This window comes from Bacillus rossius, chromosome 6, assembly GCF_032445375.1.
Source record: "Bacillus rossius redtenbacheri isolate Brsri chromosome 6, Brsri_v3, whole genome shotgun sequence".
In the NCBI taxonomy this organism is placed as follows: domain Eukaryota; kingdom Metazoa; phylum Arthropoda; class Insecta; order Phasmatodea; family Bacillidae; genus Bacillus; species Bacillus rossius.
Genome location: NC_086334.1, coordinates 34,319,085 through 35,472,517, shown reverse-complemented (window position 1 = coordinate 35,472,517; position 1,153,433 = coordinate 34,319,085). Strand labels below are relative to the sequence as shown.

General features: G+C 38.5%; 7 protein-coding genes and 2 long non-coding RNA genes across 16 annotated transcripts in view; 4 read left to right on the top strand and 5 right to left on the bottom strand.

Annotated features, from left to right (window-relative positions):
* LOC134533026 (serine/threonine-protein kinase S6KL) overlaps positions 1-267,357 on the bottom strand; it is a 470,077-nt gene extending 202,720 nt beyond the window's left edge. The window contains exon 1 of the mRNA XM_063370170.1: positions 266,118-267,357. The gene's annotated coding sequence lies outside the window, so the exon portion shown is untranslated. The remainder of the gene's footprint in view (positions 1-266,117) is intronic.
* The window catches only part of LOC134533025 (matrix metalloproteinase-2), a 460,455-nt gene extending 38,818 nt beyond the window's left edge, over positions 1-421,637 (top strand). Inside the window, exons 2-11 of one of the 2 annotated variants that reach the window (XM_063370165.1) lie at positions 221,677-221,778; positions 234,557-234,717; positions 389,626-389,772; positions 391,988-392,127; positions 400,786-400,944; positions 402,026-402,561; positions 402,723-402,861; positions 403,769-403,928; positions 415,114-415,217; positions 418,177-421,637. In XM_063370165.1, coding sequence (XP_063226235.1) covers positions 221,677-221,778; positions 234,557-234,717; positions 389,626-389,772; positions 391,988-392,127; positions 400,786-400,944; positions 402,026-402,561; positions 402,723-402,861; positions 403,769-403,928; positions 415,114-415,217; positions 418,177-418,436 — 1,908 coding nt within the window. In that variant the 3' untranslated portion in view covers positions 418,437-421,637. The other variant, XM_063370166.1, reaches the window with a different exon arrangement.
* A 12,628-nt stretch (positions 421,638-434,265) lies between these two features.
* On the bottom strand, positions 434,266-437,244 carry LOC134533024 (phosphopantothenoylcysteine decarboxylase). Of its 2 annotated transcripts, none has more exons than XM_063370163.1 (3): positions 437,143-437,244; positions 436,336-436,722; positions 434,266-434,936 (listed from the first exon to the last, which is right to left on the bottom strand). In XM_063370163.1, exons 2-3 carry the CDS (start codon positions 436,699-436,701, stop codon positions 434,565-434,567), a joined length of 738 nt encoding a protein of 245 aa, XP_063226233.1. In that variant the 5' UTR covers positions 436,702-436,722; positions 437,143-437,244; the 3' UTR covers positions 434,266-434,564. The 2 variants fall into 2 exon arrangements, with proteins under 2 accessions (XP_063226233.1, XP_063226234.1); XM_063370164.1 differs by having other exon boundaries at positions 437,129-437,178.
* A 219-nt stretch (positions 437,245-437,463) lies between these two features.
* Positions 437,464-445,680, top strand: LOC134533023 (uncharacterized). The gene is made up of 2 exons (XR_010075232.1): positions 437,464-437,859; positions 445,432-445,680. It is a non-coding gene; the product is annotated as an uncharacterized LOC134533023 (long non-coding RNA).
* Positions 445,681-446,722: 1,042 nt separating this feature from the next.
* On the bottom strand, positions 446,723-806,304 carry LOC134533022 (ADAMTS-like protein 4). Of its 2 annotated transcripts, XM_063370161.1 has the most exons (17): positions 806,154-806,304; positions 761,412-761,550; positions 759,793-759,895; positions 751,841-751,980; positions 484,865-485,069; positions 478,661-478,827; positions 476,438-476,579; positions 474,675-474,744; positions 472,186-472,337; positions 469,364-469,493; positions 464,983-465,226; positions 463,255-463,437; positions 461,291-461,440; positions 458,381-458,560; positions 456,333-456,468; positions 450,602-450,706; positions 446,723-447,910 (listed from the first exon to the last, which is right to left on the bottom strand). In XM_063370161.1, exons 1-17 carry the CDS (start codon positions 806,297-806,299, stop codon positions 447,804-447,806), a joined length of 2,499 nt encoding a protein of 832 aa, XP_063226231.1. In that variant the 5' UTR covers positions 806,300-806,304; the 3' UTR covers positions 446,723-447,803. The 2 variants fall into 2 exon arrangements, with proteins under 2 accessions (XP_063226231.1, XP_063226232.1); XM_063370162.1 differs by lacking the exons at positions 751,841-751,980; positions 759,793-759,895; positions 761,412-761,550; positions 806,154-806,304 and adding an exon at positions 627,027-627,449.
* Positions 806,305-809,025: 2,721 nt separating this feature from the next.
* Positions 809,026-1,044,421, bottom strand: LOC134533536 (uncharacterized). Its single transcript, XR_010075325.1, has 3 exons — positions 1,043,539-1,044,421; positions 866,876-866,954; positions 809,026-809,101 (listed from the first exon to the last, which is right to left on the bottom strand). It is a non-coding gene; the product is annotated as an uncharacterized LOC134533536 (long non-coding RNA).
* A 22,298-nt stretch (positions 1,044,422-1,066,719) lies between these two features.
* On the bottom strand, positions 1,066,720-1,084,337 carry LOC134533021 (ATPase ASNA1 homolog). Its single transcript, XM_063370160.1, has 7 exons — positions 1,084,068-1,084,337; positions 1,082,986-1,083,133; positions 1,080,037-1,080,188; positions 1,077,587-1,077,737; positions 1,076,213-1,076,320; positions 1,074,827-1,075,027; positions 1,066,720-1,068,408 (listed from the first exon to the last, which is right to left on the bottom strand). The coding sequence occupies exons 1-7, from the start codon at positions 1,084,205-1,084,207 to the stop codon at positions 1,068,286-1,068,288; spliced, it is 1,023 nt and encodes a 340-aa protein (XP_063226230.1). The 5' UTR covers positions 1,084,208-1,084,337; the 3' UTR covers positions 1,066,720-1,068,285.
* An 805-nt stretch (positions 1,084,338-1,085,142) lies between these two features.
* LOC134533535 (cilia- and flagella-associated protein 299-like) lies at positions 1,085,143-1,098,902 on the top strand. 3 transcript variants are annotated; one of them, XM_063371066.1, is made up of 5 exons: positions 1,085,143-1,085,312; positions 1,090,055-1,090,204; positions 1,093,093-1,093,264; positions 1,094,684-1,094,878; positions 1,098,322-1,098,888. In XM_063371066.1, exons 2-5 carry the CDS (start codon positions 1,090,062-1,090,064, stop codon positions 1,098,490-1,098,492), a joined length of 681 nt encoding a protein of 226 aa, XP_063227136.1. In that variant the 5' UTR covers positions 1,085,143-1,085,312; positions 1,090,055-1,090,061; the 3' UTR covers positions 1,098,493-1,098,888. The 3 variants fall into 3 exon arrangements, with proteins under 3 accessions (XP_063227136.1, XP_063227135.1, XP_063227138.1); XM_063371065.1 differs by lacking the exon at positions 1,085,143-1,085,312 and adding an exon at positions 1,085,367-1,085,434; XM_063371068.1 differs by lacking the exon at positions 1,085,143-1,085,312 and having other exon boundaries at positions 1,089,718-1,090,204; positions 1,098,322-1,098,902.
* Positions 1,098,903-1,102,594: 3,692 nt separating this feature from the next.
* On the top strand, positions 1,102,595-1,146,066 carry LOC134533020 (dicarboxylate carrier SLC25A8-like). Of its 3 annotated transcripts, none has more exons than XM_063370158.1 (9): positions 1,102,595-1,102,707; positions 1,134,291-1,134,447; positions 1,137,143-1,137,337; positions 1,137,575-1,137,702; positions 1,138,104-1,138,213; positions 1,138,512-1,138,730; positions 1,139,913-1,140,053; positions 1,141,588-1,141,729; positions 1,144,364-1,146,066. In XM_063370158.1, the coding sequence occupies exons 3-9, from the start codon at positions 1,137,224-1,137,226 to the stop codon at positions 1,144,470-1,144,472; spliced, it is 963 nt and encodes a 320-aa protein (XP_063226228.1). In that variant the 5' UTR covers positions 1,102,595-1,102,707; positions 1,134,291-1,134,447; positions 1,137,143-1,137,223; the 3' UTR covers positions 1,144,473-1,146,066. The 3 variants fall into 3 exon arrangements, with proteins under 3 accessions (XP_063226228.1, XP_063226226.1, XP_063226227.1); XM_063370157.1 differs by lacking the exon at positions 1,102,595-1,102,707 and adding an exon at positions 1,112,811-1,112,979; XM_063370156.1 differs by lacking the exons at positions 1,134,291-1,134,447; positions 1,137,143-1,137,337; positions 1,137,575-1,137,702; ... (3 more) ...; positions 1,141,588-1,141,729; positions 1,144,364-1,146,066 and adding an exon at positions 1,105,334-1,107,365 and having other exon boundaries at positions 1,102,601-1,102,707.
* Positions 1,146,067-1,153,433: the final 7,367 nt, after the last annotated feature.

The following is a 1,153,433-nucleotide window of genomic DNA, read 5'->3' as shown; positions in this document are numbered from 1 at the left end:
ATTCACAGTCCTCATCTATGGCGCCACGCGTGGATCCATGGCCCGTTTACTACCTGGCCGAGTTGATTTGTGTCGAAAACAGCCCTGCGGCGTGTGCGACATTCCTCGCCGGTCGCCGTCGCCATCTAGGGCGCAGAAAATACACGGAACACGTTCTTCTGGTTTTTTATATTATTATTGTTCGCCAGTGGACGCCTTCCGCCTCAGCTAGGTCACGCGGGGGTCAGAAAGAAAGATCGAATGGGCTTAACGTATTTTTGAGGTCCTTAGAGATGACGGTTAGATAAAGTGAACAACATTTTAGTTACTCTAGAATTTTGAAAGAAAAAAAAAAAGAAAAAAAAACCTCCCAAGATGTTGCAATTCTGTGTTACGTAACTTGTCTAGAATTTAACAGTTGTCAAAAGTAGTTAACGCACCAGTGGTACCGTTCCCCGTCACTTGCAAAGCAGTGCATTATGTTGATTTACGAACACTGCAGACAAAACAACAGCGGCAACGGTACACGCAAATCATTGGTAGAACTGTAAAATTTGAGTTAAGTAGGAAAAAATTGGTTTATATTTTTGAAAAGGAAAAAAAAAAATAGCGGACAATTTCTTGTAGCTCCGTTCGGGAGTTGGTGACAAACCCTTCCGAAGGTACACGAAGAGTTCTTAACCGGCGCAGCCCGAATAAACTGTTCAGTTCATTACATTTAAGCCTTGAAGTGTAAACAAGTTGGAACAAACCACTAGAAATAGACAAGCACATACTTAAAAGTCAGCATGACAATAAACAGCTATAAATTATTTGACTTGTATGTAAAGCACTAGCGTTTCCGCCATCATGTGCATTAAATTCAAGTTTATAGACCACCAAAAACAATGAAATAATAATAAATACCTGAAGGAATATCTTTTAATACACGGACATACAAACAAAATTCAATTTCTGACCAAATATAATCGATATCCACAAATTTAGGTCATGTTTGCGTTTCAGGACACGTCTGGGGTTCAGACAAAGTTGGGCTTGCGCGAAATTTGATCCTTAAAATTTAAGTTAGGTAGTTAATTGCAGCCCCTGGAGCTCGGATGGGGCCATAATCGTCTCGTAATTGCAGTTACGCGTCTACCTCACTCTCCCGAACGGTGCCAAGATGGCTCGCGGAAGAGGGGTGGGGTGAAGGTGTTAAAATTAAAACTCACGCATCACGATCTTGCGCTGACTTGATGGAACCTAGTCATGCGGTTCACATTCGACACTCTATTTTTTCCCTCCCCTTTCGCACGAGGTCGGAAGTTGCCCCTCACTTCCAAAGCTGCCCCCTCCCCCTTACGCGAACGCATTTGATAAATAATCCCCCGATGAAGGATTATCGATTCCGCGGGGTTAAGCGAATCGCGGAAGACGTTGGTTGCTAGCGAAGGGATGAGAAGGGGGGTGCGGAGGAGGGTTTGACGTTGATTGCTTCCCTTCAGGCGGAGCCGCTCTTCGATAATTTTCCATCACGGCTGTTATTAAAACGCCGTCTTACCCCCTCCCCTCACTTTTCCTCTTCCCAATTCCAACCCTGCGAATCTACCCTATTCCAAGGCATCAATCGCACCCGCAGCCTTCTTCGCCGAAACCTGTTGAACTACACAGCCTGTGTCCCGTAACTTGTCTCGAGTTTTGACACTTCTCAGAAAGCATTACGTGACTGTTGTCTATGTTTGCAAACTCTGTTGACAGAACAACAGCGGCATAAGAATGCGTAGAACGTTGGTGAAATTTATGATAGTTGTCAAATTTTGAGACAATTCACGTGACGCAGATTATAAATCACCGCTTGGAAAAGGACAATACAGTATTTGGGCGAAGAAAGAAGAAGTAAGGGAAATCACAGTAAGAGATAACAAAGCGTTGAGATTTAGAAAATGAAATTGCTTTCAAGCGCAACAAAGCTGGGCAAGGTTAACTTCCTGAATCTCCACTTTGCATTAATAGAGTCCTTCAGAATTCGTGTTATTTCCTGGCAACGTTGTAGACTGCACATTACTGTACATAATCAGGATGGTATAGTGCATCGACTGACTGCTGCCGTGTTGCATCTTCTTTTCTGGTTGCAATAGGCTCACGCATTTTTTTCTCTCCCGCAAGTTCGTCATTGGCTTCAAGTCCTAAATGCTTGTTATCACACACCGGGGTGGTGAAAAATTTGTTTTTTGGGTCACAAGTTTTCTCGTGAGATATTTATTGATCTTAATCTTCGAGGTGTAAAAGGTCACACAAGTGATCATAATCATGAACACGAGACTTTTCAACGCTTTGTGATAATATTCGAGACGAAACGTAAGATGCAAGAGATCTGCCGTGAAAAATTTACAGAAAAAGTTCCCAAAAAATAGCAATGACTGGAAAATAAGATAACGTGGCGTCTTAAATAACCCATTACCCAATAATCAAATACATTTTCGCAGGCCCCTAGCTGAAAGTCATTTCAGTCAATGAAATCTTGTGCTTTGTATTTTGAGTTAACAGGCTTATATTGTCTGACGATTCGTTTAGAATGAAATCCTGTGTTTGCCAAATTTACCGCAAAAATAAGTGCCGTCCAGTCTCTAAAATAATTAGTACCGAGGAGAATTTTCACCTCATTAGCAGTGACGTTTCTTTGATTTTCACTACTCAACATTTCAAGCGATCTAATTACTACAGAAAAAAAAAACTCTCATTCATGTCTTTCCCGGAATTCGAATTCAGGATTCTCATCTTCTCCCGCTTTCCAACACGAAAAAAAAACACTGAACGCCCATGAATACGGTCATTTAAATGTGACTGACTAGGTATCGTGGTAACTGGACAAAGCATCAGACGTGAAACTATCTGCAAACGTACAAAGTGTCTAGGATAAAACATTTATGAAACGTATCAGTTAATTTTAATGCATTTTTATTTATTTTATGTTATTGGACTTATGTACAACCCCCTTTAAAATCGCTAAGTATTAAAATGGTCGCGAAAATTCGCTCTTTTATTTGTTCTCAATGAGGTGTAGTTTTTTTTTTTTTTTTTGCGCTTATAAGCGATAGTCATTGAAATGAAGATGTGGTTGGACAAAGTGATGAGCAGAATTTTAGTTACCCTAGAATATTGAGAGAGAAAAAAAATCTCCCAAGAAGTTACACGAGCCAGTGATGAACTTCGGATGTGTTCGGGACTGATTCGGGGCGGGAAGGGTCTAGACTAACGATGAACAACTAGCCACCACACACGGGCACGAATTAACCGGGATTTGAAGCCTGGCCCATCGAGCCGGAAGAAGTTAGCGCTTCATTCAACCAACGGCGCTGAAACGGAGGATTGGCTCACTGAATGAACTGTGGTTCGGTTTCTTGCCCGGGGTGGAACTTCCTGTGACTAGGACATTTTTTTTTATCCTGTTCGACCTGTCGCCCCAACCATCCTCTTGAGCGCGCTACACGGAAATCTTCCCGGGAGCTTTGTTCCGTTCGAAAGTCGTCTCTTGTGTGGTTATCGCGCTCTGTCAACGTCTCTGTATGCAAATAGATATTCTCGTTCTGTTCCCCGGCACCATTGTCGTGTTTTCTCTCCCTTCCTATTCCACCCCACCCCTTACCACCAAAAAAAAAAAAAAACCTCCTAACCCAACGTGACGCTGACACTTTACGGTAGACAAAGGAATGAAATCTGACGGAGCGAAGAGCCCGGTTCCGTTAAAGAACGTTGGGGGTGTGTTGCACGGCTTTTGTGCTTGCGCGGGTGTATTATTTAATGCGGACGAACTGAAAAATTTAGATTCCAAAAGAGTACAGATCTGTAATTTAACGTAGCGTTTCGTCTGAAAGAGGAAAAGCGAGTTGCTATTTTTTTTTTTTTACACGGAATCTTGTTTTTTTTTTTCTTCTCTCTCTAACACACACACACACAATCATTCACTCACACTCAGTATCTCTACCAACGAATGCGAGTGTCCCGTACAATAGTTCCTGAATTGTAAATCAGTCACGTAGTCTGCTTCCGCTTGGCTATTATTTTTCTGTGTGTTCTTTTCTCCAGGGACCTCCCACTGTAGATATTTTCATGCGTTGCAGCAACTTTAAAAGGACGCGCGCGTATCATCAACACTGACACCACAATGGAACACACCAATGGAAATTTATTAATAACTACGGCATTTGTTTTCTCATAAACGTGTTTGTATTTCCACTGACAGTTGTACCACCGTGTTGATTGTAAATTGGTATCATAGATAAACTTATTGATAAAGAACGAAGATTTTTTTAAGTATTTGTACTTCGGGAGAAAAACACACCGCAGCCATTTTTTTTATGAGAGTTGGTGCTATGTCCATGAAGTGCATTTTTCACTGTATGTATTGGTGCAGAACACTATTTTCATTATTATGAATAACGAAAATAAGCATGTTCAGTTTCTTTCGGAGGTATAGAACACTACGCGGACATTACTGAAAAACTTTCTATCCTGTAACATGACAGTAAGACAGGACCCTTCAAACTTTTAAGACCACCAGAAAATTAAATATATTTATCGTTGGTTCTTAAGTTTAATGGCTATTGGCGGCTTTTTAGCATTATAGAAAGCAAATTAAAAGTTATAAGAAATGTTTCTCAAAAAACTGTTATTATTTTCTGAGTGCAAAATTTAAAATAAGTCAAGGTAATTTTGCGTGAGATGTTTTACTAGCTATAATTTTGTCAAAATATACAAAAATTAATATACTGGCTCTGATATTTTAAAAACATAAAAAAAACATAACTTCACTGGAGTAAAGATTTTCTTGGAATCTAAATTTGGTTTTGCTAAACAAATAATTACTTAAATTATAAATATTTGTGTGGTAATTTATAACACATTAACTGAGATTTTAAAATTTTCCTAATATTAATACGTAATTTCTACCTGAAGTTTGTAACCAAAACATTATCATCCTTAATCTGCTGATGGTGTTCACGCGTCGGGAGGGACCTGTATGTACCTACTTGCGTCCTTTACCTTCGCGGTGCAAACACTGTGGGACATGCGTGTGGAGAACCTGGCGAGGATTGGCTCGCTGGTCAGCGAGACTAGATAAAATTATATTGCTGACCTTCTGTAAAAAAAAATACCGACGTCAAGTGACATTTGTTTTATCATGAAATAATAACCAACAATTAAATTTGAAATATATCATTACACATTTACAAAAAAAAAATAACACAAGTTATGCAACATGATAGGAAAAAAACATTGAATAAAATAATGCGATATTGCTGTTACAGCGAAACAGAAATATTGTTTAAAATTACAGATATTTTAACATTTTTTGTACATTTAAATGAAAACAACTGTATCACTACAAAATAGTGTTTGCAGTACTACTGGGTTCGGATTCTGACCCGGGCATTTATGCTTTGTGTTGTCCCAGTACCTCCAATAGTCAGAGTTATTTGTAAATCGTTCCCTGAATAGCTTTCCAGTATTAAATGCGCACATTAATAAACAAAATAAAACAAAATAAAGTACAATCATAGAATATTCGATTATCTTTAACGTGGTTTGAAAAAAAAATGCTTGAATGAAACATCAATTAAAATATTAAATAATTAATCGATTTTCTTTAGAAATACTCAGTATTATCTCGTTAAACGTATTTCATATAGACACAAATAACCATAGCCATGTGTTGTACAAAGTTACAATATGTTTCTTGTAGTATTACAAAATTGGCAACTGGTTAACAAAGGAATTATTTGTTAAAAGTACAGAATTTTTTTCTGTGTACTTTAAAATCTTATATTTTTATTTTTTACTGTTTTATGTTTGAATACTAACTGAAATATATAACCTCAAATAACTATCTGCACCCCTACTTTGAATGGCTGAAAATTTAAGTGTCATACATGAGGTTCAAGAACTAATATTTCGTCTTGGCACACTTTCAAAATGGATATGATCAGTAAGAACAAATCTTTTCTGAAGCAGTCAATATTTTTGTTTGATGCATCACTGTTTGGGATTTTAATCAGATTATAGATTTCAAAAATGTACTAGATTGTCGCGTTTCTTGATTAAAAGTACTTCCATTAGTATACGCAGGACCAATGAGATTTTTTCCTTACCAATAGAATCGCTACTACTGAAAGAAAAAAAAAGTTTGTGCTACAACAATTTTTTTTCTTCCAACATAGACCCTACAAAATATTTTTTTAAGGAAACAAAATAATTTTGCAATATTATCAAAATAATTTATTATTAATAGCAAAACAACTTTGTTACCACTACAAAATATTTTTTTATGATGTGTGAGTTGACAAAATATTTTGTGTTTACACTCGTTAGAACTAAGAAACCCGTCCAAATGAGTTAAAGGGTTCAATTTTAAATGGTATCCCACATTGTTAAAAGTTTTCGACTTAAATTCATGAACACACTGGTTAAAAATTATTCAGGTATCTTCGTAAATTTTCTAACATATTCGTAAATTTACACGAATTGAGTTTAGGTATATGTTCTGAAGAAAAAATCATTAGCTTCATATTGGAGTGTCAACATAAAGCTGAATTCCCAATTTCCGTCGCATACGTCCATCCGTCAACAAGTCGAGCGATTCACAATTGATTCCAAAGTCCGTCTAATAATTTTCCATTTTGATGCTGCCAATTGACTAGATGGCTTAGATAGTTGTGAAAATTTATAGGCATATTAGATTGACGATCATGGCAGTTAAGCACTTAATAAATCAGTAAACTCAATTTTTTTTCGCTGATATATATTTTTTTCAGTTGTTTAAATGTGTTGAAACGTAAGTTAAAACAATTAATGAAAACATCTAAACAAATTAACATACTTAAAAACTTATTAAAATAGTAGAGGTTGTCGGCAATATACATATACCTTGCAACATTAGAGAGGTTGTTTCATTCGTCCGTGCGTCCGTCGAAAGTTAAAGGTTGGTAAATTTTTGACGGACGGATGGAATCTTCCGGGACGTCTGATTGGCCGCTGGTCACGTGGTTGACAGGCGCACAATTGACGGACGGATGAGACGGATCATTGAGCCCAGCTTGATGTTTCCAAAACTTGTCAAGTTTCCATCAAAGAACGCTCCTCTTCTTATTCCAGCGCGCGTGTGTCCCTGTTCACGAAGAAACACAGAACTAGGGAGAGGTCTGTCGTAGTGTCTGCAAGATCAAGATTTCTGGCACTATATAAAAAAAATTCCTTACTTTAATTGAGGTTTATTCTTCGTTGAAAAGTCCGCATTCATAATTTCACTGTAATTTCTAACAGTTTATGGATGGAATTTGGACGAGTATCACATGTATCTCGGTTCGTTGAGCTCTAGGCGTTCTGTGACCAAAAAAAAAAAAAATGCATTGGCGTCAACCAACATTGAATGAAATCTTTCTATAGATGAAAAGAAGAAATTTTGATCAACACGGAGGCTTTTCATCGACCGATGTTGCCAGCACTGCAGCTCGCCCAGTTGTTTGTGCCCAAGGGGGAAAGGAGGTGGGCATGGAAACTGCTGACCAAGTGTTTGCCACCCACCCTCCCCCTAATACTCCCCCCCCCCCCTCTTGAAACCCCAGCTACTGACTGTCGAGCGAAATGATTGGAGGCTTTGGCCACGCGCGGGAGGCGAGCTGGACCCTCTGGGCAAACAACGGCCAGACCTTCCACCCTCCTCCACCCCGACCCCTACTGAACACGTTGGTAAATATTGCCGTATTGGTAAACGCTTACGCGCCGTGCCGCGTTGCGCTCGGGGGGGAAAAAAAACTTTTATTTTTCGGGTTCACGGGCTCTCTAACCGGTTTTCTAGCTGTTCGCAACTAGAGTGATTTCGTTTGGTCGCCGATGTGATTGGTATCGACGAAAAGGCTCCTTCACAGTCACGGATTTAACGCGCAGAGTAAGACCTGGTTCAGTGAGAGTAATCTGTCAACTGTTAGTTAGCATGCAAGATTCATTCTAAAAAAATATAATAAAATCTTGTTGAATGAAACAAACTAATCTTCTTTCCTCCGTCACTGTTTTCTGTCGTGCCAATTTCAAAGAAAAAGCTTTTTTTTTTACAAGAATGATAAATATTTTATTTATTTAATCTTATAATAACTGATACACACATGCACACATAAGACGCCATCTTACATAACACTGTATGTCTTGGGTGACAAAAACTGCACCCCCCTCCCACGCCACTCATTAATTGCGCACTCAACAAAAGCACTGCCTCTAACATTTCAGGATCATGCCCAGTCTCTGAGAGTGGCATTCTCGACATTGCATCGGCCAAGTGCAGATCTTTCCCCGGTACAATAGTACACCTTTAATTTATTTAATCTTATAATAACTGATATACAACATACATTAATTAGACATCATCTTACATCTTACTGACAGTGGGCCATGGGTACCAACCACTGTACCCATAACAAAAAAAAACATTATTTATTCTTCTGATAGAAAATTAGGTATATAAAAAACAATAAATTAATATTTAAATATTTTGATGAAAAGAAAAAAAAATTTTTTTTTTGGGGGGGGGGGGTAGTACATTTTCTAGTTATTGTGACTTAACTCAGTTTGTTAATAAATATAATTCCAAAATAAATCTTTTTTAAAATTTAGGAATAAACATTCGTATCGAGAATCGTAGTGGCCAACACTTACGTCATTATTATAAACGGGCAGCAATCTGCGATGCATAGGTCACGATTATTTATTTCTGTAACAAATTATGCAAGATAGGAGATTTTCTTTTACAACATTCTGGATGTGTTATAAAGCTTTACCCAATTCCTTGTAACGCTACAACATCAAGACTTATAATTAAGAAATCTTTGTACGGGGTACAAAACTTGTAAGTTTAAGTACAAAGTAATTAATATGGAACACTGGATTATGTTTAACGCAATGAAGTTCTACAGCCGCCGCGAATTGGATCTCCGTCGCAAAATTATTTCATTGAAATGGTTGGGGTGACAGTGTTTATTTCCCGCATATTTTTGTGGCATGCTACTACACTCAATTATTTCAATGAAATATTTTTTCTTGGTGCGATAAAATTAACTGTGGCTGTAGAACTACATTCCGTCAAACATAGTCCAGACGCTCAGTATTCTAATCTCAAATGCTTGCTCTATTATTTACAATTAAAAATGTTGTTCAGTTTCAACATCAAAGACGTATGCTAGCCTTGGGAAGCATTAAGACCATAATTTGCGGTGATGTTCCCAGCATATTTTTTGTCGTGACGAACCTACAACAGAAATTTTTTGGTCGAATTCAGACTCACTCTGTGTTTGTGTGTGTTTGTATATGTTTATATGTGTGTATGTATGTATGTATATAAATATAAAATAAATCATTCGCTCAAAAGTTTTCGCACTGGCCTCGTGTTGAGAAAAAAAAAAGAAGAAAAAAGGACACGTTTGGAAACTGTACACCAGCTCATTTGTTGGGCACCTACTGGAAATAACTCCGCTGATTGAAATGCCTTCCGCAGTACGTGTGCCGGGCGATGCCGGATCGCCGGGAACAGATTTAGTGGCTGCGGATGTTTTGGATGTCGGCGAGAGCTTGTCTCTCCCTTGCCCCCCCCCCTTCTCTCTTCCATCCCTCTCTTTACCAAAAACCAGTCTCATTCTACCTCCTCCCTCTCCTTCCCCCAAAACAGTGCAGCGAGAGTTGTAGCCGACGTGTCCGGATATTCCAGGAGCGCTGCGTTATCGGCAAGCCCCGCTTATCCGCGCGCCGCGTCGGAGGAAGATTAATGTCTGCCCCCCTTCCTTCTCCACTCCCCGGCAGTTTAGCGTTCGACGGCGCCGAACCGGCCCTCGCGCGCGCCGCGTGGGTCCGGGCTAATTGCGGACCGTGGACCGGGGAAAGGAGGGAAACAGTCTAAAAGGGGGGGGGGAGGGAGAGGAGGGAGGGAGAGTATTCAGGCCCGCAGCCTCATAACGTATTCAGCTCGTCCGCGAACCATTCCCGAAAACGACGAGCGGTTAGTTTCCCACCGTTCGCGCAAGTCCGATGGAGTCCGCAGTCCTCTTCCTCTTGGTCTCTCTCTCTCTCCTCTCCCCCCCTCCCTTTCTGAAAAACACTGGCTCGAAATTCAACCTCCTGGGAGGTATAAATGATGGAATAGCAAATTCCCGTTTATTAAATGGGTCTGGTCGCGAAAACCAAGGGTTTTGCGCTGAGCAACAACTGAGGGCCGTCGCGTTTGTTGCGCGTCCAAGCTGAAGGTCGTGGTGGTATTGAAATGTTTCTCTTCCTGTCTCGCGCTGGAGACATTCCTGGTTCGATTCCTCTCTCTCTTATATTCTCCTTTATTTTTTGTATTTGATTCCTCCTGCGCCTGCGCGGTCAATCTCTATCCCTCTGCCCACAGCTCACTCCTGGAAGTCACTTCAGGGGTTGCCAGGGCCGGCGGGGAGTCTGTCTGGTCCGGAGGAGGAGGGGGGGGGGGTATAATCGGGTGCCGTCACTGAAACATTCATGGAGGCCGCTTTCATCACCCCTCCGATTGTCGAGGTCCGTGGTCTTGGCGGTCCACGAGGGGTGGTTGAGGGGTTGGCAAAGGGAGTTTGATGCTGGCGCCGCAGGTTTGCACAGAGCTGACCCCGATGCTTACCTCCCCTCAATCTCGCTCTCTGGGGGCCTAACTCTCCTGGGGCTTGGACAGCGGGTAAACACTAGCGCCGTTGACAAACGCGAAGGGAGGGGTTGCCGCTACCAACGCTTCGCCCGTCATAGGCAACTGTGCTCTGGTCCTGTACCGAAATCTCACCGAGCATTCTCGACTGTGTGAAATGTGGAATCATTCTCATTTCCATAAGTGTGCCATCTGCAGTAGAGGTTATGTTGAGGATTTCCTAAACGACATGCAGCATCCGTGTTGTAGGCAAACGCGTAATTTCTTACTGGTTACATTGAATGGCCTGCAGGCCACCCGTGAAATAAATGAGATAAATCCTGCATAATAATTCTGCTCAAGCTCTTGGCCTGCAAAACGTAGATGTGGCAGACTGTTCAACTATTATATGCAACGCGACGCACACAGTCTGCACTACTTGATCATGACATAACTTCATTCGTGATCCTGCAACAGTAATGCATTCAGAAAAAAGGCATAATCCAATGTGGCAAATAACTCCGTATCTCGAAACCAAAACGGTGTAAGTCACAATTGGGTAACTTAACAGGAGAGTAAAAAAAAAACTGTTCTTCGGTTTGAATATGATAAAATATATAAAACTTGAACTTTTTAGGTTTTAAAGACAATTTCATTGACTACTGTGTAAGATTTCCTAATTTATTTCAAAACAATTGATTTAATTTTACCTAACCTTATAAAATCCTGAAATTTTTATGATTTTAAAAATTAAATAAAACTAAATAAATTACTCTGAAAGAAATTCGAACCATACCACGCATTAGCCACCAAATTTTCAGTGATTTGTTCCATTTTGTTTTCCTTATCCACACTGCACTAGAATTGTAAAAAAAAAAAAAATTCAACTTTGCCAGCTAATTATACAAAAATAAATGCACTTTATGTATAAATTTTCATTTTGTTGAAGTTCGGCCAATCTAAAGTTTTACAATTTTAACCGTGTTAAACGTAAACATAAAAATAATGACATAGAATGGGACCTTCAGCCCTTAAAGTTCCCCAGGGCAATCTTGGCATGTGCCTGGGGTGAAGGAGGAAATAGGAACGCATAACCGGGCTCTAGTGTAGCGCGTGGTCGGCGCAGGATGGCAATGAAGGGCACACAGCATGGCTGAGCCCTCGCCAGGTGAAGGCGGCAGTCGCACCGCCTGGCAAAGGGTCGAGCAGGGTAATTAGTCATGACTCACCGCAGCTGAGAGCATGCTCCATAATTCGTTACTCACGAGGTACTGCTCCTGCTGTCTTTTTTTATTCTTTCTATATTATTAACTTTTCACGATCGTGTTTAGGTTGCATGGACCCAGAAGGTTTCAGTAGTCCGCGCACCAGAAAACACGCGGTGATGGTGCGTCATACGGGATAATTACCCGGGTGTTCAGCGTTAGGGATAACAGAGAATTTGGGATTTTGAAATTTCTGGAAAGAATCCGGGATTAGTCAGGAGAAAAAAAACATGTTAGGTCAGGGAATTTAAATGAAATGGTGTGACAATAGCTCATTCTGTGATTATAAACCATTGACTGAGTAACGCGTATCGTACAGTGATAAGGACTTGAATTCGACCCGTTCGAGGCTACCTCTTGGCGATTTTGCTGGGTTATCGTCAACATAGTTTTAACGTGAAAACCACCAAGTGATAGTGTGAAAATATATCCAACCCCTGCTATAAAATAGGGAACTCAGTACTGAAATTAAAACCGACAGTAAACGACTAACTCTGAGAGAACTGTAAACCTACATAAAAAGACTTGCAAGGTCACTTTATTCCAGTGAGATGTAGTCTTAGGCCTAGTTTACGCTCGAGTACTTAAAAAATCAACTGTAAGAATAAATCGTGCTGTAGAGATACGAATATATTACTGTTACGAGTGAGAAAACAGGTCCGGAGAGGATAGCCAAATTTAAAGAGTTTTATTTATTTTTGGCTAAAATGTATACTATTAGTTAAAATACAACAATTTAAATGCATGCCCACTAATTAATCGCTCTTTAGTCAAGTCCACAATTCGCTCTCCCCATTGGAGCTCGGCGCGACAGTTGCGCTCTCTATTGCTCGTCTCTTACCGCGCACCCCTGGCTCTGAAACACTGCCCCACATTACTGACTCGTCCGCCACACACACTACACAGTAGGGACTGGAAAAAATTCGCGGTTTCGATGACCTTCAGGATAGACTACACAGTCCTCAGTATACTCGGGAAAATAACGCCTGTTCATTGGCTGCTGACTTGTGAGTCGTCTCAACTAGTTTGCTTGTGATACGATACTTCTTTGGTTGAGCATTTCCCATTGGCCCAGAGTCGTCCAGATGAACAGTGAACCAATAACAAAAGCAGCTTTAAGGTATATGTATTTGAATTTTAGCGTATCGCGAAATGAATCCGCGAATTTTTCCTGTCTCTACTACATAGTCATTCCGGAAACTTTGGTCCTCTATGCACCAGTATTAACACACGAAGCCCGTTTCTCGTCGTTCGCTTTCGCTCGCGAAGGGGTCACTCACCCTCTTCACTTCACTGGCCTCGCAGGTCATCCTCCTCGTTTGTACACCTCTGCGAAAGTTCTCGTATCTCTTCCAAGTGTCACGTCATCACAGTCGACTTATAACACGAGAACAATGTCGTCCTTGTTATGCCACTTCCCCAGAGATGTCCCGATCACGAGAGAGAGAGAGAGGGAGAGAGAGGCGCCACTCTAATCTTATTGCCGTGTAGAGGAGTAACGGGTTGACTGTCCTGCATCGTTGCTTCGTCTCCAGCATCTTCGTAACAATACAAAGGTGGTAGTGGTTTATGGTTATTTTGTACGGATCGTAAACGGATAGTGAGCAAATCTGTTTTGGGCTTGAGAATTACAAAAAACTGTTATGTTTTATACATATTTTTCCATTTTATGTATCGGAAAGCACCAATCAAAGCATAGAAGGGTGTGTTATATATATATGTTCTCATTTGGACTGCACTTATTAACATGGCAAAGATTACACACACCCACTCCATATATCTTCTCACCTCCATGTTTTTTTCTTTCTCCTTGCACCAATATCTCGATGGTTCCACGTAGTCGATGAGTCGATACAAAGTGTTATCATTGGAGAATACAAGATATTCGCAAGTGCTCTTTCGACTGCGAGCCAGCCTGCATGGAGTGCCCCCCACACTACCGTTGTCGTCGAACCGCGCACACCGAAAATAAACTTCCTGCCGGCGCGGTTTCCCTCCTCCGTCTCTCTCTCCCTCCCCTCCCTACTCGGGTAATATTCACCGACTAAAAATAATGTTTCCACGAAGGGTTGAGTGCGAAGTCGTGTTGTGATCCCGCCCCTCCTGCGCGACGCAGCGCGCCTTCCACAAGGCGTGGCCTCGTCCGCCACGTTGAATTTAGTTCTCGCTCATTGTCATTACTAAAGGCATAGTTTTTTTTTTCGCGAAAAAAAAATATTACGATAGCTAATTCAAATGCGATAAGTAGAGACCGGAAAAATTCGCGATTTCAATTACCTGTAGGATATACTACATGATCCTCTATGTACGCGGGAAAATTAAATTTTTTCATTGGCTACTGGCTCGTGACACCTGTTAACTGGGACGCTCGTGATTTGATACTTCTTTTTTTAAAGGTTTTTCATTGGCCGAGTATCATTCAGATAAACTGTGGTCCAATCACTGATGCAATTAAAAGGCAAACGTTTTTGGATTCTAGACTATCACGAAATGAATCCGTGAATTTTTCCGGTCTCTAGCGATAACAGGCATGCATGCGCTAGCGATTTTTGCCTTGTGATTGGCGGTCGGGCCTCGCCATTCAGGAAGCGTTTGCTTTCGCATTGGATAACTGTGATTGGTGTGCTGACAGCAGACCTGTTCCTGAAATCAACCTAGCCAGCCACGAAACACAGAAAATGCTACAAAGTTTTTAACACACGGCGGGTCTGGAATTATAATTTTTGTTTTGTTAAATGCATGGACCTACTAATTACATGTCTTTTTGGAGGAATATGTTGAAAATGAGTCTGCGGAAGTAAAATTATGCTCAGCTGTGTAAATACGTAGTATTTAAGTCTAGTCGGTGACCACGACGTTGTTAGAACAGACTGAAATTTCGATTAATATTTTCTAAACAGCCTATAAAGGGTGGATTATATATGGCGCAATTACTAACCAAAGTGTTTGACAATGCTTGTACAGGACGTCTCAGTTCTTTAATGTCCAATTTCTGCGAATGAATAGTAAATTTCAAAATTTATAAAAATAATAATCCTGTAAACATTTTATAAAAAATCCATCGCTCAAAATGTTTCTGTTTGTATTTTTCCAAAGTTTTACTACCCTGGCGTATAAAAACGCTAATAAATACAGAAATGTTACGTACATTATAGTGAGACTACGACAATTCGAAAGAACGTAAGATTTTACGCCAGATATTCTTGTTTTAAATCTTCAAAGCCAGTTAAAAATAATAGGACAGCATCGGTTGAATGATTCGGAGATTTCAAAAAATTAAATTGGGAAATATTTTGTACACATACAGGATTAAGAAAATAACTTTAGCTCGTTAAATCTCACAAAAAGGTTCCATCGAATGGATTTAACATTAGTGTACCCAGGTTTATGAAATAAAATTGTAGGATTAGAAAATGATGATTGGATGTTAAAAAAACTAGTTCAAATTGAAATATTATTAGGGAGGTAAGGGACTGAATAACTCGTTTGTAAAAAAAAAATTGCGTGCCGGATTTTCTGGGACAGAATTTATATAGATACATTCAGATACAATCAAAGTCGACTGAGTCTGGTCCTTTCAGGCGGTCATGAGTGTAAGAGGGGTTGTTTAACCAATAAGCATGATTCATTGGGGGCAGTAACATAAGCTGTGACAAATTATTGCTTGGTGACCGATCACGGGTATGGTACAAAACAAATAAGCGTGGCCTGTATGTTAGTGGATGCATCCTGAAGGAGAAAAAACAAAGTTATGTATGCAGTTTTTAAGTTCATTCCGAAACTTGAAAGCGGTTGGCAACAGCAATGACCATACATATGAAAGGCAGGAAACTCAATGTTGTTTTTCTGTATACGGATACAATCACCGATTATACTGCCGTCTATGAAGTAACTGGATCGAAAGTGCGTGACGACAGAAAGTATTGAGAAAATCCATTGTCAATACTGGTGGTACTAGATAACTATCAGTCTCGCACGGTAGAATATGGGTAAATCACTCTAATCGCTTAAGAATACAAGATTTTCTTCATTATTCTTTACATTATATACCTGGTAATTTAATTTCTTTCGTTATTATATAAGCGATCTCGTGGTCTTTTAACAAAGACTAATATTAAATAATAATTTGTGTTTTTGACTACTATTTATTTTTGTAATTCATACACTTAGGCCTATTTCCATCACCAACATTAATATTATTAATTAATTGTAAGGTTTAAAGCTCTCTATGTACTTACAACAAAAAAACTAGTTCCTTATAGTAGCGCTATCCATCGCGTCGATTTGAAACACTGCTTGGGTACACATCGTGCTATTTGAGTTGCCACCCGCTCGACAGAAGCGTGTGAATCCAGCTTTGCCGGCGATGCTCAGTTGCACTGCGCGTGAAGTGGTTTGTTATTGGAAGAGATCCTGCGTTGGGTAGAGGGGGTGGAGGTTTCGTGGAGGTGTGTGTGTGTGTGTGTGTGTGTGTGCGCGCACACACGTCTTCACCTCCGCGCGGCAGTTGTTTATTACTTCGTGGGAAAGATGGCAGCGTGTGTCCGCAAGCTGCGTGCGGGCTAACACCCCCCTCCCCTCTCCACCTTAAACCATCCAGTCCTTCCCCACACACCCCCTCCGCGACCCACACGCATCTCGTCCGTTCTGTAAACACCGCGCCGAATTGAGGGTAACAGATTTCCTGTTGTCTGAGAAGGGGGGGGGGGGGAAGGGGGACCTCCCCTCGCACGCAGCTGACTGCAAGCTGACTGCCAGCTCTCTTGCGGTACTGGGGCACCAGACGTCGCGTCGCTGAAAAGTTCACCCGACCAACGCTGGGATCAAAGTAGTGCGACGGAAGCGATGTGACAGCTAAATGTCGCGGGTTTTTTTTTTTTTTTTTTTTTTTTTTACATTTGTGTCTCACCCAAGCGACGAGCAAAAAATAAACTATTCAATGTAAAATGTTGGCACTGGTCTGTTATCTCCCCACCTACCACCAACAAAATCGATCTTCACATCTACCAAATCGATCATGATACATCGATATCGAGTAAATGATTTTACAATCATTATGAATCTGTAAAGTACAAGTTAATTTTACAAATCTAAAAATGACTTATAAAAGGAATTATTTCGTTTGATACACGCAATGACAATTTCTTTTATACGTCAGATTAAGTGCTATCGCACGTAACTACTGTTAAAAAAAATCTTACGCTTGGGTTTGGATGCACAGTAGGGACTCACGTAATATTTTTTAAAATATTTAAATTTAAAAAATATACTCGTACTTATGTATGGATAACCAATGGATCGGCAACGAAATTAAAACACAGAAATACAGAAACAAACAAAACTTCGACATTCAGAACTACGAATTGTAATGTTATCAATAAAAACACCAATAATCAAATGGGAGGGAACAGAGAAGAACCAAAATATTTATTCCCATAAAAAAACATAACAAACATACGACACAAAGACATGTGACACAAAGACGGCAGACTCACCTGTAGCAACATAAACCTGTATATAGTCACTTTCGTAAACATTAGGGTGCATACCAAACGCACTGGTGTGCCAAATGAAACTTTAAGATAATGAAACTACCCCAAACTGCGCCTGATTATTACTTCCTAGTTCTGTTTTCTGATGTAAACAGGGAAATCAAGCACACGGAAAGAAGAATTTTATTTTCTGTAGACTTTACAATTGTTTTTTTAAATTTTTGTTAATAGACCAAGATCATTCTTGGGTTTAATTTTTACAAAGCAATTGAACTTAAATACCCGTATCAAATACGAAGATATCAGAAAATTCACTCGGAATTATAATTATTATAGCGTTCTTCGTCAATTCAAGATAACTTTTTAACAATGACAAAGAACTGCTCTGTTTACATTTTTACGTGTTTTTTTTTATTGATGTGTAACATCTTAGCTTTCGGTATACGGCATTTGGTATGAGTAATCTCGTGAATGGAACGGAAGTCAAGAAATGGAAATATTTTAACCATGGTGCTGCCATCCGTTGCGAAGGCCGCGAACTAAAATTCACAAAGCCAAAGGGAAACTTTACCTATAATATTAACTGTTTAAAGAATTAACAAAAGTTGCAGTATGTTAATAAAATCCTTTGTCAAAGATCAGGTTCCAGAGTCGAAGTTTATTATTTTTCAAGTTTTTTTTGCGTTTATCGGAGCCGTTTCATTATATTGTTAAACATTTAGTTCTGCTAATCAAATGATTCAATAGTCAACGTGGCTGCGATTCTAGCGGCGGGTTGCGGAAACAGCGCGTGATTCGCATAAATAATGCAGTTGAAAACACAAATTTGCGTGTACATTTATCATGCTCGACGTTATTTCCAAAAAATTCCAAGTTAAATTCCGTGTCCGAGTTTCGTATTGCAAGTATATTTGCAACATGATAACACAATTAATAAATTTTTTTAATGTATTTTTTTTTCTAGTGCGAGAAAAAAAAACCGGCACGGTGACAGAGTTTATCGCACTCAATGGGAGACGGCAGTAAGGGAGCGAGCGATAAATCAACGATCGACGTTCAGCAAACTTCAGTTACACCGGTTCCGCAGTGGCAGAACACAGTTCAGTTCACGATGTGTCGGGCGCTTGGCACAATCGAGGCGCAGTAAATTCCGAGTCAGCGGGGGGCGGTTCGGATGGTCACTGGGACTACGGAGTGAATTAACACATCGTCTCGTATTCAACCACCTCTCCTCCCCTCCCGGCGATCCCCTAGTGAACCCTGCCACGGCCGGGATCAGAGAGCCCGTTGGAATGCCGGGTGGAATGGACCATTAATGGGCGGGGGTGACCGTCTGTTAATTTCCAGTGACCGCGAGGCTCGGATCGCCCGGGGCCGACAGAACATCGCTTCAAATCTAATATCCGGACCGATGACGGACGCGTTTGTTGATAAAACGAGCCAGTGCGTGACATTGATCCACCAGATTGTGTCAAGTTTGAAACGCGGGCGACTGATAATGACGTCAAACGACGACGCGAGTGCCATCGGTGTTTTTGTGTCTGTCTCGTGTCTCGTTGGGATTTACCCGTTAACTGTACATTTACAACACACGGTTATGAATTACGGACTTACCAAACGACGAATGTGCTCCTTATGTGAAAAGAAAAGTTCGTAGAAGATCAAAAATAACTGGGTATTCGTGTAAGATGCGCCTGATGACAACTTCTTAGTTCTGTTGTAAACAGGGAAATACGCATCGTTGAAAGAAGAAGAGAGCTTATTTTTGTTGTTGTAGAAACAAGTGTTTAAAAGTTTTGTTAACATTCCAACATCATTCTTGTGAGATCATGTTTGAAGTAATTTAACTCAGTCAGTAGGTAACCCCCCCCTTCACACTCTCTGTATATATATATACACACACACACACACGCGCGCGCGTGAATTTACGAAGAACCCTGTTTACATTAACGGCGCCGAGGCTTTGAAAGATGTTACGTACAATTGCTATTCGCGTGTTCATATCCGAGAACAGCAAAATTATATAGCAAACGTTTAACCCTTTCAGACACTCTTTGTTAATTCCTAAGATAAAGATAATTTTTATTTCCTCATAGTAACTGAACTTTTTTTTATTTTACTGTGTGTAAGAATATTACGATATAATTATAATATTGATGTAAAGTTATTTTATAATAACTAATAAAGGTAAAAAAAATATCTGTTTCGTAGCGAATAAATATGGTGTCCACTAGAATGTATAGGTACGCCTACACATTAAAGGTTTGACAAACTCCATGCATCATTGAGATATAAATTGTCCACGTGCGGACCGAAAGGGATTTGCGCCTCCAAATGGCCGTGGCTATCATTCCTCGTCGGTGATTTCCACGCTATCGTGTGAGTGCGCTGGATGTAATCATTGCGCGGGTGGCGTCCCGCTTCTGACACGGCCGTGATTAGCTTGCTGCGAGCGAGGACTTTGCCGAAGCTGTGTGGTCGGCAGGGGAGAGAGAGAGAGAGAGAGCGAGAGAGGGTTGTTGCACACCCAAAGCCTGCGGCCATCACGGAAGGTTGCTGCTGCGGAGCGCTTGTTCCCGCCACGGCCAGCCAGCCCCACGGTGCCGTTAGCACCCGGCAATTCATGATTTGTGTTGTCCCATTGCCTCCAATTGTTATAAGTTATCTGTAAACCGCTCTCTGAACAACTCTCGGTGTGAACTGCGCATATAAATAAACAGGGTAAAATAAAGTACCTTCAAATTGTTGCATATTCAGTTAACGTTTACACGGATTAAAAATATATTTTTTTTGGATGGAACATTAATCATAAAATATAATTGTGCGCCAAAACAAAAACGTATTTCATATTTGAAAAAAAAAGATAGCTACGTGTTTTACAAAGTTACAATATACTTCTTGAAGTATTATAAACTATTTCTTGGCAACTGATTTCCAAAGGAATGTTTTGTAAAAGTGGGGAGTGGCGAAAATTCGGTTTTTTTTCTGTGTAGTTTGTGTAGGGCGGGAGGAGTCACTTCCACCGCTCTTGTTCCACATTTACACACTCCACTCCGCGGAGTTACTTCCACACAGCCACATACTTCCGAGCACTGCATTACTTCGCCCCCCTCCGCCTTCTCCCAGTCCCTCGCGAGCGTGGCTCCAACTCAAGTTTCTTCCCACTGGTTCCGCCCTGGAATCTTTCACCGCGGGTCCCTCCTGTTCTCTGGCCCAGGTTTTGTCCCGACACCGGGCTAAGATTGAGTGGTCCTCCCCTCTCGCCATTGTTGTTCTTGTTGTTGTTGCAGCAGCAGCAAACACGTTCCACTGGAGTTGTTCTTTCAACGTTCCACACCGCCAGTTGTTCTGTCCTATTTTGTGCGTCGGTCTCCCAAACGTTAAATATTACAATTGTGACTTTTTTCTCTTCGCCCCCAGGGGTGGAATGAGCTTAGAATTTTTCTTGTGAAGTAAGAGGGGAGCAGATGGAGGACCAGAGGGTTTTTGGAATGCACGGAATAACCCCCAGTTAAAGTGGGGAAGAGGGTTCCGTAATTTTGTAAAATAATACCCCTGTAAAAAGATGATTTAAAGCATTTCTGGCAATTTGAAAAGTCAATACCAAAAAATTGTTTTTAAACTATTTTTTAGAATACTCAATAAAAAAATTACACACAGTGAATTACGCGCACTAAACAAATTAAAAAAATAATAAAATTATCCCTAAATAAATTGAGCCGTCTTTAAAGGTTCGAAAGTCTAATGTGTCCCAAAAGAATATCCTGTTGCCAAGAAGCGTGGACAAAATTTATTGCTTTGGAATGTTGTGTCGTTCTTCATGAGTCATCACGTCAGTGTTAACACGTGATCTAATTTACTGGTGATATTTAGGTGCGATTTTTATATTTCATACTTACTGATTATAATTTCAAATAAAGTAATAAACTTGAACTTCAGGGATTTTTATTTGATATAAAAAAACTTTTATTCCTCCTTGTTCAGATTTTCTTATTTTATTAATTTTTAAATTAAACCATTTTAATACTACCGAGCAGTAATAACTCCAGATATAAATTTTCACTGCTAAATTCGACATCTGACGTATGTGTCATCAGCGCGTATTAAGTATAGATACAGATACGATAATACGATACAAGCGTAGATTTGCTTTATTGCACTGTGTGCATGAAAATAAATTACAGTCAGGATAAAAAAAAATGTGAGCGAATCTCGCCAGTGATGTATAACATCTAAACTCGGTAACAACAAAAATTCGCGAGTTCTCATTTTGAAAATACACTTGTAGTACGAAATTTGGACTAGAAATTTAACGTAGAATTCCCTAAAATAATGCCCAGCGTGATAAATAAACAAAGAAATATACTACATTTCTGACGATAATAACCCATAGTTTCCGCACCCTTCGTTTGAATTCGCTGCCGGAGATACGTTGACTAAAGAATCATTCTATTTGCAGACCGAAATTTATAACTTTATAATGAAACGGCTCCGATAAAAGCGAATAAGACTTGGAAAATTCTAAACCCCGGCTTTGAACCTGATTTTGATAAAGGAATTTTATTAAAATACTGCCCATGTTGTTAAAATTGTTAATATTCATTAAACAGTTAATCCTATGAAGTTTCCCTTTTATTTTTGTTCGCGCAATCCGCCACAGATGGTAGCAACGTGGTTGTTACACATTTCCGTCCCTTGACTTAACGTCGCAATCACGAAATTGCTCCCACCAAATGCCGTATACCGAGAGCTAGGATGTTACACTTACAAATATCGTAACAGGAAAGCTGAGAGAAAGTAATGTTTCTACTACCAAGCGAGCTGACTGGATACATGTAGGCAGAAGTCGCAGCAGAGACAAAGAGGCTAGTCGAGACACTGAACAGATCGAACGAACGTCGACTGTCTGCTGTCTTCGAGTCTATTTCCAACACGTTGGTTGTTTTAGTGTGGGTGTGGAGGGGATGACAAACGGGAAAAAAAGGGGGAAAAATAGGGGGGGGGGGGGGGCCTTACTAGCTCAGACTCTTGGAATTTTCTTTGAAAAGCAGGAGAATTATTACTTTTACTGCACACTACGGCTATTCTCTCACTGTTAAATTTACTCACTGATACTGTTGTTATATTACTTTTAATACGTTGCATTTTTATAACTCAAGGTGAAAAGTGCTTATAAGTTTGTAAAACAATAAGTGCGTTTTATTTACTACATAATTTACAAGGAAATATTTTCTTTATAATTTTCTCAACATTTTTTGGCCCATATTTATATCAGCTAATATTTTTCAGTAACTTCGTTTTTACGAAATAAAATATGAAATCACGTTTTAGTAAATATATGTTTTCAAGTTCAGTAAATGTTTTATTAATTGCAATGATTAATTATTTTTTATCTTCTGCAGTTACAAATGAGTATCGAGAAAAGTAGGTTTTTTGTTTCTAAATGAACATGAGTCTCTCAAGCTACCAAATCGATGGCCGCGAAGATTTAATGTATTTTATATGTATTTACTGATTTTTCGTTTTAACTTTGCTGCATAAGAAATGATGATCATTGTAGAAGTTCTCGATTTACGTAATCTTGCGATGTGAATTACATCCGAAACATATAAGTATAATTTTACACCCTTAGAATACTCATTTGTAATAAAAAATTGAAATATTTTCGATGGGTTCAGACATGTTCACAATTTGCGTTGCTAAGGGGAACGTGATGCGTAAAATGTCGCGTTATTATTGGGAGTGAGCCCTGAATGCAAACCATTATGCGTTACTTGAACTGCGTGCTTATTAGTCCACAAGTGGTTTTGAAACGTCTCGAATTACTAAAACATACACAATCATGCTGGTAGACAATATGTGGCTGCAACTTATGCTACGATGGACACCGACTTATTTGCTTGCTAGTGTGAGTTCATTTTGGTAACAAAAAAAAAGAGCATGTGTAACTCAGTAAACGTGATAGAAGTGAAACTTCTGTGGCGATTCGAACCTCAACTCGTAAGTATATCTTAAGACGTAAATCGGCAGAGTAAGAGAGAGAGAGAGAGAGAGAGAGAGAGGAGAAAGAGAGAGAGAGAGAGAGAGGGAGAAAGAGAAAGAGAGAAAGAAGACCATTTTTTAAAATAAACATGAATTTAAAAAAAAAATTATTCCTCACTTCAAAATAACTACTCAGGATATCAATAATTATTGATCAATCAATAATGACTAATTAATAACAAATATTACTCACTGTTGAAATACTCACACCATAAAGAAAAAAAAACTGTGCGAGTTACTGTTTCTTCAAAACAATTCTGCCATTTGGAACACGCCAATTCTCTGAACGAAATTTTAAATTTCGTAACACATAGCGGTATCTATGCACGAAATGCAGGGACTATCTCGAAAGCGCTCTCTACGCTGCTGGTTGAACAAGTAGGAACGCGAGCGCGCTGGTAGCAAATATAAAATTCTAGGCACTCACAGTTGACTATAGGATACCTATATCTATTTTCTGAAAAAAGCGCATGCGTACTCTTTCTGTCTTATTCTTTCGTTCATCTACCTCTCTCGGTACTATTTTTTGCGCGGAGGACAAATTATCGCACAAGGAGGAGATCGAAAACAAGATCAGCAACATACATAGCATAGTGCTCACTTTATATCTCTTTGGCCAAGTATCTATTCTCCTTCCTTTTCACCTCAGAAACGTTTCATAACAATGTAGATGAAGACGGATATTGTGCTGCAAGTCAACTTTAAGCCCCATCTTGGCGACGCGCGATGCATGCACGGAGATATTAGCATATGGTGTTAGGCGCCTGTTTTAAAGTTGAATTTATTCTGGTTCGCAATTGTTTCACGGGAACGTTGCATTAGAATTAGGCCTTGAATCATTGTACTCTCATCGCGCCCAAAGATGTTTCACTTCAGAAAGGAAACAGCAACCGAATTATGCAAGTCTTTGGATGACTCACTTGGCGAGTGTGGCCGAGCCGTTAGCTCGAACTGTTGTTAATAATGATTTCCTCTTCGCGTGAGCACAAGGCCTCAGGCCCATGCTTGTACAACAAGTGAGCAGGGACGTGGAAGAAACCCTGGGGTTCAATTCCTCCTGAATGGATTCTACCGTCCGCTGTGTTCTTGGGCAAGCATCTTCATTCGATACGTATTTCGTTGAAGTGCTACCCATTGGCTCGAATCTCCTCGCGCAGTCTATTGGTCAATCACAAGAAGCAGCAAAACGTAAACATTTTTGAACACGCGCTACCAGTGTACACTCCACCTAATGTTTTGGGGTGACAACAAAATGGTTTTGTGGTGAACAAGAAATGGCTTTGATGAGGGACAGCAGAATTTTGCTATCTGAAGTAAAAGGGTTTTGTTGAGACTAAAAAATAATTTTTCTGACATGGCAACATAGTCGGAAAGGTTTATATTTGACAGAAATATATAGGCCTACTTATATTTTTTTTGCTATCACAAAAATGTTTTTTTTTTTTCAAGTTTCAGGTTTTTCATAGACGAGTTACAGGTGCTAGCTAAAGTAAGGGGAAAAGAGGCCTGTAAATATGTTATCAAGACAAGTTTTGCGATTTTTTAAAATTATATTTCCTTTCCAGTCGTCTGAGGCGGAAGTGTGAGCTCGAGGACGCGAGGGCAAGAGTCGCCCCGGAAGAGCGCGGGGAGAAATGTTAATGAGACGGCATGGTTACCCCCCCCCCCCCAACCCCTCCCTCACCGGGCGAGGGACGCAAATGCCCGCTGCGGCGCCGCCTCATTATGGGCGTCGCGACGCAGAACTCGTTAGCGAGCGCCGCGCGCGCGATCTCCCCTCCATTCAACCCTTCCCCTCCCTCCCTCGCTCAGGGGTAATTTGTGACGGGCGCGCCCTGGGGTGAACCCTCCCACCCCTAAAAGCCGCACATCGGGCGCCCACGCGCCTGCAACCCCCGGCGCCGACCCCAGGGGCGTCGAGCTGTCGCGATCCCGCTCAGAAACTACCACCCGTTGCCTCGCGTCGTGGCTGAGGGCGCCGTCTACAGGTTCCATTAAAGCTATGTTATTATTACTAATTTTATGTTCTCGCGAAGAAAGTTTCCGAAAAGCGAGATATTTCAAATAGTGATGGGCTACTCAAATCCTTAAACACAATAAATAGGGACCGGAAAAATTCGCGGGTTCAATGACCTGTAGGATGAACTCCATAGTTCTACGTACACTCGGTCAAATGCCACCCACTCATTGGCTGCTGTCTTATGAGACGTCCCAACGTAGCAGCCTGTGATTCGATACAGCTTTGGTTGGGTGTTTCTCATTGGCCCAGAGTCATCTAGGTGAGTTGTGAGCCAATAACAGAGGCTGCAGTGAGGTATAACTATTTGTATTTTAGCCTATCGCGAAATGAACTCGCGAATTATTCCGGTCTCTAACAATAAAATCCTAAGTATTATAAAGATACAATATTCCAGGAAAAATACCCAAAGAAAATTATTGGAGAGAAATGTAATACATTAAAAAATTAAACAGTGATAAATCTGAAGTATACTATATCTATTATATCAATTTTCGCCAAATTATTGTACATTTTATATGTAATTAGAATATTTATTTATTTCGGAATATTAGTAAGTGAAACAAACAATTAAGGAGATGAATGTTTTAACATCTTATTAACATTTCACACTTCTTGTACATTATTTCATATTCTTGCCCTTGACACATAGATTCGTGTTCGAGGGGTATTTTCGGGGTATACTCTTGTGATTCGAATTTCAGATTCGTATTCGAGAAAATTGGGATTTGCGCCATCGCTTATTTTAAGCAATTTAGAATGCACTATCCCGCTTTATAAAACCCAGGCAATGAACTTCTAGTGAATGACCACGTTGTAATTAGCATGGGAAAAATTATAAATTATAAAATGTTGTCTTAATCTTTTCAAATACTGTATAACATTCAGCCTATATCTGCCTACAAATCTTTTATAACACAAAATTCAATTCTTACATAGTTGAACATTCGTAAAAATTGTTCCAGGAAAAAAACAGCAACATAATAGCATAAAAATGTAGTAGTCTAAACAACATGGCTTGTTATTACACGCCCGTGGGATATTTCATTATCTGGCCATTATATTTTTTTAGGGTTAAATAAAAAATATGTTTACTTTATTTCTCTTGTGGTTAACGTTTCGTTACAGTTAGTGCCTGGATAAATTTTCCAAGGGCCATATTATAAGAGTTAATCTCACGCAAGTATTCACAGTTAAATCACTAACCGCTGAAATTCTGCATCGTAAAGAGTGTCATTTGCTAGATCAAACGTATGCTCTTTTATTTCATGATGACTAAGACTGCCTCCACTGGACGGCAGTCCTAGAAGGTTGGGTGACTTTCGTTTGCCATGCATGCTTGTTAAACAGCCAGTATGCCTACTGGTTGCAAGATTAAAACCATTAAAGAATTTTGCAAAGTACCTGACAAATTCGGTCACGACTGACATCAGACAGTTGCGACAGCGGATAAACATATCACGATCACGATTCTGTGCCAGGGTAAACAGCAGGCAACTAGGAAAACGGTGGCGACAGATTGAGAGTAATAGGAGCTTAAGGGTGCCATAATTTTATATTTTGCGTTCCACACGGATAAGCATGCCGACATTTTAAGTGGATGAACTTTCACGAAAAAAAAAAGATATATCGCAAACTTTTTTTTACATAATTAGCTGGCAAAGTTGAATTTTTTATGTTTTTGTGAAGTATTAATAGGGAGAATTAGATGGAATATAAAACTGTAGCATTTTTAGATTTAAATTCAATTTTACTGGTTACTACACGATGTGGTTTAATTTATTTTAAAAAAATAATAATTATTTTTACCTGGTCTTTTAAAATTATTTTAATTTTTATAATTTTAAAAGGTTAAACAATCAAACAAACTGAACTGAAAGAATTTTAAATGATACCACGCAGTAGCCAACAGGATTGCCTTTACACCTAAATTTTTTCAGTTATTTGTTACATTTTATTTTTCTTATCCATATTTCATTAAAATGTTAAAGTATTCAACTTTGCCAGCTAATTATGCAAACAAATATGCATTATCTATTTTATTTCATTTTGTTAGAGTTCGGCCACCGTGTTAAACATAAAAATAAAATAATTACGTGAAACTTGATGTACGCCCTTAAAACATGGAGGAGAAAATTTGAGTCATATAAGAACCAGAGATCTTGAAATTTTAAACCTACCAGTGTTTGTGATCTTAAAAATATTCTAGTCTTTGCACTTTATTCTAGTGTTTGCACTTTATTTTAAAGATATTACATTAGTTATGATACCATGCATTGATATTGAAAGTATCCCAATGAAATTAATCCACTGTAATATTTTATCTCACGCCAAACCTCAATGTATCCAATGGACCACTTTACCCTCCGGGTTGCGTCCTCCGATCAGAGAGTAGTCAAACACTACTTGAGAATTCAGTGATGAATTTGGTGGGTGGAGCTATCGTAGGTGCGGCGGAACATACCTATATCTACCATTGAGAATAGCTTACAATTGTGTGCTGCAAAACAAAGATCAAATTGCTCTCCAAAGTTCATATTATCGTAAATGATAGTTTGCACCAAAATTTGCGACACGTTGTATTCCATTCGGCATATTCTGTCAATCATTCGTTTGAATAATTTTATTTTGGAATGATTGGGTGTTGTTTATACAGGACTGAACTTCTATCTAAATAACTAAGTGATCTCACTGACCATGATATCATACTTATGTTTGGAAAAATCAGATAAGTTTTCGATAGTCAAAAATCTAAGTTATGTGCGGTGTTCAGCGATTATCTCCATCGTAATGGAGGCGAAATGACAACATTACAGCACTTTACAGCCTTAAAAAACATATATATATACATATATCACTATTACATCTGCGATTCGAACCCAAGACGTTAGGGTAACCTGCCAGATGTGTTACCAGACATTGGATTGTGAGTCAGCAGGAAATATATATATTTTTTTCTGTCATCCTGTATTTCGAAACGCTGCAATTATTATATTATACCTAAATAAGAATGAGCTAGTCACTGATTCCACATTTTAACAACTTATCCTTGGGTCGCATTCATTCCTGTTTCTTATTGGCTATTTTTCTTTCAAATCATCAGTACAGTATCTGCAATGATAGAGGTTGTAGCAAAACCATAACGTAAGTATTATAAAAGGTCTGGAAACAAAAAAAAATTCAGTACTTTCACAATAGATTCCTTTGGCAACCAGTTGCCAAGAAATAATACTACAAGAAAGATATTGTAACATTGTACAATAAATGGCTATGGTCATTTTTACATACGTTAAATACGTTTTTCGAGATAATACATACTGAGTATTTCTTACAAATTTGGTGCGAACAGTCGCCGAGTCCCCAGCAGTTCCGCCCTTGGCCTACCTCGACTTGGCGCTGAAGAGATCTGGTCTTGGTATTTCTCTCCTCCCCCCCCCCCCCCCCCCATGGATCATTTTCCTGGTCCCTTGTCGTCGTGGCAACTGTGCGCGTAAACATTTGAGCGTATGTACGTGCTCGCGCCGCGCGACGCCACTGGAATAACAAACACGCCTTACTCCCGAGCACACACACTGTTTCTCTCTCTCTCTCTCTCTCTCTCTCTCTCTCTCTCTCCCCCCTCAATCCTTCACAGTTTCTCCTGTCGCTTCTCCTACTCTCCCACACCTTCAACCGCTATAATAAATTATTTTGAAGGGGAAAACTTCCTTTCTGCCGGGGGGGGGGGGGGAGCGAGAGGGGGGGGGGGGTGTTAGTTAAGACTAGGCGATGACTCATTGGAGCTGAGGATAAGTGCATCGTTTAGGCGTGGTGGTTTATAAGGAAGGTGAAGCGTTACAGAAGCGACGCTACCGTGTTGCATTTTTCGTTACGCTGTAAACAAAAAAAAATCTTTTCACAAAATACAATCAAATTCAGTTAAAATTGTCAAAATTAGTAGAGGAATGTTCATTTATGTTTAATATTATTTACTCATTATTTCATTTATAGATTCCCACTGAAGACATGGGCTGGAGACCCGCATAATTCACGTCGTTATTTACGGACAGGCTGGAATGTTCGTTCATTATCATACGTTTGTATGCATGGCAATACCGTTGGGTCATTGGTTGTTGGACACGCCCCGAATGACAATAAACCAATAAGAAAATACTTAAATTCACGTGATAAAACAGTGGCAGCAGCCAATGAGCAAACGACACTGACTTGTTTGCGTACGAGTAAATGGAATCTAGCTTGATACCAGGAAATAACGCTAATTTTGCAGATCTCTGACAATGACACAGTTAGATGGGGAAAAAATTAAAAACAAATATTTGCCTAAATTAATTTTACAAATGCTATAAAACATGCATTATCTATCCATATATCTATCTCGAGAAGAAATTTTCCACAGAACACTAAATTTAATGCTTATGTACTGGAACATCCTCAGAAAATTTCATAGATTAAATATATGAGTGCGTAGCCGCCACACACGTCAAAAGTGAACTTTCACACATGAGAGGGATAGGAATTTTTTAGGGTACTCTAATACTTGGAAGACGCGTAATCATGCATTGAAAATAGACCTTTATTCACTAGTGCCTGACCATGTCTTCAATGGAATCTAAGAATAAATAATTTGTTTATGATAGCTAAAATATAACACATAATACTATTGGAATTGGCACAATTCTAATGCTAACGCCGGATTCAAACGTACAGTTAAGAGTTTAGAGTTGCGAATTGTGAGTTGGTAAAGTATGCAAAGTATGTAATAAAGTATGCCCAAGTACGTAAACATTTACCAGAATTGTGTAAATTTTACATTGGCTTCGTTTCTTCTGGATTGTGTCAAAATACCCATACCTAATGCAGTGATAAATGTATAGGCCTATCAAATGCAAAATTGCATAGGTATACTCTAGGCTGTCGAAATATAAAAAATTGAATTTTTTAGGTGCTACTTTAAGATATCTTTGTCGCTATAGTAAATTGTGTAGTTGAGGCTAGAAAATAATTTTTCTGTGACCACAAAATGTCTGGCAAAAATACGTGACAGTCATAAAACAGTTATATTATTTAAGTTGTCTTTGATATCTTTTGTCGATATTGTTCACGGGAATGTGAAAAACGACAGGCTTGGAAAACTGGACATCAGAGAGAAGACATCATATCGAGTTTTGATATGTAACATCGTAGCTCTACAGATAGAACGAACCAAAATTCACAAAGACAAAGGTAACTTAATAGTATTAACTGTTTAATGAAATCTGACAAAATGTTTAGTATTTTAATAAAAATCTTTGTCTAAAACCAGGTCGAAAGCCAAGATTTTGGCATTTTTCACTTTTATTGGAGCCGTTACATTACATAGTTATAATTTTTTATCTGCAAATTGATTAATTCGATTGTCAACTTAGCTGCTCCGGCAGCGAATTCTAGCGGCAGTTGTGGAAACTACTTGTGATTCGCGTCCAGAAATGCATTCGAAAACACATTTTGCGCATATGCATCACGCTCGGTATTATTTTAAAGAATTATACGTTAAGTTTCGTGTTTATTATAAGTGCATGTGGAACACGAGAGCACACGAATTTTGCTCGTTACCGAGGTGATGATATGTTACACATTTCTGGCGAATACTGAAAGTCTCGCTCGCATTATTATTTTTTTTCCCCCCGGACGCTATCGCAACGGCGGTAGTCGGTAGTCGGAGAGGAAGTTGCGGTCAGGTGTCATCCTACGGGAAAACCGAAGCTAGGTCACTTCTTCCGCGATGCCGGAAGTTTCCTGGGTGGAAGAAAACAGCAACTTCCTGGAGGTGCGGGACCACGCCGACCGACGACAGTTGTGAGCGTGTCGCTAGTCTAGGTTCTGCATTTGAGATCCTGCGAGTATCATGTTGACATCAGATCATCCTAAATTACTTTTACAAAACGAATTTAAGACTCTTACAAAATAGATTTAGGCACTGTGTATTTTTTTCCCCCAGCATGTGTGGTGTGTCCTAAAAATAATTTAAAACGTGAGTGAACTAAAAACACATTTGGGTGATATTTGCCAAACAGCGATAATAAATACTCTAAACGTGGCGCGTGCTTGGTTAATGTTAAAATTATTTATAATTTTCCTGTATAAAATTTGAATTGCATTTCTTATAGAGTGTTTAAAGTTTTTCCGTAGCCCTCAGATTGAATTCCAATCGTTAGCATTTTTTCATTCTTAAAGTTTTCAGTAGCCTATCAGTCGCTTACATTCATATGTTAAAATATTTATAAAAATAACGTTCAAGGTATTTCTTCCGTAAGTTTGCTCGAAAATCATGCTTAAAACCAATTTTTAATCCTCAAAAGGTTTTATGGTGAGGTGAAGACTTGTCGGAGATGATTATATCTTCACTTTACTTCATGATTAACGTAATTAACATTTCAAACGAGTACAAACCAGCTGAACATTTTCAATTCCCGTAAGTTCAAGTTAATCATTTTGATAGTAATGGATAAAGAATAATGGTCGTGGACAGCAACGAGTTTGCAGAACAAATGACTATCATTATTTTTTTTTCTAAAAAAGATAGAGCCACAATCCCCTCATCCGACTCGAGGATTCGTGGAAGGACGCGAGTGACTCGTCCTGTCATAGGTCAACGAAAGTTGGCTGAAGTTTTTTTTTTTTTTTTTAAAGATGCACTATTCAAGGATAATTTCGCGTAGACGGTTACTTGATCTGAGGTCCTGTGTTAGGAAAGACCCGTGGACATGAGTTAACAGAACACGGGAGATACGCGGCCACTCTATTTGGGCGGTAACTCGGTCGTGGCGTAGTGTCCAGTGAGGACAAAGATCGCTCTCGAATGGCGTGTGTCGGAGGGCCCCAGTCACAAGCTTCCCCGGGAAGAAGTAGCCGTCCGGGCAGACACGGACAGCTTTCCAAGGGAGGTTGTAGTCGGGGGTGTGTATCTGCGTCGGCGAGGCGGGATGACAGGTGCGACGCTCGCTTGTGCTTCCAGCGTGGTGTCGCCTCTGAACTGGTGCGCAGTCTTCTCGTCGTGCACCGGACAACCATGGAATTTGTGTAAAAAATCATAACCTTACATGGCGAAAAAGTGAGGATAGAGATATAATATAAGTACCTTAAGTGATGTCAATAAACTTTACTGGGTGTATCACGCGTTTTAAACATTTTCACTCTTATAAAAAAATAGTACGGTTAAAAAAAAAGAAAACGGAAACAGAACTGCCCACCCCGCCCTCAGAGTATTCTTAAATGCTTTTCGCAAACAGACACGTATCGGGTATCTCGAGAAGTTTTTAAATTGCGTTTTTTTTTTCTGGAGCACTGCTCACCGGGTGTGTGCCCGGGTAGGCGAGGGCCTCAAGGTCACCGCAGAACTTTGGAGGGGAAGTGAAGACGATCGTGTAAGCGCCCTTAAACAGCGCAATGCTATTGATTGAAAGAACACGCTGGGAAAAATAAATGGTTGTACACACTGTACAAAAATAAAGGTTGAAGATGTCTGCAACAAAGAATGCCGAAACGTTGGCCACTTCCATCATACCACAGACATGGCCTCAAAATATAATTTCAACATGTAATTATTTTCATTTTATATTAATTGAGTTTCTGTTTTAGGTCAAAGCAATGAAAAAAAAATGTTTTCTCTACTAAATGCAACAATTTAATTTTTGAAAATAGTGGCTTTGAGACAAACCAACAATTCCTTAGCTTAGCACCTGAAGCATGTAATGTTTTAAACAAAGTGGCGCTCACATATATCTTATATAATATCACCAGGAAATTAGGTCGTTGAACCATGTCGCATCATCGGTGCTTGATTTTAACTTTCTTTACGTACTAAATAAAAATAAAAAAGAAGCTTAGTTATTGTTTAGGGACGATTTGGGCAACGTTTACATACCCATTTCTGTACATTTACGTGGGAAAATATTAACGGTAGTTTGGCTTGGAAAGAAATATTTGCACATTAGCTTGATGCATTTGTGCCCATCATTGTGGTGTAGTTCTACAGTTTTAAATTGATCTAGAACTCACTTTCAGAGCACACGATTGGACGGTAAGTGGGGCGAGACGGACTCCATAATCCAGATGAAATTAATCACTCAATCAGGAATCACTCAAAATGTTGATCGTTTCGAGGTAGTCGCTCGGCAGCCCTCGCCACATTTCTCTCTCCCCCCCCCCCTCCCAATTGACCACCTAATCACACCCGCCTACCACATTTTCTCGCCGGATCTGCATCCGTATCCGGCGCGCTGACAGAGCAGCCAACTGTGGCGGCAGCAAAACTAATTTCCCTCCGTCGCCGCAGCGGCTCGGCGGTTTGCTGGCCGGTAATTGGCGCGCCGAGGGGCGGCGGTTGTTGTCGGCGCAGACGAGGGTTGAACATACCGGAAATGGCACCAGCGGCGACGGGGGAAGGGTCGACCCGAAATACCCGCCGTTTGTGTTGCGGTTACCTGCCGCTCGGAGCGCGCTCGTCTGATGCCAGCGCCCCCTTCCCCCTTTCCCTCCGTTATACACACGTTCTACCCTCCATCGCCACAACTAGCAGAATACCAACATAAAGATAGGAAGATCAAAGAGTCGCAACTCAATGCTTTAACTAACACTCTTATTTTCTTTAGAAATTAAGAAACTGTGCGGTATTCACAGGCAACCTAACAACATAAAATTCGTTAAGGTTTCGAAAGTAACTTTTGACAATTTTTATTTTTTTTTCTTATGTGTTCGTTCGTTGCTGGGAGTATACATTTATAAATGTTTAAGATTATATATTTTGCAATAAGGAAAAACCAAAACACCATGTTAAAATGCTTTATATTTTGTTTCAAAAATTATAAACTGCATAGCCGCTAAATCATGAGTGTTTCAATTGCAAGAAATTTACGTGCACACGTCTGTTAATGTGCACATGGAAAACATGCTTATTTCATTGCTACCAAATTAATTCTACGTTGTCAAGAATTACTCCAAAATAAGATATATTGCCATTATACTCAATACGTCACTGCGTTAATATACCATTCCATAAATTCTGAACTAAAAAACCTTACTTAAATGAATTTTTTTAAAGTTACTATGTTTAATAAATTTCAAAGTTTTTTTTTCATATTTAAAACTTAATTTTTGATGTTGGTATTTCTCAATCGCATAGACATTTTAGTGGCTTTATTTCGCCTTTTCATTTGCGCCCCCCTGAATACTAATTACTCTCTGCTGCTTTAGCGCTACATTCAGATATTGGCAGTTGCATGTTGTGACGAGATTAAAAAAACACAGATTCGTGGTGCATCAACCTAGCTAATCATATATGGATAACTACTTTGGTAAATTCGCAAGAATATTTAGTTGCTGAATGTTCTTTTTGGCAACACTTGTGAAACATTTCTCACATTTTATTTAATAGCATGTAAATTAATAATCACGCAGGAGTAATATAACATGGAAGATACTATATTACTTACGAAAGTAATGTTGATTACAGCGTCCGCTGTTCGAATAAGCCGAATGGTAACAATCCTCCCGAATAAGTATTCTGGTCTAAGAATTTTAATTTTTTAAATATATAAAGTAAACAGTTTTCAAAACATATCTGCTATCACTTTATTGTACCTTTAAAAACATAATTCATAAAAAAATGTGAAACGTGAGTTTTTGAAGACAGTTATTTTGGTGAGTTGATAAAAGTAATTTTGTTATAAATAAACTCTGAACCCTTACAGTCTATTACAAATTATTTATCTTTTTTTTCATACCTTCTGACCTTTTCATTTTTCTTGAAATTCTTATTTCTCCCCTTAGGTTACCGTAGCGGACGGCTTCCGTTAGATCTGTGATAAAAAAGAACTTGTTTGATAAACGAACAACTTGAAAGCTGGTTTTAAATTTTGTGTTATTATTATAAAAACAACAGATTTTTTATATCTGTCAGAAATTTCTATTTAAATAAATTATGTATATGCACGCATTTTAACATTTAAGAAAATTCAGTCGAATTCTGGATATAAAGAATTTTTAAAGTAGTTGGAAACCAGTACAGCAAAAACTCTTACACATTCATTAAGTGTATTAGCAGAAAATATTCCCGCGCTTTCTAAATTTGAATTAATTTAAACAAACGAAAGAATAAACCAGAATATTAACATTAAACTTGAGCGTCTAGAAACAATGAAAAAATTTGACGTACTAGTTTCATTGGGTTTTTGACAACTAATTCGGCTGCTCCGAATCCACGGAGCTGGTGCATTTGAAATATTAGCCATTCACGAGAGACTGTTAAAAAAATCTGCAGTAATTTCCTCAAACAAAGTTGGTAATACTGACTGAGTGACTGCTGAGCCAATTTTCTTTCATGGTCTAGAACTTATTATTAAATTTTATTCTTTATAAATAATTCTTAAGCCCTACCACCCGAATTCAGTGCATTAAAAATTGTACAAACTGTGGTAAAAATGTAACTTTTTATAAATGTAACTTATAAATGAATCTTTATTATATCATAAAGTTGTTTGAAATATCGTCGATAACTGTGCGACGTAAAGAAAAAAAGATATCGCAGCGTTTGCCATGTTACAGAGAATCATCCAATGGGAAAATTTAATCGACGCCATGTTTGCTCTTAACATTTTTTCCTGCTAATAAATCATAAGTAAACTTAAGAGGAAAAAAAACAGATTTCAGGAAACGTGCTCGCTGGAACCAGCATTAAAAAACAAGAAGGTACTAGTAGTTATAGCTGTTATTCTAACATTGAAAATGTATATTAGCATATGTTTTTCAATTTGTTCGTTGTATTTACTATTTTCAATTGGTTTGAAAGTAAACCACTTTCTAAGCTGCACATCTTGCGCTCGAACACAACTGGAGTAAACTTCGTTATTATTTCCGTGGCACGGTGTTGCGTACTAAAATCTCCCACCCTCGGCGCGCCCAAAGGAGAATTACAGTATACGTAACGACCTCTCAACTTGAGAGACGCTCCGTGTAGGATATTGACGTCGCATTAACGGTACTAATTCTGGCAACCACGCGCCCTTAAGAGGCACTGTGACCGCACAAAGGGCCTTACGCTATCTCTCTCTCTCTCTCTGTCGCGTCACGGTAAGAGCAGCGGCGGTTAAGGAAGGGTGGAAGAGCTGGTGGGGGGGATAGAGAGGACCAGCAACGGTCGTAGGGAATTGACGGAGGTCGGACACCATCGACCCCTGGCAATGAAATTAATTACAGCGCGGCTTCTTTGAGCGCAGGCCTGCCTTTCTCCCTGTCTCCATGTCTTCTCCCTGTCTCCCTGTCTTCCCCGGAGAATGGTCGCGGGTTACGAACCGTCCATACGGGGGGGGGGGGGGGTGGGGGGGGGGGGGAGCGAAGTGCGAACAGCTGAAGAGAAACCTACTATTCTCTTTCTCTGACAGGGAGTCACACGCCAAAATAATCCGCGTTCATGAATATTAATTTTTTTTCTGCTGTAAAAATAAAAGGTAATTTATGTTAAAAATGTAAATTAATAAAATTTTCGCAATTTTTTTTCCAGGGAGGTAGAATTTATCACGTCTAGGTGGCCTTTACTACAGAGAAAGGTTACTTATATTAAGCCAGTGGTATTATAAATACTTTAAAAAAAAAACTCAGAAAAATTAATTACTATCGCAAAACGATTTTTTTGTTGGTGTCTCAGGCCGAAGCATAACGCCTAGTCAGGCTGGGGAAGAGCGTCGTATGCATCGTGTGCTTTGTTCAAGGATTTGCCAGCCACGGTAGCGATTCATGTAATGACTTCTATTCCGACCTCTAAGTTGCACGAGTGAGCTTCGGATACGTTCGGGTGTGTTCAGGCGTATGACTCAATTTAAGCAAATCTTAGGCTTACATCTAAAGTGCACCGCTGCACTAATTTGTCGAAGTGAATGACACTTTCTCACGGAATTTTCAAATTATAAGAAATAAAATTAAATAAAAAGGGGGCTGACTTGTGATGAAAATCACGGGCCAGCTAAATATGTTATTCGTTCGAAACCACCCACGGTCAAAAGTTTTTTTTAAACTTACTTACTATGAAGTTAGCTCGGCACCGAGAGAGGTATCCTTGTGGTAAAATCAGAAGACTTGGGTTTCAAGTCATGGTCTGACCTTTCCCTTGGCTTCTCGCATAAACTACCGAGCGGATTACAGTCTGGATCCTCACCCCAGGCCATGGCCGACAATTTCCCTTGATTTATGTTCGACGCGTGTTTATCCATAATGACATCGCTGTCGTCGACATGCGAAGCTCATCTCGTCGTAGAGTCAATATATCGCGTTCAAAATCACGCCTGCCAAATAAAAAAAAATGTCCCGATAAGACAGAAATGCTTTGTATTCCTTAGGGAAACGGTGTTACTATTTGTAAGTTTATACCTTAAAGAGAATAAACTAAATATTACTATCAAATGGACACTATATTCCTTTTTATTTAAATTTATTTTTGGATTACTGGAAGAAATTTTTTAGTCGATAAGAGCAAGTAATTTTCTGGCAAAAATAAAAGAAAATAGTACGGGCCAAACATTTTTTTAATGTCTAAAGCAGCCATGGTAATATTCTCAGAACTTTCTGTTTGCTCCCTGATACAGAAATCGTTTTCTTCATCCTAGATATGATAAAACACCATGTGTTAAGAAACTGGACCTACCAACATTCTTCGATAATCCCAATATGTTAATCTTAATGAGTATTTGAATACAAAGAGATTATTTTAGAATTGGCACAAATTGTTTAAATGCAGAAGCTTCTCTTCATACAGAAAAGTGAACTCGGAAAACAATTTGGTGCTAGTATTCTGGTTACAGACATTAATGCTAATGTGATTAGTGACAAATGTTTGTTTGAGATTTATTTACAGTTACTAAAAACCAAAAAAAAAAAATTAAAACTCCGTTCCCCGGAGAAACCCCCGAAATGGCCACCGCATGGGGAGCCCAAGAAAAGAAATGGGCTCCCCATTTGGAAGCCACCTGGAAGGTTTTTTTCTGTTCCACCCACCGGTTCTTTGGTAGCCTGACTTGTTACAAGGGATTGTATTCCTACCAGAGAAAATGCCACCATTTTGTCTGGGCAATCCGCCTTGGAGGAGCCGGGGCGCGAACCCGGGTCCTACAAGTCACAAGGCAGGCGCTCTACCCCAGAACCAGAGTGGTAGAGCGGATACTTGCAGTCTTCTTAACACTGACATGATGTTATTCCACAAGTTTACAATAGTTTCGTGTGTCAATAACACTTGCAGTAACATCTAACCTCGTTAACGAACAAATTTATGTGTTCTTATGTTGTTTGTTCAGCATGAATTATGTAATTTCATAACAGTGAAATATAATTTGTAACACTAGTCTGGCAATTTTTTAGTTGATTTTCTGCAAACAAACTTACAATCCCGCTGTACAATAATTATTTAGAACTATACACTAGTAAAAAAATATATGTAAAGAGCTTGCACTGTCGATGGTAAAGTTATTTTGAAATAATAGAAAATAAAAGAGTGTGATTAGTGAAGTTATTGTATAACATTTTATTTATTTGGTTTTAAAGCCACAAAAAAGTTAACCTTGTTATATCACGTTTTGCTGGTTTTTGTTTTACCGTGCTTAATATGCGCAGTAATACCGGAAAGCTATTCAAACAACTGTTTGCAAATAGGAATTTTCAAAATCTTAAAATAAGTAATAAATCAATGATAGTTTTGTAGATGTCAAATTAAAATGTAGGTACATTTCATACTGACATCGCCGGAATTTTAGGTAATGATAGTACTGACCTTAAATCGATCAGTTTCTGAAGACTAAGAATTTAGATGACACTAGTTTTGTGAGATTTACTTACTTATTTAGAAATATTCACATTATTTGAATACAACTATATTTTATTGGAACTTGCAGTACTCCTGGGTACAGAATACTTGGTGATAGCTTACCCCAGGGTTAAGCAGGAGCATAAATGTTTATTTCATAGAATGAATCCCTCAGAAATTAAATTAAATCATCAGGATTATTAAACATGGACTTATTTGAGTACAAAACTTCAGAAATTTTTTATTTAATAATTGTACACATCGCAGTGTCATCGCTATTTAATTATTTGTAATTTTAATTGTAACAAAAATTGAAATTAGGTGTTTTTATGTTGGATGTGTAATAGTATAAAACATGTATTATGATTTAACTGTTACAGTATAAAAAGTTCATTTAATGGTTGTATATGTTTATTTTCGTCCAAAAAAAATCCTACAACAAGACATTTCACTTTTCTTATAATTTTTTTGTTTTAGATTATTTTGTTTGAACCTTTCCTTCAGTTCAGAAACTTAAGTAGATATAATAATTTCGTTATTAAATTAAATTCGCCATACATACTACACTTGATATTTTGAGATTATTACGAAATAAAAAATAATTTAATTATAAATACATTTTTTGGCAAACGTACGGGTTTCAAATACAAAATAAATACTTTTTTTAATGGTTCTTGCAATTGGGGAGATAAATTATATATATATAATTTAGGACATACACCATTGCTGATTATAATGTATGTCATTAGAAACCTCAATAACAGACAAGATAGATAAATGTGCAAACATAAGAAAACAAGCGAAACTCAGGGAACATCCAAACATTTAAAACATAGACAGAAAATTATGTAGAAAGAATTGGTAAAATGAACACAGTGGGTTAATAACGACGAGACATTAGCAACAAGAACAGTAAATAAAGACGAAAAAAACTTTGGACAACTCTTAGAATTGATTTTTCAGTACTTTTACAAAATATTATATTGGAAAACAGTTTACAAGGAATAGTTTGCAATACTTAAAGAAAGATATAACTTTGTTCACCACATAGCTCTGGTTATTTTTGCACATATGAAATACGGTTTATCGAGGTATATCTGAGTATTTATTACAAAAATTGGCTGATAATTTTATACTTCAATTGATATGTACATTTGGCAAATGTTTATTTTTTAAACCATAGAAAAGATCATCGATAAAATATTCAACAATTTGGCTTTCTTTTGTTTTACGGTGCTTAATATGCGCAGTTAATACTGGAAAGCTATTCAAACAAATGTTTACAAATAACTTTCAAATATTGGAGATACTGAATGGGGCAACACAAAACATAAATGGTAACACTATTTTGTAGTGATACAGTTATTTTCATGTAAATGTACAAATTAACAAACATGTAAGTTTACATAAATAATTATGTTGCATTTACAATGAAAATTTACGGTGCACAACGGCAAACAGAATAACCTAGCGATGAAACTTAACAGATTAAAATAAAATAAAAACAGCGGATATACAGAGACGCACAAGTGAACCCAGCGATTTTACAAAACAGCGACGACAGCACAGACGAACACTGTAAGCCACAGTTGAGCGACAAAACAGATATTTTGAAAACCACAACGATGGTAGCACAGAATAACACAGTATGTTTTTCCCAAGACAACAGTTGCGACGTTCCGGGAGAGGGATCTATTCCCTTCTTAAGGCACAAACAGACTAAGGTTTCTCATGACATGCAGTTTAATCAGTACATAATAGTGTATGTCCGAAACTTCATCTTGAATTAATTGACCTATTATTTAAAATGTTGTTTGTCGTTTGAAATTTTATTCAATGAACTACACTGTTTTTGAAATTCACTTAGATACTGGCTTTCTTTAAACAGATTTGTACTTTGTTTTGTGTGTATATTTGTTTACACTTCTATTAACAAGGCACAGGTATAAGTGCAGAGAAGCTTACTCAAAAGAGGAACCTGTTTCTGTAACAATAAGTGTCAAGAACGTAGTAAAAAAAGTGGAGGGGGTGTGTGTGTTGTGGTGGCCAGATTTGTTTGGACAAAAAAAAATTATTTTACAAAAATTAAAATGGCAGGAGTTTCAAAAAAATCTTAAGAAATCGTCAAATAGCCTAAAAATGTATTTTAAAGCATTATCTTTGTAAAAGAGTTTTCGGAGGAGGGACTGGCTTCTGCCCTCCCCTTCCACAAATACTGGCTACACCCATGGTGAATGTGTAAACAAAATCACATGTAGTTAGTTACACGCACTACTAAACGATATACTCAAAATACATGAATTAAAAGTTTCGTGACTGTAATTTTTGATAGTTTTACTTATAATATTAGATGTCAATAATTTTTCAAGACATGTGATGATAGCCTACATGGAGTACTATAGTCTGAAACTTTGTATTTGTAATGTTATGCAATTAACGTACACTCGCGTCTGTAGTATGAGGCATCACTACAAGGCAATCTGAAGATGATAAAAGATACATTATCGAAGTTTATGGACCAAGTCGTAAGACACTAGATTAGTATCCCATAGAACACTGGATCAAATCCCGGCTGGCCATGGTCATTACGTTTTGACGTGAAGCGTTTTAAAAATCGCAGCGAAACATATGGGTAACAGAACAGACGAAAAGGTCTGTATCATCTTTCTTCAACATTTTCCTAACTATACAGGCTTCGGCCTGAGACGCATTTAAGAGTCTTCCCTACCTAGACCTCCCAAATAGGTACACTTAGTTTTAATTTAGGTTAGGAAAAAATTTCTGTTCAGTGTACTTTTCTAATGGTTTCCACAGATCATGCTAAAAACATAATGCTGGAATCACAATATCCTGTAACAGCCCCGAGATGAAAAAAAAAACAACACCACAGCCATTAAGAAGTAAGGTCGTAGTGAAGTCAGCCCACGAAAAGTGAACCCTAACAGCCCATCAGAAACATAATGTGGATATTATTAAAGATATTATAGTAAAGTAACATTTTTTTTTGTGAAATAATTCATGCTTAAGTTTAGTTTATCATTCTTTTGATATACATGACGTAAAATAAACTCAATTGAATTGTCACCTCAGTACGATAGATGACTATACACCTGATGGTGATAATCTGTCGTGGCATTTCAAACATATGATATAAATTATGCAATATTTTACTTACTTATCTATCGGTTGTTAGGTAATTGTGATTTTCGGTCACTAGATTGCATTTCATTTCAACTAGTGACCTGGAGTTAAAACATTAATTATAATCACAAAACTTTGTATGATACTTATTTATACAAATTATTTATAAGATAATAGGCATAATTTAATCATGTCTTTCGAGTATCAGGACTGCATGGTCGCGTTTTAACTTATGATAGTTTTACATTATGGCACTTTTCCGTCGCCCCCCCGGCGGAAATCTTCGATTATGGTAGTCTTCCAGTATGGCAGTCTTCCATTATGGTAGTCTTACAGTATGGCAGTCTTCCAGTATGGCAGTCTTCCGTCGAACCCCCGTCAAAACAGGAGGAAATGTGCCATAATGGAAAACTACCATATTTTTATTTTTACAGATCGTGGTTATAAGTATACAGTGCTGCTTCCTATAACCCATATTTTGGAAACATTTGTTTGTATTAGTGCACGATCTGTTGAGTTTATTTATGACTGGAACTACAGAAAGTCACCATCAGAAGCGCTATCTGTAACCTTTTAAGTTAACCTAAAAAAAAAACAACTAAGGGGTTAACAGTGCTACCTAGCGATGTATTCTTCACACTACTTCGAGAGAAAAAGCAGCTGTACTCATTCCATGGAGTGTATAAGAAAATATGGTAGAATTCCGCCTCGTCCTTTGTAATTATGGCAGTTTTCTGTTGTGGTACTTTTCCGCCTTTTTCGAAGAGGCCAGCTGGAATACTGTCATTATGGTAGTTTTCCAGTATGGTAGTCTTTCGTCGCCCCCTCTCCGGTACCTGGCGGGAGTCACGGCATTATCTTCCACGTTCGTAACTATATATATATAATTTTTTTTATTTGATTTCTATCAACATAAAATCTACAGTTATTCTTTTATTGAAGCTTTGTAAAATTTTGCACAGTTGACATTGGACCAAAATATTACTGTCTATTGTATCATTCGAACACAACTATCCGGTCCTCACCTGATATTGGTTACACTTGGTTGTGAAAAAATAGTGGTTTTATGGTTCTATCTCTCGCATCCGTCGGGTCGTAGCGAGATAAAATATATACCCGTTTTTAAGTCTAAACCTAAGCTTAAAAAAAAAAACAGTTTCATCAAAATAGGCCTAATAGTTTTTGCGTGATGCTCGAACAATTAAACAAATGGTTAAATTTTTAATCGTGTGTAAGTATGTGAGTGTGTATGTGCATATACGTATTGGTGGTCACAGATAATCAATTGGGATTGGTAAATAATATCTTCTGTAAAAACTTATACGGTAAAACTTTAAAGGAAAAAATAATTCTTTTGCAATGATAAATAGGGTTATTCATCACAGTGATCCTTTAATTATTCTGTCAATCAGTTGTCCTTGGTACGTGCCTTCTTGAATCTCTCTTCATCACTGCACGGAGACAGTCCGCGAAAGAAATTGGCTCTGTAAAAAAATTCGTGTGTTGTCACAACATATAACGGTGTAGAAGCCAGTCATGGTGGACGTACAGTCACTGGCAACATCATTGAGGTTATATAAAAATAAACCTTTGCAATTCCTACGTAATGAGCTTCATCGCATTTGATTTTTAATTAGCATTTAATGACTAGTGCATCAAAGTAAGTTACTGCGTCAAAATTCAACTTGATTATATCTTCAAGAGAGTAGGATTCGCGCAGCCCGAGAGATTGTAGCGGGTGGGTGTGAACTGACACAGGTCTTCTTTGTATAGGGCGCTTGCTTGTTGTTTACCGCCCATATTTTGGCCTGTATGCGTACAACAAGCATGGAATTTAAAAAAACCTTTAGAATTTTTTTTCCATAAAACATAGTTTTGACGTTTACGTTTACTAACCCTGTTTGACAGCCACGATTTTGCAAGTGCAAGCGGGGCCCCTTAGGTTAGGGGACTTCTTAATTTCTGGGGAAGGGGGAGTTGCAGAGTTCTCAGTGTCTCTCACATTCAAGAACTGTGCCCGTGGTTTGTAGGGGATGATGATTGGGCACAACACCAAATCACTCGTATTTTACGATCGCAATATTTCCTGAGAAAGAGAGAGAGAAAAAAATTCCGTGACGCACCTATCCCGCTCCTGGATGTGACGTAATGCACAGGATGTCCGCCGCAGGGAGCCGGTTGTTGAGCCCGTCGCGCGACCAGAGTTCCCCCGGGGGCACGCACCTCCGGCGCTGCGGTTCGCCGTCTGCCAGGAACCCCGCCCCACCGCGGTGTTTCCCGGACCTTTGAATATATATACTGTATAGAAGTCGCGAGTGGATAGGATTTACTCTACGTTTTTCAGGAGCGTATGATGAGCAGCTTGGGAACTTCACCGCTGCAGTGCGCTGCCGTAACGCCCTGTATCGTCTTAGTTGTTATTTACACGTTAGAGCGCAGCACTGTCGCCCGCTGTCATTCCCCGCACCCCCCCCCCCCCACCTATCATTCACTGCAGCTCAAGGTCGTTCAACGGAAGGGGGAAGGGGTGTTTGAAGAGTTCGACACTTGTCCGCTAGGGACCACCACAAGTCGATGCCCTAGAGTTGGTGGCGATTGCGGCGGTGAGTTAACCAACTACCTCAAACCGTATTAGAAATTTTAACCTGGGCTGGCGACTTCTATACAGTATATATATTCAAAGCCCGGACCACGACTCCCGACTCCAGAGCTGCACTTGGCTGAGGGATCCACGTCCACTAGAAGTGCATCGCAGCGGACACTTTGCTACCGAATTCTCACAAGGGATGCCGATGCATCCCTACAACGCGTCCACTACAACATCGAGATTTCCAGTGGATGCGACACTCGCAAACACTGACGCGTCCCAATGTCTATTAGCTTCGGAATAATGGTCTTTTTTAATTTTTTTGTACATAATATTACTTCAGATTTCTCGGCAAAAGACTTGTTTGAAACGATTTAAGCGTGCGTGATAACTAAGATAGAGGCAAGTAAAGACGTTAAATAAAAACAATTATCGAAAGCATAATTTTTGAGATTTATGAAAAAAATATTTTTTTTTTTTATTATTTTGATCGCTAGCATTTGTGACATCCACGCTACATTAAATCATTATTATGATTGGTCGTTGTTACTAAACGTTTTGCTGAATGTTCGTGGATATCACGACTCGAAATTGCTACGTGAACATCAGCACGACCAACTGTCAACAGGTGGTGCCAGTATTAAAGCTATTCGGATACTGATGTCCATACCTTAGAAACGCGTCCTCTGCATTGTGACTGCATTTGCTAAGGGATGTAGGGATGAGTGTGCTATTGACGCACCCCCTGTGTGTTCACATATATTCCAAGAACCGTGGCGTTCGAACGAAAACTGACGCCAACTATGAATGGCGTCCTTCAGCGTGTACCAAAAGAATGCAGACTAGCTACGTCGCCAATGGATCAATGTGGATCGGCATCCACCCAATGCACATGTTCAAGCATATACTTGTTTATATTCACATCTTTACCTTAACAATTGCATAGTGCAGTACCAACTTATACACATCAAGGGCGTACACAAGAGGAGGTGGGGGATATGGGGGATAAATCTCGCTGCCCGAAATCCTAACTAAATCTTTTCTTCTCACCAACAAAAGGAAAGTATTTAAAGCTAACAACGTACAAGATGGTTCTGTAACTTTCTCTCTCCTGAAATGGAATTAATGACTAGTGCATCTAAGTAAGTTACTGAGTAAAAATTAACATACAATTATTTCTACAATAAGGTTGTTGGAGTACCATTTACAAAAGAACACACACTACTTTGTTTACATAAGCAGAACATACCGTAAGCTAATAGGCAGGGGCGCAAATCTGTAGGATTCGCGCGGGTTATGTGTGTAATACAGTATATATATATATATATATATATATATACACATATATATATATATATATATATATATATATATACACATACACATATACATATATGTGTATATATTCAAGATTTTACCTATTGCCCATGCCCACTAAAATTCTTATGATGTGATTATCAGATCTTTCCGTCCAATCTAGACCCCCTCCCCCCCCCCCCCAAACAATTAGGGGATAGGAACTCCCTGAACATCAATGTTACGAAACGTAAGCACTAAGAATTATTTATTCAATTATTCCAGAAAAAATATATATTTTTTCATTCCGCAGAGAAATACACGTTTTATTTTATCGAAACTCTTTTGACTGTTTTTTTGCTAATAACTCCTATGGCTTGGCTTGCTGACTGGATTCTTCAGAAGCGAGTCTCGTTTTGTAAATCTAATTTCAACTTTACTAATATAACTTTACTGCAAGTTGGCCGTAGAGTGAGTGATGTTTCCTGAAATCGGACCCTTCGCAATATATTCTTTTAATTTTACGCTCTGATTTGGTTTTTGATGGCGTAACTTTCAAAAGTGCTTGCGGGATTTAAATCCCTCTCTTTATTTGTTATGTTTTTCTAACTTAAGCTAACAGTCCCTTGTTTTTTTTTTTTTTAAATTTCCATTGCGAGCAAGCTTATTACTAGGGATAAGATTTTATAATTTTTTTTAGTTCAATTTTGTTTTTAAAACAGGACATTTCGGTGTTATTTTTTTATACATTATGTTTATGCATAAAAACCGAGAATTATTTAACAAACATGAAACAAAAAAAATTCTTAATGCCGTTCTTACATGTTTCACTAAAATATTCTCATTTTTGATTGCACATGATGCACTTAAAACAATAAAATCGTTAGTAAAAAGCATATCTAGAACAGAAATACTCAAAAAAAGTAAAAATCAGTGGGCAAATTTTTGAGTGTTTAAAAAATGTGTCAATGTCCTTAATATAAGAATATATTGAGTTTTTTTAATAAGAAAGGCAATATTAAACAACGTAATATTAATTTTCTCCAATTAGTTTATTTCTTACATTCTGGTACAAGATTTATGAGCAATAAATTACATTTGATTTATGTATTTTTATAATAAAATATTACATTTGATTTAAGTTTTGTTACATTGTTGATTGATGTTTCCTTTAGTTAAATTTAGGTGGTAAATGGGGTATTAGGTGGTAAATGGGGTATTAGGTGGTAAATGGGGTATTAACTTGCATTTCAGTGTTACATGTTGTATTGCAATGCTTTATGGTGTTATTTTTGTCTTATCGCAATTCACCATAAAATATTGTCCCTACTTTCTACTTGTCCGTTAGTTTAAATACAGGAGGAAAAAATAGATGAGCTATTTAATTTACCATATAGTTCCAAGTTGCACAGATCTCTATAACATGAACATATTCAGCGTAAAATGAAGGAATGATTGCATCCCTTCTGAAGATAGGCCAGCATCATTCCTTGTTCGACTCTCGTTTCATGTAAATATGACATGTGATTGGCGTACATGGACAAATTGAAAGCTATTTTAATAGAAAATCAATGTTGTTTTTTTTTTGCCGCGTCTTTGTGACTGCGTCTTCTTAGTTTCAGGGGGTGCACAGGAAACAATTTTCTCTCGTTAATATATCGCACACATAACATGGAGAGAGCATTATTGAAATCCTTAAAGCAATATTGGAAAAGTCCGGGTGGAGCCTGAGTTTGAGAAATGGAAGCCAAACAAACCGGACCGTTGCCTGGCTACGCCCTAATATTTCCTTCCCAATGGGGTGGTCATAAGACAAAGAAAAAAAATGCTTTAGTAAGACAAAAAAAAGGAGGCCTTTTTCAATAATATGCAATAATTGTATCCCCCCTCCCCTCGAGGCTTTGCCTCCCTCAACTAAACTCGGACTGAAAGTGGTTTTCATTATAAACTCAAGTAATTACGCTCTACCTATATGTGTACCACACTAAAGCGTGGGCTAAGCAATATATATTTTTTTCAAGATTATTGTTGACTTAAATTTGCTCAGTCGCGTGGTACTGTCTACATCTACGAATTACATCATACTCAATTCATTTTATTTTACTTTTTGCAGATATGCAACCGTCTAAGCACAGTAACAATTTATTATACGTTTGAATTATTATTATTTTTTTAATTCAGTAGGTAGGCTAACATATTTTGCTTCAGTGTCACAAGTACAACATTGTACATTTGCTAATGCATTTCTGTACACAATAACAATTAATTGGGAAATAACCATACTTTATTATTCAAACAAACCATCAGTTTTAGTTGTTCCACAGGAATGTATTGTACAATTTATGCTGTTGTATTTATGAATTCATAAGGGAAAAAAATTTGGTAACATGTTTCCCGAGCAATTCTCTGGGTAACACAGCTATAAAGCATATCAACATTATATTGAAGTGTGATTTAAATGGACACTTACTTTCTCTTTCCAATGCGCGATTTATGCCATTAGCGCTGTCCTTGTTTCGTGTGCTCTGTTGCCATAGAGCCTAAACATTTCAGACACATCTTTGTTATCTAATATAAATTTGTTCAAAGTATTGGAAAAATTGTGTTTTGTAAAGTAAAGTTTTTAATGAAAATTGTGGAGAAAACATTTTCCTGTTGTATTTCGTCAAGAGCTTCATCTAATTTCAATTTTTTATTTCCAAGGAGAAGTAATTGAGAGACACCATCTTGGTTACAGTCGTTTTTGTTAAAATTTGGTTTGTACTATTTAATTTTAAGAAGTTTGGCTCTTTTCAACATTGCATATACTTTCATGGAGTGCGTTATTAATAGTGAAAACAGTCTCAAAGCAATAGTTTCTTCTGTGAAATAATAATTATTGATGTTTAACATTTTTTTTTCAGGTTGACTACAAATGTAATAATACTGCTAGTGGACACTATTGTATGGCCTTAGAAAAATCAAGAAATAGTATTATTAAAAAAATATATATGTAAACTTTTAATGATTAACGATGGTATACAAAATAAGAATTTTAATGTTAACAACCCTGCTAGTATCAACCTGGCAACAGTGTCCGCCATTTACGCTGTACTGCAATCTACATACGCGTGAAAGATAACTCTGTATAAATAAAATTGTAAATGTACGTTCTTTGAATATCGTAAATCTCCGAAAGTTCTTCATAGTTCATTTTGAAATTTTGGCACAAAGTTCGCGTTCGAATACGCGCGTGTCTTTATATACGTACACTAGCTGCAGTACCCGGCTTTGCCCGGGCTGAACACCGGGTGATATATTGTCCGCGAGTTACAGCAAAATGGATAGCGATATGTCCAATGTGGTGGACATTAAGAAATGACACATAATTACTGTTTGTGTATCTGTGACCTATGGTTTTCTGTTTACCCATGGCGATCGGTTGAAAGGTTTAGAAGTTGATGCGCTACAAGGCCATCTAGCGGCGATTTACAAAAAAAATTGTTAGCATAAAAACCTTCTCCATGATAAAAACACTTCGATGTGCCAACTTTCATGGCGATCGGTCAAACGGTGTAAGAGTTTATCGACGACATACATGCCAACATCGTATTTATATATATTCTTATATTTCATAATTTTGGGGCTTTCACTTTTGCGGAAAGTGGATGTTCAGGACCTCGAATGGTTTGGAACACTCCATCTCGAAAGAATAGATGTTTGAAATTCCTGAAATTGTCGAAATTTTGGGGCTTTGTTCCTAGAGGGGGGCGGGGGGTTCGAGGACCCTGAATGGCTCGAAAACACTTACAATCGAAAGAGATAGATTTTTCAAATTTTTTAAACTTTCGAAATTTTGGGGCTTTAACCCCCTGGGGGGGGGGGGGGTGTTGACGTTGAGGACCCCGAATGGCTCGGAAACACTCCAAATCGAAAGAGATATAAAGGGATATAAGAATGTAGGCATTTACTGTACTCCTATCTACCATAATAACAATATTGACAAATAGAAAGCTTACTACCTTCCTATTAATAATTATCTAAATAAAAAAATAAATAACTCTATGTTTAAGAATTTACGTACATACATGATATTAAACTTCAAACTATACAAACCAAAAAAAAAAAAACTAACGATGTTTGTGAAACTATATTTATTTGTCATAATGTTTAAAACATTTGTAGGATTTCTTTATATGTAAAACTGTGGTGGCAATATTCCGCTTATCCAAAGGAGTATAGAAATTAATAGACATCACTCCCTGTACACACCACAAATCTTTGAATTAAGTATAAAAAAAACATAGTCCAAAATGAAACAAAAAGTATTAATAACAACTAATTTGACAAAAAAATTATACAACTGGAATGCCAATGTTAACATCCGCCTGAAATTTAATAGAAGTAGGTAGGTAAGAATATATATATAAGAAATTAAATGAAATTAAAACATACATAAAATTATCTCACACTCAACTAAACATAATGTTGAATATGAAATAAAGGAAGATGGCAATTACACGTAACTATTCTAATTAATAAAAAAAATCAACTTTCCTGAAATAGTTAAATTCAAATTTTTCAACAATATATTAGATAATTGATAAATATTTCTGGTCTTCGGTCTCAGCAGCCCTAAGACTGTTGACGCTCAGCAGATAAATTATAAACACTAAACCAAACTCCTTGCAAATAAGTAGGTAATGTAAAAAAAATAACAATATTGACAAATAGAATATATTAGTAGGCCCTACCTACCTATGAATAAATTTCGAAGAAATTTATAAGTTTAAGAATTGATGTACCTACATAATATTAAACTTGAAACTATCCACACAATAAAAACCTAAGAATGTTTGTGAAACTAATTTTTTTTATTTGTCATAATACCTAAAATACGTATGTTTCCAAAATGAAACAAAGTATAAATAATGACCAATTTGACAAAAAAAAAATTGTACAGCTCGAATGACATTGAAAACATACACGTGAAATTTAAAAGAATTATGAGTGCCCTAGGTAGGGAGGAAAAATATATATAGAAGAAATTAAATTTAAAAAAATAGGTGCGTGTACTTAGGTACGCGCATGTGAAGTTATACTTCTTTGGCATCATTAAAAAATAGTTTTTAATTGCATGCAAAAATATTGCGTGGAGTCCCTCCGCGTGGAAGAAGTGAAATTCGTAATGTGGAAATGAAAATAGGAAGGGGTAGAAATTGATTTTTAGTGAAATCATATTGTAACAAATCAAACTAAAAAAATAAAGGCAATAAATTTGTAACGATTCATAGATTGATATTCAGAGAGAGAGAGACCTATTGAATGTCTATAAAACTAACTTTTTTATGAGAGCAGATTTTCATGAAATATATCATGAAATCATTCAACGATAAAACCTGTTTATTTAACTAAGCGGACGGGTTCGCCCCAAGGAGAAAATAACGCGGCGAGACCTCGTGGACATAGAGAAATGACACACTCACTATTTATGTGTCTATGAAACATGATTTTTTTCTGCTATTTAAATTGTAATATACAAAAACGGTATTGAAAATTAAAACAAATATGGCGACACTACAAACTGTCAATAGCTTTTTTTTTCTTACTATCTACTTAGTTCCTTACAATAGCAAAACGTAACGTAATGGCTTGAAAGCTATTGCTCGGCAGACATAGAGGAATGACACTAACAGTTTGTATATCTATGACACACATTACATTTTTTAGTTTTTTCTTAACTCAAAATCGAGATAAAATATCCAATTGTGAATCCAAACCATCCTCGAATCCCTGTGAACTCACACAAAAAATTTCATCAAAATCGGTCCAGCCGTCTAGGAGGAGTTTAGTGACATACACACGCACACAAGAAATATATATATAAAGATATGTCAGCTACGTATTTTTAATATTTATTATTTCTATAGAGTTATAAATATAGATATGCATATAGAGATATATATAGATATATAGAGGTATACATAGATAGAGAATTAGAGGTAAAGAGATGCTTTGTGTATGTGTACCTTCTTCAAAACAAAGTACAAAAAAAAATTGGTTGTCTGTAAAGTCGGTTTACGGACGATAGTTTAACGTGAAAACGTCATAACAAAACATTAATGAAATTATTGCATGCTTTTATGAATAAAATTGAATCATCTTTATTGAATTATCACTATTTTGTATGGATACAAAGGAGTGAAATGAAATCTACTATTTAATTTATAAATTTACTTTTATTTGCACTCATTAATTCAAATATGTTTATTACTTTAACGAAGAGATTATTTTAACTATAACTTTTATACATATTTGCTATTTAACTTCTTCCAATCTCTGTTGTTCTGTTAAGGATAGGACGATGATAGGAAAAGTAGGAAACGAATGGGAGTGTTTCAAGTTTAATGTGCCTCGAAAAAGTCAAATCGATGGTCGCTCCAATCGAGTTGTAAGAGAGATAGATGCGGCGCAAGCGTACAATGGGCGTGACGGGACAATGTGCGTAACGGGACACTTTTTCGTGCGTGCAGCCGCGCGTTCATCGATTTATTAGACGTTGTCACGTCAAAATAAATGAATGAGGCATTGCAACGCACGCCGGACATCGGCTAGTATACTTGAGATTGCACTCGCGCGTGCAAGCGACGCGGCGTGCCGTCGACCGCTCCGCGCCGCTCGACGGACGGAGGGGTTTGTTTCGGGACCGCCTCCGGTGACCGACGGCGCTGGGTTTCTTTTGTCATTCCTCGCCGCGGCTCGTTCTGGAGGCTCGCCCGGGCAGCCGTCCAGCGGGGCGTATCGCCGCCGGCGCGACAGACAGCTCGCCGAGAAGTCGGCGTCGGCCTATGTCCTCCGGCGCATTCCTCCGAGAGCGTCACACGTTCCCGGACATTCCTCCTCGAGGTGTTCGAGTTTTTTTTTTGGACGCGATAACGTCTTATGAATCGATGGACGCCGGCTGCAAGCACGAAAAAAAGTGTCCCGTTAACGCACATTGTTCCGTTACGCTGTGTCCCGTTACGCTCATTGTACGCTTGCGCCGCATCTATCTCTCTTCCACTCACTCGATCGGCCTATGCGTCCGAGGAGGAGAAAGACAGCGGCAGCACACAACTTACATCTATCTACACGTGAACTGTTTCGTCGACTTTTTATAAAGTGAAGTGAAAAGTTAATGTGCTGGTTTTGATTGCTTATTACAACAACCATTTCGGGCAATAAAGGTTAATTATTCGTGCATTTTAAAAATCTGATTACTAGTATAATTTCAAGTATTTATTCTTTTATTAATAAAATATAAATGATTCAATTTTATTCATAAAAGAATGCAATCATTTCGTCAATGTTTTGTTATGACGTCACGTTAAATTATCGTCCGTAAACCGACTTTACAGACAACCAATTTTTTTTTCCTTATAATATAACAAGCTATTTCTTGGAAAATGGTTTCCAAAGGAATTTTTTTTTTTGACGCGATAACGTCTTATAAATCGATGAAAGCCGGCTGCACGCACGGAAAAAGCATGACTTGTTGTCACGTTCCGCCTGAGCCGAGCGTGCAAGCGAGAGCGCGGAACAAGCGATGGAGAGGCACGATCGGCTTGTGACGCATCTATCTCTCTTCCACTCCATCGGCCGATGCGTCCGAGTAGAAGAGAGACAGCGGCAGCACACAACCTACACGTGAACTGTTTTGTCAACTGTTTATAAAGTGAAGTGAAAAGTTAATGTGGTTTGCATAGTTTATTACAACAAAAATTGCTTCAAAAATGTAATTAATTCTTGCATTTTAAGAATTTGATTAGCTATATAATCTCATATATTGTTCTTTGGCTATTAAAAAAATAGTAGCATCGGTCGGCGAGTGCAGTAAGAATAGGTTATGTTACAATTTTGACTAAAAAATTATTATCTCATATAAACGATCGTATAAAAGGCAACTGCTTTTTTTTTTAGTATTCAATGAAAAAAAAATGGTAGTGCGTAGCTAGTAATGTAAGATTAAAAATTAATGTTTAATAATGATAATTCTTGATAATAACTCAATTCACTTCATAAAAGTATGGAATTTTTCATCAATGTTTTCTTATGACGTTAGCACGTAAAATTATCGTCCGTAAACCGACTTTACAGACAACCCCCCTTTTTATTTCAAGTGAAACTAACTGATAAGGAGGGAGATACCACGCGTTTTTTTAAATAAAAAAAATTACACGAAGGTAAAATATTCGGGGCAGTTTAAAAGACTTTATGAATAGTATGCTTCCCTTTTTGCCACACTTCGTAGGATCGGGAAGACTCGGTAATGCTCGAAATGAGTCGGGGTGGCTCGACATTTGTCCGTGAAAAACGTCGGTAGACGTTCGTACTTCAAAAGGGCTTGTTGTATCTGACGAAGGGTGACAAGCCATCAACACGGATCGTGCACACCGTTTTCCGAGATTACGTCGCGAGATCGCGAACTGTGTGGTTGCTCAGTTTTCGGATCGCAGTCTCCAAGTAGTTCATTCACGGAGTGACGGTGGAGATTTTGAATATCTGTACGTGGTATAGGACCCACCATATTGAGAGACCACAAAACCCCACACCTCGTCACTGTCCGATTCATACACTTTGTTTTCAAAACTTGGAGAGAAGAACGTCTTGGCCATGGCGTGTTGAAGACCAGTGGTCCTCTCGGGACCACCCGCCTGTGCAGGGCCGCTGCAAGGTAAATTGGCGCCCTAGGCGAAAAACCTTAATGTTTCCCCCCCAACCCCCGCCGGACACCCCAAAAAAATTTTCCTTGCCTCAAAATACATCACGTAAACCTAAGATTTTGTCAACAATCAAATGTAAGCAGGCTTGTGTTTTTTTTTTTTAAATTTTTTTACTTATTACAAATCATAAACAGGTCACCGTGGACTTTAAATAATTACTTATATCAATATAAACATTCCAAACTGTTAAAAAAATCCATTTTCATCTAGTTTCAATAATCGTTAAACATGTTATATGAGCTGTTATGTGTCGTGCTGCGCCGCCCCCCAGCTACTTGGCGCCCTAGGCGGTTGCCTGGTTCGCCCATATGGACGCGCCGGCCCTGCGCCTGTGCCACGGTACAGACGCCGCGTCTGTCTGTCTGTCGGTCGGTGGGTCGCCCTCAGTGGGGTCTCTGCGGCAGCTGGCGGGCGTCCAGGGGGCTCGTCGACGACTTCCCGCGGAAGCCCGTGTGCAGTTACTTCTCTGCCTCCTCTACCCCCCACTCCCCAGTACCCTTCCACACCTGGGCGGCGGTGAATCATGCCCCTGAGTCCCGCTCGATACCCTCGGCAGCGCTGAGTCACCCCCGGCCCTGCAGGACCGAACGCCGAGACTTGAAAGGGAAACAAGTACCAGTTAAATAATGCAGGATGAGTCACAGGTCTCCGTACAAATGTTGGAAGCTGTTGTTCATGCTTGTTTCATTCATACAAATGGTATGACATGATGCTTCAGTTACGGCTATTGGTCCATACGTCTCCCTTCCATATTGACTCACGATAACAGTCGCTTTTACAAGAACAATATTTAGTTTGACGATTTCTTTTCTAATGAAAGAGTCCTCATAGTCCTTATAATTGGCACGTAAAATTGCACCTGCAGAATTATTATGACGTTTCAAACTGATCTCATGCATTCCTCACGTACCATTGTGCAGCATTCGTCGTGAAAAAAAAAATCGAACTTATTTTTTTTATGTAACTGTCAGACATGAGACGAATTATTGTGAAAATGTTTTGCGCCAAGATAGTCCACTGTAAATTTACGATACTCGTGTGATTGGATTGAATATTTATTACACGGTGTAGTTATTTTAGGGCGAATCATAAACGTCAGAGGCAGACACAGGATTATTTTCCGGGAAGGGGTGGGGGTGGGTTTAAAAATGAAGAATAAAAATTAAAATTTGAACACGTGTATTCAAAACAACTTAAATAGTTACTGTCACTAACGCCTTCAGAAGAAGGTATCCGTAGGAAACACGTCTTCTCATACAGTTGAAATTACAGGTGTTGTAACAACTCACCCCTTGCATCACACAAAATAGCATTCTGCCTTAACTGATAGTATGCGAAACATTCCGTACCCTTGGAAAGGGGGGGGGGTTATTAACCTCCACCCCCCTCGGGTTTGCCATTGATGGACGTTCAACAAATTTTCTTATGTGTGTGCTTACTGGCTGAGTTTAATGTGGAACTAGGGTCTTACAACGATACGATAAAGAGACGTTTCTAGTGATATAATAGTTGCTAGAGATGTGCATAATTACTGTTGCCGACCTGGAAAATTCACAAAACATGTCCACAGTCAAGTCATCGTCACGTGTTCATTGGCTGCTGCCCCGTTTTCATAATTCTTTTTTTTCATTGGCTCTTATTCTTTCGAGGGGTGTCAAAGATTCCGTGGACCCAAGACAAGAGTCGTTCGTGTGTAGACAAGAGTTGCATTACATAATGTCATTTAATTAAAAAAAAAACAAATTTTTGCAGGTGTTTAGTAATTTTGTACAACGGACGAATGCTCGGCAATAATCAATGCCATAATATCTTACGAAATTACGTACCGTCACTGCAACAAACGTATAAATTTTCACCACGACATTGGTATGATTCCTTAAATAACAGGATCAAAGCTGCAAGTGCAACACATCATTTTTTTTACTTTAAAGAATATAATTAAATTTAAGTCGTATTTAAGTCTCGTTTGGGTATCGAACCTGCTCGAGGGATAGTTTCTTTCACTGCGCTTACTTCAAGCCTGAGATTCACGCATCCTCAGTTATTCGCTGGAAAAAAAAAAAATCAGTGTTCAGGCAGCTTTGAAAATGTTTCTTCTGATGTGTGGGATAAAAATAATTTTACGGTATTGTTGTGCCCGAATGAACCTAACCAACCCTTCCCTTTAGCTATGATCACCTGTACCTACGCGAAAAGAGCTAGGCTATATATATTTTCCGGAATTTTAAAATTCGGCGTGTAACTGACGACGAGTGCATCTTAGGTTTCCCCCGCACTCAGCCCTCGAGGCACTTACTTACGTGATGCGTTTGCCATTTTCGCCTATAGCGCTACACCGCTTCAGTGTTTCCAACTTTGAAACTGTAACGAACCTCGAGGACTTTGGGTCCTGCGGTTAGGTAGCACAACTTCTTACTCAACTCCTGAGAACTTCACATGTAAACTTTGGTTATAAATTTCCGTAATGCATCAGACAAAAGTTAAGTGTCTTCCCAAGTCGATGTGAGCGGGACACTAATGTACTTCCGTGTGGGTGTATTTCCACACACATAAAAAAAAATATCTGTAAATTTTACCTAAGCCAGCGTAATTATTACTCAGGTGATGGTAGTTTTCAAATGTTATTTTGCTTAAAGAATTTTATTTTGATCTCTGTGTTTCCTTTTGTTTTGTTTTAGGTAAGCGTTACATCCATTTATAATGTACGCCCAACTTCACACGTTGCTGCGGCCATGGACTGCGTGATGGTCTCTGGTGAGTGACATACATGTAAACATGAACAAAAAAATATTGCGATTGGAGTGATCTATAAACATTTGTTTTTGGTACTGTCCACTGTGCAAACATAATTCATTAGACATTTTTTGTTAAAAATTTGAAATAATCGTGTGAATTTGTGTATAATACAAAAATTAAAATACAATAAGCCTGTCTAATCGAACACGCGTGTGAATGATGAAACTGAAAATAATGGGTTTGCCGCGACTGATCCGAGTGCCTTTAGTATAAACGGTTATTTTGGATTCGAACTATTTTGAGTGGTAAAGTTGAGTATATATTTAATTTTTTTTAAAAGCAAGGTTACTTTTTAATATACTCTTAGCCAAGCCTTCTTGCTACAAACGCGTTGAAAATTTAGATTATGTGCGTTGATTATAAAATTCACATTCCCATGATCCCAACCGACTTACCATTTCAATTCAAATGATGACTGCACTTCCCAGTTAAAACGTCATCTGCGAACACCGCCAACAAATCTCAGGATCAAATATACAGATACGTTGGGTTCATCGAACATCGCTACTGACTTCTGTTTTGGCGATAATGTTCTGGACTTCGCCTTGATTTTCAGTTGTTAGCCAATGAAGTCCATGAAAGGAGGGAGGGAGGAATTCTCTTTTTAGGTAATAAAAAAAGTTTATTGAAAAAAATTAATTCATTGTATTTCACATTTATGTTTTGTTCTGACAAAAGTATACCTTTCTCATGTACAACTGAATGTTGGCCTAACTAGATCAGGGATGGCGAAAAATCAGTATTTTTTGAATCCGTTAAGAAATAGCACAACATTTTTGCATAGTCAGAAATATTTAAATGACCCAGTTTCACTAAAATTCAACAGATCATTTATCCGTCTCATCTTATAAACCTTGAGAAACTAGCCTTACACTTTTCCTTAATTCAAATTTCCATTGTTTGGAAATGAGAAATAACTTAAATATCAGATTTTGCTGTGATTCTTCAAAAAATTTGTTTCTTTGCTAGAAGTATTTATTCACCCGAGCGGAGCTGGGGCGTGTTCTGGCTTCCACTGAATATACTCCCAAGCTCACGCAGAGAGTCAAGACAGCAATGCGGCTTTGGTGAATTCACTTCGTTACGCATCAGAGAACTTCCCTCGGAAATATACTGGCACGCTGCCAAAACACATCCTGAGAAGAAAAACTTTTAAATGGGGTCATAAATACCAAATGTCAAACGCGATATTTCAATGAGGAGCACGTGTTCTCGGCTAGTACATTATTTTTTTTTCAGACTCAGATTCTTGTCACGTCTTAGAGATAGACGTCTGAAAATTAGGCTTGGTGTTCAAAGAAACTAAAAATTTATGAAATTTGTAAAAAAAAAAGTTACAAAAACAGAAATATTTAATAATATATACCAAAAATAGATGGATCTAGACTGTTTGGGCATATTTTTTAGCATACAAAATTCTTATGTTTGGTAATGGAAGGGAAATTGGATTTTTAAGACGTACGGGTAGAACAATAAATTCCTTTACATGTGAAATAGATGAAGTGGAAAGTTGTGTCGCTGCTATGCGGTCTTGTGAGCAAATATAAGCCCTTCAAGAACGGACCTCGCAGTAACTCTTGTCTCCTACCCGCACTTCAGGTTCGCAGTAATTATACGTCAACATTAGCCAGTAATTAATATCGCAGTTGAAATGCAGGTCTGAAAATTTCTGACCCGCAGCGACATTGAGACATACATTGAAGCAAACATTAGCACAGTAAATCATTTAACATTATGAATATTCCAATTGACTTGATTTAAAAATTGCCGCATTGCAAATAATCCCCCCACCCCAAAGTATGAATAGCAATTTTATTGAAGTTTGGATTTTTATCAATAGTAGGGTTATTCATTAGTGCGTAAATTAAATCTGCTATCACAGTATGGTGCAAGTTGGGGGTTTTAAAACTAAAAAAACTACAACTTAATTTTTTTTTTCAAATTCAGAATTCGTAACTAATGAACCTATCCACGTGTATCCGGCTTTTCTATTTCCGGAGCGAAGCTCTAGTAGAAATGCGTTTCTCGGAAGCGCAAAGAAGGCGTTGCCTTGGGGGCGGTTCTAGTGCCGACCGTAGGCAGGACGTTATTTGCATACTTACGCCCCCCCCCCCCCCCCCAAACACGAAAATCACCACCCTTTCCACCCGCTGAACGGGCACGCTCTTATATACTGCGAACAGCGGTCTAGTGAATCCTAGGTTAACGCCCCCTTAATCCCGACTCCACCGTTATTCTTCATCTGGCTTTCCCGCGGTCTGGGGCGGTTCCCCCCGATCGGCATTTGTTCTTAGGCGAAGAAGTCGCACGACGAATGCCTCTACACTGTTTCTTTTTTTATAAGTAATTCTTCTTTAGGCGCCGTTATGAATAAAATATATATGAAGGTGAATTTCTACGATGCGTGCGCACCATGCAACGGAATTTTCACAGAATAAAAAAAAATTCTACATAAAAATTTTTTTTTAACCAATTCTTTCTACGTAATTTTCTGTCTTTGTTTTAAATGTTTTGATGTTCCCTGAGTTTCGCTTGTTTTCTGTATGTTTGCACATTTATCTTCCTTGTCTGTTATTGAGTTTTTTTTATGACATACATTATAATCAGCAATGGTGTATGTCCTAAATTATATATATAATTAATCTCCCCAATTGCAAGAACCATTAAAAAAATAAAAATATTTATTTTGTATTTGAAACCCGTACGTTTGCAAAAAAAAAAAATATTAAAAAAATATATTATTTCGTAATAATCTCAAAATATGAAGTATAGTTTGTATGGAGAATTTAATTTACTAACGTAATTATTATATCTACTTAAGTTGTTGAACTAAAGGAAAGGTTCAAACATAATAATTCAAAACACCAAAATTTTGTTGTATGATATTTTTTTGGACGAAAATAAACATATACAACCATTAAATTAACTTTTGATACTGTAACAGTTAAAACATAATACCTGTTTTATACTATTAAACATAGAAATATTACACATCCAACATAAAAACACCGAATTCCAATTAAAATTACAAATAATTAAATAGCGATGTCACTGCGATGTGTACAAATATTAAATAAAAATTTTCTGAAGTTGTGTACCCAAAGAAGTTCATGTTTAATAATCCCTATGATTTAATTAAGTTTCTGAGGGTTTCATTCTATGAAATAAAATATTTATGCTCCTGCTTAACCCTGGGGTAAGCTATTACCAAGAATTCTTTACTCAGGAGTACTGCAAGTTCCAATAAAATATAGTTGTATTCAAATAATGTGAATATTTATAAATAAGTAAGTAAATCTCACAAAACTAATGTTATCTAAATTCTTAGTCTTCAAAAACTGTTAGATTTAAGGTCAGTACTATCATTACCTGAAATTCCGGCGATGTCAATATGAAATGTACATTTTAATTTGACATCTACAAAACTATCATTGATTTATTACTTATGTTAAGATTTTGAAAATTCATTTTTGCAAACAGTTGTTTGAATAGCTTTCCAATATCACTGCGCATATTAAGCACAGTAAAACCAAAACCAGCAAAACGTGATATAACAAGGTTAACTTTTCTGTGGCTTTAAAACCAAATAAATAGAATTTTATACAATAACTTCACTAAACACACTCTTTTATTTTATTTTATTTTATTTCAAAATAACTTTACCATCGACAGTGCAAGCTCTTTACATATTTTTTACTAGTCTATAGTTCTATATAATTATTGTACAGCGGGATTGTAAGTTTGTTTGCAGAAAATCAACTAAAAAATTCAGATTAGTAATACAAATTACCGTATATTTCACTGTTATGAAATTACATAATTCATGCTGAACGGAGAACATAAGAATACCTAAATTTGTTCGTTACCGAGGTTAGATGTTACTGCACGTACTGCACGTGTTATTGACACACGAAACTACTGTAAACTCGTGGAATAACATCATGTCAGTATTAAGAAGACTGCAAGTATCCGCTCTACCACTCTGGTTCTGGGGTAGAGCGCCTGCCTTGTGACTTGTAGGACCCGGGTTCGCGCCCTGGCTCCTCCAAGGCGGATTGCCCAGACAAAATGGTGGCATTATCTCTGGTAGGAATACAATCCCTTGTAACAAGTCAGGCTACCAAAGAAACGGTGGGTGGAACAGAAAAAAACCTTCCAGGTGGCTTCCAAATGGGGAGCCCGTTTCTTTTCTTGGGCTCCCCATGCGGTGGCCATTCCGGGGGTTTCTCCGGGGGAACGGAGTTTTGCAATATATATATTTTTTCCTTTCATTATTTTATTTTCATTAATTTTTTGCAAGCGAATTAAACTTTTTTTTATTAGATGGAGTGATATTATAGATTCGGTTGTTAAGTAAAAAAATTCAATCAAATAAAAAAAAATATTATTAAATACTCAGTATTCATATTTAAAGTTTATTCTAAATTATTAATTTGAATTATTTATTAAATAATAATGTAATACTTTATAACATATAAAATACAAACAAATTATACATACGTGATCCTAATCTCACTTTTGAAAGTACACTTGAAAACGTTTACAGACACAATTTTAATCACTAAAATCCACAATAAATAAATAAATATATACCGCCCTTCCCACATGACCGTTCTAACACTGTGCCGGAGTCGTCGGCGGCAGCCCCGTGTCCTCGCAACACTCTGCAGTTCTCCGTCGACTGCCCTCCCTCCCCTGGGGGCTGTGCGCTATCGACCCGACACGGCGGCTCAGCTTCCCTCCCCTCCACCCGCTACTCGCCGCGCGCGGTCCCGCTGTCCGGCCATGTCGTGATACAGCACCATCGCGCGCCCTCACCTCTCTCTCTCTCTCTCTCTCTCTCTCTCTCTCTCTCTCTCTCTCTCTCTTCCTTGCTGTAGGGGTTTCCCCGCTCTCCTCCCCCGTCCCCAACACAACAGCAACGAGAGTAAATTGCTCGCCCGTAACATATTAATTACATTCCGCCGCTCTCCCCGATAAACTGTTTCCCCTTACTTCTCTTCCCAGTTGAAAACGCGGGAAGAGGAGCTCTTTCTGCGATTATGCAGAAAAACCGTACGAGTGAATTCGCTTCTCTAAATAATTATCTCTCTCTCTCTTTCTCGAATTTAGCGTTTTAAGCAAGAACTGTTGAACCTCCAAATAATTTCAGATTATTGATAACATTTGAAACTAATGTAACATGAAATATAAGGAGCATGAGTTGTCATTTCGTTTATATGTTCATTAAAACTTTTTTTTTTGCGGGAACTTTATGCTCATTTCTGTTTTGAACAAGCTTTATATTTGTAAGAATGCAGACGTTCTCTAATGCATTTACTTCAAACTATTATAGTGTTGGGATAGTCGTATCGACGCTTTGCGAAAGTTTGCGAGTTGCGGGATTGCAAGCGTGGTGGGATATATTGTTTAGTTAGTTGTTTATTCATTGTTAAGTCTTAATGTTCGTTTAATTTATTTAACCAGGATCAAAACATCGATTTCACTTCAACGAAGAAAAATTCAGAGTTTTTTTTAAAGTAGGTTTATAGGTGTCGACAAGTTTGCAGCTACGCTTCAGTTTGAAAATGTTTAGTTTCATTTGGTACTTTAACTGCGCCTGATTAAATAAAACAATATAATAAGTTGCAACGTAGACTGACATACTGATTTTTTTTCGAGGCTGTGCCACTTTCGTTAACATTTCAGAAACATAATGAACAACAATGTTCGAGAAAGAATTTATAAGCCACAGGCGAAGTAGCAAAATATTAACTAACAAGATGCATGAAATTGAAATGAGTTTAATTTTTTTTTTCAGTTTTGTTCATTAAATTGAGTCTTTCTGGAGGATATAAACTGTTGCATTATGCAGTTGTTAAAGTATATTTTATGAAAAAAATAATAATTAAATTATTAATTTAATTCAGCGACGAATTTATTGGTTTGGTTTAAATTCGATGTTATTTTTCGATGATTATTATTAATTTTATTCGCCCAGTTGTTTTCTATACCTTGCCGAAAATGGCGTGTTTACAGTACAAAATAGTGTTCGCAGTAATATTGGGTTCGGATTAGTACCTGTGTTGCCTCAGAACCTTCCATAGTTAAAGTTTTTTTTATATAAACTATTCCCTAAATAGCTTTCCAATATAAACTGTGGACATTAGTAAGTATAATAAAACAAAATAAATTTTAATTGTCTTTGCTTTAATTTCTTTAATTATCTTTTCTTTGGTCGAAAAAATATTATATTATTGAATGAAACAACAGTTAAAATATATAATTATGCGCCAATTTTTCATAAGAAACACTAATGTTTTTCATACATGCAAAAATATGCATGGTTGTGTGTTGTAAAAAAGTTACGTTAATTTTCTTGTTGTAATTTTTACAAACTATTCATTGGCAACTTTTTTTTTTGTTTTAAAAAAGCACCTAAATTATTATTATTTTCCTGTGAAAACAACTTCACGGGATTGTGAGCAAAAATCAGGCGATGCTTTCGCTAGTGACAGTCGAGAAAACGGCTACCACTGGCACTCACTACTTTCGAGAGCTGTCGAGTTTGGAAATGACACGGACGTGTGTCAACAGTCTGGGGGGGGGTCGAAGGCACACATTTTTTTTTTTTTTTTGGTGTTGTGTTCTCCAGCTACGTGAGCATCGCAAGGTATCCTGCACACCCGGGGCTCAGACTTGTTGCTCAATCAGGCAATACCGCCGCAGGGTAAGCTGCAACTGTACTTGTCATCATAGCCGTTGCGGGCCTCGAGGTCCGAATGCAAGATCCGGGCATCGAACCGCGGGCCCGCGTAGAGTTCCAGGCCGCGGATTGCCGCCCCGCTGCCTCTAGTCGTGGCGTGTTTGTTGTTCGGTGTTTGGGGTGTCCGTCCCGCCGCCGACGACCTCGAGGGCAGAGCGGTCCGCGGGCAAGAGCCCCAGCCGGGGAGGGCTGCCAGAGTTGGCCAGAGGCCCCCGCCTTGTGCCCGCCAAACGACCCGCGGCGACCTTGGCTCGCCCTCGGAACCCGAGACCACCCCTCCTTCTCTTCGCCTCCTCATCCGCCCGCGTGACCCTCGACCCCGCGTCGGCCAGTCGGCCGCGTAGCGGAGCTGGACGTCTGACGGACGTTTTCAAAAACTGACAAAAAAAAATTTTTTTTTTCATGTGCAACATCTCAGCCTTCGCTATACGGCGAATTTCGGTGGGAGCAATTTCTTTCGCGAATGGAACGGAAATTGTGTAAACACGGTGCTGCCCGTCTGTGGTGGGGTGACGCGAAACCAAAGTTCACAAAGCCAAAGGGACATTTTACAGTATTAACTTTTTTATGAATTTTAACAAGATTTTTAATAAAGTTCCTTGTTCGAAAAATCGGGTCCAAAGCCGGGGTTTAGTACTTTTTCTGAAATTACGTGTGCTTCGGGTCCAGAAATTTAGTTAAAAATACATTTTGCTTATATATATAATTCTCGGCATTATTTAAAAGAATTCTAAGTTAAATATCGTGTCAGAGCTTCGAATTACAAGTGTATTTGCAACATGAGAACACATGAATTTGCTCGTATATTATTTCCGTTTCACAATTACGATTTTGTAAACGAAAGTGGGTCCCATAGTAGAGGCTTCGTAATTCCTTTTTTGATAAGGGGCTGGTCCCCAGAGATTTAATCCCATATTTGATGATAATCATGTAAACTGAAGAGAAAAAAACTAACCATAATGCAATAGTTTTACAGCGGAACCAATTTTGAACGCGTGGAAGGCCCCGAACCTACCGACTCACAATTCTGTGCTTGTCTGTGCTGTGCGTGGAGTCAAGCCGGCAAGATAGAAGGAGCTGCAGGGAGGGACATAGGAAAATCACGAGCGTGCTGCGACTTGCAACGTGTTTCGCATTAGCGCAGAGGCGACGTCTGCGAACACTCACCACGCCTCCCGAACTCCCATCTCCCCCCCCCCCCCCTTTTTCCACCCCTCCTCTTTTGCAACTTCTCCAATCATGTGACCCGGCGCCGTTGTGTCACAGAGGCGCCAGTTGGCCTTCTGCGCGCACTGACACGAACAAAGGTTGTTTTTTTATTGGCTTCTGCGGCGATGAAGCTCCTGGGTGTTGCAAACGATTACGGTTTAATCGACAACAAAAAAATGACACTCAAGTATTACTTTCTGCAAAATCTATACTAATGATAAAAACTGTTCGAGGTAAAACGTCCGCATATTATATGAAATTATGGTAAAGCTATTATAATTAGCTATTTACATTATTAAGAACTTAAAAACTTAGTTTTTTCGAATTTTTTTCTGTCTGTTTGTTCCGGCATTGCTCGATAACTTTTGAAAACATGTTTATGAAACTTTGTAAGCTCTTTGGCTGACTTGGATACTGGGTTACATATAATTGAAGAATTCTACCCTTAAGAGGGTAAAAAAAGGGTAAATATTGTTTTTAAGATAATTAATTAGATCTTCGAACCTCATCAAGCATTAGTACAATTAGTAAACATACCAAAACAAACACCCATATGTTATTATTTGGCGAAATTCAACCACTGAGGGGTGAGTATAGTTTTAAAAATAAATACTTATTTCCGTATCTATTAGAATAAGAGGTAAGAAACTCAAAATTAACAACATTAATATAGATTTACGAATAGCGTTTTTAAAGTTATTTTTAATTTGACTTTGATATCTCCAAAACTAATAAAGAAAGACAGAAAATATATTTGTAAGAATAATCAAAATAATAAATAACGCATTATGTTTTCACCATTTTGCAAAATTTTCCCCTAAGGGGTGTAAAATGGGTTAGTTCGGTTTGAAGGAAATAAATACCTACATCCGTATCTATTAGATTTAAAAGTAAGAAACTAAGAATGAATTAAATTAATATTAAGTTACGAACTGTACTTTTTGTATTTTTCGAAATTCAGCCTATATAGTTTTGTTTCATCACAAATTTTTTTTTTGCAAAACTCCGTTCCCCCGGAGAAACCCCCGGAATGGCCACCGCATGGGGAGCCCAAGAAAAGAAACGGGCTCCCCATTTGTAAGCCACCTGGAAGGTTTTTTTTTTTTCTGTTCCATCCACAGTTTCTTTGGTAGCCTAACTTGTTACAAGGGATTGTATTCCAACCAGAGAAAATTCCACCATTTTGTCTGGGCAATCCGCCTTGGTGGAGCCGGGGCGCGAACCCGGGTTCTACAAGTCACAAGGCAGGCGCTCTACCCCAGAACCAGAGTGATAGAGCGGATACGTGCAGTCTTCTTAACACTGACATGATGTTATTCCACGAGTTTACTGTAGTTTCGTGTGTCCTTAACACGTGCAGTAACATCTAACCTCGGTAACGAACAAATTTATGTGTTCTTATGTTGTTTGTTCAGCATGAATTATGTAATTTCATAACAGTGAAATATAATTTGTAACACTAGTCTGGCAATTTTTTAGTTGATTTTATGCAAACAAACTTACAATCCCGCTGTACAATAATTATATAGAACTATGGACTAGTAAAAAAAAAATTGGTTGTCTGTAAAGTCGGTTTACGGACAATAGTTTAACGTGACAGCGTCATAACAAAACATTGATTAAATGATTGCATACTTTTATGAATAAAATTGAATCATTTTTATCAATTTTGATTGAAAGTATTGACAATGATTAAAACACATACCTTAAATTTAGATATAAAAGATTTGTGTATTAAATTTTAAAAAAAAGGAATATACTAAATCAGTATAGAGCACATTTGGAAAGAAAAAGTTAAACTCAATGACTGCATGTTTATTTTAAATAGGTTGTCTTGCACATCTACGGTAGTAAAGATGTGATCAGCTGGATTTATTTTGTTAATGGATATCGCCATATTAACTAAATATGCAGTGCTAAATTTTCATATTGGCTTCCCTGTGGGAAATGAGGCGAATGGTTAAAATGTTGGTAATTTTTTTTTGTTTAATACTAAGCATAACTACTAATCAACTAATATGTATTATAAATATGTGCAACCTGAATTATTAATTTTAAATAAAAATGCGAGTGTTTTAAAAATCTTAAAATAATTTAGGTAACAATTGCATAATATTAATTAAAAAAGAAATAGGCGCGTGATTCACAATGTTTTAACCTGGCTTTTTTTTATGTACTGAAAAAAAGGTAGACTATATGTGATTCCATGAATATAAAATATATCCTCGAATGCACTAAACATGGGAGTTATACAATCAGCATAATTAATCTAAATTTAAAACGAAGCAGACTTACTCATTACCACATTATAAAATATTAATCTTAAAAGGTTTCGTTATGAATAAAATATTCGTAAAAACTACGCCTGTGTTTCGCTCTAAAAAGTTGAGTCGCACCTGTGTTTTCGTACCATATGCGTCTTTGCTGGAGGACGGGAGCCGATAGCAGTTCCCGAAACGTCGCTTGTTTCTGTTTTGGAACAAACTATTGTGTTTGTTTCGTCTTTTCGTTTTGTCGTGTTTTTGTCTCGTTTCAACGGTTGTGCTGAATTTTTTTGGGTTAAATATTTTTGTGTCGTCATCATTTGTGGTTTTTTTTTTCGTTCTAATACATTTTTCTTTATTTGTTGACCATATTCCTGTTACGGAATATTTTGTGGTGTTTATATCCTGTTGACAACAGCAATTTTTGCTTAATTTGTGTTTTTTGTATTTTGGGTATTTTTATTTATTTATTTATTTTTTGGTTTTTAGTTTTCTTCTACAGAAAAAATGCTTAGCAATGGCGTATGTCCAAAAACTTACATCAAGTCATGCACTCCCATTGCACAAATCTTTCAAAGATAATAAAATGTTAAAGAAACAAGCGTGGAAAGAAGGTTCTTTTAAAAAGTAAAACCTTTTTTTACAGTGTATAGAAGTTACACTTCAGAAAATAAATAGGATACTAAATGTTTGTGTGTGAGTTAAGTTACAGGTATTTTTTTTAATGCCGAAGCATGCTTTAGTTTGTTGATTTGCCGCCTCTACTTTGTTTGAAAATGTTTGGATTTTATTCACACCGATTCGTAATTTTTTGTATTCACAAAACATTTAAAATTAATGTTATTTAAACTTACTATTTTAAAAACAAACGGTTGAAATTTTAAGGAACGTTGTTGCAGAGAATTTATATATAACAAGATATTGTCCACCCGTCTCCCTGTATTGTGAACTAACAAGACTTTTGAAAAAAAAATGTTAGTTTTTTATTCCTAACTTTATGCATCCATTAGCTTAGTAAGCCCCACGGCCATAAAAAAAATACAGCAGAGGAAGAGGTGTTCCTTAAGCAAAAGAGGGTTTTTACAGCTTCCAGTATATCAAAAGTACATGCGCTCCTTGCACTTTCGTATGTTTCTGCCGGGGAACTTTCCCGGAGCCACGTGAATTTTTCAGAGAGGTAGCTTTGCCTTGCCCACTCGGGCTGCTTTTTTTTTTATCTCCCGACACGAAAAAAGGCCGTGGTAAGTCTTGGAGTCCTACGGTCCGTGGTTTTGACGTATGAGTCTCTCCAACAATATCACTCTATCAGATTAGACACGATACGCCGCCCAGACAGTGTCTACACACCTTCACACCAAACTGGGTACTTCTGTTTAGAAATTACAGTAATTTTACGGAATTCTCAACGAAGATTTAACCTCAAATAAACAAGATTTCTTTGTATTCCAGGTAACTGGATCATCGCAGGAAGTACGCCGTATTTCAACTTCTAATCCTGTTTTTTTTTATCGGTATAAACAGAATAAAACCGCACTCGGAGAAAATTACAGTGTTTGTTCAGGCGTCTTAACTAGTTTTCGAATGCTTTGCTTTCACACAGAGATAATTATTGTGGATTATTGTCCAAATTAAGTGACATAGGAGTAATTAAAAAAGATAACGACGTATTTACAAATATCTCTGGATGATTTGTAACTTTTTTTTTCCATAAGTTGAAGGTGAAATTTTAATGATGATGATGATGATGATGATGATGATTATGTTAACAATGTTGGTGGGGATAAAATGATTATAACCCCTATCGTCAACACAAGTGAACATACTTTTCCGTGTTTCTTTCTAAATGCATATCGCATTTTTTATTCTGTTTTATGTGTAACATCTTCGCTCTCGATATATGGCATTTGGTAGCAATAATTTCGAGAGTGGAACGGAAGTTACATGGTACGGAAATGTGTAACCATGGTGTTGCCATCTGTGGTGGATGCTGCAAACCAAATTTTACAAAGCCAAAGGTAAACTTTATTGCATCAATTGTTTTATGAATTTTAACAAGATGGGCAGTGTTTTCATAAAATTCCTTATCGAAAATCAGGTCCAAAGCCGGGGTTTAGTATTTTTAAAATTCTTTTTCGCTTTTATCGGAGCGGTTTTCATTAAGTATTTTAACCTTCCGGTCTGCTGATCAAATGATTCAATAGTCGACGTAACTGCTGCGGCAGTGAATTCTAGTGGCGGGTGCGAAAACTACGCGTTCTTCGCACCCAGAAATATGGTTGAAAACATTTGTGTACATTTATCACGCTACGAAAACATTCGTGTCCCGTGCTTTTGTATTATAAGTGTATATGAGTCATGAGAAGACATGAATTTGCTCTTTACCGAGGTAAGATGTTACACATCACTGGCAAACAATGAAATAATTGTAATGGACGAGGTTTCTAGAAACGGACAATGACTTTTTTTTTTAACACGCCAGGGAACTGAGTAAGGGAAAAACGTCCGTTGGCCTGAAGTAAGGAACCATCCGTGTATTTGTCTAGAGTAATATTATTTGCATGTAGGGATGTGTGATGGAAAAAAAAAAATAAACCCTCAACCAATGACAGTTTGGTAGAGAACATCGTTACAAACTCATTTCTCCGAGGCTGGCACGCATTCTCTCCCGGTGGTACCACTCCGACGATATTTCACGGCTGGCGAAATCTTCATATCTCCAACGCCCCTCCGAGACGCGGAACATGTGTCAGCTCTTGGCAGGTTGGCAAGCGAGGCGCTGATGTCTGTCCTCCCCCCATCCCAGCGGCGAAGATACCACGACGACAGAGAGAAACTGCTGACTTCACGTGGTCCATGCCTGCCACCTCATTTTCTCGTACCTGTCAATGATATTAGCTCACATAGTTTCTGAAGAAAAAAACATCTCTGCAGCCGGTAGGTAAGAGGTGGCAATGATTCATCAGAGCGAAACGAAAAGCGCTCAATGACGAACAATGCAGATAGTCAGACAACTGTAAGATTCTTTGCGGGTATTCGTCGACCTGTTTGTTACAATTATTTTGAACTTTCAGTGTTAACATCTACTGTGTATTTTTTCCCCCTCTTTTGTTTAATTGTAAAACTAAAAGTTACAGTTCAAAGTTGACATGCTCAGTGCCACTTCTGGCTTGGCATAACAACAATTGCCCATGTTATATATAAAGATAATATTATAAAGCTGAAGAGTTTGTTTGTTTGTTTGTTTGTTTGAACGCGCTAATCTCAGGAACCACTGGTCCGATTTGAAAAATTCTTTCAGTGTTGGATAGTTCATTTATCGAGGAAGGCTATAGGCTATATTATATAATCAATAACATTAGGGATCCTTACTAAAAGTCCAATTTAGAATCAGATGCGTTGGAGGGGGTTAGATACAACATGCAGTACACGTACGAAGTGTGTGTTGACAATGCCGCAGACGCTAGAAGTTTATTAAGCGAAATACTACTCACTGACTCACTCATCACGAGATCTCTAAAACTATACACCCGATTGACTTTAAATTTAGCATAGTTACTCATTTTGTGATGTAGACGCTCACTAAGAACGGATTCTGCGGAAATCTGATCCCAAGGGGAGTTTCGGGGGCGTAATATATCAAAATTTCCAGTTTTTGGTAGGAAATCACCATGGCAACGGCTGTTGCTTTGTTGATGCTTCATTTGTCTCTATGGCAACTTCTATTTCATTGTTAGTGCAGTCCTCATCACCGTTGAAATTTTGCGGGTACTTTAAATATCAAAAATTTCCCTTTTTTTTTTTTTCAAGTATACATATTTTACAGACTTGAAACTTCACAGTAATGTTCCTTATGTTACGCAGGATGACATTTTCCGAAAATTAGATCCCATGGGTGGTTAAAACCAGGCAACAGTGGGTACTTTGTCTGCATGAGAACAGGATTTTGCATTGTTAATGCCTTCTGCATCTCCATGGCAACGGGCATCGCGCGGCAGTGGCGTACCCACAAGGAGGGGCATGTATAATGAGCAGCGCAAGATTGATCTGCCTGTAGACTGCCGTAGCGAAGTACGGGTACATCTGTTGTACGTTGCGTGCACGAGTTGGGAAACCATCGGGTCTATTAATTTTCTCTCCGGTACATTATACAGCATTGTAATAAATTTTCACTGAATTTTTTTTTATTTACCATTACTGTAAATGGGAGATGTGGCTTAATTTTTTTTTCCATTAGTATAGCCGTGCGAAGCCGGGTCGGGCAGCTAGTATAAAGATAATTTTCTTTAGTTGCCAGCAAAGAAAATAATAAGTATAACTTGTAACAAACGTTCAAACTCACACTTAATTTATCACTAGCTTAAGTACCCGGCGTGTCCCGGGATATACCACCCTTGGGCGCTAATTTTCGGAAAATCTCGTTCTCACTTGAGGTCTTTCTAATATAAGGAACATCACTGCCTAGTTTCAAGTCTGTAGGACATTTACTTGAAAATAATGAAATTTTCATCTTTATCGCCCCCGAAAAATTTTAACGGCGACTAAGAATATATCAACAATGTAATAACCGTTCCGTTCCACACAGAGAGGAAGAAAACAATAATGCAACATTCTTACCATGGGAATTTTCAACCAAAAACTATGGAATTTTGATATTTGACGTCCCCGAAACCTTTCGTAGAAGTTGAATTTTGAAAAATAATGAAACATTTGTTATTTCATTTCTTTTGAAAATTATATTTACAAATTTATATAATTGTAATTTAAAAATAAATAACTTTTTTCATCATACAATTTTTTTTTTTAGTGCTCACCAACTTTATAGTATACCTATATTGATATATGAATTTGAACAAGATGGGCAATATTTTCATAAAATTCCTTGTCGACAATCAAGTCCAAAGCCGGGGTTTAGTATTTTTTTAAAATTCGTTTCCGCTTTTATCGGAGCGGTTTCATTGAGTATTTTAACCATTCAGTCTGCCAATCAAATGATTCATTAGTCCGTAACTGCTCCGGCAGTGAATTCTAGCGGCGGGTACTCAAGGAACACATACGGAAAATTTCCATGCTTCCGTACCGACCGGTTTAAGCCGTACGCCGGCTGTCAGTCCTTCAGTGCTAGAGTTTTGTCAAGTAGATTATCCTACTGTGTTGGTCCCAGCTAGCGTGCACGCCCGCCGCCGGTGGCCGCCGGAGGGGGGAGGTTGTTTACGTCCCGAGGGACACGCCCTGGGACTGACTTTATTTTCCCCGCTCCCTCGGAGCGGAAATGACCGCGCGGCCGTTCCCGGTGACTCGGAACGCTGACTCGCCCGACCGAAGTGGTCGCTCTCGGAGGAGGCCGCCTCACACTTCTCAAGGTCCTCGGCCATTTCCTCCAGAGTTGCCCTGATGTATAGGAGAGCGTCCGTGCCAAGGGGCCTTCTGGGTAGGGTCTCCCCTCTCCAACGGACATTTTGTTTTGTTAATAAACTATTGGAAACAATTTTAATTTTTACGTTCGTTAAATGATTCATGCGATGGGGAATTTTTGATTTAATGCAATCTTTTTTGGACGTACGCCATTGCAGCTATTGCAAAGCCTGATGACGGGTGACAGACGTCAGTTCCCGAAACGTCGCAACTGTCGTTGTCATTGGAGACCTTATGTGTTCGTCATTGCTGTCGTTGTGCTTATACGTTTGCTGCGTTGTCCAGGCGTGTTGTCTCGCCTGCATTTAATCTGTCTCGTCGTTGTTAGCACACGGTGTTTGTCTGTGTTATTTCATTTTTCATGAGAGATGAGACTAAGTTCCTTCGACGGAATTCTTGTGCTGTCTGATATTTAGAGGTTGAACATTTTTTTTACGTGCTGTCGTCGTTGTGTTGTCCATAATACTTGTTAAGTTTCATCGTTGGTTCCGTTTGTCGGACATCAGCTGATTCAGTCTTGTTTTCTGTGAATTTTTGATCTTCATATTTTTAAATTATTATTTTTTTCTCGGAAATTTTCCTAGACAAACGTGCAAAAATGCAATGACGTATGTCCAAAAAACTGCATTAAAACGACGTTTTTATGCCAACCTGCAACTAGATATTTTCATTACTGATACTTGAATGTACAGAAATAGTAATACAGTGTGTAGTTAAAAACAAATACAAACTTTTTTATTATAAAAAATGGCTTGAAACCAAAAAGATAAAAAAAATTAAACAAAATTGGAGGTAAAATGATTAAAATCACTTAAGTTAAAGTTTTATGATACACATTTTTGAACGATAAATATATTATAATTTTAAAAGAAAATCGTTTTAATATATATATTTAGTTCTAAGATTTAATCATTATAGAGGTTTTTCGTATTTGATTTTAATAATTTTACATTCAAATATATTCATATTTGTTTATGTTTTGGTTTGAATCTCTTATTTTATGAAAAATCTTTCGCACTTTTTTTATTTCTTCTCTGTATTGACTATTTCTGTACATTCAACTCTCCGTAATGAAGATAGCTAATCAACAAACCAACCCTATTTAATTCTGTAAAGTCATACAGTTTTATTATTGGTTTTATATTATCGTCATTCATGCGCAATATGACCTTTTCTACCCTTTTACAATTCGACAACGGTTTTGCTAATTCATCTTAGGTGTGTGTGTCCTGTTTCAGGTCATATTTTTATTATTACGTTTAACACGGCTAAACTTGTAGACTTTTTGAGTGGCCGAACTATATATATATATATATATATATAATAGTACATACGTTTTGAATAATTAGTTGGCGAGATTGAATTTTTAACATTTTTTTTGCAGTATGGTTAAGGAAAAACGATGGAAATAAATAGGCAACTGAAAATTTTCGGGCTACTGCGTCTTATGATTTAATTTTTTTTCAGAAAAATTTATTTAATTATATTTAATCTTTTGATATCATAAAAATTCTGATGTTTTTAAAAGGCCAGGTAAAAATATATAATTTTTCTGAAAGAAATGAAACCATATCACATATCAGCCAGTATAATGTTCTATTTACCTAAAAAATTGTTTGTCTGTAAAGTCGGTTTACGGACGATAGTTTAACGTGACAACGTCATAACAAAACATTGATGAAATTATTGATCCAGAAGAAAAGGAAATATCATATTCTGCCTTAGACTGAGCCGTAATAGGTTTTTGCAACCAAACCATTTAGGTATTAGAAATATTATATTCTTTGAGGAAGAATTTTTTTTTAATTTTTCTATGTTTTGTATGATAAAATCTACCTCTGCATACTTTTATGAATAAAATTGAAACATTTTTATTGAATTATCACTATTTTGTATGGATAAAAAGGAGTGAAATGAAATGTGCAATATGATTAATAAATTTACTTTTATTTGCATTCATTAATTCAAATATATTTATTACTTTTGAAATGTTGCATGCGCAGTTTTTATTTTTACAAGTACAAAAAAATACTTCGGAGTTTCCGGGATTCGAACCGACAACCTTTGACATAAGAGTTAGCTACGCTAACCGCAAGCCCACGAGGACATTCTTAATAATAGGTAGTTTCAGATGTTATATATAATTATATTTATAAAAATTATGTTCATGATAGGGTAATAATATTATTTCGTTTTTATAACACGATTTGATAACAAATACGCATCCCAAATACACCAAACTTATTTATAATGTGTTACAATATTTTTTTTAAACGTTGTGCAAAAGATCCTGGTGGTAATTTGAATTATTATGTGTAACTGTAAAACACTATTGTTGGTTCAAAACGTATTTGAATTTTCAACATTACTTTTAAATAACCCTACCGATTGTGCTGAAAATCGGTGGACGATCGTTAAATTACAGAATATTAATAATTCAAACGACGAAAATATGATTGAAAAGTCAAATCGATGGTTATTCCAATCGAGTGGAAGAGAGATGCCACGCATGCGTACAATGAGCAAACAGTACACATCCGTAGTGGGACATCCGTAGTGGGACACTTTTTCGTTCGTGCAGCCGGCGTTCAACGATTTATTAGACGTTTTCACGTCAAAAAGGTCCAGTTGTATATTCCAATGGGTTTTCATTATCCATTCTGCATAAAAACTTTAAAAATGCAACTTTTCCTGATACTTATTCAAAAATTATGTTAATTTTTTTTTTCATTTTGTTAAAAGTTCAGCTACTCAAAAAAAGCTGCACGTTTAACCGGGGTGGAACGTATATGTAAAATAATCACCAGGAACGAGATATACGCCCTTAAGAAATGTTGATACCGTAGGTACTGCGGTAATAAAACTACCGGCACGGGGCCTCGCTATTCGCTGGTCCCTGGGTGGTTGATGGTCCGGCCCTAGGTCTTGTAAATCTATCGAGCAGAGGCTGAGATCAGAACGGACGCTCAGGCATACTTTCAGCGAAGCTTTTCATGCCATATCTCATTTTAATTTTTATGAGTAACATCTGAGCTATCGATATACGGCATTTCGTAAGAGTAATTCCGTCAATGGAACGGAAATGCGTGTTCGTACTGAAAGGTTTTTAGTCATAAACCGTCACAACGTCATTGACAGTAGAAAGTTTAACGGCGAAATAAAATCACTTGTTCGTTGTCGCTTGGCTTCTCTCTGCGGTCAAGTCCACTCACTACCTTCGTGGTTTTTACGTGTCTCATGTCACGAAACGTTATGTTCGTAATCAACCCGCTGAGGTCTCAAGTTTGTGGACGGAGTGAAGTGCCCTGTGTTTCTGCCGGCCAAGAGGTTGCACGTGCAAGATGCAGAGAGAGAGAGAGAGAGAGAGAGAGAGAGGGATAGTTTATCAGCGTGGCCGCCAGCGCGAGACCACTCCCAAGGGCGGGCGAAGTTGAAGTAAGTAAGGCGCACGGAGAGATGAAGAGGGGGGAATAAGACTTCAGCGACAGGGGGAGGTGAAGTAGAGACTAGCAGGAATGACTAATTCATGAAGTTGCGAGGTCCGGCCCTCAAGGAAGGGGGTCAGAAGTGGGGAAATGTGGGAGGAAACGCAGAAACCACCCCTTCCCTCCCCCCCCCCTCATCATGGTGACGCCAACAGAGCTTCTGCCAGTGGTAGCAGCTTCCAAACATGGCCACCGCGAGCAGCACGGCTCTCGAAACCACGCCAGCAACTTGCCGTCACCATCGTGCGAGGGACGCGAAGCGAAGAAAGAAATGCCACAGAAATAATAATTAAAAAAAAAAAAACACTAGTGTTTCAGCACTTGCCAGTGGTGTGATACATCTAACCTCGGTAACGAGCAAATTCATGTGTCCTCATGTTGCAAACACACTTATAATACGAAACTCGGACAAATTTCTTGACGCGAACCACGAGTAGTTTCCGCACCCACCCCTAGAATTCGCTGCCGGAGCAGCTAAGTCGACTATAGAATCATTTGATTTGTAGAGAAAATATTTAAACTATATAATGAAACTGCTTTGATAAAACAAATAAAATAGACTTGATAAAAATAATATACCCCGACTTTGGACTTCATTTTCGACAAGGATTTTTATTAAACTACTGCCCTTATTGTTAAAATTCGTGAACCAGTTATAAAGTACTATAAAGTTTCCCTTAGACTCACGCCATCCGCCATAGATGGCAGCACCGTAATTATTACACATTTCCATTTCTTTATTTTCGTCGCATTCACCAAATCACTCAAGCCAAATGCCGTATACCGAGAACTAAGATGACACACATAAAAAAACTGTCTTATTGTTAACATGAGTGTTTTTACCCGCGCGGAAAACAGAATTAAACGGCCGTTAATTGAATTTGCACCACATACGCGACAGCCATCAATATTTACTAGTTATCTTTATATACATTTTTGGGAGAAATATGCTTAATCCAAATCAAACGACCATTCGCAAACAAATTACAATGCGTGAACACATTTCAAAGATCTTAACAGGTTTATTGAGCAAATAAAACATTAAAAAATATTCAAATAATAATAACATTATCAATGCAGTAGCCTAATATAATTCAAAAATATAATTTTGACACGCAATTCAGTAACGTCGCACCGACAACACGCTGTAAGTAAAACATATTTCTAATCTAAATGTCTGTCTCGCCCGTGGATTTCGTTGTGAAACTAAATAAGTACTATGTAAAACACAATGACGATAGCACTGACGAACACAAAAGGTTTCCAATGACAAAAGTTGCGACGTTTCGGGAACTGACATCTGTTCGCGTCATCAGGCACAAACAGGCTGATATTGGACACTGGAAAACTATGGGTTTATATAAGTTAGAGCTCCTCTCCTTGCAGAGCCAATGGCAGGTGAGAACTATCCTAATTGAAAGGAATCCAAAAAAAAAAAAAATCAGTGCTGAGCGAATGCGAGAGCCTCGGCAGCGTCGCAAAGGACATGAAAAATAAAATTTTTATCATGACATTTTCAGGAAAAATCTACGGACCCGAACTGCGCATTTCTCAGAGTTTTTTTTCTCATAAGACCACGAGTAAGAATTATTTGCAGAGCCTCGTAAATTACCAAGTCCATCTACGAAAGGCCAAAATTTCGAAAAGTAGGTAAGCTTCAAAATGAGTAGAGGCACTACACTGCTAGAAATTAAAGTAAATTTGCGGACTTTTCAACGAAAAATATAAATAAAATGAACGAAGAGCCCTAGTTTCAAATAACTAAATCTTCGTAGAAACTACACTATTTTTTGACTTCCCAGTTTTATATTTCGTTCTAAACAAAGGTAAACACACGTGTGAACAAAATAAGAGTGGTCTTGCTGTAGTCGTAACCAGTTTTTGATTTTTTTTTGCTAATATACCAAGACTATTATTTTGTATTCATGTAAAAAGCGAACTCAGTGTCCGTAAGATTACGAAGATAGCCGTAAATCTACGAAGATCCCTGGATAGTCGCAACCAGCGTTCTTCGAAAATTGAAGACGAAATTTTCTAACAGTGCAGGAACACACTCAAGATAAATGCGGCGTGCGTATTGTATTTGCTATTGGAATTCCCTGAGGAACCGGCCCGTTCGTCGGAAGATTTTTTTTTCCTTTGGCGTTCTCAGCCAATAATTGAACGCCGTCTTTCTGGCGGAAGGGTTCTCCGAGGGTTGGGGTTGGAAGGGATGGGGCAGGGGTGTACACGGGAGGTTATGAAGGGTGACACTGATGCGGCCCGAAGCGATCCTGGAGCTGCCCTGGGGAGCCGCCGCCAATCAAAACTCCGAGGAGAACAACTTTTGCTGCTGTTGGGCTGCTGCTGGCGAACCTTAAGAGGGGGGATATGGGGGGCAACGAAGTTAGCGGACCAAGTTTTTGGTGTTCCTCGACCGGCAAGGGGAGGTGAAGGTGCGATCGCTCTCCCGTCGTAGTCAGTTCACGCGCCCATTACTTAGCTGTTGCGCCCTCTTTCCACTTCCAACAAAGCTTCTTGTTCGTTCGTATTTTTTTTTTTTTTTTAGGAGATTCTTTTGCGCTCGGCACTTTATTGAAACCCTATCCCATATCTTCCATTTTTATTTCGGAGGCAAGAGCGATCAAATACCATCCAAAGACAAGACATGCCAAAACTCTTAATCTACATTGATCCTTTTTTTTAATGAAATAACCCCTTATTTTTGACGTACGTTTCCGAAAATAGTCTGCAACGAAGGATATGTTTATTAAGGGCCCCTGCCTACCTGGGCACACATACGGTGTGCAGAACTTCAGGAAAAAGAACGCAATTTGAAAACTACACAAGATATCCGAGTGGGGTCTGTTAAAGAAAAGAATTTAAGAATTCTTTGAGGGTCGGTAAGTAGTTTTGTTTCTAGATTAAGTTTTTAAACTGTATTTTTAGAAGAGCGGAAAATGGCTAACAGCGTGTTTTCAGAGTAATTTTTAGGCATAAAACAATCGGTACCGATTCTTGAATACACTTAAAGGACTTGAATTACACCTTTTTCTTCATTTCTCTGGCATAGAATGTTACGGTCACAGCTAAAATTTCGCAGTAGTTCTATTCACGACGAGAAGACTGCGCGCCAGTTCACGCTTAGAGGAATTACCACGCTAGGAACACCAGCGAGCGTCGTGCTATTCATCCCGCCTCGCTAACACAGCGGGCCCCTAAACAGCGTAGAATATTTATGTTCGAATAAAGTATCGTAGACGTATTTATGAAGAAGGTTAAGAACTATATGCTCAAGAACTATATTCTAAATTTTGTTGCTGTGGTTCTACACGTCACTAGAACTTGTAAAAAAAAAAATAGCAGTGTCTCATGGAATGGGGAGCGTTTCCAATTTTGGATGTGAAGATCTTGAGAGTCGGCTGAACACTGATGAAGAGCGGGAAGATTGCGGGTTGTCTGTGGCCTGCCATTTTGCCGGTGTCGGATTTGGTTTCCCCATTAGTCGATGTGAACACCCACTTGTTGGCCTTAAATGGCAGCTCCGTGCTCTTCAGGTGCCGTGGCGTGGGGGGTGCGTGGACTATGCCAGCGATGGCCGACTGGCGTGGATCTGGCGCCGTCTGGTAGAGGTGTGTGTGTGTGTGTTAGTGAGGCGGGATGATAAGCGCGATGCTCGCTGTATTTCTAGCGCGTTATAACCAGGCTCTGAACTGGCGCGCAGTCTTCTCTTCGTCACAGGAAAACTGTGAAATATGAGCGGTGTCCGTAACATTACATATATGGCGGGACAAATTAAGATAAAGGTGTAATGAAAGTCACTTGAGTGCTTTCAAGAATCTGTACCGGTTGTTTTACACCTAAAAATTACTCCGAAAACACGCCTTTTAGCCATTTTCACTCTTCTGATAACACAGTTTAAAATCTTCATCCGAAATCAAAAGTACTTTTCGGCCTTTAGCGAAACATGGCCACAATTTATTTATGCTATTGAAAATACGATTATGTTTATTGCAATAAGAGACAAATATTCATGCCTAACTGGAAAATGGGGGGGGGGGGGGGGGGAGGAGGCGAAACGATTGTATTTGTTTTACAAAAATAAAAAACTCAGAAAACTTTGTAAAATCATTCGCCTCTAATACACCCGTGTTACTCTCAGGTAACGTAACTAACCACAGGGAGGTACCATGATTAGGTCTGTAAATTGCGCAGTTTATTATGTTCAAAACCCAAAGTAATTTCCAAATGATTTATTGATAAAACATATAATTACAATAAATCTAAAAAAATAGTATTTGACATCAAAACATGAGCCTATTTCCTATAAAATTAAACTCTTTAATTTTAATACGACGCCGACGTCCTAACGTAATGACATAGAACTTATATTCATGACAAGGATTTACACAACAAAATTATGCCTTGTTAAAAAATTTACCAAACATAAGTATTAAAGCTCAAAAAATGCATTAAAAATATTGTATACTAAATTTATGCTAATAAAAATATGTACTAATGTTATTTTTGTCGTACTGAGTCCAACTAATTTTTCAAACGTTCCATTAATAATGCGCTAAAAGCGTCTGCAAAGAAATTTAACTTTTCCTGGATGCCTTGATTTCTCATAATAATAATAATAATAATAATAATAATAATAATAATAATAATAATCCACGAGCTTGCAGTGTCCGCTCGTGTGTGGTTCCTATTTGACCCCCGCCTCACCGTTCCAACTGTCCTCGTACTCACGACGCATATTTCTCGCTCCGTCGCCAACTATAAACAAATCATGACGGAAAATCACCTGGTCAGTAAATGGCAGCACCTACTTGCGTATTCTAAGGCTGCTAATATTTAAGCGCCCACTGAATTAGAAAAAAATAAATTTGGCAGTTTCGCTAAGGTGTGAAAAACTGTCTCTTTGGGAAACTGACAAAATCTTCAGCAACTTACCACCAAAATGTCCGGATATTACTAAGACCTAAAATGTCCGTCTGAAATTATGTATAAATACACACATCAGTTCATTGGTTCAGACGTTGCGTCACAAAAATAAATGCACATAAGTAAATACACCTAAAGAGGAGCAAATAAAATATTGGGTCTCATCACTAGGCACAGAAAACCAGTTAATAATTGGCCAATTGCACGCTTAACTTCAATAGTTGCAAAAAAAATTGTTTCGTTTAAAAGTTACTTGGCACCGTATTAAGTTGGTAAACTGTTCGTCGATTTTCGCCACCAACTGCCATATGCAAATATCAGATCTGGCACATATGTAAATACTGATGTTCCTGCTGGGGGCAGCCACAATTTCGATTGTTGCATGTTCCTGTTCCGTCATGTCTGTTACGCCTTCACACGCCGTGGTGCAGCACGAACGACCACCTCATTTGCATCGCGCAACTAGTCATTCGGCGCTTCGGGATAATGTCCCCCCTCCCCCAAATTTCCGGTGCGAGGGCCGATGTTTCCACAGAAGCGCCCCACACGCCTGTAACGTGAAACAAACGAAACCAAAACCACGCGTTAGTCGACGAAGATACTTCACTCGTCTCGTCTTTGTTTTATTTATATTTTATATTTAGAAAGTAAATTTGATACTTCAATTTAGATGTACGAAAATAGTAAAAATAATTATGTAACTAAACATGACTACAGTAGCAACATTAAATGGAGAACAAACACAAATATTTAAAGACCTTAAATTTATTAGCCAGAAACGTATGGGGTGTCAACTTTGGCAAAAAAAAAAAAAAAAAACCATCACTAAACGCAAGTAACCGATAAGGAAGGACCGGAAAAATTCACGGATTTATTTCCTGTTAGGATAAAATTAAAGTGTGTACACCTCTGAGCTAGCTTCCGCTATTGGCTCACAGTTTATAGGTAGAGACCTGAAAAATTCGCGGGTTAATTTCGTGTTTTGCTAAAATTCAAATAATTATACCTTTGAGCTGCTTCTGCCATTGGTTTACTGTTAATCTGGACGACTGAGGGCCAATTAGGGACCCTCACTCATAGAAGTGTCGAATCACAGACCACCCAGTCGAGACGTCTCACAAGTCAGCAGCCAATGAACAGTTGGCATTTGCCCGAGTGTCTAGAGGATATTGGAGTCTATCCTGAAGGTTATTGAACCCGCGAATTTTTCCCGGTCGCTATTTATAGGGAATAATCCTGACCAATGATAAACCCTCATCTGAAGGGCCACTCAAGTTGAGATGTCTCTCCAGTCGGCGGCCAACGAACACGTGGCATTTTTCCCGGGAATGCAGATGACTGTGGAGTCTGTCCTTGAAAGCGAGAATTTCCCAAAATCCCTGCCGGTAGGCATTCCGGCGAAACCGGGATGCCCAAAAAGTTCTGGCAACTAGTGCCGAGGGTCGAATGCTGGCACAGCAGACATTATGTCTGGTGCGCTTGGCGACGCTGCACTGGTCGCTGGTTGTAAACAACGAGGTCTGCTGGATGCTGTGTGCCGTGGGCGTGAAAGAGGGGTGGTGGGTGGAGGGGGTGGTGGGGGTGGACACAAAGGCCGGAAGCCGCTGCTGATGGCCGCGGTGACGGATGGGGCTACGCGACGCTGGGGCGATAGGGGGAGAGGGTGATTGTCACGCGGGCGTGTCCCTTGAGCAGCCTCCTCGAGCCGCGGGAACAAGTGCGCTGTTGTCTGACTAATGGGTTCCGTCTGGTCGACGCGCGCGCTTCCTCCCTCACGCCTCGCCGGAGAGAGCCACGTCGAACTCCTGGTCGGAGGTGCTGTACAGGTTGTTTTACAGCTCGCAGGGACTGCCAAAAAAAATAAATAATTGGTTGTCCGTAACGTCGGTTTAAGGACGATGGTTTAACGTGACGTCATAACAAAACATTACTGAAGTTGATTGCATACCTTTATGAATAAAAATTGAATCTTTTTATTGAATTATCACTATTTTGTATGGATACAAAGAAGGAGTGAAATGAAATCTACAATTTAATTGATAAATTTACTTTTATTTGCACTCATTAATTCAAATATGTTAATTACTTTAACGAAGAGATTATTTTAAGTATAACTTGTATACATGTTTGCTATTTAACTTCTTCCAATCTGTGTTATTCTGTTAAGGATAGGACGATGATAGAAAAAGTAGGAAACGAATGGGAGTGTTTCAAGGATGATGTGAAGGAAAATGGCTTACCCAACACCAAAATGCAGTCAAAAATAATATATTTGCGCCACGGACTCTGCAGCAATGCTAGGAGGAACGGGTTAGCAAAGAGCATTGAAAATGTTACATTGAAATGCATGGAAACAGAATTACGCCATGGACTCGGTCGCAATGCTAGGAGGTTCAGGTTAGCAAAGAGCAACATAAAATGAGCTTAACGGGACACAGTGAAACGGGACAATGTGTGTAACGGGACACTTTTTCGTGCATGCAGCCGGAGTTCATCGAATTATTAGACGTCACGTAAAAAAATGGGGTGTAGCTGTGTCATGGACACATCCCTGTGTTGTACGTGAATACGAGTACGTAACAGGTAATATTTTCTATACAAAATAAAAAATACGCTATTTCTTTTATTTCATCACCATATATATTCACTGCAACTATTTTACACTAATGTTTTATATATTGCAATGCAATCGATATATTTTGATGAGAGTTGACGGTTGAAACTCAAATGAACGTCGTAGCTTCTCCGAGTCAAAAATTATACCAAATGGAAATCTCGAAACGCAGCAAAATGACCTCACAATGGCGGCGCTTCCCCCTCCAACGCTCAGTCCTCACTTAGGGTAACGAATTCTTTTATCCTTTAGCTATCCAGTGGTGTAATTAATTTTTGATGGAGGTGATAGATATGTAGCTGCAACACCAAACTGTATCCCCAGATTTTGTTATTATTCGTTTTTGACGTGACAACGTCTAATAAATAGATGAACGCCGGCTGCACGCACGAAAAAGTGTCCCGTTACGCACATTGTCCCGTTACGCTGTGTCCCGTTGCGCTCATTGTACGCTTGCGCCGCATCTATCTCTCTTCCACTCGATTGGAACAACCATCGATTTGACTTTTTCGAGGCACATTAAACTTGAAACACCCCCATTCGTTTCCTACTTTTCCTATCATCGTCCTATCCTTAACAGAATAACACAGATTGGAAGAAGTTAAATAGCAAACATGTATAAAAGTTATAGTTAAAATTATCTGTTCTTTAAAGTAATAAACATATTTGAATTAATGAGTGCAAATAAAAGTAAATTTATCAATTAAATTGTAAATTTCATTTCACTCCTTCTTTGTATCCATACAAATAAGTTATAATTCAAAAACAATTATTCAATTTTATTCATAAAATTATGCAATCATTTCATCAATGTTTTGTTATGACGTTGTCACGTTAAACTATCGTCCGTAAACCGACCTTACAGACAACCAATTTTTTGAATTGCCTCGCACTATGGAAGCAATTTTAAAGACGTATTCACGTCAAAAAGCCAGTTTATTCGCTGACGCAAACAGCAGCACGTGAGGGCATAACTCCAATGTCTTCTTGAGAGGACGCGCTCTCGCAACGCAGTGATGTTCAAACTATCCGCAGGAAGCAGACAATGAGCACCCATTGGGCTGGTTGGCTGTGGCACGTACACACGCTTGACTTTGGGCCGTGCGTTAGTACATACTTGACGAACAGCAATAGCGAGACAGCAGGTTTTACGTTCGCAAAGATGGTCGATGTGTCAATGGTTGTATTGAGGATGCGAAACGAATTGCAGCAGGAGCAACGCGCATATTGTACCAGGGTTGCTTTCGCGACGTTGCTCTTTTGCGCACGAAATTTAAATTTGCGTGCTACTTTTATATCATTGAAGGGTTGAGTTTCCGCGCACGTGTTCCTCAACAAAAATTGCTTATTTTGGCATTTCTCCCGCCACCCTGAAATTTCAGAAATATCCTCGTGTACATTTTTGTTGATTCAGATTAGTGTGAATTAATACGACAGTTTCATGTACGTGATGGCAAAGCAATATTACGTCACGAAAGAAAAATGTTGAAAACATATACACCATTTATGGCGTGAAGTGGTTCCCAAGTTTGGTAGACGCCTTTGAAGTTGGAGATGGACAGTTTTTGTTCTTTAAATTGGAAATAATATACAAAGTTTTTAAGATGGAGCACTGAGCGTCTGGAGGCGTTATCACTGGCTATTATTTCAATGAAATAATTAACAATACCAATTTTTTTTTGATGGCTGTAGAAATGTATCCAATAAAAAAAAATCCCTTTTGATGCCACCGAAAATATTTTCGGTGTATTGAATCTTCTTTTCAAAATTTTAAATTTATTTCATAGCGAAATAGTAATAAGGCGTAACGAAAAATTGTATCAAAAATGGTAATGTAGTATATATGCATAGACAGTTCTAGATATTACTGATTGCTGTACAGTACGGTAAAAAAAAAAGTTGATCACAGAAAACACGTGTAAATAACGTAAATTGATGATCTCGGCTACGTGGACACTCGGCGGTTTCCGGACGGAGGGCCGTGATTGGTCGGCAGACGCGGAAAGGTGGTGAGCCCGCGGAGGGCAGCTTCGCCTCCCCCCCCCCCTCTCAATTCGGAGGCGGGCCGGAGGAAGGACGGCCAGTAAAGAAGCACGACGGCGGGTCCGGGGCGTTGTCTCATTACGTATATGTAGGGACCGGAAAAATTCGCGGATTCAGTGACCTCTAGGATAGCCTCCATTATCCTCTGCACATCTCAAGTAAACACGCGTGTTCATTGGTTACTAAATTGTGAGTCGTCTCCACTGGGTAGCTTGTGATTCGACGCTTCTTTGGTCGATAGTCTCTCATTGGCCCAGAGAGCTCCAGTTAAACCGCGAGCCAATAGCAGAACCAGCAGAATTGTGCACATGTTTGAATTTCAGCCTGACACGAAATGAATCCGCGAATTTTTCCGATCTCTACGTATATGGCATTTATAATTTTCTCTGGTGCGACTCCTACTGTGTCGTCGGGCTGGAGGGGTGTCGACGCGGCGGACACCGCGCAGATTCCAGTGACACCCCAGGTAGCAGTCATGCTACCGGAGCCGACCTCCGTAGCGTAGTCGGATGCACACCGGCTTACGGTGCGAGGGGTCCTGGGTTCGAGTCCCGGGTAAGGCATGGGTGTACCATGTATATTCTGATATATGAAAACGAGTTGAAATTGAGATTCCCACTGAAAAATGATGACCCTTTGGATATTGGCGAAAAGCTGTAGGCCACAATAAATGAAAATGAAAAAAAAAAAATGCTACCGGTGTCGCCGAATGGTGTCCCACTCTTCGCGGCGTCCTGGACCACTTACTCCTGCGGTACCTCACCACCTTGGAGAGGGGGCCTTATTGGGCGAGTCCGGGGGTATATATACCAACCCGGAATTCGTATTTCTACTGCAATTCTCTTACGAAATTATGACATTATTTTCATGATAAATTATCAATGGGTAGAGACCTGCAACATTCGCTGTTTCGATTGCCTTCAGGATAGACTGCACATACCCCTGTAAACTCGGACAAATAACGCAAGTTCATTGGCTGCCGACTTGTAAGTCGTCTCTGCTGGTTTGTCTGTGATTCGATCCTTCTGTGGTGGCTGTAACATTATATGGCATAGAAATGAAGATAAAGGTCTAATGCAAGTCCTTTAAGTGCTTCCGAGAATCTGCACCGGTTGTTTTAAGGCCTAAAAATACTCTTAAAAAAAAAACCTTTTAGCCACTTTCACTCTTCCAAAAATACAGTTTAAAAACTTAATCCAAAAAACAAAAGTACTTTTTCGGCCCTCAGCGAATTTTTTAAAATGCTTTTCGTAAGCAGACCCCACTCGGATATCTTGAGTAGTTTTGAAATCGCGTTGTTTTTCCTGAAGCTCTGCGCACCGCATGTTCACCCGTACAGAAGGCGCCCCGAAGACTGGAATGGCTTCAGGATTCGACAGAGCCAGCCTGGGAAACAAAAGTAAACAACCCAGCGTTGCTACCTCAGCTCCCTCTCCAGCCCGGCCCACGATTGGGGGGGGGGGGGGGGGGGCGGTTAAACGAACCACATCGGGAACAACCGGCAGCGAGGCGTGCGAAGAGTTGTTCCGCCGCGGACGTGCTCCGAGATCTCGAAGGGGAGGTGTGGAGAAACGCGCGCATCAGCACACCCGCTGAGGTGCTACCGCACGGCGAATGTAGACGCAGAGAGCGTTTGCGCTACTGCGCATATTGTCAAGAGCACCACCGTCACCGTGTAGGCGTGTAAACGTGGTGGCAGGAGAAATTTTATTTGTTTCATTTACGTTGTGTGTCCGTAGGTATATTTTTTTCCTGGTTTTGAAATGCTAACATGAAAAAAAAAATACTTATTTATAAAGTAGTTTTTAACTTAGGCTGCTTGTCTTCTAGGTTTTAGCCGTGTCGAAGGCGAAAATTGTTATCACACAGACGTTTCGGTCAACCTTGCAGTCGCCATCTTCAGGGTAGTAGCAAGTGACTGCAACACTGAAGATGATGATTATAAGATCGACCGGAACGTCTGTAAAAATCTTTGCCTTCAGCGATGCTTGAACCCAGAAGCCAAGCATCTTCAAACAATGACCGCGAAAGCTTGCAGTCCTTATTAGGTTATTTTCTGACACATTTAACACCGTTTTTTAAACGGTTGCAATTTTTCTTTTTGCTATTGTAGGTGTAAGGGGCAACAGTGGAACATTGCCTACCTCCGTGACGCAGTTGGCTTTAGGTGCGAATGATCCTGGGTTAGAGTAGCTTATAAGCCATGGGTGTGACTGTCATGTTTAAATCCGGCCAATACCTGTTCTCTATATAATAAATGCCAATAAGTAAACTAAATAGTCCAAAATAAATAAAGGGATGTGTTTCGAACATTTTAAATGTAATTATCAGCGAACCAAAATGTATTATAAAAAAAGAAAAGAAAAGAAAATCAATCGCCTGCCGTCAAGGTGGTACGGGCTCAATTCCCGATGGAGTCACACCCGAATTTTTCACAAGTGGAAAGCGTGACGGACGTTTTCGTGAGCCGGTGTATCCATTCTTTCAATGCTCCATCAGTATCTTATAGGGTCATAGCATGAGCAATCACGTTGTGGCCACTAGGTACTGGTTCTGCGAACCCGCTTATTCTGCTACCTCCATTCTTAAGATTGGACAAGAGAGTTTCATTTTTTCTTTCTTTAGAAATGTAATATCCTGTCAGTTTTATCAGGTTGTCGACAAGCTAGATTTCTAGATAAATTTTGGCAAGCGGTTTGTCGGAAATCATTTCCAGATGTCATTTTGCGAAATTTTATCTTCCGAAACGCAATGGAGTTGTCCTTGGCACAAGTTTTGCTACCCCTGACCAAAGTTGATACCCTTTCCATAAGAGTAGTACAGGACTGACTATAAGAATGAATTTGGGGCAAATGATGGGTGGAATCAATTGGATGAGGCTAAACTTATCGAAAATATTTCCTCGTTATCTTGAAGTTCATCAGCTCTCCACAGCTCTTCTGCCATGTTTTCCACATTTTCTTCATAATTATTCCAGTTTTCTTTTCGTACGAGGTTATAACCATGTATTATTAAGGACTCCATACCACGCGTCGTGAAAGTTGTGCTACGCTGTTTTACGAACGATTTCACTTGGGCCCCTCACTAATTCAGTAGGTTTAAGCTCGCAATGATATGGGGGCAAACGAAGTGTAGTTAGACCTATGCTTTGGGTTATTTCTTTAAATTTGTATTTTTTTTACTTATGCATTTCCTGTCCTACTATGTATAACAATTCCCGCTTAATCATACTGACATCATAAGGAATGCTTTTCCTCCGTGAGCCACTGTCTTATATTCCCCACACACCAACGTTGCACGGGAACCAGTTAACACATCCTGATGTGGTATGAAGCATCATCTAAAACAATCACGGATCCCTCTGGAGTGTTTGGCAAAAGTTGTTCGGAAGACCGCTTTTTATACCCTATCTTCAGTCATTTTTCATCGTGAGCGTCAGATGTGTTCTTTCTGCACAAGAAAGTAAGGAAAGCGTTTGAAAACAAAGCCGTCCTCATTACCTGCATGCGCCAATGCAAAACGCGCGCCACGTCCTGTAGAAAGTTTAAGGCCTGAACTAAGGCCTTCAACGGCTGCATGTCGTGCGCTCTTATCTTTCCACACTGACCCCACATTTACCCACGACTCATGTGTATAGATAACTGGCTTTCAAAAATCCCTAAACATTTTCACTTCTCTCGAGTAGTCATGCCACCACCGTTTTATAAATTCTGCCTTGTTTCCCTTCTTAATTTTGTTTTTAGATTCATTTGGTGGCGACCTAAAAAATTAATTTACTAACGAATAAAATCTGAACTAAATACACATATAGATTTTTTGACGTGATACAGTTACCAGTGATTAAGGTTTTTTTTTTTTTAAAAAAATTCAGCCCTTTAAAATGCAATTATTTATATATATATCCCGATACATATTTCGATGATGTACAATTAGCGAAAACACTTTGTAATGATTCGTTCATTTCTTTCTTTTAGTTCTGACCACCGGCACATCTCAAGATTCATAACTCGTTACGTCTACGTGGCTGGACATGTTGCCTGGATCGTTTTAGTAATCTGGTCGGCTCGGATAGTTGATATTTCAGATGTCTAGCCTTACACTGACTGTTAAATTTGAAAAAAAAAAAAAGTGCGTGTACACATTTAAAGGCTTTCGCAGATAAATTTAGTAAACAAAACCCTAGACGACACATGAACAATAATTGTAACGCGATTCTCGTCGGATCGCTAACCCCCACTCCCAACCATTTTCATGTTATTCCTTTTCTTTGATCAGTTATCGTCTGTTCTTGTGAACACGCACACGCTGCGATTACTGATCACTGTGACTCCCGATGTCTTGAGTCATTTTAAAAAAGAATCGCATCTCTCCTTCCAACATCTCTTCCTCTCTGCGTTTTATACTCCCCCGAACAGTGATTAGCTTTCGAGCGATCGACTCCCAAAGTACCGATTCTTTACACAGCGAACGAATCGTATTCTTTAATTCCCTCAAAGCAGCGGATGGCCACATCTGCATGATTACATGTAAGTGTGTGAAGCAGTTTTTCCCCCCTTAGTTAATTGTTGCATCATGTTGTTAGACACTCAAGGCATTCGCAGAAGTATAGTTTTTGCAGCGTGGAAGCAGTTTTAAATTACTTTATTTTTTATCAAAGTGACTTTTCGACGACGGAGATTCCATTTCAAACTTACCAACCATCACCAGACGTTATCAAACATACATTTACGCAATGTTTTGGGCGGAAAAATATAGCGATGGCGAAGTTAAAGAGTGACACCTCCAAGTACGTCACAGCATGCCGTCTCCTGACAGTTCCTAAAGCCCGCCGCACACGGTACAATATTCCTTACAATATTGTGAGCTAGGAGTCGTACTGGCTCTACTACTAGTTTCTTCACTGGAATTCAAACTGGATACTAGTAGCTGTACTAGCTGGGCTACTGGTTTTGCGTAATAGACAGCGTCCTATTTTCGTTGCTTGGTGTGTTCCAATATTTAAGGAGTGGCCAATCAGAACTCACGAAAACAGCACGAGGGGTTGTTTACACTTTTAAGCGCGCATGTCGTGATAAACATGGATGGAAAGAAGTGGACTAGTGACAAACTTCTCGTTTTAATAAATGCATACAAAGAAAAGCCTTGTTTGAATGCAGTAAAAAATGTGAATTATCATAATAAAAATTTGTTGTGGAGAATATTCTCTTAACAAAACTAGTAAGGCAGCTAGAATCGTGTGCAGCAGAAACATGTAGCGCACCTAGTGTTTCAGCTAGTAGCCTACACAGTACAGAAACCAGTAAGCATTCTAGTAAGCAAACTAGTAGAAAATATTTTACCGTGTGCGGTGGGCTTAACTCCATGGCTCGAAGATTCGTCCGTTCCGAACGAACCGTTCACGAACGACACGTGACTTGGACGAAACGGGGTTCACGTCGTTGGACCTCCCACTGGATCACAGTTGTGTCTCCTCGCCAGTGGCGTACCACTCGGGCAGGGTGACGGCACTTGACGCCACGAGGAGAGGACATGATATGCCCGTCGGTTTTGTTTCCTGGTTCCCCACCCCCCTCCTTCCTCTCTCTTCGCACCCACTCGAAATGCGTAAATAACGTCGACTGAGTGTGTCCTCCTCACTTCTTGTCCGGCCACGTCTTACAGCGAGCGGTCCATAACTCAAGGGGCTTCGTACCAGCAGACTACAATACAGCCCTTCATGAAGGCGGGACGAGACTGCGTTGGAAGGGCGTAGAAAAAATTAGGGAAGTAGAAAGGGAACCCGAAGACCTAGTGTCAAATATGGACGGCGCGTCATCTCCAATACATCACGCCAAGAAATGAAAAATTGGGGAGGGAGGAGAGAGAGAGAGAGATAGAGAGAGAGAGAGAGAGAGGAAATAAATATAACAAGACAGTAACATGTTCGCCACGGACGCCGACGTGATTCATAAAGCTACACTGTAAAAAAAATTCTACCTTAAATCAACGTGAGATCGTAAAGAACATAAACGATGTCTTTGTGAATTTACCAGAACTGAGTTAAATTGCTTCGAACAAGGGAAAAAAATCTACTAGTAATAATAAAAAAAATTCTGAGAAAAAAAATTCCTTTTGGCACAGCCTACAGGCGTAGGTAGATTTCGAAGTATATATTCCCCCTGGAAATATTTTGGAAACTTCTATAAACTCCTGGAACATTTTGTAGCCTACATATCATCCTATATGTTCGCCAATATTCAAGAAAGATTCATTAAACATTTTCTCATATTATAGGCAGAGACATATTTTTAATTTTTTTAATTTTGGATCCAGCATTGGATGCCTTAACGAATTTCATATTATGCCTACTATAATAGTTATGCAATTAATTTTGACCTCCAATCACTATTTTTCTTCCTTTGCACTAATACATGGTCGTACAAAAATGTTTTGGACAAAGGTTTAAGGTAATATTAAGATGGTTATTAATGCATTTCAACGAATATGACCCTAAGAAAGTTTATTATTATTTTTTTTTTATAAATTTCCACCCCTTTTTTACGGTAATAGTTCGTATCATATAAAATTGTTTCCGCCAAATGTTTTAGTTAAAGTTTAAGCGTTTTGCAATAAATTATAATGGATTTGATAGTATATCTTTTAAAAAAAGTAATGACAGTTTGTCTTTCTACTCTTGTTATTTCCACCCCTTGCAGTAATGGTTTGTGTTATCAAAAATGGTCTCAGACAAATGTATTAGGTAACAATTGTAAGATTCACAACATTTCGTACTGATATGATGTTGTATCTATTACGGGAGTTATGATTTTTTTTTAAAATTTAACATTTATTGTATCCACAAACTTGTTTTATATATATATATATATATATATATATATATATATATATATATATATATAAACTTTTGAGTTGACATGGTTTTGGGGTCTGATGACCATGAAACAAAAACTATTTAATAATTTTCCGGAAGTCGCACCATGTTAACGGCTACAATATATAGGTAGTATTTCTTTGAAGTTTACCTAAAAGACTCTTATGCAACCTGTTTACCCTGTTTACAACAGCACACGGAAGTAAAATTTCGCGTTGTTATTTTGTTTTATGTTTGCAATTATAATTTTTTATTTTATTTTTTATTTTTAGCTTTCCAGAATAATTATCTTTTTGTCACATAGACTGTGTTGTTTCTTAAGCGACAGAAAGTAAGTTACTAAGATTTACGTCCTTGCGTCTTGATAACGGTTGCAAAATAAACAGTTTGATAACATTTTCTCATTCAAAATAAATGAGAAAAAAATTTTTTTTTTAGATGAACATGATTACACTCGTGTTTTATTTTTGCGTCCTCCTTTGCCCGCATGTTCTTTTTTTTCATGTTCCTCACCACTCTACCAATTTTTTCCCTTCAGTAGTTGCCTCTGCGCAGAGTAATTCTGGCATTTGCCGGCGACTGTAATTACGCGCTGGCAATCTCATTCAACCCTCTCCCCTCCTTTCTATCCTTTCCCCCCCTACCCACCCCCCGGAAGAGTTCCAGCTGTACTACCTCCTCTCCATCCCACACCGAAAAAAAAAACCCTCGAGTTGCACATGTACCGGCCTTCGTGTTGTACGAATATCGCACCTTGTATGGAGGTCCACTGTCGCAACTCTCTCTCTCTCTCTCTCTCTCTCTCTCTCTCTCTCCACGAGGACTAGCCCCAGGCAATCACCGCTGCGAGAAAGCATCGGGAGAGGTGACGGACGTGTCGATGAACTCGATTTTAGCCCCGTGAAAGCCTACGGTTCACAGGGATGAGAGTCACATCCGAACATTTCAGAAGTCTTCCGAAGTTTGCCGATCGCTTGTGGAGAAAAAAAAAACACACTATATTGCAACGATTTACGTATTTCACTTTCATAAGAGAATTTTAAATAACGCAAACGTTAACTAACCAACCTTTCATTTTAGTTACGATAACCTATCCTCCCGGAAGAAAATAAAGATCTATTTTTTTATTACACTGACCAAACGTACCCTAACGTTTCGGTAAACTTAGTAAATGTTCGGGTTGTGGTTGTGGCTTTCATCCCTGTGAACTATATACTATCATTAACGGCATGTCGTGGCACCGCGCCCATGTTTTAGTAGAGAAACCTAAGATTCATTCACCCTGAATCAAATTTTTTTTTCTGCTGTTGAAGTAAATTTTATTTTAGGTTAGATTTGTCACACAAATAAAATTCCCGCAAAAATTCGTTGTTTATTTATTTGATTCTTTAAGTGTGGCTAAGTTTCAGTACGTCTAGGTGATCGTAACTAAAATCAGTTTCGTTTGGCTGTTTTAGTGGCATTAAAAATATTTAGTAATTGTAAAAATGTATTCTCACAAATTTTTTTTTTTCATTCCAACTGCGAAGTTACGCGAGCGAGCGTTGAACTTTCAGATATTTTCGTGGCTGATCGGAGGAAATTAATTCTTGTTGCGTTCACGCCGGATTGTGAAGCAGTGTTCTGCACAATTCTGGATATGTCTGCTTGCTTTATTTCAGTCCGAGATCATTGCTATGAACCACCTGAAGTTTACAATAATCTTCGTTCGGAGCTATATAAGAAAAGGTGGTGCAACAGAAAATGTGGTGTAATCATGATCAAACCAGTTTATGAAACGAGATTACGATTGAACTGAAATTGTATAACTGGGAATTGGTTACAAACATTCCAGTTAAAAAAAAAGTGTTTCGTGTATTTTTTAATAGGCCTAAACAAAATATTCATGTCGCTTAAAGATTTCACTTAGATTAAATAATACGTATACAAACATTTGGTCGTTTAAATATTATAACATTGTTTGAACCTATTTAAGTGTGTAGTATATTTAGGTTTATTCTCATAGTAATTATTACCATTAATATTTTATTAGATTTACTTTACTATAAGAAAAGGTTTGCCACCATAACTAGGTCACAATGAAAACAATACATATCTTTATAAAATTAATAAATGAATTATGTGTCAAATAAAAATAAAAATTTAATATTTTTAACAAACGTTACGTGTTGGTTCTGTTTGTGGACAAACGTGCGTGGCACTGTTTTAAATAGGAACGTTTCGGCAGATAAGTTGGCAAAGTCGTGAGCCAATGACGTCACCATGCGCAGATGACTGAAGCATCATTAGTAGAGACCGGAAAAATTCGCGGGTTCAATGAACTTCAGGATGGACTCCAATATCCTCTACACACTCGGGAAAATCCCAACTGTACATTGGCTGCTGACTTGTGAGTCTTCTCGACTGGGTAACCTGTGATTCGACACTTCTATGAGTGAGGGTCTCTAATTGGTCCTCAGTCCTCCAGATTAACAGTGAACCAATGGCAGAAGCCGCACCAAGGTATAATTATTTGAATTTTAGCATAACACGAAATGAACCCGCGAATTTTTCAGGTCTCTAATCATTGGCCCCGAGGACACTGGAACAAGGTTCGCGAGACGCCCGGACTCAACCCGCCGTGGCGTCTGCCGAAGAGGCTGTCGCGAGAGGCAGCGCCTGTCCTCCGCTTCACACGCACGGCCCACGCCGTGACCTTTGACCCCTCTCCCCTCCTCCCGCGTCGACGGGGCTAGTCGCGGCTGCAGACCGGCACAAGCGACAGGTCCGGGGAAGCCTAAGTTGCACATAAAGTTCTGCCATTCCCGATTACACCCGAACAATTCACCTTCGGCCAACCTCGGGTTTATTTATATATATTCATATATCTCTGTTTATTTTAATGTAGCTATACTAACCTAACTAACCGTCCATAGTGTTTTAAAGTGTTTTTAATGTAGCTAACCTAACCGACCACTTTTAATATTTGAATTCATTTTACCTGCGCAAAAATAAAACAAATCCCGAAGTTGGCCGAAGGTGAAGTGTTCGGGTGTAATCGGGAATGGCAGAACTTTATGTGCATCTTATGTCTCCCGACAGTCCGCGACTGTGCAGCTGAACAGAAGCGGTTGCAGAGTTCCTTCTCGGTCATTTCTCCACATCAACCGTTCATATTAATAGTGTTCGCAGGCTTTCACGGCCATTGTATGAAGTAGCTCGGTTTCTGGGTGTTAGCCGTGTCCTTGGCAAATAATTCACCGACGTTTCTGTCGACATTGCAGTCGCCATCATCAGGGAGCAACAGGGAGGTAACTGTACCTGATGATGGCGACTGCAATGTCGACCGAAACGTCGGTGAATTATTCGCCGAGGTCACATATACGACCCAGAAAACAAGCTATTTTTCAACTGTTTACATATTCGATTACGATAATTTTTTTTCTTAGTGCATTCTTGAAAGACCTGCATAGCTCACTCCAAGAGAAGCGGTCGTAAAAAAATTAGCGTGACACAAGGCTAACGCACCAGAGCTAAGTGACGAGGGAAGCGGGAGAAAGTTGCATTAAATTCAAATGCGAAAAAGAAAAGCCAGAAAGGCTGGGCATGAAAGAAATATATATATGCAAAAGCCCTACATCTCCAGGCTTTTTTTTCTTCCCCACTTTCATACATCTCTTGCGAAGGCTGCATTTCTCTTTTATTCTGACAGGGATGAGAGCGAAAGAAGGAGAATATTTTAATATTTGCTGCGTCAGAGGCTTTTTGGAAGTCCCGCATTGCTTTGAGGCATCCGTCCGGCATTGATGCTACACGTGGGCTACCTAAATAAGGTTGTCGTGTTCTTACTATTCTAATATACGTCCGGAAGCAACGCGACGGATAACTTTGCGGACTAATTCCTTCAGACCGCTTACATAGCGAACTGCAAGGATATTTACCTTTTCTCCTTTTACGAAGCTCTTGGACTTGTGGCAAGACAAAGAGGTGTTGCAAACTTAGTTTCATGTGCATAGAAATGTAAAGCGAAAAAAAATTTGCAATTTGCTCATCACGCTATTTGTAAAATTCTCGAGATATCCGAGTGGTGCATGTTTACGGAAAGCATTTAAGGATGCACTGGGGGCGGATGGGAAGTTCTGGTTTCGAATTTAGTTTTTTAAAATTGTAATTTTAAGATAGTGAAAAGGGTTAAAATCGTGTGTTTTCAAAATAATTTATTAGTCATGAAAAGTCCGGTGCAGATTCTTGAACTCACCCAAGGATCTTGCATTACACCTTTATCTTCATGTAATGTGGTTTACGACTCAAACCTCATAGTTTTCCCATGTTCGGCGAGAAGTTCATAGCCTTGCGCTTAGAGGCGACAACGCGCTAGAAGAACCAGCGAGGTCGCACTTATCATTCCGCCTCACCAACACAGATGCATCCATGACTAGGCGCCTCTTTATTGATTAAGAATTATATGTCCCAAACCAATCATATTTTATAAAGCATTTCGTTGTTCCTGACACGTATGATCAAATTTTCCTCAGAAATTTATAAACTAAAAAACTTTATATTCATTCATAAAACATTCTATTAGTAGAATATTATTATGGCTTTGACGAAAACTGGAGTGACGGAACCAGCATATGACTGTTTTGATACACATTAAAACTTAATATTTAACAATATATTTTAAAAGCAATTTTTGTTATACGTTAATGTATATATATATTTTTTGTTTGACTTAAGTTTCTTAATGGCATTTTTCGAAGTTTTGCGTTTATTAGTTCATTTACAATTAAATAGATTTGGAAAAATGATAGCTGCATGGCTCCGTAATTCTTAATACAACGGGTAATGATATTTCTCGAAACCGTTTGAACACTCACTGCAATATGGTTACGTACACTTCAGCAGTTTCCCGCCTTGTGATTGGCGGCTGTCTAGCAGAGACGCCACTGCCTTATTTGGAGTCAAAAGACAGGTATAGGAAAGAAACTCAAGCAACCATGAAACACAAGACGATTCTCCCATATTTAGCATGCAGATAGTCTTGAAATACTGTCGTGAAAATTCACTTTGAAATTACAAAACAAATATATGTCATTCTGATTTTTAAAAGTGCTATTATTTCTTATTTTTACCTTTCGAGTTCGTTACTAGCACTGTACAATAAAGTGAACATTTATTTTATAATTAAAGAATTAATTTTAATGGAGTAGAAAATACCATTTTTTCTTTACTAAACCAGCCGGGATAAGTAATTTACCAAAATAATTAAAAAAAAAGCAGTATCAAAAAACACCTTCTGCATTTACAAAAACAAAACCTTTTTAACCCCTTGTAGTAGTCGATAGAGTATGATCATTCTTACGTACATTTGAGTTTTGAGCTTTTGAAATGTAAACGTTAGTGATTTAATCAAGTAAATATTTATATGATTTTAAATATGCTATCTTAGCATTAAAGAGTTCCAAAATAAATAAGGGAATAAGGAACTACAGTTTATGCAACAAGTACATCAACAAAACGCATTGCTTTCAACCTTTTATTAAGTAGGATTACAGCGACTAAGGAAGTAATTATTTTACGTATTATTCATAACAACGTACATGTTGTGTATTTCGCATACAAAAGAGCAGCACAAAAGGTTATAAATTAATTTATAATTGGATTTTAACTCAAGTCCATCACTATTATAACTAATTTCGCGAATGCATGGTAATTTAAAATAAAAAATAACATAATTTTGCATTAAAACTCTAGTAACAACACAATAATTTAAAAACTTCTAAATTGGTTTTGATCATACAAAATTTTGGCATATAATTATTCATGTTTATGTTTAGTGAAAGAATTTATTGTTTCATAATTGACATTTGTATATGACGCTTGACATTTACTCGGTCTGATAAGTAATTTAATCAGTAAGTACTATAGGGCTTGAGTTTATTACCTGGCAGTATTAAGTATGTCATTAAAAAGTGGTTTTTTAATCGATGTGCTCAATTTTTTTAGCCACCAAATTTAGTGTATACGAAAGTGATTGGTCCGTTCAAAATGCATGGATTAAACTGATAACGCAAGTGAATCGCCGTACGAAAAGTTTCCGTATTTTCTAGTTACGAAGTTTGAAATTATTTTAAAAATAGATTAGTGAATTCTCAAGTTTTTCAAGAGTGTTCTTAGGGGTTTCTTCCCCTAACACAACTTCGTGTGCCACCGTCATGTGTGTTGAGTTAACAAAGTGATTAGTTTTGACATGCCGACACGCAAAGTCCTTATATTTCTCGGGTTCAAAGTTCATCGGCTGACGGGAGCCTGTATGCGGGCGGCCCTTAATTAGCTCGCATACAGTTACGTGTTTCGGTGACGAGATATTGTTCACAGCCAGCAACTTCAATATAACCGCAAGTGGCTGATTTTCGTGTGGTTACGTAAATGCGGGTTTCACCCTGCATTGCCAGGCTTCGGCTTTGAATTAGTTTCATTGAGTTACAAACACTTCTAAGGGAAGTAAAGAGGTAATAGTACTAACAAAAAAGTGTAATTTTTCTTTGTACTTTTACAAGGAATATCCTTGGAAACTCTTTATTTGCCAACGATATCACTTGTGCAAATGCACGCCAGAGCTTTGCAAAATTGCAAATGGTACAAAGCTTTGCCTTGTAAGTTACGTTAAATCCCCGCAAAACGTGTCTACTTAACAAACTCAATGTTGTTGAGCTAATAAAGATATATAACCCACTGAAACAATATAAACTGGATTCAATTTTGAATTCAAATTATTCAAAGCTACGTATACTAATTGTTTTGTACTTGGATATACACGCATTAGCTTGTAGTCTTTACGGATAAAAACCGTACTTACTAAGAATTACATATTTAAAAAAAAAAACTGATTTTAACGTGTCGTTGCCGTCAAATATATCGGCTGATTCCTCACAATTTCTAGTTTTACCATTAATTCAATAATTGTGACAGCTGACTGATAAACAAGTAAAATTATCCAGTACCCCCATCGATAGAGCTGTGAAATCATCGAACATAGCACTTGAATAAATAAACAGCGTCGCCATCGGCCTAGTGACATGTAGACGTGAGCAGAGCGAGACCAAACTTTTACGTTGTTGGAAATGTACCAGTGGTGAAACAAAGTTTAATGTTATTTTGATTCACGTTAAAGAAAGCGAACCGAATTTCAAACGTAAAACCTTCGGTGAGCGTGTAGTTCGAGGGACTAGTTTCCTTGTGTTTGTTGCGGTCAGTCTATAACGGTATTCTCGCCAGAGTGTGAGCACGTTGTTTTCGTACACGTGTTCAGGGGGAGTGATTTTTTTCCGATGGTTTATTTCGAAAACCAGATAAGCCCAGGCGGTGTATATTTATGCTCGCGATGGTCCTGTCGACCACGTGCCATGGTTACCGATGCAGGGTCACCGCGGACGTCTCGAATGACCTGGGCGACCAAGGACGAGAACGTATCGTACTCCGACGCGACCTTTCGCTACCTCTTGTCTGCTCACCAGCCGCTGCATTTCAATACCTCTTGTTCATTCTGTTTTCCCGATTCCAGAGATATCTCCCGAGTGAATTTTCGTAGTCAGTCTGGAACTTGTGCGCGCGCTGTCATGACAATACGTATCGGATTTGGGAGCGAATAAATAAATAAATAAATAAATAAAAGCCAGAGAAAGGCGCAGTTTGGATCTGCGCCGTAGATTTCTCGTGAAAAATGTCGGGACAAAAACATAACAAGTGTTTCATATCGATATATAATTTAATTATCAATCTCCTGAACGAAATGGTTGAACATAGTAGTATAGTTAGGGACCGGAAAAATTCGCGGATTCAATGACCTCTAGGATATCCTCCATTATCGTCTGCATTTCTCAAGTAAACACGCGTGTTCATTGGGTACTAAATTATGAGGCGTCTTCACTGGGTAGCTTGTGATTCGACGCTTCTTTGGTCGATAGTCTCTCATTGGCCCAGAGAGCTCCAGTTAAACTGCGAGCCAATAGCAGAACCAGCAGAATTGTACACATGTTTGAATTTCAGCCTATCACGAAATGAATCCGCGAATTTTTCCGGTCTCTAAGTATAATGATTACAGAACAGATAACTCACAAGTTTATCGCCTGCAGCGATGGTCTGAGGTAGCTGAAAGCACAAGCTGAACACGACGGAGAGCACAATGACGTCACAGACAAAACCAACACGCGCAGGCATGAAATATCCGTTGAGGTCTCAATTATTGTTTGTCGCATTGTTAGTCTCGTGGTTATGGGCGATTCAAATCTGACGGTAAGTTCGACCGACTATCCACTGTCAACGAGCAAATAAACGTCTCCACGTCAAAAACTAAAATGTCAGCAAAATTACAAGACGTTGCACGTATTGCCTAGATTCTCCCAGGACTTCGTGTTCCTGAGTTCGAATTCCGCGTAGGTTATAGTTGCGTTTGACTTTTTATTGTACTAATAGACTAGGTTAACATTTGGACATAGGTATTTGCAAACATCAGCATAGTGGGGAAAAAAAAAACAATATTATTGTTCTTATTTTCAAACGTTTTGTGTTTGTATTGCTTAAATTGTGATTTTAACCTATGCGCACAGCTTTTTTAAAAAATATTTTAACTTTTTTAAATTTAACATTTTCGAAGTGCATGGTGACTTTATGAATGCTTTATTTAATCACCTTTTTCTTAAAGAAATATCAAACATAAATAATTGGTGAAATATAAATATGAACCACTATCGTAACCGCGAGGAATTGAAATGGGAGATAGTCGGTTTTCGAACTGTGCCGACGGCCTATTGAGAGGTGGTAGAGAGGTCATTGGTATCAACACTAACTATTTGACGACGCTTAAACCGCCGCCTTATAGAGACCCTCGGGAGTAAGAGCTCTTCTGTCCGCCTTCACTCTCCCAGCCACCTAAAATCCCCTCTCTCAACTGCCAGACACTCATTTACTGGCGGAAGGTATAAGCAAGGCAGTCAGTAGCACAAAGCAAGGAAGACAGAGTGACAAATCAATGATATATCTAACGGTATTATTTTCTTTGGAAATATGAGAACTGGGCGGGATTTAGAGGCAACCTAGCAACCTGAAAGTCGACAACCTTTCAAAAGTAAATGTTGGTAACTTTGATTTTTTTTTTTCATTGTCGTTCTTTGCTGGGAATATTAACCGTACTACGTTTAAGAGGATTAATTTTTCTGTATGGAACAACCAAAACATTATGTTAAAGAGATTTATCGTTTATTTCAAATATTGAAAACTGCATAGCCGCAAAGATAGAGTTCAGTTTCTATATATATATATATATATATATATATATATATATATATATATATATATATACACACACACACACACACACACGAGCAAAGCACCCACAATATTTTGCTTTGCAGCCATGCTTATTTCTTTGCTACCAAGATAACCTAACGTTGGCCACTATTATTCCATTATAATCAATACGCCACTCCGTTAGTAAATAATTCCATTAGTTCTGAACCAAAAATGTTCGTGAATATTCTTTTTTTTATTTAAGTGACTATGCTTAAGAAATTTATATGTTTTCATGATATTGAAAACTTAATTTTTTATGGTGGCATTTCTCGACCGCGCAGTGTTTTTTAGTGACCATGTTCCGTTCACACATTTGCGTTCCGCTGGTCAGTAGAGAGAGGCGCGCAAAGGCTTAGTGGTTTAGGTGTTGAATATGCAACACCTGTACCTTAACCGTATTCCTAATGCACGTAAGGAAACAGCCAGTTCCTTATTTTTAGGCAACCGATTTTGGTGTCCTATCTGGGTCCTATCTGTCGCCCAAATTCAGCGCTTACGCAGAGATCATTTTTTCGTTCATGTCGTCCAGATGGTGTACCTGCATCTGGCTCCATTAACTCGTATATATTCAATTTCGTGAATATCGCGGGACGTACCAAACCTTTTGGGACGCCGATCTGATCCCTCGTGGGATACGATTTGGACACGTTCTGGAATACGGCCCGCGAGTTAGGTTACGGTTGTATCCCAACAAGACAGTGCTCATTCGCTACCTTACCCGAACGTCTTGGAATACCGTCCTGCCTTTATATTATGTTTTATATTTAATTATTAATATTTTATAAAAGTAATTCTGTGAAGTAATATACAGTAGTTGTAAGAAAATTTTATTAAAATGTCCTGAAATGTCTTAAAATAGGTTCGCCAGTTATTTGTAGACACCGTGAGAAACTACGATGGAAATTTGCGTCATCGAAAATCACTGTGAAGATAATCCAAATGTTCAAACTTACTGCGATTGGGCTAAAGACGCTGGGTGACGTTTCGTGAAAGGAATGGTTCGAGAGCTTTGACTAAGATTTTAACTTTCAGTGTTAATTTTGGTGCGAACCATGTTTAAGGTCGCTGGGGTTTATCATCTATTTAGGGTTTTAAGGACGTGTGTCTCATTTCAGGATATTATTATTTTACATTAACGTTAAACGTTGTTGTACTTGTATAATTTTTGAATGACTTAAAAATGATAATTTGGCAGATAAATAGTATTCTCAATAAGTATGAAAAGTGTATATTGTTTATCATTTCGTGGAAGTTAAGCCACTCAAAGTGGCCTACAAGTTAAGCAATGTTTAACGTAGATATAAAATAAATACATGGAATGGTATAAAACTCCCTTAATAATAGGCAACGCTCATTAATCGAGGCTATTATCCTGCTCTCGGGTGCCGCTTTGTGGAACACAAATTGAAGAGGTAAGTAAGTGAGCGTTACTAATGAATAATCAATAATCGTCCAGTACCTGTGTCAGTCTTTTTTTTTTGTTCCACGTAAATTTAACTACCTTTGTAAAGTTCCAGAGATATAGGATAGTACACGACCGTAGAGACTGCTTTCCCGCACTATCATGCTATCATCATCATCATCATCATCATCATCGTTTTTAATTGTTCCGTTGTTATCTATTCGGCTCTCGATTTTTAATAGTTAGCTATAAGTTATCAATTTGCATGATTGAAATGCATGTTTCTTATGAATGGAAGCCACCAACATCTGCTCACTGGAGGGTTGAGGGCCTACCACATACCAGTCACGAATTATTACCCCTACCACCAGAGACGTTTGAAAGCCCCTTGCGCTACATTCGTCCGCATGCACAGTTGCTGTACTGAAAAAGGGAGTCACACGATTGGCCTCAACTAATGAATATTTTTATTTTACAAAAATATAATATATAATACACATGTGTATATACTAAAAAATGTAAATTTTTAAAAGTTTTAACTTAATATATCTTCATCTTATTAGTTTATCATCGTGTAACATTTAACTATTCAAAAGTGCTGACAAATAATATTTCTATCTTTCAAACGAAACAAATTATATAAAAAAAAAATTGGAGTTCAAAATCCCATCAGCAGGAGAGAAGGCACAAAAAGGACCTTTCCTGGAATATAGGAAAAGAAACTACGAATTCATCTCTGCCCACTACATGATTTACCCACATGGTCGACCACAGAGTTGCAGGTGTCAACACCCTGTTTGCAAACTACTCCATGTTTTGTTGATGTGTCTAATTACGGATAGGGTTCAAGAGCCGTTGCACTTGCCTGTACAAAAATTTATCTTCATGGTTTCATCGTTAACATTTTTTTTTGGACGGTGGAAAAAAAGCTTAAACGGGCATTTTCACGAACTTTCTCAAGTTGAAAATTTCTAAACCGAGATATTAAAGATAATGGGTACCTTTATTTTTAATATTCCAGCCATAAAAATCTAGGGTCACCCGTTAGGTCCCATAGAATCACGTTAACGAACGACTGGAGAAGAGGGTGTATGTGTGTAAGTGAGGCGGGATGATAAGCGCGACGCTCGCCGGTGCTTCCAGCGGGGGACGCACCACAACGCCGAAATACCACAACGCCGAACGTACAATAACGCCGAATACCATAACGCCGAATTCCAAATTGACCACAACGCCGACGACCCGAAAACTGCCGTGTACCACAACGCCGAATGACCACAACGCCGAAATACATTAACGCCGAAAAATGTCATTGCAGTACTGCCACAAAAACAAACTCAGAAGAAAGTCACTAAATATACTGAAAGAGAATTCAAATGTACAACAACGCCGAAATACCATAACGCCGAATGCCACAACAACGAATCTACAATATGACCATAACGCCGAAACCATTATATGACCATAAGGCCGAAACCATTATATGACCATAACGCCGAAATTCTAATATGACCATAACGCCGAAATTCTAATATGACCATAACGCCGAAACAATAACTTGTTGCCTACCTGCCAGGCATTGAAATGCTGTATTCGTAAGATAAGCGCACTCTCTTGCAACTGTGAAGCTAAACATACAGCCAACATGTTTATCTTTTTGCACATTCAATATCAGTACTGATTTTTCCCCTAGTTAAAACATAACACTATTATTTTTTATAGGGCAAATGGAACATTGATCGAAATGAAATATATTTTTGAAAGAATAATTTTTTTTTTTTTACAATTGGACCCGGATCGCCTAGGTGGGAGGCTAATGCTGTAGCTAACCTCCACTCTTGCAGTTACTAATATATTATTCGATTCAGACTTACGTAGTTATAGCAAAAATGATAAGGTTACCGCTTAAAGTCCCGTAGGTACACGCTGCACAATGAAAACGCTGCATGCTCGTTCAATTGCTTGTGCGTGAAGGGCGACTCAGAGTTGGAGGCACCGAGGATAAGGGCGGTATATCGATTTAGTGTCTCATTCACACAAGTCACCTGTGAGTGGACGAGCGTCTTAAAACATTTGTCTCAATAAGTGTAGTAGTTTGTTGTTCGTAATTTACACATAAAGTATTTGATGTTTATTATAAATATCGTTAATTCTGTATACATTAGTTGTAAGCAAAGTTTGCATATTTTTCTCAAAACAGCTTGTTAAAGACAAAATATGCATGTTACACGAGCATACAATAAGTAAAAACCAATATTAAATTATTCAGAATGAAATTACATGCGATAGGCAATATGCTGAAATATACCCATAACGAAATAATTTCTTCTTTTTTTATAATTGCTGAGTTTTCGAATTTTTTTGTAAAATACGACGTTCTTCTGGTATTCATGTGATATCTTTGGGTTATTATATCCAGTTACGTGAAATTATTTAAGGAGGTTGTTTAGACCGGCCACTATAAATACTGTGCAGAGCTTCAGCAGTTCACGTATCACACAAGTGTACCGCGTGTGAGCTCGGCACTTGCTACCAATACCACTTAACATATGTTACACGTGTTCCTAGACCATTGATGCCAGCTTATACAATCCTCTATATAAATAACCTCTTTTGGAAGCTGAAAATGGCTAAAATGGTTATTTTCACCGTCAATTTTAGGTTTGAAAATAAAGTTTCACTGACTTTAAAATGATTTAGGAACGTGTAAAAAACCTTCATATTTAATATTTCGTCATAAAATGATAGGATCCCCACTGAAATTGCCTTAGAGGGGAGTCTTCGACAATGTTGCTGCATGTCAGAAGACCGCCTGGCGGATATAGGCGTAAGGACCTTGATGCGCGTGTCTGTATCGCTCTTAGCTCTCCCGCCCTTCCCACGCCTCGAACATTAAAAACATACCCGCTATCAGATGGCCACCTTAAATCGTTGCGCAATATTTAGGATTCCTGCGTAGAACTGTTTCACAGCGGAAAGTTTTAACATATTTATGTTGAAATCATCTAATAAGATTATATCTTCATATTTTTCTAACATGTTAAATAATTCATTTTCAAGGTAGGCCGTTCACGGTAAAGTGGACACTTTGAAAATCACTACTATTTGAATAACCTAACAACCAATATTATATTTCGTAGAAGTTTCGGACATATAATTTTTGTTGGGTTGAAAAAACAGACTATCCTGAATAGAAAAATATAAATATTTAGCATAAATAAGTAGTGAAAGGATACAAATTTATCGAGAGAAAAAAGTAACCAGGTGCTCAGAAGTGTTAAATTTACTATGAACAGTCTTCAGTTTAATTAGTATATGGAATATACCTACATATTATTTTTTTTTTTGCTTGTACAGGACCCTTACGGCAATATCCCTGTGCTTATGACGTACTTCTGCTGATAAGTATTCATGCCTACCTGGCATGAGAAAGTCTAAGGCAGTCACTTTTATGCTTTTGTGTATATATATCGCTATTCCTACACCTGATATTCCAGTGATTCATTCTCATTTATGAACGTCTTTAAAAGCGCAGAGGGCATGCTAACGTTCCTTACACTGGACACATTTAAAATACACTTTCTTTTTATTGATATGTTATTTAAAAATCAATGCTCAAACGATACAATTACATAAATGTTACAAATACACAAAAACACTCCTAAGTGGCAGACTAAGTACTAATATAAAAAATTACAATTCTATTACGTTCATGAACACTCACACCCACAATTATACAGATCTGAATAAACATTTTGCGTGATGTCAGTGTCATCCCCTCAGCCATGGGATGACTAATCTGATGTCGGTAAACTGTTCCAAGCTTATGACAAGGCATTGGTGGATGACTTTGAATATAAATTAGTCTTGCATAGTGGTGTTAACCATCTATTGTCACTTTAAGAGCGGTGTTTACAAGGTGAAAATAATTCAAATATGAAAATAATTTTTTTTTAAGTTATCAAGCGTGGAAGAATTTAGTATTTTAGCGCCAGTGGTATGGCAGATCACAACCAGCATTCAGTATTTGCGTAAATCTGTAAGTATTATCATCATCTTTAGTCTATTATATCCCTCACATTGTTGACACACTACTAAATGAACGTTTATAATAGTAGTTATAGTACTTAGTAGTTGATGGTAGACGTTGTTTGTTTACAATGTGGGATATGTACCACCCCGCCCCTTCCCCCCACTTAAGTCCCTAAACAGGTTTATGGTAGTGTGAGGATGGTTCAACCAAATATTTTAGGACAATATAGGAAAGTCGTCGAAAAAACGGGCGACACTTTCATTAGCGCATTCTGGCGGCCTAGCCTGGACATACGTTGTAAGCGCATTTGAGACAATGTTATTTTGATAATTTTGAATGGGCGTTTTTTCTTTGTTTTCTCCTGTTTAAGTTATTTATAATGACTGGAAAAGTTTGTGCAATGTTTGGTTGCAATAATTACGATGTATCTAGCTTTTAGAAGTCGTTTTTTAGTTTTCCGAAGGCTGAAACTATAGCCAAATATCTTAATAGGAACTACAATATTTGCTATAGCCATGTTTACTTGTGTATAGTTTAAATCAAATATTCCTTTTCCACTGTTTAAAAATGATAGTGCCTTATTGGAAACAATGATGCATATTTCAAAATTCAATGTTTTAAAATATTTTTTAATCTATTTTTAATATAATTTTGTTTTTAAATTTTTATTGTATATTTTTAAACCAGAGCATTACCTAAAAAATAATTTAAATATCCTCAAATTTGTATTTTTGCGCTCCACTCATTATGCTGAATGACTTAGTTGTCACTGTAGTATTTCAAGCAGTTTACCTAAATTATTGATTTCAAAGGTTTTATGTTTGGTTTTCAACATAAAAATAATGTAAATTAGTTTTAAGTGTTTGGTTATGTTAAATAAATTAAATTAATCTCAATTTTATAAGTGTTTGGTTGACTTCAAATTAGCAACATTAAAAATACTTAATTTTGGTTCGGGACAATTCATATTCAATTTTTAAGTTGTTTTTTTCACTGTAAGCAGTTCCTCGAGGAAATTTTTTTCAACTTTCACGGAATATTTATAAAATATGTGATTTATAAAATTTCAGGTTTAGAGTTAAGTATGTTTCATTATTAAAAACTGTCTGATTTGCGTCATTTGGTTGTCTGTTATGTTTACAGTAACACTATATTTAATGGTCTTAAAAATCAATATAGCTCTGTAAATTGGGTAACTGTTTTGAAATATGAATACTCTGTTTCAGTAAAAATATATTGACCGTAAATTTATTTCACGATAACAACAATATTTCAAGAGACGAGAGTAAATCTGTGCTGGTATCTCCCATTGTAATGCATGGTAATTTTAATTTCGCGGGCGTTCCTTTAGGCAAAGCCACCAGGGTCGCTGCTGTCGGGTGTCGCCAGCTTTCACCATGTTAAAAGGCTCGAATTTCCTATATTGTCATTCTAAAATATTTGGTTTAACCCTCCACCACCACCCCCACACTCCTACTACAAAACGCTCATTCCGCACAGTGACCTTGACTATCCAGGGTGGACGGCATAACCTCCCGCAATTTGTTTTGATTTATTTTTGTAAAATTTTTATTTTTTTATTTTTATTTTACAGAAACAAAATGTAAACAAGTTTTGTGATTTAATTGTTCGTGTGTTTTTCGTCGTGATGAATTTTAACGAACTGCTGATTTTCATGGTAAAATATTTTAGAGGTGTAAAAGTAACGAAAATAAGCGTACCCGTATGTATTCGTTACTATAACATTCAGTACTCGTTACTATCGTATCGTTACTCGTTACTTCTGATACCGCATAACATGCAACGAATCGAGTCGTATTGCGTACGCGTACAGTATGACGTCGCGTAAATAATAATAATTAGAATATATACAATTAACAATATTTGATAATTAACAGTTTTTGTTAACCAAGAAACAATTAAATCTCATTAGAGCGGCCTTATTATATTATCTCTTTTAAGATAATAAAAAAAACGTGAAAATTCGCGATAATAAAAAAAACAAAAACATACATATTTCTAATTTGTAAAAAATACTTTCATACGTTGTTTCTGTTCCAATCTCAAACTTTGTCTACACACACAATACCTTTAATAAACAGTAAAATAACTTGGACGACGAATTTCCAAATTATACTTTACTTAATAAACAAACATCGTTCTTTGTAACGTAAATTCATCGAATATGCGCGCGCATGCGTGAAACATACGAAAGATGCGAGTAACGAAATGCAGCCGTGTGCAACGTTTCGTTACTCGTATATAGACGGCGCACCCGTTACTCAGTAACGAATACATACGGTTCGCTACAGCTCTAAAATATTTACTATATATATGACAAGTTGGAGAAAAACTTTAAAATGAAATGTTTAAACGTAAGACGAGGAGATTTATGCCTTCCATTATTTCTGAATTCCTTTCCAAATGTCTATTTAATATATTTCCAGATATACTACCGTACATATACAAAGATTTAAAAAGTAATTAATTTGATACTCTTAGTTTTATGTGACGCCACGCTTGCTATTTACCGGCTGTTTTTCTTACGGGTCTGTGTAGTTGTAGAAAGAGAAAAATACGGACGGAACGGAACAACGATCCGTTTTCGTTTTCGGTTCCGTCTGTTCCGTTACCGTTGTATTTTAGAACAGGCCTTACTAGAAAAACGTAACGATTTTTCACTATACGCACAGTACCTACTGCATCACGGCAACGTAAATTTATGGCAAACCCAATAAAATATCTGACCTACGCTTTCGAACTGAACATACATATATTTAGTTTACATAAATATTCACACTGTCGACTACGAAGTTGTCACGTTTTGTGTTCTGGACTTTCCGGCGCACTTCGTTCACTTGGAAAAGAACAGACGAGTAAGTGACAACAGCGCGCCTTCCTTAGCACAATGGCCGCGCCAAGCACCTCTAGCAGAGCACTCCACGCATTCTAGCGGGCTCTTCGGAAGCAACGTTTACCCTCGCGGTATAGAGAATAGTTAGTTCTTGCGCTCCTGCACAAACCAATTACCTTTCTTGAACGCAGTAAACTTACGAACGGGACCTAACTCTAGCTCTATCAGTTTACATACATGCTATTTTACTAATTCGTCGCTACGCTTTAATAAGATAAATTTATAATTAGGTGCATACAATTTACAGTACGGTATCCAAGTAAATAATATTAAATTTATTATTTATTGCATCACACTAATTTCTATCTATGCTAGGCTCAAGATAAAGCCCCTGGGAATAAAAAAAACAGCAAATATGTTCGCTAATTATACTTTCATAAAATCTGTAACATAAATACGAATGGTTCAAGAAAACATTATTAGGTGTACTATGCTTATTTTTTTTGTTAAACACATTTATATCGCATTTAAGAATGCATTTGCGGCTAGAACAAGATTTATTCTTAACATGAAAAAATTCACAAACCCCTACGATATGTAAGGAATTTATGAAATGTAATTTTCAAGACCCTAAAAACGCCCGAATATCTCAACCGCGCCATTTCAGCATTATCCTTTCGGGAAACCATTGAAAACCGGAATCAATGGTTAAAAGTTGGACATTGTTTGGTACAAATATAAAACTACAACTATTATTGCGTCCAAACCACCTTAATATAATGCATAATTATGTTATGTAGTCATCTTGCAAGACTTAAATGTTTTCCAAGCATTTGAATAGCTACTTCAGCTATATGTACCTCCACAGTGCACAATGAAACTTAGGCATGCGGGTTAATAATGATACATGGAAGTGAGTTTAAATGCTATCATGAAATGATAACGAAGCATTAACTGAGGAGACAGCTCGAGAGGAATGATTTTATAAATAACTATTCCGTTCACCAAGTATCCGGGGCTACTAATCATCGCTAACAATTCATATAATAACTGACAATTATAACTTACTTTAATTAATTGTGCCACTTTACAACTACAGATAAGATTCTAAACTTTTCTGCTTTCGTTATAAAGAAAATAAGTTTCCAAATACTGAGTTTAGGTTCCTGGCTGGTAGGCAACACGCTAGGGATTCGGCGCTGTGGTCAAATACGGATTCGGCGTTGTGGTCAAGTATGGATTCGGCGTTATGGTCAATTTGTATTTCGGCGTTATCGTCAACATTTAATTCTGCGTTATTGTCAATTACCGATTCGGCGTTATGGCATTCGGCGTTGTGGTATTTCGGCGTTAAGGTACTTTTGAGAAACACACATAAATTCATTTAGTGGTTTTCAGTTTGCTCATTTGGCACTCCCGCAGCAACATTTTTCGGCGTTATGGTCATTCGGCGTTGTGGTCATTCGGCGTTGTGGTACACAGCAGTTTTCGGGTCGTCGGCGTTGTGGTCAATTTGGAATTCGGCGTTATGGTATTCGGCGTTATTGTACGTTCGGCGTTGTGGTAATTCGGCGTTGTGGTAACGACCCCTTCCAGCGCGGTATCGCCTCTAAGCGCAAGGCTCTGAACTGGCGCGCAGTCTTCTCGTCGTCACAGGATAACTGTGAAATTTGAGCGGTGACCGTAACATTATATTGCGGAGAAATGAAGATAAAGGTCTAATTCAAGTCTCTTAAATGCTTTCAAAATGTGTACTGATTTTTTTACGCCTAAAAAATGTCTCTCAAAAACACGCCTTTTAGCCATTTTCACTCTTCTAAAAACACAGTATAAAAACATAAACCGAAATGAAAAGTACGGAAGGACCACCAGTCCCTCAAGATGTCCCATCGTCTCCGACTCTCCGGAGCTTGCAGCTTTAGGTCAGTGAAAACTGACCTGACATAATTTAAGATGCATTTTTTTTCCAAGGGTTCTCTAAAGACGAAGGTAACTTCAATGGCGTGTTTGGTAAATGACAGTAACTCAGTAAGTTTTGCCGCGAGTAGAATGCATTCTTCCACCTCGTACAGGGATGCCGATCGCTTCTGCCGCGTCCATTTGTTTCCCGGCGCTGGACTGGAATGGGCGGGTAAGCCTCGTGTGCCCGTTTGCTGGAGCCAAACGGAACATCAATTTTCCGAATATGAAACAAAAATAAAATATATCTGTAGCTAAACGTGTCACCCATTCACAGAGATATTTTATCTCTGCACTGCGACAAAAAATAACTCCCTGGTAGAAAGAGACGTGAATGTTCTTTCTTCATGTACATATTCTCTCTCTTTCTGAATACGACCATTAATGTGTACGACAAATTTCAACATTTAGAGTTAAATATGTCGTAGACACTGACTGACGCATCAATCTAAACTTTTTTTTTGTAAATTAAAACTATTTATTTTTCAAGCTTCATTTATTCATAATGAATTTAAGTTCTAACTCAATTATTAATTTTGTTTCTCTGTATTTGTGGCGTTTTTTTTTGCCAGAAAAGTTATTTCATTTCATGAATTTTCATGCCACAAACATTAACGAGATTTTATGTGAAATTAAAATTAATTTATTTTAACGAGTCTCCTCTTTCTCATCCAGCAATTTTATTTTCAGAGATAATGATTGCAAATTTAATAAACAGCACGAATACTTGTTTATGAAATCATTATTTACAAATTATTTATCGAATTGTATTGTTAAAGTAATAATACTTAATCGTACTGCACTTGATATTATCTTCCAAAACAATTTCCGAAGAAACACAGTTTAAAATATTAATAATTATGAAAATTTAAGAAAAGAATTTAATTTCATGTTTCTAAAGTTGGTTTGAAATTCAACCAAATCCTTAAATTAACAAAACAGCAAAAAATGTAGAATATTAAGAAGACATCCCAATGATTTTAATATAAATAGTAACTACTGAATAGTTGTGTATAACACAGTGCTTTAAAAAAAAACAGTTATAAAAATAATTTTCATGAAAACTAACTAAAAAAAATCTCTGTTACTTATTTACCTTTTCTCGTAAAAGTTATTAAGCATAAATAGAAATATTGGTTTGTTAACAGAAAAAAATCTGGGTGTGTAGTATCGCTACACTACAGTTTTTTTGGCGTCCAAACGTCTTTCGTGGACCATTAGGTATCATTTAAGAGGAAAGAAATGAAACTCACCTTTTTTACGAATGTATTTATTTATAATTTTTTTTCTGATTAATCTTAAAATTATATTTTACATTTATCAAGTGTGAATAAACAATTTCTTTACTTTGCATTTACTACATTTTCACCGTAGCCTCTGCGCTGGTCGACGCAATCGGCGTCCCTGCAACAGCGCCCAGCGCTCTCGAAGACTCCTCACTCGCTCTGTTGGTGAGCTCTGACGCTCCTCTGACTCTGAGCGAGCCGGCCTGAGCGGTCGAGCTCTGGCCCGCCGCCTCTGGCGCTGAATACTTCTGTACTGGCGCGGCCTCGCCTGAAACCAGCAGCTCGTTTTGTAAACCCTCACCCGGCACGACTTTCCAATCGACAACTGTTTTTCCTGCTTAGCCAACCTTTTAGAGAACATCAATTATCCACATGACGACGCACCAATAACTCGTGTAACACTTTCCGTTGCTCTTCACTGCTCAATAGCGTAGGCACACGATTGCGTAAGTGAATTGACAGGCAATTACAGTGGTCTATTTTCGAAATATATACAGCAGTTGGCCATACAAACCCTTTGAGTCACGAGATACATTAGAATCTTTGGCGACAGCACAAGCGTTTCATCGCAAAACTCTGGCAGGACCTTAGTATGAAAGTCCTTAAAAAAAAAAAAAAAAAAAAAAAAAAAGTTTTCACGTTGAAAATCGCAGAAATGTTTTTTTTTTTTCCTTCTCATAATTTTTTTTGCAAAATATGTATAACTCCACAGTCCCATTCCACCGCGTTCCGTCGAAACTCCATTGCAAGACCTGGTTTATCATCTTCAAGCGACAAGAGAAGCTTACTGGCAGTCAGCTCGTGCACTCGTTCCCATTCAGCTTTCACAAGCTAATTACTTCACGTTGCATTTTCGTGTGCACGTAAAAGTAAAATAATACGAAACCCTCATGAAGTATCTTGCTTTTGACATCGTTAATATTTTCCGAGTGATTAAAATGTTCAGGTGTGAGAGACTACGTAATTATATTATTCATTTCGATAATTACACAAGATAAAGCATTAAAACTATCATTTTATTTTATGCTGCGAATAATAAAAAAATTTGTTCTCTGTATTAGACTGTTGAGCATTTTCTGTATTAGACTGTTGAACGGTAATTCGTTAAAGAACAATAATAGTTAATAAATACAGTTATTGGATTCTTCATAAGGAAAATGTTGATCACCGCAGAATTACCTAGACAGCCAATACAGCCTCGGGTGCTTCCTGCCTTCCACTTAGCGGCGTCGTCCAGAGCCATCCACGCTCAGAAATGAGCACCAGTAAACTGTTAGGAGCTGTAAGTAGTCAACGAATTACATCGTTCATGCGTTACCGGAGGCAAAGTTTCGACAGAGTCCTATTAATTTAACATGATTCAAATTGACCGGGAATTTAAAATATATTCCCGGTTATTTCGGTGCTCTCGAGACTCGACATCGACATCATAAAATTTAGTTTTCATTGTGCGCTAAGGTTACTTTCATTTGATACTCTCCTTCCTCTGACGAGGCGATCTCTGTGGGCAGGGCGAGAGGAGTGAGTCTGAGGTGCCGAACCGGCTAATGCCTGTGGTTCTGCGCCAATATTTTTAAAATAACAATTTCTTTTTCGTTTGTTATGAAAATAAGAAATGTTTTTTTTTTTTAGTTAATAATTCTGTGGTTTTGCATGCGTTTAAACGATTATTTGTTTAAATGTTGTTTTTTCCCCCCTCCAAAGTTAAAGATTGAGAGTGAGGCTGAGAATAAAGTTCAAATTAGTGGATACATTTTGTATTAAAAAAAAATTGTAACACAAATGTTTATCTTTTGTAATTTTAGCCACCAAAACTTTTAAATAATTTAAAACTAACTATTACTACTACAACGAATTAAAAACTTTTTAATAATTTAAAACTAACTATTACTACTACAATGAATTTAAAAAAAAACGATATAGTACCGCAAGTACAGGGTATTCTCTGTTCCGTTGAAGACTAGTACAGAAATTCCCGGTTATGAAAGTCGGTTCCGGTTCCGAATACCCTAGATAGAACAACAGTGCCAGAAACATATTTAGACCATTGGTAATTTTTTTTTAAGGATTGTTATGTTTGAGTATAAGTTAACCCGACACGGACTATAGCAGGGTGCTAATACCAAATAGGGGTTACGAAGCTTTAATTTCAAGTTAGTCACTCTGCTGTTGCAAACACCGAAATAAAGAGCCAAAGTTTGCTTGGTTTTTGAACATTTATAATTTTTTTGATAACCTAAAAAAAATATTATGTATTTTTAATATTTTATGTTTGAAAAACACTTTTATTTTAGTGTATCAAAATTATCACCTTCATAGTGGACATACGTAAAACTATTCTAAAGTGCTGTCATACTGTTAAACTTTTTTTTTGTTTTTGTGGCAGATAATTTATTTTCCTACGCACGTGTATACTTTCGTGGTTTTTGCTGCTTGAAAAAAAAATTGAAATGTCTATTTCAATTCGTTTTGAAAATCTAAATTGAGACGGAAAAAGATGTGTGCGAGTTCTAAGCAAAAACCTTCCCGAAACGAAAGACTAATGAGAAAAAAACCTTTAAAAATCAACAAAAATGCCACCCTGCATGGACGTAAAAATACATTTTTGAGCATGTCGATGTAAAATGTATTTTGATAAAAGGAAAAGAATAATAATTTAGCACGAATATATTATTTATTGGCATTAGTATGCAGCATATATGCACTATTACTAGCGACAAGATTGTATAGTGAATTGCTATAAAATCAAAATAACACCGATAAGTACAAGACACCGCATAACAATGAAATGAAAGTTAAAACACCATAAAGCACCGAAGTGCAAGTTAAGTATATCATGGAATGAAGTAGCATTTAACAAAGTTTAATAAGAATCATTAAAAAAATAATGTTTGAAATTTTCAAGACAAGGAATATTTCTATTTTCAGACAAAATTTTGTACTAAATTGCACGGATAAGACAAATTAACTTAATTTGTTTTATTGGTACTTCTTTCATTGAACCATTTTCAAAACACAAATGTTTGATAATTTATTCTTAATGTTCTAAATATATCTGTTTTAGACCAATTTATTACAAATTATTTTATCGGAAAATTGAAACATTTAAATTTTACCACTATTTTGGCGGAGTAAGTATTAGATAACAGTTTCTATAAAAACAAAAAAAAAAACATCGAAAACCTCTTGTTTTGAATACGAAATTGGAATAAAAATAAAACAATAAAATATTGTCTCTATTACATATTATTAGAGACCTGCCAAAATCTCGGATTCATTGACCTCTAGGATAGACTCCACAGTCCTTTAAATACTCGCGGAAATGACACCTGTTCATTGGCTACTGACGCGTGAGACGTCTCAACTAGGCTGTCCGTAATTCGGCACTTTCTTGGTTTAGTGTTTCCCATTGGCTCACAGTTTCCCGTATAAAATGTGGACCAATCGCAGAAGCGGTACGAAGGTATAGTTGTTTTGATGCTAGCCTATCGCGCAATGAATCCGCGAATTTTTCATGTCTCTACATATTATTTATTGGTTTGGTTTCCCGTCTTTACTGACTGAGGTTGGTGCGTACTCACAGATATACTTACCCCTCGAAGAGAGACCATCCATTTGACCAACACGAAAGTGACCTCTCTGTCCCTCTCTACTCACTCTGCGGACTGTAGAGTGACGCGAGGGGCGATAGGCGCGGAATACGAGCTCGGGGCGGAACGCGAAGATTGCCGTGGTTAAGGCCCCCGCCTACCCGGGCACACATACGGAAAAACAATTCGATTTAAAAACTACTCAAGATATCCGAGTGGGGTCTGCTTCCGAAAAGCATTTAAGAGTTCGCCGAGGGCCGAAAAGTACTTCTGATTTCGGATTAAGTTTTTAAACTGTAATTTTAGAAGAGATAATATGGCTAAAACGCATGTGTTCAGAGTAATTTTTAGGCCTAAAACAACCAGTGCAGATTCTTGAAAGCACTTCAGGGTCTTGCATTGCACCATCATTTTCATTTCTCCGCAATATAGTGTTACGGTCACCGCTCAAAATTTCACAGTTAACCTGTGACGACGAGAAGACTGTGCGCAGCAGTTCAGAGCCATGCGCTTAGAGGCGACACCGCGCTAGAAGCTACAGCGAGCGTCGCGCTTATCATTCCGCCTCACTAACACGGATACACCCCTGACGAGGCGGGCCCATTAACGCTGTTCCGCGTCGCAGCCATACCGCGCGAGGCGCAGGCAGATTTCAAAAGCCCGCGCGCCATCCGGCGTTAACCTAATCGCATTGTGCGTGACGTCAGCGCGTCTTGGCGCCGCCGACGGGCATAGAGAGAGAGAGAGAGAGAGAGAGAGAGAGAGAGAGAGAGAGAAGGGGTGGAGACGTCCTTCCACACCTTCATGCATATGCACGAAGTTTGCCTCGTTTGGCCCGGGGAGAAAATTTCATTTCCCACCAACTGTACTTGAATAATGCAACCTTCCGCTCTCCCGCCCCTTTCTTCTCCGCCGTTACCAGGAGTTTACAGAAACAGTCGCTTTACATGTTTACGCTCGTGTCTTTGCGCTTTAATACCTCCCGCCGTGTTTCGGAACCACCTTCGCCAGCCAAGCGAGAACAAACGAAAATGGAAGACTGTGGGGGAACGTTGGGGAGGGCGGGTGGGGGGGGGGGAATTCACGCAGGGCGGGCTCTTTTGCGAGCGAAAACCAATTTCGGAAGAAATGAACAGCTAAGCTCGGAGCGTTAAGGGTTTATTTGAGCAGTTATCGTTAAAGGGAGGGAGAAAAGAAAAATATATTCCTCAAGTTTCATACACCTCGTTGAAATGAACTTCCTGAATAAAAAAAAAAACTTCCTCTAGTCATGTATTATTACTGCTCAGTTATAGAGGAGCTTTGTGTTAAAATACTTTAAGTTATCGCTGAATATAAAATGTAGAGAAAACAAGGTTTTAGTAGTATGCGTGCATTTTGCACGCGTGGAAAGGGGGGAAAGGTTTGAGGTGTGTTAGTTTATTAACTTATTGAGCTCATGCTGATCTTTCAAATTTTATCTCAAAACGTATTTTTTTTTACAATTTGCGACCACCAAGTCGAGATCCCAGTGTTATCGGAGCCTGTTATTACTCGCAGAGTTGTTTAACTCATTTTCTTGCGTAATATTAGTTGAGGTATTTTCCTGTGAGTATATCCGGATACATATCTTGCATTTAATGTTTCGTCTCAAATTTTACATAGAGATATTTACTAAATACTATATAAAATAGCGGTAAAATATCAAGTAACCGATCATATTAATGAACACTTACGTAATGTTTTACCCCTATAAGATTATGTTTGGTTAATTTATAATCATAAACATTTGACGCGAAATATAACATTTCAAGATCACTATCGTTATAAGTTAAAAGAATTTTTCCAATAATGGTTATGATAAATAAATTTAAAATTTCAGTCCCTAATCATCGTAGCAAACTATGATCGAAGAGAAGAGGCAATATGGTTTCACCGATTCGTTCGTTAGCAAAGTAGACTTAAATCTCTTAAGCTGGAGTCACAATGCCACAACAAACACGAAATGACAGGTCCGATACGCTCAGTAGCCAATGAAACACAAGGTCACTGTGACGTCACGACAAATCTACGCGCTCCTACGGTCCGCAATAAGAATATTCTATTTCTAATTTCGTCGTCTCGTGTCGTACGACGGTATAGCAAAAGGGAAACCTTACAAAACTAAACTTCAAGAATTGTTTTACCTACTTGGTAAATCTTTATGCTGAAAAACTAAATTCGTTTCACGTTTGGGTACACACTTGCACATTTGTAGTGTGACTTCAACTGTTTATTACGTTTCATTTTAATAATTCGCATTTTAAACAGCGGAATTATTTTTTTGTCCCTTACTAACACATCTGTATCTTGCATCCTCGTATCTAAAATAAGCTTAATCTCACTTAGTCCCAGAGACGAAAAAAAATATTATATTGTAATGCACGTCAACTATGAACAGAAAATAAAAGATTCCTATAGGGACCTGTACTGCGCATTTTGTACTGCGTTGTATGACTGCATTTGGCATGGAAAGATCTGCCGACAGACGTATTAGAGTTGGTCATGTTGATGCTGTCCTGGTATTGTGACCCTACGTTATCTTTAAAAGATTTGTGCAATGGGAGCGCATGACTTGATGTAAGTTTTTGGACTCAGGTGAGTCGCACCTGTGTTTCCGTACCATGTGCGTCTCTGCCTGAGGACGGGAGCAGATAGCAGTTCCCGAAACGTCGCTTGTTTCTGTTTTGGTAAAACTATTGTATTTTTTTTTGTCTTTTCGTTCTGTCGTGTTTTTGTATCGTTTCAACTGTTGTGCTTAATTATTTTGGTTTCGATATTTTTGTGTTGTCATCATTTGTGTTTTTTTTTGTTCACTTATTCATTTTTTCTTTGTTTTTTCTTTGTTTGTTGACCATATTTCTGTTTCGGAATATTTTGTGGTGTTTATATTCTTGTTGACAACAGCAATTGTTTGCTTAATTTTGTGTGTTTTTTGTCTTTCTTGTGTATTTTTATTTATTTTATTTATTAGTTTTTCTTCAACAGAAAAAGTTCTTAGCAATGGCGTATGTCCAAAAACTTACATCAAGTCATTGTGACCCTACGCCATCTCTGCCGTGTCGTGTCGTGTCCGTCGGGGCATTGCGACGACATCTTTGTACATCTGCGTGCGAGGCCGAGTGTGTGTGATACGAGAGTGCAGAATGTAGACAGTGCTGAGCTAGCTGCAGGAAGCCATCTCGCCACGACTCCGTAAAACATTAACGTGCCGCTTAGCGACATTCCGAATGTCGTCGTCGCGTGGCGCGGAAAGACCGCCTGCGGGGTGACCACCGAAACGAATCCGGGGAGGGAAAAACTCCCGCGACCTCGCGCCGGTGTAAGGTAAAGGAACATTAATAAAATTTTCACCAAAAGGTATTTTTTTATTTGCCCCTGCTCCAAAGGGCCATTAATCTCGCCCGACGCGGAAAGAAAGGGCGCCAATTTGTCAGGAATCCTCTAAACGCGGTCGAACCGGTTCCGCGACGGCGGAAGCGGGGGGAGGGAGGGGGGAGGGAAGAGGACCGCGAGAGGAAATGGGAAAGGAATGGAAGTGACTGGCGAGACGGAGGAAAATGCCCCGCGTGCGGTCCATCGTATCTCATCCGCCGTAATACGCGATATTCGGGATCGCGAGAGAAAAAACGAAGGGAAGACCGCCGCCGGGGGAAAAAAAAATAAAGAGAACTGATCTATGATTTTTTTTTGTTGATAAATGTCTTCCACCAGCTCACTTCTGCGTGCAGAAAAAAAAAAGGAGGTGAAAGTAATCGGAGGATGTTTACTCGCATGTTTGTCGACTGAGTGCTCAGAGTGGATTATCACACTTTTTTTTAATTTTTTATTTTCGCTTCACATGATGGCCGCAGTTGTTCCGCTATCAAATTTATCACCACCAGTTGATTGATGTGAACGTTGATATGATTTCTATCACCTGAACTGCCAGTAGACCTTGGTTGTTTAATTTCCAATACAAGCAGGGCCTTCGAGAAGAACTCAGGGTGCATGGGCGAATAATTGTGTCGGGCCCCTTCGTCAATTCCACAGGCCTGCATTTTTCGAATTTTTGAACATTGTTTCACATTTGGTGGCTGAACTCTATATTTTTAAGTGTGCTGAATCCAAATATGACCATGGTTTTTTTCCATCACGTAAGGTTTTCCTACAAAATGCAAATAAAAATTAGGAGAAATAATACAATTTTATAAATGATCAAGAAACTTCACTTTATTTTTATTTATCATAAAATTTATTGTTCATAAATCACTTAGAGCGCTTTTAACACAATTTACTGTATGATATGACCAATTTGTATGTTTATTCGTCTTCATTATGCCTCATTCTCTTCTTTTTGAAGCTCCTTTTATGGCTTTCTCGTTTGTAGACTTTGTCCGGTAAGTCCCTCTTCAGCATCCAACAGTAGTCAGCAATCATAGTAATGTTCCATCGACCTTGATACCTCCTTTCCATTTCTTTCACGTCTTGGTGAAATCTTTCACCCTGTTCCTCACTCACAGCTCCTAGGTTTTGTGGGAAGTAGTCAAGATGGGAATTCAGGAAGTGAAGTTTTAAACTCATCGAACAACCCAGATTTTTCAGTTTAGTCAGCATATTCTCTACAATGAACATGTAGTTAGGGTCCTTATAATTTCCTAGAAACTTGGTTATTACCTCTTTCAAAGAAAGCCAAGCCTCTTTTTCTGTTATATTCATTTTCGTCTCAAACACATCATCTTTCATCAACTTACAAATATCAGGGCCGACAAAAATGCCCTCTTTCAATTTAGCCTCAGACAATCCTGGAAACTTTTCTCCCAAGTATTTGAAACACGGGCCATCTTTTGGCAATGCTTTGACGAATTGCTTCATAATACCCAATTTAATGTGGAGTGGGGGCAGAAGAACTTTCTCTGGTTCGACAAGATTTTCTCTTAACACGTTTTTAACTCCTGGTACTAATGCTTCTCTTCTTGGCCACTCCTTTCTAATCCAATGTGAACTTTTGTCTCTACTGTCCCATTCACATATAAAGCATGGGAATTTTGTGTACCCTCCCTGCTGTCCCAGTAACATCGAGATCACTTTTAAATCTCCACAAATCGTCCACATATGTTCATTATAATTAATCTTTGACAATATCATTTCTAAATTTTCATAACGCTCTTTCAAGTAAACAGAGTGGGCTACTGGTACTGATGCATACTTATTACCATTGTGCAGAAGTACGCCTTTAAAACTTCTCTTTGACGAGTCAAGGAAAAGACGCCATTCATTGCTATTATACTCAATATTAAACATACCCATTAACGCTGTTATATTATGGCAGTAAACCAGTTCCTCATGCTGAGTGAAGAATGGAGTGAAATGTTTTTCACGGTTTCTGTACCAGTAGAAAGAAGTACCTGGAGCTAATAATTTTTTTTCTTTCAGTCGAGAAGATAGCAACTCAGCAGATTCTTTAGATAAACTTAAATCCCTGATCAAATCGTTCAATTCACATTGGGAAAACAGTTGAGGTTCACTTTGAGGTATATAGAATTCTTCATCACCTGAAACAGTGATTTCTTCTTCAGATGTTTCTGGTAGTGATATATCATCTAATGACTTTGGAGCAACGGGTACTGGAATATCTGGACCATGGGGAACAGGACGCATAGCACTCTGAATATTTGGATAAAAAATCTGTTTCTTATTAATCAAATTGTAACCTTGAATATCGCAAGAACAAAAAATAGCAATCATCTGAATGATTACGAGGCTCTCTCCAGATCATGGGGATTCCAAATCGAAAAGATTTTTTCTTACCTTGGGTCCACTGACGAAGTTCTTCTACACAAATAGAACACACTTTATGTGGTGCCCACGATTTGTCTTGGTCCCCTAGCTTCATACCAAAATAGGCAAAATACGCTGTTTTCACAAAATCAGTAATATTTCTCTGTTGTTTTTTCACAATAAAACTTCCACAAATATAACAAAACTTATCAGGAGAAACACGACATCCTCTGGAGGTCATTTTATAAATAAATAAATAAGTCAGTGGTCAAAAAAACAAAAAACACACACAAACAAAACCAAGAGCAAATTAGATTTTATACGACTGTAAGACCACGTTAACTGTGTCAACACCAAGGGAACCTTCTTCTTCTACCTTGATAGTTATGGCCTTGGGGGGTACCCGTTCAGCCAGAAATGAGCGTGTCCTTATACGAAGCTTTTTTTTCTTTTATCATATCTTATCAATAAAATCTCTGTACAATTCGTCCATATTCGAATCATTATCATGCCCTAATCAATCAATTTGTAGCTTGTAAATAACACCCATGCCTTACCCGGGACTCGAACCCAGAACCCCTCGCACCGTAAGCCGGTGTGCATCCGACTACGCTACGGAGGTCGGCACACCAAGGGAAGAATGATAGAAGGAAAGTAAGAAGTGCTATGAACGAGAAGGACAGAACATGAAAAATCCTGTTAGAACCTGATTGAACATGTTCTTGGCTGTCTGGCGGCCAAGAACCTCTTCACCCTGGCTGCTCTCATTCCTCTACCGAAAGTCATCTTTATCACCTGCTCTTGAACTTTAATGCTTTTATACCAGAAATCTTTAAAACAATTAAAACTAATTAGACCCCGCAATTATAATTATAAATATACAAAATCAGAAAACATTAGTGTATGCATTTACTCCTGAGGGGAAAATTGTAATATAACAATTGTACGGTAAGTATATTTTGTAAAAAAACTGTACGTGATGGACTTTTTAAAATATTTTTCCTGAATTGAGCACACTAAAATACTTAAGAATCACCCTTTAAATTCCAAACAATTTTTTCATCGCAGGCCTGTGTTCTTAATGTACAATTTTTCAAACCTCAAGTTAAAAAAAAAATAATATGTCCTAGATAGTAAACGTTAACTTTGGTCATAATTGTAAAATGTGATCTGTGGGTATCACAATGGATTTTATTAGAAAGTTTCCAATTGATTTATTGGCATTCGGCTTGCCTAACAGGGTAAACGTGCGCTTTAAAATAAAATTTCAATGCTTACAACCCCCCCCCCCCCCCCCTCATTTAGTACCCGAGGCCTTAATATAAGCCGTTGTGGCTTTCGCAGTTAAAGGATAATTACTTTTTTTTTGCCGCAAGAAATGTATAGTATCAGTCATTTCATGTATAATATTACCTCTTATTTTCCAATGTCTCGAAAATTAAATTTCTAAATGGCGTGTTTTGTGTTACTGATTATGAACACCAAATATTTAGTTAAAAAAACTAAGAAAAATTATATAAGTTACGATAAAACAAATGAATGAATTTCGCTGTTTGTAAAAACAAAATACATCGTTTATTGAAAGTTCTTGTTCTTTGTAAATAGGTAATAAATATACCCAAAATGAGCTTCAAAAACAGTATTTATAGTGAAATTGTTTCACTCGTTATTGGCCTGGCTTTGTTGGGGATATTATGGGGTAATCTGCTGTGATTTAAATTTTGAAGATTGTTTTCCAGTTCGAGTGTTTTCGTCTGTAGAAGAAAAAAAAAGTTTCTATAGTTGTAGTTTTCAGTTTTGCGAAAGGAAATTCTCCAACACATCCTCAACAGTATTCAAGTGATTCTATTAAAATGACCATATTGATTTTACCCCTCGAGATGGGACTATGGACCACTTTCTATGTTGAGTTAATGCGTTTTCAAGTCATTAATTTTACCACGCTGCAATTCTTACGGGTGTTTGACATTGCATACTTCTTTGTGTTGTAATTTTTTGTTTTCGATAAATCTGATATATGTACGTTGCCAGGCAAATATGTACTCATAACCAAATTTTTTGCCTGATCGTTAACAGTTTCGTCACTTACCAGAAGTTTTTATCTTGTTTCCACACCTGCGTAATGCAAACGACTTTACTTCTAAAGTACCATTTTTAAATATTGCATCATAAGAATTCTAACACTCAAAATACAATTAATTCAATATGGTGGGTAAAGCCGGGTCTTAAACTGGGAATTAATAAATAATAGTTATCTTAGTTTTGTTTAAAAAAAAAACAAGAAGTCAACGCAAGGCTAGATGCTAGCTAACATTTATTTTAACAATATACATACGAAACAGTTGTTATCTAAATATAGACACAAATAATCTGTAACAAGTAAAACGTATGAAAAATAAATTTTATTGTTTGAAATAAATAAATGCTAATTCTCAAGAAAAATTAATTTTTTAAAATTTATGTGATGGCTAATATTTATTATTTAACGTTTGAAAGTTTTTTTCTTTATTATATTATGATGTTTTGTAATCTCAAAATATCTTTAAACGAAAAAATTTTAGTTTGGAATAATAATAAATTAGTTATAGCGTTAGGCTTAGTTATAAGCACATAAAGTTGCCTATAAAAACATCCAATATCACTTCTACTTGTCATTTTGCACCGTTTTGTGTTTCAAATAATTTACGTCAAAATTGATATTTATTTCTACGTATATATGTGTGTGTGTGTAAATATAAATGAATTAAATTCACGCCACCAATTCCATTTCAAATATATCTCACTTCTATAAATTAAAGCAAAAAACTGCACTTGTTTCAAAAACTGTCCAAAACACTTATTTCACACTTTCATGGGAAAATGGTTGAATATTGATTGAATTCGTATGGAGCCAATGCTATACAAGTATTTGATTACAAGTTATCTGTTTTTTTTATTAATCAAGGAACGTGATTTTTTTTTGTTAATGAAATTATACGTGAAGCGTGCTCATTATTTATCTATCATTTCGCACACCGAAAATAATAGGGCCACATCTCAAAAAAAACTAAATTTTACAGGAATTTTACAGGCGAGTGAATAATGTAAAGTTCATTCTTAGCCTCAGCAATTAGGAAGTGCACAATGTCGGCACTGTTTCTATAAAATTAATCAACCTTTTTTTTATATCTTATATCTTTATATCTTATATCTATATATATATTTTATATCTTTAAGTAGAATTTTTTTTGAGATGTGGCCCTATTATTCTCGGTGTGCGATTTGTTGGTTATAAAAAATATAGTTAAAAGCTCTATGATATAAGTTTTTTTTAAAGATATAATTCGATTAGTAATTTAAAATAAGGAATTTTAATTGACTGGCGGAAGAGACTGAACCACTAAAAATAGGAGCGCAGCTCGGGTCAGGATTGAAAATGGAGACGAGAGTACCGGGTTCATCTTCTATTCCACGTCGGGACTACCCACACGACACTGCCTTGGCGAGAGGGGGGAAAGAAGAGGCGGAGGCGTGAAGTATTTACGACGACTGAGCTCGCGTCGCGACGCTCAGCTGTCGAGCGTCGTGACGCCAACAACCACCCCCTCCCCCGGGCATGACGCTGACTCTCCAGGGACGCCTCATTCCACAAGCCTCCTCCCCCTGGGTTCGAAGAGAGACAACGCTTCGACGAGGGAGACAGAAGAAGGAGAGAGGGGTTGTTCTGCATGCAGCCGCGCGGATGGACTCTTCGCGCGGGAGTCCCCGAAGAATAAACTGCACGGCGAGTTGTTGTTCCCTCGTCCAGTGGCTGGCAGGAGGTAGGGCGCGCGGGTCCCTCGTGAGTGGCGGGACGTGACTGTCTCTCACTCGGCGGTGTTTGTGCGCGAGAGAGGGAGGGGTTCTACACGGAAAACATTTCCTCTACTTTTACAAAAAAAGATTCCTTTGAAAAAAAAATCAAGTTGCTAAGAAATAGTTTGCGATACTCTGAGAAATATATTGTAACTACGTATGTTGAACACACGACTGTGATTACTTTTGCACATATGAATTTTTTTTTTCTATATTTTCATTTAAGCATATTTTTTTTTTTAAAACCATGGAAACTATGAAAGAATTTTCAACAGGTGGACTTTATTTTGTTGTATCATGCTTATTATGTGCGCTGTTAATACTGGGAAGCTAATCGGGGAACGGTTCACAAATAACTTGTAACTATTGGATGTACTGGGACAAATAAATGCCCGGGTACGAATCTGAACCCAGTATTACTGCGAACACTATTTTGGAGTGATACTGTTGTTTTCGTGTAAATGTACAAATTTATAAATATCAGTAATTTTGCATGAATATTTCTGTTCCATTGACAAAAATAAAAATGTTCAGTGTACAGAAGCACTTCTATCATGATACTTTAAGAAGGAAAGAAACGCATTGAAAACCTGAATTGCAGTTGCGGTGTTGATTAAGTGATAAATAAATATAACATAAGGGGGAAATTACGTGTATGAATTTTAATTATTTTACCTATGCTCCACGCGACCGGAAGATATCAACTGATTGTTATTTTTATTAGTCGTTTATTTATACTTATTATAAGAAGCAATTTTCCGCTTTATGTATAGCGGCTCGACTTACCTTGTTACGTTATCACGCCTATGTGAGTTATATTACCATTCACATACTTGGAATATTCAAACGGCGAGAGTGTTAGCGCAAAATAACACTTTCGTTTTTCTGGGGGAAGTAGCACTTCCATTTTGAGGCCTTAGTCGGCCGCGTTCTCTCTTTGAATTTGCGCTGAAACTATGCCATGCATCTTTAGCTGTTTCACTTACCCCAAGAACGAGACTGTACAGCCTCAGAGAACGAAGTTTTATACTCGCTGCACACTCTCATGTTCTCTGTGGTGTACACCTTGTTTCCTTTTATGCATCTGAAAGTTGAAACGACTGAGACGTACAATTTTTTTTTTGGGAAATGCGAAGAGGTGAAATTTCATGCACCTGTGTGCGCAGCAGAACAAGGGAGAAATATTTCTAGTACATCTCATCAGCAAACGAGAATTTCACTAACCGAAAAATAGGATGTAAGACCAGTCAAAATCCTTTCGCATCCTCACATAATTTCTAACAAAAACTAACCAGAATTAAAATTTACATCTTAGTAAATAATTATCATTGAAACTAAATTAAAAACACGTCTCCTTTGATAAAGGAAAGCATCGACAATTTAAGGCCACTTCACGCCATAAAATTAATATCTTTACATTATTTGCAAACTAGGATACTGCTACAAGGGTTCTCCTTGAGTCGTCTAAATGAAACTAACATAACAATCTTGCCCTTCTATCCTTACAAAAAAATATTTTTTTTGTAGACTTAACACTTTTTTTATACACTGACCTCAAATTTAAATGTTTTTTTTTTATTAAATTGCTGGGTATATCCAACCTAGATATGACTGAAACATTTAAGTACATAAGAATAAAAATTGTAATTTGGTATTTAAAAAAATAATAAATCTAGTAAAATAAGGATTAAACATATCGGGTAACACGTTGCATGTACTTACTTAGTAATCATTTAAAATGAAATAAATGATTATTATTATTTTAGGCGACTGCGTGGATTATTTCGTTATGGTCCAGGAATAATTTATGTATAAAATCGTGCGGATCAGTCAGGTTTTTTTTTTTTTTTTAGTCCGTGACCCGGGCACATTTTCGCTTCTGGGTGCTCGGGTATTCTGTGCGCGGGACTGCTCCCCACGCGCGCGCGAGCGCCCTCGTGCTTGTTATTGGTCGCGAGGGCGGAACTGGAAAATGTCCTGACGAATCATCTTCCGGTCGTCGAGCCCGGGGCCGCGTTTCTCTCACTTGGTGATTTTCATTTTTCCTTCTGAAGTGTTTTAAAGATTCCGGCTTTTTTTTTTTGGAATTTTCAACAGGTCATTGGAAAATACGCTTGTGTAAATTTTCAACGGCATTAGAAAATCCACCTGTATGCATTTTAAACTCGTCATTAGAAAGTACACTTGTTTGTTTTTTCAACTGGTCATTAAAAAGAACACTTCTGTGCATTTTCAACTGCATTAGAAAATCCACTTGTTTGCATTTCAAACTCGTCATTAGAAAGTGAACTTGTTTGTTTTTTCAACTGGTCATTAGAAAGTACACTTGTTTGCATTTTTAACTGGTCATTAAAAAAATCCACTTGTTTGCAGTTTAAACTCGTCATTAGAAAGTTCACTTGTATGTTTTTTTCAACTGGTCATTATAAAGTAGGTACACTTGTTTGCATTTTAAACCCATTAGAAAGTACACTTGTTTGTTTTTTCAACTGGTCATTAGAAAGTACACTTGTGTGCATTTTTAACTGCATTAGAAAATCCACTTGTTTGCATTTTAAACTCGTCATTAGAAAGTGAACTTGATGTTTTTTCAACTGGTCATTAGAAAGTACACTTGTTTGCATTTTTAACTGATCATTAAAAAATCCACTTGTTTGCAGTTAAACTCGTCATTAGAAAGTACACTTGTATGTTTTTTCAACTGGTCGTTATAAAGTAGGTACACTTGTTTGCATTTTAAACTGGTCATGAGAAAATTCACTTGTTTGCATTTTCAACTCGTCATTAGTAAGTGCACCTCTCGCGAAATGAACCCGGGTATCTAGGCCACGGACAGCAAAGTACACTTAGGGCGTGTATTTATCGCGAAAGTTTTTCGAGACTAGTTTGTGTTGAAACACTTAAGCATCGTTTGTGTTTCGTCTTCGCGACCGTTTTAGTTTCTTTCAAGTATACGCGTAAACTGTTGGCACGAAATGAGGCAGTGGTTTTTCTTGCAGTCGACCGCCAATCACAAGGAAACGTGCGGGCTTACTTTATTACAGTCTAATTGAGCATCAAAAATGTTTCGCAAAAAAAATTATAATAATGCCAGCGTTTACGTGCACTGTGTTCACGAGCGTGCGATACGTTCGCTTGACGTACCAGCACGAGAATGAGGACAACTCGTCGAAGAAAATGTAGTCGAACATAGTTTGATTCCCTCAACGTAATAATTGTGACGTTTTGCGGTCTGTTGACTTCATCATGTTTACTTGCCAACAATTTGAAATTTTAATTGATGTATTTGATAAGGCGTTTTGTATATAACATACAAAATTATGGGATTTTCCCATCCGGAGTGATACCCTTTATATTTAAAACCATACTTCAGAAACTGTTTTTTAATAAAAATATTTTATGGGTTTTTGCTTAAACCATTTTTTATTGTGTCCACAGGTACGTACGATTCACCGATCCAGAAGCATCCCAAAAAATTCCTAGGTGTCCATGTTAACGGAGGTTGGCGAATCAGCCCTATGATGTTTTTGCTTAAGGGATGCATTGCTGAATGAAGATAGTCGGGTGAGTCCAATCCATTTTTTTTATCTTTTAAGCTAACATCTTTGTTGCATGCCTTAAAATGGCCTTTTATTTTTTCTTAAATTGGACCATAAGGTGTTAAGTCGGTAGAACTTTTATAGAACAGAAATAAATTAATATAAAGATTATATAGTGAATTTTAAATAATTCATCCCAGCTTTTAATACCTATACGAGTGTTTAATCTTCCGTGGACTTCAGTAAAGCAATTTTCAAAAGGGGGAGCTAAAAAATTTGTGACTGAATGTTTAAGAAGAGACCATTGAATTATATTTAGATTTACTTATCAATCAAATGTTCATGAAAACCAAGTTCATACAGGAAATAATTTACGGAACGAGAACGCTAACGGTTTTAAGCGTTGTGACGTGATTGTTACAGATAATTTTCAGAAAACAGTATATTTCAGTTTTCCCTCAAAGACAACTGTAGAAACATTGACCCTACGCATATTTTTTAAATTAATGTGTGGTTAAAATATATCTGTGACCTCTTTCTGGGAAGTTCATTTTTTTTTGCCTGAAATTGTGAAATGTTTATTTTAGCACGTTAGGTTTACTTAGGGTATGCCTTTTTTTTTTTGCGGTAAATTTTGAGCTTGCTGTGTCGTAAAAACATTGTTGCATTTTCTGGGTTTCGTGATTGGTTGAGTTTCTCTCAGGTTCATGTTTACTGCAGGCACACCAATCGCAGCCATCCAATGCGGAAACACACGCGTCCTGAAGAGCCCGGAAATAGACCATTGTCTTTACTTGCAGACGGCTGCCAATCACAAGGACGAAACTGCTGGCGCGGCAAACTCTTTTGAAGACTAGTCATTGTTCGAATATTTTCACGAAGAAACATGTCCTTAGGTATACATAAAAATGTAGTTTGAACGGAAAATTCCAAAAAATAATTAAAACCCTAGGTGATTTAATACAATATTCTTTGGACATATGCTATTGTAGTTTTGCACTCTTTTCCGCGATGAATAATGTAATACTGCAATGTCGTTATTCAATTGTATTAAATTAAAATTCCTCACTGCAAGAATTATTTAAAGATTATTAAAACATAATTTTTAGAATTTAACACATTTAGTTATTTTAAAGACATGTATTTTATTAACTTTATCTGTTACTTTCAGGAATTTACATCAATTTTTTTAACGTAAAACTCATTTCACGAGAACGGTTTTATTTTGTGTCACAATAGAGTTTTTTTTTTTTTAGCGAGTATAACACCCATTTGAAGTAAAAGTTTGGCTTTATCATATAAATACGGAAGCTCTATAACATTCTTTTTTAAAGATAACACTAAATTGAACTAAAAGCTGAATGATTTTATTTGGATGATTTTTGATGGGTAATTGCGTATTTGGAAGTGAGGAACCGAGAAATTTACCACAAGTTATCTACTCTAGTATAAGCAATATTCTTCTGCTAAATGTCAACCTTACTTATCTTAACCAATTAAAAAAAAGGAATTACAAAATGTTTGAGCGTGAATGTTTGGATTACAGATTTTGACTAGACTTTATAAATAACACTTTTTGCAGCTCAGTCATTACTTTCCTTATTTAATCTAGGATTATTTCTATTAGGAATAAATTTATCATTATTTGATTCCTTATGGTAATAATTACAAGCCTTAGGTAAGTACCTGAAAGTTTAAGTAGTCCAAGTTTTCGATTCCGCGTGGGTTAATTCTTCTTCTGCGACAAGTTTTCCGTAGGATTTTGTGTCGACCGTTAACATTTATAGTGCACTGAAGAAAATACTTACTTTGTCGTTATCACTTTTCACAACATTTACTTAAAAATTAAAAATTGCCAAATAACAACCATAAGTGCACATATATTTAATTTGGCATCAGCGTATTCTCAAAAGTATCATTTCAATTTTTTTTAAAGACGATACAAATTAAAGGTTTTTTTTCACGGACTTTATTTTAAAATGTGAAATGTCTGAGTTGAAAAAAAAAACTTATTAATTTTGGAAGTGTTAGTATTTAATTCCTAAAATCAAATGAATAAAATAATAACTTAAAATTCGTAAGTCGTACATTGCCATGGACAAAATCACAACTTGCAGGAAACGTGAAGCTAACCAAGTGATCATGGGAATTTAAAATAAAATTACAAAATTCGAGTTTAAGTTATGCTCTGTAATACTACGGTATTAGCAGACTAACTGAAACTATTTGTTATTGTTTTACGTTCGAGGTTAATACCGCTTCCCGGACTTTCGGCAGTGTTTTGTTTTGTCTCTCGCATGGCGGCGCTCGCAGCTCGTGCTGCGTCGTCATGACAACTGCTGATATAAATAATCGCGCGGCGTTTGGAACAGCTTCAACGAGCCTATGCTTGTGTAATAATGACATTTTATTGGCTTAGGTAAAAAGGACGCATACGTGTCGCGGCCGTGATTGGCCCATTTCAAGTAACAATTTAACTTTCGGCAAGAGAGAAGAAAAGAGTGGAAAATGACGCCATTTAGTGCGTGTTGAAGTGTATTCCCTCGGGGAATATTTATACGTGGTGAGGCTAATTTCGGCGTTATTGGTGTGAAAATTACGTCAAAATACAGGGCAATAGTAAGCGACGACCTGTAATTGAATGCAGAAGAATTGCTTTCAATTTACGTGATTGACAACGTAATTTCTGAATGTCCTTAATCGTCCAGAGTTAAGGTATGGTCTGCATCATGTTTATATTGGAACGCTGACGTAATTTTTACCGTCAACGTATGTGAACTGTATTAGTATAAACTTTGGATGATCATCATATGAATTGAATATTGACTTTCGGCAATTATCGGCAAAAATACTTAAAATTGCACAATTTACTCACACACAAGTTCAGAGGTCCAGAAGTTAGGAGTTTCATGCTCGAGCAAGCCGGAGCAAACCCCAAAACTTTTTACTTTGTGAACAATTTCAGGAACTTAATTTATCTTATTTTATTTTATTCAAGAGTCAGGTTATCTACGACATCCCATAGACTGTGTTTAATATTTGTTTGTTTGTTACTTCCATGACTCGAGGTTTCTCATACTATGGTTAATGCAATAAAAATAATTATTGATAGTGTTATTTTGTTGTTACCTATTGATTACCTCTGGCGCCCTATTGTTACTTCCTGAGATAGCGTTCACGAGTAATTTAAAAAAGAAAATATTAGTTCCTTCAAGTACACGTTTGTGTACAGCTCGCTTAGTTTTATATAAATTAATTTTTCTTACTTAAATAGTATTTGTTTTGAAGTGGAAAATTTATTCGAACAACATAATTCATACTTCCCAGTAACACAGAGAGAACTATAAAAGTCTTCCTGGAGCCGCCCCTGCCATATAACGATTGTTCGTTTTTTAAACCGCCCTTTAAACACTATTATCTCTTTTTACTCTCATTACTATTCCTTATCTTCTGAAACGCAGAAAGGAGGGCGGTCTTTGTGACGCTCCTGATGGAAATTCCTCGCATTTTCTCACCAATAAAGCGAAGACTTCTTATAGATTCGCCCTCCCTTTAAGATTCCGTATAGGCTGTATATTTCCTCTCTTTTTTTTCCAAATATAATTGACTTTCCAAACAGAATATAAAATTTATCATTTCGGGCATTACGTGTAATCCGTTCCTTTGGCATCGAGATTCTTTGTTCGGCGCAGGCTTGAGGAAAGTGTATTTCAGTTATTTTTTTAAAACTGTCTTGCGAGTGTCCGGAGGTTTCTCCAGCGTGATCTTAACGACATCCCATACAACTGTAATGAGCACAGAGCAAATATGTTTTAATGGCAGCTGTAGTCTAATCGCAAATCTACGATATTACACTTCGAGTGTTTGCGACCATTTTTGTTTATTTAGCATCCAAGCCATTCAATTTCTTCAGTTTAGTTGAAAGGCAAAATGCGAGGGACATTGGTAAGAACAAAATATTAATTCTATCGTTTGATACCCTCTTTTACAGCCACTCACTACGAAGTCACATGTCACATTTGTCGCCATAGCAAGCACCTTTAAACCTAATAGACACGCAGGCCTATTAATAACAATTGAATGCTAAATCTCCTTTTTTGTGCTGTTATAACAAATTTATTTTAAGGAAAATAATGTGATATTTGTGCACTGTTAAAAGTTTTACCTTAAAATTACGAATAACGCTGGTTATATATTGTCTAGGGATCTAAATAAATTTACGGGTAGTAAGTTAATTGACTTTGTGCATGAATAAACGAAAATAATGTTGGTATACTAGCAAAACCTTCAAATAATTGTTAAGACTCCTGCAAAAATACTCTTGTTTCTTCTAAGCCTGTATTTACCTTAAAAAGAACTCGGAATTTGAAATAAGTGGAATTTCTACAAAGATTCAGTTATATAAAATTACCAAAAAACTCTTCGTTTATTAGAAATGAATTCTTCGTTGGAAAGTCATAAATTTACTATAATTTCTGAGTGTGGAAGTGTTACTTTTGCCTTTATTAAAAAAATTAAATAATATAAAAAGTTTTGGTTTGATTAAGGATCGTCTTTAATTGCCATGTTTTATTTTTAGTAGATTTTCACAAATTTATGAATAAATGCAAGAAAAATTAATTTTTAAAGACAAATGACATGTTTTTCTCCGCTGTAGGATTATATTAAATGACAATGGGTTGGATAATACGCGACAAAATTAGCTAAGCAAAAATTTTCATTTCACATATTTCCCTGAATTCTTTTTTTTTATTAGACCGAGAATTAATTATAATATCTCATTCGTCAGTGAGAAAGGGGGGGGGGGGAGGGGGGGAAAGGAGGGAAGGGCAGATATTTGAGTGTGCAGTGTATGTAGTCGTAATTCAAGCAAGGACGGGCTTGAAATATCAAGCGAGTCCGCGTCACGTAGATGACAGGTACACTTCCACAAATTTAAATCATCTGAAACAAGAGGACTTATTATTAATGACTTTGAGGAGAACCGCATATTTTTCCTCTTACCCCCCCCCCCCCCCCCTAACATTCTCTTTCTCTTTTAAAACGAGGACAACCCACACCTGACCGCCATTACATTTCCGTGGAAATTCGTAACTTATTTTTTTTTTTACGTACGAACGTGGATGAAAAGGAGAGCCCGTTAACTTGAAATACGTGCGGAATCACGTCGGCGCGAGAGTAATGCTCCTGGGCGCGGGGACAGGCGGTGGCGTATACGTTACCCGCGCGATATCCCGGCCGGTTACAAATGGTTCTGCAGCCCGGGCGGGACTCGGTCTGCCAGCCCGAACCCCGGGTACGAACACGCCCACCGACTTTACAGCATTCTTATTTTATTTTAAGTGTAACTGTAGCTCCCGGTATACGGCATTTGGTAGGAGGAATTTCGTGAACGGATCGGAATTTGTAATGTGAAACCGCGGTGCTGCCATCTGTGGCGGATGGCGCTAACCAAAGTTCACAAAGCCAAAGGAAATTTTTTAAAGTATTAACAGTTTGATGAATTTTAACAAGATGGGTAGTATTTTACAAAATTCCTTGTCGAAAATCAGATCCAAAGCCGGGGTTTAGTATTTTCTGAAGTCTTATTCTCTTTTATCGGAGCCGTTTCATGGTATAGTAAAATTTTGAATATATATACACACACACACACACATATATATATATATATATTGGAGAACACCTCCTGGTTCGGTGCAACGTAAACCAACAACACAACCACGACAGTCGCGTGATACCGATTTGAATCTGATTGCTAACAAGTCTCATTTAGATCGCCTTGTGTATGGGTTCCCTCTTTTGCACGCTGCTGAGGTCACAAAACAGCTGCGTGCTCAACTGGTTTGCAACCTTATCTCAAAACAGTTCTCCGCGTGCGCTCGGCCAAAAGCCAAACAGTTTCATCGCGTGCGCTCGGCCAAAGACAAACAGTTGCTCCGCGTGCGCTCGGCCAAAGACAAACAGTTGCTCCGCGTGCGCTCGGCCAAAGACAAACAGTTGCTCCGCGTGCGCTCGGCCAAAGCCAAACAGTTGCTCCGCGTGCGCTCGGCCAAAGCCAAACAGTTGCTCCGCGTGCGCTCGGCCAAAGCCAAACAGTTGCTCCGCGTGCGCTCGGCCAAAGACAAACAGTTTCTCCGCGTGCGCTCGGCCAAAGACAAACCGTTGCGACGATTCGTGATCTGACATCTGTCCGGGAACGGGCGGTGTGGTCGGCCGGGCGAGGCGAGCCGATGACGCCGCGGCGCGACGAGACGTGATGGATCAGTCGTGGTGGGAAGGGGGTGGGGGGGGGGAGATGCAATCCCGGCCGGCGCCGACCCGGAAGAGCTGATAAACTGTTTCCTCGGAGGGCGGGGTCTGCTTCCTCCCCCTCGCCCCGCGCCGGAACAGGTGGGGCGTTAAAATGGCTTCCGGCAGGTGTCGCGGGAGAGCGCCTCTCTGGCCGCCGCGGTCGTGCGGCGTCGAAGCCCGGCAACAGTTGCTGCGAGCTCCTAGTCCCGTCCGCCAAGCAGTGGTCAGCACCTCACGTCGTTTGGGAAGCTTCGGATTCACTGAAATTTTATTTCCTAACCTAACTAAAAAAACTAAGTGGATTTATTGGAAGGGTCCGGGTTAGGGAGGGACCTAGGTGCGAAGCCTATACGCCCAATCATGCTGGGGATTAGCCATGCAGGGAAGGGTCGCATTCTTCGTGTGCTTTGATCGGGGCCAGTCACGACAGCGATTGAAGCCATGGCTAACTCGTCTATCTTAAAACTAGTTTAAAACTGTGCTTAATTGGGCCCAGGTGAAACCTGCACAGACACAGGGAAAACACTGGGAACCTTCATGCGGGATGCAAGAGCATGCATTAATTGCGTAGAAGAAAACAGGATACAGAGAATAGTCTGGATGAAGAGTTGGGTCAGAGTAGAAAAGAGACAACCAATTGTTGGAGGGGGGGGGGGGGGGGAGTAGTGCACATGGAAAGTATCTTTCCATTTTTATTACCCTTGTTTTTCTATTTATCTGTAAAAGAAAAAAAAATCCTACATAACGAGCGAAATGGAGCATTCAATTATTGTCATTACCATGTTATTCAAGCTGGTCAATATCTTTTAGACATCAATTGAGTTTTCATGATTTTTGTCATGTGTAATGATGCGACTTCACCGGAACTCCATAATTAGCATTTAATAACCTAACTAGAATATTTTTTTACTTGAAAGAATATCCAAATTTTCTAAAATAGATCATGAGAAACATTGGACGAAATTTTTAAGTTCCGAGGTGGTTTAAAAGAAAATTTCGTTTGAAATAGTTTAGTCTTCAAAATTTCCCGTGGGGTAGGAGTGCCTTATCCCTGCTTCCGAGGCCCCCCGATAAGGCCCCGCTAAAAAGTCTCGTGCCGACACAGGTCGCAAGGATTCCGCGACACAGAGTCCGGGCCTGTGCGGGGAACGAGCACCGCAGCGTGGGAAAACACGGCGAGGACACTGCTTCCCCTCACTCCGCCCTTTGGCGAGACAGCTGGGTCCAGTTAGCGGCGTGGAAACAGCGCCGAGCATCAAGACGCAGTCTCTGTCGTGTACCTACTCTTACCTCGTATTTGACATTTATTTAAAATTAAAAAAAATTAGCACCAGCACTGTGATTTATTTTTGTAAACGGAACACAAATATTCATGTAAAACTACAGATATTTGTAAATTTATACTTTTACTTGAAAACAACTGTTTCACTAAAAAAAATAAAAAAATTATATATATGGTGTTCGCATTATTCTAGTAAATAAAGTAAAAACCATTGAATACCTATTCGATTATCTTTTCCATGGTTTTTGAAAAATTATGCTTAAAAGAAGAACCAATTAAAATATAAAATTATGTGAAAACTCTCGTAAGAAATATTCCGTATTATATCTAAAAACGTGTTGTGTAAACTTACAATATTTTTCTTGTAGTATTGCAAACTATTTCTTAGGAACTGGTTTCCAAAGGAATTTGTGTAAAATTAAGAAAATATATTTTCTTTGTAGTATTTTCTATGAAAGTTTTGTAAAAAAAACTGCACGTGGTTATCTTGCTATGTAACATCTATAGATGTTATCCATTCGTAAACTTTACCACCAGTTGATGTTAAAAATTGGTGCTAGACCTGGACGATTAAATCAAGCTAGTATTATACTAAATCGAAGAGAATTAATCCCTTGCCAATGTTCAGAAATCTTTGGAACAAATAATAAATATATATCTGACGCTTTTCAAAGCGTTCCTATTTATGATTTTATTAAATGAATGACAAAATCATCAGTTCACTGAAAGTAAGTAATGTTCTCTTTGACCACTTTTTTTTAGTAATTAGCGACTACCTTTGATAGGAAAACGATAACAGCACAGACGAACACAGTAAGCGATAAGACAAAACAGTTATGACCTCAGATTATCTGTTAGTAACATCGTTGGGTTCCTCTGTCTGTCACAGTTTTGTCCCAGGTTGTTGTTTGTTGGTATTTACAGTTTTTTTTTGTTGCAACTGTCTCGTCGTTGTCAGCACACTGTGTTTCGTCTGTGCTGTGATGTTGTTCCGACTAATTCCTTCCACGTAATTCTCTCTACTGTCTATACATTTCACGTTTTACATCGGCTGATTTTAGCTTGTTTTTCTGTATTCATCTTTCTTCGGGGCTTTCTCAATGACATACAGTGCAAATGTCGTGTGTCCAAAATAGCGATTTTAAAACTTAATGTCTTGTCGACAGTTATAACTAGTGACCTGTAAAATTCGCGATTTCAAATCCCTAAAGGATAGACTCCATGATCCTCTATGCACTCGTGCAAATTACATCTGCTGATTGGTTACCGACTCGTAACACCTGTTGACTGGAATGATCGTGATTCGCTAATTCTTCTGTTAAAGATTTTTCATTGGCCCAGGGTCCTTCAGGTAAACTGTGGCCCAATCACTGAAGCAAAATAATGTCAAAAGTATTTGGGCTCTAGCCTATCGCGAAATGAATCCGCGAATTTTACAGGTCTCTAAACTTGTATCAAACAACAAAACAAATCAGGGATATTTGGACAGTGATCGGCCGTGACTTACTGCGAGGGCATGAGCCATCAGTCACTCTGTGCATTGCAATGATCAGTCAAATAACGAGACAAGTAGTCCTGATACAATTAAATTAAATTGTTTTTCTCGCAGAAGGCCGTCGCCGATCGCTCGAAATGCCCTTGCGCGATTTCCAGGAATCGCCCACGCCTTCGGGAATCGCCAGCAGACTTCCGGTCTTCCCGCAGTTCCTCGACTTTGATTAGCTCGCCGGAATCTTCCGGGAGCACTTGGTGGGTGGAAGGGGGGGGGGGAGAGAAGGATGGGATGGAAAAGGGGAGGGGGTGTCATTTCCCACGACTGGCTGACGGTCCTGCTCAACGGAAACGTTGAGTCTCGGGCACCACCCAGTCCAGTGTTGCCGGAACTTTTTTTAAGAAATATTTCTGAAAATCCTAACAAATAAATAATCAAAGCTTCCGAAATAAAACTCGTGACCAAAATATTTTCCGTCTGAATAAATTAACACGGAAATGATATAGGTTTCCGTACGAGTTTAATTAAATATTTAAATCCTACACTATTTAAAGGAATCACTTTCGTATACATACTAAATTTTCACATGAGTAGGCCTACTGACTTTCTTGAAAACAGCTCCAACAATTTACAGATTTAAAATACGCAAACGTTACAGCAAACAAATATCATACCAAAAAAAAAATATATCATGGAAGTACAAATACCATTTACAGTTAAACTTGTGACCAAAACTTCTTAATTATATGTAACCAGTCCAACTGTTTACAGTCATATTATTATTATTTTTATTATTATTGTAACATTAATTGTAGCCTATATTTCATGAACCGATCTTATGTATTTAATAATTTTATTGTAAAGAGGACAACCAAAGTTTAACATATATAACACATCTAATTGCCAGAGACAACACACTTTTTAACTTCAGGGTTCTCTAAGCACTATTCTTTGGAAACTTTATTCATTTGCCTTAGTTCAGCACTCTTACACGCTAATATCCAAGTTTTATTTCACTATGCAGTTAATTTGGTTTGCTGATGGCCCTATAGCTCCTTGGTTGCTAGGGATGGAAAATAAATAGTGAGAAGGAAGAAGAGGAGATGCCATCGCCATCTTGCAGCGGGAAGACGTTTCTCGGGCTGGGGCGAACCAAAGCCTTGGTTGCCGCCCGAGTAATCCGCGGTCGTGTGCTATACAGAATTCTCCATACTATGATTTGCGAGAATATTTCTGGACTGAATAAGTCTCAGATAGGGAGTATCGGCGACATCTAGTGCCAACTTCCGCGTCGGTCCCGTTCGTCCCCGTAGTGGTTCCGGACGACTGATGTCAGCGCCAGCTACAATCGGCCACGACGTTTGGTGAGACCGATCCAAATTAAAACAGACTTTTTAGGACGAGAGGGAAGTAGATTCTTCAGCCAGACACCCGGCGATATCAGATCTTCGGTAGCTCGCCAATTTCAGCTTCCAGCGTCCAGTGTTCCAGCGTCGCGGTAGACCACCTGGAGGTCCTAGGAAGAGAGCCTCAAGCCTCCGACAGCTTCTAGCTAGACCCGGCATGGTAGTCGATGTGTTCCTGTGACCTCATTTACATTTACTTACTGAGACATAGGTCTGACAAAAATGCTAACATACACTGTAAATGATTTTGGTTTTTCCTCTAGCAGAATTGAATGTTGACAGTAACTTCACGTCAATATCTAAGAACACATTAAAATCGCATGTTTTCCAGCTATTCCTATTTTATTTATAGTAAATGTCAATTACGTCTAAAACAGACCTGGTCATTGGTAATGCAAATTTTCACTCGTCACACAACACTACCAAATTTATTTTTAATAATTACTCTCTTGACAGTAATACAATGCAGTGACGTGCTAGCTGGATTAGCAGTCTGGATAGTCACTCCAGCAGCAGCGTTCCTGAGATTTACTGCGGAGAGAATAGGCGACAAAACCCTGAGAATATTCATATTTTATGATAATAATTATTGGCAGTGTAGACTTTCGCAATATCTACACCGCAAAACCCCGCAAGAACTCCAATAGTTCACAGTGGCACCCATTATCGTGGGGCTTGTACAATTGGCCACCACCATAACCACTGTGACCGACCAAGGAAGGGGAATACGTGAGAGTCCCTCATATAAAATCATATTTTTATGCTAACTGTAATATTTTTTGTTTAGTTCGAGTGAAGATCAGTCATTCAGATATTAGTTTATCGGCAAGTTTAACTGTGTGGCACGTAAATATCAAATAATGACCTGGAACCACTGGCGGATCCAGAGGGGGGGGGGGGCATAGCGGCATGGCCCTCCCCTGAACCCAGAATATATATATAATTTTCTCCTAATTCCTTACCATATTTTCTCCAAACTTACATAAGTGTTATTTCACTGCAGTGCTATAGATAACAGGACGTTTTTGAACTAAAAATAAAACCAACTAAATATTTTTAAATTTTAAATGTGCGAATATTGTATTTGAAAATTTAATTTGGCCCTCCCCTGACCTTCATTCTGGATCCGCCCTTGCCTGGAACGGGACATAATTGTGGTTTCTAGCAAATTTCGTTACCGGATGTATGTGCAACATGTATTTGATATCTTCCACATGTGAAAACTTAGGCAAGCATTTCGACCAAAACATTTGGTTTGACTTACTGCGACATGGTTAATCATTGTCACGGCTGGGTAATTCATAAAAATTAAAATTATATAATCCCATTTTCAAAATATGTTTCATGAAAATCTAGCTCGTTTGCGGTGTTTATGGAGAAATACTTCTGAAGTAAGATCATAGAGCTATATAGCCCTAAAAATTTGCCGTTCTGTAGCAATACACAAAACAGAACTTACAATTTGAAATTGAATTAATCCTAAATATTTTACTGTTGACAGTGGATTGTAATGGTATTTTAACAGTTGTTATATTAATTGAGGGGTTCATAAACAGAGAGATCATCTTTAAACTGCACTATATAGCCTATGTACTTATATATAATTAGAAATAATACATGCGTATATATGTATGTACGTATATACATGCTGCACTTATGGCTGTGAAATTTAAAATGAAATAAAAAGTACTTTTATTTTTATATCTATACAAGAAGTAAAAAATATATTAATTTTATCTTTGTGAATTGTAAATTTACAACGAGGTGTGTTTCCAAGTGCTATCACGCTAATTTCAGCATAGATCTAGTGTATGTTACATATTATTGTGCAACCTACAGTCGTACGTATTCGTTATTATTACTTTCGTTTTTAACAGTTCATAAAACGTATACTATATGAAATGTACTGTATTTTGCTGTTTATTACTTTTTCATCAAGCTAAAGTACATTTTAATGAAGGATTAAAATTATTGCTTGTATTTCGGTTAAAATATGTTTTTTCTTATGATTTGGAGTATTTTAATTCCATACAAATATTAAGTTTGATTTTTTTTTTTTACGTTGGCGAAAGTACTTTGTATTATAATTGAAATTTTTTTTGGGGTGTTTGTGAATAAGGAATAATGACTCAGCATGATATTTAATATTCCTACAGGAATTTTTTTCTAATAAAAGAACTCCATTACAGCAAACTTGTGAAAGGCAACTGAGATAAAAAAAAATCACGAACATAAAAACTCAAGTTCTTTTCAGTAGCTTGTTTTCTGAGAATTTCGCTCCAGAATGGAATGAAATAAAATATTTTTTTTATTGTATTGGGGTCGAATTTTTATTTCATATGTAGATATATTTTTTAATGGTGATACTCGAAACGAATAATGACGATTTAGCTCATTCTTTGAAAGTATTGAGCAACCTCGTAATTTTTCTGTTTGTGATCGAAATACGTACAGAAATATGAACACTACAGTACCTTTATGAAAATATAGCGGAACTTGTTTTATTATTTGTATTACAAAATTGTATGAATTTCAGTACAGGATTTATTATTTTTGCAAATTAACCAAAACAACTCTCGCGTGTTTCGGACTGAACCACATAAAAAAATAAATAAAAAAAAAGCGGATCATAGCCAGAACTTGTTTCCGAGTCGTGTGGCTTTCGCGAACATTCTCGTCAGAGCGAACCGGCCCGAAGTCGGGAGGACAAAGCAGTTCGTTTAGTCTATTGTCGACTCGCGTTAAAAAAAAAAAAGTCGGTCCGTTCCGTCCTGAATAGTTCCGTCGTCCTTGGACGTTTGTGACAACTGCTCTGGTGTTGTCTGCTCGGCTCGGAGTGCAACAACCGTCTTAGGGCCCTGCCACAATAACGCACACACACGTGTTCGATCCGTCGGAGCTTGTGTCGCACATGCGTTGATGCAAACGTGGCATGTGATCGGTCCACGTGACCTGTGACGCCAGGTGCTGACGGTCCAGTTTCTTGGCAGCCCCATGCTTGTCTCATCCCTGCTGGTAAACTTAAAACTTCGGTTTCAATACAATTTCTTGGACAAACGCCATTTGCAGTTTTGCAGTGTACGTCATGAAAACATAAAAAATAAAAATGAAAACATAAATCCACAGAGAACAAGCTTAAATCAGCTGATGTCGAACAGAAAAACCCAACGTTTTAACTAAACACAACGACGTCAGCGCAGATGAACACAGCAGGTTTCCTGTGACAAAACAGTTGCGACGTTTTTTTCGGGAACTGGCATATGTTCCCGTCAACAGGCACAAACAGACAGATCAAACTTTGGAGGTCAGACAGGTCAGACTTCATCATCTGCATCTGAAATCCTGAACATTATTCGTGATTGAGATGTGTATTGAGCACATACAAAAAAAAAGTAAGATCGCACAAAATTGTCACCTGCCAAACATTATAGTTTTATTTTATTCTAAGTATTCCTTTATACACCATAGTGCACACTCAATAATGGGTCCTATCTGAAAATCAAACTAGCAGTGTTAAACACGTAAAATTTGTGCGAATACTACCAAATGTAAGATAAGATAAGTAAGGCCGATGAAAATTTTTCTGTTTTGTTATAACATTTACGTTGAAATGTTCAAATCTATATAGGTACCTACAAATTGTAAGTATGTGAACAGGGAAAGAATGACTTGCTTTATGAATGTATCTATGTCTGTCTACTAATTAAAAAGGAAACTTAAGAGTGTTAATCACCTAATGGAATTCGTTGTAGGTTATGTTTCCAAATACAGGAGGAAAAAATTTGTTCTACTACAAAATCACAGCTACTGCCAGCCTCCGTGAAAAGAACCTTATTCGTTTTTATCCTGTGGTGCGAGGGAATGTGTGTCTTAAGTCAAGCATAATTCACTGTAGTCAAATTCTGGGATCAAATTTCGGTCCATCCGTCATAATTTCCAATATTTCCCGAATTCATTCAAAATGATTCTCCTTTTAGGCACAGCAACCTTTTAGCAACGGAATCCATTGCAAAAAATGGATCAATCGTTAACTAATCCGTATTAAGGGGCCAGCCTAGTCAGGGGTGTATCTGTGCCAGTGAGGCGGGATGATAAGTGCGACGCTCACTGGTGCTTCTAGCGCGGTGTCGCCTCTGAGCGCAAGTCTCTTCCCGTTATCATAACATAATGTGGCGTACAAATTAAGATAAAGGCCCAATGCAAGTCCTTTGAGTGCTTTCAAGAATCTATGCGGGATGATTCATGCCTTAAAATTCATTGCGAGAACACTCGTTTTAGCCGTTTTCACTGACCTACAAATTAAGTTAAAAAAATTTTTAGAAAAATCCTGATATATTTGAGTGGTTTGAAATCGCGTTTTTTTCCTGACGCTCTTCCCATCGTATGTATGCCGAAGTAGGCGGTACGCTCAGTGAGGGAGTTTTTTTTTAATACATTGAAGTGGTTTGCATTGAAATGTTTGTTTACCCGATTCGGAAAAAATGTCTGACTTTTCACGGTTCGGAGTGTTGTCGCAGACCCACCGGCTGACGCAGGCTGACGAGGAACTAGCTCGCTAGCTATAGAGCATCCCACTCTTAGATTGCAGTATGGAAGTAAATGGGCGCATTCTCTCTCTCTCTCTAACACACGCCGATTGCCGTTAGCACTGTCCTTGTTTCTTCGTGCGTTGTTGACAAATATCAAACGAAATTTAAAATTTTAATTTTTGGACCAAGCTTTTTTTCATATTGTATAGAATCAAAATACGCATCAGGCAATGCTTATTTTGAATACTTAACAATATTTTAAGTGTCCGAAAAAATTAAAAAACATAACTTATTCGCTGCGAACTGTTTTGAAGTATTCCGATATGTTTCACATCAAAAAAATAAAAACCTACATGTGTATTTCATTCAGATTTTTTTTATTAGTAAATTAATGCCTTAGGACGCCACCAAACAAATGTTAAGACAAAAACTGTACAGGTTTCACTTAAATAATTTTTTTAATATATTGAAATGCATTTTCTCACAAACTGACACATCAAAACGTTGACCCGCGGAAAAATTTTTTTCTATTAAAGATAGATGGGGGACGAAAGCGAGAAAAATGTTCACAATGAATTGAATTAGTTTTTAAAAGCAGCGCCATCTCAATTGCTTCTACAGTTTCCGTGGAAATAGCTGTTAAAGATGTGTCTTATCAGTACAAGAGCGTGCGCTGCCGTCGTAAGAGGAAACAGGGCCGTGTGTTTAGATAAGTGGGGTTCTGTCCTACAAGCAATTTCAAATACATGGCTTCCTTAGTCAACAAAAAATATTATAATCGATTCTTGAACATAATATTTAAAATGTATGAAATAAATACGAAGGAATTTAATAGCGATCATGGTACAAAATTTTGAATTATTTTTCTATCCTTCTCACCAAGCATCTTATCAAACATTGTTTTAGACAAAGTTTTGGAAAATAATTATGATATTATTACAAACAATTTAAACAGATTTGATAATGTGTCTACAAAGGCAGTTACGTTTTTTTGTCCGGTGAAATTTTTTTTCTAACCCATGCAGTTATGGCTGGTCGTATCAAAAATGTATTTAGAAAACATTTTTCAGCATTAGGTAATCCGAGTTATCATACGTTAAAACGGATTCGATATTATTCATATTATGGGAGTTATTGCGATTTTTCTGTTTTTCAAAAAATCTTCCCCATTTCGAACCAATTGTTCGGATTTTTCCCATAACTTACTCGACCGAGAATTTCCATTACCGTATTTTATTTATCATTTTGGACATGACTTGTCCAAAAATACGGCATTTATCTGGCCCATGAAAATGTGATATATATATCTAGGGTGCCAGGGAAAAAGAGTATAAGTCAAAAATACACTTATACTGTTTTTCTCAAACTGTATACACGTCAATTGACTTATACTCCTGAGATCAAAAGCAACACATTAGACGTTTTGCAGTGCTGACTTATACTACTTAGACCACATGTGCGGAACCTTCCTATGAGTAGCCTGCTGACTTATCTCATTTTCCCCAAAACGTGACTTATACTCTTTTTCCCTGGCACCCTAGAATAATTATATAGGTATATATATGGGATTTTTAGAACAGAAAAGAAAACTATAAGAAAATTTCGTCTACAATAGGTAGTTTTTATTTGAAATTTACATAAAAGTGGCATTATTACAAATTTATATGTGTAATAGTATAAAATATTATAAATTACGATATGATTTCTTAAAATGCTTCTTGTTCTATCCAAATTACAAAGACACGCATCTCCTGAAATTCGTAATGTGTTAGAGATTTGGCAACAGCGTGCGCCATAAGCCGTGTACTGCAATCTAAGAGTGGGACGGGCTATAGCTGTCTGGCTGTCTGGCTGGCTGGCTGTACATTATTCAGCTGTCTGTCCGACGGGCGGAGTGCAGAGGCCCCGTGTTCGACTCCCAGATGGTTCCCGTGCCATGTGCCGGGTTGCGGGTAATTTATCGCGAGCTCTCTCTCTCTCTCTCTCTCTCTCTCTCTCTCTCTCTGGTACTCTCCTGTGGGGCCGCTGGGGTTGAGTGTCCGCGCCACCCGCCCCACCCGCCCCGCAAGCATGGCGATAGCCAGGGTCAGGGGCGAAGCCAGGGGGGGGGGGTAGGGATTCAACCCCCCCCCCTCTTAGCGCCATATCTTTAATTAATTTCTTATTCGTCACTCAAACAAATTTCAAATTAAAATTAATAAAAATTTTACCATTACAATATTTAAATTTAAGTACCGAAAACTGCTAAAATAGCACTATTTTACACCTCAAAATCCAAATTTTCCCGGGGGGGGGGGGCATGCTTTTGAACACCCCCCATACACAAATCCTGGCTACGCCACTGGCCAGGGTTGGGGCGCAAACCCGGCTTCACATCGCACGTTGCCGCGAGCTGCCAGTGTTTTTCCTCCGGGCACCCCCGTTTTCCCTCCTCCCACCCTTCACGGCTCTAATCATTCCCACCGGTGATCCATCTTCATCTCGTCATCCCCTCGTCGATGAAGCCGAGACGTGACGTGGCTTCCTCCACGCCGCTTTCTGTCCTGGCATCGAGTCCCCCCCTCTGTTCACCAGCATGCTGACTTGCTTGATTTTCGACCTTATTTGGCGCTGCGAGGGCGTGTACACTTTCTCCTGCGCAACACTTGCGAACATCAATAATTATTTCACGAATCATGATGTTACATACTTACAGTCTCTAGAATCTATAATAACATTATATTTATTATAATTAACTATGTATATAAATACACAAAGATTGGGACAAAAAAGGGGGAGGAAAAAAATTATCATCACAGCCTATCAGGGCCGTACGCGCAGGGGGGAGAGCTATTGAAATAATACAGGTCTATCATGGCCACTGACAAAAAATTATGAAAGCGAACAGTGTGCAAAGTGGTTCCATACCTCCCTCCCTACCCTCCTAATTGGAATTATACGTGAGCTACCTCAGCCTATGTATAGTGAACTGTAAAATTCGCGGGTACATTTCGTGCTATGCTAAAATTCAAATAATTATACCCTAGTGCTACTTCTGTCATTGGTTCACTGTTAATCTGGAGGACTGAGGGCCAATTAGAGACCCTCACTCATAGAAGTGTCGAATCACAGACCACCCAGTCGAGACGACTCACAAGTCAACAGCCAATGAACAGTTGGCATTTGCCCGAGTGTGTAGAGGATATTTGGAGTCTATCCTGGAGATCATTGAACCCGCGAATTTTTCCGGTCTCTACGGCTATGTATTCCCATACAAGGTTGGAGTTCACTCACTCACTCGCTCGCTCTCACTTCGACACGTTAAGCGAGGTGCAACTGCTGATGCCACTGACTGCCTGCACGTGTCCGCGGAGCGTGTCGCGTGCCGGGCGGTCCTCGACCTCTGGTGCGGCTGCGCTCGGCCTTTGAATATATATACTGTTTAGAAGTCGCCAGCCCAGGTTAAAATTTATAATACGGTTTTGAGGTAGTTGGTTAATTCACCGCCGCAATCGCCACCATCTCTAGGGCATCGACTTGTGGTGGTCCCTAGCGGACAAGTGTCGAACTCTTCAAACACCCCTTCCCCCTCCCGTTGAACGACCTTGAGCTGCAGTGAATGATAGATGGGGGGTGCGGGGAATGACAGCGGGCACCAGTGCTGCGCTCTAACGTGTAAATAACAACTAAGACGATACAGGGCGTTACGGCAGCGCACTGCAGCGGTGAAGTTCCCAAGCTGCTCATCATACGCTTCCGAAAAACGTAGAGTAAATCCTATCCACTCGCGACTTCTATACAGTATATATATTCAAAGGCTCGGCTGACGGGAGTCGCTGCTTCGCTCCCAGCCCCGGGGCGTGGTCCGGATTGTACCAGCGCGCAGTCGCCGAGCACGCGGCTCGACTTGCTGGTCTCACGTCCCATCAAGGCCCGTTATCGCACGCCTTGTTCATTTATTTTATCCGTCACTGCTATTTTAAAGGGCCTTTTTCTAAAATTTTTAACTCTATACCTCCACCAATCTCTCTTGTTCCGTCACTACTATTCTAAACAGATATCCACTTAAGGTAATATCATGGGTGTTTAAAAAGTCGAGCAAGGGATGATAATGAAAATATTGGTGGCATAACAACAAATGCAAGTGAGTTATCGAGTTAAACTTTTATAAATAGTTATGAAATAAAAGTAATGACAAAAAAATTTAAAAAAGCTATCAACATGGAGTCCGAGACCTTGCGTCTTTGCGAGACCTTTTAATGCACAACTGCATCCACACATTTATATTTTATAACTTCCTATAATGTGGATTTCTGTTTCTCTACTATGAAGATACATAGCCTGCTTAGACTTATCGTCTATTTTAAATTTTTTTTTTAGAATAGCAATTTTTTTTTAACTGGAAAAGATAATTTGGCTTGACTAGTCATTAAATTACTAAGCATATTTGACACATGCTGATATTAACAAAGTAACAATTTTTAGTGCTTTTATTCCTGTATCCATCACAGTAAACATTTGAAAAATGATTACGAACAAATGCAAATCATACCGCCAGTACTTGCTCTCTTTTTTTTATGTAAGTGCTGCACGTTCGTAATTATACCGTGAGCTTTCAGCAGTCATTATTAACGTATACTTAAAACATCTAAACGTCGTGACGTCTTTATCATTGAATCAGACTTTCCCAAAGTAACGCCTTGCAATTAGCTTTACAGGTTTCACTTTGCAATACAGCAAGAATTCCCACACGAAATTTGAAAGTATGTATGTTGAACTATTTTAAAGCTAAAGAGACTGAACATTTTTAATAAAGATTTGGGCCCTTAACTTATTCGGTATTAAAAAAACAAATAAATCCGCTGTTATGAGAAACTAAAAAAAAAAAAAAAAGTGAAATATATGTAAGGCCGTGAGAGCAACGGGTAAGCCTTTTTTCACAATCACAACCCGAACTGTTCAGAAGTTTGCCGAAGTAAAAGGTTAGGTTATTTTCGTTCAGTGTAATAAATAATAGTTATTGAATTGAAACTTCTAATGCGACTTCCAACAAGGTTGCGTTAAACGTTTAACGATACCATGGAGAAAACAAAGAAACAATATGAGTTCACTAAAAATCAATTTCTACCCCTTCCTATTTTCATTTCCACATTACGAAGTTTCACTTCTTCCCCACGGAGGGACTCCACGCACTATTTTTTTTTTCCTGGAAGGTAGGTTAGATTAGGTTAACGTTATTTAAAATGCTCTACGGCCGTAAAATATATAGATCCTTGAAAATGGTGTTTATTCACGAGCGATCCGCAAACTTCGGAGAACTTCGGAACTGTTCGGATGTGGCTCTCTTCAACTGCGAGCGACGCGACGGAACGCCATAGAGCACGCGGATGAAAGCGCGACGCAGTGGCTGGTGCCTAGAGTTGTGTTCCGCTCGTTAGTCAGCACGGGGAGCGCCGGTAACGAGTGGAAGGCGCGAAAGGGCGGGACCTCCACCATCTCGTCTGCTCGCCTGGTCTGAGTGTGCCGCCGTCAGTAGTAATGAACCCACAGTCAACTGCAGCGGCTCTATCTATGACTTTTCTACGACCTCGTCAGTTCACAACCTTTTTTATTCCCCTAGTCCCATTGTGGTAGTTGGCTGCGGAGGGGGATGTGAGGGGAAGTTAACGTGAAATGGCGGGCAACGCAATGTTAACATACAGTAGAATCCGCTTATTATGACTCCGCCTATATTGACGAATCGCCTATTATGACGTAATAACACAACGAAATTTGGTTTTCATATAAAATTCTTTGTAAATAAGTCGGATAAAATGACTTTGCTTACAGTGACATGTCGCTTATTGTGACCCATTTTTAATAAATTATGTCCTGTTATAATGACCAACATGATTCTTTACACCTTCGGTAATGTTCGTTAATTCCCGATGACGTGGCACGTGGCTCGTTTTTGTTTTGAACCTCATTGAGTAATTGGCAGTTGAAGGTCACGCATTGTTGTTAGTGATATCCTGTGAAAAAAAAATGTCATCTCAACGCCGTAAAGCATTTACGTTTGAGGAGAAAGGTGCAATTATATGCAGATTAGAAAATGGAGAGTCAAACTCTTCTCTCGCAAAGGAATTTGGCGTAGGTCATTAGACAATATCAATGATTTTCAAAAACAAGAACCCGATTAAGCAATCGTTCAATTCAAATGTTTTGAAACCGAAGAGGCTTCGAAAATCGCGACAAGAAAATGTTGATCAAGCATTAATTCAGTGGTTTAACATCACGAGAAACAAGGGAATACCTGTAAGCGGCCCTATGCTACAGGAAAAGGCAAATATTTTTACCACGCGTTTTGGTATTCTCGACTTCGATTGTTCTGCAAGCTGTATCAGTGGTTTTAAAGTTCGACATAACATTGTGGCGGGAAAAATTGTCGGTGAATCTTCGTCTGTTGATCAAAATTCAACAACAAACTGGTTGACGTCTGTGTGGCCGAATCTACGAAGACAATTTTCTGATGAGATTTTTAATGCTGATGAAACTGGACTGTTTTACAAATTAATGTCGGACAAAACTTTGAAATTTAAAAGTGAGAATTGTAGTGGAGGCAAGTTGTCGAAAGACAGAATAACTGTCATGGTAGCAGCAAGTGTGAGTGGCACAGAGAAAAAGAAATTGCTCGTTATTAGAAAGTCACAAAAACCAATATGTTTTAGCAGTGTCAAATCGTTACCTGTCGATTATGCTAACAATCGTAGAGCTTGGATTACGTCAGAGCTTTTTGAATAATGGCTTCGAAATTGGGATCGTGATTTGGTGAAGAAGAAGAAGAAAAAGATTTTATTGCTGGTTGATAATTGCCCGGCGCATCCAAAAGTTACTGATTTAAAGTCTTTCTTTCCTTCCGCCGAATACAACATCAGTACTACAGCCATTGGATCAGGGAATAATACGATCACTCAAAACTAATTTTAGAAAAAACCTTGTCCTCAAAATGATTAATAGTCTTGATTCTAATGAAAACAACTCTTCTACAAAAATAACGGTGCTAGATGCAATTCTGATGGTTAATGATGCCTGGAATAAAATTTCACAAAGTAGGTACCATTCACGACTGTTTCAAACATGCTGGATTCATTGGAAACCATGACGGTTACCTGTTGAAACAGCAAAACATGAATTTGATGAAGAAGATGACGTCCCTTTATCTTTGTGGTCACGAAACCTAAATTCAGATTCTTTAGCAACACCGGAAATGTGGGAAGATTATGTTGACATCGATAGTGCTCTTCTCACATCAGAAGAACCCACCGATGAAAAGATCGTACAGAACATTAATGCTAGGGAACACCTCGTCAGTGATGGGGAAAGGGAAGAGGAAGTCGAGAAAGCACCATTACCTACCGCAGAAGAGGCATTCAAGGCTGCAGAATTATTATCACGATTTGTTCATATCAAAATTGAAAATGATAGTAATTTGACAATGGCGATGTCTTCTATGCACGATAGTATTAGAGACTGTTATTACAATAAAATGAAAAAAAAAGCAGACAAAAATTACAGATTTCTTAATTTAAAAAATGAAAAAAATGTACATATATGTATCATGTTTGTACACGTGTTTATATGCTAAGTTTCTCTATTAAAATACATAAGTATTCACCTAAAAAAAAAGTTTTTTTTCTTCACAAAACGCTTTGTATGACGTCCGCTTATTATGTATGACGTGTTTGTCAATTCCCTTCGATGTCATTAGAAACGGATTCCGTTTGTACGACAATAGAAAAACTGAAATAACTTATTTTATTTGCATTTTATTTTACTGTAAAATAATGGAAATAGAGCGCATTTTCTTTAAGAAAGTATCCGGAGACCAGAAGTCAGAGGGAGGTAGCAGGAACGTGTTTTTCGCTCCGCGCGGTTTTTTTTTTGTCTTTTCCGACAGAGGTAACGCCGAACGTCTTCACACAAGTACCCGGAGCCTAGAAACTGCACAGACGTACACTGCTTGATCGTGCCTGCCAGGCTTCGTTTGATGAAAAAATTTACGTTTTTACATCTTCCTGGGGTGAGTTCGATTTGAAGTCTTTGCTTCTTCAAGCGTCCGAGTCGCACTCCGTCAAACATTTTCACAACCACTGCAAATCAGTCCGATTTCACTGGAAAAAAAATGTTTTCTTCCATTCTGACAGCTGCGCTGGGACTACAAACAGTGCAACCGCGTGACAAACAAAATAAACGATCACGTATAACAACAGCTGTAAAATTGAACTTCCCGCAATCTCATTTTCTAAATATATTTTCATACAACTATTAAATTAACAATGAACCAATAATAAAACATTGCAGATGAGACCGGGCTATAAACATTTAGAGGGCGACTGCTATATAGCCACTTATTGGATTGTTTAAAAATTGTTAACCTTCTCACTTTTTTTTATTAGAACACTTTATTTGGCACCAATTTTTTCCTTCAAATTGATGAGTGAAATCTTGTCTCGAAAATGAAAAGAAAATATGAAAATACAGTTTTATGTTAGTTAAATTTTTATACATAAATTTTCTAAATAAAATATGTAAATATAGTCACTGACGCTATAGTTATCAGGTTTGTAAGAAATAAAAATAAAATAACCACTTAGGTATGCAGGGGCAAAGCTACACGTTTCTATTTTCAAGCAGTTTAATGAACTGGCTGAGCTACGTGTTGCCATGGTTTATTTACGTGAAATAACCCTTTTTTTCCCTCATTGTTTACATAATATTTGCATACAGATATGATGTCACAATTGCATCTCGTTTAAATCAAAATTTATTTACTGTTTAATACGTCTAGTTTCAAGCAAATAGTTTATAATTACAGGTTCTACTAAAAAGTTAAAGGTAACCGCCAAAGGAAGTGATCGTGTTATCCTACAAAGAGCATTATAAAAAACGCTTGATTACACATACGGACAAGTTTTAATCCAGCCTGTAGATAAGTACAAGGTGACACAGAAATACGGGAACATTCGGCAAACAAAAATAAAATAGAATACTTGGAACCACACAAAATTTTACTGACCGTAATTGAACCATCACAACTTGCCTTTTAAGGAACCCAATCCAAATGGTCAAATTTGACAATGAAAATTTCGTCCTGCAGATGGCATCCTTGTCTACGTATACAGTCTTCTAATCTGTTGTTTAAGTTCCCCATTGATCTCAGATGGGATTCCGTCCTCAGTTCTTTGTTTCAATTCACCCGGTGTCCTTGGCCGAGTCGTGTGGACCCGACTATCGAGGCAGGCATCAAGTAAAAAAAAAATTGGTTGTCTGTAAAGTTGGTTTACGGACGATAGTTTAACGTGACGTCATAAAAAAACATTGATGAAATGATTGCATACTTTTATGAATAAAATTGAATAATTTTTATTGAATTATCACTATTTTTTATGGATACAAAGGAGTGAAATGAAATCTACAATTTAATTGATAAATTTACTTTTATTTGCACTCATTAATTCAAATATGTTTATTACTTTAACAAAGAGATTATTTTAACTATAACTTTTATACGTGTTTGCTATTTAACTTCTTCCAATGTGTGTTATTCTGTTAAGGATAGGACGATGATAGGAAAAGTAGGAAACGAATGGGAGTGTTTCAAGGAGATGTGAAGGAAAATTGGTTACCCAAAACCAAAATGCAGTCAAAAATAATATATTTGCGCCAAGGACTCTGCAGCAATGCTAGGAGGAACGGGTTAGCAAAGAGCAATGAAAATGTTACATTGAAATAATAAAAACAGAATTACGCCACGGACTCGGTCGCAATGCTAGGAGGTTCAGGTTAGCAAAGAGCAATATAAAATGAGCGTAACGGGACACAGCGAAACGGGACAATGTGCGTAACGGGACACTTTTTCGTGCGTGCAGCCGGCGTTCATCGATTTATTAGACGTTGTCACGTCAAAAAAAAAATCACAAACCGATAAATCCGGTGATCTCTGGGGCCAAGGAATGTCACCGAATCTTGAGATGACACGATTACCAAACAATTCTCGCACGGCTGCAACTGACTGCCTTGCAGTGAGCGATGTCGCTCCATCCTGCCGAAACCAGGTTCCCGTTTTTATGAGTCACCTTATGTATGGGAGAGGTCATCGTGGTTATAGCCGTTGATGCTACATTGTAAAAAAAAATTTTTGTTAAGTGGAACAGAATAATTATTGTATGATTGCACATACATATTTGTAATATATTTACATTTACATGAAACGAGCTGCATCACTACAAAAAAAGTGTTCGCGGTAATACTGTGTTCAAATTTTTACCCGTATTAACTGCCCACATTAATAAGCATGATACAAGAAAAATAATGTAAAATTGTTGACTATGCCATTATCTTTTCCATGGTTTGAAAAAAAAATGCTGAAATGAAACATCAATCCAAATATAAAATTACGCACCAATTTTCGTAATAAATACTCAGTATCATAGCGAGAAAAAAAAACGTATTTCAAATATGCAAAACTAATGGCCATGTGTTGTAAGAAAAAGTTTAAAGCAACTTTTGCTACTGGTTTCCAATGGAATCTTTTGTAAAAGCACAGGAAATTTATTTTCTCCTGTATACTGTTAACCTTTGAGACTGCACTTTGTACACTCGCCGTACGCGGTTTCAGCTGAGGTTCGTCCAGAGTGGGGCCCGCCTCGTCAGGGGTGTATGTGTGTTAGTGAGGCGGGATGATAAGCGCGACGCTCGCTGGAGCTTCTAACGCAGTGTCACCTCTAAGCGCAAGGCTCTGAACTGCCGCGCAGTCATCTCGTCGTCACAGGATAACTGTGGATTTTGAGTGGTGACCATTACGTAATATGGCGGAGAAATGAAGATAAAAGGTGTAATGCAAGTCCCTTAAGTGCTTTCAAAAATCTGTACCGGTTTGTTTTACGCCTAAAAATTACTCTCATATCATGCGTTTTAGCCATTTTAACTCTTCTAAAACTACAGTGTAAAAACTGAATACGAAATCAAAAGTAGATTTCGGCCCACAGCGAACTCTTAAATGCCTGTCGTAAGTAGACCCCACTCGGATATCTTGAGCAGTTATCAAATCGCGTTGTTTTCCCTGAAGCTCTGCACACCGTATGTGTGCCCAAGGGGTCGTTACCACAACGCCGAAATACCACAACGCCAAACGTACAATAACGCCGAATACCATAACGCCGAATGCCAAATTGACCGCAACTTCGACAGCTAGAAAACTGCTGTGTACCACAACGCCGAAAAAAGTTGCTGCGGGGAGGGGGGCCACAGGAGCAAAATGAAAAACAACTGAATGAATTTGTGTGCTAACCTTACCCAACCTAATCTTTGTGGCAGTCCTGCAATGACATTTTTCGGGGTTAATGTATTTCGGCGTTGTGGTACACAGCAGTTTTCTAGCTGTCGGCGTTGTGGTCAATTTGGCATTTCGGCGTTATGGTTTTCGGCGTTATTGTACGTTCGGCGTTGTGGTATTTCGGCGTTGTGGTGCGTCCCCGTGCCCTAGTAGGCGGACTCGGGCCTATTTCTGCGCTGGGAGCGCGGCAGTATCGCGCCACGTCTTCCCGCTTCCCGGGGACAGGAAACGGACGGCGGGCGGCAGGGTCGTGGCCTTGGGAAGTAATGAATGGGGAGTCGACTGAGAGAGAGACAGAGAGAGAGAGAGAGAGAGAGAGGTTGTGCGAGCGAGAGAGCGCGCGCGAGCATATGAATGAACTGATAAAAACTGCGTCGGGCATCATAAAGTAGGGGGGGGGGGGGGAGAGACTTAACTCGGCGTGGGCGCGATAAACCCCCCCCCCCCCCCATCATTATCTCTCTCTCTCTCTCTCCCCTTGTGCTCGTTCACCCTTCCCTTTCCAATTCCAATCTCTGCACTACAGTTAACCGTCTGCTGTAATGTTGGACCATTATGAAATTTGTACCAGTACGATCTTATCCTTAAACAATTTGGTACATTCGTTTGTGATGCTTTTTTTCTTCTCCCCACCGTTGTAGTCGATGATTTCACATTTTTAAATGTTAAAGTCGGTTTATTAGTTTGCAAGCTGTGATAGTGTAGGCCTACATGTTTTCGAAAATTATTATTTTGGTACATTTTACTTTCAGCAAAAAATATGGATGCAATAATTTTGGCGCTGTCTCAGTTTTATATATATTTATATGTGTATGTGTGTGTATAATCTATTTGAGGTATCCATTAGAAAAAACTAAAGTAAAAGAAAATTATTAACTTCGTAACTCTCCTTGCCTATTGGCGGTTACTGTAGTAATTACACCTCATCTAACTGCAGTCACAGGTACAATTTTAACCCCTACCCCCTGGGGGGCCGCTCCTTCAATAACCTAAAATTCCATGTTGTCTCAGGTGTTAACATTTCTTTCTCTATTGGAATAAATTTCATTCCTGCGTTGAGAACAGGATTGTTGTGTTGGCCTTTCACCTCGAGTGCTACAGCATTATCACATCTCCTGGTAGGCCCCAACTCATGCCATGGTCAAGTACCTTACAGGTATACAAACAAAAGTTTCAGACCTTTAGAAAAATAACATATAAAATATTTGGTTCTAATTTCTGTTAATATTTGCTTCTTAAATGCAATAAATATATTTTAGAAACCACAATGTTTATTTACTTTTGACGTCTAGGAAGCAAATTTTATAAACAGCAAATTAAAAACGATAATACATTTTTCTCTGTACTGCTATTTGTTTACTTACTTTCTTTACTTATTACAATTTTTTCAACAATTCAACGTATTTTATGCGAGAGTTATTTTATATACCATATGCAGGTTTGTCAAAATGGAAAATAATTGATACAAAGCTCCACTATTTAAAAAAATACTTAATAAAGTAACTTAAATTAGATTTTAGCATATTTTTCCATAATTCTATATGTTATTTTGTTTATCTAAACTTTAGATAGCACGTTACCGATTTGAAGTGCGAGATGGTCCGCCTGTGGAGTTATATTCGCCCGACGCGAGAGGCAAATAAATGTTTTGTTCGAGTACGAGCACATAAATCCAGTTTATTATCAAGTTTTAGAGTACTACAGTTCTGATATCCGATTTTGACTGAGCCATATTTTAAATATTACGTGAAATTTCATTAAAATTTTTGTTTAAGATGTATATTGATAATTTATTCTGAGTGTCTTTATTTTATGACTATACCTACTTACACAAAGAGTGTAATTTCTTGTATTGTTTCACTTAAAAACATCATGTTTTAATGACCTCAAATATACCTAGTGTTGTGTTGATTTTCGCTCCATGTACACAGCAAAGTCCTAGCCTCCATTGTAGCTGGCTGATTTATGTATTGTTCACAGAGTTGTTTACTGAATATTATCTGTTGTTGACGTTGCCGAGCGTAGTGTGTGCTTGTAAAATATCCAGTTGTGCATTTTAGCGCATATCTGGTGTGACAGGACATGAATGTGCTGAGCAACACAGGAGGTACTGTGTACCACACGCTCCGGTACGTGCGGAAATGCCATCCCTGGGGGTTAGGGTGGGAGGGAGTGGAAATGGTACAGCGCCGGTACTTGAGTTTACAAACTACCATACTATGGACAAGCTACCGATACTCGCCTACTGTGCCTGGAGGCTATGCTTATATGCATATCCAGCCTGTACATAACCCACACAGGCCCAATAGGACATACATTCCAAAGAAGAATTTACAGCCAAAAAAAACTGATAAACCAACTAGGAAAAATATAAACCTACCTTAAGTGGTCCAGAAAGGTCGTCTCTTCCATGGGTGTGCACCAACTTGACACTATATTTTTGCATCATATATAGCTTTTTTTTATTTACATCGACAAATTATGTTTACCATGACACTAAAAAGCACTTGTTGACACTAATTACGACAAATTTCGTGTTCAAAATTATAATATGTTCTCGTCAACTTAACGTCAACCTTGGTAAAAATGTATTATGTACTATCAAGTTTAAGTTTTCATAATACAATTTTGGAAATCTTGGCTGTGTGCAGAATAAACTGAGCACTGATTTGCAAAGAAACTACTCCCGGAAATTAATGTCTTACATGGGTGGCCGCCATTTTGACGTTAAGAATTAGTGTCCAAACATGTGACACGCTGTGTAACATTTTTTGATTATTATAGCACAAATTCCGTTTTCTACGGTAAAAAAATGACCGCAGAACGAGCACTGATCATGAGTTCGGAAGCTGATACGCGTGGGCGCCATCTCGGCATGCATCATGTTGGTTTTACCGGACGCAAAACAGGGCACTTCACTGTCGGGTCGGGCCATAGCTCCACGGGGCTCGGCGCTGACGTATTGACAGTGACTTGACTGATGCGCCAGGGACGTCACTCAAGGAACGCCGCGCCGGTTTTTTTTTTTTGATTGAGAAACTCCACACGCCTCCGCCCGGAGACAAGAAAAGGAAGTCATCGGTTGCAGCAAGCACTCACTTTTGCTCTCCTTAAAGTGTTAGGATGGGTTTTGTGGACGGGTCGAGCCCAAGGGGAGGGGGGGGGGGGGCAGGGGGCACTTGATGAGTGAAGCAGCTATTTACGTTCCGAATCTCGGCCGAGCAAGTCCGAGACAGTCGAAGTGGGGCTGAAGATAAAACAAGCGTCGCGTACAAAATTTTTTTTTTCTTTCTTTCGTGCCCGAGCGTTTTCTTCTGATCTCTCTTTCTCCTATCTCGAAAGGAAATGCAAGACGTCCGAATCGGCCCCCTTATCATTCGTGTTTCTCCCCCCCTCCCCCCGGTTCCCTTTTTTTCTCTTCCATCATCTAACGATGTGGGGAAGAAGGCCTTCCTTCCCCCGATACGATCTCAAGGTCCAGCCGCTTCACGGCCAATCGACTTCCCCTCGAGTCTGTTCCAGAAGTCCGCTCGCGCGGAATGGAGGGACGACGACGACGCCTCTTCCCGGAACACAATCTCGGCGGTCGGCGTCCGCGTTCAGTTTCTCTCGACCGCGTCGCTCTTGCCAGCGCTTCAACGCAAGTTTTTTTTTTTTGACGTGACAACGTCTAATAAATCGATTAACGCCGGCTGCACGCACGAAAAAGTGTCCCGTAACGCACATTGTTCCCGTTACGCTCATTGTACGCTTGCGCCGCATCTATCTCTCTTCCACTCGATTGGAACAAACCATCGATTTGACTTTTTCGAGTCACATTAAACTTGAAATACTCCCATTCGTTTCCTACTTTTCCTATCATCGTCCTATCCTTAACAGAATAACACAGATTGGAAGAAGTTAAATAGAAAACATGTATAAAAGTTATGGTTAAAATGATCTGTTCGTTAAAGTGATAAACATATTTGAATTAATTAGTGCAAATAAAAGTAAATTTATCAATTAAATTGTAGATTTTAATTTCACTCCGTCTTTGTATCCATACAAAATAGTGATAATTCAATAAAAAAAATAATTCAATTTTATTCATAAAAGTATGCAATCATTTCATCAATGTTTTTGGTTATGACGTCACGTTAAACAATCGTCCGTAAACCGACATTACAAACAATTTTTTTTTCACGTGTAAACATCCTAGCTCTCGGTACACGGCACTTGGTATAAGTGGTTCCCCGTGAGTGGAACGGAAGTCGCGTGGAAAGGAAATGTGTAACCGCGGTGCCGAAGTTGTCGAGACGTCGGACCCGCATGCAGCAACGTAAACCCGTATATAATCACTTTCGTGAAACATCAGGTAACACACCAAACGCGTTGGTGTGCTAAATGTAACTTTATGACTGTGAAACTACCTTGAAATAGGTAGATATATTTGTTAAACTTAAATTAGTCACAGTAATAAAATAATCACAAGTTTTAAAAAATTCGTAAGGAAACTGACATTAAAATTATTATAATACATGTTCTCCCTCTAAAGTCCCATTAGGCTCGGTAGCACCATTGAATATATATATAATGATGTAGATAACTACTCCCTGATGATGGCGACTGCAACGTCGACCGAAATGTCGGTATTATCTTCTCCTTCGACGCGGCTAAAACCCTGAAGCCAAGCAACTCCAAGAAATTTTTGTTAAGGAACTTACATAACTTACTGTAACGCAACCCTGCGAACTGAGAACACTATTTTGTATTGATTCAGTTGTTTTCGTGTATATGTAATTTTTTTACAAATATCTGAAATTTTACATGAATATTTCTGTTACATTTCCAAAAAAAAATTGTACTTTGTATTATAACAATTAATGAATATTTTTGTGTGTGTTTTAAAAGTACCTAATTTATAAAATATCAATAAAGTTGAAAATCCAGCACTTGTCTGATTTTTTATGACTAAAATTAGCAAACATATGGCAATTAAAAATAAAAGTAAATAACATTTAAGCACAAGGCCCGGTACGTTTTCCGTTATGCGAAAACCTATCAGGGGTTTGCGGTGTCAGGAACCCAACACAGATCGTCGTGATGGAAGGAGAGAGGTTATCTGACCAATACGCCACACCACATCGAGAGAACACACTTGCGTGCGCTCTTTGACACATATAGAAATTACTGACGTAAGCCATCGCAACAGGTTAGCTAATTGCTGACGGCCTTGCGAGAGTCGATTTATTTTCCACCACCAAGGTGTAAAATCCAATATTTTGTACATTTTCAGGACGGCTTTGTTTGTTTATTGGCAGCTGCCTTGCTGAAGCCTCTATCATTACTGGAAAACTCGTTGTTTGCGTGTTTGTAATTGGCTTTAAAACCATTAGGGGTAGTCAAATAACCTTCGAACCAATGAAAGAGGTGTTTTTAATGTACAAGTGCTTACAGTCTAGTTTTTTTATTTAGAAAACAATAAGTATGGGTGTTTATACTAACTGCATAAAAAAAAGAAGGTACTCTCTGGATGTCACGTATGAGTCACATACTTGAGCTCTGTTCCTATAGACATATATTTTGCTGTTTTTACAAACACGTGATATTTAATTATAATAACAAAAAAAAATCTTGATTCTTCTTTTCAACATAACTTTGTGCTTTGGAAGCCGGCATCGTTGTCACTTCCTTGTTTAGTTCAGCTTCATGCCGCTTGCCGCCTCAGCGCTGTGCCTAGAGGGACCATTAAGTAATTGCTCCTGGGGTCGTGCGCAGCAGGGACCCCAAAGAGTCTCGTCTCGTTTATTATACAAGGTTTCAAACAACCGGCAGTCCCTGCTAATAAAGCTGAGATGCTGCTCTGCGCAGTTACGGAAGACAACGTAGCGCACATGCTCGGTGGCTACTCTAGGCTCAGACTCAAAACAGCTATGGCGCATCTTGTTGTTTTTGTTGTCAAGTTCTTGATATTTATAAAGAAACGTTTCGAAAATGGGTCCGTAGAAGCTAAGTTGTACCCGTGCATTGCCCAGATTCGGAAACGTAGAAAATGAACTTTCAGTAACTTTCCATGACGCAATTTAATCAGGAAAAAAATATTTAATGTTTACTTTTCAGCTAAAATATCTCAAGCATAGAATATTTTTGATACAAATATTAATAAAATAAATTTAATGTAAGGAAATAATAACTATAAAAAATCTATAAAACTGCAATAGAACACAGCAATTATTAAAAAAATGCAGTAACCTGCAACATGGAAGGTAGTCGAGTCTTAAGGGTCCCACCTACCTACACACACATACGGTGTGCAGAGCTTCAGAAAAAATAACCTTTTGCGATTTAAAAACTGCTCAAGATATTCGAGTGGTGTCTGTTTACAAAAAGTATTTAAGAATTCTCCGAGGGCGAATAAGTAGGGACACCTGTATTTCGCGAATACATTTCGTGTCAAGGTACGTCGCAAAACACCGTAGTTTTTTCCTTGTAGTTATTAGTAGAGACCGGAAAAATTCGCGGATTCATTTCACGATATGCTCGAATCCAAACAACTGTACATTTATATTGCTTCTGTGATTGGCTTACTGTTTATCTGAAGGACTTTTAGACAATGGGAAACCTTCAATCAACAAAGTATCGAATCGCAAGCGTCCCAGTTGACAAGTGTCACGAGTCAATAGCCAATGAGCAAGTGGCATTTGCCTGAGTATGTAGAGGGTTGTGGAGTCTATCCTAGAGGTCATCGAAAGCGCGAATTTTTCCAGTCTCTAGTTATTAGCTGTGGTCGGCGAGAGGTGTTTTCCCGCACTTGACTGGGCCAATGGGAATGTGGATACCGTACTGCTGCACGCACACGATTCGCCATTACTCTAAGAAAACGCTACAGTGTTTTGTGACATACTTTGACACGAAATGTATTCGCGAAATACAGGTGTCCCTACGAATAAGTAGTTCTGTTGCCGTATTTTTTGAAAACATATTTTAGAAGAGTTAAAAAGGCTTAAAACGTGTGTTTCCAGAATGATTTTTAAACATGAAACGCCCGGTACAGGTTGTTGAAACCACTCAAGGGACTTGCATTACATCTTTATCTTCATTTCTCTGAATTCTGAGCGCCAGCTTAGAGCCTTGCGCTTAGAGGCGATATCGCGTTAGAAACACCAGCGAGCGTCGCACTTATCCTCCCGCCTCATCAACACGAATACACCCCTGCCATGGCGGCCCCCTTATATATCTATTGTACTGTTGATATCAGCCTTTTTTTTCAAACGACTGTAAATTCTGGAAGTGACAAAGTCCCATTTATTCACCAGCTCATAATCCGTTCGTGAGCTGTTGCGTCTTATTTTTCCTGTAAAAACTTTTCAGTGTGGAAGGTCTAGGTTCCTCGTTCTATTATCCGCATTGATATGTCCAAACAATTTCTTCCATAACATTAATTTACCAACTGCGGAAACATGTATAACACATTATGCTATAAAATAACGATTGTTTCAAAACGTTCAATTGATCAGCACAACGATTAATGTTTTTACATGAAACTAGATAATGCCCGGCATGCGTTGCAATGCCTCAATCAATTTTTTTTTGTAATTTTTTAAACGTATACTAAGCATCTCTCTTTATCTCTCTAATTCTCTATCTCTCTATGTATATCTCTATAACTCTGTCTATCTTTCTATTTATATCTCTATCTCTCTATATATTTTTCTAGCGGACCCGACAGACATTGTCCTGCCCAAATGTACTTTTTGTGAGATATGGATATGGCGGTAAGTATTTCTACGCTGGACATTTAGTATCTTCTCATTATACATACCCCTCCTCTTGGGCACGCCACTGCCGTTACTAAATACCTTTCCCATGGTTACGCAGAAGGCAACAACAATGCAAAAGCCCGTTGCCATGGAGGCTAATTATCAACAATGCTTAGTTTTTTTGCTTTTAAAGCGTGTATTTTTAGTTTTTATTAACTCAGAATCGAGATAAAATATCCAATTGTGAATCTAAACCATCCTCGAATCCCCGTGAACTCACACACAAAATTTCATCAAAATCGCGTACAAACAGACAGACAGAAAAAGTACTGTTTTATTATAGTAAGATAGTTAGATTATTCTTACATGTTCGCATCCATGCAGTATATGAAAAATCAGCATGCATAGCCCCACACCTATAACTATACGTATCTGCTGCCCACGACTCTTTCCGCATGGAATTTTGTATTATCTTGCACCATTTAGAAATTTAAACATTATAACATAACAGTTGATACAGTTGTAGTAGTTTTCTTATGTTCACAAATGATAATTTTTCTCACCTCTATTTCAGTTTTTGCAATAAAAATATGTTACTACCTAAATTTTGAGTAAATATATTATGTTTCTACTTTCAAATGTAATGACGGGAAGACACTTCATAAAATATCTTTGTAAACCACATTTACTGTTTTTTCCGTCTCGAGCTAGAATGTAAAGATTGTCTGCATTACTGACCCGCGAGCAAGCTACATACATTTCAGAGAGAGAGAGAGTGAGAGAAAGACACCTATTGAATGTTATCTAACTAATTTTTTTATGAGAGCATATTTTCATTAAATAAATCATGAAATCATTCAACGATAAAAGCTGTTTATTTAATTAAGCGGACGGGTTCGCTCCAAGGAGAAAATTGACGCGGCGAGACCTCGTGGACATAGAGAAATGACACACACTCACTATTTGTGTGGCTATGAAACATGATTTTTTTCTGCAATTTAAATTGTAATATACAAAAAGGGTATTGAAAATTGAAACAAATATGGCGACACTATAAACTGTCAGGATGTTTATTTTTTTCTTACTCTCTACTTAGTTCCTTACAATAGCAAAACTTAATTGCTTCTAATAATGCGTTGCAATTTTTGCTTTTAAAGCGTGTTTTTTTAGTTTTTATTAACTCAGAATCGAGATAAAATATCCAATTGTGAATCTAAACCATTCTCACTATTTGTGTGGCTATTAAACATGATTTTTTTTTCTTCAATTTAAATTGTAATATACAAAAAGGGTATTAAAAATTGAAACAAATATGGCAACGCTATAAACTGTCAGGATCTTTATTTTTTTCTTACTCTCTACTTAGTTCCTTACAATAGCAAAACTTAATGGCTTCTAATAATGCGTTTCAATTTTTGCTTTTAAAGCGTGTTTTTTTTTTAGTTTTTCTTAACTCAGAATCGAGATAAAATATCCAATTGTGAATCTAAACCATCCTCGAATCCCCGTGAACTCACACACAAAATTTCATCAATATCGGTCCAGCTGTCTAGGAGGAGTTCAGTGACATACACACGCACACAAGAAATATATATATAAAGATATCACAAGGGAAAATTGAAAGCCAGTTTCTTCAATGTTAGTAGGATTTTACAATGGCAGTGTCTGTACAGAGTACTGTATTTTTTTTTTCTTTTTTTTTTCTTCAGAAAGTGAATGTGAATTTAATATCGTAATCCATCACCCGTAAATATTGTCTACGTCTTACTTTCGATGTAAGTAATATTACTGCAGAATTTATTTAGTCAACTCTGCACATTTTTTTTTTAAAGTTTAACTACCATATAGGATACTAAACTTCAAATGTCATTATTCCATAACCATTTTATAAGTACGCCGTTAATAAATATTTCAGCTTGTGGAAATGAAAATCATGAAAAGGTAGCAGTAATTATCCCACGGGTATTTTAAATTTTGTTGCTCCGCCTCGAATTCTTTAATTATTCGTGTTCGCCCTGCGCGTGGCTGACACACATTATGTAAACTATTTATTTTAAGGGATGTAACCTCCTAGTGCCGTGCTTTGCGTAGTTACTCAAATCAAGCGCCTTAATTGCTAGCAATATTTTTTTTATGACCCAGTCACCACCTCGGCTTCGGCTTCTTTTGTTTCCAAAAAAATTTCTAATTAAATTAGCGCCGGCCCTCATCACTTCTCATTCGCGCGGCCCGGGGAAAAGGCGTAATAATGGACTTGACGGAGTTTTATCTACCCGCCGGGAAATAATATAAAATGGAGTTTCTCTTCCCCCCTTTCCACCTCCTAGGGGTTTGAGCGCTGGGGTCCTAAGGGTTGAAAAGAAATGGGGCGATGTTGGGAGGGGGGGGGGGGAGGAAGCGAAAGAAAGTCGCCCGCTCTTTTCTCTCAGGACTTTACTCAGCGCAGGATCTCTCGCTCTCTCTAGCGCGTGCGGGCCTAGGGGGTAATCCGAGACTCCGGACCCCGTAAAGAGAAAAAGCATGTCTTTTGTTTTTCTTCCCTCTCGGTGCTGAGTGCTTCTCCCGGGTGACTCCCTCCCCCCCCCCCCCCCCCCCCGGGACGCCCGCCGAACAATCCTGGTTCCCCCTGGGGACTCGGCGAGAGGAAGGCCGTGTGGACCCGTCGGCGCTGATTGATCAGCGCCGGTCGAGGCCGCTCCGAGCGCGGAGATTCCACTCGTCCGTGCGCTCCTCCGGCGCCGACGACCCGGGCCCTGGGTCTCCCTCCCGTTACCTTGTGATTCACATGCCCGGGAGCGTGGATCGTTGACCAGGTGGACTGGTTTCTCATTTTTCTTCTTCTTCTTTTGCTAAACGGATCCGTCTACAACTTAAAACGGTCTGTCAGTACAGCTGTTGAAACAAGCAGGCGTAAAAAAAAAAATTGACACACTTTTGTATATTATGATTGTATTCTGGTAATAAAAGTGGCCCTGCGCTTTTGTTAAAAATATTTTTTCCAGGCAATATGTTCATGTCATATTTTTTTCTCTCGCTGGAATTGGAACATACTTTTTTTTTTTTTAAATTTTAACCGTATATTTTTTTTCGCGGATGTACTATTCATGTTTGTATAATAACTTTCAGCTCTATACTTTACTGTCTTTTCCAAACACTGTTGATATTTTATTGTGCGCAGTGAAATTTTCGTAATACATACGTATGTAGCTACCTGCCTTCAAAAAACCTATTTTTACAATGGAAAAATTCTAATATTATGTTATTATATACAAATTAAAGCAACCGAAGTTCATATAGAATACTCTGCTTGAAAAGGAATTTTAAACTAATCGTTATTCTAACTGAAACACTTTATTGTAATTTTGTATTGTTTTTGAAACACTTAAAGCAAAGTTCGCTGGATTCCGTCTGTGCATCATTTGAAATAAAAATATTTTATTATGTTTTCACAAAGTCCCCAAATTAATATATATATATATTAAAGTGCAACTTCTTTGGTCGCGAATATTAAAATTTCAAGGCCAAATTTTAATGCTAAGTTTTGGTGAAACGTTGTTGTAAAATGTTTCTAACGCTAAAAGGACAGAGAATACGTACGTGGCCAAAGAGATTTAAGGAAAGCACTATGCTTTAGGCCTATACAATGCTGTGCTCGTTTTCGTTCTCCATTTTGTATAATGATTCGTTACCCCCCCCCCCCTCCCCCCACACACACAAAAAAAGAACCGATATAAATAAACGAAAGAATAAGACATAAGCATTCTCTTATTTCAGAAAATTGATATAGGTATCATATAGAGTCAGCTGTGAGTGTATGAATTTTATATTTGCTACCAGCGTGCTCGTGTTCTTCCTTGTTCAACCAGCAGCGTAGAGAGCGCTGTTGAGACAGTCCCTGCATTTCCCGCATATATAGAGCTAACTTTTATGAAATTCATATTTCTTCTGAAGAAACATTAACACGTACAGGTGTTCTTTATGGTATATTTAAACAATGAGTAATATTTATTGTTAGTTAATCAAAATTGATTTATCAATAATTATTGATATCCTGAGCAGTCATTTTAATTAAGTAATAATTTTGTTAATTCCTGTTTATTAATTAATTTTAATTTTAATCAACTTTCTTATAAATAATAAAAAGTTAGGATTCGTAAATACTTCAAAAAGAAATGAAAGCAAAAAAAAAACCCCGCATTGTGTTACCTTTTTTCCAATCATTGAGTAAAATAGCATTTTAATATCTTAAGTAGTTTAACAATAATATAAACATTAATTTTAATTAAAATTAATAATAATTTTGTTAGGTTAGATAAGTGACATTTAAAATACTGTAGATTTGAGTAAACACTTGGTTAGTTTAGGTTAGCTACGTTTAAAATATTGCAACACAACGTGTGAACGGTTGCTCACGTACGTACGTACGTTTATATTTTAGGTACAATAGAGCTATAATATCAATATTAGTGTAAACATCAAACAAATAAGTTCAAAAATTTGACTGATATTTTGGTTATAATGTTTTCATTTTGATCCTTTAAATACTTTTTGAAATCCTATTAATGCTATAAATTTATATTAGAAAATATTCTTCTTTTTCTCTTTTTCTCTCTCTCTGCCGTTTTACCTCTTACGATATACTTACAAATCGAGGTTTGAATTGCCGTTTCACTTTTATCACGTGTACTGAGTTTCATGCGCTTTATATATATATATATATATATATATATATATATATATATATATATATATATAAAACAGAATTTTTAGTAATTTTCCTCGCGGAAATGTTGGCAACAAAACGAACGCCTGCTCAGTAACCATCACGGCAGAGCCGTCTCTCGCGAACCGAGCGGCGCTATGGCTTCCTAATCACGATCGCGCACGTGACAGGAAACAAACACACCTGGCGCCCATGCCTGGCGCCGTGCAGTGTGAGTGGCCCGTTGTGAAACAGGCAGGCGGGTCAACACAGTCAGTCGATTGGTCAGCCATTCTTTTCTCATTGGTAGGGACCGGAAAAATTCGCGGATTGAATGACCTCTAGGATAGCCTCCATTATTCTCTGCATTTCTCAAGTAAACACGCGTGTTCATTGGGTACTAAATTGTGAGGCGTCTCCACTGGGTAGCTTGTGATTCGACGCTTCTTTGGTCGATGGTCTCTCATTGGCCCAGAGAGCTCCAGTTAAACTGCGAGCCAATAGCATGACCAGCAGAATTGTACACATGTTTGAATTTCAGCCTATCACGAAATGAATCCGCGAATTTTTCCTGTCTCTACTCATTGGGCGTCAGATGCGTACCGCGTCACGCCAGTTGCACGGGGGAGAGGATGTCACGTGGCAGTTTTTTTTTATATTATAGCTAAGCTTGCATACCTTTCAATTCCCTCAACAATATGTAGAGACCGGAAAAATTCGCGAATTAATTTCGCGATAGGCTAGAATTCAAATACATTTAAATTTAATGTTTTTGACGTGACAACGTCTAATAAATCGATGAACGCCGGCTGCACGCACGAAAAAGTGTCCCGTTACGCATGTTGTTCTGTTACACTGTGTCCCGTTACGCTGTGTTCCGTTACGCAAATTGTTCCGTTACGCTGTGTTCCGTTACGCTGTGTTCCGTTACGCTGTGTTGAGTGCAGTAATAATAGGTTATGTTACAATAATTGACTAAAAAATTATGGTGATTCATATACTTGATGATAGATATTTGGTTACAGTTTATTTATATGAAAATTTGTTCATAATTATATTTAAACTTTATAGCTAAACGCCAGTTTTAAAAATTAATTACAAGTCATCTACACGTGAACTGTTTCGTCGACTGTTTATAAAGTGAAGTGAAAAGTTAATGTGGTTTTCATTGCTTATTACAACAACAATTTCGGCAATAAAGGTTAATTATTCTTGTATTTTAAAAATCTGATTACTAGTATAATTTCAAGTATTTATTATTTTATTATTAAAATAAAGATTCAATTTTATTCATAAAAGTATGCAATCATTTCATCAATGTTTTGTTGCCGTAGTTAGGTTGTCAACTGTACACAATCTATTTAAGGCAAGGTGTCGCTTAATTTTGACATGTGCTCCAGCGAACATTCAGACCTTTTACAACCGAATACTCTTACTTACATTCTTACCATGATCACTTCGCGGCCTACATACTGCTGAATCTGTGAGTGACTCGTCTTAATGTAATACTACTTATTATCTTTGTTTTGGTGTCGCCGGGTTTTTTAATGTTAATTACTTTTCAGCACGTGTATGACTACGCGTAATTTTTATTAATCTGTCAATTTAAATTTGGTTAAATTTTTTAATGTTTACTTATCATCTATTTTATCATGTTTATGTTATGATTATGTTTTGTAAAATTTCAATGTGTGATGTAATATCATAAAAGTGGTTAAGTGTAAGAAAATGTGTAAAGACGATAGCAAATAAATTAATATAAATAGAGACGGGAACAATTCGGGTTTTCATCTTGAGACGGTTCGAATGTAAGCCCGTTTACTTTTGTGCTGCGTTTGCAATTGTTTCAGGAACTAAAGATGTACCGAATAACGGGGGAACCCAGCTGAGACAGTTACATTTGGACGAGTGCTCTGAAGGTCATCGTATTTCTCCGGTCCCTGCTAATGCAAGTCTGTGCCATGACCGTCAAAGTTAGCTTGAAACAAGCTTTAAAACGGAAAGCTTGAATATAAAGTCTGCTTCAAGTAACTCCGCAAGCCTTTTGCACGTCAAATTGATAAAGGAAAAGACCCGGCAATTTCGCGGATTCATTCAACAAGAAGTTGAACTTCAAATAATTGTATGTTTTTAGGTTGTTCTTCAATAGGTCCACAGCGGTCTTGACACACGCCCCCCTCCCTTCTATGGTATTCTAAACCAACAACTGATCTGTCGTATTACATCCAGGTCATATTAAGACTAAGCACGTCTTCTATAATCTATAGATGATAACAGCCAATGAATGGGTAAGACTCGAGAAGCACAACAACGTGAGTCCAGCCCGCAGGTTATTCGTTTAACCTGCCAATTATTCAAATCTCTACTCATAAAATCAATTTGGTAAGCTGATTTGGTGTTGAATTAATCGGTGTTTATTGATTTAATTTACACTATGAATATTGATGTATGATAGTCTGGTTGTTTTATGGGGTGCATGAAATCTTATTTTTGACAGGAGCGTGAGAAAGGATAGGTTTGAATTCAATTTCGCTCATTTGATTGACAGGAGTAGCTATCGGAGGTCGATCCAAAGACGATCAGTTGAGCTGTAGTCGTGATATGAACCGGAATAAAATTCCACTGTGGGTGGTAGCAGCACACTCCTCCATCCGCACGTGGCGAGTGGTCATTGGTCCCACTTCGGGCGATATCTTCTTCGGTTACGGGCTGACGAACATTGCCGTGAGCTGGTTGGTTAACTCGGGGTACTCCCGTTCACCCCTCCCCCCCACGACCATTTATTCCATCAGTGCTCCAGCTCGCAGCTTCTAACGGCATCGGTGTCGCCAAGACGACGAGCATCAATAATTAATTCATTCATGACTTACTCAATTTTCGTCTTGTTGTAACCATCCATTACAAGGTTGAGTCTAACTTTTGTTTTGGGCATAGTTATTTTTGTTAATTCGTAAATATACTTTCGTGGTCAATACTGAGTGTAAGAAACATCAAGGAGTATGCGTTAATCTTTTTTTTCAGAAGATACAATTGAAATATTTCACTGCATAAAAAGACTTCAAGGCGAAACGAAATTTGATCTTTGAACGATTCTTACAATATCTACGGGTGGAAAGATTCAAAACATTTTATAAACATACGTCATTTCTTGTTTACAATGTATGTCTTGGGGACACAATAAGAACAAAACACTCAGAAAACAAGCCGAAATCTGCTGATGTTAAATTCATAGACAGCACAGGAAATTCCGTGAAAGGAATTAGTCAGGAAAAAAAAATCACAGTACAGTCGAACACATGGGGCCGACTACGAGATATTTGCAATAATAAGAACAGTAGACAACCTTGCACAGCACAGCGACGCATAGACGAGCCCAGCTATGAATCCGAACAAATATTCTGGAGAACACCACGGCGACAGCACAGACGGAGTGGCTCGGTGGAACGACACTTTGTGTGAGGGAGTGGTCCGAACACTCAACCACCGCGACCCGTGTAGATGCAAGCTTGGGTGTTACTCGGGTGAGGTGTGTGGAGAAGGTGGGTGGGGTAGGGGAAAAGGAGCTTCGGGCGTTGCTCGCCTCGACACCTCCGACCAGTAAAACCCGGCCGCACATTAGGGCGATTGGACAGGTAGGAGGAGTGCCTGGGGTCGTCGACCCTATCTCGCGCGGCATTGCCCGTCGTCACGCAAGTCGCGTGTTTTGTTCGCTGCGAGGCGACGAACACGGACGACTCGCTGTTCCATTCCCGTGTTCCCACTCAGCTACATGTTCATTTTGTGGGGAGCGTTCATCAGGAGGCTTTCAGATCAACACTTGGGTGAAGAGGGGCAGGAGTTGATTTCCCCTCACATTTCACACGCTCTTAACTTATTCAAAAACATTCTTTTTAGGGTCTGATAGGTTGAATGAAACTCATAGTTCAGTGAATCCTATGTCCTTTTATTCTGATCACTCTGTAGACTGCGCTAAGTGATTGTTTTCTCGCAATTGACAGCCTTCTGTGAGAGAAGACATTGCTCTATTCGATCCGGCCATTCAGGGCGCGATTGCTTCCGCACTGGATGGCTAAGATTAGGGTGTTGACAGTAGACATTTACTTGAAAAAACCCAGCAAACCACGAAAAACATACAAAGCTAAACAGTTTTAACACATGATTGGTCTCAATTTTTTTCCCCGAAAAGTTATAGCCTCGGCAGTCCTCTTCTTATTCTGGCAAATATCCCACTGCTCATTGGTCACTCGCTTGAGAAATGTATTTGCCTAGTTTCTCGTCGTTCGATACTTCTTTTGTTGAGCGTTCCTCGTTGGATTTGAATCCACCATATAAACAGTGAGCCAAGCATACTAAATATAAATGAATGGTTTGAATTTTAGCCTGTCACGACATTTAAACCACTATTATTTTTTTCCCGTGTCTACCGATAAATCTTCTTTAAAGAAAACTAAATATAATCTAATAAAAATAAAAATGAATTCTTTTAAACTTGACGTTTTGTCAACAGCGAGTTTAAGAAAAACTAAACAACACTAGTTAACGAATTTTGGGGAAAAAATTAGATATGGCCATAGTAAGTAAAAATCCAACAGTTTCCCTAAGTGTGTTCAGGAAACTATATAAATCCGAAATATGAATCCAGATTCTCACCACTGCTCCTCTTTAATCTATCCATGGTACTAATAATAATTATTAGTAATCAATATATAAGATAGCGAAAATAAATATTTGGCTTTACAAGGGTCATTTTCGGCCGTGATCCATAACGAATTACGCTTATGTGGCAATGGTTCACAACTACGATTCCGGCCCACAGTATGACACAAATTTATAATCAACGTTTAGGAACATAAGTTGCTTGGAGCTGACTATAAACTTGAAGGCCCCGTAGCTCTTCATAACCGTGTGACGTAAAACAGTATATTTAACTTTAAATAACTTTGGCCTTAACAATGTGCCTAATATCAAGGAAAACAGAGGCAATCTGTATTTGTCAGGGAATCGTTTGTGTATATATATACATATACATAAACACACACATATATATGTTTACATATAGCTTTTCCGAGATTTAATATATTTTCACGATTTTGAAGTGTTTTAAATGTCCCTAACCTAACCATCCATTCATTTTAATTTAGATCACCTAGCCATGTGAAAATCTAACGTCCCGAAAAAAAAAAATTTTTTTTACGAGAATTTAAACCATGTAAAACACCTAACCTACCTTATATTTTTACAACAGAAAATAAAGTCCGAAGGTTCACGAACGCAGATTATTCGTGCGTGTGGCTAGAGGACAATCAATGAATGTTAGGTTTCACCTTCAACCATTCTGCTAAAGCCACAATTGATTCACTCCACCGTCCAGTAGGAAACTCCCCCGTGGACGCAGTTCGTGGTGCGACTTCCTCGCCGCTCGCCTCAGCAGGGCACAGACCGGCGAGTGTTGTGCCGTGAAGGCGGGCCTTGTGCTCCACCGGGGTCCCCCCTCTCTCATCATTCCCCTCCCCTACTCCTAGGGCCGCAGGGATCCTGGGAGGACCTTGGTCCTCGCCGGAAGGAGCACCGCGTGCCGTCACTTCCGGGACTTGCTTGTCTTGTTTGCTCAGCGCCATGCTGGTTCATCCACGTTATTACCATCACTTTCACCCGCTGTTAATTTATTACGATAGTTAGAAACCAAACAAAAAATAATAATACGTGGATTCATTTCGCGATGGGAGAAATACTTATACATACCTTACTTGCTGCCTCTGCTATTTGACTGGCCACTCATCAGGATGACTCTGGGCCGACGAAAAACACTCAATCAAAGCCGTGTCGAATTCATAGCTATTAACGTTGGGACGTCTCACAAGAGAGCAGCCAATTAAAGAAATCCTTCACGAATTATCGTGGACTTCTTTATTGGAGTCTTGTAGAACATGTATTAAACATTTAATTCATCCTTAAATAACATCTTAACACAATTACAACCGTTGAATAATTATACTTCTGACCTACAGTATGGTTTTTTATAGACTGAATTATTTTTGGGACCTTTCTTTTTGATTACACATCATACATAAGCTATCACAAAATTATTTCCCTGTACAAAGTGTTTTATTTACAATAAAAAATAAATATCTATATGTTTTTCAATACTTACTATTCAATTATAGCTTTACAAAATCATGTATTTAACTATCAAAAAGCAAAATCTAAATACTTGAAAGTAAACAAACTTTTAAAACACAATTTTTTTTCTCTCATAGAAAACAAATGAATATAAAGTAGTTATAATTACGAGTGCAATTGTTTTTGAAATTAAGAAAATATTTAACAAATGTTATCACTACAAGCCAAACACAATTAATTAGGGTTATTTTTTTGTATTTCCTCTTTGGATACTCGTTACCTTGCAGTGAGTGCCTTTGAAAAATTGTACTAAAAAGAAAACGTTAAAAGTGTTCAAATTCTCTGGAATGGGATATGCCCGTTATTTATCGGCGAGTCTCTGCAGAGTGATAAAAGAGACCAAAAAATTCCGTATATTAATTAAAAAAAAAAAAGTGTCACATTTCTCGAAGTATTCTATCCAGCCACAACGGCGTCGATATGCCCAAAATTAGTGATACGAATAACAAAAATTAACAGCAAATGAACTATCAAATAACATTAAGGTCTTTCCAGACTAAATTTTCTTCGCTCGGGGAACGGAAGACGGGGGCGTTGAGGGGGGGGGGGGGGAGGCAGCATGTAATGGACGAACGGATAAGGTTTCCCATGTCTCTAAAAATCATAATCTTCGTTGGTGTGGAGGTAGTGACCTCAGCTATCGTCTCCAAACGTTCACTTCGTGATAAGACAACCCCGAGGGTTCACGAGCCCGACAGCGGTGTTTGCGTTGGTTTCTGGTTGCAAAGAAGAACCCTCCCGTCAGTGGGAGAAGGAATATCTCCGACTGGAGGAGGAGGAAAAAAAAAAAGACCCATCCCTCGCAGAACAAGGACACATCGACAGCTCCTCCTTTGATTTATTCCACTCGTGGCTTATATCTCTCTCTTTCTCTCTTTCTGGCTTTTTTTCTCCTCTTCCCATCACTCGTCATGTTCGGCGAGTTTGTTGATTCAAGGCTCCCCCACACTGGCCTTTTTTTTTTTTGCTCTCGTTGTCTCCCTGCCTGCTGTCTGCTGCGGCCCTGATGTTTCTCCCGAAAACAGAAAGCCCTTTTACATCCCTGGCAGCTTCCCCCTCCCCACCCCCCTAGCTGCTTCTTTGCGACGTCACTGGCTGGGTGTTCTGCGTGTGTGGTGGGGGGGGGGGGGAGTTACGGGGGAGAGGGGTGAGAGGAGGAGGACTCCGGGCGCAGGACCTTGAAGGACGTGGCTTGTGCGTGAACTTGAACCACTTCTCCGAAGAGAGTGGAACCTCCCCCTCCTCCACCCGAGGTTCTCCGTCTGTCAGCACGTCCCGGAGTTCTGTGCGCTTGCGCCCTTGGTCTGCCTCTAGATCTAATGGGATGAGGCTATGTGCCTTCGTCTTATTTTATTTATGTATGCATTTACGAAGCGCCGGCTAACAGACATAGTCCAAAATGGGCTGGCTTTATATATCTATATGTATCTATAAATCTATATATATAAATAAATAAATATGTGTATATAATTGGATGTTTGTATGAATGACGTCGATAAACTCCGACACCGTTTAACCGATCACCATGAAAGTTGGCACATCGAAGTGTTTTTTTTCTTCCGTGGATAAGGTTTTCATGCGATCCATTTTTTTTGTAACTCGCCGCTAGATGACGCTGGAGTGCATCAACTTCTACACCGTTCAACCGACCGTAATGAAAAATTGGTATATTGTGATTTTTACTGACCTCAATCTCAACAAACAGTGATTGTGACTGTGATTAATACCTGGTGAATGATTTTAAAGTGGAATACCATTTCAAACGCTTTATAGAGTCTAGATTGCATAGAAACCATTCATTTTTGATATATAGAGGTAAATAAATAAGCACTAGCTGTACGACGTCTGTCGAGTCCTGCTAGTACAAGTATAAAACAATAAAACAAATACAAACAGCATACATATTAGAAAATAAATAAGCATAAATATATGTGAAGAGTAGACGCGGATATCCAAGCAAACATACCCAACACACTGAAAAGTAAATAAAGGCATAAAAATTAAAAATATACTTTGACTAAAAATAAACACCTAGGAATTCACTATGAAGTTCACATTCATAACACATATATATATATATACTCATAAGATATAATCCACGGAAAAAGTAATATATATTTCTAAACATGAAATACAATATATTTGTATTATTAATAAGCAACTAAGGCTGCACTAAGAGCTAATGCAGCAGGGCTCAGCTGGGATTTCAGAGAGACCCTCCACCTTCTGAAACCTTTGTCGAGAGCCACCCTCCCCCCACCCCTCCGTCGACACCCAACACTTTTTTTTAATTTCCTTCATAAATTTACTGTACAAATTTAGAAGTTAGAGCAAAACCTTTTTAGCAAAATGAGAATTTATAGGCGTGGGTACAGAATGTATCAAAATGTGCGGTACATACATTAGGACGTTAGCAGTAGCGGATGCAGGAATTTATTTGGGGTGGTGGGGGGGGGGGGGGGTGATTTAACTAAAACAAAATTAAAATTAAAATTTTTCTATAAAAAAAAATTACGGCACCAACAATGAGTTTGCACAGTTACATTATCATTCTCACCATGCATCACCGTCTTTGTGGTTTGTGATTCCAGGTGTTGCAACATCTCACTTTGCATCACCTAAAAAAAAAGCTTTCTGCCATCATAGATATCTTGCATTTTTTTTTTTTTTCGTGACTCAAGGAGGGAGGGGTATTATATTTATCCTATCCTCCCTTCCCACTGGAGTGATAGAACCCTACTAGACAAGCACAAGTCATGTATTTTCGGAACCCAAAGGGCGAAACGCAAGAGGACGCTTTCCAGAAAACGCGCATTTCACGGCAAGCGTCGTCAATAGTGCTGTGGCTCTCCAACGAGATGGGTGCGAACACGAATGAAGAGTGCGGCAGACGTGCATCACACGCACGGACTTGCGGACTGGCAAGTGCAACGGAACACAAGGACTTTACCGACGAGACGATTGCCGGATGCGAGAATCTTTCAGCGGATGCAACGGCATCTCTCGGAATAAGTGACTCTTTTGCGAACTGCAGGCGGAATGCATTCGCGTGCAAGGAGTATGTCCTGTCATTCAGACTCTTTCTGTGTATTTTTTTTTTCCTTCTTCATGGCACATCACGTACGTGCACTGTTAAAAATCACAGTAACTTACCGGACATCCCAACGAATATTTCACCTGAAATAAACGATGGTTTCTTCGTAATTACAGATATCTGGATCTTCGTAGAAACTACGAAGTGATAAAAAAAATGGGTATCATTGTAAAAAAACAAAGGGGGTAAACAACCACTCGGAAGAAAGAAGAGCTTTTTTTTTTGCTGAGGATTTAAATATATTGTAAATCATTTGTTAATATACCAAAATCATTCTTGTTGATTCATGTTGAAAGTAAGAGAACTCAGTGCCCGCCAATGTTAGACGATAATCGTAAATTTGCGAAGATCCCTGCATAATTTGTAACCAGCGTTCTTCAAAAATTTAATACGAACATTTGAAGTGAAACTTCTTTGGGCGCGATGAGAGTAAAACTTCAAGGCCGGAAGTTTTCGTGGAACATTGTGGTGAAACGTTTCTGACGCGAAAAGGACAGAGAATAGTTACTTGGCCAACGAGATATAAAGAGAGAACTATGCTTTATATTTATACATTGCTGGGTTTAATTTTCGTCCTCCTCTTAGTGCGATGATTCGTCCCCAGCCTTAAAAATAAAGTGAGCCGATAGAGATAGGTGAACGAAAGAATAAGACAGAGAATGTGCGTATGCGCTTGTTTCAGAAATTGTATGTAGGTATCCTATACAGTCAGATGTGAATGTCTTGAATTTTTTATTTGCTACCAGAGCGCTAGTGTTCCTCCTTGTTCAACCAGCAGCGTTGAGACAGTCCCTGCATTTCCCGCATAGATAGTTATGAAATTCATATTTCGTCCAGAGATTTGGTGTGTTCCATATGGCAGAATTGTTTGAAGAAACAGTAACACGCACTGTTTTTCTGTATGGTGTATAAGTTTAACAGTAAGTAATAATTATTTTTAGTTAACCGTTATTAGAAAATGGTTTTCTTTCACTATTTCTCTCTCTCTCTCTCTCTCTCTCTCTCTCTCTCTCTCTCTCTGCCGTTTTACCCCTTACGATATACTTACGATTCGAGGTTTTAATTGCCAAATAAGTTTCACTTCTATCAGGTGTACTGAGTTACCGCGTTTTTTTATTTAAAAAAAATTTATAATAAACAAAAAATAGGATTCTTAAATACTTTAAATAGAAACGAAAGCCAAATATCCTCGTGCTATGTTATTTTTAGACAACTGTCTTTTCTTTCTCTCTTTCTCTCTCTCTGCCGTTTTACCCCTACGATATACTTAAATAGTTAACATTTGAATTACCAAAGAAGTTTCACTTGCGTCACATGAACTGAGTAACACGCGCTCTCTTTTTTTAACGGTGTATTTTACTTGATTTGTGCTTTAAAAATTACGTTCCCTTACACAAATCAGCGTGTGCAGGGTCGTTACCACAACGCCGAACGTACAATAACGCCGAATACCATAACGTCGAATGCCTAATTGACCGCAACGCCGACAGCTAGAAAACTGCTGTGTACCACAACGCCGAAATACAGTAACGACGAAAAATGTTGCTGCGGGGAGCATGAGCAAAATGAAAAACAACTGAATGAATTTGTGTGCTAACCTTACCTAACCTAACCTTTGTGGCAGTCCTGCAATGAAATTTTTCGGGGTTAATGTATTTCGGCGTTGTGGTAGTTCGGCGTTGTGGTAGTTCGGCGTTGTGGTAATTCGGCGTTGTGGTACACAGCAGTTTTCTAGCTGTCGGCGTTGTAGTCAATTTGGCATTCGGCGTTATGGTTTTCTGCGTTATTGTACGTTCGGCGTTGTGGTATTTCGGCGTTGTGGTGCGTCCCCGCGTGTGCACCGTGCATTTTGAAGCAGCCTGCGCATTTATAAAGGTATTCGTACGATCCGCTCGCGACGTGAACGCAAGTGGACAAGCGAGTAGCGCCATCGGCGGGACACCCGGAGTGGCCGGTGCTGGCGGCGGCTGACCCGGGGACAGGGTCACAGGAGCCCAGAGGGTCGCGTCGGAGAGGCAAGGCCAACCCCGGCCCAAGAGGTCAGTGCAGCGGGATGGGAGTTGCTGCGGGGGGCCCCCTCGTGACGCACTTCCTGTCGTCAGCATCAGCTGGCGTTACCTCTCGCGTCCCGAAAACCACTCCCGCGCCACACCTCGCTACACCGCGGATACTTTATCTTCTGGTACCTCGAGCAAACTAGCTGCACAAGCCACGTCTGAGACCAGAGCATTTCATCACTAGGATCATTATATTGCATCGTGACTAGTTTAGTTTAAACCAGCGTTTAAAAAAATTATGGCGACGAGGCAGGCTGAAAAAATGTTTACGAGAAAAATTTTTTTTTAGCACATCATAGACTTACTGATATCAAAAATTAAATGTAAAAGTGTTCGTTAACTTTTTGTAACATTCAATTATTGAGCTGTAAGTTGTAACTTCGTAAATTTATTTGAATAGTGTTTTATACCAGATATTTTAACATGTGAAACTATGCGCAGATATGTATGAAATATTAACATAGTCTTTTGATACAAAACTCGACAGATATTTCATAAAAAGACATTTTCACACGTCCCACCGATGGTCAAATGTTTGAAATAAATTTTTTTTTTAACCTTACGAAAGTTCAAGTTTCGATTTTTAATTAAGTTGTGATATTCTACGAGTTTTGTATGCATTTTTGTGTTTATTTTTAGATTATATGCCTTTTAGGTTCAGTTTTGATAGCTAACTTGGTCGGTCATCTGAGAGGTTGTTCAGTCTGACAGCGCAGGAAAACAAACAAACAGGGAAGACATATGCAAATAAATTTACTATGCTTAACTAATCTCGAAACAATTTTAAAAGTTATGACTTTACATAATGGCTACTAAAAAGAAGTAAATATTGCTTTGTAAGTCACCTTTAGCACGCGTCATGTTACTTGTCTCAAATCTGAGAGTTTGTGGTAACTCCTCACTCACTACTTGAACTTTCCACATACACTTGGACACTCGACTGGGGGTAGCGTCAAAAAGTTTCAAAAATTTCAAGTTTAAATATATGTAATACGTAATTTGCACGTAATCCTACACTCGCTGTTCCAATCGACAAATGTCCACAAAAAAATTTCCAAAAAGGGTTGATGAAGGAGGCAGATCAGTTTAAGCATAGTAAAATTCAAACGGTAAGTATTAATGGCATCAATAATTTTCACAACAGCCGCTACACCATAAATTAAAAAAAATGACATCGATGCGGCTAAAGATTCTTAAAATTTGTATCAGTGCTTACATATCTTTCTGCCACTGTTGTGCTGTCAACAGTATTTTTTTTGACAACTTCACGTGGTTGTCAGTGCACGTAATTCCATCAATTTTCGAGGGACTGCTGGTAAACGGGTGCCGTTGGTGCCCTTTTAAAGAGCTGTCAAATTTTAAGGCAAATCACGAGACACAGGCTTACGGTTCGCTCCGAATAGAGTTTGCGCCTATGACGTGGAAACCCAACATGCCAGCGCATAAACTTGCGTAACTACGGCATGAGCTCCGAGTCTTATGATAGTATTCCTTCTCCTTCGCGCTTTTACCAAGCCGTAAAAAAATGTAAGCCGACGTACTTTTTCCCCCTCGGAAACGTTCGCTAAATAAGCCGCTTACACTTAGTCGCCGACCAGACGGAGATGGGAGTCTTTATTCCGTGGAATTCCACTGCTGACGAATTACACACAGTTGGACGTGAAATTTTTACTTAATTTTCGTATACCTAAAAATATAAGTATGTATTATTTCAAAATAGTATGGCAGAGTAATCCTACTTTGCACACACACACACACACACACACACACACACACACACACACACACACATATATATATATATATATATATATATTCATAATAGGTGTAAATTTTATTTGTGTAAAAAAAAGCAGAGCGAAAATTTATAAATCAAATAATTAAAAAAAAATGTAAACGATTCAGACGTACATCGTTTTCCTTGATTCGTACCCTAATTAAAATCTCAAACTTGGCCTAGTTTACGTTCTTTAAATGATTCATGCAGCGGGGAATTTTGACAGCCATAGATAAGTTTCAATGTCAGAACTGTGTGTATCAGATCCCCTTCGAATTTGGTTGTATGTACATAGGAGCAACTGGCATGGCCCTTTAAACACACATTAAGGAGCATAAAAATAACATGAAAAGGGGCGAAACATTAAAATCTGGACTTGCCGAACATGCCTGGGACAATAGCCGTAGAATACTGCGGGAAAATGCTGCACCACTCATACAGGAATAACACCCAATTAAAAGTAAACTTGATGAATCAGCATTTATTGTCAGCAGTCGCAATATTTTCAGTTACCAAAGCATTGAATTAAAAATTTTTTGTACATTTAACTCAAAAACCAACCAATTTACTACAGAACTCAGTTGCAAACCAACAACATAAACCAATAATATCACCCCTTTTATGAGCGGCCAATCAGGATAGCCCTCGCCTGCCATTTTCTGTGCAAGCAGAGGAGCTAACATATATAAACCCATAGTTTTACAGTGTCCAATATCAGTCTGTTTTCTTTTACTAGTATGTTTGCTTTTACTGGTACGCAGGGGAACTGAAATGTTCTGCGAAATATACAGGTTCAATAAAATCTTACATCTATAAATCTGTTTTGAAGAATTGCAACTTAACGTAATGTAATTTACTTTTTATAGAGTCGTCACGTTCCATCTCTTGAACAGACTTAATTTTAGTAAGTAGTTGAAAGCTAAATGTTCGCAGGAAAGCTGGTATCCTGCACGTCTGTGACTGTCTAGGGAGGGATTGGCCTAGCGGGTAGGTTCGCACTCCGCGCGGGGAAGAGAGGGGGAAGCCAAGCACTAGGGAGGCGCCCCTTCAAGACGTTCGCCGAAAGTAATTAAATTCTGCGAGGTTCAGATTTGGTGAGGGAAATTACTGCTTTATGCTAAGGCGGTTGAATGTTGCGTTGCCACTGCATCTGAGTGGTAATTATTTTTCTCTTTTTCCAACTCGAAATTAATGAGTTCTGAATGGACCTTTTTTCATACGAATATTTTTAAATATCTCACCATAAATATACATCAACAAAAATCGTGATAGAAAATTTTATTTTATTGAAGTTATACTTCTAATGCGACTTCCACCAAGGTTGCGTTAAACGTTTAACGCTCCTGGGGAGGAGGAATAGAAAGAGAGAGACCGAGAGTGAATGCTATTGTAAGGTACTAAGTAGAGAGTAAGAAAAAAATAAAGATCCTGACAGTTTGTAGTGTCGCCATATTTGTTTCAATCTTCAATACCCTTTTTGTTAAATTGCAGAAAAAAATCATGTTTCATAGACACATAAATAGTGAGTGTGTGTCATTTCTCTATGTCCACGAGGTCTCGCCGCTTCAATTTTCTCCTTGAGGCGAACCCGTCCGCTTAATTAAATAAACAGCTTTTATCGTTGAATGATTTCATGATTTATTTAATGAAAAACTGCTCTCATAATAAGTTAGTTTTATAGACATTCAATAGGTCTCTCTCTCTCTCTCTCTCTCTCTGAAAATCAATCTATGAATCGTTACAAATTTATTTCCTTTATTTTTTTTTTAGTTTGATTTGATACAATATGATTTCACTGAAAATCAATTTCTACCCCTTCCTATTTTCATTTCCACATTACGAAGTTTCACTTCTTCCGCGCGGAGGGACGCCGCGCACTATTTTTGCATGCAATTAAAAACTATTTTTTAATGATACCAAAGAAGTATAACTTCTCACGCGCGTACCAAAGTACACGCACCCATTTTTTATTTTATAGCTCTTTTACGTTGATCTTTCTGTCAATATTGCCGTCAGAAATGTGTGTCATACTAGTTGCAGCTGGTACGTTGTTTTGAATGGTAAAATGTCACAGTACTTCATTTGTCATAATAACATCGCAGTAAGTGTTGGATGAATCGTTAAAAACATTCTTGGAAAAAGGGGGGGGGGGGTAAAGGGCCCTTAATTTCGAACCAAGTTCAGCAGCATTTCTTTCCGAGTGTTCCTGAAGCAATAATAACATACAGGAGCCAACTGTTACTGCAACTGTTCATCGGCGAAAGAGTTGTGTGTGCGGGTTAGTGTGCTACAGAGACAAACCCCACCCTTTAACTTTTTTTTGTTCCTACCAATAAAAGCAGAGTTTGATCAAGGGGAAGTCATGTAACAAGGTCCCCTAATAATCTACTGTACGGTAACAGCCAGTGCTTCAGAAAGTTATACTTGTTTCAGTGTGTTGAAGGTGAAATTTTAGTATGCAATTAAATACAACAGAAACTTAACATTATGAACTCTAACGCGTTAGTGAATTTTATCGAGTTGTGTTCAAACGAAAGAAACACGATGCAGCAAGTGATTTATATTCAAACGAATGGGATTTAGTTCATGTAACAAACAAATAAAAAAGATTTTTAATATTTAACTGATAGCTACAACTACTTGTACCTGTTTTTAGCGTTACTTATCATTTTTCCCGAGAAAATTGTGATAGGACCTTCATGATTTATACAATGTTTACTGCTTTTTTTTTAAATACGGTTAACGTTGCGCTATCGATTTTTTAAAATGTTAACTATATGCTTTATTTTATTTGTCAAACTATAGTTTATAGTCTACAGGTCACACGTATTATGATACATTTGGCTCGTGATTAGCAATAATAAATGCTTGTATTTCGTATTTCGCTGATATTGTGACGGAAGAAAAGAAAACGTAAATGGATACAAAATATTAAATAATAGTTCTGGTAGAAATGTATACTTCTCCAAATCAAATATTATACAAATTTTTCTCATTCTATGTCGTTCATTACTTCCATGTGCAACAGTTTAAGGAGCGATTTTTAGGGACGAGAGGAAAAGTTACCCATGAATATCAGGGGAATCCTTAATGCCAATTTAGCCTTAGCAGATTCAATGCCACTTTTGGACTTCCTCCTAAAACATCGAAGTTAAACTATAAATATCATATTGTTTTAACGACATGACATCGTACAATCTGTAATGCTGTATTCACGTGACTAAAATATTTCTAGACAAATTAAAAAAAAATGTACATGTTTTCAAGATTATTACTTTGCGTCATCTCTCCGTAAACGTTTGGGTCTGCGAGATTTTGTCCAATATTGTTGAAGATGAAAGTTTTCAAAAAACGTTATCTTAAAATGTCAAAATTGTGCGAGTGGTTACAAAAAATTATGACGTTTACCTTGAAACATAGAAAAAAAGTTTTTTTTGTACTTTAACAAAATATTTCTTTGGAATCCTGTTGCTAAGAAATTGTTTGTAATACCATAAGAAAGGAATTTTAACTTTGTACAACACATGGCTATGGTTATATCAAATACGTTTCTCGAGATTAGACCGAGCATTTCTTACGAACATAAGCGCTTCATTTTATGTTTTAATTGATATCTCATACAAGCATAATTTTTTTTTCATACCATGGATAATATAATTTAATTTTCAATAATTGGAGTTTTATTAATTTTATCATGCTTATTAATGCGCACAGTTAATACTGGAAAGTAAAGGAACGGTTTACAAATAACTTTAACAATTAGAGCTACTTGTAAAACACAAGGCATAAATGCCCGGGTAAGAATCCGAACCCAGTGTTACCACGAACACTATATTTACAAATTTACAAAAATATATAATTTTACACGAATATTTCTGTTTCATTTGCAAATAAATAAATAAATAAATAAATATATATATATATATATATATATATATATATATATATATATATATATATATATACACATTATAGTGTGCAGTTGTATTGAATAACTTTTCTGGTGAATAACCTCTCTGGTGAAGTGTACCAAGAGCCGCGGTGTGCCGTGAATACCGTGCGCGCGGGTCACCGGCTAATGGGGAGCCGGTGTTTGTGAAGTTCTGGCGAGACCGGAGATGCACGCGCGCTATTTTGGCACGCGGCAACGCTGCGGCGAAGATAAATAAATAAATATATATATATATACATATATGGGATGAAGGGAAAATAAATAGTAATAGCACAGCCGGCCGCATGCCAAATCAATCAATAGCCCTAGTGGAGGAGGGGTGAGGGGGCAAAAGCTATTGGGTTGGCTTTACGAGGTTTACCCCCCTAACCCTCTTGCAATAGGTACTCGTTTATTCGTAATGAACTCCCGCAAAAAAAAAAAAATATGCCTCTTTCTGCGCGCGCACTTACTCTCTCTTTCTCTTTCCGTCTCTATATCTCTCTCTGTCTGTGAGTTCGACGTTCCGGTGCATTCTCTCTCTCACTCTTTCTTCCAGCGCGACTCTCTCTTGTAACCGCGGCCGCGAATTGTGATTTATTCACGCGGCATGACCGCGTTCCGTCGTGAATTCTTAATGGCATCGTTACGAACTCCGCAGGGACGGAATAACTGCGAGCGGCGAGCGGGTTGCAGCCTCTCCGGGCGGCGGCCTGAGATCCCACGAGTTCTTTTTCGTTTGTTTTTTGTTTTTCTAATTAATTCACGGGCGCGTGTGTTCCTGAACGGAGCGGGTGAGCGGGCTCGAGTATCTGGAATCCGTTAAATAAAACATGCCTTGAAGTTTTAGTTCTTAGGTAGAAACGAGGTGGTCGCACCTTTTAAAAAAGAGCTCTACATGACACGTGTTGGAGAAAGAAGAAAGGTTGGTTTGATTTAAGAGGCCGTATCGCATGTAGGTTAGCTATGTGATGAAGCCATACAAGAATCAAAATGACTTAAAAGCTGTTGCACCTACATAATTTCTGATAAGAAATTTGAAGATATAATGAAGTGTTCCCCCAAGGTCTAACATTCTGACAGTATTTACTAGTACGTTTCTCGTAAAAATTTACTGAAAATGCATTTTTTAAAAATATTTAACCAATAGAAATATACGATATTAAGAAATTATAGCACAAGAATTAACTTGATATTTTTTTTACGAATTACTAATAGAATATAAAGTAGTTGTTGATTTTATGGTTGAAACTGAATTAGGTATTCAGCTTACCTGTATTTTATGCCTTGTTTTTTTTGTCTAAAACGATGCAACTAATTGATATAAACTTTATTACAGAACAAACTATCTTTTTTAAACACTAATTTTTACCTACGTTAGTATTTTTATAGTTTTAAATATCAGTCTGTATGTATAATACTTATGTTGCCATAATTTACATTTTGTTAATGAGCAATATCCGACCAAAGGGTTTGAAATTGGGAATGTTTTTTTGAAAAACAGAAAAATGCTGTAACAGTTATACCTAATATGGAAAATATCACATTCGTTTGAACTTATCTCAACTCGTAGGAGTAATAACAAATATATTTTGTCTGAATAAAGTTTTGATTCGACAAACCATAACTGTAAGGGGTTGAAAAAACAAGAATTTAAGGAGAAAAAACTCCTAACTCCCTTCTTAAGAACAACATTGAATTTGTACAAATTGTTATTAAACTTATAATTTTTAACTAAATCTTTTATCTGAAACAATTGTCGATTAAACAAACCATTCCTGCAAGGGGTTGAAAAAATAAGGGGTAGAATTAAAAATAATTGATAACTCCCTTAGTAAGTAAACTATCAATTCCGTTCAAAATTTTTGTAAATATTATAATTTTTAACTAAAACTTTTGTCTGAAACAATTTTATATTAGATGAACCATCTTTGCAAGGGGTTGAAAAATAAAGGGGTAGAATTTAAAAAGTTCGTTATTTCCGTAACATGTATACTATTAAATCCGTTCTGTTAGATTGTTAAACCTTAAATTAATATCTCAAATATTTAACTGAAATAATTACGACCAACAAATATTTCTGCAATGGGTGGCATAAAAGGGGTTGAATGACAAAACAATTTATAACTTCCTTATTAGGAACGTTAAAATTGTTTGTAAATCTTCTAATATAAATCAAAACATTTGTGTGAAATAATTTTTTATTCAACCAACCATTGCAGCAAGCGGTGGATGGAGAGGGACTACAAACAAAAAGAAATTAATAATTTCCGTAATAACCATACCATCAAATTCGTTTGCATTGTTAGTAAATTTATAATTTTTATCTAAAACATTTTTCTGAATTTTTTTTTGATATTACAAACCAATACTGCAAGAGGTTGAAAAAACCGGGAGTTGAAATAAGAAAATAATTAAAATTTCCTTATCATGTACTCTATAAAATTTATATTTATTTTGTTCAAATTTTTAAATATTGTGAAAAACGTCTGTCTAAAGTTAATTTTATATAACAATCCATTACTGCTAGGAGTGGAAGTAATACGGATAGAAAGACAAAATAGTCATTACTTTTTTTAATAGATATATTATCAAGTACGTTATAATTTATTGTAAAACTCCTAAACTTTATCTAAAACTTCTATAAACTCCTGAAACATTTAAAGAACTTAATGAACATAAAACTCTATATGTTCTCCAATATTAAAAAAAGACGATTTAACATTTTATCATATTCCATTCAACAAAAATGTTTAGAATGTTTTTAACTCAATGCATCCAGAATTTAATAGCTTCTAAAAAATTCATAATATGCCTACCAAAGTAGTTATGAACGTTTTGAACGTCAAACACTATTTTTCATTCCTTGCATTAATATGTGTCGTATAAAAAAATGTTTTTTTTGGACAAAGGTTTAAGGTAATATTAAGATGGTTGAAAATTAATTCAGAAGAATTTTTTACTAAAGAAAGCTTTAATTTGTATTTAATTTCAACCCCTGTTTTGGGGGAGGGAGGAGAAAAAGTGGACATATTTAAATGCTATAGCGTCTTCAGAATTATCGTTTAAGATCAAAATAATTTCCTACGTTCAGTTTTAAGCCCTACCATCTTTAAGAAGAAGCAGAGAAATTCAGTTTTTTTTTATTTGCATGTTAGCGCTTTGAATATAAATAATTCTAGTCACTCACTTGAAGAGGAAAACTTGCGCAAGGAACTTAAAAATAATAAAGTTGAGTAAAAAGCACTTGCCCTGCTTTTGACTTTAAAAAAAAAATGTTATGTCTAGGGCGATGAGGATGTTTTTCAATTTATTTCACATCACATCCTGCCCGGAGTCCCTGGGGGGGAGTGAAGGGGGTGTTTCAGGTTCATCTATATATTTCCAGACTCTGAAGGGCTGCTGTGCCCACAATTGCTCGTAAAATTTTTCTCTTTTCCGCCGAACCGGCGCCCCGTCTTGATTTTCATGGTCCACGCCCCAAACCCCATCCTATTTCTTCTCCTAAGGGGTTATGGAGGGGGGAGGGGGGAAGGGAGTTGCCGGAGTACAATCTCGTTAAAGTCGAGTTTATTGCGACCGTTAAAGTTGCGAAGTGTGCGCGCTGGCGAAAAGGGGGCGTGGTGGGACTTGGTGCTATCGGCGGGAGTGTGGGAGGGAAGGTGCGATGTGTACTGCACTTCTCGTCGCTGAATCATCCTTTACGAGTGCGCGGGCCCGTCCGCCGCGAGAGGTCACTTCCCGGCATGCACTTCGCGGCCCGGGGCTGGCCAATCAGCGGCCGGTTCCGCTCCGGAACCGCGCGTTTCTGCTTTTCTGCTTTTGAAGCGAGGTTTCCGTCGAACTGCGTCACTGCCTCGCATGCGTGAGCATTTCGAGTTTGGCCACAATTAATTTTTTGTCCGAATCCGTTTCGTGGCTTTAGTCAGGATTTTGTGAAGGAAGGGGGAGGTGGGCAGTAAAACCAATATATCATTTCTGTATAAGTACCTAAGTATTCTTTATAAATGGAATTTTTGAAATTTTAAAATGAAAAAAAAAAATTGTCACACTAAAATATCAAGGAATAGAATAATTTTATTAAGCTACTCCAACGTTTACACATAGAATTTTTAAGTAATGATATTTCTTGAGAAAAGAAAACTTAACTTTTTATATCTTGTTTATTTTTATTTACATAGTTTAATACTTTGTTCTTAAGTCAGTTGTTTGATTTCTTTAAAAAAAAAGTCCTATAAACATATAGATTAATGTTAGTAAATATATGAAACACACATGTCAAGCTTGTATGAAAGACACGTGTAAAATGGAATTATCTATAGACTGTGCTTGGAAACATAATTCCTGACGTTTCTGTGAATGAGGTCTGTAATGTGGCGAAAATACACTAATGTTGACCAGTAAGGATTGCAGTAATATTTTAAAAATTATATCTTTGGAGCCTTTTGCAGCTAAATTGCTGATATTTTCTAATGCTGTTTTTACGAGTTTTTTTTTTTTAAACACGAAGGGTCAGTGACCTCCCGCCTGGCTACGTCCCTGACCGTTGGTTCGGTATTTGGAGGCAGGCTAACGGCGAGTCTCCTTGCTGGGTCCCGAGACTGTGTGTCGTGTTGCCCTTCAGCCTGCGTGCTGCAGAAGGCAGTGGTGAGACACTGCAGAATCCTCGTGCCGTGATAGTTTCGGGCGATCGTCGCGACTTGCCCCGCCTCGACGTCCACTAGGAAATAACCGCCAGGACTCATCAATACACGCGATTAACACTTTTAATTTCTGAGTAGGCTATATTTCAAAACGAATTTGCAGACGAGCCACATTAAGATTTTTAAACTCTTCGTGGCCTAGTTAGTTCAAGCAAATAAAAGAAAATTCTGAAAAAAAAATCGTTTTGCTCACTGATATTATTATAATATCAATATTACGAGAAAATAATTACAAACGAGTTTTTTGGGGTCACTTATCAGCCTAAATGTCGTCGGTGAATTATTACTCATTATTACTCATTATTTAATTAAATATTACCTTTGTTTAATATAGCAGTAAAATAACTTTTTTATGTAACAAATAACATAAGTAAATTATAGTATCCAAACATTTTACTTTTGCACATAATGTATCTGGCTACTTCATGTAGTATTTTAAAATTATTTTGAGATTTTATTTAATTTAACTTTAGCTTTAAAATCTTAAAAATATGACCCCTAGGTAAGGATAAAAATAATTACGTGAAATAAATAATATGGTATATTATGTAGTAGCCAGTGCCGTTGTAAATGAAACTAAAAATCTTTAATTTTCTTTATTGATATCTGTTAAAAATATTTTAAATATTACTTTAACGGGTAATGACGCAGAATTTTGTATGCGCTTGATTTTATTATTTCATGGAAGTTAAAACACTTAGATATATTCTCAAGCTGAATAATGGTTTATTTAAATTAGGTTCAGTGACAGGGGCTTTAGAGAACTGTGCTGAACTCTCGAGAGGGTTTCACTACTAACCCATTTTCTCCCCTCCCCGTATTCCTTTAAGATTACCCTCGGCGGTTGGCGCGCAAAGTTCTCGCGGTTCGACAAGGAAACGACGATAGTTGGCAACTCGCAAGGCGGCCGGCGGGATGCGGCGTTGCCACGTTTAACCAACACGCCGCGCGACTCGACCGCACCTGCCGGAGCGGCAGCGCTGCCGCGAGGGGGAGGGGGAGAAAACAAAGCCAAAGTTTGAATTCGTACCAGCCGCATGGTCGCGCGCGTAAGGCCTTTGAGGTGGCATCACAACCTCCACTGAGCGCACGATCGTAAGTGGCTGTTCTATCGCGTCTATTAAGATATCCAAAAGAAGATAAACGATAAAATAAATAATTGTAAATTTTATTTAAAAGTAAGAAATATTTCAGAAAAAAAAAATACTAAGCTAGCAGTCTATATATATTCTTTTAAAAACATAAATTTCGAGTGTAACATATGTAGTTAAGCAAATTATAGCGAACTAACATACACATAATTGTAAAAAATAATGAATATCGAACGTATGGTATGAAACTAACTAAAATTAAATGTAGAACCTGGTTTATTTGATGAAAAAAGTGCAAAAAACATCCTAATTTTAAATTTTAAATGATATGTACATTTTTTTACCCAGTGAATGGAAGAGATAAAGTGCATGTGAACACCTGACAAATAATGTCATATTTCTGAATACGTTATTCTATTCAATCCGTATTCGTTCATAATAAGGTTTCGAAAAATTAAAATACATATATTAAAAAAAACAATAAAAAGTTAACAAATAAAAAAAAATAATTCGTCTGACTTAAGCTTCAATATACCGATAACGACAAAAATATTTCTAGCTTGTATATATTAGATATGCAATAATAAACATAAGATGCCTATTTCACTTTTAATTTACATTACAGTCATAATGGTACATTTGCTTGTCAAGACCGCTTAATTATCGTACGTGGTACATAAGACTCTTTAATAGTACGAGTACCACGACGCTGGTGCTACTACAGTGATAATTAAATATGTGCCTGTGCCAAGGTTATGTTACGTGTAAATTTTGTCGGTGCTGGTGCCGTCGCGAACCCCGTTACAACTGCAGCGCGGAGCGTGGTTGCTCCGCGCGCCGCCACGCAGCGCCACCGTCGGCCGAAAGGGAAGGGGCGCACGCGCGCGCGCTCTCTCGCCCGCCCCTGGCGGGTACTAATGGCCGCCGATAATTCCGACGAGGGCTGAGGGTCTCTGGCGTGGCCTGGGAGGATGAGGGTTGCGTCGGTGGGGAGGAGGGGGTCAGAACGGTTCCACGAGAGCGGTTAGCGTCGCTGATAAGTGCGAGGGAGCTGCTTATCTGCGCGCGTGGGCTGCGGGCAACCGGGGGTCCTCCCCCACTTCTTCTTTCGTCCAGGACACACACCAGACGAGCGAGCCTCCCCGCTGCAGAACACCAACCGCACAGGAAAGGAGAGAAAAAAAAAAGTTTTTTTTCCCCCTCCCCTTGGGCCACACACAAGCACACAAGCGCCTGGGCCCTCATTTCACAAGGTTTCTACGTGTTCCCGAGACCCAGGGGCTGGTAGACACGACCGTCTGCTTCTACAAGTTTATATATATATATATATATATATATATATATATATATATATATATATAAATTGTAATGTGTTTTCCGCGGGAAAATATCTGACCGCGAGGTGGACTCCGAAACAATGTCTTCATGTTTAAGGTGAGATAAGGCCTCGCCCTCTTTCAGTTCGAAACATTTTGATACAACTTGCAATAAAGCTTCCGCGCTAAATATTAATTTTTTAGTTAGCTTAGTTAACTTATCTTCGGCAACTTTAATTTTGACATTAATTGCAAACAAAATTCCAATGAATACTTATTGATCAAAGAAAACGCCCAAGAAGATATTTTCGTGGCCCGGTGACGACTCTAAAATCCTGAGATTAAATTAAATGTTCCAGTGAAAAATAATTTTGAAACTGTCAACAATCACGACAGAGGGTACAGTGTGGCAACAGCCAATAAACAATCGACACAGTTCTCATTTTGTACAAGACATATCATGTTGTTGATGGGGGACGAACACGAAAATTTGTATTTTATCATTGGTTCATAGTCCTGTAGCCCAATAAAAAAAAACAGCCGTGGCAGTCAATTGTTACAAGAAAACAGGCCTATGGTGTTTGAATAGGTTGTTCAGATGTTTTGTATAATAACATTGCAGTTCTTAAAACTCATATTCACATAATTTAATCACACTCTGAATTTAAACACGATATAAACCGCAAACATAAATCTCCAAGAGAGAAAAAAACATGGAATTTTTTCTAGAAGAATGTTTGTGAAAATATTCCTACGGACGGATGAAATGAAGATGTAAATTGCTTGGCTAGATGCGTGAAATTGACGGACCAATTTGTTCCGCTATTTTTCTGATTCTTGTTGTATGTTTCCATCTTTTAAGGTCGTTTAGCTGATTTAAAAAGGAGAGAGAAACAGTTTATTTTTGCCCTTCCGTTACTTCAAAAAATAAATACAACAGGAAACGTTTTTACGATGATCCTAACTTTAATCATAGTATTTGTCGGTAATAATACAAAATTATTAAAAACTATTAAATAATGTTGATTTGAAAAACAAAGTAAAAGCCCAAAAATTAAAGAGTCAGACAAAAATAAATTTTAAATACATTTATCACAAGCATGTAGATGTTGGTCTGTATATAACAAATATAAACTTTGTTTTAATGTATCACGTCACATTCTTTTCGCATATAAATAAATATATAATAGTTCTTTAGATCGGTAAGTTATTTTTTTTTTACAAAATTGATTCCAGGATCTATATTTCTATTCTATACTCTATGACCGACCATACTATAGTCTATTTTTACTAACCTGCCTTTCCCCTGTGAGAAAAAGTTATCAAAAAAAAGTTTAATGTAGTCTATGACTAATCATAGTGGTTTAAACTGCAAAAAAAAGTGTAATAAAAGATTGTTTTATTAAATCTGTAACTATGGCTTCTCGGAGTTGCAAAAACAATCCAAATGTATTTTGCTATATTTGCGGACAATATACAATAGTTAGGCAAAGATTAAAACTGACAGACTTTGTAAAAAATGCTTATTATGCTTACTTCGGAATGAGGTTACGTTGCCAAGAGAAAAAGTGGGTTCCACATACAGTATGCCAGCTATGTGTTGAAGTGTTAAGACAGTGGACTTATCAGATGATTGTTATTTTTGTTTGACCAATGTAACAGGTTATAATTCTAAAAACTGCGCCAAAATTGTGTATCCTGATGTTTCGTCTGTAACAAAGCCAGTTCCATATGGACCCAAATTACCCATACGAGTTCCTACTAACACTAACAGCTTCGAAATGCCTGTATCACAAAACTCAGAACAAAGTGATCATCTCAAAGCAGTGGTGAAATTTTTCACCCTACAAATGACCTTCGACCTTTAAAACAGCAAGAACTGAATGATTTGGTACGGGACCTAGGATTACCTAAGAACGCTGCAGAACTTATCGGTTCTCGACTAAAAGAAAACAATTTATTAGATTCTGCAACTACATTTTACTGGTATCGAAGCAGAGAACAAGAATTTGTGGAGTATTTTAAGATAGAGGATAATTTAGTATTTTGATGTGATATTGGCCGTTTAATACAAAAATTCATAATCGAATACAATACACAAAAATGGCGACTCTTTATAGATTATTCAAAAAGAAGCTTAAAGGCTGTCCTTTTGCATATCGACAATAAATTTGCATCGATACCTGTAGCTCATTCAGTTTTTCCTAAAGAAACTTACGAAAACTTAATGTTTTGGAGAAAACAAAATACACCGAACACAAATGGTTAGTTTGCGGTGACTTAAAAATCATATGCATGCTTCTTGGTCAACAGCAAGGCTACACAAAATTCCTCTGTTATATTTGTGAATGGGACAGTAGCGCAAGAAATTTACATTGGAAAAAAACTGATTGGAAAATTAGAATGGAATTGAAAGTTGGAGTAAAAAATGTCATAAATCCGAGCTTGATGGATCCCGATAAAAATATTGCTTCCACCACTTCACATCAAACTTGGTTTGATCAAATATTTCGTAAAGGCATTACCGCAAGATGGAAATACTTTCAAGTATCTTTTTTCATGTTTCCCTAGCTTATCTGATGCGAAGTTGAAAGAGGGAATATTTTCGGGACCTGATATCAGGAAACTGATTAGGGATACAGAATTTGAAAAAGTGATGACAACCTTGGAACGAAATGCCTGGCATGGCTTTAAAAATGTCGTATCTAAGTTTATAGGCAACACAAAAGATCCTGCGTATAAAAATATTGTCCAGGAAATGTTAAATGCCTATAAAAATTTAGGCTGTAATATGAGTCTGAAAATTCATTTTTTGAAGTCTCACATTGATTGTTTCCCAAAAAATCTAGGCGACTACAGTGAAGAACAAGCAAGGTGAACGGTTTCATCAGGGAATAAAAGAGATGGAAAGAAGATATCAAGGCCGTTGGGACGTTAATATGATGACGGACTATTGATGGATGATACACAGAGATGAAATAAAAAATCATAAATGAAAACCAACAAAACGCAGCTTCTTTTTTTCAAAAAGAAAACGTTATTATTAATTGTTTTCTTCGTGTATACCTTAATGTTGTATTTTAATAGCTATATATTCAACAAAACTTTATAAAATATTCTAAAATGATTCTCATTCATTTTATTAAATTTTTGTTTATGCTCTTTTTCATATTCAAATACTGTATCATCTAAATCTGATAAATGTGACGTGGTATGTATCATATGAATACCGTTTTCTATTTCTTTTTAATACAATTAAAACAAATATTAACCATTCAACAAAAAAAAAACATTTAAAAAATTCGCAGACCTGTGTTATCAGGGTTAAAATGACAGTATTTGTTTTAAGTTGATCGGACGAAAACATAAAATGGTGCTTCGTGATTGGACACCTGTCACAGTGGGTGCTCATTGGTTCAGACTCCAACACTCAGTGGCGTTGATCGCCGATGAGCCCGCTCATATGGAGAGTTTCCAACATTACGGCATGTCTCTACCTTGTAACTTATGAGTAATGAGGACAGAGGTGGTGCTTAAGTGAATTTAAGCTCATTTCCACCATCGTCTTAAACTTATGTGAAAAATCGCGTGACGAAAAAATCTGCCCGTATTTTTCGTCGTTGGAAAAAATAAGTACTTTGGAATTTTAATGGAGTTTGAAAATTAAATTTAACGATATTGGAATTAATTTGACGTTAAAACTATTTTTACTGTAGTTTAATTAATATTATTCAGACGCTAGGAGTTCCATCTTAGATTCTTTTCTTTATTATTTACAATAAACCAATTGTTCAGCTCCAACCTCTAAGGCGTGCACCAGCTTTGGGAAGCACTGAAGACCATAAGTCGTGTACACTGTAATTTTTTTTTGTAAATGGAACGGATATATTCATGTAAAATCGCATATATTCGTAAATTTGTACATTTACATGAAAACAACTCTCTGCAAAATTCGGATTCTTACCCGGGTATTTATGTTTTGTGTTGTCCCAGTGCTTCCAATAGCTAAAATTATTTGTAAACAGTTCTCTGAATAGCTTTACAGCAAAACTGCCTACGTTAATAAGCATAATAAAACAAAATACAATCCAATTATTGAATATTCGTTTATGTTTCCTTGGTTTGAAAAAAAATTTGCTCACCATAACCATGTGTTGTACAAAGTTACAATATCGTTCTTGTAGTATTACACAACATTTTTTGGTAATTGTTTTCCAATGAAATCTTTTGATAAAACAGTACAGAATATATTTTTTCTGTGAACTTGTTTTCAACCTACTTTTCGGTGATACATTTTTAATCTGAATTTGGTAAGTCGAATGAAGATTTTCCCCGTGTTGAAGCGCCTTTTACTTCTGGAGACTTGGTTTATGGGTCAGCGTTCCATATAGCGGTGCCGGTGAACTCAAAAGTAGTGTTTACTACGTGGAGCGATAGTTACCAGGCGAGGGTCCAGACTTGATACGAGGGTTTGTTGTTGATTTCGGGTGGGAGAGAAGGGGAGGGTGTGTGTGATAAGCCAGCGCTATCAGCTGTGTTGACGGAGTGCACCGAAAAACAGTTGGGTTCCCTGTGGCGGCACAACTGCTCTCTCGAGTCGTACCGAAGACAAAGAAGCAAAACTGTAGAGAATAAAAAAACATTTTTTAACTCACATTTTTGAAGAACAGTGATTACAAGTATTGAAATTCAACATGAACCATCTCAAAGTTATACCAAACTTTTAAAACTTGTTAACTATACAGAAAAAAAAAATACTCTTCCTTCCATGTGCCTGATTGATTAGCTGTTTACAACTGAACAGAGGAATGGCAGGATGCAATCCAGCGTAGATTCATGAAAGATCCAGTTGTCTTCAGTAAGAAGAAACCTTCGTTTATTTGAGGCACATGTTTTTCCACTGAAAACTAAAGACATTTTAAAAATATTTATCTATTTACATTTTAAATGAATTCTTGGAGATTTGAATTAACCGATTAAATAATAATGAAGTGCCCGATGTTTTGTATTGCCAAATTGCAGCCATTCTCAAGAGCGATGAATAACTGAAGGCATGGCCACCGATCCATCATATTGTCATCCAGGTTTAGGTGTTGAATATGCTACACCTGTGCCCTAGTCGTTTTACTAGTGCACGATAGGACACGGTCAATCCCTTATTTTTATGGAACGGATTTTGGTGTCCTGTCTGTTGCCATTCTATTGCCCAAATTCCGCGCATGCGCAGAGCTAACTTCTTCTTTGATCTCGTCCAGATGGCGGACCCGCGTCTGGCGCCATTAACTCGTATATAGTCACTTTCGTGAACACAGGGGGACGTGCCAAGAGTATTGGTGTGCGAAATGGAATTTTCATGGCAGCGAAACTATCATGGAATACATTTTGAACGAATTAATGGTCATAACAAAATATATTCGCAAGTTGATAAGTCAGAAAATTAGAAAGGCGTTTCTATTTTTGTGCGCTGGTGCTCCTATATCTAGTACTTTTGGCGTAACAATTGTATCGATGTTTGCAAAACGTCCGGTAGAATGCGTCGCCTTGAGCTGGGCCGATTTGTTTCCTTACTGGGATTCGGTTTGAACACGTTCTGGAATACGGCCCAAACTTCTAGGAATACCGCCCTAAGAATATTACTAGGTTAGCACGTACTTTCCCCCACCTGGAAACCTTACCCGCTGACGTCACGAATACCCTGTTACCATGTTCGCCCAATTGTGACCAGGGCGCGTGTTTCTCCACGAAAAGTTCATAGTCGCAGCTTCTGACCGGTCAGCAGACTTTCACGGCCATTCCCTGAAGTAGCTTTGCTTGTGTGTTTCCGTCGCCCAATGACTATAGCGACTGAAGTGTTGACGGAAATGTCGGAGACTTTTTTTTTTGGCGGAAACTCGCAATGAAAGGCTAATTGTTGGTGTTGGTGGATGAACTAAACGTAATTATTCTCTTTTAAATAAGATATTCATTCCCTTAACTCATTTTTTGTCATTACAAGCGAACATATTGACATATATAAATTTGGTTATAAATGATCACTATCTATATGCATACGGGAAAACAGCTGTTTGGTCTTGTAAGACCGCATAACAAAAAGTTTTTTGCCAAAAAATAATATCCCTACCTTTTTAGAAACATTTTTCATGTCATGAAAACGACGCCTCTAATAAAACTTTTCCCCCGAATAAGGTAACGGCTATAATTTACGTGGTAATGCCACGAACTGAGTTAAGAATGTTTTTTTTTTTTAAATTGTTTGAAGCGCAAATTATGTTACGTTCATAATTTTGTTTCTTCTTTCGCACCTGTTCCACATTACCAAAGTTTAGTTTCCTCTGCCGACGCGCGTTTCGGGTTAGTGGAGCGAGGGGGTTAGCAGCGGGAGAGATGGAAGTCGGCGGCAGTGCTGCCAACTTGGGCCCGCCACATTTCCGCCCCGTTTTTATTTATTGCTCCCCCCCTCCCCCACCCCCCACCCCCCCGGCCGGAGGCGACACTCGTCTCTCTGCCGGTGCTCGAAACTTTTAAATTGACCTTTTCGAAAGATGAATTATTAATCCCTACATCTCGAGGGTAAAGTTGGAGAAAAGCAAAGACGCTTTTGGTGTTGTCTTCTCTTCTCCAGCTTTCCTTGATACTCCCCCCTCCCGAAGAATTTCCCTTCTGTGTCAGTGTAAAATGCACAATGTTGACTTTTGCTATATATAGTTTCCTGCACTAGAGAGGTCTTCTTCTCTTCAATGAAGATTTCATCACTTGGATGTTTTAATGTATTTTTATGCCCCCAGAGAAACATTCGAAAACAGACGAATAAGACTTTTGCTTGGTAAAATGTCAATTTATTTCATAAATTTACAATTTAAAATGCCTTTTTTTAAGTAGGCCAATGTATTAAATAATCTTAAAATAATAATCACTATGTATTACTTCCAGTAAACTAAAGACATTTACACCAAAAATAATAGTAAATGAATATTTATGGCAGAAAACAGTTTTCGCTTAGCCATTGAAATAAGGTATATTTTATTGGTTACCATGCTCAGTAATGTATGTTTTTTAAAGTAACTTTTAACACGGCTGTGTCTAAAAATAACGCAAGAATCCGTGCTAGAATTTTCTGTAGGTTTATTGATGGCAGAACAAAAAAATAAAATTGCCAGGAACGCACTTCACAGTAAAGGCAAAATGTCGACTTTGAAAAAATAAAGTGATATTTACGAGCCTCTCTATAAAAATTGATGACTAAATGGATCTTTAAGTGTGGCGACGCAAACGGTGTACTACCGTTTAAGAATGAACTGGTGGTATGCTCTCTCGAAGATGCCCGGTTTAAAACGAGCATCATCACGGGCGATCACGGCCCCACTCAGTTCGATACTCCTGGTGGGGTAACCGGGTTGTTTTGCAAGTGTAAAACGTGGCTGACGTTGCAACGAGTAGTCTCCTTCTGGGATACTCAGATACTCAGGATACTTTCTTCCCGCCATGTATTCAATCTCTTCTGTACCTCACCACAGTATCTTCCTTCGCCTGTCTCAAGAGACGCTGAACAGTAAAATATACATTACAATTTATTCATTTAATACAGTTTCTTGAAAAAAATACACCATTGCAGTTTTTCACTGTTTGTCAAGGGAAAAAAAAATTCAAGAACGCAAATTAAGAAATAAAAATGGAAACATAAACCCACAGAAAACAAGCCTAAATCAGTTAGTTATATCGATGGGTTTATCTGTTTGACATATATATGTATGCACTGTAACTTAGTCTTAAATAATGCCTTAAAAAACAAAAGTAGTATTGGTATTTAGCTTTTTAGATGGTAATATATCTCAATAGTATACACATTGAAAAAAATCTAAGGTTTCGATTTTTTTGTGAATAAAATACTTTTGATTTATTTTCTTCCGGAGGATTAGCCACACAGAAAAAAACACGCACTGCACCCTCACTCTTCATAAGATGGTGATTTACAGTGGCAAAATTTAACAGTTTTGTTTATGCTTGGTTATACTACTTTAACTATATTTGTAACGTTTTTTTTTGTAATTGGCTCTTTGATCGATGCGAAAGAAATAACACACCCCATTAAGTCAATGAGGTAACAAATATATTTGGAGACGATGATTCGTCTCTAGAGCTACGATTATCTCGCTAATTCATTTCACTCCAGGCCAAACTCAACTTGCCTGCAGACGCAGAAGCCATTTTAGAATGCTCATTATTCGCTAACAAGGTCACTTTCTTTTGGGGGTTGCACGCAATTGGTTAACCACTACTTCCATTTTTGTTTCACTGCTCACTGTCGTCATTAGCGTTTCAATACCTCTGTAGTCCAATTTATCAACGTGAAGCAGATGTACACGTGTTTCAAGTCTACTTCGCTACCAAACGAGTCTACGAGAGCGTCGGTACTGTATCTATCAATGATCCGATGATAAATCATTCAAATGGGTAGTCGTGTACATTCAAGCTTGTCTCCAATATGTAACGCGAATTTTGCAGGTCAACTCATGACTACACAGACATTTATTTTTGTACCTTTACAAAAGATTCCTTCGGAAGCCAGTTGCCAATAAATAGTTTGTACTACTGCAATAGATATATTGTAAATTTGTAAAACACATTACTGTGGTTAATTTTAAAATATAAAAAAATGCATTTTTGGGAGAAATAACCGATTATTTCTCGTCGTACTTAAGAAAGTTGCCGCATAATTGTCAACTTTGATTGATATTTTATGCAAGCATACATTTTTCAACCATATAAACAATTGAATTGTCAACAACTTGAATTTATTTGGTTTCATTATGATTATTAATATGTGCAGTTAATAATGGGAAGCTGTTAAGGGAGCAGTTCACAAATAACTGTAGCTAATATATAGTTACTGGGACAGTACAAAAAATGAATGAGTTGGTAAGAAACCAAACCCAGTATTACAGCGAATATATTTTTTTGTAGCGGTATAGTTTCTTCTGTGTAAATGTACCCATTTTCAAATTTCAGTACATTTTTCATGATTATTTCAGCTCCATTTACAAAAAAAAAATATTTACAGTGTAGAAATGTACTGTGCGTTCTCGAGCCTCATTCATCTTATCATTGGCGTCTGTCCTCAAGAGAAGAGATTCTCGTATTGAACGACGTGAACTAGTTTCTAGTTTCAGTTAGACCATTCGGTTGCTGCTTGACTTGTCCTAGGTTGAAACTACTTTGGAGCATTTTTGAAAAACAACCATGTTCCAACCGAATACATTGTAAAAACATACAAGTGATCGGTGTTTAAACTTGTTGTTATAAGGGGGTCATTCTTTTCAGGGGTGTATTTTGTGTTAGTGCGGCAGGGCGATAGGTGCGAGGCTCGCTGGTGCTTCCATTGCGGTATCGTCTTTAAGCGCAAGGCTTGGAACTTGCTTGCGGTCTTCACGTCGTGCATAGGAAAACCATGATATTTGAATGGTAACCGCAACATTATGTGCCGATGAAATGAATGTAAATGTGTAATGCAAGTCGCTTGAGTAATTTATGAAACTGAACAAATGTTTCATGCCTAAAATTTATCCTGAAGACACAATTTGTTAAATATTTTCACTCTTTTTAAAATACAGTTTATAAAATGAAATACGGAAACAGAAATATTAACTCGCCCTCAGCTAATTCTTAAATGCTTTTCGTAAACAGAAATGTATAACTTGATCTGTTTCTAAATAGTGTGCTATTTATTATCTGAAGCTCTGCACACTGTATGTTTTCCCTGGTTGGCGGGTCCTTAATATGAGTATGACCGATTAAAAACATTGCAAATAAATGGTTCTAGTTGAACTTGTCGTTAAACCAACGCAATGAAATGTCTGGCCTCTGCACATTAGGTGTGTATATGTACGCAAAAATAGATTTTTTTTTGAAGTGAGACTTCTTTGCTGAGGGCGCTACAATTTTCGATCTTTGCAAAAATTCAGATCACATGAGGGGAACAGTTAAATACGTGGTGGGGGAACCGGAGGAGGAGACGGCAGGGGAGAGGTAGAAATGACGCAACATACTTGCACAATTACATACTCGCATAATTGCACACTTTCATACTTGCACACCTGCATACTTGCACAATTGCACATTGCATAGTTGCACACTCGCATATTGCATAATTGCACACTTGCATACTTGTACAATAGCATAATTTGTTGTGTATGGAAAAAAAATGTATTACTTTCATTGTTGTTATTCAATAATAACCTTCCCATCAGTGCATAATGTCACAGTATCCATAGCTCTACTCTTTCTGCAACTTATTATAGCTCACTAATCTAGGTGTATTTTGCTAACAATATTTGGAAAAAATTAAATTTTTTTTATCCGTGACCTTAGCCAAAGTTCTAGTAGTTGGTACAAAAAGCAAGAAGTTTCTCTTGTGTCGCACGTGGACTCGGTGCACGCAGTGCTCCGGCCGTGGTTGTTCGCTGGCGCCGACGTGGTCTCGAGGGGGGGGGGGGGGGCGTCACGGCGCCGCGGCGGCTCGGCGCGTCCGGCCGCCGGCTGCAGTCGAGCGACGCGAGCGCCTCTCGTGTCGCGGTACCTGCCCCCCTCCCCTTGTGAGCACACTAGCTGCAGTGCCCGGCGTCGCCCGGGCTCATCTCGGGGTGAAGGGAAACTTTTTTTTTTAGAAATCAAGATGCAGACAGTAATTTATTGTCTTCTGAGTTTGAATGTCAAGTGTGCAAAATAATTTCTATCGCTGGCGGAACCGGGCAGACGTTGTTGTTCTGCCAGTGTATAGTTATTTGCCTCTCTGTATCTCAAAATGGATGGTCTGTATGCAATATAGCCTCTATAAAGAACTATATAAAAATGAAGAAAAATTAAAGATTACTAATATTAAGAATATTACATTATATAGCTAATGCTCGGCATGAGTTGCAATGCCTCATTCACTTTTGTTTCTTTAATTTGTTTGAAGTAGGAACACAAATACAAAGCATCTCTTTATCTCTCTAAATATATATCTGTATCTCTCTTTATCTCTACCTACATATATATCTCTATCTACATATATATATCTCTATCTACATCTATATATATCTATATGTATATATATCTCTATCTCTATCTACATCTTTATATTGCTATATATCTCTCTCTATCTCTATTTATGTCTCTATCTCTACTTATATACATTTATATCTACCACGATTTCTCTCTCTCCTTTATATATATACCATTCTCTTGCTTTCTTGAATTTTTTCCGTGACAAACATTGGAAAATTGCAGTGCTGTATGTCCTAGTAATGGTATTAAATCTCGTATTTACTGCCTATAATTCTTAGCCCCTTTTATGTTAAAAATAATTACGACCTTACTAATTATAGTTTGCTCTTACGTATAGAGCATTTGAAACGAAATAAAGTACATTTCTTTCTCCGACAAAATTTTTAATAGAGGCTGAAAATAATATTTTTTACTATAACAAAATGTTTTAAAATGATTCCGTGAAATTTATCTTGTTAAATTGGAAATTTTTTTTGACAGTGTGACCAACAGTGCCAATTACAAAATTGTACTAATATTGTTAGTAGTATCGTTTAGTATACTTACAAAGTTAATATTTTTGTTTTCAATTTATTAATAGCAGGGGCAGCTGACAATCTCAGACTGTTTTACGAAAATAAAATACTATAATTAATAATAATACTTTTATAAATAATAATACTAATAATAATACTATTCAGAGTTTAAATTTATTTAATATTTACTTTAATAATACTATCCTAATATAATTAAAAATATTGATGAAATTTATATGAATATTAAGCTTTTTAAACCGTATACTTTTTAAGATTTCTCTACAGGTAAATATTTATAATTTTATCATGTTATTGAGTTTGATAGGCTTACTAGATAATTATTTTACAGGAAATGTTTTACGATAAAATTAGCTCCGAGAAATGCAGGCTTGGAAAGTTATTGCTTGTAGAATATAACCATTATATAATATTTTGATAATTTACATGAAAAAGGAATATAGTGTTTTTTTTTATATCTACAAAACCATACAATTAATTGTTTTGTTGAACATAGTATAGAACAACTAAATAAACCAATAAATACGTTTATATTTACCTGTATAATTTGGGATGTATCACGAGAGCAAACAACCGTAATATAATACCTTCACTATTTTATCTTTTTATCTGAAAATTGACAATTGTAACGTCACTTCTACTTGAAAGATTCGGAAAACACTCATTTCCCCCCTTACGTTTATAGTATTGGTTAAAATTTGATCGACTGACTCAGTTAGAGGCTAGCAGTACTTTATATAAACTAGCACGCCTTTTGACATGCTGCTACAGGAATTCTTAAAGAATTTAGTGCATCTGATCTACAAACGAAGAGAAAATAGCGCATTAAATTAATGTCACCGCTTTGCCAGTTAGTCTGAAAAGGTTTGAGTTTTAAATTTACCTTATTACCACAAATAACTTTCATGAAATATTGCCGACGACGCGTGGTAAGGTTGAAGAAGGTGTCGCAGCAGTAACACAGTGGGCCGCATTTTGGGGGCTCGAATTCTGGTCTTGATTTCATTTGTCCATCTTTCCCCCGAATCACAGTAGGAACATAAAATGATGGGATGGTTTCTTATTATACATAACGGACGATTGATAGCCCCATTTACTTTGTTATTTAATACAATTTTTTTGTACTTACGCCATTGCAGTTTTTTAGTGCTTGTAATGGAAAAACTTTTTAAAGAATGCAAAATTAGGAATAAAATTTAAAACATAAACCCACAGAGAACAAGCCTAAATCAGCTGAGGTCGAATATATGGATCCAACGATGAAACTTTCAGGGAACAGAGGAACACATTCAAACTTGCAAAACTGTAATGGCGTACGTCCAAAAAAATTGTATTAAATCAAAATTACACGTTTTCGTGAATAATTTAAAGAACTTAAATGTTTCATGGCATGTGTTTGCTTTTCTAATGGCCTCCGCTGCCAAGAAGACGTTTTAGTCCAAACCAAAAATAAACATTAAAGAAAAATAACAGCATGAAGTGAAATGAATACTCAGTAGCGCCTGAAAGAAACGGGCAGGCAACACGGAATTCGATCTAGCTAAGCTGGTTGCATCCTCTCAGGCTTCAGGGCGGTAGGGAAGCTGTACTAACTAACCAATGGAATATAAAAACACGCATTTGGTTGACGGGTTTTTTAATCTTTTTAAATTAAATAAAATCTTTTATATATTTTTCTCATCTAAATAAATTTTACAGGATAAAAGTTTTTTTTATTAAAAAAATTGTTTTCTAAAATATTTTGCTGCGTATTATCTAATAGCATAAATTTTTTTTTGGACCATAGATACTTTTTCTTTTATTTTATTGGATACGTGACTGCTACACATATCTGTTTACTTTACTTCATGTTTATTTAAATCAATATATAGTTTTATACCTGCCTTTTGTATCTTGTTTGTATAAAACGCTTTTTACACTTATCAACATGTTACAGTCGAAAATTTATGTTTTGTTGTTTACAAGACAATTAAAATTATCATTCCCTCTGACGTTTTGGGTTTTTAAGGGGGCGAATGAATGCAATACACTAAATGTATGAAATGCAGTGCCTAAAATGCAATACAAAAAAAAATGTAAAATATTTACCTATTATATTGACATCTCATCCGAAAGCCATTAGGTTATTGGCTATTTTGCGTTATAGTGAAGATAAATAATAAAATTATAAATAATTAATAATTAATATTAACATACGGAACGTTTTCTGACAAGTCATGAAGGTTATATTTCGTGTTTTTTTACGCAGCTTTTAGTTATATGACGAATAAATATGTTGAATAATTATATAAAATATTTTAAATTTTACGATTCTGAATAAAAATTAAAAAAAAAATTACACGGTAGATACAATTATTATTTAACATCTGTTCTTTGAATGATAAATTAACATTATTTTTTAGCGAGTTTTACATTAATTAGTGCAAGAAAAAAAAATAGAATGGTTTAACTGCATGCATTAAAGGTAAGAATTTCATGACTTTACTATCCGTGATAATATTTTTTCGAGCAAGTTATTTGCGCCTTTGATGCAAACAGTATCGCGTATACTGTAAACTTTTGTTTTAATTTTTGCTAATTGGAAAGATGAAAGAAAATGTAGACTCTCATTATGTGTATCAGGCGTGCGTTATAATTTTGTTCAGTATATATTTATCTGCCTGTTAGCAGTAAATTTTAAGCTAATTTATTTCCAATTGTTCACAAATCTCTTTACACGTGTGTGAATTAATGGTTTGTCTTCCCTACCGTATGTGTCGTTATTAATGTTTATTCGATATCCTAACTGAATTTCAGGGCGTACACACATAAATTAGCACCACTTGGATGGAATCATGAAAGTATAACATGAAACGCCTTTTTGTTTAATTTATTTGTGTCTAGAAAACAAACTTTGCGTACACATATTCATTTAGGCCTATAAGAAATGTCGCATTTGCAAGAAATAAACCAGATATTACACCTTTATAGTGATTACTACATGGCGATTCATTCACGCTTGGCATTACCGCAATGCATATTATTAATTAATTGTGTATTTTTGTATCATACTTAAAATAATTTTTTTCTTAAAAAATTGGCACAGAATAGCTAAAGTAAATTTTAGTCTTATTACGTTTTTTTTTATTTTCTCAAATTTTGTAATTTTATTTAATTTTAATTCGTGTGTTTTCATGTTGTTCATGTTAAATAAACTCTCATAATACGGAACTCGGACACGAACTTTAAAGCATAATTCTTTAAAATAATGCCGACCGTGATAAATATACTCATAAATAAAATATTCTCTTCTGAAGTACAAACCACAATTTCTAGACGCGAATCACAGGCTTACTTTCTGCGCCCGCCACTAGAATCCGCTGCCTGCATCGTAACGTTACTTCCCACCATCACCTGCACATGACAGCACTAAACAAATGGAAATTTTAAACTTCAAGAAATGGCTCCGATAAAAGCGAAAATGAGTTGAAAGAAATCTGTACCCCGACTTTGGACCTGATTTTAGACAAGAAATTTTATTAAAATACTTTCCATCTTGTAATAATTAACTAAACCGTTAATACTATATTGTTTCCGCAGACTTTAGAAGTTATACTTGTATGGAATTACTTAAATATTAACCTGAAACTTTTCAAAACATATATTATAACACTAAGTTTATGGTTTTATATTTGTTTTTCTTTAAACGACTGAAATCAGTCCGTAAATAATTACTAGATACAAACAAACCTTAAGCTTATTGAAATAATTCAACATTATTGTATCATAATGTTATTTAAATAGTAAAAATATAAGTTTTCCCAGTAATGAGATTTTAACCACGTCCCTTGAGGTTCACAGTATATTCCGGGGTAGTTTCACCATCATCAAGTTTCATTTGGAACACGATTACTTTTGGTATGTCCCATATTGTTTATGAACGTGACTATATACGGGTGAACGTTGCTACACGTGGGTTCACCATCGTTGCGTCACATTTCCGCACATAGAATTCCGTCCTATTTTCTCGAAATTACTCCCAACAAACGAGAGCTAATATGTTTACACGTCAAAAACTCTAGTTTCATCAAATGTCATAAAACGCGCTACTCTTATTCTTTCTGTTTGGTGAAGATTAACTTCGCGTTGTTATATATTGTTATAAGCTACTACATATTCAGTAACCCTTAAATTACACTTCTGTTTTCGTATTCAATACCAACTTAACTTTCATTTTAAATAAATTTTGGCTAACTGCGCAGTAATATTGGACGTGCCGTATCCGACTAAAATTTACTTGTTCCAAACGTTGATACGTAGTGATCGAATGATGACCAAACGTTCCTATTTGGGGTGAGGAAGGGGAGGTTTGCGTGGCTAACCACGGGGGTAAAGTGGCGAAGTGACTGATGGGTCTCGTCTTGTCGCCGAGCCGCCGACCACCCAGGTGGGCGTCGTGCTCCTCAGGTTCGGGATGCCTGGGCGGATGAGACCTGGGGGAAGGGGGGTGGGGGATGACAGAAGGATTGCCGTCACGCCCACCGCGGCCAGGTGCCAAGTCTGCCGGGCTTGACCTCGGTGCGACAACCGCCCAAAACACGACGACGGCGAGTTCAAGGGGAGACGTCGGAACCCTAACACATCATATCGATTTCCAAAGGTATTAAAGGCCTGTCTTGAGCTCCTCTGATCTACCTGTGCAATTAAAACTGTGCAGAGCATCCACACGCACTGTTTTTTTCAGAAACGAGGACTTAACTAGACTGGTATCCACCCGGGTCAAGAACTCTTCTTGGCGCCTCTCATTTTTTTTTTAACCCAAAACAACCAAACCAAAACCTTTCCCGACAACACCTCATATCACCGCCAAATATTAATTCCACTACACTATTCCAAGTTTCTTTAATTCAACTCAGATGCTAAATAAATATATTTATTTGCAGTTCTTTTCCTTTTTGATACATCGCAAGTTGGATAGTACGCGGAAAAAAAATCAGTTTTTAAAATTCATCAGCCCTCCGACATACTTTTGTGTACTAACGCTTCGATATTCAAGTAAAATAGCTATAGTTAAACATTGCTCTGCCAGTTTAGCATCTCCTCTCTCCTATAGTTACGCCCCTGCTCAGTATTTAGTACGAGACAGTCATGGAGTTAACTTTGGTCAGTTTTTTTTTTCAATCTGTTTCACGTGTCAGGAAACAATGTTCAAGGCCGTGCAGGCAATGGCTGCTGAAGAGAAAACCAGTTTTCCCATGTGAGGTTACTTCGTGAATTGCAAGGCGAGCCATTACTTTAAGTATGGACGTCGGTACATACACTCATTTATGGTGACTCCAGGCATGGAACGGCAAAATACCGGTATGTGAATAGACAGTTTCTGCCCTTGAGAGGTTGACAGCAACGTTAAGGTTGGTTGCAGCTGGAAGGAGCTACAAGGACTTGGAACTTATGTCTAAAAATTATGTAAGTACAATAACATAATAAACCTGTGCAGATATCTACCGCGCGATCTAACTCCTTGTATTTATGTATCAATAATTCGTACGCCTATCACTATACTCTTTACTTTTTACTTGCCACAAACAAGGGTAACTATTATATACTTATTCGATAAACTTTATCGAAAACCCTTTAGAACACCGTCGAAGGTCAGCCACGTTCACTATCTTTGAAAGTAATACATTATGAATGTTGCTTATCTAGGCCACCCTGGAAATAAATCTGCTGTGTAAACGGATCGGAAGAAGGAGCGCGTGTCCACACCAACTTATCTGCACGACGTATCGACTTTTCTTTGCAGTTTTCTGAGGGTAGAGCTATTTCGCTAAGTCTTTGTGACAAATTTGACAAATTTTGATCTCTTCGTTTAATACTGATTGTTTGGCCTTTTTTAAAACCACATTTCGTAAATTATTAGAGGGACTGGTTGTTGCAAATTATTTCCACCGTGAAATCATTAACGTTTAATAATCAATTAATATTTTGCAAGGACTTAAACTGTAATAATACGGTCAATTCACAATTTTTACGAAAATTCTTAAAAACTTTCCTTTTGTGTGCACTTCTGCCTTAACAAAGGCTAATTATCAGCTCTAAATACTATGAAACCAAGTTGGAGCCTTTCAAATCCGATCAACCCCGTTAGACTCGTATTCACCAGCCGTGGTTGGCTATTAATTTTTCACGTCAGTATATTTTATTCCATTGCGATTATCATAGATATTTCACTACATAAACAATGTAAAATACTTTTCGTTTTAATTTTTTGAGCCAGATTTATTTTATAATATTATACGTCACACTTTTATGCATCAGAGTTTAAGAACATGTGACCTTCAGGATTATTGTCAAATACCTGTAAATTTCGTCGGTTCTTTTTGACACCAATAAGACTACAAAGATATATACTTTTAGCATTGATTTGATGATATGTTAACAACTGTGGACCAGTCAACCACCAGCTAGCAGTATAGAAACTGAATCATATTGAGCCAATTAAAAGAAGAGGACTTTATAGATAAGACACAAGCCAATAGGAAAGCATACAGGGGTGCAGTATAAATAGGAATGGGAATTTTACTCTCAGACAAAATGAATACGAAAAATCTCCGGACTTCTAATTAGACTACGAACCACTCAGTAATCCACTCAATGATCATAAATTTAGAGTACTACCGGGGTTTTAGGATCGAACCTACGACCCTGGCCGAATGATTGTGATGCCTTAGCAAAAACGGAGAATGGGGTGCCAGGAATATTATATGCTTTAATTTTTTTTGAAGGTCGGGTGAATTTTGGTTAAATTTTTTGTCCGACTTATTTACTCCGTGGTCTTCCACTAAAAAGCAGTGGTTCGTGTTTCCTACAGTTGAGTAAGTATCTCATACAATAATATCTAGTGTTCTATTCAAAATATTTCGTGCACATAGATCTATAATAAGCGAGAAACAAAAATGTTCAGCGTGGCTGGCAAAACAGTGCGTTAAAGCTGACCGCCTGTGTGTTGCAAACTGCGCTACTATCAGCTCAGCACTGTACAGACTTGCTTCTGAGCTGAAGTGACCAGCCACTTGGGCAGTGACTTCTGCAAGGTGACACAGAAGAAATTGAACTTTTGGCCAGCAAAAAAAAAAAAATAGAATGCACGCAACAATAAATTTATTGAGAGTAATTGAACTATTAAAAATTGCCTTTTAAGGAACAACAATTTAAATTATCAATTAGATTTATCGGTTTGTGATTTTATTCAAGAGTCGGGTCCACACGACTCGGCCAAGGACACTGGAAGAATTGAAACAAATAACTCAAGACGAAATTCGTGGAATCCCAGCTGAGATGTTGCAGCGATCAGTGGGGAACCAGAACAACAGATTAGAAGACTGTATACGTAGACAAGGACGCCATCTGCAAGACGTAATTTTCATTGTCATAATTTATCATTTAGATTTTTGTTCCTTAAAAGGCAAGTGGCGACGGTTCAATTACTGTAAATAAAATTTATGTGTTGTGGCATGCATTCTGCTTTTTATTTCCCGTTATTCTGTGTCACCTTGTACATCTGGACGCACGCCACGCACGGAAATGGTGCCCGTTGCTGGCTCGCTCGTGATTGGTGGATCCTCCGGCCCAGCGGGCGGCGATTGATTCCCGGTGCGCGCAGGTTTTTACAGGAAGATAATGAACGTTTTTAAGTTTAGTTCCCCCACCCCCCTCCAAGAAAATTAATAAACGAAGCTTTGGACTGCATTTTAACGGGCCGTTACCACAACGCCGAAATACCATAACGCCGAATGTCAAAATTGACCACAACGCCGACAGCTAGAAAACTGCTGTGTACCACAACGCCGAAATAACAACTGAATGAATTTGTGTGTGTTTCTTAAATGTACCTTAACGCCGAAATACCAAATTCAAACCTAAACTTACCTAATCTAACCTAACCTAGCGTAATATAACCTAACCTAACTTAACCTAGCCTATCCTAGCTTAGCCTAACCTAACCTAGCCTAGTCTAACCTAACCTAGTCTAACCTAACCTAGTCTAACCTAACCTAGTCTAACCTTACCTAGTATAACCTAACCTAACCTTTGTGGCAGTCCTGCAATGATATTTTTAGGCGTTAGTGTATTTCGGCGTTGTGGTACACAGCAGTTTTCTAGCTGTCGACGTTGTGGTCAATTTGGCATTTCGGTGTTGTGGTATTTCGGCGTTGTGGTGCGTCCCCCATTTTAACTATATTTTTTTTCAAAACATTTCACGTATGGTAACCATCGATTTGAATACCATAAACATGGCCAATATTGCAATCAAATGCGAGCGCTTGAATATTTTGTTTTTGGAGAAACAGTTTGTGTGTCGTTATATATATTTTTCTAGTTGGTTGGTATCTTCGTGTACTATGCAATGTATGGCTTATTAACCAATTAGTTTTTTTTAAAATACCCGCGTTCATCCAGTTTGCGCATGTGTGGTTCGCAGTTTTTGAAATTATGACGCTGTTGTACCCTGACGGTGCGAAGATTGAAGAGAAAGCCCGGGGCAGTAAAATCTTTCAAATAACAGTAGGTATTTGAAAGATTTGACATCTGAGTAAAAACATTTCTAAGAAAAATACTCGAGAAAGAGAACTTGAAAAATTAAAATACTAGCAAATGTATAGTTGAAAAAGACTGTATTATTTATCGCTACAGAGGCCGTAAAAAAAGTCAGTATTTGCAACACTTACAGTGCTCTGGGTATGTTTTCTTAGTGCTTCAGTGAACATTTGGGTAAAAAAAAAGTTTGTATCCTAAACATGTAAATTAAATATAGTATGAATATTTTTCTAAACTAAAGTTTGTTTGTTTATGTACCTAAGAATCAAATTCAAGATAAGGATTTGAAAAGTTATGTGATCCGACGCGTCACCAGTATACAGCCAAAATGGGATTTTCAGATTGGTGTATCTTAAAAACCTTTCAACTCTATACCCACGAGGAAAAAAAAAACCAAGAGATCTGCTTTGAATTTTGGTTCACGGTTTCCAATAATAAAATTCATGAGTCGCCGCTATATGCAGACGTATCATGAATAAAAGACGGCACTCTCGCTAACTTCTCTTGTGCATAAAGGTTACTGGACATTTGATGCACGTCCAGATGTCGCCTTTAGCGCTTACTTACTTTTTGTCCTAATAAAAAATACTATTCACTCTTTCTATGTAGACAACTTGAATCCAACAGCACTTACAAAATGTGAGAAAATAAGGTGATTTTGTCGAAATGAAATAAAATTCAGTTTTTTCTTTCTAAATTGAAGCGAGTTTTAACTTTGAATTATCACTACAGAGAATTTGGAAAATGGCACTGCTTCAATATTAAAATATATATCTATATATGATTGCTTTCAGAATTGAAAAACGATGGTCTACGAGATATACCTGATCAAAACCAAGACAACTCTTAACTCCTATGAGTAATCTTATTTTTAAATTTTTTTTATTTTGAGGCATTGTTTAGCGATATTTCACTCTATCCATAAAATTTATTCTTCCCACAAAATTGAAAGTTTAAATATTCAAAATTTTAAAGTACAGAAAAAAGCGAAAAACTTTCAACTAAAAATTAAATTAAATAGAATCAAAATAATTAGTACCTATAGGTAAAAACAGCTCGAAGAATGAGAAGATAGATTAATATACTTATGTATATTTTTTTTTTGCTGTCATACATTCACAACGTTTGTAAAATAAACAATTTTCTCAGTACGAACCTGTATGCATTAGCTATCTTAATAAAAGTAACATAGATAATCCTTAAGTTGGCGTGATGAAAATATGAAGAAAAAAAAATGTAATTCATTACGAATAAATTCTACACGGTTTTGTTCACGCACGCCTGCTCGTGTTGTTTTATCGATGAAGCTGCGATGAACTGCCGCAATTTATTGAACGATCCGCGGTGACCCAACGTCATTAATGAGTTTTATTATGTGTGGTGAGAGTCACGTGTCCATTGCCAGCACTTACCCCCGGCGTGCATCGAGTTCACGAGCACCGGACAGAGTGGTCTTCAGCCTGTACATCGTAAACGCATGCTGCAGTAGCTTACATCAGAAGGCACATCCGCTAGGATTGCTGGATTAGCGATCCGGCCAGTATATCGAAATGCAATATAGTTTTAAAAATATATGCAGTACAAAGATATTGAAAAAAAATTGGTTGTCTGTAAAGTCGGTTTACGGACTATAGTTTAACGTGACAACGTCATAACAAAACTTTGATGAAATTATTGCATACTTTTATGAATCAAATTCAATCATTTTTATTTTAATATTAAAAGAATACATACTTGAAATTATACTAGTAATCAGATTTTTAAAATGCAAAAATAATTAACCTTTATTGCCGAAATTGTTGTTGTAATAAGCAATGAAAACCACATTAACTTTTCACTTCACTTTATAAACAGTCGACGAAACAGTTCACGTGTAGATGTAAGTTGTGTGCTGCCGCTGTCTTTCTTCTCCTCGGACGCATAGGCCAATCGAGTGGAAGAGAGATAGATGCGGCGCAAGCGTACAATGAGCGTAACGGGACACAGCGTAATGGAACAATGTGCGTAACGGGACACTTTTTCGTGCGTGCAGCCGGCGTTCATCGATTTATTAGACGTTGTCACGTCAAAAATATATATGGTTACCTATACATTGTAAGTACACAGCTGTAACATTCAGTAAACGCGACATGTTACGACGGGAATCCTCCCCGGTACCGGACCGGTGCCGGACTGCAGAATGCGCCCGAACCGAAGGATGCCGGATCGTAGAGGATTGCCGACGGCACTGTCCGGCGGACTTGGCCTCGTGTTCCGCCGTGCGGTGGTCGCGCGTGCGATCGGTCCGGGGCGATACGCCGCCGCTGCCCGGCCGGTCGCAGTCGCGTCGCAGTCGCGTCGCGTCGTGTCGCGTCGTGACGTGTCGCGTCGTTTCGTGACGTCTTGTTCCGCGCGTCGAGCGATCTTGATGGCGCCGACTCGGGGAGCTGTGGTCGGTGGCAGTGGGCGTGGGAAGGTAGAACAACGTGGCGAGATCAGAGCTCCGTGGAGTTTTATATACATAACTATATATGTATGTGTATATATATATATATATACGCAGGGCCATAAGACACTATGACACATAAACCATATTTTTTTCTGATAGCAGTTAAAAATTTTTAATTTTTTTTAAAACCTCACTTATTTACTCAACAATTTTATAATCAAAATGTATGAATTATTGACGAACCGTAGAGCTTGGTTTTGCGTGGCAATAGAAAGAACGTCTTGAAATGATATAAAAATTAAACAAAAAGAAAAAAATTCGAAACGAATCAAATGGAAATGAAATGTAACCAAATGAAATGGAATGAATTGAAACTAAACCATATTTTTTTTCATGAGAGCAGTTTAAAGAATTTTAAAACCTCACTTATTTACTCAACAATTTTCTGCCCAAAATATATGAATTTTAGACGAACCGTAGATCTTGGTGTTGCATAGCAATAGAAAGAAAATCAAACGGTGGACAAGTTTCATCTCTGGAAACACTCGTTGGCAGTCTTGACGCCGTATCAGGTTAAAATCACCCGCTCAATGTTTCCAGACGACGCACAGTTTCAGTTAGCTACTAAGAAGATACTAGCTTGGTGCATCGTCGATCATTTAGAAACGTTTGTCGGCGAAGTCGCTAGGAACGTCGACGCCAAGGTCAGCAGGAACATCGAGGGAAAGGTCATTGTAGAATTGTTAGTGAATTGACTAGAAACGACAGCGAGGTAATTGACCGCTGGTCACTAGAGACAGCGACACAAAGGCCATGGAGGTTCTTAGAAACGTCTGAAAAGAAATCGTTGCAAAAGTTGCTAGCGAGGTCATTAGAAACCTATAGACCGAAACTTCGACACCGAGATTACTGATAAATTTCGGCAAGTGAGGTTAGCACAAACGGTTAAATCTATGTCAATAGAAACGTCGACAACAAAGTCAAAATATGTTGAACGCGAGGTCATTAGAAACGTCGTTAGCAAGGTCATCAGAAATTTCGACACCAGAATCATTAGTAACAATGAAATTCAAAAGGTAGTACAATCCAGTATTATAAAAAATATTATGTGTATAGCGCATTTTATTATAACCTTATTATTTTAAGACCATATATCATGCTCCATATTAACACGTTATATATCGGTTTTCTCACACAGAGCTCTAATGCGTACGTAGTTGGCCTATTTATCATGAGATATATTACGAAGTACGTGAAACTAAATATTTTAAATCTTCCATAAACCGCAGACAAAACATGATCGAATGAAAAATAAATCTGCAGTAGGACTAATTGTAGGCCTTATGTAGGAGATAATATCTGAAAATATATTAACGTTTAAAATACACATAGTGAACGATTCACAAGCTTTTTTTTCAGGTTCACGGTTTTTTTTTGTACAAGCTGGAAGAAAACATTGCCAACGTGGGAAATTACAGGTAACATTTTCGTTAAAAAATTTTTCACAAGAAAAACATTCGTATGAAAAACTGGGCTCCATAATTTTTACAGATATGCGCACAATTCTTTTTGCGTGTAGGCACGGTTGTGATTCTTCCATCAAACAAATGCTAGGATTTGTTCTTTTCTTTAAAAAAAAAAAAAAAAAACAGTGAGCTAGTTTTTCAGTACTCGCCAGAGATGTGTAACATCCAACCTCGGAAATGAACAAATTAATGTGTTCTAATGGTGCAAATACATTTACAATACGAAAATCGGATACGAACGTAGAATTCTTAAAAATAATGCCGAAAGTGATAAGTATACGCAAATTGTGTTTTCAACTACATTTCTTGACGCCAAGCTCACGTAACTTCCGCACTCGCCGCTAGAATTCTTTGCTGGAGCAGCTAACTTGATGTAAACCTTTGGACATACGTCATTGCTAAGTGCTTAGTGTGTCCAAAAGTTTACATCAAGTAATGCACTCCCATTGCACAAATTTTTCAATGATAATGGAGCAGCTAAGTTGACTATCTAACTTTCTATTTGCAGGCAGAAATTTTAACCCATATAATAAAATGTCTCCGATAAAAGCGAAAAAGACTTGAAAAATAAATACTAAACACCCGGATTTGGACCTTATTTTCGACAAAGAGTTTTATTAAAACACTGCCCATGTTTTTTTTAATTCACCAAACAGTTTTCCTTTGGCCATGTGAACTTTGTTTCGCACCATCAGTCACAGATGGCAGCACCGTGGTTATTCATTTCCGTTCCATGCGACTTCCGTTCCATTTCCGAAAATACTCCTACAAATTCCGTGTACCGAGAGCTCTAAGTGGCTACACATCAGAAAGGTTTCCACCGAAGCGCGTGTTGCCGGAGCGCGGTTTACACGATCCTGTTCCTTGGTTGGCGGGAACGCGCGGTCTGGTTTACACGGCGGATGCCTCGCCAAGGCTTCAGAATATAGTTGGAGCAAGTTGCGGTGCATCACGGAGGGAAATGGCTCAAGGAGCTGATGGGGGGAGGGGAGGTATAGACACGGGGCGAGGATGTTGAGACTGATGTAACTGACACCCGCAAGCCACTACCCCCTGAGGGGTTTCCAGACCCTGTGCGCTAATTACTAGCCACCCCAGCCGGTCGGGTAAATTAGTGCGAGGAATGGTGGTGGTGAAGGGGTGGGAGTAGGAGAAAGTTGCGCCCGCAGACAGGGATGCGTTCCTGGTAACAACGCAATTCAGAGGTCTGGAGTAAGGTATCTTCAAAGCCACTATTTCTTAAGACTGAGCGACAGTTTCGTTCGTCAGTTTGTCATTTTGTGATTCGTGATTTGGTGGGCTCAAGATGCATTCATCATTTATTTATTTCGTACCCACAACACAACAACGTTACTTTAAACGTTTAAAAAATATATTTCAAAAATTTCACAATAAAATCCTCGTGCCATTTTTTTAAATACATTTCTCAAATTCCTCCAACGTAATACTACCAAAAATATATAATTTCACCAGAATGATTTTGTCAATATGCATATGCTTGTATTTTTGAAGGAAAAAATCGTTGTAAATTAACCCTAGTGAATACTATGAAGTTTTACAATGGCTTAAATGTGTATTAAAAATACTACAGTTTAGTGTTGAAAATAGTACAATATTTTATTTAAATCTTCTTGTGTATTTTAACATTGACCATATATTGAAAAGTGCAATTTAAGACGTCAGTTATTGAAATTGAAGATTTTATTCGTGTAATTTTACCGAGGCGCGTAGTACAGTTTGGTTTCCTAGAAACATTTATTTGAAATTTCACAAACTACACTTGGATATTAAAATTACATGAAATTAAATGTAAAACTACAAACAAATTATACATTTATTTTGCGAATTTATTTTCAGTGAATTGATTTGTCCTTTAGTCTTTCGTGGTAAAGGTAGGATTTTTCATCTCATTACAATGTACCGAGACTTAAAGTGAAAGTATTTCCAAGATTACTGTCGGCTTTCCACAGAGAATCATAACGTGGTTTATCCAACCCTCGTTGATCTGGATCTCCGGCTAATCCGGATCAGATTTGTAGACATTTTGTTTAATGTTCTCATAAAGTTTTTTAACTACGTTAGCAAGAACGTCAAATATTGATTTTTTTTAGTTTGATTCAAAGTACAGTTCCTGCGTAGATGGCAGAGTTATGGTAATAAAATGCTTTTTGTTGTGTTTAAGAAAGTGCACTGACTGACAGACATCGTGACGTACTTGGAGCTTCAGCCCGACACCGCTCCAGCTGAACTATTAATTATACAGCGTTTGCGTCACAGTGCCTCATTCAAACGGCATACTTGTTTGAAACACAAGCAAGTGGAACATTCCTTTGTTTAGAAATTATGTTGAAAGTTATTTTTATGTATTTATTAAATGTATTTTAAACAATATAGGGCATGGAGACAATCGAAAATCAGGGAAATCCGGGTATTATGGGTAATAAGCAAAATAAAATCATTAAATAAGCAGACTTGTTATGATGAAAAAAACTAAGTTTTGTTATTTTTGTTATAAAACTTATTTTTTTATCATAACAAAAGGTAAGTCTACTCATTTATAGATTTTTTTGCTTATTACTCACAATAATCTGATTATCTTGATTTTAGATTTTCTGGATTGCCTTTGGTGCCAGTTAGTCCGGATAAACGAAGTTTAACTGATTATTACAGCTCAGGTTAATGTCCAAACGCATGTCACACACTCATCTTTCACGCGACCTTATGTAACTGTTTTCTGTAGTTGCTTCCATGAAGTTAACGATTGAAAAAAACAAAACAACGAAAGTGATCAAAAAGTTGGTGGCAAACAGAGATGTGGTTAAATAAATGACGTCTTAAGACGTAGAAACAAAAATAACTTTCTTAAAACCGAGATCACAAGAAAAAATGAAACTTTAAAGATAGAATAGTCCAGTTATATATATATATGTATATATAAATAATAATTATGTGTATAGCGCATTTCTAAACGTTTTGTAATTTTTAAGAACCGCCTATCATGCTTCTAAGCAACGGATTATATTTATATTTTCTCACACAGATCTGTAATTAGCTGAGCTGCGTAGGTAATAGGCCTTTTTATCATGAGATAGCTATATATGATTATTTAAGATATATTATCATAAAATATATTATTATATTTTTCTAACAAAATAATATACGAGCTGTAGTACCAGACGTTGCCCGGGCTGAACACAGGGTGATTCATTGTCCGCGAGTTAAAGAAAAATGGATAGCGCTATATGACAGTGTGGTGGACATAGATAAATTACACACAATTACTGTTGGTATGTCTATGACCTATGATTTTTTCTGTTTTCCAATGGCGCTGCAGCGCCATCTAGAGGCTAGTTACATTCTCCATGAAAAAAAAACTTCAATGTGCCAACTTTCATGACGATCTGTCAAAAGGTGTCGGAGTTCATCGACGTCATTCATACATACACACCGATATCATATTATATATATGCGTAATTATTATATCATAAGATATATCATTGTTTTAATATTTTTGCGACCATGTGGTTGTTCCAACGCAGTTCATTTGAGTTAAAATGTATACCTAAGTGTAAAATGAGCGTGTGTTGTCTAGTAAAATTTTTTTGTTTTGTTTGTTTCAGCAAAACTACCTGATGAACTTCGGCTACCTGCCGCAGTCCGACCTGGAGACGGGAAATCTGCGGACGGAGGATCAGCTGCGAAACGCCATCAAGGATCTCCAAGTAGGTGCCTCTCTCTCCCTCTCTCTCTCTCTCTCTCTCCCTCTCTCTCTCTCTCCCTCTCTCTCTCATCCACTCGTTCGTTACCTCATGTCCTCATCCTTCGAAGTGATTGCTCGCCCTGCACCTCCACGGATGAGCAGGTGGAACTTATCACAAGTATTTCGAACAGGGGGAAAAAAAACATTAGCGTGCGGGGAAACTAACCCTCACAGTATAATGGATATTTTATTTTAAATATAAATATTGCCAGTGTAATCTAGAGTGTCATAGATTTGAAAATTAAAAAAAAATGATCACTGCAGAAGTTAATTTAAAGCAATATTTAAATATTCGTATCTAGCGTTGCCTTTAATAGTTGGGCGCACAACACGAATCAAAAGTTCTTAAAATATCAAATTTAAAAGTTTTTGCCGGCTAATTTATCACTCAGTTAGAGTCATGAATTCTTTATTCCTCTACCACTGGGATAGTATCTAGTTGCAATTTATTCCTATTTGTACCCACATACCTGATGAAACTATTTCTTGGCATACAATTCTTTAATTATTTCATACAGCAAAACATTTTAGTCAGAACTCACTATTAACAATCCGAAAATTCCATTTTTAATTTTTTTTTAACTTCTTTCGTTACAAGTCAGCAAAGATATTGCACTTCTTTGCAAAAACAAAACACATAAAAATAAATAATCTTTTCTCATAATGTTCATTTGAGTCCAAAGACAAAATAAAAATTACTCAGTTTCATAGTGCTGTGAATATGGCATATTTACAGGCGAGTCTTCCTGTGCTCGCCAGTGATGTGCGAACATATAAAACCTCGGTGTTAGGGAGTTTTGCCAATGAACTTATAATAACAAAATCGGACACTTAATTTAACGTAGAATTCTTTAAAAAAATAATGCCGAGCATGATAAATTTACGAAAAGGATTTGTTCCGGGATTGACGAATGTTTTCTCGTAGTTTTTGGTGGCTGTGGTCTTCAATTCTTATTAACAATAAGCACGACTCTTCATTTAAAAATAATTATTTCCCCAAAAAGTAAAAAATATATAATATATATTATTTAGTTTTACGTACGTATGCTACTACTGTTAGCTTCTTTTTATATTCAGTTTTTGTCGTGTCTGCAATATTTCTGTGTAAATTTTATGTTACCTCAGGATTTACTACTAGTCAAAGCAAATGTAAAGGAAAATTTGTTTTTATTACGCCACTTCACTGTACCCAAAACTATCACTCAAAAACTAACAAACAAAAACAATGAAGTGGGTTAAATAAAAGAAAAGTATCTTTGAAAAATTAATTTTTTAAACGGATCACAAAAATGTATTGAAACAAAAGTTTAAAGTGTCTTGTATTCATTTTTTGTTCTAAATAGCGAAACTATACTGGTAAGTTCATTTCCAGCATAAAAATTTCCTTACTTTTGAGGTTAGATATATTAAAGTTCTATGATATTTATAAATGTTAACGCATTTAAGAGTGTAAAAATAGCGCTAAAAAAATAATATGGTTTTGAAACCCAGTATTGTATCTGTAGTATTCTTTCCTACCAGTCAACGAGGCAAAAATTAAATGTTAACTTCTGTCTTAAAGCAAATAATTTTTCCCGGCTGATTACTGAGGACAGAATTTAATTTTGCGAACAAACTGATACGAGCGGTAATGTCGTCGGAACAAGAAACGTGTTGAAGCCTTTTGCTTTACTCACTTACCCGAAACATTACTACTTTTTTTTTTGGTTTTGTTTTACGTGATTACATGCAACGCTGTGAATACATCAATTAACATTTCATTTTGTTTTTTTTTGTACCGCACGGGCTTCCCTCATCATGCATGTATTTTAATTTCAATGCACTTTTTTGCGTTTGTAAAAAAAATCATAACACAACAGTGGGTAAAGAGCAAATTCCGGCGTAAAACAGCATTATTATTTCGGCCGTTTCCACGGGGGCCCGGGGGTAATTAATGCGGTCGTATTGACGCATGTGATTCTCCCCGCCCGCCCGGTTAAGAGCCCCAGGGGGGGGGGGCTTGGTAGGGGGGAGGAGTGGACGGGCTTTTACCGACCGCTTGCCATTAGCAGGCTTCGGCAGTCGCTGGTGGCGGCCACACGGGGACTGGCTGGCGCATGCCCCGCCGCGGGGCATGACTCGCTCGCAATGCCCAGTCGATGCGGGGACATGCGTTACACTTCCCCTCGCACAATAAAATTTTCGAACAACGAACGTGCGATTCGATCGAGTTAAGTTCTGTCCGCGTTGACGACTCTTTGACACAATAAATTATGCTCTCGTGCGTGTAGGTGAGTCAGTGCCACCAACTGTCTTAAAGATTAAAATTACGATCCTGGTTTGACATAGATTTCAGTTATATGTAAGACTATGATGATTGCTTTTTCTTGGAAGTAAGCAAGTGATACTGTAAAAATGATTCATTCCCGTTGGGAAATTTCTTTTACAGTTTACAGTAGGTTGCAGCACAAATCCACGTTAAAAGTCATTTAATGTAATGTTGATTAAGATGAAGAGTGTTATAGTCCGTACCCTGGACGGAAAGGGATTCAGTTAAGAAACTTTAGCGACATCGCAAAACCAGGTTGCAAAACGTTGCGGTCTTGAACCGAGGTTGATAAACTAACGCATGCATGAGGACAAGAGAGAGCGGCCCGGTTGCAGAGACCAGCTTAAAGAGTTAAATAAGACTGTCACATCGCGAAGTTACAGTTCTGCATTCGTCTGTAATAGCCTAAGCCCTAGAGACAGAGAGAAAAATATATATTTTTGCAGCTGAATCTAATTTGATGGTGCTCGTTTTGAAGATGACGAATGACGATTCTAATAGTGGTTTCGAACAAATTAGCTGCTGACTCAGTGTTATTTAGTAGTTAAAAATGAGCAGAGTCCAGGTTTACGTTATAAAAATATATATTTATAAATCAAAAATTTAATATTACCGCACTTTGAAAAAAAATTGAAAAACAAAGGAAGCTAACATCATAACCACGCCATTAAAATGGTTATTGACTTCATAAATGACTGTCCAAGCTTACTTTTACTACCAACATAAAATTCTAACAAAAATTTAATTTGCAGAGACGTAGTTTATACAGTGACACAGATAAATTAGGTTTTCAGTTTCACACTACGCACATTTTCCGAATTACAACGCTGTTAGAAACATAACTTTCAGGTTGATCTTTAACTGTACTGTACTTTAAATGCAATGATCATGAGTCGATCACTTGGAAATGGAGAGTGGTTACGGGGCTGAAGACCGGGGCGATCGATGGCAGGTATGCACTATAACACAATTGCATAATAGCGCGGTTGCGCGATTCAGAACAGCGACGGAATGAAGTTGGAAGAGATACGAACACGTGATAGCCCCTTCCTCACGTTGCATATCTTGCCACAAATATTTACGTGTCGCTGGCTTCTGTCATGGTGTTCCGACCGAGCCACTGAAGGCTAGTTAGTAACTTGCCTCGAGTTCAACAGCGAGTGATCAGACGTTATTATACAAAAAAAATTATATGGCTTTCTTTTAATGTAAGCTTCTGTTTTATTTTCTGCCATTTCTCTGCAGAAAATGGCCTTAGACGTGACTGTGTTATATGCCACGCATAAAAGAACACAAGCTTTATAAAAAAAAAGAAGAAAAAAGTTATTAACAAGATGTTATGAAAGATGTATTGGTGAAATTACCTTCACTGGAAAAAACCTAAACAAAACCGTACTTAAATGACGATAAAAACTTGCCCTCACTAATAAGACACTTAGTGGTACATAGCAAATTTTATTCATAGCATTCATATACGTGTGGTGCTAGTAGTTATTCTAGCATTGACACTGTCCCTACCATCACACTCTCTGAAATCATTGTCCATAAGTTATTTCACCATTTATTCCTGTTATACATTGCTATACGTTGTTCCTAAAGTTACGCAAGTATAAGGTCATCAGTAGACGTGAACACATTAGCGCCATTTCCATATGTTCCACAGTTCAATTCCAACTCTGGGCAGGACATATTTTTATGCATTTTCTATTAGCACCTGTTTTCAACTTAGTATATCTGAGTCCCCCCCAGAAAAAAACTTTAAAAATTGTGTCGTATTCTGTCTTTCTCTGCAACGTATAAACATTAATACTCATACCTCCAGTACCCGAAGCGTAGCAACTTGTTTTGTCATAGAAAGCCGTATCGTAGTTTTTTTTTTAATCGGCTACATTCCTTCCACGTTAATTCACTGTGTTGTCCAAGCACGTGATATTTTTACGTCAGATTATACTGGCCGTATTCCGTGGAGTATCAGAAGCGTACGAGAAAAAGTAAGGGGAAGAGAGGGAATATTAAAAAAGATAAATTTTTCTCACAGTTTACTTTCAATTGTTTTCTTTGTTTTGTTTGGAATGATAGACTTTGATAGATGCCTCTCGTGTGCTTGTTTATGTATTCATCTTCGTCGTCCATCCTTGAGGGTTTTTTTTCTGTAAAGGGGTGCGAACAAGCAGTGGCGTATGTCCGCGAAATCTTCCACGTCACAAAGGACATTCAGGAGAAGGTCCAGGACCGTGAAGTTGGACGTGGCGTCGACGTGTACCTGGGAGGGTCGGCCGTCGACCCCCGGAGCCGCCGCGGGCGATGAGCTGCTGTAATTGTTCATTACCGTCTCTCTCGGCCTCGGAGCGACCGGCGACCAGATGGCCATGCATCACCCTCGGCCGAGCGCTGATTGGGTGACTACCAGTCCCTCGCCCCCCACCCCCCACCGCCGAGCTGTGTTCCGCGAGTCTGTGCGAGGCGGTATCTCCTCCGGCCTGCTCGGAGCTGATCGACTCCTTCCAGAACAGCCTCCTTGCGGCTCCTTGATTTTTGACGTGAAAACGTCTAATAAATCGATGAACGCCGGCTGCACGCACGAAAAAAGTGTCCCGTCACGCACGTTGTCCCGTTACGCTGTGTTCCGTTACGCTTATTGTACGCTTGCGCCATCATCCATCTCTCTTCCACTCGATTGGAACAACCATCGATTTGACTTTTTCGAGGCACATTAAACTTGAAACACTCCCATTCGTTTCCTACTTTTCCTATCATCGTCCTATCCTTAACAGAATAACACAGATTGGAAGAAGTTAAATAGCAAACATGTATCAAAGTTATAGTTAAAATAATCTCTTCGTTAAAGTAATAAACATATTTGATTTAATGAGTGTAAATAAAAGTAAATTTATCAATTAAATTGTAGATTTAATCTCACTCCTTCTTTGTATCCATACAAAATAGTATTAATTCAGTAAAAATGATTCAATTTTATTCATAAAAGTATGCAATCATTTCATCAATGTTTTGTTATACGTCACGTTAAACTATCGTCCGTAAACCGACTTTACAGACAACCATTTTTTGGTGTGTAACATCTCAGCTCTCGGTGCACGGCATTTGGCGGGAGTGATTTACGCGAAAGGAACGAAAAGTCGCACGGAACGGAAATGCGTGACCAAGGTCCTGCCATCTGTGTGGCAGATGGCGCGAACCGAAACTCACCAAGCCAAACGTGAACTATTATTTACTTTTTAAATTAATTTTTTAAGAAGATTAACGGCTATTTTTTTTTTCTGGGCACAAAATTTGATGTTCAGTTTTTTTAAAAAAAATGGGCTTTGTTAAAGCCAATAATAATATTATGAACGCGAAAGTGTGTGTTTGTTGGTTTGTCCTTCTTTCGCGCAGCAACGGAGCAACGGATCGACATTATTTTTTTTTGCATCGAGGTAGTTTATGGGTCGGAGAGTGACATAGGCTACTTTTTATCCCGGAAAAAAAAATTAACGGTTCCTGTGGGATAGATCTGGAGCGTTGTTTCCACGGTAACAAGTTTTCGCATTTGTTTATACCTTTTGCACCTCCATGGCAACGACCGTTTCATCGGTTGCTTGCAGTTCGGGTTAAAATTTTCGATTAGTTAATACTTATACTTAATTTGGATTTTTTTTAAATTTTTTGTTACTGTGTTTGTTAAGTTTTTTTGATTGTCTCGCAACTATTGCATTGTTGATGCTTTCTTCGTTGACACGGCAACGGGTATTAAATTTTTGATGCCTTCTGCGTCCCCACAGTGACGGGCATTGTATCGTTTGATTTTTTTTTCCCCCATCCGATGTGCGGCACACGAGGAGAGGCGTGTATGATGAACTGTGCGAGAGCTTTCTGCCTGTAGACTGCCTTAGCGAAGCACGGGCACTCCAGCTCTTATTATATATTTAAAAGGAATGTCCGAAGTTTATACCGAGTGGTTTTTATAAACAGATTCCCCTGCGAAGTCTTCGGCATTTGGTATATATATATATATATATATATATATATATATATATATATATATATATATATATAGGGGAATGACTACAGCTCTTAATATTACTTTCATTAGACACTTTGTTAAATCTGTGAATCACCTTATGCGGGATCTCTTCAATATCGGACGTTAATCGTATTTGTACGGACCGGGGAACATCGCGGGGACTCGCGCAGCCCGCCGCATCCCGCACAAAGCGTCTCTTCGCTCGCTGACGCGCTCGGCGACGGCCTCTGTCAGCGAGGCTGCGGTCTCCGACGTCGACTGCCCGCAAGCCACCCGCGCGCGCGCGGCGTGCGGTCGAGCTGCGAAGCGGCGCGCTAATTGAAAACGCAACACCTCCCCCCCCCCCACCATCCCATCTCTCCTACCTTCATCGCCCCAAATTACTGCTCGGGGCGGGGGAGGGGGGGTGGTTGGTTGCGAACGAGGGAAGCGCCCGCCAGACCTCTGCGCCCGGCGCGCATCCGCCGGAAACTCCTCCCCCCCAACCACCATCCTCCTCCAGGCTTGCGGTCGACGTCCACGGGTTGGCAAGGGACGTTCGGCGCGAGTGAAATGGGGGGGTCGGTGTCGCTGCAGCGGCGTGCGTGCGTGCGTGCGTGCGCTCGACAGGTGGCGCCGCTCAACGACCGTGTCGGCCCTGGAGCAATCTCCCTAGTAGATGGAAAAGGCCGATTCCAGCGCAGCAGCGAAGTTCATCTCGTTAACAACCACGAACACCTGTTCAGCGACCGTTTGTAGTAATCAACTAGTACCAATAGTTAATTTCCCTGCAATGTCTGTTGATAAGGTGTTAAAGACCGTCACCAAAAAAAAAAAAAAAAACTGTTCTGGAACCGGCCTTTTATTTCTACTTACCCGCCCACGCCATTAATCGTCGTGCACGCGAACATCCCTGCTCACGTATCTATAACGATTCCTCGGGGTCGTTTCTTACGATCGCATACTTATTTATCACATCTCCTTCCAAGGTTGGATTCAGTGAAAATTGGAAGAAATTTCACACACTATTATAATTTGTTTAACTATTCTATCTAAAGATTTATTTTCTAGTTAACCACCCGCGGCTTTGCTCGCGCAAATTTCACGACAATAGTTATCTTGAAACGTAGAAATAAGTTTGTCAGAATTTTCAAACACACTTTAGTAAAGCAATGGACGCAATTTTAGGTCTGTATGCGGTTTCATTCACCGAAGAATTATCCAGTGTTAAATTTTTTTAAGTGTAAATATTTTTTTCATGAAGATTATATGTGCAAGTTTTTTTTCATATCTTGATTTAAAATTGGTAAAATCTCACGTACCTCATTTTAACTTCACCAGGGAGCGAATTTTTACAAATGATAAAACACGCGCTGTTTAATACATACTGCCTACTTTCTTTCTTGTCTCCTGTTTCAGTGGGTTTGGTTGCACGCACAACCTTGATGAAATATACACTGTTTTCTCCAAATTATGAATACAATTTGTAGGAATCGGGAAACACTCGTGCATTAAGTATTAATGTACATAACAAAAATATAATTTCTTAACATCTGTATTGTTGGATTCGGATGAATATCAAGGCTTAATAAACATAACTAACATGCATTCACTACTCACCATTTTTCTCCACCGGGTATTAAAATAAAAATATATTTTTATTTAAAACGTAAAAAAAATATATTAAAATTAATACTTCCCATTGTAGTGATTGCTTATTTGCCAACTCAAGAGTGTAAAGTCTTGGGAAAAATTTCAAGTATATAAAATTTAATTTATTTTCAATTTAAATTGATAAAGCCAAGTTAATCATTTTCGAATTTTCAAGTATTCAGTTTAGTGTTTGGATTTACTTAGAAACTACAAATTAGAAAATGGAATTTAAAAAATTGGAAAACATACTATAAGTAAACCAAGCATTTTTTATGTTTGTTATACATGAACAGAGTCTTACTTCCTACGTAGGTAGATTCGGTGACATGATTTTTTCTTACTTAAAATTCTTACCCAACTACACAACTTTTGGGATAAAATTACGAAAAATTGTAAATAGAAGTTGGTAGTTTTGTATGTTTACTTTCATACACAATACGAATCACCTTACGTTTTATAGCCTTGGAAATACAAACTAAAATGTTTGGGGTAGATTTCACAAAATCGAAAAAAGAAGTATGTAGGTTATATACAATTCAAACCCACTATCGTAAAATCTGATTGATTATTTTCGGCAGTATGATATTTGTAACTTTTATACACATATTTTTTTTTCCTTTTAACGCTGCTTAGGGGTTAAACTTCATTATAATATACACCACAGTGCTTAAGCTTTAAAATTAATTAAACTATTAATAATATAAAGTTTACCCTTGTGAACTTTGGTTCACGTCAACCGCTACAGATGGCAGCACCGTGGTTGTTACACATTTACATTCCTTGACTTCCGTTGCATTCACGAAGTTACTCTCAGAAAATTCCGCGTGCCGAGAACTAAGATGTTACACATAAAAAAAAAAAAGTTGTCAGATAATTCGTCTCCCTTCGGGGCGATTCGGAGGGCTTCGGAGGGTTCGATTCCAATTGTGGTTGAAACCCGAATTGTCGGAAATGGGAAAGCAGAAGCTCACGTTACCGTTAGACGGTGGATTTCTCAACGTTTTTGCAGTTTTTCCCTTCCAGTTACCGTTTATAACGACCCCTTATCTAGACTATCAGTCCGGGTTTCCTGATTAATATTTTTTGTTGTTCTCCTCCAAGAAAACGCTGGAATGGTTTCTAGAGTTATGTGTGCCGAGACCCTAATCCATGGTACATTCCCTTATCACAAAATAAAATAAAATTTTAATCGCAATTTACTAAAATGATTCTACGTCTGAAATTAAATATATGTATTTTAAAAGAATTATTCAGCGTCATATGTTAAAAAAATTACCGATCTACTAAATTTAAATTAATTAAATATTTGTTAAGTTCTATTGTAATTAACAAAACACATAATTTTTCAGATTTGTTTGAAAATACTGCAGATTATTTCTTTAAAACATTTTTTTTTTTTTGTATTCCAAGATGTAATTGACTTTAAAGAAGAATCGATGGTCATAACAGGAGCATTACTGTTGACCAATCATAATCGCGATGTTTTGACAGTTAGTTTCAAAATCATTTCGTTATAATCTGAAAAGTAAAGTGTTTTAGGGCAGCTGATTATGTTCTTAAACAGGATCTTCAATAGTCCCTCTGAAACGCTTGACCAGCGACTCAGCCCCTTTAAATTGACGCAGCCCCTCTAAGGGTTAAGGAATCGAACCTTCTACCAATGCTAGGCCTTGTTAGTGCGATACCTTAGTGTGCACCGCCACCGAGTATTTGAGGGTGGCAATTTATTCGTCGTGTTGAATACGCTGAGTCCAAACGACGGGAGTGGGTTGGCCCCTGAAATCCTCACGATGCAACTTGCATTACTTGAGTGGTTCACCGGGCTGCCGCACAAGCCAGGCGTGTGCGCGGCCGGTTTTCTGTTTTCCTGGGTTGAAAAGCTAGCAACACCTAACACCTCCCTTTACAACACGTGATTAGCCAATCAGCATGCAGTTTGAGCCACCAACCTGCCCGTGAACTACTCACTGGCAATAATAGTCTCCATCTGCACACATCTCAGCCCCTCTATTCATTCATAGGCACACGCAACTAACAGTAAACAGAAATTGAAGTGTAATCGAAAACCACTTAATCACGTGATTGAAACTAAATTAACGTGAGTGGTTGAAAAAACGTTGTGCTATGTATTTGAAAATATTTTTGCATCTCCAAGAATACTTTAATGTTAACCAATAATTTAAAGTGCTAGGCTTACCTTGCGTTAGCGCAAATATTTTTGTCTATATACTTTTTCCGGTATAGTTTCGTAAAAAATTTATAAGTGTTAATATGCAAAGTAAAATTTTTTGTCTGCCAGCGTTTATTTTGTTTGATCAGCATTATTTTTAGAACATTCGTGCTGTTATGAAATATGGTTTTTACATCAAATACTCCAGCTTGATTTCATGAATTAAATAACATTTATTTGCACATAAAAATAAATACTTTTTAAAAATAATATGCATATAATATCAATATTTGTGACATAATTTTACATATAAATAAAGAATTAAAGTCACATAGTCATTTAGATAAATCGTTTTTTCATTCAGCTGATTCATCGTTAAAACTCTACAAAAATCAACGGAAACTTTAATAGAACTTGCCATACTAGTGAAAATAAATCGTTTAATACTGAATTACAGGCTAACTATCTTAGTTTCTTGAAAATAAGCATCTCTTGTTCAGAACTAAATGAAAATGCATTTACGAGGTAATAAGAGTAATACCGCCAGAGCCATAAAAAAACCTGACATATTTGCCAGTTTCTCTGCGATAAACGGCTTGACGCTTACAAGTACACGTTGGAAATGTCTTTAATCCGGCACCTTCGTGACCACGGCCATGTCGGATTAGTAATTACCTACTCATCTAGTTTCTTTCGTTTGCTAAAACAGTTGAAAATTTAAAAAAAAAGTTGTAACTCATACTTGAAATAATTAATTATTAACATTAATGTACTTTAAAATGTATAAATAATTAAAATTTAATCTGTACAGCTCTGCAAAAATATTATTATAATAATTCAACAAAATTCCAACAAGTTTCTCAAGTTAGCCCACTATGGCCATCTTAGGAACCTATGACACGAGAAAGTTTTCAACAGTATTTTGTCATCGTAGAGAGAAAAAGTAATTTTATATATCTTATATGTTTATATATACAAAACACCCATTAAACGATCTGTCAGAATATAAGTATACAACCTTAAAAATGTCTTACGTTTAACTAGTTATATTTAATTTTCAAGCTCACCTTGAAAATAACAAGCGTGGCCTGTCTGAACAACGCAATGATGGCTCTAAACATGGTGGCCGTTTAACCGATAGAATTTGTTCCTGGTTTCTCTGAATAGATTGCGACGCCATCCAACAAGTTATTGTATTATAGCGACCAGTGGCAGTGCAAACATAAACTATATGCGGGCTACCTTGAAAAACCGGGTTGGTTTGGGATCATTTAACCAAAACTTTTAAATTCATTTGTTCTAACACTAAGTATATGTTTGTGCGTTTGTTTTTGCTCAAACGGCTGAAATCAGTCTGGAAATACTTCCTACGAACAAACTGAGGTGATTCGACATTATTATATTATTAAAATGTTTTTAAAAAAAGTAAAACAATTCCAGTGACTAGACAAGCCATGCCCCTTGAGATTACCAAGCGCGCGTGTTCTAAGCCTCTTGGAAATTTGGAAAGAGAATACGTATTATCATCATCGCAATGCCAGTTTTATTTGGTTTTTTAAACTTGTGATTACTTTTTACTATGACTATTTTAGATGACCAAATATATTCCAGGGTAGTTTCACTACCACAAAAAAAAGTTTTATTTGGCACTTCACTACGTTTGGCTTTGTCCCCTAAGGTTTACGAGAGTGGCTATACACGGGTTTATGATGTCACACGTGGGTCCGCCATCCGTTCATCGACTTCCGTTTCCATTTTCGTGAAATCACTCCTGCCAGATGCCGTATACCGAGAGCTGAGATGTTTACACGTAAAAAAAATTGGTTGTCTGTAAAGTCGGATTACGGACGATAGTTTAACGTGACGTCATAACAAAACATTGATGAAATGATTGCATACTTTTATGAATAAAATTGAATCATTTTAATTTTAATAATAAAAGAATAAATACTTGAAATTATACTAGTAATCAGATTTTTATAATGCAAGAATAATTAACCTTTATTGCTGAAATTGTTGTTGTAATACTAATAAGCAATGAAAACCACATTTACTTTTCACTTCACTTTATAAACAGTCGACGAAACAGTTCACGTGTAGATGACTTGTAATTAATTTTAAAAACTGGCGTTTAGCTATAAAGTTTAAATATAATTATGAACAAGTTTTCATATAAATAGACTGTTATCACGGCACTCGCCGACAGATGATACTTTTTTTAATAATAAAAGAATAAATACTTGAAATTATACTAGTAATCAGATTCATTTTCTTACGTACATTTGACGTATAAATTATTTCATATTACACATTTATAAACAAATTTTTAAGTTTTCACTTCTGTCGGTGCGGCGTAAGCGTACAATGAGCGTAACGGGACACAGCGTAAAGGGACAATGTGCGTAACGGGACACTTTTACGTGCGTGCAGCCGGCGTTCATCGATTTATTAGACGTTGTCACGTCAAAAAAAACTCGAGGGGTTCGAATGATGCCGGATTACAGAGCGTGGCGAGCCGTGTTTTCTTGAAGATGTTTCTCTGCACTGCTGTGGAGGACTGTGTGTGTCGATCGGAGACCGGGAAGAGCGACGGGTGGTGGTTGTTGCAGGCGTTCGCGAGCCTGAACGCGACGGGAGAGCTGGACGAGGCGACGAAGAAGCTGCTGTCCACCCCCCGCTGCGGCCTGCCAGACATCGCGCCCAGCCCCTACCGCAGCAAGCGCTTCACCCTGCAGGGCCAGAAGTGGCACCACACCGACCTCACCTGGAGGTCAGTGCGTCGCCGCGCCCGCCGCTACCACACCTGCCCCGGGCCTCTCACTTCTGTGCCGCCTCCGTGATCTGAGGCGTGGAACAGCAGCCACCCTCCCCCTTCCCCCCATCAGAGAGTAGCGAGGTCAGGATGCCTCCCCCCGCTGGAATATTACAATTAAATAAATAAACTCTTCGAAACAACGTTTTCAAACCGACCTGGAACTTAAACTTCGACGATGATTTTGCTGTTCCTTCCTGGTAACTTATAAACGGGTAGTTTCTATAAATACCAATGGTCAAAAATCTGTGAAATCGCTTCATGATTTTAGACAGTAAAATCCTTCGAAAGTTTTTTTTTTCTGATACGAAATCATGGAAACTGAATTGAAATCGGAATGTATGGACCATAATTTTGACGTACTTATAATCATTTGTAAATTCCTTTTCCCGTTAATGTACTTTTTTTTTTCATATGAAACTAGACAAAAAGGTAAACAAAACAAAATGAAAACGGGCTCCAAGGCGGTAGTGCGTTTTCGGACCCCCTCCCTATGATTCTATGTTCAGAATTGCAAAAATCCACTATTTAAAACTAGTATTTAATGGTGGACTGTCGATTATCCGTCGCGTCCGTTTGTCATCCGTCCGTCCGTCCAAAATCCAAGGAAATTCACAATAATTTTCACGTCCGCCAAATTATTTTCTGTTTGAATTGCTTTAAACGCCTAGTTTGGCCGGAAATCACGTTTATTAACACGTTCCTTTTTTTTAAGAATTCCAAAAAAAAAAATTTTAGATAAAGGGGAAGATTTTAAAAGGAAATTCTCCCTTACTGTTCTTTTAACCCTCACTCATCGTCAACAGGCACTTACAGGGATCATTTATTATATAAAAAATGACATAGAAATGTGGACCCTGTTCTCGATATTTAGGTAGGTACAGAGTAATTCGAAAAATTAGAAAAAATAAGACTGCAATGATAAACTTATCAGAGGTGAATACAGTGAGTGATGTACTATCACACCATATATTGTTAAAAGCTGAGATCACAACTGCACGCAACAAGTTTACAGCATTTTCAAAAATGTTTCTCTCTTGCACCGTGCTGTATCGGATAACATGATACGCACAAATAGTTCCTTACATATGTGTACAGTCTTTTGGTAAACAATGTCATCAATGACATGCATGACATATTTTTTTTCCAAATTATGGAAGGAATAATTCTTTGTGAATGGTGGATTCAAGATAGCAGAGCACGATAATGACGAAATTTTTTTTTGGTCGATAAAAAAAAACATGGCCGCCATATTATTGTGAAATGAAAAATCTCCGCTCGTCGTCTGGCAAATGTCCATGTTTGTTTGGGCTTCCCTTTCTTCTAATTCGTAACTCTTCATGTATCTTCACTGTGGTTGTCATCGGATATTCCGTGAGCGACTGCCGCGACATCTAGCCAGTGCTGCGCGAAGCTGCCGTCGGCTCGGAGCCGGAGGCTAGGCAATGCTGCGCTCTGTGGCCGGGAGGCGAACCACTTCGGGCCAAGCCTGCCGCCGCCTTAAAAAAAAAACAGTCCGGGTACACTGTTAAAAATTACAGTAAATATACGGACTTTCCAACGAAGAATTTAACTCAAATAAACGAAGAGTACTTCTTAATTTCAAATAACTGAATATTCGTAGAAACCGCTGTGTAACTTTTAATTTTCTGTTGTATATTTAATTTTAAACAAACATAAACACACACACGTTTGCAAATGAAAAGTATGGTATTCTTGTCGTAGTCTTAACATGTTATAGAATGTTTAGATTATGTACCAAGAATATATTTTTTAGAATAATGTTTAAAGTAAGTGAACTCTCAAGTGTCCTTAAATATGAGTAGATAGCCGTGGATTTACGAAGATTTGTGGATTATTAGTAACCAACGTTTTTCGTAAATTGAAAGTAAAAATGGTTAACAGTGTACTCTTGGCAACTAGAGCTCAGATCTTCATTAATAATTAAATATATGGTATTAACACATCTTGAACAGTTCGAAATGAAATATTTTTTTGCGGGAGATTTAAAACAATTGTGTGTGTTTTTTTTTCTTCAAATTAAAACGTGATGCAAATTTTGAATAACATTTAAATCATCGCTGTGGTTAGTATTCATCCACGGTGACATCCGTGTTTTTTTGTATTTTACTGGTTGTTCTACGTTTTGCCTAGTATAAAGTGTTGATTGAAAGCCCTTTAAATCCATTAGCGTTAATTCGAGGGAACGTTCAATTAACGGCGCATTAAAAAAAAATAAACAGGGAAGCTAATGCGATGTTGTTTGTATTTGACTGAAATACATACTGTACTTATTTAAATAAAATGTCATAAATTTCCAATGAAAGTTTGTATATATAACGTTTTGGTGGTGCTGACTTTTTTTACTGGTTTAAATCGTCGTGAAAATATACAGGTCTGTTTTTGCGCATATTTTTGTGTGTCTCTCTCTAACAATTTGTGAAGTCACTCTTTTGCGGTTTTTCTTGTGAAAGTATAGGGAAACGTAAGTTTAATTGTGTTTACGTGTCCAAACAGCGATTACCTGATCTTTACTTTTATGCTCGTTTGGTTTCATTGAAAATAAAACTGAATAAACATTGGATGCAATTAAATAGATAAATTACCTTATTTACACCGAAATATATTTTTTATCATTTCTTTTTCGATTTCCCTCCTACGTTAGCTTTCAAATAGACAAGAGCAACGAGACCATTAAATTATGTCTAGTTTTTACCAAAATTTGAAGTGATATTTTATTTAAAAAATACAGCACAAATTTGGCTAAAATAAAGTTAAACATTATTAGCAGTGAATCCAGTTTTTTCCCCCACTATCGTGACGAGTGCCACTCGGGTAATTAATAAAATCGTTTGTATACAATAAAAAATTGCTATATTGCATTACAGCACGAATATATATATATATATATATATATATATATATATATATATATATTCATTCGATAGTCGAATAAGTCACTACTTTCAAAAATCAAGGTTCGAAAATTTAAAAAAAAATGTAATTCCTTCGAAATATGTAATTAATAGCAATGTTTCATGTTTCTTAATCTTCCCTCAAACGTAGTTTGTAAATCCTGACTGTTTTCTTAGTTGCAAATATTCCTTCCTGCTTCCTAGAGCTTGGCTAACACATGCTTAACTAATCTACCTGAAGCTTTGCTATCCGTACTTAAGATAATTAACTAACTGTTATGTCTGTCCCATAAATAAAATTCTCGCAATCGTGATTGCAAATTAAACCAAAAGGGTAATTATTTTAGGTCAGCGACATTTAAAATACTCTTAAATGGCAACAAAAAAAAAGTATGAATTTCCACTGAATAATGTTTTGTTTTATTTTTATTCCGACCGCAAAGTCGCACGAGCGAGCGGAGAAACTTCCCTTTGTGTTCGGGAATGATCGAGGAGTCCAGTGAAAGTCAGGCTTCCCGTTTGTCGTGACGATAACGATTTGAGAGATGCAGCTAGAGAAAGTAATCAAGCAACTTTAAGAAAATATTTATAAAAAAAAAAGATAAAATAAAAATATTTTTACTTGAACGGTAAAGCACAAACGTGGCGACTGAACACCTGGAATAGATCTTACAGTTGTCTGGCCGTAAACAGTATTCATCCGCCAGCAGAGTTGCTCTACTCTTGAGAGTTACGTTCAGATGAGCCATAGTGTGTCCCACCATGCCGGCTGTACGCCTCGCGGGTCTCACTTGGACGAAGGGAGGTAAGACCATCGCGGCGCAGACCGGAGCTCGCCGGAGGGTGTGGATTGATGAGGTAGGGGCGGGGGGGGGGGGATGGGACGGGCGCCGAGGTGTCGGCGTCGGCCAATCCGTCCGCGCGCCTCATTAGCGCAGCACGAGCCCCTCGTAAAAGAGGCGCTCGGCGTCCTTATTGCGGGGCGGACCGGCGCCGCGGCGCCGCGTGCAGGCGTCGCCCGGCCGCCAGTTGCAGTCCCCGTCTCCAGTCATGTCTAGTGCGATATCTAGACTGCTGTCGCACATGTAGCGACGGAAATCGTTACACTATCGATTAACATTTTTTTTTTTTACCACGTATACTAGCTAATGTCCGGCAAGTGTTAATATGCGTCTTTCAATTTTTTTTTTGTAATATGTTTGAAGTAGGTACACTATACAAAGCATCTATATATTTCTGTATATGCCCCTCTATACATCCCACCATATATATACCTCTATCCATATCTCTCCATATCACTATTCTCTCTATATCTATATATATCTCCCTCTCTTTATCTCTCTGTGCATATATATATATTTATTTATTCCCATCTTAATATATCTTTATACCTATAAGCAAAACAGAAGATGAACACACAAACATTAATTTATATGTTTATTTTTACCTAGCTACGTTTTTATGTATCTTTTAACCTGTAACAAGTGTTACATAGGTATATAAAAACACGCGTGTTTTTCCAATTTAACGTTATGAAAAAAATGTTCATGGAATCGGTAAAGAACTTTCGGGGATTTAATATTTTCAACGAACGAACATTTACATTTTTATTTATTTAGATTGCAGTCAGGACGGTACGCATAATTTCATTGGAAGGGGGAGGGGGGTAGATTACAAGACAACTTTGCCCACTGTTTTCTTTGAAATAATTTCCTTTTGTTTGTGGGAATGGTAGATTATTAAGAATTTAGAGGGGGGTATATCATCTCCCCATTTTTCCCCATGGGTACGCTCTTGATTACAGTGATATTAAAAAAAAACACCTAACTTTATAAATTATTTTTAGTAAATTAGATATGAAAAAAACTATTTAAAAATAAAGCCATAGAACATTAAGCCGTAGTTAAAAAAATTATCAGAATTTGATATGGTCACAGCATAGAACGTCTGGTTCGCAGAAAACTATTGGCAAGTTTCCGGCGACACTACTACTTGTTCAGGTTTTATTTGATACGTTTTGCGCTCAAACTAGTAACTCATTCCTAGTATTGTGTTAGTTCTTTACATGCGTTATTATTTTTGTTTGAGGGCAATTTATACGGATGTTTATGTAATCAATGTGGCCCAATTTTAAATATTTTAAAGGGCTAACTAATTTCACTATTTGTTTGGTTACCGTAGTTGTAAATAGTTTTATATACGTCCGGATGGTCAACATGTTATCATTATTGCATTTTTAACGAAAAGTTTTAATGAATACATAAAGCATGACAAAAATGAATTTGAATGTTTTATTAGCACGAAACCCATTAATGCCCGTTTGTTATCTTCATCTGTATTCTGATTTTTATTATATAACTACTTTTTCAATAATACATTTTTGATCCCGACGCCACAAATTTGGGGAGGGGGTTTTGGATTTAATTCTTTGTAGTTTTAGATGAGATTTTTTTTACAGGGAATTGTGTTTGTCGCCTGGATAGTGTTAGGGACGTTTCTACTTGCTGGGGTAAACCACGGGTTTTGGATTTAATTCTTTGTAGTTTTAGATGAGATTTTTTTACAGGGAATTGTGTTTGTCGCCTGGATAGTGTTAGGGACGTTTCTACTTGCTGGGGTAAACCACGGGTTTTGGATTTAATTCTTTGTAGTTTTAGATGAGATTTTTTTACAGGGAATTGTGTTTGTCGCCTGGATAGTGTTAGGGACGTTTCTACTTGCTGGGGTAAACCACCCGAGACCCCACAGCAAATAATGTTATGTCTACGTGCAAAACCGATGGCCAGGTACAAGCTACAAATTTTCAAATTCGTTGCCAGATTTTCCGCAGCTATACAAAGCGTACAACTACGCTTCTCTGGTCACATTTTGTAGATTTATATGAAATGAAAATATGAAATCAGCAAGAAAATCTAAATCCAGCCGTGGTTGGTTAGGCCAAGCTTAAGTGGGGTATTTTCACACGTTTATTTTGCACATATGTTTTCGTTTTTTACCTGAAAATAAAATTGAATTTATTTTTAAATTATGTTTGATTTATAAAGGCAAAGTTACTCTTTATAGCAAGGAGTAATGAACGATTTAAATTCAAGGAATATGTTTGTTTTTCTCTAAGCTTTCATACGAAATGTCATGTAAGAGTTTTAACGTGTGGTTTAGTTTTGTTTTATCTCTGGTTGTTGTTTGGTTTAAAAAAAAAATGTAAAAAGTAGAGAAGATAAAATAATTTAAAACTTGAATTATAATTTTATTTTATGATGTTATAGATGTGACTAGAGGTAAAATTGCTGGATTGTAAGTGTTGAAATAGCTTTGGAAGTTGGGATTTGTCGAAATCCTTGAAGATAAACTTTAAACTACAGCGACGTGAAGCATGGTGCAGGAGCCAGATACGGAATGGATATTGAATGTATGAAGCTACCAGACGACTACTGGTAGTACTGTGCCATCATCGGGATGATGAAGTGTCGCAGGAGTGTTTCATCTGGTGCTCGTGTACTGCCCACATCGGTATAAATTTCCAGGTATTAATATAGAGATCGCTCTACCAAAGGACCTGTTATATAAAAGAACTTATTTAAGGTTGGTCAGTTGGTTGAGATATGGAGAACTGTAAAATTTTACTATTTATAATTATTTAAACTGGAATCTTACTCCAATATAATCATAATTGCACTAGTGAAGGGCCCTTTGTTTATAATAAAATAGTAAGAAGTCAGTTGACTACTAGTAAGGATGAGTAGTAGTTTGATACCCGTATGATTGCCATTTGTTTAATGTCTGATTTTAGTTTCCTTATCTCCACTTGTACAACCCCAGAGGAAAAAAACTCCGAATGAGTTAACTAAAGCTTGGCAAAAATAATATCTAATTATTAACTCTGAGTACCACCTACCTTGAGCATTGGTATAATACAACTATTATCCAAAATCTACTAAAGGGAGTTGTATAGATTGTTAATAGCACTTTAATTGTTTATTGAACTGTTTGAAACCATAAACTATTATTCACATATAAACTCTATAGCATGACCAGTGTTGATATATTCAGGAATCATGGGGTACACAGTTTCAAATTAAATACTTTGCATGTATTCTCTGTCAAAAAAAAAACTGTAAAGTTTTAGGTCATAACTAACCAATTTCTAAAAACACTTTGTAATTTTTCAGAATTCTGGAAATCTTTAACATATTCCAGGTGGTCGTGATACCTAAATGTTTTAAGATTAAAATCGAAGAATCTTTAAAGTGGTGTATCGCCAAAGATGTTTAGGTTTTTGCTAAAGTATATTAATTAGGTTTGTTACTGAAGTTGTACGTGGCTTTATTACAGACATGTAAGTTAGTACGGTCTTCTTACAAATGGTACAGAAATATTTTAATAAAAAGTAAATAAACTCTAATTAAATAATACAATGGTTACGCGTGTGTTCCAAAACTATTAAGATATAACAAAAACGAATATATATCACACACGATGGGTTTCATGGCAGGATATGAAAGTAACGTCAAAATAAAAATTTAAGAACTTATTTACAGCTTATCTAACGGGTTCCAACATGGTCTTGAATAACTTAAACTTTGGCTTCTGAGAAAGCTTGCTGAAATTTTACTAAGTCGAATTGAGTGAGCAAAATAAGAGAATGGCTTTAAAACATGTCAAGTATACTCAGGAATTCTCTAACATGGCGGGCAAAAACAAGTCCCAGAAAAAATAGAAAAAAATTCAACGATGCATAGAAACATGACCCGAGAGAGAGGTTCAGTGAAAAAGAAAACTATAAAAATATCTTTTAAGTTTGTGTTGAAAAATTTTTTTACAACTCTCAAGACACAATTCAAAACTTCTGAACAGTTTCCAGACATTGCTTATGGTGTGAATTTAAACAACGTGGTAGATATCTTGGACGCGTCATATATCAAAACACATCTCCAACTTTTTTTTTTTTCATATTCTTAGACCAACTCTTTGAAAGATTTGGCTAACGCTTTCCCTAGTAATGTTTCTTTGTTTTATTTATTTTTATTGAGCGTTTTACCTAGTTGTTCTGATACCAAACGTAAACCTTTCTTTTTAAAGTGTTATGTTAAAAAATCGAACTTAAATTATCACGACGAGGCTTAATCCAGGAAGTCTAGGAGCCCGCGTTTAAACTTTCGCCTGCACTCAGCGGTGATCGGTCTGCGTAAACTAAAGTTACGCTTTAATTGCTCTGATCTACTTTACGATACCTTAGACAGCATGACTTCAAGCCAAAAATATAATTAATAGTTATTTCCTTTTATGTTTTAAACTAATAAAAATTATTTTATATTTCTGTTTGGTGGATAACGGTACGTAAATTAAATCATCCTCGCAGGTGGAATTTCCCGCCGTACACTGTTTTTGGAATTTTAATTAATTTGGTTAGAATTACAGAATAAGGGAGAGTGATATTGAAGGGTAATGAAAAGTTAATGGTTTAAGCTAAATTACATAAATATAAACCTATACACTAATTAAAGAATGTCAGATTTAAATTGACACTAATACAGAGTCGTACTGCTTGTTCATAGTACGTTTTGTTTGGTAGTGTTATGAAAATTTAAAATTGCTTACAAAACTTTAGCGTACTTGACGCTACGCATTTATTTAAAGTATTAAATTACGTTTCACGTGTGCGATATAAAACTTTTCCATGGCCGGGACCTTTGTTTTCAGTCCAAGGGTAAACGTGTAACACCGGCGTAACCCCCACAGCTGGCAAGCCCGGAACGCTACTTGCGACGCCTGCAAAAGTTGTAGTCCGCAACCCGCCTTACGTCCGAGTCGAGTGCATCACATAGAAGCGCGGGAAAACCAGTTTTCCGCTCGCGTCGTGAAAGTTGCAATTTTCACAGCTCGCCAGCCGCGCAGTGTCGCCAACACAATCCGGGCCACGATCTTAAAAAAAAAAAAAGATGAACACACACCATTCAGGAAACTCGCGTGTTTTTTTTTTTTCCTTTCATCCAAGGTTCACGCAGGTGAGATTGCCGGAAATGGCGCTCGGGCGGAAACGAATATTTGCGCAGCGCACAACACGTTTTTTTTTTACTCTCGAGCACCTTTCAATACACTCGATATTTTCTATTTTTTTATTTCCAGAGGGAATATGTATGCGTGTTATTTATTTATATTTTCTGACTATACGGGATACGAGTTACTCTTCTTTATGGTGTGAATAACTCAATCAAATACGTTCTTCAAACAGAAAATTATAATTACATTTAAAGTTTGCCTGATATTTAAAACAAGATAAGTAACTTAAAAAAATTGATTTACTTATAATTGTATTAGCTTACAGTTGCATTGTTCTAGTATTCTGGTTTTAATTTCCCCCTGCAAATTTCGTGACTAGCGAGTGATATGTGGATCCGATATCGACGTGGATACTACGCATAACATCGATCTTGGAAAGCACACCCATAGTGTCCAGATCAAACAACACTGAGAACTCACACAGCACTGACAATACATGATAAATCAGGAGCTTAATAAGGCGTGGCGGATGCTGACCACGTGATTTTATCCCTCCCTATCGTACATCACCAGATAATGATGTATTGCGTTAGCCGGTGAAAGCCGCGCGTAACGACGTTAATCTTCTTTCAACATTTGCAGAGGCATAAAAAATTGCATTTCAAGAGAATGTGGTAAACTGTCGTCCAGACGTTGGCAAAAAATAAAAAAAAATCCTACCTAATGATTGAAGTGATTTCGGGAAACCATAAAGAAGAAATTTAAGTGTGTTAAAATTGGTAACCAATTTTTGTAATTTTTGTTTTACATTTCGTTAGCATTAAACATTATGAATTACAAAATACGAATTATAATATTTAATTTATAAAAAAATAATTTTCACGATTACAAATAAATTCTTATAAATAATAAATTAATTTATATTAATATAATTTAAATTAATAATGTTGTATAAATTAAAATAAACTTTTGATGCCTTCATATAATTCATACATAACGTACGTTTCTATTTTAAAATTATAATGATATATTTTATTACAATGTTAAAAAATATGTTTATAAAACGATTATTTTTGATTACTTGGGACTTGGTAGTGGAAAAAATAATAATTGGTTAATCTTGGTGAGGTGTTGATTTCTATTAATAATTTGGTTTTTATTTAACTCATGCTCTAATTTAGGATCAGCCAGTTCAATATTCAAACAAATGAAGAACGAAGCATTTCAATTGGAAGCTTGTAAAATATAAAACGCTAGAGCAAATAAACGACTGCCAAATCTGCTAGAACGTCACCTAAATCACGATTACGCAGATAATTAATCATCACGAATTAGGGGGTGGGGGTGGGAAATGGGTTCGGGGACGCTACACGCATTAGAAGTGAAACTTCACGTTTCAATAATCCACTTTAACTATAAAACAGAATATTCAATAATTTATTTGAACGACAAAACTAGACATTTAAGTGCACAATGAAGGTTCACAATGGAAGTTCACAACTGTAACAAACATTGGCGATGAGAAACCTGCTAAGAGTATTATAGTTATCTTGACTCTCTACTCTATTCGTTGTTGTGCCCCTCCCCCTTTACATCCATCAATCGCTCCACTCCTAAGCGTTGCACTTTTCGTTACGCTCCCTGATGATTCATTGCCTTGACTTAGTCTACCGGCTGTAAAAAGGTTTCTCCTCGAAAAAGAAAAGAGTACGTGTAACTCAGTACACGTGATAAAGCGAAACTTCTTTAGCAATTCAAACCTCGATTCCGCAACCTATTCTCCGTTCTTTGAGCGTCAGAAAAATCTCCTCCTAGCACATGATGCATTCTACCTCTCCTGCATGGTTAACAACCTGCGTGATTAGAGCGTATAGGCTTCGGCCTGAGACGCACTAAGAGTCTTCCAGACCCCTCCCGCACACTCATAGCTTTAAGTTAGGTTAGGGGAGAAAAAAAATTTTACTCCCATCGCTCTGAAAGAAGTTTCACTTCAAAAAATAAACGAGCGACCACAGGCTTCAAGTTGTTTGCTGTTGTTCACTTCTGTTCTCCAGCCTGACCGGCATCAGCTGTAACGACGCAGTTATCGAACGAACGGAGCGAGCTGACGCAGTGGCAAAGAGGCTGTCCTCGAGTTTCGGGTTCCTGATCCTTTTATGTCTTCCGTGTGTAACACTCTCCAAGTGAGTGTAACGTGATAAGGGATATGCGAGGGCGTGTACGTGCCAAAACACAAGAGTCCACTCGCTGGCACCAAAAACAAATTGATATATACAAATATAAATTCATTGTGCATCGACAAATATTCGTGCCTTGTGGCTCCCTGATTGACGACTTCACAATGTCGTGCTTCACTTATTATATGGCTGTTAACATAAGAATACTGGGCATCAACGTCAAATATAGCTATAAAAACTCACTTAAATAAAAATGTTTTATAACAGAAAAATCTGTGTGCACTAAAATGCTACTGGGCATTTACTCCAGTTCATACAGTTGATCAAACTGCTCCCATAGTGTGTACTACTACGTGGTTTCCTCTCAAAATAACGCAGGTAAAAATGCTGAGATCATCCCTTACTGTGGGTCATGGACTTTATGTCGAGTGCGTCCGCGTCTCTGAATACGTCACTGTTGCCGTGACGCGAAGCCCCAGAAAGTATTTAAAAAAAAAGATAATTTAAGGTCATTAATTGGGTGGGTAAAAGCACTTACCTATATTAAACGGCTATGCTCGATGAAAATTATTGTCTTACAAGTTAACAAACGTCAGGACGAGCAACAGAATGATCTGCAAACATGAAATTCTCAATCATAGTTACTAACTAATACATCCGTATGTCTCAAGAAGAGTTTTAGGCAATATCACCCATTAAAATATGTTTGGGTTGTAGTGTATCGAAATTTGGTTCCTGCTATCATACATTATTTTCAGTACGCACAGTAGACACTTCACGGAAGATATTTTTGTACTCTTACAAAATATTCCTTTGAAAACCAGTTGACCACAAATTGTTTTCAAAACTACAATATGGTAAATTTGTGCAACATATTGATATGGTTATTTTTGCTTATATGAAATACGTGTTTGGAAACAATTGGCGGATTATTTTTAATTTTGATTGATGTTTTATACAAGCATAATTTCTTTTCCATGGTAAAGATAATCGAATATTACACGATTGGACTTTATTTTTCTCAGTTATGCTTATTAATGTGCGCAGTTAATACCGGAAAGAGGTACTGGGACAACACAAAGCATAAATTCTCGAGAAATAATCCGAACTCAGGATTACTGCGAACTTTTTTATAATATATATAGATACAGTTATTTTGACGTAAATGTACAAACTTACAAATGTCTTGTAAATTTACATGACTATTTCAGGTTGTTTTTACAAAAAAAAATATTAGAGATTATAATATCAATAGCGTATAATAGAGATAGCATTCACGGAAAAGTTGCGCAAGGGAGAGAGAAAAAAATTTGTTATCTGTAAAGTCGGTTTACGGACGATAGTTTAACGTGACAACGTCATAACAAAACATTGCTGAAATGATTGCATACTTTATGAATAAAATTGAATCATTTTTATTTTAATAATAAAAGAATAAATTCTTGAAATTATACTAGTAATTCCAATTTTTAAAATGCAAGAATAATTAACCTTTTTTTTTTTTGCCGAAATTGTTGTTGTAATAAGCAATGAAAACCACATTAACTTTTCACTTCACTTTATAAACAGTCGAGTGGTGGAAGAGAGACAGATGCGGCGCAAGCGTACAACGAGCGTAACGGGACACTTTTTTTTTTCGTGCGTGCAGCCGGCGTTCATCGATTTATTAGACGTTGTCGCGTCAAAAAAAAAAAAATGTCGTCTTGCAGCTGCCGGCTTCACGCGACTCGCGAAGCTGGAGACCGCGCGCCCCCGACACCCGCACACCCGCGGATCCTCGCGAGCTATCTAGCACGACTCGAGGGCCACCTAGGGGCCCTGGGTGGGGGGAGGAGGGGGTCGGCGCGCCTCAGAAGGGCCGCTCTTCGGCGACCCTCTGCGATCCCGTCCAAGGCGCGGGGCCCCGAGAGTTGGAGGACCACCGCACGCGCGCGCGCCGTATCTCTTCATCGACCGTCCTCTCCGGGGGCCCTCGACACTACTTCTCGAGGGGTCCTGCGTGGAAGGCGGAGGCGAGGAACTTGACGTCGGTAGTCCGGAGGCTACACACCCCCCACGGCGGACTGCTTTTGCTAATTTAATTTACGTGTATTTATAAAATATAAGAACCATGTAGGTACATTCTTGAAACGATTGAAGAAAAAAGGGAATTTTGATTAAAATCCAATTTTTTTGGACATAGGTCATTGCTAGAGACCTGCAAATTTCGCGGATTCATTTCGTGATATGCTACAATTCAAATAATTATACCTCAGCGCTGCTTCTGCAATTGGTTCACTGTTAATCTGGAGTAATGAGGGCCAATTAGAGACCATCGCTCAAAAAAGTGTCGAATCACAGACCACCCAGTCGAGACGACTCACTAGTCAACAGCCAATGGACGGTTGGCATTTGCCCGAGTGTGTAGAGTGTAGTAGAGTCTATCCTGGAGGTCATTGAATCCGCGAATTTTGCAAGTCCCTAGCCATTGCACATAAACCGTCAGATAACAAGCATGAATAAGCTTATGTCAAATATGAAACTAAACTGTTGTAATGGACAACACATTGAAGACGGCACAGACAAACACATTCAGACTTGACATTTCAGACAGCACAAGAATTCCTGGGAGGAGTTTAGTCGTGAAGAAATAATTGCACCGACAAACTCAGTGGGCTAAAAACGAAGAGACAGTTTCAACAAAAAACAGTAAAATGCAGACAGACAACAAACCTGGACAGTGCGGCAAACATACGAGTACCACGACGAAAATAAACAGTTATGTAAGCAGTGTTGCGTGTAGTACCAAACTGTGAGAAACACAAAAAAATTGAATTTCTGTTGATCGCTCGGAGAAAATGTATGGCAGTGGGAACAGAATTATTGGTACGCACATTCCATGAAATACAGGGCGGGTCTGTAGCAGAGGCCCCGTGAAACACAAGTGAAAAGAACTAGTGGTGAAGTAAATACAGCACAGCGTGACAAGAGCTCGCCTAGATGAGGTGCTGGAAACGTTCTCCGGTAACCTTGAGGCACGCGTCTAAGACTCTCTGTCTATTGTCATTCGGTCTAGTGCCTGTTCGGTTAAGTACCTTTCGATAGTGTCTTTTCGGTGTAGTCTCTAGTGCCTTTGATTCTAGTTTCTTTCGGTCAGAGCTTTCTTTTACCAGAGCTAAGCCATATTCCCAGCGAGTAAATTTCTGGTTTTCGTTCTAGTGCCTTTCGGTCCAGTACCTCTCGATCTAGTGCCTTTCGGCCTAATAATTTTCGGCCTACTGCCGATTCCCCGTGCAGACGATACCACGTGTTCTGAAGAGCTCGGGTGAGGACATTCTGCGGGATGGCTGCGGCAATGTTTTTCTTGGTGCTCTTCGAGTGTGTGAGGGTTGTTGCTATGCACCTTAAAAAGACAGGTCAGAATAAAAAGTTACTTAACTTTTGAGGCTTAAAGTTTGTCTGTTCTAATTACTTTTCAGTAAAATGTTTTTTATATTTATATATTTTTTTTACTTTTTCCGTTACTACATTTATGTATAAGCTATATTCGCAGTTTTTTATCCGATCTTGTTTGTTACTAAAATGCCACTGATAAACGCGCTCCGAACTTCGCCTTATGTACCTTCCAGGATTTATATTTCTGGAATATAGCATTCTACAACATTCGGAATTTCGAAAATCATAGAAAGCAGTAGTACTTCCGAGAAAATTCTGAATCATTTCAGAATATTTAACATAAATTGGAAATATATGGAATGATTTGAGAAAATTCGAGAAGTTTCTCAAAAATTCCAAAACTTTCTAAAACATTGTGTCATGTTCGTACATGATTTCTACCCACCAGTACGCTTCGCTACTCAGTTAAAGAGTCTGTAAAACACTCTAAAACATTTTCGGGTTTCTCATGAGAAACCAATGACATGACATTTTCACCATCCACTCCCACCCCCGCACAGGTACTGCTACCAAACTGCTGTACCAGTTTCTTTAACCCCTCTGCATAGAAGTTCTCCGTCTACGAATGGAACGGCCGCCTTGGTCATAGGCATCATGGACTTCGAATACGCAATGTGTGTATCCTAAGTACAGGCGCTCAGTAAACATCTCCGGAAAACGTTTAAGCGATCTCCGTACTAGAGTCGAAAAATGATGGCTACAGTTTTTTCAAAACGAAAAAAGGCGTCATTTTGAATGATTTAATGAAACGTTGGTCAACAATTATCGCAACAATTACAAAATTACGGTTGTCAGCTGGTTTAATTTCCAAGCGGCAATATTCTATGCATAGGGTTTAAAGAAACTGGTGCAGCGTTACGATGTGATATATGTGAAACTTTTACTGTATGTATTGAGTTATGTGTATTAATTTTAGTTAATGTATTAGCCACTTGGGCTGTCGGGCAAGCGAAGCCAGGGTGGATGTTGTCGAGATAACTGAGTGTGTACAGAGTTTATCCGCGGGAGCCTGAGGTCACGAGACAACAGGAAATGTACCATGAAACAGTAGCAGAACTTGGGTAAATAACACACAGCCTCTTGGCCTTGAAGTACAAGTTTATGATTATTGTAAGATAAAACCGATGTATTGTTTAATAAAAGATAACATAGTATTACAGGAGTAAAGTTATTGCTTGAAACTTCACTCGCTTACCCGCAACATCGCTGCCTAATAGAAATCCTCGCCGCTCGGATACAACAACGTAAAGTGCTTGCAACTGAGTGGTGACTTAAGTGAAAATATGGAGTAGATATGTAGTAAACTAACACTCTTGATAAAAACTTTTTCTCACAAGTTTATTTATTTTTTAATGACCAACCGTTGATTACTTTACGGACATCCCTCGTATAACTGGGAGACGAATGAGGGCTATCTACGATCACAACCGTGAGTGGGGAACAGTGGATAGTTGTGGAGAAAAGTAAGTGTTTACGAACACACACTTGACTTCTTTACAAGTATATTAATTAAATCAGGTGCAAAAGGAGCTGATCTTCCAGTTGAGTTTCTTTGGACTCGGGATTCCGGAGCGAGTTCAGGCGCGTGACGTGTGCGGGAGAGGTGGGGGTGAGTCCGGTCAGCGAATCATTCGCGCGAAAGACGAAAAGCAAAAAAAAAAAAAAAAAAAAAATTGTATCTGACCTCGCGGATGTGGCAGGGGATCCGTCTCCTCTCCCCCCCCCCCCCACTTCTCGTTTCAAAAACCTCCCCCCCCCCCCTTCCACCGGGCACAACAGCCCGCGGGCGACGGGGACTGCCGCTGACAACCCCTGCACTCCAGCCTCTCCTCGGGGCGACCCTCAGGTCCTCTGTCACTCGCGCCTGGCCCCTCCTGCGCGCCGTCAGTCGCCGAACAGAGCCGGTCAATGGATCAAACCCCTCTGACGTGCTCACCGACAACCAACGTCTCTGTTGATCGTGGCCACAGAGAGGTTAAAGTTTTGGAAATCATTCGAAAACGGATTTTTTGTTTTACTAGCCCACGTTCTTAATTTTTATTTTTATTTTGGTTCTTTGTAAGTTTGCGAACCACACCGTAAATAACGTACACATGTGATTGAAACGGGAAATAGGGTTATCACTTTTTTACACACGAGTTCTTTAATAATTCAGGAACCTTCTAAAATGTACAGTTTACCTTTGTATGAACCTTCAAAAACTTGATGGGTCAATGGCAAAAAAAAAAAACTTTTTTTCTCCTTTCCCCCTTCCATGAGTATATTTACACTGTCCAAAAAAAGAAACAAAAATCTCGGAAGACGTAAAATCCCACGTAGTCCACAAGAATATTCGGTCATCCGGAACTACGAAGTATTTTTCGTTTATTCAGTGTGCCTTTTTTCGTTGAAAATTTCATAAAATTTTCGCCTACGTCAGTGAAGCTCGCGGTGGCCTGCGAACTAACGGTGCTAGTAGAAGTTGTTGAGCCTTTGTTAACACTGTGTTAAATGGAAATTTTAGTATATAATGTAATATTATTCCTAATTCCATCTCAATTTTTGAAAAAAAAAAAAAAAAATCAGGTTACTACAGTAGCGGTAAATATGATAGTTGTATATCCGATGCTTAATTCAAGCATTGTTTCTTTGTCGACGGCGATTATCTTAAATGAAAAGAGGTAATCTCGGATCGTTGCTCGGAATCGTTGAGAAATAACTGCTCGGGCAGCAGTTCGGTACGTCGTGGCATGGGCACAGCAGGGTAGGCACACCCCTGGACTCCGCGTCACCCTTGGTGGGGCGAAGAGGGTTGTCCCAAGGGTCTCGGACAGCCCCGGGTCGCGCGGAGGTCGGCGCCGACGAGGTGGGGTCGTCCTCCTCAGAAGTCATTTCACGGGGGCATGCATACCACCGTCCCTCCCCTACCTAACCCCCCCCCCCCTCCCTTTTACACTAACCCCGTGCAAGCGGCCCGTCGGTGGCAAGTTTTAATTGAGTGTGCTGGCTGCGCCTGGTCGTTAGCATGAGGTTGACGGGGGGGAGGGGGGGGGGAGAACCTCTAATTGCCGAGACCGAGACTTAGGCTTTGTAGTAGTTTCGAACCCACCCGCTAGATGGTAGCTTTCATGAAATAGGATATTCTAACGCCTCACCTATATGTTATCAGGCAAACAAACAAGGGATATCAAATTCACTTTATTTTGGTTAGCCACATATGTTGTGGTATGGCATAGGTACCAGAAATACCGTATCTCCTACTTAGTTGTATAGAAGATGCTTTTTTATTTAAAGACTTGTAAATTTTTTTCACGCCTAAAAAAATATATATATTATGAAAACACGTTCCTTAGCCTTTCTGGCTCTCTTAAAAATACAGTTTAAAAACGAAATACGGTAACATTACTGCTCTCAGTGCATTCTTAAATACTTTTCGTAAACCAACTCCACTCGGATATCTTGAGCAGTTTTCCAACCTCGTTGTTTGTTCGGAAGCTCTGCACACCGTCTGTGCCCGGGTAGGTGGGGGCACGGAGCGAAGTACGAGCTTCTATCCCAGATAACAGCCAGTGAGATGAATAAACGTCGAAACTACGGGCAAAGTGCACCACGGCGTATTCAGCAGTTGAATTTCCCCCTAGAAAAAAATTACCTTCAGCAGAAGTGGTCCCATGTACGGATAAAAAGCGAGGTGGTGCCATGGAGAGGCATCTGTGAGAACCCGCGTCCTAATCCCAGCTCACACATCCCGATTTACTCCCCTCCCCTCTTAAGTAGAGACCTGAAAAAATCCGCGTTATTATTTGTAGAGAGGCAGGAATTTATAAAGGTACAACATCTAGCAGCGCTCTCTTTGGACAATAGAAGGGTTTTACACGCGCCGGACAATAAACCAAATACAACAACATTAAAAAAAATCCAAATGATTAAATTGATCCGGCCGGAAAGTCAAATGTGGCATTAGGCACTGACGTGTGCACAATCACGTGAAGTTCTTCCGGGTATTAGAACATAACTCGAATTTTGCAGAGGTCTCCATCCACAAGTCACGGATTTACTTTTGGTGCATTGTTCTGGCTCCAGTAACTCGCTTTCGACGAAACGCGAAACTACAGTGAAAAAAAAATTTCATATAGGTTCCACTGGTAAACCAGATAAATGTTAGATATAAAGATAACATCGTCAAAAACTCGCTTTAAGTCTAAATATTCGAATAACTATTTTGCGGGCAGAAAAACAATCTTGTAAGTAAAACAATTATTTTTTTCTTCCAGTTCTAGAACCAGTGGTTAACAGAGGGCATCACAAAGACAATGCATTTGTTCAATAACCCTGCTCTTGATAATTTCATGTACGATATTCAATTGTAAAATTTCCATTTTGATGAATATCCGACAAATTGATTTTAATTTCGTGGTTCAAGCAAAAGCAAATATTGGTTCTTCTAATATCATTTCTTTAACGTACTCACCCAGTCTGAGAGCAAATAATGTAATGAGGAAAATTTGCCTTCGTGATTTTATATTCATTGATATGCCGAGTGTAACGCAAATGCATTAAAAAATTATGCACGGAAACAAGTTACATGATTGTTTCATATCCTTAATCAAATATTATTTGTTAATACAACCAGTAGATTCGGTTACGTACTGGCGGAGTGGTTCGTATACTAAGAGTCAGCACGCATATTGTTCGACAAAACCTCCAATACCAGAACTGATGATGACATTTCGCACACACAAAAAGAAATCATTTACAATGTTATAAATCATAGTACATTTACGGACTTTTTAACGAAGAAGTTACCTCAAATAAACGATGAGTTCTTCGTAATTAAAAATAACTGAATCTTCGTAGAAACTACGCTGTATTTAGACTTCAGAGTTGCATGTTTCGTTCTAAACAAAGGTAAGCACTCACGTGCACAAAAGAAGAGTGTTCTTGCTGTAGACTTAACCTTTTTGGAACGTTTTGTTAGTATACCAAGAAAATTCTTTGGGAATCATGTTCTAAATAAGTGAACCCAGTGATCGTAAATTTTAAAAAAAATATTTTCGTAAATTTACGAAGATCCGTGGATAATGTTTAACCAGCTTTTTTTCGTAAATTTAGGGAGAAAATGTTTTAACAGCGTATGCTAGCTCCAACACCAGAGGTGAAGTATACATTATTGAGGCTGATACAGGTGGATGTGAAAGCGATATGCAGGATGATTCACGATTCGCTTCCGCAACTCACAGGGAGTTATCCCGTAAATATAGCACGTGAATACGGGTGCAATCCCCGATGTTGACGGAGTAAATCAACACAAATTTGAAATGAACAACGTAATGCGCGTGGGGTTGGACGAAGTACATTGTTTACCGAAGAACTGCACAAACACGTATCACGCATGCCGTGTTGATAGTCAAGATACAGCCGTGCGTGGTCACTTAAAGCAACACTTGTGGGTCGTAAGCGTGTGGACGTAGACGGAAACATTTTTGGATACGTTTTGCAATCTCGTTTCACGTAACTGTGATCCTCAAATGTAATCAATGACGTATAGTAATAAATTCAACCTCTGAATGGGTTAAAAATGTATTGGTTATTTCATGAGTTTTAGAATTTCTCCGTAAATTTCTGAAATAGAACACATTTATACGACATATTTTGTTCCAGTGATGATAGGAATAAGCCATGGAGTGGTGGTATACCTTCGTGAATAATAACAGTTCAGTTAAAGAGTAAAGCAAACTGAAGCGTATTACAGAGGATATAAATAAATTTTTGAAACTAGTATTAATATTTTTTTATTATTTTTTTCTTTTGAGTATAATGCTTTATTTTAGTACCTACCCCGTGTATTAAAAGAGCGTACTTAAGTAAAGTAAACTAACATTTCTGATTCTAGCGTTTTGTGAAGGTATTACTCCTGCAAATAAACATAAATACAAAGAATATTACGAGATTAAAGAAGCAAGAAGCATTAAATAACGCAAGGGGGAGGGGACAATAATTTCAGTTCTTGTGTTGCTTAAACAGACTCAACGTTAAACGGAAATTCTTTACTATTTATTATTTATGATAAACTTTAATTATAGAACGTTTCTAGCTGTTTTGCGAGAGCAAACGCTTTTAAATATCATATTGTCTTAAGCATTTCTTTTTCTAATAATGTGTGTATCGGTCTATGTTAGCTGTACTAAATATATATATATATATATATATATATATATATAAAAGTTAGATCAATAATGTGAAATTACAGTTGTGATTAAAATGATTTACAAAATTTTTATTCTTTGTGTAAGCTCTTAATTTGCAAATTTGTAAATTACCTGCAGAACAAGTACAGAATCGAAAGAATTTTTTTTTTTCCTAAATGTCTGTTCTTTAAAATGATGTTGGCTGTCCGCTTTCGCTACGATCTGCTGCGTGTAGGCCTACATGAATAATTTCCTATGATTTAAATGAAACCTTTTAAATAATTTATTAGAGAAAAATAGTTGCGTATTTCATTGACGTAGAGAAACATTAAGCTTGCCATGACGGGTGTGTCTGAGCTCTAGTTGGGGGGAGGTAGGTGGCTGGGAGCGTTTCATCGCGCTGTGCGGAGTATGGCGTGATTGATGACGTAGTCCCGCGGGCTCGTCATCCCCCCCCCCTCCCTTTCCCACGAGGCTGGCTCGCAGACATTGTGTCTCGGACTCGGGCGGGGCGGGGCTGGAGTGGCTCCGGTCTGATTCAGGCCGGCGCGGCGGTGCATTACGTTCGAGCGAGGCAGGTTGATAAACACACTGCCTAGTTCGGGATGCGACCGCGACCCAGCTGGCGAGCCCGTGTTCCAGATCGTGTCCGAACCGGAATCCCAGTTAGGGGAACAGATGGGCAGCCAGTTTCAACAAACGGGTGCCCTGCGCGAGGCTAGAAACCGGTTCCAGCGCATTCTAGTGGACGTTTAGGCAACCATTTATACAATCGTTGCGGCAAAAATACTAGAGATAGCAGAACCATAGCACATAAATAAGAAAAACATTTATAATATTCTCAATTAAAACCCTTTGAGGCACACAGAAATATATTAAAATTAAATTAGAATCTATTGTGTACGTGGCGGAAGGAAAAATCAAAGCAGCCAATGTTGCTTGTTCTTGTTAGGATCGCCAGATAGCAGCACAATGCTTACTCACGCGAGGTATTTCGGCAATACCACTGAAATGTATTCGAGGATAGTTTCACTATCATAATGTTTCATTTGGCACACCAACACGCTTGGTACGTTCCCCGATGATCACAAAAGTGACTATGCACGAGTTAATGGCGCCAGACGCGGGTTCGCCTTCTGGACGAAATGAACGAGAAAGTGAGCTCTGCGCATGCGCGGAATTTGGGCAACGGATCGGCAACGGGAAAGGACACCAAAATCCGTTCCCTAAAAAATTAGTACTGTCCGTGTCTTATCGTGCACTAGGAATACGGTTAAGGTACACGAGTAGCATTTTAAACGCTTTAAGCCCTTATTTTGGTGTCTTGGAATACCGGGCTGAGTTCGTTTCGGTTCACCCACCGCGGATGGAGAGAGACGCAGACCCTCGGAATGAATGCAGATCACGCTGCTGCTTCGCGTGGTAACGATGATTCGAATGCCCAATAAGTAGGACCGGAAAAATTCGCGATTTAAATGACCTGTAGGATAGACTCCATGATCCTCTATGCACGCGAGAAAATTACCTGCTCATTGGCTACTGACTCGTGACACCTGTTAACTGGGATGCTCGTGGTTCGATACTTCTTTTGTTAAAGGTTTTTTTATTGGCAGAGTATCATTCAGATAAACTGTGGCCCAATCACTGATGCAGTAAAAAGGCAAACGTTTTTGGATTCTAGACTATCACGAAATGAATCCGTGAATTTTTCCGGTCGCTACCAATAAGTAGGACCATGTATTTTTCGCCAAATAATCTGATCCTGGTGATTGTTCCTCTATTTCGTATCTAGTTTACATCAAAATTGTATTGTTAAATTTTGAAATATATATATATATATATATATATATATATATATATATGTATATTATATATACACATGTATATTAGCTATACAACATATAACATCGAAATGCACGTTAATACTAGTAATATCACCGAAATGTTACTAAAAACTCGAATCAATCAACAATTTGAACTTAACTCAAATTTAAAAAAATCTTTTATAATGGTTAATTCACTGAATGTAATTTATGTAACGTGAATTTTGTTCCAGAATGTATGACCTAAATTGTTTGGAAATAAATCAATTATATATTATTTGATCAAGCAACACACACAAATTTGCCAATTTGTTTTTTGGTAGTTCTGTTCCAGACATGCTTAGTGTTATTACTAATGTTTTTGCTGTATATGTGAAATACGTAAATCAAAATAAAAATATTTTGGTAAAATAAATATTCAGAAATATTTTCGTTTCATATTTGATGAATAGTACACTTTATTTAAATGAAAAAAAAAACAGTATCCCTACTAATATTATAAATACGTGTTTGTCCTTCTTTTACGCAACAACAAAGCAACGAATCGACATTATTTTTAGCATAAAGATAGTTTATGGGTCGGAGAGTGACATAGACGTCATATAGTAATTATGAAATTCCATCCCTAAGGGATTGAAAAGGGGGTAAATTCAATTTTATAATAGAAAATCATAGGAAGTAGGTCATAGACACAGAAACAATGAGTATGTATCATTTCTCTATGTCCGCCTCACGGCCATATAGTAAGGTATGGCAAATTCCTAACATTCTCCTAGGCGAAACCCATCAGCTTAGTAAATCTCGCGGCTGCTAGCGAACTAAATGTGCTAATAAGAGTTTATTTTAAAACTTCGTCAATATATAGCCTTGCCTTTATTTTGAAACGCGCTAACGTTTGGTGCGTCCATCACGTCTTGCCTAGAGGTTACCTGCCTTCCCGCAAAATGAAGCTGAAGATTGGCGTCCCGGTTTTGCTGATGAGTCTTCATGCACCGAGATTGTGCAATCAATGGGGACTTTAAAATCAAAATTTCCCGTTTGTCAACTGAATGTCCTTCAGACTTGAAACTCGGTAGTGATGTCACTTATATTATGACGTATTTAGCCCGGGCAACGCCGGGTACTTCAGCTGGTGTAAAAATAATAACACCGCAATCTCCTGTTTTATACGAGAAATTTTCCTGAAAATAAAACCATAAAATCTTTTCCCTTGCTGTAGTATAGATTCGCAAGACAAACACACTCAACTGCTTACTTTATTTTAACATTTTACGTTAAAATACGATTGGGTTTGTTACACGGAACAACTGCTCACGGGAACAATGATTCTTATCGCGTATCGAGTTTATATCAAAGCTTTAGCATGCATATCTTCAGAATCAAAAGTACATTTTGGTAATTCTGACATGTAAAATGCTTACTTATTTTTAGTCTTTTTACGTTAAAATTCAATCGGATATGTTACACAGTACAATTACTCTCGGAAACAATGATATTTAAAGTATTTCAAAATAAAATATATTTTGATAACTATTCAGCTTTGCAGCACAAAACATGCACTTGAATTCTTTATTTTACTAGTTTATGTTCAAGCACAACTGGATACGCCATACGGAACAATTACCGTGATCGCTCATTCGACTGCAACAGAGTATGCCCGTGCTAGCGATTGTTTCATTGTGATTGGTGGCCGTCTGCGAGAGAAGCCATTGCCCTGTTTGTCCCGGCCATTCCGGACGCGTTTTGCTTTCGCAGCGGGTTGTTTGTGATTGGTGTGCTGACAGTAGATATACGCCTGAAACAACCCAGCCAGCCACTAAGCATAGACAATGCTACACAGTTTTAACACACAGCTGGTCTGGAAATATTATAGCGAAAAAAATATATATATAAATTACCCTATCAATGAGGTAGAAATTAATTTCCGCGTTTCTCATCTAAGTTAGGAAATAGCACAAAAATTTCATATTCAGGTTTCCCTGTAAGCCGAGCTGAGATGCACTTATTGAAATGATTCAATTGTTCAATACAAATGTATAAACCATTATTTCATGGACGATAATAAAATCATTTACCAGATAAATTTTAATGACACAAAATTTTTCAACTATTGCTGATTACGTATGTTAAAGGAAAGTACAGTTATAAATCATTATAAATCAGGTGCATTGTCACGATTATCCCTTACCCAAAACATGAATTACTGGCTTGGCTAGGTTTGCAGGGTAAGCCGCTTACTTTGTATCCCTGCTTTGGCCTTTTTTTGTTTTAAAAATTGCAATTGCTGAAAATATTATTTGTTTTCTTACAGTAATTACAAAATATACCTTGTGTTGAACTATTTGGAGTTTTTTTTGGTGTCTTGGATCTGGATTTCCAGGATAAATTACAGTTGCCAGAATAAAAGTTACGTTGTGTTGAATTGCATGAACTAGGAAAAAACTTAGGCTGTTTATTACCTGAAAATTGGGGAAATTGCATACACGATGAATTTCTGTCATCCTCTAAAAATTCTTGTAAAAGAAAAGGGGCTTGCAACTAAAAATAACAAATATGAAATTGAAATATGGATTTATTGAAATACTTTCCCCCGATACTGTTATCTGAGTTTAATTTAATCTTAAAATGTACGTACTTAATCCCTTTATTAGTTAAATTATTTATTGAATCGTAAAATAAAATCAGTAATTTTTTTGACTTACCGTCATAATAAAATGATGAAAGTACAAAAAATATAATAAGAATGTTCAATAATTTTACTTGATTGAAAAATATTTCTATATGGAATTTTAGAAACTTGGAGGTACTGAAATGGGTTTTTACATCGAGAACAATCTGATTTTGAAGCTTCAATTGGCTTAAGTATTTGCCAGGCAGGTTTTTGGCGAAAATTCAATTTTTTTTCTGGAGAATAAGTTAAATAACGCACTTGATTATCTATAATCAGGAAAAGATCTCATCATTAATAAACAATGAAACAATTTTTTTTGGAAAGAATTGAACAGATAAATATTTTTCAAATTATTTTGTGTGTAGCATTATTAATGTGGGTTGGGATATCAGTGTGCTATATTAATAATATATTTGCGGGGGAGGGGGGGATTCAGACTTTGAGGGTTTTTAACTCCAGTTGATAATGATCGGTCTCTCTGACTACCAGGTGGTCGGTCGGTCTTTCTCTCTGATGCAAACAGATGCTGCGAACCGTGGTTAGTGATGCTTGAATTCGAACCGGCAAATACCGTTATGTAAACGTTGCTGCGGATGCCGGCGGGGCTTACACCTGGGGAGATGGGGTGGGGGGTATGTTAAAAAGAAGGGGGGGGGGGGTATAGAGAAAGAGAAGGAGAGAGAGAGAGAGAGAGAGAGAGAGAGATTGGGATATCGATCGTAGCGTTGCATTCTGCTTACTTCCTCGCCAGCCGCGCAGTAACGGCGCTGAATCTAAAGGTCCTGAATTATTAACGCGTGGATGTGCTCTCGTCTCGTCTCGCCGGTCGTGCGAGAGATTATTAAAAAGTTTCCACTCCCTGCGGTCCGCGGGGGTTTTGTTGCCTTCGGAGGAATTCTAAATCGCGTTGCGCGCCTCCATTTTTTTCCCCAACGTAACCTGCTTATTTTGTTATTTTTTTTTTGCCAATCACCCGGGAGAGAAAAAAAAAGGGAAGGGGAGAGTATCTGTTGCCAGCCCGATGTGACAAAGGCAAGGGAGGGAGGGATGCCTTCATTACGTTTCCCGTCACCTACGGAATTCGCATGACGTGATGTAAAATGAAATTTTCCTGCACGAAACAGTTCGTTCAAACTTGTTATTGTTTTTTTTTTATATTCGGAATTCCCGCTCGAGGGATTGACTTTTCTATTATTATTTTTTGTTTGCATCTGTGATGTTTGAATATTAACTTTATATGTACTTTTAATACGTATATTCTCGATAAAACTAGATGATTTTAGCAATTTTTTTTTTACTTGTGAGAGTTTATTATCTATTCTCCTCGTGCCAATAATGAGAGTTGAGAATAAATTATTCCGGCTGTCGTAACCGTAATTTACATTTACTACCAGAAGCGTAATTTCAGCTTTTTAACTGGGATGCAAGGCGTACCAGGGGTGTGCTGGGTATGTAATGCCCGCTTCTCTACTATTTCTATTTAAAATTATAATATACTAGTTCCAATAAACATTTTATTTTTCTGCGATAAGTAAGGCTTGATTAATAATGAATAAAGAAAGTGCCAACCTTATAAAATTTTATTTTACATTTGTTTGTAAATTATTGATATTTTTACTTCAAAATGGAGGGGGTGGTTTTGGCTAGTTACTGGGTTGAAACATTTTGGGGTGGCATCTGCCACCCCTATCCACCCCTTGCCTCCACCGAACACGCCTATGTTTACAACTTTCGCAGAAGTCTTCAACGTTACACACTTAATCCTGCTTCTAAAACGTAAAGTCATAATAAATTTAGGTTTCTTAAAAAAGTGTAAAGTTTTCCCCTTTGTTTTTCATACAGTATGAATATGAAAGATTTTAGCTAGACGGTGATACCTTTTCTTTACTGAATGCTAGTCCTAACATTTTGATTTTTTCTTGAATCTAAATTTAAATATAACTCTATTTTTAAGTTTTATTTTAAAGAATTTTATTTTGAAAAGTGTATGCCAGGTTACTAAATTAAATTCCTTTCATTGTTGATCCTTTATTAAGATAAGAAAAAACAAGTTATATTTATTACACTTCAATAGTAATCTAATATTTAAAAAAAAAAATCAATGTATATTTGGAAGTTGAATGTGCTTATTGAACTTTTTTTTTTATTTACGAGCTATCAGGAAATTTATCGATATAGATATTTTCGTAAATGTATGTTAATGTTATTCGCATCCTTTTCTTAGTTGGTTTCGTACTGTTCTCATTCTGGAAGCAGCAACGGAATTTATAATCGAGCTCTGAGGAAAAACAAAATATAAGTTCTGTCATGTTTCGTGTGGCGTGTTCTCGATGGTTGCTGCTGAATTTTTAAAGTGGCGATTGAGATAAGGAATGATAGAAATACATACGAATTCTCTTGTTGATTTTCAAAACTCTTAAAAATAATAAACGAGTTGAAGAAGTACTTGGAGTTTGAGCAGAATGGTTTTAAGGGCAGAACGGTCGTTAGCTACAACCCTTTTGTAGTTCTTTCGAACTGCCATTCCATATTTCAAACCTAAAGTTAGCACGGCATAATGTGAAAAAAGAAATCTTCTCAACTAAATATATATTTTTATATTGTCGGTTATACACATACGTATAATCGATTCACACAAATAAAAGGTGATTCGTGACGAAGTGGAATAAATGAATGAGCTCTGAACGTATGTGTCATTCTGAGGGTTCATTTAGTTAATTCCGTTAAGCGGGCTAAAAGTTAATAATTTGAAAGTAATACATAAACATAACAGGGCGTGGACAGCAGTGTCTGGCTAAGAAATAGGCTATCTCTACATTTTTTTTTATAATAAATAGCGTCACAATCTTCTCAAAGACATCAAGGCTTCATCGGCGATTCTGCAAAGATCGTAAAAAAAATGGCTGAAATCCTTAACGGTGGTATCCAAAGATGTTCGGGTAAGGTAGAAAATAAGCACTGCCTTGTTGGGATACAAAAGTAACCTAACTCGCGGACCGATATTCCAAAAACGTGTCCTAACTGAATCCTAGTAATAAAATAAATCCGCAACTGTTTTAATTAACGGAGTTCCCTGAGCGAGGCTATAAAATGTTTTAAATGCATTCTAGCAGACGTTTTTCAGCCATCGATACAATTGTTACTATAAAAGTACTAGAGATAGCAGCACAATCGCACAAAAAAGGAAATGAATTTCCAATCTTCTTAAGTACTTTTCAATTTGTGATTATTTCTTGTTATGGCAATTGAGGTGTACAAAATGTATTCCAGGATAGTTTCGCTATCATAAAATTTAATTTGGGACACCAAAGCTCTTGGCACGTCCCACGATAATAAAAAAAAACTGAATATATACGAGTTAATGGCGCCAGACGCTGGTCCGCCATTTGGACAAAATCAATGAGCAATGAGCTCTGCAAATGCGCGAAATTTAGGCAATAATGGGTCACGGATGGGACACCAAAATCCGTTTCCTAAAAATAAGGGACACGCAGTGTCCCATCGTGCCCTAGTAATACTGTTAGGGTACATGTGTAGCATATTCAAAACCTAAACCCTTATTTTTGTGTTTTGGAATACACTTCATGGATCATTTAGGAAAATTTTCCTTTAAGAAGGTATTGGGAAATGACAATAGTCTAAGAAGGCCTTCTGAAATTACTCGAAGTGGCTTTTTTTTCTTTTTGCAAGCTAAAATTTTTTTTTCGCGAGTGCAATTAGCGTAGGCCTATATCTGAATATTGGAAACTTTGAGAGGTTGTCTTACGTCGCTCAGAGCCAATTTGATAGGGCCGCCGGCATTTGCTGGGTTATCACTGTGGATTTTTAACGACTTCCTGGTACAATTTGCAACGACACAGCTTCATAGAATTTAATAAGCTGATATGCTTGATTCCTACGTTTGTTACCGCACTCTCCAATTAGCTTCTTCCAAGGAATAAGGCACACGGAGTCAACGACAGGGAAGTATGAACCTAACAGTCGGAAAGACGTAACAAACTTTTTAGCAGCGGAAAGAAATAATACGGAACTAAAATACATTAATAATGTGTGTTCATAATGTTACCAATAAAGGGTTCATAGTAGGAAAAATAAATCCATCTTATGCCGCAAGCAGGAACGAGCATAAGAATGCAAAATGCGTCAGTAAATTAGTAATTTACAACTAACTCAAATGAACGCATCATTCTAAATAAATCAATGTAGGGCACAGCGACGATTGAAGCTATAATTCCACAGCGTAGCTTCCGTGCTATATGATGCTAGAGAATGTGGGACCACGCTGTAGCTTTTCGGAAACCATTTCTGAAATTGAATAATCCCTTTTCATAATGTTTCTAACAATTGGCGTAACATCGTTTGGAAACGATGACCCGATATTTTAGTGGCTTTCAAATGGTTTCGCCACAGACGCAGAATACACTGACTGTGAAGTTATTCAATTGCAATTTACCTGATGAGCAATTCGACTGGCTGACCCGAGTATTGACAGTAGGGTCGAAAATTCCGAGCAAACTCTGAAATGTTCAAAGTGAATGTCGAGTAACTTTGTTTGCAAAACAGAACTAATATTCCCCAGTATTATTGCGATACTGGGAATGAAAATGTGTTTGATTTTCTGTAGCGTGAACGTGGCAAAATCAACTAGTTTGTGTTGTAGTTTTGAAAATGTATAATATGTTTATGCTATACTAATTATCTCATATAAAAATATTTTACCATTAAAATCATAACTTTTTATAGTGATGAAACGACGTGCTTAATAAAAGTGGGCAATAAATTATTTATTGTACCACGCAGCACTGCCAATACTGCTTCGCGAAAGAGGTCACATATACCGCTGAATTTATTATTAACACGAAACAAACATTTAAACGTAAAATAGACTCAAATGTATGAACACTGGGATGGTACACAGAAAAAAAGGTCAGTAATAAACTTTTTGTTTGTATACGGCGAAACAAATATTTACTTCCTGTAACTTGTTGGCTTAACCAATTTTCACTTGAAACATATTTAATTTTGTACTCCTAACTAAATACACAGTTGAGCCGAGGAAACTATTTTTTATGGGCCAAACATTTTCCTATAGCCAAATATTTATTTGAATAACACACACATATATATATCGCCATATTCAAAGCTATTTATTAGATTGTAGACTTTTGCAGCAATTGTACTATTAACTATCTAGTCTTTCGAAGTTAAGCTTCTTCGCTATGTCAATGTGTACTGATGTTGCTCTCTGTATTGCAACAGGCTTCTTCAGAGAAGATAATCAAATAGATTTTAAATTAGGTATATTTAAAAGAAGTACTACCTATAGCAGCCGAAAATTTGTTATATAGTTTTTCGTTTCATGGTCCATAGACCCCAAAACCATCAACTCAAAAGTTTATATATATATATATTTATATGTCAAAATTTTGTGGCCACGATGTGTCAAACATTTTCACAAATCCCTTCCAAAATGATGCATAAAATCTAGTAGTGGAAAATCTCGGTCGAGTTCGTTAATGGGCAACATCCGACCAAAGGGGTAAAAATTGGGAAGATTTTTTGACAAATATAAAAATCGCTATAACTTCCATAATATGGAAAACATCACATACGTTTGAAAGTACTATAACTCGTAGGAGTAATACCAAAATCTTTTGTCAAAAGTGTTTTTGATACGACCAACCATAACTGCAAGGAGTTGAAAAAATAAGGGTTGGAGGACAAAAAATAAATCATAAATCCCTTCGAAGGCACGCCATTAAATTTATTCAAATTGTTTGTAAATATTGTAATTTTTATTTAAAACTTTTGTCTGAAACAATTTTTGATTGATCGAACTATTGTTGTAAGGGGTGAAATGAAGGGCAGAATTTAAAAAAAAATGCATAACTCCCTTTAAAGGTAAACTTTCAAATACGTTCAAATTGTTTGTAATTCTTATAAATTTTACCTAAAACACTTTTCTGAAACAATTTTTGATAGTACAAACCATTACTGCATAGGGTTGAAAAAAACCTGGGGTTGAAATAAGAAAAGAAATAAAACTGCTCTACCATGTACTCTATCAAATTAATATTTTTGTTTAACTTTTTACCTTTTTAAATATTGTTGAATACTTTTGTCTAAAGTACATTTTGTATCACATGCTCTCTACTGTTAAAAATTCTCACCTTCAATTGACGAAGAACGCTGGTTACAAATTATCCAGGGATCTTCGTAAAAATACGGCTATCTTCGTAAATTTGCGGAAACTAAGTTCACTTACTTCGGGACATGAATCCAAAAAGAATATTTTTTGGTGTATTAACAAGACATTCAAAAACTTGTTAAGTCTACAGCAAGGACAATCTTCATTCGTCCAAGCGTGTGTTTACCTTCGTTTGGAAAACGAAACGGTACAACTCGGAAGTCTAAACACGGCGTAGTTGCTGCGAAGATTCATTCATTTGAAATTACGTAGGTAGAACTCTTCGTTCTTTAAAAAAAAAAAGTCCGTAAATTTACTGTGCTTTCCGCCGTTGTAAGTCAGTAAGCGCCGCGAGGAAAAGACCTGTTATTTCACGCGGGTGACTACAAATATCCTGATGAATCACGCAAGTTCAAAAAAGGGTTTGACTTCAAAAGAAATAGCCAAAATCTCAGTCCTGTGCCACGTTGAATGAATTTAAAAAAAAAAGGGAAGATTTATCGGAAGCGGTGTGGAAATGTTTAAAAATTGCAAGATGGCGGAGGCCTGGCCCCTGCGTCGTCAGACGGGATGCTCGGACTGCAGAAGCAGAAACCGGGAGAGCGGGTTCCCGTATCTGCGGGCGGAAGAGATTGGTGATCCGGCGAGGGAGGATGCAGTCGGGCGCCCCTTTTTCCCGTGGATGCGCTTCCTTCCTCGCCAGTTATCTCGGGCAGCAAGCATCCTGTCTGCGCGGACCGCTCCGAGCAGTCTTTTGTCTCTCCTCCCCCGGGTCCGGCCGCGCAGAGCGCGCTATCCCTCGGGCTTTCCGTCGAACCCGCGACGACCCACACAGCACCGCCGCGAGCCGTGGGGATACTAGCCCGCCCACTGATTGTCTGTCCTAAAACAATTCAAGTTACTCCGATCAGAAATTGGTTACACTGTAATTTCTTTTCCTTTTTTTTTGTGAGTAGAACAGAAATATCCATGTAAAATTACAGATATTTGTAAATTGGTACAAAATACTGGTTTCGGTACCTCCAATAGTTAAAGTTTTTGTAAACCGTTCCCTGAATAGCTCTCCAGTATTAAACATTATGAAACAACGTAAAGTAAAATTGTTGAATATTCGATCATCTTTCCCTTGGTTTAAAAAAATATTGTTAAATGAAACATCGGTTGATTAGCAGACCGAAATTGTAAACTATAAAATGAAACGCCTCCGATGAAAAAAAAAAACAATAAAAGAATTGAAATAATATACAACTCCAGCTTTGAACCTAATTTCAGAAAATGAACTTTATTAAAATATTGCCCATCTTGTTAATATTCACTAAACAGTTAATATTATAATGTTTCCCTTTGTCTTTGTGAACTTTGGTTTACGCCATCCGTCGCAGATGCCAACGCCGTGGTTACGCATGTCCGTTCCATGCGAAGTCCGTCGCATTCACGAAATTACTCCTACCAGATGCCGAATACCGAGAGCTAAGATGTTACGCATTAAAAAAAAAAGTGTAAAAAATGCAGGAGCTAATGACTGACTTTTTTTTTTTACGCTTATCGACCTTTAAGGTGGATGTTTAACCACACCGCTTTCAGCAGCAATGCATTCCTCCACACGTATGCGAACTACGTGTGTCTTCTGTGGCGACTACACCCCGTTCAGTGCTGCGAGCGCTCACGCTTTACTCTGGCGCGTTTTTTTTTAATTTTACTTATTTAGGCGCGTTACGGAAAAAAAAGATGAGAAATATTTTTTTACGATGCGCGCGCAGAATTCAACAAAATTTGACAGGATTTTAAAAAAAATGCTACATATAGGCCTAAATAACAATTATGCATGTTCTTTAAAATCATATACTTTAGTCATTCACATTTAATTCTGGTCCATATAATTAAAAAAAACTGTTTTTGTGAATATTAGTAATAGAAATAGTGTTTATAAACTTTTTCAAGTGTAGTTATATAATGTGTGGTTATGTTCCCGTATGTATAAATATGCCAGGTTGCTTGTAAGCTTCCATTGTCGCTGGCAGGGAGTGTCTGTGGAAGGTTTGGTAGTCTCCTGGTCGCTTTACATGGGACTGTTTGTGAGGTTATGTTTCCGTATGTATAATTTATTTGCATAATAATTATTACATTATTATTAATTAATTAAAATTCATAAATTAGGATAAACATTCATCATTTTTGTTTATTTTCAATATTAATTTAAATTTATCTCGTTTATTCTAACAAATCAAATAATTAATTTTATAGACATGTTTAAATTATTATTGAAAACAAAGTATCTATTTAAATAATTCTAATGTTATTGAATTTATACTATACAACCGTTAATCCAGTCCTTTTATTAATTTATTTCTGTCATTTATTAGCATGCAAAAATTAAACTTAGTTTTCTATTACGCCAAGTAAGTATAACTTATAACGCTCATACATAAATCCAAGCAACCATTTGTTTTGTATCGCCATAACTCCATACGTTTTGCGAATACGCCTGAAGTTTATATAACATTTTTGACTTTAAATAACTTCAGTTATCAGCTGAAATGACAAACAGTAGTATATTTATTTATTATTTATAAATTAGAATAAGGGACTTTTTAATTTTATTTTTATATTACAAAAAATCCTATCCTCTTAAGTGTCCACCTCGGGGCTAGACTATCACTCGTCGATCCAACCTGAGTATTTGCAGTGGCGTACGGCCATGTTTTTTTCTTTTCAACTTTATGATTTGATCCCATGTGTTACACATTCCGCTTCTATCCAGCTGAACTCAGAGCTAACCCTTCGGAGATACCCGGGCAACAGTGGCAGGAATCGATAGAACGTATCGACAAAATCCAATCGATTCGTCTCGGCCAGCGACTTGATCCAGACGCGGTGCTCGACTGTTAATTAACACCGCGGCCGCAACAAAACAGGGGCTGACCGAGTGTCAGCAGGTTTGTTTCCACACTCGACGTCACCGGGCGGACGTTCCACAATCGATCACTCGCACTCACTCAACTGCTCGCACTCGACATTTCAAAGGCCGCGCGAGGCAATCGTCCCGTACGCATGTACCGGGCTGTATAAGGGAAATTAATTATTTAAAGCACCGGCTCTTCGAAGAACAGAGAGCACCGAGTCCCTCTCAAAAAAAATTGTCGTCCATACATTCGTAAACTAAGATATTTCAGTTAATTCACGTACTTTTTCAACGAACAACGTGTTTCAATTAAACGAAGGATTCTTCGGTTTTCTAGGTAACCGAATGTTCGTGTAAATTAATCCGTATACAGACTTCAGCGTTCCGCGTTTTTTTCTAAACGGACTAATCATTCACTTTGAATTTACACTGACAATGGTTACACATTATACTGTGATAGTAATCAATTTACGGATATATTCGTAAATTTACTTTACCGAGTTCAACAACAATGAACACCAACTTACAAAAACAATTTGAGGGGCTGATATTTAACTATATATATATATATATATATATATATATATATATATATATATATATATCACACACTTAGCTGGCAAAGTAGCATTTTTTTTGTGTAGTATGGACAAGGAGAATAAAATGGGATATAAAAATGGAATATTTAATTTTAAAAATCAATTTTACAGGCTTATAAGTGATATGCTTTAATTTATTTCAAAAAAAAATATTCAATCTTACCTAGCCATTTAAAATCTTCGGAATTTTTATTTTTTAAGGGCGAATAAAATTAATTAATTTTTTTTCTGAAAGAAATACAAACCATACTACGCAGTAACCAACCGCATTGTCTCAGATCCCAAAAATGTTTCGTTATTTATTCCATTTGGTTCTTTTTATCCATACTCTACAATAATGTTAAAAACTCAACCTTGCCAGCTAATTATGGATAAAAGTATGCACTACATATATATATATATATCATTTTGTTAAAGTTTCGCCAATCAAAAGTCTACCAGTTTTAACAGCGTCAAACGTAAATATAAACTATAATGACATGGAACGGGACATGTCTCCTTAAAGTCCCAAAAGCTAAGCGGCGACAGACAGCCTTACTACCTCTCTTTGTCTTCTGGTCACCGGATACGTTCACAAAAGAACTGCTCGAAAATACGCTATTTATTTTAATAACGTTATTTTATTTTTATTTAAAAATTTCTATTGGCTTGAACATTTTAATGCCCACCATTTTGTTTTGACTTCCTCTCACAGCCAACCAAAAACCCCTAAACCAGAGAGGGGGGGAGAGAGAGAGAGAGAGAGAGAAAATAAAACGGTTGTGAACTGACGAGGTCGTAGAAAAGTCACAGAGCCGGCCTCGGGCCTCGGGAAGACGGCGGAAGGAGCTGGCAGGGACGACGTTATGTCGGCGCGGGGGAGCGAGACTGCCGCTGACATTTCGGCAGGGACGCGCCGCGAAATGCCAGCGAGTGTGGAGGGCGGCGCGCGCAGACATTCAGGAAAGGCCGCGTGTGCCGACCCTTGCTATCGAGCGGCGAGCCCTGCAGGGACACCTAGGAGAGAAGGGCTGGTCTAGTGTTCCAAGAGAGAGAGTGAGAGAGAGGGGGGACCTCGGGCCAGCTCATTGTTCTCCAGTTGGAAGCTCATCAGCCGGGCGGAGGGAAGCACCTCCAATCGCAGTGTTCAGGCGCAGGAGTGGGGGGGGGGGGGGGACAGGAGCTCTTCCTGATCTCCTGTTTGGCCTGATGCCTATGCGGCCAGGGCTAACTCCTTGCCTACGCACGTGCGTCAGAACGAATGCCGACGTTCTCAACTGAACTCTTTTGAATGACTGCAGTAACACGTGATTTTAAAAACTTTAAAATTCAAGCCGTTCACGTTGAAATGCTTGACGCACAATCCAAGCCAAGTATACGCATCATTCGCTTGATTCGTGGAATTTCTTTCGCTACTTCTCATCGTGGCGTAACTAATTGAAGTACCCAACGGTTTGGTAGGCCTGTTCTGGTAGCTATACTTGTTGATTACGTCAGACCAGGCACTTAGCCTGGAAACTTAAGTCTTAAGGCTTAAAGCTTGGTTCCACAAGTACAGTTGGTTATTTCATTTTCTTGTCATTTTTATCAGTAAGGGATTGTCCTGTTTGAATTTTTACTCCCGATTGCTGTCTAGCATTTGTTGTTGGGTCTCAAATTTTCTCATCAGATACTAACTAAACTTTAAAAAGGCTACGAAAATTGTATTTATGAACACATGTGACGATTTATCGCTATTTGATAACGTTTGGTAAATATGTGTTGAGAAAATTTGAGACGAAACATAACATATCAAGAGCGTTATCGTAATAGTTTTACAGTTAATACCCTGAAATTACATCATTAGAAATGAAATTATAATAATCGGCATGGCGTGTGAGATGGAGCTTCAACAACACATCACCGTGCTTGTTTGGTTTAGTATTATTACACAATATAAAGACTTTAATTCCTTGTAGCCTTTTTAATTTAATTCGGTTGTTTTTAGACTTGTGAAAGGCTAGTCCACGTTGTTGGAAACCGTTTTCGAAAGACACCTCCCGCTGTAACGCTAGGTGTAAAGTTAGCTAAAAGCCATTCACGCCTGGCAGGTAGGCAATCCACAATGCGTAAAACACTATCCATACTTACTTACTTGCAGTTCGCTCTGGCTAGTTTTCCCTGTGTGGAACCACGTCGTGATTAGTTTAGACATACTACATAAATTATTAAAAGTCTCGACCAGTGGCAATGTTTTAATAATATTGTGTTCCAGTTCTGATGCGTGCCCTACTGTTATCTATTATAAAAAAGTTTGAATTTACTTGAAAATAACATACAGAACTAAAATTTTCTTTACAAACATCCAATCTCGTGCTTACCAAAAACGTTGTCTGAATAAAATTATAAAATACTTAACTACAAACCTAACGCCGCGGAAAATTTAGCCAATACAGTTCTGAGGCTACATTTTTTAAGGAAATGGGGATAAATTTTGATATCTTTCAGCATTCATTCACATTATCTACAAAAGATCAAGTACGTTTGCTGTAATACATATTTATGATAAACAAAAAAAATGTTAGACCTTTTTCTAGACTTTTTTGCCTCACCGAAACGCTGAAAAAAAAAACTTAATTAGGAGAGCAATATTTTGGGTGCACTAGAACATACGAGTTTTTGTGCTCCTAAATCCTGGGGCCTCAAAAGTTTCCTTTCTGCTGAAGTAGGGCGGTTGTGGATCACTGTCGCAAACACCGCGCGAACTGATGACTAATTATCAACGTATCACTTCCAGCCGGGCTTTGTATTTGACGCGTACAAGATTGCGTTGCGAGAGGCTATAGATTCAAATTCTACGTATAAAAAAAGTTTTAGTTCATATATGAAACAGAGAAAAAAACATACAGTCCTAAATATAAGTACGAGAAAAAAGTTCATTAGTTAAAAAAAAATTGAATAATTTCTTTTCATTAAGATCAAGTTTGAAAAGCTTTATTATGGTGTGACGATTAGTCTGATTTCGGAGTATCTTGCTGAAAAAGGTTTATTCATGTTTTATAATATTTCATGCTCGCTAAATTTAAGAATTTCAAGTTGCTTGAAAAATTAAATGACTAAAAAGTGATACTACGAAGCTCTAAATTTCTGGGAAGTACAAAACTAATAATCAAGGACAATAAACACACATACGCTAAGATTACATCAGTTAATTCCATGCGAAGGTATCAACTGAACTGCTACGTAAAAACGTTTTCTGAAGTAAAATGTGTTACACCAAAGACCTCCTTAGTAGTTGCTTACATAATATTCTAATGAACCAAGAGCGAATTAATCCCAGTTGGTAACAACTTAAAAATTAAGGTTTGAAGGTAAACAGATACTCTCCAGCTTATAGTTCTTTGTATTTCTCCGAAACTTAATTAGAGATTTAATTTTTTTTAACCTGCTCTAGAAGTTCATATGTAAACACACAACATCAGTAAATCTTGCAATTTGAATTTTAAGTTTTGAAAATATGCTATGGGGAATATGAAATACAAGGTAGCATGAAAGATTTTACATAAGATTTGAATAACTAGTACAGATTTGCGGCCAATCTGGCTGGTTATAAAATGGGTGGTGTTTAAATTACATTGTGTGCAAGACTGTACTGGCAGTATTTTATAACAGACTAATTCCAAAATATTTTAATTGAAAATAAATTATGACATCATTCAGAAAGTAAAAAAAAAAACTCTGTTCCGACGAGCTTAGATCTAATGATGTAACTGAGTCTCTTCAAATTTTTTTAAATCTACACATTCAATTGTAAATAATACGTAATTCATGAGTGCTGTTTTAGGAATACAAATGCCTTGGCTATTAAACTCCACCAGGAACATCGCAAAAACGTGTATTTTGTTTCAGCTTGGAACTTTATCGCCCTTTCTAACACATGCTGGTTATAGTACTCTGTTGTAAGTGTTGTAGTTGATCTGTGAAAGAGTAAATAATGATATGAAATCTTCTGTCTGTTGCGAGAAGTAAAATATTATAATGCAATATTAACGTGGAGGTATGTATATCATGTTTTTTTTTTTTTTACATTTTCTCAACGAACTTTATTCAATATTCGTTTCTTAGGTAGATTTTGAAGAAATACTACCTATTGTAGCTGTTACAATGGAGTGACTTCCGGAAAAAGTTTATATTTTCGTTTCATGGTCCATAGACCCCAGAACCATTGTCAACTCAAAAGTTTATATATATTATACCTATATAATCACTTACGAACTGATACATAAAATATAAAAATTGAAAATCTCTCTCGAGTTCGTTAATGGACAAATTCCGACCAAAGGGATAGAAATGGGGAAGGTTTTTTGAAAAACACAAAAATTGCTCCTATAGTATGACGAATATCACATCCATTTTGAACGTATTAAAACTCTTTGGAGTAATTACAACAACTTTGGTCAAAATAAATTTTTGATGTGACCAACCATAACTGCAGGGGGTGGAAAAAAACAAGGGGTTGGAGTAAAAAAAAAATTCATAACTCCCTTCATAGGTACACCATTGAATCATTTCAAATTGTTTGTAAATCTTATAATTTTTGTCTAAAAAATTTTCCTGAAACAATTTTTTATTAGATGAACCGTTGTTGCAAGTGATTGAAAAATACAGGGGCAGAATTAAAAAAAAAATTATATTTCGCATAACATATACACTTCTAAATCCATTCTAATTTTTTGTACAACCATGATATATTATCCGCAACTTTCGTCTGAAATAATTTTTATACAACCAACAATAGCTGCAATAGGTGAAAAACACAAGGCTTGGAAGACAAAAATACCCAAAAAATCATATCTCCCTTCGTAGGCACATAGTAGTAGAATCCGTTTAAATTGTTTGTAAATCTTATAATTTTTACGTACAACTTTCGACTGAAATAATTTTTTTATGTGAATACCATTACTGCAAGGGGTGGAATAAACAGGCGTTGAATAACAAACATATTCGTAACTCCCTTAGTAGACACACTCCCTTAGTAGTATTTGTAAACCCTACAAAAATTATGTAAAACTTTTTTGTCAAATAATTTCTCATACAAACATTCATAAAGAGCGGTTAAAATACAAAAATAATTTCATAACTCGCTTAGTAGGCATGCCATTAAATTCGATGAAATTGTTTCTAAATCTTATAATTTTTATCTTTAACTTTTGTCCTAAAAAATTTTAATCTTATAAAAAATTATTGCAAGGGGTTGAAAAAATCTGTTCGAATAAGAAAATAAATAAAACTTCCCTGCCATGTACACTATCGAATCCATTCTTATATGTAACTTTCTAACTATTGTCTGAAACTTTTGTAAATATCGTTTATATAACCAAACATTACTACAAGGGGTGGAAAAGCATGTGTTGAAAGTAAAAGAAAATCATTACTTTTTTTAAAAAAAAAATGGATATAAAATCAACAGGGGTTAAAAACAGGGGTTAAAATAAAAATAATTCCAAATTTCCTTTGTATAAAATGTATTTCAAACAATCTTCATATTATCTTAAACCTTGGTACAAAGCAAATTTTTATACGACCGCGTTATATATGCAAGGGATAAAAGATATTTTAAGGAAATAAAAAAATTGAATAACTTCCTAAGTTGGCTTAATATGAAATTCGTTCTAACTTATTCGCTACTGGAGGATTGAGTTAAAAACATTCATCATATTTTCGCTCAATGGAAAATAAGAAAATGTTTAATCGATCATGTTGTGTTATGCATATGTATGTTCTTAAAATGTTCTTGAAGTTTATAGAAGTTTCCAAAATATTTTCAGAAGAAATAGGTACTTCGAAATCTACCAAAAATTCTGTACGCTGTGCCGAAAGTTTTTTTTGTACTATTGGCACGAATAGATTTCCTGACGTCGTCAGAGAGTGACGACTGTAAATATTAGGTACTTCAGTGATTAACCCCGGTAATTTTGCAAGGTAAGATACATAATCAAATCAGTTAAGTCGTATTCAATTAGATCAATCGATATTGTACCTTAATTATGGGCATTCCATCTGTGTGCCGGAGTAAAAATGACAATAGGAACAAGGTCCAAAATAATATCTATGTAAAATGAGTGAAATACAGGTATTAGATCCATCGCTTTCTATTGTAAAATGTTTAATTTGATAGATTTATACGTGGCTTTCAACTCCACTGGTGCAGGCGGGCGTATGCTCGAGCCGTGTCGGCGGTGGAGACGAGCCTGCTCCCGCCCGGGTCCAGTGAAGCTGTTCCCCGGCGACTCGACGCTCGCGGGCAATTCCTACCTCTTCGGGCTGCCTCCTCTCCGCGCGGGGGAACTCGATAACGGCTGGCGAGTTTGCGGCGGACACATCGCCCGAAATTGTTTCCTCCCCCTCCCCCGGGGGGTTGTACTGCGGCGGGCACGGCAACCGCGCCACTCTGCCGGCGGGGTGGAGCGGGCGCCCGGCGTCCCTTCAACCCTGGATCTCTACCCCCGCGCCCCTCTCTCCAACCCCCCAGGGAGGGCGACAGGCGGCGCCATGTTTCACGCGAGCTTATCTCCCGCGGCGGGCGCGCGGTAAATGGAATGGCGGCTAAAGTGACCCCCCCCCCCCTCCCTCTCCCTTACCATCCTCCTCCACCACCGACACCACACGGGCTGGAACCGCTCTCTCACCCCCTCCCCCCGGCCGTAAAGGCCGCGCAAGGACGGTTCCACCCCCCGCACACCCGCTCACCGCGACAAGCCGCCGGGTGCAGGTGGCGTCGCGGCGCCCCGCAGACACCGCGCCGATCACACCCTCCCCCGCCGCGGGATCAAAGCGACGCCGGACAGCCTGCCTGCGCTGTTCCCGCGGCGGCGGTGCCTCTGTGGGACCTCCGAGAGACGACCACGTCACACGGCGATGTGACGGTCTAGCTGGAACATCGAACACCCTGCGTTAAACAGTTCAAACCACCCATTAGATTGATGGCCAAATGGCGCTTTTAACAGCCCTTTTCAATTGAACTCACAAGATTAAAAACTTGTCCATTTAGATTGATCTGAGCAGGTTCTTAAATGTTATTATTTTCAAGTCAATATCAAGGAATTTACAGCGATTGAAAAACAATAGTTGTCTTATATCTCTGTACATCGCATGCACGTACGTAGAGTAAGCTAAAAACGATATATATTATTTTAAACAGTACTTTTTGTTACAGACGTAAGGTTTGTCGAGCTAGGCTGCTAGATCAATAACTTTAATTCTTAAAAAAAATTTAACTATTTTATTTTTTTCTCGTGATTGCTTACCGTGGAGTCGATATAAATGCCCGTACCTTGGCACACGGGTCTGGAGGAAGGGATACCAACCAGCTTGGTGGGTGATTGCTCCGAGTCCCAGGGACGGCCGCAGACGGCGCTGCAGTCGTTCCGCCCGGCCGAGCGGCAAAATAGGCGTCGACCTCTGGAAGTGGTGAGTTGCCTTGGGGGGGTGGGAGGGGGAAGATTACCCTTCGACCCCTTGTTACCTTAGCCGAGAGGGTGTTCAGTTCGCCCGGTGGGTCCGGACCGGACCCGGTGCGACAGTGCGGCAACCAGTGAGGAAGGGGGGAGGCTGAGAACACTGTAATGGCGCACGGGGAGCGCTCTGGTGCATCGACAAATCGCGTCTCGCTGAGACCACTCGCAGCGCCAGCGGCCGGACTCGTAGACCCACGAGCTCGACACCACACTGTTTTTTTTTGTCAATGGAACTGAAAAATTATCATAAGTAATTGAAGACATTTCGAAAATTCGGTACATTTACACGAAATCGACTGTATCGCTATACAAAAACAAATAGTATGTTTGCATTACTACTGTAGTTCGGATTCTTGCCCGGGGCCTTCATGCTTTGTTATTTGCGAGCCGTTACCTGAATAGCTTTCCAGTGTTAACTGCGCGCATCAATAATAAAAAAAAATACAAAGTTCAATTGTTGAATATTCGATTATATTTCCCATGATTAAAAAAAATTTGATTGTTTTTTAAAAACAACAATCAATACTTAAAAATTTTCGTAAATTTTTTTTTCTCAATATTAACCCGAAAAACGTATTTAATACTTGCAAGAATAACCAATTCAATGTGCTGTAAAATTTTACCACCCCCCCCCCCCTTTAAAACAGAAATGTAAAAAAATTACAGTTCTAGATGAATCAGTGGTTCGCGTGTCTTTGACACGGTTGTTATGTCTACAGTGTTTGTAGACAAACATCGTGAAATTCGGGAATTGGGTACCACTCGGTAGTAATTTTGAGAACTTTCAAATTGGAAGAAAAAGTTACAAGTCACCAAACAATCCCTTACATTAATTTTGAAGGGGGTTTCCTTGATCATTCCTTGATGAGAGAAAGCGTTCCACGCTCACGGGAAATTCAAAGTTGAGTTCGTGACAGAAAAATTTTTTTTTCCCCCTCGGTTTTTTGGTTCGCGTGCCGCGTAATTTTTTGCCTCGGAGGACGGAGATCCCGTGACGCGGGCTCGCGCGAGATCTCGAGGGCGCGATGAATCGATATCCTGCCCATCGCCGTTAAGCCCCGGCCACTTCAGTCCGCGGAGAGAGGCGAGGACGCTTTCATATCGGGTCGCCGGTGGGGTTGCGTCTGTGGGTGAAGGGGGAGGGGAAGGGGGGAAGCGCGCTTGAATAACAACTTCTTACGGAGCAAGAGGGAAGAAAACTTTACTTCTGCTCGCGAAATATACTGTTTGCGTGGCGTTCAGCATCGCTCCACCTCGTTGTTTTTATTTTGTGTGCACAGCAGGCCCCCGACTTCAGCGCGGCCTCTTGTTTATCTTTCGCCTTCAAACGGACGAGTTGCAAGAAACTGGAAGCTTCTTCCGTTTGCAACTTCAAAAAAAAAAAAAATAAAAAATGTCGAAAAAATAAATAAATTTAAATGAAATTCGTTTTTTTGGAAACGGTTTTGCGGTGTACACTGTAAATATTTATTTATTTTTGTGATTTTACAAGGAAAGTATCACTTGTAAAACTGCAAGGCAGAGCTTTTTACCATGTCTAATTTTTTTACAAAATCTGCCTTTTAGTCTTAAAAGTGTTATCGTTGGCAACTAAGTTTCCAAGAATTTTCCTTGTTAATTTACAAAAATATTTTACCGTGAAGTTTTAATATATTAAATTAGGGCGTATCTGAACCATGGACCTGGACTATAGACGAGGGTGCGTAAAGCCAATAGCTGTGTCGCCATATTGAAAACACTTAATTTTGTGTCCATAAGCAAAGCATTGATTTGGATATTACATCCACCATATTGAAAAGAGGAATTAGCTTGTCGTTTCCTGTGGTGCGACTCATTTATCACTTGTCTGTAAGTATATTATGAGCGCATTAAATTGAAACTATTTCTACCAGGAGCGTAAGCTGGATTTTATTTCGTAAATGAGGAGACGGGAGGTTAAAACCTCTTTTCCCGCTGTTTACTTTCAAATTATTTCCTTTTGTGGTAGGATTTGTTTTCCTTGCGTACGCCCCTGATTTCTATTAGGAAAGTCTTCGTCAAAAATTTATAATATTTATGTTTTACTGTAACCTTCAATTTATCTCGTTTTATCTAATAAGTATTCAATGTGTTCGATTAATTAGCTTCAGCAATCGGTTGTGAAAGATTAGCACCACTATTACAAAAAAAAAGTATTATGGTGATAAAAAATATCTTAGAATGAGCTGGCAATGCTAAAATAATCCATCGCTTATCCATTGTAGCGTGTAGGCCACGATGCCTTTACTTTTTTTTGTTAAAAGTAGTTATTGAATTCTATTGTATAACTGACGAGAACGTTTCTAAGGTTCTGTTAGTTGAGGAAGGCGGATGTCAAAGGTGATCAATCACGAGTAATGAAAGGTCACCACTGTTGTTACGTCTGTAACCTAACAATCTGCACTCGTTAAAAAATACAGTTCGACCATTTTACTCATAAATAGCACAACCCACCTCAGACATTTAATCATTTTTACCCACAATGCCACATGAAACATTAAAAATTTATTTCACTAAAACATTTCAACGTGGGCCTTATGAAACCTTACAGCACGCGAAGTGTTAGCAAACATGCGCGAAACAGATTTTCAAAATTAAATAGTTCTTTTATTTTTTTTACTAGAACACATCGCATTCAGGGATAATTATTTCGTACTCTAAAATAAGTATTTATTGTCTAGACTCCTGGCCATGGGTTTTATTTTTTAGTACTGTATACTTTAATCTTGAAGCATTGCTAAAATACGATCAAGTTCTAAGTTTATAAATGATTAACATTTATATGTAAGCCTATGAAACAATAGGTTTGTTTAGACATATATATTTTTATTGCGGAAACAATAGGTACATATATTTGTAGCGTATTGAAGAAATATGTATTTTTGAAAACAAAAAAAAAAATTGGGCGGAGGAACAATCGTGGATGGGGGCACGTCGAATGGAGATTTGTTACGTTCCCCGATGAGTCACGATTCAGTGTCGAACCTGACAATCGACGTGTTCTCACATGGAGGCAACGCGGAACATTGGTAAAAAAAAAACACAGCAAGGATCAGGTATGAAACCTCTTATTCTTTTTATCTGAACCCGTGATTATTTTGACCATTTTATACGTAACGTTCAGCAGCTTGAAGAGTTTTATTTTATTTCTGTGAGGTTTGATTCAATGCATAAAAAATGGAGGGGGGGGGGTGACGCAAGAGAAAGGCATAGTTGTGTCCGCGCCGTAGATTCTTCGTGCAAACGTCGGGATAAATCGTTACAAGTATTTCGTATTAATATGTGATTTAATTATCAATCTCGTAAACGCAATGGTTGAACATAGTAGCATGATGGTTAGAGAACAGACAAACCACTAGTTTATCTCATGCAGCGCGGGTCTGTGGTTGCTGAAAGCACGAGATGAACACGTCACGGGCAAAAACAAAAACACGTACAGGCATGAACGTTGTGGGCTCAACCATTGTTGACGCATGATCAGTCTCGTAAGTTATTAGTAGGGGCAGGCGTTTTTCGCGAAAAGATCTGAACGCTTAATGGATTGCAACAAGGTACACCCGAACCTGTTGTTTCTTCATTGTGATTGGAATCCGCATGCGAGAGAAGTCGTTGCCTTATTTGACCGGGCCACTCAGGACGCGTTTACTTTCGCACTGAAATTACTGTGATTGGTGTTGTTACAATCGATACGTATCTGGGAGAAACTCACCCAATCACGAAACACAAGACGACGCTACAGTGTTTTAACTTTCAGCTAGTCTCGAAATCTTTTTTCGCGAAATCTGCCTGCCACTAGTTATTAGCGAGTCAAATCTGACGGTATTTTGTCACGCAAACTGTTGTTTGAGCGAATAGACGTTTTCACGTCGAAAGGAAAAAAAATAAATTGGCTGACTCCCTGCTCGGAAACGCGAGGAGTCGTGGTTTGTCTCCTCCGCCCAAAGTCCTCACACCGGCATCTCTGTTCGGGCCTCCGAGGACCCGGGTGTCAGGGGCACTTGTGCGGCCTCGAGTGTAGTCTCGTAGCCGCCCCCTGGGTCGCCACTCCAGAGAGGCGCGCCCCTAGGAGCGTCGCCGGCCCGAGAAGGAAGGATCACGATAAGGATGAAGGGTGGAGGGTGCGGGGGGAAGTATTCCTGAACCTGGACCTGGTGAAGAGGTGAGAAAGGGTAGAGGGATGAAAATTTCGCGATAGCAAAAGAACGAACGTGGTCAACATCTACAAAGGGATTTTGAAAAACTAAAAAATAAAAAAATAGTAGCCGAAGAGGGTTTTGCATTGCACACGTACGAAGGAAAGTGCATGTGTGTTTATGTGTATATATATATATATATATATATATATATATATATACACGCAAACCAACACACACACACACACGCTCCCACACGCTGGCGCTAACAGAATATTACTTGGTCAAAAAAATAACTTTTGCGGGCTTGACAAAATCCTTTTGTTATAATAGAAAAAAAAATAATGAACGAAATATACTTATAATGGTTTTCTAAGATGACAAAATATTTTATTTATGTATCGGTCAGCCGTTTTCAGTGTTTGTGAGGATGTTCCCGTATGTATAATTTATTTACATTATGAATTTTTACATTATTTAGTTAATTAATAAAATTAGTCAATTATTTATTGAATTTTTATTAATAATTAAAATTTATCTCAATTATTTTACCAAAATAAATAATTTATTTTACACACATTAGTTCAGATAGCCTAGACGTTAGAAAATCTTAACCTATCTAATATTTTTTTTCGGAAATTGTTTAGCTATAGTAGGCACACACCTAACCTAACCTATATCTTAAAAAAAAAAGAACACGTATGAACGTGGTTTATTCGTGCCCTCTGACTCGGGGTTTGTGAATGTAGTAGGTTTCCCGGACGGCTGCGGTATCACGCGACCAGAAGCCTCGGCGCTGATAAGGGCTGATAAGGCGCGGCGCAGCGGGCGTGGCGAGATAACACCCTGAACGGCCCCCCGGGTGATTAGGGCTGACAAGGGACGAGACGGCCCACTTCTGGGGTCACATCTGTGAGGGTGACGCCCTCTCTAGGGACAGCAGTCACATGGGGGGGCGTCGCCTTTATCAGGGCGCTGGCCAGACTGGGGCCTTGCAGATTAAATATTCAAGTCACAGTATTGTTATTATTTTCAATTTTTCATCCAATTTTCAAACCTTTAAAAACATATGTATACTTACATATTAATACTGGTTACACACTAAAATAAAATTTTCAGTGATTTTTAAAAGTTATAGACACATAATTTGCTTTTCACATCTAAATTATTTCGCATACGAAATTCATATTAACATTAATACAAAATGTTACAAAAAGATACGTACACGTGTTAGAAGTTATTATTTTTTGGCATGATTAAATAAGGTATATAATTAAAATTAAAAAAAAGAGGTATGGCGAAACGTTCGTCATATTAAGAAAACGAACAAGGAGGAATATATTATGGACGCCTTGTAGGCTCTTGGCAAAAAATTTTATAAGTAAACCAAATTGCAGTGTATTTAGTTTCACAAGAAATAATATTTAGTAGTTTACAAAGTCTTTCTCTAAAAATCCACATAAAAATTTCTACAGAGCATGACACGCAGAAATCTCTGACGGGCGTTCTGCTACTGATAAATATTTGAATGCCATCCATTATTTTATGTTAAGTAATTTAAAAAAAAAAGAAATAATAAATTGAAATTTTACCATGGATTTGGTTGTGGATGAAAGATAAATTAAATTTAATACACGTTTTGGATTATAAAAGCACCTTAAATATATAGCGTGGTGACAATAGAAATAATTTTGTTGCCTCGAAAAAAAAAAAACAATTTATTAGAGACAGCAACTCTTTGCCGTCACTTACGGTCACTTCATGGATACTGCACAATTTATATGGTGTCAGTGGATCAGCCCGCGGACTCTCCGCCTATTCTCTCCCAGGTTACCAGGGGCGGGCGGAGGACTCTTCACAAAGGCGAGTGGTCTCAAAGGCATTGATGGTTTCGTCTCGCCGGTGCTCGGAGGTGACCTCGCTCAGGACAGCCGCCTTTTGGGCCCCTCTACCCTTCTGACCCCTCCTCCAGTAACATCGGTGTTGCCATCCTTCGTGAAATTCCGCCACTTTACTCTCTCTCTCTCTCTCTCTCTCTCTCTCTCTCTCTCTCTCTCTCTGGGTGAGGAAGAGGCTTTAGGGTGCTGGCGGGTGGGAGCTATCCTCTCTCTCTCTCTCTATATATATATATATATAAATATATATACGCCTGCTCAAAGCTCCATCTTCCTGTGACGTCAGCTCTCTGTCCCTCCGAAGGATGGTCTGTCATAATGGTGTCCCCTATCCCTCCCCCCCAACCCATTCCTTTATGCAATCGGATTATACTACAAGGTACTGTAGCCCTTCCCGCCCCCTTCCGAACTACAACTCTTCACTACAATCTAACACCTCGTAGCTCTGATACCGCTACTTAGTTTGCCCCTTTACCGGTGACGCAACTTGCAAAACATATCTGCAATAATACAAACGCTTGCATATTATATATATATTATATATATATATATAGTCCCTGATAAATTCCATTGCTAAAATTTCATCACATGTTTCTCTCGATCACCTTTGTTTTGTTTTTAATATACTTTTTTTTTTGTTTCCACGTGCTACACAATTTTAAGTCAACCGCACAGCGCAAAAACGTGGACACCATTCATTGCCTACTAGTGTGTCACGAATAATTTATGTCCCTCAACTTACACAAACGCACTGTCTTGTAAAGTATGCCAAATATCTTACACCCTCTCTTTTCAAAACTTTTTACTAGTGAACCTCAAAACGTAAAATATTTTCTTTCTAGGTTTGTCAACTAGAAACATTCACAAAAGGTTTTGGGAATTTTTATTAAACAAATAAAATAACATATTAATTCTTTATAAAAGTAATTATGGTTGTGTTATTAGGTAGCCGTTATTTATGACTGGACAGTTTCAAAGATGATACCAATTTAGTTATTCTTACAGCGAGTTCCACAGAATGTTAATAATTAACTCTGAAAACTAAGTGTCCAAAACATATAGGGTCAAAACAGGTTTATGTGAATTCATAAAAAAAAATACGCTCAATTAATAAAAAGTTATAAGCATGACAGTGATTTGCGTGAATATTAAATAATAACCCGACAGCCACCTCATTCGTCCTCTAGGGGATTGGTCGTAGTCGGACACCGGCAGAGAGTGACACAGAATCTCCCTGCCAGCTAGTCAGACAGACGTAAGTTATTGGAGGTAAGATAAGTCTGGGGCAGCAATGGAATAAAGACGGGAGACTTGAGGAGAAACTAGCCACATGACAGCTGGGAGCGTCACTCCACTCGCTTGAAAAATCTCCCACGAAGAAAAATCAGTAACGGGTTTTAAATCACTTGTCTCTATTAACGCAAAACTGTTAAAGCTATTGAAGACTAGAGGGATTTGACTTGGAAAACTAATTTAAATACCATATACTGGTTAGCGACGCAACAGTTTCAAAATGCAATCTCTCTGACTCGTAGCCGCGTCCATTGCGTAAACATTTATGATCTAGTTACAGCCATACTACCGCGCCTGTATTTATTTTCCTCGCAATTCTAAACACAGCGTCCGAGATCTTCAGGAGTAATTGACTTCGCAGCTTCATGCAGCGGTAAAGGATAAAGCACGCGACACACACATGTGTCACCGAACCTTGTGGTTCACTCGTCACACACACACAGAAAGAGAGAGAGAGAGAGACATGGCCTGAACTGGGCAAGTTTCGTAAGCTCCATTTACTGTCTCGACGAATCCAGAGAGCTGGCACAGCTGTAAAATATTGGTCTCGTACATTCGGGACCATAGTTCTGTCTAATGGTTGGTCCCTACCTAGTCTCAGGACCCAGAGGGCAACCCCTCAATTTAGTAAATGAAAACCATTCGTTTCCCGCTGTTCTTTTTTCCGACACGAAACTTTGATACTGATTATAAAACAGTCGTTTCACGTGTTTGTGGGCACGGTTTATTTTGGCAATGGGAATTCGGTACCGCGCAGCCTCACGTGCGCTCTCTACTTTTAAATTCACTCTACGGACTTGTGACCCACATAAGAGTTTAGTGGCAACTTTCAGACATATGAGTGGGTCTGTGCATACTCAGGAAATCCTCTTTTCATGCCTATGTTCGGAAACAAATTTTAATCGTGGTCCGAAATATAAATAGACTATTCGGGTTTTCAGTCAAATGACTGTCGTAGAACGACTGTCTGTCAATTTATTATGTTGGCAAAGTAACCTCCAGTCTTCTGCCTGTTGGTCAAAAAATTTTCGGTCCACTGCCTATATCGGTCAAGCGATTTTCTATCTACTGCCTGTCTTAAAACGATTTTCTGTGAAACTGCTATCGGTTTATTGCCTGTCGGGCAAACCATTTTTTTCTATTGTCTGTCGTGCAAGAAATTTTTGGTCTACTGCTCGTCGGTAAAACGATTATTGATCTATCGCCTGTCGGTCAAACGATTTTCAGTCTACTGCCTGTAGGTTAATGACTCCCGGTGTACAGCTTGTCGGTCAAATGATTTTCAATTTACTGCCTGTCGGTTAAAATATACGATTTTCGGTCTATTGCTCATCGGTTAAATGACTTTTGGTGAAACGACTGTCTGTCTGTGAAACAATTGCTTGTTGGTGAAACAATTTAGATCTACTGACTCGGTCAAGCTATTCCTAGGGACCGGAAAAATTCGCGGGTTCAATGACCTGTAGGATGAACTCCATAGTTCTACGTGCACTCGGTCAAATGCCACCCACTCATTGGCTGCTGTCTTGTGAGACGTCCCAACGTAGCAGCCTGTGATTCGATAATGCTTTGGTCGGTTGTTTCTCATTGGCCTCAGAGTCATCCAGGTGAATTTGCGAGCCAATAGCAGAGGCAACACTGAGGTATATCTATTTGTATTTTAGCCCATCGCGAAATGAATTCGCAAAATTTTCCGGTGTCTAGCTATTTCCGGTCTACTTTGGTGGCCCCCACCCCAGCAGACCGTCGGAATCCGTGGCGGGTGTCGACTCACAGCTCGCGAGCCGTGAGTCATCACAGAGCGGTGTTCGCCGGCCGAGTCACCGCCGACCTGTTGTCCTCGCCGGAGCCCGTGACGCCCCTTCAGGCACGTCCGCCGATAGAAGCCCGCCACCGGAGACGTGTGCTGCGGAGAACTGACTCGTTTCTTTCTCTTCTCTCTTGTCGCCGACAGCCGCAGTAAACCCGTCGACCGCGGGTTTACGTCCGAGGAACAGCGTCAGGGTCGTTCGTGTAGCAGAGACGCCAACTTTTCAATGGCCGATCTTTACGATCGAGCCCACGAGGTGACGCCGTAGAACGTCGGGATTACTAATAAAAAAAAAACTCGTGAAAAAAAAAAGAAAACTGCTTTCTTCTTTTTCAAGCCTCCAGTTCTTTAACGCGACGTCCCTCCAGAACGGCTTCGGAAGAAAACACAACGATAAAACGTTTCATTTTGACAGTTGCGAAAAATCATAACTTCATAAGACTAACTTTCGGGACAAAGGTCTTTCGAGCCTGAAGATATAGATACCGAATGCCAACTGCCTCGCGAACGTGTTCCGAAACTGCGTTTGTCTTGGGAAGGCCAGGACGCTCAATTCGCCACCCATTGGTCGGGCTGTAGCGGTGCGCAATCCGCTTTACAGTGACTGGCCAGCATTTTAGTGGTGGACTCCTAGCCAACTATCTTGGTTGTATTCAGTATTTTGCACGCGTTCACAAAGTAAAGTCTTACCCCTGCGCAAACGAATGTAGATCCTTATTCAAATATCTTTCACACCTTAGAAAACATTTGAAACCGAACAATCACGACGTGACTACCACCGCTAGTGACTTGTTCACAAATTAATATTTCAAATTATGGTGTTATAAAGATAATTAGTGGGAATCAGTGTCTGTGTGTTAAAAAGTATTTTTTTCTAACGCAGGAAATGAAAGAATAATGTTGCAGTTATTACTACCTATGGCAATTAATTAATTTCACGTATAGATAAGATGTTAAAAGGCGCAGAAAAATGTCTGATATACTGTATATTGAGGCTTATTGTCGACTCTTCCGAAGCTGATATTTTGTATATTTTTTTTTGCACAACTATCGGAGGATAAACTTATTACATATAGTTTGAATGTTTGTAACAAAAAAAAAATCCTGTTTAAAGGGCGTGGTTTTCCTTAATTATTTTGCTAAGTAATTATTTGCTGGTTATTAAAACTGGATATAATAATATTTTATCGTTTAAAATAGGTTTTTTAAAATTAAAAATATGTTTTCCTCAAACTTTGAAAGAGGCCTCTTATTAGAAATTTAGGCTTTTATTTAAGAATAATGTTCTTAAAATCCAAAGTTTAACAACACATTTTTCATTTGAATAGCGGATTCAAAGCTGTATACCACGCAATTTCATGTTCTTTTTCGTGATAGGATTGAAATATAAATTAGCCTTTATATTTCTTAACTTGATAAAATCACACGCAAACATAATAAAAAACATAATAATGAAATTACTAAAAAAAAAATTGGTTGTCTGTAAAGTCGGTTAACGGACGATAGTTTAACGTGACGTCATAACAAAACATTGATGAAATGATTGCATACTTTTATGAATAAAATTGAATCATTTTTATTGAATTGTCACTATTTTGTATAGATACAAAGGAGTGAAATGATATCTACAATTTAATTGATAAATTTACTTTTATTTGCATTCATTAATTCAAATAGTTTTATTACTTTAACGAACGGATTATTTAAACTATAACTTTTATACATGTTTGCTATTTAACTTCAAGATCGTCGAGAATGTTTTACGCTTTTTCGCAATTACACACTTAACGACAAAGTTTGTTCGTCGTGAAATTAAACGTAGAATTTAATAAATTGCCCTTGCAGTTAATAAAATAAGTATTAGTAAGTTTAAGAAAGAATTTCGGCTTTAATCTCCAACCCAGACGCTCGTGGTGCGCTGGGGCCGAGATTAAAATTCGTCGAGAATATTTTACGTTTTTATGTCTTCCAGTGCTCAAAATGATATGCAATTGTGGCTCCGGGCACGAAATTTTATTTATAATTCATTAATAATAACGACCCTCGTGATAAACAATGGAAAATATGTATTAACGAGTGCCTGGTTGCCGTGGAAGCTGATAGATAGCGCGATTCGTTCGGTTCGCGTCCGTCACCGTAGATAGCAGCACCGTAGGGGAATAATATTATTTCGTTTTTATAATACGATTTTATAACAAATACGCATCCCAAATACACCAAAAGTATTTATAATGTTACAATATTTTTTAAAACATTGTGCAAAAGATCCCGGGTGTAATTTGAATTATTATGTGTTACTGTAAAACACCATTATTCATGCAAAAACGTATTTGAATATTCAATATTACTTTTAAATAACCGTACCTATTGTGCTGAAATTCGGTGGACAATCGTTAAATGACATAATACCAATAATAATAATAATTCAAACGACGAAAACATGATTGAAAAGTCAAATCGGTGATTGTTCCAATCGAGTGGAAGAGAGATGCGGCGCAATGAGCAATACAGAATGAGTACGTTCTCGGTACAAGGAGCGTAACGGGGCACATCGTTAGTGGGACAATGTGCGTTACGGGACACTTTTTCGTGCGTGCAGCCGGCGTTCATCGATTTAATAGACGTTGTCACGTCAAAAACATAATCTTAATAAATAAATTGTAGAAATAATAATCCTATATATATAAATACGGTAATTACTGTCTTAATAATCGCGTAACGCTGTAGGCTTTATAATTTTTATTGCTCTTTGCTAACCTGTTCGTCCTAGCATTGCTACCGAGTCCGTGGCGCAAATACAATATTTTGACTACATCTTGGTGTTGGGTAAGCCATTTTACTGCACATCATCGGTGAGTTAAGTATCTTAAATGTATGATTCTGTGTATTAGTTGATTTGTATAATTATGTGTGTGAATGATTATGTGTTTGACCATTATCTTCCCATATACATGACCATTATTTTTACATATGTATGCTATTATCTTCCCTCATGTAGTTCTGTGTTTGAATGATTAATGTCATAAGGTAGATAAATGGTCTTTCCTTTTTGTTGGTATTATTTTTATATTCAACGAAATATGAAATACCATATTTTATTGTTCAATATATCTTCACACGACCAATTGTATGTGCCTTTGTCACGATCAAGAGTTGCAAGTCAAGTGACAGTGTATATTAAATCAATCAACAGCAAGGAAGATTATTGAATCACCAGAGGCAATTATTGAATTTGCAGTATATTAAAATAAATAGTATACTTAATAAATATTTAGTGTATATTAAGTTAAAGTGTTTGTTATATTCATCATTTTCCAACAGGTAACTTAGGCGCCTTACAGATAACTAAAATTACGTAAGGAATTAAATATTAAATTAAAATTTAATGAAATGTTTTTTTTTCTTTAGTAACACTTATTGGGCGCATTGTGGAAAAATTATGAGAGTGAATTTTTATGATGCGCGCTCAGCATGCAAAAATATTGACAAGATGAAAACAGGCTACATACAAATTATACATAGGTGAGGTTATGTTATACTTCTGTAGGCAAGTTATGAAAAAATGACAGTGAATTTATACGATGCGCGTGCAGCATGCAACGAATAATTGATAAGATGAAAAAAGGTTACAAACAAATTTAAAAAAAAATATTTGTGCTGTTAAATCATATATCTTTTTTTTGTAATAGCTATTGGATACTGGTCCATATAATAAAAAAAATATTTATCAATTGTGAATATTAGTGATAGAATTGTGTTTGTAAATTTTTTAAAGAATAATTCCATGATATTTATATAAGTGAGGTTATGTTCCCGTAAGTATTTATTTTCATTACAATTTAAAATTTATTAAATTATTATTTAAATTCAGTTTGTGTATTTATTTTCATTAAAGTTAAAATTTATTTTGATTATTCAACTAAATTTAATAATTAAGTTTATACATGGATTTATATTAGTATTTGATACCTACTTTGCATTTGATTAGATTTTTGTAATTTGATTCAATTTAAACTTTACCAACCGCGTTTATAATATAACTTCAGTACTTTTTATAATTTTATTTTATATTATTTTCATGCAGAATTAAAGTTAGTTTATTATTATTATTATTATTATTATTATTATTATTATGGAATATCGTGCCCACGACGAGGATCAGAGGTGGACTCAAATAACGGATCAGTCATTTAGTGACTTATCATACACAGTAAATTAGAATAAACATTCAGATTATCGAATTATATTCATTATTTATTAAAAATTATCGTGATTATTTTACTAAATGAAATAATTCATTTTATATACGTGTTTATATTAATATCGAAAACTGAGTATCAGTTTAATTCAGTTTTTTTTTGGAACAGGTGGTCGAGTGATCAGAGCATTCGCCTCTCTCCAAAGGCGACCGGAGTTCGATTCCCGGCGGGGATCAAACCCGGATTTTCGCAATTGGGAAACGTGGCGGACGTTTCCGTGGCCTGTGGATTGTCTCGGGGTACTCCCGATCCCCCCCCCCCGCCGTTTAATTCCGTCACTGCTCCATAACAGCCTCACTTCACTCATTATCCAGGCTGGCCGGAACAACAGTTCTGAGCCTCGGATAGGGCAGACCCTGCCTCAGGCGGGAAACTACATTTCGATTTTCATTTCAAAATAGTTCAGTGTCTTAAAGGAAATTTATGTATAACTTCTAACGCGCATACATACGTACAAATAATATTTTTTTTTACTTTAACCAGTTAATGTACCCGATCCAAAGCATCATCTATTATCGTATGTATATTTGATCATTCTTTTTATTCTTCGAGGGTTAGATGCTCTTTGTCTTCCCTTATGTATGCCCATTTTCTTCCCTTTATGTCGCTCTGTGTTTTAATGATTTATGTTATTGGAAGTTTGAATGGTCTTTCCTTGTTGGTTGGTATGATCTTAATATGCAATGAAATATGAAATATTATATATATATAATATACATATATACTTACGCTCATCACTGACTCTGTAACGCCAAAGAGACATGTATAATCCTGTCTTGGAGACACGCGTTTCACGAAGCACAAATATTAGCCTACTCCATAGAGATGTGTATAAAAGAAGAAAATGGAAGTGCAACAATGGAGTAACATTTGAAAATCTCAGAATGTATTGCTCTAAACGAAAAACGGGGGGAAATGTGTGTATTTTATGTATTTAATATATGTTTTTATTCCCGAATTTTTTTTGGCAGGTTTGCTTTTTTTAGCCACACCCTTTTGAGTTTTATATTATTTTTTTTTCTTTTTGGGTCACTTAATTTCTTTCTGCTTAAGTGTCGTTAAATAGCATGAATGCACTTGATAGGTATTTTTTGTATATATTTATTTTTTTATAATTTCATATACATATAAGTAACAATTTTCATTCGCTCAATATTAAAATATTTTTTAATTTTTAATAAATGAAAGAGTTTTGTGTAGTCATCCATTTTTGAACGGGCGCCTTAGGGGCCCATTACAACCTCCTAGCTTAACTAGCGGCTGGAAACTTCTCTTTTGTTCGTGTCTGCTGTTCGCGAGCTCGCGAACAGCCGGTCCGCGCTCAATTCGCCCGACGCGACGCGACGCGACGTTGAGCGCGAGTCCGCACACCGCGGGATAATTGCGGCACGGAGCACGAAGGTTACGGTACGTCTCGTCGGGGAAGACCACGCCCCGCGGCCAGCCTCCCTCCCCCCTCTGGGGGCTTGTCAAAGCGACGCGCGGTGCCTGGCACTGATAACGTAACAGGCGGTTGGCACGCCAGCAGGCGTTTTATTTTTATTCCTCGTCCGACCATACCGCTCGCCAGACCCCCTCTTTTTTGGTTGGGTGGAAGGGAGGGGGAAGAGCTCTGGAGAGGGGAGGCAGGACGCAGCAACCATCATTCGAAGAAGGAACAAATTGAATGTTTACCCGCGGGGAATAAGAAATCGTCGGTTAAGGGGAAGGTGGAAGAGAACCTTCCCTCCCTCAGGCAGGAATGCCATGACGATTTCCGACCTTCCCGCCAGGCTCCAGTGTTGCCAACTAAAAAAAAATTACGAAAAAAAAGAGCTAAAAATTACTAGCGCACAACGTAAAGGAATGGTAAAAATATTAAGGCTTTTTTTTAAATATAGTCTGTGCCATGTAACTTGTCTGAAATTTGACAGTTCTCGAAAGTCGACATATATCCTTCTCCCGCCATTGTTCTGTCAACATAGCTTGTAAACAATTCGTGTTATTGTCAGCGTTCGTAAAAATAAAAACTCACTTAAAGCTAAGCTTCGCAAGTGACAGTTAAAAAATGGGCATCACTGGATCCACTTTTCTGTTACGCGTAACAGACTTAGAGGGTATTTATTAATGGGTACTTTTTATGTTGTTTTCTCTTGTCTTTGCTTTTAAAAAAAATACATCCCAGCAATATATATTGTATTCTATATTTATAGTTAAATACTAACTGATAACACTAAAAACATAAATCACAACCAAGCTAATCGGCGCGTGCAGGTCTAGCCACAAGATGGCTTGATTCGCAGCACTGCCTTCACGAATGCCGCGATCTTCAAGCAAGTAACTAAGGATCCAAGGATATCGTCGAAAACGTGACGCAATTTGGTTTTTTCCCCTCTTTCCTTTCCCACATTTTTCATCCTCCTACCATTTTTTTTAATAGGCATGTCAAGTGTGCGACACGCATGCTTCTTTTCCGAGGAGACATAGCTTAGGTCTGCCGTTCCGAACGTTCTCCTGATGACAAAGTTCGGGCTTGTCAGTTTGGTACATTTATAATCCTCATAGAGTAATTGATATAACTTTATTTCAGTCCCATAATTCTCTATATTCAGCCTACCTGAGAAGTTTTAGTCCTGTAATCCAATTGGTTTGCCTTACAGAAAAGTCGTGAAAATGTTAAAAATGAGACTTTTGCTAAGAAAGTAAATATGTAACGGTTTTTTTTACACCAGAAAAGTTACTTTACTTGAAAAATCTACCAGCTGAACACTGCATCGCGTAAATATTAGGTGATGAACTGATGAGTGCAGACTGGGTTTTTGATTAAACCCAATAGTGGATTCAATTGAATTATGCAATTCACGCAAGGCAGTCTGCTTTATGACGATGGTATTTTATAATGATTTATCTCTGTGTGCCTATGATAAGTAGTATGATTGCTAGTCAATTTTATACGCACTTTGGTTCAGAGCGTTCGTAAGTGGTTTACACCTGTAATATTTTTCTTCGAATCTTTTGAATACTAAGGATTTGATGCTACTCGAAGGTTTGCGGATTGAGGATTTTATTTGCCCATGGCCTGGAAATACATAAATGCAGATACCACTTTAATTTTATGACCTCTAGAAATATTTAATGTGTCGAACTCGTGCAAGGTTATTCAAGAGGTACCGTTGCGTCCTGTTGTGAAGTCTTGCTAAGCGCCTGTAACAAAAATGCGCTGGAGCTCTATACTAACAATACAGGCAAGAGTGTGAAAATTAACCTAGCGGCCAGAGGTTTGACTACATATTATTTTGTAGACGATTCGTTAAATCATGTGTATTATATCACCTGGTGTCAAACGATTAACTTCTTTTCAAGAAATTTAAAGCTTTGGAGGTTTATTCTCCCTCCCCCATAAATCGGTAATATTAAAAAAAAAACGTTTTCTAAGAAAGTTATTTTTGCTGTCACAATGTTGGTACAATGTGTATCAAACAGCTGTATTGGTTCTTATTGCCATCTATCGGACTGGCGTGAAATCAAGGCCAGGTTTTCCTCAAGAGCTGCCCGGTATCGGTCCCTGGTGTGCTGGTATCTGGAGCAGAGCCGCAGCTTGATAGGGGGAGGGGGGGAAGGAGCGCTGGTTGCCCGCCCGGCCGCGTGGCAGCGCTGCTGTGGCGACGCCGCTGCGCGCGCACCATGCTGCTCGCTTCCCTCCCGCGGGGAGGCAGAAAACGCGTGCAGATCGCCGCGGGACGCCGTCGGGTGAGGACGTAGAGCTGTCGGTGTGACCCTCCGCGAAGAGCGAAGAAGAGCAGGGGACGATGGCGGCACTGCGGGTCCGTCTGCCGGCGCGCGATGGCTTCCTCCGACAAGGCAAGGGCATCTGAGCAGTCTGTTGGCGGCGGTTGGTTTGCTTGCAAACTTGTGATTGACGTCGCGCGCCCGTCTTTACGATGTGTAACATCTTCAGTACACGGCATTTCGGTGGGGGTAATTTCGTGAATGCGACTGAATTCAAGGAACGGGAATATGTAACAATCACGGTGCTGCCATCTGGTGGAGAATGGCGCGAACCAAATTTCACAAAAAGAAAAGGGGGGGGGGGGGAACTTTATTTAAATGTACCTGTTTTAATGAGGTACAAAGCCGGGTTTTAGTATTTTTTTTTTTCGACTTATTTCGCTTTTATCGGAGCTGTTTCACTATATAGTTTAAAATCTCAGTCCGACAATAAAATTATTGAATGGCCGACGTAGCTGCTCCGGCAGAGAATTCTAGCGGCGGGTGTCTGAACTACGTGTCATTCGCGTCAAGAAATGTAGTTAACACAATAGGCGTAAATATATCACACTCGGCATTATTTTTTAAGATTTCTGAGTTTATTTGCAACGCGAACAACATGAGAACACATGAGTTTGCTCGTTGCCGAGGTTTTGCACATCGCTGGCGAGTACTGAGAGACTGGCTCACATTATCTTTCTTTTTTTTTTCTCTTGACGATCAACTAACCTTTTTGTCGTGTGTGGTGATGATGTGCGCCTCACATTTTGGCTCGTGAGTGTACACTTATAACCCGCTTCACGGTGAGCGATGGGTTCGTGCAGCTGGGAGCTAGCGTGTGTGGTCACCATTGCAACCACGCAAACCGTTCACTTGCTTTACTTAGCTTTACGCAGCACATAGCGCGATGCAGGGCATACTTTAATGTCGATGAGGAGTTTATAACGTTCATGATCACTCCACTGATTTGAACATTAAATCTACTGGAAACTGGATTGTATTTGTTCGCGTGAGCTTCCAACTATGATTGCTTGCTAACGGAATTTAAATGATTTAAACGAAATTTAAGTTAATTTTTTTTTAATTTGAAGTATTAGTAAATGATTATTCAAGACGAAACTTTACTGAACGAGTAAATGTATTTTCGGTATCTTGGTGTTGAATGTTAAATATTTTCTTTGAAGTTGGGGCATAATTTGCAAGAAAGTACGTAAATATTTTTTTTTCTATTTTGATCAAAACGCAAATGATTTTTAAGTTTAAACATTTTATTTATACTCGTAAATTAAATAGTTGTATTCAGCGCGACTTAAAAAAAAACAGCAATTGCTGTAAAACGTAATTACAGTTAAGTTTTGACAACATTAATAGAGGCAAAAGTGAGTCTGATTTTCAAAACTTTGACTTACAGTGATAATAAGAGAACGAAAACAATTTTGGTATAGCTACTGCCTAGGAACAAAACACGCATGGAAAAATGTATGGAAATTTTCAGTTACAAAACTTACATGAAAGCTGCAAATAAATATTAGTTCACGCTTTAATTAAACATTTTCGGGAGCCCTACTTTTCAGTATCCTACCGCCACACGCCTAAATGCGTTTCTATGAGCCTAGTTACGTGTAGGCATGCGTCGAGCGAGGTGAAACTGTTGCATGTTCGAAATATGAAAATTATGCTATCACAATAAATACCATCTATAAAATGTACATACACTAAAATAAAAAATTACTGCCCCCAACTTTCAATGACTGCCATGACTTGGGGAATTCTTTGGGATGAAACTTTATGTATAAGTAGTTCACCTTTAGGTTGTTCACTCTTTAAAATAATAAAACGCACAGGACAACCAATTCCGAGAAAAATAAGCTTTTAAAATTCAAACACTCTTTATATAATTGTTAAATTTGAATCTGGCCAAAGGCGCAGCTGTCTGGTACGTACACAGTTGTAATATTGTGGGAACGTGATATTTAACCCGCTAGCAAGCATGAATCCACCCGTACACAACCGAACGCGAAATGTCTTCGGTGCTGGATTACAGAACGTGTCCAACTGTGGTATGCCGGATGAAAGAGCTCAGTTTGTAATTTTCCTCTCTGGCCTTTAGCGGTGTAATGGAAAGAGCTCTGGTGGACTGGCCTAACGTAGGCATATCGGGTGCTACGGTTGTAAGGGCGGATGTAGGTCGTGAAGGGTGTTGGTGGGTTGAAGGGGGGTAGGGAAAGGGTCGCATGGGTAAACAGAAAAGAATCCGGTTGAATGTTGGGATTGGGAGTACAGAACCAGAGTGCTTCCTGCTCAGCCATTAGCTTTTAGCGTGCGTTCTGACTTATGTATAAAAGCTTTTTAAGTCTGCTAGCCCATAATTTAATGCAAGCATTTTTTTTAAAACTTACTCTGGATGCTTTTCCACGCCACTTTGCATTTATTTCCTTATGAAAATTATATATGTGGGCTAGGATTCGAGCGATCTCCTGCTTAAGGGGCCCGCCTACCTGGGCACACATACGGTGTGCAGAGCTTCAGGAAAAACAACGCGATTTCAAAACTACTCAAGATATCCGATTGGGACCTATTTACGAATAGCATTTAAGAGTTCGCTGAGGACCGAAAAGTACTTTTAATTTCGGATTAAGTTTTAAACTGTATTTTTAGAAGCGTCAAAATGCCTTAAATGCGTGTTTTCAGAGTAATTTTTAGGCATAAAACAATCAGTACAGATTCTTGAAAGCACTTAAGGGGCTTGCATAACACCTTTATCTTCATTTCTCCGCCATATAATGTTACGGTCACCGCTCAAATTCCACAGTTATCCTGTGACGACGAGAAGACTGCGCGCCAGTTCAGAGACTTGCGCTTAGAGGCTATACCGCGCTGGAAGCACCAGCGAGCGTCGCGCTTATCATCCCGCCTCACTAACACACACACACACCTGACGAGGCGGGCCCCTTAATATAAAACACGAGGAACAATAATTGGAATACCTTAATCACTAACAGATGGCAATTAATGAACAGCTTACGTAAAAATAACGTGACCTACACGGATAAGCACTTATCTGTTGTTTTGGTGTCTTCTCTTATTCATCGCTTGGCAGAACACAGTAATAAAATTCTCCTGTACAGCGTCTTGAATGCTTCTACGACTTAATAAGTTGTGAAACATGATGATTATTCAAGTATTTGTTCCAATTATTTTTGCAGGAAAAAGTTCCACAGCCAAACAGTTTTACTTTAAATTGCCATTCAAGGCACGGGTCACCGTTTTAGAAGTCATTTCAAAACCGTAAACTTGCTCTATGGTATTGAGGATTGCTACCACGCAGTTTGTATAAATAATAATTAGTACTATAATGTGAATTATTATTACTGTTCCATCTGAACTTGACTGATTTAACACGCGTAAGCCAGGATAGTACCCAGAATTTCATTTCAGGGTCAAAGGGGAGAGTGAACCACTTTGCCCGCTTTTTATTTTCAAATTCTTTACACTTTTTATAGATTATTTAGGACTTTGGGGGATGGGTTATATCCCCCATAAATACCCGCCTCCTATTGTGTATGCCCCTGGTGTAAGCTTTAAAATGGGTAAAGAGTAGTTAGTAACAAATATATCCAAGGACATGTTTACGAAGCTATTAAATGAAAATTAATGTAGTTAACATGACTAAAAATATAAATTTTTTGTGTCAGAAACAAATAGGAATCTCATCTCATTTCCTGTTTATCGAAATAAACTTTAATTTGTTTGTTTCATGAACGGTTTTTCATAGCGCTTTAAAATCAACCACTTGCTGCGTTGTTTATCAGTAGTCTGTACACGACTGAATGAATAGCGCATGTGCACTGAACTTCAAAACGTTAAATTTTGCATGGTGCGCACGCATTTCTTTGCACTTAAAAATTTCACCCTCAGCGCGCCTTAAGCATGTCATGTGACACAAACAACGGTTTAACGCACCCTATCAATTCACACATATTAGGAGAATTACATCAACTAGCGAAATTTAATACGGAGGCTATGATTTGGGCGATCTCACGAGGATTATATTTTATATATATATATATATATATATATACACACATACACACACACATACACACACTTGAAATATACCATGAAGATTTTTTATTCTGGAAACGGATAAAACACGTTACTGCTGTTTTCAACCGACGTAATAACATTTTAAGTGTATTTTAAGTTAGTTTCAAGCTTATTTTTTTAGGTGTTTCCTTTTCAATCCACAAGAGTTTTAAATAATTAAACGTGAAACATGAATTACCATGATCTTCACATTTTGAAACTACACACACCGAACATCATTGAAGGCTTATTTTATTTAGTTGGGATGTTTTATTGTATACAATGTTTATTTATACGTCTTTGTCCAACAGGATCCCCTGATGCGCGATTAATTTAATTATCAAAGCCTATTACATGCTTTTCCTACCTTGAAATAATGTTCCTGCATTTGCAAGTTAGCTTCATTCAATTATCAAAATAACATCGCATATTATTAAGTAGAGAGAAAAAGAGAGAGAGAGAGAGAAAAAAAAAAAGCGAAGTTGGTGGATTTCAAAATGATCCGATGAAATACGCGCATTTCATCGCCATAACCATTTAATACTACCATTCCGTTAATGAAACATAATATTCAGTACTTACCGGCTCGAACTAATGACACAGCTATTTCCGATACCTCAATAATAGCGGGTGTGGAAGTGGGGTGTGGGTTAGGTCATTAGCATGTAGAGTGCCCAAACTTACCCACTAAAAGCATTTGAATGATTTTTTTAAAATTTTAGTACAGCGATTCCTCTTTTATTTTAAAAACATTAAAAATTATCAATAAATAATACTTTTAGGTGTTTGGGGTTGGAAAAAAAAACAGTTTGAAACGAGGTTTCCCAACGTGGAACACAGTAAAGGCGATAGTCTTACACTGGTAGAAATTGCAATAAATTTACAGCCTTTTGAACGCATAATTTAACTAAAATAAACAAAGAGTTCTTCATAATTTCAAATAACAGAATCTTCGTAGAAACTACGCCATATTTAAACTTTCTCGTCGTATTTTTCGTTCCAAACAAAGACAAACACACACGTGGACAAAAGACGAGTGATCTTGCTGTAGTCTTAGCCAGTTTCTTAATGTTTTGCTAACATACCAAGAATATTCTTTTGGATTCGTGTTCAGAGAAAAGTGAACTCACTGTCCATAAATTTACGAAGATAACCGTAAATTTACGAAGATCGCTGGATAATTTGTAACCAGCGTTCTTCGTAAATTGAAGTCAAGATTTTTTTTTTAAGTGGACTAGGGAATTTTATTTGCTGTACTTCTTTTCCACGCATGAACTTTATTTAGCAGGAACCAAACAAGGCGATACAGCGGTGAACCGTTGGACTCGCAATCTGTAGGTAACTGGGTTCGAATCCCCGTACCCTCATCCGTATTTCTTTTTACTCGAGGGTTCCCTGAAATACAGTCAAATGCGGGGTTGGTTCCTGACCAAATCTTCCACCAATTCCGTCCACTTTTACAGTGTTTGTCCGGTTTTTAAAAGGTTAGTATCCTAAATCACTACAGGTTCGTGTTTTTGCTCATAATTCTACGTTCTTTAAATAATTCATGCAATGAGAAATTTTGGTTCAATACAATTTTTTTTTGGATCAACTACATTGCAGTTTTGCACTGTTTGTCATGAAAAGAGTTAATGAATACAAAATAAGAAATAAAAATTAAACCCACAAAGAATTAGCCTAAATCAGATGATGTAGAACAGAATGACCCAACGTTGAAACTAAACTGGTATTATGAACAACACAAAGACAGGACAGCTGAACACATCCAAACGTAAAATATCAGACAGCCAATAAGTCCATGGAAGGAATTTAATCATGAAAAATTAACAGCACAGTAGAACACAGTAGGCTAACAACGACGTGACAGCTTTAACAAGATCAGTAAATGCAGACAGACAAACAACCTGGACTTCCCAGCAAACATACGAACGCACAACGATGAAAATAAACGACGACGACAACAACGACGAACACAGTAGGTTACCAATGACAAAACAGTTGACAACAGTTTAGTTCCATCGATGGGTCCATATGTTTGACATCAGCCTATTTAGCTAGGCTTGTTCTCTGTGGGTTTATGTTTTCATTATTATTTCTAATTTTACATGCTTGATTTTTTTTTTCAATCAGTGAAAAACTACAGTAGCGTTTACACAAAAAAAATGTATCAACTCATTATTATAATTAAATTATTAATAAAACTATTATTGATTGTTCGTAAATGAGCTTATTGGTTAAATAATAGTTTAAAATATAGTATTCAAAAGCTTAAATGCAGTTTTATGTTTTAATCCTGTAACATGGAATCTTGGTATAAAGTTTTGAATAAACCGTTCGTACGATGTCTTCGTCTTAAAAACATTCAATTTTTAGGATAGCGTTAACAAAAGAATTAGTAAAAGTTTGTTTTTTAAAAAGATACAACAGACGTTAGTTTCTTTAGGTTTTTTTGGAAAATTACATTTTTATTGATTAATGACTTATACGTAGAGACCTGTAAAATTCGCGATTTCAAATCCCTAAAGTAAGACTCCATGATCCTCTATGCACTCGTGCAAATTTCATCTGCTGATTGGTTACCGACTCGTAACACCTGTTGACTGGAATGATCGTGATTCGCTAATTCTTCTGTTAAAGATTTTTCATTGGCCCAGAGTCCTTCAGGTAAACTGTGGCCCAATCACTGAAGCAAAATAATGTCAAAAGTATTTGGACTCAATCCTATCGCGAAATGAATCCGCGAATTTTACAGGTCTCTACTTATAGGGGCATTTACAAAAACTTAAGAGATTTACGACGAAGGGAACTTAACGAAAGATTACTTCAAAACTGGTTAGCACGTTTCGTTTTCTCAATTCGTGCTAGGATTGAAATGTAGATTTGCTTTTGTGCTCATAAAAGCCGTCAAATAATGATTAAAGTCATGAGCAAAATGCGAAATTATTAATCAAAATTATTGAGTGTACTACCCCTACAACAACAACGTTGTCGACAAACTTGTCTCATCGTAACTGGGGTGGGAACTTTTTACTAACTTAAAAATGTTCAGGTTCCATCAACAACATGTTAGGGATTGGAAAAAAAATTCGTGCATTCAACGACCTCCTAGAATATCTTCCATAATCCCCATACACTCGGAAAATAAAAAAAGCTACTTGCTCATTGGCTGCTGACTTGTGAGACCTGTCTACTGGGATGCTTGCGATTCGATACTTATTTTGGTTGAGGGTTTTTTTTTTTAATTGGCTGATAGATAACCTGTGAGCCAATCACAGAATCAATATCAAGGTAGCTTATAGCGAAATTTACGCGTAAAAATTTTTTTTCCGGCCTCTTAACAATGTGTATGCCGGCATGTTTATTATTATTATTTTTTTATTACTTTTCATGAGAATGATCACTCGTGTTTGAATTTCATTATTCAAACGACCCCATTTAACGAAGTTGTGCCGGCAGTAATGAACGACTGCGGCACAGCTTGCGAGTGGTGTCGCTGCTGTAGAAATTTTGGTGGGTCCGGCCATCTGCCGCCTGGCTGGAAGATAACCGCTTCCTTTTACGTTCGTCGCGGAGAGGGGTGGGCTGTGGTGAGGAGGGGGGGGGGTTGTCGAGTTAAAAAAAGAGAGAGAGCGAGAGGGGTGGAGGCTGCGTTGCCATTAGCGCTTCCTGCGCTCCAGGGGGCGGGGGGCGAGGAGGAAGGGACATGCATACGAGCTTCTCCCTCAGTGTTGCCAGATCGTGCCATGTTCATGATGCCAGAAATTAAAAAATATATATATATAAACGGGATGAAGTAATTAATGTTTGGTTTCAAATAAAGTGGTAGTGTGTGGAGTAACATGTTAAATAGATGGCGGCTGTGAAATTTTTGTGTTTACTACGTAGGAAAATAAATTGAAAATTTTTTATCTTGGTAAAAAAAAAAATCCACTCTAAAAAAATAATTAATTTGCGTGAGAGAACATTAAAAAAATGCTTTTTTTTTAAAAAAAATTGCCATTCGAAAAAAACGGGAATAATTTAACTATTAGAATTAAAGCGCGCGTACACAGGAAAACGAGTAAGCAGTAGTCTTAAATCTCTGAAATTACTTTTGCAGAGGTGACTCTAAGATTCAGTGATTGTTAATCGTTGTAACATTTTGCAAGCATATTTGTTTCTTAATCATTATTTTAGACACGATTCATTTCAGAGCGGTCGCGTCGCCGCAAAGAAACAATAAAAAATGTATGTATAGTATATATTTTTTTCCACTATTGGCCGCTAATACACGCCACTCACATCTGCCATCATCCTGTCAAACAGTCTGAGACCTGGGACAGAACTGAGTCTCTGGCGATCGATTTGGAACGGAAGTATCCCCCCCCCCTCCTTTTCATCCGTCGGGGTCTTTATGGACGCAGTAAATTCCTGGAAAAGGAAATAAACAAGCTTTATAACCACGGTGAAATAATGTACCGAGCGCTTTCTCGTGTTCGTCTCATTCCAGCGAAAAGCGATCACTCAGCCGAGCTGCGAAAACACATTAAAAAGGTTCCTCTTTAGGGACTGCTATATATATATATAATAAGGTCTAAGACTACTCTCTCCTTTCCGACTGACACTTGGGAGTTATTTCTCTGTCTCTGCAAGAACCTTTTTCTTCTTAAAGCTTGTTGTATTTTTCCGAAGCGGTAGGTAGAAAGGTAGCCTCTTGAAATAATATAAACATTTCATTAATAACAAAACTGTAATTTTTGACCAGTGAATCCAACTAGGGAAATCAAACCATATATATGTACATTTTCAGAAAACGGCTTATGAGTCAGGCACGCAAACAACATTCTCGAAGCGGTAGACACTTACAGTGGGCATATTTCATTCTCTTTTCTTTTTTTTTTTATTAAGAGCAGCTTTACGCTCGGAAACATGATTTTACCATTCAGAACCAACAATCGTGTAACTACATATTTTATGGAGATATTTTGTCAATGCAGACAGCCCATCACGCTTTTTCGTCGGAGAAGTTCTTCTACCGAAAAAAAGAGTATATCGTTGGCGTCAGCTTCGAGGGAAAAAGCGAAGTTCTCCGCGTAATGCGAGTATGACTTTGGCGAGTGAGATTCCTTTTTATTTTTATTTTTTTATTTTTTTATTTCAACCCCTTTAACTCGTCCTTTTATCCCCGTGATATCGCGCCGGTGAGAGGAGGTCTGGATGTGTTTCGGGAGGTTATGTCCCTCGTTTCCTCGCCTGGTTCTTGTTAGAGGGGAAGTAAGTCTGCACGGGAGAGTGGAAGCGGAGCGCCTTCTGGTCGGGTGGCTCGCCCTGGCGTTGCCGCCTTCTCGAGTTTCCGAACTTAACGCTCCCCCCTTCCTCCTCCTCCTCCACCGACATCCTCGTTCCTCCTCCATCGCCGGGTCGTTGCGATCCGAACTCGTTATCGTCGACACGTCGCCCCGAGGAGGACGCACAGCCGCGCCCTCGCGGGCGACTGGAAACATTTAATGAAGATACACAGCGACTTAGGCGAGTCGGCGGCGCCGGCAGCCCCCTCTTCCGGGCAACAAGGCCGCAAGGCACCCCCGCCGCACCCGGGGTTCGAGTGGAGTCACCTGTACACTGTAATTGGAACATAAATATTCACGAAAAATTACCTACAGATATTTTTAAATTCGTACATTTTCATGGAAATAACTGATGTATCACCACGAAATTGTGTTGACCTTGTACTTCCAATAGTTCCCTGAATAATTTTCATGTTACAAGAAACTGAATTCAAATTTGTCGAACATTCTGCTAACTTTTCCATAATTTAAAAACATTTTTTTTGAATCAAACATTGTTTAAAATATTAAATTATGCGCCAATTTTGGTAAGAAATACTGGGTATTATCTCGAAAAAACGTATTTCATACATGCAAAAATAACCATAGCCACGTGTTGTAGAAATTTGCAAGATCTTGATTGTTTTGTTATAAAGCATTTATTTGGTAACTGGTTTCGAAATGAATCGTTAGTAAAGTACAGAACGTTTTTTTTTTCTGTGTACGTCTTTATCAAAATTTCTCCGCCATTAAATCTGTTATGGTAACCACGAAAATCTCACAGTGGCCCTGTGCACGACGAGAGGACTGCAAACCTTGTGCTCAGACGCGATATCGCGCTAGAAGCACCAGCGGAGTTATTATCTCACTTCGCTAACACAAGTACAACCTTGACTGAATACGAAAAAATAATACAGGTAGTAGGCTTCCATGGGCATTCCCTAACTTTTTTTTTTAGTTCTTTGTCGAGGCTACATCCTGGCGTTTGCGCACACCTTGTTGCAGTCATCTTCAAGGGCTATTTACAACTGAAGCCTTGGTACGATCTTTAAATGATTCATGTAATGGGGAATTTTGTTTTAATACAATTCTTTGGATTCTTTGGATGAAAAAAAAAAAACAATAATGCAGAAATAGGAATCCCTGGTAAATACAGCGAACAGTCGGGTTGAACGATGAAACTAAACCGGTATTAAGGACAAAACATCGACGAGAGCACCGACTAACACAGTAGGCAAAACAGTGGCGGCGTATCGGGAGATTGTCACCTGTTCCCTTCGTCAGGCACAGACAGACTGTCATAGGACACCTACTGTGTTCGTCGGTGAAGTCGTCGTTGTGTCGTCATGTTTGCCGTGTTGTCAAGGTTTGTTGTCTGTCTGCATTTACTGTTACTAATGGAAACTGCATCTTCGTTGATAGCCCACTGTGTTCGTCAGCGCTGTAAGTTTTTCATGACTAAATTCCTTCTCACGGAATTCTCTAGCTGTCTGATTATTTTTTAAGTTAGTCGGTGTTCGTCTGTGCTATCGTCGTTGTGTTGTTTATATAACACTTGTTTAGTTGTTTCGTTGAGTCCATATGCTCGCTGAGTTGTCAAGGGTTTCTTGTTTTTGCATTCTTGAATTTTTTTTTCTCCATGAAAAAACAGTGCAAAACTGTCGTATGTCCAAAGAATTGTATTAAATGAAGTCCTGGTGTTCTAACACAGTTTTTTTTTGTACAGGACCATTCACAGCCGACCTGCGACGTGTGATTTGTCCCTTTGTGAGCTGCTGCGCCCACCACGCATATAATACCTCAAACCAATCTGATTGGCCAGACCATCCTTTCCCTACAGAAGCCAGCCAAAGTTTGGCTTTGAATATCCCTATTACAAATAATTTACCAGAACAAAGGTCCTCAGATATTATTCATCTGAAGATGGCTGCAACAATGCACGCCGAAACGTTGCATACACAATCATTTACACGGAGGTGGCCTCACCCAGAAGCAGAAGAATTTTGTACAAAATAAAAATAAACAAGCGTGTCTTATTATAGATAGGATTCACGTGGTTTAGGATACCCAACTTAAATTCATGCCACTTAACACATGCTTAGACATTCAGTCGTCCTTTGATAAACCCTGTTGCATGAAGTGAAACTAAAGGCAGTGACAAAAAAAAGTGAGCGAATCTTTCAGTACCTGCCAGAGATGTGTAACATCGGTAAAGAGCAAATTCGTGTGTTCTCATGTTGCAAATACACTTATAATCTCGGATACGAAATTCAATTTAGAATTCTTTAAAATAATGCCGAGATTGATAAATAGGGCCTATAAGCAAATTGAGTTTTCAACTATTTACATTTCATGGCACGAATCACACGTCGTTTTCGCTAGATTTCGATGCTGGAGCAGCTATGTCGAATATAGAATCATTCGTAATGCAGAGCGAAAGCGAAATTTTAAACTATATATGTATACGGCTCCGATAAAAGCTAAAAAAAATAATAATAAACTTGTAAAAACACCACCTTGGCTTTGGACCTGATTTTTGACAAGTAATTTTATAAAAAAATACTACGCATATTGTTAAAAATTCATTAAACCGTTAAAACTATACAGTTTACCTTTGGCTTTGTGAACTTCGGATCGCACCATCCGCTTCCGATTGCAGCACCGTGATGGTTACACATTTCCGTTCCATGTGACTTTCGTCGCATTCACGAAACTGCCCTCACCAAATGCCGTATGGAGAGAGCTAAGATGTTACACATCAAAAACGAGCACTCTAATAATGCCATCAGAAAGTGTTCGTTAACTGGTGTTGGCCAAAATGAAATATTTCAGCTCTTAGAATTGTTATTGGCGCTTCGATGCTTTTTTTTTTATATATTGATGAACGTCACGCACGCCCTGTCACACTCGCCTATTTGATTCCGAATGGCTGTAGTGAACACCGGAGTTTATTGACCTTCGACTTTTGGCTATGTCTTTGCCGTACTCCCGTACGTCGGGAACTACTCTTTATGCCTGCTGCGGGTGGTTGGATCTTTTATTCATGATGGTTGGCACTCCGTTTAAATGCAGAGTTTTCAATGTTCGAAGGTAAACATCACCCCCCCCCCCTCAAACCAAACACATTTGCACACGCGGGCTTTCACCGCGTTGTATAGTTTTGGAAACCAGTTGATTGAATTTTTTGAAAGGAAATTCCCTTGCTTAACCAAACACAGTGCCTTCGCAGTCAAAAAATAGGTTTACTCGTGATGAGACGGTTAAGAAAATCACGCATAACGCTATATAAATTTGAGCCAAGGGCCTTATTTTGTCAAGTATTTTATCGAATAGGTATAGCTTTTGGTTTGGTAATGGATGTGATAAAGGTCGGGCAAAGGTTTTTTTTTTTACATTTTACAGTTAGCTGTAAAGAGACGTAAGACGAAGACCATGTACAAGATTAATTGGTTGCCGAATCGGTGCTTGTAATTTTGTATATCTGGAATAAAAAACATAGAGTCTGGTTTCGCCGGAGACGCTTACCAATGAACTCCACGAATTATCCTGTAACGACAAACAGCCATGAGAATATGTACGGAGGAATGTCTTGTGTTTGTACAAATGCCTGCTTGAAGCCAATCTAGGTGGTTAGCAGAGCTTGCAAGCTAGCCCCACCTTCCCAGCTGAGTGTGTGGCACTTTCACGCTAATGTGAACGCTTTCAACTCGGGTCTCACACGCCGAGTAGGTTCTTGTCATCGCCATTATTCTAAGGTTTCTCCCATGTGAATCCATCACGATAGGTGACTCACATCTGTTGTTGGGTCACAAGTTTTCTTACCAGACATTTAATAAAGGTTATTTTCGAGCTGAAAAAAAGGTCACGCGAGCGAGCAATATACTTTCTTGACATTTTGCCGTATCTCTTAAGAAAATTTGGGAACAAACACATTTTAATACTAATAATTCTCAGTTTATTTGAACCAGTTACAAATATTTGCTGGTACCCTATTATAAACGTTTTACACTACGAGATCTAAAAGTTTATTGAGATTTGTAAAATACCGTACAGGTGTAACTAATCTAATAGGTAAATATTTATCATCTGTAAGTCAAGATTAGGTACTACGTGTATATGTATAAGCTTTTAACATGATTCTATAAGTGTAAATTTTAAATTATTCGTCTCGTAGAAATATTAATCCAGGTTTTAGGTAAAATAATGGACTTTTTTCTTTAACTAATATAATTGTGTCCGAATTATATCTTTGCACTTTACCAGATTAACTTCATAGATTTGTGTGTTAACTTTAATTATTTTCAAAAATCATTCTTCAATGATGTTAAATAAAAATATGAACTGTGATGTGCTTAATATTAAAACACTTAAATTATCCACTCAAACAGAACGGATATCATAAATATAAGGTTACATTTTGTTATAATTAGCTTTTAGATAAATTACTATTTATATTCATAGGCTATCCTACATCATTAACATTAACGCTGTGTTTTGAACAGATAACATTTTGTTATTAAACTAAGAGATATGTGATGGTTAGAGACCTGCAAAATTGGCGGATTCAATGCCCTCCAGGATAGACTCTACTACACTCTACACACTCGGGCAAATGCCACCTGTTCATTGGCTGCTGACTTGTGAGTCGTCTCGACCGAGTGTCTGTGATTCGACACTTCTTTGAGCGAGGGTCTCTAATTGGCCCTCATTACTCCAGATTAGCAGTGAACCAATTGCAGAAGCAGCGCTAAGGTATAATTATTTGAATTGTAGCATATCACGAAATGAATCCGCGAATTTTGCAGGTCTCTAGTGATGGTTAACGTTTGCAAGCCGGTAAAAAAGGTTCATGGGATATTCAGGAGAATGCATCTATAGTAAACGGTACAGCAAAACAATATTGTGCCGCATGTAAAATTTATCAGCGTAAGATAAATTTGTAGCCCGGTTTAGCGACTGATACATAGGAACATGAATATTTCGCGAAAAGTTTCCGAGACCAGCTAAAAGTTAAAACACTGTAGCATCGTCTGGGTTTCGTGATTGGGTGGGTTTCTTTCAGATACACGTCGATTATTACAACACCAATCACAGTAATTCAGTGCAGAAGTGAACTCGTCCTGAGAAGCTCGGTCAAATAACAAACGATTTTATCTCACATACGGCCGCCAATCAGAAGGAAGAAAACGCTGGTGCGGGTATACTTTGTTGCAGTCTAATAGGCGTTTAGATTATTTTTTTTTCACTAAAAATGCCTGCCCATACTGATATAATAGAGCAGTTACTTCAACGTTCGTAATCTCACAATTAAGCTCAGAGAGGTTTAGCAAGACCAGATTTCGGATTCGAGTTATGGTAATTTTTGGGCCATAACCATGATCCGTTCTGCCTTAGCATGCGCGGTAACCGGGGAAAAGTGACCATTTGTGATTGGCGAAGCAACATCCCAGTTGAAAAAATCTCTCAACCTGCAAATAATCGTTTGAGCAAGTTTCAAATTTTGCTAAGAAAGACGGGAGCGAAATTCACGCAATCTGATTTTCCATCCAGACGTATAAATTGGCCTCGAATTATGATAATCTCGCAGTATTTTATATCCGTTGTGACAGCTCTTCATTTATTCATTATAAAAGTTGAGGCAGAATTCGATAAATAAACTTTGGCTGTATGTTCATCACGCAAAGCTAACTGAAAAAAAAAAAATCTGCCTAAGTTCTGTATACTCCTTGAAAGTTGAAGCTGAACAATTGTTTATTATATTGCAAATGGCAGAGAAGGTATCTGAAATGGAACGCTGATAATCTGATAATGTTTACATGGGCAAATTTCTATAACTAATCGCTGTCATAAATTTAATTTCAGTTAACAGTACATCCTGAAATGTATGGACAGAAAATTTGCTACTGCCAATTCAATGCATCATTTACATACGACAGAGACAAGTTTTGGGGTGAATATATAAATTCGTTCGAGTACACATTGGGGTGCTTAGTTATTTAATTTTAAATGATTTCCCTGTTATCTGTAATTTAAAAACAATATGTTCACAGATCCAATTTAAAAAGCATATACCAGCCTTGGGATGCAATTCAGACCACATGTTTTATATGTTTTCAATTTTTTTTTTTAGTGTTGAAGCTGTTTTTTTGCCAAATTCTGACTCACAATGTATGTACCTGCGTAGATGTATTTGCCATTGATTTACTTGATTCAAACATTGATAGCCAAGCTATTACGCAACACGCACTTAAGAAGCAATGAAAATTAAATCACGTACATTACCAGCTAAATTTGTTGATCCCTCTCCCCCCTCCTCTTAGTTGCGGAGCGCGGTAGCCCCGTCGCGCGACGATGGTCACAGCCGACACAGGAAATTAAAACTGCGCTGGTACCATAAGCGCGAACCTCGTAATCCCAACGTGCAAAACGGGTATTGGGGATGAGGGCGGATGGGGAACGATAACCGAAACCAAAAGGCACGGGCGTGCCTCCCCCCCCCCCTTTTCACCCCCCATAAAAAAATGCCGCGCGCGTGGAGGGTCCCTTTGGCCGGCGGAGAGGATTTCTGGCCACCTGCCGTCCGGGTTTACGCCTCTGTTTCCAGTGCAATTCGGCGATGATTCCAAATGCATTCGTTCATTTCATGACGTAAAGCAACTGATAAAAACGTCGAAATGGTTGTAAAAAAATTATATATATACATACACACACTCACTCACTCACTCATTTGGACACACAGTTGGTGAACAGATAATTAGTATTCTTGTCTGGTTTCTAATCATTTCATGACACAGCAGCTCGTACGACCCTCCAGCACTCCACCGGTTGAGTTACGAACGCACGCCGATGCACAGAAAAAAAAAAACTACAAAATATTCCCTCTAGAAACCAGTTGCCAAGAAATAGTTTGTAATATTGTAAATGTGTACAACACATGGCTATAATTATAATTGGATGTGTTAATTTTTATTCGAAAATTGGCACACAATTGTAGATTTCAATTGATATTTCATTCAAGCATAATTTTTTAATGCATGGAAAATATGCAGTAGAATAATCTATGATTGGATTTTTTTTTTGTTTTATAACGCGTATTAATGTACGCAGTTATTACTGGCAAGCTATTCAAGGAACGGCCTACAAATAACTTAACAATTTGAGGTACTGGGACAACATAAACCATAAATGCCCGGGTAAGAATCTGAACACAGTATTACTGCGAACACTATTTTGTAGTGATACAGCTGTTTTCACGTAAATATACAAATTTACAAATATCTGTAATTTTACATTAATATTTCTGTTCCATTTACAAAAATAATAATAATACAGTGTGGTGTCTTTCGCTTGTCAAGTGCTTGATCACTCCGTTTAGTACGTGCACGATTGTTTCAACTGGTTTAGCTTGATTTTGAATTGCTGGATGGATGTCTTCACAGACCAGCTGCGTGAACTTGATTGCATCGCTCCTAGGATAGTTGGCCTCAGTTCTGGCCTGACCTTAAATCCTCTCTTGCTTGATGGCACGGTGGATACGCCGTTGGCGCATCTTTACTTGTGGAATACAACCTGAAACAAGTGAAAACAACAAGAAATACGATGACATACACAGCAGAGAAAAAAGACAATAATCTAACTTGGAAATACTGCAACCATTAAGTTGATTTTTTTTTAATAAAAACCATGTTCTTAAATCAATACTGCATTCGGAAAGATGCCAACCATTTCTGTAAGCCATTTGAAAAATAAGATGTATTTTTTTTTTTAGTAAAGTAGTCTTATACTGTTATCGCTCTTATATATTACTTTAAAATGTAATTAATTAAGTGCATTTCGTAATAAAACGAAATTAACTTATACAGTACGAATTAAGTTAGTAGCGATAGTAATGTGACTGCAATTTCATAATTATCTTTGAATTATTAGTATTTATCAGTGGATCGTAGATACATACTAAAAATAACTCACCATGCAACATAATCCAAGGAAAAGAACTTTGAAATCCAACTTAGGAAGAAACGATTGAAACAAGATATGCTATCTTGGGTTCAGCAGTATTTTTTAGGCCATAATTTATTTCTACCGTTTAATTTTATAAATTTGGGGTTTGACTCATAATATATGATCTAATGCACTGCTTGAAGTTAATAGTAAATGGCTACTACAAATAGTTTTCCCCTTGAAGTAATTGTCGTTTTGTATTGATCTAATTTTATTTTGGGAACAATTTCAACTGTAATGAAACTGCCAATAGACATAATGTTAAAGTCTTTGAAAATATTTTAGGCCGGTATTCCAAGTAACCGTATTCCTAGTGCACGATAAAACAAGGCCAGTCCCTTATTTTTAGGAAACGGATTTTGGTGTCATACCCGTTGCCTTTCTGTAACCTAAATTCTGCGCATGCGTATGGCTCACTTTTTGGGCGCCATTAACTCGTCTAAAAAGTCCTTTTTGTGATCAGGGGACGTACCAATCATTTTGGTGTGCCAAATGAAACATTATAATGACGAAACTATCCTGAAATACATTTTGTAAACTTTAATGGTTATAACAAGAAATAATCGCAAATTTAAAAGTACTTGAAAATAAAAAAAGGCGTTTCTAAGTATTATTGTGCCATGGTGCTGCTATATCTAGTATTTTTGCTACAACAATTGTCTTGATGGTTGCGAAACAAAAGTCTGATGGAATGCGTTGAAACCTGTTTATAACCTCGCGCAGGGCACAGTTTATTAAAACAATTGCCGATTTGTTTCCTTACTGGGATTTGGTTTAGACACGTTCTGGAATACGGCCCGCAAGTTAGGTTACAGTTGTATCCCAACAAGGCAGTTCTTATTCGCTACCTTATCCGAACGTCTTGGAATACCGCCCTTAATTTGTCATATCTACCTCAGTGAAGGCAAAATTTCAATTTTTAATGATAAAAAATTGTTACTGTAATAATACTGTCAAAACCTACATGCGTCATTCATTTACCGTGTCCCTACATTAAATGTAACACTACAACGACGTGAATGGCAGCTAGTAAGGAAGTGGGCTTGGGGGAGTGAAATTTCATTTCTTTTGGAGGCATGAAAAATGAAGCGAATGATATAATGGTGATACTTAGGATACCTCACTGACGTCACAACGACGGTGTTCTTCAACGTTTCAACCGCAGATGTAATCCAATGAAAATGTCTCATTCCGGCTGGGACGAGTTTTCCTGCTTGGAAGGAGAAAAAAAAGGAAAGCAGATTTGCGAAACATCAGACCACCTACGGAGTAAAAGTCGGACTTTAGAGATAAGCCAAAGAATTACGTACTATAGCGGAGAGCATCAGAGTTTTTTTTTTCAGTTGGAAGCGGGCTGGAAAAATTACTCTCAGCTCATAAACACTGATGTTACTCCAGCCCGAGATGTTGGAGATCATCAAGCGAGGTTGCATTAATAAAACGAAGATGTTCTTAACTGGTAATAGCCTATTGTTTGTAAGCTCACTTAATTAACACTGCAATTATTTAACATGTTGACAACCTCTCTGAACGACACTTCCAATTCACCAAAGAGAAAAAATAAACTTTTCAAATTTTTTCTCAGTAACTTGGTTAGCACAGCTTTGCTTTGAACCTAATAAATTCTTGATGTTCTTACGAACACTACGTTTGTAAATTTCCAGTGAGATGATTTTTACAGGACGGTCTTATAAATTACTCCAATCAACTCTGAACGTATGCCAGATGCCACAGTAATTCTACAAAATATTTGTGCAGTGGGTTCCTATGGAACTATATATAACTTAATTCAGAGAATAGTGGAATGAAAATCAATTAAAAACATGGTACTGCGGAAGTCAAGTTGGGGAAATGGTTTCAGCCTCAGATCTAAAGTAGTTTTACGAGCAATGATTAACTAACAGTTTTTTGGGATGTGCCTGATACTGATTGGACTAAGGCCGATTAGCTAAAAATAAAAATCAAGTCGCAAATCTATTTATTTTATTTGAAATAATTAAGTTAATCAGGAAGAAACGTCTCGTGCGAAGGGTAACGTTCGAAAATCGGTGACAAGCAACTTACATGAATTTAAACAGGCTCTGAAAGTTGCATCCGCGTCAAATTTTGAATGAACGATTGTTCACCGACGTATCGGTCGAATATCAGTCGCCATTTTCAGTGTAGCCCACCCGCTGGAGGCCTCAATGTTCAATAAAATTTCAGAATGTATAAATATATACACACATATATACATATACATATATATAAAATTTTAGATGGAAAAACTACCCAAAATCTTACGTAATTCAGACAGCGACCGAGAAAGCCTATGCATCTTACTGACACAGTGGTGGTCCGATGGGAGGGATGATAAATGCTATGACACCCTCCGCCCCTCTAATAAATTTATTTGCCTTAATTCTCTAGAAAAAAAAGGAGCTATAACCACAAATAATTACATTGTGACAAACCTGACTGTTGGAGATAGTGTGGTTTTCTTTTAAAAATGTATTATTTTACGTTTTCAGTGCCACTTTACTGTGTGACTTCTGAAGAGGCCAGCAGAAAAAGGCGTTAAAAATTACCTTTTAAGGGGTTATTATTTTCTTTCCGAAATTTCTAATTCCATAACCCTCCGGTCTTCCACACCCTTTCCGTCTTCCTCACAAACACCCCCCCCCCCCCCCCCCAAACCAAAAAAAAATCAAAGCTGATTCCGTCATTGAAATAACATTGGTTCCTTTACCTTTTTTGTGTGCACTGGAGTAAATTGAATTCGTTGCGGACATACGCTGCAATTACGTTGCAATTCCCCGGGAAGAGCACGGGAAAGTGACTGATTTTTGACTGCCGCGACCCGCCAATCGCGGGTTCGGGCTCGCTCGCTGCTGCGGCGCGCACGCGTGTGCACCGAGGCTCCGGTCTTGAATATTAATGGGGGGGGGATGACGTAATTGATTCCGGGCCCCGGCGGCAGGGGTCGACGACCCCCTCGCTCGTTGACACTGACGAGGAGCAGGCGCGCGGCGGTCCGACGCGCGCCATTGGTTTCCAGTCGTGCACTGCGACGGACGCAGCCGGCGATAGTCGACGGCCTGTTGTCCGTGCGCTAGAGAGGGAAAAAAAAAAAAAGTACCTACTCCGCCAGCTCGGTAGCGAGCGAATTCAAGAGTTCTCATGATGAAAAACTCGGCACACGACATTTAACGTAGAATTCTTGAAAATAATACCGAGCGTGGTAGTTATTCGCAAAATGTGATTTTTCACTAAATTTCTGAACGCGAATCACACTTAGTTTCCTCAAACACCGCTAGAATTCGCTGCCAGAGCAGAGCTAACTAACTCGACTATTGAATCATTCCATTCGCAGAGAGAAATTTTGAACTATGTAATGAAACGGTTTCAGCGAAAGCGAAAAAGACTTGAGGCCTGAGTTTCGACTAGGAATTTTATTAAAATAATGCCCATCTTGCTAAAAATGCATTAAACAGTTAATAATATAAAGTTTCCCGTCGCTTTTACTTTTTTAACTTTGATACGTGCCATCAGCCACAGATGGCATCACCGTGGTTCCATTCAAGAAACAACTCCCACCAAATGCCGTGTGCTTAGAGCTGAGATGTTACACAACGATGAATGCTCGATCTGTTGTTTCTGTTGTATTTGGATTCCTTCAGTTGGTGAACTCGATGCTCGTGCCACAGGCGCGAAGTCCTGAAGCATCTCGCGGGCCTCTTGTCGTCGCAGGAGGGTTTGCTTGTTGTTAGTCGAGGGGAGGGAGGATGTTGTTGCGTGGCTGCCCCCGCGAGCGGAGATTTGCCAGCCTGCCGGCTTGACGCGCCGAGACATCAGACCGTCGACACATTCCCTTCACGCTCTCCCCCTCCCCCCATCAACCAACGGCCCTGTCTCGTGACCTTATTGGCCGACGGCCTGATAAACACGTCGAGCCCGCGGAGGGATATGTGCCGCTCCGCGCGTGAAGTGGAAATAAACGGCGCCCGTGCGCAGTACGTTGCAGCAACTTTGCAGCGGTGTTCTCAAGAAGGTCGCTTTTCCCCCCCTTTCTACTCTACCTCGTTTCGGAAACACCCATCGCGAATAAAGATTTCGTCTTTCTCTATTTTTTTTTTCTTTTTTACCTCGCCAGAATGGCTTCGTCTTGTTTAGAAAATTATGGTTGCGCCCATCCACCTATGTTCGTTTCTTCTACCCGAAACGGGGTCACGGGAATCGATCCTGTACGTATGGATACGTTCGTAGATAGCTCAAATGTGCTCCTTTGTAAGTTGAAAACGTAACTTACCAGAAAAATCTTGTCTTTACGTTACAGGATATTTCACCGGATTGAACTATGCATAAATTGTAAATTCTATGCGTATGCGACGATGTGAGTATTTAGCTGAAACGATTAAAGCGGGAAGTTGAGAAGAAAAAATTCATAATACATGGAATGCAGGTATGTAAATATCTGTCGTGCCTATACTTTAACTAATAGATGTACATTATATCTAGTTAACTGAAATTGTAGGTTAATGACAATGAATACTAATGGAATGCATCCAAACCATAAGGAAATTAGTACTTAGAGTTGGTGTCTGTTTTAAAGTTGAAGTCACACGGGTTGGCATAATCCAACTTTGACCGTATCAAGGACAGTGCTAGAAGTTTTGTTTAATACCTAGGAAGAATCGTAGGAATGCAGAGTTTTTAATCAAATATGTTAAAAATAAATCTTCAAGAAATTAGCGTTTAGTTTCATTAAACAAGGGGGGAAAAAAGGGTTTTGCTGTCCAGAAGGAAAAAAAAGAGGATGGTGTGGGGTCGTTTTCATTTTGACTTCAATCATTTACGTGGCAATGATAGCACATGCCCACTCCCTAACTTATTTTCTCCGTGGTCCGTACCATAGTTAGTAGACAAAATAAATGGTTTCATCGATGTTTGTTCTTCTTTTAGTTGGGAGATCTTCTCTGTCGGTAAGCAATATGAGTTTAAATTAACTCGTTCTGGTTCGTGTTTCTATGAGTTGATCGTCGCTGGTATTCATTCTATGTATGAAGGTAAACCGATGTGATTACTTGCGTAACAAGCTGTTTGATACGTCCCTGGGGAATGAGCCAGCAGTAATAGGCGCGTGTAAACCTTCCTAGCGGTTCGTAGAGGACGGTTTTGCGTCGGGATGACCACCTCTTCACGTCGCATTTAGTCATTCGGTTACAGCGTCGTCGCGGAAGGTGGAAGGGCGGAGTGCTCGCGATGAAATGGCCACTGTGGTAATTGCATGGTGGTCACGGCGAAACCCTTCGTTCGCACGTCGCGTGGGTCGGCAAGTCATTGCGCACTAACCGCGCTGAGGCTCGTCATCCGAAGAACCACACAGGGGTGGCCCCAGGGCCGGGCAGGTCGGTCCACTGCCCAAATATCCACGCCTAACGGGCCACGTGCCTAACGCGCCCCGTGCCTAACATACTCCGTACCTAACGGACCTCGCGCTTAAAGTGCCCTCCGCATAACTGGCTCCGCACCTAAAGGGCTCCGAGCCTAACGCGCCCCGTGCCTAACATACTCCGTACCTAACGGACCTCGCGCTTAAAGTGTCCTCCGCATAACTGGCTCCGCACCTAAAGGGCTCCGCGCCTAACGAGCTCCGCGCCTAACGGGCTGCACGCCTAACGGGGGCCATACGCCGGCCCTTTAAATTTTTATTTTCTTTGTTTTTGGTTTCTGCGAAAAAAATATGTTAATTAATGGGAAGCGGAAGATTTAATTTGTTACCATCGCGTACTTTAAAATACTGGTCAATACATTTTGCGTTTGATTTAAAACTGAGTTTTCATGGATTTGTATAAATAAACACCTTCAAAGAATTTATTGACTCATATGAGGCGTTTTTACCCGATTTTGATCTTTAGTATTATAAAAGTAACTCTTAAGATAAATTAAAAAGACTATTGTAGAAATTTAAGTAACATATAGGCTTGAATTAAAAATTGTTTTAAAAAAAATTATAATTTCCCGTGGGAGTGCTCCTGAACACGGCTTAGGGCCACCACTGGAGCCAAAAGCCTTTGATGTTGAGTATTCACTGACATTTCACGGTGAAAGGTCGAGCCACCGAGCCGCCTCGATGGGTGAAGACTTTTTACGTTCTCACGGCGCGAGGCGCGACAAACTTCCGACCAGGCTCGCCAGGGCACGTGTCGTGCGAGCAATGCTTTAAGAGGCCACTCCAGTGTTTCAGGGGCACTACGCAACCCGCGTTTACCTCATACGATTCAATGCTATTTTCATTTTGCTTATAACTTATTAACTAATATAGATTTAAAAATGATGCTTGCTTGATATGTAAGACAACGATGCTCTTATCAAAGCCCCTTTCTTCAAAAATGTGCATAAATTATTGTTCAAACCTAGACAATACACTTATGCATATTAGTAAGGATTAGTATAAAACCATAATTCATGCACGTTTTTGAAGAAAGGGGCTTCGATTAGAGCATCGTTGTCTTACATATCAAGCAAGCATCATTTCGAAATCTATATTAGTTAATAAGTTATAAGCAAAATGAAAATAGCATTGAATCGTATGAGGTTAACGCGGGTTGCGTAGTGCCCCTGAAACACTGGAGTGGCCTCTTAAGGCTGGACTCGCGATTGTCCGTCGCTTCCGTGCGTCATTCATCCGTCCGTCAGAAGTTTTCCGGGCGTATGGATTAAATAATTACTTACAGGACGTTTGCAAGATATTTACTGTCAACTCTTAGTCCAACGCCTGCCGGGTCCTGCTAATAAGAAAAAAAATTTGAAAATTTTTTTTGCAGAGAACAAGCCTAAATCAGCGGATGTTGAGCATATGGACCCAACGATGAAACTAAACAGGTATTACGGACAACACAACAACGACAGAATCGGCGAACACAAGTAGGCTTCATTTGACAGGTTGTTTGTGCCTACGACGGGAACAGATGCCAGTTTCCGAAACGTCGCAACTGTTTTGTCATAGCAAAACCTACTGCGTTCGTCGATGCTGTCTTCGTTGTGTTGTCCAAAGTACCTTTTTATTTTCATCGTTGTGTTCGTATGTTATCTCCATTTCCTTCTCACCACCCCCTAATCGTCTCTGGTAACCCCGATGTCAACGAGGATTTAAGCCATAATCCGGCCATTTTTATCAACTCCCACATACATTCCGTTATCTATCGTTTTAATGGGCGCATTTTTAACGAGACCTTATATGGAAACTTGAAGTCTTCGGAGTAGTATGGAGTTAACAGATAAAAACGAAAAAAAAAATACTTATATATTTATTCGTTGAAGATCAAGTGTTATATTTACATGTTGTCAAAAAAAAATTCGTGCTACGTACGTCAGGGTGAAACTGTACAAGCAAAACTCACCACACAATGTCTGCTCGGAATGAAATTGATGAAGCACCAGGGGAGCGCTTTCCAGCAATCGACAGAAACACGCAGTTCACAGAATCCTCCCCCCCCCCCCCTTCACATCATCAGTGACGTCGGTCTCGGACGGAGATGGATGCGCAAGCGAATCAAGAGAAGGCTGGCGTGCATCACGTGTGCGGGGTTGCTGACAGCAAACGCAACGGGAGCACAAGGACCTTACCGACAAGACGTGTGCCACATGCGAGAACATTCCAGTGACTGCAACGACATCTCCCAGCACTAAGGGACTCGTTTGAGAACTGCAGGCTGGATGCTGTGGGCATGCGAGGAGTGTTTCGTGACATTCGGACCTTTTTATGTATTGTTTCTCATTATTTCATCTCTGCCAGGTGTCTTAGCCACGCATATGTTTAATTCGCATGCCAAACACGTTGCTTCTGTTCATGAAATTTGATTTTTTTTTACCCTTGTGATTTTCAGTAGGTTTTTTTTACGTATTAAAATAAATAATTATTGGCCGCTTATTTTTTTATCACCCCTGAAATTTTGATAAGTGTCCCAGGAAATGCCACCGGAAATAATCACAGCTGTTTGAAGCTTAAAATTGAAATACGTTTCAACGTAAGCTGCATCCAAACGGCATAGCAAAGTTTCCGCGGGGTTTCGAGAAAGATTAGTTTTCAGGAAACTATCAGGTGCTTTGTTGCAATTTTGCCCGAACCTACTTTGGTCTGATCAGGTGAGCTGATGAAACAAATTTTTAGCCAGACCTAATAATTCCGATAGATTAACACCGCAGGTTATGTACACGCGTTATCAACGTTTATTAAATATTTTTATTACATTTTTTTAGACTTTAGAGCATTTTATGACTTCTAAAATATTATGTTAATGTTCCTGTATATTATGTACCTATTCTTACGCCATATATTTAAAATAAACTTCACCATATGTTTATAACGGGAAATTTTATTGTTACATAAGTTGTTACTTGAGTGTTACGCTAAGTTGTTAATGACAGGAACATTCCACCTCCCCCCGCCCCCCCCCCCCACACACACAATAATGATTCATATCTTCTTTCCCGTATTTAATGAGTGTTATGATAAAAAAAATCCCCCGCTCCGGGCCCACACACACTAATTTACGAATGCAGTTATTTTTTCTCATATAACTATTTATATCTTCTTTCCCTTATTTAGTGACATCTTTAATTGTATAAAAAACTACCTGTGGATATGATGAAAATATAATTACAGAAAGACTGGATTAAAACCTGGTAACTTTGTTCATTTGCGGCATATACAGGTCTATATAAGATTTTTTAGGTATATACCTAAGTTAGCATATTTTCTAACACACCTGTGCACTATGTGCATTGCCGCGCGACATAGTTAGGAATTTCGTTATATCTGAAACGGTTTAGTAAGAGTAAGTCAAGAAAACAATTTGTTAGTTTTCCTGCAATTTTAGTTACGAATATTGCTTGTTCTTAAGAAAACTATTTTTTATAAATAAAACATAGCACTTGTAAATTTATAATAATTTAGCTTTAAAACAGTGAAATCAGCAGCTATTTAATTTGTTTACTTCCTCCACACAAACTCACACTCTCTCTTTATAATATATTAGTATAGATAATAATATAATTTTTTGCAGCAACGTGAATTATATATTTATCATTTTTAAAGTTCGTATGAAAAGTTTTCGTTGAACCTACTGCTGATCTGGGTTCATTAGCCAGTCCATTGTTCTTTTTGATAATAAAGGATTATGTAAAGTTTTCTCAGTAAATTGTTCGTTTCTTTTCTGGCGCACTTCTAGGCTTCGAGAACAAAGAACGTCTCTTTTGTGTACAGTAAACAAGAAGACCGATGGTTCATTAAAAAAAAATAGCCCAGTCTTATGCCTGTGTAATAACTCATTAAACCGTTAAAGGACTCATGCCGGTAGTATATCTTAAAACATGCTCAGTCGTTTACCAGTCCCTTTTTAGCCCTATTGTACTTTTTGATTTTCCAAGTATACGGCGGACAAAAAACCTCTCCGACGGATATTGAAAACTCTGAAATGTTAGAAGTGCCGACTTTTGTTATCTGGGGCTGTGCCTACCTCGTCTTCCGCAACCGAACACCGAACAACTTAGCGTTCTCGTTAGTGAAAGTAATAGTCAACTTTTCTTTAACAAAATAAAATGGTTTTCACTAATGGGTTCTGCGGATGGTTTTACAACACCTCGTGGAGGTATTGATACGTGTAGCGTCATGGACCCGAGCCGAATGAAGTAATCTCCAAGAAAATAATCACTTTCAAAACATACCTAAAGTTTAGTTCAAGAAAATTTGCGGACGCGACAGAATTGGCGATTTGAAAAATTTCCTAGTTCCATCTTGCCGCGTTCGATGTTACTGAAATGCGTGTCAGAATATATTTTTCGTTTGAAGGTTAAATTGACGCCGGTTAATATTCGTATATTTTTAATTGTTTTTTTCTTACTAAATTTATCTCTAAAATATTTGCAATGTATTCATGAATATTGATTTCATTGAATGAAAGTTAAACTTTAATTAAAACACATGTCTTTCAAACATATCCATATTAAATAAATCTGTAAACATTTATGGCTGTCATATGCTTGGTATATATGTAATACGTACCCAGAATTTTTTTTTACATATTTTGTTTACTTTATTTTGTCGAGCAGGTTTAAAACCTCATTTTCACTAAAAGGCTAAAAACATTTTGTCACATGGCATCATTTGTGTCGTAATATTGTTATTACAGCGTTATGGGGACTGAGTAAGTTTGTTATGATGCGGCCTTTAGAAGAATGGGAGTATAAACCGACATATGCAATCTTGGATTATACCATTTTTAAATCAAAACAACTTTTTCCTGTCATTTTTGTTGTTAATTCTTGGTGTGTAACATTTTCGGATAACAGTTTGCATCCAAATCACTGTCTTTTCGTCATGAAAAATATTTAAGGGGCTATTACTCTGAATTTAGAATGAATTCTCTCTTGCGTCTTATATTTGACATCAAAAAAATGTTGTACGAGATATTTAATACGTGTGGCCTAATGGTGGTTAAAATTTACACAACCATTTATAATTATGAACATTTGTGTGACATTTTACAGTCCAAAAAATTTAGGCAAATATATAAGCTTCAAAATCCTTCACAATATTCGGTCTATCGTAGTTATTTTTTATCTTATTTTGAGTCATCTAAATGTATGATTGCTGATTCCTACCCACTAGCTATACCTACTCGCGCTCGTTAAGTTTACATTCGGATATGTATTAACCCTCTAACATAAAAATTTTTTTGGCCACATTAAATAAATAAATAAATATGACGCGTTGTGACGTCAGAGTTTAGATGGCTCGTGCTTCGGACCACATGCTAGTGATGAGTAGAGACCTGCAAAATTCGCGGATTCATTGACCTCTAGGATAGACTCCACAGTCCTTTAAATACTCGCGGAAATGACACCTGTTCATTGGCTACTGACGCGTGAGACGTCTCAACTAGGCTGTCCGTAATTCGGCACTTTCTTGGTTTAGTGTTTCCCATTGGCTCACAGTACCCCGGATAAAATGTGGGCCAATTGCAGAAGCGGTACGAAGGTATAGTTGTTTTGATGCTAGCCTATCGCGAAATGAATCCGCGAATTTTGCATGTCTCTAGTGATGAGAAAGGACCGGAAAAATTCGCGGATTCAATGTCCTCTAGGATATCCTCCATTATCCTCTGCATTTCTCAAGTAAACACGCGTGTTCATTGGGTACTAAATTGTGAGGCGTCTCCACTGGGTAGCTTGTGATTCGACTCTTCTTTGGTCGATAGTCTCGCATTGGCCCAGAGAGCTCCAGTTAAACTGCGAGCCAATAGCAGAACCAGCAGAATTGTACACATGTTTGAATTTCAGCCTATCACGAAATGAATCCGCGAATTTTTCCGGTCTCTAGTGATGAGACTGGCCGCGAGTTGAATGCCGCCACGCTTATGTGGATGCTCTTTTTTCTTTTAGTTACGGAACACTCCGAACTCTGCCGAAGGGCGGGGCGGCGCGGGTCCGGTTTGCGGGCGGGGTAAACGTGGCGGACGTTGCCGTGCACCGGCGCTGTGCTCCCGTTCCCCCGAACGTCCATTACGTCCAGTGCTCCATCAGCGACTCGTCATCTTCCGTTCTCTCCAGCTCTCGGCGTTCCGTTTCCGACACCCACGACCCTTGATGCACGAACACGGTATTCGGTCCCGTTTTTTTTTCTTTCGAGTGCGACTGAGCTCACGAGAAAAACTTACATTCATTGACCCTGAGCCAGGCGTACGAATAACCCGCGTTTTTATCTCTTCGTTTTTAATGTATTTTTTGTCGTTTTTTTGTTTAATCATGTTAGGACTGTTACATTCATACAAATTTCCCGTCCGTAAATGTGACTTGTAACTATGGACCGGAAAAATTAGCGGGTTCAATGACCTCCAGAATGAACTCCATAGTTCTACGTACGCTCGGTCAAATGCCACCCACTCATTGGCCGCTGTCTTGTGAGACGTCCCAACGTAGCAGCCGGTGATTCGATAAAGCTTTGGTTTGGTGTTTCTCATTGGCCCAGAGTCACCCAGGTGAGTGGTGAGCCAATAGCAGAGGCAGCACTGAGGTATAACTAGTTGTAATTCCAGCCTATCGCGAAATGAATTCGCGAATTTTTTTTTCCGGTCTCTACTTGTAACTTATAAATAAAACATGTACGTCTCCCATTAAAATACGTGTTTCTGTTTCGACCACAAAATCCGCACGGACGAGCGGTTGAGTTTCGGATTTGTTCCGGGGTCTGATCGGGGGGGTCGATGAATCTTGTAGCTAACCCTCCCCCACCCCCCCACCTACGCCCGTGCAAGCGGTGAACAATGGAGATCCAGGGGCACCGTTAGCTATCCAGGGACGCGCCGTCGGGCCCCACGTGCGGGTTGAGGCATGCGCCGGTCCTCCGGCCGTGCGCGGGGTTCGGCGTGCTGAACCGTCGCGGACAATGCGGCTGCCCGTGCACGTGCTTCTTTTTTTTTTTTTAGGTTGGTTGCCTCGTCGGAACAGCCTCGGGCAATCTGCTCAACCTGCCCTGGCAATCGCTTCCCCTACTACCCTCTCTACCCATCGTTTCCCTTCCCGATTTCACGACTACGTCGCATCGGATAGTTGCCGTCACACGCGGTGGAGCGAGACCCAGGCAGGCCGAATATTAATTTTTTTTTTCTATCTTTGAATGATTCTATCAGCGGGAGGTTGATACAGATAATGTGTTTTTGACGTGAATACGTCTTTAAAATTGCTTCCATAGTGGGAGGCAATTAAAAAAATAACGAATGATAACTACAAAATCGGGGGATACAGTTTGGTGTTGCAGCTATACATCTATCATCTCCTACAAAATTTAATCACCCCACTGGATAGCTAAAGGATCAGAGAATTCGTTACGCCAAGTGAGGACTGTGACGCATCGTGCGCGGTGGAGGGGGGAAGCGCCTCCATTTTGATGTCATTTTGCTGCGTTTCGAGATTTAGTATAACTTTTGACTCGGAGAAGCTACGACGTTCGTTTGAGTTTCAATCGTCCGCTCTCGTCAAAATCCTTCGATTGCATATATAATTTTTTTTTTCAAATAGTTACAGTGAATATTTATGCTGGTAAAATAAAAAATAGCGTATTTTATGTTTTATATAGAAAATATTACCTGTTAAATACACGTATTCACGTACAACACACGGCCGTGTCCATAACACAACCCCACCCCATTTTTTTTTTGAAAATATGCCAGTACTAGTTTCCGCTACATGTCATAGAGAAAACCAGAATCAAACACAAACACAACACACAGAATACAAGTTGATATTGGCTTGTTTTCTGTGTGTTTGTGTAATCATTAGAGACCTGCAAAATTCGCGGATTCATTGACCTCTAGGATAGACTCCACAGTCCTTTAAATACTCGCGGAAATGACACCTGTTCATTGGCTACTGACGCGTGAGACGTCTCAACTAGGCTGTCCGTAATTCGGCACTTTCTTGGTTTAGTGTTTCCCATTGGCTCACAGTACCCCGGATAAAATGTGGGCCAATTGCAGAAGCGGTACGAAGGTATAGTTGTTTTGATGCTAGCCTATCGCGAAATGAATCCGCGAATTTTGCATGTCTCTAGTAATCATCTTTCTTTGTGTGTTCTTAATTGTTTTTTATCTATGACCTACAGCGCAAACTAGCAATGGCGTGCGTCCAAAACAATGATTTGTATTATTTATCTCATCTATGATATTGCACCCTGACTCTTTGATTCTTGGAACAGTGTGAAGTGATGAACAAAATGAACACATTTTCATTTAGCACCAGACTACCTAATCATTCGTCATTATTTCTATGGCCGCATAATAATATTCAGCTGTTATAAAAAGTGACACGTTATCTTGAACAAGTGGTACGTACGTTTCACCGAGGGCGAGGTATTATAAACACGTTACAACATAGTTTTTTTTTTTTAATAATTCTGGCCACACTCTTCGACCAATCACAGCCATAGCTACGGTCAGCTGTCATAACATACCATGACATTGAGATTTCAGTTGCCAATCGCCTTTGACAGAGGCAACGACATAAACGCACGTTGAAAGATAGGGCGCAATCACAGACGTGGCCTCAACTTGGAAGTTACCAAGTGGTGACCACGATAGGCCTGCTTGTACGGACAGGAATCCAAAGAAAGTAACACTTTCCTTGACCTCAAGCTAACAATTTTTTTTTAAAATTATTGAGTTTACTTATGTATTGAACCATCAGTGTTTTGAGACTGTAAAACATTTTTAGCCACAAAATAAGTTGTATATAAGTTGTATACTGAATGTGTCCTAATTCTACCAACAAAGGCTGCAGGTTCGTCTCGAAAAAATGAGTTGAAAACATAAATACAACTTTTGGTCTAAAGTGCTTTCCAAAGCTGGTACACGTCTTTGGATATGGAGCTGAACAACGATGTTTACGATTTCCTTTCAAACTATTAAACAAACTTATGTCATATTATTCTTTATACGGCTGCGATCTCTTTTGCAACCCAAATTGCTAACCAGTTGACTTCAACTTCAGAACAGACAACCACTCCATAGACTAATTGATACCTCCATGGTTTCAAAGGTCAAGCGTGCTAAATTTCTTAGTGATCGGATGAACGATGAGTTATAGGTGCAATGGCGGAATTTTATCAAGAAAAATTAAATTATGCTTCAAGGATTAGTCTTATCAGAATCTCACCTAGACAGTGACCTTCCCCGTGTTTCGAAGGTCAAGTGTGCAAAATTTAATCGCATTCGGATGAACGGCATGGCAGCGCGTAAAGTATGAACAAACATTTTTTTATATATTAGATTACTTCAGATTTTTGGCATAGTATTTGTGATGACTCAAATTGAAACAAATAAAAACATTAAGTTAATGCTCATTATAAGTATTGTTAATAATAATTCGTGATTCATAACAAAGTTTTATTTTGATCGCTAACATTTATGACATACACAATACTTTTTTTTTTCTAATTGGTCGTTGTTATTTAAGTTTTGCTTAATATCCGTGGATATCACGACTCATAATGGCTGCGTTCACATTAGTACGACCAACTGTCAGCAGGTGGTTCTGGCAGTAAAAGTAGTCGGATACTATCCATGCTATAGAAAAGCGATTTTTACATTGTGGCTGCATCTGCTAAGGGATGCAAGGGGAAGTGTGTGCTGTGGACGCACCCCTGTGTGATCTGTTACAGCCCATGTTGGGATTAGTGCGTGGTCAGGCTTGTATCTCCGTAAGGCGCGAACCTAACCGAGAGATTAGGGAAATGTACAGATGCGGAGCATAAGAACTAAGGGGAGGGGGATTTCTGTGTACTACACGTACAAATATGGCGGCCGTTTATCAGCTGTGCCTGTATTGGAGGTTAAACTGGAGGAAAATGTCAACTCGTATCGTTACACTAGTGTTATGAAGATTCGTTTTGGACACATACATGAACACATCAACAAGTAATATTTTCATTTCATTTTCATCCGAACCGCTTAACTACAGTCGTTGATAAAACCAGGCTAGAACAGCTGATACAGATACAAAAAAACGTCCGCCGTATTGGTATATGGAACATTAAAAAAATGGGGAGAATAAATAAGAGTAAAAAAACTAAAAAACACGCTTTTTATAGAAAATCCAACTAAAAAATAGAAAATAAATTTTAATAAATTTAATTTAAAAAAAATTAAAATAAAAAATGTATTTTTAAAAAAAACCGTGGGGTGCATGGTGTCAATACTTATAATTATTTTACTGGCAGATATGAGTAGAATGATTATCATTTTGATAATATCTTAAAAAGCACCCCACGATTTTTTTTAAATAAAATACATTTTTTTATTTTACACTATTTTTAAATTAAATTTATTAAAATTTATTTTCTATTTTTTAGTTGGATTTTCTATAAAAGCGTGTTTTTTAGTTTTTTAAAACTCTTATTTATTTTTTACTTTTTAGTTTTGTTTATTTATAAAAGCGTGATTTTTAATTTTTTTAAAACTGTTATTTGTTCTAATCTACTATTATCTCCGTGATAACTATAAGTAACTGTAATTATTTTACAAATTATTAATGTGTACAGCTGTATTGATAGTCAAATCTCGAATTTAGAAGCGATTCAAAAATTTTAACGTTATCAATATATACAGTGAGACTTAATGGTATAAGGTTATTGACGAACAAGTGATATCGACCAGTCTTACATACTGTACGAAATTAATGCTGTGAAGCAGGAAAGGATGGGAGTTACGGATTAATTATTACGTGAAGCGTTCCACATTTACGTAACAGGAATTTTAGGAAGGATAAGGATTGAGAAAAGATGAGGAAAGGACCTGCTCAATGAGAGTGTATACAATATGTGAGAAAAATTCGGATATACCGGACTGGGATCCGAACCCAGAGCCTTCCGATGACATGTCGGCTGCTATATCATCGGGCGCTCGATGTACGATAAATATGATACAAAGCGCCCCACGCTTTTTTCACAATAATACTAGTATTTTTCATTCATTATTGTTTTAAGCTTAATTTAAAAATTATTTCCTCAATTTCTTCCAGGTAAAAATCCTTAAACTGTAAGATTTGCTCTAAATCCAAATATGTTTTTGATATATCATCTGTCAAACTTATCCATATTTTCCGTGTTTGATGTCTTTTATTTAATGAGTTACTGACCTTGGCATAGTTTGGAGTATTTGTAACTGCTTGGTGTAGATTTGCAGGTTGGTGTTCGAGTGGAATTTCCAAAATCTGCCCATCAGGTGTAGCTATTGAGGTTATGCATATGGTGTTTGATTTACCATCTGCTGTTGGTTTCACAGCAAAATCAAACTTCAATTTTTCCATGTTTCGTGAAATATTTGCATAAAATGTTGTTTTTTAATAATGTTTCACTCTTGGTTAATTGGTAAAATGAAACAAAGACGTAATTGTGTTTCTCTATTTAACGAAAGAAACAACATTTAAAGCCCTTATTTCAGGTTTTTTCTTAATATTTTTACAAATATAGATAATATTCTCTTCAAGAAAATATATTGTTCACAACATTCATATTGTTCATAACCCACTCTCACTTTTCATTCAATTAAATGTCACAATATTTAGTAGGCTTTGTTTATATTGGGCCAAAGAAAAACTGAAAGAAAAGAGTTCGCACATGAGCGAAATTGTTTTCTTTACAAATACGTCTTTTCTTCATTTTACCAATTATATAAATTGACAAAATTATTATTTTGCAAATTGATTAATGGAATAATCGTATCAAATTAGTGTATTGTCATCGGTCCTCGATAAATCTACAAAGTTTGAATTAAATCTGGCCGTTTAAAGTGGGTCAAAATCGCACCCAAAGGAGTCGGTTACAAACATACAAACAAACCTACAGGTGAAGCTAATATAAAGCGTGTAAAAAAACGGCGTCACGTCTGACGGCCAATGCTCCGTCTGCATCCTTCCCTAATCTGTGACCTAAACGACTAAGCGACGCCGACGCCGACGCCGCGTGCCGCAGCCTATCAGCGCCCGCCACGCCTGGCCGAGCGACGCCATCTTGGAAACGAGCGTCCGTGCCGTTCGGCCCCCGCCGCCGCCGCGCGCGCAGATAACGAGACGTGCTCTTCCTTCTCTTTGCAAAACATTCCTTTTGGAAACCAGTTGCCAAGAAACGGTTTGTAATACAACAGCAATAATACTACAAACACAATGATAGTGTAGTGACTCTGTGCAACGCATGGCCACGGTAATTACGTTCTTCGAGATAATACAGACTAATTTCATATCTTAATTGATGTTTCATTCAACCATTCATTTTTTAAACCATGTAATAGACATTGTAATATTAGATAATTTGACTTTATTTTAATAATGTTCGCAGGTTTTCACGGACATTGTCTGAAGTAGCTTGGCTTCTGGGCTGTAGCCATATAATTCACCGACGTTTCGGTCCACATTTCAGTCGCCATCATCAAGGAGCAGGTACCTGATTATGGCGACTGCAATGTTGACCGAAACGTCGGTGAATTATCCGTCAAGAACACTGCTACAACCCAGAAGCCAAGTTACTTTGGAATTTATTTTTGTTTTATCATGTTTATTATTCCAGTTAATACTGTAAATCTACTCAGGGAACGGTTTACAAAAAACTAACTAGTGGAAGTACTTGGCCAACACAAAGCATAAATACCCGGATAAGAATCAGAACCCAGTTTTATTGCGAACGCTATTTGGTAGTGATATAGTAATTAGTTGTTTTCATGTAAATGTTCAAATTTACAGATATCTGAAATTTTACATTATTATCTCTGTTTCATTTACAAATAAGATTACAGTGTACGAGCATGGAAGGAGTTGCACTCTAAAATTTAAATAACTAGAACTCCTTTATATTAATTTTGACAGCGGGTCTGTCCAAACCACTCCGCTTGGATAAATGTAAATTCCTTCATTTAATTTGACCGAAATGTAGTTTACAGGCTATCGCAGCCATTTTTCGAGGTTGAGCGTGTACATATTCAACCGGAGTGCCCTCCTCTGATTGGCTGTCACTAGAGCCCACTGGAAAAGGGCCACCGTGAGTGGCTGCCTGAAAAAACGACTCATGGCAAGTTTACTTATGTACAACCTTACCATCTATCAGCTATCAGTTGATTCTCAACCCTGAAGATTCCTGCTGCAATGCAGATCGAAACTTCGGTACACACTATACCACTGCAACGTGGTTCAGACTCGACTTAGCCTCAGTGACTTAAGTTCACTAATTTTTTTTCTTGAGATTAAAATGAAAAATAAGAGTTAATCGATATATCGATAGCCAAAATTTAAATTAGTTTAGTCGTTACATCCTAGACCTACGAAGGAAAACAAATGCACAAATCCCGAAATTGCAAAGTTAGGGCTTGTGACAAAGGGCGTAAACAAACCATATTTTGTTGCAATAATATTAATGCACCTGTTCAACAAGCTTAAAACGAATAACATTTAGGTAATTTAATGGCGACTTAATATGCAAAATTAGAGACTAGCCTTCACTTGAAAAACGTGTTAAGACATCATCATAAGCAGTGGAAATTAAGAATCAACCTATCATGAGAGAATATTTTTAATCTAAAATTTTCAAAAGGCATGTGAGGGTCCTCAGATAGCTTTGAAAAACATTTTAAAGTGTCTTATTTAAAACAATAATTTTTGGTGAAAAGCCCCGGAAATTCCACTTGCCTGGAGCGAAGGGGTAATTCCATTTCCCTAACAGCCCCAGAAAAAGGCATATCAGAATATATTATTGTAGCTCCTTTCGCTTCCCCATTCCCCATTTCTTTTTTCCCCAAAAATCCTGGCTATGTCGATTCTTGTAACTGAGAATTTGATCTTTAAATGGACCATGCAGTGGGTAATATTATTTTAATACAATTTTTTGGACATACACCATTGCAGTGTTTGGCACTGTTTGGCATGGGGAAAAAATTAAATTGCAGATAAGAAAACAAGTCTACATCAGCTGATGTCAAACAGAACCTAAACAGGTATTATGGAGAACACAAAGACGACAGCAGAGACGAACATTCAAACTTAAATATCAGACACCACAAGAATTCCGTGGAAGATAATTTAGTTATGAAGAAAATAATAACAGCACAGAAGAACACAGTGGGCCAACAACGTTGGGACAGTTTCAACAACAACAGCAAATGCAGACAGACAAAGAAAAACCTGGACTTTGCAGCAAACAAACGAACACAACGATGAAATAAACGGATATTATGGACAATACGATGAAAATGCCGACGAACACAGTAGGTTTTTTATGACAAAAAAGTTGCTACGTTTCGGGAACTGGCGTCTCTTACCGTCTGATCAGGCTTGATTTTCTGTGAGTTTATTTTTCATTTTTTTTTTTGAAATTTATTATTTTACATTTTTCCCATGACAACAAACAGTGCAAAACTCCAATGACATATGTCCAAAAATCGTATTAAATGAGAATTTGTGACTCTCATGCGGCAGCTGAGCCCACAGCGCTGCCGGGCCTAAGAGGAAAAGGTTTTCGCGGGTAGGGGGAGGAGTAGAAGAAAGTAGAATGTAGAACCTTGCGCCAGTTGTTTCTTGTCGGGCCCCTCAGGGGGGATGGCCCCGCCCCGAGCGACGACACACGAGCCTGACCCCCCCCCCTCCCCGCAGGAATCAAAGATTCTGACCAGAGAATGTACTGTAACTGGCCCGCCCACTCCCGGGAGCTTTCGGATAAGCTCCGCCGGCGAGAGAAATGTTCCAAGACATACACGTTTGTAATTTCAAGTGGCCTCGTCACCTTTTCTTTTTTTCTTTCAGCATATCCACATGAATACATTTTCCGAATATCTCCTCTGGCACAAAGGAACCCTGAGAAGCACGTCTTCATTCGTTAATTTGTTTTGTGTTGATACGAGCAGAGTCTTTCCGACGGAGGCAAACGCGTAAATTCGGCAGGTCTTCAAGTTTTTCGCCCTTCATTGTCCCCGGTGAGCCGTTTTTGGTACGAGACGTTAGCCTTGTTCGCTCGGTCGGCCCGGAGACGACGCGAGGCGTCTCGGATCGGGCGCCGAGACGCTTCGAGTGACGGTGTCGTGGGTGCGAATCACCCGCTCAGCCTCGTTCGCGAACACGGGGGTCTTTAACTACGAGGCGAGCAAGTTTCGCGTCGCTCTGCTTTCATGTCGCCTCCGAACCTTTTTTTTTTTTATTTCCGAACTCATCAATTCACACTTGCCGTTGCTAACCCTCCCTTTTTTTATTCTCTCTCCTCCCAACACCCCCAGGGACCTACGTCCTAGAACTCCAAATTGGAAAACAGAGTCGTGCATGACCCCTTTCTCCCCCTCATCCACAGACCATGGAACCTTACCGGTGATAGTCGACGTTGCACGGAATTATCCCCTCCCCCCATTTTATTTTCCTTTTTTCCCCCCCTTCCTCCACAACTCGTTACTGCAGATTGAAGGCCCCTGCCCTGGTCTGATGAAAACGTGAGTACCCCCTCTCACCCCTTCCACCAGCACCCACCCGCTAACCCCACCCCTTTCGCGGGCGAAGCCTGCGTAAAACCGCATTTTAATTAAGTACAGTGGTGTGTGCCGACCGATCAGCGCCCTACACAATCCTCGCTATTCCAAGCCTTCCCCGCGCTTCTCTCTCTCTCTCCCCCCCCCCCCTCCCCAATCCTCCCGCAGCTTCACTTACTCTGGGGACAATCGTTCTTTGTGACTCGGTGGAAAAAATGTTGCAAACTAGCAGTTTTAAAAAAAAATGAAGGCCATTGTGCAACTTTTAATTTCGACGATTCCTCAAATTGAATCATGTGGATTTCTTAAAAAAAATTCAAATTTCGTGCATAAGTGATCTCATATTTTTATCTTTCGCTTCACCGAGTGATACATTTTCGCAGCTGCACCATACATTTGCGCAAAATTGCACAATTTTTCAAAATACATCAGTTATTAAAGATTTTTTTATAAAATGGTTTATCATAAAAATTTAAAATATCAATTACTAACATATTCAAACAAACTTCTAATGCAAATTTTTAAGTACCTTTTTTTGGCTACGCTACTACCTGCGCGCACTTCAAAAGGGGAAAAAAGGCAATAAATTAAATGTTAGTGAATAGAGATAATTTTAACACTTTTGATAAAAAGTTTATTGGTTAGCTTTGTTGGAAAACTGTGCAAAATGTAGTGGAGTTCTCAGCTAAAAATAAGCGAAAAACCCTTTTAAATCACTTAAATAAATATTACTGAAATAAACCGCGTAAAATTTATTGATAGAATTTTTAAAACTTTTGTAATTAATTCACTGTTTTGAAGCAGTTTCAAGTTTCGAGTGTACGGTAACATTTTTTTAAACTGTCCTCTAATACCTAGTCACTGAAGGGTGTATTTAAAATTTAAAATTTATCGCGTGTAACCCCATTAAGGTAATATATTTATTCCCACCCTCCAATTAAGCTTTGATGTTGGCACTGCGGTATCCATGTATCACGTGAAAACTACGTATATTTTTTACCTAGTTATAACGACACTCCCAAGGGACACCAAATATAAAATTAACTGTACGAAAAATGATCTGAATAAATTGGTTATCAATTTAACTTTATAATATAACATCAAGGCATGGAAGCACTAGGCCATCAGTAATATTTTCTTCCAGTTTTCCTTGGTGTATAAATGGAAAACTCGTTTCAGATTCAGGTATCGCATACAATTGCTCACCTGTATCAGTTCTTACCGTACGTACTACATTAAGATTCGGTCCCACAAGCCATTTTCATTTTTTATTTATACTTACTCAAGGACTCTTTCTGAAATTACAACGTGTCACCTCCCTTGCAACTGGTTGTTTTATCACTGATGTTTTCCAACAAGTATTCACGTAGGGCTATATAATGGGTTAAAAAAAAGCCACGCAAGTGTTCGAAATTATCACTTGTGCGATTTTTCAAAACCTTTATTTTATAAAACTAAATGAATATTTGTTGAAAATAGTAATAGCGTGTAAGACCACGCCTCGACCAGATCAAACAATAAGCCTAACTTTTAAACCATTTACTCATTCAAATTTTAAATTAATTACGATTAAAATAACACTCTTAGAATTTTGTAACGATACGAAAACTAGTAAGTGAAATATTACTACCATTAAATTTTCACACGGAAGAAACTTTGTGATTATTTTATTGAGATATTAATTTCATAGCGGTGGTTGTTTTTTTTTACGCAATAATCAACCCAAAATGAACGTTGGGAATACACGGAGCGTCGCGCATAGATAACTCCGAACGACGTTCCTTGCTGTTTGAATGGTCGCATCGCCGGCGTAATAGCTGCGGCCATTGTTGCGTGCTGGAAGGGCCATCGCGTCCAATTCGGCGAGGTGCGCTGCACAGTTTAATTTTCGCAGCTGCGTTCGTGCGCGTGTGTGTGTGTGAGTGTGTGGCTAACGGATCGATGACGGACGCTCACGGGACTCTTGATGGGTCCAGGGGGAGGGGGGAAGCAAGAGAGGTCTCTGGTAGGCCACACGTGACAAGTCTGTACTAGAACTGTACCTTATTCATCTCGCCTGAAAAAAAAATATATCCCGAGAACCTAAATTATTTTGCTTATAAATATTTTGAGATATGGCCCACTATTTAAAAAAAAAAAGAATCCGTATCATGACAATGGTAAGTTGCTTGGAGGTAACAAATCGAAGATTTGGCATGTGTTAGTAATTGATGCATAGAGGATTGACTTTTGTTTTTTTGTTTTAGTGAGGTTTCTCTTTTGATTCCTTTACGATATGTTGTTAAAATATTACTTCACGATGGTGTTTATTAACGATGATTTCTAGGGGGTTATTACATTATTTTCTAACATTAGCGTTCAAATGACTTTGGTTTATTTTGCTCTAACTGCTAACCAGAGTGAATTTTATTTTAGAACAGTCTCCCATTTCCTGGGCTAATACGCCCAAGATTTTTTATTTATGAAATTTTAATTACTATTTTATAATTAATTGTACAACTTTAAAAACGAACTTATTGACAACTCTAGCATTAAATGCAAGACTGTAACCATCTGGTTAACTGTTTTGAATTAACTGTTTATAAGTAGGCTTTTTAAACGATTAATTTTAGGATCAGGGGGAAAAAAAATCACTTTCTAATAACTTTCAGGGTTTTGGGAAAACACATTATTTATACATTGATAAAACTATTTATAAACAATAATCGTGGTTATGTTGTGAACTAAATTTAAATCTTTGGAAAATGCACATGCGTTTCGAACGTGTTTCTGACGAAATTGCTCACGCACATTTTCTGTACTGTTACAAAAAAGTCCTTTGGAAACCGGTTGCCAAAAAAAAATTTGTAATACTACAATACATGGCATTGGTTATTTTTGCATATATGTATTAAATACGTTTTAAGAGATCATACTGAGTACTTTTTATGAAAATTAGCGAAAAATTTAAATTTTAATTAATATTTCCTTATATATTTTTTAAACCACGGAAATGATAATCTAGTATTTAATAATGTGACTTTATTTAGTTGTACCATGCTTATTATGTGCGCAGTTATTACTGGAAAGCTATTCAGGGACAGTTTACAAATAACGTTTACTACCGGAGATAGGGACAACACAAATCATAAATGGCCGGGTAAAAATCCCAGCCCAGAATTACTGCGAACACTATTTTGTATTTATACAGTTGTTTTCATGTACATGTACAAATTTACAAATAACTATAATTTTAAATTAATTATTCTGTTCCATTTACAGATGATAATAATAATAATTTTGCAGTGTATCGTCCCCGTGTTTCGGAAAGCGCAGTGGTGTAGTATTGACGTCACTCACGGCCTTTTTTGAAAAAAACACAATTTTTCGCGGAGCACAGAGACCGGCGTCCAGAGCGTCTGGACAGCTCGTTGCACGCGCACTTGACGTCGTGCGCGCACGTGACGTCGTGCGGTAGTAAAAGACGTGGCTGGCGCCTCGACGCCCGTGGCACCTCGTTAGTCCCGCGGTAAACACTGGGCGCACACGTGCTGCGCGTTACGCCTCTCCGTCGAGTGAGGGCTGCTGTCTCGCGGAACGCCAGACCGCTCCAGGTGAACATGGCAGAGATGGCGCAGGCTCTCGAGGCCATCGTCCGGAAAGTGCTTGGCTTCTGGGTTGTAGCCGGTCATCGTCTGGAAGTGCTTGGCTTCTGGGTTGTAGCCGGTCTTCGTCTGGAAGTGCTTGGCTTCTGGGTTGTAGCCGGTCTTCGTCTGGAAGTGCTTGGCTTCTGGGTTGTAGCCGGTCTTCGTCTGGAAGTGCTTGGCTTCTGGGTTGTAGCCGGTCTTCGTCTGGAAGTGCTTGGCTTCTGGGTTGTAGCCGGTCATCGTCTGGAAGTGCTTGGCTTCTGGGTTGTAGCCGGTCATCGTCTGGAAGTGCTTGGCTTCTGGGTTGTAGCCGGTCATCGTCTGGAAGTGCTTGGCTTCTGGGTTGTAGCCGGTCATCATCTGGAAGTTCTTGGCTTCTGGTTTGTAGCCGGTCATCGTCTGGAAGTGCTCGGCTTCTGGGTTGTAGCCGGTCATCGTCTGGAAGTGCTTGGCTTCTGGGTTGTAGCCGGTCATCGTCTGGAAGTGCTTGGCTTCTGGGTTGTAGCCGGTCATCGTCTGGAAGTGCTTGGCTTCTGGGTTGTAGCCGGTCATCGTCTGGAAGTGCTTGGCTTCTGGGTTGTAGCCGGTCATCGTCTGGAAGTTCTTGGCTTCTGGTTTGTAGCCGGTCATCGTCTGGAAGTGCTTGGCTTCTGGGCTGTAGCCGGTCATCGTCTGGAAGTGCTTGGCTTCAGGGTTGTAGCCGGTCATCGTCTGGAAGTGCTTGGCTTCTGGGTTGTAGCCGGTCATCGTCTGGAAGTGCTTGGCTTCTCGGTTGTAGCCGGTCATCGCCTGGAAGTGCTTGGCTTCTGGGTTGTAGCCGGTCATCGTCTGGAAGTGCTTGGCTTCTGGGTTGTAGCCGGTCATCGTCTGGAAGTGCTTGGCTTCTGGGTTGTAGCCGGTCATCGTCTGGAAGTGCTTGGCTTCTGGGTTGTAGCCGGTCATCGTCTGGAAGTGCTTGGCTTCTGGGTTGTAGCCGGTCATCGTCTGGAAGTTCTTGGCTTCTGGTTTGTAGCCGGTCATCGTCTGGAAGTGCTCGGCTTCTGGGTTGTAGCCGGTCATCGTCTGGAAGTGCTTGGCTTCTGGGCTGTAGCCGGTCATCGTCTGGAAGTGCTTGGCTTCTGGGCTGTAGCCGGTCATCGTCTGGAAGTGCTTGGCTTCTGGGCTGTAGCCGGTCATCGTCTGGAAGTGCTTGGCTTCTGGGTTGTAGCCGGTCATCGTCTGGAAGTGCTCGGCTTCTGGGTTGTAGCCGGTCATCGTCTGGAAGTGCTTGGCTTCTGGGCTGTAGCCGGTCATCGTCTGGAAGTGCTCGGCTTCTGGGCTGTAGCCGGTCATCGTCTGGAAGTGCTCGGCTTCTGGGCTGTAGCCGGTCATCGTCTGGAAGTGCTTGGCTTCTGGGCTGTAGCCGGTCATCGTCTGGAAGTGCTTGGCTTCTGGGCTGTAGCCGGTCATCGTCTGGAAGTGCTTGGCTTCTGGGTTGTAGCCGGTCATCGTCTGGAAGTGCTCGGCTTCTGGGCTGTAGCCGGTCATCGTCTGGAAGTGCTTGGATTCTGGGTTGTAGCCGGTCATCGTCTGGAAGTGCTTGGCTTCTGGGTTGTAGTCGGTCGTCGTCTGGAAGTGCTCGGCTTCTAGGGTGTGAAGCCGCGTCGAAGGCGAAGATTTCCCCGAAGTTTCGGTCGACGTCGCCAGTCGCCATAATCAGGGAGCAGTTACCTGCTGAGGTAATTGCAAGTTCTCCTGCAATTTTTAATACTCTCGCCTGAGAGATGTCCAGCTCCGATCGGCCTAAAACCAAAACGCCAACCAGGAGAAAGGAAGACAGACTAGCTCAAAGCTGCAGCCAATCTGGAAACACCCTCCTCTCAGGCGTGACATATTTGGCCAATTATAAGCCAATGTTTTTTACACGCAGAATACAGGAGTGTGCTATATCCATCATTATTCTATGCTTTTACATTAAAGAATGTCATTTATGTATAGGTATATATGTATATATTCATTGCACGAAAACGTAGGGTGAAAAAGGTTTGATCTATATCTAGACTTTTTTTTTTAAGTCTAGGAAGTTTATTAGTTATGCCTCGTCAAGCAACAAGGACGAGAGGGTCATTATCAAAGAGCACATCTGTAGCGACTTGGACTGACATTTAGAGTCGAGAGCCAGATTATACTGCTGTAAAACGTAATGGGCCTCAATTTTATTGACATTCAACAATGTCTGCATGTGAACCTTCATCAACGAGACCAGTCATTATAACGTTTCTCATTAATACAACAGCCTATTAGGTACCGTGGAGCCCCTAGCCGTGGGATTGAAATTCTTTGTACGCCAGTGTAATTACTTTTGTAAGAGCAACAAATTCACGCTGAAACTTACAAAACTGTTACGTGAACAATCTCTAACTGTAAATTTAACGCAAATAAATAAGAGGGAAATGGCTTAAATTTAGTGGTCACTTGGTAATAAAAAACTGCATACCTATTAACTTGATGTATTTATTTTTGTATTTTGTGCTAGAAGTCGTGGGTTCTGGTTGAACTTCCAGCGCCTTGTAGGAAGTTTCGTAACGTCTCTCTCACGCGAGTCGAGCTATATCTCCGTGGTTTCCCGTCGCTACTTGCGTATTGTGGTGCTCTCTGCCTCATTTTTCACGGTCAATTACAACCACTTGCTCTGCAGAAGCCACCAAGGTTCTTGTTTTATGAGCGCATGAGTGGTACGGTGCGGTATGCCTCCACCGCCGCAGCTTACCGTTTCAGAGTGTCTGATACTCCACACTGTGGTGTTATTGTATTACTTCCTTCCAGAAAGTCCAAGCCTACATTTGACTGTTCATAAACTTGGTAATCTTTGAAAAAATAAAAAAAATGGTTGTCTGTAAAGTCGGTTTACGGACGATAGTTTAACATGACAACGTCATAACAAAACATTGATGAAATGATTGAATACTTTTATGAATAAAATTGATTCATTTTTATTGAATTATAACTATTTTGAATGGATACAAAGAAGGAGTGAAATGAAATCTACAATTTAATTGATAAATTTACTTTTATTTGCAATCGTTAATTCAAATATGTTTATTACTTTAACGAACAGATTATTTTAACTATAACTTTTATACAAGTTTGCTATTTAACTTCTTCCAATCTGTGTTATTCTGTTAAGGATAGGACGATGATAGGAAAAGTAGGAAACGAATGGGAGTTTTTAAAGTTTAATGAGCCTCGAAAAAGTCAAATAGATGATTGTTCCAATCGCGTGGAAGAGAGAGAGATGCGGCGCAAGCGTACAATGAGCGTAACGGGACAAAGCGTTACGGGAAAATGTGCGTAACGGGACAATGAGTCATCCTTTTTCGTGCGTGCAGCCGGCGTTCATCGATTTATTAAACATTGTCACGTCAAAAACCAAAACTTCCATCGTTTCCGCCGAACGTCCGCGCCCTATGCCGGTGTCACGCCGTGCCGTCGAACAGACGCTGTTTCTTATAGGCAAATAGTTCTCATGTTCCATTTTGATACATTAACGCAGTGCATTATCGAGAGAGACATGCACTGTGCACGCTAAGAAAAGCTGTCGAAAGAAAATACATTTATAATAGAGAGCGTGTCTTCCAGTACTGGCCAGTGATTTGTATCATCTAATTTCGGTAACGAGCAAATTCACGTGTTCTCATGTGGTAAATACACTTATAATACAAAACTTTGACTCGGCATTTAACATAGGATTCTTTAAAAATAATTCTGAGCGTCAAATGTATACACGAAAATTATGTTTTCAAATTACATTTCTCGACGAATCCACCGCTAGAGTTCGCTGCAAGTGAGAAGCTACGTTGACTATCGAATCATTCAATTTGCAAAGCGAAATTAAAAAAATATATATATAAAGTAAAACGGCTCCGATAAAAGCGGAAAAAAAAAGACTTGAAAACAAACTGAAACCCGACTTTGGACCTGGTTTTTGACAAGGAATTTCATTTAAATTCTGCCAATCTAGTTTCATTTAACAGTTAATAATAACGTAACGTTTCCCTTTGTTTTTGTGAACTTTAGGTTTGCGCCATTCTCCACAGATCGCAGCACCGTGGTTGTTACACATTTACGTTCCTGACTTCCGTCAAAACCGTATGACGTACACCGAGAGCAATGATGTTACACATCCGGAAACACTGCAGAAGATTTCGGGCGCAGCGGCAGAAACGCGCAGTTTGACACCAGCTTTACATCGACTCATGGGTCGCTCGGGCGCGGACGATGCTCAGGGAATGGGAAACTGACGCAGCGACTGCTATCGTTACGGAGTTACATCTTCCTCTAAGCCCGGAGCTTCCAGGAGTGGAAGAACGCGCAGGTAGGTGGAAGCAGTCGGCGGCGTGGAACTCCGGCGTCCCGTCGTCCACCCACCCGGGTGAGCGGAGCCGAGGACCGCGCTGCTGCGCTGCCCACTCTGACGGGCGCCGCGCGAGGAGAGGACCCAGCCGGCCGCCTCCTGCCACTCACTCAACCTGGGTGTGATGTCATGCGAACGCATCACAACCTCCTTGAGTGAGCGACAGTGGCCAGCCCCGTGCCGTCGTGGGAGGACTCCTGCTGGACCCGAGCACGCACACGGTGTGCAGAGCTTCAGGGAAAACAACGCGAATTTGAAGAAGAAAAAAATGCTTGAGATCCATCCAAGAGGTCTATGTTTACGAAACGCATTTTATAATTCTCTGAGGGAATGCAAGTAGTTTTGTATTTTGTGAAGAGTGAAAATGGCTTAAAAGCCTGTTCTCAGAGCTATTTGTAGGCATGAAACAACCGGTACAGATTCTTGAAAGTACTTGAGGGACTTGCATTGCTCCTCTTAATCTTCATTTCTTAGCCAGACGTCATAGTCGCCCTAAGCACGACGAGAAGACTGCGCGCCAGGTCAGAAGCACCAGCGAGCGTCGCACTTATCATCCCGTCTCACCGACACAGACGCACCACTGACCAGGCGGGGCCCTTAAGGTACAGTATTTTGATTTATGATGACTCGTGGATGAACTGAGGCGTTTCGTTAACGTCGAGATCATCGCAGACGGATGACAGTTGATGACATGAGAACGGAGCATTGGCGGAAAGAACGGGCTGAGGGTAGGGAGGAAGGGAAACACCAGGAGAAAACCCACTCGGGAACACGACCCCATCTGCCACGTTTTCTCCTCTTGCGAGGAATCTCGGTTTCGACCCCCACCTTGGTGGCAGGTGAGTGAACGTGATCGCCCAACCACCATGACCCAAATAACCCATCCCCCACCTATACCCCATCACCAAAAGGTTATTCCTGAAGCCGAGCTGAGCTCTGACCGCAGGGACATTGGCTGACGCCGCGGTGGCTGAAGGACGCGAATGCAGCTCGGGTTCTCACGGCGAGGTCATTCCGCGATGGTTTGCCCACTGCCTTCTGCAAAAAAAGGGAGAGTGTGAAAAAACACCACACAAACCTTCAGTACTCAATCCGGTCGGTAAATTTATCACAAGCGAAGAAATCTATCCGTGAACGGGAATCCTAGACCCAAGACCAAAACGGTCGAACTTCGTGTGTATATCCGATTTAAAATTATCTGAAAACTTGAAGTCAACCTGTTGGAGGAAATATCTGTTGGTTACTTCGAATGGACAACGCGTATAAATAGCCCGGTACACGAAGCTAAACTAGGACTTAACGATTTCATGCATTCCAAACATGGACACAACCCACTTTACTCACGTAATCTTTAATTTTTGACAACCGGCGTAGTGATACGAAAAAAAATTTGAACGCAGTATTAAAATAGTGCTCTGAAAATGTTCATCTAAATGTGAACTGACCATGTATTTAGAGCCTTGTATCTATGTCTTTTATGCTTTACTTCTTTAACTTAGACTATTCCCAAGATTTTTAGACGAATATCAGAACACATAATGTTTTAAATTAGATCTCGTAATCGAAAACGTGCCATGCAAGTAAAATAGAAAACACGTAAAGAGTTTAGAATATCCTGCTTTTACTTTTATTTTCTAACATTAAATTAGTTTTGATTCAAGAAGCCTAAATAAATGTATATTTTTTCCTGTACATAAAGAATTTTTTAGCCAGCTTAACTTACAGTGGCCAGAATTTTCATTTTGACACGGTTTCTCTCGCTCTAAATAAATTTATTTTTAAGTACGCGTTGCTTAGGAATGTCAAGTATAGGTGGTTTTTGACGTTGAACTATGGAAATACGGGATATTTTTACACGTTTGTTTGGTGAAAGAGGAGTCCAAAAAGGCCTCGTTCATTAAACTTTTTTATAACTAGCCCATGGGTTAAAAATGTGCTAGAGGAGTCTGATTCATTTACAGTAATAAACATTTCAAAGCAAAATACATCATGTGCAACCTGGTCGGAGAGGAGAAAAAATGGCTTTGCATGGGGACAAGCAAACGGCCAGTGAATAAATGGGAGCTGCTTTTTATTGTGCGTGAAATGCAAACTCTAGCGTGATGAATTTCACCGGTCACAAATCATAAAAACCCAAACACGCTGAGTGCTGAATGAAATGCTGTTTGCGGGAGAGCTTACCTCATTGGAAATGGCACTGGTGTCTCGTAGATCCAGTTTTCAATTGAAATTAACCAAAAACCTTCGTGAATTAAAAAAAGTTCAATCACTGGAAAGCCATGGCATGTTCAGTGCAATGGAAAAGTTGTATCAATGGTTCGGCTGAAATGTTAAATTATCTGGAGTAATTAACACTGTTTCAATTAAAGAGCGAAGAAAAATGTGTAGTATATAATTTTTTTTATATTGGTTTGTTTTTAGGCCATGATAGAATTTTGAATAATAATACATTTTTTATTTGTCTATAGTTTTTGAATCCAATAAGTAATTCTGTAATGATTTAAAATAATTATAACCCGTTTTATATGTCTACACCAACACGAAATGAGTGTACCTGTGTATTAATTGAGTACACCTATACAAATTTTAACCAACTGTAGATATGTCGTAGTAAAACTTTTTAGTATAAATTTTTATTCATAGATCTTAAAAAAAAAAGCCCTCAAAAATCCTGTGAAATTAAGAAGCTGAGATAGAAACTGAAAAAAAAATTTTTGGTTCAAAAACTTCTATCGTATAATTTTCGAAATACTCCTTTGTTAAAGTAGCTGTTATATATAATTTGAGGATTGACTGTAGATTAATAGTGACTGGCTGGTACAAATATTTTTTACCTGTGAGTCACTGGCGATTAGTATTATTTCAATTTTTAGGAATGACAACTGCAATAATAATGTCAACAGACACTATGTTTTGATTTTTGAAAATTTCTTAATGCTCAAGTGTTTTGAATTAAACTTTTAAAAAAAGTTATGCAATAAAAACCGTTAAAACTAATATGGCGTCGTTCAGTTCCTGTTCCTCCCATTTAAGGGCTTATGTTCCGTTCCAGGTCATTATTTCATGTTTACGTTCCATACGGTTAAACCCGCTGACGTTTAGAGTTCCTGAACTTTCACAAAATGAAAATATATATATCCCACAATTTTTGCATAGTTAGCTGGCAAAATTGCATTTTTAACGTTTTTTTGCAGCATGGATAAGGAGAACTAAATTAAGTATAAATCTGGAACATTTAAGTTTTAAAGACAATTTTACTGGCTGTTATTTGTTATGGTTTAGTGTCGTTCAGGGGGGGGAAAATTAAATTAACCTGGCCTTTTAAAATCATTAGAATTTATATGATTTTTAAAGTTGAATAAAATTAAATAACTTTTTCTGACGGAATTTTAGACCAAAACACGCAGTAGCTATCAGAATTTCCTGTAAACACAAAAATTCTCTGTTTTTTAAAAATTTCATTTGGTTCTTATCCATACTGCACAAAAAAGGTTAAAAATTCAACTTTGTCAGGTTATTATGCAAAACGTATGCACTATTTTGTTGAAGTTCGGCCACTCAACAAGACCACAAATTTAACCGTGTTAAACGTAAAAATAAAACAATGACCTGGACACACACACTTAAGTTGAGTGCCCGTGCTACGAGAAACCTGTTCATACAAATAGCACCGACCACGGCGCGGCGTGTGAACAGTTTTAATGCGCAGCTTTCCCCAAGAGCATAGATTACTGTTCACACGTGTACGACCAACTGACGTGTGACCTGCCTAGAGTAGGAAGACGCGTTGTGCACGAGGACTAATTACTTTAACTGTGAATTTCTACGTTTGCGCATAGTTGTTGTACATATGCTCGCGTGACATAACACCCGAAATTTCTGAGCAAACGCTAGCATATTTAAATTACTTAAAACTTAAATCCGTTCTCTTCATGCAGCCAATTAATTCATCTGAGAAGCTCAGCTTACGAACTGCTGTGGTTCGTTGGTAAATGCGGGATTCCTTATAAACCACTGAAATCCGTTCATTTAACTATAGTATGTCCACTGTTCGGTTGGTTGCTCCGCAAATCCAAGAAAGATGGTGCTTTTGAGCCACACGAGAAATCAACTAGCTAATGTCTTATACATGGATCTACAAATATGTACATGTATTCAGTGATAGTCATTGTTTTATGTACATCTAAATAACTTGAACCTACTGGACTTCAAACAGTATTTGATGTGTTTTGACCGCATTAAATTAATTTTCATACTGTTTTACAAAACTGGATGGTATCAGTGTTTATATATGTGATTTTTATTTAAGTTTTTAAGATCTTAACGAAAAAATCTATTTATGTTTTGGGCGTTTTTTTATTTAAGATGTCCTAAGGCCAATATTGTCGTAGCAATGGGTGCATGTACATAAAAGAAATGAACATAACGTGGCTCAACGGAATTTCATAGTCACTGATTTTGCATGTGAGTTTTTACATTTTATATGAGCGCCAAATATCATACAGCTTGTATTTGTATGTTTTATCTCGTCAAAATAAGGCATTTTCTGGAAAAAATGCATCGTTAGTTATTATCTGGAGTAATTAACACTGTTTCAATTAAAGAGCGAAGAAAAATGTGTAGTATATAATTTTTTTTATATTGGTTTGTTTTTTAGGCCATGATAGAATTTTGAATAATAACACATTATACATCCAATTGAAGGTGAACTAACGTAGTTGTTCTTACAAATGTTCAATGTTTGCACCTTTAGTTATACGACACACATCCAACCTAAAGTCCAATTCTTCCCACAATTTGGTTAACAAGTCCGGAGTAATTAAAGAAATAGCCTCTTCAATTCTGTGTCTCAACTCTGGAAAATCATTAAGTAGCGGCGGAACGTAGACACGATCTTTTATAAAGCCCCAAAGAAAACTATCACATGGCTTTATGTCAGGTGAACGTGGAGGCCAGAGTAAAAGAGCTCTGCCGTCTTGAATTGCCTATACCAATGGCAGATATTTCTACCACATGGGAAATCACAATTAAACTTTAAACGAAACGCAATTTGAACTGAAATTACAGATTTACCCTTAGTACAATATTGCAGAGCACAAAGCGCTTTACGCTCAGGAGTCGCCATTTTGCGTAGGTGGCGCTGCAAGCGAGAAAACAACAAAGCCGTACTCGCGCATGCGCTTATCTAAGACTGTTTGAGTTACTCTTTAATTGCGACCTTAAAAAACACTCTTCGACTCTTACAGTTGATACTATTAAAGTTTATAACTGGGACATTATTTTATGGACATGCTGTATTTTCTGTTTTTACATACGTTATTGGCGTCATATTAAATTGAAACCTTTTTAAAGGATTTTTTAAACAAATTATTAGTTGACTTGGTTGTAACCACCGAGCATATCACATATCCAATAAATAAGTGTCATAACTCAAAGAATGCAAAACAGTGTTGAACGTAACTTACGCCATTATTTTAATGGGTTGAGAAACAAATTTATATTATAAAATAACGAAGTATTTGCATTACAATTTATTTGACACCAAACGGACATAAAACAGCATTTAACTCAGGAAAAAGACGTTTTACTTAATTGGCATTTTTTTTGTTACGACAATATTTAACTGGGTGTGCGATATTTAATTTTACCAAAGGTTCGTTTCAGAAGTGTATGGATCAGCGCTAGTGCACTATAGCTTTTAACTCATGTGTCTGAAGCATATTCTTAAAAAAGGTTATCCTGCAGACATGAAAAGTTTCTTTGACGTTGTCCGTTTTACGTATTCCACTTAAGAACAAGCACCCCCTTGGTTCTTTTGAAGGCTGGTTTATGCGCGGATAGTCCTGTACTTTACTGGCCGGGCGAGCAGGGACGAGCAGGTACGTGTTGGCAAGAAATTACGAGCAGTAGATAACGCTGGTCAAAGGCGGAAGAAGAGTAACATGGCATTTCGCAGTGGATTGCAAGGACTTAGTATTTTATACTTGAATTTTACTGATATTATTTTTTTTAGTGAAATCCTGGATATTATTTTATACTCGGATTTTACAGATTTTTTTTTTTTAGTGAAATCCTGAATAGTATTTTTTATTTGGATTTTATGAATCCCTTTTTTATAGTGAAATCCTGAATTTTTTGAAGAATTAGCATGTGCTGTAGTTAACGTGATTTCAAACATTTCAGTAACAACTTACCTTAATGCGTAGCGAGATATTAAAAATATACTTCTTTTTCAGATCTATCATGCTTTAGTAAACATTACATAAAAAGTGACAATTTTTTTCATAGTTTCTTGGGCGACAGTTAAAATTTTGTTCCGTTGGAATTTTCCCCCCATCTTATAGATACAAATAAAAAACAATAATGATTCATCATATATGTTTGTACTTGCCTGACTTGAAATTTTATTTCTTTTCGTATCAGAATTGAACTGAATTGGCTAGAAGTTCTAACCACATAACCAATTTGACAAATTGTGAGATTTACAAAAAAAAAGTTTTTATAGTATAATTTTTTATATACAGCTTTTAAGTCGCGAAACATTTTTTTCAGTTTTACACCCACATACATTAAGCCCTTATGCCTTAATACTCATGTGGGTTTATTCAAGCACAAACTTTACACTAGAAAAGTGATTTGCTTTTGAAAAGGACGTGCTTCGACGACCCACGAAGCCATAACATTTTCGCCATAATTTTTTTTTTAACTCGTCACACTATCAAAGTAAATTTTTTATCTCAGCTATCTCAAACTTTTTAATTTAAATACCAGTTTGAAATTCAATTATGCATCACAGCGCTGGATCGAATTTTTTATTTGTTATGTTATTTGTGCATTTAAATTTATTTTTACGGGGTAAATTTAACTCACAATAATATTCGATGCATAATAAAAATTAATGTTTTGTGATTTTCAGGAGTTATAAATCGCATACGACATTCGTATTAACATTTTATTAGTTATTTAAATTGTTATATAACCCCTTTAATCGCATATCAAAGTAAATTTTTTATCTCAACTATCTCAAACTTTTTAATTTAAATATCAGTTTGAAATATAATTATGCATCACAGTGCTGGATCGAAATTTTTATTTGTTATGTTATTTGTGCATTTTTTTTGACGTGGTAAATTTAACTCACAATAATATTCGATGCATAATAAAAATTAATGTTTTGTGATTTTCAGAAGTTATAAATCGCATACGACATTCGTACTATCATTTTATTAGTTATTTAAATTGTTATATAACCCCTTGAATAGCTTATGAGTTCTTTTGCCATTTTAAAGATTATTTGCGACGGAAACGAAAGTCATTTCCGTTTTCGATCGGCACGAATTTTGATTGTCTTGACCGCATCCAGCGTGTCTCAGAACCCATCCTGTACGCTAAATATGTGATGGAAACTCGAGTCAGCCAACTTTCCAAACAAGCATGGCTGCGCTGGTGAGGTTTCCTGTGACGTCACAAACCTTCCAGCTTGATTCGACGCTACACTTTGGGAGATGTCGGAAGCGAAGGGTTTGGCAGATCGTTCCGACCTTACGGCCGGCATTCTCACGTTTCCCTCCCACATATGCGCCCTAATAGCCGTAGAGACCTGCAAAATTCGCGGGATTCATTGACCTCTAGGATAGACTCCACAGTCCTTTAAATACTAGCGGGAATGGCACCTGTTCATTGGCTACTGACGCGTGAGACGTCTCAACTAGGCTGTCCGTAATTCGGCAAATTTCTTGGTTTAGTGTTTCCCACATTGGCTCACAGTTCCCCGGATAAAATGTGGGCCGATCGCAGAAGCGGTACGAAGGTATAGTTGTTTTGATGCTAGCCTATCGCGAAATGAATCCGCGAATTTTGCGTGTCTCTGCGGTAATAGGGTATCGAAGGTTCGGCAGTGCGACGGGGCCCTAGCAGAGGCGTCGTCGTCGCCTCCCGAGACTCCCGACGACGAAGACGGCCACATGTCGAGACCACGCACCCCGCTTCTTTGTTTGTTCCATGTGACTTTCTGTCGACCCCACAAGAAAAAAAAAGGAGCAGGGCTGCACCATCTGTCGCCTTCTGTTCCCTCGCCGCGCAGACACGAGAACGCGCTGCGAGATAAGAGATCGCAGGAAGTTACTCGCGGCGATGTGGCGGTCCTTAACTTAAATCCTGTGTTCGCTTGTCCTATTTCTTGGACTAAAAAAAAAAGTTTTTTTTTAAGTATCCAAACACGGATTACCGTAAAAGGGCAACATGACTTTGACGGAGTCATCGCAGTCAGGTTAAAATAATTGAAACATGGAAAAAAAAAATTAAAGTTTTTTCTTCTTCAAAAACTTTGAACTCAAGAGAAAATTTACAATGTCTTAGATTACAAAGCAGTGTCCCGTAATTGTTTTATAGTTTGCATTATTCCAATTTATTAAAACCGAGGCCTACAAACCACTGAGTTTTTATTTGCAGCAGAGTCAAAACAAACAACGTAACGTTTCAGAGTTTGATCAGTCTTTTCCAGATAATGTGGTGTTGATTACGTAGTTTTAGTGAAAATTGTAATTAGTGCACACTTTATCGTGCAGGAAAACATTTTATGGTACATGTACATTTGTTTAAATAAGTTGAAATAAGGCGAATTTAAATATTTATACTATCTTGCCAGTTAGACCGATAATGAAGGGAAAACTTAAGGAAATTGGCTGAAGTAGGTGAGTAGAACCTTGCTTTGAAGAAAAACTGGCTAAGACTTAGTTTATATTCAATCCTGTATTTAAAGAAAAGTAATTGTTCTTAATTTATAGATGAGTGTCGTTGCTGCAGGAGGGCGTGGGGGAAAAACAGTTTTTTTTTGTGGGGGGGGGGGGGGGGTTGGGTAAAGGCTACTTTATACATGTCTCTTCCCAGTGCCAAAAAAAAAAGTATTTTCAGCTGTTTTAAATTAATGTAGTAATAATGTAAAGCCATAAGTATATATAGTTTCAGCGCCAGACCAGTAACTTGTAAAAAAGCTTTCTTTTATTCGAGCAAAGAAGGTAAAGACGAGCACATCCTGAATTAGTTATCTCTTTTGATAGTTACAACATTTACATTCCAAACAACCACTCGGTTAATGTTATATGCGATAGGGCCGTACTTAAAGCGCAATGAGAAAGAAAACCAGTTATTCTGTTCTAGCCACGCATAAAATACATTTTTTTTTGTCCCATGTGTGATTGTAGGGGTTTTAAAAACCATGTCGCGGGCCGGATTGACTAGCCCGAAGGGCTACAGTTGCCCTAGGCGAACGACGACGGCGCCTGTGGGTACGACCAGGCTTCACAGCACCGGTCAGGTCTCATTAATTGGCAACTAATGCCAAGTTATGAAGTCCCCGACGCCGAGGCTGGCGCAGTATAGAGCAAGCGTGGTTCGGCCTCACGTTATCCTCTTACCATTAAAACTTGTGTAGCGGCGAAAATCTCGTTTGCGACATTTCGGGTTGGGTTGCGTGGGAGGTGGGGGAAAGAAAAAAAATAAAGCTGTAAATGTAATTGAAACTTGGCGCAGACTCCGCGTCGCGCACGAGGGCGAAAATTGCAAATCCTCACGTGAACTTCGCAAAGTGAAACATACTGCAAGAGGAGCGTTTAATTAACGGCGGACGTGAAAACAACGCGCGAAATACACAAGCCCGTAACTTAAAGAGTGTTAAATATTCCTGAGTGCTACCAGAACGTGTTTTTTTTTATCTCCTAACATCGTCGGAAAGACAAACATTCATATTTTTTTTCTTTCGAGTTTTGTTCAAATTTTACTTTGTTTATATGAGATATTTTCGGCTTGCAAAGTAAAAATTTAACACCCAATGTTTTCATGCGGAACCCTTAAATTGATAACCAATCCAATTGTATCAATTCTTGAAAATTGTTTGGCTGATTGTGTCTAGTTGCTGTTATTTTTAATGGTTTAGCCACTTTTAAGCTGTTCGCACAATATGCATACGCCGGAGGGCGTATAAAATAAACAAGTGAAAACACAAAATAATATGTAACACTATGTTAAATGCATAGATTTTATATATTACATAAAATAAAACACAAACTTTATAATACATTTAACCTGCGTGTTACTTACTATACACAAAAAGCAAAAGAGAATTTAGTTAGTTTTAGTAAGCTGTGTACAGCAGGAATTTTAATAGCTACCCATTGTTCTATTTGTATTACACTGCTTGAAACGTATATATTTTGAAAACATGTTTCGTGCCAAGATATTTCGCAAAATGCGGAAGATTTATCTTGCTTTTTTGTTGTTGGTATAAATGAGACTTGCTAAACAGGCTGTTAAACAACGAGTCCTTAAGTGCTCCATTCTGCGTTGAAGGAAACGAGTTAATTATTGTTTCTACTTTCACTGTAAATGCACTATCACATTTCCTTTGGATTAGATGATGCCACAATGGAAAATTATATCGTACAATATGAATTTTTGTGTTAGATATCATTATAAAATATATGTACTGTTATAATTTCAATCTTATATACTACTTGTAGTTTCCTCATAACGGCCAGTGCAAAAGTCATACATACTGTTATCATCTAAATACAAAAAAAGGTTCTTTAACTTTCTAAAGAGTTGATAGAAATTTTAAGTAAAGATAAATTAATAATTTTTCGTAATAAGCTGACGTACCTTCTCAAGATAAAGTGAGAGTTTTTGCAGGTGATAAAAGTAATATTAATTTTTTGTTAGCTGAATGTTGTGACGTAATAAACAAAGCAAAAAGATTCACGAAACACAAAACTAGCTAAGCATGTAGATGTTTTGTTATTTTTATAACCATGAACAGTTGTGAAAGTCATACTGTTATCATCTAAATACAAGCACATGTGGAAAAAAATAATAAAAAAATAATAATCTCACCTTACTTGTGCAGATGGGAGTATAAATTCATAAATTTGAACTTTCCTCGCTAACATGTTAATTAAAACTTTTTTTTAGTGATTTTCACGACTTTCGCTGAATTATTTTATAAATTCTGCATGCGGTGTCAGTCCTAAAGGGCAATACAATTTATTGTGCCTTATGTCTTTTAAGTCATTATTTTGGTTTTCGGGCAATTAAATACCATGAATTCACCTTTTAAGCACCGCGTATCATGTTTTGTTGCAAGTTTTATTGCCATAAGTATGCTACACGGTATAGGTCAGTGCTTTGTATAATATCAAGAAAAACTTCGTAATTAAAACCTACCTGCCTATAAATTTAACTTTGCTTCTATTGTCTTATTTTATAAAAAAATACTTTCACTAAAATTTTGTGAATAAAAAAAAGAATGACGGAAATAGTTATAGTAGATTTTTTTTCGGTTTTGATTCTCAAAGTAGGAAACATGGCGGACGTTGACTTGAGCCGGTGGGTTTTCTCGGTGTACTCCTGTTTCCAATATTTTAATTCTGTCAGATACTCCGTGAGAATCTCCGACGGCTCAGAAGCCGGCGAGAAGTCGGGTCCAATCCATTCCATCGTCGCAGTGTTCGATGTCGACTGACCAATGACCGAGCGAGCCTGTTTTCCCGACTCGCTGGCTGCGAGACGGTTGTCCTGGTCATAACATACAATGTCGCAACTCACTGGTAAAACCATCGCTCTCATGTTCTTTGGAAATCAGCGAACTGTGCGGCGACCTAGCAACCCAAGTCGTTAAATTTTCGAAATAAAATGTTGGCCACCTTGATTTTTTTTTTCTTGTCTCGTCAATCTTTGCTGGGAATGTTCAACATAAATGTTAAAGTGCCTCACCTTTCGTTCCAAAACTTAAAATAAAAACTCCATGATAGCATCGAGTTTTGGAAATCATAACCTCAGTTTCAATTGTAAAAAAAAGGAAAGTACACACGTGCACACGTTTGCACATGTGCACATAGCAGACATGCTTATTTCATTGCTATCAAGATAATTCAACACTGTCAAAAGATTTTTACTAACGTATAACATTGTGCAATTGTACTCAATACGCCACTCCGTTAATACAACATTCCATAAATTCTGAACTAAGAATGTTTTGTAAAATGTGAAAAAAAAAAAGTTTCATTGTGTTTAAAACTTAATTTCTGACGTTGGCATTTCTCAACAGCACATTTTTTTTTTAATAGTGGCCGTATTCAGCCCGTGCAGTTGTTCCCCGCTGGTCCTGGGGGCGCCCACCCCAAACCACGCGGGGAAGCCTTCCTTTCACAGACGAGAGAGCCAAAACCCGAAGTTCCCCGAAGTTCATGTTTTTTTTCTTCCGTATATTTAATGTAGCTATCCTAACCAAATAAACCATCCACAAGGTTTTAAAGTATTTATAATGTAGCTAACCTAACCTAATTGACCATTAGTATCCTTTTATCAACACCGCCATATTTATTTACAATGAACAAAAAAAAAAAACCGAAGATGCACGATCGGGCGTTTGGCTCTCTCGTCTGTGAAAAGAAGGCTTCCCCCCCCCCCCCTCACGCGCGCGCTCGACCCCCGTCTCGATCGGTCGACCAGACCGCGGTCGATCTCTCGCTCGCCGCGAGGTCGATCGATCGCTCGCCGCGGGAGAACCGCGGACTGGTGGGTGGGCGACGCCGTCTGGCCGCGGTCCGACCGCTTGCCCACGTGGTTGTCCGCCCTTCCGCTCGCGCGCGTTCCTCGGAGCCGAGTTGACCCAGTGGCGGGCCCGGAAGCTCGTAAAAAGGAAGGTTTTGTCGTCAAAATATACCCCCCCTGTCCACCCTGTTTCCTCCCCCCTCCCCACCCCATCTTTCCATTTTGGATCTAACTCAGCAACTACTTGTATGCTAGAACTTGAATGTGCGTTGTTTAATCGGGCTTTCATGGCTGACTGTTCTTGCAAAAAAAAAAATAAAAAAGATTAAGGTCCCCTTCTACCCGGGCACGCATACAATGTGCAGAACATCAGAAGAAACAATGAATGACATTTTGAGAACCACTCAAGACATCTCAAATGGAGTTCTTAACGTAAAGCATGTTATAAAGCGCTGATATCGGGTATCCGCATGCAGTTTTTAAACTGTGTTTATAGGATGGTGAAAACTAGTAAAACGCGTGTTTTCGCAATAATTTGTATGCATGAAACATTTGTTTGCTTATATATATGCTGATATGAATTCTCGCTGAGAAAAAATTCGTGAAACAAATATGAAGTGTTTTAAAAGGAACAAAAACTATGATTTACAAAAAAAAATAAAAAATGATGTAAACTTAAAACTGTTTATTCATCATTAAACAGTAAGCTTAAAACTGTTTAACCTTATTCTATTTCTGGTCTTATATTTATTGGTCTTATATTTGTTGGCTTCCAAGTACATACAAAAATTTAAATCCTGTGTTTTACTAATAGTATCGTTATATTTTGATACTCTGATGAGCAAAAATATATCACTCTATACATTGTATTTGACTGTGGACTAAAACTAAATGATGTTGTGTGCAGCAAAAGTTTCATCAAAAACGACTGGCAAAGAACTTGTGGTTGCTAGATATGTAGTATCTAATGAAATAAGTTCAAATTATCTGAAGTGTGACTAAAATGAAAATAAATTAATAAATAAGAAATACAATTGCTCTCCTTAGTGTATTGTGCTATAAATGTGTCAGTATATTAATTAGCTTCATCATACAAGAACAATTTACATATAACTGGCATAAATGGTGTTAAAAAAATATTTTAACATTGATTTCTTCTGATGAATTTTTACGAATAACATTGCTAAGGGTAAATAAGTTAAGCGTTTTCTGTTTAATCTTCTTAATAATATTTTAAAAACGCTTTCAAGATATTTTTTTTCCTCTTAGGTTACCTTTTATAACATTAGGTTTGTACCGAATAATTACTTTATATGAAACACTACAGAAATATGGCGCAATTTTCACTGAAAGTACGGGAAAATGCATATGCTGATCGTGATGGATAAAGCTTTTTAAGGAATCTGTGCTTTCATCGTTGAATTACTTTCTCAATTTCGTTCTTCAGAAATATCGTGCGCGTGCAACGCTTTTATGACACAAAAAAATCTTACAAAGTTTGAGCTTTTGGCACTGTCATTCAAGTTCTGGTAGTTTTGCGCTCGCGTTTACCTGCGACACATGGCTTGCGAAAACCCCGACTAAAGCAATCTGCGTCAAAACAGCGCAAAGCACGCTAAAGTAAACTTCTTTGTGTGTTTGTTTTGTCCCGTTTTCACTGCCTCTCTGTAGTGCCATAAGAAGGGTCCCATGCGGCCATGCATGGTTGTAGCCGAAAGAAATGAAAAAGAAAAGCGTCAATTTATTCAGGTTCTTTGTTCTTTTTATTTCCCCTTGAATGACAGAAAAGTTTCAAAATGCTGAAAGAACGAGTCACCTTCTTTTCATTATACACAACTTCCCCTCCCCCCTTTCACACCACTACATACACACACACGTTAATGCACTCTGTTTTTGTTTTTTTCAACCCTCGTGAATTTACAATTTCCGTGCAGGAAGTTTTGATTTCATAGTTTGGCGATGGTTTTCATCGTGTAGGTTTTCGGTTGCTTTCATCCGCACAATGTTTCACTAAAATACTTTTTTTTTTACGTTTCCAATTTGCTGGTCATCCCATATTTCACAGAAGAGTTTTTTATTATTATTTTCCCCAACTTGATTTATTTTCAATTTACAGTCATACTCTTGGATGATTTAATGCACTGCACGTATTAGTTTGAAAATATGACTGTGGAAAATCCATTTTTAAAGTATATTATCTACGGTTGGTGAGAGACGGTTTCATCACCAGCCTGTGTGCTCAATGTTGGAAAACGATAACTTGTGCATTTACTCTCTATAGTTATTGTAAAAATGCACAGAACTTTGTTAGTAACTGGTGGATAGGGTTTAATTTACTTAGGCGACAAATAGCGCTGCTATTTTAATTCCGTTATTTCGGAGTAGACGGCGATCATTAAAAAGGCAGCCAGCTCATTTTATTTTATACTCGATGTTTACAATCGAAGACATAACTCATGAATTTGTATTTAGAAAGTTTTATATTATAAAAAATACTAGTCTTTTAACTTTAAGTTTTTCCATCAAAGCACAAGTATAAACACACGGTGACTGCGCTCGCAACGTATTAAATTCACAATTTATTACATCTAAATTTTCGGGACAGCAATAAATTTTGGATTTGCATTCGCAATTTCGAATCTTGTTCCGGCCATCCCGATTTAAGTTTATCGCCGTTTCCCGGAATCGCACAAAGCAAAAACCGAGATGTTACCAACTTTATGCCTTGGCCTATTCGCTTTCTCAATTCAATATTCCTTTTCTCTGTCGTCGTGTGTTGCCGTCTGAAATGACACAGAGAAACTAACCAAAATAAGAATAAAAACCAAGCAATATAGATGTAACGAATAATGTAACGATATGTAAGATAGTACCACTAACGGTATATTAATTCTATTAGGTCTATTAACTTGGGTCTTTGGTTGGTTTCTAGGTCCACTTCGGCCATGAGCGTATAAAGAACAAGTTAGCCTGTAAGCCGGCTTATGCTATGAGAAAATACGGGGTGATTATATGAGATATTAACAGTCAAAAATATTTATCGGTAGTTACAGGTATTTTTTTTTATTTGTACCGCGGCTTTTTGACAGGATCGCAGTTGGGCAGCGGCTCGAAGGAAACGTAAAATTCATTGAACTCTGATCCGTCTCGAACATATCCGAAGATCGCTGCTGCTCGCTCGTGCAACTTAGCTGTCGGAATTAAAAAAAAATGTACGAGAATTTGTACATTTTACTAAGTAAAAGTATTTTTACTCTTCGCTGACCTAACACAACTCACCATTATGTAAGTTACGATCATAGATGTAGGACCAGAAACTACCCTCCAAAAAAAAAACTAATTTTTGCGAGAACCATATCTGACGCTCATAACTTAAACTAACATTCTACTTTTACAATATAAAAAATAAACGGAAATTGGATATGAAGGTAAGAAATTTTTAGGTGACACAAACATTTGAAACATTAAGTATGCTTGAAAATAAATCTTTATTCAAGAGTGTCCATGACTTCAATAGAATCTTAAAATAGAATAATAGTTTCAAAAGAGTACTGTAACTCGTTTTCAACGTAACGAAAAATGCACCACCGTAGCGTTGCTTCGCCAACGCTTGTCCCAGAATAAGGAGTGGGGCGCTCAATATTCCACCTGCGCCTCAACGACATCAAGCACCCCACTCCTGGACATTGCAATCTTCGTTAAGCTCTTGATTTTTAGCCATCGCACGCCTTTACACAATCGGGCTGCAAAGTCGTTACATTCCAGTAATTGGAAGATCAACGAACAAGGCTGACTAATCTGCCTTCCGACTCTGTTTCTATGAATACTTTTTTTTTTCACCCCGCGGCGCTAGGGCTCAGAGCCGGGAATCCCGGTCTCGAAAGTACCGGGAATCCTAGGAATTTTTGATGTAGTAAAAAAGGAACCGGCAATTTTATTACCGACTCCCGAGTCTTTCAGTACTTTCGGAACTGTGGTACTCTCCTCTGGAGAGGCGATCTCTGCACAGATAAACACCCCCCCCCCCCCCCATGACCCAACCGCAATCGTCAGATGGTTTCGGACTTCATTGTAAGTCGTGATGACTTATTTCAGATTATTGTAACAATATTTAGTATTGATGGATGTTGTGCATTGTTTATTAGTTCAGTAGGAACATTACTCCATTGTTTGATTTAAATTTTTAGTTACTTAAAGCTTAAAAGGCCGACTTGATTTTAATTTTAACTTATTGTGTTTTCTCCAAAATAATTAGATACGAAGACGTGATTTTTCATTGCCGATATTCCTTAAATAAAGATAATTCTTCTTTTAAGTTTGTTGTGGAAAGAAGAAATGTTATTTGAAGTTAATAATTCTGTGATTTTGCATGTCCAAAGTTAAAGATTGAGAGTAAAGCTATATTAGATTTACTTTTTGCAATAAAAAATTGTGACTCAAATGTTTATCATTTACTTTTTTTCAATCGTTCAAAACAAACTATTACAACTTCATTCACTGACTGCTGCGCCATTAATAAAAAATTAAAACTACATACTGGTACCGTCAGACGTTTGTGCATGCCTGAGCGAGGGTTAGGGGGTAAGGAACCCCGGGGGGGGGGGGGGGGGAATGCGCGCACAAGGTAAGGCTGTGCTATCAGCTGTTCTAAAAACATCAGCTACAACGAGTTTAGTTGCTTGGAAGGCTATGGAGGGTAAATGACAGTCACAGCGGTACAGAAACGTTATCCACAGCAGTGAACGCGATTATTAAATGTAAATATTCTTGAAGTGTTTGTTAAATATTGACAGAGAGTATTTGTTATTATAAATATATTTCAGTCAGTTAGATTTTAAATAGTTATGTTGTTGTATATTAAAACCAATTTAAATATATTCAACCATTATAAAGTTTGTGGTTGCTTGAATTTTAAAAAAATTCGTACAAGTTGTTTTATATATTGGTACGAATGAGTGGTTATACATGGTAACCTGGGCCCTTTGACTCTACATTTTTAGTATGTATTGTTTAAGTTCAGGGAAAATTGTATGCATGTGTTTTAGTGTTCAAAAACATAACCCTTAATTTTCATTTGATTACATCCGGACACTGTACAAATTTTACTATAAGTGCGGTAGTTCTTCCTTAAGATAGTGTGAATTTATGCTTACTGTTAAAATATTTGTGAGTATACACTTAACGAAATTTATACAACTAACTTGATAACAAAACCAGAACAAGTTATATGTTGTAGCTAACAAATGTCCCCGTGTCCCGTATTCTCTAATGTTTGCTGTTACTCAATGACAAAAAAAAAGGGGGGGGGGTTGTATGTAAAGTCGGTTTACGGACGATAATTTTACGTGATAACGTCATAAGAAAACAATGATGAAAAATTGTATACTTTTTTTTTAATTTTCAAGTATTATTTACATTTTTTGTTTAAATATAATCACGAACAATTAGTTAAAAAAGCCCTCCTTAACCTGTTTGACATTACAGAAGATTTTCTCGTTCGGTGGTTGGCCGGTTCTTGCACGCTCGGCTCAGGCGGAACGTGAACAATTTTTCGTGCGTGCAGCCAGGCGTTCATCGATTTATGAAGACGTCATCACGTCAAAAAGCAGATGTTCGTAGGTCCGCGCGCATGTATGTTGGCCGGCCACAAACTGGGCTGTGATGGACTTGAGTCAGGCGGGTGGGAGGGGACTCGCGTGCGCAGACGTCTGCCGGCAACGGGAGTCGCCGAAAGTACCCGGGAGAATATTCGGTTCCGCTAGGGACTGGTGCCGAAATTCCCGGTTCTGAAATTTCGGTTACGGTTCCGGGCATGGACGTCGCAAGGATATATATATTTTTTTTTTTTGGGGGGGGGGGGGGGACTTCAATAATTGATTTAGTGTTGAGGAATATCCATCCCCTGGAAAAAAAAAGCGGGGGGTCCGGGTGTCCTCCCCCGGGAAAATTTGGGGTTTGAAGGTGCAAAAAGGTGGTTTTTATGCATTTTTCTTTCCTAAATATTCTAATTATAGTTGGTTGCAATATATAATTTATTTTTTTATAAAAATATTTTCAGAGAAAAAATTTTGTAAAAACACAGTTAACATATCTGTATTCGGTATCGGACCTGATTTTTAGATTTTACACAAAGATCGAATTAAAAAGTGCTCACATTACCACGATTGGACTAAATTAAATGCACCATGCGCAACATATGGGTTATATCACAGATATCATATTTTTAATATAACTACGAAACTAAATATTTTATTGGAGGGGACGAAATTGAAGACTTATTATTGGGGGGACGGGGACGTGTCCTTCCCCCCCCCCCCCCGTCCCCCCCAGTTGCGACACCCATGGTTCCGGGCGCCCCCCAATGCGGCGCGCTGGTCGGACCGGGAAGGCAGGTAAGTCACCCGGGCCGACACCCGAGGTGTGCTGCCAAGACGTAACTCGTCCTCACCCCCCCCCCCCCACCGCGAGGCGGGGAGGAGAGCGCGCGGGAATTGCCTTCACCGTCCGGGCGTCGATTTGTGCAACTGCCCTCCCCTTCACCCCTCCCGCCCTACATCCAGCCGTGCTTTGTTCGTCGGCCGCCGGGCAAGCGAAGGAACCTTTTACAACTCGGCGGTCGGTGCGTGGACAAGAGGGGGGGGGGGGGATGAGTCGGGAGGTAACCGAAATTTGCGACCATGTTTCAGCGCTGTGAGGCGAGAGAGATGTAGATGGAGACGGATAGGTGTCTGAGAGAGATAGAGAGAGAGGCAAAGACAGGCGAATAAATGGATACAGATTGAGATATATGAAGAGATATGAAAATAGATGAAAATACATGAAGAGAGATGAAGATAGGTTGGGAGATATGTGGAAAGATGGGGAGATACAGAGAGGGACGAAGAGAAATGAAGAGATGGAGAGAGATGCTGAGCTTCATAAAAAGGGATAGGTGAAAAGAACCCCAAAAAATGAAGCTATGGACATATATACATAATTATATCTACACGCACAGGGTGTTTTGAAATTTCTAGAATTTCCAGTATCTATCGTAAAACCCGCGAGCGATTTTAAATAGAAAATCTTTCTTATCGGAAAGTCTGTCGTGTCCGCGAATTCTGTTGCACTGACGTCACAGGTGTATCGAACGTAATGGGCCAGTGAATTATTTCATTCAATTCGCGAGTTTCCAGCTTTATAGTCATTACCGCGTGTATTTTCGTTCCTGTGGACTGGGTCACCCACGATTGGGCCACACTGCGTCTCCGACCACCAAAGCAAAGCAGATGCGTGTGCGCGCTTTACTTTATTACTGTCTCTGTGTTCTCCAGGGCGTTGCGAGAAAAACCGCTGGGACAATGGAAAGGTTAAAGTAGAACATAAAACAGTCAGTTCACCTTTAAGTCAACTTTTTTTGGAAGCCCTGTTTAAAAAAAAAATGGTTACTTACACACTTCTGCTCCTGAAAAAAATAACTTTTCCAAAGGCCCAACTTTCCCAATTACAAGAGTCATTAATTAGTTTATGCTAATTTTTTCTCATATATTCCTAAACAAAAAATAAACATTCTTCATTAGCCAGATATTTGCATGACCTAGTATGATCAATGGTCTATTTTTCCTTGGTTTTTTTTTCTCCTCCAACCTGACAGGCTTGCGAACCTTGTCTGTGTCTACACTGAATTTAACCTGCAAATAACCGGCGGTGACTTTTTTTTTTTGGTTGTGTTTATTGGTTTTCGGAGGTTTGATTCCGAAACACCGGAGCGCCTCTGCACTCGGTGTTGGGGGAAAGGGTGGGGAAGTGGGGGGGGGGGAGGGGTTGTGTTGGTTCACCTGCCTGCCCCGCGCAAACTCGCGGCTCCGAGAAAGGGGAAGTTATTACAAGCCCGCGGTGAGTGAGTGAGTCGTCCAGCGGGAGTGGGAAAGTGGGGGGGGGGGGGGGTTTCGCCTGGCTGCTGGCCGGAATCAGACCTGCACATGGAAAATTCACGCCAAGAGAGAGAGAGAGAGAGAGAGAGATAGTTCCCGGCAAGGGTAAATAATGGAGCGCTCGTCCTCCGGTTTTGCGCTGTGGTGTGCGTATGCGGCATGCGACCGAGGAGAAGGAAAATGGCGTTGAGGGGCGAGGCTCGGATAAGCACCAACACGAGATACCCTCACAGCGCCCAGACGTCCAGAGAAGCGAGAAACTGTCCGCGAGGCCTACGAGTGCAAAAATAAAAATAACGCGATATCTCTCTTTGCATTTCACAATTTATTGATTCGTTCCATAAGAATGTTTCGACGCCACGTACTTACCAAGTGTTATCCAGCAGTGGTTGAAAAATCACACAAGTGTTCACGTTTACGATCACTCGCAGCTCACACATAACGTTTAATAAGCATCTGGTCGTTTATCGTACGGTCATTTTTCTGTTTGGAAAAAAAAAACTGTGTATCAAAACTTATCAACCTTTTTTGCTCTGATCTGCTGAAGATGCTCGTTCGGCACTCGACTGAGCCACTGGCTACGTCAGGAATATATGTTTATATGTATTTTTTTCAAAAGAGTAATAATGGATTGCACGCAGAATTTCTTTGGTGCAAGAAATTTTTGCAATAAAAAAAAGGGCTTCTATAGTCAGTCATAAACCCTACATTTTGTAATTGTAGAACGGGGGTGATAAGGGTAATAATAACACCAAATCTATGTTCTGGGGATTTCATTTTCAAATATTGTGTCGTTTACTGCTTGTCGCATTTTATACGGGCGTAGGCCGCCCAGTGAGGTGACTTGTCTCGCTCGCACCCGCGCGCGCCGAATCCTCGCGCCTCGAGAGACCGCAGGCCACCCGCTCGAGACTGCTCCGCGCTTCAACGCCCTTGGAGTTTCCTGGCTCCCGGGTTGTATCCGCGTCGGAGGCGAAGACATCGCCGACGTTTCGGTCGACGTTGCAGTCGCCATCATCAAAAGGGAACGACGCCGAACCCCGAAACATCGACTCGACTCGCCTACAGAAACCAGGAGCCGAGCAACTCCCAGGCGATGGCCGCCGTAAGCCTGCGATCTTCTTTTTTTTTTTGTTCTCTTCTTTTTAACACCATTTTGTTTGAGAATTCATTTGGACAAGTTGGAGACCGCGCAAAAAAAAAAAAAAAACACCTAGGTGTTCGGAGTTCCAACTCGTCGATGGACGAATCCGCGAATTCTTCCGGGGTGTTTTCGGGTCGCGGTGAAAGAGAACTGGCGGAGAACTCGTCAGACGCCGCCGCCGATCAGCGCCCAGGGAGCGGACCTGGTTGCCGGCGGAGTGGCCGGCCGGGAGCCGCGGGACCATCGCCACTCGAAAGGGGCTTCGCCGGCGACCGTCGGAACAGAGAGCCGGGAGAGTGCGTGCGAGATACAGAGATGGTTTATTCAGCGGTGGCGGACCGGAACAGCGCCTCGTGCGTGCGAGCGCTCCTACCTGCTGCCTGGCGAGATTATTAAATTACTCCCACCCCTCCCCCTATGCTCCCCTCCCCCTACCCCGTGCCACGCAACGACTTGGAGAGGTTGCTCCCAGGGCGTCCGGCCCTGGAAAACCTGGAGTGGCCAGGAATGTTATGATTCCTAGTTTAAAAAAAAGTCAGTGACCACTCGGAGAGATCTATGTTGTCAGGGAATTTAAATGGACTGGTTAGACAAAGTCTCACCGTGCATCTGGTTTCAGTTTTTTTTTGTTTTTGTTTTTATGCAGCTAAGCACTTTCGAGCATACGCATGCGACGTAGATGTCCATCTGGGAAGAAGTCAGGATATTCTGTTTGTTAACTTTGGTGAACATACCGTTAAAAATAACTGCAGTTTTATTTGAATGTAAGCAAATACAACTACATTTTTCCTTTATTTTTTAACGTAATGTTTACTATCATGACATTCATTCACGCACTCACGTAGGCCTACATAGTTATTCCTTATCAAAACAACGGTGTCTAACATTTTAAAGACATGGCTTACCTCTTTAGACAGGTATATTTCCGAGTTAAAACACCGCAACTGCTGCTGACTTCTGTGATTGGTTTGAATGTGATACCATGGTGCCTTTAGTAGTTTAACAAAGAAATTATTCAAAAACAAGTTGCAAAAATATTTTAGATTAAGTATACCAACGTATATTGCGCAATACATTCGTGTGGAATATATAACATAAATGATTTTTCTGAGCCAGCAATTGTTGTAGTCTATAGAATTTTGAATCTAATCTTAATAGCAAAGTTTCAAAAAAAAAAATATTTTTTTCAAACGTAAAATATTGTTTTGCAGTTAATATAACGGTAACCACAACTTAATTAGTTAAGTAAAAAATAATAATTTTGTTAGAATTTGTTTCATATCGGAGCCATGATAAAGGAGGAATTTGTTTGCGTCTGGAAGAAGTTTGTTTTACAAGATAATGAAACGCATCCATCCTAAAAACATCGTTCTTAGAAGATTTTTGTTTCAGACTTAATACTACTTAAAAATACTAAGCCATGTTTATGTACACCTCTACGATATAGCATTCGTTACAGTACGTACTCCACAACGATGCATCATTATGGTGTAATTAAGTAATGAGTTCGCTAATTGTCTCATTAAGTATCTTATGCGCAAGCGCAAGTTCGATGCATTGTGCTTTGGGGCGGCGCGGCGTGCCAGTCTTTCGCGTAAACCACGTGGCATAGCATTAACACGATATTCTCTGCGCATAATGAGGTTCGTAGATTGTAATGACTGGGCAGTCTTAGCACGCTGGGAGTCTGGTTTCAGGAGACACTGTATTTTTCTTTTTTGTAATTGGACCTGAAATTATCATGTATAGCTACAGATTTTTTTTAAATTTGTTCATTTACACGAAAGCCACTGTTTCGCTGCAAAGAAAAATAATTTTTGCATTACTACTGAGTTCGGATTCTTACCCCGGAATTTAATGCTTTGTGTTGTCCCAAGTTCCTTCATTTGTTAAAAAAAAATTGTTATCCGTTCTCTGAATAGTTTACAGTAATAACTGCTCACATTAATAAGCATAATAATAAAAGATTAGTTGTTGAATATTCGATTATCTTTCCCGTGGTTTAAAGTATTATGATTGTAATTAAAATCAATATTTAGTAACTTTCGTAAGCGTGACTATTTATATATCTTCAGTATTGTTTGCAAAAATAACCATAGCAGTGTGTTGTAAAACTTAAAAATAGTTTTCTTGGCAGCTGGTTTCCCAAGGAATGTTTTGTAAAAGTACAAAAAATAAAAAATAAAACGATGTTTTCTGTGTGTCGGGGCGTCGCGGAGCGAGCGAACTTCGCTCGTTTCCGGCCGTCCGCCTGGAGCAGTATGCGCGCCCGCCTGACGCTGCTGCGCGGCGGTCAGGCATAACCCGCCAGGGGCGTGCTGCCGACTGACGGCCGCAAGGTCAATTGGCAATATTCCTCTCGGAACGAGCGCATTCCTGGAACCCGCAGCGGTGCAGTCGTATTTCGCGACGTGCCCGTCCTTGACGTCACTGAACTCTCTGTCTGCTTATACCCGCTGAGAGTACTACAACTAGGCAACTAACTGCACATCTGTTGTTTCAAGAAAAAAATTGGTTGTCTGTAAAGTCGGTTTACAGACGATAGTTTAACGTGACAACGTCATAACAAAACATTGATGAAATGATTGCATACTTTTATGAATAAAACTGAATCATTTTTATTGAATTATCACTATTTTGTATGGATACAAAGAAGGAGTAAAATGAAATCTACAATTTAATTGATAAATTTACTTTTTTTTTGCACTCATTAATTCAAATATGTTTATTAATTTAACGAAGAGATTATTTTAACTATAACTTTTATACATGTTTGCTATTTAACTTCTTCCAATCTGTGTTATTCTGTTAAGGATAGGACGATGACAGGAAAAGTAGGAAACGAATGGGAGTGTTTCAAGTTTAATGTGCCTCGAAACAGTCAAATCGATGGTTGTTTCAATCGAGTGGAAGAGAGATAGATGCGGCGCAAACAAACAATGAGCGTAACGGGACACAGCGTAACGGGACAATGTGCGTAACGGGACACTTTTTTGTGCGTGCAGCCGGCGTTCATAGATTTATTAGACGTTGTCACGTCAAAATGAATATATATATATATATATAATTAGAGAGAGAATTCGAGAATTTGAGTGACTTTTGTTTCAACACATTCGCTGATTTTGTTTTTTGGTTGCAGCATGTTGCAAACCCAGCATATAGAAACTTTCTGTTCCAATTGAGCTACAGTGTGCCCTAAAGTCATGGTGCACTTTCAACCGGTCACAGGTTGCTTTCCTCTGATATCGTGACAATTGACTGTCTGTTAAAATAATGCTGCACTATGGCGGGATCATCGTCTAGCAGACAAAAACAATATATCGGATCCAAGATGTCCGCCATGGCGTCATACTGGCTGACGTAGTTGCCTTGGCATTAGTGGTGGGAGGTTCAGTGTACCGGTGGCTTCCGCGGAGGAAGGATCTGTCACCATTTTTAATAGAATGATCTCAGCGAGTTAGAACCAATGACTCAATGACATAAATGTGTTTTATATTAAAAATGTATTAAATAATTTTGTTATGAATTTTAAAATTTTTCCCGATTTTCTAATTTGAAAATGACTGATTTTTTAAGATGACAGCCTTATCAAAAAGCGCAACAATCTAACGTACAAGATGGCGGAAAATATTTATATTAAAATTTTATTCTATAAATTCTTTATTAATTTTTAAAATTTCCAGATTTTCTATCTTAAAAAAGGATTTTAAAGATGGCAATCGTAACGAAAATTGCAGCGCTGGCGGTTGAGGTCAAGGTCATGAATGACCTCAGTGGCTTTTCCTACTCCTGTAGCAATAGCCCCATTTATATACTACTTCTTACACCTATGGTTATGAGGAATTATTTTTTTTTACAAGGGAAGTTATTTTAAGTGTGAATCAGAGGGTTTCCATATTGCAGTACGGTTTTTTTCCCTCATTGGCTGAGTTAAGTGTGGAACGAGCTTCTTTTGCCGAATGGAGCCAATGAGAAAAGACATGTTGCAAATATTAGCTATATAATGTTGGAGAGAGATTATTTTGGAATGATTATTTTAATCCTTAGGTGGTTACAATTACATATTTCCTCACCATTATAGCACGAAATGCCTCATACGCATGTTAGAATTATTTTTTTTCAAATAGTCTATAGTTAAAGCCAATTAGCACACGTGTTACTGTAAGTATGTCTTTAATACAAACTTGACATTTTGTTTCATCTATCTAATAGCATTACTATATGTATAAATATAAATGTATTCATGACTTGTTTTAACGACATATATCAAATAATAGACAATTTTTTTCACGCGAAATCACCGTCCTTACTCGTTATCTGTTTGTAATCCAACCACATCGCCCATGCCTGCTAACAGCGAAACCACGCGCGACGGTAGGAAAGCGAGAGGTATAGTAATCGAATCTCGTCGTTGGGAGAAAAAAAAAATAATGTCTCCATCACCCCCTCCCCTTCGCCTTGCCAGCGGTCTAACCCAATTTGCTCTCTCTCTCTCTCTCTCTCTCTCTCTCTCTCTCCCGGCGTGACGACTAATCTGTGTGCGCCGGGGGGGACAGTGGATTGGTCACGTGACGGGATCGCGATACCTTCCCTGCCTCGGTCACGCAACGGGCAACCACGCGGGATTCACTCGAAGGAGGGGAGACGGGAGTTGAAAGACGCCATGTTGTTTTCAACAGGATTTTACGACGTAACCATGTTTTGGACGTTTAATCAGGGACATAGCCAGGGAGGTCCGTGGCGTCCGGACACTTCCATTCCATGATTAAAAAAAAAAAAAAAAGAAGCAACACTGTGTAAGAAAATTACAGCAACTTAGGTCTAAACGTTTGGAGAGAGATTATTTTGGAACTATTATTTTAATCCGTAGTTGGTTACAATAACATATTTCCTCACCATTATAGCACTAAATGTCTCATACGCAGGGTAGGAATTTTTTTTTTCTTCAAGTAGTCCATGGTTAAAGCCAATTAGCAAACGTGTTACTGTAAGTAAGTCTTTAATACAAACTTGACATTTTGTTTCATGTATCTAATATTATTACTCTATGTATATATATATGACTTGTTTTAACGAAACCATCAAACAATAGACTCAAGAATAAAGCACTAAAAGCAATTAAATTCAAACCAAAATATAAAATTTACAGTTTTATGTAAACTGAGTTATAAATGTCAGTATTCCCTGGGGTTTTAGTGTGACAACCAATTTTTTAAATTCAATAGTAAAGGAAACTTACTCATAAAAAATAATATAATGGTCATACTGGAAACCTTCCTTCACAAAACACTGGCTACGGTACTGGCTAAGTATTGAACATTTTTTTTCTTTAAGGTGGAAAAATAACTAATTTAACATACCATCAGAGACAATGCCATGTCTAAAACTGTTGTAGTCATGCCGAAACATGCTAAACGCCATTGAATTCAAAGGGGAAAAAAGATTTGTACCAGCCTGTCGCTGATAACTTCAGAAATTCCCAGAGGCGGGGTTCTCAGTTAGCCTGCGGCTTTGGCAGTGTGTGTGTGTAGGTGTGTGTGTGTGTGTGTGGATCAGCTTTCTTTAGTACGCATAAAGGAAGTTATTGGGGAATCATCATTGTCAAGCTTGATGGAAGTTGTGCCAACGGCAGCGGTGACCCTGATGTCAGCGACGCTGACGACTGCAGAGAGCTTAATGGAACTTGTACCATCTTCATCGGAGATCTCGATGGCAGCCGGCTCCATCGGCCGAGGAGGCTTTAACTCATGCACTGTCTTCTTCAGCTCAGGAGTCTCGGATGCCCAACAATGACGACCACAGGAGATACAGTGACGTCTTCCGACAATCTGTATCACCGCTGTGGAAATTACTTTACCAAAGCATCTAATGTTTGCAGGCATGGAAGATGCAGATGCCCGAATAGTGCTGAAAGAACATTGTGTTAGTGCTTCCAATGTATAAAAATATTTGGTTGGCATGATAACTTAAAGCGACACGGTGAAATCTGTACGGGGGCCAGTTATGCTCGACCAAGAGCCAGATTGTGACAACATCGTAAACTTGAAGCTTCGGGGGGTGTTTAACACACAATTTTTAATAATAACTCTGAACGTGTTAGATATCAGTGCAACAGGTGTTCTGGCCAGTTCATGCACTATGGAAAATTGAAATGTCATGTTCAGTTTTGCCAAAAAGTTGTCCGTTCACCAGGACCAAACTGTATTTTCTGTGGCAAGAAATTTGCATACATGAAATATGCAATGCAACATGATATATATCACTGCCGTCGGGGTTGTGGGAGGCACGTGGTCTGATCTCTCGGGCGGGATGTGGGTACCTTCCTTTTGGGTACCCGTCCGGAAAAATTATCTAAACACTAAAATGTTATATAATATATACTTAGTGTACGATATATGACCACATAATTGTTGATAAGATTTTTAACTTCTTAAAAGTATTTCTTTTTTTATTTTAGCTTTTTAAAGCATAAAAGTCACCAGTTTAATTTCTCAAAACAGGCTGATGTGGTATTAACATTCATTGTAGAAAACCTCTAAAAATTAAAATCCCGACTAGGGCACTGCTGCTGGTGTCTGATTGGCCCCTTCGAAACGCGGAAGATCCCTCATTGGTTGAGTTATGCCACCTTGGTAACTGATTTTCCCCGTTCTTGCACCAGGAAGATCTCTCATTGGTTGGGTTATGCCACCTTGATAACTGCTTTGCTCTGCTCATGGGAGATATCTCATTGGTTGGGTAATGCTACCCTTGTAACTGATTTGCCCCGCATGTTATCCGCCACATTACTGAAGAGTTTCGGCCATTTAGGTGTGGCGTTTCGATTCTGTGGTACACTAAAAAAAAGTTAGTTGCGCTCCAGAATGCCTTGATATTGTGTCTCTTCGAAAGGACCTGCAGGCACTGGTCTAGTGTAATCGCGCAGGGCGCAAAAATAGGGCACGGGTGCGCTTTACAACCTCTCTGGATTAATTAAAAAAGACTCATATTCCCCGCCAATGGCCTCATTAAAACCCGAATCGCGCTCCGTTCAAAACCCCTCCATTTCCCAAATTAAGGCCGAAGTCGTCGGCGGGGCAAGGGAACCGGTCCGGGGGGGGGGGGGGGGGAGCTATTTTCAAACGAACGGACGCACGTTTTCCCTAATGGAGAACAAAATGTCTTAATTATTACAAGTTTTTTGTAGCATGGTGTTGATGAGGCCCATTGTCATGATCTCTCGTTCCACGTTGTAATTCCAGAGGATGGGTTTTTTTTTTCGGGAAGAATTTTTGATTTGTTAGCGGTTTAATTTGCTTCGTCCTCCCGGCCCACTTTCTGATTGCATGAATTAGCCAGGCGTAAAAGTGTGGGTCGGCAGCTGGGCTGGAAATCCTTCACTCTCACACACCCGGTTACCAATTGTGGATTGGCCATATTAATGTAGACTATGTCCGAATAATCAAAATTATACACGTTCGTTTGAGTCATGCTCATGTGTGATCCCAGACCTAAGCATATCCAAACACTCCTGAAGAATTTATTTGTATTTATTTGTACCCCAATAATTTATTTTGCAGATAAAATAGACTAGTCTGCATAGCAAAACTATTTTCGGTTAATATGAAGTTTAACCCTAATTTCTTGCAAATGTGTTGGTATTAAGTTTATTTAACAATATTCACTACATGGTGGCCTATTTACGATTCATCCTAGCGAGTTATTTTCAAGCTATTTAACAAATTTATAGCATATTAACCTTTATACAGCTACGATTTGTTTTGCTACCCAATTGCTAACCAGTTGACTTCAACTTCAGTACAGACAACCACTCCATAGACTAATACCTCCATGGTTTAAAAGTTATAGAGACAGGATGAACTATAAGTTATCAATGCAATGTTGAAATATTATCAAGAATAAATAAATTCTGCTTTAAGGATTTGTTTTATCAGAATCTCACCTAGACAGTACGGTAATTAGCATTAAAACGATTTCCCGTCCAATACGGTCAAATGTTTCATTCCCGCCAATAATAATATATACATTAATACATTATTAATATGTATATTTTTCCAGTTTGAGATGTTGCCCACAAACGTTTGCCCCGTGTGAAACTACGTATTCCTGATTATATTCATTTAATGACTTATCGGAAAATAACGTAGTTGTATTTGGACAAACGACGGGCTGACTTCGCTTTCGCATGACAGCGAATTTCCTCCTGACTCCGGGGGCGTATTTTTGTAAATGATTTTTCGTTGTACCAAGCGAATGATGATGCATTTCCATTTTACTCACTGATCTATTTCCGTGCATGACAATTATAGGGTGGTAACTTGTACCGTAATGCGCTGAAAGATTTTAGACGACAAAGCCACGCTGACGTTCGTGAATGGAGTCATTGCAAAATATGGCCGTTAACCCATTATCTTATGCCACACGGGAAGCTTAAGTTTCATTTTTTTTAATGCATTGACCCCCGATTAATCCACTAACATATCCGAAGTTCACCGCCTTGATTGGTCCAAATCTGTAGCCAAATCAGGAAAAACTCGTATCTAAGGCGAGAGTATTTAGAGGAAAAAAAACTGCCAATACTGTGCTACCCTGAAGATGGTGACTGCAGTTTCGACCAAAACGTCCGTGAACTTTTCGCCTTCGAGACGCGGCTACATACCGCAAGTCAAGCCTGCGAACCCTATTAACTGTATATAACACACTTTAAGTCTCCGTCTCACACGCCATTTTGGATTTGTTTTTAATTTTCTCGCAATTACTTTTGTTAAAGGGCTATTAATGAAATTTTAAAACACCATACTTCTCTTGAATTTGTTGTGTTGAAATTCATTAAACAATTAATGCTTTTAAAAAAAAATTTCCCTTTGTCTTTGTGAACTTTGGTTTGCGCCATCCGCCACAGATGGCAGCACCGTGGCCAAAAGTTTCCGTTCCGCGCGACTTCCGTTCCTTCCACGTCAATTACTCCTACCAAATGGCGTATACCGAGAGCTAAGTCCTAATTTACTCACTACCCCTCCTCCCCCCTTCTCTATCCTCCCTCCCCCAGCCCCCACGGGCACATTAAACACGCCCCGCATTCGCTTTCGTTTTTCCCCCGCGGAGGGAGGGGTTGGTTGGAGCGGCTAACAAAAAAAAGGGGGGGGGGGGAGACTGGACCGTCACTGCAGTCGCGTTCCGCCGGCTGTCACGTGACTCGTCGGGTCTCAGTCAGATTATTATTCATGGCTGCGGTCCGCGGCCCCCGGGGCTCTTGACGGCCGCAACAGCTGGGCCCTGATCCCCCTCCCTACCCCCCCCCCCCCTATTCACCCTCTCCGCATTTGTCTTTCCAGAACCGAGAACCAACAACGGACCTCCCAGGAACGACTAGGGACAGCAAAAACTTTTCAACACATCGATACATCGGTCTTTCGATACATCGATACCGATAAAATATCGGCCTGATAATATCGGTATTTCGGTCTTTTATAATATACAATCGTTATATTGAATTCTTGATATATATTTTTAGCTAATATAAAGGAAGTCCTTAGTACAAGTTTAGCTTGATTTGTTTTCCGAAGCTTTCGATACACCATTTCATTTTTTCCCGCCAAATTTATTTTAAAATAATTTTTAAATATTTCTTTTACGTAGAAAATTTATTTTATTGCAATTCGATATCATCGGAACCAAATATCAATATTTAAAAAAATACCGACACTGAAATATCGATCCAAAACTATCGATATCTTGAACCTGCAGTATCGGTATTTTTGATACATCGATTTATCGTTGACCATCGCTAGGGAGCGTTCAAGTATTACGTAACGAATTTGGGGGGGGGGAGGGGGGTCTTGTAAAACGTTACGATGCGTTACAGGGGAGGGAGGACCTACGCGTTACGTCACATTGTTTTTTTTTTTTTTTTAACCCTTCAGAACGGTCGCGTAGAGACAGATTCTTTCACGCATTTTTGAAAACTTTTTTTTCTTCAAAATTTCAAATGGCATAATAACTTAATTTTTTTTTACCTTCAAAAAATTGCTTCTGCTTGCTTTACAGGATTAGTGAATATTGTTTTTTTTAACTCCAAATGTGTGTGTGTATGTATATATATATATATATATATATATATATATATATATATATCAACAGCTTTGATAGTTTTTCTCGTCACTCCAGTAAAGTAGTTAAAACAAAAAAATACCGCTATTCAGATGGCTTCGTTATACTTCGGTTGTCAACGTAGACTCCAATCGCCATATTAGAAATTATATAGGTATTGATATTCAAAATACACTGTTTTCTATGTGTGAGATTTTCTCTCATCACAACAGTAATGTTGTGGTACGAAAGACGTTTGGTCTGAAAGGTTAATAAAAAAAAACCTGTGAATTAAAATCTCCCAAGTTGGCAACCCTTTTCGTTTATTTTTTACGGGGGATTCCCGATTGAATTGTTCGTATTTTATTCTCCCAAGATGGCAACCCTTTTCGTTTATGTGATCCAAGCACTCGACCGTCTGTATGAAAATTGACAACTACGATGTTTCGGCGGAATATAGAAACCCTGAAGATAGCTTGCAGGATTCAGCAGAACCTAATATGGCGTGGTATAGCGCTCACGTCCGTGAATCGCAATATTTCTTGCAAATTATTAAATGCGCGGATTAATCCTGCTGTTCCCACTTGAAGAGTGCATTAAAATCTGTCTTTCCAGAAACTTTCCTGCCGCCACCCTGCCTAATCCTTCAAACCGCAAACAAGCTCGTGGTACCTAGTCAGATAGACAAAGGATCGTGCAAGTTTTCGCCACTTCTTGTGAGGTTGTCTGTTGATCTGTTGCCTGCTCTAGAAGGGTTCAAGCAGATGCCTTACGATTTCTTTTGCCCATCAGTACAATCCGACCTAAAGAACCGAGTATGTTCAACCTGTGGGGTTTATTTTACATCCCACAAGAGTGTGCAAATGCACAATCGTTTCATGCATGGCAAGACTGCCCAAGACCGTCATGAAAGTCGAGTACGGCCACAGCGACTTGCTGCAAGAAGGGCAAATGAGCTTCTCTGCATTGTGCGTCGCTGTGAAACATCGTCTGAGGATGCCGATTGGCTCAACGAAGACGAAGTTGATGCAAGCGGGTTAACAATTCCGGAACCCTCTTCGTCTGCTCTCCGGATGCCAGTAATGAAAGAATCTGAGTGGCTGGCAAACCCATGGACAGAGGAGCAGTAAAATTCCAATTGAATTGTTTTTTTTAAATCTACTTATTTTAATTATGACTAATTTTATTTTAAATGTTTTTCGTTTTCGTTTTCGTTCAATCGTATTCTTAAATACGATTATATTTTGACAAATATATTTTATTGCAGTTAGTTTATGTTTGTAATTGCATTGCCAAAGGTAAAAATAATTATTAGAAATAAAATTTGTTATTTGATTTTAATAGCTTTATTAGTAAAACGCTAAAATAGGAGAATGCACAAGAAGAACAATGGCGAATAAAGCAAAAAATGTGTAATGACAGAGCCAAGTCAGGAAAACTACGTAATTAAATGTATGATTGCTAAATGTATGATTGAGTAGTAAAAATTTACTAGGACAAAAAAAAATTAGAAAGCTCTTGCTTTTAAAAACAAGACATTTCAAATGTTAATAAATAACATTAACGCGATTAAAACAATAACAAAGGTATTTTAGTGACTTATTCCGGTACGTTACGCCACATAATTGTGACTTTAGGTAAAAATGGTCACTTGGGGTTACGTAACTTTTACTAGGGGGGAGGGGGGTACAGAAAAACGTTACGGCGCGTTACATGGGGGGAGGGGGGGTCAAAAATATCAAAAAATTGCGTTACGTAATACTTGAACGCTCCCCTAGGGGCCACCGTTTCCATCTCAGTCTTCGAAGCGAACGTGCGGCGCAGCGCGGACAAGACTACAATTCACTCGCGATCCAGATGAGACACCGGGTTCGAATCCGCGGTTACGCCCTTTCTGATGTTGGTTTTCCCACGGCTTCCCGAGAACACTCCAGGTAAATGCTTGGTTGGATCCTGGTTCACGGGAGATTCGTTCCCTAACAATCCGTCTCTAAGGACCTCGGTGTGCAGAGATTCAGAATCAACAGCGCGATTTCAAAACTGCTCAAGATATCAGAGGAATATCTGTTTACGAAAAGCAGTCAAGGATGTGCTGACGGCGGATGAGTAGTTCTGATTCCGTATTTAGTTTTTAAACTGTGTTTTGAGAAGAGTGAAATTGACTAAAACGCGTGTTTTCAGAATGAATTTTTTATGCATGAAACACCGATAACGATTCTTGAAAACTCTAAATGAACTTGCATTGCACCTTTATTTTAATTTCTCCGCTATATAATGTTATTGTTACCACTCATATCTCGCAGTTACCCCAATGCACGACGAGAAGACTGCGCGCCAGTTGGCAGCCCAGCGCTTAGAGGAGACACCACGCTATCACAACTAGCGAGCGTCGCCCTTATCATCCCGCCTACACATGGCCATCCGAACCCCTTAAGGGGACCGTCTGGTTGGGGTATATGTGTGTTAGTAAGGCGGGATGATAAGGACGACGCTCGCTGGTGCTTCTAGCGGGGTATCGCCTCTAAGCGCAAGGTTCTGAACTGGCACGCAGTCTTCTCGTCACAGGATAACTGTGAAATTTGAGCGGTGACCGTAACATATATGGTGGAGAAATGAAGATAAAGGTGTAATGCAAGACTCTTGAATGCTTTCAAGAATCTCTACCAGTTGTTTTACACCTAAAAATTACTCTGAAAACACGCGTTTTAGCAGTTTTAACTCTTCTAAAAATACAGTTTAAAAACTTAATCCGAAATCAAAAGTACTTTTCGGCACTCAGCGAATTTTTAAATGCTTTAGGTCAGACGGACCCCTTAAGCACTAGTATAATAATATTAAAAAAGAACTACATATAATTATTGAAGATGAGATGATACATTTTTAACACGTGCTGAAAGAACACACAAGAAGGTGGCAGGGGAATATAATAATAAAAATTAAAATAAATAATTATGTATGACATGATAAGCTAAGACCGGTGTTACACGGATCTATGCTTGTTTGTTTTTTTGTTTGTTTGTTGCATCTCAGTATATTCAGCTGACGAAGTGTGAATGTCGCGTGCAGCACCTATCAAAAGAAGTCCACACATATACTCTTTATCTCAAACATTGTGCCCAGACTTGGTCCGAATCATTTTCGGGAGCTACACATTTCTCTCTCTCTCTCTCTATTTTACATGCTTTATATTAGCTTCACCTGTATGTTTGTCTGTCCGTCTGTAACTCTGTCTGTCCGTCTGTAACTCTTTCGACTAAGAGTGAGTGACTCATCACTGTAAAATGTCCCACCCATTTCATTACGTTCGTTAGCCGAGCGGTCTAAGGCGCGCGATTTCCTCCCTTTTCTCAAATTTAATTAATGTGTATAGTGTATATGAGTGAAGAATAACTTCCATACCCCAAACATAGAGCCCCGGGGCTCCAGACAAAACCAAAGGTTTTAAACTTTTCCTTTGTATATACCGCTTATATTTTTCTGTTAACCTCTGTGAATTTTGTATATACCAGCAAAGTGTAACTTGTATTTAATAATAATTTATTTTTAGGCAAAAGAGCACTGTGTGCTGGCGTGTCTTGTAAACCATTGTCAAATAACTGTGAAGTGTAAAAATGTATAATAAAAATCTTTTGAATTAAATTGAAAAATTGACTTCTGTGACGTCAGCTTTCGGATTCAGCGATCGTGGGTTCTACTCCCGGCCACGCCGAAAAAAAAAATGTTTTTTTTCCCCGGTAAATTCTAATATTATATCCATACATCTAACTGCAAATGATTCGTAGAGACTTTACCATTTCTTTGTGACGTTGCAACTCCAAATAGTTATCTCAGATGGTAATAGGTAGTGTCGGTAACTCATTTCCCTATGATAATTATACATAAATATAGTTTAAAAAACTAAAAAAACATGCTTTTAAAGAATATCAAACTAAAAGGTTAAAAATAAATATAGTTTAAAAAACTAAAAAACATGCTTTTAAAGAATATCAAACTAAAAAGTTAAAAATAAATATAGTTTAAAAAACTAAAGAAACATGCTTTTAAAGATTATCAAACTAAAAAGTAAAAAATAATTTTAAAATTTAATTTATGACAATAGTATATAAGCAATACTAGTATAAATGAGAAAAAAGCATGGGGCGCTTAATATTCAAAAAATATGGCACAAAGCGCCTCAAGTTTTTTCTCATTTATACTAGTATTGCTTATATACTATTGTCATAAATTAAATTTTAAAATTATTTTTTACTTTTTAGTTTGATAATCTTTAAAAGCATGTTTCTTTAGTTTTTTAAACTATATTTATCTTTTCTTTGGAAATGTTTCTGTTGTGGAAGGTGTTATCTCAAACAGTTCCTTCCTTCGAGATTAAGTCGTGGTTGAGTGATTGGGGGGGGGGGGGGTGTAGTTTGGACAAGCTGTCAACTTCGTCCGCATCGCACACGATTAAAATGAATGTTCTATTCCAAGATTGTTTGCTGGTGCCGGGTAAAGGTGGGGTTACGATTGAAAATTAAGAATTAAGAATTAAGACTTAAGACTTAGTCGTGTACTTACTATATGACTCTATGTAAACTAGTGGAATGGTTTATGATTGTCGTGTGTGAATTTTGACGGGTCGTGTGCGAACCATATGATGACTTAAGACTTAACAGAAATGGTTATATTTTATATGTTTCGTTAAGACTTAAGGGAAGCGACCAATCACAACAAACCGGAACCTTTCAACCGAAAGTTAATGTCTTATTATTGGACTGTGCGAGGCAGTATTTTGGGTTAGAATTCGTGTATTTGTCATTTGTAATCATAATCAATTTAGAAAAATAGATATCCCATTTGTCAATAACCTATTTCAAACCTGCTTCTCCGTTTCGAACAATGGCCGACCATGTGTTTTGTGCTGTGATTGGTTAGAATTAACGACTTCTATGTCAATCATAAACTGGAAAATGTAGTTTTGACTTAATCGTGTGCTCGATGTTAAGTTATAGTTCTTAAGGAAATCAATCGTAAACCCAGCTTAAGGAAGGGGCAGCAGACATATTTACGGAGCGAGAGTTGGCGGGACAGTGCACCAACTGTTTCCGTCGAGGTCTCTCGTTTTTTTTTCCTAACCTAAGGTTTCTCGTGAAGGAGTTGTAGTTGGTGGCGGGTGTTTGTTCCTGGGTGGTTGTGAGTGGAAAGATGGGGGAAAGGCAGTAGAGCACGCGGGGTTACGGCGGATGGAAGGGGAAGGGAGGAGAGAAGGACGCACTTGTGTGTGTGTGTGTGTATGTAGACGCCGCGCTGGGGACGATGTGGCAACGTAGCGTACGCGGTGGTCCTCCCCCTCCCCCTCATTTCACCCCCCTCCTCCTTTTCGGCTTCTTCGTCCCACAGCCAGCGCATAGCTGTCGCTCGGCGAGCCGCAACTGACGTCACGGCTGGGAATTAATGAGCCCGCAAGTCGTTGATGGTGGTTTTAGAAGGGGGGGGGGGGGGGGAAGCTCGAGGAACTTCGGGGAGTTGGCGTCGCCTCGACACACGAGTTCAGTCTCGGTCTCTCCCGGCGCGGCGGTACGACTTCCCCTGATGTTGGCCAGCGCCGGGAAAAAACCTTTGAGATTCACTGACCCATACCCAGGACAAACGCCCTAATAATCCGCGTTCGTGCATATTTCAACGTGTGTGTGTCTGTGTGTGTAAGCATTTTTATTTTATTTTCTTATTTTATGTGGCGAAGTTAAGCTTTGCCTTACACTAAATTACATATCTTCTTTACTAAGTAGGTACATGTAAGATAAGCTTAATGAAACCAAAAAAAAAAAAAAATATTTACACAATAAAATAAAAGAAAAACTAACAAATCACTATCAAATATAAAAATAAAAACATAAATTTAGCAATTAAGATAAATATGACAAGATATTAAAGATAGGTTTTCAAACAAATTAATTTTATTAATCTTTCTATCGCTATAGTTTTAACGGTTTTAAAATATTTTATGACATAAAACATTTAAATAAAAATTAACCGCAACCTAAACAAATTTTAAAAAGACGTTCTTTAAATGATTTATGCTAGTAAATTTATATTTAATACATTTTCTTGAACTTACGCCATTGCAGTTAGGCACTGTCTGAAGTTGTTTTAACTTACGAGACACAGAAATAGTCGAGACTTTAAGGGTGGCACCAGCCCACACATCAAAAATCCTCATAACCTTTACACGCATCGCACTGAACTGGAGGGGAGGAGAAGGGGGTTGCAGTACTTTCGTCTTCATTCGTGCAGAAGTAGGTTTGAAGCAAAGTCAAACGCAGGCACGTAATGCACGTGTCTTTTAAGATATTCAATTATTCGTATTCTTATAGATCTGTTAGCGAAAACAGTTGACTGTGTTGAAGGAAAACAGTGTGTTTCTTATATGTGTGCAATGTTTTGAAAATGTTCGCTTTTTCCAGCCGGTAGTTTTTGCAATCTCTCGGTTTGGCGGAAAGCTTCGCGAGTCCCGCATGCTTTCGGTAGCTCCTTGGGTATTTCAAAACACCTTCGGCAGTGAAACCTGGGAGATTCCTTGTTCAAGCAGAGGGAGGCTCGTTGCGTCCCGGAAAGAGAGAGGGAGGGATAGGGAGAGATAAGGATAAGAGAGAAAAATAATGCGTGCGTGTGCGTGTGTGTGTGTGTTGCCGTGCTGAGATGACATCAGCACCACCCTGCGCCGACGGGGAAGGGAGGCTCGTAAAAACGTAGCGAAGCGAGTTCCCCCCCCCCCCCCCCCCGCGCGCGCACGAGAATCGCGCACTTTGCTGCAAATGGTCCGAGGATAAACGAGTCTTCTCTGCTCTCCTCTCCCGGCAGGCGGGCATGCGACCTTATGTCCCTCGCTCTTACAAGGAGCCCAGCTTTCGACCACGTCGTGTGTCCTCACCACAGCTTCCTTTCTTAATTTTTTTTTCTTCTTTCCTCTTTGGTCGGTCCAGGGATAGGGCGGAGGACACACTTTGGGCGAGGTCATTCATGCTGGAATCTCAACATCGCGACGGGCGTGACGTCGAAATATTGAGTTGTTTTGGTCATACGGTTCTTAACCGCGCGACAACCAAAAATAAACGATTGTACATAAAAAAAAAGGTTTCTCCATGTTACATACACACCAAACATACGACATGCATCAATGCGTGCAGTTTTTTTTTTTAATAAATACGTTTGACACAGTAATTTGTTTTAGTTAGCAACATTCAATTTAAAAAAAACACTGTGCGTTAATGCATTTAGGAGATTTTTAAAGTTTACAGAAAAAAATCATAAAAAATTAAAATAATATAATTACCAATGCACCAGTTTAACCAACTTTCGAAAACTAAATTCTGCCACATGTTTCAGTGACGCCGTGCCCACGACGCGATGGGAATATTTTAAATCTGGGATTAGTAATTTTTGTCCCGCTAACGTCATAGAGATGTCGAACGTTTCACCGGCAAACTAAAATTATTATAGGCCTACTCATTTAACTTCGAAAAAAAAAGTAAAGTGAGCGAGTCTTTCATTATTCGCCAGTGACGTGTAAACGTCTAATCTCGGTAACGAGCAAACGCAAGTGTTATCGTGTTTTTCATGTTGCAAATAAACTTATAATACGAAAATCGGACACGGGTTTTAACGTAGAATTCTTAAAAATAATCCCGATCATGATAAATAAACTGATAAATAAAAAAATCGATTTTAAAATACCCATATATCTGGGTGCGAATCACACACATACTTTCTGCGCCCGCAACTAGAATTCGCTGCCTGAATCGTAAACGTTGCTAGCCATCATCACCCGCAGTTAGCAATAAGCAGCACCAAACAACCGTCATTTTTAAACTATTAGAAATGGCTCTGATAAAACACCTGTTTTGTACCTGATTTTCGACGAGGAATTTTATTAAAATACTGCCCATCTTGTAAAAATTTTACCAAACAGTTAATACTATAAAGTTTCCGCACACATTAGAAGTTACACTTCTATGGCATTACTAAAATATTGACCTGAGAAAATTTATAACCCAATACAACACTAAGTATATGGTTGTATATATGTCTTTGCTCAAACGACTGAAATCGGTCTGTAAATACTTCCTACAAAAAAACCTTAACAATATTGAGCTGATTAAATATTATTATTACATTATAATGTTATTAAAAATAAAAAATAAATATGCAACGAGATTTGAAACTACGTCCCTTGAGGTCACCTAGCACGCGCTCTACGGATGTGCTACTAAGCCTCTTGAAAAAAATAATTAAGGAGAATATGTATAACAATCATTTTAATGCTAGTTTTCTTAGGAAATTTACAACTTTTGATTAATTTTGATTATGGCTATTTTAGTTCACAGAATATATTCCAAAGTAGTTTCACTATCATAAAGTTACATTTGGCACACCAATACGTTTGGAACGTCCCGTAATGTTCACGAATGTGACTATGCATGGGTCTATGTTGCTACACGTTTGTCCACCGTCTTTGTGTCACATTACCCGTTCATCGACTACCATTACATTTTCACGAAATCGCTCCTACCAAAATGCCGTGCACAGAGAGCTGAAATGTTTTACACTTAAAAAAAAAAAAACCTACTTCTCCCTAAATCAAACCTCTTCACTCTCTGCACGAATCTCCAGAAACTCCGGGTGCTGAAGCTGGCGGAATAGACTTCCAATCGGAAAGTATGCCGCGCCCAGGAATATTGTCGTACTGACGTCACCGATGCATGGCCGGTCCCCATGGCCTCCACATTCTATTACGGGCCCTGGGCCCAGGATCAGACACGTCCCCCCCACCCCCCTATTTTACAGTCGCGTGCTACATTATAACTGCGTGGTTATTAATCATCCATACTCTTTTTTTTAGAATGTAATTTAACCCAAAAATACAGTGTTATGGTAACTATTTTGTAAGTTGAAACTAAACTTTATTTATAAAATTATTTTACTTAACAGTGACATGCGTTGGAGTGGCGTCGCCGCTGACGCATTCTCCTGCTCTACCGGTTCACCCACCACGTACCTGACTATTCCCCTCATTGCATCAGAATTATCTTAACGCTCAAAAATCGTAGCCCCTTCAGCAAAGAAGTTTTTCTTAAAAATTAAAAAAAAAAAATGCGTAGGACTGGGCCCGGGCCCCCTCAGGCCCATGGGTCCACCCAGCCCCACCCTAGTGGGGGCCATGCCGGTCCCAGCGTAAGCCAAGTGCGCGTCTCATCTGGGCGCGGGGCAAGGGGGAAGGTGCTCGCCGCGGTCAAAAAGACCCACAAGGCGCATGAATAGTTTCAGTAATTGAAAGAAAGCACACAAGATAGCTAAAAAAAAAAAAAAAAAAAACATAAATACAAAACAAAAAAAATATTCAAAAGAATAGAGTGTATTTATACTTCATTCATAACTGTAAGTAAAAAAAAAAATGAGGCCGTCTGTATTATAACAGCAGTACAGAGCGCTGAAACTGTTCATTTCATCTTTTGTTTACGTTTGATTGCCGTTGCTGCGATACCTGACGTAAACATGTGCTATGTTTACAGGTATAAAAACAATGGTTACTCGATTGTTTGGCGTTTTAATCACTATTTAGGTCATTTTTAAGACGCCACCTTCGCGTTATCGATCAAACGGAGAGACGTGAGTTTTTTTTTTTCCCTTCCCCACAGAAAAATCGTTCTTGCGTCGGTATGTAAAACACATTTCCAACGTAGAGAGTTGAAAAAATATAAAGTTTCGTCTTTCGTCATAAAATATACTGCTCACCTCGTCTTTTTGGACTTGATGTACGTCGCGTCAGAGAGTGAAGTATGCACATGGAAATATTTTACGATGATGAACGAGAAGTGCGATAAACTAACGGCGTGAATATCGTTAAAATCCACAGTGACACGCGAGTCTAGGAGAGGGGCGAAAAAAAAAATTCCTCTCTTCTCAAATCAACAACAATGGGCCAATGTTTTTAAGGTTTCCTTCCTATCAGTATACCGGAATTAATAAAATATATATTATATTGTTGTTTGATAACCTCGGCAACACCCATTGCGTGGCTGCTACTTGGGGTCCAGATCTGAAACTCAACCAGTCATAATTTACAATACAGTATGTTCATAAAAGAATGTCGCAGTTATAAATTTTAATAATATAATTAATTTTTTATTTGGTAGTCTATACCTGTAGGAAGGTACCTATGTACCAGCTCTATCGGTACCAACGGCCAAAGTGGCCGGGAAAAAAAATTATGTTTGTGATATACTCCATGAAAACAGCACATTGGAGGCCTTCAGAGGCCTTGGTGAAAGCTGTACGATGGTTTGCGCTCTAAATTTAATTTTTATTGATAGTAAACACATGAATTAAGGTCACCATGTAACTGTTCTATCGTTATGTTTGCACATTTTGTTGTAAAAATATAAAAACTCGGTTGTAAATTGTCGTTGTTGTGCGGAATGACTTAGGCTGTTGTTGTTCCAAGCTCTATGTCCCGGGCGGCCGGATAGGGCGGATAGAGCTAACTTCTGCTCAGAGCGTTTGTTTAGTGTTCACGTTTCACGATGATTGAAAAAAAAATGGAACGTAACTTCCCAGCCCTATTGGCAGGAGTTGGCAACGTCTGCATGATTACATAGTAACCGGGTGAAGCAGGTTTTTATTATTTTTTTTCAGCTCATGGTCTGTGCCATGTTGTTGGACGCCAATAAAACGTTGTTGTGTAGTGTTTGCATTGCGGGAGCTGTTTTAAATGACTGTGTTTTATGAAGTGACTGTGTTTAACGACGTACATTCCGCCTGATAATTCCTAAAAATCATCAGATATGGTCAAGCACCATTTCCGCAATGTTTTGGGTGTTAGAGTTAAAAAAAAAAAAAAAAAAGACCAACTACCGTCTTCTGAAAATTCCTAACTGTATGCTTATTGGAGTCTGGTGCTTACAAAAAGTTTAGGTTTATCGACTGTTTCTATCGGGGACTAGCATGCTCGCCACGTAAGCGTAAACCTTAAACGACTTCAAAATCGAAAACAATTTTATGTTCTCGGTATAAAACGTTTGTTTTCTTAGTTACTCATATAACGTGGAATATGATTTTTTTTAAATTTATTTAGAAAAGTAATTTACAGTAAGGACCTTTGTATGATCCATCCAATATGTGAAATCACTCAACAAACAGCACAAAAACAGTGTATTTCCAAAACACATCTCAGTCTTGTAATGTCAGACATGGTTTGTTATGTGAATCAAAAATTATTTTTTAACATATATTTCGACTATAGCTTAAAATGAAACCTTTGAGTCAAAGTAAAGCCAAGGATTAATAGTCGTAAACAGATATTTTTTTTTTGTTTTGAAAATGCCAAAGAAAGGAACAAAGAGAGAAAAAGGAAAATAAATGAAACTCTTCAGAAAATGTTCCTGAAGCAAGAATTTGCTTCTTTTTTGTCGCTTCGAAGGAAACATGAATTATTCAGAGCGTTTGAAATGTCACAACTGCTTGATAGCTCAAGGAGAGGATTGTTTGTCTGTACGAATTGATGTTTTACATCAACGTTTTTCAAAGATTACGGCGCTTGTTCTAATCTGACAGTATTAAATCAAGACGTAAGAAACATTTTAGAAACGGACCTTGGAAAAAAATTCACTTTTTCGGTCATACTCTATTGGTTCAATGGGAAGAACAACCTATTAAAGTCTACTAACGTAAGTAATGAGGTACGCAAATGGTTTCATAAAGTTCAAAGTATTGCTTATTTTCACCGCTTTCGTAAATAACATGTTTATGGATAGTTCCAGTGGTACAACAGCCGTTATCGACATATCGTTCATTGAATCACATTTAATTAAATGTTTAACTTTCTGAAACATAAATGTTATCTTGATTCGTAGGAAGCATTTTTAAAAGTTCAAAATATTGTCCTCTTTTACAATAATTTCAATTTCTACAACTAAATAACTTTTTTTTTTTTTTTTTCGATCTGTGGTATATCAGCGCTCTGAAGAAAGGCACAATTGTACATGGTCTACTAAAAATATTGTTAAAAATTTTTTAAGTTGCAGGTTGGTCATTAATAAAAACTTTGCTTGACTAATGCCAACATACGATCTGAAAAATTATGTGTCGTCATGCCTGTTTTTTTTTATAATAGGATTGAAGAACCTCATCCACAAAAATTTATTCCTGCAGATTATTTATTTATTTTAATATTTTTGTGGGAAGAAAATTTCTGCGAGTACCCTACCTTCATTACGACTTTAAGGAGAACGTGTATCCGAGTCACGTTCAACGGTTTGTCTTCAGAAGATCTTGCACAATCCCATAAATTAAAACATTCGTAATAGATACCGCACTCGGAAAGTTCAACTGATAACCTGCTAACATACGACCGAATTTCTGTACCTCAGAGCCAAACGTGCCCTAATCCAGTTTGGTCAAGTTTTTGCCTTTCTGTAGATTATGAACTAAAAGCTCATTTCATAGCGGACCATAAATTCGTAACTTGCCCAAAAAGTTTTCAAAAACTACGTTTGTGCCAGACAAACGAAGGTCCAGTTACAATGTTATATACTTGTGGCTGTTGGAAAAAGTACCTCATTATGAAGAAATAAATCATAAGATTTTTTCTGGTCAGTATCACTCACATGGAGGTTGTCAAAAAACACATTCTCATCGAAATAGAAGTTTTTCTACCCTCCTGTTGAGTTTCCCAATTATTGTGACTCAGGCTGGTTTTTGTTCGAAGTTACAGAATTATGAAAACATTATTTTATGAACGAGTGAAGCAAGATTAAAGGAATTTTTCCACGTGTAAAAATAACGTAGCGGACATTGTTTAAACTTATGGTGGAAAAGGGGTAAGAAGGACGTTAATCATATATATATATATTCATACACACACCTAATTAGCCCACGCACGAAAAAAAATAGCGTAATTCAGTACATATATCCGTGCACTCTGGCCGATTTTTCAAAATTAATGTATCAAATCAACGATTGCCACTATTGATTACATGTTATTAGTGAAATGAAAGTGATACAAGTTAAATTGAGGTTCAACATTATAAAGAGTTTAATTTTTATTTTCTCAAATTTTGTCACTGAAATAACGCTGTGGTAGTCAGCCCTCTCGCTTTTCGCCACCTGATGTGTCGATATACTTGAACACTGACAGATGGGTAACGTGTCGGACGTTGCCACGAGCTGAATTCAAATACCCTCCCCCCCCCCCCCCCCATCTTTCCAGAATTGTCGGACACTTCACCACGGCTTCCTCTTAAGACGTGAGCTGCTGCCCCATTTCAATGTGCGATACCGAATTCGAATTGCTTAACATTTATGCAGAAGCACATCAGTCTTACATGGGTTTAGTTTAGTGTAATTGAGTACTGCTCCCTATTCTGCATACAGAATGGGTTGATTATAAAAAAAGTATCAATTGGAATATAAAAAACACAAAATTAACATTGTAAACGAAATCATCTTCATCATCTGAATCGTTATCCTCATTGCTGAGGAGTCGTGACGTTATCCTCGTCGTGGTCATATGACGTAGTCGCATATTCCGAGTGTACTCCATTTTTTGGCGATATTTTGCATTTAATCTAGTTCAACCATCTACTAGCTGTTCAACCTCGGGAACCTTATTTTTTAATCACCTTTCCTCGAACATCTTTTTTTTTCTCGAGGCTAGTTTCCATGGCAGCGAATCGCATTTCCAACGTACTGTGCGGCGTCAGAAAAAAAAAGCGGGGGTGAGGGAAGTTGGTAATATTTTCCCTCCATTTTTTTTCCTTCAGGAACACTATAAATGCTGTCCGGCCCTGTTTTTGCAACAGGAAACAGAATCACCCCTTGCGAAGTTAACAAATTACCGGCCGCATTTCACCTCGGGGGGGGGGGGGGGGGTTTGCCCAGCGTCTGTGCGGACGTCCGATAGTTCCTGCCGCGGAGTTGTTTTAGGAATCGTCAGGGAGACGTAGTTGAAGTCACCGTCTCGGGCGTGGTGCTCGACAGCGACTGACGATGGTTGGCGAATACTAATTAGAATCTTCGTCGTTAAAACACAGCAATTCCCACGAAATACAATCATTTAAAACTGTTTCCACGATGCAAACAATTCACTTCAGCAAAATGCAATTTTGAAGCGAAAACTTCCTTAGCCGCGTTGCGCGATTTTTGTTAGGGGGCAAAACTTTTGGGTTCACGTCACCGATATGCTGTAGTAACGGTACGCGAAGTTCGTTTGACCACGTGAATACATGACCTGCGTCTGACATCACCGGTAAGTCATAGCTAGGTAATGAATTTTTTACATACCACTGACATCTATTGTGACTAAAAAAATGATGTAAGGATAAACGATATAATGCTGACATCGTACTGATATAATATAAAAATCATTTTCTTACGTACATCTGACGTAGAAATGATGTCATATTGCACATTTTAAATTAAAGTTTTAAGTTTTCACTTCTGTTGTCAGTCCCCATGACTGGCTATTTTTTTTTTTTTTTTGGACTTTTGACCAACATGGCGCAGGGTCATTATCTGGGGGAATGAATGGCTTCACCCGGTTACCATGCAACCATGGCAGACGTGGCCACCCCATGTGTTCCTCCCCCTTCTCCGAACCATCCCTGCTCCATCGCCATCCCCTTCTGGAGGGTTGCGGGGAGAGCTCGCTTCGACGTCGACGGAGCCCCCCATCCGTCTTCGTCCGGCGAGAGGCCGGCCGTCAAACCGCTGGCGGCCCTCGCGGCCGGCCGAGTCGCCGCTCGATGCCGCGTCGTGCAAGCGGCGAGGTCGTTAGCGACGTCAGCCCAGCCCGCGCGCGTTCAACTCCGCTCCCTTCAACTTCTGCCCTGCGTCAGCGGTGGTCCGCCAACAGCTGCGCGTGGTTGCCAGTGTTCGCAAACAGATCATCATCGTGCATAGGTAGGGGCAGGCATTTTTCGCGAACAAATCTGAACGCCTATTAGACTGCAACAAGATACCACCCGCACCAACAGTTTCTTCCTTGTGATTGGCACAGCTGTCTGCGAGAGAAGTCGGCGCCTTATTTTAATCGAGCCACTCAGCATGCGTTTGCTTCCGCGCTGACTTACTGTGATTGGTGTTTTAACAATCGACGTATACTTGAAAGAAACTCACCCAATCACGGAATGCAGACGATGTTACAGTGATGTAACGTTCAGCTAGCCTTGGTTCCTTTTCACGAAATATGCATGGCCCTATGCATAGGTATGCCTGCGCTAGCGATTTATTTCCTTGTGATTGGCGGCCGTCAGCAGGAGAAGGCCGTTCTTTCGGGACGCGTTTGCTTCCCGCACGGGATAAGTCTCATCATCAGTTTGATTATCCGGCCATAGATTAGTAAATATTTAATGTTATAATTATTATATATATTTTTTTCACGAAGACTAGTAGCAATTTCGAAAGCAAAAATTCTAAGGTTCTTGCGTGAAATTGTTTTGTGATGATGTTTTGTTCTGCTAGTTTCAAGGAGAGTGGAAAATTAATTTAAGAAGCTCAGGTTTAATAAGTGATAATACTAAAAATAATGAAATTCCATTCTTAAGTGTTAATTGTGAAATTTTTATTAATTTTTTATTTTTCTGACACCCCCAAGAATTTTGTGTGCAAACCTGGAGTTGTTGTCACGCCAGTCCGACAGATCGCAGACGTTATCCCCAGTATCAACCACGTATATATATATGTTTTAATACATGTGGTACCAACCTTTTCTCTTGAAAAAAATAATTCCTTTTTTTAGTCACTATACATTTTTGTAGGAGATATAAACCTCCTAAAGTTCTTAAAGTTTTTATAATCAAGTTTCACACCAGATAATGTTATGTATAATTTAACAATTTATCTACAAATATTTTTGTAGTTACACCTTACGCCGATATGTTATTCTCCACTCTCTCGTCTGTGTTGTTAGTACACAGATGTCCGGTATTATTCAGGGGGGCGCAACTGAATAGGCGGAATATGGCCACTAAAAAGCTTTGTGGTTGAGAAATGCCAGTACCAAAAATTAAGTTTTAAATATAAATAAAATATAGAAGTTTTTAAACATAATAACTTAAATAAAAAGTAATTTTACAAACATTATTTGTTTTAGAATTCATGGAATTGTGTATTAACGGAGTGGAATATTAATTATAATGGCAAGATATTATGCTTTGGAAAAATGTTTAACAATGTTGAATTATCTTTGCAGAAATTGCTACTTTATGTGCAGAAATGTGCACGTGTGTATTTTTTTTTTTTGCAATTGAAACTGAGGTTATGATTTTCAACACTCATACTTTGTGGCTATGCAGTTTTTAATTTTTTTTTTTGAAACAGAAGAGAAAGCATCTTAACATAGTGTTTCGGTTGTTGCGTAATGCAATATAGATAATCTTAAACATTTAAGGTGAATATTCTGAGCAACGAACGGCCACAAAAAAAAAATTGGTTGTCTGTAAAGTCGGTTTACGGACGATAGTTTAACGTGACGTCATAACAAAAAATTGATGAAATGATTGCATACTTTTATGAATAAAATTGAATCATTTTGACGTGACAACGTCTAATAAATCGATGAACGCTGGCTGTACGCACGAAAAAGTGTTCCGTTACGCACATTGTTCCGTTACGTTGTGTCCCGTTACGCTCATTGTTCCGTTACGAAGTGTTCCGTTACGCTGTCGGTGAGTGCAGTAATAAAAGGTTATGTTACAATTGACTAAAATTTATGGTGATTCATATAATTGATGACAGATATTTAATAACAGTTTATTTATATGAAAACTTGTTCATAATTATATTTAAACTTTATAGCTAAACGCCAGTTTTTAAAATTAATTACAAGTCATCTACACGTGAACTGTTTCGGCGACTGTTTATAAAGTGAAGTGAGAAGTTAATGTGATTTTCATTGCTTATTACAACAACAATTTTGGTAATAAAGGTTAATTATTCTCGCATTTTAAAAATCTGATTACTAGTATAATTTCAAGTATTTATTGTTTCGTTATTAAAATAAAAATGATTCAATTTTATTCATAAAAGCATGCAATCATTTCATCGATGTTTTGTTTATGACGTTGTCACGTTAAACTATCGTCCGTGAACCGACTTTTACAGACAACCAATTTTTTTTTCTTTCTGTTTTATCTTGCTCGCCGTGTGGGTGTGGGTGCTACAGCGCGGCGGTGTGTTCTCGTTGTGTTGGCAGCCTGCGCACGCAGACCTTCCGCGCGCTGGAGCCGGGCTACGTGCGCGCCGAGCTGGACCGGGCGCTCAGCGTCTGGTCGCAGCACTCCAAGCTCACCTTCCGCGAGGTGAACAGCGACCGCGCCGACATCCTCGTCTACTTCCAGAGGTCGGTGGTCACTCCCCATTCCCCTGCCTGCCTTGCCAGGATGACAGCATCAGTGCTGATGAACGGAGTTTAACAAAATAATCGCAGGCTATTGTCTGAAGTTGCTTGGCTTCTGGGTTGTATTATCTTCCAAAGATTTGTGCATGATTTGATGTGAGCTTTTGGACACACGCCGTTGCTTAGCAATGGCGCATGTCCGAAATCTTGACATCAAATTCTGGGTTGTAGCCGCGTCCCCGGAGCGAACATGTCACCGACGACGTGTCGGTCGAAGGTCGCGGTCGCCACCGCGTAGAGTTACCTGTCTCTACCCTGATGATGGTGACTGCAAAAGTCTACCGAAACATTATTGGTGATAATCTTCGCCTCTCAGACGCGGCTACAACCCAGAAGCCAAGCAACTCTGAGTGATTTTTTTTTTCTTTTCGAAAATCTACGTAATACTAATTATTCATAACAATAATTTAATTTTGCAGTATTATTTTTTCAATGTTTGAAAAAAAAACCTTTCCTATTTATATTTTTTTGCAGAAAAATAGTATTTATTGTGTCCATAAAAAGTTATACATATAAATATAAACTTTTAGGACCCACGGTGAAATAAAAAAAATTGGTTAATATAGTTTAGTATAGTTTAGTCGTACCACGATGTAACGACTGCATTAAGTAGTCTTTCTTCGAAATCTTCGTATAAGTCAGTTATAAAATATAAAAAAAAATGTTAATACGTCATGTTTTAACGATGTAAGTAAGATAAAAAAAACTTCTGTAATATTTGAAATCTTATCCTTTGCTTTATTTTACCATTAAAATTTGCAATAAGTAGATGTTATTTTGCCGTAAGTATTATAACTGTCATATACGTAATTATCTATGAAACACACATTTTTATATGTATTACCTGAAAAATAGAGATACATGACGAAACCTGATACTAAAAGCAGTAATTCGCAACCACCCACACCACCTCCTTGAGAAGGTGTAGAAAGTGTAAGTTCCAGGAGTACCTTGGAAGTATTTGACTTTAGTAACTTGAGTTATTCTTCTAGTAATAAGAATATAAAAAGTAAAAAAAAAAAGTAGCCAACGCGAACAGAGTAATGGATACAGGCTGCTCTGTTGAAACATTTTGTGGGCATTACTGAACAACTATTTCCCAATGGAAATGTCACAAATGTGACATGGCGAACGGGTTTTTAATCAATGTTGAAATTATAAAACTTTCTATAATTGTGTTTAAAATGAAGTAAGTGTTTTGTGGTTCATTACCAGTACATTAAAATTTTTTGTTCTGCGTCATTATACTACTTAACTTTCAATTAATTTTTAACAAAAGTGTATGTGTGTTTTTTTGTAGTACCATTCGAAATTAATTTCACGTATCCATTATGTCAGTTAAAGCACGGCTGTTGAAATTTTGAAATTTGCAGCAACGTGTTGTCATGTTTTTATTTAAATTTATTTATCAGTCAAGTCTGGGCCGTGAAGGAAAAAAAAAATACTCGTCATACCGTTCCAGATTGCCGAGCACACTCTTTCACGAATAGAAGTTCAAACTACCCCAAACCCGTGTATTCAGCCCCCGCATGGCGTGACGGGAGTAAAATCTACTGCGGCATCTTTCCATTTTTTTTTTCCTTCATAAAATTGTATTTTATATTATAGGCTATCTCACGAGCGAATGAAGGAATGGCTCTTTTTAAAGCTTGAAGTTTCGGCGCCATCAATGCCACTAGTTACTATCAGGGGCGCAACAACTAAAATTTCCAAAGGGGGGGGGAATATACCTTTTTATAAAGAATCATCGATCCCCCCCTATTGAAACGGTGGTGGTGGGGGGGGGGGGTTCCTCCCCCGGGGAAATTTTGGTATTTCAAGGTGGAAAATGGTGCTATTTAAGCAGTTTTATTATCTAAAAATTGATTACACGGCGCTTTCTTTGTCCCCGTTTGCCTCCACTTCAAGGTTTCAGAGGGGGGGGGGGAAATACCCTCCCCCCCTGTTGTTGCGCCCCTGGTTACTATGTATGTGAGGCGACGAGATGGGTGAGATTGTGTGGTGGAAACAGGAGCACCCCGAGAGAGAAAACCGATCGGCGACGTCCGTCGTGGTCCTATCCCCCCCTCCCCAATCATACCCCGGGCTGGTTACGGGACCCTGGGAGGACGACCCCGCGAAGAAGCCCCCTGAGGACCAGGTGTGTGGCTGTCCGCAGGGGCTACCACGGCGACGGCTACCCCTTCGACGGGCCGGGGCAGATCCTGGCGCACGCCTTCTTCCCGGGCACGGGCCGCGGCGGGGACGCGCACTTCGACGAGGAGGAGAACTGGCTGCTGCACGACCAGGAGGAGGAAGGTGCGTGCTGGTCGACCTCCGAGACGACAGCCCCTCGGAGGTGGTGGTGTTCTAACACGTGCGGCCGCGAACCCGACTCGCGGGCCGGACCAGAGTACCAGCGAGGCAACAAATCGGCAACCGTTTTTTTTTTTTTTTTGACGGTGACAACGTCTGATAAATCGATGAACGCCGGCTGCACGCACGAAAAAAGTGTTCCCGTTACGCACATTGTCCCGTTACGCACATTGTCCCGTTACGCTCATTGTTACGCTTGCGCCGCATCTATCTCTCTTCCACACTCGATTGGAACAACCCATCTATTTGACTTTTTCGAGGCAAACTAAACGTGAAACACTCCCCATTCGTTTCCTACTTTTCCTATCATCGCGTCCTATCCTTAACAGAATAGCACAGATTGGAAGTAGTTGAATAGCAAACATGCATAAAAGTTATAGTTAAAATAATCTGTTCGTTAAAGTAATAAACATATTTGAATTAATGAGTGCAAATAAAAGTAAATTTATCAATTAAATCTGTAGAATTCATTTCACTCCTTCTTTGTATCCATACAAAATAGTGATAATTCAATAAAAATGATTCAATTTTATTCATAAAAGTATGCAATCATTTCATCAATGTTTGTTTATGACGTTGTCACGTTAAACTATCGTCCGTAAACCGACTATACACACAACCAATTTTTTTAAAAATAAAGGTGAGGCTATAAACTGTTTCACAACGCATTCTAGCTGACGTTGGCACAAAAATGGAACCGCCTTTCTAATTACGTCTTTTTACGACTATTAAAGTGTACAAAATGTAATTCCAGTAGGTATAGTTTAACTAATATAAAGTTTCATTGGGCAAAAAGATGTTCACGAAAGTGACTATATGTACGAGTGACGCCAGCCCACAGTCTTGCGTCCAGGCCCGTCCTACAATGACACGGAAACGGAGACGGATCTCCAGGAACATTTCACTATAGCGTCTGCTGGTTTCACAGTGCACGGAAACGGAAAAAAAAGTGGTAACCAAGGAAATTCCATTTCAAAGTTGCGAAATATTAATTTAAAAAAAAAAGGACGTTTTCTGTAAAGTCGGTTTACGGACGATCATTTTACGTCATAACGCCATAAGAAAACATTGATGTAAAATTGCATACTTTTTAATTTTCTAATATTATTTACAGTTTTTGCAAATTTTATTTAAATAATTTGTCTTAAATATAATCACGAACAATTAGTTAAAAAGCCCACCCTTAACCTGTTTCATATTATAGAAGATTTTCTTGCACGGTGGTTGGCAGGTTCTTGCACGCTCAGGCTCAGGCGGAACGTGACAATTTTTCGTGGTTGCAGCCGGCGTTCATCGATTTATAAGACGTTATCACGTCAAAAAAAAATACGCTTCCAGATCATACCACACGCTGAATTTACATATATTATTGTACTTGAGACAATTTTTTTAAACGTATTTAGAACACAAACAAGCGTGGCTACCAACCGCAGCCAAGTACTCGGCTTCTATTGGACGCACGGAGCGACGTGAACGGAAGAGATCAACATTTTCCGAGCCAATCAGTCTCCGTCTGCGTACTGATGTAGAGAATCTGCTATGTGTGATCCGTCTCCGCTTCCGTTTGTTGTGTATAAACGGGAACACCAAATAAGTTAGAAAGTCACAACTTAGAACTGTCATAACTTAGCAACACGTAACTTAGAAACACGCAACGCAGAACCACACAATTTAGAAACGTCATAACGTAGAAAGTCATAACTTATAACTGTCATAACTTAGAAAATTCTAAGTTATGTGTTTCTAAGTTGTGTGTTTCTAAGTTGTGTGTTTCTAAGTTATGACAGCACCCCTGTATAAACGGGCCTTAGAGGCGACACCGCGCTAGAAGCACCGGAGAGCGTCGCACTTGTCATCCCGCCTCACTAGGCAGCCCTCCCCCCCCCTTCCTTTGATACTGTCGGAGAGGGGCGAGAGATCTCGCCACGGATTCCAGCGTGGCCCCCGGGTTGACGGTTTGATGGGGTCGGTGTGTCTGTGTCGCACATGCACGACGTGTCTATGTCCGCGCATGACGCATTCCCGCGGAGCAGAGCTCGCGACCGCGAATACCAGGTCAGCTCTGTGCCGGCGAAGCAGTTCGCCCTGTCTCTCGCGGCTATAGCACCACGCTACCGGGTCGATCAGCATCGCAGATACCCAGACGGAGTTCCGTGCAGTCTGCAACCACACACAATCTTCATTTGCATTATCGTTTACCCCCTTTCTTTTTAAGTAACGCCATATTACACTTTGTTTCGGCGGCTGAAGTCCGTGACGCATTCTGCCGACGCTCTCTCTCTCTGTAATATATAAATAAGGTCGCAGAACTCAACATCAGACTGAGATCAGTTGAAAGACCAATTAAATACTATTCTGAATAAAAAAAATACCGAAACAAATAAAGTGTTGTAGTTTTTATGTTCAGGTATTTAATCAAAAGTTTTGAACTTCCCAACCGGTAGCCCAGCAAATTATTGTATAATAAGACTACAAACTTTTTTTTTTTACGCGAACATGAATAAATCTTATTTTGATAACAATTCAAAATAAAATCAACATGCTAAATTTCTGAAGAAAAGAATTTGTTTGTACGACTTACAGGGAAAACTTTTAATCGGGTAACTTTGACTATTCAGACTCAAACACTAGCGGTTCTATAATGCGGCCTGCCAAAACCCCCCCCCCCCCCATAATTTTCGTATTTTCTCCTAATTCCTAATAATAGTTTTCCAAACATACTTAAGTATTATTTTACTGCAATGCTATAGATAATATGATGTTTTTGAACCACAAATTTAATGTACTAAATAAATATTTCAATTCTAAATGTTCTAAAATAATATTAAACAATTTCATTTCGCCCTTCGCTGGCTGCATTCTGTATCCGCCCTTGACTAAAGAAAATATATATAATGGTAACTTAACAAGTTGTATATCACTTGGTACTGTCGCTGCGTTAAGGACTTACACAAAATCCGCGTTATTTTACGGCACATAGATAAACGTTACAATTCTGCACATGATCTGAATTAATATTTGTTTGTAGATTATGAAAAATTTGCGAATTTTTTCTGACACCATAGATTCCACAAACGTGTACATAATCAAGTGTTCATCATTGGCTGCTGCCGCATGTCTTTTTCTCTCAGTTTCTCATGTTTTTTTTTTCAAGTGTAAACAGCTTAGCTCTCGATATACGGCATTTCGTAGGAATAGTTTCGTTAATGGAACGGAAATCGCATGGGACGGAAATGTGTAACCACTGTGCTGCTATATGTGGCGGATGGTGCGAAGAAAAGTTAACAAAGACAAAGGGAAACTTTATTGTATTAACTGTTTAATGAAATTTTAAAAAGATGGGCAGTATTTTAATAAAATTCCTTGTCGAAAATCAGGTTTAAATTTCAGGGTTTAGTATTTTTTTAAAAGTCTTTTTTCGCTTTTATCGGAGCCGTTTCATTATATTGTTTGACCTTTCACTCTTCAAATCGAATGATTCGTTAGTCGACGTAGCTGCTCCGGCAGCGAATTCCAGCGGCGGGTGCGGAAACTACGTGTGATTCGCGTCCAGAAATGTACCTGAAAACACAGTTTCCGTAAATTTATCGGGCTCGGCATTACTTTAAAGAATTCTACGTTAAATTTTGGTCCGAGTTTCGTATTATAAGTTTATTTGCAACGTGAGACCACACGACTATGCTCGTTACCGAGGTTAGATGCTTACACCTCTTAGTCCTCCAGGGCGCGTCTAAATAGCCTGCGATCCAAAGACAAACACCACTCAAGTATAAAAAACACTGGAAATATATTCTGTCGTTAAATAATAAAGCGAATGCTGCAGACCACTGGTTTTTGCCCATTACTCCCACGGATTACATTCCTTCTGGGTTGAGCACGTGATATTCGACGTGATATTCGTGATAACTTTGTTAGAAATCCCAGTAATGTTACGGACTTACCAACAAAGAATGCTCTTCAAATCAACGAAGGCTTTTTCGTAGTTCCATACAGTTGGATCTTCATTTAAGCTACGCCAGCCCCGCTTTTCCTAGTTGTGTTTTCTGTTGTTAACAAGCACATGTTTGAAAGAAAATTATTTTTCATGAAAAATTAAAAGGTTTTTGAATATTTTGAAAACTCTTAAAGAGGGTTCTTGTGAGTTGAAAATAAGCACGAGGTGCGATAAAAAAAAACGATGAACGAATTGTTATAGCAGCAACTGCAGACGCTACAAATATTTGAAGTAATAAGCCCGATAGCCTGATCCGTTGAGATAGTAGTGTCACGTTTGAACAATTTGTGACCTGACAGTTGGCTTCCAGAGCCGGAAGAGTGAGGTCGTGTTTACCGTGTCTGTCGCTCGTCATGGGTAGAAATCCGGAAATTTCTCGGATTTGTCTGGCCTCAGTGTTGTCCAAATTTATTGTCTAATTGAATTTACTTTTATGGTTGAAATTGCCTCGTCGTTGTTAGCCCACTGTGTTTGTCTGTGCTGTTATTATTATTTTTTTCATGACTAAATACCTTCTACGGATTTCTTGTACTGTCTGTTTGAATGTGTTCGTCTGTGCCCTCGTCGTTGTGTTGTACCTAATACCTGTTTAGGTTCATCGTTGGGTTTATATGTATGTTTGACATCAGCTGATTAAGGCATGTTCTATGGAGGGTTTATGTTTTAATTTCAATTCTTAATTTGAGTTTTTGAATTTTTTCTGTGACAAACAGTGCAAAACTGCAATGGCGTACGTCCAAGAAATTGTATTGTAGGTATAAAGCTCAGCTTGTATAGCGCGAACTCGACTGGTTCCTCCATGTTGAGGTCCAACGCTGGCTGTGACCCGGTGTCGTGAAGCGAGACCTCGTGATTTGTGACGGCGATGCCCCGCAATCGCCGTCAATTTCGCCAATGTGCCGCAGCCCGCGTCGCTGAGAGGCGCCGGGGCCTGGTGATTTTCCACTCTCCGTTGGCTGCAGCACAGGCCTGTGAAGTGCGTCCCACCATCTGTGTATTTCGGAGTCACGCAAAATTCGCGTAACTAGAAGAGATGCTGGCGTGACAACACAAAAAAAAAATCCCTTTCGGCACATCCTACAGGCGTGTAGGTAGTTTCGAAGTATGTACCTATTTCTTCTGGAAATATTTTGGAAACTTCTATGAACTCCTGAAACATTTTAAGAACTCAATGTAGCCTACTAAACATCCTATATGTTCGCCAATTCCAAATACGATTGCTTTAACATTTTCTCATATTCCATGCAGCGAAAGTATTTTGAATGGTTTTAACTTAATGCATCCAGCTTCCAGCATTGAATGTATTACTGAATTTTATATTGTGCCTACTAAAGTAGTTGTGCAAGTATTTTTGATCTTCAAACACAATTATTTTCAATCCTTGAACTAATACGTAGTCGTGTAAAAAATTTTTGGACAAAAGTTTAAGGTAACATTAAGATGGTTATTAATAAATTCTGATTAATTTGATACTAAGAAAGTTTTTTTTTTTTTTTTTTTAAATTTCAACTCCTGTTTTTACGGTAATAGTTCGTTTCACGAAAAATTGTTTCAGCCAAAGGTTTTAGATATCTACAGTTTAGGCGTTTTGCAATAAATTATAATTGATTTGATAGTATATCTATTTAAAAACGTAATGACATTTTGTCTTTCTACCCTTGTTATTTCCACTCTTTGTATGTCAAAAATTGTTTCAGACAAAAGTTTTAGGTAAAAATTATAAGATTTACAAATAATCTGAACGGAGTTATGATTTTTTAAAAAACTTTTACAACCCCTTGCAGCAATGGTTCATATAATCAAAAATTGTTTCATACAAAAGTTTTAGATAATACAACATTTGTACGAATTTGATGTGCCTATGAAGGGAGTTATGATTTTTTTTCCCAATTACCCTTGTTTTTTTCAACCCCCCGCAGTTATGGTTGGTCTTATCAAAAACATAGTCAGACAAAAGATTTCGGCATTACTCTTACGAATTATAATACGTCCAAACGGATGTGATACTTTCCATGATATGGCGGTTACAGCGATTTTTCTGTTTTCAAAAAAACCTTCCCCATTTCTACCCCTTTGGTCGGATATTGCCCATTAACGAAATTGACCAAGATTTTATGTATCTACTAGATTTTATGTATCAGTTAGGAAGTGATTTGTGAAAAATTGTAACAGTTATCATGTCCACAAAATTGTGATAATATAAATATAAACTTTTGAGTTGACAATACTTTTGAGGTCTTGGACCATGAAATGAAAAACTAGAGGAAAAAATGTCCGAAAGTCGCACCATGGTAACGGTTATACAATAGGAAGTATTTCTTTGAAATCCACCTAAAAACCAAAGTACCTAGTCCCAGTGTGTTTGAAAGCCCATGTTTTCCGTCTGAACACTGCAGCTGTTGTTGCGCCAAGCACGGCCAGTTTCCTCCCCGCTCAATTAAGTACAGAGATAAGCTTATCAGAGCTCTGCTGGTAACAAGTGCTGCTATCTACCACAGCAGATGGGCTGCACCTGTTAGAGCAGGAAGTGGAGCGTGGCCTTTGCCGGAAGTGGAGCAGCTTATCTGCCACAGCAGTCATGCGAGTATCTGCTTCGGTCTTTAAGAATGTATTTTAGTTCACGCTGTGCAACAACAAACTATATGCCCTGAATGAATCCTGCACATTATGTTGCCTGTGGTTTGCAACAGCAAGCACTCTTCTCGAGTTATTCAGCGGGCGTCTCAGTTGGCCAAAATACTTCTCTTTCGTTCGCTTATATCTCTCGCAATGGCGTCAGAACTACGTCAGAGAGAGCACTCTTCGCGTTTAGCACTCTTTGATGCTGGTTATATTTCCTTCAAATGCAGGGTGAAATGATTGTCGGATAATGTATACGCAAATCGGTGAATGTATTAGTTAGATAATATTTCAATGCAAGTTGGTGTTTTGATTTTAATTAATTTTCATTTAAGACAAAATTAATATTTTTGGCTATTTCAACTGTTTATTACGTGGTACAGACCTGCCAACTCTCACGATTTTGGTGTGAGGCTCACGATTTTAAGGTCCATCTCACGCCCTCACGCCAAAATATTGTTTCCTCACGATTTTTCGGGGCCCCAAGATTTTGTTTGTAAAAGTTACAAAACAAGTTTTACGAAAGCTTACAGTAACGAGTTTCCATCAATACTCGAGTCACGTAAAGGAAGCAATTTTGCGTTTTGTAGCGTGTGCCGTGCTGATTTTTCTATCTCGCATAGTGGAAGAGGAGACATTGTGAAACATGTCGCTACAAAAAAAACACAACTAACACGTGAAGTGTATTGCTTCCAATAAAAAAATTAATTTTGCTGTGAACAGTGATAATAGTGTTACACGAGCAGGATGTTATTTTACATCTTTTTTAGTTGCGGCCCTGCATGATCACTACATGACAGCGCTAAATTATGTTCAACTAAATTAAATCTGCAACCTATAATTTGTTGAAATAAATTTTGAAGCAGAGACAATGTAACATATGCACAGGTATGTCACTTAAATTTAAAGATTCTCATTTGTTGTTTTTTATATCCAACCTGTATTTATGAGCCTGAAATTTTTTTATCGAGGACCTCATGATTTTTTAAATTTGAATGTTGGCAGGTCTGCTGGTAATATAATTTATACACAAGAAGTTCCAACCTCCATATGCTGCTTAAAAATCTCAGACAGCAGCCTATAGCCCAACATTGTTACAGATAAATAATTAAGCAATTAAAATTAGGTTTAATCATATTCAAACTGGCATTGTTTTGAGATTATTCAACAATCCTTGATTAAATTCTAGAAATGCTGGCAAGTAAAGCTGCATTGATCAGTACGACAATTACTTTTGGCAAGGTATTTTACAAAATTAAAGATGATAGTCCTCTTCGACTTATAACTGGTCAATTTTTTTCCCCCTTAAAAATGTTTAAATACAAGGAAAGCACAAATAAATGAAAGTTATAGCCTACCTCTTACATTATATTACCATATAACTTTCTAATTTTCTTTCTTTTAAACTGCTTTGGAGAGGGTACATTTAATTTAACACTCAGATCCCTTTCCTCCTATTCGCACTGCACTCCTAAATGTATTTATTTGGTTAGACTTAACCCACCTTACTTCTCTTTGATGAGTTCATTACACACCATCCAAGAATTTTCCAGTAATAGTTTGGAGAAACCCTGGAAAACTGAAATCTAGATGGCCGGACTGGTTTTTGAACCCGGGTTCTCTGGAATTCGGAATTTTGAATAAATTTGAGTTAAATTAAAGTAAACTGTATTTATATGTCTTCCTCTAGTGAAATATTGTCTTTCTATATGAATTCTGTTTTTCTAAAATAAAGTCATCAAATATGATAACAGAACTTTGTTAACATACATCTGAATGGATTAATGCATTGTTATTTTCAATAAAAATAGGTATGTTGGATTCCATCTTTTTAATTATTTTTTCTAATTCTTTCATTAAATATTGGTATTTTATATCAATTAAACTTTTTAAATAAACACATACATGATTGGTTTTTTTCCCAATTTAACTATTCTGGAGGCAGAATATAATCATCAGTCAATAAATGATTGGGTGTCGGCTTGCAGGGACCAACCTGTTCGCCGTCGCGGCACACGAGTTTGGCCACTCGCTGGGGCTGTCGCACTCGTCGGTGCAGGGTGCCCTCATGTACCCGTGGTACCAGGGCCTGAAGCCCACCTTCCAGCTGCCAGAGGACGACCGCTACGGCATCCAGCAACTTTACGGTACTTTCTCAGTCCTCCCAACCAGCGTTCATCCAGCCATTTTTACGCTCCAAAATTCTCATGACCCTTAATAATTCTCTACATAAATAGGTTACGAAACAATAGTGGTAACTGTACTCAGTGATTAGGTACGTAAATGCTTAATAAGTATGATTATGCACCATGAATTCAAATATTTCCAGGGAAGACACCACTCCCCCCAAAACTCCATCATCTGCTCTTTTAGGTACATCATTATTACTTTCTAGCAAGTTTTAATTGTCCCTATCAATGTGTAATTTATGTTGACATCACTGTCTCTGAGATAGTTTTTTCAAGATATTAAAGGTTTAATATCATGTTAGTGTTACACATAAAGAGTATTTGAATAAAGTGATGATGTAATATACACCAGTTGCAAGAAAGTCTGAGATAGTATTGAACATTTGTTCATATATTTGTTCCTGTTGAAAGCCTTTCACAAGCAGTTTTTATGTTTACAAGAAGTATATTTCAGTGCTTTTAAAATTTTATAAATCAAAAAGTATCTGTTATATACTAATTTTATGTAACAAACACACTATAAATTTTTTATGTAATAGACGTACATATATTGTGATCTAGTTTATACATGCATTGAAAGGACTTTAATCTAGCTTGTTGGTGACCACAGCTATGCCAGATTAGTGATTTTATCGGATTATCAAATGTACCTAAATATTGTTTTAATGAGAATACAAAAGAACTCTATTTACAACAGTATTTAAAACAAATTGTTATACAATGCTCCTTAAAATTAAAAAAAAAAAGTATATGTATATATATATATATATATATATATATATATATATATATATATATATATATATATATATATACACACACACATACAGATAAGTGGTGGTGTTCATAAGATCATTATGGATATTGACTCTTGAAATGTGAAATGTAGCTCTGTGGAAAACTGGAATCTTGTTTCACTTTGTGCGAGATTACAGAAGCTGGTGAACCATACAATGCCTGACTAAAGACCTCTCAACAAACATTATTCCTGATGATTGCTGTACTTTCACTAGTAAAATATTTTTATTTAAAATTACAGGAGCTAAAGAAGAAAAACTCTGGGATGATATACAGCCGTACCACCCGAACCAACCACCACAGTACCCAACTCGGCCTACGCAGCCTCCACAGTACCCAACGCAGCCTCCACAGTACCCAAATCAGCCACCACAGTATCCAAACCAGCCTCCCAGTTACCCAAACCAGCCTCCACAGTATCCAAACAGACCCCCTCAGACTAACCCCGGCCAGCATCCACAGTATCCAAACCAGCCTCCACAGTATCCAAACCAGCCTCCACAGTACCCGAGAAAGCCACCACATCAACCCACAACCCCACCACACAAACCACACTACCCGAGCAAGCCACGGTACCCTGTCAAGCCAGAGTACCCACACCATCCTACTAACCCCACCCGACATCCAAACCAGCCTCCTCAGGACCCAACTCAGGATGAAGACGCTCCTCGAGACCCGGAACCTCCTCCTAGGAAGCCGGTCAAGCCAAACACCTGCGACACAAGTTACGATGCCATTTCTATTATTCGTCAAGAAGTGTTCATATTCAAAGACAGAGTGAGTATCTTTGGCAAAATACACATACACATATTTAGCGCAGTGAAATGTATCTTCTCATGATGATATGACCAAATTTGATACTTTTCACATTTTTTGTAGCTAACATCAGTTTTACCTTCCAACAGCTTTGATTTTGCGGCTATAATTTTTTTTTCCAGTACCTATGGCGCATCGGAGATAAAGGACTGCAAGCTGGTTATCCAGTGGAAATCAAGAGGATATGGAAAATACCAGAAAACTACACTCACATAGACGCAGTATATGAAAGACTTGATAAAAAAATTGTTTTCTTCATAGGTGAGTTCACAGAATTCAATAGAACTATTAACAAGTTAGTCACGCTAACTTTATTATGGGTGGCAGTGGAGTATCCTCCATCAGTGCCATGCATAAGATCCACTTTTTCAGTATCCTTCCACCACTTGCCTAAACAGTACTTTCATTAACCTGGTTACCTGGACACATGCATCGAGACAGGTGAAACTGTTAACTTAGTGGAATCTTATTCTAATTAAAATGAAAAAGTAATTTTCAGTTTTAGAAGCCAATAATTCAAAACGTTGCAAACTTGATAAAAAGTTAAGGAACTTTTATTCTAGTCATCTGTCTGTGTGATTTGGCATACACCAGAATGTGATCTACCATTTTACTGCCATTTAACCGATCAGATAAGCCTGAATTGACTATAGATGTGTGTTCAAAAAAAAATTCTTTTTCAGAAGACCTATATGTAAATTATTATTTTTTTGCTTCTTATCATGAGTCTTGAGTTGTGAACAAAAAACATACACAAAATATTATCACACTGTTCCACACACTGGAAATTATGGTTGCTGTTAAAATTGTCTAAAAAAAAAAATATTTTACTGTAGTGAAATCAGTGTCTAAGAAGCTCAAACTGTCAACTTTGACTAAGAATGTGTTTTAAAATATATATAAAAATATTTCAGATTTGTATTACTAACAACATGCTCACATTTAAAAGAAATTTCTAGAATTGCTTTAAACATTATATTAAGTTATCATTTAAACATTATTTATCAAAACTACTACTACTTTACAAAAAAAAGTAATAGCAAAAATAGCTGTTAGGCCATTTTTTTTTTCAGTTACATTTATCACCTGTTAATAATAGACCTACAAGAAAAATGTGCTACCATAAATGAGATACAAATATTTGAAAAAATATATATATTTTTTACAGGTAAGAAGTATTATCTTTTCGAAGGAGCAACCCTGCAGCCTGGATATCCAAAGCTGATCTCTCGTCTCGGGTTGCCAGACTCACTTGAAAAAGTAGATGCGGCAATGGTTTGGGGACACAATTCCAAGACGTATTTCTACAGTGGTACTATGTACTGGAGGTACGTAAAAATTGAATTTTGGTAATCCTCACCATTATGACATTACTAAAAACAAAATTTTTTAAGGATCTAGTATATACTTGGTTAATATTTAACAAGTTTCCTAACAACACTCTCTCAATTACTAAAATTATTCTTATAAAGGTTGTTGTTTACTGATGTATCAAACAGCAAGTAAAAATATGTAGAACCTGAAACATGTCACAAAATAAAAGCACAAAGAGTTAAAAATTAGAAATAAAAAAAAATTATTTTAAGAAAATTAAAATATTTTTCTCATTATAGAACCTCAGGTCTTAACAACTTTAGCACTGAAATTAAGCTTTTGGTGTCTTATTTAACATGTTTCCACCATCTATAGAGCATCCCACTCTTAGATTGCAGTGTGGAAGTAAATGGGCTCATTCTCTCTCTCTCTCTCTAACACACGCCGATTGCCGTTAGCGCTGTCCTTGTTTCTTCGTGCGTTTTTGCCAAATATCAAACTAAATTAAAATTTTAATTTTTGGACCAAGCTTTTTTTAATATTGTATAGCATCAAAATATGCATCAGTTAATGCTTATTTTGAACACTTAACAATATTTTAAGTGTCCGAAAAAATTAAAAAACATAACTTATTCACTGCGAACTGTTTTGAAGTATTCCGAGATGTTTCACATAAAAAAAAAAACATACATGTATATTTCATTCAGATTTTTTTTTTTAATAAATTAATGCCTTAGAACGCCACCGAACAAATTTTAAGACAAAAACTATACAGGTTTCACTGAAATAATTTTTTTAATATATTGAAATGCATTTTCTCACAAACTGACACATCAAAAAGTTGACAAGCTGAAAACTTTTTTTCTATTAAATAATAGATGGGGGACGAAAGTGTGAAAAATGTTCACAATGAATTGAATTAGTTTTTAAAAGCAGCTCCATCTCATTTGCTTCTACAGTTTCCGTGTAAATAGCTGTTAAAGATGTGTCTTATCAGTACAAGAGCGCGCTGCAATAGAGGTTTCTCTCACAAGCTGCCGTCGTAAGATGAAACAGGGTCGTGTGTTTAGATAAGTGGGGTTCTGTCCTGCAAGCAATTTCAAATACATGGCTTCCTTAGTCAACCATGTATTTCCTTAGACACGCATTTCTGAAAACCAGCCTGCCAGTTAGTATCGCGTCTCGCGACGAAGACACGCGTTGTGTCCGGTGACTCGTTACAGTTATAATTTTGACAAACAAATTATATATTAACATACGTAATTTTATTTTCTACATTTATTTTTATTACGTACATATAAAATATGGAAGTTATAACACCAAAAATAAATTATATCGGTAGGCTACGCGGGAGGGAGCGCAAGATTGTGTTGAATGTATTTGAGTATTTTTCAAAAAATATGAGTGTGTGCAATGCAATTAAGGAAGCTTACCATTCTTCTGGTCAGCTCTGTGCTACTCTTATGGAAGGGGTATCAACATTGGTCAGCGGTAGCGATAGTGATTAAAAGGTTTGTGATATTATTAATTTCTTAATCAAGTTAACGTTACATTTATCGTATAAATTCCTATGAATGAAATGTGTGTGAACAGATTCTTGTTGTAAGTTAAAGTTAAAAAAATTTCCTTACCGGCACAGCCTAAAGGCGCAGGGAGATTTTGATGATTATATTTCTTTACATTAGAACAAAAAGGGATTTTTATATCCTTAAACCCATATTTTTTTCGTCCCCTTGCAGTAATGGTTGTTACAAAACATATTTTAATCGAATCTTGAACATAATATGTAAAATGTATCAAATAAATAAGAAGGAATTTAATAGCGATGATGGTACAAAATTTTGAATTATTTTTCTATCTTTCTCAACACCAAGCATCTTATCAAAAATTGCTTTTGACAAAGTTTTGGAAAAAAATTATGATATTTACAAACAATTTAAACAGATTTGATAAGGTGTCTACTAATGCAGTTACTTTTTTTTGTCCGGTGAAAATATTTTTCGAACCCATGCATTTATGGTTGGTCGTATCAGAAATTTATTTAGAAAACATTTTTTGGCATTAGGTACTCCGAGTTATACGTTAAAACGGATGCGATATTATTCATATTATGGGAGTTGTTACGATTTTTCTGTTTTTCAAAAAATCTTCCCCATTTCGACCCAATTGTTTAGATTTTTCCCATAACTACTCGACCGAGAATTTCCATTACCGTATTTTATTTATCATTTTGGACATGACTTGTCCAAAAATACGGCATTTATCGGGCCCATGAAAATGTGATTTTATATATATATATATATATATATATATATATATATATATAATGGGATTTTTAGAACATAAAAGAAAACTATAAGAAATTTTTGTCTACAATAGGTAGTTTTTATTTGAAATTTACATAAAAGTGGCATTATTACAAATTGATATGTGTAATAGTATAAAATATTATAAATTACAATATGATTTCTTAAAATGCTTCTTGTTCGATCCGAATTACAAAGACACACATCTCTTAAAATTCGTAATGCGTTAGAGATTTGGCAACAGCGCACGCCATAAGCCGTGTACTGCAATCTAAGAGTGGGACGGGCTATAGACAATATAGTATTAGCTGTACTTCACATACATACTAATTGTTTGGGCATAGTGCTAGAATGTGTGGTGGTTTGGATATTTGAATTTGGCGCCATCGATCGTGAGTGCGCCACTGTGGCGGCCATCTTGTTCAGCAGTGCCATCTGTAAATAGTTTCGTCAGTCTTTTACCGTTTCTCCGCGATGCTGGGCGTCATGCAGCTAAACTATTAGTTTCAATTCAGTATTGTGAACATTTTTGGTCCTCCGGGCCGGATATCTGTATGTTTTGAGCCAGTTTATTCGGTGGATCGCATAAACAACGTAAAAGCCATTCAGATATCGGTCTTCTTTGTTCAAAAATAGACATGTGCAGTACCGTTACGAATCGCGTGCGTGACTTTATCCGGGACTATAGTGTTGTGCTATCAAGGAAATATCAGTGTATACGCAAACACTGTATTATTTGAGCTCATAAATGTATTTTACGTAATTTTGATTGCGTGCAAGCAATTATAGGCAACACATGTGGTTTTAGGTTAGGCCTAGGTTACCTATCTTGCATTGGTTCGTGTATTGCCGGTGCGTCCGAACGTTTTCAAGACCGTTACTTAAAATGTCAAATCAAGCCAAAACGCGTTTGCGCCTCGTTAAGTGCCGCATTACAAGACTTCTGACGCTCGCCGACGAAGTCGAGCGCAACCCGAGTCGCGCGGGACTTTTCAAGGCCACGTGTACCGATTTACACCAATTGAAGACAGACTTTGAAGAAAATCACATGCAACTTGCTATTCAAGCTACAGAGACCGAGTCGTTAGTGGAATCTGAAGCCAGCGAAAGGGAACTTGAGGAATTTGATGAAGCCTACTATAGGATACAGGAAGTATTTAACAAGATCACTGTTAACGAAACAGGCCAGAACAAACAACGCAATCAAATTGCCAAGACATCTTCGAACGTTAAGTTGCCGAAGCTGCAGTTGCCGGAATTCAAGGGTCTCTTGACTGACTGGCCCACATTTTATGACCTTTTCACATCCTTGGTGCATAATAATGAGGGCCTGTCAGATGTGGAGAAACACCAATACCTTCTTACATCACTATCAGGTGAGCCATTTAATCTAATAAAGACACTCCCACTGTCTAAGGAAAATTATATTCTGGCATGGCAAACTTTGGTAGATAGGTATCACAATGTCCGGGCAATTGCAAACATGCATTGGGACAAGATTGTGCAACTTCCTCGTCTGTCAATTGTTGCGCCTGACAAACTGAGAAATATGGTAGATGTTCTAAAGGAGAATCTGGGTGCCTTGAAAGTTCTCAAGTTGCCTGTTACTGAATGGAGCTTTGTGTTGCTGAATCTAATGTTACCAAAGCTTGATCCAGATACAAGAAATCAGTTTGAAATAGCACACAAAAATGTTCAAATGCCCACATTTAATCAATTGTTAGAGTTCGTGGAGCTGCAGTCTAAGGCCCTGATGATGTCAAATCACACTCCAGCTGTAGTGCCTGCCGCACGCCCTTTTCCAAAGAGGTCACTGCCTCAAAACCCAAATTTTAAATCCTCATTTCTAGTGACAGCAGAAGCAGAGCCCTGTAGTGCCTGTGGAGACATGCATGGACTTCACAAGTGCCCTGTTTTTACGGGTCAGTCAAGCGATGACAGGATAGAGTTTGTACGTAGGAAGATGCTGTGTTTTAACTGCTTACAAGGTCACAGAGTGAAGGATTGTAGGTCAAGAAGAAACTGTTATCACTGCGGCAGGAGACACCATTCTCTCCTTCACACTGCGGTTCCCAATCAAGAAGTGAAACTACCTGCAGGTGAATCCATCCAAGAGATTTCTATGCCACAAGCAAGTCACAAGGAGGATGCTGCGACAGTGGTATCACTAACTTCTTCAACTGCAGTTTCAACCACTGTCGTTCTAGGTACTGCTATGGTACGAGTCCAGGATGCAAGTAGAATGCTGCAAAATGTTAGAGTACTACTCGATTCAGGATCGCAGAGCTCATTTATTACCGAAGAATGTGTTCATAGGTTGGGGCTAAAGTGTCGAAGGGCTAAGGTTCCTGTTGTGGGTCTGGCTCACTCTGTTGTTGTTGCTAACAGTGGTGCAGTTACTTGTTTTCTAACATCATGTAAGGGCGTAGGAACTGGCGTTGTTACTGATGCTTTAGTGTTGAAGAACATAGCTGCCAATTTACCCACCATTCCCCTTCCCCACCATGTGAGAGACATGTATCGACATCTGGAACTAGCGGACCCATCTTTTGATACTCCAGGAGCAATTGATATCCTTCTTGGTGCTGATGTATATCCAGACGTGTTTGATGGTGGGCGGTACCAGCCTTCGAAGGGAGTTCCCGTAGCGTTGCACAGTATATTTGGTTGGGTTATTATGGGTAAGGTGACTCAGGTTGCAGATACTTCCAGTAGTGGTGTTGTCTCAATGTATGCGTCATCGGATACAGCCCTAACAGATACCATCCGCAAGTTCTGGGAGACCGAGGAGTTACCATCTGTCCAGCATTCCAGCCTAGAAGACACAAAATGTGAGAATCATTTTGTTGAGACTCACTCACGAAACCTCGAAGGAAGATTTGTACTGAGACTACCATTTAAGGAGAGAGACCCAGATTTAGGAGATACACGTAGTCATGCAGTTAAGAGGTTACGTCAGTTGGAATCCAGACTACATCACCAACCGGAAGCCTATACCGAATATTGCAAGTTCCTCCGTGAATATGAGCAACTGGGGCACATGCATTGTCTAGATAATGCAACTGGTCAGGAACGTCGTTACTACATCCCTCATCACTATGTGTGCAAGGAATCCAGCTCAACAACAAAGTTACGAGTGGTGTTTGATGCCTCAACTCGCTCCACTTCAGGGAAGTCACTCAATGATGTTTTGATGACTGGACCCAAGCTTCAAAATGACATTGTGGACATAATCACTCACTTCCGTCTTCACCGTGTGGTATTAACTACAGACATCTGCAAAATGTATCGTCAGGTTCTCGTGCATCCAGACGATGCACCATACCAGGTAATTCTGTGGAGGGAGAACCCTGACCAACCAATACGTGAATTCCAACTTGACACTGTCACTTACGGAGTCTCAGCTGCTCCATTTATGGCGATGAGAGCCTTACAGCAACTTGCAATGGAAGAGGGTCCTCGGTATCCGATGGCAGCAAGGGTTGTGATGGATGACGTGTTTGTAGATGACATTGTGACTGGTGCAGCATCAGTCACGGAAGCTCTCGCGTTACAGCAAGAATTAATAAATCTCCTGAAACAAGGTGGTTTTGAACTAAGAAAATGGTCCAGTAATAGTAAGGCAGTTTTGGATGCAGTTCCAGAAGATCACCGGGAGAGTCCACTTAGTTTTCATGGTAGCAATGAAGTTATTAAGGTACTTGGTCTTCAATGGGATTGGAAGGCAGATGTTTTCTCATATCATGTTCAGCATGCCAATGCAACAGTCACCAAGAGAACCATCCTTTCAGAAATTGCTAGGTTATATGATCCGCTAGGGTGGATTACTCCAGTCATCATTCGAGCCAAAATCTTTCTCCAAAAGCTTTGGTTACTGGGAGTTTCTTGGGACGACACCCCACCACTAGACTTAGTTGCTGATTGGCAGGTTTTCATTGGCCAGTTGGATGTCCTAAGCAAGCTGTCCGTACCTCGTCTTGTTTCTGCACCACAGTCTGAATACCAGCTCCATGGTTTTAGTGATGCATCCAATGAAGGTTACGCAGCTGTTGTGTATTTGCGGACTTCTAGCCACGGTGAAACAAAATCACATTTGCTTCTCGCCAAGTCACGTGTTGCACCACTGAAGACCGTCACACTTCCGCGACTTGAATTGCAGGCTGCACTCTTGCTTATCAAATTGATTGAATCACTGATCACAACACTGTCCGAGCGAATCCATATAAGTTGCATTTATGCATGGTGTGACTCGACCGTAGTGCTTGCTTGGATTAAGATTCCGCCACATCGGCTGAAAACATTTGTGGCGAACAGAGTTTCTCGTATTCAGGAGAGCAAGGTTCCGGTCCACTGGAGACATGTTTCCTCTGCTGAAAATGCTGCAGACTGTGCATCAAGAGGACTCTCACCCAAGGAGCTTCTAACACACCCACTTTGGTGGACTGGGCCAGGTTGGTTGACAGCAGAGGTGGATTTATGGCCCAGTCAAGGATATACCAGTTCAGAGGAAGGTAAAGAGGAGTTGAAGGCAATCACGCTAGTCTCATTGGTTGGTCAGTGTATACCGAACATTCTTAACATCCTTTGTAGGTTTTCGTCCTGGTCACGACTGCAAAGAGTACTTGCGTACGTGTTGAGATTTGCATTAAATTTGAAGGTTTCAAGGGAGTTGCGACACACAGGTCCTCTCACTGTAGCAGAAATTGACGCTGCCAAGAAGGTGTGTTTGAAGCAGCTTCAGCAAGAGAATTTCAAATTAGAGTTTGATTGTTTGGCTGCAGCTCGCGAATGTTCTTCTGGAATTAAAAGACTACAGCCATTCATTGACGCTGATGGGATCATCCGTGTAGGTGGACGCCTGCAGAATTCACATGTAGCCTATGAAATGAAACATCAAGTCCTGCTTCCCAAAAGGAGTTTTGTGACAGAAATGATTATTGACTACTATCATGTCTTACACCTTCATGCTGGCCCCAGTGCCACACATGCTGCAATTCGGTGTGAGTACTGGATAGTGGCAGGTAGAGGAGCTGTCAAGACTAGGATACACGCCTGTGTAAAATGTTACAGATTCAGAGCCACCAATGTGCAGCCATCCATGGGAAATCTTCCACCAAGTCGAGTGCAACAAACAAGACCATTTCTGAATGTGGGTGTTGACTATGGGGGCCCTTTCCAAGTCAGGCTTTCGAATGGTCGAAACAGTCGTTCATCCAAGGCCTACCTGTGTTTATTCATATGCTTAGCAACTAAGGCAGTACACTTGGAAGTTGTTTCATCATTGAGTACCAATGCCTACTTAAATGCCTTTTTCAGATTCGTGGCTAGGCGTGGACTCTGTAAGGCTGTTTTTTCAGATTGTGGAACCAACTTCATAGGGGCACGTCGCTACTTCAATGACCTTCAAAGGTACCTGAGGAACACCTCTAACTGGCATTGTGTGGCAGACACTCTGGCTACTCGTGGGATTCAGTGGAACCTCAATCCTCCATCTGCGCCACATTTTGGAGGCCTGTGGGAGGCAAGCATCAAGTCTGCGAAGTACCATCTCAAGAGAGTCGTTGGCCAGCAGATACTCACGTTTGAAGAGCTGTCGACTTTGTTCACTTAAATTGAAGCTGTCCTCAATTCACGTCCACTCTGTGCCATTTCATCAGATCCAAATGACGTGGAGGCCCTTACGCCAGCACATTTCCTTGTTGGCACTTCTCTGACATCTCCTCCAGCTGCAGACCTCACGGAAATACAGACCAACAGATTAGACAGATGGCAGCTGGTACAGAGTGCATCACAGCACTTCTGGCAGCGGTGGCACAAGGAATATTTGCACACTCTACAACCACGTGGCAAGTGGACCAAAAGCGAAGGTGACCTGCAGGTTGGTGACCTTGTCCTCATCAAAGAAGACCACCTTCCACCCCTGCAGTGGCAACTCGGCCGCGTCGCAACCCTACATCCTGGTCAGGATGGTGTGTCAAGAGTAGCTACCATCAAACAGCAGCATCGAGTGGTGAAGCGGCCAGTGATAAAATTGTGTCGGTTGCCAGTCAACTAAGAACCAGTGTAGTGAAACATAAAAAAATGTTATTTTTGGTGGGCGGTATGTTTGGGCATAGTGCTAGAATGTGTGGTGGTTTGGATATTTGAATTTGGCGCCATCGATCGTGAGTGCGCCACTGTGGCGGCCATCTTGTTCAGCAGTGCCATCTGTAAATAGTTTCGTCAGTCTTTTACCGTTTCTCCGCGATGCTGGGCGTCATGCAGCTAAACTATTAGTTTCAATTCAGTATTGTGAACACTAATTATAAATTTATCTGTGGCCTGTTTTACTAATATTGTTTACTTTCAGATAAGACTAACAGCAAATTCTAATGAATACACATTAAAATTGGTATGACCCTATTGGATAGGTGTAAAACTAGCATCTGGAATAACATTAAGTTGTAATCTTAATTTGTTATCCATTTCGCCACTTCAAAGTTTGGTTCTCATGCGTTTAGACATCTATAACTATTTCATAAAAATTTCTTTCTGATTATCGGCTTTTATCAATAAATGTATTTTAGAACAATAAAAATTACATTAAAAAATCAATAATTTACAATTTCAAGACTAGAAATAGATGCTAGTTTTAATGGGCCTGAAATTAATCACAATCCTGGATGTTAGTATGCTACATGATCAGAATTATTAAAATTTTTTCTTCCCGCCATGTATTTAAAAATTACATCTAGGATTGTCTGCAATCATATACAATGCAAGGAAATGTGTATAAAATATTTATTGGCTTCTGGGTTGAATTCACATCTTTATTAATTGGCCTTGTAATGGCTGCAAGAAGGCATGCCGAAACATTGGGCGCATTATAATTTACAAAGATGTAACCGCTGACCATAAGTGAAGTAGTTTGTGACTCTGGCCCCCAAAAGCCAACAGTGTAATATTTAAAACATGTATAAAATGAAGAAAATTTGTTGCCCGTGTATTGTACGAGTGCCGACTTCTGACGGGCTTAAACACAGTGTGCTCGTATCAAATACTGAAATTATCCTGAGAGAGTTGATAAAAAATAAAGAGCTGTGCATTCTTCAGGATTCGTGCCTCTTCACAGCAATAAAAAATATGGAGCTTTTAAGGAGCCCATTAAGGATATAAATGTCTTGACATTTACTTGAAATATCAATACATTTCTTTTTTACTCATAGTTCACTATAAGTCAAACTATTATTATAATCAGAAAATTAAATTAATGAAAATTCTCTGCTTCACCATTTATCAAAGAAAACCAGACATGTATGTGTATGTTAAGAGGTAAATAGCATTGTTATATGCTAAAAAAAAAGAGCAAGTGCGACAGTTTGCTTTTCCGACAGTTCAAAACAAAATAATAAGAACTACACAAACCAAAAATGAGTTTTTAATTTTTTATGCAACTTGAATAACATGTTTATCAAGGCAATATTTTGGATCGATGGCAAAATGTAAGGACATTTATGAACCATGTTCTTAAGTGTTCTCCCACGTTACCAAAGTATGTAAATTATTTTGTTTCTCTATGCCAAAAATTAGTTTAATTTATACATGAAGTTATGAATTGTTGTGCTAGCTGTGACGTAGGTGAAGTCACTTTTTAACCTGACCATCACCATATTGTATACGTCAAAACATTGAGGAAATGGTGCTTGCCAAGTCTAATGATGGTTGGTTATGTATGGATTAAAATCTCAGTCGTTAAAGACAGTAACTTTAATAAACAAAGTAATTTAATTTTCCACACTGCAAACACTGCACTTCAAACAATGTTTTGGGTGTTTAACCGAAGTGGCGCAACAATTAGCAGAAGGAAAAAAAAAATGGCTTTACACATTTAACCATGTAATCATGCAGATGTGGCCACTCCCTGAAAATTTTTATAAGTGTTTCAGAAGTATAATGTTTTGCTCTTTGGCGGGCTATTCAAAAAGTGTGATACTATGGAATATTTGGTGGCTTTTTACTGCGCCACATTGTAAAAATGAGAAAGCTTCTGAGAAAATGTTTAAAATTTTAACATCTTACTTTATAGCAAGAGTAAAGATCTTGCTAGTTATGGGTTGGTTAAGAGTATAGGAAAAATAGAGTATCATTTTCATCTGATGGTAATAAAGACCGGCATGGATTCAATAAGATAAAGTATTCACTATTTATTTTACATCAAAACTGAGACATTGGTTCATGAGGAATCTAAGTAAACTGGTAATCTTGATGTTCAGGCTGAAAATTATCAAATAATCAAGCCTATGATATATGTTGGTGTAAATTTTACCAAGACACATTTAATTGAAAGGTTAATTAAATAACTAAAATTTATCAGCATTCAGCTACAAACTATAAATACAGTGTTTTATCGCATAATCGTTGTACGGGCATAATGTTTTGTGAATATCCTGTGCTGTCTCTATTTATTGTGATAGTGTTTGTTTTTACTTGTTGTTTTGTGTCGTGTCCACCTCTAAAGTCTCAAGACTGTCGGTGGGCATGTAACAAATTTATATAAAATAAAAAAAATAAAATAATCCATAAAACAAGAATACACAATTAGTAGTTTCCTATCACATTAACCTGAATTAAGGTGTCACGGTATCAAATTGTGCTTAATGTAGTTTATGTAAACTATAGTGGACCAAATATACATGTTTCTTGTGGTTAAAATAATTTATGTATTTTGATTTTCACTCTATCAGCATAGTAAATAAAAGTTATTCATATTCATACAAATAACAAATGTACATTAATATAGGTGTGGATATGTGGAGTAATATATATATATTGGTACATATGTAAGAGGGAAATAAAACCCTAAACACTCGACCCTAGATGGACCAGTAATGCAGGTATGCATGTGTGCGAGCAGATTCGACGAAGACGTGGGCAAGGTGGAGCTGGACTACCCCAGGGACATGTCCATGTGGCGGGGCGTGGACTGCGACGTTGACGCAGTGTTCCAGTGGAAGGATGGTGAGTGCAGTGCGCGTTTCGGCCGCGCCAGGCGTCTGCTGGCCTCTCAGCCTTCTTTTCATGATCACACGTAAACTGATGACAACACTGCAAAAATTATGTGTACCATTAATTTTATATCTCCCCCACTGAGCAAAATAGTTTATTTTCCTCCTACCCCTTCTAAGCCTAGAAATGTAAAATGTATACAGACAGCATTCTTATTACATGAAACCTCACATCAACATCAAGATAATTCGTCATCATAAAGAGATCATGAGTTCCAATAAAGAGAAACACCTTTTAGTGACATCAAAAATACGTGGAAATTTCTTAAATTCTTGACATTTTAGTGGCTTTCATAGCCGTGAGAGAAGCAGAGTGTAACTTACTTCGAAACAGTAACTAACAAAAATAAGCTTGAATGAGCTCTCGTTCAAGATTCATCTAGAGTAGACAGTACAGATACAGTACGCAGTATGCAGAGAAGAAAGGAAAAAAAAAATCCTTGGAAACTAGTTTATAGCCACATAAGTTTGCATAGTTAACACCCGTTAAACTTGTATTCCCCCTACACAAGAAAGTAAATGTTATAACAAAAGCAAAAATAGGAAAATCTCATTTTATACCTTTTGTTATTTTTCCTCCTTTTGAAAACAAATAACAATGTCTAATATATTGTTGATAAAATGAATAGTAAATGCAGAGTAAGCACTGATATCAGGGTGTCTAGCATCAGGAAAAACAAGGAAAGCATGGAATAGTCAGGGAGTTTTAAATTTATATATATAGTCTGGAAAATATATGTTAGGTTGGAGGATTTAAATGATATGGTTATTCAATGGATCTGCATATGTAACTGAACAGTTAAATGTCTTGCAAATTATATTTATGTTTAGTGTTTCTTGCAATGCTCAATTCCATTTTGTAATGGTACCTCAAAGTGTGATAAAAAAAACATATATACACAATTTACCAGTCTTTAGTCATTGTTTAAATATTTCGGTCATAACATTAAAGTATCTGTAATTACCTAGAGCTATAGCAATTTTGGAATGTAGTGCATAAATACATCTTTATAGCAGCAACTGCTGGTGCCACATCTATTTGAAGTAATAAGCCTGATAACCTGATCCGCTGAGATAGTCAGTGTCAAGTTGGAACAAGTTTTCACTTAGTTGGCTTCCAAAGCCGTAAGAGAGAGGACGTGTTTAACGTGTCTGTCGCACTTCATGAATTTAATTAGAACAATGCATCAACATTAAGTCTTGTTAAAAAACCAAAGAGGCTCATGAGTTGTTAAAATCAGTGTATGGTGATAATAAGGTGACTTTGAAGACTTTTACAAGTGACATGAGCGATTTAAAAGCGGAAATGAGTAGGATGAAGACGAACATTAGTCAGAATGTCCTTTAACCTCAAAAAAAAATAAATACGAAAATGAGCGAAAAGTTAAAAAAATTGTTTGTTTAAACAGGCAATAAACTATTTCAGAGATTACCGAAGAACTGAACATCTTTTATTGGTCTGTGAAAAGCATTTTACCGATAATTTGCAAATGAGATGAATGAGTGCAAAATTTGTTCTCAGACTTTTGACTGATGAACAGAAGGAAAATCGTGTGTCAGTTTGCATGGAATTGAAGGATCGTCTTGATGCAGATCCGGATTTAATGGCCATAATTATAACTGGAGATGAAAGTTGAGTGTACGGCTATCATGAGACGAAAATTCTGAGTTCCCAATGGAAAACGAGTATCTCTCCTCACCCTAAGAATGCACATCAGTCAAAGTTGAACATCAAAGTCATGCTCGTTGTTTATTTCGATTTTGAGGGCAAAGTGTGATCAGAGTTCTTTCCAAGGGGAACAACTGTAAATTCTGAATAATACACGGGTCTAATTAATGCAAGGTTTGCGAAATGATGTACAGAGAAATAGGCCAAAAATATAGGCCAGTGGCATTCTTTTCCATCACGACAACGCACCGTGGTCTCACCTTGTTTCTGATCTGCGAGTTCTTGGCCAAAAAATAAAGGTTCCTGTCTGCCTCACTGTCCGGATTTAGCATCATGTGACTTCTGGCTCTTCCCAAAAATAAAAACAGTGCTCAAAGGAAAACGTTTGGACCCCATTCTTGACATTGAGAGTGCCATGACACAGCAACTGAAGGCCCTTCCAAAAGAAGCCTTCCAGAAATGCTTATAATCATGGAATCAACATTGGTATCAGTGCATCACTAGCCAAGGAGAGTATTTTGAAGGAGATTGGTTCAAATTTATTCATATTAAAAATTATTCACCGTATTTTTTGATCACACCTCGTATATTGGCTGTAGTCTATAGAAAAATCATGTGTTTTGGCCAGCACAAAAAAATAGATTCAAGGAAAAGTCAGAAAAATCTGTTTGTGGGTATGATGGTAATGTTAAAATTCCTATTGTGAAGAAATATTTGTATATCTTTTAATTAGTATGTGTTACTAACTTGCACGTGAATGAATAAGGTACATTTTTTGACTCTACATCTTATTTCGAAAACAATGACCAATAGATTAAAAAAACAATTACAAAGGAAAATCTATTTTATAAATTTCCTGGTTAGAGTGGGAAAATAACTGACTCGTGTTTTGGCAGCAAAATATTTCACCCCCTTTCGTTAAGCATAGGTGGTTCATCATTTTCAAAGAAACATGTCTCATCCCATAAAAATGTTGAGTAATAGTTCATTTGAGATGTTGAAAACAAAAGGTTTCTTAAATTTTTTCTTGTTAATTATTCTTGCATTTTCTATTTAACACATTAAATAATTTTGAGACAGTATTTTTTTCAGACTAATGCAAATTTTCAAAGGAATTTCTGACATAAGTCTTATCCTTGAAATACCGGATGGTTTCATGAATACTTTTCAAATTCCTGACTCTTCTTGACAGTAACCACCCCTGGAGAAGAATATCATTCAATGCATTACTGTGTTGTTACAGGCAAAACATACTTCTTCAAAGGGAAGAACTTCTGGAAGTTCAACGACCTGCGCATGCGGGTGGAGAACCCGGTGCCCCAGCCCTCCGCACCCTTCTGGATGGGCTGCCCACGCCGGCTGGAAACGCCCGAGGCGTCCGACCGCCCGCTCGTGGCCGCGGAGGGACCCCCCGTAGCAGGGGGCTCCGCCCCGCAGGTTCACGGGATCGGCGGTCTCGCTGCCCTGGCGGTCGCCTCAGTGCTCCTGAGGCTGTGCACGTGAGGGCGACGGCCTCTCCAACATGACGGCTCGCAAGTCCAGATCCTCGCTGACACCTCACTGCGAACATTGTGCGTGTCCGCACGCATGGCGCGGATGGGGGCCGCATTCGTGCCATGCGCGTAAGAACAACCTCCTTGCCGGCTGCACTAACTGTACGCGGGACATCACGTGGACGAACAAATTCTGCGCGAACTATGCTCTGGGTTTCAAATACACTTTTGTTAATACACTGATTCCAGTCATATTTATTGAGTGCGTATTTTTAAGTATTTGTTGAAATTTTTACATGAATTGGTGACTAGCGTTAATCGAGACTTGTTATGGGAAATGGAAATTTTTAAATGTTAAAAAAAAAAAAAAGAAGACAGAAATAATTTGTTTATCTTAATGTACAGTGCCTGAAAATCTCACACAGCAAGAAACCTGTAGCAAGGAACAAAAAATTCCTTCAAGCTTCTCTTTTAGAACTTAAGTTAAAATGAATGACGAAATTATGAAGGTATTGCAATGTTATATTACTTGAAACAACAAGTTGCCTGAAACACTACAGTAACCAGTGGCTTATGTATAAGTGGTACCATTGTTGTTATTAAATTGTAACGTGTTTGTTGCTCTAAAGCTGCATCCACACTGGAGTAACTATGTCACTCGATATGTCAACACTTGGTGTAGATGCCAGCTTGTGTGTCCCAGGGTCTCATATGACATGTTTTACTGTTCTTCATCCGGTGTCTGTATTATCTATCACAAGGACGCAGCACATAATTTTTTTTTATTTTTCACTATATTACTGTTGCATATTCTTTTGTAATTTTTTTGTGAATGTACAGTAGACTCCTGATTATCCGGGGTAATGACTGGCAAGAGGTCCATGAATAACCAAAAAACACGGATAAAGCAATTACGAAACAAAACTGTTTAGTTAAAAAATTTTCACCCCGACTATCTAGACGAACACTGTATAAGGATGTACATAATTCATACATGTATTCATAGAAGTACATCTCGATTCACAACAAACATTATTAAAATACCCTGATACATATCCATGAACAAAATAGGTACTAAAGTGTTAAGACATAATTTACAGAAAAAGTTGCAGTACATGTTACTTAAACATCGCCGTATTTAACATTGCGGCACAGTAACCAAGCAGTAATAAAATTCCTTCAATTATGTTTGCTTCTAGGATTATATTTTTCTTACGAATATTGGAAAGAATTCTCTGTAAAACCATCACTATCTAAAGATTACGACAAAAAACAACATGCACTATGTGACTACTGCCCGAAAACTATGCAGGCCAGTTATCACTCGTGAGTCACAAAGCAGCCACCCCGTGCCGGCGCCAAATTGAGTGCGGTGCAAACGGCATATAGAACACAAGCGCGCATGGATTATAGGGGTGTTTATAATTTACTCTAGCAGTTTCGAAGTTGTTGATGCATACTAACATTTACCAACTATGTATGACTATGTTTGGCAGCATATTTTGTCTTGAATCACAGCATAAAATGTTCTGTTGCATCAATGGATAACAAAAAAATAAATAAAGTCAAAAATTATATTGCAATTTATGATTTATGGAAGTAAAATACGGCACGGTTAACCCGCGATCTGGATAATCGGGAGTCTACTGTATTTTACTTTAAAAAGTATACCATTTTATTGACAGTAAAGTTAATTACTATAATAGTGAAATCATTTTTTAATAATTACTTTAGGACTCAGCCTCACCTATCATGTTAAAATCTCCTTTGCCTATTCTTAATTTGTTATAATTTAAAAATATTTCTACAAAAGTTAAATTGTGTGCATTTTCTAGATAGGAAAAAATAAAAAATAAAAATCTGTTGAATGACCATGATGAAATCATGCAAACAAAATGTGTTAATAATGAATTCCTACTTTACTTTATAAAAATAGCAGATAGCATGCATGTAGATATAGTGACAAAACATAACATGCAATGCTTATTTATTCAAAGGAATTGTCCTCAAACAAAACTAATAAGATGGAAATGCAAATATGCCAATGTTATGGGTTAAGCTGAGCCTTATTTTGTTGAAGTAAAAAGCTTACTTTTTATTATTTTTAAATACGTCTGCAAAAAGAACATGCAATAAAAAAGTGTAAATTTCCACAATTTCTTACATTCATTTTCTTTGTAATTGAAAGTAAGATTTTATTTGTTAAGTATCAATTTTTAGTTTGTTAGGTTCATTGCATCATTTAAAAAAGTACCACTGCCAAGCTAATTATTCTATTGACTGACGTGTGTTGTGTTCTAACAAGTACAGTGCATGTCTTAAGTATGCAGATAAAATGTAAATGTACCAAAGTTCTCATTTTATATTCTAGATCAAAGAATAACACAAAATTGCATTGAAGTTACAGTTTGTAATTTCCCAGGGAGCAATAAAGAGCAACCAATGATTAGGTTTTAGTAAAAAAAAATTATCTTTTGAGTGCACTGAAAGCTGTCCATATAAGTTTCAAAAAAAATATTTTTATAAATAGCTGGTATTTCCAACTTATTTAAAAAGATATTTTTATATCAGTTATTAATTTTATATAAAAAATTGTATTAATGTAAACCAGAGATAAAAATGTTTGAAAATTTATGAACACTGCATACGTCCTATAAAAACTATTTTTAAAAATATTATTTTCCCAACACAACTTACTGTGATTGCATTGCTTTTCTTGATGTAGCAACATGATTAGTAGACCAGTGAGTGCTTTAGAATAAATCGTTCTTAATTTAAAGTATTACTTGATAGAGTATGATGTAAATGTACAGTGTTGATACATATAAACATTAAACTGTAACAATTAACAGCACACACTGCAAAATATTAGAGGATTTACTGAAAATTGTACATTCAATTCTCCCAATAGAATATATTTTTTCCCAATACGTTAAAATTAAAAAAATGTGTTAAGAGTGAACCAATGTAATATTTTATACCACCAATTAAAGTGCTTTACTTGTTTGTACACTGAAGTGGAACTATGCATTTAGTTAGTGCTTTCCTAAGTGTATTGCGTCGAGAGATGTGCAGGTATTGGTGACACATTAGAATGCTTTCATCTCTTGTTCGTCCAGTCAGTTGTAAATAAATGTTTTGAAGTGCATCAGAATCCTAGGGTTGTGCGACTGATAATTTTTTTATAAACAAATAAAAAAATTAAATACAACAGATTTATATTTTAGGTGGACAATATTCTGTAAAAGTGTCCTATTTTGGTAAAAGCTACATGAAAATATGTACAAAAAAATTGTGGTTTCCAAAATTGCGTGAAAGTTTAAAATGTTTCCTATATTATTATGAAATAAAAATTCAGGTTTAAATGTGGGCTATTACATTAACTGAAAGTGAAGGAGGCCAGTATCAAGTATTCATGATGATTAGAAGAGATGCATCACAAAGAACTAAAGCAATAGAACAACTCCAGCTTTACTGTTAAATGGTTTCTTTTAGGAATAAAATTTTGCGTAAGTTACATATTTGGTACGAAATTAATTTTATTCTTATAATAAATTTTTTTTTATCTATAATTACACCAACGAAAACTCAAAAGCCAATTTTCAGTTAACATGATGGCTATCTTGCCATTCTGAACTAGTGCAAAAATTGTTACAAGAATTTGAGCCTGATCACAATACATATTTTATTATTTTTTAAATGTGCCATTTCCACGCAAGTTTGCACTTAAATTTCACACATAAAATATTCTCTCTTTGCTATTTTAATTTGTGTTTGCCAGCAAAAACTAGGTTACATGAAGAGTGAAGCATAGTTTATTTTCTCCTATGTGAAAATATAAATATTTCTGATGGAATCTCTGCCTATTATTGAACACACCATTTCACACAAAAAAGTTAAGCTAGTGATTTACTAAACAATATATGCAGACAACGTTATGCACTGTTGGCAGTCAGTGCTGCTATATTTTCATTTAAAACTGCCATCTTAACTGACTGATGTGCTGACACGTAGATGCATAAAACAAAACACATTTTTCTATAGTGACCTAATATGCTGAACTAATTTTAAAAATTAGGCTTACTAACAGTTATATTTTTTATACTCACATTAATTTAAATAAATGCATACATGCAGATATTACATAAATATTATGTTACTGAATATTAGCACAGCTTTACAAAATTTTAGAAAAAATATAAAATTTGGGTGTGAATAATAATGTCTGCAAAAATTAAATTTTAACACTAAGCACTACCCAACATTCTGTCAATAGTTTATAGGAGTTTCATAAAAGTTCTAAAAAATAAAAGAAATCCCGCTTGGCAAAAGTAAAATTACAAAAATATTCAATTTTTAGTGCATAAATTTTAATTTAAACTACTAAATTATTTTGACTGCTAGTATCATTTTATTGTGATTTAGTTTCAATTTAACATGGCTTTTTGCAACATAAAAACCATATTTTGCTTACCATCTTCATAATTAACTAAAAATCCAGATGGATGTATTAACATTCAGCTGAAAATTAAAAGTGAGATTTACTGCGAAGAGTCTAAAAAATATACCTACCTAAAATAATTTAAATATACTATATCAAATGTCAGTTAAAAAAATCAATTTGCATATGTATTTGGATAAAAAAACTGTTGTTATTTTACAAATGTAATTATAATTGATTTTTAATTTAAAAAAAAACACTTAACCCTGACTAATCAAACTAAACTATAAAATTTAATAAAGGATCCTACTAAATACACTTGATACCCTGGTAAGATCTGATTAATCAAAAAATTTGGTAAAATAAAAATCCTTATAAATTAAAAACAGAATGGTCAATAATTTCAATAGTAAAAACTCCCGAATAATAGAAAAACTCCTGCTTTATTGGTTAAAATTCCTATGTGAATGTATTGACAAATCGACTTTGACAATCATATTAAAACATTAAGATACAATGTCAAAGTTTTGTTACCAAGGAAAAAATCTTATAAGCTTCGATCAACTGTAATGTTGTGGCTTAACTTTCAAACTATCTAAACAAAGAATGTCAAGTAATTTTTTGAAAGTATGGTTATGCTCCTACAATAAATACAGACTTAATTAACACTCATTTTTTTGTAAAGGTTTACCACAGATAGTGTTGAATTTATTATTTTTTTAAAATTAATCCTTAGCACGCAATTCTTCGGATAAAAACAAAGGTGAAAAACATTAGGAAAAATACATCGCATCTCTTGAAACCTTTATTTTAACTTTTTTTTATAATTACGACTGTAGTATTCAAAAACAAACACTGCTGCAAAAACATAAAAATTTTGATTAATAAAGCTAGACTGCTCTACATACACTCTATACACACACTATGCAGGTAATACAAATTTATCCAACATGTAATTAATAAATTGAGGATCATAAGTATTGAACACACATCATAAGGGCTTTAAAAGTATTTTTGTGGTTTGCTTTATAAATAAATTATTTTACTAATTTCATGTGACATAAAATTATGTATAGCTACAATGATTAACACATTCATTGAAAGAGGAGCTTTAGGTAAATTCAATTATGTATGCATGAAAATAGAAAAGGTAACTGTTGTGAGCCTTACAGATATTTAATTACATTCCCCTGAAATTATTGCTCTGGGTACTTTGGTGCAAAAAAATTAATTTCTTTAAAACATCTCAATGTAGAGTGTACTGTTAATAGGCTGTGTAAGTTTACAAGAGAATTTTGTTTTAAAAGGAATTAGAGTATAATCACTGTGATATTTATTATATTTATAATTTTGGTATCATAATTTTATTATTAATGAAAGTATTATGATTGAAATATTGTAATGAATAAAATAGTAAACAAATAAATTTTGTGAAGAAAAAAAAGTTTTATTGATACAAACAATGTTACCTGCATGGACTAGAATTAATCTGAATTAAGTTTAATGAGTTAGAAATAAAAAATTGTATGTACTAACAAAATTGTCAATGTAACCATTCAAAAAACTATCTTTAACATCTTAATTTAAAACAAATAAATATTTGACTGAATTAATACAGTCATCTTCTCTATTCTGAGACTATTACTAATTCAGCTGAAAAAATTCCCTGACTTTTCCAGGTTTTTTTGACCAGTCAAAATCATCGGCAAAATTAATTTAAAAATAAGGCCCGTTGTAAACAACACATAAATGCAGACAAATCATGCTAAATATTTATTTCTAACAAAGAAAATTAAAAAGAGAAACAAATGCACAGTGTAGGCCTAGTTAAAATTCCAATATTAATTAAAATTTAAAGCAAAAATTGAGATATATTCAGGCCTAGGTACATACCTATTCAAGCTGCTGGTACTTGCATTTTTTGTAGCATATCACACAACACAAACAAATTCTTCAACTTGACACTTTATTATTTAACACCCTCAAAAATTGAAAGTTCAAAAAATTATGTACATAAAAAACACACACTAAATTAACCTTTCAAATTTCTTTTTATAAAGTCCATTTTTGCATTGATGGCATCAACTTCCTTCTTGATATCTTCTACCAGTTTCAATTTTTTTGTTTCCAACAATTCTAGTTCCTTTACTTGTCGCTTTTTGGTTTGGTGTTTATCATGTTAAATTTTGTCCAGCTCTTGCTGTGTCTGCAGAGCCTCAAGGTATTTTGCATGGGAATTCCTAACAAACTGCATCATTGATTTTGTTATTTTTACATGCTCAACCCCACCTGCTAAGGTAACTGCATTGTGCACATGTCTTAATGCCACAAGGCTGTGTTCTTTTTGATTTTCAATCAAACAGTCACCATTAACCGAAAATCCTCTCTCTAAACTAGCATTTCCATGAGAAATTATCAGTAGAAATTTAACAAAATTAACTACTTGGCTTGAAACATTGTGTGAACTAAACAACTTCATCCAATGATGATCGAGGCGAGAATGTTTTTCAAATGCAGTCATGCATCCAATCACTTCTTCTGACTCTAGAAGAAGATGTAATTCACGCTGAATGCTGTCTGCTTGCACACCAGATAACCAATTGTGTTTCACCAATATTTCCAAGCATGATGCCAAATTTTTCTTGAATAGAACAGATTTAGTAGCAACAGCAGGATCAAGAAATGTCAGTGCCTCAGTTAGTCTTGTCCAACAATTTTGTGGTACATTGAGTTAGAGCTTGGCGACAACATTGCTTGAATTCCAAAATCTGAAGTTCTTTCACTCCTTTTGCTTTTTGTAATGCATCTCTTACAGCAAAACCAACATCAACATTTTTTGCATGTAGCAAGTTATCTGTGCTCAAAATAAGTTTGCCTGGTGAAAGAAAATTCTTCTTAATGACATCTTCCTTAACAAAACGTACCATCAATGTGTGTACCAATGAGTAGAGAGCAGAATGAATAAATGGCGCCACTGGAGATTCTGTCTGAAACTGTCTCAAGAAAGGTTCTAACAAACCTGCAAGAGAATAAAAGAATGAAAGTTTTGCTCCAAACAGGTTGTCTTTGACACATCTTGAAACAACAGAAAAACTTCATTCTGTCTAGTATATGCTTTCTTATCCCGCACTGCACACTCCACAAATTTTGACAAACAAGGTAGAATTTCAATAGCTCGAAGTGCAACTTTGCTGTTCTCTACCCAATGAATAGAACAAAATTTCATAGGAAATATTCTTGTATCTGTGTATTGTATATAATCTGTTCTTCGTGCAGGTACATTTTTGAATAAGTTGTAGACTGCTCTCAAAAATTCAACTATCTCCCACTTAGTTTCATGTATAGCTGCTTTAAAAGCACAATAGACAGTGTGTAAACCACAAGATCCTATATCTAGTAATGTTGGTTTACTAGGGTCACCACCTTTTAAGTCAAACAACAAATCTTTCAAAAATCTATGATTGACATTTGGGCTATCCATTCACACTTGTATAAGTTTACTTAAATTTATATCAGACAGAGAGCTTTTAAAGTGGATAAGCAAATCAGCAGCTGTTGTATGACCAAGAAATGCAGACGTAAAGTACTGTGATGAAACTTCATTTTTTTCAGAGTCCCAAAATCTTACGAAAAGGTCCATCTGCTGCTTTTGAGCCACCTTTTTTAGACTCTCGTCAAACCCTACAACCACATAGTTGCAATCTGAAATCAATTTCACCAGCTGTGTTTTGAAATAAGGCCCTAACCCATGTACTATTGACATTGTATATGCAACTTTAGTCCTCTTAAGTTGAACTTTCTTGGCTATTTCAGCACTTCTAGAACCACTCTTAAATGAATTATGTTCTGTCACAGAATGCAAACACCAATAATATATTTCAGACTTGGTTATGCTATCATTTAATAGAAAAACATTCAAAGTTTTCTTAGGCATATCAGTCACTGGACTTGGACTAACAGGTTCAGTGGCATCCGTTGGGTACTTACTAACCGAAGCTTCAGATGTGCTTTGTCCATGTTTTAATAGAACGTCTATTTCCAGACACTTCTTACGGTTTGCAGCTGCTTCTTTGTGTTTTTTTCCATTCATATGGCTTATCACGGCTTATTTTCCCATATTGCTTAGGCTGAACTTAATCATGCAATAACAACACCGGGCTGAAAATTTATTTGACTCGTCTTCAAGTAATCATTGTGAAAAATCTTCACACGTAAGCCATTTATAATTAAAGCTAGTTTTTTTTTTGTTTGGAGCACGACATGACGAAAACTTGTCAATTTGTCTTTACAAATAAATATTTACGTACCACAACTAAAATGTTTGTCAGCCTTAATCAACATATTTACGTACCAAAACTAAAAACACTTACCAGCCTTCATTGATGTATCCTGCCATTTTTACACAAAAACAAATAATGAAATGCAGTTCTTAAGGATTAATGTATGCACATACACTAACTTGTTTTATTCACAATCATAAAAAAAAGATGCCACAAGAAAGTTTTACAACAAAAACTATCCATTTAACTGTAACAAGCCATGCGCAGATGGTTATATGCAAGGCCTAATAATCATGCAAACAACAGAACTGAATAACGGATTTACAAACCATAAAATAATAGCGAGACAGGTGCACCAACTTAATGTATGAAAGCCGCAAAATGTTACGAGACAACATGAGGTCTCGAAAACACAAATTCAACATAAATCCCACCTTTCATTTTCTATTTTACTAGTAATATTTTAAAAAAAATTCCTGTTTCAACGAAAAATTTCCAGATTTTTGATGAAATTCCCTGACTTTCCCTGATTTTTCCCTGTAGCTACAAAATTCCCTGACATTTCCAGGTTTCCAGGTTTTCCAGGTCGAGTGGCCACCCTGTATTATGGGTGCACGGGTTGCATATTTTTGTGTCAAGAAGTCAGCACTTTACCGCATTTACCTTTTTAAGCTCAACTTACAGGAAATAGTGGCACTAAAGTACATACTGAACATAGTATCTCATGATGGTTTTTGAATCACTATCACAGTGCTAACTGCATAATAGCCTACGGTCCCTACCTACAGTATTAAGATCTACAAAGGAATTTTACAAAAATGTGTTTCCATGTAATTTAGCCATTTGAATTTTTCTTACAAACATTTTTTTTAAGCAACTAGTAACTATGGATAAAAAAAATTAACACTCATATTATATTATGAAGCACAAGGAAACTAAAATATGTTTGTTCAGTTGCATTACAGTTAACGCCTTTCAATTTAGGATGTTAATTTGGAACATTGAAATGAAAACAATTTTTCACACTATCATTTATATTGTTATTTTAAATATTAAATTTTGTTATTGCCTCTTTTTACTATACTCCAAGTACAAGAATATTCAAAGTGTATGTACGATTATATTGTGCTTATGCTTGGTGAGTGAACTAGCAGGTTCGTAACATTTAATTTACGGTAACTATGGTGCATATATGTGGAAGTTATTGTGCTTCTGAAGTAACTACCGTCTTTTCTCGCATAATTGTCGCATATTTTATTCTAAAATTAAGTTTGAAAAGTAGGGGTGCAACGATTATGCGGAAAAAAAAATTGTTAGGTAAAGTTATTCATAATAAAAACCTGTTCATGGAAAGTACATTTATTAAAAAAAAAAAAAAAAAAAAAGTGGAGTATACAAGATAAATAGAAAACCCAAACTGTAACGCGAACGCAGGCCACTTGAATCTGCGACATGAACTAACGCGTAACTATTGCCGTAGTACACATTTACCACGAAAGAATGAGGGCCATAAAATGTAGTTAACTCGGCACTCGACAGAGAGTGCGCGCTGCATGCAATCGGCGAGATATCGATATTTCACTACATGCGCGCGCTCTGTACGGGAAGCAACATAACCAAACATGAATGATGCCAACTAGCGCTGGCTACATGTTCATAAGTGGTACGCCGTGGCGACGCAGACGATCAGATAAAGGAAATAACGTTTAAAAAGTATTTAAAAGAAAATTTACACGTCAGAAAACTTCATATTTCCGTTAATTAAATAAGTAAGTGGTAATGTCCGAATAAATATTAGATTTCAACTTTAAAATACAGTGTTTTATATGGAAAAGATACCTACACAAAGCGCTCGCTCTGCATCTAATAGCGGGACCAAAAACATCATTTGACGTTTAAGTGAGAAGTTTTTTATCCCTATTTTGACGGCAAAAAATATATGTGCGACGATTATGCGATAAAAGAGGGTACATTTTATGGTAACTATTCTGTTTTTGCAGTAACTATGGAGCTTCGTCCATGTTTATTTGTCAATCATTGTTGGTTTGTCTTCACTTCACATGCGCCATTATTACTTTTAGCTAGACGGATGGTAAAATAGAAATTTATTTCTTTTCAATGAAGCACTTTATAAATAATAACTATGTGGATATTCCAAGCCAATTTCAAAAAACCGTTGTTACTGCAGCGAATTCTACAAAATTTTGAGCATGGCGCTTGCATAGATGTTGCATTTTATGTTTTTGTAGTACAGGTTTACGTAAACAAAACTATGACGATGTGCTACATGACCACAAAAACTTCCAGCCAAAAATGAAAATCACAAATACAGTACGAGATTATGTAAAATTATAAGGTTGCCGCCTAAGTCACCCGTTGAAAAATGATGAACGTAAGAAACACTTTGATTTAATATACAAAAAATTTTTATTAAAAATTAAATCTCTTTTAAAAATGTGGAAATGAAAATTATTTCCGATATTAATGTGCTATTTTCCGATAATTTTAGCAACAAGAAATTAAGTGATGACAAAAGCGATTATAATATAAATATTCAAAAGGGTATTACCTATTACTACAAAAAGTAAATCTGCCAAAAAAACTTTCAGGCATATGACCAAACATATATACATAAAAGACAAAAATACCAATGTTTTTTTTAAATAAAAATGTAAAATTCAAAGATATAAATAAATTTAAAAATAAAAAAAAATTTTGAAAGGACATAAGTACAAAATGCAAAATATCGAAAGATTTCCATTGACGGGGAAACTTCCAAAAAGGTAACGATTTTCACAGTTTTTCATTTAGAGCTAAACTTTTTGAGATACAAGTGTTTTTAGTAATTATAAGCATAGTTATTCATAAGGTGGCGAAGACACTCATTAAAAAATTAGGAATACAGTACACTCCCGATTATCCGCGAAATTAAGTGGCAGGGCCACTGCGGATAGTGAAAATTGCGGATAATCTGCAAAAAAGCCGAACATGGGAAACAAAATAGGAAACATTAATGTCAAAATATAAATCTAAACATTATTTTATGTTCAGTAAAAAATACAATTAACAGTAAAAAATTTTAAATGATGCTAAAATTTTAGTATTTTACTGAATAATTAACATACAATACATTTCAGTAATGTAAACATAAAAGTGCTCAACCATACGACTAGAAACAAAGTGCGACAAGGACAAAAATAGCAACGCATGCCAGCCTACTGCGTGAGTTCCGAGAAGGCCTGTGGCGTTTTACTGTATACTGCACACAAAACACTCGTCAGTAGAGTTCAAATTTGCTCACTTGTAATAAAATACAGATTTATAAATGTGCTGTATTTTTTCGTAGCATGCGCGGATAATCCGCATCGCGGATCATTCGCCCGCGGATAATACGGAGTTTACTGTATAAAAAACATTTACATTTAATAATTAAGGCGTGTTCCACTTATGTAGCTGTAGCCTATTTATAATGTTACTATATTGTTACACTTCAATTTTCTGTTTTATACACATGTCTATGGAGAAGGCTAATATTTGTGATTCGTGATAGGATTGTCTCCAATATTAACATTTCTCTTTTGCGTTACAGAGTCAGAGAGTCAGTGATGAGCGTAACTACATATGGGATTACTATAAACATGTATATAAAATTAATAATTTAATAAAATAACAGAAAAATTGTAAATAATAATGAAAAAAATAATCAACATTCCAAATGTTTATTCTAATTTACTGTCTATGATAAGTCAGTGAGTGACTGCAATGCTACTTAAGTTCGCCACTGCCCTTCCTCGAGGATATGCCACTACCCATCCTCGAGGATATGCCACTACCCATCCTCGAGGGTACGCCACTGCCCTTCCTCGAGAATATGCCACTGCCCTTCCTCGAGGGTACACCACTGCGCTTCCTCGTGGGCATGCCACTGCCCTTCCTCGAGGGTACACCACTGTGCTTTTTCGAGGGTACACCACTGTGCTTTTTCGAGGGTACACCACTGTGCTTTTTCGAGGGTACACCACTGCCCTTCTTCGAGGGTACGCCACTGCCCTTCTTTGTGGGTTCACCACTGCCTTTCTTCGTGGGTACGCCACAGCCCTTCTTCCAGGTTACGCCACTGTCCTTCCTCGAGGGTACGCCACTGCCCTTCCTCAATAGTACACCACTGCCCTTTTCGAGGGTATGCCACTGCCCTTCTTCGTGGGTACTTCACGGCCCTTCCTTGAGGGTACGCCACTTTCCTTCTTCGTGGGTACTTCATGGCCCTTCTTTAAGGTTACGCCACTTCCCTTCCTTGAGGGTACGCTACTGCCCTTCTTCAAGGGTACGCCTCTGCCTTTCTACGAGGGTACGCCATTCCATGCTTCATGAGTTTTACGTTCTGAATAAAAATTAATAAACTAACTTTAATTCTGCATGCAAATAATTAAAATAAATAAAATAATAAAAGGTTGGAGTGATATAAATACGGTTGGTAAAGTTTTTAATTAAAAATTAAATAAATACACATAAATAAGGAATTAAATATACATTAATATAAATCTGTGTAACAAATTTATTGGGATAAATTAAATTAAAAATGAAAATCAATAAACACACTGAATAATTTATAATGTAATAGTTTATAATGCAAATAAATAATACTGGAACATAACCTCACGTATATAAATAAACTTGAAAAAAATTAATAACACAATTTTTTTTAACTAAAATTTACAATAAATAATGTTTTTAATTATATGGACTAGCACTCCATACCATTCACTAAAATAGGTATATGATTTAAAAACAAATATATATATTTTTTATTTGTATGCAGCCTTTTTTCATCTTATCAATTATTCGTTAATATACACTTTCACTTGATTTACTCTCTTGAGCAAGATAAAGCCACATACAGTTGGTCGTGTGAATATATATGAACAATAAAATATGCATTTCATATTTCATTGCATAATAATGGCGATACCAACAAAAAAGGTAAGACCATTCATCTACCTTATGACAATCAAACACATTATCATCCACACACAGAATTATACAAATAAACTAAAACACGGAATCATACATTTAAGATACTAACTCACCAATGATGTGCAGAAAATTGGCTTACACAACACAGAATCAGCAGCAATGCTAGGAGGAACAGATTAGCAAAGTGTAATGAAAATTATATAGCCTACAGCATTACACGATCATTAAGTCAATAATGAGCATAATTATCTATAGGATTAGCCACCATCATTAGCAAATTCAATACTTAACTATCTACATTGCTAATAATAATGAATGGACAGAATGATATAAGTATATCATAATTAAGTATTTAAATTATAACAAATACCTTTTTAAACAGTTTTGCATCAACTAATCACATTTCCTACTGAACTGTGTTGTATGTACTTCACAATTACTACTTAGGTATACAATTTTAAAAAATGGTAACTTTGTTTTGGTAGGTAACATTTCATTAGTGTTTTATTATCTCCCTAGACCAAGTAGTAAACTTCTCAAATTTTTTTAGCTTTAATATATTGGACTCGAGTTGAGTTCTTTCAACTGGACTCCACTTGAAATTTCATGTACTCATATCCTACAATCAGGAAATAAGCAAATGTTTAGATTCTGGCTAATGCAAATAAGTAGTTATATGATTAATTTATGAAGATAATGCATTTATTTGACCACACATTACAAAATAAAACTCCTTTGTGACTAAAACTTGATTATCAAACGTGAAATTAAAATTAATTTTTGTCTTAAACCAATGCAGTGTCAGAAAACTAATTTAGTCATAAAATTTAGTAAAAGAATTTGGAAAAAAAAATCTTATTTAAGGTGTAATTCCAAGAGTTTACAGGCACATTAATAACCCATGCTACATAAGCCCTTTCTTACATAAATCTAAAGTTATGAGTTCTTAAAGGAGATTAGTTAATGCATTTTAGGTTTTAAAAATATTCAGCAGCAGCTTGCAGTATTCCATACAAGAGACAAAACTTAATGTACTTGCTGCAGTCTGTTTCATTAAGTAATGAAACATTTTTAACTCCTGTATGTGAACTAAAATATTTCATTGTTCACAAATATCAAACTAACAATGTTTGAAAGTTTACGAAGATATTACGCTTTATGATGCAAGAATAGTGTATCAATTGAATGGTAATTATATATTTAAACAGCCAAAAAATTTAAAAAGCTACCCATGAAAACATGATACCTACCTTGATACCTTTCTTCCTTCAGGAAAAGGTAAGACTTTTTTGACAAGTGTTGCAAGGAAGGTTGGGACTTGGACAGCTGGATATCTTTTATAAAATTAAAATAATTATTGATGCATGATTAGCTACCCTAGAGCTACATGAATCTGGGTTTGTTTTGATTGTAACATCACAATACTCTGCATCAAGGTCAGAATGTCACTTTGCTTACCTTGAACATAATGTACACAAAATGTTTTAGAGTAATCTCAACAATGGTACATATAGCCTTGCAATTTATGACAAACTGTAATATTTTATACTTTAGTTCATAAAACTTTCTGCAGTTTTGAAATGAAATTAAAAGTACAAAAAAATATAAAAAAAATAATTTATCAATTGAATTAAGTAATTTTGTTTTGAAAATGTACATTCAATTATATATAACACGTTAAAAGGTATGGATGAAACAAACTATCAACCAAACAAAAAATGACCTGTCAAAAATAATGCCTAGGAAATTATGTGCTGCTAAGATTCATAAATTATTACATGAATGAATTAAACACCCAAAAAGCATTCAAATGTTCTAAATTAAAATTTCAAGGATTTTCAGGACCAATGCATCAAGGACCAAATTACCCTTGACCGCACATTCTTCCCAAAGTAATTTTCAATGTATAAACAACATTCTTACAGTAATCAAATGGGATTTTGAGAAAATTTAGTTTCCTTCCTCCAAGAAATTTAGTTAAATAACAGTGACGTACTAAAAAAAAAAGAGGAGGATTCACACATGCAAGAGACTGATCTCATATCTTTCTCTTGTTCTGAAAATAATCTTGAAGCCACAAAAATTAAACCTGTCTTCATTTCACATCAGCATTAAATCCATTAAATTTTTGGAATACACAAAATGATTACAAACCTTTTTTGGAATGCAGAATTTATTTACACATATGCATACATGAAAATACATTAATGACCAGTATATAATTGTCACAATTTCAAGTCAATGCACCTCAATATAAATCACCAATCTTGGGCATTGAGTTTGTGAAGGTAGCAACCTAGTTCACAATAAATGACTTCAAATTCAATTGATTAAAATAAATGCTTTCATGATAGTAACTTCATGTTTAAATTAAAGAAAAAAACCTTTTTGGAGTTACAAGAAGAGAGAGTCTTGATACAGCGTCAACTGTTCAGTTGCTGAATTATGTTTCGCTGTTCTGGAGGTTCTCAGAATCACTGTCGGTGAAGTAAGAGTCGCTAGAGCCGCTGGAATCAAACTCGTCGAGGCGGCACGGCTCGTCAGACCCTTCGTCGCAGGAGACCGACTCGAGGCTGGCGAAAACGTGGCGGATGATGTCGTCCACCTCCGCCATGGCGCCCATTCCGACGTCGCCGCACGCCAGCCTCTTCTCCACGCACGGGATCTCCTTGTAGCCCCAGGAAGTGAGCGTCGCGACATGTGGCGCCGTGACTGGGTGCTCCCACATGCGCGTGTTCATCGCGGGGCAGAACAGCAGTGGCTTGTCGAAGTTCCACGCCCGGGCGACGCACGTCAGCAGGTTGTCGCACAGCCCCTGCGTCACACCACCACCCCCGGACCACACAGTGAAACAGCCAGTGGTGAACATTTTTAGCTAAAGTAACATACTTAGGTGAACAAAATCAATTTTTTTTAAAAGATAGTGTAGTCCAGCTAATCCAAACTAATTGGGGTAGAGATCTGTTCAGATTACCATGTTTTCATTAGCCAAATAATTTCTGTAATGCAACAGTAATACACATCCTTATAAGCATTAAGTTATCATGTAAAACAGCCTATTAACACTTTAAAAAGCACAAAATCACAAAAAAAAAAAAATGACGAAAATTGGGTCAAGATATCAGAACTTATTTTTGTGTAATGCCGTTGTAAATCATTAATTCCCTCTTATGGTCATTTGGTAAGTCAGCAACACGCAGGGAATTTAAGAACTTAAATATGAATTCTTTACCTGTCTCCTACAGAAACTCTCAAAAAGCTTTGATTACCTCACCATTTTTAAAGGAATGGTTAGATGTCCACTTTGTTCCTGAAGTTACAATTTTTTTTCAAAACAACTGACTTTGCTTTTTATTGACAATGCTACCTCTCATCTCTCAGAAGGCAAGTTAGTTTGTGGAAATATTAAGTCAGTTTTCGTAGCACCAAAGTAACCCTTGCAGTAACTCATACAGAAAAAGGATGCTGGGACAAACATTCAAAGATGAAGAAGAAACACTATCATTGATTCAAAAGCTCAAGATGATAAACATTAAAGATGTCATTTACTGGGTTGCAGAATCATGGGAATCTGTAAGTGAGCTAATATAGATAAAATTCTGGACAACCCAAATAATGAGGCAGATAAAATCAGTGATTTAGAGGTAAAACAGCTCTTACAAATTTATCATGGCTGTGAGGACGCAAATGAAAATGATATGGATGAGTGGCTGTGAGCAGACGATCAAAAGTTGATCAGAACATTGATGAAATTGTTTTGAAAGAACCTTTATCTCAGTCAAGAGTGAAGGTGAAGCAGACGGTGTCAGCAAACAGAGGTAATTCCACTAAGATGCTGAGTCTGCATTTGATGTAGCGCCACACTATGTAGAGCAACACTCCGCCGCAACCCCAGTGGACAATTTTTTTTCCTGCGCTGGCATAATTTGGCTTTAAAGAAGATGAATTCTCAATAAAAAAATTTAACACATTTTTTTTATCAAATCAATGTAGTTCAGTAATAATTATTTTAATAAATTGACTTCAAATTTACTTGTAATTTTCAGATATATACCTACTTTATATGTATTATCTTGTATCATTGTGGTTTTATAGTAACCTTAGTTCTTTTTGATTTTCAGTTTAGGATAAAGTGGCCTTTTTGATTACCAAAGTTTGGAAAATAGGGACACCACTGTAATTTTTTCTACCAAGTCGTTAAGAAAAATAATTACCTGTGCCAACTTTGCAAGTGTGTTTGCATCCAACGGTGCTATCACAAATATATCTGCCCACTTCACAAGCTCAATGTGAAGAATTGGGTCCTCCCGTGAAGACCATGAATTCCATTCATCAGAATCAGTATAAATTTTGGAATCCTTTGGAAGGTCTTCATGAACGATGAAGTGCTCAGCATTATCGGTTGCAACTATACGAACCTCGATAGAAGGCTCTGCATTGCCAATGCAAGACTCTGCAATAGCTTGTGAAACCAGAAGACCTACTTTTATAGTTGCAACGCTTCCAGTGCAACCAAGCAACACTCGCTTTTTACGACCGTTAGGATTAACCGCGTTGATGCTGAACAGTTCCACATCCATTCTGCATAACCTAAACAAACACTGCAAACAAAATCATTATTATACTATGCAATGCACATCTTACATATACAACTAAGTTAATGAGACTTATCCCCATTTGAATCAAGATTTAAATCGCCAAAACCTAATTTTGACCATTCTTCTTTTGCCATCAGATGGTTGTCCATTCGACAACCTAGGTAGGTTTTCGCTTCGTTGCGGCAAGCTGAATTATCATTGTTGTTAGCTCTCAAACATAACAAATACTTGAGCATCACCCGTTTACACTGTCCTTCATGGTCTAAAGGAAAACTACCCTTGTCAGGGGCGCTTGGCGTAAACGACTTTTTGCCAAATGTTATACTCGACATTACAAAATCGGAATACAATCTACTAATGGAACTGAAACATAAGTTTCAACTAGGGGGTAAAATATTACAACACAAACCCAAACTATCTAACCTTCTCAATTTAACACGCTGCACAAAAGAGATCAAAGCAGAGACAACCGATCAAAGCAACAAAAATAAATAAACACTGGCCTATGAATTCATCACTGTAGCAAACTAACGAAAAAAAATTACACTTAACACAATTACTGTTTTCTACCCTTGTTTAAAGGGATTTGCTACTGAAAATAATGAAAAATTTGTAAATTTTCAATTTTTTTAAAAACATTTTTTTAGCTTTTATGAAATGTAATAAACAAGGTAATTATATTTTTAAAAATATTTCCTAACATTGTAAGAGTCAAATTTATTATTTTTTACAACCCTACAAAATCCCAAAGTAGGCATTTCACAAGTAAATTGCATTTATTCAAGAATATTCACAAGCTAGACCTAAATTCTTATGAACCATGCTATTTTCACGTTTATTAACTAACAGCTGTCCACTAATGTAGTTATTAGAGCAATAACATTCATGGAAATGAAGAAGAAGAAATAAATAATCAGCTGACTAGTTTACTCTATGGTTCTATTTCTATAGTTCTTGGTTGTGCAGTTTATTCTGTGGTTGTGCTTTCTGATTTTGAATAAAACAGTGAGTTATTGAAAGTGTGTTTGTTTTGTGAAGTTAGATGTTATAATTATGGGTGGACTATCGAAAAAAAGACAAAACATCAAATAAAGGAATTCAAGTAATATAAATCAGCGATTTAAAAAGGATGTCAGTGAGGTGAGTTCCAACCAAAACATTGATGAGTGCAAAGTGAGGTTAGGTTGCCTCTACCTTCAGGCTGTGTTCCAAATAATCTGCACTCGCACTTGGACTCGCACTTGCACTCGTGCTCATACTCACACCCACAATTCCTTGCGTGCAAAGTGCATGCTCCATGCGTGCTCGCCATTTGGAACACAACCATACTCCGAAGTAAACACACCCATGTGTATGAGGTTTCCTACAACAATGTACAATGCTAACAGCTTCATTGAGACATGTACGTTGGTTTATCAATCACCTAAATGCATGTATGTATATGCTTATTTTTCATCATGTTAAAATTAACTATCCTAACCTGTACCTCCGGGTCAATTTCCGTGCTATTACCGGTATCATACTTGTTAATCTTTGTTGCATATTTGTTCCACGTCTACAGATCACATGAAGACATCGCGTATTGTTTAATTACGAACAGGTACTTACAATGAAACGTGCATTGTTCATTTGCCATTGTTTTAGATCAATAGTCCAGACGTAAACGTAAACAAACAATGGTTACGAGAGTACGCAACGAGCATGCATTCAAACGCACTCGATATGCGCACTCGTTCTCGTGCTCGCACTCAACTATATGGAACAACACTCTCGTGACGTCACTTCCGAGAGCGAGTACGTGAGCACGCATTTTTACCTATTTGGAACACAGCCTCAAACAATCAAGATTTTTCTCAAAGAAATGAACCTAGTCTCAGTGTATCAAGTGAGGTTACTGTACCATACCCTGTAACAGGGTTTGCTTTGTACAATAACTATGGTGAACAGGTGGAAATCGACGAGTCAGCAGCTAGTTACTTGTTGGTTGATAAGAATCTTCTTGCTGGTTTTATCTCCTTGTTTCCATGCCCTGAGTGTTTCAATAAGAACTTGAAGGTCAGTACTACATCTACTACATCTTCTAAAGGGTTTGCATCTATCTTGAAAATAGAATTTTTTACATGTTCCTATGAGACAAGTTTTGTAACATTAAAACGGACAAACCTGTCTCAATCTGATTCATCTCAACCTCCCTATGATGTCAATCGTCGAATGGTACAGGCTTTCTCATCAATTGGCAAGGGTCATAGAGCATTAGAAATATTTGGAATGTACCTAAATATGAAAACACTGCAAAGAAAGCCTACAGTTGGCACATTGGAAAACTGCCCACAATTTACATTGAAGCAGCCAAGAAAAATTTAGAAGCTGCTCGAATTGAAGTTCGTAAAGCATATTGTTAACTTGATGGCAGGTCAATGGATGATGAAGGTCCCTTCAATATAAGCGTAATGTATGATGGAAGTTGGCAAAAGAGAGGATTCACATCAAAAATGGCATTGGCTGTTGCGTGGAAGTTCTAACAGGACTTGTTATGGTAAATATGTAGTTGGGCGCTATTTGTTAAAAAAAAATTTTAAATTCAGAAAATACTTTTATTCTATGCTCTTTAACTTCCTCTTTTCATAAAACCCGGCGGAGATAAGAAATTACGAATACTTTTGGAGATATTGCCATTCTTATTTTGCAATACAAGACCTGTGCAATCATTAGACCATAGCTATTTTTTATTTTGCCGTGTGTTCGTGAATGCCTAATTAATTAAAATGGTGGATTAGGTCAGGTCAGTTACATAATAAATACTTTCAAACTAAGCGGACATTAAGACAACATTCTCCAATTAAAAAAAAAATTGATACTCGTAAACAAGAAACAATTGTTAATGCCGCATGAATGCACAGGTATTGTGATGAAAATAAAAAAATTCGATATCTCCTAAAGTATTTGTAATTTCTTATCTCCGCTGGGTTTAATGAAAAGAGGAAGTTAAAGAGCATAGAATGAAAGTATTTTTGGATTAAAAAAATTTTTTTTTAACACATATCGCCCAACTACATATTTACCCTTGCTATTGATTATGAGGTTCTTTCGAAATACTGTAGGGTATATGAGAAGATGAAAATCCAGCTGGGAAAAGACTCTGTAGAATTTCAGAACTGGTTTGACAGTCATAAAATAACAGATTGTCAACAAAATTATGAAGGGTCCTCTCAAATGATGGAAGTTATTGCAGAAGAACGGCTTTGGAAAAGGTCAGAGGAACATTGTTTTCGGTACACTACCTTGGTATCAGATGAGGATTGAAAAACATTTGCTCACTTGAGTTCTATAAAGCCTTACGTGGAGTTAGCAATAGAAAAATTTGAATGCTTGAATCATATGGCTAAAAGGTTAGGGACAGGCCTCAGGAAAATAGTCTCCGAGAACCACAGGGAAAGATGATCCACTTGGAGAGGAGAAAACATGGAAGTTTGAAGGCTACAACTTACAGGGTGCTATAGAAATGCTGTCCAGAACAATCTGGGAGACACTAAAAAGATGAAAGGTGCTATTTTTGCTACATTACATCACTGTAACTCAACAGACAAAAATCCCCAACATCAGAAATGTCCCGAAGGAAATAATTCTTGGTGCTTCTTCAACAGAGCATTAGCAAAACTGGAAAAACCTAGACCACATAACCAAATGATTAGAACATCTATTAGTGACAAAGTATTTGATAAAATACTTCCCTTGTACGAAAGGTTATCTTCAGATGACTTAAAAAGAAAGTGTGTAACAGGAAAAACACAAAATGCAAATGAATAGCTTCACGGTGTTGTATGGTCGAAATGCCCAAAAACCACTATTGCTTCAAAGAAGAAATTGGAGTCAGTGAGAGCATTTTTCAATATAACATTGGTTGCATGAAGTTTGTGTATGTTTTTCAAAAGGGGCACAGACAGAAAAAAATTCCAAGAAGCCTTGCTAAGGTCCGAAAACACAAAAAATATTCAGAATACAAAAATAAATTTAGACAAGCACAATGTCAAGAAGAAGAAAGAAAAAAACAACAGGAGGGCCTAACTTATGGTGCTGGTAAATTTTGAAGCCGTGCAAAACTTATTTCTTTCCAAACAAATTTTTTCTCAATTTTCAATTGTCAGAGTCAGTTTTTAGTAATTTTTTTTTGTAAAAATAAGTACAACAAAATAATGTACAAGAAACTCTTAAATAAGAATTTAATAGTGTATAATAACTCAGGCCCATAAACTAACAAAAGCAGAGACATCAAAATTAAGTTTTGTTGGCTTATTGAACTGAATATTGTGTAAAATGCTTGGTACTATAACTTTGAACAGGTGATTCCTGCAAATTACATATTTTGTGTTTTTTAATTTTTGAATTGATATAACTCAGAAAGTAATTGTTGCAAGGGGATAAAAAATTTTACAATGCATTCTTCAGTATTTGAACGAAGTATTTAGGTAGATTTATGCATTAAACTTTTGTAGAAATTGAGAATTTAATTTTTTTGTTAATGTAAATACTTATTATTTTAAAAATAAATCGTTCCATTTGTATAAAATCCTAGTTTTTAAAAGTACAACTATGATTTTACCTAATAATTAAGAGGACATCATCAGCTTCAAAATGAAACTTGGTACATGCAAATATGTAATGTTGCAGAACCCTGCCCTCCTATATAAATAATTTTCTTTTAAACTTCTTTTGTATATGTAAATATTAATAAGTCAATGTTTTTAGAGTGGTGTGTATGTTCTGAGACAGTATAGTCAGACGTTATGGATACTTATATATATTATTTTCATTTGCTATGTTTTTTAAGAAGGTATTTTGTATTTTATTAGACATTTTCAATCATTAGTAATTTTTATGTAATTATTCACAAAGAAGTCGCTGTTCTAGATTTTTACGTGGTTAGGCCTACTTATTCATGTTTTTCTCAATAAGTTGAATTTTGTAAAGTAATTCGTATTATAATTATTGTTCTTAATTTTCATTAACGTGTGGAATAATTCTAGAACACGGGACTGTGTCTGATGTGTAGAAAGAGAGAGGCATAAGAGACATGTAAGTGTGAGTGAGAAAGGAACAGTGCTTCCCCGCCAACCGAGATAAAGACGGTAATTCCCCCCCCTGTATGGGAACCGAGTGATAACTGCTGTCTCACGGTGTGGGAGAGAGAACGAGAATGGAAATCCCCGATATCAATGTGAAATTGAAAAGAGACTGATCAGGGGAAGCCCAGAGTTCTGTGTGTAAAAGATTTTTTTCATGTATTGTAACTTGTTCTGTGATTGGCTTGCATCAGTAGCATGAATGAAGAGTGCGTGTGATTGGTCGGTGAGGTCATGTGACGTCCACTCCCTGCGTGGAGGAGACGAGTTCATGAGATCACCAGTCGTCTGTCGAACGCTGGACGAGTAGGTCGCGTTCGATGGCTTCTCGCTAACTTATTATGTAATTTATGAAGAGATCATTTCACGTTGGTGGTCGGAGCCAGGCCTATATTTAAATCAACCTAATTTTATTTTTTTTCGTTTTGGATATAACTTAATTAGAAATTGCGGCCACCTTCGTAGGCGTTTTGGCTCGGGGCGAGATTCGTTTTCGCTGGGTGCGGCCCTGTTCCAGGTCGCACCATCTTCGTATACTTGCAGTAAAACATTACTGAAGGACGATATTTTTTCCGGTAAATTCTCATCACGCGAACTACGAGCATCTGTTCGACGGGCATATGTATGTGGAATGAATGAGCAGCCTCTTTTTGAAGTGTTTGACTTCGTCGGTATATTCTATTCGAAAAAATAAAAAAACAACAAAAATTACAATCGGCGTTGAACTGTTTATTTTGTATATAACGAACCGTTATAAATATAATAAATAGTTCCAGAGTTATATAGAATTTTGTATATTACATAAAATTTACAAAAAAAACCTTTACTTTATACATTTTAATTTTTTTCTTATTTTGTGTACATGTTTTTTATGCCACATAAACAGGAAAAAATATATCTGAATGTCACACAAGATTAATAGTAGTGAATCCCCTTAACTTCGTAGCCTATAAATGATTTTGGTATGAAATATTATATTTGCGATTATTTTATTATAGTTTGAAAACAGTTGAAAAAAGTAAGCTGTAAGAGCAAATGAATTTAATCAATCTAAAACGATAAATAGTATTTTTTTTAGGATTAATATCTTATGCAAATCTGAGGAGACTTTAGATACTCAAAATTTCTAGTTTTTTAGGAGAGTTATAAATATTGTTGGTTAAATTAAAAAAAAAATTAAATACAACCATACATGTTAATTATATGTAAATGTAAACACAATATATTTTCTTTTGGTACACTTGTTTGACATTCGCTTTATTAAGTTTATGTCAAATTTTTAAGAATATTTATTAATACTCAGGGTGTCCACAGTTAGTACTTTCGTACTAGATCTAGTACTTTTATAAATTTTTTAGTGTTCTAGTACATTTACGCTCAGATCTAGTACTTTTTTCTTTAATATAATAATATTACAGTAACTCCAATATGTTTTATTATTACTTAAGCATAATTATTTTTAAAAACTATGGGATGTATGTGTGTGTGTGGTGTGATATTTAAGTTAAGAGCATTGCAATGTCATAATAACTTCCTAAATTGTTAAAATGATTATACAATACAAATTATAATTTAGTACTTTTTTTTTTCAAATCTAGTACTTTTTTCTTGCCTAAATTGGTACGAAATATTTATTCCTTGTGGACATCCGGTTAATACTATGAGGGTTAACATGACAAGGGTAAAACTTTCAAATTGTGTATCCAAGTTTATCTCGTGATCCTGATGACATAGACCTGTATATATTGATATTGTGTTACATGATGCTTGCTGTTTTAATTTACTGGTTCTCCACGTTCTAAAAACATCAGGGAAGCGGGAATCTATTGTTTTATACTTACAATCTTAATTCATTGCTGTCATAAGTTTTTGTCATGTCCAGGATCTTTTGACATACTAAATTAAAACAGCAAGCATGATGTACCACAGGATCATGCCATCAGGATCAAGGGATAAACTTGGTTAAGTGATAATTAAGGAAAAATATAATACATTGAACTTCATAGGTAATTTAAGTATGCTGTGGTCGTAAGGGGGCCCAGTCGTAACATTGTGTTAATTGGGTGTTTCAGATTTACCTAATTAAATTTGATTTCATCCTTTTTTTGGCTATATTCATAACACATATTGGATATGTAAAAAAATATGTATTAATAATGTAGTTTAGCTAACCTAACTAACCTTTACTGTAAGTTATTATTTATTATTTACTTTTTCCCAAAAAAAGTAACTTCTCTGCAGAATACACTTATATTAAGCTCAAAAATGTTTTTTAAATATGCTTGTAAATCAAATATACTTTACTTTTGTATGTCCAGTCTCTTGCCTGTCATACTTTTACAGTCTCGACAGACTTAACAAAGAGCCACCTGCTAAAAGATCACGGCAGTTCAGTAAAAGCTATGTGTATGATTTCAATGAACTAATAGCAAAATCACCTAGAAAATCATTGGCCTTCATGCAAAACGCAAAGTTGGAACTTCATGACACACGTAGAAAGCTTAGATTATCGAGGCAGCAACTACACAGGACAATACGCAGACTGACAACTGCAAAAGCACTAGCAAATCACCTACAGAAAGAATTAATGATTACAGAAAATGCTGCAGATACGATTCTGGTAAGAAATGGGAATTAGTCTTGAATAACAACTTAGACTTCAGAAACCTAAAAAACATCATGAAGTTTTCCCAATCTTGCACATTTTCACCACCACATATTTAGCAAAAGAGAATTTCAACTACAAATTTTCAATCCTTTTGGCTTTCATGAGTGAATCAGTGGTAACCACCGCTAACTTATGCTTCATATTCACTGGGGAGAAAAAAAAGGAAATAAAAAATCTCTCTTAACAGCTCATATTAAAGGTACAGATAAGAATTAAAATTAATTAATTGCTATTTGGTTTGAATACTTGTCATTGTATTTTCATTGTTTAAGAATTAAATTTGAATTCCGCTTCTGTTGGGCACTAGTCTGGCAACCTCCATTGTTCTCTTAACTTCCTCCTGAACTGTGCCACATTTCCCATCACACACACCTCATTCAATTTGTTTTGTTATGAACAGCAAGTTTTTACCTCTTTCAATTATCCTCTTCTCTCTGAATACTTTTATGGAGTTCTCCCTCATGCTTAAATATTTTACTCTCTCTTTACCTAATGTCCCAGATTTCCCCACCCCCTACCCCATATATATCTGATACATTCTAACAAACCCATCTATAAGCCTTCTGGCTTTGAGATTCTCCCAACACAATTCTTTCATTAGTGCTGACATGTTATTAATATTACCATTTATTTTATTTATTTCACTTTTCTTTCAACCACCTAGTTGCTCTTCTCTGAACTCTACTGTGGCAAAGAAACATTTTTAGAGAGAAAACTAAAAACACATGGCGTAGATTAAGAAAATATCTGTACGATTCAGTCTCAGCTTATTGAAAAAATTTTTCCTTGTGTAAACATTGTTATGCCAGATTTACTGTTTGTATCCATGCAATGGCAGAATCATCTAGATTGAAGGGTTTTTTTTTCTTTTTTTCGCTAAAAAATGAACCTATGTATTTTTAATGATATAAATTTTATTTTCAGAAAACTCACCTGCTGCTGTCCAGCGGCTGGTGCATTCCAAGGAAGGACCAACTAGGAATACATAACCAGTGAAACTTCGAAGATTAGCCCTAACATTGATATTTTATTCTAGTCGGGCATATAATTATGTCCAAAATGTTTTTTTTCTTACAGTTTGCCACATCCCAGCACACTTAAGAATGGTACCTCAGTGGATAGCAGGCCCTAATGTTGAAAAAAAAATAATAATAAAATGGCTACAAAATGAAAGACTGTTGTGTGTTCTCTGGTTATGGATGAGATGTGTATCAGGAAAAAAGTGGATTTCAGTGGGAAACATTTTGTAGGATTTGTTGATTTGGGATGGATGTTGTTGATAATCTCCCAGAAGCAAAAGAAGCACTGGTATTCATGTTAGTGGTTCTTAATGATAATTTGAAAATACCATTTTGCTATTTTTTGGTTAATGGCTTAAGTGGCTCAAAGCGTTGTAATTAAATGTTGCGATGTTTGGAATTTTTGCATGAACCACCAGATGTACCAATCGGCACACTCCATCCTTTAGATGGGTTAAGACATCTCAACTACAGACAGGCCTCGACTGTTATCTGATAATGGATGTCACAATAAGCTAAGGGGCAGGGAGGCAGTGTGCGGTAGTCAGTCAGGACTACGTTTATAGTTGACTCAGGTTTTTTGTAAAATCAAGCCAGTTGGACAATGTGTGCAGCAGCATACACTGAAATAAGTTGAGTCAGTATTATGGAATTAAAATTTTTATCAAGTTTTAAGTATTAACATAAAATTCAAAGATTAACGGTATGTCAGAACCCAGAAGTTAATTAAAAATTTAATTTTGTGTTCAATCTAAGTCAATCTTAAACATTTTTGTGATATTTTATATATTTTAGATTTGCCAGAATTTCGAGACTAAGTTTAAAGACATATCTGCAACGTGAAGCTAATCATAGCGATTATGAAACTATCAGCACACAAGAATAATTAAATTGCACAGTAAAATATTGGAAACAGCATCTGTGATGGGCCAGAGTGCAAAAGGCTAAAACTAGAGATGCCTATTACATTTCACCAGATGTAATTATTTATAGCATTATATGATGGTAGGCATTTATATAAATACCCGACTTAAATGTTCTAGGTTTATAAAACTTATTAATTTTTCAATAGTAAAAAATAAATGGAAAAAATAGGTGTTTTCATGGGAAATGATGAAGTAAAACAACATTTTTTTAAAGTCTTAGTTCAAATCTTTATGTTTTGACATACGTACAGATTCAACAGTTAACTAAACATAATTTTAAAAAATTAAGTTATTTTTGTATTATATACATCTATACACACACAAAATTTAAAAATGACTAAGAAAGAAGTAAGCAATACTTACATAATCTACACAGTTTCCAACAATAAAGTCTGTGATATGACATTCGAACACGTAACATTTATACATATTTCTTGTCGGAAAATATTATCAGTCTGTTAATATTCCGCGCTACGGTGGAGCAGGAGGGGGAAGGAATCAACATTCTGCACAGCCGTTCTCGCGAACTTCATTTCGCATCACTAATTCCGAAAAAAGAAAAAAAATGTTAATTAAAGACAGGAGATAGCAGGAGTTCAAGCCACGAATGAAGAGGCTGAATGAAAACAATTTCATCTTGCGCCTTATACATTTGGCTAAAACAAATAATTATCCAGCAATATCATAATAAATGTTCTCACTACACTCAGTGTTTATACCTTCTTGGTAGACAAAACATTTGGTACAAATAGTGATATGCAATAGTTGGAAAAAGTTGGGTATAAAACGGTTATATTAAAATATCCAGGAAGTAATAATATAGTCTAGTCTTTTGTTTTACGACCTTTACATCAATGTAATGAGAGACTTAAAAATTTCCATTCTTATTGGGAATAATACAGTGACACATCTAAGTACGTTTACAGATTACTACATGAAATACTTTTAAACATATAATACTTGTAAATGTGTATTTCTAGCCACTTCTTTTGAAGATATTTTTACTGTGTCGAACTATTACACACAAACAACAGATAACTAACCTATGCATCTCAATCCTAAAAAATAAACAGTATTATTTTTTTTTGTTCAAGACAATATTTTTTTTAGTCTAAAGCCCGAAATTGATACTGAAACGTTGATTTTTTTTTGTTTCCCTCCCACACACACAATTGTTTGTGACTTGGAGAAGTGTGTTCGGCTCGTCACGCCCCATGCCCGAGACTGTGGCGGGCGGCCGTCCGGGGGGTCGTCGATGCCGGGGGGTCGTCGATGCCGGGGGAGGGGAGGGGCGAGGGTTGGCAAGGGGGAGGAGTAAGCGAGGGCATCTCGCGACCGGCTCCGCGCCGTCTTACGACTTCTTGCGGCAGGAATGGCAGCAGTAGGTGCGGTAGTACTTGTACTTGCAGAGACGCGCTTGCACCACCAGGTGGCAGTTCGGGTAGGCGTCCACGCAGTCTGCGACACAGCACAAGCAACAAGCCGCTCTCACAGACGAAGCTTAAGTTATGTTCCTAAGGGTGTATGTGACGTTCCAGGGCATTATTTTTATTTTCACTTTAACTTTGTTAAACTTGTAGACTGTGTTTCGTACTCCAAACTTCAACTATATATATATATATATATATATATATATATATATATATATATTCATACATATACATATATATTCATATATATAATGCATATTTTTTTAATTAGCTGGCAAAAGTTTAATTTTTAACATTTTTGTGCAATCTGGGTAAGGAGAATCAAATTGAATAAATATCTGAAAAGTTTTGGGTTTTCTTTCAAAAAATTTATTCAATTTTTTAGCCTTTGAAAAACTTAAAATTTCAAATGATTTTAAAGGCCAGGTAAAATTAAATAATTTTTTTTTCCGAAGGAAATCATATATTACTAGCAGCTAGTAATGTTGACTTAAAACCTAAAAAGTTGCAGTTTTATATTCCATTTCATTCTCCTTATCCACACTATACAAAAATGTTAAAAATGCAACTTTTATGCAAAATATATATATATATATTATTTTGTGAAAGTTCTAGTCCGAAATTGCCAAATTTAACCATGTGGAACTAAATATAAATTAATTATACCTGTAATGGGACATACACCCTTAGTCTTACAACCCAATTTGGAAATTTTATTTGCCTCTCATTGCTATTTGTAAACTAATCACGATAGCTGTCTTGCATTTGTTGTTGGGTCACTAATTTACTCACCAGATATTTACTAAAATGTAACTCAATGTTATGCACGTCTTTTTACAGCTTTTAGATACTGCTGAAAAAAATTGAGACGGGACATCGTGAAATGAAAGAGAGCTATTGTGATTATTTTACAGGAAAAGCCCTCCAATAACAGTAAAGTAAACAATACAAAGATGTGGCATGTGTGAACAAGCCTTAACAATAAATATTTTTTTGATAATGCTGTACAGTACTAAGAAAACATCACCGCATAATAGAGTTTTACTCCTGAGGGGAACCCGACAGTTAAAAGCAAAGTGAATGCAAGGAAATCTGTTCAATGAATGACGTATAGCTATCTATAGTTACTGGTGTTATTTTCCAAGCAAGAATCGGCCATTGGGTGACTGACAGATCCATTTGACAATTTGCAATATTTCACTAATTTAGTTCCACAGTCAAAATTATATTTAACTATGTGTTAGTTGCGCAAAGATTATACCGGAGTAGATGATGGTTGGCTCTGTGGTTACAGCCTCTGGCTGGAGAGCTAAAGTTCTTGGGTGTGGGGAAATTCCTTCTCAGGTTCAAAACCTGTTGTTGAGTCCCAATGTGGAAGGCAATGGCCAACCATTGCAGAATCGTCTCGCCGGACACGCCCCAGCCACATCACGGCCATCCATCCCTCCCGGGCAATGGCTGGCGGTCCAAACCACCATCCGAGACGATCAACCCTTCCAAGAGCAATTTTCGGAACTCAACCTCTTTTATGGGGTAGAGAAGTGTCCATTGTGCCATACAATAATAATTTTTTTTTATTATTAAAACAGACCTGCTTTTAACCCATAGTGTTTATTTAGCCTGCCCTACACGACACCTAATTTCTACAATACCTTCTGTTATACCCATGGGTATGACAGTTTGTGTAACATACACATTTTCCATACACGCTAAAATGCTAACTGAAAACCAGCCAACGCAGTTGCCAATCAAAGAAAGCATATATGGTTAGGAATAAACCTATATCTGTCAATTTTACCTAATTCTGAAAATATACAAAAATAGTAACTTTTTACTTTAAAAAATTATGTTACTTGGTGAATGATTTTTGATATTTTATCTTCTACACATCATTTGTAAAGAACTAAGCTGTCTGAGAAATAAATAAAAAAAAAAAAAAAAAACAGTAAGTTTAGAATTAACACGAGAGAATTTTTCTTGGTAGGTTAGTTTAAAATTTAGAAATATAAAATTAAAATGACAGAAGAGTATTTAAGTTTGCTTTATTTTATTTATGATATAATCATAATATTACATATCTCGGTGAAAGAAAATCAACTTAATTGTTTGGCTTAATGTTAAACAATACTTTATGTGGACATAAAAAAATAAATAATATTCCAAAACTCAGTGCAGCATGTTTTGCTTTGCGTAAATTAGCTCTCGTATCAACTTTAAAACAAATATATTTGGCAACATTTTTACTCAATAATATCATTTGGAATAATTTTTTTAACATCATCTTCACATCAAATACATCCTTCCGCCTTCAAAAAAAATTAAACGAATCATTTCAGGAGCTACGTACCAAGAATTCTGTGGACCATTATTAAAAAACTCAAAAATTTACCCTAATATCTTAATAAATATATGCACTCAAAAACTTGGTTATAAAAATTATTCCACTTTGATAAGAAGTTTGACGTTCACAATCATAAAAACAGAACCAAAAAATGGCATTAATGTCGAAACAATTAGTAAAAATATGTTACATAATGGTATTAAATTTTCAGGAAAGGAAGGGGGAGGGGGAGATTTGACTGCCCCCTTTTCCTCCTTTCCCAAGGGATACGCCCTTGAACCGATCCCCTACGTTCATGTTAGCCTGGTGTGTACGCAGCTTTAGCGCGACACAGGTTTTTTCTCAAAGGTCTAACACAGTGCAAAAACTGCCACCCACCTTTGTCGGCTGTTTCGTCTGGCAACGCCTGGTCCCCGGCTCCGTTCGTCACCGTGGGATCGTCGTCCGCCCTCGTGAGCAGGCCGCCGGGTGACCTGTCGCCGCCTGGAGCGAGGGAACACCACACGTTCCTGAGCACACTGGCGAGGCACATCTCAAGGACCTGGCAAGGGGGGTGGGGCAAGAACATACAGCAGCACGTCCATGAAATAATGCCCCCGGTTATAAACTGTAACAGTATAAACTCCAAGCGTTGTGGAGTTTTGGTTTGGGCTCACAATCAAAGAGTCAACTCAAAACAGTTTCAGATAAGCGCATGCGCGAGTACCTACTGTTTTGTGGTTTTCTCGCTTGCAGCGCGAACCTACGCAAAATGACGGCTTGTGTTCTGCAATTTGCTAAGATAGAATCTGTAATTTCAGCCGTCCCCATTGGAATATCTTTGCACGAGAGCGGTTGAACGTCGAAGTCCCAGACCGTTGGATTGGTCGTGATGGTCGAGATGACAGCTCTCTTTCGCTGGCCTCAATGTTCATCTGACATGACATACGATGTTTTCCTTTGGGGCTTTATAAAAGATTGTGTTTACGTTCCACTGCTACCTGATGATTTGCAAGAGTTGAGACAGAATCGAAGAGGCTGTTATTGCTTCCATTACTTCGAAATTGTTAACCAAAGTGTGGGAAGAACTGGAATTTAGTTTGGATGTATGCTGTATATCTGAAGGTGCACATATTGGACATTTCTAAGAAAAGCTAGGTTAATTTACCTTCAATTTGATGTATGATTTGTTGTAAATAATCTAAATTAAACTGTTATAACATACCATTTAAACTGGGACTTTTTTATGGACACATGTATTTTGAATAGGTCTATTTTTTGGGGTTGTTAGGGGTATGGAATACTCCCAGAGATTTTCCTCACAAGAAATTTTTTAAAATATCCATGGAAACGCATATTTTTTGGGAGATATCTGATGAAACTTAAGTGATTTTTGAAAACCAAATTTGAGATAAAAATTGCCATTAATAAATTAGATCCTTGACACTACCACTGGTTATAGTTGTAAAAAAATACGTGTTTGAAGAGAAGGCTACGCTAATTTTGCCTTTTCAGTGGTCATAAATTAAGCAATAGGTATATACATTTTTAGCTGGTAATTCATGTGCATTATTATTTTTTTAAAAATCTGTCTCAGGAAAAGGGGAATTACCTTTTCAAAGTATTTTTGGTCTAAGTTCTTGGAAGAAAATAATTCAGCCAACAATGGCGAATATTATGAGAGTAAAAAAAGTTATTACTTTAGCCAGATTAGCCAGCCGATTGAAAATAATATCATAATGTACACCTTAAGGACCAAACTCAGTAAGACGTGGATAAGTGAGAAGCGTCTGTTGGTTAGTTAAATTTGAATGAGTGCGATGAACGAAAGTAAGTTGGTAATACAGTAGAACCTCGCATATCCGACCTTCCCACAACCAGACTCCTCCCGATATCCGACCTAGTGTCCGACTGTCGGTGATTCACACGCGCTTTGGTTGGTGAGCCTGTTAGGCTTGAAGGAGTGACTCATCTACGATATGCTTTGTTTTCGTATCAAAAACTGTCAGTTCAGCCGTGAATCTTTATGTGTAATGTGCTCTGACTATAATCTTGTACAGTTCTGTGTTTGTTAACGTCAATACTGTTTGTGTTTTTCCCCATTATTTATTCACGACTACAGAATTTAAAGTGTGCAATACGTAGTGCTTTACGTGTGTGACAATGGCAACTCAAAAACGTAAACGTGTTTGTGTTTCTCTGCAACAAAAACTTGAGATTTTACAACGATTGGACCATGGAGAGTCTGTTATTAATTTAGCTTCTGAGTTGGGTGTAGGGGTGACTACGATAAAAGATTGGAAAAAAACCCGTAAAGATCTGGAAACGTACTCAACAACAGTTGAGACAGAAGATGCCTTAAAAAGTAGAAAAATGTTGAAAAAACCAAAACTTGAACTTGTCGATGAAGCTTTATGGGTTTGGTTTTGTCAGGAAAGGCGCAAGGGAATACCATTGTCAGGCCCCATCGTAAAGGAAAACGCCATAAAATTGCATGAAAAGCTGGGAGGTGATCTAGAAAAATTTAGCGCTAGCGAAGGGTGGCTACATAAATGGAAGTTGCGTTATGGCATACGACATCTTATTATTGCGGGGGAAAAACTCTCAGCTGATGATAATGCTGCTGCAGAATTTGTAGCAACATTTGAGAAGTTGGTCACAGAACAGAAACTTGTACCCGAACAAGTGTACAATGTAGATGAAACAGGCCTAAATTACAAAATGCTTCCAAAAACCACTCTAGCTGCTAAAAATGAACCTGTGTTAGGAAAAAAGCTGGCTAAAGACAGGCTCACAATTGCAACTTGTAGCAATGCCACGGGAAGCCACAAAATGCCGCTGTTCGTCATAGGAAAATCTAAGAAACCAAGAGCATTCAAAAATCTAAACATGGCAACACTTCCAGTTTTCTATCGGAATCAATCATCTGCTTGGATGGATGGCGATTTATTTAAGGAGTGGTTTTTTGGCGAATTTGTCCCCGCAGTAAAAAAACATTTAAAGTCTAAAAACTTACCTGCTCTTGCTGTTAGATAATGCTCCTAGTCACCCCTCTGAATAATCAAACTACCCTTCAGAAGGCTTGGAAAAAGATTTGGCCATCATTGAAACAAGAAGAACCTGAGACAGAAGCACAAGTTGAGACAGACAACACAGAAGTATTACAAAATTTACAAGTGTTTCAGCATGATCTCCAGATGAATGATGTAGAAGAGTGGTTTGTTGAAGCTGATGTTTCGGAAGACACCAATGAAGAACTAAATGACGACGAAATTATCGCTGTTGTGCAGAACAAAGCCGTGGAAGAAGATATCGACTCGGATGAAGACGAAACCACCGGTGACAACGTAGTGAGTCATTCTGCTGCTAAGGACGCCTTCGAAGTTGCGCTGAAATACATTGAGCAACATCCAAATGCAAACCCAATGGACGTATTGTGGGCAAAAAAGTGGAGGGACACTTCTGCAAAGTCAAGATTGACAAAATTAGAACAAAAGTCCATTAATGAATTCTTTAAATAAGGTATGCTTAGATTTTATTGATCTCATTTAATTTAAAAACAGTAAATGTTTCAAATATATACAGCAACATTTTTATAAGTACATACTTTACAATAAAGTTGTATTACAGTACGATATAGCTGTTTTTCTATCTGAGAAAGTCGTTTTTTTTTTGCTCCTCTCGATATCCGACCTTTTGGCCGTTCCAACCATGGCCTGGTCCCGTCATGGTCGGCTATGCGAGGTTCTACTGTACATGGGAAATGAAACGGATAAAATATAATTCCCATCATTCCCAATTATATTTATCTATTAATTATTACTTTTTTTGCAAGGACGAATATTTTTTTTTCCAAACCTTGGTTTTAAAACCTTTTTAAATAGTTTGTTTAATTTAATGCACTTTACAACAAGCTTCTCTGACTGTGTCAGCAACGAAACGTAAGTTCAAAACACGGTGTTAACAGCGTTTATAGCCAACATAAAAATGAAGCTAAAGGACTGAAATCATCTTTCATTAAAAATATATATAATATTTTTTAATTCGTTATATTGACCGTACTGCAATTTTCATAATTTATATGTATTTAATATTTACTTCAATACTCTATGTTAAGTACTGTCATCAAAAGTGCTGAAGAAATGCACCTTACATTACGACTGTACCATCAATTGAAGAGATAGCTTTGCCATGATGGTTTTAAAATAATAATTCTTAGTGAAATAGTGCACGATAAAAAGTGGCCAATTAACGTAACCAGCCGCAAGTTCATATTGCAGAATTTAAAATTGTTATAAGGAATATTCTTGGAAGAGATTGATAGAACTTGTAAGGCGTTTCACAGTTTCCTTGGGGAAATAGTAGGCCTACATCATATATCTTCCCCAAAAAAAGTTCCACTACTATTGGCATTTTGTAATCAGAAATCCAGCAATGTTTCAGTTTAAGAATTATCACCTCGAGTGGACCTTAAATCTCTGAATAAGCTTTGTATTGGCTGTACACTAGCAAAAAATTGGTTGTGCACCAATGCATAAAGGTGTATTCACAATTGAAAACAACAGAAACATAACACAAGGTTCATGTTTTCGAACCTACTGATTCACAACCATGCATAGTACGGTTATGTGCATTAGAGAGGTCGCTCGCACAGGAGAGAAAGTAACATACATTATTTTGATTATGGACGCATGGAGTAACAGCTAATGAGAGCAGAGCAGAGTACCCTCTGGGTGGCAGTTGGGAACAGTTAATATTTATCTATCATGTGTATAATGGCTAGAAATTGCCAAGATATTTAATTGCTTGGATAATTACTCCATAAAAATAAATAATGGAAAAATGTCTGCAAAAAGTGGATAACAATAAAAATTAATAAAAAATTATTAAAAAGTGTCAAAGTTGAATTTTTAAATAAAATTTATACATATCCTGTCACATAATAGATTAATTTAAGTATATATTAAAAACTGTGTTCACAAGCTGCCACAGAACAGTTACCAAATAATTAAAAACTAAAACTATCAATCGATTTTGGATGCATCGTGAAATTTCATTTGGTGAATTGAATACAAAGTGTTTCAATTGTGAACCGATTTCACACAGGTCGTGTTCATTTATTATGTTTTTTTTTGTGTAAACACTGAGCTCTTGGTATACATTTGGTAGGAGTAAATTTGTGAAAAAAGTAACGGAAGTTGATGAACAGAGATGTAACACAAAGATTGCGAACCCACGTATAGCAACATAAACTCGTACATGGTCACTTCCGTAAACATTAGAGTACATACCTTCTAAACGTATTGGTGTGCCAATTGAAACTTCATAATAGTGAAACTATCTCGGAATATACTTGGTATACTAAAATAGTCATAGAAAAAGTAATCTCAATTTGTAAAATACCTAAGAAAACTGGCAATACACTGATTAAAATGCATATTATCCTTTCATACTTTAACGAACTTTGAAGCACAGCAAAAGAACATGCGATTATTACCTCAATGAACGTGGTTCAAATCTCATCACTAGCATTTTTTTTCTTTCACTTTTTAAAATAAATTATAATATTAAGTATATAAGAGTGTTGAATAAGTTAAGGTTAGTTTTCTAGTGTTTATTTACAAACTGATTTCAGTCGTTTGTCAAATGTTTCAGTAATGCCATAGAAGTATGTATAACGTCTAGCGTGCGAGAAAAATTAACATTAACTGTTTAATGAATTCTAACACAATGGGCAATATTTTAATAAAATTCCTTGTCAAAACTCAGTTACAAAGACGGTACCTACTTAGATTTTTTTCAAGGTTTTTTTTTTGCCCCCGCTTTTATTGGAGCCGTTTCTTATAGCTTAACATTTCCGTTTGCAATATTCATCCCTATATGATTGAGCCCAGGGTGTTACCTGGGCCCAACTTAACTAGTTATAGTCTAAAACTTAAGTTAGGGGAGTTAGCCATGGCATCAGTTTCTGCCATGTCTGGCTAATCCAAAGAGAAAAAAAACCACATGGTGCATGCTATCCTTCCTGCGTACAGGCTTCGGCCCGGGACGCACCTAGTACACAGTGAGGTTAGGGAAAGGCAAGATCGGGGAGTGAGCGAACTGGCGGGGGAGGGCGTCGTGCTCGTACCCGGGCAGTCGTGGGCGTTGCAGACCCTCCTGCCCGGAGGCCTGGTGTCCTCGGGGCACCCGGAGGTCGGCTGGCGCTTGTCGTCCAAGCAGCGCACGTCCCTCCTCTGCACGCCGGCGCCGCAGTCCCTGGAACACTGCGCGGGCCCGCGGGCGCGCCGGTCAGCCCCCTCACGCGCTTACAACTAGGCGGGGCTCGTGACCCCGGGCATCACATTTGGGAGAAGGTGGCCGCTGTTAGCAGAGTAATTTTTACTATAGGCATTTACTTGAATATCGTAGAGCTAGAATACAAAAAAAAAAAAAAAAAGAGTGTAGCTCAGTACACAGCAATACAAACCTCGACTCGTAAGTATATCATAAGGGGTAAAGCGGCAGAGAGAGAGAGAGAGAGAGAGAGAGAGAGAGAGAGAAAGAGAGAAATAAGACATGAGTTAATAAAATTATTACTCCCTTAAAATAACTACCAAGGGTACCAAAAATTATTGATCAATCAATAATGATTAGTTTACAATAAGTATTACTCACTGTTGAAATACTCATTCCATAAAGAAAAATTGGGAGCGTTACTGTTTATTCAAATAATTTTGCCATTTGGAACACGCCAAATCTCTGAACGAAACATGAAATTCATAACAGTTAGCGCTATCTGTGCAGGAAATTCGATGTCTCAACAGCACTCTCTACACTGCTGGTTGAACCAGGAGGAACGCGAGTGCGCTGGTAGCAAATATAAAATTCAAGGCATTCACAACTGACTGTAAAGGATACCTATATCTATTTTTTGAAACAAGTGCATGCGCTCACTCTCTGTCTTATTCTTTCGATCATATATCTCCCTCGGATCTATTTTATTTGTGCGCGGGAGACGAATCATCGGACAGAGGAAAATGAAAACGAGCCCAACAACATATATAGCATAGTGTTCTCTTTATATATATTTTATTAATTACCTATTCTCTGACCTTTTTGCGTCAAAATTGTTTCACAACAATGGTTCACGAAAATGTTCCATTAAAATTCGGAATTGAAATTTTACTCTCATCGCGCCCAAAGAAGTTTCACATCAAAATCATTAGAGGTCAAATCAACTTAATCATTTGCATTGAAAGATACATGCATGCCTATCATCCATTATTTATAAAAAAATTGGCGTTTTTCGTGTTCAATCCAACTTGCAATGTAATAAAAACAAAACGACTCCAAATAAATATATTCATATACCATCCAAGTTGAATAACAAGTATTTGGAATAGTGGAATTAATATGTGGTAGCGGTATGAGGTGTTGTCGGGATAGCTAATGTTTCGATTGGTCTAATAAATAAAAGGGGGTGCCAAGATTTGTTATTGCCCCGGGTGAAAACTAGTCTAGTTACGTCCCTGCATCGACCACACACATAGTTCACTAAGTATAGAGTAACGGGCGCAACGCCGAGAAAAATTAAATTCCTATACAATCACGTCTGACATATCTGTGACAAAAATGCTTGGGCGAAACAAATTTTTCCAACTGGAAATGTTTCTTTAATGAAATGAGTTTAAAATTTAGTTTTTAAATGTTTTTTAAACTGGAACATTGGTAATATAATTTTAAGTACATATATATTTGACTAGAGGTTTTGCTAAATAAATTAATCTGCGAAGTTTGTGAAATGTTTTGAAAGTTGTCACATCGAAGTGTTCTTTCATGTAAAATGTTATCCTTTTTTTTTTTGTAACTCCACTATATAGCGCTGCAGCGCACCACCTTCTATACCGTTCAACTGATCGCCACAGTTAAATACATTTTTTTTTTAAACAGAAAATCATTGAGTGTGTGTAATTTCTCTACGTTCGCCACACTGTCATATAGTAAGGTTCGGCAACTTCCTATTATTCTCCTTGGTGAGACCCGAAAGAGAAAATATCTGTCTGATTACTGCAGCTGGCATTATATATGAATTAAAAAGTTATCCATGATATATATACATAGGTTGTTACACCTCTGGCCGCTAGGTATCGCCTGTGTCGCCGGCTCAGAGGTCGCCCGGGCGACGGGGGGGCTCACCGGCGTCCAGTCGCTGAAGAACCAGTCGGGCTCGCAGGCGGCCGACTGGCAGGCCTGCTGGCCGGCGGGCCGCAGCGCGACGGGGCAGTTCATCTCGAGGGCCACCCGGTGCTGGCCGCGGATGAAGGCCACGCACAGCACGTCCCTCGACTGCTGGCCCGGCCCGCAGCCCGGCGAGCACTGCGTGACACACACACACATACACCTATCCCCGCGCGTCCAAGACACTCTCAACTTCCTGGAACTCGCACTTCTTCAAACCACACTGGGACAAATTAACATTATTACACTTTCGGTGTGTAAATATCTTAGCTCTCGGTATGCGGCGTCCAGTACGAGTAATTTTCTCCGAACGGACAATCTATACTAATATTATAAAGCTGAAGAGTTTGTTTGTTTGTTTGTTTGAACGCGCTAATCTCAGGAACCACTGGTCCGATTTGAAAAATTATTTCAGTGTTGGATAGTACATTTATCGAGGAAGGCTATAAGCTATATTATATTATCAATAACATTAGGGATCCTTACTAAAAGTCCAATTTAGAATCAAATGCGTTGGAGGGGGTTAGATACAACATGCAGTACACGTACGAAGTGTGTGTTGACAATGCCGCAGGTGCTAGAAGTTTATTTCCTATTGCCTATTAACATTTTTGCCACGCACTAGATGTCTTATCATTCTTAATTTTCTCATACAAGTAAAAAACACCCGTGTGATATTAACAACGAAGCAATCAGTACCCTCATAAAAGTTCAATTAGTATTTAAATACTTTTTATCACTTTAAATCGCAAACCTAAACTATTGTTTTTTTCCTCTCTCTGTGTTTAATTTGTTTTTTATTGCCCTTTTTTTCAAGTATATATATTTTACAGACTTGAAACTTCATAGTAATGTTCCTTATGTAACGCAGGATGACATTTTCCGAAAATTAGATCCCATGGGTGGTTAAAACCAGGCAACAGTGGGTACTTTGTCTGCATGAGAACAGGATTTTGCATTGTTCATACCTTCTGCGTCTCCATGGCAACGGGCATCGCGCGGCAGTGGCGTACCCATAAGGAGGGGCATGTATAATGAGCGGCGCAAGAGTGATCTGCCTGTAGACTGCCGTAGCGAAGTACGGGTACATCAGTTGTACGGTGCGTGCACGAGTCGGGAAACCATCGGTGCTATTCATTTTCTCTCCGGTACATAATACAGCATTGTAATAGGGCCTAATTTTTCACTGAATTTTTTTATTTGCCATTACTGTAAATGGGAGATGTGGCTTAATTTTTTTCCATTAGTATAGCCGTGCGAAGCCGGGTCGGGCAGCTAGTAACTAATGTGCCAATTGATTTATCTGTAGTTTTTGGTTTAGTGATTTAAATTTTTGTTTGATGTTGTGTGCTATTTTATGATGTCATGTGGGTAGCCGTTTGCTAGAAGTTCATACTTAAGCGATTATGTTCATCAGCAATGGATTTTTTGTCAGAACAAAATAACTATAGTTCGGGTAATTAAAGTGTGTATTATGCCAGTTTTGGTGTTTTTCGGATGGTTTTAAATTGAAATGTAGGTATTGGCCTGTATGAGTTGGTATCCTGTTGCCAACTGTGGTGGATGGCGCGAACTAGGTCAAAAGCTGGGGTTTAGTATTTTTTTCACGTGGTTATTATTTTTTTCAGCTTTCATTGGAGCCGTTTGATTATAAAGTTTAAACTTTCGCTCCACAACTCGAATGATTCGATAGTCGACGTAGCTGCTCCGGCAGCGAATTCTAGCGGAAGTTGCGGAAACTACGAATGATTCGCGACGAGAAATGAAGTTACAAATGACGGTTTTCGTATATTTATCACGCTCGGCATTATTTTAAAGAATTCTGCGTTAAATTTTTGTGTCCTGGGTTTTTCGCGGTATATGTTTTATTTGCAACATTACCGACGCGACGTTAGTATGTTTACACATTATTGGCGAGTACTGAAAGTTTAGTTCACGTTTGTTTTTTCCTGACGGTGGAGCTTAGTTTTTTAATCCTGAATTCTGGTAGTTACGATACACAGCTTTTGAGCGTTTCCTATTACGTGCTATTGTGGTGTATGGTACCTTTTATTCACAGCGCTGTGATCCACATTGCGTGGGCAGCATTGCTAACTTGTCACCACCTCCAAGCCCACTGCTACAGTTTCATTCTGATTGATATTTGGTGTGGACTTGTACAGAGGAGTATGATGTGCCAAATCAGTAAGTCTGATGTTGAATGATTTGTTTACGAGATAATATTAACGTCGTCTGTTTGAATTACCGCCTCTGAAGACTATAGAAACATAGAAGCAGCAGTGGTTGGTATAACTATATAAAAAATAACGCCACCCCAACCATCAACAGCGTTCGCGCATACAAACGCTTGACTAAAAGAAGCCTAAGACCGGGTTTATAAACTACGCAAGAGACGCACAAAAAAAAAACCCAGACACCCAAGACGCAAACAGTTCAATGACGGTGTTTTTAAATACTCCAACACGCAAAAACTCAACGCAATTATTACCCAACTTTCAACTTCTTGCGTTTCCGGCTTCCATATTTGATCTTTAAAAAACACAGACATTATGTGCACAGAAGGCCACGATGTTGATATCATTACATAAATGACGTTTTCAGTCGTTAAACTTTCGCCAAATGAAAGAAAATAACAATTTTAAATACAATTATTGACAATTTAATTTTTTTTTTCATGATAAACATGAATTAACAAAGGAATTTCGGGTAATAAATTCATTTTCTACAGTTTTACAGTTTCAAAGTTGTATGGTTGGTGGCGTCCAGCAAGTTGCGTGGTTGCGTGTTGCGTTATTGCGTCGTCGCGGTCCTTGCGTCGTTTATTAAACCCGGCCTGAAGGCGGAGAAGCGTCGACGGCGGATACTGACCGTCCCCCAGGGCCCGACGAACCACTTGCCGCTGCACTGCTTGTCGCTGGAGCAGGCGCGGCTGTCGTCGGGCGTCGCGGCGACGTCGCAAGTCTCTCCCGAGCAGTGCACGCGCCTCGTCTGCACGCCGGTGCCGCACTCCTCCGAGCACTGGCGACAACACCGGCAACAACACCGGTCGACGAGAGTCTAGTGGCAGCAACGCTACTTCCTGCAACTGGCTGGTAATGCCGCGCCTTTCCGAAGTTGGCCGATCGGGAGCGCCTACCCCCTGGATGTTTTTTATTTTTACGCGCGCGTTTTTTCTCTCCAGTATAAAAAAAAGTGGATGGTTGGTTATATTAGGTAAGTATAGCTACATTAAAAATACTGTAAAATCATTTTATGTTTGCTTAGCAAATAACTTTTTAATATGTAGCTATCCAGCGCTAGGAAACCGTTTACATTATTTCAAAGTATCTTTAATGTAGCTATCATAACCAAATCAACCGTCCACAATGTTTTAAAGTATTTATAATGTAGCTAGCCTAACCTAATTGACCATTAGTTATCATGTCCTTACCTGAAAATTACAAGTTTCGTAAAATTTCAAGGGAATATGGGGCGTCCCGAGAATATTTTTGGAAGACAAAGACTTCCTAGATTTTATACGGTATAAAAAATATACAAATCCATGAAGTGCGTTTCATGAATTAGGTATTTTCCTCTAAAAATAATTACAAATAAATACCGTTGCCTTGTTTATGGTATTTCCTTTTAACACTAACTCCATAATTATTTATTTACAATGAAAAAAAAAAAAAACCGAAGATGCACGATCGGACGTTTTGCTCTCTCGTCAGTGAAAAGTTGCGGGATCGCGCCGCCGGCCCCGGAACGAGCGTAGCGGTGCGGCATTTGCAGCCAGTTGCATGAAGTAGCGTTGCTGCCGCTAGACTATTGTCACCGGTCACTGGCGATCACAGCAACAACAACAAGCTAGACCCTAGCATTCGCCTCCAAGCGCCCCGTTCCACAGCGGCACAGAGCACGGATCTCCCGGAACATTTCACTATCGCGTCTCCGCTGCTTCCACAATGCACGGAAACTTAACAAATTTGCAACTAATGAAAACGCTATTCAGGGTTACCAAATACTAAATTTAATAAAAAATAATAATATTATGCTTCAAAATCAAAGCACGGGCAGAATTTACATAAACGACAAAGTAATAATAGAACAATTAATATTTTTTGTACTCCGAACAAATTTAAACGTATTTAGAACAAAATAAATGGCTACCACCGAAAGGAGCAGTGTCAATAGAAGAGCTCAGCACTGCCGAGCTTAACCCGTGCGGGTCCGTCTCCGTCTGCGTGCCGTTGTGGGAACTCTGTTCCGCGAGATACGTCTCCGTTAACGTGATCCGTCTCCGTTTTGGTGTCATTGAAGAACGGGCCTGAATGCAGACATCAAGACGCTAGCACGCATCAGCCAACCAACTGACGCCCCGATATCTACCCTATTAGAAACAGAGCCAAGCAGAATTCGACAGCAACTTTACTTCTAAAACTCGACCGACAGCCAATATTAATCTTAACATCGAAGACCGTTCCCATTTAGGTGTCTAATTTGCATTTAATTTTTTTTATCCTGAGTTGGAAGCTAACCAGACATTTGACTGAGCAATTACCCCTTTACAGCTGCAGTTCCGCTGGCGTCTCTCTTTAGTACAGGCAGAAAATAATTATTGAAACACTGGGGTAACCCCTTACATGCTGGCTGAGCTGGAAGAAGGGTGTGGATTGATAATTGCGATGTTGTCGGTGTTGGACCTGCTAGATAAGCAGGGGGAAAAGGACACAACCATCATAGGTATCCAAATATATCACCTAGGCAGGAGGTAAAGAGTCCAATGGACCAGGTACTCCAAAGCAAACTGCCAAAAGGGTCTCTTGGAAGGCACTCAAGCAAACAAGCCGCACCTGCTGGCTCCACTCGGTGAAGAGCCACGGGGAGTGCTTGGACGCCTCGCCGCAGCCGCCCTGGTTGCACGCCTCCTCGGCGGCCGGGCGGTCAGTCTGCGCGCAGTCGTCGCGCGGCGCGCCGTCCGCGTCTGCGCACTGCACGGCGCGCGTCCTCACGCCCTTGCCGCACGTCGCCGAGCACTGCCGGGCACACGTCACTCCGCGTCACGCCGCGTCACACTTGTACTTATCTAGGCGCGTTACGAAACAACAAAAAAAAATAATAATGATGAGGGAGAATTTTTGTCGATGCGCGCGCACAGTACAACGAAATTTTCACAGGATGAAAAAAAAGGGCACATAAAAATAAATAAATATATATATATATATGCTTTTAAATCATACATTTCAAATGACTTAAAAACATTTATTTATTTTGAATATTTGTGATAGGAAATGTATTTAAAAATGTTTGAAATTTATTGATATAAGTCAGGTTATGTTACCGTATGTATAATTTATTTGCGTTATGTATTACTAATTTTTTTTTAAATAATTAAAATTAATAAATTAGAATACAAATTCTGCATGTTTATTTATTTTCAATATTAATTTAATTTTATCGTGATTATGTTACTTAAATAATTTATTTCATATACGAGTTTATATAAATATCAAATACTTAGTACCTATTTATTTATCTAATTTGTTTCAATTTGATTTGAATTTATACTTTACCAAAATTTTAAATACCACACCAGTTCTTGTACTATATTTCTATTCATCATTTGCATTCAAACTTTAAAAAAAAAATAGTTCTTTATTTCGCCAAGTAAGTATCAATTATAACGCACGTACATAAGTACGTGCACCCATATTTTTTTTTGTAAATGACATATATTTATATAGATGTTAAACTTACCATATTTGTGAATTTTTAAATTTACATGCAAATAACTGCATCACTAAAAAATAGTTTTCGCAGTAATACTGGGATCGGATTCTTACCGAGCCATCTATGCACTGTGTTGTCCCAGTACCTCCAATAGTTTCCTGAAGAGCTTTCCAGTATTAATTGCGCAATCAATAAGCATATTAAAAACAAAATAAAGTCAAAATATTGAAAATTAAGTTATTTTATTAATCGTTTGACAAAAATTATGTTTGAATGAAACATCAATTACGATATAAAATTATGTAACAATTTTTTTTGAGAAAAACTTGGGATTATCTCGGAAAAATGTATTTCTTTATCATGATCAGGAAAGGGAAGGAAGGCACCAAGTGAGCTAAAGCACTGTACCTTTGAATATATATACTGTATAGAAGTCGCGAGTGGATAGGATTTACTCTACGTTTTTCAGAAGCGTATGGTGAGCAGCTTGGGAACTTCACCGCTGCAGTGCGCTGCCGTTAACGCCCTGTATCGTCTTAGTTGTTATTTACACGTTAGAGCGCAGCACTGTCGCCCGCTGTCATTCCCCCGCACCCCCACCTATCATTCACTTCAGCTCAAGGTCGTTCAATGGGAGGGGGAAGGGGTGTTTGAAGTGTTCAACACTTGTCCGCTAGGGACCACCACAAGTCGATGCCCTAGAGATGGTGGCGATTGCGGCGGTGAATTAACCAACTACCTCAAAACCGTATTAGAAATTTTAACCTGGGATGGCGACTTCTATACAGTATATATATTCAAAGACTGTACGTCGTGCTCGGTCGTGAGGGGAGGGGCGGGGCGAGGCTAACCTGTCCCCAGTCGCCGACACGCCAGCCGCCGCCGCCGCCGCCGCCGAGGGGCTGCTGCGGGGAGCCCGGGCAGGCAGGGCGGTGGCAGGGCTGGGTGCGCGCGTGCTGCGGGGGCCGCAGGCAGGCGCCGTCAGCCACCTTCATGGTGAGGCTGGCCGTGATCTCCTGCTTGCACGCCAGCTCGCGGCTCTGCACGCCGTCGCCGCACGTGGCCGAGCACTCGCCCCAGTCGGCGGCCACCCACCTGACACCACCACACACACCACCATACTCCACCACACGCCGCCACACGCCGCCACACGCCACCCCGCTGCAGTTCGAGTGCCGACAACACAGCACGATTCGAAATGCCTCCGAGTCATAACGGCAGAACTCAAACTAGCCAGAAATAAAATTCACGAAATTAAAAAAAAAATTAGAATATTTAATTTCGTACGATTCAAAATGGCGCGAAATATAAATAAATGTCAGAACTCAAATTAGTATACGTTAAAATGAAACAAAAATTTAAAACGGTAGAGTCTGAAATGATGGACATACATTAGCGAAGTTAAAAAATAGCATATTTTAATGTGTAGTTAAAATGGAATTTCTCAATGACATAAAAATAAATTGCAGATTTAAACATGGCGGGAATATAAATGGCAGAATTCAAAATAGTGGAAAACAAGATGGTGGATTTTAAAAATGCCATAACTTAAACTGGTGAAAAAAAAAAATTCTCTGAATTCAAAATGATGGATTTCAAAATGGCTAACTTCATTTAAGTTGTGAATTTTAAAATGGCAAAAATAAAAAATGTGGATCGCAAAATGGAGGAACTCAAGGTGGCGGTCGCGTTCAAGGTCATGCGAAATGGTTGCCATGACAACACCGAAATTTTAAATAGGGAAACCTACAGTTCACAGGGATGAGACACACACACACGAACAGTTCCAATTTCCTCCGAAGATTTGCGAATCGTGAGGCAGAATGCTCCGCACTATTAGTCCACCCGCCTCACAGCGGCGTCGTGAGGGGGAGGGAAACCCAGGCGCGGGCCCTGTTATTTCTATTCACTGGCGGCTAACTTCTTTCAAGAAGGCATCGAGAAGCTTAAGTCACGATATGACAAATGCCTCGATCGTTTTGTCGATCACGTAGAAAAAATAAGTGAGACCCTGCTGTACTTTTGGTCACGTAAATTTCTATTTTTTATAGCTCATCGGATGTAGCAAAAAAAAAAAAAAAAAAAGAAGCCCTCGTGTATGCGGTTTATTTCAACGTTGGATACATTCCTAAGGAAAATCTCGGCGGCCGGGAGAGCACGCGACGTGAAAAATTCCACACATTTTTACTGCCGACGCTGCACCGAAGCATAGTGTTTTTTTTTTAAACCCGTTTTATTACTTTCTGTTTTGTTAATATCACGCGTTTCGTCGGGAAGTTATGCGGCTGTAACTTCCACGTTTTATAGTTAGCCACGGGACTGAGAGAGTTTTCAGCGACGCGCGCACCGAGGAGGAAGGTGCTTGTAACTCAGAGCTCCTCTCGCTGGGAGCGTGGATGGGTAGTTTGTTCAAGAAGGCAAGAGGGATGGTAGGGGGGGGGGGGTTACTCCGCCCCTGAGGCGCGGGCGGGTCAACGAGGCGCGACGGAGCTCTCTCGCTTTTGTTTCGCAACAATGGCGTCGCCCGTGGGCCGGGCCAGACACTGCGGAACGAAGTCGGAAAAGAAGTGACGGCAAGGAAAAAAGAGAAGAGCGTGGAAGGATTGCGGAAGGGAGGCTTCGTTCTATCCCCTTCTACTATTTCGTTTTACAAACGAGTAACGAAACCTTGTTACAAAAACATCTTTTTTTTTTTTTTTTTACCTTTAGCTGTTCTTAAATTTAAAGTTTTTTTTCCCTTGGTGGGTAAACATCTTAGCTCTCGTTATGCGGCATTTGGTAGGAGTAATTTCGTGAACGGAACTGAAGCCGATTGGAACGGAAATGTGTAAACACGTTGATGCCATCTGTGGAAGTCTCAGAAATCTATTAAAGATGGCGGACCCGCGTAATTCATTCGTATATATTAACTTTCGCATGTGTCGGGAATGTACAAAGCGTATTAGTGTGCAAAACTAAACTTTATACCAGTATAACTATCATTTAATACTTGACGTTATAAATTGTAGTCATAAAAATAAATTACTAACTTAGAATTAAACATTACAATTTTGACAATCCATAGATAAAATTTAAATGTAGAGATAGTGGAGCTTTCGTCATAACGTAGAGACACAGCAATTTGTTAGCCTGCATATATTTGACGCCATGTTGAAAAATAATAATTTCTCTATGAAATTTTTATTGTTAAATCTTAAATGTTGAATTATTTAAAACAATTTTTTATAAGTTCAACCGTTGCTGCAAGGTTTTGAAAACAAAAAACAAAGGTAGTAACTAAAAAAATTATATTTTTCGTACCATGTACACTATTAAATTCGTTCTAATTTATTGTAAAACCTTTAATTATTATCTAAAACTTTTATCTGGAATATTTGTTTTCATACAACCTAAATTGACTGCAAGGGGTGGAATATACGGCGGTTGAATGACAAAAAAAGCAGAACTACCTATTAGGTACACTATCAAATCCGTTCAAAATGTTTGAAAATATAATATTTTTTTACTAATCACTTTTGTCTATAACAAATTTTGGTAAAACAAACCTTTGTTGTAATGGGTTGGAAGAACCTGGGGGTTGGAAAAAGAAAATAAATAAAACTTCCCTACCATGTACGTATGCACAGTACGAATCCATTCTTATTTATTTTAAATCATCTTAATATTATTTTACACCATGGTGAAAAACAATTATTAGTGCAAGAGACGAAAAATAGTGTTTAAAGGTTAAAACAAATAATCAACTTATTTCCCATATAATATGAAATTATTCCTTAAGTTATTCAATAGTGGAGACATAAAGCAAAATAGTTGTAATATTTTCGCTGCATGGAAATGAGCAAAGATTTAATAAATCATTTTGTAATATTGGAGAACATAAATATGTTATATACAATAAGTTCTTAAAATGTTCCAGAAGTTTATAGAAGTTTCCAAAATATTTCCAGAAGAATTAAGTACTTCTAAATCTATCTTCGTCTTGTAGGCTGTGCCGAAAGGGATTTTTTTATAACTAGCTTTGGGACTGTACAGGTTAAAGGGAAGAAATATAAACATAAAGACACTATATTGGATACATATCCATTTTAGGTTATATTAATAAAAATTTTAATTTATTTAAATATTTATATTACTATATTATTATTATAATTTATATATTATTTGTAAAGCATGAAGTTTTTAGTAATTGGCTGTATATATTTTGGCTTGAGGATTTATTTGCTTTGATAGTAGAAGGGAATTATTTCCCAGATGAAAATTTTCACTGGCAACAAAACAAATAGTTTCAAAAAAATGTTTAGAGTCTATTATCTGCCATAAAGAAAACAATATTACAGAGATAAATGACAAATAAAAGAACATGACTTAGAAACGGTTGAAATCAAGATGGCGTCTTTTCGAGTTCTAGCCCTGCTCTTTAGGTTGATCAAGGAAGTTACGTAAACGGCCATCCAAAGAACTCACCCACTGAGTTCACAATATACACACAAGTAGGTAACAGACATGTAAAAAATTAATAAAAAACACGATACTGTTCACATTCATACGTAGCATGCATGCGTACGGGAAAAAAAGCTAAACTCGTAATTTTTAACCTGCGTACATGCAAATTACTTCACATTTACTTCCTCCACTAATTGAGAAAGTAAATGCAAGATAGGTACAATTCACGCATTGCATTTTGCATTTTATGTAACGACTCATATTTGTTCAACAGATATTTACTAAACACTGTACAATAGCGGAACGTTTTCAATTTCAAGCCACAATATACATATTATAAGGCAAATGACTGCAGTGCACACAATTACTGAAAACTTATTTACTTTTATACGGTTTTGCAAACAGTCACACAACCAGGAATATTTTTTGATGGTATCTAAGTCTTGTGAATGAAATTTCTTGAAATTTTCAAACGCAAAATTTATAATTCTACAAAAAATAATATTTTTTTGCAGTGAAATCCACAAAAAAAAATAGTTTTTTTTATAGACTCTTACTTTATTCAAACTGGCAAAGTGGCTATAGTTTTAGTGAGAAACGTACAGTTACTTAGATGTTGCTGAAGGTATGAACACTGTAGGTACAAACAGCACGAGGGCTACAGGAGAGGTCGCGCCTGGAAGCATATGCTCCCCGCAGCGCGCGCGCGACACGGGTGCGGGAGCGGTTGCATGCCACCCGGGCGCAAGCGCGCGGCCGCAGGGGGCCGGCAGGCAGGTAGGTACTCACTCAGCGGGGCAGGGCTTGGTGTTGCAGCGCATCAGCTGCGGGCGCGGCTTCTCCGAGTGGCTGCAGCGCTTGTCGGGCACGGCGACCTGCGTGGACTCGCGCACGCACACCGTCATGCTCGCCGACATGCCTGTCGACACACGCGCCGGTGACAGACCTCCCCCTTACCCGGTCCGCTCCACGACACCGGGAGGGTCCATACATAGAGACCAGAAAAAAAAATTGCAGATTCATTTCAAGAATGCTTGAATTTTCAAATAAATATACATTTGAGCTGCTTTCGTTATTGGCTCACTGTTTATCTGGAAGGCTCTGGACCAATGAGTAAAGACCTGCAAAATTCGCGGTTTCGATGGCCTTCAGGATAGACTGCACATACCCCTGTACACTCGGGCAAATAACGCAAGTTCATTGGCTGCCGACTTGTAAGTTGTCTCAACTGGTTTGTCTGTGATTCGATCCTTCTTTGGTTGAGGGTTTATAACTGGTTGAGATTCGTCCAGATGAACAGTAAGCCAATAGCAAAATTATCTAATAGGTATATGTGTTTGAATTCTAGCCTATCACCGAATGAATCCGCGAATTTTGCAGGTCTCTACCAATGAGACACCCTCAACCAAAGAAGTGTCGAATCACAGACAAACCAGTTGAGACGACTCAAAAGTCAGCAGCCAATGAACTGGTGTTATTTGCTCGAGTATACAGAGGACTGTGTAGTATATCCTGAAGGTCTTCGGAACAGCGAATTTTTCCAGCCTCTACTTTCTTTATGGCACCCGTTGAAAAATGATGAATACAAAAAAAGCACTCTAATTTATTAATGAAGGCATGCTCCACTCTTGTAGCTGTATTTCCAATGTTACTCAAACGTTACAATTCCATTTTATTTTATTTTATACGCATCTCTATGGAGTAAGCTAATATTTGTGTTTCATGACATGCCTGTCTCCAAGGTACACATATCGCTTTGGCGTTGAGTCAGTGATGCGAGTAACTACATATAGGATACGCGTGTACGTATACTGGATGTCTCAGTTCCTCATGTCTGGAACTCAAAAACTACAAAACTGCCTATAAATAAAAATAAGTTTTTAAAGACTCTCAATATTACAAAAAAAAAAAACCTCACGATAAATATACTCGTTCAAATGGTATCATTGGAATTTTTAGTCTAGCTTAATCAGAGGTAATAAAAAATGGCAAAACACAAAATGTTAAACATCTCCTGAACAAAGTATATTTCTAAACGTTACTGAAAAATTATTTGTTGATTTTTAACAGTAAGATTGAGACAACCGATATAAAATATATATGAATGTCTAAATATAGGCACACCCAACCAACTTAATTTAATGTATGTGTGTATGTGTGGTAAAAATATTAACTTAAAAACAAATTACACAGAAATTTTTTTACAGATAAACATAACATACCGGGAAATGAAGTTTAATATCGGGAATATTCATAAAAAATGGCCCACAGAAATACACTGATTTTTTTATTCGAAAAAAACATTTTTAGATGATGTAGTAAAAAAACTACTTTTTTCTAGGAAGATTAGGCATGGATAATAGAAATAGAATAGGAATATAAAAAAAGCCGAGGGGAGAGGAATAACGGAGAGAGTGAACAGGGACTTTTGGAGGGTACATCTCTGATAGTGATCTAACCACCGACAAAATTAAGCTTTTCATGATTTATTTCCGACGTTAGTTCACTTGCCCTCTTTATTTCCCAGGTTACGCTAAACTTTATTTATAATGGACTAACTCCTGCATGAGCACCCCTGTATCAGAAATAGAAAAAGGGTGGATCAGCTCCTGTTAGGAGCTCTCTTGGTGACCTCTGTCTACGCACAAGTACTAAAGTTAATTGTGATCCCGTTAATTGTGATCTGTAAAACTCCCTTAAAATTCTGTTGCACTCCCTTGAATTCTGTTACAGTCCCTTAAATTCTGTTACACTCCCTTAAATTATGTTACACTCCCTTAAATTATGTTACACTCCCTTAAATTCTGTTACACTCCCTTAAATTTTGTTACACTCCCTTAAATTCTGTTACACTCCCTTAAATTCTGTTACACTCCCTTAAATTATGTTACACTCCCTTAAATTATGTTACACTCCCTTAAATTATGTTACACTCCCTTAAATTCTGTTACACTCCCTTAAATTCTGTTACACTCCCTTATATTCTGTTGCAATCCCTTAAATTCGGTTGCAATCCCTTAAATTCTGTTGCTGCCGCTTAAATTATGTTACACTCCCTTAAATTATGTTACACTCCCTTAAATTATGTTACACTCCCTTAAATTATGTTACACTCCCTTAAATTCTGTTACACTCCCTTAAATTCTGTTACACTCCCTTATATTCTGTTGCAATCCCTTAAATTCTGTTGCTGCCGCTTAAATTATGTTACACTCCCTTAAATTATGTTACACTCCCTTAAATTATGTTACACTCCCTTAAATTATGTTACACTCCCTTAAATTCTGTTACACTCCCTTATATTCTGTTGCAATCCCTTAAATTCTGTTGCTGCCGCTTAAATTATGTTACACTCCCTTAAATTATGTTACACTCCCTTAAATTATGTTACACTCCCTTAAATTCTGTTACACTCCCTTAAATTCTGTTACACTCCCTTATATTCTGTTGCAATCCCTTAAATTCGGTTGCAATCCCTTAAATTCTGTTGCTGCCGCTTAAATTCTGTTTCCCTCCTCTTATATTCTGCTGCTGCATCTTGAATCGTGCGGCCGAGCAGACACGCGCGCGGACCGGCCCTCGAGGCAGAGAGAGAGAGAGAGAAGACGCACCTCCGGCGCAGGTCTTGCTGCACTCGGAGAAGCCGGCCAGCTTCCACGCGAACTTGCGCTTGCGGCCGCGGCTCTTGGGCGGCGGCTTGTGGGGCGCCTCCCCCTGCTGGCTGTCCGTGCCCAGCACTCCGCTGCCGTACGGGAACACCGGGCTGCGGGCAGGGCGCACCTCTCACACCACTCACAGCACTCACACTCGCCACTCCGCGCATGCGGTAACTCTGGGATCGCAGTCTCTTAATACTGAAGTAGCTCATGTGTATCTTACATGCTACTTTTTTTGTTGTTATTTTTCATATTTGAACTGATATTTTTTTTTAAAAAATGTATTTGTGACAATTTTTTTATGTCTAGGCTATAATAATTATCAGGTTTATTTTGCATGTACCTAGTTAGTAAAGATGTACATATGTGGTTAAGTGTAAACAACTTTGCCACTTAAAATAAGGATATAAATAAATTCTTTGTGTTGTCCCTGTACCTCCAATAGTTGAAGTTATGTCTATACCGTTACCAAAAAATTGAGTCAATAGTTAAAAACAACATATAAATGTATATTCATGAATGAAACAACAATTGAAATATAAAATTACGTGCTGCTTTCCGTAAGAAATACTCATCATCAGCTCGGAAAACGCATTTCATACATTAATAAACAAACGTAGCCATGTGCTGTACAAAGAGACAATATCTTTCTTGTAGTGTTACATACTATTTCTTGGCAACTGGTTTCCAAAATGATTATTTTGTGAAAGTGCAGAAAGGTTTTCCTCTGGAGGAGGTGCAGGCGGAGTGGGGGAATGTTACACTCGTGGGCTACTTTCCCTTCCCCACGTCGCGTGCCGACCCTTCCGTCAAGCGTACCGCGGAAAGTGACGGTGAAACCATTGCAGCGCAGTCCCCCAACCATCGTTCATCGCATCCGACTCGCTCGCCAGGCCTTCACTCGCGGGTATCGCCTCCCGATAGGTCCACTTGCCCTCTTCACCTCTCGCCGATCGCACGGGTATCGCCAGCATCACTCCGCCGCGGTCCTGTCTGCGTTCGTAACAATACTTTACTTACAGATGTGCGAACGGATCGGACACCCACGTATCTGCTGCGTTATCTCCTCAGTTTCATATCTGTACCTCAAAGGCATAAGACACTATGTCACAAAAACCATTTTGTTTTAGAGAGCAGTTTAAAAAATATTGAATAGTGCCTCAGTAGTATACTCAACTATTTTTAATCCTAAAATATGTGAATTTTTGACACATCGTGTTAGAGTTGTATTCCGATATAAAGAACGTCAGACGGTGGTCAAGTTTATGGCAAAAAGTTCATCTTGCCCAAAAGTGGACACAGTGCCTTATGCCTTCAAGGTAAAGATATATTCTAATTAACAACCTGGAGAAAATTGAAGCAGGTATGTTAGTGTGCCATACGTGCTCGCTTCGTTCGCGCGTCTAGAAATAGAACGACGCAGAACTGCGATTGGGCGGAGTAATTATTGAGTGAAAGCCGAACCATTGTGAGTACGCAACTCTCGTGATACCTCGTAAGTAACTATGACTACATTAAGACTGTTTGGAGGAGACGGGAACAATAGTGATGTGCGAGACAGTGAAATAGAAATGTATGATAAGCGCATCGGAAAATTAAATCTCCAGTCGTACAATTCCGACCTTCAAATTACGATTTAAAAAAATAATTGTCCTCCTCGCAAGAATACTTGATCCATTGTTTTCATCTTGGGCAGGATTAACATGGACGAGATAAGACGGCTTTAAATTTGAGCGGATATAATAACAGACAGTGACGTTCCGAATATTGCACGAGACGAGATAACGTGATGGTGAGCTGCGAAACTAATTTGAAAGATGCAAATAACTGCATTCCTAAAACAAATCTAACAAAGTAGTTTTCGCTACTACGACAACATGTGACTACCCAAATACAAAACTTCTGCCGTTTCTTGGCAAAGGAATTTGCACATAACAATATGGGAGTCCACAATTTATTTTACCACTGCGTAATAGTAATGCAGCTACAAACTAAGAATGGAGAAAAGTCGATGTGTTAGGCACTATACCTGAAAACTTATTAAAAATATAGTAATGCAAAAATTTTGTATTATAAACCAAAAATAATTTTTTTCTGCTTTACATTGCCAGAAACATTTTTTTATGCAGCAAAATTTCAATAAAACGTCTCAACCTATTTTGAAAGAGTTTTTTACTCAACGGGATATTTGAATAAAATATACCATCATATACAGCAATATATAATCTGATAATTAGTTTTTTTGTACAAAGTTTGTATTTTAATTTTCAAATTGGCAGTTAGAGGGCTCAAAATCTATACAGATTAGAATATATTATAAACTCATAATATATTGTGTATGATAATAACTAATATTATATAATAGTATATAATATATTCCATATTAAAAATGTAATATATATTAAAAATTATATAGTATAATGTATATGCATATGAAACTGAACCTGCGGTTGTGCGGCCAGTCTTGTACGGGAACATCCTTGACTGTCTGTTCTCCTGGTACCTGCTTGGCGCCTGAAAGCAGAGGGCACACACTGGTCAGCACGAGGAGAACTTTAAAAAAAGGCTGTGATTCAAATTCAGTTGTTCTCAAAAGTAGCACCAAAGGTACATGTAACAGTCTTCGCATCTTTCTGACACTTGTCCTGTCAACAGCTTTATGTGGTTGGTGGTTGATGTTCATCAAACAAACATCATGTGATGGTGATGATGCTTTATTTGCAATTGTAAGTTGGGAAATGGGTAGGTAACGTTGGTACCACTGTTGAAAAATGTCAAATTTTGAGACAAGTTACATGAGACGCACTTTATTTCAGTTTCCTTGAGGAAACTAAAAAAAAAAAAAACTTTCATATATATTTTATTCCATTATTTTGTGATATTTTAGATTTGGGATAAAGTTTATAAAACTAGAGTAACTAAGCACGAGAAAAATGTTTTACATTGCTGAATTTTTATGTTTAAATTTATATATATATATATATATATTTAATTGTTTGGGATTGAAAACATAATTTATTGGCCAAGAAGCACACTCGGGATGTCAAAATTTAGCTGCTATATCATGTCAGTAAAGATCTAAATTTAAAGACAAGTTAACGCGTAAGTTCAAAGTCAAAAGTCACAAGTTCAAAGTCAAAAGTCACTGATACGCATCACGCGTTTATAGTTGTAACAAAATAATGTATTTGAACCATACACAAGTTGATCGAAAATTTCAAGTCGTGAATTTAAAAAAAAAAAAAAGTGGCAGGGAATGCCAAAGAAAAAAAAATTGGTAAGGAAAATATGTCCGTAAATGCAAACCTGCGTAGTTAAAGGGGGAAAGCTGTGGCACATGAATTAGAAATCAGCCCGCATCGAGGCACTACTACCACGCTGGCTGAGAGGACGCGCGATCGCAGCGCCGTGATGCCCCGACTGTCCGCGGGAAACACGCAGATGTTGAAGCTACGGCCACACAGGGGGGGCCCTACGCTCGCTATGTTCGCGATGCTCGCTGCGTTCGCGATGTTCGCTGCGCCAGGTTGGCCAGACAGGATAGTCTAGTTCGCGATGTCGGAGAGACGCATGCCGTGGGATTTCGAGTGATGATTCCGACGATGACAATATTCTGCTGGCTCTCACGGTACGTGAACGTAAAAAATAAACGAGTTCATGAATTTAATATAAAAAAAAAGAATTTGAAGAATTTCATTTGATGAATCAGTTGCGCGAAATCAGCGACGTTTTAGAAAAAAAAAATAGCCGAGAACCAAACACCTTGCGACATCGCCAACGTAGCGAACACAGCGAACATGGCGAGCATAGCGCCATGTGTGGCCGTAGCTTCAGATCCACACCAAAAGAGCTCGCCTCTTCAGCGATCACGGCCACAACCATCGGACTTTTTCAACGAATAATACACCTACGACGAATTCAAAACATGCGAATTATGTTTTTTTTTGTAAACAGGCAAGTGGGATGAAGACGAGTATATTTGTTGTGCGTACATCACTTAAAGATCAGTTTATCGACGCGTACGATAATTACGACACAACATACCATAATTACGGTACACAATGTGGAAATTATTGTACGCTAATTTAGATATATATATTTTTTTTTTCGGCAACTTGGTTAGTGCTTCTGAATTCGTTCTCCAAACAAGTAAACTCAAAAAAACAAATCCCTGGGAAGTTGTCATCCAAGGCAGCGGTGACGTCACCTGGCCGGACGAATGGCGGTGCGATGACGGAGTTGCCGGCGACGCCCGGGGCGGGTCGTGGCACCGGCGGCGTGGTGCCGTCGGCTCTCATCGGCAGCATGTACTCGTACTTGATGCCAGGGTTCGGTTGCTGGTACAGCAGCTGTCGGACCGAGCAAGTGACGAGAACCATGAGCCCACGTCGTCCTGGTACTCACTCAACCAACAGCTGGAGACGTCATCGTCTCGCGGATTACATTTGCAATTAATTTTTTTTTTTTGACGTGACAACGTCTAATAAATCGATGAACGCCGGCTGCACGCACGAAAAAGTGTCCCGTTACGCACATTGTCCCGTTAAGATGTATCCCGTTACGCTCATTGTACGCTTGCGCCGCATCTATCTCTCTTCCACTCGATTGGAACAACCATCGATTTGACTTTTTCGAGGCACATTAAACTTGAAACACTCCCATTAGTTTCCTACTTTTCCTATCATCGTCCTATCCTTAACAGAATAACACAGATTGGAAGAAGTTAAATATCAAACATGTAAAAAAGTTAAAGTTAAAATAATCTCTTCGTTAAAGTAATAAACATATTTGAATTAATAAGTGAAAATAAAAGTAAATTTATCAATTAAATTGAGGATTTCATTTCACTCCTTCTTTGTATCCATACAAAATAGTGATAATTGAATAAAAATTATTCAATTTTATTCAAAAAAGTATGCAATCATTTAATCTATGTTTTGTTATGAATTTGTCACGTTAAACTATCGTCCATAAACCGACTTTACCGACAGCGATTTTTTTTTGTAAATGGAAGATAAATATTCATGTGAAATTACGAATAATTATAAATATTTACAAGTACATTTTTATCACTTCAAAATAGTGTTCGCAGTAATTCTGGGTTCAATGCTTCGTATTGTCTAAATATCTCAAATAGTTAAAGTTATTTGTAAACTCAGTATTTCATATATGCAAAAACAACCATAGCAATGTGTTGTACAAAGTAAACAATTTTTTTTCTTTTAGCTATTCTTTTAGCTATTTCTGGTCAACTGGTTTTCAAAGAAGTATTTTGTAGAAGCGCCGATTTTTCTTTTTCTGTGTCTCAGCAAACCTGCAAAGTAGACTTGAAACACATACATATACAATTGCTTCCCGTTTATTAGGACTAAATTTTTCTTGAAACACCTTCGTTGGCCCTGAGCTAGTTGGAAACAAGTATGAGAAGTGATTGTCGATCGGTGAGCTCTTAAAAAGGCAATTTGAGATTAGCCTGATATGAGAAAATTTTGGCATAAAAAATATCGTAGCTTTGCTTATAGATAGGTACCTGTACAATAGTTCCAGTTATCATTTGTTTACAAAACTAGATAATCCAATATATGGTCGGTTTAAGGGCTTCTTGACACGCCCTGATACACCGTGGACCAATAAGAAACTTGCAATAAGCACGCGACTCAAATCACTTGCGACAAGAACTTGAGTGCAATGTTGCAGCTCCTAACAATAATAATAATAATATTGATAATAAATCACACTACCCTGATGCAGAAAAAAAACGCGAATTTTCAGATACACTGTAGTCACTCGAAACCACGACTATTTAGCGGTTTTAATTTCACTCGAGGCTAGACTAAATTAAAAAAAAAAAAATTGGTAGTCTGTAAAGTCGGTTTACGGACGATAGTTGAACGTGACAACGTCATAACAAAACATTGATGAAATGTTTGCACTACTTTTATGAATAAAATTGAATCATTTTTATTGCATTATCACTATTTTGTATGGATACAAAGAAGGAGTGAAATGAAATCTACAATTTAATTGATAAATTTACATTTATTTGCGCTCATTAATTCAAATATATTTATTACTTTAACGAAGAGATTATTTTAACTATAAATTTTACAAATGTTTGCTATTTAACTTCTTCCAATCTGTGTTATTCTGTTAAGGATAGGACGATGATAGGAAAAGTAGGAAACGAATGGAAGAGAGGTAGATGCGGCGCAAGCGTACAATGAGCGTAACGGGACACAGCGTAACGGGACAATGTGCGTAACGGGACACTTTTTCGTGCGTGCAGCCGGCGTTCATCGATTTATTAGACTGTTGTCACGTCAGAAAAACGTGCAAGCAGTATAAAAAAATGTTATTTCGAGTTGCAGGACGGCGGTTGAGCCGAGGGAAGCAGTGAAAGGTGGCGGGGGAGGGGAAAGGGAGGGCGCACCATGATGTCGACGGGCTCGAGCAGCGGTCCGGGCGCCGTGATGACGTCACCGCGCGCGGCGTCCTGGCGCCGGAACGTGAAGTGCGTGCCGGCGCCCTCGTACACGCCCGACCAGTTGATGGCCCAGTTTCCGTTCACGATGTACTGGCCGTCCAGCCGCCGCAGCGCTGAAACCGAGCCGCAGAGCCACAAGCACCGGAGTCAGGGTGGCGTCTTGACGTGGTTCCACCTCGCCGTCGCCATGTCGATCCGCCCGAAACATCGCGGAAATGGTGCTCGACGATAATGTCCGGTAATGGTTAGCAATCACGGGCTAGAACCTCCTTCGTGAATAAAAATACATTTAAAATGTATCCGCAGTGCAAACGCTACACTTCAACCGATGTTTTGGGCGTCTAACCATTAAGGCGCAATAATTAGTAGTACAAAGTCGACACTCAATCCAGTCCCTTTGAAAATTTGTGTCCCCCCCCCCCTTCTCCCTTCGTAACTGTGCTACCATATCCCATACTTGACCAACATGAATGCAGTTTAGTCACGCAATTAATTTACAATAAAAAGGTCTCTAATCAAAAATGTAAACGTCATCCTTCTGTGTAGGTATAGTACAAATGGTCAATGTGTGTATAAAATCTGTATGAGGAAACAAGTGATTTTTATAGTTGGCATGTGGAGTAACAGTCCTGCGTTATATATATATATATATATATATATATATATATATATAGAGAGAGAGAGAGAGGGAGATGTTACACACATATATATACACTCCAATGCTTTATAAAAAAATCCTAGTTGTTTATCTGCACAGGAAAAAATAATGGTTTTGTCTAGCCACCACGCAATATATTTTGTTTAAACAGACCGAAATGAAATATGGCTATGGTGGTTGAGTAGGTTCTGCCGCTCGCTTTCCGCAATGGCAATCCACGTTCCGATCCCCGTATAAGTAAGTCAAAACAAGAATTTTTCGCAATTGGGAAACGTGGAGAACGTTGCTAATTGAAGGTTAATTTTTCTATACGGGTACTACCTCACCCCACCTATTCCCATCTCACCATCCCTCATCCTCTCTGATGACCTGGGTCTCGACGGGAAGTCAAGCCCATTAATAAATTCTAACATTAATTCATCATTCATTCCAATCCAAATATTTTTTTTACAACCACATGAATTTGTAGTATCAGCAAAACTGTCCATTAGTGACAAAACAATTGTGCTGACAATAATAAGCTACTTATGGACACTAAAAATATATGTATATTGTGGTATGACAAGGCTGCCCCATAATTTAATTTTTTTCAGTGTGCATAAGAAAGATGTGTAGCCACCCAAACAATGATGAACAAGAATAGAGACTAATATATTTTTACGATTCTTTTCCGAATAGTTCTTTGAAAACAAGCAAAATAATAAACTGTTAAAATTCGCGGTCCTAACATCGAAAGTATACACAATGGAGCATTAGGTGTAGTTATGGACGATTACAGTGCAGTCAAGAAATTTCAGATTAAATAAAGATTCTTGTGTTTATTTTCCTAATATCTGCCTTTTAACGGCTTAGCTGTCAACAAAACCATTAAAAAATAAAATTATCACAGCAGACGCATTTTGCACATTGTTGAGGTTATAAATTCTCGTAGATATATGTCCGATTTTTCAATGCAGTTCGTGTTAGTCTCTTCGTTTATAGTATATACAAACTAATAGTGGGAAAAATAAAGCTATAAATTATTTAACTAGAAATAATGTGCACAAAAAATCTTAAAAAATACGCAACTGCCATTCAATTACGTCAACTGATTCTTTTTAACTTCTGTTGGCAAAATGCAAGCCAACAATGGCTCCTTGCGTAAAAGGCCTTGGATCGGTCCGAATGGAAAGTAGTCTGTGTTGCTCCACGAAAACACACACCCACAAGCCAGGGAGAAAATTGTGGCGACGTGGGCAGCCAAGGAGCAAATGTTCCGGAGGAAACGCCTCGCGGTTATGCAACCGGGCGTTGGCCTCGCAGGTTTAAAGGAGTCAGCCTAGTGTTAGTGTGGCGGGATGATAAGTGCGTCTAGCGCGGTATAGCCTCTAAGCGCGAGGCTGTGAACTGGCGCGCAATCTTCTCGTCGTGTATAGGACAACTGTGAGATTCAAGCGGTAACCATGACATTATGTGACGGAGAAATAAAGATAAAGGTGTATTAAAAGTGTCTTGAGTGCTTTCAAGAATCTGTACTGAGTGTTTCTTGCATATAAATTATCTGAAAACATGCATTTTAAACAGATTCACTTTTTTATAATGCAGTTAAAATCCGAAGTAGGGAAACAGAAACTACTCATACGCCCTCAGAGTATTTTTAAAAGCGTAAAATTGTACAGACACCACTAGGATATCTTGAGCAGTTAAAAGTTTTTCCAGTCCCTATTTATTGTTACGAACGCGAGAGACCAGAACGCGATGCCAGATTCGGAGCTGGCTGGAGGCCATTCACGGCCACTGGCGTCACACACCGTGTCACGTGCGGTCCGCTGACGTAATGCATGCCACGTGCGCCTGGCAGAATAACAAGTGTCATTGCTACCCCCTCCCTCCCCCCCCTGCGCTCCCCGCACAAAGTACTTCCTCGGCGTTGTTATCTATCGCTGAGCGGCCTTGGGAATTCTGTGGACCGCCGCGCGGAGTGGCGTGAATGAACGCCACCCTTCGAGACTGTTCGGGCTTTGGGTCGGCCCGGGATGACGCGACTCGTCACAGCCACTATCGTTGGTTCTGGAAAGACGACCTACTAGTGCTTGAGCAGCGACGCCGTCCTCCGCGACAGTTCCGAGAGAGTTCCGAGAGTTCGGAGAGTTCCGCGAGTGAAGGGAAGTGCAACATTGGCGAAGAGGGTGCGAGACATCCCTCCCCCCTGAGACTGGCACGACGCGGTGTTCGACTGGATCGTAAGAGTACGGAGACCGAGTGGCGCGAGACTGTGTTTGTGGACAGGCGCGAGGTAAGGGGCTAACCACTGTTGAGCCTAGCTTCAAAGACGAGTGCGAACTGACAAGCATTGAGTGGTGTGAGAATAAACATTTTTAAGTGCCAGTGATTTGTGATCGGACATTTTTAAGCACAATTATTTTTTATTAATGTAAATATTAGTAATAAATAAAACTGTAGTAAAACGTAATTTGTCTATCCCTTAAGAGGTCGTAACAATATATTTGTGATGTTAATGATTCTTATGAGGTTGTTGGTTTTCGCAGAAGGCCCCTAAGCTTATCAGCGTCCTCAGCCTCCCACGGATTCTCCCGCGCCGACAAATTCATGCAGATGTTTTGGGACGTGCGCGCAGGCGGGCGACAAATATCTCCGACGCTTACGTCCACATCAATTTTTTTTCTTTTATGACCAAAGCGCGACGGGGGATGTTTACTCCCAAGCGATTGCGGCCAGTGCCTCTTTGATGGCGAGTCCTTTTCCGACATCTTCTGGTCCTCCCCCCCCCCCCCACACCCACCATAACTGCCGCGACGACAGAAATACGTCCGGCCGCCTTTCAAAGGCGGCTGGAATTATAAATCTATGAACGTTTCATGGGCGGCACTACTACTTCCCCCCTCCCATTTCTCGGATCCAGAAGAAAACTTTGTATTAGCTCTTGGCAGAGGTAGCAAACAAATGCGTATATATATATTTTTGAATACATACTCTAACACGCAACTAAAATAAAAAAAAAGAACAGTCCACCCATCAGATCCGGGCCTGCGCGGTCTATTTCACCCCAAGCGTAAGATGGAGTGTCATGGCGTTCACACACCGCCACGCGGCACTTACTGAGCTATAAAATAATAAACGCGCGGCGTGTGATGATTTCACCAGCACAGAAACTGAAAATAAAAACACAAAATGTCCTTTAAAGAGATTAAATTAGACAATAATGTTACTAAATTAAATTATCACGCAGCTTTCGTAAAAATTTTATACTCACTAAAACTACTGTCTTTAAATATTTTTGGGAGATTTTATTTGTTTGGTTAATAAATTATATTTTATATCTATTAATAAGTGGCGACGCGTTTCTCCAAAGCGAGAATGTTTTTTTTATCACTGAGCTATGTTAAGCTTGGAGTGAAACATAATAAAAAAAATGTATGCATGGAGTCCACGCGTGACAGAAGTGAAAACATTGCATTTTTTGGCGGCTCTTTTGCCGTTTATTCCACACGTTGCCTTTGATAATACCTCTTATCTGCTTCTGCCTATTTATTACTTTAAGTCATGATGTTAAATCTAGATCTGTAGTTGAATAAATGAAAATAATAACTCCAATCGAACATAAACTACACTTATAATGTATATCTCAAAGTCTATAAGTCCCTTTGACATTTAAAAAAAAAATATGTTTACATATCAAAAATTAATTAGACTTATTAATCTAACATTTTAAGTCCATGTGTTTTTTAACACTATTCACGTAGAAATTAATGATACTTACGAGTAGAAAGTCAATTGCTCAAACTACGGTAGAACTGTCTCAAAGACCAATGAAATATCATTCGTTGCAACCAATACGAGAGCTGGCCAATGACAGTTGGAAACTCAGCTGGAAGAGAGCGCAAGGCTGCTACGACTTGTGAAGCGCGAGAGAAGTGCTGACAGTGTGACCAAAGATGGGTAGAGACTTGTAAAATTTGCGGATTCAATGACCTCTAGGACAGAATTTACAGTCATCTACAAGCTCAAGTAAATAACCCATGTTCATTGACTTCTTACCTGAGAGATGTGTTAACAGGGTTGATTGTTATCCGATACTTCTTTGGTTGATAGTTTCGTTTAAGGCTCAGAGTACTGCATGCTTACCATGGGAAAGTTACGGAAAGTGTCGAATGTTATAACAGTTGGAATTTTAGTTCGCACTTTAAATGATTCGTGCAATGAGGAATTTTGATTTACTATAATTTTTCGGACATACATCATTGTAGTTTTGCACCGTTTGCCATAGAAATAATTGAAAGAATGCAAAATAAGAAATTCCACGGAATTCTTGTGCTGTAGTTATTGTGTTTTCCATAATACCTGTTTAGTTCCATCGTTGGACCCATCTGTTCGACATCAGCTGATTTAAGCTGGTTCTCTGTGAATTGATGTTTTCATTTTTATGCCTTATTTGGAATTTTTGAATTTTTTTCCATGGAAAACAGTGCAAAACTGCAATGACGTGTTTACAAAAAAAATTGTATTTAATTGGAATTTTTAGGGCGGTGTTCCAGGACATCCGTGTGAGGTAGCGAATCAGCACTGCCTTATTGGTAGGGACCGCAAAAATTCTCGGATTCATTTACCTATAGGATAGCCTCCATTATCCTCTGCATTTCTCAAGTAAACACGCGTGTTCATTGGGTACTAAATTATAAAGCGTATCCACTGGGTAGCTTGTGATTCGACGCTTCATTGTTCGATAGTCTCTCATTGGTCCAGAGAGCTCCAGTTAATACTGCGAGCCAATAACAGAACCAGCAGAATTGTACACATGTTTGAATTTCAGCCTATCACGAAATTAATACGCGAATTTTTCCGGTCTCTACTTATTGGCAGAGACCGGAAAAATTTGCGGATTCATTTCACGACAGCCTGAAATTCAAATAGTTATACCTTAGTGCTGCCTCTGCTATTGGCTCACAGCTCACCTGGATGACTCCGGGCCAGTGAGAAACACTCAACCGTAGCTGTATCGAATCACAGGCCGCTACGTTGGGACACCTTCCACAAGACAGCAGCCGATGAGAGGGTGGCATTTGACCGAGTGTACGCAGAACTATAAAGTTCATCCTGGAGGTCATGGAACCAGCGATTTTTTCCGGTCCCTACTTATTGGTAGAGACCTGCAAAATTCGCGGTTTCGATGGCCTTCAGGATAGACTGCACATACCCCTGTACACTCGGGCAAATAACTCAAGTTCATTGGCCGCCGACTTGTAAAGTCGTCTCAGCTGGTTTGTCTGTGATTCGATCCTTCTTTGGTTTGAGGGGTTTATAACTGGTTGAGATTCGTCCAGGTGAACAGTAAGCCAATAGCAAAAAATTATCTAAGAGGTATTATGTGTTTGAATTCTAGCCCATCGCCGAATGAATCCGCGAAATTTGCAGGTCTCTACTTGTCGGGGAACCGGAACGCGTCCAGGACCGAGTCCCGGCAAGGTTGGGGGGGAGAGGGGATGGTCGCTCACCCAGGTAGTTGGCGGACGGCTGCATCTCTTGGACGGTGAGGTTGCAGGCGCCGCGCGGCAGCTGCGCCACCAGGCTGTAGCCCTCGGGCAGGCGCGCCATCGTGAACAGTCCCGACACGAGGCGGCACGTGCTGTTGGCGCCGCCGCACACGCCGCACGCGTCCGCCCTCCGTGCCGACCCCACCACTCCGTCGCAGCCCACGTGCTGCGGACAAGGCGCCGGCGCCGTCTCAGCACTTGCGCACAATACACCCACACACACACACACACACCGAGAGTTAGGGGTCGTCCATTAATCACGTGATGTTTTTTTTTAGCAAATTTTTAACCCCCCCTCCCCTCCCCTAGTGATTTGTGGTGAGGTTTTAGACTACCCCCCCCCCACCCCACCACCCAACATATCACGTGTATTTTTTTCAGTACAAATTTTTTTTTTTTTTTAAATTTCAGAATATTATCTTTAAATATCTTTAGGTATAATCTAATTTAATTGTGGAAAATTAAGCACAGCATGTATATTCGGCGCCAAAATCACAGTCTTGCTGGCGACTGGTCAAGCCGAGCCGGGCGGGGATATTGTTGCCTGGCTACGGCGAGTCGAGGTCACGCGTCGCATTTTCGGTTTAGTAGTAGAAATCGCGTGAAAAAAAATAAATACACGTGATATCTCTCTACACCCCTCCTCCCCCCTTGTGATATTTCGTGATTTTTTCCGAAACCACCCCCACCCCCTCCTTTTCGAGCCTCACGTGATTAATGGACGATCCCTTAGTTTTGCTTGCCATAGGCAATAGGAGGTTTGAAGATTATCGGGAAACCAGTAATTTCCCACCCGCCTACAGCTTCGAATTTGTTGGGAGGTTCGCCAAAGTATAGGTCACGTAGGATCTAGTAAATTGTTAGGGAACATTGAAAAGACAATTATATTGGCCTAACACGCTAAAGACTTCGGCCAGAGTGACATCTGCATGTGACCTTTGCCAGAAGGCTAAACAACCTAAAGAACACCTGCATGGAGAACCACAAACCATACATGGCGAAATAAATATATTTTGTTAATTCAAACAAAAATGTTTTTTGCAGTTGGAAAGATTCTGTTGACAAAAAAAAAAATGATTTTGTCAACTGAAACGTATATTTGGTTAGTTGTAACAAATTTGTTTTTGTTACTTACTGAGTTTTAGTTAAAATAACAAAATATTTTGTTCCACCAAGTAAATATTTGTTTCGCCATACATAAAAAAATATTTGTTTGATTCAAACAAACCTTTTTCTCTGTGCACCTTTCAGCTTTTCATCTGGAAGACTCGGGACAAAGACTATACCACATTATTATCTAATTATTATAAAACCAATTCTCTTTTCATCTGACGTTCTACGAAAAATGCACCATTTCTCATTAATTGCTCTTTTTTTAAATCCATTTTCGATTCCTCAACGTTAATATTGCATTTCGGCTTAAAATGCCATATTATAATAGTAGAAAAATGACACATTTAATATAAGTAAACAGAATAGCTTAAACATATATATGTTTTAAAAACTGTAATACTTACAAGATATTTTAAAACTATATGATTTTATATATTTTATTGATATAATTAAAATATATACTTGTATTCAGGTCGTAATGTTGAGTAAGCTGTGAAATATTTAATAAAGTAATTCAAACCATAATAATATACAATTTTTGCTTTTTTTAAATCTTTTTTAACTGGCATAAAGTTGATAGGCTGTAAATAATTAAAAAAATGATGGTTCTTACGAATTTTTTTACATCGGTGTGTCTGTCTGTGTATTATGTTGTCGCGTCTATTGTCACTTTATTTATATCTTAAATTGTATGCTAGTTTTAAGTTTTTTGTGTAATTTGTTTGTTTTGGCTGTTAATGTATGGTTTTATGTTTTTTTGTGTCATTCTGTAAATGGCTTATAGCTGTAGTATGGATCGTAAAACCAAACCGAATATATATTTTTTTTATAAATAGTCGAATCACAGGCAAACACAATCAGCAGCAAATAAACAGGCATTATCTGTCCCAGTATACAGGGGAGTGTAGTATACCCTGAATGTCATCAAAACCAGCCAATTTTTCCAGTTCTTAAACATAAGTTCTTTGAAATCTTCTTTCAATGGGCAACATTGATTTAAGACTTTTTTTTACAAACGCCATTGCTAATAAACTGTATGCCGATGGCATTCAAAGTAGACAACAGGGTAAACCACACAGTCCTTTTGTGAAAATTTAAAACTTTTTTCGTTAAATTATACAGCTGTGCCTAGGCATTTTCTGATATTTCGCAAAAGAGCACACTGAAACAAGGACAGCACTAGTATCATTGTAAATATAGCAAATGTCCATTAAAATCACGGTGGTATTAGAAAATACCGTAGTAAACCTACAGCAATAAAGGAAAGTCGTCGAAAAATCAGCGATAGAAGTGATGATAAGCGATTCTAGTGGGATGAGCTGTAAACAATAATGTTAGTAGAAGATTTTAAAATTTTCATTTCATTTTAATTGCAATTTAATGCGTAAACTGATTATTAAAAATTAATTGGAACATACACCCTCTCCATGGACTAATAGCTCCCTGACGTGCCTAAGTTATGGAGGTAGGCCTATTAGTCTATGTTTGGATTGGATGTCTGTACTGAAGTTTAAGTCAACCGGCTAGTAATTGGATAGCAAAACAAATTGTAGCTGCGTAAAGGATAATATGCTACAGATTTGTTTAATAGCTTGATGCCATCAAGTAGTGAATACTGATAAAAAAAACCACAATACCAACACACCTGCAATGAATTGAAGTTAAACTTCATTATAACCAGAAATTGTTCTTTTATGCAGATAGAGGTGATGTTCTTATTTAGACTTCAGAGAATTAACACGGTAAAAATTGTACACATCAACGGCCTTTCATCTTAACCGCCATGATTAACATACACACCGCAAATCTAAGGAACATACGCGCTGTACAGCACGCGCTTCAGGTTTTCACTGGGCTGCGCGGGGATGGACCTTTATCAGGGCTGGGATCCGTGCGCTTATTACTCGAATGTCCGGGGGTCGTCCTCCTCACCCACCCTGTGGTTTGGTGGTCGTTCCTCTTCATCCCTGTTCCACCACCCACCCCCACTACCCCCACCCCTCGCGGCCGACTCCCGTACGTAATCTCCCCGGAGTCTCACGATCACAGCGAGGTCTTTCAGCGCGCTGCGGACAGTTGGATTACAAGCTGTCCGTCCGCGCCGCGCCTCGGACACACAGCAGTCCAGTCCAGACGTACGTCCGCCTGCCTCGCGCGAGAAACCAAACATACACCGGCACGGAGCCAGACACACGAATAAACCGCATCACTGCATCTTCGGACCTTTTTTTAACGTGACAACGTCTAATAAATCGATGAACGCCGACTACACGCACGAAAAAGTGTCCCGATACGCACATTGTCCCGTTACGCTGTGTCCCTTTACGCACATTGTACGCTTGCGCCGCATCTAGCTCTTTTCCACTCGATTGGAACAACCATAGATTTGACTTTTTCAAAGCACATTAAACTTGAAACACTCCCATTCGTTTCCTACTTTTCCTATCATCGTCCTATCTTGAACAGAATAACACAGTTGGAAGAAGTTAAATAGCAAACACGTATAAAAGTTATAGTTAAAATAATCTCTTCGTTAAAGTAATAAACATATTTGAATTAATGAGTGCAAATAAAAGTAAATTTATGATTTAAATTGTATATTTCATTTCACTCCTTCTTTGTATCCATACAAAATAGTAATAATTCAATAAAAATGATTCAATTTTATTCATAAAACTATGCAATCATTTCATTTTTTTTATGACGTTGTCACGTTAAACTATCGTCCGTAAACCGACTTTACAGACAACTAAAATTTTCTGTTGCAAAAGCAAATGGCAGGTTAAAAAAAAAGAGGAACATTTTTATGTTTAACATCTTAGCTCTCGGTATATGGTTATTTAGCAGGAGTGATTTCGTGAATGTAACGGAAGTTGCGTGGAACGGAAAAGTGTATAAAAACGGTGCTGCCATCTGTGCAGAGAGTTCGGGAAACCATGGTTTGTAGATGTACCGAAACAGGGTCGGACGGAGCAGGAATCGAACCAAAGTCCAACCATGTTGCTACTCCGTGGTTTAACCTCAACTTCACTACACCAACTCACTCCGGTCCCAGGTTAAGTGTTCAACGACACGAAAACCAGACCGCCGAGCGTGCCTGTTTTCCCATAGGGGAGTGAAATATAATGGGAAGTGACATCTTTAACTCAGATGATTCAGTGACGTTTGGACATCCTCGGAACAACGGCGCGTGCAATGTCGCAGCAGCTTCCAGGCTCCCTGCCACATTTCCCGAATGTGCCGCTACTTCTGCGCCTGAGTGTACAGGACCCACAGGGTTCGGTCCCGAGGGAACGAACGGGAGAATGGCGGCTGCGGAAGACAGACGCGCCCATTAGGCTTCCGGAGAGAATGCCCCAAGGCCATCGTCGAGTTCGATGGGCGGTGCTTGCGGTAGGCGCGAGGGAAATTCGAACATCGCTCCAGCGATATCTCGCGGACTACAAAACCGCGAACTGAATGTCTTTTCCAGATGGGTTTTCACATCAGTCTCTGACGGAATGCTTTTATATATTTTCACCTTAAATTTACAAAAAAAAACTCTTGGTTACAAGTTATCAATAGATCCTCCTAACATATGAAGCCAGCTTCGTAAATTGACATGCACTAAGTTCACTTTCTTTGAACACGAATGAACAAGAACAATCTTGGTATGTTATCAAAACATTCAAAAACTTGGCAAGACTCCTGCAACAATACCCTTATTTCTCCCACGCGTTTTTTACTCTTAAAACAAATTCAGAAATTCGAAATACGGTGAAGTTTATACAAATATCCAGTTATCTTAAGTTACGAAGAACGCTTAATCCGTTAATTTACTGTGATTCTTAACAGTGAATGTCTGTCGTTCATTGCGAAGCGAGGACTCTTGGAAGAGTTGGAATTTTTTTTTATTATATCTATGACACGACTCACGGACTATCTAGAGTCAAATGCTGATGCCAGACAAGCTCATTCACACTCAGATCACAAATAGTATCAAAATATTGGCGTAGTAGTGTCACTTACTGGTCGAACTACCTTTCTCTTTATCCATGCCCCCTCGAATTTTTGTTTGGCTGTTTTAGCTGAAAGAGAATTATCGCTACAGCTTGGGGTACTTACTTTTACATAAGTTGCATTGCATCTTGGAAATTACACTTAAGATTTTTGGCTCAAAATTTTAATCAATTCAAGACAGGAAATTTCGTTAAATGTAAATTTTTTATGACTGTGTAACAATTGGAACAATGTGATTGCGTTGAGTAAAAAATAATAATTTAATTAATCTTACGTCTAATCAACAGCGCAGTCGAAGGATGTATTAAAGACCAAAACCCATAAATTACAGATATAATTCAACCATTTTCATTGTAAAGAAAATATCTTAGAATTTTATATGAGTGATTTTTGGTAGCCATGGAAAACTAAATTCAGGGTTTGGACACCGGTGTTGAAGGGCAAGTACACCATTCACGATAGGTAACCATACAAATACAGAATAATTATGTCAAGAGTGCTTAAACATCAAATACAGTATAATAAGGCTTGAAAATGATCATTACGACGATGATGATTCCAAAAGTAAAAATGTAAGCATCCTTAAGAGGCAAAACACTCTAAAGCAGAATAATTTATTTCAGTCAATTAAATGTTTCTAACTAAACTTCAGAATTGAACTGCTGTTGGTCTGAGAATCGGTGTAAAAACACCAGAAATTCATTTACGCAACTGAATCATTACCATTTCAAAATACGTTAGATACAGCCTTTGAATATTCACGAGGAGTTGAAAAACTAAAACTAATAAACAATTTTATTTGTAATTTCACTCGTTTTAAATAATTAACATTTTATGAACTCTACAGTATATGAAAATCAATAATGCATGATTTCGTTTGTAGCATCAACACCGAGCGCTAAGAGTTATTTAGTACATGATTTTTTACAAAATCGTTGTACCGTGTTGGTCCCTATGGACTGTGGGTGGATACGCACAACTTGAAAAAGCTAGATAGCATCTACTCTTCAAGCTCGATGCTTGACTAAGTATTCTAAGAGGACTTCTGTATTCGCCGGGACAGCCCCCGATCAACTGGAACTCATCGATCTGGTCCAAAAACAGCAATTCTCCTCGGCTCGAAGCTGGAGCCGCGTCGTTCTGCAACGGAACCGAGGGAGGCGCTCCGGACATTATCTTAAATCACGCGCACTAACATTTCGAGTTCAACCCGGCGTCGGCGAATGTCTTTTTCAGATGGGTTTTCCCAGCGGTCTCTGACGACACGCTGTTATAAATTTTCACCTTATAATTACAAAAAAAAAAAAAAAAAAAAAAAAAAAGCTGGTTGCAAGAGATCCAGAGAACTTCGTAAATAATATAAAGCCTTGTTCGTTCTATGTTCACTTACTTTGAACACAAATACACAAGAATAATCTTGGTATGTTAATCAAAAGATTCAAAAACTTGGTAAGTCTCCTGCAACAATACCCTTATTCCTCCCACGCGTGTTTTTTTTTTTTTTTTTTAAATCTTGAAACAAAGTCAGGATGTCGAGATACGGTGTAGTTTCTACAAATATCCAGTTATCTTAAGAGGTGGATTCTACGTTCCAAAATACGTTAATTTACTGCGATACTTAACAGCGAATGTCGGTCGTTAAGAATATCCGCCGCGCAGGGCCGGTGCGTCCATACAGGCGAACTAGGCAACCGCCTAGGGCGCCAAGTAGCTGGGGGCGGCGCAGCACGACACATAACAGCTGATATAATATGTTTAACGATTATTGAAACTAGATGAAAATGGATTTTTGTAACAGTTTGGAATGTTTATATTGATATAAGTAATTATTTAAAGTCCACGGTAACCTGTTTATGATTTGTAATAAGTAAAAAGGTAAAAAAAAAAAAAAAAAACACAAGCCTGCTTACATTCGATTGTTGACAAAATCTTAGGCTTACGTGATGTATTTTGAGGTAAGGAAAATTTTTTTGGGGTGTCCGGCCCGGGTAGGGGGGGGGGGGAAATTAAGGTTTTTCGCCTAGGGCGCCAATTTACCTTGCACCGGCCCTGCCGCCGCGGGAGGAACAACTGCAGAGACCGCAGCGCTCACGGGTCACGCGTGTCGTCCGCTGGTGCAGCTGGGAGGTCCTCGACCGCCGGGGAGAGCGCTGCTGGTCGCTGGTGCGATGGAAGCCCTAGCAGGTCTCCAGGGGTCACGCGGAATTACCACTCACTCACACACACGCGCGTCCACTGGCGCGCGGGGCGATGCAATCGCGGCCGGCAGCGGTGCCGCTCGTTACTGACCCTGCGCCTGATTGATGTCAGGGATGCTCTCTGCGGACCAGCTGTGCACTTGCCGTTTGGCTCAACGCAACACCAACTACGCATTTGCAAAGAGATAGGGAGAGGGAACTGTCCAGGACATGTAAGTGGATCAAGTAAAAAAAAAAAAAAATTCCCTCCTGTGAGCAGATTGTGTGTAAATCAAAAAAACTATATTTATCCTACTTCATTTATTTTTCAGTATCTATACCCAATGTTTATAAGGCATGTTATAGAAAAAAATTATTCTACCATGTTTTGTAAAGTTCACACACTTAGCATTGCTATATGGTATGCCAAAAAAGTGGGACGTTATCAAAAATGGTAGGATTGAACACAGTATTCAAAGAGGAAAAATTATCTCCCAGAGTAAGCTCAAAGAGGTTATTATTCTTCATGCTAAATTAGATAAGAGTATATAACCCTCTGTGTCTTATAGCCTAAAGCAAATATTAAGAAGATAGGTTATTTTTTTTAAAAATTACTTTTATAAGTGACATATTTCAAAATACTCAGCAACAATATCTAATTAAACATTAAATTAGAAATGCCGATATTTTTTTCAGTTGATACCTGCTTTTTTAAAATGATTGATGTGTAGTGATTTCCTCCTTTATATATAACCCAGGGTATGTATAATCTGCAGTTACTGAGTTGGTTACTGAGTGTTTAGGTAAGCTCGTGGACAACATTTGGTAAAAAAAAGGAAGATTTTTTAAAGTTGAAACGACAACAAAACAATTCTGTAAAATGTTTATAAGGCAGGGGTGGCCAAACTTCAGTACCCCCAACGAAACATTTAAAATCACAGTTTATAACTCTTCCATAAGATGCAGGGAACAGTTGTACGACACCGACAACGATATTCCGATCCTAGACATCAAGCGACGGATACGTCCGAACAAACCCGAATGATCGTGAAAGACAAGCCACAAAAAAAGCGCAAGCCACTAAATCGTAGGCTCATAAGAAATACGTTGCCCCAGAACCTACTGAACTACACTACTAACAACACTCCATCGGAATTAGCAGTTTGTTATGGGCCGTGGGTGCCAAAATTTTGTTACTGCTGCATATTTTTTTTCTCAGTCTAGTGAAATAGGTCTGGAGGGCTACGTGTCGTTCGCCGACAGCTTGTCCTTCGTCGCTCCTCGCTGATTGGCGGTTAGAGCAAGGAGGCGTGTCGACGGCCACACTCACACGCACAAACACGTCTGCAGGATGCTCCTTCGCCGCCGCTGCTAACTACCGCTCGTTAGCCACCCTGTCGACGGACAGACGAGCCGCTAACCAACGGGCTGTGAGGCAGCAGCTGCTGACAAGCACTACAACACCGAGCACCGAACTGAAACATTTTCTTATTTTATCTCATAGGATATTAATTTGACTAGGTCGCCAAACGGCGCGCAGGGCTAAGAAGACTTGCCACGCTATTTACAAACCGCTCAAGATTTCTGGATAGTGTCCAATTACGAATAGAATTCAAGAGCCACTGCACTTATATAGATTATTTTCGTTCCATGTTCTTTTTTTATGCAAGTGAAAAAGGATAAAACAGGTGATTTACCAGAGGTTTCAAGGTATTGTAAATTCTTAACATAGTATTGTAATGGTATAGGGAATTGCAGTCTTTAATATTCCACCTTAAAATTACAGGGTCACCCCCCTAAATCCCCATAGAGGTGCGTTGCCAACAAGAAGACTGCGCCCCATTTCGGTGCCTGGCACGTAGAGGCGAAGAAGCGTGTGATGCGCGAGCCAATCTCGCCCTTAGCGGCCCCGCGCTTTGAGAGCACATTCACATATTCAGGCGGCCACCTTCATCGAGGAGGCTAAGTAGAGGATCTGTTGCGAACCGAACCAAACCTTTCCACACAATCAAATAATTTACTGAATGCAAACAATTGATTTCACCTGTGTCCAAAAGATTTTACGCTAGTAACACCTTTCGGAAATTTTTCCTGCCAGAAAATGCAGTTATTTATTTTAAAATATGTCTTTAAATATTGTCTTATTTTTTTACGTGTTAGCTAATTGTTGTATCTTTTTATGGATATAAAATTTACAATTAGCTTATACATGGCTCATATATATATTTGTAATAGTTTCACAATTCCAATTAAAGTAACGCACGAATTTCCCTACGAAAAAGAACGTTGACAATGTTAAATTTGTCATGCGGTTTAATGACACATTGCGCTTAGGAATATCGAAACACACCAGACCTTCCAGAAGTGATTATTTTAACTTCGAACCAACCGTAATTCGTAATTAATAATAGTGAAGCCTTCCATCAAACGTCTAAACTAATATTGGTATGAGTCAATTACGATAGCGATCTAATATAAATAAAAAAATTAATTAAATAAATCTTTTAAATTGGCCAACGGCGAAAAAAAATTCTAATAAGACGTCAGAATCTAAAACTACGTTTTGTTGAATATTCGATTATCTTTTTGCATGGTTTAAGAAAAAATTATGCTTGAATGAAACGTAAATTAAAATATAAAATTATGCGCCAATTTTCGTAAGAAATACTCAGTATTATCTCTTAAAAACGTATCTCATGCATGCAAAAATAGCTACATATAGCCATTGCATTACAATATCTTTCTTGTAGTGTTACAAACAATTTATTGGCAAATGGTTTCCAAAGGAATCTTTCTTAAAAGTACGTAAGACTTGTTTTCTAGGGATAATAATGGCACGGATGCGTCGTGGGACGGCAAGCTGACGACGGGTTGACGAGGCGTGGACGAGAGCGACGTCGCTAACAGGCGTCCATGTGCCGTTACCCGGTGACACGAGGCGCCCGCCAAACAAAACACGCGAGCCTATGTTTATTTATATATTTCCCCCCGAAAAAATAAAACGTTTAAAAATCCTCATGCTTCAGTTTTATACGCGTAATTTAAGTGAGACGCTACCTGACGCGAATGTGTGCTTACGTATCCTAAACATTAACTGAAAATTCCGAAATGTAGTTACATACGTTCTTGGAACGATTCCTGCAATGTGGAAGACTGATTTTAACACATGTTTTTAGTGGACATATGCCTTTTCTCGTTTTCACTGTATGTCGTAGAGGGGCCACAAGAAATGACCAGTAAGATGAATACACAAACACAGAGAAAAACGTGCCAAAATCAAACCATTTCAAGTGTTCAAAGGAAAAGAAAACCAAAAACAGATTCATAATTCCGTGGAAGGAATTAGTCGGAAAAAACATTCACGGCTCATACGAACACAGAGGACTGATAAAGACAAAACAGTTGTAACAAAACCAAGAAAAAAAAACAGACCAAAACCACCTTGACAATACAGCGACAGACGACAAGAGGTATTCTGGACAACACATATGAACACAGTAGGTTTACGAAGACAAAACGGTCACATATTTAAATGTCCTGTCAAATGTGTGAGGTTACGTTTGCTGGGCGTTAAAATGTTCTTTGAAGGTATTAGCTTGGCGGTAAGTGATTTATTTTTACAATCAAACTGCACAATTTTGTGTGTGTGGAATTGTTGGTATGATCACTAAGCCACAAGTATGTTTGGTTCTGATTTTTGACGGAAGGAGTTGCGATGAGCAGGCCTCTTCAAGATTTTAAAATTACAGTAATCATTTCACTTGACTCGCTGCAGTGCCTCTCAGTAGCGTATAAAAGGGTCTTTTTTTGTTCCACGCGTGGTCGCCTTCATGAGATTGTTTTCTCCATCTATATTCTGCAAAATGTCGGGCGGCGATGTACAACGTTTCTGACCTGCGCGACCGTCGAAGTTCTGCCGCGTGCAGAGTTCATCCGAGACACTCGACACGTACCAAGAAGGGCGTATAGTTTTACAATACTTCTTAAGCAAAATCAAAAGAGAAATATCCGTTCAGAACAGCTTTAGTTGCTTTACAAGGTATAGCTGCCACAAAACTCTGTACCAGCAACCGAATGATCTGCACAGAGAACATCATACAACATCGCTTATGACAGCTTAAATGTCCAGCACAGTCTTGAGGTGAAACTATTGTAACTGGTAAGAATCAGCGGAACTCACTGAAAAAAAAAGTTGCGAATTCTACATCAAAGTATCCCAGTGAAATTTCACTGATTTACAGCAGATATTTTTGTAACAGTTTCATCCAACCCAGCTTAATCGCTGTCCCACTGTCTACTAAAACAGACCGGTAGGTGTATCTGTACACAATGTTGGTTTCCCTAAACATACTTCATTCTGATTTCGAAATACGGCTTCCAAGACGCCCCTGAGATACGCTCGGCCAGCCCCCCTTCCAAATTGTAAAGCTGATGGAAATACCTCGACGGCCGTCGACAGTAAAATTTCACAGCTTCTTGGTGTTTCACGACTCTTTGGAAAGCTCCGCCCACAGGGGATTTCGCCGGCCGCGGGGTGACCCCTCGTCCCTTCGAAAATCCCCCCCCCCCAGAGCTTTTGGCACTGCTGTTGGGTGTTCGTTTGAAACTCCGTGATGGCGTGGATAATATTCCTGTCCTGCGAGTCTCTAAAGCCACCGCGTGTTCTTCGAAACGGAGGAACCGTAAGCCGCACGGTATTCCATGGTAACGACGCACTGAAACAAAACAGTGTTGTAGCATGGTCGTAGACAACATTCACTGTGCCAAAAATTCAGTATATTAGCGATAGTAAAATTTAATGATTACCAACAAACCGGGTTTTTGGACACAAAAAATTGATTTTGCCGTCACCAAAAATTTTGGTACAGATAAAAGTCATACAAACTTTTCGTTTTTTTTGAAGTCAATCTTCTATACAGCCGATCAGATAAAGTGAGGCAATGACGTCATAAATAGTGTAACGAAAACAAGGGGTGACACACTGCAAATAAAGTAGAGAGTCAGATAACTGCAAGACTCTTTGCAGGTTATTCGTCACCATACATGTTTTTTTTACAGTTGTGAACTTCGGGTGTGACATTCTTAGCTATCAATTATTTGCTGAAAATAGATGACAACAGTAGCTCTCGAAGGCAAGTATGCATTATAGAACAATCTCCTAGTTGCGTACTAGCGTACTTGCTCACTATCCCATTCACTCTTTCGCATGCTTTCACACTCGGATACACGCACATGATACACTTACATACATTCGCTTGCATGCTTTTGAAAATAATTTATCGAACAAAATAAGTTGTGTTAGTTATTCGAAAACTACTGCAGCTGTTAAAAAATAAGATAAACCTAAAATTTACTGAACCCTACTCAGACGTCTAAAAATACTGCGTTCGCGCAACTTCTGATTATCTGCTGCTGTAAAATTTAAACTTAGGTTACGTTATGTTTGTCAAATAAATGATATTTTCGGAAAAAATTGTTCATTTTATTTTAGAGAGGTTTTTTTTTTCGCACGTCTAAGTGATCGTAACTAAAATTAAGGGTTAGTTAGGTCACGAAAGCAATATTTAAACTATTTTAATTCGTAAAAAACATTATCTCAAAATAATTTTTATATCCGCCCATGAAATTTCACGAACGAGCGAGAACTGCGAATCTGTTCGACACCGTTCTGGGGACTGTCTCTATTTTAGTAAATCTTATGTTAGCTGTTGTTTGACACTTAACAAATAAAAAAACACATTGAAATTAAAATATCTCAATGTTTTCGACAAGTTACCTGACAGATGCGATAGTTTTTGAAATGCACGTATTACTTATTCTGTTTTTATTGAATTATCTACTTCATCTTTTAACTTAATATCGCATATACTTTTACGTGAAAATTTCATTGTAAAAACGAAGTATGATATATTACGACGATATGTAAACAAAACTGACATGTTTAATGTTATATAAAATCACAGATACTGGACAACAGAGAAGACTGAAAGTTGTCCGCAAATTTTCTCTTAGTATAAGTAAGACCCACTAAGCGTAGAACCAATTAAACCGTCCATCAACGAACGGTTGGAAAGACACCACGAAAAACTCAATCGCACATAGCGCTTCAAGAATTTATTTTCGACGGTGAACTGAGTAGCAATGATTAGCGCAGAAGAGCAGATGCCAGTTGCCGAAACGCCGCCAATCTTTCGCCATAGATATAATACTGTGCTAGTCCGAGTTGTTGTGTCGGCCAGTTAATCTGTTTATTATCATGGGTTCATCTGTGCATCACTATGTAGAACAGAGTTTTGTTTTATTGAATTTACTGTTCATGTTAAAGCTGCCTCGTCGTTAACGGGCTACTGTGAACGTCTGTACCTACTGAAATTATTTTTTCTGAATAAATTCCTTCCACAGAATCCTCTGATTTATTTACAAATGTAAACGATTTTCATCAGTAGAAATGGGCTTGTCCTCCACGTATTCATACGTATAGCCCTATTCATCTTTAGACTGTAATTTTTATTTGTAAATGTAACAGATATATTCAAGTAAAATTACTGATATTTGTGAATTTGTACATTTACATAAAAACAAATGTATCACTACAAAATAGTGTTCACAGTAATACTGAAATAGTATTCCTATCCGGACTTTGTGTTGTCCCAGTACCTCAATAGTTAAAACTGTTTTTAAACCGTTCCCTGATTAGCTTTGCAGTATTAACAGTGCACATTAATAAGGTTAACAAAACCAAATGAAGCCCAATTGTTAAATATACGATTATATTTCCCATGGTTTAAAAAATTTATGTTTGACTTAAATATCAAATCAAAATATTTTCTTGAGAAATAGTATTATCTCGAAAAACGTATTATTTCATATATGCAAAAATAACCACAGCCAAATGTTGTAAGTTACAAAGTTGTAGTATTACATACGGTTTCTTGGCAACTGGTTTCCAGGTTTTTTCCCCTCTGTGTTGTCAATACCTCCGTAAAACAGCAAAGGCTTACGTCGAAGAATTGTGTTGGATCGATCTTCCCCCAGTGAAAGAACGCAGGGTTCGCTCGGGTCTCGAGACAGGTTGATGCTCCCCGCACAGCTGATGCGAGCCAAGGAAGAGGGCGCTCGCGCGCCTACGAGGGAGGGGGGGGGGAAGGGGAGGGGATGCGTAAGAGTCTGGGGTGGATTGACGAAGGGGGGAAGGGGGAAGGTTGGTTGCCGGAGGTCACCGCAAGGTCGCGGGTCAAGGCGCCGTGACCTCCGGCGCCACCGCGGGAGATGCGATACAATAGCAATTACGTCCTCAATGGGCTGTGGGAATCGCACAGTAAATCAACCCTACCCCCCTCTCTACACCTCTCACTCTCTCTCTCCAGCCACCTCGTCCACGGGCGTACAAATTGCCATCTAGCGACGGCTCCTGCAACTTGCCGCAAGTGCCGCTCATGGCGTCGTGGGGGACTCGGATCCTCCACTCACAAATCCCCCCCCCCCCCCCAACCGGGTGACCAATCCCAGGTAAGTCGACCGCTGATCATCCTAACTTGCCCGCTCTTGATTGGCTCCAGCTATTCATCAACGCTACAATAAGTCGAAAAATTTTCACTTGTGACTCAACCCATTGATGAACTTTTTTTTTTATTAAAATGTGAAAGGGGTTATAATGAAAGTATATACTTGTACGTAGGTGGCGCAGTAGTAGCTACGCACGGGCAATTTAACGCGCTCTCTCAGAAATTACAGTAAATTTACAGAATTTTAAAACGACGAATTCACCAAAAATAAACAAAGAGTTCATCTTTTCAGATAAATGGATCTTTGTAAAAAAAACTACGCCGTATTTCGGCTTTCGAGTTCTGTTTTTTAAAATAATCACACTCTTAGAAGAAACAAAGAGTGTTCTTGCAAGAGTCTTACTAGGTTTTTTTTTTAAAGTTTAGATAGTACACCAAGAAAACTTTTGTGAATCCGTGTTCAACGTAAGCGAACTCATCACCTGTAAATTTCGGAAGATAATGTAAATTTAAGAAGATCCCTGGACAGTTTGTAACCAGCGTTCTTGGTAAACTTAAGGCGAAGACTTTTTAACAGTCCAGATCCAACGAGCAGAATTCGGGTTAATTACTTTGGCGGGTGGAACGAAAGTGCCACCCGCTCACCCGCTTCGAAATCCTTTGAGAGGGTTGCAGAAAATTACTAATTTTTTTAAAAGTGCCCCTGGCGTTCGAAGTGACTGTCTTACTCGTGGAGTGCGGATAATCCTGGGGCTTACATACTTCCCCCTCTCCCTTCCTCGTGTGCTGGCCACATTCCGAGAAGATGAGCACTTGTTTAGTACCGTGCTATTCTCTCTCTCTCGGAATTTTCTTTTTTACATCATCGCGGACACTAACGAGCCCACCCGTGCGCTTCGCATACGCCCCGCGGCCAACACACAGTCGACCACACGCCCGTGTCGTCACATGCATTCATCACGGTTGAGAATTTCGCCTGGCGGTTAGACTACCCTGGCGAGACGGCGTGTAGCGACGGCAGCCATCTTTCAAGGAGCCTCGGCATTTCTTACGGAAACAAGTCGCACATCGTCCGCGCCTCGAAGTAACCAATTAAAATGCCTCGAAGATAATACTACCCATTTTTTCCCTTCAAAATACTCCAACGATACATTATAAATTAATCGAGAGAATACTAATTGCACTTGCTAATGGTATGCGATCGTTGGTAACTATGTACTTAACGGTTACATTGGAGATCAATTGTGTAACTTCACAACAAAGCCAAGAGTATTAATTTTTTCTTCCAGGTCCAAGAAAGATTAATTTTGTTCACAAGCCTAATATCATTTACCCAACTATGAAAAGGCACTATGAAAAGGCTAACTAAACCTAATCAGGAAGAGCAATCAGAACTCGTTACAAGTAGCAGAAAGGCATTCCTGGTTGAAATCACGTAATAAACGCGAATTAATCAAAACTTAGGAAATGTGCGTGTACTTATGTTAACAAGTTTCAAGTATAATTTTTTGTTGTTGTTTTAATACACTAAAATTGTTTAAATGAATCTTAACACAATACACGTAACTTTAAAACTGCAGCTTTCAGATTGAGAAATAAACTAAAGCTAGCGCAGAGTTAGTGACATTAAAGAGAACCCACCGAAGTGTTAATATCTTCAACGAAACGTTTTCTCTGACTCGAATTTATTGATAAATAATTTACGAGTATTTTATAAGTTGCTAAATTGCCATGTTGTGATAATCAGAGTACACAAAGTGTATTCCACGATATTTTCACTATCGAAAATTTTCACATGGCAAAGTACGTACCCCTATGTTCACGAAAGCGAATATATACCGGTACACGCAAGCCACCGTCTTGAAAACTCCAGATCTTGGGAAAATGGCGGTAACGCGCATGCGCATTGGACTCCAAACTTGTCAAGATATCCGTCGCGCCGCTTGCCAAAGGAGGCGTTGACTTGTAAAACCAGCGTGAAGCAGTGGGTTCGGTCGGACGTCCCCAGGGGCCGAAGAGGGCAGGCCGCGGGGTGATGGTGGGAGGGGACCCCAGCGGGTAATCACACCCCTCACGCAGCATGCGTGACGGGTGACGGCCGAGAACGCAGCGAGTGTCAGGCGGCGGAATACATACGTCTGCTCCGGGATCGTGATTGCTGCCTACAAGCTGGCGCCCTGTTCGTCACATCCTAATTGAACCTACACTTATTATATTCCAGGGAGGGGAAAAAACATTTCCCAAGAAGGAAACATTAAAAAAAAACACAATACTTTATCTCAATGAGATCTATTTTGTACGACTGTTCTTAGACTTTTTATCATAAATTTGACTGCACATGTGGAGACTTCGCTGGAAGTATGTACTAGCTTCCAAAAAAAAAAAATGTTATGTTCTTATACAAAATATTCCTTTTGAAACCAGTTGCCAAAAATAGTTTATAATACTACAAAAATTATATTGTAACGTTGTACAACACGTGGCTATGGTTATTTTTGCTTACATATATGGATTTCGTATTTCGAGATAGCACTGATTATTTCTTAGGAAAGTTAGCACAATGTTTTATATTTTAATTGCTATTTCATTCAAGAATAATTTTTAAACAATGGAAAAGATTATACATATTAAAAAAATTGACTTGCTTTTGTTTTAATACGCTTATTAGATGTGCAGTTAATACTGGGAAGCTATTCACGGAAAGGTTTACATACAACTTTAACTATTGGAGGTAATGGGACAACACAAAGCATAAGTGCTCTGGTAAGAATCCGAAATCAGTATTACCGCAAACACTATTTTGTAGCGATATCGTTGTTGTCATGTAAATGTACTTATTTACAAAGATTTGTAATTTTAAATGCTCATTTATTTTCTATTTAGAAAAAATAGGGTGTAAAAATCTTTATGGGCATTTAAAATACTTGAAGTCCCAAACTCTTAACAAGGAAAGACATGAAACAAACTTTATATAAGATAATATTTTTTAACGATATATAAACTATTTACGCAAACAAAAGATGAACTATGACACATGACAAGTCCAGCTTTCACCTTTTTACTCCTGGCACAGTTTACAAGTAGAGGCATGGAAGTGTTAAAATGTTTATCCCAAAATGTAACCAATATTTACAATATTCTCGTGATTTTGCAGTTTTTTTCATAACATATTTCAGATCATTAAGGCATAAGAGTTTTAATGAGCTTTAGTTATAATTATTTTTATACAATTTTTAATTTAAAAAAACTTACGTTTAGACACTCTCATTTTATAATTTCGGTTTCAAGCTAGATAAATATGCAATGTTTTATTACAGGTAATAATTCTTTAAATTACATTTAAAATATATTTAAGGATTAAACCAACAATACGATATCATAATGATAACATCAAGTTCGTAATCGGTGTCATCCCTGATCATAATCGGTATCGGTATCGGCACATAATTTAAGCGTCTCATTGAACTGTGGTCAGTATTTAAAAGCGTCATGCATAGAGATGGTTATTTATCTCGGAAAAATTGGGATTTACTTTGTCCGTATTTGCAAAGTTTCTTTTCTTCTTGGCTATTGGCGAAAAACGCGCGTTCCCCCTTCTAATCCACCCAACTGCAATACAGAACCCCCATGATTCGCCCTAAAATATTTACACAAGGTAAAAAATATTCCTACCAGAATTGTTTGAAGACGAAGACATTATAGTGGATTTCAGGCTAATTTCAGGCTATATTAGCAAAAAATACTTTCGCCGTGAATCACCGTCTCTAGTTATATATATAACTAGAGACGGTGATTATATATATATATATATATATATGTGTGTGTGTGTGTGTGTGTGTGTATTTCTATTACCATCAATATGGCTCTTATTAATGCGCGGATTTTATTGGGCAGCAAAGTAGACATTGCAAGCGTATTGATGATTAGACTATATGGCTGTTGACACATCCTTGACAACTTTGAACCAGTTAAAAACAAGAAGAATAAGTGGTTACTCAATTGCGTGTAACCAACCAAAGAAAGTTCCGTCAGTTGGGGTGAAGTTGACCAGTGGGGTGAAGTTGACCATTTTTATGAAATTTGTTTTGTTGGCCTGACACAATCCAGGCAATGAAGATAAAAAATTATGTGATTATGTTTTAAAATCCAGGAGAGTTTCTCATAAAATAAGTGATTTTGGGACTGAAATTACAATTTTAGACAGAAATTTACAAACAAATAAAAACCAAGAACTATTTGTTATGATAAATATGTTGCTAATACTTTATTACTGCCGGGTATAATAAAAAAAATAATTGCAAATAAAATTGCTATGTTTGCTGATTTGAGAGGATAGAAGAGTTAGTAAATAATAAAAATTGCCAAATAAATAAAAATTTCTAAGGTAAACTAATTTTATTGAAACTGTGCAGTTTCTTTAGCATTTTGGGGTGAAGATGACCACATAGTCATGTTCACCCCAATGTCTAGTAATTTATGTTCAGAAGTATCTAATTCAGAAAACAGTTCTGCCTCCTTATAAACTAAACAAACGAGGCCATTATGTGATCCAAGAAAAAGTGACAGCAGAATTAACTAGAATGGAACTGCAGTTCAATGTTTACTAACATATAGTTTCAATTGTTATTTCTAATAGCTTACCTGTGGTTATTTGGTCTATTTTTTCTATTATTGTCAGGTTTACTTAACATATCAGTTAAATGTTTTATTATACTAATAAATATATATTTTTTGGTTATTGGCTATTTTCATAACTCGTAGGTTCCTCTATTTTAGGAAATAACCATCAGTCATATTCTGGAATAGCCTAAATGATAATGTTTGTAAAATATGAATTCAATTATTTTCCAGTTTTGTGCACAAGTAGTTTAAGTGAAGTCACCTTAACTATTGATAGGTAGGTAAATAAATCTGTTCACTTGAGTTTTCATTATTGGCAGTCTAAATAAATAACACTTTATTTTGTTCTAAATTGTTTATAAATTTTTTATTACAGAGTAAAAATTCAAAATAAGATTTTTTTTCTCAAAATATATATATATTTTTTTATGTTTCTCTTACATATAATGTAGTCAACTTAACCCTAACACTATCAAGGTGAATATTACAATGAACATAAACTTAATGGTCACATTCACCCCACAGGGGGTGAACATGACCAATTATATAAAAAAATTAAAAACATCATTAAAATAATAGTAATTTTTTCTTTCAATGACAGAATTTCAGAAAACAAGTATAGATCTATACACGTACATAGTTAGATAAATAAACATATTAAAATTTGGTAGCAAAAATTCATTATGAAGATGAAATCTGGTCACCACCCCAACTGACGGTTTTTATTTATTTATCAACAAATGAGCATTATAAAAGACCAATTGAATCCAGCCTGAATAGAGATGAATTAAAATAAAAGAAACACGTGGGTGAGTCTGTTAGTACTCGCAACTCGTAACGACTAACTTCGGTAACGAACAAAATCGTGTGTTCTCATGTTGCAAATACAGTTATAATACGAAACTTGGACACGAAATTTAACGTAGAATTATTTAAAATAATGCCGAGCCTAATAAATATATACGCAAATTGTGTTTTCAACAACATTTATTGAAGCGAATCACGCGTAGTTTCCGCATCCGCCGCTAGAATTCGCTGCCGGAGCAGCTACGTCGACTGTTGAATTAATTGATTAGCAGCGAAATTTTAAAAAATTTTATGAAACAGCTCCGATAAAAAAAAAGAAAACATACTTTTGACAAGGAATTTTATTAAAATACTGCCCATCTTGTTTAAAGTCCCAAAACGTTGATACTATAAAGTTTCCCTTTGGCTTTGTGAACTTAAGTTCATGTTATCCTTCTCATATGGCAGCGCCGTGATTACACATTTCCGCTCCATGCGACTTTCTTTCCATTCACGAAATTATTCCCAAATTGAGTATACCGAGAGCAAAGTTGTTACACATCAATAATCTTGGCTGGACTTTTTTTTAACTTTCAGTTTGAAGGCCCGTGTACAACAGTCCAAACCTGTGGGCGGTACGTATCCTTATCCTAATGTGAATGATGTAACTTGTTGCACGTAAAACAGTCCAGCATTCAACTGCAATGTCCGATGTCCGAATCTACTGATTTCTAAAGTAGTCAACAGAGGGCATTAAAATATAGAGCGCCAAAATAATTGTTATTCGATTGTTTTTGTTCACTATTTCCATGCTTTGTAAACGTGTACGCAGCCAAGTTTTGAGTACTTAGTTGACTTGTGAAATTTGCGGGAGTTAAATAATATTTATTTATATTCTGTAAGCCAAAATTCAAAATGCTAATGAAGTTTCGTTATTTTCTGTTAGCCTTGCGAAAGGGGGGACGGAAACGAGAAAATATCACGAGTGTTCATTCTTCTACGCCACCCGAAGGACACAGATATTGGGACAACGAGTTCAAGTTAGAGGTGGGTTGCAGAGTATCAATCTGCTACTTTGTAACTGATACACGCCTGTATCAAGTACTGCAAACGCTTTAACTATTCAAGTATCAAGTACTTTAGTATCAGTTTAGAATTCACCTGGAACAACACCACGGCCAATGTGCGCAGCAACCGATCGCAGATGACGGTCACTTGGGCGGAGCTTGTGAAAGGGGAGGGAGCGGCACGACGAATAAGGGATAAAGAAGGGAAAGGATGTAGGGGAGGGGGAAGCCTAATATGTACATCAAGTTCTGTCCCTGTCTGAACATGCCTGAATATTCACCTTCGGCCAACCTCGGGTTTATTTATATATATTTATATTTCTCTGTTTATTTTAATGTAGCTATACTAACCTAACTAACCGTCCTTAGTGTTCTAAAGTGTTTTAATGTAGCTAACCTAACCGACCACTTTTAATATTTGAATTAATTTTACCTGCGTAAAAATAAAACAAATCCCGAGGTTGGCCGAAGGTGAATATTCGGGCGTGTTCGGGCAGGGACAGAGCTTGATGTACATCTTAGGCTTCTCATCAAAGTACGCTTAGTGCGCAGTGCGTGCTCCTTGCAAATATTGAAGACTCCGATTACGAAAGGCGTGAAAAGAGAACACCGATACCTTTTTTCGACTACGAGGAATGTAGAATGAGAAAACATACCTTTTTAGGACTACGAAGAATGTAGAATGAGAAAACTGATAACTTTTTACGAAGAACGTGGAAAGAGAAAACTGATACCTTTTTACGAAGAACGTGGAAAGAGAAAACTGATACCTTTTTACGAAGAACGTGGAAAGAGAAAACTGATACCCTTTTACGCTGGTGATGACGGCACGGAGGATGTGTAACCTGTTACGAGAATGCTGATACCTTGTTGCTTCCTGGGACCGCTACTGCTGTATCTGATATAGAAGTATCAGCTACTTGTAACCAGTACATTACTGTATCAGTAACTGGTTGGAACAGATACCGAAAATTGCTGTAACAACCCACCTCTAGTTCAAGTTGACCAGGGAGATTCGGACCGCGCATGACGTCAGAGGGTCACGTGAGGCAGTGATCGGTGTCTGCCGGGACACTGTTCAGGACACCGCACACCGCAGATGGTCCTCGGGTGTCGCGGGAGCCTCGAGGGACGCCCCCAGGGTCGCCGAGGTCTGACTGGCGGCACCAAGGCCGCGATGACGCCGAAGTGACGCCGCCGCCGCCGGCGCCAATTGTGCGCTTATGGCCCTCTGTTCGGGGCCGATACACATCTTGATTGCCCCGCTGTTAGCCGCCCATGGCTTCTCGGAGGATCGGAGGTCAGGCACGTCACCACTTCGCTCCTCCTCTCCTCCTCTCCTCCTCTCCTCTCACCCCTCTCCGCTCACCAACCCTCAGCACCGTCATTTCGCTTTCTGACACCTCTTCTTACAACTTCCGCGGCATCTCTTCAAAAACACGCCGTCACCCACAGACTTTCATACAAACTGCAAACATTTAAATTTTAGACCGCTGAATGCATCGACGTTATGGATACATCGTGAATTGCCAGCAATAGACTACATATTTCCTTTATTTTATAATAATACGTAGCTTTTAAAAGTCTTTTACGACCTTAGCTTCGATCTGAGGGCGCTCGTTCCAATGAGTCAATGCATTGAGCCTGTGTCACACTACGGAAGGGTTCCGTGCGGGCCCCGCTAGAAGCTTCCAGCAAAACTGCTGGCCAGGCGTCCATTGAAGCAAGCATGGACTTATATATGGAATAACCCGTCGCACGAGTTTCACCCATAGCATTTGCAATAAACAAGCGAACTTCATTTATTGTGGAAATGAGTACCTTTGTACGAAAACATAAATATTTTCGAAAAAAAAAGTACGATTCGCGTATTTAGGTATTTATTAACAATTAGATTATTTTAAAGACAAGTCTTGTTTTTCAGCCTACAGTTTCTGAATAAGTTCAATCACTATTTACATTTTAGTGTCCTAAATGTAAAAAAAAAAATATGTAGTATTTGTTCGTTTAAAATGTATGTTGTGGATTTGTACAGTGATTTTTATAATCACTATATACATAACAAAATTTTACCTTTTAATGAAATGAATCATTGACAAAAATTGGGGAAGAAAATAAATAGGTAAATTTTGTAGAGTAGCGGCATCTGGGAAATAATCTAGGTATTTACTAATAAACATTATTTCAGGAAACTATAATTTCCTGGCATATTGTGTATTTAATTATACTGGTGTGGGTTTTGTTGGTGTGTATTTTCAAAGATAAAGACTTCCTCAGTGGCAGGAACACAGGAACGAACGAAGTGAATAAAAGAATAGACTTTATTTTCATATACAGTAATTATCAATGGGTTATAATGAATAAATATCGGGGGTGTTTTGAAGTGAATTTCCATCCAGGAATACGTTTAATTTTTTAAGAATAAATATACATATATAACCTACTTCTAGTTCTGATGGATAGAAAACCCTAAAACTTTTGCAATACTTTGTATGAAAAACTATGGGGATAATGCAGAAACAACATAATACCTAGTACTTGTAAAATCACAACTACAATTTAGGGAAATGTATCATAATTCTAATATTTAAAATTTTCGAATTTTTATCTAAAATGTAAAGTTACGAGACAAAACGAAAAATTATCAATTCTTACTAACACACGAATTGTATAAGTTGGAATGACATTCGTGGTGCAATTAAATTTAATGCGGTAAACTACATGGTTATACGCCATCACATATAAAAACTCTATAAACTAACTACATATGTTATCTTCTGTGGACTATGAACCTACGAAAACACACCGCGTAATTTTAATCTAAATATTGCTTGCCTCGGATTATTTCTCTACATGCACATAAAAATGGTCCAGAGACTTAATTATTTAAAATTTACTTCAAATACTATTATTTACACAAAAAAGATCGAAAATGGTTGAGCAATTTTAAAGTTCAGCAACATGACGAAAGCCATCATCGGATCGCATTTGACTGGCAAAAGTTTTAGCAGAATGCCTACAATAACTGCGTCAATATGAATAGAAAAATATTCACCACTTTTCAAAACAATAATTAAAACATTTCAATCCCTCCAAAATAAAGTATTTATTTATAACACTAGGAGTTCACTGCCACTTCATTCTGATTGGGTAAAATTTCCATCTTCTACGATATCTGCCACGAGAATCCGAAAACGACCAAATACAAAATCTGACATGAAAACGGCCAGCGCTCTGCTAATTCTTCCACAGAACTAACTACATCTTCTACCATGGAAGGTCTTGCAAGGAAACTTCCATCGTGGAATAGAGGCTTCAACTTATAAACAAAACATTGTTTAATATCATGATTTTTTTTATTTTTAACCAAACAAAATTAGTTTGACCACTCAGTACAAATTTTGGTAGGTGTACAAAATAAAAAATTTTTACTCGTGAAATCTGATTATGTTAACACAATATTTTGTAGCGGAAAATCAAGATTTATTAGACCGCACTCAAATATTTGTTTGTATCAAACAAACCTTTCATTTTTGTATTCCCTTGATAATATTAAATTGGCGGATATTGCAGACAGTCTTCTCTGCCAATTAATGTTATTATTTAAATGATTCATGCAATGGGGAATTTTAATTTAATGCACTTTTTTGGACATACGCCATTGCAGTTTTGCACTTCGATGAGAGAAAAATAAATACGAAAAGTTGATTGCAAGTTTGTGTTTCTGAGGTTTTTTTTTATGGTTTGAATATTTAAAAAAATTAACTACTAATTCGTACTTTTTCTTGTATAAAGTTTTGATTTTCACACTGCCAATACGATTTTCGCTTGAAAGTTATCTTGCCTGTCTCGTTATAATGCCCATTTTAAGGACTCTACCTAGAAACGAGCATGTTAAACATTTTCATAAGATCGTGTAGTCAAGTATATTTGCCCTGGAACGAACTAATGACATTTAAATTCGCATATTTCCAATTCATGGATTCACCACCTCCTTTTTGTTGATAATCTCAAACATTCCCTCTTTCTAAATGGTTGAAAATGACGTTTCCATGACGACTTTCATCTCCCAACCGTAGCATCTTCAACCATTGGAATCTTCAATCTCCAGCCCATCGGTTCGGAACAATTTTCTATTCTCGGATGGAGGATTTTCTCGTTTTGATGAACGAGGCGGAAACGAACCCCGGTGCGCAGGCTTTGTCGGAGTAAATGCGACCCCTCCATAGTCTTCGTCCCGTATTGCTCCGGCCACATTTCATCTGAATTCATCCGGTTTTTTTTTTCAGACTGGCTTGGAACAAAAAGAACAGTTTTTTTTTTTCGAGGAGAGTTATTGCCAGACTGCTTCCTTTCATCTCGACTGTGTCTGGCTCTGCTTCAGTCAGGAGAGAGAGAGAGAGAGAGAGAGAGAGAGAGAGAGAGAGAGAGAAACCATGATTACTTATTTATTATCTTTGTTTATCAACCTCTCGCGCTTTATTTATTTAATCATCCAGTTTGCTGAAGCAACATTCGAGTATTAAAATTTGTTCTCCTAACACGTTACATAAGTCACGAGTCTTACTGTTACGAATTGATGATCGCGAATATAATTTGCATTTAAATTCATCAAGCATAGGTCAAATTTAATGGCGAGGTGAAACCCCTGTTGTCTTCGGGTCAGGTAGTTACGTAGCTCAAGTTTTGGTACAGTAAATAACCGTTCGTCGCTTGGTTCCACAGATTATCAAATTACTGCAAGTTTTGGAACGAGATCCGGAGAGCGCTTATTTACTTAACTTTAACAACCGGAATCAACAACGTCTAGGAGAGAGAGAGAGAGAGAGAGAGAGAGAGAGAGAGAGAGAAAAGGTGTGGTGGGTGGTTGAAGAGGATAATTCCTCTTGTCCTCGGGCCACTACGACGCGAACCATTACGAAGATTAACGCAAATCGCTCGCGATATTTCACAACTCCGCGGATGTCTCAATCCCATGATCGTCATCCGAGCTCGTGGATTATTTACGAGTTTTTTTTTTTTGTTTTGTTAAATCATAGCGTGATCACGCGGGGGTGGTGAGGGGCAGGGGGTAATTCTCGCCGCCCCCAGGGGGGAAAGGGGAGAAGGGAGGGTCTCTCCGGAGGAATTTCCGCGGGAAACTCTCGGCGAGGGCGCGGCCGAGAGTCAACGACCCCGGGGGAACGGCCGTCGTCCGATGTGGGGCACAGCCGCGGTCACCGCCGAGTCTTTGACGGATGAACGAGCTCTTTTGAGTCTCCTCGACCACCCGCCAACCTCCCTCCCTCCCTCAATCTCCCCTGGCCATCGGCGATCCTTCACCCACACGCAAAAAAAAAAAAATCCAACGTTGTAATTGGCCTAATGCCTTGTTTCCGAGCGTCGGATCAACATCATCATACTCCGTGAAATTTTCGTTCCGGAAAGAAATAACCTGAAACTTGAACGTGCCATTATTTATCAAATTATTACTGTAATGTTAGTATGAAAAAAAAACAGGTTTTTTTTCTTCCCCCTCTTACCAGCTACCATCAGTGTAAACATTGCAATTTCAGCCAGTATGCTAAGTCGCGGGACAGGTTTTCTCAATTTCCTGTCGATTTGACTTGGGCGTACACACCCAACGGGTGTCCCGTTAAATCATGCGTAATCACAGACCAAACCGTGCTTGCTTGCGCAAGGTAAAATTCAAACGTTTAAATTTTCCCCGCAAGAGACCATTTATGAGGTGGTTTGACTTCTGTCGCATGGTCATGTTTAGTGTTATCATATACGTTACACAAAATAAATATCTATTATATATTTACGATTCGATTTAATTGTTTTGAGTATCTTGCAAGACGGCAAAACACGGTTGTTAATACTTCTACTGCAACAAATTCAACGAAACCTTTTGGATCTTTAGAGCATGGATAAAATTCGACTCTTGCTTGCCCTAAGTTCTAGTTTGATATTATCTAACAGTTCATAACGTGTATTTGACTGAAAAAAAAAAACTTCTTGCTAATAGTCTGTACTGAGAGTTGTAACTATACTTATATACTGGGAATAAATCCCCTTAAATGTTACAGCTACGATCGCCACATGACACCAGCATATAAACAAAGAAAGATAATTCTTTCTTTTTTATTCTATGCTTAGTAGAAAATAAATATAGTTTGCCATGTTTTCATGATAGGACAATATAAATTGAAATTTAAAGACATGTTTAGTTTCTTGTTGGCATTTATTTTCTTTCATTGTTATATGAATTACAATTTATTGCGCTCATAATGTTTATTGTAATTTACTGTTAAATTTCGTTGTTTCAGTTACTAATATTTCATCAACACTTTATCTATTTCAAAGCAGTTCGTGTTTCAGGAGAACATAAGAAGGAAATACACTTTCAATACATAATGCGATAGTTAAAAATGAAATAGAAGATTGGACTGTTTAATAAGAAAAACTTAGATGTTTGTGCATAGATTTTTATATATATTAACTTTATTGTATTACCACCAGTATATGACGATATATATAATTATAAGGTTTCAACTACAAAATTTTATTTATGCGATAAAATTATTTGCATAGAGCATTTTATCATAAATTTACTTTATTGTCTCATTAAGAATATAACGATGCCGATTATTATTAGGTTTTACTACAAAAAATTTAATTTTTGTGATAAGATTTTTGGTCAAGGGAAAGGAGCAGGAATTGAAAGTAGTCTGCAAGTTCTACGGTTTTTAATTCATTACAAATTTTAATCTGTAGATGTTCAGAAATTTTCTTTCATTTAGTTAAATGTCTCAAAATTAATTATAACTGGTTGCTAAAAATAGTTTAGCTTGTGAAGTTATTGACTTTTAATATTGACTAATTACTGGGAGTAACTACAATTAATTGCCATATAACTCATTTAATAGACACTATATTTAATAAACGTACCAACATGATTACTGGTACATGATTTGACAACGGCGAATTTGCAAAATAAAATGTTTAAAAAATATGTTATGAGATTATAAATGTAGTTTCTTACGGTTTACACTTCATAAGATACTTTAGTTTTGCAGTTAAGATTGGCGGTCAGCCTCAAAAATTTAAGAGCTTCGATTTCCCAATTATTTTTTAGCCATGTGGCGGGGGAGGGGGGGAGGGCAATTGCGCAGTGAGATTGGTGTATCGTTGAATGAAGTGAGGGAGGGGGAGAAAACAGGGTCGAGGGGAGAAATGGGAGAAGACAGGCGCCACCCGTCGCCACGTTTCGCAAGACGGTCGGAGCCCGCCGAACCCCGGGGGCAGGTGAAATAAGGACCCCCCTTCTCCCCCCACATCCTCCGCAACTATCTCGGGAAAAGCGCCGGCGAAATCACAGGGAGAACGTCCCCCCCCCCAACTCCTTCCCAAGCCAATTGCCAGGACGCCCCGCTAATTCGAAAACCGTGTTCCCGCGGCGGCAGTAAAACTGGAGCGGACCGCCGTCGTGGCGACGTGTTATGCTAATGAGTCGACGAGGGAGGGGGTTGGGGAGGTGAAGGGAGACGCTAGTGATTTCAGACGAGGCGTGCGGGCAGGGGCTTGAAGTGCGTCGCGACAGGATCTCCCAGGCCCTTTAATCCAGTACGTTCATGTCCACGGCCGTGTCTGACTAGCCCTATCGCCGGATAATCGAACGCCGGTATAGCTTTAACGGAAATACCAAATTATTATTTTGGACGTACGCCATTGCTAGTTTGCACTGTATGTCATTTAGAAAAACCTGAATAATTAAATAAAGGAATAAAAAATGAATACACAAACACACAGCAAAAAATAAATCAACAAAAAAAAAACGACGTTAACAAATGTTACGTGCATAGAAATCAGAGTTTCCCGTGGGATTAATTATTCAGAACAATACCAAAACAATGACAAAAACAACCTGTTGACAGGAACAGATCTCAGTTATAAAAACGTTGTAATTGTTTTGTCTTAGGAAACCTACTGTGTACAGCAGGTAGGTGTTGCTACCTGATGATGGCGACAAAAACATTAGGAGTTGCTTGGCTTCTGAGTTTTACCGGCTTCGAAGGTGATGGTATCACGGACGTTTCGGTTGACGTAGCAGTCGCCTTCATCAGAGAGCAGTACCTACTGCTGAAGGTGCCTGCAACACCGATCGAAACGTCGCGTCGGTGATACAAACCAGAAGCCAAGCAACTCTGGACAATGGCCGCGCAAGCCTGCGATCTTTATTATAACCAAAAATATTAGTTGAAGTCTAGTGTCTACATTTTGAAAACAGTTTTAAACGAATGTTCGATTTAAGTGACTGTCTTTGGCGACCAAAATTATTCTTGCACAGAGAAGATTGAATTTTTTTTTTTTTGGAAATACGTCTCTGTTTGTCATATGTGAACAGCTAGCGGTAAAATTGCGCTGTACGCGATCTCCGATTCACTTATTCGCTCAAGGTGGGTGGTTGTTCAACCCTGCTTCTCTCTCTCGGTGGTTTCGTTCTCGTGTTGTTCCCTCGCAAGTTCCCCCGGGACAACGCCGGAAGAGGTCGGTCCCCGGGGAGCGGACGTCCCTCGCTCCGCAGATGCGGCCATCTCCGGCGAGGCGAATTACCCGCAGGTGATGACCGTTTAGCTTCCCGCGGGACCCCGTGCTGAGGCCCGTTCACAGACCGCCTCTGCCGTGCCGGGACGCAAATTATCCTCGGTCTGAGGGTAGCGAACTCCTGCCTGTCTTTAGGGTCTTCAGTCGGAAGCAGCAGAACTACTTCTTTCCGGTGATTTGGTGGGTTATTGAAAAAAAAAAAAACGATGGCGCTTCGTAATCAACGTTCAGGCAAAACTGGTTGCGACAAGAGAATTCGCCTCTCGTCACGGGGCGAACCGGATTAAAATCTCATCGGAAAATGATTAGTAATTTTTTTTAATTTTTTTATAATGAGATAAAACGCTTACGTGAGCGTGGCAATATGTATATATATATTTTCGTTCTATTGTATTTATCAACGTCTCTAAAGTGTTCCTCGTTGAACCGACTAAATTCAAGCACCTCTAGTCGCAGGTAAAGTTATTCTGCACTATTAAATCGCTGTTTTTTTTACAAAAAAAAAATCTTGTTTGTTTTAACAAACGTTTTGTTTAAATGCGAGCCTCTGCCAAGTTACATTTGCTGCAAACAATTACCAAGCTTGGATTCCATGATGTGGCCAACTGCTTTAACAGTCAGGGGTATTCCTCCCCTGCGGGTAGACACCAGTTGTATTCCGCGGGAACATTTGGCTGTTTTGTCAGAATAAAAATCTCTTTGCTTACCATTGAAACTCTTCTTTTATTTGCTTACTGGCTAGGTTCAGTACAAGGCTATTGTTGTCTGGTCAACTATAGCCAGGTTTTGTCTGGTCGACTAAAGCCAGGTTGTTGGTCGTTATAGTCAGGCTGGTTGATTATAGTAGGTTTTTATGGTTGACTCTGGCTGATTCCTTGCACAGAATTGTCTGGGTTGTCTTTTCATTTAACATTTGAAATCGGCTGATATTGGGCTTGTTTCCCATAAACATTTTTTATGTTCATCTTTATTTGAATGTCCTTCGGTTTTTTTTTCTGTATGACATACAGGGAAAACTAACAACGGCGTATGTCGAAAATACTGATTTATATCATAATCATCCCTGTAGTGAGAATTTTTCAAAGAACCTACCGATCATTGTTTATTGTTTGTTTGGTCTGGTTTAACGTCGCACTGCTATGCATGGACGACGATGATAAAAAGACATTATGTACAAAAACAATAATTTGTTGGCAGGCTAATTCAGCATATTATTTCACCCCATTATTTTTTTTTAAATAATGAAACTGAAAGTAAAACACACAGAAGTTTTTATTATTTTTTATATTTTCATTCGAGATTTACGTGTCTTTAACGAGAAATACGGAAGATATACTGGGGGAGGAATCAGCTTTAACATACATTAAGGAACAATCCCAGCATTTTCGTGGAGTGGTTTCGGAAGAAAATGGAAAACCACAATAAAGGTTGACGTACCGTGATTCAGTTGCGGGCCCTTTTAAAACGCGAGTTCGGTGTTTTAACATAACGCATTCTCACTCCATTAGTCCTTAAAAAATATAAGCATACCTTCAAAAACCTGGAAATATTTCACCAGGATGGAAATAGAAACCTCTACCTTTGATCTTCTTGTTATGTCGCCAGACCCGTTGGCCCCACTACGTGAATTCCAATGCAAGCAGAAAGATACTGTCCGTAAACGGCTACTTTAATGACCAAGCGGTAAGTGCTCCGAGTTCAACTCTTGCGAGAACCAGTTCGTTCATATGTAGGCCGAGTAAATGCGCAAGCCATAGATGCTAGAAGCCACTTACATGTCTTTCTCCGAAACGAGTAATTAACATCGGCGAAAGCCACTCCATCAGCCGACTCACTCATCGGGTCCGTAGTGGGGAAACTATTATGTTTCATCAGGCTTGGGGGTTTGGTGTTAGCCAATAGGATTTTTTTTTTGCATTTGTTGATTCCAATTCGTTATGAAACAACTTTATGAAAATTTCAAGGTTGAGATAAGTAGTGTGCATTAGCCACAAAGAAAAATATTTTCTGTACTTTCACAAAAGATTCCTTTGGAAACCAGTTGCCAAGAAATAGTTTTGTGATAATTCATAAAATATATTGTAAATTCGTACAACACATGACTATGGATATTTTTACATACTAAAAGTACTTTTTCTAGGTGATATTGAGTGTTTCTTACGAAATTTGATGCATATTTTTAACCCATGGAAAATGTAATCTAATATTCCATTATTTTGATATATTAGGCTTACAAGTGAAGCGGTTAATACTGGGAGGTTATACAGGGAACGGTTTACAAATGACTTAACTATTGGATGTACACTGGGACAACACAAAGCATAAATGCTTGTGTAAGAATCCGAACCCAGTGTTACTGCGAACACTATTATGTAGTGATAGAGTTTTTTTTATTTAAATGTACAAATTGACAAATATCTGTAATTTTACATGAATATTTATATTTACTCTAGTTCCTTAAAGAAAACGTGTGGTGACTCATGCATGCATGTATCCACTCCGTTCTCAGCATCGCCCCAGAGACCGGTGCAACGCCTCAGCAAACAAGAGGTCCTGCGGTACTTCTCGACGTACTTCTCTTCGGAGATGGAAATCTACAATTCTTATGTCCCTCTTCTGTCTTTTGTTACATCGGAGCGTCAGTGCACACACGAGTCCAAGCCTTTATTATCTTTCTATTATTTACCTTTTTTTTTCACGTAACACTTGGGATCTTTAAATAATAAGGGTGGGCGTTTTCCGGTTCCTGATTCGTCGAGAACTCTCGATGATAGCACCCACGTGGCGTCCAGTGATGGCCGTGCCCAAATTGGGGGCGTCTGATTTGCATCGCGCCGTTTGGATACGTGGAGATAGGAAATTGTCAGGATTTGACATGCTGTGGCGCTTGCTGACGTAAATTTATTTAAACGCCCAAAACGTTGCGGAAACAGTGCTCCGCCACGCCTGATGATGACTATTAACGAACAAATATAATTCGTCTCGATTTGAAATGTTTTTTTTTATGGACATGCGCCATTGCTGATTCTGCTGTATGTCTTAGATCCACCTCAAGAACACACACTGAAAGTTATGTTTGTCGGTCAGTCTGGTTGTGCCTGATGACGACAAAAGACCTCAGTTCCCAGAAAGGTCTCAAATGTTTTGTCTATGGAAGCCTAGTGTGTTCTTCTGTGCTATCGTCATTAGGTTTCCACGATACCTGTTTAGTATCCCAAATGGGTTCATCTGGTTTTTCAATGTTTTCTCCAAGGTCTGTTTTTATCTCTATTTAATTTTTTTTCCTGCAACTGCCTAGTAGTTTTCAGCCCACGTTCGTATTTCCTGTTATATTTTGTGACTATTTCCTTCGACGTATTTCTCTGTGCCCTCTATGCATTTTACTTCAGACATCGGCTGATTGTTGCTTGTTTTATGTGTGTCTGCGAATTCATATTTTTCGTCCGTTATTGATTGTCATATATTTTTCAGAATCATTTATTGAAATAAGTGAATACTATCGAGTACAATCGAAAATGTGTGTTGTTTTCGAACGGTTACTTATTCAGTAGATATTTTCCGTGTCAGTGAATGATAAACGTAAACCAAAGCAAACGCTCAATAATGGCTTGCATGTATGTACAGGTTAGCTAAAAAAACTACTAATGCCATTGACATGAAATTAAAATAAGTTTAAGTTATTATATTGTGATATTTCAAACTGTTTTGATGATAATTCTCGTGCAAGAAGTCTGTTTGTGCATAATAAAATGGGCATGATTTTAAATACCGTCTGTAATATTAATCTTGACACAAAAAGTTTAACTTTAGTTTACATATTATAAAAAATAAAGAACTGTCCATATTTTCAATATAAATAACGCGTGTTATTTATCCTGTACATAAGAACTACGTTGCTGATTTAAGATAATATGAATGTTGACATCGGTCATAATATATACTTAACTTGTTTTATATTCGCGGCACCTACGATGAAAACCGTACAAATTTATCCGTCTCTAAATGTTTTATAGAAATGGCGCGCAAAATGACTATTTACAACTGAAATCTAGGTTTAAAGATTAACTTATTAAATCAGTGATCAAAAGTGTTTAACGCAAGTATTACATATATATGAAAAATAAAACTGTCTATGAAAACTTATTAGTGATAAATATAGCTTGTGATTTTTTATCAAATGTATTATTAATGGAATTGTTTAAAAGTCTAGCTTAGGAATGTTAAATCTCAATGGACATATAGCATATAGTTAATATGATGCTGAAATCTCATCTTAAGCAGGCCAAAATATAGCTTAGTTATAATCCCTTAAATAACAAATAAAATGTGCAAGAAAAAAAGCTAATATAAAATGTTATAGCAGCCATTAAATATCATACTAATATTTATGTTAAAATTTTTAGGTAGGTATCTTATTTTGTACAGGTAATTTGTGTCTCCCCTAATTTATTTAAATTATAGCATGCAATAAAATTGTGTGTTTTTTTTAAATAAAAAATATCTCTTGTTGAAAATATAATTCTCTAATTTGTAAATTTTTGATTAGTAATTCATAAGCATAGACGTACGTTAAATTATTTAATTATTTTTATTTACAAAAATATTATTTGGTTACTCTTCTGTTGTACTTGTGTAAAATACACAGCATTCATTCGTTATTACATAAGTCAATGGAGAGTTTCAAAGGTCCGAAAGAATTCACGAAACCAATTTATACTTTATTTAACATGCGTCACACACATTCCAAATAAGGATGGTGTTAATTCTTGGTCAAGGTCATGGAAATAAGTTGCGCCAGCTGTGGACAGTGTGATTATTTTATTGCTAGACAAATTGTCAGATTTATCTTCAGGAATTGGCAACATATCATATGTTTGTTTACGTTGTTAACTTAGCACCCCCATAAAATATGAGATGTTATGCAAACACAACGCTCTTCTGCTTCGCGGGTTCCGTACCATGAAAAGATTCAGGCGCTTAAGCTAGTCCTCTGTGTACGGGTACAGAAATACAGCTCATATTTACACAATGTTGAAAAAATATGTTTTGAGATATAAAGCGTTACAAATATTGTTCTGTGTCATTTTACTTATAGCTTAATATGTTCGTTGTTTTAGCATTACTTGTCTCTAATATTATGATACACGTGGTTTTTACCGGTTTGTCGTTTTAAGATTCCTAGCAGAGAAGTTGAATCCTATATTTACAAAGGTAAATTATATTGAAGAGTTTTTAAAGTTCGCATGATAAAACAAGACACGATCCTCAAGTAAAACGCCATTATAACGTGAAATATTTTGTTTATTAAAATAGTTATCATTATAAGGAAAACGCAATGCGAACAACAACAAAAAAAATATCTCACTGCTATGCCTACAGGTGACGGTAGAATTCATAATTATTATTTATGTTCGATTAAAAAAAATGCTTAAGTCAATTCTGACTAAATTTTAGCCCATGTCATGAGGATTGGATTCATCATAAAATATTTCTGGTGAAAGTGACAGCTGGCGTAGGACACCCGCCAATATTTTTCAGGGCCACTCGGAGCATATCGAAGGTTAAAAATAATCACGGGAAAAGGGGGGGGGGTGGGTTATTTTGACTAAAAGCCGAGACGTGGTTAATTCAGGACGCGAGAGCTCGCTGACACGTGGCGGAATATTGGCCATGCCTCATTCCGGAGTCCCGTGAATCTCTTTCCGGACAAGTGATTTACTCGCAGGTTCCATCGCTGGCGATATCCGGGACACGCTTCTACAATTCTCCTGCCCTGGGGCGCCCCTCTCCCACCAGCGAAACACATCAATTTCTCTCTTCTTCATTTTTTTTCCGTCTGGCCTCTGTTGGCGCGCGGCGTAACTTTTACGATCCACGGCACACGGGATCTGGGGTCACTGGCCGGCCGCAACCATGCGCTAATGATGATGTAGACGGATTCTGGTCTTCTGAGCATGCGCTACAACGTTGGCTTGCGATTTCGTCCACTGGCCTGCCAAATCAGCTGACGGAAAACACGAAGAGAAAGAAAGTATTTGTCTTACATACAGCTCTTGGCACGCGGTTACCCTAAAATTATTAAATGTATTATTTTTTTTTATTTCGAGACATAGTTAATTTTTCACTCAACTAGTTACCAAATAGAAGATACGTATTAAGTTTTTTGAATGATCCTTGCAACGTGGAAGATTGATTTATAACGATATTTCGGACATATTCCACTGCTGTTTTACACTGCATGCCATGGATTCAACCTGAAGAATCGACAATATAAGATGAATACACCAACACAAAACAGCAAGCCCAAATCACCCGATGTCAAAAATTAAATGCATAGACAGCACAGAGAATTCCGTGGAAAGAATTAGTCATAAAAATTTCACAATGGTCTAACAACGATAAGAAGGTGGCCACACAAACAGTAAATACAGGAAAACAGCAACCTTGGACATCACGGTGAAAAACTGGGGAAACCAATAACGAGTTATCCAGTATCCTTATTGGGTTTCTTTTCTGTCACCGTCAAGGTCCTGGTTTGTCTGTATTAACTGTTTTTTTTTTGTTGCAGCTTTCTCGCCGTTTTCGTCCCACTGTGTTCATCTGTGCTGTGATGTTGTTTTGATTTAATTCCTTCCGCGAAATTTTCTGTGGAATCTATGAATTTAGGCCTCACAACCTTGCAATTTCAAATATATTGATACAGCTTCAAATAAAGATACCATGCATAAAATTTTGGATTGAATGGCATTGGACTTAGCTTTGGATACTTGTTAAAGTCCACAATTGTGAACTGGTGTGATTATCGGGTTAATTGAAGTCGCTCGCTCTGGGAATGTTTGTTAAACCATTAAGGAAACATTTTTTACATAAAAATAAATTATTTAAATCCAAAAACACGTAAAATGTTTTGTTTTTATTTTAGAACTAGCTGCAGTACCCAGCGTTGCCCGGGCTGAACACAGGGTGAAGAGGAACTGTTTAGAGATCAGATGTAGTTAGTAATTGTCTTCTTAATTTGAATGTCAAGTGTGCAAAATAATTTATATCACTTTCAGATCCCGACAGACGTTGTTCTGCCAGTTTATAGTTATTTACCTGGTATGTATGTAATCTAGACTCTATAAAGCAATATAGAAAAAAAACTGAAAAATAAGGGATTACTAATATTGAAAAGATTCCATTATCTAGCTAATGCTCGGCATGCATTGCAATGCGTCATTAAGTTTTGTTTTGTAATATGTTTGAAGTAGTTACACATATACAAACAATCTATCCATGTCTCTAAATATATATTTATCTCTATTTACATCTATAGTCCTTTATATCTATGTATCTCTCTATCTGTATTTATCTCTTTATATCTACACTAGCTGACCCGGCTTCGCACGGCTATACTAATGGAAAATATTAAGCCACATCTCCCATTTACAGTAATGGTAAATACAAAAAAAATTCAGTAAAAATTTATTACAATGCTGTATTATGTACCGGAGAGAAAATGAATAGCACCGATGGTTTCCCGACTCATGCACGCAACGTACAACTGATGTACTCGTACTTCGCTACGGCAGTCTACAGGCAGATCACTCTTGCGCCGCTCATTATACATGCCCCTCCTTGTGGGTATGCCACTGCCGCGCGATGCCCGTTGCCATGGAGATTTAAAAGGCATGAACAATGCAAAATCCTGTTCTCGTGCAGACAAAGTACACACAGTTTCCTGGTTTTAACCACCCATGGGATCTAATTTTCGGAAAATGTCATCCTGCGTAACATAAGGAACATTACTGTGAAGTTTCAAGTCTGTAAAACATATATATACTTGAAAAAAAGGGCAATAAAAATTAAACACAGAGAGAGGGAAAAAAAACCAATTGTTTAGGTTTGCGATTTAAAGTGATAAAAAGTATTTAAATACTAATTGAACTTTTATGTGGGTACTGATTGCTTCGTTGTTAATATCACACGGGTGTTTTTTACTTGTATGGGAAAATTAAAAATGATAAGGCATCTAGTGCGTGGCAACAATGTTAATAGGCAATAGGAAATAAACTTCTAGCGCCTGCGGCATTGTCAACACACACTTCGTACATGTACTGTATGTTGTATCTAACCCCCTCCAACGCATTTGATTCTAAATTGGACTTTTAGTAAGGATCCCTAATGTTATTGATAATATAATATAGCCTATAGCCTTCCTCGATAAATGTACTATCCAACACTGAAAGAATTTTTCAAATCGGACCAGTGGTTCCTGAGATTAGCGCGTTCAAACAAACAAACAAACAAACTCTTCAGCTTTATAATATTAGTATAGATAAGACATTAATGTGTGAATTTTTTCTTTCAAATATTATAATATTTTTGCACATACATTATTGTATTCATTACTTTTGAGATATATATTAGGATCATTGGAACTCTCTTAAGAATGTAATTATATGTTTGGATTTGCGAAAACCTGTACTGAGACCATAATTTATTACAAACATATGGCCAAATGATGTATTTGACTATCTAGTGACAAACATTTTTCATGTCAATTAAGAAATTCATACCAGTGGAGGTTTATTATTTGTCATAAATTTCCACAACAAAATAAAATATTAGGCCCAAAAAAAAAAAAAAAGGAAAATTATATAATTGCCTACGATTGCAAGCCTTTGTTGTCAGAGTCATAAACTGTGTAATTGGCTCGATAAAATTACTGTTCCATAAAACCGGAACTTAAGCAATTAATTCAGTTGCCGACGACACTTCAAGATGGCTGTAACCACGCCGGGTGAAATTTAAGACACACTAAATTCTTCAATAACGTGGCATGCACCCAGAAGCTAGGATACAGTTAAAAATAAAGTTTTCTTTGTAATGTTGGTATCGTATATTAAAAAAAGATATTTTGATACTGAAAACATATTTGGCCATCGTACAGGTGTGACAGCAACGCAAGGTTTTTGCACAAAATGGGAGGAAGATGTTCGGGATCATCCTCTTCTGAACTGCATCTTCCTGGGGGGTCACCGAGAACGGATCCAAGCTGCAGGGAGACGGCCGACGGAGAATAAGCGGCGTCATCGGGGCGGGGTGGTGAATACTGATGACGGCAGGTGTTGTTGACACTCGGGTTGAGCGTCGTTCGAGGGTCATCCGGCGAGGCGTTCTGGGCGCTGGGCCCGTCGAGTCCACCGTCAACTTCGTCCGCGGCGCAGCAGCAAACATCTGCGGCTCTGCGCGTGCGCGCTGGAGAGGGCTGGCCACACCCTCCCCCTCTCGCCTTACCCCTTTCCCCTTCTCACGTACCCACGTGGCGCTAGTTTCGTGTACACGAACTGTCTTGTACCTACATCTGTTGACAAGCCACAGCCGCCATTACGGTAACATTCGACAGTGTTTACGTTTTTTTTTGTGAGTATTATAAAATGCCTCTGCCGATTGAGAATCCCGCCGACTGAGAAATACGCGTTGTGCTAAAGTGCTAAAGACTGAAATTCGTCGCCAGATCAGCGAAATGAATGGAGAAAACATTAATGACCGATGGAATGGTACGGAAACCGGTTTAGAGCTTCCAAAGATGGCCGCACAAATAATCATGAATAGGAGCGAAGTGGGCGACCTTCTGTCGTTGCTGTGAAGTTTCACTTACTTACTTTTTTTTTATTTTACGAGGCGTGTTTTTTTTTTAAGTAAGTGCCGTTTTGAAATAAAAAAAAAAGTAGACCTTTCCTAACAATTTTATTTTTCAATCAAATCCTACACCTTAATATACTTTTATCTATATTATTTACAACAATATTAAGGAACTTATCGTATCGTACAACCAGCTTTTTAATCCCATCCACATTGTAGAAGTCTGCCGCCTAATTTAAAAATCATTGCAGCGCGTCAGATAACGAAGAAACCGTAAAAAGTATGTTCTCTTTCACTTTTTCGTCAACTTTCTGCACAGAATCTTCAGTAACAACAGAAGGTCGCCCACTTCGTTCCTATTCATGAACAATTTTTGCGGCCATCTTTGAAAGCTCTAACCGGTTTCCGCACCATTCCATCGGTCATAATGTTTTCTCCATTCATTTCACTGATCTGGCGACGAATTGCAGTCTTTAGCACGAAGAAAACGAATCACAGCGCGTATTTCTCAGTCGGCGGGATTCTCAATCGGCAGAGGCATTTTATAAAACTCACAAAAAAAACGTAAACACTGTCGAATGTTACCGTAATGGTGGCTGTGGCTTGTCAACAGATGTAGGTGCGCATGCGCGCATGCGCGGAATGCCGACCGCAGCGCTACAGCAGCCGAATTTTGAAACGGTACTTCCTTTAAAAAAAAAAAAAAAAAAAAAAAAAAAAAAAAAAAAAAAAAAACTCGTATTTCCCCAAGGTGTGGAAAGATAGAACATAGCGGCCACCCAATATTCCAGTACAAACAGTGCACCTTCTAACTGGTTTGGCCGAGCGCGTTTACATATGAAGACAACGCAATTAATTATCTTCACAATCGACTGGATTTCTACGCACGCTTCAAATCAATCTCCTAATAGCGAGGTGGTGCAGTTGACCCAGGTTTGAAACCAGTTGCTGCTATCCTGCTTTCTGTATTCCTCGTGCCGTCGAAATCATTCCAGGTGAATTTGTTTGTACAAAGGCTTGTCGAAATTTTCAAAGTTCGGTTAAATTAATTTATTTAACGAAGCTCTAATTGTATCATCAAGTAGCCAGTAGTAATTTTTTTCTAATCCACTCATTTATATTTCTTTATACCTACCTATTTTTGCTTTATCAGTCGATTAAAATTTTTCTAAACATTTTAATGTAAGTCTATAAAAAAATTACAATTTGAAAAGTGGGTGGAGCCATGCTGGCCAGTCGCCCACATCTCCCTGACACATTTGGATGCACATTGGCTTGCAGGGCGAGGGGTTCTGGGTTCGAGTCTCGGGCAAAGCACGAGTGAAAATTTGTAACTGTCCAATCAAGTCATACGCTTGTCATCGTCATTAAAAATGGCATAATGCAATTTAACAACGTCAAATATTAGTCATTAAATGTGCGGATGGGCGTTGGCTCGTTGGTAATAAAAGAATTATCAAAAAGTCAATAATTATGAAATAATAAGTAATAATATATATAAATTTAATAAGCGACCAATTCCACTAGGACGATTCGCATTCGATTCCTGGTGGTTTACGTCTTTAAAAAATTCGATAAACGTGGTGGACGTTGCCGTGATCAATATGGTTTCTACAGAATTTTTTTTTCTGTACATTTAATAATTTTTTTCCTTTGGAAACCTGTTGCCAAGAAATAGTTTGTTATACTAAAAGAAACATATGCTTATGTTTATTTTTGCATATATGAATACCTTTTTATAAATAATACTGATTATTTCTTACAAAAATTGGCGCACAAGTTAATTTTTTTACCAATGTTTCATTCAGGCATAGATTTATTTTAAGACCACGGAAATATTCAATTATTGTACTTTATTTGGTTTTAAGATGTTTATTAATGTACGCAGTTAATACTGAAAAACGATTCAGGGCAAGGTTTACAAATAACTTTAACTAATGGAGGTACTGGAACAATCCAAATCATAAATGCCCAGTATTATACAGTTGTTTTCAAGTAAATGTACAAAATTAATACTATCTGTAAATTTTACGTAAATATTTCTATTCCATTTACAAAGAAAAAATATTTACGGTTTTGGGGTGTTACCGTTTTCCCACCCCCCAACCTTAATACTGTCAATGCTCCGTCCACCACTCTTCGAACCTCATCGTTTGTAACGTTTTTCTGTGTCGGTGAGACGTTAAAAACCAATGAACTCGTTCGTTCTGACGTCGGAATCGCATCGCAGCGCAGGTATGATCCTCCGAAGCCTTGGGTGCAAACGCCTGGCGCTCGTGTGACGTGTGACGTGTGACGTGTGTCGTGTGACGTGGGTTGTGGGTCCTGGGTCATGTGACGTGTGACGTGGATCGTGGGTCGTGGGTCCCACTGTATTTTTTCTCTCTGCAAATGGAACCGAAATATTAACGTGAAATCAAAGATATTTGAGAGTTTGTTCATTTACACGAAAACAACTCTATCAATAAAAAATGGTGTTCGCAGTTATACCGAGTTCGGATTCTTACCCAGGCATTTATGCTTTGAGCTATCCCAGTATCTCCAATAGTTAAAATTATTTGTAAACGGTTCATTGAATAGCTTTTCCAGTATTAACTGCGCACATTAATAAGCATGATACAACAAAATAAAGGTCAAACTCGTGGATATTCGATTATATTTTCAGTGGCTAAAAAATTTACGCTCGAATGAAACATCAATTAAAATATAAAATTACACGCGCCAATACTCAGCATGATGTCGAAAAACGAATTTCACGTATGCGAAAACAACCATAGGAATGTGTTGCACGAATTTACAATATCTTTCTTGCAGTTTTAGAACTATTTCTTGGTTTCCAAAGGAATCTTCTGTAAAAGTACACGACCTTTTCTTTTCTGTGTGCGTCTTAAAACCCTATCAACCTCTTGGAGCAAGACTTCATCCTGAGAGAGGGGAGGGATATATGGAGTTTGAGGATCCGGTGAATATGCAAATGACTCGCACTCACCACCGCTCGTTATCGGCAGTTATAAAAAGAGTCCCACTTTCCCCCCCCCCCTCCCCCCTGCCTCAACCTTCTCGAAAGTGTGAACATCAACCCGACCCTTTCTTAACACCCTGGTCGCAGCGTGTTATTTGTTCGCTCGCGGAGTCGGAGAAAATCACCGGTCCTCGACACCTATACTCCGCCGCGCCTCCCCAATCACGCCGCGCCGGCGCGAAAGAGGCTGTTCGGAACGCACCCCGGCCGCTGCACACTCGCTAATAAAGCGGGGCGCGTTCTGCGGGTACGATCCTCATCGCCGTTCCTTTCGCATTTCCTTCTCGCGGCGGCGTCACTGACCTACGTGCTCCCGATCCCGAGGGGTAACGGCTCTTCGTCCACGGGCATTGGCATGCAGGGCATTATGAAACAACCACTTAGCTCTCTCACCACGCGATCCTGAACTCCTCCCCCCCCCCCCCAATTAGAAGAACGGAGCGTGATTTAAGGGAATTTTTTTTTGTACTGGATACGCTGCATGTCATGAGTAGAGACCTGCAAAATTCGCGGGATTCATTGACCTCTAGGATAGACTCCACAGTCCTTTAAATACTCGCGGAAATGACACATGTTCATTGGCTACTGACGCGTGAGACGTCTCAACTAGGCTGTCCGTAATTCGGCACTTTCTTGGGTTTAGTGTTTCCCCCCCATTGACTCACAGTTCGCCGGATAAAATGTGGGCCAATCGCAGAAGTGGTACGAAGGTATAGTTGTTTTGATGCTAGCCTATCGCGAAATGAATCCGCGAATTTTGCATGTCTCTAGTCATGAGAAACCTCTATGCACTGATGCGCTGTTAGAAATTAGAAGTAAATTTGCGGACTTCTCTACGAAGAATTTAACTCAAATGAACAAAGAGTTCTTCGTAATTTCAAACAATAGAATTCTCGTAGATACTACGCCGTATTTTGACTTCCGAGATTTATGTTTCGTTCTAAACAAAGGTAAGCACTTCAAGTGGACAAAGGAAGAGTGTTTTTGTTGTAGACTTAACCAGTTTTGAAACGTTGTGTTAATATACCAAGAATATGTATATATTTTGGATTCATGTCCAAAGTTAAGTGAACTCAGTGACGGTAAATTTGCGAAGATAGACGTAAATTTACTAAGATCCCTGGATAATATGTAACTAGCGTTCTTCTTTAATTAAACGTGAAAAAATTTTAAAAGTGTAACGGATAAAGAAAAATAATTTGCAAGCACAGAAAATACGCCAAATCAACCGACGTCATAATTAAAAACCTAAAAATAATACAGATATTTCATTGGAAAGATTAATTCAGAAAACATATTACAGAACAGGCGTACCTACACAGTGGACTGACAAAGAAAGCGACAAGAAATAAATACAGACCAAAAAAAAAGACCTTAGTCACCACAACGAGAAACAGACGAAATTACTGAATTTAGTAGAACGTGTCAATCACCAGTCACACATCATACATACGCATGTAGATTTTTACCTTGTAATTTTGTTTTGGTATACAAAGCAATGAGGGCTAAAATGTGAGAATATTAACTAAAATTATAAGAATTCGCGTATGCAAAATTGGCACCTTTCAATATCTCAATTGATTTTGATCTATACTTGTTTTTTGTCAATTTTGAGCAACACATTTGCACGGAATAATTTCCCAAACGTTCCAAAGGTTATATTTTATTTTACTGCATCTTTTGCCTTCATAGAATTTGAGTAAACACTGAAAAGATTTAATCCGAACTTCAATGAACATGAAACTGGCATTTGAAAATTTTTATAGCATTGATCTCAAGTTACTAGGAAAAATTTCTTCATTGGACACTTCTGTTTACATCGCAAAAGCTAAAACTCAAATAATGGTGTCTTGATTGGAACACTGTGGTAATCACAAATTATGCAGCCCACAGTTTTGATTTGTTCCGTTTAAAGAGAGAGCTTATAACTCTATACAATATTGGTCATAAGATTCATTAAAATATTTATAAGGACTTCAACAAATACATTGCGTATAATTTCAGTCAACCGGGCCAAACATTTGCCTAACAGAGAATTTAAAATGAAGACAGGAAAATCTTGTTTTTTAAATCTTTTGTTGGAAAAAATACTTAATTCTACATTATTTTAAAATAATCTCTCGATATATTTTTATACAAAACTAAGAACAAATGAAATTTACTTAGATATTTAAAAAAAAAAAAACTAATTTTTTGGGTGGTTGGATGAATGCAACCGTGAATTAGTCGGCTCTTCGTGATCTGAAAACCTTTCCCATGTACTGGTTATTCGTCATTCGAGAACTATACAATTACGTTGCTCCCATTGTTTAAGCTACGTGTTATTAAAATCTTCAAACTGACAATATGTCTCTGAAAATTTAATAGTGGCCCAAAGAAACACCCCTGATATTCACCTCAGGTTTAAAACATGAAGAAAAAAAAGACTTCAAAGACAATGCTTATAGATTTTTGAGCTTTGTTAATTCAGCGTCCTTGCGGGTTGACAGTTCATATCTTAAAAGGCTGCACCTATAATCGCAGTGAACAATTATAATAATGCAGTAGTTGGAGGTGCCTCGTGAGATATGGTACGTGTAACGGTAACGAGGACCCGAGTAATGCCTCCTTGCAATCGGAAGAGGAGATCTTCAGTCGTACATCACGGGTGGACGCATGGAACAGGAGTTTTATCAGATGGTATCGCGTGATGAAAATTATTAACGCCTTACCGGCACGAACTGATTTAAGGCCGAACGAATCGCTGGGGCCGTTTCGAGGAAAAGAGGCGTCTCCGTGGAGCGCCTAATCTGATACCTGAGGATGCGCCCCCTAGACATCTTACGGTAGTGAGAGAGATATGGCCTCACGAGGCCTTTTTTATTCGGGGGAAGAATGTGCTTCCTCTCCATTCTTACAGAAATCGTACTGTATCGGTTTCGCATTGAGTTGGTGGATCATGTCGTAAGGTCTGCCTACAATCAAAACTATGCTCGTTTTTATTGTTTTGTTTTACCCTACACACAAAAGTATTCATAACTGCTGTCTTAAACTCTCATGCCCATTTGAGCCGAGAGCACGAAGCTGTTGGAAGCATTAATATAACTGATACACGAATTTCTCCTTCAAAGTACACCAAATATAAAACTTATGTTAGACACAAATTAATTCAAAACTGCACTTTCACTGAGATATGAACACACGTATGTTACTTTCTGAACTGGGTGTATTTCCTCCCTTTATCACCCCCCCCCCCTTCCCCAACACATACACATACACATCTAAGTTCAGATACCATTCACGACCTCTTTTCTTCTCAAAGAATTATATCAAAAGTTTTTTTCCCCTTAGTTTTAACCCAGAGAAACTTGAAAGTAAGGATTTCGTAAACGATGTGAGTAGTTGACATTTTTAGACGTAGTATTAAAATTCAACGAACGGAAAAGTTCCCAAATTCATTGAACAAACTAGACACATGATCTACAATTTTGTGAAAAGATTATGTAAGTTTAGAAAATTTTCTTTCTTTTATAGCTCATGGTGTGTGTGTGTGTGTGTGTGTGTGTATAACCGTGTCTCTGCGACCGAATATAATGTATTATAAACCATCGTTGCTTCTATAATTTGTAATATGGTTTTTATTTTACTTGCAATAGCAGTAGTTGATCGAACTGCAACTGTTCTCGTTAGCTTACAATTGAAAAGTTAGTTTTTTTGGTTGTTTTGAATCACATGAGGTAATTAAAATTATAAACGAGAAACTGTTCTCTCTGATAATTAAGTTGTAAAAACATACTCAATAAAAACTTAACAAAAAGAGTTCAGCAAAAATTAGAAGAGTATGAATGTGCTTTAAATTAAATACAAAATTCGTACATCTGGGTGGGGGGAGGGGGTAATTCAAAGTCTAAAATAAGTGTTAAGTATAACGATATTTGTTTATTTTATTTCTTCTAAAATGATTCCAAAGCTATTAGTGATTCTTCTGAACATACTGAAAATAAAATTCTAAAACACCAACACACATTGCTGTTCAAGATGACAGACAATAAAAACTTATATTTATATGTATCCATCCTACAAATCTCGGTTTCATTTTTGAAAAATTCGCATATTTTTCTCAAGAACAGTTTAAATAATCCTTTCTTTCTTTTAATTAAATTTTTGGGAATAATGTCTCACCGAAGGCGCATTTTTGTGAGGTGAGTGAAAATATTCATACATAAATTAATGAATACGACATTTTTCAATACTTCATATACTTAGAAATATTTTTTTCCTAATCATTCGCAATGAAAAATGGGGTTAACGTATGTTTGACCATTGCAGTTTTGCTGAAAATCTATCATCTTACATCGAACAAAGCCTAACTTATGTTATAAACTATTGGGATAACATAATTTTGTTTTCATTTATTCATTATTTTCACTGCAGTAACCGCATAATAATTATTGGAAAATATTTATTTGTAAGCAGATATTAAAATATATATATATTTTTAATTATATAACCCGCCTTAAATTAATAAGTAAATAATGAAAATGTAGCGAAAAAAACACTAAAAAGTGAAAAAATATATATATATATGTTAGTACAATTATCTTCTCATAACTGCACATTAATGATGGTAACTGAAGTGCAGACAAAAATTAAAATAATAATAATAATAATTAGGGGTTGGTTGATCCAACAAAGAAAAAAGCTGAAATTATTTTTTGGTACCTATATAATAAAAACGATTTGGCCAAACTTAAAATTTAAACTAAGGTAATATTTTTGTGTCGATAGCCAAACATAATTTTTTTTAGCTTTAACACAAACAATAATAAGTACTCTGTCGGCACAAACACTGTGCGCGGAGAGCAGCCATGTTAATGAACCCGGCGGGGGATGTTTTCATGCTCCATATTTATTCAGTGGAAGCGGCGCCAGCTACGTTCGTTACCCAGTTGTTCCGACGGAGGAGAGGATAACACTCCCCCCCCCCCACCCCCCCACGAACAACAAACACCAGCTCGCAGGACCGCTGTAAAACTCGGCAGCTATCGGCCTGACGATCGGGGGCTGTACATCTGTCGAGAGGCCTCACACACGCTCGATCTAAAAGGGGTTGGGGTGGGGGTGGGATGAGGGATATCCTGGACCACCGGGTAGTATCTGCGGCCTGCTCCGGTGTGGGAGCTGGATTGGCTGGCCGGTCGCACCACTGCCCACAAGCCAAACCCCCCCGAGGACTGAAAACTCCTCACTTAAAAACGCAGACGGCAGCAGCAGCGACAGTTGTGTGGCTGTTCCTTGCAACTAGGAAAGGGGAGGGGGTAAGCAATTTTTTTAACAGTTGAAGCGTTTCGGAGAAAAGTGAGCTAACCGCCAGAAAAAAAATTGGTGGCAAAATAAAAATAATACAGTAATTCAATGTTCAGTACCTTTTTTTTTTAACGAAAGCGCTTTTTTTTGCTGTCGTCTTACGTAAAATAAATATATTGTCTCTGCATTAGAGATTGTGTTTAGAATCCCTTTGTTTAAACAATATAAAATATTTTTTTTGTCACATAGAACACTTTGCCCCGTAATGAACACACGCTTTTGTAGAACGTTTTATATCATAAAAATCAAAGGCTGATAAACAAAAAATACATTGAAAGATATGTACAGAAGACAGAAAATCCAACTAGGTAAGCAAATGTCAAAAGATATTAAAATCTGGATTCCCAACATGGAATTGAGTCATTAAAAAAACACGCGAAGTTCAAGTTTTACGAAGCGACGAGAACAAAAATGCCTGTCGGTACTCAGCTGTGTACAACACAACGAAGAAATGGCTAATTCTTATATTTCCCGCGGATCTTCAGCAAGATATGTTGTATACAATATCGCACCCGTAAGAATTATTCTGTTCGGAGTAATTGGTTTACTACAGAACAATTAACTAATTTTAAATACCTGTACTTTTTGAAACTACAGAAACTGTAATGCCTAACATGAATGGCTACTCTGTGCCTTGTGTTTAAGAGTTATAAAATGTTTAAATTAAAATATCTATGAATAATTTAAATAAAATGTGGGTGTTCACTTGTCGAACGTCTCGGGCTGGTTCTTAATCAGTTTTCGGTTGCTGACTCAAGGACTTTATTCGTTGCACGCTACTTGTGAAAAAAAAAAAAAAGAGTTCTCGTAAAATGACGTTGATTTGAAATTTGATCTTTGATGCCTATTTTATGAACTTACGTTACTTACCAGAGTTAATTTTGAAGGGAATAAATATTCATCTAAAAAACTAAAAATTAAAAATTAAAAAATGCGATATAATTTGATTTTTACCTAACATATTCTTAAGTGTTAATGACTGGACCTTTAGAAGCTTCACACCTTAGAGACAGAACTTGAAAATTAAAGCGTTTTGGTTGGTTGGATTTTTTAAAGTGGCGAGCTTATTTGACCACTGCGTACGGATCTGCGCTGGCTGGGAGTCGACGACTCTTCTCGCGTGAGACCAATAATGGCGGGCGATTATACATAGTCTTTATGTTTTCCTAAGTTCTCATTCAGACCATGTCGGGCACTATACTTTTTTTCAAAAGAATCGTTTAGAAATGTAAACCGGCCTTCTACTATTTTGTTTACTACTTTAAAAGGAAATAAGTAGAAAAAAATATTTTAAAATCATAAAATTATTTTAAAATTTTAAATAAGTTAGTTTTTTTTATGACTGATCTGGTGAGCTGGTGATTTTCACATCGAGGTAGCATTAAACCGGCCCATATTCAACGCCTATACATGATTTTAACCCAAAATGTAGTGGTACGAAAAATAAATGTATTATCCAGACGAAGGTGGCGTCATAAGTGTTGTTATTGAACAATGCCAGACCACGGATGGATAAATGTGGTAGTCTAGCTTGTTAAGGCTGAAATGTTCTGCTCGGTTCGAGTTTTTAGCAGGTGAAGAAATGTCCTGGGGTAAATTTTTATATTATTAGCGTGAAAGCTTTCTTCGAGGAAGTCCGCTCTCATTTTCTGGCCTTCTTCTTCTTCCTCGTGGCTCTAATTCCTTTGTTGCTCTGCTTCTCCCCGTATAATTCTGCAGACCACCCGTCTGGTGATGTAATCTCATGAATAAGCACATTACACAGCTTCCCCCCTCTTAGGGAGAAGGCAACTCACGAAATTAAATTGAATTAGTCGACGAAAGAAAAAACAATACAAAATATCAATGTGTTTTAAAGAAAACTTTATAACAAATCAGCACCGTAACATTTAACTATTAATGCTCACAGTTATAAAAGCTCTGTCAAATTTATACATAACAGTGGTTACGATGTTATCGAAGAATTATTGTACATTCAAGGATATATTTTCGTCAATATACGGCTACTGAGTGTACTTTAAATGTTAACACACAAAAATCATTACCTTTCAGTATCAACAAAATGTTTAGAAATTGAAAAATTGTCCAAAGCATAAACACACTTCTTTCTTTCCACATTCAAATTAACCTTGTTTTCAAAGAAACACAGAACAACACAGAAAAAATTCTCTACTTTTACAAATAATTAGTTTGTAAACCATTTGCCAAGAAATAGTTTGTAATACTACATCAAAAAAGATATTTTAACTTTGTTCAACATATGGCTATGTTTATTTTTTAATAAATGAAACACGTTTTTCGAGATAACACTGAGTATTTCTTACGAAAATTGGCTCTAAATTTTATATTTTAATTGATGTTTCATTCAAGAATAAATTTTTAAACCATGGATAAGTTAATCGAATATTCAGCAGTTGAACTTTATTTTGTTTTGTACTGCTTATTGGTACGCAGTTAATACTGGAAAGATTTTCAGGGAACTGTTTACAAATAAAAATTGAACTATTGGAGGTATGGAGCATGAATTCCCGGATATTAATCTGAACCCAGTATTACTGCGAACACTATCTTCTAGTGATACAGTTGTTTTCATGTAAATGTACATATTTACAAATATAAGCAATTTTACATAAATAATTCTGTTAAATTAAAAAAAAAATACAGTGTAGAAAGTTTAAATCCTTCGGAGTTACAAGGTTCCTGTTATGTATTCAAGAGAAAAGCCTTTATTTGAGGTGAATTATTTTTAAAAGGTCACATAAATCGAATGTAATTTTTAATACTGTACGGGCGACTTAAGCAGATGTCTTTTCTTTCACTACCTGTTTGCTCTATTTACAATAGAACTCTTACTTGAAAGTCGGAATCCAGAGTAGGATTTACGAAGATGCAGTTTTTTGAAACTACGAAGAATACTTTGGTTATTTGAGGTGAATTATATCTTTAAAATGCCATAAATTAATTGTTTTTAACAGTGTATGTAAGTAATTATTAAAAAAAATAATCAGCAGGCAAATCGCGATTCTATCATTTTTTGTTAGGTATATTTAATATGTCAAATACAAGAGATTTCTCATTGCTGAAGCTTATAATTTATAGTTTGAGTGTGCCTAATGACAAAACGCTTGTGAAAATTGTTTTTAAAAAATACGAGGTTCAGGATTGCTTGTCTCAGGAACTGAAAAGTCAAGATTCTCGGGTTCTTAATAAATTTATACATGTTTTTAATCACAGTGTAACCCGATAAAAAAATTTGTGGTCGTCAGAAACTATTTTTGTCGATAAAAACCTCACAATTATTGTTTTTCGCGTTTAAATAAATATACGTCTTCTTGGTGCTTTGTTAGTGACAGCATGATTTTAGTGTTATTAATTAATGGTTACATTTATGCTACATATTTATTCTACTGACAACAGTACGGTGTTCTGTGGCGACCACAAGAGGGTTGTTTTTTTCCAGTGAAGTTACAACTGAAATAATTTTAATTAGAAACAACATTGGTCTGGTGTTAAATGTTCAGAGCAGCGCAACACATCCCGCTCGTGTTGCAAGAGCGGGACATAAACTGCAACGTTGTTTGGACTGCGGCAGTGAGAAACGGTTGACATGCAAAAACATCGGTTTATTTTACGACCTCAGCACGCGTTCACACTTTGGCGCGCGGTTCGCTTGGGAAGCTGTTTCGGATCAATGTAAACGGGTCCGCGAGTTCAACTCTTTTTTTTGTTTTGATGTGCAACATCTTAGCTCTCGGCATACGGCATTTGGCGGGAGTAATTGCGTGAATGCGACGGAAGTCCGGGAACGGAAATATGTAACAACCACGGTGCTGCCATCTGTGGCGGATGGCGCGAACCAAAGTTCACAAATACAAAGGGAATCTTTAAATTTCATTAAATTTGTAATGAATTTCAACTAGATGAGCAGTAATTTAATAAAATACCTTGTCGAAAATCAGATCGAAAGCCAGGGTTTGGTTTTTTTTCCAAATCTTTTGCGTTTTTATTGGAGCCCTTTAATTATATAATTTAAAATTTCGCTCTGCAAATAGAATGATTCGATAGTCGACGTGGCTGCTCTGGCAGCAAATTATAGCGGCGGGTGCGGAAACTACGTTTGATTCGCGTCCAGAAATGTGGTTGGAAACACAATATGAGTGTATTTATAACGTTCGGCATTATTTTTAAGAATTCTACGTTATAATACCGAGTATCGTATTATAAATGTATATGCAACATGAGTACACATGCGTTTGCTCGTTACCGAGGTTAGAATTATGAATCACTGGCGAGTACTCAAAGATTCGGACATATATATCTTTATATATATATTTCTTGTGTGCGTGTGTATGTCACTGAACTCCTCCTAGACGGCTGGACCGATTATGATGAAATTTTGTGTGTGAGTTCACGGGGATTCGAGGATGGTTTAGATTCACAATTGGATATTTTATCTCGATTCTGAGTAAAGAAAAACTAAAAAAACACGCTTTAAAAGGAAAAATTGCAACGCATTATTAGAAGCCATTAAGTTTTGCTATTGTAAGGAACTAAGTAGAGAGTAAGAAAAAAATAAAGATCCTGACAGTTTATAGTGTCGCCATATTTGTTTCAATTTTCAATACCCTTTTTAATCATGTTTCATAGCCACACAAATAGTGAGTGTGTGTCTTTTCTCTATGTCCACGAGGTCTCGCCGCGTCAATTTTCTCCTTGGAGCGAACCCGTCCGCTTAATTAAATAAACAGCTTTTATCGTTGAATGATTTCATGATTTATTTAATGAAAATATGCTCTCATAAAATTCCATGCGGAAAAAGTCGTGGGCAGCAGATACGTATAGTTATAGGTGTGGGGCTATGCATGCTGATTTTTCATATACTGTATGGATGCGAACATGTAAGAATTATCTATCTTTCTTACTATAATAAAACAGTACTTTTCTGTCTGTTTGTACGCGATTTTGATGAAATTTTGTGTGTGAGTTCACGGGGATTCGAGGATGGTTTAGATTCACAATTGGATATTTTATCTCGATTCTGAGTTAAGAAAAACTAAAAAAAACACGCTTTAAAAGCAAAAAAACTAAGCATTGTTGATAATTAGCCTCCATGGCAACGGGCTTTTGCATTGTTGTTGCCTTCTGCGTAACCATGGGAAAGGTTTCTGGTAACGGCAGTGGCGTGCCCAAGAGGAGGGGTATGTATAATGAGAAGATACAAAATGTCCAGCGTAGAAATACTTACCGCCATATCCATATCTCACAAAAAGTACATTTGGGCAGGACAATGTCTGTCGGGTCCGCTAGAAAGATATATAGAGAGATAGAGATATAAATAGAAAGATAGAGAGAGAGTTATAGAGATATACATAGAGAGATAGAGAATTAGAGAGATAAAGAGAGATGCTTAGTATACGTTTAAAAAATTACAAAAAAAATTGATTGAGGCATTGCAATGCATGCCGGGCATTATCTAGTATTATATATATATTCTTTTTTTGGTACTGAACATTTCTTTGTCGATTATCCGTTTACGTATCTGCATTTGACAAAGTGCTACTGAGGATTTAATGATTATTTCGGCACCCCAATTGCTGATGTTTGTGAGTCTGGTCAGAAAATAAGACAGTTATTTTGGTTTCAGAAAACGCGATGAACAACGCGTGAAAACAACTTCAAAACGCGTGTGCGTATGTGCGACGGACTTCAGGAGGCGGTTGCGTCCGTCACACTGAACGAGCGAGAGGGATGGGATGGACTCTGTTGACGTCGCGCACGCAAGAGCGACTCACGGTTGTTCCAAGTCGCGTCGTAAATTCCCCTCCCTCCCCCTTCCCATCCCCCTCCTCCTTCTTCCTGGCCGCGCGAGGTGGTCTTCCCACAACAGCTCGCTGGCCACTTTGGTCCGGGGACACGAACGAATGCCTTGTTTATTTTTCCGTTACCGTTGCCTTTTAAGAGCCGTAAAATGGGCCGTAAAAAGCGCAGGGGAGTGGGCCAAACTAAGGAGAAGGGTACTGCCCGGTCGTCAAGTTGTGCGTAAGTTACGCGCTCATTGCTGGCGAGACAGAGAGAGAGAGAGCGAAAGAGAGCTAGAGGAAGAGTCTATTGGTGACGACACACGACAACACAGCGAACTGCAGTTGCCCGACCCGATACCCTAGATATACGAGCACTTTTCAGGTTTGCAAGCTTCATCGGTAGGGATACGGAAATTGCGCGCTTTCATTTAGTCGCAAGTTAGAAATCAAACATTTACACTCTTGCACTTTATAATGATTGGATAGTAATTTTTTGGACACACCCCTCTACGACCGTGAGCCAACTATGTCAAGATAGGAGAGTAGTAATCGAATCAAGTAGTGCTAATTAACAAGAAAAAATTATTCTCGCTAAGAAATCAACCAATGGGAAAGCAAAAATGGGTTTAGCACACCCACGAATTTTAATTTTCAACTCTGAAGACAGACGAATCCGCGAAATTTCTGGGTCTCTATTCATCGTTAGACAATCGGAAATTTTGCGGATTTTTTTGGTTCCAAACTAAAATTCACAGTACTATGTATACTCTAAAAATAATTTACTTTTCTATTAGTAGAATATTCGTTGCGTAACCTCGTCTTGATTTGATTGAGTCGAAGTTATTCGTTCACTCATCTGCTAGTTGGTAATTGAGTGGCCTAAAGTCGAAGAGGAACGTGTCGAAGGTATAACTGGCCAATCACCAAAGCAGCACGAAGATTTACACGTTTGCAGTCTACGTTGCGACCAAAGGGTCTCTATTCATCTGTCTCTTTATGAGCGCCATACATGTTAAATATATGATCACCCGAAATATGTAATTTTTTTTAAAAAATATAGTGGATATTAGTTTTAACTAGAAAGTCAAGTCTATGGTTAAAAGTGAATTTTGCCCAAAAGTGGATATATTTTTTTATGCCTCCGAAGTTCTGATATGTGTGTATTTCATTCTAAGCCGGCGAAATGCATGTGCACTGAGATGAAATCTGTTTGAAGGCGATGCACGCGCGGGAAAGTACCTCCTGCCAGTGCGGCGCCAGCGAGTCTCAAAGGCGCCGACCCGCGCGCCATAATCAGCGCCGCGCCAGGCGCCACAAAACGTGGGAATAAACCTCCGCTGCGCGGGTAAGGGGTGGGGGAAGGGAGGGCATGATTGGCCAGAGGCGTCTGGTCGGTCCCACGACGGACCGAGCGCACTCGGCCAGACTTCCCCCCCCTCCCCCCCTCCTCCCCCTACTCCCGAGCAGGCCTTAGTAGGACTCCCTCCTCAGATGCAGTGTCCGGCAGACGTCCGCGGGGTATGGCCTGTGTACAGTCAGCTCGCGCGCCTCCTGTCCACCTGGCCGTCCAGGCACCCGTCCCGCTGGCATTCCGCGGTGTGGTCGACGACTCGTCAAGGGAGTAGCTATATCCCGTTCCAGGTCCTTATTTTATTTTCACGTTTAACATGGTTAAACTTGTAGACTTTTTTTTTTGTGTGTGTGTGTGTGTGTGTGTAACGCATACCTTTTGCATACTAAGGTGGCAAAATTGATATTTAATATTTTTATGCAGTGCGGATAAGGATAACCAAAATTGTTTAGAAACTAAAATGTTTTAGGTTTAAAGGCAGTGCTTTCTCTGTTTGTAACGAAAAACAAAACTCGGAAGTTTAAATAAGGAGTAGTTTATACGAAGATCATGTTATCTTTGTTAACTACAAAGAAGTCTTTTTTATTTGAGGCAAAAAGTTTCGCCGAAAAGTTTGTAACTTCAGTGTGATTCCTAACGTTGTGCTAGCTTCAGCACTCTCCCGAGTACTTTCTCGACTGTCCACACGGAAGACAGTCGCGGGACTTCGCTTACTGTTGCTAGTTGATATCGCTCATTTACGGGGCGTGTCCGGAGATGTTGGTTTCAGCTCCGTCCTGGTGGCTGTCTTTGATTCTACTCACTGGGTGGCTGAGGACAGTCGAGTGTGCATCAGAACCTCCACTGATGTCAGAAAGAGCGTGATCTTCTTGATTTAACATTTTGTAGACACAAGCCAGTACTAGTTACACTGCATGTCATAAGAAACCTGAGTAACTGACAAAAACGATGAATACGCAAACACCCAGAAAACAAGCCAAAATCAGTCGTTGTCAAAAAATTAAAAACGTGGACAACACGGGAAATTCCGTGGAAGGAATTTAGTAAAATATATATATATATTACTGCACAGACGAACACAGTGGTCTGTCAAAGACAAAACAGTTGAGATAAGACCAGAGAATGCAAACAAATAAGAACTTTGGAAAACACAGCGACACACAGAGGAAAATCAAAATAGAAAATATGTACAGCACACCGACAATACAAAGACGCGCATGCAAACACAACTATGAAATTAAACACATGTTCTGACAACACAACAAAGACAGACTTTACTTTTAATGCCCCGGCAGGTCCGTTGAAAAAGAAACCAGATATCATACTAACCAAATTAAGACAAGGAGCTATTAGGTTAAAATTCACTGGTTTGTTTTTAAACGGACCGGGTGGGGCACCAAAGTAAAATCTTAAAGATGATTAGACATTTCACATATCTTGTCGCTTTGCACTCAGTCCCGGAGTATATACTACTGCGCCAGTCTCCTGCCATCCGTTGGATCGTTGATGACATTCGGCCAGGCCGACAAATAACTTAGCCAGAAACTTTACTAATGACAGGTTGTACTCAATCTAACTACAGCTGATTTAAAGAACTAACATAACATATCATTACAACACACTAAGAAATACAGAATACCGATACAGCAACAGCAAATTAAAACAATAATAAATCCTAAAGAAATAAACATGTAAAAGGAAACTAAGAAAATTAATTTTAAAACAACTTCAAGCGACAAAACTGAAACAAAGATGGCGGGGTTACGCATTTCAGCCTGGAACATAATTTTAAAAATAAATTAAATAATTTTGAAATACGTTACGAGGCAGGACATACACCTCGATGAATTCGTGAATGCATCAATACGCTGGAGTTCGAACGTGATAGGCGAGTGATCTGGCCGTGGAATCATTGAATTTTGACCTCAGAACAAATAAAATCCACGTGGGTTTTCTTTCAATGTCTTTGTGGTTCCAGTTCAGTTTTAACCTCCACGCACACCCACAATACATAGTGGCACTCATTGCATTGATAGCAGCTAGTGTTAATAATGGGAGCAAATTTTATCAACTTCGCGGGAGTCGAGATTTTGAACCATTTGAAAACATTGTTTGTTGGTTTAGCACGATTTAATAAAGACCTGAGTACTGAATTTTCTGGACAAACGAACTAGGGTAACCGTTCCTCAAATACAGTGGAAACGGAAATCTTTAACCACGTACACGCACTTTACCTGCAATTATTCTTGCTTCTTGTCGTTTAGTTCGTCCAGTAGCTACCCTTGACACCCTCAAGCCCGTAAAAGGCGTTAGCTCTTGGAGCTCTGTTGACGGTTTTCACGACTCACAAGAAAAAATTAATCGTGGGCATTGCTGTATCTATGGAGACATTTTGAGAAATTTTTAATTCTTAGGCCGGCGGATCGCTTATCTTGCCAGTTTCAGAAATATGTAAATATTTATTATCTTTCACAAATAGATCGTGCTTTATAGCTTCAAAGTAAACAGGAATGTCTGGAAAAAAAAACCAAAGCTTCACTAATAAACTACGAGGGTGGTATGTTTTGTAACGTTCTAGTTGATGTAAAGCATCTACGATATATTGCACTACCGCCTGAACTGCAGAGTGGTACAACTCACGCGGGTTGCTATATTCAATTTGCTCTTCTAAGCAGTTTGTGAACGCAGAGAAAATACGCATGTTTCATTGTTTACTGGGCGGGTAAAATGACTGCAAAGAAAGCTGTGCTAAAATAATATCCAATAAGGTAATATTTTCCTGGGAAGCTTATTTTATTCCTATATTCAATCTCAAAACTAAGTCTTTTTTTACTGTCTCATACATTCGAATATTGAAGTCCAGTCAAATATATAATAGTTTTCAATGTTTTTCACCTAACAACGTACCTATATTGTTTGGAAAAAAAATTCTTCAGTATTTAATCAATTTTAACAAAGTTAATTTTCTTTAAACGTCTTTAATGCAAGATAGGATTTTGCCAGAAATAATTATATATTTTAACTACATTACTCTACATTACACTAGAGAAGAACTTAAAGATTAAAAAACACTGAAATATCCCACTTACTATTTAATGAACTAAAAATTAAAAATAAAATTTTAAAACCAGTTTTTTGGCCAACAGCCAAATAATGCACCACAACTCTGTATAACTAAATACATGGGGTGCTTGATATCATTTGTTTAAAATCTTCTATCATTAATAAAAATATGATTTTTAATAGTTTTTCATCACTATTTTTAATATATAGTCATAATTAAAGTTAATATATAAAATTAGTGATGGGGCATAAATCTTAGGATTCGCAAGTGGAACCACGGGAATTTACAGTGGATGAGGATAGGGGAGGGCGGGCGAGAATTTTGCAAGTGGGGTTAACCGACACGTCATAATATATAGATGCGGTGCCCGTATGCTATACTTTGCCTTTATTTTTGGCCCACATGCATGAATAAGAAGAACACGTTAAAATATACAGAAAGTTTTCCATACGACATAGTTTCGACATGAAATACGTTTCACAGTCACACTTTTGCAAGTGCAGGCATTCCTCTTTAAATAGGGGCTTCTTAATTCCAAGGGGGCCCGGGTTGCGTTCCTTGCCATAAGGTAAAGATCGCAGGCTTTCGCGGCCATTTTTTTTTTTCGAGTTGCTTGTCTTCTGGGTTGTTAGCCGCGTCGAAGGCAAAGATATCACCGACGTTTCGATTGCAGTCGCCATGCATCGTTGTGTTCGTTTGTTGGACACTGTGTTTACCAAGGTCTTCTTTTTTTAGTCTTTATTTGCGGTTATTATTGCAACTGTCTCGTTGTTGTTTTTTCGCCTACTGTATTCGTCAGTGCTGTAATATCTTTTTATTTTTTTTCCCCACAGAATTTTCTGCGCTGACATTTTTTTTTATTAAATTTTTGACGTCAGCTGATTTTGGTTTTGTTTGTCTGTGTGTTTACATATTCATAATTTTTTTGGCCACTATTTAGGTTTCTTCTGGTATAAAGTGTAATGACGTAATTATGTCTAAAAGAAATCATCTAAAACAGTTCTGTATATTTATTGACGCGGCTAAAACCCAGAAGCCAAGCAACTCCCATCAGCCGTAAAGTTTGCTGGATTCGCTGAGAGTGAAATACTATTCGTGGATATCGTGGTAGGGAGGGAGGGAGGGTAAGGGGGGGACGATCCGACAGTAAGGATTATCGTAAGCAAGGTCCCGCGAGGCGGCGACCAGAGTCGCCGATGTCAAGACGTCGGCTCCTGGATGGACGACCGGGAACCACGAGTTGGACGGCGGATGCTGGGACGGTGAGCGGGGAAAGAAGGGGAAAAGAAAAAAAAAGGGGGTACGAAAGGAGGGAGGTGGAATGGGAGGGAAGGGGGTGGGAGAGCTAACAACTTAACTCGCGCGCGTAGGCGAAGCGTGTAAAAACTATCACGAGGACGGTGCTCACAAATTTGGAAGTCTCCCCTCCATCCCCCCCTCATCGCCACTCCCAGAAAAACACCACTGCGGACAACACGCCTTCTTTCGCCTTCTTTTATTCTTGCGCGGAGTGGACGCTCGCGCTGTTGCTGGACCGAACAGTGATCCGTCGAGTTCGTCCGCCATCCGTCCGTCCGTCAACAATCCGAGCGTTGCACGATCATCCGCTCATCCGTCATGGTATTTTTATACTTGAATGCTTCCAAAAAACTATTAAGGACAAATATTTCGAGGAAATTTATCTTGTGAAGGTTCACCAGTTTGGCCATCATGTACGCTAAGCTCTTATACATGATAAAAAAAACTCTTAAAATATTTATTCAAATATATTTTCGAGTTACCGTGCATTATTAATTGATTTTGTGTCTCAAACAATTTTTTTTCAAATATCTAAATTTAAAAAGTGTCCATAAGCAAGTTAATAACATAAAATATTAGCAATTAAACACACTAAAAATATTTTTAAAAATAAAAGACAATTGATTTCTTTCAAACATTTTAAATCAACGTTCTTACTGGCTTGTGATAAGGCAAACAGAGGTTTTTTTCTGTTTTATAGTTAGGTCACTGTATTTCGATTTACGTGATATGATATATTAAATGTATATCTTTCCACTTATTATCTACTTATTATTACGTTTGGAAAACCACAATAAATTCAGGAAGCTGAAATACTTTTGAATACGATGGAAAATATAGGTATTTATTTTGAACACATGCCTTCTATCAATCACGGATAACATAAAAGTCTACGTATATTTCACTGTAACATACATAGTTCGTTAGCGAATAACACTTTATTCTAAAGGCAGGTGCATTTTGCAAGCAAATAGGTGAATAAGAGAAGTCAAATAACGGTTTAAAATTGGTCTATAATTGTAATAAAAAAGTATTATTACTAATTTTAATTTTGATTTCCAAACCAAGTAAATTAGACACGTAAACAATTTCAAGGCAATAAAATTCTGTTTACGATGGAATTATCCTCCATGCGGTGGTTGCTCTTGGGGTTCGTTGAAGCGGACAAACATCTACTAACGCCGTCCGTACACTGTCAGAAATTACAGTCAGTTAAAAAAAAAATTTTTGAACGAGGAATTCACATCAAATAAACGCGTAGTTATTCATAGTGACGGGACTGGATCTTCGTGGGAAAAAAAACCCACGACGGATTACGACTTCCCAGTTCGATGTTTATTTGTAAACAGGGCTAAAAAAAATGTAGATGGAAGGAAATAAGTGTGTGAAACATGATTTGAATGTTTTGTTGTTTTATCTAACAAGATTTTTTTTTTCTGTGCCAAGATGGTATCCGTAAATGCACACAGAACCATGGGTGATTTGTGACCAGAGTTTGAACGTAAAAAAAGGTTTTTCGAGCAGTGTGCAGGTGCGTCACGTTATCCGCGGCTGGGTTCCGAGAAGGCGTGTGAGATTGTAAAGGATAGCCCGGGATGCTGCGGAGACGTGCATGCGTCACGAAGGAGGCCCTCCTTCCCTAAACGAAACACTCCTTTCCGCCTTCCCGCACCCGCAACAACAAGGCGCCGCCGGCTGATTGCCGAGTGCTGTAAGTGGCGGCAGACCGCAGCCCTCTCCGGCCCCGAACACAGTTTCCCCCCCTTAATACGTTCCCACCATTAGGGAGCGATGTCAAGCTGGCGTATCTCAGCGCCCGACAACGAGGGAGAGGTGTGGGTAGAAGACCTCACGTAATGAACCAATTACACTCGGGCACCGCATCTCCTAACGAAACAGTTATTTTTTACGCTTGAATTTTTTTTCTACATTATCATTCCTGTTGTCAATTTAGGTCTTAATTAAGTTACCCACACGTCTCCCCTTCGGTCGTCAATATTTATAAACAACCAATTTTCATTCTTCGGAGTTCCCAAAGCTCCCCCTGAAAAAAAAAATTGGACAAAAAAAGACAAAACTGTAACAAGTTGAAAAAGTCAATATCCTTGAAATTTTAATGCTAGTATTACCTAATGTTTGATTGTCCGGAATAAACAATTTATTTTCACAAAATTTTGTTGATAGTTATCTCGAGGTGATGTAGGAATAAGGGTACTTACATAAAGCAGCTTACAGAATAATTTAAAAATAAGGTCAAATGCTATTTATATTTGCATTTAAAAATAAGATAATTTGGACCTTCAGAGGGCCAGTTGGGCTCATGTCTCGTTCCGTTAGGTTTCCATGACCTACTAACGTTTAATATACGTGCATGTTAATTTTAAATATGTAGTAAGTAAAAATAACTTGGTACCATGTTACGTTTCTTTTCTTAACTAAGTGTTACGTTAACGTACGCAACCCCATGCGGTAGTGGTAGTGAAAGTGATCATAATTTTAAACAACTAGTTTGGTAACACTAAGTCGTGACGAGTGCTTTTTTTTTCCTTTCTATTTTATTCACTACTGTCCCTAAAGGAAGTTTCTTGGTTTTTGGAAGTTTATTCGTTCAGAAATACCTATTGCTCGGTGACAACGTTTCGTTGCGTTTTCTTCATTTTTTTAAAATCTGGTGTTTTATAGTAATCGAGAGCATATTTTCTCTGAAAAAATAATAGAGTTGTTGCCAAATGGAATGTGGTTAAATTATTTAAATAACTATACACCTTAAGGCACCGTCTCACACTCTCTGTTGATATTTTCATTATCTGTCCATTACTTTTTATTTAAGGGCTATTACAAAAATGTTAACACGATAACTCCTTTGCATGATTTGTTCCGTCACCAACAGTTCACACAGATTTTCACAATGTGTAATATATAGAGAGAACGGAAATTTCGCGCATTCATTTAGTCGCAAGTTAGAAAGCAAACCAAAACTCCCACTCTTTGTTCATGATTGGACCGCAGTTATTTAGACACGCTCCTCTAGGACCGTGAGCCAACGATGCCCAGCTAGGACAGTTGTAAGCGAATCAAGCAGTGCCAATTAACAAGGATAAGCGTATTCTCGCTAAGAAATAAACCAATGGAAATGCAAACATGAGTTCAGCACACCTTTCAGTTTGAATTCGGCCCTGAGGCCAGACGAATCCACGAAATTTCCGGGTCTCTAGTAATATAGTAGGTGTGAAAATTCACGTACTTTAATGTAATTATTATTACTGGTGCGACTTTTACGCCGATTATATTACACACAGTGTATATCCGTTAGAAATATTCTCGTTAGAACAAAAAAATCACGGGAGATGTCGGGTTATTATTTCAGGAAGAACCCTTAAATATTATAGTAATGACGAAAAAAAGAAAACAAAATCAATATAGCGTGTAAGCTCGGTTATTTCATTTTCTTGTCATCCATATTTTCTTAAGAAATATTTATGTTAATTTATTACGATAGTTCGATTGTACTTTTACGCTTCGTTTCAAATTTAATCAGCAGCTGTTTACTAAATATTATATAATAGCTGTAAAAGTCACGCAATTGTTCATAATTATGGTCACTTGCAACCTTTCACAGCTCAAAAAATAATGCTAAGTAAATATCTGGTGAGAGGGATTTTGACGAAATACGAACCGCGAGCGAGCTATCACGATTAACACACAGAAAAATGCCTTAATTAACATTAACGACAAGCAAATGAAATAACCAACTCGGCGAGTAAGATCGAGCAAGACTGTCTCGTCATGCATCGGGGGTCACTCCAGACGACGAGGCGTGGTGAGAAGAGGATGAAGCGTTGACGGAACGAATGGCTGAGTGGAAACAAAAAAAAAACAGGGAGTACTCAGAGAAAACCCTGCGCTGGCTCACGGCAACGTCCGCAAAGTTTCCTTCTTGCGAGAATCGAACCCAGATCTCCTTGAAGGAAGGCGAGTGATCTTACCAGATTTTTAAAATTTCTTTTTTTATTTTATTTAGGCTTTTTTTCTTTTCTATTCGAAACTTTTTTTAATTTTAAGAAAGAGGAAACACTCAAGGATTAATTTGCGATATACTAGAATTCAAATACATGTACTTATATGTACATGTACATGTACTTTGCTTTTTGACGACTCTGGGCAATGAGAAACCCTCAACCGAAGAAGTATCGAATCACAGACAAACCAGTTAAGACTACTTACAAGTCAGCAACCAATGAAATTGCCTTATCTGCACAAGTATGCAGATGCCTGTGTAGTCTAGCCTGAAGGTAATCGAAACCGCGAATTTTTTTTTCCAGTCCCTACTCATTAGTGATTTTTTTTCAATTCGCCAAACGAGCCAACCATTCCCATGTATTATTACCATTTTGACAATGTTTGTGACCCATTTTGACAGTTCAAATTGACGCCCAAGCCTTTCCCGGGTTTCTAACCCAGAACCCCTCGCACCGTTAAAGCACTCTACCCTCATGGTAAGTGTCATTCAATGACAGTCAGTTTTTTACAAGCTCTACAGACGGCAATTGCTTTCTAACACCTCTCGTCCCTCCCTTTAACACGCGCGACGAGTGCTTTTTTTTCTCTCTCTATTTTATTCACTATTATATCTAAAGGACGTTTCTTAGTCCTTGGAAGTAAACTCTTTAAATAAATACATTTTTATCGGTGACAACAATTCGTTGTGTCCTTGGAAAACTTTAGTTAATTCTAGTTTTTTTTTAGTATTCGAGACGAACAGAATGGTTTCTGGGTCCACAGGAAGTCAGAAAGTTCAAAGATTATTTAGTTAAGACGATTCAGACATTAAACATTTTTTGACAATGACCATTTTGTCACATTGATGTCAACAAATACTCCTGTTTCTGTAAGTTACCAACATCCCCCCCCCCTTTCCAAATTAAGCCCACGGTATTCACTAGTCGATATAGATAGTTTCGTGCCAACAGATATTCATGGTCCAAGAGAAGTGCCATAACTGCTTCAATTACGTTCTTTATTTCTTATCAGATAATGCCCGGCGTGTTTTGCTATGCCTATTTTTTTTTTTTGTAATTTGCTTGAAGTAGGTACACATATACAAAGCATCTATCTGTACCTCTCTATCTTTCTGTATAAGTTTATCTATAAATATTACTATATTTCTTTATATATAAAATATCTCTATATATATCTCTATGTATCTTTTTTCTATCTATATTTCAATCTATTCCACTATATATCTACATCCTACCCGTACCTATATATACCTACCTTTCGCTCTATCCCTCTATATATCTGTATATCTCCCTCTCTTTCTCTTTCTCTTTATCTACATTTATCTATGTTTATATTTTTCTATCCATATCTTTATCTTTAAAAATTGAATACGAATACGCATTTATTTATATATTTACTTATCAATATTTATATATATCTTTATACCTGCTACAGGTGTGACACCGGTACACAAGAACATGCGAGTATTCGAATGCAATGTTAGGTCAAAATTTCAAAGCAACTGGTAAATACCTTTCTGAGACATAAGATTTTGGACGAAAGAACAAACATTTAAATTTTTATTTATATTTGCGTTCATTAATTTTTTTCCATGACAAACAATGCAGAACAACAATGGCGTGTGTCTAAAAAATTGTAAATGCCTCGAATACCACGATGACAATCTAAAAAAAAAAAAAAAAAAAACCGCTGTGACAAGTGTACAGTGTCCAGGTTTTTGAATGACGAGTGTCGAGTGTGGCTTTCCGAGCGCGCCTGCTGGTCAAAGTGATGCAACCCGCAAAACCTCCTGCAACTCACTCGCGTGTGACGAATGACCTGCACCCAGCCGGCTTGCCTTTGGTTGGACTAAACGACCCTTAATCGGAAACTGTGAAAATTTAGGTGTGTGTGTATGCGCGTGTGTGTGTATAACTCACTACACAAAATCTTGCTCGATTCATTTCAGCCTGTATGCCATATAAGAGCATTCCGGAACCAGTCGTGTTTGCAGGTTATGTTGTTTACTGTTTGTCTTCAAGCTAGTTTTTTTTCTTACACATAAATATCCACTGAGAAGAAATCTGCTGAGATAGGGTGTTCCGAAACACATCGTAGGCAATGCGGAACTTGCATTCTGACTCATGCCGTGTTGGAGCGAGAAAGGTGTAGTGTAGTGGCCTGGCGATGGACTCACTGGTTTATTTTTGTCCCAAAATTCCTTGTCTGTATAGTTGTTTATTGTCATCTTCAATGACCTCGCTGTTTGAAGAGACTTTAATATTTCATAATTTTATATATTAATTGATGTTACATTCGAACATACGTCATTATGAATCATGGAAAAGATAAATTGCATATTCAATCATTTGACTTTATTTTGTTTTATTATGCTTATTAATGTGTGCAGTTAATACCATAAAGCTATCAGGAAACGGTTTACTAATAACTTCAACTATCTGACGTAGCTACTGGGACAACCCAAAATCATAAATGCCCAGTATTATTGCGAACACTAATTTGTAGTGATAAAGTTGTTTTCATGTAAATGTAAAAAAAGAAAATTGCAAATATCTGTAACTCACGCGAGTATTTTTGTTCCATTTACACACATTTGACAGAATAGCCTCCCGATGTTTACCGATGTGGTTTCTCAACTCTGTCCGCGTGTCCGTGCGTTACGGACGGCGAACTTGTTGCTAGTGGCGGTCAGCGCTTATTCGCAGGTGATGGACCAACACCGACACAAATCGGTGTTGTTTGGACGCCCGGAGGGGCGGCGAGGGGACAGTCAAGGTCTTGCAATCTCGACAAGTTCGTGTACTTTAGAGCTGTAGCAAACCGTATGTATTCGGTACTGAGTAACGGGTGCGCCATCTAGTACCGAGTAACGAAACGTTACACACGAATGCACTTCGTTACTCGCATTTTTCGTATGTTTTACGCATGTGCGCGCTTATTCGATGAATTTAAAAACTAACGTTACAAAGAACGATGTTTGTTCATTAAGTAAAGTATAATTTGGAAATTCGTCGTCCAAGATTTTTACTGTTTATTATGGAACAGAAAAAACGTAAGAAAGTATTTTTTACAAATTAGAAATGTATGTTTTTTATTATCGCGTATTTTCACGTTTTTTTGTTCTTATCTTAAAAGAGATAATATAATAAAGCCGCTCTAATGAGATTTAATTGTTTCTTGGTTAACAAAAACTGTTAATTATCAAATATTGTTAATTGTTTATATTCGATTTATTATTATTTACGCGACGTCATACTGTACGCGTACGCAATACGACTCGATTCGTTGCTGTAACATAAGATAGCATGTTATGCGGTATCAGAAGTAACGAGTAACGTAACGATACGATAGTAACGAGTACTAATTGTTATAGTAACGAATACATACGGATACGCTTTTTTTCGTTACTTTTACACCTCTAGTGTATACTTAACCCAGGAACTGATTCATCGCCGGCGTGCTCCGGACCTCAGGGGCCGTCGATTAATTACGTGAGGCGTTTAGTGGGGAGTTGATATCGAGCCGAATCTCACCCAGTCTCGCGTGAGGGTGAGGGAGGGGGGTATCGACAAATCTCACGGGGTTTTTTTTTTTGCCGCAAGAGACAATGATTGTAAAATTGCGAGAAAACTCGGTTAAATGGAGTAAAACATGTTGCTCCACTAAAAATGTGATTCTAGACTACGTTCTGTCTTAAATAAAAAATTATTTTTAAAAGAATTCTGTTTTTTTTTTTTTTTTAATAAATCCAACGCATTCGAGCACAGATTAACGTATTTACACTAACAATAAAAACAAATTTAAAATCTCACGTATGATTAGGAGGGGGAGCGGGGTAGAGCCTAATCTCACGAAATTTAACAAAGGGGAGAGTGGGAAGGGGGGAAGGGTGTCGAAAAATCCCCAAAATCGCCTCACGTTATTAATGGACGCCCACTCGCTCCCGCCGGTCAAGACCGTAAAGATTGAGGGAAGAACCGTCGGCGCAGACGTCCGCCGCGTGTGACCGGCCGCTCCGTCAAGGGCTTCCAGGCCGAACGCGCGAAGGAACATTTGCCTGGCGAGATTGGATACCCTGATTCGGGGATGCGGGCCGTAACTCACCGCGGGTTACGTAAAAAAAAAATAAAGAGAGAGAGAGAGGGTCCGCTGGCGCGTGACGTGAATTTCATATATCTCCCTCGCCGGGTTCCCTATCTGCAAGTGATATAAACCCCGAAAATGACTCGTTTCCCGCGCCTTTGAATTATACATAGGGGGAAAATTTTCTTTCCTGTTTCCAGTCATGTATGCGAAATGTCCATATATGTTGGAACTTCGAAAAGTATTAAGTTACGAACATCGTGTGGTAAATATGCCAAACTCGCTATAAATAGTCATACACTGACTTTGTATATTATAGAAAATGTTATATTTTTATACTTTTTTTTGCTTCTATGTAACTGAAAAATACGTCAATAATTTCTTCAAGGCCATGAATTTTTTTTTTCCCCATGCAGTTTGACAAAAAACTTAGTTATTATTTCCCACATAAGTCAGTGTATTTGATCGCGCTTTTAAGTACCTTATCGATGGGCAGCGAGATTTCAACCGGGTTCGTTCACTGGAGCGCTTCTCGAGATCATACTGAAATACTAAATAAAACAAAATCATTCGTCGAAGTGTTTCTTTCCTACCAACCACACTGATCACTTTGAACAACGTTTGCAATAGATATATTTTTATAGGCTTTTAATTTTTTTAAGTAACCAATTTTTAAAAAAAAATGTGATCGAGTCATTCAGTACTCCCCAGTGATGGGTAAACAACTGACCTCGGTAACGAACAAATACATGTGTTCTCATGATGCAAATAAACTTATAATACGAAACTCGGACACACAAATTAATGTATAAATCTTTGAAATAAAGCTGAGCGTGATATATATGAAAAGTTATTCATTTTAGGGAAAAACAGTAAAAATGTTTCCCCTTTTTAAAACTTAATTATAATTCTATTTAACACGATAGTAAATACCTAACATAACTAGAACCAACCCAAGTTAGGTTAGACTTAATTTTATTTATGTCCAACAATTTTTCTCGAAGTCGGTGAATTTTATGTTTCTCGGGTAGTTTCGGACTAGTCATGATGCATTTCGTGCGCTGGTATATGCAAGGTGTCTTAAAAGAACAAAATAGTAATGTTAATCCACTTGATGCGCTTCGGGTAGTTTCGTAACCGTTATAATGCAGTTCGTGCATAAGTTCAAGTACGTTCCTATGTTAGGTAGATTTCGAAGAAAGATTACCTATTGTAGCTGTTACCATGGTGTGATATCCGGAATGTTTTTATATATTTTTTCGCTTCATGGTCCATATACCTCAAAACCATCGGATACTCAAAAATCAAACGTTTATATATATTTCTAAATATCACAATTTTATGAACACGATATCTGCTGCAATTTGGCATGTATTAAAATATATATTACTTCAATTCTAAATGTGAAAGTTCCCCCGTGGAATGATGAGAATATAGAAATTAACTACTGGGAAAGTCGTTCGATTAAACTACTCACATACTACGAAAATTTAATAAGGTAGAAATGGAAATATATAATCCACTTAATATGAAACTGAAAAAAAAAAAAATTCCGCGAATCAGGAAAATTCAACTAGAAGGATCAGATTGGAGCAGTTTCAATAGTTCCACATGAAGGAAAATTAAAATTCGTTTTGAAGAATTTCTTCCCAATAGTATATATTAATATATATATATATATATATATATATATATATATATACACCTTATTTTAACTTAACTGAAATTATTTAAATTTTAAATTAAAATAATTTTGTGATCTGTTAAAACAAGATATTATGAATCGATCTCGCGCCAAATTTGTAGGGCACACTACAATGTTTAAAACACCCGTAGAATTTTGCGAGTTCATAACTAGTTCACAAGCTTAAAGTGCAAGAATGCATCGAGCGCTGCCACTGACATCTGTATTTTTTGGCCAGTAATTCGATAGCCAATAAAGTTCACAACTGCTACAAACATGGCTTCTGACTCTGCTTCAATCCTTTTGAGCGGCGTTACCCCTTCTTCTTTTCGTTACGCTTTCCCATTGCGCTCCGATGACATAATGGCCTTGATTCACGCATAGAAAACTTTTTGTACTCTTACAAAAGATTCCTTTGAAAACCAGTTGCCCAGAAATAGTTTGTAATACGACAAGAAATATATTGTAACTTCATAAATCACACGGCTAAGGTTACTTTTGCACAAATGAAGTACGGTTTTCGAGATAAAGCTGAGTATTCTTTAAGAAAATTGGAGTATAATTTTATATTATATGACATAAAGATAATCAAATATTCAATAATGCAGTTGATACTTGAAAGCAGTTCAGGGAACGATTTGAAAATAAAGTAATAACCATTTAAGTACTGTGACAAGACAAAGCATAAATGTCCGGGTAAAGGCCCGTCTACAATAGTCCGAACCTGTGCGTGGTCCATGTCCTTATCCGAATGTGAGTGACGTCACATTGTCTCACCGAAAACTGCCCTGTCCACAATTGAGATGTCCGATGTCCGAATGTATTGATTTCTAAAGTTGTCACCAGAGCGCAGTAAATGTGCCAAACCAAATGTTTTTGTTTATTGTTTTGATGCTTTGTAGTTTGAGATTGAACTTTTGAAAGTTGTGGGAGTTCAATTTTATATATTTATTCAGTAAGGCAAAGTGGCAAATGTAAATGCTAAAAAATGAACACTTATCACAGCAATCGAACAGCACTAATTTAAATGTCGTCTTGCTCTTCTTTAATTACAACACCTTCCATTTCTTTCAATATCAAAAACAAACACCACGTTTTCAAACGGGAACCGGAAATTCAAATATCGTGAGTGTTCTGTTCTTTTTCTGTGTCCGAAGTACACAGGTTGGGACAAAAAATTCAAATTGACGAATGTCTTCGGACCAGGTAGGTTCGGACCTTCGCCCACTTGACGCATGACGTCAGAGGGTCACGTGGACCAATCAGCGACGAGTGTCCTTCGGACACAGTTTAGGACATTGCTATTGTAGACTGGCCTTGAGAATCCGAACCCGGTATTACTGTGATCACTAATTCGCAGAGATGCATAGTAATAATAGATCGCAGGCTCTCGCGGCCACTGTCTGAAGTAGCTTGGCTTCTGTGTTGTAGCCGCGCACGAGGCGAACATATCACCGAGGTTTCAGTCGACATCGCCGGACGCGGCTATAACCCTCGAAGCCAAGCTACTCGTAGTGATGCAGTTGTGTCCACGTAAGATCTCTGGGGCTCGGAGGGGTGGGGAAAGGGGGGGCGGGGATGACCGCAGCGAGAACCCGTTAGAGAAGTCGTCGAGCCGTCCGTTCAGCGGCCTCGGACTCCGCGCAGGGCCGCTCGTCGCCAAATATTGACGCCGCGCGTGACAGGAGCGGGCGACGCCGCGCGCATGCGCAGTCCGGCGCCCCGGGCGTCTCGACCCGACCCCGCTGTGCGTCGCCCTTCAACTGTTGCGCGCTGACGTATCTGGGCCCACGTCCCGTACGCGCGGGGCAGTGTCATGGAGTCCGCGCAAATATCTCGCTACGTTTACCTCAATTTTTCCTGTCTCTCCTTGGACGAAAAAATAAATAAATAAATAAAATTTCCCTGCGTAGTTTTCTAAGTAATTTACCTAACTCGCCTTTTTAAAAATATAATAAATGAATAAATAACATCCAGCCTCCACTGCCCCCATAGTTGTCCTAGTTCTCTCTCAAATTTCATTATTCAAACGTAATCTTGAACACGACATTTTAAAGAGTGTATGATTAGGCACTAAATGCCTAAGTATATAATTTTTTCCCACGGAATGTTGCTTTCTAATTACTATCACTGGGAAAATTCCCTGAATTTTCTTAATTTCAAGTAAATTGCCTTTGTACAGATCCTCTTTGTACAGACGATGACCCGCACGTGGTTGGGTGTAAGAATTTATTTACAGTTTTTTTTGGGATCAGAACTTTCATTACATCAAATTTAAGTATGGGTATGTTTATTTCAGCCAGAAACAATGGGTGAGTTGAAGTTTTGCATTGTGGAAACAGTTCCGAAGGACTGCATTTTATGGACGTGACCGTGTTTAACGATTGATGTTCCAGTTCATGCTCGCTAACCATCCTCGCGCGTGGGCAAGGACCAAATTTAATCAGCGCGGCCGACGGTGGAGTGCGAAAGCGACTTCAGCTGCTTCACAGCATTCGCAAGTCTCGCCGGAGCAGTGGTGAAGAGAAGTAGGGTCCTGATCCAACCTGCGCGGCGTGGCAGCAGAGTCCTGTTCCAACCTGCGCGGCGTGGCAGCAGAGTCCTGTTCCAACCTGCGCGGCGTGGCAGCAGAGTCCTGTTCCAACCTGCGCGGCCTGGCAGCAGAGTCCTGTTCCAACCTGCGCGGCGTGGCAGCAGAGTCCTGTTCCAACCTGCGCGGCGTGGCAGCAGAGTCCTGTTCCAACCTGCGCGGCGTGGCAGCAGAGTCCTGTTCCAACCTGCGCGGCGTGGCAGCAGAGTCCTGTTCCAACCTGCGCGGCGTGGCAGCAGAGTCCTGTTCCAACCTGCGCGGCGTGGCAGCAAAGTCCTGTTCCAACCTGCGCGGCGTGGCAGCAAAGTCCTGTTCCAACCTGCGCGGCGTGGCAGCAGAGTCCTGTTCCAACCTGCGCGGCGTGGCAGCAGAGTCCTGTTCCAACCTGCGCGGCGCGGCAGCAAAGTCCTGTTCCAACCTGCGCGGCGTGGCAGCAAAGTCCTGTTCCAACCTGCGCGGCGTGGCAGCAGAGTCCTGTTCCCCCCCCCCCCGATAGTCTGTCCCTGGCGCCACTCGGTCGTCGCGAACGAAGAGAGGCAGCGCGACCTTCCGTCGTCGTCCGGAATGCGGCGCTAATCGCCGGGGAAAACAAAAGACCGTTCTGTTTGCCGCCCGCATCAGCCTGGAATTTTCGCGAGGAATGTGGCGCGCGTTGTCAAACAAGGTGGTGAAGGAGGGGGGGGGGAGGAGGAAGGGGCCAAGGTGAAGATTCCTCCTGTCCTCCATCGGTGGAGAGAAAACACAACAGAAGAAGAGGGAGGAGGTAGATAGACTTGTGGGAACTCGAACATAGTGGGTTGGAAAAGAAGGGGGGGGGGGGGAGACTGTCCCAGTTATATAGACATTCCGTCGACTTCGGAATGCGAGCAAGCGATTACCGCTGTGATCCCCCTGATTCGCGAAAACAAAAGTGTCTTCCCCTCCCCTTCTCTATCTCCTCTTCTGTTACGCCTCTTCCCGTACTCGCAACGACCGCATCGAGGTGAACTGCATTCCGCGGATAGCGAGAGTGATTTACCAACTGATAACGCCTGCAGTCCCACATTCCAACACCGCCCCCCCCCCTTTTTTTTCCCCTTATCGGTGCGAATGCATTCCACCCGGTTGCATTCATACCTCGCCGCCCCGTGTTATCGGCCGAGAAGACGCGGGAAGCCTTAAGATTCACTAGCCCACGATCAGTCACCGAACATATCCGAAGTACACCGGTTGCTCGTGCAACTTCGTAGTCAGAATTTAAAATAAAACTGCGTGAGTTAGTAAAGTTTATATGACTTTAGAGTATTTTAAATATCGTTTCTCCAACACACACAACCTTTAATTTTAGGAGCGATTACGTAAACGTGACAAAAGAAACCTTCCCGGAAATAAATTACAAATGTTTGCAAGAACTTTTATTATGTAAGTACTACCAGACCTATCTTAACGTGTCTCTAATTCACAAAAGAAAAATATATGTAGCTTCATTTTAACTCTCGGTATGCGGCATTTGGTATGTAATATCATGAATGGAAACGAAGTCGTATGGAAATGGAAATGTGTAACCACGATGCTGCCAACTGTGGCGGATGGCGTGAACCAAAGTTCACTTTATAGTATTATCTATTTGATGAATTTTGACCCAGATGGGCAGAATTTTAATAAAATTCTTTGTCAAAAATCAAGTCTAAGCCGGGGTTCATATTTTTTTGAAGTCTTTTTCGCTTTTATCGGAGCCGTTTCACATAGCTTATAGTTTAAAATTTCGCTCTGTAAATCGAATGGTTCGATAGTCAACGTAGCTGCTCCAGCTGCAAATTCTAGCGGGAGGTTCGGAAACTACGTATGATTCGCGTCAAGAAATGTAGTTGAAAACACAATATATATACATTTTTTTTTCACGTTTGGAATTATTTTTAAGAATTCTACGTTAATGTTAGTTTTTGAGTCTTGTATTACAAGTTTATTTGAAATATGATAACTCATGTGATTAAATGTTTACACGTCACTGGCGTGAACTGAAAGACTCGCTCACATTATTTTTTTCTTTTTACAATTGTTGGTTTTGACAGAAACGTATTCTGGTTCCATTACACAAAATCCTGTATTTCCACCGCTAATCCTGTGACGTCCATTTCGATGCAAAAAATATTATAAATGTTTCTCAGCTGCTCATGTAATCGAAGCCATAAAAAAACCAAAGGTGTAGGTATCAAAACATTTTTTAAATATTTAATTTTTATATTATTTGCTGACGAAAACTATTTACTTTCAAACGTCAAGCTTTTATTAAGTTTTCTTTAACGTAACCCAAATTTTTATTCCGTTTGTATTTTCCCAGGCAATCAGCTACATATTTATGGGAAGACAGTTGAATTTGCGGAGGTAAATGCAATGACATAACGTCAGCACACACCTACACACACACACACGCACACACACGCACAAACACATCACACATTAACTCTAACATGAACATTTCACTTGATAACAGACATTTAGAAAGCATTGTAGATTCGGCGCTGTTTCATATTCCTGACAGTTGCGATCTATGTATTCTGGTTTTATGTGCCAAATATATAGAACGCAGTAACTTTCTGCAGCGATATTTGACTTAATTAAATTAACAAACCAAATTTATATCTCTAGATATACACATTTTTAGTAATGTAGGAAAGTAGCAGAATTAATTCTACTAACAGTTAACCGAAATACCTTGTAAGAACTTTTGATATCAAAAATCTGAAACTGTAGGGTTTATTGGTATATTTATAACAAAATAAATGATAAAATAAATGACATAAAAAACCGTTTACTAAAATTTCTATAGATATCAGAGTCAAAGATTGAAAAATATTTTGACATTTACTTCAGAAGTAAATTTTTTAATGAATAAATTAACTTTTTGACATTAATGTAACTGTTAAATTAAGTATTCCGTGTCACATTTTTAAATAATTATATTAAATAGCTCATTAAGTAAGCGGAAATCTATAAGATCCCAAAATACCAATTTTTTAATAAATATTATAATTATTATTTGTTTGTTGCTTGTTGGTTTGTTGGAAGCTTCAAAGTCAACAGTTCATTACTAACTTTGGAATATCAGCAGTCCTTTCAAGAAATAGAATTGAAATATAGGGTGGTTAACAAATAAACTTATGTTGTTCTTTGCCTCAAACAATTTATTAACAGTTAGTTTGCTTTAATTTATTATTTTATGGTTTTTATGCTGTAAATATGAAAATTTGTAAATAGTCTCTTCCTGAAAGCTGCATTTTAAGCATACAGATTTTGCTATAGCTAAAAGAATGACTATCTTAAAAATTGTAAATTAGGTATGAAGTTATATAAGTGATGAATATAAAATAAAATTTAATATTTTCTTCCAGTATCTTTACAGAAGTAAAAATGTTCCTGACAATTTGGATGCACGTTGGACCAAAATTGTATTTCCACCATACGTCCAAAAAAATAGAGCAATTATCATTTTGCTTACGTTCTTATGAAAACTTTCTTATGTGCTGCTTAAAATTAAGTACGTATAATAGCTTTTACGTAAGAAAATAAACCTGAGGTAAACAAATAAACATGTATAAAATTGCCTCATTTCAACAAAATGATTGCTGGTATTTCAAAACTTTTTTTCGATAAGAAGGTAAATACACTCACTTCTGAAATACTTAAATAACTACACTTGACCCTTAACTTTCACAAGCCACATCAGGACCAAATTTTCTTTTCTCTTTCACTCGAACTCAAAGTCCTGAGCCGTCCAAAACCAAAAATGTATGTGATTTATGTAAATATCTTTGCGAACATACATAGAACATAACGTGAAGCTTCAAGCAACTTACCGAGCAACCTATTGCGGAGTTATAGTATTCACTTGTTCCGGTTTAGTGTCATCAGCCCCATTCTGACCAATAGCAGTCCACGAGTCACGCAGTGAGTGGCCTGGGTTAAGTTTGCCGCGAAGTAAATCACGAAGACTGCGCAGCTCAAAGTTGTAGGTTTGCTTTATTTCCTCGCGCATCATCAGAAAATTGTTTGCATGGATTTCGGCGTGATTCTAGATTTTTGGATACTCTGACAGAGTACGTAGGTGACCAAATGTTACTTACGTTTTATCTTAATTTGCGAGGGCGTGACAAACTAACCCCTATCCGATAACCATGTGGCTAGGAGCACATTGTAAAAGTTAATGAGCAGTTCACTTCTTTTTTTGCCGTCTTACAATTCGACTGCTGGCGCATGCGTTAGAGTGGCGTCGCCGCTGACAGACTCTCCTCCTGCAGCAGTTTTAGATTATAGAGGCCCGGAAATTTCGTGGATTCGTCTGGCCTCAGGGTCGAATTCAAATTCATATGTGTGCTGAACCCATGTTTCCATTCCCATTGGTTGATTTCTTAGCGAGAACATTTTTATCCTTGTTAACTGGCACTACCTGATTCGCTCAATTCTCTCCCAGCTGGTAATCGTTGGCTCACGGTCGTAGAGGGGCGTGTCCAAACAACTGCGGTCCAATCACGAACACAGTGCGAGAGTTATGATTGTTTGCATTCCAACTCGCGACTTTAACGAACGCGCGAAATTTTCCGTATCTCTGCTCGTCCGGTCGAGAGCGCGCGTGATAAACGAATTGGTGTGACGGGGGTCTGAATTATGTAACAGACTGTTGCAGTTGAAAAAAGAGAATTACTTGACACGGGGGGAAGGGTCGAAGCTTGTAAAACCTCTCCTGCAAGGATACGCGCTTCCAGACAGCGAGGCCGGTGTGATGTACGGCGCGCATGACCAGCCATGCCTCACACTTCGCACGCGAACCTCCCCCTTCCCCCCCCGCGGTGAATAAACGAAGCTTCAGTCCGGTCCGAACGTGCACACGTGGAGTTACACAAGAAGGCAGGGCGACGTGGAATGTCTCCCTATCTCAGACTCGACTGCCTTCCAAGCGCCGAGTTAACTTCGAGCACAAGCATGGTATTGAACTTTTGAACTTTTGTAAAAAAAAAATTATATATTTTTTTTTACGAAACAAAAACTCAAGTCAGTTGGATCTGCTCTCAAACATGCGACATGGGAAAAGAAAAAAGAAAATCTTTACAGGTAACTTTCGGATTTTTGCACAAGATGTCAGAGGAGCGAAATTAAAGTCAAAATAAATTAAATTTTACAGACGTACCCAACGCTTCAATGCTTGCATAGAGTAAAATGTAAAAAAAGTAATAATGTTCGTGAGACTGAAGGAAAAATATCTTCAATATAAAAGGCAGTGATTAAAATCAATGCAGTTATAATTATATGATGGCAGTACCTAGATATTTAAAATATCGCACTCAGGAAACTCTAATAGGGTAGTTTAATATCTGTCTTGTACATAATGAAAATAAAAGTTGTCACATTTGACTCTGGATGATTTGAATTACCATGCGTGCAGTCTTAAGTTGGGTGAAATTTGATTTGGCTAGTGTATTGCTTATAATGGTTCCGCACAACTAGGACCCCCACGATGAACTACTGTTAGCTCCAAACTCTCATGGTACCAACTCAGAAATAATGAAACATAACTAGATACCCAAAAAAATTCGCAGATTTATTTATTGATATATTAAAATTCAAATAATTATACCCTTGAGCTTCTTCTGCTATGGGCTTACTGTTAATCTGGAGAGCTCCAAGCCAATTAGAGACCTTCGATCAAAGAAGCATCAAATCACAAAATACCCAGTTGTGGCCTCAATAGTCAGCAGCTGATGTTTGCCCAAATATGCAGAGGATCTCAGAGTCTATCCTAGAGGTCAATGAACCTCTAAATATTCATTACCTAGTCATAACTCAAGACACAGAAATTTCGCGCATTCATTTAGTCGCAAGTTGGAATGCAAACCTTTACACTCTCGCACTATTTTCATGATTGGACAGCAGTTGTTTGGACACGCCCCTCTACGACCGTGAGCCAACGATGCCCAGCTAGGAGAGAAGTAAGAGAATCAGGTAGTGCCAGTTAACAAGGATAAAAATATTCTCGCTAAGAAATCAACCAATGGGAAAGCAAAAATAGATTTAGCACACCTATGAATTTGAATTCGACCCTGAGGCCAGACGAATCCCCAAAATTCGGGTCCCTAGTCATAACGAAGCTTGGAAGCGGAACATGGCCACCATGCTTCGTCTTTTTGCATGATGGTGTAAGGAGATATAGGAACCATAAACAACACATTAGTTTCAAAACAGCTTTCTGTTCATAACATTTTTTTTATTGTTAGATATTCAAAATTGGCTTCGTTAAAACATAGTTAAAGTTTTAATGGAATTGCTGAAGTTAAGAGTAACTGGCTACTTAATGTTTGGGAAATACTAAAATGTGACTATACTGTTAATAGACTTTATGTTATGAGCTTTCTAAATATCTAATTAGCGTTATTTTCCTTACCGGAGGATGATTTTCAGGAGTCCACTTAAAAATATTGTTATGCCATGAGAATTGTTGATACAAAATTGGCCTCTTTCGGTTCATATATATCTCTCCCTCCCCCTTTTAAAGTTACCAGCGTTAAATAATTGATGATTTTAAATATCAGGCTCTAAGCAGATGCCAAAGCTTCCATGGATACAGTTTTGTGTACCTACGTGGAAAAAAAAGAGAGAAATGCGCAGTTCGGGTACACGCCATACATTTTTTGTGAAAAACTCGGTACAAAATAATAAGTAGTGTTTCGTATTAATACATAATTTAAATTATCAATCTTTTAAATGCAATGGTTACACAGATTTTCATTTATGTTCCGGTGAATATTTTTACTGTCTCACTTTATGTCCTAGTAGTGACCCGCTAGCTATTCACAATGACACCTGAAGCAATATTCCACGCTACACCAATTTATAACTTTACCAAAGCTAATTCGTAACAGTCACGTGCATGCATCTACACTGGTACGATGACGTCACAGGCAAAACAAACACTGTGCGACCAACACGTACAGACATGATCTCTCCGTTCTGGGCTTAACCATTGTTGACGCATTAGGTATAGACTTTATTTAGCGATTAAAATCTGACGTTTTTTTTGGTTACATAAGAAAGTTCGAGCGACTATCACTGTAGCCAACAAATAGACGTTTTCACGTAAAAAAAATATATGTGGGTCAATCACAGAGGCCAAGCTACAACTGGTCAAACCGACGAGAAGAAAGGAAGAACAACTCCCCTCGCTGGCGAGTGTAGCCACTCACCACCAGAGGCGCTTGCGTATCTTGTCTTAAATCCAGCTTTGGATGATTTACAAAGCGGACCCAACATCCCTCATGGTAGACTCTTTTTCAGTCTATCCAACTCTTCATCCAGACCATCCTCTGTGTTCTGTATTTTCCTACACTTAATGCATGCAAATTTTCACCCCGCATGACAGTGCTTAAGATTTTCCCTGTGTCTGTACATGTTTTCCCTGGGCTCAACCTATCTCTAGTTATATTCTAGAATTAAGAGTGAGGAGGAGTTATTCATGGCGCCAATCGCTGCCATGGCTGGACAATCCCATCCTAGCACACGATGCATGCGACCCTTCCCTGCATGGCTAATCCCAGCATGACTCGGCGTATAGGCTTCGCACCTAGGTCCCTTCCTAACCCGAAACCCTCCCTAAGACACTTAGTTTTATTTAGGTTTAGGAAAAAAAAATCAAGAACCTCAGTAGGTAATTGCTACCCTGAAGATAACGACTGCAAGGTCGATCGAAACGTTGTCGAAATCTTCGCCTTCGCCGCGGGTGGAATCCAAAAGCCGAGCGACTCCCGAGAACGGCCACGAAAAGCCCACGATCCTTACCGCCGCCATAAGGGTCAGAGCCGCGACGATCTGGTGCCGCGGACACGAGCAAATCGCGAAGGGAAGGCGTCCTTTCCCACTTTCCCCCCCGAGGAACACATTAGCGACGCCGTGATTTGTCACCGGCACGTTTACGGCGAGGCCTCTAGTTGGCGCTTCAGGAGTGTGTGGCCCTCCTCTCACGCTTTACACTCTTTCCCCCCCACACCCACCCTTCATCCTAACATATTCTAAAAAAAAAAAGTTACGTAACGTCTTTATCATTCCGAGATGCAAACTCCGGCTACAAATTTACAAAGAGTTTATTAGACCATATATAACGGTGTTATACGACCTTGTATCTCGCCCGAGGGAAGAGATAACACGAGGGCAGAGACAATGAGTCCAGCCGCTTGTGGGTCCTCTTGATACGCTTTTTTTTTTTTTCCTTCACGCTCTTCCTCTTTCGCGCTCTCTTCCGCTGCCGTGAAAAAAGGCTTCCAAAACGCTCTGTGCAAGGCAGTGGATGTGTGCGATCCTTGCCATGTTAGTACTTCGAGTCAAATTAGGAAGATCCCTCCACACTTGTTTCCACTCTGGATAGCGAAACTTTTTTTTTCTCGTTACAGTGAAGTTAACCGTTACTTCCTTATTGATATGATGTAGAGATTTTTGTTTTAAAATATTCACTAAATTATGACGTTCTTTTATACTATTTCATACGAATTCTATTAAACCAATTAATAGAATGAAAGATTAAATATTGCTACCAATTTTGGAAAAAGATTAATTTAAAAAAAGTCCAATGTTAAAAGTATTTAAATAACGCAGAAGCAAATTCTGTAAAATTTACATATTTTAAATCAAATAATATTTCAACACATTAAAAATTATAGATATGTCATAGCTTTTGTAAGTAGACCTCAATTTAAGTTCACTGCTGTTTGTTTTCATTCTATAAAAAAGAAAAAAAATTCAAATGCTTACACACGGGATTGCTTTTCATTTACGTACCCAATTAGTCAAAGTGAGGAAATGTATGCAAGGTGTTACAAATCTGAGTGGACGTAGAATTCTGAGCTTCTAACTAACGTAGGTTCAAGCGCTATGTGTGCATGGGCATGGAATACCCTATGTTTAAACTTTAAGACATACTAGCTTACACATTTGTTACTTATATGCCAGCATAAACACCACACACCGCATCTATACAATTAAGAAAAAAACTAGAACCGCAAGGAAAGGATAAATTTTTATCGGTGTAAGATTTTAAAGCAACAATTTTCAATATAATTTCACAAGCACATTTTTGTTTATCTTAAGTGATTTTGTTGTTGTTTTTTTTTACTTGCAGAATTCTTCAGTTTTCAATTTGTACCTCACACAAAAATCTTCTCTCATCAAAATATTTGCTGATTAGTGTACCTACTCTTCACTTTCAGAATGTTGGAGAAGTCGTCGTGTACAATGAAAGGTTAAAGGAACAATCGGTCACTTTGTGTGTCGATTCGAGAGTCGAGACCTTTAAGTCTCATGCCTATTATACTTGCGCGAGTCCGTCAAACAATGTGCGCAGTAAACCAATCAATAAATTCCGTCATTTTCGACTGGTATAAACAAAACGCCATTGAAAACCACTTAAAAAATTGGATGCTACGTAAAAATAAAAGATCGCTAACCCCCTGGTTAAAAAAGTTTTAATAATACTATGGTGACACAGCATAAAACCTGACAACCTACTAGCTTCAGTCTTTTAATTATATTCCTGTAGATACATAATCCGATAATATTATAAAGGAGCACATTATTACTAACCTCAATGTAAAATTTGTATTTATGCACATATTAATATTTATTATTGAGTTAAGTTGGTGATGTGTACTCACATATATATTCAGGAAAATATTTGAAGCCGACATTAGCTTCATAATTAATTAGACACCGGAAAAAATCGCGCTGTCATTTTACGATTGTCTGAAACGCAAAAAAATAAAATAATAATCTTTGAACTGCTTCTGCGATTTTATGCCAAAGACGTCGAGCCAATTTAAAGTCCTCAAAAAAAGGATTATTTAACTACAGGAAGTACAGTTTACAGATTTATCAAGCGATCAGCCAATAAGAAGAGGATATTTGCCTAAATAAGTACATGACTGTAGAGTCTATCATAAAGGTCATAGAATTCGCGAATTTTTCCAGACCCTCTTGATAAATGTACTTTTTTAAATTACATTTTTAATATAACATAATGTCACTTTTCATTTATTGAAGAAGTTTATAGGTCTACATTTGTAATTATTTCTCTCTTCAAGGTCATATATTTCCATTACGTTTTTTAGAAGCATTATAATTTAAATATTAAATATTGATAACTGTACCAAACCTTTGAACAATATATACGTAAAAAATGTTTTGATAGATATCAGTAAAGAATTTTCAAAAAATTTGCAGTCGAATTTCCCTAATTTCCAATGGCTTATGAGAGTTATATATAGCATCTATAGAAGCTGAACAACATTTTATTGCCCAGAATCAACACTGTAACTTATTTATTTAACAATTACACTGACACGTAAATATACATATTGTAATTACGAAACGATGTAGCACTACTGGCTTTTTAATGAAAAATAAATGTTAGCGCTAATTTTACCTTGCATGTATCACAAAAGACCTGCAAAATTCGTGGTTATCTTTGAAGCCACACTATAATTCCTACCAGTACAAATGACTTTCTCATCAGATCATGAGTAATTTGTCACGTTAATGAAGGACAAGAAACCAATTAGAACATTATAATATTCATACGACCCAATCATACGTAATGTGTACATGACAATATCCAATGAGTAAGCTGTTAGGAATTACAATAATTTGACGGTAAACACTACACCGTATCTCGATTTTCGATTTGTACGTTTCGTTCTAAACAGAGGTAAACACACGCGATGACAAAACAAAGAGAGTTCTTGCTGTAGTATTTAAAATTTTTTGAACATTTTGTTAATATATACCAAGATTATTCTTTTGGATTCACGTCCAAATTTAGTAGACTAAGTGTCCGGTAATTCACGATAATAGCCGTACATTTATGAAGATCCCTAGATGATTTGTAACCAGCGTTCATTGTAAATTGAAGGTGAAATTTGTTTTAGCAGTGCAGACAGAAGACATAACAACATATTTATGTATAGTTGTGTGTATGTATGTGTGTGTGTGGTGACAAAAATATCGCAAATTTTGCGGGTCTCCAGCTATCACATAGATAGAGAGGTTCTAAATTTGGTTTTTTTGAAGTGAAACTTCTTTGCTGAGGTGGGCTACAATTTTCGAGCGTTACAAAATTTCCAATCGCATGATGGGAATTGTTAGTTAAATGGCGGGGGAATTGAGAGATGAGAGGAATAGTTACGTGCGTGCTGGTGGAACTGGGTGAATAGAGGAATAGTTAGGTGCGTGGTGGGGGAAGCAGTAGAGAAGGAGACAAAAGGGGAGAGGCTGAAAAGACGTAGCATATCTCCACACTTGAATGCTTGCACACTTGTGTCCTTGTACACTTGCATCCTTGCTCACTTACATATGTGCATACTTTCATATTCAAACTTGTACACTTGCATTTTTGCACTCTTACATATTAACACACTTGCGTACTTGCGCAATAGCATAATTTAGCGCTCGCATATTTGCATATATTTTTTGATCTGCGATCTCAGCCCAAAGAATTATGTTTCCTGTACCTATTAATATAATAAGCAAGAAGTTTCATGTCTGTCGCACGTGGATTCCCCGTACACATTTTTTTTCCATGCCCTCAGATGGATACCGCATTCTTGTTTATATGTAATCAAAACGATAAAATTTGTTTGATTGGTAGCTGCCGCATTACAACTTCTGTCCTGACTACTTGTGAAACTGGGTTATGTTTATTTCACCATTTTTAAAATTGGATTTAAATTTTTTTATGCTGTCTTAAATGACCCGAAATTCTATAAAAAAGATTAATTAAATTTTAAAAAATGTTTAATTAATGCAAAAGATTCCTTTGCAAAGCAGTTGTTGTACAACACATGGCTATGGTTATTTTTGCATACATGTAATACGTTTATCGAGATGCTACTGAGAATCCGTTACGAAAATTACCGCATACTTTTATATTTTAATTGTTGTTTAATCCTGCATAAGTTTTTTAAACCATGGAAATGATAATCAGATATTCAATCATTTGACTTCATTTTGTTCTGTTATGCGTATTAATGTGCGCTGTTGAATCTGGAAAGCTTTGCAGGGAACGATTTGCAAATAACTTAAACAATTGAGAATACTAGGACTACACAAAACATAGATGTCTGGGTATGAATTATTGCGAATCCTATTGTGTGGTGATACAGTTGTTTTCACGTAAATTTACAAATTTACAATAATCTATAATCATACATAAATATTTATGTATGTTCAATTTACAAAAAAAAATACAGTGTGCTGTTGCAAAAAAAAAAACAGCAAATTTCGTGGGTCGTTACCGTTGTTTCTTATCGCCGGAGCCGAAGCATAAATTTTCTGTGTGAAATATTTATTCCTTTTCCTAATTTTAATGCTGTGTTTATGAACACGTTTCGGAATAATGTCTCAAGAGAGCCAAGTTCGTGTCCCGCGGAGGTGAGATGGGAAGGGGGGGGGGGGGGGGAAACGCCGGCGGAGGTCGGCGACACCCCGCCATCTAGTCACACACACCCGGTGAAATTCGAGCGCGCACGCGACCACTGTCCAACGGACTGCGTCAGCTGCGTCAGCAGCGTCAGCGAGATAGCGGTCGGAGCGCAACGACTCCAATCCGTCGGTCGGGCCGGCACGACGTCCTTTCCCAGCGGACGATGGACGGTCTGCGCCGGCTGACGCTCGCGTTTATCAAACATATAGCCTCCCGTCCGAGATCACCCGGCGACAAGTTAAGCTCCGAACAGTTGCGTGACATATTTATTTTTTTTGACGTCCTCGATTGAACCCCGATTTGTTGTAAACACGGTCCCAAAATAGTAGTAACTCAAACCAACAGCAATCCGACATCAACCGAACAGTCTAAAACATCCAAGTCTTTCAGTATGATTAAATGGTTTCTTCCCTCAAAGACAGCGGAAAATAATCAGATTACAGAAAAAAAAGCGTGTGTAACTCAGTACTCGTTTTAGAAGTGAAACTTATTTGGCAATTAAGACCTCGACTCATAAGTTTATTTAAAGGGGTAAAATGGCAGAGAGAGAGAGAGAGAGAGAGAGTGAGTGAAGAGGGGGGGGGGGGAGGAAGAAAAAATTTTCTTAACAAAGTTAAGATCTTAAAAATATTAGAATTTAAGGAAAGTATTTAAAGGATAAAAATGAGAAATATAATAGCCAAAATATCAGTTATGTTTTTGAATTTATTTCTACGATATTTAAACTAATTTTTGACATAATACTATTCTGGTAACTAAAATATGAAACGTAAGTTAGCAACCGTTCACACTTTTTTTACAATATTTTTAACGTAGCTATCCCAACCGATGCGTTTAAACAAATCTATAAAATTTTAAATGTCACTTGTCTAACCTAACAAAATCATTAAAATGTCAATTATTTGAAAACTACTTAAAATATTGAGATGCCGTTTTACACAATTATTAGAAACAAGTCCTAACCTCTATCCTTTTCGTGTCAGGAACATTTCACAACAACGTTTCACGATAACTTAAAATTAAAATTCGGCCTTGAAATTTTACTCTCCACGTGCCCAAAGAAGTTTCACTCCCAAAAGGCTGGAGAAAATCCAATTTCACCAACTCTAGCCTGCAGGTCCTTGAACCCGAAAAACCTCCGGGTCTCTTCTTATCGTCACCGATAACGTGGTTGGCGTCGGAGGGTGATGAGGTAAACTTTTAAACCACTTTCTTTATAGCCAAGAAAATATTTTCGAATTAAAACTGTCCAACATAAAAAAAAAAATATCCGACGGTATTAAAGAATCAAATTAATCAGCCCAGACAAATGATTTTCTTTTATAAGTAGTATATGATGGCCGGTCCAGGCACATAGTCGGAGCGTGAAACACAGAGCCGATGTCCGCCATCTTGAATTTTGACATCACGGCACCCAACTTGGTGTCCAATTCCACAAAATTCCTAAAACATTTTCCTATTATAGGGGGAAAATTCCCGTTTCGAGGGAAAAGTTCCCATTTTATTTCTCAAAAATTCAAAAACTCCAAATTCGAAATGCCTCAGAATACAGTTGCCATTGAAAGAACCAAAATTCCTACAAATGGCCTAAGTCTCCTAAAATACCAACACGGTCGAGGCGCCTGACTGTCTTCGAGGGACTAACGGGTGGTGGTTGTAAGTTCGCCGAGAAGGGAAAAAATTGTGAAGGATGAAGGGGGAAGACTGAACCGTTCAAACCCAATTGGAGGGGCGTAATTTGTCGGCCTCCCGCCTCTTGACGATGCACGCGAAGAGCGATTTCGGGCTCCCGCACAAATTCTTGAAACACCCCGCCCGCCTGGGCACTCGTCACGGCGTGCAGAGATTTATGAAATAAACCAAGCTATTTGAAAACCATCTAATTTATCCGAGTGGCTGGATGAGTTATTACTGTTTTAATTTTTCGGTTTTAATTATTTTTTTTTAGGAAATTTAAATAAGCTTAAACTTATTTTTTTCAAATAATGTTTTGGCATGAAATATTCTGTAGAAATATTTTGAAAGCACTCAAAGGACTTTCATTACCCTCTAATCTTCATTTCTCAGCCATGTAATGTTAAGGTAAAAACACAGAGAAAAAATTATCCGTACGTTTACAAAAGATTCTTTTGGAAACCTGTCACCATAAAATAGTTCGTGTTACCACTAGAAGTATGTTGTAACTTTGTACAAAACATGGCTATGGTTATTTTTGCAAATATTCCATACAAAAATTAGCCCATAATTTTATATTTTAATTGATTTTTCATTCAAGAATGATGTTTTTTGTTAAACCGTGGGAAATATCATGAAATATTCGATAGTTGGACAGTAGTAGTATACGAATGTATGTTCTGGAACATGGCTTCTGGCTGTGGAGCCCGTGGAGCCGACCGCCATCTTGGATTGTGACGTCACGGCAGCCATCTTGGATGACCTTGACCTTGACCTTTGACCTTGACCTTTAATTTGATCCTCAAAAATCGCCAAAATCCGCCAAAATTGGGCAAAATTTGCCCAAAATTCCTCAAAATTCGCCAAAATTTCCATTTCTGTGGAAAACAATTCCACCAAAAAATCTCAAAAAATTCCACAAATTAAAAATTTCTCTTTTCGAGGGAAAAATTTCCCGTTTCGAGGGAAAAATTCCCGTTTTTAGTCCTTAAAAATCCCAGCGGCTGAAAATTCCTAAAACTGGCTTAAGCATCCTTAACTCAAACCTCAGTTAAGCCATTTATAGGATTATGACGTCACCGTTGCATTTTCCGTTACACCCGCCATCTTTAACTTTTTTATTTATTATTCGATTTTAATGAAATTTTTTTTAAAAATTATAAAAAAATTAAATTAATAAAATTTTAATATATTTTTTTTAAAAATTGTACTTTTTAGACACGGAGTTCGGAGTCCTCGGTTCGAACCCGACGAGGGCAAAAAAAATTAAAAATGGCGACCGATCCTTCCTCACAGTGGCTGCAGGCAGACTGACTCCCAAAACTTTTTTTTTTCAAAGCATATATAACGTCACCTAGTATGACGTCATGTCCGCCATCTTGTCTTCATTGCTGGAGACCACCATCTTGTTTTCATCGGCGAGAGTGCGCTGATGCCATGTTAGTTTAGTTCTTATCCGCCAGAGTGCAGTAATCATTTATTATTGCTGTGACACCCGCCATCTTGTCATTTGGCCGCCATCTTGTAAATCCGTAATTATTTAGCTATAAATTTGGGAAAAATTCCAAAATTCATTAAATAAATCACTCATCATTTTACAGATTGATTCGTTCAGTTTCAGTCCTTGGTTCGATACCCGATCGATACAATAATGTTTAATTTTATGTAAAAAAATAATAATTTCAATAAACCATGTTCATCATTCTTAAAGAGACTTTAAAACCTCTACTACCATCATCCTATAAGCCATCAACACCACCATCTTGGAAAATTCGTAATTATATTGCTAGAGATTCGGGAAAACGTTCAGAAATCATTAAATAAATTTCCAATCAATGTACCGATTAATTAGATCGACTTAGGTCCTTGGTACGATTCTGAACGATGAAAAAAATATTAGATATAATATAATAGTGGCAGGTCCGAGAAATAAAGCAACACAAGTTCTTTTACAAACATAATATTTATTACATAATTTCTATTCTACTACAGGATCACTTACGAAAGCCAGCAACTTTATAATCAATCATTTAGTTCCGCATCGGTGTGAAATGACTAATTCTTAGCTCCAATCGGTTTATACTAGACAGAGTCCAACCAGAACCTTTACTGACATAGTTCTCCTCTTCTTGACAGAGTTTCTGGATACCGTTTTTAACAGTTTGCTTCACATCGTTAGAACTGTAAATTACTGCAGCCGATGTCTTGAATGCACACTTCTTCACTTTGTCATCTAACGGATATGGCTTTCCATATAAACAGTCCAACCACAAGTTATATTTTAATGGTCCGTTTGTTGCTACGTCATCAGTAAGCTGATTGATTATGTCCTGTCTGATATCATCAAGAAAATTACAAATGTCCTTCGACTCACCGAACGTATTTAGATAATAATAGTCTTTCAACGTTCCACGAAATGCAGACTGCGCCAAGTAGAACCCATTATCGTTTACTTGTAATGCACCGAACACAGTCTTAGGTTTATTTTCATGTTCAGACGTCATAGCAATCGGTTTCTGCACATCTGTTGTTTTGGTTGTACGCTTTCGTGTCTCCAATCTAAAGCGAGGAGTCGAAATGTCGGCAGGTAGTTCAGCAGTAGGAGCACAGACTCCACCTTTACATTTCTTCGCATGATGTCGCAAACTGTCAATTCGAGTAAACCATTTAAGGCACTCATCACAGCGAAACTTCATGCGAGAAGGATTCTTCATGCATTTGCTCCGCTCATGTCTTCGTGCGCCATGGGAAAATGCGAACGACGTATCACAGTAGCTGCAAGGATACCGTGGTGATGAAGACGAGCCTTTCAGACCTAATCCAGATACAGGCGTTGCAACAGTAGTACCATTTCCAGGCATACTCTTATGCACATCGATGCATCGTTGTTGCGCCGAAACCTTTACTTTCTGCCGCACGGCAGGACCTTTGCATGCCTTCATGTGCGTTTTCATATTATCTTTTCTAGCAAACTGCTTATGACATTTCTCACAAACAAACATTTTGCGATATAGGTTCTTGGCACATTCGCTCCTCTCGTGGCGTCGAACATTGCTGTTGTTTGAGAAAATCTTGTCGCAGTAACAGCACCGATGTTCGTTAGTTGTCAAATCAGCATCCATTGAAGTCTCCATCGAGTTCGAATCGTTGTTCGTCGTGGTTTCCTGCACAGCCAGCTCTGTAGTCATTAAGCTCTCTTCTGCTGGTGGTACCACGACTGATGAAGTCTCCTCCAATGTTGTCGTCCTCGTTGACAACGGGATCTGCACCTTCTTAGTCGTCGCTGACGTCAAGGTTCCCGTAGACGATGGTACAACGTCCATCATATTCGTCGTTAAAGTCGGTAAAGATGCCATCGAGTTCGCAAGATCAAGTAATTACGCGACTTATGCACCAGAAGAAACAAACTAGGTGATCCTTACAACGTCGTCAGTAACAAACTGAGCGACCCGATGTCTAGGACTCGCTTATATACATGCACCGGATGGAATAATACGCTAGTCAAATCAAGAACCATTTACTATAATACTAGAGTCAAATCTACAAATTAAAAAAGAGGATCATTTGATCGAAAAAAAAAAAATTCGATCGCTCCAATATACGCCAGGCTCCAAGAGCTACAATTCACATCATCAGATCCATCTAAATTTTGCTCCTATGCTTCAATTGACCATTAGCTGCAAGTGCTCCAACAGATCCATCAGCTCCAACACGTAATGTACGCAATGTACGCACAATACGTGCAATTTACATGCAATAAATGTAATGATCACTCAGTACACACTGGAAACGAAACGTACACACAGTACACACAGGAAACGGAACGTACACACAATACACACAGGAAACGAAACGTACACACAGTACACACAGGAAACGAAACGTACACACAGTACACACAGGAAACGGAACGTACACACAGTACACACAGGAAACGGAACGTACACACAGTACACACAGGAAACGGAACGTACACACAGTACACACAGGAAACGGAACGTACACACAGTACACACAGGAAACGAAACGTACACACAATACACACAGGAAAAGGAACGTACACACAGTACACACAGGAAACGGAACGTACACACAGTACACACAGGAAACGGAACGTACACACAGTACACACAGGAAACGGAACGTACACACAGTACACACAGGAAACGAAACGTACACACAATACACACAGGAAAAGGAACGTACACACAGTACACACAGGAAACGGAACGTACACACAGTACACACAGGAAACGGAACGTACACACAGTACACACAGGAAACGGAACGTACACACAGTACACACAGGAAACGGAACGTAGTTTCCTGTGTGTATACGTTTCGTTTCCTGTGTGTACTGTGTGTACGTTTCGTTTCCTGTGTGTATTGTGTGTACGTTCCGTTTCCTGTGTGTACTGTGTGTACGTTCCGTTTCCTGTGTGTACTGTGTGTACGTTCCGTTTCCTGTGTGTACTGTGTGTACGTTTCGTTTCCTGTGTGTATTGTGTGTACGTTTCGTTTCCTGTGTGTACTGTGTGTACGTTCCGTTTCCTGTGTGTACTGTGTGTACGTTCCGTTTCCTGTGTGTATTGTGTGTACGTTCCGTTTCCTGTGTGTACTGTGTGTACGTTCCGTTTCCTGTGTGTACTGTGTGTACGTTCCGTTTCCTGTGTGTACTGTGTGTACGTTTCGTTTCCTGTGTGTACTGTGTGTACGTTTCGTTTCCTGTGTGTATTGTGTGTACGTTCCGTTTCCTGTGTGTACTGTGTGTACGTTCCGTTTCCTGTGTGTACTGTGTGTACGTTCCGTTTCCTGTGTGTACTGTGTGTACGTTTCGTTTCCTGTGTGTACTGTGTGTACGTTTCGTTTCCTGTGTGTATTGTGTGTACGTTCCGTTTCCTGTGTGTACTGTGTGTACGTTCCGTTTCCTGTGTGAACTGTGTGTATACGTTTCGTTTCCTGTGTGTACTGTGTGTACGTTTCGTTTCCTGTGTGTATTGTGTGTACGTTTCGTTTCCTGTGTGTACTGTGTGTACGTTCCGTTTCCTGTGTGTACTGTGTGTACGTTCCGTTTCCTGTGTGTATTGTGTGTACGTTCCGTTTCCTGTGTGTACTGTGTGTACGTTCCGTTTCCTGTGTGTACTGTGTGTACGTTCCGTTTCCTGTGTGTACTGTGTGTACGTTTCGTTTCCTGTGTGTACTGTGTGTACGTTTCGTTTCCTGTGTGTATTGTGTGTACGTTCCGTTTCCTGTGTGTACTGTGTGTACGTTTCGTTTCCAGTGTGTACTGAGTGATCATTACATTTATTGCATGTAAATTGCACGTATTGTGCGTACATTGCGTACATTACGTGTTGGAGCTGATGGATCTGTTGGAGCACTTGCAGCTAATGGTCAATTGAAGCATAGGAGCAAAATTTAGATGGATCTGATGATGTGAATTGTAGCTCTTGGAGCCTGGCGTATATTGGAGCGATCGAATTTTTTTTTTTCGATCAAATGATCCTCTTTTTTAATTTGTAGATTTGACTCTAGTATTATAGTAAATGGTTCTTGATTTGACTAGCGTATTATTCCATCCGGTGCATGTATATAAGCGAGTCCTAGACATCGGGTCGCTCAGTTTGTTACTGACGACGTTGTAAGGATCACCTAGTTTGTTTCTTCTGGTGCATAAGTCGCGTAATTACTTGATCTTGCGAACTCGATGGCATCTTTACCGACTTTAACGACGAATATGATGGACGTTGTACCATCGTCTACGGGAACCTTGACGTCAGCGACGACTAAGAAGGTGCAGATCCCGTTGTCAACGAGGACGACAACATTGGAGGAGACTTCATCAGTCGTGGTACCACCAGCAGAAGAGAGCTTAATGACTACAGAGCTGGCTGTGCAGGAAACCACGACGAACAACGATTCGAACTCGATGGAGACTTCAATGGATGCTGATTTGACAACTAACGAACATCGGTGCTGTTACTGCGACAAGATTTTCTCAAACAACAGCAATGTTCGACGCCACGAGAGGAGCGAATGTGCCAAGAACCTATATCGCAAAATGTTTGTTTGTGAGAAATGTCATAAGCAGTTTGCTAGAAAAGATAATATGAAAACGCACATGAAGGCATGCAAAGGTCCTGCCGTGCGGCAGAAAGTAAAGGTTTCGGCGCAACAACGATGCATCGATGTGCATAAGAGTATGCCTGGAAATGGTACTACTGTTGCAACGCCTGTATCTGGATTAGGTCTGAAAGGCTCGTCTTCATCACCACGGTATCCTTGCAGCTACTGTGATACGTCGTTCGCATTTTCCCATGGCGCACGAAGACATGAGCGGAGCAAATGCATGAAGAATCCTTCTCGCATGAAGTTTCGCTGTGATGAGTGCCTTAAATGGTTTACTCGAATTGACAGTTTGCGACATCATGCGAAGAAATGTAAAGGTGGAGTCTGTGCTCCTACTGCTGAACTACCTGCCGACATTTCGACTCCTCGCTTTAGATTGGAGACACGAAAGCGTACAACCAAAACAACAGATGTGCAGAAACCGATTGCTATGACGTCTGAACATGAAAATAAACCTAAGACTGTGTTCGGTGCATTACAAGTAAACGATAATGGGTTCTACTTGGCGCAGTCTGCATTTCGTGGAACGTTGAAAGACTATTATTATCTAAATACGTTCGGTGAGTCGAAGGACATTTGTAATTTTCTTGATGATATCAGACAGGACATAATCAATCAGCTTACTGATGACGTAGCAACAAACGGACCATTAAAATATAACTTGTGGTTGGACTGTTTATATGGAAAGCCATATCCGTTAGATGACAAAGTGAAGAAGTGTGCATTCAAGACATCGGCTGCAGTAATTTACAGTTCTAACGATGTGAAGCAAACTGTTAAAAACGGTATCCAGAAACTCTGTCAAGAAGAGGAGAACTATGTCAGTAAAGGTTCTGGTTGGACTCTGTCTAGTATAAACCGATTGGAGCTAAGAATTAGTCATTTCACACCGATGCGGAACTAAATGATTGATTATAAAGTTGCTGGCTTTCGTAAGTGATCCTGTAGTAGAATAGAAATTATGTAATAAATATTATGTTTGTAAAAGAACTTGTGTTGCTTTATTTCTCGGACCTGCCACTATTATATTATATCTAATATTTTTTTCATCGTTCAGAATCGTACCAAGGACCTAAGTCGATCTAATTAATCGGTACATTGATTGGAAATTTATTTAATGATTTCTGAACGTTTTCCCGAATCTCTAGCAATATAATTACGAATTTTCCAAGATGGTGGTGTTGATGGCTTATAGGATGATGGTAGTAGAGGTTTTAAAGTCTCTTTAAGAATGATGAACATGGTTTATTGAAATTATTATTTTTTTACATAAAATTAAACATTATTGTATCGATCGGGTATCGAACCAAGGACTGAAACTGATCGAATCTATCTGTAAAATGATGAGTGATTTATTTAATGAATTTTGGAATTTTTCCCAAATTTATAGCTAAATAATTACGGATTTACAAGATGGCGGCCAAATGACAAGATGGTGGGTGTCACAGCAATAATAAATGATTACTGCACTCTGGCGGATAAGAACTAAACTAACATGGCATCAGCGCACTCTCGCCGATGAAAACAAGATGGTGGTCTCCAGCAATGAAGACAAGATGGCGGACATGACGTCATACTAGGTGACGTTATATATGCTTTGAAAAAAAAAGTTTTGGGAGTCAGTCTGCCTGCAGCCACTGTGAGGAAGGATCGGTCGCCATTTTTAATTTTTTTTGCCCTCGTCGGGTTCGAACCGAGGACTCCGAACTCCGTGTCTAAAAAGTACAATTTTTAAAAAAAATATATTAAAATTTTATTAATTTAATTTTTTTATAATTTTTAAAAAAAATTTCATTAAAATCGAATAATAAATAAAAAAGTTAAAGATGGCGGGTGTAACGGAAAATGCAACGGTGACGTCATAATCCTATAAATGGCTTAACTGAGGTTTGAGTTAAGGATGCTTAAGCCAGTTTTAGGAATTTTCAGCCGCTGGGATTTTTAAGGACTAAAAACGGGAATTTTTCCCTCGAAACGGGAAATTTTTCCCTCGAAAAGAGAAATTTTTAATTTGTGGAATTTTTTGAGATTTTTTGGTGGAATTGTTTTCCACAGAAATGGAAATTTTGGCGAATTTTGAGGAATTTTGGGCAAATTTTGCCCAATTTTGGCGGATTTTGGCGATTTTTGAGGATCAAATTAAAGGTCAAGGTCAAAGGTCAAGGTCAAGGTCATCCAAGATGGCTGCCGTGACGTCACAATCCAAGATGGCGGTCGGCTCCACGGGCTCCACAGCCAGAAGCCATGTTCCAGAACATACATTCGTATACTACTTTGGACTTTATTTGTTTTGTTATTGCACAGCTAAAACTGGAAAGCTATTCAGGGAACGGTTTAAGAATAACTTAAACTATCGGAGGTACTGGGACAACACAAAGCATAAATGCTCGGGTAATAATCTGCGAAAAATATTTTGTAGTGATACAGTTAGTTGCTTCATTTAAATGTACGAATTCACAAATATCTGTAATTTTACATGAATATTTCCGTTACATTTACAAAAAAAACTTCAGTCTGGAACGTAACCTTCGCGAAAAAACTCTGAGCGTTCATTAGACCCAATCCATTGCCTAACCCAGTTGGGCCATTTTTGGACGCCTCCGCTTCTGCACTGAGTTGCTCTGACTCGTATGCCAACAGCGGGCGTGCACGCGAGAGAACACAGACGAGGCTACAGTTTATTTGACACACTAACCTCCTCGAAACATTTTCGCGGGGAAAAAAAATCCCCTACAAGTTTCAATAATTATATAATATATTTCCACGTCACGTTTTCACTGACAAACTAAATTGCATGTATTTCACTGCAAATACATGTTTAGGTTCTTCAAATTTACTGAGATGTTAATGGAAATCCACCAAAACTATTTATTCGTGAATATTTCAGATGCTGGTTATTTCGATGAAATAGTTTCCAATTGACCTGTAGTGGGTCCTCTACTATTGTTTCAAATGTATATAGTATGTGCACATTCTGGACACGTACTTCAGACGACCAAAGTCCGAATGTTGGGTTAAACCAACCTGACTTTCTTTTATTTTTGTAGTTTCCTTAAATAATTTCAGGGAAATCGAAGGAAGATTCCCTATCAGTGACCGTGGCCAATTTATTTTGTGAAAACCCTCGTTTGAGTTGTTTGTAGCTCTCTTAAAATTATCTCACCGAAGAAGCATTAAACTAGATTTAAAAAAAGAACTACCGTCAGCTGCATGGGGAGTTATTTCCGCCGTACTGAACTTAAAATTGGTGTGTTCAAGTGTCCAACTTGTAACACTGCCCGTGACAGGATAACAAGGAAGAAAAAAAATTCTCCTCAGCTGATGATTTGTAGCTGAAGATTGCTCCAATTTCCGATAGCATCTGAACCAGTACGAGCATCTGCCCGGCCGAGATGTTGGAAGAGGGTGGAAGAGAGAAGGCAGCTGGGAGGCGCAGTTGTGGCAGACGAGTTGCAAATCAGAGGTCGCGCCCCTGCACAGCGTCTGTCGCACCCACATCCAGAACAGCTTAAAATCATCCTACAATCGATCCACATAAATATTCAACAGACGTGGCTCACAAGCGTACAACGTGTCATCGGACTTAGATGTTACCTATTTTTTTTAAAATATATAAAATACAAGGTGACGCAGAAAAACGGGAACTTATGGAAAAAACAAAAATAGAATACACGCAATTACACAAAATTATATCGACAGTAATTGAACCATTACAACTTGCCTTTTAGGAAAAACAAAATAGCGTTCGTGATGATACTGGGTTCGGATTATTACCCGGGCATTTATGTTTTTTGTTGTCTCACTACCTCCTATAGTTAAAAGTTATTTGTAAATCGTTCCATGAATAGTTTCCCAGTATTAACTTATGCACATCAATGAGCATAATAAGACAAAATAACGTCAAATTGTCGATTATTCGTTTATCTTTTTTTTGTAGTTAAAAATATAATTTTTTAATGAAGCATCAATTAATTTATAAAAATCATGCGACAATTTTCGTATCTCACATGTGCAAAAATAACTGCAGCAATTTGTTTAACAAAGTTACAATATATTTCTTGTAGTATTACAAAACTATTTCTTGTCAACTGTTTTTTTCAAAGGAACCTTCTGTGAAAGTACAGAAAAGGTTTTCTTCTGTATGGGGTCACATCCACATCAGACCCCAGTTGCGTCGTGCGAGTGGCCGACTCTGGTGTCGGCTGGGGGGTGAAACAGAGCGGACGGCGCGGCGGTCAGGTCCGCCGGCTCGGGTGTCCGCCGACAGACCGCAGCGAGGTCTGCCCGCGACCCCCCACTCCTGCCTCGCTCGCGCCTCTCTCCGTCCATTCGCCGCTGTGAATCGCAGCAAGCATACGAGGCTGGGCGAGGCGACGATCGTTCAAAGTGTTACGGGAACTTGACGAGCGCAACTTCGTGAAGCCGTACGCCCGAGGGTCGGAGGGGGAAGAACAGGGCATACTGTGCACCGCACTCTTCGTAGGTGCATAGCGAAGTCACACTTGCAGTGCTGCATTTTTTTCGTTACTCTGCCGACGCACTCTGCGACACACACGAAGGCAGACTGATGCAAACACGGCGACAAACACACTCACGCCATCTCCCAGACCAACATTTCCCAGACACGATGTGGTAATAATTTTGTTATTTTATATTTTATTGTTGAAGTGTAAACATCTCATCTCTCGGCATACGGCATGTGGTAGGAGTAATTTAGTGAATGGGACGGGAATGTGCAACCACGATGCTACTATCTGTAACTGATGACAAAGAAATAGGGTAATTGTTTAGTAGTAATTGTTTAATGAATTGTGCTGAATTTTTTTGGGTGTTCAATTCATCATTTGTGGGTTTTTTTTCGTTTTCTTAGTCCATTTTTCTTTGTTTGTTGACAATATTCCTGTTATGGAATATTATGTAGTGTATATATCCTGTTGACAACAGCAACTTTTGCTTAATTTGTGTTTTTTTGTCTTTCTTCTACAGACATACATGTGCTTAGCAATGGCTTATGTCCGAAAGCTTACATCAAGTAATTTTTTTTCAAGTCTTTTTCGGTCTTAACGGAGTCGTTTCATTATATAGTTTAATTTTCGCTCTACAAATCGAATGAGCCGATAGTCGACGTAGCTGCTCCGGCAGCGAATTCTAGCGTGGGTGCGGATACTACGTGTGATTCGCGTCAATAAATTTCATTTAAAACACAAATTTCTTATATTTATAGCTCTCAGCATTATTTTAAAAAATTAAACGTAAAATTTCTTGTCCGAATTTCGTATTAAAAAGTTTATTTGCATAATTATAACACACGTTACTGAAGTTAGATGTTTACACATCACTGGCGAGTATTGAAAAACAAGCCAACATTTGTTTTATTGTAATTTTTAGAGTGGAAAATATTTATGTAAAGTTTGACTTTTAATCGCGAGGTAACCACGCAGCTTTTATTTTGTTTGTAACTTAAATTCTCGTTGACACTTTGCACAAAACAAAAATAATAATTATTATTATTGGTTCTCTGTCGAAGGAAGGTACGGACCTCCATATTCGCCCAGGCATCAGAACCACTGCGCTCCCACGTCGTTCAACCGAAAGATGACTCCACGTTGGTTTCCGTTGTCTTCCATAGAAAGTTAGAAACAGTAGAATACAACACCCAGTTCTAGATATGACCTGTGACAAGTGGTTAAACTGACAGAAACTCTTATCCAACCGAGTCGAGGCATCGGGTCAAGGATTTTTTGGCGAGTAACTATTGAAAAAATTTGCGAAGTGTGAGTTCCAGAAACCAGTGAAAATTTGATCACCTGGCTCGTATCCCGAATCTGAATCAGCGCGTTCCATTGCGGAAGGGTTCTCTCTGAGGTCATTATGTATGGTTCATTATCACGGCGAAGTTTTGAGTGTATCTTACAGTTTGTGTGGTAAGACTTTCATAATGGCAACAAATAAAGTCAAAGTTTTTTTTTAAATATTCGATTTTCTTTTATTTGGTTTTAAGAAGTAAAGCTTGAATGAAACTTCGATTAAAATATAAATTATTGCTATAATTTTCGTAATAAATACTGAGTATTATCTCTACAAAAAAAATGTATTTCATGTACGCAAAAATAAAACCGTAGCCCTGTATATTGTACAAAGTTACACCATCTTTTTTTTTTTTTTGGAGTACTACAAAGCATTTCTCGTTAACTGCTTTTTTTACATGCTTTATATTAGCTTCACCTGTATGTTTGTCTGTCCGTCTGTAACTCTGTCTGTCCGTCTGTAACTCTTTCGACTAAGAGTGAGTGACTCATCACTGTAAAATGTCCCACCCTTTTCATTACGTTCGTTAGCCGAGCGGTCTAAGGCCCGCGAATTCTGTGACGTCAGCTTTCGGATTCAGCGATCGTGGGTTCTACTCCCGGCCACGCCGAAAAAAAAAAGAATGTTTTTTTTTTTCCCCGGTAAATTCTAATATTATATCCATACATCTAACTGCAAATGATTCGTAGAGACTTTACCATTTCTTTGTGACGTTGCAACTCCAAATAGTTATCTCAGATGGTAATAGGTAGTGTCGGTAACTCATTTCCCTATGATAATTATACATAAATATAGTTTAAAAAACTAAAAAAACATGCTTTTAAAGAATATCAAACTAAAAAGTTAAAAATAAATTTAGTTTAAAAAACTAAAAAACATGCTTTTAAAGAATATCAAACTAAAAAGTTAAAAATAAATATAGTTTAAAAAACTAAAGAAACATGCTTTTAAAGATTATCAAACTAAAAAGTAAAAAATAATTTTAAAATTAAATTTATGACAATAGTATATAAGCAATACTAGTATAAATGAGAAAAAAACATGGGGCGCTTAATATTCAAAAAATATGGCACAAAGCGCCTCAAGCTTTTTTCTCATTTATACTAGTATTGCTTATATACTATTGTCATAAATTTTATTTTAAAATTATTTTTTACTTTTTAGTTTGATAATCTTTAAAAGCATGTTTCTTTAGTTTTTTAAACTATATTTATTTTTTTCATAGGAATCTTTTGTAAAAGAGCAGAACTATGTTTTTTTTTTTCAGCGTACGCCCGATGTTTTGCTAACCTCTGCAAGTTCGCCTGGGGTCCGGATCGGACCAAGACGCGCCGCGCAGTTGGACGTCCAGGGATGAATCAGCGAGCGTCACGTCGAAGGGGGTCACGGGCAGTGTCTTCGTCGGCGGCGGCTGGGCGGCCGGGAGCAGCTACGGCCCGTCAGCGGCGCTCGTAAATCCTCGCGAGTCAGATGGGTTTCTGGCGCAGGCGGAAGCCAGCCGCCCGTCCCAGACCCGACCCTGTTTTATTGTTGTTTATCGCCGGGTTGCAGTGTGCTAAATGCCCTCCCTGGAGTTAATGCCCGCACGAGTGCGTCCCAGAGTCCAGGGAGCTCCGTTCCTGGACGAGTAGAGGTACATCACAATCCATCACAGCTTCGGACTCAACTTTCTTACGAGGTTGTCTGAAACACGCGCAAACACGATCCGCCAGAGATGCGCTATTTTTCGAGGTACACTTGAGCTGCGAGATATTTTGTTTCCTGGCGCGAGAATCGTGAGCAGAGAAGATACATTTGTGATTCACGGAAAACGTTTTGTAACCGAGGGAGGTATAAAAAAAAAAAACAGAAGATTTTTCTTCCTTCTCTAATCTTTATGCAATTCTTTTTTATTTAACAGGGCGTAGTTACTGGGATGCTGATAAACATTTAATAGTATGTCTACAGTAAAAAAAAAAACGTTCTTATTTGTATCATCAAGTGTTTTAAGAGCTTCTTTCACCAGTCCCAACCATAAACTCATAGTGTTTCGAAGTCTAACAAGTATTTACATTTTCCTCACGAAACATGACGGTTACAAGGATTCTCATTGGCTACTGACCCAGTGCGATTTTCAATTGGGTTGGCTGTGATTCTGTACTACCGTAATTCCTGGTTTGTCGTGGGTGCAGAGAACTCATCACAGACACAAAAGTAAACGGTTGTTAATTTTATATTGCGGTAATATGAATCCGCAAATAATTCTAGTCTCTGCGTATAGTAAACGAACAGTAAAAAATTATCATATTACGAACTGAAACTTAACATCAATTGGCACAATAAGTGTTCTTTGAACGTCTGTTGCAGTGAGGGATGTAATTCGTTGTTTGTTTGTTGCAGGAAACGAAGACTAACAAGAATAGTCGCGCCTGGGAGTGAGAGCGAACTACCGACTAAACCTTTTTTGTTTCGTAAGCACGTTGACAAAGCGAACAGGATCACCGAAGATTAGCGAGTCTTTCGGAACGTCGCCGAACGTACAATCGTTCGGGAAGAGCTCCCCCCACCTCTCCTCGCCTGTCCTGGTGACGGGGGTTGGACCGAATGCGCCTGGCGACTGGATTGACCTCGGCCCGTCTTTGCAGTGTCTTATCGCTGCCGCCTCGCGGCCAGGTTAGCAGCTCCGTTATCGGCGCAACACAGGTGTTCCTGAGTGGCGCTTTGGACACTCCGGCAGAAGGCTTTCTGCCCGCGACTGCCGATCTGGACTCATCCTCTCAGCTTTGTGTGCAGACGGCGCACTTCTTCCGTCTATTCAATCAAGTGCAGTCAAATTTTCACCTTATATTTACAATAATACTAGAAACAAATTGTCAAAAGAATCTTCGTAAATTCGTGGGTAAAGTTTTCTTACTTTGAACATTAATTAAAATTAATAATATTAGAGTATTGAAATTATTTAAAAACTAGTGACGTCTACAATAGACATTATTATGTCTCCATTTGTTTACCCAGTTTACAAAGGAAATCAGAAGTTTTGAATTAAAAACAAAACAAAAATTATCTTTTATGCTTTAAGATAAGTAGTACTAAAATACAATTATGTTTAGTTACTGTTAGCGTAATAAGCTATCGCAACTTTCAGCAAAAGTATAATTATTTTTTTTTAATACAGTAGGTATTTTTTTACTTGTTTAAGAGTGTAAAAATACTAGTTAGAAATAACGTAAATTTCGAAAACTGTAATTTATATTACATTCATTTAATATTTTTTTTTAAACAAACACGGAATATCTCACGTTAACGAAATATTATGCAGTCAGACATGAGTATGTTCGGTCTCATGCTTTTAGTCTCCTGAACGGACAGAAACACGTCAGTCATAGTCATATATCAGAACATAACTCACAAACGACTAAAATAAAGGAGAGGCAGCATTTTCCTCGTGGACTGGCTTACAACTCAGCTGAAAGCCATTTCGTCGGGGGAGATGAACCTCTAACCCCCCCCCCCCTTCTTTTCAACCTTTTCTCTTCCCGCGTTTCACGGCATTGCAGCAATCAGCAAATGCGCCAAGCACAGCATTACATTTACACCTCCGTTCGTGCAACGTCTTGTATAACCCATCACATTATCTCAGTCTTTTTCATTCCCTCTTTTATACCTCACTAAAGGCATTCGTCTTGCAGTACACACAGCGAAAGCTTTAATTATTTAAAATTTATGTAGGTATATAATTAAACAAAAACAAGTGAAATTTGTGTTTTTTTTTACGCAACCAATATGGGATAGAAAGTCTTTTGTTTGAATAACAATTGCATGTATTATGATTCAATAACTTTCTTGTTATATCACACTTAGTTATTTATAAGAAATTACACATAAAATAATTAAATTATTCAATATCAGCTCTCTAAAGTACTCGCAATTAGCAGCTGTATGCCAATTCATATATAATCAGTTTGGAAGAAGTAAAAGTTAACTTCTTAATCATGTGTATAAATGTACTAAATGACGCAGTAACATCAACTGACACATGAATATGTAAATTTATATAACGTCTAGTAATAAAATAATTACTGTATTTTTACATTACTGATAGTATAATAGCAAAAATGCACCAAAAAGTGAAGGTATCAAATTATTCTAACATCAGTGGTGGTGTTGTTGTCTGTCATATATATATATATATATATATATATATATATATATATATATATATATATATATATATATATATATATATATATATAGATATAGATATAGATATATAAAATTGGATTTTAGTATAAATGACGTTAATAAAACTCCAATACCGTTTGAGCGATTACCATGAAAGTTGGCACCTCTGAGTTATTTATTTATTTATTTATTTTTTTTGCTATAACTCGCCACTAGATGCGCATCAACTTCTACACTGTTCAACCGATCGCCATGAAAATTGGTATAATAATATTTGCACACGGAGAATATTTTCCAGATAATATTTTTTATCCACTTACGTTACGCTAGATATTACTATTAGCTTGAATTATTTTAAGTTGGTTTGATTACAGACCGATTTATATAAAAATATGAATTTAATTTATCATAAATTTTTATAAATATAAATAATAAAAACCTTACAATATGAATACTTTTTAAAGTTTTTTTCTAAAACACTTTATAGTTTCTATATCACATACTATATATATATACATACATAAATCTATGGAAACTGGCAGGACAACGTCTGTCGTGTTCTACCAGTTTTATGTAAAATTACACAATTATTTTCTTTTACAGTTCACGCATTCCCACCGACGATTCCTACATGCATGCATAATGTTTCGTTTAACATCACGTGTTAGTTCCTCGGCAGATATTTTTTTCCCCTCGTAGTTTTGTTTGAGCATCGTTACCGAGTTGTCTGCCTGCCTCGAGACCCGCCATCCACCAGCCGTGTGTTCCGTGCGCGCGGTGCATTCTTCACGCGGCTCTCTTCCCGGGAGGTCGCGTGTTTTATAGTCTCTTCACGTGAGCTTCGAAGAGAGAGAGAGAGAGAGAGAGAGAGAGAGAGAGAGAAACACCCGCCGTCAGTAGAAAACCTCCTACGGAAAAAAAATTTGTAAACAAGAAAAGAGCTACTTCAAAAGTTTTATTTTCTTCCTTTGTTTTTTTAGCTCTAATGCAATCAGCACGGAGATGTATGAACAAGAAGTTGAAGGACATTCCTCAAGACCCGTGCTAGAAGAAAAAAATAATATATCCTCTTCATATACAAAGACGAATAGGTGTGCCAAATACAGGAGGTCCATAAAATAATGTCCCAATATCGATGGTATGGCATGAAAGTTTAATTTAGACTGTTTACAAGAAAGTATACATTAAATGAAGGTACCTAAACTAACCTATGATTTTTCTTACAATTGTTCAATATGTGCACCTTTGGCTATACGGCACACAAACAACCTAAATGCACTTTTCCCCACAGTCTGGTTAACACGTCCGGCCTAATGGAAGCAAAATCATCTTCAATTCTGTGTCTCAACTTTGGCAAATCATTAGTTAGCGACGGAAAGTAGACACAGTCTTTTATAACTCCCTAAAGGAAAAAAAATCGCATGGCGTTATGTCAGGTGAACGTGGAGGCCATAGAAAAAGAGCTCTGTCGTCTCCACCATTACAACCAATCCAACGGTCAGGGACTTCGACCTTCAACCACTATCGTACAAAAGAGATTCCAATGGGGAGGGTCTCCATCCTGTTGCGAATTAAATTTTACAGGTTCACCCTCTACTAACTGGGGAAAGAGCCATCTTTTCAACACAGGTGGCACTGCAAGCAGAAAACAACAAAGCAGTACTCGCGCATGCGCTTATGTAAAACTGTTTGAGTTATTCTTTAATTGCGACCTTGAACCAACACACTACAACGCTTACAGTTGATGCTATTAAATTTTATAACTGGGAAATTCTTTTATGGACATAATGTATAAACGAAATATTACACAAGTTCACGCTAAAAAAGAAATTATCAATATTTTCTAAGGTACAAAATTGAATATTACTTGAACTAAAATTGAATCTCAATGTTGCCATTTACAAACTTTTTACACTAAGATCAAATCTAAATAGCATTAAATAAAAGTTAAGGATAATTTTTCCAATATATTTCATTTAACATATCGTGGACGAATTCATTAGTCAGGGCTGTGGTAAGGAATAAATGTTTCTAAAGTCAATTGGTGGGAGAAATATACAACTAATATATATTTGTAATACAGTTTAAACTAACCAGAACAAACCAGTATATCCTAAAACTGAACCCTACTACAGAGATTTAAATACAGCAGCGTAAAATCAAATGTTTAAAAAAAAAATAATTTAAAATAAAACTAAAATAAATTAAGTTACATACACATGAGGCCAGATCGTTTTCAATAACCATTATCGCAGGTCCTATACGTGACTTTCAGATACAAGGGGGTCATATGTTTGAAATTTTATGAACGTGGACGAGAAATGAGAAAGTTTGAATTGTAAATAATACTACAGTTTTTTTTTTAAAAAAAACTTGTTCCTCGCCAGTCTTTGTGAGTCTTCACAGAAGGCACGGCTTGGGACGAGCAGCCGTATCTCAAGGCAGACGCGACTGCCGAGCCACAGACGAGCGGCGTCGCCCAGCGCTAATCCAGAATCATCGGCGCCAGGGGAACCGGGCCGTGATTGGAGGGTGCGGCCCGGCTCCGGACGGCGTAACTCAGGGCCACGTCGCACGTTCGCCGGGGGCGCCGTGACGCTAACAGGGCCGCTCCCCGTCGTCAGCTGACCGCTTCATCCGCCGCGCAAAGCGAGCATAGGCCGTCGGGCCTCGTTACGAACCTCGGAGCTTGAGAGACCCGAAACCTCGGCATAGAGGCCTGGCCCCGAACACGTCCGCAGGTCAGCCGAAAACTATCGTCCGTTCGGAAATATACAGTTTGTGCAAAGAATGTCCCAGTTGTCACATTTTTGATAGCATCAACTTATGTACGCGTTGTAGAGTGATGGTTCTAGGTCACAATATTAAAGTGAAACTCAAACGGGTTTTTAGGTAAGCGCATGCGCGAGTACTTGCTTTCGTTGTTTTTCTCGCTTTCAGTGCCACCTATGTTGAAAGGATGGCTCTTTCCCCATTTAGTAGTAGAGGGTGAACCTGGTAAAATTTAATTCGCAACAGGATGGAGCCCCTCCCCATTGGATTCTCTTTGTACAAGAGTGGTTGAACGTCGAAGTCCCTGACCGTTGGATTAGTCGTAATGGTCGAAATGACAGAGCTCTTTTTCGCTGGCCTCCAAGTTAACCTGAAAAAACGCCATGCGGTTTATGTTTTTACTTTGGGGCTTTATAAAAGATTGTGTCTACGTTCCGTCGCTAACTAATGATTTGCCAGAGTTGAGACACAGAATTTAAGTGGTAACCAAAGTGTTGGAAGAATTGGACTTTAGGTTGAATGTGCAGCCATATAACTATAGGTGCACATATTGAACATTTGTAAGAAAATTCATAGGTTAGTTAGGTACCTTCAATTTTATGTATGATTTCTTGTAAATAGTCTATATTAAACTGTTATATCATAACATTGAAATTGAGACATTCTTTTATGGGCATTCCTTCATGGAAAACCTGTACAATGCAATCCACGTTTAGCGACGGTTACACGCACAACTGATTTAGTCCCGTGAGTAGGCGCCTTTATCTACCGGAAACATCAATCCGTCAGAAGATATCCTTTTGCGCCCAAAGACATGTCACTCCCGCTGTATTAAAAAGATCAGGAAGGTACTGTGAATGTTCTATAGCGAGAACAATGAGTCGCTAATCGTTGAGGTATCCGAGAAGATTGACCATCCGAGCATGAGTTCATTTGATTGCCGTTCAGGTACGATCTCCCAGGTGGACTGTCGGCTGACACCGAACTTTACAAGACAACCAAGCCCCGCAAATGGAGCTGCGTCACGTTCAGGGTGCCCTCCAAAGACGCCGGGAAACTCTCGATCTTTTTGGCTCACAGACCCGTGCTCACGTACACAGAAAATATTTGTCCGTACTTTTACAAAAGATTCCTTTGGAAATCAGTTTCCAAGAATACTTTGTAATACTGCAAGGAAAATATTTAGTTCTACGTTCTGTTGAAATCGGGGCAAACATTTACGTGAACGGAAGAAGAATGTGCTTGCTCTGCACTCAACAAGTTTTTGAAGGATAATGTAAGCACTCCAAAATATTCTGACGAGTTTATTTTCAAAGTTAAGATAACTCAGCGCCCACATACTTACAAAGATCCCCGGTTTATTTGCATCAAGTGTTCTTCGTAAATTCAAATGGACTTCGGATTCCAGCGTGTAAAATATGCAATTATATACTAAACAAATATGTTATTTATAGCCAAATACTGTTGAATACACAATGACGTCTTTTAGTATCCATTTAAATTTTTTAATACGAAAATGAAGCACTGTGCTACTGAGTCAGTTGAAGGCAATCACTATGGGATCAACTACGGTCAGGATGTTAGACTATTGAGTACTCAAGCCGTCGGATCTCAAAATGCCAAAGTTTTAATATTAATGTATTAAAATATGAAATTTCCTTCTCAGCTGCTGTATTCCGAAAGCGACCGATCGGAGTAGGCGATTGGAGGAGACTCCGAAAAGTCCTGAAGAAATGCCAACGGAGAGAGCAGCTATCTTGCCCAGACAACGTACATCGTCGATCCTATAGTGCGACGTAGGGAGGAAAACAAGTGCGTGGCGTGACAACCCACCAATGAATATCAAAAGTGGACCTTTAGCTAGAGATGCCGCGCTATGCTCAGAAAAGCTGTGTCCTGGAGAAACAAAACGAAATTCCCAAAACCAACTTCGGTTCGACGTGTTTCACTTTTTTAACTCTCAAACGTTAAATTTCAAATAGCTTATATATTTTTTTTGCAGTGTAAAATCTGCAAAGTTGTTTCACGAAAAGAAATTTTGAATTGTGACTGTGTTGAAATCATCCAAAGAAAAGGGCGAGAGGGTTCCTCCATTCATCTTACCACAAAACACGGTCAAGGCAACCCGAAGGAACTCCTGCTAAATGGAACGTGTCGCGTCCACGGGGATTCTTGTCCACGCCGTTGTCCGAGCAGCAGAGAACCAGAGAGAGAGAGAGAGAGAGAGAGAGAGAGAGAGAGAGAGAGAGAGAGAGAGAGAGGATGGAGTAAGCGAGGAACATACTTCGCATCTGATCGCTCGACGGCTCCCACACCCCTAACAGTCGGCTAATGAATCACTCTGACGGGGGGGTCCCCGTGGAGCAAATCGGGCCTCGGCGTTCGGGAGCAGGGCTAATTTTGTCAGGCGGCCGGGGGAGTTGGGGGAGTGGGCGGCTATTAGTCCCCCCCCCCCTCGCGGCTAATGAACCAGACTCTAGTGACTCCCCTCCCCATTCCCCCTCCTCCGACTTCATGTTTAAAACAGGTGTCGTGGCCCCAGCGCCGCGGGACCCACCGGCCCGTCAAAGCGGGGCCCCTTCGGAGAGACCGCCGCCGTTTATACGCCATTAGCGATGTTATCCGTCGGGCGGGACCTGCAGCGGGAGAATTCGCCTGTTGCAGGTTCAGGTCCATTAAAAACGCACGTATACGGCCGGGCAAATGAATGAGCGCGTAATTTGGACAGCGGTGAAAGGCGGGTAGGTAAAAAGGGGGGGGGGGGGGGGAATTAGGAGCCCGGCAAGGCAATAGCCGGTAATCGGCCCCGCAGATAATTACACGTTTCTGCGCTCCGTGTTTCGTTTGTATTTTTTTTTTAAATTTTATTTTAAGGAGCGTACGAGGAAGCGGTTGCGATCTGCCGCCGGGACTTGTACGTGAGGTCACCGTGAGCATAATCGGTACACGCGAAAACGTTTACCATCGGGCCAAGGTGCAGCGGTATGTTGGCGGAGCGGGTTGAGAAGGGAGAGGGGGAAGCAGCAGATGATTCGGTCGTTCCAGGGCCGTGCGATTATAAAGGCCCGCGCCGAAAGTCACGTCCTGATAGGTACTGGCTGGCGTTTCATTACGCATCGCGAGCGTGTTAACTATAAATTAAAACAGCGCACGGGTTCACTCGGGGTCGGAAACACTTTCGGCAAGGCTAACGCGATCGAAATTTTAATCTCTGTAGTAGGAGTGCGCATGCGCAGCGTGTTAGTTCCAGTGCGCGGTTTTTTAAGGAATGGCACGAAACACTTTTCAGTACTCGCCAGAGATGTGTAACCTCGGTAACGAGCAAATACATGTGTCCTCATGTTGCAAATACACTTATAATACGAAACTCGGACACTTAAATTAGTGGAGAATTCTCTAAAATAACACCGAGCGAGATAAATATACCCGAATTGTGTTTTCAGCTAAATTTCTGGACGCGAATCACACGTAGTTTCCGCACCCGCCGATATAATTTGCTGTCGGAGCATTTGCATCGACTCTAGAATCATTCCATTTGCAGGATGAAAATTTAAACTATAAGTATTTAATGAAATGGCTCCGATAAAAGCAAAAAATAAAAACATAAAATATAAATACTAAACTCCAGCTTTGGACCTGATCTTCGAAAAGGAATTTTACTAAAATACTGCCCATTTTGTCAAAGTTCATTAAAATGTTAATACTACAGAGTTTCCCTTTGTCTTTGTGAACTTTGGTTTGCATCATCCGCCACAAATGGCAGAACCGTGGTAACACATTTTCGTTCCATGCGACTTCCGACCCATTCACAAAATTACTCCTACCAAATGCCGTTTACCGAGAACTAAGATGTTACTCATCAAAAATCGTGTTAAATAATTTTAACTAGCAGTATTTTAGTGAAAAGGCACTATGAGAGTAATGTTTTAGGTCAACTTCACCTTCGTAAAGTCAGTAAGAACACGACTAGCATATCCACACTTAGAGTGTATTTAGATCTTTTACAGTACACTGCTACAGTTCTATGTAAATATAAGTACCGAGGAGAAGAATTGAAGTAGTAATAGTATCTGTTAAAAAAAAGTGAATAGTTTTACAGCGTGTGAACCTTGTATTTGAGAGCCGAATGAGACAAAGTTATTTATGTAACTCAATTATATATGGCTAAATATACATTTTACGTAGTGAAATATAGCTTAGTGAAATATTAATGATGAAATGTACCTGCATGTCCCAACAAAACTCACAATACAAGGAATTTAATTATTTATTTCCTAAAAAAAAGTTTGTGTAACCCCTTTTTTTAGCCCTTCTCACTGTCCTTTAACGCTCGTTGAAAATAAAAAATTTTAAATATCCAATTTGTGAAGGCATTTTTAATGGATCTTAAAACGGTTCGTCATCATTGAAACAAATACAAGTCGAGAGATTTATTAGCTTGCAACCTTCAAGGGGAGTAGGCATATATTTCCCTTTAAATAAAAAAAAGAGAAACCTCACATCTGCTTCATTTTTCCGTGGTCAAGTGAGATGCATGAAAATTATTACGTTAAAACTATAATCACTGATCATCGTCGAATCGAACTTTCCGTGGCAGTTTAATCCTGTAGGAAAGTTTGCTTCTTGTTCGAGGCTTAGCGATAAGTTCTTTTTTTCCCTTCTTCCTCGCGCCACTCAAAAAAAAAAAAAGAACTCAAATAACAACCGGAATTTTACGAGGAATAAAAAAACTCGTTGCGGCCCGCCGCATTAGGAAGGCCTCGGCAGCGACGAGTGGCCAGTAAATTAGGGTCTTGTAAAAGTTTTAGTGCCCGGCCACTCGGGGAGAGAGAGTAAAGGGAGGGGTGGTGTGTGTGTTTGTGGGGGGGGGGGGGAGGGGGTTACGCCGCAGTCAAATTCAGGCCGAGAAGTGATCCAGCGACAAATCGCGGTGTTAAAAGGACCCTGTCTTTTCGCTTGGATTCCAGAGCGACTCGGTCAGTGGCGTGGCCGTGTTTTTATGACTCACGAATCAACCCACCCTTTGAGCAAAATCGCCAACCGGCAGAAAACAACCTCTTCGCCCTTATTTCGACGTGAAAACGTGTATTCGCTCGTTACAGCAGTAATACCTACAGTCAGATTTGAATTGCTAATAACTACGAGACTAAAATACGTAAAACAATCGTTGAGAGCCCATTACGGGTAGATCATGTCCGAACGTGTTTGTCGCGCGCTATTTGCTTTGCCCGTGACGCCATCGTAACAGTGTAGGCCCATGAGCGTAACTTCTACGCATTAGCTTTTGTGTAAAGTTATAAATTTGGTGTAGCGTGGAAACGCATTTAGCTGGGACATTTATTTGGGTGTCATTGTGGCTACTAGGATCCAAAGTGAGACAATAAAATATTCACCGTAATATAAGTAAAAATATGTATTAAATTGAAAATGACAAAACAATTAAATTCGTCGTCTCGTATTATGGCTCGTAAATATGCTCGGAATCATACAAAACGCAGGTCAGGCTTTTCACGAAAAAATCTACGGCGCGGATCCGATTTTTAACAACAATTCATAGGATTTTTAAATAATAATTTATTGTAAAATAAACTTAAATATTTATAAATATGCTGATATTAAAGTTATCACGTACTTCAATAACATTGACTATTAAGGGACTTGTATACAATGTGAAATAACATCATTTTAGAAAAATACTTAGTTGCATTACGTAATATTTGATACTAAAGAAATTTAGAGAAATATAACTTATCAAATACCGTGTTGGACCATTTGAGTAAATGAAAAGAAGCAGAGTGTTTAAAACTCGGAAAAAAAAAATAAAATTAAAAATATATTTATTCATGACCGGATGGCTAAACATCTGAAAGATTTCAGAATTTTTTACAACCGAATTATGATCGATCAAACTTGAATGGGGAGTGCTAAATAAAATAAGGAAACAGCTTCTGAATAAATATATAAATGAAATAAAATTAACGCTAGAATTATTTACACAATGTACCTACAGGTTGTGTATTTGTTAAAAACGGCTAAAATTTAGAATTTTTAAAAAATATATGAAAATTTTGCTTACATACAGATGACATTAGCGCAGTTTTCCTCCCTGAAATTGATTGCTTTAGTTTACTGAATGAGATGTCATGTAATGCTATGTATAGGGTCACCTGTATTTCGCGAATACATTTTGTGTCAAAGTATTTCACAAAATACTGTAGCTTTTCTCCTGTGGTGATTGGCTGAGGTCGGTGAGAGGTGTCGTCCCGCTCTTGACGGGGCCAATGAGAATGTGGTCAACGTACTGCTGCACCCTCACAATTTGCCATGACTCTTAGAAAAAGCTACAGTGTTTTGTGAAATACCTTGACATGAAATGAAATCGCGAAATACAGGTGTCCCTAGCTATGTCTGATGTTAAACACTTTATTTATTGGTATTTCAAAAATATTCTTTGGGGACGGCATCTATATTTTTTAATTGACGTGAACCACACGCAGTGAGAATGGCAAACGGCAAGTTTGGCACGATCTCTGCAAGTGCCACCAAACCTGCATTGTACACGAGGAACATTCAATATAATTTCTTAAGACATACGGCATTGCAGTGATTGTACTCTTTGTCATAGGAAAAAAACATAACGACAAAATAATAAAAAGAAATTGATAAATAAATCCACAGAGAACAAGCCTAAATCAGCTTATGTCGAACAGTTGGACCCAACGATGAACCTAAACAGGTATTATGGACAACACAACGGCGATAGCACATTTAAACTTAAATGTCAGACAGCACAACAATTCCGTGGAAGGAATTTAGTCATGGAAAAAAATACCTGTTTAGGTTCATCAATGGGTCTATCTGTTTGACATCAGCAGGTTCAGACTTGTTTTTCCGTGGATTTGTTTCGTCATTTTTTTTTATTTCTTGTTTTGCATTTACGATTTTTTCCCATGGAAACAGTGCAAAACTGCAATGGCGCATGTATAAGAATCCTCCCATCGCATGAATCGTTTAAAGAACACACGAGAAAAACTTGTGGACTTTTATCCGGTCAGACGGAAGCCCATACAGACAGACAGACAGACGCGCGCGATGGTGGATCTCTGTCAAACGCCTCCCCTCTCCGCCGGTGAAGCTCGTACGTATAGCGAGGCAGGCACCGCGTCATCCCGTAGGACAACCACGACCGATGTAATCCCTGCACGGAGGCGGGACTCGGCTCGGGAGCGTTCCGTAATGCGCCGTCAAGGAGATCAGCCTGGCTCGGAGCGAATGGAATTAAAACAGTTTTTTTTTTCTCTCGCTGCGTTTCGACGTCTCGATCGTGTTTCACTTCGAGCACGGCCTCCTAGGGAGGTCTTCATCGAGGGGAGTAACCACTGGGGCCAGTATTCCGTGACACCAAAATTTGGAGTTCAGGCGCTGAATATTCTGCACATGTATCCTAACCGTAATCCTAGTGCGCGACAGGACACGGCAAGTAATTTAATTTTTTAGGGAACGGATTGTTGTGTCTAATCCTTTGACGATTCTCTTGCCCAAATTCCGCGCATGTGCAGAGCACACTCTTTCGTTGATTTCGTCCAGATGTCTGAACCGCGTCTGACGCCATTACCGCGAAATGATTGTGGCTATGTCAATAGCCATCATACTTGGTCTTAACTCCGATCTTAAAATGAGTTTGTTTGTTAGCTCAATAGTGATATACTCAGTACCTTTTATCAAATATCCAACACAGCTTGCTGCGTTTCCTCACATTTAAGCCAAATAATTCATCAAAACAGGAAGACCGTCATTCTTAAATGCTGATATCGTAAAACCCTTTTCAAATTTATAGAGAAAATTCAGATGCTCATGCGCCATCTTTAATTCAGGCCTTTTTAAAAAATCAATTTTATTGATAGCCTTTTTTGCGCTGCAGTCATACAAATATAGTCTTAATTCTTTCTAAATTTTTTTCAAATAATATGCTTACATCAACAAGCAACAAAGAGCTAGAAGATCATGTAAATAACACACACATATTTTTATATGTATACATGTGTATATATACTCACTAGGGTTCTCGGTGAGTTTGATCGCTATGACGCCGTTCCAGCGTACATAAATAATGATCGCCGACACAATCACAGTCTGCGGTATTACCTATTGATTCTTAAGCACCAGGTTTAGTGGTCCGGCTCCTTGAATAGTCTGGTCTAGCAATAAATCAAAAATTTTCATATTAGGAGCCTACATTTAATTTAAGATGAATATTTTCCGCTCCCCCCCCCCCCCTCCCGTGGTATTTTGTCAGTTTGAAACATAGGTGACCAATTATATTTTAGGTTGTCTTGGCCATGATTACACATTTTTTTTAACTACTTCAATTGAATTTATTTCTCATTAAACCATAATGTAAAATATGGCTTAATCAAATTCGTTCAGCAGGTGAAAAATAAAATAAGTATATGAATTGAATTTTTTTGTGAAAGTGAATGACCATGCCGAATTATTGTGTGGTACGATAGATTTATGCATGCAATTAAAGACTCATCGTGACGAACACTGTTGTCGGTACGATCTGTAAACACTCGATTACCGTTTGATCTGACACTCGCGTTGTTTTAAATCAAGTAAATGTTTTTTTTTGAATGTGGCAAACTTAATAAATTCATTTAAATAAGTTTTTTAGCTTAGTCTCAGTTTTTTATTTCTTCTGTTCGTAACAGCGATACTTTTCAGCGATCGTTTGCACCGATTCAAGCTATTTGTAACTGTAAGAAGCATTGTGAGAGCTGGTTTCATTTTCCCGTGTTTCTCCTGCCTCGTTATATAGTCCTCGTGTGTCTTACCGAGGCGAGATACCTCCGTACGAGACGACGAGAAACCTGAGAACGATGTTTTCGAACTGGCGCACGGCTACGGAGTCAACAGAGGTCCGAGCCTGCGTGTGTTTGACACTAACGACGCACAGCTGACCAGCCCCGAGCGGTAGCCCGACAGGCGAGGCAACGACTCGGGATCTCCTCACACGACGGCGACACCTGGAGGCACAAATGGGAAACACGACCACGTGACGCGACTGTCCGGGAACTGGCAGGAGGTCCTCGGATGACCCAGGCAGACGGCAGCTGAAGAACTGGTCTGCGTTCCCGGCTCTGGCCTTCACGCTGCTCCGAATCCCATCAGACAGCACTGCCCGCATTTTTATTATTTTATAAACATATTAAATGATTCCTCCAGATCAATATCAAGCCCAGACCGCTACCTAGAATTTTAGATTCGCTCCAGATGTGCTTGATGAAATGTAACGTTTTTTTATGAAGAAGTTCCACGTTGTAATAAATCATCTATATGTCTTCAGACAATGGTTCTGTGCAAGAAATTGCATGTACATATTTAGAAGATGAACGAAGGTTAACCTAAACAATTCATCAGTGGGTGATTTGTGTGGACTTAAAAATGGTAAAACTTTCTCCTCGGACAGCAAAGTGGCCACACCAAATATCCTTATTTATTTTGCCTCTGGGAAAGCAGATACAAAACACACACCAGGTCTCCCCGCGCGGGTTATGTCGCACAAGGGTGCAGGCTTGACCGATGCTGCCGTGCACTCCCCGCCGCCGGACAGGTGTGTTGTGGGCCCGAGACGTGGTCTGTGACGTCAGTCGGAGGGCGCACACCCAGAAATAACCCCGCCGGACCCTCCTCCCCCCCCCCCCCCCCTCTCTATTGCTGATTGTTTGAACTGCCCGATTGCACGGCGAACCAGACTGGCCTCCGCAGAGCGTCAGAGGAGCGAATGGCGGGTCCTGAAGGCGCCTATTCTCGACGGCCTGCTGGGTTATGGTTTGGGGAGGGGGGGGGGGGGAGAGAGAGGTTGCGCCGCTGGTATCTGCAGGCTTTACGAGCGCGGGCGAACACTCGCGGAACTCGCTACCGCCGCAGCGGCAAGACCCTGAGCTCGGGCCGGGGTAACTAACGACTGTACCACTGCAATGTAGCGTTCGCGGGAATACTGGCTTCGGATACATCCCCGGCCGCATATTTTTTTGACTTGACAACGCCTAATAAATCGATGAACGCCGGCTGCACGCACGAAAAAGTGTCCCGTTACGCACATTGTTTCGTTACGCACATTGTTTCGTTACGCTGTGTCCCGTTACGCTCATTGTACGCTTGCGCCGCACCGACAGAAGTGAAAACTAAAAACTCTGTTTATAAATGTGTAATATGAAATAATTTCTACGTCAAATGCACGCAAAAATAAATCTGATTACTAGTATAATTTCAAGTATTTTTTCTTTTATTATTAAAAAAGGTAGCATCTGTCGGCGAGTGCAGTAATAATATGTTTTGTTCGATATTTGATTACAGTTTATTTATATGAAAACTTGTTCATAATTATATTTAAACTTTATAGCTAAACGCCAGTTTTTAAAATTAATTACAAGTCATCTACACGTGAACTGTTTCGTCGACTGTTTATAAAGTGAAGTGAAAAGTTAATGTGGTTTTCATTGCTTATTACAACAACAATTTCAGCAATAAAGGTTAATCTAATTACTAGTATAATTTCAAGTATTTATTCTTTTATTATTAAAATAAAAATGATTCAATTTTATTCATAAAAGTATGCAATCATTTCATCAATGTTTTGTCATGACGTTGTCACGTTAAACTATCGTCCGTAAACCGACTTTACAGACAACAAATTTTTTTTGTTGTATTAATGCACTGTCGTGATAAAAATTACACGGCTCTTTAAAACATCCCTCATCTTCTCAAATGACCCGATGTCGGTAGAGGCGTTATGCCGAGTCAGCTCAGCTCCATTGTGCGATGGTTCCAGGTATTCTCGCACTCATTGTCACTTTCCTCAGTAGGTACACTCGTCACGTTCTGCCCGTGATGCGCGTTTGACGCCTGTCATTTCACTCGCGTCGATCCTGCGCGGCTTCGACACGTGCGTGACGTCACGTGAGTTTCGCGTGACCGAGAGCAGTTCTCTCACTGCAGCGTGTGGCAAGTGCAAATTATTAACTGCCTCATTTTACTGCTGCAAATGTTTCAGACCATTGCCATTAGTAGATTAAAAATAGTAGTGTTTTTTTTTATAAATTTTCGGTGAAAATTATTTATTTGCATTAATAATTCTTAATTAATCTGTAATTAGATAATTAAATAACATGGGTATAAAATTTAAATATATATATATTTTAATTGGACCGTTTTTACATAGCAAAGTTTAAAGTTATAGAAAATCTTTACTACAAAGAAGATAGTTAAGGGAAAAAATTTATCTAGTATAAAATATTTGTCTCAAGCTAACAGTAAAGTGTTTTGAAAATCTTAGTTAATAAATAAAACGGTTTTAACGAATTTTAATAAACAGAAAAATATCTCATAAATTATAATTTTATAAAATTTTAGTAACTTTGCTTAACACAATTTTAACAGCAATGTTTTAAGAATTTATTGCTGTAAGATAATAAATGTATAGAACTTTAGTAATAAACAATATTTTATTAAAACTTACTAATAGTCTGAAGAATTTTGTGAGACCTGTATTTAATGGAGTCTCAGAGGTGATACCTTTGACTCAAATAAACAGAACAGGTTTAACGGGACAAGAATTGGCCTCCGCCATTAGTACGGAACCATCACAGCGTTTTTCCTCGAGTGATTTCGTAAAAACTTAAATCAGGATGGCTGGAAGCGAGGTTCGAACCAGAGTTCTTTGGTGTACGTGTTAGTGTCTTATCACTGCGCCATGTAGGTCCGTTTTTTTTTTTTTTGCTGTGTCACATCTTAGCTTTTGGTTTACGGCATTTTGTGGGAGTAATATCGTGATTGGAACGGAAATATGTGTAACAACCACGGTGCTGCCATCTGTGGTGGATGGCGCGAACCGAAGCTCACAAAGACAAAAGAAATACTTTATAGTAATCACTGTTTGAAAATTGTTGACAAGATTGGCAGCATTTTAATGAAATTACTTGACAAAAATCAAGCCCAAAGCGGGGGAGTTGGTATTTTTTCAAAGTTTTTTTTTTTTTGCTTTTATCGCAGAATTTTCAAGTTATAATTTCGCTCTGTAAACAAAACAAAAATTCAATAATCGACGTAGATGCTCCGGCAGTGCGGAAACTACGTGTGATTCGCGACAAGGAATTTTGTTGAAAACACAATATTCGTGTATTTATCACGCTAAAGCTACGTTAAATTTCGTGTCCCGAGTTTCGTATTATCAGTTTATTTGCAACACGTGAACACATGAATTTTCTCGTTACCGAGGTTAGATGTTACACATCTCTGGTGAGTACTGAAAGACATCACAATTTTTTTTTGCGTTTTAAAGGGACAGGTCAACTCTCACAAGCGCATCACACTTGTTATTTAATTACTTAGCAATAAAGATGTGGGTGTGTTGTAAGCCCGTACAAGAGTTTTAAAATGTTAAGCATATTTTTGTTCGTAAAAAAAACTATTAGGTAACACAGACCACCACCGAGGCTGGTAAGCAGATAATCCATGCGATGATTTTCGTGGTCCAGACATCTCAGGTGTAATAACTAAGCAGTATATTTTCAGTGGTGGTCTACTCATAGCCGCTGATAAATGTTTTACTAACATCATCCTAGGTGGTTAGTGTACCAAAAAAAAAAATACACCATTCAACTGCAAAAAAAAAATCAAACAAGACGGTTCATTCTTGTAAAACAATTTAAATATTTTAAATAATAGTTTTTCAACTGTTGGAGAAGAGAGCTGAGTATTTACTTAGTATTTACTTACGTACGCTTAGTTGCGTGTACTTATCCATGTTCTATCACACAGCAAAGTGACCTAAAATCAGTGGTCAAAAAAAAGGGGAATTTTTTACTGTTGATACCTAAAAGATTACATAATATCAAAGTTGAACTGCTATATTGGAAATTGTTTGTAATTGGATCTCACTATTAGAATGATTAGAATGTTAGCTATTCGTGCGTTGTGTCAAAAACGTTAGCTTAACTTTGCTGAGTGAGGAAATTTAGCATTTATACGTCATGATGTATATTATTCATTTGATATTATAAAAATAAATTTTAAAATAAAAAATGTTCAAAAATATGTTATACTTAAAATTAAATTTCAATTATCATTCAATATATTAATGCATTGTCAAAGCTGGCGTACTTTCATAGTAAAAACGCAATTAAATATAAGTAGTAGGTACACTTTATTTTACTGACGTAATAATTGTGATCTTTAATATGAGTGACAATAATGATAAACCTAAATCCACACAATTACTACTTGGAAGAAAATCTAATTATATGGCATATATAGCGTATTTAGCGTCTGAGAAAAGTTATGTTTTTTAAATTGTCTCATTCGTTTGTCATTTAGCCGTCACAGGCTGCGGTACGGAGAATTTATCTAAACGATCGTAATTTCCTTAGTACCTATACATAGGCTATAAAAATATGTCTGAAACTATTTCCAAAAAACAGAAGTAACTAAAATAAATTTTTTCAGAGTAAATGGCATGTAAAAAAACTTACTTTTTTATTTCCCTCGGTTTGAAAACAGAAAATATTATTTTCAAATGTTTTTGAAAACGTTTTTGTAATCCTATACAATGGCCGTGGAAATAATTTTTTTTTTACATAGAAATACATATGCATATATGTATATATGTATATTCGCTTTTCCGGTCGTACTAGTGATATATTTCAACAATCTTTATCCCTTCTCTCTCTCTCTCTCTCTCTCTCTCTCTCTCTCGCTCCTGCACAGGGAGACCGTGCCATTTGTAAAAGTAGGGAGGATAGAGAGAGAGAGAAAGAGAGACTGTGGGGTCTAGGTCCCACTTGTCACCAGCAGGCACAGCCGTCCAGATAAATGGTGGGGGACGCGCGAAAATAAACTCTACCCCCTTCCACATCCCTTTCCCAACCCGGGGTCGCTTTCAAAGCTAAGTCGGAAAGAAATCAACGCAGAATTCGTTTCCTTTCAACGGAGTAAATATATATACATACGGTGACACACACAAAAAGGGAGCCGACAGCATTTACGTTCACCCGCCCGCCCGAAGGAAACGTTTCCGTTACATTTTGCATAAGCAGGAAAAACATTCACACTAGAAATTTAAATGTCACACTACGGAACCACCCGCGCGAACTTCACACACGCAATAGCCATTTGTTTAATAGTGTGTATATTTCTTTCTTCAACCATGGCGGTTTTAGGAATGTGAAAAAAACAGAAAGTTTCTGAAACATTAAATAAAGCGACGGAAAGTTATCAAGCTAGTTATTTTCATTACTGTGTTAAAAAATAAAATATATTTTGTCTGCAACGCGAAATTTAATCACACGTAAGTGTGGGTTAAAAATTAAAAATATATATGTATAAATTAAAAATATCTTGTCACATAGCTTGTAAAAAATTCATTTGTAAAACAGTACAGAATATAAGGTTAAATTATGTAACTATTGCGTGAATCGGAAGGTTTAGTTTACATAGCACTGCTATCAAAGCATATGGGTGATTTTTCTAGATCACATGATTAACTAATTACGCATTGTGATTAAATACATGTAAGGCTGTTGGGTGATTGTGTTATGGCTTGGGGAAAATATGCATTCAAAAGGGGACTTAAATAGGTTTGGAGCACTGGATAGAGAGAACGGAATATGGTTAAGACCCACTTCAAAAGTCAGGTTAGTAAAATCTAGAAAACACTTAGCAGGATAGTAAAATCAGGGCTTACATTTTTATATAAAGATTTTTTCTAATGCATTTTTAGCAATTTTTCGTGTCAAAAATATAAATTTTATGGAATATATGCTGGATTTCATTCCTACATTGTTGGAAATATCGATAAATTTATGGCCTAAATTATAACGCATTTAAACACATGATTTGTTGTGGATTCAGATGACTACTGGATCTTCGTAGAAACTACGCCACAATCTCACTTTCTAAATTTATTTTGTTGTAAACAGGTTGAACATAAGCGTGTGGAAGGAAGGATATTGTGTTTGTTGTAGAGTTACTAAAAAAATTTAAATATAGAGAGCTTTTATTTTTGTGGGCTCGTGTTCAAAGTACGTGAATGCAGTACCCGTGAAAATACAAAGCTTGTCATTATGTAAACTATCTCATTATTTCTGATGGAAACTGCAGTTTCCATCAATCACCAAACACAGATGATGCTACAGTGTTTTAACTTTCATCTAGTCTCGCAATCTTTTTGCGAAACATGCATTCCCCTAAGTGATACAGTAAAAAAAACAATGACGTGTCTTCCTGATAAATTCAAATTTAATATCTGTCCCGGAAAATAACTGTACGTGAATATATATATTTAAGAGGAGTTCAGAAACTAATTTTGGCAAAAAAATAACTGAAAAAATACAAGAATAAATATTTTAGGGAAATGCACTTGTCGCGAAAAGATTTTCAGACCAGCCATGGCCATCCAGTGCGGAAGCAAACGCGATCTGAATGGCCCGGCCGAATAGAGTGACTGTCCAATCACAACGGGACAATTTATAGCGCAGGCATACCTTATTTTGGTCTGACCAGCGAACAGATCATTTCGTGAAAATATAAAAATAAAAAATAACATGCCCGTAAGTATAACCGATGCACAGGTTCAAAATAACATTCGAGAAACAAATGTCTCGCACTTATTTATAAAAGGAAAGTATGTAGTGCCCGCGAATTTGAATGTCAAGTGACGACATTGGTGCATCAAACGTGGTTGGTCTGTAGTGCCATCGCTATCCGAGCGCGTGGCGTTGCAAGAACGGGAGGTGGTATAAGAACGAGGTGGTCGTAGGAATAATTAGTAGGGGAAAAGATAGGAAGAAAACAGAAGTGCGGTTAGGAAATAGCGGCTGGTGGTTGAAGGGTTGGGGGGGGGGGGGGGGGGGTTCCGCCATGCACGTAGAAGGCTGAGCACGCGCCTGGGGCGTATCAGCTACTCCCGTGCGCTATCTGCGCGCCCCGGTGTCACACTGGAACACATCGCGACGCCGAGATAACTCGAGTGTTGACACGCGCGAAGGCAAACAGCAGGGGCCTGTCCTCTTCTCTCTCCCTTAAGCACGCGAGAAATTATACTGCCGTTACGTAAAAAGCAAGAGGCGTTTTATTGCTGCCGCAGCGGACCGCGAGGCACAGCGTTGCCAACAATCCAAAAAAAATTGTTTTTACCCAACTAGGAACTTAAAAAAAATAATAAAAATAAATACACTGAATTCACGAAGGCAACAACTAATATTCTGTTATTATTTAAAAAATTTAAGCATATAAACTTTAAAAAAAATTGAATACCCTAGATGTCAACTTGTAATTCAGAAAGCTATTCCGTTTGTTTACAAGCCAACAATTATTTAGAAAAATTTACTTTTCTTGGGTTTGGACAGATATGAATTTTTTTTTTTTTTGCGATTATTCACCTGCCCTGTGTACGTTTCACAAAGAAGCATTATCGTCAACGACAACCATAACCTTGGCATTGCGATACACCGTAATAATAACGCATTCTACCATAAAAGATCTGAAAAGAAAACTCCTTATTTCAGGGCAATACACCACCGCATCCCCCTCAGACTTTTCGTCCCCACTCCAACCATATATATATATATATATATATATATATATATATATATAACCAATAACGCGAATAAGCTGCATTTCATGCAACATTACACAGAGCATTGAAGTATTAAAGGATAATGATTTTTTTTTGACACGGGCAACGAACGAAGAACCAGTTAACATTTGAAACCATCATCTTTGGTTTTTTTTATTTGTTGATTTTTTTTCCTGCCTCTTCTCGTATCCCCACTGACCTTGCAATCAACTCGTGTGGTCTGCCACTGTTATGATGTTTATCTTTCCTCCGGCTTCTGTAGAGGAGAGATAGCTTTCGAATGTCACAGCACACCGCAAAAATTATATATATATATATAAATTATTTATAATATATTTTATTAACCTTTGAAGCATTCGTGTCACGGAAGTTATGAACTAAATACTGATTTTTGCAATGGTCTCTAAAAAAAGAGACTGGAAAAAAATATGTTTCTAACACTTTCCCACTAATTGTGGTAAATTGTATTACTTATTCTTTAGAACTTTTTCATATTTTACGCTAAAGCAGGTTTTCTGTATGTTTGAACGTCATCACTAGCTCAAAATTAAGTCGTGTGTAGCAGATGTACGAGTTACCCTTGGAAAGGTTAAAATGTGTGTTTTTTTTTACTTTCCGCCTCTAGACTGTACACCTTCATTTCCGTCCAGTGTTTGTGTCCTTGAAGGAAAACCTACCGCTCAATTACTCCTTATTTTCACGTCATTTGTTTTCCTGTCCGTTACCGCCATCTGTCAACACTTCCCGTATTAAGGTTATCAATTTCACCAGCATTTCTTTACTTATTCATCCATGAAAGTTATTAATCAACCTAATATTACCTTTTCATATAAAATTTTATCAAATTTTCCTTTTTAGAAGATTGTATTATTAGTTTAGTTTCACTCTCAAACTCGCCTCACCTTCCTAGAGGTAATTTTCTTCTAAATATTTTATTTGCGAAGTCTGTTTGGCAAACATCTTGATGGTTTCCTGTTTCGAGTGGTTCGACCAGTCGGACATAAAAGGTGGTATGCTTGTCACCCGGTGAGTTCAGAGTGCAGACAGAACGTCTCCGCTTCATTTGATTAGCACGCCAGGCTGCTATTAGAAATTAATGCATATTTATGTAATGCGTCGGTGAATATGTGAGTATACATAATTAACCGGGATAGTTTGACTATCCCTTTATCTGAATTTTATATATTTGATATATTTTTATTGGATCATAGGTATGGAATTGAATTTGAAAAATTCAAGGATTCATTTTGCGATACCCTAGAATTCAAATATAATTTTAATCAGCTTTTTTCTATTGGCTCACTGTTAATCTGGACGACTCTGGGCCAGTGAGGAACCCTCGACCAAAGAAGTATCGAATCTCAAGGCAAACCAGTTGAGATGACTCACAAGTCAGCTATCAATGAACTGGCGTTATCTGCGGCAACAGGCGGCAGCAGTGTCGAAAGAAAATTAGGTGCATTTCTATTGGTGAGCTGGAACGATATGAAGTCGCTACAATAGATTGTAAAACGGTGAACAATTGGTTCTCGCGATCGCCACAAGTTAGCTGCACATGTAGTTTCTGCATATTTTTAAAAATTTTTAATAACGACTGAAAACACGTACTGGTATTTAATAGTTGAAACAAAACGAATCAGTCGGAAATATAAATAGTTTTTTTTAATATACGTTTATTTGATATGGAAAGTAATAAAGACGAAATAAATAGTTAAAACAGTGAACTAAAATATGGGTAGTTCTAATGTAACACTAGAACAAGTAAAAGTTTAAATAATTGTATTGGATAAATGATCTGAAATTTTGTAAATAATACTCTTATATTTACGTGTGTTCGAATTAACCTGCATAAAGTCCGTGAAAATTCCGGGCATGTCTGCTCACGCACTGTCGATCTGAGATCGTTGCTCACGAACCGACCAGGGAGTAGGTTCACATCGGAGTCCGCAATGATCTTCGCTCAGCGCCCACGACTCAACGGCGCAACGGGGGGAAATGTGGTCGAGCGATGGTCAAGCCAAGGGGCATGCAGATTTCGCGAAAAATATTTCGAGACTTAATGAAAGTTAAAACACTATAACATCATCTGTGTTTCGTGATTGGGCGAGTTTCTCCCAGGTACACATAGATTGTAACAACACCAATCACAGTGATTCAGTGCGGAAGTAAACGCGTCCTGAGTGGCTCGGTCAAATAAGGCAACGACTTCTCTCGCAGACGGCCGCCAATCACAAGGAAGAAACCACAGGCGTGGGTATACCTTGTTGCAGTCTAACAAGTGTTCAGATCTTTTCGCGAAAAATGCCTGCCCCTACTCATGACTAGAGACCTGCAAAATTCGAGGATTCATTGACCTCTAGGATAGACTCCACAGTCCTTTAAATACTCGCGGAAATGACACCTGTTCATGGCTACTGACGCGTGAGACGTCTCAAATAGGCTGTCCGTAATTCGGCACTTTCTTGGTTTAGTGTTTCCCATTGGCTCACAGTTCCCCGGTTAAAATGTGGGCCAATCGCAGAAGCGGTACGAAGATATAGTGTTTTTGATGCTAGCCTATCGCGAAATAAATCCGCGAATTTTGCATGTCTCTACTCATGACTAGAGACCGGAAAAATTCGCAAATTCATTTCGCGATAGGCTAAAATACAAATAGTTATACCTCAGTGCTGCCTCTGATATTGGCTCACAACTCACCTGGATGTCTCTGGGTCAATGAGAAACACCCAACCTAAGGCTTTATCGAATCACAGGCTGCTACGTTGGGACGTCTCACAAGACAGCAGCCAATGAGTGGGTCACATTTAACCGAGTGTACGTAGAACTATGGAGTTCATCGTACAGGTCATTGAACCCGCGAATTTTTCCGGTCCCTACTCATGACTTAAGACGGTGCGACTGGCCATTGCAAACAGCCACAGACTCCAGAATCATTGACACCCAAACACATCAATGAACGTACGCGCAGACACAAAACAAGAGGTGACGGGCGGCAATCAGCTGCCTGGGAATCTTTGTGAGACCCCCCCCCCCCTGATGCCAGTGTCAGTTCCGCTGACTGGGCTGTCCGCATCGGCAACTGATCCGAGCCGTTGCAAACGCGGCGAGCCCCAGAGTCCAGGAAGACGCGGTGTTGACGGGCGACGTGACTGCGCGCCGACGGGAGGCGCCATGACGGTGCACGGGATCCGGAGGAGGCTCCGAAGGCCGGGAGAGGCCCCCGCCGCGCCGCCGTCGAAAACAGCTGACGGCAGATGCCGCGTCGCTATTCTCGGCGGCTCTCTCGCCGTCGTTGTTTCGTCACGTCGAACGGGGAGGAGAGATGAAGGTGGGGGCCCCTCCACACCTGTTCAGGGGTTTCATTGCGACGGTAAGTACGACGCTCGCTGGTCCTTCTAAAAACGCGGTCGCAAACAAGTTTTTAGTTGGTACGATGACATAATATGTGCAGAGAAATGAACGTAAATGTGTAGAGGCAGGCATTTTTCACGAAAAAAAACAAACTATTAAGCTGCAACCAGGTATACACACGCACCAGCGGTTTCTTTCTTGTGATTGGCGGCCGTCTGCAAAAGAAGTCGCTGCCATATTCGACCGAGCTATTTCGGACGCTTTTGCTACCGCACTGAATTACTGTGATTGGTGTGATGGAAAATCGACATGTACCTGAGAAAAACCTCACCCAATCACAAAACGCAGATGATGCTACAGTGTTGACTTTCAGCTAGGCTCGGGATCTTTTCGCGAAATATGCATGCCCCTTTAAATGTGCCCCCTTGAGTGCTTCCAAGAATCTCTACCGAATGTTTAATGTCTAAAACGTTTTCTAAAAACTCGTGTTTTACCCACTTTCACTGTCTTAAAAATACAGCCTAAGAACAAGATCCACCTACAAGGCCTACTCACCCACCTTCAGCGTTTTCGTAAATTGATACTTCTCTGATGGCTAGAGAGGTTTTTAATTCGCGTGGTTTTTTTTCGAAGCTCTACTCACTGTGTGTGTGTGTGTATGTGTGTGTGTGTATGTGTGTGTGTGTTCAGGTAGGCGAAGTCATTAACACATGAGTCACAATCTCACAGACAAGCGCGACACGAGAAAAAAAAATATTTTTAAACAAATCGCGTTTCACACATCTGAGACGTCAGCGCGACGAAATTCGTAGACGCGAAAGACTTCCCGATTAGAAATAATTGATTTCCTTTGCGAAGCGAAATGTAACAGACATTTATGTCTTTTATTCGAATTTTGGTTAAAAGTGAGCGATGGTAATAAAATTAAAATGTGTTTATTTAAAGTATCTTAATAACTAATTTGTGAGATCTTTTACGTAAAATATGAAACTTAATTTCTTTTCTCAAACAGGCCAAAAAAATGTAAAACATTGATGACTGCCGTATATTAAGTGTTAATATAATGGCGAGAGACAAAGTATATCTCGTTGTTCGTTCGGTTGGTCACATTATTGTGAAAATTTTGTTTTTATCCACTTGACAAACAAAAACAGTTATATATATATATAATATATCGTTTCTTCTCATCAATACGCACTAACCAAACGACAAAAATATTTTTTTTTCGTATAGGCATATTCAAAGGTATTTTTAATTTAAATTTAACATTCATTTGAATTTTATTAAATACTTAAAAATATTTCATAGAGGAATTTAGTATACAAAACCTTAGTAAAAACACCAATATTAAGAGCACTGCCAACGGACTTAATCTAAATTTCATTCTAAAACAAAATTATGCTCGTTTCAGTAACGTCGAGTGCACAATTCAATGGGTTATAGTTAGAGCCATGCAATTTTTGCGAAAATATTTTCACAGCAGCTGTGCTTTAAATCTTGGTAGCATTGTCTGTGTTTTGTGGCTGGCTGGGTTTATTTCAGGATCATGACCACTGTGAGCACATGGATCATAGCCACCCAATGCTGAAGCAAACGCGTACTGAATGGTCTGGCCAAACAGGGCAATGGATTCTCTTGCAGACAGCCGCCAATAACAAGCATACCTTACTGCAGTCTAATGAGCGATCATATAATTTCGCGAAAAATGCATGCCCCTAGTAATAGGAAGGGACAGCATAAATCGCGGTTTAGATTACCTTCAGGGTAGACTAGTATAGTCGGGCAGATAACGCCAGTTCATTGGCTGCTGATTTGTGAGTTGTCTCAACTGGTCTGCCTGTGATTCGATACTTGTTTGGTTAAGGATTATTTACTGGCCCAGAACAGCCCAGATTAACAGTGAACGAATAGCAAAAACAGCTTAAAGTTATATGTATTGGAATTCTAGTCCATTAAAAAATAAATCTGCGAGGTTTTACGGTCTATAATAATAGGCGAAGACCGGAAAAATTCGCAAATATATTTAGTGATAGGCTACAACTCTAAAAAATATATCTTATTACGGCTTCTGCTATTGGATCACAGTATTGCTTTGGAATGCTCTGAGCCAATGAGAATGCCTCAACAAGAAGTGTCGATCCACAGGCTACACGGTTGAGACGTCGCACAAGTCAGCAACCAATTAACAGGCGACATTAGCCTGATTATGAAGAGTATTGTGAAGTCTATTCTTAGAGGTCACTGAAACGGCGAATATTTTTTTTTTCCGTTCCCAAGTAACAGGAAAATTGTATAACCGGAAAGTCTGTCGCGTGGGGGAATTTCGTCACGCAAGACGTAACAGATGCGTCGCACGTGATTGGTTAGAAATTATATATTTGAATCGCATCGCGTTCAATGCGACGCAGCCGTGGCAGGAGCAGCCGCGATTTTTCGGACCCGGAGGGACTTATTTACAGTCGGCCCAGCGGCGGGGTCGTTGCCCTTGTTCCGCGGGCGGGTCGGCCTCCGGGTCGGGTGAGGACCTGCGGTGACGTCATCAGTCATTGGGAGACGACCCTTCCCCCTTCCCCCTTCCCCGGCCCTTTGACCGCCTCTGTCGCTGAACGCATGCCAGCAAATCATCAAGCTAACTGCCGCACGTGTTGTTCCATAACTTGCCCCACTCCAGCCACCCCTACTTAACGTGAAGTAAATGTGCACTTTTGTTTGCATGCACGAAAATATGCAATTTTCGAAAGTAAAAATTAAAAAAAAAAAACACGGAAGAGCATTAAGCAGTTAAAGGAAGGTTGCCTTCCAACCATTCGTCAAATTGTTAACTCATTGAAGACACGTGAATATATATATCTGATAAGCTTGCAAAAATTTATGCAAAACCCACGCATCTAAGAAAGTAGTTTTACAATGTATTGTGTTATACGTCTGTTTGGTATACACATACGTTACACTTTTTGTAATAACTTGAAACGTTGTTATTGTGCTACACAAGTCAAATTTTATTTTGAGGTTGTTGAAGAAATATTCCATTTGGCAGTATATTATAAAACTGGCAACAGCTAGCACGATCATGAGCTTGTTTGGAAATTGGTGTCTTTTTTTTTTACTTCTAGCTTAAGCGTGACAGACCTATTCAGCTGACACATTTCCACCCACGCCACATAGACTAGGCCAAAAAGTTAAAACCGTTACAAACATATTGCCTTGCTTGCTGAATTATCAAGGTCGATGTAAAAGGTGGTAAGACAGAATATGGTTTCCTCCCAACCTACTTCATGATTAAAAATAATAAAAACATTAATAAAAATAAATATAATAAAAATATAATGCTTGCCATAGACTGCTTGCCATAGACTAATGTCCACGCTATCTGGAGTACTATATCATCTTGGATGCGCCTTTATCTTAGGTCCTTCTGCATTAAATTTGGATGTCAAGCCCTTATTTTCATTTCTGCTCTTTCCCTACCTATCCCAAAAGCGAACAAACAATAACTTAAATGCCAGACCTTTGGTGATGTAGATATTGTGAGAGAGGAGTTGGCAAATATCTGACAGCGAGTATAACGGGCGCTGAGTAGCCAACTGGTCAAACACGTGGCGAACTGGACAGACCCCGGCTGCGCGAACATAAAAGAGAACTGTCGGATTTATCTACAAAGAGGAGTGATAGCCGCGAATTAATCCACGTTGCCTCGAGAGGAGGAAGTCTGGCTCGCTGTTATTCACGGAAGTGTAGGCGCGCGCGCGCTGTTTTTGAAGGCGGCGCCGGCGGCGGCGTACGGACGCACAGACAGACAGGGGTGGCATCCGACTCGCCCGTCAATCACGTGTGCCGAGTAGGTTGCCGTCACACAAGGGGGCCAATATCGCAGTTGCTGTTTGCAATTTTTAATCGAAGCTAAGCTCACAAACTTGAATTTATAAAATAAATTAAGTTCAAAATTTTTTTAAGCACTATAGATGTTAATTTGCAAGGAATAACTCTGTCAACTTACCGTAAAGCTAACACATTCGGATACGTAACAGAGCTTATTTTCAAACCCACAAACATATCAATATTTACTTTGAGAAAATAGAAATATCATTAATCACGAAACAAAATTTATATTAAAGTAGTTTCATGCGAAAACCTACTTTATATTTGATTGACATATGAATGATTATGTGCAGTTAGTTCCAAGATTTTTTTTTTGTTGAAAATAATTAGTTTTTTGAAGCTGATGACACACTGTCTCTCCGAAATCAATATATTTGAATTATAAAGTTCATTGAAAAACAAGCTTTAGAAAAGTATACTGATTTTCCATAGTCAAGTGCAGAAATGTTGATATAATTTTAATTACAATGATTATATTAAAATACTGTACATCAACTATTAAACTTAGCTTATTTTAAGATATTCTACCTAATCACAAAACAATAGAACTTCCTTGTTTGTAAATTCACGTTCACCGCCCTAACGTAATTCATCACTATTTGATTATATTTTGGTATATAGTAAACTTGTTAATGTGTTAAAAAATATTTTACGATACTGCGTTGTACTGTATATTATCTGTCCTTAAATAAAACGCTTCGGTTTACGTTAGCCACGCAATTAGACCACGTCATGTTGCTGACAGAAATGTTGAAAAACATGTTTTTCACCGAATTTCCATCGCCTTGGTAGGGAGAACAGACTGAAAACGTGTCGCATTTCACAATAGCCGGCATTTCCAGGTACTCCAGAAGCCAAAGCTTGTTTGGTTATGGTTGTTAGAAATATTTTAATGAACCCTTTTGTAACATAATTTAGACAGTCTTATTGTATGTTTCCTTGTACTAATAATGTACATACAATATGTTGTACCATTATTTAAATATCTCGTTCTATTATTAACTATCTTTTAATTATCTTGAAACAGCTAAGACTAAAGACCGTACAAATTCAATAATTCATTTCGTGATAGGCTAAAATTCAAATAAATATAAATCATTTCTTCTTTTGTCATTGGCTCAGAGTCTGTATTGAGTATCTGGGCCAATAATAAACGCTCATCAGAAGAAGTGTCGAATCACAGGCTACACGGTTGAGACGTCGCACAAATCAGTAACCAATGAACAGGCGGCATTTGCCCGAATATGAAGAGGACTGTGAAGTCTATCCTAGAGATCATTGAAAGCGAAAAATTTCCCATCACAAGCTGAGATTGATATGAAGAAGTTTATTGTTAAGGACGAGAAAAATTCGCGAATTCGAATTTCCGTACCATGTGCATCTCTGCCTGAGGACGGGAGCAGATAGCAGTTCCCGAAACGTCGCTTGTTTCTGTTTTGGTAAAACTATTGTATTTGTTTGTCTTTTCGTTATGTCGTGTTTTTGTCTCGTTTCAACTGTTGTGCTGAATTATTTTGGGTTCAATATTTTTGTGTTGTCATCATTTGTGGGTTTTTTTCGTTCTCATAGTACTTTTTTTTTTCTTTGTTTGTTGACCATATTCCTGTTTCGGAATATTTTGTGGTGTTCATATCCTTGTTGACAACAGCAATGGTTTGCTTAATTTTGTGTGTTTTTTTGTCTTTTTTGGGAATTTTTTTATTTATTTATTTTATTTATTAGTTTTTCTTCAACAGAAAAAGTTATTAGCAATGGCGTACGTCCAAAAACTTACATTAAGTCATGCACTCCCATTGCACAAATCTTTTAAAGATAACCTCAACTGGTTTTCCTGTTATTCGATACTTATTTGGTTGAGGATTTCTCATTGAGCCAAAGTCGTCCAGATTAACAGTGAGCCAATAGCAAAAGCAGCTTAAAGGTAAAGGTATATCAATTCTAGCCTATCGCGAAGTAAATCTAATTTACCTACTCCTCTACTTTAAAAAACATTTCTCAGTATAATATTTTTAGAACTTTTACTGTAGCTATACATCATGAAAAAATTTAAGGCAACTTGTTAATAAAAATTTATCAGTCTTTCGCTGGACGATTTAGTTAATAATGAGAATTTTTATAATATTTTATAGGGTTTTATTTTGTCTCGTAGCATATAAAGACGTATTTTTATTTTATGTGTGATTATAACATTGTAAAAAATTTGCAATTTATAATATTAAAAAAATTTTGTTTTGTCTGATTTTTGTATTTTTTTTTGTATTTTTTTTATTTATATATATTTTTCCAATAAATGGACATTCTAGTTGAAATACCGCACGAAGGCTAAAGAGGCTAGTATTTTCGCTTTCGTGAGTTAAAAAATTTCCTGAAATATATTTAATATCTCTCGTAAATACGTAAAACAAAAAGGAAACAAATAAATTATTAAAACATCAGCTGTTTTTGAAATGAAACTTCGGAACCGAACTGGAAAGCGAACTCGCGGAATGCATCCGCTAACATATTTTTTTTTTTTTTTTTTGCCGGTGTCCGTCGCGTCGCGGAGTCGCGCGTGAAGCGGCGCCTGAGCGAGCCTCGACGGGGGACGGGCGGCCACCCCGGGCCCCGCCGGGCGCCGCCGACAACGAGGTCCTCCCCCCCCCCCCCCAGGGTAATGGGCCGGTGATGGGCGACGCCCCTGAGGGAGGACGACGGGCGCGCCTGCCCGAGGTCGCCGCCAGCTCGACCCAGCCTCGCGGCCCGACCCGCGTCTGCCAGCGAGCTGCGGGGCTGGCGGCGACATACAACAGTGCCTGCCGCCACGGGACTGTGCGGTGCAGATGCAGTATTGCATGGTCTCTGCTGATAACTAGGGACACCTGTATTTCGCGATTTTATTTCATGTCAAGGTATTTCACAAAACACTCTAGCTTCTTCTAAGAGTCATGGCTAGAGACCCGGAAAATTCGCGGGTTCATTTCGTGTTATGCTAAAATTCAAATAATTATACCTTAGTGCTGCTTCTGTCATTGGTTCACTGTTAATCTGGAGGACTGAGGGCCAATTAGAGACCCTCACTCATAGAAGTGTCGAATCACAGGCCACCCAGTCGAGACGACAAGTCAGCAGCCAATGAAAAGTTGACATTTTCCCGAGTGTGTAGAGGATATTGGAGTCTATCCTGGAGGTCATTGAACCCGCGAATTTTTCCGGTCCCTAGTCATGGCTAGAGACCTGCAAAATTCGCGGATTCATTCGATGATAGGCTATAATTCAATCACATATACCTCTTAGATAATTTTGCTATTGGCTTACTGTTCGTCTGGACGAATCTCAACCAGTTATAAACCCTCAACCAAAGAAGGATCGAATCACAGACAAACCAGCTGAGACGACTTACAAGTCGGCAGCCAATGAACTTGCGTTATTTGCCCGAGTGTACATGGGGTATGTGCAGTCTATCCTGAAGGCCATCGAAACCACGAATTTTGCAGGTCTCTTGTCATGGCAAATTGTGAGGGTGCAGCAGTAACGGTGACCACATTCTCATTGGCCCCGTCAAGAGCGGGACGACACCTCTCACCGACCTCAGCCAATAACCGCAGGAGAAAAGCTACAGTATTTTGTGAAATACCTTGACACGAAATGTTATTCCCGAAATACAGGTGTCCCTACTAATGACGTACTATTGCAGCGCATTTTAAGCATTTAGGATTTTTTTTTCACTCTACCAGTTTGTTATTCATCCTATTTTCTCGCACGACAGAGTACAAACAATATCTTCGAAATATTTCTGGCACATTACGGTCTGAAGTCGTCGGTTGAATACAACTGACTATCTCGTTCAGGCGCCTACACGTGTCAAAATTATTTCACCAGCCAACGAATGTTCACATCAATTAGTAATCCTTGGAGACCGGAAAAAAAATTCGCGGATACTTTTCGCGATAGGATAGAATTCAAATGCATATCCCTTTGAGCTGCTCCTGCTATTTGGCTCACTGTTAATGAGAAACCCTCAACCAAAGAAGTATATAAATCACAGACAGACCAGCTGAAATGACTCGCAAGTCAGCCACCAATGGACTGCCCGTTAATACAGATAACTTCGCAGTCTACCCTGAAGGTCATCGAAACAGCGAATGTTTCCAGTCCCTACGCAATTAGTGGATAAAGCAAGGTCTATGTCAAGTCGAGCCATAAAATGTAAAACGGAAGCTGTATTGAATGCTCTCTAGCTTAATATTTACATAGAACCGAATGATGAAGCTTTATTTCACCTAATACCTTATCTTGCAAAAGAAAAAATAAATAAACCGAGTACCTTCAAGTGTTCAAATTACCTGGAATGCCTTATAAAGAGTGTTCTAAAATTCACGCAAGAATGTAACTGTGCGCCATTTGTGCGTAAAAGTGTTGCCAACGTAAAACATAAACAGCGAGACAGCTTCCAGTTCAGTGTTATTATGCTATTTCTTACATAATCCTATACTGCATACGTTTTAAATTAATAAAAAATTTAACATTTGTAATTAAACTTACTTCTATCAACTTTACTTCTTGCGTGAATTTTGGGAAACTAAATTTCCGTTTGTTGCACCACTTTTAAGTCGGTCTTATTTTTTGTGTACAGACATTAAAATTATTCCGGTTTAATGTTGAGCCGGACGGCCGATGAGATCCACGAGATGACAGGTCGCTGGTATGTTGGGATGACAAACCGAACCTCCTTCTGGCGTCCAAGCGTTACTACTTTCGCAATTATTTAAGACCCGTGTCCTTGGACTCTGTCTCCTTCTCTTGTGGAGAGAGTGAGTGCGCGCGTGCGCGCGTACGTGCGCGAGCGGGTTCGATGACCCCCGTCATGCCTCCGGCGGGAATGTAATCCGCGCGGCCGGGCGACTCTTGGCGCGTGCCCCGTCCAGAGCTGCTGTCGAACCCGTCGATGGCCGCGCGATCCAACAAGGACCCGTCGGGTACGCGGTTCGAGTCCGTACGCGGTGCGACGTTGTCCGTAAATTGCGTCATCTTGGTTGTTCACGAGTACTACGACCAAATAAAAAATAAATAAATAAACTATGTAAAGCTGAGTCACAATGCCACGAAGAACACGACACGGCAGGCCCGCCACGTTCGGTAGCCAATGAAAACACAAGGTCACCGTGACGTCACTACAAATTTACGCGCTCCTACGGTCCGTAATGAGTAGATTCTATTTATAATCCCGTCGTCACTACGGGAAGCAAAAACGGCAAAAAAATTTATTATGAAAAAAAAATTCGTTTTATGTTTGGGTACTCTTTCGCATTTGTAGTGTAACTTCAACTGTTAATTACGTTTATTTTTAATTTTTTAGCATAGCTAACAGCGGAATTATTTTCTCACCCTTATCTACATATCTCTATCTTGCTTACTTTTATCTAAAATAAAACTTTATCTCAATTTTTGTGCACGAGACGATTAAATGTTATATTGCTATGCACTTTAGCTATCAACAGGAAATAAAAGATTCCCATAATGTCTACACTGTTTTTGGCGCATTGTATACCGCATTTTATGGACGAATTTGCCTTGCAATAATTTGACGGTTGCCATTATTCTTTGGCTAGAAGTATCACCATTTTTACACATTTTACAGCATTTAACTCTCGGCCATTTTCATCAATTAAACTTGATAGTTATATTGATTTATACTTATTTGTGAAAAATTTAGACAGTTAAAACTACGTCAATATCTTAACGGGGACTTTAACATGAGATTCATTGCGTCGAAAGCCGGTGTTTGTCCAACTGAACCACGTAGGTCGGCTCATTGTGTACGCTCATGATTAATAGGGCCATGCATATTTCGAGAAAAAATTCCGAGACTAGTTGAAAGTTAAAACACTGTAGCATTGTCTGTGTTTCGTGATTATGTGAGTTTCATTCAGGTACATGACGATTGTTAAAACACTAATCACAGTAATTCATTGCGTCCTGAGTGGCTCAGCCGAATGAGGCAAACTACTTCTCTCGCAGACGGCCGCCAATCACAATGAAGAAACCGTTGGTGCGGGTATACTTTGATGCAGTCTAATAGACGTTCAGATGTATTCGCGAAAAATGCCTGCCCCTAATGATTAATAATCTACAAGAAAGAACTATATCACAGCCGTGTGCTCAATTAGTGATATTTAAATAAGAAGCACGCGTAAAATTATTTCGTAAATATCATCTACTTTGAAGAATATTTTTCACTTAAATAATTTATGTGCGTGTTCTACAGCTTTTTTGTATTAATAATAATTTCCCTTTTTTATTAGTTTAACTCTTATGTTATGTGTAATTTCACAGAAGGAATTTAAAAAAAAATTAATAATTTTATAACGAATTTTCATTTCATTTAACCGAGTTTTCTGGTACCATTTGAGTTTACGCACACATTTGAGTAGAAATATAGAAACTTTACTTGATTTGTAAAAGTCACATTATAAAAATGTAAAATTACGAAACATTTGAACATGTAATGTTACGAATGTTTTTCCACCGTAAAAACAATTTGAGTTAAAAAAAAACACACAATAGTTTCTTTACCATAAAATGGTAATAAAGACACAGTGTTTAAGTAATAGTCCACAGTTTTGGTTTGGTTTGGTAAATTTACGGACTTTTCCCTGAAAAAACGCTTCTCAAATGAGCGAAAAGTTCTTCGTAATTTCAGATGATTGGAACATCGTATAAACTACACCGGATTTCAACTCCCGAGTACATACTGTTTTTTTTCTCGGTATTAATAGATAAAAGCATGCGTGGAAGAAATAAATGTGTTTCTGCGTGAGTATTAAACCGTTGTTAAATGGCCTTTTCTCTTATGTACCAAGATTTATTTTGTGGGTGTCTATTCAAAGTAAATTGTCTTTTGTAGTCGTAAATTTACGGAGATAACGATTAATTTACGAGGATCCGTGGATAGTATGTTACCAAAGTTCTTCGTATATTTAAGGTGGAAACTGGTAAAGTATAGTTCTGTCAGTAGTAGTTTTATTTTTTCTACTCATTTACTAAACAGCAGAACGCATACAGGAGTGTAACGTAGGTTTAAAATGATATATTTTCTGCCATAACCACTGAACAATTTTTTTTAACTGATTCTAGATAACCTTTTCTTTAAATAATTAATTTTTTATTTTTTTATTATTTTTATTATTAATTATTTTAATTATTTTTAGAAATATTGGACTCATCCGTGAAAAAAAAATAAGTACGTGGTTAGTTAACTTTAATTTCAAGCACGCCGCAACGCCCTTCTCCCACCATCAGCTGAGTCCCTTTAACGGGCTTCGCTCGGCAGTCGTTTCATTCCAGTTCATGGTCATTACGTCACTCACACGCTCGCTACGTCGCCTCGTTCGACCCAGAGGAGCAATGGCCCAACACCTAAACCCCACCTCTTTAAAACATTTTACGTCTGAAATTAAAGAACTGGTTGCTGCCTGAGCACTGCAGTGTATCAGCCGTCTGTGTACACGAGCTGCCCAGTAAAACAGACCAGAAGCGCTTCCCCCCCCCCCCCTTGTCGCTATTCAACTGCTTTGAATATCCGTGCTTCGAATTCATTCCAGCACGACCCGTCTTGGTTTAGCCTATTATATTTTATCACGTTCTGGTTAACTACAGGACTATGAGCGTCCAAGAATTGAGTGTTGGTGTGACGGTTGTTGCACTAAAGCGTATTAATCTTATCAACTTACTAAGCGTGGTACTAAAAGTTTCTTCGAACATAAAAAAAAATATTATACTTCAAAAGTTACACAAATATATTTGCAAATGACCGGTACAAAAACCATTTTAAAATGTAGATAATTTTTTATTTTATACAACAAAAAATGTAATTACCTACGGAACAAAACAGAGAAATAATTAATCAGCTGTTTGTGATGCCAAAGTTTTTATTATTTTTATTTATAATGATTAAATTAATGACTAAAATTACCAATATTACATTAATTATTTTTATGTACAACATTGCCAGGTACATGTTGAACAAAGAAATAGTTTTGGAATTAGCACTCATACAAGAAAGAAGTCTGACTCAATGCCTTTACAATTAAATTGTAGGAACTAAATTTTAGTATTTTATAACGATGACAACACCGTGATGAAAAATGCTGTTATATACACGTAGGTTTGGCTTTGCCAACATGTCGGATTTTTAGTTTTGAGCTCGTCTCAGACTTTTGCGCAGAAGTCAATTAAATGCATTTCCTGATGTATAAATACGCAAAATGAACTTAGACATAGGGATTGTGACGTAGTTAGTTAAACAAACAAAAAAATGTTAATCATAAAAATTACACGATGATCAAAGAAACCTAACATGAAATTCTCACACGTCTAAACATTCGTAATAATTATCATTAAATAAAAATAAAAATTACACAAAATTTGAAACGAAGAAGAGTAGTAAATTTTAATTTGTGCATATTTTGGGCATTAGGTTTACTAAATCTTTAATCGAAAAATAAGTATGGTTTCAAATTATTTCATATTCTGTAAGTTATGCTAAGTGTACAAATTTATCTAATATAAATATATATATACATTTTAATTTATATACACACACGTTTAATTCTTATAATTGTTCCCCCTCTATCTAAGAGTTGCCCACTCCTGAGCTGCTGACGCAAGCTCAGGAAGGGGTGGGTGAGAAGGGAAAGGGAAAAGGGGAAAGGGTTGATTTATGGCCTCGTGCTCGACGGGCGTCGGGAAGTGGACCCGGCGAGGCGACCTCTTCCTTCGGGCTGACGGAACTCGCGGTCCGCGACACCGGGGTCACCGCGCGTCGCATACCCGGGGGAATTCCTCGACGTCCTGTCCTGCTCTGCACAGCGATGACTCTACTGCTCTCCAGGCTCTCGTGGCTAACGCATAACCAGTACAAACATTACTGATGTGTAGAGACCTGCAACATTCGCGGATTCATTTCGTGATATGCTACAATTCAAATAATTATACCTTAGCGCTGCTTCTGCAATTGGTTTTCCTGTTAATCTGGAGGACTGAGGGCCAATTAGAGACCCTCGCTCAAAGAAGTGTCGAATCACAGACACTCGGTCGAGACGACTCACAAGTCAGTTGCCAATGAACAGGTGGCATTTGCCCGAGTGTGTAGAGTGTAGTAGAGTCTATCATGGAGGTCATTGAATCCGCGAATTTTGCAGGTCTCTACTAATGTGTAGAGATACGGAAATTTCGCGCATTCATTAATTTGCGAGTTAGAATGCAAACCTTCACACTATCGCACTGTGCTCATGATTGTACCGCAGTTATTTTTTGTACACGCCCCTCTACGAACGTGAACCAACACTGTCCAGCTAGGAGAGAAGTGAGCGAATCAGGTAGAACCAAAACACGTTAATAAACATTTTTATTGCTAAGAAATCAACCAATGAGAAAGCAAACATGGGTTGAGCTCACATATTACTTTTAATTACACCCTGAGGCCAGACGAATACGCGACATTTCCGGGTCTCTACTGATGTGTAATGTCTCAGCTTTCGGTGTAAAGGCATTTGGTAGGCGTAATTCCGAGATTGGAATGGAATTTTGTAATGTGTAACGACGGTGCTGCCATATGTTTAATGAATTATAACAACGTGGGCAATTTTTTTAATAAAATTTCTTGTCGAATATCAGGTTCAACGCCGAGGTTTAGTTTTTTTTTTCAAGGCGGCAAATCGAATGATTCGACAGTCGACGTAGCTGCTCCGGCAACGAATTCTAGCGGCGGGTGCTGAAACTGCGTTGTGATTCACGTCCAGAAATGGTAGACGGAAACACAGTTTGCGTATATATTTATCACGCTCAGCATTAGTTTAAAGAATTATACGTTAAATTTCGTGTCCGAGTTTCGTATTTGAAGTACATTTTCAACATGAGAACACATGGCTCTTTAGATGTTACACAGTACTGAAAGGCTCGCTCACTTTTTTTTTTCGGAAACTAGTTGTAAAATTTATTTCCATCACACTGCAAGTAAATCATTCTTACATACTGTGATTCATTCCAGGACAATTTAACGTATTTGTTAGGCTTCAATCCACTTTGTTCATTTCTGTAAATATGCGGCTCTTCAATGGGCCAGTGAGAAAGCAGCTGTTACGATCTATTTTGGCTGTTGATGTGTTAAATTAGCACTAATTTAATTTTTTAAAGGGCGCACACATCTCTGCCTGTTGGAGAATAATAGTCGCAGTTCACGAACGGGTACACATTTTTTATAAATAATAGGATCTATTTGGACTACAGTGTTTACAGTGAGATCAAAAATAACACCGTTTCCTTGGCAAGCAGAGCCGATGTTCCGATGTTCCGTTGAGAATGGGAAATGAGTCGTGAAATCAAGGTAGAGGTGTCGAAACTGTCTGGCGGTAACAGAGACCAGTTTTCTTTGAAAAATAAGAAGCTATTTGTCTTTAGTTTCGGCTTTCAAGACAAACTTCTTTTTAGATCACCAGCTCAAAAATATAAGTTCGTATCAATTTAAAGACAATTTCTTTATTTTTTGTACTAAATATATATTTAATATAAACTTTAGTAATATGAAAAAAAGTATGAAAGAATAATTTAAATTGCATTGCAGATATACTGGAAACAAAAAATAAATTATATTTTTTTTCCAGACTAGTAATGAAATTCTTTTCCGTAACTTAAAAAAAAGTGGGAAGAATAATACAATCATTTCTATTAAATCATGCCAGAAAATTTAGATGCAATGCCTTTTGTGACATCGTTTTATACTGCTTATTAAATATATCCCTTTTTTTACGAAACAAAGCTTTAGAGTGATTTAATCGTCATTGAGATCTATACTAAAATATAATTTTAATATTATTTTACAGCATTCAAAATTCACCTGGGTTTTGTTAATGATGAAGATGTCGATGACAGTAGCACGACATCAAGCAGGATTACCAAATGTACCAAAAAAATAATAAGCACAAGCATGAGGAACGTTATGTGTGGGCGGGGTGAAGTCCTGCCTGAATGAAAAATTTCCGAATTAAGGCAATTTGAAAATTGTCGTTTGGACGAGTTGGGATGAAAAGTGACTCGATTTTAAGGCCGAAGAGAAGGGTCGCTTACTACACAGATCCAAATATAAATCCATGTTTTGTGCCTGTCACCATCGAACCTGAACCACATTGGTGGCGATACGATCACCGAACCGCTTGAATCCCAGATGAAAGCCGAGCGCAGGTTATCGAGAACTGAAAGCGTCAACTCTCACACGGGCAACGGAAGGTTTAAGTCCGTCTAGGACGCTTGATCGTCACAAGGGTGCTTACAAGCATTCGTTACTCTGACGTAATCACAACTTGGTGATTTGTGTTTTTTATGCAGACTTACAGGTATTCGTTGCCTAAAAATTAAAACATTCTATATTAGGCACTGCTAATGATTCTCTTATTAAGCTACAAAAATATAAAGGTATGACCAAAAAGGGTCGTTCCATACACACTATAGTGAGTACATTTAATATGTTTAATTTACTTTAACATGGCGAAAATGAATCCGCAGTTTCATACGAGAGGTCATTAGTAGAACAAGCACTCTTGTGCGTAGATTCACAGCCGTCTTGTAAATCGAACACAACATTTTTTTCTTCTTTTTTTCCCGTCTGACATTCTGATCAAACAATCCTGTCTCGCACCTTAGGGAACGTGGGCTCGAACATCGTTTGAAACCGACACCAGGGCTGGAGTTGATTTTTTTTTTTTAATTATCCACTCATTTTGAAGATTTTTTATATCTTTAGCGCACAAATTCGCTCATTGTCTTTTGAGTGCAACGGGCTAGTTAGGCTTCAACTAAGAATACCAAAATTCATTCAGATTTATATTACTTGTAATTTTTTTTTCTGCGGGTGGGTGATTTGGAAATTTAACTAACCTTAAAAATAAAAGTTTTTAATGATTTAAGGATCACTTGGTATTACAATTAATTAATAAAGATTAATTAATTAATAATAACGATTAATTATAATTTCCTTCGTGCGTATTGTGGTTCTTTATAAATCACACAGACGTACATAACACACTGGTTTTGAGGAGTTTTTGAAGAGACAGACACCACCACTCTTTCCCTATAGACATACGACAAGGGGACAAACTCATTACTTAAAGTGGCAGGAACAGGCCTGATTTAAAAAATGAGAAAGTATACATAGCTCTACTAAATGAAAAAATTATATTTCCTGAGTTATTATCAATAGAGAGCCTTATTTTTCTTTTGTGGATTTCTCTGGGCTAGATAAGAGTGTTATTATCCAATAATCACGTGACTCAACATCTACCTGGCTCCTGCACAACAAAATTCATGATAAAATGTTAATATGATACTCTCGACGTATTTTGACTGTGGTGTTCATACAGTGAGACGTTTAATCCGAGCCGAAGCGAATGATAGCGAATCTCTCAAACTAACCAAAACAATGATGTCCCAGAGCCGAAACTGATGTTCGTTTTTTTCTTCACCTTCCAGTTAATTAGTCTAATAGGCTAAATTTTATCACTATATTCGTAGGTGACTACGAAAAATTTACAACTTTTGTGGAGGTGTCAGTGAAAATCATGTAAACTAATGCGAGATCTTACAATAATTTTATTTATTTACAAACTTAATTCATAAAATTCGTTGTAAATCATTAAAAAAAATTAAATCAAATTCAAGCGACCATGGCAGAGAGAAACGTAAAAGTAATAATTCCATTTATATTTATATTGTTTTCAAATAAGAGTTTCACACGAATATCAAACAATAATGGCATGAAAAAAAAAATTGCGCGTGAAACAACTGGTCGCGACATCCACGGGACGAGCGAGCGAGAGTGACCGACCACCGACGCAGCAGCAGTCGTTCCCCGGCGCGCGACGCGTCCTGTGACGCGGGAGAACAGCCGGCGGCGTCCCTCGTGAACACTCGAGGCACTTAAGAGCTCTAGATACCGAACGAGACAATAGGAAACACGCGGCGGCCTTCAGCTCACCGCGATTCGCTCTGCGCGCGCGACGAGACAGCGGGGGCCTGCAGTCACACCAATGAGCTGTGAGAGCCCCGCGGGTGGACACAAGAACGAAAGAAACGTAGCCACAGAAATAAAATAAAAAAACCTATCAAATAAACACAACATAGGAAAATTACAGTAAACTCAGACTAACTGACGCTGAGTTAGGTTTACCTGGTGAAGCAAGTACTTCAACAAGTAAGTACTAAATTATACAGCATGTGTTCGGAAGAAAGAAGGGTCATTAAAGTTAAACATAATATAGATATGGAAAATGATGACGTCTCGGAGATCCAAAGCACACTGAAAAGTTAAACGTGGTAACAAAATGCATTTCAACGATCAAGTAGCTGTGCCGTGGTCGTAACAAGGCAGGGTAGGGCGGATGCTTGCAAGAAGAGTCCGCGGGCGAACTCGGCGAAGGGTGAGCGGCGGCGCAGCAGCGGTACTCACCAGCAGGCACAGCAGCCCCGCCACGAGGCCGCACCATCTCGCCATGTCTCCCCGGGGTGTCCGAGCTGGCCCGACGCGAACCTCGACGCGCTCCGCACGCAAGTGCCCCGGCGCCCGTCCGCCCGCGACACTTTATGAAAATGAGTGGGTGTGTATCGGCGGGTCCCTCAGGGGGGGGGGGGGGCAGCTAGGAACACCTTTTCCCTCTCTCTCTCTCTCTCTCTCTCTGCCACCCCTCCTCCTCCGGAGATCTCGACGAGGGCCAATCGCCTGCCGCGGGTCCGGCGGAGAGGGATAGTGCAGCGAAGGGGGCGAGACGGTCGTGGGTTCTCCGCCCGGCGGTTGGACGGACGGCGCGGGAGAAGACCTCGACCCGACGTCGACGCTGGTCGGCGGAAGACTGCGCGCGGCCAGGTGGCGCGGCGTCGCTGCTGGACCGCGGGCGGCGCGCCGGCGCAGTGACACGGCGCCTCTCCCCTCCCCTGTGCCCTACCCCCCCCCCCTTTCCCCCTTTCCCCCTCCTCCACCTACCTCATTCCGCGCTATCATTACCTCCCCTTCCCCGCGCGCGATGCGGGACGCTTTATCGAACATGTGTGTGCAGTTGGTCGAGTCCTCCGGGATCGGAACGTCTCTTCATAACCTCTCGCGCCTCCCCTTCTGCTGTGCTGGCGACCGCCGCGGGACTGTACGTCAGGCCGCTGCCGTTACGTCCTGGCTTCCGTTCCCAGGCACACACACACACCTATGTATATATATATCGGAATGAACAACGTGCTGGTCGCACGCGACTGCGGAAATCGTGGAAAGAATAAAGGCATTATGACCACCGTTAGCACGGGCATATTTTAAGGACCCCGCCTATCTGGAAACTCTGTACGCCAAGTTTCAGAAGAAACCACGTAATTAAAAATTTTCTCCTATATTTACGTGTGATGTCTGGTTACGAAAAAACATTAACCAATGCGCTGAGGGGGAATTAATAGTTCCGTTTCAGGATTTGGTTTTTTTAAACAGTATTTTTTTAAGAGAGCGAAAATGGCTTAAAACGCGTGTTTTAAAAAAAAAATAGTGTTTTTGTATGAAACATCCGACAGATATTCTTAAAAGCACTTTAAGGACTTTAATTACACCATAATATTCAATTATTCGCATTATGATGTTACGGTTGCCGCTTAAATTTCATAGCTGTCCTACGCACGACGAGAAGCCTGCGCTTAGAGGCGTTACCGCATTTAGAAGCACCAGCGAGCATCGCACTTATCATCCCAACCCATTCTAAATAAACCTCAGACTAGGCAGGCCCTGCAAGTGAAGTCCGTGGGCTTGCAATTGCTTAAATAAGAAACCTATACTGTGAAAAAAAAAACCGTTGGGATATAGATATAGGTAGATCGCAAGCCTTCGTGGGCCAGTCGCTGACTACTTTTTTTACTTCCGCGTTGAGGCCTCGTCTCTGTGAATGATGATTCGCCCGAAGCTCCAGCCTTGTTACAGCCATTGTTGATCGTCCTTGAACCCGGCTGGAACAAGGTGCGCCGAAACGTCGTGCCAATCATCGTCCACAAGGACGCGGCCTCAACCCAGAAGCGTGTTGTAAGTAGGGGCAGGAATTTTTTCGCGAATAAATCTAAACGCCCATTAGACTGCAACAAAGTATACGCGCACCAGCGGTTTCTTCCTTGTGATTGGCGGCCGTCTGCGAGAGAAGTAGTTGCCTTATTTGGCTGAGTCACTCAGGACGCATTTGCTTCCGCAATGAATTACTGTGATTGGTGTTTTAACAATCGTCATGTTCCTGAAAGAAACTCACCCAATCACGAAACACCGACGATGCTACAGTTTTTTAACTTTCAGCTAGTCTCGGAATCTTTTTGCGAAATATGCATGGCCCTAGTTATAAGTAGAGACCCGGAAAATTCGCGGGTTCATTTCGTGTTACGCTAAAATTCAAATAATTATACCTTAGTGCTGCTTCTGTCATTGGTTCACTGTTAATCTGGAGGACTGAGGGCCAATTAGAGACCCTCACTCATAGAAGTGTCAAATCACAGGTCACCCAGTCGAGACGACTCACAAGTCAGCAACCAATTAACAGTTGGCATTTGCCCGAGTGTGTAGAGGATATTGGAGTCTATCCAGGAGGTCATCGAACCCGCGAATTTTCCGGGTCTCTAGTTATAAGTAGAGGCAGGCATTTTTTGCGAAAGTAATTCTGACCGCCTATTAGACTGCAACAAGGTATAACCGCACCAGCAGTTCCTTTCTTGTGATTGGTGGCAGTCTGCGACAGAAGTCGCTGCCATATTCGACCGAGCCACCCCGGACGCTTTTGCTACCGCGCCTAATTACTGTGATTGGTGTGGTGACAATATCGAGATGTACCTGAGAAAAACTAACCCATTAACAAAACGCAGATGATGCTACAGTGTATTAACTTTCAGCTAGGCTCGGAATCTTTTCGCGAAATATGCATGCCCCTAGTTATAAGAAGTGATTAGAAAAATTCGCGATTTCTATGACCTCTAGGGTAGACTCCACAATCCACATACTCGTGCGTATGCCACATGCTCATTGGCTACTGACTCGCTGTGTGGTTCGATACTTGATTTGACAAGGGTTCTTGATAGGCTTTGAGTGCCAAGACGTGGCATAAGGGTAGACGTATCTTAATTCCAGCATATTTCGAAACGAATTCGTGAATTTTTCCAGTCTTCAGTTATAAGTTTTTCAAAATAAAATAGCGAAATAGGTATTAAATATGTTCGTTTAACGCAATTACCAATACAAAAATTTTTTAAAACTGAATAATTGCACAGATACTCAAAAAAACTTTGTACTTTCACTAAAGCCTCCTTTGAAAAACAGTTGCCAAGAAATAGTTTGTAATACTACAAGAAAGTTATTGTAACTTTGTTCAAAGCATGGCTGTGGTAATTTTTGCGTATACATAAAATTCTTTTTTTGAAATAATACTAGTATTTCTTACGAAACATGACTCACAATATTATATTGCAATTGATGTTTCATTCAATCATAAATTTTTTAAATCACGACAAGAAAATGGAATATTAAAAATTGGGAATTTTATTTTATTATACTTATTAACGTGTGCTCTTAATACTGGATACTATTCAGGGAACGGTTTACAAATAACTTTAACTATTGGAGGTGCTAGGACAACACAAGGCATAAATACTCGGGAAAGAATCCAAACTCAGTATTACTACGAACAGTATTTCATAGTGAAAGTTTTTCCCGTGTAAATGTAAATATTTTCATATATATGTAATTTTACATAAATACTTGTGTTCCATTCACAAAAAAAAATACAGTGTAAATAACTCAGTGGTAAAGCAGTGCAGTAGCTCACAAATTAGGGCCATAACACACTGAAGTGACCTGTCGCCCAGCCAGGCATCAATGGGTTGTGGAGTTAAGTGAAATCAGTCCGTCTAGACTTGAGGATTCCTTGAAACATGAGGAGGTAAGGTTCAGTTCATAGACGTTTTACGTCGCACTACAATTTGGAGTGATCGAATATTCCGATACAACCTCAAATGCGGGAATTTGTAGAATGTATATATTTCGAGCAATTTGTTTTTGTGTGCGTACACTGTTAAAAATTTTGACCTTGAGTTTATGAAGCACACTGGTTACAAATTATCCCGGTATCTTAGTAAATTCACTAGAAAATAATTTACTTACTTTTAACACTGACCCATAAGATATCATTGTAATGTGTTACCCAACGTTTAAAACTTTATTAAATCTACAAAAATAACATCACCCTGTTTACAAAGAAAAACTCGAAAGTTGGCTACGAAGATAGACATTCTGGAACTACCAAGAACTCTTCGTTTATCAGTTGAAATAAAAATTTAATGCAATTTCTAACAGTGTACAGAGCCTCACGTATTCGTTGAGGTACAGTTTTTCCTCAAGGATTGGAGAGGAGAATCGAGGACCTAAAGTAAACACGTGTTAAGAGTTTATTTTCAACGATGACAACGCATGTTTTGGCAAAAATATATCCTGGAATTATATCTTAAAAAATAAAGATATATAACACACAAGTAACGAGTGAGTTCTCCAAATATGAGTTCACGTTGAGTATGTGTGGGATTCCCTAAGAGAGACGAACTTCATATTCTCAACTTCCCACAAATACTTTTATATACCTCCACTTCGCGATTAGAGAATCTATGGTGGGTATGATGGCCGAATAAACTTAAAAACCCGCATTTATTCGTCAATGTTAGGTTAGTATGACTGTTGTGTTTATCGTACTGTTACTGTTGTCACAATTTTATGTCACACCAGGGGAAGTTACCGCGTGCAGAGGCATCGCAGCGCGAACAACGCTCGTAGAAGACAAACACCGCCACTATCCTTAATATATCTGCTGCTAAAAAGGGGCTTGGACCCCCCCATCCCCCCTTGCAAGGGTTAGATATTGCCCAAAAGCCTCGGACATAAGTCAAATTCAATTCCAGAATTTTTCTTTTTCGTAGCCCCAAACTTCGGAGAACTATTCCAATTCTATATGCATTGTTTCCCTATACCATCCCATGGACACTTTTGAATGAGGGGGAGGGGACGAGTTGGAATTACGAGCGAAACTTTCCGTTCTGGAATAATGAGTATGGACCATGAACGCCAAATTTTTTTTATTAATGTCGGTTGGTTTTTTTTTCTTCCGTGTACAAGTATCCGTGCATGATTTTCTTTTTGTTTGCAACTGTGTATATGGCCATTAAAGAAGCATTATTTATGAAATATATATATATTGTTTACATGCTAATATGTTCTAGACACCAGTGCATCGCAGTTACAGGTAATCGTTATTTTCTAAAGTTTACATTGGAGTCCAACTAACAGGTTGGAAACTATTTTCCCTAAGTAAAGTTGAACCTGATAGCTTAGCGGGAAGAAAGCCGGACTAAGTAGATGTAATTCTTGGAGCGGTTGTGGTGTTGTGACGGCACATGCCGCTTCCACGACTGGTAAAGTACCTTCACGTCTCTAGGGGCTTACGCACAATTATTATCTCCGTGACGTTTATTTTGTCCCGTGTGTCGTATTAGGCAGCTGAGCCCTTAAGGCCCGTCCACACGGCTCGGCACGCCGTCTCTCGTGTTTAAGTTGACGTGTCACGTGCTGCGTGACGGACAGATTATGCGAGTATTTTTTTTCTGGCATGCTGAGGAGAAGCTCATAGTGAAGTATCCCCATAGCCCTCGTGAACACATGTCACTCACTGGTGTGGACAAAGCTAGGAAATAGCTATGACTAAAAAACTATAGTGCTGGAGCATTTGTAGGCCTAAAGAAAAAAAAATTGGTTGTCTGTAAAGTCGGTTTACGGACGATAGTTTAACGTGACGTCATAACAAAACATTGATGAAATGATTGCATACGTTTATGAATAAAATTGAATCATTTTTATTGAATTATCACTATTTTGTATGGATAAAAAGAAGGAGTGAAATGAAATCTACAATTTAATTGATAAATTTACTTTTATTTGCACTCATTAATTCAAATATGTTTATTACTTTAACGAAGAGATTATTTTAACTATAACTTTTATACTTGTTTGCTATTTAACTTCTTCCAATCTGTGTTATTCTGTTAAGGATAGGACGATGATAGGAAAAGTAGGAAACGAATGGGTGTGTTTCAAGTTTAACGTGCCTCGAAAAAGTCAAATCGATGGTTGTTCCAATCGAGTGGAAGAGAGATAGATGCGGCGCAAGCGTACATTGAGCGTAACGGGACACAGCGTAACGGGAAAATATGCGTAACGGGACACTTTTTCGTGCTTGCAGCCAGCGTTCATCGATTTATTAAACGTTGTCACGTCAAAAACTTACACATTTAACTTTAAAGCATCAGCGAGAAAATGCGATCATTTAGTATCTTCAAGTTATTCCAATCGCTTTCTAAAACAAATTTTTAGAAGTTTTGTAACTAGTGACGAAAGGTGTTTTACCGTAAACAGGTTACGAAACGCATTAAGGATTATTTTGAACGACATAAGCCTTAAGAGTCTAACGTGACAAAGGTTCACATGATCGAGCGACGGACAGTATAAGGCCCACGAAAATTCTAGTTTTGGCATTTGGTTAAAGGTCATAAAATAAGCACAGATAACAAGCAAGTGATCTGTATTAATAAAAAGAGAGAGAGTTTGTCCGTCTTCATGTTGCATTAAGCAGTGCGAGACTTTTCTGCCTGTACACTGGTGCATGAGCTTATATGTCTTCTCTGATAGTACAAAACAAAGTAGCTATCCACGCCTGTCTGTCTGTTTGCTTACTTCTTCTAAACTGAACAGTGGATTTTGATGTGGTTTACACCATAATTTAAGGAATTTCTTCCGGAAGGTTTATGTGCATAATACATTAGTATTAATTTTAATATAGTAGATAAATATCGATAAATTGTCTTAAAAAGGCCTACAGGAAAGACCGCGAGAGAGTGTGTCTATATTCAAAGGCTGACGCACAGGAATCATTATTAATCTTTAAAAATTGGTACAAAAATATTGATTAATTTGTGAAGTCATTTTGACCGACATAGAATTAATCCTCACACAAAAATATGTTAGTTACCTTAGGCATTTAATTTAGATCAGAACTGACCTTATGCCATATGTTTGAAATGAATATATTGAATATAGATATAGCACGGATTGAAAAATTACGCGCAACAAAATAATTATGGTTAACTCACATTAGTAGATACATCTTTTTTTTTTTCTAAATACATGACACTTACGAGAATTTGGCACATGCGAGTACTTCTTTATTAAATCTAAATGACGCCACTTTAGTAGATCGCATCCATCCGAAGCCGGGACGGGTCGCTAGTACGTATATAATATTAAAAGACCGCATTTTATTATAAAATGGTATTTCTTTATACATTATTTTGGCGTTTTCACGCCTGGGCGGTAACTACGCCCCAGCTTCTATAGTCTCATTTTTTTTTTTTTTTTAATTTCCAGGAGGTCTAACGTCAGCAAAGCAAGCCAAAGTCGTCCCGCGGCAGGAAGTCCCTAAAACCCGCGGGTCCCACCAAACACTCCGGGAATAGACGGGCGCAGCCCAGGAATGCCTCTGTTAGTGGGAGGCAGTCGCTTTTCGCGGGAAATTGCAAACACGCCGCTCCTCCGAGGTCCCGGACGAGGTGGGTGGTAGCGGCGAGGGGAGGTGGCAGTTACCACCCGCGCCGCGGGCGTCTCTTCAAACACGCCCACGAACTGCCACGGGTGGCAATGGCCACCAAAAAAAAAAAAAACTTCTCCTCCTCCCCTCACCGTCCCGGTCGTTGTCGGGGGTGAAGTTTCCGCACCACCAACGCTGAGTCGCCGGAGATGCTAAGGTTACAGACCGTCTCACGCTTAGATTGCAGTACACGGCTTATGGCGCGTGCTGTTGCCAGATCTCCAACACGCTACGAAGGAATTCAGAGGAACGTACTCCTTTGGAATTCTGAGCTCACGAGGAGCGTTTAACAATTCGCTCACGATCATTCATATGAATTCGTACAAAAATTTCAATTTTCGCTTGATAAATAATTAATAAACAATATCAATACATTGAGTTTCAAAGCCACATGTTAATTTGCAACAGCGCAGGCAGAATAAAAATAACAGCCCTTACGGCAGTCGGCGTGTGTTAAAATGAGAGAGACAGAAAGTGCCCCTTTACTTCCACACTTCAATCTAAGAGTGGGACGCTCTATAGTAATGCCACTAAATTACGTGGGGCACACATTTGTGCATTGATATAAACCTCCAGCTCTTCCCTTCCTTTTAATCATAATTGAGTAATAATTATTGTAAAAGTACAACGTGTGCTTGCTACTCTTAAAAACAATGCTGAGTTTAACTACTTAAACAAGTCAGTAACTACTTCTTTAGTTTGAAGTACCAAACGATTGGCTTGATATATATGACAAGTGAAAGCTTTCTCGTGTAACTTTTCTTTATCGAGGAAGAAATCTCGTGGTTCAGGTCCTTTGGATTTCCGGTTACAGTTCGTGGAATCGAGTAGGTACCATCTCATCGGTGAGACTTCCCACTGTTTACAATACAATCCCTACTGACACACGACGTACAGCCAAGCTGCTTTGCACATAGAGAGAGTGTGACAATTCGCACCTTTTTGCTTACGTCTTTCTCACCGCGGCCGCTTCCTGAGTTGACTGCACGGAACGACACAGGCGGAGTCCCGAAAGCCCCCGAGAGTTCACGGTTAGACTGCCCGCCTTGTTCTGCTGCGTTCGGGTCGACTCCCAGGAAACATATTCCATAAATTTCGAGCGCGGTTGAAATCTAACAAAGCCAGTGCACTACTTTCTCGTCGTGGATATTAGCGGAAATCAGCAATTTTCCTCGTTTTTTTTATCTGTTTACTTCTTAGACTACATAAACATGTACATAATCAAATCAATGTCACGTGTTCATTTGGTGCTGCCTAATTTCAATTTCTCTCCAAGTCACACATTATTTTTTTCAAAGATTTTTTGTCATTGTATTTTGTTACATGTCAAGTAACTTGTAATCTAATGACAAAAATAAGTTAAGTGTGCAAATATGTTTAGTCTAGACTGCTACCAAATTATAACGTAGAGATAAGGAAACTTCGTTGGTTCGTTTGCAGAAATTTAAACTTAATGCTCCATGATTTAACTGCTTCCAAAATTTGACAGATTATTTTTTATCACTTTCCATGGTTCTCTTGGTCAGTATCAGACCAGTGGAAAACTTTGGTCGAAACACGTCCAACTCAGTCACTATAGAATATCGGCTTCCCTCTAAAACTATCCAATTGACAGATAATCACGGAATAAAATTACCTAATTGATGCTCATTTGACAGCCAATGAATACGGGAATGTTTCCAGTCCTTACCAACTGCACTTTAAATACCACCAAATTATGAATAGGCATCTCTCACGCAGATCACACAGAAAAGCACTAAGATGTATTCTTTCACAACAGTTCAGAGAAAGGTACATCAAATAATTTTAAAAAAATAAAGGGGGGTCAAAGCTTATTTCACACAACGAAAACTGCAAACTTAGATACAATTTTCGCGTTAAGGTATTTTTCAAAACTATTTCGATTATTCGTGCTGTGTGGCAAATCACGATCGTCCAGAAGTAGGTACAAGAACCGCATCGCCACTGGACCAATAAAATGCGAGGAAGTACTTCTTACCGTCCACAGCCAATAGCAAAAACAAGTTGACCGTAAAATCAACGCACTGTTTTGAAGTCTAGCAAGCAGTCCAATTTTTCAGCAAAACATAGGTGTACCTGCTTATGCAGTACAAATAAAATGCACTTTTTTTGTTTCAATTTAAATTTTTAAATTTGAAACTTTTCCTTATTATTTTTAGTGTAAATAATATTACTTACAATAACTGTCAAAATACTTCAATTTGACTTTTTATTTTTTTATTTAAATATAGATTTAGCTTTCATTGTACAGTACCTTCGCCAAAAGCGACCCAGTATTCACGCTGTCTTTGGCAAGCGAGAAACCTTTTAAAGTTGCAGTAAGCAACATGTCAGGAGACATCGAAAATAGCAGTTATTGTTAAGCAGCACAATGAAAAGTTGCTGCTTTTCCCGTATATTGCAATTATCGCTGTCATGAAATATAGCAAGTATGAGTAGGTGTTTAGCGGTCATTTGTTACCTAGTATACTGTGAATTCTTTTTATTTTAATAACATCGAATAGCATAATTTCCAGTTATCTCATTTAAAAATGTTTAATGCAAGAATAAATTATCAAATATTCTGTAACCATTCCTGATCACAACTTGTAAACATTAAAATGAATATTTCACACAGATTATTTGGTAGCAACGACAATAACAGATTGCTACTTAAAATTCGAAGTTATGCCTAGAGACCTGGAATTTCGCGGATTAATCTGGCTACAAGGGATTGAATACACGCATAGATTTATTTCTGCTTTGGTGATTGGTGCATAATACTTACGCGATAAATAATCGTTCAAAAGAAAAGCAAATAATTGTACAGTGTACATAGGATTGTACATGGACGTATCCAGAGAAGAAAAAAGGTGAAGGTAATTGTTTGGGGGGAAGGGGGATAATTTTCTAACACCCCCAAATTCCGAAGTGGAAAAAATAAATAACACAAGGAGCTTTAATAAAAATATTTGTAACCAAACTGTAAATTTGTTTGTAAATATAGAAGAAAGTCGTGTAACATAACATATATCTGTACATTTTAACATTTATATAAAGACAACTGTACTTATCTTTAAAAAAATAGTGTTCGTTATAACACTGGGTTCAGATTATTACCCGGGCATTTATACTTTGTGTTGTCTCATTATCTCCAATAGTTAAAGTTATTTGTAAACCGTTCCCTTAATAGCTTTCCTTTATTAACTGCGCACACTAGTAAAAAAAAATTAAGTCCACTTATTGAATATGAGATTTTCTTTTCCACGGGTTTTTAAAATATGCTTGAATAAAACATAAATTAAAATATACTAAATTATGCGCCAACTATCTAAAACAAAACAAAGTATTTCCTATATGCGAAAATAACTGTAGCCATGTGTTGTACAATGTTACTATATATTTCTTGTAGTATTAAGAACTTATTTCTTGGCAACTGGTTTTCAAATGAATCTTTTGTAAAAGTAAAGAAATATTTTTTTTGTCTGTGTGCTCCTCACAAACTTGAAAAAAAGTTTGAATTTAAAAAAAAAAACACCACATAAACTCCCCCCCCCCCCCCCCCCCCCCCCCCGAATATCAGGGACCGGAAAAATTCGCGGGTTCAATGTCTTGCAGGATGAACTCCATAGTTCTGCGTACACTCGGTCAAAATGTCACCCACTCATTGGCTGCTGTCTTGTGAGACGTCCCAACGTAGCAGCCTGTGATACGATAAAGCTTTGGTCGGGTGTTTCTCATTGGCCCAGAGTCATCCAGGTGAGTTTTTGAGCCAATAGCAGAGGCAGCACCGAGAGGTATAACTATTTGTGTTTTAGACTATTGCGAAATGAATTCGCGAATTTTTCCGGTCTCTACCGAACATATATATATATATATATATATTAACGTTTTGAACTGGATACGGCCTTGGTGTTGTGAATTCTATCCTGTCGCCGCTATAAGCCGAGGGTATGCCGGTTGTCGTAGGTATGGCCGTCCCTGCCTCGCGTCTTGAGCGCGGAAGTCCGCAGGAGCGGGTGCCCTCGGACGAGGGTCTCCGCTCCTCCTGGGAGATGTGGCGGCCGCCCGGCTCTGGAACACTCCCGTCGCCACGGCGGATGACTCGGTCCGTGTGACTCAGGCTATCAGGCCGGCGGTCGCAGGGGAGGTCACACTTCAAAAATAATCCTCAGGGGGGGGGGGGCGGTGGGCGGCTTGCTCACCGCTTCGCCATCTGTCATCGCATCGAGTCGTCGGCTTCCAGCATAAACTCCTCCCCCCCCCTCCCCCGGGCCCGTCATTTCGACGCCTGCGAGAGCTGGAGCCGCGCGGGAGATGTGGGTGTCGACTCACTCACTCTACGGGACGTGACAAGTGGTTGGGAGAATGTGCTGTGTGTGCGGAGAAACATTTTAATAACGGAGGAAGAAAGGCACAAATAGGGGTTGAAAATATAGTTGAAAGAAGTTAGTTGGAGAAATCAAAACTACATAAACAAAGCAAAGAAAGGGGGTTTTCTCTAGGTTTTGGCTACCAGCGCACCTTAAAGCAGAATGGAAATAAAGTTGAGGTAAAGCGGGAGCTTTCCTGCGAAAATTTTCAAAAAATTCCCCACCTTTACTTCATCTGAGCGCACGTTACTGTTGTTCGATCAGGCGACTGCAAGTACTTTTAGACAAGCGTAGGTACCAATAATTTCACGTAGTAACTAAAAGGTAGTCACTTCCGATTTCCCGTGTCACACAGAGCTTTGAATAATCAAGTATAGACCACGCACTAAAATAACACTGCTCACGCGCTTACCCTCTGTTTCGTCCCGAATAACACGAATTTACAAGGCCGCACTAAAATAAAACTGCTTTCCTTGCTTCAACAAACGTTTTACTTTTATTTTGCGTCAAACATAAAAAAAGTTTTTTTTAATATGAGCAAATCCTAAGTAATGTTTATTAACATTTTTTTGAAAAGTTTATTTACGGTGAAGGTAAGCTTCATGAAAGTAAGATAATATTTCTACTAATATAAAATTATCTTACAGGCCACATTATTGTAAAAATACGAAGAATTATTGATGTTCAAATGAACCAAAATATTAAAGAAACAGTTTACTAGCATTTGCCATCATTATTTCATATGATTGTTTATTATTTGTTGGATTAGTTAAATCTGAACAAAATAATGGCTAAGAATTGTTTTTGTTTGTTCGTCACGAGGAAAGAAGGGCCACTCTGCGTGGATGTTGAGTCCTGCGAGCAGCGTTGTTAGTTTTCGTAAAGAGATGGAACGGAGCGAAGCACTCGCGGCGAGCCGACAAACCACCAATCGCCCGCCACGAAATTGTGGGTCGCGCGGCGATTCGCCGGGATGTTTATGCATGACTTGGCGCAGCCAGCCACGCGCTGAGGGCGGTTCTTGCACGGAGACGCGCGCGCCGTCCACGATGCGTCACGCGTGACTCGAATCCGAACGCGGCTGTGTCGTTCCCGAGCCGGTCCGACTAGGTCGGGAGGAGGGACATTTCATTTCATTTCATAGACTTATTTTACGTGGCGCAGTTCAGGCTTGCCACCTTGTTTCCCCACTTTACCACGTTAGTGTTTTACAAAGTTGATAGAAATTGTTACTAAAATAAACCTTACAAAACTAAGTTAACCTATAGAAAAAAATTAACCAAGAAATTAAAAAAAAAATACAAATACAGTACAAACTACTAAAAATTACTGGCGAGTATTAAAAAACTATATTTAAAATCATAGAAGATGCTAAAATTCATTTAACGTAGCCTCTGCGATATTTAAAAAATAAAAATAATTTACATTATTGCAAACTTATTTTTAAGAAAGGACAAAATAAAAATTTTAATTTACCTAATACTATAATTTTAACTACAGTATAACTTGTGTTAAAATATATTTTTTAAACTTACAAAAAATATAAACTATTCTAAAAATACTAATTAATACAAATTCTTATAATATTTAACCCATATTTACACACATTCAACCACATATTTCTAAGGCAAAAAGACGTTAGAGGTTTTTCGAAATCCTAATTTTTGAATTATCAAAATTTTTAAGATTTTTTGGCAGAATTTTTTCTAAAAATAAAAGGAAATTTTGGCGAATTTTTGAGGAGTTTTGGGTAAATTTTGGAAACTTTTGGAAAATTTTGACAAGTTTTAAAGCTCAAATTCAAGGTCAAGGGTCAAGGTCGCACTCATCCAAGATGGCCGCCTTGACGTCACAATCCAAGATGGCGGTCAACACCACAGGCACCACACCCTGGACCCTGGCGCCGGACTGGCATAACTATACTACTACTATGCTCTTTATAAATAAAACAGACACACGTGTTCTGAACACGGTGTAAAGTTTTGAACTGATACTCGTTTAAATCTCTATAAACTGTAACCAAGTAATTAAAATCGGGAATATAAAAAAACTGAATTAGAATTATTTTAGCACAGCTGGGTAGCAGTTCTTTTTTAGACTTTTAGGCCATGCAAAGTACCAAATGCCTACATTATATGCTGAGACCAATCGAGCTAACTAGTAAATGTAATGCCAAAGTTTTTACTGTTGGTAACATATCGAAATTTATTTATGTAAAATTATATCAGGAATTATATGTGAATTTATTACAGACGGCATAGCTTTATTCCCAAGGACTGCCAAGTGTTAATTCGCAAACCGTTATTTATCGACCATTTAAAGATACCATCAAGGTCCGTATTTAACTATCTTACACCATTAATTAAATCATAAGGTGGAAAAGACATGTAAACTTGTAAATCATCGGCATATAAGTGGTGTCGACCGTGCTGAATGGATAAAGGAAGATCATTAATATGTAAGGAAAACAAAAGTGTGCAGAGTGGAACACAAAACCTGACAAGAGACCAGGTGGACAATGAATTGCCATATTTAACACACTGGAATCTGCTGGACAAGAATGATGTGAACCACGCAGCGTCATTCGCAGATAAATTAAAATTATATTTTAATTTTTCTCAGAGAATGTCTTGATTAATGTTTTCAGAAGCTTTGTTTTTAAAGTCTAATAAAGTAAGCGCAAAACTTCACATTGAACGTCACCAATTATTTTTAAGCTAATTTCCATAAAGAGGGTAACTGTGAATTTGCTAAATATTAATTGAACATATTACGGAATGGAATGAGTAAACAAGGAAGCAATAATTACACTACTCGAATATGCAAATTATCTACAAGTACAGCCCTCTTTATACGCGGTTAACTGCTTTATGAATAGCTTTAGAAGTTACTAGTTTTAAAAAAAGATGCATTCAGAACGAAGATTTCCTTTGAATCTCTGAAATTGTAAAGGATTTATATTATTTAAGAGTGGCAAGCTTAAGTCGTAAGTATTCACATGTACCAACGTTTCAGAGTCTTTTTTTTCCGTACCACTAACCTTCGTAGATTCCTCCAGAGCTAAGCAAGTGACGAATTGAGAAAGCTAACAGAATTTGCATGAGTGAACTTCGCTTTGCAAACCTCTCACGTACACCTATTTCTTAGTCGACGCTACGTTTCGAAGTGTTCATTCGCTAAGTTACTAGTATTCGATTACTATGTTTTGTGCCGTCTGTGCGCGGCACATCACAGTGACAGGGGCCGGAGCCAGGATTTTATGAATTTCAAAATAATATTGTTACATTAAAATCTCAGGAAGTACAGTAGACTTTTCAGAACTCCGAAGTTAACACGTAGAAATTTAAGTAATGATTTTTCTCGAGAATGCTAAAACTGAACATTTTATGCGTAGGTTTTCATTTAATAGTTTTTTAATTCTTTGTTCATAAGTCCATTGTTTGATTAATTTGTTAACACTAGTCATATATAGATATTTTATAATTTTTTATTAAATACATGAAAATCACGTCTCAAGATTGTAATGCTTACAGACACACGTATACAAACCGACATTGAATAGAGGCTACTTGGAAACACAGTTCCTGCTGCTTCTGTGCATGAGGCATGTCAGGGGTATAAGAGGAGGGTGGGAGGGGGGGAATACATTATTTTAGTCCACTAAGGATTACAATAATCCCTCTGTAAACGTACAGTAGCTTAGTTGTTATTTTATCTTTCTGTCTTTGCTTGTTTTTTATTCTTTCAAATCCCGGGAGGGAGGGGTTTGGACCCATGGACCTCCCCCCTGGTCCAGTTCTCGGTCATGAGCGGCAGGTTAGCTTGGGTCATCCAGGGGGAAGGAGGGCGCGTCACTCGCCGCGTATTGAGGGAAGCGTGCTTGTTAAGGAAACCATCCACGGCATTGCAGAAAGATTTTCAAGGACATACGCCATTGCTTGCTTCAACTATATGTCACAGAGGAACCACATGAACGAACAAGAAAGATGGACGCACAAACTCGCAGAAAAACAGCCCAAATCAGCTAATGTAAAAAAAATAATAAACACACACACACAGCACAGAGAAATTTCCAAGGAATAAGAGAGACGACAAAATAATTTACCACAGCACAGAAAAAAACACCGGGCTAACAACACCGAGAACAGAAAATACGGACGAACGCAACGATGATACAATACCGATAATCTGGACTGTGCTGTCTACGTGTTTAACATTATGCTTATTTCGTCTGGTTTTCTGTGTGTTTGTCTATTTATCCTTCTTGTTCATTAGTGTGGTTTCTCTATGACATACAGTTAAAATCAGCAATGACGTGTGTCCTTGAAAATCTTTTAAATGGAGCTTCTCCAATGCAATATCATTCAAAGAACACACTGCAGAAAAAAGTGGCGTTTATCAAGACACAGAAGCTTCTTATTAACCATACAAGGATTTTGTAAATTTTGTAAAATTTTGCGAATGTATTTGTGGATAGGGAAGGGGCAAGATCATTCAAAGAACATACTGCAGAAAAAAGTGGCGTTTATCAAGACACAGAAGCTTCTTATTAACCATACAAGGATTTTGTAAATTTTGTAAAATTTTGCGAATGTATTTGTGGATAGGGAAGGGGCAGGACATTTATAAACTTGAATTTTTCCTAAAATATTAGAGGTGACCAGATAGATCATGAGCTAGTGAAAATGAAGGTAACACAAACCGAATTACCGCCAGGCAAACGACCGTAAATTTTAATTTTTTATCATAGTTGTTATAAGATACTTAAATTCCTTTTTTATATACCAAAAAACCTATATTTTCAATGTGCATCAACAGCTTTGTTATCACACCCCTTCTATGATCTGGCTTTACGCTACCCCCTTAATAAAAAATATGTTTCTACCTTGGATGGGTATATATCCATAGAATAAAATAATGTCGTCAAGTTTTATTCCCCTTTTGCCCATGTCATTATATCTATCTCGTGAACCCGAACAAATATAACTGTCAGTGAGTAAACAATTCTTAAATGAACCGCTAACATGTAGCAATAAGGAAAAGGCACAGCTTTAGATTCACGAACGATAATTTTAGCCAAAATATGCAAGGACCTATTTTTAATTAAAAAATTATTTTGCTTGAAATAGAGCAAGCAATTACGTAGCTATAAAATAATTGGCTAATAGTTTAACAGAAGGCTAATGAGTACGTTTGCCCTAATGAAATTAGAATAGTCTACTTAACACTATATCGTAGATAAAAATTATATCGTTGATATAGCTATCCACTCTTAACTACTGTTCTACAATACGAAATGTTCTTAAAAAAACATGACCTTTCATTACTAATTCTTGAGTTGGAGAATAGTGATTTAAAACATCATATTGGACTAAACGCCATTGCTGGTGGTCTCTGTATGTAATAAACCTGCATTTATACATCGATTCTTTTGTGATATAAAGTGTCAACCAACAATGGCGTAAGTACAAAATAATGTTTTAAATTAAATAATAATATTTAGATCTTTATACTACGCCGAGTAAAAATACTAATATTTGTGATACAATACATGACATTTAACACGTGTCTATCAACATGTTTTAATGCAGTCTAAATAATGTTTCTAAAATTTCTGTGTATCATTAATTTTGACTTGTAGAAAAATTATGTATAGTGTACCACATTTATAAAATAGAAAATACTGACACTTATGATTTATATGCATATAAAGTATACCAACCTAGGTAATATGGCCTATACCAAACAAGCGTTATGGATAAAACAATTAATATTAGCATAAGTTTTGGAGTTTTATTACGCGCACGGATTTAGCTTGATCGGGCGAACAGCCAGCTCAGGAAAATAAGCTGATCGCAGTAGTAGGTTAGTAAATAAATATCTCAGGAAAATTTCCTGAACGGAGCTAAGCGCTTGCAGTCATCCTCAGAGTGACAGACGCCATAGAGTTATTGTAAGATGTCAGGACGAGGGGAGGAGGGGCCGGGCAAACGTGCTGCGTGCGAGGGCGACTCTATGGAGTGCGTCAAGAGTCTCCATGACAACCGCGAGTAGCGAGTGGATTTATGACGAAACGAACAGTCATTGCTTCCTTCGTAAAAAAAAAATGTTTGCTGAGTTCAACCGTGCACGTAAATGTTTGCGATGCAATTCATGCTCATCTTTCTTTCGAATCACGTGGTAGGTTTTTAAAAAATTAAAAAAAATATATATTTAGTGTTTAGGGGCGAATTTCACTATATGAAAAGAATGGATAGTTCATAATTTGCTGATTCAAAGTTTTTTTTTTTTAACACGTACCGTTAAAATATTCCACTTCAAAACTTGCGGCACGTAGTTTAGGAAAAAAAAAATATAATTTTATTGGGGGGTTTATTTATCGTTCCAGGAAGGTATTTCATCTGCCAGTTTCTGTAGTAGGTGGACGTTTGCTGCAGGACATGAGCGGGTCGTTGAATTATTTATGTACCGATCTTCACGCGTTAAGTGCAAGATTAATGTCATGGAAGCGTAAAATGTTGAACACGAGGGGGAAAAAGGTAGAAAGCACGCGGAACGCGCGAGAGTTCAAACACCCTTCTTCAGAACGACTGGGAGAACCAGGCGCGCGACCGGTATGGCTAGTTCAAGCTCAAATGAACATGTTTGGGAGCCCGCAAAATGTGTTTCCTGTATTCATCATTCGCCAAGCGTCTAAATATCATTACCACGAGTCTTGTGACCTTTAAAAGCAATTATCGAGCAAGACGGAACAGCAAAATTGTTGAAAACATGAAAAATATTGTCGTGTTATTGTAACGTTTGTTCACAAACGACAATAAAAGCCTTTTTATAAGCCCGCTAATTTTCCACATATACTTTTTCATAACACATAAAAGTCGAGAAAATACTTTTGTCAATTCAAAGAGGACCACTGCAAGTTTTGCTTTGTAAATGATGCAGAAATATGCACTTAAAATTACAGATATATGGAAAATTTTACATTTACATGAAAACAGTCATGTCACAACAAAATAGTGTTCATAGTAATACTGGGCTGGGATTCTTAACTGGGCCTTATGATTTGTGTTATCCAAGGACCTATAATAGTTGAAGTTACTTGTAAACCGTAACCTGAAAAGCTTTCTAGTATTAACTGAGCACATATCATCATTTCCATTGTTTTAAAAAATGATTTAATGAACCATTAATTTAAACACAAAAATTATTCGCCATTTTCGTAACAAATAGTATTACCTTGAAAAATATATCATGTTCTTGCAGTACTACAAACTATTTTTTTTGGCAACTGGTTTCCAAAGAAATCTTTTGTAAAACTACAGGAACTTTTTTTTTTTTTTGTTTCTGTGAGAGATTTTGAATACGTTTTTGTTTTCGCTTCCAGCTTATGGGTAGTGATTTTTTTTTCTTCAGCGGTCGATTACCAAATTGTTCGGATGAGCCCGAGCGGAGAGTTAGCGAAGGAAACGCCCGCGGTGTAAATTATTATTTTTTTTTTTTCGAACGGGGAGGGATTGGAATTTGCTAATCAAACATGTAAAAGCCCGCCCGTCCACTACTCTCACTCTCTCTGTCGCGGGCCGCAGCTGAGAGCCTGAATATGAACGAGGATCGGGGATTAACGAGCGAGAGGTCCGCCGAAGCTGCCGGGGTAATTGGGCGGCGTTGCAAGAACACTCAGCGCCCCAGGAGGAGGTGATTTGTAAAATCTTCGGAGGAGGAGAGAGAGGGGAAGTGTGAAGGGACGAGAGCGAATTGAGTCGCCCGAAAACGGATTTCGTCCCACTGACGCAATTAAAACCCTCTCCCTCCCCGCGGGAAATCGAATTAATATTCAAATGGTGTGTTGAGGAAGGGGTAGGGGAGGGGAGGTAGCTGGCGAAACGCTCGCGCGCGTAGAGAGAGAGAGAGAGAGAGAGAGAGAGAAGGCCCGGAAGTCCTCCCGCTGTGCATCTTCCGGTACCCAACCATCCTCCCAGAACGAGTCCCGCCGACGTGAAACCACGGTTATTAATTTACAAGTATTATAATTCACTGTGCGTTGACCTGGTCCCCGCTGCCCGGGAAACTGCCGCAGGCCGCGACGGGCCTACCCACACCCGCGAGGTCAACACACCTGAGCAGGGACGTCGGAACAGGGCGGGGGGGGGGGGCAGCAGGGGCGAATCGCCCCCGTGCTGTTATGCATGGAGGGGGGGGGGGGCAGCAGGGGCGAGTCGCCCCCGTGCTGTTATGCATGGAGGGGGGGGGGGGCGGGCGAGAGTAGCATTTCGCTCCCCTCCTTTTCCCAGAATAAATGTTTGGTCCTAGTAGTATTTTTCTCAACCAGTAGTTACAAACGTTGCATTGGTGATCACATTGATTATAAAATCAAATTTATGATCGTCAATATACTGTAAAATGATTGCAAATTCCTAGATGGTATTTTATTTAAATTGCACTGCATCCACTGTCAGAGTAGTATTTAATACATACCACGTCATCAAATTCTTGGAATGGTATATTTAATATTTTGGTTCGGAATCTCATTGAATAGCACAATTTTGCATCTAAAATTCCAAATTTTTCTCGGCCCTCACGCACGCTATCACCTTGTGCGTCGTGAACCTCCGCTTTGGTCGGTTTTCGGACGTCTGGTTCCAACATCAGCACCGTGTCATTGCACTTTCTTTTTTGGAGTATAAAATTTGCAGAATTATTCCAAAACTTTGAAAATCATCCACCAAATGCATAACTAAGTGATATATAACGAAGTGTCCCCTCAATTTTTGCTGTAGGCCTGCGAAATTTTTGTGTTATTAATTTGAAGAGTGTCTAGAACGAAAATTTTCATACACTTGGATGGCCCTTGTCCTAGGTTTATTTATAGGGACTAGAAAAATTCGCGGATACGATGACCTCTATGACAGTTCCTCTACATGCTCAGGTAAATGTCACCTGTTCATTGGCTTCTTGCCTGAGATATGACTTCAAAGGTTTGATCGTTATTCGATACTTATTTGGCTTAGAGTGCTCCAGGTTTACTGTGGGCCGATCACGGCAAGAGTCGAAAGGTAATTATAATATTAGAAATTTTTTTTCTTTTCTGAAGAAATGAAACCGGGAATTATTCCGGTTTCTATTGAATGACACACCCTGAATGAATAAACGTTAATGAAACACGCCTTAAAATAAAATAAAAGTCTGGTCGAATCACGTGCCACTCAGAGAGAAAGAAAAATTCTACAACAGCCAATGAACACACGGCAGAGACTTGATAATGCAAACGTTTGTGTACTATAGCATGACGCAAGAAAATAACGTAAAAATGAAGGCTTCTACTAAATAATTTTTAAACGGCCTCTAAATCTTAATACTTGCAAAGAACATATAATTTAGTGGCATTCTGCATTTTGAATACCAAGCGGTAAACAATTATCCTTTTGAAGGAAGAGTGTAATGCTTCTGTAAGTAGCTCAGCTGGGCGTACATTACGACTTGGGAAGAATTATTGCACAACTTATCGAATACACCCTCCACTTTTCCTAAAAAAAATTGTATATAATGGATGAACAAAGAAAAGCGTGTTAAGTAAAGCACTGTAAGTAATTTCAGAGCCAATTTATACGAAAATATTACAAATTGGTCCTTTATTTATAATCATAATGACTGCAGTGCACTTTATACTATGTTTTTTTTTCAGTTCAAATAAAAAGTATTTACAGCACTCCTTAAATGAGGAATCTATTTGGTAAATTATTCTTAGGGTATTAACCACTAAACAAATCAAAAAAATGTCTTCATATCTTTTATGTCGTTCATCATTTTCAGATTAGGATTTGCAAATTCTCCATTATCATTTGGTTAGTTGCAACTGTGGTGGCAGTGTTATAATTAACTAGCATGTGAATAGCATACCAATTAAATATATGTAGGCCTATCGACTTAAAATGTACAAATACTTCAGTTCAAGAACATCTGATCTTAAACCAAAAATTACCATGATAATTCGGAAAAGGCTTTTATACGTAAACCACATAATTATGCCGAAACAATAAAAACATTTTCAAACTAAATACGTTTCTGAGTGCCGTGTTTGGCTGAGAAATACCGTAGTTTGAGTCTGCGTGTATTCACAAAGTTGTAGGCTGCACTTAGAAAATCTTTTCCTAGCCAATTTAGGACCCTATATGTAGAAGCGATGAGGAATGTGATTCGCGGGCTGGTGTCGCCCTTATTGTAACCTGGCTTCGCATGGAGACATGGAGTGTCTGAACCTCCAACACAATGGTCGGCTTCTAACTGCTTGGGTATCGAGAACCCTTACCTGCATGTAGCTCCATGTGGGGATTTTGGTCTACAGGTCCCTAAGAAGCCACTATGTATGTAGTGGTGGAGGGGACATGTTTTCCTGGATCTGGAAGTTTCAGTGGAAAAGAGCTCTGTATTCTTCAGATCAGTAAGCAGACTCCCAATCTACCCTTAAAGGGCGCACATTTGGGAGGGGCGGTAGGCGGGTGCGTTGGCCTTCGGGCCCTCGAAAACATGCTTGGGTATCGAGCTCCGGTTACCAGCCTGGACAGCTGGAAGAGGTTGGTTAGGCCTCCACCGGACCGCGGGTTCGCTGGTTGATTGAGGAGTCCCAGTGTGATGCGGGAGACTGGGGTAGGCGCCAGAAGTGATGACAACTCCAGAGGGCTAAGGGAGCATCCAACTTGCTGGTGAGCTGAGTGGGGTAGGGGGCTGGAGGTGGTGCATAAGCTGGGATGGGTAGCCTCAGCCTCTGTGTATAACTAACGACTCTAACGCCCCTCCTGGTTGCGTATGCGGCGTATCCGCATCCATGCCCAAGGGGGCCCCAGCCTGGACATCCTTATAGGATATGAAGGCTGGGTTATCAAATAGTTTGGAGGAGAGATCCTCAAAACCTGCTTGGGTATCGACTCAGTGCCCGCATGTCTGAGTGATGGCGGTGTGTAGGGCTCGAACCCACGACTCTCGAGTGCGACGAGTTAGCGATTGTTGCCATCGAGCAAAATGCTGTTTCTATGACTGTCAACGGGACTATCAGTCCAGTTTAAAATAAAAGAGCCACGCATGATAAGTATAGGTAAATTATATTTTCAGCTAAATTTCGAGACGTGAATCACAATTAGTTTTCGCAACCAATCTCCTGAATTCGCTGCCGGAGCAACTACGTCGACTATCGAATCATTCCATTTGCAAACCGATATTTTGAACTGAACAATAAAACGGCTCCGATAAAAGCGAAAAAGACTTGGGGGAAAAAAAATACTTAATCCCGGCTTTGGATCTCATTTTCAACAGTTAATTTTATTTTTAAAAAATGCATATCTTGTTAAATTTCACTAAACAGTTAATACTATAAATTTTCCCTTTGGCTTTTTGAACTTTGGTTCGCGTCATCCACCACAGATAACAGCACCGTGGTTACACATTTCCGTTCCATTCACGAAATCAACCCTACCAAATGCTGTATACCGAGAGATAAGATGTTACACAACATAAACTTTACACGAGCCAGCACGCCTTAGATTTACCCCGGGCCTAAAGGGGAGAGTTAAAAACCAAAAGACACCAAATTTATTTCAAGATTTTTTAGGACATAACAATTTTAGACCAATTTATTTTCAAAATTAGGGTTCGTTAGAGAATATTGTATAATTTATTGGCATTCTTGTAGCTTATGGTATTCAGTATTAAACTGAATTTTTGTGAATAACCACAAATTGTAATAATATTATATTCTGAATCCACGCGGTGGTCTTTTAAAGCCATAAAAAATGAAATTTTCGAATTTCAAACGATCAACTGAAAATGTCATGGCTTCAAAACTGTTGAAAACAACGTGGCGTCTTTCGTTTCGTTTAATTTCCCTAATCTACGTAGTGATCTTTTAGATCTCTAAGAAATGCAATTTTCGTATTTCAAACGATGAACTAAAATTGTCATGGCGTTGAAACTTTTGAAAACAATATGGCGTCTTTCATTCCATTCCATCTTCAAGCAGATGTATTCCCCATCACGCGAGGTCTGGGGACATGTCCCCGGGCGCAGAGACCGCGAGACGCAAGATGTTCGAGGTCTGGTTCGTCGACCACAGTGACGTGTGTATTTTTTGCACCCCCTTCTCCGCCCTCGCCGCGCCGTCGCTCGTAAAACGTGACGAGTTACGGCCGCGGCCACTTCCTGCCCGTCACGCACGCAGGGTGCCGAAGAGCCGGCGACAGGAAGGGGGGATCGCGCGCCAATCACGAGATGAAACACGCTCGTCAGATATGCCCGTGACCTCACTCAAGAACCTGGGGTGTTGTCCCTCCACCCCCCCCCCTTTCACTCCTCATCTTCCCACTACGCAACTCTGACAGCAATCACAGTAAATTTACTGACGTTGCAACGAAGAATTTGACTCAAATAAACGATGAGTTCAAACGACTGGATCTTCGTAGAAACTACTCCGTGTTTCAACTTCCGAGCTGTATGTTCCGTTCCAAACAAAATTCAACACACATTTGTACAAAATAAGAGTGTTATAGCTGTTACCAGTTTTTTCATTTTTTGTTAATATACTAAAAACTTCCTTGTGGACTCATGTTAAAAGTTATTGAACGCAGTGACCGCAAACTTGACGAAGAAAGAATTAAGTTTACGAAGATGCTTGGATAGTTTGTAACCAGCGTTCTTCGGAAAACTGAAGGTAAACAATTTTTAACAGTGCAAGAGAAATTTCAGCGGACGACACTGCTTCCAGGCACCTCCACAGCCCTGAATTATAATTCGTGGTGCTCCATCCTGATCTTATTTCTCCATGGCTTTTCCGAAATTATTCCGAGCATCTGCTAGAAAGGTTTCTTCAACTCATTTACCTGCGTCGTTTGTTGTGTTTGTCCGTCTCTACTAACTTCACTGTCAACAGGACGCAAAGCAGAATAAATTAAAATAGGTACATGAATACCACTAACGCACCAGAAATATATTTTCCGAGAAATGGTTTCCGGAAATGGTTAAAGTGTTTTATTTTAATAACTTTTTGCCTTGGAGTCACAGAATATCACAAAAAGGTGATTTATGTAATAACTAGACACCTGAAAAAATATACTTTTTTTTCTCCTCTGCCACCAGGATGAACACTTCAGACTTGTATACAAATTAGTCGGGACCTGAAAAATTCTCGGTTTCGATTACCTTCAGGGTATACTACACAGTCCTCTGTGTACTCGGGCAGATAACGCCAGTCCTTTGGTTGCTGACTTATGAACTGTCTCAACTGGTTTGCCTGCGATTCGATATTTCTTTGGTTGAGGGTTTCTCATTGGCCGAAAGTCGTCCAGATTAACAGTGAGCCAATAGCACAAGCAGCTTAAAGGTATATGTATTTGAAATAAAGCCTGTTGTGAATTGAATGCGCGAAATTTTTCGATCTCTACAATTTAGTTGGCGCCTATTGACCATTAGCTGCTGCCAAATGTTACCTTTAAGTTAGTAATTTAGATATTTATTTCGTGTCCTTCGAGGCGGGTCGAAAATACCAATAATTCAAAGATAACCCAGTTCACGTGTATATGCGGATGCACCCAGCCTCTTTCTCCAATTAATAACGCGAATTTTGCAGTTTTTCAGAATTTTGCAGGATTAAAATTGTCAACTACGGTATATGCCGAAATATTTTTGAAGTTAAAAAATTTATGTTCTCTTGTTTTTATTTCTTCTTTAGTTCTGTCCTGACAGTTCATGTGCTAACCATCTCTTAATATTTTATACCATAATATATTCAAAAATGAAGAAAACTTTGGCCAGCTAGTTTTTGTGAATTTGTCTTTGAGAAAAGTTTTTTAATAGTGCATACACGAAGTAAGCCTATTATGCTACTGAATTGAGTATATATACCTTTTAGCAAAATTTTACAATTTGTCAAGCAAAATAATTATTTCTTTGTATTTTCTTTTCCACTTGAATACGAGCCTCATGTGCAAAACCATAAAGTATTTTGCAGAGTTAATATCTAAGTTCCCTCTTTAATTCAGTCTTGGTAGAGTGTCTTTTGATAAGTTACTCATTCGTTCTCGCAGGCATTCTGTTAGTAGCTTCATAAAAATTTTAATTGAGTATACTGCAGTGTAACTGGTTTTAAAAGAAGGCAAGTCCATGAATATTAAAAAAAAATATTTACATTATTTTGTTTGCGAAAAGTTAAACAACTGGTTTCAGCAGCAAGCAAATCATTGCTTTATGCTGCCAGTATGTCATACACTGTTGCTTCGGTGTCCGGCTTGTTGCAGAGGAGATTGCGCTCAAGGGACAAGGCGAACCGATCACATTAGACATCGGGAGCATTAAGTGGGAATCACGCACTCAATCAAAAGACAAAAGGATTAATCACGGACCATCTCTTCGCCTTGTTATTGCTATGATGAAACCCGGTTCACGGTACTACAATTGGCCAATACTGCAGGCGTCCTTTGAACGCAGTTATGCAATAACGAACCATCTGACATTTATTATATTTTTTTTATCAATGCTTCTTAGTTTACATTAAAAAGGAATCAATATAGATAATGATTACGCCAAATTACGCACCAGTTATGAGAGTAAGTTTTCATTCGCAAAGGTTTGTAAAAATAGCTGTAAATAAAGAAAAAGAACTTTTTTCGTATTATATTTTATTACATAGCTGAATCAGCAGTGAGTTACCCAAGCTAAATGTTTGCAGCACACTGACATTTAATTTTGCTTTAAAATTGTTTGTCTTTATTACAGATTGCATATAAAAAATGTTTCATCGTTTATAAACTTTTATAGACGGACATTTTCATTCATTCTAACCATCAATGGACTAACACTCAACCTGCAAACAATTGCTACGAAACTCTCTAATTTTTGTTGGAAAGTGTTTAAAGTAAATACCAAAAAAAACTTTTGAAATAAAACATAACACAGCTAAATTATTTACAACTGCTAATTTTTATTAACTTTAAAATTTGGAAAACCAATGCCAGTCATAAATTCATAGTACAACTAAGCCCAAAACGACAACTGAAATATTATCAAATAGCATCACATAATTTCAATGAAGTCAAGTTTGATTCTATCTATGTACAGTGAATTCGTTTTTTTTTTCTGTATCTTCACTATGCTTAGCTTTTATATTACTAATGATGAAAATGTGAATAACGTAAATAACTTCATTAAAATGGTGCTGTATTCTCTATAATTTTTTTTTTTTTTACTGTGACAACGTGCTCAAAATATTTTTGTTTTTTTCTGGGTGTTTTAAATAGAATTGCCATAATTATATCAGACCAGGTACTCCTATCACGAACGTTTGAAGTGTTTCACTACATTTATTTACTTTTATATTTCGGTTTTACACATCAACAGCGAGGTTACTGAATACGGATAACATGCCAAAACTTAGTCCAAGTAAATTGATAAAAAAAATAAGCCATCGCATGTCGAAAGAAAACGTATTAAGAATTGACTACAGCAATTACGGGAAACCATCGAAAAACAAAAACAGGGTGTTTGGACTAGTAATTCGAAATTCTGTTCAACACGAATGAGGATCAACCGAAGGCAATGAATTATCAAGGGAAAATTTAGGCAGATATTAAGAATTACGAGTTTAATTTATCATATTGTTTTAGCAAAAATAATTTATTTTTTGTACATTCCAAATTAAAACACTTGGGCCAACCACCTTTTTATTGATGCAAAATAAAAATCGACACCTTTGAAATAACGTCAATAAAATACGTTAGGCCGGGTTTGAAAACTGAAAAGAATGGAATTACTGACTTAAAGATTATGTCTCGTCGCCAGAGAAGTAATTTGAGACGGATGAACGGAGATTGGAGTGAGAACTAAGCACTGACGGAATTAAAAAGGGGGAGGGGATGGGAGTTACCCCGAGGATACACCCGCCATTTATGGTAACGTCCGTCACGTCTCTTACTTGAGAAACGCAATCCGGGTTTTTGACACTATACCCTTTCTGGCAGGCGAGTTATCTGAAGGCTTTATTTTTTCATTGTGACAAATTTATTACATGTACAACTTATGTATTATAATGTTAACAAGACAATCCAGACATACGAAGTGTAATAACAAGTAATTCAGAAATTCAAAGCCAGTCTTTTGTTTCTTTCTCCGTCGACAGAATTTAAACAACGTGTGTTAGTTATATTTCTAGTAAAGCCACTGACAGTCGGTCTCTTACAGGATGTAACACACATATTTACCACAGAATGAGCACAAACGTGGACAGAACCAACGCCGCGGTGCCTCTTCGAACAATGTTCCACCTGTGCTCAATGAGCACTTTCAGAAAGTCCTACACACTTCGACGCATCACTGGTGTCCAACAGGAACTGCAGTAGCCAGCAGTACACTCTACAATGCTGCAGGTTCGGTTTTGTCCATGTAAAGGCATGTTCGGCATTATGCACCACTGCAGTCTTCTCGTTACAAGCCTGCATTCTCTACAGAGCGCGGCGGGATACATTAGAGTTAGTTATACGTTGACAGGCAATATCTGGATTCTCCTTTGTTTGACATAAGAATTATGGGCCCCGTTTTTAACAGCGAGAAAAAACTGAGCTGTGACCGGTTAGGTTAGGGACAGCTTTTTGGATGGAAAGATCCCGGTTGTGGGAATCCCAACATAACTTTGAAAGTCACAACTTAAAACAGTCTTCACTTAAAAATCCTTGAAAAAATGCACATACCTTAGAACTGTCTTAATTAGAAACACGTATCGTATCTTAGAAAGTTATAACTTGAAACTACAATAACTTAGAACTAACATAAATTAGAAACACACAACGCTGGAACCCACAACTTATAAACAGAATAAATTAGAAAATAATAACTTAGAACTACCTTAACTCAGAAACACACAACTTAGAACTGTCACTACTTATAAACACACAACTTAGAGCTGTCACTACTTATAAACACACAATTTAGAACTGTCACTACGTAGAAACATACAACTTAGAACTGTCACTACTTAGGAACACACAACTTAGTGCTGTCACTACTTAGAAACACACAAATTAGAACTGTCACTACTTATAAACACACAACTTAGAACTGTCACTACTTAGAAACACACATCTTATAACTGTCATAACTTGAGAATGTCTATCTTGTGTGTTTCAAAGCTGCGACAGCATCCCGCGTTGTGGGAGCGAGGCTGCACCTAGTTGCGGCCACGGGCGTGGACGACGAGTGAATGAAAAGAGCCTGGAGTAAGAGGGTCAGAGCGGCAGCTAGTTGCGGCGCTGGGGCAATAATGGCGCACGGGAAGCCCGACAGATTGATGGGATTGGCGAGGCTATTGTTGGCGCGCCAGCTCCACCGGCGAGAAAGAGAAGGGGGGGGAGAGGGGACCACGCCCCTTTCGCACGAGAATGACGTAACGACATTGCACCGCGGCGCGCCGGTGTATCAGCTGGTGCCTGGCACTTCACGTCTTGTCTAGCCGCGAATTTTTTTTTCCTTTATTTCGGGTGTCGCCAGCGACATAACTTATCTTCCATCAAAAAAGAATAGTACGTAAATAAAGATAAATCATTCATTCTTAATTTAAATACGAAATTATTTTTATAAATAACAATTATCCCAGCAAAATAAAAAATAAAAATTATCGACGTAAGAAGTACATAAAATAAACCTTGAAATACATACGAAATTAAAATTTAATAACAACATAAGCAAAATCTGTCACAAAATGTTCAAAGTGGCACAAGACTACGTAAACCAGAGACATCGGGAAAAGGAATCTTCCATGCCGGCATCATTTTCCTGGACTGATTGCGGAGGAACAGGTAAATAAAAAAAATTTGATAAATCAATAAAACTGAAACTGAAATCGGGATATTGTGGAATACGACATCAATGTCCTAACTACTGCGAGCCATACATCTGTTTACGCATCACATGCCGTTGGCAGCCTCGCGAAATTAATTTCGGCGCCAATGCATGCATTTTTTTTTCTGATCTGCCCATTTCAGGAGTTATTTATTATTTATTTATTTTCATTTGACATCTCTCCTTTGTATCCACCCTTTTCCTTGCATTCAGTTTTCGCCAGTTTTCAAATTTGCTTCTCCATTGCATTTCAACGCACAACCAGAACCCAATTTTATTTTATAGCTGTCACTGATGTAAATTATATATACACTCTAGGTTTCCCGGACAAAATTAAATTCCCCAGCAGAAGAAGTGCCGTCCATTTAACGTGACGTACGTGCATAGTTAAATTATGTATTTTATGTTCGTGCGAACTTTTGTTGCTCCGGGTGTTTGTGTCTTGGTATGTGTCGTCCCGGTCGGGGAAGAGCCCCGCGTAGTTTGGTCGGGTGCCGACCTTGAGTAGTGCCGGGACAACATACCGGGATCGAAGCCGCGACCCTCGGCGTCAGCGCTCGAGACTCGAGAACCCCCGTAGGGCAGTCCACCGGGGAGAGTAGTTGGCGAACAATCTTGGGGTGTCTGGTCTGGCCTCTAGCGGCGTCCACCGGACGACGTGAACCCCGGTAGTTCGTGCGTTTGACGTCCGTTGTCCGCGCGGGGGGGGGGGGGGGGACTTTTGGTGGAAGAGCCGATGGAGGGTTAAGTTGGAGACTTGGACGTAGTTATGCGAGCAGCAGCCCCCACCACCCACGCCAACTTGCCGAACTCTGCAGTGGAAGCGCTGAAGGCTGTGAGAGGAGTGGAGGGGAGAGGGGAGATCTTCCACGAAAGTCGTTAATCAAGTCTTTCAGGGACGCGGGAAAGTCTCGGCGGCGGGGGTAGTGGGGTTGTTGTTGCCTTCTCCATCGAGGAGTCGGGCGGCATCTGCGGACTGACGGACGGACGGACGGAAGGGCGGATGATCTGGCTGGACGGACAAAGACCTGGAACTAATCTCACGGCCGGCGGGCGTCCGTGTCCACGTCACTCAAACTCCAGCTCGTGCCGAGGTTAATCCGCGACTAATTAAACAATTTTATATATACATATATATTGGAGTGAAAAACAATATACAGCCGGTATGATAAGACGAGGCGATGACTCATCGGAGAATAACAATAAATTCAACGCTCAGTAACGATTGGGGAGAAGGGGAATGACGTATAAAGTAGGAAGTAAGACTCTTTGCTGTGCGTTTTTTTTTCCGTCGCCATGTTTGTTTCAATTGTGAACCTCCCGTGTGAGTTTTAACTGTGTGCTCTATTATTTTTTATTGTTCAAGAGTATTATTGAGAATTTTGTTTTATTGTTCAAGGGGATTATTAAAGTGTTAAATCTCACTTATAACGCCCATGACGGTCAAAAACTCATTTGTATTTGTATATGTATATTTTTATATCCCGTTGATTTTGGTATACATAAGCATGAGTTGTTAGCTTGGAAACAAATTTTAACGGCCGTGTCGTCCAACGATGCGCTTATACGAGTTATACATGTTAAATATGTCTACTATCACGTTAATTTAATTAGATTTTTTCAATTTGCCAAACGTAAGCAATAAATAAAAATACTGGTCAAAAAATTATTTATCATAGACCAACAAATAGAAAAACACTCAGAAAAATTGTAGAATCCAACAAAAACAAACTGGTCAAAATGTACAATAATTGTCATACAACATGACGATAAATACCTTGTCGATAATTTTAAATAGCGAAAGAGACTTATGCAATTCCTGCAAATGGTGATCGATTTCAAAATCATCTTCGAAAAACAATAATAGAATGTGAAAATAAAAATAAAAAATTAAACAGTGAAAAGTAACGTAATGCGAATCCTAGCGAAGCGGAAACAACGTAAATATACAACGAACGCAGTGAGACGACGTACAAGAAAACCGGAGACATGGTGACGTTTCGGGACGAGACCAGCTGGGCAATCCCTTGTGCGTGATGATGTCAGAAGCTAATTTTTCGAGGCCATAATATAGTCTGTACCAAGCTTAGTTTGCAGTACAGAGAAACTGGCGCCCACTGTTGCCAGATTGATATTTCTCGGATTGTTAACATAAATATTCATATTTCGTATATCATCGAGAATATCAATAAGTGTTAGCATTTTCAAAAATATTTCCAACACCATAAACTAGTGTATTTTAACCGAATTATTAAAATTGTAGACATTCTGCAAGAAAAAATCAACAAAAATAATCACCATTTGTTATTTCACATTATAAACTATTTGTAGCAGTCAGTTACTTTTAATAACAAGAAATTCTATTTATAATGTACTATGATTAAACGGAGCCGAAATTGTTTTGTATTAAATGACACAAACATTTGGATGACATAAATGGTTGAAACCATTTACGTTTTCTTAGAAGTATAAAATTGAATATTATCCGATGATGCTCTTGAGGGATTACAACAAGAAAATGTATTTCCAAACATTCTCATCCCGGATTTAGCTTATCAAAAATTATCATGTTGAGTCTAAAACTTTTGTGCTCTTTGCGTACATCTGCCTAACACACTTACACCAGACACACTTGCACTCGCTTCTGTACACTGATTTGGACATGTGAAGTTATGCAGCTGATCTTTTCAAATCCAATTGCATGCATAAATTACACATGAAATTAATGTGATTGCAATTTTTTTTTTTTTCAAATCTAAACATCCCGACTTTAGACCGCTACAATAAATCCAGGCACGCTTACTCATTTAAATTAAGAAAACAGAAAAGATATCCACGTTCAAGTCGGAACACACATACAAGCACGCGATGACATCGGTAGCATCAGGTGTGTATTTAAATAGTTTGTTCGCGCGTGTAACAGCAGGTATCGTGGACTGGGAAGGAGGGGTGAATGCTCGCCGCGAACTAAGGACAGGGAAAGACGTCCACACGGCTGAGGCGTGGCCCCAGGCAGTCGGCGGGAACCTTAGAGCCGCTCGAGTCGCAACCAGAAACCCGCGCCTCGTGAATAGCTAGGGTTGTGCCCACCCCTGCTCTCCGGTGACGACGGCGAGCTGCGGGAGCGGAGCAGAAGAGGCGTGGTTCTTCCCGTGGCACCGGCTCGCGTTACGGCTCGCTCATGCCGGAGAGGACGTACCGCGGTACCGACGGAGGCGCAACCGAACACCAAGTCAAATACACGGATGTTTGCCTTCCCGCGTTCAATCACCCTACCACGCGTTCGGACCTCCCCCTACCACCCCCGCCCCCCCCCCCCTTCCCGGCGACGTGCGGGAACACGTAACTAACGTGTCGAGTCCATAATTCCTGTATCAGATAAGGTCGTGTTTGCATTTTTGGATTAATTAGTGTTACTGCTGCGTTGTGCGGTCTTTCTTCTCATAAACGCAAATGCAAACAACTTTTAACTCGAAGAAAAAATAATGATTATATACTGAGTATTTTTTTTTTTTTAAATATCGTTGTTTTTCCTGAAGCCCTGCGCATCGTGTTTGTGCCCGGGCAGACGGCGCCCTTATGAACGAGTTCACAGCCGCCATAACCAAACAAATGATTTTTTTGATACACAACCAATTACACACATGTTTATTGACAACCACGGAAATTCAATTGCATTTCTTCATCCTCTAAAACAATACTCATCTTCGCGTTTATCCATTAAAAAAAATTAAACTTACTTACTCTTCTTTCATTACCAAAATTTCAACCAAAAAGTATTTTTAGTCTTTTCCCCTCTTCCGTTTGGCTAACCACCCAATGCTCTTCCTGAAACCAAATTTTACAAATACCCACACGTCAGAAGTGTTCCTACAGGAGACGTTGGCCTACACGTCTAGCATAAACAGCACCGTTACAATACGCACTTCCGTTTAGTTACGTTCACGTCCAACGAATTCAGTTTCATAACAGTAAACTGAGATTTACCAATTGTATCCTACCAATCACATCCTATCACATCCTACCAACCGTATTCTATAGTTTCCTGTTAATTTCATCCTATCGTATCCTTTTATCATTTTACCCTACTGATCTCCAAGAAGCTATATTTACCAGTGTTCCTTTTCTCGATGTAAGCTACCGAAACCGACCAAGCAGAATACTCCACTGTTCCATTTTACAATGTAACCTACTGAGCTCAACCAAGCAATATATCCATCTGATTACAGCCAAGTAGTGTACACCGACAATGTGGGCCCATTACCACAGCAGAGAGACATAAAGTCACAAGTCTCGTTCGTAACACAAATCTCGTTTGTAGTATAAAAACGGTGCCCCGGCGCCAGGGTGTAGGGTATGAAGCCGTGAACCGACAGCTATTTTGAATTGTAACAACTATGGCCCCCTTATATGGCATTCACCTTCAACTGTGACCATAACCTTGACCCCGGCCGATGATGACCTTTTGGATGACCTTATACCCGTACACCATCAATTTTTCGTCTGCTGGAGGCCACCATATTGTTTTCGTCTTCTTGGGGTCACCAGAGGTCACCATCATGTTTCCGTCTGCTTGAGTTTCGCCATATTGGTTTAAGTAATGTCCACCATATATTTTTTTTCTGGAGGTCACCATCTTGTTTCCGTCTGCTTGAGTTTCGCCATGTTGTTTTATGTATTGTACACCATATAGTTTTCTTCTGCTGGAGGTCACCATTTTGTATGATATAATGTTTGCCATCTTTGTTTCTGCTGTTTGTTCCTAGAGTGCGCCAGTGTCGTCTCATTGGTGTAAGATCGATGATCCATTACCTACAAGTGTTGTTAACACCCTTATATACATAATATATTTAATTATTTTGTAAAAAAAAATACATTAGGAGCGAAGTGTTTCCAACCATGTCAAACTGGTGTGGAAAACTTACGGCCATCGACACATATCCCAGACTAAGAATGAAATAAAATATATTCGGACTTGTAGTTTTATTAATACGAAGGAATAATATCAGTACCTTTTTGAGGCTGAGCCGTCATATTTGTTTTAAATACTTGTTACTAGAAGTGCTAGTGGCGCGCATTGTACATGTCATTTGCTTGAGTGCGCTGCCACCATCTTTGTTTTCCATGCTTTCTACTAGGAGTTCTAGTAAAGGTACAGACGACACCACGGACGCGGTGTCGACCCACAAGCCAAGAAGGAGATTGTACTCTATGGTTATCCGCGTGAAGGCGTGCGCATATATCGATGGCCTGCCGCGGCGCGAATCTGAGTCAGCGTTGCCATTTATGCGGTAATTAGATGATTCACGCTGGTTTGCTGGTTTATTAGTTCATTCCAATATCTTTATTTTTCCGGTTTCTTCGCTTGTGACGTCACTCTTAACTTGTCTATATTAACATTATAAAGAGAGTGTGTGAGTTATTTTTATTTTTTATGCAGTGAACCATAAACAGTACCTACTGGACCAGTTTCAAAACTTAATTCCCTGTTATACATATAAATAAATCGTAACGGAAATAAACTGAGTTATATATATAAATTAGTGTGTTTATTTAATATATAGTAATACTTTTAACTAAATCAAGATAAAAATGTCCGAATTGACTGAACTGTGGATTACAAGTTTGTATAGTGTAATAAATCTCTACTCCAACGTCGACTATGTTACCTCATTACCGTGTGTGAAATACCGTTTTTGTCCATACTGTACAATGTCAAGCAGACCAAGTGGACAGTGTGAGGAACAGAATATGCGAGCCTTCTAATGGTGTATCAATGGGTTGGACACTTTGCTTTAATTTAGACATCAGGTTTTGTAGTGACATTTGCATCATCAAAACTAGCCTTGTCAAAAATCTTTATCCACGCGTAACTGTTTCAATAATATTTGAATTTATGTTCAACAGAAAGTTTTTTTCCCTTTAAAAACACAATGGGAATCATTTTAAACTAGAAACCTTGAAAATTAAACAAACAATCGAGGACGAAATACGTTAGAGAGAGGCTAGAAGACTAAAGCGTTTCACTTCGCCTCTGGCCATGTATCATCAGTGAAAGGGCTAATGCTTGCCTACCTGTAGTTTTGCCGGTCGTAAATTAAAAACAAACACGCGCGTATTTACGCAGGGGTCCGGTTAACTGCGAAACACATGAATTACGGACTCGGAAAGTTGTTTGGATACGTACTCACACGCTGGATCATAGAGCAGCGCTTCGAACCAGCTTAATGTGACTGCGAACAAGATGAAACTTTTGGAACGGAATACTTGATTTATTAAAACGGTGCGCAAATACGCTTGGGCTTACTCAACACTAAACAAATCTGAAATTGATTTGTTTTACTTTAAAGCCTAGACACAAATAATTTAATTTTAATCGCGACGCCTTGAGCTAAACCAACAGAAGTTCAAGTCATCAATACGTAAATCGGTTTATTACAACTCACTGCGCTTTTATATCCTGAATAATTTTATTTTGTTATCCCTTTCACAACGTTTAATGCGTTTGGTTTAATTCACACGTTCCTACCTTCGCTTATCTTTAAACACGTGGGGAAAATGGCCGACTTCAGCCAATGTCAAATTTGACATTCCCAGGCCTCGCAGATAGTAGTTGCGTGGACACAATTCAGTTAAAAAAATTACAGCACAAATGAACACAGTGGGCTGACAACGAAGATACAGTTGCAACAGAAAAAAAAATTACCACGTGCAACACAGTGACGCACAGACGAACCCAAAGAAGAAATCAAACAGATAATCTGGTAAACACGACGTCAGCACAGTCTAACACAGTGGGATTTCTAAGACAAAACAGTTGCGTCGTTTCGGAAACTGACATCTGCTCCCGCCGTCAGGCACAAACAAACTGAGCCGAGCAATGGCATAAATGTCCATTCAATAACTTAAAAATAAACCTTTCCCGTTGCAATAATCTTTCAAATAACGATTTGTCTGTAAAGTTTTCACCGACTACTACTTAATTGATAAATAAATAATTTAACAATTCCTCCGTCCCCCAAGCTAGCTGTGTCAAACGTGTCATACAAGGATATTTATTCCTCCCGCTGAGTTTTGCCTTTATCCACGTGGTATAGTATGTTTTATACCTTATAAATTTAAAAGTCACCGAAACTATCGCATTCTCTAGGAAGTATCAGTTAACCAAACCGACTTTCAAAAAAAATGGGGGGGGGGGATAATAGCACAATGCTGGTTGATATTGTTAGTATTTAGCCTTAAACTGCTTTTAACGGAATCACATCGGACATAAATCGGGAGTAAACGATTTTAGAATATAATTATTTTGATTTTGAAGGTAGCACTTTGTCAATTAAAATATTTATTTAATGTTCTATTACTAAAATATTTCCCTTTTTTCCAAAACTACTAAAAAAATTCCGTTACCAAAACTTTGTAAATATATTTCGTGTTTAGGAATTAAATCGAAGCTTAGCGTCGTTCACAAAATTATTTCAAGGGCACGGCTTTGACTTTAGCGTCATGTTTTTTTAATTAAATTTAGCAGTCACGAATATGAATGGGAAAGGGAAAGAGTGTAGCTCATCGCAACTGGATGCCACCGGAATTTTTTTTTTTCCTCCTCCTTATCTCGTTTTAAATGCACCCGCGAATACCAGCGCTGTGCTGGTGGGATGGTAAAGTGCCTCCAAGGACGCCGTGTCTATTTCTGAGCCTCCATTCATGAATAAACACTGCTTGAATCACGTTGTCGTCATCCTACCCCCCCATTCCCCCACCTTTTTGACCCCTTCAGTGGCTTTCTGCGCGTTCTGGCACTGATCTCGGTTTGCAGATTGTCGCCGACATTGAACAGTCTTGTACCAATGCGTGAGCCAGACGCTTGCAAGAGCAATGGAGACACTGTCATAAATTTGCTACTTGATTTTTCAACCTTATCAAAGTAGGCCTTAATCTTAAACGAACCACTCAGAATTTGAAGGAAAAAAATTATAAATTTCTTCTGATACAATTCTTCTTTCTATTAGAACTTAACATCTTGTCGACAGCAAAGTCTTTAGAGAACCAATCTAGGAAATTGAGGGAGATATTAGCCGCGACCTGTTAAAGGAAGAATTTATGGAATCATTTCCAGAATTTAGAGAGGGGGGGGGGAACAGAACTAAAGGATGACTGACCGGAATTATAAACGGGGTACTCCGGTATGAGGGTTAAGTGTCTTAATTACTGCGCCGTCTCTCTTCTTACAGATAGATGTAAGCATAATCAACGTAGGCTCCACTTGTGTATTCCTAGAAATTGCCACAAGCCAGTGATGTGCTAGGAATTCAATGACGAATCCTTGTAGGCTTACGTCAACCATTCCGCCATAAAGTTGTTCGCATATTAAGTTTTTATGATTATCTTAAATACAACCACAGTAAATATTGCACTGGTCATTTATAATTTTATTCTATTACAGTCAAGCAACTTTCATAACATTTGCAACTAGGAAAACACAGAAAGACGTGGCGATCAACAGAACAACTATATTTATACTGGGTCATTCGTAGGTTCATCACATCTTTCTATTGGTGGATTTTAGTCTTCTGGCAAGATCTGTGAAATGTAACTGTTTTCAGTTTAAATAAAATTAATAATGTTTCATAAATTAAAATAACAATAAAAAATCAACTAATGAGGTTTATTATTAAATTTCTTTTCTCAACACAATAATTACACTTTATACACATTGCACATGATTTATGTCACAAACATAAATAAGAAAATGAATAAATGTAGGCTTCACCGTAATGAACCGTTTTCTTGCTGTGCAACACACTTCAGTGTACTTAGAGTATGAACAGTGTTTTAAAGTTGGTATATGTCTGTACGAAAATATCACGGCACAGACGAACACTAATGTTTTTTTTATTTGCTAATTCTTTTCACGGACTTCGCTGTTCTGTATATTCAAATTAACATGAAATCGGCTGATTTTCGCTTGTTTTTCTTTTGTGTGTTCGTATGACCATAAAACAATTTTCAATTAATCTTACACTTGCAAGAATCATTCAAATAAGGCTTATGAATAAATATAAATATATATATATATATATTTATATATAAAGGAAATTTCTCAAGATATCAATGATTAAATCACATGTGAATGCATTGGGTTAGATATTTACAATATTACTTTAAGTTGGATTTATTTTAAATCGATTAAATAGTGCACAGACACGCTATAATTTTCTGCAATAAAGCAACCAAAAGTTATCAACTGGCGGTATTTTTTTAGTGCCACATACATCAAAAATCGCGTTTTATTTGGATAGATTCAAATGTTTAAGTACGAAACATACAGGTCTGGCAAACCCACGTCAAACAGTAAAAGAATGCACTAGACTTTTATCGTACGCCAACTGAACAAACAGTCGAAACAACAAGCGCGGGCCTTTAGGTGGCTGAAAACATATTCACTGGGGGAAAAGGAAAAGAAGAAAAAAAGGATTTTAGTGAGTGAGCGCTCACTGTTCTTTTGTGGTTTTATTTACTTGTTCCTCTCGTTATCTCTTCAAACATATCCTGTTGCAGGAAAGACCTGTGCGATGAGGGAAAAAAAATAAAACTTTCATGATACGTATCCACACAGCATACGAATAAAAAATTCCCTTTGACTAAAATTTTAAGAGCCCCATACAAAACAAAACCTGGCGAGGGATCGTATATTTCACATCACAAAAGGCCACATAAAGCTTTCATACGTGTGGATCCAGCAAAATAAAATAAAGCTGAAGGTAATGTTTAAATAACAAACTAAACGCGCTGTAGAGTATAATAAATGGCGCGATATACCCGTAACTCTTGGTATTAATCTTTGTACATTGTAATTTGTATTTCGAACACTTTCATGAAGACAGTCAGGGGTTCCTGAGCTGCTATTTCCTGATGTTTAATATTCTACAGTTAATTTATTTTGTTTGATTTTAAATGCAATGTAATAACGAAGCAATGTTAATAAACTGTAAGGTTTACGCCGTCATCAAACATAAAGTTTCCTTCGGAGATAGTGAATAAAGAAAGTACATGATTACGGTTCAATTTTATTGCAATTGGTGGCATAAAGGCCAATGGAAGTAACAATTGGTTAAAGCCATATTCAAGTGTTTTATAAAACTGTAAATAAAAACACAATCTGAAGTGCTCTTTAAATTATAAATGCAATGGGGAATTTGGATTAAATGCAGTTTTTTTTACCTACGCTATTGCAATCGGTTTTGACATACGCCATCAGTCTGTTGTACCTGATGACGAGAACAGAATATCAGTTCCCAAAACGTCGCAACTGTTTTCAGTGGAAACCGTCTGTGTTTGTCAGTGCTATCATTTTGTTGTCCATAGTACTTGTTTATCTTCATCGTTGTGTTTATATGTTTGCTGCGTTGTCCAGGTTTGTTTTCTGCCTGCAATTAATCTGGATCTTCGTTGTTAGCACACTGTGTTCGTCTGTGTTGTTATATTATTTTTTATGACTAAGTTCCTTCAGCGGAGTTCTTGTGCTGTCTTATATTTAGAGGTTGGATATTTTTTGTCCGTGCTGTCGTCATTGTGTTGCCTATAATACTTCAGTTTCATCGGTGGTTTCGTTTGTCCGACATCAGCCGATTTAGTCTTGTTTTATATGCATTTTTTATCTTCATATTTTTTATTTTATTTTTTATTTTTGGAAATTTTCCATCTCAAACAGTGAAAAATTGCAATGACGTATGTCCAAAAAAAACTGCATTAAATAATCTGAAGTGTTTTGTGCGTGGAAGGAATGTTATTCGTTAATACATCGTATAGCAAATTTTATGAACAGAGACCTGAAAAATGTGCGATTCATTTAGCAATAGGCTATGATTCCTCTACATATACCTTTAATCTGCTTGTGCTATTGGCTCACTGTTAATCTGGACGACTTTCGGCCAATGAGAAACCCTCAACCAAAGAAATATCGAATCGAAGGCAAACCAGTTGAGACGACTTACAAGTCAGCAACCAATGAACTGGCGTTATCTGCTCGAGTATACAAGGACTGTGTAGTCTACCCTGAAGGACGTCGAAACCGCGGAATTTTTCTGTCTGTATTTATGAAGCAAAATAACAAACAGAATCCTTAAGGGTGCCGTTTTCTTCATAATTTTGCTTCTATAATGTCGTGTTTTTACTTATGTTACTAAACCAATTTATAACACAATTAGGATTTTTAAATATGTTTATTTATTTGTTTTGGGAAACTTAACAATTATTTTATATTTTAATCCTACCATGAACCATTAACATGTAATCGTATGGTAGGGTATTCAGTTTATATTGTACCGTTTGCATGTAGTTCTTTACCATACAATCAACTTATTATTAGTACTATAATAAATCAAGATAAATGTTGTTTCCCAAAATCGTTCTAACATTAATTGTTTTTAAATGTTTTTTAAACATTTTTTATATTTGTGAACAACATTCTTAAAATAAAGTGTTTTACATCATAGTCTACAAACTAACTGTTAATTCAAAACTGTATTCTGCACGATTGCGTGATCATACTTTATGCTAGATTTGAAACATATATTCACCTTTATGTTTCTCAAAACAACTAAATAAACTTTTATATTTTTAGTAAAACCAATATTAAAATTTAAACATAGGTATGTTATTAATTTTTTTAAAGTCAAAAACAAAAAAACACGAAAAATAGAAGAATTTAGAAACCATTCGCACCAAAATTATTTCTTGGTACTGGAGAAAACTGAGTGGTATTCATCATTTATTGTTAATATTAACAGAAAAAATAACTATCTTTCGTTCCGCTTACAGAAATAAAAAATTATGACAAATTTTTAATCATCAATCACTGGGTAGATTTTCCTAACAATAAATTTTATTATTTTGTTATGAGTAAAAATTCACTTTTTTTTTCATTGGGACTTTGCTTCGAGACCCCAGAGTGTTTCGATGATGGAACAAACAGGGGGGGGGGGGGGGGGTTACCCAGTTTTTGTTTTGTAGACCACCATAATTTTTATATTCGATAGAACAAGAAACTTAGAATTCCGTTTGATTTTTTTTTGTTAAATTTTTCACACGTTCTTTTACACGTTAAAACTTGCAGGGCGACAATAATCGTCAAATTCGTCACGCTGATGGCAGTTAGATTTCCCAACGCGCCTGACAAATCTGATCATTCTAGCTGACCTATAAGTGTGCCAAAACAAAAAAAAAAGTGGGAATAATAAACATTTTAAAAATAAGACAATCCAATTTTTGCAATGTACAACCGAGGAAGAAACGACAAAAAAAAAAAAATCATAGGATCAAACTTGTGGAACTCTCTCTCTTTTTTTTTTTTTTTTTAAATCATACGACCGCCTGGGCCACCTCTCGCTTGTGCATGCTACTTTCGGGGCTTTATTCGACGCGGACCTCCCTCGCTCTCTCTCGCGATAGCCGTCGAACTTGATCGGCAAGGAGGTTGTTCCCGTCGGTGCGCCCGCTGCCGCGCCCGTATCGCTCGCCGGTTATCTGTGCGGGAACACCACATAACTTAGAAAGTCACAACTTAGAACTGTCATGACTTAGAAAACTTGGAAAAATCCACGTAACTTAGAAACAAATAACTTAGAAAGATCATAACTTAGAAACACACAACTTAGAAACACACAACGCAGAACCACACAACTTAGAACTGTCATAACTTAGAAACACGTAACTTAGAAACACACAACGCAGAACCACACAACTTAGAAACGTCATAACGTAGAAAGTCATAACTTAGAACTGCCATAACTTAGAAAATTCTAAGTTATGTGTTTCTAAGTTATGACAGCACCCCAACTGTGCTACCCCCCTCCCCTCCTTCAAACCCCCCTCCAGTGACGTGGTGGTCAACTCCTGCCGGCCTGAACACGTAACCTTCTCGTCTGGCAGCAACACTCCCACCTACTCACCTACACCATTCATATATATTATTTTATAATTTCACTAATTATATAATTAATTGCAAAACTAGATGCGAGAATATGTATATATATATATTTTTTTACAACAGTGAAAATTGTACCATTTATTTACGTGAAATACTTAAGAACTATTCATCATCTGAAGAAGAAGTTTCCTAATTTATGATGAACACAATTTGTAAGTCCACACAGAAATTTTGTCAGTGACAGAAGTTAAAGCAATTTCAATTCAGTTATTGTTAAAAAGTTTTAATTAATTAGTATACGAGAACTGAGGGAATGAGTTTTTATTGGACACACCAATAGGCGTAAAATGAAGAAAAGAAATGAAAAACACAAAGTAATAATTGCTGAGTTCGTTTGCCAGACGATTTAGAACATTGTTTTTCTTTGCAGTACTAAAATAATTTTTTTTTCAACAGAGTTATGAAAGAGGTTCCTTGTAAAACGTAAAGAAATGTATGTAGTTTTATTTACAGTGTGCACGCACTAAACGCGCGGTGATCTATGCGCCAGCTCGTCAGCCGCAACTCGTGCCACGCCCCTCTCCACACAGCGTCTCCCTTCGCCTCCTCCCACCCCCCTTCAACCCCTCAAGCAGGCAAGCGGCTAATTGCAGACCGTCCAGAGCCGCTGCTTATACGGCGCTTCCACTCCGGCTGGGCGGTGCTGTGTTCGCTGCAGCCGATACACATTGCTTGCGCACCGTCGATCCACGGCCGAGTGCGGCATTACGAAACATACCGCGTTTAGATCGGACCGACGCGACGTGTCATTTAGTGTTTTCGATAGGTATATTCCATACATTTCAATTCGGATGCATTCCACAGTCACGTGTTATAAAATGCCTTAAAAAACTATTATATCTTATATATAGCCACAGAATTAAAAAAGGCGGCACATTTTAATACAATAAAAAATTTCGGTATCCGATATTGGGGTCGTGACGTCACGAATTCAAGATGGCGGCGAATATAATTCAGAACGTCTGAATTCAATATGGCGGTTGCGACGACAAAAAAAAATCCAAGATGGCATCGATTACTTACTGTCTTCTCACTCCGTCTGCGACTGCAAGACCGGGTATTATATGCTGTGCTAAAAATATTAATTTAAAAAATGTCGAAAACACACGTTTGTTGATATATTATAGGTTAAAATAAATTTAGGGCATCCGTCATTTCGTTATCTTCGGTTTTTTTTTATTTCCTTTCAGTATACAAAATCGAATACGAACAAGGTAATCATGCTTGTGTGCAGTTACGAGTCAGGTAGCCGTTTTGAAAACGAAATCAGCCAGTTCAATCACGATCGTAGTCGGCAAGTTTTCTCCCGGCGTGCCTTCCGGCACGGACGAATGCAAGAAATAAATAAACTAACTCTACAATGAAACATATAAATCGTGTTTGCTCCTGTTCTGGTGGAAAGTTTTTTTATTTCCTGCGAGAAGTCCCATGCGGATGGTGTGGTGGACACAATAACGTTGCAGAAGTTTTCCCTGCGATATACCGTTTCCTCTCCAGGCTTTATTCCAACTTTCCCTACGCCCAAAGCGCAGTTAAACTCATTTCATATTCTGGCTGTTCGGAAACGAATAATCTTTCCCTTTTTGGAAAATATGCTACATAGTTCCCCAGCCAAAGTTCAAGCTAACCCCTCAGTTTCTAAGAGTACGCCTACATCGTAGCACTACATCATTAAAACTGCCAAGCTTCCCAAGTTATTTAAAATTTCACGAATGTTTAAATGCATATAAACTAAACGTACATAGTTTTTTTTTTAATTTTACCCTCAAATTACTACCTCGGTGGTCTCAGGTCATGAGTTAAGTTTTACCTTGGGCATGGGAGTTTATTTTCTGGATCAGAGCTAGACTTTGCAAATGTGGTCATAAACAAGTCAACGTCACGTTTTTACTGGCGGATCGAAAGAGAATTTGTCAGCTGTTTCATAAGTAATTGTCATTCGTTTGAGAACTTCATTACGAAGGGTCAATTACACACAGAAAATATTTCTGTACTTAAAAGATTCCTTTGGAAACCAGTTGCCACGAAATAGTTTGTAATAACACAAAAAAGAAATTGTCACTATGTACAACACGTGGATAAAGTTATTTTTACATATATGAAATACGCTTCCCGAGATAATACTGAGTATTTCTTACTAAAATTAGTACATGATTATATATTTAATTTGATTTTACATTCAACTATTTTCTTAAACCATGGAAAATAAATAAAATATTCAATAATTGGGCTTAATTTTAATTTATTGTGCTTATTAATGTGCGCAGTTAATAGCGTAAACCTAATCAGGGAACGATATACTTTACAAATAACTTTAAAAATTGGCGTTACAGGGACAACACAAAGCATAAAGGCCCGGGAAAGAATTCAAAACCAGTATTAATACGAATACTAGTTTGTAGTGATACAGTTGTTTTCATGTTAATGCACATACTAAGAAATATATGTAATTTTACATGATGTTGAATATGCAAAAAACAATTGCTTCAGAGTAGGCATAAAGCAGAAACTTGTATAATAAGGTTTATTTTTAGCGTCACCTTTAATTTTACTACACGTGAGAATGATTCGCTGTGGCAAGCTCTTTAGCATGCTGTAAATCCTCAGGGAACTGGACTGCCATAACGGGTATCCTGAACCTCAAGGCAAGATGCGCTAACCACAACATTACGCCATGAAACGGGGAGGGGAAAAAAAAAGTAATCGCTAATCTAGCGTTTATTAGAAGCCGCGACGGTTATTTGGACGGCGGAAGAGCCGCTCCTACTCGGCTCGCGGGCGTCAGCCAATCAGATACGCGCGGAATGCGGCGTGGGGCCCGGCAGGACGGAGAGGAACCGCTGGTTAAGGAAACGGTAAAAGAATCGATACTTTTGTGCATCGAGTATCTTTATTTCCATACCGATACTTCCATAATCGATACTTTCCAACCGACATTTTACTCATGTGAGTATGTTTCGTATAGAATAATAAATACATCTTGTAGTATTAAAACAAATAATATTTTTTTATTTTTTTATTAGATGCTTCATAATAATTATTTTCGAAGGGAGGTAGTACATTAACAAAGAAACGAATCGGTTTATCAGCGAAAAGACTATTGTTTTGGAGTGATTGCTCAGAGGAAGAATGGGATACGAACTTTTGGCGTGGAGTAGTTTTCTTTCGATACAGATAATTTTGCACTCGATACTTTCACTTGTATGAGTAGATATTGTATAGATTAATCATAAACAATAATGTTTCAAAATTTTTATTAAAATAATTCTAAAACGTATATTTCCGAAGGTATGCAGTACTTTATCGAAGACACGGAACAGGTGATCAACGAAACGATGTACAACGGAAGAGTGGGGAAGTAAAATTGTATTTATTTCCAGTAATGGGCAGCTTTGTCATTTCATGTCATGTTCATTTTTTTTTATTTCGGGGTTGTTTTTAACTGATTTTTTAAACAAAAGCAGTGATTTATTATTGCTTTGTTCCGCTTATAATTATTTAACTTGAAAAAATAAACGCTAATTTTTCGAGGAAAAAGTATCGAAGCCTCGAGGTATCGATACTGTTCGATCACGTATACGATACCGTCTCCCTGCCGCTGGTTAAGGGCCCTGGAGCTCCGACCAGGATGAATGCCGCCGCAGCCGCTAGATTAAAATAAAAAATTCTTTAACATAACTAAAACTAAGTGTATTTTGGAGTGGTCCGGGTTAGGGAGGGACCTAGGTGCGTCTCAGGCCGAAGCCTATACGCCTTGTCATGCTGGGATTAGCCATGCTGGGAGAGGGTCGCATGCATCATGTGCTAGGAGGGAATTGGCCAAACATGGAAACAATTGGCGCCATGACTAACTCCCTTCACTCTTAAGAGGCCACTCCAGTGTTTCAGGGGCACTACGCAACCCGCGTTTACCTCATAAGCTTCAATGCTATTTTCATTTTTCTTATAACTTATTAACTAATATAGATTTCGAAATGATGCTTGCTTGAGATGTAAGACAACGATGCTCTTATCAAAGCCCCTTTCTTCAAAAACGTGCATAAATTATGGTTCAAACCTAGACAATACACTTATGCATATTAGTAAAGATTAGTTGGGCGGCCGCTAGAGGGCAGGCACGATGCGGCGGAGAAGACCGAAGAAAGCCGAGCGCGCTGACCTCCGACAAGGCGGGCCTGGAATTCGGGCGGGGGCGGGACGCAGAATCCATCGGGAGGCCGTCAGACCCTTAATGGCCGCGCCTTAGCTCAAGATATGCCAATACAACTGTCAAAAACAAGATTGCTCACAGGCAGAAATCCATCAGACATATGCGTCTGTTGAAATGGCGAAGTATGTGATATTTTGGTGTACATAATATATTTCAGTGTTCTTGTAAAAATAATTTCAAACACTGACTGCAACGAAACTGAAAACATTGTTGGCAAAATATTCTGTTCTTTAAATGATTCATGCAATGAGGAATTTTGATTTAATACAATTTCTTGGACGTAAGTTATTGCAGTTTGTGCACCTTTTGTCATGGGAAAAAATTCATAAACGTAACAAAAGAAATAAAAAAACACGGAACGATAGCTTGAATCAGCTCTATGTAAAAAAGATAAACCCAACGATGAAACTAAACAGGTATTAGGTACAACACAACGACGACAGCACAGACGAACACATTCACACTTAAATATCAGACAACACAAGAATTCCATGGAAGGAATGAAAAATAAGGCAAAACATGTTATAACCTTGCAATTTGTGCTATAAGCTTCTGCCGTGACAGCGTGGCGCGTCATCAAATAACCAATTGAACGTCGGGACTGTATGCTATCTCAGCAGCTCGGAGATATATGTTTTTCCTAACCTAACTAAAACTTAGTGTATTTTGGAGGGATCCGGGTTAGAGAGGGACCTAGGTGCGTCTCAGGCTGAAGCCTATACGCCTATTCACGCTGGGATTAGCCATGCAGGGAGAGGGTCGCATGCATCACGTGCTAGGGGGGGATTGGCCAGCCATGGCAGCGATTGGCGCCATGACTAACTCCCCTCACTCTTAAATCTAGACTATAACTAGAGATAGGTTGGGCCCAGGTAAAACCTGCATAGACACAGGGAAAACCCTGGGCACATTAATGCGGGATGCAAATTGGCATGCATTACGTGTAGGAATTTACAGTAGACAGAGGATGGTCTGGATGAAGTGTTGGACAGAGTAGAAAAGTGTCTACCATGCGGAGGTTGGGCACTTGGACTCCCAAGTGCCCTACCCCCGCATGGTAGACTCTTTTCTACTCTGTCCAACACTTCATCCAGACCATCCTCTGAGCCCCGCCCAGCGCCGGCGGAAACGACCGAAGGAGGCCGAGCGCGCCGTCGCCTCGACCGCGCTGCTGCCTGGCGGCCGGGGGCTGGAACACCGCGCAGTGCCTATTAGCGGCTGGAACCGCCGCCCTGTTATTAGCGTCGAGGCGCCAATCTCTTGCTCCGTGGGTTGCGCCCTCGCGAAAGAAAGCAAAGGGGAAGCTACACAGGCGTGCTCTAATTGACGATATTGACAACTTGATCCAGCGTACTTCTCTGCGGTGTTAAACATATTGGATTATCTGCGTAGCCCAAGGCTCACGTCAGGTTGTTTTTTTTTTTTTTTTTAGCTAATTATTATTTTCTATTAGAACATCATCATGACTGGAGATCCGGAAATCTCGCTTGATTCATCTGGCCTCAGGGTAGAATTCAAAATTATAGGTGTGCTCGACCCATGTTTGCTTTCCCATTGGTTTATTTCTACAAAGAACAGTAGCTAAGAACGTTCACTGCGAAGCGAATTGTTTCGTAACATTTCTAGAAAATTATTGGAATTTTTAAATCTACATATATTCAAATTTAAGGGCGATTTAGTGTACAAATGTGTATTAAATTTTTTTCTATACAAATGTAGGAGGGATACCATTGTTATGGGAAACATTTTTTACCACTGTAAGGTAAATAACTTCTATTCCGTTTTAAGAAACGTTCAAAAAAATTTCAAGTGTTTACTCTTAATATGAAAAACTTAAAACTACCACGAATAAAGTATATTTGGCTGTAACTGTTTTAACTACTCCATTTTGAATAAGTACGGAAGGATTTTAAAATAGTCCAACTAAATGACACTGTCTTGCAATAGTTTTTAACGGTTTAGTATTTTATAGAGTAAAGTAAATTCCGTACGAATTTACAAAATATTAACATATAAACAGAAGTAAGAAAACATATTCTGCTGAAACCCATTATGTTTAAAAGAATCTAAAAGAAAAGAAAATATATTTCCTTTTATTGTTTTATTACTGTTCAGACGATATTTAATTACTATCCTATTTCTTTGCACAACATTATAAAATATTCACTTTTAAAAAGTTCCAAAAAAAATTATTTCTTCACAACTACTAAATAAAACTTGCATTCTACGAAATTAAAAGGCCTACGATTATTATCAAACAAAACAATTAATAAACATAATTTCAAATAATTTTAATATTTTAACTAAAACACGAAAAAAAATATGACATATAATTATATAACTAAACGCTTGTTGTGTATTAGTGAAAATTTTAACTTTAAAGTATGAATTGAAGAAAAATAAACGTAAAATGACCTTATTTATAGGGTAAAATCTGAATGAGCATCTCTAACTCAAAGCTTAATAAATTAAATGGAAAGGGGTGAGAAGAATCCAAGATCTGCCACAGCCTCCAGCCCAGCCTATTGTTATGCCTGTATAAACAGTCTGGAAGGGTCTGTTTCCTGCAACCATATATTTGTCTCGGCGTACTGCTGTGGGTGGCTTTACAGCGTGCTTGAGGGGATGCGAGTGTTCTTCCAGGTTAGCTTCTGCCGGTAGTTCGTGTTATTCTTTCCCTGCGGGATGGGGGATTGATAAAAGTGAGTAACTGCCCCTCCCCCACCTAAAACCGCGTGGTCACTGTACAGAAGCTGTTACAGTATCAAGGATCGGGGATGCTGTGTGATATAGCACGCGTCTCTGCATCTGGCGCGAAGGGGTTGTAAGGCTTGCGTATTTCACGGTCTGCGCCGGTTAGCACCCTTCGTCCCTTTTTTCCCCCTCTTCAGACTTACAGCAACCTTTGACCCTGGGAGCAGGTGAATTTATACCACCCGCCTCTGAGACATGACTGGGATCTCCAAAACTCAGTGTTTTCTCGTGCACGTGGTATCAATTCAGACATTACGGCACAAAGTGTCCACTCATCTATGACGTATTTACACACAAAAAAAATATTCAACCAACATCAGTGCTCAGAGAATTTCCAAAAGGTGTTGTGTACCGTTCCAGGTCATTATTGTATATTTAAGTTCCACATGGTTAATCTTGCCGAATGTTTGAGTGGTTGAAACTTCATAAGACTTTTTGCATAATTAGCTGCGGCAAAGTTGCATTGTTAACGTTTTCGTGCAATATTGATAAGGATAATGTAATGAAATATAAAACTGGAACTATTCTGGTTTAAAGTTACTTCTACTGGTCACCATGTGATATGGTTTAGTTATTTTCAGGAAAAAAATATATATTTTTTTACCTAGCCTTTTAAAATCCTCACTATTTTTAATGAATTTTAAAGGCTAAATATTATTAAATAAAATTTTCTGAAATATTTAAAACCGTATCACGCCGTAGCCACCAGCAATGCTTTGAAAGCGCCAAAATTTCATATATTTATTCCATTTTGTTCTCCTTATCCATACTGAACAAGAAAGTTAAAAATTCAACATTACCAGGTAATTATGCAAAAAAAATAAGTATGAACAGTATATTTTGTTGAAGTTTGGCACCCAAAGCTTTTTTCGGTAAAATTAATTATTTTGTTTTTACTTGATTATTATTTTAAGGTTATTAAAAAAACTATTTTTACAGAGGTGTGGTTCATTCGGTCACTGTTGAACAAATTACTTAAATTTAAATATTATTTTATACTTATAAGTTCATACAAACTAGACAGAGTGTTTATTATTTTTTAAATATAATTTTTTAATTTAATTATAAAACACTAGAATTCAATAAACTGGATTTTAATGCTTTTTTTTATTTCATTGACAAGAGATTCCCTTAATTTCACAAGCTTATTATAAACAACTATAAAAAACTGTATACAGACATGAGTACTGAACCACTTAAGGGGAGAATAAACACGTGCACGGATATCAAATGGCAAAGGGGGACGAATAAAAATGTAGACACAGTTTGTTTACGTCGATCGGCTCCAGGTCTCGACGGATCAAGATTCCTTGTCAAGCGACGTGTCTGAAATCCTCAATCGGCCTGCCTGCAAGCCATAAACCGGAGTGGCGGTGATGCACAACTCAATGAAGTAGGGCCGGAGTACTGCCAATCCTACATGGCCTTTAAAAAAAACCGCAGAAACAAAATTGTGTATAGTAAGTTATTTTATCAATAAAATGTAGTTAAATTCGTGCTATGGACAGTACGTTCATTTTATGAAATATGAATTTTTTTTAATTTTAATAATTTCGAATTTTATTGAGCTATATTGCATGTGAGTAATAAAATAATTTGTCTAGATCGCCGACCGAGTCACGTCTGAATAATAAAATAATTAATGATTTTCTAGACGTTTCGGCGTGCCTTGTTGTGGCCATCTTCACGGGCGCTTGAAAACTGTCAGTCGAACAAAAATTTGGGCTTAAAAACAGGAACCAAGAAGTATTATATGTAGAGACCCGTGAATTTCGCGGATTCATTTCGTGTTATGCTAAAATTCAAATAATTATACCTTAGTGCTGCTTCTGCCATTGGTTCTCTGTTAATCTGGAGGACTGAGGGCCAATTAGAGACCCTCACTCATAGAAATGTCGAATCACAGGCCACCCAGTCGAGACGACTATCACAAGTCAACAGCCAATGAACAGTTGGCATTTTCCCGAGTGTGTAGAGGATATTGGAGTCTATCCTGGAGGTCATTGAATCCGCGAAATTCACGGGTCTCTAATTATATGTATTTATTTATATATATTGGAAGCATGCTTGTAAACTTGGTTGTGGTTTCAGCTGCCAGTGCTGTGTATGCTGCTGAAACCAGTGGCGGAACTGAGCTGTGGTCGCTGCTAGCAGCGCTGGAGTGGGAGCTCCGCCGGCGAACATAACAGGCGTAGCGCAAAGCCGACTCGAACGACCCCTGGAAGGCCAGCGCCGAGAGCGTTGCGCGGCAACGTTGTAATCGCCAGCTGGGGAAGTGTTTTCAAGTGCGCTAATTGTCTCTCCCCCTTCTCTCCCTGTAGGAGATTAAGCGCAGCTCCTTGCTCAACAGGCCTTGCACGTGAAGTGGCTGGGGGGGGGGGGACGGTAGTGATTTACGCCCCAGACCGCAATGCGCCATGCATTGTCCCGTCGGCGAAGACCGGCGCCTGGAGATACCGCCGCACACCGACTATACCCTCTTCGAACACAATGCCCGGCCCGAGGAAGGAAGACCGTCTTAAAGAGGGGGTGGGGTGAGGTGGGAGCAAAAAAACAAATTACTGGCAATATTTCACTCGCGTGCAATTACGCCAGCTTCCTCGCGAGTAATAGTTTTCAAACCCGATAAACTCTCCTCTCTGTACTCTTTGTTGTTTCTAAGGATGCGCGAGGGGAAAGGGCCTGGCCTGCAATTTCTACTCGTTAACCGATCCCCGCAGAGCTATAAAAAATTTATCTTCTATTCTTTTTTCACTCCCTCGTCCAATCGTCCAAGAATCGCGGCCTGCGGACTGTGGTTTACGACACGTGACCGAGAAAGCAGATTACGCGGCTATATCACAGACACGGACGCACTTGGTTCTGCTGGCGCTGATGCGCGTGTGCGGAAAAGGCGGCCGCTATTGCGCAGCGCGAGTTTATTGCCCTAATCAGCAAAACCTTCAGTCGTCCTACACAGGTGCAACAACGAACGCACAAGCATAAATCCGCAGGCCATTTACGAAGAATGGCCGATTCAGCAATTTTTTATTGCCAGCTACAGTTTTTTTTAAGTGAATGAAATCGAGAAACAATGAGAAGAAGAAAAAATTGAAAATGCGCTTTTCGGATCCGCGCCGTAGATTTTTGGTGCAAACTATGGGATATGATCATAACAAGTGTTTCGTATTTTGTACAATGGTTACAGAACGGATAAATCACAAGTTTATCGCATGCAGCAAGGGTGTGTGGTGGCTGAAGCATAGAGCGCCTACTGCGCGACAAACACGTAAAGAAATAAAGATCAAACCGTTCTTGGGCTCAACTATTGTTGATGCATTACTAATCTCGTAGTTATGAGCTATTCAAATCGGACTGTCATACACAGGTAGTAGGGGGTTACGAAATAAATGTATGACATAAAGTAAAAAAAAAAATTAAGGAGGCAACATTAAAATAAAAATAAAAATTAACCTGCAAAATTGGTCCATTGCAGCCAATATGAAATTTATGAGTTTTTAATATGAATATAGGCACACTTTTATTTGTAGACTGCAGAGTGTAATAGCGGCGTAGTCATTGGCTATTTCCTTAAACTGACTTATAAAATGAAGATTTCCGGAAAAGAAACGTTTTCTGCTCAAATAAATATATATTCTCTCATCCAAATATAATGCCTCAGTACTTACAGAGTCACGAGGAAGAAAAACAAAAGGTGGAGGGAAGCCACAAAATTAAGTTCACCCTAGTCTTGTTTGAAAAGGAATATATGAAATATAATTTATTGTTTTACTATTATTTAAATTGCTCGATACATTTGGTAAGCATTAAAATTTGATTATTTGAAGGGAAAAAAGCGTAATTTTGGTAACATTTCATACTTCAGTAGGACCAAAAATTAATTAGCGTTAAAAAAAATAATGCGGTGAGCTAAGTTCTTTGCTTTAACATCGTAAACCTTTTAATTTTTCTGAAAGCTAGAAATCTTTGGCTTGCGTGCTGGAGATAAAATACATTTGTCAAAAAAAATAATGAGGCATGATTTCACCGTTAACGATTTAGAGAACGTCTTATAACAAGGCCGACAAGAGGCCGAGCAATAACCCTTCCCCTGATCTCGGCAGCGGACCAAATATGTCGGCGCAGACGTCCGTAGAAGTCGAGGCGTGAGGCAAGACGCGATTCGCACGGACATTCGATTACACAGTTAATTACTTGAAAAAAAGAGAGACGGACAGAGAGAGAGAGAATGGGGTGCAGCAAATGGCCACCCCGAGAAGATGGATCTGGCTTTCAGCTTAGAGAATGGAGTTTTTTTATTTTTTATTTTTTTTTTAAGAACGTTTCTCTTTGGCGAGCGGCAGCAGCCACACTTTCTCCTTGGGCGCCGGTCTTTATGGGCGATAAAGCCACGCCGGCGCGCGCCGCTCGTCCGGTCACGTACAGTAGCGCACGGTAGCGCGCAGCCGTGACACGCGCGGTTGTAAACCTCCTCGGCGGTATATTATTACGTCAAAAGCGACCGCGGGCAGGCGTCGCGGTCAGCCGTTTTGCAGCAACGCCTCTCTCCTCCTCTCTCTTTCCGCGAGTGCCTTCCTTGTCGCAGCGTGTACACCGCGGAGTTGGGATCTGTCTTCAGACAGCACGCTGTGACGCAGTTGAAGTCACTTTTTTAAACCCCGCCATCGCCATGTCGTTCCAAATCATTAAAAACACATTTTAAAAAAAGACATTTATAGATAGGGACCGGAAAAATTCGCGGATTCAATGACCTCTAGGATAGCCTCCATTATCCTCTGCATTTCTCAAGTAAACACGCGTGTTCATTGGGTACTAAATTGTGAAGCGTCTCCACTGGGTAGCTTGTGATTCGACGCTTCTTTGGACGATAGTCTCTCATTGGCCCAGAGAGCTCCAGTTAAATTGCGATCCAATAGCAGAACCAGCAGAATTGTACACATGTTTGAATTTCAGCCTGACACGAAATGAATCCGCGAATTTTTCCGGTCTCTATTTATAGATATACGGAAATTTCGCGCATTCATTAAGTTGCAAGTTAGAATGCAAACCTTTCACACTATCGTACTGTGTTCATGATTGTACCGCAGTTATTTGTACACGCCCCTCTACTAACGTGAACCAACACTGTCCAGCTAGGAGAGAAGTGAGCGAATCAGGTAGAACCAAAACACGTTAATAAACATTTGTGTTGCTAAGAAATCATCCAATGAGAAAGCAAACATGGGTTGTGCACACATATTACTTTTAATTCCACCCTGAGGCCAGACGAACACGCGTCATTTCCGGGTCTCTAGTCATTTAAAACTGTTTCCACAACGCAAACACTACACTTTAGCCAATGTTTTAGGCGTCTAACCTCTAACCAATACGGTGCAACAATTAGCTGAAGGAAAAAAAGGCTTCATCGAGTTATCATGTACATACTTAATCATGTATACGTGGCAAGCATAAACTAATAATTATTTACAAGTTGTTAACACACAGAGAAAAAAATGTTGATTGAGACAAACAAATATTTATTTCGCGTAACAAAACATTTTTGGTTGATAAATCCAAATATTATGCGTAACAAAATCAGTTTTGTACTCCTAACGAAATTTATAGTTTAGTTTACAAACCATTTTTTTCTGGTCAACCAAATCTTCCTAATTTCAAAACATTATTTTAAATCAACCATATATTTTTATTTTGCAGTATATAGGCCTATACAAACAAATATTTTGTTGAGGCAAACAAATCTTTCTTTTAGTGCACTAAATACAAAAATTGCTCAAAGTCAGAAAATATGTAGCATTTCTTTGCAGATGTGACAGTCGCGATCTTTTTTAAAAATATTTTCATTATTTACGACCATTTGTTTAAGTATGACCATTTGGTTGTTTTAGTATGTGTCAAAAATTAATGTTTCTGACTAAAATTTAATTTAGAAATATAATTTGTATTGCTAACAGGTTTTTTGGAAGGAATACCTTTCCTATTATATTGTCGTAATCATTCAAGAACGGAATATTACAAAATTTACTTTAGGCTTGTAAATATCGACAACATATTTACTTGACCTTACTTTGCGCATATACTTGATCTCTTTAGAACTAAACATTTTAGATCGTGTATAATTTACTATTATTGCAGTTGCTGTAATACTTAAAATGACGTTGTGTAAGTTTTGGATTAACGATTGCAGACAGGTAAAATATCCATTCAATTTACCACTTATTCACAAACTTATTGTACGTAAGGAACGCGCTTGCACATCAAGCATCTGATCACAGTACATATATGGTTTAATTTTATGTTATGCTTATGAGTGTAAATGGAAATTTGAAATGGCTGTAAATGGTAGTCATAATTTATAATATTAGGTTGAATTTCCTGGCATTATAGTAAAACACATTTTCCTTACCTTAAAGTTCTATTTCCCCTAAATTCTATTTCTACGTGTTGTTACCGATTTTGTAAGTATGTCAATAAATTATTGTCACAACTAATGTTGCGTGCAGTTCTCAAGAAACGTCAGCCACTTTGCCTAAAGTAGCCTACTACGCTACATAGACCCTATGGCTTAGTGTAAATGAATGCTATCGAGTGATACTCTTCATGTTAGATTATTAGAGACAGGAAACATTTAGTGGTTTCAGTTCGCGATATTCTAAGATGCAAACACGTTTACTTTTTTTTTTGTTGAATTTTCATTGAAAACCTTAAACATACACATATGTGATATATATATATGTATGTATATACGCCAGCTGAGCCAGGTAGACGTCCAAATTGTGTATATTTTATTTTTATATCTAAAAATGAATGGTTTGTATTTTACCTAAAATCTATAATGCGCTATAAAATAATTTGGAAACATGAAAGGAAAGATAATTATAGATAAATAACTAATCACAGTCACAATTAGTGTTTTTTTAATATTTGTTGCTATGTGTTCCTTGAGATATAGACAAAATCGATATTGTACAAATAATTGACCTACAAGGCTTCCAAAGATGGTTTAGTTGCGTGTGATGCAAAATTTTAAAATTTTAATTGACAGATAAGACGCCCAAAGATTGTTTAGTTGTGTGTGATACAAATGTAATTTGCCTACAAATAAAAGAATAATAGTTATTCATAGCTGCGCAGCCCGGGATGAACACAGGCTTATTGCGCTATATGACAGTGTGGTGGACGTAGAGAAATGACACACAATTACTGTTTGTATGTCTATGACCTTTGATTTTCTGTTTACCCATGGCGATCAGTTGAACTGTTCAGAAGTTGATGTGCTGCAGCGCCATCTAGCGGCGAGTTACAAAAAAAATAATGGATAGCATAAAAACCTTCTCCGTGAATAACCACTTCGACGAGCCAACTTTCATGGCGATCGGTCAAACGGCGTCGGAGATGATCAAAATCATACATACAAAAATAAAATTTTATATATATACACACACATACACACGCGGCTTTTAAGTGAGTAACCAGTGAGCAAGTGAAAATTTCCTGATTGCATGGAGGACTATGTAATCTATCCTAGAGGTTAGTGAGGTTAGCGAACACGTGAGTTTACCCAGGTTCTACATATATGACGTTTGAATATTGATGTGAACTGAGGACTGATTGACACATTAAAAGCAGAGACCTGTTTGCAATCAAATACCTAAAGAAGTGATGTAAAATAAAGGATATTTAGTGTAGATACGCGAACACGCTGTAGGATTCGGCTTGATTTCGGCGTTCAGGAATGAGCCATGCGACTGTCATGGTGCGGCGAAATGGCCACGCGACTGCCATAGTGCGGCGAAACGGCCACGCGACTGTCATGGTGCGGCGAAATGGCCACGCGACTGTCGTGGTGCGGCGAAATGGCCACGCGACTGGACGCGAGCCCGGGACATCACTCTTGTTTCCCGAGGGCCAATCACCCGCGGTTGCAGAGTGCCTGGCTGATGGACTGCGCTTTCTCCGTGCGCGCACCCACCGCTGACGGCCCAATAAGCAGCGTCGCGCGCATGCGCTAGCTGGCCCGGGGAACGCGAGCGCTGTCCGGATGATTGCTCGCGCTACTTTTTCAACGGCTGTCTTTCAAGGGAGTTAGTGCTCCCAACATGGCGCTCTTTACCATTCATCTCGGTCACCGATGCCCATAGGTGTTGGAGAAAAAAAAACACGTTGTTTTAAAATTCGTGGTGCATACGTGAGAGGGTTGGATATAGAACGCGACTAGACAAGCACCATCGCATGCTCGGAAAACTTAACAAATGAAGCGCTAGAGGGCGCTTTCTGGAAAACTATACAAACTCACAGTTCATAACAACCGCCATTTGTGCTGTGGTTCTCCAACAAGATGGATGCGTGAGCGAATCAAGAGACGGTCAAAGTTGTGGCGTGTCCGACTCTCTTGTTACTGTTATATCATTTTTTAAAAAAATGTTTAACTTGTTTGGTTTTATGCAAGTTTATAATTCCCCTAAATGGTGACGTGCTTTTATCGATAATTTTTAAGGAGTTAAATATATTTATAGTTCTTTCCGAAAAAAACTGGTGTATTGGCCAAAGTTTTGGAGAGAAATAATGTGTTAAGTTGATAACATGTTACAGAAACTCTGAGAACTTTAAATGGGAAGTTAATAAAATGTATAATATTTTTAGTATATAGTTTTAAAATATATTTTAGATGTTTATATTTGTAGAAATTGCTACTTATTTGCTATACATATATATATATTTTACAGTATTACTAGCTGAAGTACCCGGCGTTGCCCGGGCTAAACACATCAAAATATAAGGTTGTACTTCTAAGCCTACAGCCACACTGGTCGGCATGTATGCTTATAATTATTCATCTAATGAGACGAGATGTTTTTCTCGGCAGTAATAAACTATAAAAACTGAGTTCAACATCTGCACGTAAGTTCACATACGGTAACATATTTCGTATAAGGCCAATCTCAGAACAAGAAAAAAAGGTATTGCACAACACAATTTAATTAAAAGTGACATGCTAGTTCGCGATTAGAATTCTGGCGTACGATTCAATCATTGTGTAATTGAGTAAAATAGAAAAAAAACTGACACACACATAAAAGCAGAACGTTAAGTAGTTTTGCAACGACAGGTGGATTTTTAAACAACCCCTTAGTTATACAAGTGAGCAATCTGTAAGCTGTAAGTGGAATTTATCCCCACCAACTTGGACCAAACTTTCTTTTTTACCTGTAACATATAGTTTGAATTATTTATGCAAATTATTACTTTCATAAGACGGAAAATAGTTGCGCCTCGAGTCATTTTCTTTATAGATATTTTCACGAGGGGGGGGGGGGGAGGGGGGAGATCGCAGAAGACGTGAGTGTTACGCACTAATAATGTTTTCAGAAAAGTTTCCAAAACTAGCTTCTGAGACTTGTCGCGCCTACAAAACAAGCTGCGGCCAAGTTTGTTCACGCGGACCTGGACGTCTCGCCAACAGAGTGGACTTTGGACGATAACACACGACGACTCCAGCCGACGTCGTCGAGAGGAATCGCCCACGAGCTACAGAAGGAAAACCACCTTATTATTTGCCTGCAGTCATTACATCGTAATAGTCGGGCTGGGATTCGAACCTGGAAAGTGAATCCGGAGTTTTACAATTTTTTTTACGTGGTAAGGCGAGGTGATGAGAGTGACGAAAAGTAGCCGGGAGGGGGGGGGGGGGGTGAGTGTAACCCTCAGGACGTTAAGGAAAGTTTGTTTAAGAGAGTGGTGTAGCTATTTTTTCCATAATGTTTGTTTTTATTCATTTTGTTTACCCATTCTAGAGTTCGGCCAAGGGGGGCCCGTTTTCTCAACAGCTAATTACGTAACTTGAACTTCTATATGGTGACACTGAGCAATTAGGTGAGGGAAGCCTCTGTGGTTGCAAATACGTCAGTTGCACATTACGTGCGTTATTATGTATTTTAAACCTCCTAACACTTATTTAAACTTAATTTTTTGGTTTATATAAATTTAAAAACTCTTAACTTACACATTACCCGTAATTGTAATGTACTACCATTAACACCCCAAGACATCTCGAACCGCGAATTTATTTATCACTAGTCATTAACCCGATTGAAAAGAATTTATTCCTCGTTTTTGTTCAATTACCAAAAAAAAAAAAATACTGATACACCTGACTTTTATTTATAAATATAAGGCTAAATACAAATTTCCATATTTCTAACTTCAAAATTACTAGTAGGCCTAGGCCCTATACAAACTTTCATCACCCATTTAACCCTCCTTAGGAGATGAATTTTCAAAAATACTTTTTTAGTGGTCACCTACGTTATATAAGTAACTCCAATGCAAAACTTAATGCTTATTGACCCCCCAGTTTAAGCGGTGTGTTAGAGTTTTATTAATTAGTTATATTAGCTATCGAGTTAATTGCCATAAACACAGATGGCAGATTGTTCCGACCTACGGCCAGCATTCTCACGGTCCCTCCCACATGTGCGCCCTATCAAGGTAGGGTGGGAGAAATTCCACTTCGTTTTTTTTTACATTCCAGAGCTATATAATTTAAACAGAACTGTTAGGAATCACTCCCTCTTTTTTTGATCGGGAAGGTATTAGATCTTCGGCAATGACCAGCGGCTAGGGGCCACCAACCCAGCGTAGTCACCGGCTCAGCCCCGTACCAGACAGTTGGCTGTGTACTGCTTGCATCGCCGTTAGTGAGCTGGACGTGAAACTGCAACCAGTTCTGTGAAGTTTCGCTTCAAACGCGCCTGGCCGTTACGCACTCGCCGCGGTTCTTTCTCCGACCCAGAACCATATGTTGGGGATCACCGTTCGGCGGGAGATCGCGGGTCGATCTCCTCGCCGGGCCCGACTCCTCCAGCAGCCGGGCGGCAGGCGTCGACGCGGCGAGATGGCGCCGGAGATACGCCAGGCCTAATGGCCCGCGCACGCGTGGCGAACGGCCGACGACGTTGCGTTACGTGGGCGGGCCCGGCCGCTGATCTCCCACCGGCGGCGCCCCCCGGGTTTGGCCGAGCAGGTCACGCACGCACGCACGCACGCACTCACTCTCGCCTTCCTGATCCTCGCCCGGAGAAAAGCCGGCTGCAGCTCTCATTTGCCGCACGCTCAATGCTTGCTACGAGTAACGCTGGAAGTCAGTTTGTGCCCCGCGACGAGGACTGATCACGTCTTAACCGTTTGACATTGGTAGAGACCTGCAAAATTCGCGGGATTCATTGACCTCTAGGATAGACTCCACAGTCCTTTAAATACTCGCGGAAATGACACCTGTTTCATTGGCCACTGACGCGTGAGACGTCTCGACTAGGCTGTCCGTAATTCGGCACTTTCTTGGTTTAGTGTTTCCCCGTTGGCTCACAGTTCCCCGGATAAAATGTGGGCCAATCGCAGAATCGGTACGAAGGTATAGTTGTTTTGATGCTAGCCTATCGCGAAATGAATCCGCGAATTTTGCATGTCTCTAGTCATTGGAAACCTTCTGTATTCGTCAGTGCTATATCGCCGTTGTGTTGTCCGTAGTGCTTGTTTACATGTTTGCTGCTCTTGTCCAGGTTTTTTTTCTCTGCCTGCATTTAATCTGTCTTGTCGTTGTTAGCCCACTGTGTTCATCTGTGTTTTTATGATAGTTTCCATGACAAAGTTACTCAAACGGAATTCTTGTGCTGTCCGATATTTAGAGGTTCAACATTTTTTTGTCCGTGCTGTCGTGTTTGTGTTGTCCATTATACTTTTTTAGTTTCATCGTTGGTTTCGTTTGTCCGGCAGCAGCTGATTCAGTGTTGTTTCCAGTTAAATTTTTATCTTTTCTTTTTTTTTTCGGAATTTTTCCACAAGCAGTGCAAAACTGCTAAGGGGTATGTCTAAAAAACTGCATTAAATCGAGTAAACGTAAGTCTACAAGATTTAACTTAGATTATCCAAGTTTGTTAGGTAAATTCCGATTATTAACTGAAATAAATTTGAATTCGGCGTTCACCCGTGTACTCCTGAGGTCCATCCAACGCTGACTGGGTGATGACTGATAACTTCATATCATTGATACCTTAATTAATCTAACGCAATATAACCTAGCGTGCTCATCTAATGCAACATCTAACATTACCCAGTCAGAGTTGGGCAGACCTAGGCGTACACGGTTAATCGCCAGTTTCAAATTAATTTGAGTGATTATTCGGACTTTACCCAACAAACTTGGATAATGCTAAGTTAACCCGGGTAAAACTAAGTTTAATTCTTCTATAATTTTCCCATAGCATATAGTTTATTACATAGAGTATGCAGTATACGCCGGGCGAGGGAAACTGTATTTTTTAATATCTCATTACGTATGAAATATATTAAGTAAATTTTGAAGGGAAAAATCTTTGCATCATAAAGTTTTGTCTCAAACGTTTGTGCTCTTTAAATGTATCTGGCAATAGCATTTAATCATCGAGCAAGTGTCATTCTTTCAAATGTGATTTTTTTTAATCCGGTAATTATTTTTAATCTAACAAGGAGAGGGTCCGAGTCGGGGCTCACTTTTGGCTTGAACTGTGTGATTATAAGCAGGTAGGTGCTCCTTTCAACGTCCTAAAATATTTTGTTTGAGTGTGCCCTTGGAAGTGAGAAAAAGCTATTTAGAGATTTTTATAGTATATCTATTATAATGTAGCCATCCTAACCTAGCCAGCACTCTGAAACAAGGACAGCGCTAGTAACTTTGGAAAGAGAGAGTAAACGCATGCTGCAATCCAAGGATGAGACCCGCCAGCCGAGGTGCACACGGGGCCAGTCGTGGGTCGAGGGGACACGTCCCCTTCCCAAACCTTGCCCCTCTTCCCGCCAAAGCGAATGAATCCGTTACACACTCGTGCCTTTACTTATTGGTAAAGAGCCCACCTCTGTAGGTCAATCTGTTGAAGTGCCAACTTTAGTGCAAGTGTTTCCGAGCTCAAATCCCGGGTTACACGGTGACCTATGTGGCATTTTAAAATTCTAATGTTAGGTGTGAATCACTTTCAAGCCTCCCCGTTACCATCCTAACGACACAAAAGCCAGGGCGTACTAAGCCATAAAATAAACATTTTAGTAGAGGAAGATATTGTGAAACAGTATTGAAATGAATTGTTGAGGGAAGCGTAAGATACAAAAAAAAAACCTTAGCTCCAGGCAACAACAAACAAATAAGAATAAGAATATTGCGAATAACCAGTATAACCAGAATGCCAACAACTGTAAAGAAATTCCAGCATAAGAGATCACATGAGCTTTATTTGTGACATAATATCGCAGACTGCCTACGACGTTAGCTCCACTTTACTGTCTAAATTTACGTTAAAAAAAATTACATTGAGTTTGAAGGAAGAAAAATTCTGATAACTATTCAGCAATATACAAATAACTCTATTGCAGTTCTTGAAAGCTTGTATTCTTCGAGCGCGGCAAATATATAGACACTGTAAAACTTTCTTGCAAGGACTTACTTGAAGACCGCCTTCAGACGTAAAATTATTCCAGACCAGGTTTAAGAGTTATGCGTAGCCGCGTTTCTCCATTTGCAGCTGTCAGACCTAAATTATTTTGGGTAGCCCTGCTAAGGTTCTACTTTCAAAAAAAAATGTGGTGGGTGCAGCAAGCAAGTGTGTTATTTGTGTCTAGAAATTTTGGTATGTACTCGAATAGCGAATGTTTTGTTGATCAGTACATTAATAACGTTCGGTATTTTTTAAAAAAATTCTTCTTTAAATTTCGTGTCCGAGTTTCGTAAAATAAGTATATTTACAAAATGAACAACATGAGAACACATCACTGGCAAGTACTGAACGGCTCGCTCACATATATATATATATATATATATATATATATATATATATAAATTTAAGATAGTGTCGTAGTTAACATACGCAGGCATAATGGAAAAACAAAACTTAAAACCAAGAACCTGAGGCCATGTGTCATTACGATTGTCTGCGTGGAGAAGAATATTTAAGACTTCTTCGCAGTTCACGTCGTATTAAAGACACTTTGGCAGGGCTCGAAGTCTGTACTCAGTTCCGCTTTGTGCAGAATAACAATTCCTGTTTGATTTCATTTTCCAGAGAGTCGAAATCTAGCACTCCTGCCAGTGTATATTTGTGATCGGTAATCCTGCCCAATTTCTGTCAATATTTTACTTGTTCCGTCTTTTCAATATCAGTGACTACAGATAGCAATTTGTTTTGTAAGTACACGTTGTGGTACAGTGATTTGTTTCGAATATCAAATTTTTAAAATCATTTTGGGTAAGCCATTAAAATATTTTGACATTATGTGCCCCACCCAATATTTTGTGGCGCAAATGAATTAATTTTGTTGTTTGAAAATCTTTATTAGTTACAAAAAGAAATATGTTGTCACTAATAAGCCCCTTCACGGACACTAGAAAATTATTTCTTTGTTTACTCCAAGTAAGTAATTGGAGTGTACATATTCAAGAGTCTTTTACTTTTTATGGAAGGGTTACTATATAATGTTGTTTTTATAGCTCAAAATATCCCAGGGACTTTGATTTTTTTTTAAAAAAAAATAGGTCATTTTACCGTTTTGCCACTCAGAAATTTTAAATTACAAGTTAATCCATACATATTCTATTGAATCATAATGCTGGCTAGATGCTCGTTGCATTCAGAAATTTTCATTTACTTTTTTTGTTGTTGAAAATTCTGAAATTTACGTGAAAGCTTTTTTTTAAGACTTAGGATTCTGCACGTATAAAAACGCGACGAACTCAATCCACAACCTTTCAAATATAATGACAGCTTTCTAATAACCTCGCGATGGGGGCCGGTTTTGAACCGCTGTGGAGTAAAACTTTTTATCTCGCTGAGAAAATGGAACATAATGTATGGTAGCGAAGAAGCAGGGGAAAATCTATAAGTATTAAATTATAGCTTGTGATAAAAATGTCCATTAAAGTAACTCAGCGATGGTAAAACGAAGCGTTACGAAAAAGGAATGCTGATAAAATTTCGCAACGGTTTAGTAGAAATAACATTTCTAAAAACCTGTTTCTATCAAGACTCTCGTATTTAATTTTATGCAATGTCGCAAATTAAGCCCTTGAATAGACGTTCGCAACAGTGTTTTTCAAAAACATATAAAATATTCAGGAATGATTTCAAGGAATTCTTGAAGTTGATTCTTTAGTAGGAAAATAATTTTACCGAAGTGTGATCAGAAAAAAGTAAACTAATTCTTTTTTTATCCTACAAAATCAACTTACTTGGTGACGTAAGTTGTCGTCTTACACAACATGTTCATTATTTCATTTTCTTCTAATTAAGTACTACTATTCAAGGCATATTCTGTAAAATTTATCACAACAGCTCTCTTATATTTTATATTTGTAAATATTGTCACGCAATATTTTAGGAATGTTATATAATAGTTGTAAAATGTTAAGCAAGTGTTCATAATATGTGTGAATTTTACAGCTTGGCTATAAAATTTTGTAAATATCTTATGAAAAACTTTGCAACCATACAATAAACTCTCGAGTCTGTGTCAAGTATAGTTGGTTAACTCCGACAGTTATAAAAACTAGAAAGAAACGTCTACGCATCTTTCTGCCAATGATTCTTATGGCCACAGAGTTTGTAAATAACATAATGTGGATTTCAGTGTTCGTGAATAAACATAATGCAATACGTTGCAAGTAACAGTCGGGAAATGGTAACACTTTGAGAACTGTCAAATGTGAGACCAGTCACATACATAGACATAAAGTCTTTCAGAACTTGCCCTTAAAGAAAATGAAATAATAAACATGGCATGTTAAGAAGTGTAGGCTTTATTTAGGGGCATGTTTTTTTTTGCGAAACAATCTGATTGCTCATTAGACTGTAATATGACATGCCTGCGCCAACGGTTTCTTTCTTCTAATTGGCGGCCGTCTGCAAGAGAAGCTATTGCCTTTTTTTGACCAAAACACTCGGTTGTTTCTGCACTGTGTTACTTTGATCGGTGTTCTAACAGCTAACATGTACCTGAAAGAAACTTACCCAATCAGAAAACACAGTATTTTTAATCTCAGCTTGTCTCGAAATTTTTTCGCGAAAAATACATGCCCCTGGGTATACGACCTAAAGAATATAGATGGAACATACCAAATGTTCGTTTACATGAACACAATTTTTATCCAGTTTTAGGTCAGGAACTTCATTTAAAGATGGGAGGACTCATTGGAACAAAGAAAAAGTTTTTTGTTGGTTTCAGTGGTGGTTTCAAGGACGAAATATATGAATAAAAAATTCTTATGTCCATCAATATAAAAGGTATACTATACATTTTTTATAAAATAAAACAGATAATAATTAATGTTTTCACAAAAATATATAGCAATGCGAACCTGAAAAATTAGCGATGTTATTTTTTTGTATGCTGGTTAGAATTTTTACAATTATGCAATTTCAATAACATTAACGTTGAATCATTGATTGTTTCACACGCTCTAAAGGACAGGAAACCAATAACAAAATTACAACACTCGTATTTCCCAGTCACACGCAACTTGGAATGGAACGTAAATCGTGGCGACACCGACCTGTTCATGTGCAAGTGTGTGTGTGTGTGGAGGTTAGGCATGCAAATTTCCACGCCTCTAGTTACCGTATTAAAGTTGCCCAGGAGCCGAGATATGTTTAAGGACTGCAAGACACGTATGTAATTCGTCACAACGCGGAAGCAACTTCGCCGCTGCAGTGATGAATGAAAAAAATGAATAAAAGCGCAGGCGCCAGTTTCCTCTCGGGAGTGAGTCTCGGCACGTGGAAGGCATTAGGCGCAGCGCCGCCTTGTCGGGCCCCGGGGGGCTTACAGGGGGAAGGGGGGGGGTTGTTAGTGGCTGCATCTCGCGCTGCGATCTGCCCGCGGCGACTGCACGATGCAGCATGCACTGCCGCCGTATATGGTCCCGCAGCTAGGTGCGGCCCTGCGTCATTACTCCCCCTTCCCCCCCCCCCCCGGAGACCTCCTTGGTAGCGAGGGCATGGACTAACAGACCAACTGTGATACAGACCACAGTTTGGGATGACACAGACCTTAGCCTAACATTGATGCTGGCAATAGTCTAACGTTGATTCAGACCATAATTTGAACATGACGTAGAGCATAAGGAACATTCTAACGATGTCGCAGACAATAGACTAACTATAATGAAGACCATAAACTAAAATTGATACAGAACATAGGTTAATATTAATACAAACAACAGTATGCACAGATTAAAATCTAAGATGACACAGACATTAGTCTAACGATGATGCTCATCATGTTCTAATATAACAGAGACCTTAAACTATAGATGATACAGATTATAGACTAACGATGACGCAGACAATAGACTTACGATAACGCATACCATAAACTAAAATTGATACAGATCATACACATTTCCGTTCAATGCGACTCCCCGTTCCATTCGCGAAATTACTCACACCAAATGTCGTAAACCGAGAGCTAAGATGTTAGACTTAATTAAATGAATAAATGAATTGATGAGGTTAAGTTTATTGTAGGTAAGCCTTCGGCAACCATCCTTCACTTTCAGGAGAGTTATGTACTTTTGAAGATGGTTCTAGACGGTGTACATACAGCTGGGCGCGAGTGTAATGTTCCGCCCGTCGGGGGCGGTGCTGTGTTTAACGAGACGTGTACAGATCTCGTCGCCCCATGGCCTTCAGGGAGCGGAGGGGTGGCTTCCACAACCCCTCCCCTCCGCCCATGGTCTGGTAATTGCCCGACATGCTTCGATAGCTGGAGCTCGTCCGTCAAAGGGCGGCAGGGTCAGAGAGAGTGTTACACCTGCCGCGCTGGCCCTGACCAACCACGGGGCAAAACCATCGCAGCGAGGAAAGTGTTTTTTTTATACAGGCTTTCCAAAATTTTGAACGCCATCGAAAACGCGAAGATAAAGTATTCATAAAAAAAGGGCAATTTATTTTCAACGTCTGAACTTTCTAAAAATAAAAATATATTTATCCCATACGTTTCGCATAATTATCTGGCAAAGCTGCATTTCTAATATTTTTGTGCAGTATGTATAAAGAGGAAACAGGAAATTTTTTAGGTTTAAAGTCAATTTTACTGGCTACAATGAGAAAAAAATAATTTATTTTTGAAATGCTTTTAAAATATTTAAAGTTGTTATGGTTTTAAAAATTAAATAAAGCAAAACAAATTATTCTGAAAAATATTTGAACCGAACCACCCAGATATTTTCAGTTATTTATTACATTTGGCTCTCTTAAAACATACAACACAAAAATTTTAAAAATTCAATTCTTCCAGCTAATTATATGCAAAAGGTATGCACTACATTTTTTTTTTTTTTTTTCATTTTGTTGGAGACCAGCAACTAAAAATGTCTACAAGTGTAACCATATTGCACGTAAAAATTAAAATAATGACTTGGAACGGACATACCCCCTTAAAGCACTGAAGGACTAAACATTGCGCTACCCGGAGAGAAGGTGAGACGTGATTGCAGCCAATAATCTCGTGACATTGAAGTGACATGATAATTCACACGTTTGCGGAGTTTGGCATGGAGTTGGTCTCATAGTTAAAACACGGATGTTCAATAATATGAGATGAGTGACGCTTTGTTGTCGCAAGGTGTCGGTTACGTGTTGTCACGTAAGCAATTTGAATGAGTAAAACAATAACATAATTCAGCTTTTTGTGCAATGCATTTCTGATGTGGAAGTAACAAGAAGTCTTTCAGATTGGTCTTTCTTTTAGGTGTATTTTCTACAAAGTTGATCCGTCCTAAACTGTGAGTGTAACATAAATATTCATGTAAAATTACAGTTACTTGTAAATTTGTACATGTACATGAAAACAACTGTATCACTACAAAATAGTGTTCGCAGTTATACAGGGTTTGGATTCTTACCCGGACATTTGTGCTTTGGGTTGACCCAGTACCTCCAATAGTTAAAGTTATTTGTAAACCGCCTCCCAAATAGCTTTCCAGTATTAACTGCGCACATTATAAAACGAAATAAAGTAAACTTGTGGAATATTAGACTATATGTTCATGGTTTAAAAAAAAAATCCTTTAATGAAAAATGAATTAAAATATAAAATTATGCTCCAATCTGCATAACAAATACTCAGCATTATCTCGAATAACATATTTAATATAATCAAAAATAACTGTAGCCATGTGTTGTTCAAATTTACAATATTTTTCTCTTAAGCTACGGACACATAGGGCGTTGTGCTCGCCATGTTCGGTATGTTCGCTACATTGGCGACGTCGCCAGATGTTTGGTTCTCGGCTATTTTTTAAAAACATCTCTGACTTTGCACGTGCGCAGATAAACAAAGCATCTGTTTTCACGAGGAATTGTGGTGTACATCTGTGCTTGCTTTCAATAAGTACCTATCATGTTGATGGAAAAGTTCATTGAAGAAGTACTAAAATACCCATGTTTATGGAATAAATTAATCGATAATGCCTGGGATTTGATTTCATAGGAGGTGATTAAGGAAATAATAAATATTTGCATGAATTACCATTCTTCTTAATTTCGTTTTTATTTCGTTGACGATTAATCGTTAAAGAATTATTTCGCCATGAAAAGATTGTTTACTGACCTCAAGTAAAAAAGTCAGTCGTTCTTCTGCTAACATTCTTTCCCTGTAATTTAGATTTTTCTTCCCAATTTTATTCTTGATGAGAAATAAAATGATATAAAACTGAGTTGTATTTATTCTGAGAAAAAAAATCAATAAATTTGGCTTCGTCCTCACGCACTTTCTTAATCAAAACATGAACCCATTTCTCTTTTACGTTCGCATTCTGCGAGAACCAGCAGAATATTATCATCGTCGGAATCATCACTTAAAATCCCACGGCATGCGTCTCTGCGACATCGCGAACTAGACGATCCTGACTGGCCGCCTGGCGTGGCGAACATGGCGAACATAGCGAACATAACGAACATAAGCTTTACTGTCTGTGTGGCCTCGCCTTTAGTATTTCAAGCTATCTCTCGGCAACTAAGTTTCGTAAGTGATCTTACGTAAAGTTTTTTTTTTTCCCCCTAGTGTCGAGTCTTCTGATATCTACCTGCGCGTTGTGTTCCCCCCACTGCAGAGGGGAGAGGGCGTGAGCGCTGGTCACATACCGCAGAGAGCAGACCTTGGGCAGCTCTTGACGGTGACGAGTGGTCATCATTCCCCGAGGGAACGGGCACTTTGTCACTGCGAGATGAAAGGTTGACGCGATGGTGAGGGAGGGGGAGGGAGAAAGGGACAGGTGATGCGGCATCACAAGGGGGAACGAGGTTGCGGGTCTAATTACTCCAGCCCTCGGGGGCCGGTAAACAAATTCTGGCGCCGGCCGCATACACTCAAATCCCGGTCCTTTTTATCTCCGCCCGTAATGAGAGGAACTTAATAACTTCATTTAATCGTACAAGAAGGGGGGGGGGAAGAAAGAAAGAAAGAAAGAATCCGCCGTTTATTACAGTAGTAATCCTGACGATGCTTCTAGGCTACTATGCCTCTACGGCACAGTTCAAAGACTTCTACCCGCGAGGAGGAGTGTAATCACGTCTGGCGTCGCACAACGGGATCGTCTTTCCCGACCATATTTCATCTTTGAACTTAAAAGCACGATTGAATAAAACATACGCATCGTCCAACAGGGCATCGGTCATATTTGAGGAACTTCTTGAAGGAAACACTCTGAAATATTTAACTCTGAAAGCTACTGACATGCGACTGGGAAACTTTTGAACCACTTTACTGTGAATCAGTTTTTAATTTTCCAGTGTAATCCCACTCACTGTTGGCAGAGGTTTTAATTCTTTCGCACTTGGGGGTGAACGATGAAAACCGTACGACGATATTAACTATTTATTTCCACACAGCTGTTATAAGTAAAGACCTACAAAATTTGCGATATCACTTTGCTGTGTAGACTGCAAATGTTTGTACACATAATTGAATTTTGTAATTGTACGACGAGCTATGAGACAGCCCTGAAGATATAAATCATGTGCGACCCGGATAAAAGTTGAAATGTTTCAGTAGCCGATAAACTCTTGACATCGACTTGATATTGCACACATTTGCTTAGTCCAAAATAGGGCCAGATAATACCGCAAACTTTGCAGATCTCTAATTAAAACGTTAGGTCTATTGATATGAGATATAATGATGCCTTGTTGTCGCCATCTTGTAGTAATGTCTCTCCATGAGGGAAGTGTAAAGGTCATTAAAGATGTGAAATTTATATCGTCCCCCCTTCCACAATTCACGGTTATACTCCTCAGATTTTAACTCTTAAACGAACGTTCACCCTCAAGCTATTTGTCCCACATAATGCTAATTCATGACGTCATTTCGTTTTCAAATAGAGTATACGTGGTAAAGTTAAAAACTGCCTTTTTCACTAGAAACACCTGTTTTCAAGTGCTATGTTAGCACAAGTTTACAATAGTACAGACCTACAGTTATTTCCTTACTCAAACGGTGGTCACTAAATACCTGCACAATAGCATTGTTATTTGAGGAGAGGGTGGAATACACACAATTTTATACAATCAAACTGCCTTCTAACTGAGCCATATGTGTTTTACACACGCCTCAAAGGAATAAAAAACCAATAACAACATTGCATTATTCAAATGGTCCAATCACATGCACTCAGGCTGGAAGGTAAAATGTGAGTCAGATAGATGCCTACCAATTTGTGTGCAAATGCAGTTCGTCCTGGAACCACAAAATTAGAATTTAGCAAGTCTCCAGTCTTTACATAAATCAGGGTTTTCTCTTAATTTTCCTTATTACAAGGATATGTTTTCTTCTATATATACTTAGACTTATGATATTTAATCCAACCTCGGATAATGTTTTCCTACAATTGATATTTCCTTGCATTAAAAAATGTAAGTACCACACAGATTAAAATGATGCTAGTAATAATAACAGCTGAAAGTATTAAGGCTATTAAATTATGAAGCGATCTGTGGATTAGCTAAGTATTTATGTTTGCCACATGATGACAAGAAGTTCAAATAACCCCCGTGCAGAATGTTAAAATATGAAACACGTTTCAGAAACGTTTATGGTGAATTGACCCGAACTCTTATGTTAATACTGCATGTTGGTTGAAAACATAAAAGTTATATCAGCGATAAAAAAAAGGTATTTCTACGACCGAACGGGTTTTGTAGCACCGTTGTCCGACAATAATTTCAAACAGTTACAAGCAGCGCTGATATTCATTCTGCCATAATTCTAGCACCATTCAAACCATAACATAGTGGAAAAAATGTCACGACAACCGTACACTAACATTACTTATTGGTACTTTACTGGGTTGAACTGGTGTAAGTAAATAATTATTTTGTGTTTTTCAAGAATCTTGATTTGACTGGCGAGTTATGAAACATATTGCATAAGATCAAATATTCCGAAAAAGGGGAGCATTAAAAGAATTTTAATAGATGGCAGCACATAGTTATCGCACGCGTGCGTCTATCAGCTTCGAAATGGCGATAGTACTCGATTACGATGATTGTACGATAGAACAGCAGCGTGTCCTAATGTGGCTGAGAGCGTAATGCAAACATTTTGTAAAACGATGGGCTAAGGGCATAAATAATATCATTGAGAATTAATGTTGAGAAATAAAAATATATTTAAGTGATTATAGTTGTGTTATTATTATTATTTTATGTATAACATCTTAGCTCTCGCTATACGGCATTTGGTAAGAGTAATTTCGCGAATGGAACGGAAGGTCGCATGGGACGGAAATGTGTAACCACGGTGATGCCATCTGTGAAGGATAGTGCAAACCAAAGTTCACAAAGCCAAAGAGAAAGTATATAGTATTAACGATTTAATTATTTTTTACAAGATGGACAGTATTTTAATAAAATTCATTGTAGAAAATCAGGTCCAAAGCCACGGTTTTCTTATTTTTTTCATATTTTTTTCACTTTTATGGGAGCCGTTTCATTATGTAAATTAAAATTTCTCTCTGCAAATGGAATGATTTGATAGTCGACGTAGCTTTTCCGGCAACGAGTGTGAAAACAATGTCGTATTTAGCGTCCAATAATTTAGTTGAAAATACAATTTGCGTTTATTGATCACAATTCTACGTTAATTTCGCGTCCGAGTTTCATATTATAACTTATAGGTAAGTGTTTATGCAAAATGAGAACACACGAATTTTCTCGTTCCCGAGCTACTAACTTAACAATAAATTATCTCTTGTACGTCGATAATATTTTGATTACGAAATTACTGACATCAACGCATTTAATCCAGCGTTTTTATAACAGACTGTTTTGGAAACAATTGAAATTAACTAGCCCCTAAAAAAAAAGTTGTTTGTAGAGTCCACGTGCGACAGAAGTGAAACTTAGCTCATTAAATTATTAGTTATAAGTAGACTGGAAAAATTCGCGGATTCATTTCACGATAGGCTAAAATTCAAATAGTTATACCTCAGTTCTGCCTCTGCTATTGGCCCACAACTCACCTAGAGGACTCTGGGTCAATGAGAAACACCCAACCAAAGCTGTATCGAATCACAGGCTGCTACGTTGGGACGTCTCACAAGACAGCAGCCAATGAGTGGGTGGCATTTTACCGAGTGTACGTAGAACTATGGAGTTCATCCTACAGGTCATTGAACCCGCGAATTTTTCCGGTCCCTAGTTATAGGAAACACAATTATCTTTGGCTAAGGTAGCACATATAAATAAATATATATATATATGCAAGTATGCTAGGCTTCATTATGCAAGTATGCAAGTGTGCAAGTGTAAAAGTGGGTAAGTATTCAAGTTTGCAAGTTTGCGAGGGTGCAAGTATGAAAGTGTACGAGTGTGCAAGCATGCAAGTGTGTAAGTATGATGCGTCATTTTTATCTCTACCCTGCCGTCTCGTCCTCTACCCGTTCTCCCAAGCCACGTACTAACTATTCCCCTCATGCGACCGGAATTTTCGTAACGCTCTAAAATTTTGCCCCCCCCCCCCCCCCCTCAGCAAAAAAAAAAGTTTCACTCGAAAAGTGTACTTGGTGAAAATGTTTCCTGCTAGCACGGAGAATGGAACGCACGCCTTCCTTGTAAACGAGCAGGCGTCAACGGGGACAATGTGGGTGCAGTAGCCCGCGGGGGGGAGAGAGCGGTACAAGGCGTGGCTGACCTCTCGCCGACAACACTGCGCGCTGGCGTGGGAGGGGCCTTCCCCCCTACCTCACCCCCAACCTATCTCCCTCCTGCCGCCAGCCGACGACAGCGGAGCCGCCGCGCCCGGGTAAAACCACGCGCCTGACCTCTGACCTCTGCACGGCCCATTGCGCGCGCTCCTCACTTCACGGTGCGCGCCGCCGACCCATTCAATCACACAGCCAGCTGCGCGCAGGTTGGCGGGTCTAACCCCCCTCCCCCCTCCACCCACTCTCCACGGGCTGCCACGCGACGGCGCTTCCGGCAGCTCGGATCTGCCACGGGCTGAACGGGGCGGACACACCTCCTAACGGGGGTCACATCTCAACTCCCGGTACACGGCGCGGCGTTCGGCGAGAGTGATTTCGTGAATGCGACGGAAATGTGTAACAGGAAGTACAGAGAAGCGCGTGGTGCGGCCTGCAGTCGGCGCTCTTGATGCTGTAGCTTTCAGCGAGCGCAAGACATTTTCACGGCGTTTGAAAATTTTAAAAGAGAGAGAGAGAGAGAGGAAAAGGGTTAAAGAGATTTAATACGCAGCTGTTTACCGTTCGTTCCGCTAACATCAGTTTTGAACAGCGCTATGCATTGCCCACGTGGCTTTTCTAATACGTTAAAAATACGCTGTATAATCTATAATATAAATAATTAAACTTTTCAAGCCAAGAAGTCTGTACATTGGATGAAATGAAGAAAAGGTAATTGGAAAAATTATATCTCTAATACTAATCAAGCTAAAGAAAAGATATTTGGAACCAATAATTAACATACAAAAACATCGAACTCATAATTATAAATTTTGTGAAAAACTAATTCTAAGGGTTGAAAAAGGGGTAAACAATTTTAATGGTGAATAATAATATCTCCGATTTTAATTAAATGTAAGCAATGATATTGGGTATCAATAATAAACATACAAATTCAAGCAAAATATGCAAAAAATTTTAAATAAAATAAATTGCCTTACAATAATAAATTGTAATGACGAGAAAGTGAAGGAAAAAAACATCATGGTTTGGAGACCGAGTCTAAACCCTTTAAGCAACACTTTGTCAATTCTTAGGATATAATTCTAATTTGTTTTCTTTTAACTACACGATTTTTAATTTTTAAGTAGTAATATAAAGCTATTTTATTTTCATTGCCATAAGTATGGGTTCGAATAGAATGTACATAATGAATCACACATTCAAAGTTTGATAAACTTCGTGCATCATATCCACTTCAGAGGACGAATATACTGAAATGGTATACAGCATTTCCATAAAAGAATGTCCCAGTTGTAAATTAATTTTAATAGTATCAACTATAAGCGTTGTAGAGTGTTGGTTCAAGGTCGCAATTAAAGAGTAACTCAAACAGTTTTAGATAAGCGAATGCGCGAGTACTGCTTTATGCTTTTCTCGCTTGCAGTACGAAAGAATGGCTCATTCCCCAATTAGTAGAAGGGGAAACTGGAAAATTAATTTTTGCAACAGGATGGAGGCCCTCCCCATTGGAATCACTTTGCACGAGAATGGTTGAACGTCGAAGTCCCTGACCGTTGGACTGGTCGTGATTGTCGAGACGACAGAGCTCTTTTTTTCGCCGGCCTCCACGTTCACCTGAAATAACGCCATGCTTTAACGCGGGACTTTATAAAAGATCGTGTCTACGCTCCACCTCTACCTCGTGATTTTCCAGAGTTGAGAAACAGAATTGAAGAGGCTATTTTTCCCATTGCCCCGGACTTGTTAACCAAATTGTGGGGAGAATTGGACTTTAAGGTTGGATGTGTGCCGTATAACTGAAGGTGCAAATATTGAAGATTTTGTTAAGATGAACTAGGTTAGTCGAGAGTATGAATTGTAAATATACCATTGGAGCTGGGACATTCTTTCATGTACACCTGTATTTCAGACGTGTTTTACTTCCTGGCCTCTTTCAACGGCGATGACTAGGGACCGGAAAAATTCGCGGATTCAATGACCTCTAGGATAGCCTCCATTATCCTCTGCACATCTCAAGTAAACACGCGTGTTCATTGGGTACTAAATTGTGAGGCGTCTCCACTGTGTAGCTTGTGATTCGACGCTTCTTTTGGTCGATAGTCTCTCATTGGCCCAGATAGCTACAGTTAAACTGCGAGCCAATCGCAGAACCAGCAGAATTTTACACATGTTTGAAATTTCAGCCTATCACGAAATGAATCCGCGAATTTTTCCGGTCTCTAGCGATGGCTTGAAGTGGCTGCGGGAGGAGCGAAGCGGAAGAAAGGCCAGGGAAGACGCGACGTGCGACGTGCGAGTCAGCGACCGGCCAATGGGAACAATAGAATGGAGTGTCTGCATGACGGCGCCGGCTTACTGCGTGCGCGTGCGTGCAGGGCGTGTGACGTATCCCTCCCCGCCCCGCTGGGCGCGCGCGCCGTCGCAGAACCACCGCGGCGGGCTGTTCGCGCCTCTCACGATCAGCGCACGGAGACTGAGAGTCGCAACCGACCATTCAACAATTTGTAATACAGAGAGATGTAGAGGGATAGAGCAAGTGATATACATAGAGACAGAAAAGATTCGCGGGTTCAATGATCCTCCAGGATAGACTCCAATATCCTCTACACACTCTGGCAAATGCCAACTGTTCATTGGCTGTTGACTTGTGAGTCGTCTCGACTGGGTGGCCTGTGATTCGACACTTTTATGAGTAAGGGTCTCTAATTGGCCCTCAGTCCTCCAGATTAACAGTGAACCAATGACAGAAGCAGCACTAAGGTATAATTATTTGAATGTTAGCATAATATGAAATGAACCCGCGAATTTTTCAGGTCTCTATACATAGAGATGTATATATAGGGAGATGGATTTCGAAATAGATATAAACATAGATACATATAGAGATATAGAGAGATTTAGAGAGGTGTTTATATTTAAAGAGATTTATCGTGAGATTCATAGAGGTGCATATAAAGTGAGATAGAAAGGGATGTAAAGGGATGGAGAGAGATATGCTTTTTATATGTGTACCTACTTCAAACAAATTACAAAAAAAATTGAAAGAGGCATAGCAACGTATGCCGGGAATTAGCTAGTAGATAAAAAAAATATTATAAAACTAGCTACTAAAAATAATAAAGAAGAAAACACCAAGTTCTAACTACTTCTGACATAAATAAACTATCATAGTTTCAACATTAGTAATGCAGTAGTGTGAAAATATGTATCCATTTTTAGATGCAGTGTATATATCACCATTCTACCAACAATAATTTTAAACTCGGTGAATATATTTTTTGGTTTGCAAAGGAAGTTTTATAAAATTAATATTTTGTGTACAATCAGAACTATCCTCCTTCAATACATTTATGTTTACAAATTTGTTGCGTTTTATTATTTTTTATTTCTGTTGTTAGAATGCGTTTGTCTACGTTTTTCATATTTGCAAGGTAAATAACTGAATGGAGCAAATTTTTCTCCAGTGTGATATACATTATGCCAGCAGTTATAGGCTACAGAAAAAAAAATGTTTACATGAATTAAGTTAAAGCACATTATGCCTTTGTAGATAAGGAACTTATTTCATAAAATTTTGGGCATGATAAAATACTAAATGTAAAAATTAAAATAGAAAGATGAATTATTATTATACAAAAAAAGGAAATTCAATTGAAAAGAAGTGTAGTCTAGTTATATGCAATTAGAAGGTAGTTACTTAAAAATGAAATTTTCGGTGTAGTAATTGTGTTTGTGGAAAACATTTTTTGTGTATTATTAATAAACTATCAATTTTGAACAAGAAAACATTTTAAAGAGACCCGTAATTGTTTTATTTTTTTACATCTGTAAATTTATAAAAATAATTTTCAGACAACTCTATACATTATTTAAGATTTTATTTACTTAATAGAATGGATGGTAAATGTATAAAGAATAGAGGTTTACAAAAGCGGAAATTTATCTTCAATATTATGAATGGAGGAATGAAGTCATAAAAAAGATGTATTGAGATAATTTTGCAAGACCTACACGTTTTCATGACACCTTGAAGGCAGTTTGGAGTCAAAGTAATTGCTGGATAAATATTTTTGCAACACTATTTACATAACATTAATATTAATGCATAAGCAAATAACGGGCATGACGCCACAAATTGCTGCAAAACTTGTCCTCGACTCGTAGATTACGGAAGACCTTATTTATGATTTAGTTTTCCACGAAGAGGATTAATAAATAAAACTTACTTGAGCCAACTCACGAAAATTCCTGGAAACCATTAAAATAAATCGTTCACAAATAAGAAGTTTAAAGATGCAAATTCAAAGGGGTTTTTTGCCGTTGCTGGCATGTAAAATTTCATGTTAGCGTCACTTTTGCAAGAAATATGACTTCTTATTAATTTTTCTTTGAAGGGTATCTTAAAGCTATTAAAAAAACTGGAAAGTCAGAAGATTTTTAAAAAGATCCATAATTCAGGATTATAAAATGCATATTATTGAAGGAATTCCTTATCAACACTAACATGATTTAATTATATGTTGATTTTGTTATGTGAAATTATATTTTATATTAATTATCTAATTTCTTGGAATATTAACCCTTACATAGTAAAACCTTTTTATTTATTTTTTTTTGTTTTCAGCCAAAAAAATAACTACTTTATTTTGGCAACTGCAGATAAAAAAAAATTCCTTTCTACACAGCATACAGCCGTAGGTAGATTTAAAGGTATCTACTTCATCTAAAAAATTTGGAAATTTCTATAAACTTCTGTAACATTTTAAGAACTTAATGTTCATAACATTTTTAATGTTCTCCAATACTATAAAATTATAGCTTAAACATTTGCTAATTTTCCATGCAGCGAAAATGTTATGAATATTTTTAACTCAATGCATCTAGCATTGAATAGCTTATAACGCATTTTATATTATGACATCTAAGGTAGTAATTAAAATTTGTTGACCTTAAAACACTATATTTATATTTTTACACTAATAACGTGGTCGTGTAAAAATTTCTTTGCAAGTTTACGATATTATTAAGATGGTCTGAAATAAATTTGAACGAATTTGATGCTAATGAAATTTTCAATTTTTTTCCCTTTTTCGCCCCTATTTACGGTAATAATTCATTTAATCAGAAATTGTTTCAGCCAAAATTTTGGATAAAGTTTAGGATTTATACAACAAATTATTTGTATGATTATCTCTATCAAAAAGTAAATATATCTTTTTACTTTCAACCCTTGTTATTTCCACCCTTTGCAGTATTGATTGTTTACATAAAAAATTATTTTAACAAAAGTCTTAGACAATAATTAGAAAGTTAAATAAAAATAAGAATGGATTTGACAGTGTATGGAAGAAATGTTATGGAAGTTTTGTTTACTTTCTTATTACAACCCTAGGTTTTTTTTATCCCTTTGCAATAATGGTTTATATTGTTACGATTTTAATAATCGTTGAGTGGGAAGAACTGGGTTCGTATAGTGATAGTCCAATTATTATTTTTTTATTGCAGAGTTTAATTGACCGCTAATATTTACAACACTAATAAATCTTCCTTAAAATGCCTACTAATCAATTACTCGCTCTCAGTGGCTCAAGTCCTTGCACACCACACACCGCGCTGGACCGCACCCCTCGCGCAACTCTCGCCGCAGCACTCCTCGTGGACCTCCGTCGCCGAACTCTCGTCGCACTCCGTCGCCGCCATTGCACTTCCCTCGCCGAGGAGCTCACTCCAACTCGCCGAACAGCTCACTTCAACTCGCCGAACAACTGTCGTGGTGGCCGGCGTCCAGGCTTATATAGACCCCTGGCGTCCTTCTAGAAGTGACGAGCGCGGCTGGGGGTCAGTCGCGTCATCCCGTGCCGACCGCGACGCTCGAAGCATCGAGAAGGGCATCGACCGCTCGCACGGAGGCAGGGCGCCGCGCGGGGAGCGGTGAGGAGGAAGGGGGAGGGAAGTGACGACCCTTGTAATCCGGGGAGGCACGCGTGGCAGGTCTTAGTCTGTGGACGGCGCATGACGTCAGTGACCGTGCGGGCCCACCAGCTAGCACCGAACCCGGCGCGCGTCGCGGCCCTGCTTGCTCTTGTAACAGTATTATCAGAAACTGTTTCAGACAAAAGTTTTAGATAAAACTTATAGGATTTACAAACAATGTGGACGGATTCGATGGTGTGCCTTGGTAGGGAGACATGAATTTTTTTTTAATCCTCAAACTTCTGTTTATTCCACCCATTGCATTTATGGTTGGTCGCATCAAAGATTTATCCAAGCAAAAGATTTTAGTATTAATCCTACGAGTTATAATATAATAATTCATAAGTGATATTTTTATATTATAGGAGTTATAGCGAATTTTATGTTTTTCAAAACCTTCTCCATTTCAACACCTTTGGACGGATATTGTCCGGTAACGAACTTGACTGATATTTTACATTTCTTTATTTTATGTATCAGTTTGGATTTTATTTGTGAAATTACGGCAGTTATGGTGTCCATTAAAATTATATATATATATATTTACACTATTGAGTTCACGATGGTTTTAGGGTCTACGGACCATTAAAAGGAACATTATATAAAATATATAACGGCTAAAATAGGGATTATTTCTCCTAAATCTACCTAGAAGGCTGTTATAATTAAATATGTTGGAATGTACATACCGTTAGGACTGAATATATTAAGAGTCGAAACACGTATGAATCTGGTTGTAAGTTCCAGTTGGCACTTCACCTGAACCACAAAACTTTGATTGTAAATATTGTAAAGGTATCAGGCACTAGACCGAAAGTCATTGACCGAAATTTCGGAGAAACTACTTTCGGTCTAGTAACTTTCGGTCTAGTGCCTGTTCTGTGTAGATCCTTTCGGTCTGGCGCCTGTTCGCTCTAGTACCTTTCGGTCTAGTGCATTTTGGTCTAGTGCCTTTCGGTATAGGCCATTCATAGGCAATGTACGGCCCGCGGGCGAAGTGCGGCCCTTCGGGCTAGTCAATCCGGCCCGCAACATGGTTTTGAAAACCCCTACAGTTACACATGGGACAAAATGTATTCTCTGCGTAGCTAGAATATAATAACGATTTTCTTCTCATTGAGTTTCAAGTACGGTATTATTGCATGTAATATTAACTGAGTTTGCGCGCAACCACGCGTGGTTTCCCAGTTTCCACCAAGTTATGAACAACTTTTAGAAGCTCAGTCACAGTTTTCATCTGTCACATACACCTTCAGACTCTTTCTAAAGAATAATCAATGTTTGCAGCTTTTTAAAAAAAATTTTAACATTGTGGCATATAATATAAGTTGTGTGTGACGTCAAAATCAAAAATTAAGTTCATCGCTTATAAAACTGTGTTTTGTTCAAGTTTTATTTTCGGCCCACCTAGATTATATTTATTTATTTTTATTTTATCTGGCTCTTCCCTTAAAATGTTTTCCCGTGTCTGGTCTAGTGCCTGGTACGTCTAGTGCCTTTCGGTCTGGTGCCTTTCGGCTAAATTTCTTTCGGGACAGTGATTTTCGGCCTACTGCCGTGTTTCCATTGCAACCTGTTTCGCACAGCACTCAGGGAAAACACGTCCACTCTTCTAAATTTGTAGCAAGCATGCAGATACAGGAAACGAGTTGCTCGGAGCAGTTTCTTCCAGTCTGTCGGGACTCTGAACGACTCGGAAGGGTTTGTGGGGGGGACGGGGGGGCGATAAATCACGATGAAAGATTGCACGGGTCGTGCGAGAGCCAATCGAAGGCACTTGCCAGCAATTTGATGCTCGGCTCGCGGCTGCCACCCATTTCCCCCCCCCTTTTTTTTCCATTCTGCCTCAGACAGAAGTTATTTTGGACACCATTCTTGCCTGGGTGGTCGTCCCGAGTCCAGCTGCTAGACGTTCAGGCTCTCGCTCAGCAAAGATGTTGTGGACAAACACCAATTTCTGGTTTTCCACTGTTTGTCATAAAGACGCCACAGTTATATGCTAGAAAGATAAATACGCAAACACAAAGAATAAAAATACAAGCCAAACTCAGCCCATGTCTAGTGTTAAATTCGCAGAAAGCACAAAGAATTCCGTGGAAGTAATCAGTTCTGGAGAGAGAGAAAAATCACGGCACAGACGAAAACAGTTGGCTGATATTGAAGAGACGGTTGTAACACGGACAGAAAATAGAATCAACCTTGGACAACACAACGACAAACAGAGGTACCCGACGATGATACCAAACATATAATCTGGACACCACAAGGACGACGACACACAAACACAGTAGGCTTCGCAAGACAAACAGTTGCGACATTTCGGGAACTGACATCTGTTCTAATATTCATCTGTCTTGTACATTCTTGTGGTTTCTCTGTGATGTACAATTATTAAAACCAGCAGCGGCGTGGGTCAACGAAAAAATGTTTCAAATCAATCTTACCCATTGCAAGAATCATTCAATGGACGTATCTTCATAAGTGTCTACGAAGACACCCTTTGCTTTGCCAAAAAAAAAAAAATGACAAAGAAAATATAGTACCAATCTGTTTTAATTAACTTACCTGGCGCATGCCATGATTTTTAAGAGTGTTTTTTATAACGTTCAATATTACCGGTTTGAGTACGAAATGTGTGCCTAATGACGCTTCGGCAGGCCGAAGCCACTCGCGAAACATACCAATAGTTTTTTTTTATAAATTGAACCGATTCAATGTGTTGACCACATCCTTATTCGGTATTCTTAAAATTCGGGTTTCCTACGCCGGTAAAACATTAAAAAAACATCAAAATATTATAAATGAAAACTGTATCTCTTTGCTAGACTATTTTCTCAAGAAAAAATGTTCTTTGAGTATAATCGTTCTTACATTCCCTACTTCAAAATATCTAGGTTATTACTACAGTTACCCCTTGCAAATTTCAACCATCACTGTTGTTGCTCTTGTCAGTTAGACGCACGCTTCGCTCCCCCTCCCCCCTTCCCCTTCAGGTCGTTACCTAACCAAAAAAGTGAGTGAGTCTTTCAGTGTTCGCCAGAGATTTGTAACATCTAACCTCGGCAACGACGGCAACGAGAAAATTATTTTGTTCTCACGGAACAAACACATTTATAAAACTCAACTCGGACACGAAATTTAACGCAGAATTCTTCAAAATAATGCCAAGCGTTACAAGTAAGGGTAAAGTGCGTTTTCTACATTTCTGGACGTGAATCACACGTAGTTTCCGCACCCGCCGCTAAAAGTCGCTGCCGAAACAGCTACGTCAACTATTGAAACACCTTGGCTTTGGACCTGATTTTCGACAAAGAATTTTATTGGAATACTGGCCCATCTTATCAATAATTCACTGAACAGTTAATACTTTAAAGTTTCCATTCGGCTTTGTGATTTTTGGTTCGCTCCATCCGCAACATTGGCAGCACCGTTGTTATACATTTCCGTTCCATGCGACTTCCGTAGCTTTCACAAAATTATTCCCAGCTAATGCCGTATACCGAGAGCTAAGATGCTACACATCAAGTGATTCTAAGTCCTTTTGAATGGGGGGAATGCGTGCGTTTGCGTCACTTTGTTACTTTGAACACAAAATTGATTCCTCTGAAAGATACCAGAAGGTTACATTAGAATAAAACTAAAATAAACATTCAAATTTCGTGGGGCTAAGCGAAGATGTTCATAATATGGGATGATTATCGTTTAACTACAAAAAAAATAACTATACGTTAAACTTTCAGTTTACTGTCGTGAACTTGCGTATTTCAATCTGGTAATATTGGAGTGAAAAGTTATCACAAAATTCAAAGATATAAATTTTTTATGCCCGTAAAATGCAGCTTAACTGTCATGATAATATATTATTTCCATTAACAAAAAATTTATATAATTTGTAGTAGAATTCAAAGTTAATATTTAACAGTTACAAATTACGCAAATTTAGCTTAAATTGCGAGCAGCATGTTTGTGTTAAAATTTGTATCCCCATACAAATCTTTTTTATGAATGCATTAATAACAATATTAAAATTGGTTTGCATAATTTTTTAAAAATAAAATATGTAATCAGAATAATTTTCTTCAAGCACAGTAACAGCGTATTCAATAACAAAATTAACGTGGCAAAATTAGGTTTGTTTCTACGAAGTATATTTACTTTCCACCTTACCCAGTGACTTGGGTGGATAATTAAAACATTTGACCTGCATTAAAATTGGTTAAAAAAATTGGTTCAGCCATGTTGATTTTGGTTGGCCACGATTTCCCTTTATCGTTCAAGGTAATTACTGGATAAGCTATGAACGATTGATTCCCCTGGCTCCCCTGCATTGTTTCAGTTGGAGTCCTCTAATGGCCTCACTGGAGACGAAATGTAAATCATATTCCTCATTAAACTTCTCTTTATCCCCCCCCAACATGGAAAAAAAGAATATTAAATCCCTTTGTGGCTACGCGTGTTTGTGAATGACAAGAGTTCCGAAACGCGAGAACGCCCATGAAGGATGCACGCGAGGAAAATCCCAAAGTGGCGGGGTCCCGTTAACCGGCTGTTGCCCGTGTTCTTGTAGCTCTCAAAGCTCATTATGTAACTAACCCCTTGGGAGTTGAAAGCATAAAGAGAACACGGATGAAGAAGGAAAAAAAACAACCTGGGACGTGTACTTCGTTTAACCGCGGGTCGAAACGGCGCGCTCCCATTACGAGTGTGGCCTAGGCCTCATACACCACTCTCCCCTCCTCCACGACTCCCTTCTCACCCCCCCCCCCAGAACCTCGAAGGGGGGAGGGGGGGAGGGCTCCGCGACCTTGGATTGTCAACCGCTCCGTCGACAGCAGAGGTTAAGGTTGGTTCAAGTTGGGATACGAAATAAACACGCAAACGTTATATATACACACCAATGTTTATTTTCATAAGTACAGCTTTTCACACAGCTTAATTTTATTTTTGATACTACTGTATACATAAACCTATGTTTTGAACCTAGGAATTGATGTAGGACTTACAAAATAACATATATTTGTGATTAAAATTAAAACTTAATTGTTTGTAAAGTACAAAAAAAAATCTTACTACATTTCGAAGCCCATCCTGATCAACCGGTGTCGGGACAATCGGGGTTCGGATTAGCGGGACTCTGCAATTGCATTTAGTGCCCTACTTACGACTCCGATACAGTAAGTGTAACACTTTACTAAACTTTTATAGAAGATACGTCATGGATTCAAGTGAAATTGATTTTCTAATGGGTTGATGTGATAAAAAATGAGAAAAAATATTATATATTGAGGGTACTGTTTATATTAATCGTGTTCGTATTTTTTAGAAACACTTATCGACGTGTATACATGTGTACAGCAGTTAGTAAACAGTATGTCAACAGAAAGTATGAGGACTTTTATTTTTAAAAAAAAGTGTATTGAAATTGAAATAACAGTGTCATTGGTTGAGAAGTGCCAAGATTAATATGTTTTATGGCATGAAAAAAAAATGTGGTCAAATTTCCGAAGTAGTTAACCGAGTCCTTGCGTAACTTTTTTTAAGCTGAGAAAACTAAGTATGTTGTAAATTCTGGCCGAACCGCGTTTTTCCTTTTGGTGAACCGGGCGAACGTTCTAATGCTAAAGCTGCCGCCAGCCACGTGAACGAGCGTGAACCGACCTTAACGCGCGCGCCGGAGTTTCGCTCCTCGGCACGTAATGAGCAGTTCTCACCCGAGCGTCGGGCATTAAAATATTCACGAACTCACGAACCCCTCCTCCGCCACACACCAGCTTCTCTCCCCTCTCCCTATTCCTTGGAACCCCCCTCCCCCACCTCTTGTCATGCTGCTAGCCCCGAAGCCCATTAAAACAATAACAAAAGTCGGGGCTTAACTAAGTGCCTTCCTCCCCCGACGAGGCGTGCCACGTCAAGAGGCTCCAGAGCCATGTAACAGCTGAACTGGGCTCTCTGAACCTCGACCCCCAGGGGGGAAAGAAGGATGCTAATGAAGTCCGTGAAATTACGAGAGTTTTTTTTATAATTACTTCCATTGGTTGAAAACTTTCTAAAACTTATCCTTCCATATCTCGGTTGCAAACAATAAAACACTCATTATTTCTGCTTTCAATCAGGTGATTAAAAAAATTACAATTTTCAAAAATTTTAGTTATAGAATACAGAGCCATTTAAAACGTTAAAACGAGCCATAGAAAGTTCGGAGACAATTGAACACTTTTTCTTGTAAAAAAATCATTCTTAATTTTTTAAAGTTAATAGAAGACTTTCCACAGATTTTGAAACAAAACAAAAAAACATGGACTTCAGTTAAATGAAAAATAAAGATATTTAGCCATCGCATACTCAAGTCACCGAGAAAGACACTTGAATGATTTTGTTAGATGGTTGTGATTTAATAACGTAATAACACATTGTATTCCTATTTCAATTTATAAAAAAAAATATTGTGATCTATTTTTAACCTAATTATTTAAAATTTAAATTATAATATTGTATCAAATATATCTGAAAACTTTATTTGAACGCAAAGTTTATTGAAGTAATAGACATTCTGCAAATCACGGCACATGACTCTCCTTTGTAATTGTAGATGGTCAAAACCCCATTCAACTTTAAATTTTGAAGAAATTTTTTATCACTATTACGGAATATTAAAACGACAAGCCTGTTCCTCGGCTCATATGAGTGTAAGCCTCATTCCATCCACGTAGACCTTGCCTCAGGCGGGAACCTAAATGCCTTTTGTTCATTCATCAACATTGAACATGCCACAGAAACATCCGTCGTATTTCCAAAGCTAGGTAGGTATTCATATTTGGTTAAATTTGTAGGAACTTGTAACAAAAGGTTTAAATTGATAATTTAGTTGAATTTGCTCTAATCATCTGACTACTTTTGAACACTACATCTACCAAATATAATAATACTGCAATTATAACTAAAAAAAAAAAAAAACAATTCGGTCCCTTTTCCCAACAGGCAGCCCTTCAAACACCAGTGTGATTCTTCTTGTTTGGTGTTCAGACAGTCGTTAAACTGACACATCCCAGCAGACATAGAGTCAGCTAAACATTCAGCCAGGACATGCTGAATCCACGTTGTTAGAACCAAGAAGGATCAAAGAGCCCTAAGGCTCGGTATTAAACCCCACGTAGAGATTTTTATTTTCTCGTCAATATTATTTAATGTTTATGTGTAAAATTTCACCATATCTCTCTTGCATTTATTTTTTGTCACAAATATTTACAACAGATATTTATTATAATAAGTGTTAATACTAGCGAAAGTATTAACAATTATTATAATTCGCGCGAATTATTTACAGCCAATATTTTACACTTAGTGAATATCTGTTTGAAAATATTTTTGAGTGAAAAACACAAGCAAGGAAGGCATCGTGTTTATATTGACGCTTAAGACACAGTATTAAGAGAAAAATGAAAAAAAAAAATCGCGTGCGAGCGGATCCTCGATGTGATCGCTTCTCGTGCAGCTGCTGAGGACGACAGGTGAACGACCGATTGACGCGAGCGGTCAAGTTGGGCTCGTTCGGCTTCACCAGCGCCTCGGGGCCGGCCGCAGCGCAGCGGTGCGCGTCATTTGACCTAAAATTCATATCTCCTAAACGTCACTTGTCCTAAAATTTAAAATAATCCTTCAGTCATTTGACCTAAAATTCGTATCTCCTAAACGTCACTTGACCTAAAATATAAAATAATCCTTCAGTCATTTGGCCTAAAAGTTATTTGACCTAATAGGCATTTGCCCTAAAAGTCATATCTCCTAAACGTCACTTTACCTAAAAGTCACTTGGCCTAAAAGTCAGTTGCCCTAAAAGTCACTTGGCCTAAAAGTCATTTGCCCTAAAAGTCATATATACTAAACGTCACTTGCCCTAAAAGTCAATTCGCCTAAACGTCATTTGCCCTACTAGTCATTCTACCTAACAGGCATTCAGCCGAAATTCATTTTAGGTGGAATGACTTGAGGGCAAGTGGAGCAGTGTACTCGTGTACTCGGCCGCAGCGAGAACAAGGCTCGCCCCGCGCGGGGGAGGTTCTGCTTCCCGGGACAGAGGGCGCGGCCGTGCCCTCCGAGGGGTTCACGGCCCAACAATGCCCTGATTGGCTGAGGTCCTCCCTGATCGCCCCGCGATTGTTTCCCGCGGCCCACGAGCGCGCCGGGGCCTGATTGCTCGAGGTACCTCCCTTCCCCCCTCCCATGGTGGTCTGGGGGGTGTGGGAGGTCGGGTGCAGAAGACACGCCATCCTTCCCTCTTGTTGGTGAGAGGGGGCGGGGCAATGCCTCTACTCCCCCCCTTGCATTCTGAGCGTTGTGGTAGACGCCGACAACAAGGCAAAATGGAGCACTTTCAAAACACACTTTTAAAAACAAAACAAAAAAAAATAATGCAGCAGTAATACTAGTACGTTTTTTTAAATGAGTCATGTGATGGGGAAATTTTGATCTAATACAATTTCTTGGACATACGCCATTACAGTTTTGCGCTGTTCGTCGGGGAAAAAAAGAACTTTCTGCGTGTGCCTGATGACGGGAACGGATGCCAGTTCCCGAAACTTCACAACTGTTTTGTCACAGGAAACCTCCCGTGTTCGTCGTTGTCGTCATCGCTGTGTTGTCTGTTATTGTTCAAACTGTCTCGTCGTTCGTCTGTGCTGTTTTTATTATTTTCATGACTAGGCCTAAATGTCTTCTACGGAATTCTCGTGCTGTCTGATATTTAAGTTTGAATGTGTTTGTCTGTGCCGTCGTCGTTCCGTTATTCGTAATACGTGCTTAAGTTCATCGTTGGGTTTATCTGTTTGACATCAGCTGCTTTTTGTGGGTTTTCTTTACAGTTTTATTACTTATTTTTAATTTATTAACTTTTCCCATGACAAAACAGTGCAAAACTACAATGGCGTATGTCCAAGAAATTGTATTAAATCACAAATGCTAGTGGAAATAACAAGACCTCAAGGACCGCATAGAAACATGTATGTGTTTTGCGTACATATGTAGGTCAAAAAGGAAAGTTCCCTACCTTGTTCTGTCGAAACATCAGTCAAAGACGCAACAGATGCTAAGTTAAAAACTTCTCTCTCTGACACAAAACTGAGATCAGTAAATATTATTTTAATTATTTTAATCTCAAAAGTTGATCTTTTTCCCTTCAAATGTTAGCACCTATACCAATTCATTTACACCAAATCTGTTTGAGTGTTTGATTATAATTCATTTATGAGCAATAGCCTGCGCGATCATTTGATCCCCATACGAATGTATCGAATTATTTACTGGAAAGTAACGCGGTCTCTTTGGCCCTTTGACATAAGGCTAAAATTATGAAATCATAAAATTAAACTATATTAAAATAAATAAAAAATATCTATTTAACAAAAATAATTAAATATATTATTTGAATTACAGGTATAACAGATACACACATATTAACTTGAGATATTAACACAGAAATGCAGCGTTACTTAACAAATACAGAAAATAATTCCGTGGCCACATCTTATCTCCTACGCATAATAATCAGCGTTGGCTCCAGAAGAACTGTTAGAATCCGTAAATTTAACACAAAACCAGATTTTTCTCGTTGGTGCCAAAGAAACTTCAATCTTATGCTCGCCCACACTGTCTATATAATCGTTATTCTTTTCTTAAAACCAACAAAATATGCACCCGAGGCTCAGCACGGCATCAACATATTTGAAGCAAACATGTCTTCACTAGTTTTCAACACTTTTACCAATTAAGTTCCTTTGCTGAAACACCTACTTTAAAACGATTTAAGTGTATTAATTATTTTTCTTTCGGGGAGTTGATTTTTCAGCAATACCATTTTGGGAAAAAGTATAATTATCAGCTGCTCAATGTTTGCATCATTTTAAAATGTAGAAGTTATCGTCCAAGCGTGTTGAATCATCTTTCTGGTGACATAAAAAAAAGTTATGTCTGCGTCTTTTAGATCTTTTCAGCCACGCGCTACATAATATCTCCAGAGATCTACCTAAAAATCTTGTGAAATCATAACAACGGCAAGCCTGTCTATGCTGTTCAACGTTGTCCTCGAACGGAGTTATTGGCAGCCGTACGAAAAAATTGGAAAACAGGGGGTTAAGCGGGGGAAAGGTGGGGAGGGGGTGTTTATCTGTGATGTATTAACGTTGTCCCTGCGACGGGTAATCCGCGACTCCGCGGCGTGCGGCGGGCGGCATAGCGCGTCAGGGGCAGGCCCGCCCGACAGATGACAGGCGCGCCCGCGGAACGCGCAGCGGTCGGACTGCCGCGCAGACACATGTCACGCCGAATGGACGTCCAATGTCCGCGGTTGTCCAACGTTCCTCTCGGTGGAAACGAGTAAAAAAAAATGTCGTGCTGACATTTATTAAACACGGCTTCGCGACGAGAATGTTTAATTTCCGCGCCTCTCCCCTAAAACAGCCCTCTTCCTATCGTGGCCAGCCCTCAGATGCCACCGACGAGAAACTACTGTCCGGAGTGTTCAGATTATTCGCCCGTCACCGAAATAATAAAAGGAAATGTGCGCAAAAGTTTGCTCTGATATCGTATTTCATCGTGGATAGGCGGTGTCATGTATGCAAATGAATTTTTTTTAGCAATGTCTAAAAACGAAGGATAGCTTTTTTTTACATTTTTATTTTAGACATTTTGATAATACATGAAATTATTAATCAAACACTTCATAGGACTTAACGTTGTTAAACTGACGACCCAGTAAAACGTAAAATAACGCTTGGAGCTTCATTTGATTCGTTTGTTTCTCAATAACCACAAATTATTTCCGCTAAAACTTTTTGTATTAAAATTTAAGATTCATACAGCATTTTGAATCCTAAATATTTAACTTTATATTTATGAAAGCGTCGACGGTAAGAATTCAAGAGTGGTAATTTTGACGTGACAACGTCTAATAAATCGATGAACCCCGGCTGCACGTACGAAAAAGTGTCCCGTTACGCACATTGTCCCACTACGATGTGTCCCGTTACGCTCATTGTCTTCCGCGGAAACCAGGCACTCGTTAATACATATTTTCCTTTGTTTATCGCAAGGGGCGTTATTATTAATGAATTATAAATAAAATTTCGTGCCCGGGGCCACAATTACATATCATTTTGAGCACTGGAAGACATAAAAACGTAAAAAAATTCTCGACGAATTTTAATCTCGGCCCCAGCACACCACAAGCGTCTGGGTTGGAGATTAAAGCCGAAATTCTTTCTTAAACTTACTAATACTTTTTTATTAACTGCAAGGGCATTTTTATTAAATTCTATGTTTAATTTCACGACGAACAAACTTCGTCGTTAAATGTGTAATTGCGAAAAAGCGTAAATCATTCTCGACGATCTTGAAGTTAGTATAAACATGGCGGCTGACAAGCAGCCGACAATATATTTTTAATTTCCCGCCTACCACTATAAGAAATAAACATGGCGGACTATATACATTTTTAAAACTTCCATAACACAAAACAAAATTTTTATAAATATATATACAACATCTAAAACTATTATTTCCAATATGGCCTCGTGGCCGTGCGGATAGAATTGCTGACTTCCAGTCCAAAGGTGGGCGGATCGTACCCCGCCGCTGCTATACCTTCATTTTTGTACTTGTAAAAATAAATACGGCGCGCGCAACACTACAAAAGTAATAAAGATATTTGAATTGATGAGTGCAAATAAATGTAAATCTATCAATTAAATTGTTGATTTCATTTCACTCCTTTGTATCCATACAAAATAGTAATGATTCAATTTTATTCATAAAAGTATGCGAGGTAGATTTTATCATACAGAATATAGAAAAATTAAAAAAAATACTTCCTCAAAGAATAACATATTTTTAATGCCTAAATGGTTTGGTTGCAAAAACCTATTACGGCTCAGTCTCAGGCCGATTTAGATATTTCATTTTCTTCTGGATAAATCATTTCATCAATGTTTTGTTATGATGTCACGTTAAACTATCGTCCGTAATCCGACTTTACAGACAACCAATTTTTTTGTTACATCAACGATCGCGTGAGATAAATATCGGGTGGAATAATAGCCTATATTGCTATAATTTTTTTGTATCAATAAAACTTCAGAGACACTATTTTACATTAAACCAAATTCACATGACGTGGACTTGTAAAACCAAACACATTCGTTGCATACAGAGAAACGTAGATGTCATCATAACGGGTTCCTCAAGCAACATATATGTATATATCTCTACCATTGCGAGTGTTTTAATAAATATAAATGCTGCACGTAAACACTTTTTTTTTCATTTTACCTTCTAGTACCACTTCAGTGCATCTTACTAACGGCGTTCTTCTTCCGTTCGTGTTTAATGACGACCATTTACCAGTTTTTTTATAACTGGCTTACATAGAACCATTAACATGCGTCACACCATGTTTCCAGAGGAGCAATTCCCGTCTAATTGAGAGCAATTCATCACAATTACTTGTCTTGGGACACACCTTAGTGCCACTGTTATGTTCACTATCCGTTCTCGGTTCAACCCTGAGAATGTTCACTACGTGGCTTATAAATACATTTCATACAGCTTTACGATTGCATTCTTACTAACAAACTATTTTCGAAGTTATACTTCTTTAGGCGCGTTATGAAAAAATGATGAGAGTTAATTTTTACGATGCGTGCGCAGCATTCAACAAATATTGACCGGATGAAAAAAGGCTACATGAAAATAAAATTTATATATGTGCTTTTAAGTCATATACTTTAGTTAGTGATATTGAAAACTGGTCTATATGATTAAAAACTTTTATTTATTGTGAATATAAGTGATATAAATTGTGTTTATAAACATTTTCAAGTGTATTTTCAAGTGTATCTGTATGTTTTACCGTATGTATATGTTCCATATGCATTATTTATTTGCATTATAAATTAGAAATTATTAATACATTATTATTTAAAAAATTATTCTACTAGAATAAAAATTGAGCATAATTATTGATTTTCGTTATTAACTAAAATTTGTTTTGATTATTTTAAAATGAAGCAATTAATTGTATACACGTTTTTATATAAATATTGAATACTGAGCAAAAATTTAATTTTTAAAATTTAATTTAAATTTATACATACTGACCGTATTTATAATATCAGTCCATTCATTTTATTGCTTTATTTATATTAATTATTTGCATACAAAATTAAAGTTAGGTTTTTATTTTTATTTTCAGTTAGTAAACATCAAATATTAGTCTTCAAAAAGAAATATAATCCGCATCATCGCTTGAAATATGTCTTAAATCCTTTACCAAATTTATTATGGTTTAAGATCAACAAACCAGTAGTGTTGTAGTTTCTCTGTAATTTTTATATTTCAAAATACTACTGCGATTGCATTTGAGAATATTTATGCGTGAACTCAAATTATATAATACAGTTTAATTTAGACTATCAACAACAAATCATACATCAAACTGAAGGTAAAATAACATAGTTTTTTTCTTTAAAAAATTCAGTATGTCCTTTATTTATGCGGCACACATTAATATCTAAAGTCCGAATCTTCCTACACTTTGGTTAATAAGACCGGACTAATGGAAGCAATAGGATCTTCAACTTTGTGTCTCAACTCTGGAAAAATCATTAGGTAGCGACAAGCCCCAAAGGAAAAAAACCGCATGGCTTTATGTCAGGTGAACGTGGAGGCCAGCGAAAAAGAGCTATGTTGTCTCGACCACTACGACTAATCCAACGGTCAGGGACTTCGACGTTCAACCACTCTCGTACAGAGAGATTCCGATGGGGAGGGACTCCATCCTGTTGCCAAAATACAATTTACAGTTTCACCCTCTACTAATTGAATTCTTTCGCGCTGCAAGTGAAAAATCAACAAATTCGCTTATCTAAAACTGTTGTTACCTTGAAGTAGCACACTGCCACTCTTACAGTCGATGCTATTAAAATTCATCAACTGGGACATTTCTTTGATGTACATACTGCATTTAATCGTGTAAAAAAGCAACGTTGGTTTGTCCCACAGATTGGATATTTTGAGAATTTTTTTGTTTTCTTTCGAACTGTTTGAGACGTGCCGCTAAATAACTGTCCGCGGCAGGCTGGCAGTTCAGCACAACGTCTCCCCGACCAGTCCCTGTTCAGCAGGCACGGGTGGGGGGGCGGGTGGGTTGTCGCTGTCGGGAGTTGTTGTTCCTGGAAGCCGCCAGCGAGACAGCGGCTCTGACGACTCCGCGACCCGTTCACCGCGCGAAGGCCGACACACGCATGGCCGCGCCGAGTCACTCCCGCGCTGCCGGCAGTCGCACGGAGAGAGAATTGCACAACTCACCACCGCCACCGAGGTCACCACGCGCCCTGCTAGCCCAGTTGACTTCTTTGACGGGCACGGTGCGTTGCTGTGCACGACGAAGTTTCAACATTCAATCACTTACTCGTACATCATAATGATTCTAAAATGTACGTAGAAAAAATTAAACGAAGAGATGATAAAGTGTCCAATGCATCTTATTCTTTCGAAGAAAGTGCTACCGTCACTAGTTATAAACCTTTTCAACGCTGTCTCTCGACGAAACCAGCTCCGCGGGCTTGTAACTGCCGACGCACGGATCGGGTGCGGACGAGTGTGCATCGGCCTTGACCCGGTGACCCGGAGCGGGGTCAGCGTGCCTGGGGCGGTCGCGATCACACGCACCAACGCAACTGTCAAGACACACGCGTCTTGGAGCACGCAGCTCGTGCCTCGTCAGGTGACAAGTTGGGGCAGTGTTGCCACGTACTTCCAATCAAACAACTTTTTCTATACACAGGAAAAAAAAATTATCTACTCAGTCAAACATTTTTTTTTACACACAGCAAAAAAAAAATATATATCTACTCATACAAAATATTCCTTTTGAACTGTCAAGAAATAGTTTGTAATGCTACAAGAAATATACTATAAATTTTTACATCACATGGCTATCGTTATTTTCCACAGTAGGTAATACCGAAAATTCATACGGAAATTGTTCCATTATTTAGTGTTTTAATTTATGTTTAATTCAAGCATATATATTAAAAAAACATGGAAAAGATAATCGAATATTTAATAATTGGACTTTATTTGTTTTATTGTTCTTATTAATGCGCGCAGTTAATAAGGAAAACTATTCAGGGAACCACTTACAAATAAATTTTACTATCGCAAGTGCTGGGACAACACTAAGCATAAATTCCCGAGCAAGAATCCAAACCCAGTATATCTGCGAGCACTATTTTGTAGTGATACAGGCTTTTTTTTCGTATACATGTAAAAATTTTAAAATGTATGTAATTTGAAATGAATATTTATGTTCCATTCACGGAACAAAAAAATGTACAGTATATGTTTGAAATCAAAATGAGATCGTACTGCATCTCCTCTTTCATTTTCCCAGCCTATATATGGATAGCAATACATGGTTTGGTTATAACTAAGTTTAACGCCAATTTTTTAATTAACGGTACTCAATGATGGAATTTTTACTATTCTTCACATCGAGTTCCTTTCAAGCTAATCAATAAAACAGCTAGGATCTGTTTTCTAGCCATTTTCTAACAAGAGTGACTTAAACTTCAAAACAGACAGCCCCTTCATAGATTATCAGCTTGGTTAATCCATTTTTTTTTTTTTTTTTTTTTTAGATTCTTAAAGCTAATAGAATTTTGTAAGCTCAAGTTTAAAAAAAAATGAAAGTGTTTGTTATTTCTTAAAAACTACTTTTACAACAGGTAATGTTTCAAATTACAATGACAAATTTGGTGTTCAGCACTAAAAATTTGTTTATATATATATTTATATTTATATATATAAACTAATTTATCCTCCCCCTTTTTTTCCTGTACACAAATCCTGGCAACGCCCATGTATTTACATATAGATCGACTACTTTCATTGAAACCACTGCGGCTGCATTTAGTGCTTTCAGCTTTAGTGCAGAATTCTTGTTCTTTCTTAAGAGCATCTGTACAAGAAAATAAAAGGGAGTGCTTAAGCCTTTTTGCTTCAGACATGTCTAAAATTTCTCGTTCAGCTTTTACATCTCCCTCAGCAGTCGTTATTGTGTTTATGATAATTCTGGCCGCCTGAATCACAAGCTTCAAGTTAGCATTTTTTATGTATGTCTATTTATGCGTGTAAGGGTGACGTGTTACCATATTGAAGCAAATTTTTTCTTAATTTCGATATGAATGTTTTTATTTTCACATAACCTTCCAGTAAGTGCCAAAATGTGCAGATTATATAGTCATAGTACATTACTGAATTTAAAAAAGGCATATAAGGGATCGTAGTCAAAACAACTAATTCTATCTGGTACTATGATTTGTTTCAACCTTTAGATAAAGCTTGTTATTTAATACTGAATTTGACTGATGTAGGTACACATAATAGATGACTTGTGACTTATTTTTTGTAATGATAGTATTATAATTAGTACTTAAGTATATCTCTTTAAAGTTTTAGGAAGAAAGGGCAACTGTTCTCTCTCCAGTACATGTTGCTGCAGACGATGAGGGAAAACAGCATCAGGTACCAGTGGTATTAGGTAAAACAGAGAAGCCATGTACTGCTGTTTGACTACGCATGCGTGGTATTTATGCTGCTGTGTATTTTTTTAAATCCTCTTGAGGTTTTATTTCAGATCCTCTTACATCGCACAGCACACACGATCTGCATAGTGATCATGCTAATTCCTGCCTTTGACAAGCGACACGGACATTCAAGTAATAAAACATTGTCCATTTGAATAATATACATTTATTTTTACACAGTCACTTTCAGGCACGTTGTCAAATTTTCGAACGTTAACTTTCAATAACATTAATTCGTTTTTAGCATTTATTTTTCCTCTCTTAACGCAACTTATAAAATTTCATGAGTTTATCACCACCTTGGTGTTCAGTGCTCACGAGTGAGTCACGAACTCGGTGATCAGTGAACACGAGTGTGAGTCACTACCCCGGTTCCAGCCCACCAATGGGAATGCACCCAACGTTTCTTCGACACTGCTGCTGCCTGCTGTCGCAGATTGGAAACGTATGAACTACAAGCTCACGCAGGATAAGGTCTTGCAGTCCCAGGTACGTCTGTCGGCGACAACGGTAAGAGGAATGGTATTCGGATCATTCTTGGGCTGAGGTCACGTGGATCGCAGGTCCAAGAGCAGAATGGTGGGTGGCGCTGGCCGTTAAGGCGATCTGGTCGAGCTGCTATGTGTAACTGCTAACTTTACCCGTCGCGTGGGCGACGCAAGCACGTCTGCTTCCCATCTTCGCGCATCCCCAACCCCCCTCCACCCCTTCCCGCACCCCAATGGAGCTCAGGAATTCTGCGGGCCGGACATGACGTCACCCGGCGCGGCCTGCGCAGTTCCGGGTGCGCCGCGCTCGTATTAACGTCTCCAGACTTGTCTTCAACCGCCCTCTGAGCCGGACCCCGCCACGTGCTGGAAGCGTTTCACAGTAAAATAGCGGCGAGGAATGCTCACGTAAAATTTTGCAGATATTTGTACAATTACATGAAAACAACTGCATCACTTGAAAATAGTGTGTTCGTAAATAATACTGGGTTCCGATTCTTACCCGGCCATTCAGTTTCCCTTGGTGAGACTTTTCACTGAAGTGAGGCGTCAAAATTTCAATATTCAAGTTAGCAAAAACGTCTGCTGGACTTGTAGGTACTGTTTATATCGAAAGGTTTTCGTGACCACTTCTTTAGTTTCGTTGCCATTTTGTGACTGATTTAAAAAAATATATTATATGGACGTACACCATTCCTAGTTTTAACTGAATGTCGTAGGGAAACTACAGGAACGAACAAGAAATATTAATACACAAACACACATAAAACAAGCCAAAACCTGCCGATGTCAAATTTTTAAACACGCAGACAGCGTAGAGAATTCCGTGGGAGAAATATGTCTGAAAACATAGTATACAGACGAACACAATGCCCAGAAAAAAAAATTATCTGCACTTTGAAAAATGTTTCCTTGGGTAACCAGTTGCCAAGAAAATAATTTGTAATATTACAAGATAGCTATTGTAAATTTTTACAATAGTTTACAATGGTTCTATGGTTATTTATGGTAACGATAATTGTTAAATATTGATGTATAGCAATCATATTTTTTTTAAACCACGGAAAAAATATAATGGAACCTTAAATAATGTGACTACTTTTCCTCATTATACTTATTACTGCGCGCAGTTAATATTGGAAAGCTGTTCAGCGGAAACGGTTCACAAATAACTTTATCTGTTGGAGGTACTATGACAACACAAAGCATAAATGCCCGGGTATTACTGCGAACGCTATTTCGTAGTGATACAGTTGTTTTCGTGCAAAATATATATATTTGTGATTTTACATGAACATGTCTGCTTCATTACCAAAAAAAAAAAAAAAAAAATTGGTTGTCTGTAAAGTCAGTTTACTGACGATAGTTTTACGTGACAACGTCATAACAAAACATTGATGAAATGATTGCATACTTTTATGAATAAAATTGAATCATTTTTATTGAATTATCACTATTTTGTATGGATACAAAGGAGTGAAATGAAATATACAATTTAATTGATAAATTTACTTTTATTTGCACTCATTAATTCAAATATGTTTATTACTTTAACGAACAGATTATTTTAACTCTAACTTTTATACATGTTTGCTATTTAACTTCTTCCAATCTGTGTTATTCTGTTAAGGATAGGACGATGATAGGAAAAGTAGGAAACGAATGGGAGTGTTTCAAGTTTAACGTGCCTCGAAAAAGTCAAATCGATGGTTGTTACAATCGAGTGGAAGAGAGATAGATGCGGCGCAAACGTACAATGAGCGTAACGGGACACAGCGTAACGGGACAATGTGCGCAACGGGACACTTTTTCGTGCGTGCAGCCGGCGTTCATCGATTTATTATACGTCACGTCAAAAAAAAACAGTGCATCACGGGATCGACGTATACAGCATCAAGGGATAACTTGGGTACCGCAGTGGGTTAGTTGAGTCGCGAGGGGGGGAAAGATGGAGAGATGGTAAAGAGGTGCCAGCTCAATGGATCGGCGGTTGGGGCAGCGACCGTCGACTTGCTCGGCGCCGCGGCTTGATTATTTTCACAGCACGGGGGCGCCAAACAGGCCGTCGTGGTTCGTGGTTCATGGTTTACGGTCGCAGGGGAGGCGCGGGTCTTAAGGGGGAGGGGGAGGCAGGATGTCCCGGCGTGGGCGCGCGAGACGATGATGCTCTGGATCTCGCGTGTTCTCTCTCCCGCGCGAGGAAGACCGTGGGATAAGAATGGCTCGGTGAGTTACCACGTTGCCCAGCGATGTCTCAACGTAACGTTTAACACGTTCCATCAAAATCTTTCACGCATTATTTAAAATTTATCACGAAGTTCGTCTGTGTGTCCACACTGAAAAACAAATAACTGTCAGCAACTATTTACTTTGCTAAAAGTAGTAGTGGCCATTAAACCATTTATTAGCTAACGTAACAATTTTTTCTGTCAATAAATATACTCGGCAGGAGCAATGTTTTTAGTATTTGAGTTGTGCACATAAAAATGTTTTCGTAAGAACGTTATCGATTCCCATCAGGATGTTGTCGACGTTTTGAGTCACAAACTGGAAGCGCGTTTCTCGATGCTTCTCCCATTGTTGCTTTGTATTGTCCCGGTAACTCCAGTAGTTAGTTATTTGTAAATCGTTCTCTGAATAGCTTTCCAGTACTAACTGCGCACATTTATAAGCATAATAAAATATAAAGTCCAATTATTGAATATTCGATTAACTTTTCCGGGGTTTAATTAACTGCTTTGAAAAAAAATCAATTTAAATGTAAATTTTGCGCTAAATCTCGTAAAAAATACTTATTTTCTAGAAAAACTTATTTCACGTTTGAAAAAATTACCAAAGTGATTTATTTTACAAATTTCTAAATATATTTCTTGTGGTGTTACAAAATGGTTTTCTAAGGAATCTTTTGAAAAGGTACAAAACATTTTTTCTTCTGTGCACGAGCATCAGGTTCGAGTCTAGTTGGCGGTTTGACAAGTGTTGTAGCGATCATCATCTTCAGGGCGTTACCTCAGTGGTTTTTTCACCCCTTGTCCTGACCCAACTCCTCGCGTTGGTTTAGGTTTAGGAACTTTGCAAGAAACACAAGAGCTCAAGGTTGCATCGTGCAACAAACGCAACAAAAACTTTCGTAGTTAAAAAAAACACGTCAGTTGCACACGCCTTTAAACCCTACGACATACAACTATAGAAAAATATATCTTGATATACTTTATTTTAATAAATAATTTGTTTACGAAATAATGTGTTACATATTTTATCAAAAAATAATCATTTTCTTTCACAATGCGATAGTTTAATAATTAAAAATGTTTTGCTTGCGATGAAAATAAAAGCGTTACTTTCCGTAACCTTTACATCTGTAAACGTTTTCGGAACACTTCACATTAAATACAGAAGGCGGTAACCCAAGCTGAAACGGAAGAATTTGGCTTGTGTGCGTATTGGCGTTTTGCGTAATTTGTACACGGGTATTTTAAAACGAAGTTATTTAACATTAACGTCTTGTGCTTCTTGCGTTCTTGCATCCGGGGGTACGGCAGACCTTGACCTGTCACAATAGTATTTAATAATTTTACTATTCAATTTTTATTCTTTTTATTTATTATTATAAATATCCCACACAGCTCATAAATATTCAAAACCGCCCCTTCAAGTGATGTAACATGGAAATGTTTCAGTAAAGTTAAATGAACGTGTCTGAAATTTTTGTGGCTCATGGGATAAAACTCGTAAAATTAAACGAAGCGAAGCAGTATCGAAACATGTGACTAGCTGTTTCCCATGTCCACCTCCCTTCCAGTAACACTCCAGCCAAATGACTAGACGGTATTATTTTGCTTATTTTTCATTTGGAAGTAATTTCAAAATCATATTTTAAAATATTTGACACTTTAGTGAATGTGTAGCTGTTTAGTAATTACGATTTTATCTCATAATTTTGACAGTTGATATTCATAATTGTGACTAAATATGAATTAAAATTAGTTATCGCTTTTGGGCAATGAAACTAGAATGTGTTTTAAAACACCGTAGGGATCGCACCAGCAAATGCGTTTTGAATGACCTGTTCAAATAAGGCAATAGTTTCTCCTGCAGATGGTCGCCAATCACGAGGAAGGATCTGCTGGTGTGGGCATTCCTTAATGCAGTTTAATGCGATATTCAGGTTTTTTTTACCCGCGTAAAATCCCTGCCCCTGATAATTGCAAATAGGTAATTTTTTAGCTGATCCAAGGACACCTTCTGCCCTCGTACTCCAGTCGTCTAGTCGAGGGCTCCAGGGCGCCAGTGTCTTGCACCGCCGGCACGGACTGTACTTATAACAAAAACAACTTTCCCCCCCCCTTCCCCCCGGCCGTGCCTTAACACCACCGCACTCCCGCGGGGAAACGAGCGTACCCCCTCCGTGATGGACGGCTGCAGTTATTAAATTACCGAACACGGGCTCCTTCTCTCTCTCTCTCTCTCTCTCTCTCTCTCTCGCTCTCTCTCCGCCACGGACTTCATGTAAAACCAGTTTGACGCGCGCGTAAAAACAGTCCGTGCCGAGACCAGAATAAATACGTCATGGGCGTTGCGCTGTAATTACACGGTGCAGGCGAGCTTCAGGCGCTACGGCGATGCTGTGCATGGATGGGGTTGTGGCGGAGGGGGGTGGTTCCACGACCTCGGTTGGGTTGAAGGAATAGTATCATGGGGGGTGGTGGGGGGGGAGGAGAAGTTCGGGGTCAGCTCCGACCACGGTAGCTGCTGTCCAGCCATCCAGAGAAAACTGAATTTCACGGGACCGGCACAACCAAGTTCCAAGATCAAAGGTTACGTGAAATCTCAGGAATCTCTCAAGTTTACCTGACGAAACACTTTTGATACAATTTTTTCCTCAAGGCTTGTGTGATTAAGAATTTCAAACTCATTTCTCGATGATATTTTGAATATGATGATTATGATCATTAATATGAATATTATGATTTTGAATGTGATGTTAATGATGATAAATATGATTATGTTCATTATTATGAATATTATGATTTTAATGTGATGTTAATGATGATAAGTATGATTATAAATATGATTATGTTGATGACGAAACGTTTTGAAGTTTTCGTGGCAGAGTAACTCCGCAGTGGTTCGACACTGTCTTCATGTAGAATATGACATGGCGTGCATTTTACATTCCACCAATAAATGTAAAAATGTTTAGACTACTCAACAAATACTGCAACATATATTTTTAAAAGTAAAAGCCATTTAAATTGTGCGTAGTTAATAATCATTTAATAGCAGGAAGTTATCTTGGATCTGTAATGGGCATGTAACGAAATCGTAAAAAAACAAAAGACTATCCTCGTGTTGGAATTTGGAAAACATGACGTAACAACATATTTGGCAGCTGCACCAAATAAGTTTTCCCATTAATTAGGAACAATAGATGCAGTAATAATATGTTAATCACATAATCTTTGCTCTCACATGTAAACATAAGTAGGCACTGCTAGAGTTTAGGCATAGTTAGGATTTTATTTTAATAAATTAAAGTATTTTTGTGGTTATTTGGTTGCTGAATATAGTTTAAACTTTTGTAAGTGTTCAACGATTTAAATTTTATAAAAAAGATTTTCCAAGATATTATAATATACTGTTTTAAGTACAATGCTAAAACATATTTTACGTAGATTACTTCAAGAATAATTCTCAATTTACTAATACTTGTTGGACTCTGACATTATCAATATGACAATTTTATGTTTTTTAATTTTTCCTTTTTCAAACCACCGCCTTTATTTATTCGTCGTTGTCAATTTACATATAGGCTGTGTTTCAAAACCTAATCAAAAAGTCTAAGCAGCATAGTACGTTATTTAAGTATCCGTAATGGTTTTTAAAACACCTGATAATTGATTGTATCTGCCTCCATTGTGAATATATATACTCATATTAGTAGGCTGTATGTTTTATTAATGCGGTTTTTCCTCCCAACCTTCAGCGAGTTGAAAAGGTAGACACGAGGACCTCTTAAATATCATACTGATCAGTTACTAAAAAGAATGCTCTAACAGAAGTTTTCACTTACATGTCTTTAACATACAATAGTGATTAATTTCATGATGATTTCTGGATTTCACAGGCCTTGTTTGGTTATTTAATTTTATTGTTATTATATTAACTTGAAATTATTCACAAGAGCTTTTTGGGTTTAATATTTGTTTCAATTTTTCCCCCAACAAATATTTACAAAATATAATCCAATAGCGGTGAAAAAGTCACATTTTTAAAAAAAATTATTATAATCACTTGCGTGGCATTTCACACCTTGAAATTATAATTTAGTAAATGTCAGGAAAGAAAAGAAAAAAAAACTGTGACACAACAGCAAATCAAAGAGCTTCCGATGGAATTTTGAAAGTAATCATCTGAGTCAAAAGTGAAGAGAAATTAAACAAATTAGCTGACGTGGCGTGCGAGAACAGAGCCATTAGAGAAATTAGCAAAGCGCGCCGTTCAGACTGTAAGTCACTCGCCGAGGAAGCCGTCCCAGAACACGGAGACCGTGCACGCAGCGCGTCTCTTCGCCTCACGATCCTGGCGAAATGGCGATGATGTCGGCCAAAATCACCCGATAACAATATTATTGTCCCTCTGTCTGCTAAACGCGAACATAATTTCGACTAAGTCGCCTGCAGAAACCGGCGTGTGCAATAAGAGTAGCTCCACTGTAAAGAACGTAGTCTAACTCCCAGGGGCTCTACTTCGTACCCACAAACATAAAAAAATATTACTGTTTGTAAACACTGCAAAAAGTGAAAAAATAAATCAAATGAGCTCTTTGGAAACAAAGATACAAACGAAACTTCGAGGAACTGTATTACCGGCTGGAATATCCAGTTAACCATTTATAACAAACCAAGTACCAGTGAGATGTATATGGCACTGAAAATTTTATTAGTAAAACTTCTATTTATCGCAGCTTAAAACTGGAATAAAACATAAGTTTTAATATTAGGTTGATTATTGCGAATTTTAAAGGTGGTGGCCAATATGTTATCATCGGCTTACTGTAGCCTTGTAGATGAGAAATTTAAGCATTTTTAAAAAAAAATTCTCCATTTTAATATGAATGAATAAATACTTTTTTTAACCTAGAATAAACATTTTTGGATCGACCAAGGATCCAAATAAGCACTTTTATTCGATTGGGTGATCCTTATTTTAATGAGTAAATGATTTGATGATTTTTGGAATTTTCCCCGAATTTATAGCTAAAAAAATTACAGATTTTCGAAGATGGCGGGTGCCCTGGCAATAAGTGATTTATGCACCATTCCATAAATTCTGAAGTAATAATCATCGTAAAAATTCTTTTTTTATTTATGTTATTATGTTTAAGAAGAAATTACTATGCTTTTTCTCATATTTAAAACTTAATTTTTGATGTCATTTCTCAACCGCAGAGTTATTTTTCAGTGGCCGTATTCCGCCTGGTCAGTTACGCCCCACTGGTCCGCTGCGCTCCGCTGACCACCACAAGTTGGAGTAGTGGGAGTGACAAGTGTGACAAGTGTGACATGTGTGACAGGTGTGACAAGTGTGAGGACGGTGGTCACGCGAGGTCGTCACGGCATACGAGGTCAAGCCGGGTAGGAACAGAAAAAAAAATTGGTCGCAGTTTCTTTTCCCAGTTGGACGATTTTGTCCCAGTAAGTTGCATGTCAGACATTCGTCGAGTGCTGGGCTCTGTTTCACGAAGATTCAAGTGTTGTTACTAACTACTGTAGAAATTTTACATATATAATATATTCTTGTGTAATCAAAAGTTGTTTCAAACAGACGTTTCACATAGATTTTAGAATGTTTTCAATTCTAAGTAATAAACAACTAAATTTCAGATGTGTGTGAGAAGTGTTAAACAAATCTTGCTTATGTTGCCAAATATTTACTGTTCACGTTGGTGTGATTTTGCACCACCATGTGTTGTATTATTTTTACCATTGTGTACAAGTAAAAATACTATCAAAATCGTAAAAGTACAACTGCTATGGTCTGGTAAATATGTTAAAGCTGTTTGTGTGTTTTTACTCTGTGATTTATAAATTTACATATGCATGCATGTGAATTGTTTTACCACACATGCCATTTAATTTTTCTGCATCTTTGAGTAAATTTACACTAATAATGAACATATTAATTTAAACCACTTTCCAATATAATTTTATTTTATAAATATAAGTGTGCAAATAATATACATCTAACAATCTAAAAGGCTTGGCAGAGTATCGAAACCACGACCTTAAGGTTTTTTAGCCTAGCATCTTAACCTCACGTTCTTCTAGCACATTAATAAATAGTTGTGTAATGGGAATATCACTTTTGTAACATAATGTAAATTAAATATACATTTTTTTTGCAGTTTCTTGGTGGTTGTAAAATTACTCTGACCAATAATATTGTGCCTACAAGTACAGTGTACTGACAAAAACCGGTCACCGACTAATTTAACACTTGATGTATGCGTAGTTTCATCTGTACATCCACATATGTAATTCATCACGTAAGTTATGGTAACAAATGGTAAAAATTCGTGCGGTTTAACCGAAACCAGTAGCTAAATTTGGTTTTCTTGAAACATTTGTGAAAATTACACTACGTGTAATAGTGTATAGTTTTTTTTTCAAAATAATACTACATAAATGTGTAATTGCTAAACCTTGACATATGTAATTTTACGGTCTTTTTTTATATTTTTGTTAGTCACAAGTATTCCAAGTTTCTACAACAATCCTACTTATAAATAAATGAACAGGACGTGATCTACGGTATGTCTATCTTGGTTTTCAGGAATTGGTGATCCTGACTGACGTTGCTTGAAAAATTTGTATAACGAGGGAACCTACCATTTCCCTCCCAAATGCATTCCAACAATGGTTAAGCATTAGGTCTAACTTTTAGTTTTGCGAAATTCATACATTTGAACGACCACGGCTTAAGGTAGGAATACAATTCTCGGTCCTTGTTTGTTCCTCATAATATTGCTATCCTCGGCTCCATAACTGCGCGGATATTATCCCCACAACAGGAGCGCTGATTAAAAACTACATATAATGGCTCATACAAGCAGATTATAACATTGTGCGCATGGCGCCAACATTTTACAATTTAACCCTTCAGCCACATTTGTGACTTTACACGCACGTGCTTTTGTTAAACTTATGCATTTAGTTGTATTTCATTTTAACGATGCTGCCATCTGTGGCGGATAGCGCAAACCAAAGTTCATAAAATCCAAAGGGAAACTTTATAACTTTAACGGTTTCACGAAGTTTGACAACATGAGCAGTATTTTAATAAAATTCCTTGTCGAAAATCAGGTCCAAAATCAGGTTTAGTATGTTTCTCAGGTCGTCTTCGCAATTATCGGAGCCGTTCAATTATATAGTTCAAAAAAATTTCTGTTTTCTAATCAAATGTTTGAATGTTTGACGTAGCTGCTCCGGCAGTAAAAAGTTGTTGAAATCACAGTTTTCATATATTTATCACGCTCGGAATTATTTTAAAGAATTACATTCTGAGTTTCATACCGTAAGTGTAATTGCAACACGAGAACACACTGAGGTTAGCCGTTGTTCATCTCTGGCGAGCACTGAAAGGCTTTCTCGGTCATAACGTAAAATAAGGAGTTCTCTGCTGGAAGCCGCTAGTTCTGTGACCGCGCGGGCTGCGCGAGCCACAGAGTCACGTCTCAATGCTATAACTAGCTCTCTTGCTTTCTTGCTTTCTTTGGAAATCAGCGTACTGTGCGGTTTCATAGGCAACCTAACAAACAACCTCAAAGTCTTTGACGTTTCCAAAGTAAATGTTGGCAATCTTGATTTTTTTTTTGTAGTCGTTCGTTGCTGGGGATACTCATCGTAAGTTATATGTTATTATTTTTTTTGCAATACGGAACAACCAAAACACTATGTTAAAATGTTTAACAATTTTTTCTCAAAAATTGAAAAATTGTATAGCCGAAAAGTATGAGTGTTGAAAACCATAACCTCAGTTTAATTGCAATATATATATATATATATATATATATATATATATATATATATAATTAAGAGCAAAGAAATTAAGCATGGGAGTCATGTGCACATGAAGACGTGTACTCGTGTGTGTGTGTATATATATATATATATATATATATATATATATATATATATATATATATATATATATATCAATTCAATATTTTCAAAAATTATTGCAAATTATAAAATTTGGCTATTATTCTCGATACTTCACTCCATCAATAAAGCATTCCATATTTTTTCTGAACTAAGAATGTTTGTAAAATTACTTTCCTTATTTAATTTAGTATTATGTTTAGGAAATTTCCACGTTATATTTGTATTTAAAACTTAATTTTTGATGTCGGCATTCCTGAACGGCACATATTTTTGGAGGCCTGTGTCCCGTCTGGCCCATTGACGCGAGAAGAGGTCCGCCTGTCCCGCGAGCAGAATGATCAAAACTTGAGGAGCCGCGCGCACCCGCGGCACCGCGGCAGGAGCCTCTGGGAACATCGCTCGTATGAAGAGAGGGGGAGGGGGGGGGGTTGGATGGGGATACAACGCCCACGCCAGGGACTAGCAGCCGGCCGGTCGTTCTGAGACGCGATCCTTAAACGCCCGAGGTGCGACCGGGCGAGGTTATTTCATTTTTTTTTTTTTAAGTTGGGCTTTACGTCTCGTCAACGAGGTCAGGAGGGCCCGTCGTGATTCTGATCGCGTGAGTCGTTGTTGTTTGGAATCCCAGCCACCATGGGAAGACTCGGAACACGCGAGCGCCGAGTCGTTATGCAAGTTGTTTAGCTGTGGCGCCACGCAGAGCTCTCTGTTGAAGACCTCCGAGAAATATAAAATATCCCCCCTTCTGCCCCCCCCCCCACCTTCGTGCGGGAATGCGGCCCATTCAACACATGGGGCCGGTAGGTTTATTCAACGTACGTACGTATCGCGCAGAAATATTTCTTTTTTTTTAGTCACATCGGCTCGTGTAACAACGCTAACGCAAAAGATAATTTTTATCAATGTATTGAGAAGGAAAATTTCATGAAAACCAAACTGTGAGCAAGTCTTTCAGAGATGTGTAACATCTAACCTCGGTAACGAGCGAATTCGCGTGTTCCCATGATGCAAATACACTTATAATATGAAAATCGGCCACGGTATTTAACTCAAAAATTCATAAAAATAATGCCGAGCCTGATAAATATACGCAAATTGAGTTTTCAACTGCATTTCTTGATGCGAATCACGCGTCGTTTTCGCACCCGCTCGTTGCCGGAGCAGCTATGTCGATTATTGAATCATTCGATTAGCAGAACGAAATTTTAAACCTTTATAATGAAACAGCTCCGATAAAAGCTAAAAAAGAAAACTTGATGAAATACTAACTCCTATTTTAGAACTGAATTTCGACAAGGAATTTAATTTCAATACTGCCTATCTTCTTAAATTAATTAAACAGCTAATACTTTTAAATTTCCTTTTGCCTCTGTGAAATTTATTTTGCACCATCCGCCACAGATGGTGGCACCGTGGTTTTACATTTCCGCCTAAGCGACTTCCGTCGTATCACTAAATTACTCTTACAGAATGCCATATAACGAGAGCTAAGATGACACACAAAACAAAATAAATGAAAAGACACGACCATCACGCTGGTCACTGCTAGCATTTAGAAGTAAGCGATGTGATGTGAGGCGGAAAATATAAAATTCTTTGTGCATGTTCCAATTCATTCTCTGTAACTGCAGTGCACGCCTGGAATACAATTTAAGAGCCGACAAGGCAGCACATTACCCACGCAGCCTACAAAAGTATTTTTTTTGGTATTCAAACATTTTTTGTGACTTTAAAAAGATAGTGGTTGTGATTTTATTTATATGAGGAACTACAGATGTGTGTAGATATGTGTGTGTAACATAGTGTTATTCTTTTTTAAGTAGTTGTTTTATTGAAATTGTCATTTTTTAAAATTAAGAATTTATTGCAGAATTTACGAGCTCACATTTATACAGCATTGGTATAGTTAATTAAATGAAAGCTCTGGTCTTAATAAAGACATTTTCAAATTGATTGTTGTTATTTTTATACGTACAGATTTCTTTTTGTAAACGTAATTCATTCAAAAGTTCCCCTCACCCCTTCATTTGATTAAATTGAAGACAAGGTGGTTAGTGCCTTAACTTCGCCACATGCTTCAACGAGACAAACAAATAAAAAAAATGCTGACGACCCTGCAAAACTGCTTTAAAATCACAGATTAAATGATTATTCTCCGGTGGAGTGGAGGCCAGAGACGCTAGCAAGTACCTCCGCGAACTGCCGCTAGGAGCGCTCGCATCGGCAGTCCGCTCTCCGGGTGACTTCCCTGGCACAAATGCGCGCAATTACGGATAGAAACAGCGTTAAGACCGGGGGAGGGGGAGGGATGGTCCCTTAAGGGAAGGAGGGGGGGGGGGAGCAATTAAGGCGATTAACGATGTCGTCACCGGCAACCATGGAAGTGTCCGTGTCCCATTTGCGACGTAATTATAGGTTGGCCCGGGCTGTTCAAGACTTGAGTGATGGCAAACGGCGCGTGCGTTTCAACGCCTCATTTCGCATCGAGGTGGTCGCGCCCCTGTCTTACAACTGCAATAATCATTTGCTCTACTGAATGCGTTACAATGTGATCGAGAAAGTTTATTTTTATGCGTTAACAGTCACGGATGCATAGAAATGATAAGGGTTCGCCGATGTTATAGCGAGACGAATCCCCACCTGATAATATTAGCTTGCTTGTAGTGTTTTGTTGGCAACGTGTAACCTGAAGACAGCGAACGCAAAATCGAGCTAAACGTTGTAAAACAAATATGCAACCTCGACGTGGTTAAAATTAATTACAGTTAACATCAAAACTTTTTGAGTTATTGCTGAGGGGTTTTACTTCAGACATGAAGGCGTTTAAAAAATATGCAATAGGTACTACAGATAGTTGAAATGAGTGAAAAACATGCTATTTAACGTTGGATTGTGTATAGTAGTTGACAGAAATGACTTTCAGTAGTCGAATTCAAAATGTCCACATGAGTTGGAAAGGTCTGAGCGGCCCGCAAAGCCTAGCTAATCCGGCCAACCGCTAAGAAAGCCAGCGAACGTGACTTATGTACCGCCAAACGTTGTTATTGACAATGATTAATCACGTAAATTGTTACTGACAAGACAGTTTTAAAAAATGTAACTTACTCTTATTCATATGGCAGGAATAAATATGTATTTTAGGTAGATTTCAAAGAAATACTTACTACCTATTGTAGCCGTTACCATGTTGCGACTTTCGGAAAATTTTTATATAGTTTTCTGTTTCGTGGTCCATAGACCCCCAAAACCATCGACAACTCGAAAGTTTATTTATATCACAATTTTGTGGACACGATAACTGTAAAAATTTTTCACAAACAATTTCCAAACTGATGCATAAAATCTGGTTTGTAGAAAATCTCGGTCGAGTTCGTTGATGGACGGACCCTCTTCGACGGCTGGACGGACCTCAGCATTGCGATGCTCGCTTGGTTCGATCGTCCGATCTCATCAGCTCTGCGCGGACTTGTTGATTTACATGCTGGCGTGGGATGCGGCGTCACCTCCCCCCCCCCCCCCTACCACCCAGCATCACGACGAACACACCCCCGCCTCATCGCACACACACACACACACACACACACACACACACACACTCACCAAGTACCAAGCTCAACAATCACGTCTCCCGGCGCGAGGCTCGGAAGAGACGTGGATAGAGGTAGGAGGAGGGGAGCAGGGGAGGGGTGGCTCGATGGCCCTTCCCCCTTTACGGTAATAACCTCGGGATCGATAGCTCGCGAGCATCGACAATCGACGGCGCGCGGATCACTGTTTTCACGAGCCGTCGAGAGGGGGAATACCTGGCATTACGGAGAGCCGGGTTCCGTTATTACCGCCCATCCGCTGCGTCCAAGGGATGGATCAGCGTCCCAGACGGGCGATAAGAGGGTCGTGGGTCGAGGGACATGAGACACCCTCCAAGACCTCCCCTGAGCTAGTGATGTGTAACATCTAACCACGGTAACGAGCAAATTCGTGTGTTCTCATGTTGCAAATACACTTCTTATCAACCGAAATCTCGGACCTCGGACATTAAATTTTAATTCTTTAAAATAATGCCCAGCTAAAAAATAATAAACTCAAATTTTCAAACAAACACACAGTATATAGATTCAAAAATTAAGAAGCAGTTAAGTTATAGCTCCGCGTTGTAATGCCTTGCGGAAATTTATTTTTGACGCAGGTGTGTTGTATAAATGTTGGTTTATACTCGGAATCGTTTGATATCGCAACAAAATAAAGAATAAACTATACATCCCGTGTTATTATCTAAAACATTTTTGAGTTAAATCATTTCATAGGTACAGAAAAACTACAATTTTTTAACAGTACATATGTTTTTGATATCTAATTTACTAACAAAAATAATTTTTCATACCTATTTAAGGATTAGAAAATCACATACAGACATTTATTCGTTTTGATAATTAAATTACTACGCATGGCTCCGCTCGGGATAGTGTCAACACTGAAACACTGAAGGTATTTTTGTTACTAATTTTAAACTCATCTCGCTTGAAGTTTTAATCAGACACTTCAATCAACTAAACGATAAAAACGGAAATTCTACTGGTGAGGAGCTGCAAGTTTGTAAATCAGGTGGCGTAATTGATTATCCGTGTCTATATTAGTGTAATTCAAAACGAAATACTATTAAATACTGGAAAATATAGTCAATTCAGTAAAATATAATCAGTAAGATAACATTTATGAATTCATGTATAGTCAAGTAAAGCAGTTTTAGCAGATAACATATCAAAATTCACTGTTTTCAAGCAAAATCTAATAAAGTTTATATTTCATATTTAGGCCTACAGAGTAGTAACGTCAGTAGTCCCAGGTCTATGTAACATCACGAACATTTCATAAACAGATACAGGCGGCGTCAGTAAGAAGAAGTTTAGTCCCCATTGAATTTTATATTGTAATAGCACAATTTTTTTAATATCAAAATTTGACTCATTTAAAATATTTTACTTTACAGTGTATGATAATTGATATTTTTTATTATATAAATGTCAAAAATAACCAGGTTTGAAGAAGACATTAAAACTACAACACCATGTAAAAACCTCAAATAGCCTAAATATTTGAGGTAATCTAAGCAACAAACAGACTTACACTGAAAAGAAAGCTGTCAATGCGAGTGCTACATCTTCAAGTCAAATTTTTACAAAAGAAAGTAAAATCAATTATTATCAAACACATGCAGTAAATACTTAGAAATTTTACCCAAGCTTATTTGTCAATAAAAAAGTAGTCCGAAGAAGGTATAAAGATTTCCTCTCTTTAAATTCTATTCATATCACTTGTGGTATGATATGTAGGTTAAGTGCGTAAATTAAAAGCATAAATTATATATAGTATTTCACACTCATAGACATACTCTTAACGTACTTTTATTTAAGTTGATTTAATTTTAATAGAATGTATATTTCAGGGTAAGCAGCTTTTGTCACTTCCATTAAATCGAGTTCTCTAAAAATAATACTCCTTTCATTTTAAATGAAAACGTGTGGTTAAATACTTTAAAAAATATATTTTTACATCAAAACCCTAAAAAAGTTTTATTGGTTTTTTCAATGAGTTATTACTATTATATTTATGACTATGAAGGCATGAGATGATATGAAGTATTTTTAAGTGTGCTTCAACCATAAATTTAGGAATAACACTTTTAATATTGTAACTTCTATTTTACTTATATATATTTTATTGTAAAATTGTTTGTAAGCTCAAAAACCTATTAAAAAATTTTCAAAACTTCTTTAACTGTTAAAAAACGACATTGTTCCAAATGAATATATACGCTTTGCTTGGTTTTGAAAATTTATGCTTACAAAAAAAATAGCTATTTTTTCTAACTGTAAATTTAGTAATAAAAAAAGTGACTGAATTGACTTATCCTTGGTATGCGCTTCACAGAGATCGAGATGTATGTGTTGTGTGCATGAGAACGCCTTGCGAAAAAACAGAATATTAATAGTCTACGACGAGTACCACAACTATATTACTTTACAAATTAAACCTTCGTTTATAGTACCAGGTAACACAGAGAAACGGGAACTTTTGGCAAACAAATAAAAAAAGAACACATGCAACAACATAAAATTTTATTGAAAGTAATAGAATCATCACAACGTGCCTTTTAAGAAACCCAATCCAAATTACGTTCTACCGAATGGCGTCCTTGTTGTTCAGGTTCCCCCATTGATCGCTGCAACATCTCAGCTGGGATTCCGTCTTCAGTTCTTTATTTCAATTCCATCCGGTGTCCTTGGCCGAGTCGTGTGGTCCCGACTATCGAGGCAGGCACAACAAGGGAATAAAATCACAAAAACCGATAGATCATAATTGATAATTTTGATTGTCGTTTTCTCAAAAGGCACGTTGTGATGGTTCAATTACTGTCAATAAAAATGTCGTGTTGTCGCATGTATATTCTATTTTTATTTTGTTTGCCGAATGTTCCAGTTTTTTCCGTGTCACGTAGTAGGGCGGGAAAAGTGTAAGGGAGGGGGAAGGGGGTAGAAATATTATTGTGTTGTTAAGTTATTGCGTCGCACGCACCCGGCGGTGGATTCAGATGTGATAACGCATGCACGGACGGAGCAGAGGCGCCGGGTGTACGTACGGCCGGGTAAACGCAAGTCCTGGGCTCGTGAATGTGGTCTAGGGTCGTGGAGGAGGAAGAAGAAAGGGGTGGGGACGCCAAGGGGCGGAGGCCAGAGTGTCGGGTTTCGGCCCGCCATGCGTGCCGGCGCATCGCGCATACGTGCGTCGCCCACGAACCAGCGCCTGCGCGGTCTGTCTATCTCCCATCTCATCTCGCAGACGAGACCTCCTCCGCCATCTGGGACGCCGCGGCACACCGCTCGTCAGTCCGACCTCGGAGGCACCGGCTCTTAGGCTGCCAGGTGAGACATGCATTAAAGAATATCCCCATTTTCATAACAGTTCAATCTAGACTATCTACATCAAATCATACACAAGGTTGAAGATAAACTATAACTAGTGACGCGTGAAATTCGCGGGTTCATTTCGTTGTTATGCTAAAATTCAAATAATTATACCTTAGTGTTGCTTCTGCCATTGGTCCACTGTTAATCTGGAGGACTGAGGGCCAATTAGAGACCCTCACTCATTGAAGTGTCGAATCGCAGGCCACCCAGTCAAGACGACTCACAAGTCAGCAGCCAATGAACAGTTAGCATTTGCCCGAGTGTGTAGAGGATATTGGAGTCTATCCTGGAGGTCATTGAACCCGCGAATTTCACGGGTCTCTAACTATAACCTAGTTTTTCTTACAAATGTTCAACGTACGCACCTTTAGTTATACGGCACACATCCAACATAAAGTCCGATTTACCCCACACACTTTGGTTAACACGTCCGAAGTAATGGAAGCAAATGCCTTTCCAATTCTGTGTCTCAACTCTGGAAAATCATTAGGTAGCAGCGGAACATAGGCACGAATTTAGTATGAAAATACACTATTGCCGTGTATGTTAACGATCTTTTTGAATGTTTCACACCTACAGTTCAAGAATATTTCTTAAAATTACATATACAAGCTTTTAGTAAATTTACATTTTTGTAGTGTAATTTTGCAATACTGTTTCTATATAACCATATTGTGCTACATGAAAAATACACGAATATAATTTTTTTTAATAACGTATGTGTTCTATAACATTTTTGGATACATGTGTGTTACTACATATACAACCAATGTTAAATTAAATGGTGTCCAATTTTTTTTAGTTGTATATACACATTTAAGTAATAGTAAAAATGCATATTATTTGTCACAGTAAATTTACAACTACCAATAAACTGCAAAAATTCAATTAAATTTACTATTCTTACTGAAAAATAACCATTTTATTTACGTTACATTACGTAAGTCGTATTCACACTTCTTTCTGATTGTTATTGTGCACGATATTTGTGAGGTTAAGATGCTTGACTAGCAATCAGAAAGTGGTGGGTTCGATCTTCCACTATTTCACTCAGATTAAGTAAGTAAATGCTCATTAAATGGTGATGAAGTTCATATTGTGAAATTATGTTATGGAATGTGGTGTTTATATCCTGTTGACAACAGCAATTTTTTGCTTCATTTGTGTTTTTTTTCTTTTGGGTATTTTTTAGTTTTCTTCTACAGAAAAAGTGCTTAGCAATAGCGTACGTCCAAAAACTTACATCAAGTAACAGCTATAAGTTACAAAAAGAGTAATAATTTTTTTTTGGAAGTAGTACAAATTAAAATGTTCATTGTTCGTGTATATTTATTCAATGATGCAGTACAATTAACTGAGGGGTGACGCGGTGTGGCCCGCGCGCTTACCAGATTACAGCATTTGTGACGTCTGCCTCTGGAGTTACCTCAAGTAAAAGGATTTCAAACATTGTCCTCACACCTTGGAAGAACTGAACAGGAGAAATCACCGCTATACCCCTCGAAATGTGCCGAAAAAGCGGTCAGAGAGTTCAGAAATCGCCTTCATCAATGCATTGCTGCTGCTGGCCACCATCTTCCTGGCGTGATTTTCATAACTTGATAAAAAAAACTTGGGATGTATACTTATTCCAATAAAATAAGCCTCATTTCTGTAAGTTGCTCAATTTTTGTTTAATAGCCCTTGAAAACCGATACATACCTTTTTCCCCATCCTTTATTTCTTAAATATTTCCAGGGGAGAACATCCCCGCTGCAATCCCCAGAAACAGGTTCAGCCGAAATGTATTACTGACGTTGGCTCGCACATGCCCGACGTAAAATCATAAAGTGTTTTCTCTATCTCCTTTATTTATTTTTTTGTCGGTATGCTTTTCTTGGTGAGATTCCTTTCCCGTGCGCCTCTCTCACGCGGTGAGCCTGAGATCAAGGTCACCACGTGGGGCACTCGAGCTGCGCTCGTTGGGGTAGGCCCTCCTCCGCAAGCGGCTATCCCCCACCCCCGGTCGGCCGTGTGAACGCAGCCCCGCGCGAGGCCGTGAGAAGGACAAACAAGCGGTGCCTCGCGAGGGCGCCATTGTGGCCGGATTAGCGCGCGGGGAGCCTATTCCCGCCCCCCTCTCTCTTCCCCACTCCCGAGCGGCGATGGCGACCACCTCTTGTTGGTGGAGGACTCGTGTCTTTCACTCAGTCCCCCCCACTCCCCAAACCATCCTTCCCCAGACGACACCTTCGCGGCCCAACAGCGACATCGCGAACAGACTAAGTGTCCCGCATCTCACCACGTTGGATCTTAAAGGGGATTTAGTCCTCGACATATTCGAGTGCTCCTCGTTTTTTTTTTTTATGGTTAAACTTCCTTAGGCACGTCGTGAAGAAAAAAATTTGAAAGGATTAAAAAAAGGATACATACAAACAAAAATATACGTGTGCTTGATTTGATCATATATTTTAGTGACTGATATTGAATACTGGTCCATATCATCAACAACATTTATTTATTGTGAATATTAGTGATGGTAAAAAGTGTTTATAAACTTTTCCAAGTGTATTTATATAAGTGAGGTTATGTTCCCGTATGTTTAATATATTTCATTATACATTTAAATTATTAATTTTTAAATGAAAATTAATAAATTGGAATAAAAATTTAACACATTTATTGATTTTCATTATTAACTAGAATTTATTTAGATTACTTTACTAAATTAAATAATTAATTTTATACGTGTTTAAATTAGTAATAAATATTGAGTACATATTCAATTTAAAAAGTTTTATTGATAGAATTTATAATTTACGAACCGTATTTATATCAACCCAGTCTCTTTATTTTTTTATTACTATTAATTATTGGCATGCAAAATTAAAGTCAGTTCATTATTAAGCTAAGGAAGTATAACTTCTAACGCGTGTACGTAAGCACACGCACCCGTTTTTTTACTACAATTTTCATTTATCTTTCCAAAACTTTGGCATCAAAAGGTTTAGTTTAAGATTTAGTTACTCTTATCACTGGCCGAGAATTAAACTAAGTACGGAAATATATCGAGTCAATCTTACATTAATAGACAATTTTTTAATGTTTTGTAGAATTATTTTGTGGATTTTCTTGGTTATTTATTATGAATTTCCAAGATGGTGGCCAATATGTTATCAAAGGCTTACTGGAGGCTTATATATATCAGAAACCTAAGTTTCTTTTAGGACTTTTCGCCATATTTATTGGAATTAATATTTTTACATAAAATTAAATCATAAATCAATCACGAATCGAATCAAGGACATGAATCGATCGAATCAATCAGCATTTTAATTGCGGATTTTTTTTATGAATATTGGAATTTTTGCCGAATTTAAAGCTAGTTAATAACGTATTTCCAAGATGGCGGCCAAGATTTCTAACAAGAAAGCGGGAGCCCTGGCAATAAATAATAACTGCACTCTAGCGAGTGAAAATTAAAATAATATGGCGGTAGTGGCCTCAAGCAGACAAAAATAATATGTCGTATCCAAGATGGTGACCTCCAGCAGACAAAATCAAGATGGCGGACGTAACGTCATACTAGCTGGCGATATATACCTTGGAATTAATTGTGGATGGTCAGTCTGCCGGTGGCTTCCGTGGAGGAAGAATCCATTACCATTTTTATTTTTGCCCTCTCCGGGTACAAACCGAAGCCTCCATTACGAAATTATGTTTTTAAAATTAAAATCTAAATTATTAAATAATTTTATTGAATCTTTATTAATGTTTTGGATAGTAATTACCGAAGATCTAGATGGCGGACACTTTTTAAAATGGCGGAACTTCTTTTATTAAAATTTATTAAATGTATTTGTTATTAATTTTAAAAATTTACCAGTTTTTATAGCATACAAATTACGGATTTTCAAGATGGCAGCCGTAACGAAAGTTGCAACGGTGACGACACAATTCAAAACGGTGGCCTAACATCCTAATTGTCAAGGTCATGACTAAAGCAGATAAGGGCGGCTTGCTTTTAGGACTCTTAAACCATTTTTAGGGAAAACAATTTTCTAAGGCAAAAGTCTTTTGAGGTATTTCGAATTCCCTTTATTTTAAATATTTTTTAGGGGATTTATTTTTTTTTTCTTCATATTTTGGCCGATTATTTTATTTTTTTTTATTTTTTTAATGGAAATTAATGTTGGCAGGTTTTAAGTCTTTTTTTGGGAGTTTTTGGCCAATTTTGATGGTCAAGGTTTAAAGTCATCATCCAAGTTGTCCGCTGTGACGTCACAATCCAAGATAGCCGCTGTGACGTCACAATCCAAGATGGCGGACATCTGCTCCTGGCTCCTCACCCAGTACCCTCCCAGAGATAACAGAAGCTTACAAGCAACCTGACATCGTTATTCATAACCTCACTTACATAAATGCACTTGAAAATACACTTCAAACACAATATATTTCACTAATATTCACAATTATATGCAGCAGTATTCAATACCAATCACTAAAATATAAGATTTCAAAGCACATATATAATTTTTATTTGTATGTAAGCTTTATTTTATGTAGTTTTTTTTTTTTCGTCATCCTGTAAATGCGCGCGCATCGTTAAAAATTCACTGTCGTGATCTTTTCATAACGCACCTGAAGAATTACAACTTTAAAAAGAAAAAAAAAACACGTCTCGTAACTCCCCCTCGTTACGAGAAACTCTGGAATAACACGTGGAGTGGTCGGACCTTGGGGAGGATCCGGGTCCTGCGAGTGTGCCGGAACCTCCCGGGCCCCGAGGGAACGTGTATCCGGTGTCCCGCGCGCCGACGTGTCGTAAAGCCCCGACATGAAGACATCACGCGGAGAGGCGTCGTCGTCGTCGTCGTCGTCTACGTCCAGAGGGACGGCGATGCACGTGACGAACAGGTTCCTGTGCTGTCGGTCCATTAGGAGTCTGCCCCGAGGAGGTTGAGGAGGGGGGGGGGGTCGAGTAATGACCGTGTTTACGCTCGTCTCCTCATTGTCGTCACACAAAGGAAGTGCGCGACAATTCGTTGGACAAGGAGGAGGGGGGGTGGGGTGGATAACAGAGATGTGATTGCGACGTAATGACACCGCCGCGCACAGGGAATTTTATTTCCACGTCGCAGCCTTTTACACCCCCTTCCACTTCACTTCTGAGACTAGCTCTACCGAGAAATATATAAAAAAAAAAAAAGAACCTGCAAAAAAAAATTCGCGTACTGTTCTTTGACGAAGTAATTTCGTTTTGTCTCGATCTGACGACTCGATAAAAATTATTCTACGAAGGACGAAGCGCCATCTAATTTGCGAGACACGTTTCCGTTCGGACTTCCGCGTAGGTGGTTGGAGCATTATACTTACTGGCCCTGATCAGATTACAGGTTACTTGATGGCTTACGGCTGAATGCTTATACAAAACCACATTGCTTTCTCCTTTTTGTTTCCCTTCCCCTAAAATGCGTCCTCGTTTAATTGACCATGTCTGTAGCTTAAGCGGAGTTTGTTCGTAAAACTGCTTCCTTACAAATGCCAGTATAATTAAGAAGCACATTTACGATTACATATACATATGTGAACTACAGGTTCACCATATAATATCAATCAACTCTTACCAAATGGAGTGCAGATTTCGATAAGTACAAAACAATAGGTACCACTGACACTTCAAGGTAACAAACCTTATGGAAAGCATTAGAAAAAAAAATAAAACATTCAGATAATATTAATATGGATGATGATTTTCATCTGGGAAAATTTTGGCCATCTCGTTTTAGCAATTTGAAACCATAAACAAATCTATCCATCCCATTAACCCTGATTGGCTATCAAGATAACCAACGAGAAGTGAGGCTTTTCACTCATTGGATGAAGAGGGGAACCAATAATTACCCCTTTGACAAACATTGGCTATTCCACAAGCCTATAAAATCAGATCATCTCTCAATGGCTTTCAAAAAAGAAATAGTTAGCTTTACTATTGCTATATTCATCATTTTCTCCCTGATAATGCTGACTGTAAGATCCAGCGACACGATATTTATTTTATTATTTGCTAAATACGAAACTGATAAAACAAAAAATGCCAATAATGATGTGAAGCATCTACAAATAAATGTGGCAATGATGTTATTTTCATTAAAAGCAATCTATTAAGTGCATGTCCTAGGAAATTATTTTAACAAGTATTTTTGCAAGAAGAGTGAGTGCGGATGTGATATTTCATTATTTTCAAAACATTTTTCTAGTCTCGATTATTTATACTTGTATAAATTGCGCAACCATCGCCACCTTTAGAGAAAAAGACCAGAAAAACTTTTGAACGTTGTAACAGAACATTTTTATTATGTATAAAATCGTCTTAGAACAATATAAACTGCGTAAACCTCAATGATTCCTTCATAATTCGTACAGTGAAATTAAGAAACATTATGCTGCATCTTTACAAAAATTTTCAAGTTACATTACTGGATGATAGGCACAAAATGAGTAAGAAACGTTGTTGCTGGTGATCAAAAAACCACCACTTATCAGAAAAAATTTAAAAACTTAAATTTAAAAAAAAAGTCACGAAAATTTATCTTGGTAATATTTTAAGTTTACAAAAAACTCTTTTCAATTGCGATGTCCTCAGTTAAGTGTCGTATTGTAAGATCATGTAAGTGATGCTTAGAAGCCTTAATCGTTAGGAAAAGAACGAAGTTAAAAATAAAAGTCAATTTTTTTCGCAAAAGTAGCATGGATTTATTTGAAAAATGTTTTAGTTGGTAATATAAATAAGTTAACTACACTTGCTACAGGAATTCAAATTTTCACCTTTGATTTGAGCAGGAAAAAAAAAGCATTTTGTGATGTATCGACGCAAGTGTTTAGTTAAAAACGTTAACAGTGTAGAACTTCTTTATAAAATATGAACTTTTATAACGCAAGCATTTCCTTCACGTCAAGACAGCATATGTGTAAGTAGGCTGATCAAACATAGCATGAGCATCTTATAGGGATTACATTGCTTTACTGCATGTTATAATCAGTAAGCAGCTCATTCGTATGCAAAGTATAACCAATACTAAAGCTTATGCTTGTTAACAGAAGTGTACAAAGATAACTCCTAATGGAAAATAAATTAAACTATCTAGATGCTGCATGCAATAACTTTTCACTTTAGGAGGATAAGTCGCACGATACAGTGTGTCTTTAGTATCTTCCCTATACGTCTCCATCTCCATACTAAACAGACACTTCATATGGAGCTCAAGCCAGCCAGCATGTTTCAGAGCCAAATAATCTTCTTACATAAACTTTCTTACTAATGAAATCATGTGGAACGCACATACATATATACGGGACTGCTTCATATTTTTTTGACCTCTGGTCATTGAGGCATTCTAAAAACGTATTGTCGTTTTATGAAGATCAAATCTTGCTACCATCATACAACATAAACATAAAATGTAAAATAAAATACTATATATGCTTATTTATCCTTTAATTTTTTATTGCTTGTTGGGACAGGAATCAATATAAATTATGTGTAAAATGATGAAAACACTGGGTGGTCGGGTGGTTCGGAAGCCACTATAATCATAAATGTGCCATTGCCTAAAGCCACTCTGCGACCTCAATTTTTTCTCTTTAGATAAATATTTGTGTTTCTGTTTGAGTCAATTTGGACTAAAACCATTATTTTGTTATTTCAACTGGTTAAATTATATCCCATATTAATCTGTTTATAAGTTGATTGTTTACTATATTCCATATTTCTTAACAGTGTTTGTTTTATTAAGGTCCATATAATCTCGGGCTCATCAAACATAAAATTTACAAGACATAAGCGATACTTATGTAAAGAAAATATGGCCTGACCATAATAATTATATTGTATTGCAGGCTTTAGCAGAAAATTATCTAATAAAGTATCATGACTTTTAGGTTGAGCCACGTCAAAGAGGTAGACTAAACTGACATTTCGCTCTGCATTGCAGCAGGCATCATCAGGGTACCATCTACCACATCGACGTAGCTCAACCTTGAAAGTTAAGATAGTTAAATAATAATTATGATATGACAATACAGTTACCCAACATGGCAAGCGAAACAGAGACTTGACAATCTCGTCTATCTATGACATGTGCTAAGCAATGGTTTGACATGTTGCATAAGTATTTAATGCCACATTCAGCTACCTGTCAATATTTCGATTAAAATATATATATATATATATAAGCTTCCATTCTAACAAGGAAAACATCGCTACATGACAGAAAATAATAAAAAAAGTTGTTTTAATTTATGTTTATTAACTTTTAATGCTAAACATTTAGAAAACATAGTCCTCCATGCTTTTTATTTTGTAGCAATTCGCCTATTGGGTTTTGTTTCAAAACGATATCGTTAAAGGTGGTTCGATCGTGCATGAAATTATTGAACACTCAAGGTGGCAGTGTCCTGGGTAATGTTGTTTCTTGAATGTCCGGGGTTTTCTTATGACTTTTAATAAATAATCAATAAACCATCATAAATGTTTGGAAGATTATAATAATATAAAAGTTTATTTGATGGTTCCAAAAAACTTCTAGAACAATTTTTATTTCAACCCAACACGAATTGAGAGAATGACATCTTGAGGGCAACAGTTTTGAATCAACATTTTTGTATTAAATCTGATGTAATATTCTATATTACCACATTATCATTAATAATTCAATAACCATTTGTCTTTAGTATTTTTGAGAAAACCGAATCCTTATTGATGTAATGAATAATGTACTAAATATGAAGAGTTTTGCGAGAAAGGAAACATATTAACGGTTACTTCGAAACTATGTACGACTGAGTGATTGACTGAAATGGAAATTTGCATTTGAGTTTATAAAACCCATTAAATAAACACTTATTTGATTGATGAATCTTTTAAAAAAATAGTAATGAGAGTCATACTATGAATATTATTTCAAATCATGTGCGAAACACGAGATTAAAGATGAAATAATTTAGGAAACTACCCTTTTAAGGGCCTCCGCCTAGTCAGGAGTATATTTGTGTTCGTATTGCGGAGTAATAAGTGTGACGCTCGCTTGTGTTTCTATTGCGGTATCGCCTCTATGCGCAGGCTCTGACCTAGGACGAGTTCTTTTCGTCGTGCATAGGGCAACTGTGAGGTTTGAGTGGTAAACATTAAATTAATTTATAATCCTTTTTTATTTAAACATGTTTCTGGCCTTAATAACTGCTTGAAATTTATTGTAATTTATTTTCAGGTTCTGTCTCTTTACCACTTAAATGCAAATCGTTTTATATTGCGTTACTCATTAATATGTTTACCATGCTCTAGTGAACGTTAACGCGCGTGTAGCAAAATTATGGCGTATCCAGTCCTTTGTTCCTCGGCCGCGGTGCGACGCCACAGTCTGAAACTGTGCACGCCGACTGTGTGCCCGGGTAGGCTGGGTCGCAGGACAAGTAGGGAGATATACAAGTGACGCTATCTATCAGGTGGACTCATAACTACTAGCAAAAATCTCGTACGGGAGGTTCCTAACCAAATTGTTATGTTTATAATGTTAAACTAACTACTAGATGACTAATTGTTTAGTAACTTACATTCAAACAGTGCGAGGAACACATAATGCTGTTCTGAAAATTTCAGAAATAAGAAGAAGAAAAAAGTATTTTCTATATAAATTATCACGACATGCAACATTTATGGTATGCCGCACCACAAAATATCTGGCTACCAAAATAAAGTGATTTAATTTTCACTTGTTTGTTTGCCTATGCATTACATATCTTGGTCAATATCGCTGTTGTCAGTAAACATATAATATGAAAGCTACTATCAAGCGGGTGACCCCAAAACTACTTCAATCTCGGTAATAATTAAAGTTTCTCCCATTGCCTATGTATCTTAATGACTGGAAACTCAACGTTGTTGTTCTGTACCCGCATACAATCACTGACTACGCTACCATCTTTGAATCTACAAATTTAATAACATGATCGAAAGTGCGTGACGATAGAATGTACTGAAAAAAAATCAATTGTCGATGGTTTATTTTTTTTAATTTGAACGGAGGCACCTAGATAACCATCAGTCTCGCATAGTAGAGTATTAATAATAATAATAATAATAATGAACGACTCAAGACTTATTATATGCTCTATAGAATTGTAGAATGCTGAAATATTTTTTTCCTTACGTTATGGACTAAATATACTTGCTAATTTCAATTTCTTTTAGTTATTATAGAAGCTATCAGGTGGTAATACAACACCCCTAATGTCAAAAAAAATTTGGTTGTCTGTAAAGTCGGTTTACGTACGATAGTTTAACGTGACAACGCCAAAAAAAAACACATTGATGAAATGATTGCATACTTTTATCAATAAAATTGAATCATTTTTATTGAATTATCACTATTTTTTATGGATACAAAGAAGGAGTGAAATGAAATCCACAATTCAATTGATATATTTACATTTATTTGCACTCATTAATTCAAATATGTTTATTACTTTAACGAAGAGATTATTTCAACTACAACTTTCATACATGTTTGCTATTTAACTTCTTCCAATCTGTGTTATTCTGTTAAGGATAGGACGATGATAGGAAAAGTAGGAGAAAAGAATGTGAGTGTTTCAAGTTTAATGTGCCTCGAAAAAGTCAAATCGATGGGTTGTTCTAATCGATTTGTAAGAGAGATTTAGATGCGGCGCAAGCGTACAATGAGCGTAACGGGACACAGCGCAAACGGGACAACGTGCGCAACGGGACACTTCTTCGTGCGTGAAGCCGGCGTTCATCGATTTGTTAGACGTTGTCACGTCAAAAATAACCTTAGATAATAATTTATGTTTTTTTTTACCACTATTGACTGTACAGTTGTGTCATAAATGTTTCACTTGTTTTGGAATGATGAACGTGAGCGCTCGAAGGGACTAGACACTCACCTTGCACAGCCCGCTGACGCACACCCAGCGGTCGCCGGCGCCGGCCCCCTTGCACGGAGTCCCGTCCACCACGGTCTGGTTGAGCGTCGCGTAGAAGCGCTGCCCCACGGCGCGGCAGTTCAGCTCGCACGGGTTGGGAGCTGCGAACACGCGCTCCAACTTTCAACCATCCTGCGTCATCTCAGAGCTTCACTCGTGGCACTCGTTGGCAGTTCGTCATTCGCAATTGATAAACATAAACTTATTTTTCAACTCACGGCCAAATTGGAACTAAAAATTATTCTCAATTATTAAATTATATATTTAACTTTCACTCGTTTCCGCATTGTAAATTAATTAATTGCAATAAATAAGCATATACTTAATTTTTAACTCATGGCCACATCTTAAATTAATTAATTTCAATAAATAAACATTAATAGTTAAGTTTCCTTCATGGCCACATTGGAAATAAATAATTACAATAAATAAACACATACTCAAGTTACAACTCATGGCCACATTGTAAATTAATTATTTGCAATAAATAAACTATACTTAAATTTCATTCATTGCCACATTGGAAATTAAATGATTGCAATAAATAAACATATACTTAAGTTTAAATTAATGGTCACATTGAAAGTTAATTAATTGCAATAAAAAAACATAACTAATTAAATTTCATTCATGGCCACATTGTGAATTGATTGCAATAAATAATCAAACTTCAGTTTCGTCCATAGTCCATTGGAAATTAGTTAATTGCAATAACGTTTATCAGTTCTAACTCACGTTTAATAATCACCCCCAACCCCCCTCAAAAACCTAATCGTTATAGATGAAGAAAAGGAGGTTATGGACAGATTTCCGCTACCTGGTTCTCCTAAAACCCAGTTCCAGAATTCGATGCCCAATTCTGGTTCGACCCTTGGGTCCGGTGTGGTGGCAATGAGGCAATGATTGCCCTGTGGCAAGGGAACTGTATAAAACGTAGCACGAATAACACTGACAAAGTATTACGTAGAGTTTATTTTTCATTTTTTTAATTATTCAAGTGGTAAAGAAAGATAGTAGATACAAATAATAATCATACATAAATAATATCTTTTTTTTCACACACTAAATTTCTCTTCTATTTAAAACAGTGCAGTTCCCTTTAAAGGTAGCCTTTACATTGACGATAAATAAGTCACATTAGCAAACATGAAAGTGGCAGAGATACAGTTGGTCACCCCATGCTTTTCTCACGGCTAAGTTTATTGCCACTCGTAAGTATTAAGTGTTAAAAATTTACATGCTTCATATCAAGTCGTTTTAATATAGTGTAAAGAGATTCACTGCAGTAAAACACAGTAACTTCAGGAAAAGTTGTGGAGCTACGCTATTTGTCGTAATCACGCATTGCAAACGAATTTGAGGGTCTTAGTTAGTTAAAAAATTGCAAGTACAAAAGGAATATCAAGCTTATTTCCTGCTTCACTTAATAGGTAATGTAAATATTTTATTTAATCAGAAACTAGACTCTGAAAAAAACGTAGCAAATTTTACCATTTTTACACCGCTATAATGTGCAGTTAGAAGTTTTTTCGTCACAGGAATCCTCTGATTTTGTTTGTAATAGTTTAATCAAATTACCTTTCGATTAAAGGAAATCTAGAAATTAAAAAAGTGCGTTAAGAGACTTGGTAGGGCAATTGGTTACCTATTAATTTTAAACCCGTTTATTAAATTTTGTAGTTAAGTAACACGGTGAACCTCATCAGGACTTTACATACTTAAGAATAATTTATTCATTTAATATTTTAAATAAGATTTCTGAAAAATAATTATTTTTTGGTTAAACAAAAAAACTAGTTTATAATTCGTTGTTTAACTGTGTCGCATAATTTTTGAAACCTTTAGGGAACATTTTTACTAAACTAGTACATGTTATTTTATACATACCTATGATTATAGCCATGTATTTTAATCGTAAAATAATGTCAAAACATGTTATATATGAAATTAAGAATGCCACTTTAAACTGAAATTCTAGTCACCATTGGTAGTCAAATATTTCGACCCGTTATCTAACAATAAGAATGGAACTACCAGTAAAAAATTTTATTCTACAATGACACTCGATAAATGGGTTGATTTCAATTAATGAAGAGTGCACTTGATTTATGTTTAAGTGAAAAAACTCGAACAACTTTTCTATATTAAAGTTCTAGGTTTACAAAGGCGATTAAAATCTTAAAAATAAAAATACACATGTGCCTAACATAATTTGTGATACTTCCACTCAGGAGGATGGGAAGTAAGAACCAATGGTTCTTTCCCAGCGCCCGACATGGTTAATATCATTTTTTAGTCAAAAGTCGACGTACGTTTGTTTTGAAGACACTATAGGTAATCTGATTAGCTTACTTCTAACAACTGAACAGAAATTAAATAAAAATAGTCACTGAAAAGTTTATGTTCTCAACTTAACAGGTAATGTGTAAAATCAAGTTTGCAATTTTAACTACTCTACATATTTAGGATTAATACAATGGAGAATATTTCATAAAATACATAAGAAAATTAATGGTTTATCGTTATATGATATATAACTTGTGTCTCAGTAAATTTACGCAATACTTGTCCAATTATACTTTTACGACCAGGACATGATAAATACTGAACTGGTAGGTTTGTGTGCTCATTGGAAGTGGTACATAATTCATGGCTATCAGGAAAATTGGAGCATTACAGTATGAATTGTGTTCCATATGCATGCAGATAATCAGACCAGCCGAAATGCTTTCTGCTCTGGTGAATGCGTGTGATTCCCATTAGCCACATAGCGAACGAAATTTCATGGACGCATCTGATTCCAGTACACAGCGTCAACTGAATTTAGCTTCGCGTGGACTTTCACTGAACGCTTCGGCTTGCTGTATCTGGTTGGTCGCTCTTCTCACTTTAGGTTTATGATTGCACTTTCAGAATTGAGTAACTTAATTTTCAACCAAAAGTTCACCCACAAAGTTCGGCATCGAATTAAAACAGCCACGTTATCAATGGAAAAATATTAACACGTGACTTTTTTTTTAATTGTTAGTAGTAAATCACTGCTGAAAAATACTTCAATATAATTGATTGGTGAACTCATACAGAAAAGAAAAATTTGTTACAAATTTGTTGAACCTTTAATTAAACAATGATTTAGTGTAAACAGTCGAAGTTGTAACAAGTAATTAGTGCATGAGTGTGCGCAGGTTAATATATGCAACTATTTCTCAATAATTGTTTCTTCGGAAAATATGATTACAAAAATTAATAAAAAAATTCGTACTTTACGATCCCTTATTTTTAAAATTACAAGACTATTTTAACTATCTGGCTACCTGGGAAAGAAGGAATATCATATTTTTTTCTAAAACAGTATGTGGGTGGGCTTATTGTTAGATGCTGATATTATTTATCACTATAACATTTTAATTGACATAATTCCCAGCTATTTATAGCATATACATTCACAGGAATAAGCAGATGCTGAAAGGAAATGCAAGTTAGATATTTGTACTCAACTGAAGAAATTACTAAAATGCTCCTCTAGCTAGCATTAAATCTATCTGCGTTTATTTAGCGATGGAAAAAAAATTTTACGCGTTTGACGCTGTAGAGGTCTATATATGTATTTTGACTGAACAAACAGTGTTCGTCTTATCGGCTCAGTGGCTAGTAGTTCTCTAAAGTGGTGCTAATCATGTAACGTTTATACTATTTTTGCATTACAAAGCGACGTAAAACTGAATTTGTGTTTATATTTTTAGTTACGGTTACATTATTTTTCTTGGGTAAGATGAAACATTAAACGTAATATAACTTATGATCACGCACAAAGTTTTGAATCATAATTTAAAAATTCCCTATTTGTAAATATTTTGCTTGCATTTTCTATATTTTTATACACACATATATGCATAATAATTTATAAGTATTTTTTAGCAAGGTTTATTCAATTTGAGAAAAACCAAAGTGTTTTTTTGATATTACGAAAACAATTTTGGCAAAAGTAGTTTTTTTTATCAATGACTGAGTGTTTAACGCGCCAATTTACCTCACCTTTCATTAAGTTTTATTACTCGCAAGCAGACGTGCTTCCTAAGAAACGAGATGAAGCTTCTAGTTGCAAGGCCAGAATTTGTTACCAGAAATATTCTAAACGAGCTCTTAGAATCTTTTACGTCAAACTTATCAAGAAGGAGACGGGAAAAACAATGACATAAAATTCGAAGTATTCTTGCTGTTTATATTACAGGAATGAAAACAAATCTAACCAAGCAACAAGAGCGTGACTGTTTTTTTTTTTTCAAGTATTGTGAGGTTAAACTGTCTAGGCTTCTCCATTAAGCTGATATGAAAGTTTTACATTTGCAGCATTTTACGACGTTTACTCTACAGTAAATTATGTTGAAAGGGAGTAAAGATAGTAGGAAAGCCAAATCTATTTAATAAAAACCCATTTTTATTTTGTGTTTAGAGTACCCCGTTCCCCGTAAAAATATAAATCCATCTAAAAAAATATGAAAATTAAAGAGTAGTAAATTGCACCTTTACAGAGTTAGAGATTTTACGAGACTTGAAACTCGGTTTTATCACTGTCGTTCAACACTCAATCATCGAGGCTTCTTTAACTCCTGACGCTTGGGCAATCCGCACAGCTGTTCAGAGAAGCAAATTGCAGGGTAACAAATATACAGGCGCTGTAATAAACGTTCAGTGCTAGCAATGATGCTTTAAAATAAGAGTTGTTCGCTATATAAATAACTGATTAAACAATTTTTTTAGTATATTTTCTTTGTATATTTGTATATAGTATATTTTCTTAGTATATTTATATTGGCATTTCTCATCGCCTATAAAAAAGGTCCAATAAAAAAAGTAATTTCAATAACAGTACAGAATACTAGGTGGCTCAACTTTTAATGACATTTTGCGAGTTGTTTCCTGGTCAAGCGAAAGAGCAGTTTGCCGCGTGAGTGGGCGAACTGATGGAAAAGACAAAGTATTTACGGACTTTTTGACGGAGACTGTGCCTAAAATGAAGGAAGGCTTCTTCATAGTTGAAGATAGTTGGATCTCCATGGAAACTACGCCGGCACCTCACCTCCTAGTTGTGTGCTCTGTTGTGAACATTGTAAACAGGCACTTGTAAGAAAGAAAAGTGTTATTAATGTAGAATAAAGATACGCAAAGAAGATGAACTCGTTACCAATTATTTTATTCATATATATCTGTATATTCATGTAGTTCCCTGAATGATTAGTAACCAGCATCATTGGTAAATTTAAGGTGTAAACTTTCAACAGTTGTGTCTGACTTCTAGCATGACCTTCTCGTGAGCTGGCCCTTCATAGGAGTAGCACGCAACCTCTCTGCCACGACGTCGTGGTAATCATCACGGATATGCCTGTGCAACCACAAAGCAAGGAAGGTAAAAAGTTGCAACACAGTGCTATAGCTAACGCTCTTATTTTCTTTTGGAAATCAGTGAATTTTGCAGTATTTTTTTGGCAAATTAACAATCTAAAAGTTGTTAACTTTTTGAAAGAAAATGTTGACTACCTTGATTTTTTTGGTTCTATTTGCTGGAAATATTCGCCGCATTGGTTCAGATTATCCATTTTCCAATACGAAACAAACAAAAAAACTATGTTAAAGTGCTTAATATTTATTTAAAAACATGAAAAACTACATAGCCGCAAAGTATTAGTGATGAAAACCATAACTTCAGTTTCCGTTTCAAAAAAATACACACGAGCACACGACTGCATATCTGCACATGGCAGCTATGCTTATTTCATTGTAACTAAGAAAATTGAACAATGTAAAAAAAAAATCCAAATTATAATAGTTTGAAATTTTACTCAATAAGCCACTCCGATCATACATCATTCCATAAACTATGAATTATTAATGTCTGTAGAATTACATTTTTTTATTTCAGTCATTACGTGTATGTTTTATTTGTGTTTAAAACTTAATTTTTGATGTTGGCATTTCTCAACCGCACCATTTTTTTAGATAGCATATTCCGCCTGTTCAGTCCCCCCCCCCTCCCCACAAGTACGTGCAACGCCCTGTAAAACCGAGGGACGCGCATCCGGCAGGGGTTGGCGCCGGCGGCATGGATGTGTTTTCCCCCCTCCCTTCTCGGCGGCTCGACGGAGATTACCAAATACCCTGTGCTACCCCCACTCACTCCGGGTGCCGTTAATGTTTCCACCCCCCACCCACGCCCGTCGTCTGGTTTCGCGGCGGGAGGGCTGCCGTAGACACAGCAACGTGTCTCGCTACCACCCTCCCTCCCCGCTTCACAGACCCTGTTGGTCCGTATCGGATGCTTCCTTAAGCCGGCATCACACGATGGAAGGTTTCACACAGGCTCCACTAGAAGCTTCCAGCAAAACTGCTAGCCAAGCCTCTATAGCAGCAGGTATGGATGTTTCCACGGAAGAAACCATCACACGTGGAATTGCGACTGGTGTAGGCCTAAGTCGTACGAATGGTTTTGTTATGATAGTGAATATTTTTTTTTTGTATTTTATAAATATGGAGGTTTCTCATAATTGTCGCATAATACTGTAACTGTTTCAACAGACCACTTGTTCGCCACGTTTCAAATCAATAATGAACGAAACTTCAATCATCCAAAATAAATTACCATTTTTAACACTAGGGGCACAATAACACTTAATTCTGATTGGATAAAATTTCCACCATCTACAAAACTTTCCACATAATTTCGAACTCGGTCAATTACAACCACTTTCATGGAAACGGTCAGCGCTCTGCTAATTCTTCCACTTTAAAGCTGCCATGGAAGACCTTGCAAGAAAACTTTCATCGTGTGATAGAGGCTTTCACTGGTTCAACCAACCTCCGGCGCTAACCATAATTTTGTTAATGAATTTAATTTTTGTGATTAATGATTGTAAATTTTATTTATCTCGCACGATAAATAACGGTTATCACTTTGTATGTATCATTACCAGAATATCTGCTGGATCAGCTTTGAAATGTAATGTTTTCATCTGTAAATAATTTACGAAAGTAGTTGAACCGATTTGAAGAGGGATTTCTTCACCTCAATGTCTACCTATCTTTCATTTTATCGCTTGTTTATACTTCACGCCATACAGCACCACAGGTCATGCGAAGGACGATAAACTATGGCTCGGTACTCGTTTAACCCTGTGGAACCATTAAACTTCTTCCTGTCCTATGCTGTGAACTGAAGGATCCGCGGATTCCAGTGAACACGATTAGAAATAAATATTAAATCATTGTCTGAAATAACTGATAGTTATTTGAAGATATGCTAACTACAGAAACTTTTTTTTTGCTATGCTAAACGTGTCGAAATGCTATTTGTTGCTCTAAAACGGTTTGACTAATTTGTTCATTTTTCAAAGACTTTTTAATAATGCCTTTTGATAGTTATCACAGTTGTGTAGGCACATTATGAAAGAAAAAAATATCCATTCTAAACACCGGTTATTATTTTACAGATCAAACTATTTGTAGCAGTCGGTCAAAGGCATTCCGTTTATTAATTTCCATGGTCGATTATAGCTCAAAATTTTAATATTGAGAGATATCTTTAAAAAAATGAGCCAGAACAATTGTTGAAACCAAGATAGGGTCTTTCCGACAAATTTTCTTAGAAGAGATAGGCTAATAGTATATTGTCAAATGATGCTCTTGATTGAATACAACAAGAAACTTTATTTCCAAAAATCGTATTCCAAATTATTTTCTTGAAAACCAAATTTTTCTTTAATAGCTTTATAAACTTGTTTCAAATTTATAAAGTTGTGTCCATAACTTTAGTGCTGTTGGCATATATCTGGCAACAGAGCATAATGAAACAAGGACAGCGCCAGCAGCAGAGAGAGAATCTGGAATCTACAGCCACGTGGCCTCCGGGAGGTACCTACCGTCGAGGAAAGGCTCCCAGAGATAGGCGCGGCCCATGAACTGCTTCCCGTTGAACTTCTCGCACTGCAGCTGCCGGAAGTCCTTGGCGGGGCCGGGGCAGGCCTGCGACACACACACACACACACGAGCGGTGTGCACTTCCGCCTGCACTCTGCCTCGGCGTCTCTTCGCCGCGAGACGTCGTCAGAGACGGCCAAGTCTCTGCTGCAGTCTGCAGGTCTGCACGTCATCCAACCACCAGCACAGCACTCGTTGTAGCAAACACAGCATAGGAGCAGCAGTCAGCACCGTCCCACTGTAGCCAGAGCCTTTACACACGACCACACACCGTCATCCGAGACTGGAAGGAGGGGAGTAATCATCGTGGCCTATAGAAAAGAAACCATTCTGGCATTCACTTGGAGCAATCTCGGGCAAAACGTGGTTAAATTACATTAAGGATTGCCGAATCTGGATTGGAGCTGTGGTCCTTTTAGTGTGTGAGTTCTAGCACTGAGCCGCTTTGCTCCATAAAGAGTTTTTTTTTTTTGGTGGGTTGAATATGAGGCTATGCCCAAATTCCAAAGAAAGAGGGACCTCAGATATTATAGTGAACACTAAAGCCCTAGTGTTTCAACTTGTTGATAAATATGGGCTATGCTTGCTACATGACTTGAACGTGATAGACAATTACAACCACATTTTTATTTGTATCTCATAAAGTGCTCGAGTCTTTTAGTACAAATTTACAAATATTACCTTAAGTGGGACTCAAACCCAAAAAAAACTTCTCACGCAATATGCCGGTGAGTAACCAAACACACTCCTCGTAGTCAGTTGCTTCGTGTCTTATGAGTATAAGTGAGGTTTTTCCTACTAAAGAGAGACAGGCTCATTTTAGAGGATGAAGGGGATAAGTTTCTTTGACAATTAGGACATTCTAGACGGAACACAAAATTACACAGAAGACGAATGTTGAGGTCGGACTTGGCCATGGCCTATGGTATGAACCATCCAATAATTTTCCAGGAGTTATTTCGAGTTGCAACGGAACATCGAAGACAGGATGGCTGGACTGTGATTCGAACCCGCGTTCTTCGTCATTAGGGTCCAGTGGATTATCACCGCACCGCCTGCGATCAAAGAAGTAAATACTACTTTTACGTACCAAATCAGCAATCGTAGAGGATTTTGTACAGAGATTTTCTAGTTAATTGTTTGGCGTACGAGTTATTTGCATGCTGTTTATGTGGTTGCATATGAATTTTCAGAGTTATTTGTAAGTTTCAGTGTTACTAGTTTTTGAAAAAAAATGTTATTTTACTGTACTTCATCATTTTTGGGAAACCTAAAATGACCACATCCTCAGTTACAACCACAAATTTTGCAGATATGGTAATTTTTTTTTTGTTTGTTCTTTTAGCAGGTACAGGTGCTCATTATTAAAGTGAAGTGTTCATTGGGTTCGGTTACCTACATTTGGTCCCAGAAGCCAAACACCTAAGCTTCACGAGCGCAAATTTCTAGAGCTGGGGATGTGCGGAATTTGTGCTTCCCGATGACTGTCTGCCCGTGTGTCCCGCTTGAGTTCCGAGGCTGTCGGGTCAACACTCGGGACCAGCGACGCCGGTGTCCGCACCTGGTCGTTGCAGATGTGGAACCTCTTGTAGACGCCGACGCACTGGCTCCTGGGCAGCTTGTGGTCCCCGGGGCCCAGCGTGGAGTTGGAGTCCACGGGCTCCGCCCTCGTCCGCCGCCGCTTGCCGCGACCCTCCGTCCTGCACACGAGCACGCGCGCCGTTCGTCAGAGGATGGGTCCAAGAATTACTGTGCCGTCAGTGCTTGCTGGAGGGGCTTAGGCCAGCGAGTTCTGTCGGTTGCTGAACGGGTTTAAGGGTTGTTGTGGTGATGATGCTGGGAACGGGTTTTCCTCAGCCTCACCTCACAGTCTCTACCCAAACACCTCTGAACCGCGCTGAAATGGCGTATCAACTTTCCTTCACGCCAAAGACTCCCTGCCCTGAAGGAGTGGTATATGCCGGTCCCACAAGGGGCATTATCTGGCGTGTAATAAATCCGCAGAGCGCTAGTTCTAATTATATATAAATAAATGAAACAATGAGTAGCATCGAGTCATCGAGGTCATTATACATAACTACAGGATGACAATATGAGAAATAAATATTGACCAAATTATTGAGCGAGAAAAGGCAGGAACACCACGAGAAAAAAAATACCCTGGTTAACAGAATCGTCAGGCACATTTCCCGATTGCGAAAAATCCTGGGAATCTAACTCGGGTCTCCTCAAAGGAAAGCTACTGTACTGACCTAATTTTATTTTATTTTTTCAAATTATGTTTGGCTTGTTGGTTATTTCCAACATTCCTCCTTTTAAACCAGTAATTGAGATTATTTTACTTGTGTGTTTCATTGTTATTCACACATGTGTGACCAATTTAGACAGTACAAAATGAATCCTTTCATTTTTCGGGATTCAAACCCAGAACCCCAGCACCAAAAGCTGGCATGCATCCAACTGCGGTAAGAAGTCTCACTCAGCTAACGATGGCCACTACTCACAAAAAAAAATTGGCTAATCAAACCCAGGAATCTTCAGAAAAATAGCAAAATATATATACATATATATAAATACAAAATAAATACAAAGGTTTGGAAATCTAAACGATGGTGAAAATTCACGCAACCCGTATCAGGATGATGAGGTTCAAGGAAACGATAATTTTTTTTCAGATTATAATTAATTTTGTTCTGCGGAGTTTCGTGGTAATGCGGTCCGCTTGCAAAAGAAAGTATTTTGTGCAAACCTCCTGCTCGCCTAAACTGTATGCACAGTTTTTTAAAAAAATGAATACGTTGTCTGAAAAAATTTATGTCCAACGCAAATAAAATTACCACAAAATTCACTAACATAAGGCATTACATCACCAGGAATTTTACTCGAGCAGTAAAAAAAATGCTGAAAGGACCACTCACTGTAAAGGCAAAAGTAAAGATGAAAATAAAAGCTTTATAGAACGCTGGAAATGCTTTATTTTTATTATATTTTTTTACCGTTTTCATCTTCGTCGCTTATCCGGTACATCCATTGACTACATCCTCCTTCACAAAACAATGAGGGCTTGTCTACGAACCTCCTTGGCAAACAGGCTGGCGCCAGCTCAGCCGGCAACCCAGTGTCACCAGTAGTATAGGATAGTATTTTCTGGCACTGGCGCTGGCGCGTGGAGCCTGAGCCGGTGTCCGCCATATTGGATTGTAACGCCACGGCGGCCATCTTGGAGGAGTGTAACGGGACATAGCGTAACGGGACAAGTTTGACCTTGACCTTTGACCCTCAAAATTCGCCAAAATTGGGCAAAAATTGCCCAAAAAAAATTGCACGAAAAAAAAATTCAAACATTCTGCTAGCTTGTGAACTTCTCATTGTTGAGCAAAGATAGAGTTCTAGTACAAGCCAGAATGTTTGAATTTTTTTTTCGTTTTTATTTTTAATTTTTTATTATTTTTTTTTGTATTTCATGATATTAAAGAAAACTTTTCGGCGGTTTTCTCCGTGTGCTCCTGATTATTCTTGCCAATATTATGATGGTTTTCTCCGTGTTCTTGCGATCACTCCTGCGGTTTCGGTCAAAGGTCAAGGTCACACCCATCCAAGATGGCCGCCGTGACGTCGCAATCCAAGATGGCGGACCGTGAGAAATCTGAGAAGCACTAGCAGGAAGGACGAACTTTTTTCTCCTTGGATACTATCGAAGCCAACCTCCCTTTGCGATCGATAGTGAGCGTTCCGCATCCCACATTAATGAAATAGATATTATTTACCTGCAAGCAACACGTGGCGACATCTGTTGACGACAGCCAGAACTACTTGCATCAATTTGCTTTGCATTAGATAACTTAACTCTCGCTGATGAAATATTTCAAAAACTCTATTTAAGAAATGGTTCCAATTGGAGAAAACTGACAGTTTGTATCTAACATTAGTCACAGAAGCTACCATGGATCGTGGTTTGTTATCTGCAGCTGAATCGGAAGGAAGCCGCTGTAGATACTGTGGCAAGGATTTTGCCATGAGAAGGAATGCTAGACGTCATGAGAAGAATGATTGTGCTAGAAACCCACTACGCAACATGTTAAGCTGTAATCGTTGTAGCAGGTTGTTAACACGAATTGACAGCTTAAAAAGACATGGTAGAACATGTAAAGTCAAGACTACTTACGGCATAGAGGACACCGATGGATCCACTAGACTAAAGAAGAGTGATCTGCATTACGACAATAATTTTCCTTGTCCTGAGCGTGATGGTATTAGCTCACCCGATCGTGAGGAAGAACATAAATTGAAGGATGCTAATGGCTTCGGGAAGACTGAAACTAATGGAAGTATCAACACCGTGAAAAGTGAGAATACATTCAAGCCTATATTCAGTAGATCCTCCATTCTTTGTAAAAATGATGGACTCCTAAAAAGGAAGCATGAAGACACTTCGACATCATCGATAGCGAATTCATACGGTAATCTGGGTGAAGAGGATGTCTTCTACAGTGATTGTTACAGTGACTCTGAGGCTGTTGACAAAGGCATAGACTGTGATGAAGCACCTAGAGCTGACAAGATCGAAGAATGTGGCGATGTCCTGAGACCGAAACGATGGAAACGTCGTGTTATAATAAATAAATCTGATAATGCTTATTATGATCACTGGGACGATTGTGATATTGACAGTATTTATAATAAACAAGCAAGTAAGATGGTGGTAGAAGAGATTGATTACACATCATGGAAAGATCCAAACATATTGGTTGACCGGCTAAGACTTCTACATGGCTCGCTTTGTGCAGGAAACTATTCGTGCATCAAAGAAATATCCTTCATACTCAAGGAACTGAGGAAAGCTGGCTACATACAATAATGGCTTCCTTTACTTGTATTTGTGTAATGTTGAGAAGTAATTAAATATTGAAAGTAAAAATTTAATGTTTTTATTTCTTGTATTCTGATTTCCAACTAAGCCTGTGTGTTTCCGCTAATGTATGTGTGATCATTCCGTTTCCTGTGTGTACTGTGTGTACGTTCCGTTTCCTGTGTGTACTGTGTGTACGTTTCGTTTCCTGTGTGTACGTTCTGTTTCCTGTGTGTACTGTGTGTACGTTCCGTTTTCTGTGTGTACTGTGTGTACGTTTTGTTTCCTGTGTGTACTGTGTGTACGTTCCGTTTCCTGTGTGTACTGTGTGAACGTTCCGTTTCCTGTGTGTGTACTGTGTGTACGTTCCGTTTCCTGTGTGTGTACTGTGTGTACGTTCAGTTTCCTGTGTGTGTACTGTGTGTACGTTCAGTTTCCTGTGTGTACTGTGTGTACATTCCGTTTCCTGTGTGTACTGTGTGTACGTTCTGTTTCCTGTGTGTGTGTACTGTGTGTACGTTCCGTTTCCTGTGTGTGTACTGTGTGTACGTTCCGTTTCCTGTGTGTACTGTGTGTACATTGCGTGTTGGAGCCGAGTAGACTTGTATCCATGTAGCTTCATAGAACTGTAGTTTCGTAGCCATGCGCTCGTTTAGACATGCAGTCTCGCGGTCATGAATAACTCTTAACCAGCTAGATTTTTTAAGACTCGTAGCCTTGTGGCCTCATAGTCTCTTAGACACGTAGAATTCTAGCCGAATATATTTGGATTTGATGATACAAAAGACAGTTGGAGCCTATGACTGTAGGAGCCAATGACTGATGGAGTCACTAGACTGATGGAATCAATAGACTGATGGAACCAATGAATAATGGAGCCAATGAATATTGGAGCCAATGAATATTGGTGCTAATGACAAATGTGCTGCCTTTTCGATGATGGTGCTGCCTTTTCGTTGTCGGTGTTTCCAAATGTGCTGTCTTATCGTTGTCGGTGCTTCCAAATGGGCTGTCTTTTCGTTGACGGTACTTCCAAATGTGCTGCCTTTTCGTTGTCGGTGCTACCAAATGTGCTTCCTTTTTGATGATGGTGCAGCCTTTTCGTTGTTGGTGCTTCCAAATGTGCTGCCTTTTTGATGATGGTGCTTCCAAATGTGCTTCCTTTTTGATGATGGTGCTTTTAAATGTGCTTCCTTTTTTTTTGTTGATGGTGCTTCTATTTTTTTCATGTTGTTTTGACTCTAGTATTATAATAAATTGTTCTTGATTTGACTAGCGTATTATTCCAGCCGGTGCATGTATATAAGCGGGTCCTAGACAGCAGGACGCTCAGTTTGTTACTGCCGTCGACGGTGTACGGATCACCTAGTTTGTTTCTTCTGGTGAATAAGTCGTGTAATTGCCTAATCTTGAGACTTCGATGGCATCTTTACCGACTTTAACGTCGAACTCGATGGAGGATGCACCATCGACTACGGGAACCATGACGTCAGCGCCGACGATTTTGGAGCAGATCCCGTTGACAACGCCTCTGACAACACTGGAGGAGACTTCGATATGTGCTGATCCACCATCATCTGAAGTTTCGTCAGCATTGAATACTTCAATTAATGAAGAGCGTACTTCGCATCAGTGCAAATACTGTGGTGCATCATTTACTATCACCTCAAATGCTCGCAGACATGAAAGAAGCGGTTGTTCTAATAATGTTCAAAGAATACAATTTCAGTGCAATAAGTGCAATAAACTAATTTCACGTCTCGATAGCTTACATCGTCATTATAAAAAATGCTCCGAGACGTATAATGAACATGGTTATTGATTTGACTCATGTGTTGTACCGTCTAATGAAACTATATAAGTGATATGAACTTCCGTCCGTCTCTGTTTGTGGTGATGAACGGATCGGATAGACATTTAAAGTCATGTAAAAGGCTTAGTCCGTACAATAAGAAGACTGTTTGAACCGAGGAATCCAAAAAGGCTTTAGTAATTTGTCAGTGTTTTTTTGTACTTGTAGTAGTGTATTGAATTTATGTAATAAAATTTTTTAAAAGAACTTGCGGTGTTTTTATTTTCTCAAACCTGTCGCTTTTGTGGTATTTTTTAAAATTAAAGTTGTTTTGTATCGGTCAGGGATCGAACCAAGGACCTTATTCGATCTAATCAATCAGTATATAGATTACAAATTTATTTAATGAATTTTGAACTTTTTCCCGAATCTCTAGCATTAAAATTACGAATTTCCAATATGGTGGTCTTGATGTCTGATAGGATGATGGTAGTAGAGGATTTAAAGTCTCTTTAAATATGTTGAACATGGTTTATTGAAGTTATTATTTTTTTCTCATAAAATTAAACATTATTGTAACGATCGAGGGTCGAACCAAGGACAGGAATCCATCGAATCAATATGTAAATTAATGAGTGATTTATTTAATGAATTTTGGAACTTTTCCCGAATTTCTAGCTAAATAATTACGGATTTTCAATATGGCGACCAAATTTGAAGATGGCGGGTGTCACAGTAATAAATGATTACTGCACTCTAGCGGATAAGAACTAAACTAACATGGTGTCAGCGCACTCTCGCCGACGAAAACATGATGGTGGTCTCCAGCAATGAAGACAAGATGGCGGACATGACGTCATACTAGGTGACGATATATATGCTTTGAAAAAATTGGTGGGATTCAGTCTGCCTGCAACCACCATTGAGGAAGGAGCCTGTTGCCATTTTTAATTTTTTTTGCACTAGTCGGGTTCGAACCGAGGACTCCGAACTCCGTGTCGTAAAAGTATATTTTTTATAAGTATTTTATTAAAATTTTATTATTTGAATTTTTTTATAAATTTTAATTTTTTTTTCATTAAAATCGGATAATAAATAAACAAGTTAAAGATGGCGGCCGTAACGAAAATTGCAACGGTGACGTCATAATCCATGATGACGTCAGAGGCTTATCGTAGGCTGTAGACATGGATGCTTAAGCCTACATATGGACATTTCTAGCCGCTGGGATTTTTAAGGACTAAAAACGGGAAATTTTCCCTCGAAACGGGAATTTTTCTCTCGAAAACGGGAATTTTTGAATTGTGGAATTTTTTGAGATTTTTTGGCGGAATTGTTTTTCACAGAAATGGAAATTTTGGCGAATTTTGAGGAATTTTGGGCAATTTTTGCCCAATTTTGGCGAATTTTGAGGGTCAAAGGTCAAGGTCAAACTTGTCCCGTTACGCTATGTCCCGTTACACTCCTCCAAGATGGCCGCCGTGGCGTTACAATCCAATATGGCGGACACCGGCTCAGGCTCCACGCGCCAGCGCCAGTGCCAGAAAATACTATCCTATACTACTGTCACCAACTTCACCGCCGTGCTTACAGAAGCGGGACTTGGTTTTTTCTTTGGTTGAAGGGGGGGTGGAGGGGAGGAAGACCGCACAACGATGGGCCGTGCCGGCAAGCTTAGTGTTGACACGTGACTCAAGGCGGTATTCCACGACGTTCGGGTAAGATAGCGAATAAGCACTGCCTTGTTGGGACACAACCGTAACCTTAACACGCGGACCGTATTCCAGAACATGTCCAAACCGAATCCCGGTAAAGAAACCAATCGGCAGAAGTTTCAATTAACGGTGCCCTGCGCGAGGCTACAAACTAGTTTCAACTCATTCCAGCGGACGTTTCGCAAACCATCGACACAATTGTTACTGCAAAAATTACTAGAAATAGCAGCACCATCGCACAAAAATAGAACCGCTTTTCTAATTTTCTCGAGTACTCTATAAGTTGCGATTTTTTCTTGTTATGACAATTGAAGTGTACAAAATGTATTCCAGGATAGTTTCGCTATCATAATGTTTGTCACACCAGCACACTTGGTACGTCCCCCGATGATCACAAAAGTGACTATATACGAGTTAATGGCGTCAGACGCAGGTCCGCCATCTGGACGAAATCAACGAAAAAGTAAGCTATGCCCATGCACGGAATTTAGGCAACAGAATGGGGGCAAAGGATAGGACACCAAAATCTGTTCCCTAAACATAAAGAGACTGGCCGTGTCCTATCGTGCATTAGGAATACGGTTAGGGTACAAGTGTAGCATGTTCAAAACCTAAACACTTAATTTTTTGTCTTGGAACACCGGCCTAAGCCTTCTCATTTGTTGCGTTGCTCTGGCGGACGCTAAAGGCTAGGTCCAGCATTGCGTAGAAGCCTGTACCTTTCGTATGGTCACATGAACTAACCTACAACTAAAACAATCTTAATTGATCACAAACGGCTGAAGATGCAATAACAACAAATTAACGTCAATTATACATTGTGAACAGTTTTCTTTTTTAAAGAGGTACTTCACACACCATGTGCAACATAGAGCTAATTAGCGCAGAGGTAAGACGATTGCAGTTTTTTTGCATAGTAAGTCGCCAAACTTACATTTCAACGTTTTTATACAATATGGATATGAAGAATTAATAAATTATTGAAAAAAAAAATTAAGTTAAAAGGTCAATCTTTGGTTGATTCTTGACTTGATTTAAATTTTATATAAAAAAATTATTTGAATTTACTAACCCATTAAATAATACTCAATATAAGAGCATGATAAAAGGTTAGGTAAAATTTAGTATCATTTCTTTAAGAAATTTAAACTTTATTATGAAGAAGCCAGTAATTACCACAGTAAAGTTTAATTTATTTATTTAGTTTGATTCTCCATATCCATACTGCACAAAAACGTTAAAACTGCAAATATGGCAACTAAATTTGCGAGAAGTATGCGATGTACATACATAGACTATACACTATTGTCATGCGAAAGTTAAGCAACGCAAAAATTATACAAAATTAGTCACGTCATAAAATAATGACCTGGATCAGCATATACCCCCTTACCGTTTAATATCGGTCACGAGAAATGCTCTCGTGCTTGCGATCACAATGCCGTGTTGCTGAGCACCACAGCCACCCTAGAGCTTTCTGCTGACTGTGATTGTTTGTGTGTTTGTGTGTGTGTGTGTGTGCGCAGACGTATGTATCCGTGTATCACTCCTAGTCTTTGAATGGTATCAACAGATCCCAATTCAATTTCATATTTCAAAAAAATCATTTTAAACTCTTGAATGATGTAAATTTGTCCATGTTAGCTGATAAGCATACCAGCATTGTGGTGATGATAATTTTTTTTAGCAATATTCTGGACAGTATTTATCAAATCAAAATAATCATGGCTATAAGTTTCTAAGTTTTATTACATTTAAAAAAAATTCATGTTAATCGATGGTATGAGTCAGATTGCTACAATTGGAATTAATCTGGCGCCATTTTCATGATGTGGTATTCTTTGTAGTTGGGAATTATTTTAAAGACATTGCGAAAAAAATATGTCAATGGAATATATTTCCTGTGCATGTGTTTTTTTCTCTGTAACTTATTATGCATTTCTATTAGCAACTATAAACCAAAATTACAATAACTGAAAGTGTTATTAGATTCATTTTAAGTTTTGTCAAAACCGTTTTGTATGCACATATATCTGTATCTCAGAGGCATAAGATACTATGTCCTCTTTTGGGCAAAATGCACTTTTAACCATAAAAATTGACCAGTGGTCTGACGTTTTTACAGCACTAAGATAAACGATATGTCAAAAATTCAAATATTTTGGGTAGAAAATATTTTAGTAAATACTAGCGATGGGTATATTTACAATTCTCGAATCCAAATTTCGAATTTGAATCCTCAAAAGTGTCACGAATATGCCCATCAAATCCGAATCTAGTTCTCAAGGCTCAAAAATAAAATAATGTAAAAGAAATGAAAAATACTAATTATGTTGTTGAAACCTTCAACCATTAAAACGCTTGTTTCACAAACTATGTTTCCAGAATCAATACATATTTTAATTTTATTTCTATAATAACATGTTTAAATTACATTTTCTTGGGGATTGGTAACATTATAGTATCTAATAAAGAAAAAAATTACCTAGTAATCAGTGATAAAGTTGAAATTATTAATTTTTTACATTTCTTTTCAAATCATTTTCCTCGAATTTTGAGTCCTTCAGATAATAAGGATTTGGTTGTGTTTGAGGATTTTATTGGCCCATCACTAGTGAATACGTGAGGTACTATTTGAAATTCTTTAAAAATCTGAAAAGTTTGGTTTATGTGACATAGTTTATTGTGCCTCCAAGGTACAGATATGTTAAAGATTGCATCCCCAAGCTCACCCTTTTCAGCCAGTGATAGCTGCAGAGCGAGGGACAGGCTTCTTTTGGCTTGGCACGAGTGACTTAAGCTGGAATGGCTCTACCAGCCGGGGGGTGAGGTGAGAGAGAGGAGGAGCCATTTTACTATCCAGAGGGGTGGAAGGGGTAGGCGGAAAATGTGAAACGTTACCGGATACGGTGGATCTAAATATGCATGCTACCCCTTCGAGCCGTTCCAAGTTCTCGCATCTCAGAGACCACGCTTTTATTTAAGTGCTGAAAGCTTTTATAAGCCGGTAACATAAAAGCTGTTCATCTCTGCACAGAAAAATAAATTCTGTACTTTTACAAAAGATTCCTTTGGAAACCTGTTGCCAAGAAATTGTTTGTAACACTAAAAGAAAGATATTTTATTTTTCTTTGCAAAAGACGTGGCTGTGGTTATTATTTCATATATGAAATAAATTTTTGGAGATAAAACTGATTATGTATTACCAAAATCGGCGCATGATTTAATATTTCAATTGATATTTCATTCAAATTCATTTTTTGAAACCATGGAAAAGATAATCGATCATTCAACAATAAGACTTTATTTTGTTGTATCATGCTTGCGCAATGGAAAGCTATTCATGGAACGGTTTACAAATAACTTAACTGTTGGAGGTACTGGGACACCACAAAGCTTAAATACCGCGGCAAGAATCTGAACCAAGTATTACTGTGAACACTATTTCGTAGTGATACAGTGATTTTCATGTCAATTTACAAATATTGCGCTGGTCTTTTGTTTGAAATTCGATTTTCCAAAGAAAATTGATTGGAACGTTGATGAAAATACATTTTTATACCACTCAATGAATCAACCTAATGTGGGGGGAAAAAAATATTTTTATTAAAGTAAATGTATATTGGTAACTTTTATACCTGAAATCGAAATATTATTAAATGTTTTTGCCAACATTTTTGTGTATATTTGTATACGCAAAATATATTTTCACAAGACTTGTTCCACAATTGTTGAAAAGGTTTTCGTTGATATTGTTTATTCAGAGTCTGTTTTGACCATCATGTAGGTTCTTTTGAATTTACGTGCTATTTTTTTCACAATTATCAGGAATTTTTCACTTAATAATAATTTTATATCATTTTTGGCTCCAAATATTGTTGCCAGATACGTATCTTTCATTTGTAAAATGCCATGCAAGTATTTATTAAAAAAGATTTTTGTTGAATATTATATTACAGTCACTCACTAAGAATCAAACGGTCTCGTACTGTGTTTCCGCAGTTGTTCAACCAGCTTCTTCAGTACCACTTTTAAATTATTCATTTATAACAATATGGAAACGGAACCTAACTACAGGGGGCAGATGGGGCTATTACCCCGGGCGCCGCATTTGGGGGGAGCTAAATTGGAGAGTAATATTTACTGTAGATATTTTCTTGATTATCATAGTGTTAAAACGCCAAAAAATATGTTAGCAGGCAGATGAATTACATATATAAAAATTGGTGCGTGTACTTATGTATGCGCGTTAGAAGTTATACTCAACTAGAGTTATAAAAAAAATTTAATTTTGCATGCAAATAATTAATAGAAATAAAATAATAAAAAAACCGTTGTGATATTTTAAATACTGTTTTTAAAGTATAAATTCAATCAAAATTAAAAAAAAAACTTAGTATTCAATATTAATATATATAGTATATACACGTGTATAGATATAATTATTTGATATAGTAAAATAATCGTGGTGAATTTTAATTATTAATGAATAACAGTAAGTATTCTGAATGCTTATTCTTATTTATTAGTTTTAATTGTTTATCAAATAATCATGTAATAATTTATAATTAAAATAAATTATACATACGGGAACATAATTTCGAAAACACTCCCATAAAAACGGCTAGAAGACTACTAAACCTTCCACAGACACTCCCTGCGAACGGTCATGGAAGCTTACAAACAACCTGACATCGTTATACATACGGGGACATAACCACACTTATATGAATACACTTGAAAAAAGGTTATAAACCATTTCTAGCACTAATATGCACAGAGAATAAATGTTTTTTTTTAATTACATGAACCAGTATTAAATATCAATCACTAAAATATAAGATTTATAAAGCACATGTATAATTTTCATTTGAATGTAACAATTTTTTTTTCATCCTGTGAAAATTTCGTTGTATGGTGAGCGCGCACATCATAAAAAAAATTACTCTCGATGTTGTTTTCATAACGCTCCTAAAGAAGTATAAATTCAAAAATTAATTTATAAAACCAATCACCTTACCTACATAATCATTTCCTCCCCCCCACCTCCCCTAGGAACACTCCTTTCTGACAGTGAAACTTGTTAATAGTTGTTTAACGCTCCGTTTACTCGTGTTTGGGAGCTCTCGGCAAGTTTGCGATATTGCAGATTAACCCGATGATTCAGAGGATGCGGGAGACTCATAGCCTTCTCCCTATCTCTCTATCTCTCGCTCTTATCTCCAGGACCACAGCAGCTCATTGCTGCGAGCGGCCGAAACACCCCTGCCGCGGCTAGTTTCGGAGGTAATTATCCGGAGGGAGCACTCTCGGAAAGGCGTCCTCTGCGGGGCTGAATTCCAATTCTCCGCGGTCCAGGCCCGCATTCAAGACCCCCCCCCCTCCTCCACCCTCTGCAATGTTAGTTCGCGCGCCGAAATTTACCGCCTCTGCGCTCGGGACCCAGATATTGCGTCCGTTGTGAACCCGCCACGAACATTACCGAAACATCGCTTCGCTCGCACCCAAACGAGCCTGCAAAGTTCGCTTTTCGAACCGTCGCTAAACAGAGCCACCTTTGGAAGGTCCGTACCAAGTTCATCTCATGCCTGGAACCGGGCGAAGGGGGAATTTCGAGGAGGATGAAGATATACGCTTAAAAAAATTTTTGGAGCTTAAACTTTGGTCGCTTTCAAAGTTTACTGAACCAACAATCGTTCCGGAATTCTTTAATGTCGCATTTAAGTTAATACGGGATATGAAACAATGGGTTACAGAACGGTGCTTTATATTAGACAGTCAGAGGGCGAAAACTACAATTCAGAAACAGTGAAAAACAAATGACTTTACAGACTTAATTCTCGCATATATTTAGATAAAATCTAATACGAAACACGTCCATGCCCTATGTCAACGGGGTGTACAATTCGGGCATACCCAGACAAAACATTTATCTCACATTTTTTTAACATAACTATGTTTTTTTTTGTTTAGGACAAACTTTAATTTCGATAACATTTAGGTCATATTTGAAAAAGGATGACTTTCCACAGAATTGTTTTCCTCGTCTCAAAAAAGATGCTACACAGAAGGAAAAAAATGTTCAAGACTCTCCTATGGAAGCCAGTTCCCAATATATACTTTGTAATATTACAAGAAAGATCCTGTAACTTTGAACAACACATGGCTACGGTTATTTTTGCGTATATGAAATTCGTTTTTCGAGAATATACTGACAGTTTCTTACGATAATTGGCTCATTATTTTATATTTTAATTTATATTTCATTCAAGCGTAATCTATTAAAAACCACGGAAAATATAACAGAATATTCAACAATTTGACTTCAAAAGTTAATACTGGAAAACTATTCAGGGAACAATTTACATATAAATTTAACTATTGGAGGTACAGGGACAACACAAATTATAAATCCCCGGGTAAGAATCCGGACCCAGTTTTACTGCGAACAAATTTTAAATGAATGTTTATGTTCCACTTACAAAAAAAGAAACAGAATTGCATGCAGTGTACGAGAGTTTTCGTCCGCTGGGGTGGTAGTACTGCACGCGCACGAGGACCGGGGGTAGGTGTGGTCCTAGACCGGAATCCCGGAAGACTCTCGCCGGTCTATGGATAGCCCCGGCTTACTGGCAAGGGGTGGAGGGCTGGGGGGTGGGGGGAAGCGACGCTTGTATTAACACGTTCACCTCGCGCGTCGCGGAAACACCATAAATCATAGTTTAAAAGGTTTTTCTCCCCCCCCCTTACCACGGCCGCGAGACGTCTCCCGGCCCGGCGAGGAAAAGGTTCGGGAGGGTGGCCGTGGAACATCGGGCGTGCCTCGCGCGTTCGCGGAAGCCGCTGCTCCAAGGGAGGGGTTGGCCCGGCCAATTAACCAGGGGGTGGAGCGAGGCACTCCATCACGCCATCACAAACCATCCCCCGCACTCACACACACAACCCCTTCCAATCGGCGCTGTCCGTCCCGGGACGGATAACTCTAAATATCGCGTCGTCCATCACGTCTTCTCTCCCCCGAGAGCTTAGCGCGCGCCTGATTTACGGGCGGGGAGTTCCGCCCCGATCTGTCCTCGCCGCCTGCAAGATGTCGGACCAAGGCACCGGGTGACGAACGCTGCTTCTTTTCGGACGGTGAAAAACGTGTTTGATTATTCGAACTCGATACTAGAAGAGCCACTGAAAATTGGCGAGTATTTGTGGAAACCGAACTTTGCAGCAGCATTCAAATATTCGCCGTTTAGTCTTACTTGTAAACTACTGAAAAGACGGGAAAAAAATCGATGTTACAAACAATAACCTTCAGTTTTAATATCTGTTTTTTTTTAGGGGGAGGGGAGATCTGTAGGTGCTTCATAGTTCTCCGATAAACATTGTTGAAGACTTTCCTTACTACTCATTCCAGTTACAGTGTTCTCTCCTATCTCAAGAATGTGATGTAATCAAGAAATCATGGCATGAATCATCAATAAGAGGTTTTGAAAATGGTTTCAAAAATACTTAAAAACTCTTAAACAGTTCAAACGAGCCGAGACAGCTTTTATTTAGATCTTCTGGACCTATTGGAGATCAGCCTAGCTGGCATGAGTGTAACGTAGTGCCGCTAGACGGGAGACTTATGAAAGATCAAGCACCGAATCTCGTCGAAGATCTTTGCGAAAGGCTGGAAATAACTGAAAAGATTATCCAAATCAGAATGTGTATCACATTTTTTAAATATTGTAACACTATATAAAACATAGCATTGTACATACTGTGCAATAAAAGGCTTTCTCTTGTCATATTTCCATTCACAGAAAATTCCACCAGTCGTAACAGCATATGTATTCGAAACGGCAGTTGTATATTGACATTTTGTTTATTTTTTCCAGTGGTGATTTTTCATTTACCAGAGACAACGTGACGGAATATTTATACAGTATAGTAGTATATAATAGCCGGTCCTGAAACTGGCTTCTGGCTGTGGTGCTGTGTGTCCTTTCCGCCATCTTGGATTTTGACGTCACGGCGGCCATTTTTGACTCAAAATTCCTCAAAATTCCTCAAAAATGACTCAAAATGACTCAAAATTTCCCGTTTTAAGAAAAAAATTCCCGTTTTCGAGGGAAAAATTCCCGATCCGAGGGAAAATTTCCCGTTTTAGTCCTCAAAAATCCCAGCGGCTAGAAATGTCCTGATAGAGGCTTAAGCATCCTTAACTCAAGCCTCAGTTAAGCCTCTATCAGGATGTGACCTTGACCTTGACCTTGACCCCGACGGCCATTTTGGATCCGCCATCTTGGATGACGTAATTTTGTTTTTTTCGAACATTCCGGCAATGTGTTTTCCGTCATATTGGATGATGACGTCACCGTTGCAATTTTCGTTACGTCCGCCATCTTGTAAATCCATAATATTTATGTTAGAAAATCGGGAAAAATTTTAAAAATCATTAAAAAATTTAAATAATCGAATTAAATAATAATCTTAAAAACCACTGTTGCAGTTATCGTTACGGTCGCCATCTTGGATTATATAAATGTTGCATATTTCGTTACACCCGCCATCTTGGTTGAGTACCATGTCATTCTTACACTTTATGTTACGACCGCCATATTGGATCCTATCAATGTTGCAATTATCGTTATGGTCGCCATCTTGAAATTTAGACGCCATCTTGGAAATCCGTAATTTTTATGTTAGAAAATCGGGAAAAATTCCAAAATTCATCAAAAAATTAACTTAATATAATTCTTATTGATTATATCGATTCCCGTCCTTGGTTCGAAACCGGCGAAGGCAAAAAAAAACATTAGATCCTTCCTCCACAGAAGCCACCTACAGACTGACCTACCACCACCAATAACAAGGTATTTACCATCAGCTGGTATGACGTCATGTCAGTCATCTTGTCTTTGTACGCTGGAGGCCGCCATCTTGTTTTCGTCTGCTAGAGTGTGCTGACGACATGTTAGTATAATGTTCTGTTTACCATAACTTTGATCTCTTATATTGACATTGAACTTTGCCATTGACCTTGAACTTTGACCTTGACCTTGAACTTTGACCTTGAAATTTGACCTTGACCTTGAACTTTAACCTTGACCTTGAAATTTGACCTTGACCTTTGACCTTGACCTTGATCTTTGACCTTGACCTTGATCTTTGACTTTGACTTTGACGCCCATCATGGATTCGTCATTTTATGTTCAATACATGCTACCAGGAGCTACCACATGCTAGTGGTCATTACCAACATCTTGTTTTCGTCTGCTGGAGGGGTCACCATATTGTGTGTACTCGTCTTACCATCATGTTAGTTTTATTCTAACCTGTTACAGTGCAGTAATCATTTATTATTACCGAGGTGCCCGCCATCTTGAAATCATGTAATTATTTAGCTAGAAATGCGGGAAAATTTCCAAAATTCATCAAACAAATCACTCATTAATTTACATATTGAATCGATGGATCCCTGTCCACGGTTCGATTCTTGACCAGTGACAGTTGTAACTAAATACTAAATAAATTTTAGATTCTGTCTTCCATTACCTTTCACAGAGGTTATTAATCATTCGCTCTACGAAAATCAACTCAAGTCAATATTCCTCACCATCGAATTAATACAGTACCGCTATGCATTACATGAAAGTCTAATTTTTCAATAATCGGAATAACCTATAAGCCGTTCATGTACAAAGCCACACATATAGATCAATTGTCTTCAGTCCATGAGACACAGTCACGTCATTATCAGACGTATAGGCTAGTCATTTCAGGTCCGCATGAACTTCGTCGTTAGCTAATTATATTCAATTAATCCCTCGTGACATTTTTTATACTTACTAAAGGACCAAGTGACCTTGAAAAATATTTTAGTAACACCAAGAGGTTTTTAAACTAGTAAATATTCAATCACTACATATTGTACTACGCACAATCAAAAAAAAACAGGAAGCACCATCATCGAAAAGGCAGCACCATCAATGAAAAGCCAGCACATTTGGAAGCACCGACAACGAAAAGGAAGCACCATCAACGAAAAGGCAGCACCGGCATCAAAAAGGAAGCACATTTGGAAGCACCGACAACGAAAAGGCAGCACCGGCATCAAAAAGGAAGCACATTTGGAAGCACCGACAACGAAAAGGCAGCACCGGCATCAAAAAGGAAGCACATTTGGAAGCACCGACAACGAAAAGGCAGCACCGGCATCAAAAAGGAAGCACATTTGGAAGCACCGACAACGAAAAGGCAGCACCGGCATCGAAAAGGAAGCACATTTGGAAGCACCGACAACGAAAAGGCAGCACCGGCATCGAAAAGGAAGCACATTTGGAAGCACCGACAACGAAAAGGCAGCACCGCCAACGAAAAGGAAGCACATTTGGATGCACCAACAACGAAAAGGCAGCACCGCCAACGAAAAGGCAGCACCGCCATCGAAAAAGCAGCTCATTTGGAAGCACCGACAACTATAAGGCAGCACCGCCAACGAAAAAGCAGCACATTTGGAAGCACCGACAACGAAAAGGCAGCACCATCGACGAAAAGGAAGCACATTTGGAAGCACAAGTTACGAGAACTTAGTCTTAGTTAGAAATCTGAATACAAGAAATAAAAACATTAAATTTTTATAATTCAAATTTTTTATTTCTGTACATTATACAAATACAAGTAAAACAAGCCATTATTGTATGTAGCCAGCTTTCCTCAGTTCTTTGAGTATGAAGGATATTTCTTTGATGCACGAATAGTTTCCTGCACAAAGCGAGCCATGTAGAAGTCTTAGCCGGTCAACCAATATGTTTGGATCTTTCCATGATGTGTAATCAATCTCTTCTACCACAATTTTACTTGCTTGTTTATTATAAATATTATGATCTCTGGTGTATTCCGTTTTAACACCAACCTCAGGGTAACTTTCATTATCGAGATAGTGAACATCACATGCTTGATCAGATTTATTTAATATATCTCGACGTTTCCATCGTTTCGGTCTCAGGACACCGACACAGTCTTCGATCTTGCCTGCTTTAGCTGCTTCATCAGAGTCTATGTCTTTGTCAACAGCCTCAGAGTCGCTGTAGCAATTACCGTAGAAGGCATCATCTTCACCCAGATTACCGTAAGAATTCGATGCCGATGATGTCGAAGTGTCTTCATCGTCTTCATGCTTCCTTTTTAGGAGTCCATCATTTTTACAGAGTAGGAAAGATCTACTTGAATTCGGCTGGAATGTATTCTCACTTTTCACGTTAAGGATTCTTCCATTGTCTTCATTCTTCCATAAATCATCATCATCCGTCAATTTAAGTTTTTTGTCGAGATTGGAAGAGCCGCGAACATAATCTCTCCCAAGACAAGGAAAATTATTGTCGTAATGCAAATCGCTCTTCCTTAGCCTAGTAGAGCCATCGTTGTCCTCTAGCTTGTACGCAGGCTTGGCGTTACAAGTTCTGTCATGTCTTTTTAAGCTCTCTCTCCGCGTAAACGACTTGCTACATCTAACACAACTTATCATATTACGTAGTGGATTTTTAACACAGTCATTCTTCTCGTGTTGTCTTCCATTCTTTCTCAAGATAAATTCTTTGCTGCAAAACTTACACCTGTGTCCTTTCAATACAGCAACAGTCACCGAATCAGGATTCATATTAGTTACTGAGACTATTGTCAGATGCAAACTGAGTGAATTAAATTAGATACATTACTTAAATAGAATTTTCTAAATATTTCACCAGCAAGAATTAAGTTACCTCATACAAATGAAATTGTTTCATGTGGTTTCGATTATTAGCATGAGATGTTGCCACGTGTTGTGTTGAGTCATAATTTATCTAGTTCTTTTATGTGGTATGCGGGATGCTCACTAACGTTCGCAAAACAAGGATGGCTTCGCTAGACATCAAGGAGAAGGAAGTTTATCTTTCATGTTAATGCTTCTCAGCTGTCTCAAAGCATATTATTTGTCTGAGTAAAGTTATTATTTTTTAAATCCACCTGATAAAAATATTGTATGTTCTGTTTTATTGACAGAATTTCACTGATTAAATGTAACTCTGAATAAAAATGTCATGACTCAGTAAGTAAAAAATTCTTCATGCAGAGATAGATCTCTCACAAATAATCAGGAGCACTCGGTGAAAACCATCAGATGTCTAGCCAGGAATAATCAGAAACACTTGGAGAAAGCCATCAATATAATATCAAGATTAATCAGAAGCACTCGGAGAAATCCATCAGATGTCTAGTTAGGTATAATCAGAAGCACACGGAGTAAACCGCCATAATATTGTCAAGAATAATCGGAAGCTCACGGAGAATACCACCATAATATTGTCAAGAATAATCAGGAGCACACGGATAAAACCACCATAATATTAACAATAATAATCAGAAGCACACGGAGAAAACCACCATAATATTGACAAGAATAATCGGAAGCACACGGAGAAAACCACCACAAGTTTTCTTTGATATCATAAAAATACAGAAAAAAAAAATTTAATAAATAACATAAAAAAAATTAATAAAAAATTTAAATGACAAAATAAAATACAAAAATACATAAACAGATTCTGCTAGCTTGTGAACTTCTCATTGTTAAGCAAAGATATAGTTCTAGTACAAGCCAGAATTTTTTTTTATGTTATTTATTAAATTTTTTTTTCTGTATTTTTATGATATCAAAGAAAACTTGTGGTGGTTTTCTCCGTGTGCTTCCGATTATTCTTGTCAATATTATGGTGGTTTTCTCCGTGTGCTTCTGATTATTATTGTTAATATTATGGTGGTTTTATCCGTGTGCTCCTGATTATTCTTGACAATATTATGGTGGTATTCTCCGTGAGCTTCCGATTATTCTTGACAATATTATGGCGGTTTACTCCGTGTGCTTCTGATTATACCTAACTAGACATCTGATGGATTTCTCCGAGTGCTTCTGATTAATCTTGATATTATATTGATGGCTTTCTCCAAGTGTTTCTGATTATTCCTGGCTAGACATCTGATGGTTTTCACCGAGTGCTCCTGATTATTTGTGAGAGATCTATCTCTGCATGAAGAATTTTTTACTTACTGAGTCATGACATTTTTATTCAGAGTTACATTTAATCAGTGAAATTCTGTCAATAAAACAGAACATACAATATTTTTATCAGGTGGATTTAAAAAATAATAACTTTACTCAGACAAATAATATGCTTTGAGACAGCTGAGAAGCATTAACATGAAAGATAAACTTCCTTCTCCTTGATGTCTAGCGAAGCCATCCTTGTTTTGCGAACGTTAGTGAGCATCCCGCATACCACATAAAAGAACTAGATAAATTATGACTCAACACAACACGTGGCAACATCTCATGCTAATAATCGAAACCACATGAAACAATTTCATTTGTATGAGGTAACTTAATTCTTGCTGGTGAAATATTTAGAAAATTCTATTTAAGTAATGTATCTAATTTAATTCACTCAGTTTGCATCTGACAATAGTCTCAGTAACTAATATGAATCCTGATTCGGTGACTGTTGCTGTATTGAAAGGACACAGGTGTAAGTTTTGCAGCAAAGAATTTATCTTGAGAAAGAATGGAAGACAACACGAGAAGAATGACTGTGTTAAAAATCCACTACGTAATATGATAAGTTGTGTTAGATGTAGCAAGTCGTTTACGCGGAGAGAGAGCTTAAAAAGACATGACAGAACTTGTAACGCCAAGCCTGCGTACAAGCTAGAGGACAACGATGGCTCTACTAGGCTAAGGAAGAGCGATTTGCATTACGACAATAATTTTCCTTGTCTTGGGAGAGATTATGTTCGCGGCTCTTCCAATCTCGACAAAAAACTTAAATTGACGGATGATGATGATTTATGGAAGAATGAAGACAATGGAAGAATCCTTAACGTGAAAAGTGAGAATACATTCCAGCCGAATTCAAGTAGATCTTTCCTACTCTGTAAAAATGATGGACTCCTAAAAAGGAAGCATGAAGACGATGAAGACACTTCGACATCATCGGCATCGAATTCTTACGGTAATCTGGGTGAAGATGATGCCTTCTACGGTAATTGCTACAGCGACTCTGAGGCTGTTGACAAAGACATAGACTCTGATGAAGCAGCTAAAGCAGGCAAGATCGAAGACTGTGTCGGTGTCCTGAGACCGAAACGATGGAAACGTCGAGATATATTAAATAAATCTGATCAAGCATGTGATGTTCACTATCTCGATAATGAAAGTTACCCTGAGGTTGGTGTTAAAACGGAATACACCAGAGATCATAATATTTATAATAAACAAGCAAGTAAAATTGTGGTAGAAGAGATTGATTACACATCATGGAAAGATCCAAACATATTGGTTGACCGGCTAAGACTTCTACATGGCTCGCTTTGTGCAGGAAACTATTCGTGCATCAAAGAAATATCCTTCATACTCAAAGAACTGAGGAAAGCTGGCTACATACAATAATGGCTTGTTTTACTTGTATTTGTATAATGTACAGAAATAAAAAATTTGAATTATAAAAATTTAATGTTTTTATTTCTTGTATTCAGATTTCTAACTAAGACTAAGTTCTCGTAACTTGTGCTTCCAAATGTGCTTCCTTTTCGTCGATGGTGCTGCCTTTTCGTTGTCGGTGCTTCCAAATGTGCTGCTTTTTCGTTGGCGGTGCTGCCTTATAGTTGTCGGTGCTTCCAAATGAGCTGCTTTTTCGATGGCGGTGCTGCCTTTTCGTTGGCGGTGCTGCCTTTTCGTTGTTGGTGCATCCAAATGTGCTTCCTTTTCGTTGGCGGTGCTGCCTTTTCGTTGTCGGTGCTTCCAAATGTGCTTCCTTTTCGATGCCGGTGCTGCCTTTTCGTTGTCGGTGCTTCCAAATGTGCTTCCTTTTCGATGCCGGTGCTGCCTTTTCGTTGTCGGTGCTTCCAAATGTGCTTCCTTTTTGATGCCGGTGCTGCCTTTTCGTTGTCGGTGCTTCCAAATGTGCTTCCTTTTTGATGCCGGTGCTGCCTTTTCGTTGTCGGTGCTTCCAAATGTGCTTCCTTTTTGATGCCGGTGCTGCCTTTTCGTTGATGGTGCTTCCTTTTCGTTGTCGGTGCTTCCAAATGTGCTGGCTTTTCATTGATGGTGCTGCCTTTTCGATGATGGTGCTTCCTGTTTTTTTTTTGATTGTGCGTAGTACAATATGTAGTGATTGAATATTTACTAGTTTAAAAACCTCTTGGTGTTACTAAAATATTTTTCAAGGTCACTTGGTCCTTTAGTAAGTATAAAAAATGTCACGAGGGATTAATTGAATATAATTAGCTAACGACGAAGTTCATGCGGACCTGAAATGACTAGCCTATACGTCTGATAATGACGTGACTCGGTCTCATGGACTGAAGACAATTGATCTATATGTGTGGCTTTGTACATGAACGGCTTATAGGTTATTCCGATTATTGAAAAATTAGACTTTCATGTAATGCATAGCGGTACTGTATTAATTCGATGGTGAGGAATATTGACTTGAGTTGATTTTCGTAGAGCGAATGATTAATAACCTCTGTGAAAGGTAATGGAAGACAGAATCTAAAATTTATTTAGTATTTAGTTACAACTGTCACTGGTCAAGAATCGAACCGTGGACAGGGATCCATCGATTCAATATGTAAATTAATGAGTGATTTTTTTGATGAATTTTGGAATTTTTCCCGCATTTCTAGCTAAATAATTACATGATTTCAAGATGGCGGGCACCTCGGTAATAATAAATGATTACTGCACTGTAACAGGTTAGAATAAAACTAACATGATGGTAAGACGAGTACACACAATATGGTGACCCCTCCAGCAGACGAAAACAAGATGTTGGTAATGACCACTAGCATGTGGTAGCTCCTGGTAGCATGTATTGAACATAAAATGACGAATCCATGATGGGCGTCAAAGTCAAAGTCAAAGATCAAGGTCAAGGTCAAAGATCAAGGTCAAGGTCAAAGGTCAAGGTCAAGGTCAAAGGTCAAGGTCAAATTTCAAGGTCAAGTTTAAAGTTCAAGGTCAAGGTCAAATTTCAAGGTCAAAGTTCAAGGTCAAAGTTCAAGGTCAATGGCAAAGTTCAATGTCAATATAAGAGATCAAAGTTATGGTAAACAGAACATTATACTAACATGTCGTCAGCACACTCTAGCAGACGAAAACAAGATGGCGGCCTCCAGCGTACAAAGACAAGATGACTGACATGACGTCATACCAGCTGATGGTAAATACCTTGTTATTGGTGGTGGTAGGTCAGTCTGTAGGTGGCTTCTGTGGAAGAAGGACCTAATGTTTTTTTTTTGCCTTCACCGGTTTCGAACCAAGGACGGGAATCGATATAATCAATAAGAATTATATTAAGTTAATTTTTTGATGAATTTTGGAATTTTTCCCGATTTTCTAACATAAAAATTACGGATTTCCAAGATGGCGTCTAAATTTCAAGATGGCGACCATAACGATAATTGCAACATTGATAGGATCCAATATGGCGGTCGTAACATAAAGTGTAAGAATGACATGGTACTCAACCAAGATGGCGGGTGTAACGAAATATGCAACATTTATATAATCCAAGATGGCGACCGTAACGATAACTGCAACAGTGGTTTTTAAGATTATTATTTAATTCGATTATTTAAATTTTTTAATGATTTTTAAAAATTTTCCCGATTTTCTAACATAAATATTATGGATTTACAAGATGGCGGACGTAACGAAAATTGCAACGGTGACGTCATCATCCAATATGACGGAAAACACATTGCCGGAATGTTCGAAAAAAACAAAATTACGTCATCCAAGATGGCGGATCCAAAATGGCCGTCGGGGTCAAGGTCAAGGTCAAGGTCACATCCTGATAGAGGCTTAACTGAGGCTTGAGTTAAGGATGCTTAAGCCTCTATCAGGACATTTCTAGCCGCTGGGATTTTTGAGGACTAAAACGGGAAATTTTCCCTCGGATTGGGAATTTTTCCCTCGAAAACGGGAATTTTTTTCTTAAAACGGGAAATTTTGAGTCATTTTGAGTCATTTTTGAGGAATTTTGAGGAATTTTGAGTCAAAAATGGCCGCCGTGACGTCAAAATCCAAGATGGCGGAAAGGACACACAGCACCACAGCCAGAAGCCAGTTTCAGGACCGGCTATTATATACTACTCAGTATATTTTATATATTAAGATCATTAAATAAACTAGCTCTCCTAGCTACGTGCCATGAAAAAAGACACTTAACGTTCACGAAAAAAAACAGCCATAGTTTTTGAAGCATGGTCATGCAATGCAGGTCGTAATTTCATACAATATTTCATTGCCAAAATAATATTTCAGCAAATTTTGGTTGATGGCCATAAGTGCGATATAACCCACATTGCCTATAAAAATTATGATCTAGTTTCAATGACCTATATATTTACGTTAGACTACTAACTTTTAATGCCTTTAGTGTGGCGATGGTTGTATTTAAAGTATAGTTCCTAAAAGATTGTTAAGTAATGTTATTTTCAATAAAATGTTCATTGTATGGAATTTGTTTTGACATGTTTCATGGTATATCAATCCGACAAGATTTAGGAGCTGTTAGCAGTTATTACGTGTCACATCTATCTGTTTAGGAAGTCCAAGATAGTGTGAGAGGTTCAATAGGAAATTTTAGAGGTACCGTTTTCAGTTGCACGAGAACTTCTAGCAAATATACTTAGGTGCGTGTCAAACTAACAGGTCAAGGATGACTGATGCTTACGACCGAAAGTCCACTTTTACAACTTCCTCGAAAAAAAAAACACGAGGATTCGATTAGTCTTCTACCAAGTATTTTAACTAGCGGGCAATTTGCTCAGAGGCCCCGGCTTGGAGCGACGTCATGCGAGAAGATAAGCGTGTGGGAAAAGACGAGTCCACTGGACTCGATGGCAGATAATTCTCCCCCCCCCCCCCCCAACCAAACGGCCAAACCAAAACGTGAAAGAGCGCCGTCGGGATTGGCCGGAGTCGACGCCCACGCACGGCCCATTCATCCCGCCGCGCCAGTGCGGCCACGAGAGCGACGCGGGCCGCGCCGGAGAACAATGGGCGCCGAATTCGCGGCGGGGTCGAGGGGTCAGCGTGCCGGTTGCGCGCATGCGCGAGGTGACCGCACTCCGGCGGCCCCGCAGCTCTAACCCCGCCGTATCCGCACTTATCCAGGGAGAAGCCTTCTTTTCACAGATAAGAGAGCCAAACGGCCGATCGTGCATCTTCGGTTTTTTTTTTGTTCATTGTAAATAAATATGGAGGTGTTGGTAAAAGGATACTAATGGTCAATTAGGTTAGGTTAGCTACATTATAAATACTTTAAAACATTGTGTACGGTTGATTTGGTTAGGATATCTACATTAAAGATACGGAAGAAAAAAAATGAACTTCGGGTTTTGGATCTCTCGTCTGTGAAAAGAAGGCCTCCCCTTCTCCAGGCCCCTGGGGGAGAAACTCCAACTGCCGAGACCCGGACCCAGTTGTCTGAAGTAGTGTCGGGCCCGCCCGCTAGATGGCAGCTTTCATTATATGTTGCTAACATAGCCGCATTGATTGTGAGAAGTAATGCTGTAAGCAATTATCAGGCAAACAAACCAGTGCAAAATTAACTCACCATATTTTGGTAGCAACATGTTTTGTGGTATGGCATACCAGAAATGGTGCTCCTCCCACTCATTTATACATAACATGACATTTTTTTTATTACAAAACAGCTTTAAGTGTTATTCGCGGTGTTGTAATCACTTTCACTAACAAATTAGTCAAGTAAATCAATTAACATAAATAACTTGAAACATTGTACTGTATTAGAACCTCTATCCCGAATTTCTTTTTCCTGGTAGTTACGGGCCCACCCAACAGATAGCGTCACATGTCACGCGAAACATGGTTTCAGTTTCTCCTGTATAAGGGTCGCACATATGTTCCAGGCCACCCGCTGCAAGAGCGTCCACACAACTGAGCCATGGGCGTAGTTCTCGGAGGGGGGGGGGCATGCCCCCCTCCTCCTGGAATCAGCAAGTCCCTCACTGAGGAGGCCCGCTTGCACTTGCAAAAGTGTGACTATAAAACGTTAATGCAATAAACTATTTTTATGTAAAGCTATGTTTTAAGTTTATTCAGTTATTACATACTTATACACCAAAATATGGTAAGTATACAACATGCAAACACCCTGTCCAGAAACGACTTCTGTCTGTTAACCCCAAGCACAATAATTTCGCCCTTCCCCGTCCTTCCACCCCTTCCCTGCGTGACTTTTTTACAGCTCGAAAATTATGCTTAGTAAATATATTTTGAGAAAATTTGGGACCAAAAACAAAAGCTGACAGAAATTCTCTTAGTTTTTTGTAATCGGAAAGCATAAATTATACCTTACCAAGATTTCACACCCTTTTCAAATCTGATCTGTGAGAGAAAAAAAAGTTGATTATTTGACGGGTGTGGTCTATCACTAACAATATACCTAATCATCTTAGTTCGACGAGCCCCACTGGACTTCAGAAATTGCCCAAATCTACTAGCAATCCCAAAATCACAACGAGGCCAAAAATACAAGTATCGGTTCATTGTTTCGTCTTTAACGTTTTTTTTTTTTGGGGGGGGGGGGGGGCTGTGGAAAATGTTAAGACGGGTGTTTTCGTGGATGTTTTAAGGTATGAGAAATTCTACACACAGTATGGTAAGTGGTATAGGGAGGTGCTGGAAAACTTTATCTTTAATATTACACCAAAAAATTAGGGTCAATCAATGGCTGTTCTAGAATGATAGCCAGGGGAGGGCCAAAATTAATATTTTTTACATAATTTTAGTTCATTTAGAATTTAAATATTTATTACATTTTATTTTATGCTGCAACCGATGACAAAATGTTTGAACATCCAAGATGGCTCGGCCGTAGGTATTCGCCCTCCCCCTTTGCCAACCGAACATGGACGGCGAGAATGCGAGGGACGTCATAACTCTCACTCCGCCCGCCGTCGTACGTCGCAGCGGGCTGTTCCCAGGCCGTTAATCCCGTTACTGGCCCGATAAAGATGTCAGTCTCCCTTCCAGTTCACCCTCGCCCCCCCTTGTCATCTTCTCGCGCGATGCTGGTGGGGCTATTAATAGACGGACTCACCCGAGGGGGATCGTCCGCCCTTTGGTGGGTGGAGGGGGGGAGGGAGGCGTAACGCGATCCTTCAAGGGCACCTGACACCCGTCTAGAGCGTGTTCCAACTAGCGTGGATGCTGTTCAAGTCCAGACAAGTCTCTCTCTCTCTATCAATGAACTGAAATGCTCAAATACTTTCACGGTAAAAACTACTAAGCCAATATTTAAAAAAAAGGGTGTTTGTACTTACTTACATGCGTTAGAAGGCAAGATATTCTTATTGATTTAAGACACTGACCAATTTTTGAAATTTACTCTGACAAAAATTAATTCAATAAGTACTCATTATTCAACATTAATGTAAACATGTGTATACAATAATATTATAGCAATGAGACTAACAAATATAATTATATTCATAAATATTTGCTTAAGGCACAGTTTGTATAAACCCGTATTTCTGTAATTTGAAAAAAAAAAAAAGTGAAGGAAATTTCCCACTGACGAGTTTCGCACCACAGTAGTTTAGATATTCACTGCGGATTATAACCATTGCGCTACGGAGTCTGCAGAACATCGTAAGAAAAAAATATATTTTAAGGTTATAATGCCAGATTTATTAGGTTTTTTTAAAACTTGAAATTACTCCTTACTGCGAATATTTTAGATTACTAAATACATTCCAGGGTACCTTCTTTATAATAAAGTTTCATTTGGCACACCAATGCGTTGGAATGTCTTCTAATATTTTTATGAAAGTGACAATATATAGTATTATGTACATATACGCAGGTCCGCCATCTTCCTGTGGAAGATTTCGTTGCATAGCGCGCGCGCATCGTAAAATAAATTCTCTCTCGTCATTTTTTCCACAACGCGCCTAGAGAAGTATAACCTCAATTAATTACATCTGGTAGGTTCAGAGGGGTGATGAGTTGATGACGTAATCAAAGCGCAACTAAAAGTCTAGGTGCCGCCATTGCATGTGTTGCAAATTGTAACGAACAAGAGTATAGGTGCGCTCAATGGCATTTTTGCCTTACAGCACACGAGAACACTTCCATACTTTCCTCTTTCTCACATTTGCACTGATTCATATACTCTCTAACTGCGAAGTTTCACATATAACGCTTATGGCGGCCACGTATCCTTGATTATAACTTTAAAATTTGTTTCGTTTATTTCTCAACAAATATTTATTTGGATAATAACACAAAAAACGTTTCTTTAGAGCAATGTTCACACACTCGGACGTAAAGAGAGTCTGGAAAGCTAAAAAAAAAACACCCCGAAGCCGGCTCAACAAAAATTATATATATATATATATATATAATATGTATGTACATACACACACATAGGCGTGACCAGTCCACACAGACGACTCTGAGAAAGGCGCGCATGAACCCCGATAAATCACGACACAGAACTACGGCGACGTCGCCGAACATGTCAGCGTCGAACGAGGAAAGTTACGTGCCCTCGCGTGGATGTCGGCATTCCTCGCAGTCGACCGCGGCTAATGCGACTGCCGAAGGGCTGCCTTTGACGAAGCGGGCCCAAAGATGTCCCCCCCCCCCCTTCCCCCCTTGGCCGGGTGCAGAGCTCCGGGTGTTAACGCGCCATTCGCAGATCACTCGAGATTTCATTAAACTGTCTGTACAAGTATCGGTTCATTGTTTCGTCTTTAACGTTGTTTTTTTTTTGGGGGGGAGGGGGCTGTGGAAAAGTTTAAGACGGGTGTTTTCGCGGACGTTTTAAGGTATGAGAAATTCTACACACAGTATGGTAAGTGGTATAGGGAGGTGCTGGAAGACTTTATCTTTATAATATTACACCCAAAAAATTAGGGTCAATCAATGGCTGTTCTAGAATGATAAGCAGGGGTGGGCCAAAATTAATATTTGTAACATAATTTTAGTTCATTTAAAATTAAAATAATTATTAAATTTTATTTGTGGTTCAAAATGTCTTGTTATCTATAGCACTGGAGTCAAATAATAATTAATTAAGTTTGGTAAACTGTGATAAGGAATTAGGGAAGAAAGTTTAAAAATTATTCACGGTTCAGGGGAAGAGATGACGCTATCCCCCTCCCTCCTTTTTTAAGGATCCGCCAGTTGAGTCAACAATTAAAGTCCCATAGATTCGCGTTACAGACGCGAAGACTGCACGCTAGTGCCTGTGCCTGGCGCGTAGGGGCGAAGAAGTGTGTGACGCGCGAGCCAGTGTCACCCTTAGCGCCCCTCGCGCTTCGAGAGGAACTCGTACGCGTGGTCAGGCGGATGAAAAAAGGCGTCCTTGATCTGGGGAGAAAGCCGAGGAGGTGGAACAACATCTCGTTGGGCGCCCGTAGGACGGAGCGAGTCGGGGGAAACCCCCGTGACACAGCCCACCCCGTCACTTTGACACCTCTCGCTCCAGCCTCATCAATCATCGACGGCCGAGAATGGGAGGGACGCGGACCTGGCGTGCACTCTTCCCCCCGCCCCTTTTTCCTGTTCCGACCCCACTGCAGCACCCTGAAGAAGACTCCATCAATCAAGGCGGCGCTGTCGACTCAAGGCAGCGCCGAAGGGTCTCTCTTTACGAGCGCGCCTCACGCCACGACGAGCAAAGCCGGCGACTGTCGCCAGTGACCCGGTTACCTCTGCTACCGCCCTGTGTGGATGTGGGCGTAGAGTGAGCTGCAGTTCCTGCGCGCAGTGCCGACATGCACGGCAATGTGTAGGCAAAAATGCGTACTTATTCAGACACGATAAAAATTAATCAATTGGCTAAGTTCAAAAACTACGCAATCTCTGGGTATTGTTGATATTTTTCGATTGTGTGAAAAATATGTGTTTAATTCCAAATATATTTTTACTAAAGTATACTGACGCACGCATCTCGCTATAGCATGTATACATCCTTCTGAGCAGGAACGTATCCCCACCACGACAGGGTAATGGAACATTCGAGAATGTTCCGGAAGAATCCGGACTTTCTTTCTAGAACGTATTATAACGTTCTCGAACGTTTCGAGAACAGTAAGTCCCTTCGATGGTCCAGAATCATCTGGAACATTCTAGAACATTCTCGAACATTCCGTAATCGGAAGTACCTTCGATGGTTCAGAACATTCTGGGATAATATAAAACATTCCCGAACATCCTGGGACATTCTAGAACATTCTAAAACCTTATGTAATAGTCTATAATATTTTGGAACATTCTCAAATATCCTTGAACATTCTTGAACATGATGTACATTCTGAAATATTCTAGAATAATCTCGAAATTTCTGGAAATTTATACATGTAGTACTGTATAAAGCACGTCTACAAAAAAAATTATTAAGATACATGGCTCGTACGGTCCTTAAAAGTCCTTACGAAGTCCTTAAATTCCAATTTCATATCGAAGGTTATCTGCCTTACTTTATCCAATGATTTTTAAAGGTCCTAGATTTTATCAATTTTTGCATTTAAGGGTAAAATAGTAGCTTGCTGCCAAAATACTTGAATTGAGAGAAGGCCCCATTTGGAGACTGACATTACTGCATCTGAAGTATCTGTAAAGACAGTTTTAAAATAAAATAAAATCTTCCTCTGGAAACATTCAGCAGTTTATCAAGTGTAAACTCTATAAAAATACAACAATCGAAAATTAACACTGTTCTTGTCAAATAAAAGAAATTAAGTATTTTTTTTTACTATAATTGATTAACATGTGACACCACACTTTTGATGGAACAGTGACGATCGCCTATCAATTGTCAAAATAATTTTGGCCTTTCTGTAAAAACTCTATGTAACCTATTAAGGCAAGACTAGTAATGTTCTACTTAAAATAATGCGGTGAATATAGATAATTTTTGTTGAAGTTCCTTGAGAATATCCCTTAAAATTTATATTTAATAAGTCCTTAAGAAATGTTCTTTCTTTTTCTGTTAAAAAGGATTACGAGCACTGCAATAGTTGGGTTCCGTTTACTGATGGCGATAGTTATTATGAATCAGATTGAAGTTTCTTTGCAATGTACTTTATAATGTCGACGGTGCTTAGTTCCCGCACCATCAAGCACACAGAGAGATTTGTAGTTTGCCTCGCCGGCAGTAGTTGCAGGCTTTCACTTAGAAGTAATTTTAGTTCCGGAAATGTCTAACGGCCACGTAACAACCACGGCGAACACATTGTGCGGTACAGGAGAAAAAAAAATTCCACCAATTTGTTCCCAATCAGTTTTCGACCGGCGGTAACTCTTCCTCGCCTTAATTGTTCGGGGGAGAACAGGTCCCCTGACTAGAGGAACGGCCCGGATTGGATCACGCTCCAATTGAAATGATAGGGGCCACCGGGAGATAATTTTTAATTTGGAAGGCCTTGTGGGAGGCACCACGCATCGTGCGTCTAAACCGCAAGCGTTACGACGTGTAATCAGTCGTTACGTGCCACGTTTCGTTGCTGCTCGCTCCGCCAGAGCCTGCCCGTAACCGACTGTGCGTAAGCGTGGGAATAAACTGCACAGGACCAAACTGCGAGTTGCAGGAAAAAAACAATCTAGAATAGATTCGGTAGATAGCGCTCCAATCAACATGCTATGAAGAAACTCGTCCATTAGTTTTTTTGGTTTACCAGATGCAGTTATTACCACTGCCTACAAAACAATCGTTATTAAAACCCGAATGATAAAAAATATTAATCAAAATATCATTACTGTATTTAAGCCTTATTAATTCAATGTCATATTAAAGTTGAATTTATGTACGTATATTCTAAATCTTCACACTAAGAATAAGACACGTATTACTTAAAAATGTGACTATATTATTCTAATGTAATAGTAGATATAGTGCGTAGTCCACCTTTGCAATCTTAAAATATTGTTCATTCTCGTGATTCGAGACAGAAGCGATTTTTTTTTCTTCGAAAAAAAAATAAAAGGTTAAATGTCATATTATTATAATAAAAAATAATATTATAAATACAGAAAAAATACCTCTCTAAATATTGTGTTTGTGGTCTAGAAAACTGTTTTTTTTTTTTAATCTGGAATAGCTGTAAAATAATAACAAAAATTTTGTCATTTCAGTAGCTATTTTCTTTGTCATATAAATATATGATTTTAATAATATTATGTTACTAATCTATAAATTTTTATGTTTCATGTTAAGTTACATATGCCAGTGGTTAAATTAAATATGTTGTAAGTAAACAAATGTTACTTATTTTAGACTATAGTATTTATCATAACTAAAGAATGAAAGTGGATTATATCACAGTATTATAATTTCCGTTTAAAGTACTCAGAACATCATCGCTTTAAGATTATAAGATCTACAATATTTTAATGTGAGTTATAAATGCACGGTAATATCTACATTTTTTTTTTACTTTTTTGTATCCATAAAAGGAAAAAAAAGCACGTTTAAATAATGTGAATTCATTAAAACTTAAATATAGTATTCAGATATTCCTGAGATCCTATTGTACTTTGGTAGTACCCTATCAACCCTCTATGAACACAATAGAGAATACGTGATTTCCGCAAGCCCGTTTACTGGTTTGTGTAATACAGAAACGCCTTAACAAGTACTTACAGAAAAAGCTCGCTAGCAGGACATAAGTTTTCACAGCGACGCAACGTTGACTGGCGATCTCTTACGAACGTATCGTAGTGCGTTGAAAGTATTCTTGGACGATCCGCGTGACGTCTACGCGTTGCGTATAGCCTAAGGTCAGGCTTCCAGGCGTCTACTAATTACTAAATTGGGGTTCCTGTCGCTATGTTCCAAACGGCGTGGCCGAACGTTTTTGATCAATGCAACCTGCCTCGTTATCACTGTAATAATATAACCGATGATTTATGTAAGTGACTACGCATAAATTACGGCGTGGTTTGATATTTTTCATGAACAACATTCAAGAAAGAGAAATCATTTATCGGGAGTTCAAAACAAAAAGTTAAAAATTATTATTTTTAACACGATAATGCAGTATTCATCACAAAAGAAACAAAGGCCAATGTAAAATTAGCCTCGAATATAAACGAGGACGTGAATCAATGAATTCGAACACAACTTGGGTATTGTGTCTGGAAAATAGCCATAAATGTACGTGACCAACGTTTCTTCTACCTTTCGCGGTATTTCAACCGCGGTGATCGGATTGGCCAAGGAGTCAATGGTAATTTACCTTGACGAGATAAGTTATTTGAAGTCACGAAGTGTGTCTCTCTCTCTAGCTGTCTCTGTCTCTCTCTCTCTCTCTCTCTTCGCCCACCTGGACTGATGCACTTCCACTGCAACGGACGCTTGCATTGTGCGCCCTGGGGACATAACCTCAATTCGACCCGCCATGCCGGAGCACGCCAACAATGGACGGGGACGCCGACCGTGCTGCTCTCTGTGGAGGGAAGCCCGAGGCTCGCAGCGCCGCCCACCATTGTGTGGCGTCTCTCGGAACTAACACCCGCATTCTGAGGGCATTCGTCACGGCCATTCTGTTGCGATGCCCATTGTTTCCGGCCGGCTGTCCGCAACGATTGCGAAGGGCGCGCTTCGATGTCGAAAGATTACGATGTCTGGGGCGGCAAGGTGCAAAAGTACACAACCACAAGTACGGAATTATTTATTTCTTGGGCGCACAGTACACGGAATAGATATCCCTTGTGGTGTTCTGTTGTGTGCCTTGTGTTTCGCTATATCGACAGACCAGCCGAAGAGGGCATGGGGTTAAAAGATTTTTTGCAAAATACATTTAGTTTATGATCCCAGACCAAAATGTTTTTTTAAGTGCTGTCTGTTGAGGTAATTCAAATGCGAATGCCAAGTTGCTTGCTTCCAAAATAAGAATAAGCTTTGGTATTTCGGCTTTACGTCAATGCATATAATGGAAAGCTATTGCAACGCAAATCTTGTTCAAATTTCAATTGGTTTGTGGTTTAAAGGTTACGAAAAGACTTCTCCCTATATCGTATTGAAAAAGTTCTTTTGATGAAGAAAATAATACCATAGAGCACCCCAGGAAAAAAAATCTCATTAGTATCTTTAGTGTCTTTTTGACGTCCGTTGCTAGCGCGGGCCGCGCCTTTACCTAATTATGCATCATAAATCACGACTTTTTCTTATCCCTTGACGTGAGACTATCTGACTCTGGTTGGGAGGTCCAGAAAATGGTCTTCAACCCTTCCCGCAATTAACACAGATTTTTATTTCGTGCTATATTCCCGTTATTATGATGGCAACGCTTTTATGTCACTACCAAATGAAGAAAAGCCGTTAGTTTACATAAACATTTTGTATAATTATGAAGTATAAATAAGTATAAATAATGTTCATAGTAGAGCGATACTTAATTTAAGGACAATCTCTAAACAATAATCACACTTACGTTTCGCGGTATATATTTTATTTCACTACCAGGCAAGACCCGTTCTGGTGAGATGTTAAACTAATCGTGGGCTGCCGATTGTGTTAGACGCCAACTCAGTCTTTTTGCCGACCATCGTGGTATTTGAACGACCAGTGGCTGAATGATTACCGCTGGTTCGAGGCAAATGCGTGTCGGATGATCAACGACGGGTCCAATCACACAAGAGAAAGAAACGCGCGGATGCTAGTAGTGTAGCCTGGTGCTTGAAATTACAAAAATGAAATTAAAATTAGAGAAAATAAATTTAAGACAGACATGCGACTGAAGGATAAAAGTTGTCCTTAGTGTCTGCATGAACAGGGAAAAAAACAGCCAGAAAGGCCTCTACGTTTTGAGAGGAGCGTGAAATTTGAGGCCTACACAGAGCAGCGTGTCGTAAATAACCTCTTAAAAGAGTAGAATCCCAATAAACTTGCTTCTAATTTTTTTGCACGTGAATTTAGATAAGTATTAATAAAACCATATTTAAATGTTTATAAAAGCCTTTTTTCACGTAACAAGTCCTTATTTGATGTTTCTTTATGAACTTAAAGAAAAAAAAATGTTGCATTCCGAGCATTTACTAAAGCATGAAATCATGTGGTAGACCTATACAGTTTTGGAATTTCTGTTAATATGAAATCGTTTTTTTAATCACGCGGTTCTTAAAGACAACGTGTCGCTGATTTACGACCTTGAAAAAAAAATGCCTACTCCAGTTTTCGGAGAGCTTCATGGAGTGCCGATGTTTGTGGGTCACAGTTCTTTGGCTTTTAATTAACCAAACGCACGAAGCAAGTTGACATTGTTATTTTTTTTTAAGACAGTCGTCGGGGCATCGCGTGCGGCGACACGAGCACAACGAGTTCTTGATGGACGATGGGGAGGGTCTCAGCCCGTCGGACCAGCGCGGCGTGTCCTGTCCGACAGCGTGCAGGGGCGTCGGAACTCACTCGTGTGAAGCAGGCCCTCGGGATCTCAGCGCCGTCGTGATTTCAGCCGACGATCATACAGTGGAACTTCAGCGCGCCGAAAGTAGAAGAAGAAGAAGAAGAAGAAGGAGAAACAACACTTCTGAAGCGATCCGACAGGAGCGAGCCGCGAGAAGTCGGCGATCGTCGACCTCGCGCGCGCGCGCTCCAAGGAGGCCAAAGCGCGCCGACGCGTCGTCGTCAATAAGAATCGATGTCCCACGGCGAACAGGGGTCAAGTGATCCGAGGCGCGAAAGCCATAAATCTGAATTCGCGCGCGGACGTCGTCTCGCCAACCGCCGGGGGAGGGGGAGGGGGAGGGGGAGGGGGAGGGGGAGAGGGTGGGGGGAGACGAGAGGTCGACGGCCGAGGTCATCGTCTGGACGGGGCAGGCACGAAGGTCCAGGCCAAGGATCCGTCCCTTGTCGCATTCCCGTAGGCATCGCCTATCTGCGTAGCCTGGACCGAGCTGTGCAAGAAGGAACCAACTCCCAGGGAATCAAACCTGCATATGAGTCTCTCTTTCGCCAAACGTGCGAATCATACCGTGGTAGGGATACATTCAGCGCTCATAAATGAACCATTCTTATTTTCGTCACATTCTGTGATACAGCACCGATCGACCTTATAGAGTTCGAGTATTTACCGCCAGCCCGAGTAACTAAGCGATCATTGTGAGGAGTATTTCCTAACTAACGTTTTGTACACGTCCACTATTCCAGACTTAAGATCGACGAATTATTATCTGTTGTTGAAGGATCTCTTCAGCTAACTGTGAAAACATGGGTCACAGGTCGAAGTACATAGGTTCAATTTGATTGTGTGTTTAAAAGCGCTTTTGAAAACCACACCAGGTTTAACTATGTCCGAGTGAAAGTTGACTTGCCGCATCCGGAAACGTAACTCCATCGAGGTAACTTGAATCTTTAATCGTAATCTCCAGGCTGGGTCGAATAGACCACGAGCACAAAAGTACGGAAGTATATGTTTTTTATATATTGTGAGTTTAGTCCCAACACACGGAATGACTCGAACCAATTAGCACTTAGTCGGTAATAGAGTGGCTCGGGGCACATAATTTTGGATGTCCCTTCACCTTAAGTCTCTGGGCATAATGGCGAGAATTATACACAGAAAAATAAAATTCTGCACTTTTACAAAAGAAAGCCAAGAAATAGTTCGCAATACTAAAATAATATTTTATAATTGTAAAACCCATGTCTACTGTTATTTTGCATATATGAAATACGTTTATCGAGATATTAGAGAGTATCTAATACGAAAAATAGCGCATATATTCTTTTTTATGTTTAATTGAAGCATAATATTTTAACCATGGAAAAAATATTCAAATATTCAATAATTGGATTTTATGTTGTTTTATTATGCTTATTAATACGGCAGTTAATACTGGAAAGCTATTCAGTGGAACTGTTTACAAATAACTTTCACTATTGGAGGTACTGGGACAAAACAAAGCATAAATGCCCAGGTAAAAATACGAACCCACTATTTTGTAGTGATTCAGTTGTGTTCATGTAAATGTACAAATTTACAAAGGTTCAATGAATATTTATGTTCCATTTACAAAAAAAATTTCAGTGTAACGAACAGAATGGTAGCATGTTCTATATGGATGTGGACAGTGTTATTTAAAGAAAACCTCAGCTGCATTTAGTGGTAAAAGGCTAAGAAATAAACAATTGTTGGTTGTTACTGTCTTGCACAGCTGGGTCCAATTGAAACCGACCTCCGTAATGCAGTCAGCCGGCTGGGGCGGCTATATCAGTGCGTGGGGCCATGGTTTCGAATCCTGGGTAATGAATGGACACGTGCTGCGTTTAGAATGTAAGCTTTGATTTACTTTAGTCTAAAGTATCTTCCCTTTCGAAACCCATAAGACGTCTACTGGTATAACTATATTCCAAAAGTAAAAAATAATTATAAAAAATTATTTTATTTCTTTTTACGTTCGATATCATTAAAATCTGTTTATGAATATATAGTTTATACCTACCTTTTATTCATGTATAGTATAACTGTTATATAACTCTACAAATTGTTTCAATATATTAATTATTATAAATTTAAAAAATATATTTTATTTTTAAATGTTTACGCAAATAACAAAACGTAATATCTCAGGTTTTAAATTTCGCTTTAAAATATTAATATTTAACTGTATCAATTTAGAATTTTTATTTAAATGAAAAAAATAATACATTGTTTGGTCAAACAAAACTGTTTTTTTAATGACAGACAGAGAGGTTTTCTGTCACATTTTAATGGTAGGGCCTATGTAAAGAAAAATTATAAGAGAAATGTTTTGAGGGATTAATGAAGTTATAGTAAACATGCGAATGTGTGTATATGTATGTATATATATACACACACACATACTCTGTGTTTTGGCATAAAAGCACCCAGTCCATGGTCTATAGGTTTGTTAATCCGAGGAATGGCCAAGCACTAGAGTGAGCGTTAATTACGCAGGAACTGATTTGCTCGCATTTGGGCAAATGTCTTTACGAAGAACGTCCTGCGGATCGGTGTCCGTGATCCGATTGGCTGACGAATGGCCAAGGCCAATGACCCAGCGACGACATCTATAAATACGCTTCCGTGGGGGGGGGGGGAGGAGGAGGCAGCACGCATTCTAAAAGGCTCGCAAGGCCACCACGCCGACCTCTAGTGTCGCGGAACTTGAACTTGAACTGGCTGGGTTCAGTCAAGGCACTCGTTCGCCACTAGCGAATCTTCCCAATCTTATTCTTCTTCGGGATTACAACAACTCGCGTTACAAAACAAAACAAAAAACTAAATATTACGTACCAATACACTGTAATTATTTTTTTTGTAAATGAAACAGAAATTTTCATGCAAAATTTACGGGAATGTGTAGATTTGTACATTTATATGAAAAAAAACAACTGCATCACTATAAAACAGTATTCGCAGTAATACTGGGATCGGATTCTTACCCGCGCATTTAAGATTTGAGTTGTCGCGCAGACAAAGTTATTTGTAAACCGTTCCCTGATTACCTTTGCAGTATTAATTATACAACAAAATAAAGTCAACTGTTTAATATTCGAGTATATTTTCCATGGTTAAAAATAATAATGTTTGAATGGAAAATCAATTAAAATATTAAATAAAGCGCAAATTTTCATAAGAAATACCCAGTGTTATATAGAAAAACGTATTTCATATAAGTACGCATGAACTTGTTGAAATACCCGGCGTTGTCCGGGCTTAATACATCATAATATAAAAAAACATCACTACCGAGTTTCAAGTCTGTATGACATGCACGGTAAATTGAAAAATTTAAGAGCGGTAAATTTTTATTTTAAAGTCCCATTGATTGCACAATCTCGGTGCAACAAGGCTACGCATCAGCAGAACCGGGACGCCAATATTTATCTTCATTTTATGGAAGGCAGGTAACCCATAGGCAAGATATCACGGACGCACCAAACTATAGCACGTTACAAATTCAAGGCAACGTCATCTACCAATGAAGTTATAAACTAAACTGTTATTAGCGCCTTTAGTTCGCTAACAGTCACGAGCTTTGCTAAGCGGATGGGATTCGCCAAGGAGGAGGAGAGGAAGTTGCCGGACCTTACTATATGACCGTGTGGCGGACATAGAGAAATGACACAAACTCACTGTTTGTGTGTCTATGGCCGACCTCTTATGATTTTGTGTCATCAAACTTAATTTGCCCATTTTTCGCTTTCTGCGGGATGGAATTTCATAATTATACGTAGTCTATGTCACTCTTCGGCCCATACACTATATAAATGCAAAAAATCATGTCGGTCCGTTGCTCCGTTGCTGCGTGAAAGAAGGACAAACAGACAAATACACTATCACATTAAAAATATTAGTGTTGTACCAAAGTTACGATGTATTTCTCGACACGTTGTTTCCAATTGAATCTTTTGTGAATGTACGGGAAATGTTTTGAGTGTGCCGCGGCTGCCACCAGCTAGCCGGACGGCTGTGTCGTGCGTGGCGGTGTCTGGGCAGCGAGCGTCTTCCTCTGGCTGCTAACCCTCGTGTGTAGCCTTATCTGCGCGCCGGCCGTACAACGCCTCGGCACGTCTGGAGAGCGTCAGTGGCTGCGAGCGCAGGAGGAATTAAATCACTAGGGCGTATATACACGCCGGCATGCTTGCTCCTACCCTCCACCCCCCCCCCCCCCCAGTCGCGCCGGTCACACCGTTAAACTTTACCATGGTAACCGGGTATTTACTGTTCTTTTTCTCTGCCTATTAAAATGACTAAACTCCCTCTACTGAATCATCTGTGTTGTCCAAGCACTTAACACATTTAACCACAACTGAATACTGGCTTTGTTCTCCGTGTGAAGTAGCTTGGCTTCTGGGTAGTAGCCGTGTCCTTGGCGAATAATTCACCGACGTTTCGAGTCGACATTGCAGTAGCCATCATCAGGGAGCAGTTACCTTCAGTAGGCAGTGTCGGTAACAGCTCCCTGATGATGGCGACTGCCATGTTGACCGAAACGTCGGTGCATTATTCGCCAAGGACACGACTACAACCCAGAAGCCAAGCTACTTCAGACAATGGCCGTGAAAGCCTGCTAAAATTATTTGTTCTCCGTGTGTTTTGTGTATTCGTCTAGGTTATCCGTTCCTGATTTTTGACGTGTAAACATCTTAGATCTCGGTACACGGCATTTAGTACGAGTAATTCCGTGAATGGAAATGTGTAACCACGGTGCCGATGTCCCGTGGAGATGACGGACCCACGTGATTCTAGCGTTGGGCGCAGAAAGTACGTGCGTGATTCGCGTCCAGAAAATTTGGTACTTAAAAAGCAATTATTAAATTTATCAGTATACTTATCACGCTCGGCATAATTTTAAAGAATTGAGTGCTGAATTCCGTGTCTGCGTTTCGTTGTATTAGTTAATTTACAACACGGACAACACGAAAACACCTGAATTTGCTCGTTACCAAGGTTATATGCTTACAAATAACTGGCGAGTACTGGAGGACTCGCTCAAAAAAAAAAGTCTCTGTTAACCTGCGTAAACCATGACATATGTCCACGATTCTATGTTGAATCAATCTTGTTTCGATTCAAGAATCATTCCAAGAACGTAGTTATACGGCCATGACGTCACCGGAAAGTGCCCCTAGTGCAGGCATTGAGCGAGTTAGCGCAGCTGCAAAATGGTGCACACCTATTTAGGAGCACCCGGAGATCAAATTCCATTCTGATGTAGGTTGTATTTATTTTTTTTAATGATTTCCACAAAATCACTTCCATAATGGGCAGTTTCAATGTTCCGTGACATGATTAATTTTCTTCTCCAAATAACAAATAAAATAAAGTAGAATTTAAAAATATATATTTTAAGGTTTAACGTCTATACCGGTGGCTACTGCTTGGTAAGGGATACAATTTATTTAACTATATATATATATTTAATTTTATTATAGCCTTTTAAAATCATAAAAATTCTGATGATTTTAAAAGCCTAGGTAAAATTAAATATTTTTTTTCTATTAAACCACATCACATAGTGGGTAGGTAAAAATAACTTTAAACATAAAAAGTAACGGTTTTTTATTCAATTTCATTCTCCTCCTCCATACAACAGAAAAAAAGTTCAAAATTCAACTTTACTAGATAATTATCACGAAGTATCTGATGTATATAGTATACTTTTTTTTTTTAACTCGTGAAAGTTGAGCCACTCAGAAAGTTAGACCGCGCAGAACGTAAATATGAAGTAAAGATCTGTGAGCAGACATCTAGAAGGTGTCGCAGGGCCTTAATGTCCCGGCGGGGAGCTTCCCGGAACGCTAGCTGGGCCCGAGCGCGCAGCTGCAGGTGCAGCTGCAGGGCCGGCTCGCGTTCAGCGGCTCCCGACACGCAAAACACGTCCCGCCGCTGTTATCGTCGGGCGAGAAGCCATCGCGACGGAGAAAGGCGGCACAGTTGGACATTGCATCGTTATTTGTTTCCGTAAATGGAACACTAATATTCACGTAAAATTACAGATGTTTATAAATGTGTAAGTTAACGTGAAAACAACTGGATAACTGTATCGCTACAAAATAGTGTTCGCAGAAAACACAGTGTTCAGATTCTTACACGGGCATTTATGATTTGTGTTGTTCCAGTACCTCCAATAGTTATGATAAGCATAATCATACAAAAGAAAGTTCAATTATTGGATAGTCTATTATCTTTTTCATGGTTTGAAAAAAAAATAGGCTTGAATGAAAATTCAAATAAAATATAAAATTATACGCCAAATTTTGTAAGACGTACTCAGTGCTATCTCTAAAAACGTATTTTATACATGCAAAAATTACCCTAACCATGGGTTTGTTCAAAGTTGGAATACATTTTTTTGCAGTATTACAAACTATTTCTTGACAACTGGTTTCCAAAGGAATCTTTAGTAAAGTTACAACAAAAAAAAATTCTGCGCGGTTTGAGAATTGCATTTCAGCCAGTCTGGTTTAACCGAAGTCACATATTCTGGCAGTGCTTCTTAGTACATAGGCCATGGTCGAGTACTTCCTCAATTATTTCGCTATCAAAGAACATTTCAGTTTTTTCCTCATTTCATTTGGTCCTAAAATTTATAAATCGTTTGTCCTGGTGTATTTTTACTTAAAGTCTTTTGTCATAAAAAAAAGGTTATGGCTAATATTTATCATAATTTTTTCAAAGCTAAAAAATTATTTGGCAAGGTAAACATTTAAAAAAATATTTCGAAGCGGTCACAAATTTATTTTTTCCCCCGGTGCAATGGTGTTGGGATAGCCAGGGACAGAAGTTTGTGAACACTGTAAAGAGGACAGGACGCACCGCGACGGAGTCGACCGAGGGCTCCGGCATGCGCGGGGTGCGTTCCGACGGGGAGAGAGAGATACGGAGGGCGCGACTCTCCGACGGAATTACTGCCCGCAGCTGAGCAAACACCAGCGGCGCGGGGCGGTGGCGCCAGAAGCCTGCCCAGCGACCACGGGCACGCACGCACGCTGTGGGGGAAGCCTACAACTCACGTAGTTTCGGTTCCCTGCAAGAATTTCCCAAGATTTCCGAAGTTTTGCGTTTTGGTACTAACGCCACTTCAGCCGCTAAATCAGAAGTTTACAATGAAAACAAGCATGTTGTGACTGACCTGACCTAATCTAACCCTTCGACTTTTTTTTTAATTTCAATTTTTGAGAGAAATCCGAAGTTGCACGAACGTGGTAGGGAACCGAAACTACGTGAGTTGTAGGCTTCCCCACGCTGTGTGCAGGGCTCCAGGAGAAGCCACGTGATTTGAAAACTACTCGACATAATCCGAGCGGGGTCTCTTTACGAGAGCATTTATGAATACGCTGGAGCACTGTTTCCGTATTTACCTTTCAACTGAATTTTTATAACAGTGAAAATTACACAAATAAAGCGTCATTTCAGAATAAATTTTATATGTGAAACACTGGTACAGATTCTTGAAAGCACTCAAATAACTTGCGTCTTACCTTTATCTTCGTTTATTATGGTTACCACTTAAATATCATGGGTTCCCTATGCACACCAAGAAGACTCCGCACCATTTCAAAGCCTTGCTCTTAGAGACGATACCGCTCTAGAAGTACCAGTGAGCGTCGCATTTATCATCCCGCTTCAGTATCACTAACACACCCCTGACTATACGTTGACGTACCAAGTCATCGGGGACAATGCGTAGGGACTGGAAACATTCGTCAGTTCCATAACCTCTAGGAATGTCTCCGCAATCTTCTACGCAGCGTCCACATCATATGTCCATATCTTCAAGACCAGTGTCGAGAACCACTGGGTGCCAGCAAGTGTGTACAGGATGTCATCAATTCGTGGAATGGGTTAGCTGTCATATTTTGGTGATGCCATTCAACTTACAGAAGTCCACACAGAACCTCAGTTTACCAGCCTTCTTTGCTACCAGAACGACTGGGGATGCCCACGAACTCTTTTATGGCTCTATTACCCCACACTTTGTCACATGTTAAATCATCGTCTCAGTCTCTTCTTGCTTTGCCAAAGGCAACCGTCATGGGACCTGACGCATTGGTTCTTCATTGCCTGTGTAAATGCAATGGTAGGCTAGGTCAGTATCCGCCAAGACGAAACGTCCCTTTTATTTTTCGTAGATAAGCAGTTACTTATTCTGCTTTTTCAAATGTAACGTTCTATTGATAGCGCACTTAAATAACTGTTCTAGTTCAGATCTCAGTGGTGTTAAATTGTTCTCGTGAGGTGGAGTAGTTTCATACTGGGTTACCCAAACGTTTGGTACACAGTTAGCTATTAGTTCACCCTTCTTCAAAAACCTTTAATTTTTGATTCGAGGTTGGCCACCCTTACTGGAACATTTCATCAACCTTAGTAATGCTTAGGGCGATCAGGAATCTCTCCAGACCTATTGTCATATCTGGCTCGATGATTTAGATCGTATTGTCCGTATGGGGTCTCCCTGTATTCGAGCTGCTATTTTCTGCTCATGACTGGCCGGAATTGAAACAGTTTCATCGACTACTACATGTATTATGGGTACTTTTAACTACGAAAAAATACAAAAGCAAATACACAATCTATTTGTATATTTCATTACTTAAAAACATTTAATTCGAAAAAAAAATTGGAGGCTTCGGCACTTTCCCATTCGCCGCCTACGTGAAGAGGAAGGACGCCATTGTTCTAGGAGCTTCAGGTGTCAATTCGACACTGATGACGAAACACTTCAAAGAGGGCAAGAACGTTCCATAATGGGGGCTAAGAGGTATGAAAACGGCGACGCCAGCCTCCGAGGCAGTGCAGTGAAGAGAGTGAGTGATCCTTAGGCGAGCGAAAGTGGACGCCGAGAGACGGGCTTTGTGTGCGGAGAATGATGCATCGGAACTGTGTTGTGTGCGACGGACGAGTGAGAAGTGCAAGGCAGTGTGTTGGAACAGACGTGCGCGGTAAGAAACGGTCAGTAGAGAGAGCCACTGTCTGGTCGAGCTACAGTGGGGAGAGTTAACTGTGGAGTAATTGAAAGAGTGATTAATTTGTGGACAGACATTTTCAGTGTTGTAACTTAACTAATTAAAAGTGTAAAAAGTAGTAACAAATATAAATATATTTAATTAAATCAGCTATCCTTCCCGAACATATTTTCCCACGTGTAACTTTTGAAGACATATTAATTAAAGGTTATATGAATTATAAATGAATAATTTAAATAATATAAAAATATTAAATTATAAAATCGTAAAAAAAATAGATTTGAGCTTCCCGATTCGAAAGTATATCAATTCAAAGTTATGTTTTATTGTTGTATTAGGTGGTTCAGAACTTTAATTTTTTTGTGTGATTTTATCTCATGATATACAAATGTAAATAAATGTTTAAAATGTGAATATGCAATAATATTAGAAACGGGAATAAAGCAGAGTCACTGACCTGGGCTCCTTGTAGCGGCACTCGCGGCTCTGCACGGTGACCCCGCCGCCACACGGCCGGGAACACCGGCTCCAGCGGCCCCAGTGCGACCACGAGCCCACGGCGGCCGCCAGCTTGCCGCCCGCCAGCAGCCTCTGCCGGTACATCTGGTACACCTGCGGACACGCCGGTGGTGCCAGGGGTCAGCCACTCACAACACGGCCTGCATCAGCCCCAGTGAGACCACGAGCCCACGGCGGCCGCCAGCTTGCCGCCCGCCAGCAGCCTCTGCCGGTACATCTGGTACACCTGCGGACAAGCCGGTGGTACCAGGGGTCAGCCACTCACAACACGGCCTGCATCAGCCCCAGTGCGACCACGAGCCCACGGCGGCCGCCAGCTTGCCGCCCGCCAGCAGCCTCTGCCGGTACATCTGGTACACCTGCGGACACGCCGGTGGTGCCAGGGGTCAGCCACTCACAACACGGCCTGCATCAGCCCCAGTGAGACCACGAGCCCACGGCGGCCGCCAGCTTGCCGCCCGCCAGCAGCCTCTGCCGGTACATCTGGTACACCTGCGGACACGCCGGCGGTACCAGGGGTCAGCCACTCACAACACGGCCTGCATCAGCCCCAGTGCGACCACGAGCCCACGGCGGCCGCCAGCTTGCCGCCCGCCAGCAGCCTCTGCCGGTACATCTGGTACACCTGCGGACACGCCGGCGGTACCAGGGGTCAACCACTCACAACACGGCCTGCATCAGCCCCAGTGAGACCACGAGCCCACGGCGGCCGCCAGCTTGCCGCCCGCCAGCAGCCTCTGCCGGTACATCTGGTACACCTGCGGACACGCCGGTGGTGCCAGGGGTCAGCCACTCACAACACGGCCTGCATCAGCCCCAGTGCGACCACGAGCCCACGGCGGCCGCCAGCTTGCCGCCCGCCAGCAGCCTCTGCCGGTACATCTGGTACACCTGCGGACACGCCGGTGGTGCCAGGGGTCAGCCACTCACAACACGGCCTGCATCAGCCCCAGTGCGACCACGAGCCCACGGCGGCCGCCAGCTTGCCGCCCGCCAGCAGCCTCTGCCGGTACATCTGGTACACCTGCGGACACGCCGGCGGTACCAGGGGTCAGCCACTCACAACACGGCCTGCATCAGCCCCAGTGAGACCACGAGCCCACGGCGGCCGCCAGCTTGCCGCCCGCCAGCAGCCTCTGCCGGTACATCTGGTACACCTGCGGACACGCCGGTGGTGCCAGGGGTCAGCCACTCACAACACGGCCTGCATCAGCCCCAGTGAGACCACGAGCCCACGGCGGCCGCCAGCTTGCCGCCCGCCAGCAGCCTCTGCCGGTACATCTGGTACACCTGCGGACACGCCGGCGGTACCAGGGGTCAGCCACTCACAACACGGCCTGCATCAGCCCCAGTGAGACCACGAGCCCACGGCGGCCGCCAGCTTGCCGCCCGCCAGCAGCCTCTGCCGGTACATCTGGTACACCTGCGGACACGCCGGTGGTGCCAGGGGTCAGCCACTCACAACACGGCCTGCATCAGCCCCAGTGAGACCACGAGCCCACGGCGGCCGCCAGCTTGCCGCCCGCCAGCAGCCTCTGCCGGTACATCTGGTACACCTGCGGACACGCCGGTGGTGCCAGGGGTCAGCCACTCACAACACGGCCTGCATCAGCCCCAGTGAGACCACGAGCCCACGGCGGCCGCCAGCTTGCCGCCCGCCAGCAGCCTCTGCCGGTACATCTGGTACACCTGCGGACACGCCGGTGGTGCCAGGGGTCAGCCACTCACAACACGGCCTGCATCAGCCCCAGTGAGACCACGAGCCCACGGCGGCCGCCAGCTTGCCGCCCGCCAGCAGCCTCTGCCGGTACATCTGGTACACCTGCGGACAAGCCGGTGGTACCAGGGGTCAGCCACTCACAACACGGCCTGCATCAGCCCCAGTGAGACCACGAGCCCACGGCGGCCGCCAGCTTGCCGCCCGCCAGCAGCCTCTGCCGGTACATCTGGTACACCTGCGGACAAGCCGGTGGTACCAGGGGTCAGCCACTCACAACACGGCCTGCATCAGCCCCAGTGAGACCACGAGCCCACGGCGGCCGCCAGCTTGCCGCCCGCCAGCAGCCTCTGCCGGTACATCTGGTACACCTGCGGACACGCCGGTGGTGCCAGGGGTCAGCCACTCACAACACGGCCTGCATCAGCCCCAGTGAGACCACGAGCCCACGGCGGCCGCCAGCTTGCCGCCCGCCAGCAGCCTCTGCCGGTACATCTGGTACACCTGCGGACAAGCCGGTGGTACCAGGGGTCAGCCACTCACAACACGGCCTGCATCAGCCCCAGTGAGACCACGAGCCCACGGCGGCCGCCAGCTTGCCGCCCGCCAGCAGCCTCTGCCGGTACATCTGGTACACCTGCGGACACGCCGGCGGTACCAGGGGTCAGCCACTCACAACACGGCCTGCATCAGCCCCAGTGAGACCACGAGCCCACGGCGGCCGCCAGCTTGCCGCCCGCCAGCAGCCTCTGCCGGTACATCTGGTACACCTGCGGACACGCCGGTGGTGCCAGGGGTCAGCCACTCACAACACGGCCTGCATCAGCCCCAGTGAGACCACGAGCCCACGGCGGCCGCCAGCTTGCCGCCCGCCAGCAGCCTCTGCCGGTACATCTGGTACACCTGCGGACAAGCCGGTGGTACCAGGGGTCAGCCACTCACAACACGGCCTGCATCAGCCCCAGTGCGACCACGAGCCCACGGCGGCCGCCAGCTTGCCGCCCGCCAGCAGCCTCTGCCGGTACATCTGGTACACCTGCGGACACGCCGGTGGTGCCAGGGGTCAGCCACTCACAACACGGCCTGCATCAGCCCCAGTGAGACCACGAGCCCACGGCGGCCGCCAGCTTGCCGCCCGCCAGCAGCCTCTGCCGGTACATCTGGTACACCTGCGGACACGCCGGCGGTACCAGGGGTCAGCCACTCACAACACGGCCTCGAACCAGTATAAAATAAACTAAGAAGTACAGTCAGTGACTTTGGCCACGAAAGCTAACCTTCTAAGTCGGCTGCACTGAAATTAAACCAGTTGAAAATTGTAATTTTTTCGGTAATTGTTCACTCACGTTACTTTAAGTCATCCGAAATGACTGGTTTTTTAGTTTCAAAAACGGTAGCCATCATTTTTCGACTCTTAAACGTTTTGCGGAGATGTTTACTGAGCGCGCGTACTTAGGCTACACGCATTGCGTATTCGGAGTCCATTATGCCTATGGCCGAAGCGTCCGTTTCATTCGCAGGGGGCGAAATTCTATGCACAGTGGTTAAAGAAACTGGTTCAGCGTTACGAAAAGTGCTTGCAACTGAGTGGTGGCTATGTGAAAATGTGAAGAAGATACGTAGTAAACTTAAACTGTCAATAAAAACCTTTTTCTCGCGAGTTTATTTTTTTGTGATGACCAAACGGACATCCCGCGTATGGATGTGTGTATAAGTGTGTGTGTGTAGGTGTGTTTGTGTACTTGTGTGTGTGTAGGTGTGTTTGTGTACGTGTGTGTGTGTGTGTGTGCGAGCGTTTTTGTTAACGCTGAAATGAAATACTTAAACGAGCTAAACAGTAACGTACATGGTTATTTTCTGGGAGCGACCCGCAATAACAGTGACTGCGCGCCTGTAAAGCGGGCAGCCTAAGGAGTCGGGGACAGGGGTCGTCTCACTGCAGGGTCAGCGACCTTCTCCCGCGCCGCGGGATGCTATTTCCGAGACGTCGACGAATTCCTCCCCCCCCCCCCCTCCACTCCTTTTTCAACGATACACCACTCTCCTTCCTTCCCATCTCGCCGTACTCAATCTCCGGACTCCATGGGGACCACGTGCGGAGATGGAATAAAATAAAAAATAAATAAAATAAAAATTAGAACACGGACATTAAAAAAAATAATAAGTGGCCGGTCGTGAGTCTAGCGACGGGTTTCGCCTCCTTCGGGGCTGTCAGGTCTCTCGCCTACCTCAAACGTCGTCTGCTCCAGAAGCGGGAGTGGGCGAATGAAGCCTTACGCTGGAATCAATATGGCGCGCATGGACAGGTTGCGAAGATTAATTGATTCACTAGCCAATCGCGATGTTACCGAAATTCATGTCAGCAACATTTTTTTTTTCGAATGTTGGTTAAACTCGTGTATTGGTATTACAATTATTTCTATATTTTCATAACTTTGGTTTATTAAACATACAAGTCTTCTGATTAAACAAATTGATCTGAAATACGTCGATTTAAAAAGAAAAACATTGTTAATTATAGCTGTTGTACGTGTGGTGCTTATGAATAGGCGATGATCATATTATATGAAATCGTTTATGTTTTTGTTTGTTGATCGGATAAAATCGCATTTTCGCAATAACGCAATATATTGCATTTGCATTGCGTCCTGCGCTTTTTATCTAACGCGTTTTTGTGATTCAATGCAGTAGCGAAAATTTTTATAGCGAAGGAGATTGGGAATGATCATATTCGTGCGGATTAATAAATTTGTTGTCGTTATTGTTACATTGGTTATACTGTTCCTCAGTGCCTCAAAACTTTGATCGGATCAACAACAGTACAAAACAACATTTTTTTGTAAAAAAAAAAATGTTATATTTTTTATTTCGGAATTTCAGATGAAATCTCAAGGGTTTATTTGGCATTATACGTAAATTATCTTGCCTCTGAACTTATTGAATTATATAGCATTTGGTTTGTTCACTATCCAATTTTGTGCTGTGCTAGTTCGAGCTTTCACAGGGATGCTTATCATCTATATAGTCTAAATATATAAACCTGAACGCATGTTATTTGTTTGCATAGCCGTAAATTATAATATTATGCAGCGACAATGTCACTCACCCTTCTGCAAAGGCAGTTCGGATTCAGTTTCCGTCGGTTACAAACCCGGAGTAGTTCTGCTAGAGGGTAAACGTGGCGGACGTTACCTTGTTCTCCTAGGGTTTTATCGAGGTACTTCCGTTACCTCACCAATGCGTTCCCCCGCCGCTCCACTAACATCCACTTACTTTCCCTCCTTCTACCAACCCGTCTTTGATAACCACGGCATTCACGAGACATTTAAAATGAATTCCCTCGTTCGTTTTACTTTTTTTTGTAGCTATTGAAGGTAAGTAAATTTTTACAAATTATATTTTTTTCGTTCACTTACAAACGTTGGTAAAATATCTTAATTTTATGATGATAATTCAGGCTTCAATGCTTTTGTCAACTACCCATACTTTGACCTGAAATTGATTAGCTTTGCTAATTAATATACATGACCCAAAAATTATATTAACCTAGGAATCAACACTGATCCTGGCAGTCAAATAACCATTTTAAAAATAGAATAAACTAATATAATAACATTAAAAAAACGAGGTACTTACGTAAACCGTAACCATAGATTTAGGACGTGATATTCTCGTCAGTAAAATAGCAACGAAAAAGACACACAACGATAACTGAACACAGAGGATAGCACGCAAATCAACAACAGCGTGAGGTGACGGCGAAGACAACACAGAGCTTTGACGGCGCTTCAGGGTTGATTGGTATATGTCCTCTTCGTCAGGCGAGGCACTGATTGCAAAGACTACGTTGTTCTTTATCCGTTTTTCGTCGCTTGTCCTGAAATATCTCGCCTGAGTGGGCCCTCGGAAGACACAAAAAGCTCTTTAAAGCTTTTAAAGTTGATTTTGAGGTATTTTTCTTTCTTTAATCGTTAAGTCAGCGGCGTGGCGCAGTGTTCAAGCGCATCGTCTGGCAATCAGTGGGCTAGGGTTCGACGCTAATTAGTATTGTTTATTTATTCGTTTTTTCAGCAATATAAAAATATAAATTACGTAATTTAAATGTAAGTATATATATTTAAAATTAATATATTCAGTTTAGTAGTCCTATATGTCAACTGTAATTAATAAAATTAATACATTTAAACAGAAATTGTTTTAAATGATACATTTTTGAATTGTTTTTGCTGTAGAACGTGGTAGGTGATTTTATCTTTTGTCCTTCAATAGCATCGATAAGCAACTTTTTGCTGTCATTATACCCCCATTTAATCCTTTTATCTTTACATATCCTATTTCGTGCGTTCAGAGCACACGACTCCGGCAGCTGTTTAAAATCCCCTAAGGTCGGTCATTACTATACTTATCCTACGGTTTGTAACAGTCTCTACATTTGTGAATAGCGTCCGGTTACGTGTCTGCTGTAATTTTTCACTAAAACAAATGTAATTTTAATGTAAAATGGAAAACAAATGTTTTTTTTCTGATAATAAATAAAAAGCAGCGTAGATAATTACTTGCCAGAATTTTCTAAATGTTTATTTCATTCAAAACCTAACCCAATTATGTAATTTAAATGTTTAAATATATCAAAATTCTGTAATTTATAGTATACAATATTGCGAGAAATTAAGATTTAAAAAAACCGTACCAGAGGGTATTGCACCAGAGTCGGAGGATTATCATACAATGCGCTTGACCTCGGAGCCATGAGGCTAATTTGACTACTTTTGGAAGAAAAAAAATATCCCTTAAGTCTACTTTAAAATCTTTAAAGAGCTTTTTTCTAGCTTCTTAGGACCTACTCAGGCGACATATTTCAGGACGTTGCAAGGGGCACCTGCCTGCCAAATCATCGGTGAGCCCCGACTCCAAACCTCCCCTTTCTAGTGTTATAATGTATGTTTTTGAATGTTTCAGGTTAATATTTTAGTTGTGCCACAGAAGTATAACTTCCAAGTTGTGTACCTAAGTACTGTACATACTCCCTTTCCTTTTTTTGCATACGAAATAGTTCAACTACAACAAATGCTTTCAATCTTTATTCTGCTACGTGACCACGTTTGGAGCTACACCTTTGCGGATTGGATCCCAAGGGGGAACAGCTGGACGAATGGCCCAATGCGGCAGCGGCTGAGACAGCAACTCGGGAGGCGGGCGGGGGCGGACACGGACAGACGGACAGACGGACAGACGGACAGCGATCCCCGTCCAGCGTCCAGCCACCGGCCGCCGGCCGCCGCAGAGCGGGCGACGTCACGAGACGGCCGGCCGCACAATCGCGGCGACTGTTCTGCCCGCTGACGTCATCGCTCCGAAAATAACTCGCCGCCGGTGACGACACGCTCTCGGGATATTCGCAACAAACACGCCCTCGACTCCTTCTCTCTCATCCCCCCCCCCTCCCACTCAACAGCCAATTTCACCCCCCCCCCCCCTCCCCGCCCCGCTTCCATCTCAGCCAGAAACCAATCGTGGCCGACCAAACACTTCTTGGCCAGGAGCTGTGATGGGTGACGTCACAGCCGTCCGTCGTCAGGAGACCGGCGAAACTGTGCCGAAACAATGTTATTCAACATTTACCCTGATTTTGAAATTTATAATTCCTAACCAAACATTAAAATTATTTTACAGTATTTTAAATGTAGCTAACCTAACCTAATCCACCGTCCACTATTTTAAAGTATTTTAATGTACAGTAGCTAACCTAACCTAGCCTATCATCCACTCGTTTAAATAATTTTAACGTAGCTAATCTAACCTAACCAATCCCCTACAAATATTAAAAGTATTTTTAATGTAGTAGGACCTAACTTAACCGACCATCCTCGCAATATATATCTAAACCACCTAACCACACGTTAAAATGGTAAACTACTAACATTTTGAAATTTGCACTCTTTATTTTCAGGAAAGTGTCTTTCTTTCAGAAATAGGAATTTTTTAACCAGTAAAAATAAAAACTTCTAACCAAATGTAGCATATATGCTATAAATGGAATATAAGTTCAAGTTATTGACATTTGACGTGTTAATTATAGGTAAATGGAGAAATAAAAAAAAAGCCTAAAATTCATGAGAGCGACCTCGAAATAGACTGAAAGTAAATCTTAGGTTTCCCTTGGAGAAAGGCAACCACCACTGGTGATCACGTATTCATCTTTGGTGTCCATTCTTTAAAGTTTTTCCATGAAAACCTGCTGAGACCAGCATCGCTCGGATCCACCCTAACCGGCTTCAAACAGGTTTCAGTTCAAAAGTCGCGTTCGCCAAAATCGCCGCTAGGGCGCGTTCATCGCGGAGCCAGCCTAGCGGCGAGCTCAGCCGAAGACGAGAAGCCTACATTTCACAGGGAACAGTTCCGATGTCCTCCAAAGTTAAGGCGATAGCTCGTGTGAAATAATAATAAAAAATTACCATATTTCAAGGATTCGTATATTTCACGGTGATGCAGTGTATTTTGGATAAGCTAACGTAACCTTCCGTTTTGGTTGCGATAACCTGACCGGACCTGACCTAGCCTTCAGCTTCGGGACTGTTCGGGTTGCGGCTGTGGCCCTCGGGAACTGTGAACTGCAGGCCGACAGCCGGAGACACGGGGCGGGCGGGGACGAGGGCAGACTCGGCGGTGGCGCGCCCACCGGATGCGACTGCAATTAGCGGCGGCAGGGGGCATGCACAATGGCGCTGTGCGCATGCGCGGGAGGTCGGGAAGGGGGCGGACTGATTCCACAACCACCCCGGGGTCAGCGCGCGCCAGGCGTGGTCGCAGTTTCGCTTCGCGCCGACGAAACCTGTCAAAAAAAAACTTATTTTCATTTCAGTTTTAATGAAGAACAAACGTATGGGGGTGGACTTACCAAAAGAGGGATGAAGGAAAATCAAACCGAATAAACTGCTCCAAAAAATGCAAAAAAAAAAAAAGACAAAAACTTCTAAACCCCGTACTGGAACTCGATTTTCGACAGAGTCTTTTTATTATGACTTTGGTTCGCACCATCCGCCACAGATGGCAGCACCGTGGTTGCTCACGTTCCATTCACGAAATTACTCCCACCACCGAGAGCTGTGATGTTACACATGAAAATAAAATAAAATAATAAAAAAATGGCGCTAACCGGGTGGCAGGAGTGAGAGATGGCAAGAACGAGTTCCCCCCCCCCCTTCGCGGCGACCACTGTCCGCCTAATGAGCAAGTCGTGTACCGCGGAGTCTGGAACGCGTCCGGTGCCGCGACATCTCCGTTCGCGCGCGCAAACACTCGAGACCCGGCCGACGGGAGGCGCTGTGCGTTCCGGGACGAGCGCGGATTGGTTTCCCCTCGACCTTGGACTCCCGACGACGTAGACCCGACCTTCTTTCTCCACGGCAGCGACGGTGTGGAATAGTTATACTCTTGAAAATATTGATGTGAAATAACCTAAATAATCTTAAACTATACAAATGGAAATGAAATAAATCCACATATACCGAAATGAGTCGGAAAACTAATACATCAAACAAAATCACTCGATACAATATAAAAGAAATGATTTGTACCGAAAAGTACTTAAATAAGTACTTAAATATATGCTGCAATGTGATTTTTTTTTTTAAATTACAGATATTTATTCATTTGGAACCTCGCCATGAAAACGAAACGGCGTTGTTCCCAGTAATACTGGATTCGGATTCTCACCCGGGCATTCATGCTTTGTGTTGTCCCAGTACCTCCAGTAGTTAAAAATTATTTGTAAACCGTTCCCTCAATAACTTTCCAGTAACAACTGCGAGCATAATAGGCATGATACAACAAAGTTAAGTCTAATCGTCGAATAATTCGATTATCTACATCATGGTTTATCAATTAAAATATAAAATATGTGCCAATTTTTGTAATAAATTCTCATTATTATCTCGAAAAAAAAACCTATTTCAAAGCTGTATGTTGAAAAAAGTTACAACATTATTCTTGTTTTCTTAGCAGCTTAGTAGCTTGTGAACTTCTCATTGTTGAGCAATGATAGAGTTCTAGATCAAGCCAGAATCATTTTTTTTTGTAATTTTTTTATTTTAAATTTTAAATTTTTTTAAAATTTTAATTTATCAAAGAAAACGTGTGGTGGTTTTCTCCGTGTGCTCCCGATAATTCTTGTCAATATTATGTCGGTTTTCTCCGTGTTCTCCTGATTATACTTGTCAATATTATGATGGTTTTTCTCCGTGTGCTCCTGATTATTCTTTTCAATATTATGATGGTTTTTTCTTTTCAATATTATGATGGTTTTTTCCGTGTGCTTACGATCATTCCTGTGGTTTCTCCAAGTGCTTCTGGTTATTTCTGAGAAACCGATCTCTCCATGAAGGAGTTTTACTCTTAATGAGACATGTCATTTTATTCAAAGTTACATTTAATTAGTGATTTTCGGCTACTAAATCGGCACTTGCAATATTTTTATGAGGTGGAAATAAAAATATATTATTACTCAGTCTAGAAGTATGCTCTGAGAAATCTGAGAAGCACTAACTGGAAGAACAAACTTCCTTCTCCTTGGAGTCTGGCAAAGCCGTCCCTATATTGCGATCGTTAGTGAGCGTCCTGCATCCGTCATAAAAGAAATAAATATTATTTACCTGCAAGCAACACGTGACGTTATCTGTTGTTGAAAAGCGGAACTACTTGCAACAAGTACCTTTGCATGAGATAAATTAACTCTCACCACTAAATGGTGCTATTTTAGTCAGAGACATGAAGTTTCGTAGCCACGCGGCCAATTAGTCAGGCAGTCTCGTAACATGCGTTCTGTAAGCTTCATAGTCCTATAGCCTCGAGATCACGTAACCTTGAAGATTTGCAATCGCATAGTCTCGTAGTCTCGCAGTCATGATGCATTGGAGCCTCGTAGACTGGAAGCTACGTAAGCAAGTAACCTTGTAATCTTATAACATAAAGCTGATGGTGCAGTTGGAGCAAAAGAGAAAATTCCGTCGAAGAAAGATACGGTAATTGGAACCTTGTAGACGAGTAGCTTCGTAGTCAAGAACTCATGCAGACTTGAAGTCCTGTATCCTCGCAGTCACGTGAACTTGTGTTCTAGAAGCTTCGTAGCTCTGTAGCCTTGCAGTCTCGTAAACTTGAAGATTCGTAGTCGTGTAGTCTCGTAACCTCATGGCTCGTAGTCACGTAGTCATGATGTCTTGGGACCTCGTAGAATTGTAGCTATGTAGCCAAGTAGCCTCGTAGACTTGTAGCTACGTAAACAAGTATTCATGCAATATAATAACATAATGCTGCTGGAGTAGTTGGAGCCGAGTAGACTTGTATTCTTGTAGCTTCAAAGACATGTAGTTTCGTAGCCACGCGGTCTTTTAGCCATGCAGTCTCGTAGCCATGTATAACTCGTAACCAGCTAGATCCTTTAAGACTCGTAGCCTTGTGGCCTCATAGTCTCTTAGACTCGTAGAATTCTAGCCAAATATATTTGGAGATGATGAGACAAAAGACAGTTGGAGCCAATGACTGTAGGAGCCAATGAATATTGGAGCCAATGACAAATGTGCGGCCTTTTCGATGATGGTGCTGCCTTTTCGTTGTCGGTGCTTCCAAATGTGCTGCCTTTTCGTTGTCGGTTCTTCCAAATGTGCTACCTTTTCGTTGGCGGTGCTTCCAAATGTGCTGCCTTTTCGTTATCGGTGCTTCCAAATGTGCTGCCTTTTCGATGATGGTGCTGCCTTTTCGTTGACGGTGCTTCCAAATGTGCTGCCTTTTCTTTGTCGGTGCTTCCTTTTTGTTGACGGTGCTTCCAAATGTGCTGCCTTTTCGTTGTCGGTGCTGCCTTTTCGTTGTCGGTGCTTCCAAAATGTACTTCCTTTTCGTTGACGGTGCTTCCAAATGTGCTGCCTTTTTATTGTGCTTCCAGAATGTACTTCCTTTTTATTGATGGTGCTTCTATTTTTAATGTAGTTTTGACTCTAGTATTATAATAAATTGTTCTTGATTTGACTAGCGTATTATTCCATCCGGTGCATGTATATAAGCGAGTCCTAGACAGCAGGTCGCTCAGTTTGTTACTGACGACGATGGTGTAAGGATCACCTAGTTTGTTTCTTCTGGTGCATAAGTCGCGTAATTACCTGTTCTTGAGACCTCGATGGCATCTTTACCGTCTTTAACGTCGAACTCGATGGAGGTTGTACCATCAACTACGGGAACCATGACTTCAGCGACGACGATGGTGGGGCAGATCCCGTTGGCAACGTCGACGTCAACACTGGAGGAGACTTCATCAGACATGATACCACCAGCAGAAGAGACTTTAATGCCGGTAGTGCTGACTGTACAGGAAACCTTGACGAACGCTGTTTCACCCTCGATGGAGGCTTCAATGGTTGCTGATTTGACAAGAACTAACGAACATCGGTGCTGTTACTGCGACAAGATCTTCTCAAACAACAGCAATGCTCGACGCCACGAGAAGAGCGAATGTGCCAAGAACCAATATCGTAAAATGTTTGATTGTGAGAAATGTCATAGGCAGTTTGCCAGAAAAGATAATATGAAAACGCACATGAAGACATGCAAAGGACCAGCTGCGCGGCAGAAAGTAAAGGTTTCTATACAACAGCGAATGATTGATGTGCATAAGAGTATGCCTGGAAATGATACAACTGCGGCAACGTCAGTATCTGGATCAGGTCTGAAAGGCTCGTCATCACCACGGTATCCTTGCAGCTACTGCGATATGACGTTTGCATTTTCCCATGATGCACGAAGACATGAACGGAGTAAATGTAAGAAGAATCCATCTCGCATGAAGTTTCGCTGTGATGAGTGTCATGAATGGTTTACTCGAATAGATAATTTGCGACGACATGCGAACAAATGCAACGGTAAAGCCTGTGCGCCTACTGCTGAACTACCTGCAGACATTTCGACTCCTAGCTTTAGATTGGTGACTCGTGACCGTACAAGCAAAAAAGTCGATGTGCAGCAACCGATTGCTATGGCATTTGGAAATGGAACTAAACCTAAGACTGTGTTCGGTGCTCTACAGGTGAATGATAATGGCTTCTACTTGGCACAGTCTGCATTTCGTGGAACATTGAAAGACTACTATTATCTAAATACGCTTAGTGAGTCGAAAGACATTTGTAATTTTCTTGACGATATCAGACAGAACATAATCAATAAGCTTACTGATGACGTAGCAACAAACGGACCTTTGAAATATAACTTGTGGTTGGACTGTTTATATGGAAAGCCATATCCATTCGATGACAAAGAGAATAAATGTGCATTCAAGACATCGGCTGCAGTAATTTACAGTTCTGACGATATGAAGAAAACTGTTAAACACGGTATCCAGAAACTCTGTCAAGAAGAGGAGGACTATGTCAGTAAAGGTTCTGGTTGATCTCTGTCTAGCATAAGCCGATTGGAGCTAAGAATTAGTCATTTCACACCGATGCGGAACTAAATGATTATAAGATTGTCGGCTTTCACAAGTGATCCTGTAGTAGAATATAAATTATGTAATAAAAGTTTTTAATAGAACTTGCAGTGTTTTATTTCTCGAACCTGACACTTTTGTGGTAGTTGTTTTATATAAAGTTGTTTGGTATCGGTCAGGGATCGAACCAAGGAGCTTAGTCGATCTAATCAATCATTATATAGATTGCAAATTTATTTAATGAATTTTGGAATTTTTCCCGTATTTCTAGCATTAAAATTAAAGATTATCAAGATGGCGCCAAAATTTCAAGATGGCGGGTGTCACAGTAATAAATTATTACTGCACTCTAGTGGGTAAGAATTAAACTAACATGTCATCAGCACACTCTTAGCCAACGATAACGTGATGATGGCTACCAGCAAACAAAGACAAGATGGCGGACATGACGTCATACTACCTGATGATATATGAATGGTAAAAAGTGGTGGGGGTCAGTCTGCCTGCAGCCACTGTGAGGAAGGAGCTTGTCGCCGTTTTTAATTTTTTTTGCAATCGTCGGGTTCGAACCGAGGACTCTGATCTCCGTGTCGTAAATGCTTGTTTTTTAAATATTTTTCATTAAAGTTTTATTAATTTAATTTTTTTATAAATTTTAAAAAATTTTCATTAAAATCGGATAATAAATAAAGATTTTCAAGATGGCGGGCGTAACGGAAATTACGTCAGAGGCTTATCGGAGGCTGTAGACAAGGATGCTTAAGCATCTTTTAGGAATTTTCGTGGTTTCTAAGGCAAAATGACTTTTAAGGATTTTCGAAATCCTGATTTTTGAATTGAGGAATTTTTTGAGATTTTTTGGCGGAATTTTTTTCCAAAAAAATGTAAATTTTGGCAGATTTTGAGGAATTTTGAGCCAATTTTGCCCAATTTTGGGCGATTTTGACACGTTTTGAGGATAAAATTCAAGGTCAAGGTCAAATTTCAAGGTCACACTCATCCAAGATGGCCGCCGTAACGTCACAATCCAAGATGGCGGACACCGGCACCGGCACCACAGCCTGAAGCCTGGCGCCGGAAATACATTCCTATAGGCCTACTACTTGGAGGTACTGGGGCAACACAAAGCATAAATGGTAACACTTTTTTTTTGTAGTGATACAGTTATTTTCATGTAAATGTACAAATTAACAAATATGTAAGTTTACATGAACATTTATGTTCTATTTACAAAGACAATTTACGGTACTGAACAGCAAACAGAATAACTCAATGATGAAACTTAACAGATAAAAATTGAAAAAACAACGGCTATACAGAGACGCACAGGTGAACCCAGCGATGTTAATAAACAGTGACGATAGCACAGAAGAACACAGTAAGCATACATATTTTGAAAACCACAACGATGATAGCGCAGACTCAACACCGTATATGATTCCTAAGAGAACAGTTGCGACGTTTCGGGAAAGAGATCTATTCCCTTCTTAAGGCACAAGCAGACTGAGGTTTGTCATGATATACAGTTTAATGAGTAATGGCGTATGTTCGAAACTACATCTTGAATTAATTTACCTATTATTTAAATTTTTAGTTAATGAACTACACTGAATTTGTTGAAATTCACATAGATACTGACTTTCTTAAAACTGATTTGTGTTTTGTTTGTTTTATGTGTATATTTGTTTACACTTCTGTTAACAAGGCACAGTAATTAGTGCAGAGAAGCTTACTCAAAAGAGGAACCTGTTTCTGTAACAATAAGTGTCAAGAGCGTAGTAAAAAAATGGGGGGGGGGGGGTTATGTTTGCCAGATTTATTTACCCAAAGAATTTTATTTTACAAAAATTTCAATGCCAGGAATTTCAAACAGTACTTAGGGGATCGTCAACTGCCTAAAAGAGTTTTTTTTTTCAAGTATTATCTTTGTAAAAGAGTTTCCGGAGTAGAGACTGGCTTCTGCCCTCCCATTCCACAAATTCTGGCTACACCCATGGTAAATGTGTAAACAAAATCACATGTAGTTACACGCACTAGTACAGGATATACTCAAAACATGTGAATTAAAATTTTGGTGACTGTAATTTTTTCGAAGCAAAAATAATTAAGATTTATAATTTTTGAAAGTGGATATGCGTAGTCCTTCTTAATTTTAAAACTTCTGTTTTCGATTGACTTTAACACAGTAATATATTTTTTTTGAATGGAATAGATAATTGATTGCTCAAAAGTTTGATTTTATTTTGTTGTATCATGCGCGGTTAAGCTCTTCAGGGAGGGGTTTACAAATAACTATTGGAGGTACTGGGACAACACAAAACCGTAAATGCCCGGGTGAGAATCCGAAGCCAAAATTACATTCTGCAAACTCTTTTTTTTTGCAATAATACAGTTGTTTTCATTTAAATGTACAAATTTACATATATGTATAGATTTACATGTATATTTCAGTTCCATTTTAAAAAAAAAATTACAGTGTAAGAAATATTACTTAATATTACTTAAAAAATTAAATTTGATTAAATTAATTAAATTAATTTGATTAATTAAATTTGTTACTGTTTGGTGTGCTTTTTTTCCCTGTAACATCAAAACTGAACTCACTTGCTATGTTGAGACTTCGCACAGATTCTTTGCTGTCGTCTTATACGCTGACGGCGCTCAAGGTTGACTTACGAGCGTGTGAGCACTCTCTCAGTAGCGTTGTTGTGAGTACGCTCTCTGTAGCGTTGTTGTGAGCGCACTCTTCGTGTAATGAACTATAGCATTCTAAGAGAGTGAACCAAAAAAAAGTGTCTTAACAATCTCGTGGCAGTATAGATAATAAATCTCCATTAAAAGATATATTTTAATATTTTTTAATTTAATTATCTTTATTAAAAAAGTAATTAGGATTCTTGAATTAATTTTTTTGAATCTCATTCCTTCGTGCAATAAAAAATATCCATATAAAAATAATAAACTTTGAAATTATTATGTCATCGGGAGAAAAACCAAAAAAATAACGTGGTTAAACTGTTCAAATCACGGGCAGTGAGCTTCGATGAAGACAATATGACAAGGACGTAATAAACCGTTGGGTGGGAGAGATACAGGAACGACAATAAGAGAGGGGTAGGGGAAGGGAAAAGAAGTCTTCATTTCACCCTTTGTCGGCGCTATCGGATGAATATCAAACGAGACTTCAAAGGGGGGAAACACATTCACGGCACAATAGAGCAAGGGGGGTTTCAAGTTGGCAACCACGAGGGACCACAAGCACATGTCAGGAGTCAAGTGACTCATTAGTGATCCCTTATCCCCCCCTTATCAACGAGAGTCTTTGTTTCGTTTATTTTTTTTATTATTATTCCTCCTATGGCTTGTCGGTACAAGGCGGTGCCCGTCTCGACTCATTTGGAGCGACGACCGAGTGACTGAGGTGCCCCTACACCACCATTGGTGGAGTGCCTGGAAGATGGAGGGGGGAATGGACGCTGTCTTCCCTGAACAAATTGCACGGGCACTCGGCGCCGACAACTTCTCGAACCGGCAAGGGAAAACAACGTGATCATGACGTCATTGTGTTTGTGTCCCGCTAACAAGAGAGACCCCGACAAAGAACCCTCTTCCCTCGTCTGCAGCTCCTCTTTCGATCTTATCGAGTGTTTACCTTCGGACGTGAGGTGCTCGCTCGAGATTCCCCCACACGAACCTGGACTTCTTTTTTTTTCTTTCCTTTCGCCGCGCGAGCCTTGTACGCTCTGCGTAAACGGTGTTGAGGCGGCTCGCGTGTGTGCTTACGTTTATGCTGCGCGCGGTTCACTCACTCTCCTCCTGGCCAAGGCGGATCATCCGGGTTCGGGAAACGTGGCGGACGTTGACGTGAGCCGGTGAGTCTCCTCGAAGTACTTCCGTCCCGGTACCCCCCACCCCTCTCCCTTAATGCTCTGCTCCAATCACATCACCTTCCCCTCGTCTCTAGCACCATCGACAGCTATGAAGTTCCGAGTGTTTAAAAATAAGTACAATGGTTGTTCAAGAGAGGTGTTTCATCGTTTGCCAAACTTTTAGATAGCCCGCGCCTGCTGCATTGAAATAATACGCCACAAAACATTTTCGTAAACTCAGATCCTACCAAATATTTTGTAGTCCCAACAGAATGAATATACGTAGATATTTTTGATATAATCATTTACGAGTGACAGCAAAAATTTTGTTTTACTAACAAACTGTTCTTGGACATTACAATATTATTTTGTTGTCACCAATGTTATTTGTTGTTGTTTAAACCAAACTAATTATTACTAACAGTAAAATTTTAGTACGACTAAAGTCTTTTTGTTGAAACCACAAAGTTATTAACTTGTCCCATAATATATTATGTAGGATCAATACCGACAATGTATTTAACACAGAAAAAAGATCCCTATTTTAAGAATCATTTGTAAACTAGTTTCCTATATATAGTTTCTAATACTACAAAGAAATATATTGCAGCTTTGTATAACACATTACATGGTTATTTTTACATATATGAAATACGTATTCGAGATAGTACTAATTATTTCTTACGATAATTGGTGCATAATTTTATATTTCAATTAATGTTACATTCATGCATATTTTTTTAAACCATGAAAACAAATTGGTTGTCTGTAAAGTCGGTTTACGGACGATAGTTTAACGTGACGTAATAACAAAACATTGATGAAATGATTGATCCAGAAGAAAATGAAATATCATATTCGGCCTGAGACTGAGCCGTAATAGGTTTTTGCGACCAAACATTTAGGCATTAAAAATATTATATTCTTTAAGGAAGAAATTTTTTAAATTTTTTCTATATTTTGTATTATAAAATCTACTTCTGCATAATTTCATGAATAAAATTGAATCATTTTTATTGAATTATCACTATTTTGTATGGATACAAAGGAGTGAAATGAAATCTACAATTTAATTGGTAAATTTACTTTTATTTGCATTCATTAATTCAAATATATTTATTACTTTTGTAGTGTCGCGCGCGCCGTATTTGTTTTTAAAAGTACAAAAATGAAAGTATTGCAGCAGCCGGGATTCGATCCGTCAACCTTTAATGGTAGTCAGCGATGCTAAACGCACGGCCACGAGGCCATATTGGAAACAATTGTTTCAGATGTTATATATATTTATAAAAATTTTGTTTTGTGTTGTGGAAGTTTTAAAAACGTATGTAGTCCTCCATGTTTATTTCTTATAGTGATAGGCGGGAAATTAATAACCGTACCGATTGTGCTGAAAATAGGTGGACGATCGTTAATTACATAATATTAATAATTAAAACGACGAAAATATGATTGAAAAGTCAAATCGATGGTTGTTCCAATTTAGTGGAAGAGAGATGCCACGCATGCGTACAATGAGCATAACAGGTCACATCCGTAGTGGGGCATCCGTAGTGGGACAATGTGCGTTACGGGACACTTTTTCGTGCGTGCAGCCGGCTTTCATCGATTTATTAGACGTTGTCACGTCAAAAATCAAATATTAAATAATTGGACTTAATTTGGCTTTATTATGCTTATTAATGCGCGCAGTTAATATTGAGAAGCGATTCAGGGAGGGGTTTACAAATTACTTCAACCATTGGAAGAACTGGGCCAACGCAAAGCATAAATGCCCGGGTAAGAATCTGAACCCGGCATTACTGAGAAAACCTACTTTTGTAGTGATACAGTTTTTTTCGTGTAAATGTACAAAGGTACAAATATCTGTAATTTCAGATGAATATTTCTTTTCCCTTTATAAAGAAGAAAATTTAATATATTCAGTGGATGGCGACTCCAAGAATGTATTTTTTTTTTTTTTTTTCGGTGTGAACGTGAGCGTCCATCAGACTAGTGACGGGCGGCCGGGAAGTGGATAATCGGCCGCTCCCAGCTGCCGCGACGCCGAGTCATCGCCGGCGGGACACGCGACACGTCGCACGGACAACCGCGGCCCAATTGCGCCGACGGCCGACGACCGTCGCTGCTCCAAGGGACCACACGCGACGCCGACGCGCCTTCTTAGCGCTGCCCAATTTCCTCCACGTCACTCTCCCTCTCCCGGTGACGCTCCCGGGCGAAGGACGTATTGTCCGTTATACCCCCCCCCCCCACCTTCCTTCCCCCCTCCCACGTGTCTCTCATTCCCTACCACCCGGGTGTCAGCCTTCAACTGTGAAGCGCGTCTAACTACAATAATTACGTCCAGCCGCTCACTTGATGCCTAATCAGCCACACGCCATCCAGCTCTTTGTTTACGCGTGGTATTCCAGAGCACACAATTTTTTTTTTTTGGTTGAATCACGAGAAACAAAGTTGGTTTCAATAGAATTTTTTTTTAGTCAAAACATTTATTTTTCTTGTTTTGTATTGGAGATCTGCCTTTGGGGATATTTCGTTCGATTCCAGTCCTTCGGCACAAATCAAGATTGCAAGCCCCGGGTCGGTTGCCAAGTCACACGGAGAACGCTACGACTTTTAAGGAAACTGTGTGACGTAAAGCCGCCCGGCTTACCTGTGCACACACACAGTATGTAGAACTTCAGAAAATACTAAGTTTGCGAAAAGCATTTAAGGATACACTGAGGGCGGACGAGTAAAGTTCTGTTTCCGAATTCCTTTTTTTTAAACTGTATTTTTATGAGAGTGAAAATGGCTAAAACGCGTGCTTCCTGAATAAAATTTAGGCATGAAAGAGCCGGTACAGATATTTTTAAAAACATTCAAAGGACTTTCTTTTCACCTATATATTTATTTCTCACCATTTAATGTTATGGTCACCACTAATATCTCACATTTTCCCTATCCACGACGAAGAATACTGCGCTCTAGTCCAGATCATTGCACTTAGAGGCGACACCACGCTAGAAGCACCAGCGAGCGTCGCACTTATCCCTCCTCATGATTTTGCGGACCCCCTAAGGGTGTGTCCCATTCTAGGTCATTATTTTATTTTATTTTTACGTTCCACGCAGTTAAACTTGTAGGCTCTTTGAGTGGCCGAACTTCAACAAAATGGAATACATATATATATATGTGTGTGTGTGTTGGTGTGTAGGTGTGTGTGTGTACATATAATGCATACTTTTTTGTAAATTTAGCTGGAAAGTTGTTTTTTTAACAATTTTTCAGTATGTATAAGGAGGAACCAAATGGAATAAATGACTGAAACATTTTTTTGTTTAAAGGTAATGTGGAAGCTACTGCTTTTTATTGTTAAAAATTCCTCAATAAAAATTTATTTAATTTTATTTAACTTTTATAATCGTTAAAATTCTAACGTTTCTAAAGGAACGTAAACATTAAAAAAAAATCTGAAAGAAAATTAACAATATCGCATAGCAGTCAGCAAAAATTAACTTTAAACCTAAAAAGTGAAAGTTCAGCCACTCAAAATGTCAGCAAGTTTAACCGCATGTAAAGTAAATAAAAAAAACAATGAACGGGACATACACCCTTAAGGCTCGCCTCCACATAAACATGACACAATGCGTCGGTCTTAACACGGGTTCGTAGACGCAGCCTCAACCGCGCCTGGTTCATCACACAGCAGCAGCAGCGGCCAACAGGACACTCCTTCATTATCACAGTGGTTTCGAGCGGGAACGTGTGTCCCCCTTTGGACACTCCGCTGGCTCCGTGGTTCGATTCCCCGGACCAGGCAGTCGGACCACAAGTAAGGCCCCGCCGCTGCTGAGATGAAGATTGCAGTTCGCGGTGTCGCCTGAGTCTTCAGTCTTTAAGTCTTCAGCGCACGCGCGCGCGCTAGCCTCGGCAGGACTGCTGCTGCCTCCAGTAGGACGACGTGAGGGGTGGGAGGAGGGTATCACAAGTGTTTGAGGGTTTGGGGAGAGAGGTAGTGGCGGGAGAGAGTAAGGAAGGGGGTAAGCTTCATGAATATGTAGGACGCCATGCGGGCTGCGTGCCTCTCCGAGCGAGATGACTGATGACTGGTTCCAGGCGGGACACGGCTACAACAGCCTCCGTCGAGCCTCCTATTGCACCCGCCATGTTTGAATTTCACTCCAAGCCGGTAGGGTATCTCGAGGCCGTTGACGTCATCAGTGCGTTTATGAAAAGTAGCCTAGCGAAAAATTGTGTGACTCTCAGTGCTTTAAGGAAATGTAAAGATCAGAAGAGAGTTACTTTTAACTGAATTGCTATTTAACGCCATGTTCTTCCGTATGCGCTTCTGCACCTGGGTCTTGTGGCTGCGGATACGTCAATTGCGTATCACACACATTTATTCTGAAGCCTCACAGCACTACCAAAAACTAAATTTTTTAAGTTTATTTGAATTTAAATACGCATAACCCACACTTAACATGTAATAATTGTACTATATTACCACTAACACTATCCTATCCCTTGCGATCATATTTTAGCTGTAAAATTTCTTGCGGGAAAAATAATATGGCGTTGGCATAGCTGCCTGCATTTCCGTTAGTGAGCTGATGTAGAACTATAATAAATAGGTTAGATTCAAATCTTGCACGCGCACCCATGAGTTTATGTGTGTGTGTTGGTGTGTGTGTGTGTGTGTGTGTATATATACACCAAGATCTCAAAAATAAGTACTTATTTCGATAGCATTATTGTAAATTCACAGAATTGAAAGCACGTGAAATTAACTTTTAGCGAGGTCACCGGTGGCTGAGAAAACTAACGCCTATGATAACAAGAGTCGTATGTTCGATATAAATCAACTTTGGCAATACTCAACCTTATGAGCACTTTAAGAGGTTCGTAGACCACTATAATCATGTTGATCCAGTAGTCTGTGTATAACCGTGTGCGCTGAAACAGTATATAATAAATACCATGATTACAAGACGCGCGAGAATATCTCGGGTGTAACGACCTTCCGGCTAGACTAGATGGTTATGTTTTAATTGGCTCCTGTCCTCGGGAGAACACATTCTTCTCTTGAATTACTTGAAAGTAATTAGACTGTTCGGTTGTTGCTTGTTCGTTAAATGGTTTTAACAACTTTGGGGGCGAGTTTAAAACAACTGCGGTCCAGTTGAAGTCATCGAAAAAAAAAAAATTTCGGAGTTTCAATTGTCTTTAGAAAACTTGCGAAATGTTCGGAAATGTTTAAATACCTAGCTAGTAAATGGTCACAAGCAACCAGACCAACAAAATGTTATAACTATAAATACACTCCCATAACTAGACACCCGAAAATTTCGTGGATTCTTTTTGGTGTCAAGGTGAAATTTTATAGTACTACATATACTCTAAAAAATATTTTCTTCGATTGGCAGATAATTCTTTGCGTAACGTCGCCTTTAGTAGAGTTGACGTGAATGGTTAACTCTTCTGCTATCTGGTATTTGAGTGGCCCGCAGTCGAAGAGGAGAGTGTCGAATGTACAGGTATTACGGGCCAATCACCAAAGCAATGCGAAGGTATACATGTTTGCAGTCTTCCTAGCGACCAAATGAAATCACGCAATGTCCATGTCTTACCATAGCAGACAAGGGTATCACATATTTGGCTATAAAAATGTGCAGCTCTAAATAATATACACACTGTAAAAATATTTTGAACTTTTTACAAGGAAAATCCTTGGGAACGCTTTTGCCAACAGTATCACTTGTAAAACTACAAGGAAGAGCTTTGTAAAATTGAATATAGTACAAAACCTTGCCTTGCAATTATACAATTTATAATCGTTAGCAACAGGGTTTCCAAGGACTATCCTTGTAAAAGTACAAAAAATATATATATTTATAGTGCAATGCACATAAGTCGGGAAAATGGTGAAATATGACCCATAACAGAGATCAAACCATAGAAAGGCAATAAACGAACTTGCCCATCACGTCACTCCAACCCTGCTGAGGGCAACGGCTGTGGTGAGGTGATCTGAACTCATTTCACGTTGGATCCAAATGACGCCGCAAGTGAGAAACGGGGTGGCTGTTGCCGTCTGCCGAAAAATGTTCTCGGGGTGCTCCGGTTTCGCACCGCGGCAACGCATTCCGCCGTTGCGTCACGTCACGATTTTGGCCTTTCGACCGCCTCCAGTGAACACCACAGTTCAGTAATCCAGACCAATGTTTTAATTGGACTTAAGGAGTATTAGGCCCCGCCGGTTTGGAGTTTTTTCATCTCTTTGCTATAATTATTCTAGTTCTGAACTATTTATCCCAATTTTCCGCATGTCAAGGCATAAATCATATCTCCCAGACATTCTTTACTTTGTTACAACCACATATATACTAACAGGCTCTAGTCTGTCAGCGCTACGAGGAAATAACTTACTATTTCACGCGGGTGACTACAATTATCATGATAATCACAACAGTTGTCAAGTGTTGACTTCCACAAGTAGCCAAATCTAAGTCCTATGCCGTGAAAAATTTAGCACAGAAGCTTTATTGCAAGCCGTATCAAAATATTTGAGATGGAAAGGCCTTCTTAAGGGACCCGCCTAGTCAGGGGTGTATTTGTGTTAGTGAGACGGAATGATAAGGTCGAATCTAGCTTGTGCTTCTACTGCGATGTCGCCTATAAGCGGAAGACTCAGTCTCCTCATCGTGCATTATGCAACTATGAGATTTGATTGGTAGCCATAATATTATAGGGCAAAGGAATGAATTTAAAGGTGTAATTAAAAACCATAAAATGCTTTCACGAATCTGTACAGATAGTTTCATGCCCAAAAATTATCCTCAAAACACTAAATTTAGCCATTTACATTCTTCTAAAAATACTGTTTAAAAAAAGGGAAATATGGAAACAAAATTACTCATCCGCCCTCAGTGCATTCTTTAATTCTTTTCTTAAACAGAAACCACCCTGATATCTTGATCAGTTTTCAAATCACATGGTTTAATTCTGAAGCGCTACGCACCGTATGTGTGCCTTAGGCAGGCGTCACCAGCGAGTTCATAAGAAATCTGGAATACTGGAGAATAAATCAGTCATGTCCTGTAGCAAGAAACCATGCCAGAATTTTGCCTGTAGCGGATTCCTGGAGACCATTAAAGACGCAAATCACGACTGCCTGTCCGGTATTCGAGCCCGGAGTTCTCTGGAATGAAAATCCAGCGTCGTAACACTGCGAGACCTCACTCCGTGCTGCAGTTATACTTTCATGCTCACACACCACGTATTCTTCCATCACGCACAAGCATTGATACGTTATATCAAATATTGTCTTTTGTTCGTGAAGATCACGCGGTGGCTAACCTCTTATGTGACTATGCCTTTTCTGCGAATCAGCAAAGGCATGGTGCAGTGATGTTTTACTTATTTAAAAATTATTTTTAATAAATCGAGGTGTATTCTTTATGGCGAATGTACTGCTGTTCCGTATTCATCAGACAAACAATTCTGTTCGTTCGTACGAAACAGAAATCGTTTCCAGCCCAAACTTCCCCGTGTGCTAAACACACGATCAAAACAACACGTTGACATTCATAATCTGAGGTGTTTCCAAAATTGAGAATTTGTTATGATGCTATTTTCATACTGTATATCTAATGAACTTTCAGTCTGTTCGGAAATTACAATATTTTCGGGTGTCTCATGGCGAGATCTATGTGTAAATCTGGACGTAAATAACTTGTAAAGCGTTAAAACTAACGAAATTAAATGCACACTTTGATTCTTAAATATGCAGGTATTTTCTTATTTGCAACCAAAGTTTCTGTTTGGTTTGAAACGGTAGTTAAGTCATCATGTTTTAAAATCATTAACATATATTTTTTGACGTTACGTCTAATAAATCGATGAACGCCGGCTGCACGCACGAAAAAGTGTCCCGTAAAGCACATTGTTCCACTACGGTGTGTCCCGTTACGCTCATTGTACGCTTGCGCCGCATCTCTCTCTCTCTCTCTCTCTCTCTCTCTCTCTCTCTTCCTCTCGATTGGAACAACCATCGATTTGACTTTTCAATCATGTTTTCGTCGTTTGAATTATTAGTATTATGTAATTTAACGATCGTCCACCGATTTTCAGCACAATCGGTACTGTTATTTAAAAGTAATATTGAATTTTCAAATACGTTTTTGTACGAACAATGGTGTTTTACAGTTACACATGATAATTCAAATTACCTACACCCGGGATCTTTTGCACAATGTTTTAAAAAATATTAACACATTATAAATAAGTTTGGTGTATTTGGGATGCGTATTTGTTATAAAATCGTATTATAAAAACGAAATAATATTATTCCCCTGCGGTGCTGCCATCTACGGTAACGGACGCGAACTGAACTAATCGCGCTATCTAGCCGCTTCAGCGGCAACCAGGCACTCGTTAATACATATTTTCCTTTGTTTATCGCGAGGGGCGTTATTATTAATGAATTATAAATAAGAATTCGTGCCCGGGGCCACAATTGCATATTATTTTGAGCACTGGAAGACATAAAAACGTAAAATATTCTCGACGAATTTTAATCTCGGCCCCAGCGCACCACGAGCGTCTGGGTTGGAGATTAAAGCCGAAATTCTTTCTTAAACTTACTAATACTTATTTTATTAACTGCAAGGGCATTTTTATTAATTTCTACGTTTAATTTCACGACCAACAAACTTCGTCGTTAAATGTGTAATTGCGAAAAAGCGTAAAACATTCTCGACGATCTTGAAGTTAAACAGCAAACATGTATAAAAGTTATAGTTAAAATAATCTCTTCGTTAAAGTAATAAACATAAACATATTTTAATTAATGAGTGCAAATAAAAGTAAATTTATCAATTAAATTGTAGATTTCATTTCACTCCTTCTTTTTATCCATACAAAATAGTAATAATTCAAAAAAAATGATTCAATTTTATTCATAAAAGTAAGTAGTATAGGAATGTATTTCCTGGCACAGGGTCCAGGGTGTGGAGCTGTGTGTCCGATCCACCATATTGGATTGTGACGTCACGGCGGCCATCTTGGATGCGTGTAACGGGACACAGCGTAACGGGACACAGTGTAACGGGACATAACGTAACGGGACACGTATATAACGGCGGCCATCTTGGATCCGCCATTTTGGATGACGTAATTGTGTGTTCTCGAAAATTCCGGCGATCTGTTTTCCGCCATATTGGATGATGACGTCACTGTTGCAATTTTCTTTACGGTCGCCATCTTTAACTTTTTTTTTATTATCCGATTTTAATGAAATTTTTTTAAAAATTATAAAAAAATTCAAATAATAAAAATTTAATAAAAAATATTTAAAAACATTCATTTACGACACGGAGCTCGGAGTCCTCGGTTCGAACCCGACGGGTGCAAAAAAAAATTAAAAATGGCGACAGACTCCTTCCTCAATGGTGGCTGCAGGCAGACTGACTCCCACCACTTTATATACTGACTAGCTAAACCCGGCCACGCTTTGCTGTGGCACAGTTTAATATTAATTCATTGTTTAATTTAATATTTTACTGTGCATGGCTGTGGAATGTAATAGAAGAAATAAAAATGTGTTTAGCTTAAATATTTTTATTGTAAAGCTAATGGAAGGACTACATTCCTTGTTTTCCCATTTTTTGCATAAACATATAGATCAGATGGTTTACCGACTCTGGAGCACCCGACATATAACTGTCCATGAGAGAAGCATTCATTTTCTAAATTCAAACCGCACACTTGCAAAGATTGTCCTTGTGCTTTATTGATGGTCATAGCGAACGCAAGGCGTATTGGAAATTGAAGTCGTTTGAACTCGAACGCCATATCTGTCGGAATAAGTGGCATTCGTGGAAGTAATACGTCTTCACCTTTATGAAGTCCAATCAAAATTGTTGCTTCAATAAGATTATCCATTAATTTTTTAACTACTAATCGTGTACCATTACATAATTTAGGCTGACAGATATTTCGAAGCAATATAATTGGCACACCAATTTTCAAATTCAAAATATGTGGTGGTAATCATGGAACATCGAGTGAATTGAGAAATTCCGTTGGAAAGTTCACTGCTTCATTTTGGTGCACTACTGAATCAATAGATTTGTATGTCATTGTTTCACCTTCGATTCTGTTTATAATACTATTGTTCATATCGTGTACGTCAACATTTTTAGCCGCTAGAATGGCTCTTTCGCTCAACCATGCATGATTTTTGAATTTTGTTTCGATGTTTTGGAATACCTTGTCTACTAATTCCTCTTTTGAATCTACGATGTTGCATAAATCAGATGATAAGCTGATTTTTCCTGTTTCTGGATTTGTAGGTACAGTGCCGTTACCAACTTCAATTAATTGTCTTGAAAATATGACTGCTGTTGGATCGTTCTGAAGTTTAACTCGCATATTCGTGGTTAAATGCATTTTTTTTACTGTGCTCCAAAAATTTGAATATTTTTTAATTTAAACGTATTTTTATCAATAGAGTCGAAAGAATATACTTTCAAATTAAATAAAGTTTTTATTCTTTCTTGAAATATATATATATATATATATATATATACATACATATATACATATTTGTGTAAATTATAGTCGTCAAGGCACAATGGTCGAGTAGAAAGTCGGCCTCCGTAGCGCAGTCGACGGCACACCGGGCTACGGTGCGGGGGCTCCGGGTTCGAATCCCGGGTAAGACATGGCTGTAAATTGTATTGTCTTAATAACAACCTTCAACGAACACTACCATTCCTCCATGACTCGGGGTGACTTACAACTACAACATTAAGGGGGGGAGATGGTTGCACACTGGTGACTGTCCAAACTTGCCAGTGTGCCATCAATCTTTTAAAATTAAAAAAAAAAAAAGTAGCCTGATGTGCTTGAACTTCGACAATATGATACAGCATCGTCGAGCGTGGTCACAACTAAGTTGGGTGACCATGATATTTAGTTATAGAAACTTTTTTTTCCGACTTTTCCGGTGGATTTTCCCAAACTTTTATTTCATATAAACACTCTTCTGTTAAGATGCAATGTTCTGTAAAAATTTCAATCCAAACCATCGTATACTTTCCGAGTTTTGCGGCCAAATACATACGGAAGCTAAATTTTTATATATATAGATTCTGGCTTGGACTAGAACTCTATCTTTGCTCAACAATGACAAGTTCACAAGCTAGCATAATCAGTTTTTGTATTTGTTGTGTTTTTTTTTATTAATTTTTTTTTCTGTAATTTTATGATAACAAAGAAAACTTGTGGTGGTTTTCTCCGTGTGCTTCCGATTATTCTTGTCAATATTATGGCGGTTTTCTCCGTGTGCTCCTGATTATTCTTGCCAATATTTTGATGGTTTTCTCCGTGTGCTCCTGATTATACTTGTCAATATTTTGATGGTTTTCTGCAGGTGCTTATGGTTACAGATGAGCAATTGATCTCTTCATGGAGGATTTTTTTATTTAATGAGTCATGTTAATTTATTTAAGGTTATATTTAATTAGTGAATTTCTGCTACTTAATCAACACTTGTAATATTTTTATAAGGTGGAAATTAAAAAAAAATATCATTTCTCAGTCAAATAATAACAATCTCTGAGAAATCTAAGAAGCGCTAACAGGAAGGACGGACTTCCTTCTCCTTGGAGTCTAGCGAAGCCATCCTTCTTTTGCGATCGTTAGTGAGCATCCCGCATCCCGCATAAAAGAACTAAATATTATTTACCTGCAAGCAACATGTGACGACATCTGTTGTTGTAAAGCAGAACTACATGCATAAAGTACTTTTGCATGAGATATATTAATTCTCGCTGATGAAATATGAAAAAATTTCTATTTAAGTAATGGATCTAATTAAAAACACTCAATTGGTATCTGGCATTGGTCCCAGTAACTAATATGAATTCCGATTTGGGATCTGTCGCTGTATCGAAAGAACAGAGGTGTAAGTTTTGCAGCAAAGAGTTTATCTTGAGAAAGAATAAAAGACAACACGAGAAGAATGACTGTGTAAAAAATCCACTGCGCAATATGATAAGTTGTGTTCGATGTAGCAAGTCGTTTACGCGGAGAGAGAGCCTAAAAAGACATGGCAGAACTTGCAGCGCCAAGCCTGCGTACAAGCTAGAGGACAACGATGAATCTACTAGCCTAAGGAAGAGTGATCTGCATTACGACAATAATTTTCTTGGCTCTTCCGATCTCGACAAAGATATAAATTGAAGGAGGTTGATGATTTACGGAAGAATGAAGACAATGGAAGAATCCTTAACGTGAAAAGTGAGAATATATTCCAGCCGAATTCAAGTAGATCTTTCCTACTTTGTAAAAATGATGGACTCCTAAAAAGGAAGCATGAAGACGATGAAGACACTTCAACATCATCAACATCGAATTATTACGGTAAATTGGGTAAAGACGATTCCTTCTACGGTGATTGTTACAGTGACTCTGAGGCTGTTGACAAAGACATAGACTATGATGAAGCACCTAAAGCTGTCAAGATCGAAGAATGTGGCGGTGTCCTGAGACAGAAACGGTGGAAACGACGTGATATATTTAATAAATCTGATCAAGCTTGTGATGATCACCGTCTCAAACATGAAAGTTACCCTGAGGTTGGTGGTAAAACGGAAGACACCAGAGATCATAATATTTATAAAGGTGCAAGGAAGATGGCGGTAGAAGAGAATGATTACACATCATGGAAAGATCCAAACATATTGGTTGACCGGCTAAGACTTCTACATGGTTCGCTTTGTGCAGGAAACTATTCGTGCATCAAAGAAATATCCTTCATACTCAAGGAACTGAGGAATGCTGGCTACATACAATAATGGCTTGTTTTACTTGCATTTGTATAATGTAAAGCAATAAAATAAATAAATAATTTAAATTATAAGAATTTAATGTTTTTATTTCTTGTATTCTGATTTCTAACTAAGACTTAGATCTCGTAACTTGTGCTTCCTTTTTGCCTTTTTTTTTTGTTGATGGAGCTTCTAAATGTGCTGCCTTTTCGATGATGGTGCTTCCAAATGTGCTGCCTTTTCGTTTTCGGTGTTTCCAAATGTGCTGCCTTTTCGTAGTCGGTGCTTCCAAATGTGCTGCCTTTTCGTTGTCGGTGTTTCCAAATGTGCTGCCTTTTCGTAGTCGGTGCTTCCAAAACTGCTGCCTTTTCGTTGTCGGTGCTTCCAAATGTGCTGCCTTTTCGTTGTCGGTGCTTTCAAATGTGCTGCCTTTTCGTAGTCGGTGCTTCCAAATGTGCTGCCTTTTCGTTGTCGGTGCTGTCAAATGTGCTGCCTTTTCGTAGTCGGTGCTTCCAAATGTGCTGCCTTTTCGTTGTCGGTGCTGCCAAATGTGCTGCCTTTTCGTTGTCGGTGCTGCCAAATGTGCTGCCTTTTCGTAGTCGCTGCTTCCAAATGTGCTGCCTTTTCGTTGTCGGTGCTGTCAAATGTGCTGCCTTTTCGTAGTCGGTGCTTCCAAATGTGCTGCCTTTTCGTTGTCGGTGCTGCCAAATGTGCTGCCTTTTCGTAGTCGGTGCTTCCAAATGTGCTGCCTTTTCGTAGTTGGTGCTTCCAAATGTGCTGTCTTTTCGTAGTCGGTGCTTCCAAATGTGCTGTTTTTTCGTAGTCGGTGCTTCCTATTGTTTTTCCTTTTTTGAAGGTGCTTCCAAATGTGCTTCCTTTTTTGTTGATGGTGCTTCTATTTTTTTAATGTTGTTTTGACTCTAGTATTTTAGTAAATTGTTCTTGATTTGACTAGCGTATTATTCAAACCGGTTAATGTATATAAACGAGTCCTAGACAGCAGGACGCTTAGTTTGTTACTGCCGTTGACGGTGTACGGATCACCTAGTTTGTTTCTTCTGGTGCATAAGTCGCGTAATTGCCTGTTCTTGAGACTTCGATGGAATCTTTACCGACTTTAACGTCGTACTCGATGGAGGATGTACCATCGACTACGGGAACCATGACGTCGGCGCCGACGATGTTGGAGCAGATCCCGTTGGCAACGCCTCTGACAACACTGGAGGAGACTTCGATATGTGCTGTTCCACCATCAGCTGAAGTTTCATCAGCATTGAATACTTCAATTAATGAAGAGCGTACTTCGCATCAGTGCAAATACTGTGGTGCATCATTTACTATCTCCTCAAATGCTCGCAGACATGAAAGAAGCGTTTGTTCTAATAATGTTCAAAGAATACAATTTCAGTGCAATAAGTGCAATAAACTAATTTCACGTCTCGATAGCTTACATCGTCATTATAAAAAATGCTCCGAGACGTATAATGAACATGGTTATTGATTTGACTCATGTGTTGTACCGGCTAATGAGACTATATAAGTGATATGAACTTCAGTCCGTCTCTGGCTGTGGTGATGAACGGATCGGATAGACATTTAAAGTCATGTAAAAGGCTTAGTCTGTAAAATAAGAAGACTGTTTGAATCGAGGAATCCAAAAGGCTTTAGTAATTTGTCAGTGTTTTTTTTTGTACCTGTAGTAGTGTAGTATGTATGTAATAAAAGTTTTTTCAAAAGGACTTGTGGTGTTTTTATTTTCTTAAACCTAACACTTTTTTAGTATTTTTTTAAAATTAAAGTTGTTTTGTATCGGCCAGGGATCGAACCAAGGACCTTAGTCGATCCAATCAATCAGTATATGGATTACAAATTTATTTAATGAATTTGGAACTTTTTCCCGCATCTCTAGCATTAAAATTACGAATTTCCAATATGGTGTTCTTGACGTCTGATAGGATGATGGTAGTAGAGGATTTAGAGTCTCTTTACGAATGTTGAACATGGTTTATTGAAATTATTATTTTTTACATAAAATTAAACATTATTGCATCGATCGGGTATCGAACCGAGGACGGGAATGGATCAAATCAATATGTAAATTAATGAGTGATTTTTTTAATCCGTGTGCTCCTGATTATTCTTGCCTATATTTTGTTGGTTTTCTCCGTGTGCTCCTGATTATACTTGTCAATATTTTTATGGTTTTCTGCAGGTGCTTCTGGTTACAGATAAGCAATTGATCTATTCATGGAGGATTTTTTTATTTAATGAGTCATGTTAATTTATTTAAGGTTATATTTAATTAGTGTTTTTCTGCTACTTAATCAACACTTGTAATATTTTTATAAGGTGGAAATTAAAAAAAAAATATCATTTCTCAGTTAAATAATAACAATCTCTGAGAAATCTAAGAAGCGCTAACAGGATGGACGGACTTCCTTCTCCTTGGAGTCTAGCGAAGCCATCCTTCTTTTGCGATCGTTAGTGAGCATCCCGCATCCCGCATAAAAGAACTAAATATTATTTACCTGCAAGCAACATGTGGCGATATCTGTTGTTGTAAAGCAGAACTACAAGCATAAAGTACTTTTGCATGAGATATATTAATTCTCGCTGATGAAATATGAAAAAATTTCTATTTAAGTAATGGATCTAATTAAAAACACTCAATTGGTATCTGGCATTAGTCTCAGTAACTAACATGAATTCCGATTTGGGATCTGTCGCTGTATTGAAAGAACAGAGGTGTAAGTTTTGCAGCAAAGAGTTTATCTTTAGAAAGAATAAAAGACAACACGAGAAGAATGACTGTGTTAAAAATCCACTGCGCAATATGATAAGTTGTGTTCGATGTAGCAAGTCGTTTACGCGGAGAGAGAGCCTAAAAAGACATGGCAGAACTTGCAGCGCCAACCCTGCGTACAAGCTAGAGGACAACGATGAATCTACTAGCCTAAGGAAGAGTGATCTGCATTACGACAATAATTTTCTTGGCTCTTCCGATCTCGACAAAGAACTTAAATTGAAGGAGGTTGATGATTTACGGAAGAATGAAGACAATGGAAGAATCCTTAACGTGAAAAGTGAGAATATATTCCAGCCGAATTCAAGTAGATCTTTCCTACTTTGTAAAAATGATGGACTCCTAAAAAGGAAGCATGAAGACAATGAAGACACTTCAACATCATCAACATCGAATTATTACGGTAAATTGGGTGAAGACGATTCCTTCTACGGTGATTGTTACAGTGACTCTGAGGCTGTTGACAAAGACATAGACTATGATGAAGCACCTAAAGCTGTCAAGATCGAAGAATGTGGCGGTGTCCTGAGACAGAAACGGTGGAAACGACGTGATATATTTAATAAATCTGATCAAGCTTGTGATGATCACCGTCTCAAACATGAAAGTTACCCTGAGGTTGGTGGTAAAACGGAAGACACCAGAGATCATAATATTTATAAAGGTGCAAGGAAGATGGCGGTAGAAGAGAATGATTACACATCATGGAAAGATCCAAACATATTGGTTGACCGGCTAAGACTTCTACATGGTTCGCTTTGTGCAGGAAACTATTCGTGCATCAAAGAAATATCCTTCATACTCAAGGAACTGAGGAATGCTGGCTACATACAATAATGGCTTGTTTTACTTGCATTTGTATAATGTAAAGCAATAAAATAAATAAATAAGTAGGTATATAAAGTATGTATGAGGACAGGGGAGGAGGGAGGGGGATCCGGGGATCCGATCCAGCTACCTTAAGGCTTCGCTTCATCACCCATGTTGGATTACGTCACTTCCGCCAGCCATACACGCACGAAAAAGTGTCCCGTTACATTCATCAACCATGTACACAAGAAAAAAATGTCCCGTTACGTTCATCAGCCATGTACGCACGAAAAAATGTCCCGTTACGATGGACAGACCAGCTCGCCAGGACGTCTCGCTATGAAAAGTATTAGGCGGTAATAAACAGCCAGGAGGTAACGAATATAAGCCTACTTCTACACGTGTTATGAACGCCGGATACATACGGCCAGGCAACCGTGTGTTTTGGCGCGCTCTACTTCCACGACGCGCAACGGCACCGGCAAGTTTTTATTACTACCTCCTCTCAAGTTCTGATCTCCTAATACTTCACAGCAGAGAAGCGCTGTTGGTCGGAGCCCGTAGGTACTTCCTTCGCACGCCTAACCTAACCTAACCTAACCTAAACTAACCTCACCTAACCTAATCCATATGCTAATCTATGTTAACCTAACCTAACCTAACCTAAACTAAACTAAACTAAACTAACCTCACCTAACCTAATCCATATGCTAATCTATGCTAACCTAACCTAACCTAAACTAAACTAACCTAACCTAAACTAACCTAACCTAACCTAATCCATATGCTAATCTATGCTAACCTAACCTAACCTAACCTAACCTAACCTAAACTAAACTAAAATAAACTAAACTAAACTAAACTAAACCTAACCTAACCTAACCTAACCTAACCTAACCTAATCCATATGCTAATCTATGCTAACCTAAACTAACCTAATCCATATGCTAATCTATGCAAACCTAACCTAACCTAACCTAACCTAATCCATATGCTAATCTATGCAAACCTAACCTAACCTAACCTAAACTAAACTAACCTAACCTAACCTAACCTAATCCATATGCTAATCTATGCAAACCTAACCTAACCTAACCTAAACTAAACTAAACTAAACTAAACTAACCTAACCTAATCCATATGCTAATCTATGCTAACCTAACCTAACCTAACCTAACCTAAACTAAACTTAACTAAACCAAACCTAACCTAACCTAAACTAAACTATACTAAACTAAACTAAACTAACCTAACCTAACCTAATCCATATGCTAATCTATGCTAACCTAACCTAACCTAACCTAAACTAAACTAAACTAAACTAAACTAAACCTAACCTAACCTAACCTACCCAAACCTAACCTAACCTAACCTAACCTAACCTAATCCATATGCTAATCTATGCTAACCTAACCTAACCTAACCTAATCCATATGCTAATCTATGCTAACCTAACCTAATCCATGCCAATCTATGCTAATCCATGTCAATCTATGCCAATCCGTATGCCAATCTATGCTAATTCGTATACTAATCTATGCTAACCTGTATGCCAATCTATGCTAATCTGTATGTCAATCTATGCTAATCCATATGTTAATCCATGCTAATCCATTTGCCATTTTGTATTTCTAGTAATTTCCACCAACTTCGAATCATGTCGTCACCGTTGCAATTTTCGTTACGGTCGCCATCTTGAAAATCCGCAATTTTTATGTTAGAAAATCGGGAAAAATTTTAAAAATCATTAAAAAAATTAAATAATCGAATTAAATAAAAATCTTAAAAACAACTGTTGCAGTTATTGTTATGGTCGACATCTTGGATTATATAAATGTTGCATATTTCGTTACACCCGCCATCTTGGTTGAGTACCATATCATTCTTACACTTTTCGTTAAGACCGCCATATTGGGTCCTATTAATGTTACAATTATCGTTTAGTCGCCATCTTTAAATTTAGACACCATCTTGAAAATCTTTATTTATTATACGATTTTAATGAAAAAAGAAGTTCAAAATTCATCAAAAAATTAACTTAATAGAATTCTGTTTATATCGATTCCCGTCCTTGATTCGAAACCGGCGAGGGCAAAAAATATAAAATCAACAGATCCTTCCTCCACAGAAGCCACCTTCAGACTGACCTACCTCCACCAATAACAAGGTATTTACCATCAGCTGGTATGACGTCACCACACCTTTGACCTTGACCTTGACCTTTGACCTTGACCTTGAAATTTAACCTTAACCTTGAAATTTGACCTCGACATTGATCTTTGACTTTGACCTACATGTCCATCACGGATCCGTCTTTTTATGTTCAGTACATGCTAGCGGTCATTGCCACCATCATGTTTTCGTCTGCTGGAGGTCACCATATTGTGTGTACTTGTCTTACCATCATGCAAATTCTATTCTAACATGCTACAGTGCAGTAATAATTTATTATTGCTGAGGTGCCCACCATCTTGAAATTTGACCGCCATGTTGAAATCATGTAATTATTTAGTTAGAAATGCGGGAAAAATTCCAATAGTCTCCGAAAAAATCAATTATTAATTTACAAATTGAATCGATGGATCCATGTCCACGGTTCGATTCTTGACCAGTGACAGTTGTAACTAATTATTAAATAAATTTTAAATTCTTTTTTCCGTTACCTTTCGCGGAATTTATTAATCATAAGTCAATATACCTAACCAAAGAATTAATACAGTGACGATAAGCCTATCATGAAAGTCTAATTTTTGAATAATCTGAATAACCTATAAGCCGTTCATGTACAAAACCGCACATAAAGAACAATTGTCTTCAGTCCATGAGACCGATTCATGTCATTATCAGACGTATAGGCTAGTCATTTCAGGACCACATGACCTTCGTCGTTAGCTAATTATATTCAATTAATCCATCGTGACATTTTTATACATTCTAAAGGAGCAAGTAACCTTGAAAAATATTTTAGTAACACCAAGAGGTGATAAACTAGTAAATATTCAATCACTACATTTTGTACTACGCGCAATCAACAAAAAGGAAGCACCATCAACGAAAAGACAGCACCACCAACGAAAAGGCAGCTCCGCCAACGAAAAGGCAGCACATTTGGAAGCAACGACAACGAAAAGGCAGCACAGCCAACGAAAATACAGCACATTTGGAAGCACCGACAACGAAAAGACAGCAGCGACAACGAAAAGACAGAACATTTGGAAGCACCGACAACGAAAAGGCACCACATTTGGAAGCACCGACCACGAAAAGTCAGCACCGCCAACGAAAAGGCAGCTCATTTGGAAGCACCGCTTTCGAAAAGGCAGCACATTTGGAAGCACCGTCAACGAAAAGGCACGGACCGCAAGACCGGGCCATGAACAATGTCAGTCATATAGTCCATGAACACAGTACACACAGAAAAACGGAATGTACACCCAGTACACACAGGAAAACGTAATTTACACACAGGAAAACGGAATATACACACAGTACACACAGGAAAACGGAATGAACACACAGTACACACAGGAAAACGGAATGTACACACAGTAAACACAAGAAAACGGAATGTACACACAGTAAACACAAGAAAACGGAATGTACACACAGTACACACAGAAAACGGAACGTACACACAGTACACACAGGAAACGGTACGTACACACAGTACACACAGGAAACGGAACGTATACACACAGTACACACAGGAAACGGTACGTACACACAGTACACACAAGAAACGGAACGTACACACAGTACACACAGGAAACGGAACGTATACACACAGTACACACAGGAAACGGAACGTACACACAGTACACACAGGAAACGGAACGTACACACAGTACACACAGAAAACGGAACGTACACACAGGAAACGGAACGTACACACAGTACACACAGGAAACTAAACGTACACAAAGTACACACAGGAAACGGAACGTATACACACAGTACACACAGGAAACGGAACGTACACACAGTACACACAGGAAACGGAACGTACACACAGTACACACAGGAAACTAAACGTACACACAGTACACACAGGAAACGAAACGTATACATAGTACACACAGGAAACGGAACGTACACACAGTACACACAGGAAACAGAACGTACACACAGTACACACAGGAAACGAAACGTACACACAGTACACACTGGAAACGTATACACACAGTACACACAGGAAACGGAATGATCACACATACAGTAGCGGAAACACACAGGCTTAGTTGGAAATCAGAATACAAGAAATAAAAACATTAAATTTTTACTTTCAATATTTAATTACTTCTCAACATTACACAAATACAAGTAAAAGAAGCCATTATTGTATGTAGCCTGCTTTCCTCAGTTCTTTGAGTATGAAGGATATTTCTTTGATGCACGAATAGTTTCCTTCACAAAGCGAGCCATGTAGAAGTCTTAGCCGGTCAACCATTATGTTTGGATCTTTCCATGATGTGTAATCAATCTCTTCTACCACCATCTTACTTGCTTGTTTATTATAAATACTGTCAATATCACAATCATCCCAGTGATCATAATAAGCATTATCAGATTTATTTATTATAACACGACGTTTCCAACGTTTCGGTCTCAGGACATCGCCACATTCTTCGATCTTGTCAGCTCTAGGTGCTTCATCACAGTCTATACCTTTGTCAACAGCCTCAGAGTCACTGTAACAATCACTGTAGAAGACATCCTCTTCACCCAGATTACCGTATGAATTCGCTATCGATGATGTCGAAGTGTCTTCATCGTCTTCATGCTTCCTTTTTAGGAGTCCATCATTTTTACAAAGAATGGAGGATCTACTGAATATAGGCTTGAATGTATTCTCACTTTTCACGGTGTTGATACTGCCATTAGTTTCAGTCTTCCCGAAGCCATTAGCATCCTTCAATTTATGTTCTTTCTCACGATCGGGTGAGCTAATACCATCACGCTCAGGACAAGGAAAATTATTGTCGTAATGCAGATCACTCTTCTTTAGTCTAGTGGATCCATCAGTGTCTTCTATGCCGTAAGTAGTCTTGACTTTACATGTTCTACCATGTCTTTTTAAGCTGTCAATTCGTGTTAACAACCTGCTACAACGATTACAGCTTAACATGTTGCGTAGTGGGTTTCTAGCACAATCATTCTTCCCATGACGTCTAGCATTCCTTCTCATGGCAAAATCCTTGCCACAGTAACTACAGCGGCTTCCTTCCGATTCAGCTGCAGATAACAAACCACGATCCATGGTAGCTTCTGTGACTAATGCCAGATGCAAACTAAGAGTTTTAAATTAGATCCAATACTTAAATAGAAATTTTTTCATATTTCATCAGCGAGAGTTAATTTATCTCATACAAAAGTACTTGCTGCAACTAGTTCTGCTTTTCAACAACTGATGACGTCACGTATTGCTTGCAGGTAAATAATATTTAGTTCTTTAATGCAGGATGCGGGATGCTCACTAACGATCGCAAAAGAAAGATGGCTTCGCTAGACTCCAAGGAAAAGGAAGTTCGTCTTGCATGTTGGTGCTCCACAGATGTCTCATGGAGTAATATTAATTTGACTGAGTAATGATATTTTTTAATTCCACCTGATAAAAATATTGCAAGTTTTGATTTAGTAGCAGAAATTATCGAATTAAATGTAACTCCAAATAAAATGACATGTCTCATTAAGAGTAAAACTCCTTCATGGAGAGATCGGTTTCTCAGAATAGTCAGATACACTTGAAGAAACCACAGGAATGATTGCAAGAACACGGGAAAAACCATCAAAATATTGATAAGAATAATCAGGAGCACACGGAGAAAAACCATCATAATATTGACAAGAATTATCGGGAGCACACGGAGAAAAACCATCATAATATTGACAAGAATTATCGGGAGCACACGGAGAAAACCGACATAATAGTGACAAAAATTATCGGGAGCACACGGAGAAAACCACCACACATTTTCTTGGATATCATTAAATTTAAAAAAAAAATTAAAAATAAAAATAAATTAATAAAAAATTTAAAACAAAAAAAATCTACAAAAAAAAATACACAAAATTCTGGCTTGTACTAAAACTTATCTTTGCTCATCAATGATAAGTTTTAGTACAAGCCAGAATTTTTTGTAATTTTTTTTTTGTAGATTTTTTTTTGTTTTAAATTTTTTATTAATTTATTTTTATTTTTAATTTTTTTTTAAATTTAATGATATCCAAGAAAATGTGTGGTGGTTTTCTCCGTGTGCTCCCGATAATTTTTGTCAATATTATGTCGGTTTTCTCCGTGTGCTCCCGATAATTCTTGTCAATATTATGATGGTTTTTCTCCGTGTGCTCCCGATAATTCTTGTCAATATTATGATGGTTTTTCTCCGTGTGCTCCTGATTATTCTTATCAATATTTTGATGGTTTTTCCCGTGTTCTTGCAATCATTCCTGTGGTTTCTTCAAGTGTATCTGACTATTCTTAGAAACCGATCTCTCCATGAAGGAGTTTTACTCTTAATGAGACATGTCATTTTATTTGGAGTTACATTTAATTCGATAATTTCTGCTACTAAATCAAAACTTGCAATATTTTTATCAGGTGGAATTAAAAAATATCATTACTCAGTCAAATTAATATTACTCCATGAGACATCTGTGGAGCACCAACATGCAAGACGAACTTCCTTTTCCTTGGAGTCTAGCGAAGCCATCTTTCTTTTGCGATCGTTAGTGAGCATCCCGCATCCTGCATTAAAGAACTAAATATTATTTACCTGCAAGCAATACGTGACGTCATCAGTTGTTGAAAAGCAGAACTAGTTGCAGCAAGTACTTTTGTATGAGATAAATTAACTCTCGCTGATGAAATATGAAAAAATTTCTATTTAAGTATTGGATCTAATTTAAAACTCTTAGTTTGCATCTGGCATTAGTCACAGAAGCTACCATGGATCGTGGTTTGTTATCTGCAGCTGAATCGGAAGGAAGCCGCTGTAGTTACTGTGGCAAGGATTTTGCCATGAGAAGGAATGCTAGACGTCATGGGAAGAATGATTGTGCTAGAAACCCACTACGCAACATGTTAAGCTGTAATCGTTGTAGCAGGTTGTTAACACGAATTGACAGCTTAAAAAGACATGGTAGAACATGTAAAGTCAAGACTACTTACGGCATAGAGGACACTGATGGATCCACTAGACTAAAGAAGAGTGATCTGCATTACGACAATAATTTTCCTTGTCCTGAGCGTGATGGTATTAGCTCACCCGATCGTGAGAAAGAACATAAATTGAAGGATGCTAATGGCTTCGGGAAGACTGAAACTAATGGCAGTATCAACACCGTGAAAAGTGAGAATACATTCAAGCCTATATTCAGTAGATCCTCCATTCTTTGTAAAAATGATGGACTCCTAAAAAGGAAGCATGAAGACGATGAAGACACTTCGACATCATCGATAGCGAATTCATACGGTAATCTGGGTGAAGAGGATGTCTTCTACAGTGATTGTTACAGTGACTCTGAGGCTGTTGACAAAGGTATAGACTGTGATGAAGCACCTAGAGCTGACAAGATCGAAGAATGTGGCGATGTCCTGAGACCGAAACGTTGGAAACGTCGTGTTATAATAAATAAATCTGATAATGCTTATTATGATCACTGGGATGATTGTGATATTGACAGTATTTATAATAAACAAGCAAGTAAGATGGTGGTAGAAGAGATTGATTACACATCATGGAAAGATCCAAACATAATGGTTGACCGGCTAAGACTTCTACATGGCTCGCTTTGTGAAGGAAACTATTCGTGCATCAAAGAAATATCCTTCATACTCAAAGAACTGAGGAAAGCAGGCTACATACAATAATGGCTTCTTTTACTTGTATTTGTGTAATGTTGAGAAGTAATTAAATATTGAAAGTAAAAATTTAATGTTTTTATTTCTTGTATTCTGATTTCCAACTAAGCCTGTGTGTTTCCGCTACTGTATGTGTGATCATTCCGTTTCCTGTGTGTACTGTGTGTATACGTTTCCAGTGTGTACTGTGTGTACGTTTCGTTTCCTGTGTGTACTGTGTGTACGTTCTGTTTCCTGTGTGTACTGTGTGTACGTTCCGTTTCCTGTGTGTACTATGTATACGTTTCGTTTCCTGTGTGTACTGTGTGTACGTTTAGTTTCCTGTGTGTACTGTGTGTACGTTCCGTTTCCTGTGTGTACTGTGTGTACGTTCCGTTTCCTGTGTGTACTGTGTGTATACGTTCCGTTTCCTGTGTGTACTGTGTGTACGTTTAGTTTCCTGTGTGTACTGTGTGTACGTTCCGTTTCCTGTGTGTACGTTCCGTTTTCTGTGTGTACTGTGTGTACGTTCCGTTTCCTGTGTGTACTGTGTGTACGTTCCGTTTCCTGTGTGTACTGTGTGTACGTTCCGTTTCCTGTGTGTACTGTGTGTATACGTTCCGTTTCCTGTGTGTACTGTGTGTACGTTCCGTTTCTTGTGTGTACTGTGTGTACGTACCGTTTCCTGTGTGTACTGTGTGTATACGTTCCGTTTCCTGTGTGTACTGTGTGTACGTACCGTTTCCTGTGTGTACTGTGTGTACGTTCCGTTTTCTGTGTGTACTGTGTGTACATTCCGTTTTCTTGTGTTTACTGTGTGTACATTCCGTTTTCTTGTGTTTACTGTGTGTACATTCCGTTTTCCTGTGTGTACTGTGTGTTCATTCCGTTTTCCTGTGTGTACTGTGTGTATATTCCGTTTTCCTGTGTGTAAATTACGTTTTCCTGTGTGTACTGGGTGTACATTCCGTTTTTCTGTGTGTACTGTGTTCATGGACTATATGACTGACATTGTTCATGGCCCGGTCTTGCGGTCCGTGCCTTTTCGTTGACGGTGCTTCCAAATGTGCTGCCTTTTCGAAAGCGGTGCTTCCAAATGAGCTGCCTTTTCGTTGGCGGTGCTGTCTTTTCGTGGTCGGTGCTTCCAAATGTGGTGCCTTTTCGTTGTCGGTGCTTCCAAATGTTCTGTCTTTTCGTTGTCGCTGCTGTCTTTTCGTTGTCGGTGCTTCCAAATGTGCTGTATTTTCGTTGGCTGTGCTGCCTTTTCGTTGTCGTTGCTTCCAAATGTGCTGCCTTTTCGTTGGCGGAGCTGCCTTTTCGTTGGTGGTGCTGTCTTTTCGTTGATGGTGCTTCCTTTTTGTTGATTGCGCGTAGTACAAAATGTAGTGATTGAATATTTACTAGTTTATCACCTCTTGGTGTTACTAAAATATTTTTCAAGGTTACTTGCTCCTTTAGAATGTATAAAAATGTCACGATGGATTAATTGAATATAATTAGCTAACGACGAAGGTCATGTGGTCCTGAAATGACTAGCCTATACGTCTGATAATGACATGACTCGGTCTCATGGACTGAAGACAATTGTTCTTTATGTGCGGTTTTGTACATGAACGGCTTATAGGTTATTCAGATTATTCAAAAATTAGACTTTCATGATAGGCTTATCGTCACTGTATTAATTCTTTGGTTAGGTATATTGACTTATGATTAATAAATTCCGCGAAAGGTAACGGAAAAAAGAATTTAAAATTTATTTAATAATTAGTTACAACTGTCACTGGTCAAGAATCGAACCGTGGACATGGATCCATCGATTCAATTTGTAAATTAATAATTGATTTTTTCGGAGACTATTGGAATTTTTCCCGCATTTCTAACTAAATAATTACATGATTTCAACATGGCGGTCAAATTTCAAGATGGTGGGCACCTCAGCAATAATAAATTATTACTGCACTGTAGCATGTTAGAATAGAATTTGCATGATGGTAAGACAAGTACACACAATATGGTGACCTCCAGCAGACGAAAACATGATGGTGGCAATGACCGCTAGCATGTACTGAACATAAAAAGACGGATCCGTGATGGACATGTAGGTCAAAGTCAAAGATCAATGTCGAGGTCAAATTTCAAGGTTAAGGTTAAATTTCAAGGTCAAGGTCAAAGGTCAAGGTCAAGGTCAAAGGTGTGGTGACGTCATACCAGCTGATGGTAAATAACTTGTTATTGGTGGAGGTAGGTCAGTCTGAAGGTGGCTTCTGTGGAGGAAGGATCTGTTGATTTTATATTTTTTGCCCTCGCCGGTTTCGAATCAAGGACGGGAATCGATATAAACAGAATTCTATTAAGTTAATTTTTTGATGAATTTTGAACTTCTTTTTTCATTAAAATCGTATAATAAATAAAGATTTTCAAGATGGTGTCTAAATTTAAAGATGGCGACTAAACGATAATTGTAACATTAATAGGACCCAATATGGCGGTCTTAACGAAAAGTGTAAGAATGATATGGTACTCAACCAAGATGGCGGGTGTAACGAAATATGCAACATTTATATAATCCAAGATGTCGACCATAACAATAACTGCAACAGTGGTTTTTAAGATTTTTATTTAATTCGATTATTTAATTTTTTTAATGATTTTTAAAATTTTTCCCGATTTTCTAACATAAAAATTGCGGATTTTCAAGATGGCGACCGTAACGAAAATTGCAACGGTGACGACATGATTCGAAGTTGGTGGAAATTACTAGAAATACAAAATGGCAAATGGATTAGCATGGATTAACATATGGATTAGCATAGATTGACATACGGATTAGCATAGATTGGCATACAGGTTAGCATAGATTAGTATACGAATTAGCATAGATTGGCATACGGATTGGCATAGATTGACATGGATTAGCATAGATTGGCATGGATTAGGTTAGGTTAGCATAGATTAGCATATGGATTAGGTTAGGTTAGGTTAGGTTAGCATAGATTAGCATATGGATTAGGTTAGGTTAGGTTAGGTTAGGTTAGGTTTGGGTAGGTTAGGTTAGGTTAGGTTTAGTTTAGTTTAGTTTAGTTTAGTTTAGGTTAGGTTAGGTTAGGTTAGCATAGATTAGCATATGGATTAGGTTAGGTTAGGTTAGTTTAGTTTAGTTTAGTATAGTTTAGTTTAGGTTAGGTTAGGTTTGGTTTAGTTAAGTTTAGTTTAGGTTAGGTTAGGTTAGGTTAGGTTAGCATAGATTAGCATATGGATTAGGTTAGGTTAGTTTAGTTTAGTTTAGTTTAGGTTAGGTTAGGTTAGGTTTGCATAGATTAGCATATGGATTAGGTTAGGTTAGGTTAGGTTAGTTTAGTTTAGGTTAGGTTAGGTTAGGTTTGCATAGATTAGCATATGGATTAGGTTAGGTTAGGTTAGGTTAGGTTTGCATAGATTAGCATATGGATTAGGTTAGTTTAGGTTAGCATAGATTAGCATATGGATTAGGTTAGGTTAGGTTAGGTTAGGTTAGGTTAGGTTAGGTTAGGTTTAGTTTAGTTTAGTTTAGTTTATTTTAGTTTAGTTTAGGTTAGGTTAGGTTAGGTTAGGTTAGGTTAGGTTAGCATAGATTAGCATATGGATTAGGTTAGGTTAGGTTAGTTTAGGTTAGGTTAGTTTAGTTTAGGTTAGGTTAGGTTAGGTTAGCATAGATTAGCATATGGATTAGGTTAGGTGAGGTTAGTTTAGTTTAGTTTAGTTTAGGTTAGGTTAGGTTAGGTTAACATAGATTAGCATATGGATTAGGTTAGGTGAGGTTAGTTTAGGTTAGGTTAGGTTAGGTTAGGTTAGGCGTGCGAAGGAAGTACCTACGGGCTCCGACCAACAGCGCTTCTCTGCTGTGAAGTATTAGGAGATCAGAACTTGAGAGGAGGTAGTAATAAAAACTTGCCGGTGCCGTTGCGCGTCGTGGAAGTAGAGCGCGCCAAAACACACGGTTGCCTGGCCGTATGTATCCGGCGTTCATAACACGTGTAGAAGTAGGCTTATATTCGTTACCTCCTGGCTGTTTATTACCGCCTAATACTTTTCATAGCGAGACGTCCTGGCGAGCTGGTCTGTCCATCGTAACGGGACATTTTTTCGTGCGTACATGGCTGATGAACGTAACGGGACATTTTTTCTTGCGTACATGGTTGATGAATGTAACGGGACACTTTTTCGTGCGTGTATGGCTGGCGGAAGTGACGTAATCCAACATGGGTGATGAAGCGAAGCCTTAAGGTAGCTGGATCGGATCCCCGGATCCCCCTCCCTCCTCCCCTGTCCTCATACATACTTTATATACCTACTTAAATAATTTAAATTATAAGAATTTAATGTTTTTATTTCTTGTATTCTGATTTCTAACTAAGACTTAGATCTCGTAACTTGTGCTTCCTTTTTGCCTTTTTTTTTGTTGATGGAGCTTCTAAATGTGCTGCCTTTTCGATGATGGTGCTTCCAAATGTGCTGCCTTTTCGTTTTCGGTGCTTCCAAATGTGCTGCCTTTTCGTAGTCGGTGCTTCCAAATGTGCTGCCTTTTCGTTGTCGGTGTTTCCAAATGTGCTGCCTTTTCGTAGTCGGTGCTTCCAAATGTGCTGCCTTTTCGTTGTCGGTGCTTCCAAATGTGCTGCCTTTTCGTTGTCGGTGCTTTCAAATGTGCTGCCTTTTCGTAGTCGGTGCTTCCAAATGTGCTGCCTTTTCGTTGTCGGTGCTGTCAAATGTGCTGCCTTTTCGTAGTCGGTGCTTCCAAATGTGCTGCCTTTTCGTTGTCGGTGCTGCCAAATGTTCTGCCTTTTCGTTGTCGGTGCTGCCAAATGTGCTGCCTTTTCGTAGTCGGTGCTTCCAAATGTGCTGCCTTTTCGTTGTCGGTGCTGTCAAATGTGCTGCCTTTTCGTAGTCGGTGCTTCCAAATGTGCTGCCTTTTCGCTGTCGGTGCTGCCAAATGTGCTGCCTTTTCGTAGTCGGTGCTTCCAAATGTGCTGCCTTTTCGTAGTCGGTGCTTCCAAATGTGCTGCCTTTTCGTAGTTGGTGCTTCCAAATGTGCTGTCTTTTCGTAGTCGGTGCTTCCAAATGTGCTGTTTTTTCGTAGTCGGTGCTTCCTATTGTTTTTCCTTTTTTGAAGGTGCTTCCAAATGTGCTTCCTTTTTTGTTGATGGTGCTTCTATTTTTTTAATGTTGTTTTGACTCTAGTATTTTAGTAAATTGTTCTTGATTTGACTAGCGTATTATTCAAACCGGTTAATGTATATAAACGAGTCCTAGACATCAGGACGCTTAGTTTGTTACTGCCGTTGACGGTGTACGGATCACCTAGTTTGTTTCTTCTGGTGCATAAGTCGCGTAATTGCCTGTTCTTGAGACTTCGATGGAATCTTTACCGACTTTAACGTCGTACTCGATGGAGGATGTACCATCGATTACGGGAACCATGACGTCGGCGCCGACGATGTTGGAGCAGATCCCGTTGACAACGCCTCTGACAACACTGGAGGAGACTTCGATATGTGCTGTTCCACCATCAGCTGAAGTTTCATCAGCATTGAATACTTCAATTAATGAAGAGCGTACTTCGCATCAGTGCAAATACTGTGGTGCATCATTTACTATCTCCTCAAATGCTCGCAGACATGAAAGAAGCGGTTGTTCTAATAATGTTCAAAGAATACAATTTCAGTGCAATAAGTGCAATAAACTAATTTCACGTCTCGATAGCTTACATCGTCATTATAAAAAATGCGCCGAGACGTATAATGAACATGGTTATTGATTTGACTCATGTGTTGTACCGGCTAATGAGACTATATAAGTGATATGAACTTCAGTCCGTCTCTGGCTGTGGTGATGAACGGATCGGATAGACATTTAAAGTCATGTCTAAGGCTTAGTCTGTACAATAAGAAGACTGTTTGAATCGAGGAATCCAAAAGGCTTTAGTAATTTGTCAGTGATTTTTTTGTACCTGTAGTAGTGTAGTATGTATGTAATAAAAGTTTTTTTAAAAGGACTTGTGGTGTTTTTATTTTCTTAAACCTAACACTTTTTTAGTATTTTTTTAAAATTAAAGTTGTTTTGTATCGGCCAGGGATCGAACCAAGGACCTTAGTCGATCCAATCAATCAGTATATGGATTACAAATTTATTTAATGAATTTGGAACTTTTTCCCGCATCTCTAGCATTAAAATTACGAATTTCCAATATGGTGGTCTTGACGTCTGATAGGATGATAGTAGTAGAGGATTTAGAGTCTCTTTACGAATGTTGAACATGGTTTATTGAAATTATTATTTTTTTACATAAAACTAAACATTATTGCATCGATCGGGTATCGAACCGAGGACGGGAATCGATCGAATCAATATGTAAATTAATGAGTGATTTTTTTAATGAATTTTGGAACTTTTCCCGAATTTCTAGCTAAATAATTACGGATTTTCAAGATGGCAGCCAAATTTTAAGATGGCGGGGGCACCTCGGTAATAAATGTTTAATGCACTCTAGCGGGTAAGAATTAAACTAACATGGCGTCAGTGCACTCTAGCCGACGATACAATTATGATGGCTTCCAGCATCGAAGACAAGATGGCGGACATGACGTCATACTAGGTGACGATATATATGCTTTGAAAAAAAGAGGTGGGAGTCGGTCTGCCTGCAGCCACCATTGAGGAAGGAGTCTGTCGCCATTTTTAATTTTTTTTGCACCCGTCGGGTTCGAACCGAGGACTCCGAGCTCCGTGTCGTAAATGAATGTTTTTAAATATTTTTTATTAAATTTTTATTATTTGAATTTTTTTTATAATTTTTAAAAAATATTTCATTAAAATCGGATAATAAATAAAAAAGTTAAAGATGGCGACCATAAAGAAAATTGCAACAGTGACGTCATCATCCAATATGGCGGAAAACAGATCGCCGGAATTTTCGAGAACACACAATTACGTCATCCAAAATGGCGGATCCAAGATGGCCGCCGTTATCTACTTGTCCCGTTACGTTATGTCCCGTTACACTGTGTCCCGTTACTGTGTGTCCCATTACACTCATCCAAGATGGCCGCCGTGATGTTGAGGCGTTTGCCACGCCTCCTTTTAATTTGGTAATTAATTATATCATATGTTATGATAGATTGTTTGGCACTTGGTTCATTTTCGTCCTGAAGATTGATTAAAACAGACGCAATACGGACATTCACGGCGCTGCGCTTGTGTGTGTTTCCGCGAGCCAACACCGCGCGGCGCGCGAAGCCTTATGACGCCATGGTGACGCGTTAACCTGCGACGGTCTGCGGCTGGCGAGCAGGGGGACGGTGCTGGCGGCTGGTGGAGTCGACTTCGGCTCGTCAGGTGCAGGCGTGTTGCGCCACTGCTAAAATGGAAAGGCTGTTCCATTCACCTACGCATCGACCAGTGCCCAGCCCGGGTTATCGTCCACCATGCTGCGCAACTACAAGTAAGCCTCGACGCAACCGCTATTAACAACCGGGCACCGGGTTGGTTTTTTAAGGAAAAACTATGAGCAGAGAGACTTGACTGATCATAAACTCAAATTCATTATCTTGCTAGTTTCTGGAATCTTAATGTGGCGAAATAAACTCTACTTCTCCATTTTACGCTACGTGAGAATTTACGTAAACTGCAAGCCAGACTTATCACGTTGCTGTGGTGTGGAATGTGAGACTCGCATAATTACGTCGAAACGAGAGTCCGGTTAGACCAGAATATTCGGAATTGTGCCTAAACAACCTTTATAGACAATTACGTCATCCAGGAGTGTAATCAACGGACCTGTTAGGGAAAAACTTATCCTTTCTAAATGTTTGTAAAATTACCCGTAATATAGTGTTTATAATATGTGATTACATTAGATGTCCTTTTCTTTAATGCGAGATCTAGATCTTCTGTAGATTTGTGTACTTGGTTCTGTATTTTAATGTACCAAGCCGATGCCAAGCAGGATTATTAAATAGTAAACAGGCAGTGATGTTTTCAATTATTATCCAGGTCATTCATTTTTGCCTAGGGACCGTACTTCTCACTGCATTTAGTTGGTACACCCTTCTGCGGCTCCCGACTTTAAACTCGAGCGCCTCAAGTAAGGCCTCAAAACTGCGCAACTCTGCTAGTCAGAGTCGCAGACGCGGTAGTTTTCGGTGTTTAAGATACTTATTGATTTTTTATATCACCGGTATGGCATTGGCTTGGATATATAAATTACATAAAGAGGAGATAATGACTAATTTAAAAGCTGCGTCAGTCGAGCACAGTGCGGACGAAAGCATAGATGTTTTAAGACAAAAGTTTGTGGCGCATTTGAAAGGAGAAAGAGTTTCGTGGCAAACGGAACAGGCAGAAGCGAGGGGGTCTGGCTCGCTTAGTACAAATTTTCTAAAAAATAAGTTTGCTTTGCGATCACTAGAAAACGTTCCGAAACTGCAGTCAGCAAATGTAGAGGATATATTAGAGTTTTGCATGGCCGTGGACAAGCTAGCTAACGCAAATTATTTTTCCAATGAGAGCGATTTAATTTTAGCTGTTGCTTCGCGTTGCACAGGCTTAGCTTACGATATACTCATTGCGCGTTATAAGAGTCATATGTCCTGGGTTGATTGCAAGGAGGCGTTATGGGAAAATTTATGTCCTTGTAGAGTTAGAGAGGAACTTATAATAGAGAAAACCCGTCGTTTTCAAAGAAAAGGGGAAAAAACTTTGAGTTATGTACATGACATTTTGGACCATGGTTCGGCCCTTAATGTCCAAATGAGGGAAATGGAGTGGATACGGTTAGTCTTAGAAAACTTGCATCCCCACATTAGGAGGGAGTGTAGCTTTGTGGAGAGGCCCACCAACTTGTTCGATATTAGTAATTGGGCGGTGGAGGTGGATAATGTGTGTTGGGTTTCCGATTTATGCGAAGAGGAGGAAAAATCAAACATTTTAAAAGAGGGTGAAAGTAGCGTGGGGATAAATGGGGAAGCGGACTTGAATGTCACGAGAGTGGATAGGTGCAGTGAAGTTGATAAGGTGGGTGTAAAGTCCGAAATTTCAGCATATGATCAAAGTAATAAATATAAAATTATAAAGAAGTGCTATGCATGTGGCAGTGAGAGTCATCTCATCGCTAAATGCGCAGAGAAGAAGCAGAGTAAAGGTCAGGGGAATAACGTTAGACGAGTGTGTGGGTTTTGTGGCAAGTGGGGGCATTTGTCTCGCAATTGTTTACAAAAAAAAAGGGTTAGCTGGTTTCGTTTTGAAAATAAGCATCGTCTGGCGGTATTGAAAGCTAGAAGTAATATGTGTGTCAGGGTAAGTTTTTATGAGGAGATAGTCTCGGGTTTAATTGATACCGGGGCTAGCAATTCATTTGTACAGCAGGCGTTTTTGAGTAGGTTAATAACGAGACATCCCGAACTAAAAAAAAATTTAAAAACGGAGCCAGGGTTTGAGGTACATTTGGCTGACGGGAAAAGCCGGAAAATCTCCTTGAAAGTACGTTTGCACTTTAAAATAGGAAATTTTGCCTGGACACGTGATTTTTGGGTAATGCCTGGACTACTCGAAGAATTGATTTTAGGATGGGATTTCTTAAAGGGCACGGGAGCTATAGTGGATTGTAAGAATAGGAGGTTATGCTTCGCGTTTGATAAAAAAGTCAAAATTAGTCTTGAGGCACCCAAGAATAAATTTGAAGTTTGTTGCGGAGGTTTAAAGGGGGTGGAGGAACACTTAACAGAAAAACAGAAGGACGAAATCAGGGATATTTGTTTTCGTTATCCCGATGTAATTACGGAAAAGGTGGGAAAATGTGAATTGATGCCGTACCGGATTGAATTAATTGATCAACGTCCGGTGAGGTGTGTGCCCTATCAATGTGCTCCTCCCAAAATGCTAGTTTTTCGGGAAATCATAGATGATTTACTTAAGCAAAATGTTATAGAAGAAGCGAGTTCAGAGTACGCTTCACCCGCCTTTTTAGTAAAAAAAAAAAACACCGGGGAAGTATCGCTTAGTCTTGGACTACCGAATCTTGAATGATCGCATAAAACTAGATGGTTTCCCGCTGCCCAAGGTGGAAACTGTGCTGCAATATTTGGGGCAAGCGAAATATTTTACGGTGTTAGACCTTAATGCTGCTTTTCACCAATGCATGTTGGAGGAGAGTAGCAAGAAGTTCACGGCTTTTGTTACCCCGTGGGGACAGTACCAATGGAAAAGAGTGCCTTTCGGGGTAAATTTTGGCTCACAATGCTTATCGCGTATCTTATCTTACATTCTGAAAGAATATCAATTTAAAAATGTCATTAGTTTTCTGGATGACATTTGTATATTTTCTAATTCTTTCGAGGAACACTTGGAACATGTGGAAGGGGTTTTGCAAAAATTACGAGGTGCAGGGTTAACAGTCAATCCTGAAAAAGTTTGTTGGGCCAGAAAGAAAATTCGGTTCCTGGGTTTCATTGTTGGGGAAGGAAAAATTGTAATGGACCCTGACAAAATTGAGGCCATTGTAAATTTCGCGAGACCTCGTAATGTAAAAGGCATCATGAGATTTTTGGGCATGATGGGCTATTTTAGCCGCTTTATTGAGAACTATGCGGATTTGTGCTACCCTTTAAATAATTTAAGAAAAAAAGGGGTTATTTTTAATTGGGGTGAGGTAGAGGAGGCCGCTTTTCTCGGTTTGAAAAAAGCCATTTCCCACCCACCGGTGTTAGCGTTACCAGATTTCCAGAGGCGATTTGTAGTGCAGGTTGACGCTTCGAGTGTCGCGTTAGGCGCGGTTCTCTTGCAAGATTTTGGCAAGGGTCCACAACCCATTATGTTTGCTGGAAGAACACTTAATAGACATGAAAAAGGTTATAGCACATATGAAAAGGAAGCCCTTGCTTGCGTGTATGCTTTGGAACGTTTTGACACTTATCTAGAGCATGACGAATTTGACCTTTACACGGATAATCAGGCTTTGACCTGGTTGTTTTCGCATCCGAGACAACTAGGGAAAATAGGGCGGTGGGTAATGAGGCTCACTAGGTTTAGGTTCAAAATAATTCATGTAAAGGGAAAGGACAATGTGGTCGCGGATGCCCTTTCGCGGATGTTTGAGGAGGAAGGCGGTGAACAGGATTTGGAAGACGAGAGTGAAGTAATCAGGTGTGGGCGTTTTACTGTGGAGCCAGAACTATTCAACAAAGTAGAGGAGGTGTTAGAACAAGATTTGGAAGGGCAAAATATAATGCGGGATTTACTGCAGGGCAAAAATAAGAATTTCGTGTTAGTGAAGCATAGATTATATTATCAACAAAGTGGGAAAGAGAAAAGACTTTATATTCCTAAGCTCTTACGGCCTATGGTGCTAAAATATTATCACGATAGTGCGTTTGGGGGTCATGGAGGAGTGGACAAGACATATCATAAATTGAGAGATGAAGTCTATTGGGCGGATATGAAAAGAGATGTGCAAAATCATGTTAACACGTGTGAAAGTTGCCTGTTAAGTAAACAAACCGTAAATTCGAAATTGGGTAAATACTCCGTTTCTCTGCCCACGCGTCCCTGGGAGAAGGTTTTCATAGATATTTTTGGTCCTTTGCCTCGATCTCGAGAGGGAAATAATTGTCTTTTGATTATTGTGGATGGTTTCACTAAATTTAATTTTTTTTTTACCTTTATCTGACATGAAAGCGGCGAGAATTGTCAAGGCTCTTACGCAAAGAATATGGCAAATTTTTGGAGCACCTGAGAATGTGGTTTCTGACAATGCGGCCTATTTCAATAGTCAAATATTTGGGAACATGTGTTTTCGTTGGGGAATTTGCCACATTAACACCAGCCCGCATTACCCTTGCCCAAACCTGGTAGAAAGAGTGAATAAAAATATCAAGATTGCTCTTACTATTTATCATCATCAAGACCATCGCCAGTGGGATGAAAATTTGGATATGCTGAGTTTAGGATTTAACATGGCTAAACATGACGCCACTCATTTCACTCCCGCAGAATTATTTCTGGGGCGGAAAATACCACACCCTCTTTTAAATGTTTGGGGTATAGGAGAGGAATTATGGGCGATCAGTAGTCCACGTTTATTAGAAGGTAAATGGGTAGAAGCTATAAAAAATCTCCAGAACGCTCAGAATAAGGTTGCGAAACAATATAATAAGGGGCGCTTGGAAAATCCTTTTAAGGTGGGAGACTGGGTGCTCTGCAAAAGTTTTCCCATCAGTAACAAAGCTCTGCACAAAACCGCTAAATTAGAGTTTTCTTACCAGGGGCCTTACAAGGTGATTAGGCATTTAGGGGGAGTAACCGTTCTTTTGCAGCGTGTGGACAAAAGTTTTGAGACACGTAAGGCGCATATTAGTCATCTTAAGAGGTTCACACCCGATCAAAGTAAATGATTGTTTTTGCCCTTTTTAGTCATGTGAATAGAGATTTTGTTTTGAAGTATGTTGTTGTATGTTAACGAGTAAACGGGAAAGTGGCACAAAGCATTGTTTGGTCTTAATCATTGTTTTTTTTTTGTCTCTCTCATGTGTTTTTCTTCGCGTGTTTTTTCTCACTGTGTGTTTTTTTTCTTCTTGCTTTTCTTTGAGGTCGTTTGTTTGAATGGCGTGTTTGGAGTGCTTCCCCGTTTTCTCGCCTTATAGTGGCTCGAAGCTACCTAAATTTCTTTGGTTTTTGGTGTTAATTTAGTTTTTTTTTTAAGGGGGGGATATTGAGGCGTTTGCCACGCCTCCTTTTAATTTGGTAATTAATTATATCATATGTTATGATAGATTGTTTGGCAATTGGTTCATTTTCGTCCTGAAGATTGATTAAAACAGACGCAATACGGACATTCACGGCGCTGCGCTTGTGTGTGTTTCCGCGAGACAACACCGCGCGGCGCGCGAAGTCTTATGACGCCATGGTGACGCGTTAACCTGCGACGGTCTGCGGCTGGCGAGCAGGGGGACGGTGCTGGCGGCTGGTGGAGTCGACTTCGGCTCGTCAGGTGCAGGCGTGTTGCGCCACTGCTAAAATGGAAAGGCTGTTCCATTCACCTACGCATCGACCAGTGCCCAGCCCGGGTTATCGTCCACCATGCTGCGCAACTACAAGTAAGCCTCGACGCAACCGCTATTAACAACCGGGCACCGGGTTGGTTTTTTAAGGAAAAACTATGAGCAGAGAGACTTGACTGATCATAAACTCAAATTCATTATCTTGCTAGTTTCTGGAATCTTAATGTGGCGAAATAAACTCTACTTCTCCTTTTTACGCTACGTGAGAATTTACGTAAACTGCAAGCCAGACTTATCACGTTGCTGTGGTGCGGGATGTGAGACTCGCATAATTACGTCGAAACGAGAGTCCGGTTAGACCAGAATATTCGGAATTGTGCCTAAACAACCTTTATAGACAATTACGTCATCCAGGAGTGTAATCAACGGACCTGTTAGGGAAAAACTTATCCTTTCTAAATGTTTGTAAAATTACCCGTAATATAGTGTTTATAATATGTGATTACATTAGATGTCCTTTTCTTTAATGCGAGATCTAGATCTTCTGTAGATTTGTGTACTTGGTTCTGTATTTTAATGTACCAAGCCGATGCCAAGCAGGATTATTAAATAGTAAACAGGCAGTGATGTTTTCAATTATTATCCAGGTCATTCATTTTTGCCTAGGGACCGTACTTCTCACTGCATTTAGTTGGTACACCCTTCTGCGGCTCCCGACTTTAAACTCGAGCGCCTCAAGTAAGGCCTCAATGTCACAATCCAATATGGTGGATCGGACACACAGCTCCACACCCTGGACCCTGTGCCAGGAAATACATTCCTATACTACTAAAGTATGCAATCATTTCATCAATGTTTTGTTATGACGTTGTCACGTTAAACTATCGTCCGTAAACCAACTTTACAGACAACCAATTTAATTTGCCTGTCTGGATTTATTAGTTCGATATGTTTCAGCACGCTTGTTAGTAGTATTTTTAATACTGAAACTAACGTCGACTCATTTACGTCGTAATTTGTTAATGTTGATTTCCTCGCGTGATAAATTTTCCATACGAATTGTGTCCCTTCGAGTTAACCCGATCGTAAATCCCCGTGTTGGCATCGTGCACTGCGCCGACTGCTGTGCGCGCTACCGTCGTAGCCCCAACGTGCGGCATCTGGCCACGGAATGGCATTCGCGTCACGCGGATCCAATTATTCAAGCGCTTGTCGCGACAGTTATGCAAAGTCGCGGCGCGTTCAGGAAGCTGTCTGGGAGACGTGAACAGTCCGCGCGACAACCGTACATCACTCCGCTGCCCGCGCCGCAGTGGCGTGTCGCCCCATCACTCTGAATTAACCAGGCGTGGTACAGGATGCTCTCGATGCTGAACACAGGTTTAAAGGGGCTACACATCCCCGATCAGTTTGCTCACAACACAGTACAGTCCATGAAATAATGTCCCGGTTACAAAATTTAACAGCATCAAACTGCAAGCGTTGTATGTGTGCTGGTTCAAGGTCAAAATTAAAAGAGTAACTCGAAACAGTTTTAGACGAGTGTATGCACGAACACCGCTTTGTCGTTTTTCTCGCTTGCAGCGCCAAAGAATGGCCCTTTCCCCAATTAGTGCAAGGTGAACCTGTAAACTTTTTTTTGCAACAGGATGGAGCCCCTCGGGAAAGACAGAAATACAACCGCTGATCGACTTCGTAGATAAATAACTGAAATTTTAAAAACGGAATACTGATAGAACAATATCGACTAAGTAATCCTGAACAACTACCGACGCATTATTTTGTAGACGTTTTAATGATCTCGAATCGAGATTTAGTTTATCATATTGTAGCTATAATAAACAATTATTTCATGCCTTGATTCTACTGAAGACTTGGACACTAATGAAAAAATATATTTTTTCAACGCACAATTACATGAATTTGAAATTTCCTAGGCCTCTGGACAGTTTCACTTCTCACACACGTGGAAGACTCAAGCCATTTTTTTTTTAATTAAAATCAAATTAGTGACTTTAAATATAGTATGTAGAAACATTCTAAAACCGAGTTAAACATTTAAAATGGTGGGAAAATAGTTGTAGCGGTAATAAACTTTAGGCGTAAAAATCAGTTAGTTTCTTTTAGTTGATACGAAATACATTAAATATCTTAGCTCGTAGGTTTTAGTTCATCTAGATTAAGTTTTATTTTTCTCGTATTTCGGTTGACATTGCAATGCGCAACTGAAACGGTTGCTACCCTGAAGATGGAGACTTCAAAGACATCCGAAATGTTGGACGATGGTCCTTTGACCAATGCTCGGCCACAATCTACTACTACTACTACTAGGCTAATCAGGACCAAAAATCTGTCTACTGACATTGTGAATTTTGAATTATATTCTACAATAATAAGTTAGTGTACAGCTAAAGTTAACTAAAAAAATTCCTCAATGTCGACCGGGTGTGCATTAGATAAATGTGAATTTTTAATTATATTCTACAATAATAAGTTAGTGTACAGCTATAGTTAATTTAAAAAATTCCTCAATGTCAACCGGGTGTGCATTAGATAAATAAATATATTCTGAGCCGGGACCGGACGAACAGACTGTTCAAGGTCGATGACCCAGAGCACACGGGGCGGTCCTGCCTCACGTGGAAAGAAGGAACTGCCCTTCTCCGACCAGTCTCTGCGCGATCCCCCGCCGCGTTTCTCGATTATGTCGTTGACCGGAGCGCGTGATCGCATTGTCCTGTTCTTCCCTCGGAATGCTCGCGTATGGGAAGGGGGGGGGGCTCTCATATCAGACTCCTCCATCTGATTTTTCCCTTCACCTTCCCCTTTAACTTATACCCTTCGTCTCCCTCCCCCTTATCCAGACCCCGGCGGTGGTGTCGGCCCTTGACAAGGGATGATTGCATTACCCCCTTATCACGGCAAGGCGTCACCATCTTTGCCTAATGGATCACGCCGTGTCACCTCGAGGCTCGGCCATCTTGTCGTGTAACATTTTCCGTGTATTCATTTTCGTCCTAAGGCAATTCCTGCACAAGTTTCGCAATATAGTGTGACCTAGACCTCAACGTCAAACCTAGAAAGTTTATTTGGCAAATTAATTGCAGTTCTGAATTTTAAAAAAAAAAGTTTAAAAATAGTATTGTAGTTTTTGAGTTATATGCCTTTTTTAATCTTTTTAAAATTCCCACACTGCGTCAAATGTTTAGATACTGCGAATCCACATTTTTCTTCCGCAATCCAGAATAGCTGTACTATCGTTAACACGTCAAAATAAAATCGAGCGTATATTTTATATATGTATTTTGTATATTTTTTTTTCTTCAATAGTGAGGTTACTCACGATGCAGTAACAAATATTTGTAGGGACAGTATCTAATATAGTTTGCTGCAGTGAAGGGACATAAAACTTTTGAAAAATAAATACCCACAACTCAAAAACTACGACACTTTTTAATTTTTTTTTAAATCAGAACCGTCATCTTTTGGCCTATCAGCTGTTTTAGTTTTCATGTTGAATTCTGTATATATGATTTCGGTATTACGTTTTGTTTGGAAAATTGTGTCGTCAAATGGAAGCTGCGCATAATCTGTTATTCGTGAATGGCAGCCGAGCTATAAATTGTACTGTTTTGGAAGCGTGTGTAACTTAACGCTTCAGCTTTATGACTAATCGTTTTGTTAAATGTGAATGTTAATATAAAATCTGAAAATAAAATAAAAACTACAAGACGAATTTTAGCAGAGTAATTTAAATGCGTTACCTTATTACTGTCATAAGTTAAAAAGTATGTGAACGCACACACAAATCATTATTACACACGCGTAATTGCCCAAATCATTATTTTCTTTGGCAATAATTAATATCCAAATAAATTTAGTTTGATTCAGAATATGTTTTCTCCGTAGTTGCTCTGTAGCTTCACTCCAGCGCGCCTGATTACGAAACGCACCGCTCCGTGCATGTATCAGGAGAAGTGGCCGTTGGATTGGAAAGGGATCGAAACATAACTTAAAAATTAACAACTTAGAACAGTCATTCATTACATTGAATTCTCCCAAAAAAATATATCCACATAAATTAGAATTTTCGTAGGATAGAAGGAACATAACAGAGGCACACAGAAGTTAGACCCATCATTTACTTGATAAATATCTAACACTGTCTGGTAGACAACGCACAACTTAAACCGGTGGGTCTATAAGCATGAAATTGGACAGGACTTTCCTTATACAACTTGGGTGAGTACTAAGAACGTATTTTTTTGAAAATTCATCATCTAAGGGGGTTGGACAAGGGATGAAAGTTTGGGAAATCCCATCGGGCACATTTGACTGACAGACAACGCACAGTGGAACTATAAGCATGTAATTTCGCATAGGAGTTCCATATATAACTTAGGTGGAGGATTTTTGAAAATTCATCCCCTAACGGGGATTAAATAGGGGATGAATTTTTGGGAAATCCAAACGGGTGCACGGCTATAAATTTTCTACTTAGAAATACTGTAAGTTAGGAACAGACAAAGCTATATATCCACAGTTAGAACTATCGTAGCAAGGGAACTGCCGCAACCTGGAAGCACACAAACGAGGACTGCGGCACGAGACAAGCTGACACGGGCTGGTTGAAGGAGCGGGGCGAAGGGAGGAGGTGACCGGGGGTTGTCGGAGGGGGAGACAGGCGCGGAACTGACGTCGAGAGTTGCGCCGGTCGCTCCTCCGCGGACCGACCCACAATGCCGCGCGTCACTTCAAAAGGAGCGAGGCCCGACCCCGGGGGCGAGTGAGGGGTGGAGGTGGGGGGAGGGTGGTGGAAGATGCGCGGGGCGGGTCGTCGGCCCCTGGACCACACCTCTCCTTCCAACGGTTCCGCGGGGGAACAATGGCGGCTTCCGAAACACGACCTTACCCGCCTTCCCGCGGGCGGTCCCGCGGCGTGATAATTATCTCGCGGCTAGCGGTGCGAGCGACGTCTCGACGTCTGGCGTCCGACGCGCGTCCTATCCGGCTACGCATCGCCCGGCTGTCCGACACGACGTGAGTAACCAACCTGACACGTTCAACTGACTTTCACTTTCGTCTGCTCTTTCTTTTAGGTACCGTCGTCTTTAACTTGACGGAATAAAATAAACTATCTCACTAATTTTAATCAAATTTCCTGTTTCAATTAATCATGTCATAAGCAAGAATTTTATTATTTCATTTCTAAAATGGTATTTTACAAAGAAAAACATTTTAAAAGAAACAATAAGTAATTGAAATATATATATATATATTTAAGAAACAATACGATTCATGCACGCACAGATGTGACGCGGAATATCATTTCCGAATTTTTATAACACCAACTTTTCCAAAAACTATCACATACTGACCATGTAATGAAGTAATAAGTCCGAAGCAACGATTGAGTTATGAGTTTTAGTAAAATTATTTATTACAAACCTCATTTTGAAAATATAAACGTAAAATATTTTTGTAATACAGTTTTATTGCAGAACCAAAAAAAAACAGTAATTAATTATTTAATTTTTATAATAAGTAATATTTAACTATTCATTTTAATTCAGTATACAGAAAAAATTATAATTTTTTCATGTTACGTAGAAAAGGAAAGGCCAAAACAAAATGAAAGAAAGGACACATACATTTTAATAATGCAACTTGAGGAGTAAGCTAATTCATACTGGCATTCACATCCACTCAAAACATTTATATGTGTGTATCAATTTTTTCAACTGAACTATATATACCACGGCTATTTTTCTGCGAACGGAATAATTGCAAGCTTACAAAAAAAAGCAGAGCCAAGTCACATGCAACTAAGTCTAAATTATTTCCAGTGAATGAATAAAGCTTGTGGTATGGAGCAAAATAACCTACAAGTCCCTAAGCTTGTTAATTCTCTTCTGTCTTCTAGGAAATGGTAGAAGAGCGATATGGTGATTCTTACTATTCCACGCAGAATTTTATGGTTGTTTCATGCCTACACACACACTGGATTGGTGTTATAACTATTTTAAACGGAGTCGCCTATTTTGCATTATCGTTTTTTTTTTCTCCTTTCAAGTAAAATTTTAAAATACTTTATTAATTATCAAAGTATTGCAACCTCCGATTAAAAAACCCAATGTATTTGTTTTTTTGTTTTTTTAAATTGCTAATTCAAGACAAGAACGCCTACAAAACCTTTAGGAGGTGATTTTTATTATTATTATTATTGTGTGTGTTGGTGTGTCAGAGTTGCCCTGGCCTGGCACGCGAGAAGACGCGGGCGCCAGTTTGACTCCTCACCCGCCTGTACTCACCTCGAGAGGATACTTGGTGTTCACCTGCTGGTTCGGAGAGCCCCAGGCGAGGGCGGCCACCCACAGCGCTGCGCAGAACCTGCAACACAGCGCGGCGAGGGTCGTCAGTCAGGCCGTGACGCAGCATGCTTGCACACTTGCATGCTTGCACACTTGTGCACTTGCATGCTTGTACTCTTGCACACTTGCATACTTGTACATTTGCATACTTACATACTTGCACACTTGCATACTTGCACACTTGCACACTTGCATACTTGCACACAAAAATACTTGAATACTTGCACACTTGCATGCTTGCACACTTGTACACTTGCAATCTTACATACTTTCTAACGTGCACACTTGCATACTTGTACACTTGCATACTTGTACACTTGCATACTTGTACACTTGCATACTTGCATGCTTGTACACTTGCATACTTGCACACATGAATACTTGCATACTTGCACAGTTGCATGCTTGCACACTTGTACACTTGCAATCTTACATACGTGCACACTTGCACACTTGCATACTTGTACACTTGCATGCTTGTACACTTGCATACTTGCATGCTTGTACACTTGCATACTTGCACACATGAATACTTGCATACTTGCACACTTGCATGCTTGCACACTTGCATGCTTGCACACTTGTACACTTGCCATCTTACATACTTTCTAACGTGCACACTTGCATACTTGTACACTTGCATACTTGTACACTTGCATACTTGTACACTTGCATACTTGCATGCTTGTACACTTGCATACTTGCACACATGAATACTTGCATACTTGCACAGTTGCATGCTTGCACACTTGTACACTTGCAATCTTACATACGTGCACACTTGCACACTTGCATACTTGTACACTTGCATGCTTGTACACTTGCACACTTGCATACTTGCACACTTGAATACTTGCATACTTGCACACTTGCATGTTTGTACACTTGTACACTTGCATACTTCCACGCCTGTACATTTGCATACTTGCACACTTGCATACTTGTACTTGCATAATTCACACTTGGACACTTGTACACTTGCACATTTGCATACTTGCACACTTGCATGCTTATACGCTTGTACACTTGTACACTTGCATACTTCCACGCCTGTACATTTGCAAACTTGCACAATTGCATACTTGTACTTGCATAATTCACATTTGCACACTTGCATACTTGCACACTTGTATACTTGCATTTTTGCACACTTGCATGCTTGTATACTTGTACACTTGCATACTTCCACGCCTGTACACTTGCATACTTGTACACTTGCATACTTGTACTTCCATAATTCACTCTTGCACACTTGCATACTTATATACATGCATATATCCTATGTGTGTTTTGATCTGCGAACTCAGACAATGTTTCCTGTACCTAATCTATACTAATAATAAAACTGTTCGAGGCAAAAAGTCTGTACATTGGATTAAATTATGAAAAAAAAACTACTGGATATGGCTATTTACTTAATTGAGAACTCAAAAAAAAATTCATTTTTTGTCTGTTTGATCTAGCATCAACTGAAAACTAATAGACTGATTTTAATAAGCTTTTTTTATTAGAACGGTCTTTGTCTAGCTTTAAAAAATATATGCTATATATAATTACAGAATTTCACCCTTAAGGGGATGAAAAGGGGGTAAATATTTTTTTTAGATAATTAAATATATCTCTAAAACTATTTTATAAGCTAAAGAAAATTTACAGTACCAATAATTAACATACAAACACACCTAAACAAAAATTTTACATTTGGCAATAATCTACTCCTTAGGGGTAAAAAGGAGTTAATATGTTTTAAATATGAATAGTAGTATCTCCGAATTCAACTAAGCGTAGAAAATTATATTGGGTACTAATAATTAACATACGATTACAAATAAACACAATATTTATATAGGTATTGCGGAATTCAAACCTTAAGGGGTGAAAAAGGTATAAGTAACTTTAAAGAAAAATATTATATATTGGAATTTAATTAAGGGTAATAAATGATATTGGGTACCAATAATAAACATACGAAACTACCAGCCACAATATTTATATTTTTCGAAAATTAACCCCTATAGTGTGAAAACGTTGCACATATGTTTTTAAGATTAATTTTTTTATATCTGAAATTAATTAAAGGTAGTAAATTATTTTGGATATCAATAATAACAACACGAAAACTACTAACCACCATTTTTATATTTTGCTAATTTTAACCCCTAATAGATGAAAAGGGAGTAAATAGAATTATATCTCCGAATTTAATTAAGCATAATAAAAAATGTAACACAGATATTAAAAAGCATGTATTTACCAGTTGTGGAAAAAAAAAATTAGATTCTAGGGAGCGACAATGACGCAATTAGTTAAAGAAAGGAACAACGAATATTACGTTTCTGACATTTAACAAATTGCAATACAACAAAACAAAATCCAATGCGCACATAGTGAAGCATCCGTAGAAAATCAACCTTAAACCAAACTAAGGAATGAAAATCAAACCACCCAACGTTGGTATTAGGCGCTATGAATAATGTTGAGTTTATGGTTTTTATTTATCGCAATAATTTATTTTAAGATACTTTTAATAACATTTTACTGTAGCACATAATACATAAAAATATTAGTTTTTCTGAAAATTTAGCGTGTCTGTTAAAACTTTGTCGAGACAGTTTAACATTTCATTCGTCGGACCTCGTAAACAAAAACAAAAAATTACCCTTACATTAGTGTCATCAATACACACGAAGTGACAATGAGGTGTGCTTTAAAAATGGAATCAACGATCAGACGTATAAATGCATTTTTTTTCCGTAAGACTTAAGCCGGACGTAATTTCCGAATATTTTTACATTCATAAAGCAAAACTTTACTGTAAATGATTAAATTCCTGTTCTCAAGGCCAGCAGTGTAATAAATTTGAAATCCTGTGTTTCGGGCGAGTGATGCAACACGTATTTTCCCCCGAGGTGAGGCTTGGAATGACAGGTCTCGGTTTCTGATGTGCGCCGAGTGACAGGCAATTCGAGAGCCGGCGTTTAATTCCGCATGTTTCGTATTGTTACCGCACGGGTTTGGTAAGCCACGCCTACGATCGTGTTACGGATAATATCGGTCTTGCTTCGAAGCAGAGGCTCGGATTTTCGCATGCATTTGCATGATTATAGACGCGCCGTTGTTTTGTTGCGACACATGCCACGAGTCGAAAAGGAATTTTCTGCATCCTTGGAAGTAACCTGAATACGTAAGTCTTGTCACACACAAACTGTTTTACGAAATAAGGAGGAAAAAAATGCTAAGGTACCAGACAGTATAGTTAGAGTAGAATAGACTCATAAAATATTTGGGAAATTAATTTTATCATGAGGGTTTCTGGTATGTATCTAGCTGCACGTTTAGGAAGTTTTTTAATATTACTTCCCCATTTTTTAATGATTTGCACAAGTTAAATTTTTACAAATTTACGAAAGATAATTTTGAGTGAGCGCTATTAGTCTACTTAAAGTCTACTTTTGGTCATTTTTTTGTTGTCTGCACTAAATAATGAAGCCCAATTACACCCGAATTAGCTTTGGGGATAACGAATACTTAAAAATTTAAATTGAAAATAACGACTGAAATCACTCTGTCAGTAGTTCCAACAAACAAACCGTATAGAGTTGATTGAACATTATTATTAATTTATAATCTTTCAATGTTATTAAAAAGTAAAATAAAATCCTTACGGTTACGGAATTCGAACCACGTCCCTTGCGGTTACCAGTCACGCGCTCTACCACAGTGCTAGTAAGCCTCTAAAGAACTTCCAAGGAGAATATGTATTATAATCAGTGGAATGCGAGCTTTCTAAGGTATTGTAAAACGCGCAAAACAATTTTTAATGTGGCGTTTTTATTTTACCAAATATATTCCAGGGTATTTTCACTATCATAAAGTTTCATTTGGCACACCAATACATATTTCATGCACCCTAAAGTTTACGAAAGTGACTATATATGGGTTTTTGTTGCTGCACGTGGATCCGCTGACTTTTTGTCACATTCCCGTTCCATTTGCACGAAATTACTCCTACAAAATGACGCATACGAGAACTAAGATGTTTAAACATCAAATAAATATGACCCAATATATGAAGTCACTATAACATAGAAGTTTATGGAGTTGAGTTTGTCGTCAAATGACCTCACAAAAATTTTTAGTGTCTAGTGATCGCGATAATCACTCCAGCGTGTGCAGGGAACGCCCGCGCTGAGAACAATAGCCGCCTTCGGAAAGCGATTTCACCTTTCATTTCCTGAGATCGACTTTGATTGGCCGCCAAGATAAATGTCACGCTGGCATTCAGCCGCGAACACAATTTGAACTTTGCAAGATTTCCTAAGCTTCATAATCAAAGACATCGGGCGGCACACTAGAGATTGAAAAAGGTTTTAGCGGGATTAAAAACAACAAAGATTTAAATCACAGGTTACCAAAGAAGTTAAATTTTCTAACAAATACTAATAATGTGTACTAATGCAACACATTACTAGCCTATTATTTTAATGTGTTGCCTATTACAGCAAAAACACGGAGCTTCACGATATATGTGAATTTACAAGAGTTTTGAAACACAAGTAAATTATTCTGAAACCCGTCCTTTTATTATGAAATACTTTTAATAGTATGCATTATCTAGAAACATTATTAAACCTGATTGAAGGTGTAGATGTGTAACAAATAATTTAAATTTTTTTCAGTTTTTCATTGTTTTTTGTTTCTCAAATCGTCATGAAGTCAACATTATATTATGAATGTTGGACTGATTAACATGTTAGTATGCTATTTTCAGAGCAGTTCGCAAACTGAAATAAAAATAAGCTAGCAGTTGAAACAGCCGCATACATTAATACCTTAGCTTAGAACGCAAACCCAAAACCTCACACAACGAAGATTGCTCACTCAATAAAATACCACTCAAAGGTTAGCTTTACATGATCGACAGTCGCCAGGTTTCGTTCCACTATAATAACTGCTTTCTCTGCCTCAACAAATAGTGTATTGGTACAATTAAAACTGACTATTGATGTGTAAACATGTTAACTCTCAGTATACGGAATTTGGTAGGAATAATTTCGTGAAAATGGAACGGAAATCGATGAACGGAAATTTGACAAAAAGATAGCTGACCCACGTGCAGTAACACAAACCCATATATAGTCACTTTCGTAAAGGTTAGGGTGCATACAATATATATTGGTGTGCCAAATTGAACTTCATAATTGATACTACCCTGTTATATATTGGTAAACTAAAACTGTCATGGAAAAAAGTAATTTCACGTTTTACAATACCTTATAAAACTGGCATTACAATAATTTGCCCCTTCTAAATTACAAACAGGCTTTCTAGCACAGCGATGGAGTGCGCGCTTGGTAACCTCGAGTGGCGTGATTCAAATCTTGTCACTAGAATTTTTTTATTACATTATAATATAATAATGCAATAATGTTGAATCAGCTCAATAAGGTCGTCTGTTTGTAGGAAGTATTTACAGGCTGATTTCAGAAAATTGTTAACAGTGTATATGCAAATATGACAATGTGCCTAAACCTACCCACAGAATGTATCGTTGTAATAAAATGATGGAAGTAGTTTGGTGTGTTAAATATAGTGTATGCAGTCTTGATTGCAAAAACACAAAATAAACACATACAAATCCAAGAAATTAAAAACTCATTTAGTATTATGAATATAGTAATCAATGGAATAAATGTGAATAATAATAACTAAAATAATTTCATTGGAAACAAAACATTTACTCTGAAAGTTGAAAGAGGACACACACATATAGTTTCTTACAATATTAAAAATATTAAATTTAAAATCAATGAATATATATATATCAATTTATGCAAGTAACTGAAGTTTCACTTCATGTAAGATAAAGTTCATATTTAAGTGAGCTACCCTGGATTGCTTAGTATTACTTCATGATTTAAGTGTGAATTTTCTGGGTTATGTGTATCAACACTCGAAAACACTTTCACCACACTAAAGTGTTGCAAAATACTCAGGGTTCGGTAGAGTTGTGAGATCTTCGTCGGCAGGACTCCCGGGCGGACAGAACAGCCTCCAGGAACGTCAGCGCTATAGCGATGTAGGAGGAACTAAAACTACAACTGCAGACGTCAGGAACTCAGCCACAGCAGTTCCTCCAGGTTGCTGAAAACTGCTAGGGATTTGGGACAGTCTCGCCGGAGACGATCCCTCGGATCAGGGTGTAGGGCGACATCGGTGACTCGGCCGAACCTTCCAGACTAGAGTCTCGTCAACGCCCGACGCGGAAGTTCGCATCGTGGCTTCGGCGTTACACCCCTACGTCTGTCCCTATAAATGGCAGACGTTCTGAGATTTAAACTCGTATAGAAACGAACAAATTGATCCGAGGTCTTCTTGACTCCCTGTGGGGTCCCGTGGGAATCAGGACCGCCCCACACACCGAAGACCTCTTGCCCGATGTCCTGCTAAGAAGCGACTCTTTCCTACGCTTCCTTAAACTGCATTATTACTAGAAACTTCCCATTCAAACTGAGCAAGACACCAAAGAGAAACAGAACTATGAGAAATATCTGATGAAATAATTATTTCTACCTGGCGAACAGTTTTCAGGTGTAAATTCACGAAGAATGTGTTCCTAGTGCAGACTCAGCACAAAAAGGAATGATTTGATTACAAAAAAAATATAATGAACAAACTAGGAGAAATTAAACTGCGAATATTGACTAATCAAGACTTCTAATAATGACTAGCTCGCTATAACACTAAAGTAACTATAATATGCAACCTTACAATAAATAAATTAATATTTAAAATAAATATCTGAAAAATATCAGTGACAAACAACATGTTAACATTCTGAATATGTTACAATGTGTTATCTATTACTGTCAACTAACTTAAACGTTAAAAAAAAAAGGTTGCATAAAAATAGAGTGAAACTTTGCAAACACGAACAAATGACTGTTGGAAAAGTATTTGTTTGTTAAAACAGTATTTCGTGTTACCGTAGAAATAATTCGGACATCGTGTTGCGGGCTAGTCGAATGCCGTCTTGAAATTGAAAGTGCCTGTGGTTATGCCACATCGGTAAAATACACATCCTTGCCATTCGAGAAAACAGCATATCAGCTCAGCGGTAGGCCTCCACTTTCAATTGAGCTTTTTTGAGGAGCATCAAAAACACCTCCGTTTTGAGTGTAAGAACATCTTTAACTGTCATGCCATTTCATGGTCCTCAGACGAGGGCCGGATCAACGAACGAGGTTTTACTATCCGTGTTCAGTCTAAGATCGCCACGAGGAATGAAGCGACACGCACGTCGTCCCACGCATTCTTCGCAGGTTCAGGGTCGACTCGCAATTGATGAGGGGTGGTTCGACCGATCTAGATCGAATGCTCGAACGAGTGTCTGGGGCGGCACAATGGCCTCGGTGGAAAAGGAGGGGGGAGGGGGGGGAGGGGGGTCGTGCAGTTGCGCTGCACGGACCCGGAAAGGGGCTGGTGGAGTTGGAGTTGGGGAAGGAGGGAGGGAGGGGGTGAGGCGATATCATTCCACACAGTCATGCGGCGAGCATTGTTTCTGAGCGGGGACAGTGGTCACGGAACCGAGACAGACCCCCCTATCCCCTCCCCCCTCCCGCCAAGCCTTAAGCACGCGCCACCCACAACGCCCGACGAAGATTACATCGGGGCCCACCCTGGCACCGGCCCACAAAGGTGAGGTTCCACCCTCGATGCTCCCCTGCTGCCCTATTACTTCTTTTGTCCCCCGCTAAACTAAAAGGGTGGTGATGGATTCATTTGAATATCAAGGGGCGCGCATCGGTCGCGGTTGTGCTCTCGGGCCTCAGAAGACGGGGACTCCAAGAAGACACTGGGCTCCGAATTCGTATTCCTATCGAGTCACTTCTCCGGGACTGAGAAACAGCGATTCGGCTCCTGCAAGGACGTGTCCCATTAGTAGAGACCTGAAAAATTCGCGGATTCATTTCGTGTCATGCTACAATTCAAATAATTATACTTTAGTGCTGCTTCTGCCATTGGTTCACTGTTAATCTGGAGTAATGAGGGCCAATTATATACACTCACTCGTGGAAGTGTCGAATAACAGGTTGCCCAGTCGAGACGATTAACTCGTCAACAGCCAATGAACAGTTGGCATTTGCCCAAGTGTGTAGAGTGTAGTGGAGTCTATCCTGGAGGTCATTGAACCCGCGAATTTTTCCGGTCTCTACCCATTAGACGTCACGCGCTTTCGTGACGTGGCACGGAGAATAAATAAGCTATTTTTTTTTGTTTGAACCAGCCAACTGCGTTAACAGCAGGAAGTGGTATGATCAATTAAGCTTACTGTTGCCTGTGGCAGTGCTCGCAAAGAATTTATTTTGCGACTTATAGGGCAATTATAAGTGTATACATAAAACTAGAACAAAACACCCTATGTACAATCATTTACGTGTTTACGAAAACTTCTGTCGGCAGCAAATAAATTCGATAAGCACTGCTCTAGAAAAAAATTAAATGTAATGAACAAATATAAAGATGGGTGAGACCCGAGAAATATATTTCTGAAATTGGCCCTAGTTTAACGATTCGAATAAAGTCGTAGTATTGGAATCAAACCTCTAAAGCGGGAACTACACCATGGATTCGAAAAAAAAAAGGTCATGGTGTATTGTTGGAATCACAAATTCTGCAGCAGGGTTTATGGCATGGATTCGAAAGAAGGTCGAGGTGTAGATTTGGAATCACAGCCTCTACAGCGGGTATTGCAGCGTGGATTCGGAAGAAGGTCGTGGTGTAGATTTGGAATCACAACCTCCGACAGCATTACAACACGTCTTCGGCACTTCCTGAAACAGCGAAAGCCAAGACGAGCGAGTTGAAACATGGCCACGTGCCTCGTGTTCCGGGGCGACCTGTTTCGCGACCCGACGGCTGTCCTGTCTCCCGGGGAAGAAGAGCGGTGGTGGAGAAGAAGGCTTCTCGGAAGCGCCTCCGGGGCGAGAATGTTAATTTCACGACAATCTTGCGGCGAGGATCGCCCTGCAAGCCCGGTGGTGAGGCGGGGTGGCGGGGTGGCGAGCGTGGCGGCTCCATTCCGCGCGCCGAAGAGGCGGTGTGCGCGCGCTAAATATAGCCGTGATAGCGCGTGGACCAGGCGACGTCGTCGTCCTCCCGTCTCTCCCGCGGCCTCTCGGCCGTCAACCGCCCTCCGAGACGTAGCCCCGGGTTCGATTACCCTCTCAAAAAAAAATTTTTTGAACGAGTCCCTCAGTACTCGCCAGTGATCTGTAAAAACAGCTAACCTCGGTAACCAGCACATTCATGTTTTTTTCGTGTTGTTCGTGTTGCAAATGGACTTATAATACAAAAATTTGACACTACTTTTAACGTATAATTCTTTAAAAAAAAAAATTATGCCGGGCGTGATAAAAGCTATACTGATAAATAAAATATTCGCTTTTCAGTTACCAAAATTTCTGGATGAGAATCGCACACATACTTTCTGCGTCCGCGGCTAGAATTCGCTGTCTGAATCGTAAAAGTTTTTCGCCACCATCACGCGCAGATAGCGGCAATAAAAAGACGGAAATTTAAAATATTAGAAACGGCTCCAATAAAAGCGAAAAAGACTTTTAAAAATCCTTAACACCGGCCTTGGACCTAATTTTTGACTAGGAATTTAATGGACATCCTGCCCATCTTGTTAAAATTAACGAAACCGTTAATACCGTTGACTATTGCTGGATGCATAAATTTGGCACACCAGAAAATGTATATGTTTTTACTCCAAATAAAAATTTAAAAAAAAAGCATTGTTTTCCGCTGGTCTTAAGATACATTAATAAAAGCAATATAATTTCCTATTTGCCTTAAATACACGTCACATGTTATACTTCTATCTTTGCTTACGTAAATTAATACTTGCAATTACTTTTGACTATGACTATTTTAGTTTACCAAATATATATTCCAGAGTAGTTTTATTATCATAAAGTTTCATTTACACACAAATACGTTTGGTATATTCCCTAATGTTTACGAAAGTGACTATATCCAAACTAGTAACCAATTCCTACTTCAACAAAACATAATTTTAATACTGCATACTGGTAACAGATATTATATATTTACTGCATAAACGTGTTTAAGATTCTACTTTATTTGTATTTCAATTTTAACTCTGTAGCTGAATGTAATCTTTCTACATTTAGAATTAGGCAGAAAATGAGTAGTAAACAAGTGTCGCCTACAAGATTGTAAACTACAGTTGGCATTGAACCAGGTATTTTTTTTATCTTTCAAGTGAATAACTTGCAAACTTGTAAAAATACAACTGTCATTAGAAATTTCCAGGAATGCTTTAGTGGAAAGTTAGTAATTGAATATTATTTACAAGGGCGACGTATTGATAGCATCACGAGCCTATCCGAACCAAGCCGAGCCGAGCCGAGCCGAGCCGAGCCGAGGCGAACAATGCGCGTCCTGCTTAGTCGCCAAACAGCTCGTAGTGCTCTGGGTACTTATACACCATTCATAAACCGCTCAAAATCTGTTAAAAATAGTTTAATTTCGAAAATCAATTAAGAGATATTACACTTTCTTACGGTAATTAAGTTTCAAGTAGTTTTTTTTTTTTAAGAGCGAAAACTTCTTAAAACGATTGCAACCCGCACTGCAAGAAGGAGAGGTACGTCCAGGGAGCCTCTAATCTTTAATATTCCGCCATAAACTCGAAGGGTCACCGAGTTAAAAATGTGTCGCTGAACTGCACGCCAGCTCGGTGATCGGCGCGTGGAGGCGAAGATGCGTGTGATGCGCGAGCCAATGTCGCCCTTAGTGCCCAGTGAGGCGGGGTCCCTACCTTCCTGCTAAGCCCCGCGGAGGCTGCGTGCCCAGACGCACCACCGAAGAAGGTTTCCCCTCATTGTCCGCACCTCGAGAGAGAGAGAGAGAGAGAGAGAGAGAGAGAGAGAGACCCCTGGAGAGGGGACGTAGCAAATCCTCTCGGGCCGGCCCGTCAAAGGGAGCTGAACGCCGCGGGGTCCCGCGAGCGACGTCAAAGCAGCCGGGATCTCTTCGGGGCAGCTCGGTCCGCGATGCGAGGAGCGCGTTGTCGGCGGCAGGCGATAAGCCGTTGATCCGCCGCTGAATCATCGCCGGGCGTGGGTCAAACTTTTCAACAATTCCTGAGCTGTCAGCGTGAAAAACCCTTCACCCCCCCCCCCTCTCCAACCACTTCCGAGGGAAAATTTGCGGCCGGGTCCAAATCCTTCGTGTGTGTGCAGAAGGGATAACCACTGGAGAAGTGAATCGTCCAGTGTTGGCCTCGTCTATAATAACTCTTGCGTTGAAAGCATCAAATCATCTTTAACACGTCGTGCGTTTATAAGCTTACAATTTTTTTTTCCCCTTCTTCTTCTCCAAACAAGAATGGGCGAACCGGTGTACATAATCCCTACTTTGGTGGTGCGTGGAAAAATAAATCGCCTCAAATCCCTTTATAGTGTCTGCAGATATTGCTGCGTTTCACAGCTATCCGCCGTAATCATGTACACACGCATAAACCATCAGAGTTTTGCTTTTGTAAACCGTTCCGGGATAGTCACCACTTCAGTAAATCACTGCTACGAAGGTAATTTCTACCCATACTGCCTTCTGACCAGAAAATACGTGTGCCCTCTTCTTCCCAGGCATGAATCGAAATCCTTACCACACAAGTGTTTTTACGTTGGAATTCAAATGAGATTCATTTTCGCTATCGAGACCTCTGGGACAGACAGTTGACAATATGACCAGCTTTTCAGAAAATCCATTTCATTAGTCGTCTTTCCCTCTTATATCAATATTATTTACTTGTAATGGTATATTAGTATGTAATATATTTTGTTACATTAATTTTAAATTAGTATTAACATTTATTTTAATGCATATTTATTAAATTATAACAAATTGTGTATAATGCTGAAAATGGTCTAGTAAGCCGTACAATGAACTACAAAAGTAAAGATAGTGGTTTTAAACTCTTCAATACGTTTATTTTTAATATATATTAAAAATATCAGCTCATAATAATTACACTTCTGCTATAGGTCCCTGCGGCTCATGTGCGCTGGTTAGGTATAAGAAATGAGCCCGAGAATCCATGAATTCTTTTGTCATCAGGCTAAAATTCAAAGCTTTGCATTTGATATTACCAAACGTTTGCTTTTCCATTAGCTTACATCTAAGTGTTAAACCTTTTTTTTTCTTTAATTGGCACTACCTGATTCGCTTACGTCACTCCTATCTGGGTATAGTTGGTTTACGGTCGTAGCGGAATGTATCCAAGTAAGTGCCGTTCAATCATAAGCCAAATACAAGAGTAAGAAGAATTGCATTCTAGCTTACGACCAAATGAATCCGCGAATTCCCCATACCTCTAGTTATAAGTATGTCCCTCTAGCCACCAGTTTCTTATGAACATTTAACATTCGCTTGGAACCTCTACAGACTAGGGTTGAGTGTGTAAATTAATTAGTCAGCCATGCATGTTTTACACATTCAAATAAATTTTAAAATATTATTTGAACCATTTTAATAGAAACCTACAAAACTTTCCATGATATTTAAAAAATCAGTAGAATGCACAAAAAAACACATTTTAATGATGTTCTCATTGGATCATGTGTATTTTAAGACGTTCTGAAGCGCAAGAAACCTACCACAGCATTACAAGATTTATATTACCCAATGATATGTAATTTGAAGAGTATCAGCAGCCAAAAAATAAAGACATCGACTTTTTTCCTATTACGCACCTTATTCTCAATAGGCTATTACTAAAAAAACCGCACTTATAAATTTTCAGAAGAAGAATTAGATTTCAATTATAAGGAAGTAAAATAAAATTGTACTAAACACCGTTTTTTTTATTTAATTCATTTTTCAGCTGGCCAGAAAAAAACCGATATGTAGTACATCAGATTTCACTTATAATTTGACGCCATCTTCTCACTCACCTTTGCATTACCAACATGGCAACAGCACCGTCTGTCTTATCAAATGTGTACATCGATTACACCTTTAAATGGTATGATGAAATTGCGTTTTTGTGAGATGAATGTTTTGTAGGAGAAACTATAAGTTGTACAAACTAAAAACTAAATAAAAACCCTCAAATTTGAATTTAAATTATTATGTTTTCATTTTTTATGATAGAGGAACTTGGAACGAATTCCAAATGTATTCCCGCATTTTGCCACACAATTATTCCAAACTTATTTATTGTAACTTTGCGTAAAAAAAATATTCAAGAAAACCAAAATAAAAAAAATTATGCACACTTAAAATAAATTATATTTTTAAGAAAATAAAATAATATTTAAAAACTTAGAAAATTGTTTTATTGATTATGATACAAAGTAGTAAATTGTATACATGAATGTATCAATAACATTTTAAATCAAAAACAGCACTATTCATATTTTAATAGAGAACTGGTGTAATTTTCATAAGAAAATGTGCAATATCCAATAAGTAAACGAGCCAAAACCACATTTTAATAAATTAAGAATTGCAACTGCTAATGGAGAGCGCGTGCTTATAACATATTTATTATGTGGACTAATCAACTTCTGTGATACGTTTGTTACAGTTTATGTCTTAACATACACGCAAAGCACAGTTTGGCTAGCGTAAACATTAAAAAACAGTTCATTATTGTTTAGGCATTGTGAATAGACGTAATATCTCCTACATGAACAGCTACCTCGTTTACTGGGATGACCGAAGTATTGCCTACCTGGGTAGGCGCTACTCATAAATCTAAGCTAGAGTGTAATAAAATGTTTGCATCCAGTATCCTGTTTTTTGACCTGTGAGTTTATGTCATCATTGCCGTACTAACATTCCTGCAGTTCCTACAATGACCTGATTAATGATACCTTCGCAAGTTTTGGGTGTTTATGTTTGTCGCACTGACTGACATTTTAAACTTTAAATCATAAGTTTACTGTTATTTTTCAAGTAGCAACGATGAGCATGTATCGTATGAAGAGATGTGGCGAATAAATCTGTTATTTTTTATATTTATTTTGAACATGAAAGAGTTATGAAGGAACATCATTTTACGAACTACAATATCCAATCCTGGGTAGGCAATGGATGTGTATTACTTTCAGGTAATATTGGTTGAAAATCTCGGCATAGAAATAGTGCTGTCTATATGGACGCCACGGTTTAGCTTGTGCATCAGATCTGTACACAAAGCGCATTCCTAAATTACCTACGTCTACGTTTGTAATAGATTTTGGACAACTTGCGCACTGGCTAGATGCCTGTAAAATAAAGTTAGGCCGAACTTTGTACGAAATATCACTAGCCCGAAACTTTGTCACGTGAACTATCCATAAGCTAGAAATTTTAAGATTCAATTTTTTTCTAATACTAAAATGTTAAAAACCTTAAAACAGCTATGTTTAGTGTTTCTTGTATAGCAATGCTGTTGCTTTAGCAGTGCGGACTGTGTATTTTAATTGCCCGCGATACAGACACCTGCTGCGTTCCAAAAGCAATGAGAGTGATTCTAGTACAGTCCGCTAAGCACTGTGACGTGTCCTATTGAGTTTCCGTGGAGGGAAAAGGGTCCTCAGGTAGAGATTCCGGCCACACGTCTGTAGCTTTGTGACCTTCAGTCGAGTGAGTTTCAATTACGCCTATGTGTGTTCTGTTTTTAGGTCGTTCTCGAGGCAAGATGCAGCCCTTTTTTTTAATGCAAAAGTAGTGGTTCACAAAGAGTTCGTACCTCAAGGCACCACGATCAACCAGGCTGTTGATCTAAAAAAAAAAATTGTTGTACGATTGAGGAAGAGAATTTTACGGGTGAGGCCGGATATCGCCTCTTCATGGATCCTTCATCGCGACAACGCGCCCTGCTACATTGCACTGTCCATAAGCAATTTTTTGTCTCAGAAATACTTAACAAAACTTCCCCAACAACCCTTCAGTCCAGATCTGGCTCCCTAATATTTTTTTCGAAGTGAAACGTCTTTGCTGAGGAGGCTACAGTTTTCGAGCGTTACGAAAATTCCAATCGTATGAGGAGAATAGATAGATATACGTAATGGGGGAACCAGTACAGGAGGAGACGGCACGGGAGAGGTATAAATGACGCCGAATACCTGCATACTTGCACACTTGCAAACTTATACACTTACAAACTTGCACTCTTGAATGTTTGCACACTTGCATTCTTGAACACTTGTATGCTTGGATACTTGCACACTTGCATACTTGCCTACTTGTACACTCGAATACTTTCACACTTGCCCACTTGCACACTAACATAATTCAGCGCTCTCATACTTGCATACATTTTTTTTAATCTGCGACCTCAGCCAAAGAAAATTATGTTTCCTATACTTAATAATATAAACAATAAGTTTCACTTCTATCGCACACATTTTATTTTTTCCCAAGCTGAAATTGCATCTCAAGGGTACCCATTTTGGGACAATCAAAAACATTCGACAAGCTGTGACGAGCGCTCTCCGCAGACTTACAGAAAATGACTTCGCCCATTGCTATGAAGGGTGTAAAAAATTTATGTATGGCTGTATAGCTTCTAAAGAATCATACTGTGAAGGAGATAACTTTTAATTGAATAAAATAAATAAATAAATAATAATAATCCTTTTTTAAAAAAATCACTCTCATTAACTCTGGACAGACAGGCCAGTTGAAAAAATGCCTCTCTTGTCAAAATTGACTAAAAAGTTAGTAGTTTCACTTTATCTGTATAAAATTTGTTTCACGTCATCCGCCAAAGATGGCCGCGCTTTGGTTGTCACACATTTCCGTTCCTTAACTTCCGTCGCATTCACCTTATTACTCCTACCAAATGCCGTACATATATCTAGAGCTAAGATATCACACATTGAAAAAAAAAGTTGTTTAGTCTACGTCGATTACTTAAATAAAACGTAATTTTTTTCCCATAATTTATTATATATATATATATATATTTTTTTTCGGGTGAGTGTGTTTTTGCCCATCTTAGTGACGGTACGCAAAATGGCTGGGTTAGTTGCACGAGCCAGCCCGAGCCAGCCCGAGCCAGCCCGAGCCACGCGTGCGTGCGCGCGCACGCGCGGAGACAATGTAGGCACGCGGCGGTGACGTCACCGCGCCGGCCGGCGTGACTACCGGGGGCACGCCTCCTCGTGTCTGATGCGCGCCCATGCGAGCGGGCGGCCTACCCAACCCTCCCCCCTTCTCATGCTTCCTTTTCAAAACCTCCTCGAACCGCCATCTGGGACTCTATTTTATTTATTCCATTTCCTAACCTAACTAAAACTGAGGACGGCATTCCAAGACATTTGGGTAAGGTAGCGAATAAGCACTTCCTTGATGGGACACAACCGTAAACCCAACTCGCGGGCCGAATTCTAAACTTGACCAAACCGTATCCCAGTAAGAGATCAGACCGACCACATGTATATATATATATATATATATTTTAATAAACTGTGCCCTGTACGAGGCTATAAACTGGTTCCAACGCGTTCTAGCGGACATTTTTCAACCATTGTTGCAATTGTTATGGCAAAAATCCTAGAGATAGCAGCACATTCGTAATAATAATTGTATTGTTCTAATTTTTTTAAATACTTTTTGAGTTGCAATATTTTTTCTTGTTATGACCATAAAAGTGTACCAAATGTATTCCAGGATAGTTTCTTTATTATAAAGTTTAATTTTGGCATATCAACACGTTTGGTAAGTGCCCCGATATTCAAAAAATAAAACATAAACGAGTTAATGGAGTCAGATGCGGGTCCACCATCTGATCGAAATTAACGAAAAAGTGAGCTCTACGCATGCGTGGAATTTGGTCAACAGATCGGCAACGTAGAGAACGCCGAAATCCGTTCCCTAAAAAAAAGAGATCTAGCTGTGTCCTATAGTGTACTTGGAATACGGTTAGGGTACAGGTGTAACATATTCAAGACCTAATTCTTATTATTGTGTCTTGGAATAACGACTTAAAAGGGTATTTGTTTGGGAGGGGTCTGGTTTAGGGCAGACTCTAGGTGCGTCCCAGGCCCAAGCCTTTACTCCTAATCATGCTGGGTTTAAGCCATGCAGAAAGGATAGCATGCATCATGTGCTTTGTTTGAGGATTGGTCATCCATGGCAGCAATTGATGCTATGACTAACTCTCATATCTTAGATATAGATTATAACTAGTTAAGTTGGGCCTAGGTAAAACCTGCATATATTTAGGGAAAGCCCTGAGCTAATTTTTTCGGGGTTAAATTATTGCAGGTATTAAGCAGGCAGTTCAATGCAGGACAACAAGTATGGTCCAGGAAGAAGAGTTAGTAAGAGGCAAAACATTATAACGTGACTGTTCTCCGTTACACGTCTTTATGAAAAATTAGGCCCCCTTCAGATGAGGTGGTTTGGTTGATTCAACTAAGTTACCTGATTGACTCTCAACTACACTTTTAAAAATCTAGGGATTTCGTAAATTTACCGTTATATTTGTAAATTTACAGTTACTAAGTTCACTTACTTTAAGCATGAATCTTGGCGTATTATCAAAACATTCAGAAAATTGTTAGCACTCCTGCAGAAAACACTCAAATTTCTTCCACGTGTGTTTTTACTCGCAAAACAAAACTCGGAAGACGAAATACGGTGTAATTTCTTCGAGGATCTAGTTACCAGAAATTACAAAGCACTCTCCGTTTATTTCAGGTGAATTCGTCGTTGAAAATTCCTTTAATTTACTGTAATTTTTAACAGTGTAGTGTACTGCCGAGTGAAAACTCTTTTTGAGCTAGTTTCTCACTAAAAATTTGTGGAATCAACTTCTCTTCCTAGCGGGAGGTCAGTACGACGTTGGATTCTAATTTTTATTATAATTTTAAAGAAATGTTCTAGCTGATTGCACTCTTCTTTGGCAGGCTTCATGATGTTAAAATTGGCATAGCATTTTCTTGCCATTCCCCTCCCAGCTTTACTCATTTTGATTTTAACGCTGTATTCCTCACACGCCTCACATCCCATGTCGTGGGACTACAACGAATTTCTTCTATAAACGGCTCCCCGTTGAAAACGACAGGTCGAAACGTTATCGGCGGACTCGACTGGGTGACTGGTGTGAAGGACGAATGCCGTGTCGAGTGTTGAGCCTACTAGCGGGCATGAGAACGTGAGAGACACAGGTGCCTATTGGCCACCTGACAGAGCGGACGGGTTGGCTGCATGTAAAGGGTTTCGGGCGGTTCCCAATCATCTGCTGCATCGTTACACGCCTCGACACCCGTCCCTTCAACCAGGGGCGAAACCAGGGGGGGGGGGGGTTAGGGGTAATAACCCCCCCCCCCCCCTTAGCCACCATTTTTTTCTTATCTGAAAGCAGGTTAGCTAAAAGCCTGGGTGTCTTACTGCTATCACCGGCCACTGCACTGGAGGGGAAGAGTAAGCGAGTAAGCGAGCCCTACCGATTCTCCTTCCCTTCCCCTACCCCTGTCGCGAGCAGAAGCTATAAGGTTGTGACGCCGTGACGGGTTCCAAGCTTTCAAATATCCTACACCTACTGTATTTAACCAGCGCGGTAATTATAAGCAGGTGGTGACTGGGTAACTCTTCAAACTAAAGCTAATTGTTTCCAGGAAAAGGCCAGTTCTGCCGAAACCCAACCATTTTTATTCCCTTTTTTTTGTATTGTTGAGCTTCGAGCATAAATTATCATTTTGAGTGGATGTGAACAAGGCACTTGGATTGATTAAAATATCTTTAATTAATTTCTTACTTCATCACTCAAACATTTTTTTATTAAAAAATTAATAATATTTTTACCATTACAATATTTAAAGTGAAGTACTGAAAACTGCTCAAATAGCACTATTTTACACCTTAAAATCCAAATTTTTCCGGGGGAGGACCCCCGGACCCCCCTCATAATAGGGGGGGACCCCCGGACCCTCTCATAATAGGGGGGGGGGGACCATGCTTCTTAACACCCCCCCCCCCCCTCATACACAAATCCTGGCTACGTTACTGCCTTCAACTAGCGGGATCAACTAGTCGCCTCGCCTGAAAGGCCTCTTATAGTGGGTCTTTAATCCGGCCTAAAATTTGGTTCGTTGCATTCTGTAGTTCGGCGCCAAACGAGCCGATCCGATTAAAGTTTTTCTCAGGTATGTACTGGCTGTTTATTTTGGCCGCTAAATGACATTTTTTTAGAGAGAGGATGAGATGCATATCATTCATTATACACCAAAAGTGCGTTCTCATTTATCCGTACGTTTAGTCGACACCCCCGCAAATAAGAATAAAATAAAATAAAAAATTCAAATGACCTAATGGCATGCAATACGTCCAGCAGGTAAAAGGTGGCAAGCAACCAGAGAAAAATAGAAATAGTATTATATGTGTACAAGTGTGTGATGTTTATCGTGGTGCCAGCAAACAACGCTAGTAATGTTTATGGAGAACTTCGAGTAACATACGCAGTAAAATAATGTTCAAAGTTTTTTTTTGACGTGACGTCTAATAAATCGATGAACGGCGGCTGCATGCACGAAAAAGTGTTCCGTTACGCACATTGTCCCGTTTCGCTGTGACCCGTTACGTTCATTTTATATTGGTCTTTGCTAACCTGAACCTCCTAGCATTGCGACCGAGTCCGTGGCGTGATTCTGTTTTCATGCATTTCAATGTAACATTTCATTGCTCTTTGCTAACCCGTTCCTCCTAGCATTGCTGCAGAGTACGTGGCGCAAATATCTCTCTTGCACTAGATTCTCTTGCACTCGATTGGAAAAACCATCGATTTGACTTTTTCGAGGCACATTAAACTTGAAACACTCCCATTCGTTTCCCACTTTTCCTATCATCGTCCTATCATTAACAGAATAACACAGATTGGAAGAAGTTAAATAGCAAACATGTATAAAAGTTATAGTTAAAATAATCTCTTCGTTAAAGTAATAAACATATTTGAATTAATGAGTGCAAATAAAAGTAAGTAAATTTATCAATTAAATTGTAGATTTCATTTCACTCCTTCTTTGTAACCATTCAAAATAGTGATATTCAATAAAAAATTATTCAATTTTATTCATAAAAGTATGCAAACATTTCATCAATGTTTTGTTATGACGTTGTCATGTTAAACTATCGTCCGTAAACCGACTTTACAGACAACCAATGTTTTTTTTAGATGATCTATATTTAGGGGCAGGCATTTTTCGCGAATAAATCTGAACGTCTACATGCATCAATGTATACCCGCACCAACGGTTTCTTCATTGTGATTGGCGGCCGTCTGCGAGAGAAGTAGTTTGCCTCATTCGGCTGAGCCACTCAGGACGCAATGAATTACTGTGATTAGTGTTTTAACAATCGTCATGTACCTGAATGAAACTCACATAATCACGAAACACACGCAATGCTACAGTGTTTTAACTTTCAACTAGTCTCGGAATCTTTTCGCGAAATATGCATGGCCCTATCTATATTCGAGTCGAGAGTGAGTAGGAGTGCGTTCCAACTTAACTCTCTTGGGCACATGGTGTGGCTAGAGGTATGTAAATTGAGTACCCTGATCGCGCGCGTATTTGGACTCCCGCCAGAATGTGAACCCCCCACCCGGCGGCGCGATTGCCGATAAGAGCGGTCAACCCCGTGCCTGTTGAAGAAGGGGGAGAGCGTGCCTTATAGAGACTTGTTCTCGCCTCCACGTCGCGCTTCGCGCATTCGGCACCAGCGGTTTATTAAAAGATAAGCATCGCATCCTGCAGGACGCCACCAGAATTACATTACTTCTAACGGCGAGCAACAGTCCGTGAGCACCATGTCAAACCTGAGTTTACGAGATTCACCACGAACGAACGCAAGTGCCCCACTGTTCGGAGACAACATCGCGTGTTATCCTCGACTATGTATCTGCTCGTGGAATAATTGGTACCTGATTACGCAAGCACTGCTACGCTTCCCCGTGTAGACTTATAATTATTCATTACCTTCAGCAACGTAACAAACGCATCAATAGCCAAGAAAAAAAATGAACGGTAGGCCCAGGCTTTTTAAACATTACACAAATATAAATAAATAAACCTTTCACAAAAAAAATAGGTTTCTAAAATGTAAGCGACTTGATGAAAGTATGACCAAGTAAGTAACTACACAAATAATGTTTCAAATGCAGATTTTTTTACATTAAAAAAAGTTTGTATTAATTTCTTACAACCACCAGAAACAAAATTAGAAGGGGAAAAAATATTACATCATTTTGTTGATGTGTCGAAAACCATTTTATTTTTGTGAAATTAATTTGCAAATTCACGTAGTCAGAATTTATTTCTATAAGTTTTGGTTTACAAACTCAATCTTTTCAAAGGAAATGCTTTGTTTTAGATTCATAACGTGCGCATTTTAGGACTTCCGGATCATGGTTTGACCTTGAGTGATCTTCGCGCTGTTGTATTATTGATCTTTGCTAATGATGTCATACGATATCATTGTGCAATCAAGTTCAAAAGCTTCAGTCTCGTGTATTGCTTTGAAATAAATGTAATACGTTATAAAATGTTTTAGAAACCATAGTACGATAAAAATGCCCATATTTGTATGACATAAACACTTCAAGGAACTCGAAAAGTGTCAGAATCCACATATTGCCTAGCAATATTTGAAACTATTGACTTGCAATAGACCCATCTAATTAAATATGAGTTGATTTTTTAGGTTTAATTATTCCTAGGTTTACACCTTACTATGTGGTTTTACTCGCTAGTGTTTTTACAGGGTTTTAATTTATTCTCACGTATAACACTGAAAAAAAAAACATTAAAAATTCAAACCAGTTGAGACGACTCACAAGTCAGCAGCCAATGAACTGGCGTTATTTACAGTCTAAAGTGTGTAGTCTATCCTGAAGGTCATCGAAACAGCGAATTTTTCCAGTCCCCATACATAAGCTATTTTAAGTAAAGGCACACAATAACTAAAATTAACTAACGTGTTTTTTTACACTTCAAGAATATGTAGAGTCCCTGTCACAATGACAAATTTTTGTCTCCAAAAATGTTTCCAAATAAATGGGGAAAATTCACGGATAGAAGGATCGGAAAGTTTTTGAAACGCGTGTAGAAGTGTGCAATTGTACAAGCATACAGGCGAGCATATATGTGCAAGAGAATGTGCAAACGTATTCTTGTGTAGATACAAGTATGCGAGTTCGCAAGCATGCGAGAGCGCTACAGTGCACATGTGACGTCGAGGGCTGATGCGGCCGCCTGTTTTCCAGACAAGTATTTGACAGCTGTAACACGCTACGTGAATTCGCCTTCAACGAAGCACACAATGGGTTCACACTGTTGTAACAAACTTGGCGACGAAAAAAACCTACAAAGAAGCTGACAGGTAATTTGTTCGTTATTCCTCCCGGTTCGTTGTGCCGCCGAGCGGTCCACACGCGAGCGTCGCACTTTTCTTTTTTTTTTCTCTTTTTTTTTTCAGTTACGCTCTGACTTCGACTAACCCTACCCTGCTGAGGGAGGTTTCAATTCAAATATCGTTACAATCTAATCATTATGGATTTGCTATCTAAAAATCCCCATGATATTTGAAGATATATCAAACTATCGAATACATTTTTTATTAATGTAAATAAACTAATTGTTTGATAATATCATACGTCACGCTAATTGATGAGATGGGGGGGGGGAGGGTCGCTTGCGTCCTGTTCCACCCGCGAGCGCGGCCGTTTAAACACAGCTGGCCCCACCGCGACGCATTCATTTTCAATTCCCCGGGGAAGCTCGCGACAACTCTAGAGGGTGTGGAGATTCGGCAAAATATGAGGGGGAAGGGGGAAGGCTTAGAACGTACGGTCACTTAGGCGCGCTCGGGCGAACAAGCAATATTTCCTACGCGCCTCGCCTTCGTAGTTTTCACGGCCGCGCCGGGCCGTAAATATTTTTGGCGGCCGACGGCGCAGAGAAGCGGTCCGCTATTTTATCGGCCACTAAACATCTCCCGCCGACAATCGGTGGCTTGTAGTGGGGTTTCCCAGTCGCGGGACAAGGCGTGTAAAGAAGAGAGTGGCGACTCCCGGAGGTTTGGGGGGGGGGGGGGTTAGGGTTCGTTTCACTGAACAGCATTCGGACTTCTCTCTGCCGTTATATTATCCCAGGCCGTTCTTTCCGCGGCCTTTTGCGCGCTGGGATTTGAACGTGAGCGAAATTCGCGAAACTAACATAACGACGCAGTTTTTACGACAAGGATTTTATTTCACAGTAATTACGAAAAAAAATAACACAACAACTATTGGAAATTGAAATGACAAAACTTCTTGAAATTTATATAATCAAAGTTTCCGTTATCTGTAACTCAAAATAAAAAAAACTTACATTGATATAGATTATTTTACAAGTTACAAAAATTATTAAGTCGTTAAAATATTCAGACGTTAAAAATTGCAGTGGTGCCAAATATTCCCGTTGGTCTCGTTCATATGACTCTGCAGTTACTGCCAGAGAGTATCAGATACATGTGGTGATTCTGGTTTGCATGACATAATTCCGGCGTTAATTTTAATTTTCAAGTTTTGGCTGTTAAAAACAATTTTTTAATATTTTATCTTCCTTTTTTTATTTTATCTTTTGTTTAGCTAAGACTTGCATATTTTTTGAATATCTTTATAAATATTTGAAATAATAAGTTGTTCCCAAGCGGCGCTTACAGACTAGAACCTGTTGGTAAATATATGGTTGCAACAAGGTGTAGAAAGACTTGACTTGCCAAAAAATTTGGATTAATAGTTATAAATATACACTAATATTATAAATGCGAATGTGTATTTTTCTGTTTGTCCTTCTTTCACACAGCAACGGAGCAACGGATCGACATTATTTTTGCATATAGATGGTTTATGGGCCGGAGAGTGACATAGTCTACATATAATTATGCAATTATTTCCCTAAAGGATTGAAAAAGGGGTAAATTTAGTTTTATAATAGAAAATCATAGGATGCAGATCATGGAAACACAAACAGCAAGGTTTTATCATTGCTCTATGTCCGCCACACGGCCATATAGTAAGCTCTGGCAACTTCCTGTCATTCTCCTAGGTGGAACCCATCTGCTTAGTGAAGCTTGCGTTTGCTAGCGAACTAAAGGCGATAATAAAATTTTAGTTTAGAACTTCATCAATAGATGGCGTTGCCTTGAATTTGAAACGTGCTATCGTTTGGTGCGTCCGTCGTATCTTGCCTATGGGGTTACCTGCCTTCCCAAAAAATGAAGCTGAAGATTTGCGTCCCATGTTTGCTGATGCGTAGCCTTGATGCACCGAGATCGTTCAATCAGTGGGACTTTTTAAAATATAAATTTTACCGTTTATCAAGTGTGTCTCCTACAAACTTGAAACTCTATAGTGGTGTTCCTTATTTTATGATTAGAGGCAGGCATTTTTTGCGAAAAAAAAATCTGACAGTCTTTTAGACTGCAACCAGGTACACACGCACCAGAGGTTTCTTTCTTGTGATTGGTGGGGACAGTCTGCGAGAGAAGTCGCTGCCATGTTCGACCGAGCCACTCCGGACGCTTTTGCTACCGCGCTGAATTACCGTGATTGGTGTGATGACCATATCGACATGTACCTGGGAAAAACTCACCCAATCACAAAACGCAGATGATGTTGCAGTGTATGTACTGACTTTCAGCTAGTCTCGGAATCTTTTCGCGAAGTATGCATGCCCCTAATTACGATGTGTTCAGCCCGGGGCAAGGAACGCCGGGTAGGTACTTCGGCTGGTTAGGAACATAGCAAAGATGGCCAGGGGTGTAATCGCCCCTTGAGCCCAGGTTGCTTGGTGAAGTCTGACGGCATCCCGCTGATCCAGACAGCTGATCCGCACGAGAGGGCGCGCAGCGGGGAGGCCACTCAAGCCAAGCGCCGGGGCTGATCGCGGAGGAGGGTGACCTTGGGGAGGGGCCATTGTTCGCCGCCGACACAATGGGGCGTGGGGCGCCCCTCCGGTGGAGAGGCGCCTGGACCGTATCTGCGGCGACGCTCGGCGTCTGCCCGCGAGTCGGTCCGGCGTGCTCCGGAACAGAGCTGAGGGTTGACCCTCCCGGCAACTTCTTTACCCTTCAAACACTCAGTGCTCAGCAACCTACTATCACACTGTTCAAAAATCTTCACCCTAAATTAACGAAGCACGCTGGTTACAATAATTTTCAGGGATCTCCGTAAATTTATTCGAAAATTTACGGGTACAAGGTTCACTTACTGTGAATATGACTATACAACAATAATCATTTTTATACAAGAAAAACCTTCAAAAACTGGGCAAGTATTATGCAAAAACACACTTATTGCTTCCACGTGTGTGTTTACCCAATTTATACCTTTAAAAAATTGCATAAGTTGAAGTGTGGCGTAGTTTCTACGAAGATACAGTTATTTGAAATTACGGAACACTCTCCGTTTATTTCAGGTAAATTCTTTGATTAAAAAAAGTCTGTAAATTTACTGTATTTTTTAACAGTGTAGCAGAGTCTTTTTTTGGCGAATTCTCATCACTTCGAACTAGGCTCAAAATGCCTGTATACAATCGAGTCATAATCCAGACGGGAATATTCTGCAGTTTTTAACATCGCATTATTTTAGCGACTTAATTTTGTTCGAAGCTTGTAGCAGGCTGCTAGGCTCTGTTTATGTAAGTTTTTAATTATTTTTTTTGCGGGAGTTTTATTTACAGACAACACAAACATAGATTACTAAAATCTTAAGAAATTTCGTAATTTCGATTTCCAATAGTTTGTGTTTTTTTTTTCGTAATTGTAGTGCATTAAAATCATTGACTTGTAAAATCTTTGTTGTGATGTTTGTTCTGGGAGTGCGGAATAAAATAACTCTTAGATTTAAGCACGTGAAGACTGCAGGAATAATGGCCGGTTTAATGTGACGGTAAAAAAAGTTCGAACACGGTTAATTTAAATGACCATAGCCTCCAAAGTCTCCCTCCCTCTTAAAGTGCTCGTTAGCCGATAACCAGGTAACATCATTACACGTGAATGGATATCAAAGGGCGCGTCGATAGTACTATCGTCCAATCATCAACGATAAGCAGATGTGGGCTACATGTGTTATGAGACCACTTTGCCACCTAATCGTGTAACAAGTAAACACTTGAAATATACGTGTTATTATTTTTAAAAGAGGCTGGATTGCATTACATTATAATATTGAACTTAATGTTCTCATTGGACCACAGGGAGACTTGACACACCGCGAAGGACAAGAAACAACAAGAAAAAAGACATTAAAAATATTAAATGACCCGACCGCGTGCAATTCGACTGGAATAAACATCCATAGCAACCAATGGTAAACAGTCACTTACGACGTGTGTACCAATGTGTGGAGTTCATTTTGGGTACTAAAAAAATATAACGCGAATTTTTTTATGTCACCGGTAATAATACTTACACCATAATAATAAGGAAGACAAATTAATTAGCTAATAGGTATCGATTGGGAAAATTGGTGGTTTCTATGACCTTCTGGATAGACTACACAGTCCACTGTATACTCGGGCAGATAACGCCAGTTCATTGGTGTGCTGGCTTGCGAGTAGATACCGGAAAAATTCACGGATTCATTTCGTGTTTAGAGTGGAATTCAAATACAAATACCTTTAAGCTACTTTTGCTACTGGCTCACTGTGAATCTGGACGAATCCGGGCCAATGAGAAACTCTCAACCAAAAAAAAAGTATCAAATCACAGGCAAATCAGTTGAGACGACACACAAGTCAGCAGCCAATGAACTGGCGTTATCTGCCCGGGCATACAGAGCACTGTGTAAGTCTACCATGATAGTAATCTAAAACCGCAGATTTTTTTTCATTTTGTAACAATGAGTAGAGGCATGCATATTTCGCGGGAAAAAAAATCTGACTGTCTATTAGACTGCAAGAAGGTATACTCGCAACAGCGGTTTCTTCCTTGTGATCGGTGGCCGTCTGCGAGAGAAGTCGCTGCCATATTCGACCGAGCTATTTCGGACGCTTTTGCTACCGCACTGAATTACTGTGATTGGTGTGGTGACAATATCTACATATACCTGGAGAAAAACTCACCCAATCACAAAACGCAGATGATGCCACAGTGTATTAACTTTCAGCTAGTCTCGGAATCTTTTCGCGAAATATGCATGTCCCTAAAGGCCTGTCCACACGCAACGTTTTGAGCAACGATTTACCTGCGCAGATCACATCGTTGTAGACAAGACGTAGCGTGTAGACAGGAAAACTGCGCAGCTTTGTGAACTGCGCGGAGACGGAACACGGAGAAGGAAAAAAAACTGTGGCCAAGAGCATTTATGTCCGCGCAGTTTAGTCGACCTGCACAGACTTGTCGTATGAGGTCCCACTAGCACGTAAGGCGTTCCGTCGTGGATGAGCCAGAGGTTTCTTGCCACGCAGCTCAGTCATCGTTCAGGACGCGCTACCAGCAGGACTCGCTACCGGCAGGACGCGCGCGCGGCGAAGAGACGCGGTGTTTCGCGAGCGACGGAAAAGGCGTCCAAATACGGCGCGCCATGAATTATGCATGGCTGCGAGGCCAGGCGAGGCGAGGCGGGGGGACCCAGGGCACGACTTCAGACGCACGGGAAAGATGAAGGGGGAGGGGTTCGTAAATGTCTCCGACGGGCTTACAAGCGAGGCGGGCGGACCTGACAAACCCACCCATCCTTGCCACCTCCCTTCGAAAGTTCCCTGACTACGCCACTGGAGGAGGAGCACACATGCATCAAGTCGTCTCAGCTGAGAGAGTCGCCCGGGTTACATTCCTCTCGCACTCACGCGCTGTCGCGCCCGTTCCACAGCGCACGGAGACGGAGACGGATCACGTGAACGGAGACGGATGTCACGGCCACCGACCCGTGCGTATTAGCTCGACAACGCCCAGCGCTTCCATCTACGTTGTTCCGCGCGACAAACACAAGCCGAGTATTTGTCCGCGGTTGTTTGTTTGTTTGCAGCTGTTTAAATACGTGAAAAATTGTTTCGAATAAAAGAATGTCTAGTTTTCTATCTTTAAAATATGGTTTATTTTAATTAAATATATAAATCCTAACCGTGTTTTGTCAACTCGTATTATTTTTTAAAAATATAACTAACTTCGCGTAACCGTGAAGATCAATAGGTAATACATATATGTTAACGTTCGTTACGTTTCTGTGCATTGTAGACACGAGAGAAGGATAGAGAAACGTAAATATATATTGCTGGTACGTTTCCGATTTCCTTTTTAACGTTTACGTGTCATTGCATAACGGTTATGCGAAGAATGCTCTTGGAAAAAACACTGAGGCGTTCTTCGTAGTCAGATAACTAGTTATTCATAGACACTACGTCACATTACGACTTCCGAGTTACTTCATCCGTTGTAAACAGGATAAACTAACGCATAGAAGGAATAAGAGTGTGATCCTGTATTGACTTGAAAATTTTCTGCATCGACTTGAAATAGTTTTTGAATGTCTAGTTAACACTCCAAGATTTTCCTAAAGAATTCATGTTCAAGCTCAAAGCCCGAAAATTAATTAAGAAATTCGTAAATAGACGAACATCTTTGGAAAATTTGTAACTGGTGCTCTTCGTAAATATGAGGCGAAATTTTTTTATAGTGCATTTGCTGCTCCCGGGAATATACACCCATGCTAATCAGGGAAACCGACAATTCCCAAGCAACCTCCTTATTACAGCTCTGCTTTTTTTGGCACACCAACAAACATAGATATTTGTTTCCATATATAAAGGAGAATGCAATGAATATTAAAATATATAAAATGAAGAATTCAAAACTTTTTTTTGTAAATAATATTTAACTGACAAATCGTAACCGAGCATAATTTTTTTTCGGTTATGCAAATGTTTTGGATAGAGAATGTAATAACATATATAGTTTCACATACCGTATGATGAATAAAAAATTACAACTTATTATTAATGAATCGCGAGACAGGAACGGGTTTCCTAGAACCTCTAATATATTATGTAAGCGAAAAACATTTTCGTTGCTCGGCCTAAACAAGATTGATTAATGATAGGTTTTCAATGTAACGCCTCCAGCCAGCGATCCTCAACTAAGATAAAACTTTTCATGAAAGCTAAACTGAAGATAATTAGCCATTTTTTAAAATATTGTTAATGTATCCAACTTTAATGTGTGCAAAGACATAACGGGAGACGAACAACGTAGTAAATTAGTTAACTTAAACTAAAGAGACCAGAGTCCGGTTATGAAAATTCTCTGTTCCCGTTGATAATCGGATCCGCGCCTTCTTATCACCTGTAAAAATACCAAAGCAGACTATCACGCCTTATTTTATCGGTCGAAAAATATCCGAACTGATTACTAAATAGTTACTCAAACAGCCAATGTGAGTAATGCGACAGTCCAGCCTACTTATAAAACAAGTTTACTTGTAGGTAAAATATCACGTGTTGTAGCGGTTGCCACTAATTGGTTAATTTTTTAAAAAAATTTATTTTATGTATTTAATTTTTGAATTCGCTTTTTCATGCTCTTTTTCGTCAGGGTTTATTTTTTAATGTTAAAAAAATTAAACCTTCATTTGGTAAATGTTTTATAAAACTGATAAATTTATTCTCAAGAGCCACTCAGACTGTCAACATGAATCATAAACTCCAAAACTATCAAGAAAGTTAGAGAGTTTTAACTGTCTAATTATTAATTGCTATGTCATTTATATTTTAGTATTTATGTTTTATATTAAAGCTATAGCAAAGGAAATCGCTTAGCCAGCACCCAATTTATATAGAATAACTTGTAATACCATTTAAAAGGTTTTTCCTTGCTTTCATATCACATGAAACCAAGTTTATTTTCTTATTTATTAACTACTAGTCCTCAAACTTTCTTGGGTGCTGTTTCTCTTGGTAAACAATTTTTTTTCGGGGGGGGGGGGGTGGGGTTAACCCTCACAGCCTACTGGTACAGAAGCAGTGTAATAATTATTGCAACTTAAATTTAACTTATTTTCGTGGTGATGATGTCACAAAGGATTGACGCTGCCCCTAGCAGGCCGTGGATATTTTCACTGCCCACTGAAAGAGCAGGATGTTTGGAGGGGGGTGACAGTGTGTGTGCGTGTATAACTACGAACTCTGTAAAACGATAGCCTACATAAACATTGACGACTCGGTACTTCTCGCAAGTAATTTACCTTATTTGTTGACCGGCCAGTTCCAAACAGACCGCTTCGGCCTTGTACCATTACATTTCAAAAATCTGATGAAAGATTAGCTAATTTATGGTCAAGGAAATATATTTTTTTTTCAGATTCACAAACTTTGTGAGCATATTTAAGTGCTGGGGTGCAGAGAAAATTTTCACCATCAATTCGATAGAGGGTGGCAAAAAGGGCATAAGTCTAATGGAAACCCAGTTGACTTGTGGATTTTATACCTCCCACGAAGTAATTGCTCACCAAAAAAAACACGAGATCTCATGCTTGTGAACAAGCGTGTATTGAATTCCTTTATTATGGGCTGCTTTTACATGTTACTGCTGGACCTTGTACAATGAATGATGGACTGATAGTGTCACGAGGGGGTCAGAGCTGGCTGGAGCGGCACGCTGGGGTGCGTTTGTCTCTGGAGAAACTTTGCTGCAACCCAGGTAACACTCGTCCTTCCCCCTTCCACTACTAGCACGTGTAGAATCCCCCCCCCCCTTCCCAAATTAGCGCGTCTCTTTCAGTCCCACGAAGACCAAGCACCTCTCTTTCCCTCTCGAGAATTCGGCAGGTTCCCCGCCAGAGCTACGTCGCGGAAAGTGGCGTAACAAGGACGCCATTTTTCTCGCAGCTTCGTGTGTCAGGTCGGGAACTTTGACGACGCGCGACACTTTTGAGGGCTGCGAGACCCCTTTTTCCCAGGGCGGGGCTTGACAACCTGCCGACCTGCGAGCGGGAGAGGGCGAGAGGCGCCGGCGAATCCTCGGAGCGGTGCGGCGGTGAGGTGAAAAGGAAGGGTGGACCCCTTGGCGAGCGATAGCGGGAGACGAGCGACGGGCTTCGTGTTCGAAGATCGGAGCATCGAGGACGGAGTCGCGACGCGGCGGACGAGCGAGTAGTGCGAGGCAGTGAGTTGGGACCGAGGTCCGTGGCGAGAGATGAACAGTAGAGAGAATCACTGCCGAGCCAAGCTCCGGTGGGGAGCGCAAATAGCGGACTTATGAAGGTGTGATAAATTTGTGGACAATCACACAGACTGTTAGGGGAAAAAAAGTGTACAAGGAAGTTTAAAAATAAGCAATAATTTATTAATTAGGCCTATCCCACAATCGTAACAATATATTTACACATCGAAACAGCGACGTAATGGAGATGTAAAATCGTTATAATCTGACATTCTGTCACCCACGAATTTTTTGCACTAAAGTCACATAGGTATATTTCGAGAATTATTTACTGGAAAATTATTCTATTCACGTTGCGTCCATAACAATATTTAAATTCCAAAATAAAGTATATATATTTCTAAAAAGGTTGCGTGTTTTTTTTTTTTTTTTTTTTTTTGTTCATTGATATCGTTTGTGTCTGCTTGCTTGTGAACGCGATGTATCATAAGCAATACATTCATACATCCAAGCAAAACGTGCTTGATTGTCAATTTGACGATTTTTGTTTTGTTGCAGATTTTGTCTAGAAGTTTGTTTCTTTTGGCACCATAACATATACTTTAACTAGCTAAAAAAAAATTATAAAGCATTTAGAGAGTGTTTAAGATTTTCAGTCCCGCTGGACAAATGTGAGTCCAATTACGATCTTATGTACTTGTGGTAGTTGTGAGAAATTGTTCAGAATTACCTTATTGCCAGCTACTATCATATGGACGTTAGTGGGAAAAACAGTATCAGTGAAAGGTCAGGTTTATAAGGAAAATATCACATCTGTTTGAACGTTTTATAATTCTCAGGAGTAATGCCAAAATCTTTTGTCTGAATAAGTTTTTGATACAACGAACCACAACTGCAAAGGGTTCAAAAAACAAGGGTTGGCGGACAAAAAAATCATAACTACCTTTGTAGGCAAAGATCGGTATCGTAATAATTGTGTATTAATCTTATAACTTTTATCTAAAACTTTTGTCTGAAACAATTTCGAATTAGTTAAACCACTGCGGCAAGGGGTTAAAAAATAGGGGGCATAATTTAAAAAAAAAATCTTAACTCCTCCAGTAGATACACTATAAAATTGTTCAAATATTTTGTAAATTTTATAATTTTTACCTAAAAATGTTGTCTGAAACAATTTTTGATCATACAAACGATTATTTCAAGGGGTGAAAGTAACAATGGTAGAAAAACATAATGTATTTACTTTTTTTAATACATTTACTTTCATTTCCATTATTATTTATTTTAAAACACCTAAACTGTATCAAAAACCTTTGACTGGAACAGTTTTTGATGAAATTAACTATAACTGTAAAAAAAGGGCTGAAATAAAAAAAATTAAACTTTTTTAGCATCATTCTTCGGAAGAATTGTATAATAACTATTTTAATATTACCTTAAAACTTTGTCCAAAAAAATTATACTACCAAGTATTAGTTCAAGGGATGAAAAGTAGTGTTGGAAGTTTAAAAATAATTGCAAGACTACCTTACTAGGCACATTATGAATTTCGTTAAGAGCTTCAGTACTGGATGCATTAAGTTAAAAAACATTCGAAATATATTCGCTGCATGGAATATGAGAAAAAGTTAAATTGATCTTTTTTTGAATATTGACAAACCTGTAGGATGTTATGTCGGCTACATTAATTTTTTACAATGTCCCAGGAGTTTATAGAAGTTTTCAAAATCTTTCCAAAGAATTAGGTAAGTTACTTCGAAATCTACCAACGCTTATAGGCTGTGAAGAAAGGGATTTTTTCCCCTTAAACTTAAAAAAAACTACTAACCTTCAATGTAAGTCGGATCAATCTGGACCAGAGCCGAAACATGATAACAGAGAATCCTGTTTTTTACAGGAGAAATCGAAAAAAAAAACCTTACAACGTAGTTAAGAAAAAATATTATTCATATTATTGTCAACGAATTTACAGCTTACAAACTGGATGTACAACTGTACATACTTTGCGTGCCACTCGAAACAATAACGCTGCTTGCACGAAACACGAATATTTGTGTACGTTTTAGCGCGCAAGGCTTCTTTATTTTTTTTATTTTTTTTTTGTAGATCCCTCTTAATAGGTCTGGATGTTCCCTGAGATCCAAGTTACATACTGGGCAACTTAATTCTTGATTCTTACTTAACGGGTTGATTCGGGAAACGCATGTTCGGGATGGGAAAGCGGCAAGATCGCGCGCGGGGGTGTTCTGGTACGTTCCTCGAGTTCAACAACACGAGAGCGTTGCGTGCTCTACGCGTGTTACCGCAGCTTCTCTGAGGGAGCGTTGATTCGAGAAACACGATCACCTGCACTCAAATAATAGCTCCGCGGGGGCCCGGCGCCGACAACAACAAACTGAGACGACCTCGGGTTACGCAGCTCAGCTTCATCGCCCGCGGGCATGCAACGGGCGGATCGATTATCGTGAGAGATGGCGTGCGCTCGAGATATGACGGGAGGATAAATTCGTTGCGCGAAAAAAAAAAAAAAAAAAATTAAGAAGAGTGTTTGGAGGAAATTTTCGGCTTTGGCCAGTCACGTGTTTGTTTTCTCCGCTCGAACGCTTAACACGCACGAACTTCTTGTAGCGTCTCCCGACAGGTTCCTGTGGGTAGTTCCGAGGGCAGATGGGTTGCTATTTAATGCGCCCGCCTGCTGGCAGCTGATGTACGTGCGTCTGAGGCACAGCCGGGAAGCAGCGCCAACAATCACAGGCTGAATTAAAAAAAAACACACACATGGCTTCCACACGCAAGACACTGAACTAGCGACCAATCTTTTCCTTCTGATCCTGACAGCTACATTACTTGAGTAATGGCCGTTTAATTTAAATTTGCATGAAATATCTATATTCAATTCAAACTCCGCTTAAAACAGTTTTATTTATTTTCGCCGCCATCAAATATTTTTTGAGCGTTCAAAATGACAAATAATTTGGAGTGGTAGAAACAAATTATCTTAATGGGGAGAAATAAAAATTACAAAGAAATGCCATTTTGGTTTCAGCAGTTTTTAGGCCATAGAAATTCTCTACCGCTTATTTTTCTAAACTTAGCATGGTTCATGTATATTATTTAATTTAGTGCAATTTCGAACGTTTAACGTGACTGACTGCTAAAAAAATAGTGAAACATTTGTATTTCAGTATTAAAGTTTTATTTATTTATTTATTTTTTAGAACGACTACAACTGCAAAAATACTGTCAATATACGCAATTTTATTGTCTTTGAAAAATATAACACTGTTTGATACTTGCCTTTGTAAAGGCATATTTTCAAAATTAAAGAGGTTTAGGCCCCGCCATCTTAGATTTTTTCATCTTGTTTCTGTAATTTTAATTTTTAACTATTTATCCCCATTGTTTGGCATGCCAAGGCATAAATCATATATCCCAGATGTTGCAACCACATATTTATCAACAGACTCTAGTCTGTAAGTGCCGCGAGGAAATAACTTATTATTTCACGCCGGCGACTACAACTAACATGATAATCACACCAGTTAACAAGTATTGACTTCAACAAGTAGTCAAAACTAACTCATTTGACATGTTAAACCAAAATATTTAGTATAGAAGCATTATTTCAAGCGGGATAAAAATATTTCATATTGCAAGATGGAGAGGCCATATCTCCCTTAAAAAATGCAAATTTGCTATGGCATAAAATGTCAATGTTCAGTTCATCTCTCTCTCTCTCTCTCTCCCCCTTAAATCACCCAAAACGGTTTTTTTATATATATTTTAAATAGGTATGTTTTCAAAATCGCCAGCAAGTATTTTTGTGAAAAAAACTAAATTATTTTGTTGTTATCACTAAAATATTTTAAAGAAAGAAGACCGACAAAATATTCCTATGGTGGCTGCAAAACTGTTTTTTGCGTCTCTCTTTCATGGTTCAAAGTGATTCCAGTAACTTAATTTCAAGTTCCAAGAAGGCCGAGAGATGTCTTGCATCCACGTACTACCGTCTGATCTGAAGAGTAAGTGTTACTCGGAGCGAAACCGGTTGCTAACAGCTACGTTCTGCAGTTCACTTTCAACACGTGGCTTCGCGAATTACATACCAGCTCACACTACGTGATCTAAGAAATTTCCTTGCCTGCCTGTACCCATAATTGGCCTTTTGGCCTGTAGCTCCTGAGGGTCGTTCTGTTCATGAGTTTGGAACGTATAACTTTAGTCTCAGCTTGGGGGTAATTTCCCACAGCGTTAACGGGTTTGACCGCTAGTTCAGACAAGCAACGTTCCGTTAACATCTGCGTTGTGTATTTTTTTTTCATATAGGCTACTAGTTTGTAAAAAATAATAATGTTTCCAGTCGATTGTGTGTGAATTCCGTAAAGCATGCTTTGACGGTGTTGTCATTAATGTTTCTGCTGTACCTTGTGAAATACTGTTCGAATTAAGATTAAGTGACACAAAAAATCGTTAACTTAAAAAAAAAGTTTTGAATGATAATTTATTCAGGTAACATTTTTACATTTTGGAATAATTTAATGGACTCTATAATAGAAACTTTTAAGGTTAAAAGTCAATGCTACAAGATATTACATGTTCATAGTTTCTCTTAAATAAATTTATTTTTGAAAATTATATATATTTAGAATTGCTTATAAAAACCACTAAACAACGTTTCAGTACTTCGGCATGGAAATTAAAAATTCAATAATTTTGAAGAAATTATGATTATGTCATTATACATTGCCTCGAGCAAAAATGTCACCTAATGTAAGTTAATTTGCAAATCATCTGAACTGAAATCAACTAAAAATCAACGCTTACAACAGCTTGGCTGAATTCTAGGAGCGCATGTTTTGCATGAGCTATGTCTTCGCCCCCGTCGTGAGCGACCGCTGCGTCCGAGAACAATGTTTCCCCGCCGCGGTCGAACCGTCGACTCACGCGAGTGCTGTGCCGCCCGTCCAGGGAAGCCTTCTTTTCACAGACGAGAGAGCCAAACGTCCGATCGTGCATCTTCGGTTTTTTTTTTTTTTTGTTCATTGTAACTCATTATAACTAATGGTCAATTAGGTTAGGTTAGCTACATTATAAATACTTTAAAACATTGTGGACGGTTGATTTGGTTACGATAGCTACATTAAAGATACTGTTAAATCATGTAAACTGTTTCCTAGCCCTGGATGGCTACATATTAAAAAGTTATTTGCTAAGCAACCATAAAATGATTTTACAGTATTTTTAATGTAGCTATACTTACCTAATATAACCAACCATCCACAATGCTTTAAAGTATTTATAATTTAGCCTGCCTATCTTAATCGACCGCAAAATTTAATGCCACACCGGTTTATACAATGAGATAAAACGGGGGGAAAAAAAAGCTAGCATGAACTTCGGGGAACATCGGGTGTGGCTCTCCAGTCTGTGAAATAAAGGCTTCCCGCTCGCCCATCGCGAAACGGAACGAAAGAACAGAAGAAGGAAAAAAAGTGACGAGCGGAGTCTCGACCGCGGCTGCCAAGGAGCTTGTCGGGGCAGGATGTCCTCCGACCTCCTTGGCCGCGCCGCGTCGCGCCAGCTGCGGTTCGGTTTCCACTTCACCGTCACGCGAAGCCGACGTGCGACACGACTGTCGACTCGACGTGGACCCTCCCACCCCACCCCCCTCACCCTCGTTCCGACCCTGAGTCACCGTTCGCATAACACACTGGATAAAATACAGCCTTCAGCTGTCTTCCGTTTTTTTTTTTACGTGTCGTCTAATAAATCGATGAACGCCGGCTGCACGCACGAAAAAAAGGTCCTGTTACGCGCATTGTCCCGTTACGCTGTGTCCGGTTACGCTCATTGTACGCTTGCGCCGCATCTATCTCTCTTACACTTGATTGGAACAACCATCGATTTGACTTTTTCGAAGCACATTAAACTTCAAACACTCTCATTCGTTTCCTGCTTTTCCTATCATCGTCCTATCCTTAACAGAATAACACAGATTGGAAGAAGTTAAATAGCAAACAAGTATAAAAGTTATAGTTAAAATAATCTCTTCGTTAAAGTAATAAACATATTTGAATTAATGATTGCAAATAAAAGTAAATTTATCAATTAAATTGTAGATTTCATTTCACTCCTTCTTTGTATCCATACAAAATAGTGATAATTCAATAAAAATGATTCAATTTTATTCATAAAAGTATGCAATCATTTCATCAATGTTTTGTTATGACGATGTCACGTTAACCTATCGTCCGTAAACCGACTTTACAGACAACCAAATTTTTTTTTTAATATACTAAGTGAAATTTTACCAGCCGCACCGCCGTGACTTGATCACACAGGAAAAAAAAAATTCTGTACTTTCACAAACCCAGTTGCTAAGAAATAATTTGTAATACCACATGGCTATAGTTATTACTGCATACATGAAATACGTTATATTTTTTTTTTCGAGATTTTACTGAGTAGGTGTTACGAAAACTGACGCATAATTTTAAATCTTAATTGATGTTTCATTCAAGATTTTTTTAAAACATAGAAAGATAATCAATTATTCAATAATTGGACATTATATTGTCGAGTCATGCCAATTAATGTGCGTAGTTAATTATGGAGAGTTATTCAGGGTTTTTGTTTACAAATAGCTTTTAACTACTTGGTGGTATTGGGACAACACAAAGCACAAATGGCCGGGTAAGAATCGGAACCCAGTATTACTGCGAACGCTCTTTGTAGCGATACCATCGTTTTTATTTAAATGTAAAAATTTACAAATATCTGTGATTTCACGAGAATATCTCTGTTCCATTTACAAAAAAAAAAAATCACAGTGCCGGCGTGAGAAAAATCTAACTCTTTTTCCCTGAACTGAGATAGGAGAGAACATATTTTTTTATGTTGATAACAATCAAAATGTAATAGATTAATCATTATATTGTATTAAAAAAATAATGGATTTGGCAGTAAAATTATTAATTACTTATGATAAGTAATTATACAGGGTTTAGCTTCAAATGCACTCTGTATTCTGTGTAGGTTACAAAATCTCATTACACTTTGTTTTATGTCCGAGTCTCAAGAGACTAATATCTACTATTTCATTGTTAGTTCATTAATTTTTATTATTCATTAAATTTAAACGTCATATTTAGTAATCAAAAAAGGGAAGTGTCTGTTATAATTTGCAAATGCAAACAAACACACGTGTTATCATTGCTCACTACAGCTGATTGTGACAATTTGGTGGAAAAGTCGTAATGCGCATACGACGAGAATAGGTCTATATCATCATAACTCTATGTTTCGGACGTATCCGAAGACAGTCTAGATATTAATATCATTCAGACATTAGAAGGATGTCATGTTGCGTTGTTGGAATCTTCCTCAGACGTTATTTATGTCTGTTAAGTGACTCTCTGTCTATCCAATGTCCACTTTTAGGGTGTCTTGATGATTTCCGTGTGGTATAGGTATATATAACATTCGGTAATCATAATATTTTATGCACATAAAATATATCATTGGGTTATTTTATGCGTAAATTTATTAACATCTTAATTCTAGCTACACACTGAGGATAGACTGAGGTTATTAAGGAGATTAACCTAAGACTGTTCAAAAACACATTTAATATTTTACTAGGATGTTCCTCAGATAACAGGATGTTGCAGGCATGGAACACACTTATGAATAAGAACCCTTCTATTTCGGGTCATATTTAACCGTCATAACATCATTTTAATCCCATCATAATTAACATATCACGTGGAAAAAAAAATGCATCGAGCCTATGGTAAGAAGTTAGCAATCCGCGTTACGAACTTCGCGTGATTCAGGAAAAGACGGATATGGCTAATAGCGCGAGCGACAACCAGATTATAACTTCCGTTTCCTTGAGTTCTATAGTATCGTGGAGTCTAGCCCGGTTGTAAAATACACAGCAAAAGAAAAAAATTGTGGGAGAAGATATTACGTGATGTCCTCAACAAGGTAATCAGAGACGGTAATACAATAACACAGACCGGTGATATTGAGACCAGAATTGGCCATGAACGATGGAACCATCCCTGAACTGAATTTTTATCAGTATTCTAATCCGAGCTTAGTCTAATATATATTAGTCTAATATAATATTTCGCGAAAAGATTCCGAGACTAGCTGAAAGTTAAAACACTGTAGCATCGTCTGCGTTTCGTGATTGGGTGAGTTTCTTTCAGGTACATGACGATTGTTAAAACACCGATCACAGTAATTCATTGCGGAACCAAATGCGTCCTGAGTGGCTCAGCCAAATAAGGCAACTATTTCTCTCGCAGACGGTCGCCAATCACAAGGAAGAAACCGCTGGTACGCGTATACCTTGTTGCAGTCTCGAAGGCGTTCAGATTTATTCGCGAAAAATGCCTGCCCCTAAATATAAGAGTTTAGTTTCAAACCACTGAAATCCCCTCAAACCGTTAAACTAAAAGATAGGGTCTACGAATGTGGTTATTCTATCGTATAGCCTTTGTCCAAGAGCGTACGCACGTTCAACCGTGTGAAACGTAGTTATGAACTAATGACCTGGCACGGGACATACGCCCTCGAGCGACAGGTCGGAGCAGGATCGGACGTGCTGCAGCCAAGCGCGGCTTCCCGAGGAAGGGCGCAGGGGGCGATAGCCCCTTCCGAGCCCAAATTTTACTTCTTATTTCTTTGTAGAGAATATTAGTGTTAACTTAAATACTTTCGTTGATGTGCTAATTAGTTTAAACTCTTCTTTCAATCACAATTTGTACGAAAATACTCAATTTCAGTATTTGAGGCCATATATTTAGTGAATATCCCAAGGGCAATGTCATGATTATTAACTGCATCCTCCTGTGTGTGAGAGCCCTGCACGAGAGGTCTTGCTGGAGCCGCCATTGGCTGCAGCAGGGAGTGAAGGAGCACCAGTGAGGCCGACCTCCACCAGACGATGGCGTGACGATTCACGACGCCGCCGTCTGCGAACACGAGGCCGGAGGAGAAGGGGGTCGGTAGGGGGGGGGGGGGGGGAGCGCGTCAAGAGGGGTGACTCGCCGAAATCCGCGCCGGTCCGACGGCCGATCCACGAGCCGCGATTGCGGTTCCGTGTAGCGACAGCCATCGACGGGCCGCAGTCGAACCCCGTCGTCAGGCGCACGTGCGGCGCCGATTGTCTAGGGGGGCAGGTACGTTCCAACCTAAACCACGCTCGCGCCACCGGCGACATTCTGCAAGAGAGGCCATCGCCGCACTCGGCCGGGTCGTTCGTTCATTCCGCGCAGGAGCGCTGTTGAGTTCCGTGTGCCGACACTGTGGCCGTGCACCTGAAAGGAAACTCACCGATCACGAAAGACAGTGATGATGCTATAGCGCTCTATCTGACACACTGCCAGTCTCAAAACCTACGGTCTCAAAATCTTTTCGCAAAAAAACATTCATGACTCAGTTAAGCCAGAGGGGTGGTTAAAACGTGTGTAAAAAGAATAGTATCAAAGCTCAGTCTATAGTGATTTATCGCAAGAGGTTCTGCGAAATTCGCGTTGTAATTTTGGTGACAGAGTAGACTTCAAAAGGTTTGTACACTTGAACTTCTCTGGTTGCCTGATATGCCCTAAGGCCTAGGAGACGATTCAAAAAAGGAGCACGTTTAACTCAGTACACGTAATATAATTGAAACTTCTTCGGCAATTCAAACCTCGACTCGTTAGTATATCGTAAGCGGTAAAACGGTAAAGAGATAGAAAGAGAGTAATAAGATAATTTTCTTAATAAACCTGAAGCAACAAAATTATCACTCACTTCAAAATAAGCTCAAACTCCGTTATGTTGCCCTCTGCCCAAATACTCCCTTACTAGATGCCAGCAAGTCAGGTAGCGTCAGGTGCAGACGGGTCCCTACCGCCGCGACCCACCTATCCCTGCAGCATGGCAGGGTTGAAGCGTGCAAGCATATGTTATTTTACCGTTGTGTCAAGCGTGATTGTGAAACGTGTCTGATGTCAAAACTAAGTATTATGGAAAATTTCTGTATATATTAAAGTTTTCTTCTTATTGCGTGCATGCAGGTCAAAATGTGGGCGGTTTACAGCATACGGTCACCGCATCCAGATAAGACGTGTCGGTTAACCCCACGTGCGAAATTATCGGTTCACTTTCCCCCCCCCCCCTCCCCAATTGTAAATTTCCGCGGGCCCCACTAGCGAATCCTACAGATTTGCGCCCCTGAAGCATTCCATTACTAATTTTAATTTCATTTTAGTTATTAAGTTCATATATATTATTTATTTTCGTAATGACTATATCCTAAAAATTAGTGATAGAAATTCAATTACAAATCACATTGTTATTACTGATAGGTAGGGCCATGCCGATTTCGCGAAATGATTTCGAGACTAGATGAAAGTTAAAACACTATAGCATCGTCTGTGTTTCGTGATTGGGCGAGTTTCTCCCAGGTACATATTGAGTGTAACTATACCAATTATAGTGACTCATTGCGGAAGTAAACGCGTCCTGTGTGGCTCGGTCAAATAAGGCAACGAATTCTCTCGCAGGCAGCCGCCAATCACAATGAAGAAACCACAGATAAGGTATATCTTGTTGCAGTCTAATGGGTGTTCAGATCTTTTCGCGAAAAAATGCCTGCCCCTACTGATAGGAAATTAAAGACGAATTGTATCAAGCACCCCACAGTTTTTTGTTATACAGAGCTGTGGTGCATCTAGTTCGCCGCTGGAAAAGAAAACTTAAATTAAATTATTTTGTTGAATTTTTAGTTCATTCAACGATAAAAGTTTTTTTTTTAAATATAAGTTTATAAATGAGTAAACGTGCTGGTGTTCACAGCAGCAATGAATGCCCGCCCCGAGGATGGAGGTCTCCGGGCGCTCGGCTGAGGGACGGCCGACGGACGGGATCGCCGTCCCCCCAGGGGGGTAGAGTAGGGGGGAGAGAGCGAGCGCAACTGGACCGCGGCGCGGGCGACCTTGACCCTTCCCTCGCCGCGGACCCCGCCAGCGCCACGTGGCGCTCGAGGCCGGGTCCTTGCGCGCGGGGCGGTCGGGCGAAGCGACGACGACGTCTTCGTCGTAGCGCTTCTGGTCCGGCGGAGAGCAGCTGGGCTGTCGGTGGGGAAGCCTGCAACTCGCGTAGTTTCGGTTCCCTGCAAGAATTTCCCGAAGATTTCCCAAGTTTTGCGGTTTTGGTATCAACGCCACTTCAGCCGCTAAATCAGGAGTTTCCAAATGAAAACAAGCATGTTGTGACTGGCCTAACCTAACCTAACCCTTCGATATTTTTTTTTTTTAAATTTCAATTTTTGAGAGAAATCCGAAGTTGCGCGAACGTGGTAGGGAACCGAAACTACGTTGAGTTGTAGGCTTCCCCCTCTCGGTTTGGCGGCGCTCGAGAACGGAATCAGAAGTCGCGACCACGGTGCTGCCGTCTGTGGAGGGTGGCGCGAACCAGAGTTCCACAAAGCCAGAGGCAAGCTTCATAGAATTAAACTGTTTAAATGATTTTAAACACAATTCCTCGACGAAAACCAGGTCCAAAGCTGGTGTTTAGTCATTTTTTTTCAAGTCTTTTTTACCTTTTCTAGAAGTCGTTTCTTTATATGTTTTCAAATTTCTGTCTACAAGTGGAATGATTGAACGTAGCTGCTCCGGCAAAGAATAATTCTAGCGGAGGGTGCGGAAACTTCGTGCGTTTCGCGTCCAGAAATGTAGTTGAAAACACAATTTTCTTATATTTATCACTGACGGCATTATTTTAAAAAATATCTACGTTAAATTTTGTTACAGTGTTTCGTATTATTAGTGTATTTGCAACATGAGTAAACACGAATTTGCTCGTTACCGATGTTACACATCACTGGCGAGTACTGAAATACAAGCTGAATTTTTTTTCCCGTAATTTTTACCTAGTGAAATCAACAAAATTATAAAATACAAAATAACGAAATGAGAATGTTTTTACTTTGAGTATTCACCGTTCTGATTGATTTTGACATACATTTATATTAATTTCGGTTGGCGATTATAATGCTCAAGGCATTTGATATCTACATTTAATAAAAATAAAAATAATAATAATAAATATAATAATATTAATAATAAAAATAAAAATAAATTATTTCTGAAATTTTTCAAACTTATATCTTTGAAAACTTCAATTATAACTTTGATGGAGTTTTTTTGTGCGTGAGAGACCAGTGAGTGAAGAATTCATCTCCATTTAAATCTACCAATTCTAAAATTATGTAACTTCGAAAAGTCAAATTCAAACACGACCTGGACCAGTCAAACTAGGCTACTTACTGCTTATATATATATATATATCTGTGTGTATAATTAAATCAAGTTGGTTCACAGTTGTGTCTGTGTCTGAGACCACGATGATTTTACAAAACACATAGCAAGTGGAGAAAAAGAAAAAGAAAGGAACCCAGTCTTCGGGGATTTGTGTCAGGTGGTTTTGCGATGGGACCTCCAAGACCTAGTGTGGACTCCGAAACACTAGCACCCCGTCTCGATGCTCATGAATCTTGAGTCATGCTGTGATGCTTATGTACAGACCGTACCCTCCAAGGACTAATATTCATTGCAGGCGAGTGTGCGAAATTCCACTTAATGACACAAGCTAGGAGACATACCTGGTGCGCGAACTGCCCTACAATACAACTAATTAAAAATACTTGTTTTTTTTTTACAACACCACTTGTGTTCTTTGAATCTGCAACGTTTTTGTATGTGTAACATCTTAGCTCTCTGTATGCGGCATTTGGTGGGAGTAATTGCGTGAATGCGACGGAATTGTGTAACAGGAAGTAAGAAGAAACGCGCGGTGTGGCCTGCAGTCGGCGCTTGTGCTGTAACATGTCAGGGGGCGCTAAAATAAATTTCTAATATTTAAAATATTCTTCAAACATATTTTATACAAGTAAACCAGACTATTTATAAAATAAAATTATTTTTCATGGACTACAATGTTGTATTTTTTATTATTTTTAGAATAAATTTAGATACTAGTTTGGCATCTTAAATAGTGTCGACTCCAATGCCAAGGGTATTGTGTCATACATAAATATTTGTTTTTAACGTTAAAATAAAAAAAATTAAAATAAAGACATTTTTGTGAAAACAAAAAAAAAACTTTTTCCAGTGGAAATTATATAAAGTTTTAAACACTAGCACTACGAACAAGCCCGTGAGGATTTTGACGTAGAAAAACATGCCATGCTATTTTTTTTTTTGTTTATTGTGTAATGTAGGCCAAACCAGAATGTGTTGCTGTTTTTAAGGGCAAACCTCCATGGAATTATCACTGAAAGAGATATATTTTTACGGCATACAGGTTTTGTTTGTTTTATAAACTCAGGACAAAATAGAGGATGAGATAATGTGGCGGTGTGGACAGAAGCTGGAATCCGTACAGAAGATAACGGCGGATGTGCTGATGCGCGAAGTGTGTGGTGAGACGGTTGATGGAAGGTGGCCGGGGGGGTCACCATCAAACCAGTCTGCCGCGGGCCCACTGACGGACAACTACAACCGCCACCAACCGACGATGCAGCTATAAATTCTGAAATCTTTTTTTGGTTGTAGTTGTAGTTGTTGTTCTCTCGTTACTTATTCAATCTCCGGCCACCAAAGCACGCACGGCGACCGCCGGGGCCAGTCTGACCTCGTGTGTCAAGAGCCGCTCGCACCCGGGTGTAATGAGCGTATCGTGAGTCCGGCGATGGGAGACCACCGCGCTCGGCGACCAACTTTCATGCGCACAGGAAAAAAGGTTTGTCTGAGTCAAACAAACTTTTGCTTACGTATGGCGAAACAAATATTTATATGCCACAACAAAATGCAGTACTTCCTAAAAATAATTTCCCAGATATAAAATTAACCGTTGTAGAGGTTCAAGGTCACAATTAAAGAGCAGCTCAAAACAGTTTTAGATAAGCGCACGCGCACGAACGTCTTTGTAGTTCTCTCGCTTTCCGCGCGAAAGTATGGATGGCTCTTTCCCCAATTAGTAGAGGGTGAGCCTGTGAACTTTATTTGGCAACAGGATGGCGCCCCTCCCCACTTGAATCTCTTTTTTGTGCGAGAGTGGTTGAACGTTCAAGTCCCTGAACGTTGAACTGGTCGTAGTGTCGAGACGACAGAGCTGTTTCTCGCTGGTCTCCACGTTCACCTGACATAACGCCATGATATTTTATTTTTCCTTTGTGGTTTTAGAAAAGATTGCGTCTAAGTTCCGTCGCTACCTAATGATTTGTTACAATTGAGACACAAAACTGAAGAAGCTATTGCTTCCATTACTCCGGACTTTTAAACCAAAGTGTGGGAAGAATTGTACTTTAGGTTGGATGTGTGCCGTATAACTACACGTGCACATATTGAACATTTGTAAGAAAAACTAGGTTTGTTTACCTTCAATTTGATGTATGATATGTTGTGAATAGTCTAATGTACCATTGAAACTGGGACATTATTTTATGGACATCCTGTATTTCGGTTGTCGTAGTCAGGTTGTCGTAGTCAAATTTGGCAAGTAACAAATTTGATGTTACACCTAAAACAAAATGTACAGTTGAACTGACAAGATCATTTTGTTTGTTCAACAAATTTTTTTCCTACTGCAAAATAATCAACAAAATATATATTTATTCCCCATATACGAACTAATATTCTATTGAGGCAAACAAACCTTTTTCTCAGTGATGCGGGCCATGGCGCCTTCGGAACGAATCTAGAAAACGAACCTAGAAAGAACTCCACTGGATAAATACAAATCGTTAGGAAGAATATTTAATTTTCGATGATTTAGGAACAACAAAGGAAGAAATAAGAAATTTCCAATATTAAGTATATTTCAATATATTTTTTCTACTTGTAATTTTAATTAATTAAGTAATTTGTGTAGTCGTTCGCTGTTTGTATATACTCTTAATCTTAATTTGTTTTTTACCCACGGTTAAGACTTTTAGCAGGACACGATTGAAGACTATTTTCCAGGCACACGCGCCATAGCTTCTGTGTTTTGCGCACCATGTTTGTGTGACGGGTCGTACCGTAACTTTCGTTGTTTCATGTTGGTACGCGAGGTGGCGACGCGAGGGGTTGCGGCCATCGTCGCGGCCTGTTGGGTTGGAGCTGCTGGCCAAGGTGGTCGTGCTGACCACTCCCGTGCACCGGACTCGTCGTTTACACCCGGACTGTGTCAACCACCCACGAGACAGTCGTCTACAAGCCCCGGCAGCGGGCGTTTCGGCAGAGACTACAGCGCTTATAGCACAAGTAAAAGAGGTGCACGGGTTCAGCGAGCCAGACATCGGGATGGTATTTTTTCGTTCTGCGCGTGCCGCATTAAGACTAGTGGTGTTGGACTTGGTGGTACGAACGGTAATTGCTTGAATAATTTTTCGCTGCCTCGGTCATTGATTCGCAAACGCAGCTTGGGTTTGGCTGTGCTTAACGACGCGTTTTGCTAAAGCAATTGCATTGCGAAATTAATTGCAGAAAAGCTAGTGTGGAAACTTTTCTGGTATCGAGACAGCAGCATCTGGCATGTTTAAGCGGCTACCAAGAAGTAGCGGTGACTAACTCGGACTAACCGCTATATATCAACCTCGTCACAACTGACAAATCTGTTTTTTTTAGTGAAATAATTGCGGTATAATGCATGCCGATTGATGAACCAATACCTTCTTAATGTCTCCTACATTTCTGGGAGTTTATTTGCTAGTTCAGACGATTACATGCAGTTCGAAAGAGAAGCGGGCGCGGCCCTTATGTTTGGGTCAGGCTATAAGTAGCTTGCGAAGCGAGCAAGTGCTAGCAAGCTGCATGCTCGATGTTTCCGCGCAGACCTGTTGAGAACTAGAGACCGGAACATTTCGCGGGTTCAATGACCTCTTGAGTGGACTCGACAATCCTCTATACTCAGATAAACATCACCTGTTCATTGTCTGCAGACTTGTTAGAGATCTCAAATTGTTAGCCTGTGATTCGGTACTTATGTGGATGACGGTTTCTCATTGGTCCACAGTCCTCGACAAAAACTGCTAACCAACACAATTAGCAATGCAGAGGTAAAAGAGATTACATTCTAGCCTATCACGAATCAAATACACGAATTTTACCGGTCTCTAGTCATTACTAACTACAAATACAATTTTTAAGAAAAATAAAGATTTAACGAAAACACCTAATCATGGAATGTTACACCAAGGCAACCGTTTTAATTTATCAATAAATGTCTATTAATAGTCGCAAATACAAAAAAAAAATCTCTTCTTGTATGCGATAATGACTTTAAAACCCCTATTTTCACAATGAAGGGAAACTATATTACCATTTACGGTGACTTTGTTTACAACCTTTAATTTCAGTTTAACTTTTTATAATCTAGATAACTGCAAAGTTTTATGTCACTATTATGAACAAGGTTCTTAGTCAAATAATAAATTATTTTTTAAAAATTAAAAAAAAAAACTTTAACAATGAATTTTTGTAAGTATCTGTATGGATCTACAATTTCGTGCTAAATTGACAAGCTTAATTCACACTGTTGAAAATCCACCGATAAGTATTTTGCTAAACTAATTTATGCTAACTGTTATCTTATATATGTCTCATCGTTAACTACTGAACTACATATGATTCCTTACACAATTTTCCAGGAACTATTTATAAAAATATATAAAGGTTACTAATTAATCTGGATCTTGTCTCATTTCAAATGTATGTCTAAGTCTAAGTGAATGTAATTTACAATGTTATGAGAAATGCAGTTCTGAACCTCGTGCAGTGAGCAAATTGCTTCGTGGCAATTTCTCTCCGACGAGATTAATTTACTCGCTGTGATGGCTCGCTAACAGTCTCAATGTGTCATTGTGTCGTCGGGTCAATGTGATGAAACGAGAGAGGTCAATTACAGTTTCACTCCACATATTTTTTGCCCGGGGGTGCATGGAAAAGAAAAGGAAAAAAAAGGCCTGTGGTAAATATAGCGTGCTGGTATGTCAAACGCTGGGCGAGCTGGAAAAAGCAGAACGATTCTGCTGATTAAAATATGGTTTGCTGGGCCGGGTGTGTGATTTCGTGTGTTCGGGTTCTTCGTTTCGACCTTCACTCGCAGCTTTCGTTTTGTTGTGCCATGCTGGTCAGAATGGATGTAACGACGCTTTATTGGCCTCGGACTTCCACCGAGGGGAGACATCTGCCTGTTTTTTGGGCAGGACCACACGCAAGAGCCCCGCCAGTAAACTCTCAATGCAGGGTCGCTGACTCCCGAGTCAACTGACTGTCTGTCTTCCTTCCTATCAGTTACGTAAAACTACAGTACGCCCAATAAGTAGGGCCATGCATTTTATCGCGAAAAGATTCCGAGACTAGCTTAAAGTTAATACATTGTAGCATCATATGCGTTTTGTGATTGGGTGAGTTTTTCTCATGTACATTTCGATTGTCACCACACAAATCACAGTAATTCAGTGCGGTATAGAAAGCGTCCGGAGTGGCTCGGTCGAATATGGCAGCGACTTCTCTCGCAGACTGCCACCAATCACAAGAAAGGAACTTCTGGGGTGCGGGTATACCTTGTTGCAGTCTCATAGGCGGTCAGAATTTTTTGCGAAAAATTCCTGCCTCTACCAGTATCTAGTAGAGATACTGAAAATTTCGCACATTCATTTAGTCACGAGTTAGAATGCGAACCTTTACACTATCGCATTTTATTAACTATTGGACCGCAGTTAATTGGACACGCCCCTCTACGACTGTGAGCCAACGATGCCCAGCTAGAAGAGAAGTAAGTGAAACAGGTAGAGCCAATTAAAAAGGATAAAAATACTTTCGTTACGAAATAAACCAATGGGAAAGCAAACATGCGTTTAGCACACCGATGACTTTGAATTCGACCCCGAGGCCAGACGAATTCGCGAAATATCTGGGTATCTACCAATAAGTAGGGACCGGAATATTTCGCGGGTTCAATGACCTCTAGAATTGACTCCAAAATCCTCTATACTCAGATAAAAACCACCTGTTCATTGGCTGCAGACTTGTTACAGGTCTCAACTTGTTAGCCTGTTATTTGGTACTTATGTGGATGATGGTTTCTCATTAGCCCACAGTCCACAACACAAACTGTGAAACAATAGAAATAGCATCGTAGAGGTAAAATAGATTGCATTCTAGCCTATCACAAAAAAAAATACGCAAACTTTTCCGGTCTCGACCAATAAGTAGTCACATGCAAAATTCGCAGATTCATTTCGCGATAGGCTAGCATCAAAACAACTATACCTTCGTACCGCTTCTGCGATTGGTCCACATTTTATCCGGGAAACTGTGAGCCAATGGGAAATACTATACCAAGAAAGTGCCGAATTACGGACAGCCTAGTTGAGACGTCACGCGTCAGTAGCCAATGAACAGGTGTCATTTCCGTGAGTATTTAAAGGACTGTGGAGTCTATCCTAGAGGACAATGAATCCGCGAATTTTGCAGGTCTCTACCAATAAGACTTTAACAGAAAGAGTCCCAGTATTTCATTTAATTCCGAATGGAAGCAACTTGCAGATTAATATTAGGTAGAGAACTCCAATACTCGCATTTTATTTGGAGACAGGCTTCAAACGCAACGAGGGACAATAAATAATTATAAATCACGTAATTTATAGAGACCGGGAAAATTTTGTTATTGGCTAGAATTCAATTACATATACCTTTAAGCTGATGTTGCAATTGGCTCACTGTTAATCTGGAAAACTCTAGTCCAATGAGAAACCCTAAACCAAATAAGTATCGAATCACAGGAAGACCAGTTGAGACGACTGACAAGTCAGCAACCAATGAACTGGCGTTATCTTCCCGAGTATACAGAGGACTTTGTAGTCTACCCTGAAGGTCATAAAAACCACGAATTTTTCTAGTCCCTAGTAATTTCATACAATCCAACTAAATGCAACCTGGATAGCGGGTAGAGTGTTACAGCAACCAATGAACAAACGGCACTGACTTGTTAATGTACATGGGTGAGGAGTCCAGCCTGCTTTTACCGCAAGTAAATTTTGCAGATCTTCAATAATAAGCCAGGCACACTAGTTAAACAAAAAGAAGTACATATGGTGTATCATTAATCAAATACTAAAAAAGTTATGGTGGGAAATGAGTAAGGGGAAATATGAGATCCTTAAAATACCAGAGCTAAATGAAGGTGGTTCCCTAAAAGCAATTTTCAAAGAAGAGCAGCCAGACCAGATCCCAAGCTCACCGCATTTATGATGCCCTTATATAGGTGTCCTGGCTGAAAATGGCAGGATGTTTTGTAAGCACTCAAGATGTACGTTTTGTTGAAACTGTCAACAGCTACCTGTCTCGAATTATTGGTGAGACTTGGTCATCCTAAAGTTATGGATCTAGAAGGAAAATTGTAACCAGCCTTTAAGGTCTACTAAGTCACCCATCACTACCAACACCTTTCTTCTCCCAGTTCCGAGCGAGTAAGACCCAGAATAGAATCAGTCCATAAATTATAATTTCGACCCTCCATTTTTTTAAAAACAAAGCACTCCAGATGAAAGCTAAGGTTGTTCCTCACTTCGGCAGAGAACCAAAAATCTCGTGGCTTCAATGGCCTGCAGGCTATACTCGATGATCCTGTGTTTTCTCATCCTCGATCGTTTGAAAATTGGCCGCTGTCCTCTTGAGAAGAAATTATAGCAATGAATAACTTAGATGAGATGAGATAGTTCGGGTTATTGATTTTTTTTCTTCTTTAAACTGTGGTCCAATCAAAGGCTTCACTAAAAACTTTCAAATGTTTGGAGTTTAACTTGTCGTTAAATGACCTCGCAAATTGTCGGGGCTTCTAAATATAGGTCATTGGCATTGCTAAAGATGATGGATGATTAATGACAAAATATTTCTTGGGTCAAGTTAGTTTACAAAACACATTAACTTTTTCGTACTTTCTTTGTTAGAAGAAATATCTTTGACAGGACATTGTTATTATCAGATGTATCACGGCCGTTCTGTGACGCTACAGCTAAGTTCTCAGTTCTCATTGACCGGTCCAAAGCCATGCGATCTCCTTTCGGCAGAGTAACACAGTATGTTAATACATACATATTGCGTATGGAAGCCAACAAAAGAAATCCAAATTTTTCCACCATAAATCTCTAAACCTAACCATGGCTGATTAATTCCCCCAACTTCCCTGGCTCAACGATATGTACCCGTTGTTGAAGAAAACTTAACAAGACTACAACAACAGAATATTTACCCATACGCATAAATATACCAAAGAGATGTTAAAGCATATTTACAATAGAATGACGATAATTTAACAAAAATATAGTTAGAACCAAACTTCTTGTGAGCTAGGCTCCATTAAAAAGGAATTGCTCGGAAAATACCGGCATAGTAAAATAATAAACAGACTCGGCATGGCCTGGGACACATCCATTGATCTAAAAACATAATTGTTGCTTTTTCTACGCTTACCGCTCAGGTTTAGCTTTCGTTTAGCATGTATGTATGTATGACATAGATATTTGGAAACAAAACCGAATATATGTAGTTACGCTTGAGGCCGGGCCCCATCAGAGTCCCAACTCCCACTGCAAGCATAAACTCTTGTTACCTTCCACAAGGTAAACACTTGCCCAGATGGGGCCTAACCTGCATATTAAATTCAAAAAGAAATCAAAGGGACAAAACCTATGCTGAAAAATGTAAGGTGGCAGAACATTGACCGAACACATCAAATTATTTCCAAATTACTTCCGTCTCGTGACCATACACGGTCACGCGCTTACGGACATTTTTAAAATATTGATTGACGTTTAATACAATCATAATTTTTGAAAACTATGGAAAATTGGCCTTTATTTTTTATCATTCGTATTAATGTGCGCAGTTAACACTGAAACGTTATTCGGGGAACGGTTTACAGACAACTATAACTAATGAAGGAACTGGAACGACAGAAAGAATAAATTCCCGGGCAATAACCCGAACCCAGTAGTAACGCTAACCTTTTTTGTAGCAATACAGTTAGTTATCTTCGTGTAAATGTAAACATTTACAAATATCTGTCATTTTTCATTGTGATTTCAGTTCCAAATAAAAAAATTACCCTTTCCGACCCGCTTTCAAACCTCCGAGCTGACGGCTCTCAATACATTGTTTAGTCTGCACTATATAGATCAGCCAGGTATCATAACCCGGGTGAGTTTGAAAAGACTGGAGAGACTTTTTTTTTAAGACACCACCGCTGTATTTACTGCGATCCAGGATGCCAAGATTGTTTTGACGAATTGCCGGCTCGAGTCGTGTTTGGTGGTCGTCGTGAATGGTGAGGCGAAGGTTAGCCGGGAAGGAATTGGGACGGAGGGGGGGGGGGAAGTGGTCCACGGGTAATTACCCTGTGGCTGGCCCCCCCCCGCTGAATCGCTTATTTAGATATTAACGAGGCATCTCGCCCCCTAGAGCGCTTCGCACGGCCGCCAAAAAAATTGGGTGCGAGGCGACAGTCACGCTCTCAGCTCGGCCGCTGAAGCCTCGCAGGGGCGCTACCCTCTTGCCGCGCTATTGGCGGGGAAAATGACGGCGATCAAGACATCAAGAATGACGGATAACATCCGAGTGTTCGTCTGTGGTTTTCTACCACTACACTGACTTGAATACGTCTTACAAATAGGGATGCTTGTTTGAAAATTGGAGCGTGACTAAATCGTCATGAAATATAAACCGGGTTTAGTATATTCGAGTTGCGAATAATGAATAGGTGGGGCAAATGTTTACGCCATGCGCAATTATAAACCGTTTTTTTTTTTGTAATTAGAGGTCACTTCGATTCCGCGTGACTTCCAATCTGAGGGCATACGTTATTGGACACACGCGTCAACAAACTTGAGTCAAACAAAATTTATTATGTGCTGAAAAAAAGTAAACTATTAAAACCACTTTTGAAAAATTTTAAAAAAGTTTATGATATAACAGCTATGAGAAATAGACGAAATTGCGAAGAATGTTAGAAGAAAAATTGCCGTGTTGAGGCACATGTGGATTTATACAATCGGAGTTGCAAGAACGATCATTAGAATAAAGAATAGATTGAGAAGATTCCCAATAGGCGCCACTCTGCGGCGCCGAACCGACCAGACTCTGCAGAGAGAGGAAGAAAGCTAAGATGGCGGACGTCTCCCGGCCTGGTAAGAGTGCAGGCATTAATGACCGTGATATCAGTTTCATTGATAAGCCCTTATATATAATTAAAATACAGTTCTTTTTTTAACTTCGCATAGACACGACGTGTCCGAGTTAAAAAAAAAAAATGCGGCTGTGTCCCGACGAATTAGGCACCTAAACCACATATAACGTCAAAAATATTTGCCTTTTCCATTATGAAAAGATTTAACTCAAATACTACTAATGCTACTGACATGAAATTTAAACATGATTTAGATAGTAACCGAAGAATTAGTTTAGTCGAAATTTTATCGCAAAGTTTCGAACGGTTCAGAATATATATTATAAATATTTAAATAAAATTGTTTTCTGTGCAGCATTACAACGTGGAGTTGTAATTTCACTGCATTAAAAGTTGACAAATAAATACCATGCATTAAGTGAATAAACTAAATATTATTGACTTTTATTTAGATGAATAAGACCTATGCATTATATTTAACCATTGTGACTTTTTAATTTCTTTGGTCTTATAACTGTGTTTTCACACTAGTCGTTGAGTAAAAGTTGTTTTATCAATCGACAGCTATACTTGGCTTGTACTTGAGTTTAGTGATTCCACTAAATTGTCTGTGCGTGAAAGTATTAACAAACACGTAGTTTACAAGGAAGATGAAATGTAACTTTAACTTAAGTGAACATATTAATATCAATAAACGATAAGCGTTCATTTTTTTTGTCCTAGTGACATCTACACATAGTTCTGTTCGTGTGGACGAAGTCGTGGACAGAACTACTATTGTAATAATAAGAGAACCTATTATTTCATTGCCTAGAAAAATTCACGCGATCACAGCCATCTTGAAAGGACTCCGCAATTCTCAAAACACTCGGGAAAATGTCTCCTGATCATTGGTTGCTTGATCATCAGATGTCTTAGTTGTATAAATCGATTCGATACTGCTTTCGTTAAGGGTTTCTTACTACCGCACAGTCCTCCAAATTAACTGTGGACATATTACGAAAGCACTCCTAAAGTATAAGTATTTAATTTCTAACATTTCGTGAAATGAAACCGTTAAAGTTTCCAGGTTTTATGTATACCGTAGACACACGTGTATTTTGGGGGAAAATTTTACTTTTTTTTTAAATTTTAACACACTGACTTAATGTTTCTTATTGAATGTAGCCGGTTAGAAGTCCTTTCCGTTTATTTAGGCCAATGGCAAGACTGTTTTAATGAAAGTCCAGTATTTTTAATAACTAGGGAATGGAAAAAAATTACGTTGTTTCAATGACATTCAGGATGGACTCCACAGTTCTCTGTACACTCGGGCAGATATCACCAGTTCTTTGGCGATAGAATTGAGAGACGTCTTCACCTGATAAGTATCTTATTGGACTTTCTCAGGTCGAAGGTTACTTACTGGCGCGCACTACTCCACATGAACTGTGAGCCAATAGCAGTCTCAGCAATGTGGTAAAAGTATTTCCAAATCAGACTATCGCGAAATGAATCTTCGGATTTTTCCGGTCTTTACTGATGATTTGATTAGGAATTGGAAAAATGCGTGATTTCGATGACCTCTAGGCTAGACTCCACAATCCATCCACGCACTCTTGCATATGCCACCTGCTCATTGGCTACTGACTCGTGGCACCTGTCAACTTTGTGTTGTTTGTGATTCGATACTAGTTTTGACGAGGGTTCTTGATACGCTCACAGCCCTTCAGAAAAAAAAAATGTTTTCCAATCATCACAGACGCGGCATGAAGGTAAACTTGTTTTGATTCCAGCATATTCCGAAAACAAAAAAAAAAAATTCCAGTCTCTAGTGAAGAGACAGATGATGAATAAAGTCTGGGAAAAATTCGTAGTTTCGATTGCTTTCAGGGCAGATGAAGTCAGTCCGATGGTTGCTGGCTTGTGAATCTTCATAACTGGTTTGCCTTTGGTTCTTTGGTAGGGGGGTTTCTCATTGGCCCGAAGTCGTCTGGTTAACAATGAGCCAATAGCTAGGGCCATGCATATTCCGCGAAAAGATTCCGAGATTAGTTATATGTTAAAACACTGTAGCATCGCCTGTGTTTCGTGATTGCGTGAATTTCTTTCAGGCGCATGTCGATTGTTACAACACCAATAACAGTAATTCAGTGAGAAAGCAAATGCGTCCTGAGTAGCTCGGACAAAAAAAGGTCAACGACTTCACTCGCAGATGGCCGCCCATCTCAAGGTAGAAACCTGTGGTGCGGGTATGCCTTGTTGCAGTCTAATAGGCGTTCAGATTTAATTCGCGAAAAATGCCTGCCCCTGCCAATAGCAAAAGCAGCTTGAAGGAATGTTTATTTGAATTCAAGCCCATTATTAAGAAAGCTGTTTCCTCGACACCTGCGCGGGAAGTCGCGAGGTCGGCCGAGAAACACGCGAGCCGAGAGCCACTGTCTCCGGAGCTCGTCAGCAGGACGCTCCCAGGGCACGTAGCCGGGAGAGGGAGGGGGATGGAGGGGGGAATACATGGCGAACAATGAAGTGATTACCATGTAAATGATTACCCGCCTGCCGCCAATCTCACGGCCTGATAGGCTCCCCTCCTCCCCTCACCCGGGGGGGGGCAACCACGTGCGTCGTCGGATCAGCTCGCTTGGGGACCTTTCCAGATCACTGCACTGCCTGGCTTCCTCGGAGAGATAGACTCTGCACGGCGCAGCTGCGGTGGATTATTTTATTATCGGACACCTGCATGATTCACGTTGTTATTTCGAGACGGAGCTGTAAAAAAAAATCCCAAAAATTACATACAAAATGGTTTAGCAGTTTTACACATTTTTTTTCCATGTGATTTAAAAAAATCTATTACAGTTCTTGTAATTTCAAACATATTGATTTGTTCACTCCACTGCTAGCTGGTATTCGAGTGGCGCACAGTCGAAGAGGAGAATGTCGAATGTATTATTACTGGCGAATCACTAAAGCAGTGCAAAGGTATGCATGCTTGCAGTCTACCATGCAATGGAAGTTTATTGAACACCAACAGACTAGTTGTTTTTTTGTTGAAGTATGTAAAACCAGAGTATTAAATTTATAGAAATCATTATTTTTTTTGTTTCCTAGTAAAGTGTATTTTTAGCGAAACAATTCTATCGCCCATTAGACTGGAATAAGGTATGCCCGCGGTGGTGATTATTTCGTGCAAGAGAAGCCATGCCTTATTCGGGACTCGTTTGCTTCCGCCGTGGATGGCTCTGATTGGTCAAAGACGACGTTGAAAAGTATTAACGCACATCCTGGTCTGGAGAATTTTCCGCTAAAAATACGCGACCGTAACCAACACCGTTTTTTTTAGAAACATAAGAGAGTACATAATTAAATTATTTAACTTAAAATTGCAAAGCTACATCATAATAATGTATGATATACAGCAGAACAACGGTAGAATTTACTCTTGGAAATGAGACAATAATGTGGTCCAGTATAACAAAACAAAGAGCAATTTAAAAAATAAAGTTTGACAGTTGTCTGGAAAAATGAAAATGAGAGAGATATTTTGAAACGTTCGAGTGCAAATATCTCCAAAAAAAATGTGTAAATGAAGACATGCAACGTTGTGTTTGCGCGCCCGTCCGAACTGCCGTGTGCGGGCTCACCAGCACTGCAGCCTCAGAGTCAGTCGTGGCACGTGGCCTGCCCCCTCCTCCCCTCCGGAAGTCTTCCGCTGGCACGTCGTCGAGGGCGACGTCCGTTTATTTGGACGCGTCGTCGCCCTAGCGTCCACTCTCCGTCCTCCTTTCCTCCCCCTCTTCCTCCTGCGCCCAGCACCCGGCGATATCCACAACGACCTGTCGCCAGTCGACGCTTACGTTTCTTCTCCCACGCGCTCTCCGAATCGACACCCCCGACCCGGGGCGCCCATCTTCCGAGACACCGTCAAACACTTCCCGGGACTTACAGCTGTCCAACTAAGGACGTGAACGTTTGAAACGAAATGGGTGCGTAGCCGACACATGTGCTACAAGTTAAACTTCACATATAGAGAGAATGTATGTGGCGTAAATAGAGACTGGAAAAGTTCGCGGTTTCAATGACCTCTATGTACTAGGACAAATTGCACCTGCTCATTGGATACTGACTCGTGACACGCGTTACCTGGTATGCTTGTGATTTGATACTTCTTTCGTTGAAAGTTTTTTATTGCCTTGGAGTCCTTCAGGTAAACGGGGGTCCAATCACTGACTCAGCATGAAGGTGTACGAGGTTGGAGTCTAGCCTATTGCGCAATGAATCCGCGAATTTTTCCGGTCTCAAGGCATAAACTGTAACTAGAGACTGGAAACAAAAATCCGCGGGTTCAACGACATCCAGGGATAGACTCCACAATCCGCGCTGCATACTTGGGAAGACGTCGCCTGTTCATTGGCTGCTGACGTGTGAGGTGTCTCAGCTGGGTGACTTCCGATTCGATGCTTATTTTCACGAGAGTCTCCAAATGGCCGAGATTCCTCAAGATTAACCGTGAGCCAATAGCAGAAGAAACACAAAGTTATAATAATTTGAATTTTTCCTGTCTCTTAACTCTAACGTAACTAATGGTCATGAAGAAGCTTCACTTCAAAAGTAATTGTAGTCTCGTGTTCATTCCTAGGACTGGAAGTAGCAGGATCATCAGGTTCGGTCGCGACGTGTATGCGCGGGGAGCAATGAATAAAAAAAATGCACTGTAAAATTATTAGATACCCGGAAATGTCGCGTATTCGTCTGGCCTCAGGGTGGAATTAAAAGTAATATGTGTGCTCAACCCATGTTTGCTTTCTCATTGGTTGATTTCTTAGCAATAAAAATGTTTATTAACATGTTTTGTTTCTACCTGATTCGCTCACTTCTCTCCTAGCTGGACAGTGTTGGTTCACGTTCGTAGAGGGGCGTGTACAAATAACTGCGGTACAATCATGAACACATTGCGATAGTGTGATGGTTTGCATTCTAACTTGCAACTTAATGAATGCGCAAAATTTCCGTATCTCTAAAAAATATTGACGTGAAACTTCTTTGCCGAGGGGGCTACAATTTTCGAGCGTTGAGAAAATTCCGATCGCATGAGGGGAATAGTCAGGTACGTGGTGGGGGAACCGGTAGAGCAGGAGAGTGTGTCGTATGCATAAGCGGTAGAGTGGGAAGACAGCAAGGAGTGGAGCAAGGGATAGGTACTTAGCGTGGCATGCTATATGCTAGCTGTAACGTCCGGCAGGGGAGAGGTAGAAATGACGCAGCAGTGATGCTACGGAACGTAACGTTGCTTGTGTTTGTCTGCTCCTCAGTTTTCGTAACAGCTAACGATTGACGCTACCATATTCTTTTTATTTTATTTAAAGTATACACAATTTATTTATTCGCGTTGAAAACAGTTATAAATTTTTGCAATTAACTTTATAAACGTCATTCATTTTTATGTGAATAGTGTGAAAAAAACTGTAAAAGTATAGACTTAAGACTTAGACTTAGACTTTATAAGTTTAATTTATTTTTGGCATGTGAACACTGTGATGTTAAATGTCAAAATGACTTAAATATTTGGATATAGAGTTTATAAATGTAATTTATGTTCGATTATTATGTTTTTTTTTTTGTTCTTTCAATTTATTCAGCTGGAGATCGTGATGTAACATCATGCCTAAAAATAATACAGAGGCAGAAGCAGATGAGAGGTAGTAACAAAAGCAACGTGGGAATAAACTGCCTAAAGAGGCGCCATAAAGTGTCAGTGAATGGATGCGATAGTACAGGGCGCAGAAAAGGCATTTTTTTTTAATTTGAGATCATACCCGCATCCTTTCTATTCTCAATTATTATATCTTGTTCAATAAAAATATACTAATAATGTATCTATATACCTAATAAGGAAGAAGTTTAACTTCTGCCACACGTATTTTTTTACTTTAACAATGATAGTCCTTGGATACTCGGTTGCCAATTATGTCACTAGTTAAACTACAATGCAGAGATTTGTACCATTTGCAATTTTACAAAGCTCTGCCGTGCGGTTTTTCAAGTGATATCGTTGGCAACTGAGTTTCCAAGGATTTTCTTCGTAAAAAGTACAAAAAAATTCAGTGTGTGGAGGGACCCGAGGGAAGTTCTTTGACTCAGGGCAACGTCCGCCACATTTACCACACGTAAAATTCATTGGCGCGACCTCGCCGGGAATCAAATCCTGATCACCTTGGTGGGAAGGACGTGATCTTACCATCTTGAAACCCCCTTTTTTATTAGTACTTACTTGATATCATTGATATTGACAATTGGGCGGTTTATTCTGGCAGTTTAATCCTCTTCAACAAACATTTGACCAAATCATGCTATACAAATGTACGCTCATGCTTAAAACCACGTCTGGAACCTAGAACGCTAAGGAGATAATCACTTCCAGCCACCGTGGACTCATGACATTTGAAGTAAATTTATTCAAAGGGGTGGGAAAAGTCGCACTGTAAACGAATGGTGCAATATAAAAATATGAACGACTTGACAGTAATTGGTTGGGGTTTCGTTTTGTCGGCTAAATATTTTCGTTGCGGAGACTTGAAGCACGGAAATACACAGCGGTTACTACTCTTTTCTCTTCCACGCGACGGACGTTCCATTCGCGAAAATTACTTCCTGCGAAACGCCGTACGCCGAGAGATAAGATGAGATAAGGTGGAGGCCGAGATGGCGGGCGAAGCCACGGCTCTTACCGAAAGTGTGGTTCGTGATGGGTAAGGGGGTTCGAGGGGAGTATCTTCCCGCGCTGCGTCCAGGATCTGGGGAGGAAGATAGGTGTAGCCTTGAGGGGAAAGGAGAGGGGAGCGAGCGTGAAGTATGGGCACGAGTCGTCGGCGGCGTGCGTTTCAACGAGGGCTTCGGCCTCTCCGGCCCCCGGGGTCGGGAAGGGGGGAGGGGGGAGGGGTTGCCCCCCGTGACGTATGTTCGCGGCGGGGCCGCAGCTGGGCGCGGGTAATGGGGCGATCTCTCAGATTTAGTGCCCTGGAATGGGCCGGTCGGCCGGCGAGTATTGCCGAGGTCGGTATTAATGAACACCTCAACCTGTCCGAGGTGTTGTTCGTTAACCGTCCTGGGGCCCGCGGCGCGGCGCGCCCGTTCCGGGCCGACAAACCCCGGCAACATCTTCTCGAGGGGGGCGCGCTTCGTCCTGGGACAACGGTTGCAGCGCACACGCCGTGAACTTAACATACACGCGTGTACTACCTGATTCAGTAACTTATGGCTTTATCTGTCACGCCCAGTTTCTTGTTTGTTTTTTTGTTGTTTTTTTTTTTCATTTATCCTTTAATAGGAGCGTATTGAAAAAAAAAGTTGAAAGAGTGGATTTTTACGATTCGCGCGTACGTTGCAACTAAATGTTCACAGGATTAAAAAGAAATGCTACATGAAAATGCAATTCTTTATGTAATTTTTAGATCTCATACTTTAGTGAATGATATTGAATACTGCACCAAATAAATAAAAACATTTATTTATTATTTATAAACTTTTCCAGGTTTATTTATATAATTGAGGTTATTTTACATATTTACCTAAATTTATTTTGCATTAAATTATTATTTAAAAAATAACTAAGCTTAATAATTATAATAAACTTTAAGCATATTTATTAATTTTAAATGTTAATTTATTTATTTTTTCTATTTTATTAAAATTAAATTAAAAAAATTTATACACATCTTGGTATTAATATTGAGTACGTACTGAGTATTTATTTAATTTTTTTAAATTTGATAAAAATTTTACTTTACCAAAGGTGTAAAGGGTCAAGATCAAATGTCAATTAAAAGGTCCATATCAAGGTCAAAGGTCAATGTAAATGTTATCCAAGATGGCCACCGTGACGTCACATTCCGATATGGCAGTTGGTCGTTGAACTTCACCACTCACCACGCCCTGGGCTCCTGTATCCCGACTCGGCCATTTCCCACCACTCAACACAAAAGCATAAACGCCTTGAATGAGAACCCCGAACCCAGTATTACTGCGAACAGTATTTCGTAGTGATACTGTGGTTTTCGTGTAAATGTAAATGCCAAAAGGCTGGCTTTCGGGCTGACGACCGATTAAAAAAATTACGTATGCATGAACAGTGGGAGCGGAGCAAGCGCGGCGCCTGTTCGACGGTCGACGGCGCGGCAGGGGGTCCCGCGCGCTCGGCCGGACGGCTTCCCGCGGCGTCGAGACAACCACGCGACGGCGCGAAGACGTAACTCGTCAGCAGCGCCCCGGCGCGGCGGCGGCGCGGGGCTGACTGGCGCCGAGACGCCCTCAGCTACCTCTCCCCTGCCGGACGTTACAACTAGCATATAGCATGCCACGCTAAGTACCTATCCCTTGCTCCACTCCTTGCTGTCTTTGAATATATATACTGTATAGAAGTTGCCAGCCCAGGTTAAAATTTATAATACGGTTTTGAGGCAGTTGGTTAATTCACCGCCGCAATCGCCACCATCTCTAGGGCATCGACTTGTGGTGGTCCCTAGCGGACAAGTGTCGAACTCTTCAAACACCCCTTCCCCCTCCCGTTGAACGAACTTGAGCTGCAGTGAATGATAGATGAGGGGTGCGGGGAATGACAGCGGGCGACAGTGCTGCGCTCTAACGTGCAAATAACAACCAAGACGATACAGGGCGTTACGGCAGCGCACTGCAGCGGTGAAGTTCCCAAGCTGCTCATCATACGCTTCTGAAAAACGTAGAGTAAATCCTATCCACTCGCGACTTCTATACAGTATATATATTCAAAGTTGCTGTCTTCTCACTCTCACCGCTTATGCACACGACGCACTCTCCTGCTCTACCGGTTCCCCCACCACGTACCTGACTATTCCCCCTCATGCGATCGGAACTTTCTCAACGCTCGAAAATTGTAGCCCCCTTCGGCAAAGAAGTTTCACTTCAATAATTTTTTAGAGATACGGAAATTTCGCGCATTCATTGTTGCAAGTTGTGTTGTGTTGTGTTGAGCTACTCGTCCCCCGCAGTCCCAGCTAGCCGTACCCGAGGTCTTGCAGTCGTCGACATCTCGCCGGCGCTGCCCCGTATACACACTACAACTGGAGGAACTCTTGTCTACAATTCCATACCCATAAAAAAGACTATCAATTTTGTAAAATAAATAACGTCAAAAATTACGCGTTTACTATTCTCTACCCAAACGCCCATATTCCCCCCGCTTGGCACGTACGAACGTACGTGCAGAAATGTTCGTTAACTGACACTAACGCACGATATCACGTGTATTAAGTAACGATGATTCCTACCGCACCTCCATAAAGCTTTAAAAAAAAATCCCTGTCAAGGGTTGACGCTTGGGTTTGGATGCACAGTAATGACTTACATACCCTTACAGTCCACACTTTTTATTTAACAGACATTATTATTTCTTCCGAAACTCTCGATTGTATACACATCCGCAAAACGTACCTGATCTCAAACTCTCGTAACTCTCAACTTGTCTACTTTTACTTCACCTATTCAAAAGTTATATGTAGTTTAATTACAATTTCCACTTGTTTGTTGCCTAATATTTATATCGAGTAAAGCCCTCACTACAAAATACGTAGAAAACAGCTATACCTGAATACCGAGAAAATTAGCGGATTTGTTTCGTGATAGGCCAAAATTAGATATTTTCTTACCTCTGCGTTTCACAGTTTTTGTCGCGGACTGTGGACCTACGAGAAACACCTCATCCACGTAAGTACTGAATCACGGGGTAACAAGTTGAGATCTCTAACAAGTCAGCCAATATAATAATAATGAGCTAGAAAAATTTGCGGGTTCGATAACCTTCAGGGTGGACTACACAGTCCTCTGTATTATCGGACTGGCTTGTGAATCGTCTCAACTGGTTTGCCTGTGATTCGATACTTCTTTGGTTGAGGGGTTCCTCATTGGCCCAGAGTCGTCCACATTAACAGTGAGAAAACCGAAAAGGCAGCTGAAAGGTATGTGCATTTGAATTCTAGCCTATCGCGTAATGTATCCACGATTTTTTCTGACATCTAATAACAATAGAATAATAGCACTTGTATTCAAACTGATTCTGTACCAGCCATACTGGAATATTCAAACATCAACTGACATATATTTTAGTATATTTTCTGTATTAGCAGACATATATCATGGTCGCTCCTATATTTTAACACTTGTTTAAATCAGTGCGGTTGTCAGTTTAATTCTGATATTTATCATCTGTGACCATCTAGAGGAAACAGCTACTACTTCACGCGAGTGACCACATGTGTTTCAACAGTTTAACTGACAAGGTGGTAGATGTTATTTATGCCATGCCATTTTGAATATATGACTGCAAATTGAAACTGTAACAAAAATAAGTAAACAATATTCTAAAATGACAGATACTAATAACTCTGACGTGAAATAAAGATAGGCAAAACCCAAGCTATTTTTCTTCTAATACGTTACGACACGCAAACGCTTCGCTAAGAAAAACGACAAGCATTTAAGCGCACGGGATTAAAAGGACTGAGCGAATTCGGTTGCCTTTCGGCAAACAGGTTCTGGACGGTTGCTCCCGTCGCGAGGTAAAATGAGTCGCTTTTTTAAACCAGTAATTCAGTGTGTGCGCTGCTTATCGTCCCGCCTTTGACGTTCGAAACGCTAACCACGCGTCGTTGATCAATAACGGAATACAAACGACGCGACTGTGGGCATTCGTGTGCGCACGAACGTCTCGCGAGCCGCGATATCCAGCAGGGTGTATAAAGTGCAGTCATTTGTTTACATCTCGAAACAGATCACCATGTTTTGTTAGCGCGAAGCACGTGATCACTCACTCACTGTGTTTGCACCTAGCCGGGCAACGATCTAATCTACCTTGGAAAACGATTCCCGCCGTCACCATTTTTAAGTTGAGCGTCAACTTGTCAGTTTGACAGCTAGTTGGTGGAAATAACTTATGCATAATAGTGATAGTAAAAAGTCAAGAGCGCTGGTCACCTAAAAAAGTTTTATTTTGTATTTTATGTACGTGTACACACGGGTAAGCCCCCTTGTACGATTCTCTATTATATACAGGGGAAAGAATCATGTTTGTTTGCATGTTCAATCACTTAATCACGTGTAATAAATTGAGTGTGGAGACAATATGATAACCTGACTAATTATTTTGTTTAGATAGCAAGTTTTTTTCTTTTTTTCAGAAACCAACTTGTATGCCATAACAATTCCTAACAGCGTTTTCATTCTAAAAAATAAGTTTTAAAAATGAAAAATAATGAAAATTAAAATACTGCTCATGGAAGGGTTTTTAATGATACAAGTTGTTTCCCTTTATAACAAGACATTAAATAACTCATTTTTTTATTCATGAAATAAAGTAGTTGCCCTATATAATCGCAAGAAAAATTTATTTCTCCCGATTTCGTGTCGTTTTATCGAGAAGAATGACTTAATGTCTGAAAGCGTCGCTCTAGTTGAGAAACAGGACCCGCCACTCGGCGTATGGCGCATGCGCAAGTTCCAACAGAAAATATATAAATCCTGAGGTAAACACATGCAGTAAACCCTTGTTTATCCGTCCATTATTGATCCAGATCTGAGGATTACCCGGATCAGATTTGTAGACATTTTATTTAATGTTCAAATAAAAAATTTTAACTGCGTTAGCAAGAACGTAACTATGTATTAGCACGCCAGATATTCACTTTTTATTTTCATTCAATGTTCAGTCCCTGCATAGATGATTTTTGTTGAGTTTATGAATGCTCACCAGCTGACAAACATTATGGATGGCGTACTTGGAGCGTTTGTCTGACAGCTTGCGTGACAGTGCTTCATCCAAACACCATACATGTTTGAAACAGAAGAAATTGGACGAATCCCTTGTTCAGAAATGACGTGAAAAGTTATTTTTGTAAATTTTTAATTTCTTGTCAACATTATATAAAGCATGTATACTATGTATTTTTTGTTCCAAAACTTAGTTTTTTATGTAATAAACGGTAAGTCTGTTTATTTAAGGACATTTTTTTCGTGCTTATAAAACAGAATATTGTATATATATATATTTCCAGAATATTGACAGTAAAGGTATAAAAATGATGGGAGCAGCAGAAGAGACGGATTTCGTTTCGTGGGACGATCCTATTAGAATGGATTATCAGTATTCTCGATTGTCCGGACTGCCTTTGGTCCCATTTAGTCCGGAGGGACTAGTTTTATTGATACTACGTCCTACAGTAAGGAACCGCTGTCCCCGAGAGCACGACAGCACAGGAAACTTGGCTTTGCAGCAGGTTACGTAAATGCGGAGCTCCGCTGTTTCTGGTCCTCTGCTGATACACTTTCATGTCGAAACAAAAATCATATTAACTGATTTTTGGTAAACGTTAACCAAACGTAGCATTAAACCAACGACATTATTACACAGTCGCATGGTTATTGACCGTAAAATATTTCCCTAATACCTTTAGTTTATTTGGATATTGATATTTATTCGAGAATACAATTATTTGTCTTGTATTTAATACAAGATTTTCAACATACGCCATTGCAGTTTTGCGCTGTTTGGCATGGAAAATAAATTCAAGAATGCAAGGCGCAATGCAATGCACGTCGCGACTGTTTTGTCATAAGAAACCTACTGTGTTAGTTGGTGCTGTCGTTGTGTTGTCCATAATATCTGTTTTGTTTATTTTCATCGTTGTGGTCGTATGTTTGCTGCTTTGTTCAAATTTGTTGTCTGCCTGCATTTACTGTTCTTGTTATTAGCACACAGTGTTCGTCTGTGAAGTTATTTTTTCAAGACTAAATTCCTTCCACGGAATTCTTGTACTATCTGATATTTTAAGTTTGAATGTGTTCGTTTGTGTTCTCGTGGTTGTGTTGTTCATAATACATGTTTAGTTTCATCGTTGGGTCCATCTGTTTGACATTAGCTGATTTAGGCTTGTCGTCTGTGGATTTTCATTTTTATTTCTTAGTTTGCATTCTTGTTTTGTTTTTTTCATGACAAAGAGTGCATTACTGCAATAGCGTATGTCCAAATAATTGTATTAAATCAAAATTCCGCATTGTATGAATCATTGAAAGAACGTAATTTGTCTTGTACTCAAACTATTATTTATAGAAATATTAGCTGATTTCGTTCATAAGAAAGTTGTTGCACTATTTTTACGACCATGGAAGATATTTTTTCTCTATACGTAGCTTAAATATCAAACTTAAATTTTTTTTGCAGCAACATAAAATATGCAATGGTTCATACTTTGTTGCAAAAAATTGTTTACTTATAATTCGGTTATAAATATATTCTACATTTTATTTACTGTTTGTAAAATTCAGCCAAATATTCATAACGGATACTTTTTGTTTCACTAATAGCGTCATGATCACGCGCTACGCCCCAAATATAAATAAGTTATTGTAATCAGTGAAATTTAGAAACTGAAATTTCTTCTTACATTTTTTTACAGCTTGTTAAATCAGTGGACTTCCCTTTGAACTTAAGATTAAAAAATGGAGATCATTTGAAAAATTAGTGAAATTCACTAATGAAACAGTGACATTCATATGCAGAAACTAACTGTAGGAATCCACCGATTCAAGGGAAGATTCACAAGCAAATTATTACTCAAATCTCTCTGATTTTGAGCAATTTATACTAAAACTTTTTGAATTATGAGCCATTAAGTTCATTTTCTGTTATTGTGCAGCTAGTTAATGCGTGCAATTTTACTTCTAGAATCACAATTTTAATTATTTTCATTACTACCTACAAACAGAAAAAATTAGTCCTTGGTGGGTGATGGCTCAGTCACACAGGAAGAATAAAAATTTCAGGTACCATGGTGTTATTTCCTGGTTTATTATAAACATAAAGTACAATTTTAATTTTGATTTCTTTTTAAATAACGTGCTGTAAAAAAAATCCTTTTTCATTGTATTGCCGAATTTTTTTGAAATTAATTTAATAAGGATTAATGTATGAATGTATGGTTGATGTGCATGTGCGTGGAAACACACATTATTCCAAAGGTTAGAGGCCGGAAAAATTAACGGATTAATTTTGTGATGGGTTAATATTAAAACACTTTCACCGTTGTGCTAGGGTCTGCTATTTGGCTCACGATTCATGTGGTTAACGTGGTTACACATTTCCCGCTCCATGCGACCCCCGTTCGATTCACGAAATTATTCCAATGAAATGGTGTGTACGGAGAGCTAAGATGTTGACACATCAAAAAAATTGTTTGGTCAATTCTCCGGCGGTCTTGGTCCGCGATCGCCCGGAACGCCGAGGTCCCCACGTCCTGGACCGCGGACCTCGTCTCTTGGCCACCCCTGGCGCGCCACGTGGCGCGCGGGCCATTGTCGGCGACCCGGGGCTGGTGAAACGCCCCGCAGAATGCAGCGATGAAACAGTATTTATGCTCGTTCCCGGCGGGTCAAACTCCACGGGCGCGTCCTCTGGTAAACAACTAACTCCCTCTCTTGTCTCGCTCTCTCTCTCTCTTTCCACGTCTTAATTACCCGCCCCTCTCTTCCTTTGCCGCTACCCGCTGGAAGGCATTTCAATCCTGATATCGGGCCCGGGAATTGCGCGTGGCTGCGTATGCGGTGGCTTATACCCGGGGAAACGTAGGACCGCCGACCAGCTATACTCAGTCCGCCGTGATGTCTCCGGTAAAACAAGGACACAGTGGGATAAATTACCTAAGAAGTTATGAAAAAAATTGTGAGAGATTTCGGTGAAAGCAGTTAGTTATTTTGGACGATGCAAGGCAGGGGCGGCGCCAGGGCAGGGCAAGCCGGCCAATCGCAGTTAGCGGAGTCCCGCGCAAGTGGTTTTCACTTTTATTTTACTTGTTTGTCTATTTTTTGATGAACATATGGACATTAATGAGGGGAAATAAAATTTAAATGTTATTAGCATGTAAATTAAAGTGCTGATCAACATCAATTTCAATTCATGATATTCTGGAACTGGAAAAATGGGTGATTTCAATGTCCTTCAGGGTGGACTACACAGTCCTCCGTACACTCGGACAGATAACGCAAGTTCATTGGCTGCTGACTTGTGAGTCGTCTCAACTGGTTGGCCTGTGGTTCGATACTTCTTTGGTTGAGGGTGTCTCATTGGTCCAGGGCCTTCCAGATTACCAGTGAGCCAATGGTAAAATCAGCTTAAAGGTGTATGTATTTGAATTCTAACCTATCGCGAGATGAATCTGGTATTTTTTTCCGGTCAACAATTATATTTTATTAGAAGAAATTCAAGTATTTTTTGCCACGTAGGTATATAAAAAAAATACGCAATTCCACCGGAATTTTATCGTGGGCGTTTATAAAACAGGCCAGAGGATAATTAATCAGAAAAGAATATCGAAATTTATGTTCCAGGTTGACTTAAAACAAATTGGAAGAGTTATTTTTTATATTTTCCAGGTGAGTGCCTCTTAAAAGTAAACAGGCCAGGGCCCCGCCACTGATGCAAGGTGAGCTGTTACCAAAGGTGAACTCCAAACCACACAGGAAGTGATGAATGTTGAGGATGATAATGTAATTGTCCTAACCCCTTACCTTCATTGTGGACCTAATTTTTTGTTGGCCTATTTTTTTAATACACTACTTTTTCATTTTATTATTCTAAAATACCTCCGAAATTTCTTTTTGTATTTTCACTGTATATCCAGATTATGGGAATGGAAGAAGTAATAACAAGATCACTTGTCATGTCAGGTATTTTTTCCTTGTTAATTTAATATAATTTATTATGAATTAATATTTCGAGTTGATAAAATATGTACATCTTTAATTGACATAATCTATCAGATTTGATAAAAACTGAAAATAAATTTTATGTTATGCCTAAAGCACCAACGGTATCACAAAATGTCCCAACAATGAATATTTTTCTGACTTACGATAGGAAGCAGCATATGTGTAGTCAAACAAACAATTTTTTTTGTTTATTTTCATTTTAATTTCCCTTAAGACGCTATTCCTCATCATTTGCAACGAAATATTAAATATTATACAGACAGAAAGTAAAATCCATAACCATTTCTCTAAAAATAAATAATGAAATTTAAAATTAAATACGTTTATACGGGATGGCAGGTGGGAATGATTAATACTAATTGGACCACGTCCTAGTATTTTTTTTAAGCCTGCTTTAAAAAGTAAGCTATAGCAAAAATATGATATTTATGTTATTTAAAAATTATTTATAGTGGAATTAAGAAATTTCTGCCGCATTCAACTAACACTCACATACATAATTTGTAATACATACTACTGAAAACAGGCCAAGATAAAGAGCTATTGTCAAAATAAAGACATCACAATGGTTGCGATGTCACGATGAATTGCAATCTCTTCCAGATCGTAAGTGATTTACATTTAGCATGTATTCATTTACTTGCGTATCGGTTTTTTTTTTTTCGCTATCGTGTTCGTCTGCGCTGTTTCGGTTTTGTCGTCCTCGTCCACATGTATTTGCCTGTTGCCGGTAATAACTCATTGTGTATGTCTCTAGTAATGTGTCCTTATTTGAGCGTACATTTCAGTAATCGTGCACTTGATTACGTGTTGGTTTTCTGTTCTAAAAATTTTGTTGTCAGTCTTGCTCCTCATCGTTAGAAAGACAATCTTCAGAGGCGAACGTTCACAACTTCTTACCAGATCCTTTTACGGAATTTCCGAGCAGAATAAGTGAAAAAACATATTTCTAACAATGTTTAATATTTTAAATGAATGGTAGACTTAGCAATAACGTAAATTTACAAGCGTGTGCCTAATCGAATGCTTAATAAAGTGCTAATATAGACTGGAAAAATTCGCAGTTTCAGTTACCTCTAGGATGGACTTCATGATCCTCGATGTATTCGGGAAAATCACACCTCCTCATTGGCTAATAACTCGTGACACACTGTTAACTGGAATGCTTGTAATTCGATTCTACTTTCGTCGAGGGTTATTCATTGGCTCAGAAACCTTCTGGCAAACTGTGGTCCAATCAATAAGGCAACAAAAAGTTAAAAGCATTTGTATTCTAGCTCATCGCGAAATATTTGTTTTTCAATCGACTTCTACCAAATATATATAGACCCAAGGCATTGACATTAAGGGTCATTCTATTCCACATCCATATTGCACGTTAATGAATTAAATGATCGGCAAAGTTTATAAACAGTATTAAGAAATATGTTTTACGGAAGCATGTATGCGTCGATATTTAAAAAAGACCAGAACTCTGGCAAGAAATGTGAGACAACTACACAATTTTAATAATAAATAAATAAAGCTTGGCCCGCAACTTCTTCGGCGGGATGACAAACAGCCATCCGTCGGTCCGCGATCGGCCGACCAGAACGCCGGAGTCTCTAAATTAGTCGCCGTTTACTCGACGAGGCATTTTAACTGCTCCGGGGTTATTTTACGGCCCGGCAGATTCCCGCGCGCGCTTTAACTGCGGGACACAAATCATAAACGCCCGCTTGCAACGTCCCACATCCCTCTGGAGTCAGCTACCTTCCTCCCCAGCCGCCTCCACCACACAGCCATTCAGCGCTCCGAATCGTCGTGGCTAGGGACAGGCATATTTCGCGAAAAGATTCCCGAGGCTAGCTGAAAGTTTAAAAAAAAATAATAAACAATGGTTAGAGACCGGAAAAAATCGCGGATTCATTTCACGACAGCCTAAATTGCATATAGTTATACCTCAGTGCTGCCTCTGCTATTGGCTCACAACTCACCTGGATGACTCTGGGCCAGTGAGAAACTCTCAACCGATGCTGTGTCGAATCACAGGCCGCTAAATTGGGACACCTTCACAAGACAGCAGCCAATGAGAGGGTGACATTTGACCGAGTGTACGTAGAACTATAAAGTTCATCCTAGAGGTCATTGAACCCGCGATTTTTTCCGGTCCCTAACAGTTTAATTGTAGCATCGTCTGTGCTTCGTGACTGGACAAATTTCTTTCAGGTGCAAGTCGATTGTCATCACACCAGTCAGGAAGAAACCGTTGGTGCGGGTATACCTTGTTTCAGTCTAATATGCGTTCAGATGTTTTCGCGAAATATTCCTGCCCTTACGAATGACTAGGGGCAGGCATTTTTCGCGAATAAATCATTATGTATTGGACTGCAACAAGTTATACCCGCACCAACGGTTTCTTCATTGTGATTTGGCGGCCGTCTGCGAGAGTAGTTGCCTTATTTGGCTGAGCTACTCAGGAGGCATTTGCTTTCGCAAAGAATTACTGTGATTGGTGTTTTAACAACCGTTATGTACCTGAATTAAACTCACCTAATCACGAAACACAGAAAATGCTACAGTGTTTTAACTTTCAACTAGTCTCGGAATCTTATCGCGAAATATGCATGGCCCTAAGCATAATCAACACCTAAATACTTATTTTTAGGGACACCTGTATTTCGCGAATACATTTCGTGTCAAGGTATGTCACAAAACACTGTAGCTTTTTCTTAGAGTAATGGCGAATCGTGTGCGTGCAGCAGTACGGTATCCACATTCCCATTGGCCCCGTCAAGTGCGGGGAAACACCTCTCGCCGACCACAGCCAATAACTACAAGAAAAATACTACGGTGTTTTGCGATGTACCTAGACACGAAATGTATTCGCGAAATACAGGTGTCCCTACTTATTTTACAGTAGTGTAGTACCGGCCTGGATGCAAACGGAGGAAGAGGAAGATGACGACACCTTGCTCTGGCGTGTTCGTCTCGCACGCGCGTGGAGAACTGGGTCAATGCAGGCGCTCACCTCGGCGCCTGTGACTGCGGACGGGGCTCGCTAACAGCAGCCGTCGCCGCGGCTGCCCCAGGTGGCGGTGTTTGTGTTGGCGAGGAGCGGCGTAAACACTCGCACGACCACCTCCACCGCGCTCAAAAATACTACGAAGCTGTCAAAACTACTGCGAATCCGCTCGAATTCCCTGGAATATTCTCCCGTTTTCAATCTGTTCAAGAGCATTTTCAGCAGTTTTTTTTTTCCAGAGGGATTTCCGATAGTTTTAAACTTTTCATATCGTAGAGTTAGAGACCGGAAAAATTTGCGGTTTCGATGGCCTTCAGGATAGACTCCAATATCCTCTACACACTCGGGCAAATGCCTACTGTTTATTGGCTGCTAACTTGTGAGTCGTCTCGACTGGGTGGCCTGTGATTCGACACTTCTATGAGTGAGGGTCTCTAATTGGTCCTCAGTCCTCCAGATTAACAGTGAACCAATGGCAGAAGCAGCACTAAGGTATAATTATTTGAATTTTAGCATAACACGAAATGAACCCGTGAATTTTTCAGGTCTCTACGTAGAGTTGTTGGAGGAAAATATGGTCACTCCAGTTTCTGAAATAACCAAGCCGAATAGAATGATTGCTGTGTCCAGAATAAGTCTGGAAGCGCAAAGCGTATGTCTTATGGCTAGAAACTGTAAAAATACGCCTTTTCGATGACCTTCAAGGTAGACTTCAGAGTCCTCTGTACACTAGGGCAGATAACGCCAGTTCATTGTGAGTCGTCTAAACTGGTCTGGCTGCGATTAGATACTTCTCTGGTTGACGTTTTCTCATTGGCTCAGAGTCGTTCAGATGAACAGTGAGCGAATAGCTGAAGCTGATATGAATTCTAGCCAATTGCGAAATGATTTCGCGATGGGTTTTTTTTCGGTCTCTACTTATGGATGTATTAATAGAGAAGGGAATAATGCGTAGGTTCAGTGACCTCCACGATTCTCTGCATACTTGGACAAACGTCGCCTGTTCATTGGCCGCTTGCTAGTGAGGCGTCTCACCTGAGTAATTTGCGATTCGATACACTTTGATTGAGAGTCTCTTATTGGCGCGGATTCGTTCGGATTAACAGTAAACCAATAGCTAGAGACCTGAAAAATTCGCGGGTTCATTTCGTGTTATACAAAAATTCAAATAATTATACCTTAGTGCTATTCTGTCATTGGTTCACTGTTAATCTGGAGGACTGATGGCCAATTAGAGACCCTCACTCATAGAAGTGTCGAATCACAGGCCACCCAGTCGAGACGACTCACAAGTCAACAGCCAATGAACAGTTGGCATTTGCCCAAGTGTGTAGAGGATATTGGAGTCTATCCTGGAGGTCATTGAACCCGCGAATTTTTCCGGTCTCTACCAATAGCTGAATTTTTACCATTACACGAAATGAATACGCGAATTTGTCCTGTCCCTTTGTATCAGACATTTAAAAAAAAAAAATGCAAGTACAATTATTTTTTCATTGTTAGTAGTACCTGTTTCTGTTAGTTACCAACTTTTACCAGTAACCCCTGCAATGTTTTAAAAGCGCAGTTCTGTGTCCGCCGCTGCTGCCGACAACCTGCGGTATTGGACAAATGCATTAATAAGGGTTCAACAACATGACGACGAAGAAGTCGTTAAGAGACGTGTTAGGGGCGACGTTGTGAAACGGAATGCGTTGACGTACTGAAAAAAAAAATTGGTACTTTTACAAGCGATTCCGTTGAAAACCAATTACCGTGAAGCAGTCTGGAATACTCAAAGAAATATATTGTAATTTTTTACAACACTGGCAATGGTTATTTTTTTTGCATATATATGAAATACGTTTTTCGAGATAATAATGAGTATTTTGTACGAGAATTGGCGCCAAATTTAAAATTTAATTAATGTGTCAGTCAGTCATATTTATTTTTAAACCATGGAAAATATAATTGAATGTTAAATAATTTGACTTTATTTTGTAGTATCACGCGCAGTTAACACTGGAAAGTTATTCAGGGAACGGTTTACAAATTAATTTTAATACAGAAGTACTGGGACAACACAAAGTTTAAATATTCGGGTGAGAATCTGAACCCAGTATTACTGCGAACACTATTCTGTAGTGATACGGCTTTTTTTTCGCGTAAATGTACCAATTTATCAATATCTGTAATTTTTCATAAATTTTTATATTCGGTTTACAAAAAAAATAATAGTGTAGAAGAGAAACTGGAAATTCTAGAATAAACCCCAACGATATTTAAAAGTGGAATTGCTAGAAAAAATTATCTATATCCATTTTGTATAAAAAATTTATTTTCTTTTGCAAATAGCTACTTATAATAATTAATACTCCAAAATAATTTATGTGGCGAAAATGTTTATTCACATCAAAACAATATATATGTTGTGTTAATTTATGTAAAGAATGTTTTGTGAAAAATAAAAATTTGAAAAATTGTGTTTCTTGACGGACACAAATTGCGAGTTATCGACGTTAGAAAATCTCATATCACTATTATTTGTTCGTACCAATTCCAAAGTAATAATAGTTTGATATTCAACCAAATAGTGCGTTCAAAAATGTTCTACGTAGGTGAAAAGTCTTAAAAAAAACTTTCGGAACACTTCATTTCTAGAGACCAGAAAAATTCGCGGATTCATTTCGCAATAGGCTAGACTACAAACTCGTACACCTTCATGCAAAGTCAGTGATTGGACCACCGTTTACCTGAAGTACTCTAAGCCAATGAAAAACTTTCAACGAAAGAAGTATCAAATCACAAGCATACCAGGTAACGCGTGTCACGAGTCAGTATCCACTGAGCAGGTGCAATTTGTCCTAGTACATAGAGGATCGTGGAGTCTATCCTAGAGGTAATTGAAACCGCGAATTTTTCCAGTCTCTATTCATTTCAAATAAGGGATGCGGGGAAACGCAAGTACTTGAAAACAGGCCGGCGAATTTGCGGAAGGTGTTTGCGTCTTGCGTGACTTACGAACGGGTAGTCGGAAGAACGTCGTTGTTTGAAATAGTTCGCGCATTGCGTTTCCTGCGTGGTTCGCGCCCGAGAAGCTCATGGTTAGGGGGGGGAGGCCCTCGGCGCAGTCACGTGACCGCAGAGGCGCCCCGCTCTCCTCGCGAGGCGGAATGCAGAACTAACGCCCGGCGGCCGCGCGCAACAGCGGCCCAAGTCTCCACCGCCCCGGTTGCCAGCAGGGAGTGGCCATGTACTCATGGTTACACGGGGTAGATGTGTGAATTCTTTTTTTTTTATCCTTAAGCTAATTGTGGCGCCATATTGGTTAGACGCCCAAAACACTGGCCGCTCATAGAGGTGATTGTTTTAAAATACTTTTTTTTATGAAAGTAGCTTGCTTTTTAAACGACGGAGATTCTAATTTGTACTTATTAATAGAGACCCGGAAATGTCACGTATTCGTCTGGCCTCAGGGTGGAATTAAAAGTAATGTGTGTGCTCAATCCATGTTTGCTTTCTCATTGGTTGATTTCTTAGCAATAAAAATGTTCATTAACATGTTTTGGTTCTACCTGATTCGCTCACTTCTCTCCTAGTGGGACAGTGTTGGTTCACGTTAGTAGAGGGGCGTGTACAAATAACTGCGGTCCAATCATGAATACAGTGCAATAGTGTGAAGGTTTGCATTCTAACTTGCAACTTAATGAATGCGCGAAATTTCCGTATCTTAATAATAGAGTCCCGGAAAATTCGCGGATTCCTCTGGCCTCAGGATAGAATTCAAAGTTATAGGTGTGCTCGACCCATGTTTACTTTCCCATTGGTTGATTTCTTAGCGAGAAAATTTTTATCCTTGTTATTTGGCACTACCTGGTTCGCTTACTTCTCTCCCAGCTGGGCATCATTGGCTCACGGTCGTAGAGGGGCGTGTCCAAACAACTGCGGTACAATCATGAACACAGTGCGATAGTGTGAAGGTTTGCATTCTAACTTGCAACTTAATGAATGCGCGAAATTTCCGCATCTCTATTTATTAACCATCATCAGACGTCATCAAGCACAATTTCCTCAATGTTTTGGGCGGGACAATATGGCGAGGGCGAGGTTGAAAGGTGACCTCACTACGTCACAGCACGCCGTCTCCTGACGATTCCCAACTCCATGGTTGCCAGGGTCGGTCTCACTCGTCATGTTGCGATGACCAGAATCCGAGGCCTTCTACCGGTCAATTTATCAAGTAAGCGCTCGTGCGTATTGCGTTTCGCCTCAAGACATTCTCAACAGATGTTCACGAAATATTGTCTAATGGATGTAATGAGTAACGCAAGTGTTCATAATCATCATCACTTGCGTGATCATTTTCACCTCTAAAAAGAACTTAGATATAAGAAAACAGTATTTACTAAATTGGACATATACATTGCGTTCAACAAATTATTTATATATATCATTAGACTAGTAAAAAAAATGCAATTACATATAAATTGTGGTATGTAAATTTTGCAGGTTCATTTGGTCTCGAACTAGAATGCAAATCTCCATGTTCTTGCACCGTGTTCGTAGTTGGGCCGCAGTTATACCAAACTTTTGGTATGTTATTAAGCATGGTCGACTCTACCACTATGCGAAATTAAGATTTGGACGAAAATTTTCGAGATTATTTCCTTTATTTCCTTAGCTAAGGTGTGTAGGGCCGGACCTGTAAAATATTTGTGTAAATTTACATATTCGGAGTGAGTGTCTATTTTACATTTTTATTTATAGTTTTTGAAAAAAAGCACACATAGTTTGTGTGCTTTAACACTTTTCTTGTGGAAAATTACCAATATGTCGTGTTTATACGGTATTCTAAAAACTCAACATCTGTGTAAAATACACAGTTTCCGTGTACATTACCGATTCTTCTGATAGTTTCACAACGCCTGGTAAATATATTTTGAGCTGTCGGTAAACACCCAAAAATTTTGCGGATTCTTTTGGTTCCAATCTTAAATTCACAGTACTATGTACACTCTACTACAAATATTTGCTACGGCTAGGGACTAGAAAAAATTCGCGATTACGATGACCTCCAGAATAGACTCCACAATCACCTACATACTCGGTCAAATGCCACCTGCTCATTGGCTACTGACTCGTGACACCTGTCAACTGGGGTGCTCTGTGATTCGATACTTTTTTGACGAGGATTCTTGATAGTCGCAAGAGTCCTTCAGTTAAACTGTTGTCCAATCACGGGCAAGACCGGAAAATAAACGTGTTTTGATTCTAGCATATTTCGAAATGAATCCGCGAATTTTTGTGTGTCTAGCCATTGCAGATTATTCATTGAAGTGATTCTTTCACTCTACTGCTAGCCGGGTCTCAAGTCGCCCACTGTTGTAGAGAGGTATTACGGGCCAATCATCAAAGCAGTGCAAAGGTATACATGTTTGCAGTCTAAAGTGCGATCAAATGACTCCCGCGAAATTTCCGGATCTCTAGAGTTATCGGAACAAATGCACATGAAAACCTTTTATTTAATCATAATGACAATAAAATGGAAAAAAAAAATCAAATCGGTTTACAGTTTCTTGTCATTCACAACAGCGATACTACGCCATACGCATGCATTGTGTTCGTACTCAAACGATTGCGCAAATATTTTCGCGTTGACAATGCAGACCAAAGCGTAATATTTATTATTAATACCAATATTATGTACTTAATTATACAGAAATTGCGCAGTGCAAATTACATAATTTTACTTTTTCTAAAAAAAGAGTTTTAAATGGCATTTTTATGGTAATTTTTTTAAATTCATTATTAAATAACTTTTAAATCATTATTCATCATTGGAAACACTGTCGAAGAATAAAACTATCCAACCAGGAAAATCCTTAACGAGATTGTTAGACATATTGATTACAGTAATACGCTGCATTCTTTGAATGTCATAAGTAGGGGCAGGCATTTTTCGCGAAAAAATCTGAACACTTATTAGACTGCAACAAGGTATACCCGCACCTGTGGTTTCTTCCTTGTGATTGGCGGCCGTCTGCGAGAGAAGTCGTTGCCTTATTTGACCGAGCCACTCAGGACGCGTTTACTTACGCACTGAATCACTGTGATTGGTGTTGTTACAATCGCTATGTGCCTGGGAGAAACTCTCCCAATCACGAAACACAGACGACGCTACAGTGTTTTATCTTTCAACTAGTCCCGAAATCTTTTCGCGAAATCTGCATGCCCCTAGTCATAAGAAACCACAATAACGGACAAAAAAAAGATGACTGTGCAAACACATAGAAAACAAGTCAAATCCAGCTGATGTCAAAAAATTTCAAATATAGAAGGCACGACAAATTCCGTGGGAGGAATCAGTAAAAATACGGTTGCAGCACAGTCGAACCCAGTGGGCTGACAACAACGAGACAGGTGCGACAAGAACAGTGAATACAACCAAAACACAAATTTGAAGAAAAAAAACAAAGACGGCACGACGACAATACAGCGACGAACGTGTAAACCAAACGATGAAATTAAACAAAAATATTCTGACGAAACAAAGAAGACAACACAGACGAACAAAGAAGACTTCTTAAGACTCAACAGTTGTGACGTTTCGGGAACCAGCTATGGCGTATGTCCAAAAAAAAATCTAAATATAATACACTGGTTCCGTCAAGTGTCGGAATTAATACTTGTAAGGGTCACGTGACTTATTTTCACACACACACCTATGCGTACATGTATTATCTACTTAATAAAACTCTAACACTGACTGACAAACAACGCACGGGTCTAGAAGCATGAAATTTTGCATAGAAGTTCCTTGTATAATGTAGGTGAGCACTAAGAAACTATTTTTGAAAATTCAAATCCTAACGGGTTTTAATAGGTGATGGAAATTTGTCATTTTTGATGTTAGAAATATGGAAATTAGTGTTTAGGCTTCTGTTTATAAATACATTTCACTTGTATCAGCGTTTTCTGGTAATTCATAAAATATGAGGATCAAATACTTCCCCGTCGGCACACGGATAGTATATATATCTTCACTGCTTAAGCATTTACACTGTATTGTAAGGATTGCATTATTGTATGAGTGAATATGAAATCCTTAAGTTTCTTTTATTGTACACGTTTAACTAGTTATTAAATACACATTGTAAATAAATTTTTGCTCTGCAACTTTCTTGATGAATTTAATTACTTGAGAAAACGTGATTTTATTAAAAATACACATGGTTTCACTTTAATTGCACTTTACATACATTAAAAGTGAAACTTCACAGGCAGAGGTATAAGAATGTATAAAAATATGTCAATGTATGCGAGTACGCAAGTATGCAAGTGCGCAAGTATGCAAATGCGCAAGTACGAAAGTTCACATAAATGCAAGTGTACTAGTATGCAAATATGTAGGTACGCAAGTGCGGAAGTGCGCACATATGCAAGTTCGCAAGTTCATAAGCATGCGAGGTTGCAAGTGCGCCAGCGCGCATAAATGCAAGTGTGCGATAGTACACAGACATGCGAGTACGTAAGTGCGCATAAATGCAAATACGTAGGCTATGTACGCAAATATGCAAGAGCGTAAGTACGCAAATGTGCAAGTTCGCTACTACGCAAGCATGCGGTGCGCAAGTACGCAAGTGCGCATAAATGCAAGTGAGCGATAATGCAGACATGTCATCGATCACCCTACTCCCAGGCCCTCTTCATCGCTCTTCCATCGAGCTCATTATCGTTGTCATCTGAGCATTACACTTTCGTTACTCTCTGATGATGTAATCACCTCCCTCGCCTTACCGGCTGTACAGAAGTTTCTCTTCAGAAATTATAATCCACAGTCAATTCACAATATGTATTTTAATCATTCTAAATTACACTGTATTCATATTGGTCTGGTGAAGAGGGTTCGTCTGACAGCGAACTGCACGAGCGAGCGAGAGAGATGGAAGAGCAGACAGCATGTCGGGACGCGAACCAGCCGTTTGGGAGCGGACCTAATTAGTTTATAAACAAATGCTTATTTACTTACAGCTACTCAAGTGGCGTTCCCGCTCCTTTCTTGAAGAGTCATGCGCATCTCGTTAACACAGCCTGCGCTCAAGAAGGGACTATGTCGCAATGGCGAGAACAATTCCACCTGCAGTACATTCACGTTACTTTTACATCCACAACATAAAACAGAAACGTGACGTCCAATACATTGTGAAAATAACTCCGAATGGATTTGATTTTGTGCCTACTACAGAAGTTATAACATTTTTGTTATTCAACCCCGATTGAAGTATTGTTCAGTGCGACAAAAAATATTTCAAATATAGTTTTGTATTTCTCTTAGAAGGTGTAATAACTACGCGATGATAAAATATTGTTCATATTTAAGGAGGTACGAGAATAGCATTTTTTTCAGTTTTCGTAAAAATATTTCCTATTCCTACCCCCTTGGTCCGATTTTGGGCCATTTACAAACTGGTCAGAGATAATCTATTAATCTGTGCAGAATTATGACCGTTATCTTGGCCATAATAAAGTTATATATATGTACACACACAAACTTTTAATTTGACTATGGATATGGGGTCTTGGGATTATGAATTAAATAACTAGGAAATTTTCCTGAAGTCTTGATGCTATAGTAACTTCTGCAGCACAGTCTACGCAAGGAAGAAAAACGATAATTTTTGCATGCTGTTGCAATGTAAATATGTTGTTTTAACTCTTAGAAGTGTCGGAGCGCATTCTGCTAAGTCACACAGATCAACGCAGTGGACCCTGATTGGACCGATTGATTGGAATACTCAGCCTATATATAGACCAATTAATTTATAAAATTCCGACCACGTTGACAGACGAACGGCTTACAACTTTCATATGATATGGTTCGAAAAAAAAATCTTCAGTTTAAGGGGGTTATATATAGATGGACACATCTGACGTAATGTTGATGCTATAAATTCTTACTTTAAATGATTCGTGCAATGGGCAATTTTGATTCAGTACAATTTTTCGGACATATGCCATTGAAGTTTTACATTGTTTGTCATGGAAAAAATTGAATAATTTAAAATAAGAAACAAAAATGAAAACATAAACAAACAGAGAACAAACCCAAATCAGGCAATTATTTCTTCGTCCGTTCTTGAGGTTTCTATATGACATAGTTTAAACTAGGAATGGTTCGTTTCTAAAAAAAAAAATGGTGGGGGGGGGGGGGGTTCACATCTGTAATCACAGCACCATGCCGACTAACAGTCAACACTGCGCTAATCATCCAAAGAAAATTTGTGTAAACGTGCCACTGCCAACCGTTCACTCTGCTGTACACCAACTGGATTGCTCGTTGCTAGTGCGTGTGGCTAACTCTTGATCGTCGCCTGCTCCCCAAGGAGAGCTTGGAACGTCACTGCCCTGCGACTGCGCGTCCTCTCAGCTAGAGTTGTGGCGCCTCATGTGCGCGAAATTACAATTTTCTCACTAATGTTCACGCGTGTAACGTGGCGTTTTCTGACGTACTCCTTTAGTATTTTTTTTTGCCCTTCATTAAATTAATGCATGGCATGCAACATCCGAAAATCTGGTAAAAACCTTCTTAAATCTTCTTAAGTAGGGTTTCTTAAACTGTACTCTACAAAATATTTGTTAAAAAATTGCATGAGTCAATTCTCTAAACTTTTCTAATATATATATAGTCATGTAGAATCCTAAACGTGTAGGTTTTTTGTGCATAATGTTATTCAATGTTTGTAAACAGTTTTGGATTGGTGCTCGGTGAAGTATAGCGGCTCCTTCTGACCTCTCAGCTATGCCGCCGTCCTATCGCTGCTCGTGGCACGCGAACTGATTTGCATGCGGACACTGCACTCGGGCCCGCGCGCCGGGCGACACCGCCTCGAGGTATCGGCTATCTCCGGCAATCTCCGGTCGTCGTCGGACCCCGCCTCCCGAACTCCGCGGCGAACTCCACGGCCGAGGCTCCTTCCGCCTCATGAATTATTCATCTCCTCCCCCCAAAGATTACGATCTTGGAGTGACTCGCAGAAAACATAAATACACGCCCGAAACCCCGAAAACCCATATCTCGTGTTGCAAACTGCTACAGCATTTTACCTAAGTTATAAATAACAAGGAACTTGACTTCTATTCACGTCGATCTGAGAGTGGGATCTGTAACTCACATTAATAAACACCTAAAGCTGTCCATAACACCACCGTGTGTTGACCAGCTTACCAGGTTAGTTTTTTTTTCCCCTTAAATAAACTATTTACATTTTTAGTTTTCAAAAAACCAATGTTGTTTAAAATTCATTTTTTTTTTTAGAATTAATCATTTTAAATTATCTTAAACCACTTAGTTTTTCTCGTTGAATCCATAAACCGTTATATCTGACAGTCCCAAATAATTAATGATCATTACATGCGTGAAATGTTTAACAAAATATCTTTTTTACAAAAAAAATTCGAATTAAATAGCTGCCTTTTTTAACGTTACATGTTACATTCTAAGTTCCTTCAACATTATAACAGCAGTTTAATAGTTTTTTTATGCGTTTTATGTGCATGACTTAAATGTAGTCAAGACGCTACACCAAAAATTACAACAAAAAAAAAAAATTACTTGCTTACATATTCCTTCAGGAATGTAACGCGATGACAATCAGTACAACCCCCCTCCCCCTTACCAATTAATAACTGCATTGGAAAGTTAAGTATTGGCACTGCGACAACGAGTCCGGCTACAGATTTGCAGCAGTCCATACAATGGCCATTATGTCTCCAGAATGAAAAGGGATTACCTCCAAGTGGATGCTACGAAGCCTGCGCTGAACACTGGGATCAAAGGGCCAGTTTAGAATGGATGATGATAGGCAGTTTACAGACAGCCCCGACGAACGACTGCGGCTTGGCGAAGAAAGAATAGGTGCTCAAGCTTTATTACGCACTTCAATTTTTCTTTTCTTTTTATCTCCCCGCTCGATTTGTTCACCGGAAGCGCTTCTACGTGGCTGACTCGTCTGAAGCTTTGGAAATACTCACTCACGAACTGGTGTTGTCGACGGACTTTAAAGTGTCGTTCATGGCCGTTGTGTGTGAACGGTTTACAAATAACTTTAACTGTTGGCGGTACTGGGACAACACAAAGCATCAATTCCCGGGTAAAAATCCGAACCCAGTGTTACTGCGAACACTATTTTGTGATTAGTGATTCTGTTGTTTTCATGTAAATGTACAAATGTACAAATATATGTAATTTTACATGAATATTTATTTTCCGTTTACAAAAACGTATGCAGTGTAGGTATGCCCCTTAAGAGTCTAATCTATCATCCGTTCTTTGCAAAGAACAAATCTTTTTTTTATCATTCATAAGAAATTAAATTTAGTGTTAATACCAGAATTCTATTTTAAAGTTGGATGACTGTAAAATTGTTAAATTTTCTAGAATTTGTTAAATAAAATTTTAAAAAAATTTTAAACTTTGATTTTGTCACTTTTCAACGTTAAATGATAAAACTGTAATCTATATTATATATGATATAGTATGTCGGTATCTATGACGTCGATAAACTTCGTCGCCGTTTGACCGATGGACATGAAAGTTGTCACATCGAAGTGCTTTTTCACGGAGAAGGTTTTTATATGCTATCCATTATTTGTAACACGCCGCTAGATGGCGCTGCAGCGCATCAACTTTTACACCGGTTAACCGATCGCCATGAAAATTGTTTTATTGTGATTTCTACTGTCAATCCTCAATAAGAAATAGTGATTGTGGCTCTGATTAGTAATTGGTGAGTGAGTTTAAAATGTGATGCCATTTCAAACGCTTTATACATTCTAGATTACATACAAACCAAAAATTTTGGATATATATAGGTGAATAAATAAATACTGGTAGGACAACGTTGCCGAGTTCTGCTGGTAGGAAGTATAAAATACTACTTACTACAAAAAAAAATATTATTTGTTTGTTTCCGAGTGAAAAGCGTTGAGATAACTGCATTGCGCGCGACAGCCACGACACCGGAATGAGAAAGTTCAGCCCGGCCTAGACACGCAATAAAGACGGGACATAAGTCGCGTGCAAGTTGACTCGACGATAGGAGGGGAGTCGTGATGCGAAGCGTGAATAACCGCGCGATAAGAACGTAAACACAGATAAAAAGTGCCAGCAAGCTCGTTCGCAACTCTTAGTGGGCGTGCAAGCTGGTTCTCAATTCTAGTTGCAACCTGCGTCGTGTAACTTGTCTCTAAATGAGTTGAATATATGAAAATTTGTACAATAACACTTTCCTCCCGCTCCCCTTCCCCCCGCAACGCCCTTTTCTACCTCTTAAATCAGGATTTGGCCAACTCGTGATAGAACTTTGCACAATTGACGTTCAAATTAAGAAGATAATTACTATCCACATCCGATTTAGAGAAAAAAAAATCTCCTTCACCCTGTGTTATTTTCAAAAGTAGTGTCGATGGTCTACGTATCCTTCTGCCCCTGTTCTGTTAACAGTTTTTTGTAAACAACTTCATGTAGTTGTCAGTGTTCGTAAACAAGCATCACGTGGCAAGCGACAGTCTGAGAAATAAAAAAAAAATTAGACAAGTTAGATGAAACAGGCTATATAAATGCCTTAATAAAGGTTGTATCTACGTCTATGTATTTCTTATTTTACACTTGCCACAGGGTTTTTCCTAATTCATTAATTTACATTCATACGTTTATCAAAGTTAAAATTGGCTAAAGGGTTAAATGGGAAAGTAATAACTGCATTGAATAAATACTATAAAATCAAAACTTTGAAGCTTTTCAGCAAAAAAAAATATTTTTTACACTTACCTGAAAAACGTATGAATATATGCATAATTTGAATAAACTGGTGTGCTTCAGTTTATCCACACAACGGGTATACATATATAGTTCACAGTTTGGTTATTTCCTAGTTCATACGTAATACTTTTAGTTTCAATAATTGAAAATTTTATCTGGACAAAGATGATCCCTCATTTTACCATAACTATATTAGTAAACGTAAATATTATAACCCTGACGACAGTTCGTGAGTCAGTTTTGATGACGTGATGACGTTATTCCATTTATTTAATTATTAGATACTGGGCTTAGTTACGACTCCACTTTTCTTCTGCTAGACTTGTCGAGGAAGGGAAAAGTGGTTACTGTCTTAAATTAACCTTATCTGACAGTTCAAAATACCACACGTAGCCACGTATCAATCTAAGTTTCAACCCTCACGCCCAATTTGGCCAATGAACAGCGAATGTGTCTATCAAGAACCCACACACATTTATTGAGAGAGAAAATGTGCGCGCCTTCCATTGCGTTGAGACCACACACCATGACTAATGTTGAAGGAAACCTCACACACAATTCGGCTGAAGTACAGTTGACGAATGCTCGTTAAAGTCTTCGTTCTTTGTCGTCGAAAGTATTGTCCAAGCAAACTATCGCCAACCACGCAGCAACGCATGTTTATGTTAATTCGAGCTTGGCTAGCAACGTGGGCAACAGTTGAATTTACATTGGCACACGCATGTTTTCGTTCAACATTGAAAAATAAACTTCGCGCCAGAAGTAGATTTCATCGGTGAACAAAAACTCGGAAGCGAACCCAGAAGAGGGGAGACACGAAGCAGATACTATTTTCGTCGGGTTAAAAACATACTCCGAAGTCGATGACAAATGTACGTCTTTTCTTTAAATAAATTTTATTTATTTTAGTTAGTTTTATTAAATTTATTAATTACAAAACGGCGTCTAAAATGGTGACGTACATAATTTACTGGAATACCAAATTCAGAATCAAATAATAGCTCTAGAATTTTCTATAATCCAAGATGTCGGATCTAATATGGCTTTGATTTTATTCGGTGACTCTAGCATAACGTTTATTGCCCGAGTTATCTACTCTTCAACGAATTCAATTTTGGCGTTTAACACTTGTGTATACATTTTGCAAAAACTGCTTACCTGAGGATAATTCCACGACATTTTGTTTTTAATTTTGATGTATTTGTTCATAGCATTTCATGAAAAATCGTTTAGATTTTTATGTAATGAAATTGCATGTGCTAATAAAGGGTGTAACATATGATTTTGAATCATGATGGCTAATGATATCGCCAACCATGTTTTCACAGGTGTTAAATATGTGTCTGAAACTTTATTCAGCGATATTTTACTTAGTTAAAGCTTTTTATTATTTATTCAAGACGTCATTCTTAAAAGTTATTACAAGGGTTCAAATATCTGTTAATAACCAATTAAAGGGGAAAAGTGGTAAATAGATTGCTGTCTTAATTTTTAAATAAGAATCGCCTGCTTGGCGTTCTCACTGTTTGGAAATAGCCTGTGCATGTGTATATGAGTTTATAGGAACACAATTACCTAACTATATTTATCATAACTTTAACTCGCGTTATATACATGCTATACATACTGGAAAAAACTGTTTTAATGTAATTTTATATTGTAATATTCAAATTGGTGTTAAATTTATTAGGATTCTTCTTGCGTAGTATGAATTCATCAATTGATATTTGCATCGGTTATTTTTCTTTTAGGTTCCCAAATATTTTATTTTTACGTGTTTAAAAGACGAGCACTAGACAGTATACTGGTTTTGCGAGTTTCAATTTCAGGGTGTGTTTATTTCCGTTGGTTTAAATGTGGCAAAGAAGGATACACAAGTGTTCAAAGAAGGTGCAAACCGAATGAAAGACTAACATATTACTATATTAAAAGATTTTGTAAATATGTGTAATAACTCGAGTGGTTTCATCACTACTCCGTTTGTGTAAGTGATACATGACATACCCTTTTAAAAAAAAATTTACAGCTGTTCGATAACTAGGTAGTAACAGTCAACCTCGTTTGTATTCCACTGTAACGGTTTATCAGACAGCCTCATCCACTCCTCTCTAATCCTTTGAGAGCTCAGCACCAAGAGGCGTCCATAGGAAATCGTAATGCCACGAGTCTAACCTTCCGCAGCTCGAACGTCCAGCGTTCGGGCGGGGAGAATCTCACCCATTAGACTCGCCGTCAATCACGGAGACCTCGGAGACCTTGTGCGTGACACCGGCGCCAGCCGCCAGACGCAGCAAGTACGTACTTTGTCAAATAGGTGCGCTCGTCTTCCTCGACGATACGTTAACTACAGTTTCACGTCACCTGAGTTTTATACTTGGGTCAGGATTTTAGTTTCTGAAGTGAGACTTTCTCTGCTGAGGTGTCTAAAATTTTCGAGCGTTACGAAAATTCCGATCGCATGAGGGGAATAGTTAAGTAGGTACATGATGGGGGAACCAGTAAAATAGGAAACGGCAGGGGAGAGTTAGAAATGACGCGGCATTCTCGTACACTTAGCATACTTCCACATTTGCATACTTGCACATTTACATACTTGCATGCTTGCAAAATTGCATGCTCGCATACTTTGACACTTGCACTCATGCATACTTGCATACTTAACATACTTTCACACTCGCATACTTGCTCAATAGCATAATTCAGCACTCGCATACTTGCACATAGCTTTTTTTAATCTGCGACCTCAGCCAAAGAGAATATGTTTCCTATATAGGCCTACCCAAAAAATATAATAAGCCTGAAGTTTCACTTCTGTCACGCGTGGACTCTACGCACACCTTATTTTATAGAATGTAGCTTAGTTTACACATACATAGATACGTCGAAAATATCGATATTTACAAGGCGATATTTCAACAGTATCGATATAATTGAAGCGATTTATCAAAATGCAGATATATCGATGAGTTGAAAAGTTTCGCCATACTTGGCTGTAGCTGCCTCCGCGGAGCGGCCGGGGAGCGCAGGGGAGTTTTTTTTTTTTCCTAACCTAAGTTAAAACTAAGTGTGTAAGGGAGGGGTCTAGGTAGGGAAGACTCTAAGTGCGTCTCAGGGCAAGCCCTATACGCTCTAAACATGCGGGTTTTTAACCATGCAGAAAATGTCCCGTGCATCATGTGCTAGGAGGGGATTGGCCAGCCATGGCAGACGTTTTCGCCATTACTAACTCCCCTCACTCTTAATTCTAGACTAAAACTAGATAAGTTGGGCCCAGGTAAAACCTCCACAGACAGAGGGAAAACCCTGGGCACATACATGCGGGATGCAAAGGTCATGCATTATTACAAGCAGGTGGATTACAGGAATAGAAGGATGGTCCTGGAAGAAGAGTGGGGCGTGGTAGAAGTTCTACTATGCAAGGGGTGGGGCACTTGGACTTTAAGTCCGCATTGGTTTGGTCAGATCTGGTCTTTTGGGGGCGGCTTATGCCTTTTCCCGTCGTGCTGCCAGTTAGCACTCATTGTGGCTGTGTAATATGATCGTGTAAGTGGGGCGGTCGCGAACTGTGGCGTCGGACTAGACTCCAGAGTGGTGACAGAGCTTCAGGTCGACCTGTCGCCAGTAAAAGGCTGTCGGTCAGTTAGAGAAATTGCCACCGCAGGGGAGGGTTCGGCGAGGACGGCGGAGGAGGGGAGGGAGGACGGCGGTGGAGGGGAGGGAGGACGGCCGTGGAGTGGCGGGAGGACGGCGGAGGAGGGGAGTGTTCCAGAGGACGGTGGTGGAGGGGCGCGAAGGGAGAAGGTGTGAGATCAGCTGTGCGCGCGCGACCCCGGGTCGTGCCTGGGAACCCGGCCGGCCGACGACGCGCGAACCGGAGCCGTCGGCTGACGACGCGGCCAGAGTCGCCGAACCAGCGTCCGCTTTCGACACCGGCTGACGCCCTCTGTCGCCGGGCGGCGCGGCACTCCGCCGTCCGCCTCTCGGCTGCCGACCGTCCTGGCGGGGCGAAAAAAACACGAAGGCTAATTTCGCGACGGGCTGGATTCGAAAAAAAAACACCTGTGCGTACGTCATAGGTGCAGCTGGATCTCAAACAACGGAGGTTGCCTTCTTGAAGGTTATATTCAAAGAAATATTATTTCAATTAATTGTTAATTTTTCATATTTTTCAGTCATACTATGTTTTAAGGAGGTCTAACACTCCCTTGTGTGTGAGTGATACTGATGCTAGACCCTTTATACTACGAGCGGTTATTTTACTACCCTATCCATGCAACGAAAAAGTACAAAAACGAACAAAAAAATACTTTCACGATTTTAAATTATATATTTTTTTTAGTAGAGAAAATTACTTTTAGGTTAGATGAAGAATTGCATTGCATCAACAAAATATCAAATTTTACTTCACGATTAAAAATATACAGTTATATATTCTACTAGAGAAAAAATAAAACCTACTGAAAATTTCAGAGGAATCTCATAATCAGTTAAATGATCCAGCCAAAAAAAAAAAAAAAGTTGTAAATTACTTTTGGATTAACTATTACTAGAGACGACTATTTATAGTTATAGATTATGGTTTAACGAAGAAAATGTTATGTGTGTGTGTGTATGTGTGTGTAAGAGTACAAAGAAGTAACAGAAGAGAGCAGTAAATTGAAACACATATCTATATTTGTAACGAAAGTGTTTTGGGTCAAGGTAGTCGACAAGGAAACTGTAAATCCTTGGTAAAATTATTGTTGGAAGGAATATGTTTGTTTGCAGGTTGCAGTTATTTTCGGACAGACCACGGACATTCTGGAATGTATCACGTAGGCCCATATAAGCCGCCCAAAGAGAAATAGTATATGCAATAACTTGTGACTCGTCTCGAATTTGACAGTTCTCGTCAGTAGTAGTACCAACTGTCATTTACAAACTGTAGTTCTGATCGCTTAGAGCAGGTCTGGAGGTGTCCGCTTCCCGTCGAAGGGCGGACGCGGTGCAGTTGCAGTTACAGATTGTAAGGATGCTGTAACTTTGTACAACACATGGCTATGGTTATTTTTGCATGTATGAAATACGTTTTTCGAGATAACATTGAGTATTTATTACAAAAATTGGCATATACATAATATTATAATTAAATTGATGCTTGATTCAAGCATTTGTTTATGCAATGGAAAATATAATCGAGTATTCAACAATTTGACTATAAGACTGTTGAACCATGCTTATTATGTGCTCAGTGTGATACTGGAAAGCTGTTCAGGGAACGGTTCACAAGTAACATTTAACTAATGTAGGTACTGGTGCAACACAAATTGCCCGGGTAATAATCCGAACCCAGTATTACCGGGAACGTCATTTTGTAGCGATACAGTTGTGTTCATGTTGATGTAAAAAATTTACAAATATCTGTAATTTTTACGTGATTATTTCTTGTTCCGTTCACAAAAAAAATAAATAAAGAATAATTTCCAGGGCGTACCGCCCGCCGACGCGACACAATGGAAGGGTGTTCATCTCGAGCAGGCAGTTAGTCGCCTTGTGTCATCTGCTTGCTCACGGCACCGACCACGGGCGTAATCGTCGGGGTCTGTCACGGGTTAGGAAGGGAGGGGGGGGTGTTGTGCCTACACACAAAGGAGAAGGGGAGGACTGAGCCCATTACACCTAGTTATGCACCCTCGCCGGAGGAAGAACGGCTCGTGGATGGGTTGAGAGGGGGGAAAAGGGGGAGAGCAACTCTTTAATCAGGTCCCGGAGTAGGCGCCCGTGTGTTTGCTCTGCGGTGATCGACGACGACCCTACCTCTCCCCATCACGAGACCGCAGCCAGTTCCCGGACCATTCAACGACTGCTGTTTGCAAACAACAACCACGTGCAGTTGCCACTGCTCGTGGAAAAAAAAACACACACACACACACCATGCGATGTTTTTGAGAGTGACAGTCTGGAAATGTGTGCCTCCGGTACTTCTTTCGAGAACTGTCGAATTAAGGCAAATTACGCCCCATCATCAAAAAAAAAAAGGTTCATCTTTATTTATTTTTTGTTTGGATTCTAATTTTGAACATCCTATTTCCGAAATGTCGAGACACAGTACTTCCCGCAATGATCACAAAAAAAAATAACTACATGCGAGTTAACGGCGCCAGACGCGGTTCCTCCATCTCGATGCAATCCAACGGAAAAGTTAGCTTTGCGCATGCGCTCGGAATTCGGGCAACCGAACAGCAACGGATAAGACACTAAAATCCGTCGCATGAATATGAGACTGGCCGTGTTCCATAGTGCACTAGGAATGTGGTCAGGGTAATCTTAAAAACATACTTATTTATTACCCCTTAGGGGTTAAATTTTACAAAAATAATATAAATTGTTTTATGTTTTTTATTGGTACCCAAAATTATTCATTGCGCTTAATTAAATACGGAATTAATAACAATTAATCTTTAAAACATACTTACCCCTTTTTCACCCCTCAGGAGTTTAATTTCGCAAAGTATAAAAATTGTGTTTTTCGTATGTCCATTATTGGTATTCAAGATCGTTCATTACACTTAATTAAATTCAGAGATGTATAATTTTTAATTTTTAAAACATACTTACCCCTTTTTTTTTCACCTTCTTAGGGTGTTGAATTTTACAAACTACTTTTTTGTATGTTTGTTATTTGTACACAAATTCATTCATTATGCATTAGTTAAATTCGGAGATGTAATTATTAATTTTTACAACATACTTACACCTTCAACAACTGAACACCGGCCTGGACGTGGGATTGGGGTCCGGAAACAGGAGGAGGGGGGGGGGGGCGGACCGCTCGACTTGCAGACCTGGAGGGGAAGCCTAAGATGCACATAAAGTTCTGCCATTCCCGATTACACCCGAACAATTCACCTTCGGCCAACCTCGGGTTTATTTATTAATATTTATATTTCTCTGTTTATTTTAATGTGGCTATACCACTAACCTAACTAACCGTCCATAGTGTTTTCAAGTAGCTAACCTAACCGGACCGCTTTTAATATTTGAATTCATTTTTCCTGCGCGATTTTTTTTCCTAACCTAACTAAAACTAAGTGTATTTTGGAGGGGTCCGGGTTAGGGAGGGACCTAGGTGCGTCTCAGGCCGAAGCCTATACGCCTAGTCATGCTGGGATTAGCCATGCAGGGAGAGGGTCACATGCATCATGTGCTAGGAGGGGATTGGCCAGCCATGGCAGCGATTGGCGCCATGACTTAACTCCCCTCACTCTTAAATCTAGACTATAACTAGAGATAGGTTGGGCCCAGGTAAAACCTGCATAGACACAGGGGAAAACCCTGGGCACATTCATGCGGGATGCAAATTGGCATGCATTACGTGTAGGAATTTACAGGAGACAGATGATGGTCTGGATGAAGTTTTGGATTTTCCTGCGCAAAAATAAAACAAATCCCGAAGTTTGGCCGAAGGTGAATTGTTCGGGTGTAATGCAGGGAATGGCAGAACTTCATGTGCATCTTTAGGTCTCCCGACCTGGAGGGGATGGTAAGGGGGGGAGGGGGTCGGAAGCGCGTGTCCCGATATGGGCAGACTCTCTCCCCAAGAGGCCGTGTCTTGTCCTCTCGGAGGAGGGGGTCTCCCGTAATGACCCCCCGAGACAAGACGTATTAGGTCGCGTCGGGCTTGCCCTCGCCGGGTGATTCATGGACCAGGTCCTTGTCGCTCGACAACCAACACTCCTCTCGACGATCCGCGGGGGAAATAACACCTTGTTCTCGGAATTAATTCGCCCCATACTTACAAAACTCCAGGAATTTGCAATCGCTTGACTTTTTATTATTATTATTTTTTCACAAACCGGTTATATCTCTTCTGTGCCACTCTCTCTCTTTTTTTTTTTTTTACCATCCTGCCATTCACGTTTTCGATTGCATGTTTAGCTCAACGTAAGGTTATAAATAAAAAATAAGGTGAGTTCGAAACAGGGAAAATTTGGGCTCGTGTTTACACGGCGTGGTATGCCTGCTGTACGGGAACGGTAAAATAATAAACCATGGTAAATTACCGCTCCAGGAAAATTTTTTACTTTCTATTAATGGATATGTGTGTTGCCAAAAAATTTCTCTTTTTTTTTTTTTTGCGCGTGAGAGATTTAAATAGGGAATATATTAACGATTGCTGTGGTCTCCATTCTTGATGAGCTAAAAAAAAATTAGGTGCACGTAATCGCCATTCAAGGTTCTAGATCGATCCATTGAGTGACCACAAGTTATGACCTTAAATAGATTTAAGATTTGGGATGTAAACGTACTAATTTCGCAATCAGCCTTGTGCGTTGCAACTAAAACATTAATCCTTCAATTGGCACTATTTGTACGTTTGGAACACGCTTTTAAACATACGATAACTTATAAAAACTGCAATAGGATGAAAATTATGTAATTGCATTGTCAAGTAGCTTTATGGTTTATGGTATATGATTAATAGGAATGGCACTGAAGTGCCAGTTAATTTACAGCACAACACCAAAATGCAATGAAAAAACAATATTTGCGATAAATCAGCAGTTAGTTTATTTTATTATTTTTAAATGTAAAATTCTATTCTTAAACTTTTTGTTGAAATATTTATCTAAAAATTTTAATATTATGTAGCATGTGTAAAAACTTATTTAGTTTCTAGTGTATGATTTTTTTTAAAACTGAGAAAGCAGAGTGTAAATAAATGTTTTATTTAATCACTTAAAAAAATTAAGTTAGTAAAAGCAATCAAAATCTGATACGTCTCAAGGGAAAAAAAATTGTTTTGGGTTTTCAACGTTCGTAATGATATTTTATTTCGTTTTGAAAGTATTGTAGTATTAATACAATGACAAAAGGTGAAATTAAAATTCAAAACTACGTCAGGACCAAAAAGCAATCAATCTAATATTCTTTTCCCGCTAAAAAAATAATAAATGTAAGATATTAGCTTTCAATAACGTGAGGTCATATTATGATACATAAATTGTGGTATATAAAAAATGTGAGTTATATTATACATTAATTCACGAAATAACTTATATTTACAATATTCTTAGAAACGAAAACTACTGCAACCTAAAATCCTGGTTGTATGTATGAATTTGAGCAGTGTTCTGGTTCCCCTTCTGTCGAGTTAAACGGGAAGAGAAGACATTAAAGAACAACCAAACCAGGGGCTGCTCCAGAAATTCATTGAATGTCACTTGCCTGGCCTCTGGAGCCGCGCTCGAAGCTAGCCTCGCGTCTGACGGGCCGAGACGACGCGCCAGCCCGCCCACCGCGCCGGGCCTATGCAGCAGCCTGACGACCTCTCACAGTCCCGGGTTCCCTCGACGTTGATGGCCGCCGTGACCCCGCCCCCTCTCCCCTCACCTTCCTCGCCGTCACGTCGTAAAACCCCTTGTTACGTTCGACGGGCGGTCCCCGAACAAGCCCTGGCGCACGCGGTCCTCGTCCGTCTTCTCGTCTGCTCCTGGTGGTCTCTCGAGGAGGGGCCCCGGCGGCGGAGAGTCTGTCACTCCGCCGACAGGCGATGGAATAACAGTCATTTCGCCGACAATCATTTAACCCAAAAATCATTTGACCGACAGGCAATGGAATAACAGTCATTTTGCCGACAATCATTTAACCCAAAAGTCATTCGACCGACAGACAATGGAATAACAGTCATTTGACCGACAGGCAATGAAATAACAGTTATTTTGCCGACAAGCAGTTAACCGAAAATTCATTTGACCGACCGTCAATGTAATACATAACAGTCATTTTACCGACAATCATTTAACCTGAAAGTCATTTGACCTACAAGCAACGAAATAATAAGTCATTTTACCGACAACCATTTAACCTAAAAGTCATTTGATCTACAGGCAATGGAATACAAAACAGTTATTTTGCTGACAATCATCGAGTCCAAAATTCATTTGACCGACATTTCGTTTGGCTGAAAACTTGAATATTTGTATCCCTGGTAAATGCTTTTAAAAATGGCAACACGCCTAAAACAAATAGACGGTCAGTAATTTTGCCCGTTTAACCGAAATTTATTATGTGTACCGCACTTACAATCACCGCGAATGACATAATACAATTCAGCCTGATAATCATACTTACGCAATTTTAAATAGCTACATGTGAAAAATACTAAAATAAAATTATTTAAACAAATACTTTTTAATGGTTCTATACAATAATAATTAAATGATTCGACCCGGGTCTACTAATAGTCCGCGCGCCGCAGCACCGCATATTTTACTTTCGGGGGCATGTTTTCTTCTTTTATTCAAAGTAATTCTACTGGCCATAAACTTCACTTTTGATATGGTTTAATTCAAGTTTTCAGGGCGGTCCGTTCGCGCGACCAATTGACATGAAGTCGCAACACTCGTACAGTGAAACTGTGACGCCGCGCGCAACATAGCAGCTGACTCCGCCACACGGGAACGCAAGGGCTAAAAGGGACGGAGCTGAAGACTTACTTGTTCATTGAAGACGTCGCTGCGAACACCAGGTCTCCTGATGACCCAGTGCGATCCACCGAGCAGCTGCTTGAAGGCCTGTCCGGCTCGTGGACTCGCTGGTCATGCGCGCGCACGCACTTGTTCGCCGCGAATCCTGCTCGCCAAATACCCGTCCGGTACTCTCGACTCGTGCATTTGAAATACGTGACGTTTACGTAAAGCCCGGCCCGATCGCGGCTACCCCATTCGCGACCAGCGAACACACACACACACACACGCGTCCGCACCAATCAGCTGGGTGCTCGCGAATGCCTCGTCGTACTCGTCACTACGTCACTCTTCAACCCCAGACACCCCCCCCCCCCCCTCCTTTTCAACAAACGCGCCTGGCGGCGGACACGTACAAACAGGTTTTATTGGCACGCAAGTTCGTTAACGTACTTTATACTTGTTCACGTATTTTAGGCCTCGCGTAAAATATATGTTACACTAAAATTAACAAAATATCTTAAAATAATTTAAACTAAAAATGCATTAAAAATTTAACTAAACAATAAAAACCAGGCTGCCAACTTTACCTAAAAATAACTAGAAAGTTGTTATAATCGGCGCTTAAGTGCCAAAAAAATTAAATATAATTAATTTACTAAAATGAACTAAAAATTACTTAAAATTTATAACCAAGCAATAAACATAATTAACAAAATTAACCAAATGAAACCAATTTCCTTGGGGAGCTGCCGTTAACGTATCTTAAATCTTTTGACGATAGCGAAGCTGGCCATAAACTAACGCTCCTATTTTCTTTGGAAATCAGCAAACTGAATGGTATTCACACAGAGAAAAAGGTTTGTTTGAATCAAACATAATTATATTTTGTTTATATATGGTGAAACCAATATTTGCAAAGAAGTTTCACTTCAAGAAAATTAATAATAGCACATTATTAGCAAAACGTAATTATATTTTCAATTATATATTATTTATGGAATAAATAACTTTATTGGGAAAATATTGATAGCACGTCGATAACACAAGAGGGTAACGGTTAATAGCAACACAACTTATCGACATTGTTATACAATTTATTTTTGTTTCAAAATATTACCTCTGATGTACACGAATCTTAAGACATGTGTCAATAGCGACCTAAATTAATAGTGAACACCTCCCTCCCCCCTAAAACCACAAAAAAAAAAGTATGAACCCCACGAACAAAATGAAGGAAGCAACAGGCAAGCAACAGGCATCGAGGTTGTATCCCGTCACGCCATCGCCGACACTGCTCGGAGTCGCGGAGGGGTTGGGGGGGAGGTTGCGCAGAAGCACAGCGGGTGCTGGAGGGACAGGCGACCGCGAGGCAGGAGGCAGGAGGCAGGTGGCAGCTGGCAGCTGGCAGCTGTCGGCACGTGCGCGGGGCGGGGCCTGAGTCTAGCCTGGCGGCGTGGGCACGCGTGCTCCTGGCCCGGGCCGTGGGTCGCGCCACCTGCATCCGCCGAGACCAGTTTCTCCTGAGCCGCGCGGAGCAGACACACACACGGCGACAACAACGCCGCGTGCGAAACGCTCGGCTGCCAACTTCCCAAACACGTTTCGGGTTTGAGGGACACGACCGCCATCCAACTCGCGGGGTACGTGTGTCCCGAAACCGAATCCCAGGTTGGAAACAAATCGGTAATAGTTTTTTGTTTTTTTAACGTTGCCCTCTGCGCGAGGCTAGAAACAGGTTCCAGCGCATTCTAGCGGACGTTTCGCAACCACCGATACAATTGTTAAGGCAAAAAAAAATAGCAGCACCATCGCACAAAATTTAACACCAACCTTCTTATTTTCTACAGTACTTCTTTAACTACCATCAAAGTACACGGAATGTGTTCCATGATAGTTTCGTTATCATAAAGTTTCATTCGGCACACAAACACTGTTGGTACCTACATAGCCCGATGATCAAAAAATTACTATATTCTAGTTAATGTTGCCAGACGAAATCAACGAAAAATTGAGCTCTGCGCATGCGCGGAATTGGGGCAACGTATCGGCTATAACACAAATGTTTGTTCCCTAGAAATAAGGGACTAGCAATACGGCTAGGGTAGAGATGTAGCATATTCAACAGTCAAACCCTTAATTTCGAGTCTTGGAATACCGGTCATAGAGCACCGGGTTTTAAATTACGTAAGGCGCAATAACGCAAAGCAAGTATCGTTCAACTTTCAACTTTATTACGTCTTGGCTTCCGTTTTCGAAGGCTATATTTAAACGGAAGTGTTCCGAAAACTTTAAATACGCAGGCGTTACGTGCATACACATCGTGTTTACATTTGTTAGGCCTAAAACATTCACACAGTAAAAGAAAATAAATTATTGACCACTCTTTTTTTGTTTTCGTGATAAATATGAATTATTAAAAAAAAGCCCGTAGTATAAATTTGTTTTCTATTGTTCTACAATTTTAAGTTGTATGGTTGGTGACGCCTAGCGACTTGGGTGCCTTATAAACGGGTTTTTTTTCTAGTGTTCGTTGCGCTGTTGCTTTCCTTGCGTAGTTAATAAAGGGAAGACTACGATGTACATTCTGTATTTCACAGACCCGAACAAGCCCGAATATCTACCTTCGGCCAACGTCTGGATAATTTTTTTCTGTAGACCCAAAATATTAACACGAGAAGGATTCAAGGTTGAAGGCATAGTTTGAATTTATGGATACGTAAACGAACTGATTATTGATGTTGAAGGGGTAATTATCGCGACTAGTCCCTCTTCCTTTAAAAAAAAATGAAAAAAATCGGCAATACTTTTATTTCGTGCTACAAAATTTCCTCTATTTAACACATTTTGTGGAGATAAGAGGTTAATTAGGTTAGTATAGCTATAGTAAAAAAAATTGGGAGATTGTGTGAATGGTTTGTTAGGTCACGATAGCTACATATTAAATTAGAAATTCCTAAACATCCATTAAAATGATTTGACAGTGTTTTTAATGTAGCTATACTTACTAACCTAACATAACCAACCATCCACCATTTTGTAAAGAAATAAACAAAAAAATTGACGAAGTTGGCCGAAGGTAGATATTCGGGCTTGTTCGGGTCTGTGCAATACAGAATGTAGATCATAGGCTTCCCGTTAATAAACACGCCCAAAGCACGAGTACCACCTTCAGTTCCTGGCCTGTGGTCTGGAGTAGAGAACACCGCGCGTGCTTCGACATCAAAGGTAAGCGGGTTCGAACTTCACTCGTCGCGAGATTAACCAAAAAGAAGATTTTCTGCACTTTCACAAAAGATTCCTGTGTAAACCAGTTGCCAAGAAATAGTTTGAACTACTACAAGAGATAGAATTTGTAACTCTTTATAACACATAGCTACGGTTATTTTCGCACATCGTCGTTTGAGAAGCAACGCCGCCTATGTGACAAAACGGCATATTTTTCAGGAGAGCAAAAAAAAAGTTTGCTAATTGCAAACATAACAACACAAAAGTTTAGATTTGCATATTTAATCAATAAAAATTGCTCGAAAACGTCGTGAAAATAGGCGCAAATGCAAACGTTTCCATGTAGAAACCCAAAACCAATTTTTAAAAAAGTCACTTAGGTGGTCTTGTTTCTCAAGCGACTTTATATTAAATACGTTTTTCGAGATAATACTGAGTACTTCTTACGAAAATTGGCGCATAATTTTATATTTTAATTGACGTTTTATTCAAGGCTAATTTTTTATTAACCTTGGAAAATATATTTTAATATCCAATCATTGGGCTTTATTTTATTGTATTGTGCTTATTTATGTGCGCAGTTAATACTGGAAAGCTATTCAGGGAACGGTTTACGAATAAATTTAACTATTGGAGATACCGAGACAACATACAGTATAAATGCATGTGTTAGAATCCGAACCCAGTATTACTGCGAACACCATTTTGTAATGATAGTATTCGTTTTCATTAAAATGTACAAAATTACAAATATCTCTAATTTTACATGAATATTTGTGTTCCATTGACAAAAAAAAATTAAAGTGCAGCTAATTCTTCCCGTCTCCAGTAATTATTTTAAAATTTTCCAGGGAGCTTCGTAAAATTAAAGTATTGAGTTAACGTCATTTTAATCGTATTACATCAACAAAATAAATTCGGATTCTTGTTGAATATACAGAAAAAACATTTTTCTTTTTCATTTCACGCTTGTGTTCGCGCTGTTTACAACGAAAACACTCGACTCGAAGTCGGAATAAGACGTAGTTTCTACGAAGATCCTGTTGTCTGAGATCGTGCGAAGGACTCTTAGGTTTATTACAGGTTAATTCTCCGCTGAAGAGTCCGTGAGTCGACTGCAAATTGTCGGAGCGCGGACTCGCGCGCGCCAGCGGGCGACTTTCGACCCCGCGCGCAGTCGTCACGCGCCCGTTCCGCGATCCGACACTCGCAGCTTCCCTTTTTGCCTCCGAGGCACGTAGCTCCGTTCCCTCCCCCCCCCCCCCTTTAGTTCGCACAACCTCTGGACCACACGCGCTCCTCGGGCTCAGACTTGGGGTCGAGGGCTGGCTGCTCTTTGCCGCGTCGCCGACACGTACAGCGTGTCCGCGAAGTCGCGGTCGCAGTGACACCAACCAAACAAATGTGAAATCTTCGCCAGGTGAAAGGTAACAACTGCTCCCTGACGATACGACGTGGGCGACACCTTCGCCTTCGACGCAGCTACAACCCCACCAGGAGCCAGACAAACGCCAGGCGAATGTCGCGAAAACCTACGATATTTACCCCAACTTTCTGATCGTTAATAAACGCAAAATTATTTAAAACGGAACACCAAGCTTTTGATTAAACAAATTTATAAAACCATCGCAAAAGTTGTTGCTGTCCAAAAATTTATTTTGTGTCGAATTATGGGGAGTTTTAATACGTCACAAGTGATTTTTTTTTTTACAACAGCGCCCAGTTTTGCGATGGTTGTAGAAAATGTTACAGGTAAATGGAAATCCTAACGCTTAATGTTCCTTTTTGAATAGTTCATTATTTGTAAATGAAAAAGACGTGTTGTCATTTAGATCTTCTCCCTTCCCGTGAGGAACCTGCAGCCGAATTTTGTCGGCAGAACACCGACTCACGCTGTATAGCTCAGTTCTCGCACGCCGATCGCGATAACGCGTCTTCGTGCAGATAAGCTTGTCTGGTGCGGGCTCTAGGGGGGAACACAACTATAGCGACGGTGGCTGCTATATAAGGGGCCCACCTAGTCAGGGGCCTATCTGTGTTAGTAAGGCGACGCTCCCTGGTGCTTCTAGCTGCGGTGTCTCCTCCGAAGGAAGTCTTATCTTCGTGCATAAGATCTATGAGATTTGAGCGGTAACCTTTACATTATATGGAGGAGAAATTAAGATAAAAAAAATGTATTGCAAGGCTCTTGGGGTGCTTTCAAAAATCTTTTCAGGGCGTTTCATGTATTAAAAAAAAAAAAAAACATATACTCTGAAAACACGCGTTTGAACTTTTTTTCACTCTCCTAAAAAATAGTTCAAAAACGAAATAACGGAAACAGAACTACCCATACGTCCACGGCGTTTTCTTAAATGCTTTTCGTAAGCAGACCTCCGTTCGGATGTATTGAGCAGTTTTCAAAACATTTTTTTTTCTTCTGAAGGCGGAGGCGTCGTGTGTGCCCGGGTAGCCGGGGCCACTTAAAGGGATGCGTCACATTTTAGGTCATTATTTTGTATTTAATTGAAACTCTGGTGAACATTTAGACTGTCTTTATGGTTTCATTTCTGTGAAATTAAAAATATTTACATCACACGCGTCTTGCTTGGTTGGTTAAAGAAGTTAAATTTTAACGTTTTTGGGGCGTACAAATAAAAAGTATCAACTGGGGGAAAAAAAGGACTTAACTTTTTTTAGGTTTAACAGTAATGCTTCAAGAAACAGTTGGAATTTCTTTCAGTAAATTTAATATAAATTTACCTGGCCTTTCAAAATTAATTTTTAGTTCTGCTTTCCCGTTGATTGTCTTTATTTGTACGCACCAAAAACAATAAAAATGTAACTTTGGCAGTTAATTATGCAGAAAGTATGTTATATTTAAATATATATATATAATTCCGTAAAAGTTATACCATTAATAAAGTCTACAAGTTCCTGTGTGATTAACGTAAATATTAAATTATGACCTGTAATGGGAGGCACCCCCTTATACACTGTTAAAAATTTTGACCTTAAATTTACGAAGAAGGCTGGTTACATATTATCCCAGGATCTTCGCAAATTTGCGGTGTATCGTCATAATTTTACGGTACCTACTGAGTTGACGCATTTTCAAAACGAATTAACAATTATCATCTTAAATTAACAAAAAACATTCAAACGCCTGTGTTTACCTGCACTGTTTACGACGGAACACCTCAACTCAATATGTAAGAGTCTCGTGAAATCAGGCGTAGTCGCTACGAAGGATCATGTTTGCCTGAGATTAAGAAAGAACGCTTCGTTTATTTCAGGTCAGTTCTTCGTTTGGGAAATTCACAAATGTACTGAAGTTTCTGGCGGTGTATCTCTCTCTCTCTCTCTCTCTCTCTCTCTCTCTCCCCCTCAACACACGAGACTCACTGCCTCTAGGGGCTGGGCCGGGGAAGGTGGAGGGGGGCGGGTAGATCCCGGCAGAACCGGCCGGCGAGCCGCTAAAGCACTTTCAAACCGCACGCAGTTCCGGAACACGCCCTTATCTTCAGTCGCCAGCTCCTCCCAGCAGCGCTCGGAAACAGTTCAATAAGGAAAGCGCGCCGCGCGCGACCGTATCGCGCCGTTTTTCTTTTTCTTTACGGCACCGTTCGACGCGCGTTAACAGTCCATTAGAGAGTAATTTTTTTCGTTATCTTCTATGCGTGTCTAATGGCTGGGGTTAGGTCCCGCTCGGGCCAGCGGGCGCGCGAACTTTGGCCCCTTGTTCGGCCGTCGATGCTATTGAGAAATAATACTTCTTGGACGAGAGGGGGAAGTTGGTTATCGACACGGCGGGCGGCGATACCCCCCCAATGAATGAGTTCCGTTGTACGGCTTCCTTTTTCCGCCGCTGGAGGCGCTGACCGACTGACCAGAAGGATGGGGAGGGAAGAAACACACACAGAGAGAAGGCCGCACCGGCTACTGACCGACACGAAAGTAGCGGCCAAGTTAAGTTCGCAAGCGACAAGCTACAAGCTTATAACTTACAAGTGCAATTTAAAGAAAAGTTCGCAGTTTTTTTTTTTCACACTTCTAAAACATATTCACAGCTCAGCTGTTTTTATTAAAAAGTTGTTAACATGAATTCTGGACGGCTTACGAGTGACGAAGTGACAACCTGACAAAGTGGGTACTGCATAAAAATTCAACTTAATTGTAATATATATTACAGGGTCTAAATAATTAATTACATTATTTAATAACTTTTATTGACATACTGAAAACAAGTGGAAAGAAAGTTTTTGGATTCATAGTTAAAATATGGGAATACTTGTACACTCGCTGCAAAAACCACATGTATATTGACAACTTTCAACGTGAACTGAAGGAACAATTTTTTTTTTCGTCAGGAAACAGTCACTGCGTCTATATGTTGCGAATATTTATAACTAGCGAGAATGTTCTAGAACATTTTGCTGATCTTGGACGTTGTAGTTTCCCCGTGAATTTATGGGACGGGGGAAAGGATGAATTTTGGGGGGAGGGGAATTTGAAGGGTATTTATACTCTTAAGGTTAGCTGATTAGAAGGAGATATGAGATATGGCTATGAAATTCCGAGAGATAGAGAGAGATAGAAAGAGAAAGAGAGAGAGAGAGAAGGGAGCTATAAGAGATAAGAGCTCAGTATTTTGATTAGTTTTTTTTGTAGAAGTAATATTTTTGTACGGTTAGGTGAACTTTTCTGTCCCTAATGGGAGTGATATTTTGGTGCACTTTATTCATCTAGTTATTCTTGTGATAATGAGCATATATTGTGCCCTTTTGAGAATTGGCTACTCTACATGCATTTGAAATTTTTCTATTACTTGGGTTATTCTTGCGCAGTGCGTAAAATTTTGCGCCATAAAGTTAGGGTAAAAGCTTTATTTTCTAATTGTGTATATTTAGTATATTTTGTACCTCAAGTACGGAATATAGCTTTCTCTCAAAAGAATCGTTAAACAATTGTGTCTTTACTTGATGGATAATTAACAGTGTGTTATAGAATATATTTTTCTATCAGAAATAGAAGTGGAGATAATTGTAATTAAATAACAAATAATATATTTGGATTCGATTCGTTTTTTTTTAATGTTTTATTATTAAAATAAGAGATAAATCGATAAAAAATAACTAACATAATATTTGTTGTTAATATTCTGTCAGCAACCCCTGAAGGTGTGAGATCGGTTATGTTTGCTTTATGTATTTTTACATCGTTTATGGCATTCATATAAAAGGTATCCTCACCTCCCTTTTCTGGCGAAGCAATTTTTTTACTTTACTCAAGGTTGAATGCAATTTTTTTTATTTATGCAGTGAGTGCTCGGGTGACGAAGACCCCGCCTGAAAGTTTTTTTTTTTATTAATATTCAGGAACAAAATTTTCATCTTTCCGCAGATTCCAAGCGAGGCTGCAGCACAAAAGGAGCAAACCTCCCGCCTCTCACCCCTTCTACCAGCTTCCCACGAAGCAGCAGACAAGTAACGTTGAAGCTCGGCGGAAGTTGTGTCGGGGCAGGGCGGTGGGCGGATAGGGAGGGTTGGGGGGGGGGGGGAAGAGAGTCTCGGAAGGAGGGAAACGTAAACTCGCAGGCTCTTTTCGCAGGAAGGGTTTATAGCGGATACGGAAGCTCGCGCGCGCGTGCTACGGTGTGTATAACCGCCGGGGCCTCGGCTTCCGGCGGGAGATTTATCCGCGCGCCGCGACGACGACGCAGCCTTGGCCCGGCGTTCCTGGGGACAGTTCCCGGCCGAACTGGAAGAATTCTGAAACCCTGCACAAAGGCGCGCGAAAAAACGAAAAATAAAACACGTGTGCGAGTTAATTCAGTAGCTACTCGGCGGAGACAAAGTACATCTTTACCTCGGTGACGGATCGAATTCACGTGTTCTCGTGTTGCGAATAAACTTGTAATACGAAACTAGGACACGAAGTTTAAAGTATAATTCTTTTAAAAAAAACATGATTCGCTTGATAAATATACGGCAACTGTGTTTTCAAATACATTTCTGGACACGAATCGCACGTAGTTTCCGCACCCGCCGCTAGAATACGTCATTATCGAATCATTCGGTTTTTCAGAGCGAAAGGTTAAGGTATATCATGTAAACGGCTCCGATAAAAGCGAAAAAAATGACTTTAAAAAATTACTAAACCCCTGCTATTGTCCCGATTTTCGACAAAGAATTATATTTCAAATCTGGCCATCAGGTTAAAATTTCATGAAACAGTTAATACTATAAAGTTTACCTTTGGTTTTGTGAACTTTGGATCGCACCATCCGCCACAGATGGCAGCTCAGTGGTTACACATTTCCGTTCCATACGACTGCCGTTCCATTCTCAAAATGACTCCTACCAAATGCCGTTCACACGGTTTCTACACATCAAAAATCATAATTTATTTTGAAAGTTATTAAATTTTGGTTTTTTCAGCAACTGTTAGGCGAAAAAAAAATATATTTTCAATTGAAGGCGTCAATGAATTTATATCTGTGTCACGTAACTTGTCTCAAATTTGACTGTTTTCAACAGTGGTACCAATGTTACCCATTTCCCAACTGTCACTTGCAAATCATTTCATGATGTTTGCTCCCGAACAATGGCAACCATGTGAAGTCGGGTACAAAAACTGTTATGACAAAGAAACAGTGGTGTAATGAAGCGTAGAGCCATTGGTTCTACTTTTGAAATGTCACAGACTATTACAACGTTTGTAACTTTCATAGAAAGTAGATATAATTTTTCAAGAAGTAATCGAATCTAATCTAATAACTCTGTTGAGACTTAAAACGTAAAAAAATAGTATGGCAGATCACGGCTAAAAATTAATAATAATAATAATAATAAGTAACGTTCAAGGTCTGCTTTCAAGTTAGCACTATGTGAATCCTCACACCGCAATAATTATTTTTATGGGCCATTTTGTTTTGAGTTGCATCCATGAGTCTTCTATGAAAAAATAAAATTTTGTGAGAAATAACTCACGAAACATGTGAAGGTATATCCAAATACTATTCTTATTAGTACTTGAGATAATGTAAACGATACCAGTGGCCTGTGAATCAAGTACTGCGCCACTTGTAATTTATTCAAAGTTCCATCTAATCTGTGTCTTACTCTTGGTTTGCAATACTGAGTAAATGATGCCTCATACCAGACTGATACTTCCCGGCTTGTTAGCATTAAAAAAAATTTTTTTGTCTACAGTACCTACGTTATAAAAGGTTTAAATTTTAAAAATTTTACTATTTGATTTTTAAAAGACTACAAACAAGTGTATGGTGACAGTGTAGACAGTTGTAGAAACACTCAAAGGAAAAAAAAAAAGTATTTTTCAATGCTAAACACCAATTACTGTTTCAAAGGAGAAACTATTTGTAGCAAGAAATCACAATTAATAAAAAGACAGTTAATTTAATTATGGAATATGCTCAAACAGAGCCAACAATTTAAATTTTAAGTGATATAAAAAAAACTGTTGAAACCAAGATGGCGTATTTTAGTTGAGTCTCCTTAGAAGTAAAATTTAAAATTACAAGACAGTGCTCTTGATGAAGTGCATCAAGAAAATGTATTCCCTATACTCTCATTCCATTTTCTTTTTTCTATACGAAATACTGTGTTTTGATACATTTAAATTATATATATTACATAAGACAGTTGTGTAAAAAACAATTGCGTGTTCTATGGCGTACATCTGGCAACAGAGCACGGTGTAACCAGGAGAACGCTAATGGCAGAAATTCGGGCATTGGAAAGAGAGAGAGAGAGAGAGAGAGTAAACGTCCATTAAAATGGGCGCTGTGAACTACAGTAACGTAAGGATGAGACGTGTTGCAGGCGAGAGCGGGAGATCCCAAGCGGCTAATCTCTCCAGTCACGCGGAACGTGATTGGGGCGCTGTATCTCCATCGCTCACCGACCCCGGCGGGGAAGTGTAGCGCGACCAGCTGACAGCTTCCCTTTACGTAATGGGGCCGGTCCTTCTCGCCTCGGAAAAAAATCTCTTTCCCTCCCTTCCCCTTTCCCGCAACAAACTTCCTCGACCTCCCTCCCCTTCCCCTGTACCAGGGACGTGCAGCGGTTTGTTTCATCCCGCACCAATAAAGATAAGGCGGAGGCCACATGTGGCAACTTCGTCCACTGCGCCGGAGGTCTTGGCGAGTGCACGGCCCTACGTTTTCTCCCACTCTCGTGCTGTGAAGATGCCATTGCTGGGCAGGCAGCGAACACTTCTAAAGCTGGGCTCACCATTAAAAAGAAAAATCATATGCGAGCATGCAATCTCATTATTGCGCACTAATTTTAACCAATGAAATTTCGCCTTGCATCCGAGACATTTATTGGTAATGCCCGTCAGTAAAACATTTAACTCTCTGGTAATTATTCCGCGTCAGCTGAACCACCAGCCTATGAAAATAGTTACTCGGTGCATAAATTAATTAAAATTATGATAGTTTAATAGTGTAAAAGGAAATTTTTTTTAAATTTTATCCCTTTTTTTAAAACCAGAAAAAGAAATAGGTAAATAAATTGAGGAGTGAGATACTAACCAGCACGTAAAAAGTGATCAAATATTTGTATGTAAAACGTGTGAAATACTGCAAAGATGTGATATTTTTCACGTGAGGTCTAAGAGTGTATTTATAAAAATTACTAACATAGCTAAAAATGTAGAATTATATTGGGTAGGTGTCAGAAAAATACTACACAAAATAATTCATTTCCAATTTTAAGGATCGGTCTCACACAAGTTAGTTTTATTTAGCTTTCTTCTCACTGCCATTACTTAAGAAACTTTCTTGTAAATTTATTCCGATAGCTCTGCTGCATTTATCGTTGGGCCACAAATTTTCTCACAAAGTAGATATTTACTAAACGTTATTTTGAGGCTGTAAAAGTTCACGCGTGTGCTCATAACCATAAACACACTTGCGTGACCTTTTACAGCTATCAGATAAATTTTATTAAACACCTGTTTAAAAAATTTGAGACCAAACGTAAAATGAAGAGATATCTCGTGATTAATTTACAGTAAAAGCCCTCAAATAATGGCAATAACAATAAAATGTAAGAAACAAGTAGGCCTGTAAGACCAAGCCATAATACCCTGACTTTTACCATTTACGATATATTAAAGTTACGACCGTCGTGATGCTTCATGCTGATTGGTTGGTCCCTGTGAAACAAAATTCTTGGCTATCTAACTGCTCTGTGGCACACCATAACAGACGTAACTGTTTCTCAAAGGGGCCTTTGGTGGGCCTAAATTTCTGTAGTTTTGTTCAGTAAACACTATATTTCTTTAGATGTAATAAATATTTTGAATAGTAACTATAACATCATATGTTGTAAACAAAAAAATTATTCTTTGTCAGAAAAATGTAATCGCTTAAGACTTTTACTTACATTAGTTACTTGTAAGTTATAGAGATAATAGATAAACTAAAGACAAAAGTGTATTGGACTTTAAAATAAAAGTAAGTCTGTATCATTTGGGGAAATGGTAGGAATTAAGAACATCGTTTTACTTATCGAATGCTTGCTGGATAAAAACAGATATTATTGGCTTAACCTTAAAAAAAACTAATTTTACATCTTTTAGAGACAAGGCAGAAATAAATAATCTCAGTTTATATCACCATTGCTTGTTGGATACAAACAGGTCTTGTTTTTACCATAGCGGAACACTTTTATTTTCTTATAAAGTCACTCTGAAAGTCGAAAATTTTATGTGTCTATATATAAATAAGTTGTACTGAGATGATCACACAATTTGACACCAAAATTTGGTCGACGTTTTCATCATTTTTTAATTGATAATTGAAGGCCTTACAGAACACTATTTGTGCCATGTGATATAATTTATGGTATTAGGATACCTAACTGGTCCCCAGTAAATTCACGTAGCTTTTTTTTTTGTTAGTAAACTCCACTCCAAGACCAGCTCAAATAGAAAGTCATGGATATTTAGGATTCAAAACCTTTCTGATTTCTTCATTCCGTCAACTGTACTGCCGACACTTTTCAACGCTCAAGAATTATGTCATGTCTAGGAACCTGGAAATAACGCATATTCATTTGGTTGCAAGGTGGACAATTATATACTTGCACTGCTTTGATGATTGGCTCGAAATTCCTTCGACACTTCCCTTTTTGAATGTGGGCCAGTCAAATACCAGCTGACAGTAGAGTCAACGAATCAATCAGAAGAAGACAGTGTTAAGCAAATTTTGGTAGAGTACCTATACATAGTAGCGGCATATTCGGCTGTATAGTCCTGTCTATATTGTTACGAACGCGAGAGACAAGACCGCGATGCGCGCCAGGTTCGGAGCGGGTGGCGGTCACACACGGCCACTGACGTCACGCGCCGTCCATTGACTTAAGCCATGCCACGCGTGCCTGGTTGAATTACAAGGGTCCTAGCTAGCAACCCTCCTCCCTCCGCACCCCGCGCACCGTCACGTCTCGGGCTATTGTCACCTTTAGCGACCTGCCTGGGAATCCCGCGCTTACAGAGGCCGGCGCGTGGAGTGGTGTGAATAAGCGTCGTAATTCTTGATGTTTCGGGCGTTGGGTCAGCCCGGGATGATGCGACTCGTCACCGCCGCTCTCGTCGGTTCGAGAAGGGCGCCACAAGTATTTGATTGAGCAACGACGCCGGCCTCCGCGAGAGTTCCGCGAGTTTCAAGAGTTCGGAGAGCGAGTGACTGGGAAGTGCGACATCGGCGAAGAGGGTGAGAGACCTCCCTCCCCCCCCCCCCACGAGAGTGGCGCGACGCGGGGCGACGGGATCGAGAGAGTGCGACTGAGTGGCGCGAGACTGTGTACGTGGACAAGCGCGTGGTAAGGAGTGAACCTCTGTTGAGCCTAGCTCCAGTGAGGAGTGCGATCTGTGGAACTTTACAGAAATTGAGTAACTTGCGAATAAACATTTTTAAGTGCGAGTGATTGGCGATAAGACATTTTAAGTACACTCATTTATTAGTAATGTAAATGTTAGTAATTAATAAAACGGTAATAAAACTTAATTGGGCTATTCCTTACGAGCCCAGTTCTCCCCACATTATATTCGTAAAAATATTGTGGCAGTGCCCACAAGAACTCTGCAATTTGTAACAGCCCGCTCGGTCCTGTTTTTATGGTCTCTTTTATTTCCCTCCTCCGCTCCAACAGTTTTTGGCACTTTTAATTAAACTCGCATTACGGTTGATCGCCGCTTCCACCCGGGCGCAGCTGCCGTCCGGTCCACGGAGGTTAGCGTCCGTCCCGAAAACATCAGAGTGATAAAACGGTTACGTGCTTGGGGACCACAGTCTTCGTTGGAGTCGGACCATCGTGTGTGACACTGACTACCGAGGCTTCCCATTACCACCGGAGTTGATAGAAGGTAAAGAGTTAGGACCCGAAAGACGCTATATTGGTAGCACAAGTTTTCAGGTCATAGCAATATTCTGTCATTTAATTTTCAATCTTTGGCTTCGTTAAAGCTTATTATAAAATTGTATGGGATACCTGAAGTTAATGGTGAGTGGCTGCTACATATAGTTAACTGTTTGAGGTCACTGACTTTTAGTAATAAATTATTTTTTGTGAATGACTGATACTGTAATAATGCTGCCACTACACTGTATTTGTTTTTGTAAATGTTACAGAACTATTCATGAAAAATTACAGAAATTTATAAAATTTGTACATTTACATGAAAACAACTGTATCACTATAAAATAGTGTTCGCAGTGTTGCCTAGGCCACTTGGTTGGGTACCACTATTTCTGTACGTGCTACTCCCGCCTTACTCTCCACTGATGTAGTCACACCTTTCTGTGTGTACACTACCTACTCTATTGGATTGAGCTAATAAACATCCACAGAATACTATGAAATGTATCATTATACTCTATGTTTGAATTCGACCGAATATTATTCCCGACATATTAAGATATTCAAGATATTTTATGTGTACCTGCCAATAGATGACAATATATTATTTCTAGTTACTTGAAGGGAACGGTGTAATATATACTTAACAACAGTTTTTCTGTAAGGATCAAATGTTTGTGTATTCATCTATATTGATAATTTAACTTCAGTAAAAAATTATTTACCACGCATAACAACATACATGATCGATATACACAACAATGCACTGCAACATACAATAACCATAGCATATAATCAAATATGAAGTATTCTTCATATGATAACGTGAGGCCATTTGTGGTGGTCTCAGTCGTCTTGATTTTTATTATAACTTTTATGGAGCGTAAAGGTTGTTTTAAGAGGAGTAAATTGTTTTATAATATTATTTATAGTATTATACTAGTTAATGGTGTATGTAAATTATTTATTTGTTGTTTTGATGTACGCTTATTATTCTTATTCGGTAGTGGAAACCGCTAGAAATAACCAGAACGATCGAGCGGAGTGAGGGGTGGCAGCACAGGAGGGGGGGTGACGTCAGCTGACGTGAGAAGGGGAAACGGCGGTCAGCTGTTTTTGACGGAGACAGACAGTGTGTGTTGACCGCGGGCCGAGGAACTATCCGGCAGAGACGACAATTGTTTTTTCAGCGATGAGCTACGAGTGTGACGTTACGTGATTAATATTGAAGATGACGGTAATGCCACGACACCATCGGCGAAGTAACACCAGTCGGGGTGTATGAGAATGCGATATCGTGGGCCTAGTGCACTGGTCATCAATGTAGCGCGATGCTACAGGCGTTGCAAGGTGAGCGGGGTTTACATGCGACCCCGGCGCACAGCGACTACAGAGGTATGCCTCTAGAACAAGTAAGTGCGAGAACTGGATTTGTAACTTTTGGCTCCGCTGGTTTGACTTGCGGGCGACGTGTTTAAAACAGAGTGCGGCGATGGAAATTACTGGTAGAACTATCTAGACGTCACTATTTCGTTTATCCACCCTCCCCTCCTCCGTAATAGACTTTATGGGACTTTGGTTTATTTTAAGTATAGTGTAAGAGTGTTTGTATGCGAATGTCACCAACGTACATTAAATTTAATTATAGCAATTGAAATGGTATCACGAATTGGATTTATAGGTTGCTTTCCTTTTTTACCATACTTAATGCTGGTCATTTTATTTCTGGTAATTCATTATATATATGTTAACTATCACAATAAGTTTAGCAGGGCTGTCGGTCAATTTAGTTCGTTAATGATTGCTTTTGCGCACTGGTCAAATTTTAAGCCAGTCCATGCGCGTCTATTTAAGTTAATTTTACTACACTTTCATTATCAATATGTCAGTAGAGACGCGTTTGCGGGACTGGCGTGGCGGGTGCGGACGTGTTCAACCACCCCGGTATAAGGGGGGTTGGCCACAAACGTTAGTTTGGATCAGCAGCACACAAACCTTCAATTATATATACATATATATGTCCAGTAACTATGTCAATGATTAATTATGTAAGTTAAATTGGCAACTAAAAGTGTTTTCAGAAATAGCGTTTAGTAATATAAGTTATTGTGTCTCAATTTTAAAAATGGATATCAATGCTTCATAAATGTTCCAGACCAGCTATCAGTCGTCTTATCTATATTAGTTTCTTTACCGCGACCGCAGAGAATTAATCGAGTTAGAGACAACGGAGAAAATATTTCTATTTCATAGCGAATATGTTGAGTAATTAAAATTATCTCAAACAAACAAATCATGTTAGTAGTTTACATAATTCAAGGAAATGATTTTGTATCAATTATAATGCACCACGTTAAATAAGTTCATTATTCTTTAACAAGGTGTAGCAAGATATCAGAAATACTCTGATTTATATACCTATTACTTAAAATTTCCGACATTTGTTACAATAATAAAATTTTACATAATTATGTTTATTTAAGTTTATTTTAGCTTTCTTCTTTAACATTCATTCCAACATCAAAATCATAACATAAGTATGATATAATATTGCTGGTTATTACACTTGGCTTATATGTATATTCACAGAATGACAAATTAGTCAGCCATCCTACTAAAAGATCCAATAATTTTCTACCATCGCACACAGGGGATAGTCACTAGATAGGGCCTACGATGGCTTATTGAAGACTGTGGAAAAGACTTGCGCCAACGTGAGAAAGCTATTTGAAACTAAATAATTTTATAATTCTATAATTTTATGTTGAATAATTTGACTTTGATGAAGGAATCTGATTTTATTTTCGAAATTTACTTTAGTTTACTTGTTTAAAATCATTCATGCCGTATAAATAGATCCTGTGTATTTTTTAAATACAAATATATGCTTCGCATTAGGCACGGAAATTTCGTGAATTATTTTAGTGTCAGGCCTCAATTCTCAGTACTATGTGTACACCTTCAAATATTTGCTTTTTTTAATATATTGGCACATCAGTCATCACTTAACTTCGCCTTCTTTTGACTGAGTTGTTATTCGTTCACTTCATTGCTATCTAATTTTTGACTGGCCTATAATCTGTGAGAATGTTATCGAAGGAACTAAGCGCCAATCACTAGAGACATGCATGTTTTCAGTCTAACTTGCAACGAAATGAACTCGCGAAATTTGTTGTTCCCTTCTACAGATCAAATGTTCCAAACTCAGGTCAGCTACTTCAATCACGTGCTTTTTCGCTCTTTGCATCGGGTTACGCATTGTTTCGTTCACAAGTCGTCTCGTTAATTTCACGTTCAGTATCAGCCGAGGCATGCGTTGGTAACTGCACTTCCAAACATTAAAGTCAATCAGGCGCACATGTGTTTCAGTTCTACTTTGCTATTGAATGTATTGTGAAAGTGAGAGATGGAATTTAAAATGCCTTACTAACGAAACAATAAAAATCTCCAAAGGAAGGTATATGAGAAATATTTAATGTCTAGATGTTTGATACTCAGTCCCTATTGAATCTATTTTAATGAATTTAGGGAATAAAGTTAGACTATGAATAAGGTGGACACGATAAATTTTAGCCGTTTTAAAAAAAAAATACTATATTAATTAACGCATAGCGACACAGGTCGCAATAGCGATATCAATAGGAATAAACCTAATTTGTATTTCTAAACTTTAAATAAACTTATTTTGCATTACTACTTTGTTTAGATTTTATAACGAAAGAGAAAAAATATTAAACCTATATTTTATTTTCAATGCCACTACGTGGTGATGTTACTGCGGAAATAATTTATTTTCATAGATATATAGATATACAGTGTTGAGTTCATCATATCTCTTCGTGGCGTAACGGAAATTGAATCCGTCAACGACGGGAACCACAGCTAGCGATGTAAATATTTCTTGGGAAATTTGGCGGTACAGGAACAACAATGCTACCACGGCGGTTCAGACATTTGCACACGGTCCGACGAACGGTAAGATTAAGCTGTGTTCGAGTGGAATTTTTTTTTTTGTCAATGTTCGCTACAGGAGTAGATGTAGCCGGCTGAATGCAGCTGTTGCCCTCGCTAGCAACATACCCACTTGTTACGTCACAGTTCTATTCCAGGCTCCGAGAGAAAGAGTATCGCGCAGGACTCCTGTCAGCACGGCTCGTGTTCGTACAGAAAACGCCACGCCTAATTCTGGAGTCGCAACATCTCGAAGGACGTGACGCGATTTATATTCTAACCATAACTTTCACTTCAGGGCGACAGAATTCGCGGGAACGACAGACTTTCCGAACTAAAATATTTGTAATGTTATTTTTTAATGAGATTTAGGTTGGTGAGTTGGTTAAATTTATTTTATTATTCGTTTATTTCATAGGTTTTGTTTAGTTAATTAATCTTTGAAATATTTTAATTGTTTTCATAAAAATGTATTTATAAAAATAAAAAACATTTCTCCCACACATGTAAAAAAAACATTTTAATACAGGTGTCGTCTGTGTATTGCATACGAAATTGCCAAAAACATGTTATTTGTAAGTTTTGTATTTGTTTGTCGTTCACAATAACGAGATTCGGTACGTCCGTAAAAGAATGTCCCATGTATACGTATTAATATTTTCAACCGTTAGCGTTGTAGAGTTTTGGTTCAAGGTCACAATCAAAGAGTAACTCAAAACAGTTTTTTAGAATAAGCGAATGCGCGAGTACTGCTTTGTTGTCTTCTCGCTTACAGCACCACCTATGCGAAATAACAATTAGTAGAGGGTGAACCTGTTAAACTTATTTGGCAACACGATGGAGTCCCTCCCCATTGGAATCTCTTTTTGTGCGAGAGTGGTTGAACTTCGAAGTCCCTGACCGTTCGGTTGGTCGTAATGATCGAGACGACAGAGCTCTTATTCGCTGTCCTCCACGTTCACCTGTCATTACCCAACACATTTTTTTTCCTTTGGGGCTTTATAAAAGATCTGGTCCACGTTCCGCCACTACATAATGATTTTCTAAAATTGAGACACACAACTTAAGAGGCTATTGCTTCCATTACTCCGGACCTGTTAAAACAAAGGTTGGGAAGAATGGGACTTTAGGTTGAACGTGTGCCGTATAGCTAAAGGTATCAAACATTTTAAAGAAAAAACTATGTCAGTTTGCCTTCAATTTGACGTATGGTTTCTTGTAAATAGTCTAAATTAAACCATTGAAACTGGGACGTTCTTTTAAGGACAACCTGTATTTTGCTGTCGCATCGCGACTTCCGTCACGCCACTCTACTTCCAACGTAAGGCGGATGGTTGAGAAAAGGTGCGCGCACACTCTGCCATCTCAAAACACATCTCTTCTCATTAAATCACTCTTCCCTGAGACCGAGCTAACAAGCGGATGGCTCAAGGCAAAACAGGATGAGTTGGCGCAATCGGGTGAGATTATGCAGTTGCTATAGTTATTTTGCTATTCGCCAGATGTCACTGAAAGTGTGCTGGGAGTGTTCTGCAGGTGCACAGCTTGAACGTAGCCGTGGTCAAAGCGCCGTAAATCTCTCATGTCTGCGGTAAATACAAAATATTTCTGGAAAGTATCCTGTTCTAGCCCTTGATTTTTCAATCCATTAGTCTTTAAACTTATAATTCACGTACGTACTAATATTTATGATGATGATAAATGCAAATTATCCAGTTAATTTTAATCAAAAGTTATATCTGGGGGCGTTATTAGCTAAAGTTGTTTTTGGCCACTACGAGCAACTTTAATGCACCATCTCACCCTGAATATTGTCACAGACAGCGCGCCTAGTTTTAGCGAGAGATGAAGCAACATTTTCGGTCTTAAATGTTATTCTTAAACTTACATTATTTAGCTTAAATAATAATTAAACAGTACTTGTATTGTTCAAATAAATCATGTCACAAACGCTAGACCACAGTTTGAGGCAGTCACAAGGTTTGTCTGTTGCGAGGACGCAGGGATTCTGCCGGGAGTATGTTGATGGTTACTTGGAATTGTTGTAGGAAACAATGAACTACTACAATTAAAAACAATAATACCTGGAAATATTAACAATAGGGATGAGTTTGGAATACCATTTACTAACATACCAAGCATGTTTCGAACTCCCAGGGTTCAAGAAATGGTTGTACTTTGATATCTGTACAAAAACGATAGGAGAGACTACCACTTTTGTAACCTGTAATAATTCTGGAGATAGATTTCCTTCCCAGTAATCATCGCCAAAGGAGTGTCAGGGAGAGTGTATAAGAGAGTTTACTGATGGACTTTCTCCGGGTTCTTAATTTAGTCATATAAATGCCCCCCAAAAGAGTCTACCTGAATACTGAGCTATTCAGTAAATGGTTCCAAGAAGTGTTTTATCAACCTATTGATTTAAGCTCGTCCTACCTAACACTGCAATACTCTATAACTCATTGAACAGGCTCATCAAAAAAATAATTGTATTACTGCTTTGTCTACCAAGTCATACAACGCATGCCTTGCAGACATTTGACGTGTCATTTTTGCTTACTTCAAAAATATATACATTAAAAATAAGAAATACTTGTCATGAAACAAAATGTTAAAGACGGACTTACTAAATCCGGAGTTGGTCAGTTATTGGAAACAGCATGGAAAGAAAGCAGCATCAGTAGATAAGGCTGCTAGTGGATCCAGAGCTTGATGGATGACCTACATCCTTTCCTTCTCAATAGGCTGTATGTTTGCATTTAAGATGCTATGAAAACTTCAAAGTTTGCTAAAATAACCCAGCGTGATTCCTTATCAGTACCGGATGTGTCAGTCCCTGTTTCTAGCACACAGACACACTTTTTCAGTACAGACATGTCCTTCAACACTCCCGTCTGACCCATACTCTCCTCCTGCACATCAAAACATTCAAGTAACCTTTCTACTACATCTACTAAAGTCTTGAACAAAATCTTTCAATTGGTCAAGATTGAAACTGCAAATGGAATCAAAGAAAGTAATCAGAGTGGTGCTCAGTTTACTGAAAATATAACAAAGATGAACAAGGTTTTGCTATATGATACTAAATATATGTGAGCTCGTACAAGGTTGGCGGGATAGAATCTTGCCATCTTGGACAAGATTGGAATTTTTTTTTTAGTTATTATCAACAGCTAGAAAAGAAAAAGTCCGCATCAAAATCCATGATTGTAGTTGAAGGACCAGATAAAGGCTCGTTATGAGAGAACGACATTAATACGCGAGATGACCCAACGGCCATCGAACCGTACGTCACGTTTCCCTTGTGAGCGAATCGGGGTTCAAATGGAGGTTCGGCGTATCGCTGTCAACAAAATTACTATAGGCTCTTTGATTAATCTTGGCTTTCGAATTTGAGCCGCTTCGCAGTGTTAGCTTGCTTTGCAGCAAGCATTTTCAGGGTTGAGAATCAACTGAAAGCTTTGATGTGGTGGGACTCAATGTACACTTTCCCGGGGTCTTCTTCAGGTGGCCAATCACGAGAGGTCACAATTCCGGTTGGCCAAACATAAATAGGCCGATACAGAAGCCACACGACAGGAGAACCCTTCTCTAACACTAGAGCTGACACAAGAGCAAACAGGAGTGGACGTCTCGTGAGTTTTACCTGAAGAAGACCTACGGTAAGTACATAGAGAACTACCATCCACCAGCTCTTAGTTGATTCTCAACCCTGAAGATGCCTGCTGCAATGCAGAGTGAAACCTCGGTACAAACTAACACTGCGAAGCGGATCAACCTTGAAAGACAAAATAGTTTATCAGTCAATGACCGCGAAAGACACTGTTTGTAACGTCAGAAAATAAATAAGTATGTGATATGGTAAGACACGTAGGGAATTATTAAAATTGCAGTACTTGGCTGCAAATGACCAGTGTAAATCTCGGAACGTGTTATTTTTTTTTTGGAAGGTCAGTGCATTCCCATGGTGCTTTCGACGTCATACAACCTGTTAGTGGATGAAACATTTACGCTACCGGTCCAGAGGTTGGATTTGAATACTTGTGGCGGATCCCGCTTCGAATGTGAAGGGTTTTTTCCTGCTGGTTCCCCGAACCATTTCAGATCTGAGAGGTTCGAAACGAAAGTGGGCAGGTTTCTTCGGCGGAGTGATTCCCCCCTCTCCAGTAATTATTCCGTCGCCTCCCCATTACCGCAGGAATCCACTCTTCGTGGCTGTGTTCTCGGCACGGTAGCGCGTGGAGGCGACGCATCGCGCAAGGAGCTTCGCGGTCCCTCGTGTCTCGCGTGAAGTATGTGTCATCTGGACTTTCACACAAGAGCGCGTTGTTGTAGCTGTGGGCGTTTCTGGCATATCACAGAGGACAGAATACAATGCATGTAAATTATATTCTTTTGGTCGACTGCACTTATAGGCTATATATGATTGTGAAATGTTATGAAACATTATATATATATATATATATATATATGATCCTGCAAAAGTATTTGGGTGAAATTTAGTGGGAAATAATTATTTTAATCGCTATTCAACCCGATACAAATTGCTTTTCAACACGAAGCTAATGACAGTGAACTTAAATTATTCATGCTGATGCCCGTAACACTAAGGAAAATAATGACTGTGAAATCACCATAGGTTGTAAAAAAAAATGTATCCACCCCATAGGTTTCTGTACTTGTCAAAATCTCCAGCCGTCCGTGAAACAAATTGCTTATTCAGTTGACTCTTTCAGTGGACTGAAGCTAAATGGGATTTTAAGGCAAAAGCCCGTTTTTTTTTGTTGTACCATTCCTCCGAATACAGACAATACAAACCTTTTTATGTATTGTAACATGTTTCCTTATTTTTTTCGCTTGTATCTCTCACTAGCAACTAATAGATCCCAGAAAATTTAATATAATTTTAAGTAATTTATGTCAAGCTCCAAAAAAAAATATTAAGAAGTAATTAAAATTGAATCATTCCAAAGTGATGATGAATTATCCGTTATAAAATTAAATTTTAAAAAAATTGTTAACTCTTGAAAACTTTCTCTCGCCAATGCGTGCTATCAAACAAGGGTCTCTGAGTTTATCTTCGGGTGACCTACCACTATCTAAAGATGATGAGCTCTTGCATGCGGTATTTATGTTTGCTAATTACACCATCAGAGAGAAATCATTTGACGTCTCAACTGTATAACGTGTGGTAATGAAGTGGCGAAGAATTTATTACGCTATAAATTTACGTTTACACGTTGACACACCTTTTTGGAACTACGAAAGAACGCATATGAGGTCTTTACGTACAGCCTTAATCGTGAACATCTTACACATAATGTCGCTCCTCGGTAAGATTATGACGTACCACGGAAAGCTAGCGATAAATTCTCTGACAGAAAAGACTCATTGAGCACCGTTGGAGTCCTCCTTCCTTTGACAGCAATTAGACAGTAAGTACGAAAGCGTTTGGCCACTTCTCATTCACGGTCTGTAATTAGTCGGCAAGATTTCATTCCGGAGATATACTTTTTTCGATTTTTTTGTCAGCTAGTATTTTTATTTTTATTTTCTAATGACTACCTGCATGACGTTAGACCGTAACGAATCGACACGTTACGATTTGATATTTTAATACCGCTTAAATCTTCATCTCTGGGATTTGAACACAAGCAAGCTGTTTTTGGGAAGCAATCAGCCACCTCCTAATTCTTGCAGCAAATTTGATCCGGGTATCCTGTTTAAATTAAATTAATGGTCTGCGTTGAATTTTGAAACTCCGGCGCCAACGAATCCAGCTTTAATTAAGTTATACGTACGACGGAGACTATTCTTGAACTGTTATGAGCGCGTTCGTGATTAAAAGACATCTCTATCAATTAGCATTTTCATACACTTAATTAAGAACTTAAAAATTTTAATGATACGTTATAAAACCTAACTAATGAATTAGCATTCATGGGATAGCTTGATAAATCTCTATCTTGGATGCATATGTATGACAAATCCTGGCAAGGAGTTGATAATTAAATAGCCGTATGTCTGATGGGAAAGTATTCGATATTCATTTTTTATGAATTGCAAAAAACACGCTGACTTTTATTTATAAACAGAGGCCTAAACACCAATTACTAAATTTCTAATTTAAAAAAACGACCAGCTTCCATACATAATTGTATCCCCTATTTAACTCCCTTGGGGAATAATTTTTTTAATAATCCTTGGTTAAAGCTCAGCTACATTATATAAAGAATTCCTGTGCGAAATTTCATGCTTCTAAACCCATGGGTTTTAATGTGTTGATTTTTCTGTCAGTCAGTCAGTGTTAGAGTTTTATTGACGTGACAACGTCTAATAAATCGATGAACGCCGGCTGCACGCACGAAAAAGTGTCCCGTTACACACATTGTTCCGTTAAGCTGTGTCCCGTTACGCTCATTGTTCCGTTACGCTGTGTTCCGTTACGCTGTCGGCGAGTGCAGTAATTATGTTACAATTGACTAAAAAATTATGGTGATTCATATAATTTTAAAATTAATTACAAGTCATCTACACGTGAACTGTTTCGTCGACTGTTTATAAAGTGAAGTGAAAAGTTAATGTGGTTTTCATTGCTTATTACAACAACAATTTCGGCAATAAAGGTTAATTATTCTTGCATTTTAAAAATCTGATTACTAGTATAATTTCAAGTATTTATTCTTTTATTATTAAAATAAAAATGATTCAATTTTATTCATAAAATTATGCAATCATTTCATCAATGTTTTGTTATGACGTTGTCACGTTAAACTATCGTCCGTAAACCGACTTTACAGACAACCAATTTTTTTTTTTTTTTTTAAAGTAGATCATGACGTTCACAAATAGTGGCCGTCGCCACAAAACTGCAACCGCGCCAATGTCCACGATACCAGCGACCCTGGTGTCCGCGGGAGCTGGGGGCTCTTCTTCCCCGCATCGCGCTAACAATGCGGAATTGCTGCGCATCACGCGTCTGTGGCCGCATGAAGAAAGATGATTTCCCGCAGCGGCCGCAGTCCAGCGCCAGCTTAATCTTCATGTGCTTCGGGGTCATCCAGACGCGACCTCCTGGGATGGCGGACCCCCCCCCCCCCCCCCTCAATTCGCTCGTCAGCTGTCAACTGCCGCCGAATATCCTGCACCGAGACCTCGCCGGGAAGTTGCGCATGCAGGCGCGATGTGGCATTCATTAAGTGTAAAAAAAACTACTTCATTGTGTTTCAGTAAGAGTTACGAAAAAAAATTCCCTTATTTTTTCGATTTTTACCTCAATAATAACCATAATCACACATTTTATCAAATTTTAAAACTTTAATTGATTAAATTGATTTTTAAATACGTATTGTGGACTTACAAAAATTACCATACGTGATTTCTAAAGTGATTTGACCCGAACAAAACTATTACGAAAAAAAAAATTCACTATTCTATCAATTTAAGTATTGTACATTGTATAAAGTGTAAAATCCGTGTAGGTTTAATAAAATTGTCACTCGTTTCGCTTCTTCAGTAATTATAAATAATTATAATAAGCAGATGCTGTGCTAAGAGATTTTTATTTTAGCTATGATTCGTAATGAATATTATGTATACACATTAAACACTTAATGTAAACATTTAATATATTATAATGAACCCAAAAGTTGTGAATCATATGTGACTCATCAGTAGACTATAAAACGTAGCTCCTTATGTTAAAATAACAATTAATTTTGTTTATAAAATACTTAAAGCTGCTTCATTGATATATTGCGTGCTTATATTATAACTCTATAGTCGTGTGTCACGTTTCATCTCAAGCATTTGTGCAATTATGATTAGCAAGAGTCCAAACCATATCTTTGTAAGCCCATTAACATCAGGCGAATACTTTTTTTATCTTTAAAGTATTTGTTTTTAAATACTGATTGAATTTTTATTGTTTTATTTTTGCACCTCAAAATTTTGTGGTTGGGATATCTGACATCTTGCAGTTTATGTTACTGACTACATAAAATATACATGCAGTCATTTCTCTCGGAAACAAATTCAGGCGGGAGGTAAGAACCTGAGCACGAATAACTTACAGTAATAACTTACAGGAAATATTTTTCCGGCAATTTTTTTTTAATTTGAACGCAAATAGTTGAATGGTTCAAAATTAGAATTATAGCGGAAATATGGAAACAAAATCCAATATGGCGGGCCTAATTCTCCTTAAACCAAGTTGATATTCACTCTTCGACAACTTGACGCGCGCCAACGATACCCAGGACTCCTTCGCACAAGAGTTGGCGTGTGTTTCAGGAGGTCTGTCGAATACTAATGGAGAACATAGTTCTAGTCTGGCCTGAACATGGGATTGACGTTTAATAATAACTGTCAATTGGCATCTACACAATTTGCGCACATTAGGGTGCGATTCCATTCAATATTTCTCCCGACGTACCAATGAGCACACGGAAATGAATAAAAAATTTTTTTTTTCAGTCTGTCACAAAATATGCTGACGCATGAGCGTAAATCCCGGGGGTTAAAAGGACAAACACGCAACCCCCCCTTCCTTCCCCTCTCCAACAAACACCCCAGTCCAGCCAACCGTAAATGTGAAACTGGAATGATAAACGTAATTCCTACAGATTTTCGCCTCTTTTTGTCAGTATATACTATTACCGTGTCTTTTATATAGACAAAGAAACTTTTTTTATATCCGCTGAGTGTTTTTTTTAATGACAGTAACATTATTATTTTTACTTCATCACGAAATATTTGGTAAAGTCTCAATTAACCTTTTTTTTTGTTGTGAACACAACAGTTTTTTTTTTGTTTCAGAGAACTAAGCCACAGAGGACGATGTGAAAAAGCAACAGTAACCTGTTTCGAAGAAAACAACACACGCCTGCAATTAGTGTTGTAGTCCGATTCCATGCGACTGCTTATTAATCGCGACTGCAGGCGATCGACACGCTACCGACTCGGGAAATACTAGAGGTGGGTCGAAAAGTATCAACCTGATACTTTGTCATTGATACGCGCCTGTATCAGGAACGGCAAACGAGTACACTTGAAAAGTATCAGAGACTTTAGTATCAGTTCAGAATTCACCTGGAACAACACCACGGCCAATGAGCGCAGTACCCGATCGCAGATGACGGTCACTTGGGCGGAGCTTGTGAAAGGGGAGGGAGCAGGAACGACGAATAAGGGATAAAAAAGGGAAAGAATGTAGGGGAAGGCGTTGAAGCCTTGAAGGAGAGGCGCAAAGCGATATTGTTACAAGCAGGGCTGCCACTCATGGGTTTTTCCACCCAGATCTGGGTTTTTCCAATGGTGTTTGGGTTTCTGGGTTTTTAAATAATGAATTCCAACAATTCTAGGTTTTTTATAATTTTAATTATTTTTATACCTAAAACAATAATAAAGGTAGTAGCTACTGTATCTGTTGCAATATCTGTTTGATAAATGCAAACAAGTCTGTGTGTTTCACGCACAAAAATACATATAAACACAAAACTAGTTTTCAAGAAGCTAAGTCGAATATTAAATTAGACACATTCTTCAAAGAGGCTTGCAGAACACAAAACCAATGCAACAATTAACCTTCAAACCAATCTTGTAGAATCAGACTCTGAATAAAGACTAACGTACATGATGCAGTTTTATAAAAACAATTACCGGTTTAAAGAATGCAGTGATGGTGTTTGTTTTGTCATGTATATATTTGTAGGTTTTTTTATGATATGTGCTGGTCCAAGAATTACTTATACAGCCATTTTGTTGCAGTGTAATTTTCTTGTATTGGTTGTATTTAACCGTTTTCAGTCTTGTAAGGTAATTAATTGTTTTATATTAAAACCAGTTATGTTTATATTTTTGAATTAGTACGCAAACATTTTCAACGATAGCATTTTAGACGCATCTGGGTTTTTTACCCATGTGTCTGGGTTTTTTTGTAGGTTATCTAGGTTTTTCATGAATATCAGAGTGGCAGCCCTGGTTACAAGTCGTTTTGTTTATTGTCCTACTTCAAAGTACGCTCAGTGCGCAGTGCGTGCACCGTCTCGTTCAATAATAAAACTAATGAAATTTTAATATTAAAAAGTACATTAATACAAGATATAATATTTATATTTGTGCACCTAACAGCTACGAAAATGCAAATAAATTCTCAGTTGACACTAATAACAGATGTAATCAACATATGGACTTTCTTTTTTCGAAAACAATTAGTAACTAGTGCTTTTATACATTAAAAATTCACGATTTTATCAAAAATAAAAAATAAAAAAACAGATAGGTACATTAGTGAGTATACTATATCAATGTTTTTTCAAATGTTTCTTCAGATTAGTCGATGATTTATAACTCAGTTTTTGTTTACACAAATTACAATTAGCAAACTCATTATTTTCCGTGAAAAAATTCCACACAAATGAAGTCTTTTTTGTGCACTTATCCATTCCTTATTTCACTATAAAGATACTAACTACAAAGTATGACAGCCCGCAACATGGTGATACACGGCCAGGACGAACTGCAGTGAATGTTGAACTGATTGATACTGGTTGTATCAGGCGGGCATGAGAGTATCAGAGGTAGAGAATTACCAGGCGTGATAAATAATGTATCAGATTCTCCTTCCGGTCGCACGGTCTGCGTACGCGGAGCTTTGTTGCCTCCTGGGACCGTCTGATACAGAAGTATCAGAGACTTGTAACATGTTACAATGCTGTATCAGTATCAGGTTGGAACAGATACCGAAAATTGCTGTAACAACCCACCTCTAGGAAATACATGATAGAGGAATTTCCTTGCGCAATGATGTGGGTTCTTCTTTCTTTTTATGTCGGCCAGCTTCAGACGAAGGTTTGCATGGCTGCGTGTTTGCGTGTCGGTGATTGAGTTTACTCTTTCGTCCATATGAGTTAAGTTCTAGCTGTTGCACAACGGTAAAAATTTTTTTGGTCTTAATTGCCTTCAGACACGAAAGAAGTACCATCTGCAGACTGGAAAACATTTTTTTCACTAGTCTCATATGAAGCTAAGGTGTTTATTACGACTATTATTTTAATTCCTTTATGATGAGTAAACATTTTAGATCTAGGTATGCAGCATTTTGTGGAGTAATTTCGTGAGAGAAACGAAAGTCGAATGAAAGGAAATGTGTAAAACATTCAAATACTGGTTAAGTCTACAGTACGAACGGTCTTCTTTTGTCCGCCTTTGTTCGGAACGAAATTTCAGCTCGGAAGTCGAGAAAAAAAAATGTCGTAAGTTTCTACGAAGATTCAGTTATTTTAAAATTACGAAGAGCTCTTAGTTTATCTTAGTTGAATTCTTCGTTGAAAAGTCCGTAAACTGACGGTAATTTTCCAACAGCGTGGACACAGCACGGTTTGCCCTGTGAGCGCCGAGTGCCGGCCGCTCTGCTTCCTGGCTTCTCGGTTCGCCGGGGCATGATCCGGGAGACATGACGAGCAGACGGAAGGAGGCGGGCGAGGCCCGAGCTAACTCGCGGGTTGGACGGGTGTATAGTACGAGCCAGGCTCTCGTAGCCCGGCGGCGCGAGCTCATCCGTGCGACAGCGCGTCTCCCCCTCCCCCCCCCCCCCCCCCCACTCTCCCGCCACAGGGTGACCGACCGGCCCGGGCAAGAGTTTGCAATTCGCCGCGCAGTCGCGACGAGCCCTAATTGACGTCGGTAAACACCGATCCGGCGTGCCTCCGGGGCCATTAGAGAGGACGTCGGAGAAGAGGTGGTTCGCAACTCTACTTAAATATCGGGGAAATCACAACACCGCCTCATCAGTATCCGTCCAAAGGTTGATATTTTTTGGAAGTGGAACAAACTTCTTAGCGCGCGATGGCAGCAAAATTTTAAGCCCGAATTTCAATGCATCGTTTTCGTGAGCCATTGTTGTGAAACGTTTCTGACGTTACTTAGGGTTATAACATGTGATTTAAAATGTTTCCGGTTAATGTTTTAGTAGTTCCCTGGAAGTACCTATAACTTCTAACGTGTGCGAAAACTTTAAAGTATTAACTGTTTAGTGAATTTTGATTAGATGGACAGTATTTTAATAAAATTCCTTATCGAAAATCAGGTCCAATGTCGGAGTTTAGGATTTTTTCAAGTATTTCCTTTTATATTCCGTGTGTTTCATGCTGCTATCTGTGCATGATGGTGGTAAGCAACAATAACGATACAGGCAGTAAATATTAGCGGCTGTCGCAGAAAATAAGTGTGGAATTCGCGTCTAGAAATTTTGGTATTTGAAGAGTGGATATTTTATTGATAAGCATATTTATCACGATTGGCATTATTTTAAAGAATTTTACTTTAAATTTTGTGACCGAGTTTTAGGTTATAAGTTTATTTGCAATATTTTTCAACAGGAACAAAATACAAACGTGAAAATGCCATTGACCCCACACAACAAAAAAAATATAGCCCTAAACAAGCGGTCAAGTACAGGCGTTATTACACTTTGTCATAGAAATACATTACGTTACAAACAAGAGCTGCTCGCCACTAAAATATAATTAAGCTCAGGCTTAGCTCAAGCGAGGGAGACCTAGCTGAATCATAAATTCCGATCGCAACCAATGTGCAAATTGAACAAGTTCGACAGACCTGAGGACAATAAATTACAAGACGACTTGCCCCTCACAAAGCTCGAGGGGTTGTCATGGCAACAACTAAGCAGGGCTCACAACCAAACAATAATTTAGGCGGTGACGGCCGAAACGTTAATTTTGAAAAGAAACGAGTCAAAGTTACTTTACATTAAGGGCGTTGTCACCTCACACCATCTCAAGAAACACAAGTTACAGAAGCATACATGCCAACCATATTTATACTCAATTTCAAACGCTTTCATGCATGCACGAAAAAAAAAATCATGTAAGGGGGGAGCAAGGAAGGGAGGGTAAAGGGGTAAAGTGGGGAAGAGGCACGAAGACGAGGCGATGTGACGTCTTCGTCGTCGTCTTCAGCGAAGGTTGAACAGTTCAGATATATGTTCAATTTAGATCAATTTACTTACGAGGCCTGCACTACGTGAGTTACCCAAGACTTATAATAAGTGAAAATAACCAAAATAACCACGTTCTGCTACCAACTAACACACTTCATTGTTCCTTTTAAAACTACATTAAAAGTATAGTAAAACATGGAGACATATTATGTACAGAAAATTCAAAGGCAGGACACCAAAGGGGTCACATGAAATTTTTTATTACTGGTTGAGAGTAAAGGTGGATCGTGAAGTAGAGAAGAAAATAATAAGTCAGAGGTTATAGTTTCTGAGTAATTAATTTAATACAGATTTTTTATGGAGATAAGAAGATTCATAAACAAATGGGTACCTTTTGGTTATCATGTAAATAGCATAAACAATAAAAAAAACGATCAAAAGAACATCCAGCCAAAAAAAAACGCTGAAGGAGTTTTGGCCGAAGCGGCAGAAACACATAGTGTGACTCCGGTGTCTTAACCGATTGTTCCGCAAAGACACTCCTAGGAAATGCTGGGAAGGTTTCTTCCCACGCGCCATGGTTGGCTGATCGATTCCTTCTGGAATCTCTTCGATTGTTTTGTTGAATGCCATCCTTCACCTCGGGTCACGACCGCGCTATGCCGGCCTCATGCTCTAACAAACCTCGCTGTCCATGAGATGCTGAGCCATCCATGTAAACAATTTCGCGTATTCATTTGTTCTCCGGGTATAGACTGCAAACCTTTACGCCTTTGTGCTGATTTGGTGATTCTCCCTTAACTCCTTCGACAGTGTGCCAATCAAATACCAGCTAGCAGGAAAGTGAAAGAATCTCTCAAAATCAAATAATCTGCCAATAGAAAAAAAACAATTATTCGTATAGTACTTCAAACATGCGTATACGCATTAATCTGTTTTAAATCAATCTTCCTCCTTGCAAGATTCATTCACATAAGATATTTGAGGGTATGCATGGTAACGAGAATTTTAGCCTGCCACCAAACATAACTGCGTGGAAAATTTTTGGGGGTCTTTATATATGTATAATGGTCCGGATTTATTTAATGTACAGGCCCAACGCGTTTTTAATTCAAGCATACATATACTAAGATAGCTATTTGCAAGTATGTTCCTGATTTGATTGGGTGTGCTCCAGTTGGTGTTACTGGTTTTGGAACTACATATTTAAATGTTGGTCGCAGAATATTTGGGATCAGCGCGAAGGTAGTGTGGGTTCGAACCGGTTGATCGAGCGATCTCCTGCTCGCTGGGACAAAACCAGTTCTCGACACCTGTTGGCGGTTCCTACGCTGTTCAATTTTTTTCGTAAATGAAACAGAAATATTCATTTAATATTCTATTTTTTTTTAATTTGTACATTTACGTGGGGGAAAAAAAACTGTATCACTACAAAATAGTGTTCGCAATAATTCTGGGTTCGGATTTTTTTACCCAGGCCTTTTTTACTTTCTGTTGTCCCAGTACCTCCAATAGTCAGTTGAAGTTTTTTAAAAACCGTTCCCTGAATAGCTCTCCAGTATTAACATCAGTTAAAATATAAAATTATTTGCCAGGTTTCGTAGTAAATGCTAAAAACGTATTTCATAAATGCGAAAATAACTATGGCCATGTGTTGCACAAAGTTTCTTGCAGTATTACAAACTCTTTCTAGGCAACTGGTTTCCAGAAGAATCTTTTGTATAATTACAGAAAAAAAAATGTTTTTTTTCAGTGTGCAGGACGATGCCTCAACCCCTGTCGCGAGACTTCCAGGGAGGCCCGACCAGTGTCTGGCGAGCATCAATAGCCGCGCCGCAGAAACACCTCCAGATGCCATCTTCGTCCCGCTGGTTACTCCAGGAGCAGGGACATTCCGTGGGTTCAACGACCTGCAGGCTTGGAGGTGCTGTGTCTGCTCCAGTCGTAGTCGTTCGGAGGGACCGGAAAAATTTTCGCGGATTCATTTCGTGACAGGCTGTAATTGAAATACAGTATGCCCATAAGAGAATGCCGAAGTTATAAAATTTAATAGTATCAAGTGTAAGCGTTGTAGTGTGTTGGTTCAAGGTCAAAATTAAAGAGTACCTCAAACAGTTTCAGATAGGCGAATGCACGAATACTGATTTGCTGTTTTCTCGTTTGCAGACCGAAAGAATGGCTCTTTCCCCAATTAGTAGAGGGTGAACCTGTAAAACTTTATTTGGCAACAGGATGGTGCCCCTCCCCACTGGAATCTCATTTTTACGAGAGTGGTTGAACGTCGAAGTACCTGACCGTTTGATTGGTCGAGACGACAGTTCTCTTTTTCGCTGGCCTCCACGATCACCTGACATAACGCCATTCGATTTGGGGAGGGGGGGGGGGGTGTTATAAAAAAGATCGTGTCTACGTTCCGCCGCTAACTTATTATTTGCCAGATTTGAGACAAAGAAATGAAGAGGCTATTTCTTCAATTACTCCGGACGTGTTACCAAAGTGTGGGAATAATTGGATTTAGGTTTTATGTGTGCCGTATAACTAAAGGTGCACAAATTGAACCTTTGTAAGAAAAACCAGGTTAGTTTGCCTTCAATTTGATGTATGAGACGTGGGAGACGTTTCTTAAGGCAGTAGACAATGAACAGTTGATATTTTCCCGAATGTGCAAAGGACTTTGGAGTCTATCCTGGAGGTCACTGAACCCGCGAATTTTTCCAGTCCCTAGTCATTTTATAGTTAGAGGGTGTTTCCTCCAGAGAAGACGTTCTATTATTTACAGACTTTCGAATGTGATGAGACCTTTCAGTTGTTTATTTGTTATTTCTCTAGTTTACTCTGGGGTGTGTCTAAAATAAATGTGGTATAATTGAAGATGTTGCAAAAAAACTCATAGGTATTCGTTATTTAATTGTAGTAAAATAAACTCTCTTGATTTTCGGGTGTCTACTTACTACGTATCACGTACGATACGAGAGAAAAAATGGGAAGGCACCAATTTTTAATAACCTAACAAAAATTTACTAAAGTATCTATTTTTGTCGGGTGAGGTCCAGGTTAGGGAAGAACCCGGATGTGTCTCAAGCCGAAGCCTATGCGCCTAATTATGTTGAGTATCAACCTTACAAGTTTTTTTTTTTTGCGGGGGGGGGGGGGGGGGGTTAATTGGTTAAATGTGTCTGCGATAAGCGCCATGATCAGCACCACTATTTGAGCCCAGATAAAATAAGCGTGGACACCACAGAGTAAATCTAGAGTTTTTCTTATGCATTGTCATTATGAATTTTCAGGCACTAAACAAGTAAGAGGAAGGTACGGTAAGATGAGTAGTGCGGGTAGTGATGTTAAACATACGTGCAGTTCTTCTGCAATGAGTATTGATAAAGCTGTGGTCTCTGGCTTGTCTTCGAGAATTCACGGCTCAAGACTGAAACGAGCTTGGATTCCCCCCAGGTATTATAACATGGCCCGTATTAAGCATGCACTGCTGAGTTCAGGACTACGTTCAGGAGTGGGGAATTCGATGGCGGAGAAGGGAAGAGGGCTTAAGATTTGGATAATTGTGCAAGTTTGGCAAAGCGACGCTACAGTGCTGAAATTTCGTTACACTGGAACGGCCAACCTTTTTATCTTTAAAAAATAATTTAAATTTACTTAGAATTGTAAAAAAAAAAATTAGAGACATTTCCAATAGGACAATGAACCATTTTATAACTTTTATAAATAGATTTATTAATTTTAAGATTACACTGAAGACATGGACACTAGTGAATAAATGTAATTATATTTTCAAGAAATAACTAAAAGTGTTTAAATTATTTTTCTACCAGTCAAATTACTTTTTCCTCTTTCTGTGAAGTTTCACTTCAAACGCACGCACTCTGGGTCACGTACCCGCGTTTGTGTGTGTGCGTGTTTTAAGGGCAAACGGGTCAGTCGAAAAATCAATATTGGTGGATAGCATCGAGCGGGGAGGGGCTACGACGTGTATTTAACAACTGGGGTCCACGCCCCAATAGCTGCTATCCGTGGGCGCGCCATTCCACGAGCAGGTGGGTCGCGCGTCCTGGACACGGTATCGTCTTGTACCGGAGCTGGCGTGTGTGACCCGGATGACCGTTTAAATACACACGTGCCGCACCTTCTTCCGCACGCGGCAGTTTTTTTTAATTGGCGCTCGTTGATTTTTTTGTTGTTGTTGTTGTTGTTTGTTCATCGCCCTGCCTCGCAACCCGTCCCTCTACACTCCTTTTTTCGGACATTGTCCCGGCATCGCACGCTCTGTTGGAGGCTTGGTTTTCCCACGCCCGCCGCCAGGGGCGCTGCCGGGGCTCAATTTCCCTCATCCCCCTCCCCTTTTTCCCTTTACCACAACTTCAGTGGTTGTTTGGACAACGAGAGGCGCGGCAGGTATAATTGAAAACAACTCTCTCTCAGGGTGCGCGCGCGCGTTCACACACACGTGGGGCTCGGCACGCTATTGGCTGTCGGGGGCCCCGTGAGATACGGCCGCGCCGTTTCAATTACCGGAGACGTTTAACACGTCTCTCTTTATTTCCCTCCCCTCCCCCATGCGACCACGCTTTGTCCGGCCGGGTCCGGAGGAGCTGCACGTTCTCGCCGCTCGCCGTGCACGTGTCCGTGATAACGGATGGGATCCGGTCTCGGAACACGAACTAAACACGTGCATGTTTCAATCGAGTGCTCGGTTAGCGGGCGCTGGAGGGGACTCGCTTCTTCTCGGACCGCCCGAACAAGCAGATGGTCAGGACGTAGGAAAAACCGACCCGGGCCGACAGCGGATGCTTCAATAACATTCTGTTTCCACTCGACGGACGGGATGCGAGACACGTATGACTGAGACTGCCTTCTTTAGTTTCGTATTCAGTTTTCCGGATTAAAAGCTGGCTTTGATCTTTATTTCATTTCCCCCCCGTCCCTCGGTGAACTTCTCAGTTTCAAGTCAGGAAGCTGTTGACATGTGTATTCTGAGTTGCTTTTTTTCCCCCTCCTCCGTAAGTATGATATAAAAAAAATTGAAGTGAGCTGGATTAGTTTGTAAAAGAGTATTTGGGACCGAAGTAAAGTTAACCTAGAATCATCTAATCGTTTGAAGAAAAATCCGATAGCATCAAAATTAATGTGCTTAATTAATTGGTATTTTAGGAAACCAATAACGTTTCTGTTCGAGCAGACATTTTGTATAATTTAATACAGCGACTGCGGGTTAAGGCAATCACGTAGCTAACTGCGATTTTGAAACTTGTAACCTACAGGAATCTTTTTTTGTCTGTGGGAAAATTATCAGTAATAAATAAAAGTGAATTCGGTTTGTTGGAAAAGTCTTCCTACAAGTTGAAATAAAGGCGATTTATTTTTTGTCAGTGAGAAATAAAGATTGTTTTCTCAACAAGTGCGCTACAAATGGATATATATTTTTTACTTCAGCTACTCCAACTCATATTTACAAGAAAATACCTTGAACTACTTTTGGAAATACAAAAGAAACTCATAAACACTTATTACACTGAAACTTCGTGAAATGATTGTTTTGATAACCAAGCTTTATAAAAAAATACCCAGGTTTTGAAATTAAAATTTGGTCACAATCTTACGTTGTAATGCAATTTCTGAAGTGAGGTTTCTATACAACCGGTATGGTAAGTCGAGGTAATTACATCAGTGCGAAACTAAAGTGTAACGCTCAGAGGGCAACAGATAAATGCAACGAAAAGGATTGGGGCGATGGCATGTTTGTATTAAAGCACACTTTTATATTTAGATATCTGCATGCATGCGCACTTGCATACTCGCACTACTAGCACACTGGCATACTTGCTCACTCGCACTACTGGCACACTGGCATACTTGCTCACTCGCATACTTGCTCACTCGCATACTTGCTCACTCGCATACTTGCACACATTCAGTTCCAACAACACATGTGTGTCTGATAGTATGACGATAGGAATACCTCTGCGAGTGCTACGTTACTCAAGCACTAGGGGCGGTATTACAAGACGCTCGAGTTAAGGTGGCTAATAAGCACTGGGATACAACCGTAACCTAACTCGCGGGCCGTAGTCTAGAACGTTTCAAAACCGCAACAAATCGGCAACCGTTTTAGTAACGGTAACTAGAAACTAGAAATTTGTTTCAAAGCATTCTAGTGGACATTTAGAAGGTATCGATACAATTGTTACGGAAAAAATACGAGAAATATCATCGCGATCGTATAAAAATAGAACCACCTTTATAATTAAAGTGTATAAAATGTATTCCATGATAGTTTCGTTGTAATTTTTCATTTGGTACACAAATACGCTTGGTATATCTCCCGATGATCAAAAAATGACTATATACGAGTTAATGGCGCCAGATGCGGTCCAGGAATCTGGACGAAATCAACGTAAAAGTGAGCTCTGCAATTGCGCGGAACTTGAACAACAGATAAGTCACGGATACGACACAGAAATCCTTACCCCAAAAATAAGGGGTTGGTCGTGTCCCATAATATGGTTAGGGTACATGTGTAGCATATTCAACACCTAAATCCTTATTTTTTGAGTGTCTTGGAATGCCGGCCTGGGATACCCTGAAGACGGCTTCTGCCGCGTGTGTCGAAACGTCGCGTCGCCCATGGCAACCACCTGAACGAGTCACCAGCCATTCCGGTAGGTGCGTAAGACGGCCTCCAGCCGCGGTTAGCAATGAACTCCGCTGCAAGCCGTCTTGCGCAAGTCGGCCAATGGGAGGGAAGATAGTTGCGGCGGTAAAGTGACCGCGGTTTGCATTTCCTCGCTGTCGCAACGAGCCGAGGGCAGTGCAATGACGTAGCCCGCCGGGAATACAATTACTTGCAGGGTTCGGTTTGCAAACAACCACGCGTCTATCAGGATCAGCGCTTGTACAGCCAACACAGAGGGAGCGCGGAACCGATTTATCGGTAAAAATAAATCCGGTAAAATTATCGGTTTCATTTCACGATGGGTTAGTATACAAATGCATTAACTTTTTGGTTGCCTTATTGATTAGATCACAGTTCTTTTATGAAGGTATCTGAGCCAATGAATAACCCTCTACAAAAGAATAATCGAATCGCGAGCATTCTGGTTAACAGTGTGTCACGAGTCATTAGCCAATGAGCAGGCGTGATTTTTCCGATTACATAGATCATGGAGTCCATCCTAGAGGTCGCTGTGACTGCGAATTTTTACAGTCTCTTTTTTATTGTGGCCAACACAGTCTACAACTGGGGGCAGCCATTTTTCGCGAATAAATCTGAACGCTTATTAGACTGCAACAAGGTTTACCCGCACCAGAGGTTTCTTCCTCGTGGTTGGCGGCCATCTGTGAGTGAAGTCGTTGCATTTTTTGACCGAGCCACTCAGGACGCGTTTGCTTCCCCACTGAATTACTGCTATTGGTGTTTTAACAATCCACATACGCCTGAAAGAAATTCACCCAATCGCGAAACACAGACGATGCTACCAGTGGCGGATCAAGGATTTTGGTTTGGGAGGGGTTTGACCCAGCTGAGGCTAGGCTTTATCAAGGCAAACACTAAAACAATAGTGGACCCAGGTGATTTTGGAGGGGGCTTGAGCCCCTTACCCCCCCCCCCTCCCCTCTAGATCCACTACTGGATGCTACAATGTTTTAACTTATAACTAATCTCGGAATCTTTTCGCGAAATATGCATGGCCCTATCTATAACTAGGGACCGGGAAAACTCGCGGTGTCGATGACCTTCAGGGTAGGTCACACAGTCCTCTGTATACTCGGGTAGATAACGCCAGTTCATTGGTTGCTCAGTTGTGAGTCATCTATACTGGTTTGGTTGAGGGTTTCACCTTTTCCCAGAGTACCACAGATAACAGTGAGCAAATATCAAAAGCAACTTAAAGGTATATGTATTTGAATTCTAGCCTATCGCGAAGTGAATCACAGAGTTTTTTGGAACTCCACCTATACCGTTCCTAAAAACACATGACATGTTCAGTTGAATAATAAGTATTAAGGGTGTTGCCGATAAAGAAAATATAACCCAGCATGTCCATTAAATCTCTTTTAAACGCGTTATGTCAAATTATTTCCATGTTTACTTGTTTAAAACACCAATGAATCAAATTTTACAAACCTGAGAAACACTTAAAATTCAGAACCAATTAAAAAAAAAAATAATTTTTTTTTAAACTCAGTAACGTTTATCTTGGATGAAGCCCAAACGCATTCTTTATCTTTTTCTACTGAAAATGTACTCGAAGGTATGGTACAAACTGCTACACTGTAATATATTTTTTTTTGTAAATGGAACTGAAATAATCACGTAAACTTACAGATATTTTTTGTAAATCGGTACATTTACATGAAAACAACTGCATCACTACAAAATAACTTTCATGAGATTCTAGCGGTGATCATAACTTTTTATGGCGTATTAAATGAAGAGAGAGAAAGGTGTTCGGTGCAAGTACCTTGAGTGCTTGAATTCCTAAAACTTATTTAAGCATTTAGCCATTATCAATTTTTCAAAAAAATACAATTTGGAAACAGAACTTCTCTTCCGCTCTGAGCGTAGTCTTGAATGCTTTTCGCAAACAGAAACCACTGGGGTATCTTGAGCAGTTTTTAAATCGCGTGGTTTTTTTTTTTTTTTTTTTTTTTCTGTAGCACTGCACGCTGCTCCGAGTCGCTTCTAACGCAGTCGATGACAGCGAGACATTTAGCTCGATCCACTTCGTCATCGTCACCGTCACGCAGAGCAGCAGGAGTGGCTGGAGGTGTCGGCGAGCGAGGCGTCAGGACGCGCTCCCCTGGACGTCCGCAGACGCGGCGGGGTTCGAGCGCCGACAATGGCAGGCGCGGCGTGATTAGTCCTCATTGTGCGTGCGCGGCGGAGTGAGGGGGTGAGGGGGTTGGCTCGCATGAGCCATCATCATCCGGGGAGAGGCTCCGACGGGAACATCGCCGACCCAGCTTTCGTGACCTCCGCCGCCGTTGTCGAGGTCCCGCGTCGAACGGCCCGAGTTGAGGCTTGTTTTCCCGATGATGGATCCAGCAGCTCAGTTTGCTGCGGATCTGCATTGTGATGCGTAGGTCTGCTGGGGGAGGGGGGGGATGTGTAACAAGAGGCAGGAGAATTTCAAAGTTGGTACCCAAGTGTTGAGTTTATCTAATCATGTGCAAGCTAAATCCAAAGGACGAAAAGTCTCTGACCTTGGTACTGGCCGATGAGCACACAGTTTGTTTGAGGATGTATAAAACAGCCGCGTCTAGACTGCAACATAAAATAACCAACGAAACAACGTCGCTCCGAGTAAACCAACTGTATATATATATTAATATATATATTATATATTTATATATACAAATAATTGTTTCACTCGGAGCAATGTCACCGCAAAGTCTTTTCAACATGCTTTGGAGACAATTGTTGTATTTCATGGTAATTTAAGCATTGTACAGCTGACTGTGGTAAGTTACTTTGTAACATTTTTCAGCATGGTTGTCTTCGCATTGTAAAAAAAATGATTCGCATGTCATACACTTAAATTATTAATGTGTGAGATGTTTAGAAGATAGCGGAGACGTGTTAGCAGCAAAGTTTGTGCATGAAATGTATGTCGATGGAAACAACGCTACGATACAGAAGTGGGAATAGAGAAGAGGGGAGACGGTACCAACAATACATCAGATCTTCCTACTAAATTATGTTAACGATCTTACTTAAGTTATGCGTGCCGAAGCTTTGATTCCTGCCAACAGCTACCAGCGGCGTAGATAGTTGAAGGGATTATACAATGATGAAATTCTGGCCGATTATAACACCAATTCTTTGTAGCTATGATCTTTGTTAAGTTTCACGTTTCTGACGGTTGGTTTCTGACGGTCATTTCTGTTAACACAGCTCAACGTAGCCCATCTAACACTTGTTACTAACTTAACAGAGAAGTTTTATATTTTATCGCATCCTTGCCAGATAGATGACCAGTTATCCCAGGTGAAACTATTTAGATCTTTAGATTCATAACTGATGGTGCCATCGCTACTGCGATAGTCGTTATATGATATATTTGGTTTCGGTTAATATTATAAATTATAATTATTGCAGTGTTCAAATTAATATCATGTTTTATTGTCAATATAAAAGCGTGTGATCGTTTTCTTTCTTTTTGTTCAAAAGCGTGTGGCGTATTTCTCCAACTCATATAGAAAAAATATTTGTACCAAAATGTACTGACTAATTTCCGTCACAGGAAACTACTTTTAAATAATTCAAAAATATTCACTGAATTTTTTTTTTGTTAATGGAACAGAAATATTTATGTCAAAATACAGATATTTTCACATTTGTACATCCACATAAAACGAAAACAGTCACTAAAAAATAGTGTTCACAATAATACTGTGTTCGGTTTCTTACCCGGGAATTCATGTTTTGTGTTGTCCCGGTAGCTACAGTGGTTAAAGGTACTTGTAAACCGTTCCCTGAATAGCTTTCCTGTACTAACTGCGAACATTAATGAACATAATCAAAACAAAATAAAGTACATTTATTGGCTATTCAATTTTTTTAATGGATTAAAAAATTATGCTTGAAGGAAACATCAATTAGAGTATAAATCTCCTGTAGTATTACAAAATAATTCTTGGCAACTGGTTTCCAAAGTATTTTTTTGTTGTATTAGTACAGAAAACAAAAGTTCACTTCCCCCTTAATCCCGGACGTAGCTGCCGGTCACACGCGAACAAGGTCCGGCATTCAGCCGCCCGTGGAAGTTCTGCCTTCGACGTCGACGACCGCTGGTCGAGCACGTGACTTGGGGATTGGTTAGAAGGGGAGGGGAGGCTGACAGGGAGACCCCTTCACCGCGCCGGCTCGCCGCCACCTGCTCGCACTTATTCCCGTCTGGCGGGCCGCGGAGATCGCCCTCTGTTGTTTTACGAGCGCCACCCCCTCCCCCACCGGACAGGCCGGGCCCTCGGCGGCGACCGACTGCCCCGGGTTCCGTATAACCTTTGAATATATATACTGTATAGAAGTCGCCAGCCCAGGTTAAAATTTTTTAATACGGTTTTGAGGTAGTTGGTTAATTCACCGCCGCAATCGCCACCATCTCTAGGGCATCGACTTGTGGTGGTCCCTAGCGGACAAGTGTCGAACTCTTCAAACACCCCTTCCCCCTCCGGGTTGAACGAACTTGAGCTGCAGTGAATGATAGATGGGGGGTGCGGGGAATGACAGCGGGTGACAGTGCTGCGCTCTAACGTGTAAATAACAACTAAGACGATACAGGGCGTTACGGCAGCGCACTGCAGCGGTGAAGTTCCCAAGCTGCTCATCATGCGCTTCTGAAAAACGTAGAGTAAATCCTATCCACTCGCGACTTCTATACAGTATATATATTCAAAGGTATAACACACTCCCCCCCCCCTTTCTCTTCCCAAGCATGGGGAGTAAAAACTTTAGAATTTAACAGAAACAAAACATAAGGGCAGCACAAGAGTTAAAACAAATGTAAAGCAAATTTACGTAAATAATAATAATGCTGATTGGTCAGACTGTTCAGTTGGCAGACTTTTGCAGAACAGCAGGTAATCTTATGTATATTTATGTAGGTGGAACTGAATCATGGGTGGGGGAGAGGTAATGTAATGGCTACGACGGGTGAAACTGGCAATTTTTTTTCTAATAACATTGGCAGGGTTGTTAAGGATTAAATTTACTATAAAATTAAGTATGTGAAAAAAGTCTGTCTCGAACCAAGGCGCAGAGCCGGGTAAGGTCATGACCGGTCAAGCCTTTCACAAAAGATTCCTTTGGGAAGTCAGTTGCCAGGAAATAGTTGCTGTACTTCTTGCATAGGTATATGAAATACGTTTTCCTGAGATAATACTGAGTTATTTCTTACGAAAATCGGTGCATCATTTTTTAAATTTTCAATTGATGTTTCATTCAAGCATAATTCATCTAAACCAAGGAAAAGATGTACCCGAATATTTAATCATCTGACTTATTCAGGAAACGGTCTACTAATAAATTTGAACCATTGGAGGTCCTGGGACAACACAAAGACGCAGAAAAGAACAGCATGCATCGGGGTTTTTTTTTTGCTCGAGAGTTTGCTTTGGCAAATTTTATGTTGGGTACTTGGTATAAGTTACATGTATTGTTTTACACATAACCAAGGCCGTTTTTATCATTTAAAAATGTTTGATTTTAAAGGAATTTATACAGTATTTTATTTTTAATATTACCTACAAACAATTTCTTTTGGAAAATAGTTGCCAAAATATTTTTCATGTGACGCTACAAGTAGATATGTGTATAGCTTTTCAAATACGTAGCCGTGGAATACACACGAGCAGTTGGTCGTCATGTTCATGATAAACATTGGTAAGCTTCTATATGTTCCACAGTAATGTCTCACTTGTAGAGTCATACAACTTCTTTCTGCAGATATTTTTTAAAAAAAATTTTAAAAAATGTGAATGAGTCATTCTGTACTTGCCAGAGTTGTGTAACATATAACTTCGGTAAGGAGGAAATTCATGTGATCTCATGTTGCAAATACACTTATAATACGAAACTTGGTAACGTAATTTTAACGTAGGATTCTTAAAATACTGCCGCGCGTGATAAATATACGCAAATGAGTTTTAAACTATATTTCTTGACGCGAATTACAAGTATTTTACACTTTGGAGCTGATTTTCGACAAAGAATTTTATTAAAATACTGCTCAGCCAGTGAAAATTCCCCAAAAAGTTAATACTTTAAAGTTTACTTTTGGATTTGTGAGCTTTGGTTCGCGTCATCGGCCACAGATTTCAGCGCTGTGGTTACACATTTTCTTTCCAAGCGACTTCCGTTCCATTCTCATAATTACTCCTACCAAATTCCGTATACCGAGTGCTATGATGTTACACATCAAAAAGTATTTGGTAAAACGTACATTTATTTTTGTTTATACTGCTTATGGGTATCAGGGAGTTACCGGAGATCTAATCTGAACCTTAGCGCAGTTACACTGATTAACAATATAGTTTTAGAAAACATAACTATAACAAACTAAGTAGAATAAACATTTACAGTTATTACTCAATTTTAACTTAATTTAAAGACAGGTTAAGTGATTTTAAAACTTGAGTAATATTAATTAAGTTACGATAAATAGTGTATAATATTGTACTTGTAACTATTATTTTTTGAATTTTTGTTCACTTTTATATATTTATAATAACTCATCATCCTCTAATTACCAATATTTAAAGAATGTTATCAATGAGTGGGTGTTCCTGTGCGTGTTCATTAGAAGATTTTTGCTATGTAAACACTACTACACATACTAACTAGTACCCAGTACACAGTGTTAAGGTTTATTAAGTATACAGTTTATTTTTTGCAGATATCATTTAGCACTGCTTCTTCCTCGCAGCATATGTTTCACACACCCACCGCCTCCCAATTTGGGGAGCTGCCCACTTTTCTAAAGGTCGTCTACGTGACAGCTCCATGAACGTCACCCCTGGGGTCCCTTGGGATTTATGAACGACCGTAAACTTCTTTATGGTGGTCCTTAAAACACAACGCCGCCACTCGATTGTCCTGCAGCAAAGCCGACTTCTGGTTATCCTCTCTCTCTCTCTCTCTCTCTCTCTCTCTCTCTCTCTCTCTCTCTCTCTCTCTCGCACGGTCGGAGTTCGACTGTTTTCTACTGGAGGCGGAGTTAAACTGTACTGGGTATTACGACTGATGTGGTAACTGCGCGATGAAAAAAAAAATTGTGGCACTAAAACGTTTAAAGCTAGTCATCGCTGTTAACTGCCTTTCCTGCACGCGATCACTTGCAAGTCTGTGTACGTAGAGTTATTTCCGTGATAAGACAGACCACCCGAACAGTTCTCAATAAATACATTATTTATTCTTCATAAATATGAAACTGATTACAAATGTTATACGTTTAGGCCACTTCCATAGCCTGGTAAAATATGAGGCAATGCTTAAAATTAAACCTAATTTCAGTATTTTTTTTTTACTTAGATGTCTCAGCTGTAAGGTTTGATCTTCTATAACCTCAAAAAAAAATTAGTAAAGCACACAGTTGAAAATATGTGCTCTTATTTTTATTTTAAATTTCTTTTAACTGGCTACCAATGAAAAAAAATAATATTACGCGTTGATTTTGTACTGGTTTACGTATCTTGCAGGAATACTCTATTGGAACTTCTGTAATGGTGAACAGTTTATTGTGTGAAACTCCTAATCAAGTCGCAATAAAAAAAAAAATATTTTAATATTGTAACATGGGATAAAGTTATGAGTCTCAAATCAATGAATATGGTTTTTTTCTGCCACTATCACTTGAGTGATAGAATAAATACGGTTGTTAAAGTATATATTCAAAATGATTAATTTAAAAAAAAAAATAAAGACACAGTATTAAATTTTAATATAAATGCGTGTATAATATCAATTTTTTTTCTGTTTGAGTTTTTGTTTTGTTTGTCCATGTTTATTTGTATTTGCTATCGCCGCTAATGTGCGGTACTCTTGTCCTCGTGTACTGGCCATTTTGCGACGTTCTGTCTGCAATGCTGCCCACGATTATGGGAGTCCATGCATTGGCAGTGATAAATATGTACCTGTTTAATTTACTGTACAAACCTAACCAAAACAGAGCAATGGTGGATACAGAGAGCAGAAAAGGGCATAGTGGCATACCGTCTCCTCCCTGAACACTGAATAATTTTCAGATTTTCTCCTAATTTCTTAACATAGTTCACCGAACTTACTAAAGTATTATTTTATTGCAGTGCTATATCCTATAACAGTACGTTTTTGAACCACAAATAAAAATTTACTAAATATTTCAATTCTAAATACCTATACTAAAAGAGCATTAGAAAATTTAATTTGGCCCTCCCCTGACCCTCATCCTGTATCCGCCTTTGAAACAGAGCCGTCAATGTAAGAAATTGTACATATCTGCTTGCAAGATAATTGGGTGATGCAAAACTTTATTTGAGTCGTATATCTGGAAAGATGGAAATAAAAAAAAAGTTATGCCACAAAATAGTTATTTTTATGTTTTATAGTAAAAAAATTGGCGCGTATACTTACGGTAACACAATTCCGTAAAAAAAACACATATAGCAAACCATAACATTAAATAATAATTTCTGTTTTTATCACAATTTAGTTGTTTAAATTATACATTTCATTATATCCTAGATATTTCAATTATTATCAAATTATTAATATTTCCGCTCTCTATGAATATGCAAAAGAACTACCGGCTATAGTCGCGCCGTCTATCGTGACGAATTGAAACACTGCTGGGGTGCACATCGGGTGTTGTTTCGAGCCGCCACGAGCTGGTCCCGACTCGACTGCCGCAACTCTCGCGCGCAGAGCTGACCTTCGCCACGGTGCAACTGACTGGCCAGTCGCTCGCCGGGTTTGCCCTGGTCCCCTCCCTGGTCCACTCCCTGGTCCCCTCACTGGTCCCCTTCGCCGCCTGACCCGCCGACCCGCGAGGACTCGCCTCGCGTCGCCGGGAGGAGGCAGCGCCCGTCCGCGCTGTCGGGAATTCCAGTCAATTTACGGACATTCAAACGACGAATTTACGTCAATCAAACGAAGAGTCGCTTCGTGATTTCAGACAGCTGGAACTTCGCACAAACTACGTCGTAGTAAGTTACTGTTTCCGAGTTCCGATACATACCTGGGTAAACACTATCGTTTAAGGAATAATTGTGGATTTTTTTAAATATTCTTAAAAAAAGTTTTTTAAATCCTTGAACTTAGTACCCGTAAATTTTACGGAGATCCCTGGATCATTTGTTACCAGCGTTCTTCGTAAGTTGAATGTGTGGCGTCTCTGCGACTGTTGGAGACTCTGGGGGAACAACCGGAGGCATTGCCCGTCCCTGGGAAAATTTGGACACGGCGAACAGCCCGGGCAGCTGGCAGATAGATGTTGGATAGTTCCTCGATCGGATCACGGGTAGTCCGTGTGGTTTGTCTTGGTAAGGCGCCACCCAGTGGCTTGTGCGGAGAATCCACTTGCATCAACTGGTGGTTGGCTGAATGGGTACGGGATACTGCCTGATGCTCATGCTCGGGTACCCTTGGTCTCGCGCTTTGACTGTTCCTTATCCCATCCGAATCCGTTTCCCCAGAGAAGTTAGACAATTAGGAGCGTAAAAAAATCGAAATGATGATGAGAGATCTGTTGGAAACTTTCAGTGAACTGCGAACTATCCAGATATCTCATTAAATTCAGCGGTACTGTATTACTATAGGCGTAATTCTTCGGACAGCCAATGTAATTTAAAAAAAGCGTAGTAATAACGGCTAACTATGTTTCGAGGTAATTCTTCTGAAAAATATCAATATTTCCGCTTATTGCAAGCATAAAGGCTGACTAAGCCCACGCGCATAATCCTTGGGCCGCAGATTCCCCTCTCCTGCGAATCCTAAAAAATTTCGCCCTTGGAGTTAAGTCATTTCTAACACGAACCCAAAAGAAAATGTAATTTTTCAGCACTAAATAAACCATCAATAAACGTGTTGTATTCCACAATTTTTATTTATTTCTTACTAGCTGCGCCCCGTGGTTTAACAATAAAATGTAACTAAAAACCGGTAGTGTTTAAATTGCAATACATAATATATTATAACTTTTAATTATTTTTACGGCTTATAGTAATCAACACTTTTCCACTCATACCTAGTACGCACAGACCAATATATGACTTGCTATGGTTTTTACGAATTGTTTTCACCATTCTATCAATTCTCCGCTGTTATGCATGAAGCAACGTTTCTTGCTGTCTGGCTATCTTCATAGATCGAGCTTTTCGTGAGCTATGAGAAAAATTCGACTTGCGTTTGCAAGTCATGATAAAAGAAAATTTAAGTTACTAATAAAATTAACCTTGAACCTACAACCAAATCGATCAATATCAAAATCAGCTTATTTCAAAAAAAAAAGGAGAGTCAATTATTGTTATAGAAAGAGGTAACTATTATCAGTGCCGTTAGTTCGCTATCCGCCGCGAGCTCCAGTAAGCGGACGGGTCTCGCCAAACCTTTCTATATGACCGTGTGTCAGACAGAGAAATGACGCACACTCACTGTTTGTCTATAACCTATAAATTTTCTGTTATAAAAATTTTTCCCCCTTTTCACTCCACTAGGGATGGAATTTCATAGTAATATGTGGCCTGTGTGTTAATCCAGGTTATGAGCTAGCTGTATGCCAAACCTCATCCAAATCCGTTCAGCGGTTCGGGCGTCAAGGAGTAATAACAAACGAACACACTCACTCACAAACTTTCACATTTATGATACTAGCGTGATAATTTCCCGTCGTCAGCGACCGCGTTAGGGACGGCCGCACCCAAAGTAACGATTCGATGATATTAGGAAAATGACCGGCAGTGGCCCGTGTTAGCAAGGAACCGTCCCAGAGTGATTTCGGGAAACCCGCGCGCGAATAACGAAATCGAGATGGCCGGACCGTGATTCGAACCCGGTTAAATCTGGAACGGGAGTCATCGGTCGGTGGTGATCGTCCTTGGGACTGAAGCGCGCGGCTCGCGAGCCGAGCGGTCGTCGGGGATCCCCGGTCGACGACCTCTTCGCGACAGCGATCAGGGTAACGTCGAGGAGACAAGGCGAGTAACGTCGAGCGGCCTTTTGTTCCTCGTCCGGTCAGCGAGCGTCGCAAGCGCCGGCGATAAAGCTGCCCGCTCGCACTCCGTCACGCGACACCGCAGGCAGCTTTAACGACCCCGCCGACCTCCGCTCTTGCGTGGAGCACTCCCCTCGCCGGACGACATCGACCGCGGCACGACGTCACACCCGCACCTACCCGTCGCACCGGCTGTCCGCACCGGCGAAGGCACACTCCCACTCGCTTTGAAGGCCATTCGCGATTCTTGAAACCAACCCGAGGGCCGGACACACGAATAAATATTTGCAAAACGTGGCGTGCGATGAAGAATTGTGAGCGTGTATTACAGTCCTACTCGCCAGTGATGTGCAAACATCCAGCAACCTCGTAGAGCAAATTCGCGTGTTCCCGTGTTGCAAAATACACTTGCAATCCGAAACTCGGGCCTCGTACACGAAATTTAACGTAGAATTCTTTAAAAATAATGCTCGAGCGTGAAAAAGGTACGCAAATTGTGTTTTCAACCAAATTACACGTAGTTTCCGCACCTTCCGCTAGAATTCGCTGACTGAGCAGCATTCCGTTTTCTGACCGAAATTTTAAACTATAGATACGTTGAAACGGCTTCGAAAATACTTGAATCAAATACTAAACAAATAATTTTATTAAAATAATCCCCATATTGTTAAAATTCTTTAAAAAGTTGGTACTATAAAGTTTCCCTTTGGCTTTGTGAAATTTGGTTCGCGCCATTCGTCACAGATGGCAGCACCGTGGTTACACATTTCCGTTCCATGCGACTTCCGTTTCATAACAGAAATCACTTCTACCAGATGCCGTATACCGTGATATAAGATGTTAAACAAAAAAAAAAATTCCAAGAAGAATTACCATGAAGCAATTTATGAATGAAAAAATATATGTATATATTTTATTTTTCCTGTGAGAATATCATGGATACATAAGAGTGTCTAATGACAACTTATTCTTCGTAATGGAAACAAGGATGGATGGCTTGTACATCACGGTACTCCAGATGATATTTATTTGTTGAAAAAATGTGTGGGTGACCACGAGGCACTCTCGGGTGCAGTAGCCTATGTAATTTTTGATACCTGCTTCCTGACTTGAAGATTGAGTTCAGTGAAATGTCTGGTGACTAAAATAAACTCTGCAATGAAAATTTTTTAGGCCTAATAATGATGTTACAATATGGATTCATTCATCAAATGACAGTGGGCGGCTAAGGATGTGAAACAACCCGTGTACTGAACAAGCGCGCCATGTCAGAGACTGAGATACCACCAAATACAAAATATTCCTTGCCAAAAAAACATATTTCGTAATATTGCAAGAACGTATTGTAACTTTCTACAAAACATGGCTACGGTTATTTTTGCATATTAGAAATACTTTTTCAAGTTAATACTGATTGCTTACAAAAATTGGCGCATACTTTTAAATTTTTAATTGGTGTTTCTTTCAAGCATATTTTTTTAAACTATGGAAAAGATATTCTAGTATTTAATAATTATATTTAGCCTAATTTGGTTTTATTGTGCTTATTAATGTGCGCAGCTAATGCTGGAAAGCTATTCAGGGAACGGTTTACAAAAAAATTTAACTATTGGGGGTACTAGGACAACACAAAGCATAAATTACCGGGTAAGAATCCGAACCCATTATTACTGCAAACACTATTTTGTAGTGATTCAGTTTTTTCAATGTAAATGTACAAATATCTGTAACTTTACATGAATATTTCTGATCCTTTTCAAAAAAAAAAAAAACTACAATTCTCCCGGTGGTTTTCATTTTCTGAGCTGCACCCTGCGATCTGCCGTCGAGGGAACCCATTGCCATTCTTTCATTTCCGGCGCGGTCAGGGCCGAAGCCGGGGAAGTGCACTGCACTTCTGCCCCTTCGCGGCTGCAACCCGACAAGTGGTGGGTAAGTTCTCTCGCTTCGTAATCATTTACACATCAACGCAAAAAAATAAGAACATTTTTAGTGCTAAAACAGCTTTAACTTCTTTTCCATCCTGCTTTAAATTACATTAACGCTTTCCTCTGCTTTAATTTTTTTAACGGGAGTAGGAAAAAAAAATAACTGTCGTAAATCCTCACCTTGCCCTTTCCTTCTCGTTCGTGTTCTGTATTCTGCACAATAAACTAGTGAGGAAGGAATATAAAAAAATGCTTGCTTATGTGTCTTTGGCAACACGCTGTTAGAAAAAAAACTCACCGGCGTTTGGTTATGGAATATTGTTAGCAAAAACTGACTTTAAACAATTATATATTGTATTTTTTTTCCTTTTAGAAAAGCTCAGATAATGGATTAAGTATCATTTAAAAACTGTTAGCATTAAACAACATACACATCAAGTTGAAGCAACTGAAAATGACTTGGAAAGAAGATTAACCTCTGAGCAGGAAAAAAATTATTACTTAGACAAGGACGAATATATAATCGTAATCTTTTTTATAATTTTAAAAATAAATACAAGAAACTAGCATAATTGCCACACGTGTCTAAAGCGTTTTTGTTTCAAGGCCACCACGTCCAGTTCTATATAGTTTTCAGATTAATGGAATAGATATAGACAAGATCATGATCTACGTTTGTTTCAAAATGCAGAAAATATATGTGAACGGGTCTTTCAGTTCTCGCTAGTGATGCGTAACTTCTAATCTCGCTAACGCACAAATCCATGTTCTCATATTGCAAATTCACTTACAATACGAAACACAAACACGAAATTTAACGTAGTATTCTTTAAAATAATGCCGAGCGTGATAAATATACGAATATAATGTTTTAAACTACATTTCTGGACACGAATCGCACTTAGTTTCCGCACCCGCCGCTAGAATTCGCTGCCGGAGCAGCTACGTCATTTATTGAATCATTTGATAGGCAGGGAAAAATTTAAACTATATAATGAAACTGCTCCGATAAAAGCGGGAAAGACTTGATAAAAAAAAATTACCAAACCCCCGGTTTTGAACCTGATTTTCGACAAGGAATTTCATGAAAATGCAGCTCATCTTGTTAAATTTCACAGAACTGTTAATTCTATAAAGTTTTCCCTTTGTCTTTGTGAACTTTTGGTCCGCGTCATTCACCACAAGACGGCAGCACCGTGGTTACAACACGGCCGTTCCATGAGACCTCCGTCCCATTCCCGAAATTTCTTCTACCAAATGCTGTGAAAGATGTTGCACATCAGAAAAAAATTGATGTAATATCACGTTTGCTTTTGCGACGTGGTTTGTTCTGCGTCCGAGCTGAGATTGTGAATGAGAGCGAGACACGCGTTGCTTGCGGGTGTCCGCCGCCTCTCGCCGCCTCTCGTTCGGCCGTCGCAATCCGCCTCCCCCGCCCACTTAGCACGGCTCGCCAAACTTCACCTTTCGAAGCGGCGAGGTGACGTCACGCCCCGCCGGGACGACATCGTAAATCAACAGAACCAACTCGCCGTTTTTTTTTTCCCCTTCCCCTTCCCCCTTCTCCGACCCGGGGACGGAAAATGCCCCGAAGGTCGCATTCCAGCCGGCACTCGCGATACCGAGATGGCTGTGCCGACCAAAGCCAGCGTCCGAAAAAAAAAAAATCATCTTACAAAGATCTGCGAGTTTACAGGCCACCTTTTGAGGAAGCTGCCATAACTTCGTAGTAGTTCAAAACACGTTAAATTCTTCAACACCTCGACATGCTTGCCTAATAACTATCGTTCTGATCGCTAAGTACCAACCAAATAACATGATTCTACTCCACCAAAATAAAAATAAAAATCATTATTGTTTTGTTATGACTCTGCTGTTCGACGTGGTGCTGACCATAATACGTGCCGAGTTGGTTACAGTTTTTCTGTCTTAGGTTTTTTCTAACCAACCTTTCTCGATTTAAAAGGTTACTTGCAGATGAGATTTTTTATTCCTCTCGAACATAACGCCAATCGAACAGCAATCATATCGGCAATAACTGGTGCTCAAATAAAAATAATTCTTTATAATGCTTTGTACAATTATTTTTGTGTTTCGTTAAAGTACTAATGTGAATAAAATAAGAAAAAAACTGTGAAACAACCTGTTCGATGTAGGACTTCAACCAAACAAACATGCGTCATTTTCTGACACCAGGCTCAAATCAACACATTTTAAACAATAACAATTATCGTCTTTTGTTGATTGACTAAGGTCATATCTTAACATTTTACTGGATCGAATGAATATTGTAACCGTGTTATTGATCTGTTGTCTTTCGCCGCGTGTTAAATCATACATGAGAGTGTCATGTCTCCAAATGATATCACGAATTTCTAAGGTCCTTATGAATGAGTCGTAAAAAGTGTAGGACCTACTTGGAATGTTTAAACAGTCATCAAAAATCTGTCTCGATGGCGTGACGGATGTAAATTCTAGCTCTGCTGGTATTATTAGGTATTTCTCCCTCCTGCCTACAAGTGATTTAGGATTAGATACTTTTGTTCGCCCGTCCCCTGAAAAGATACTGTCAATAATTTAATTCAAAGGTGTTATTTTCTTTCACTCTATGTAAGTTTAACGAGTGAAAACGTTATGTATACATTAAACAGACTATCGTATGCTTCTATGCACAAAACGTCAGCGTAGTCGGGACCCTTTACTTCCGATGTATATGGCCGTCGGGAACGAAAGACAAAACGCAAGAAAGTTGGAAGTTTAACAATATTTGCGTCGCGTTATTGCACCTTGCACAGGGACGTCGGAACAGGGGGGGCAGCAGGGGCGAGTCGCCCCCGTGCTGTTATGCATGGGGGGACGAGAATAGCATTTCGCCCCCCTCCATTTCCCAGAATAAATGTTTGGTCCTAGTAGTATTTTTCTCAACCAGTAGTTACAAACGTTGCATTGATGATCACATTGATTAGAAAATCAAATTTATGAATTCAATATACTGTAAAATGATTGCAAATTCCTAGATGGCATTTTATTTAAATTGTACTACATCTACTGTCAGAGTAGTATTTAATACATACTACGTCATCAATTTCTTGGAATGGTACCTATATTTAATATTTTGGTTCGGAAACTCATGAAATAGCACAATTTTGCATCTAAAATTCCAAATTTTTTCCGGGGGAGGGTCCCCGAACCACACCCGCTCTAGGACTGAGGTAAGTGTGGTACATCTTTTCGCAACCCCCCCCCCCCCCCCCCCCACCTACACTCATGAAAACGTTCCGACGTCCCTGACCTTGCGTGTTTGTATACCGGTACTCTGAAAAGTAGTTGCTGAACGTTTTGCGTCTTGCGAATTTGCGTTCTTGCGTAGTTTTTTTTAAGTGTTCTTTGAAAAGTAGTTTATCCGAGCCCCTTGACGCGCGACGTCAGACGTGAGCCCCGGCCGGGAGAAGGCAGCGAGTGGCGCGGACCCCGTGGTATGGCGCCGGCGCGGTCTCTCGCCCTGGGCGCCCGCCGGAAGAGGCGAGTATCGCGTTACGCGTGGCTCCCGCGTCCCGCCAGCAGCTCCGCGCGCAAGTGGGGCCCTCGCCCGCGTCAAACTGCCGAGACTCCCAACTGCCAGTTTCCCGAGGTGGTCCACGGCCCGCCCGCTGGAATGCCGCTTTCATGATACGTACATTGCTAACATTGCTACGTACATTGTATCGTGAGAAGAAATGCAAGCAGAACTGGTGAAAAATACGTAACTTAATCTATTTTGATAGCCACGTGTTTTTTTTTTTGTATGGCATACCAGAAAATTTTGCATCTTCCACTCATTTACAGATTTTTATAATAAATATTTAAAAAAAAAATGTATCTTGAAAACTGAATATCGTATCGCAATGGTTTTTTTATGGATATATATATATATATATATATATATATATATATATATGTCTGCACTATTCACAAAAATATTTATGAAATGTTAACTGGAAAAAAATGAATTTAAAGAACTACGGTGGTGTTAAAGTTTCGTCAAGGGACTGTACTCCTCCGGAGGGGACGGTAGCCGACGGGAGGCGCTCTGCTTGCGGCGGGGCGCGCCGCTTCCCGGGCCTGCATCCCTGAAGAGCGACCGCGGGGGGCCGCGGAGAATACACAAATCCACGGGCAGCCTCTCCTCGTCACCCGCACACGCACACACACGCACACACACACACGTCTCCCGCCTCGCGACGACAGCCACGCGCTCTCCCGGGGACACGCGGCGAGTCCCAGTGACCACGTGCTGCCCGAAGATCCGCGGGTGTATGTATGTCCGCGACCCGGGGTCGCTTAGGGGGCGTTCAAGTATTACGTAACGCAATTTGGGGGGAGGGGGTCTTGTAAAATGTTACGATGCCTTACGAGGGCGGAAGGGGGGGGGGGGGGGGTTCGGGCAACGCGTTACGTAATATTGTTTTTTTTTTAAATTTAAATAAAAAACTAGGCAATTAAAATTTCCCAAGTTTGCAACTCTTTTCGTTTATGTTTTACGGGGAATCCCTCGATTATATTGTACTTTTTTTTTATTAAATAACAATACAAATAAATAAAATAAACAATATACGCATGTATTGCGAGTTAGAAATTGCTTGTTTTATTTATTATTACCGCAAACGCGATTAAAACAATAACAAAGGTATTTTTAGCGACTTTCCGTTACTTGGCCCAACATAATTATGACTTTTAGGTAAAAATGGTCACTTGGGTGTTACGTAACGTTTAAGGAGGGGGAGGGGGTACATAAAAATGTTACTGCGCGTTACATGGGGGGAAGGGAGGGTCAAAAATATTCAAAAATTGCGTTACGTAATACTTGAACGCTCCCTTAGCGCAACCAGCGCAGCGGGAGAACTAAACAACGGGACGGTCATTTCACACGTGCGTTCACATGAAAACAACTGTATTCACTACAAAATAACGTTCGCAGCTATACTGGATTCGGATTATTATTACCCAGGCACCCAGTACCTCTAACAGTTGAAGTTATCTGTAAACCGTTCCAATTAATAGCATTCCAGTATTAACTGCGCACCTAATAAGCATGGTACAACAAAATAAAGTCAAACCTGTTGAATTTTCGATTATATTTTTTCCATGGTTAAAAAAAAATTGTGTTTGAATGTAACGTCGATTAAAATATAAAAATATGCGTCAGTTTTCGTGAATAATACTCAATATTTTCTGGAAATAGATCTTATTTCATATATGCACAAATAACCATATACATGTCTTGTAGTACACATGCTTCAAGTCTATTTTGCTACCCAATGAATACGCTAAATAATCTTGGTTATAATAATTGGCCTTTGTCCTCGAAAAATGATGTGTCCATAGTAAATGTCTGTTTTAGTCCGTTTGGTTTCTGTTGGTTTTCTATATGGGTTTTAACTACTTTGGGCGTATTAAAAACAATTGGGATCCAATTGAAGACGTTGGAAAAAACATGCAAGTGTTCCGAGTTGAACTTTTTTGAATGAATTGGCGAAAGTGTAAAGCGAGGTAAGCATGGTGAAATGACCTCCATAGATAGATACCAAAATAATATTCGGAATCATTTAGCGACAGGCTAAAATTCAAATACATATACCGTTGAGTAGCTTTTGCTATTGGCTCACTATTCATATTAATGACTCTAGGCCAATGAGAAACCCTCAACCAAAGAAGTATCGTATGACAGACAAACCATTTGAGACGATACACAAGTCACCAGCCAATGAACTGGCAAATTTTTTCCAGAGTATACAGCTATATCAGTTTGGTAATAAATGGTAATAGTGATGATTATTGCAATTTGGGAAACATTATTTTTTTTACGAATATTTGCAGTTGTTATTGGAGAAAGATTTTTCTTAGTACCTAGTTAGAACCCATATTGTATTTATTACCGGAAAAAAAAAACGCCTCTTTGATTTTGGCCAAACATTTTATAGTAAATGTAAATAGTGTCAACAATATTGTATTTTTTTGTTTATGTAAATATTTAAAAAAAAAGGAAAAAATTAAAAATATGTTTAATTTTGTTTTTAGCTTTCACTTATGAAAAATCTATAAAATAATGTATATTAATCTCTAACATTATCTAATGAATGCCGTTTGGTTTGTTTTTCTAGCTCATAGCCTTTGAGAAAAATTGTTTGAAAATAACCAACTCAACGTGTACTTTTTCGGTTGTCTCAGACACAGTTCAAAGTCCGGCACCAAAAATCATATGTATTGTAGCATTATGGCGGGCGAATATCACGAGATACGTTATTTAAAATATTGACTATGGAGGTGAATTCACCAAGCTTACGCGCTATAACCTCTCCGGTTCTCTAGATAAAACAAAGATTATTGAAGCAAACGTTATCAGATTTACTTTGATGACTGGCCAGTGGTTCTCTTGACATGCCTTGGACGGGCCTCGCCCAGGTTGTAACAGAGAGAAGCAGTGCGACCCAATGTCGTGGAATCCATCTGAAGGATCAATAGTCTGTGTTTGATATCAGCCAATTAGCACGCGAAACTGGTTTACATATGCATGGGATAGTTCAGAGTTTGGCTCGGAGCCAGATGAATGTGGAAAGTTATGGGGGAAATTGCGATTTACAACAGATCCGTGTCGCAGGAAAAATTAAAATTGGTGTCTCCAGCCCACCTTTGGATTTGAATATTTATATAGGTACGGAAATATCACGGTGTCTTTTTGTTCCAAAGTAGACTGCAAACACGCGCACATTTGCGTTTATTTGATCAGAGACCCCGGAAATTTCGCGGTCGAATTAAAAGTCATAGGTGTGCTCAACCAATGTTTGCATTCCCATTTGTTGGTTTAATAGCGAGGGCAAATGTTATCCTTGTTAATTGGCTCTACCTGACTCGTTTGATTCTCTCCCAGCTCGGCATTGTTGATTCGCGTTCGTAGAAGGGCACGCCCAAATAACTGCGGTCCAATCACGAACACGGTGCGGGTGATTTAATTTTAAGGTTTGCGTTCTAAATTGCGAAATCCGCGAAATTTCCGTATTACTAGATTTGATGAATGGACTACAATTCTTTCGACACTACCCTCTGCCACTGTCAGCCTGTTTACTCCCAGCTAGCAGTACAGAGACTAAAGTTAGGAACTGGGAAAATTCGCGGTTTGCATGACCATGACCATATTCGGGTAGATAACGCCAGTTCATTGGCTGCTGACATGTGAGTCGTCTCAACTAGTTAGCCTGCGATTCAATACTTCTTTGGTTGAGGGTTCCTCGCTGGTCCATGTTAAGAGTGCGACAATAGCAAAAGCACCTTAAAGGTATATAGGTATGCCATTGAACTATAGCCTATCGCGTAATGAATCCGCAAATGTTTCCGGTCCTCACCTAAAGCAAGTCAATCCATTTAAAGACGAAGAAGTTTCGTAGAGAGAAATCAGCCAGAAGCAAAGCAATTATTTGGTCAGCTGTTTTTTATAAGATGTTTGGCGTTGACTTATTTCATTCGTGAGTGTCAATTAACTTGTGATCCTAAGGAAGGGTTAATTAAGTGTACAAAACCCATACAATCTATATTGCCCACGGATAATAAAGCGATATTCGCAGGTCTACAACGTCAGTCTGGTTCCCTCGGCCGTATATTCCTCTCGGTGAAGCCGCAGCTATGCGCCGACCTGCCAGCTCCTGTTCGACGCGCGCTTGAAGGAATGATGCGTCAGTAATAAAACGATGTGGTCTGTCTGCCACTCCAGAGCTCCAGAAATATACCCTCGCCTGGTGATGGTCTCGATGAGTGAACGTATACATTAGTCTGGGCGGTTTTCTTCGGGTCGAATAGTTAATTGCCGCAAGATTTTAGTCAATCATACGACTTCACGATGATCATACATTTACTACGAGAAACCTATAGCTTTAGTGGCAGAAATAATATTCCGTTTATCAATAGTCTGACATGCGATATTTCGACAAAGCCCATTTTTTTTTTTTGCTCTATGTTAAAATGTTTGTTATTCATTGAGGGAAGAGGGGTTAAAAATTAGTAACTGACATCTTACAGGGAACTGTATTGCACATGCTTCTCTGGAAAATTAGCTTTAAAGGTAAAAGTGTACACTTAATGCCTAAAAGTAAATAATTTCAGTTTGAGGAAAAGAAGAATACACAAAATTATTTTCAAGTTTTCCTAACAAAACTTATATTTAATTTAAAAAAAATGATATTTAACTTAGACAAGGTAATTACGTAGACAAAACAATAATTGTTTTAACAATATTTTTAATGCCTACTGATTTGTGTCCCAGGTTCATACGAGGAAAATTTCAAAACCTACGTGGATAAATAAATAACTGTTTAAGCTCGGTCTCATACGCCATTTCAGTTATTTCATTTTCTTGCCACTGTTAATGTTTATGTCACTAAATCACAAAAGCTCTGTTTCATTTTTTTTTTGTAATTTTTCACAAATAAGTAATTAAATTGGTACTAAGTGTTATCTAAAAGCGGTAATAATAGACGCTGGTGTTCAAAATTATGATTACTTTGCGTGACATTTTACAACTCGCTCATAACTTTCAGCCAAAATTTGGCAGCAAATTTTACTTCCAAATAACTGCATAGAGACTGGAAAAATTCGCGGGTTCAATGACCTCCATGATAGACTCCACGATCCTCTGGACACTTGGGCAAACGTCACCTGTTCATTGGCTGCTGACTTGTGTAGCGTATGAACTTTGTAGACACTGTAAAAATTCGCATTCTCAGCTACCTCTAGGATAGACTCCATGATCCTCTAGGTATTCGGGGAAGGCACACCTGCTCATTGGCTAATGACTCGTGACACACTTGTTAACTGGAATGCTTGTGATTCAATTCTTCTTTCGTCGAAGGTTATTCATTGGCTCAGAGACCTTCAGACAAACCGTGATCCAATCAATAAGGCAAAAAAAAAGTTAAACGCATTTGTATTCTAGCCAATCGCGAAATGAAACCACGAAATTTCCCGGTCTCTAGAACTTGGTAACTTGAGATTCAATACTTTTTTGATTGAGAGTCTCTTAGCGGCTCACAGTCCTCCAGATTAAACGTGAACCAATAGCAGAGGAAGCACACTGGTATAATTATTTGAATTTTAGCTCATCACGAAATAATTCCTCGAAATTTTTCCTGTCTCTACAAATAACCAATTCCAAAAAGTTTATCGAGGTGGATTTACAGGAAAGACTTTTAAATAAAAGTTAGTACAAGAAAATGAAATATCCAGCATGGCGTGTGACAGCGGGATTTGATGGGTAGAAAACGGAAAAAAAAAATCACGCATTTGACATTTATTTTGTTATAGGCTACATTTGGAATACTTATACCATTGTGCTGGGTCTACTATTGGTTCACAGTTAATGCGCAGTCAGTGAGAAACCCTCCACCAAAGAAATGTCTAATCAGAGACTGACCGGTGGAGACGTCTCTGAAGTCAGTAGCCAATGAACAGTTGACTTTTGCCCGAGTATGCAAGAGTCTCTATCCTGAAGGACGTTGAGCTGGCGAAATCTTCCAGTCTCTATGTTAATAAATTTACCACGAAATGTCGAGTATTCTCCTGGCATCAAGCTGAAATTAACAGTACCATGTACCTATACTATACAAATATTTGATTTTCTGTTGGCAGTTAATCCATTGCGTAACCTAGCCTTTTGGTTTTTTTGAGCCGACCGACGCCATTTCTTCACTCTACCGCTAACTGGTATTTGAGTGGCGCACAGTCGAAGATGTACAGTCTACCTTTGCAACCCAGTGAATCCACGAAGTTTTAAGATCTCTGCATGTTAATAAGTAGGGGCAAGCATTTTTCGTGAATAAATCTGAACGCCTATTAGACTTCAACAAGTTATACGCGAACCAGCGGTTTCTTCCTTGTGACTGGCGGCCGTCTGCGAGAGAAGTTAGTTGCCCTATTTGGCTGAGCCACTCGGGACGCATTTGCTTCCGCAATGAATTACTGTGATTGGTGTTTTAAGAATCGGCATGTACCTGAAAAAGAAACCCGCCGAATAACGAAACACAGACGGTGCTACAGTGTTTTAACTTTCAGCTAGTGACGCAATCTTTTCACGATCAATAACGATGTATAGAGACCGGAAAAATTCGCGAATTCAGTTCGTGATATAGGCTAAAATACAAATATTTATACCTCGGTGCTGCCTCTGCTATTGGCTCACAACTCACCTGGATGACTCTGGGCCAATGAGAAACACCCAACCAACGCATTATCGAATCGCAGGCTGCTACGTTGGGGCGTCTCACAAGACAGCAGCCAATGAGTGGGTGACATTTGACCGAGAGTACGTATAAGGTATAACCAGGGGCGCAACAACTAAATTTCCTAAGGGGGGGCAATATACCTTTTTATAAAGAATCATCGATCCCCCCTATTGAAGCGGGGGGTCCGGGGGTCGTCCCCCGGGAAAATTTGTATTTCAAGGTGGAAAATGGTGCTATTTAAGCAGTTTTATTATCTAAAAATTGATTACACAGCACTTTCTTAGCCCCCGTTTGCCCCCACTTCTAGGTTTCAGAAAGGGGGGGGGGCAAAATACCCTTGCCCCCCCCCCTGTTGTTGCGCCCCTGGGTATAACTATGGAGTTCATCCTACAGGTCATTGAACCCGCGAATTTTTTCCTGTCCCTAACGATGGATTGAAAAAGGCGACTGGGCTTCTGTCGGTCGGGAGACTCGGGAAATAAGCTAGGGCAGCGACAGCTTGGGTCAACAAGGGCTCGTCAGCGGACACTTCCCCGACACGGGGCTCCTTTGTGGGGCGCCGCGCCCCTGGACCACGGGTCCATCCGTCAGCGCCGTGGCCCGGGCGCCGCAGTCGAGGAGTCGCCGATGGCGTCCCGGCGATAGGCGGCCCGGGGGACCGACCGCAGCCTCGGAATCCTCTGCCGTCTCTAGCGACCGGGTTCAATGACCTCCAGGATAGACTCCAACATCCTCTACACACTCTCGCAAATGCCAACTGTTCACTGGCTGTTGACTTGCGAGTCGTCTCGACTGGGTGGCCTGTGATTCGACACTTCTATGAGTGAGGGTCTCTAATTGGCCCTCAGTCCTCCAGATTAACAGTGAACCAATGGCAGAAGCAGCACCAAGGTATAATCATTTGAATTTTATAGCATAACACGAAATGAACCCGCGAATTTTTCAGGTCTCTAGCCATCTCAGATACAGGGGAATGTACTTAACGCGGAATAATCTGATCCTTCATCAGACTGCAGATAATTTATGCCTGCGCTAGCGATTGTTCCCTTGCAATTGGCGGCCGTCTGCGAGAGAAATCGTTGCCCTATTCGGCCACACTGTTATAGAAATTGCAGTAAATTTACGGACCTTTAAGCAATGGATCTAACTGAAATGAACGAAGGGTTCTTCAAAAATTACAAATAACCGACTCTTCGTAGAAACTACGTCATATGTATTTCGACTTCCGAGTTGTATTCTTCGTTCTAAACAAAGGTAAACACGCGCATCGACAAAATAAGAGTGTTCTTACTGTATGTAGACTTAACAAAAAAAAATTTTTAATGTTTTGTTATTAAACCAAGAATATTCTTTTGGATTCTCGTTTCAAAGTAGGTAACACAATGTCCATAAATTTACGAAGAAACCCGCAAATTTACGAAGATCCCTGGAATATTTGTAACCAGAGTTCTTCGTAGATTGAAAATTACAATTTTTAACAGTGCTGGCCATTCAGGACGCATTCGCTTCCGTACCGGATGGCTAGGATTGGTGTGCTGACAGGAGTCGTGTACCTGAATGTAACCCAGCCAACCACGAAACACAGACAATGCCACAAAGTGTATTCATACACACAGCTGGTCTGGAAATCTTTTCGCGAGAAATACGCGGCCCTGCTAATAAACTTTCGAAGTTTAGTCTCGCCCAAGTGATCGATTTTACCGACGTTTCATTCTGCATTGCAACACGCATCTTCAAGGTTGAGAAATTTCGCGAGTTCATTTAACGACGTGTTAAACTATGAACAGTTGTATGTTTTTTTGCGACGTGTCTTCAAGTGGACCACAGTTTTTATGTGCAATTCCCAATGTTGTTTAAATCGATAACAAACCAGCAGTAACCGAACGGTCTAACCACGTTCAATGCTATTTTAAACGATAATTTCTTCTCTGGAGGACGCGACCTGGACTCTCATGTATAGACCACATGTCATAGACACTTCACGGCCGAAGAAATGTCTACCCGGGTAAAGCAGTCTGGGATAAAGTCGGCAAACTATAAATGGGCGGTATTTAACCGAGTATGCATAGAACTGTACAATTTTACCCACGTGTCGTTGAGTCCGCGATTCAAAAATCAATGTAAGTCAAGTACATATTTACAGTAAGTAAACTATTGAATATGTGATTTAACTTTTCCACTGAAAAAAAAACGCTTTAATGAAATAGCAAATCAAAATATAAAATCATGCACCAATTTTCGTAAGAAAATAATCAGTATGACCTCTAAAACGTAATTATGTATGGATGTAAGGATGTAGCCAAGTGTTGTACAAAGTTACAATATCTTTCTTGTGTAGTATTACAAATTATTTCTTGGCAACTGGCAAAAGTATACTTTTTTTTTTTTTCACTGTGTGGCCTCTCTGATTGCTCGCCGCGAATGTGCGGGGTCAACAACTGCCCGGGGAGGTTGTGAACAACCGTGACCTCTAGCCTCGGCTTCCGCGTGCGTGGAAAAGGAGGGTGAGGTAACACCCCCCCCCCTCCCACAACGTGACTTCCGCGGCGTGGGCGCGCCCGCGGTAGCAGCGCTTCCCGAGCGAGGCTGCCGCTGTGCCATTGTGATTGGCTCGCGGCCCATCAATCGGCCGTCCGCGTCCGAGCGGCACGACCGCCGCAGTCTTGGGGGTCGCGGCATTTCGCAGGGGTCTCGGCTCCCGCCTCCCTCCCCTCTCCTTCCCCGCACCGCCCTCCCTCGCCCCTTCACACCTCTTCGTTCCCAGGCAATCGCACTCTCCGACCCCGTGTTAGACGAGAAGCCTAAGATGTACATCAAGCTCTGTCCCTGCCCGAACACGCCCGGAATATTCACCTTCGGCCAACCTCGGTATTCGTTTTATTTTTGCGCCAGGAAAAATGAATTCAAATATTAAAAGTGGTCGCTTAGGTTAGCTACAATTAAAACACTTTAAAACACTATGGACGGTTAGTTAGGTTAGTATAGCTACATTAAAAATAAACAGAGAAATATAAATATATATAAATAAACCCGAGGTTGGCCGAAGGTGAATATTCGGGCGTGTTCGGGCAGGGGACAGAACTTGATGTAGGCCTACATCTTAGGCTTCCCGTGTTAGACGCTCGGCGGTCACGCGGGTCACCTGGTGACCGGTCTCGCCCTACTGGCGCAGGCAGGACTTCCGAGTTTCCGCGGGACATTCTGGAAACGTTCCGAAAGGATCGTCCGAACTTATCTATTTTTCACATGTTTCATGCACAGGAAAAAAAAATATGTTCTTTACTTTCACCAAAGATTTCCTTTGGAAACCAGCTGCCGAAAAATAGTTTGTAATACTTCAAGGAAAAAAATATTGTAACTTTGTACAACATATGGCTATGGATACTTTTGCACATATAAAATAGGTTTTTCCAGATAATTCTGAGTATTTATTACCAAAAAATTGGCCTCATTTTATATTTTAATTCATGTTTCATTCAAGTATAATTTTTTTAGACCATGGACGAGATAAACGAGCATTCAATATTGTACTTATTGTATATATTATATTTTATATTTTTATTTTTATATATTAATAAAATTATATTATATATTATACTCTAATATATACAATATATTAAAAATTAATATATATATTACATAAATTTCATTCAGTTGATATATTTTTTTTATATTACACATTTTATATTTATTTTAATTTTATATTTCAACTTATGTTTCATTCAAGCATAATTTTTGTCAAACCGTGGAAAATAAAATCGAAAATTCAATAATTGGTATTTTTGTTTTATTATGCTTATAAATGTGCGCAGTATCACTACAAAATAACGTTCGCAGTAACGCCAGCTTCAGATTCTTACCCGGGCAATCATGCTTTGTGTTGTCCCAATACCTCCAGTAATTAAAGTTGCTTGTAGACCGTTCCCTGAATAACTTTCCAGCATTGAATGCGCACATTTATAAGCATAATAAAACAAAAGAACCAATTATTGAATATTCTGTTTTCTTTTTCCACGGTAGATAAAAATTATGTTTGAATGAAACATCAATCGAAATATAAAATAATTCCCCAATTTTCATAAACCGCAGCCTTGTTTTGTACAAAGTTACAATATCTTTCTTGTGGTATTAAACACTATTTCTTGGCAACAGGTTTGCGGAGGAATATTTTGTAAAAAAAAAAAAAGTACGGAAAATTTTTTTTTCTGTGTAGGAACGTTGCCAAAAGAAAATTGTTACTGTGTACCAGCGTCTGCCAATTATTATGACTTGCGTGTATCGTGTGTTTCGGGCTTTTGGGGAGGGTAGAGCATAAAAAAAAATAAAAAAATAAATATATAAAGCTGAAGAATGAGCTGCCCGTGTAAACAGGGTTTCACCGCAGGAATCCGGTCAATGATTCGGTTGATTCGTGATCGAACCGGCGACCACTGGCAGTCACGACCGTCACGTGCTTCGTTCTTTTCATCCCGGAGTTTACTGTTCCCAACCGCGGCGCCGAGGTCAGGAAGAATTAGGGTGGACGGTGTGAGGGGGGAGGGGGGGTTAGTTGAACGGGACGAGGACAAGAAGAGACCAACACGACAGAGTAACGAGCAAACAAGAAAAAAAATCCACTGCTCTTAAAGTCTCTCACACGCCTATTTAATTTCCTTGTCATTACAGTTAATTAAGGTATTTCCCCCCCCCCCCCCACCATTCCGGTAAATTTATGACGATAGCTGTCTTGCATTTTACGTTTAGTCTCAAATTTGGGTTTAGAGTGAGACATTTTTTTCTTTCAGCGACATCATGGTATGGTAATGCAACGGAGAGTTTTAAAATTTTCAAAACAATGTGTCTTGTAATCGTGTAGTATTGTATTAAAAAAAACAGCTATATTTAAAGGAATTTCAGTTGACCGTTTAAAAAAAAATAACACTTGTGTGTTATGTACTTCTGTACTACATAGTTTTTGCTGCCTTACAGCGAAGGCCACACTCGTAGTGCAGTTTACTTATTTTATTTTCTTGTCGACACAAACGATTTTCTATGTATTTTGCAAACTTAAAAAGTAGAAACATCTATAATTTTTACAGTTAGTTTTAGTAGACTTATTATTTGATTCTATTGTAATAGGACAATACGTGTATACGAGTGGAATCGTAGAATTTGGCTAAACCAAGCATATCGAAACATACTTTAAACAAAAAATTCAAAATAATTGTTTTAATTTAATAAATTAAACGTTACACCAACGATAGTTTTACTGGGATAAGATATTGCTACTAAAAGTTTCTTTGATGTGTTCAGGTTATTTCGACACTAATATTTCTTTGAGTTTACAAGATACGATGATTTAGCTTGAAATTCAAATTTTTATTTACAGCAATAGTACCTAACTTCGTCATTTAGAATATTGCTGTACCATTTTTAAGACAACGCAAGCTTGATTTTACTGTAAACGAAAATGTCAATCAAAAATATGATATCCAGGTCTATTGATTATCAATGGTTCAACCATTTTATGTGTTAAAGTAAGCGGTTTCAATAGTGGAGTATGTTATCGTGTTCATTCAGGGAAAAGTCTAAACTAAAAACTTTTTTTGTGTAATAGTTACTTTCTTTATTCTATAAGAACAAATATTGTATTAAAAAAATCTCTTACTGTAGATCTAAGTCGTTTCATATTTCGATAATAAACCAAATTTATTTCTTACTTAAAAAAAAGATTATATAAAGTATTTTTAATGTTGCTAACATAGTATAACCCGATTTTACGATAATTGTTATGTACTTACTGATAAACTACTTGAGTAATCACAACGACCTCTTGGATTATGACTGGAAAACTTATCAGGAAGTACAAAATGTATTTCCGAACTTTTATTACAATTTTAGGAGAAACTGTCACACTATGAGTAGGATAGCTGAAAGCCTGGTTACAGTTCATGAACAAGGACAACAAATACAAGTTCCAGATTAGTATTTTATGCATTAAACTTCAAACAGTTTACAAAAAAAAAGTCAATAAAAAGGTATGACTTCACTCTTATTCGAGGGTTATTTCATTGTTCTCCAAGCATTCACATACGCAGCGGCCACTGCATAAACGCGTACAGTCGCAGCGATGGACATTTCTTCCTTCAGACGCCGGGTTTAAACGACCTGCATATTTACGCGCCACGTCTTCAGCAGCTCGGAAGCTTTGTAAGATCCGCCGAGCTCGGCAGTAGCTCCTTACCGGGCGTAAACACAGGCCGCTGCCAACCGCCATGTTTGGGTCGTCATTCCCCGCTGAGTAAATATACGTAGCTGGATGCCCTTCCTGGAATGTGCTCCACTTTGCGGACTTCTTTTTCTTCTTTTTCTACGCCAGGGTCGCCAACAGTCAGCTGGAAATTCTCTGAGCATTCCAAAAAAAAAGTCACAGTAATACACTAAAGTTACATTAAGGACTTTGCCTTAATTATTTTTGCGAAACTGTGTATTTCTAACTCGTAGTTAAGACTCTTGGTTGGCTTGAAAAATTAAATTAATTTTGTGAATAATATAGGACCCACACAAACAGTGGTAACAACTAATAATAATATTTCTTTATGACACCTATAGTACTTTTCAAGCGTGCGCCGATGAAACAGTAAATTGGGCTCGGAAATATTTTAGGATTGAGAATACATATCTACAATGTATTTTTAATCTTTGTAAATGTAACAGAAATATTCATGTTAAATTACAGATATTTGTAAATTTTTACATTCACTACAAAATAGTGTTCGCAGTTGTACTGGGTTCGGATTCATACCTGGGCATTTATGTTTTGTGTTGTCCCATTACCTTCAATAGTTAAGTTATTTTTTAACTGTTCCCTGAATAGCTTTTCAATATTAACTGAGGACATTAATAAGAACTCAAATACAAAATAAAGTGAGATTGTTTAATAGTCTTTTAATGTTTTAAAATATCATTATGGAATGAAAATCTATTAAAATAAAAATCATGCGCCAATTACGTAAGAAATATTCAATATTATTTCTGAAAAAAAAAGTATTTTCTGTAAGCAAAAATAACCACAGACGTGTTTTGTAAAAAGTTACAATATATTTCTTGTAGTATTACAAACTATTTCAACTGGTTTCCAAGACAAACATTTTTAAAGGTACTGAACAATTTCTTTTTTCTCTGTAATGACCTCGAGGGCAACGTTTCCACAGGTTCCACAAGTAAATCTCAAGACGTGCTTATTACGCCCATCTAACTGACTGCAGGTCTGTGCTAGTGTTCCGCGGGACTTAAATTTTCTGCATGAGCTGTACAACTGTTCGACGTAAATCATTGGCCAGAAATACTGAAGAGTAAAAAAAATAAAACTCACGAGTCAGTGTATGCCACGCGCGTTAGAAGTAAAACTTCACAAACTGGTTGTAGATCTATGCCAGCACACTCGCATGTGTCTGCTGCCATCTGCGTTCCTGGCAATTAATTTGATAGCTAAAGTACAATACATAAATTCATGAAACGGGGACCACTAGTGTCAGTGCTAATCGAGTACAATTAAACAGGTTGTGTGCAAATTACGCGTTTTAAAATTTATACAAACCCAAAATTCAGCTTCTAGCGGTGTTAAGAGGCTTCAGAATAGTGTGTGTACTACTTTTTAATTGACGAATCAGTAGCCGGAGTTCTTCGGTGTCGTCACAGAAGTGCAAGAACAACAAACATGGCGCCGCGCCGTAACAACAATGCGGTCAGAGCACTCTCTTCCTTATCCTTACACTTTCCGTATCACTCTGAGAACTACCTACCAATTTTTTTTTCGTTACGCTACGTTTCCTTAAGCTCTGGTGACGTCATCGTTGTATAGGCATAGAAGTTCAACTTCAGAAAGGAAAAAGGAGTCACGTTTATGGGGAATAATGGCCCCGCCATCTTGTATTTTTTTTTCATCTTTTTGCTGTAATTCTAATTAAGAACTAAGTATTTATTACAATTTTTGGCACGTCAAGGCAAAATGCATATCTCCCGGAAATTCTGTGCCTTGTTGCAACCACGTATTTACTCACAGGCTCTAGTCTGTAAGCGTGGCGAGGAAATAACTTATTATTTCACGCAGACGACTACAGCTATCCCAAAAGGTTTAACACGGATTGTTTAATACAAGCAGTATCAAGCAGTATCAAAACATCGGGAGTCGGCCCGTACCGGATAATGCACCTACCCCGCGGACCAAGTGTGGTGCAGGGGGGGGGGGGTGTGATATTTATGCGGCCGGATTAGGTCCTGGACCGAAAAGCTGCGTGGCGCCAGTATTGCCCTTAAGAATATAAGGAAACCCGTTTTTTTTTATTAAAAGCCCTCACCGAAGCTTTCTAGCGAAACCTGTTCTAGAACCGAACACATTCGGTCATCGATACGAAACTGTCATTTTTCATTTTATAAAACGGTTATTTCCTGTTTTCGAATCTAGAATATATAAAACGTTTTAAATGGTTTTCCATTTTTAACTCCCTCACCAAATACTTATCACAGTCACAAGCACTAGTTGTTGTTATTGAGAATTAAGGACAGTAAAATTCACAATATACCAATTTCCATGGCGATCTTTTGAACGGAATAGAAGTTGTTGCGCTGCAGCGCCATCTAGCAACGAGTTAAAAAAAAATGGATAGTATAAAAACCTTCTAAAAAAAACACTTCGATGTGCCAACTTTCATGGCGATCGGTCAAACGGTGTCGGAATTTATCGCTGTCATACATACATATCAACATCTTATATAGGTATATTGCATTATTGAATTTTTTTTTTCATGAAAAACAGTGCAAAACTGCGATGGCAAATTTCCAAAAATTTGTATCAAATCAAGTTATCCATTGCACGAATCATTTAAAGAACGTGCCGGGCATTTAACACAACTAACCACGTGTCGCAGCTGAGCTGGGCTGCAGTGGGTCAATCTCCAAGGTGATAGTCACAGGGACAAATATACCAGATGTGTGCGCGGGACATGTCGTAGATTGGGCCCGGCGTGGAAACCAAGTTAGATAGCCGACTTCCGTTGCCGAACTGCGGCAAGGCCGAGTGATAGCGGAGAAAACATCGCTGTTTATCGCGAGCGCTGTTGGCGTCAGAAGGAGAACACAGGGAAAACTCCAGCCAACGGTTTTCATACGTTTGCTAAACGAGAGTAATGTCTGGCCATAAAACTTCGCAAGAAACGCAGATGCACAAAGACGCAAAATGCATTATTCTTTATTTTATCTTTTTTTTTATTTACTTGTGAAAATTTGACCTGCTACACTCGCTGCAAATCTTATTTATGGTGGTTTCAGAAATTTAACATAATTTTTTTTTCTGTGCGTATTTAATTAGTTGTAATTGCAAGTATGTATATATATATACATACATACACATGTTTAATATTACTGTGACAAACTATGCTACTAAAAAGCAGATTTGATTGTTTCAATAATATAAATATTTTTAAAAAATTCTTAATAGGTGTCACATAGTAATTGTTTCATGTAAAATTACATATACATATTTGCAAAAAAAAAAAGTTAGCAGAAATAGGCTTAATGGATTCAGATTTTTGCCCTGGCATTTAAGCTTTACGTTGTACCAGTACCTACATTAGTCAAAATTTATTTGTAAACCATTCCCTGTTTATTGCGCACATTTGTAAGCATAAAAAAGAAAACAAAATAAATTTAAGTAGTTTAATATTCGATGAATTTTCCACGGTTTTAATATATATATATATATATATATATATATATAAAAATTATACGCCAATTTTAATAAGATGTACATACTTAGAATTATCTCGAAAAACCTATTTTGTGTATGCAAAACTAACTAAGCGATGTGCTTTACAAATTTACAATAACTCTATTCCAGTATTGCAAACTATTTAGTGGAATCTGGTTTTGCAAAAGAATATTTTGTAAAGTAACAAAAAAATTTTTTCTGTTCATAAAGAGTACATTCTAAGAATTTTTTTTAATTAATTCATAATTGCTGATATGAGTGATTAACAGACGCTCGAAACGGAACGCGTTCTTCGAGCTCGGAACTCGCACAAGGAGACAGATTGTGAAGCTGTGCTGGAATGCTGCTGAACTCTCCACGCCTCCAGGGGCGGCGGTCGAGTCTTGAAGGAGCGTCCACCGCAGCTAACAAGATTGCGACCACGTGGGCAATCGGGAAGCCAACGGTCAAAGACAAAAAAAAAAAAACAATTATCTGCAAAGAAAGAGCAAGCGATTTTTTTTTTCGCACAGCCATACATACATGGACAGTTTCAGCCAGCGTCTGCGCGTTGTTCTCGCTACTATCCTGCTATGACTAAAAGAAACTTCCAGAATCGGTTTTCCCGATTCGTACAAGATTCGAAAAGAAAAATTTTTTTTTCAATACATGTTCACTGAAACTCTGCGAATTAATTTTGGTCATCTTTTATAGAGCTTTATGAGACACAGTCTCCCACTCCATTTTGATTGTTTTTACGTGAAAATGTTTGTTCGCTCGTTACAGTTGAGGCGTTTTTTTAAACCATATTTTTGTAAGAGTGAAAATTACAAAAAAACGCGTGGGTTTTTTTCCCTTCAGAATAACTGTAAGACATGAAACGCCTGAGTAAATCTTCTTGGAAGCACTCGAGGGACTTGCACTATCTTCATTTCTCCGCCATTTATAATGTCGTGGTTGCGCCAGTTCACAGCCTCGCGATTAGAGGCGACACTGCGCTGGAATCTCCAGCAAACGTCGCACTTATCATCCCGTCTCGTCGTCACGAACACACCCCTGGCTCGGCGGGACTCAAGTCGTGACGCTGTGCGTAGGGGCTCGCGGCGGCAGGACAGAAATTTAAACGGTTCCCGAACAACTTGTTCGCCGACAAGGCACCCGTGCTCGTAAGTCTGAGTCATGCAGTGAAGGTGTTGGGTGTTTGGATCGAAAACACGACCCTACCTACCATAAATTATAGCAAGGGATGAAGGACAAAAAAGTTCATAACTCCACCTTTGCAGGTACATTATCGAGTCCGTTCAAATTGTTTGTAAATCTTATTATTTTTATCTAAATCTTTTGTCTGAAACAATTTTTGATAAAACGAACCATTGCAGCAAGGAGATGAAACTATAATAATAGGGGTGGGATTAAAAATATATATAATGTATGTACCATATATACTATTAAATCCGTTTTTATTTATTTTGGAACCTTAAAATGTTATCAATAACTTTCATCGGAAATATCTCTTATATGACCAATCATTATCACAAGAGGTACAAAAAATGTTTGAATGACAAAATAATTCGTTACTTCCTTAGAAGGTAAAACATTAAATTAGATCATAATGTTTATAAACCTTAAAATGTTATAAAAAACTTTTATCTGAAATAATTTTTGATAAAACTAACCATTATTGCAAAGGGTGAAAAACAAAGGTTGACCAAAAAAAATTCATGTCTCCCTTAATACGTAAATTATAGAATATAAAACAATTGATTGTAAATCTTCTAAAATTTATCTAAAATGTTAGTCTGAAACAGTTTTTGATAAGACGAACCATCACTACATGTACCTACACTACTGAAACCGTTCTTATTTATTTTAACTTCCTAAATTTGATCTAAAACTTTTGTCTAGAGTAAATTTTATATGTAACCAACCAATACTGCAAGGGCTGTAAAAAAAAGGGGGGGGGGGTTGAAAGCCAAAAATATCGTAACTTTTTTATTAGGTATACTATCAAATCCAAAAAAATTCACTACAACCTTAGTAGGCATGATATGAAAAATAGTTATAAGCTATTCAATGCTGGATGCATTGAGTTAAAAAATTCGAAATATTTTAGTTGTATTGAATATGAAAAATGTACATTAAGTTTTTAAATGTTCCAGAAGTATAAAGAAGATTCTATATCAATTCCAGAATATGTAGGTACTTAGAATCTACCTAAGCCGGTACGCTGTACCAAAAGCAATTTTTGTTTTGTTTTATTATGCACATTAAATTTCACATTTAATACTGGATCCTATTCAGGGAACGGTTTACAAATAAATATAACAATTGGACGTGCTCGGACAACTCAGGGCATAAATGTCCGGGTAAGAACCCTAACCCAGCATTACTGCGAATACTATTTAATTTTGATACAGTTGTTTTCATGTAAATGTACAAATTTACAAATATCTATATTTTAAATGAAAATTCCTGTTCTATTTACAAAAAAAAATTACAGTGTAAGTTGGCTGGACATATCGAAAGAAACCCTAACTTTAAGCGATGAATTTACCAGCTTTTAATTTTTGTTATTTTCTGGTATTATAGTAGTAGTATTAATAGTAGTAGTAGTAGTAGTAGTAGTAGTAGTAGTAGTAGTAGTAGTAGTAGTAGAGTAGTAGACTTCATCCCTATTCAGTAGACCATATGTTGTTTTATTATTTGCTGCAGCCTTTGGAAGCAGAATTCCAAAACTGTGAGCTGAACATGATTTGGTTGCGCTTCGGCGATGACTACGGATCGTGCAACACCGCGTCGGATAAACTGTCATCCAAATGTGGCCAGCATGCCGCTAGAATGCAATGCGAATAAAATACTTTACAAAAATTTTCGGCCATTTCTTTAGCTGAGAGGTGTTCGAAAGCTACAGATGGTGCCGATGCAAAGTTTTGAAATGACCCATGGAAGCAGACACGTAGGAAATCCGCCACGCTTTAAAGAGCCGATCCACACCTGGGTAACAACACCAAGCCTGTCTAATAGCTATCCACCAAACGTTACGCTTCCACGAAGGAAGGGATAGTCCAATAAGCTAACGTGTTCTGACTTCGATGCTATAAAGTTTCAATTTTCCCGAAACCTTTCGGTTGGTCTGTTGTTTCTTCCTTGTTTTACACAGTGTAGTGTGTAATTTCGTGCCAATCATCTTGAGATTAAAACCATTTAAACTTATTTCCAGCCTGCGTCCTAGGAATGCGGAGGGTTCCTGTAAAAAAATGTATTATTTTTTTTTGCTAACCATTGATACTCCAAAACGCTCGCAGCTCACGTGGGAACCCGATTAGGGAATGGCGCGCCATTCAGGTTCGCCCACATCGGGGTGGGTAACAACACAACACGCGCCTCGTCGCTGGCTCCTACATCGGGTAATGGCGGGCTAATTATAAAAGTGCTGCGTCAAAAAAAAAAGCTTCTTTGGGCAGACGACGCCAAACGCACCGACTCGTCCGTAGGAATAGGGGATTGTCGGGAGGTGGACATTGGTTTGACGTAGTTGAAGTCACTTTCTGCGTGCCCGCCGCCACATCGCAACACCCAGAACGTTGCTGAAATTGTTCTTTTGACCTCACCTCATGTGAGTTGTGATTCCTGTCGTTGAAACCGGTAACTTCAATGAGATACAGTTCCACGATACTGTTCCCACAACGCCAATGTTTCTGGAGTCGCACTAACACGGTGCAGACCATCAGCTGAAGCATTCGACCGCTTAGTTGTTTAGTCGACCGCTCTGTTATTTAAAGGTAGCTGGACATGATGCAAGTTTTATTTGGGATTAAAACTTTCAGTTGTAAGTTACTTAGAAACATTTCCTAACACAAAATCTTAAAATTTTGTATTGGAACTTTTTTTTTCCAAAATTGTTCATAGAATAAAAAATTTTAATTTTAATTTCTACAGCACTTATCACGACAGTATTGTAATATGAAAAATAAAAATAAAAAACATGTGGTCGTGTCTTCCAGTACTCGCCAGTGATGTGTAACATCTAGCCTAGGTAACGAGCAAATTCGCGTGTTCTCGTGTTGCAAATACACTTATAATACGAAACTTGGACTCGAAATTTAACGGAGAACTCTTTGAAATAATGCCGAGCATGATAAATATACTCGCAAATTGCGTTTTCAACTACATTTATAGATGCGAATCACGCGTAATTCCACACCCGCCGCTAGAATTCGTTGCCGGAGCAGCTACGTCGACAATTGAATCATTTTATTAGCCGAAATAAATTTTCAACTAAATAAAAAAAACACAAATATACGTTAAAAGCGAAAAATACTTGAATAATTACTAAAACCGGGTTTTCGACAAGGAATTTTATTTTAATACTTCCCAATTTATTAATTTTCACTAAACAGTTATACTATAAAGTTTCCCTTCGGCTTTGTGAACTTTGATTTGCACCACCTGCCGCAGTTGACAGCACCGTGATTACGCATTTCCGTTCCATGCGACTTCCATTCCATTCAAAAAATTAGCTTAGATGTTACACATCAAAAGTGATTTATCATATCAGCAAAGGTATTTGTCACAGCAGGCAACTATATTGTACACCATGACCCACACAATCAAGGTCTATATAAAACAATCTATTATTGAGATGCGAACCGTGCGCTACAGTGGACGAATAGACTTAGAAGGTCGACCGACGTATCCTCGACAGGTAGATCTTCAGAGACGTTTACACGCAGTTAAGCCGTCCAGGTGACCGACGGCCATGGCTTCGGACAAGGAACCATCCCAGCATTTGCTTGGAGTGATCTCGGGGAAACCACGGGGAACCGTGGGAAATCGTGAGAAACCATGGTAAACCGTGAGAACCTGTGGGATACCGTGGGAAACCACTGGGAACCGAGGGAAATCGTGAGAAACCATGGTAAACCGCGATAACCCGTGGGAAACCGTGGGATACCATAGGAAACAGCGTAAACGCGTGGGAAACCGTGAGAAACCGTGGGAATTCGCGGGAAAACGCTGAAAACCGAGAACAGAATGGTCAGACCGGGACTCAAACCCTCGCCACTGCGCCATCTCACGCCGCTGCACACGAGTGCGTCGAGTCTACTTCGCTACCAAATGAATTCGTGAGATTCTGGTGCCTTTATACGTAGTGCTAAATTATATCAATGGCAAAATCATTTCCATTCTAGGGATTGCAGGCTCCCGTCGTCATTAGCCGAGTTTTCTTGACGTGTGGGTTTCAGCTGGGTCAAAGAAGCTGAAGAAGTCACCAAAGTTTCGGTTGACATGGCAGCCACCATCGTCAGGGCAACAGTCACTTGCTGAGAGTCCTGGCCTTTTAATACTTTCGCCTGAGCGGTATTTCCCGATTAGTTTATTGGCTGATTGACCCAGGAAATACTCCCTTCTCAGGCGAAAATATTAAAAAGCTAGAGGATTATCGAATCTCTCTGCAGAACTGTTACCCTAATGACGGCGACTGCGGAAGTTGACCGAAACGTCGGCGTTCTAGAGTTACTACAAGCGGGGAGACAGAGAAAGTCTTATCTGGTACGCCAATGAAGTTCCTCCCGCAGGAGAAACCTTCCTCGTCACCATCGCAGGGGAGCGACAGGTCGCGTCGCTCGATCACGATCGATCACGATCGATCATAATTACCCTGGAAGTGTACGCGATAAACTCGAGCGAGGCTGCGACGCCGGGCAGTGTGAACACCAGCGCAGCGGCGGGATGCCTGAGTGGGGAAGTCCTCGCGGCACGGTGGCGTTAAGTCGGGGCGACGCCGTCATCCAGGGCGTAACGAGAATTGCAACGTTCGGGAGTGGGGCTCTCGAGGGCGGAGGAGGTAATGGGGAACATTGCCCAGTCCTCGCTCTCTGGGGTAGGTAAGCGTTAGCGAAGAGACGCTACAATGCTGCATTTTTTCGCTACGCTCCGCACTCGTCCTACTGACCACCGCTCCTCTTATACCAAAAACACGGCCACAAACACCGTCTCACAGCTACGCACTTCCTAGACACGAAAAAGCAACACAATATCGAAGACAAACAAACAGCCAAACGCTTCGTTACAATGCATTCGTTAAAATTTATTATTTCGGCAGAAACTGACCGGACAACGCCAATTTTTTTATTTTTATTTCTTTCAAAGCTTATTTCTACTGCTCCAGCGCGAGAACCCGCCTCAAAATTGGCGAATCAAGAACCAGTGCGGTGGGGAGAATTCCACCTCAGTGTCACTTCTCTTTCACAGAGAGAGAGAGAGAGAAAGAGAGAAAGAGAGATAGGAGAGATGCACATTTGCTTTAGGCAAACCACGCATTGCATTTGATGAGATAATATCCAACATTTTAAGCTGTCAAAGAATTATTTAGACCCCTTGGTCATGTTTAGCTATAAATAATTATATTTATTGGTCTACTTTAATATCGTATATTATTGAACGATATTAAAATTTTCTATAATATTTTTGGATATATTTTTTTTCAAATAACTTTCGACTGATTTTTCTTACTACCACTAACTTATCTTCCATGCTGTATCCCAAATTTATAAACCATGTTCGTAATATACGTAAAAAAATTGTTCAAAATCAGTGTCAGTGGTCTGCGTATTGTTTGTAAAAATATTCACGCTTTCGTTAGTGTTTTCAAGTCATGCTTTGCAAGTAACTGTTGCTAAATAAGTACCACTGGCACTAATTTTGAGGAATGTAAAATTCTAGGCTAGTCATATATGGCGTAAGTCCATACGCCTAGAAAACGAAAAAGATAGTTTTCTGTTCTTGGTACAGTAAGTTGCATTGCGTCATAATTTTAAGGGGGCAACATTCCAAGCTCGTGATACTGATTCCCACGGTAGGACGCTCATTAAGGTGTGTGTGCACATGCTCCACAGCTGTGGGTCAACAATCTGCTTGTTTCACGGGCCCGTAAGAGCTTGAGAGGATTAAAGCAGGCACGTAACGGCGATATCGAACTGGGGGGAAAAACGCGGGTAATCTGTAATTGCGTGTCGGCTGGGGAGATTTACCCGGTAAACATCCGCAGCAACAGTAATTGGAGTCCTTAAGATTCGGATCAGACACAGAAAAAAAATGTATGTACTTTTACAAAAGATTCCAAGTTGCCAAGAAATAGTACGTAATACTACAGAAATAAATTTGAACATTGTACAACAAATAGCTATAGTTATTTTTTCATATATTAAATACGTTTTTTTTTAGTTAGTACTGAGTATTTCTTACCAAACTTTGCACACAATTCTATATTAAAATTAATGTTTCATACAATCATTTTTAACATGGAAAAAATAATTGAATATTCGACAATTTGACGTTATTTGTTGTATCATGCTTAATATGTGCGCAGTCAATACTGGAAAGCTATTCAGGGAACGGTTTACAAATAACTTTAACTACTGAAGGTACTGGGACAACACAATGCCCAGGTACGAACCCGAACCCAGTATTACTGCGAACACCAATTTTATAGTGATACAGTTGTTTTCATGTAAATGTACAAATTTACAAAGATTTGTAATTTCACATGAATTTTTCTGTTCTGCTAACAAAAAAAAATTACAAAGGAGGAGACTATTCGTACGGAACAAACACCCTTCTGCTGAAAAGGAATCTCTCGGTCCAGCTACAGCCACTAAGAACTGCACCATTTTGGTGCTGCTGCAATTCACGCTTACCTACCATGGGGGAAAAAATGAGTAGAAACATTTCTGTAACAGATTACAAGGTATCAGTACACCGTTAGAAAATAAAGTAGAACTTACCGACAATCCAGCTATGAATTCACCTTAAATAATGGAAGTGTTCGTATCAGATAACTGGCTGGATCTTCGTAGTAGCATCAACGGCGGGTTCCGACTTAGTTCCGTTGTAAACAGGTAAACTTACAAGTTCAAGGAAGAAGACTTTTTTTTTACCGTAGACTTACCAAATTTCCCAAGTTTATTTAATACTTCGAGTTGATTATTGCAGTTCATGCGCTGTTACATTTTTTTTATTGTTCTTTTACAAGGATAGTCCTTGGAAACTGAGTTGCCAACGATATCACTTGTAGAACTAACTGCAAGGCCGAGCTTTATACCATTAGTAATTTTACAAAGGTCTGCCTTGCAGTTTTACAAGTGATATCGTTGGCAACTGGGTTTCCAAGAATTTTCCTTGTAAAAAGTAGAAAAAAATTTTTTTACAGTGTGCTCAAAGCGAGTAAACTCAGTTCCCGTCAATTTATGAATAGTACCGGGATAATTTTTAACCAACTTTCTTCTTTAACTTTACGGAGAACATTTTTCAGCGGTGTAACAACGCCAACAGATTGGTCTGTAAACAGGACAAACTAAATCATTGTTTGTAGCAGTTGCCTGTGATGCACTAACAGTTACTCAGCTGCTTGTCCATAATTATAGGCAAGTCGTCAAAAATCTGGGAGACAAGTAATGGTAGTGATCCCGGCAGCATGAGCTGTACTTAACGTTATGAACAATGCGGGATTTTTGAGTTTTTATTTCACTTTTATGATACTTAATGCGTAAATGGGTTATAAACAATATAAAATATAAACGAATTTTGACTTAAAAAAATATTTTGCTTTCTTATTTAAAGCTTCTAGTACAATAATTAGTGAAGTGAAGTCATCACGAATTCCAGCTGACAATCCATAGAGGTGGCAATGGGTAGAAGCATATGCTCATAAAATGAAATTTCGCACGTATGCTTACAACCTACACCACTAGGATCGCTGTAATAATGTCTCTCATGCCTCGCCCATGGTGAAGGGCCTGAGTTTCCTATAATGTCTCTTACAATATTTGATATATTAGCGATCCGAGAGTGTTATGTTATGTTGGTGCCTGCAACCGTGTGCATTCCTCAGCGTAACAGGAGAAGCAATTTTGTTTTTCATGACTGAAAGCGCAGACTGTTTTTCAGTCGAGTCATTACGTTCTTTGAATGATTTCTGGCAATTGGGAAGAGAGGAACAGATCAATATTTGGGACATACGCCATTGCTAGTCTGCACTGTACGTCATAGAGAAAATCCGAAGATCAGACAAAGAAATATCAATACACAAACACACAGAAAACAAGCCAAAATCAACCGATGTCAAATGTTAAATAAGGATTTAAATGTATGAGATAATGTTCGTTAATGTACTACTATAGGTATTTAACAAAAAAATTTCAAGCATCAAATACTGTTATCGTCCGAAACATAGGTCAAATTAAATAACGTTCTTTTATTCATAGGAACACCCAGGATCTGAAGTGGTTTAAATGAATTAGGAGCGGCTCAGTAGCTGAGGAAAGGAGGTGTGTCCTATCAATTAAATACAAATATTTAAATTCATTTAATTCTGATTCAGTTTTAAATACTTAGACGTATGAGAGAGTAATTCAATTACTACAAAATATTCCAATAACTGTTTAAAGGTAATGCAGTCCATAAGACCCATTAGATGTCTCCCATAGAGGATAATAGACAGTAACACAAAGTAAACAATTATTAAATAATACGTCCAAAGAAGGTTGCCCAGAAAATTCAGGAAAAAAAAGTTTATGCAGCAATAAGTCAGATACATTTTAGCCCTAGAAAATCTTTGAATTATATTGAAATACTTAGATGTGTCTTAGTGAGCACTGGTTAGGTTTCACCAACGTATGTTCAAAACCACAGGTAGTTACTTCATTACGAGCTGCCGACCACATAATATTGGTGAACCGAGGACAAGCGAATAAATTACTTTACGACAGCCATTATGTAACAAATTCTAACGAAATGTATCGTTATCATGAGGTGGAAAGTGCTGTTGTAATACCAGAGCTCGGTCTGTTAGATGCTGAGATTACTAAACCCGATCCGATAATCACCTGACCTTCTTATTGCGCCGCTTGGAAAAAAATAAAGTAAAACAAAAACCAAAAACCTTGACGATAGGAAGAAAAAATGGGCCCTTAAGTCTCTGCCAAAAATTGCTAAGAGCTCTGGCGGATGTAAATCAAAACGATGATACATCCTAAAGAAGCTCCGGCAGGAATGGAAAAAAAAAATGAACCTTACCTCAACGCCCAGCTGATTTCACGAGTCATGTTTGTTGCCCTCCTTTCGCTTCTCTAGTTTTTCCTTCTCGTTCCTCCTTTATTCTCCTGCAATGCACGTTCACTTTTTTTTTTTTTTTTTCTTGTCACCACACCACGCTGCTTCGGGTTCTTCCCCTTCTTCCCTCTTTTTTCTCACCTCACTAATTTTTTTTTTCCTTCGTAACTTCCTTGAGTCCCGGTTCGCTCGAGTCCTTGACCACGGCTCCGGCCGCGGAGGCGTGGACGGCGGCGGGTAAATGGGGGAGGGAGGGGGATCAGAGATCACACCTCTCGTCGCACGCACGTGATGCTGGGCTGGACCAGTTTAAATCGAGTCGCGCGTCGGCAAGTGGTCGCCGCACCCACGCCCGACCTTCTCTACGTGCCGTATATATTGTTTTTTTTTCTTGCCCTGTGATTTCAATACAGATTTGAGTATAGTTAGCGGTATAGATTTTTTTTTTTTTAATTCGCCTTAATATTTGCCGGACACGGGTGATTGATTGGTATGCGCATTTTCACGAAGTATTTCGAGAACTGTAACTTTAGGGGGGAAAACGTACTATCTCACAAATGTGCGAATAGGATTTTGAAACGACATGTATGTGTTTGGTGGTTGCAGATCTTAAGAAGGTTCCTCAGACGCGGGCGGGCGGGAGGGCGAGCCTTGTTCGCGTCACCGAGATGCAGGTGCGGCGGCCCTTGTGTGGGTCGGACATGGCGGCGCGCGCGGAAACCCCAAGTGTCGACCCGGCCTCCCGGCGTCGCGCGCGGTCGAGAGACGAGACCCGTGCTGCCCTCCTGCGGGCGGGAGGGATGAGAGCGAGCGGTCGTCGGCGCGCGGCGGGCTGTGCGCGTGCGAACTGACTGCAGTGCGCCGCGGGGCCGCGCCGGTCTCTCTCTCTCTCTCTCTCTCTCTCTCTCTCTCACTCACTCTCGCGCGCGCGCGGGGAGGCGTTTGAAAGACCGCCCGAGTTCTCTCCCCCCCTCCCCTACTCTACCATTGACCGTTCCCCTTCCTCCTGCGCATGCGCCAGCGCGCGGAGACATCTGGCGGCGGCGCCGGCAACCACAGAGCGCGAGGGGTACTCCCCTCACGTCAATCCTCGGTCGACCTCGTGCTCGCGATGACCGAAAACATTCGCGGTATGATTTCGCGACGGTATAGAACACAAATGCGTTTTAACTTTTTAGCTGTTTTTAGTGATTGGACCACACGCCAGTTTTTTCTGAGGGTCTCTGAGGGTATCTAAGTATAGAGTCACAAACATTAAAGTTAAACAGGTTCCACGAGTCATTAGCCAATGAGTAGAGACCTGCAAAATTCGCGGATTCATTGACCTCTAGGATAGACTCCACAGTCCTTTAAATACTCGCGGAAATGACACCTGTTCATTGGCTACTGACGCGTGAGACGTCTCAACTAGGCTGTCGTGATTCGGCACTTTCTTGGTTTAGTGTTTCCCATTGGCTCACAGTTGTCCGGATAAAATGTGGGCCAATCGCAGAATCGGTACGAAGGTATAGTTGTTTTGATGCTAGCCTATCGCAAAATGAATCCGCGAATTTTGCATGTCTCTACCAATGAGGAGTTGAAAATTTCCCGAATACATAGTGGATCATGGAGTCTATCCTGGTGGCCACTGAAACCGCGAATTTCCCCTGTCCCTACGGCATACGTCACTTTCACTTGCCTCTGTGGTGTTCTCGAACAGTTCGAATGGTTAAATTTTTTTTTTTGCCCTCGACAAACCGTGTAAGCCAGCTAACATTTATTTCATTTCTCAATCGATTAATTCAATCCCAGCGAAGATGTTTTAGCTAACTTAAGTTAATTTTTTTTAATTTGCTATGATTATTGTTGTTTAGTACTTCTCTATGACTGTAACTGAACTCAATGGATCTTAATTGTCTCACAATAACTTCTCAGCGGTTTATACGTATCGTATTGAAATATGACACACATACGTGGACAATTATGATCCGCGCGTATTTTCGAAGTTACATTACAAATTTGTTGACATGAGTGAGTAGGGGGGTGGAATTTGTTCTCTAAATAAATGTGATGAAAGATTTGAGACCTGCAAATTCGCGTTATAGCCTGGCTGCATGTTAGACTGCCATGTGCTCATTGTCTGCTGCCGAATTACACCTTCTCTTCGGATCGCGCTTTATTCAGTTAACATTTCTTTTTTAGGTGTTTTTCGTTAGTTTTTCAGTCCTTCGTGTCAAAATAACTCGTGATCCAATGGCGTATGTCATTAAAGTGCAAAAACCATTGCAATATAGACTGTCACCAAATACTAATGCGAATTTTGCCGTTCTCTATTAATGATGTTTTAGAAAATTCACGGATTCAGCGACCTCTAGGATAGACTCTACAGTCCTCTACATGCTTAGATAAATGTCACTGGTCCATTTGCGTCTTACCTGAGAGATGTCTTAAATAGAATGATCGTTATTCGATACTTGTTTGGTAGAGAGTTTCGTTTTGTCTCAAGAGTACTGCACGTTTACCATTGGCCAGTTGCGGAAAGAGTCGAACAAATAATAGTTAAATTTGAGCCCATCACGAAATGAAACCGCGAATTTTACCAGTATCTAATGATGATATATATCATTGATGTCGATATTTATATTGCTAATAATTTATATATAGTATTTTTTAAAATGGTAACCAAGAAAATTAAACCACATCAATTTAAAAAAAAAAAAAAACATTCGTGTATTTAGGTATGTGCGCACGTAAGGAGTTGTAATTTTTTTATTTAAAACAATAAAGAATTTTTAATTTAATATTTTAAAAATTATTAAATTATTGTCTCATATCTTATGCAACAGAAAATTAGTTTAGCCTACAATGTATTGTTTATTTCAGAAATTTAAATTTCTGGTGAATGGAATATGTGAGGGTTTGTTATACATTGTAGACAGTAATTTTCATATTATTTTGAATGTCAAGTGGGTAAAATTTAATAAGGAAGTATGGACAGTCTTTTTTTAAGAGTCGGAAATGTTAAGTGAGGTGTTTTATCGAAATATGTAGACAGTGACATTCGACATGTTTTGTGGGTCAAATGTTTCAAATTTCATAAGCTTGGTATAAAACTGTAGATTTGTATAAAAATATCAAACAAACATGCAAACAAACGTAAACTATTATTTATATAAATATATATAATATATAAACAAATAAATATATACATAAATGTTTTCACATATTCCCAATAAATTACTTAGATTCTCTACACAAGAATTATTTTTATTATAAGTAAAAAAAACTAATGTATGCCTAACTAGTATAAAATAACAAAACAAACGGACTGAGCCATGATATTGAAATTTTTTATAACAATTAACTAAACAAATATTAAATTATATTGTTCTCTTAAACTGTAATGTTAAAATGCAAAAATAAGTCATATAAATATATAAAATAAATATAGTCTCTGACGATGGGTTGGTCTATCGACCTCATTATATTGGAGGCCGGTCCCATGCACTGAACCGCTGAGCTAAATAGACACCTTAGTAGCCATTCAAAAAATGGTTAATAAATTTGTAAGCCCAGGAATACGTATTTTAAAATTTACAAAACGATACACTTGAAATGTCCCCTGATGTTCGCGTAAGCGAATATATACAGGTCAATGCCGCCATACGTGATCGCTATCCGGGTGGGTACAGCAGACACGCGCATGCGCTTCAGACTTCATCTTGTTGAACTTCCGCATATGGTGCGCACGCAAACTCTACACTTTCGTTGCTTACTAAAATTTCATCCTTAACGCGCATAAAGAAGTAGGCTGTAACTTAAAAATAAATATATATAAATATTTAAAAAGTTCATTTAAAATAATCTGCTTCAAAGCAGAAGTCCTGTAAATGGACTTAATCTACTCGAGACGTTAAGCTTCATGCTGTTTTCCCGCCCCCCCCCCCCCCCACCCCCCTCGTTTCCCTTCTCTAGGGTGGCTACTGCATCTGTTATCGGTAAAGACCGGAAAAATTCGATATTTTAATGATCTATAGCAGGGTTTCCCAACGTTTTAAAAACTGCGTACTTCTTGACATTTTTAGAAACTTTGGTGAACCACTAGGCACTATGCCTACTTAATATTTTAGTTTTAGGTATTAATATATTAGCTATGATTGTTTTTTTTTAAATTTAGGAAAAAATTTAATATATCTTGCCAAATGTCATTTTTATTTATAATACATAACTCTGAAAACAAAGAATTATATACATTAATTAAAATTGAATAACTTTACAAACAAACAATTCTAAACAATTTTTCAAATAGTTTCCAGAAATAAAGATTCTTAAAAAATATATTTTTCTTTTAGTAGTAAACTTGTTGCTGTTTGTCCTTTGTCAATTTTTTTTTATTAGGGTCAATAGAACTTAACTTGACAGCATTTGATCACGTACCACCGGTTGGGAGACCCTTACCTACAGGATAGACTCCATTAACCTCTATGAACTCGAACAAATTACATCTGCTCATTGGCTACCGATTCGTGACACCTGTTAACTGGGATGCTCGCGATTCGGTACTTATTTTGATTGGTTTTTTTACATTGGCCCAGAGTTATTTCATATAAACTTTGGTCCAATCACTGAAGAAGCAAAAAAGGCCAATGTACCTATTTAAATTCTGACCCATTGCGAAATGAATCCGCGAATGTTTCAGGTCTGTAGTTATCGGTTATCTGAGCCGTGTCTCGGCGCGCAACATGATTCCCCACCGCCCTCTCCTGAACATTCTGCTGCATTTTTTTTTCTTTCCCCGGCGTTAGAGATAACCACCGCGAGCAGTCGTTATGCCTTGACCGAGTTTACGAACCTGCACGCCTACGCAACTAAGCCCTCTCCTTCCTTCCTTCCTTCCTTCCTTCCTTCCTTCCTTCCTTCCTTCTTCCTCTACCTCTCCTCGGATCCTCGGACGCCTTGATCGCTACTATGAGCTGGCATTTTTTTGCGAAAAAAAATCTGAACATACATTAGACTGCAATCTGGTATGTCTGCGTCAGAGGTTTCTTTCTTGTGATTTTCTTCTTTCTGATGTCCAGAGAAGCCTCTGCCTAATTTGACCGAGCCACTCAGGATGCGTTTGCTTCCGTGCTAACTCACTGTGATTGGTTTTCTAACAGTAGACATGTGCTTGGAAGAAACTCATCCAATCACGAAACGCAGACGGTGTTTTAACTCTCAGGTAGCCTCGAAATGTTATCGCAAAAAATACATGGCTTTAGTTATTACATTTATCGGATCAGGCTATAATTGACACCATTATACGTTTGAATGGTAATGCGTGGTTTGACACGATCCGAACGACAGGGCACCAAAAATAAAATATAATCCAACCACATGCAATCCGGGCAAAAGGTATAATGTGTAGCAGTCAATGAACAAACTACACTGACTTGTTTGCGCGCAAGTGATTAGAGTCTACCCTGGTTCTAAAAAATATATATCTCTAGGAAATATATACAGTGTTTCAGTTTCTTATAGCCCAACTGTGGAGATCAATTGGACTGTTTAAAAGAACCAAAAATGCCTCTAAATATATTTTCTAAAAATCCGTCTTTCAGCAAATATTTCACATGAGGTGTCCTAATATTTCGCTACCTTACCATAAAAAATCCTAATAATTCCATGAACACTTAAGCTACAATAAATCCAATCTCATCATTTGAAATAGCATTATATTTACCTTCGGAATATCGTATTTTCAATTTTCAGAGTTACTTTAAACTCTGACTACTTTAAACGTTTGACTACCTCAGTTCAAACATTTGAAGAGTTCGTTAAATTGATTACTGGTTTTGATATAAATACATATCGTCAAATTTTACAAAAACTCCTTCAGCTAATAAAATTTACATTGATATGAAACTACGTTGAAGTAGAGTAGACAGTGCGAAGGTAAAAAAAAAAAGTACCACAAAATGGTAGATACGAGTGATATTCTGATCAATCGCGAAAAAAAATTTTAATTACAAGATATTTGACAAAATAATGTAACTTATTTTCAGGTCTACATCCGAAAAGAAAAAAAAATTACACCTTGCAATATTTTGTATTTTCTTCAAAGCAAATCAGTAACATTCCCCAACTTGGGCAAACGTCACCTTTTCACTGTCTTCTGACTTGTATATGATGTGACTGAGTGCGATGAGTCGATACTTCTTGCTTGAGAGTTTCTCGTCAGCCCAGAGTCCTTCAGATAAATTTTCAACCAACAGTTCTGAACAAAAGCGAAAATTTACAGGATTTGCAAGACAGTAAGGATAAGGGAAAGGGTTCAATCTATGACTTTCTGCCGTTTGCAAGAGAAGCCATTGCCTTGTTCGGCCAGGTCATTTAGACCGCGTTTGCTTGCGCACGGAAATGCTGTGTTTCGTGTGCCTTCAGTGGGCATGCTTCTGGAATAAACTCAACCAGTCACTAAACACAGGCGATGAGACAGTGTTTTAACTCTCAGCAAGTCTCAAAGTTTTTTTTTTTTCGTGAAAAAGGCATGCTCCTACTAATAATTGATTCTATAAACTGTGTAGTTTGCACAAATACTTCTCAGAAGTCCTCCGGTCGGCGCCCGACGCCGGTCCGGCAGACAGCCCCTGGGTCGACCCCGCGGCTGAAGATAGTGATAATCTTCGGTGGAGCAGCGGGCGAGGACCCCGCGGAAGTCGTGATGGCGGTCACGCCCCCCCCCCCCCCCCCCCGCCATCCACCATCGCGAGCCGCCTACAAGGTCGCTCGCAGGGCTCCAGGTGATGGCTGACGGCCTTAAAGAGGCGAAGCACCTCTGCACGCTCGAGACTTCTCATTTAATTTTTTTTTCCTTCTCTTCATTTTTACGCCCTTTCATCTCTCGTCGATCCCGCGCGACCTCGGAACGAAATCGAAAATTTTATTTAAAAAAAAAAAATCATCTTTATTGCTCTAGGGGGTGTCTGAGGGAATTTGTTTCGGTCCTAAATTTGAAGGCAGGAGGGGGGAAATGAACTACTGCGAACGAAGGATGTATCGAATGCGTAGTATGCATCTAAAAAACCTGTTAGCGCACCCAAAGGTTTTCACTCACGTCTTTCAATATCGTGTGCAGCACAGGTTGTAGTGTTTTTTTTTTCCGGCGACTGGGGCCACGAATACGACGGGAGAGGGTTGGAGGAATGGTGCATCATTGGCAGCGTCGTTGAAATACGTGCCCATTTTAATAACACGCCAGCCAAAAAATTTTAAGCGTAATTCAATATCTTACCGGCAGGATCTTCATCCGTGCTTTTCTGCCTGATACGAAAATTCATTGCCAATATTTCCTAATGGAATATAAGTTAAGAGACACCTTCTTCGCAACTTATCTAAAAAAAAAAAAATTACGTAAGTGGTTTGTGATGAATATTATTTTTAAAACACCAGCACAAAAAAATACTTCATTAGCAGATTTGCAAAAAATTCAAATACATATATGCCTTGCTAAAAATATTATAAACTTTTTAATAATCTATTGGGATAAAATAAAATATTTGTGTAGGACTTAAACCATCTTAACCTTTAAGTAACATTGTTCGAATTAATACCTTAACCTATTTAAATTTGTTACAGTTTAACAAATTGTATCTTATAAAAAACCTAATTTATACTGATAGATAAACCCTAAATATATGTCTTAATTTAGACTACACTGACGTAAATTACTTTAAACCTTTTATTACGTAAATATTTCATGATAAATAAGATTTTCCTCTTTTCAATAAGAATAGCGTGTAAAATTCATTTACTATTTTAAAACTAAAAAAAAACACTAACCAACATATTTTATTAAAGTTACTAATTTTATTAATGTTTATAACATTACTACAAAAATGAAGATTGTTTAATACTGTTTATCAAAAGTAGGACCTCCTTGGTTTTTAAAAGCAAAAATTCTGATTAGCCGAAAATGTTTTTAATATATAGTTTGAAATCGATTAGAATGTACACAGAAATGCACATAATGTACTGCGAAGTATTTGTTTTTGGAGACGACTCTCTGGAAAGCTATATCGATGGTAAATTGAACAGCACTTAACCGCTGTTTAGATAAGGCGGAGTGCCTCCGCGTCAGCTAAATCAGCCCCTCTGTAAGACGGGAAGTTTGCGACCTGCCTAATAAGAACCCATTAACTCGGCCAGAGCTGAAACTTGCGTTTGAGAACACAACTGTTCCTTGCCGTGTGGTGAGCCACGTCCCATACATCTCGTGCTAATGCTAGTTGGCGGAGGAGAGCCACAACATGGCCGCCCCTCATCTACAACTACCGTTGTTCCATTATCAATCAACTTGTTATCGCGGAGCGGGCGGTAACTGGCTAATAAAGCTCCCCCGGTCGTAAGCAAGACGAGAAGAAAGGGAACTCTTCATGGCCACCCTCGTGCGCATCGTTTAAAAAAATCAACGTTGATAATTTAAACTGTAGTAGAGTGTTTTAGAACATCGTGTGCCCCATCATAAACTTCGTTTACGAGCTCTTTAATAACACATCGTTTTAAAAAAATTGTTTCTTTTTGGAAGTTAAGGTCTGTATTTGACTTGAATTTGTGAGGCCCGGGAAAATTGTACTGCGTAACTTGAAGAAAGGTATGGTCCGTTTAGAATAACATAAATTTTCTTATATGTTGATAATTTCATTAAAATTTAATTAGTAAGACCAACATAAGGAAATTATTTTTATTTTCACACACTGTGAAATCAGCGTCAACATAACATAAGAAATCAAATTCAATTTCGAAATATATTAAAAATTTTATATCTCACTGAAGGTTTTTGTGAGTAACTTAAAGTTTATATTTACCGAAGTAGTGTGTTAATGACGACCCTGGTGCATTATATTAAAGGTGGTGTGTTACGTCGCACAGTTGATCCAAGTGTACATATATGTCACGAGCGCGGACTTTGTTCTCGTCGCGGTGGGCGCTGCAATCTAAACAAAGACACTGACATCCACACAACCGTGACGTCACAGCTATATCGGCATCTGATAGGCCATTCACAGTACACCAGAATGCGACAGCCACATGAAATGCATTCAAAGTCCAAATTTCCCAAAATCAGATCCTTAACGGCTCAGCTATATCTCGATAATAAGAAAATTAAACATTTTTTTTCATTTCCTACGCCTTATCGTTATCCCCTGAAAGACACAATTTTAAAATTGTCAAACATAGTGTGAAAGAATTGTTATAAAAAATGGGGAGGGTAGAAAGTCATAGAAAGGCGATTAGTTCTGATAGCTAACCCCGTGTCGGAAACGTTACGCAACTAGTTTAACTTTGCGCTTGTGTGGTTTTCTGTTGTAACTTTTCAGTAGCTGTGATTACCGACATATTTTCTCTTAAATGAAGGCTCTTGCCAATGCAACGCCATCTATTAACAAAGTTCTAAACAAAACTGTTATCGCCACCGTTAGTTTGCTAGTCGCCATGAACTTTGCTAGGCGGACGGATTTCGCCAAGGAGAAGGATAGGAAGTTACCAGACCTTACTATATGACCGTGTGGTGGACATTTCTCCTAACTCTGTATGCCGCCCCAAGTGCTGCGTTATGCATCCCGCAACACTGTGATGTTCTGCTCATAGCCTAATGCCATAAATCCGGGGCTTTGCTAAACAAAATCAAACAAATTTGTTACGAACAAACAAACAAACTGAAAATAAAGTGTTTTAATATTGAAATATGATCGAGTTCTGAGCTATGTTCATAATTTAAAATCTCTAGCACATTGACAAGTTAGTTTAAAATCTGTGCAAAATTTGAAACAAAAAGGAAGAAAAGAAAGTAAGTTAGTAAAAACTTTATGAAATATTTGGAATTGATGCAATTATTAAACTGATAGTAATTATTCAGTTTTACGACAGAAACAGCATCAATGTAAAAATTCTTACATTCAAATAAGTGACAAGAATAAAAATATTGTGTATATTGCTAGGTCAATCTGACCAAAGCATTTACACTACATAAAGATATAATCAATCTAAAACGTATTTATAGAATTAATTTCATACTTCCAAATAAAAATTACTGATAAACAATTATAATTATACAGTTAATTTTCATACATCATAGTCTGTATTTGTAATTTTGCCAAGAGTTAGTTAGCGAAGAGAATGAAAAAAATATATATACATATTGTTCAGAAGCTAAATGTAGACAGTATAATCTAACTACATATGTATGTATGACGAAATGGAACTGCGACTTCTGTACACATGTTAACGCACAGAAAATATCCTACCGCGGGTGGTAAAATAGTTAACATAAAAAAGAACATACGTGTTATGTACTTCCAATCATTTTAACATGTTAGTACACAAATATGGGAGAAATAAAAAGTATTCATGGTAAATTTACACATCAGTCAAATAAAACGTTTTGCACCACCTGTATTTTTGGATAAGTACGTAAATGATCGGCCGTTTTACTGCAAAAAAAATTAAAGCACACATTTCATGATAACAAAAACACAAACCTAACAAAAATAAAGCGATAAATACCATGCATGATATCTGAGTGGTGCCCTTTATTTTGTTTTAGTATTATATTTTACCGTGTGTTATTTATCAATTAGTATGGTAGAGTTTAAAACAATTTATTTACGTCTTGTTGATTTTCTTTTTCATTGTCTTGGCATTACTGTCGCTTAAAGGCTATTGCTGAAATTTTAAATTCGATACCTCCCTTGGATTGGTGGTTCTTTAGCGAATTGTTTCAACAGAAATTCATTAAGTGTTTAAGTCCCGGTTGTATGAGGTCGCGCAAATGATAAGACTTTTTTACAACAATCATATATTACACTTGGTGTATATCCGTCTGTGAAAGAACAACATATATGCGAGGCAGGTGCCGTGTTGAAATCTGATAAATATCCCTTGAGTGATAGTAATATTAAGGAAACAAACAAACACGGCGTGTGGGACCGAGACGAGAAGAAGCAATGTGAAACTGCGAGATAAAGGTGACTCGTCCGCCCCACACAGGACGGCGGCGGCGGCGGCGGCGGCGGCGGCGGCGCTGCAGAGACCCCCTGCGGGGGCGGCTCCATGGAGCAATTAGCGGGGCGAAGGGTCCATTGCCCGGCTGACCTGGCGTCCCTAACCTCTCCCCCTCTCCCTGCAGACCATCAAGCCGAGTTCACACCATAAGCCAGTGCATAGGAGACCGTGCACACGACCCGAGCCCAATCGGCTTACAATAGAAACCTTACTGTTAATTTTAGCCAATGAATTTACACATTGCATCCGACATCTGTTAGTACTGTTTGGCAATCAAACCATTATCTATTTACCAAATGATTATCCTGTGACATCTGACCAGCACTTTGTGAACACAGTTTATTTTTAACGTATAAATTAATTTGGGTTATGTAAAAAAAATTTTGTTTACAATTCTGGCCACGAAACCTTTTTTTTTCTAGTTAAGTTTCGTATTTATATTTATCGGTAGCGAGATTTTCCTGAGTATTTTCATTAATATGTTCTTTTGAGCAGGAATTTCATCAGTATCATAATATCTCGACAATTTCTTGCCACAATATGCTTGATAAATGTAAACAGTTCTCAAGTCCCGCCAAAATGGTAACCTACTATTTTCCCATTGGCTGTTGGGCCACACGTCCGTAACAGGAATAAAATATCTGTACCTCGGAGGCATAAGACACTATGTGGCACAAACAATATTATTAATGAGAGCAGTTTAAAGAATTTTAAATAGTAAATCACTTATTTACTCAACTATTTTTCTACCCAAAACATATGTGAATTTTTGACATATCGTAGATATTAAGAGTTGTATGCCACTAGAAACAACGTCAGACGGTGGTCAGGTTTTTGGTAAAAGGTGCATTTTGCCCAAAAACGGACAAAAGAGTCTTATGCCTCCAAGGCAGAGATATATTCATTCCCCTAAGCGCTGCTTTGGATCAGTAGGTTCAGAAACATGGCGGTCAAGTCTTGTGCACACGGCTTATTGTTACTGTTTTTTTTTTCAGTTGTGAACCCAGCCTTACTGGCCCTCGACCACAGGTGACCACGCACCGGTTATCGCCTCTCTCTCTCTCTCTCTCTCTCTCTCTCTCTCTCTACCTCCCTCCCTACTTTTTTCTCATTCAACCCTTCCTTCGACGTGCATCAATCCCGGTGAGGGCCATTGTCGAAAGGATTAAGAGGGTTGTTTCTCCCCAAGGGCTCGTGGGGGGAAAGAGGTGAGAGACCGCCCCGGACCTCATTAATTATTTCCCTTGCCCCCTCACCCCTCTCCCAGCACCCCATGCCTGGCTTGTGCCTACACCTGCTACGAAAATAGCTCCAGGTGCTGTCGGCGGCCCTAGACTTTACGGGGCCCGGCCAAAGTACCTCGGAGTATGTGACACGGTCCTCTGTGGCGTGGTCTCTTGAGTGTATTTTCATTTCGCCAGCGTCGGCTACACGCGGCGAACAAAGAAGGGGAGAAAATAATTCCCTTTCGGCACAACCTACAGGCGTACGTAGATTTCGAAGTACCTGTGTATTTCTTCTGGAAATATTTTGTAAACTTCTATAAACTTCTGGAACTTAATGTACATTAACACCTTGATGTTTATTATAAAATGATCGATTAAAATTTTTTTATCGTTTCCCATGCAGCGAAAATTGTATGAATGTTTTTAACTCAACGCATCCAGTATTGAATAAATTGCTTAGAAAAAATTTCATATTATGCCAGTTAAGGTAGCTATTTAATTTTTTGACCTTAAAACACTATATTTCTTCCCTTGCACTAATAACGTGGTCGAATAAAACTTTACTTTGGATAAAGGTTTAAGATAATATTAATTCAAACGAATTTGATATTAAGGATGTTTTTAAATTTTCTTTTTATGATAAAATTCGTATCTTCAAAAAAATTGGTTGTCTGTAAAGTCGGTTTACGGACGATAGTTTAACGTGACAACGTTATAACAAAACATTGATGAAATGATTGCTTACTTTTATGAATAAAATTGAATAATTTTTATTTTAATAATAAAATAATAAATACTTAAAATTATACTAGTAATCAGATTTTTAAAATGTAAGAATAATTAACCTTTATTGCCGAAATTGTTGTAATAAGCAATGAAAACCACATTAACTTATCACTTCACTTTATAAACAGTCGACGAAACAGTTCACGTGTAGATGACTTGTAATTAATTATAAAAAATGGCGTTTAGCTATAAAGTTTAAATATAATTATGAACAAGTTTTCATATGAATAAACTGTAATCAAATATCTATCATCAATTATATGAATCACCATAATTTTTTAGTCAATTGTAACATAACCTATTATTACTGCACTCGCCGACAGCGTAACGGAAAACAGCGTAACGGAACAATGAGAGTAACTGGACACAGCGTAACGGAACAATGAGCGTAACGGGACACTGCGTAACGGAACAATGTGCGTAACGGGACACATTTTCGTGCGTGCCGCCGGAGTTTATCGATTTATTAGACATTGTCACGTCAAAATTGTTTTTAAATGACAGTCGATTAACCAGGCACGTTCAGTCAGCCACAAGGCACGTCCAGTTAGATGACCAAACCTGACAAGCCGCTTGTTCAGGCTATCGCGGCCAGTCGGTGGCCAGGCAAATCCAGTGGGTGGTTAGGCACATAAAGTCAGTAGCCAACACGCTTTATTGTCGATACAAGGCATGTAAGACGTCAAACGTATAGCCCACACGACTCCGACGAACCTCGAGGACAATCATGACCCGACTACAGACCTAATGGTCCAGACTCAACGAAAAGGCGAACGTGCTCCAAGTGCTCCAACTGCTCCGACAGCTTCAAGTGCTCAAGTGCTCAAATGCTCCAATGCTCCAAAGCTCCAACAGCTCCAAAATCTCCAAGTGCTCCAATGCTCCAATTGCTCCAATGCTCCAAGTGATCCAATGCTCCAAAGCTCCAATGCTCCAACTGCTCCAAAAGCTCCAAGTGCTCCAATCCTCCAATTGCTCCAATGCTCCAAGTGCTCCAATGCTCCAATTGATCCAATGCTCCAAGTGCTCCAATGCTCCAATTGCTCCAATGCTCTAAGTGCTCCAAGTGCTCCAATGCTCCAATAGCTCCAATGCTCTAAGTGCTCAAATGCTCCAATGCTCCAAGTGCTCCAATGCTCAAATTGCTCCAATTCTCCAATGCTCCAACAGCTCGCAGCCGATGCTTGCTTTTTAAGTTTTTGCTTATTGCGTGGTTTATAAATAGTGATTGGTAAAATGTTATTTAATTTTTTGCATTTTGCGTTTCTGGTTTTCTTGCGTTTATTTCGTTTTTTTTATAAGCCCGGCCTTATAGTACACGTACGAAACACAACACAGAGGCCGCTGAAACTATATGAGAAAATGTTTTTTTTAATTAGGAATTATTGGGGGGGGGGGGACAGCGGCGTGCGAGGAGAAATAACCCAAGTGTCAGGAGGTTAAATAAGTAGGCCCCTGCTGTGTCAAGAAGAAACAGTTATGTTTTTGTGTCTGTATGTGTTTGAACATGTACTAAGTGTGTGAAGACAGGTCATTAAAAAAAACCGCTCTTTGCATTTGAAAGCAGATTTGTAAAAGGTAGGGGGGGAGGGGATACGGGGATCTACAAATTGACATTCCACACGAATTCACGCTCAAGCTCGCACGCAGAAAAAAAATGTTACTGTACTTTTATAAAAGATTCTTTTGGAAACCAGTTGATAAGAAATCTATGGTTATTTTTGCGTATATGAAATACGTTTTCTGAGATGATACTGAGTATTTCTTACGAAAGTTAACGCATATTTTATATTTTAATCGATGTTTCATGAAAAAATATTTTTTTTAAAAAAACCATGGAAAAGATAATCGAGCATTTTAATAATTTAACCTTTTTTTTGTTTTAAAAAGAATTAGCCATAACTCCGCAACGGAAAGGTTTACACGAGTGGATAATTGAGGTTCTCTAAAAGGTTGGCTAAGCAGGAAAAACAGTTGTCGATTGGAAAGTCGCGCCGGGTGACGGTTTACAAAACGGTCCCAAGCTGCTTGTTTCAGGCGAGGCCGCGCCAGTACAGAAGTATTCAGCGCCAGAGGCGGCGGGCCAGAGCTCGACCGCTCAGGCCGGCTCGCTCAGAGTCAGAGGAGCGTCAGAGCTCACCAACAGAGCGAGTGAGGCCGCCTTCGTGAGCGCTGGGCGCTGTTGCAGGGACGCCGATTGCTTCGTCCAGCACAGAGGCTAGGATGGCTGGAATAAACTCCAACTACGAAGACCCCGATACAGATGGACGAAGACGAAGCAAATGAAACACCTCAAGCTGATACGCGGGGCAATGTGGACCCTCAATATTCTCAGGGATACAAGTCTACATACAGCCAAGTGAGCTCAATCCATGCGAGCGCCCGAATCACTATCGTATGTACTCTCTGGAAACGCCGCTAATTATCATTTTTCAGGCGCCAGTTTATCGAGAGCGGATTCGGGCGTAAAGATCTATAAGCTGATAAATGCGACCGTGGCAGCCTTTGTAACCAAGCTCGATCCGATAGCGGAACGACTGATCTCGCCGAGAATTCCTTGTTTGCAGATACGTCGCTTACGCCGCGAGGGCAAGTGATAAATGTGCCCGCAGACGTTCGGACCTGTGGTACGCTGCCTGCCGAGGTCACCCCATCGACGATTACGCCTCTAGTGTGAATTAAAAAAATTGGTTGTCTTTAAAGTCGGTTTACGGACGATAGTTTAACGTGACAGCGTCATAACAAAACATTGATGAAATGATTGATCCAGAAGAAAAGGAAATATCATATTCGGCCTGAGACTGAGCCGTAATAGGTTTTTGCAACCAAACCATTTAGGCATTAAAAATATTATATTCTTTGAGGAAGAATTTTTTTTTAATTTTTCTATCTTTTGTATGATAAAATCTACCTCTGCATACTTTTATGAATAAAATTGATTCATTTTTATTGAATTATCACTATTTGGTATGGATACAAAGAAGGAGTGAAATGAAATGTACAATTTAATTAATAAATTTACTTTTATTAGCATTCAATAATTCAAATATATTTATTACTTTTGAAATGTTGCGTGCGCCGTATTTGTGTTTACAAGTACAAAAAAAATTTTCGCAGCTGCCTGGATTCGAACTGACAACCTCTGAAATGGAAGTTACCAATGCTCACCTCAAGGCCACGAGGCCACACTTAAATAAATCCAGTTTCAGATGTAATATACACAATTATAAAATTTTTGTTCACGGTAGGGGAATAACATTATTTCGTTTTTATAACACGATTTTATAACAAATACGCATCCCAAATACACCAAACTTATTTATAATGTGTTACAATATTTTTTAAAACATTGTGCAAGAGATCCCGGGTGTAATTTGAATTATTATGTGTAACAATAAAGCACCATTTTTGGTTCAAAACGTATTTGAATATTCAACATTACTTTTAAATAACCGTACCGATTGTGCTGAAAATCGGTGGACGATCGTTAAATTACATAATATTAATAATTCAAACGACGAAAATATGATTGAAAAGTCAAATCGATGGTTGTTCCAATCGAGTGGAAGAGAGATGCCACGCATGCGTACAATGAGCAAACAGGACACATCCGTAGTGGGACATCCGTAGTGGGACACTTTTTCGTGCGTGCAGCCGGCGTTCATCGATTTATTAGACGTTGTCACGTCAAAACGTAACATCGTGCGCAAGCCAGTCTACCTGAGCGGCTACGTGTGGAAGTCGACGGTGGAGGCCTGGTTGTGGTATCTGGTTGAACAACCGTTATAACGTCACTATTGACTTATCAATATTCTAATGTAGAATATAATTTTATAATTAACAGGAAAAATATACAAACCAATACATTAATAAAAAGTGAGTTTCTCTCTTTTCTCTTAAATTATACCTGATGGTCAAAAAGAGACATTTTCAAGGTAAAAAAGTTACGGTAGTGTATCCCAACTACCCACCCAGATTTTTTTTGTTGGGTTGGTAAACATGTCTCTAAAAATTATCTGTACACTGTTAGCCATATTGGATGTTTAGTTTGTTGTGAGCTGTCAAAAACTTTAAATGTGATTTGATACCATCGGCGACTTGTTATTAAAATTTTTGACGTGACAACGTCTTATAAATATATGAACGCCGGCTGCACGCACGAAAAAGTGTCCCGTTACGCACATTGTCCCGTTTTCGCTGTGTTCCGTTACGCTCATCGTACGCTTGCGCCGCATCTATCTCTCTTCTACTCGATTGGAACAACCACAGATTTGACTTTTTTGAGGCACATTAAAGTTGAAACACTCCCATTCGTTTCCTACTTTTCCTATCATCGTCCTATCCTTAACATAATAACACAGATTGGAATACGTTAAATAGCAAACATGTATAAAAGTTATAGTTAAAATAATCTCTTCGTTAAAGTAATAAACATATTTGAATTAATGAGTGGAAATAAAAGTAAATTTATCAATCAAATTGTAGATTTCATTTCACTCCTTCTTTCTATCCATACAAAATAGTGATGATTCAATAAAAATGATTCAATTTTATTCATAAAAGTCTGCAATCATTTCATCAATGTTTTGTTATGACGTTGTCACTTTAAAATATCGTCCGTAAACCGACTTTACAGACAACCAATTTTTTTAAAAGAAACTGGATCAGATAATTCGTAATAAATGTTGTAAAGTGTAGCAATATTTTATAAATGTTTAATATTGTTCTTGCAACAGGAACACTCAGCTACAGACGAGGGCTCAGCCAGTCCGCGCCAGCAAGTGCGGCCACCTGCAGAACACCAGCGTGCGGCGGGAAGTCGCCGACCAGGCGTCTGAGGGCCGGATCTAGGATCACGCCTTGCGCGGACGTTTTTTTGTTCTATTATTGAAACGTTCGCTGATATGAAAACGCGAAAAAATTTCATTTTAAATTATTATTAACTTTAAAGCTATTCTGTTTTAAGTATTATTTGGCCCCCTTTATTTCTTTCGACGGCCCTGCTGGCGATCCGACTGCCTGATTCGGGCATCGAACCATGGGAGCCAGAGGAGAGTCCCAGGCGACCAATCGCAAGCCAACACCTCTACGTATAAAGTGCCGTGCACTTGAATCCGGACACGGCCTTGACTCTTGGGAGGGGAGGGGGGCGCCGCGAACCCCGGCTGATTGCCGGAGCGCCGCGTCAGCGCGGTAACGAAGGCGTCGTGATTGGAACGCGCGGGGGGGCCTCATTAGCGGAATTTCCTCCTCTAGACGTCGAGAGACGTGTCGCCTTCCCTCCCCCCCCCCCCCACCCGGGCCTTTCACCTCCTTCCGTGCCACAGCGGGCCAGCAATCATGGCCTCATACTTTACCCTGGGATATTGACTTGTTTTTCTTTTGGGAGCTCCTCCACCGGAAAATTTAGAAAATTTACTCTTTCAAACATTTTAAACCCAAGCTGGAACTTAAATGTCCACGTTGGTTTTTTTAATTTATCATAATATATTTTGATATTCTTGCTTGTTTAAAGATCAAATTTCTGGTATAATCACATCGTTATACATATACATGGAAATAAAATCTTTGAAAGTTTTTTTTTTACTAATATGAAATCATGATTTGTATGAGGTAACGACCAACACATTACGTTAAATGATAGTGATTTTTTTTTTAATTTTCTTATGCCAATTAATGTTTATATTTTTTAACGGACCACCAGACAAACAAACAAAAAAATTGAGCGAGTCTTTGAGTAGTCGCCAGAGATTTGTAACATTTAATGTTGGTGATGGGAAACTCAAGTGTTCTCACGTCGCAAATAAAATTATAATACGAAACTCGGACACGAAATTTTACGCAGACTTCTTTAAAGTAACGCCGAGCTTGATAATTATTGTGTTTTAAATAACATTTCTTGACGCGAATCACAAGTAGTTGCCGCACCCGCCGCTAGAATTCGTTGCCGGAGCAGTTACGTCGACATTCGATTTGCAGAGCGAAAGGTTAAAGTATATAACGAAACGGCTTCGATAAAAGCGGAAAAAGACTGGGTAATAATACTAAACCCGACTTTGGAACTGATTTTCGACAAGAAATTTTATCAAAATGTTGTACAGCTTGTTTAAAAGTTCATTAAACAGTATTTACTAATTTGCACCAGTTATAATTATTCACAATTTAATGTCCAGTGTGTTTTTTTTTACTTGAAAAAACACAAAATGCATTTTGTTAAAATAATAAAAATGATTTATTATTACTGCTGACCAGGAATATGATCTTTGTTCTAGCATGCAGGTTTCATTTTCTAACTAACTCATAGGTGGCAGCATAATCACAATGACAGAACAGAAGTAGTCTTCTAGAGAGTAGTTTTACTTGTTTAAAAGTTGATTCTGATTTTCTCGTTTAATGTTTATCAAGAATCATTTTCCTGTACTTTTTCATGTTATACATCTTGGTAAGTGAAAAACTGTTTTATTATTCTTATTATAATGAATGCACGCTAACAGTGTAAACCTAACTCACAATATTTATATGATGCAATTTCATCACTGCCGTGCATATATGTGGTCAGGAAAATTAAATAAACAGTTAAATAAGTTTTTTTCTCATGATTCTATTTTATTTATTTTTTGTCAATTTAAGTAAATATTGAAAAATATACTTAAAGTTTAATATGTTTTGCTAAGCAACTAGGCCTATTTCTATTGATTAATGAATGATAGTTTAAAAATAAAGAGTTTAAAAACGAAATTTGCATTTATTTTCACAGAAACCATCAAATAAAGTGTTTTTAGTAGAACAAGTATTTTATGAATTAAACGTGGTTATATTGTGAATTTATTTAATACCATATGTGTAATCTCGAAATAATAGAAGAAAATTAATTTAAAATATTACTCCATAACATATACCTCTCAATAACGTAACGTAGAATGCGTTGAGTTGATTCATATTCAAATTTCGGGTTTCCGGTTACGTCAACAAATGCCAAATGTGAAAATGTCAACTCCCTCGCTCTCAAGATAAATCTCGTCTGAATAACGATGGGAGTGCCGAGCTTCTGTGTTTCTAGCTTCCAAACATTTTAACGCGACGACTCAAACACAGCTGCTCGTAACTATGTGATTCCCAGAGCGTTCCCACAACTCCCGCCACATAGCGACCAGCGCACCGCTATTCGTCTCTGTCGCGCGATTTGTTTGCACGCACACGGGATGTCGTGAGGAAAGGCTGAAGAAGGGGGGGAGTGCTTGTCGTCGAAGGGAACGAGGCCTCTTTGGAATCGCGCCTCTCGTATTTATAACGGAGGAAAACAATCCGGGCGTGATTATTTGGACTGGGGCGAGTGATACTTCAAACAGGGCGAGCACTGCAGACGGGACAATGACCTGGGCCACACGCGCGTGGCTGCACTGTCATAATTCTTTTTTTCTTTTTCTTTTTGTAAATGGAAACAGAAATATTCACTTAAAATTACCCATATTTGTAAATATGTACGTTTACGTGAAAAAAAAAAAACTGTATCACTACAAAATTTTGTTCGCAATGTTAGGTAAGTACTGAGTTTCGGATTCTTACCTGGGCATTTTTGCTGTGTTTTGTCCCAGTACCTCCAATAGTTACAGTTATTTGTAAACCGTTCCCTTGATAGCTTCCCAGTATTAACTCCGCACAATAAAAAAAAAATAATTAAGGCAAATTATTAAATATTCGATTATCTTTGCTATGGCTTGAAAAAAAAATATATGCTTGAATAAAACATCAATAAAATCATTAAATTATGTACCAATCAGTATTATCTCGGAAAAAAAAAAGTATTTTAATCATGCAAAATTAACCAAAGCCATGTGTTGTACAAAGTTACAATATTTTCCTTGTAGTATTCCAACCTATTTATTGGTAACTGGTTCGAAAGCCAAAGGATTCTTTTGTAAAAAAAAAAAAAATCTGTGTGGGGGAAATCTTTTTAATGAAAAAAAAAAAAATAGGGCCGGGCTTTGTCGGGACACACGGCCGTTGGTTTAAGGTGAAACGTCTGTGTCAGCGAGTCGCTGTTAGTGTAATGGATTGAAATGAAAACGAGACATTGACCACGTATTAAAACTTCTAATACAAAACAGACACTGAATTGTACATAATTATTTAATTCGATTAATATTTGACTACAATTTTGTTTTAACACTGACTTATGTTGCGTGAAATAAGACATATATATATATATATATAATATTATATTATATTTGTAATAATTTTGTTAGTTTATTACTTAAACTTTTATATTTTAATCACAGTTCATTTATTATTATTTGTTTAAATGGCTTAATGTCTACGTTTTCAAAGGCTATTTATAGATATACGTGAGTGCCTTAAGTGTCTATTGGCGCAAGTGCAAGACTGGCCTAGTTGCGTATTGTTTTTCTCAGAACTGCCGCTGCGTAGCGTGTGGTGGTGACGTCACCAACACCTGCGGCCGACCCAGCGGCGATACGGTTGCTTCAGGCGCCAACTGGGTAGGCAGAATATGACCACTAAAAAAAATGCTGTGCTGTGCTGTTACGAAATGCCAAAATCAAAAATTAAGTTTTAAATCTTAAGAAAACATAGAATTTTCTTTATCATAATAAGTTAAATAGGAAAAGTATTTTTACAAACACTGTCAGTTCAGAATTCATGGCAAAGCAGTATTAATGGAGTGGCGCATAGAGTATAATTGTAAAATATTATACTTTAGAATAAATTTTAACAATGTTGAATTATCTTGGCAGCAATTAAAAAACCATGGCCGCCATGTGCAACTGAAACAGAGGTTTAAATTTCAACACTCGTACTTTGCGACTATGCGGTTTTAGGTAGATTTCGAAGAAATACTACCTATTGTAGTCAGTTACCATGGTGCTACTTTCAGAAAATTTTTATATAGTTTTTCGTTTCATTGTTCCTAGACCCCAAAACCATCAACACGGTAACTCGCAATTTTTCACAAATCACTTCCAAATTGATACATAAAATTTAATGGAGGAAAATATTGGTCAAGTTTGTTAATGGACAATATCCGGAAAAAAAAGGGGGGTAGCAATGAGAGGTTATTTTTTGAAAATTTAAAATCGATGCAACCCCCATAATATGGAAAATATCACATCCATTTGAACTAACTCATAAGAGTAGGTAATTCCAAAATCTTACGTCTGAATAAGTTCTTGATACGACCAACCATAACTGCAAGGGGATGAAAGACAAAAAAAATCTTAACTCCCTTCATAAGCACATCAAATTTGTTCAGATATTCTGTAAACTGTATAAATATTATCTAAAACTTTCTTCTGAAATATTTGTTTGTATGACCAAGCATAACTATCAGAACTCTGGTGCAGTCTAGGTGTTTCATGCTTTAGTTTTCAGAAAATAAAAGTAAAATAAAAATTAAGAGACAAATTAATGTTATCGCTCATTAGTTGAGTTCCTTGCAAATTATTTTATGGTTTTCTATTCTGCAAGTGTATTATACATACATTTTGAGTTCCAGGTTATGTACAATGCATTAGTAAACTTGCTTTCACACGAGCAATGTTTCATTTACTGATTTTTTCCCTGTTTTGTTTGTAAACAATCATTTTTTTTAGCATGACGACACTATGTGAAGAAACATCTTCTCTATCAAGTGCAAAGAGTTATTTCTCTGGAATTTATCTGTATAAAAAAAACCTAGCCAACTATAACTTCAATTTCAAATTGGAAAATTATCCCTCTTCGTGCCCTATTGTATTAAAAATGCAGAATTGGATGTAAAAAAAAATCAAACAAAACATGATCACAATCATTCTATTAATGTACAAAGCAGTAAACAAAGAAGCTGAAAATGTATAATATTAGAAGAAATGGTTTAAGACATTTACACTATGGAATAACTACGACATACATAAAACTAGAACTAAACTGCACAGTAACACAAAATAATGCTGATTACTAAGGGAAGGAGAGAGGAAACAGGAAATGTAGGCATTAAATGTATGTAGCATTAAAGCTTACACTCAAAAATCACTCAAAATACAAGTCTTGATCCAATTTTTTGAAGAAAAAATTGCTAGCAAGTAAAAAATTAACATTAATAAAAAAAAGGCTCATGTATAATAATCCCAATCTTTATTTCACAGTAATATTGCACTGCAACAAGTGTATTACAATACACAAGTTTTTAAAAATGTTAACATTACATCAGTACTCTCAATGTACATACCACTGTACAAAATCATGCCAACACAACACACATGAAGTGGTTGTGTGTATATATACCAGTACAATAATTTATTATAAACCATTTTTGCAAATAAAAAAACAGCAGAGAGACTATATTTCTGCACCAAAGCATAATTATGTAGAAATGATATTCAATTCATAAAATTTTATGTACACAATGATAGCTGTACTTTCAAAATAACACACCCCAACATTTACCCTTTCCATTAACGGTTAAAATCAACGTAAAACTTTTCCATAGTTTATATTACAAATTCACATGATCCACAGACTACGAAAACAAAGTACAGTAGACTCCCAATTATCCGGGTGTGGGTTATTCAAATTGTGAGATAACCAAGCCATATTTTACAAAAAATATTTTTTGACTATTATTATTTTATTTTTCTGATCTATTGATGTGACAGAGCACTTTAAGCTGTAATTCAAGATGATAAATGCTGCCGAACATAATTAATACATAATTGGTGTTACAATGCATCATGAACTTCAAAACTGCCAGAGCAAATTATAAACACACCCCTGTAACCAGTGCACGCTTGTGTTACACGCGCCCTTGTGAACGCTCAGGTTGACGCTGGCACGGCGTGGCTGTTCCATGACTCATGTGAGCGATAACTAGCCCGCGTAGTTTCACAGCAGCAGTCACAACGCAGCAGTATTTCTGTCATAATCTTTACACAGTAATATCCAATAATAAGCACAAACCAGCGGTACTTGAGATTCAACAAAAATTAAAAATTATTGACCAGCTCGAACATAAAATATAGCTATGTTAAAGTGATATGTTCTGCAACTTTTTCTGTAAATTATGTCCAACACTTTAGTACCTATTACGTACAACGTTATACAGTGTCTAGATATTCGGGTTTATATTTTTTTTTAACTGAACGATTTTTCTTATTGACATTGCTTTAACCGTGTTTTTTTCAATATCTGTGGAGGAACCCTTGGCAGTCGTTACCCCGGGTAATCGGCAGTCTACTGTAATAAACTAACGACACCATGAAACAAATAAATCAGTTAAGTGTCTTTGCTCTACAGCAGGCTGAAACCTAGGGAGCGTACACGTAGCACATCTGGGCAAATACATTAGAAACCAAAACCGGACAGCTTATGCATATCAACAAAGGTGAGTCTGCAACCAATTACCTATCAGCAACATACTACCCTGCAACAGTATTATGTAAATAAATAGAATAAAAATTTTACAGTTAAAAAAAAAGGGGGGGAGTTTTCTAAGAGAAAAGAATATTGTCTTTAACCGTTATAATTATGGCATTGTAAATAACTTTTATGCTAAACACATCTTCTGCCATCTACTGGACTGGCCAGGTTCATCGCCGTCTGGTGCTGCTCTCCAGCACGTCTGATCTCGGCTCCGACACCGCCCCGCTCCGGGGTCCTAGGTCGCAGGGGCGTCGCGAGCCCTCCGTCACTTGGGGACGTACGGCTCGACGAGGTTGGCGGAGAACTGCTTCACCTGTTCCACGCCTCGCACCTCCTGCTCCAGCAGGGGCAGCTTCGTGATGTGGAAGTCCTCGTACAGGTCGTTTATCTGCACGTACGCACACACCACAGACACGTGTGCACTTCACTGCCCAAGCACCTGTTCATTTGAGTGCCAGCCAAGAAGTACAATACAGCACAAAAACACTTAAGAAAATAATGAAATGGAGAAGAAAAAAAATGTGCTTCTTCTGCAGGAAAAATGAAGTAAATAAAACAAGTATCATTTGCGTGGGTTAAATAGTTATAATATTTGGCAAAAATACAGTATTGAATTCTACGTGGACTAATATGAAGTAATTCACTGTTTGGTCTAGGGGAGAAAAAAAAATCCTTAAATAAGCTCAGATACAACCTGTAATAATCTAGGATTATAAACTATATAATTGTAAAACCTGAATAGTGCGGTTCAGTAGAAAATGTGATTAGTTGTTGCAGATATATTTAAAGAGGCATTCGTTAAAAAATTAAGTACTTCAACCTGCAACACTATGTTCTCCTACCATTTCATTACAATTAACATGAAGATAATTAAATAATATAATTGTTAGCAATTCTGGCAGATTTTACATCATCTCATACAGTAAATATGATTTTCATTTTTTATTACACATATTTGCGGTCATTTAAAGTTTTTTTTATGTTTACCTACACTACAAGCACGAAATGTTAACTCCTTTGTAAGTGCTTTACTTAAAATTCTGTAAATAATTCACTGCAGTAACAACACTCCTAAAATAACCTACAAATACCATTTGCCCACGAACATTATTGGTACAGTCAAACCTCTATCTATCGTTTTTCAGGGGACCAACAAAAAAATTCAGTAGATGCGGACATTCAATAGATGTGGACTTCAACCTAAGAATTTTTAAAAAATATTTCAACCTCAAAATTAGTGTCAGAAATATATCAGTTACTTGTCTTTAAAGTTAAATCAGTTGAAAAATAAATAAAAATGGAGGCATTTTACTTAATTCAATTTAAACTTGCAAAAAAAAACATAAGCACAATAAATCTACATGGAAATTAGTCATTTTCAATATCCTGAAGTCTGAAATATGTTTACTCATGTCATCAAATGTAGAGCTGTACTGAAGAAGCTGATTTTGCCAATATTTAATTGAATCAGCATTTCTGCCGACTTCCGATACGCTTGTTAATTTTCGGCCGATATTACTGAAAAACGAGAGAGACTGCCATAACCTAAAAATCCACGAGTACCCTTTTCAGTTTTCGTAGTAGTACTGCATTCTTTCAGAACGCATTATTTCTTCGCAACATGTGCCAAACGTACATATATAAATTTAACATCCTTTTTTTCAATAATGTTCTTTAATTTTAATATGTCATAAATAAATACATCCCCGTCACGGTAAATAGACATCTCGGTTGTTACGGTAACTGTAGTGCAAATGTGGTAGCTATCGTGCTTCTGTAGTAATTATGGTATAGACAAAGAATCTTTAGTTCCTTTTATGGTAATTAGATAACAATTGGGTTTGTACTGTAGTTATGGTACATCATCCATATTTCTTCGTAAGTTGTTGTTCATTTGTCTTTTCTTCATATTTATGTGCTCCATTACTTGGCTGCAGATTCAAGGTGATATTTACCATTGTATACTATCGTTACTGTTTTTATGACGGTTTCTTTCTAAGAAATGGTTATTTCTGCAAAATCTTTAAGGTTAAACGATCATCTATTATAATTTATAGTGACGGGACCACATATTTTGTACGATGAATGCGGACAAAACGATAATTCGAACATCGGTACAAGCGGACTTTTTTAACCTTAGTTGTATGGCAATTTTGCCGGGACCGTAGAAAGTATACGATAAACACGGACAATCGATACATGCGAGTTCGATAGATAGAGGTTTGACTGTACCGTCATCATAGAAGAGTAACAAACATACAAAATAAATGCCTATTGTTTACCGTCTGCATAGCTGGAAATGGCGTACACGTTAGTGAAAATAAATGAACAGCGAACAATGAATAAACTCTTGACGACATACCATAGTACCGTAAATGGTCTACACACACTGCGCAAGTTAAATATTACTACACTGCTGCTTAACATGCTGTGCATAAACCCTATACGTAATAGTAAAAGAGAACTCTGATTTCTGTTGTACCAGGCATAAAAATTATAGTATCAGGGATGTGCTATAAGTCACGTGGATTCCTAAATGATACTAGCATTGATTACATGGGACCACACGACACTTTTTTTAATTTTATGTACGTAGAAGTGAAAAAGCCTTAATGAAATTTTTACACGTTTTCAACTCGTTTGTGTCATAATTAGTTAGTGTTTATCATAGAAGGCGACCGCTGAAAACTGTGTTACGTTAAAGACAGTTAGGCAAATAAATATGGTGTCGTCGTTTTGATGGTTCTTTGACAACACTAGTGTTCCGTCACAACAAAAGGATGTTTCCAAGCAATAATGGGCAAATATTTTTGTTGGAAAACATAATTTTTTGTGTTGATTTAGTGCTTATTAAGCGGGAAGACCTAATAACCTCAAAATGTATTAAATACCCATAAGGTTAATGATATGGCAATATTTTGGTGCTAAATTATTTTGATGTCTTAGGTGGAAGAAAACAACTCAAGCCATGTCGTCTTAAACAGGTTTTACTGAAACATACAATATTTAACAATCCTAGGAAATATGACACAATAACTGTAGGATTAAATTTCATACCACCTAGCTGATGAAGTGCCAAGTATCGCCCAAGCTTTACGCAGAGTAAAGAGGCATCATTTAGAAATATGGTATAGTTTTTTTTTTTTTAAATCTCATTTAAACAATGATTGATTTCTTCATTTGGTCTACCGTCAATTGTACAAAATTTAATGGTTGAAAAAATAACTATAGATTTTAAAATGACAGAAAACAATCAAACTTTTTTCATATACATATTTAGAACCTGTAATTGCATAGTTTGAGGTGACACAAAATGTTCTGTTAGTCCGCCAGGAGATATAGACAGTAATTTACCTCTTATTTTGAATGTCAAGTGTGTAAACTTTTAACAAGTACCGTATATACTCGTGTATAGCGCGCCCTTTTTTCCCCTCAAGTAAAGGAAAAAAATAAGGATGCGCGCTATACACGGAAAAAAAAAGTTTGGTGGGTGGAGGCGGGGAGGAGTGGAAGTCGTTAAATGCCGGGTGACGGGTGACGTTTCTGGCCAGCCCCCACACATACGCACAAGCAACAAGGCCCAACGTAGCGCGGCACGCCTCCCTCCCTCCCTCCCTCCCTCCCTCCCAAGTACCAGTTGTGACGATACAGCGCTTCATTATCTTCCGTCTACACAGCAGAGTTTAAGTATTTTCCTGACGCATCACCACACATCAATTTAAATAATCAGGTACCACAAAATGTTAGTAAAATTTATTTATGGGAAAAAAAAAATTTCAATTTTTTTTTCTTTGGAATTAGTTGCAAAAATCGTGTTGCGCACTATACACGAGGGCGCGCTATACACGAGTAAATACGGTATTACCTGGATTCTGCTTTAAGACTTGAGAGAGGAAAATGGAGTAGTAGTTTCAAAATCTCACATAGCCAGTGACTTCACTTCACAAACTTCACTTTATATATACATATACATTAATATTATTAGTATTACAAACAGCAGATAGAAATTTTTTTAAGGATACATACCGTATTGGTTCGAATATAAGGCGACCATTTTTACATAAACGAGAGATGCGAAAATTGGAAGTCGCCTTATTTTCGCACCCAAGACGTCAGAACCGCAAACATTAGTTCCAAGCTGAAAGCTACAGTAGAAACATTGTTAAAACAAAATGTTCACGATTTTTTATATTAACTAAAACTTCGTTACCTCTCACAGAGAAACTGATAAATCCACCCAATATAGCAGTAATTCACAATTGTTTAAAGTTGATAATTAAAATATTTGTTCTCGAGTAATGGCAATCTTTTATTACACAATTCATATTTGTACTTTGTGTACAATCGCGTGTTAATATTTACGGTAATTAATTTTCAGATTTTTAACGGAAATATTTGTACCAAAATATCACAGCTATTTTCAGAAAGATTGTTTACGTTTACAAACAGAAAATGTTAAGAACATTTCGGATGTAATGTTTGGAAATTCACGGCTGCCAACTGTCTTTCCACAATATTTCTTTGTTGTAAAACGAACATTGTCGAATACCCACGAAGACGCCATATTGACAGGAATTTGGTACGTTGCTTCAAAAGCTATTTTAATAATTTCACAGTAATCCACTCTTTATTTATGTAAAAACCTTTCAAACAACATAATTATCATAGATTATTCTTTAAAATTCACAGGACAGAGACTGTCAGAGAGTAATATGGACAAATATTCGCGGTCACGTCACCGAAGTTATTCATGGCCGTATGCTTCACCATGGCAGCTAGCCACTTGTTTTGTTCCGGCAAGCTACATTCTTTGTTTGCATTGTTAGTTTAACACACTACTAAATAGTAATACGTAGCTTAAGTGAAACTGGAATTTAAATGCTGTATTTTAAGAGTGATTAATAGCCATTGTAAAAATTTTAAATTCGTAGATACAGTAAATTGTGAAAAATAAAAAATCACATCGGTGGAATGGCGGGGAACGAGCTCTAGACAAATAAAGAGATCTGACGACGACAATTATGCAGCTGCATTATAGTAAACATACGAAAACATTTTTAGTGTAATACTAAAAAATGTAATTATTTTCTATTTGTTTTCTTTTGACTTTTAGGGTAGGCCATTAAAACTTATTTAAAATAAGTAATGTGATAAATATAAATTAATTGTTATACATAAATGCAAAAAGGATTTATCAACACAAAATGAATGTCTAATGAATTTTCACATTAATTTCTACCAAAAATATTGTTACATTTGTTTGGCCTCCTGAAACTGCAGGTGGCCTTATATTCGGGGTCGCCTTATATTCGGCCAATACGGTATTTGTAGTTCTACGAACCACACACGCTACAGACGTTAACGAACGTAAATTTTGATAATCTAAATCACCTTTTCCATTTTGTAAACCAATTTTAATAATAACAACAATAATAGGTAGTTAGATTTCAACAAATGTTAGTACTGAAGCCACAAAATGTTTAATTGGGATTGCAAAATTAACAAATAATAAAATTATTAGCAGTAGTATAAACTGTAGACGGTAAAAACCACATAATCAGTGTCATCGGACTGAAGGTTGAACAAATAAAATTACGTATAGCCAATATCCTAAATAATTTAAAACTGATTATGTGCTCGCACAGTGAACAATATTAATATTGGCGAGTGTAAGTCGTAAATACGACAAAATGCCTGACTTTCCCTGGGAAAATAATTAGTTATATAAAATATTACCGATATCCTTGTTTCAGTGTGCTCTGTTGCTAGGTATACCTAAAGGGCACACGAGTTTTAGAAACAACTTATAAAAAAAAATTCCAACAGGAAAATTTCAAGAATACTAAATACCTTTTATTGTATTTCATAAAGATCTTCATCCGATGATATTAAATTCTTACTTTTATTTAAACTTAACTGAGAGATGCCATCTTTGTTTCAAACCATTTTTGGCAGGATTTCTCTTTTATGTTGAAAATGTTTGCTCAATTTAATCACAATACATAATTAAAGGAATGTCTTGTTATTAATATTGACTGAATGCTACAAATAGATATACAACTGTAATAATACTTTAAGGTCGTAGAAAAATCAATAAATAGTAAAATTTTACAAATATTTAACCTAATTATAATCATGATCATATACAAAATAGGTAAGAATTTTAATATTAACAAGCTCGGTAATATCAATCAGACAAGCTGGAAAACATAAATAGTAAGAACATAATTACGAAGTTTCACTGTAAGGTGTTCGCAAAATCACTGCACATGTCAAAAATGTGGAAAATTTTAAGGAAAAAAATACCGTTTAATCTCGTCCGGTCAAGCACAGTAGAACCTTTGAATATATATACTGTATAGAAGTCACGAGTGGATAGGATTTACTCTACGTTTTTCAGAAGCGTATGATGAGCAGCTTGGGAACTTCACCGCTGCAGTGCGCTGCAGTAACGCCCTGTATCGTCTTGGTTGTTATTTACACGTTAGAGCACAGCACTGTCGCCCGCTGTCATTTCCCCGCACCCCCCCCCCCCCCCCACCCAACATTCACTGCAGCTCAAGGTCGTTCAACGGGAAGGGGGGAAGGGGTGTTTGAAGAGTTCGACACTTGTCCGCCAGGGACCACCACAAGTCGATGCCCTAGAGATGGTGGCGATTGCGGCGGTGAATCAACCAACTACCCCAAAACCGTATTAGAAATTTTAACCTGGGCTGGCGACTTCTTTACAGTATATATATATATTCAAAGGTAGAACTGAAAGTGCTTGCTCGACGGGGCACAGACCGACGCAAGGAGGCACGCACCTGGTCCAGGTACTTGCTCTGCACGCGCTGGCGCGCCGCGCACATGCGGCACGGCTGCTCCCCGGGCGCGGGGAACAGGAGCTGGTTCACGACCACGTTGTGCGTGTCGATGCCGCACTTGGTCAGCTCCTGCACCAGCCGCTCAGTCTCGTACAGCGACAGGAACTCCGCGATGCACACGCACACGAACGTCGTCTGGTCCTGCGCACGTTAACACCGCACTCGCGCGTGCACGGGAGCCCCCCCGCTTCTTGCCGAGCAAAATAAAAAAAACCATCGCACCGCAGGGGGAAAATAAAAAAATGTTTCAACTGTCATGCTAAATCTTGTTCTAACGAACGTACATACTTGTAAATAAAGTGGTTTCAGCAGCAAAAAATTTTGTACATTGAACTTTATTACAAAAAAAAAGTTTAACTATGTTCCATGATACTCTTGTCAACCTGACTACTGAATTGTATACCAGAGTGTACTAAGATTCAAAGTGTTGATACTATTATTTCACCTGTGAAGAGAAATCTACGTGAGTAAACACACTAAACATGTAGTTATTTTTTACCTTCAGCTATACATGTAAGAAGATAACCAACTATTAACAAGCTTTCAGTTACAACTATGCTTTAACTTAATTTTAAAACAAGGTATACAGATACAGTTATATAAACAACGTATCATCACACTGCTTAACTAATTTAAATTGAATTTTTTAAAAAAATTTTAATTTTTATATTATGGTATTTACAAAAATAATTTGTTTTGAGTAAAAGTGATAATACTAAATTTTTTTTTAAAAGTGAGAATTTGTTACGTGTGCTTCTTAAGTTATTTTCCAATTTATTAAGTATATAATCTTTGTAAAATAGTACTCATTTTGGTAATTCGTAGCCCACATGCTTCACTGCAGTAAACAAAACAGCTGCGGTATGTACACAGTAAACATATCATTTACAGTTTTTTTTTTTTCCATAAATAAAATATTTATTGCCTGATATCTTCAGAGATGTGTTTCATATGTATTAACATGTAAATCAGTGTTATATGGTGAACTGACATGTTTTTCTGTGTTATTTAGGCTTTATCGCAATTCACTATAAAATCTTGTCCCTATGAAATAAAGACCTTTAAATGATTTCTTTTAACACACAACAATTTAATTTTATATACTTACATCCAGAATAAAAATTTTGTAGAAACTTCAAAATATGATTACAAGTTCTGTTTTGGAAAGCATGGTGTGAGGCTTATTCTAAATGACAAATGTTTTTGGGTTATGATCAAAATATTAGGGGTGCAAGACTTATTTGAGGGCGATGCTTAATTAGGTAGATACAGTAAATGCAAAACTCAAGAGAAATGATTTGATTACACTTTATGAATACTCCTTACCGGATTCCTGAACTGCTCATTTACTTGGCGTATAACTGTCAGCATTTCTTCCATTTTCTTTGAGAAGCTGTCTGAATTGAAGTCACTGATGCCCAACAAAGAACCCATCTGAAAAAATTTTAATACAGAGCTAATTAAAATATTGACTTTTTTTTCTCTGTCTGTCTTTTGGTTGTTGTACCCAAAATTACTTATCACTTACGTAGTATTAGTTAAGTCTAACAAAATTAGTTTTGTCAGGCTACAAGAGCTATCATTAGGTGTTTAAATTTTTAAAAATTACCCAAAATAAAAGTGCATTCAGCTAATCGAACACTTTAAATCAACATATCACAATAATTCCCATTCAGATCAGAACAAAATTTTGCTGAAATACTTATTCCAACTTACAACATATTGAAGCAAGTATCTTTACATTTTAATGTCAACACTAAATTAATAAAAACCCTTTGAAAGAATACTCTTCTTAAGTTTTCAGACTAGATAGAATGTACTGCACATCTGAATTGTACCAATTGTGTATGTGCTGCTAAATAACATTCTCATTTACACCATTATTTAAACTTATCAATAATTTAATCCTCTTTTTTTAATCAGAAACACAATAAGAGAGTACTACAGATGATCGCTATACGGTAAATATAATTTCATTATAGAACCCTCTAATGCAGATGTGTTCCAGAACACAGTTATTTGTCAACCAGTACACTAGGCTCAATACACATGGCAATATTATTGAATATTTTTTTTACAATATAAATTTTGCAACTCTTGTACATCAAAGACACTTAAGAAAAATTTATTTACTGAGATTTTAGTAAAGTACGTTCAGGATGTTTAAACAATTTGATGTAATTTCTTTTTACAACCCTAATAAACCTTAAAGCTGTTTCCCAGTTCATAGACAGAGAACAGGGAATTACTTCATGTTTCTCACCCCTCCTCCTTACAAAGTACTGGGTCAGATTTTTTTAAATCACAGTGTTAAGATTTGAGTGCAGGCTGGAAATTATGAGCAATTGCAAAAATTCAGAGCGATCTTAGGCACAGCGCAAAGCAGCGACGGGGAAGAGACGCAAACTGAATTCATGTTCACATTTTCAACTCGCTGCCATACAATGGCAATTAGTTTACGCAGTGATGCGTAAAAGAACAATTCTTAGCCTGCAGGTAGCACGACTCAAAACATTGGGACAGACGTAATTAACTTAATGCTGACCAATCTGTCACTAAAATAATTAAAATTATATGGATCTTAAATTTCATCCATACTCGCATTAACGTCAACCACAATTACAGGCAGAAGCTTGAAGGCCAGATTAACCCCAGCCCTTTACAAACCACAGACACAGACATACAGCTGCTGGGGGTTACCTGCGAGATGAGAGGTCCAATCTTCATCTTGAGTCTCAGCAGCTTGCCCAGACCCTTCTCCACTACTTGGGGGAAGGACAGTAGCCTCAAGGTGTGGCCTGTAGGAGCTGTGTCAAACACCACCACCGAGAAGTTCATTCCCTTGACCAGCCTGCGTAACAAAACCAGAATGCAGTCCGCTGCTCATCTGCCGAGAAACTGCTACAGCATAAGTATGTCTTGATTAGAGACAAGATTTTTACCGGTTTCATTTTTAAAACAGGAGATTTCAGTGTAATTGTTTTTAATTTTAATGAACACGCTTTACTCATAAATATAGCATATTATTAAATAAATATGACAAAAATGTTTCATAACACTTAATTCACCAAAACAGTTTATTGTGGCTGAAACATTAAGCTCTTATAAGAAACAATAATTTGTAATAAGTATTTCTAACCACTCAGAACAAAAATAATAAATCTACAAGTCATTGTTTGTTTAAAAATTGTACCAATGGTGTAATGTAAAAATGGGTTGGTAATAACAGTTAAAAGATAAAAAAGGAAAGAAAAAAAAATTTAAATTAAACCTATTTAGTACATAATTTGGTACAACTTTCATGCTAAAGATGTTACATTCCTAGAGTTGAATATATTAAAACGAAACAGTTGTGTTTTCAGTTAAAAATTTGATTAAAAATTATGATTATTTTGTGCTTTCAGATGCATTTTGGTGCTTTATGGTGTCTTAACTTGCATTTTCTTATTATATTGTCTATTAACATGCTTTTCGGTGATATTTTGGTTTTATTGCAATTCACCACATAATCTCGTCCCTAGTCTTGATCAATATTACACATTCTTTATTTGTATTCTTCAGTTTTCTTCCTTCATGCCAGGTTATTCAAACCCTCATTTAACATTTTTAAATTTGCTCCATAAACTACACAATACACATTAACATATTGTACTGAACTGAAATGATAATAATATTAAAAAATTTATTCCAGAAAATCATTCAAACATACACAGTAGACAGTAACTGTGGTTGACACTTGCAAGCAGCAGTAGCAAGATGATTCACAATCTACCAATCAAATAATGACTCATTCAGTTTTCAACTGTATTATGAATGTCATATAATTGTAAAATAAAATAATTATAAAAATTAATAATATCAAATATTTTCTTTCTGAATTCAATACTTATGCTTATAGTGTCCTCACACATATAAAAAACACCTGCCCCATCACATATACAATAAAGTTCTCTTGAGAATCTCCCAAAACAGAAAATTTCATGCATAATAAGTTTAAGAAATTTTACCCTTTTAATAAAATTTCCTTCTTAATAAGTATACATTTCCAAGTGCCAAGAGAAAATTCGTAATAGGGATTTACTGTACTTCATTCAGTCTTGCCTTACTGCAATAAACTAACAATTTTGTATCGCTATTAAAGATCAGCACGTGATAAACTCAATGCTTCAAATGTTAAATAATTGAATCATTTAGTATCAATAAAATTATAATGGACCACATTTTTTGGTGTATATTTCAATAAGCGAAGTTAGTTCCTGGAAATCATTGTGTATTTATGTTGCTTAATTATTAACATCAAACTACTGTTGGAAGAATTTTTTTTTTTTTTTTAATATTTTGCGGCAAATTTTTTCACTACGTTTATCACTAAACTCTTCTGTGCATTTTTTTAGTGTTCTCTGCTTTGCGACTACACTCAGCCCAGACTTCATTATTCCATTGTAAGCAGATGTTCCCACGCCGCACTATCACAGTGCCAGACTGACTGCCAAACTGCCAAGTCAGCGTGTTCACCGGTGCCAGCTGGCTTTTTACTTATCCTGCGACTATACTGCTGCATCACCTTGCTTCATCTGTTGATATGATTCAAGAGATGTACGATACTTCACACAAAAAAATTATTGATTCCAAACATACCATTAAGTTGCTAGTGTCTAAAATAATGTACTGTTACAGGCTCTCAATTTACTAACAAGTACAAGCAAACAAGTAGGTATCTATTCACTGTGTACTGCGGTCAGCAACCAATGAACAGGTTTGTTTATAGCTTGTATTTGTTTACAATCAGTGTCGGAAAAAGCGAAATAAATTAAGGACACTTAATATTCATTATAATTTACATCTTATTGTAACTGTAAAAAGTAACTCCATTTAGTTGAGACTTTATTTCATGTTGTAAACTAATTTTTATTTTATGTTTCAAATAGTTTTTGTTTTATTTATCACTGTACCAGGTACATATTTTACCAGAGGATTCCAAACAGTCTAATCAAACAGATTGGCCACAGCACCTAAACACACAGGGACCGTGACCAGCTTATTCTACTCATCTTGAAGCCCATTATCTCTCATTGAAGCTTCCAGTAGCTACAAAGATTTTCACCATGGGCACTTTCCATTAACACAGTTTGCAGCAATTATGTACCTACTTCATGACCTCGGCATAGCTCATTGCTTCATCTATGCCTGGGACGGCACCAACAATCTCTTGCATCACACCTTTGCTGAGTCGCATCGCTTCGTTCTCCCCCTCGAAATATTCATCCGGAAGCTCGTTGAAGCCAGCATTTGGATCAATCTCCTACAAAGATAAACTACGAAAATAAGTAATACTTCGCCAAATGATAAAATTTTGGACTAAAATATTTAAATTATATACTTATTTGAATAATTTGCACAAAAAATTCATAAAACATAATGCAGGTGTCCTCTTTATATCTTTGTCCTGTTAAAAATTAAGAACAAAAATCATGCATATATTCTCTATTTTTGTAGTCTATGTGGAATCAGCCGAGTGGAAGTGAGGCGGTGCACCGTCTTGTTGGAAGATAAAGTCTTTTGAATCTCTTACTAAAGTAAAAATTCACATAGCTTTAGTCATAATTACAGTTAAATTATTTTTAATTGTAAAGGTGTGAACTAGGGATTTTGTACAGCAAAGTAATTGTCAAAACTTCCATAAAAAAAACCTGTATGAATAAGATAAATGTCATAACCAGGAATACTGCCAAAGTTAATCATTTTAAATCTTTATGAACACATTCTCTTATATTCAAAGTAAAGTATAAGGTCTAAACAGATGTGGGGACTAACTTTATGACAAGTTAAATTTAAAATTTTTTTTTTTTATAATTGTAACTTAACTCATTTGTTTTGAAAGTAATTAACTTTTAACTTAAACTAGTTAGTTATTTGGCTGAAAAATAACATATTTTAAGTTAATTTAAAGGTAAATTTTTACTATGTAATCATTTAAATTAATTTTTGTTCTTTAATATATTATGTGACAAAAACCGATATATTTGCATGGATAGTTACATCTTCATCATTCTTTATATATGGTTTATAGGTTAGTTCAAATTTTTTCAGATTGATTCATGAATCATGTCTCCAATATTGAAAGCATTACACACTGTAACTTCTATCATCAGCCTCAGCGGTAAGAGTATTTAGCATTGCTGGGCATGCATGGAGTGAAAGAAGAGAAAAATTATTCAGTAACCAGAATTTTGAACTGCAGTTGCTACTTAAAATTAATAACCAACTTTGAAATTGATGGTAAAAGGTTCTGAAAAATCTGTATTAAAAACATAAATTTCAGTGTTGTTCATTATTTTTACAGTACATTTTTAAATGGCATTTAAATTTCTTGGACAGTGACTGATTAATGGCAATAAACAATAGCACCAATTTACAAATGCATTTTCAATATATGTATATGTAAGTTTTGTTACAAAAATTATTTAAGTGACTAAGATGTGTTTTCGAGTCTTACATATCCATGTACTATTTGTGTATTATTCCCATGAAAAATTTTGTGAAGTATCTTAACCATTTAACAGAACTACTTATTCCCATCCACTAACTTTTAATAAGTTACTTTTTTGAGCATTAACTTTTAATGTAACTCAGTTAAAATTTTTGCAATTAACTTGAGCTAGTTTTTAGAACTAACAAACTTACTCGTGTCTGGGTGTAAATTACCACAAATCTTACACTTTCTAATAATAATTTTGCAAACAAGATAAAACTGTAATATAAAATAAAAATTGAAGAATTGAAGAAACTAAGATATTAATTTCAAACACAACATTGTTATTTAATTTATAGTACCATATGATCTTTCTATTGCTATGTATATTTCTGACCAGAAGTATTGCCAGCTGTGCACCAAATTTCTTTAAAAAAAAAATGGGTTGTCTATAAAGTTGGTTTACGGACAATAATTTTACGTGATAACGTCATAAGAAAACATTGATGAAAAATTGCATACTTCTTATTTTCAAATATTATTTACAGTTTTTGCAAATTTAATATAAATAATTTGTTTAAATATAATCACGAACAATTAGTTATAAAAATAAACTGAAATCAAATCAATTGTCAATAAATTGTTAATTTGAAATGACGAAATTGGACAAATAAATCAAATTTTTTTAAATTGCTGCATTTAAAATGCCAGCCTTAACCTTTTTGATATTATAGAAGATTTTCTCGTATGGTGGTTGGCCGGTTCTTGCACGCTCGGCTCAGGCGGAACGGGACAATGAGTCATGCTTTTTCATGTGTGCAGCCGGCGTTCATTGATTTATAAGACGTTATCACGTTAAAAGAGTTGCTAAGAACAGAACGGAATAACTTATTCAGCATGACCCAGTTACACACCAATTGTTCTAAAAACATCTACCATCATTATGATACTTAGTAGGAGAGATTAAATGAGTTCCACTAACAGAAATTTATGCATAGCCACAATACATGCAAATCTATTCTATTTTAGCCATGTAAACATTTTTTTGTCACACTTTCACAGAGTTCTGCATCGTGTTTCCCATGCTTCGATACAATAGTACTCTATATCTCATGCTCATTATTACAATTGAGGCAAAATAGTAACTGCTGCTTTTTTTTCTCTCAAAAATATATAATAAATGTTTAAAGTAGGAACTTAATTTTGGTGATAATAAATAGTATATCAAAAGTTAGTCCACTTTATTTCTCTCATACAATCGTACAAGACTTTGTTGCTAATAATCCTCATGAAGGAAAGCAATTACGTAACTGTATTAATATTTGTTTCACCTTATTTCATTATTTCTCTTACGTCATTGATAGTACTCTCTTCTTTACTGGGAATATTTTTTTTCCCCCCAACACCGGCACTCACATTTATTGCCTTCAAGCACTACAGATAACATCTTTTTAACTTTCACAAAGGGAAAGTGTCATGCCATGCTGATACGCATTTCATTCCCCTAATTCCCCTTATCATCCTGCTTACCACTCACGGTATTCACCAACACACTGACAGCTCGCAAGACTTCTGGACCATAAAATATAAAAAGATCCAACACTTTCAAAGAACTAATTAGACTAACCATAGCAAAGAGGTTGTCAAAGCCCTTGACTATTGTTGGTATTTTAGAGAACTTCTGGTTAAAAGCATCTGAAATGTTGTGAGCTGGGTCTGTGGAAATTATGAGAACACTCTCTCGATGCCTCGCAAGCTGCACCGCCAAGCTGCAACTGAAACACGACAAAACATTTCTCACAAAATATGTCAAAAACTCTTGTCCACCTCTCAAATTTGCATGCAGATACCATTGTTCTTTGCAATTCTCAGCAATCTTTAGGAGGATCACAGATATGTGTTACTGCACACTTTTTCGACAACAATCCTGTCAATAACTAACTGTGTGCATTCATAAGTCACAAAATACATTATTTTTCGTATTTACAGCAAAAATTTTTGAACCGCCAAATGTAATATGGCACCTAAACAATGTAATTCATAGGCTACTATGCTTATGTGTTACATGTAAAGAATAAGGATATCATAGTTGAAGGAAATGTCAAATTTGGCAAAGCTTCGGATGTGAAAAAAATTAAGTGACCAATATTTTTAATGAGTACCAATTAAAAATTATAGCTGATAAGCAAATTTGTTTCTTATGTGGTTCTAGAGGTGTAATATTTCTAATCTAAACGTTTTCATTGTGGTAATTCATAAAACCTAAGTGAAAGGTTATATCAGCTTCTATTAAAATAATTTAAATTCAGTAACTACATTATTTCTTGCCAAATTGACTTTTATTTCCAGACTGGATTCTTGAAAAAACTGTAAATGTGGTTAGCCATGAAGTTCAGGAAAATTGTGAGGTTAAGGGATTAACAACTGATGTAAAATATTGATTCGCAAATAATATACATTGTTTAAAAACTAGAAGAAAAAAAGAGTGGTGTATTATCAGAACATAGAATCTTTGTTTACAAACTATGCATAACTCCACTACAAATGATTAGCTAACATTAAACATAGAGCCATATAAGAAAGTATTAAAATATTACAAAAGAATCATAAGTTCTATAGTCCTTAACACAACAAAATTCTCGTAATTTCTAAAAGTTTACAGTGACATCGCACTAACAGCAAAGCTTATCACACGAAACCTGTCCTTACCTACAAGTGGTTTTACCGACACCGCCTTTACCGCCCACAAATATCCACCTTAAGGATTTCTGATCAATTACATTCTTCAAGGAAGGTTCTAAAATTTCTTCCGTTGACATTTCACTATCATCTACAGCAGAAGCAGCCATTTTTTAATTCCTTGGATTACTAACACACAATATCGTAATGGGGACACTATTGGAAAATGGTAAGAAATATGTGAGACAAGTCATTGGAGCGAACCTGGGGGCGTGGCGTCTACCTGCGTTTTACCTAGGAAGAAATTCAGTAATGTGTATCGTGCTTCGCCAATACTATTTGGCCAGAGTTTTCCATAATGTCATATTGCGATATTTGCTAACACTACATTTGTTTTACTCGAAGTCTCTTTTTTACCTTTTAACTCTCGGGGCATCTTTGCTCATTTTACTGGCCGAAAACAATAAGGCGAATGGCCGTTTTACTCGAGAGAGCAAGAGAGAAAATACTTATATTCATATAGAAATATGGGACAATCAGTTGAATATACAGTTATCATTAGAAATTTTCTCTATGATTAAGTAGCATCGAATTCCGGCAAATCACACCAGAAGACATGTTTCTCCTCAACCAGTGATGTGGCCGAAAGAGTTCTAACATAATGCTATTTGGCACCCACAGTAACCAGTAACAACCATTTTCACACCAGGAAACGGAAGGAATCAATATAGTTTACATTTTTTTTTTTCCACAGTGTATTTATAACATATTAAAAAGGCCACATGGCAATACACTGCACATTAAAGACTACTGTTAACAGGACGAATGGAAATCATTTGTGTTTTCTTTCTCTTTTTCCCTTTCTCTCTATTTTCAAATGCCATTAAAATGTTTGTGCGTGCTGACACGCCAAGCACAACACCAACTCGAGGCCGTGCCGAAAAATTTAATGGAATGCGATTCTCCCTAATTCCTGTTATGCATTTCCGTACCATTCACAAAATTACTCTTATCGAATGCTATATATCGATAGGAAAGATGTTACACATAAAAATTTACTTTTTTTAATTTTTTCATTTGTTACGTAGTGAGTAGTATGTACACTACCTCTCTCTCAATGTCACAACCATGCTATGTTGTGAATTATAATTATATGCATTATATTTATATTGTTTGAAAAGTAAAATCCAGTGACTATAACCAAAGTGAAGAATAGATTTATAAATAAATATTTGCACACATATGTGGCTGAGAGTAAAAAAATCTCCAAGTCAGGTTTGTTTGTAAAAAATAAAAATAAAGCTTCACTTGTTACCAGTTAGAACAGTTAAGTTATATTGTTTTATCATGTCCTTTGTGCTTATGCCGTCCTTCATCTAAAGCTACTACGGAACTAAGTAAGTGATTTTTTTTTTTCAAAAAAGCGAATAAACATTTCTAGATAACTGTTGCCATTTAAATGATTAAGAATCATAGTTAACTTTAAAATTTACAGTGTTAGATCATATTTATGTATAAGTTTGTATCTAATTTCTACCTAAAATTTTAAACTATTATTAGTGCATTTATGGTGGTATTCCATGCCGTTCGGGCAAGGTAGCGAATGAGTACTGCCTTGTTGAGCTACAACCTAACCAAACTCGCAAGCCATATTCCAGAACATGACCAAACAAAATTCCACGAGGTAAGATAAAGGCAATTTGTTTTAATTAATAGTGCCCTGCGTGAGTCTAGAAATTGGTACGGTACAACACTGCCGTCGTCCGGGGTCTCGGGCTCGAGTCCCGGTGCAGCTCCTAGCGGGAATGGCTGTTGTTGATGTAGTGTTTCCGGGTGGGCGCCAGACTAGCTCTGTTTCTAGTCGATAGGTGGGTCGTGGGGTCGGTTGCCCTGCGTGGCCCACTAGGACCGTCGGCGGTGTTGCGTGGGATATGAGGAATTCCCTACTTGGCAGTGGTTGGGAGTCGTATGGTTAATTGATTAGGCGCTGAAGTAGTGCAACAAATGACGTGCGTCGTTTATTCATGCGACTGTGGGTTTGGTGTAATACCGTTGATTACACACCACGTCGTACAGAGGGTGACGTCACACAATACAGAAGTTACACAATTACATAAAGTTAGTCTGAAAAGTTATGTAATAAGGCATGGCACAAGTTTACAAAAATGTTATGTGATGGTGCGTTGCACAAGTTTACTGAATGTTATGTGGTGGCGCGTCGCACAAGTTTACTAAAAAACGTTCCAGGTTCAAGGTGTTGCACAAAATTACTAAATGTTACGTATTAGCGTGGCACTAGGCGGTTCTGAGCCTGGTTACCCAAAGAGGGGTGAGGGCGATTGGAGGCGGCCAATCCCGTATATCAATGTCTCGAGGCGGTGTTCGCGTCCACTGTAGTGGAGCGCGGACCGCAGCTAAATTCGTCCAAGTTCCCTTACGGGGTGGTGTCAGCGCCGGAGCGACTGGTTTTAGTTCAAGTTCTGTGGTTCGGGAGGCGGCCCGTGCCGTATACTGAAACTACCCCGCAGACCAAGTGTGGTGCAGGGGTTTTTAAAAGTTATGCGGCCGGATTAAGTCCTGGACCGAAAATTGGACCGGGTATGCACAGAGAGATTAGTAAAAAGAGGTTTCGAGGAAGTGAATATAATTACCAGAAGTGAGTTCAATGCAGACAATGGATGATGTCTCTCCGTGGGACGTGCGTCCGCCCCGGTACACGAGTCGACCTGTACTGGCGTGATGTCATGGCGTCCGGCCGAGGCTCGGTGTCCCTCGCGCCAGCAGGGTTGACCTCATTATGTTATTTTCTAATGTAACACGTCAATAAGAGATTTTAAGGGCGCTAAATTCCTACATTAATAATTAAGGCTAAATTAACATTACTCATCCCTTCTGCAATTTAGAGTTAGTATGTTTACGAATTATGTCCTTTAAATTATACGTCACACCAGAGACTGTTAGTCTCTTGCCGGACTGCTTAGGTGGGGGGTAATAACGAACACAAGGGGTTAATAATTATGTCACATGGGTTAATTAATTAATCTAGGCAGAAGGCCGCCAGGGGGACACTCACACACGTATCGACACTTTTACACACGTGAGTGCCCGGGCACTCCTACGTCGCACTTTCATTAATCAAACATTTAATTTATACGTAATATTGTTTAATATTCTGTGTGTGTTTTAGCAACGTGGTCGGCTGTAATGTCGGTCTGTTTATTATCGGGCCGGGTTCTACCTTGTCTGCTGGTGGCTCGCCTGACTCGGGTGGGCCATGGCTAGGGGCGCGTTCCGTTAGCGGGGCCGAATACTGGCGGTTGCAGGTTGGGCTTTAGGGTGGCCTTCGGTCGGACGACGTCAACACATTCTAGCTAACATTTCGCAGCCATAGATACAATTGTTTTGACAATAATCCTGGAGATATCAGCACCAGCTTATGAATTTAAAGGTGTTATTTTGAATTTTTCTCAAGTACTTTTTTAAAGTTGCGATCATTTCTTGTAATAACCATTCAAGTGTGCAAAATATAATTCAGGATATTTTCACTATCATTAAATATAATTTAGGGCGCCGTATTCCAAGACACAAAAATAAGGGTTTAGGTGTTGAATATGCAATACCTGTACCCTAACCATATTCCAAGTGCGCGATAGGACATGGCCAGTCCCTTATTTTTAGGGCACTGATTTTTGGTGTCCTATCTGTTGCCGATTTGATCCATAACTGTATATATATTTTTTCCTTTTTAATGAACTTGACGTCGGCCCAAAGGCCTCCTTAACTCTTACAGGCCTATATGTCACGCCAATGCCTTCTCCTGCCAAGTGGTGCTTCGTGGAAGTGTGTCTATTCGCCGAGGGTGCAGTGTAGACTTGTGTTTTCTTTTGCATGTACTCATTTTGTATTGTATTTCATTTTATATTATTTTGTTTTTATAGTTCATATTATTTTTTATTTATTTTATTCGTATTATTCACCGGGCGCCTAGGCCATGGTTCTCCGCCTGTGGCCAATCTGCGCGTTCCGCGGGCTCGCCGAGGAGGGGAGTCAAGGTCGTGGCACGTGGGGAGTCAGTCGCACTCGGGAGATGCAGGGAGGTGGACGCAGGGAGACGTCGCTCCACAGCTAGGGTGAGGCCGGCGTCGGCAACGGAGCATACAGTACGGGTGGGACACCCCTTGCAGTGTGCGGGGAAATTAAAGTGCGCGGAACCGGGCACCGCCCTTATTGAGATTGCCACAGGCGGGACTGTGGTAGTCCCATGTAAAGAGTGTGTTTTATCGTACATAAAACTCAGAAACTTCCTGCTGACTTTTATTTCCTGAAGTCATCCTGGGCAGGCTAGATCCCTTAGGCCACGAGGCACGAACCCTAATTTACCGCCCCTGAGCAGCAGGAGATGCGCGTCTAATAACAGGGACTAGCCGCGGCCTTGTCAAACTTTAACGGAACTTTTACGATTACAATTTCCACCCTTAATATCTTAAAAAACAGCAAACATAAATACGGCCAAAAATTCATCGTTTATTCTTGTACAACCAAAATTAAATATTTTATTTCACATTATATTCCATAGTTTTAAAAAATAAGCTAAAATTACAATGGATTCCACGAAGTACAATTGTTTATAGCCTCGCACAAGTCCTCGTTTAATAAAACGGCTGCCGATCTGATATCTTACAGGGGTTCAGTTAGGACACGTTTTGGAATATGACCTGAGAGTTAGGGTACGGCAGTTGCAAAACAAGGCAGTGCATATTCACTACCTTACTCAAACGTCTTGGAATACCGCCCCAAAATTTGTTCCCTAAAAATAAGGGTCTGGGGGATGGTATTCCAAAACATTCGGGTAAGGTAGCGAATAAGCAGAACCTTGGGATGCAACTGTAGGCAACCTAACTCGCAGACTGTATTCCAGAATGTGTCCAAACCCAATCCCTGTTAGGTAACATAAAAAAAAAAAAGCAGCAGTTTGAATTAACTGTGCCCTGCACTAGGCTAGAAACTGATTTAAATGCATTCTAACAAATGTTTGACAACCAACAATATATTTCCTACACCAAAAATCCTAAAGATAGCAGCACTATCGAGCGAACTAAATGGTTTGATTTAAATTTTCTTAAATATCAAGTTGTGATTATTTGTTTTTAAGATCATTAAAGTGTACAAAATATATTCCAAGATAGTTTCGCTATCATAGAGTTTCATTTTCACAGCCAAATGCTCGGTACGTCTCTCAGTGATAAAAAAAAAAGTCTCTATGAGAGTTAAAGTTGCGCTCAAACGAAGTTAACCAAAAATAGAATTAAACTATAGCTGCCAATATAACTGTTATGTAAAAATAAGGCTTAACATATTGTTTCAGATTTGGGAAATGTTTTTGTTTGTTGGTTTAGTTTGAAAAAAAAGGAGGGGGTGGGTCGCCAAAATGAATTCTTGCCCCAGGTGGAAACTAGCCTAGTTATAGATACCTGAGGATCTATACATTAAGTTTCGACACAAATCTGAGGGGCTTGACAAGTAAAGCCTAGATTATAAGCTACGTAAAAATGCCAGAACACCAGATGGGAAATGTTCAACAACAACATTATGGAGTAGGTACCAGCTTATAAACTATGCAATGCTCAATAATACAATGCAAGTATTGTTGAACTTCCAAATATCTTGCGTTTTGGCTTGCATTTTCAACAGCTATATTTGGAGAAACATGTTCTGAAAACTGTTGAAGACATGGATATATCGTGCAGAGAAACCCACCAAGTTCTTATTGTTATATATTTATCTCATAGTGAAAGAAACCAACTATTTTAAATCAATTTTCTTTGGATTTCATGATGAATACGATAAATCAACAAAAAAACCGAAGTAAAAAAAAACTGGTTTATACTGTTTTGGTTGCGAATTGGGTTCTTCATAAACACCCATTATTTTCTTGCATTGGTTGCATGTTGAATTTTTGCAATGTTGCATTTCTTGTACAATTTATAAACCCGACCTAAGCCTGGCAAATTCCGCAGGAACACAATGGACGTAACGTTGGAAGCGGACAGATACCTAACGCAGTTCGTGTCGTACCACGACTACCTGGACTCGCTGATCACACCAGTCGACATCAAGTACATCGGCAGCATCGACAGAGCGCGCGTTCTCACCGAGTTCGGAGCCAGGTTCGTTTCCGCTAGGTTTTGTTCGAACCTCGCCGGCTGCGAGATCGACGAGGTCATATAAACTAATTAATCAAGTGTCTAGTGTGTGAGTTTATCTGCTTTTCTTTATGTTCTAATTTAATTTGCTTACTGTTGGTGGATAGAGTGGCCAGTGTAACCACTCCCCACTACGGGTGAGAGCACCTCTGTTCATAAATCCAGCAATGGGTAAAAAATATGAGAGTGGACTATGCATACAAGTTCCCAGCCCTCCACATTTTTTCTTCTCTGGCCATACCATCCTCTGTCTCTTGTTTACTCCTACGCCATTAATGCATGCCCTTGAATCCCATATGTCTGTACCCAATGTTTTCTCTGTGTCTATGCAAGTTCTACCTGGACCCAACTTAGCATAATTTAAGATAGTTCTAAGCTAGGGGAGTTAGTAATGGTGCCAAAAGCTGTCATGGCTGGCCAATCTCCGCACAAAGCACACGATGCATTCGTCCCTTCCCTGCATTGCTAATTCCAGCATGACTAGGAATATAAGCTTCGGCCTGAGACACACCTAGGTCCCTCCCTAACCATGACCTCTCCTACAAATATATACACTGCTGTGTGTTCACGAAGAGAGTCAGTGGAAGCGAAATGCGGTCTCACACTTGAACCGATAATCGAAACGATCGGACAGTCAATAAATATGAACCCAGACAATACTGTGCATACATGTGTCCGTGAAATTCACGATATTTTAAAAGATAGTGTAAGTCAATAAATATAAATATCTTAGCACAACTCAAAACAAAAATAAAAATAAAAAACTGTTTACTTAGACGGCATATATAATGAGAAAGAACCTTGCTCTATCAATATAAACTTAAAAATAAAAGATACACTTTAAACTTGTAAAGGGCTATGCTCACGTTTTAACACGTTTCAACTCACATGATGACACTAAGAATTGAACTTACTCGACACCAAAAGTTGACAGGGAATCAACATTCTATCATTCAGTAAAAGTTCAACTTTTATTGAGCATATGTTCGCGCGAAACGATTCTATTTCAATTTTAGTGACTTCTTCCGGCCGAAGGCCACCTCAAAGCCCGACCTGCAACTGCCAGTATCCGACCCCGCTAACGGAACACACCCCTAGCCATGGTCCACCCGAGTCAGGCGAGCACCGGAACAACAGGTAGAATCAAGTACCATGCCCTAATTACTCAGCCACCTCACCCCAGTTCATTTGAAATTAGACACAAATTAATAGTAACGCCACTTTTTATTAAAATTCCCGTCCAAGGAAAGTGCGACATAGGAGTGCCCGGGTCACTCGCGTGGGAATTTACGTTAATACATTTGTGAGTGCTCACCTTGCGGCCTTCAGCCTAATTTAATTAGAGTTTTGTGTAACGTAATTATGACCTCCCCGTTTTTTGTGTATAACTCGCCACTGGAGCAGTCAATAAATGACGAACAGTCTCTGGTGTGACTCTTATTTTTCAAACGTAATTTATGTAAACATGTTAAATCTAATTTTTAGAGAGTATCTGCAAATTAGGTTAATCCTTATTATTTAATGTACGAATTTAGAGCCACTTTCAACCTCTTGTTATTTAAATAATTTCCAAATAACTGAACTTTAGAAACTTTGGCGCGAGAGAATGCAGAGACCTTCCCTCGCGCCAAGGGAAAACACCAGTACCGAGCGACTCGCGGACCGGGGCGGACGTGCGTCCCACGGGGAGTCATCATCCTTTGCCTCCACTGAAATTCACTACTAGTAACGATAGTCATTAATTAAAATCCTTTTCGTTGCTTAAACTCCCCGTGAGTACCCGGTCCTTTTTAAGGTGTAGGGCCTAACCCAGCCGCTTAAATATAAACTCCCCGCACGAAGTATTACGCGGGGAAGTTTTCAGCATACGGCACGGGCCGACTCCCGCCACCAATGACTTTTTGATAATCGTCGAGTGCACAGGTACCGGCAACAACGACGCATAGGACTTGTAACTAATTTAACTGCGAGCCGCGGTCCACAGTGGTGGACCCAGGCACCGCCGCTTTTGTAATTTTCGGGATTGGCCGCCTTCAATCGACCTCCCCTTTAACCTCGACTGGCGTGAGGGTTTAAGATTAGTGATGGCGCATCAGAGCGCCCAGTGTTAATTTAATGTTATTTCGTAGGGTAATTCATGTGCATCGTGTAAATGTAAACTGCAATTGTAACTGTTCGAACCAATCAAATGTCCACTCCGCACACTCCGTGCGCGACGTGTTACCGACAGTACAAAACCGAATCCGTGTGTGTTATTGTGAGAGTTTCCCTAACTCAGCCAGGAATCAGCGTGTTATGCTGCACAGGGCCTGCAATGTGTTAATAGCCAGGGATCCCTCCAACCGCAACCACTGCCGACGGTCCTAGCGGGCCACGCAGGGGCATTCGCACTCAACGACCCAACTTTTGGTTGGACACAGAGATAGCCTGGCGTCCTCCCGGAAACACTTTCATTAAAAACCAGCCTCCCCGCTAGGAACCACGCCCGGTCTCGAACACGAGAACCTGGACGACGGCATTAGTGATAACTCTTCACCACTGGAGTGAACCACGACAATTTGGACACCCGACTGGTAGCAGCCTTAAATATTTTCAATGATTTCAAAATGGAAATGTGCAAATGGCATAACTCACTCGTAATACAAAAGTTGCTGATCATAATGGGCACTGTCTTCGAAATCAAACAAACATTCAGTGGCAGAAAAAAGTTGAGGAATTAGTAAAATGAGAATAGGCTTTTTTATATTTAGAGGGTTAATTTTAATGCTCTCAAAAATATTAACAATTCGCAAAAGATGCCAAGTTGACCGATTAAAATCGCCCTGTTGAAACCGCGACTATTTGTGTTACAGGAACTTAGCTGAAACTCTCACAGAGGACGAGTTCAGGGCAAAGCGAGCTGCAGTTGTAAAGACTCTCAGTCGAAAGCCTCACCTTCTATGCAGCGCCAACCTGCAGTTTGAGGATACATTCCTGGCCGAGCTGGCTGAGCGCGAGAAGCCGAATCGCACCGGACACATGTTTGTGAGTGAATCAAACATCTCAGTGACTTTTCCAGGGAGTTTGGAATTGTCAGGATACAGCATACTGTGACGAAGTTAAAGCCACCCATTAACCTCTACATCACCATATTGTTCCGCCCAAAATACTGCGTAAATGGTGCTTATGATGATGGTTAGTAAGCATGTCGTTAAAACCAGTCACTTTTATATTTAAAATGGTTTTCACATTGCAAAATACTACACTTCCGCTAATGTTTTGGGCGTCTAACCAATATGGAGCAACAATTAGTTGACAAAAAAAAGTGGCTTCACACAGTTACCAAGTAATTACACATACATGGCCACCCCAGGATTTTTCTCCATTTATCAAGGCAATGCTGACCCAGCGTTGTAGCCATGGCTGTTGAGAGAAACTAAGAGACCGGGGCAAATTATTTTGTCGGACCCCTACCCTATTACATAATGTAGGCTACAACTTTTCAAACCTCTCAGTTAAATAATTCTGAAGACTGTAAACATTGGCATGGCCGTAATTGTAAATGTGATATGGGTAGATCCCATAACTTGTAATGTTTCTTATCAATTTGTTAGCAATAGGCTTTCAACTTTCGTCTTTCTATCAGGGTAAAATTACGCATAAAAAAATCTCAAAAATCCTCGAGCGCCAGGTATTCTCAACCCCCACCCCCCTTAATTACCTAATTGTTTTTGGGCGAAGGCCCTGTTTGTAATTTGTAATGTTATCAACAGATGTTGTGTGATTGTTACAAATACATGTGTGCTTGCAGTTGAGCGAAAAGAAGCAGCGAATTTTATACCCACAACATTGTAATCCTTCTCTGTGGCAGAACCAAAACTTATCACAAGTCATAAATATATCATGTACTTATATTAGACCTTAATATGTGGAACACAAACTTAAAAAAAAATAGTCCAACCTTATCATTATTCTGTAACCACATGACAGTTTTAGCGCAATAATGTGTTAGTGTAATCAGTATACATGCATAGCACTTCAAATTTTATCTATGGAACATGAATAACTTAGAAGGAAATAAACATTTAAAAATATGTAATAATATTCACAATTGGCAGGCCTTGGGTCTGTTAAATGTTTTGTGTGAATTAGTTGTTGAGTTATTAGGAAAAATGTATTATTTCATAAAAAATAACACTGTTCTAATGTTTTTAGTAATTAAAAATGTAAACTTAGAATTGTTTTCTGTTAAAATTATATTTAAAATAAAATTATGATGAAGAAAAAAATAAAAAATGTATAAAAATGTTCATGCAACAATTATAAAATAATTTATGGTTTTTGTGCTTCCTGATAAAGGAGCATTCAGTGACGTATGCTGTTTGGAATAAGCCATTAAATTGCTAAAAAGCCGAAACAGTGTCGTGAAAATGCGTGGACTCGACACGGCCCCAACTATGGCAGACGATCATCTTCCTGAGGGACGTCGTGGCCGGAAACGAGGTGTCGGCATACATGGACTACGCGGAGCGCCTGGAGAAGGACGACTGGCGGCCGATCTTCGAAGGCATTCGCCGCCTCGTGCCGAGAATCTCCGACCTCAGCTACCGCAATTGGAAGATGGGCGTCACCTACTTCAACGACTCTAGGAACTTCACGGTAGCGTCATCGTTCCTGTCAACAAATTTCACCTTAAATTAACGAAGAATGCTTGTTACAAATTATCCAAGTATTTTCGTACATTTATCGTTATCTTCGTAGATTTATGGATGCATAGTTCTTTTTCGTTAAACATGAACCCACAAGAATAATCGAGGTGTATGGAAAAATATTCAAAACCTATTTCAAACCCATGCAAAGAAAACACACTTCTTTTACATGTGTGCTTATTTTGTATATACCGAAACACATAATCGCGAATTTGAAATACAGCGTAGTTTCTACGAAGGTCCAGTTTTCTAAATTTACGAAGTGCTCTTCGTTTATTTAAGGTGAATTATTCGTTGAAAAGTCCACAAATTTACTGTAATTTCTAAGTGTTCGTGTCTTCGGTGTGGGGAGTGCTGACAGATTCAGGTGCTGGGCAGGGGAGGGGTTAGCTGACCCCCTCCTCTTCCGAAGTGGAAAAACAAAGAGCAAGGAGATGTAGTTTGAATATTTGTAATTAATCCTACGACTCTAGTATTCAATTTTTTATTATATATGTTATTCCTTCTATTATAGTTTATTATTGTATGGCCCTGTGTGAAAAAGGTTGAATTCCGAAAAATTCCCCCACCCCTTCCAACCCATCACACCCATTTCACCCTTCTGTTTGAGCTGGGTATGCCTATGGACTGACGACTCACTTGCATATGACTCTGTTATTTTGAGCTATCGCGAATCATAGGAAAAGTATCCTGGTTTTACGCCACCCTGAGGTCAGAAAAATAGCAGTAAGGAGTCATCGAGATCACACTGTTCGAATGCAGTATATTTTAAACAACTTTTCACATTACTACAACGAGCTGTGGGCTTAGAAATGTTGGCATGTTAATATCATGCAGACAAGAATACAGGGAAAAAATGGGGGGGCACCCTTGTTAACATCTCGTCGGCATCTTGGTCATTAGAGAATGGAGCACCCATGGAAAGAACGGGCGAGGGAAACGAAAAGACCCAGAGAAAACTGTCCAAGTCACGTCACGGCAAGGCAACGCACACCATGTTCTCTGAAGCCAAACCTACCGACAATCAAACCCGGAGGCAAGTGGCAGGTGTCCGCCTTTCAACCATTGTGGACCATAAGGAAGAGTGATGAAGTGGGGAAGGGGAGAATTGAGATATTGAAAGACACCTTCCTTCCTTTTATAATTGTAACTTACACCATTTGAAATTATGTATTCTAGGAAAAATGGGGGGAAACATCAGTTTATAACCTAATTTTTCCCGACAAAAAGAGCTTAAGAATCCGTATTTGGTAACATGGAGGGGCCTGTCAAATTTGCATAATTTGACGACAGGCTTGTTTGCAAACCCTTGATAACTAAACTGACCCTCATAATTGAATCATGGGCTGTTCGTCTCATACTGAAAGACTAGAAGCCAACAATAAGCAATCAAATAAACTCAGGACCAGACAGTGGTCAACAAAGCTAAAGGGTATTATGTGGCACCGCCCTGATTATGAATAAATTTGTAGAGCTTAACCAGGAACCAGGAAACAACGCAAATTTTTCAGGTCCCTAGTAATATGATGTGTATCATGCAGTATATATCTTGTGGGTAGAAAGGCTGTTAAGGTGATAAAGGGATGCTCAAGATAGGAAATATGCTTTGAAAAAGTGGGTCCAGAGGGTAGAGAGACCATGAGAGGAAGATCCGAAAGGAATGATCCGAATGGAGATCCTGGTAAGAACAGGGCAGAAATGGAATGGGTTGGAGGAAAATGTGTTGGAGGTGATAAGTGTGAAACCTACGGAGAGAGCTTAACGGGAAGAGATTCTTCAGAAGAATGCTGCAATTTGTTTAACATGCTGAATTTACTGGCATATACTCCCATGAAGGGCAGAGTCCACCAACATGTGCTCTCGAGAGCCACACGGAAATGCATATGCTTTTTCAATGCGATTTGGAGATGTTTTAGGAGGAGCTGATACAACCAAACCCAGCAACAATGCCACCCCTCCCTAACCATTCAGCTAAACTGTGGTTGATTCAGAGGAAATTACTCCCTAAGCATATCCCAAGTCTATTACATCTCTGGGACCCCTCAGACAAACCCAGAGAGCCTTTTCGCTGCTCACTGCGCCCGCCCTTCTACGGGGATTAAAGGGTGTGAGCAGTGGCGAGGCGTGAGGTTAACATGAGGGAAAGCAACAACTCCGTTCAACCAAACACAAGGGGGGGGGGAGGAGGGGGGGGAGGGGGCCCTCCCCCGGGAAAATATGGATTTCAAGGTACAAAAAGGTGCTATTTAAGTAGTTTTCTTAACTGAACATTGACTATTCCACAGGTAAAAAAATTGACATTTCTTTTAAAATTATAAACTATTTTTGAAAAATAATAATGTTTTGCATACATTATTCTGATAATAAAATACCTACTCTACATTATTTATATACTAAGTGGGAGTGTAGTATCATCGATATCTGGTACAAAATATATAAACAGACAACACATGGCAAAGTAAGTACTCAAAATAAAGAGAAGAAGCTCATAAAAATGTACTAGAATAGTAAAAATTAAATTTTGGTATTTTTTGTACGAACACAAAAGAAACTATCATCATACGTGATCAGAAACTCTGTTAACTGGTACGTGGTTATTCACAGTCACTCCAGGGAGATTGCAACTCTCGAGCTGGGATACCGTATCCGCCACCCGCGGGACGCGGTCGGTAGCAGTTGGCACTGCTAGGCCGCCTCCCGTACGCCCACAAATCCCCCACGCACTGCCAGCCTTCGGTTACCCAATAGGGCGCAGGGAACTCCCAGCCAACAGCCCGCAAGAGAGATGCGCGCGCCCCGAGAGACAACCGCCGACTGAAACGCGACCTCGCCACCTGCCCCGCCGAACTGTAGCGAACATAGCCGAAGCAGTCGGCGGAAGAATTCCACCGTCTGCTTCGGCCATGTACGCTCCAGTTCGGCAAGAAAGCGCTACCTTCGTAGCTTCTACCATGTGTTTTTACAGCCAATCCCCTCCTCGATCCTTTGTACCGTGCCACCCCCCTTCCGAAAGGAAACTACTGCGGCAGCCTTCCCGCTGAAAGCGGTCCTACCAGCGCTTCTAAACCTAGCAACGCTTCTAAATCAGCATGTTTTGTGTGTCAACGAGTTCTTTTCTTATAGCGCACAGCGCACAGTATTGGGTCCCAAGAAGATAATGTAAAAAATACATACACCTAACTGCACGAGCCAAAGTAAAATACTATTCTGAATAAAATATTTATTTAAAAAATATATTGTCTGGAAACTGCCTGGGCAAGCACTGCTTGCCTTGCTTGCCCTGACGAGACGCCACTGTGTGTGAGAGTGAAGTGGAAGGAGGACTCCTAGCCCAATTGCAAGCGGATGTGCAAAGTTGAGTGTGACAGATCCGCGGCCCTCCTGTCGCCGCAGAACGAGATCCACCCGACGCACGGGCTGACGTTCAAGAACCTGCACGACAGCGAGACGCTGCTGGTGGACCCGGCGCTGCCTAGCCCGGGCAACGACTCGGTGATGGTGGTGGTGACCACGGCGAGCTACCTGCAGGTGGTGCTGTACGACCACCTGGTGCGGCGCCGGTGAGCGCCAACAGCTGGGCCTCTGCGGGGAGCAGTGCTCGCTGGGGGGAGTCCGACGTGGATACAGCATACATCACTAAGCGTTACTCCCTTTTGTCTGTTGTGCAATTCAGTCAGTGTTTGACACTATAAAACGTTTGCAGAAACAATGCTTAGTGTCATGATTCTTATATATCTCAGATATGTACATTTAACTTTACTGAGCTGTCAAATGTGAGCTAAAATAGAGGAACGCTTCAATTTTGGTTCATTTGAGAAAAAGTGTTTTTAATATAAATAATTGGTGACAATTCTGTTGTTGAGATGAGTTAAATTATGCAATACACTTCCTTCCTTCAAATGGTTTATATGTACTTGAAAGTGTGAATAACTTCAAATATATTTTTTAAAAGTGCTGCTGTACCACTATTGAAATAACGGGTTATTTTTACCTATGGTTGTTACAAAGTGAACAGAAGTATAATTTTGTATTCTCCTCGCCGAGCCTGTATCCACATTATCGGTCTTATTAAAAAAAAAAGTAATGTTGTAAACTTTGCAGACAAGCTGTGCCTGATCTCGGATAAATTGGAGCACAACCCGTTTATAAAACTAATGCGGCCTGCAGGGGCGGCTTTGGGAATCGTACCTGCCATTTTCATGTTTATTATCTTTTTTGTCTAGTTTTCTCTACAAAAAATATGGACATTAATGAGAAAAGGAAGAATTGAATTGATATTAACATAAAATAACATAACATAAAATGCTGGTCAATACCCTTTCAATTCCAATTGAGTTTTCTTGATACTTTATTAAAAAATTACAACATTTTACTTTCATGTTTCATATAATATAATATAATTCACTGAAATTTGAACATTAGAATTAATTAAATACCTAGAGTATTATTGATAAGAAAATAATATCCAATTTTCTTTAGATAAATTAGCAAAACCAAAATTCAATTTTTTGGTTAGCTTAAAAAAAGTTAATTTAAAGAGTTTATTTTATAATTTTTCGGTGGAAAATTTTAAACCCCCATTTTTTTCTGGGTTTTATTCAATTTACCCCTCCCCCCTCCAACCCCTTCCAAGGCAACACATTAGGCCCTTCAAAAGTAAAAGCCTAGAGGCCTGCAGAATCTAGGGCTTTCGAATATAAAGTTATAACTTATAATGGGTATGCATAAAAATAATAGTTATACATAAAAATTATGACCTGTTATTAAAATATAATTAAAAGTTTTAAAAATTTCCATTTAAAAGGTTTCAAAATATTCTGTTAAAATCCGGTTTGACCTTACCTGAGCAGTGCGTTTATATAATTATATTTATATACATTTTTTACAGTTGGATCATTCTTATTTATCTGCAAACTATTTAAACAAACGTGCCAGTTTATTCTTGAATAAAGTTTTTTTTTTTTTTTTTAAATAGATCTACTATGATAGTGTTGTTCGTGTGAACAATTATCATATTTTATTTATTGTACAATATTACAATTTGTAATGTTTTTTACGATGGTTACACATCGTGTTCTTGTTTGAGTAAAACATGTTGTTATGTAGCAAGTTGGTTTTACAACAGACTGACCACAGCCTATCCATGCAAGCAAGACAAAAAACTTATTTTTACTTGCATTTAACCTCTTGTCGACAGCGAGGTCGTTACCACACAACCATAATAACAAGGGATATTTGGAAAATGAACCGCTCAAGACCTACTATACGAAACCCTCCCAGCTTTTTCCTGTAGTCATTTCGGGAAACCGCGGAAAACCCGAAAACGGGATGACCCGGAAAATGATTCGAAGCCGGGTCTTCGTAAATACGAATCCAGTGTCTCACCACTGCGCCACGCGATCCATTCGTGCTTAATTTCCACAGCTGGGACAAACCAAGTGCTACCAGCACGCGAGCATTGCAGCAGATCATCATCTATACTCTGTGTCATGCGTAGATTGCAGTGGCGACCACTTTTGCCACATTCTACCCGGCTTGTTAACATTGGAAATATACTTTGGATATAATCTTTCATTATAATAATTTGAATATATTTTTAAAAATTTACTATTTGATGATATTTTTAAAACAGTAATTTAGTGTATATTGATAGTATTAGCACAGTTGTAGTCATTCTGAAAAAAAAATATTAAATGATAAAAAGCAATTATTATTTCATTATTTCACAGCTCGTTACAATTAATAACAAGGCATTCCATAAAATTACGTGCTCAAAAGAGAAAAAAAAATTAATGAAATAAAACATTGTTGAAACAAAAACAGTGGGAAAACAAGATAGTGTTTTTTTTATTTGTAATTATTAGATACAGATAATTAATATTATCAGATGGTGCTCTTTATGAAATACAACAGGAAAACCTTATTTCCAAAATTCTCATTCTAAATGTTACTTTACAAAATACATTGTTTCAGTTAAATAATAAAAAAAAAAATCATTACCATTACAAAGTAGTATCTAAAACGTTTTTTCTCAATGGCGTAAACTTGGCAACAGAGCGCTAATGGCAAAAAACGTGCATTGGAAAAAGAGAGTTAATGCCCAAAGCAATCTAAGAATGAAACGTACTGTACAAAAGTAAAACACCCAGGGGGAAAATAAAATAGTATGAATAAAAAACCGTGCACAAGTGCCACGGGGAAAGTCTAACCATACTTTCGCTTCTTGGACTGCCGGAAGTCTCGTTTCTCTCTTCACGGTCAACCACTCGCGTGTCTGCTCCTTTGTCCAGCCGTGTTTAGCAGGCGGCCGGGAACTTGAAGGCTGAGGTGACGCCCAGCTGGGCCCAGTAGGTGCTGGGTCGACACTCGCTCTCCGCGCGGCTGATGGTGTGAGACAGTCAACAGCAGTAGCGTAGCTAGGATTTGTATATGGGGGGGGGGGGGAAGGGTTTAAGAAGCATGGTCCCCCCCCCCCCCCTATTAAAGCGGTGGTCCGGGGGTCCTCCCCCGGAAAAAATTTGGATTTTAAGGTGTAAAATAGTGCTATTTGAGCAGTTTTCGGTACTTAACTTTAAATATTGTAATGGTAAAAATATTCTTAATTTTTTTAATAAAAAAGTTGCTTGATGAAGTAAGAAATTAATTAAAGATATTTTAATCAATCTAAGTGCCTTGTCCACGTCCACTCAAAATCATAAATCATGCTCGAAGCTCCACAATACAAAAAAAAAAAAAGAATAAAAAGGGTTGGGTTTCGGCAGAAGTGATCTATTCCTGGAAACAATTAGCTTTAGCTTGAAGAGTTACATGACACCATGTCGTTGTCTCAATTCTATACACACACAGCGATCATTACACTTTTTGAAGCCCAGTCAACACCTGCTTATAATTATCGCGCTGGTTAAATACAATAGGTGTAAGATATTTGAAAGCTTGGGACCCGTCACGGCGTCACAACCTTATAGCTTCTGCTCGTGACAGGGGTAGGGGAAGGGCAGGAGAATCGGTAGGGCTCGCTTACTCTTCCCCTCCAGTGCAGTGGCCGGTGATAGCAGTAAGACACCCTTTTAGCTAACCTGCTTTCAGATAAGAAAAATAATGGGCGGTAAGGGGGGGGGGGTTAAAACCCCTAAACCCCCCCCCCCTGGCTTTGCCCTTGGTCAACATTAACTTTTACAACGAAGCGGCCAGGGGCTGGCCATGAATGCATCACCGCATGTAGCCTACTATGCGCAAAGCCGATTTCGCTGATGATCTGCGCCATGTTTGCGAAACGACACACTAAACACTGGCTGAAGGGAAGTTTTAGCGTCGTGGAAACAGTTTTAGAGAACTGTAGCATATGGAAGTGGTTGTGTTTAACGACTGTAATTATGCTTTGTATGCATTCACAATCAGTCGTTGGGACCGTGCGCAGAGTATTTCATTTCTGGTGGGGAGACAGAACCACTTTTACTAGCTGTTTATTTCAAATTCTTACCATTTGTTGGTGGGAATTATATATGTATCGTGGGGGGTGGGGGGGGGGGGAATTATATCTCCCAAACCCTCCTTTTCATGTATAGGGTAAAGTCGGGAGAGATGCCGCAGGGGGATAGATGCCGCAGGTAGTGAATCATCCTGAAGGCCATGAGTAACCGCGCTGCCTGCCAGTCGAGTGGAGAGTCTTGGAAGTGAATGTTCTTTGACAAGTTTCGTGCGGACCGTGCAGTGCAAACTGTTGTTTTATGTCGATTATAACGAAGAACTGTCGTTTCAAGGAGGCTTGAAAACTTTCAGGTAACTTTTCAACATCATGCTGAGTCAATAATCTTCGCAGTTTAACTGAGTCTTGCTATTTTATACGAAAGTACAAATCGTTTTCTTTCTCGCTGTTGTGGTTAGAGGCCGTACGCCATATTTTTTTTCCGTTTAGCTGGGTGCGGCCATGGTGTAAGGAAGGGAAGGTGAAACCGTGCGCAGGTTTTCCACCTCCACGCGCTCCCTTGCTACGTCACCTTGGTTGTAGCCAGCGCTCTTCTTCCAGGCGCTTCCCATTCATTTAATCTGCGTCTCGTGCGAACGTTTGTTACTGTTAATGCTTACATAACCCTGAGTGCTTTTATGTAGCTGTGCAGTGTTCGGATTTCACGATCATTTCAAAAATACTCGAGATTCTGGAATAAAATATTTTTCTTTTCCAAAAAAATTAACATCTTTGCAATAATTGGGTGAACGTATGCAAAAGGAAGGACAATTTCTGTGTTAGCAGATTTAAGTTTAAACAAACGTTATTTTAAGTATAAATTTCACTTGTTTTATAATACGAGTATTTATTTTTAATTTTTTTGTATGATTAACTGTAGATTAATATTAGGTCAAGGAATATATTTTGTGCTAAATACTGAGTTGTTATCTATAATAATAAAGTCTTTCACCGTAAAAAGGTTATTTATTGAATGAATTTATTAAATAATATTTAAACGTATATATATACATTAATAAAACTCAAATCAATGGTTTTAAAAATGTTTGTGTGTTCGGGCATCAGCGAGAACTACAGAATTTATTTCAATTTAATTTTTTTTTTGTTTGTTATAGAAATAACCTAAACGCTAGGTTGTGTAGCATTAATAAAGGGGAAAAAATATTTCATCAATGCGTGTAAACAAATCGAATAAAAGTAGGAATGTGAACCCCCTATACATCAAAAAGAAACATGCGCATTTTTTCTTCTGTTCAAAATGTTATCTTTAATGGAGTGGGGAGGACGTATTATATATATAATTTAAATATAATATTTAAATACACACGCAGAATTGTGAGATATTAATTATAAAATATACAGAAACGAAACAGGTTTACATACAACCACTTTTGAAATTCGAGGTCTAATATGTTTGTTTTAAATGAATTCGTATAGGCTTTGGAAAAAGTAAATTTTTATTTCATTACTATTTCATTACTATTCATACGTATTTAAAATAATAATGTTAATGCAAAATACCGCTTAAAATGCGGTGCGTAAAAGTGAATTAGCCTATTTCTATAGTTACATGTGATCATACTGATTTTAATAATATGTTAGTAACCTAAAGGTACCTACTTTAAGATTTCGGCATTACAATCTGCTTTTGTTGTGTTATTTGGTTATTTTACACACAATAATGAAAATTAACGTAAATGAATTCATTGTTATCAACTTTTGATTTTGCCAATTTTTTCCATTCAAGCGTTTAGATAATGGTACAATTTTGTTTAAGAGTTTGTGTTTTATGCCTTAAATAGCATTTAACGCGTTTAAAGAAAATGCCGTTTTAAATACTTAAAAATAAAGTTTGCAGGGAACATCGCTCAGTACATTCTCAGCGTAATGCCTGCAAGCTGTTTTTTTTTTTTTGCCGAATATTGTAGAGCTATTTGGTTTAGTAGGCCTAATATGTTTTGAATATATTTTTTTAAATATATTTTTGGTCATTATTTATCCTTTTGTTTATTGTTTGTAACTAAATAAAATTAAAATTAGTAAATAAACCAAAAGCGCTAATGGTTATGTAAATTACAAATAACTATTTTAAAAAACTTTATGTCCTGAATGTTTATTAGGTAACTATTTTATTAATATTCATAATAAATATTTTTGAAGTGTATTCATTCGAATTCCCATTACAATTCTGTGTCGTTTTATGTAAAATATATTTTTTTTTTCGACAGTGCTGACATTCATGGCCATTGCGGTATCTAGATAAATACAAGACCCAGTCAACATTTTGAAGTGATGAAACAGCTGAAAAAATATTGCTTCATTAATTTTATTATTAATATAAACCCCATGTGTTGATACTATTATATTAATTTAAACTGTATGTTCTAAATGCATGCTATACAATGCACATAGCAAAGTATTTTTACGCTTCGTGGTAACTTACTATTCGAACGATTTTAAATGAACTGTCTCTGCGTCGTATTCCCGTAAGCGCGCTGCGTGTAGACCGGGCGGTGCGACCAAGGTGACGTAGTGCGCAGTGGAGGACGAGTTTGGGCGGCCGGACGGTTTCACCTCCCTTTCTTTACACCATGGGTGCGGCATCTCTCCCACGATTTAAGGAGAGATGCCGCATCTGCGATTGGGGTAAGATGCCGCGCTTCAGCATTAAATGCGTGTACAAATGTCATGGTTTCAGAAGGAGGTGGTTAATAATTTTAGTAGTATATAATCCTAGCAATATAAAGGAATTGTCAAGAGATGTAAAAGGTTAAATATCCAAGGAAAATTGGTTTTTTTCATTTATGTAGGTTAATAATAAAGTAGATAACGAGGTAGGTAGTGTTATTGTTAAAGGCCTCGCCTTATTTTAGCTTTCTTTCATTGTTGAGGCATGGTAGCATAATACACAATATTATTGAATATTTCTTTTTATTTCAGAGGAAATGCCACGTGTTGACACACGTAAAACTGATCGAGCGGCATGGTCACAAGAGGATTTGAACAATGCTATGCATGCTGTAATAGAAGATAAAGTGAAAATTAGGGAGGCGGGAAGACGTTTCAACATTCCAGAACGAACTTTACGTAGGCGACTCATTTCAAGAAATTTTGAGAAACGAAATCTAGGCCCTTCATCGTGTCTAGGATATGAAGCTGAGAAGAAATTAGTTTCTCATATTGAAAAATTGCAAGCTGCAGGTTTCGCACCGAACAGGAAAACCGTCCAGAAACTAGCTTACGACCTTGCTGTAAGTTGCGGTATACCCCACAAATTCAACAATGAAAGGCAGCGAGCGGGTCGGGATTGGTTCAAATCGTTTATGGAACGTAACGTTAACCTTTCTCTGAGAAAAGCTGAAGGAATTTCTGTTCTCAGAGCGCAGGGAATGAACAGAGAAGAGGTTAATAAATACTTTGATTTATTAACTGCTACACTGCAAGAACACGGTCTTATGGGTAAACCAGGAAATGTCTTCAATGTCGATGAATCAGGTTTGCAGCTTAATAACAAGCCAGACAAGGTAATTGCAGTTAAGGGCAGCAAAGATCTCCATGTTCTTACATCAGGGGAGAAAGGGGAAACAATCTCTGTAATTGCATGCACAAATGCTGAAGGTAGTTTTTTGCCACCATATTGTATTTTTAAAGGCGTGAACAGAAAACCCGAATATTCAGACGGTATGCCACCAGGATCTATTGTTACCATGAGCAAAAAATCAGCTTATGTTACAAGCGAAATATTCATGGACTGGTTGGAAAATCATTTCTTACCACGTAAACCTGCAGGTAAAACTCTTCTTATTTTAGATGGCCATGCTTCACACATGAACTGCTTCAAAATGCTAGAGTTTTGTGTGTTAAACGACATAATTCTCTTATGCCTCCCAAGTCACACTACTCACTACCTCCAGCCTCTAGACCGCTCTTATTTTAAGCCATTAAAAACGTACTTCTATCAGGCTTGTCAAAAATGGATGTTAGCAAATGAGAACAGGAAAATCACTCGTTTTCAGTTTGGTGCTCTCCTTTCTAGTGTCTGGTCTCTTGCAGCAACTGTTGCAAATGGTGTTGCTGGTTTTCGTGGTACTGGAATTTTCCCGTTAGACAGGTCAGCTATTCCAGATCATGCTTTTCGTCTTTCTGAAAGCGTAGGTGTACCTAGTGGTTCTACTTCCATAAACTACCAGAATCATCAAGTAAGTGATGAAGCAAGCCTAAGCCAGCAGTTAGTCGATAGGCCTGTAAGTCCTAAACAGTGTTCAACGGTTGGCCCAAGTTCATCTAGGCCAGTGATCCTCCACAATAAAGCTGAAGTTTGTCAAAGCCCAGTAGATCCACAACTAACACCTAATAAGGCCCTTAGCGTAATATCTCCGATACCAGTGATGCAAGCAAGAAAAAACTCAAAGAGAAAGCAGTCAGCTGCAATTCTCACCGAACCCGATTTCATCTCGGGAAAAAAAAGTAAAATTTCTGCTCGCCAAACTGCAGGAAAATGTACGCCTAAACAGTTAATGTGCAACAAGACTGAGTCCAAGGGAAAACCAAGACTGAGGAAACGGAAAATTTCTTCGTCATCATCAGACAGCAGTTCGTTTAGTGTAGCATGCAGTGGACAATCAGAACTTTCCGAAGAAAACGAGTGCGTCGAGTGCTTAGAAGAGTACGAAAAAACAACTTCATCGGCAGACTGGATTAAATGTGTTATTTGTTCACGTTGGTTGCATGAAACATGCACGATTTATTGCAACATGTGTTCAGTGTGCGGTAGAATGGAAAAGAGGAAGAACTGGGCAGCTAAGAAACGATAATGTTATTTTCCATAAGCCATCTCTCCCACCACACTGCGGCATCACACCCACCCCTGGTGGGATAGATGGCCAAGTGTACTGATTTTTTAAATGTATTTTTATTTTGTGACATATGTTTTCAAACATACTTATAATAAGATTTAATGATTTGTCAACAAGTACAGATAAGTTTTTATTCATAAAACTTTAGTATTATTTAAATATTAACCTTTTTATTTTATTTTTATAAAATGTGCGGCATCTCTCCCGAATTTACCCTACGTCCCTTGTCAAGCGTGCTCAAGCTCAGCTTCTCCAATATTTTGAGAATTTCAGTACAGCGATGGCAAGGTACAACTAAGTCACTTTAACCACCCCACAGCATCCCATCTCCTGGAAATCCTTAACTCCATGGAAGCAACGCAATACTTGCACCTAATTTGTCCTGTAAGACTAAACATTGACATTAAGCAGGGGGTTACACTATAACTATATTATAATGGAAAATTTTGCACTTGTGACAATGAAACTTTATCTTGGTACAAAATAAAATTGTACATATAGACAACATGCATGGATAGAATCTCAGACTTTTTTCTTCCCTGAGTTATTTATTAAAAATAAATAATGATGGGCGCGTGTACTTATGCACGCGCATTAGACATTTTATTCACTTGGCGTGATAAAAAACTAACTTTAATATTGCAGGAAAATAATTAATAGAAATAAAATAATAAAATGACTGGAGTGATATTATGAATGCGGTTGGTAAAATATAAATTCAATAAAATTAAAATTATAAATAAATAGTGAGCATTAAATATTAGTACAAATATGTTTATAAAATTAATTATTTAATTTAGTAAAACAATCGAGATATATTTTATTTGATAATGAAAAACAATAAATATTATGAATGTTTATTCTAATTTATTAATTTTAATTATTTATTAAATAATGTAATAATTTTTAATGCAAATAAATTATACATACGGAAACATAATTTCACAAATACTCCCATAAAAACGGCTAGAAGACTACTAAACCTTCCACAGACACTCCCTGCCAGCGACAAGCAACCTGACATCGTTATACATAAGGGGACATAACCTCACTTATATTAATACACTTGAAAAAAAGGTTATAAACTATTTATATCACTATAATATTTACAATTAATATATATTTTTTTAATTTTATGAACCAGCATACAATATCAATCACTAAAGTGCATGATTTAAAAGCACACACACACACACACACAGATATTTTTTTTGTATAGAGTCTTTTTTCATTCTGTCAAATTTTGTTGCATGCTGCGCGCGCATCGTAATAATTCACTCTTGCCTTTTTTTTTTCATAGCGCGCCTAAAAAGGTATAACTTCAAAAATTACATTATACTACTAATTAATAATGAATAAATCAAACGAAAAGGGGGGGGGGGGGGGGTAGCCGTAGTACAAAATTTCATGCAGAAAAACTAAAATATCTTAATATAATTCTGTGCAAAATTATATTGGCATCCACCATTATTTTTTAATTATCGCTCTCTCTTAACTTCTTGTCAACATTGGATTAGAGAGGATGAAAATGGAAGCAACAGTTGGCGGAATTAATTGGTGGGTGAAAAACCCTCCTTCAAAAAAACCTATAAGATTTTCTCGCATCCCGCCAAAACGACTAGGGTTCATATCCCGGAGTCAACCTGGATTTTTTGCAAGCAGGAAACTTAGCATACGATTATATTTGAATGCTCATGAAGTATTGTACCTTAATTCTTCATTAAAATCTTCAGAATTTTTACCTTAGATTTTTTTATTATTAAATCTCTAACAATTCTAAGCAATTAAAAGGAAAAGTAATTAAATAACATATTTTAAATTAAATTCTATCCGTAAGATTTTGGAAATATATTATATTTATGTTTTAACTAAAATGTGGCCTATATCCATGCCAATATGTTTATATATTCATATACGTTAAACATTAATTTATTTTTATTTCAGATAAAATAACTTATCGTATTTCAGACAAAAGTTTCCGTATAATGTACTAAAATATTTTTCACACGCTGATTCTGATTTTTTTACTCGTGATATTACACATAATGAAAATATATAATGTTAAGCAGGCTACGTATAATCGGAAGTTAACCTTGTACGTTAGAAAGGATTATACATAGATACGTTCTGAACTTATAAATAAAGAGAGTGGAAAATTTTTGGCAGAATATCAAATACCACAACAGGTGTCCATAGAAATATTCGTGTCGCCTTTTTATAACTACCTAAAGAACTCAACAAACACCCCGGGTTTTGTGGTAAACAATTTTCATAGTAAACAGAATTCTCCAACTTTGAACACTGTAGGCCTATTATTACTCTCTTCATTCAATTAATATGCCCCATTTTCAATATAATGATACGAAGGAAACTTATTTGATTAATTGAGCAGGGATAACTAGAATCGAAAAAACAAGGTTTTAATTCCCAAGGTCAGATTCTCTCAGTTGAGTAAATGGTAGTAATCGTGGGAACAAGTTCTATCATACCTCATACCAGTGCGTTAATTTAGTTTTAGTCTGTAAAGTTATCAATAGGAAAGTGTTTTCTGTTTATTACATATGTAATCCTTATTTAACGGCATAAAAGTGTGCGTTCGCGTTGGCCCTGGTATACAGAGTCACAATTAATTTGCTTCTATCATTTATTTTTTACATATTATTTAATTTTAATTAATGTAACCGTGGCTAAATATTTATAAATGGTATTAGCAATTCAATGATTGTTTACTATGTAGTATTTAAAATATTTAAAGTTAATTAATATTTCAGTCCTAGCATAAAATAGAGCGTGTAAAAATGTAATGCAAAAATTTGAATTTACCGTTATTTAAATTACTTATGTATCCTTTGGTCGCAAAAATCATTTATTTTTCGGAAGTAATTTATATAAAACGTTTTGGGATGTAATTTATACAAAAATATATATTATTTTCCAAAAACAAAATTCTGGAAACATGATTTTTTTTTCATATTAATTATAGTTGAGTTTATTAGCGTGCTCCACATTCAGTTCGGCGCGCAGCTGCTTACAACCCGTGTCACCATTTAGGCTCACGGCGTTCAGAGTCGAACAGAAGTCATCGTTTTAGCTGAACCACGAATGCTCGATTATTTACTCGAGTGGATAGTACACTGCAGCATTGTGGGGTTTCATACATCACATTCCAAACAAAATTATCAACTGAAATGAATTTCAAGAAACCATTTCTTCTACAAGCAGGGCAGCAACTAGTCTCTCTGGCACCTGGGGCATGAATGGATTCATGGCCCCCCCCCCCCCCTATTTTTTTGCACATACCACACCAATAAAGCGGGGGGTACGGGGGCCCTCCCACGGAAAAATGGTGCTATTTAAGCATTTTTCATAACTACATGTAACAGTTTCTGTGCTACTGTAACTTCCATGCATGAACCCACTATGTCTATAAAGTAGTCCGTATAATCACTAGACTTGTTCATTAAATATGCTGAGACGTATTATTGTAAATCAGATTAGACATTCCTAGCATGCAAGTTAAAAAACTTTTTACCAGTTACCAGTTGTAGTAGGAATTACAATGCAAGCGATTTCGGCGCCCCCACAGCTTTGCGCCCGAGGCGTATGCCCCGCTTGCCCCCCTCTAGTTGCGGCCCTGTCTACAAGTGCACAATTTTTTTTAACCACTCTAATTGACAGCATACTGGGACGAATAAACCGTCTCAAACTGAGATTGCAGTATACGGTTTATGGCACGAGCTGCTGCCAAATCTCTAACACATTACAGATTTCAGGAGATGTGTTTTTTTTTTTAAATTCTGATTGCACAAGAAGCATATTTAGAACTCATATCGTAATTTATAATATTTTGTAATATCATGGTTATAAATTTGTAATACCTGAATCACTATGTACTTTTGTTTACTCTACAACAAGAAACCATTCACACACATTCATTGGTACGTACGAATTCATACGATGATTGTAAAGTGAACGTGATAAATAAATAATAACCAGCGATAGTGACCAAAGTTTCCTTATTTTCTTTGTTTACACTCATGTTTATATATATGTATATATATGTATATATATATATATATATATATATATATATATACACACACATATATTTATAAATACTCGAACACTTTCAACCCAATTTTGCGCTCTGTCCCTCGCAGTCTGCAAAAGAAGTTTCTTTTTGGTATTTCACCTTCCATAGTTTATGCTTATGAAATCCACATCAAGGCAGAATACATATTTTCATGCGTATTTTATTGTTGGAAATGATTTTATTGGGCGAACTTTGAAACGTTCATGGGGCAGAGATTGAAGTTCGTTTCGCGTAAAACGGACGGGCCAAGGTCCTGGCTCACAAGGAAACGGGCTGATAATTATTCTTGATTAGCGCCAACCCCGGTGACATTAGCCTGAAAACCGAGATAAGCTGGATTTCACCGGCTATCAGCCATGATGCAACAGTGGAAAGTCGAGTTACGTGTTCGCATCGCTTTTGAGCTCAGAAGCTTTTGGTGAAGAACGTAAAGAAAATTTCAATTTTATTTGATACGTATAACATACTGTTACATGGAAGTTCCCTTTGAAATGCGTTCGTAATGCCGCATGCCACAACCCCTCTTCGCCGAAATTACCTTCTTACTTTTGTTTTTCCTCTTGTTTAGCCGCTGCCACTGACAGAACAGAAATATTTCTTGCTGCGCAAAGTTGACACAGAGAGTGATTACCTATACACATTCAAGTTATTAACTGTTTAGAAACAAACTGAAGACAGTAAAGTATTTATTTTCATTTGTTCGTTAGTAAGCATTCCTTTTGTTCGTTACAGTATCAAATTCTTGATTTTTGTGTTTAACGTAGGTACGTAACAAATATTAGGTACTACAGATGAAATATCCAATAGCCTTTTAAATAAAGTTTCATTTACCGTACATAATATTATATAGACAAATTTTGTGAGTTAATAGGCCTACTTTGTAAGTACATGCAATAAGTCCAGAAGCATCTAGGCCAAATAAAAATTGCTGTGTGTTTTGTAAACATAATTTTTTTTTTGACGTGCTAAACAAGGTTTTCCAGGTTTGTTGTCTGCCTGCATTTAGTCTGTCTCGTTGTTAGCCCACTGTGTTAGTCTGTGTTATTATATTATTTTTAATAACAATAACTAAGTTCCTTCAACGGAATTCTTGCGCTGTCTGATATTGAGGTTGAATATTTTTTTTTGTCCGTACTGTCGTCATTGTGATGTCCATTATACTCATTTAGTTTCATCGTTGGTTCCGTTTGTTCATCAGCTGATTCAGTCTTGTTTTCTGTGAATTTTTTATTTTATTATTTCCGAATTTTTCCATGACAAAAAGTACAAAACTGCAATGACACAAGTCCAAAAAATTACACTAAATCAAAATTTCCCATTGCATGAATTATTTAAAGAACGATTTAAATTGCTTTGCTAGTTAAAAAATTGAAACCAGATATAACTGATTTAATTTAGCCATTCTCTCACTAGAGTGCACGCGCGCCTACAACGGCACACTTTTCCATCTGGTACTATCGATTACTGACGCTGGTGACACAATCGATTTCTCGCTTAACGAATAACGGCCATTGGAAGTGAGCGTGTGCGCCAGCCCCTAAAATTGCTTCACGTATTCTGATTGGTCGCTGAAAGTTCTTATACCACGAACTGTTTTGCAAATCTTCAGTTGTCAATCAGCAAGTCCACAGGAAATAGTAAGTATATGTTTATTTAGGCTTATTTTAGTGGTTTCTTAAGAGGTAACGTGAAATTTGTTTTTCTTGACAATCATTCTCGTTTTGCTAGTACAGCGTTCGAATATTCAAAAACAGTTAAATATCGTGACGTTGTTTGTATACAATACACCTGATAATACAAATGGAGAACGTTCATGAACAGTTCAGCAACACAAAAGGATATTGTAGATGCACTGAATTGCACTTTAAAATTTGTATAATAAAGATGCAATCCAAATGAGGTCACATTATTTTTTATCGGCTGGTCTTAGGTTTTTATACATTTCAACATAATTGTATTTTTATTTTTAATATTTCGGTTGTATTTACCATTTACTGTAAAATTTATTTTAGATGATCAGTAGTGATATTTCATAAATAACTTTTTTTTCAAAGACCTTTTGAAACGACGTTTCATTTAATAAAACAAAAATATTCATCTGAGCCATAGTAAAAAGTTTGCGCAGTGTATAATTTTGATTTAGAATTAGAAACATGGTAAAGATAATTATATATGTTAATTACCAATATTTTAATGCAGAATTTTTAAGCTACTATCGCGGTACCACATAAAAACGTTGGTGAAGGAAAAGATTGTTCGTTCAAGACGCAAATGTTCTCCATGTTCACACATGTTAAGATATATCTCAGTCTGGAGACTGCAAGATTTCAACACTTGTTTTTACGTACCAGGTAATTCCTTGTTGCGTATCAAATTGTATTTTAATATAAAATATTAAAGTAAAGATGCAAAGCTGTATAATTACCAAAATATATTTGATTATGAAAATATTAATAAAACTTTGAGGAACATTGTTCTCGGGAACAAGAAAGCAGTTGATGTGTTCTGTGATTTGAAACTGTACAATTGAAAATATTTTTGATATTGAAGATGCATTATAGAGCTTTGATACTCTGGATACGCAATAAGGAACAATTCTAATTGTTTTAACATTTACCGAAATTCGTAACCATAACAAATATTCAAATTACGAAAAAACTTTCGCTAGGATCGCTGAACGCAGTGGTTTCCACAATTTCCATAGTTTGTCCGGTTTTGAGTTCTGTAGTATTTGATATTACATACTGCCAAATTTATTTGAACGTGTGAAAAGTGCGTGAAAATAGAGTGAAAATTTTGTAAACTCAAACAAATGACTGAAAAGAAATAAAGTAACCTAGAAGTAGTATTGCAGTTTGTTTTAGCGTCGAAATAATTCCAAACAGTGGCAGTGATAACCCACACGCGCGCGTCTTTTTTAAAAGGGGGTGGGTTGTTTTGGCCAACATGGTTCACCTTATTGATTTACGCGGGTTGATAATCTGTACGGTTCCTCGGCACGCTCTCGCTGCCAGCAAAAAAAAAATCATAATTCCTTGTGGCTCTTGGTTTTGCCTACCTGGAATGTGAGCGTGTATTGCGGACACGTACGCTTCTGTTCTTTGTTACGCCAGAAAACACCGGGGTAAAATAAATTATGTATGAAGCTTTAATTTAATAGAGTAAAAGATAAATACTAAATAACAATAAGAAGTGCCATTTTCATAAGTGTGTTGCACCAGAATTTAAAAATGTACAAAATTTACACTAGGAAACATTCTTAGGTACGTAGGTTTGCACTAGAAAGAGAATATTATTTGATAATACTTACTAAATTAGTAGTACTTCCCATTACTTTCCATTTATGTTTTATTCCTTCATATAGCAAAGGCCTCTAGAGCCTGAGCTATTTATACTCAAGGTTTTGTGTGTTCGTCACTCCGTCCATAAACAAAGCGCGACCGTCCATAAACAAAGCGCGACCTCCCGTAGCTTGAATAACGCTGCTCTGAAACTAGTTGGCCGTGACTTTCGAATTTGGCTTCCTGGAATATTATTTACATAACTTTTGAGAACAGTGTTAGTGTGTACCGCCTCAGTAGTTTTTATTGGAGTTGTATTTTAAACTGTTCAAGCAGAATTAATTAAAAATAGAATCCTTTCGCAATTTGACATTTGCTGATTACTTCAACAGTTTATTTATTTTCTGGTCGACAGCCGTGTTTAGAACCTGTAAACACAATACAACAATGTTTATTAGGGAAGGAACCATCCCAAGATTTGTCTGCAAAGATTGCGAGAACCTGTTTAAACAACTGAACTGAGGAGCTGGATTTGAACCCACGTCTTTTGGGGTTAGAGTTCAGTGTTTTGCCACTGCGTGATCTCATTCGATCATTTCCTGCCAAGTGTACCGGCAAAATAAAAGCATTTTAATCGTGAAATATTGAAAGGTTGATAGAAAATGTAAGTATTCTTTGAGGTACCTGGACATAATAAATATGAGAAACAATGTCTGGACCCAGGGATGTGGCATTTTGATAAATTCCAGAATTCGCATTTTGGAAGACGTACAGAAATTCTTATTTATATGTGCTAAGGTTTCGTGAAATCTCTTCTAGCATATGCTAAGCTGATTCCACATCATAACACCAAACGCTGTGCCAGATTATTTGCCTAAATAAATAAATAAAATTCGTGTTTGGAAATCACTGAATTATTATAAGTATTTAATATTGGCCTTAAATGTATAAAAAATTGCTCAATATTTTCAACTTCAGAAGTATAATCACGCTACACACACACAGCACCTGATCCACGCCGTGATCTTGTTAACAAAAATTACGAAACCATTGTTTCCGTTGACACAATAGGCAGACCTAGATTGCTTAGATGGATTACTCATAGTATGTTTCCTGTATTGTAGTGGCATTGTGCAGAGCACGAAACTGCCAATGACGCATCTATCAAGATCGCGATTTTTTCTGCGTGTTGTTGTGTCTGTCCGCTTGTAGCATAAGTAGAGTATTTTATAATGAAAATTTTTGGAAAAGGTTTTGTCAAATTATAGAGTGATTCGACCTACAAACTTTGTCGCAGGTTCATCACGATAATATAAGAACCACAGCAACACTTGTTACTGTCGTAAAATGGTTTAATTGTAACAATTGGGGTGTGACAACCATTGTCTAATATACATTGTTCTATCTTAAATACTTCCTCTAAATGATTAAAAATATTGTTTAGCTCAAACATAATTTTTTTTACAAGCCTTGGGAAGCTATAAGGATCATATGTTTTAAACTTATGTTTTCATAATGAATCTGCAAAGTTCCAATCGGATTCTGAGTCATCCTTTTATGAATACTTAACGTAAACGCGTATGCCAATTTTTTCAATCATAACTTATTTTATAACTGAGTAAGACAAACAGTTTGATATTAAATGTTTCATGCCATCAAAGAAGTAAAAACCTACCACTGTTAAAAGTACTTCAAATTAAGTAAATTTTATATATATATGGGTATGCGTGTTTGTGTGTGTGTGTGAGAGAGAGAGAGAGAGAAACAGAGGCCAGGCGACAAGCTTTCTCTCACTTTTTCACACTTCCAATGTTGTGTGAACGGCGGATAAATTTCTCAAATGAGTATCGTGTTCTCCGTGTTTACACTAAATCACTTGATTAGGGCTCGGAATCGTAGAGTTTTAGGCTAGCCAATTGAAAATGAGCTCAATGTTGTGTGTAAACGAGATGAGAAAAGTAAGGGTAGTAGGTTTTCGCGTTGCCTAACAGCTACCTTGAAAATGGCCCTGCAAGGTCTACCGAAACTTCGGTGAAATCTCCGTTTCGTCGAGGTTAGAACCCAGAAGCCAAGCAACTTCTTGGAAATAAAAAAAAAAGTTTTTCTTAAGTAGTTCTTTCGTAACGTTCATAAGGTGTTGATTCTCTACCCGGCATGTCCGTCGCTCATGGCGTGAACGTGCGAGGAGGTGTGGTCTCTCAACGTTGCCACGTGTACGGTGGCTGCAGCAGCGCATCCGAGTGGCAGCAGTGACCGCGGGGAGCAGACACAGGCGAGCCGGTTCCCTAGGCGACCTTCGCAGCGCCCTTGAAACCTTCCAGGGGGATCAATACCCGGGGACCGCCTGCTGATTCGGCGGGCCACCCCCCCTCGGTCTTTGTGCACGGTCTAGCCCACGTCTGCTACGTCCGTGCATGTTCTCCGGGCTCAGCAAGGATTTTTTTTGTCAGTACAGCGTCGAATATTTCCTTGTTTCCGAATAGCAAGTACCCAGGGGCGTGCCTAGGGGGGGGGGGGGACGAGCGGGACCGGAACCCCCCCCCCCCCCAGGGCTAAAAATATTTTAATATTAAATTCATAAAATGAAAAAATAAATATTTAGTATGATATTAAAATAAATTCAAGGACACAAGCATAAATGTTTAATTAAACAGTATTTTTAGATAGCCTAAATCAGCAATATTGAACACGTATTTTTCCAAATTTTCCCGGGGGAGGACCCCCGGATCCCCCGCCTAGCTGGGGGGTATTCCATACCCCCAGACCCCCCGGAAAGGCCCTAGCCTTCTGCCTGACCCCCCCCCCCCCCAGAGCAAAATCCTGGGCACGCCACTGCAAAGTACCTGTATTTTCGAGAGTTTTGAGTGATTTTTTCACATTTAAAATGGCTCGTGGTCTCAATAAAGTTTCGATTCATATTCAGCGGATCGAAATACATGAAATTCACGCTTAGTTTAGTTCCAAAACATTTTTTTATCATTAAAACTGCCAATTTTCATCACTTTTACGGTTTTTCGAAGTTTTCTCGAATTTTCGAGGGTGTATGGGTCAAACTGACCTCGAATTCGGATTCAGCGGACCAAAATACGTACCCGTAGGTAGGTCCGGTCAAATGTACATTCTATTTAATTTTTTTTGTATGCCGGTGTTATTAAGGTTCCCGTCTACCTGGGCACACACGCGCACGCACACATAAAATCAAAACGTCTAGATATTATCTTTGAATATGTATATTCAAAGATATTATAAAAACAATATTTCAGTTTCCACGGGTGATTTATTGGGTTGGATTAGCTTGTTAGTCGGTTATAATTCATCACTGTCGACGGTATGTATTATCAGTATAGACGAGTGTTACAGGTGGTTTATTGCAGTACTTCAAGCCGCTTTCAAAAATTTATTTCTTAAATAGCAGCCTACGATAACTTGGCTAATGAAATATGATGGACAAGTCTACGTAATTCATAGCGGCATTTGAAAACCAACAGTGTTATTTAATCTCTTTGTGTGGATAAACTTAGGTGTGTTTCATACAAGTGATTCGAGAGGGGCCTAAAATATATGTAATGAATATGTGTTTTACATTTTTGTTTGATTTTTAAAACTGTTTGAATGGTGGTTTTATATAATGAGTCATTTTAAGTCGGTGATGTAGATTGGGAACTTAATAGGCACAGGTAGTTTATCCCTTAATCTAAACAATGGGCTTTTCAAAACACTACTCGTGCACAAGAGATGGGTGGTAAAACGGTGTGATTTTTTGGGAGCAAAACCGAATGATATACAAAAATTTTCAGTGCAAATAATTGTTTCAAGACTCCATCTAAAACAAATAACGGAACATCTTTTATTTATTTATTTATTTAATTACATCTCTCTGTTGACCCCTATACATGTATGTAATACAATTTGGGTATAGAGAACGTCAATATTTCACATATAAATTATAACAAAGATTACATACAAATTGATAAAAACAAATACGACATATTAACAAATCATCATCACGATACAAACATGATACAAAAAAGACAACATACCACACCATATTGAATAACAACTACATGTTGAATAATGACTAACAACTTCAACTCTAGTACACTCTTTTCAAAATTTAATTATATTTTTGACAGGTGTTTTAGCGAAAATTTAGACTTTGACATGTGAATAATCTTATATAATTAACAACATATTAATATACGTCTGAGGTGATTTATTACGTCATAGTATAGAGATGTCAAAATCTGAATGTTTGCTGAAGCACTTGTCAGTGTCTCACCTTATCTTGAACAGTGTCTTTTATCAGAATACTTGGTGCTGTTCATAATTATATCGCGGGGAAAGTACTACAACTACGTAAATACAAGTATCCTGTTTCGAGAAAAATACAAATTAACGGTATTGTTAAAATATTGAAACTCTTCTGATTTTGAAGTTGTACCATGTTGTGAAGATGTTGCAACTTTTCGGTGCATTTAATCAATTTTGTAGTTAATTTAGTTATAGTACTCACCCAGTTGAACTCGCCCCAAGATACGATTGGGCACCAAGACAAATAAGACAATTATGTAGTTCTGCCATGAAAACTTAATAATAGAAAACTTAATCATAGAAACACGAAGTCGCTTTACTGCCCTCTGCAGCACCGCGATATAAAGAGATGTTCAGTGATCACAACTGCTGGCGGTAATAAATGAAATTTTTCCCCGAATATTATAACTTGAATTAAGAGTATTGGTTTGAGTGGTCCGGGTTAGAGAAGACTTAAATGCTTGTCAGGCTGAAGCCTATACGCCTTATCATCCAGGTTTTCAACCATGCAGGCAGGGTAGCAATGCATGATGTGGGGTATTGGCCAGTCATGGCAGCGATTGATGCTTTGGCTTACTTCCCTATCTTAACTGTATAGACCACGAGCGTTGATCCGGGGGGGGGGGGTGTCATCCCTCTGGAATTAAGAATTACCCAACAAAGGGGAATCCGCTTGCGCTTTCAAAATTGTGACTGTGAAATGGGTTTCACGTCAAAACTATGTTTTGCGGATAACTTTCTGTATATATTTTTTTGAAGTTTTCTGCTTATTGCATGTGTATAGGCCAAATTGTGGGCAGTACAAAACTTACAAGTACCATATCCAGAGATGACTTTGACTTTGCCCACGCGAAAAACTCATGGGCCGCGCTGCCCCCCCCCCCCCCAATTCGACCCCTCTGCCTTGCGAAACCCACGGATATGCGCCCCTGGTATAGACTATAGTTTAAGTAAAAAAAAAAAAAAACCTGTGCCATGCGTATTTTCGGACCCTGGGCTGTACCTTGTAGGAAAAGGGAACGCGACCTGGTGGGACCGAGAAATTCGACGTCGCGAGGGCATAGCGATATGACAGGGACTGTACTCTTTCCGCGCCAAGCCGTAAAGGTTTTCGCCGCGGTCAGTGGGTCACAGCAGTGCGACGAACCGACCGAGCCTGCGCGCTATCAGCTCGGCGGAGATCGGACTCTGGAAGCCACGCATATAGAGTAAACAAAGTACTAATATACAGTTCCCCCCTCTACTTTGGTAATCGCAAACTGGACAAACATTTAATCCATTAAGTCATGCTTTTAATTTTCAGTAAGTGGGTCGCAAGGCAAGTATGACGTACGTATGTATTTAATAAATCATATGTATAAATGCTGACATATGTAAGTATACGGTTAATAATCAAATATGTGTGGATAAACTAGGGACTTTTTTCTTTGTTTAGTTAGCATAGACTTTCAGCCCCGCAAATTTATTTCTAAAGCTTTGAAACATTTAGTTATTTAATACATCGATGGCAGATGGTTATTTGCATGTTGTTTATTATTTTGTCCTTATAGGATTGCACACAGTGCATATCAGATTTACGCACATAAAAAAAAAAACCCAAGACTTCTGAACGAGGTTGCTTGCATCAAGCACGGCGATCACTTTCAACACGCCATGTCGTCTTCCGTGAGTCGGCACGTTCAACACATGATGAAAACCAATAAAAATTCCTGATATTCGTATTTAAAAGTAATAACTGAGAGTTTCTTAAGCTGAAAATAAGTAAAATACTTGATGTCTTAAATGTAAGGAACATAGAGTAGCATTAGAAAAGTTTTATTTAGTTTCCCAATGTTCGATTTAGCATTTAACTATTGGAAAAAAAAAAAAAAAAAAAAAAGCAAACAAGCTAACTGCTCCCTCAAGGGTACTGTAGCCGCTGTAGTGTAGTCGTGTTTTTTTGGGCTGGTGCGTGACTCGTGAGTGCGGCATCGAACATGGGTTATTTAATGGTTATTTCGAAAATGATCAAGGTTTCGATTAGGAACATAATTTTTTATCAATGTTATAATGACGTATAATGTTTGTATAGTTAAGATATGTGAATAATAAGTTAATTTGAGTACCGATAAAGAATAGTGTTTCTGATCGTTCGCGTAAAATTTTTGACGGTTAAAAAAAAATTATTATAGTGTGTCCACCATAGTTTGGGTTGAAGCTAAGAGCAACGGAGAAGTGTCGGACAAGTGGAGTTCGAGCAAAAACTTGGCAGGTTAATCAAATGGAATAATACTTCACTTCGCGACTGTGCAAGGCGGCCTAAGACACACGTCACTTCCGTGTTGGCGAAAGTTCCATTATTAGATAGTCTTTTTTGGGCGTGGTGGGCGGTTGGTAAGCAGGTCTCCGTATACGTACCAACCTCAGCCAAACAAATTTGGGAAACAAAACCGTAAAATGATATGCAAGAAATTAAGCATTTTTTAATATGCAGTACTGCATTTGTCTTCCTTTTGTCAAAACACATGCTAGTAAAAAAAATTTTTTACGGCCATGCGGGGCGGCATTTTGATATATTTTTTTGGGATAGTTTTTTATCAATAGTTTTATGTGTCTGGGAGGTTTTTGTTTATGACTCGCACCCATCATTTTTTCGGTCTAATGTTCAATTTTCGAAACGAATTAAATATAATTTTCAAGTTATCTACGCGTCCGTAAGACTATAAATTTTTTTTAACCAAAATCAAAATTGCGTGTAACTGTGTGACCACCACTTAGAATTTTTTTTATTTATGTGGATAAAAATGTTCGTTCCTAATCTTAAATCTTTATAATCTTAAATCACCGAAAATTCTTCACCGATTGCTTTGAAATTTTGACACAACGTTGCATTCGAATACGCGCGTATTTTATATACCTATGTTACACCTGTGACAGGTATAAAGATATTGATAGGTAAAAATATGTGTTCAATATGAACAGAGAGATATATAGAGATGGAGCTAGGGTAGGGTGACTAAATCATAAACTTGAAAAAACGGGACACATCCAAGGAGGGTTTGGGGGCGATACCCTCCAGCTAAAGAGTCCGAGGTGCCTCCATCGAGACGTAATCATTGAAACATGCTCTTTTTTGCTACTTTGAGACCTATAAATCTTTTTCAATTTACCTATGAATATGTAATTTAATTTAAATTGTGAGGCGTATAATTAATAAAAACTACAATTTTGCAGTGAATACTTATTTATTATAAGTGACATACTTTAAAACATAATTAAACAAGATAACTAAAATTGTAAGTCAAAGTTATGTTAAAAATCTTTAGGATTTCAATTGGGGATATTTTTATTTCGTTCCAGCCAATTTTAAAACCTCCTTTTCCAATATACAGTTGTAAAATCTATAACAGTCCATTTTTAAATTGTAGAGTACCTGCTAGATTGCAGAAAGGGTATCCACTCCCATCTTCTTCCTTTCATCCGTCCATTGAATGTTCATAGGCAAAAGATTCTTTCAGTATTACCATTATGGGCAGGGATCGCAAACACATACTGGCATATCTTCAAAAATTCAGAGTGCTGTTCTGGCCTACTATGCGTTTTAAAAAAACAAACCCATTTTTCGTGACACTGAGGTGGTTTTTCATCTTCATCAGTCCATTCTTTAATTTTTTTCACTTACAAAATCCACTAATGGTGCCAGTTGATCAAATAGCAAAGTATCATTTATGTCAATGCTTTTTTCATTGAAGTAACAAATAGTTTCTTCAATTTTTTCCCAACTGGGGATCTCTTTGAAAAGCATCCATTTAAACTTTGAGAAAGTAGAGAATGGTACACTCCATTTTTCAAGATACTGTATGCAGATTTCATAAAAGTCATTAACTTCAATTCTGAAGTTAATTTCGTTTTGTTCTTGTTGCATAATACTGCCACGCTAAGAATGGATTTTACATTAAATAATAAGAACTGTTCCTCTTTTCTTCTGGTCAAAGCTGTGAGAGTAGATTTCAATATATCATTAACTTCGATAACACTTTTTGTATTTCCTTCAATCTTTTCAATTCCTTGCTGAAAAAAAAATTGAATTGGCTATGGACAAACCATAGGTATGCCTCACTTAAAGGATTATTAAAAAATGTTAACAAAATGTTTGGAGCTTTTTTCTCGTTTAAAAAGAAATCCTTTAGAGCATCAAACATTTTTAAAATTCGTTCTGTTGCAAGCATCAAAGACAGCCAACGAGTTTTTGAATGTGCTAAAATAGTGCCATATTCGACGTCGACCATTTCACAAAATTCTTTTAGCCTCTCTGTTCGCTTTGTGTATTTATAAAAATAAGAGAAGAGTTTGACAATAATACCTTCGATGTTCCAGATTAATCTATCTGCTGCTGTACAAATGGAGTTATGTAATATATGTGCAGGGCAACCCATGCCTTCAATACCACCATGTAAAGTAGTTTTTAATTTTTTAAATACGTTGTTTTGTCCCTCTCTGTTCAAACCACCAAAATTTGTATTTGTATTATCACAACAAAATGCAATGCAACTGTTCTTATTTAACTTGAACTCATCAATGCAATTTAAGCAGAAACTAGATATCTCACCTGATGTTTCACACGGCAAAGAAGCAACTTTCAATAACTTTGACTGTATCCCTTCATTTATGTCAAAAAACTGAACCACAAAAGGAAATATTTGTACAGCCTTGTGATTACTTGCATCAGTTGAAATGCCATAAAAAGGGGATTTATTCATCTGTTCAATACTAGTTTTCAAGCTGAATGGAGCTAAAACAGCAGTTATCAGAGCTGACTGCTTTCTTCTGGCAGAGCTAAACTTAGATGCAACTTAGATGCAACATAACGCTGTTTAACTTACTGATACAGTCATTTGACCTGAAGCTGTGGTTGTGCTTGATCGTATGAAAGGCCTGAGTTAACTCAGCAGCTCTAACTTTCGTTTCTTCATTTGAATAGTGTTTTATAAAATAATTTTCAAGAGACTTACTACTACTTGGGACACTCAGTCTGTTCGTATGTTTCAATGATGCGATGTGTTGTTTTACATCTGAACGTCCACCATGAGCAATACTAAAAACAGTATTGCAAACTGTGCACTCTGCTTCATTGTCATAGCTTCCCTTTTTAATGTACTTCCATTCTTTAGAGTACTCCTCCTTAAACTTGCACTGACGCTTGGGCATAATTAGTAATTAATAACAATATGAGATGCACTAAACAAACACCCACAGCCACACTGACTTGTCTGACTCCGGTTGGATAGCCGCCTGCAGAATGGGCGAGTTCAAACGAGGAGAGGGGAAGACGGCCCGAGGAGAGGCGCGACAAAAGTGTATCATCAACCCAACGTAAATTAGGCGTCCCGGGAGACTTTTTCGGGACCCCGTGTACGATCGTTAAAAAACGGGACAATACCGTTTTTATGGGACGTTTGGTCACCCTAAGCTAGGGGGACAGATTGAGGTAGAGATAGAAACAGAAAAAAACACACACACACATATATATATATATATATATATATATATATATATATATATATATATAGTTAAATCCATAGAGGGACATATATAGAGGTAGAGATGCTTTGATTATGTGTACCCTACTTCAAAAAAAGAGAGAGATAGAGAGATATAGAGATAGAGAGATATAGATAGAGGTAGAGATGCTTTGATTATGTGTACCCTACTTCAAAAAAAGAGAGAGATAGAGAGATATAGAGATAGAGGGATATAGATAGATAGAGAGATATAGATAGATAGATATAGATAGATAGATAGAGAGATATAGATAGATAGAGAGATATAGATAGATAGAGAGATATAGATAGATAGAGAGATATAGATAGATAGAGAGATATAGATAGATAGAGAGATATAGATAGATAGAGAGATATAGATAGATAGAGAGATATAGATAGATAGAGAGATATAGATAGATAGAGAGATATAGATAGATAGAGAGATATAGATAGATAGAGAGATATAGATTGATAGAGAGATATAGATAGATAGAGAGATATAGATAGATAGAGAGAGAGATATAGAGATAGAGGCATAGCAACGCCTGCCGGACACTAGCTAGTATTCACAATAAAGGTGATAATGTCGATACATTAAAATTAAATTGCTTTATAACTATTCAATATTTAAAGATGCAAAATAATGATTTTTAGGTTATCGAAGAACAAAGCTTTATATTTATCGCAATGGTTGGTGCTTTATTTAGAGGTTGGTAACATAATGGGGCTAACATGGTAGCAGCCTTCTACATGAAGGGGCGGGTTGACTTCCCCGGCCGTTGCGCAAGCCGCGGGCCGGGCGAGGTTCACAACAAGACCGTCTGCACGTGACTCGCAGCTGCCCCAAGGTCTGTCTCCTGTCCTCGCTCGTGTGCTCCAAGGTCTGCTCGTCTTTAGAACGCGTGACGCAGGCCGCCTAGTCCCGCGCCAGAGGAAACACGCCCGATGCCAATTCCAACCGGACATCGACCATAACGTTGCTTAAAATAGTATAATATACCCGACTTGCGTCTTTGTAAACGTTTTACCTGTGAAATGTTTCAGGATACAGAGTTATAAGTATATTTTAAAATCTACATTTAATGTTAAGAAAGTTACAGTTTGTTGAAAGTACACTGAATAACTACTCTGAATTGGCTCCTAGAGTCGTAATGTATAATGGTTTGCTGTAGGCAATAAGAAACCACGTTGGTGAACACTCTTGAGTTATTACAACACAATACTGTGAATTATACCCTGAATAAATATGAATATTTATATGTACTGCTGTGTTATGAGTAGGCGTTTGCACAAATCTACTCCTTAGTATGGTCCCACTGTCCAGTAGAGACTCTTTGAATTTTAGAATTGGTTCTGGGCGCCACTCTTATGTAAACCTTAATTTTGTTATCAAGATAGAACAAGTGTAGTGGAATACATAAGAGAAAAAAAAATAACACTGCAGATCTAGTATTTGTACAAGAGTGAAAAACATTTAGGGTTGTTGACAACATATATACTGTGAAATAATAATAAAATAGGTTTAAACAAATAATCTTCAATAAAATAAATAAATATATATTTTATTTGGCTTGACCAGTGGTATACTCTTATGTTTCTCAAACAAACAGGAGATATGTTGCACACATGACAAAAATAACAAAAGTTCATTAATTTAATTTATTATGTCCGTTGCTCTCACTCTTAGATCGAAGATAGTGTATCAAAATATATTTTGTTATCGTTGACAGTTAATTTAAATTAGTGTACCTCGGCTGAATTCAGTGTGTAGGGAGGATAGAACATAATGAGAACTCCGTCTCATTTCACTTCTGGGTTAGAACTAGGAATGTGTAAAACAGAATAGTAATTGGCTTAAAAATGTTTGTCACTTTTGGGCTTTAATTTGTTCGACACAAAAATGTTTATGTACGTGTTTGGCTGGATTAAATTACGTTTTAGGCAGAAAACGGTCCTTTCAATGTAGCATAACGAGTAGGTTTTACTCACGTTAATTTCACACCTAAATACACATCATGTAGGATGTGCCCTGTATAAATCACATCTATTTATGTTTAGACGGCGATTAAAAACATCCTTTCAACTGGATGACCTATTTAGCTAGTTGGATAATTCGATTTTCAAGGGGATTGCAATGTAGCCATTCCAAACTTTTTTCTTAACTTTCTTAAAGACGCTTAACTTAAGCAACTCGGCCTCCCATTGGCCGAGACACAAAGATCGTTGATGTAATTAACACATCAAAACAAAATACAGACATTCAACAATACATCTTAAGATACTAAAATGTCTCAAATTTAAAACGTTAATTTTCAACAATGAAAATTCTCTTATACAAATTACGTGCAAAAAGTTCAATTTGCCGTTTAAGTCATTAGTTCCCTAGAGGGGTCTTGTCAATTGAGGCTTCAATGTCACTCGGGCTACGCCATAGAGTGTAGCACTCGTAGATACGCCCAATAACCAACAATAGAGCATAAACATGAAAACGTAAACAAATGATAATAATTATATAAAAATGTTATTTAAAATAAAAACAAAACATTTTCTGAGTACGGGATAGTCATGTAACAGCACAACACTCAAAAAACTAGACAGATCTCAAAAAAATTATAAAGCTACATTATTCCAGATTGATATAAAATATTTTATTTGAAAAAAAAAAAAGTATCCATAATATACAGCAATATTTGTAACAATAACGGAGAACATATAATTTTTTTTTTAGATAAAAATTGTTTGAAGTGTAATACATTTTACTACTTGGACACGGCGTGCAGAGCGTCAGGGAAAAACGCGATTTGAAAACTACTCAAGATATCCGAGTGGGGTCTCTTTACGAAAAGTATTTAAGTATTCGCTGAGGCCTGAAAAGTACTTTGGATTTCGGATTAAGTTTTTAAACTGTATTTTTAGAAGAGTTAAAATGGTTAAAACGCGTGTTTTCAGAGTAATTTTTAGGCCTAAAACAACCGTTACAGATTCTTGAAAGCACTCAAGGGCCTTGCATTAAACCTTTATCTTTTATCCGCCATATAATGTTACGGTCACCTTTCAAATTTCACAGTTACCCTGAGACGACGAGAAGACTGCGCTCCAGTTCAGAGCCTTGTGCTTAGAGGCTATACCGCTCTAGAAGCACCAGCGAGCGTCGCACGTATCAACCGCCTCACTACACACATACACCCCTGACTAGGTGGGTCCCTTAACGGCAATATTTCCCCACCCTCCGTGCTATTAGTATGAACGTTGATTGAAGCATCTGCCAACAAAGCGATACCTTAATGTGAATAGAGGGTAATGTGTCCGTGTTTTACAAACGTGCTTTCAGATTTGTATCGAGATATAACAAGAAGGGGTGGGCCCATCAACTTTGGTTCGTCCCATGCCCCTAGAAGGGCCTGACATTTTTCAGGGTTCTGTTTGGTGATTTTTTCTGAAACTTTTTTATGATTAAGGAGGCGCACATTTTCTTCGAAACATGCATTATATTCAGTGGAAAATCTTCATGTCTAAGCGATGATCGAAAATCTTGATGTCCACACGATTATCGAAAATCTTGATATCCACACGATAATCGAAAATCTTGATGTCCACACGATGATCGAAAATCGTGATGTCCACACGATGATCGAAAATCGTGATGTCCACACGATGATCGAAAATCGTGATGTCCACACGATGATCGAAAATCTTGATATAACGTGATTTTGTGGATTTGGCCAAATGGTGAGAGAAGTGTTTAATGAATAAATTAATAGAATTTATCATTAGTAAAAGTTCCGTATCTCGTATCCAATTGTATGTATGTACATGTGGTAAATGACGCAATATACATTAGCAATAGTGATTTAAATAATTTACCTCCGAAAATGGAATCACTTCTTTGGCGAGGTACGAACAGCATCAATTAAATCTTACCAAAAGCTTCAGATTTCTTTGTTCACGATCCTGGGTTATAAAAAAAGGGGCAGAAATTGCGTGATGTTTGTGAAATCCGAAAAGCTCGCCTGATCACAGACGACAGATAAACAATATCACAGACTACAGATAAACTACTTGTCTTAGGATTACTCTCAGTTGTACTATCGGTTGTCTAGATCGCATTTTCGATTACGCAGGAAACTCTTCACTATCAGTAGATACAATCAGTAAGTTAAATCCTGAAATGATGACTTCTATTCCGGGTATGCCTTATGTATTCATTGAGCGGTAGTGATTAGTTGTAATTCAATATTTTAAAATATTGTATTAAGAGAAGTAAAGCCATTTTCTTTAAATTAAAATTTCCGTCCATTAAAAAACTTTATTTTAAGAAACTTACAACAGTTTGTGTTAAAATACTGTTTTTTTTTTAAAACTGTAAATTTTATCAATTCCGGGATGACTATTCCAAGTAGAACCAGTCGAATTAGAAATCTGTGTTTCGAAAACGGGTTTGTTAGAAAAATATTTGCTGAACTCTTGAATTTCCTATTCAATCAACATGCAACAACAATATTCAATAATTGGAAGTTCCGTTTGGTTATTTCGAAGTGAATGCCCAAAACGTATATATGCGAATTTTTTTCGGAGGCTACATATACATATCCCCATTAAATAGAGGAGGAAAGGGGACTTTACAGTTCGGAGACTGGTTTTGTAACAAAGAAATGAAGCTCACCGGCAGCAAACGTGTAAAAACACGTCGCCCCTTTGTACTGCGCTGCCAATAGTCAGGCAGCGAGTGGGGTAATGACCTAACCCCTTCATTGTTCCTCTGTTCTCAGCTCTTGCTCGATACATACGTACAGCAGGGCGACAGTTTTCACCTTTTCAGGCTGCCAGCTTTCTCGGATCAGACCTTAATGTGCTGTCTCAACCGTAACTTGTGAAATCAGTCTAGCTTTGTGATACCTTCCTGTTGTGTTGTCAAATCTCTTGTTACGTTCATAGTAATCATAGCAGACGTAGGTAGGCCGTGTCGCTGTCTGAACTTGCGCGTGCGAAATTGACAGGGGAAAAAGGCTATCATCGAAGTGGAAAAAGTGACTGAAAAAAAAAAATTGAAATCGCAGCGGATTTTGGTATTTCACAACATTTTGAACGTGGTAAATTTGAATGAACTGTGTTCTTGAGAAAGGGGGGGGGGGGGAAGAACCAACAGTGAGAACCCAGATTATCCGGGAGGGGACTTAATAGTGGTGAATGTTTAAGGAAAGCGCGGTACGTACAAAAATAATTCCCGACTCTGAAAGAAACTTATAATTAGGCTTGCCATACGTCCCGGTTTGACCGGGACAGTCCCGGTTTGAAGCTGTTGTCCCGGTGTCCAAGCCGGTTTTGTCCGTGTCCCGGTCAGCGGCAATTAACAGCCAAAAAATGTATTTAAAAAATGAAAACCGGTTACCAGCCAATATACGCAGCTCTTTAATCACTTCTCTGTTCAAGGTGTCAACTTTCCAAATCTTGGCAGGGTTTTAGAATATATGTGTTTTGTTTGCCAGGTACATCGGCAATTGTAGAAAGAAAAGTTTTCATTAATGAACAACGTTTTGGGGAGACGACAGGGATTTTTTTTGTTAACATGCAAAGTAAATTTGCATCCCCATTGCTCAGACTTTTATGAACTAATTAAAAGTAAAAAGTACATGTTAAAATAATTACATTCAAGCCAATTGTATGAACTTTTTGTAATGGGGAAATAACTTTTTTTTTGTTTTATTAACATACTAATACTAATTATAATGTATATAATTTTAATGTAAAACATAATACAAAACAGTTGTCCGAAAAATGTGTTTATCTTTATGGGAATTTCAAGGTTTAATTTTTAACATAATTTTTCCCCGAGGGGTGTCCCCCCCCCCCCCCCCCCGCCCCTGACATCCCCTGTCCCGGTTTGGCTCGGAGAAGTTAGGGCAAGCCTACTTATAATGAAATAGACACTGCGTCATCAGCGATAAGTTTCGAGGGATGCAACCGTAGGATTTCTTATAAAAAATATAGTTCTATTATTGTTATTATACGCAGAAAAATGCCCCCTCCCTTTTATTTTCCGTTTTGACCTGAATACGTCTTTGGTAGGAGAAAATAAGGTCGGTTCTGAAAAATTGCAGTGTTTAACCATTTTTTTTGCGTAGTATTTTTAGTTGGTTCGAAATCATTTCTCTGTTCCGTCAGGTTTGAATTAAACAAGTTACGTATTATTCCGAACTCTGGTATCGTTTCAAATCTGGCGTTCTCTTTGCATACAAGGATCAAAGATCTTGGTAGTGTCGCGTCATGTTTCTCACCGGTACGTGGGCATTACACGCGCCACGCCAGCTGACGAGGCGACCCGCTCTGGGGCCAAGGTCCAGCGTGCAGCTGCCTTATCTCGAGAGACTGCGGAGTGGCCGAAGGTTACGGGAAGAGGCTTGTTTGTTTACTGTGGACCCACTTCTCGTGAACTGAACTCGGCCCCTTCGAATGTTTGGGGGTCGAACGATCACAGCTTTGGACTTGCAACCTTGAGCGCGACCACGTGGCCTTGCACGACGATCCCTGTCTCCTTTACTTAACTCTGTGGCCTCCTCGCCTGCAAAGACGAGCAGGTGTCGGGACGTGTCCGAATTCAAGACCCCGTACTTGCTACTCCGCATAATTTACGTGCACTTGTGGTATACTAGAGCTGTTCGGATGGATATGTTTGGCCTTTATCAGTGGGGGATCCAGGATTTTGGTTTGGGAGGGGCTTGACCCAGCTGAGGCTAGGCTTTATCGAGGCAAACACTAAAACAATAGTGGACCCAGATGCTTTTGGGGGGGGGGGGAGGGGCTTGAGCCCCTTAGCCCCCCCTCTGGATCCGCTACTGGCCTTTATGAATGGTATTAGTCAGCTAAACATGTCTTAAATTTATTTTGTCAATGAATAAATGTAATATAAAAAATGTTCATTTGATTAACAATATTTACTCTATTACGAGTACCTTTTTTTTTCGTAAGTTACGGACATTATATGTGCATGAATCTGTTACTAATTTGTTATATATCAGTTAAATGCTTATTTAAAAAAAAAAATATTGTTACGTGGATACTAGAGGCGACGCAACGAGGCAGGCCAGTCGGCCCGGCGCACTGGCCAGCGAGAGGTCCAGGGGAGGCCCCACCTCCCGGAACCATATTTCGGAAGTGCACACGAAACGAGAGACCGCGACACCTCAACCAGAGACGTGCCTGACGTCACGCAGGCCACGCCCACGCACAACGCACAACGCACAACGCACAACGCACAACGCACAACGCACAACGCACAACGCACAACGCTCACGCCTACGCAGAGCAGACGTCGCTCAAGAAGCAGTTTAATATTACGCGGCTTTCGTTTGGCCAAGTGGCCTGTCGGTTACACGAGCCAATTTGAAAAAAATTCTTAGTTTGAGGAGTAAAATTTGCGCCTCTGATTGGCTGAGCTCATCTTGAGTCCGCGTCCGTCCCTCTTGAGGTAATCCGATTAGGAGCGGAGCTTGTCTTCCTGTCTCTCGAGTATTCGGCACGTCTGCGTGAAGTGGCATAACTATCCGCCATCGCTCTTGGAGCTTCTGATGTGACATTACGGAGGGCTACGAGACCTTTTTAGGCCGGAACTTCGAAAGTATATAAGACGTCGCCGGCCTCCTGCAAATGAGTGGCAAGAGGTTGGTGAAGACACTGGCAAGTGAGTGCGAGACGTGAAAGAAGTGATGTGAAGAGGGCGAGTGACCCCTTGGCGAGCGATAGGGGAGGGCAAGCGGCGAGCTTTGAGTGCGAAGGTTAATGCATCGCGATCGAAATTTATATATATATATATAAAATATATATATATAAAATGTATATATATAAAATGTATGTATAAAGTTTCTGTATGTATAAATGTATAAAAAATATTCTTTTTTTGTTGGGGTGATTAATAATTTACATTTGCAGTATTTAGGCATGTTGACACCACCACTTTATTGCCAGTACATTGATCTGTAGGCAACATGTAAAATTAAGCCATACATAAGTATGCTTATACAATGTTTGAATCCAGAACCTCTCGACAAAAGTTGAATGGTAATTCAGCCTTAAGCTGTAAATGAACGACTGTGCCATGGGCGCAAAGCTTGAGTCATTTGGGTCCCCCTCGCACACAGCTGCGATGGGTGGGTGACCTTCCAGGAAGGAGCTGGCAACACTGCAGCCTGCCTTCGCCATCTTACAAGTCATCCTCTCTCCACTGCTTCCCCCCCAATCTCAAACAACTCTCTACCATGTGCTGGAACCTCTCGTCCTCAATCTTTTTATTACAAAAAATCTTGCAGTGGTTTTTTTTTTAAATGGAGTTTCAGTCTCTCTGACTTTTTTAAAGAGTTCAACTCAGTCAATAGTTTACTTTGGCTGTTAAGGTCATTAAATGAATAGCCTGAAATCTCTGCTACTTTGTAAAATAAAAGCACTTATAAGCTCTTTAAAACTAGATATTGGGTTTTGTTTCAAATAACTATCCCAAAAATTGTAGAAATCGCGCAGATGTTTATTTTGCATGTAAATAACCTATCCCGCAGCCAGGCTGAGTTAGGATAAAGCCTGGCCTTAACTGCAGCTTTGAAATCCATATTGAGACACAGACAGAATTTTGTGAATTTGTTGTGTAAAATCAGGAAAAAGTGTTCTTCCATGCTTTAATACTGGCATGAAGTGCAACAAAAGATGTAGACTAACTAAAAATTGAAACACTGCAATACCATAAAAAATTGCCCCCTCCCCCTTTTATTTTCAAATAAAATGTAGTGAGATTAAAGATTTATATGAACCTGTAAAAACTCATAACTTTTACACAATTTTACAAAATTCAATAATTTAAATAAAGAGAAAACATTTAAAAAAAAGTAGAAAATGTAGAAAATGTGGTTGCACCAAATGTTATTTATAGAAATTTTCCTATGGTCAGCAACAGCTTTGGTAATATATTCTTTTTTACATTAAAGTGCATCAGAGCGAAGATCTGTTTGAATTAATGTTTTGCCAGAACCAAATGGTATTTTTCGGGTTACTTATCACCAGTCATTTTCGAATTTACCGAGCTCTGTAGTAACGCCTCACAAAGCTTATTTTTAAGGAGGGCCAACTCTGAAGATTGTTTACTCGTTTCATGCACCCAGTGTGAGGTGCTAATAGTCGTGAGTCTTTAGGGCAGTGTTGCAATCCGTTAATCAATTTTTATCAACCTCTATCCATGCAACACTGCTTTCTGAATGGGGCACTTCACCCAGTGATCCAATGTTTCCTCTTAAGCTGTTTCCCAAAGGGCCATGTCTCTTCGTGTCCCATGGATATAAAACAGTGTACAATTTTGTCCCTTGGTCTCTTTTCTCATGGTAGAAGATTAAGAACTTTTAAGAATTTTACTGCATTAAATTTGTAGAAGATGAAATCCTGAATTTTCTTAAGTGATAAATGTCCAAATGTGGTATGCTGCCACATATAGGTTTTCTCTGAGAACACACACACATATATATATAATATATATATTTATTAACTTATTCATTCTGTCAATGTTCCATTCTCATCTTAAAGACCTTCATTGTCTTTGACCTTGATATACGTAGTTCAAATTTATAATTGATTCATTCATCATGTTCATTCATTCATGCTTATTATGTAAACTTAGTTTTTTTTTTAAATATATGTATATAGGAATACAGATGTAATACAGTAAATTAGTTTTATGTATGTATTAATTAATGTGATTTGTTCTTGGGGGGGTCTTGTAACTTGGACAGTTAAAATGTTTAAATGTATTTTTTTTGTGCCTTTGTAAAACTGACTAATGATTTTTTTTTTTTTTTGCAGGAGTATGAATAATTGTGTGTCAACTTTCTGCACAACCAGTTACCACGGGTACCAACTTTGGAACCCTAGTAGCACCAAGTTTTCTTTTTATGACGATTTTAGAGAAGAATATTAGATCAACCTTTTTCTGTTCGGGACTTGCAAGGGTGGCTGCCAGGTGAGTTGAATATTCTCTCGTGGCATTGAGAACAAATTCTGATTATTTCTTGCATCGGCATTGGTTGAGTGGTCATATCACTTGCTTTCCATTCGAGGTGTTCTGATTTGGATTCTCGCGGAGGTTGAACTTGGATATTTTTGTAATGTTACATTGAGCTGGTGGGTTTTATTGGGTACTTCTACTGTTCCACCATTGTTTTTAGTCACTGCTGTATCTCAGTTACCAATTTTAAACTATCAATCATTCCATTCATTCATTATTAGTTTATACAGTTTTAATTTTCACCTATACAGATTTTTGCTTCTTGTAAAAGTTATTTGGCTGATGTTGGCAGGAGAAGTTCATAACTGTAGCTACGTTTTCCTAATTTTCTTGTATAATGATTGTAGAGTATATTAATGTTCCTGCCTTATTGTTGGAGACTTGGTGGGAAATGACCTACAAACTAATGATTATTTTGTAAACACCCATGCTAGGTTAGAAGAACTCAAACCCATGTACCTAGGGGTATGATCAATCCAAAATACAAACATGGATAAAATAGGTCTCTCATCTTCACATGTTTGTTTAAAGATGAAAATTCTTATTTTAATATTTATGTTTTGATGTCTAATAGTGCATCTCTGAATGTAGTTGTAATGAAAGGCAGTTAGTCGTGGAAGGGCGTAAAAGGGGAAGAGTGGTCAGAATATTCTATTTGGTACTATTAGACATCAAAACATAAATATTAAAATAATAATTTTCTTCTTTAAACAAACATGTGAAGATGAGAGATATTTTATCCATGTTTGTATTTTGTATTGATCATACCCCTTGGTACATGGGTTTGAGTTCTTCTAACCTAGCATGGGTGTAGCTACAGTTATGAACTTCTCCTGCCAACATCAGCCAAATAACTTTTAAAAATACCAATTTTCAATATTATTGAAAATTGTTATTTTTATCTACAACATTAAAATTTTTTTGAGGTACTAAAAAGTTGATAAAATCTTTTTGTAGACTATAACTAAACTATTTATTCTATAAAAAAAAATGCTTTGAGATTTATATTGTCACTGGCTGCCCGACCCGGCTTCGCACGGCTATGCTAATGGAAAAAAATTAAGCCACATCTCCCATTTACAGTAATGGTAAATAAAAAAAAATTAAGTGAAAGTTTATTACAATGCTGTATAATGTACCGGAGAGAAAATGAATAGCACCGATGGTTTCCCGACTCCGTGCACGCAATTTACAACTGATGTGCCCGTACTTCGCTACGGCAGTCTACAGGCAGATCACTCTTGCGCCGCTCATCATACATGCCCCTCCTTGTGGGTACGCCACTGCTGCGCGATGCCCGTTGCCATGGAGATGCAGAAGGCATGAACAATGCAAAATCCTGTTCTCATGCAGACAAAGTACTCACTGTTGCCTGGTTTTAACCACCCATGGGATCTAATTTTCGGAAAATGTCATCCTGGGTAACATAAGGAACATTACTGTGAAGTTTCAAGTCTGTAAAATATATATACTTGAAAAAAAAAGGGCAATAAAAAAACAAATTAAACACAGAGAGAGGAAAAAAAACAGTAGTTTAGGTTTGCGATTTAAAGTGATAAAAAGTATTTAAATACTAATTGAACTCTTATGAGGGTACTGATTGCTTCGTTGTTAATATCACACGGGTGTTTTTTTACTTGTATGGGAAAATGAAGAATGATAAGGCATCTAGTGCGTGGCAACAATGTTAATAGGCAATAGGAAATAAACTTCTAGCGCCTGCGGCATTGTCAACACACACTTTGTACGTCTACTGCATGTTGTATCTAACCCCCTCCAACACATTTGATTCTAAATTGGACTTTTAGTAAGGATCCCTAATGTTATTGATAATATAATATAGCCTATAGCCTTCCTCGATAAATGTGCTATCAAACACTGAAAGAATTTTTCAAATCGGACCAGTGGTTCCTGAGATTAGCGTGTTCAAACAAACAAACAAACAAACAAACTATTCAGCTTTATACTATTAGTATAGATTTCGGTCACACATGAGACCATTAGATAACTTGATGCATACTTCACTGTTGCCCATTTTTCAGGGTAGTGGGTAGTATTTTGAGTATTTCCAGTTGTGTGAAGTTAAAAAGTATTAATGCATTAATTAAGATAGACTACAAAAATGTTTAATAATATTTTGGATGTACACCATTGCTGCTTTACACTAGTTGTCATTAAATAACCTCAGGACTGCTTACTTCACTGGGATAATTGCGTGGAAGAAATTTAGCACATATGAACACAGTGGGCTGACGCCACCCAGTTCCAACAAGCACAGTAAATAAAACCACCTCCTCGGACAACACAGCAATGTACACACATACCCCCAATGATGGCATCACAGATATTTCAGTGGAAGAAATTTAGTCTGAAATGACATTACACACATGCACAGTGGGCTGACGATGACACAAAAAACTACCACTTCGGACAGCATAGCCAGCAACATGCAATTATCTGTGACTAAGCATAGCCTAAAGTTTTTTCCATGACAACCAGCCTGAAGCAGTAATGTTGTATATTTTTCTGTCCAAAATACTACGTTAAATCAATCCTCCCGTTGCAATAGTTGTTCCTAGAATGTTGTTATCGTATTTAAAACTTATTCCAATCACCGACAGATATTGTATGTGTGTGTTTCTATTTCCAGCTTTTCAGTTGCACTGGCTTGATTGAACAGTTTTTATCGCCACTCATCTACTGCTTGTTGTTTGACTTCTCTGCTTGAGCCATGAAGATGGAGAAAGATCTGCCTCTGGGTTACACGGCGCTCACTGCCGGGGTTTCGGCTTGTGTTGCTGACTTGGTCACCTTCCCGCTCGACACGGCCAAGGTTCGCCTGCAGGTACGCAGGTGTCCTTTATTGATCGAGTTTGTCACAGAAACTTGGTGAAGAATTTACATTTCTGTGCAATATATGTAAAACCTTGTTATAGTTTTGACTATTCCTTAACTTCTGGACATCAGACTAATGTTAAGTTTGTAAATTAGTTTATTATATTTATTCTGTTAACTCGTAAAATATTAATGCATACCATACATAATAATGTGTATGGTAACTTTTTCAATTTTCATGTTGCAGATTCAAGGAGAAGGGAGGCCATTGGTGACCATTGCTCATGACAATGCCTTGTTGTTGCGTGGCTACTCACCAAAATACCAAGGAGTCGTTGGTACCATAACCACCATTGCTCGGCAAGAGGGTGCTAAGTGAGTACCAACAAATTTTACATTATTTCACTCCTACTTTGACTAATTTATGAACAAAGATTTCCCCTCTTTTATTTTTTTTTCAATTTTTTTATTTTTTTTAGTAAAAGATTTTTAATTTTTAACAAAGGTAAGTATTAAAACTGGAGGATGTAACAGCACTTAATTTCAATCACTTTCTGGGAAATTTCTGTCCCTGAATAGTTTTTATGTTGAGAGATGAAAACATTCAACTGAGAACAAAGAGCTGGATGGTTGCTGCATGCTTGACAGCGCACTCTCGCAGAATGTGTGTCTGTCCGCGTGCAGGGACATCTCGGTGGGTTCTCAGTTCACTGTTCCCAGTAGGGACGTCCTCCCCCTTAGTGTTTTCCTTGGCACGTGATGAGCTCTTCTTCCAGGAGTCTGTACAACGGCCTCTCGGCTGGCCTCCAGCGCCAGATGTGTTTTGCCTCCGTTCGTCTCGGATTCTACGATTCCTTCAAGAACATATACCTGCGACTTTTGGACGGTACGCTACTCTCGAGTCGCAACCCTCGCATATGTTCATGTGTTGAGAAACAGTAAGCAGGAAGATATGAAAAGAAAAAAAAAGCGTTAAAGATAAATATAGACAGAAAAAGTTTCAGCCACTTGCAAGTCTCGGGTACAAAGCTGGTGATTTTCGTATCTGTATGCAAACACTTAAGGAGTTTGTGTATGGCCGTAAATCTTGGTTTTGTTTGTGGAGTTGCTTTGGCTACTAAATGTTCTGCTCTCCTGCGACTGCAGGTTATAACGTCAGTGGCTGAGGTGAAAATTCTTTGCAGGAGAGAAGAAGGTTAACGGTGGAGTCCATGTCGCGGCTTGTGTGGCATCTGGCATAACCACGGGAGCCCTGTGCGTTCTCATTGCCCAGCCGACGGACGTGGTCAAGGTGCGGTTCCAGGCTCAGCAGAGGACCACTAGTGGGGTCAAGCGCTATACCTCCACCATGCAGGCGTACCGGTTGATAGGGCGTGAAGAAGGCATTGCTGGTCTGTGGAAAGGTATTTGTGGTTTGACTGTTTGAATCCCTCTCAGATTTTATTTATTGTGTGTCCACAATGGTGGTTTTCAACCAATTGTATTAGTACATTATGTTCATTCCTTGTTATTTTCATTTGTGAATTTCAAAAGTAACATTTTTGAACTTTGTGTTTTAAAAATGTCATTTAAAATGATGTCTCGAACAAATTAAGGAATTATATTGTCTAGTGTTTCTTCCTGTGTATCCTAGTGTATGTCCTTATGGCATTATACCTCATCTTGGTTTTAGTTTTGAAAAGCCAAACACTTTGGTGGTTTGATTTAGGTCATTTAATGTTATACACTGCATTTGGTGAGAACTGTCCTATTTTTGTTTATTTTGCATGAAAACAGTTCAGGTGTGCAATTGGTTTGTTTCTAACTGACTTTGAAGTAATGGTAGCTCACAGTGAGATAAAAATTTTGTCAAGGGCTTTAAGAGAAATTATTGTTGATGTGGACAATTAAAACCATGCCTGGCAAGTAGTTTACCTTTATTAAATCTGATAACTGTGTACCTCCTTCAAAATACTTCAACAGTAACTCAAAACAATTGATTCTGATTCTTGGTGTGTTATGCTTCTACAATTTGACTTGGTGAGATTATTGCCTTTAGATCTGTGTATTTGTTCAGTTATTAGTGTTGCAGTCTTAACTTCAGCATAAACATGCAACATGCATTTTTTAATCTCTTGCTGGTTACAGTGGGAGGCTTACGGAAACAGGATCACCAAGGTTACAATGGGCTCCGAATGAATTGGATGCAAATGTGGTGCTTGCAAATTTTAATAAATGTGTTGAGAGCTGAACGTCCTTCACAGGTTCATTAGATGATAAGTGTTGTGAGAATAAAGCATTGGAGGGATGTATGTATGGGGGAAATGGGACTACCCGAAATAACTGATCGGCTTACTGCAACGTCCGTGACGTTTGCCACTTGTGAAAAATCCATGTTGACTTCACTGGGAATTGAACCTGAATTGCCTTGGTATGAGGATCGGGTCACCCGCAACTTTGGCCCCTCATAAATTTGAGTCTGGCCATTGTTGGGATAGAACCCACAACCCTAGTCACATTAGAATACATTGTCACTACAAAAGCAGGTAAGCATGTTCTTTGTGAAGTAGGCTCAGTGGTGTAATCAACAATGTCGCATGTTGCAGGAACATTCCCAAATGTGGGGAGAAACGCCATCATTAACGTGTCTGAAATTGTATGTTACGACATCATCAAGAACATGATCCTTTCTCATAGACTCATGGATGACTCCATTCCATGTCACTTCACTTCTGCAGTTTTTGCTGGTAATTAATACTTGGGTCAATACATGAATATGAAAAACTAAAAATTTACACAAATCCTGCTAAGTGTTGCATTTTTATTGGGTAAGATGTTAAACTTATAATATTAAACTACTGGTCCTAAAATTTTGTCATTTGGAGTAAATGTAAGGTAGACTGAGGTTAGGTTAAATTAAATGCAGTTGTGGACAAGAACTGTTGTCAGAAATTGATTCCAAGTGTAATGCTTATACATCTGTTATGTACAGAGACTAAAGGTTGTTATTACGAACTGTTCTCAGTCATTTCTCACAGTAAAATTTTTTCCATCTAGTATATTTCATCAGCTATTGGCCATAACCCATAAGTATATTTTTATGGATTTCTGAACTTTATTAACATTTTTGTGTGACAAATTATTACAGTAAGTTATTTTATAACAGAGGGTGGTATTCATGTTGGCCCATTAAAATGCTCTATCCAGAAATTGGGTTCTTTGAGGTATAAAAATCTACTAGAGCTTAATTTTTTTATCTATATGGTTAGTGGATGGATATGCAAAAAAGTATTTAGTGAATTCTACTTTCTGATTATAAAACCACATTTTTTTACTATAGATTAACCCTTACAAAATATGACTCAAAAGTGTTTTTAAAACAATTTATTAAACATTAAAATTTAGGATCATACTGATAAGTAAATCTCCATCCTGCAATTTACAATTGAAAACATTCAACTATGGACACTTATCTTGTATTGAAAAATTACACAATTAGTAGTTGAATTATCATAAATCCAACTCCCATCGCTATGTCTCGTCACGTGTTGCCTTATAAGACACATTCGAGCAGCAAAGAATCACAATAGCCCGTCAGTCTGATAATGTATTTATTTCAGAAAGTGCGTTTTTAGAGGTAAATACCAGGGAGTATGTATTTGTGCTGCAGTTAATTTTTCTCTTGTGTTGTGGTAGGAAATGTCCTGTGCTTTGTTTTGGTGAGGAAGATGTGTTATTAGATTGTTCTAAGGTTGCGCTTTAAAATATACAAGATGTTATGGTTTTATGTTTTGAAATCAGGGAATTTTGGTGTCATTTTACATATATTTTATAAATTATTTTTATTTATAAAGATAGTGTATTATTCAACAAATATGGCACTTAAATATTTTTTTTAATACTTTATTCACAAAAATTGTGCCACTTTAATTAAATGTGTTATAAGCATGTGTAGGACAGAACTATTTGGAATAAAAATAATTTACCAAGTGTTATATTAAAAAAAAGAAAAAAGTACCAAAGCCAGGAATTTTAAAATGAGTTAATAATAAAATGAAAGCTCAAAAATAAATTTTTTTGGCACAAACTTAATATGGAATAGATCACATTCATTGAATTAATGCATTAAAAGATTAAATTTTTGGGCTTTGAGTTAAATGTCATGGTTTTTTTTTATGGTGTATTGGCATGCTTTTCAGTGTTTAGTTTTTATCGCAATTCCCCATGTAATATATTCTTGTCCCTAAGCGTGATGCGTAACTGGCGACTGTGTGTTTGCAGGTCTGTGCAGCACTGTGATGGCGTCTCCGGTGGATGTTGTGAAGACTCGCTACATGAACTCTGCCCCTGGGGAGTACAAGGGTGCCATTGAGTGTGCAGTCCGTATGTTCACCCAGGAGGGAGCCCAGTCGTTCTACAAGGGGTGAGCTCTTGTTCCCTGTCTTTTCCGTTTTTTGTTTTTTCCATACAAATTAGACAAAAAGGTTTTTGTCTGATGGTTGTCATTGCATTAAGTGGAAACGCTCCTGATGCTTGGTTTTGCTTGCAGTACTCGTATGTCATGGGACAGCACCTTCAGCATTTTAAAGATGGGTTTTATGTGTATCCTAGACTTGTTGCATAAACATTAGGAGGGATGTGCGATTCCTAAGTATGTACAGATAATAGAGGATGTCCAAAAAAGAATGTCCCAGTTTCAATATATATTATAGAAGGTTACTTTAGACCATTTACAACAAATCATACATCAAATTTTCTTACAAATGTTCACTATGTGCACCTTTAGTTAATACGGCACACATCCAACCTAAAGTCCAGTTCTTTCCACTCTTTAGTTAACACGTTCGGAGTAATGGAAGTAATAGCCTCTTAAATTATGTGTCTCAACTCTAGAAAATCATTTTGGTAGCGACGGAACGTAGACACTATATTTTACAAAGCCCCGAAGGAAAAAAAATTGAATGGCGTTATGTGAGGTCAATGTGGAGGCCAGTGAAAAAGAGCTCTTGTCATCTTGGTCATTATAACCAATCCAGAGGTTGGTGACTTGACAATTAAACTTTAAATGAAACGCACATTGAACTGAAATTACAGTGTCACTTTTAGCAAATTGTAGAACACAAAATGCTTTATGCTCAGGAGTTGGCATTTTGCGTAGGTAGAGCTGCAAACGAGAAAACTACAAAGCAGTATTTTTTATCTAGAAGTGTTTATGAGTTACTCTTTAATTGTGACCTTGAATCAAATTTAAAATTCTTATAGTGGATACTATTAAAATTTATAAACGGGTCATTCTTTTATGTACATACTGCAGTTCTCTTCTAATATCCCTGTTGTGTATCTTTGTGTGTTCAGGGTTTCCACAAAATTGGGGAAAAGTCGTGGAAGTTGAAGTTGGTCAGGGAATGTATCTGAATTGAATTGAAATCCTGAAATCCCATGCTTCATTGTGCTGTTACTCAAGACTGTGAAAAATTTTTTTTAATGTTGTTTTAGTGCATAGTCAGTTTGAATTAGGCCAGTTATGGGGAGGGTGAAGACTGTTTTTTTTTTTTATTTCTTTTAGAAAATTGAACAAAAAAGGGTGAATTGTAATATTGGTGGTTATGGAAAGTTAAAGAAAAGTAAGGGAAATTTTATTACAGGTTTGTGTGGGCACACTGATGCAGCAATCACTAATAACCTCACTGTCGATGAGCTGTTAAATGTGCAATAAAAATAAGTAGTTAAACTTTTAGTTGTAATATAACAATATTACACAGAACTGAAACTGCATATTTGGTTAGTTTACATTTCCTTCACCGTTGCCTAGCGACAAAACGTCATAAAGTGCTTTGTCGACAGTCGCAGAATGTTTTTGTTTACAAACTGTGTTTTTATTTTAAACCTTAAATGACATTTAAGGAACTTTGCCGCTGTAATATTTGTTTAGATTGTTATTTTATTTACATTTGTATGCATTAAATTTCGTTTTCCCTTTGATTTCTTGGATGGTGCTTCGTGATTGGCTGAGGCTTGACAGCGCCTCTGACGAAGCACCTGGCACCATGAATGATGGGAAAGGAGAATGTTTTCGGATCGCATGGCCTCGTACAGCTGCCCGTCAGGAAGTTCTGGCGGCAGCTGAAGATACTGTATAAACTGCGTGTACGGGAGCGACAAGTGTTGTTGTTCGTTGTGATTTCATGGACCGAAACAATTTGTGATGTAAATAATCATGCAGCTTACCTGCAAACGTATGCTGTGAGCACATCTGTGTATGGTCCAGAGACAGCATCAGGTAGGCCATATTGAGAAGGTTCGTTTGTCAGGAATTTTAGTTGACGCAAATGCGATTTAGGCCCTATTCTGCGGCCGAAAGTACAAGCTATTACATAATTGTGAACTGTTTTTTTTGTGCCGCGAGGCCTATATTTAATAATAACGTACATACATATAAACAAGCATGAACATCCACACTCTAGAAGATCCGAGTGTAATTTATTCTGAACTATCGACTGAATTAGCCAGAAACTTTTAAATTAGAACCCTGAGGTACGTAATTTGTCATAAACTGTGATATTTATTAAAGTGAAAAATATAAACTTATCATTTACTGACTGACAACTTGGAGAACTTGGAGAACTTGGATGGTTTGCATTTTTTTTTTATCTGTCTTGACCAGATTATTTCCATTGAAGAGTATTGTATTGGTCTTAGGTAAATCATATTTTTAAAATATCAAATATTAAAATTTTTGGAATTATTTTTCAAGTTAATAATTTTGTTATTGTGTGTTTCTCCTCCCCCTTACACAGTCACATCATAGTTATTTTATTTGTTGTTTATTCTGTGTGTGGCATGACACAGTGATATCCCAATGCATATAATTGAGATTTGATTAAGATTTGGAATCCTTACTTTGTGACTTTACTTCTATATAGTTCAGCACGAGAAGAAGTATAATATTGATTTGTTAGTTGGAGGCAAAAACATTTTCTGTTGGATTTCTGTCTTAAACGTAAATCACTGGCTCTGACAGTGTCTTATCAAATGTGTTGGTGACCGTGTGTGGCAGGTTTGTGCCCTCTTTCTACCGCCTGGTCAGCTGGAACGTTGTGCTGTGGATCACCTATGAGCAGTTGAAGAGGAGTGTGAGCTATGCTTACACTGAGCATGTCGGTTAAGACTTCTTCTTTAATGGGCAGTACATAATAAAGATGTGAGATATCCCTGTTTTTTTTTTTGTGCCAATAACTTGGTAAAATTTCTTTCATTATTGAGAGAAACATAAAATAAACTTTACCCGTTTTGGATTTTTAGTGGAATTAATTGCCAAAACCAGTTCATTTACTGATTAAAATATTTGTATTTCTTTGTTTGCATGCTGTCTTTGGCAGTAAAAATTTTTGGTTTTAACCCTGTTTGAAATATTTCCATTTGTTAGGGTGCTTAAATTTAGTTACTGTTTGTAAATTTTCAAACATGTTTGTAAATAATTAGTCAACTTTTACGCACTATTTGTACATGGGAATGTGCATTTTTTTCCTTATGATTTCTGTAGGGAAAGTGGAGTGATTTTACAACTATGAAATGAATGTACTGTGCCATTTGCAGGGAAGTCAAATAACGTAGTAGATGTGGCAGATTTATTGTGCCATTTATTATTTGTGATAGTTCATTCCAAGATTTTTAATGTTCTAAAAATTAATGTTGCAAAAAAACTAATTACATACTTAGATATGTCATTTGTAGTAGCCACTGCAATGGGAAACATAATACATCTGCACATAAAGAATTCTGTTGCTACATATATGTTGGTATGATAAATAGGTTGTCTTTTAAAGAAAATATGACCACAAGAAATATTGATGTTCTGGTAAATAGCAAATTCTATATTAGTGTTGTGTGATTCAGTAATTCATATGAAGTACATACATATTCAGTTTTTACACTTAAAAGTTTTTCTTAGAAAAAATTAAAAAAAAAAAGTTAAAAAAAATCATGTTTATTTTTGGCATGTTTTCCTTTTTGTATTCATTTAAAAAGACAGTGAATTTTTAGTATTAGGTATGTGCATGGTAATTTTTGAAGTTTTAAAAATTTGCTCTTAAAAAAATTTTGGTTTACTCGACCATTAATTTTATCCTCACAAGTATTTTTTTATTTTTATTCAGTATATAATGAATGCTCTAAGGATTAATTTCTGGGATTATTCAAAATCTCCACTTTAATGATTCTTTAAGTAATTTTATAGTGAAAGTAAGCAGTAAGCAAGCTTGTATTTATGATTTGAATATGGTGCAAAGTAACATTAAGCACAAAATTGTAGCCTATCTACTTTCATTCAACATGTTTATTTAGTATGATTGTTTCACTTTTCAGAAATAAGGTTCAAGTTTGTATTAACTATTTATTAACATAAAGTAACTTGGTATGGCCTTACTTTGATTTAGCATTCAACTTAGCCACCTGAGCAAGTCTTTGTAATATACATTTGTCAAAACTTACCTATTTTATTTTTTCAGCCTGAGATTCTTTAATGTAAATAATAGTTGAGATATCAGTGATAAAACCTCGCTGGCAGAATTTATAATAAATACCTGCAAGCAAATCTTTAGGTATTATACTAACGTGGGTTCCTGTGTACAAGAGGAGTACGAATTGTTGAATAAACCTCATTTTATTGTAATATTTTATTTTTATGTCGTTTTTTAAGATAACATTAAAGGAGACTGCTTATAACTTCTGCAGAAAATAAATGATTGTGATGTGATTGTAGTTGATTTTTTTTCTTCTTTTTTATAATTGTCATGTTATTCGTAGTTCTTTGGCTTCATACTACTCACTGGTTCCTGCAGGTCATACATCATATATCTGCAAGTTAAAATTCTGTGGCAGTAATGGCGGTATCTCGTAATATTCATGCCAAGAAAAGGATTGTGTATCCTAGACTTGTTAGCGATTTGCTAAGTGGTGGTGCTTGCAATAAAATTTTTTTTCTATATTTTAATTTGGAGTAATGGATGAATTTTATATAGAAAGTGAGACGTAACACATGTTTCATTCATGTGTGTTATTGATTCAGGCTGCTGCTTTACATGTCTTCACTTCTATGACAATTCTGTAGAGATATATATGTGGTTTACATTTTAGGTTTTATTTTGAAACATTTGGCAATGTATTAAACTGATTTGGATGTCATTTTAGAAAAACTGTTTTTAGAATGTTGTAATTAAAAAAATTGCCATCTCCAGAAAGAAAAGGTCACCATCAAATTGAAAACGTAAAAAAAAAATTCCGAAAGTTTCTTGTTCAAAACATAGCGTAGGAAGCATTTAGATTGGGCAAAATTGAGATTAGGCTGCATTTTAAGACCAGTAAATTATATGTGTGGTCTGTTGGTATTCTGTTAAAAAAAACATTCAATTGAAAACTTTGGTTCATATATGAAATCCAAATTAACAGAAATTATTATGTAATTAAAACTAATTACAAGAGTGGTTTCGATGCAACTGCACGAATCTCAGCTTTAGGGTATTTTCACTTAAATATAATAACAAATTGTGAGCAAGCCTTTTCATTAATTGTCAGTGATGTGTAAACATCTAACCTCAGTAACGAGCAAATTTGTGTTCTCATGTTGTTCATGTTGTAAATAAACTTATAATACAAATCTCGGACAATGGATATATTGAAGCACCTTTCACTATTAGAAAATCAATTTATGGATCAACATTTTTTAATAGCAACAGGATTCCAGGTATTCACGTAATCATTGTACCGCAAGCATTACTCTGATATTAAATTGTAACATTTGAACTCACATAACACACAAGTATATGTTTGTATATGTATTTGTTTTTGCTTAAACGACTGAAATCAGTCTGTAAATACTTCCTACAAACAAACCTTAACCTTACTAAGTTGGTTAAATATTGTATAATAATGTTATATTATAATATTACTAAAAAAGTAAAACTAAGAATATTCTAAATTTTTCAAAACATTATATTATTTACTCATAACGAAAAATTAGGTAACATGTGCTCCTTGTGTATCCAAATATTCCAAAATTGGTGTTTCTGCTTCATGTACACTGAAAATGTATAAATTTTTATTTTGCAAATTCTCACAATGAGGATATCATATCACTCACGTTTTACACTTGCTTTTACATTTAAAAAAAATATTGCTACCGAAGTTGCACGAGTGAGAGGCGAACTTTTGTGAACTTCGGAATTGCTTGGGAGGGTCTTATGAATAGGTGATTAGTAGGCTTCCCGCATGCAGGATTCCCTGTGGCTGGGGCCGCCGTGAGCTGCAGCAAGGCCTTAACCATAGCAACGCATACTTCCACCTGCCCATGTGCTGGAGGGTGTTCCATACTTCCGTTAATAACATAACCTACAGTATTTTCAATGAAATATTTAATATTAATGAATTTATAAACCATTTTGCACATAAAATATATTTCATGGTAGTTCCACTATCCTAAAGATCATTTGGCACCCCAATACATTTGGCATGTCCCCCGATGTTTATGAAAGCAACATAATAGGTTTGTTGCTACTCCTGGGTCCACCATCTTTGTGACGCACATCCATTCATGGACTCCTGCCAGGGCGAGTTCTTGCACTGGGTTGGAAACTAGTCTTATTTGCCTCTCTGGACATTGGTACGATACCTGTGCTGGTGGATACCAAGCAGTAAATCTGTTGGTGGTTTCCTGTGGTCTCGAGTGCTTGCTGGTCTTGTAATGCAGTCTTTCAGGTGTGTAGGCCTACTCTTGGTTGGGTCTTTGCATCCTTAAACTGCTACCAGAATAAGTTGTGGCCTATTGCGGTGGCCTCACGAGTTTACCTGTCTCTTGGATGAGCAGCCATTTAAGTATATTTAATGGTTTAACATACTGCTCAAAGAAATATGAAGTGTGTGTGTGTGTGTATATATATATATGTATGTATGTATATATATATATATATATATATATATATATATATATATATGTATATATATATATATATATATATATATATATATATATATATATGTATATATGTATATATATATGTATATATGTATATATATATATATATATATGTATATATATATATATTTATATATATATATATATTTGTAAGCTCTCGGAATCCAATGTAATTATGTATTATTCTGACAATACAGATAGGAATCTATAAGCAGTGATTTTTATATAAAATAAAATTTTTTAACCACAGACTTTTTCACGCCTGCGTTGTTTAAAATTGTTTTGTTAAATGTTCCACATTTATCACGACCGCATGCAAGATTTTACTGAAAAACTTGGCTTTGAAACAGTTATCAACCATTTTCTGTCTGTAATATTGTTATATTAACTCTTAGATTATTTTAAACTATCAACATTTTTTGGGACCTAGAAGATATACTATAATTAATAGATACACTCTATCTACTAGCTGGAATTTGTACGTAGTTTACAAAGAGCTATGCTGTAAATAATTATAAACATGTCATTGTGATTTATTGCAGCTGTGAAGTAATAGAAGAAAAAAGTCCTGCAGAGAGTTTTTTCTAGCATTTAAACCTTTTGTTTTTTTTTGTTTTCAGTGCTTGTCTTTTTTAGGTTTCTGTGCTACAGGATAATTTTATCTATCCCTAAACTTAAACCATTAAAAATGTTTTTTTTTTTTTTAATGAGACTAATTAGATACTTGCTTAATAATGTTTTATATTTAGTTCCTTAAAAAGTGATGAATGATTTAGAATACATAAGCAATTACATTTGTCAAGCTGTAATTTCATGTGTATTTTGTGTGTTCACAACAGATGCATGTGTGAAATTAGATTTGTACAGACATAAAATTCTTTGATGCATTCATGCAAGCATGTAATTTAACTTTCAAACAAATATTAGTTAATAAAAGAAATTTTGAAGTCAACGGTTTTAATCAAATGAACTTGACCTAATGTGAATAAAATTCTAGGAAGTATTATAGTACCTAAAGCAAAGTAAAATTTCTAAACATGTTATATGAAAACTCAAGAACTGTTTTTTCTTAACATACATTTTAAAAATAATAAATATTTAGTAAACATTAAAGAAAAAATATTTTAGCTCTGAATTTCATGTCAGTCATTGTTCTTTTTGGGTTATTTGTAGGAAACCATTTTTTTTTTAAATTAATTTTTATTGACAAGGTCATTAGAGACTGACAAACTCAAGAGTTCCAGAAAGCTTGGAGCAGTGCTGTAACCAGGATTTTGTGAAGAAGGGGGTCCAGCGTAGTCATATAATTTGTTTATGAGTAAGTGTTCTTCATAGTTGAAGTTTAAAAGAAAATTGATCGTCATACTAAAATCACAAGGAATAGTAGACTTTTAGAACTTCCAACACTTGCACATAGAAATTTAAGTATTTTTCCCTAAAAAAAAGAAAACTGGGCATTTCATACTTTTTTTTATATTTAATTTTTCTTAAGTCAATGTTTGATGATTTTGTTGAAACAAGTAATAAATATATATATCAATGTTATTAAATAAATAAAATACAATTCAAGTTTGTATGAAAGCCATGGTGACAGTATAATCTGTGCAAATCAACATTAAATATGTGGCTTTGTGTAAGAGGCATGTGGGACTATAATTTTGAGGAAATATTTTATTGCAACCCATTAAGGATTAAAATAGTCCTTTCAAAATAATCTCTGTAATCTAATGTGGTAAAGTTGCTATAATTTTCTTAGTGTTTTTTTTTACGTGATAACATCTTATAAATCGATGAACGCCGGCTGCGCGCACAAAAAATTGTCACGTTCCGCCTGAGCCACCGTGCGAGAAATCTATAATATAAAACAGGTTAAGGTGGGCTTTTTAACTAATTGTTCGTGATTATATTCAAACAAATTATTTAAATTAAATTTGCAAAAAACTGTAAATAATATATGACAATTAAAAAGTATGCAATTTTTCTTCAATGTTTTCTTATGATGTTATCACGTAAAATTATCGTTAGTAAACCGACTTTACAGACAAAACCCCCCCCCCCCCTCCCTTTTTTTTTTTTTTTTAATTTATTTAAAAATCCTATAAGTTAGGGGTCTAGAGACCACATACTTCCCACCTGGCTATGTTTCTGACTGGAGTAGGAATCAGCCGAGGCATTGGTGGTTGCAAGGGGGGGGGATTGTAAAAGATTTTCAAAATGTCAGCGAAGACATTAAGTTACTGTGTGAGAAGCCACATCACATTTGGTTACTGTAGGCCCATATGTCAGTGTTTTAGTGTCAATAGTAATGTAAGTTTTTTGAATAAACATATACAAAAATTTTTTTTCTTAATTTTTCCCCCCTGAAAAATATTTCTTTATCCACCACTGGCAAAGGAGTAAAGGAGAAGTTTGTGTCTGGAATGTTCACAGGAAACCCTGGAAAAAACCAAATACACAATGGTTGAACCAGGATTCGAACCTGGGTCCTCTGGATTGAGTGTCCAGTGTCTTATCATTGTACCATCTTGCTCCATTGAAAGGACAAAAATTAGTTAATCAAGTAGGGTAAAGTGTAGGTAAACGGTTGTTGCAATGTGTCGTTCAGCATTCTTGCTGCTACACAACTTTTACAGTGCTACACTGGACCAGCAGTTGCAGTGTAAACTTGCATCTCTTTACCACTTCAAGTGAGTTTTACACAATGGAAAACTTTGTGGAAGTGCAACTTTAAGACTGGACTAGACTGATTTGCACAATGTTTTTATGGAGCACTGCGGAGGGTAGTAAAAAAGCTCATGATTAAAGTCTAGCAATTATGACTTCACTGTTCAGGAAAAATATGAGGGATGATCTTTTGTAGGCTCTGTTTAGTTATAAAAAAAAAACTCTGGTGCAGCGTCACAAAAACTGCTTGGAACTGAATGGCGATTATGTGAAAATGTGAAGTAGATATGTAGTAAACTAAAACTGTCAATAAAAACCTTTTTTTCATGAGTTTATTTTTTTTAATGACCAAATGGAGCTTACTTTATGAATATCCCTCGTAGAAAAGTTAACGTTACATGGTAAGATTGCCGAGAACCAGTTGGAATCTAGCAGCAGATAAGTTTATGCAGTGTTTGCTTGGAGACTTGTGATTCGAATTAGAAGTACATAACTTGTTCTTGATTTAGGTACCAATGAAAGAGAGACTAATGATTTTTCCTTATAGATGTTAATATTTTGTCAGGGTTATGGTGCAATTGGTTTTCAAGAGAACTAAAATATAACATTACAAAGAAAATGTGTAGAATAAAGCAGCCAGTGTGTGAGGTTGGTGAATTAACATAGAAAAAATATAAAGTCAATTCAATTGGCTACTATAGATTTAAAAGGAATGTTCTAGGAAACTCAAAGGAACTATTTTGTTTTAGCTAAGTGATGAATGTGATGAAGGTACATGAGGATAATGTAGTTTAAAGTATGTTTATTACAGTGGTGTTATTGAGGCATGCAAAATCATAATGTTCTTGGTACTGAATTAATGTGAGAGTATTTAGCAGGGATAGATTCGTATCGGAAACAATGAGCATTATAAGATGACATTATTTAGTTTGTATCTTAAATTGGTGGTGTTATTGTATCTACATTTTTAGTGCCTTTATATTTTTTACAGGGCAACATTAGTAAATTAAAAGGTTCGGGTGGATTTAAGTAAAAAAAAAAAAATTGTTTCAATTGGAAAATAATATGAAGGTATTACATTAGAAGACTAGCATTAGAGGTTATGGGGGGGGGGGGGGGAAGTGGGGCTCCCTAAAGCATCAGTTTCCACACCTGACAAATCTCAAATTAAACTTTATATTATCCTACTTTCTTAGTAATACACTACCAACAGTACAATTTTCATCACTTAATCCACTTTAAGTATGTATATTATGTTTTTAAATTTTTAATTTCTATAAGAAGGCCCTCAGTTCGGTCAAGCTATGGCCAAACCAAAATCATGGATCCACCACTGAAGACTAGAATGGTGGGGATCTAGCTATGGAGGAGCGTCAGAACTATATTTAATTTTGTAATGTGCAGTATTAAAGGATTTAAAAAATCCTAACATATTTTGACACAAATTAATTTTTTTTACAATAGAAAAGTCAGTTATAAATGGAAACATTACTGAGAAATGATGATATAATGAAGTTTCCAAGAAGAAAAAAAAAAGTTTGGTGTTAAAGTTTGATTGCAGAAAAAATAACACGTATCACTACATATACTATAGAAAAGTTTGGATTATAGTTTACAATTCAATGCTAATTTAATTAAAAAGTATATATTATGGTATTCCATTAAATACTATAAAATGAATTCTTGATACCAAATATTTAGAACTGATACTGAGATGCACTGAACCCAGAAGTTTGGCACCGTGTCGTGGATACCTCCGAGACCGAGGACGGGTTCCTAAGTTATCAGCCGCCAGGGATGGTGGCAACACCTGTGGACTGAGGAGATGCAGCGAGCGCGCGTACCAGCCAGTGGACTCTGAGTTCACCTTCCGGCCACACCCACTTTGGAACGTCCTGAAGCCTTGGTAAGGAACAAGGCACCGCGTACCTGTCACGCCCCTAACCGTGGCACCCAGGAAATTGCTTAAAATCCGCGGCACTGCAATACATTTAAAATAAATAGTACATTTTAAAAATATTCTAGAATGGTTGGGATTCTATTTTACAGTACAAAATAACGTACCAATGTAATTAATTTCAATATTGGGTTCCAAATATAAATAGGCAGGAGATTTTACTATACTTCACAATGGTGGTGTTTCTTAAGAAACAAATTTTGTGGGAAATAAGCATGTGAATGTTCCCAGCCCATAACCCCCATATTTACAAACTCATCCTGTAAGAATTTACTTAGCACTGTAATGTTGATGACATCATCAATATTGTTATGGATTTGCTATATTTACATATTTGTGAATATCATGCGTACATGCATTTCCTCTTTGGTATTCATTATAGGCCTTTTCACATAATCAAATATCTGTTGAATTCAATATATTGTGACACGTGAATAGACTTCACAGACTGGATTAAATAATAATTGAATTTTGATTCAAATCAATATTTAACAACAAAGCAAAAGTTTTGGTGAGGTTAGTTAGCAACATTAAAAA

Excerpts from the sequence above, each read along its gene's own strand:
- LOC134533024 (XM_063370163.1), bottom strand. The coding sequence starts at position 436,701 with ATGGATGTGGAACTGTTCAGCATCAACGCGGTTAATCCTAACGGTCGT. Across the intron at positions 434,937-436,335 it reads CACTTGCAAAGTTGGCACAG|GGGCTGTGCGACAACCTGCT; the intron begins GTAATTATTTTT and ends GGTGTGACGCAG.
- LOC134533022 (XM_063370161.1), bottom strand. The coding sequence starts at position 806,299 with ATGTACCGGCAGAGGCTGCTGGCGGGCGGCAAGCTGGCGGCCGCCGTG. Across the intron at positions 458,561-461,290 it reads TCGTCGGGCCCTGGGGGACG|TGCTCGCCGGGCTGCGGGCC; the intron begins GTCAGTATCCGC and ends TGTGTCACGCAG. Across the intron at positions 450,707-456,332 it reads CAACGCCCACGACTGCCCGG|GCGGCGACAGGTCACCCGGC; the intron begins GTACGAGCACGA and ends CCCTCGCTCCAG.
- LOC134533021 (XM_063370160.1), bottom strand. The coding sequence starts at position 1,084,207 with ATGGCTGCTTCTGCTGTAGATGATAGTGAAATGTCAACGGAAGAAATT. Across the intron at positions 1,083,134-1,084,067 it reads GTCGGTAAAACCACTTGTAG|TTGCAGCTTGGCGGTGCAGC; the intron begins GTAAGGACAGGT and ends GTCGTGTTTCAG. Across the intron at positions 1,080,189-1,082,985 it reads TTGACAACCTCTTTGCTATG|GAGATTGATCCAAATGCTGG; the intron begins GTTAGTCTAATT and ends TTATCTTTGTAG.
- LOC134533535 (XM_063371068.1), top strand. The coding sequence starts at position 1,090,062 with ATGGACGTAACGTTGGAAGCGGACAGATACCTAACGCAGTTCGTGTCG. Across the intron at positions 1,090,205-1,093,092 it reads CTCACCGAGTTCGGAGCCAG|GAACTTAGCTGAAACTCTCA; the intron begins GTTCGTTTCCGC and ends TTTGTGTTACAG. Across the intron at positions 1,093,265-1,094,683 it reads ATCGCACCGGACACATGTTT|ACGATCATCTTCCTGAGGGA; the intron begins GTGAGTGAATCA and ends CAACTATGGCAG.
- LOC134533020 (XM_063370156.1), top strand. The coding sequence starts at position 1,105,339 with ATGCCACGTGTTGACACACGTAAAACTGATCGAGCGGCATGGTCACAA.